Here is a 943759-nt window from a genome sequence, read left to right on the forward strand (position 1 = left end):
GTTCCTTCTTTTGTTTTCCTTTCTTATATTATGTATATAGTGCTAGATATCTCGTCTCTCTGTATACTCCCCTTTCCTTTAATTTTGCCATAATTTCAAAGTCCGCCGCCGTTTGCTTAACTACTCTTTTCCCCCCTAGAGGCTACCAAAATGCCACCAATCAAACTGCAACCCCTCCTGAGAAAAACACAATAACACATTAATGAACGAACAGCTTCCATCGCTTTCTCACCAACTTAGCTGCCGAGACATGTTAGCGGCTTTAGTGCAATAACAAGCCTCCATCCAAGCGTTAGAAAACGCGAGTCTTCGCTGCTGTATGCCAGCTACTCTCCCCGCTTGACTTTGAGCACCGAATGTCTGAAATTGAAGATGTCGAAGGGCTAGAATGCTGTACCCGAGGCGCGTCGCGTGATGACTTTTAGCGTGTCTTAAAACGCATCGTTGTGAAATGAACTGCCGCCCTCCGTCTGTCCCTCACCGCCCACCATCGATCGCTCTTTCTTCGTTCTTTGAGGGATCCAGATCAGTTGCCTGTTTCCCGCCCCTTTCCCCGTCGTCGCTTCCTCTGTTGTATCTTTGAACTTTGACTTATGATCCTATTTTCCGTCCGTTGCTCCTTCCCTCTCTCTCACATAATCGGACGACTTTTTCTGCCTGGTTTCAACTTGGCCTGCGCGCTGCGTATCACGGAGCAGGTCTGTCGTGCTCGAAACAGCATCGAGTGGACAATTTTTATTGTCCAAATCTCCATTTCACTGGAGCCTTGCCTGCTTTTTTGCTGGGACGCGGGTCCTTTTCAATTCGTTGAGGGTCGTGCACCTACCAGGCAATTGCCAAATTAACCGGGGTTCTGACCTGCGTTTCGCTCTTTCCTTTTCGTCTCGTCTTGCAACGTCCAAACATAACAACGGAAGGCGCCACCCCAATCTCAACCCAAACCATACGAGTCAATTCCCGGTTCCGATTCGGTGCTTAATATTTTGTTTTCATTTTCGCCATCTCAAATCCAAAATCCAAAAAATTTTCCCCTTCAATCCGTTCCAGCCTCCCTGCCAACCGTTCGAGTCGTCCCCTCTTGACCGCCTGCATATGCAACCCGCCCGCCAGCCTACTGCATGCAGGGCTTGCCAATCCCTTTTTCGACCCTTTGATGACCGCACCACCGCTCCGACGCTTGCTCCAGACCACGACACTTGCTGTCCCTTCGTCACTACTGACCGCTCTCCGAGCGCGTTGGCGTCGCTTCACCTCACCTCGGCCTCCTGCACCTCTTCCGCCTTCAGCGTTAGGTGCTCCCAACCACTCTCACTCTCCCGCACTTCACAGCTCTTACGCGCGCCTACCGACAAGACCCTCCTTTTAGATTCCCGAAGATTTTAACTAGACCCACGGTAGCCGTGGAAAACACGACGTGGAACGGTGGGAACAACGACATAAAGCTGCCCAGCCACGCCGAGCGGAAAGGTCATGTATATTGACGGCAATATTACCTCCCACTGAGGCCGAATAAAGAAAGTTCTTTTTTTTTTCTCTCCCTTCCACGACTACCTCGTCCCACCCTCGTCGTTTCTAAACACCATATACGAACCGTACGCGAAAAGCCGCTCCATACCACGACCAGCGACACAACCCACACCGGCTTCCTGTTAGGTAGCAACAGACCAGCATGGGCAGAGCAGCCGGCCGCGACGCGGCTGCTCCTACTCCGGGCCCTCCTCGCCGCTCGTACACTGCACCTCAGCATGCTCGCAGCACCAGCACTAGCAGCCACCTCCAAAACCACGGGGTCGATGCTGAAGCCGTAAAGGCTGCGGCAGCTGCCGCAGCCATGGCGGCCGCTGCTGCAGCAGCCGAGTTCGGCACCTCTCCGACCACGTCCGACGTGTCCTCTGTCACTGCCAGCTCCCACCACCCTCAAACAACTACCAGCGCCAACGGCGAGGCCGTCGAGACCCTGTACAGCCACCCTGCGGCCAAGATTCTTTCCTTCACGGCCGGCGCACGAAACCTCGACAACATTGGCAGCGCCCACAGCCGAAGCGCCGCGCGAAGCCGACGGAGCTTAACCACGACCGCCGAAGACGAAATTGTGCCTGGCACCCTGCCGTGGAGGTCCCAGTTCGACCGTACAATCGCCGTCGGTGCCCTCAGTATCTACCGAGCCCCCGGCTCCGTGGCTTTCCTTAGCTGCGGCAGCGCCCTCCAACCAATTCTGCCCAAAAGTCAGTGCTGGTGTATCGACGAGGAATCAAGCAAGTTTATCTTGCAGATCCGACGACCCCAGTATTGGCGCATCGAGGTACCCGTAGGCGACGGTGGCGAGAACGACGAGCGAGCCCGCCGCTTGCGCGAGGTCCTGGACAACATCCTGCAGTTCGAAAAGACGCCCTGCCCGTTCAAGCGCACATTCACTGTCGAGCTGCCCGAGCAACCGTCCACGCCACTGAAGAAAAAACCATGGACGCCTGTGAAGCGGCCAGAGGCCGAGAGCACAAGCTCAGGTTCCGGTTCCCAGCCCACGGCACACCAGAAACAACAGCGGTCGCAGTCCCCGCCCTCCTTGCAAGAGAGAGACGAAGAGGACGATGACGACGATGGATCGGTCCTGTCCTCCGTTGTCTCCTCAGTTGCCCCTCCTCGACAAAAACTGCAGCGGTCACAGACCCAACAATCCGGTCTTGAACGACCTACCGAGTTTTCGAGAAGAGAATGGCAGGCTATGCTGGAAAGCCAGAAAAGAGGGTCGGCCGCTGATGGCGTCGACGAGTTTGGTCGACGGCTCGTACCTGCTTTAGTCGCTGAACACGAGCAGCGCATCAGCGACCTCAAAGCCTCAGAGATCGAAGTTAACAAGATGGGAAACCCCTGGCACGACTCCGGTGGGACGTTTTCTCCGACAGGTGGACAGGGCAGTGGAAAACAACGAGACCGCGCCCTATCACTTACGAGCGACATTTCGACCTCGCAGAAGACCGCCTGGCCCTCCATCGACGGAAGATGGCTGGAGGAATCCGACCAGTCGACGACTGCTGACTCGAGCAGCCCCTTCAACAGCCTACGGTCATGGTTGTCTTCGGCAGGGGGTAAAGCTCTTGTTTCATCACCCCCATCCACCGCTGGTTCGCTCGCCGACGCCGCGGGGGTCCCACCAAGCCTCTCGTCGCTATACGAAGACGCACGAAGGAAGTTCAACAATGGTATCGGTACCCTCGAACAGCTCCAGCAGCAGCAGGAGATGCAGCAGCCGCGTATGCGTCATCGCGCGACTACATCTAGCATATCCGTGTCGAACCACGCGGCACTCCCGCCGGCTGTCAATATTATTGCGCCGAGCCACCTCCGCAACCTCCATAGCTCCGGACGCGCCACGACACGCCTTGAGGCGATGCGGCGCATCCCAGGTTCGATCATATACAAAGTGTTTGAGATCCTCCTTGCACCACCGAGCTATCTACTTGCGTTGATGCTCAAGATTGCCGCGCGTATCCTGAAGGGCGAGTGGCGGGGCTCTGCCATGGGCAAGAACACCGATACAGGTGAAAGCATCTCGGCCCAGTGGGACTACTCTGATGTTGAAGACCCGCTGGGCCGCAGCACAGAGCTAACACGCCCGGACCACGATGTCAGCCAGTTAAACCTGTACACCGAGGCTGATAACGAAGCATATACGGACGCCGAGGACAACAATGACAATGAAGACGACGACCACGACACGGCCGGCTACTTGTCGGCCGCACCTAGCTTGAAGCGGAGCTCCTCTTCCGCCTCCAAGGCCGGTTCCGATTCGGATGACAGCGACACCCTCTCAGATACCGGCGGCGACCCTATTGTCTGGACGCGTCGCTGGGCCATTGACTAAAGTCACTCCTCTTTAACCCGTTTCACACCGCTCAATCTTACGCCTATCTTATGGCATCTCCCCTCTACCATCTCCTCCGTTTAGGCCGACCCTAAACCTTATGATTCATTAACTTGTGGAAGGCTTCCATCGCTCACCTCAACCATCTTCCCAAGAGCCCCACCCTTTTCGACATACTCATATTTATTCAACACCCACCCACCACTCAATCTTATGTTATCAACGAAACATTTTGCATCAACTCGGAACGAAAAAAACGAAAACACACATTTTGCATGGCGTCTTCAGACAAATTTATGTTGTTGGTTACCTGGGCAGCGTCTACATTGTCAGCTAGTCCCGTTTGCTTTATTTTGTCCCATTGCTGCTGGCCTATTTTTCGTGGGATTTGCTTCTTCGAGGACCTTGCTTTCTGGAGTATCATATATTCGGCTTCTTATATTCGATCATGGTGTTGTTTGCTTTCTCTTTACCTTCTACCGCAACCTTGTTTTGACTCGTTTCTACTTGCTTTCTCTCGCCAGCATGCCATGTCCATCCCCATCTTCTTCTTGGAAGTCGTTTCGGATATATCCATTGTAGCAATGTCTTTCCCATAGCTAACCAGTACATAAATGCAAAATACCAATTTTCTTTCGAGAATATCCGTTTCATATCTAAATAAAGATTAGATATGATAAAACAACATTTTGATAAAGCAAGTTGAAGTGTTGCATTGGCAGCGATTCACGTGACCCATATCTCGATTTTCCAGTGAGGCCATCCAAGGCTGTAGAAACGGGGCTGAAATACGAATTACGGCAACAGCTTAACAAAAGCGATAGCGCAACACAGCGCGCACCCACCTCGACAGCTCTTTCCCGTTTCTGCCAGACACTGCTTCCGTGACTCAATAGCCGCCCCAACTCCGCACGTTCCTTCCTTCTACGACATATTGGGAACATTCGGTGTCAAGTATATAAGAGGGAAAGCGTCCCACTTTGTGAACAATTTTGTTTCTCTCCCTTGGCCTATGAATCTGTCGGCCGCAGCTCGTGCCCGTGCTTTTTCCGTCCGAACCGCGACCACAACCGCCTCAGCCTCAACGACGTCGCCTTCTCGTTTTGCTACATATCGACCGTTACGCCGTTTACTCTCCCGACCGACGATGTCAATCTCAGCAGCAGCCGCCTACAGCGCGGCCGCCCGGTTGCAGCAACAGCAGCAGCCAAATGCTCTCGGCGATGTAGCAAACAGCTTTCCGACACCAGCAGAGGCCGCAGCTGCATCCACATCTGCGGCTGAGACGGAGAGCAGTGGTAGCAAAGACTCTGGGCGGAGCAGTACCGCGGCATACACCCCAACAGCGCTGAGTCGTTGGTCGCTGCTGAACGACAAGCTACCAGCAGCGAACACCATCCGAAACATTCACATTTACGACTTTGACAACACCTGTAAGACACTTCTTTCCTCCCCTCCCCCCGACACTAGCCATCTGTCATCGACGTGGAAGCTCACCCTTTGACCTCTTGTCTCTCCAAAATGCAGTATTCAAGACCCCATTGCCAAACTCGAAACTATGGAACGCGGCGACAATAGGCTCCTTGTCGAACAACGATGTGTTCATCTCTGGCGGCTGGTGGCATGACGTGCGCATCCTGGCGGCGACGGGCGCAGGACGTGAGATAGAAGAGCCCCGGGCGTGGCAGGGTTGGTGGAACGAACAAGTGGTGGAGCTGGTGCGGCTTTCAATGAAGCAGCCTGATGCGCTTTGCGTGCTGCTGACAGGCCGGTCGGAGCGGGGATTTGGCGACCTGGTGCAGCGCATGGTCAACAGCAAAAAGCTTGTTTTCGACATGATCGCACTCAAGCCGGCGGTGGGCCCTAACAACGAGCGCTTTTCAAGCACAATGCAGTTCAAACAAGCGTTTCTGGAGGCTGTCATGGAAACGTATGCAGCTGCAACTGAGATTCGCATCTACGAAGACCGGCCGCGCCACGTCGAAGGTTTCCGCGAATTCTTGGTCCAGTACAACGAGAAGCGCGAGAAGCGGTCCGTGGGCCCACTGCCTCCCATCGCGGGTGAGGTGGTTCCTGTGACTGAGACGGCGACTACGCTGGACCCGGCCATTGAGGTGGCCGAGGTGCAGCACATGATCAACTGCCACAATGAAGCCGGTGGTGGAAAGCGTGGAATGCTGTCCCTGAACAAGACGGTGTTCTTCACTGGGTACCTGATCAAAGACGCGGACACGAAGCGTCTTCTCGAGCTCTTACAGCTGCCACAGCCCCTCAACCGCCGGGATGTCAAGTATCATGCTAACAGCATCATGATTGGCCCACGGGTATGCTCTCCGTTTCTGTTGGCTAAGGCCGGCGGCATGGGTAACAAGATGACCTGGCGCGTAGAAGCCATTGGGAGTGTCGACAATAGCGTTTGGGCTGTCAAGGTTCGTCCAGCGACACCCGGCGCCACATACCACACGGCCGAAGCTACGCCGCTTGTTGTCCTAGCTGTGTACCGCACCGCTCGGCCGCACGAGGCATCGCGCATCCGGAAGTGGGCACCGGTGGCGGCGGATAAGGTGTTTGACTTTGAGACCACAGTTGGCGAGAAGGCGATCTTGCGCGTCGAATCCGAGCACACGGGAGATGCGGGTAACCAAGAGGATCAAAATAAACCGCCTCCAATCAAACGCCACCGCGGCAGTGCTGGAGCGAGACTGTACAACAACGGTGCAGCGAATGCTCGACCAAGGGCGAATCCCACGGGCAGCTTCCCAACACAGCCGGCGGGATTCGTTCCCCCACGGGGACCCAGTGGTCAATTTGGGTCACAAGGTGGTAGCCAGGGTTACCATTCCCAGGCGCCCGGCCGCGGAGGGTTCCGAGGTGGGTTCCATGGCGGCCGCGGCAACTTCCGTGGTGGCGGCTCTGCGATGCGTGGAGGACCGCGCAGAGCGGGGACCCAGGGCCATACTGACCCTGGTGTCGCTGCTAGTAAGGCGGCCGGGCGATCGACAGGCTACTACAACTACCAGTCTCTCGACGATGCTGGGTCGTCGTCCAACCAAGCGCCGTCTAGCAATGTGCCCCAAAGACAGAAGATTGTCTATGACGACACACTGTAAGTTGCAGAGCCGATGTTTGTTTTGTGGTACAAGAAGCAGTCGGTATTACCATGGGGGCTTTGAATGTGCTATCACGCGTTTGTGTGATGGCTGAGTAAAGAGGAGGAAATTGTTATAAAAACGCGGCGTTAAACGGATATCCATCTTTATGCAGCGAGTATAAGCACAAGGGACTGGGCTGGAAACCATATATTAAGAGCAGAAACGATACCCAAAGATCCTTTACACCAAAAAAACATTAATCCCTTTCGTAGCATGTGAGATGCAATTTCTTTAATATTCGCATATGATATGTGAGAATATGGCACCTCTGTTTTCCGTGTATTTAATTCCTGAGTGATAAAGGATGGTGTTGTGTGATTATGTAAGCATAAAAAGTCGTTCAGGCTACTTTTTACGACACCGTTCTTCAGTCCAAGCATATCTCAACTTCAAGCTAGGTTTTTATTATTCACGAAGCTGCAAAACTCACACACTCAATGTCGTCCAACTCGACCAACCAGGCCTTCCAGGCATTCTATCTTCAGCATACCACCGCGGAGCTTGCTGAAGACCTTGACCAGTTGCGCACATCCGCCGATTTTGTCCTGCCGGGTCAGGAGAGTGTTGGTGCTGGCGATGCCAGCGCTGCAGGCGGAAAGGCTGGTGCCAAGAGCGGTGTGACCGATACAGACAACTCACTCCAGCTTCTGATCGGCGCGCTGCGGCAAGGAACGGCCATGTTCTCGGCCGAGGACCAGGCCCGAGTGGTCGTTGGCAAGACCGGCGAGAGCAGCTGAAAGGGGACTCGACGGGATTCTGCTCAAGCCAGGAGGAGACGGACACGACACGCGTTTACGACGACGACGACAACAACGAAGTGTATAAATCAATGTTTAAGGCCAGCATCAATGCGGAATCCAACATGCAATGACTTCTCTGTTTCATCAACCACCTTTCAGTCCAACAGACACGGCACAAATTCGAGTTTTACAGCGCAAAGATGAATAAATGGCCACCTGGTCCACCGATCTGGCAACTGCTGAAACGCCGCAAATAAAGAGCCGAGCTGATAACAATTGGTTTTGTTGATAGATAGCCGATCAAGCCAGTGTCTGGGACAGAGGGCAGGCAAATGGCGGCTCCGGATATTATGGGACTGCGACGAGTGGCACAGCCAGTCCACGAATGGCAGTAATACGAGGACGAACGCTTTTATTTTTTTCACATTTTGCAACTCAAACAAGGACATGTCTTTAGTAAGGATTTGGCAATATTATTTGTAAAATGAGCGAACATGCATATGATGGGGTATCTTTGAAGTCGCACCTGACACCGGATAGCCACCAGGTTGTAGAAGAAAAAATAGTGAAGAGAAAAACAAATAGCAGTTGGGGATATATAAGGAAAGACCAGGACAAAAAACAACACACAAAAATGGTATAATGGTATAAAAAAGACCTCTCCTCCCAATGCAAGAAAAAGGACGACGCAGCAAAAGCAAATGACACCCTCCTCCTCCCTCACCCAAATAAAAAGTAAATATCTAACGCTGGTATTATTCTTCTTCCACCTCTTGCCTAGCTATCCAACCGGTTTTGTCGTGTGGATATTGCCTCTAATAAATGGTATTCCTTCCCGTGTTCGGTCACCTTCGTATCATTAGATATGCCCAGAAGGGTCATATGTATTCTTTGGAAACAGGAGTTTTTGTCGTGTTTTTTTGTCATGGATAGTCATGTCCATCGTCATCGACATCGTTCGTTCACAACATTGTGCGTCTTTGTTCGTAGTGTGTCCTAATTCCTGTCGCAGGCTTACGCCAAGCGATACGAACCGGTCGGACGGCCGGCCTCCTTGCGGACAGCCCAGCCCTTGAGAGCAATGACCACAATGATCCACGCCATCAGGAGACCAACAAGCCCCATAGTCACCGTGTACATGAACATGGCATCCAGCTTGTAGTGGATCATGCCGTTGATAGTATCACCAGCACTGGCCATGAAGATGACACCGCCAGAAATTAGACTGAACGACGCGAGCAGCTCCGTCGGCGGCCGTGACGGCAGGATGGACTTGGGCGGGCGCAGGAAGGTAAGGACATAGGTGAAACCACGAGCAAAGGACGCACCCGTAAGCAGGTTGCCCCACTGCTTGTGCACCATGCTCGAGATCATGCTATGTTGGGTGTGCGAACTCATCATGATGCCGAGCAGCAGGATGACGAGAGCCGGGATAGGGTTGATCGAAAACTCGTACGTGGGCGGTGGACGGAGAGCCTCGCGCTCCTCGTCATGGTAGTTGCTCTCGGGGTACTCGTGGGCCGCCTCCGTCACGGTCGTGTTCAGGAGGTCACGGATGCGCGTTGACTCGATGAGCATACCGCACTAAGAAAATACGGGGATCAGTGTTAGCAGAGAAAGACACCACCTCACAGCAAAAGTAAACGGGCGAGAAAGGAAAACAAAAGAAAAGCATACCAAACCGCCACCGATGAAGAGAACAGTGATGGACACATGCTCCAGGTCCGTCGCAGAGTACGCTTGGCCCTGACCACCGAGATGCTCGAGGAAGATGTTCGTCGCGCCGTAAAAGAAAATGAGGAAGCTCTCGACAAACTCGGCTGACGGGCGCCACTTCTGCGAAGGTGATTTCGGTCGTACGTTCCAAGCCCATCCCCATTCGCCGAAGCAACCCGCCCAGCGGCCAAGAGTGAAAATACCCAACCAGAAGAAAATGCCTCCCTTGATCCAGTGCGCCAGGCCACTGAAAATGCCGTGCCCCTCCTAATGAAAGTTGGTGTCAGTTGATTAAGGTCGACTCCAAATTGTACCTAGTGTACCCCAATTTTTTGTTTCCTTTGACTGCGCCTTCGCCCCCCTTCTTTTGTGCCTTTCGTGTAACTCCAAATTTGCAAAGTATTTTTTTGCGGGGATTGGGGTCCAAAACTTACAAAGAAACGACCATAGGCGATGATACCCAGGGTAAAAGCAATGAAACCCAGGATCATGCTGGTGCGATCGATAAAGTTGTACACGAAAAGCAGGACAGTCCAAGCGCGTGAGGAGATCTTGCCGGCTACCTTGCCAGTAAGGGCAGAGAAACGGCCAGCAAGGACCAGACGAGGCGACGGCGGCCGGCGTGCATCCTCGAGATCCTCATCCTCGAAGTCGTCGTAGTGGTTGCTCTGGTCAGATTCATCGTAGCTCTCCTTCTGGCGACTTGACTCGCCGTCGCCCAGCGTCGAGACGGAGTTGCTGCGCAGGGACTCGGTGTTGGGCTCCGTGCCCTGGCCGCTGTCGTTCGAAAGACGGTACTGGTGGCCGTGGCTGGTTGGGTGACGTCTCTGCTGCTGGCTGCTGTGCTCGGCCAGCGCCTCTGTGGATACGGGGATAAAGGCGCGGCGCTCGCTGCTGCGAATTCCGTCGTAACTGCAGTTGCTGCCACCACGCTTGAAGGTGCCGGACACACGGGCCAGGAGCCCGATAACGACCTGCGCGGACACGACCCAGGTCGCGATCCAGCCGACCTTGTGGTGGGCGTTGTTCGGGTACAGATCAGGTGTGCTGGCGTTGTAGATGGTGGACACGAGCACACCAGCGCCATTGGCAGCCAAAAACACCAGCTGCGAAGGCAGCGTGTAGCGCGACCGCGCAAGGGACAACATCACCGCTTCAGTTTTGTTAGCACGCTGAATTTCTGGTCCAGTCTTCGCTCGTGCCCCAGGGGCTCCCCAGCAGTTCAGGGATTTTCCGAGAAAAGTACTTACAAACTGGCAGCGCAAACACCCAGCCGAGAGTCATAAGCACAATGTGTGCGTATATCAGGCCGACGTGCTCTGGGTGCGCAAAGTACGTGGGCTTGTAGATAATCTCGGCAGTGCCGTTGGTCGTCGCGTTGTGTGCAAGCGGGTGCGGATTTGCCGCCATGTCCATGCTGCCGCCCATACTGTCGCCCATATCCATGCCCATCCCCTCGTCGTCGCCATGTGCGCGCACAGCCGGGGCGGCCAGAAAGACGAGAGCGGCCACAAAAAATGCCTTTATGGCAAGAGAATGCGTTGTTGAGCGCATTTTTGCTGGTCGTGAGAAAAAAAAAATGGATGAGGTCGCACTGGAAGCTTCACGAGCGTAATTCCCAAGCTGTTTCAAGCTCCTCGCTTGTCGTTGGCCCTTCTACAGCGGTCACCCGAGCTTCGCGGTGCTTCTGTGAACTCCCCCGCGAAGCTACAGAACAGCTTAAAAACAGCCTCTATTGGCGTCGGTCAAGCTCGCCTTCTCCTCGGTACGAGTCTAGGAGCACAGTTGCAGGTCAGGCGGCTGCCGTTGAAGCTTGTTGGTTGTGATGTATGTAGCCCTAGAGGCAGGTAATTGTCTTGGAAGTACTTGTTTGGAACGACAAAATAGGAGCGAGGCGAGTGATGTGAAAGCCAGCAGCCTCGTTTCTCTCCGGTGTGCGACGGCAGGGTCTTTGTAATATACTCCTTAGGTCAAGGGGACCGTTAGAAAAGCGCAAGGCGACGTAACAAAGGACGCTCTTCGGGTATTGCTAGGTAAGCCGGGCGTCAGAGGCCTGGGCAACCGACTCGTAGGCTGTACAAGACAGGAATCAAATTGAATCGCCGAAAAGTCCTGTCGAGGGACTGAAACAGGCCACAAAAGATGGAGATCGTGAACGGGGATCAGTAACTTTGACAGGCCGAGAAAAGGATTACACGTACTCTGCAGAATACGTAGCGAAGTGTGGGGAGAGTGGTGGTTTATAGATTAATGTGTTCGCAACGCATTTGGAGAAGAGAACAGAGGAGGAAGAAGAGGAAATACGGAATTGCGACCAGTACAGGACCAGACAAAATAATAGAAGCCACAAAACGGTGGCGAGAGCTTCAGGCAGTCGCGGCGCGAGCTGGTACTTAAAAAGGGAAGCTACGATGTGAGGTTGGAGGGGGGGGGGGGTGTTGACTATTCGGACAGCGAGCGCATCGAACAGGCCTCGAACGGCCAAGACGAGCACATGGCACATTACACAGAGGAACGACGGATTGGTAATAACAAAAGGCGTCCGCGGGGCGAACGAGAAGGAGCTATTCACAAAGCGACAAGACAGAAAAGGGAAAGAGAGGCGGTTTGCAGACTTGGGACGGGAAAGCACGATGGGGACAGTACGGCGTACAGTATTAAAAAATATTAGACAGCAAGTACGATTTACAGCATACTCCGTTCACCCCCGGCCTCCGAGCCCCGGTTTTGCGGGCCCTCTTCACGTTTACATATGGCTTTCGCCAGTTCGTTCGTTCCTATGTTACCAATCTGACGACAAGGAAAGAGCACTGGACATACACCGGAGTGAAGCTGTCCAACAACAGTACACACACGGATCTGGTTGAAGTCAGACCACCTGTGCGTCGACCCTGCCTTCCAGGCAATATACAGTGTACAAAGGCGACTGTCGACGGATAGAACATACATTCAGCACTGTGGATTTGATGGGCAGGGGCAAGAGCGTTCACTAGCACAACAGCGCGACACAGACGAAAAGAAAAGGGCAGGAGCTCGTTTGTTTTGGCTTCCCGCTCCCGAGACACTCCATTTGTCCACAGAGCAGACCATCACAATAGGACGTCGGTTAGTGCAGACAAGAAGGAAGGGAGAGCAGCATTACGACGTAATCGTCCAGGGTGGTGGATATATCGAGGACGGGGGAACAGAGGGGGGGGTGCGAGGTAAGTCGGCGTTGCTGTTCTGGTGCATCCGAACTTTCCGAGCAAAAAGTGGTGACAGAACAAAAAAAAAAATAACGAGGTTAAGAATGGCAATGTTTAGCGCGTCAAGGCTGTTGCTAACGGTAAGAGCCCATCACAGCATGTGGGGCAACGGTAGTCAGTAGCACCAAAACAAAGCGGTGTGTGACAATATGATGCGTTCCCCACACAGTGGTGCACGGTACAAACCACGAATGTGCCGTACTGGCGCGCACGTTCTCGGCGCCGCGCCGGCGTAAGAAGGCCAAGCTTGCCCAAGACACGACAAGGCAGGACTAGACAAGGAGAAGGCTCGAGAGGATGAAAAGAGCGAGAAAGTCGACGTCAGTCCGTGGCGCCCAGCCTTTGCTTCGAAAGGATCCTCAACCAGGCCAAGGTTGCCGGTTGCTGCAGTGGTCGTGATAGAGGATGGAGCACGGAGCACCCTGGGTGACTTGTCGCGACGGAGTTGTTTGTTGGCGCGAGGCGTTCATATTCCAGCGCCGTTGGAAGCCACAGTTCAATAGACGGACAGCACAAAGCGCTAACTCCGACGTTCAAAGAGTCGGAGACGAAAGAACGACGACCAACAGAAGATAATGAGATGCACGACGGGCGCTCGCGTGCAACAGGCCGTCCCAAGCATCGAAAGTGTGTAATCTTTTACCTGTCACATTTGAAAGGTGGGACTATTTGCGGTGCAGACGAACTTTGCAGCCTGGGATGGCGATCCGCTAGTCATACGACGCGACATAAAGCAAATTGCGTGCCTGGCCTCGTTCTCTTTCTCTTCTACATGTAGGCTGTTTGGCCTGCAAGGATTGAGCACTTGATTCCAACTCATCTGACGACGATGGTGTTATTCCTTGGCTGTGGTTGGATCGAAGGCGCAGAACAAGAGCTGGAGGCTGACTAGCCTTGTCATTAGGGTTGAAATTAGATCTTATTTCAGTGTTGGATATGGCAGCAATTTCGAAACAAAAAGAGGGCAATTTTGTTGTTTGGACGGCTGCCTTGCATCAACGACGTACGATAAACTCCGTTCGACTCCAGGAAGCAAAAGCAAGCAAAAGAGACTCGAGCCATGCCTGTGTAGATCCCCATGTAAGTTGACAAAAACAGAAGTACGGACATCGGAACGACAAAAAGAAGACCGGAGACCCAGGGAATGTTTGCTTGGCAAACGCCAAAGGAGAAAAGTCTGCTAGATTCAAAACGACAAATGATTATCAAACATGGATAGAGCACATTGAAGCCAAATAAAAAGCTCGTGTCAAAACAATGGAGACGACGTGAAGGCAAAAAGACCAAGGGACGAAAAATGAAAAGAAGAACAATCCAGAAATGCTGCTCGGGGTTTGCACGGGGCAGTACAAAAGCCCGTCGGCGTGGGTATGCCGCAAAAGCTGGGATCATATGCTTTTTTTTCCTTCTTTTGGCAGGCTTATCTGTCAGCACGGGGCCTTTGCAGAGGCTGCTGTTGGTACGTCCAAGGCGTATGATAAATCCGAGACAAGGCGAGCAAGCGATGGGTGGGCCAACTGCCCATGCCCAATCTACGAAAGTAGTCATCTTGAGTCTGTGCCATGGCTCTATTCAGGTGATGGGCGGTGGATCGGTGACGATTGGGCCTAGTCTTGACCTGCAGCTCACGCAATCGATTCTTACCAGTTGCTGACGACGACGCACTGATCCTGTCGAAAGGCCGGTACATGCGATCGAGGGTCGCGCACCTTGACCGCATGCCTTGCCTACGTGACTCTCCTTGGCCGATAGTGCCAATCATGTGTGCACATGATCAGCTCCATGTTGTCGAACCAGCAGTTTGACGTCGTAAAATTGACGGTTGCAAAAGGCGGGGAGGTTTACGAGTACGAAGGGCAGACGTATGATTTTGCGGTTCCTATTTATTTATTCATTTTACCCGCTTTTCACTTGAGCATCCCATGTCTCCTCCATTCTAATATTTGCGCATGCACGCGATCTACAAAGGTTCCTTTGTAGAATGGGCCCAACCCGGAAATAAAAAGAACAAAAAAAGAATTTATTACGCCGGATGGAGACTCTGGCCAGCGGCTGGGCCCCTACTTTTTTGCCAGGCGGCACATCTAAAAGCATGTAAGTCGGAAGTCACTTTTGGCATTTTTTGCGCACTCTTGCCGATCTCGCCCTGTGGGGCTCGTTGTCTGTTTTCTGATTAATTTGTGATCAAACCAGCCTCTAAAGGATAAACGGCCCTCCTTTGACTTGCGCCTCTGCACAACACCAGTCCCGTGCACTTATCGTAGGCATCGTCCGACCGCTCCTGTGGTTCTTTTAAGGTTGTCTATAGCGAGAAACGGCAAGTAGAATTATTACAAATGTTAAAACGCATAGTTTCTTCTAGACCAAGTGGCATGCTTTTTCAAGTATCTTACAGTCTTTGAAGCAAGGACCGTAACTGCAGAGCATGTCGGGATGCATGGCTGCCCTTCTGGATGATGCCATGCTACAAAATCATGCACGGATGGGTAGCATCCTACTATACGCTGCCGGCACGTAAGTCGCCTCTTTGAGAGCCACCTCTTTTTTTCCACATGATGCTCAAGTTATCCAAATACAGTGTTTCCGGGAGTAATTCGTCTGCTGCGGTCGCGACAGCCTGTGACGTGTAATCACCCAAACAAACCAGCCGTGCGGAAACCGAAGAGAACCTACTGTGAGTCAGAAGGGCGTGTGCGAGAAAACGGAACAACATAAGGGGTTACTAACTTGTTCGTTGATATCTTTCTTTGCTTGCCACAGTCTGGAGTAATAATACCTCGGCAGCAACTCTGTTCAAATCTTGACGTGTGGCGGCTCTCGCTTCCCAGTGCCGGTACAGATCCTTCCTCAAATGACCATTCCGATGACAAATATTTGAATTTGTCCAATGGACAGTTTGGAGCAGCTGGCGCTTCTTCGCTTCTGTAAAGACGACGTCACTGCTGCTAAAGTCCCCGTGTCCCAAGCGTCGTCGTAGCGTCCGCTACAACGGCTGACTGCCAGCCTTCTTTGGCTGCTTCCGCGCGCTACCGTTGCCGTCGTCTTTCTTTTCTTTTGCGTTCTTCACTTCAATTCGTTCGCTTGGTGCATTCCTTTCGCTTCACTGCCATGGACCCCACCACAACGGAATAAACGTCTTCTTCTGCTTGCTTTCCCCGGACACAAACAAAGTCCGAGCCCAGTTCGTCTTTTTTGCTGTGTGTGGCACGTCATTTGGCATGTTATTTTGGCTGCATCTCATTTTTGTAACTGACCTGGCCGCTGTGCTCTTTCGCCCTCAAAATATAAAAATGCCATGATCATCGTTCTGTTTGTCGCTGCAGTCTTCGTTCCTTTCCCTCATGGCCGGTTTCCATGCTGTCTCTCTTCTCCGTCAAATTCGACTCCGAGCCTTCCGGAGCGGACAGGGCCTGTGACCCCATCCCACGCGGCTGGCACTCGTCCAGGCTTTGATAGCGGGATTTGGGACACTAAAAAAATCCAAAACGCCACCTCTTAGATACCTGGCCGCCCACATCGAATATGCAGAAGCGTCTTGGCAACAGATGGTCATATGAAGAACATAACAATGGTTCGACGTTCATATTCGTACAGAAGGCTGCACAGTGCGGTTCCATACTGTTCAGCCCTTTGGGGTCATCGACCCACTGTAATTTATGTTCCCAGCCTTTCTTACATTTTGTCGTCTAGGTCCCGCCTGCCATCGGCCCCGTTCTTTCCCTTTTTCGTCGCTGTTCTTATTCGCTCTTTCGGCGTCAGGACATTCGCGATGCCCATCCCCATTTTTTCTACATGCTGTCCTCCGAAACAGGAAGGGTCAGCCCACCACCAACCGTTCTTGCCCAACCTATCCACCTCCACCGCTACCACACGCCCGCGATCATCTGCCTGCATATTTCGTCTGCCGGACTTTGCGGAAGCTACGACGATGGCAAGGCAACATGCGAGGGGAAGGATGCGAATGACGTGGAGGAACAAATTGTGAGAATGTACTTTTTTTTTTTTTTTTTTTTTTTTTTTTTTTTTTTTTTGGGCGTGGATAAGTAGCTATATTGTGAGCATTTCCTTCGCGCTTTTCGTCCCGGTCATCGGCGATTCGGAAGGCGAGGGCAATGGCTGCATATACGACAAAAGCTTGTCACAAAAATGTCAAGTGTTAAGTGTTACAGTCAGGCGGCCGCCTCTGTGGATTTCGAATGCTTCGTATGAACGCCACGACGTTTATTCCACATCTCGTCCACGTCTCTGCCTACCTGTTTGTCATCTACAAAGCCGGCGCTAGAAAATCGAAAAAGTAAGAACCAGCTGAGGCGGTTGAGGCCGACAAGGGGCTCTCGCTTTGCTTTATTCTTCTTTACTTCTTGTTTCCTTTCTCTTTTGTCCGCATCTATCGTCTCTACACCGCTTGTACAGCCATTCGTACGACGAGACGTGCCCGGAGCCTTTCGTTCGCCATACGTGCCACTTACCTGGAGTAGTGCCTCATACTACCATGAAGGTCCCCAGGGCCCATTCCTCCTTATGGAGTATTCTCGATACCTTGGGAGCTTGGTAATTGCCAGCCTTTATTTGGCCGACTCAAAGTAATCAAAAGTCGTAAAGTCCCGTTTGTTCCTTCAGCGAGATCCCGAGAAAACTGTGCTTTGGTAGGATGGCCAACGGAGTAAATACTAGGTATTTTGCTGTCTATACAAAAAATCAAGTGCTTGGTATGCGATGTGTATGACTTCCTCGAGGCTGTATGTAGCTTGAGAGTATATACTATTCACGACGACACCCTTGGGCTTAAGTTACTTGTCGTAGGCGATGCGCATGACCACATTTGTAGAGTTCACTGAATCGGATTTATATCACATCGCCTAGGTGCAATTTATCACATGGTGTCATGCATCGCTTCATTCCTCATTGCTTCAATACACTCGGTCGATCCTTGCCGTTGTCAATAAAATGAGAATCGAGACTGATCTACCTGCTTCACAGTGGCGACCGCTCCCGCCAGGTCCACGCCCGCCCGTCCTGAACGACCCTGCCCTCGTCCTCCAGCTTCTGCAAGATCTGGACAAGGCCACGCTCGGCGGCTGGATATAGGTCTCTGCGAACATCGGCGTAGATAACCTCGACCAGCTCCATAGCCGTCCATGACGAGGGGGATTTTCCGTCTGCCGATGAAGACGCTGCTGCCGACGATGTAGACGACGCTGCCGCTACCTTGTCAGGCGACCGCAGCAGCCGCACAACCTGGTCCTCGCGCTGCTGGCGGTGCTCAATGTACTCGGTGATCTTGGCCGGCCCGTCTTCCACCACGGGGCCATGTCCAGGGTAGAGTCGGTTGGGAGTGGCAGCGGCGGTACCACGCTTTTCCGAGTACAGCGCCCGCATCCGCGCCAGGCTTTGCAGGTAGACGGCCAGGTCCTCAAACACGGCGGTGCCCTGTCCCAGCACATTGTCGCCTGCAAAGAGCGACCCCTCCTCCTCAAGCACAAACGCCATGTGGTCCGTTGTGTGGCCAGGCGTGTGCACAGCGCGCAGTGTGGCGCCTTCGACGTAGAACGCCTGGCCCTCGACAATGTCAAGCACCTCCTGGCCAGGGGCCGCGCCTAACCGGCCGCTCTCCAGCTGGCTCTGGTAGATGGTCGCGCCGGGCACCAACTTGCGCACTTGACTGATGCCGCCGACATGGTCTGGGTGCCAATGCGTGATGACGGCAGCGGACAGTGTGGCGCTCTCCTGGGCCAGCGTGCGTTCCAGGGCGTCGGCCCACGCAGGCACGCCCTCGGCCGTGTCAATGAGCAGCCGCTCGCGGCCGGTACCAACGATGTAGGTGTTCGTTCCCTGCAAGGTGAACTTGCCAGGGTTACCACCGAGAATGCGGATGCAGGCCGGGCTAAGGCGCTCGACTTCGGAGAGCGCAACGAGCTGGGAGGCCATTCTGAAGCGGGTGGAACGAGAGGGAGGGTGCAATGCTTGTAGCCGCCTCGCAGACGGGGGCCGGGAATAAAACGATGTAGCCAATGGATGGAATGCTCGGTTAGACAGTGCTCGTGGACAAAACAGTCTCGATCGGAGCTGAGACGATGGCCGACAGCAGGGCACGCGGGGTCGCAGACTGGACCACATTCAACTTTGAAATGCGTATGTTCCTGTGCGATATTCTCTGTCTTTGTACTCGTTTCTCCCCTCGCAGTCCGCCTTTGTGAGCCGTAAACGCTTGCTGTCGTGGAACGTCGTGATCTTTCTCCGCATTCCGGCTCAGCTCTTACATCATGGGGTTGCTGCTTCCTCTGTAAAGCCGAGGCTGCAGGTCCCCTTGACCACTAATTGGCAGTTGCCATCCTGCCGCCTGCCAATGGCGCAATGGGAGGGCGGCTCGGCGGCATCAGGAACCCCCCCTGTTTAGTGGCCGGCCGCTAGCAAAAGCGAAAAGCCCCCAAGATCAGGTGTCGATAAGGATTCTGTGTGCGGGCGGTAACGGCCAGAATATACGCCCTTGACTGCTCGGTCGAAGCCTGTCCAGCTCGCGTGAAGTAAGATGCATCAGTAGACAGTTAAGAGGAAACGCATAAGGCAAGAGCTTCATCGTTATGAAGACCTTCCACGATCGTGCCCCTGTTCAGCTCGGAACGCTGCAAAATACCCAGATTGCCACCCTTCTCTGGAAGCTGTAGCCAATCAGGGCACAGAGTAATGCTCCTAGACGTCCCCACCTGCCATTAAAAAGCAGCATTGAAACACCCACGCACGCGATGGGGGAAAGGCTGCACAAAGGGCGCCAGCAGGGGCACATCGACCGACAACTTGCAGGAGGCGGCGACAAAGACTGCACGAGAGCATCCTTGATCACCACCACCGCCTCATGGTGACGCGCATGCGACCGGATCGACAACGAAAGGACACACGTAAGAGCACGGCGAACGGAAAATTAACGACGGAGGAAACGTTGGGCGGTTTTGAGGCCGGTTGTTCTCAGTTGGCGGCATCTGCAGGGTCGTTTTGCTGGGCGAAATCCATCGACCAAGCATAGCTGCGAACGAGACGAACAGAATACTGTACGAAAACGTGCGATTCGAACCCGAATTCCGGTGTATCCGGTGGTCCACGGCATTTACCGAATTGTCTTTGATACCCTCCCGACACACCAAACACACCCAACAAACCGACGATTGCCACCGATCTCGAGTCCCGACAAGGTTCTCTTCCCAACAGACGTCTCGACGACATCTCAACAATCCGTTCCATCTCCTCCCTCATACTGCCTGGTAATTTAGATCCGTCAGGCGCTAATTTTACCCCGGGGCTGTGAGAATCGCCGATACAATACAAATACGCACAACGGCCAGCATGGCGGCACGACCAACCACACCGTCGTCACCCAAGACGATCAAGATCAAGGCCCCGGTGCCGGGCATGCCCCTATACGGCTGTGAACACGTGCAGCAGCTGTTCTCGCAGGGCCAGGACACGATCAACACGTCCATTTTTCATTATAAAATCATCCTACGCAAAATCTTCGACCAGCCGCCAATTGTTCCCCAGACGTCCAAGTCTGCAGACGGCCAACCAATCACGAACCTGACACCCAACTACCTGTGTTTGCAATGCCCGACAACGCTGGTCCCGGAGGACATTGGCAAGCATGGCAAGAAAAAGAGCCATCGATTTTGTATGTGACATGGGACAGGGAGAGAGAATGAGGAATCAAGACAAGCGCCAGGGACATGGCTAACCCCAACTCACCTCGTCCAGACGTTGAATCACGATGCGGCACCCTGTACTGCCACATGTGCGACGATTTCGTGTACGACCCAACATTGGAGGAGCTTCGGCTGCGCAAGATAGGCACCGGCTCATTCTCGAGTATGTGCTGAACAAATAGGAGGCCCGCACGCCGCGTTGACAACAACAGAATGCCACTAACAATACCGAAGCAAACCGCAAGCGGAAGCATGACGAGCTGTTCTCGGACTCGCTCAAGGACGACCCCAGATACATTGCCTCCAACACGACTCTTGCGTCGTGCCGGGCCAGTGGTCTGCGTGGCATCTACAATGCCGGCGCTACCTGCTACCAGAATGTGATTATGCAGTGTTTCTTGCACAACCCGCTCCTGCGCAACTTTTATCTGTCCGACGGCCACCAGAGCTCGCTGTGCGAGTCGCCACACTGCCTCAGCTGCGCCATGGACGACGTGTTTCAAGAGTTTTACGGCCAGGAAACAACCAACGGCTACACGGCAGCCAATATTTTGTCGAGCTTCTGGATCTCCGAGAAGAAGGCGTTTGCCAACCTCGTGACCACCAGGGAGCAAGATGCGCACGAGTTCTTTCAGTTCCTGGCCGAAGAGCTGCACGAGCGCAACGGGGACGGCAAGAAGCCCGAGCACGGGAGCGAGCATTCGTGCACGTGCATCATCCACCAGACGTTCTACGGCAAACTGCAGAGCACGACGACGTGTCAGCAATGCAACGGCGTGACGAACCAGGTGCAGTCGTTCTTGGATCTGAGCCTGGGAGTCGACAACATGAAGCGGTCCAAGAAGGCGCAGGCCGGTTCCGGCGCAAACAAACTCACGCTGCAACAGTGCCTCGACGAGGAGTACATCAAGTCGGACAAGTGCGAGTACCGCTGTCACAAGTGCCACTCGACGCGGCAAGCGCGCCGCCACACGTCCATCAAGTCGTTGCCCAATGTGCTGTCCATTCAACTTAAAGTATGTGCTTTGGTTCGGTTTTCTTGTTGTTTTCTTTTCTTTTTTTTTTTGGCTTGCTTTGTTTGCCCACACGCTGCTTCCTTAACTCCATGCAACTAACACACCAAGCGCTTTGAGTATAAGCAGGGTCGCCACGACAAGGCTGTCAAGGTCGACACACCCGTCGAGTTCCCACTGCAGCTTAACATGTTGCCGTACACCAACCGCAGCCGTGGCAACCAGGATAGCCGCGAAAGCTACGAGCTCAACCGGTCGTGCATGTACGACCTGCTCAGCGTCGTCGTGCACGTCGGTGAGATCGACACGGGCCACTACGTGTCCTACTGCCGCGTGGGCGACCAGTGGTTCGCTTTCAACGACCACCGCGTCGAGCTGGCGTCCAACTCCGAGGTCCTGGGCGCCAAGGCGTACCTCCTCTTCTACATCATCCGCTCTCTAGCTTAAAATGCGAGAGTGAGTGATGAACAAAAGGGTTGTATTGGCCTTTTCAACGATGAACAAGAACAAGATTGCTTTTCTATTCCTTGCGCTGCTCGCTTCGTCTCTTTTTGCTCTTTTTCACTCTCTTCTTCCACCCTACTTGCGTCTGGGCCCAGTCACGGCGTCGTCTCTTTTTTTGTATGCGCGTGTATGTTTTATATACGCCGCAATTTGTCGATCCCCGTGGTACTCGCCGTTCTTTTTTTACTGTGGACCGTCTAGTACTTCATTTATCTTCGGTATTGTTTTCCAGCATCCCGGTTTGCATGGACGGGGAAACGAGATGGTGAAGGGGGGAGAGTTTGTTTTCTTGCCCGCGGCACAATCAGAACAAAGGTCAATAGATACTGGACTGCACCTTTGTCTAATGGAACAGAAGATGGAACAAGAACAACCCCAGGCATTAGTCGGCGCCCTGAAATATAGACCATGTATTTTTTTGTTTCTTTATCTATCTCATTCATGATTTGTGCGACGAGAAAGTTCGTGAAACTTGAAACTTGAGAAGCGAAACAAAAGCACTCCATTCACAACACCTCCTACTGAACTACGCATCCCGGAACTTCCAGTCGGCACATTCAAAGTTGGCGTACGACAAGAACTCGTTGCTTAGTCCGTTCGAGTGCTGCGGCACAAATGTCGTAATCCGCACGCCCTGCGCCTTGTACAGCTTGGTCGTGATCAGCTCGGCCATGCGCTCGCCAGTGCACGAAATAATACGCGTGTTCGGGCCAGGCTTGCCGATCCAGCGCAACGTCAGGGCGGCTGACATGTTAATGAGTGATCACAGCACAGATATCTCCACAGCAGCTAAAACGGACACCGACACGACTTACTCTTTGTCTGGCAGTCGTCACTGAGAAACGGCGGGTCGCAGATGAGGCGATCGGCCGTGCCACGAAGGGCCGCTGGCAAATTTGTGGGCTCATTAAAGTCGTAAAAGATGAACTCGTCGCCAAAGACGGCAAAACGCTTGTCGTGCTCGAGGAGCAGTATCCGTGGCCGGGACTCGACCGGGATAGTTTTCTGGGTTGTCAATACATGTAACGGCGAGCAAACCAAGAAGATGCATGGGACAAGGAAAAAGTAAAAAGAATTAAACATACGGCAATGTTCTTAAGCATAATAAAGACGCTTGGTGTAGAGACGACGACAATAAGAGAAGAGGCATCGGTGCCGTCCAGCAGCTGCCGCGCCAGGACAGTGGCTGTTTCATCCGAGTACTAAAGGGGTCAGCGATCAAGTCCTAGGAGGGGCACAAAAGGCACAATATGAGAAACAACGGCCAGTCAACAAGATGGACGCACCCAAAACTGAGACTCGTTCCAGTCTTCGGTGAATGAGGCCATGGTGAGATCCGGGAGGGCTGCCTCGGCATCTGCCGCCTCCTTGGCCTTGGAGGCGGCCTCTGCAACCGCTTGTAAGTCGGCAAACCGCTTCTCGCGCTCATCACGCTCCTTGTAGAAGTCCTTAAGGGCGCCGATGGTGGACGACGAGAGAGTCCTGAAATGTCAGCAAGTGTCAAAATCCTTGAAGAAAGAAGGCGAAACACTCGCCAACTTACAGCTCGTCTTCACTGTCGGAGCCCATGGTGCAGACGGTCGTGTGTACGGTGTGTATTGGTTTCTCAAAAAAAAAAATGGCCGGGTTGTATATGCGCAGCCTTCGTCATACGTTGGTCGTTGAGTTATCTGTCGCTCTTTGCTGTCAGCCTTGTCCCGTGTAAGACGAGACCTTTTTTGGGCAGATGTGTACCAAGGCTGACAAGCGCCAAATTTTTCAATGCGCTGCGACGCCACCACCATTAAGGCCCAGCCGTACCAAAACGGCACCTATTGCAAGGCCAGCTAAAGTGTACGACATTTTGTACTGATATTTGCAGCCATTCACAAGAGCATACTGACGAGATTTGGCATTTCTTGCTATTCCATTTAAATAAAGTCAACTATGCATATCTGTCATCATTGTCGGTTCTTTTTTTTTTTTTCTTTATGACGTTTTACTTTTTAATCTTTTCATTTTTCACTTCAACATGTCAAAGCAGTCTTGAAGAACCTCCATTTTCGCATCCCATATTCTCAATTCTGTTTGCCTGCGTCTTGGTTGTCAAATATATACACTGCCCCGTCCAGCCAACTGAGAAAAACAAAAAAGAACAATGCTCGTCAGCTCTAGATCATCACACCAAGCACTCCGGGGCAACCATCTACTGGTCGTCCACGACGTGCAGGTACTTTCTGTCCTCCCGCTTCTCGCGCTCTGTTGCTGGCGGCAGGTCGTAGTACGAGGAGCTGCGGTATCCTTGCTGTTATGGTCGTTAGTAAGTTGAGGCAGGTAGAGCTGAGGGAAGGGAAAAAGAAGCAAAGAAAGCGACTAGGGGTGCTTACTAGGTAGTGGTAGGTAAAGTCGGCAATCTCGCCCGGCTTCTCAATGCCCAGGTCCTTGAACGTCTTGGCCGTCTCGTCAATCGTCTGATCAATAAATTCCCGCTCAACATCCTCGCCCGACAGCACCGGCCACCACAGCAGTTTGTTCAGCAGTGTCGCCGCCGGCTTCAGCAGCGCCTTGGGCACGTTGATATGTTGCCGCTTCTTGTAGATTTCGCGGTCCACAAGCTCGGCCAGCTCGGCTGTCGAGTAGTTCTTGGGGCCGTACAGCTCAAACGTCTGGCCCGCCGTGGTGTCGTCGTACAGCATCTTCTCCAGCGCCTGGCCCACGTCAATGACGTGCACCGGCCAGTAGCGCTCTTGCATGTTGTTGGACGTCAGGACATTGTACACGCCCGCCAGCCGCAGCAGAAGGTTGTCCTCGAAACCGAACATGGGCGCCGGGCGCACAATCGTCGTCTCGGGGAAGATGGCGCGCGCTACTGCCTCGCCGCGGCCCTTGGTTGCGTAGAACTCCGATGGCGACGTCGGGTCCGCGTTGTACGACGACACGTGGATGAACCGGTCAACGTCGTACTTGGCCACCGCCTCGGCAATGCGCTCCGTTCCCTCGACATGGACATCCTCAAGGGAGAAGTTCCTGCAGGTGGGCTTGTATCAGTATGGGAAGGGGCGCGGCGGCGGTCGAGATTTGAACCATAATAACATTGCATCGATGAACTTACTTGGTTGGGTAGTTCCGGCCGATGAGGTTGTAGACAACGTCCGAGTGCCGGACGCTCTCCTCAATCGACGCCGTGTTCCGCAGGTCGAACTCCGTGAACACAATCCGGCCAAGATCGCCCGTCACCTTCAAGTGCCGCTTGGTCATCTCCTCACGAAAGGGGATGACGACCGTGCAGCCTTGCCGAGCTGTACACAACAACAAACGCCCTGGTCAGCAAACTCCGTCCTTCTTCGGCCCTCCCTTTGTCCTCCATTGCCAATGCTGCCGGGGATATTAAAAGACGCACCAAGCCGGTTCACAATATAGCGACCGAGGGCGCCCGTGGCACCGAACACCGTGGCCGTGTGGCCTGTTGCAGTCAGTTAGCATTTCCAGTTACGACCGTCGTAGAAGCTTCGTAGTTGCATGGATCCAAGGGAAGATGGCTATCGGCGATGTGCGTACCTCCAAGGGAAGATCTGTAAACGGTGGAAGGGACAGAATTAGCTATGATCTCCACGGTCTAAAGTATCCATCTCATGGCCGTGTTGAAACAGTCCGCCCATACCTTCCACCCTGCACCCGGATGATAGGCTTGCCGGTGCGTGTGATTGTGACGTCCGAAATCGCACGGCGCTGCTGCTGCTGCAGGACGGTCCGGGCCATCTTCTGCGACGACCGCACGGCGGTAGCCGGAAGGGACAACATGGTGTGAGGAAGGGGGCCCCGAGGCAACAAATGCGGCGCAAGTCGGTAAGATATCGGGGTCGTAGAAGCGCAAAGGCGGTGGTTGCGTGTCAATTGGCTCAATTGGCGAGCTGGCCCAGCACCCGTTGAACTCGACTTTTCTGGCTGTTGCGTGGGTCAAAAACGAAGCGAAAGTAATATTCGGGATCCCATTGGCGGATTGGCGGACGGCGGCCGGTGGCTTCCAGCTCCACACGTGACGATTCACGCGCTGTCGCCGCAATTCTGTTAGCGGGGTGAATCCCCTGGAATGGTAGATTGGAGTAGCCCCGGAGAAACTGATTTTGCGGGCTTTGGCGCCCAGCCTGGCAGGTGCAATTGGAGACGACTCCAGCAGGCTGCATTCGAGCCGCGTCTTTCGGAGGGGAGTGGCGGAGGGCGAGCTGGGAAGGAAGCTCCAGCCAACTGGTGACCACTTTGAATGTCTCCAAACACCACAGCATCAATACAACCAACCACCACCAAAAACAGCAACGAAGTCATAGAAGCATCGACTTGTTGACGATACCGCACGACCTCCCGACACGGCGACCCTTACGACAACCAATTGGGTTTCACTTTTTCCTTATCCTCTTCGGTACCATCATCACAAACAGCACACAGCTGCCACCATGAGCGCCGAGGCGTTGACCGACTTCCTCGACGAGCAGCGCGATGCGGCGCCGGCCGAGCTGCAGGGCGCCATCCTCGAGATCGAAAACCTGTGGGAGCGTAAGCTGTGGCACCAGCTGACCGATGCGTTGCTGGTGGTGTTCAACGACGAGCAGAGCGAAGACCTGCGGCTGCCCTTTTTCAAGGTGTTTGTGCTCAAGTTCGCCGACAAGATCAACCAGCTCAAGTTTGTCGACCTCGCATTGAAGGCCGCCGAGTCATGTAAGGACGACAAGGAGCGGTTGGCCTTCCTCGAGTCCGTCACCAAGCGTGTCGACCACGAGGACTCGCAGGACGCCTTTGTGTTTGCCACCATTGCCGTGGCGCGGGTCAAGCTGTCGCTGCGCGACTTTGACGGCGCCCGCAGCGACCTCGACAAGGCCGAGCGCGTGCTGGACACGTTTGACGCCGTCGAGAATATTGTGCACGCCGCCTTCTACGACACCAGCTCACTCTACTACCAGGCCAAGCTCGACTTTGCCCTCTACTACCGCAACGCCCTGCTCTACCTGGCCTGCGTCGACGTGGCCTCGCTCGACGCCGACGACCGCCACGACCGCGCCTACAAGCTGAGCTTGGCTGCCCTCGTGTCCTCCAGCATCTACAACTTTGGCGAGCTGCTGCTGCACCCCATTCTCGACGCCCTGACCACCGAGGACGAGGACGACGCTTGGCTGCGCGAGCTGCTTTTTGCTTACAACCGCGGCGACCTGCGCGCCTACGAGCGCCTGTCCGAGCACATTGCCGGCAACTCCCTGCTGAACAAGCACAGCGGACAGCTGCGCCAGAAGATTTACCTGGCCGCGCTGACCGAGGCCGTCTTCCGCCGCCCGCCGCACCAGCGCTCCATGACATTCGCCACCATTGCGCAGGAGACCAACGTGCAGCCCGATGAGATTGAGCACCTGGTAATGAAGGCGCTGAGCTTGGGCCTGCTGCGCGGCACCATTGACCAGGTCGACGAGGTGGCGCACATCAACTGGGTGCAGCCTAAGGTGCTGGATATGAAGCAGATCGACAACATGCGGCAGCGGTTAGGAGAATGGGGTACCAGCGTCAACCAGCTCGGAAATTGGATTGAGCAGGTGGGCCAGGACGTCTGGGCGGCATGAGGTCATGGCAATTGGTGTAATCGAGCATAGAATAGAGCGAGTATGTGGAAACGAGATTACGGTGGACAGGGTCGGTCAAGGGCGTTTTAATGGCCTTTTTCTGCAACACATCCACATTCATGTAAAGTAGCCAAACCAAAAGACAAAAAAATTCAAACATTTGCAGAAGCGGGCACTGTATGTATATTGCGAGTATATGCGATGAAAACGAGCTCACATATATGTATATCCAAGTATATAATTTTATCTCAGCTTTACTTATTTTACAGTACGAAATTTCCAACGTAGTTCTCCTGAAAAATATTCGAAGTAATTATTTGAAAGATACAATAGTTTATTTATAAAACCGACAAAACATTCGCGAACGCTACCCAAGCAAATAAAAGTGTTACGTGTCAAGACGTACAACATGTAGTCCAGTTTCTCTATATGACAAAAACGCCTTACTTCCTTTTCCCATCAATCATGACACGGAGGATACAGTTATGCGCCAACCACCTTATCACAGATCGTTCTTGGACGATAGCCTTCTCTCGCTAGAAAGCTAGTGCCGTGCATCGTACGTACGCCGACAGATCACCATACATGGGATCTATCATTATGTTCTCCGCCAATTAGGAGCTCGCCGAATCTGCAGCTGGCCGTCCCAGCACAAGCACCGACCCAGCCAGCCACGCCGGCCACCACACGCACCACAACACCACGGCCGTGTACATGCCCCAGACGTCCCACCCAAAAGCCGCCAGGCGGAGCGCCTCGGCGACGTCCAGCTTCCACACCGCGCAGCAAGCAACCAGGACGCCGAGCGGGGACACGATGTTGAGCAGTGCGGTCGCGAGCCAGCGCATAACAGCGCTGTTGGGCGCCGGCCGCATAAAGGTCAGAGGGCTTGCCAGCAGGCCAACCAGGAAGGCGAGCGAAAAATTGAGGGTGGCAAGCGACGACAAGAACATGCCAAGCAGCAGTAGGGAAAACGACTTGATAAGGTCGTACTGCTGGGCCGTGGCGCGGTAGTAGCTGGTCAGAACGCCGGAGATGACGTGAGGAAGGACAGCGTTGGTCACAGAAAAGCCAATAAATATAGGCGTAAGAAGCTGTGACCTTGTTAGCAACGATTACGCAGCACTATATAATAAAACCAAAGACAAAAAAAACACGTCTTGTCAACTCAACTCACCCAAGCGGAGACATGGTTAAATAGATAGAGAGGGGCCATGCCGAGTGCCTGGCAGAGTGTGACAACAGCCAGGGGGAGGAACAGATCACGCTCCTCGGCGATGCCGTTGCCGCTCGACGTCGACACGGCAGCCTTCTCGGACGTAGCCTTGGACTTCTTCTCTTGGGTGCCTGCGGCGGTCCCCTGTTTCGACACGGCCTGTCCACTGCGCACCCAAAGAGCAATGGCCATGATCGTAAAGTTGGCAGCCAGCAGCATAGCACTCGGCAGGTAGGTGCCAATGCTTACAAAGCGCTCGCGGCCCATCAGCAGGTAAAAGAAGAAGCTCTGGTGCAGATGCTCCAGCAGGTTGTTGAGACTGCGGAACGTGCCCTCGAGGATACGGCCCATGGCCATCTCGTCGTGCTGCCAGCCGGAAATGACCACGTTGCCCTCGGGCGTCACCGCCGTCGCCGTGTACGGCTGGAGCGTGATGGCGTCCACGTGGTACGCCATGAACGCGCTGTGTGCACCCGTGGCAGCGCCCAGGCCCTGGCGCAGCATGCCACGCAGCATCGTGCGCAGGCGGTCCGCGTAGCCGTCATCGTGGCGCCACATCTCCTGCAGCGACACGCCGGTGCCCATCTGGCCGCCGGCAATGTTGACAACCGAGTTGATCAGGTCCAGGTTCGGCAGCTGGCCGTTGACGCCGTCGTAGACAATGTGCACGGCCGTGAAGCGGCTGCTGCCGTTGCCGTCGTTATCGGCAGGGTCGGCCTTGGTGTAGTCGAGCGCCACGGCGCCCTGCAGCGCGCCCGACTTGCGGGGCAGAGGGCTGACATAGCGACCATCGTGGGCGTCGTGGTAAGCGTCGACCCAGGCTTGCGGTCCCGTGAGACTGTCGGGCGGGAACAAGAAGATAATGTCCTTGGACCACAGCGACCAGCGGCGGAAGTAGCGCGCCAGGGCCAGCGCGAGTGCCACGCCGTGCGGGTTGGGCACGTCGTGGATGCTGAGCCAGGGGCTGACAAGGACGAGGGCCTCCGTGGCGTCACCGCGCGGGGCCTGGAGAATGGCATAGAGGTTCTCGCCGGCAAACGTCTCGCCCACAGAGCGGTAGGTGTAGTTCTGGCGGCCAACTTTCAGGCCGGCGGACGCAAGGATGGGCTCGAGGTGGTCGTTGATGGCCGTATTGGACTGGCCGAGCAGCCCGTTAACCTCGTGTTTGTAGGCGCGGAAAACGTGCTGGTCGCTGCCGCCAAAGTAGGTGTGCACTTGGCCCGGCAGCAGGGCATTTTCGGAGATGTATGTCCGCCGAGAGTAGGAGTCAAGGGGCAGAACAAGCAGTGAGGCGACACCGACCAGGATGCAGAGCAGCGAGAGGTATGGAGGCAGCTTGAGAAGCCGCGGGTCGCGTCGGAAGCGGACAAGGGAAGCTGAAGAGTCAGTACGTGGCGGGGAGCAGAATGCATCGACGTTTGTCCCACGTGTGTGGAGGGCATCCAACTCACATATTAAGCTGGGCATCGTGGGCGACAGCACAGTGACCACGACATGCGCATGGCGAGCGAGAAAGGCGGACAAGAAAGTGAAGCTCTTGGCGAGGCACGAACAGCTGTGCTGTAGTTTTAGCGCGTCCAGGAACAGGCGCCCCCCTATTCGCGCCTGCCGAAGCCCCACACCCAATTAACGGGTAGAAGCATAAAAGCGCCACAGCGCTCCTTCCAATTCGGGTAGCCATTTCAGTTACATCATCAGAGTGAATTCGGTCGAAATGTCGTATTGTAGTACGCCGTATGTCATAGTATCCGTACAATGGGGGTGGGCACGAACGCACGTCTATTATCATTATTACTGGCCCTATCGGGTACGCGGTCTAGCGTCACGATATGCACAGTTGTTTACAAAAAGGTACTGGGGGAATGTGTGCAACAGGCAGAAGCGGCAAGAAGAAGAATGGGCCCATGGAAAATGGAAAAGCAACAAAACGAAAACGCCGCTCCAAGAGTTATCCAAATGCATGCCAGTGAACTGGCCAGAGGCCCCTGAAAAATCGACAATGGACGAGAAACGACATGAGTAGGCATGACCCGAACGCGGTACATGACCATATAATTCAAAACAACCGCACAGGACTCCGTTAATATGATGAGACAACCCCGATATTTCCGCGCTGAGACACGTATAGGTAAATATAGAAAGGACGACGAAGAGCAGAGCCGAAAATTCCAGATGGGAACAAGACGAGGCTCAAAGTGCGTTCGAGCGCGACTAAGGACCCAGGCGCTGGGTCGAGCCCACGAGGCCGATAGCCGGGGCTGCGCCTGTTGTGCCGGCGTTTACGCTCGGCAGTACTCCAAAACGGCCGTACGTCTTCTGGTCGACGCTGACATAGTGCGGCACGCGTGCCAGGAGGTTGAGACGGGCCTCGATCCAGCGAAGGGCCGACTCGGGCGGGGACAAGAACTTGAGGTAGCCGAGACCACACAGGTAGCCAACGCCGAGGCCGGCCAAGTGGCCTGGCAAGCTCGTGTTGGGGATGAAGACGGCAATGACAAAGACGAAGAAAAGCGGCGTGGCCCAGGTCGGGACGGGCACAGAGGCGATGACCAGGGCCGGGTTTTGGCGGTATGTGCGAATGGCCTCAACGCCAAGGAGGAGGAATACCCAGACGCTGGCACCCATCACCGCCGTGTCCATGCGGAAGATGCGTTCGAAGCAGACGTAGATCAATGCCGGAAGCGTGGAGAAGGCTAGAGTCATATTGCATCTATGTTAGCGCTCGGTCGTTCTCGCAAATTTCAATCGCTTGTCGCCCCCCTTTCAAAGTTGCTACGTACGTCCAAAGAACAGCGCCAGCGTCGTGATCGTGCCATGCTCGCACTCAAACCGGTCGAGCAGTGGCACCAGGGCCGCTACGTTTGCGACCACGTGGAACAAACCCATGTGTATCAGGGGGAAGGTATTCGTGCGGTAGACTAGTAAAAGTTAGTCGAAAGGCAGACGAAAGACGGAGCGAAGGGACATAGACCGGGGACAGGGATGCCGTACGGGTCGCAAAAGACAGCTTCGACGGGACAAGGCCGCCCCACGCGCGCAGGTCCCAAATCGGCAGCCAGTCCAGAAGATACAGAGCCACGATCAAGGCGGCGACAGCGCGTGTGAACAGTGGCAGGCGCGCAAGGTACGAACGCGTAGAGCGTGCAGGGTTGAATGCGCCCGATGGTGATGTCGACGACGCAGAGGACGAGCCGCGTGGCGTCCAGAGGTCCGCGATACCGGAACGCCTCGGCTGGGGCGATGAGGAAGGCATTATGAAAAGGAGGGGAGGATGTATAAGGGGGGGAGTCGAGATATGCGCGGCCACGGAGTGCACCTTTCGACGAAAGGAGCCGGTTGTTCCGGGCCGAAAAGTTGTTGCGGGAAAAGGAGGTTGAAAATCACGACACGGCTTAGAATGTCGCCAGACGAGGCGCTTCGCTGCGTGTATACCTCTGCGTTGAAGATGTAGAGTGTTGGTGACCGTCGTCTCGTCGTCGCTGCTGAGAACCAGTCGGTAGCAGGGTGTTCTCGGGTCGTGTCGTGTCCAGAAAAAGTCGTTGAGGCGCCAATGTTAACAAGGAGACAATGTAGAGATGTCTCGTGTGCGCTCCTTCCACGAGTGAGCAGAGCCTAGCAGTCAGATTACCCTGTCATTCCGTGTGCTAGCGGCGGCCTTAAGGATTTTGGTTCCTGTAACTGGTCATATATGTCACGCCAACCTTACACCGGGACCTGAAAAAGCCACATTTGCATGTGATCCAACACGTGATTCTCCCCACCGAACCCATCGGCCGTCGAGTATTATCATCAACATCGTTCCCTCCCGTGACGTACCCGGCGACAATTTCGTGTTAATATATCACTTCGCGCTTGCATTTCTTTTACGAGAGTTATACTTTGCGAAATTATATTGGGCAAATGCTTTGCGTTGTGTGAGTGCCTGGCACCGCGTTTGTGTGCTAGGTCCAAGCCCTGACGATGAACTCTATGTTGTGTGTTGAACGGCGGCATTTCTATCTTGAACCAGATTACCACTCTATGGGGTCATTTCAGGCATAAAAGCAAACTCCACAGAATGTGTAACTGTTCACACTCCTCCAAACTGGTCGAAAACGCGACTGTTTTCTATTCAGATGGAAGACCCGCTATTACCCGGATCCAACCAATCAGAGTACATGCGTTTTGTATTTTCATGATCTGGGACGAGGCGATGAGAATTCGATTATAGTATTCAACATAGGCCAACCTGATTTGCACCATAACCAAGGCAATGATGTCAAACAAAGCTCCACAAAGTCTTCAAAAGGTTCCAAAAAATAACTAAAACGGATATATAAATGTGGCGCGTGATATACGTATGGTATGTGACATCTCTCCAAATCGACCCCAGTAAGTGGTGCCGCCGCTCCTGATGCGGGAAATCGTGAACCGAAGACGACGCACAAGAGCAAGGCATGTAATAAACACACAATAAACTAACAGAGAAAAAACAAGCTACGAAACGATTTCCTCCCTGTGTCGTTACATTTCTTCAGTGCCCGATTGTTTTAGGGTGTGTATTTTTTTGTTTGATTCGAACTTTCTGTCTCAGACGCTTATTGCTGGTTGTTCTTGGCCATGGTGTTCAGGGCGCTGCCGTTCTTGAACCAGTCGATCTGGCTAGCGTTGAAGGTGTGCGCCAGGGGGATGTCAAAAGCGGCACCGTCCTTGGGGTGGACGCGCAGGGTCAGGGGCTTGCCGACAGCCAACTCAGTGCTCAGGACATCGACCTAGAATGCCGGGTTAGTACAATGCTCGTGGACAAGGTCATGAGACAACTGTGCTCGAAGTGCAGAACTTACGCGGTCGCTGGGGTTGATCTTATCGTAGTCGGCGGGGTCCACGAAGGTCAGGGGTAGCATGCCCTGCTTCTTCAGGTTGGTCTCGTGGATACGGGCGAACGAACGGGTGATGATGGCCAGACCACCCAGATGGCGGGGCTCAAGAGCGGCGTGCTCGCGAGACGAGCCCTCACCGTAGTTCCAGTCACCAATGACAACCCACTGGATGCCCTTAGCCTTGTAGTCACGGGCAACGTCGGGAACGCCGCCAAACTCGCCGGTGAGCTGGTTGCGGACCTTGTTGGCCTCGCCGTTCTCGGCGTTGGTGGCACCGATCAGCATGTTGTTGGAGATGTTGTCGAGGTGGCCACGGTACTTCAGCCACGGGCCGGCCATGGAGATGTGGTCGGTGGTCGTCTTGCCCTTGCACTTGATCAGGATGGGCAGGTCGGTGGCGTCCTTGCCGTTCCAAGCATCGAAGGGCGACAGAACCTGGAGACGATCAGAGGTAGGCGAAACCTGGACCTGAACCTGTGCGCGCTCGGCAGGGGGGGCCTGGTACGTGTCCTCACCAGGATCGTAGCCGAGAAGGGGAAGACCGTCGGTCTGCTCAGGGGGAGTCAGCATGAACTCGTTGCCGTCCTTGTCCTTGAGCTTGTCGGTCAAGGGGTTGAAGTGCAGGGAGCCGGCAATGGTCATGGCGACGACCAGATCGGGCGAGGTGACGAAGGCGTGGGTGGCGGGGTTGCCATCGTTGCGGCCGGTAAAGTTGCGGTTGTACGACGAGACAATGCTGTTGGGAGTGCCCTTGGCGACATCGGTACGGTCCCACTGGCCAATGCAGGGGCCGCAAGCGTTGGCCAGGACCATACCGCCGAACTCTTCGAAGGTCTCGAGCTGGCCATCGCGGGCGATGGTGGCGCGAATCTGCTCGGAACCAGGGGTGACAGTGAAGATGGACTTGGCCTTAATGCCGTGGGCCATGGCGTCACGGGCAATGTGTGCGGCACGGGTCATGTCCTCGTACGAAGAGTTGGTGCAAGAGCCAATGAGGCCAACTTTGACCTCCTCAGGCCAGTTGTTGGCCTTGACAGCCTCGCTGAACTTGGAGATTGGGGTCGCCAGGTCGGGGGTGAAGGGGCCGTTGATGTGGGGCTCCAGGGTGTTCAGGTCGATCTCGATCACCTGGTCGTACTCGGCGCCCTCGTCGGCGCGCAGGCCGTTGCCGTAGACGCGAGCAAATTCACCAATGCTCTGGCGCTTGGTGGCGGAGAGGTAGTCGTACATGCGGTCGTTGAAGGGGAACAGCGAGGTGGTAGCACCGATCTCGGCACCCATGTTGCAGATGGTCGCCATGCCGGTGCAGCTGAAAGTTTCGGTACCAGGGCCTGGAAGAGCAAGTTAGAAAAACTCAAGGGTGATGTGTTTAAAGGACTTTCTAGTCTTTCCTCAGCTATGAGGCAGACTTTCTTGCGACTTTCTTATCGCAGCTCAGGACTCCCAGAGTCTTTCCCAAGCATACTTCGCCATGAAAAAATATAAATAAAAAAGTGTAACTCGCCTTTGTACTCTACAACCGCTCCTGTGCCACCTTTAACTGTGAGGATGCCAGCAACCTTGAGGATAATGTCTGGATTCGCAAGAGTTAGCAAGGCTGTTCTGAATGCTCCGGATTGTGTCCAGCCGTCTTGGTGATGTTTTGTGTGGGGAAAAATAAAAGTGGAGAATTTTAAAGTGGGGGCACATTGCACCTACCCTTGGGCGAAGTCCAGCCAGACATCTTGCCAGTCAGGTTAACGCCGATAACCTTGGGGGCCTTCAGCTCCCAGGGCAGGCCAGCCATGACGTCGACGGCATCGGCACCACCGACACCGATGGCGCACATGCCGAGACCGCCGGCGTTAGGGGTGTGCGAGTCGGTGCCGATAAGCAGACCACCGGGGAAGGCGTAGTTCTCGAGGATGATCTGGTGGATAATGCCAGAGCCGGGCTTCCAGAAACCGATGTTGTACTTGGCGCAAGCAGAGGCAAGGAAGTCGTAGACCTCCTTGTTGATGCCGACGGCACGGGCCAGATCCGTGGGGCCGCCAACCTGGGCCTCAATCAGATGGTCGCAGTGGACGGTCGCAGGGTTGGCCACAGAGGGCATGCCGGCCGACATGAATTGCAGAATGGCCATCTGGGCAGTGGCGTCCTGGCAAGCAACGCGGTCGGGGCGCAGCTTCAGGTACGAGACACCGCGCTCGATTTCCTGACCGTGCGGGTCGTCCAAGTGAGAGTACAGGATCTTCTCGGCGAAGTTTAGAGGACGGTTGAGGCGGGCGCGGACAATGTCCAGATTCTCGGCCATCTTCTTGTAGTTGATGAAGTTGTTTGACTCCCAGATGTTCTGGGGGACCTGTATGTTGAGACCAAGAGCTTCGGTTAGCCAATGTGCACTGTCCACGAAGACCACCAGCGTACCAGTATAGCGGTCGCAGTCGCCTTACCTTCTGGTCGAGCGAGCTGTCGGAGACCGTGGCCATGGTGCGACGCATGGCGAAGCCGGCGACAGCCGCGTGGCTCCGGGCGGCCTTGCCCAGGAGCTGGCGAGAGGCCAACATTCTGGACGTAGGTGTAAGTGTGTCGTCAAACTCTCACAAGTGCTCACTCACGACTCTATCCGTGGGCAACGAAGCTCAAGATAGAGGAGAGAGATAAGGTGTGTCAAGGATACAGCACGAGTTGGGTAGAGGGGAGAGTGAAGAAAGGCAGAATGCGCTCAGGAGAGGAAAGAAAAAGAAGAAAAAGAAGAAAAGGGAAGACGAGAAAGAAAGATTGGTGTAAGAGCCGAAAAATAAGAGAAAAGGAGGTAAAAGGAAGCGAAAGTGCGGGAGTTGGCGGGGACTTGTGGGACAAAGGACAGGGCGATCAGAGAGACAAAAACGAGTTGTTTTAGCAGGTGTTGCGCTAAACCACGCAGATAACACAGCAGAGGTCGGCCGCTCGGCTTTTCCTGGCTAGCGGGCAAAAAGTACAAAAAAAATCATGAGCAATGTATGGGGGAAGAAGAGCCACCCCTCTCCCGAGGGCGCTGGCGTTCTCCTCGGCTATGACGACAAACAGGCCAGGCGGGCCACCGGACGAATCAGGGCAACTGGATTAATGTTGCAGAGCAGGGGGCTGGCACTGGAGGGCCACATGCACTGAGTGGGAATATCACAAGCTTGGCCTGGTCGCCATTACGGTCGCACCTGCCAATATGTCGCTCGTACATACGTCGTGGATTGTGGTTTGTGTTATTATCGCTGCGGCGCTGTGTGTTGCTCTTGCTCTGTGCGATTCACAAAGCAGCAATCGGCCGAGGAAGCTGCAGGGGCAATTGGAGTCAAATGAAGAGGGCAGTCGGAGGCAGTTGGAGGCAGTTGCAATGGGCGTAAAATTGAGAACAACACAAAGCTACCACGAAGGCAGACGAGTACATGTTGCAGTGCCGGGTCCTGACTTTTTTTTCAAAAAAAAAAAAAAAAAAACTTCCGAAGCCAATGCACTTCATTTTCCTGCAGTCTGATGATACGGACACATGAGTATCCAGGGGAGGTTCTCGGTCCGCGACGTAACCATGGGGAATGGAGCGGTTACCGTGTTTACGAAGTATTTACGATCAGCTGGAGCGAGATCAACACAGTGGAGAACAGCGGCTCGACAAAGGCCAGACCGCATACTCTAGAAGCAGTATTGTAAACAGCGCGTCTGTAGCCATACTCAGGCCTGGCCAAAGTCACAACATACAAAAGTTTCCAAAATACAGAGTAAACGTGACACCGGCCAAAACATCGCGACGGGAAACACCACTTCCAATTCTGACACCCCGCAAAACGTTCTGCTGAAAATGCACAGTACTGAACCAGCATCAAATCGTTTGAGTGCATGATATTCCTCAGCCACCGACACTGTTGTTATCGGTTAGAGAATTGACTCCTGCAGCTTTCAACCGAGCAAAATGCCTCAATAGGGGAAAGAACGGCCAGTTATCCCGGCAATCCTCTCCCGAAACGCAATGTTAAGGTGAGGAAATTTCGCAGACTTCCAACATCATCAATAGGAACGTACGCGATCCAGCCATAGGTGGCGCAGATGAGCAGAGGCGTAGCAGTAGTTACAGGGGTTCACATTTTGAATTTACGCAGTGGTCCCTCTTACCAACGCCCCTCTCTCCCCACAGAATGTGGCGTTCACCAGTCAACGTCACGATAAGTCTCGTTTTACGGAGTACATCTATTTTGTTTGGTCTGGAGACCAGGTTTGGGTGGAGAATTTTTTTGGTGCCCATTTTGGTGTGTTTCTTTACCCAGTTTTACGCTTTTAGTGGATTTTTAGCATGGTACGCGCTGTAAACCGCCTGGGCAGTCTCGGCAGCTGTACGGGTTTCCGAGTAAATACGACGTGGTGCCGCGATGAATCCGATCGTCCGAACACGGCCCAGTGGTCGAAAAATGTTTATTTTGTGGTTGCATCGAATGAAGCGTTGTATATCGCGGCCTGGCCGATGATGGACAACGGGGCTCCCAATATAGAAATTTCATTTTCCGTAGGTCCCTGATCTGTCTTTCGTGCTTACCTTATGAGTCTCCTGCAGACCGAGCAGGTGCGACCGGGAGCTCACCGTCCAAGTTCTTTGTATTGCACAAAACTTGGAGAACTTAGTGGCACGTGAGTGGGAATTCATAATTTCCAGCGGCGACGTAAAGCTGTTTCGCGCCACGTTTACTGGTCACTGTACTTTGTAGTGGGGTTCGTCTTCACCCTGAAGTTGCTCTTACTGAGCAGGGCAAAGTTTTCGCGAACAACGTAACTGTGGGCCTGATAAGATCTTAAGATTGGCGATAACATCCGATAAGAAAAAAAATCCAAGACGCCCCTCAGCCTTCTATCAACATTCAAGACCACAACCCGTTTACGTACACTGTGCCTGCAGATTATCTACGTCTCCTTTTCCTTATCGTACAACATGGGAACTACCAACAAGAAAACCCTTACAAAGACGCGGAGGAAGACAAGGTAGGAAATGCAACAAGCCTCTGCCCCTCCCTCTCCTCTTGTTGTTCTAACATTGTGGCCTAGGGACGTCGACGAAATTACCAACGATCTCCTGTCTCCCGCTCATCTGGACCGCTACAAGGCCACCAAGGCTTCGGAAGACCTCCCTGGCCTCGGCCGCCACTATTGCATTGCCTGCGCGAAGTGGTTTGAGTCCGACTTTGCGCTTTCGAAACACCAGCTGGCTAAGCCGCACAAGCGCCGGCTGAAGCAGCTGGCGGAGGGAGCCTACACGCAACGCGAGGCCGAGGCCGCCATCGGCCTTCACACCGACAACGGCCCGCAGACAAAAATCTACTCAAAACCGCTATCCGTGAGCACAACCGGCACAACGGCAGGCGAAACCGAAGTTGCGGCTCCGAATGCGCTGCAGACCACGACTGGCGATGCGATCATGTCGTCATGAATTGGGTAAACAACTCGGCCTGGGCGGGAAGCATAGAAAACAAAATGAGGCAGTCTTTATCGGGGCTGCGCAGCCCTGGAATGGCAGCAGTGACTGCTAGTCATATCCGTGCACTGCCAAGGGACAAACGTGACGCCATCTCATTCCTGGACGCTGTAATTCAAATTACGACTGTGCAGCGATGTAGGAGAGCACCGTTGCTATTGTCTCTTCAGTGACAGTTTGAGCAGCAGAAGGTATGGCAGATGTGCGATTTTGAGTGCTATTACAAGGGTCTAGAAAGCACCTACCACGACCGGCTATCGGTGGCCGTAGACATTTACGACGTTACGAATATAAAATTCCGATAATCATTTCTACCATATGAAAAGCCCATGCGCCGCGTTGCCAAAGTGCAAGTCAACAATAACAAACAAAATTAATGAAATAAGGAAAATAAAATTGCATCGTCTTTCCACCTTACATAATGTTTACTTTATGCAACTGTGCCATGCGATCGATTGACAATTTGTAGCTTCAAATTCAATTGGAAATCGCATCCTTCCAGGCGAGACAATACCAAGTTGTTGCCGATGTTGTTATCGAAACGAGAACTCAATGCAGGTCTACCGCCTCAAGTCCACACTCGTCCTTGCACCGTCGATGCTAGGGCGCAGTGAGCTGCCTGTGACATGAACCGCGGTTAGAGAGGCCAAAAAAAAAGACGAAGACGAACAACAAGAAAAAAAAGAAAAAAAAAAAAAACAACTCTACAAGGGTGGTAGTAACATACTGCTGCTACGTCGCCGCCGAGCCCGGATGTCGGCCGGGTCACTAGGACGGAGACCGGTCGTCTTTGCAAAAAGGTTGAGAATATCCGTGAGAGAGACAACGCCAGTCAACCGACCTGACAAATGCGCACCCGGAAGAGAAGACGCTGGCACAGAGGCGAATGCGGGGGCATTTCCTCCATTTCCGCCTGGCAGAGGGATGGGCGACTGCGGCGCAACAGTTACAGTCGTTGCAGCCGTCGTGAGTACAGTCGATTCGCGGCGCGAATGGCCCTCGCCCGTACCATTTGCCGTAGTAGGGCCGCCGGGAATGCCTGTGCCGCTTGCAGTTCTTGAGTGGCCAGAGCCTGAAGGGGTAGCAATGCTAGCGCTGGATACGGTGGACGATGCTGTCTGCACAGGCGACAGAAGTGGTGTATGGGGTGCCGAAGGCGACGGGGATGGCGACTCGACAACCCACATCCGGTGCGCCCGGGTGGCCACCAATTTTGCCACGGTATGAGCAAGGGTTGAGTGTGGGTTGACATGGAAGACGGGGAAGGAGTCACGGCCCTCTTCAACACCGCGTTCCGAGAGTATGACGGAAATGAAATGCATGCAGGAGGACTGCAGAAGGGGGAAGCTCGTCACAGACGTGAGGTGCTGAACATCTCGCGTTGAAATATTGCCCACAACATTGAGTCCGTTGTCAACCACCGCAACAGACGTCAAGCCCTCGCTATTCATCAACGTAAGAGCGTCCGAGAGGGGCCGATCGGCACTGCAGGGGAGGGGGGGGAATACGAGTTAGATGGGATTGGTAGAGCAAAGCACGGCCAGAGCAGCAAGACTTACTTGATGGCGATAATTTCCTGCGAACCGATACGTAGGTCCCGTAGGGTGGCCGCATATAGCCGATCAATCTGCGGGAAGTTGACGGCCTCGTTCCAGAAGAACTGGATCAGCTGTAGCTGGCTCAAGACACCAACCACTTCCGTTGCGTTGGCGTTGGTGACAATGACACGACGGGCGCCGCTGCCAAAGACTTCGATTGCGGCGAGAAGATCGTCATTGTAGGACAGGGTTGCCAATGGTTCTTTGTGGCAAATAGGAAGAACATCACGGATGGGAATGGCAACACGGTCTTGTGCTCGCTGCGCGATGCTCTGGTAGACGATAACTTGCTCCGGGTCGGGGTTGGCCATTCCGATAACAACCAGGAGGTATGCATTGAGGTCGTTGTAATCAAATGTCGAAACGGCCATTTTGTCGGACAGTCCATTGCGAACGAGCACGGCACCCGCGGTGCTGCTGTTCCTGAGAAGAGTCTGTATCGTTAAGGAAAAGTCCATCCCAATGCCAATAGTCCAGGTCTGCCGCGTTGGGCCAAGCTTACCTTTGTGCAGTCTTCTACGCTCGTATCAAGGGTCGCCCATCGGATATCTTCCTCTGATACCAGCTCGCCGAGGGAGATGTCGTGCCAGTCACGTCCGGCAAAGCGTGGGTTTGGCTGCCTTTGGGGGGGCGGGTGGTTGAGCAGGCCGTGGACCTGTGTTGCGAAAGAGGGTTGCCGAAGAGAACGAGGAGACGGCGGCGGGTTGCGCAGATTCTCGGCGAAGCTCTGCCGGTGAGACGATGAGGAGTGAGAGTGAGAGTGGGAGTGCCGCAGGCTTGAGCGGGATGGAGACCGTTCCGGAACGGCACCAGCAGTCGACCCAGAGGAAGTCTGGGTGGCGCCGCCCACGTTCAAGCTTGAGGTAGAGCTGCTACCGCTGCCAGTGGCGGCACCACCCGCCCCGCGCTCGGCGGTCGGAGGGGTAGACGATTCCATTTCCAAAGCTGTTTGGTTCTTGGATACGTCCAGTGCTGAACGTAGCTTGCGTGTGACAACGAGTGGTGGGTTACGGATCAGTAGGATCGCTGCCTGGGCCTCCTAGTGACCGAGCGATGGATATGGGATGCTTGCTTTTTATTTCGTCCGGGTTGATATGTCCACCAGAAAACGCAAAAAAAGAAAGAAAAAAAGAAAAGTAAAAGAAAAAGGGTAGAAATATCTCGTGAAGTAAAGAACTCAGTAGCGACAAAGAGGAGCTGGAAGAGGTCGGCAGTGACGCGATGCTAGCGGAGAGCTAGCAGCTATGCAGTAGTGAGGGGAATAAGGCTTGCTCGAAGAACGGTTCGGGCGACGCAAAACGATGAGGAAATGGTACCACCGTTGACAATGCACATTGAGAGTGGAGGGGACGAGAATTCTTCAATTGGCTGTCAAAAGTGCAGAAGTAATCGATGCAATTTGTTTCAACAAAGAAGAAACAACAGAGGCAAGAAAGAGCAAGAGCCACCAACATAGTTCGCAATGTACGACGTATCAGCCCACCGCACAGTTTGGATTGCCTCTTGGGCGCGGGGTAGAACAGTGACGCTCATTGGCTAGCAAAAGCCACCATATCGACCAACGACGTCAGGTGCCTAGTCCATGGAAAGAACCGATTTGGCAACGGCATCCAAAGGCAATAGATGAACGTGCGTGACGGACACCACAGCGACAATGGTCTCTCGCATGTCTTGGAGCAATACACTGTGGAGACGGCCACAAACGGCGTGGACATAGCATTGAAGAGTCAAAGACTATCAATATGCTATGAGAGTACGACGGCCAACCAACATTCACTATCGTCCGTCTACTTTGCCGAAGAGAAACGTGTCAATGTACATTGTCAGATTACTGCCAGCCCAACGATCAAACGGTGCAATTCACTGCTCTTGGTGATGTAGTATTCCTCCTTACCTTGCTGTACCGTCTGGGCCTGTCAATCACTGCCTGGCCAGACCCAGGTGACTTCCATTTGACATCCCTAAAACAACTGGCAATGTGCTGCTGAAAACCGAGCGACGACGGCAGTGACGAACAAAGGAGGGGAACCAGACTGGGCCCCCCATAAATGCCCTGTCACAAATCTTACTCCATATCGCACTGGCTTTCGAGGTTTCTGGCAGGGGCTTGTGCATGCACTCTGAAAGGACGAAAGGCAGCCACGTCTTCCGCGCGCGGTCGTCCAAACAAAATACCTTCGAAATGGGCCGCACCCCCGCAGAAAATGTCATTGCTGTTTTATTATCTTATCGCCCAACGCGATCGTTAAACTCAAAACCCGGCAGCAGAAGGGCTGCTATAATATTATTAGGATGGTCTTTCGGTCATCATAGACGAAGTGCCCGTGTCTGTGTTTGTGATGCCCTTGTTAGGAAGGCCTGTTTGGACCCATATCTGCCCAGACATTCGCGTTCTTGTTTGGTGAAATATGGTAAGTAATTAATACGAATCGCGCTTCTTGCCTGTTGTTTTCGCGTTGCTTTTGGCTCTGTCGCCTATCAATTTTAGCATGACTGGATTTTTATTTTGATTGTCCCGCCGCCACCTCCCGAATAGCGCCTTCCTGCCCTGTCGAGCCTGTCGAGTCGCTCTCTCCTGCCCCGCTCTTCGCGCTACAATTTTTGTGTCCGTGTTTCCCCCTCCAGTATTTTTTTTTTTTGCTGCTCGACTTCCAACCCTCACGTACAGCAATATCGCAACCACACACTTCGTCATATTTGCTTCGTCCGAGCCGCGATCCCACCCAGCCGGCCAAGTACAGTCTCCGACGCGATTCACGGCCCCAAATTTTGGGTATCCGATAGATAAGAGGGCGAACAGCCGTGTTTGACCCCTCGTACTCCTCCCTCCTTTACTTAAGGCGGATCGAAGGCCAGCATCACATCGCCAACGGGCACCGCTGCCTGTCTCTGCGTTTGCGCCCTACGCTCCCCCTCGATCCACGACCCTCCCCTGTCGCGTCTCACGATGTCTCTTCTTCCGCCGGACCTGGTTCTTGAGCTCTCGCAGCTCCTGCAGGCGCTGCAGTCGGCCGACAACACTGTTCGGTCACAGGCCGAAGACCACCTCCAGAACAATTGGACTGTCCCGCGCCCAGACGTGCTGCTGATGGGCCTTGCTGAGCAGGTTGGCAGTCAGGCATCGAATAGTGTATGTCCGCTCGTTTGGGAATTGGGCATGGCCCGGCACCGATCTCTGCCCGCCATGCAGGGGGTTGGCTTTGGCCCGTCGTTGCTGATCCTGGCCAGCCTCGGAACTTAGACGCGTTCCAATTGCCGGTGGATGTGGCCGCCGATGTTTGCCCTTTCACAGATTGCTAATTGCGTCCCTGTAATAGTTCCGCTCTTTCGCCGCCGTCATTTTCCGGAGAATCGCGTCCAAGTCGCGCAAGAACGAGCAGGGCGATACCGTCGAGATCTTTATTGGCCTGCCGACTGCACAGTCGGACGTCATTCGCCAGAAGCTGCTTGAGGTTTTGGCTGCCGAGACCGACCGCAGCGTCCGAAACAAGATCAGTGATGCCATTGCCGAGGTCGCGAGACAGTACACAGAAAATGGTTCGTCTACCCGTGCATTTGTAGTAACCGTCTCTGAACGCGTTGCAATTGTGCTAATTATCCAAAATCACAGACCAGCCATGGACTGAGCTTCTGCAGATCCTCTTCCAGATGAGCATGGCTCCCGACTCTGGAAAGCGCGAAACCGCCTACCGCGTCTTCACGTCAACGCCGGGCGTTATCGAGAAGACCCACGAGGATGCCGTCGCCGAAGCCTTCTCCCGTGGATTCAAGGACGAATCTGTCTCGGTACGCGGTAGTCTATATACGAAGACTTTATTTTAGCTGGAAACTACAGGCAGAAGAAAGTGGCTAACGATCGACATAGGTCCGTATTGCAGCTATGGAGGCGTTTGCGTCTTTCTTCCGTGGCTTGAAGAAGAAGAGCCAGCCCAAGTTCTTCGGCCTCCTTCCGGAGATGCTTAACATCCTTCCTCCGATCAAGGAGTCGCATGACTCCGACGACCTCGGCAACGCCCTCATCGCCCTGATCGATCTCGCGGGCATCTCTCCCAAGATGTTCCGCCCTGTTTTCAACGTCCTGGTCAAGTTCAGCGTCTCTGTTATCCAGGACAAGGAGTTCACCGATGGCTGTCGCCAGAACGCGCTCGAGCTGATGGCCACATTCGCCGATTATTCGCCGTCGATGTGCAAGAAGGACGAAACTTACACGAGTGATATGATTACGCAGTGCCTGAGCCTCATGACCGACCTGGGCGAGGACGACGATGATGCCGCCGAGTGGCTCGCCGCCGACGATCTCGACCAGGACGAGAACGACTCCAACCACGTGGCTGGTGAGCAGTGCATGGACCGTCTCGCGAACAAGCTTGGCGGTGCTGTGATTCTGGCGCCAACGTTCAGCTGGCTGCCGCGCATGATCGGCTCCACGGCGTGGCGTGATCGCCATGCTGCGCTCATGGCCATTTCCGCCATCTCCGAGGGCTGCCGCGATCTGATGCTCGGCGAGCTGCAGCAAGTTCTCAACCTGGTCGTGCCTGCCCTCAAGGACCCCCACCCGCGAGTTCGCTGGGCCGGCTGCAACGCCCTGGGCCAGATGAGCACCGACTTTGCACCCACCATGCAGCGGGAGTACTACGACGCCGTCCTCAAGACGATTATTCCCGTGCTTGACTCACCCGAGGCTCGCGTGAAGTCGCATGCCGCCGCTGCCCTGGTCAACTTCTGCGAAGAGGCTGAGAAGAGCGTTCTGGAGCCATATCTGGACGACCTCCTGAGTCATTTGTTCAACCTGCTGCAGAGCGACAAGCGCTACGTCCAAGAACAAGCCCTCTCTACCATTGCGACAATTGCCGACGCTGCCGAGCAGGCCTTTGGCAAGTACTATGACACCCTCATGCCGCTTCTGGTCAATGTTCTGCGCCGGGAAACCGAGAAGGAATACCGGTTGCTGCGCGCCAAGGCCATGGAGTGCTCTACTCTGATCGCTCTTGCCGTCGGCAAGGAGCGCCTCGGCAACGACGCCCTGGAGCTGGTGCAGCTTCTCGCCAACATCCAGAACGGCTTGACGGATGCCGACGATCCGCAGGGCCAGTACCTGATGCACTCGTGGGGCCGCATGTGCCGGGTCATGGGCTCCGATTTCATGCCGTTCCTACCGACCGTTATGCCGCCGCTGCTGGTGCTTGCCAGTGCCAAGGCCGATATCCAGCTGCTTGATGACGAGGAGCAGGCTGACCAGCTGCAGCAGGAGGACGGCTGGGAGTTGCTGCCGCTCAAGGGCAAGATGATTGGTATCAAGACCAGCAGCATGGACGACAAGCACATGGCCATCGAGCTTCTTGTTGTGTACGCGCAGGTCCTGGAGGCCGCCTTTGCGCCCTACGTCGCGGAGATTATGAAGGAGATTGCCCTCCCGGGCCTGGCCTTCTTCTTCCACGACCCTGTGCGGTTTGTGTCTGCTCGCCTCGTGCCGCAGCTGCTGAACTCATACAAGAAGGCGTTCGGCTCCCAATCAAACGAGATGACGGCCTTGTGGAACAGCACGGTGGACAAGCTTCTCGAGGTTCTCACGGCCGAGCCCGCTATTGACACCCTGGCCGAGATGTACCAGTGCTTCTATGAGTCGGTCGAGGTGCTTGGCCGGGCGTGTCTGACGGCAGACCACATGAACAAGTTTATTGACTCTGTTCAGTCGACCCTGGAAGACTACCGTGATCGGGTTGTGCAGCGTGAAGAGGACAAGCGGAACGCGACGGCCGAGGACGCCGAGGACGAGGACGAGGATCTCCTACTCGCCCTCGAGGACGACCAGACGCTGCTCTCGGACATGAGCAAGGCATTCCACGTTGTGTTCAAGTACCACGGCTCCGACTTCCTGCGGCCATGGGAGCGGCTGATGTCGGCGTACGAGACGTTCCTGAAGTCGGAGGACCCGAGCCAGCGCCAGTGGGGCCTGTGCATTATGGACGACGTTATTGAGTACTGTGGCGCCAACAGCATCCACTATGCGAACTACATCACGCAGCCCCTCCTTGACGGCTGCAAGGACCCTGCGCCTGCGATCCGGCAGGCGGCTTCATACGGTATTGGCGTCGCAGCCCACCGTGGTGGCGAGGCTTGGGCGCCGTTCCTGGGCGGCTGTGTGCCGTTCCTGTTCCAGGCCACGGTGGTCCCCGACGCGCGGAACGAGGACAACGTCTACGCAACAGAAAATGCGTGTGCAGCTATTGCCAAGATCCTGCACTTCAACGCCAGCGCTGTCCAGAATGTCGATGCCGTTGTTACACAGTGGGTCGGCACGCTCCCTGTCGTGAACGACGAGGAGGCAGCTCCTTATGCCTATGCCTACTTGACGGAATTGATTACCAAGTACGTTTGTTGTTCGAGTGTTTGAATGTTTGAGTGTTTGAGTGTTTGAGTGTATGGGAGAAACCAAAAAAACCAAAACAGAACTAACCATTATCTTCCCAGGCGTCACCCGGCTGTCATGTCACAGACTGATAAGGTATTCACGTTCATTGCCCAGGGCCTTGGCGCAGATGTGCTTCGGGGCGAGACGGCCAAGCACGTGGTGGAGGCGACGAAGGTGATGCTGGCCGAGTCTGGCCTCAACGCGACACCGCTGTTGCAGCAGTTTCCCCAGGAGCTGCAGCAGACCATCAGCGCTTACTTCACGTAAATCATCACATGATCACATGATCCACGCGGCGGACAATGCTGGGATCGATGATACCGGCTGCTCAACGGCACATTCTCATATAACATGACGATACATAGATACACCTCCGCCTCTTGCACCCTCGTTTGTCAACTGTTTTTCTGTTCGCTTGATTTTCTTTTGTCTCTCTCTCTCTCTCACACACACTTTTTGGTTTCTGTCTCCGTTTTAGGTAGAGCTTTTCACATAGGGGTTGGTTGCTTGCGAGGTATAATTTTTTATCGTACTTTTCTGATTGCCTGAATGTTTTGGTGCGGATTGCTCTTTGTTTCTCTTTAGTCTTGCGTTTTGTTTACTTGATCTTGGATATGTTTTTTTTAATAAAAGGTGAAGTCGGACACTGGTTGAACATGAGGGACGAAACACGTTCACCAGCGACACTCATCGAGAGGGCATTGTACGTACTGGATACTCGCTACGACGATAAGAAGAGGCAATGCAAAGGGGAAGCATGCGTAAAGAAACAAACGAAGAATATTATCCCAAAAATGAAAAGAAGGTCACGTAAGGTGCGTGCCAGGCTCCCACGATACTTTCAATGCCCCATATAAATATTTGCCACGCGAACAAGCGGTGGTGCATCTTGCACTACGACGTAATGACGGAGGCAGCCAGTCGAGTGTGTCCCGCCACATTGGGTTCTCTACGTCGTGCTTCCGTCGCAGATGGGGAATTGTCAATATCGAATCGATCTGTCATATGTTGTGCAAAAATTAGAAAGTACTTTCCGAACACACATTATCCACCTCACAAACCCACATTGCAAAACCACGCGGCAGGATGGAGCGACCGTACAAAATCCCAGGCACGGCTATGTCGCAATTACCAATGGAACAAACAGCGCCCCTCCTTCCATCTCGGGTCTGGCCAAGCATTAGCCGCACGCTTCACCCTGACGGCCTTAATTTCCCTTTGCAGCATTTGCCGCACTGACATTTGCAGGCCCTGAAAGCATGGAAACTTTCAAAAAGCTTCGAGAAACAAGGTTTTCCACACAGCGAAACAAGGTTTAGCAGCAATTCAGGGCCTGCACCAGTCGTACAAGTCGCCCCCCGGAGGCCCTGGCCCTGGCCCTACGGCGGAGGAGTCCAGCGTCTGGCCCGGGAACAAATAACTGAGAATAAATGGATAAATAACAGTTGATAAGAGGTGACAACAGTAACAGTCTCGGGAAAGGTCGATTCGGAACGGTGCAAATGCTCCGATCATTGTGGCCCGATAGGGATCTGCCAAAATGTCACGTACTCACCGCACGAGTCCCATATCTTTGAGGCATCCCGTGGCATCTTTTGGGATTTAGTGCTGTCGCAAGAAGTTACCGGCCTGCCGGCGTCTGGAGGAGCTTTGTTTCTTTCTGGGAGCTGGCCAGCCTTCGGCCCAGAATTGTGATAGCTGACGAGACAAGGCTCGCCGGAACCAAAATAAAATGGAGACTCCTCCACCGACTGCTGCACCAAGTCTGTTAGGCTTGGCGTCTCAATTTTGATTAGCCAGGGAGCCAGGCTCCCTGGAGGGCCTCGAGGCCTTTTCAACTGCCTTTTACATGTTCGCTTGCCCTACCCGCCCTTCACCCTTCCATCCTGCCAAGCGCGAGAGTGAGAGTGGCAGGTAGTAGTCGATAGAATGCAGCGCTGCTGCCAATTTCCAGGGTCGCTCTTGCCTTGCGCAGCCCAGGTTCTGGAGGCGAAAACTGCAAGTACGACACGGCGTTATGGATAACTGGGGGGGAAGGACCAACTCAGGGTTTCCCGGATGGCACTACGACAAGCATGTGCTAGAGTTCCCCATGTGCAGTACTCGGCCACCACAACGATTGCGGCCTCCTGTTAAAATACAAAATAATAAAAAAATTAAAAAATAAAAATAAAAATAAAACAAGAGGTCCGTGGGAGTCTGCTGGCAGATGAGAGAAGACCCTTTGGAGCTCTGCCCTTCCTGTCTCTGCCAGTTACTGTGGGCCCTCACGAATTCACTGTATTTCCAAACTGGGAAATTATGGCTTTGCACCCGTTTCGTACTGAACGCTCTTTCCCACTATTGCAACCGCTGCGTTTTGAATTCCACTCGGCATGCGCAAGACGTGATCGCCGCGGATCGACCACTCACGCTCCTGGAGCTGACTCCTGTCCCCCTCCCTGCCCTGTCCCACCCCTTCTTTTTTCCGCCAACAGACCCGGAGCTAGCCTGCCGCTCAAGCCAGAACTCCTCTTTGAGCACCACCACCGCCAAACATTTCCGCACCGCCACATCTCTCAGTCGGCGACATCTGCAAAGCTCAAACCGCAACCTCAACTCGCCACAACGACAACGACGGTATCGACAACCATAGCGGTACGCCGCCTACGACAGCCACGCAACTGTGGTGCCGTCGCATATCAAGGCCCCCGAATAGCTGCAGTTGTCTCTCGTCGCTCCGCGTCGCGTTCGTCTCGGTGTCCGAGAAAACGTCTGTTGTCCCTGGCCCTTCATGTTCGCGAGTTTGCACAGGTACTGCGCCCTTTCCAGACGACCGAGCGCCGGACATTTTCGCAGGATCGCTTGCTGTGCATCACCGAGTCTTGGGCCTTTTCCCGGCCCGGCCCCGTGCGGTTTGGCCGCAATCTCGAAAACATAGGGAAGAAACAGACAGTCTGTGCATGGCATCCCTGAGTGTCGTCCCATGGGCGCTCTCCTACGACGAACGACGAATTGCAAACGACACATCGTGTATTGCTCTCGGCGAAGCTGCATGCCGTAAGTAGCTACAGGACCCCGAGCTATTCACTCCACCCGCACACTGCATGATCCCTCGCCCAAGTCTCGTTACACGGGTACAAAAGCTGCGCACCAGACTGCAGCATTGCGTCGGAAGCCGGCCATAGCACGATAACGAATGTGGCCCAGAATCTGTCCTGGCCGGATTCTGCTGTAGTCCGGATAGTATCTGGCCGCTCGTTTCCCTTTCTTCCTGCTTCTTTGACGTACAACTCTTCCCTTCTTTTCCACGGCTGTCTACCTTTGGGTACTCAAACCCTACGTCTTTTGGTCTCAGCTGTCTGACAAGAACAAGGCTGCAGCGCACCCAAGCTTGTGAATTGGGAGCGCCATAAACTTCTGCATCTCCTCCCGCTTCGCCAATTCTGGGACCGGCGAGAAGACGACCTCTTGCTCCCCAGCGTTTGCATGCATACGGTACCAAAGTCTACATCAACATTACATTCTATGACAAGCTGAATGAGGCGAGACCTATCGTTTTCTTTTTCAGTTCGTACCACCACACACCTTTACCGCCGAAGCAGAAAAGACGGGTCTCTCCTTGGCCTTTATCTTGATCGTGCCTCTTCCACATCCTCACCGGAGGTTATTTCCTGTTTTGAAGAGATAATTTTCTTGTTCGTTGCGCCGGCAGACCGCACATCGATCTCTTCACATGATTTTTCGAAACGAAACATATCCACGCCACCACCCACGTTGACCTCCGTTAGTCGCAATGAACGGCTATTATAATGGCCAACTGCCGCTCGGCATGGACGGTATCCAACAGCAACAGGAACATCAACAACATCAACAGCGGCAGCAACAGCAACAGCAGCAGCAGCAACAACAACAACAACAACAACAACAACAACAACAACAACAACAGCAGCAACAACAACAACAACGACAACAGCATGAACAGCATGAACAGCATGAACAGCAGAATCTACCAAACATGTCATCTGGTCCCAGTCCGCTCGTTCACAACAACGACTCGAGCATGATGAACATTGACGACGGCTCTTTCGACGCAAACATGTTCGGCCAAGACTCCCAGCACCCAAACGCCGTTGGTCGCCGGCATAGCTTGCCTCATACACTGCAAGGGTTCTCCCATCACTCAACAGGGCCGTCTCGCATGTCCATGTCTGCTGCGGCCTTCCGCGCTCTTGGAGCAGACGGGGGTATGCCGATGCTTGATTTCACGGCCGGCACCGGTGGCGTTAGCTCAACCGGGGAGATCCACAGTGCCGTCGAAAATGCATTCAAGAACTTCTCGTTTGGGACGTCAGACAACACAGTTGGGTTGCCCATGTCAACAATGCCGGGACAGAGCGCCGGCCAGCCACTGGAAACCGCAGAGCAGCAGCAACCCACGACTGCGTCACAAGCTGCCACCGGCTTTTCATCGGCCTCTGGAACCCTCGCCTCATCCAACTCGGACCTCCACAACTTTTCCTCTCTGCCTCAGGACATGATCGATAGCATGATGTCCTACCCAGGCTTAGACATGTCCCAAATGGGTCATAACCATCCCTCATCTCTTGATACTGCTTCCCTTGCCTTTTTCTCAACCGCCGGCGCCGAGTCCGGTGCTGCACCAGTATCATCTCTGGATTTCTCTTCGGGACATGGCGATTCATTAACGGCAATCTCCTTTGCTTCTCCTATGGACATGGACATGAGCAATGGTATGTCTTTAATGGCTGGCGGCCCAGCAGCACCGCAAAACCAACAACAACAGCAGCAGCAGCAGCAGCCCCACCAGCCACCTCCATTAGATCTCTTCGTGACCGCGCCCCAACCCTCGCATGCCATTCCCTCCTCGTCGGGTTCATTAGCGAGATCTCAAATTTCGTCTTTGCAAGAGCAGCAACAACAGCAGCAACAGCAGCAACAGCAGCAACAGCAGCAAAAGCAGCAACCGCCAGTCCAGTATCAGAGCGGGTTTGTACAGTCCATCGGATCGACGCCTTCTCAAATTGATATGCCACCCGGTACATCTGGCCGCCGGCTTTCCCATCCCAACAGCAGCGGTACATCACCAGGATCTATACCCCGCACATCGTCTGCTTCCCTATCTGCGTCGTCCGCACCCACCCCTGCACAAATTTCGTCTAATAGGCCTCAGTCAAAAAGGCCGTCTACGACAAGCATAACCACCATGGCTGCTGGCCCCGAGCCGCCCCCAATAACCTCCAAAACAATAAAGAACTACTACTCTTCCAGTGGTTTCGACATGATCCGTGCTCTCTATTACGTATCATCGCGCCCCAACCCGGAAATCTCCATCGGTCCCGTCGATCTCTCTTGCGCCTTTGTTGTTTGCGATGCGACATTGAATGACTGCCCCATCATCTACATGTCCGACAACTTCCAGCATCTCACTGGATACAGTAGCCACGAGATTCTCGGCCAGAACTGCCGCTTTTTGCAGGCGCCCGATGGAAGGGTAGAAGCAGGCTCGCGCCGTGAGTTCACCGACAACAAAGCTGTTTTTACGATCAAGGAGAAACTGAATGCCGGTCGTGAGGTGCAACAAAGCCTGATCAACTACCGGAAGGGAGGCAAGCCGTTCCTTAACCTCTTGACTATGATTCCTATTCCGTGGGATGACTACAAGGATGGGTTTAGATACTTTATTGGGCTTCAAATCGACCTCGTTGAGTCGCCAGACGCCATCTCGGGCAACTCCACTGATTCGATGCGCATCGACTATAAGCACAGAACCAGCATCCCTCAGTACATATGGGACCCGCCCAAGACCAGTCAATGGAACACCAACTACGGACGCACGCTCAGTGTCGACGACGTTTCTGCACTCCTGCAGCAGTTGGGCAACAGCGGTTTAATGAATAGCAAGGGCATTGGAAGCGACATTGTGAGCTCGGCCACGTCTGACCTTTACCGCCAGTCCTGGGACAAGATGCTCCTCGAGAACGTTGACGATGTGATCCACGTTCTTTCCCTAAAAGGTGTCTTTCTGTACGTGTCACCTTCTTGCAAAGACGTGCTGGAGTATGACTCGTCCGATCTGTTGGGCAACTCGCTGTCGTCCATCTGCCACCCGTCTGACATCGTGCCCGTCACACGCGAAATGCGCGACACCCAGGCTGGCCAGCCGATCAACTTTGTCTACCGGATACGTCGCAAGCGCAGCGGTTACACATGGTTCGAGAGTCACGGTTCGCTGCTTGTAGAGCAGGGGAAAGGCCGCAAGTGCATTGTACTGATTGGTCGGAAACGCCCTGCTTTTGCACTGCGCCGTAGCGATGTCGACATCAACGGCGGCATCGGCGACAGCGAAATCTGGACCAAAATGTCGACGTCTGGCATGATCCTGCATGTCTCGTCCAACGTCCGCTCTTTGCTCGACCTCCAACCAGATACTCTCATCGGTACGAGTATGCAAGATCTCATGCGGAAAGAATCCCGCGTTGGGTTCAACCGGTCGGTCGATAAAGTCCGGCGCGGTGTCATTGCGTCTTGTCGCCACGAGGTACAACATCGCCGTGGACAAGTTCTTCAATCCTCAACTATTCTGTATCCCGGTGATGCCGAGAGAGGCCAGAAACCGACGTTCATTCTTGGCCAAACCAGACTCCTCAAATCGTCGTCTTCGCGCAACAGCCTTCACTCCAACGCTGGAACCTCGAGCGCCTCGGGAGTCGCAACAACAGAAGCCGACGATATTAGTCGAGCGGGTGCAATCGGGCAGTTGGCCGAACCAGACACGCAGACGGGTGGGTATATGTCCGCGGCTGGCGGGGGCGCGATACCTCTCGGCTCGCAAGATTCGATCCTGGCTGCAGATGACAACATCTTTGACGAGCTCAAGACCACGCGCTGTACAAGCTGGCAGTACGAGCTGCGGCAAATGGAAAAGGCAAACCGGCTACTGGCGGAGGAACTTGGCCAGCTGCTGGCAAGTCGCAAGAAGCGCAAGCGGCGCAAGGGTGTTGGCAACGTGCCACGCGACTGCGCCAACTGCCATACGCGAAACACTCCCGAATGGCGACGAGGCCCCAGTGGCCAGCGTGACCTGTGCAACAGCTGTGGTCTACGCTGGGCCAAGCAGGTCGGCCGCGTCTCGCCTCGGAACTCGTCCCGTGGCGGGGGAGGCACCACCATTGCGGGCAGTGCCGCCATGGACGCTACCAGCAAGAAATCTGCGTCGCCCATCCACGCTTCTCCATTGCAACGCGAATTTCCGCACGACGTGCAGCATACCAGTGGTGCTGAATCGACTAGCTCCCACCATTCCCCGGCCACTGCTGGAAACACCGGCTGGAACAATGGAAACAACAGCGGCGGCGACAACAGAAATACCCTTGGCGGCGTCGGTGACACCGCTAGCCTGGGCTCATCTTCTCATGACAACGCCGATTTGCAGCAAGGCGGCTTCTTCCAGCAGTCTGGAGTCCCTCCGTCTACTGGAACGGAGATGACGTCCATTCGAGAAGAGCAAGAAACGGCCACTTAATTGGTATTTTCTTGCATTTGTTTGTCTTTCCACTTTCTCTTCACTTCATGTTGATAGTCTTTCATATCTCTTTTTTTTTCCTATTACCTCTCTTTTGTATGAGAAGATACCATGACAGTTTTCTTTTTTTGGTGGCATATCAAAAGCACATTCGATGTCGCCTACTTTGGGCAGTGCAGGCAGTGCTCCATGGCGAGCCCAGGTTTTGGTTACTTTTCTTTCTCTTTGTTTCTTTTTTCTCCGTTTTTTGGCATATTTCTGCGGCGTCGTCTCCAAGGAACATGATAGGAGGCGTTTTATTTCTTTTTGATTCATCGGTTTTTCCTTGGCGATGGCCTCTTCGCCTTCCGCGGTATTGTACAAACATAAAGCATACGACACGTTTGTATGATGCAATAAAATAAACATATAAAGGGCTTGTTTCATTTGATACAGTTGGAGATCAGAAGCCATGCAAAGAGTGATACAACAACATATGAATGACGTGTAACATAAGGCTGAATTTTTTAGGTTGTACGTCTTTTTCCTTGATACAAATGAAATGGAATTCAAGCAAGGCGCTATGCTAAATCTTCTGGCGGGAATGTATCGTCCGCACAAAACAATATGACAAAAAGGAAAACACAAAATGTTCCGCCCACTAGCCGAGTAAAGGACGCCAGAAAATCAACCAACAGATTGGAAAATATAGAGAAAATGAAAACGACATGTACATTTGGCACTCAAGCGTATCGACCAGTCGGGAAGAACAGTTCATCGGAGCGGGTCGTCATAGATCGGCTAAGCTGGCGGTTCCGAGTTTCAGGCGACCATAAGTCGTTACCTGTGAACTGGGAAACGGGTGACACGACGTTCTGGCTGGATTGGCTCGTGCGGTGGTTGCCGAGACTGCTGACCCGTTGCGGGTGACGCGGCAGAATAGAGGATGGCGACGGCAATATAGGGCCACTGGTGGGTTCTGAAGACACTGGCGATGAGGCAATGGCCCAGCCAAGCGAAGGCATGCGGATGCGTCGCGGCGACGACGGCGAGGATGGAAGAGAAGAGGCCTGCTGCGGCATGGGAGCGGAGGTAGACTGTCCTTCGTCGTCCGATTCGCCCTGGAGGGATGGAGGCAAAACCAGGGAGACTGGAAGGGCTGAAGAGGACATGCCCGACGGCCACACTGACTGAGTCGGGGCGGTTGGCGAGTGTGCGTTGGTATTCAGGCGCTCACCCTGGTTCCACCATTGGCTTTCAAACCCGTTGTCAATGGTCATCATGGCGCTGGAGAGGGACTCGAGGTTGCGCTTTCGCTGGGTGTCAATGTCCAGCTGGCGCTGTGCACCTGAATCCGTTGGTTGTATGGGAAGGACCGTCGGGCGGTTGGTAAAGGGGCGAAAGGGTGAGTAGTCAAGGGATTGATGGATGGACGAAGAATCGCCAGCCTCGGGCTGTGACCTCGGGCGCAACCGCTCGTCATCGGGATCCACGCCCGGCTCCGGCAGGCCTTGTGACCAGGGAAGGCCTTCACCAAGTCGATAGCCAGTCGGCAGCTCGGGCAGGGCTTTCCAGATCTGCGGATGACCGGCACGTGCCGGGCCAACCGTAGTCGGGCCGGCGTACCTGCTGCCGCCAGCGTTTAACGGTAGACCCGATGCGTCGCCTGTCGTAATGTCCCAGGGGCTACCGCTCAGCGGTGGCGGCGCTGAGTGTCCGCGCTCATGAGACGACCGAGAGTCCTTGGAGGATCGCGATGAGCGCGTCTCCTCATCGACAGGGGGAAGGCCCATTCGATTCTGGTATCTGGTGGAGAGATATGTTTGTGATAGTTGAGATTGCTGTTGCGGCAGGGGTTGAGATTGCAGTTGTTGCTGAAACTGATTCCGTCTCCGTTGTTGGCTGTGTTGGTGCTGCTGTGGGAATAATGTTGGCTCTTCCCGGGCGCGATTCTGAGACTGCTGAAGCTCTCGTCGTCTCTGTGACTCAAGAGACCCCCACACGGCGTGCCGTTCGCGTTGCTTCTGCTGGCCACGGTGTTGCGGCGTGGCAAACCCATCAAAGGACGGAAAGTAGCCTGGTTGCGAGACAGGTGGAGCACTGCTGGACAGATAGTGTGTCGATGGCTCCGGAGCTTCTCGCGGAAAGTTAGCACGCCGGTCACGCAAGCCACGCGACTTGTATGTAAACACATGGTTGTTTGGTACGTGGCGCGAAGGCCAAGAGATACCGAACTCGACATGTACGTAGACCTGCGGACGGTGGGTCGACTGACTGCTTCTAAACGCGCCAACGCCGCTCAAGTCGCCGGCGTCTGTCACCATATCGGGAGAAATGCGACGCGCACGGCTGGGCTCGGAGGCGCCCATCATGGCAGCGGGTTGTGACCGCCAGTGTGCCATGGCTGCGATCGGGGGACAACGATCTTCTTTATGCACTTGTCGGTATAGTTGTCGTCGGTGTAAGCCGGGATCGAGGCGGTGGAGTGGCTCATGAGCATAACCTTCTCTTCCTGCTCCAATAGGAGGAGTAAGATATCTTACAACCACTGCCACAGCGATTATTGTCGTAAGTAAGACCAAAAAAAGGGGAAAGGAGGCGAAGGAATTGAGAAGAAAAGAAAGAAAAATAGGACAACAAGGAGACAAAATGGCCTTCAGCCGGGATTTAACACGGAGGGTCGAGTTGGTGTACAAGTCAGGTAGCTCTCACCAGTGAAGGAGAGCTCCAAGAATCAAAAAGTCCACAAAAAGACCGAAGGCAAAATATGCCTCTTTGGTCCGCGAGTCTTCGTATTGGATATGCCACCAGTCAGTAAGGGAAAAAAATCCCTCGAGAGGTAGACTTGTCCGTGTGCAAAATGGGACAGGGAGGTGGCAGAGCAAAAAGAGACCGAGGTTTAAGGGGCCGAGGTGGTGAGGAGATGAAATGAGATTTAGCGGTTGCGATGGCTCAAAAAGGAAGCAGGTCGTGACGAGAAGCCAGGATTGTGTGGAAATCCCGGTGGGCCAGGGATGGGGATCGAAGTCAAAAGATCGAGAGACGCCAATGGGTCGGAAACAAAAATCTCAAACAACGAGCCAACAATAGAAGGGTTGGTCACGGAAACGTTTCTCGTGACTCCTGGCAGCGCATTACTGTAATGGAAATATGGCCAGGAATGCGTGCGTACATCTGCCAAGTCCAGTTCAAAAGGTCAAAACGAATGTCGGGGGGCTTCTTAAGGAGTCGGAGGAGGAAGCAAAGAGGCCGAGAAAGGCCGTCGAAGAGCACTGGAGGGGTTTAAGAGTCGCGAGTGTGGTGGAAAGCGACCAGGGGGACCAGGGGGGTTGCGACTCGACAAACACCTAGCCAGGGTTGTATTGTTTTTTTTTGTTTCGCAGCGCCCCAAGCCCCATCCCTGGTCGATGCTTGCAAACTACAAATAGAACAAACAGAAAGCACGATGGCTCTCGCAAAGGGCGTGGAACCGGTTGCTCACTGGATGCAAAACAATATGACAAGGTCGGGGCAGGTCGGCCAGCACTATTACCGGCACAAGGCTCTCTGATTCCACAAGAAGACTGGCCGTGCATAGCGAGCAACGCGAGGTATCCAAAAGGCGCTGCTAAAGGCTGTGGGAATGAATGCGAGATGAGCGAGAATGGTAAAGGTAGTTTGCGATGGGAGATCCGGCGTTCTCTGGGGCGCAGCTGTTCTCGAAGGACAATCTCCCAGTTGCCAGCGTCGTAAATAGAAGCATAAGGCCCTGTTCAGTCTCGATTCTGGCGCAGCCGTTGATAGTCTGACCAGGGCGCAGAGCCACTGTCAATGGGAGCAAACAAATTAGGACCAGTTAAGAATGTGGGCAACCCCAGCGGGTTCAGACAGGGGTTACTGGGATCAGACGGAAGAAAAGCGCTGGCTGTATTGTCACTTTTCGTGAGGAGACAGGGAGCCGAAATTGCCCCATCAGACAGACGATGGAAATAACAGATGGGTAGTTCTCTGCACATAGATTTTTTTGTAAGTACACAAAATGGGCTTGCAATGAGATGCTACTATCCGGATTGTATCTTACAGTTATGTTCCCGCACGGCCTGATGTGCAGCCGGCGATGTTGACAAGAGAGCGCGCGTCCACTCGGCGTGGCGATGTCGATGACTGTGTTCGCAGGACGTTCTCCTTTCTTAAGTGTGCTTGGAAACGTCAGGTCGCGCATGGTTTTTGTGGCCATAAGCTCCTCTGCCGTCGAAAAAACGTCGCTAGATAAAAGAAACTCCTTTAACGTTTTGTCACGCCAGGTCGTTTCTTGTTTCTCCATCGCCCCGCGTTCTGCATTGTCTTGGCCTCAAGATTTCAAACCCACGTTGGCATCTCAAATTTTGCAGGCTGTACTTGGCACTCGTGTGCCAGTTGTACTGGTGTTTTCTTCACATTGATTGACAGTGTCATGATGTCTTGGACTTCTCTTGCGTTTGTTGTCATTGTGTTAGCCTCGCGGTGGCCAAGCTGTGGACTTTAGTGGGTCCAGGAGGCTCCGCCACGCAAACGGCGCTCTCAAAAAAAAGTACGAAGTACTTCGTATAAGGCTTGAAGGGCGTGATATGGTGGAGATTCAGCAAGTGGGAACTGTGGACTGCTCACTGAAGGAGATGGTCCTCTCCTCCAGGGTCATCAGATCGTCTGGGGCAGTGCTCTTGATGTTTCTCCAGGTGCCCTTTGCCCTTCTGCTCCACAATCCCACTTTGACAGAAAGGCCAACGACAAGACGCAATGTCCCACCATGAGTCTGCGCGAAACGAAACATGTCGTGTTTCCGGTGGTTCCAACAACAAAGCACTGTGGACCTTGCCGTTCACCCCAACTTCTGAGTCGGCGGTTCAAATCCAATGCAACCTTCTCCGTCCGTCGCGGTACGGCACATGTCGAAGTTGACACAAGACGCACAAGACACAGATATGCACCCCCATACTCCGTATGCACTTGGGGGATGCACTGAGACGTGTCGGATTGGAAATGCCTTTTGTGTGTTATTGGCGGCGATCTTTGACGGGCAGAAGACGGTGCGCAGGGCCTTTCATGGCAATTGCAATTGAGGAAGAAAGGTTAGATACCTTATGAATGGCCAAGACTCAAGATGGAAAGCAATCACAACAAAAGGGGCTTCTTGGCTCGAATTTTTACAGGCAAGAACGCAACTGTCGGGGAAGTCGCGTCTGCGCACTTTCCAAGCGTAGGAGGTAGTGTAGACGGAAGGCACGACGCTGCTGTGTCATTGTCTATGCGTGCCGTGGAAAGATGACACAAATCAATCAAGAACTGTCGTGTTTACCAAATGTGAAGGCAAGAGCGACGCAGCCCTTGACTTCCGCGCCGACGGCGTCAGAGCTCAAAACCAACGACGAACCCACGCGCGCCCCGGAGGAAGGAGCCTCAGGGACGGCAAAGCCACAGTATTGTAGAAGGAGCCTGGAATATGGAAAGGAAGCACCAAAGGAAGAACGCCCGTTGGGAATTTGGAGGGATGCGCAAAGCGAGGCAAAGCGAGGCAAAGCGTGGGAATACGGTTCGGGGTCGCCGCGAGCAGCTAATAGACGCGGAATTCCTGCGCATGCTGTAAATAGACGGTCCCGAAGAAGGATGATGGATCCGTCGCATTGCTCGCGTTACGGCCGCCTGGCATCGTGTAATCGGGAACAGCCGCTCTCAGCCTCGTGTAAAAAGCCTGGACCACAACTGCGAGGCTGAATAAGGAACAGTACGACGTTGAGTAGGTGAGAGACACGGAATACAAATTCAATATTAAGTGGTCGTTCTAATGATCTATTTGTACAAGGCAAGGAAATCAAAACGAAAGAGCGAATTGGACAAGGAATGGACAGCAGTAAGCTCCACCCCAAAAGGCAAGATAACGAAAGACCAGCTGCAACCACAGCACCTAGATGGCGATGTAAATAGTGAACGAAACGATTCGACGGGGTATACAACTTCAGTGACAAGGACAGTCTTGCACACTCTCTCTTCTCTCTTCCTCCTTCTCTCTCTCTCCCCCAAAACAAGACCATTCACCTCTCCGCACACACATTGCTCGCCAGCTTGCCTGCTAGGCGCTCGCTCGATTTGTGTGCTTTCACAGACCGGCCTCCAGATCCTCTTCGTTGCTCGGCTTGGGACCGTGGCGGCCGTTGGCAGCTAGCGGGATCTTGTCGCCGTGCGAGGAGTGCGGCTGTTGTCGTTGTTGTTGTTGTTGTTGTTGTTGCAGCTGCTGCTCCTGCTGCTCCCAAAAGGCCGTCTTCTTGTCACGGCCCTGGAGCAGGCCAATCACGTCAAAGGGGTCGATGATGGTCATCAAGAAGTTGCGTTCCTCCTTGTAGCCGGGGCCTGTGATTTCGGTGACGCCGTCGCGGGACAGGTACGTCTTGGTGGACTTGGGCAAGTAGCGGCGCGGGTGGCGGAAATTGATGAGCCAGGTGTTTGTGAACATCAGCGAAGCCTCAAAGACGTAAAAGAACCACTCGTAGCGCAGGATGGGGCTGAAGGTGCTGGGGTCGACGCCGTCGGTAAAGTGCAGCGTGTCGATGCTAAAGTACTCGACGACGCGGTAGATGGTGCGAATGAGGAGAAGCGAGGTGCTGATATAGAGCGTGGTGAGGGCGTTGGTGAGATTCTTGTTGTGGATGTTGTTCTTGAGGGTGCGGCGGTGGTAGACAATGGCCAGCAGAAGGAACAGGCCGACGACGACGAGCTGCAGGATGAGCGAGGCCTTGAGCAGGGCGTGGCCCATGTCCTGCTTGCTCTTGGGCAGGGTGCTGTTGGCGCTGTAGGCGGCGCCGTTGGCGTTGAGGGCCTCGACGACAGACGAGATGGCAGCAAAGGTGGACAGGACGCGGCCCGGGTGGATGGGCGAGAGATGGGGCACGTAGTAGAGGATGCGGCCGAGGACAACGTAGTTGGCGAGCTCGAACAACGGCGGAGCGGCGTAGATGAGCACCGTGGAGGCAATGTAGACGTCGACATTCCCGTAGTTGAAGGCGCCGACTTCGCGGACTATGTAGCCGGCCGTAAAGAGCGTGTTGGAGAAGACGTAGAGGCCGGTCAGGCGCCAGCTCTTGTAATGGATGCACTGCCAGATGTGGAACACCAACGAAGCGAGAAAGCCCACAGCGAAGAACACCGGGGCACCCTTATTAGGGGCGTAGATGAAGATGCTGCCGTCGACTGTATTTTGTTAGAGCACGAGGTCGGACGAAGGAGCGGTAGAGGCCGTCGTAGAAGATGATGTGCGTGTGCTGGCAAAGATGCTTACCATATTTTCCGTCTTCCATGATGGGCAGTTGTGGTGATGGTTGTCTGCTGGGTGTGTTGAGAGTGTTGAAAAACGATTCAAAGAAAGGGAGTCAAAAATATGTGCCGGCGATAGTGAGCCCGTCGATGGTGATATTCAAAGATGGAGATGCTGTTTTGGTGGACAAAGGTGGTGGGCAGGGTGAGCAAGGTGTATAAGGTATTGAGGTCCTGGCATAGGTAGTTGAAGATGCTTCATACCAATGGTGGTGCCGTTTGAAGATCAAAATCAAGAACAACATCCGATAGAGGTGGAAGTCGGACGACGATATATATACTAGAAAAATTATTCTTTTCTCTCCGAAGTTTAAAGATTGCCTAGCCAGAGTACCGGTCCCAATTGAAGAAAGGGGCAGTAACACGCTGATACATGACATCCACGGCATACATTGCCCGAGATTGACGGTTTTGCCTCGTCGTGGCCACCGATTGAAGCCCTGCCAACCCAAACCAGCATGCCACTCAAAAAATCAAGCATAACATAAAGCGTCAACACACCAGGTACCGTTTTCTGGGTGGAGATCATGGGGAGGCTCCACACGGGAAGGTCGTATTTCGTATTGTTGATCGCCGCACGCGATTGGACGACGCTTGGCTGGCGGACATGCTAAACTCGCCAAGCCTTTTTTCCAGAACTTAAGACATCAAAAAACGGACAAACGCAGCGCTCGATTGTGCACAGCCAGACACACCGTAAGGAGTCGTCGCAAATGAGGCGCGGCGTTTTGTGGCCACCAGACGCAGAGCGAACAGTCCCACAAACTTCCGTTTTGGGTCGTTTGTTGCGCTGTCCAGCCTTGCTGGCAATGTCACTGTCATATCACCTTCATATCCTCAGGCACAGGGCCCATGATGAGATACACTGGACTTTGAAACGGCTGTCGAAAAGAACTCGGATCGAGGACGCCACAATTTTGCCAAATGCGCCCTGCTGTGCCTTCATGCCATGGCCATTCTGCTAACAGTAGGTAAGCCGGCGTATGGTTTCACCGTTTTGGGTTTTGCATGTTTTGGATCATGCCGAAATCCACACAGCGGCAGACCGATGTGATGCGGAATACGCTAATGATATAACAAGGTCGATTCTGGTCGAAAAGTACGACATACGGAGTAATATGTACAATGTGCACTGTTAATTCGTACAATTGCAGACATCCTTTTCGGAGCCTTGGCAGTGGTCTGTACCATTTGCTTGGTGCAGTCTGGGGTCTAAGACTGGAAACAGGTGCCTGGATCCCGTATCTCGCGTTGTTGCGGGTGGAGTTCGTTTTGTGTCATTGGGCCAACCACAGAGCCAGTCTTCCCACGGCCGCTTTCCCGTTTGAGCAGATGTTGTTATTACACGCCCAGATGCGATGGGGCCAGGCCTCGATTATTCTGTTGCCTGGTCTCAAAGACGAGATACGAAAGGAAGACAACGAGAGCAGCCTTGGCACGGCCGAGGCTCCTGATGGTACATACGACGAGGCAAGGATAAAGAGGTGTATTAAAGGAGAGTTTCTTTACAGGTCGGTCAACGGCAATACCATACACTTGTCCTTTGACCTTGTTCTCATATTTTTGTCCCGTTTCTGTCTTGAACCTGGTTGGTTCTGTAAAGTCGCTTCATCCCTTTCCATTCTCTCCTCAGCCTCCTCCATCCAAAGTCTTTGTGCCCTTATGACGTCACAATGTTCGGGCTCTGTTGGCGAATAACAGTCGATAGCGACATTGCCATGCCAATCTTTGTATCAACCGCGTTCCTTTTACACTTTTCGTGTCGAGTTAAGGACAGCATCTAGTCCACATAGGCCCCCAGTAAGCCAGGACAATAACAGCTCGTCCCTCACGTTGTCACTCATCTTCCTATTGCAATCTCCTCGCCCCCATTGGCAATGTGTCGTGCAGTTGCCCGGTTCCAACTCCGCGCCCTGCATGTCCTCTTGTCCTACTCCGTGGAGTACCACAAATTTGTCCAAGCCTCCATTTGTTTGTCAGACTTTCACGAGGCTTTCGTCAAGGCGCATATCGAAACGGTGAGCCGGCACGCAGAACCCGACTGTTAGCCAAGCTCTCACCGCGCTAAAAACAAAAGCCGCGAGGTTTGGCACATCCAATTTCACGACCGGAAGCTTGCAGTGCCACGCCGTTGCCCGGCATGCGAAATAGCAGACGGAGACCGGGCGGGTCAGAAGCACAGCCACAAAGGGTCGCATCCAGATGCAAAGACTGGTCGAATCGGTCGGGAGTTCTCGTGGGTGTGCAGTTTCGACAATATACAAATTGTGTACCCGTAGTCCGAAGGTCAAGACCATGTGGTGTCCTTTAGACATCTAACGTCATCTTGGTATGGTAGTGGGAGACGACTGCCAGGTCGAGGCAAGGAGACCCACTTGAAGTGTGAAGCAGTGCTCTGTGGTCTTTTGTCTGACGTCTGGGAGCCTCGGGTGTTCAAGTAATTTTTTTTGTCTGCAGCTTGGACTGGGTACAGTAGTTTATGTTTTATTAAAAAAAAAATCCATATTTTTACGTTCACTTTGCATCTTTATTTTTCGATGTATGTTATGATAATTATGCGGCTACTTTCTCATCAATCATTACTGACCTCAACCCCCCCCCCCCAAGAAAGCAATTTTCAAATAATTCGTATTTTTTTTTTTAAAAAAAATGACTGCTTGTAAATAGATATATGAACTTGGCTGTATCTCATGAACACTGGCATTTTCTAAGCCAATTCGTCCAAGCATGGCTGAAGAGAGCTTCCTCACTGACGTCATTTATGACCACGTACCTCGGACCTCGTGTCGCACAAAGCCAGATATTTCTGAGAGTATTTTGGATTATGCCGTAACTGACAGTCGGCATGACTGTCGAAATAATTGTGCACATTGCTAGCCTTCATGTCTATACCGCTCATTAAGACGGCCGTCTATCGCAATACAAGAACAACAATGATGAAGCAGTCACTGACACACCCTTCATTGCTCATAGAATCCCAATACGTCCTTTGAGGCCAAGGACAACTTCGGTTTGATTTTAATGGCCAGGCCTGGCGACATAATCAGCAAGATTGGGCTTCCTCCTACATGGCCTTCGTGCGATACGAGATGTTCAATGTTTTTGCATACGGACGGCATTACTCTCATAGTTTGCTTAAGTGTACGACACTTGCTCCTAATACAACACTCTGCTTTTGAGAATGTTGTAAACTGGAAACCATCTGTCATTGTAGAGCCACAGCTATTGTTGCAGACCATCTGACCGTGTAAGTAATCTTTGGAAAATCTAAGCGCACATGGAAGGAATCAAACTAACGGATGCACAGTTATTTACGAAACACAGACACAGTATCCCAAGGAATTTGAATCGATACAGAAGTAAGAGCTACTATTTTATCCTCTTATATGATACACTTTAAACTAGCTATCCGGAAATCGCCTTGGAGAATCTCTGCCGGGATGACCACAATACAATATATATCACCACGAACCAATAAAGAAAAGGAGCGTCCACGACACAAGAAAATACGACTGCGAACGTGTTGATAGTCCATCGCGTATCGACCCATCTATAGGCCGTTCCCTTCCTGTTCATGTTCTGCCTTTGGGGCCTCAGGCACCATCTCCCCATATTCGGCGCCTCCACTCGGAAAACACCTGGTTTTCTATTGAAACTCCATCCGTACCGGATGGTTGGTCATCTCTAGCTGTATCTCGATTTGTTTGCTTCCTTATGTTCTCCTGGGCGCGGCTGCACAGTCCGAAATTTTCCCAAAAGCAAGGGGTTTGTTTGGAAACAGGTTTACTTGACTTTCTAGTCAGCGGTCTTATCTTGGCCGTCTCAAATGCACACAACTGATTGAGGGCGATGGAATGGAATAAGCAAGGAGTGAGGCATATCGAAAGAAGCCGTAAAGCCTGGTATGACAGCTATTTGCAAGGCAGGTATGTGGCTGCCAGGAGGACACATTAGGAGAGGTTAGGAATACAAAGGAAACAATGCGTTTGCTCGCACAATCCACAATTTGTTCCGCTTCTGTGAACAACAGACGACGTCAGCCGAGCTGATAATAAGCTTCGTCCCGTCCAGCTGGAAAGAACGTATGTCCCTAGAATCAAAGGTTGGGCTGTTTATTCAGAACTTGACTTAAGAGGAGTGAAGCGGCCACAGTTACAATCTCTGATGCCGAGTGAGCTCACGATCTGAGATCTAAGTTGTTCTCTATGGCCGTCTTCCCCCTCTTTCTTCCGTTTCTTTTCCTTCGTTACCCTTCATTCAGTTATACTTTTCCCTTCCGGGCCGTGTTCGGACTTTATCATGTGGCTGACGGCATAGTTGCATCGGAAACGCCGCCTGGAGTCCCTGCTCAGGATTGACCTTGGGAAGGAATAGTTTCGTGTGTCCACATGCAAGCACCCAGTCCTGTCCCCTTGCCATGTGGCAAGCACTTGGCATGCAACACAATGCGGCAGGCACAAGGCTATTCCATATCAGAAACAATATTTCCGGGAGGGGGGTCTTATAGACGACAAAGAAAGAGGCGTATGTCGTATCACCGGCTTCAACGAAATGGATAATGGATAGTCAGAACATCGTTAAACGAGCTGGCCGTACTCTATAGGGACACCGTCTCATGGAAGCAAGCACTGCGCTCTAAAAGAGTGATTGATCCTGTGCGCCGCGCGCACAAGTATTCTGACATACTTTAATTCTGGCAAGCATCTGCCAGAATAAGCTGCACATGGGCGGGTCAGCCACATGGCCTCTGTCCTTCAGGCGGGCATGCCACAAACTTTGACGAGGGGCTTTGGGGGAGAGGACGGTCTAGACCTCGAAAGACCTTTTTGGGGCCCATGCAGGCGAGGACCCCAGTTTCCAAGCTATGCAAATAAGGTTGCCCTACCCGGCCGAATGAGAGACTGGGGAGAACATGCCCCAAACAGCTTCAAGAGATCGTCAGAGGGACGGACGAAGACCAAGAAGGAAGATCGTAGCCCGCCAGTCCTCCCCCCTGGCGACTCTACCCTGCGGCCGTGCTGTGTCTCAAGCTTTTTCCGGGAGCTTGGGTCGGGATGCTCACAGTGGCGTATTTTTTTGAATAGAGGTCTGTTGAGGTCTAGACCGTTCTCTTGACCCACCACCCCTGTTGAGTTGGCTTGGCCCGCCAACTGCACCCTTATTATCCGCAACCCACGCTCAACTGGGCAATTGACTGCTGGAAGAAAGTATTACGACGTAGTTAGGGATTGCCAATCGTTAATACCGCCCCGCGTCCTTTGATCTTTTGGTCTTCTCGTGAAGCATCTTTTGCCCAGGTGACGAGGGGGGCTCTGTTCCACTGCTCGGCTGCTCCGCTGCTCGGCTGCTTCCCCAAAACTTGAAAAACGGCGTGGCCGTCCGTTCATTTGAGAGCAATTTACGGACTCGCCGTACGGAGTCGAGTAAAGCTCGAAACAAGGAGTCAAAGAGCAGTTAGATGAGGGAGAACTGTCCACGAGGATGCTGTCCCTCCGGGTGTGCAATCCTGACTTGCGGATTCAGCGGAGAGTGTGCTTATTTGCGGTCAGAATTGGTCAATTTGAATGTATTGAAGGGTGGGATTGTATGTTGTATATGTATAAATACCGTGCTTTCGAGTAAATTGCTCATTGTTTCCATATTGGACTGTGGCGGTCTCCCTCCATGTTTCGGTTGTGCTGATCGTTGCGCAGCCTGATTGGCCGTGTCGCGCTCGTAAGTTTATGACGAGGAGGTATGGCAGGATGTGGGCTGACTCTCGCACTTTCAACACGAGATGGGATACTCGGACTTTAGATGATAGCTTCAATAAGATACGTGGCGTCGAAAGCTGAACGTGTTGGAGTTGCTGGCAACTAACTCCTGCTGCTTTTCCCTCACTCGCTTCCCGAGAACGTAAAATCAGATTGTTCAATTTGCTACCCTTCGTCAGCTTTCATTTGTCCTGTCACTGCGGGACGGGTTGAAAAAAAAAAACATGTAAAGTGAATGTGACTTTGATGTGACTTGTTTTTCTTTGTTGAGATATGCTGTTTCACCGCTAATCCTTGGTCTTGGCAGTGTGCCGTTTGAGCAGGTCCAGGGTCGTATTTAGAGGTTCGCTGAACTTGTCGGGTTTTCGGCATGGCTTGCGTTGCAAGCACAGAAAAGGTGGACACACCTGGGACGCTCATTCGACGAAGCCCCTCTGATTTTGCTTGGCTCGCCAAAAAGCTGGCATCCCACGTCGGATTCTCTTCTTTCTCGCACGGGCGCCCTGGCAGGAGGGTTAGGTATCCTCGTCGTGTTGGTCGCCTTTTGAGATTACGTTCCCACTCAGACCCGGTGAAGCCTGCCGTGCGAGCCTGTTTGATTATCGCGTACTGAGTAAGTATAAGTCTTCCTGTTCAGACGACAGTCGCTGGCGTCTCTTGCTGTGCATTTCCTAAAACAAAAGGGTTCATTTGGGGTTCATGCCAAAGTAGGCTGCAGCACCAGGCATATTCGTATGGCGTTCCATGACATTAATGGTCGGAGTGCCTCTTGCAACAATATTGTCCCTTGGTGATGGGCCCGTTTGGCCCCTTCTGCTTCTCCGCCATTCTCCGGTCCTGTGTTTGTCGCGTGGTTGCATCATATTGTTGTGCCTGACGCGGAATGCGCCGTGATCCCCTTATCCATGCTTTGCAGGTGCCTTGTTTGCCAAGGGCTAGCCGAGCGAGCCAGGACCAGCCGACGAAGACTGGGACCGTGGAAGATGGGGACGCCACCTCGAGTCTTCGTATTTGTAACTTGGTGTTCGAGGCTGCTCGGGCCTGAATGACGAAGCAGCCTCCCAGGTCTGGAACGTCGAGACTAGAGCGTCTTTGCAACTGTGCTCTTATACACAACACGCTTTTCTGCTCCGCTCAGCGATACTGATGCCAGATGGGAGATGTTATTTCAGGACTGTTGGACAGGGTAAGCTGTACCGTTGTACGTCGTGTGTACTTGTAAAGCAACATGTGAGGCACTGAACAGGGGAATGCTGCTGGCCTGCGGATTCCCGACATACTTACCGTTGGCTCTCTTTCAGGCCCTCTTTTCTGATGTTGACAATTGCAATGTCAGGTTTTTTTGGCTGGTGGTTCGCTAGCTGACGGTTAGATGAAAGTACGAAATACAGAATCCTCAGCCAGATGCCCCATATTCTAAGTGGGACCTCGTTTGCCATTCCGTCCTTTCCCCCGCGATGTTTGGGAGGCAGAGCTTGGAAAGTCGCAGTACGACATATTGCTAGCTCGAGGATGTGTGGTAGTCATTGCCAAACAACGAGAGGCTGGCGAGGTTAATGAGGTTAGAGCGCCACGAGTCGACAAGTGGGAGAGAGGACATGTGCATTTGCTAAAACAGAAAGAACGACGCAAGATACTTCGCCGGACACAAACAGAACATTAGAACCCACTAAACCCACAACATACCTCCTTCCCCTTTTCGAACCAAACCCCTCTAGGGCAAGATCGACACACTCTTTTTTGTCTGATCCACATATTCCGTTGGCCAGTGACGCCAGGTATCCACTTTGCTTTTGTTAGCGCCTTGCCCAAAGAAACTGGTGACATGTTGAGGTACAAGAGCATTTTTGGATCCAATTTGCACACCTGTTCCGATATCTGCAAACCAGTCTCCCCCATGACAAAAAAATTGATATTCTCCACCAAATTTGGCAATTTTTTATTTATTCAAAAATTGACGAAAAATGAGTCAAAATTTTACTTTAACTCGTCAATGAACCGACAAAGTCAAGGCTACATTTGGCAATTTTTTCTGATTTTTTTTTCTGCTCTGGTTGAGTAATTACGCTCGAATAACTGGAAGGCAATTTGGTATTTGCGGTATCAATTTTTTTGTCATGGGGGAGCCAGTCTCTCCAGTCCTCATTTCTCACATCGGTCCCCGAAGTACTGGTATAGAATTTGTGTTTGGCGAAACAGGCAGGTGGAAGACACACCTTCCTGATGAGTAGCAGCGTATTGCTCTTTGCTCCTTCCTGCTCAAATCATATGTATGGGTATGTTACAATGTGAGAAGGAGCGCCGTGGAAGTAAAAATAGTCAGGCATAAATCGAAAGAACGCCGTGCTCCAAAACAAAGTATGAGTTTCAAAGTCCTCTTGTGGCCTTTTTGAGATAACACCCAAGACATGTACAACATAATTACTCGGCGCCAGTGCGTCTTATTAAAACAGTGTTAATGGTTCGCAGCCGCACTGCGCTTGGACCAGGTTGTGCCAAAATCCCAAGGGAAAAATCGACCAAGCTGCAGAGTGACCTAGTGAAAGCTCCTTCGCTGCGACTTTCCTCCTTACCTTACCCATCTCCCGTCGTTAGGACATACTTCGTACCGTCATGCGCCTGCCGTGGATAAAATCCGCGCTCATTCCCTGCCCAGCAGGAATCATATTATGGCAGGAGCGACCTGTCGGTGGTCTCGTTCTTTGCGTCCTGAATATCTGGCCTTTGCGACGCTTACAGACCGTTGAAAGCACAACGGCGTTTATGGGCTGAAATATGGAGTATTGCTTGCCTGGGCAAACTTTTAATTCCGTAAATAATTAGGACGCCGTTTTCCAATTGCGGACGAGGCGTCTGCTTTCAAGTACTCCGTATGCAACACCGATGCTTCTTGGGTTGCCCTTGCCTCTTCCTTCGAGGTGGATGCACCTGCGTTTTATTTCGCACACGTTCCGTACCTTCTTGTTTGTGGCAGCCATTACGATACTTCCTTCCGTAGCAGATGCCCCTCCTTTTCATTCGCTTGCCAAGAGACAGTGCATCGTCTGCCCATTTCTGTCTCCGCTGACGCCGGCTTTGTTGTTTTGCTTCGTCTCCCTCTCCGTGCGCAAATGTCCCTTGCCATATCTCCTTTACAGGTTTCCCTTTTTGCCGCGATCTGGCTGCGGCATTACGTATCTGCGGTGCAATATATCATGTCGGTACGGCTCACCTCCCCACCTTTTCATTGCATTGCTGTTTCTCCTTTCTCTTTACAACGGAGCATCCCAATTTTTACCATTTCCCATCTCTTCAGCTGTACCACCCCTGTCCGACTTTGCCTCCCTGTACCCTACCTCCTTCATACAGACGCTCTTGCACTGCTCCGTGCATATTCTTTCGGGGCAAGATACGGCACACGGCATACCGCGAACATTGCCTGATACTCCGTATTTTGTGCCCTTCTATGCAGGACTCTCACGCGTTCCACTACTCTCGAGCCACCGAGCTTCTCTCCTCTGTTAGGTTTTGCTGCAACTCTGCCAAACCGCCCTTCGCGAATCAAAGTGGAGAACTGGGGCTCAAAAAACAGGGTCGTCCACGCTGCACAGACTTTCAAACAGGGCAGGCATAGATCATCCTGTTGCTTCACGGCCAGTGTATGTTCAGTGACCTTTTGATCCACGAGGCCAACACGAGTCCATACGTATGTTTGTGACAGTGCTCGATACACTCGCTGTGAAAACATCATCGGTTCAGCAGGTGGAACTGGCTACGACAATTGCAAGGCTACTCTCTTTGGCGCATCTATACAACATAAAATTCAGCAACGCGCGGCTGCCAACCTTGCAGACACCGAATACTTGCTCCTAACATTAGCTTGCCATTGCCGCGGGTGCGGGCCATTGCCGCCTTAGATTCTGCTGTGACGTGTTTCCGTCGCGACAAGCGTCACTGTTTTCTTCTCTCTTACCAAAAAAGAAAAAAGAAAAAGAAAAGAAAGTCCACATTCTGGTAGCTAAGACTCTGCCAGTTGTGGTTGTGAAGGCGACTTTCAAGTATTGCACTGCGAAAGGAATTAAAGTGGACAACGCCACGTTCGACGCTTGTCGCCACAACACATGTCTTGTCCAGGGCAATCATTTCGGGTACAAGAGCGCAAAAGCACTGAAAGGGCAGACACGCCAGCAGGACCAAGGTCCATCCGCATGTCGAGAACGAACGAACCAGACGCCAACTTTAGTTGCTACCCACTCTCCTCGCCGCCCATCCTTGACCCGCGGCCCCTTCTCCTTGCCCCGGTCTTTCTTTCTCCTCTTTCGCTTTCTTCGAACCCCCTTCGTTTACATTTTCTACACCTTTTTACCTTTCCTTTTCTGTTGAGTTCATGCTCGTGTTCTTTTGTACGTCTTACAATCGCTTTCGTGCATTTCGACCTCCATTCTTTTGGCCCTCGACACCTGTCTTTTGTCGCCCTCACTTCCCCGCCGCCGACCTACAAATCCGGGCTTTGGCGCATTCTCGCGAGAGCCTGTTTTCGCAGTTCACTGCCATTGCGCGCGCACTCCTCCTTTCCAACCACCGTGCGCATCGACTGACGCATTCGTCCCTTCCTTCCACGACTGGCGACAGCGCTCTTCCGCAAGCCTTTTCTCCGCGAATAACCACCAGCAACACCAGGCTGCGGGTTGTGGACTGCACAGTAACGGGTTTTGACGAAAACTGCGCATCCGATACGCACAGAGTCCTTGCCAGTTTTCTATGATACGACGCCATCATGCCGCCTGCACAAGCCGACGGCGATGGGGGCACGCAGACCGCGAACAACTCGAGCGATTTTGTATGAAAACAATGCTCCTTCTCTCTTGTTTCCACAGGCATCACCTGCGGCCTTGTTGGCTTCCTTTCATGGTCACTGCCCTTGCTCTTCTGTTTCGCAGTGCAGCACTTGGGGCCATGGCCGCTGTCGTCCTTGTTGTCATTACCGTGGCTTTGCTAACCAACGCGCCGTTTGCCCTACTATAGGTTCGCAAGCTCTACAAGTACGGCAAATCCCTCTCATATGCCAACCGAACCACTGGTCGTCACTGTTACTGTTTTCTATCTGATTGTCTTCCAACCCGGATGTATTTGCGGGACGGCTCATGGCCTGGCTTCTGGCCGTTCTGGTCAGTTTTACTAACTTGTACCGCCTATTTTTTACAGAATGCTCGAGGATCCCACATACAACTCGGTTGTGCGCTGGGGAAACGACGGCGAGAGTTTTGTTGTTTTGGAGGTATGTTTAATATCATTTGCTCCTTGGTCGGCCTCGTTAGCAGTGGCATGGTATCTAACCCTTTTTGTTCCTCTTCTGCAGAACGAGAAATTCACCAAAACCATATTACCAAAGCATTTCAAGCACAGTAACTTTGCGAGTTTTGTCCGCCAGCTGAACAAATATGACTTTCACAAAGTCAGACACAACGAAGAGACCGGCCAGTCAGCATATGGTCCAGGGGTGTGTTCTTGTTCCTCTCATAAGTGTCTGGAGTTTGATTGAGCAACAATTGTGGTTACTAACCAATGGTGGTGGTCCCATCCAACAGTCATGGGAGTTTAAGCACCCCGAGTTCCACCAGCACAAGAAGGACAACTTGGACAATATCCGTCGGAAGGCGCCAGTCACAAGGAAGATTACAGTTGCGGAGGAGCCTTTCCCGCCAACGCAGCAAATGGTCCTGCTGAACGACACTCTCTCCGCAACACAGCACCAGGTCCAGGCTTTGCAAGAGCAATACACCCAGATCGCCCAAACGAACAAGGTGCTTGTAGACGAGCTACTCAGTCTGCAGAAGATGGTCAAAGCACAGCACCAGGTTCACACGGAGCTTATTAACCACCTGAACAACGTTGATGAACAGCGCCGCCGCAACAGCCGCCACTCGGCGCACTCGAACCACTCGGGGCATTCCACTGCAAACCAGTATCACCACGGCGCCGGGGCCGCCGGCCTCGGCATGTTGCCTGACAGTGCCGACGAGCCCGCTGTTGAGCTGCGCCGCGCACGGGAGATTCTGAACAACGTTTCCTCAGACCCCATTGCGGACCGCGAGCTCGAGCGCCTCACTACGCTGTTCCAGACAACTGCCGGCACGTCGCCACCAGAGTCGGCTGGCTCGTCTTCGGCCGTTTTCCATGCGCCGGGTTCTGCCGGTATGGCAATTGGTGTTCCTGATATGAATGACATGCGCCATCTCGTTTACCCGGTGGGCCAGAACGCCGGTATCGACCCTTTCCACGCCGACCACATCAATAACATCCCTTACACTCGCCCGCTCAGCAACCCCAACGCGACTGAAGTTCCACAAATATCGCCACCGCCAAAGGATGCGGGAGGTGTAATCTGGGGCCACCAAAAGCCTAAGATTCTGCTGGTTGAGGACGACAAACTCTGCGCCAGAATTGGTGCCAAGTTCTTATCACAAATCGATTGCAGCGTGGACATTGCTAGAGATGGTGCTGAGGCTGTCGCCAAGGTCAACCAGGATCCCGAGCGGTACGACCTCATCTTTATGGACATTATTATGCCCGTCTTCGATGGTGTGTCTGCGACTGCTTGTATCCGTATCGCCGCGCCCCGGGTCCCAATTGTAGCCATGACGTCGAACATCCGCAGTGAGGACATCGCCACGTACTTCCATTGGGGTAAGCCTTTTTTTTGTCTTTGTTTCTTTCTTTCCTTTTTTTTGGTTCGTTATTGCGAGCGAAGTTATATTCGATTTGGACAATACACTAAAATGATTTTTTGTAGGAATGAACGATGTTCTGGCGAAGCCGTTCACAAAAGAGGGCATGGTTCGGATCCTTAGGAAGCTACTACCGTACCTGCTGAAGAACCCCCAGCAGCCTGGTGGCGAGGACATGGGCCAGCAGGCCGCCGGTGGACCTCAGCCCGGGTATGTGAACGCCTCGACCATGGGTGCCATGGCTGGTATGCAGGCTGCCCCGAATCTGGGCGGAGTCAAGTTCGAGACTCCGATCCAATCGCCAGCAACATCTTCCTCGTGGCACTCGCCGGGCCCCGGCCAACTTCAGCACGCCTCTCCCAACATGGACAGCGCAGGCGGGTACTTGCAAGCACCGGTAAATGGTGGCGCTGGTGGGCCCTCTCGACCTGGCTACCAAGGTGGCCCGGCCGCAGCGATGGCTGGCACCCCAATGCGCACTATGGTGGAGGGCATGGCGAATGACGACCGGCCCGAGAAACGACAGCGGCTGTATGGCCCCGGCGGTCAATACACGTGAACGCCCGGCATCTTCTTTTTTCTTCTCTTCTCTCCGTTCATCGCCATCTTTCGTTTCTCTTTTGTGTCTATCGTCTCGTCTTGTGGTTACGACTTCAACACTCGCTACTTGCTGCATGATACCTGCGGGACCGAAATCGGGCAGGTGAGCAGTCTTCTGGTTGGCTTAGAGTCTTTTTGTTACAGGAGATATCTGTTGGGATCATATATATTGCTCTGCCTCTGCCAAGACAACAGAGTCAGTGGCTGGATATGGGGCTAAATAATGGCGTTTCGGCTGTTTTTGTTTATGTATCTATTCGAGTTTTTCCTGTTTATATGTCGCCTCTTGGGTATGCATTCATATAAGAGAAGGGGCCGAGGCATTGCATTAAATGCAATCACCAATAATGACTTTAGCATCTTGTTTGGAACATCAGTTGGCAGCGTAGTCCTCCTTTTCTATGTGCTCTGCTGTCCTCGTCAATAGTGTAGCAGTTCGAATCCTCGTCCTTCTCGGTAGAAACGATGCCGTCAGGCAAAGCCGATATAGTTGCTGCCGAGGAGTATGGGATTGGGATTACCGTCGATCAATCGGGACAATGCACGTGGAAACCCACGTGATCAAAATTCTGTTAAAAGGCACAGATGTAAACAGCGGAATTGGAACTTACATTACATAGAGAACGAGCGAGCATCACCTGCATCCGATAATGCCAGGTCAACACACTGGGCGGTGTTCGGAAGCAGCCTGATTTTCACTACGTTTGATCGAGATACTTTCTTTCAGTGATGGGAATGGCACCAACCGCAAAGCTTCCCGACATGGACGCTATTCCTCTTTCGGCACATTTGTTAATCCTTGGCCACTGCGACTCACTGCACACACAAATGCCCACACCAGTAACTTTTTTGAGTCACAAAACGCGAAACCGCACCACACAACGTCACTGCTGCGACATACCAAGATCAAGAGACAGAGCCCTCTCAAAAAGGCGCACGCCTGCCACCACCTTCCTGGACCCTACTGATCTCTTCAGCAATCTCTTGCCATCTCCTATACATTGTGCGCACGCTCTCATGTCGCAAGCCAACAAAAAGGGCGCCGGCGCCCGCGGCAAAAAGACCGGGGGCAAAGGCCCCGCGGACGACAAAGGCGAAGACGTCCTTCAGGCCGTTGTACGTTTCCCGTGGTTGATGTGCCTCTCGACGGCCGCTGCTACGCTGCCTGCGATGTGGGAGAACAGACACTGACCACGGCGCCTGCCTTTATTTTTCAGGTCCTCGCCGACTCCTTCCAAGACCGTTTCAAGCCACTGACAATCGACCGCCCAAGAGTATGGATCTTGCGCATATATCCCGGTCCTTGAAGCCGTATTTGTCGTCCATTAATACTGACCAAGGCCTTTTGGGGCTTTTCGCAGTGTCTCCTTCCCCTCGCAAACACTCCTCTCATCGAATACACCCTCGAGTACCTAGCCATGAACGGCGTCCAAGAAGCGTACGTCTACTGCGGCGCATTTGCCGACCAAGTCGAGAGCTACCTGGCTGCGTCGCCACGGTGGTCGCCGACCAGCAAGACGAACCCCTTCCAGTCTCTTGATATCATCCGTGTTGCCCAGGCTTCGTCGCTTGGCGATTTCCTGCGTGATCTCGACAAGCGCGGCATCATCGCCGGCGACTTTGTTCTCGTCCACGGAGACGTCGTCTCCAATGTGCCCCTCGACCCCATACTTGCGCGCCACCGAGCGCGCCGTGAAGCGAACCGCGACGCCGTCATGACGCTAGTCTTGCGCGAGGGTGGCGATTGCGATGTGGCCGCCGGAAGCAGCAACGACCATCACACCCGCGCCCATGGCATCGAGCCCATCTTTGTCCTTGATGCTACCTCCGGCCGTTGTCTCCAGTACGACGAGATGACGCCTCTCGACCATGGCGACGACCGCTATCTCGTCATTGACCCCGCCTTCCTCGAGAAGAATGCCGACATCACGATCCGCTCCGACCTGATCGACTGCAGCATCGACATCTGCACGCCTGACGTCCTGGCCCTGTGGACCGAGAGCTTTGACTGCGAGTTGCCACGCAAGAATTTCTTGCACAACGTCCTCAAGGACTGGGAGCTGAACGGGAAGTTGATCTATACGGAAATTGTTGGTGACCAGCCGCACCCCCACAGCAGTGCAAGCGGCAGCTATGCCGCGCGTGTCAACAGCCTGCAAATGTACGACGCCGTCAGCCGGGACATTCTCAGCCGCTGGACCTACCCCATGGTGCCCGACACAAATCTCCTCCCGGGCCACTCCTACGCTAGCGTAAGGCGCCGCGCTGGCCGTGTCGGCGGTGGTGCTGGAGTGGGCGTTTCGGCCGAGCGTAGTGTCACAATCGATCCGTCCGCATTAGTATCCCGTGCGGCGGTTGGCCTGCACACAGCTATTGGCGCGAACACTGTAGTTTCCGGGAGCACAATCGGCCGCCGTTGCCGCATCGGCAACAATGTGCGCTTAGAAAACTGCTACCTGTGGGACGATGTCGTCATTGGCGATAACACCGTGGTCACACAATCCATCCTCGCCAACAACGTCCAGGTCGGAACCGACTGTGTCGTCCCGGCCGGCTCCATTCTGTCCTTTGGCGTGGCTGTTGCTGACAAGGTCCGGCTCACTGCTGAAGCAGGCAACCCTGTCGTACTGTCTGTCTCCCAGTCGAATGGCAGCCCTGCCGTTGACGACGCGGCTGTTGTCGGTGCTGGAGGTAAGGGTGCGACGTACTACCATTCGACAAAGGACGACGATGACGATGACGAAGAGAGCGATGCGATTACCGCCGAGTCTCTGCAACGATCCCTCGTGTACTCCACCGCACACCTCAACCTCTCCACCTCTTCTATTTCTAGCTTCGAATCCGACGGCGGCTTTGGTGACGACAATGCTGTGTTTGACGACGATGACGAAGACGCAGCGGTAAAAGGTGGAAAGAGCGGTGATTTCCTCAGCGCTAGCAACGCAGGCGGCGAGCGGGGATCAAGATCGCGGCTGCCGTCGTTTGCGTCACTCGACGGCTCGCGGTTTTCGACGAGCGACGGCCTGGCTGGCCGTTTCGCATCTGGTCCGGGTGCCGCAACGGGCCTGATCGGTGCCGATGGCGTGAGCACAGTCAGCAGCTCCTTCCACACGGATGCTGTCAATGGCCTGCTCGATGCTCTGCGCGACGACGCTAGCGGCGACTTTGAGTCTGCACGTCTCGAGTTCATGGGCCTGCGTCTGTCCACGGACGCGTCCGATGGCGCTGTGCGTCGCGCGGTGGCGGCTGCGTTTGCACGCCGCGCTTGCGAGCTGGCCGCCCCCGTTGGTACGCCTGGTGATCAGGGCCGCGGTCTCGACGCCTCCAAGGCGGCCGAGCGCGCCGTCAAGAGTAAGACGGGCGCCGCCAAATTTGTGCGCGATGTTGGCGTCGGAAGCGGCTCGTCCGACGAGCAGGTCGAGTTCGTGCTTGCGCTGCAGCGGACTCTTGTCGGTATGCGTATCCGGGAGGAGAAGGAGAACAAGGGCAAGCATGTCGAGGGCCTGGCTGCGCCCGGGACATTACTTGCGGCTCTTCTGCAGCAGCTGTACGACAGCGACGTGCTTGACGAGGAGGGTATCCTGTCTTGGTGGGCCGATGGTCGCGCAGCCGAGGGCGGCAGTGGCGGCTCTGGCGATAGCAGCATGACGGGAGCTCGCGAGAGGTGCCGTGTGCTTGTCGAGTGGCTCGAGACGGCCGAGGAGGACGACAGTGACGAGGACGACGAAGATGACGAGGACGAGGAGAGTGATGAGGAAGACAGCGATTAATCGCGAGTACGGCGAAAATGAGGCCGTGAACGACCAGTCTGCGTGGGTGCAGGTTGCAATATAAGGGTCAAAAGAACAAAAGAGGAGAAAATGGGACATATCTTGAGCGAGGACATAATACCGAGTTATTTAACGCGTTTTTAGACTTATGGACTTATGGGATGGGGGGAAGGAGGCGTCATGCCCAAGCAAGGCAGGCGCCATTGACAAACATGTACACAACAAACAACCCAAAAAAATACGAAAAGGAGTCTACCCAAATTGGAAGCCACGATGTACCTTATAACCCAGTAGGCCAAAAAGGAGGGTTTCTAGTTAGGACGTCTACAAAGTTGGCACGACGCAGCATGCAATAGTAGTAGACGATGTAGATTTTATTAACCGTCTTCTTTATTCTTGTCCAGTTCCTATACAACGAGATTGAAATAAACACAAATTGGTTCCAAACGCCCTGCTTATGCAAAATGAGAACAGGTGGGGAGAAGGGGAAATGAGGTAGGCTCGATACAGAAAAACCAAAGATGAAAACGAAGCACAGATAGACACTCAGAAGGAAAAACACACACACACACACAAGGTAAAACAGACATAAGCCTTGCATCCCGAGAAACATCTCCCGCCCCCTCGCCTTTCAATTCCGCTTGTTGCCGCTGCCTCCATCGGCGCCCTCGGCGCCCCGCTGTGTCGAAAAGGCGCAGAACTTGTCTTTGATGGCAACCACCTCGTATGTGCCCTCCTGGCTCGCGCGCACCGTCTTCGTCATCTCGTACGAGATGTCGTGGCGCGTCTCGAGCACTTGGCTGCGCTGGCCCTTGCGCGCGTTGGTGCTGCGCGTGTAAGTGAACTCAAAAGGCGGCGTGCCGCCAAACTCAAAGATCATCTCCACGGCACCGCCCTCATGGATGTCGACACGCGACGTGCGGCCCTGCGACACGCGCACAGATGGCAGCGGGTGGATGACGCGTGTCAGGTTGACTGCTGCACGGCACTCTGACGCCTTGTCACTGATGCCCGAGATGGTGAACTCGCCGGGCGCCTCGGCGACGCGGCGGAATGTGGTCGTGGCAGACGCGCCCTTGCGTGAAACACCGCCAAATGTATACCACACATCAAAGGGAGGTGTGCCCGACAGCGTGTAGCTAATACGCTCACCGACGCAGTAGTCCGTGCGCGACTCGAGCGCATAGATGGCAGGTGCCTCAAAGAGCTGCACTTGCACAGACGACGTGGAGGCCGGCAGCGAGTCGCTCAAGCCACTCTTGCCGCTGACGCCCGGAACATCGTCCGTCTTCTGCTGGCAGCCGCGCGCATCACGGACTTTGCGAATGCGCACCTGCTGCGTACCCGGGCGCAAGTGCTGGCGCGGGATCTGTAACCCGTAGTTGTGCGTCATTATAGAAGGCACGCGGTAGGTCTCGGACACGACACCGCTCTGGTGCTTGATCTCCATCTCGACGTAGAAAGGGGGCACGCCCGTCAGGACCAAGGGAATCCGGTCTTCGTTGTCCTGCTCCGTCATGCAGTACTTGAACGACTGGCCGGCCTTGGCAAAAGCAGCCGTCGGTTTGGCGTAGACTGTTTGCTGCATGACCAGCGCCGGGACGCCTTTGCCGCCCGAGCTGACTCGGTTGTTGTTATAAAGGGTGTCGGCCGGGGGTGCAAACTCATACCGGTAGGTACCAGCCTTGCTAGTGTCCATCTGGATGGAGGCGCGGCCAAGCGCGGCATCGAGCTGCTTTTGGATCAGTGACCCTTGCGAGCCCTTGGCAGGATTGTGGCGCACGTCGTATTCCACATGGTAGGGCGGCGAGCCGCGCAGGTCAATTTCGAAGCCGTCAACGTCACCTTCACAGACGTCCTGTTTAACAAACAGGTTGCCCTTCTCCTGGATGGCCTCGGTCTGCACAAAGGAGAGTTTCGGCCGCGGGAACCAGTCGACATCAAAGACAGAGGCTGTGTTATCGACCAGACCAACGCACTGGTTGTCGGCAACATCGATGATCTCGTACGTGCCGCGCTCTGATACTTGCAAGAAGTCATTGCCTGAGTTGAGGCTGCGGGTGACCAGCGGGCCGGGGTGGGTGGGTTTGCCAGCTTCATCAAACGCCACGCCCAGGTTCCGGTACGAGACCCGCCAGGGCCCCTCGCCCGTGAGACGCAGGGGTAGGCGCACCACTGCGTCCTCAACAACAAACACGCGGCGCTTGTTCTCGAGCAGGCCAAAGGCGGCACGAGGTCGTTGGCGACGTACCGTGATCTTCAGCTCGCCACCAGTGCCCTGTAAGAACGTGCGGCAGCCACTGCGGTCGTGCACGCTCGTGAGGGCCAGGGTGTACTCGCCGCCTTGGACGAGCGCGGGCGTTTCGATGCGGTGGCGGTACTTGTCAATGTTCTCCTGCTTGAAGGCGCGGCGCTTGCCTTCGTGGAGAAGCACGTATTCGAGTGTGAAGGGCGCTTCACCGGACAGCGCAATAGCGACGCCCACCGAATCCTGGAGACAGGCGTTGGTCTTGCCCGTGGGGTGCTCGATGGAGGCGCGGGCAGCGGGTTTAACGTTTTGCTCCAGAGTCATCTCAGAGCCAGAAAGCGGTTGGGACTTGTAGACGGCGTCGTCAATGGAGCGGAAGATGTACTTGTGGTTGCCTGCGACACGGGGCACCAGCTCGAGCTGGTAGCGCATGCCGGAGACCTGCACCTTTTCATGGCGGACGACACCATTGGAGCTGACGTCGTAACGTACGAGGAAAGGCGGCGTGCCGACGAGGTCAAGATCGACACGAAGACCGATTGAGTTGCCACCGCAGCTGTCGGGTATGCCCTCGGAGCGCAGCGCCAGCTTAGGCTCGAGCGGGTTCAGCAGGAGGCACGACGCAGGCTCTTGCACCTCACCCTCACACGAGCCGGACGACACCGACTTGAGCGTGTAGAGACCGGGTGTAGAGATGGTGGGCATCTCGTCGGCATGGCGGGCGTTGAACGTCGCCAGGCTCACAACGTCGCCGTGGTCGCCACTCTTTGTGAGAGTGTCGATGGGCGAGAACTGCCACGTCAGCGTGTGGGCGGTACCGTCTTCGGGACGGCGCACCCCGGGGATGTCGTAGCGGACGGGGAAGGCCGTCGACTTGCCGCGGGCGACCTTGAGCGGCTGGCGAAGGTCGCAGCCTTGGAGCCGGATACGTGGGCGCTCGCGAACATGGAAGCTCTGGACCAGATGCTTGGGAGGGCGCGGGCGCACCTCGTGATCCTCAACGGGCTCGTTGTACTTGGCAACGTTGCCAAAGGCGTCGTGGACCTCGTCAATAGAGTAGCGCCACTCACCGCCGACGTGCATGGTCTCATTGAGGCCGACAGAGACGCGGCGAGAGCGGGCCCAAGAGATGTCTGCATCCCCCTGAGTGGGGAAGTTGGCCGCAACAACAGCGTCCGAGTCAAGCGGCTCGTGGGAGCGAGCCGACGGAGCGGAAGAGGACAAGCCAGATGAGCGTGAAGGGACAGTGCCCAGGAGCGGCGACACGAAGCCCTCAGGCTGTAGGCTCTGGAAGTGGAAGCTGTGGTCCTTGCCGTTGATGGTCCGGCTGTAGACAATCTTGAGCGGCGGCGTGCCATCCACCTCGAGCAGCAGGTCGGACAGATCACCGTGGCAGCGTGTGATGGAACCAGATGAGGACGACGAAGAGGTCCAGGAGGATTGCTTCGAGAGGGGATCGCCGCCGCCACCAACGCGAGCACTGGGGCAAGACACGACAAACGAAAAGGGGCTCGGGCGCTGCACATCGAGCTTGTACTCGTCGAGAACGCGGCCTAGGCGGTACGCACCCGTCTTTTTGACCGGCACATCAAAGCGAACAGCAGCCAGCGTGCCGTCGGCCGAAGCCTCCTGACGTTTGACGAGCTTGGAAATCTCGCGGAGCTGCGTCTTGGTCAGACGCAGCGTTTCCTCCTCGTTGGTGTCAAAATCCAGGCGCACAAGCTCGACCTCGGCCGGGATAGTTGCGTTGAAGTACAGCGGCAGAGACGCAATGTTGGTCTTGCTGCCTGCAGCCGCACCCCCCGGACCACCGATGCAGAAGGGCAGACCGCTGGGGTTCAAAATGGCCGAGCCCTCGGGCAATATGTTGATGATCTGGCGACCGGAGATGAGCGACGAGTTCTGCAAGATGCTGGAGGCCTTGACGTAGTGCTCAGAGATGGACAGCTCGCGGTCGTAAAAGATCTTGAGCAGGCCGAGGAACCACGCATGCCAGGGAACGCCAATGTTGAACATGAGCAGATAGTCGGTTATGACATGGCAGACGAAGAGGAAAGTGGTCACAGGTTGAGACAGCTCGAGCCACGGAATGCGCACCTCGGGCAGTCCAAACAGGAAGACGAAGTCGAGGCCGATCCACTTGAGGAACAGCCAGAACGACTCGCCATTGTCCTCGAGCAGCTGCACCCAGTCGTAGCACTTCCAAGCAATCAAGAGGACATAAAGGGCGACGGCGTAGAAACGCTGCGTCGGGGCGTCAATAACGTCCAGCGGGATGAGAGGCCCTGGTGCCGCAGAATCTGCGGCCGCAGCTGCTCCCGCCGCGGCAGTCGAACCTCGTGTCGAGATATTGGACGAGCGTGCCGATGCAAACAGCGGTTTGGGTGCCGCGGAGGAGCGCTTGGGAATGTCATCGACGGGCGGACTGGGTGAAGGTGTTGGTGGCGCGCCACGGCCGACGCGGATGGTGGTCGGCGTCTGGGGGAACGCGCCGGAGCGCACTCGAGGCGTGGCGCTCATGGCATCCCCAGTGACGGAGAAGCTGTAGGAGGGGCTCTGGGGCTGTATGCGAGGGCCTGGGCCAGGCGAAGGTCGGTCGTGAAGCTCGACAAAAACGAAAGGATACTGATACCAACGAAGGAAGAAAATGTCGAGATGTCGTACAGCAGTTGGCGATGGCTGCGCGCGAGAGAATCAAGTGCAGAAAAGATTGTGGCAGCGTATCTATTGCAGCTCGTTTCGTGTTGTACCAAGAGCTGGCCTATGTAGGGGCGTCGCGTAGTGTCGATGTTGTCAACTGTGATGTGTGTGTTTCTTGATTCTCGTCAATTTCTGTGTCGCCCGTCTGAAGCTTCCTTCCCATTCACGTCAAGACGCGCTGGGCTGCCGGGCCAGGAAGGAAGCAACAATAATTTTGCAAGTGCAGCCTGCTGTCAAGCATGCTTATTGGCTAGTAGCCCTGCAGAAAAGAGGGGCAACTGTAAACGACGGTTCAGTTGGTCTGTTGGTGCAGGCACGACCCAGAACAGTTTCAAAAATATTTAAGCACACCGTGCGCTAGTACGTTGTGGTGACCATATTTGTAGCTGCCCATAAATCGTCTGCAGCTCCAAGATGTGGATATAGCTGTTTGCGGTATTGATACGACGGACAACCGACCGACAGCGGCCACACAGGAGCGACTTTGCGAATGCACAAAATGCAAGATCGAGTAGCCATGCTGAATACCGAGAGTACTCTCATTTGTACCCACCCTTCATGATAGAGGTCCCTGGCGCCAGACTTTGAGGCTGCCGATCCAAAAAGCTGCAGCATCACAACTGTCTGCAAGCTTCTGTCTGGCACGATGACTCGCAGGAAAGCCTCCACCGGCTCGCCACAGCCCTCCAAGCGGACCAAGGTGTCAGAAGACGGCACCCGCAGCACTAATGGTAGTGTGGACAGCCCCACGACCGTCAGAGGCACAGCTACAGACACCCTGCAGGATGATGCCATAGACGAGGCCAAGATGAAGCTGCCGTCATCTCCAGTGTCACCGTCGCCCGCACCTCGCACATCGCGGCCACACCGTGCGGCAGCACAGAGGGCGTTGGCGGCTACGGCCGTGATCGTTGCCGAAGACGACGCGACTGCAGCGGTCCCCTCGCGGGACTTGATCCATGAGCAGCTGTTTACGCCGATCACCGAGACCGAGCTCAAGGCATGGCAGGGCTGGAGTGACATTGAGTCGGAGCCAGTACGTGACCTGTATGGGCAATTTCTTGTGACTCCGCAACAGTCTTGACTGACTCGCACAACGTAGGAATTCTTCAACTTTATTTTGAATGGACTAGGCATACAAGATGCCACCATCTTTGAGCTAATGGGCGTGGACGAGTCGTCCATCTCATATCTCCCGTGGGTATCTCGTTTGATGAGCACGCCAAGAATCAAGTGTATGGGACTAACGTGCATTATTTCAAGTGAGCCCCTGGGCTTGATATTTTTGTACAAGTTCGTGGAGGAGGACGCAGAGGAAGAATATGAGCACTGCCCAGAGCATCTCTGGTTTGCCAACCAGGTGGGCCACTCTTCTCGATCTTACGCAAGTTTGCTTTCTGCTTTTCCTAACTCTTTCACAGACGACAGAAAATGCCTGCGGTACGATCGCCATGCTCAACATTGCCATGAATTGTGAGCGTCTTGGCCTCGGTGAGCACTTAACGCGCTTCAAGGCGGCCACACAGCCTCTGCACCCAGCGCTCCGCGGCCACCTGCTGAGCAGCGATGAAGCCATCCGTTCTACGCACAACTCGTTTGCCAGACGCATTGACATGCTCATGTCTGACCTCTCGCTCAAGTTGGAGTGGGCTGGAGCCGGCAAAAAGGCCAAACGGAAGAATGCAAACAACAAAAAGAAGCGAAAAAAGGCCGCCGACGAAGACGAGCCGGCGTTTCACTTTATCGCCTATGTCCCCATGGGCAACGACGTGTGGGAACTCAACGGCATGCAAGAGAAACCACTAAAGTTGGGTGCGTCAGCCTAGAGGCGATTTGTACGCTGTTAAGGATCTTCTCTGCTAACCTACATGAAGGCCCATTCAACGGAGACTGGACGGCCAGCGCCCGAGAACGCATTGCCACTCGCATGGCGAAGTACGCGTCGTACGATGAGAGTGCTGGCTTCAGTCTGCTTGCTCTGTGCCACACGCCCAAGAAGGAAAATGCGGCTGGTCAAGCGAACGAGTCAAATGGGGTGGGTGAGCTCAATAATGGCACAAACGGCACGTCCAAATGGGGTCCTCCAACGACGAACAGCAATGACGAAGACGATAGTGGCGTCCGCCGTGCAGCAGCCCGCAAGGGCGACTACACACCGGCAGTGCATTTTTGGCTCAAGAAGTTAGCCGACAAAGGCGTGCTGCAACGCCTGGCCACAGGTGAACCAGATGATCAAATCATCGAAGAGGATGAAATGGTATGAAAGACAGCTCGAGTCTGCTGACACTTGTTTATCTGCTTCCTATATCTCCTCCCTGTAATTTCCCTCGTCCTATGTATTATATGGTTTAGTATTTGTTCTTTCTTTCCAGGACATTTGCGACTAATGAAGTACTACGGTGTTTAATGACAAGATAGATGTGACATATTGCAAGCAATGAACAAAACGTACAAAACCCGGAGATGGGCTTATCAACCCGTGTGTATTTATAAATGCTAGCAGGAAAACGGATATAGATGTGCAATCCAATGGCGCCTCGCTATTCTGAAATCAAACGTGCCGGTTGCTCGTTTGCTCGTCTCTTTATATGCCTTTGCTTTATAGCCCTTCGCTCTTCACTCCTCAGTCGTCAGGGTAAAACTCCCTTAGGTTGGATACGAACGTGCAAGTGCTCCTGTCGAAGCGCTTAAAGTGCTTGCCTGCCAAAAACATGAGCGCCTCCGGAACCAGGTCCGGGTCCGTGACAATCTCAATGTTGCGCTGCGCCACCACCTGCCGCTCGACGCCTGTCCGCAGGCACGTGTAGAACGCTGACTTTTTACGCCGCCTCGGCGCTGCTGCGGTAGCAGCAGCCGTGTCAGCGAGTGGTCCACCACCGTTTGGAAACGGCACGGGCGTACCGCGTCCACTGCCACCGCTGTCTTCTGCGTCACTGGGTGTGGTCGTCTCGGCCATGGACATGTTGTTGGGCGACGGCAGGGAGGTTGGGTCGTCGGGTGACCAGCCGTTTATAATGCCAATGTAGCCAAAACGGCGGTGGCGGAAGACCTGGCCGATACGGAAAAGCACCTTTTCGCAAATGTCCTGCGTGTAGCGGCGGCTGACGAGCGGCTGGCGCTGGTCGAGGTTGTAGACCATCTTTATCATGACACGCGGGTCCGTCCACCCACGCAGGCGCTGCTGCTGCTGCTCCTGCTGGCCATTGGCGTGGTTGTTGACGGCCGGCGGCGGTCCGTTTTGATGCCGTGGTGGTGGAAGATTGTCATCTGCGTTGCCACCGTTGTTGTGATTGTCATCACCAAATCGGCCCGCCGCGAGACGAGAGAGAAGACCGCCGACGTTACCGATGCCGCCGGACAAATCCACGTACCGGTCGTAGAGCGGCAGCAAGAACTTGGCAATGATCCAGACATCCTCGCTGTAGAAGTGAGCAAAGCGCGCCAGCAAGCTGTCGAGGTAGCGGTCCCAGCCGGGGCTGTCAAGTGGTCGCATCAGCGCCGTGGCCCAGATGGTCGCGTACAACAGGGCCTCAAGGTTCATATCGGGGTCACCACGACGGAGTCGACGTGCGTCGGTGCTCAGTTGGGGCACATTGGACACTTGGTTTGCGTGCGACCAGCTGGCCTCCATGTTGAGCGCCACGCGCAACACGATTGCCGATGTCGGCATTGGCAACAAGTGCAAGTCACGGTTTTCGACGATGCCCCAGTCGACCTCGGCAATGCTCTGGCGCAAAGTCCCTAGTGACATTTCCTGGTCGTTGTTGTATGGATCGAGAAACATGCGCTCCCCGTTATCCGGTAACGATGCCGGATTCCGAACCACCTCTGTGAACGGACGTGGATCGTTAGGCGCCATTGGCCACAGCTGCAGCATCTGGTAAGTCATGGTGGGCACTTGGTGCGTGGCTGCGGCAGCAATCGCAATGGGCGACACTGCATAAGACGGGGTGGATGAGGACGACGATCCGTTGTACCCTTCACGCTCGCCTTGCCCAGGACCATCGCCGCCCATCCCGTCTTCGTCCATCCCGTCTTCCACCAAAGTTCGTTCCCGAAGCGTCACACGAGAGACGGTGGGAGGCCCTGGTCGTTGTGGCTGCTGTGGATCGGAAGCCAACGGCGTGCCGTCGACCGATTCGCCAGGGTTGCCCAAGACGGTGGCATGGACGTGGCCAGGCACGGCGCAGCAAAAGGCACGCAGGCCTATGCGCTCGCCGATGCTGGCAAAGATGGCGCTCGAGATAATGGGCAGCGACGGGTGCTCCGGGTCGGTCAGCGCCTGGCCGATCAGGCAGTTGCGCATGTTGCGGTAGTTGAGACTGGGATCGGCCATGCCGGCCAGGTTGCGCATGCGGATCCAGCGCACAAGCGCATGTGCTTTTTCGCGCACTGTCATGTTGTCGACGCTCGGGTGCCGGTGGTCGCGGCGGAACTCGTCGGCCAGCTGGTCAAGCAGCTCCTCGATGCGGTCCATGTCCTCGTCGGCGTCGTGCAACACAAACATGTCGAAGGCGCCCAGGGCACGGTCCAGCCGGTGGAACCCGTTAGACTCGCACAGCACCTTGCACCACTCCTCAATGGCCAGCCCCCGATGGATACTGGCAAGTGCCGTGTTGGCGTAGTATCGTCGAGCAAGGACGTCGTCGGCCGCATCGTCGGCCAGGTGGTACTGCTGCAGCAAAAAGTCCTTGGCGTTGAGGCCGCGCCGGCAGATGGCCTCGAGGTGGCGCACGCGGTTCACCTTAGACGCCAATACATGCTCAAAGTGCCGAGCTGTGCTGGCGTCCCCACGCCGGCGATCCAGCCACATCTGCTTCCAAGGTCCGCGATTGGCTCGCCCTGCGCGGGCCAGACGGGCACGGGACGGTCCGGCCCAGTGCCCAAAGTCTGAGCGGCATCGTGCGAGCCAGAGCTTCGGCTCTTGGCAGAGATGATAGAAGCGGCGAGAGAGGCGTTGCACGGAGGCGATGAGGTCGGTGGAGGGTATGAGATAGAGGATTTGGACGATGAGTTCGTCAGGGGCCTGGTCAAAAGACGCCATGGCAGGTGAGCGGATGCTTGGGCTGGCCGGAAGGCCCGGTCCTCGCAGATGGTTACAAGAGCGTGTCTGCAATCATGCGCCACGGCGGTCTGCTGGCGGGTGTCGCCTGCGAGGGGATGAAGGGAGCGCTCAGGTGGAGGGGCTCAGCTAGAATTGTTGGCTTCAAGACGCCCAAGGTCGCGCCGGCGCTGATGTTCAAAAGATCTTGCGATGCGAGACGAATGACAAGCATCTGTAATAATCGAAAGGTACCAAATAGGTGCTGCTGGACCGCGAGGGTGGGTTTGGTAGAATGCTGGAAGGTCGTCCGGAACATGTGTCGTTTAAAAAACCATTCCGTTTGCGAAACCGGTAAGAGATGCGGTTCAAACATATGTACTAACCGTTAGGTCGTGTTGGGAAGCGGCGACCCACGGTTCGCTTCGCGCCTGTGGCGTGCTATAATTACAGGGGTAATTAATACGTCGTAATACCGAAGCAGCTGTGGCCGTGTTCTGGCTGGCAGATTGCGGGGTGGTCCTCCCAAATTTCCGGAAGAGAGCCGGCGAAGGTGCGATAGAGCAGCGCTGGGGCGACCTTCTCTACCCCCATGAACTGGAGGACCTGTCCGCTTTCCGGAGCCTTTTGTCGGACTTGACACTTCTATCGGCGCCTCATTAAAATGCCTCTATTTTTTTCTGGAGCACACCTTCAAAGCAGAACAAATGGTAAGACTCGATAAATAGTAACGAAAATAGTAGCCGTCAATTTGGTATCCTGTTGAACAAACCCGAGATGACAGTGTCCATGTCCTTTTCCCTGTTCCTACGCCAACCGTTTGCTGTTATGTTCTTTATTCTTATCTTCTTTTTTTCGGTTCATAGTACTTTCAGAAAGATGCCGTGTATATAAAATGCCAAACAAAGCACGCCAACGTGTCCCAGACCAAAAACGTTGAGAACATTCGAGTGGGGAAAGGGAGGGGACGGGAAAACAAACAATACAGAACCAGAAAATATCAAATACGTGAAATCGGAAAGGGAAAATGACCAAAAAAAAGTACAAGGCCGTGTTCTATGCAAAGACAGATCATCTCGACGCCCGCTTGCCCTTGCATCATGACGGCATCTTGCAAGCCTGCTCCTCCTGCGCCAAAGACCAACCTCAGCAGCTCGGCCGGTCTTTCTTCCACGGAATGCACCACAACATTGTCTGCCTGGTCTGCTTCGGATCTTTCCGTCGAAAGTCTTACGGCTTCGGAATGTGGATCGTCTTGCTGGTCATCAGGCAGCCGTGCACCACAAACAGCAGCGCAATCGGATGCAGCTCAAATGCCGTGCCTTCAAACCACGCGCCCAGCGGGAGGTTGTCCAGGATCCAGTCTTGGCTGATCCAGTAGGCCATAATTGCATCGAGGCCCAGGCTCGTTGGGATGGGCGTGCCCTCAAAGTACGAGGCCTTGCCGGACTTGTCCTTAGGGATGACGGCGGTGGTAACATTGAAGCGGGCAAGGCGGGTAAGGCCGCAGAGCACAAAGAAGGCGAGCATGACGTGGTCGACGGTCGAGCGGATGCCAATGGAGAAGGCGACGGCGGCCGGGGCCACGCCAAAGGAAATGAGGTCGGCCAGCGAATCGAGCTCCTGGCCCATCATGCTGCTCTTCTTGCGCCACCGGGCGACCTTGCCGTCCATGGCGTCGAAGAAGAGGCCCAGCGGGAGAAGCGCCAGGGCGATCCACAGGTTAAAGCGAGATGTCGGGTCAATGCAGTACCGCAGAGAGGAGAAGATGGAGAGGATGCCGCAAAGGCCTAAAGTAAGACGAAGAAAAACTGAGTCAGCATAACGTTGCGACAGGCCGGTAGGGCCGGACAGGATGGCCGAGGCATACCGTTGAGCTCCGTGATGAAATCGGCCAGGTGCAGGGCGCGAACAAGAGAAAAGTGGCCAGGGTCCGTCGACAGGAGGATCTTCTGTTTGTCATATGCTACATGTACATGTATATGTCAGTACAGCGGAAGCAAAGGCGAGGTGAGAAGAAGGTGATGGGATGAGCATACCAGGCTGGCTGAATTCGGCGCTGCCGCTGGCCGGCGCGGTGCTGCTACCGTTCGCCATAGCGGAGGTCCGTCTAGACATGGGAAGGGAGGGCGAGTGACAAAGTGGGCGATGGTAGAAGAAACGGGAGTGATTTCGAGGCAGCCAATCGTCGAGGCGGCGGCAGGTTTGTGGAAGGGGCGGTTGCGGAAGACGCTGTGGAGAAGGCAGGAAGGAGAGAACGAGAGATTTGAGGACTAGAGTGGAAGGAGAGAGGCCTGACTAGTGGAGCTTGCCGACGCGGTTCGATGAAAGAAGGAGGGAAGGAGGTAAACTGTCGCAATTGCTCTCAGGATTCAGAGTGCGCTTCTTCCAGATTCAAAGGCTCGGGGTCGTGTTTGTTCGGGAGGAGAATGCGGAGACAGGATGTGAGGAGCTTGCAGCAGGGCAAAAGTAAGAACCGGTGAAGGGGGGGAAAGATGCCACTACATCCCGTATTTTCTATTTTATTTTTGGTTGAGGACCAGGCCAAAACTGTTGACGTTGATGAAGGCACTATATTTGCTGGCGTGGCGGGGAACTACCGGACGCAAGAAAAAACAGCACAGAACGAAATACGCTAACGCAGAGTAGCAAGGGCAAGTAGTCAAAAGCAGGTAGGCGGTCAAATATAAACGGGAGAAAGGCGGCAGGTTGGGTAAATAAAGTTTACGATCGGACGGAGTTTATTGCTCTTTCCTTTCAGAGCTATGCAGCTTGCTGCCCAAACTTGCTTCTTGCGAAGGAGCACTGACGGATGTTGAGAGGAAGGAGGTTGGGGAGGGGCAAACGTTCGTAGAGACCTGGCTAAGACTCAGACCGCCTGACATCTCCGATGTCGTTTTGGCTTGTGATTTCACTCCTTATGGCGCTAACATCGAATTCTCTTTGCACTCTTCTTTTCCGCTGCACAGGCTTCTTCTCAGCAAACTGTGGACGGAGAGGGGGCCTTGTGCGGTAGCACCACGGCGATACAAAGAAGAGAGAGAGGTCTCCAGCCAAATTAGAACCATTGCTATGCTAATGTCTATGACGGTGCCCTGGCAGTAGCCCTAAAAGAGCCAAGTGAGACCTATGATATCAGCGGTTTTCTATTTGCCATTATTCCTTCGTTCCTTGCTAGCCACAAATTGGCCTGCGTCATAGTTACTCCGTGCAGAATCCCAGCGTGCAAAAATCGCAGATCGTCGAGCCCTGTAGTTGCTGTATAGTAGGTGAAGTCGTAGGTCATGGGGACGAAATACATCGTTTTACAATTCCTACCCTCACGCACAGGATAGCCGGGCACTCCACTACACATAATAGACGAGACAAGACAAAACGAAAATAGAATATAACCAAAGAAGCCCCAAGCGTGGTAATCACTTGGCTGTTCAGATTTCATCTACCAGTTGATAACAACAAAACCAAACATTTGTTGTTTGCCTTTCTGTATGTATACGTGATTATGTGTAAATGTGTATGTGCAAGGAAAATAAGATCATGCAAGCGTGCATAAAGACGGAGAGGTAAAGAGAAAAGAGAAGGCGGAACGCGGACGAAATTGGATATATGATGCGACTGTTCGCAAAACGTTGCAATATAATAAGCTTATTTCGTGATGAGGACAGCAAACGAATCGACCCATGAACCACAGGAGCCAGACACGCCGCAGATGGTGTATCCTCTTGGTGGGATCAGAGTATGTCTGCAATGTTAGTATATTAGGCCCTCACTCGTCGAGTTCAATCACGGAAGGAGCAGAAACAGTCATACCCAGAGCCGCCGTGAGCGTTGCCGTACATGGGCGATCGCCGACCCAAACTTGTCAGGATCTGGATGCCATCGATCCAGGCTCCTGCGCGGACATTGAAACCGCTAATGTATTCACCTCGCCGGACATCTACTGCTTGTTAGCTAATTGCTCAAATATAGTTTGGGTTCTTCGGAGACGGAGTAGCTGGCTTACCCATGTCAAATGAGTCGCCGCCCGGCTTGCCGCCGCGCTTGCCAAATAGTTGCCGCGAGTCATCGTCGTATACAAACTCCACACCGTCCAGCGCCCGACCGTGGTAGAAGACGACCCGTGAGAGCACGCGATTTTGCTGCTGTGCGCTCGTGAAGATGACCTCGTTTGCGTTTGTGCCTTGCATCTGGCCACGGCCGAGCTTGGCGCTCCGGTAGGCCGTCTTACCCATGAGGATACCACCACTCAGTTTTGTAGACGATTCCTTGGACACGAGCTGGCGTACATCGTCGATCACCAAAGTGCCGCCCCCCCATGCCCGGACAGCAATCTTGATCGGGTCCTTCCGGCGCTTGGCCTCGGGCAGCCTGTTCCGAATGTCTTGCTCAGTCAGTACAACTTGCCGCTGGAGTGGCGCGCCGTTGTCGAGTGGGTATTCAATCCACGACTTGCACACGCTGTCGCCCTCGGCGTGCAGCTCGATATATGCCACGCCCGATGCCGCCGTGATGGCCACACAATTGCCTTCAATTGGCCAGGCTTGGACGCTGTCGTCGACTTGCGAAGGTGGATCGTTGGGTAGGCGGAAGCAGGGGTGCGTCTTGAAGTGCAGGCAGTCGAGGCGGTGCCATGTGCACTCGTCCTTCTCGAGCACCAGGCCGCCTTTGGACTTGGTGCGTGTCGAGTATGCTTCGCGTGTGAGGAAGCTGCGGTTCAACCGGACGTAGTCGCGCAGCATGATGCCATTCTCGCGGTGGGGCAGGCCGAGTAGATGGCCTGTCTCGTGTAGGTGGGCGCCAATGCCAATGTTGGCCGCTTCCCACGAGCTGCCGGACTCGCCGGCATCATTCCCGACGTAATTGAGATCAGTCGGCGTACAATCGCTAAACGCAGGGACCACCTCCTCGAAGCAGGTCGGGTAACTCTGCATGGCATGTGATCCAAAAACACCCACGCGGAGATCGCCTGCACCGCCGCCGAGGGCTGCATGGCCGGTGATCATCTGTGCGCCCTTGTCCCAATGGGCGTCGAGGAGCAGAACGGAGACGTACATGGTCTGGCCGGACTTGGGCTGGAAGTAGTTGCGGACGGCGTCGATTGCGATGCTGTACAAGGCGTCACGGTTCTTCGCCTTGGCATTTTGCTGAGCGTTGTCGAGACTCCGCAGCTCGGCGATGGTCTTGTCGGTGCGGATAACGTGAATGCGCGCTTCAGAGCGCATCGTTCCGAATTCACGGTCCCGCAAATTGGCCGTGCCCTGTGTCCATTCCTCCTCGAAACGGAATACACGGCGACCGAGACGGTTGCGCCACATTTGCTCGGCCGTGAAGCTCTGCCACAGATACGCCGCCATGCGGAACTTTCGGATCGCCGTCTCCAGGCCGTTGCCCTCGCGCTCAACGCGGGCAGGCACAGCATCAAAGGTACCAGGGGAATCCCTAGCCAAGAGAATGGCCAACTGCAATGGCGGTGCATTGGTCGGAGGCACCATGTGAAGAGTGATGAAGGAGGAGTGGATGGGGTTGGAGGTGCCGCTGTTGGCAAGTTTGGGGCTGGCAAAGTCGAAGCGCAGCTTATTGGCGCCAGGCATAAGGTACACCAGGGACTTGAAGTGCGACTCGGTCACGGGCCATTGTACGGGTGGGAAGCCATCGTCAAGGCGGCTGACCGTGACGACACCGTCGAGGTTCTGCAGATTGCCATCGCCAATGGTGCCATTGATGATCAGGATCTTTTGGTAGGCCCAGGAATTGTCCGCGACGTTGGTAATGCGTGGGGAATAGGGCGAGACAGGCAGTGCGCGGCTGCCGCCGTTCATCATGGGAGAACCGAGACCAGCCATGCCGTTGACGCTATATCTTTTTGTGTTGACGGAAGTCGAGCTCACCGAGGACGCGAGCGGCGGCAACGGCGGGACGAGGGGTGGTGTTGTGTTACCACGCTGCTGGAGATGCAGACTGGGATCGGATTGGTGGCCGAGAGAGGGCGGCGTAAGGGAACCACTGGTAGGAGTCGTACCGTGACTATGGCCACCATCGCTAGAGGCATCTGTTGATTTGTCGGTCTTGAGGCTGGTTCTGGATTTCCTGCGAAGCTGTCGGATGTTGAGGAACGAAGGAGCCATGATGATGGAACAGAACGAGCAAACCCGCCAGCTGTTCCTGGGCCGTTTTTGCTTTCACTTTTCCTGTCCTGCGCCTACTCCTGTATTTGTTCGCAACTTGTCCTGTCCTTTTCGCTCCCTTTTCTCCCCACCTTTTCCTCGGCTTGTCTTCTCTTGGCCTTGTGTTGCAATTCGTTTCTTTGGTTTATCCTCTTGTCGCCAAAGCGAGGCTGTTGCTGACTGATTCGTGGCGGAGGTAGTGCACCGTGGAGGGTGCAAGTGCTGATCGCCGGTTTCGTCCAGGGCGTAGGCCACCTAAAGTAGCGGCAAAACAAGGTCGATGGTCAATTGGGCGCGAGGGAGGATAGAGTTGTGTGTGAGGTGCCGCTCCAACAGCACGCTTTGCTTAAATTGAGGCGTTCCTGGCGGGCAAGTGTGCTTTAAAGCAAACAAGGTCCGAGAGAGAGAAAGTAGGTGCATGTATTTCCTCTCGAAATAAAGCTGGTGAACACGAGCGCCGCTGCGAGAGAAAATAGAACAAGGATAGGGGCGAGCTAAGTCGGAGCTGAGGCTAAAAGCCAAGAAGGAAAACAGAAGAGAGAGGAAATGAGGCAGGGCAAAGAGAAGACACTAGCTTTGGAGGCCCAGAAAAATGAGAAGAAAAAGGGCGTCAAAAGCAGTCGACGTATATGAAGACCTCGATTGCGTGCAAGACCGTTTTGTCAGGGGCTAAAACGAATGACCTCTTCTGTCGTCGGAAAGAGCCACAGTGAAGTGAGAAGCAGCGAGTGCAGGCTAGCGCTCGCGGAGAAGCTGAGAAAAGAAGACAAAATAAGTGAAAAGAGCCAACGAAGTGCGTAGAGAGGAGGGGGATAATTGGCGACAAAGGGAAAGAAAACATAAAACCAAAAGATTTTGAAAATTTGAAACGAAGGCAGGAGCAAATACAAATTGAGGATCGAAACAGGAAGGAAGGGCTGAGAGAAGAGATGTGACAAGCCTTGAAAAGGAGTGGTGGGAGCTGCCGACGCGAGTTCAATTGGGGAAGGACCGGCTTCTTTGGTAGTGAGATCTCACAAATAAACAGGAAATGGACAGGGCAAAGTCAATTTACAACGAGGCAAGATACGAAAGTAGGCAATTGCTGTCAGATACCTGAAAGTGGGTAAGAAAGCCTTTTCTTGGCAGCAGTTTATCGACAAGAAAGCGGGCGGCCGCCGACTTGGTTAAAGCTCAAGAGAAGCACAGCGAGGAGAAAACGTGCAACAAAGAAGCATCGACGGGGCATCGGTTTCGAGGCAATTTGGAGTAGAAAACCGATGACGTCGACCTGGCCATGCCAGAGAGCAAATCACTTCTGCTCCACCGAAACACCGAGCCAGCGGCTGCCAAGAATCGCTTCTTGCTACTAGGCAGGGGGGAAGGATTGACAGAGACACAAAGAAGCATGCACAGTAATTTCTCCGACATATTCGTCGAGGGAACAAGAAGCACCAAAACAGAAAGGAAGAAAAAAAAGCAGCCGGTGGCCACAGATGCGAGTAAGGAGGCAAACGCAGCTGTCATTGAAAGTAGATCAGATACAGAGTCGAGACACGATACAGAAGCTGCAATGTTAAACGGTGAACGGAAGGAGCGTTTGGCCAAGGTACACGAGAACACGACAGAATAAGCAACAATCCTAGCAAAGGGGGAGCAAGCTAAGGGCCAGGGCGGGAAGGCACGATGAACAATGTCGCGAGAAGGCGAAGACGTTCCAAGGCATGGGAAGGACCTCTTGCCGCTTTGCGCTTTGCACTCTGCTCTCCCATTTTGCTCCGTCCTGCCAATTTATTGTCAGTTATTGCGGGGCCGAACACCTCGAAAAGAACGACATTGTTCCAGCAAGAGATTAAAAAAAACAATACCACGGAATCCAAGACACGTCAAGGGGAGAGGAAACAAAGCGTGAGAATAGCTTGGGTGCGTGGGTATGAGTGGAATTGCTCGGTGGCTCTTTGGCGGCCTAGTTCGATCTCTTCGATCTCTTCCAACTAGTTGTGTGTTGTGGGTGCGCAGCTCGATGCTCTGCCGGAGCCTGGCCGTGTGGGTGGGGCGGCTGCATCTTACCTACTTTGGGAGTGGTTTCGTGTTTGGTAGTTTGCTAAGAGCATCATGGAGCGTGTCCAGGCCCTCACTGCATGTGGTTGGCTGGACGAGCGGCGATCTCATGTTCAGACATTCTCAACGCCTAGCGCCTGGCATGATCTGCTCGTGTGTCACGACATCTCGGTAGCCTTCCGTATCACGGGCCTCCAATTCGGCTAAAAAAATCGACATGTCTGCACGTGCTATGTCCGCTCTTCAGCCGCTTATCCGGGGTGGTCGTGTGTCACGTCCTTTGTGACGAGCAATATGTATTGCAGGTGACACATTGCTTTTGAAAAAGACACAGTTGCTACCAGAACCCTGCCAAAAAGCTGAGCGAGCCGTTTGTATCACTGCCAAGCCAGGGAACAATACAGGGCCAATTAGGGAGGAATAGACAGCGAAGAACACGAGCAACAAGCTGTATTAATGAGTAAGAGCTTGATTCTGTGGATGATGCACCAGGTTGCAGCGTGGCGTGGTTGGCTGTTGTTCCCGTCTCTGATCTTTTTGATCCTTGTCTTGAAGCAAACCGGGATATGTGCCCACTACCTGCTGATATGTAAAACGAATCGGCAGAGGACAGCCTTAGCAAACGTATCGCTCGCCCAGGAAACGCAGAACGAAGTACGAAATAATTAGAACGTAGAACGTGGTCAGGACGCAAGTTTGTTCGTTGAGTGCCAACCAAGCCACGTAATTTTACGTGCAGCCTCGCCTTTTGATATGTTGCGAGTTGGGGGCCGTTCTCAGCAGCCTCCTTTCGTCTGAAGCGCTTTTCGAAAGGAACTGTAATTTTACGATGCATCAAGGTGTCTTGTGGTTGGTGCACAGAGCCTACGAACGGACCAACCCTCTTTGTTGCCAAGGAAGCAACGACTTTTATGCTGTCGTATTCTGCGTGTCGTTAAAATGGATACAAACAGTGGATGCTGCCATTGTTTGCATGCTACTGTGACAGAATACAAGGCAAATCTGTCACGGACTCATCCAGGCTCTCGTCCGTACCCAAGGAGATATGTCATCTCGATCAGCGTATTTAGCGACAATGCGCCTACTAAATACTTGGTATCGCGAAATATGAACTGCCCTACTGCAGACTTAGGATCGACAGTTATCGTCGCTAAATCTCCCTTCTATGGTCTTGGATATGTATCTTACTCCGTACCTACTCGACTCTACCGACGAGACTTGTGCTTTGCCGATGCCTGCCCTTTTGAGCACATCATTGATTGGTAGAAAATGTTTAGGTTTCTCTACATGCCTATCCAGGGCTTGGAGCATTTTTGCTGGAGCGTCTTTCCAAACTGTCTTGGGTTGCAGGGATTTAAATTGCTTCTCCCCACTGCTTCCCCTGGTCGCCCACATAGGGCGTTCGTTGATGGGGACACCGGGCGGCTGAGAACTAGGTGTTGAAAATGAATTTCCCTTCTTCCTCGCATCTCGATCTCTGTAATACTCCATATCTGTGTGGAGTTTGTGACACCGGGCACATCATTGCATACGCAATTTACAAGTACAATTTGACGTTCAAGACGAGTTTTGAAAGCTGCATTTTGGTTCACCTGTTTCTCGTGGGTTTTGTAGCCTGCAAATTTTATTGGCCCTGTGCCTAACTTTCGCATGAACGTATCCAAAATGTGGCGCTTACAGGAAGGTTGTAATACGAAGTACAAGATCAGGCATAAAGAAAACCACCCTCAATTCTCCAGATTTATTCCCCCTCCCTGTCTTGTATCACCCGTTATTTGTTTTCTGTGATGCCCGACCTTTCCGTCTGGCCCCGGGTAAATAAGTTTCTTTTCCGGGAGTTAGCAATGTTTCGAAAATAAATACGGCCGAAGAAACAGAGGACTGACAGTTCAAGCTTAATAGCTGGTTAATACGATATCCCTTGCATAGGAACTATTAAGATATACCGATGCATACCTCTTCCGGATATAGTGGTATTCACACAGTGCGGCCAGCATCTCCTTCTCTGTATATCAACAACCGCTGTCAATAACTCCCGCAGTTGCCCCTATTCCGCGTTTCGTTTGTTTTCTTTTTCGCACTCATGATGACAAGCACGTAATACAGCTGATGTGAAGAGACAAAGCACGTCCTCGGACCTTTCCTTGTCAGCCTCCAAATTTTTTAATTTTTTTTTCATTTAATTTGCTGTGGATCTCCTTGTTAAGTGACAATAAAGCTGGCTGCCAGCTTCAGCCACAGGCCACCTCGAATCAGCGCGAAAGTGATGGTAAGAGTGTGAGACCAGGTAGCAGCAACCAGGCCTACTTTCTTGTCAGTCTCAACCTCCTCTTGAATCTCAGACCTGAGAAACGAACGGAGAGATGTTCCCCAATTGGCTCTTCGTTCGTTCTCAAACGGTTGTGCAGGGACAGAGTTATGCACAACGGCGCCTCCGTCTTTCCTCTATTTCTCCTGTTGCGCCAATTGTTCGCCAGGGATGTAAATCGTCCGCATCAGACGAGACCTACGAGCTTCAGTGCGCCGGAGCAGCTCATCACCCATTCCAAAGAGAGGCGAGAAGTTGCTCTTCACGTGCCCTGTGTGCCCCATCTGTAGCTTCTGTAAGTCTTGCGTCCACTTCCGAACTGTCTTGCCGTCCAAATCAGGCAAGTGAGGCCGTAATCATTCACCCGTTCTGTCGTCTTCCTCGTGCTCTTTGTTAGGTCTGAATTCTTATGTAGGGAGTGGGGATGTTGTCACTGAGACGAGCTTCTGTTGGTTTCCAGTGCCATACGTCCGAGCCCACCGGTAGATATCCTTCCATTTCTTTGGCCGGGGTTCTGATCCGTTTGACGGGCCAAATTTACATGCGTCTAAACGAGTCCTACGCTCGCTCTTGCCAATTCTATCCCTTCCGTCGCCGACCGACTGTGGCACTCGGCGCCGCACAACGGTTGCCAGGGTCGCCCGAACTGGCAGGAGTGGATCTCGTCCCTCGATGCAAGTCCGGAGCAACCCATCCACGATGTACGATTTACACATGCTTGCCACCGGAACCCCCATATCCCTTACTCCCCTTCCTAATTGAGAACAGCTTTTCCCGTCTTTGATGGGCAATGCCTGCAGACGAAAAGGAAGGAGTGGAAAATTGCAGGCTGTGTCTACCTTTGCCCACGGCAACCAGCCTTACTGCATGTGCTATTACTACGAGCCCCGTCGCTGTGCCGGAGCACAGTAATCTGGGTGGTGCAAACCAACTGGGGGTAGTTCACAGTGGGTATCGTGCAAAAACAGCCCTGTCGCCCGCTGTACCACCCGGCTCTTGCCCCCGTCCGGCCCCATAAAAAGGTGGCCTGGGCGTCTGTTTGGCAGCAGCTGGTTTGAGTGGTTTGTAACCTAATCTGCCGGTTTCCACGGAACACATTTTTCTTCATTTTTCTTGTCCTTAAATTCCTGAAGCCCCGGAGCACCCCTGGCCTGGCGCTGGGGCCTAGGCTTGTAATATCCGTTCTTTTGGCCTACTCATCTTCAGCCGCTCGCCACTATGCTCCTTCCCCATCCTCTGGGCCATTTGGTTGGCTAGCCGCCCTTGCCAAATCGAACAGGACACCAGCCTGTAAGACATATCGACTGGCTAGGAGCATTTTGTGCCGCTGTAATTCGTAGCTCCATCCCCTTCCTCGTCTTTTTCCCTCGTGCTATCGCTGGTCCTCATCCCTTCCTTCCGTTCCTGGGGCCTTTCAACCTCCTTCCTTTCCCGCTCTCATACTGTTCACAATTCGGCAGTCTCTCGTGCTCCTCGCTCTTTTTTGTCCTCTCCTCTCCTTCTTCTTACTTTCGACCTCCATTTTGCTCTCACTGTTCCCAATCGTTCCTTACTTTTCTCTCATTTGCACACGCTCTTTTCAAAACATTACAAGCAGCTGAGTTTTGCAGACCGTCGTCTCTCCTTTGCGTCTTACCTACTTCTTTCATCCCTCGCTCTTGGACTGGTCTCTCCTCCCTTGCCCTTTTTAGACAAGCCCGAAGAGCTGCAAATCCAGGATTGCTAGAGTGCTGGAAGGAGGTCTGAGTGCTTCGACTAGACCCGGTCCATCTCGCCGCCGCCTGTTACTCCTACTCCTCTTTTGTTGTCGTCTTTTCTCCTCTCTCTCCTCGCCCCAATCTCTCACATTCTTTTTGTCTCTTGTCTTTCTTGTCCTCTGGCATTACGAACAATCCCAAAAGCACGCATACTTCGCCGTCGTAACGAGGCCGGCCTCATATCTCACAAATACGCATAATACACGCCGCCTTGGATTTTACGAGACAAACCACGCCACACAACACTCCCCTACAGTGTGCACACGCTCGTTTTGTTACAGCAGGCTCTGCAAGCGCCTTGCGGAACCTCGTCGTGCGTCTTGCGAGACCCCCCTTTGGCCTCGCATCCAGGTTCAGTTCCGGACCCAATCAACCTCGACCTGCAATTTCCGCCCACTTGACGGAGCACCATAACTTTTCTTGTAACGCCCCACAGAGCACCTGCTCTTGCAACATCAAAACTTTTTTTTTCAGATTTGGATCTCGCTTGAGTCCGACAGACAACGAACTGGAATAGATCAAGAAATAGTCCAGATTAGGAGAACCATGATTACCTCGACCTCGATGCCATCTGCAACGGCGACGGTCACCAATCGACCAGATGTCGTCGCCGACCGAGTTCTGCGGAGAGCAGAGCTGGGCAAGGTACGTCCTTTCACTAACATCGTCGATAATCTTCTTTCTTCCCTTCGCCTTGTCTCCTTTCACTAATCGTCTCCCTATTCTTCTTCGTTTTAGATGGCTCGCCGACTCCAAAACCGCCTTGCCCTTGCCCAGTTCAAAACTCGCCATGGCTGGGAAGACCTTTCCTTCGACGTGATCGAGCCCAAGTACGAGGACGAGTTGCGGCGGAAGCGAGGGTCCGACGGAGACGTCCTGTCGGACTCTTCATCCAGCACATCCGAAATGGCGTACCCTTCCGGCCGTACACTAATGAGCTCTCCCCTCAAAGCACCACTCTTCTCCGATGCCATCGGCTCCAGCAACGGCAGCACAGGCCACCGCAAGCGGACCTATGTGGCATCCTTCGACGATCTCAACCACGTCCCACACCACAGCGGCCGCCGCGCCAGCTATATCATGTCCAGCCCCAGCAAGCGCTACCGGTCATCGCCGCCTTCAAACAGACACGTTTCAGGCCCGTTGACTTCGTCCTACTTGCCACTGGAAGGCGCTTCTTTCTCTGGCCACGCCTCTTGGAAGGACCACCACCAACTGTCGCACAGCTCGCCCATCAAACCGAAACGCCAGCAGCACTTCACGACAACAGCAGGACCTGATGTGTCCTTGTTCCCGGGCACACGCCGCATTGCCGACGCTCTGTCGGTTGTGAACTACAATGCCAATCAGTCTAGCGACGACGACGACCTTTTGCCGACACACTCGTTCCGCACCAGCAGCATGTCTCTGGGGCCTTCGGCCTCTGGTCTGACATCGACTGTCGCAGGCAGCCACGCCACCCGTACCGGGTCGCCACCCAGCACACCTCCGATGCGCCACCGTGGCCTGCCAAATGGCAACGGCCGTCGCAAGAAGAAGGCCACTGGCAACGATATTCTAGAAGACGACGAGAACAACCACACTGGCTTGGGTATCGACCAGGTTGAAGGCGCGGGTGGCAAGTCCGGTGTCGAAGGCGCCGACCTTCTTCTCTTTCTTGCCGCCTCGCCTTCACCAGCCAACCCCAACGGCCGCAGCCGCATGGATCCGCCGTCGACGCCGCCGTCCAAGTTCAACAACCTAGCCCTGCCGTCGTCGATGATGACTACGCCTGGTGGCGGCAGCATGTTCCCCAACACACCCGGCCAGGCTTTTGACTTTGCTGACTTCGTCAACATTACGCCCAGCCCAGCACAAAAGCCTTGGAAGACACCCAACCTGCTGGGATCCAAGACGCCGATGAGCGTCACCCGCCGGCGCCTAACGTTTGACGAGCCTCTGTGATCTACACAGCTCGGCGTTGTTGTTCTGTATCTCTCCTGATTTCGTCTGGGCGTATTCCACATATTCACTCGTCACATTAATGCCAGTTTTGGATCGCTCACAATAACCCCTCCCCCTTTCCTCCTCATACCTCTACTCTACACCAACCTCTTTCCTATCTGTCCAACTACCTCACTACGTTTTCATTTATGTACATGATACCTCCCAGCGAGAACCTGGCTGGTTCTGGGTACTCTACGGAAAGCTTATTGTTTCCTTCCTTTTGTTTTTTTCACCCGACTGCATGTTACATCTCAGTTTTTCACACGTGTTCATCAACGTCTCTCACGAATGGCCGCTCTTTGAGCCTTTTTTTAATCCAGCTACTCGCACCATATTGCTTCTCGTTTCATGCCCCCCTCTTCCCTCTTTCCCTCTTTCCGCCTTTTTGCCTGGCGTGCATTAACAATCACACTACTACCCACATCCGCGCTCGAACCCTTCTTCGATCCCGGCTCTTCTTTCCCTTTTACGTTCATTCATTTTTTTTCTGTCTCTACATTCTGTTATATACGAAACACTTTTTCCTGTTTTGACGTCCTTACTGTGTGCATTCTACCGGCCCGATATATGGGACCCAGTGCCTGCTTGTGCGAGTTGACTAGGTCCTTGTCGCGACATGCTTTGCACAACTTTGCGCATTTCCGCATACTCTTCACGTCTGTTCAATTGGAACAGACTAGTGAATATACAGTCCAAAAGCAAATCGAAAGAATATTCTTTGAAATACAAAAAAAAAGTCAAATCAAATTTTCACATCGTAAGATACATAAGTGAAGTGTAGCCTGGTTTGCACGATGCGAGCTGAAAGACCCTCTTTCTGGCAGACATTATTTGATAGTTGCCATCCCCTGCCAACCTTGGCCCTCTCGGTGGTCTCACGCTGAACCCAATTGGCTGAGACAGATTGATAACACCCATCCGGCAAAGACGGTAAGGGAACAAACGGCAAAAAGAGGGTGTGAAGATGGTGAGCTGGCAAAAGAAACTAAAAACATTGGTCATAAGCATTTACAGGTACAATCGTGGGCACATTAAAACCAAAATGGCGGGGAGGTGAGTGGTGACCCGCGCGTTGCGAGAAAGCCGAAAAAAGGATGGACACCAAGCTCGAGGTGAGGTTGTGAAATTAGCTTCGACGCGACTTTTCGCGTTTTTATGACGCGCGCACGCAAAGCTCTTTAAAAAGACGCGTCCCAATGGCCTGTAGCCCCGCTTTTTGTGTGACCTATTGAACCGCTCAGCCTTTTTGGTGGGGCTCATTAAGTTAGCGTGGTTTGGGTGTGTCCATCGTCACATTTTCCAATTCTTTTTGTTCACGCCACCCTCTTTGTGCAACATTTCGCTTGATGGCGAATCGTGTGCCAATACGGAGTCAGATATCTGTACGAAATACGGAGTACGGAGTAAATCGTGCACAAAAGTGATATCAGCGCGCAGATCGTGAGGAGGTGAGAATGAGACATGAATGAGTAAAGAACACAAGACGAAGGTAATCGTCGTCTCTCACCCAAGCACAATATATTTCGACGACAAATTGCTGGCAAACGATAGTAGAGAATAAGTGCGTGTATCATCATCAGTTCACACCAGTCCTAATGTAGCACACTCCCCCAACTGATTTTCAACCAAGAATGGCCTCTTCAGAGAATATTCCGTTAGGAAGACGGTTTTTGGTTGCACGGTCGACTTATTATGCTATGAGATGATATTCTTGCCTGCCAAGCTGCTTTCTGGCGGAGGACATGGCTTTGTTGAAGTGCATACTAAAAGAGGACAAAGCGGCCAACTAATAACATGGCGGTTTACGGTGGTCCAAGCAGGCGTATGTCGTATGTCCGAGCGTAACCCGTACTTTATTTAAAACTACCAGATAATGTCATCAATGGATAGGCTGCTGTGCAATCAAATGTAACTTTTTTTATAAATAAACAAAATGTGACTACAAACACTGACGAGGAGAAAATACGTTGTACGACGTGCAACGTCACCAGCCCAAAAAGTCATGTCTCCCTTGGGCCAGCCTTTGTCAGCAAGAATTAGTTCGGTAAGTAGACAAAATAATAATTGAGAGGACATGCATCCCGGTATATAAACGAGTGTAGCTAAAGGGAGAGTTTGTATCTCCTTCTCTCTTAAAATTGTTTCAACCATCCTTTCCATAATTTCTGGGTATTCCGCGTGATTCTCGTTACCATCGTTTCTCCGCCTCGCCCAAAAATTCGTCACCTGAAAGGTTGATTTCAAAGCGATAATAAAAAAAACGAGGGTACGTGGGCCACATGAAGACCTGCAAGAAAGGGAAACATAAGACAAGAAACAGGGACGTAACAAGAAAAGAGGGACCAGATAAGGGCAATTTAGAACAAAAACAAAACAAACCGAAAACATCGAAACATCGCTCAAATTGAAAACATAACATCTGAACAGAAAAAAAAAGGTCGCCCATTTGGCATTCCACCGCATTTTCCCCTACTTGTCGACGGTTCCTTTTTATAAAGCCTTCCCAACGCTGCTGCTGCTTTCGTCGCTATTGCTTCTCTGTCGGCCTTTCGTTGGGCTATCTCGTCGTCGGTCACTGTTGTTGTCCCCCCACATCGGTGCTGACGGTCCAACATCTGGGCCAGGATCGCTCCATTCGCCCATGCTCACACCGCTGGAGTATTTACTGGTGAAGCTGTCCCCACGCTGGTGCGCAGTACGAGGACGTCGGATCTCTCCAGTGCCGACGCCACCAGAGAGGCGACTGCCTGATGCGTCAGACATTCTTGGCGCGTTTGACGACCCAGCCACGCTCATGTTTGACGATGTCACTGTCCTAGGTGTCGAGCGGCCGAGCTGAAGCAGCTCTGGGCGCTCCAGGTCGAAGGGATCTGAGCGGAAGCGGTTACGTTTTGCGGATGTGTCAACCGTGTTGACCGTCTGGACTGAGTCCCGATACATGGACTCTAACCTGAAGTCGGTCAGACGGTCGTTCTGGCCGCGAGAGCGCCGAATGTCAGCCACATATGTATTCGGCTTTGGGTTCGAATATTCGCCGCCGTTGCTGCGGATGGCGTTGGCGTCAGAGAAGGGGTTGTTCGTTTGGCTGACTGCCAATGGCGCGGGCTTAGCCGACTGGTGGGCAATGGCGTTGGAGTCGCTAAACGGATCGTCGAAGTCGATGTTGAGGCGGCCTAGGTAGTCATTGTTGCCGTTGCTGCCTGTGCGACCGCGGTCCATACTAGCCCGCTTCTTCTTGCTGTTCTTCTTGTTCTGGGCGGCCCTTTCGAGCTCGCGCTCGTCCATGCCCAGCAAGGTCAGGAAGTCGGGCTGGCCGTCCTTTTTGTTCGGCTGCGCATCCATGGCGCGCTTCTCATTTTGACCGCCTGCATCCACATTGCTTCCGCCACGGAGCTTTGAGGTCAGTCCGGCACCCGCACCTGCAATACGGCTAAACCAGCCTGCAACGCGATCTTTGGCTGCCGCGCCATAGCCCCCATTTGCAGCGTCAGTGTTTTCCGTGTTGTTCGTAGTGTTGCTGTCGCGGCTGCCGCTGACATTGTTGGCCGCCATGAACTGCGAGTTGCCCCGGTCCATGTTTACACTGCCATTGGAGGCGCGGCTTGCCACCATGTCTCCAAAGCGTCCCTTGATTCTCCGGATGTTATAATCCAAAGTTGCCTTGATGCGTTCCGTCTTCGGCGTCGGCCCAATACTGCCGCGGTTAATGACATATTCACCCTTCTCGCCGTTCCGCATAGTTCCATCACCGCCACCACGCCCCCCAAACGTGGCCGGGTCTGTCGACAAAGGTGTAAGCAGAGTGCTGCGGCGTCTCTTCCGCATCCGGCGGCGCCAGAACCAGACTAAAAATGCAACAAGGCACAAAAATGCCACTCCACCGATCACGCCGCCAGCAATAGCAATGGTCGCCTCGGGGTTCGTTCCGGGTGTGTTCGTTACAGCACCTATAGCTGCGTTGTTCCCATCGCCACCGGCAGCTGCTGCGGCCGCTGCCGTCGAAGATCCATCATCTGTAGCTTCCGGGGGTGCGGCAATTGTTGAGAAAATTGCAGCGCCGTTTCCGTTTGTAATACTTTGTGGGCCACCTGTAGCCACACTCGCTGCCGCCGCCGCACTGGCAACTGACGCCGCCGCTGCGGCTCCGGCTGGTGCTCCTTGCGTCGCGGTCGTGGCCGATGCTGTGGCTAAAGTGGCTATTACGCCGGTATCAGCTTGACTGGGCTGTATTGTTACAGGGGTGGTTTGTGGTTGTGCCTGTGCTTGGGGAGAAGAGACACCGGGAACATTCTGGTTCGTGGGAAGCGCAGAGCTGGTTGTGCTAAGGGGAGAGTCGGTCGTGGTCTCTTGCACATCTGGTGCAGGAGCCACATTCGCTTCTTGTGTAGAGGTGGAAATGCTTGTGGAAGTGGAAGTGGTAGTGGCAGAGGTAGAGGTAGATGTAGTTGATGTGGATGTCACCAAGGTAGAAGTGGTCGTCGTACTGTCAGAAGTAGCCGAGGACGAAGCCGCCTGTACCGCGCTGAATGTGGCCTGCACAGTGCCTCCGTTTCGATTGCCATTGTTGGCCGCCGTGGTTGCGGCACTTCCGCCGCCTCCGCCCCCAGCCTTTGGAACGGCTGTGCATCTCTTGCCACTGATGGTTGTGATGAACTGGCCGGAGGCGAGGTTAGCGTTGGTCGACATGGTGATATCGTCGACTGGCGTTCCTATTACGATGGCTATAGGAGAAGAGTCGGTGGCAGGGCGGGAAGAAAAGGATCGTGAGGTGTCGATGTCTTCTGTGGCCGTGTCCAGACGAGCCGTGAGGTGAAAAAAAAAACCGAGAACAGTCGACGTCCGGTGAATAGATGGTATTCAAACAAGGCTGTCGACACCAGGCGAATCCAGTCGCACGACGAGAAAGAAAGAAAAGAAAAATATGAAGCGGGCCTCGTAGGCCAAGTTCAGTTGAAAACGTTCATGAAAGCTGATCGTGAGAAAATTGGGTGAAGGAGGAAGAGAGGTGGGTACGGGTGTAGTTTTCTTCGGCGAGCAGACAAAAACAAGAAACGTCCAAGCAGACGGCTGGCTAGACAGATGACGGACAGAAGACAGGACTGGAGGACGGAAGACGGGAGATGGAAATAGACGGGTGGTGGCCAAAGTGACGGGGAGTGTGAGAGAATGTGAAGATGGGGCGGGGATGAGAGAGTGAGGAGGAGATTCGAGAAGGAGGGACGGGATCCAGAGTTGTCGGCAAAAAGATATTGAGAGACTGCGAGAGCGAAACAGTCCGGAATTGCAAATAGAATGGTTGAGTAACAGATATGATCTTCGGATAAGGAGGAGGCGACAATAACGAAACGAGAGAGAAGGTGAGGTCGATGGCTAAGGAGAAGGCGAAAAGAGGCAAAGGAATGGAAGTCGAAGTTGCAGATAATAGCTGGGAGCGGCCGAGAAGCTTGAATAGTGGGAGAGACGACGATCCAAACAGATATGACGGCTAAAGTCGAAAGAGTAAATGCGAGATGAGAGACAGAGGAATGAAGCGTCGTGATGCAAGAGATCAGAGGCGCGAGGATGAGAATGGAGAATGCCAAAGTCGTTGGGAGTGATAATTACGCGGATGAATTGACGAGAATCAATGGTTTGAGAAACAACGTGAGAAAAAAGTTTCGAAAGAAGGAAAAGATGAAGGCGAAAATGAGGACGAGAGAGAGAAAGGGCAGACTAGATCTGGAGAAGCACACTTCAAAGGAAAGAGCGAGAGGAGACGCCAGCAAACTGCTGGGAAGGAGGTCTGGGAGGAAGGCGTTTCGGAATCATGAAGGCCAGGCTACTCTGTCCTATGTTTCTGTCGCTCATGCCACCCTGTTCACTCTTTCCTCGTGGTTTCTAAGACACACAAAGCAACGGTAGTACTACAGTTTCTAGTTGAAGATCTTCACAGGAACATATCAAGTACAGAACAACCAACTCCGAAGTGGTCGACACATGTGAGAGAAGACCAGAGAGAAAAGAGAGGGGAAAGCACATCGCCAGGGAGAGAAGTTGAGAATGTTCCATTCTGTCAGAACGCACGATGCTGTGCAGGATTGATCGTTGTTTGATACGAGGGCCAGACAAAACGGGATTGGTCAGATCCTTGTCACAGACCCCCAGGAGTTAAAAGGTAGGAAGTGGGCAGCAAAAGAAGAGTCAGAGGACGCAGACGATTGCGCCAAGCATCGCTATGGCATGGATCTCTGACGTCGTTACTTGCTTGGACCCATGAGCTGCGCTCGGGTGCGCGTAATGATATATCTGGCAGATGGTGCAGGTTGACATATTGGCTATATTTACCTCCAGGTATGGATGAATTCGGTGCTGTATTGGTGGAAGCGCAGGACGCGGCTGTAAAAAGGACGGGGCCACGCTTTGACACACGGGATTCGCAACATCCCCTGTCCTGCGACACACCTGAGGCAAAGCCTTTAGCGGGGCAGGATGAAAGCAATGGATGGTAAAAGGATGCATTGGGTCAGCTCGGTAACCAATCGTCGATTTGGTTCTTTTATCGATTCTTAATAAGCCTGCTTACTTTTCAATCTGGTCATTGTTGACCACCGATGTCGCGATTCAAATTATTTTGACTGCAGAGAAACTTCTGGTTAAAACGACTAAAATCGACACAGAAAGCCCATATGGAGGAAAGATTGAATATTGACAAAAAAAGGCCGCATTCGTGCAAGGCAATCAACCAATAACAGGAAGGACAATGAACAGGTAGGTCCCTCTCGAAGCGCTGAAAGGGCCTTGGTGGTGATACACAGAGTGCTTCACCGTGAAGGATAGCCCAAGTCAACATCCACAGCCAAAGCCGCACCACTGGAGCCTAGATATTTTTATGTCCCGGCCAGTTAAGGCAGATTCGAAATGCCAAGCCAATTGCTGTTTCGACGTTTGTTGACCTCCTCCAGTCAATGCGAGTCTCTCTGTTGTAGTCCTGGGCGTCGATGTCCATGCATGCGGGGCTGTCAACACGATTGATAGAGGGACTGGGAGATGCTACATAAAGACAACCGCCAGGCTACCACATTTCGCTAAACGGTCTCAATGACGACAGAACTGCAGTACGATGTCCTGCATAGCCAGCCGTGACATGGTTCACGTGTGCCATGATAATCAGCACCTCCTCGTTTCCACAGCCAGCAATACCAAGATTTTCCTCCAAGCAACAATTGTTCCTTGTGGGGTCGTTCTTGTCATAACACTGTTACATTGGCAGACGGAATAAGCTTCTCTAGATACTCTGTGTCGCCGGGTGCGCTCCCTGCCGGACCAATGTTTGTGTTGTTGTTTTCCCTTCTCTTTTCTGAACAGCTACATTGGGCCGTCAAGAACTCCTGCTGTGTCGTTCTACTTGAGTTCTCTTCCTTCCTTGCGATATGATCTGCGATCATCAAACAGTGCGACGAGATAAAATATGCATTAGCTGCTCCAGCTAGCAAGCTTCGCACTGCTTAATTGTTTGTCTGCCATCGGCTTCGGGGTCGTGACCAGATACCGCCGGAAAGCCCTGGCGTGAACAAGCGGCGACCTGACATCCTGCGGTACAGCGGGACCTAAAGTTAGCTCCCGCGGTGGCGGACAGCATGACTTTTCATTCCTAGTCAAAAGTTACTTGCAGGTACTTCCGTACAGAAGTAGGTCTAATGTCATTTTTTCTTGTCTTTCGGTGGCGTATTTTCTTACATATATTTACGAGATACAGAGTGCTTAATAAGGGTAGGTGCCGCTACTGTCTTGTGCGACCAAGCACCAGCCGTGCCTTCCCATCTTTGCCCTATCTGCTGAACCGTTTTCGTTGCTGATGAGCGCCACAAAGTGGCTAAATTTTGCATAGAGTGGTGTAAGTGTGATTGTAAGAGTGATTGATGATAAAAACCGATACCGCCTTCTGTCTGGTCCTGGCTCGCAAATTGTCGTCTCGAAAGCAGCTTCCACGCTGGGGACTTCCGCTCCTTCTATCCCCACTAAACAACCAAAAGCCAGCAAGCACTGGGCACTCTCTTCTCCACACGCGGCGGGGTATCTTATCCTGGATTGCTCTTTCCTCGTTTACTTGGGCGGTGAGCTGGCCAGCATGGTTGCATTCCGTAATTACGGAGTGCCAGCACAGCGTCTACGACATACGAGTATCCTACTTGTGTGGTCGGAAGGGGACCGCCTGCCTACACAAAAAAAAAGAAAAGGAAAAGAAAAAGAAACGAGAATGGTGTGGGGTGCGGAAAGTTGCAATGCATGGAGAGGTAACGAGGGAAGGCGCCGCCGACAGTCTAAGGCCTAGATATAAAAGAGGAAGGCCACAAAGGAAGAGGGCAAGTGCATTTGCAAGAGCGCCTTCACAACCAGATTAGACGCACCTGATGGAAACGGCGGGGGAGCTGCGATCTTCGGCGGGCAAGCATGGCGTTAGCGGCGGCCTTTACTCCCACGCTTTTTGTAACTGGTGCCAACGGCAGCGAGCTGCACGCACCTGTTAGTGCTTCCCTGGAGAGGAAGGAGGAGAGGAAGGAGCAGCACAAGAACGAGTCTTCTAAAACAGGCAGGAACGACCTGAGTCGAGCTCGCGACTTCTCACAATAGGCTGCAATTTGCAATCTTTATAGGCATTTTCATTCTTGGCCCTTCCACGTCCAACATCACTTGCTTCCCCAGCCAGATCGTCAGATCTTCTGCAAACCACGCAGCGACCGCCAACCTGTCAAAGAATCCGCCAACAAGAGGCCCCTCTTCCCACGAGGCCGCGCTGGGGACCTCTACCGCACTTTACTTCCCCCTCCCACATGACCTCGCACAGCTCTCTCGTTTCGCCTCACCTCCTTTCTTCACCTTCTCTCCAGCTTCACGCATTTTGCCAGGGTTTGCGGCCTCAGCTTGTCTTCGCGACGGGCCTCGATCCACCACGTTTTTGTATTTCTCGCCGCTTTTAGTCTCGTTTGCCCTTCCCATGAGCAGTCATGTTTGGGAACCTGCCCATCTTCTGTAAGTATCCGCCTCTCTTTGACATCATTTTCGAATACCTGTTGAATTGCCCCTTCGTTTGACGATGCTGGTTCCTTAGCATTGTTTCGGACCCTGGGCCCCTGGGTGCTGCCGTTTGGCCTCTGTATACAACTGCCTTGACTCTGGTTCACAGTCCCCATCTTATCCGTCATTTGCCAACGCTCTTGGGTCGGCTCTGTTTATGCCTCTATACGCCATTAACAGCCGAATCAAAGCACGATTCCCCAACTTCTACATTCCCGTTCGGTGGGCGTCTGGCACATTCACATCCTTTGCTAGTAGACTGCCAGTGTTGGAAGTGATTGCTGGACCCTCTTGTCTTGTTAATGCCTTCGAATGGTTCGTTCAGGTTCGCAGCGTCTCATCCATCACGCTTGCTAGGTCTGATCGCCTTCGCACCAATGTCTATCTCGTGTGCTTGTCTCGGCTTGGCCGCGATCCGTTACTGTTTTCCTTCCTTGGCCTTGCCCATTCATGCCTTCTGCCTCTCTTCTTGCGACATGCCCCATCATCCGAACTTCATCTGACCAAGCCACACTATAGCAAATGCGCTTCCATCGACGCCTCCCAAAGATGTGCCACCGCCCACACCCGTGAACTTCCCGCGCTACTTCGCCGACTTAACGGGGCACGGCGCCGGTGCGGCTTCTGGTGGTCCGTCTGGGCCCACCAAGAAACATCCTCTGACGGCCATCCTGCAGAGCATTGTGCGCCCAACGGATATTAGCCTTGAGCACTTTCAGGCCCTTGGCGTCCACATCAAGCAGAACGCCGAGCCCACAGTCCTCATCCCTGAATACCACACCCTCGTTCCCGATTTTTCCACGTGGGAGGACATCTCATACGACGATGCCCGCGAACTCAACGAATCTACACGGCGGCCGCTTAACAACGGCAGCCGGTCTCCGGGTATCCAAACCTACCTGGACCGGAGACGCGAATTGTCTATTGATAATAACGCCGCCTACCGATCCGTGCGCCGTATGCAACCGCTACAACCCGGCCAGCCGGCAGTGCGGCTTGGTAACGCCTACGAGTTTTACCGTCATCTCGAGAGCTTCTCTACGTATTGGGATGACACATCAATGACGCTGCCTCCGGACAAAGACCCCTCCAAGTCGTCGAGTGCACCGTCGGATGGAGCCGACGCCCCCGATTCCAAGACCGCCAACGAACAAGGCGACGAAAGTATAGATGCCGATGGCGGTGACGGCAATGAGAGCGGTTGCGATTCTGTCTCTTCGGCATCCTCTACAGCAGTTACGACGGACTCGGAAAGTAAACCCTCATCACCAGCCAAGGACGGTGTACCGTCCGTTCCCGAGTTCCGCTTCTACCGAACCAACGCTGGCAGTCAGATGCCGCCAGAATATCGACTCCATATTATCACAGCTTTCCTCAAGCTTGTCGCCTATGACTTTGGCTGCAATGTTTCTGCACCCCGTGTGGAGCCGCGTCTATACCTCAACACGGGGACAATATCGCTCGAAGAAGCGCAAGACAATCCGTCTGACAAAAAAGGACACGTTGAAGTCCAGAAACAAAACCAGGATCAGCCACACGCAGTCCAAGCGTTGAGGTATCCAAAGGGCCCCAGCTCTTACTTTTCCTCGGGCTGTGTCTTTGTATTCCGCACACCGTCAACACGGGAAGCGGCCCGCGCAGGATTTGTCGACGGCCCTCTAGCCGCCGTTAGCGCTCGCCATACGACAACGTTCTCCAGCGGCTCTGAGGAAGCAGGGTCGGACAAAGACTCGTCCATCGACCTTGCACGTGAACTCGTTGCGGCACTCCTGACAGCCCAACACCGGGCACGTGAGGGCCGTGCAGAGCGCCGCATAGGCAAAGGCGAGTGGTGGGCTACGAAGCCGCGCTGGGGTGGCGGCTCTGGCGGCCCAATTGGTCGCGAGGTGGACTCCGCTCCCAATACAGACGAGGTCCTAGATACCACTGCAAAGGAGGAGGGTGCAGGCACCAGTGCTAATGAACCTGGAGGCGGAAGCGGCCTTGATAGCGGTGCTGTCAGCAGTGGGCTACCCCGGCCCGGACGATTTTCATCCGGAAGAGGGACGGGGGGTATCAGCGGAGGCGGCGGCGGCGGACGAGCCAACCTGATGAATGCCCTCGAATCTGCCTTTAGCATCACCGGTATGCCCGTCCGTGGTGCGACGAAAAAGCCGCGCAAAGGCTTGGCAATGTACGACAACTACCGCATGGTGCGCCCCCCGAGTTCTAGCTGGGACAAAAAGACACGGTTTCAAGCCATTGGCCGGAAAGTTGACGCCGATTACGATGACATATTCGTCGTGAGCGCACTCTTCCACCACATGTCCATTGTGCGTGTGCGTGTATCCCAGCGGTTGCTGCAAGCACTGGACGGGGTCGAAGCAGGAGACGACGTGGCCCTGGATGGAAAATGGGCAGGGCTTGAAGTGGTTCGCAGTCCTTGGTTCGATTTCTTTAAGGTTGAGGACCGGTTAAAGGCCATGCGACTTTCTTGGGCCATGATGGCCTATCTGTTGCGCGAGCAGGACACTGACATGAAGATGGGCGGTGACGCGTAACGCATGAGAAATATTAGCGAAGTGAACTGGCGCTGGAAAATATAAAGACGAGCAACGATTCGTCTAGGGTTTGCTTTTTACAATGCCTTAAAGAGTGCGGCGAAGCTGCCTTTTCGCAACGCTTCATAGTTTAGTAGGTCTCTAAGCAATACAAAATAAAAAAAACGCACTTTTTTCACGGATTTGAAAAGGGAAAACGACGCAAAGGGCTTGCGCATTCTCAATGGTCACTTGTAATACCAGATGAAAAAAAGAAGTAGTAAGTTTATAATATAAGCAAGTGGGAATAAACAACAACAATTGTGCACAATGTTGGCTATAAGAAATAGACCGGTCCATCTCTCTTTTGTCCTTAAATAACCCCCCAAGATTAACCCATATACAAATAAGAAATGTAAAATGTTTAAAAAAAAAAGTGGTGACTAAGAATAGAAAGCGCAATGGACGATAACGGAAATGACAGCTTGACATTCGGTAACAATTGTCTTTCTGCAAAAGTAGCGAACAAAGTCGAGAACCAAACGAAAAGGCGAAAGGAAAGAATGTTGTAATTTGCCCAGTGGCCACACTTGTGGTTTACCGAAAGAAACCCTGTCTGTCATATAAAGTCTCATTTACATGACAAATAATAGGTTTGTATCTGCGTCTCAGTTAGTATATGGTCGTTTAAGGAACGATTCGGCGTGGTGGAAAGCAGCAACATAAATAAATAAAAATACATGCTTGCAAAAAAGAGGCCTTACCGAGAGGGTGCGAACTCGACAGCTGTGGCTTCTGAGAGTAACGAGTGGATAGCTCGTCACGGATGCTGTTCAACAGCTGAACGTAGCTTTGCTGGGGGTTCTTCCTGAGAGAGGAGATGAACGCCCACGACATAGCGCCAGTGGCTTGTGATGCAATCGTAGCGTCGGCACTGTTAGAAAAAGAAAGATGTTAGCGGCTGTTTATATCCATCAAACACAAAAAAAAGGTGATGCCACCATGGGAGGGTACGTACGAAGTTTGATCGTCCTTGCTACCTGAAAGCATTATGACGTCGGCCGGCGACGTCTTGGTAGCAAGAGTACGAGCATGTGCCTCATCACCACCGGTTGCTTTCTTGAAGAAGCCCATGATATTATGGGCAACTCCACCAAGATCACCCTGGCTGTAGGACGAGATGACGTTGAGCAGGCCCTGGCCGGCTTCCTTGGCCAAGTTAGGCTCCTTCAGGATGCCCTGCGTAGAGTAAATGTACGGCAGGTCGAGGGCCGTTCCCGAATGGCATGAGTCGAAAATGGCAGTTAGGCGAACGCCAGCTTGTAGTGGCCGGACCATAATGCGGTGCATTTCGTCGTCAGTGATGTGGCTGTGGGTCCGGAAATCGACTGGGTAAATGACTTCGTCGTATCCGTCGTCTTCATCGCCGTCAAGATCTCGCGTCTGGCCCCCGTGACCTGAGTAGTGGAAGAAAAGCGAGTCGTTTGGCCGGGCGTCCTTGACCAACCAATGCATCGCGCGCAGGATGTTCTCTTTGGTAGGTTGGCTCATAGGGTTTTGCTGGTCGTCTGTGAGAATGACCATATCCTCCCGCCTGTAGCCAAAGTTCTCCACCAAGTAGGACGACATGTTCCGGACGTCGTTGATACAGCCCCGAAGTTGTCCCCGTTGGCCGAAGTAGTTGATGCCTATCAAAAGGGCCTTCCTCCGTCCAGTACATTGTGAGTATTGAAAGTTGTAGCCGGTTGGAGCACCGTTACCGAACTGCTGAGGCGTCTGTGGAGGCTTGTGGATGTTGGGGTCGACGTAGGCGGCGCTCGCTAGCCAAGTTAGATACGTCGGAAGATAAAGAGGTGAGCGGACTCAATGCACGTCATTACTTACACTGCCGGGGGCCGCCAAACTGCTGTTGGCCGCCGTTGAAAGGGACACCGCCAAAGTGCTGTTGTGGCGGTGGCTGGGAAGATGCTGTTAATTCTACAGGCACTACGCAAAGCATGCGAGATGACAACACTTGGGTGGAAATGTGACGCTGCGTACCTGGTTGTAACCATATGGTTGCGGGGGCGGCTGATGGAACCCATAAGCCGGGACGTCAGGACCTGGTGGCATATATCCGTTGAACTGTTGAGGCGGACTGCCAAGACGGAATTAGCATGCAGTTGCCCAAAACACGGGAAGGGTACACACGAAGCACAATAAAAAGGCACAAGGCGGGCTCCCGGCAGGTTGACCAAGTTCGTGCGTCGAAAGTTGGAAGGCGGAAGTTACTCACGGGAAGTAGCCTTGGGGAGGGAATGCGCCAGGCGGCGGAGCGCCGTAAGGGCCGTAATTTTGTCCCGGGTATCCAGACATGTCTGTGCTGTCTAGTAGCCGTCACGTTGTTGCAAATAGGCCGGAAATGCGCGCAATGAAGCGGCACGCTTCGGCTGTCTGGTTCGTAATGACGAGACAAAAGCAGGCGAACAACTAGAATCCGTCGAGGTTCGTCGGGAAGCGCCGAGGCTCTTTCGAAGGTGGGTAGTAACGACTTCGGTGGCTCGACAAAGGATTTTTATCAAGAGGCCAGCAGAACAAATCAGGCCAAGTATGGATTATTCAGTAGGAGAGCTCCGGCAGCCTTGGCACTGAGCGTTAGCACGCATTCGTTGCGAGAAAAGACAACAGATGAATGAAGCATAAAAAGGCAGTAGGATTTCCAGTTTGAAGAGGTGATGGATGGGATACTGGCCGGAGGAATACTGATGGAGCTCAATTAGGCAAAGGCAGAAGGAAACTAGGGGCCCAGACTTTAAGAATAGACTCGGGGGGGTTTTGGGTCAGTGCAGTGAGAGCCTTGGGCTGAAGCAAAAGAAATGATGGGAACGGACATGGGCGCCACCAGCTGAGAAGGCACGTCCGATGCGCGAAGGCTGCAGGCAAAGGTGTAAGGCAAAGAAAGGTGACAAACAGAAGCAATTGGGATCAGAGGTTGAGAGGCCCTGGCTTGAGTCTTGGGACCACGAGGTGGGAGAAACAAGCAATGACCGCACCGAAGAAGGAATGGGAATGGTGACGGAGGAAACAGGTTGAATAGGGAGCCGTGAGGGTGAACGACAGACGTGGTACTCGGACCAGAAGCTCAACTTAAGCTCAACTTACGGTCGCGGTGGGACGCGCAGAGCGTCGCATGGAAACGGAGTGGGGTAGCAACAGGACTGGTGCGGTGTGTGAAGCTCCATGAACAGATCTACGAACGACGAGCACTTACAGCAACGACCGGGAGATTGGGCGATGCCCGAAAGAGGGTCCGGGAGTGGTCGGGGACGAGGGAGAGCCCAGCGTGATGATCGGGTATAAATCGAAACTTTGCGGTGACGACAGAAATATTAACGCGGGTAAGACGGGCGCTCAAACTGGTAAGTGGCGGAGAGGCGGGGATGCAGCCGTGGCCACTCGAGTTGCTGGTAAAGGCGGCGAAGGACAGGCTCGTGTGAGGGCGAGAAAAGGGTGGAAGAAAGATGCCCAATGGACGTGAGCAGCGTGACGAGAGGAGGAGAAAAAGAACAGACGAGGTGGTGGGGGGGAGGACCGAGAGGGGTAGCTTTGATTGGATGCCAGGAAGGCCAGGCAAGATCGGACAGACGACGGACGCCAGAAAGGAAGCAACGAAGGAAGGTTGGAGCACGGAAGGCAGGAGCTCTGACAAAAAGCTGTGACGATGCAAAAGAGGCCGGGAAAATATGGCAGAATCAAGAGCAATGCGGACCAGAAGGCAGGAGGAGAACCTGGCTAACGAAAGGGGTCGGAAGAGAAAGGAAACCGGCGCGGAAGGCGAGTTCAAGAAAAACAAAGAAGGAAACACCAACCACTGCTGGCCGCTAGCGAGTTCCTCGGGCGCGGCGCCAGGCAACGCAATTGGACAGTGGCAAATTGGAGGTAACTTAGAGGGACGGTTCGCCGTAGCGGGTTGCGGCTTCCTTTGTGTCGGCGTTGCTAACAAGGATGGCTGGCGCGAGAGTCCTTTTGTAGGTTCGTTCCTCGTCCATTCCTTTAGTTCTTGCTGGGACAGGAGGGACCCAGTGGGAGCAAACAGACGTGGTCTTGCGCCAGCCTTTTCGCCATGTAATTAACGCCCTTTCCTTTCTTAGCAGGCTCGGAGTTTCCTTTGGGTGGGCACGACCAGCTGGATGGGGAGGCTTCGCTTCGCGCTGGCTCCGTCAGTCAGGCATTCTTGAATGGGAAAGACCGACCTTCGCATGACGGCGCTAACATATGGAGCAGATGGGGCAGATGGAGCAGATTCCAACAGCGCATATGGTTGGGTGAGATGCACATAGCACCGCTCCGCCTTGTCTGGTCTACATGTTCAGTACTTTCGTTCGTCTGGCAACATGGGGTCGGATACAGGTGGTTGCAACACCACAGGTGCGGACAGTATGACATACAGGGTTACATGTGCGACCCAGTCGCGCCTTCCCAACGACCGAACGGACACTGCGTTACGTGTACTGCATTTCGATATTTCAATATTTCGATATTTCGATATTTCGATATTTACTGCGATAAGCAGCAGGTGCGATGGTGCGCAGCACCGTCCCCTGCCTTGCCATCCAACGCTGATATTTTGGTCGCTTCTCACTTGCCTGACAGATTCGAGCCCCCCCCCCCTCCCCTTTATTTTCATTCTATTCCCTTGCCGCCGAGGCTGAACACGGCGACAAAACTTTTGCGCTCCAACGTCGCAATATTGCCACGGCTGATCAACAGAGAGCTCCAGTCGTTGTTCATAGCAGCAACACGCAAAATTCTAGACAGCGCAATTTCCCACCCTAGCAGATCGCGGTTTGCAGACGGCGGCCAGCAGCCAGCCGAACGTGCCAAAATTACAGACAGAAATATCATGGCCCCGTAAGTAATCAACACATCCCGGCAGGTCGGCAAGTGGGCGTGGTGGTCCTCTCCAGACAGAGCGACTAGAGAGTGATAGGACGGCGGCCCAAGGGAGCAATGAGTATGCCAACGCACTCACGAAGCTTGCACAGAAACCTGGATAGGCCCAGCAACGGTGGCCAGCCGTGTCCCGGTGGCTTGTACGGAGTTTTACTACAGCCTCACATTGCCGCTCCCTGCCCATGCACGCTGGCCAGGGCAGGCTGTGCGCCCAAGTTCGCGCAACAGGAAACGGGTACGTCCGACTAGAAGGCTTTTCCGCGTGCATGGGTAAGGGACCTCCCGCGCGCACGAAATACAGACGACATCCACCGACCGTATCATAGCCAATTCGCGGACGACCTGCCTCACGGCAAAAGCAGTAAAAATACATCGATGTAACTTGGGCTCGCTGTTGACGGTCAGGGGTCCCAGCAGTGCTTTTTATTCGTTGTGATTCGGAGACTTCGAAATGCTGCAAACACGCACAGTGTCAACAGTGCGTCGGAGAGGCTTTCAGTTTGTCGACTGGAGCCTCTCGCACGTTTTTGGTTGAAGCCGGGGAAGGCGACCAGCTGAGAACCCCTGTCCATCTGGCCATTGTCCAATGATGTTGTATACGATGGCGGGCCCGCATATGAGGCTAGACCGTGTTGGTTCAACACGCTGTCGACACCAAGCGACAATGCAAAACTAGGCCGTGGCCAGAGGCCAGACCACACTGTGTGTTACTTTTCGGCCACGTCCTTCCTATTTATTGCCTCTTGTGTTTACGAATTTCCGCAGGCGGACAAGAAACCGGGACGGAATTCCAAGCATTGAGACCGAGCAAGCCAGAATATGTGAAGAGAGACATGCCATCAAGAGGCTGTCGATCTGCCAAAACATGAGATTTCATTGCGATGCCGTGTTGGGACGACAGGGTTGTCCTTGCTCAGCTGCCATGCGACATACGACATCACACTGGACGCAACTGGGCAGGATATCCCGGGCCACGACGAACAGAAACGTATTGCATGGCAAAATTCGTGTGCTTTTGGTTGTTATTGTACTCCGCACCTTCGAAGCAGTCTGCTGTTGCGTTAGGACACAGGGCCTTGCATGCTACACAGGTACGGACGACGCAAGGAATACATGCCCCGAAACATCAGATAACTACGAGTCACAGGAAACGATCCACTGACCAACCGGTAATTACACGAACCATCACCAGGTTGGGACACCACTCAAAGCCTCGACAATTGAACCCAGTCTCGACTTTCACTCCGTCATCCTGAAGGAAATGCCAGGGCTGCCACAGAGACGGCATGCACTGTGCAGTCCGATGGGCGAGAAATAAGGAACCATAGCTAACAAGCCTTTCGATGCGGCAGACTGGCCAGCATTCCATGAACCAATCCACCGGGACACTCCCTCCTCCTTTCTCGAACCACGGCATCGGGATCTCCCTCAACCCCCGTCCCCTTGCTCCGCCTTGTAGTCTCTGTGATGTCGCGGGCCTCAGTCTGCCCACCTTTCTTTTGAGTCGCACTATGCTTTCGCAGTAATGTTAGTCTTACATTCGGTTTCCAGATGGCTGTGTGGCCAGCCTTGTTCTCTCCCCATCCTCTTTCTTTTTACAGACACGGCATCATACCGGCAGAGTTCCGGCCATGGCTACGCCGGGTTACCTCTTTTTATAAAATGCAACTGCGGAGTGCGTTGTCGCAACTTCGTGCTGCAGTACGACTCAGTCGATGTCTTTGTCGCATTAGTCTACCCGAGCTAATGCCGGATGCTCTTCCCAAAGTGTCTAAGCCTCCTTTTCTGGGGAATGCCAGCGCTTTTTCAGCTCTTCGGTGCACACTAGCATTCCTGTCATTCACCACTGCCCATACAGAACACATACAAGAAATACCCGTCAAGCACCTTGTCTTGGCGGTGATGTCTTTATGCCGTCAAATCGCGCAGGGTCCCATCACCATCAAAGTTGGCCTCCCCAATCTTATGGAACGGGGCTTGGGACAGAATCGGAACAGTAACAGCAAAACTGTAACAAGTCTCATCACGGCATCCATCAATTCGAGCGGCCTCTTTCCAAAAGCCTGTCCAGGTCTATTCAAACAACGAGCAAGACAAATGTAGCTGCGGCTGATTGAGATTCCTTCGTGGTCATTTTACCATGCCAGCTTGTCGCAGATCGTCGTTTCCTTTCAGCTTGCATGGTTGGGCAAATTTGATAGGGAGACGAGGGTCATGAAGACGCGACCACTCTTCTTCGCGCGCTGCATGTGCTCCCCGTTGACGTGGTCATCTTAAACTGTCTCGCCGCATCGTCATTCAGGCATCATCGGTGCCGTCAGTGCAGGGGTCCGCGGTAAGCCAGCTGCTGGCATGCACGAGACCTGTCCCGAAACGGCATAGCCGTTTGGTCAATTCACGAAATGTCTGTAATACTTCGTACTCCGCCCAAGGGTCAAGGAACATGAACTATCTTATCGAAGCGCACTTGAGCCTCGTAGGGTTAGGACGCGTCCCTTTGTATAGGGCTGAAGAGGGCATCGGAGGTTGAACTACGAAATATGAAGCGGGTTGTCTTGAAGCTAAAATTGCCCCTTTGTTTGACGTTAAACATCATGGGATCCCTATGATGGGCTGGAATTGGCTGCTACCTTGGCCTGGTAGTTTGTTACCGTCAATTTGCCGGTGGGTTATGTTCTATTGAGTTGTTTATTTGTCTCATTATTTCATTATTCATATTCATAATTTTGAAGAATTTTTTTTTAAAAAAAAAGTCAAAACACATGAGAACAAAGCTTCACGGCACATATAAACACCGAACGATTATGAACAAAAAGTCTGCATTTGGAGAGCAGTGTACGAATCACCAACTGGATATGCGAGGATGAGTAGGATGTTGATGTAAACCAAAAGCCGTGTGGACTCAGGAGAATCAAAATTGGAAAATAGAAAAAACCTCCCAATGCGAATCCAAAAACAGCCTAGAAAAAAGAAGGAATATGCGAAATGCAAGCCAAAACAAAAACTTCAAACTAAAGCCCAAAACGAAGCAGCATCCAAAAACTCCACCAAGACGCTCCCATGCCATATATCATAAACCACAGAGAAATGCTCATGCTTTTTGACCCTCCTTCCTTTCACCACGCGCTGCTACCCATGTCCCGATTACTGCCTCGTCCCAGACGATGCCGCGGTCGCAAGCTGCACGCGCCATGCTGCCCGCATCTGCTGCATTCGTTCGGCTTTGCGGACGCCCTCAGCTGCTGTGGCCAGTCGCTGCCGCGTTGCCTCGTGCTGCGACCATGCGCTGGCCGCCCGCTGTGTACGCACCATAAACTGCACGGCCAGGACCACACGACGCAGCGTCTTGCGAGCCGACTTGGTAACGAGGCCCTTGCCGCCCGCCGCTAGGTCGATGCTCGCCGATTGGAGAACAGGCTGCTTGACACCCAGTTGTTGTAGGATGCCCTGCAGCATTTGTAGATCTGCCTTGTTGCTGTGGGATGGTTAGCAGGCGATTACAAGCTAAAAACTGTACAAAACACGAAGAGGTGAAGCAAAGAAAGACATACCAATTAATTCGCATCTCCAGATCTTGCGACACGAGCTGCTTGCCCAAGACGGCGCCACACCGAAGTCGCGCCTCACGCTCCCACCGGGCCTGCATCCAGTCGATCTGCATACCAAGGCCACGCAGCTCCTTCCGATGGCGGTTACTCTGCTCCTCTGACGCGCGCACCAATGCATCGGTGTCGGCATTGCCATTGTGCTGGCCGGCCGAGGCGGCGGCAAGGACAAGCTCGCGGGTGTTGGTTGGCGCGTCGCTGTTTGTGCCGTAGTGCATCGCGGCCCTGGTCTTGCTGGATGTCTCCTGGAGGTCATTGACTTCGCGCTGCAGGCGCTCAACATCTGCGCGGAAAGCTGCCCGCTCACCACGGACACGTTCGAGCTTGGCGCGAAGTGCCTCCTCCGAACGCACAGCCTCGTCCAAGGCAGTCCGGTGATCCCGCAAATCGTGCTCGAGAGCCTCAGCTTCAACCTGAGTCTTGCGTAGCATAGCATGAAGGTTGCTGCGTTCCTCACGGCTCATTTCGCTTGACACAGACTCGGAGTCTGACCCGGCCTTGTTATGTTGGGCATCTTCCAAAGCCAGCGCAAGTTCGTCGCGTTCGTGCCGGTACCGCTCGAGCTTCGCCTGAACCCGCCGGAGCGCCATTTCGTGCGCCGATGCAGCCTCGGCCATAGCTTCCTGAGCCTCGTCAAGTGCCTGCTCCAAGATGACACGCTCCTCCTCCACTTCACCGATCCGCATTTCAAGTTCCTTGGCAGTTGCCGCCGATGACTCTGCGTGCCGCTCCGATTCGCGGAGGGTTTGCTTCATATCCGCCACAGACTGGTGCGCTGCTAGCACCTGTTCACGCAGCTGCACAATTTCGGCTTTCCGTGCCGCAGATGACGACGGGGACATAATGGACCCGACATCTTCCGTAGATTCCGAGGAGACCATCAAGCGCTTCAAATCGGCTTCATGTGCTGCCCGTTCGAGGTCTGCAATCTGGCGCCGCATTGATTTGACCGCTTCCTTGTGTGTGGCTTCGCGCTGCAGATACTCGCGTTCCTTGGCACGAGCGGCCGATAGGTCGCGGCGCATCAGGGACAGTTCGCCGGTGTTCGTGTCGTCGACGTCGGCTGCGTTCGCTGATGGTGGCAGAACTGCTGCAGTGGCCGCAGCAACTTCATAGTCCTCAATTCGCCTTTCAAGGTCGCGGATCGTCCGCCGTGCGGCCTGGAGCTCTTGACTCTCCGTAGTAGAGCTCCGCAGGCGCAGGCTTTGAAGGTGGCGCACCTCCTGGCCAAGCCGCTCCTCCTCGTTGGCCGCCTTCTCGAGCTCTTCTTCCAGCGTAGTCTCCAAAGACTGGCACTGCTCAGCTAGAGACTTGTTTTCCTCCCGTAGTCGCCGGACCTCGCTGTCAAGTTCCATTTTGGTAGTCCGGAGATCGATACGTTCTTGGTCGACGCGGAACGTGTCTCCGTCGTGTTGTTGGGAGCGACGCAGTTGTTCCTGGATCTCATCTCGTTCCGCCTTCATCTCGGAAAGCGATGCGCGGAGCGAGTGGAGCTCTATGTTGATGTTGGCGAGTTGGTCCTGCAGACCTTGCTTCTCCTTGGTGATCCTCGCCACGTTTGTTGCTGATTCTGTGATTTGAGCCCGCATACGGTCGATCTGTTCTCTATGCTGCTGCGCAGTGCTCGCCGCCGATTCTTGAAGCGCTGTTACGGCGTTTGTCGCGGATGACGCACTGGCACCGCTTGTTCGCAATGCCGCCAGCTGCTTCCGGAGACTATCGCGCTCCTCCTCAGCAACATCCTTCTCATGGCGCGCTTGCTCAGCCTCGCGCTTGTGGGAGCGTTGTAAGGCTTCGACCTCATCCTCGAGCCGCTCGCACTTGTTCTTTGAGGCTTGGCCAGTAAGTTGTGAGGAGCGAAGCTCATCACGTACAGAAGCAAGTTCCTTGCGGAGGCCGTCCAACGTTCCCTGCCGTGTATCGAGCTGGGTTTGCAAGTTCTCTAGCTGGTGTCGCAGAATGTTTTCCTCAGATTCATGACGCATACGCTCGCTGTCCATCAGCTCCTGCAGCTGTGCCTCTTTTCCGGACAGAGCGCCCTCAGTTTCCCGAAGTTGGTTGATCGTCTGTTGCAGTCGGTTTCGCTCGGACTCTAAATGCTCGCGATCCGTGTCCCATTTCTCGCTGTCGATATCGTAGAGATGCTCCTTTTCGCTAATTTCGGTTTGAAGGTCGATGATGTGTTTGTTTAGGCGCTCCATCTCGGCCTTGACTTGAACACCCAAGTCCTGCTCCACTTCCGAGCTGTGCTGGCGCTCCAGTTCAAGATCACCCTCCAACTGAGCCACCGCCTTCTGCAGCCGGGACACGTCGCGTTGCAGGATTGCAGATTCGTTTGCCAGAGTGTCGTGGCGGGTCTGCAGAAGTGTCTTCTGGTCGCGCGTCATGTTGAGGTCAGCGTGAGCTTCCTTCAACTGGGATGTTGCGGCCAATGCCTCCCGCTCAGCTGTGTCGCGCGCTACCCGCGCTTCCTTAAGCTTCAGTTTCAGGTCTTCGGCCTCCCTTTGCTGCTCCTCGTGCTTCTCCTCGAGCTGCGAGAACTCGCGCTGGGATTTGTCGACCTCTCCCTGGAGGCGTGCGACTTTCTCTTCGACTTGCCGAGACAGGCCCTTGGTGTGGACCGACTTGTTGGCCATTTCCTCCTGCAGCTCCTCGAGGTCCTCCTCGGCCCGCTTCCTCTCCGTTACCGCCTCGTCGAGTTTGTCCTTCATGTCGTCAACTTGCTGCTCAAGGCGCCGGATGTCTGCCTCTAGATCGTCGATGGTCTCCTTGGCCTCGTCTAGCTTGTCGCTGGAGTTGGCCTTCTCCTCCAGCTCGGCTATCCGTTCACGGTTCTCTTCCATGCGGGCTTCCATGGAGACCTGGAAGTCTTCGAGCTCCTCTTCTTTTTGTGAGATAATGCGGTCCTTCTCGCGCAGGTCCGCTTCAAGGTCCTCAATCTCTTCACGTGCATTTTCGCTTTGCTCGTCGACTTTGCGTTGCAGCTCTTCGATGTCTGCATCTTTGGCCGCCAGCTCGTCACGCAGACGCTCCAGCTCGGCGTGGAGGACCTCATCGGCTTGCCGCACCTCTATTTTTTCCTGCATGCTGAGCATCTCCTGCCGATAGGTTTCGAGATTCTGTTCAGCTGAGATGAGTAGCTTCTTGCAACGCTGTAGTTCGCGCTGAAGCGTGACTTTGTCGACCTTGAGCTCGGTATTCTCCTTAAGGGCCTCGTCGCTGAATCCTGGCCCAGCTTTGCGAAGAGCCTCCTCGAGGAAGTGGATCTTCAGCTTGAGCCCGAAATTCTCCTTTTCGATTCTATCGATGACGTTCTCCTGTTCTCGAAGCGAGAGCTGGTTCCCATCTTGGAGTGGGCCACCATTGTCCTTGTTGTCGCCGCGTGGCCGTATGGCAATGGGTGTAGACGCGATACTGCTACTGTCAATGTGTGGTAGCGGTGTGCTCTCGACATAGGACATATTGCGCGAGACGCCGAAGCTGCTCAGGTCCATGGCGCCTGGTACTGGGATTGTGGTGTCGTCTTCATCAATTTTGCCGAGCGAGAACGGCACAGCGCCGGCCGCACCATTCTCCTTGCCCCGGTATCCGCGCCGCGCGCTGTTTCGTGTTGCCGATTTGAGGAGGGGCGTAAACTCGACACCCCCAATTCCTTCGGGGAGGTTTTGCCGATTGCTGAAAGGGGCGCGCGCTCCGCTGCCACCGCGAGGTGTCCGAAGATTTGGCTTGCCGCCATTGCGCATCTGGTCAAAGATATTGCCATCTTTGGTCGGTGATTGAAAGGACATCTCTTGCGAGACGTCAAAATCCGGCGGTCGTTCGAGGTAAGTCGCGTCGCCAGCATTTGTTCGCGGCGTGTCGAGGCTGCCGCCGAGGCCTACCATCTTGGTATCGGCTGGAGCAGAGAACGGCTCTGCCGCGAGGGGGTACTGTGTGTGTCGATGTCGTCGCGCGGGACTTAGAAGATGCGATTGTGGATGGGAAGACGGTGCGGGTTATGTCGTCAAAATATGAGCAGCAAAGTTTGCGATTCGCGTGGTCGTAGCAGTTGTATGTGAGGTGTCATATATTAGGATATAGGCGCTGCTAAAGTCAAACAAACACCCAGAAACGCAACGTTCGTGAAGTCTAAGTACTGAAGGGATAATTACTGAACGGCTGTCGACGAATTGGTTCCATCGAATGGCTATGTCCAAGCAAAAACAGGTGTGGATGACTTTGTTGAAGTCAAGACCCACTTTGCGGCGCGTCGTCGTGTGTTTACATCTTTCCAAACTAGGCTAGCGTGTAACTACACATTCCCCTCCTCATGGCCCCTGCCCAGGGAAAATTGTATCACCTGACTACGCGTGCTTTCCGAGTTTGCGGACGACCAGAGAGACGCGTTCTTTTGACTCGCTCCTTCCGTTGCATCACAGTATCGCGACACATCCGGTAGTGAAACAAGGCCAAATTCAGGAGAACGGTCAAAAGTTTTTGAACCTCTCTCATAAACACAACATATCACCGACTCCACCATGTAAGTCTGCCCGACTGCCGTTATCAGGTGCCGCAATCACGATTGATAGCAAATGCTAACAACATGGACCTCAACAGGGCAACTGTGGTGTCTATTCCGCAAGGGAAGCCCACTGCTGTTGGCAGGCACAACAATAAAGAGAACATCCCTCGAGGCCGTTTCCCTCCCCCTAAGGCTTTCGATACACTCAGCAAGCCCTTCCGTTGCCCAGGAGCTTCTGTCGCAATTCCGGCTACCGACCGACCTGCGAGAAAGCGTAAGCGGGTTGATTACAAAGGTGCAGACGGCGGCGAAGATGGTGACAAACCCTATACAAATGCGGACCGGCTTGCTCTGGCGACAAGAGAGGCCAACAAGTTCCCCGTCTTTCGAGTGTTGGACAAAGAGCAGGCATTTAGAAAGGCCTTTGTTGTTCCTCTAATCGACAAGTCCACCGCGGCGTACAACCCTAGCCGTCCGGCCCCTGCCTTGGGCATGCGCCAAGGCCGTGCCTTTGTGGCCAAACCGCTCCATGATCCTGCCGGCGAGTTTGCCATTGTTCTCTACGACCCCACCATCGACGACAAACCAAAGGAAAAGACACCCGAAGAGATTGAGGCCGAGAAGGCAAAGGCGGAGGCCCCAAAGGTTGAGGTTCCTCTTGTACACAAGAGCCTGGCTGAAATTCTGGGCATCAAGAAACAGGTGCAGGAGGAGAACCCCCGTGTTCCAGTTGTGATTGACCCCAAGCTGGCCAAAATTTTGCGCCCTCACCAGATCGAGGGCGTCAAGTTCATGTATAAGTGTGTCACTGGCATGATAGACGAAAAGGCCAACGGCTGCATCATGGCCGACGAAATGGGTCTGGGAAAGACGCTGCAGTGCATCACGCTTCTCTGGACACTGTTAAAACAATCTCCTCAGGCCGGCAAGACGACGATCCAAAAGGCGATTGTCGCGTGCCCGTCCAGCATGGTCCGCAGCTGGGCTGACGAACTCGACAAATGGCTTGGTAAAGGTACCGTTAATCCCTTCACAATCGACGGCAAGGCTTCGAAGGAAGAGCTCACGCGCCAGCTTCGCCAATGGGCTATTGCCAGTGGACGTGCGGTCACGCGACCAGTCATCATTGTCTCGTACGAGACGCTGAGACTGTACGTGGACGAGCTCAAGAATACGAAGATCGGACTCATGCTATGCGACGAGGGCCATCGCCTGAAAAACGGCGACAGCCGGACGTTCAACGCCCTCGATAGTCTACAGGTGTCTCGGCGCATTATTCTCTCCGGCACACCCATTCAGAACGACCTGTCTGAGTACTTTTCGCTGGTCAGTTTTGCCAACCCTAACTTGCTGGGCAACCGACTGGAATTCCGCAAGAGATACGAGATCCCGATTCTGCGGGGCCGTGACGCAGATGCCGATGAGGAGGACCGCAAGAAGGGTGACGAATGCTTAGCTGAGCTTCTCACCATTGTCAACCGCTTTATCATCCGGCGCACCAACGACATTTTGTCCAAATACCTACCAGTCAAGTACGAGCATGTTGTGTTCTGCAACGCTGCTCCCTTCCAGCTCGACTTGTACAACTATTTCATCACGACGCCACACATCCAGGCTCTCCTGCGCGGTAAAGGCAGCCAGCCACTAAAGGCTATCAATATCCTCAAGAAGCTTTGCAACCACCCGGATCTGCTCGACCTTTCTACCGACCTGCCCGGGTCGGAGCGCTGCTTCCCCGAAGATTACGTACCGAAAGAAGCCCGTGGTCGGGACCGCGAGATCCGGTCCTGGTACAGTGGCAAAATGCAGGTGCTAGATCGAATGCTTGCACGGATCCGGGCCGATACCAACGACAAGATTGTGCTCATCTCCAACTACACATCGACCCTCGACATTTTTGAGAAGCTGTGCCGTCATCGCGGCTACGGAAACCTGCGACTTGACGGCACCATGAACGTCAACAAGCGGAAGAAGCTGGTGGACAAGTTCAACGATCCCAACAGCGACGAGTTTGTCTTTCTCTTGTCGTCCAAGGCTGGTGGTTGTGGTATCAATCTCATTGGTGCCAACCGTCTGGTTTTGTTCGACCCGGATTGGAACCCCGCGGCCGACCAACAGGCGCTGGCACGCGTGTGGCGTGATGGCCAGAAGAAGGACTGCTTTGTGTACCGCTTCATCACGACCGGCTCAATCGAAGAGAAGATTTTCCAGCGCCAGAGCCACAAACAGTCTCTGTCCACCTGTGTTGTTGACTCGGCGGAAGACGTGGAGCGTCATTTCAGTTTGGACGGCCTCAAAGAACTCTTCCAGTTCCGCGGTGGCGGTGTGACGACAAGCGATACCCACGACACACTGAAGTGTAAGCGGTGCCGACCAGATGGCAAACAATTCATCAAAGCACCAGCCATGCTGTACGGCGATACGAGCACGTGGAATCACTTTGTGAATGCGGGTCTCAGCCAGATTCAAGACCTTCTTCTTCGGCAAGAGTGCGGTGACGAAGTTGTTTCTGCCGTTTTCCAATATATTTCGCATTAGAGTCGGTGTGTTGCGGACGCTTGCCCGAGCTTTTTAGAAGCTTAGAGGGCGTTTGACCTTGTAATTTGTTGTTTCTTGTTATCCTTTGACCTTTTTATCAAATGGACCATGGGAAGTCGTTAGCAAGGCGCGACCAGAACATGAATATACACTAGAGTGTGATGAGGAGAGAGGAGACCTTAGAGACGATAATGACATCGTATTCGCGGGGTTGCCTTTATGTCACGATGTACGAAGCGCTGTTCGAATGGGTTGCTGTGTTTCATGTCAAAGACTTTACATTGCTATGCGCTTTATTTATAGACAAACGTCAAATATACTTTCTCCGCTGAAAGACCAGATTTCTTAAAATTCATTTACAACTCATCACGATCATGCGCCTTGGTTTCTTCCTTCGCTTCCTCCCTACCGTCACCGAGTGGCTTTTGCTGGCTCGCCACGCCATCACCGCCCACACGAACCGGAGGTGGTGCCGTGTCCGAAGCAGGCGATCCGCCCTGGCGACGGCGCTTATCGAGCGCAGCAATCTCATCGTCGTAGACGGTCCACTCAGGGACCTGCCGACGGGCACGATCCAGCTTGGGCTCTTTGGTCTGCGGGTTGTTACACAGGTCAATAGTCTTGGCCGTCTTCAGCGCCTCGTCGCTGCACCACGTCTCGCACCACAGCCAGTCCTGGGGCAGGCTGAAAATGGGAATGTTGAACTGCATGTGGTTGGGCAAGTCCTGGTCCAGGTTGGCCAGGCTGTGAGGGTCCGCTGAGAGCGTGTGGTACGTTTGGCGCAGGCGGTCGCCGGCGGCCAGTTCGCGGAACCGCCGCAGGTCGACGACATAGAGAGCCGAGATATGGTACGGCTGGCCTCGCAGGTAGTTGTTCCAGTAGCCCTGTTTCCAGAAGCGAAAGCCCTCCATCTCGGTGCGCGAGTCACACATGGGCGTGAAGCCGTAGGGCGCGCCCTGCAGGTCGAGCTGGACGAGGTCGTACATGTCAGTGCGCACGATCTGGTCGGCGTCAACAAAGATGACCTTGTCGAGCGACAGCGGGAAGAGCACATCCAAGAAGAGGATCTTGTAGCCCCAGATCTCGCGCTGCTTCTCCTTTTGCTGGCGCAGCCAGTGCGGCCACTTGTAGGTGACCATTTCGTACTGGAAGCCATAGGCCTCGGCCAGCGTCGGGATAAAGTCCTTGAAAGACGGCGACAAGAACTGTTCGATGAACCAGAACTTGACGGTGTGGTTCGTGTGGCGCATTACGCTGACCATCATAATGTTCAGCATGCGCTCGTAGAGGTGGCCGCTGGCGACGGAGAAAATGTTGATGTCGGCCTGCGCCTCTGATGCGGCCAAAGCCTTGTCACCGTCCTTGCCCTTGCCTAGGATGCCTTCGGCGAACTTGAGACCCTTGGCCACGTACTCCATGGCACCGCCCTGGGCCGACGGTGAACCCTCTTCGTTAAGAATTTCTTCCTTCTCCATGCCGGGCTTGCGGACCAAGCGCGGGTATAGTGTGGTGCCCTGGAAGTTCATGAGCGCGACGTCAGTGCCCTCGTCACCCGGTGTGGGGACAATGCCCTTGGAGCCGACACTCTCAATGGAGTAGATGTCCGCGCTGCGGCCCTCCTTGATCTTAATGTTGTAGTAGCCCGGGTTCGCCTTGAACTGGAAGTAGCCCAGGTTGGCCATGATGATGGTGTCGGCAAAATGCTCATCCTTTTCTGTGCCCAGAATCAGCTGGGCGCCACGCGGTGCCTGCCCACTGCGTTCTTGCGAGTGGCCCTCGATCAGGATGTGCTCTAACTCATAAGTTGCCTCCACGTCGGACTTGACGGAGCTCAGCTTGATGTTGTCGAGGTCGTGCACCGATACCTTGGGCGCGACCAGCCAAGCGGGCGGAACCTCCATACCCAGATTCAGGAGAGCCTCAGATGGGAGACCGTTGAATTTGGCACCGAGCCCCTTGACTTTGCCCGCGTCGTCGAACAAGGGCGTGGGTTCAAGGACCGAGCGATAAAACCGCTTTACGGGAAGCTCGTCAAGCCATTCACGGGGGTTTAAGAAGACGCGCATGTAGACGCCTTCGAGACTGGAAAGCACTTTGAGAATGGGACCCCACCGTTGGCCAATTTCGCTGGCCGGGTCCAGAACCGCGTTGAAGTGGATCGTGGCCGTGGAGGCATCGCCGACCTCGAAGGACGTGTGGGTCGTGTTCCAAAGGTTAAACGAGGAGATACGAAGCGTAGGGGCGGACTCGAAGATACCTTCGGGAAGATCAGAGATCGTGGACAGAGCGGTAACTGAAGTCAGCTTGGCGGCCGCCAGCGGCGACGAAACCTTGGCCGTGAGGTTCAGATCCTCCACCGCCATGTAGACGGGTAGAATGCGCTCGGCCTGTTCGAACTCGAGGAACGTGAGAAAGTCTTCTTCACCAAAGGCATCAGCATTCGCAATGGGACCGAGCACGCGGCCGTTCAGGATCAGAACATTGGTGCCGGAGTGGACAGCGGCCGTTTCGCGGAAGCGCTCGAGGGCGGCCACGTACTCTGCCGTTGCCGGTTCTTCCGTGGCCAATAGAGTCTTGAGGTCTTTCCAAGACGCAGTATCCGTAGCCTTGTCGAGGTTGCTCTTCAGGACCGAGTTGAGGTCGTGGCTGCTGCCCGTCTTCGCCGGGTTATAGACAATGTCCAGACGGATGCCTGGGTTATTTACACGGAACTGTAGGGCCGAGTAGAGAAGCTTGGTGCCGTCTTCGGTGTCCAGGTCGAGGACAGCAGTGAGCACGGCCCACGTCTCCTTGGTCGACTCTTCGCTTGCTTCAATGACAGGAATCTCCTCAAAAAGATCGGCATGGTCTGTATGTAGCTTGTGTACATTGACCACTTGCAGGCTCTTCTCATTTTCGGGGAAGATGTAGGCATTGCGCCGCGTCAGAGCGCCCTCAAGGAAATAACCCGCAACCCACGCATCCTCCTCGACCTTTCCGAAGTAGACGGCTTCCTGCACACTGCGTAGATGACTGCTAATCTTGGTGCTCATAGTGGCGACCCAGTTTTCGTCACGAGGAATTACAACACCGTCAACAAAAATGGGTGGAACCTCCGAGTCCGCGCCGAGACGATGCGCCCAATGGCGTGCAAGCTCGATCTGCTTGTCATACTCCTCGTGTCTGAATATGTCTGCAAAGGCCAAGGCTGTCGCGTCTTCACGCAAGTCACGATCCTTGACGGCCACTTTGAAAGCCTTTGCATCTGGCGAGGAAGTTTTCTTGTCGGCGAGGGACTGGGTCAGGTATGCCGAGAGAGCACCCAGGCCATATGTCTCAAGCATATGGTAAACCACCTTGGCCTGCTTGACGGACGCTGGGGTGGAAACAAGCGGGACCAGACCAAAGCGGATGGGCAGACGGCGACGAACAAACTCAAGTATCTGTGCCACGACCAGGCGCACGTCTTCAAGGTTGGAAAAGTCCACAGCGTAGACCTGGTTGAAGATGTCGCGGGCAACCTGCGGCAATTGACCAGGCATGCCGCCTTGTAGTAACCGCCGCAAGCCCTTGGGAAAATCGCTGTATCGGGAGTCCTTCTCAAGGTTGTTCAGCCAGATGATGACGCGACCATCCTCGATCTCGTCTCGATAGTCAAACCGCGGGGGTACGGCTTCTGCCCTGGATGCAGCAACTGCCTCGTGGCCAATCACATCCACGATCTCCTTGCCCGTCAGGCCCAACTCGCGGACGCCGTTGATCATTGTCCTCTCACGACGGACGGTGTCCACTAGGGCGAGGGGTTGGATTTGGCGCTCAATCATCTGCACACCATTCATCCAGAGCACGTTAGCACCAGCAGGCACTAAGACCGCGCGATTGCCGCGGTGTTCTTCGACAAACTCCTTTGAAAAGTTGTGTGCGGCAATGGAGCTGGAGTACTTGGGGAAGTCCTGCGTGATCTTAAGGAGAGAGTCGAAAGGGTTCTCGCTGTGAATGATGTAGTCGGCGGTCTTGAGGCCCAACTCAGCAAGCTCGGATTTGGAAAGCGCCTTGAGGTCAGTCACATCTGCTTCGCCATCCAGGAGGACCTCGGCTGCCACTGGAGGCTTTTTTTTCGCGTCTGCATTGGCTCCGTCGGCCTCGCGATCGTCGATGACAATGTAATCGGTCCTCTTCAGAGCCAGCTCGACACCATAACCGTTCACAGGTAGGCGCTCGTCTGCTGTTGTTTCTGCCGCAGCCCGCACGTGTCTGAGACGGTAGGTAACCTCTCCGGCGCGCGACTTTTCGCTGAGAAGCTTGTGGAAAGGGCCAAACTCAGGCGATGTGATGTCGGCGTAGAGAATAGCATCGGGCCCGTGGCCCTGCTTAACGTCAAAAGGAAGCTCCCGCACCTGCGTCTTATGGCTGGCGATCTTGCTGTCCTCTTTGTCCAGCGATGGTGAACAGTGCTGAGCACCATCGTACAGGATCCATTGGTCACATCCAGTATGGTCGCCGGCTACGGATCCCTTGACGGCAGTGTTGTAGAACTGGAAGTGTGCCTCGATACGGGGCGCGGCAGACCGCAGCGATAGCGCCAGTTTAAAGGTGGACAGTGCCTCGCCGTCAGAAATGTGGCCGTCCTCCGTGAGAAGAGTCAGAAACTTCTCATATAGGTCATGGTCAGTCGCAGCTCCGCCGAAGTATCCGTCGGCGATGCGATCCAGGATGGGGAAGTAGCTGGTTGCATTCTCTTGTGCTGCAGTTTCTCTTTGAAAAAAGTTAGCGAACGTTCAGCGAAGCAAGCGACCTGAATTTTTGTTATTTTTGTTTCTAAATAAATAGACAACCATGAACTCACAGGAGCTCCGTCAGGTATGGTGGCGAGGGGAAGGCTGCGATCATAGACACATCAATCGAGGGTCCGGCCGATGTGAGCGATGGCTGCAGAACCAGGGTGGCAAATAGGGCGTTCGCCAGCCTGAGGGGTAGCCGTGGGAGTCCCATTATGTGTATACTTGTTCTGTATGACTAGAATGTTCAGATATCTCACGCAGCCTGCCTTCTTAACGTGTGATATGAGCAAGAGGGGAATGATGATGGAATAAAGTAATATGAAAACCGGCTGCGATTAGCTCCAGGCCTTCGCAGGAACGGTCGCCCACAAGTGGCATGAAGTGCGTATGAGGTTCTAGTGAAATAGAGCGTCGAGTCGTTTGCGAGCCGAACGAGCCCTGACAGCCTAGCATTCGTCTCTATGCATTTTGTGGATGAAGCGGCTGTTTGGAAGACGTCTTGTCTTGAGAACACATCACAAAATAGCTGTACAAAAAGGGACTAGCGTCAACACGGAGCAACAAGGCAGTTACGGTTAGGTAGTCACGTGGGATGCATCAGCGAATCTGCAACAGCCAACTTCCAACGTGCAAGCGGTTGTTTACAGCTCTAGGGGCACAGCACCCTTTGTAGTAAGGGAACAGGCTGACATTATTGACACCGATTTTCAATGCTCTTCATAAATACACGCTCATAAGTTTTATCCCCAATGCAAATATAAAGTTTTGTTGGAGCTAGTTTCTCTTATGTGCCTCTGCTGTGTTTGTCAGGACGGTCCAAACGCTGCAACTGCCTCTTTTAATAAGGGGGCTCTGCAAACATGTGAAGGGACACTGTGGCTTGTGGCGCAGTATCTTACTTGCGCCTAGAGTTCCGTTTACGTGTCCAGTCCTGCTCTACGAACCCCTTTTGTCCCCCTAGTTAGCAACTGCCATTCCCTCCAACCCCGCCATTGGAGCTTCTGATTGGCTGGAATGCCCTCCCGGCGCGGATAAACTATGGGGCGTATTGCCTCAGGCGCCAACCATCCCACATTCTGGGGCCTTCAGGGAGGGCCACGCTGCTTCGGACGCTCCAAGCTGCAATTCAGATTAGGAGACAATAAAGGTGGCCTTGAAACGTCCCTTGGAGTCTGGCTTCCGACATCACATCCACACCACACCGCCTGCCCCGGGCTCCCTTTTGTCGACGGAGCTTTGGAAACGCACGCGATCCGCCTGCTTCCCGACGATTGCCCCCCATTTCGAAAGCCCTCCTTTTATTTACACCAATCCGCCGCCGAGCGCGAAGCTACGGTCAAGATGGCGACGCCGTCGCAGATGCTCACGAAGGTAACCGACGATGCTGTCCCCTGGCGGCCTGGGGCCGAAGACCATCGTTGGCCATGGCAGTGGTGAGGCCCAGCGTGTACTGACACAATACAGTTCGAGTCCAAGTCGTCTCGTGCGAAGGGCATTGCCTTTCACCCCAAGAGGTAACTTTGTCTACCCCCCCTTCCCTTTTGGGCCCCTTTTGAGCAACGCGTTATGCTTCGGATGGCTGTCGGGGCTTGTCTGCATCTCGAGTCTCAGACAATAGGCCCGTGGCTGACAGTCGATGCTTTCCAGACCATGGATCTTGGTGTCCCTCCACTCGTCTACCATCCAGCTGTGGGACTACCGTATGGGCACGCTCATTGACCGCTTCGAAGAGCACGATGGCCCTGTCCGCGCCGTCGCTTTCCACAAGACGCAGCCCCTCTTCGCATCGGGTGGCGACGACTACAAGATCAAGGTCTGGTCGTACCAGACAAGACGGTGCCTGTTCACCCTCAACGGCCATCTCGACTACGTCCGCACCGTCTTCTTCCACGATGAGCTTCCCTGGATTGTTTCGTGCTCCGATGACCAGACCATCCGGATATGGAATTGGCAGAACCGCTCGCTGAGTACGATGGCACCTCGACTCCCATCGCATCCCCTGTGTTGATGTTTGATTCGTCGGTTTCTGGACGCGCGGTGTACTAACAATGGGCTTCTGCCCCTCGTCTGTAGTTTGCACCATGACGGGCCATAACCACTACGTCATGTGCGCCCAGTTCCACCCAAAGGAGGACCTCGTCGTATCCGCGTCGCTCGACCAGTCCGTTCGTGTCTGGGACATATCGGGTCTCCGCAAGAAACACTCCGCCCCGACCTCCATGTCGTTTGAGGACCAGATGGCCCGCGCCAACCAGAACCAGGCTGACATGTTTGGCAACACCGATGCCGTTGTCAAGTTCGTCCTTGAGGGCCACGACCGCGGTGTCAACTGGGTCGCCTTCCACCCTACTATGCCGCTCATTGTGTCGGCCGGCGATGACCGCCTCGTGAAGCTTTGGCGTATGAGCGAGACTAAGGCTTGGGAGGTGGACACGTGTCGCGGCCATTTCCAGAACGCGTCGGGCTGTCTGTTCCACCCACACCAGGACCTCATCCTGTCTGCTGGTGAGGACAAAACCATCCGTGTCTGGGACCTTAATAAGAGAACAGCTGTCCAGACGTTTAAGAGAGAGAATGACCGCTTCTGGGTCATTGCCGCCCACCCCGAGATCAACCTCTTCGCCGCCGGCCATGACAACGGTGTCATGGTCTTCAAGCTCGAGCGCGAGCGTCCTGCCTCCGCCGTCTACATCAACAACCTCTTTTATATCAACAAGGAGAAGCAGGTGCGGTCCTATGACTTCCAGAAGAACCTCGAATCCCCCACTCTTCTGTCCCTGAAGAAGGTCGGCCCCGCCTGGGTGCCTCCGCGGACTCTTTCCTATAACCCCGCCGAGCGCTCGATTCTCGTGACGTCGGCTGCCGACGGCGGCTCGTACGACCTGATCAACCTCCCCAAGGACGGTTCGGGCGCCTTGGAGCCCACTGAGCTGAAGCGCGGCTCCGGTAACTCGGCCATCTTTGTGGCTCGCAACCGCTTCGCTGTCCTGAATACAGCTACACAGACCATCGACATCAAGGACCTCACTAACAATGTCACGCGCTCTTTCAAGCCCCCTGCTGGCACCACCGACATCTACTTTGGCGGCCCCGGCAACCTGCTCATCATCACGCCGACTGCCGTTCACCTATACGACATCCAGCACAAGAAGACCATCGCCAGCTTGAACGTGAATGGTGTGAAGTACGTTTCTTGGTCCAACGACAGTTTGTACGCTGCGCTCCTGAGCAAGCACAACGTGACGATTGTTACCAAGACGCTGGAGCAGGTCAGCACGTTGCATGAGACGATCCGTATCAAGAGCGCCACCTGGGACGATGCCGGTATCCTTCTGTACTCGACTCTCAACCATATCAAATATACGCTCCTGAACGGCGACAACGGAATCGTGCGCACTCTCGACCAGACGGTGTATCTGGTTCGCGTCAAGGGCCGCAACGTCTACTGCCTCGATCGCTCCGCGAAGCCCAAGATCCTGCAGATCGACCCCACCGAGTACCGCTTCAAGATGGCTCTGGTCAAGCGCAACTACGAAGAGATGCTTCACATTATCCAGACATCGTCACTTGTTGGCCAGTCCATTATTTCATACCTCCAGAAGAAGGGATACCCAGAGATCGCGCTACAGTTCGTCCAAGACCCGACGACGCGATTCGAGCTAGCCATAGAGTGTGGCAACCTCGATGTTGCCGTTGAAATGGCCAAGGAGCTAGACAAGCCCAAGCTATGGTCGAGACTGAGCAACGAGGCTCTGGCTCACGGCAACAACCAGGTTGTGGAGATGTGCTACCAGAAGCTGAAGCAGCTGGACAAGCTATCTTTCCTGTATTTGTCGACGGGCGACAAGACAAAGCTAGCCCGCATGGCTAAGATTGCCGAACACCGCGGCGACTTTACGTCGCGGTTCCAAAACGCCCTGTATCTCGGCGACGTCGAGGACCGGATACAGATGTTCAAGGAGATCGATCTTTGTACGTATTAATTTATACGCCAATTTGTTTTTGGGGGGTGGGGGGGTTGAAAAAAGAAAGCAAATACTTTTGAGGACGTCATTCGCTGACTTTGCAAACAGACTCTCTTGCATTCATGACTGCCAAGGCCCATGGCCTGGAAGAGGAATGCCAGTCGATTCTAGAGGCAACTGGAATCACAGAGGACCAGCTCACGCTTCCGGACCACCTTGGCGGCTCTTTGACGCCACCAAAGCCGGTCGTCCCGACCTACCAGGCCAACTGGCCGTCCAAGGGTACCTCTGTGTCCTTCTTCGAGAAGGCACTCCTTGGCCAAGTTGAGGGCTTGTCGCTCGAGGACGAGCCGTCAGCGGCTGCCAATGGTGCCGATGCCTTTGGCGAGGATGAAGCTGACGGAGGTGATGCCAAGAAGAATGGCAACCTGATGGACGTGGACGACGATGAGGATGTTGCTGGTTGGGACATGGGTGATGATATTGTCGCTGACCATGATAACGACTTTGTCAACGTCGAAAGCGCAGACGCTGGCGGTGCTGGCAGCAGCGAGGCGGATCTCTGGGCCCGCAATTCGCCGCTGGCTGTCGACCATGTTGCCGGTGGCTCCTTTGAGACGGCCATGCAGCTTCTTAACCGCCAGGTGGGTGCTGTCAACTTCGCACCACTGAAGCCGCGCTTCCTGGAGGTTTACCAGGCGTCGAAGACGTACCTGCCTGCGTCTGCCGGCCTGCCGTCTCTGGTCAACTACGTTCGCCGCAATGTGGAGGAGTCTGATCCAAGGAAGGTGCTGCCCATCATCCCGCGCGACCTGGAGTTCTTGGTTGAGAATGACCTGCAGCGCGGCTACGACGCGATGAAGAGCAACAAGCTGGAGGATGGCATCAAGACGTTCAAGAGCATCCTGCACTCGGTCCTGATCAACGCGGTGTCGAGTGAGTCTGAGGTTGACGAGGCCAAGAAGCTGATCACCTCTGCGAGCGAGTATGCTGTGGCGATGAGCATTGAGCTGGCACGGAGAAACTTGGGCGCGAACGATGTTGTCGCCAAGGACCCCAAGCTGCTGAAGCAGAGTCTGGAGCTGTCCGCGTACTTTACCATCCCCAAGATTGAGGTCCCTCATCGGCAGCTCGCCCTGCTCAACGCCATGAACCTGGCGGCACGCAACAAGAACTACAACTCGGCCCTTAGCTTCGCTAACCGGATACTGGCCAACGGCGGTTCTGGTCGTATCCTGGAGACGGTAAGCCAACCCCCTGTCAAATACTTATACTTCGCTTTTATACCTTTATGATCTTCTGCTAACAGCTTTTTGTAGGCCAAGAAGACCAAAGCGCAGTGCGAGCGTAACCCGAATGACGCGATCGACATTGAGTTTGACCAGTTTGCCGAGTTTGACGTGTGCGCGGCCAGCTTCACGCCCATCTACAGCGGCACGGCATTCGAGGAGTGCGCTTTTGATGGCTCCAAGTACCACTCCAAATACAAGGGCTCGGTCTGCCGCATCTGCGGCGTCTGTGAGATTGGCAAGCACGGCAGCGGCCTGAAGCTGTTTGCCTAAGTAACTGCAAACTAGCAAACTAAATTCGCAACACTCACGCAACTGACTCCCATCCCTCCGTTTTACCCCCCCAAAAAATAAAATAAAATAAAACGAAAGCAAACCCTTAATATGAGACAAAAGGAAGGACACGATTCCATGGCCTGTATACAGACAAAATAGAAGAAAGTGGGAGAAGATGACGGGTGCATGGGTTTTCGTGAACTATCAAGGCGGTTGCTCGCCCATGGAAAGGGGTATATCGAGATAGTTTCTACTGTTTTTACTTTGGGCGTGCATTTTTCGAAACGCAATTTTTTTATCGTACTTATGAATTTCTTTTTCTTTGTCACATTTCGCTATAATGCTCCCTGTGGGCTATTTTCTATTTTCCGTGCTCATAATGCGCCTCTATTTTGCTTCTTTTACTTTCTCTACAGTTGCGGCCATGATGGGCTCATCACCAACAAAGGTGAGAGCGGCGAGAGGGTCAACGGAATCTTCAAAAGCCGTCATTGGGGCGTTGTGGTTCGGGTTTGTTTGCAGCTGTACGAAATTTAACTACGTGAAAAATATAAAATCATCCAATACGACTTCATTTTGCGATTTTGCGGCTGGCGTTACCCGCTTGGTGTTTGTAGAAATTGATGTACCTTTTCTATGACGAAAACTGGCTATAATACAGAAACGCACCAGGGGGCCAACAACGCTCCCTTTCGTTTTCTCGCTCTGTCCGTCCATGCATGTGATGTGAGACCATTCTCTTAGACAATCGTCTCCAACTGCCGTGCGTAGCCCAGAACATTCTCAATCACCATTTGACTGACCTCCTTCTCAGCAGGCTCTTGTGTCAGGCCGTCCACGGCTGTGACGGTGCCATCTGGAGCAGGGGCGTGGGGTGCGCCGCCAGCGGTGGCGGACGCTGCCGACGGGAAGTAGATCTGGCCGTCTTTGACGGTCCAGCCACGGTGGCGGGCAAACTCGACAACGGCGCCCTCGGAGTCGAGGAACAGCAGAGACTTGGTGGAGCTCAGGGGCAGCGACGGGTAGGCGCGTTCACTGCTGGAGGCAATCTCGGAGCGCACCTGCGACGTGAGGATCTCGGAGAAGACGCTGTACTCCTCGCACGGCTCCTCGCCCTGCTTCATGGCCTTCCACACGCGGTCGTAGCTGCCCTCCATCAGCCACCGCTCGAGGCGGATCGGGTAGCCTAGGTACCGGTCGTCCTCGGAGCCGGCACCCTCGCGCGTGCTGATGCTCTCCAGCTCCGAGTGGAACTCGCCGTACCGGCCTTCGGTCAGCAGCAGCAAAAGGTAGAGGCCGGTGACCTTGTTGCGCTCGGCCACGTTGGGCGGCAGAACGGCGCCGGGCAGCGCGTAGAACGGCGCCAGCTGTTGCACGTAGCGCGTAAACGCGTCGGCGTCCTGGGCGCGGATGCTGCACAGAGCGCCCTGCTCAAAAGTCTCGCGGGCGAGGGCCAGCACGGAGGCGGGGACGGCGCTGCCGCTGTCGTTGGTCAGGGACGGTGTCAGGGCGCCCAGCTGCAGCAGGGCCAATTTGGCCTTGGAGAGCAGCTTCGCCTGCTCCGGGTAGGTCCGCGAGGACTTGAGCTGGCTCAGGATCTGAGTGAGCTTGCGTTCCGCCATGGTAGGTGGTATGGGATGGTTGTGATTCAGGCGTAGTGGCGATGGCAGCTTCGATAAGAGGACAGGGAGTTGTGGACGGGGAGGATGCAGTCGTGGCAGGTCCACGTCGCTGCCTGTATGGCGTGTGTGTAGGAAGGATGGTAGCACGCTGTAGTCCGGAGTTTTGTCAATTGTCTAGTGAGGGAGACTCGTGCATTCGCTCATATCGTGATCGGTCGTCAGGTTGTTTGCGGGCCATTCAAGCTACGGTGACTGGCTCCCAGTAGGCTGCATGAGGCTGACGAAAGAAGACACCCCAGCCAAAGCACAGGGGTGGGGAGTGTCACAAATTAGTAATCATATCACGTGCAACTTTCTCAAATAGTTTAGCCATAGTGACGTCTCCAAGCTCGTAGCAAGAACTTGTCACTGCCAGATGCGACATCCGTCGTTCAGTATTTTTCGAGTCAAGTCTGTTATATCATTGCTGGAGATTGTGCATTAATTGTGACCGGCTATGAGCGTTACCAACGATGTACTTGTTGAACAAATTACTTTTGCACTGCTATCTTGGCTGATAGGTATACTCTTGGGTTCTTTCCAAAAGCGGAAATATACACTGGGACTGCGACGATACTGTGTTTTTTAATATGAGGTCGCTTCGCAGTGCGATCTACGTCGTACATTTAACTGGTTAACCTTGTCATCGCAACGTTCAATCTCGCGTCGCATCATTCGTATCCGTACGAGGCTGGGGTCTTTGCTCATCGAAAGTCCAACAGAGAGTGTCGGGCTTCATTTGTTGCTTCCCCAAGGCTGACAGCGCCTCCCCTTTGTGGCTTGGATTAAGCCTGCACTAAGAATGGCAATCTAAGCTGATTGCCTCATGGACGGAGTAATTACAGTCGTTGCCATTCACTAGACTGTCTGCATGGCCAGCTCAGGCTCAAATGCAGACGAGAAATATCGGTGAAGTCGATCCGGCCTGGCCAACGGCCATGGCGCTAGGTGTCTGGCGAGACATAACGGCTCGAGATGTTCGGAACTGCTAGATGCCAATGGCGGAGTCCTATGCATGATGCATCTTTGGAAGTGCGGCGGGGTCACAGTGCTTTTTGAGAACCATATGCGAGAGAATGACCGAAAAGCATCCAAGACAACACGAGCCCGCTGGCGTACGGCTGATTCGGGATATGACCTCTCGTGGAGCGGAGAGGGTGGGCTGACAATTGCTTGTTCACTCTTGGCGAGACAATCGTGAGGTGGAGAGCGACGCTGGAAGCGCTACCCAAGTTGACGTCTGCATTTGGAGTCGTCTGTTGTTGGGCAGCATGGCAGCACCATGCGCAGAACATAACGGCATCTTATCTCACGTGTGGTGTGTATGTAGGGGTATGCGCGGTGGATCTTTACCGTTGCTTGTGGACTTAAGAACGAATACTCAAGGCCCGAGTATCGTCTTCGCTGACCGGCGGATGAACAGGAACAGCGACAATTGCGAGATTCCTTCTTGACTTTTTCCGGTCGCCGGCGGAAAGTCGACAATTTAGGACTCCTCGCATCTGTCGCGACAAGATAAGCTTTTCCTGGCCGGGGAATTCTGCTGCACATCCCAAGCAAGGTTATAGGTCATTGCTTGTTAGATAAATGTCGCCTTGTCAAAAGCAGACGTAGTCTCTGTACCGTCGTACTGTAGCGTAATGAGTGTTTTCTTCAAATAGCATGAAATCGTGGCTGAGCCCTCCTGACAGATTCCAAAACTGCCCGCCAAGTCCTGAAGCGGCTGTGTGATCAAATTAACTCGTGGAGCTGCTGTTGTTGGGGTTCAGGATACTTAGAAGACTCAGCTTGGCCCGAGAGACCCGCCCGGATGGGAGCTGCCGCTAACCGCAGTGCAGCAAGCAAAGCTCAAAAAAAGGTAAAATGAGTTCCCGCCGTCCTCCCGCCGTTGCAATGGCGCCAATGGGCGTTATCCTGGAAGGTGTTCTCTGGTGACTTCGCTGGCCTGGCCCTTCCGGCTTTTGTTTTGTGACCGACTTTCCTAGGACTATGTGAGCTCAGGCTGTTGCAGATTGAAGAAGGAACGCTGTCGAGACGCATTCCTTCCCGCTCGCCTCGTTTCCACCTGCCCACCGTAGCTTGCGTAACAGTGACTGCCTCTCTCCCTTTCTCGGTTTTCGCATTCCTTTTTGTTCGCGCTTGCCAAGATAATTCTCCAGTCACGACCGCGCTTACCACTGAACCGTGAATGCTCCGTAGTGGGGGGTTGTGAGGGGAGAAACGAGATTGTCCCACTCAGGTGCAGTCAATCAAAAGGGCGCCGCCGGAGTTCAAAGAATGCCTGCAAGGCAGGCTGTGAAGGTCCCATCGTCGCGACAAAAAAGTAGAACATGGTTGTGGCTCAACCCTTCGCCAAAAGTTCCTTGTCGTTTTGTCCGTCCCTTGGTCGATCCTGCTCTCTTCGGCATAGCCCATTCAAACCTTCCCCTCCACGGTTTGGGGAGTGCTATTTTCGATAATTTAAGTAGGAACAAGTAACCACCCCTCCGAGCACTCCTTCGCTTTTACCTCGCAAACCTCAACGCCCTATCCAGAAGCTGCTTCTCTCACACATCGATTTCCCTCCCCGAAATCTCGGCATGTGTTTGTTTGTTGTCCGGAGTATACTTCACTACAACAAAGCAACTGTATCGCCTCGTCTCTTGGCCTTGTGGCCCTCTTTTTCTCACTCATCCTCACGTGCCGCACGGCGTCTTACGGAATTCTCACATTCGGACGGGCCCCCTGTGCTTGGTTTTGTGCCTTTTCCCGCAGTTATATCTCGTCCTGCCTCCGCCTCCTCCTCCTCCTACTCTTTATCTCCCTCCTTCTCTTCCCTCCACCTCCCGTCCTTGACTTTACCGCATGCCGCATAAACCGACACAGTCCCGACATCCCAAACCATGCTCTGCGCATAAATATTGCGAGCCCTGCGTGTACCGCTACATCGCCTTCCTTGAAGTTGGGCAAAGCACGGAGCACTGGTACCTGGTATTACAAAGTACCTGAGCCGTTGTACCTGCAGGGCATTGACCATTCGTGTCCATCTCCACCTGGGGTTGTGTTCTAGCCAGGCGGATCTTCGCGCGACCTGAACGTGGGAGCGTTCCCCTTTATTCTACCGGTCGGGTTTGCCTTCGTCTCTTCCTTATTTTATTTTATTTTTATTTTTAAAGCCACAAGGCAGCGCCCGCTAGGAAAGTACAATGTCGAACCCACAGTACGCGCGTCAATCCCAAGGGGGCGATCCTAGCAACACCTCTGGTAAGCAAGATCCTACAATTTTATTTTCTACCTGAGCCAACGGCGACTGTTCAGCGAATGGACGGTGGAGATGAAGCAGTCGGCGCTTTGGATGCAAAGAATGAGACATGGTGCACAGAACCGGGGGCAGGAAACAGAAATCAGCAAATAGCAAGCACAAGGCAACAGTGGCGACACAACACTCTTCCGTACACATACGACGGTCGAATCTGCAAAGTGAAAACACGTGCAGGCGAACCCAAACGGCACACCACGAGCCAGCTATCAAATGACGACCTCCCAAACCGAAACGTCGCCACTCTACAACGACGTCAGGGACACGGCAACTCTGCGTTTCAACGGCCAACACACCGTAGTGGCATCCAGCTTCGGGTTGCATTGGGCTAGATCGGACTTGCAACTGGCTGGGACTTAGTAGCCCCTTACTGTGGGCAATTGGACACCCACATACGAATCCAAAAGAGGCAGCAGCTTTACGACCTGGCATAGCCGAGCAAGTTCCCCTCATCAGTTTACGAAGGGCGGATACGACAACCCTATTGAACCTCTTTTCTTCTACGCACACTGCCTCCTTTTTATTTCGTCGTCATATTCTGACAAGGATACGGATATTGCCTGGGACTCGTCTCTCCCAGAATCCCACACGACCACGGCACACCGAGCGCCAACCTTGCTTCTACTCCTTATTTCTTTCCATTCTGCCTGCCACCACTCGCTTTTGTTGCTCGTTGCCTCGTCCTCCTTGCGCTTGCTCCTACTTCCACGCCTCAGCCGCATTGTCGCTCACCGGATGCCGTGTGCGGCGCCTCTTCAACGTCTTGGCTGACAGACTCGATCCTTACTGTTTCTATTTTTGCAGGACCCCCAAAACCCCGGCCAAATCAACTCGTCACTTCCGAAATGCCCAAGCTCGAGGCTACCTTCGTGCCTGGTGGCTACGATGACTACTACATGCCAGAAGTTATCGCCCCCTCCCCTCAAAGGTATGTGCCTCTCCTCTCTCCAGTTTTGAGTTGAGTTTTTGCTTCTTCTGCACGTCATATGATGCCCACGGGCAACTGTTTGTCGTCCGATGCATCCTGTCCCTGTTCCTCGTTTGTTTTCCAGATCTCCACTCCCGCCGTCTTTCATCGTTCTTGCATCGTTTCCTTAGCTCCGTTTGCGCCTGGACTTGCAGCGATGGCGTTGCCGTCCCATCCATTTGTCCTTACCCCTCCCCCCACCATCAAGCGCGTTGTCAGGCGGGAGAGGCCCGGGCAAAGTCAAAAGTCCCTGGCAGGGCCCGGTAGTGGCATAGGCATAGGCACGAAAACAGCGCCAACGCCAGCGCCAACGCCAACGCCAGCCCAGTAGTGAACGACAAAGGGACACTAGGCAAAGCTTTCAAGGGGAACCTGGGAAACGTGGGAAACTGACTATTTGGCGCTTTGCCCGGCCGCAGGGTGATGCCCGAAGTGCCTCAAAACATGCAAGACGGCCTTCAGCGAATGGAACTCGAAGCTCGACAGCCCTCCAACCTTCCCACCACCGCGACCGCCGCCGAGCTCGACAACGCCCCTGCCACCCGCCAGGTCCCCTCGCTGCAACACGGACGCGAACCGTCCTTGTCTACCTACGTGAGCGGAAAGCCCGCTGCTGACATCGCTGATATTGCCAAGCCGGCCGGGCGTGGCGCGTCTCCCGCTGCCAATCAGCAAGCGCCGGCCGAAGGCTTCAAAGCGTTTGCCCAGGACAAAGACGGCGATATGGCGTCAAACTTTGAAGTGCCGTCTTTCTCGCCGTTCCCGCGCATCAGCCAGGGGAATGTCCCGCCGAGTGACGACGAGAAGGAGCGAATCCTCTACAACGCGCGCCAGGAGGTGCTGAAGTCCAACAATGTGGCCGTGCAGCTGGACTGGGCACTGGACGTACTGTCGTGGGTGGAAATCTCCCAAGAGGCGCATGCGCGCGATAACAAGGACCAGGGCAAGCGGCCGCAGACCCCGCGGATTGAACACGAACTGCGTCTCGACGCCATCAACATTGTGGAGTACCTGTCGTCCCAGAACCACCCACAAGCCCTCTTTTCTCGCTCGAAATGGCTCGAATTTGGAAAGTTCGGCTTCCGGCAAGACAGGAACGAGGCCTTCTTGGGTTACATGAATGCCGCAAGCAGGGGTTGGGGTCGTGCAGAGTACCGCATGGGCATGATCTACGAAAACTCCAATGACATTAAGAATGCCCTGCAGCATTACAACCGCGGCCTGGAGATGGAGGATTCGGCCTCCTCCTACCGACTGGGCATGATGAACCTCCTCGGCCAGCACGGCCACACCAAGGATTTCAGTACCGGACTCGAAATGATCCGGTCGGCGGCCGATACATCTGACGAAGAGTCCCCGCAAGGCGCCTACGTCTATGGTATGCTCATCTCGCGCGAGCTTCCCGACATTACCATTCCCGAGGGCATACTGCCATTTGATGTCGCCCAGGCGCGTCAATACATTGAAAAGTCGGCCTATTTTGGGTTTGCCAAGGCTCAGCTGAAGATGGGTCAGGCCTACGAGCTCTGCCATCTTGGCTGCGATTTCAACCCGGCCCTGTCACTCCACTATTACGGCTTGGCTGCCCACCAGGGCCAGGCCGAAGCTGCGCTCGGCGTGAGCCGCTGGTTTCTCTTCGGCTATGACGGTGTCTTCTTGAAGAATGAACAGCTGGCGTTCAAGTATGCCCAGCAGGCAGCCGACGCCAAGCTTGCCACGGGCGAGTTTGCCATGGGATACTACTACGAGATTGGTATCTTTGTGCAGAAGGATTTGCGCGATGCTCGCTCGTGGTATGAGAGAGCGGCCGAGCATGGGAACCAGGATGCTATCAACCGCCTTGAAGGCCTGAGCCAGGCAAAGACGCTCACGAAGCAGGACCACGAGACGACGGCGCTAACACGTATCAAGTCGAAGCACGGATCAATGCGTGGCCAGCGGCCAGAGCGCTTCGGCAGCCGCCAGAAGGATGTCGCCGCGGCGCTTCCCACGCTTGCCGAGTCCACGCCAAACCTCCCCTCCGAGTCTGCTCCGCCCAGCTCGTCCTCGCCCGACTACCGCCCCCCATCATCACACAATATCTCACCTGCGCAGCGACCAGTCCAAGACACGTCAGGCGCTGCTCGGCCTCCTGCCTTTTCTATCAACATCGACCAGAGCAGCGTGGCTATCCGACCCAAGTCAACAGCACCATACCCCGTGGATGACAAGCCTGCACCTCTGAACCTCGCCCGACCAAAATCAACAGCACCGTATCCCGACGACGGGCCGGGTGGGCGGGCCCCACTCTCTCCCCACTACAACCCCCAGATTCGTGCGAGCAACGGCCAGCAGGCTGCCGATCGGCCGTTGAGTGCTTTCGGCATCCGCCCCACAAGCATGAACCCGCAGGGTGGGGCGCGCCCGCTTCCCGTGTCACAAGCAAGTGGTAACCTGGCTCCGGACCAGCGTCCCTTCTCAGTCAACATCCCTGGAAGACCCCTGGACAATGATCCACGCGGCCGTGTCACATCTGCTGGCTGGGAGCCGCAGATTCCCACCGGGGGCTACCGCGGTACAAGCCCTAATGCACCCCAGGGTCGGGCAGATTACAACGATTCGTACGATTACGGACACCAACAGCAACACCCGCAACCCCCGCCCCATCAGCAAGCTCCAGCCTCTGCCCGTCTCTCTGGCGGCATGCCGCCACAAGCATCGGACAACTCCCGTAACCGTTTGTCAAAGACAAACCCGAATGCGAATCCGTCTGCGTACGGCGCGGCACAGACAGGCAATCCGGCCGCACAACCCGGCCGTGACTACGGCCCAAGGACATCTAGCCGGCCAGTCTCCAATGTCTACCCAGGTCCCAGTAATGGTACACCCCGGCCCGACCGGATTGACTCGCTGCCATCGCAGGTGCAGGGCGGCCACGGCCACTATCCCAGCGGTGGTGGCGGTAGTGGTCCCCAAATGTACAAGAATCGGCCACAGCTGGCAGAACATGGCCGCCAAAGCGCACCTCCCGCCCAGATGAGTGGTGGCGGTGGCATGGGCCCAGGCCCAGGCGCAGCCACTCGCCCTGTGTCAACCGCACCTCCACCGCGCGTTTCAAGTGCCGCACCGCAAGCCGCCCCGGGGCAGGCTACGCGTCTTTCAGCTCCGGCTGCTGCGCAGGCGCCAAAGCCCGTCAAGCAGGGCCCAGCAACCTTCGAGGAGATGGGTATTCCTCAGGGCAAGGGCGACGACGACTGTGTAAGTTTCTTAGTTTCTTACTCTTTTCACCCCCGGCACCATGCACCTGACGCTGACATGCCTTTGTATAGGTTATCATGTGAGGAAAGATATCTTGTCCCCCGTTCACGGATGATATTTATCTACTATTAAAGATCTTCCCCTTGGAGATTTGGTGCAAGTATATGGCTATTGCTGGCCGTTTGCGTTGGCCGTCTCTTGTTATTGGCATTTAGAGCTTGGGTGACTTGTTAGCACTCTTTATACTTCTCTTCTAGATATCATTTGTTTATCTTTTTTTGTTTCTTGGAAGCCACTTGTGTAGTGCCTACTACTTGGCTATTATGATCCCTTCGATGGGCCTTATGAACGACTTGACATGAAAGGCGTGGGACAAGGCGGATGGCATGTCACAAACTTTCAGCACATTTTACTTTTCGTTGTCATTCCGTCTAGGAATCAGCTGTGGCCGTTACTTAATGTACATTGCGAGGGACAAGCCATTCATAAACGGAACGATTTAGCCCCGTCTCAAACGACTTACTCAGTGATTACTCTGTAAGCCCTCCAAATGCGCTGTAAGTGATGTCGCTGTAGTGAGTAATTGGCGATATAACGGGCAAACCAATAATCCGGAGGTGGGGCTTTGAGACGGTGAGCGATCGCCCGTTCACACGGATGGTTGAATGCGCAATCAGTATCAGTCCATAAATGACCAAGACAGGCAAGTGCTTCCAGGAGCTGTTGCAGAACGATGATTTATCTACTACAGTTTTTTTTTGTTCGCGAAATTAGAAAGACCGACCCACGACCACAACACAGAATCTTGAGAGACACAGACACCAACTCTAGATCAGACCTCTCCGAACTCGTCACATTCTCTCGCCACCGGTACAGAAGCTCGGACTGCGACCGGCACAGAACGAGCTTGCCGAGACCGACCCCTAGGCTGTCCGCAGCCAACGAACCCCATGCCTACCACATCGGGCGGAGTGCTCTGTTCCCTGCTTCTCGACCTGACGGTCCCGTAGCGATTTCGCCTTCGAACAACAAACCATACATATTGCACAGAGAGTCGAGACACGGCGAATGTTTGAGCTGCGAGGCGTCTTTCTTTCCCACAAGCGACACTGGGACTGTGGCCGATCATGGATCGCGCTAAGAAACGTATGTTGGGCAACCTGGACAGCCACGATCTTCCCTTGTGGGACGCTGCGCTGTTGCAGCCATATTGTGTTCTGCAGTGAAATGTGCTGACATAGTGTTTATCTGTTGCAAGGCCAATTACGCGCGTTGAATGAACGCGCTTGGGATGGAGAGATAGGTAAAACGACCTTGATTATTGTCTTTTTGTTTGGTTGACCTTCCTGGCGGCTACTGACATGGGTGACAAGGTCTCTTCGCCGTGAACAAGTCCCTGGACTCGTCGTTGAAAAAGAACACCGCCTTTATCCGGCGACTACGAACGGCCATTTCCTCTTCGACCCTCAGCTCCCTCCTGCAAGAAATCGCGTCGCTCAGCCTGAGCAAGTACCTGTCCGAGATCGTTTCCGCATGCTACGAAGGACTCTCGCGCCTCAAGACCCCTGCCGACATTGAAGCCGGCGTTGAGATTGTATCGGCCCTCCACCAGCGCTTCGGCCCCGCCGACTTCACTGAATACCTAGGATGGCTGTTGGGCAAAGGAATGGCGCCGCCCGACAAGAATCAGCTCAAGACGCTATCGGCTGAAGCTCGTGAGAGGGATGAGAAGGAGCGTCTCACTCTGCAGCGGGTTCTGCTGCGAATCGTCACGGAGCTATGGCTTGTGGGTGTGCTCCGGACACCGGAGGATGTCAATCGGCCGGACGATACGACCAAGGGCGCCATTGGTAAGACCACGGAAGTCAAGTTCCGCACCAGCACCTCAGCCAAAGGCAACTCTACGGAGCCTTTCCCCCTAGCTGTTCTCAAAGACCTTCTCGGCCACGACCGCGATCATACGAATCTGCCGCTTCTCGTTACTTTTGTCAAGACCTTCAGCTGGGACATTTTGGGCACGAGCGGTGTGAGTTCCGAGGATCGGAAGGACGATGGCGTCAATGGTGGCCTCAGGACGGAAAATAGTGAGCATGCTGCTACCGACAAAGGAGGCAATGACCTCGACGGCGGAGACAATGATGCGACCAACCCGGGCGACGAGGAGTCCGGAGCCGGTGCACCGGGTGACTCTTCGAACACGACCGCCACTGGCGATTCGCCCATTGCACCTCCAGAGCTCCAGGAGAAATTCAGAAACATCCTCACTCGATACTTTGAAGATGTCAAGGGACACCTGGTCCGTGACCAAAAAGCCATTTCCAGCCAGTCCCGCCGCAACGCAGAAGCCTATGTCAAATCGGGTGAAGTCTTTGAGGACCGCCAATCCCATTTCGAAAAGCAAGTCAAGGCCCAGGAACGGTTGGTTTCCAATGCCCAGGTCATTGCCGACATCATCGGTGCCGAAATGCCTGACCTCAAGGACGGTGACGATGGGCAGCTGGCTGCTGGTGGCTCGATTGGCATTGTCAAGGCTGGCGATTATCCCCGCGGCCAAGGCGAAGGATCTGGGATCTGGGAGGACGAAGAAGAGCGCCGCTTCTACGAGAACCTTGTGGATCTCAAGGGCAAAGTTCCTGCCATTCTGCTCGAGGATGGCAAGAAAAAGAAGACTGACAGCGACGAACAAGTTGGCAAAAAGGTCGATCCCGCCGTCGATGGTGTAGAATCGTCCAAGGCTGCCGAGGTTTCAACCGCGGCGGCACCCGCCGACGACGACCAGTCGACGTCAATCGTGAATAAGAGCATCGGTGCCCAGGTTGACTCAATTCTTCTTCGACTTCCCGATTTGACAAACAAAGATGTCATCGATCAGACTGCTATTGACTTCTGTTTCCTCAACTCCAAGGCATCCCGAAACCGGCTTGTCAAGGCACTGACCGAGGTGCCCAAGGGCCGCAGTGACCTCCTCCCTTGTTGGTCCCGCCTCGTTGCCACTCTCGGCCAATACATGCCTGATATACCCAAAGGCTTGGTTGAATATCTCGATGCAGAGTTTCGTAGTCTGCAGCGGCGCAAGGAGAAGGACTTTCTTGGCCCTGTGCGGCTCAGCAACATCCGCTACTTGGCCGAGCTGACCAAGTTTGGCATCGTACCAGAGCATGTTGTGTTTCACTGCCTCAAGGTCAGCCTCGACGATTTCTCGCGTATGAATATTGAGATAATATCCAATCTCCTCGAAAACTGCGGCCGATACCTGCTGCGCAACCCAGAGACGTCACCCCGAATGGCATCGTTTTTGGAGACGCTCCAGCGGAAGAAATCAATGCAGCACATCGGGCAGACGGAACGCATGCTCATCGAAAACGCTGTGTACTACGTCGACCCACCAGAGCGCACGGCGGTCCAGCAGAAAGAGAGAACACCTATGGATATTTTCATCCGCAAGCTGGTCTATGTTGATCTGTGCAAGCGCAATGCGAATAAGATCCTAAGACAAATCCAAAAGCTGCACTGGGAGGAGGCAGAGGTACGCGACACTCATTGGAAAGAAATATTCGTGTTTATTGTATTGCTAACGCAGCATCTAGGTTGTTCACACTCTACGCAAGGTGTTTTGTCGCCCTAGCAAAGTCAAGTACGGGAACATCCACCTTCTTGCGGGTCTCCTTGGTGCTCTTTACCGGCACCATTCGGCTTTTGTCATTGACATCGTCGACGACGTGATCGAGTCGATTACTTTTGGCTTGGAGCAAAACGACTTTCGGATGAACCAGAAGCGACTGGCCGAGGTCAAGTATCTTGGCGAGTTCTACACGTACCGTCTGCTTGAGCATCCGGTCGTCTTTGACATGATGTATAGAATCCTGACTCTTGGCAATGGTGGTCCCCCCGCCCCTGGTCGTATCAATCCCATTGATCTTCCGGATGAGTACTTCCGTATCCGGCTCGTTGCTACTCTTCTTGAGACTACCGGAACCTACTTCAACAAGGGTGCAGCTGGAAAGAAGCTGGATTACTTTCTGTCTTTCTTCCAGTACTACATCTTTACGAAGAACCCTCTTCCCATGGACATTGAGTTTATCGTTCAGGACATATTTGCCCTTCTTCGGCCTCAGTGGAGACTGGCAACAAATTTTGACGACGCTGTCAAGGTATTCCAGCTTGCCGTGGCCCAAGACCAGAAGGCCACCGGGGCCGACAAAGTGGTGGAACAATATGACGGGGCGGCATCTGACGACGAGTCGTCGGAAGATGAGATCGACAACGCCGACGACCTAGCCGTTGGAGATGCGGAGGTCGACGACGATCTGTCTTCGGTTGATGAGGAAGGAGAGGTACGTTACATGTGCTTCTAGAAACCATGATTCAGGCTTTTTGTTATTTTACACGCACTGACCATTTTTGTTGTTGCGTTTAGGACGACGGTGATAGACAAGATTCCGATGATCACAGCGAGTCTGAAGACGAAGAGATTGTTGTGACGCGTGAGGAGGAGGAGATTGATCCCGAGGACGAGGCCGAATTTGAACGCGAGTACGCTAGGATGATGGCAGAAAGCTTGGAGACACGCAAATTCGACCGAAAGCCCATGTTCGACGTGGCTCTCCCGGTGCGCCAAAAGACCCGTGAAGCGACATCCACTGCTGCTGATACAAATGGCGGTGCTGGAAATGGGGACGACAACGCCCCGTCGTCAACAATGGCGTTCTCTCTCTTGACAAAGAAGGGTAACCGCCAGCAAACTCGTACGCTGGAGCTTCCTTCCGACTCTGAGTTTGCGGTGGCTATGAGAAACCAGCAACAGGCAGAAAAGGAAGAACAGCAACGCATCAAGAACCTGGTTCTGAATCTCGATCTTAGAGAGAGCGATGAGACAGATGGTAAGACTTTAGTCCTTTTTTTTGAAGTCTCTAATTGTTCAAATGCTTATTATTATTTTCTGTGCACAGGCCACGAAAAGCCCTCATCCTACTTTCACAACCGTTCAGACAAGGGCGGCAAAGACCGCACACAGCGCGTGCGGAAGCTGCAACTCAGCGACGTTGATTGGTATGTGACGCCAATGTCCCCAACTTTCCAATAAGACCGATGCCGGCCTAACCAATGTCTTTCTGCCAGTAGGACTTAATACGATAACATCTTCGGATTGAATCGCTCCTGTTAAAACCTCTCAGCTCTCGCCCACGTCGTCGATGGCACAATCTGACGGAGTCTTGGCTCGCAACGCGGACATAGTTGCACAAACTGATCTTGAAACGTCTCTATGAAATGGCCTGAGCATCTTATTTTGGATGCTATGCAGTCCTGGCATATCGCCCATCACGACAGCAAGAGAACCGGCTAAGTATATCGACCAGCTAGGGATTGCCGTTCCAGCAGGTGAACTGTAGGCGCAGTGACCGTATCGTCAGATGACATATTTCACGACGAATAGCTCGCCACGTCGGTGGTGTGCCCTTGTTGGCGTCGTTTCAAACTCCAAGTCATGGAATGGCGCGCAGTTTGTCAACGTAGACTGGAAACAATTTCTCTTTGACGACGGAGCAACATCATTTGCTAAGACACGAGGAAGAATGAATACAATAGTGCCTGCGAAGCACCCACGCTCCCAATCCAAGTCATGTCGTTGGTGTAGACTGAGTCCTTGTATAGTTAACACAACATGTTGCAACTCGTTGCATTTTGCTGAGAGTAGATTTAATGGCTCTCGTGTGATCTGGACCATCCACTCTCGGAAAGAGATGCATTACGCTCCGAAATAATATCTAGAGCTTGAACGGTAGAAAACATAAGGGGCAAAGCCCACTGCAAGGAAAGAACGGCGCTGGCTATTATCATGTGAATAATATTTCGAAGCACGGAAGTCTCCATGTTGACAGTAAACAATGTCTCCTGTTCATGTACGTCGCCCCTTCCGTTCGAGCTGCGCAATGTGAACTGCCTCTTCATCTTCGTGGCAGGTGCTTCAGCCCGCGATTTTGAGCCACGGAGTTTGCGGTCGCTTCTACAAATAGCCATACCTATTAAACCTGATCCTGGTAATTTGTGCCACGATTCACCAGTGTACGCATCCGATTTGTGACTGCAATTTATCCTAATTGCCCCTTCCCACGAGATCCCGTCGAACATCTCTCCGTCTGCTTTTCGGGCAAATTTGGTGGGTCGTCTTCACTTGACTCTACTTATTCATTATATTGCGGTTACGCGTCTTTCACGCTTTCCATTTTTGCCAAGGTGAGACCGGATGAGGAAGACAGGGAAAGAGCGAAGGTCGATTGAACAGGTTGAAACGGAAAGAGCCTACCTCTAGTGACCTGGGTCGCTCCTGCACGTATGTTTGCAAAAGACTGTTTGGACATCTGAACAGGTGAATGCAAAGCTGCATACACGACTCTCGCGCCTCCTTGTTGCCTTTTTTGTACGACTGTCATTCCGCATCTGCCACATCACGACCTTCACAAAAAAGCCCCAAAACAGATAGTACAACCTGTCTACCTCCGCCCCGACATTTCCACCATCTCAATTCTTTCAACATTTGTTCTCGTTCAGGGCTAGCACCGCAGTTCATGATACGAGCCTCATTACTAGACCCGGCAGTCGGCTCCGTCCAGGAGGTCGCGAAAGCCTGCTTCTCGCCCAGAGTGTAATTATGTCCACTACTTTCTCGTTTACTCCGTCACCCGCTGCCCAGCGGATTCCTACCTATGAACCAGCCATCCATTCAGCCTGTATAGCAGCTAAGTATGCTCTTGGATCTGTTTTGAACCGTTGGACACTTTATTTGCCCCCGTCCAAATGAAGCTACCATCCAGGACCGCACTGCCGCCTTGGGCCATGTTGCTTCCATCCCCATCTCTGCCGTTATTCCTGCACGGCGTCGTCTCGCTACTTCCTGTGGCCTATAGCCTCTTTCTTTGACCATTTTGCAATCATTCCGCTTATTGTCTGTTTCCCAGTGCCGTCTCGGGTTTCCTGTTCTAGCGGCCACTCTGGAGCATTGACTCGTTGCTAACGCTTTTTTCGCTGTCGGCCAGATGAACCACAGTGGATCACCACGATCTAAGAGGGCTCAAAACATGGAGTCCGCGAGGACGGGAGGATGAGCGAGCATATTGCGACGACGAATAGCCTCATTGACAGCGAAAAAATCTTAGGAAAAGTCGAGTGCTACTGCAAAAGCTCACAGAGAGCCTGTTCTATCCTTAAGTGGTTATATGCACAGCTTCTTTCGTGGACAGTTGTTTCCTTAGACCAAGTTGATACTCGTCATCGCCGGCCTCTCCTTATCCCGTCTTTTTTCTCCCTTCTCGCTTGGCCGGCCGCCCGTCACTGTGTTTCTGAAATTTTTGTGTCAATCCTGCTATTCGCCTGTTCTCATGCACTGGTTCGGAACACTCTGATTCTTCTTTCCTTCATCATCTCCACAACGGGCCATAAACGCCACGCGTTCCTCTTACCTCTCTCGTTGCATCTTTGCTCGATCTCGTTTATACGACCCGGTTGCCCGACCTCCATTTCCTGATACTGTGTTCCTTTCTATCTCCTAGTTATACCTTTTCAACTCGTGAGCTCTCTTCTCCTTTCACATCTCAATACTGATCTTACACAATCCAACGTCTCATCAGTACCTGGTCAGTGTCCGCATCAAGAGGGCAAGGGAGACTTTAACGGAACCAGAGAGACACAACATCAGTCAACTCGAAGACGTCCTGATTACCTGAATTATCGTTCGGTCGTACTTGTGTTACGCAAATACCAGCACCTGGCACCTTTTGTCACTCCTACCACAGTGCCACAGCTTCATGCGCAGCATAGCACGATATCCTTTGTGTTGACAAACGACTAATCACGAATGCGACCGCGCTGAGAATTCAACACGAGCCTAAGTGTACATCTTCTGGATCACGATATTCTCTCGCTTACCAACAATCGTGCTCCCCGTCGCAAATGCACCCTGCTGGTTTCGCCTCGACACTCCGTTTCCACAAGCCCCTGGTACTGTTGCACGAGCTCTCGTGTTGTTTTTCTCGACTGTTCCTTGACTACGATCCCCCCACAGCAGGCCCGTCGCTATTGTTAACCCCTGTTTTTACGACACATACCACATCGTGTGTATCCTGGTTGCCTTGTTGTTCCACCCGCCACGCTCTGCAGGTAACCGGCTGTTGCCTCCTCAGTGTAAACTTCACAGCAAGAAGTACAGGCCAACAATCCGCGGCGAGAAAGAGTAGGAAAGCCCAATCTACCACGGATCATCGTATTTTGATTTTGCACTTGCAGTCTCTGGGCCTATTATTAAACAACTGCATCGGACTTCACTCCACAAGTTCACGACCTGCGAACAGGACTACAAGGAGGCACTACTAAGCTTTGGAACCGGATGGCTGCATGACAACGCATTTTCGTCATTTTTCACACCCCCTTCAACTGCGTCCTATTTTGTCCGCCTCCTATCCGAACACTTGCCTTAAAATAACAACATTCTTTGCCGCATACTTGTCGCCTCTCGATACAAATAGGTGTGGCCCCGCCAGCAGCTGAGGCTTTGCCAAAGCTGTTATATAGGGCCATCTCGGCGACACCAATGCGCATTGGCAACCTCAATACGTCGTAATTGCAACCTGGGCTGGTCCTTCAGTGAAAGAAAATGGCGACAAACATTGACACCCCGTGGCCAATCCACGACGTGAGTATTCGCAATCCAATTTAATGCAGTTTTGATACTTCGCTAACAATTCCTTGACCAGATTGTCTACACCGCTATTGTCGGATTGGTCATGGTCGCAGCCTGTCTAGAATGGTTCTTATGGATTGCGGCTTTCCTATATTGCTTATGGAAAGTGTTCCGGAAAGCTGAGCATTGGACGGTCAATGTCCTGGCTATTATTGTTGGACTAGCGTTTACATTATTACGGTTTGTTGTCTGCCCCTGACTTTTGATGTTCCAACAGAGACAAAATACGCTAACACAACCGATTTCCCATTGCAGGTTTATCTTTTTGCCCATTATGATCGTGACGCTTCCTCTACCTTCCGCCGTTGTGCGAATGTGGCCTGCCGGTATGGTCTCTGTTTTACAGTGGTTTGCATTCTGGAGCTTTGCAGGCCTCTTGACTGTTCCATGGCTATTCTGCATCTACCAGATCGTCACACACCAATTGGGACGAACAAAGAGAATCAAACAAGTCCTGGACGAAATATCGGCACCAAAGGTCGTTGTTGTCATGCCGTGCTACCGGGAAGAACCTGAAGTCCTCATAACAGCAATCAACTCTGTTGTTGAGTGCGATTATCCTCCATCCTGTATCCACGTCTTCTTATCATTCGACGGTGACCAGGAAGATGAGCTTTATCTCAACACGATCGAAAAACTAGGGGTGCCACTGACCCTTGATTCATACCCGAAAAGCATTGACGTGACCTACCACTCGGCACGCGTCACCGTTTCCCGTTTCCCGCACGGTGGGAAGAGGCATTGCCAGAAGTCAACATTTAAACTCATCGACCGCGTCTATCAGCAATACTTGAAGCGGAACGACAACTTGTTCATACTTTTCATCGACTCTGATTGCATCCTTGACCGCGTATGTCTTCAAAATTTCGTCTACGACATGGAACTGAGCCCTGGCAACCGACGCGACATGCTAGCCATGACAGGTGTCATCACATCCACGACTCAACGTCACAGCTTGATTACGCTTTTGCAAGATATGGAGTACGTGCACGGCCAGCTGTTTGAGCGGACAGTTGAGTCTGGCTGTGGTGCTGTCACTTGTCTTCCAGGCGCACTTACGATGCTGCGCTTCTCTGCATTCCGACGTATGGCCAAATATTACTTTGCCGATAAAGCTGAGCAGTGTGAGGACCTGTTCGACTTTGCCAAGTGTCATCTTGGCGAGGACCGTTGGCTCACACATCTGTTCATGATCGGTGCCAAGAAGCGGTATCAGATCCAGATGTGCACGTCTGCTTTCTGCAAAACGGAGGCCGTCCAGACGGTCAAGTCACTTATCAAGCAGCGCCGCCGCTGGTTTCTAGGTTTCATCACCAATGAGGTGTGCATGTTGACGGACTGGCGTCTCTGGAAGCGATATCCTATTCTGATCCTAGTTCGCTTCATGCAAAATACAATCCGAACAACTGCCTTACTCTTCTTTATCATGGTGTTGGCACTCATGACAACATCGAAGAAGATAGCCGATCTGCCGGTGGGGTTTATTGGCGTGTCCTTGGGTCTAAACTGGGTCTTGATGATCTATTTTGGCTTCAAGCTCCGTCGGTTCAAAATCATGCTTTACCCGCTCATGTTCATTCTCAACCCGTTTTTCAACTGGTATTACATGGTATATGGTATCTTCACGGCCGGCCAGCGAACATGGGGCGGCCCTCGGGCTGATGCAGCCGCCGCCGACGGGGAGAAGACGACAGTGCAAGAGGCGATTGAGAAGGCTGAGGAGCAGGGCGACGATCTCAATATTGTCCCGGAGACGTTTCTTCCTGCTGCTGAGGTTCAACGCCAAAAGAGTGGTAAGCGATTGGCTGTTGCAGACGGAAAATCCATATCGGGTCCCGGTGGGCGCTTGGTCGTCACTTCAGGTGCCAAAGGACTGGACGCGGCTGCCATTGCTTCCATTGGTGATACAGGTGTCTCTCGGGCGACAGCAAATACTTCGCAGTTTGGCAGACCCGATACAGTCGGCGAGGGTAGCTATTTCGAGAGAAAGAACGCACCCCAAAGCGGTTTTCCCTTGTCGCAGGATCAGCATGGCAACGCAAACGACGAAAATACCGTTAGCCGGTCCAAGAGTGGCCGAGTCATGTTGCAGCCACCGGACAAGATCGATGGCATGTTCTCTGCACCGGAGCGGTCGTCAACCGGCTGGTATCATTATCCGGACGACTCGCTGATCAGTCTAAATCTTCTCGGCCAGTCGTCGCCATCACTTCTCAACAACAATGGCAACTACCTTGGCAACAGAGGGCGGAACAGCCCGTACATCACGCTACACCCCCGGGACTCGTTTGAGAGTTTCTTATCAAACAACACAATTCCGGGAGGCAGTGGCGGTGGACACAATAACTCCGTCTACATGCCACGCCGAGTGGAAAGTATCATGAGCGATGAAGACCGTCGAAAATATGAAATGGCCCAAGCGAGCCAGCTGAGCTTCCCGGGCACGACTGTCACGGGTACAACGACCGTGGCAGGCCATCATCTTCTTGGTATGCCGTCACCAGGCCAGGTGTACGAGTACCGTTCAGACGCAGAAATGCAACAGGCCGGTTTCTACACGGACGCCGAGGTGGCTGCGAACACGGGCGACGGGCAAGGCCACAGAGAGGTCAATAGCCACCATTTGGCGCCTCGACGCCCCGACCACAGAAGGCTAGCCAGCAATGACAGCATTGGCTCACGGCACTCTGCCTCGCGCTCAGTTTCCGCTGCATCCTCACCGGACCTTCAGCCACAACCTACCATGTCAGCTATGCCTCCGCACTCTCCCTTGGGCGGGGGCGGTTCGCTTACACAGGTAGGCTCGACCGTCCGTCCTAGCCCGCTCGGACGCCTCAGCTATATAGCAAGGTCTCCAAGCAGCGAGGAGGAGAGAGACGCAGACGACCAGAGCGCTGAAGACAAGGGAGCAGACGACGCCAAGCTACAAGCGAATCTATAGCCTCCCTCGCTGAGGAAGGAGAGGAGACAGTGAAGAGTGATATGTGGTCCAGGGGGACCATCACGCATCATTAAGACTGACAGGTGGCGCGCGCGCGTGAATAATTAGCAGAGGACCGTCAAAGGAAACAAGTTAAAAGTAGTTCAAAGATGTAAGGGCGCCTGATGTTTAATACTTTGTGCTATTTTCGCGCTTATCTCTTAAATCATCCGTTATAGAAAACTGCATAATGCGATTTTAAAAAAAGAGTCCAGCGCTTTCACTGATGAAGCCCAATGAAAGACGCGTACACGCGCAGTGGAAGGTACCTTGTCGTGACTTCATCTGTAGTCGAATTGGGAAGGCGGTGAGCCGCCCACGTTGTTTTTCTTCAGGTGAGATCAGAGTTTTGCATACTAAGAACTGTAGGAAGTTGCCCCTCCTACCCTGCGCCTTCCCCGTTGCTAGGAACATCTGGAAGCTTCTTTACGCTTCTTGGCCCAACGGCCAGTTTGTTGCCCTGGAACAAGGCTGGGCATCGCTAAATAGGTATCAACAACAAGCATCCCTCGCTTTGGCTTTTCGCAGTTTGGACTTTGGCATACTTTTCTTAATTTAAAAAAATCTCTCGTCTTTGATCTCTTTTCCTCTTTCGAAATCAGTATCACCAACTTTTTTCCCATTCTTTCTATTACCGAGCCTGAGTTTACGACAAAGGTACTTCTGAGGTACAACGCACACCAAAGAATAGCTTCTTCTGAGTTGCCCCTCCGTCGCTCTTGCCGCCTCCTGCTCTGTGTGGACGCTTTTATTCTGCCTTGTCGCTCCTTCCCCTCCCCCTCCAAACGGACAGTTACGGGGGTAGAAACGCAGAGAAAGAGAAGGAGTAGCCAAGGCGAAAGCCAGCAACGACCCCACTATTATTATTCAACCTAGTCAGCAGCCGCCTTCTTTCCTCTAGTTTTTTTTTTCTGCTTCCCACAGCGACCGCAGACGACCGAGAGATACATAATAAAGGTGACCAAAAAAAGGTTTTCCTCTGATTACACCCTACCGCATCTCAACTCTGCCATCGTAATCACCGAATTGTCCTCACCCTCTCCCAACGGACCTGGTACGGCCCATCGCAAACGAACCCCTCTCTCCCTTCAGCTGCCGTTCAGATCACAATTGATCTAAGCTCGCCCATCCCACCTACATCAACATCTCTCCCGGCCGTTTCGCATATACTCGCCCATCATGAGTGTTGTCGGTAAGTTTTGACGCCTAGGCCATGCCTCGGCATTCCTGTCGCACTTCCGCTGCTCCCGGGAGGCAGTTTGCTATTGCGGTCCACTAACAATGTCACAGGTGTTGATTTGGGCACCATGAACACGGTCGTCGCCGTGGCCCGCAACCGTGGTGTCGACGTGGTAAGTTATTCGTGCCTTGTCCCGTTGTGGTTCGATCGTTCCTTTTTGCTTCTAGCCAGCGTTGTGGCACAGTCACAACGCTGTCGCCGCCTGGCCTCTGCTTCTCCGACTGTTCCCTCGCCCTACTTTCGCTTCGCGGCCCAACAAGCTTTGCTAACGACCGTCCCCTTTCTGTAGATCACCAACGAGGTGTCCAACCGCGCGACTCCGTGAGTCTATACCCATCCTGGCTTACTTCCCTACTCGGGATGCATTCCCCTCCGGTCCCGACTCTGTCTAACATGTTTCTTTTAGTTCTCTCGTCGGCTTCGGCCCCAAGAACCGCTACCTCGGTGAGGCCGCCAAGACACAGGAGATCTCCAACCTGAAGAACACCGTCTCTTCTCTGAAGCGCCTTGTCGGCCGTTCCTTTAAGGAGGCCGACATCCAGATCGAGCAGCAGTACATCTCTGCGCCGCTCATCGACGTCAATGGCGAGGTCGGCGCTGAGGTTTCGTACCTCGGCAAGAAGGAGCGCTTCTCTGCGACACAGCTGCTGGCCATGTTCATTGGCAAGATCAAGCAGTCGACCGCCGACGAGATCAAGGTCCCTGTCACCAACTTGGTCTTGAGCGTTCCTGCCTGGTTCACTGACCGTCAACGCCGCAGCCTCATCACAGCCCTCAACATTGCTGACCTGTCGGTGCAGCGCCTGCTGAACGACACCACTGCCGCCGCCCTTGGCTACGGCATCACCAAGCTTGACCTGCCCACCGGTGACGAGAAGCCCCGCCGCGTCATGTTCGTCGATGTCGGCCACTCTACCTTCACCGCCTCGGTCGTCGAGTTCCGCAAGGGCGAGCTCACCGTCAAGGGCACTGCATTTGACCGCCACTACGGTGGCCGCGACTTTGACAAGGCCATTGTCGACCACTTCCAGAGGGAGTTCGTCGCCAATCCCAAGCTGGCCGTGGACATCAACACGAACGCTCGTGCTCGTGCTCGTGTCCTGGTCGCCGCCGAGAAGCTCAAGAAGATTCTTTCCGCCAACCAGACCGCCCCCCTGAACATTGAGATGCTGATGGAAGACAAGGACGTCTCCACTTCGCTGTCCCGCGCCGACTTCGAGTCGCTGGTTGAGCCTCTGCTGTCCCGAACCACCGTGCCCCTGATGCAGGCTCTGGCCGACGCCGGCCTGTCCAAGGAGGACATTGACATCGTCGAGGTCGTTGGTGGCGGTGCCCGTGTCCCTGCCATCAAGGAGCGCATCCAGGAGTTCTTCGGCAAGCCGCTGTCCTTCACCCTGAACCAGGACGAGGCCGTTGCCCGGGGTTGTGCTTTCGCCAGCGCCCTGCAGTCGCCCATCTTCCGCGTGCGCGAGTTCGCCGTGCACGATGTTGTCTCCTACCCCATCGAGTTCACCTGGGAGAAGGCCAACGATATTCCCGACGAGGAGCCAAACCTGGTTGTCTTTGGCAAGGGTAACGCCATGCCCTCCACCAAGGTCCTGACCTTCTTCCGGAAACGGCCTTTTGACCTGGAGGCCCGCTACTACGAGCCGCAGGACATCCCCGCTGGCATGAAGCCGTGGATCGCCCGCTTCTCCGTCAAAGGCGTCAAGCCCACAATTGGTGGCCCCGACGACTATATGACTTGCAAGCTGCGTGCCCGCGTCAACCCTGACGGTGTCCTAAATCTGGACAGCGCCTACTCTGTCGAGGACCAGGAGGTCGAAGAGGAAATCAAAGAAGAGGAGCCGCCAAAGACGGACGACGCTGCCGCTCCGACAGGCGAAGCTATGGACACGGACGCCCCTGCGGAGGAAGTCAAGCCCAAGACCCGCAAGGTCCGCAAACAGGTCCGTAAGGACAACCTGCCGGTCGTCTCGGCTGCCAACGCTCTGGAGCAGCCCGCCGTTGAGGATGCCAAGGAGAAGGAAGGCAAGATGACTGCCAACGACAAGCTCGTTTTCGACACAGAGGAGATGAAGAACTCGCTCGAGTCCTACATCTACGACGTCCGCGACAAGCTCACCAAGAGCGACTCCGGCGAGGAGGAATACGATGGCATCTACGTCAAGTTCTCCAGCGACAGCGACCGGGAAAAGATCCTGGCCAAGCTGACCGCCACCCAGGACTGGCTCGAGGATGATGGCTACGACACCACCATGTCCATCTATCGCTCCAAGAAGGAGGAGATCAGCGCTCTTGTCGGTCCCATCCACCAGCGTTGGTGGGAGCAGAACGAGATTGAGCGCCAGAAGCTGGCTGCTGAGCTGGCCCAGAAGGCTGCCGCCAAGAAGGCGACTGAGGAGGCTGCCATTGCTAATAACGCGGCCAACGGTGACCCCAACGCCCCGGATGCCGAGATGACCGACGCCGACCCGGCTAAGAACCCCACGATTGAGGAGGTCGACTGAATGGCAGACGGTGAAATGTAGATAACGAGAAAGAATTCTGACGATAAAAACCCGATTTAGATCATGAAGGAACAAAGGGAAGGATAGTGACTTTTGTGTTTTTTTTTTTTTTTTTTTTTTTGTTATGGATTATTGCTTTCCATCTTCATTTTCTGTTGTTTTCATGCGAGATAAATTTGAAATGAGGTTTGTTTTTTTAGTTATTCACAGTGTGTTTATTGTATTGGGACATTTTTGACTAAACAACGACGGTCACACATACAATCGTCACATCAACCATGGCCAAGCGAGGGGCACCACTGTTTCGCGATAATTTCAAGAATTGTTTTAGAAGGACTCTCCATAGGCATCATTTCATTGATAAATAAATAAAAATCAGAACTCCATGATACAATACGGATTGCCAAGAAAATTAAACGCTTCTCTGCAACCACGGCATTCTTCGTCACCTAAAATTGTGCTACTCATAAGTCTTATTTATTGTATTTGATGTTATTTCCAAAATTAAATGTAAACTTTTCTCTTTAGAAGGACAAAACAAAACGCAAGATGTGGTAGCAAAAAAGAAACAAAACCAAAATGAATAAAGTACATGAAAAACCACCTTCTTATTTTAGCGTAAAACCGAGGCAAAATGAATCACATGAGAATTCAACATGTATATGAAAAGAGGGACAAGACATCTAGAGTATGCGTTTCTTGGCTCCGGTTCCTAGATCACGTTGAAGACGGGTTTCAGCTTGATCAGCAGCTTCCACTCGTCGTCCGAGACGTCGCTACGGTAGAACTCCTTCAGTGTGTCGATACTGGCACGCGAAATCTGGCTGATGAGGGTATCGGACTCCTCCAGATGACGGCCATAGGCTGGCTGGTGGCCACCCATCTCGATCTTAACGGCCACAGACGGTTGGCCCTTTTTGCAGATCTGGATTTGCTTGTGTTCGCGCTCAATGGAGGTCCTAAACGCTTAGTTAGTATGGGAATGGCTTTTTTTTCTTTAACATCTGTTAAGAGTTTGAAAGGGCAAACGTACACTCTGCCGACGCTGATAATCTCCTTCTGGTTGGTGTTGGGGTTGGTCTTGACGACGGCCAACGGCGTGTTGATGCGCAGGTTGCCCTCGACAACATCGACACCCACGACAATAGGGGCCGTCTTGTTGAAGACAGCGACGGTGTTGAGCACGCAAGGGAAGACAGCTAGCATCTTGGACTCCTCCTTCTTCTTCTCGCTCAGGACGGCCATGTGCTTGGTGAAGGCGTCAAACAAGTGGTAGATAATGTCGGCCGTAAAGATCTTGACCCCCTGCTCTTCGGCGTAGGCGGCAGCCTCCTTGTCGACCTTGACATCGAAACACAGCATGACCGCGTAGTCGGGGCTCTTTTCCAGCATGATACCGGTCTGCATGACATCACGCTTGTAGACCGGGCCAATGCCGACATTGGCGACGGGGATCTTGCAGTCCTTCAAAAAGTCTAGCAGAGCCTCGAGCGAACCCAGCGTCGATGCCTGCACACTGACACCGCGACCGGACTTCTCAACACGGCTGAAGACGGAGGCGAGATCGGACTCGACCTCCTCCTCAAGGTCGTCCTCGTCGTCGTACTTGCCGACAACCAACAGCCGAGAACCAGCAATAGCGCCCTCGAGGCCGGGCGCGCTAATCTTGACACCCATGGCGGCCTTAACCTCCTTGTTGTGCACGTAGGCAGACCGGACACGCAACTCGCGCATTGGTGCAGGTGTGAGCAGGGCTCTAATATTTGTTTTGATAACACCCTCGACACCGCACAATATAATGCGGTCACCCTCACGCAGGATACCGTTCGACAAGATGACGTCAATGGTCATACCGAAGCCCTCGATGGCCTTGACTTCGAGCACGGTCGCCTGCACCTCGGACAGGTACATCAGCGATTCAGCCATACGTTCCTGGGTCAAGTGGACGAGCAGCTTCAGCATGTCAGGGACACCCTCGCCTGTGTGGGCGGAGGTGGGCACCAGCGACACGACACGGGACTTTTGCTTGTTGTCGTAGAAGAGCTCCGAGTTGAAACCCTGCTCGGCAAAGGCGACCTTGGTCTGCTCGAGGCGCTTGGCGAACTCGTTCTGGACGCCTCGGTTCTGCAGCGCCAGACTGTCCTGGAAGCCGTTGTTGTCAACCTTCTTCCAGCCATAGAGACGATCGATCTTGTTGAGGGCGACAATAAAGGGCGTTTTCCGGTCACGCAGCATGCGCATAGACTCGAGCGTCTGGGGCTCCAGACCGTGCATGATGTCGACGACCAGGATAGCAATGTTACACAGCGACGAACCACGGGAACGGAGGTTGGAGAACGACTCGTGACCGGGGGTGTCGATGATAAGCAGACCGGGGACCTTGAAGTCGAACGAGTTGTCCTTGTTGACAACCTGGGTCTTTTGTCGAATGGCCTCGATGGGGAAGTACGTAGCACCGATCTGCTGAGTAATACCACCTGCTTCGCCTTCCTGGACGTTGGTCTGGCGGACCTTGTCCAGCAGCTTGGTCTTGCCTGTGTCAACGTGGCCCATGATACAGCAAATGGGCGACCGCAGGTTGTCTTTGGACCGTGCAGCCAGAGCGGCCTGGTGCTCCTTCTCGCGCAGCTCGGCCAGCTCACGCTTGCGCTGCGCCTCGGCAGCCTTGGCGGCCGATTCCTGCTCGTCCTCGCTGGTGTCTTCGTCGCTGTCATCCTCGCTGTCCTCATCGCTGTCGTCGTCGTCGTCATTCTCGTCGTCGTCGTCGTCGTCGTCGTCGTCCTCGCCCTCCCCGCTCTTCTTCTTTGGCCGGACCGGCAGAGACTTCTTGTCTTCCTCATCCGAGTCGGCGTCCCAGCTGTCCTTGACATCCTCCGTCTTGGAAGCAGCGGCGGCAGCAGTCTCCCAGTCATCGTCAATATCGCTCTCGGCGGTGGCGGCAGCCTTGCTTTCCTCCTCCTTGGCCTTCTTCTTGGCAGCCTTCTCGCGCTCCTCGGCCTCCTTGGCCAGCTTCTCGGCGTTCAGGCGTGCGCGCTCCGCAGCCTCGGCCAAGACCTTCTCCTCGTCAACCTTGGCCTTGCGGCCGGCATTGCGCTTCCGGTCCGCTGTGGACGACTTCTTCTTGTCCTCATCGGCGCCCGTCTGATCCAGACCGCCTACCTTGATGCCCGCAGCCATCATCTGCTGGAGCTTCTGCTCGTTGCGAGCCTTGGCCTCCTTCTGTGCCTTGGTAAGGTACTTGCCCTCCCTCTTGAGCTGCTCGATCCGCTCCTTCTCCTTTTGCTTCTTTAATGCTCTTTGTTCTTCCTTGCGCTTCGCCTCTTCGGCCTCTTGCCGCTCGAGCTCCGCAATGCGGGCCTTCTCTTGTTCCAAGAGACGCTGCTCCTTTTCTGCGCGGAGACGGAGCTCCTCCTGCTGTTTCTGAATAGCGAGCAAGTGTGCAGGGATCTTCTTTTTCTTGCCACCGGCCGCGGCAGGTTCGGGGGCGGGAACCGCAGCAGCAGCAGCAGCAGCAACAGGTGCGGCAGCAGCTGCGGGTGCGGCCTTAGCTGGTGCCTTTGCCGGCTCAGACTTCTTTTTGCTGGCCTGCTCCTTCTTCCGTTGCTTCTCGCGTTCTTTCTTGAGTTTTTCCTTCTCGGCCTTAGTCAGTATGCGGCCGCTGTTGTCGTCATCCTCGTCTGCAGGCTCGGCCTTTGCGGGTGCCTGCTTGCCCTTGCCGCCCTTGCCTTTCTTCTCGGGGAGGGCAAACTCGTCGTCCATGGTGGCCTCAACGGGCGCCTTGTCGGCCAGCACGGCAGCAGGCTCAGCTGAGGCATCGCCATTGCCGTTCGTGGCGTTGGGATCCTCAAACTCCTCGGAGAGGCCCTTCTTCTTGCGCTTCTCCTTGTTCTTGCGCAGCACGGCCATCAGGCCGCCGCCGCCGCCGCCGCCTTCGTCGTCGTCGTCATTCTTGGCGTCACCGTCGGCGGGCGGGGCCGTAGACACGGGTGCGATGCTCTCGCCGAGTTCGGCTTCCCAATCGTCGTTGGCCTTCTTGCCTCCCTTCTTCTTCGGCGGCATCGTGGCAGATTCGTAGTACCACGTGGAAAAGGGAGGGGGAGAGGGGATGTGGGGGCCGGTATGGTATGTGACGCGTTCCGTCGGTTGTCAGCACTATCTCGTATACAAGATAAGTGCAGTTGTTCGTTCTTGTTTGTTGTCGTAACAAGATATCGACAGAGGCTGTTGGCGAGAACAAAGTGTTGAGGATTTCTGAAAACGGCAGAAAAAAAATAGCCAGGGCGAAACTAAGTCTAAGTTAATGGCTACCCAGCCTAAGAAAGGTAGGCGCGGGTGGGCAAAAAATTAAGTCCGGTAGGCAAGAACATATCTTTTTGCAGTATTTCAGCGCGTGTGTGCGGGGAAGGCAAGACGGATGACACTTGCGCAACTTACCTGGCCTGGCCAGCGCATGAGGGGCAATTCACTGACACTGATATGCGCCACTGCTGCAGCGCCCATCTAGCCCAATACGGCGGCCCCACTAATTATACTCGTTTGAGAAAAGACCATAGATCGATTTTGTACGGCAACAATGAACCCCTGACTCTGCAGTATTTTGTAGATGTTCGACGACAACGATGACCATTTTATGTGAATTAATATAGAAACTATTTAGAACACAGTTTTTCAAATAGAAAAAATAAAAAATAAAATTCGTGTGAAGTAATTTGTTTTCTTTGACTGGTACACACACACACATATATATAAACTAAAACCTATACTTGCCTTATTTCTTCTGAATCACTCAACCTACTGTCAATTGTACTGTCACATGCGGTTTAAGCTTTGCATAGCTCTCACGACGTCACCGTCACAGCCAGTGTTCAAGCATTTTTATTAAGCCCGACAGTACGGCTTGGCTTACGGGCTTCACAACAGAGAACCCGGTCCTCCAAATGCATCCTAACTCGGCCTTGCCTTGAAATTTTCTTATGTTTGTTGCTGTAGTTTACTTTTATAAATGAGGCCGCACCACCCGGACGGTCAACAAATGCACCTCCTAACCAGCAAGCAACTGCAACAATATCAAACCGAACGAGCCAAAACCTTCTACTATCGTATAATCTGCAGCCTACCATCCGCCTCTAAGAATCCGCACTTCTGTAAAGTTAAATCCGGGACCCAAATGTCGTAGTAATGCGCCTAGAACAAAAGAAATCCGAACAAGCAAAGATCGTGAACAAATCATACGAAGATGACGGAACAGGGACAAAACAACAATAACCGACAAGAGGTGATGAGCATGTGGAGACGCCGAAGTACGAGTATGGTAGTCATGTATACTTTGCGCACGCAGTGTCGGCGTCATGCCTCAGATGGCCGGTTGCAGATAGTACTCCAAAATAGTGTAGAGCAACTTGATGCATCTGCGAGTTCGCTCATCGAGAGCTGGTTCGTGTGTTCCATTCGCCTCAGAATGCGTCCCTGCATTTAAGGTAGGTCCTTGCAGGTGGTCGAAGCCTGCCGTTAAGACACCATTGTCGAGCTTCTCAAGTACGGCATATAGTTTGGCGGCGCGTGAAGGCTTCGCGAAGAGCTGCTCGAGGGCTCGTTTGTCCAAGCACCGTTGTAGCATATCTCCATCAATGTGCATAACTGTACTGTCACTTGTTCTTGAATCGTTTTCATAGTCGTCGTCTTCGTCGTTTTCATCGTACGTAAAAGGAAAGAGAACTGGCGAGCTTAATGCGAATTCATGCACAAGTCGTAGAAGGCGCCATATCGGTAGGTCAAGGAGCGTAAAGTGTTGCAAAGACCCATCGAGGCATACACCTAGGATTTCTGCTTCGTCAGGCGTACTTGGGACGAGACCGTACTGCACCTCGCGCCGAGCCTGCTGCCAGCTTGGACGAGTCCGTCCACGCACAAGTTTACGCACCGACGCGGGCAAGTCGGCTTCGAAAATCACTGAGCAGTCTTTCCCCGGTTGCCGCCATGGGATCCACAATCCGGAAGCCGTCGCATCGCGACCACACACCAGAAGTAGAGACGTATCAAGATCGTTGCCTGATATCTTGCTGCCGATCTCAATCATGTGGGTTGCAGACCTTTGCTCCGAGTCTCCGTGGTACAGTGCCATCTCGCCTGGAGCGCCATCGGATATGTCGATGATCTCGACCGAGCCATCGTCGTCGGTCACTGCAACGAGCTTGTGATTGACAATCCGGAGAGATGTTGCAGATGAATTTAACTCGAACGTCCCGCATGTGCTTAGACGCTTCACCTCTAGATCCAATTTGTCCCAGTAAATCGTCGAGCCCACACAGGAGAATACATCCTCACCTCGGCTGACAACAGAATGCACGGGCTCGGCAAAGATCTTTTTGTATCGCGTCCAGTACTTGACTTTTGGTTGCTGGTCGACAATGGTGCGTGTCGTAGAAAGGATGAGGAAACGCCCACCCTTCGTGCAAACAAGCAAAAATACCCACTTGTCTCCCTGCCGTTCGTAGTTCCACTCACCTAGCGACAGTATCTGGTCGCCTGATTTGCCAAGGCCGGATACGAACTCAACGGCCTCGCCATTTTTGTCGGTCGGCATCGATTGGTCTTCTCCAGTGTCGGGATCGATAAATTGGAGCGTGGGCCGATTTTCAAGGTCCTTGATTGCTACAACCAAGCAGCCAAGCGTGTGGGAGTAGATCACCTTGGCAGGCGTGCCGTTGAGTGGTAAGCTACGTTGAACCGGCCCCGGCTGAGGGTGCAGTTCTGCCAGCATAAATTGTTTTGTTGACGAAAGCACAAGTTGCGTTTTGTTTAGGCGGCCAGGCAGACCGCCGGTTAGCACAGTCACGCTGTTGATATGTGGTGCTGGCTTGTTGAGGGCAGCGGCATCAAATGGCCAGACTGTGTGTGTCGATCGGCACGTGGCCGCCTTCTCTCCGGAGCCGTAATGCATAGAAATCCGGCCATCACATGTTGCCAGAACTGCTTTTCCGAGGTAAACGTCGTCGAGGATGACAACTTGCACCGTACTTGGGCCGATTCTTTCTACATTTCCGGAGAAAACCCCCGATTCATCAAGAATTAGGGTCACTAGATCGCCTGCTCTTGTTCCAAACACGATTGCAGCTTCGTTTTCACGTCGGGGCAGCAGGGCGACACTGCTGATTGATTCGAGAGGTCGATTCAACAGAGGATTCCCCCCATCGGATTGGCCATGCAAAATTTTAGTAAACTCATCTATGTCGTTGTTAGCAAAGTAATAGTCCGTAGGCACAATGACTGCGCTCCTACTAGTTATTATTAACTTACCGCTTCCTGGATCAATAAGCATCGACTGCGATTTTTCGCCGTCTTTGACGTGATAAATCAAAATTGACGGACTTCCATTGACCATGAGACCGACGACGATATATGGCGACCCCAAGAATGAAGACAAGCTGAGGCAGGTAGCATCACCCGGTAATTCAAATGTCTCCACTATGACAACAGTTTTGTCCGGCTTGAGCTGCAGTAGGTGTCCTGCAAACACAGTCCCTACTAGAGTTGAGATAGCCAAAAGGTCTCCAAATATGCAAGCATCTATGACTGTAACTTGTGGCTTCTGAAAGGTGTTGGTGTGCAGGTGTCTTGAGCTTTTTTTTCCAGTCAAGGTTAGAGAAGTTCTTTTGAATGGGTTGTACACCCCGTAGTCAACTTACCTTGAGCTGGGGCCGGAAAAGACAACATAGTTTTCCGTCACTTGCACGATCACGTCTTCGGACAACTGTGCTGCGACCAGCGTCCGGGATTCCAAGTCGTATAACGTGGTCCCTTCTTCGTGAATACCAACTTGGGCGAGATCGGCGGATAAATAGAAGACCTCGGACTTGTCAACCAAAGAGATTAAAACTTGAAACTCGATGTCATAGTCGTCGGTTCGTGTTGCAAATATCCAAGCCGTTTTGACAGGTACGGGATAGTCGACTTCAAGGCCCAAATCTGCGCGTAAGCCGTGTCGAAACTCGGTGATGGCTCCTGTAACACCACGACCAGAAGTACTGAAAATGCGGTCTGGACTTGACAAGTGAGGAGCAGCAGACAGTCTATTTGCGTCGCGACTCCTGGCCTCTATCTTGTTTCCTTTGGCTCCAACTAGCCCATTGACCGTGGCAAATTCGTCGGTGGTCACAAAATCAACGACTGGGGACCAATTTGGTATTTTCCCAAGCTGCATGTTGGGCTGCCGAGGTCGGATCTGCACCGATCACTGTTAGCATGGCAACTAGCCTGACCCTTTTTTTCTCACTCTAAGTTTGGCAACATACCTGCCATATTGTGCCCGGGCCGGAGTCACCGCCCATTATCAAAATATCATTGAAGTCGTCAAACAAGCTGCAAAATGCTGTGCCGATATTGCACTCAAATTTTCCAATCTCCACCGACGCACCGAGAATGTTGTCAGAGTTGATATCCAAAAACATGACAACGCCATCTTCCCGTGCAAGGTAGATGCTGTCTCGTGTTGTGTTGTATGTGGGGAGCCGGTATGGCCGCGTCCACGCTGCCCAATAGGGAATACCGCGACCATGGTGAAATCGCGATGTTTCGTGTACTTCCATTGCAAAGTCGTCGAACTCGGTGGGGAGATTGAGTGCATCCTTGCAAACGCCAATATGACGTGCTGATATAGCAAAAAAAGCGGAGTGAAGCGTCAGAGGCACGATCAAGATTGGCATCTGATGTTGTGGAGGGAGCGGGTGCCCCCTCTTCTCGTCCCTGAATACAGCTGCTAGGTTATCACCAGCTTCCCATTCGTACGTTACCATCCGAGACTTTCCATTGTTGACGATAATGAGTAGGAGAATGATGTGGTAGTCGTCTTCGGTACGTGGATACAAGAACTCCATCTTGTGTATGACGCCCTGCACGGCACGGGGGCGGGAGTATTTGATGGGTTTCAATGGTTTGTTTCGTGAGTATGCGTCGTTGAGCTTTTGAGAGGACTCCAGCTCGTGTACAATGAAAAGGTTTTCTGGGCAGGCAACAGCCATGTATCGAGAGCTGGGATCGACGCATGTGTGGAACCCGGGCTGCACGATTCGGTTACTGAGTGGCTGGCAATGTGTCGACACGAATATGGGGTTGTCGCCGCTTTGGGGGTGGATGAAAAGGAAAACACAGTCGCCGCTTTCGAGCACGACGAGAAGTTGTTGTGGAGGTAAACTCAGTCCGACTGCCTTGTCGGTCGACCGATGTGGCTTCATGCCCCCCATTTCCTCATCGCCAGATGTGCTGTTGTTGTCATCATTGTCCAGCTTGGAATCGTCTATTTCAGTCTTGATATGGACCTGAACCTCGTCGTTTTCATCGTCAGTGGCGCTCTCTGGGGATGTACCAATGACCTTGGCATTTCGAATACGGGACCCAAAATCGGTCTTGCGAACAATGTTGCGAAGCCGGCCATCTCGTCCTAGTTCACTGATTTGCACATAGTGGTCCTGGAAGTAGGTTAGGAGCTGGCAATGGAAAAGTGAATGATCCACCCATTATTTAGACAAGGATAACGACTAGGTGCACGTAGATAAGCAACGGAAGATGCGCGGAAACTTACTCCAATAACGGCAACGTCCATATGCTGTGCAGACCGTAGCCGCACAGGAAGCATCCAGTGTGCTACAGGACTCTCAATGACGGTTTTGGTAAGAATGCCAATAGTTGGGGGTTGGTCGATATGCTGTTCCGGTACACTGGGTTTGTTGTTGGTACCTGCCTTGAGCATATCGTTGATAGCGACCGTTTCCGTAACCCACTCGCCATCGCGAAGAACATCCGTCTGGAAAGCCATCCTCCACGCCGTTTCATGCCCCGAGGCCTAACGACAAGGCCGGAGCACGTCTTGACAGCAGACCAGGTATATGGGTAGGAACAAACTAGAGCCGTATTGCTGGCAGTAAACCGAAAATAGGTAGAAGAGGTTGAAGAGCGGGTGGCACCTATGAGCGTCTGTCGACCGACATGTGGAGAGACCGGCTGAAGGACAATGTGGTGCCTAGGTAACAGTTAGACCACGTTGTGCGTCTTTGACATTAAGTAGCATGGTAAAAATATACATAAAAACAATCCACTTGCGATATCACATCATTTTGTGCAGGTGTTTGTTTAAGAGCAGGGAGTCAAGGTCGTGTTTTTACCACCACTTGGAGCATAGGCTGAGAAAGAAAGGACGCACTGAAGGGGGCAAGGAGGGATGGATTGAAAAGAATGATTAGTGAAAGTAACGTGCATAAAACAACACGGCAGGTAAGTGAAGAGTAAAACACAGTGAGAAAAAAAACTCAAAGCGCACAAGGTTTTCCAGGAACAGTGAGCTGCTGCCCCTCTTACAAAGCAGCTCCTCGCCAATGGGCGGCAGAGCTGCAAATAAACGAGAGAGGGGCGGGATTTCTGGATACGCAAGGACTCATGTATGGGGGAGGGGGGCTTCGTAGAGAGAGATGAGAGAGGTCTCCAGCGGCACAATTGTGCGTAGAAGTGCTAACAGCAAAGAATATCAACAAGTAGCAATTGCAGCAGCCGTAAAAGTTTTGGAGAGATGACAAAATAAAACAAAGACGGACAACAGGAGGATGGTGTCGTAGAGGGCAAGACGAGACGACGGACGGGGCTCTGGGAGAAGTGGAAGAGAAGTTACACAAGACAACATGGACGTAAAGGAAACGAACATGGATGTTAAGGAAACAGAAAACGGCTCAAAGGCAGCCTCGATACATGTCCGTGGCCAGGCAGGCCAGGCCAGGCAGACTAGGCAGGCCAGATACAACGAAGCCGGGAGCACGGAGGTGACGGTGAAGTGGCCAGGTGGGAACGGGAAAAAAAAAAGAAGACGAGGACAAGGGGTGACAAAAGAGATCGAAGATACACAACGAAAGGCAACAGCTGTACGGAGCACAGGAGGACCAGTAGAAGCGGCAGGGCAACAGAAGAAAGAGGAAGAGGGTAGCAATGACACGCTGTATGCCCATGGAGGGGCGAGGGGATGGGATCGGTGAACAAACGGAGGCGGAAGCTACCTAGACAAGCACAGCGGCAGCCGAACAGCCCAAGACAAGGGATCTGTGGGAGGACGAGGCCGCGCCGGGGTTTCAACCAGGGACCCTGCACGTCTCGGTCGCTGGGGACCACAATCTCGCGTAGAGAAGCTAGTCTTGGCGCGAGATGAGCGTGCTGCGTTTGTTGATCGTGATGGGGGATGCGTCGAAGGAGATGCCGGAGCTGCCTACTGTCGGACGAGATTTGGAGATGGAATTGGGCCGGAGATGAACGATGAGCGGATGCAGGGCAACGATTAATGGACGCTTTGTTGGAGATTAAAGGAGGAATAATAGAGAGGGAGAGGGAGAGAGGGAGGCCGAGCCGACAAAGTAGACGTGGTGTCAAGATGAAAGGAGGAAGCTTACAAGTGGCGCTCGCTATGCGTGACTATATATGCGGTCGTGCCTTTACGTGATGTGTCTCATATATTTGTCGTGGGAAAGCGCGATGCGGCCAGATCTTGCCGTGAAGGCTGCGGCGAGGAAAGGGCCAGGCTAGTGCTCCTTCTCGCTGCCCTCAGGCACACACAGGAACATTCGAAAACGCCGAGGCGCGATGATGTTGTCGTTCCAACCAAGAGCAAAGCGGTAAAACGCGCATGCGAGGAGCGCGGAAGGAAGTCGCGCACTCGGTGCAAGTAAGGCAGCAACGATGTGGAAGGAGCGGAGGGATTGTCGGTCGTTGGTGTGGGCTTGACCCTGCGCACATGGCCCAGTCTTTGTGTGTGAAAGAGGCGGCGGACAAGTACGGCAAAATCTCACAAGTTGGATAAGTAGTAGTAATTACTCCGTACATGAAAAGGGAAGGCGCATATGGCGGGGAACGGGGGAGCTTAGGTTGAGCTAAGCGGCTTGACAATTGGTTCGTTCGAAACGCAGTCGTTCTTTCCTGGTTTCTCGTGTTGTTAACATCAACTCATCGTTCTTCCCTGTGTTGTGTCGAGGACTTTGTGGATCAGTCTATGGAGGAGAGAGGAGGGACAAAATATGCCCCTCGTCTACCCTCGTCTACCCTCCTTCCTCCTCGGTTCTGAATCTCTATGCCGGCTTGCTGTGAACGCTGCTTCCGCTATCCGCAGCCCACTACCCGCATTTACATGTCGCAAGCATCCTGCATTTGCTGCTCACCCTTTTGACGGAACAAGCTTTGCTCTGGTTATGTGTCCCGCTCTGCACGCGGCGCAAACAAACACCTTCAGCATGGATTGGCCAGGCGTCGTCTTCCAAACGGCAAGCCTTCGCCCTCCTACGTCACCTGAGGAACAATAAAAACCACGGACATTCTCCGTCACTACGTCTTATAAAGGGCAATCATCTGAGGACAGTCCGTTTCAACCAAATAAATCAATGGACTGTGGACAAGGGACCAGGGTGAGTGAGTGCATGCCTATACTTTGTGGCGCGTGCAGGTCATCGTATATAGAGGCCAGGACGAAAGGAAGACAACATGCCAGGTAACGAGGGCTGGCTTAGACTGCCCGTTCTGGTTGCTTTGCCCTACCCACCGGTTCGCCAGTTACTTCGGCTACTTCGTCTCGTCCCCGCTCTACGCAGTGCTACGACTCTGCACGCTTCCACCTCCCTTTCCTGCTTGACACATCATCCTTTTGCTTTTCTTGCACACGACATCGGGTCATTGCCCCAGCTCCTCAGCAAGCACTTGTATAGCGGCCGGCAAGTGGTTAAGGTGTGAGTTTGTCTCCTTTGCGACCAAAAGACGTGCCGAAAACTGAAGAAGGAATTCGATATGCCAGGCGCAAAGGCTACGACGTACGACTCAATAGCCGATGGTAGCCTCGAGACTTGTTTCCAATTCGTAACGGCTAGGTTGCATCGTCCGAGCATGCAGATTGTGGTCCAGAAACAAGGACTCTTTGGTACTTTGGCTCTTTGGTTCTGCTGCAGGGAGAACAGAAACTAAAAGAGACAATAGGTTCGAACAATGGGAGCAATAGGACCTGCTATATTACGGACCATGAAATTCCCCGTCCTTGTTTCTCGAATTCTCGTTTCTCACACCACACACTAAGGCTGCCGGTACAGCCCTGCACATTCTCCAGGCCACCGAGGCGACCCGTCGCGCTCGGTTGCGGGTTTTTAGACTGGATGTAGCCGTGTCGCCTCATCGGTCGCTCTAGACCCCTGCATTTTCGACCAGCCCTAGCCCTTGGACCTCATTTTCGACTTTTTGTTTCTTCAGCAAACGGCCAACTCCTTTCGGATCTGCCAAATTGATGCTGGCCGCCAAGGTGCCTCGAGGCGAACAAGGGGATACGAAGGGAAAGAAACAAATACGATTTGGGACCATGGACAATCGGCCGGCCGTCTTCCGACTACAAGAGAAGCCGCATGGTCCTCGATCCTCGATCCTCGACAACAATGTCAGCACGTTGAGCGAGATGTGATAAGATGCGGCAGAGCATGACCGCACGCCGTACGTTACAAAGAGAGAGACACGTCGGGGAACGCCAGAGCAGAACGAAACACCGCACTGATATTAACACCTGGGTGTCGCCGTTGGGACCCAGATGACGAGTCATATTTGATCTGTCATCTGCGTTTGCGAACAGAGGGGAGGTACGGACGGCGGGGGACGGATGCGAGGGGAAAGAAGGTCGGAAAGGAACATGCAGCAGACAAGGGGTTTGGCACTGGGCAATCCATTCATGCGACTGAGAGGTCGGCACATGGCTGTTTGGTCTGGGCCTGTGCCAGGGCTGTGTGTATGGTGCGCAGGCGCTGTGGCACCTGCTGCAGCGATCCTCACTTTAAGGGCAGTGGAGCGTACTGAATCACACAAGTGGCTCGAACATCGGTCTGGAGGGCGGACAAGATCTGGACGTATCTTACCATACAGCCTGGCTGTACGGCTTGGCATCTGCTTTCATGAAGACCTGATTCGGTCTTGAAGATCGATCAGGTTCGAAGCGATGCGAGCTGTTGCCCAAGGCATCTCGTATCTTACGGCCGTCGTATTTACAGATGTATTGCCGCGCACTGAAGATAGCTAATACGTATTATGCCGCTAAACTAAAGCTCGTGGTCACCAAGCTGCTCCCTCCGAAAGCTCTAATTAGTAGTGCAGGATCTGGTGCAAATACGTCGTAAAACAGCTCTAGTGGGGCAAGCCAGGGCTCTTCTTAGAGGCTTAGGCAACCCTGAAACGATCGTTAGCTCGTCCTGACGTTGGTCAGTGCACAAATATCGCTAGCAGTGGACCAAACTGGTCCCACACTGCCACTTGTCCTGTCCATTCCACACCAACCCACAGTCCCACAGTCCACTGTCCGGTCTGTACCGTCTATCCCTTAGTGGTTCTGGAAAACCCACACGTCATGGCTTCACTCTCCTTCAGACCGCACGCGTCGACCGACTTCGACCGCACACAAAAACACGCACCAGCACGCTGCATGCACGTCCGTCTTCTCGTCCGTCTGCTCGTCTCGAGCCAAGTATCTACGGGAGTAATACTCCCCCCCGACGCGGTTACGCGCAGCCTCCGAAGCCAATCACCGGGTCGCCGTCAATTAACGAGCTTGTTCTTCTCTGCGTAACGGCATCTGAGTTTTGTTTGGCGTACGTTGGGGCGTTTGTCATCACATTGGTGATCTGCCTTCTTCTTTGGCACAAACCGGATGGTGCCTTTTGTACAACCATCATAGATCTTACGACGCCTCCAGACACACAAGCGATTCTATCCATATATGTCCATTGGATGGCCAGGCCGACGACAGTTGTGCATCCTGCAGGACAGCCAAGCCGGACGCACTGATCCCCGTCTCTTTAAGCACTGTTTGCTCTTCAACCCCCAAACATTTCGTCGTCTGGCAGGGATAAAAAAAGTCCAAAAAGAGCGTGAACAGTGTCCTGAATTAGGACATCGTGCAGCGCCAACCACTTCCCTTAGTTGATTCAACGGAAGGGAATGTGAGGGGCGGTAGTTCCGACCGTTGAGGACTGGGCCGACAAAAGCACCGCAAGACACACGGCTGTTATGGCTTCAGCAGAAGGTGGCTCTGGCGGCAGCACCGAGGCGGCTCGCTCTGCAACAGAAAAGGCTGCCACTTCCGATAGCCAGCAAATAGAGAATACCTCTCTGAATGGGGTACTTGAAGAAAAGTCACAGCAACAGCAAAGCAGCCTTCTCCTTCACGAAAATGGCCTCGGTGAGAAGAACGACACACATGACGACATCCCCAAAATAGCGCCAAAACGAAATGGTGGCCGTGTAACGGCGTCACGGCAGTCATCATCGCTCTCTGTGAGCAGAAGTGAAAAGACTGAAATGCCGGTGAAAGACGATCCCACCGTGGCCGCAAAAAAGCAGGAAGTCCGTGATGCTTGTGTGCTTGGCGACTTTGCCCAGCTTCAGAAATTGGCAGGCTCCGCGGGCGGTTTTCTTACAGACGAGTTACGCCAAATAGCATGTAAGTGGATACTATTGTTGGAATTCCACCACGTGTTTCTACTCGTCGGTTGCTAACTCCTCAAAGGGCCGGTACTCCTAGGAATTCCTCTCGACGCTGACGGTCATGCCGACGTGGAGGCGGCGTCGGCTATAGCAGGTATCCCGAAAGAAGAGGACAGCGGCTCCTGGGAGAGTCTCCCTCCTCATCGAGACGAGGAACAGGTCCAGTTGGACGTCAACCGTGCCTTTGTTTACTACCCAACGCGTATGACCTTCCCCTCCCTGGCCTTGTATTCTGATTTTCTCGCGACAGACCAGTCGTATTAATCTATGGAAACTAGACGCCAACGACGCTGAGGAAGCTCGCCAAAAGAAGGCCTTGTCAGCGCTGATTATCGAGGTCTTGCGCCGGTACCCCTACTTGTGCTACTTCCAAGGCTTCCACGATATCTGCCAGGTCTTCTTGCTGGTACTCCCTCCCCATTTGCGGACGCCGACCGTTGCCCGTCTGGCTGTCCTGCGCATCCGCGACTTTATGTTGCCCACCATTGATGCTGCCGTCCAGCAGCTCCTGTTGCTGCCGGACATACTACGAATGGCCGACCCGCCGCTCTGGAACCATTTGCGACTTGCACAGCACCCGCGGCCTTTTTTTGCTCTCAGCGGCACCCTCACCATGTACGCCCACGACGTACAATCTCTCGGTGCCATTGCGCGCCTGTTTGACGTGCTGCTGGCCCGCCCGCCTGCGTTCTCGCTATATCTGTTCGCGGCTATTGTGCGTGCACACCGCGAGGCCTTGTTTGCCACACCGGCCAACGAGCCAGAGATGCTCCACCATATTCTGTCCAAATTACCGGGCCGGACAGGCGGCGACCGGGGCAATAACGAAAACTTTAGTGAGGAGAGCGGCAGCGCATCGTCTCCACTGCTAGACGATCTCATTGCCGATGCTGCGCAGCTTGCAAACGACTACCCAGCGCATACGCTGCCGGCGTGGCGGTCTATCGCTGCGTCTTCTGTTTTGAAGACGGCGGACGATCGTGCGACTGCACAGTCAAAGAGCAGACCTGAAAGCGCCGCCGGCAAGCCCTTGGCCTCTGGCTTGACAGTAGCCGATGGCGAGCGGCTGTTCTACGAGCATGTGCGCGAGCTGGAAACAGCCGAACGGCGGCGGCAGCAAGTGGCGCGGGTCCGGCAGATTCTGTGGCAGTACAGAGGCCCCATGCGGGCTGTCGGTGTTGCTGTGCTCGTGGGTGTTGTTGCCGTTGCCCTGCGCCGGTCAGGTGCCAGTGTTGGAGCGGGAAGCTCGTTCCTCACTGGCCCAGTCGCAAAAGTGTCGTCACTTTTGTCACGCGTCGGGATATACATTGGCTAGTGTGCCTACTTTTGTTTTTACGTTCGCCTGTTTTGTCAATTATATATCCCGTTGCTGCTACATAAACAAACGTTATACTCCTTCAGCTTTGTGCTGTTTGTTGAATCTCACAGCTAACGAAAGTTTTATTGATACGGCTGTCTCGCGAGGCTACGATGGAAAAAAAGTATACAGTTGTGTATTTTTATAGACCGCCAAGTATTTATATAGAAACACCGCTAATGGAAATCAGACATGCCCATCAAGAAAAAATAAGCAAAGGAAACGAGAGCGCATATGAATTAACTGGACAAAAGAAATAAACCAAACATGCTGCAAAGCACCAACTCCAGATTCATGCCCCCTCTTGAAACGCCATCTTGAGAGCTTCAATGTGCTGTTTCTGCTCGGCCGCAAGCTTGCCGCCGTGCACGTCGCTGACAATGGTCAGCACCAGCGAGTAGTTGTTGTACAGGAACCGCTCGCGCCGGCGCTTGTCCTTGCCGAAGCACACCTGGCTGTACTTTGTGAGGAAGGCTTCGACCTCGTTCCGCAGCCGCAGCATACTCGTCACCACGGGCTCGTCGTCGCCGGCCTCGGTGCTCAGGGCCAGGATGCCGTGCAGCAGCTGGCCAAAACGCTGCGTGACGACGTGTGGCGCGGCCGAGGCGGCAGCTGCGCTGCCACCACCGCCCGCATTGCCGCTCGCTAAGATTGTGCTATTTCCGCTGCCGGCCAAGCTGTGCATGCTCTCGCAGTGATGGTCCATAATCACCTGGAAGCGTGGCCACAGTAGCATGTTGGTAGCGTTGTTATAGCCGTCGACGGCTGGAATCTTGCGCCGCTGCAGCTCAAAGGCAAAGTGCTGATTGAGTCGGATGCACAACAAGACGCCGAGGCAGTCGTATGTCTCGCCGATGAGCCCACGCGTCAGCGTCTGGCCGAGCTGGAAGGTCGGCTCAAAGGTGTAGTTAAAGTGCCGCGCAATGGTGGAGAAGGACAGAGCAGGTGAGAAAAAGGATGCCATAAACGAGTATTCGGCCGTGGCATTGTCGACGAGCGCGAGGTTGAAGTGGCGGAAAGGCACTTCGAGGTAGTGCGTCGACTTGTCGTCCTCGGCCATGTACGAGGACAAGGCCACCTGGTTAGGGCCCTTGAGGAGATCGATGCGCCGGCCAAGGCTGAAAGCGTCGTGTGGCGGGCCGCTCACCTTGGCGGCGCTTCTCCGTGACAGATGGTCGTCGTGGCCCAAAACGTCGTTTTTATCCAATATGTGCATCTTGAGTTTCTCGAGCGATTTGGCGTACCGGGCGAACTGGTTGCTGTAGTACCACCTCATGGTGTTCATGTATGCCAGGCAGATTTCGTCGGCAAGGACTGCGTGGTGTTTATGCAGAAAGGTGAAAAGGTCTTTGAACTTGATGAAGCTTTGCTGCTGGATGATTTGCGCATTGATGTGAGGGGACCGCAGCGCCTTGATCTGGGCCACGAGAAAGTCTCGAATTCGCTCGATGGCCTGGCGAGCGCGATGTTACTAAGTGCAAATGTAGGGGTCTCTCGGTAGAAATTGGGCTACAGCGACCTACCTTGAGAACCAGCTTGTCCAACAGCGGTAAAAGATCTGTGGCGGCCTTGATGAGATTTGAGCCCTGCTGCCTATCACCCGGTTGCTGAATGTTCGTAGACGAGCGCAGTGACGCTGTCCGCTTGTCCACTTCCTTAAGGCATTGGACCCACTGTTCGTCAATGTGGCCGTCCACGATCTTGTGAACCAGGTCGGGTGACACGCTCAGGTCCTCTACTGCGGGGAAGAGACCCTTTTCGACTGCTTTTCGGTTTTCAAGGCGAACGTTGAGCGCCGTGGACCGGGATTGCAGATTCTCAATGTCGGCGGACACCAGGCCGAGGTCGTTTCGGAAGCTGGTCAAATTGGTCTCGACGGAGTTTAATATCTCGTCGCAGGCGCGGATAGACTTGTGTAAATCTTCGAGCTTCGCTTGGTCTTTGTCCACTAATGATCGTACAGAAACGTTAGCACATATTAAGAGGACACCGCACCGAGTAAAAGATGGGCAATTGCACATACAATCCTCGGACGTGCGAGATGCTTGCAGACTTCCCCGGCGCTTCACCGGGACCTCCCAGGCAATTTCCCGTAACGTCAAACCAGAAAAGTCAAAGTCTGCCTCGAGGTCCTCGTCTGTAATAATCACTTCGTCTTGGCTCTCCGCCGGGTCTTCTACTCCACTGTCCTTTGGAGACGCGCCGATGAGCCTTCCTAACAGTGCGAGGGCTGCCGTGTCTTGCGCTCTGGGGTCCCCCGTCACGGACTTTGCCGATGTGGACTGCTTCAAAGAGGATCCGTTCTGCCTCCGAGAGGCAAGCAGCGAGGTTGTCGAGTCGTTGGAGACGAGCGAGAGCGACGAGCCCCGGGCTGGCCGTTGTGATGTCATGTATGGTCCTCGACTCGCACTCGATGGCCGTCGCGGGAGGGGCGATCCGGATCGGTTACCATTGCTCTGCGGAGAGGCCCCACCACCGGCATGGCCTAGACGGTCTAGCCACATGGCGAGAGCGAGGCTGGCGGCCGGGCTCGGAGCGACCGCAGACGAGTAGGGGGACGTCGAGGAAAAGGAGACCTGTTGCTTCGAGAGGCGCGATGCTCACGCCTAGCGCCCGTCGCAGCAACAAACAGCAATCGAGCCCATCCACAGTAGCGGCTTATTGCCTCTGAATGCACAAAGTGGCGTCAGAAGGCGTCAAAAGGTGGGAGTCGTGTTCTCGCGCCGCCGCCGTATATCGTCGTCGTGTTCTGTCGTCTAGGTGCTGTTGTGTTTGATAGCAGGTGTCTTCAGCAGCATCAGGCACTCTGTGTCGTATGGAGCTCCAATAGGGGACTAGAGCGCCCCTGCGCCAGAGCTCAGGCTGTCTCGGCGGCGCTGCAACCGTCGAGTCGACATGTCGGTCTTAACACGGATTACATAAGGGCATGTAGATTTGCTCCACTTTTTTGTCAATATGGATTACTTATGTAATAGCGCGTAATTCGTACCACTTGCACCGTTCCAAGCCTGCTTGAGACAGAGACCAAGTTGTGCTGCCTTGACAGGTTGCGAACCAGTGCATTGTGGCTTTCGTTGTCGTGGGCGCCGGCTCGACATCCTGACCGCGGCCCATTCCAACACGAAAGTGTATCGAGGCTGCTTACTCTCGAGCAACTGTATGACTCTTTCTAGGCAGTTTGTCTAGTTTTAGGCGTGGCGATGAATACATCGAACAGTCCGACTAAAGCTAAGAAACGGTTAACACAAGAGAGGCTGCCAAGTCCCAGGCAAGGCCGGACGTCAAGATTTCCGACACTGAGGAACGCAGACACCTTCATTAGCTAGATCTGATTGGCGCCCTCATCGCCCTCTGTTTCTGCGCTTGCTAAACTCGGTTGTTGCCCAGTACAGTGCTTCTGTCTAGGCCGCTCTTGCCAGTACCTGATCTCCTATGGAGGTGTTCTTGCCATCTTGTTGCCTCCCCACTGTCGAAAAAAATAGCCTGTAAAAAAAAAATACAAACCCACAGAAAACAGTCCTTCACCCCGCCCCTCTTTCTTAAAATTTCCTAGGAAACCATTCGCTCTTTCCCCTCCACCCTATATTTTCCTTGCCTTCCCCCGACTTCCCTCACTCAATATTTTTCTTCTCCTTCTCCGTGGCTTGAACATTGCTAGTTGGTTCAAACACAAAACTTTTCCACCTCGCCCTCATCACCACTGTCCATCTTTCTTTCGTCGTCAACAATCCTTTTTTCCTCAACCCAGTCAAAATGGCGGACGATTCTCAGGTAAGAAGTGCAGCATGTGGCTACTCGTGACCCAAGGTACACTGCCGAAAAGGGCGAAAGGAGGAGAGAGAGAAATCGAGAAAATCATCACCCCGCAATCGCGAAAATCGCAGAGGCAGAGGCCCCTCTTCCGATTGTCCATGTTTTTCTGCTTCTGCAGCGCCCAAATCTCGACAATGGGCGCTCTTGTGTCTTTGTTTCACATATTTGTTGGCTTTGATGCGAAGGACATGCAGCTCGACCGCAGCAAAGCCTCGTATCACAACCAGTCGACGGACCCAACTTGCGCCCTCTCGCCACCCAAGACAGTTCTCGATCGAATGCTACTGTTACGATTGTTTCTCTCTCTATATTTTCTACTCTCTCCTACTCTCTGTGCTTTTTTGGCTGTTCGCTTGGCTGCGGTGGCCGAAAACAATAATGTATGCGAGTGATTCCATATATTAACATGTTACCGTCCAGCATGAGCACACCTTCGACTCGGCCGATGCCGGTGCTTCGGCCACTTTCCCGATGCAGTGCTCGGCCCTGAGAAAGAACGGCTTCGTCGTCATCAAGGGCCGTCCCTGCAAGATCGTGGACATGTCAACCTCCAAGACCGGCAAGCACGGTCACGCCAAGGTCCACCTTGTCGCCATTGACATCTTCACTGGCAAGAAGCTTGAGGAGCTGTGCCCGTCCACCCACAACATGGACGTCCCCAATGTCAAGCGTAGCGAGTACCAGCTGGTTAGTATTATCTTTTCGCCCTGCCATGAGACCATGAGACCACGAGGCCACGAGGACCGTCTCAATACGATTACCTGCTAACGCATGCCGCACAGCTCGACATCTCGGACGACGGTTTCCTCTCGCTGATGAACGACGATGGTGACACCAAGGACGACGTCAAGCTGCCCGAAGGCGAGGTTGGTGAGAAGATCACCAAGCTCTTCAAGACTGAGGAGAAGGATACCAGTATGTTATATTCCCACCCGATGCATGTGGATCACAAGCACACACAGATGCGCCTATGGACCGAAAACTAACATGTCCTAGACGTCACCATTCTTACCGCCATGGGTGAGGAGGCTGCCATTGACGCCAAGGAGGCTGCCCGCTCGTAAAAAGTTTTTGCCATGATTATTGCTTTTTTTCTTGCCTCGTTGCTGCTGATTGTGTCGTTCTGGTTGGAGTCGTTGCTTGTCGGGCAGGACACGATTCCTTGTGATTGCGTGATTCCTGATAATGGCACAGCATTGGTCTTTGTTCCGATTCTGCATGGCAAGCGGACGAAGCCCCTGGGGGCGTTGGTTTCTGGAGGACTCGGAATCTATAACGGGGAACCACTATGGGCGCCACGGACATATGTCGTATATTTCATATAACTGTGCCCTAGGTCTCTCTGTCAGATCCCTCTCTTGGTTTCTGTTTATGACAGACATGAGCTGCTGAATTTTTTTTCTCGAACAAAACACCGTCATTAGAGCGGCGATGAAGAATATCTAAAGCGGAATAGAAAATTACGACCAAGGCAAGCCTGGATATTATTATACAAATATGAGTGAATGACGGAATCTCTCCCGCTTTACGTGAATGTAGCTGCAAGTGAATGAACAGAAGTCTAGAAGCAGGACGATTTGGTTGCATTGGCCTCACAGTGGTTCGCGATGCTGCCTATTTTTGGATAGACGGCTGTTAGCAAAAAAATTGTTACTACAGCGTAGACTCCACTATTCTTACGACGACATGCCATCAAACAACAGGCGACGTCCAAACTCACCTGTCTTTCGTCCCAACTCTGTGAACGCGAACACCGTTGCGCTCGAATAAGATTTGGGACGATACATATTGCGCTCCGCTCTTAGTTGCATGGTCATAACAGCGAAATGGTTGTTTTCATTCTCCGCAGAGCGATAACCACAACGAAACGGCCCCCGTTATTGACATCGCACAGCCATTGACGGCAAACCATCTGCCACATGCTCCTTGCTCTCCGTTTCTTTGACGGAGTATGGATCTCGCCTCGGGCCATCGCGATCTGCGGCGCTTTCGCCCAGGTGACTCATGTGACGAGTGCAATGCGCGCCGCTGGTACAGCGACAGCGGCTTCCACTACTGTGAGAACGGTCATCTGATTGAAGTATGCTTTCTCCTTTTCGTTACCTTTACATTGTTCTTTATATCGTGGCCGAAGAAGCTGGAGCTAACACGCACTCGCAGTCTTATGTTCCCACTGAGCATGAAGAAGAAGGAAACTACGGTAACCGTGGACATACCGCCCGCAGACAAAAGGAGGTCCGCGAGCGTGAGGCCCGCCATCTATCCGGCATCGAAGCGCGCGAGCTGTTTCTCGAGTGCCTGCAACTCCTATTGCGCAAGCAAGTGGTTTGGCTACAACAGCACGAGCGGCAGCTCCGAGGTGATGGCGAAGCGTCCACATCTGCGCAGTCTCCCATGGCAGGCCTGGAGTCGGCTGTGCGCGATCTCTGGGACCTGCGCATCCGCTATTTTCACGGTCTTACCGTGACGGCACTGGCAGATGCTGACCCGCGGAATCATGGAAGCCGCAGCTTGAGTCGCAGCCGTAGCCGGAGCCAGAGCCGGGCCACAAACGGAACACAGTCTGGGTCCGAGTCAGACGGCCGGACAGCCTACAGCTCGCAGCAAGCAAGCGACACAGAAGGCGGCTATACCAGCGGCGGCAGCCGCCTGTCACAACGGCGGGCACGATCGAGATCTGCACGCAAATGGCAATCTGGCCCAGATGAACGATGGAATGTGCCTGGCGTCATCGAGACGCTGGCGATCTGCTACCTTGGCGGTGTATTATTACAACTTCCGTTCCGCATCGGCGATTTTTACCGGTGGGCTAGAAACGACAAGATACCGTTCCTAGATGCAGTAAGATTTTGAGCCGCTCCCTGGTCTAATACGGGCGCAACAAGACTACCTTGCTAACAGAAAACAGACCAAGCACATTCCCAAGATCATGCGTGATCGACTCCCTCCGAGCTACCTCAGCGCCCTGACCACAAAGCTGCCCTCTCTTGTCCGCGGCGAGCTGCACGAGGCAGTGGTGAATCTTGTGAAAGGATTTAGGCTCAACAATGAGTTGCACTTCCCAGGACTAAACGTGCCACCCATTCTGTGGAAGTGGACAAGAGACCTCGGTCTCCCAAGTAAGCTTGCGTCTCGATTGAATTTGATGGGTGAAGAAATGCTAACAGACGCAGTTGATGTATACACGGGGGTCCTGGAGTTGTCTCGCTTGTCCAGGACAGACTATTGTTACCCACTAGAGCGACCCAGGCTCTATTTGGTCGACCACCCAGACGTCTTCCTACTATCAACAATGATCCTGGTCACGAAGCTTTTGTACCCATTTAACAATGTGGACGATGCGCACGTTAGTGGCAGCCGACAACTCCACAGCAATGAAGACGGTTCCACCAAAAGAGAAGTCTATGCCGACGACGAGCGTACCAGACCCCAGCATATCTTGATGGACTGGAGGAAATGGCAGGCCGTCTTCAACGCGTCGCCAAAGCGGCTGCCAGTAGCACGACAACTAGAACGCCACGGTATTTCCAAGTTGCGAGCACGAGACGCGTGGAGCTTGACAGAGGACCAGATTGACGACTACCTGGACTGGCACCAGCAGTATCGGTTAACCGAGAAAGATGGTGCGTCCTTGAAACCAGGTCAAGATTTATCACGAAGAGAAATGAAACTTCACTAAACACATCACAGATCCACGCCACATGTTACGCCTATTTCCCTTGCAAGAAATAAGGCCACGAACACCCTTTGCAGATGAACCCGAAGAAGCGTTGGACAGTCGATATCGACTGGTACAGGAAACCTGCCTCGTGATCCCCAGCGTTAACGAAGAACAGACGTCCCAGAAAGTAAAGGGAAAGCGACCAGTACCCATCAAAGACGAACCTACTTTACAACACCTTCACGACCACCCTATAAATAGATACCGGGAAGAGTCTGACCTTTCCGAAGCAGCTCACGCATTTTACAGCAGAGCAGGTGAGCATGCACAACCTGGCGCGGTCAGGAAAATAGTGTTAAACAGGCAACTAACACTCCTGGCGTAGCCAACCTGGCTGGAATCACTGTACAAGCACTCGTCCGCGAAGTGAGTCGACTAGAGAGACGCTGGATGACGTGGGATGCGAACCAAGCCAAGAGATCGTCGAATCAGTTGCATGGAGATAGGACAGACGACAGCGCGGAGGAAGATGTCACAATGGTCGTTGACGACGACGAAGGCGACGGAGATGGTGACGGAGAGCAATATTCTCAGTCATTTGCACACCTTTATATGCCAAGTAGTCCTCCAGGATAGGCAATACCCCCACTCCTGCTTGCATCATCCTTCGTCTCCGGTCTTTGGTGATGTTCAGGTCGAGGTAGTTGTCCAAGAGGTTGAAAGCTAGGGAAGGTAGCCGTACGCTTGACTGATTCGTCAGTTTGATGTGGATCCACTTTCCACGCACGTGATAGGGTTTTGCAGTCAAAGCTCTAAAGTGCCTGGGTCTGCGCTAGCCCGCTCTTGGCTTTCCACGCTCTTTCCCTCAAAAATCTTCGGGAGGCGGGGCAATTATTTTCCACTCTTAGTTTTTTGCCTGCACTATTACCGATTTTGGTGTGTCCCGCACCAATTTTTGCGTAGGATGGTGCGTCTGCATGATCTTTTCGTGGATTTTTGTTCCCGTTCTTTTCCTCTATCTACGAACCTCAACCATAGATAACTTCACGACAGTATCGTCAAGAGTACGTTTTGCCGGTAGTTTGAGTCGATGATGTTGTTGGACAGTCCTGGGAATGTCTTACTAACTTTCTTCTTTCTTCCGCTGCTGCAGTGCAGATGTAAGGCCCAGATTCCACCTCTTCCGCTGTCCGCCAGATCGATCTCGAAATGTCCGTCTCTTGTTGCCGAACGTCGGTCGCCGAACGTCCCACGCCCGCCATCGCATGGTCCTCCTTCCCCGTCTCCTTTCGTTTGCGAACCCGACGACTTCAAACTACCCAGTAGAACCGCCGACGTCGCGCCCGGAAGTTTCGAGATTCGAGCGAGGAGCAACCAACGACAGGCGATGGATGTACGGCCGCCGCAACGCATAGACGACATCGACGACATGGAGGAGAACATCTCAGCGTTATGAATTGCAGAAGCGCCACCGTGCAGCACAGTTACTAACGTCAACCCGCAATACAGCTTCGTGAAGACCCTTACCGGCAAGACCATCACCTTGGAGGTCGAGTCTTCGGACACGATCGACAATGTCAAGTCCAAGATCCAGGACAAGGAGGGCATTCCCCCAGACCAGCAGCGCCTGATTTTCGCGGGCAAGCAGCTGGAGGACGGCCGCACTCTGTCGGACTACAACATCCAAAAGGAGTCCACTCTGCACCTGGTTCTCCGCCTGCGCGGTGGTATCATCGAGCCCTCGCTGAAGGCCCTGGCCAGCAAGTTCAACTGCGACAAGATGATCTGCCGCAAGTGCTACGTACGTTTTGGATACCACTAGCTGATTCACGCTGCGGTGAACCTGGAAAGCGACAACCGTCGTCAACCAACGTTCCGATATTATGAAGGCGGAACTCATTACTGACAATGACATCTTCAGGCCCGCCTGCCCCCCCGTGCCACCAACTGCCGTAAGCGCAAGTGCGGTCACACGAACCAGCTCCGCCCCAAGAAGAAGCTCAAATAGACAACTCGCCCCTCGCCTCGGCAGTGGGCAGTGTGTTGTTGTGGGGGGTGTCTGGGGAGGAGACAAAGCGGATTCCGATGCGGAGGACGAATTTCGAACGGGGAAACCTGCGGGAGACACCGGCGTCTTTTTGGGGGTTTTATGCACCTGGTTTTTTTTCCTACAAGTTTTATAAAAAATGGGAAAAAGCAAAATTCATCTACGAAGTCAAAAAGAAACAAAAAAAAACATTGAAAAGACCCCAACGCGAATTGTGATGTACTATATGTTTGTAACGTGACGAACCATACGATAATCGGCATCTTGTCAGATACTGGCCTGTCTCATTCTGCCTTTGTGCGACGTAATTACAACAGCCAAATGCAAATGCGAGGTCAGCCGTGTCTTGCAGATGACTAAGCATGTCCCAGCTCCCCTAATGGTACAGAAGTATAGATGCCGCCATAGCGAGTTCTAATAGGGGGCTCTCCACGCAAAACAGGCAACTAGTTAAGCTCCACCACCAGAAGCCAACGCGACGTCAGCTTCGTATCCCTTTACGCCAAAGACCCAACACGCCTGCATCGAGTAAACCGACGGCATCACCACCACCCACACACCTTCCACCTTGCAACGAGAGCATATCGTTATCTGAAAGGACAGAAGCATACACCAGCCGTGCAAAATGTCGAATGCAGGCTACGATGCGGTCGTCGACGTCGACGATGAGGTGCGTTCCACTCTGTTGCAATTGGACAGATCGATCGCAAAGACGACAGACGCTGCTTGCCGCATACAATGCGCCTGTTCTAGTCTTGACTGTGCGCAATACTGACCCTCATTTTCCTTGGCAATCAGGGCGACCTCGGCCACACCGACCTTCGCGAAGACCTCGAGTTCCACAACTCAAACTTTAACGACTCAATACCGGGTGGCCGTAAGGGCATCAACAGCGGCGGCCTGCCACCACCAGTGACTGCGTCAGGCAGTGGCAGCGGCAGCGCAGCTGGCGGCAAGCGGTTCCTGTGGACGCTGTCATTCTACGCGCAGTTCTTTGACGTCGATACGTCGGCTGTGCTGACACGGTGCTGGGCTGCGCTCTTCCCGCGTGCCAACTTCCTTGACGTGCTGGAGGGCAACGCAGATCTGTACGGTCCCTTCTGGATTGCGACCACAGTTGTTTTTATCCTGTTCTTGAGCGGTACAATCAGCCAGTACCTCGCGACGACGGGCACGGAGCCGTTTGCCTACGACTTTACTCTTCTGAGTGGTGAGTCCCCTCCCTTCGAGGTATTTGCAACTGTCGCCCTCTTTGCTAACATAATGGCCGCAGGTGCTGCTGGCCTGATCTACGGCTATACGCTCGTCATCCCCGTCATCCTCTTCCTCGCCCTGCGCTACTTTGGCTCCGAGTCTGCCAACCTGCTCGAGTGCTGGGCCCTCTACGGCTACGGCAACCTGATCTGGATCCCCGTCGCACTGATCGGCTGGTCGCACATTGACATTCTTAACTGGGTGTTTGTTGCTGTCGGCTTTGGCCTGTCCATCATGTTCCTGCTGCGCAACCTGTACCCAGTGCTGTCTGCCACAGACCGGCAGACGAGCAAGATTCTGCTCGTCATTGTCGTGGTGCTGCACCTCGGCCTGGCGATCACGATCAAGTTTTTGTTCTTTGCGCACCACAGCCCCGTGGCTAAAACCCCGTCTGCACCTGTGGACGGTGGAAGCGGCGATGCTGCCCCGCCTGCGATGTGGTAAGCGGGTATCGAGACAGGTCTCCCAATGGTTTGGATATGGCCATTTGGTGACGGCCAAGAAATATACAATGGAGTGTAGAGAGACGAGGGGAGAGCCAGCTGAGCTTGCTCTACCTTCCAGTTGGCAAGTATGAATTAGTTAGAGCGGCCCATGTCTTATGTATCCCGTCTTATAATTTGCTGTTGTCTGGTAGCATTTTGGGGAGCAAAATATTGCAGGTTATTCTTTCGTGAGAAATATGCCCATCGACCACAACGGCACATTGATCTCTTCTCACAGCAGGGAGTTTTTTATCTAGCTTGTTACATGCCCAAGCTAGTGTTTGCTTTGTTTCTTCCAGGATTTGTACAATATATTAATGATGTTATTTGCCTTTTTTATTCTACAGATGGTGGCTCGTACTCAGCACGTCCATATCCAATACCGCGAAATGATTTTAACCCATTTAACGCTGTACGGTGCCGCCCTTCCCCGCCCAGTCGTTCCAGCTGCCCGGGTACTCGCCGACCTTTGTCCAGCCAGCCTCTTTGGCCAGACCGGCCGCCGCTCGGCTGCGCACACCGGCCTTGCAGTAAAAAATAACCTCGGTGTCGCGACTCGGGCGCACAAAGCCGAAGCGGTCCTCAAACTCCTCGTCGGGTAGGAAGAAGCCATCAGGCGACGTCGTGACAGGAATATTGATAGCGCCGGGAATGCGGCCCGTTTCCTTAAGCTCGCCTGGCTCACGGGTATCTGGGGCGAAGTTAGAGAAAGCGACACAAAGCGCTTCCGAGATGGGAGAGGATGGAAACAGCTAAATGTATACATACCAACGATGACAATAGGCGAGTCGGACTTCTTGACAAGTTCTTGAACCTGCGAATAGTTAGTCTCTTTGTCCCTGTACATCTCCAAATAGAAACCAGCGCATCGGCATTCCTACCTCCTCAAACGACCAAATCTTGTGGTCAGCGGATGTCGACGACGAGTAGGCGCGGCGGACAAGCAGGGACAGTGACTGGGAGGATGGCGCGGCCTTAGAAAAGCCTCTGCCAGCAAGAGTCTGTGGCTGAGAGACCACAGACACGGAGCGACGGGCAGCTGTAGTCACAATAGCAGCAGCAGGCGAGGTTGCTGCCAGGGCCGATCTCGCGACTGTCTGCCGCAGCAACGCCGAGACCGCGCGCGCGGTACGGCGGTTGACGGTGGAAGCCATTGTTGGGGTGGATGTACGTCGTAGGGTATCTGTATTTGTGTGTCGTACGTCCTCTCAAAGCGAGTGTCCAATGGAAAGCATATAGATTGACAATGCGTGGTCGGGAAAGTGCTGGTGTCGTCACAGGCCCTCTACGGGAAGAATGCCGACGGACGGTGCGCTAATCCTCGGCCTTGGATTGGGCTTTTCAGTGCTGCCCAGAACCCCACCCCTATCCACTGATGTCAGCCCCGTTCCTGTGCAGCAGTCGGAGCTTGCCGCTCAACCGTGTGCTCCGATAGGCACAAATACTGTGAAGTGCGCAACAAGCGGTAGGCCAAATGTCTTCCATAGAAAAAATAAATAAATTGGTTGGCTTCACCACCCAATGCGTCTTTTGTCTTCTTTGTCTTCTACGCAGACGCAGTGCAATCCGAAATGAAAATTAAGGGAAGAATAACGAACCGAAAAAAGGAACACAAAAAATAAAAATAAAAAGCAAACGGAAGTTAACCGATACACCCTCACCAACTACAGCGTATGTCGTTGTATATATTGATAATTTATCTTTTGTCTCACTCGAGTGTCGTCGTTTGTCTACTCCTCAGCCACCTGGATGCCCTCCCGCAGGCCCTCGACAACGAGCTCCTCTCCCGTGCACCGGCGGTAGATGTCCTTGACGTCGTCGGTGGTCGTCTCGAAGTGGCTGGTCGCATCGTAGCTCTTGGAAATGAAGATATTGTCGTTGGTGCCGTTCTCAATGGGATCATACAAAGGGATAGGAGGACCCTGCAAAGTTGACGTGTTAGCAAGTTTTTCTCGTCCGAAAAAAGGGTATGGGCTTCCCCATTCCGACGTACCATGAACTGCTCCTCGATCTTGCCTAGGCGGTCCAGGCCCGGCTGCAGCTCGAGGTGGTGGTTGGCCGAGGTCTCGGCAATGGTCGACACGATGGCGATCCAGTAGCCCTTGGGACAGACGTTGTGGGCCGACGAGACGCAAGCAATATAGATGTCTGTTTGTCAGTTCGTTGTATTTGAAGAGAGGGAGACGCAGAAAGAAAGAGAGAGAAGCGGAGGAGTGCCCACCGTTTTTCCGGCCAACCTGGCTCTGAGGAATGATCAGCTGAGCCGAGTCGGAGTCGTTGGTGTTGGCTAGCGGGTGCTTCAGGATGCAAATGGCGCGGAGCACGTGGCCCACAACCTTGACCTTGTCGGGGAAGTAGGACGGGTCGCCAATAATGAACTTGGCCTTAGTCTCAAAGTTGACCTTGTCGTCGCCGTTGGCCATGGCAGCCTTGATGCCGATCGCCTTGCCATTGTCGTATTGGATCTCGTCAATGCTGGTGTTGAGCATGTAGGTGCCGCCGTAGATGGCCGACAGGCGGGCGAAACCCTGCGGCAGCTCGCCGAGACCGTACAAGGGGTAGATGTACGGCGACTTGCCGTAACGCGCCACACTGTTGCCGTACAGGCGGATGCGCTCAATGGCCTCCGGGGCGCCACCGGGGGTGCTGATGTAGCTGTCCGTCAGATACAGGGCCATGGCGTGGCCAATAAAGTCTTTGGTGGTGGCCTCGAGGCCGAATTTGTCGTACACGTCCTTCATCGTGCACGTGTTGATTTCAAGGCCTGTTGGTGTTTGGACAACGGTGTCAGAGAAAAGAAGAAGAGAAGTAGGAGCAAGGGGAGAAAATTAGAGTACACCCGGGGATGTACGGAAGACAGGACTCACCCTTGTGCGTGGCCGGGTCGTTGGGGTCGAAGCTGCCGACCCACTCGATGAAACTCTTCATGCGGCGCTTCTCAAAGATGCCCATCAGCGGCGACCGCAGCGCCTCGGCGGCGTCGGCGGGGACCTTCGCCACCGTGGCCTTGGCGCCACTGTTCTGCTGGACGAAGCTACCGGCGATCTGGCGGAATTCGAGGTAACGGGTAACGTCAGTGGACACAAGGATATTGGTAAGCTCGCCCGACGAGATAAGGAACTTGGGAACAAGGTCGATGTTCCAGTCGTTGACACGGCCGTACTTGGTCCACGGCTCCTCGCCGCTAGCAAAGTTGCCATACTTCTTGTAGAGCTGGAGAAGATTCGTATTAGAGGAGACTGAGGCGAGACGGGAAGCGCAAAATGTAACGTGTTGAGCGATGGGCTTACCGCCTGTAGGGTCAGAGATGCAGCCTCGCTGGAATCATCGGTTAGCGATTCCGTCTCATAGCTCCGCCCGGTCGTCTCGTCATCATGTGGGGGGCAGCATACCCGCCGTAATGGTCATTTCTGTCGATGTGTAGGACCTTCTTGCCCTTGACACTCAGGACACTGTTCCATGAAAAAAGGAGGTCAGTTAGGTTCTCAGGGGTTGTTGCTCGAGTAGGCGGTGACGCACCCAGAGAGAATACACTCGGTGAGGCCTAAGCGAAACAGAAGCACACAGTTAGCCAAGCTCTTTCATGGCATTCAAGCAGTGCACAGCAAAGTGGGATCTTGTAGATTCCAGATTCTTCAAAGTTCAGAATCCCAAGCCCGTCCATCACTCACCTGTGCCCAGCACAATGACATCGTATTCCTTGGCAATCTCATCCATGGTGGTTGCAGAGAATGTTGTTGGTTGAGTATTCGGGTTACGAGGGAGAAAACGGCGGGAAACAGTGGGAAAATAGAAGGATTGGCTCGAGATAGGGAGAAGGCAGCCTGACCTGGAACAATCGGTGTAAATGCAAGAAAGATGTCACAGGATGCGGTTTGGCTTTGCTGTTGGGAACGGGAAAGGAGGGACAGTCCAGCAAGCAGCCCCGCAATTGCTATTGGGGGGCAACGTCGTCAGTTAGAGGTTACCAACTGCTACCTATCAATTCAACGGCATAGCTCCAGAACCGGGGGCCGTTCTATATTTGATCTAGCGCCTATTTCACGTGACTGTCTGTAACCAATTGACCGTTGGATGTTGATGATGTTATGTCTCTACGGAGGAATGTCGCACTCCGTACCACGTCGCATAATTATGTCGTGCAAGAGGTTTATACCAGTTTGTCTACTTTAAATCCGGGTTATCGTTGCAACTGAGTGCAACCGCCTGGCATTACGGTTATTGTTTGACGGCGTATTTGAAAGCTGGTTGTCTTGGTTCTGTGAGTCTTCTCAGTCCGTTTTGACATGATTGCAAAGAACCGCTGCCTAATGCTTGCCAAAGTACGTCGCAAGGAAGCTCCATAACAAGCCACAGTCTCAGTCCACTCGGCTACCGTCGCTCCTTCCCACCAGTCCCCATATATTGTCAATAGTAGTACATTCGCGAGAGCTAGATGTTGTATGTATGATGGTTGTTGTAGACAAAAAGGCGTGGAAAGCGAATTTCTTTTGGCCGCGGCCAAGCGTAATTCGAAGGATCTTTCCGGTTACCGTACAGGAGCCGGCTCCTGCTCGCCTGACCTGCTTTCTGCCGGCGCAGCCTCTGTATTTCCACTCTCACCAGCTGCTGCTGGCTCATCCTCCAGGTATGCTGCTGGCCGGAATGCCGGACCATTTCCGGACAGGTCAATCTCCGGGTCCGTGCGGGCCAACTCGACGGCATCCTCCCACACATAAAAGCGCTCCGTCAGCACGTGTTTGATACGTCTCATCGTTTCGCGGACCTGTCTCGTTAGTAAGTACAACTTGTAGAAAGCCCTAGTTCACGAGTCTATGCCACGGGGACAAAACTATAGACTCACCGCAGCGTCGCGCTCCTGCGCTTCAAAATTGCCAAAGCCCAGGTCAAAGTGCTTCCGCGATTCGGTCGCTGTTGCAATCCGGTTGCGCTCCTTGACGCACACCCACCACAGCCGGTGCAGGTCGTCCCAGCTTTTGCGCCGCAGCTCCTCGGCCATCCAGGGCCGTCCAAAAGCCGCATCCTTGGTCGGCGGTTGTGCCACTTGGCCGTCGTAGAAGAACTGCCATAGACCGTGTTCCGGGTCAATCTCAGGCCGCGTTGCAGCGGCCATGGCCTCCTTGGCCTCTCTGGTGCCGCCTACACCCGGCAGGGTCGAGCGGGGGAGCGGGGAGTCGGACACGGACAGGAACTGGCGAGGCCCTGTGCGGCGGATGCTCGAGACACCGCGCAGGCGGTTGTTGTCACGCGAGCGGTATTTATGGCGCTTTGCGAGGACGGGGGAGGTGGAGAAGGAGGACCGCTGTTGCATCTGCATTGCTCCTGGTGCTATTGTAGACTGTGTGCAAGATAATTTTGTCTGTGTCGTTCGTAGTGGTGGCTGCGCTTGTTGTGACGCAAAGCGTGCCGGGTGTGAACACGAGATCATGTTGTGGGCGGTGCTCCAGCCGGAGACAGCGCCGCGGACACGCGCCGCCGAGGGGCCAAGCGCAGCCATTGTGATCGAAAAAGTTGGATAGTCGTCGACAAGGATCCCAAGCTCAGGGGGGAAAGACAGTAATCGTGAAGAAGGCGGCCGAACTACTCGTTGGGGAGGGAGGAGGGTATCTGGTGCTGGAGCAGCTTTAAGACGTGAAGCTTTTCAAACAGCCGCCAATTTTTTTCCCGTTCTCCAATGGGATCCACATTTATCAACCTCGTTGCGAAAAAAGGCACTTGGGACGCTGAACTGGTTCTGTGGCTGGCTCGTGGCGGTGCAAATTTTTGAGGGACACTAAGATATCACTAATTGGTGCAACATAACACCCCATCCAAACAAGCCAACCTTCAACTCAAAATGTCGCTTTGGAGGTGAGTCGATTGTTTGTTTCCTTCATTCTTTTTTTTTTTCAAATAAAAAATAGCGATGGTTTGTCTTCCTACGAATACTAACAAAGCAGCTCCTACCGCGGTCTCTCGCCCAAGACGCGCGCTGGCGTCGGTGTTGGCATACTTCTTTGGGGCACCATCGGGCTGTACTTTTCTGATGCCGCGGGCGAACGCATAGGCATCAAGCCGACAGAAACTGACAAGGACAATCTTGCTCGGATGACACCGCGGATCCATGTGGTTGACCGGGATGACACAAAGCGGTAGCCGTGCCTGCCCTTGTCATCATGATCATGACACATGTCCATTTAAAGGAGATGCAAGGGACACATCTAATCACTGTGTATTGATATTTGACTTCATATAGCAGGAAAACGATATAAACGGCTGCCAAAATATTCTAAAATGTCTCGTCCAGAATATCCGCGTTCATCTTGACCATTGTCGGGCTATACTCCGAAGACCCATCCAAGTCTTCCCCTGCCGTGAGCAATATGTCCTCGACGATGCGTTTGCTTGCCTCCCGCGCTTTAAATTGTTAGTAACTTGTATCGCTGCATAAAGGGAGGAATAATATATATAAAGAATAATATATATAAATCACTTACCAGGCGTCTGCAGCAGTTTAGACGGTGGCATAGCGAAATTGATGGTTTTGGGCGGGCTCATGCCACCATACAAGTCGTCACCATCTTCGTCGCTGCTTTCCCATGCGATCTCGTCTGGGTTGCGCTTCTTCTTGCCGGTCTCGGTTCTCGTAAAAGGCGCTTTGGAATGTGATTTCTGATCCATCTCTGTCGACCCAATATCGTCAAACATAATCTCCCTGGGCTTAGTCCGCGCCGGCGTCTGCACGCTCACGCCGGGCGTCCGCGGGCCGGACACAGCCGTCGCCAGCTTGTTGCGGTAGGCCGCGCGCATAGGCGACATAAAGGCAGCGCTACGCAGCTTCGGCACAGCAATCTCCGGCGACGACATAGGCGACGACTCTTGCCATGCTGGCCGCTTGGCCTTCTCCTCGTTGTGTATCAAGTTCTGTCGGCCAGTCGGCGGTCGGTCTGTGACCTTTAGGCGCATGGGCGAGATGCCTCGGGCCGTGTTCTTGTGCGGTGTCGCCTGGATTCGGTAGTCTTTGCCCAGTACGCGGTGCATCAGGGGGTCCTTTTGGCGCCGGCTATTAGCCTGCTCGTCCTCGAGGGCCCGCCGATTGCGTTCGTCGAGCGACTGTCGCGGCGTCATGGACATGTTGGGAAGGCGTGCTGTGCGCTGGGCGAGCAACTCCGAGTCCGCTGCGGATGAGTCGTCACGGTGGTCGTCCTCCACGTTTTCATTGTCGTTGAACCGCATCATCGTGCTCTCGTCACTACCCGCGTCGGCCATTCTAGCATCTGAGAGAGGTGCTCGCGGCCGCGATCCGGACCGCGAGCGCTGGCCCCCACCGTTCGCGTCTGTGTCCGGCCCCCGGTTCATCTCCCGTCGTAGGTTTTCATATGGCGAGTCCAAGTCGGCAAATTGCGGGTGCAGTGACGTCGTGGCCGGCGGGCGAGGCGTGCTCCCACTTAGATCGCCGTCGCCGTCGGACAGAAGAGATTCGTCGCGCGTGTTGAGGTGTGTGGATGTCTGGACGCCATCTTCGTCGTCTCTCGGATGGGTAGTGTAGTCCGTTGTAGTATCGTCGTGTGTATCTGTTGTTGTCGTCTCCTCGACACCCGTGGATCCTTCATCGTTTGCGAGCTCCTCGTAGCCGGATAACGACACGTTCGCAGCGGCCTCGAAGAATTGTTTCCAAAACTGCCAAGCTTGTCAGCAACGATACTCTCCCCAAGAACCAAATGATCGTTCCGTCAATTCCTCCTACCTTGGAAGCATCCCATACGGATCTGCACTGCTCGCCGTATTGCTCAACCACAGGCAGGATGTTGCCCGTCACAATGCGATGCGCCCTGCTGAAGTTGTGGTCGATTTCTAGAGTTTGCAATTGTCAGCCTTATCCCACAATACCCCAGTCCCTTTTGTAACAGTCCCCTTTCGTCTCCCTACATACCTTGCAACGTCAGAGTGATGGACTGTTCCAGCTTCTCCAGTTCTTCCGTCGTGGAGAGCGGCCGGTTTGCCAGCGAGCCGCCGAGTCCGGCCATGTTTATGCGCAGGCGTTTTGTTCGGTTCTATAGTATATTTCCACGCTCCGAAAGGTCTATGCAATTCAAATAAAACAGGTGCGCAGGTTGTCGTTTGCGATGCGTGACGTTCGTTGCGCGCTGGAGGAGAAGTAAATAGATTTTAATATGAAGCGCGTTCATAGACGCGTTTTGGCGTGCGGGGCAGTGGGTGAGGGTCGCTAACAAACCACTGCCACTCCCCTATTAGTGGGGTATTGGTCAGGCTCTACTAAACCATTCAGCAGAAATACTCCCTATGCGCCGTAGCATAGACGACATATCACACAAATACTAAAATAAAAAACGAAAACTTCGCATCGTCTTGCTCAATGCAAGGCCAGCAGAACCAAATTGAACAACGTTTTCGCGAATGCCCAAGATTTCCTCAGTGTCCTCTACCTGCCACGGCCCCGTGCTCCACGCCCTCGACCACGCCCACGTCCCCGAGCCGCGCCACGGCCTCTTGTTCCCCCACGAGCTGCTTTTTGTGGAGGAGCTCGTGTCCTTTTGGTTGTGGGGGGCTCCTCCTTCTCCTTCTCCTCCTCCTCCTCCTCTTCTTCTTCGTCATCATCGTCATCGTCGTTGTCGTCTTCGTCGTCCTCCTCCTCGCCGTCCTCCTCATCCTGCTCTTCGTCGTCTACTTCCTCGCCTTCGTTTTCCTCGTCGCCTCCACTTCCGCTCTCGTCCTCTTCGCCAACTTCTTCTTCTTCCTCCTCCGGCCCCTCCTCCTCCTCTTCCTCGTCGCCGCCTCCACGCCGGGTTGACGGTTTCTTTGCCTTGGATGCTTCGCGCTTTCCTCTCCGTGTGCCCCTTCCTGTTGCGGCGGGTGATGGCACAGACGATGCCAGCTCAAAACTGTCCACCGTCGATGACCGCATCCGCAATACCGACATATCGCCACGCTTCCGTTTTATAGCACTCGATTTGGAGGTGGACGCCGGTGCAGCAACCGATTGGCCGCCCGAGGCAGCCCCACCGCGTGACGTTGGCGCTGGTGATTCCGGGCGCCATTGTGCTGGTGACGAGGCGGCGGAGTCGTCATCCTCGTCCGCCAGAGCGCGCTCCATCATGTCGTCGCGGAAGTCAACCAGAGGCAGACAAAACTCTTTGAAGCGGGACTCGACGTCGGCTTCTTCGACGTAGTCCAGCGAGTTGTCGCGGTCGTTGATCGTTTCGAGCTCGTACTCTGCCGCCAGCTCCTTCCAAATGCCTGGGATGCGCGTGTGCTGGTAGACGTCCGGATCGAACCCGCGACAACGTAAATGTTCGGAGATGGCAATCATGCGGAAGTGTCTGTGCATGCCTGTATATGTTAGTCGGCCATCTCTCAACGGCTTGATTTTCTTGTCTCCCAATCCTGCCGTTGCAAAACCTCACCTGAAGGCTTCCACCGTATGACGGCCGAGAACAGCCCTGCTTTCTGCTCGGATGTCCAGCAGCTCTGGAGCACGTCATATATCGGCTTGTCAGGTGGCGCAGACGCCGCGGGCGTTTCCGAGGCCTGGGGTGTGTCAATGTCCATCGCATCGTCGTCACGACTGGGTGTGGCAGCGGATTGCACCGCGCTACCGCGCCCGCGCTTTTTCGGTGGCATGGTGTTGGCGCTGTCGTATGTCGTAAACGTAGTTCATAGGATCAGCTACAACTCAATTGACATTTGTCCGCGCAGCAAGCAGTGGTCGAGGGTGGTAGGTCAAGAGGTGTGAGGTATCTGTTGCAGGATGGAAAAGTATAAAGGACTGGAGCTTTCTGCTATTGACCATGAACAAAAGCCCTTTTGGCGGCGCTGATAGGCGGACGCTGTTAGTTAAATTTTTGGTACGAAAGGCCACACATACAGGGGTTACTAACGGTTGCACAGCGAACGCAGCCGTCAAAAGCACGTGTCACAGCGTCCAAACAACGCGCTTTTGGGCGGCGACGCGTCCACAATTTGGACCATAGCCTTTCAACGTCACTTCCTAAACCGGTATCATGTTCATAGGCCACGAGGCTGCACACTCCATAAGCGCGCCGATGACAGCGTCTCAACACATCATAGTATGAGACAAACTGGTCTACCACCCATAAAGCCATGGCAGACACCGACAACGCCGACCTCTTCGCCATTCCCGACTTCTGGAAGCTCTCGTCATGGCAGCAACAACCACCGCCACTAGCTGCGGAGGAGAGACAAAATGGCTTCTTCAGCCTCGATGTGAACGGTATGCATATTGATATAGTGGCTGCAGTACTTTGTGATGGCAGTATTTGAGGCTGACTTTAATGCAAAGGCGACGGGGGGATCACCTTCTTCCTCGGTACGGACGAGCCAGAGCTGCCGCCATGCAACGATGACGACGGTGGCCTCTTCAAGATCCCACATCTACTAAACCAGCTCCTGCCGAGTGTTCCAGAACAGACACTTGATAAGCAGGACACAAGCTCGGTTACAGAACCCATTGCAACGCCCTCGTCTATTGTCGACGACTTCTGGCTTCTACCTGACGACAGCGTTCGGCCACCTCCGCCGGCTGAATTCAAATCGTGGGCATCGTTTGAGCATGTTGATGTCCCCATCCAAGCTCCGATATTCGCGACAGAACAAGGTCCTAGGTTTGTCGACGCAATTGTTGCTGAACACAGCGACTTCATACGCCCTGCGTCATCGTCCGAGACAAATGCTGGCGAGGACGAACAGGACCCGGCGATGCTGGACACGCGCGAATACTGCGCTTGCCTTCTTGCATTAGCCTTAGGACGAAGTTCGATCTTGTTCTCGTGGGACGATGGGAAACGGGCGTTCCTTCCCATGGTCAATTCCGCGAGAATCTCAGGATTCTCTGCACAAGTACTGCGAAGCGCTGAGAGGGACTGCCTCGAATGCGGAAACGACAGCCGTTATCTGAGAGCCTTTGTCGACCACACGTATACAGCCGCGGCTTCAACAAACTCTCCTTCAAGAGTGGCCCTCGCACGAGGCGTGGACAGCCTCCTCCTCACCATCCAAAGCGAGCTTGGCACCCGTGGCCAGAGGGCACACTCACTGCTCCAGTTGCAGGCGCTTGTGCGGCCCGTTGCCTCTCTCGTCAAATTCATACGCGGGCTCGTGACAAAGCTCTCACGCGCAACAACTTCTTCAAGAACCACTGACGAGCATTTTTTGACGATGCTGTACCAAGAGACACAGTCCATGGAGTACAGCGTTGTCTTTATGCGTGATATCATCAAGCAGTTGCTTCAGCTCGTCTCGGAACCTTGGCTACTCTTCGTGAGCGAATGGATTGGGTTGAGTCCCAGAAGCAAGGCTACACTTTGGACGGGCGAGTTTCAAAGCAAAGGATTCGTTCGCCTAGACGACCGGGTCTGGATCGACGACATGGGTGCGGAGTTGGCCGAATCCGACTACTTCTTTGACGAGGAACGGATGCCGGCTTTCATTCCAGCGGAAATGGCCAAGAACATCTTTGAAACAGGTCGCAATCTACGATTTCTGTGGACAAATCATCCCGAACATCCTTTGTCCAATCCCTCTACGGTTCTGATTGCTCGTCCTCCAGCACTCAGGTGGCAATTTGATTGGGATTCCATCCACGCACTGGATCGCAAGGCTCTTGCATATGAGAGAAATTTGTTGCAGTCTCTTGCTGCAAGTCGATATGCTTCAGTGCAGCTTGTTCTACCAACACACCACCATCCAGGTACGGTTGGTGTCACACCAAGTGGAACGGAAATCAACTGGCGTTTTCCTACGGTTGAATTTCAGTTCTTTGGGAAGAGTGAAGACCAGATTGAGCAGAGTCTGAAAGCATCCATAAGACAACTCGGCGAACCTCTCCCAAACCCATCAGAGGACGGCCTCGCCGCCGTTCTCCGTCGTCAGCTATTCGAAGATGGCCAAGATTGCGCAGCCGACATGGCAGCTTTAGATGAGTCTGCACCGCATTGGTCTCTTCTACCACTACTTTCATTTGGGCCAGCTATAGCTGCACAGTCTCGCCATATCAACCGCGAGTGCATGCGGCTGCTATTTGGCGTACACGGTGTCCGAAAACACATCGAACTTCAGCGCGAATTTCAACTCCTTGGCAATGGCATGTTTTGCAGCAGGCTGTCGCATGCTCTTTTCGACCCGGATCAGGCCGGTGCCGAGCGAAGCACCGGTATTGAGCTGTCGAGCGGCGGACTTGGATTGCGGCTGTCGAGCCGCAACGGCGAGAACTGGCCGCCTGCAAGCTCTGAACTTCGACTGGCTCTGATGGGCGTCCTTGCCGAGAGCTACTACCAGGGCAGGAAGAGTGAAAGCAATGAGATTCCAGCGAGTGCTGGCGCAGGCGGCAAGCATGAATTGCCTGGCGGGATGAGCTTCGCGGTACGTGATCTCTCCGTCGAGGAGATGGACCGGTGCATGGATCCAGACTCTCTCGAAGCACTGGATTTCCTCCGACTGTCGTACAAGCCACCTTCAGCGCTCTTGTCTATCATCACACCAGATATTCTAGCAAAGTACGACCGCGTGTTTCTACTCCTCCTACGCGTGCTGCGCATGTATTACTTGGTCAACCAGCTATTCGAGGACGACTTACAATCGCGGGTGCGCAACAGAGCGCCTCGACCGGGCCCTAGCCGAAACAAGAGCTATTTTGGCCATGAGGAGAATGTGTGCATGCGCTTTCGGATCGAAAGCCGGCAATTTGTGGCCAACATCATGGCCTATTTCTTGACCACGGGCGTTGATACGCCATGGAAGCGGTTCGAAGCATGGCTCGACGATGTGCAGCAAGGCCTAGCGGAACCGGAGCAGGAGCAGGGAACAACAACTGCAACCAACTCTGCACAAGCAGACCAAGCAAGCCCCGACAAGCTGCGCGAGCGTCACGAACAAGCACTGGATGAGATCATGCTCGCATTGCTGCTCCGCAAACGGCAGCAGCCACTGCTCTTCCTGCTACAGGGCATCTTTGGCCTGATTCTCGAGTTTGCCAAAGGCTCACGCGAGCTATCTCGAGCCGAAGGTACGGGCATTGGAGGACACAAGAGCAGTGAAGATGCCGCGCTCGGAGCGCTGCTCACGGCGCACCAGGTCAAGGCCAAGAAGCTCTATGCGTCGTTCCGCAAAAAGGTGGCTGCGTTCCTTGCGGTGTGCCGGGGCCTAAGTGAGAAGGAGGCGGACAGCGTGGCGCGCAAGGACTACCAGCAGCAGCAAGAGTACCAGGACGGATCGAGGGCGGGCGAGGGCAGTTCGCTGTCCAAGCTGTTGCTGATGCTGGACTATAACGGGTCGTATTCGTCGTCGCGGACGCAGTGGTAAGGCAAAAGACCCAGACCGGGATGCCAAATGGCCAGAATATTGTCTATATATACGAAGACATGTCTCCGGACTACAATTATACATGCGCGCGCGGGAACATGCGATGCTATCACGATACATACACCGTTCACATGGAGCAAACACCGTCGTCTTCTCCGCACGCAAACAAGCCACAGATCTTCCCCCTCCCGTCTCCTCCCAAGATCCAAATGCTATATCCCATGGCTGTGATCCACAGCGGCACACAAAGTAGGCACACGGAGCACACAACAAGACTCCACAGCTCATCACCAACTCCCTAGAATGGGGGTGAGGGCCCTCTTCTTTCTCCTCACGGCCCCCTCTCTTTTGGTTTCTTTGGGTCTTTAGGGTATTTTAGGCCAGGCCCAGTGTCATGTTTAGGGCCCGCGAGCTCCCCTTTTACCCCAAATCTACAAATCTGCGAATCTCTGGCTGGAGTGGCAGCTGAAGGTCCCAGCTGATGCCCCTCCCCAGAGCCCAGATAGAAAAGCTGTCAAGTGCAAGGTCCCCCTCTCATCTCCACTTCCCGTGCGGCAGCCTTTCGCGAAGGGATGGAAGGAAAAGCGAAGAACAAAAAATCGGAACCTCCCTTGTTCAAGGCCAGGGAGCACAGGACCCTCTGCAAAAATAACAAGCATAACTTGCAAACAGCGAACAACCGCAGAAAAGACGACTGAGGATTGCAACCGACCAAAACGACGACCATGCCTAATCCACCTCCTAGTTGCTCACACCTGCGGCCTTTTGCAAGAGTCCGAGAATTGCCGGGGAAATCCAAACGAGCAGAAAGAAAACCGCACTGAAAAAAGAATAAAAAAAATTAGTATCGGCCCTCGCTATGCGCGCGATCTCAAACGCCCCTTCTTTGCACTGCCAAAGTCCGTCAAATTTCACGCAAAGCTTTTTAGTTCTTGGCTCATCTCTCCTTTTTGGCTATCCTCGCTGGCCAGGCGCTAAGGAAAAACAAAAGGAGTGCTAATTTCCTTGTCGTCCCGGTCGGCTTCCAAGCGAGCGTGCCAACCGCCCTTTTTTTGACTCTCCTCCCTTGCATAGGCGCCCTGGAACGTCTTGTCCGAATAGGAAAGGGACGGCGTGCTCGACATGGAACGAACACTTTTCCTTGTGTGGTTTGTGTGTTGTCCTGATGTGTCTTGACGCGCCTAGGAAATAATCGCCCTCCTCTTTGCTGTTGCCTTGTTATTTCTTGAGGAAAACGAAAGAACCAGTGGCCAAGAGTTATGGCAGAATCTAACAAAATCGATTCAATCACATGCGGATCTTGCGGGTATTGCCTATCTAGCAGGTATTGTGTTGGATTCCACTCTTCCTGTTCTGGCTCATAATGGGCGAAGGAGACGACGAGGAAATAAAACATGCAACGGAAGCGGACACACGATAATCACTGAAGGCAATGCAAAGTAAATACTCCGCACGCTCGACACTACCAGTTCTCGGACGGAAATAGTCCGTACACAAATCGTCCGTCGTCGTCCGCGTGTTTCTTTTCCAACCCTTTCCGGCGGTATCGGCGATCTCCATTGGGGGGGATATGCCCGCCCTCGTGCGGTATTCGGGCTGGTGACAAAAAAAGCACAAAATACGGAATGGTGCGGCCTGTTGCTCTCGTTTTTATCCACAGCGAACAAACGGAGTATATCACGACGTACAGAGTAGTCTATTTGATCAGCAACGCAATAAACAGCAGAGCAGGTCAGTACGCCTCGTTGGGAGCGAGGACAAGCGACCGGAACGATTATGGGCCTGGCCGGGGTGTTTATTCGGACGGATTTATTGAATTCTGGCGGGAAATACGGCGTACAGGACTCGACAGTCCGCTGTGACGCGGACATAACGAGCGTCTTGGAGAAATTGCACCTCTCGTTTTCGATTTCCGCATTGAGTAATTTACCTGTGGCACTAAACAAAACGCACCATGAGAAGGTAACCGATTGATACCGACGATGTATTACTACCGAACAGAAGCACGAAGCAAGCACGTCTGCACGTCTGTATGAATCTGTATCAACACAAACTCGGCCAATGCTGGGCTCACACGTATAAAGTGACGGCCAAGCCAGGTTTAGAAAACATTGACCTTGCACTCCCTCGTCCTTTTTTTTTTTTTTGTAATTCCTCCTTGAATCGAACTTCCGCTCTCGTCCTTGTACATATGCACGGCCAGCCAAGCCAAGCCAAGTTGAGCTCCGGCGGCTTCCATCAGAGCGATTGGGACAACTTTTCAGTTCAGGAGGACCGCATGCTTCAATGTTGGGTAGATACGCTGTATATTTTGGCAGCAAGTCAAATTCGACAAACTCGGAATGAACCTTTTCAAAGCTGTTTCGACCTTTCTTTAAAGTCAACAGGTGGAAGAAGGAAATTTAGAAGAAGGGAAGAAAAAGACATACCACATGCTGCGTGGTCCGTCCTCCGTCAAACAATACAATGTATTGCAACACAACCACAAGAACCGTGAACCGTGAATCCCCGCCCACCAAACTCCCCCACGCTGTTCAACCATCTCCCGGGCTTGCCAACACATACACTTGTGAAGTTGTGCTTGCTTTGTAGCCTTGTTGACTTGTCCCGTCTGCTCTCGTGCACTGCATCTTGCAGGGCCCAATGTCGGCCAGCTGCAGAGACATGGACAACGGCAAGCTGCAACGGCAATCGTGGACCGGCCGCCGGCATTGGCTGAACAGTGGAGGCGGAAGCCCACCAAGCCATGGGCCACAGCGCTGCCCACAGGAGCCCACACAGGGGCGGCAATTCAAGTGGTGGTTAAGCCCAACGACCTCAACGCCCAACGGTTGGGTGTAGGTGACTCGTCTGTGGTTCCGCTGCCTTGATTTCTTCCCAACCCGTCCATCACTCTGATTTACTGGCGAGTTTACAGAATAGGTAAGTCACCGACAAGGAAAGTAATTGGCTCGCCAGTGTTCCAAGAGGAAAAGAGAAAGAAACGAAAAAGAAATGACGGGTTTTCTATTTCCGCCATGGGCAGGGTCTCTGTGAAATGCGTTCTCTACAATGTAAAAGGACAATGAACAGGCCATGGCAGGCTTTAGTTAACCGATTGGGCTGGAGATGTTCAATTTACAGGACAAGCCAGGCCACTTTTGGATAAACTTGGGGAAATCAAAATATGACGGGTTGGAAAACTGACCTCAGCTGAGCTGGAATAAGAGAGACACAGCCGGCTTGCCCTTCTGAGCCATCCCGGCACAGCACAGTTTCAAAGCCCTTGCTCCCAAGACGACGGAGAGTGGTGCTGAAGACGCCAAACTGTCTGCTGGTCCACTGGTTGAACTTTGTTGGAACGTCTTGGATATTGAAAGCGCCACCAGGGCCATCACAATGTGATTCGCGAACAGGTCGACCATCAATCCTGTCTCAACAGGCCCTATGAGAGGCGTGATATACTTTCGTACATTCTCGGGAAAAGACATTGAAAGGCCTAGTATTCCAAATGCCGTGTTGGTAGCAACAGGTCTCTCTCTTCTCCACTGTATTATCTCATCTTCCCTGGCTCAAGTGTGGAGTAGGTCGCATTGTTACAACAGCTTCAAGCAGCACTTCAGTCCCTACGTTTTTGTTGGTTGCCTCCGTTCTGCAGTGCGACATATTTGTCGTAGAGTATTTAGGGCGGTGGACGACGGGTGTCGTGAGTGTGAGGGTGCTTGCGGCCTGACAATTTTCCCTTTTCGTTATATTTATTTCCGGTACGAAATAATACTTCTCGGGTTTTCCGTCCGTGCTGTCAATCTTTCAGTCGCTTTTTCAGTCACGCTTCACACCATCTCGTACGCCGCCCCCTACCAGAGATGTCGCCTGGCACTGCCCTCTCGTTTTCATAGTCTAATTTTATTTGTCACCGGGCGCGTGAGAATATATGGTTCAATGTCCAAGACGCTCAATGGCGGCTAAAAAAAAAACACGAATGCTGGTAAGAAAAGCGGCCTGGAATCTTCTGCTGTTGATTTGTGGCCATGTTGGAGTGTCGTTGGATACACAATGTCCGTGTACATGTCGGGACACCTGTTCCCCGAAAATCAAGGGCGCCGCATTTGTACGCGCGAGAGCAACAAGACACGTCTGTCTGCACATGAGTGGGCGCTCATGCAACCGGCCTGGTGCGGCCCAATGGCCGTGTCTGGATATTCTTTTTCTTTCCACACCAACTGCCCGGGCTTCCCCTTTCTCACTTCTCTTTTCTCCTTTCTGTCTTTCGGTTCCCACCCTTTCGGACCAAATTCGGCGGTGGCCAAGGCAGCATCGGATGCCTCTTCCCATCTACATCGTACTTCTGTAAATACCTGTTGTTCCCAGCCGGTGGTGTGCTCGTCAATTTCGTTTTTTGCTGCCGCATTTGAATAACCTTCACCATAATTCGTAGTTCGCCGTTCATGCTTCACCGTGGCTCCCCTTTCTCCAAAAATGGATCTGACCACATCCCAAGCTCCCCTGTTTCTTTTTCTTTGCAAAAAAGACCTTTTCCAACTTGGGGAAACAGCTCATGTGGATATCGCACGTCCTTGCTGTCTTTGCGATAGCGCTACGAGGGGGCCATTTGCAGAAAAGGGGTGGGACAGTGGCCACAGCCCCCCTTCTTTTGCCATGTTCCGCGGCAAACCCACTCACGCTGCCCAGAGTCTCGGGAACCGTCGAGGAGCCTGTCCACCCCTTTTCTCTTTTCTCCTTTCGTGGTAATCCAAATGTGCAAATGTGCTACGGGGTACAAATACGGAATACTCGACCTGTTTATTGGTTTTGAGGTGCCCACACAAAGTACGATCACATAAATATGTTGTATGTTTACATGCTCCGGATATGGGACGAGATCCATCTCACAACTCTGGCCTACTATTCCTTTCGACCGCTCGCACGAAGATGGAAGGCAAAAAAAAGTACGGAGCCATACGACATACAAAATGAATACCTGTGAACGACTCCGTATTTGCGGTTGATTCCGTGCACGGTCCATGTCACTCCCTAGTCTACTCCCTTGTCGCTTTTCTGCACGCACACTGCTTCTGCAACACCGTGGATCCTTTCACACCCCAATTCTGGTCTGGGTGGTGTGTGCGTTGGCGGCGTTCTGCTCAGACGGCGTCGCAAAACAGAGAGGGAAAATAAAATTGCTCCCCCGTCAGACGTGTCCTGTCAGATGTTCGTAAGATATTCGCAAGCCGTAAAAACACAAACGGAAACGAGGAAGAAAAGGGGAGTCGCAATAACAATTTTAAATCAATTCCCGCCGCAAGCGCCGTTTTATTGAAGGCGGATTTGCGAACGAAAGAAAATCGAAATGAAATCAGAATTAAAAATGTACGGAGTCTCGAAGACGAAAACAAATAAAAAAAATATGTAAAAGAATTGAAAGTGCCAATAGTCGCATACATCATACATTCCGCACAGCGAGACATTGCATCGCATTTGCATAGTTTATCTCTCACCTCAGACACCGCAGCAACATCTTCTGGCTAGATCTGTCTGTCGAAGCAGTCAATCAACATCGAGTGCGGTTCTTCAAAAGTCGAGATATTAAATCGGGGGCCCCTTTGTAACGTTTTGGAGCTGTCGTGCACCCCTTCCCGATGGTGTGGGCAGGCGGGTCCTCTTTTCTTTGGGCATTTCTCTGGATATTTCTTTGGTGGCTCGTTTGTCCGAGAATAGAGGAGCCACTGGGAATTCGTGCAGCCTTTAGGGCCCCTACTTTTGGCTCTGTGCACCCCATTCTCCGATCGTGACCCCCAACTTCAACAAGGTGCAAGATCAAGATACGGCGTCCGACCTACACAGCACGAAATATCATCTTAGAAAACTATCAAGGGAGGAGTGGACCTCGCCAGCCTATCCAGCGTCGTTGCGTCCAGAGTGCGGCATCTGGAAAAGTCTCAAATCTTGCATCGCGTAATGGTGCAAGATGCAAACAGCCGTTGTTGCAAACAAACAGACGTAATTGCAGAGCAAAAAGGCGGTCTGGAAGAAGATAGGGGACGGCATGATTGCTGTGCCATGCCTTTTTGAGACTCCGGTTATGTGACTCTGGAAAATACGACGTATCGTGGTGCACATGACCGGGGGCACTGTTTTTACTTTTTCTTTTCTTGGCTTGCACATGCTGTTGCATATCGCAACGAGAATGCACAGATGCAACTTTTGGCCCCCAAGCGACACAAACTAGTCTGGCAAAGGGACCAGTCCACCCGGGTTCAAAGCGAATCCCACGCGCATCCCGCGTCACGTCGTGTCGTCCAGGGGGAGGGGGGAGTCTCCACTGGTTGTTTCTCTTCCTAGGCACGGAGAGCGGAGTAATTTCAGTGGAGCCATTTCGCCAGGTTCACACTTTTCTTCCCACCGACAGGCTGGCAGTAGACGACAAGGGGCCTGGCATCTCGTGGCTACGGACAGGAAGGGAACACAAGAGTATCCACATCGAGAAGGCTGGAGTTGAAATGGACGACACTCCTTCTCAAAGGGAAAAAAATCGGCCACGATGAGGTCTTGTAATATTGTGGCCAGCTGACGTGGGCAATGAAGCATTATTTCCAGATCCTCTACGACGCACTAGACTCTCATGATCGTGTTAGAGCCACACGAGAGCGCCGTGCTTCGCTCCATGGCGTATCAGGCGCCTCGGCCAATCCCAGTATGACAAACTCAACGAGACAGGCTCTACAAGGCACCAGGGCGCCCGTTGTCGCACTCCCAAGTTTCCCAAGACCGGAGAGCAATGTCTGTGCAAGCCCAGACGAGTGTGCTTTGCACGATGTATCTTACCAGGGGCGGCTAAACCGGTCCGATCGCAGGGGAAGTTTTTGCCGACGCCGTCGGAGCTGGGTCGTCGAGTATTTTCTACTTTGGGAGGAATTCTTGCAGGCAAAAGGGAGCCACCACAAAGGGCAAGTATCCGCGCTCGGCTACGCGGAAGAGCGGTTTCCCTGCTTTTTGGCGCGACCTGCGTCTCCTTCTCTTTGTGTGAGGCCTTTTTACTCATGCGGTCCGACAGTGTCAGGGCCAATAAAATACTAATCAAATTTGCAAAAATGAAATCAATGACGAGAAAATAGTCACTGACAACAGTCGACCAAAAGTCACAGAAAAGCCACAGTCCCTATACATCTCACACCAGACGTCGTCCTCCCCGAAACTGGGGTTTTTGTTCCTGGGACCACATAAATATGTGCTCCGTTTTAAAGCGTTGAGTGGGCTTTCCGTTCGCTTTCCCGTCCCCTTTTCTTGACCCCCATCACTTTGTAACAGTATTACCCAGTATTATCCAGAATGTGTGAGTCCTCTTTCCTCTCACACATCTTCGTGGCGTCCAGTCCTTTTTCTCCATCCACAGGTGGCCCTTCCCCCCAAACCCACTCATCCACCCGTAGAATTTTGGGTGCCGGCGACTGTTGTGAACTGGCTTCTAGAACGTCGAGAGAAAAGGTTTCCAGTTTTTCGAGGCCCACAACACCTTTTTGTTCCCGCCTGCGGTCTCCGCTGAACAAGGTTCATGCTGTGCTACCAGTGTCCAAAAATATAGTGCACGTTTTTTAATTGTCTCCTGTACGAATTATCATGACTCTGACGTCGGATGGGGGCAAATAAAAGGAAGCATACGAGGACACACTCGATCCATGCTTTGTCGCCACCATGGCGGTATGGCGAAGACCGCAACGCCGAACTAAACGGGAATCTTGGCTAAACTGGCCCTGTGACAGGACATTCATGGATGTTTGCTTTGTCAGTCACACCACACACAGTCTTTTTGTTCGGCGACCGTGGCTTGTGGCTGCTTTTTTTTGTTCTGTTTGGCGTCCTTTCAGCAACCATTTCATTCAGTAATGCGTCGTACTCGCACAAAAGGATCGTCGGGGATTTTGTGGTTTATGTTGGGGCAGATCTGCTGATCATAAAGCATCAGCAAGTCGATGTGACATGGTAATACATTACATATCTGTGCATACGTTGTATGCATTGCAGTGAATTTGAACAGCCTTGTCTTGTTTTCTTAAAGGAACACGCGACGCTGCTGTACTAGGACGGAGTATGCAGGGAGTTATGTGCTCAATAGGGGTGGATGGTGTGGTATATCTTACAGTTGGGCAGAGAGCGAGGGCCCCCAGGCCATCAGATTTCAGGACCCATCCCTTGTCTCTCACATCTTTCTTCTCTTTCCTCCAAACGGCTTGAGGTAGGATTGCCACCGGCAGGGCTTCCGAGAGCTTCTGCTCTCTATTTTGCGTGGCCTTCTTTGCGTCTCCTGATCTTTACGTGTCTGTCACATCAGAGACTCGTAGGATTGCTCGCTCGACAAACACTGCAATCGAGAAAGAAAACGGACCTCAGGAGCACACGTCAAATGCCTGCAGATCATCGAAATAGGCGGTAAGTAACGACGAAACGGGGCATGTGAAAACGGCGTACTTTTTGTTTTGTCTTTTTCTCGTTCGGTGTCTCGGTACAGATATGCGATGGGTCATGTCGGCCGTGCGGTTTGCATTCTGACCAAGACACCCCGAACGCAGCGACTTTCCGTCCCGTTCTCTCTTCCCCTGGACCAACTAAAATTCTACGAAAATAATTAAATGCATGAGAGGCTGGTAGGCACGTCAAGAAGACAAGGCAGTCATGTATCGCCCACTTGCCATTTGGCTCACCGGCGTGATGCACTCTATGAAGCCCCTGAAAACAACATTAGGTAGTGGTCTGACGGCCCCCCAAAACACCCAACCGACCAAAAGTCTCCAGTTCCGTCGGAACTACCGTCCCTGGCTAGTGTTGAGAGAGCAGACACCGTAGTTACGTATGCTCATGTCCTCTTCGTATATCCGTGTGCCAGCCGCGTGTTAAGATGAAACGGAGAAGGGGAAGACAAAATAAGTAGAAATAGAAAACAAACTCACGCTACGTCCACGGTGGAGAGCGAGGCCACCAGAAAAGGCCCGAACTATCTTACAATGGATGTCAGATGGGCGGTTGCATCCTCGTATCGTTGCAAAAGACGCGAGGATTTATTTACAGACCCAGTCAAGGTTACCGAAACATGCAAATGGGATATCGAACAAATTATGGGACAGTTACTCACAACACATCTCGTTTGTTTTCGTCGCGTCCGTCCTCAGGAAAAGAACAATTTGTAACAAAAAAATAATAATAATAATATAAAATAAAACTAAGAAACCGCTGGATAGGAATAACTCTTGCCCGGAGCGCCAGGTCGCTAGATTTACCCTGTACAAATTTGCCCAGTACCAAAACAACATATATCGTACATTTCTTTTTTTGTCTGGCCTCTCGCATCAAAGTATTGGTGCCGACGCTCGCCACTCCCTGGCAGTTTCTTTTTTCGGCCAGCCTCTGTCTCTTTTCGCTACCACGCTAGTCCCAAAGCAGTCGCCGTTCGCGGCTTCCCTCTCCGAATCAGGGCAAAGGCCGGAAAGCAGCAAACTCTGGCGAATTTTCATAAAATTACAGTCATTTTGCGCACTTTTAAATAGACAGGTCACTTGCCGCCAAGGTCCGGCCGGCAAGATACTTGAGCATCAGCATGCTGGATGAGTTGCCAAGCGGCGACACGACAGCGCGGCTTTTTCTACTTCATGTGTCCGGTCGCATTTTTATGTAGGCAAATGGATGAAACTTGTTTGATTCCTCCCTTTCGATGTGTTTGATCTGGTTCAGCAGGACTAGAAAATCGAGTAAAAGGTCCAACAGACACGATCGACACCGGAGCATGCTCGGTTTTTCTTCAGTCACATAAAAAGACGAACAAAGTGAGCCGATACAACGAAAGCGGTTCTCGGACACAAAGGCCAGGAATGGCCCGGTTCTCCGTAACAAGAACAAGCGATGAGGCTCGGAGACAGTGGGAGTGACAGGACCCCTTCTCCCTTGCCATTGGTACTTTTGCGATTCGTGCCAACGCAACCTACTAGGTTGATCGTTGTTTCGGTTTTACTCCGTCCAGTTAGAACAGCTGTCTGCCACAGTAGCACTTGCGATGCCAGCCAAGCAGCGTATGTCAGATACAACGTAGGATATGCCGCCGTAAGGTTCTGAGCAAGAAGCCACCGACGAGACGAATGGGATGGAGGTCTCGCCCACCAAGTCCATCCATACGGAGTTACGCATTCTTTCGAAGCGGAACGCAGAATTCAAACAGAGGGCGCGTGGTCGAAAAGCCACAGTCGAACAGCCCGGTTCCGCAGCAAGACATTGCAATTTGACGATGAACTTTCTTTTCCTACGACTAGCTTTTTCCATTTACAGAGTTTCTTGTCAATATTTCCAATGTCTCTCCGCTCGTTCGCTAATCTCGCCGACCATCCAGCGTTTCCTTCCTGCGACCGAGTTACAGAGTATCCATTTCCGACGCACGGTTTCTACGACAAATTCCTACCGTCCGCTCCATCAAAGGTGCAGTTCTGGCGGGCTCGGCCTTGTTGTTCACCTCATTTGGCTCCTCCAATCCATGGTCAGCTTCCACTTGGACTAGCGTTAACTTAGCCACCAACCTCCTTCCTTCTTTGTTGCCTCTGATGGGCTTCGTTTATTCCTTCGCGTTTTTTCCTTTGTCATAGTCCTCTCGCCCACGCAACAACGCAGTGGCCGATGTAGCAAATGTCTTCCGTAGCGGCCGTGTTGTGCAAACCGGCGAATGGTGGCCCATTTTCTACGGAGGAATAAATTACGATTCGTGCTATGCCTCCAGGCATCGTGCGTGGCCCCTGCCGGTGACCGCCTGGGATTTTATCTGGGATTTGCTTGCACGAAGAAGGAAATTCTCCGTTCTTTTTGTAGGCCACACGCGAACCGCGGAACAGCACGTCGCACCCATCTTCTGTCCCGGCATCTTACCTGTTTGATTTGTTTGGCTGCCTCGCCCGCCAGGCGCTCGTCTGGATTGCTGACGGCCTCTCGTTTCTTTCCTTCGTGTGTCTCTCAGCTGGTTTGTTCGCATACCAAGGCGTGGTTGGTTACGATTGACCGTTTGCTTGGGATGGCATCGAAATTATATGCAATGAACTAGCCCAACTAGGAAATATCCGAGAGAATTCACATGCATTAATGTCCGTGGCCGCGAATTTATTTATCGATAGTCGGCCCTGAGGACGGATTGAGTTTTACTAGCAGCCACATTCAGTTAGTACAATGTCAACAAAGCCCCGAGATGGGACAAATCTCTTCCACTTTTGCTAGCTCACCTGCTTTCCTTGTCGAAACTGACGGCTTCTGTTACGTCTCGATTCTTGTTTCCTGGTTCGCGCCGAGGTTCTTTTTGGCGCGACTTCTTTTCCGGACCTTAGATCATCCCGTTCGTAACGACAAATACAGCGAGGAAAGGGAAATTGATGATGAATGACATACGGCCTGGCTAACAGCTTCGTACGATATAAAGCAGCAACGAGCACGGGGGCAAATGTCCGACCAAAAAAAAAAACCAAAAAAAGAAGATGCCGCAAAATGGAGGAACTGCTGCTCGTTCTTTGTTTTCTTCTGGACGAAAACGGCTGGAAATTTAATCTGCCGCCATGTAAAGGACGTGATGTCGGTCTTGAACCCATTGCCCCGACGGGCTCCTCCTTTGCTCTCTCAGAATGACCCCTGGCGGGACCAACATAGGAGCGCGATATGAGGTGGGTACCCGCATGTTCGAGGCTTGTATTGGCCATGTTGAGTATACACTACGGTCGTTCGACTGGACCTCACGATGGAATCGATTTCCTTTGATTTGAGAGCTGCTCGGGTTTCAAACCACCGACAATGGAAAGGGTGACTTGTATACGATTTACAGCAAGTGCGTTTGTGCTCCGTCCGCTCTCGTTGGCAGGGGCGTTTGGCGCCGGGTCGACCGTCCTTCTTTCCGCCGCTCGCTCACCAACGCGCGTCGAGTGCCGTGCCAAACCTCCGGTATGTTTCCTAGCTCGTAATCTGCCAATGCTTCCTTTGCCTGTTTTGGTTTACGACAGTCACGGAGTGCGTCCGGACGCGGGAAAGCATCAGTGTATCAAAGTCTGCTTTTTCTGCATATGGAACGCCTGGCTGGTTGATAGTTTCCTGCCTGCCAAAGGATTCGCTCCCAGTTTCTCGCTCCTTCCCTCGACTTCACCGTTTTCTTTGTGTGGTGTGTGGTTCCTTCCCTCCCGGTAAGATACTTCTGCATTTGTTGCCAATCCAAACTCCTACTCCCCCCGTCGGTTACCTGCATTGCATCCTCACCACCGTTTTCACTCCCTGCTTAGCTTCTTTGCCGCCCCCGACAAAAACGTGGCAACTGTGGCCTGTCGCCTTTTGTCTTTGTTGTTTTGCCTTCGCGTTCGCGAATTTTTTTTTTTTTTTTTTTTTTTTTTGTCCTGCCACTTGCCGCTAGGCACGCGAAGATTCTTGGCCGGGTTTGCGGGTAAGCGCTGTTTTTTTAAAAGAAAGAAAAGGATTAAAAAAACTCGTTTTACGTATTCTTTCGTAACTCTTCACCGTTTTTCCCTCGGCAGTGACTTCCTTGAACCGTTTTGTTCCTTCTCCTCCACCTTCCGAATACACTCGTCGACAGTGTCCCGTCTCTCCTTCCCAGTGTATCCTTTTGCAGCACTTTCGACCCCTTTTCTTTGCTGCCATCTCCCACGCGTTTTTTTTTCGCCTCTCACTATCAAACCAAGCGCCGTCGCTCTAAACAGCGTTAACTGGTACGGTCACCGGGCGTGCTTATTTCCAGCGCTGGCATCTCTTTTTACTGTACAAATTATTTGTTTCCCTCTCAACCCCCCCAACCTCCCTCTGTATTCACTGAATTTGTCCCCGAGGCATGTGTGCTGGCTGACAATATATATATCAAGAGGTTCTTCCCTTCTTGACCTTCGGTATCCACTTGTCCACTTTTACATCTCCTTTCTTCTACGAATATCCACCCATACCCACCCATCTATCCGTCCCAAGCCACTACCACCCGTGTCGTCCGCCATCAAACGGTTCCTTGCTCACACAATAGCAGCACAAAACAGTGCACTAAAGACCGCCGCAGTGCTACCACGCTGCCTCCAGCCCACTGAAAAGAACCCACTCTTCCCGACCACGGACCACGGTACCTGACAGGCGCCCCTCCCAGTAAACCCGACCAAAAAAATTAAGACACAAAGCAAAGGTAAGACAGACAACGAGGAAGGCGCGAAGCAATCACAAGGAGAAAGAAAACAAGCAAGGAAATTTTCTGCCACTACCAACACACCAACACACCAACACTACCACACCACCTCAGCGCTCATAGCCTCTCCCTTCCCTGGCTCCTTCCCAGTGGTTCGCAAATTGATTTACCCGCTGTATTCTGCAGTAGTTTGTTCTTTCCTTTCCTCTCTGCTACACCCCCAACCAAAACAAAAAAAAATCCATGCCACTCGCCGGCTCTAACACCCAACCCTCCCAAAAAAAACGCTTGACCCTCACCCGTCCCCTGTCTCCACTCCAACTTCTTTTCTTCCCTTCCCTTCCACTTTTTTTCCTTTCTCTCTCCCACTCTTTTTTTACCCCGAACCTTTCCAAAGATTCCAAGAATCTATCTCTCTTTCGTTCTTCTATCCCATACCCTCCACTTTTGAGAGACCGCATTTAAGCATCACCTTATCCACTCTGCAAAATCCCCACCCCTACCAATATCACATCGCAACTCAATTGTTTTGTGTGCTGCCATCTAATCGACGACAAGACGGCTCACAGAACTCGAACTCTACAGGTAAGACGCGAGTTTCAAGAACTCCCCAGCCAACCCACCCATTGCCCCATTCTTCAATCCAAGGACGGGGTCCCGAGACCCTCGCAAAACACGTCTTGAGAGGACGCGAAGACGAGACGAGACGCGAGCATACAAAAACGGCAAGGCAGCAGATATTGCTTCAGAGAGGATCGCGTCAAAACAAACAAGGCGAGGCGAGGGCACACGCCTGAGAGCAAGCAAGATGGCACGCGGCATCGCGGAAGACATGGGATGAAAACATACCATGCGGCACTGTCGATTTCTCACCTACGGGGCACAAAGGGGGGCTCTCCAAGGACGGAAAACGACGTCGGGGATCAGGACGGTAGCATGACTGTCTGCATCGTCCCACGATACTGTGTCGCTGAGTTTCTTTGACCCGCGTTTTGTTTTGGAAGCAAATCGGCGGCTAGTGGAGAGAAAAACTTTTCACCCTAGTCTTCGGAAACACGCGCAACTTTGCACTTTCGACTCTCTTTGTCTCTGCATATCGGGTCAAGACGCGACGAACATCGTTACCTGCCTTCCTGCTCTACCGACAAACCAGACCATACGCGTTTGCTACGCAAACTTGAACCACCCGGGACGGGGCCGCCTGACCTTCCAAAATACACCCTTACCACCGGTTGTCTCTTGCCCCCCAGAGTCCAGGAGACGTTGCCAAAATCTTACAACGCGGGAAGTCTGGAGAAGTTAAAAAAAGAGCCACAAAACGGCGGAGGGTGAGGGGAAGAACGCACGGCTGGCTTCAGGTCGGTCGGGGATTTTCACTACGCTTTTCAGCCTGATGCGAGCCGCCAGATCGTCAACGAACGAACGGCTTGACGTGACGGTCTGTGGCCGCCTGCCCGTGGCTGACACAGCCGAGTCGTGCCCCCTTCTTTGGTTGCCTTTTTTCTTCTCTTTTCTCTCTTCCTCTGTGCTTGCCGCCTCTTGCATTTGGGGGTCACTGGTTATCTGCGCCCGCTCGTAACCTTTTCCGCCGCCTTTCCCTTGTCCATATACGTGCTACCGCCACGCTATTCTTTTGGTCAATCTCTGCAGTTGCCTTCCGTTTGGGGCTGCTTTTGCTGCCGCTCTCGTTTGTCGGCGTGCACACCCTAGCTCACTGGATGCGAGCGCGTGCACTCCGACCTCGCTCTTGTCTAGCTAGTCCTCTCTGCTACCGCTCCATTGCGGTTCCTGGTCGACCTGTCCTTGGATTTTGCGGCGTCTTGGGGGTGTCACATTGGCTGCCTAACCCGCACCAACTGTCACTCATTTCCTGTCACTTCCTTTGATCTCATGCGCGTTCGAATTGTGCATTTTTTGTTGTCGTTTTCTTCTGTGGCCGGCTTGTGCCTGTGCCCCCCTCACATCGCCGTGATCGTTGATGTCTTTTCTTTCACTCGTGCCAAACACGAAAAATGAAGTTAAAGCGCATCGATTCCTTGCAATTTTCCCGCGCGCTTTTTGGATTCGGCTTTAGTAATGTCGTGTCGCTTTTGTCTCACAACATATATACCCACATCGCGTCCCATCCACGCGTCACACTATGTTCTAACGTGAACACCCAAACAGCTAACATTTTAATCGAAAAGGTCATCCGAGGAGGAAACAGGAACCCATAATATGGACGGCTCGCACTACTCGTCTAATGTGATTAACGGCACATCGACTCCGTCCTATCCATCATCGGCCGCTTCTACGCCCCAGAACAATCTTCAACCCCATACCCTCCCGCCACTGCAGCACCAGCAGCACCAGCACAACTCGCAGCATCCGCAGCACCACCAACAGCAGCAGGGCAACGGTATTATGCAAAACGGTACCCCGTACGGCAGCTACCCGCACACGCCGCGCACCCCGGCTACTCCCAACACCCCGGGCCCTACCATGAACAACTACCCTCCTCCTCCGAACACCAACGGTGGCCGTGGCTCGTACCAGATGATGCCGGGTAACTACCAGCCTACCCACCAGTATGCCCCAACGTCGTCTGCCATGCTGCCGCAGACCACCACCGCCATGGCTCACCCGCAGCCGATCGCACCTGCCCCTGCGCCAGGCAACCGAGGCCCTCCGATTCTGCGCCCCATGCCCGCTAACGGTGTCATGCCGCAGCAGGGCATGCAGTCGCCCTACACTCAGAGCCCTCTGATGCCTCAGAACATGCTTCCGGATAACGAGCCGCCTACTCATGTAGTTGGCTCTCAAGGCCGCCGCGGCATCCTCCCCAGCGCCCCCGGCAGACCTGCTCCTCCCGCAGCCGGATCGGTTACCAAGAACCAGATCCCGCAGAAGGATGCGGACGGCAAGTTCCCGTGTCCTCACTGCACGAAGACGTACCTGCACGCCAAGCACCTAAAGCGCCACCTCCTGCGTCGTAAGTTTTTTTCTTTTTGCCCAGTGTGCCAACTGTGTCTATATAACCCGATGTTTTCTGGTTGTCTTTGTCTTTCTAGCTTGCAAACAGGGACGAGGGATTTTGTTAGCCTTTTTGAATTTCCCTCCCATCCACGCGAGTTGAATCTAACAATCTTTTAAGACACCGGCGATCGCCCGTACATGTGCGTTCTGTGCAGAGACACCTTCTCGCGCAGTGACATCCTGAAGCGCCACTTCCAAAAGTGCTCGATTCGCCGCGGAAACCCGACCGGTGTCAGCCACCTGTCGCACCCCCACGCGCACGTCAAGAAAAGTCAGCAGCAGCAGCAGAAGCATCTGGCTGAGTCGGGTGACATGAACCACATTAACGGCATGGGCAATGTTCAGGGCGACGGCATGGTCCACCCTTTCGGCCTGATCCCTGCGCCAGCCGATGGCTTGCAGAACAACATGCCCAACGACCAGTCTGCGCAAATTTCGCGGTCCAACAGCATGTCCCGTATTGACCCGGCCACTACTGACCCGAACCAGCGCACCGCTGCCCCTACTGCCCAGCGTGGTGTCACTAACGGTGCTCCTACCCCGGCTAATGGCCAGAATGGCCAGGGCTACGACCAGTCCGCTGCCTACAACGGCGCTGGCATGAACCCCCAGCTAGCCAATTATAACATGAATGCCAGCCAGAACGGCATGCCCATGTTCGCCGGACAAAACCCTAACCCCCAGTCGGGACTTGATTGGTCCTCGATGTTCCAGGCCGGTGCGTATACCCCCAATGTTTACTCACAAGCGCATCTCGCACAGTCAATCAAAGATCACTATCTAACTCTCGACAGACGCAGAACGCAACCAGCCTAGAAACTAAGTCGCTTCGAACTGGCGACGCCGACCTTCAAGCGGAAGGAGGTCACGATGACTATGTACCCAGCGACCAGCCGTTCTTCTACGACCTCTGGGGTCCGCCTCAACAAGCGCAGGACCTGTTCTTGCTGCTCTCCGCGCAAATACTCACCTTCCTCGAGCACCCAATTTTTACAGAGAATCCTTTGATCTCTATGACTTTTAGGGTGCTCTTCTCTCCCGAAAACGTCAAATATTTTTTTCTCGACATGTACATTCATTTTCACGTCCATTTCCAGTTCTTCATGTTCCTATTTTTAGTTTATCAGAAGCCTACACCGGTCTACTTTCTGCTATGGCATGCATTGGCTCATGCTACGCCGACACTTTCGCCGCAAACCAGGTGCGCGCAATGAACGACGTGGTCTGTGATTCCTTGCTGCGTCAATCACATATACTTGCTGCCATCCACGATTCTGCTGCTGCCGGCGATTCCTTGCTCGACGTAAAGTACGAAGAGCATCCTTTCACAGGAAACGTCCGCGATTTCCAAGAGTTGCAGGCGCTGATGCTGATGCTGATGCTGATGCTGCTGTGTTGGAATGACACTCCAGAACAGCGTGAACGAGGCCGGAAGATTCTAAATCTGCTTACCGTACCCACACGCAAATCAAATCCAATGCGAGTCTCCACGAAGACGTCCTTGCCCGCGCTACCTGGGCGAGACGTCGTTGGTCGGTGCCGACGACACTGCCTACGTTCTCTCCGTGGGAAACCCCCTCTCGCCGCGGACAGCTGCAAAGGTCTCGGCTGGTCTCGATACGGTCAAACAATATTGGGACGTGGACATGGCGAATCAAATCCAGCTGGTGGCGACAAACCCAAGGCGACAAGGTTTCTCCAGGGACGGCATTCATTATTTCTGCCTCGGCAAATTCCTCCTTTAAGACACGAGGCTATCGCATCTTCTTCGGTCACAGCAGAATTCTAAAAGGCACGGCAGCTGACGGCACAACTGGTGTAAAAAGTTTTTTCCTCCCTTTTTATTTTTTTCTTGTCTTTCCTCTATTTCCTTTGCCTGTCTTTTTCACCTGTCAATTATCTCTCCCTGGGACGGTTACCGGTATTATCCTCGCATCTGCGGCGTTTTTCGAAAGTCTTACTCACCTCCCTTGTTGTGCGTTCGTCGATTTGGCAATTACATTGTTTGGTGGTCTGTCCAATTTTTTTTACGTTTTGCTTGACGTCATTTCCGCATCTGTTTGTTTTCACTCTGTACTCGCCGTTGTTTCCCTCCTGTTTGCTGCTATTGTTTTGTTTTTGTCTATTTTAGTTCCCTCCCCCTCCCCATATACACGCTTTATTGCTATTCATCCTTTCCCGAACCCTTTCTTCCCACAAGACAATTAAAAGACAATGACCCTTGTTGCATCAGACTGGAACAACGGCGGTATGTTTGCTTTGCATTTTATTTATCACGGACGGGACTGGTAATTGATAGACTTATAAATAACTTGTTTTCACCAGTGGGTTTTTGTTGTCCGTTTTCCTGCATCTTAGATTTACTGCCACCTCCCTCTTTTATTTCCGTTTTAGTTACGTCCTTTTTCTATTACTAAAACAAACTATTCAAATCAAAAAAATCTGTTATTTAACTCTCTGTGCTCGATTTCAATCTCTACTGGTTGCGTCTCTTCGTAGGGCTTTGTGGCATGCTTTGATTGTCACTTTTGTGATAGCTTTTCATCTAATGCCACTAGTAGCGCCTTTGCCTTAATACGCCGTGTGCCTTTCGTGTGAAACGAGCTGGGATTGTAGTAGAGCATTTACAAGGAAGAGCAGGGTACCATCCTCTTCTGTGACCTGCAAAGAATCACTACGTCTATTAAGGATAAGTCGAAAACAGTTTGTACATGTTAACAAATAAGTTGGTAAGACCGTAAGACTTTTATGACAATAAGCCGTAAAAAAAGCCTTGACAAGAATTGCCTTCAAGCCTTTTCGTGGTCCCCTTAGCACACCGAGCCAATATCATGGCCCGTCCTAGGTTTGTCCGTCTCTAGATCCGAGCCGCGGACGGACTCACCGGATCCTCCGTGGCACGGTGACGCTTCTAAACCAAGCTGTGTGAATATCCTTTGAGACATTGTTCCGTGTTGTAAGAGGTGGTTATATATCTTTCTTTTCTGTTTGCTTTCCGTTTTTCATTCTCTCTGTTGTGTTTTCTGTAGGCGACGTAGGAAGAGGTTGAAAGTAACCATAATCACTAAAACAAGGAGACCAAGGCTAATATTGTTGTCAAGAGGGCGTCCCTTGGAAAATAAAACGAGTGTCCTGTTTTTCGTGGCACTGATTTATTTCTTCCCCTTTCCGTGGTGCTTGCGGGACAGCAGACTGCGGAAACTGCTGTACCTGCGCGAGCTACCGCCACTGAAGACAGAGGCCTTGTCATCTGCAACGGTCGGCTGGGAGGTGTAGGTATCATTTGCTGCCGAGGGTGCACCGGCAGGATGCCAGGTGGCGTTGTAGGAAGCAGCACCAAAAGACTGAGCACTGTAGGCAGCACCGGCGCTGTAAGACGAAGCATGTTTGCGGGCCTGTCTTTCTTGTTTGGCCTGTTTGGCCTGTCTGGACAGTTCTGCCCTTTCCGCTTTGCGAGCTGCTTTGGCGTCTTTGGCAGCCTGTCGAGCAGCCTCATGGCGCTCTATGGCGGCGATCTCATCAGCAGATGGTTTGTATGTGATATCGTTGATGAGAGTGCGCGCAGTATCACGGTCCACACTGTGGTAGTTTGTCGACGAATACGGGTTGACTCCGTTGTAGTTCATAATGACAGCTTTGTGATTGTCGGTCTGGGAAAGGGGCAAGATTGATGTAGGATGCTCCCTGGTAATAGTGTTTGGGAGGGTGAGTTTTCTTGGTGTTATTATATACGAAATGAGCAGGAGATATGAGTAATGTGCTTGTTACATATAAGTAGTCATAGAGTACTCTGTGCTGCTTGTTTGATTATTTTCACTGAAATTGATATTGGAAGTCAAACAGAGAGGCAGAGACAGCTCTCTAAATATGTCCAGAGGGCCGTGATAGTTAGTCTACGATGGTCACGCTAGACCGGGTACGAACTATAAGGATGAAGTCTATTGTTTACAATACAAGTCTAGAACTAGCATATCTGGTCCACAGAACACCAATTTGCCTATATTGCAATTGGAAAATGGATGCGTAAGTCTATCTGTCCTGCGAGCAGTCCTGGATTGTTGCCTGGATTGTTGCCTGGATTGTTGCCTGGAAGCCGTTGCAGGTCAATACCGGAATGGGTGCCTTACTGCATGCTCACCGTCGACCAGTTCGCTGTTCTTTCCTTATACATCACCATCCAAACGCGGAAGGACTTAACTGCTTACCCGGCGGGCTTTCGGCCACATCTCGTCATCTATATACTCTTGTTTGGTCATTATGCTCTAGTGGCACACACCCAAAATAAGAGACCAAAATCCCCGTGCCAGCCGCTACCTGACACTGCCCCTTTATTCACTCGTTCGGTTTACAGGTCTCAACTGCTATTCTGCCCGTTGAGCCCTAGACTTACACGAAGTTTGCCGCTCCGTCTGGGGGCGACAGCCTTTTTTTTTTTCTTTTGTTTCTTTTTCTTAAGGACAAATATGGCATCAGCAGAGGGCCACGGCCGTGTGACTGCATGTCCGGTATCCATACACCCAAAACGTGACAGAAGTGAATTATATTCGTCACCTGCGCATGGAGTGCACAAGTGAGGCTTGTTTCTGCATTGCTTCCTTATGACTCAGGCGCGCTACCGATGTCACATATACCATGCACGCAAACCCGCGCTTACGACAGTTCGCGGGTGCACACATCTGCTTATTTTTGACATTCTCGTCGATAGTATTTTTGAGAAGAGGTACCACCAGGGACACACAATCACGACCCTGCATGTTTCTAAAGAGATAAAATAATCAGATCGTCTCCTGGGTACCGATTTTGATCAAAACCCTTTAATGCACATGTTTCAGGTGGAGTCAAGAGCCCCTTCCTGTGCCACATGCGGGACACGGAGCCGTAAGCAGAACCATACAAAAGGACCAGCAAGAGTGACAGTGTGATGGGCGGCTGTATTGATCTTGCTAAGAGACTCTTGAACCTGGTGGCTGGGGGGGGTTGGATGGCAGGGGTCGCGTTCTTATATTCTATTAAAGTCCTTCCTCGCAGTTTCGTCACTCGCATATTTGGATTTACCCTGTTCGATTTACCCGTGACGCACCACAGATACGAAATACAAAAAAGCTCGCTCTTTTCTCGAGTCTGCTCCGTATGTGTACGAGTTCGGGCCTGGGGCAGTTTCTACCCTGGGGTGCCTACGTCGTCTTTACCTCGAGCTAGGACTCTATCGAAGAAAGAGGAAAGTCGTTTGGCAGAGAGCGTGGCCAGTGGCTCTGCAGCGCTGGCTTCCTCCAAAGGAAGACCAAAAAAAGACCTTGAAATGAGCGGTCCTCCCCATGGAGGCCCTGTGTCTTAAAATAAAGGAAGACATTGGTATTGCTCTCTTGTCGACACTGTATGTCGCTGATGTCGCCAACTTGCCGTCATGGATGCCTGGCGCCCCTTTGACACTTTTGCTAAGATGCAAAGATCTTGTGTCATAAGAGAGTGGCCAAGGGAAAATGTGACCTAATGCAACTGTGGTACTACCGAATATGGCCGTCTTACTACTGCATCGGCCACATGCTCGATCCCTAGATGTCCCACTTGTTCATTCAATTTGGGATGAATGGTGCGTCAAGCAGGAGGGTATGGCTATTGGTGTGTGGCTGTTAAAGTACGACACAAAAGATCGGATAATGTCTTTGTGAGAACATCGGCACTTGGACACGATAAAACATTGGACGGCTGGTGGCGTTGTAGGTTGACCAAGCATTTCCTTCTATTACCAAGGCCGCCCTTATGTTCTCATGTCCAGAACGAATTTCGGCAGGATCGCGAACTTGATGTAACTATGACTTTAGCGGGCGACTTTATAAAGCGACGATGCTTGCCTCCCTCTCTCGGTCCCGTGATGAAGCTTTCTGGGTCTGGTCCGTTTCGATGCACCTCGTGATAGTTCATCCAATGCCCCCACCGGAGATTCTAGGGCCCGAGGATGACGGCCGTGACGTGTGTCGGGGTATTCTGAGGCATATCCAATAGGTCTCGGAGAGACGGCAATATAGCTGGGGATCTTGAACATATGGGCAGGGCCAACGTTCGGGATTGGGCTTCTATGATTGCCGCGTGTCTTGGAGCGCCATGTTTACTAGCCATCTTTTGAGCGACGCGTTACGGGCGTTTAGATGAGAAAACGCCTTTGTACAGTCCAGTCAAGTCATGTAACAAAAACCAAATATCAAGCATAGACTGTATTTGGAACAGACTTCTGTCATTGGCAGCCTTGTGGTTCTGCTGACGACTTCCGAGCCTTGTGCCCCTGGTCGTTGCTTGACTTAGGGGGGTAAGCGCAAGGCTGGAGCCTCTTTGTGGTGTTTTCCCACTCGCAGCTGTTAGCTGTGTTCAGTTACGGGGATGACACACATTTCCGCGCAAATGATTGCGCCGTGGAGAAGGAGCAACCGCTAAAAGGCGGTGACCGAAAAAAGCCTGCAGACAACCAGCACGCAATTGGCCAATGGCTGCCGTTGGCGGAGCAGGGGCCACCGGTGCGATTTTACGGACACTTGCCCCTGAAAAGACGCCGTAGGAGCAACAGGAACGAGCAAAGGCTGCCGTAGTTTCCGGGCTTTTGGACACGCTGGAGCTCACCCTCTAGACGGCCCTGAAAACTACGGAGTATTATTAATTAAAATAGACACGAGGGCAGCTTCCTGCTTCTCAGTGTCCATTGTGGGCGCAGGGCTTCGGGCAAGGAAGGCGCGAATGGAGAGTGCCCGGAGATAGCACCTCGAAAACAGCATACGCGTGTCTGCATGCAGTTGCCAGGAATGGCAGGGACACAAACTTGCGCCCCCGCACGATCAAAGAACTATCTTACACTGTATTTGACCTCCCGCATACGAGTACGAAGCGCAGGCAATGCACATGCAATTTTGCCAACCAACGGCGCGCTCTGATTCGCCAGTTGGCCGCCCATGACATCCAATTTTCTCTTATTCGCATTCGTTCGTTCCCCAACAAAAACAACACAACCAGTTTGCGGCAGCGGAGGAAGGCAGAGTGGAACAATGACACAGCAGCCGCGCCTTCCTCGGGCCATACATGTCACGACGTTTGCCGGCCATGGCTTCCCAATTTGTCGGGTTACGTATCGTACATTATGGATGGACTTTATCGACCGGAATCCACGAACGGCAGGAACAGATATGCATACTGGGAGCACGGCGATGTGTCGCAGTTGGCGGTTTTAATGGGTCAGCCCCGTTTATTTTCCATCGCTTCTTTTTTTCACTTAATTTGCATGGAGTAATTACAGAGTCGAACGGCGACGCATTTAGAGTTGACAGGACCAAAAAAAATGGGGGAAAGCAAGGGAAGGAGCAGCTATTCCCTTGGCCGGGACCAGCCCCCACCTGATGCTGGATGGATTGCCTATGGCATCGCATTTGGGAAGGTGCGGACGTTGTAATTTCCGGCTGTGCTTTGTTTTGGCATGGAATTGTAGTGTTTCTTGGGAAAAGAGCGACAGTGCAAAAGGGGTTCCCAAATGAGAGAGCCGTCTCAAAGATTTTTTTAAACAACAGGCGATGTGGATTCCCTGGTCCCTGTCTCCGCCCATGATTTTATGATTTTTCAGCGCCCGCGGCGCATCCGTCCCAGTAAATCCACTACTGTAACGCATGTCTTTAGCCTCTGTCCCTTGACTCTGTCCCGCCGGTCATTTCCTTCCCACTCGACCACCGGCCTCCTTTTCTGATGCCGCCCCTTCCCCATTGTCTTGAGTTTGTCCGTCTCCCCTGGTCGTGTCCGCTCTTTCCCTTTTCAATCGTATTACCTCGTCCCTTCCTGTTGACTTCTCCCTTCGCCAGCCCAACCAGTCCCGGACGAGGAGAAATAATCGACCGACCAGCTTGACCCACCGCTCCGACTCTTGTCTCTTCACCCACGTTCGGATCGCAGCATCTCCTTTTATTACCTGTTTCCTCACCCTCTGCCAGCCCGTCACCTCCCGTTCTCCGTCCACCCCCAAACACCCACCCGATCGAGACCAGACAGTTGTATACGCGACTCGCTCCACAATGGAGACCACGAACGCGACGTCCTTTGCGTCGCCGCTGGCGAACGCCAAGTATGTCGCCGGCGCGCTGCCCGTGCAGTTCGAGCCTGTGATCAACGCCATTGCCAATGCCAGCATTTGGCAGATCCTGCTAGGCTTGCTGGTCACGGCTGTCCTCTACGACCAGAGTGAGTCCTTTGCCTCTTTCTCTTCGTTTTTTCGCTCGTCCTCTGGCCTGCGTCTTGGCCTTGCTTTGTTGCTGACGGCCTGTACCAAAAAACCAGTAAGCTACATCTGGCGCAAGGGCTCCATTGTCGGCCCGGCCATGAAGCTGCCCTTTATGGGTCCCTTCCTGCAGAGTGTGAACCCCAAGTTCGAGGAGTACTATGCGAAGTGGCAGAGCGGCCCCCTGAGCTGCGTCTCTGTCTTCCACAAGTGAGTATACAACGGACAGCTGTGGATCCGCCGGGGGGCGTTTGCGATGGGTATCAAGTGCATGGCATGACGGTGGCGCGGTTGTGGTTTGCTAACCAATTTGCTTTAATCATGTAGGTTCGTCGTTATTGCGTCCACTCGCGACATGGCCCGCAAGGTGTTCAACGCCCCGAGCTTCGTCAAACCCTGTGTCGTCGATGTCGCCCACAAGCTGCTCGGTGCCGACAACTGGGTCTTCCTCGACGGCAAGGCCCACGTCGACTTCCGCAAGGGCCTCAACGGCCTCTTCACCCGCAAGGCCCTCGAGTGCTACCTGCCCGGCCAGACCGACGTCTACCGCCGCTACTTTGAGCGCTTCGTCCAGATCACCAAGGACCACGACAGCAAGCCGGTCCCCTTCATGCCCGAGTTCCGTGAGGTCATGTGCGCCGTGTCGTGCCGCACCTTTGTCGGCCACTACCTCCCCGAGGAGTCGCTTAAGAAGATCGCCGACGACTACTACCTCATCACCGCCGCCCTCGAGCTCGTCAACTTCCCCATCATCATTCCGTTCACGCGTACCTGGTACGGCAAGAAAGCGGCCGACCTTGTTCTGCGCGAGTTTGCCAAGTGTGCCGCCAAGAGCAAGGTCCGCATGCGGGCTGGCGGCGAAGTCGACTGCATCATGGACGCCTGGATCAAGACCATGATCGACTCGGAGCGCTGGCGCGAGGCCGAGGCCAAGGGCAACACCGAGGGCCTCGAGAAGCCGTCCCCTCTGGTGCGCAACTTCAGCGACTATGAGATCTCGCAGACCATCTTCACTTTCCTGTTCGCCTCCCAGGACGCCACCAGCAGCGCCTGCACCTGGCTCTTCCAGCTCATGGCCCAGCGCCCGGAGATCCTCGACCGTGTCCGTGACGAGAACCTCAAGGTCCGCAACGGCGACCCCAACGGCGATGTCAGCCTGGACCAGGTCGAGTCCATGACGTACACGCGCTGCGTTGTCAAGGAGCTGCTGCGCTACCGCCCGCCTGTCCTCATGGTGCCATACTTGGCCAAGAAGGACTTCCCCATCACCGACACGTACACCGTGCCCAAGGGCTCCATGGTCATCCCGACGACGTACCTGGCGCTGCGCGACCCCGAGGTGTACGCCAATCCCGACGTGTTCGACCCGGAGCGCTACTACTCGGGTGACGCCGAGACCAAGGGTGCCAAGAACTTTTTGGTGTTCGGCGTCGGTCCGCACTACTGCCTGGGCCAGCAGTATGCGCAGATCAACCTGGCGCTGCTCATCGGAATGGCTTCGCTGCAGCTTAAGTGGGAGCACCACCCCACCCCCTTGTCCGAGGAGATCAAGGTGTTTGCCACCATCTTCCCCAAGGTGAGTTAGCCAACAGGCGCAACGGCAGTGACGACTGTGTCTTTTACGACGATTTTTTTCTCCCTTCCCAAAGGACATAACTAACGTTGATGTAGGACGACTGCCCTCTGACGTTCACCAAGCGTGAGTGGTAAAAGCTGAATGGAGGTACAAGGGAGCCGGGACAGAACCATGGAGTGCTCTTCTCCCAGCCTCATCAACCATGGAATCGAAAATACGCTGGGCTCTGAAGTCTTGACTTACTTGCAGCGGCGGCGTCGGTATTGTTGCGTTTTGCAAGATCCCTTTCTATAAAAAGACGTTAGCGACACAAAGCGCGGGCTCCTTTCTCTTTTGACGACTTATCATAATCCTTTTAGTTTGTTTTGTTTTACCAAATCCCGCCAGGCGTTTTGATGTGGTGTTTTGCCGTACCTCGCTCTTCTTTTCTCTCAGGTCTGCTGTTGGAAACAACGTTAGTCGGCCACGACGAAACGGGAAAGGAAAGAAAGGTTGGTAGGGCATATGTATTCTTTTTTTCTTGTTCTTACTTAATTGTTGGTAATACTTGCCAAAGCAGATGTCGGGTGTTTGCTCTCTCTGTCTCTCGTGTTTCTCATTTCTCCCGTGCGGCAGCATAGCATGATTTCGTTCACCAATCATAGGGACAACGCAGCCCGAGTTTCTTTGTCGGGATTGGGAGTCGTTGTTGGGGGCCTAGTTGACGACTTTTCATTGCCTTTTCATCGAATTTTATTCTGTTGTAGAATTATTTGTATCGCAGGAGCAGGAGGTTAACCAAACCCAACTTACAAATAGTTGTAATTATTGCCCAAGGGGTATATTAAGCATGAGATTCATTTCTTCTTTCTTCTTGCTTTTACTTGCTCTTGTTTTGTCCTGTGCTATTCTTCATGTTATTCCGTTCTCAACAAAAAAGGGTGAACTCACCTGGACATGCAGCGTGCGAATTGTTGGATGCGTAAGTCAGTGGACCGATAGGGCCATCGTTCTTCTCTGTGACTGGAACAGTGTGCATGACGACTATGAATAAGTAAAAGACGAGAAACCGAGAAAGGTTCGAAATGGACGTCATGCGCTTTATCTACAGAAACAAAATGGCCACTAAGAAAAGATCCAGAGGCCACAGTAGCCGTCAGCCGTCGCAGAAAATGGCTGAGGAGGACACAGCCGACCAGCCAAAAATAGGGCTGTCCCAAGCAGACCTAACCAACTGAGGCTAACGACGAGTCCCAGGATCTGGTCTGAAAATACCCCCTCCTTGCATCGTCCAGCCTCTGCAGTGTGTAAGAGTAGCAGCAAATCAAAATCTGACAAGCAGACAAGACACAGCCCACCTGGCGCTCCCTCGGAAACAAAAGTCCGTCTTGAGGTATGTCCTCCCTTACTACGGAGCGTCTTTGTTTCGGTCCGATCCGTCTAAGCTGAAGGTCTGGCAGTTTTCGATACGAGCCTGCGTGGTGATGAAAATAAACGTGGAAATGCACAATGTTCATACGTGTTTATTTATGGGTTTGAAACGCGCAGCAAGGGACAAATGCCCATTAGTACCAACCGAATCGGTTCTTTGCTGCAAGCATTATACACAGTCGATGGTCTCCGTTTGGAGAAGTGATGTCGTTGCTGTAGTAGATGCCTCCGTGTGAAAAGAGCAAAGGGTTATGTTGTATTGTCACTGCGACCTTTGACGGGATGTTGAAAAGACTGTGTGTAACAAACGCGAACCATCATTTTGTTCCCGAAGCCAAAAATAAGAAGGCGAAAGACTACAGAAGAAGAAGACATAAACCACCAAAAAATACACATCTTGGTCCAATTTTGTATTTGTGCATGGAATAGACGCCCGTGTCTACTCTAACATACAAGATACAACCCCCTTTATTGTGCCTTTCCACCATTTCGCCTGGTTATTGAAAAAGTAGGTAAAAGTGAGATAGCAAAGCAAAAAAAATTGTACAAAACAGACAAGGAAGTAACACATAACGAAGCCAAAGAAAGCAAGATCATAACGTTGCCACAAAGACAAGCACGCGTCGGGCCGTCACCCCTTTTTGTATGGACGCATCTAGTTGCTGGCTGTGGCGGCGAGCGGCTGCTTGGTTTCCTCGTCACCGCCCTCAAACATCAGCCGTGTCCCGTCGTCCATCCATTGCACAAACCCACCCAGCGCTTCTCCCGCAGCATGGCACATCCGCGCCGCGGCTGCCTCGCGTTCAGCGTCCTGCTGCCCCGCTGCGTCGCGCCGAGCGGCTTCCAGCTGCTCGTCACGCTCCTTGCGCTTACGCCGTCGTTCTTCACGGAACTGCTCCAGCCCGTTGAGGTACCGAACGCTGTGGCCAAGGCTCTCGTACTCGGGCGCCGCGCGCACGTTGTCCGCAGGCAGATCGTCGCTTCCGCCATTCGCACCGTGTCCGACGGACGGTGTCGTAAAGAAGAGCACGCGGCCTTTGTCGTCGCGATGATAGTGCTTGCGCAGACTGTCGGGGATTGTACTGTCAATGTCCTCGGGTAGCACAAACGCTTCGGCTGCCGCCCGTGGCGGCACATAGCCGTTGGGCACCGGGGGAGGCATGATAGCTTGCGACTGGTGCGACTGTTGATGTTGTTGTTGTTGCTGCTGCTGCTGCTGCGGTGGTTGCGGCGCTTGGTGATGGTGCGGTGGCACAGGCGGCATAATGGGTGTCTGGCGCACCGGCGTCGACGTTTGCATAGGCGCGTTCGCCATCCTGTGTTGTTGCTGCTGGTGCTGAGGAGGGAACTGCTGATTGTAGACGCCGGGGGCAGCAGGAGGCATTCCAGGATGATGCTGTTGCGGTGAGAGATGGAGCTGCTGCTGCTGCGGCGGCGGCGGGGGCACCATCATCTGGTTGTGTTGGACGGGCGTAGGAGGGCCCTGCCGTAGCATTTGCTGCTGCTGCTGATGCTGTGGCGCATTGGTGTTGTAGTTGTTGTGCGGCAAAAGGTGGGGGGATCCGCCTGGCATTGGCCCGCCCTGCTGAGGTGGCACGGGAGGGTGAGCCGCAATGGCCTGCATGGAGTGATGATGGGGCGACGGCTGGATGTGCGTATTGGGCGTCCCAGGCGTGCTTGGAGCCATGGGCACGGCTCTAGGGCGCGGTACAAACTGCTGCTGCGCGTACGACGCGTGCGGTGATGGAGACTGGCCGGGGTGCACAGCACCTGGTTGCAGATAGCCCTGGGGCGCGCCGGGCCCAGACACGCGACGTGACGGGTCAATGTGCATGTCGCTGGCCATAGATTGCGGCGGCGGTGGCACCGCTGCTGGATCTGGGGGTGGCGACTCCTTTTGGGGGATGTTAGCGATTGAGGTCTCAAAAGACGACGTATCAAAGAAGAAAAAAAAACACCAAATGGACAAAGATGAGAATAACAACGGAAAGATTTGCCAATTGGCACGCGTCATGCGAGAAACGGCCGTTGGCGGGTGGTTGGGAGTGTGATCTTAGAGATTCTTAAAATGCAATCGAAAAAAGAAAAATGGGAGTAAGACTCCGGGGAAAATAGATGAGAAGGATGGAGAATGAGATCCAGACAGAGCCTTTGCTCCAGAAGCAGCGAACGCGACAAGTGTGATCAGTTTTTGACACCCAGGCAGGCAGGACAGCCGCGGGGCTGACAAAGAAAAAAGAGAAATCTCAAACAGTCCATGCACCCCTCCAGCGCCATAAAGCGCAACCACGTGAACTTGGGCTCGTCAAAATACACGCGCGCGCGCAGGGGCTTCGTAATAACAACGGCAAATGGGGCAAAGGACAGTGGAAAGGTGTAGACGGATACCAACTGACAAACGCACTCGCAGAGACAACTTACATTGGGCAGCCGGGGTCGGCGATGCACAGAGCCGATCATTGGCGGCGCGTTGGGATTGCCCCATGTCGGCTTGGGCAGAGCATCTGTTTCGCTTGCATTGGCATGCAGCAGGTGCTTGATCGGACTGGGGAACTTGGGGAAGCGGCGCGGGGCCGGGTACGGTTCCATCAGAATGTCGAGGCCGCGCACCTCCTCCGGCACGCAGGTCTCCCACTTGGTGATCTTGGTGAAGCGGAACGTGTCCTCGCTGTAGCGGTATTCGCAAACATAGAGCGTCTTGTTGGGGGGGTACCCGCGTGGGCGCCCACGCGCGTACTGCTCCAGGTACATGACAAATGTGCGGTCGAGCACGTCTTCAAAGGGGTGGTCACGGTACTGCTCGGTCTTGATCACTTCGTTCTCGTAAAAGTGACGGTCGAAGCGATGCACTGTCTGCTCCGGGCGGTAGTACCAGCAGGCGTTGATCCACGCACGGCCATCTCTGTCGAACCACATGCGGAAGATCTGGGCCACGATGGGCTTGCTCGGGTCGTTGGCGTTTCGCAGCAGGACCCAATCGCCGATGCGCCACACCTGGCCGAGGTGTTGCACACCGGGCACAGCCAGCCGACCATGCTGGTCGCGGAAGACGTCGTCAGGCTTCTGGCGCTCCTGGGCGACCAGGCGGCGCATGAGGGCCTGCAGCTTGACGGCGGCGACAAAGATCTCGCTGCCGTCCTGGTTGTACAGCTTGGCATTGTTGAACATGAGCTCGAAATCACCCGCGGCGTCGTCAACGGTGAGGTAGATCTTGCGGCGCGACTTGCGCTTGATAATGTCGATGGCGATGGGGTTCTTGATCTCTTCGTAGTAGTCCGGCAGCAGCTCCTTGTCGGGGAGCGTCTCGAACGGGTCGAGCAGCGGGTCGCCGTCCTCGTCCTCGGCCTTCTGCAGACCGGCAATAACTGCATTGATGCGGCCCTCTGTTGCGGTGTACATCCTGGAGGACATGGCACCGCCGTTCTGCTTGACAAGCTTGTGTCGTGCGGCAGCAGAACCACCCTTCCGCCGCCGCCGACCGGTCTCCGAATCGACGTCGTCGTCGTCGTCGTCATCATCCTCGGATTCTTCTTCGTCCTCATCCTCATCCTCGTCCTGCTCGCCGTCGTCGTCGTCAGCCGGTGGCGACGGCGAGAAATCGGGGATCTCGCCGAGGTAGGGCAGCTCGGCTTCCTTGGGCTGGATGCTGCCGTCCTGGACCAGCTGTTGCAGCTTGGCCTTGAAAATCTCGCGCAGCTTGACGGCGTACTGGAAGATGGGCGCCGAGGGGCGGTTGTAAACCTGGGCGTTGTGGCAGATGAGCGCCACGTCGCGGACAAACTGCGTGAAGTCCGTGTACACTCGTTTTTGCACGCGGCCGCGAATTGTGCTGAAGGCTGTCGGCTCTTTGATAATGTCAAAGTAGTCGGGGATGACCCGCTTGTTGGGGATGCGTTGAAAGCCACTGGCAACCTCGATGCCACTGCAGGAGAAATAAAAAAACAAGGTCAGCATCGGACGTTCATCTCGCAAATTCGGTTGCTTTTCTTTGCGTGTCTTGGGCCACCTACTCTTCCTCGTATGTGCTAAGGTAGTGCGCCGTCGTCTCAATTAGGTGCAGCAGATCACGCTTGGCCCGGAAGGCCGCTGCCTGCGCCGCCTTGGCGTCATCGCTAGCACCGGGCGTGACCTCCATGGCCGCGTCCGTCATCTCGATGTCATCATCGCCGTCGGCGTCCAGGTCAGGATCAGCCTCGCCATCGGCGTCTTCGTCTCCGTCGGCGTCCGCATCGGCGTCCTCCTCCATGGCCGACGGCCGAGGCTTCGTGGCCTTGGCCTCAATGGACTCGTGCACCTCAGAGGACGCGTCGGCTCCCCCCAGTTGCTTCTCTGCAACGCCGTCTCCCGCCATGGCCGGTCGCTTCAGGCGCGTTTGTGCGGTCGTTTTGTGCGTTGTATACTGCGTCGCCTGGGGGTGCGTGGCACACGCATACGCCAAGCTCTATCGGTTGTGGAGATGGGACACCGCTGCCGGTCGTGGGTCGTGATCGCGATCGCGATTGTGTATCTCGTTGGAAGTGCGGCGTTGCTCTCCCGCTCGTTTGTATCGCTGTCTAGTTGCTGTCTAGGTTGACGCGCCGGTGGCTCTCGTCTGCAGGGAAAGAAGCACCGAGCGCGTGCAGAGGGGTTGTCGGAAACTGCAAGGGCAAGTGAATAGGCAAGTCCTTTCGCGAACAGTTCTTGCAAGCGTGCCTCGTCGTTCCTGCTCCTTTTGGCGCGCCTGTCGTTACGTGGTTTCCTGGTACGAGTTGCGCTTTCGCGGCTCCTCTTTTTCGTAGGGTCGCCCTTTCCAGTCGCTTTTTGACACGACCTGGTACTAGTGTCAAATGACTAAGCAGGCATTGCTCCCCACAACCAATTTGTAGCTCGGCAGAGCGACGGCACTCACGGGCACGCCTTCCACGGAGTGTGGTGCCTCCCTCTTTCCTCTTTCGCATATACAACAGGCTGTGTGACTTGCCTGACTTCTATTTACGGAGTAGGGAAAGAGGTTGGACCCCATTCTTTGATCGCCCTTTCTCGCATTCGACATTTTGAAATCGTAAAACTTGCTCTCGTTGTGCAACTCAGATAAAGCACATATCGACGTCACAACACTTTAGCCACCCCGCCGCAATCATCACTTCAACGTCTAGAGCGCCAGTGCAACCTGATCTGATTTGCGCCATCCCCCACCGGCGGCACGATTTCGTCTGGCTCGTCTCGGGCGTTGTCTCCTCCGAAAACAACAGCAAGCTTTTGGCTGTCAGATTGAAAATGTCCCTCTCCTCCAGGTTTTGATTCTTGTGCGTCCTCTACGTGCCTGTGCCCAGCAAGGACAATGTGCACACGAGCCGTTGTACGGCATTGGTGCGTTCTTAACCAGTATATAACTTATGGTCCTGCTAGCTTTGGCGGAAAGTGTGGTCGATCTGGTTTCTGCCACCGGAGACCAAACTAGCAGCTCTGATCTGGCGCTTATGCGGGCGGGCGGGAATCTAGGAGAAGCCCAAAGAAGCCGATCTAGTGCCTGCATTTTACCACTTTCACACCTGCCCCCTCTCTTTGACATTCACATAATCCGTCCTCGGACAAAGCCGCCACTGCTCTCCAGGCTTACGCGCAATGTAGGACAGGTTTTAGAAAAGCCCACAGGACTCGTTTATCGCCTTTATAGAAGTTATATAAATTCCCTCGAGTTTGCACAAGTGGCAAGTTGAACCCTTAGCATCAGCGGACATCGGTTCTCTCACCGTCTCTCAGTGCCACAAACACACGCACACACTCTCTCTCCATAATATGGCGCCGATTCGCATACGCGTGCGCGGCCCCCGCGAAATCGTGACACTCGAAGCCGCCGATGAGTGGACCCTGGCACAACTTCTAACACTCATCCGGGAGAAGACTGGGGTCGACGGCTTCACACTCAAGGCGGCGTATCCGCCAACAGCGCTCGATCTATCCGATGCGGAGTCCAAGACACTCGCACCACTGAAGCTGAATGGGGAAACGCTCATGGTGATTCCCACGGACGGTGGACTGGCGGGCGGGCCACCATCGGGAGTGCAAGCTCCTGTAGCACCTGCGCCTCCACCGGCACCAACACAAAAGCCGTTTACACCTAAACGGGTAGACGTTGACGAGACAGTCGTGCCATGGGACGAAGGCGGTGGCTATTTGGGTATGTATCCTGTGTTTTGCAGGGGGATTTCTCTTTATTGTATGATTTTTTCTTCTTTTTATTTTCTAAAACGAACTTCCAGTGTTGCGGGTCATGCCGGATGACAACAGCTGCATGTTCACTGCGTTTGGCGGCGTCATGGGTATATCAGATCCTGCGGCCCGGGTACGTGCCGAAGTGGCGTCGCACATCCTGGCGCACCCAGACAAGTACACCAAAGTGGTGCTCGAAAACACCGAACCCTTTGTCTACGCGAACCGTATCAAGGATCCGGAACGATGGGGCGGCTCGATCGAGCTCCAGTGCCTCAGCGAGATCTACGGGATTCAGATTTGCTCAATCGATGTGAAGGTGTGTTTTCTCACTCCTTTTTTTCTTCTTTTGGGTAGAAGTGAACACAGTCTGCTAACCAAATAGTACGGCCGGGTTGATACGTACGGCCTCGACAAGGACACGCGTTGTATCCTATTGTACTCGGGCATCCACTACGACCGCATCGCGCAGTCGTTTGACCTGGGGCTGCCCGTGGACATGGATGTGACGCAGTGGCGAGTGGACGACGACAGCGTGATCGACAAAGCCAAACAGCTGGCAGACAAGCTCAGGTCGGCACACTACTACACGGACACGCAGACGATGGCAATCCGATGCGAGATGCCGGGGTGTGAGAACTGGCTGGGCTCTGGCCAGAGGGATATGGTCAAGCACACTAAGGAGACGGGGCATACGGCGTTTTCGGAACTGTCGATAGATTGAGGTTGTTTGGTGTGTCGTGGGTTTTGAGCAGTCATTTATTACACCTGCATAGCGGTACATTGCTGGGGTTCCCTACACGATAGACACGAGTTGGCAATCTGGCTCATCTTTGTTTGTTGGAAAGCGCTCCATTTGACTAGTGACCGTTTCGATTTATTAGACCCTTCGAATTTTTTTTTTTCTTTTTCTTTGCGGTCTTTTTCCGTTGTGTGCAAATTTAAGTGTCTATTTTCCTGAACTGAATTCCTGCTGAGCCCATTCGGCGGTTGCTCCAATGCAAATTGTTCAAAACATCAACGACAGAGGCATCCCGACAATCCATACCAAAGGCGAATCAATGCAAAACAAGCTAGGCGCTATCAAGACAAAAATAATACCATGAAGACCAAATCAACAAAATGGAAGTGCAGTTGGACACATCGGATCACCGCCGCAGCAGTTGACGCGCCACATGGCCGACCACATCGGCGGCTTCTTCGGTGCCCCCGGCTCGGGTGTTGACGTCCGGGTAGTGGTAAGCGGCGACGGCAATGGCAATATAGACGATGACGCAGAGCAAGCCCTCGAGGTAGTTGCTCTTTTGGTCGCGTAAGAAGTTGCCGACGGTGATAATAGCGAGGATGAGGACGCCCATGTCAAAGATCTTAAAGTCGAGGCCCATGGGGCGGTGCAGGCCCCAGCCGACGATGACGGCGAGGGGCCCGTTGAACATGGCGGTCTGGATGGTGGAGCCGAGTACGTGCGCTAGGGCAAAGTTCATTTGATTGTCCCATCTGTTGATGTTAGCAGGAGAGGAGGATTTTTTTTTTTTAAAAAAAAAACAAGAGGGAGAGAGAGACAAAAGAACAAGAGGGATGTAAACGCACGCTTCGTTGATGGCAGTGAGGTGCTCGGCGGCTTTCTCGACAAGTGGAACGAGAATCAGGCCCATAAATGCATCGGACACGCCGCGTTCGATGACAATGTCTTCGATTTCCTCGACCAGGGCCAGGGCGATCAGAGACACGAGGGCGACGGCCACAGACAGCGAGATGAGGCACTCGGTCATGGTCAGCTTCTCGCGCTCGACGTCGACGTGGTAGTCCAGCTCGCCGCGCGAAATGTGCTCGAGCGCGCTCTCGGCAGCGAAAGCAGTGGCACGCTGCTCCTCGCCCTCAAAGATCTCGTCGTAGATGCTGTTGTGGGTGCGGGCCTGGAAGTAGATAAAGACCAGGTAGGCGACAATGAGCAAAATGGACGTGACGCGAGACACATTGACGGTGCGGCTCTCCAGGTCATCGGGGTCGAGGCCCACGATGCCAGACAGGGCGTGCTGGAAGAGCGTGGGCACGGCCAGACCAAAACCGGCCGTCAGCAGCAGACCATTACCGGCCTCGCTGACAGTCTCGCTAAACTCCTGCTCGGTGCGGCGCAGGCCGCCGACAAAGAAGCACATGCCGAGACACAGCAGCATGGTGGCCAGCACGGAGCCCAGGATGGCGGCCTGGATGACGACGTAGAGCCCGCGCGTGAGCAGCACAATAAACAAGACAATCTCGACAATGGAGGCCACAATCGTTTCCGTCAGGACGCCCACGACGTGCGGCACCTTGCGCGACAGCTCCTGGCCGGCAAAGCCAATGAGGTTGGCGCACGGCACCATGGCGATGTAGGCCAAGATGAAGCTGATCAGGTTGTTGGTGGGCGAGTCGCTGAGAGCATAGCGGCAGGCAATGGCTGCCGGAACAAAAGGCCACAACACGTTGACCATGCACGACACCGTGCTGGACGAGCGAAAGGCGATGCGCAGGAAATGCGAAATGTGGAGACCCGAGCGGCCGCTCTCGCCCTCGGTACGCGGCCGGAACCGCAAACTCCGGCCCGAGCCGTCGGTCTTGCCCGAGCTGCGCGTGAACATGCGCCGGAGGGTCCGGGTGGCTTGTTCTTTGTTGGCCGGTGTATTTGGTGGTGGCACGACTCCGGCGCCGGCGATTCCGCTCCCCGGGTGTTTTGTCGACCCGGTGGTCCCGTTTGACGGTCTTGATGTTGCGGCAGCCGCCGTGGCTGCAGTGATGGAGAAAGTGGCCGTCCGTTTTGACGGGCGAGGCCGGGAATCAGCTCCAGAGGTGCGAGCGGTGGCGGCAGGTGGTGGGACGGGCAGGCCGGCCTCGAGGTCGATCTCGCGTCCCGGTTCGACAACGGCCTCGCCCTGGGGTTTCTCGTTGCTGCTGGTGTTGCCGCCCATAGTGGATGTTGAGGCAGACCGGCCCTGCCCGGTTGAACTTGGCCGTATATATGCGGGCATTTGGGGGATGAGACGGAGAGAAAGAAGAAAAGAGAAAGAGAAAAGTTTCACTGAGTCCTTTTGTAAAGCGTAGTCGTCGTTGGGTCGTAATCGTTAGAAATTGAGAGTAAAACTGACGGAAACGTTAAGAGAAGGCCGAGTGCAGCAGACTTGCCGGCAGTTGTAGGGTGGATAGAAGGAGATAAATAAAAGAAACCAGGACAAGAATTAAGAGACGAGAAACGAGAAACGAGAACAAATCAGAGAAGGAAATGGAGTGAATGCAAAGAAACAGCCAAGTTCACAACGAGGAAAACAAGATGCGAGAAGTGCATAGTACGGGACACGAAGGATGCTAGGAATTGAAGGCAAAAAAAAGACAAGTCAGTTACAAGATACTCTGTACAAAGGAACAAAAACATCCCAGACAACGCACCAGTCTGGACCAGAACAGAGCCCCAAGCCCGATGGACAGGGTCCACAATCCTTTCTTTCTCCATGCCCCATGTACATCGCACCAGCACCGACCATCAGAGTGTGTCTGTTCTGGATGGCCGTGTCGCTGAACGGGCCCTGTTTGGCCTCGCGTCTTGCATGCAGGCTTGGCAGCTGCAGCTCGTTTTTTTCGCCCTGTTATGTTCTCTCCTTTTACACGAAACTCTTTGTCTTTATCTCACAAAGCGTGTACGTACCCACCAACCAGACAGGTGTTTTCATACTCGTTGTTTTGTCGACAATACAGAGAGGCTTCTTCGTCTTTTTTTTTTTTTTTGCTTCTTCTGCTTTCTTTCTTTTCCCATGCTCTCTTTAACCTTTAGTCAAATGCCTACATGCTGGGCGTCACATACATGTTGCGACGTAATTACCCCTATTGTTACTTTACTGACCAGACAAGTGCGGCGCAAATTCGCCTTCTGTTACGTCTTTGGAGTCCTTTTTCCTCCATCGTCTGCCATTCTGCCGCCCTTTTTTAAAGGTACCGTGTATTAAACTGGGTCGCAGGTTGTGCTGCCAGCCACCGCACGTTTGGACCTCTCCCGTCTCTGTTCTCTGCCGTTGCTGGTTGGAGGTGGGGGCAAGAAGGAGTCGTTTCTTGCTTGCTTTGGGCTGGCTTGGCGTCTGACATGCTTTTGGGATATGGTATCGAAAAAGTCCCTTTTATCAACTGTTTTGGAACATTCCCCCCTTCCCACCAATTTTGCCAAGCATGGTCCTGCAATCAGAGACCGCCTCCGCAAGGACATGTTCTCGCTGTTGGCTGCGGATTGAGGATGGAGACAACGTGGAGTCCATCAACGCGCCCAGCCTCCAGTTCAAATGTGCAACAGCATCGGCCCTGGCCCAGACCTTTTTTCTGGCCTTGAGCCTCTCTGGGCAAAATAGCTTGATTAGGCGGAGGTCGGCTCGTTCCTGGCCTTTCTGTTTCGTCTCTCCAATTCGCCTTTTGTCGTCTAATGTCTCTTGTGTTCTCAATCAAGCAATCTTTCAAACCGTTTTTGGCCCTAGTTTTGAAGCTTGGCAGTGTGGGAAATCCCCCCTCGGGCGAGTCTAAAATTTAAAAGCTGCCATTAATAGTAAAGAAAATTTTTATGCGATCAATACGCCATATTTCAGGGGTCAGGGACAAAGGTAACACCAGAACATGGCAACGAATGGAAGACGAAATGTTTGGCAAAGTAAAATATGCCTTGCGAAATACGACATATTCGCCGTACGACAACCATTGCAAGCTACCCGATGGAATGAAGCTCGGATGGATCAAGTTCGTCGTAATTCATCAGGTCCCGTCTGATATAGTGCTGAAAAAGCTCGGCTGGTAAAATGCTGCGTCGTATTACGTCGTTGAAGAAACGGAAAGAAAAGGGCTGAAAATGCGCGCGATGTGACCCTGCATTGAACGACCTAATCCAGAACACCTCGTAAAAGACCCTGCTTTTGCCCTTGAGAGGTATCACGGTCACTTTCAAGTCATTCTTCTTGTCATCAAAGACGAGGACAATATGGCTCTCTATTTCCTCGCTAAACTTTTCGTGTTTTGCGTCGGTTTTCCATCTTGTGCCTCCAGTCTTTGCTTCTATTCCGTGTCTCTGCGACGATGTCTGTGCCTAATTTTTGGCACTCCTGTTTCTTCACTGGCGGGAGACACGCTTTGCTTTGCAATCATTACGGCCGTACGACGTTTATTGACTTTTGTCCTGTGCAGCAATCTTTCTTTCCCAGCAACACGTCGTACTTTTGAACACTCCGGCTTCTGGGTTTGTCGCTTCGTCTTTTACCTACTCAGTGCTTGTACTCGCTCTGCCAGATGTGATGTGGAACCTGCAACTGAGAAGACTCCGTGCAGTCGGCGAGTCGTGTCAACGTCCCTACGCATCGGTCTGTTTGTCCTGCCTTGTCCTTGACTCTTGAGAAATAGAAGCGCGGCAGAGCCTCACAAGCAACCTGGTTTGGCCATTGCCAAGCAAAGAGCTCCGGAAACTAGGCCTGGGCTAGCAGGCCAGCTACATGAATTATCGGCACTGTCGCCAGTTACAGTCCCTGCATATCCGAAATGCTCAATTGAACCCTCATTAAACGCCAGTTCGTGTGGTGTTTCGTGCTCTCTTTTTATGTTCCTACCTCGTCTCCATTTGAATGTACGACGTCGTACGACTTACAACGTATACTGCTGCGTGCTTCTCGTTTCGTTGTTTCGGCCCAGCCTCGGAGTGCAGAAGCTAGCTGCCTAAACATAAACAGCTCTATCATCAAGGGGGAGCATATTCTGTACTGAAACGACATGCTTTCTATGCAGTTTGTCAATGAGTACCGAACATAACTGGTCACAATCAGACCCCACACGGCTCCAACTTCGCATGGACTCCACTTTCCCCAATAAGTCCCAAAAAGCGAGTGCGAAATGCGAGGCATAAACTTACTAAAGTACTGACCACGAGCTGATTCGTTTCGATATCGAGAGCATTTTGCGAGACAATGATCTTTGCATTCTAACTACATTGGCCATGAAAAATTGTTGGCTTCAATGTTGCACAAGATACTGGTAGAGACTTCCAGCACCCCACAATCCCACGTGGACTTGACAATCAAGTGACAATGCACGGCAGGCTGTGAGCATGGGACAATACGAGACTGGTGGTAGGACAGATATATCTCGCCTTGCCCGTATGAGCCCATTTCTTTCCTCCCTGTTGATATCTAGCTCTGGCTCCTGAGACACCAGCACGTCATGACACGCTCTGACGCTGAGATGGTCGGCACGGAGAGAGTAATGGGTGGGAAAGACGCGTTTACAACACTTGGGAAATGTTACCCGTCATCGTACGACTAGAAGGTGCTTTGCGTTGCTCATAAAATTGTTATCTTTTTCCTTCCGCTTTGAAAGAGCTTTGGCTTCACCGGGGAGGCAGGCGCGGGCGGTGCGGACCGCCTTTAGCGCTCGGTTGTTAGGCTCATGCATAACCTTCATTGCTTCACCACGCAATGTTACTGACCAAGTCAATGTTAACGACTTTTCAGCAGAGCATGTTGATCTGCTTCATCATCGGTGCTTGGAGACCCGGGCGTTTCCCTGGCCACATTTCGGCACCTTAAATATTCGCTCAACCTACATTGTGCCGGTGAGCCAGAGTTTCGTCTGCCTTCTGTCGATGCACACCATCTCGCATCTCAGCTTCGTAGCAACTACCGCCGGCTCCGAGACCTCGCCCGTCATATCCGCGAGCGGCAACTCCCGTTCGTGTCACATACGACGTATGGTGTTTACGGCTCGGTATGGTCGTTATCATCGGCAAATGAGGAAGGATGCCGGCGACTCTCAGATCAACAAAAATTAATGCAAAACGCTTGACCGGAAACTCGTGCCCGTAGCCTCTATCTCTATGGTGGGTTGTCTAAATATGCGGTTCTTCAATTTTCAAACTGTGCCCGAGTTGGGCCTTTTCGCTGACGTGCGAGTTTTACACCCCCTCCCCCCCCCCCTTCCGCCCTTTCGCTCGCTTTCGCCACCCATGGCTAGTACCGCCATATGGCATCAGCCATCGCAACAACCTGTGCCATCTCCCTCACGTCGTGCACTCGCACAATGTCCGCACCGCCTTGCACTGCTGCTGCCACCGTTGCCGCCGTACCCCAGACGCGCTCCGCCGGCGTGGCCACGCCTGTCGTGCGCCCGATAAAACTCTTGCGGCTCGAGCCCACCAGCCACGGTAGGCCCTCCAGGCCGGCCCATTCGCGCAGCTCCGATAGGTGCCGCAGCACGTCAATATTCTGGTCGCCCACCTTGGCAAAGCCCAGGCCCGGGTCCAACACGATGCGCCACCGGCGGATGCCGGCCGCCTCGGCCGCCTCAATACGCACCAGTAGTTCGCGTGCCACTGCCTCGATGATCGGCACACTGCCGGTACTGGTCGTCGCAGCCTGTCCTTCCTGACTGTCTGGCGAACCCTCAGCGGTACCATACTTGTTCAGCTTGCTCATCGTTTCCGGCGTGCCACGCATGTGCATTAGGCACACTGTGGCACCAAGCCGTGCTACCGTAGGCAGCATATCCGCGTCCATATCGCCAGCCGACACATCGTTGATCATATCAGCGCCTGCCTTCACCGCAGCCTCGGCCACTGACGCCCGGTATGTGTCCACGCTGATAGCAATGGCGTCGTACGCAGGGTCAGCACGGATCATCTGGATCGCCGGCACCACGCGCGCCAACTCCTCATCTGCCGACACCTGCGGCCGGCCCGGTGCCGTCGACTGGCCGCCAATGTCAATCACCGTAGCGCCCGCTGCAACGAATCCTTTCACCGTCTCAGCCAGTGCGGCGAGCGATTCCGTATCGGCAGCCGAGTGCTTTCCACCGTCAGAAAATGAATCGGGCGTGACGTTCAGGATGGCCATAACGATTGTGCGGCGGTTGGCACGCAGGGCCTGTAGTGGCGCATGGGACCGGCCAAAGGGTGTCAAAGGAGTCAGTGGCTCGGCCTGTGGCGGCAGCTCGTTGAGGTAGTCCTGAACAAGCTTCCAGGGGCGCGCCGGGTTCAATGGGATGTTGGGTGCCAGTCTGACTAGGTTAGCTGCGGTGCCACACCCCTGTCCGGAATCGGTATTTTCACAACGTAAAGGAGACAGGTACGTACTGTGCAAGTGGCCGCAAAACAAATTCCCGCTCCGGTATGCCGATATGGGGGATGATGAGCCGCTCGTGCTGGACAGTCTCATTGCCGTACAGCAAAATATCAAGGTCGATGTTGCGCGGGCCCTTGTCGATCAACTTCTTGCGCCCAAGCGTCCGCTCAATGTCCTGAAGCTGATCCAGCAGCGCCAGCGGTTCCAGCTCAGTTTCCACCTCGCACACACCGTTGGCAAACTTGTCCTGTTCGAGCACGTACATGGGCTCCGTCTCCCAGAGACTGCTTGTCCGCAGCACCCGGATGCCCCGACTGTCCATTTCGCGGCATGCCTTTTCAATCCAGCCAATGCGGTCGCCCAGATTTCCGCCCAAAGCAATGTATGCTCTCTTCTTCTTGCTGCTCGCCGGGGCTCCCGCCGACTGGCTGTATGGCGTTGCCTGCGCCGAAGATGACATGGCTCTGTATGAGATGCCGTTGGTGAAAACGCGCCCAAGCGAAGATTTCGACGTAGGTCCCCTTTCCTGTGAAAGAGGAATATGCGGTGGGCGATCGACTGTCACCAGCGAACGTCTACCGGTTCTGGCAACCTGATATTCCGCGGAAAATAAGCGACGGCCAATGGTGGAGCCTGATTTTGTGAGATGAGACGGGATCCAGGTGATGATGGCTTTCATGGCTCTGTGACCTGTATTTTGGATTTGTGCCCCCTTTCTTTCGTAAACACGAGAGTCTCGTCTGTCAGTCACGGCACGCGCCTCGTCGCCTAAAGATAATCAGATTGCGAGGTGAGGGACTTAGTGATTTCTCACACTGGGAATGTCGAAAGCGGATGAGAGAAAAATGAAATTCTACTCAGTGAGCGAACAGTGAGACATGATTGGCCAGCTGGAGACCAGTGCGAATACATCTTAGCGAGTTGTACGGTCACTAAAGTACCAGCATCTGTCGGGCCTTATACTGTGCCGCGATAGAGCGCATACTGTACCAGTGTCATGCTCGTCGACAGAGACGCGAGGATGCGATAGTTGCACGGTTCGTCGATACGCGGCAAACTGAAACAGCAACGATACTGGCCGGTGCAACGGTCTCAGAACTGTCTTTGTCGGCTAGAACCCGCACATGGCTGCCACAATGTTCGGATCCGGAGAGTCGGTGCCAAGGCGGTCGACTGACCATTTGCGAACGGGATGTGCACCAGTGCCAGGACGTGCTTGGAGGGCGGCGTGAACCTGGTGGTGTAAAAAAGGGGATTGAAGCAATTCAAAACAACGGATACGAGAGACACATACGGAGAGGACTCGGCCGGTCCTTCCCTTTAACGTCGAGCCATCACATGATGTGGTTGATACCACTTTCCTTCGCCCACGGCCCTCTTGCTCGTAGCGGAAGGAACGATGTGAGATGGTTGATTAATGATCTCTGGTGCCACTCCCGAAGGCGTCGAACTCCTCAGAAGAGTGTCCACCTGTTGAATCCCACTTTGGTAGTGGCCTCCTTCTTCTTTCAGAAGTCGCATGTCGCGTGCGAAAGCGTCGCAGTTTCCATACCCAAACCTAGTTGCCTCCACATCCGTCGTGCCTTCCTATGGGGAAGGTCAAACGAGCATCCCCAAAAAGTGTGCCTCGGCACACTTTCGTCCTGGAGTACAAAAACCTGCAGTGCGTCCGCTAACGATTCCGAAGTACTCTAGCTATTTCCGGAGCCATACCCGATTTCTGGGGCCCTGTTCCAAGCATTCCAACGCCACCTCCCCTGCCATCGTGCATGCCCCTCCTCACGGTTCCCCATCGTTCTTTCCCCCAGACTGTTGCCCAGACAAGCGGTTTGGCCCCAAATGCGTAGCGTCGTTCTTTCTGTTTCTTCGCTGGTCGGTGGTTGTCCCGCGACGATGACCGACCTACCCGCAGCGGACTATTAACACCCAGGCTTAGGCTTGGTTAGCGCGTAGGCACCACCACGCAACCACATTACTGCAGTGCATATTTGCGCGACCTCGGCTCTCGCCAGCATGTGGCCGCGCAGAAGAAGCCGGGGCGGCGCCTGCGGGGGCGGTAGGCTGGTGTCTTTCCTCCATTATTACTCCGCGAGTTCTTTCTTAACCTTTACTTCCGCCTCTCCTTCGTGGCTTCTGTTTTCTCTTTCTTCTCTCCATTCTTCAATCTTCTCATTCTTCTCTTGCATCTTCCCCTGTTCCTTTCTTCCTCTTGTCCAGCAACATTGCACACTTTCTGTGCTGTGATACCTTTCCTGTGATACCTTCTTCTTTTTTTTTCCTCCTCACCATTCTCCATACCGTCAAAATGGCTTCTCCTCGTGAGTATTCTTACTTCTTCCCCAACGCCGCCTCGACAGCGCTTTTGCAAATTCGGCCGCCAGAGGAAATGGCAAACGCATACGCATGCTTCATCTCCTTTACTTGACCTTGGTGCTGACCGCGGATTGTTGCCTACAGAGAAAATCCGCACCCCCATCACGGATCTGTTCAAGATCAACCACCCCGTTCTGCTGGCTGGCATGAACGTGGCGGCTGGCCCTCAGCTCGCTGCTGCCGTCACCAACGCCGGCGGTCTCGGTGTCATTGGTGGTGTCAACTACACGCCCGACATGCTGCGCGACCAGATTAACGAGCTCAAGGAGCACTTGAAGGACAAGAAGGCGCCGTTCGGCGTCGACCTGCTGCTTCCTCAGGTTGGCGGCAACGCCCGGAAAACCAACTACGACTACACCAAGGGCAAGCTCGACGAGCTGATTGACGTTGTCATCGAGTCCGGCGCCAAGCTGTTTGTCTCCGCCGTCGGTGTGCCCCCCAAGCACGTTGTCGAGCGCCTGCACAAGCACGGCATCCTGTACATGAACATGATCGGCCACCCCAAGCACGTCAAGAAGTGCCTGGACCTTGGTGTCGACATCATCTGCGCCCAGGGCGGTGAGGGCGGTGGTCACACCGGTGACACCGCCACCACCATTCTGATTCCCGAGGTCGTGCGCCTCTGCAAGGGCCACAAGTCGCCCCTGACCGGCCTTCCTGTGCAGACCATCGCTGCTGGCGGCATCTACAACGGCCAGACCGTGGCCGCTGCCCTGATGATGGGCGCGTCTGCCGTCTGGGTCGGCACCCGCTTCATCCTGACGGACGAGGCCGGTGCTCCCGAGTCGCACAAGGAGGCTGTCCGCACCGCCGGCTTCGACGACACCATTCGCACGCTCATCTTCACGGGCCGCCCCCTGCGCGTGCGCAAGAACCCCTACATTGAGCACTGGGAGACCGAGCGCCAAGAAGAGCTGCGCGAGCTCACCAGCAAGGGCAAGCTGCCCTACGAGGCTGACCTGGACAAGGTCCTGGCTGGCGAGCTGACCACGCCACCCTCGGGCCTGGACATCGGAAAGAAGGATGGCGCCAGCGAGGATGACGAGGTCGATGTGGATGAGCTGATGGACCAGTTCCGGCCGTTCCTGATGGGCCAGTGCGCGTCTGTCGTCAACGAGAAGAAGCCTGCCAAGGCCGTTGTCGACGAGCTCGTTAACGATGCCGTCACTGCTCTGACCCAGGGCAACAAGCTGATTGCCAAGCTGTAAAACGCTCGGCTGTAAAGATAGGATATGCGAGGACCACGCATGGGATGCGTATGGGCCTGGGAAAATAATGCACATACTAGGCCGTGGAACATTACTGAGCGGCATCTTTTATTTTTTTTACGTTTTTATTTTCATTTTTGTACATGTGTTTTATTTTTTTTGTATCTCTCCGTCTTGTCTAAATACGTCAATTAGAAAGAGATATCCCAAAACACCGATTATGTTCTGTCGTTAAAATCCGTCCGCTCTCAGTTGCGAAATTCGCCCATATGTTTTCGAGGATATGTGGAGGTGGCGAAGGAGGCAAATGATGCGACTGGATGGCTAGTAAAGTTGCTTCCGCGCAAGATCAGCCCAACACCAAAACGCGACTACCAAAAAAAAGCATGTGAATCTCACCCACAAAGCCCGAAAGACCATTTAAGCGGACACGGGCTGAGGTCACCAGGCCACACCATATTGAAGAGGACATACCACATTCTCATGCAGCAACTTCTCACGCCCACTGGTGAGAATGAGATGAGCGGCAATTTTCCTATCCTTTCCCCCTCAATTATGTTAAGTAATCACAATTTTATAAGACGATTAAATGTTCATGTTATGCTTTCTGGCTTATGTTTTGTAATCCGCCACCTTACACTGCCGCAATTGTCGTTGCCACGTTTATTTTCGATTTCTCGTATTTCTGTCTCCGGCCTACAGTGCTTGTAACACGAGAAGCGTACAACGCCAAGAGGCATATGCTTCGTCAGATCGTACAAGGGGGTTACAAAGTAAGGATGTTATTAATGTATTCTTTTTGGGAGAAAATCAGATATGTAACGACAAAAGAGGAACGACAAAAAGAAATAAGAAAAATCATATTGAACGCCGGACTCGTTTCGTAGACCACTTTCTTCAACCTGTCAACAGCCATCTTCCCCCATTTTCCTGCTTCTCCAGCCTGTATAAAAGTCGGATAGCAAAAACTCCACCAGTGCAAAAGGAAACCATAAACGAAAGAGAATAAGAGGATAGAAAAGTATCAATGAGACTCGAAAAAACAGAGCCGCAGTCCACCATTCCTGCCTTTCTAGTCCTCTCGGCCTTCTCGTGTTTTTTATTTCCCGCCATGTCAACCTAAACCAAAAAGAAGGGAAAAAGGAAACAAAAGTTCGCTTCCGCCTCAAGACGATAAATTCATTGCCTCTTTACTGGTTCAGGTAATTGCGAATCGCGCCTTGAAGCTTTGTGGCACCCGCGCCGAGTGCCTGCGTAAGGTTCTCGAGGTCGTCGCCTGCCGTGATGCCGAACCGGCGCACAAAGTCCTTGGCCGCCGATTCGAGGTCGCCGTAGTCCTCGACCGTCTCCTCTTCGGCGCGGCCAAAGTATGCGTTAGACGAAATGGCCGTGGCACCGTCGAAGCCCTGCAGACGTTGCTTAGCTTCGGACAACGCGTTGGCGTCGTAAGAGCCCTTGCCAAAGTACTCGTCAGACGAGATGGCCTTTTGCGCGCCAAACTTGGACCGTGCAAACTTCTCGTCCTCGTCTGCGTAAAATGAGGTTAGCGTACTGTTAATTCAAAGTGAGTGGATAACCCGACGGAATTAAAAAATAAAAAAGTCATACCGACGTTGGCCTTGATAGGGCCGACTGAGCCAAAGCCGCCGGTATTCTTCTTGGTTGCCGCCGCAGAGGCGCCAGCACCAGGCCGGCCACCGACCTGGCCGAAGCCCAACCGGCCAATGCCCATGCCAAGGCGCTCCATCTCTGAGGCCGACTTCTCACGCGAGTGCGAGGCCGAGCCGTACCCGCTGCGAACGGGGGCCACGGGCGTTGGCGACACAATCTCCGACTTTGAACTGGACTTGAGGGCAGCAGCTGCGTCCTCTTCTTCATCCGGGTTGTATCCGAGCTTCTCGATGCGCTCGGCCTCCTCCTTGGCCTTCTTCTCGGCCTCGTCAAAGTCGATAACGTCGCCCGTCACCTTCTTGACACCCAGCTTCGACGTGGTCTTCTTGGCGCCTAGAATGCTGGTTTTCCGGGGGCCGGTAGTCGTCTTCTTCAGTGCAGAGGAGTGCGTGATACGGTTGGCGGCCGGCTTGGCAGCATCGTCATTGCCGGCGGAGCCGCCAGAGAGCGGCGAGGCCGAGCGGGCGCCGGCGTTGTTAGCGCCGGCGCTGAGGAAGGGCGAGGGTGTGCGGCCGACAACGGGGGGCGTGGCCGTGCGGGAAACGGGCGGTGTGGGCTTCTTGATGGCGGGCTTGTCCCAGGACGAGAAGAAGTCGTCGGCTGGTTCGCCGGCGGGCGTGCTGGTGCCGTCGCTCACCTCGATATCGTTGATCACGACCTCATCGGGGTACCTAGGCGTATGTGTAAGCATGAGAAAGAGGTTCCATCGGTCAGGAACGACAACATACTCCTTGGCATCGCGTGCGGCACGCTTCTTCAGCTCCTCCTTGTACTTGGTCGCGGCATTGGATTGGTACTTTGTCTTGGGGTCCTTGCTGTTCAGGGCAGCCGAGCCGCCGTTTTGCTGGAAGAACTTGGTGGCCGAATCATTGCCGCCAACCTTCATCACGCGCAGCTGGTCCCATTGCCATTCTACAAGAGCATGTTAGTACATATTCGTATCCAGACTCTGGACAGGACCAAAGGGGGTCGTCGGTCGCAGGATAGGTAGAACAAGAGGATAAGCGTACGGTCGAGGTTCGTAGAGCGCACAAACGAGATGTGCACACCGAGGTTGCGGTGGTTGGCCGAGCAGTCGAGACACAGGTAAATGCCAAAGGGGACCGATGTCCACGTGGGGTTCTTCTGGCCGCAGTCGAAGCAGATCTAAAGGTGTAAGCGGGGTGGGCGCTGGATGGTGAACGATGAACGGTAGTCGGCCACGTGGAGCCCATGACGCGATGTAGGCCGCATACCTTGTTGGCTGGCTTGCTCTTGAGCTTCTCAAAGAGCTTGAGCGACTGCTGCTTAGTCGCAAGGCCGCTCATCGTGACGGTTTGCGGCGGGTTTGGGAAGACGCAAAAAAAATGAATGAATGCCAGAGATGTGTCTTGTCGATTCCGGCCAACGGCTGTCGGATGGTCTGCGAATATAAATTGAAAACACCTGGTCCGCAGATCTCGCAAGAGGGTGTCCGGATCGTGTGGCGGTCGTGGTGGTGGAGGAGCGAGCGCGTGGAAAGCAAAGGCGAGGGCGAGAGATAGGCAGAGTTTGGGAAACAAGGAAGAGGACAAGTTCGCGATAATTGAAGGCTCCGTATTCTTACGCCTACCAGCGCTCCCTCCCTAGGGTGCTGTTTGCGGGCTGTGGCCTGTCTGGGCTGGCCTTTGCGCTAAATGTGCACTGAAATCCGCTGCCAGTGAGTCTCGCCCCTCCTGAGGAGACCCCTTTAGTGGGGTTTGGGGTCGGGCATTGTGCGTCAAGAGGCCCTGTGCAATTCGGCTAGAAGCATACGACGTACTTGTCGCTCTTTCCGTTTTGCTTGACAGCGCTAGCCGTGTATGTGTTAGCTCCTTCCCCCCACAAACAGTAGAAAGATTCTTTCGCGCAGAGACGTATTAGCTGCTTCGGCGGGAAGGTGCGCTTTGCAGCAGCCTTCTCGACAGTGTCTCGTGTCCGCCAGCCTTCTTCCCCGCCCAACGACGACGACAATCTTGCTCAGCCAGCCAGCAACACGCCTGCCACAACCAAAATGAGAATAACACACGTCCGCTCGCTTGCCAGCCAGTCATCAACAGCGGCCATTTGGCCGTCGTCGGCTGCGTCCGGCGCATCACGGAGCTGCTGTCATATGGTAGCCTCGTTCCCTCTGCGCACCACCTCGACAGCACCCACGAAGCGGCGCATACTCGCCCGCAACTACGCCACACAACACCAGAGCACCACCTCATCCTCTTCGTCGTCTTCATCCTCGGCTTCGGCCCGCCGCCGCTCTGTCACGCCCTTCAACGATGACGGCGGAGTTCCTTGGACGGAGCTTTCTGGCCGCGAGAAAACGGCCCGTGCCGCTCAGCAGACCTTTAACCTTGGCATGGTGATTGTGGGCGTTGTGTTAACGGGCGGCGTTTGCTACTTCTTGTACACCGAAGTGTTCTCACCCAGCAGCAAGGTGTCAAACTTCAACCGGGCGGTCGACCGGATCCGATCCGACCACCGGGTCACGGATTTGCTAGGCGACGGTCGCAAGATAACAGCCCACGGCGAGGAGACGTCGAACAAATGGCGGAGAGCACGGCCAATTGCGTATGTTTATGCCGGCTATAAAACTGTGTTCAAATTGAATTTTTCTAACATGAGATATATTTAGCTCCACTGAACGGACTGATGCACAGGGCACTGAGCACTTTGTGATGCACTTCCACCTCGACGGCCCTCGCGCAAACGGCCAAGCATACCTGCACCTGACACGGCGGCGTGGTCAGAGTGATTTCTCGTATCAGTACTTCTATGTGGACGTGCCAGGGCATGACCGGATCTACCTGGAAAAGTCGGGCGGCGACGCTCCTGGAGACAAGAGAGGAACGCTCTTTGGTATAAAATGGTCATGAACGCAGACACTGAAGAAAAACGAGGCGATGTCACGAGTATGGAGAAACGAGATGGCGGGATGCCATGTCGGTGGTTGCGTCCAGGTGCCATAAACATGTTGAGAGGAGGACACACCTCAAGATCATGCATTGCGCATTTGCCTCCAGCGATATCTTGCATAATACATTCTACATAAACTAAAGACACAAACTGAACAACACTATTATTAGTTCTTTGGTATAGTACCGTCCGTTGCAAACCGCCCAACATTAATAATAAAACCGAATCCGTTCCAACCCATAATTGTACAAACACAAAAAGATAAAAAAAAAGAAAAGAAAAGAAATCGAAAACACGCTTCGGAGGCCCGCATTTCTGACGTCTATGCAAGGACTTCGTCTTCCCGCTTCACAAGCCATTTGCTCATTTGAGAGTATTTTTCTTCGAATGTTTTTTCCAATCGTTCGCAGGTTGTCCAAATTGGGTCGTCCTTTGTCCAGTACGAGTATACGTTGGAAAATATCTGCCGCATGTCAGCCAAAAACTCCTCAGGCGCCTTGTACCGGTGGTTGTCGAGGTTGTTCTTGATCGTGCCGAGGTCCATGGGCCGCTTGACCTTGGTGAAATAATCTGGTATGCCTTCCGACGTGGGGTCAACGGGCTCCTTGAACGGGCCCACGAGCCGCGTCCAGAACCCCGGCCCGGAGAGCATACGTGTCACGAGGTCGGCGCAAAATTCGAGTTTCTGGGCCTCGGTGAATGAATTAACGTCCACATTGATGCTCCGCTTCTTTGGAATAGCGCGCGGTGTGGCGCCACCACCGGTGGGCAGCGCGGTTCTGATAGCTTTCCTCCCTGTAGAGCCGGGCGCAATGTTCGCCGGTGACGCAGGCAAGTTTGGCGTTGCCGGGTTCATGACAGACGATGCTCTGCCCACGGGAAACGAGTCAAAATAACGCGCGCGTTTGGATGCCGGGGGCGAGCCACGATAGTGGATGCTGCTGTTGCCGTTGGCACCAGGGTCGCCACCATCCTGTGTGCTGTCGTCGTAGTCATCCTCGAGATAGTGCTTGCCATTGACGTGGCCGTTTTCGGCGGAGCGCGTGGAGGCTGCGGCGCTGGCAACGTCGTCGTCGCCGTTCGTATCGCCGGGAAGACCCCAGAAGTCCCCGTACGAACTGCTCATGGCCACAACAAGCTCGCTGAGCAGCTCTTGGGGAAGAGCTCTGGCAAACTCGGAACGGCCGCTTTCGCTCGACCGCAGGTACTCGGCGGCCCATGACAGCAGCAGATGGCGGATGGACGAGCCGTCCGGTGTGTCTTTCCAGACCTGCACAAGAATGTTTGTGGCGGGGATCGACTGTGTCAGGCGCTTGGTCTCGGCCATGGCTTCAAGCGAACGCTCGCAAAGGCCGTCGATGCCCAGGCGGTGGCCGAGCTTCCAAATGCTAACGAGAAGGTCGTAGCTGGGGATCCCGGGCTCTTCCTTGCCGGTGCTGAAATGAGAGCTGATGACAGTGGCCTGGTCCGGAACGACGTTGCCCGTGTACATAAAGTGTTGCGCGTAGGAAAACGCTTCGACTGAGATGTCATTCATTCGGATAACATTTTCGACCTCCTTGTCGACCGTACCGTTATCGCTTACATTCGGCGCCGTGCCGTTGGGTGTGCTTTTGTAAAAATAATCTTGAAAGTAACGGCTTTTTGCGCAAAGAAAGTCCTTTTGGATGCCAAAGGGCTTTTCCTCGGCGCCCACAATAAGGATAACAAAAATCGGGTGGGGATCACTGCACACGACGATGTCAGTCGATGGAATGTTCCATACAATGGATGTGAGCGCGTCTCAAGGGAGAACGCAACAGGTTCGCATACAGCCATGAGAAGGGTTTCGTCGGCAGAATAGACGCAGCAGGCTCGACAGGCTCGACAGGTTCAGCAGGTCGGGAGTCCTCTTTTGCTTCTATGACATCGGCTATGGGCTCGGGTTCGGCCACAGCCGCACTGGCATTGTCGCCCATCGTATCGTCTAATAATGACAGAGTAAAATAAAGATACTGTAGCTCGGTTAGAATGGTGATTGATCATGAGACTAAGCGATGAAGTGAGGCTGGGCGAAGTTGACAGGTTGGTGCAATGATCCAGTAGAATACATAAACTGTCGCATTTCAACAACTATAAGCTTATCGTCGTATCTTTGTACAGTGTCGCGATGAGCAGTGACAGGGCAACCAATTGCAGGCTCGCATTACATCTCAACACATGTCGTGCATGAGAAAGTAAGGAACGAAAGTCGTCGTGAGACAGGAGGGCAACAAACCTTAAAAAGGAATAAAATCGCAATGGCTCGCCTGCGGCAAGCGTTGGCCGTGGGACTTGCGGCGGTTTGATGAAGGTCAGATCGTGCGATGCGATGCGATATGAGTTCGTCGTTCTCACAACAGATAATTCGAATGAGCGTCCCGTGACGCGACGAATGCGCTCAAAACCGAATGCGGTAGGCGCGTTGCAGGGGCCAGTGAGTGAGAGGGGAAGGTGCTATGGATACCAGGTTTCACATGGATAGTGGGCCAGGCGCACGGGGGGTAAAGATGCTGATCCAAAAATGTCAAGTTCGTGACACTGTGTTGTCATTTCGTGAGATGAAAACAGGCGCAAAATTTAAGGTACTGTTCCAGTTAGTCAGACCAGACTGTGTAATGCAGGTAGAGCGGGGAGTGCAGCAGTAGTACGTTGTACAGTTGACTAACTCCACAAAAGGAAACCCACCTATTATTCGCAGCGTCCGCCAACAGCCATTTGACAATTCAGTCGGCATACATTGTATGAAATTAAATACTTGGACTTTCGAACACGGTAACATTGCGTCTTCTGTGTCGTACGCCCTCCTTCGCACTACTCTCCATTAAATTCGGTCTACTGCTTCTTCTTGCGTTTGCTTTTCTTGGATATTTTTTTTTCTGGATATATCAAGTCCGTCGGTCTCAATAGCCATTTTCTTCAAACTGGCACAGGCTCTACTAAAGACGAGGCATCGGAAAGCACCACCCTCCCATTCTTCGCCATGGCCTCCATCGACCTCACGGCCCCCGGCGCCGTCACCATCCGGCCTCTCACCGTGGCCGACCGCGATGCCTGCGTCGTCGTCGAGAACGCCTGCTTCACCAACCCAGACCACCGCGCCACGCCCGACAAGTTCTCGTACCGTCTGACCGTGTGCCCTGAGACAAGCCTCGGCCTGTTCGTGCACACGGCTGACTCAGAGACGCTGCTGCCCGGGACGTCCTCGCCCTCATCTGTGCCGCCGTCCGGTGTCCTAGTTGGCCATGTAATTGCCACTCGGTGCTCCACATTGGTGTTGTCGGATGCCAGCATGGGCGTGCCCAAGGACTGGCGGGCTGCTGTGGCCGCTGGCACCCCCATAGCGTCTCCGCTTGGCCACCAGCCGACTGGACGCACCGTTGCCGTGCACTCGTTGGGCATTGTGCCGTCGCTGCAAGGCAAGGGGTTGGGCACGAAGCTGATGAAGGCGTATCTCGGGCGCATGGCCGCTCTGTCAGCGTCGGATGGGGCGCACAAGGTGGACCGCGTTGCCTTGATCTGCCAGGACTATCTCGTCGACTACTATACGAGACTGGGCTTTACGAACAACGGTCCAAGTAAGGCACAGTTTGGCGGCGGCGGCTGGTTTGACATGGTGAGTTTTTGTTTCTAGACGGACTCGCTCTGGGGAGGCATTGATCTAACAAACACAGTACTATGCGATCTAAAGGAAAGCAGAACACGCTTGATGATATATGCCGAATCCAACCGAAAATAAATAAATACAATAATAACGGGACGGCGAACGATGAGCAAACATCTAACGATACAAAACAGAACTCCAGAGCCAAATGCGAGGTTACATCCTTATGAATACCGCCCAATAGGAGCCGAAGAGACCCGCCACAACGGCCTTCTCTATCTCCTTTCTATTCTATTTCTTTAACCCTAACCCTAACGCCTCCGTTGTCCTTTACCTCATCAACGCGCCTACTAAATACAATCGCATGGGTATTTCCCAGCTCCCCTGGTCTCATCCCTCTAGTCCTCCGCCTTGTACTGCGCCCGGTACGCCTCGGTGCGCGCCAGGTCGTCCGCCGTGGCAAACGCCCGCATGCCGGCAATAATGTCGTCCAGCGTCAGGATGGCCAGGATCGGGAGGCCAAACTCGCGGCGCAGCGCACCCAGCGCGCTCTCCTTGGTTGGCGCGTCCGGAAGCGTCTCCATTCGGTCCAGCGCCACCACAATGGCCACGACGTGGCCACCCGCGGCCCGGATCTTGGCCACAGCCTCGCGCTTGGCGGTGCCCGCCGTAATCACATCGTCGACAATCACAACGCGCTTGCCGGCCAGCGGCGCACCGACGAAGTTGCCACCTTCGCCGTGGTCCTTGGCCTCTTTGCGGTCAAAGGCATAGCCAATGCTGCCGTAGCGCTCCTTGTCGAGGGCGGCTAGCGCACCGACGGTGGCCGTGGCCAGCGGGATGCCCTTGTATGCCGGACCGAAGACGACGTCAAAGGCGGGCTGGGAGGTGTCTTTGCTCTCCGTGTTGCTAAAGACGCCCTCCTTGTCGGCAGCGGCAACGGTCTCACCAAAGGCCGTTGCAATGGCCGAGAGCAGGTCGGCGCGGTAGAAGGAGCCGGCGTTGAAGAAGTACGGCGATTGGCGACCCGACTTGAGCGTGAACGAGCCAAACGACAGCGGGCCGCCATTTATGGACGCGCGCAGGAACTCGGCCTTGTAGGGAGCAAGCTCAGACATGGTGGGCAGGTTGGTCGAACGAGGAGTCGCTTGGAGGGGTGGTCGAGAGTCTGGGTTGATTGTGTATTATTCTCTCTAGACTCAAAAGACTGAATCCACAATTTTACCTTCCTTCGAACTTTCCATGAACCATGATCGTACAAGAAAAAATTCGGATCATGTGACCAAAATGTCATCATATTAGTGAATAGCGGGTCCGCTTTTCTCGTGACCATATCGAAAACGCGGCGCGCCTCTTTTTTGTTTACTTGTGCCCGCATCCATCACCACAATCCTTCTGCTTGTATAATCTGCACGTTCTTTTACTGTTATGAATGGTTGTGGGATAGGACTTCACTATAGATTAATTGTTGAAAAGTAATAGTTTCGAGGGCGAGAGTAGGTGGGTATTGTAACAGAAACTAATTCTTACCTCTTCTTTTTTGACGCGCGAGCGTTCGTGAAACGATCACATGACCTATTTTAGTCAGCTTCTGTCACATGATCCGAGTTTTTTGTTGTACATCTTAACAAACTTGTTACTGGCAAACGCAACGATCGTCGTTCACGACAGAGCTAAAGCGACCTCATGAGACTCCAATTAAACATCTTCTTTGGGATAAAAATAGCAATGCATTTATATAAATAGCCCCGTACGCCATTACAGTTTTTTAACAACAGATACACCAGATTTACATTGATGCCTACGCCGGACATAAAAAGAGCACGCGCTTTCCGTTGCCCGAAAACCCTTGCATGGTGCCGAGTCCAAAGACCGGGCAGATATTTGGCCGTGCAAAAAGTGGGATTCTAGGCCAGAAGATTCAGCAACTGCATAATAATCCCGCTACTAGCACTGTTACCTCGGTACAACGATTATATATTCTAGTAGCAAGTCAGTATTGGCATACGTAGTCCTCCGATGCGTATGTGTGCACAGCCTCCTGTCTGGATCCCGTTACACGCATATAGGCAACAGCTTAACAAAGGTTAAGAGCGAAGCTATGGCCGCCAACCGACCGTGTAAGTGAGGTGCGGCCACCGCTAGCTTGTCACCGCGCTGTCGCTCCTGTGTTTACACTGGCCCTGCTTTATCATCTTTGATTTTGATCTCTTCGCATTGTCTCTACAATGGTCTCCTCCAACGAGAAAACTGGCTCCTCTGGTAGCAACAACGGACCGCCACCGTTGCCCGTGCGCCCTACCTCACCTCCAGTCACGACTCCGGTGCTTGGCGGATTTGGCTTTGCGTCGGCTTCGTCCAGCTCACTCAATGTGCATACTCCCGGAAGTGCATCTGGTACACCGAATGCCGGTCCCAGCAGTACCGGGAGCCTCCGCCTTTCTGCCCAGCACGAACGCCTCATTCTCGAGCTGCTTCCGTTCAAGGATGCTTCGCAATTCCGTGAGTGGCTTGCGTTTCTCGAGGGTGACTGGGAGGAGTACTGCCGCGACTATTTAGACCCTCAATATTTTACGGCGCTCTACGACGAGTCGGGCAATGCCGTTGAGATCCCTGATAAGGCTCCCAGCGACCCCGAGCCCGACAAGGCGGCGACAGCACAGCGGGCCAAGGACGCCATCAACAACCAGTCGGTCATTTTTCTGGCGTACCACCCGGACAAGACGACGTGGACGCCCGAGGACCACGCCGTGCGGTTCCTGGCCACGGCCATTGCGGACAGTCTGCTGCGTAAAGTCTGGGGCGAGCGTGACTGGCGCAAGCGGCCGCTGGAGATTGCCAAGGCAGTGTACGAGGTGCTGAGCTATAAGCGAGCTGGTTACGTCGGATATCAGCAGCAGCTGTGGGCGATGCGGCAACAGCAGAGGCAGCAGTCGCAGCACCAGCAGCAACAACAGCCCCAGGGCCAGGCGCAGCAACATACGTCTCAACATCAAGAGGCGGCCACTCTGGAGCGGCTCCGTCGCCAGCACCAGCCAATGCCAGCGCGCCGTCCTCACCCCGACGAGATGATGGACAACCCGCCCGACTACAATGCGTAAGCTGGAAGAGGGTGGGCAGGAGATGCCATGGTACGAGATTTATGGACCGCCTGACATCACAATAGCGTATAGCATTTGCTAAGTGCTCGGTTGTTTTGTTTTGTTTACCTTGATTATCCGCACGATTCGGACGAGTATTTGCTTTTCTTTCTTATCTCTTTTTAACTTCCAGCAGGCCTACAATTTATGGTCGCCCAGCCAGCAAGCAATTCACATAACACTTTCTATTGTTTTCAAAGTTTGGTATTGATTAGGAACCACTTGTTTCGTGTATTTTCCTGATTTTGTCAAGACGCCGGCGTGCTCTCTTGTCCATCTAGGTACGAAACGAAACAAAAGAATGTACCACATGACGACAACACAGCCCAACTCACTGCGAAAAAGCCAAACCGGGAAACCGGGTAAAAGCGTTTCTGACTCAGGCGAGCTGGCTTGTAACAGGTTCTGTATTTTTTTGTTCTCACTTTGGTGGTGGGAGGCTAGATAAATATGCACGCTATTCGTCTCCAGGTAAAATATCTTGTGAGTTCGAGGATACGCCAAGACAGCACATTCCTGCGATGCCTTGCTAAGGGGACGTAGCGTCAGCCCTGTTAACTACACAATTGTGCAGCAGAAAATGCGATCCCTGGCTTGGGGGAAACCAAACGGGTGACAAGGAGTGAGGCAAATCGTGATATGCGCCGATCTGTAGGTCGTAAAGGGATGAGGAGCTGCGATCGACACAACTTATCCCTTTCTGGGCCAGACAGGCAATGAACAATTGTCGTTGGCGCCGTGTTCGTATTGGCCCGTGCAACGGGAAATAACACTCGTGTTTTTTTAAACACAGATCGACAGGTCCAATGAAGAGAATTTTGCACTTTGCGCATCGTCTCAGTTTGCCATTCTAGCAACTCCTCTAACAAGTTGACATCAAAAAATAGAGCGATCTTTCTCAGGATTTCTCGCCATCCCGTACCAGGTGCAAATAAATAAATAGAAACAGCGAAGTCCTTACTCTTCATTCACATCTTCGCAATGGCCGGTTTTCAGTGTTGCTAGTAAACATGAGTAGGAGAACTAATCACGAGTAGTGACTTCATCAACTCATTCCACGGCATTCTGCCCCTTACGGGTCATTACTATCACGAATAAACCCAGTGTCAATCAATCACAAGCATAGAGTCACGAGGGCAGTGGGACATGAAAGGTTATGTGCAATGTCTGACGATACATTTTCGTTTTCTCCAGTAAAATATCGATAAAAAAATAAAAATATGCGACGAGAAAGTAGATCAAGGCGTGCGGGGGGGTTGGGTAAGCAATCGTACGAGGCTTGCCTCGTACTGGCTTGCGTACATTGAAAATAAACAGGAAGCTTTCGCAAGCAGCAGTGATATCAAAAAAGTAGTTAAATGGGTAAAAAATGGGTTGGTTGTCCTAGGACAGTGGTGAAGCACGCCCCTTCAGTTCTTTCATATCGCTTGCGGGACTAAAAGAACTGGAGGAACCTGCTTGTTCCCTGAGGTATCATAGACAGAGAAGTGAAAAAAAGGAAATAAAAAAACCAAAAAAAAAGAACCCCCAGTTAATAAAAGAAAAAACCAAGCCAACTCCTCAGCCAGATATGAAGGTATGTTCTTGACATTGAATATGTTGCGATGCGGCTAGCCTGCACGCGAACCCGCCAAAGCATTGCAAACATCCGACAGAGCACATAAAAAATAGAAAAAAAGGTTGGCGGATTGAGGAGATAGGGAAGAAGACGACCAGTGTCCGGACAAGAGAGAAGACGCCGCTTGTTTGTTTTTAGAGGGAGTTGAAATGGAGTCGTTTGTCTCATGAACGCGTAGCAGCCTGTGACGGATAGAGAGATGCGGTGTCGAGCATATACCGGCGTTTGCATTTACAGCAGGAATGTGAAAACAGCGGCCAGGATGGCAGCGGCAGCACCGGCAGGCTTGATGAAGCCACCAGCGCTGGTCGCGACCTGCGAGGCCGTGGGCGACGGGCCACCATGCGACGTGGTGAAGTTGTTGGCGTTGGTAGGGGCGGCCGTGCCAGCAGTCGAGGTCAAGCACGACGTGGTCGTGAAGCTCGTGCTGTACGAGGTGACGACAGTGCCGTTGGCATGGTGGCCGTGGTGACCGGTCGGCTTGGTAGCGGCGGTGCTGGTCGTCGAGTTGACGGAAGACGAGGACGAAGACGAGGACACAGACGAGGACGAGATGATTGACGAGGAGGCGGACGACGAGGTGGGCTTGGCGGTCTCGCGGGTCAGAGAGCCCTTGACGTGGTAGGCAGCGGCGCACTCGGCCAGGGACTGGCTGTTGGGGCAGCACACGGTCTCGCCCTTCTCGGTGCCGGAGCAGTAGTAGCCGGCATCGCAAGAGTTGCCGGAGCCGTCAGGGCAGCACACCTGCTGGTTGCTGGGGTCGTAGCAGTGGATGGCGTCGTCGGTCGACGAGCACGTCTCGTAGCCAGCACCGCAGGCCTGGGCGCAGGTCTCGCCGATGCCACAGTAGCTCTGGGACGGGGTGTAGCTATCAGCACCGTCACGGCGAACGACACCAAACATGTCGCGGACCGACATCAGCTTGCGGGCAGCATACGGCTGCGGCTCGGCCACGACCTGTGAGGCGGCGGCCAGGATGGCCAGGGCGGTCGACGTCTTGAGAAGCATTGTGCTGGTGTACGGAGTCTGTAGTCTGTGGAGAAGTGAAGACCGACTGAATGAGATCGTGATGCGGGTGGTTCGTTTGGTATCGTCGTGGTCGAAGCAGTGCGAAACGTCGAGTTCGCCTGGCGCGTGTGAGAAAAGAGAGACCGGTGTAAACCAAAGAAGCGGGTAAATGAAAAGGAATGGCACGAGTAACGGAATACTCTGAAGAAGCAAAGCGCAAAAAAAAAAGTGAGGGACCTAAACGAAGGATGCGATGGCGAGGGACAGAAACTGCAGAAAACGAATGGAAGGGGAAAGAGGGAAGATGAGGAAGGCGAACAGGGCGAGTCATGGGCAACAGCGAAAATTTGGAGGGCACGGCAGCACCCCCAAGAAAGGGGGACAACATGGACTGGCAGGTGTGGCCCAGCAGCGGGCGCGGTGCCAACGATGAAAATGGAAAGCGCAGCAGGGGACCAGATGAGAGGCCCCACACACGCGACAATAATATCAACGACCAGGGCCACACCTCCTAAGACCATAACGATTGTGTCGCCTGGAGGTAGCCAGAAAAGGAAAGAAGCGGGTCCGCTACCGCGACTGACACGGGGCCAATACCTTGGGGGTACAACAGGAGCCCCCGTCGGTTGCTTGGTGCGCTTGGTTGGCTTCGCCTTTGTGCTGTCCTTTGCTCCCGTAATTTCAACGAAGAGGCCAGGGTCGGCGTCTTGTCTCGACTTTTGCCTCGCGCGTCCTCTTCGTACATGCTCCGTACCACCATATGAGGAGCCCATGCTCCTTGCTCTGATGGCGAAATAGGCCGTGCATCGCACTTTTTGCGCCACTGCCGTATGGTTCTGAAGAGGATTGAACAGACCTGAAGCGCATCTTACAGCACCTTAAAAGCACATCTGAGAAAAGGCCCGAGAGGCCCTCGTTCTAGAGGCAAACAGGCCACGGCCAGTACCCACAAAGTATCTCTTTCTTGGGCAGGTGCGATTGTTGAAATCTCAGTCCATGAGGCGAAAACGGCCCAAGCAGATTCATGCCCTGGTCGCACCTGTAGTTTTCTTCCTAATTTTCAGGCACCTGGCCGTGGATTGTCCAACGACGAGGCCTAATGTAAAAGAATTTTCTTGGTCTCTTTCATTCGCCTTCCGCTTCTTTCCTATTTTGTTGGTCATTTGCCACGTTTGTGCTCAGTACGTGCGGTGTTTCGTGGCAAGTGCGGCCAGCGAAGACGGACTGCGTTGGCATTGTTCGCGCCTTCCTGGCAGCCGTCAAACTCGGGGTCCCGTTTGCACCTTGTAGAAAAACTGTCGTCACATTGACGCCCCGTCTGCGCCGCGCACAAACACCTCGTCAAGGTGCAAGACAGCGAACTTCAATTTAGCCAGTAATAGGCGGCACGTGAAACGAGGTACATCTCCAACAGAAACGGAATCCAAAAGAAACGGAAAATCAGAAACATGGTGGTAGCCCGTACCGAGAGAACATTGTCCTGAGCTACCGGGTTTCTTACTTCAAACAATGGATCTCGCCCCGGGACAGATCTCAGTTTAATTGATCCTCTGCCAAGTGAACCTTACTTTGCTCACTATCGTGACTCGCAATGCCGCAGCCCCTGTCGCTGACCGACAAACATGTTCTGGAACGCCATTTGCTCTTACCCTCTCCGTCGGTTGATTTTCTTGGCTCTTCCCGGTTCTGCTCTCCTCATTTCCGACAGCGCCCAAATTGGTGAAATGAGAGTCGGTGGACCAATCCCCTCCTGCCTATCGCTCTGGAGGAGCCTTTTGTCCACTCTGTTGGTCGCTGTTAATTGTCGATTATTCCCCGTCGCAAAAAATGTGCAATTACCCAGTTTTTGCACCGTTTGAAGTACTTTCTACGTACCTGTCGCGCTTTCCCAACGGACACCATCTTTTCTGCGCTGGTGGCTTTTTCTCTGGGGGGCAGGTGCGGCCCAGCCAATGAGCAGCTACGGGTACCTGGCATAGCGTACGACACAAACAAACGAAAGTGCGACCGACCGACGCTTGCCGCAGGCTGTTGGCTGGTCGCTCCCGTTGTGGATGTCCCGTCATTTCAAGCTCCCTGGCGCTCTGATTGGCTGCGCACATTAATGGACATATTTATGTAATCGTGGCCGTAAGGCCAAAAGGCGTTAAGAAGACATTCTCCTGTCACTTGTTTCATTTGTAACGTTGACCGGGACGAGAACGGCATCTCACTGGCAGCATTTTAATGAGTTTCGTTTTTTTCTCCCTCTATTTTCGTCCAGTGCATTTTTTCCTCGCTTAAAAAATCAAATTCTTCGCAATACGCCACCGTGGTTAATCGAGTTCCAGGAAGAGCAGGGAATATGACCGCCCCGGCAGCGCTCTCAGTCGTCGTCATTGATTGCCATACGCATTCACAGCCGCACGGCGAAGCCTGATATGCAGCCGGCGTGCTGAGCAGAGCGTACTACAGCAAAGCCGGCAGATACACTCGGTACGCGAATCTGTGGTCCGCGGATTGGATACGGAAGTGGGACTGTAGTACGAAAGGCCCTGGAAAACGGTCTCTGGAAGCGGCAATACGAACAATCTATGTCGTTCACCTGTTCTTGTTTTAGGCAGCCTTTCAGCACGTGCATCGCGAGCCCAGATGCCGAACTTGCCGCGTCCATCGGGTGGTGACGTTTGCTTTGGACAGTCATACATAGTAATTCGAACGCTCCTTGTGAAATCTTGGGTTGGACACATTTGCATGCGCAGGGTGCCCAACCCAGTATACACCAGCCGCCGTGTTGCTAGGTAGTCAGGCGTATTACGGAGTACGACATACATGAGGCATACAGAGAGACTGTCACAACAATCTCGCCAGCTTAGGCCCGCTGCTATTTGGCCAAGAGCTTGGTTGCTACTAGGTAGGAATCAAGACCGCTGGTCACGTCTTGGCCACCTCTTGGTATTCCTAGAAAGGGGGGGAAATCTCCTGCCAAAGACAGAAAAAGTTACTACTCAACTCTTTTAAGTGTCTGAAGCTGCCATTTCGTGCAGGTATTATTACGTACATCATAGACGTCCGGGTACCGTGCGTTCAATCTCATGCAATGTTGTCGGACGAGATGTTTGGCCAGGGTCGCGGTGCCAACGAGTGCTTACCCGTACGGGGATTCCAATGCGGTGTGTTTTGAATGTGTTCTCTTGCAGTGTTCATGGTGAGATTCGGAATTGTGTTGCTGCAGGGGCATTGTTGGTGTGTTTGTATGTGTCTTGTGCTATTCCTTAATTTATTGTGCCTTCAGTTTTTTGTTGGATTTTTTAATATAAAATAACCGTACTGAAATTTACACTTATTAAATTTTATTGTTATTGTTATTGTTATTATTATTTTTTGAAAGCGGGCGGAAATTAATCAGGAGAAAGAGTGCCGCTACAAGACTACACGATATGACAACAAAGGAAACACAAACAACAACATATAGAGAGTAGCATAAAGCCAAAAGACAACCTGCTCATCTCACCGAAGAGTATAAATACGATTCAATCGCCAACAATGTTGCATAATATCCGTGGAGGTTCTGTGTTGTAATTTCGATGTATGACTTCTTCATCAAGAGACTTAGACTGCCACTCTTATACAGTTTCTAATACAGATAAACAGAACACATAGTGGATACAAAATCAAGTTCGAACTCCGTATATCCCATTTCATACCCTGTGCACGGAGATGGACGTTATTGAAGTGTCATGTTGGCGGGCGTTTTAAACCCCAAGAGCGAAGAATCCTTTGAGGATTTGAAGGACGAAGTTGAAAAGGGTTACGGGGCGCAAAAAGTCGTTATGAGCAGTTGGCCGGCCACCTTGTAAGCGTGCCTCATCAAAAGCATCGACCGGCAGGTGTATTCATGAAAACACACACGCTGAACTGTATTCAGTGGCCTCCTCAAGAAGCATGTCTTTTGCTTTGCTAGCTTATGACTGATGCGAAGCTTATTGCATTGTTTCCCCACCATGCCATGGCATTTCGTGTCCGGACAGAGACCTAAGGTTTGTTGGGGCCCTACTCATCGTGTTGCTATTAGAAATCGGAATCGTCTTCACTGTCTGCGATGCTCCGAGGTGTCCTTATTGTCCCGGCCAACTGTATTCGCGGGCTTGTACCGTCCTTCGATTCTGGCCTGCCCCCTTCAATAGCAGCGGTCTCCGTACCGCCAGCATCATCCTTGTCGGCTTCCTCATCTTCGTCCTCATCTGCCTCTTCCCCATCATCATCGTAACGCCGATGACCAAGGAGAATGTCCTCACTGCCCTGCCACTGCGGTGGCATGCTGGGCAGGTTATCCTCGTCCTCGTCGTCCCAGCCATAGTCATCGTCATCACCGCCCCGAGGGACAAGCTCCGTCTCTCCGAGTTTCCGTTTGTAGATGGACGACCGTGGCGGGACGGCTGTGTAGTGTTCCTCAATGAGGCCGACCTCTGTAACATCAAATGCGACTATGCTGTCGATACCCGTGTCGCTCTCGTATCCGTTGAGCTTCTGGACCCCGGCAAAGCGCCCACCAACAGGCCGGTTGTCTTTCCAGGCCCAGTCCCGAAACAAGACCAGACGCGTTGTGATGCCGCGGTCCCAGGCCACACCATTAAGGGCCGGGGCGAGTGCGGCACCGCGCTCCGTCTGTACGCGACTGGCACACTGGGTGAGAACAACAACGGCAATGTTGCGTGTCTCGGCGAGCCGTTCCAGTGCCGCCGCCACGCACTGGAGTACCTGTGCCCGTTTGTCGTACGGACTGGGGGCTGTATACGACTGGTGTTAGTCTCGTCTCTTAATTCGGGCATATTGGTCGTACACGTGGCCGTGGCAGGCAATCGCCGATGCACATGCTACGCCCAAGTGCCTACCTTTCTTCCCATTTGCCATAAGCGGTGGTCCCTTCCCCTCAACTGCCCTTGGAAGTGCCGAGTTGACGAGAGCAGACAAGCTGTCGATGACGAGCAGCGTCGTGTCCGCCGGAATGCATGGCGGTTGCGCTGGTGGTTGGGGACACAGCATCGCAATGAAGTGTGGTAAACTCGGGCAGACATAATGCACAAAACCATCTTCCAGGCCTTTGGCACCGTCGAACCCGCTACATCGGCTGTCGTAGACATCGCCAAGTCGGTCGTAGCAGAGACTCTGGAAGCAGTCTTTTGCTCGTACGTTAACAAACGATTCCCGTCCACAAACCCAGGCCTAGGCCGTGCGACTTTCTCTCCACCACCTGCAAAGTGACATACCGATCCAGACACTACTACCACCTTGGCGCAGTGCATTTGCTGCGAGCTGTATCCTGTACGTGCACTGTCAACCCCCTCGGACTGTGTGTACAAAGAAAGTCTGTGGTGTAGCGAAACACATCTCGACGTACCCAAAGGCTGTCTTTCCCACACCGGGTGGCCCCCATATTTCCGTCAGTTGACCGCGGCGGACGCCTCCCGTGGTACCTACTGCTGCGTTCCTTCCTGTCGTTGCTGTATCCGGGCTCGCCTGTCGCTGTGTGGCGTCTCCATCTGCTTCGGCCCCCTTGGTTGGCTCGTCGCTGTGTGGCTTGTCTCCACCAGTCTGGGTTGGCTGATCGATGCCGGCCAGGATGGCATCCAACGTCGCGACGCCCGTGCTGACAACGAAACGCAAGGATGACGGTGCAGTCTCAGACGCAGTTGGCGACGCCGGCGACGGGCTCAGCAGAGCGGCCTCGGCCTCGGCAGCCGACACGGTCAAAACTCGATCTGTCGAAAGATTAGCCGCTCGTTTCGCAATAAGGGCACAGCCAGACCGTGAAGGGCCAGGGGACGACAAAGAGCGCATAGTGTATCTCACGAGTCAATGGCGTGCTGAAGTTGGCCACATCATGGCCATGGATCGCATGGTAGTCCATGGGCACCGCTGCGGTCGCCGTCAGTGTCGAGGCCACCACCGACGCAGCTGCGATTGTTGTTCCGTCTCGTCTGTACGCCGTTATCATCCGCCGTGTAGTGAGGTTAATCCCTGAGACGCCAACTCGTCGCTTTTTACGTAGTCGAATTTACTTTTTGATTACGTGTGACGTTGCGCTTGGCGACTGTACGAGACGCGCTTTGGCTACGCGTCTGCGAAGTTGTTCCTTCCCCCGCAGTTAAACCGATATGCGGGGTCTATAGCTCTTTCCTCTACGGAACTTTCAACGACGCTCTTGCGGCAATCCGTAATTGAAAGAATGAGGAAAGGTCAATCCGACGTAGCATTCGAGCTCCTTACGTTCCTGGTAAATTTATTTTGAGTTGCGCAATGGACAACTGAATTGGCATCAAGTTTTGTGAGGGAAAAAACGCCCACCAGCAACTGGCCTTCAAAAGACGCAACACAACAGACCTCCATCATACACAAGCGCCAGTCAGCAATACCGAGGCTGCGTCTCTTACTCTTGATCGACAGTTAATGAAAAATTCGGGAGGAAATCGGGACGGATATTCACAAACAGACATCATCGACAAAGACAGCAAGGGAGATACAGTAGCCCATTCGCATGGAAAACCCGCGACGAGAAACATAGCGGAAGTTTGCCGCCGGCTAGGAAGTCCTGTCCACCGAAATCGCACATCGACAGTGACATTCGGACACTATAAGGGACGGCGTGTGTTGCGCTGAGGTGAGAGCTGGCTGCCCTGGAGAAAGCTGTTTCTTTCTTTAGAAACACGCGAACGCTATTCACTCGTCGCCTGCTTGTCTGTCGCTGTTCAGTTGTTGATCCTCACTCAGCCTTCTCTTGGTCAGGCCACTAGCTAATATTGACAAGTACGCCGATGTACAACGGTTCTGCCGGCCGTTGCGTCACCTAATACTTTCGACCCTTCTGGGCCCTGCCTGCTGCGGGATAACGATCGAGACGACAAGCCCCTTGCTTCCCTGTACACCCTCTTGGTCTCTGGAGCACGTCGTATTACGACGCACACTGAGTACTGAGAGACCGCATCGAGAGACGACTCAGCAATATGCGGGCGTGGTGCATGTCTTTGTGAGCTCTGATGGCACCGCATCTTAAGCCGCAAGTAGCAAAGGCCCTTTGTGGTCTGTTGCCGCATTGTTGGGGGTCTTCGTTTGCTTGTTGATATTTTGTCTCCTCGAAGCAAAATGCCGGGATTTTGCATGTGCAAGCGCCCAGCAAAACTACGTAATCTGGGGTCTTTTCTAGCTTCGCCTAATTACACACCATGGAGTAGACCCGTTTTACCTGGCTTCGTCCTGGTCAAGAAAAAAGAGGACTTAATGCATTGATGAGCTGACGCGGTATTAAACCGGCGACGAGAAAAAAATTAATTAGAAAGAGCGAGAAAAAGCCCTTTCGTCTTTCGTTTTGCTAGTGTCCATTTTGGGCGGCATATCATCGGGAATAAAACTTTTGGTTTCTGACAGTTTCCCCGGCGTTCTGTTACCAAGAACACAGAAGACGGTCAGAAACGGGGCTCCACTCCAGTTGACAGTAATTCTCCGATGTGGAAAGTACAAACGTTTGCTAATATAACGGAGCACCAGATAAGTGACATAGGAATGAGCGAGACAGCAACGCGGCTAAACGGCGCCGAAGTATGAAAGCGTTCACTGTCCGTAATACAGCGAGAAAAACAGAGAATATGGTGGAGACAGCATTGGTTTCGTACGGCGCCGACTGACCACTGACAACAAGACGAGAACTGCATATGGACTCCCTAAGGTGCACCAGACCGTTCTGAGTCTTCCCCGTATCCCATCTTAACCATGGGTGAGGGGGAGGGCGTGTGCAAAGTCTATGCCTTACTGTAAGAGACAGGACCTGTTATATCGGCTTATTGAGTTGACGAAACAGTATGAAGAGTGCCTGGGCCACATCCACCAAAAACGTGGCGGCGGTACCGCCAGCTTGCGGAGCCGGGGAGAGAGGACCAGAAGAGGCAAGATGCGGCGCCTTCGGTTATTCCACCAAAATACTGTTGAGGATACCTGATATCATACACCGTTGAGTGGTATTGTGCCATGGAAATGGTGCAGCGTTCGGTAGAATAAGTCATTAGCAGAGCAGTATAAAGAAGACGGGGAGAGACCAGACGGCACTTGACGGCGGTTTTCCTTTCAACAGCTCATCTCGGTTCGGGTTCTTTACGTTCCGCCCTGGTGGCCTTGTCAAGGCCCCAGAAAGCAGAAGAAGAGGATCCCGGTCTTCAATGCAGTGCATATTTTAAAGGACTTCGGTTTTTCTGCCTGTGGGATTGAATGTCGAAACCCGCCGGAAGGCTTCATGGTCACGCGAATCTGCATGAAGATAATGCGGGCCCTCATATTGAGAACGGAGTACGATATGCGGAGTATGGAGCGCTGTGAAGCCCAGAACATGGAGTAGGAAGCAAGGGTATGTCGTCTTGTCGAGACACAGTACGGTTGGACGAGAGCACCAAATCAGAACTGAAGATATAGGAAATAGCTGGGAATGGAGAGGGGCGTGCACTTCATGTCTGTATATATAAGCTGCATAAATAGGGAGAGAATGAGGCCGGACCCAAATCCTACGATGCCATGGGGGTTTAGCAACGGCCCTAGCGCACCTAGCGATCAATAACGAAGTGACCAGAAGGGCGGCACGATGGGGTCCATGGCCATAGGAGATTCATCGACGAGGGCAATGCGTAAGAGATATGCGAGACAAAACGAGACAATACGAGACTAGATGAAAACCGAAGAGGCCAGAAGCGGCCAGAAGAGGCCAGATGACATTGAAGACCGACCGGGCCCAGAACCGTGGTACGTGCGATATGGAAGCATAACAAGAAGGAGGTAGACGGAGGAAAAAACCGACGGGGACAATATCACATAGCCAAGGCGAGAAGACACACGATACAACAGCGCCGACAGACTCACCGGACGGGCAGAACAATCAGACAGATGAGTCTCCAAAATAGTATGCAATCGGTCGATCGTCTTTTCGGTATATGGTACTGTAGACTACTGTAGACCTCCTTCCTTCTGGCCTGCAGCTAATCGTCTTGTCGTCTTGTTTTTTTGTTGTTTTCGCGGATATAAACTTGGCATGGCCTGGAGAGGAAAGAAGCGCGCATGAGCAGGACGCGATCCCATGAAGGAGCGACACTAACCTGAGATCATGGAAACGTGGGGAACCGTAGCTTTGCAGTCCAAGGGCAAGGGGGAGGGACGTCCGATGTTTTCTCTCCGCATGATCTAGAAAATGGGGAATGGTGCTCCACATGGAGGCATGTTGATGGACAGTGGCAAATGGGTATCGAGATATTGGATACATCGTGGCTTGTGTTGACTCTGTGCCGTAGTTTGCATCTTCCTGTAATCGGTTTGACGTCTGCCCCACCACCGTTTTGGTGCTCGTAGACCTATGGGAATGTCGAAAGGACCTGATGGTCGTCGTGGAGTTGGAGGATGTGGATTGGCAATGTGGACTGCGATGCGAGGAGAAACCGGGCCGAAAGGAGTTTATCTCGACGAAAGGAAATTGACATCTCCGTACACCTTCACCGAGAAGGAGCGAGCACCAACATGAGGTTCCAGGACAAGGGTAGTTGAATCATCGACAGCAGTGCATCCTCAGACTCGCGGATCGCAAGGCGGATGGACTTCCCCGAAGGCGGCGATAGGCGGAAGTGGACAATAGGACAAAAGGACAAATACAAAGGGACAACCGTAGGACGAAATACCTGGTTCTGGTATTTTGGTTTTGGTCTCTATCTTTACTTTCACTCTGTTTCTTCAATCCGGGTGGTATCACAGTCTTGATGAAGCGGAGGCCGCATTCCCAATTCGGACAGCAGACACACCAAAGCTTCCGCTTTGGGTCATCTGTAACAAATGATCGCTGTGCGACCAAACAACGGCGAAAATGAGTGTCTGTGGGTTTTTGAAGAGCTTTCGCGACGTGCGAGAAGAGAACAATTTTTTCTTTCTTGGAAGCCAAAGCATGCAGGACGGAGAAAAGCCCTGACGAGGCTGCAGTTACAATGTAAACAAAGGCGCGGCAGAGCATAAGAATACCCCGACAGCGCCAATAAACAAAATAGGGAGTAATGCACGGCTATCACAACGTGAACATCGCACGACGGTACTTCCCAAAGAGGCATTTGGGGGATCTGTTGCTAGGAAAAGCCTCGTAACGAGGCATCCCGGTTAGAGGAGAGCAAAAGAGGCGACGCAAGGCGATGCGAGTGGTCAAGACCAGGCTCTCCATGTCGGATCTGCTTTCTGCACCCACTGCTGCATCCTTTTCGTTTCTTTTGCTGGCGATGCCTCGCGGACGTTCCGCTGTTCCTGCATTGTTGCTCTTTGATCTGTGGATGCAGGTGTTCCCGTCCCTTGTTGTTCCGCAAACACGGAAAACCCGGGGCTGGGCTGAAACAGGAAACCATGGTCCAGTCTGCTGGGAACGGGGACAAACGAAGAAAAGTGCCTGCCGACCTCGGTGAAGGGGCACAGAATTTACAGGCAGTGCCGTCAAAGAGCCTGACGATCTGCCAGCTGCAGCGTCGCAGCCTCCCCTGTCCTTGTCGAGACGCCTATATGTGCGCTCTGCGAGGACATCAAGTTCATGCCATCCACCGGGCCGGTGTTCCTAGGACCGAAGGCCGGGACTGAAGAATGGGACAGAACAACAGCGATTCGCGATTGTGACTTGCCGTGCTTCGTCGGGGAACCTATATCGTCACCTGTAATATTGCCGATGCTCTCACCGAAATCGCATCCGATGACGATGCAGGATTGTTACAAAACTGCCGAGCAGTCTGACCCATGGTATGGAAGCACATTCATGGAAAAATTCATGGAAATTCATGGAAAATTCATGGAAAATTCGTGGAGCATCTTCACATTGGCTTGGACGAACTCGCTTATGCTCGACGGATGGATGTACTTGCAGGAAAATTGCCGAGGAGGCATCCAGGTTCAGATTCAGACTTTGATGGCAACAATTTTCCTCGTCTTTCACTTTATCACCATGCCCTCGGACCACTTTGGTTTCTTGCCTGTATCGTTCGCATTGCTCGCTTGGGCGTATCCTGGAGACAATAAGCCGCTTGTTGATTTCCAGACATCCCCTGGTTCTTAGCGACGTTCGATCGACTCACTTCTTTCTCACCCATCCCTCTCCCTATTCATATACAGGAAAGCATAGACGGAGAGCAACAACCAACACAGGGCGCTCCCGGGTTTCTTGCCTCCTGCGCACATTCGACATACACGGACCAGCTTCATAAATCTATTCTCATCTCACTTCGTTCTCCTTTTGTGTACGCCGTATGTTGTACTCTACGTCATCAATTTGCCCTACTTCGTACTTCTTCATATTTTCCGGTTAGAGTACGCCGTATCCGTATTTTCTTTGGCCCAAGAGTTTCGGCGACCGTTTGTAACATCCAGATACGGCTCACCGTTCTTCGTCATTTGGGCGTCTTGTCGCCGGTGGCGTTTTGTTTCGGTGAAAGTTTTGCATGCACTAACGTTTAGCGTACGGAGTACTCCGTTCACAGACGTTAACTAATAGTGCGTGCTGGAAGTCTCTCCGAGTCCGCACACCCCCCCCCCCCCCCCCCCCCGCCTTCGGGCCCTATCCACAGTGACCCTCCCCTAAGCCTCGGCGCTCTGAGGTCCTGTAAAACCCCCTAATACTGCGAAAGGAACCAGGGGCCTAAAATGCCCGAGTGGATCGCTAAAATGTCGCCCTTAGGCCTAAGTCCTAAGAAACGTTCTAGGGCGGATCTCTTCCTGTGCACCCCCAGATTTGGAAATGATGGCGATGATTAAGTGTACTGCCGGGGCCTTGGTCTCTCTGGGGCTAGCTGCACTCACAGGCTTCACAGTCAGAAAAAGTTATCCGAGGTTAACAACGGTTTCGCAGTCCACCTACAACAGACGCCCCCAGAGGCCAAATGGGAACAGTCCTTGCAGTCGGCTTTTTGGCGAGGGCACGTTGTCGACCTGCAAATTTCCTGTTCCAGTACAGCATGCATCGCGCTATACCGTAGACAGGACACTTCCGATGTAAATGCGAAGCTGGTGTCTTTGCATGGCGGCTTTTGTTTCCTGGTTTTCGGCCGAGGCAAGGCCCACGACAGGACGGTCACTTTTGCGATAATCGTCCACCCTTACATCCACTTTGAGAAGGTCCTGGATCATAGTAAAAACCGATACGTTCACATGACGCCTCTTCCGGGAGCTGAGCAGCCGGACGACGGATCACAACGGGGAACAAATCGTGGAGAATCGTGGAGAATCGTGGAGAATCGTGGAATCGCAGATAGGACGGCGAGGTGAATCCCACGAGTGGCATTGTGCACCGAGGCTGGCATGCCAATAACGCGATATCCTTCGTGCAGAAGTACAGCAATACAGCTATGCCGAACGGGACCTGACTAACGAACACTCATCAGGAGCCCGGTCGTCAGTATTTTCCCATTTTCACAATTCTCGCATCCCACCATTGCATTGCTCCCAAAATGGCCATCCAAGCCGTGGCCGAAGGCCAATTCTTTAAGAGAAGCATGGAGTTGGGATATCACAAACAAACGGTGCATGATCTACCTCCACAACCCTAACCATTTAGTGGCCGGGTGGAGAAAGGAAGAGGAGGGGGTGTGAGGCGTGAGGCGATGGAGGACGCAACGACATGCAGAAGAGGGTGTGGTGATGTGCACCGGGACAGAGGCTGTGAAGCACCCAAGACTGAGCTGCTGAGTCGGTGGCTCAAATCCTCACGAACGGCATTCGTAACGACGTCAACAAAGCGCTCACGATGCCCCTTCTCATAAAACGAACGAGCTCAGGCGATGCATCATACGGTTTGCGGATGCACAATATGCAAACTGAGTAATACACGGCAGACCGACCGGCCAGCAAAGGTCACAACGGCAGTGGACCTCTCTCACAGGCCACAAGGGCTCTCTCATCAATAGCCAGAAGCACATGATTCATGGCCCACAGCATGCATTTCTAGACCACGCCCCGAGGCTTTGATTTGCTGCCGGGAGCAGGCTAGCCCCAAGCCGTGGTCCTCGGTCTAGCCTCTTCTGCCGTTACCCCTGTGACAGTTTGGCATGACGATATCGAGACCTCATTTCGTTCCTCGGCGGAGCGATGCCGTGTTTGTTCCTACATGATGAGAAAGGAAGGTGTAAGATAGGAAGGAGACAATATGAGGTAGCTGTGACGCGTTGGCACTTTGGCATTCTGGCTTTTGTGTCTTTGTGCAGGGTCCTTGCTACTGTCTGCCCCTGCTCGTTTCTCGCCTCGATGGTACGTGCTGCAAAATTGTAAACGGAGTACGTGCCAGGGAGTAGACAGGGAGGGAAGGATAACGTCCGTTTTGGCCCCCAGAGGCCCCCAACTCCGTACGGCCCTTTTCAGGCTTGATGGATGCCTTCATTCGTGCTACAAGGTACCAAGCGTGGGCGAGCGAGTTTGGAGACAGCAATCGCGGCATACTGTGTCTCCGTGTCTTCTCCAACTCTCGGGAGTCAGTTGGCACGACGAGCTTCCAAGTCCGAAAATCTGGAGTTAATTGGAGTCCAAATGATTTGGAGACCTGGAATCTGCGGCAAAGGATTCGTTCTGTACTACAGGACATTTGCTCTGGGCCGAAACTAACAAAGCCTCAAGTGAGTTTCAGGGCATCTATTCAATAGCCCCAGGGCTCGCAGACACAAGGAAGTTTGAATTGGAGAAGCACCTCATGTAAACGAAAGCAACGAAGACCGCGCTGCGACGCACGGTGGAGACGTGAAAATGTCAATTCGTGGAGTCGCCGACAACGTGCTCGCCCCCAATGCATTCTGTGCTCGTGCAGACTCCGACATGTGTTGAGCTGCGTTGCTCGGGAAAACGGAGGCCCAGATTTCCTTGGAGAGCTTTGCGCACCTTTACGGTTCCAGGACAAAAGGGGCCCAATTTTGACAGAGGGAAATACAATAACAAGCATGCGGGCCCAAGAGCAAAACCAAAGCAAAACAGAAACGTTGCGGGGCCACAATTCACACGAGAATTCTTTGCGCTTTATACTTTATGCCCCCATGTCTGGAAGCTGCTTTGGCGATGGAGCAGAGTATGTTGTCGAGAGTGGGTTGACGGACGAGAGGAAACACCGCAGTTGAGGCTTGTGGTTTACCATGCCTTTCTCGCAAACTGTCTGTCATGGCAATCTCAGCAACCGAAAGGTGAGGCGTCGGCAAAGGACATACAGCTTTGGGACGGGCCACGAGCTGGACGTATGTTGCACCGTTATGTGGACAACCATGTCTGCAAATACCAGGTATCACGGTCATGCTCTCTTGACATCACACCTTTGCATGGCTGATTCTCACCGCACCCATAAAACGCCCACAAGACATCCACAAAAGCATAGAACACCCGTCAGACCGCATCGATTTTTGCCATTCCCGTTTTGAAACGGACAGCGTCAAGTCCAGGACGCAAGCCAATATGTGCTTCGGGGGTTCTCGGAATCGCGGAGGCCCTCTTCATTACGGGGATCTGGACATTCGCCGCAGCACCTCCTGGCCCTGCGCTTACAACCGCTGTGCTGGGGCAGGCTGCGAACTGCTTCATGTACGACGTATTAATTACTCCGTAATTATTTCCATTCGAGTAATGTCGTAGGGGGCACGTTTCCTCGGCCCCTGCTGCCTCTGCTCCTAGTCGTGGGGCGTGCGCCGTCTCTCCTCCACTCTTTCTACTCTTTATCGTCATCTATTTTGGACGTAGTCCAGTCTTCAGCACCACAATGGATGGGGGTTTCAATTGAGTGGGACGCTCCGACTCTCAAAGTCGCCCTCCGTGTTCACGCCCGGGATATTATTCTCCCTCGGTGACCCCTTGTGCGAGGACCCAGCTCCGCAAGCAATGACAGACGCGTGGAAAGGGGCATTGTGGAGGGTTAGACCCCCACGAAATAGTGTACACAAAAGTGCACCTAATAGGGGAGCAGACGGAAAGAGGAACAGGTCTGTGGCATATGTCCAAGCGGTGCGTACGAATGTAATTACTCTGGTCGTGCGCGGCTGGATGGGTTCTTTTTGGGAGCAATTCAGCTCTGTATGACTCAGCCGAGGCTTCGAGATCTTCGGCGATGGTTTAGGCCCTGGGGGAAAACACACCGGTTGCTCATTGCTGCCCCGAGAATGGGCCATGACGTCGCTGTTGCTCACCGTGTCGCGGGAGTCGGGCTTGGTTTCCTCGTCTCTTTGTTCCTCTGTCTTTGTGTGGATTGATCGAATTTTTCTTTTCCTTCTTTTGCCACGCCGTACTCTAAAAGGTGCAAATTTTCTCCGCAAAAAGAGAGAATACGTGGAGCAGCTAAAACGACAAGAAAAGAAAAAAAAAATACGACTTTGGTAAGGCGTCCGGACGCCAAAAGCCACAAAAGATAAGGGACACGCAAAAAGGAGCTTTTAAAGCCAGAAACGTGGGTTTGCCACCTTCTAGCTGAGAGTGGCATAGTCTACACCGTGCTATTTTTCACCTCGCTGTTGCATGCATCCTTGCTGGCCCTGCTTTCTGGAGAGCAGTTCTCGGCTTCTGGCTACCGAAATGACACCGAAGAATGAACCGAGAGACTTGTGCTAAAATGGCGAAATGGCAAGGAGGCTAGCAAAAGGACAGTAAAGCCTCAACAAAGGGAGGCAAAGCAAAAGATTCCTCAATGTCAGACGCTCTGAAATTTAGGAAAAACGGCAACACAGTCAAGGCGTATTTGACGAGGCAAAAGAAAACGGAGTATCAAGGAAAAAGAAGGGCAGTAAAGGGGAGGCGTACTTCCATGCTGGTGTACGTTTGCCCGAATTTTTTTATCACGTTCTAATTCTATTGACGAGCTCGAATATTTTGGGCCGTGCCCGCTGCATCTGTACATTGTACGTGGCTTCGCATTGCTCTTCCTTTTCGATGCTTTGCGATTTGTTTTGGTGATGTCAGGGGCAGAGTGCAGAGGTAGACAAAAGATTATGTCATTGGCATGTGAAAATGCAAGCCTACCAATACCATCTGCAGCCACAATTGCTAAGGGCCAACGCGAACAACACGCACACCCCTCCACACAAATTGCGGCTCCGGCTAAACGACCTCTTTCAGGAAGGGGCCAGAACAATGAAAACAACACCTAACCTAAAGATCCTAGGACATCGGGGTACTTTTGTATCACGCCTTTCTTTGTTATCATAGGAAGGATGGTCGTGACAATCACAAAGAGATTGGCATGTGTAACTAACCCCTCAAGCATTTTTAGGCTCGGCACTCTGCCAATGGCACATGCGGAGAAAACAACAGAGTAGAACTCTTCCCATACGTGCGTACTTCGTACGGGGTAGGGAGTGTGGATGTTGCACAAAGGACGTTTCCCATAATGACATCCAGAGACGGACGACAGGGACCAGGGCCTGAGAGAGGCGCACCGCGTTCCTGGGTGAAGCGAGCTTGGGGGGCAAGGGATAGATGGACACATAGTACAAAGCAGATAGGGGAAACGGAACAGCTTTGTGAACGAACAACGTGTCAATTGTGTGACTTCATTTATTGGTAGATCTCAAGATAGAAGCACGCTCAGTGATTCTGCATTCTACCCCGGCACGACTTGCTTGATCTCCGTTTCTAAAATAGTATCCTGGCGTATCGGGGAATATGGTAGCGGTGTTTAATGGGTTGAACTCCATCGTCGCGGTCTAGCTAATCGACGATGATAACAGACCAATTTATTAATTCATGTGAATTGCACTCACCCGCCCTATTCATATACAACATCTCGCCTCTTCAAACAGGAACAGGAACTGGATAAAACCGTAAAGCCCGCGCCGAAATGAAAGGAAATGATCGGAGTCAGGAGAAGTTGAGAAGATAGACGAGTCCTTTGTTTCTTCGTTGCTCGTTGCAATTTACGACATGTGGCCGAGTGAAGTGTCGTTTGTATTGTTTTGTTTATCTCAAAGCATATATGCAATAATAGCCGATTGCCCACCTTTTAGCAAAGAAAGCAGATCCGTCATCGTCCTTGTGCCAGGCCACTCTTGCTCTCGCAGGAGATATCTGCGACGGACGGCCTGGGATGACGGAGATCCCGTAAAACAGGGAACGTTGGCATGGCATCATGCTATGGCGCATTAGGCAACTCGAGCCTCGCCATACCTCAGAGGATTATCTGCCCGCTGTACGGCGTAATATTTCCTCTCTTGTAAAGAGAGGATAATAGATAGGTATCGGGGACGGAGACGGGGGATTTGGTTCGCTTTCGACTTAAAGATCGTCTTCTTTTGTTGCGTTCTTCTTCTTCGCCTTATTTAAGCTCCTACAACTTGCTGACGAAGCATACAACAAACAACAACGCAACGTTTCCTCTTGCAGCGAATGTCGTACTTTGACCCTTGACATTTTGCTTTGCATACTCTGCGCAGACACCTTTTTGATCGCTTGCTTAAAGAGGAAGCACATCTCTTGTCGTGTCATCAGAGTGATTGGCGTGGCGTGCTCCCCTCCCCCAATCATTCGTTCCTCTCCCTGGGTGTTAGTAAGATTACCATTCCCGGGGTACGGAGTAATTGCACAAACGATACCAAAACCAGACTGTCGATGGGTAAAAATCCAGGAGAGCGGAGAGGAGAAGGTTGCGGATAAATAGAAGGAGACAAGGGGCCCGCCAAACCAGGCCCGCCGAGCCTATTTGCTTGTCAACCGCCACGCACACCGAGGCTTCCGAATGCGGGGAGCGTACATGCACGCCTCAGCGTAACGTACGGTGCTTGCTGTAAGATTGCATTGTCAAGGTTTTTGCACCGTTTTGTTGGGTGGTGGGTAAGACAGGTCAGACTGGAGAGAGGAGGAGGAGGAGGAGGAGGAATGGCCTAAACTGTCGCGGTGTATCGCAGTTGCGAGATTGGCTGGGTTTGTCGTTGCCCGTTTTCCGCGACGAATAAGGCTGGAAGGCGCGACAGGGCATATTTGATCCAGAATATCCCTGTACGGAAGGCGCCTAGGACAGCTACTTACGTGTAAAACAGCTCACGCCACAGCACGATTGCCTCTGATAGGGTTACGTGCAAGTCGGCCATTCCAAATTGAAAGGTAATTAATATTGACGATTGGTTTCGAAAGGCTACGATCGACGATTGCATAGGACGTTGGTTGGTAAGATACCTTGCCAGCGGCAATCGTGATTTGTAGCCGGAAAATAGAGGAAAATAACGGCGGATGTTGTATCCCTCGCAGTGCATAACTTGCGTGCCAAAAGATAGCAATTCAAAGTTTTTGATAGGAAGAAAAGGTCCAGGTTTCCGCCAGGTGAGACAGTTTCGACATTGAGGATATTGGACAGTAAATTCGTACACTGAAAGAATGAAGATAGGGGGCGCAGTGAGGCGGGGAGCCGATCGGGTCGGCAAACTTTTGCTGTGACTGGTTCCGACCCCTTTTCGGGAGACTGGAGGCGGAGGGCAGTGGGGGGTGTGCGTCCGGCTCTGTTACTTTTTGGGAAAAGAGTGGCGTTCGATGCGATGTACCATGGCATGCTATTCATAGTACAAAAGGGACTTTAGAACCCCCCTGGCATGCTCGTGCTAGCGTAAGATAGCGTTATCGCCCTCCTTCTCGCAACTGGTCCGGGGTATGTGTGCTGGAAAGAGACTGGCGAAAAATGGCAAATCTGGGGGATCTGTCCTGGCTAGTGCCTTTTAGCACGGGATGAAAAATGGAAGGGAAAACAGGGCGCAAGTCACTCCTGGGGCCTTTGAATTTTGCCAATCCTGGCTGGGCACAGGCCACCGGGCTCAATGTAATGCTGCGCTAATCTTACCAGCTGCTGGGTCACCTTCTTGGCGAACATCCTCAGGGCATGCTCAACGCACGAGAAGCGTGTCCAGACGCGGCATCACAGGCACTTTGTCAAGACGGACACTTATTTGCGCGAGACACGAGCGTTAGACCTTTCAGTCGACACGTCTCATTGACCATTATGTTGATAGGCCGCAGTTCACGAGCACCCGAAGTGAGCGCGTTTCATGCGATTCGCGAATGCGCGCCATCCTGACTTTACGAAAAAGCGGTGGACAGGAGGATAAAAGGATCGGCGCATTCAAAGGCAAAAGGCCCAACGGGACGAGTACATACGAAAAGTGAGCAATAGATTCCCGAAAGATGGCCTGAATACGAGGACTTTTTGTCTATTTCCCATCGATAGGCATGCGGCAACATCCCAAAGCTGCACATGCAGGGCAGCCCCCGGACCTGATGACAGGCCCTCTTGGGTCGCGATAAGAGATGCCACTTGTCGGATACGCTTGCCACGTCCCATTTGTGTTGCTTTCACAATAAGGGGGATTCAATGCGTGAGACGACGGTTCTCGTGTATGAATGTGTCGTGGCAGAGATATACCGGTGGATGTCTGGGGAAGCCGATACAAGGAAACAAGCACGACATGTGAGGGTAAATTGTGGCTTAGACCCAGACACGTTTGTCATGATTGCAGTCTTATTTTGATAAGTCATAAAGTAACAACGAGTGACAGAGACAATTGGTTGGGCCTTGTCTTTTGCCCAGGCTAGGCAGCAGACTCCCGTGGTCATTTTATTTGCCCTCCGCCCTTCTTTTGATACGAAACTGTTTGACTAGCGGGACAACTGTACGGTTTATTCGTACTTTGTAGATAACCGCTGTGAGCGATAAAAAGACGTGGTTGATTGCCAGCAACTATCGTCTTTCTCGGCCGTTCTTCCAGAGTCCCTTTCGCTGCCTTGGTTCTGGATGGCCCCTTTCTTCCACCCGCCTTGCCGTATGTGCGGCTGGGTCTGGAACCAGGGCTGATGGTTGTCAGAAATGTTCAAATCTTTCAACAGTAGAAAAAAGAGAGTTTGGCTCTGGGTGGCGGGCCATGGGGGACAGCAAGATACATGGACAGGGGTAGATCTTGGGCCCAACAGCAAGACCCCCACGTTTTGTTGTCTTGTTTTCCCGACGGAAGCCAACGACGAGGGGGCGTAGGCTTCACCATCCAGAGCCCACAAAACCCACGGGGTAATAGCGCGATAGGGAAACGACTTGAGAAGGACAGGAATAAGGAGGGGCCGAGAGGGCAAGGAAGACCAGAAAATGGCATCCACAGAGGCCTGTTACTGCGTACGGAGACATACTCAGTTGCTCATCCACCCCTTTTCCAGTCCTTTCTGTTTCGGCAAGAAGGATACTACGAGGAGACGACCATCGCTGAGAAAGGGCGTCACCGTGAAACCTCCCAAGCCCCCTGCTAGACTATGAGCCGAATCACGTCGGAAGACAATCTATTTAAATGGTTGGCATTTAGTTTGCTGTCGTGTCTATTCCCGTGAGACAGACATCGCAAGGATAGCCAGGATCGTAAGCAAAGAAATAGGGATATCCCCCAGCAAATCGTGTATATGTAGAATATGAGAAAATCAACCAGAAAGGTAGAGGGGCCTTGGCAAACGGGCAAATGTGCCAGTTGTGTATGTCCGTATGCCTTGCTGAGAGTTCGCAGTATGAACCGGCTTCCTCAGGCGGTAGTTAACTAGAAAGAGATAGCCCGAAGGCACTTGAAAAACAGAGGACACCATGGTCCATTCCCACTCGGGGCTGGAAAATGAAAAACGTGCCCGCTCCTGCTGCTGATAATGGAGTCAGGATGGCCTTCTCACAGCAGTAACGCGTAAAAAAAACGGTGCTAGGGGAAACACGGGGCGACTGGGGTCTGTAGTGGTGTTTGGCGGGGAAGGTGCCATCTCTGCGCTCTGCGACAGGGCAAGACGGAGTTACGGATTCGCTAGACAGGGCAGGAGGGGGTGGATCTAGTAAACCGAGGATGTGCACTATCGCGCCGAGATACACTTCACTTGACGGCGAAGGACGTGAGAGCGACGACAGATACCACAAAAGATTCTCCGCAAAATATGATATCTTGTCGTGGAGTATCCGCAACGCCCATTTCGACCGTGTTTGATTCCCTTGACTAGGCCCAGGCGCGTCTCAAACCTAGGCGTGCCAGACTGCGTATCCTGGAAAGAGGAGGTACTCCGTACTCGAGATGAAGAGAGGAAGCCAGGAGCGAAAATCGGGATGTCGGACCTAGAAGTGCGTGCCAGCGTCCCTGTCGCTTGGGTTCCGTATCTTAGGGTCAAGAATGAGACTACGGAGTGCGATGTCGCATATCACCCGAACCTCGCAACGCCAAATTTCAAGGTGGACGGTAAGATATGCCCATGTGAAGTTTCCAAAACTTGCCAAATGTCTATGGAATCAAAAGCAGTCTCCATAAACGCTGTATTTGCGGAGAAACATACCGCTAATAGGGAGTGATTGCACCACGGGACAAGAAGCCGGAGAGTAGGTTAGGAGCGAGACATTCATGCCCTCCTGTCCTATTCTGGAGGGAGAGGGAGGGCGTTCACAGTTATGAGAAACGAGCCGAAATAAGCAATTGCAAAGAAACCCTCTGAATGCGCAATTCAAAATCGAGATAACGTTTTGGCATGGAGGGATGTATGAATCCTTCCGTCTTTTGCAGACGGGGAGCTGGAAAGGCTAAAAGGGAAAGAGAGCGACAATTGCGCCGTATTGCGAAAGGCGATCCCTTGGAACGGAGTATGTGGAGTGCCTTTGTGGAAAAGATAACCGACCGCTTAGGGGATGGCCACTCTCACTCTGTGACATTAGAGGAGAGAGGCACAGAAAACAGTGACCTGGCGAGCGGTTCCGATATGCCCCGGTAGCTCTCTCCTTACGTACGAAGTACTCCGAATGCTGACTGGCAAGTGACGGAAAACTGTGTCGGTTGCTTCCAAGCCGCCGTTTTAGGCCCCTTGCTGGGGTATAGCGAGAAACCTTTAGGGACGAAACGTTACGCGGTAATACCCTGTGGCTTACATTCGTACGGTCCCATGCCTACCGCCTTTTTGCCCTTCGGGAAGCCAAACCATTAACCCGTAAGTTTTTTTCCACATCTTCCCCAAAGCCACCAGGACATTCCTTGCAACTCGCCGAGAAATATGCGCTTAGGTGAAAAGACGGTCGCCGAGGGGCCTCCAGAGAGTTTCTCCGAGTGCCGAGTGTCCGTCTCCTAAGCACGCCTTTCCGCCTCCCTCCTTCCGCCATCGACTACTAACAAAATTTTCTCTTTGCTCTTTTCCCATCCTCCCCATCCTCTCCACAAAAAGCTGTTCCGGATCAGGAACACCGAAAGACCGAGGTGACCCAAAGACAAACAGGCGCGATGGGGGTCATAACAGGTATCTTGGAAGAAAGAGAGGCCTGAGAGACCCAGAAATACAGGAGTGAGGCGAAATGGTAACAGCGTAGCTTCGGCCGGCGAGAGGTTCGGATCCATTACTTTTGCCATCTTGTCAGTGTCGGGGCTCGTTTGCGGGCAGAGAGGGTGACAAAGCAATGGCAAAGAACAAGGCGCCGGAAAAGACTGACAAGGACAATGTAACAAATCGTTGTGTCCTTCGATTAGGGTTTGTATGGCGCATCGTGAGTTCTAGAAGTTACGCCGTTGACTCGTAGGAACATCAAAAAGTAGGTGGTGCTCAGATGCAGTTCTGTAGATCGCCAGTCGCGCCGCGTCCTCGCCCTGTCTTCGTCCGTTCTTCCCCTCATGCGTCGATCGAAAGTCGACATATACAACCCCCACACTTTGTCCACCTCCCTGGCTACGAATACAAAATTTGATCTTCAATTTATATATTTTGAATATCTATGGACTCTCTGCCGGGCCAAACAAAATGTGGCAAGTCCACCGGCGTAGATAATCAAAGTTGAGAAGATGATCTCCTTGCCACTTCATGTCTTTTTATTCAGAAATACGTTTAGGAATTGTTACGAGCGGCATGCAAGCAAACGGGTAGAGAGGAAAAGCGATCAAAAATCATCAGATAAACAGACCATTGTTGAACGGTTGGCCTAATTTTTGCAACGCTTTCGGCAGTACCTCTCTGTATGCACCCCCCGTTTTTTATTTCTCCCCCGTGTTTTCCACTTTGCCAAGGAAAACTAGGACATGTCGAAAGAAAACGACAAGACATATTCTATGCCAATACGCGTGTGTGGTCTTGGCTGGTTCTGTATGGACGGAGAATCATTACTCAGTACTCAACAAAACGGTCACGAAAACACCAAGCAAGACCAGGGAACCGCAATGGTGTATACAAGTCGTACGCAATCTTAGAGCTGACTGCCGCCATTTTCTTGCAACCTCTTTTGGGCTCACCGCCGTCTTTTTCTTCTCGTTACCCTTGCGCGGACTTCATGTAGGATCCAATACTTTTCTCGCATTTAGCTGTACACTTCTAAAGCAATATCGATCCAGCCTCCCCAACCCATTGGAGGTCGACCTGCATGATCTTGCTCCGCTAAGAAATAAGGCGCACCATTTGACATTGACTTTTTGTTCATTTAGTTTTGCCGGCGTGAAGCCATCGTGGGATTTACGTTGAGACCGTTACGTCCATCACCATTTCGTCTATTTCCCCCAATGGTCGAGTCAGGGTTTTTTTTGGCCTTGTCGTCCGTCTTGAAATTTCACCGACTATTTCAGAATTAGTACGACGTACAGAAGAAGTTTGCTTCAGGGTACCTTGTCTCTCAACCTGTTACTGTTTTTTTATTTTTATTTTTTATTTTCCCTCTTCGATTTCGCTTGAACTGTACAACTTTGGCCGCTTTTTGTTGCCCTTCTCGCTTTTTTTTTTTGCTTCACAAGACTGGGGTATTGTCCTTCGGTCCGTTCTGAGACCTCTCCACTTGTCTCCGACCCGTAACTAGCAAGGTCTCCATTCCCCCTAACTCCTTATCTGAGAATATTTTCTTTTCCTCAATATTTTGGCTTGGCGGCGGGTTGGCGGGCTTGCGGCTGTAAGGAGCGGCGATGTAAGTAATTGCGTACAGAGTCAGTCAATACGGAGGGAAGTACGGCGGATAACCCAAATGAGTGTGAAGGATAGCCGGTTCCACGCTCCCCAAGACAAGAGATGATCACAGGGTTCTTTCCAAACAATACCGTTACCCCGTGGTTCCGTTTTCGACCCCGTTTTTATAAGGTTCTGGGCTGGGGAAGACTTCACACAATAACAGGCACTTCGTCACGAATACGTCGTACATCGCGGAGCAAAAGTTAAGTGATGTACAGTGCCGGGGGTGTGTTGCGTCCTCGTTTGTTAGTATGTGCGACCGCACTCGTTTGTAGTCCTTGCCTGTCTGTGCCTATGTACTCGTCATTCATTCTTTGTTTCTTCGTTTGTGTGTCCAATAAAGGTGGTCTGCTGGGCATTGTCATGCTTTCTTTGGCTGGCCGCATGATCCAGATGTCTCGCAAACACAGGGAGTATGGGTGTCTCCTCCCTTTGAGTTGCAAGGCGTATTAAAATATCGTATCGTACAGGTGCAAAACATTTGCCACCTTTGAAATACCCGAAAAGGGGTTCCCGTCCTGACGCGAGCTGAGAAGCGAGCAGCGGATGACCCCAGCACCGGGACTCGCTTCAAACACAACGACAATAATGACACTGAAAACAGAAACAGACGAAGCTCCGGGGCAGTCAAGGAGACCTGGAGCCGGGTGTGGGTGACCAACGCCCAGGACAGGGGGGAGGCGCAAAGATGGAGAGAAAGCGTGGGGAGACCTGGTCAGGAGGTGAGACGGCCTGTTGTCCAACTGTTCCCCCCTCGTTTGCTTGTTGACCGCGACCAGAAATAGAAATCACAAGTGTGCTCAAGAACAACTCATATCACAATATCGACTCCGAGCCAGTCATCCCGTCCTTTCTCCCACCTCGTCCCCGTTGTGGTAGAGGAGAGGCACGGCACAGAGGCCAGAACAAGTGACCCATCCCCCTTTCCCGTACGTTCGTGGGGGAGCAGGAGCGTGAGAGTACCTGTCGTTTCTTTTTCCTTTCCCCCCCGGGATGCAAGCACCCTCATCACCGACCGAGAGCCAAAGCTGGAATGAAACGTGCTCATTGCACCCATCTGACGGGATCCAGCCAGTCGCGGTCGCGCGAGCCACTGGAGCAATCACATAAGATGCAAGTAGACATGCATCGGAAAATGTACAAACGTCCACCATGAGCGTTTTGCGCGCGCCAACGGCCCTCCTGGCTGCGGCTCCCTTTGGACGTTCAGGTCCAAGACAAGAATCCGAGGGTGGAGGGAGGTCTTACCTGACAAGGTCCAAACAGAACCCCAGATGGAGTACTCCACAGAGCTCCGTATCTGACGAGGAGTATCTTTTGAGTGCCTCCCTTTGACTGGACGAGATCGCTGGACATAAGCAGGCGTCGTATCTCACAGAGCACAAATGAGTTCAGCAAACGACCGCAGCGAACCAGGACGTCTGGTCGATGGCGAGCTGCGTCTAGGATGCTCGTAACTGGGGAAGGGGGGGTGGGACGGTTCTGGTCGCTTCCCCGGGTAAGATAGGAGGAAATGCGCAAGATATGGACTGGACATTCAAAAGCCCCAGTTTGCCATTTTCTGGGCAGGCCGGGCAATCACAGATTGGGGGAAGCCACGCACCGTTTTTTCCTTCTCATTCCCTCCGTTCCTTGTCGCCCCACGCCCCACGCTATCGCCGCCCATCGCTCCTGCCCTCTACGACATACTTAGCAGCAGCCCATACGCCCCTCGCGCTGCCCCCCGTGGTACAAGGGTACGTACCTTCTGGGCCTTCTACCCCATTCTTTCTTTCCTCACACCCACCCGCAGTGAACCAGTTGTGAGATGCCACCCACACCCGCCCGCCATACGCCAGCTTGCACACCACTCCGTACACCCCACCCCCTCCTCCTTCGCTCTCCCCCGTCCTCCACAATACCCCCCAACTCAGCGAACAGTAACAGCGAGCGTAGAAAGAAAAAGAAAAAAAAAAAAACAGGCCCTGTACCTACCGACCCCGGCTGGCTCTGCCTTCCTTTCCCAAGCCTACTGCCCCCAAAGGCCATTTAAAACCGTACCCGCTCCTCCCCTCCCTGGGAAAAAACATAAGAAAAAGACCGTCCACTGAAATCCTATTTCTTTTCTCTCCTCTTTTTTCTTGCCCTCCTCTTTCTCTCTTCTTCTTCCTACCTCACCACCAAGCATACCCCAGATTATCACTCCGCATCCAGCATCACGATTGTCGAGCACAGCGTGTTCACAGCCAGCATACCAACGCTCCCACCTCATACGCCCCTTCGATAGGAAGCCCCTCGTTGCTCTCTTCTGCAAAGGAAAAAGAAAGAGGAAAAAAAACCCCACACCACAACGACATCAGGGACGGTCAAACATTTGTCCTCACCTTTCGTTCTCGTCTGGCCTGTCTTCTGGGATATCCTTCCCGGAACCACACGACGGCCTCAATGCAGCGAGCACAGTCCGCCGTGGATTTTTCCAACCTTTTGAACCACGACTCTACGCCGTCGTCAACTGCTACGAGCAGTAGCATCAGCAGTATGAACCACCAGCTTCAGAACGAGGCGGCCGACGTCGAGATGGGCTCTGCCGAGTCCACCTCGGGCGCCTCGTCTTCGACCAGCATTCGCCCCAACGGCCCCGTCCCCAACGGCCAGGGTGCGGACGCAACACCAGAGATGCCGCGTCCGTACAAGTGCCCGCTCTGTGACAAGGCCTTCCACCGCCTGGAGCACCAGACGCGCCACATCCGCACTCACACGGGCGAGAAGCCCCACGCCTGCCAGTTCCCTGGCTGCAGCAAGCGCTTTTCCCGGTCCGACGAGCTCACGCGCCACTCGCGGATACACAACAACCCCAACTCGCGCCGCCACAACAAGGCCTCGCACATGCCGCATGCGTCCTACAACCCCACCGCCGAGAGTCTGATGCCGCCGCCTGCTGGTGCCAAGGCCATCCGCTCTGCGCCGCCCTCGGCCCTGGGCTCGCCCAACCACAGCCCTCCGCACACGTACTCCTCGTACAGCCTGGCCAATGGCTTCAAGCCCTCGTTCGGCGGCAGCAGCTCGAGTAACGGCCGTCTCGGCGGCGCATTTGGCAACACGAGTCCTCAGCAGTCCCACCAGGGCATGGACATTGCCATGCTGGCCAAGGCTGCGCATCAGGTCGAGCGGGAGACCGTCATGGCACCTCCTTCGCACTACTCTTCGCCCTCGTCCTCGCGGCACCACAGCCACAGCAATAGCCACCACCTGCATCACCACTCGAGCCACCACTCGAGCCACCACGGCAGCAGCAGTCTCCACACGAGCCCGCCTTCGTCGTACTACAACAGCTACCACCACTCGTCGCAGCAGCGCCTGCCCTCGCTGTCCGCGTACCACATGTCGCGGAGCCACTCGCACGAGGACGGCCACCAGGCTCCGCACGGAGCCAGCAACGGCAACGGCAATAGTGACGAGCACTTCCATGCCTACCGTCATGCCAAGCGCTCGCGGCCCAACTCCCCCAACTCGACCGCCCCGTCGTCGCCGACGTTCTCGCACGACTCACTGTCGCCGACCCCCGACCACACGCCGCTTGCAACCCCCGCCCACTCGCCTCGCCTGCGTCCGTTCTCGAGCACGTATGAGCTGCCGCCTTTCCGCCAACTGTCTCTGCACTCGCACACGACGCCTGCTCTGGCGCCGCTGGAGCCGCAGCCCGATTCGTCGAAATACACGGCGCCCACGCCTGCCAATGCAACGGCCAAGCCAAGCGGTGGTATCTCTCTGAGCGACATTCTGAGCCGCACCGACGGCTCGCAGAGAAAACTGCCGGTCCCGCAGGTTATGACCAAGGGCGTGCCGGACCTGCTGATGCCGAGCGACGGTTTCAACCTCAGCGGTCGCAGCTCCTCTTCGAACAGCATCTCGGGAAGCGACCTGATGGAGCGGATGTAATGGGCATCCCTCGAACGAGTTTCCTTTGTATACGCAAAGGGAGCAATCAGACCAGGCCGCATATGACAGCGGTGTCTACCTAATACTTTTTTTCATTATTTTCATGTAGCAGCGCCGGGATTTTGGATGCTTTTGGCTGTTTCTTTCTTTTTCTTTTTCTTCTCGTTATGAGATGCTCGAACAGGGGGTTTGGTGAGTGAGGAACAACGAACAACGTGCTTCTCCACCAGAGAACCGCGCGGTGCAGAGCAACCTCCTTCCCCTCCAGGAAGATGATTTCACGACTCTACTTTTAAACGGTTTCTTTTACGGGCAGTTTTGGATTTGGCGAATATTATAGACATCTGAATTTTTTTGGGATGGGATTAAGGATGACGGAAACCACCACCTATAGACTATTTTTTCCCCTGTATTTTGGGCAGGGTCTCGAACTTGGGCGTTTATATCCTGCCGGCTTAGCTTTTTACTACCCTTCTCACCAGGACACGCATGTCCTCTATTTTCACTCAATATTACGCAATTCAACATTTAACATTGATTCCATGACATAAGGTAAACCTGAAGGGACAATGAGTGCGAGCGGGGAGGACTGTCAATTTGTTTACAGAGGACATCCACGGCCTTGCCCAACATGTGCACTTTTATGTGTCTCCCTCCTCTGCTTTTTGTTTGTCCACGCCGCCCCATCTCTTGCCATGTCACACTCTGTCGTATTCGATCCCAACAGACAAACGGAATAGCACCCCCTTCACAAACAAATAAAATTAGCCACCTCACTCTTTCTCCCTTTGATCATTGTCGTCTTCCCTGTTCACTTCTTTGGGAGCGGCAGCCTGTGATTTCCTTTTCTTTTGCCTGTAGGTTTTGCTTGTGCTAAACGTGGTGCTTATTTTGCCGTTTAGGTAGTGTGTGTTGCGCACGCCCTCCCTTGCTTTGTGTGTAACCGCTTTCACATGTCTGGGAGATGGTTCCGCCAACAGACAGTCCCCAACCGAACAGGTGTAAACTGAGAGTGCCAAAGTCATCCAAAGTACGAGGTACAAAAGATATTAATAGCAAGGGTCACCTGTTATTGCTGCCGTCTCCCCGTTTATGACATTTGGGATACTTTTTTTCTTTTTTTTGGTCCTGAATGCTTCCCCTTACTACGGTGGCCAGCAGCATCTTTTTGTGTCTGTCCACCTATTTTGCGGACCATTGTCGCTGCTCGGCGAGATGGAGTCCAAGAAGAGTGGGTGGTATGACGACAGAGGTCTCTAAGAGGACAGGGAGGAAATTCAATGGTGAAAGGTTCACAACATGTTGAAAAGTGAGCGACGGCCGAGACGCGAGAAGTCCGGTAGCAAAAGGGGAGACGCATAAATTTTAATTCCCACCAAAAAAAGGAAACCAAACGGGCCTATTCTGTTCGGTATTCGGCAGCTTATGACGCCCTGCCCGCCTCATCCGCCCTGTCGCGCTTTTTGCTCGCTGTATTTCCTGCAGTTTCATCTCCCACAATGGGGTCATCCTATGGAGTACGGGTGGACAAATTTACGGAGTACGGACTGCGAAGAGACGGAGCATGCCCCTGGTTTTCACGTTTTGGCTCCCGTAGAACGAGATCCCCTGTCCACCAGACAGCACAAAAGGACCGCAACTGCCGAGGACAAGGCAAACGACACAGTAACAAGACGTGGCAGAGGGACCTGAAACCCGTGCAAATGGAAAATCCACTGTTTAAAAAACGGCAGATTGAACATCAACTTTTCGCCACCTTTTCTTGGTATCACTATTTTGTGGCCCTTTTCTACCTAGTACTACAGAGATAAGAGGGCTCCACGTCGAGCAAAGTCGATGGTATACGGGAATGAGGCTCCTCTTACAAAGGTCTTACGATACAGGTGGGTGCAGACGTGTGTGGCAGAGGCAGCTACATGTGTTCCTTTTTAAAATAAATAATAAATAAAATAAAACATATGCAACTGACAAAGCAATGGAACAAACCAACCAAAGAGGTCACTTCAGTGCTATATTCTGCAGGGCCGATTAAATTTCAAAGCAATGGGGCAACTGGCATCGTGAAATTCTGAAAAGGCTTAGTAAAGCGCGACCTACTCCATGCGAAGGATTAACATTTTTGTATTTTTGTTTCGATATATTTCGCCGTCCTGCCACGGAGACGAGAGCAAAGTAGTAAGAGAACGTGTACGGAGTACGGAGGAATACGTCGTAGGGAGAAAGTGGAGATGTAAAGCCAGAGAATAGGGTCGGGCAGGGAACGGTAATGAGCGGCAAGGTGCAATAAGGAGAAACGTCGTACTTACGAGGAGGTGAGGTTCGTCTGGGATCGTGTCCTGTTCCATTTTCGTGATGTAAAAGAACATGGGACTAAGTGCTACTACATACGTCGGCCGTCTCGTTTGGCTCTGTGTATTAATTATTTATTTTGTAAAGGAGGGGCAGACATACGACGGAAGCCAAGAGCAAACGCGGTGTACCAGCATCTCGCGTTTCTGCATCTTTTTCTTGCCACACACATTTTTGCATCGTCATACTGTTCACCGCCAGTTCAGAGTTCTAGGAGGGGGTGTGAACAAAGTGTTTGTGTGAGCGAGGACAATTAAGATCACGTCGATATCGGACGAGAAGACAACATCCATGGGGCCGCCCAATTTGAATGGCACTTGGACACTAAACCGAGGCGGAAGACAGATGATATGTGCTGGACTTGCCCAGACAGAGCCGCTGGCAGCCGAGCAGAGCTCAAGCAAAGAAGATCGCTTGCTGCGGCCATAGCTCGAAAGGAGGGGTATTCAAACTGTATGCCTTGTCCTCTCTATGAATGGATTAAACCATTCGTTTCTCGATTTTCAGCTTTGCTGCACCTGGAGGGGATCATCACTGAGAGCTCTTGTCTTCCCCGTTGGTTTAACGTGATCACCGCGATATCCGACAGCGAAAAAGAACCAAGCCAAATACCGAAGCAAAGAAAACATAAATAAGAGGGGCCCAAAAAAGGAACGAATTAATAAAAAAAGTGACGAGACACAACATCGTGGCGCTAGTTGCTGCTTCGTTTGTTTTTGCTTCTTCCTCTTTTCGTTTTTTAAATTTCAATTACGTTTCTTCTCCCACGACCCGACCGTAGTTTTGAACTTGTCCAACACGTCTCTTTTGTTTTGTCTTAGTCTCCCAGTTTGTTGCTTCCCCCACCCCACCCCGCAATATTGGCTTTTTTATCTCCTTCACTCACCCTCAAAAAGTGTGGGTGACATTTTTAATGGCTATCACAAGGAGGCGGTTTTGATGCCGTGTCTCTTGGTCTCCCATTTTGCCTCCGTCTCTTCTTACGTGGGGGATGCTGTAGGATTGGGGGCTCATGTGCATCGACGAACCTTGGGGAAGCCAAGCCGTCGCAGGCTGGCCTGGCGACAACCAAACTGCAAAGAATAACCCGCAAACGGCATCCCGTTGTTTTCCCGTATTCTGTACCTGTGACTGAATGACGCCTGATATGGCTCGATCATGGCGGAGTGCTCCACGCAGTCACCACAGAGAACAGATGACACTGCCATCTGAACCATTTACACACACTTATAATTCTGGCGAGAGGCACGTGGGCAGTGTTCAGCGCGACGGCCTCATGACCGCACGGCCATTTTGCTCTTTCAAAGACTTTAAAAAAAAAAAAAAAAAAGACAACAGCCAAGACACCGTGCAGACGGGAACGACACCCTATCATATTGATCAGTGCACAATGGCGTGCTTTTGAAAGGCTGTATTGCTGTGCTAGTTGCTGTGCTGCTTGCTGCTAACATGGACCTCTTTCATGCTGATGCTTCATGTAAACGCATCTTAACAAAAAAAAATCAGACCATTGGAGATCAAGAAATATTCACGCAAACCACACAGATCCATCTGAGGCATATCGCAGTCCACAACGTCGTTGCTAATCGGTAACCCGAAGAAGGGCACACCTGGTTCGCGGGTGACGGGAGATGAGGTCCACACACAGTGACCACAACCAAACCAGGCGGAACTCGGACCTCTGCAACTACGGCTCGCGGTCGTCTTATCCGTAGAACGCGCTTTGGACGAGCGGATTCTGGTAGCGGTTATCCATGGGTTGATAAAGTTTGGGAGGGTAAGACAAAGGGGGGGAGGCAAAAATCAGAGCTTTCTCAAACGAATAAACAAACAAGCAAACCACGGTTGGATATCGCGTGTCCGACATTTTGTGACCAGGCACCTCGTTGTCTTGTCGTGGAACGCTCGGCGGGCGACAGACAAGAAACAAAAAAAGAACGACATCTGATCAGACAAAGGCGCAACTTTCGTGTTTGTTGGTTCCTTCTGCCAGCTGCATTTCGTTTGCTCTTCCGCCCATCTCGTTCATGTGCGAGGCAATGCTTGGAAGTCTGTGAGACTGTGTCCGTCTTTTGATATCCGTAGGGAGTGCTGCGTAAATGGGGGGCAATAGTGGGCAACCTGACATGGAGGATGACCATCGGGGTTTCTGTCCTTGCTCTGGGCAGAAACGAGACAGGGGCCCATTGCCCCCCACGCCTCTCCGTTTGTTGAGACGGTTCTCTTTCGAGAGAAAACGGCTGCCGAAAGAGTGGCAACAGCGGAATGGGAACGGAAGAGACAAACAAGTCCGTTTTCTTGGGCGTTCGCGTTCGGCGCTCTCCTTAAAAAGAAGAATTACGAATGCAAGGTGATAAGGGGTGTGCAAAGTGCAAAATACAAAAGTATTGACGCGCTGTTGTCTTGCCTTGAGCCTTGAGCTGGCGACGGAAGTCAAAGCATTTGAGACACAACGCCATACGAGGTGCATACAAGCCAGCCATGTCTCGAATTGAAAAAGACATGGGGATCAGAGAAAAGGGGGGGATCAGAAGTTCCCCCGGACTGCTTCCCCGGTGCCTCCGCAGGAACGGTCTCCCCCCCTGGCTTCTCCCCATTCTCGCCTAAACCTCCAGGGTGTGCCCCCCTGTCACCAATGGATCTCTTCTCCCAGACGGCCGTTACGAGCCAGGGTTTGACGTTTTGCATGTACGTGTGGTCTTACATCTTTTCCATGCTTGTCTCTGATGACATTGTGCCGAACTCGTCTCCGTCTCGTCCGCAACCAAGGCTTTTATACAGAATAGATATGCCCCATGTGTTTTCCTCTTTTTAGCTTCGGGCCAAGATAATTCTCCAGCCCAAGGTGGCGGATTGCGTACAGCGTGTCTTGTGTAGAGTGTTAGTGTTACCACGTAAAAAGAAACGGTCTGCAATGAAGGATTGTGCACAAGTAAAGACATCGTACAGTGGCCCTGTACGTCGAAGATGCAAGTCAGATATGCGACGTACCTAACGCGTACGACGTCCAAGCTTGGGACAGCAAGACAGTAGAGAACATACAAAGAACGATAGAAGACAGACGGAAAAAGTGTAACAGCAGTCGACCCCAGGTGGAGCAGTCTGTAGTTTACAGTGTCGATCCCTCGGGCCGTTGCCGTCGCACTAAGAGAACTCCGTAGTGTCTCCCTTATTAACACTTTTTTGTATTTCTTCATGCTATGCATTGTGCCTTCTACTGTTTCGCAGCGGAACCGTCTTCACCAGTTAAAAAGTACAATTACAAGCTATCAAAATCATCTGTCATCTAGCGGTGAGGCCTTCTTCCTCATTTTCCCAGCTGAAACGGCACATGTATGCGACGCAGTCGCCAAGGGAGAGTGTGCAATGGCGAATGAGAGCAGGAGAGAGGGCAAAGGTGTAAAACCAACGCTTTTGGTTGGTGCCAGCAAAGACCACTGGATCACCAAAGAACAGCCCGTCGAAAAATGGCGTATGCAGATTGGCGTATATGTACGGAGTATGCACGAATCAATGCACGAAGGGAGGGACCTGGAGGGGGGGGGGGGGTAGGGAGTAATACACGTCGTCAGTATGTGTGCATAAGCCAACGGCGAGCCCGGCATACAGTCTTCAGGCCCCAGCGTTAAGCCGATACATGTGAATCTGGTCTGCGACATATCTCACTAGTCGTCCGTACTGCATCTTGTTTTGATCACCGTTTTTGGTTTCTTGATCTCTTTTGTTTATTCGTTATTTTAACTTTCTCTCCCCCATACCCGTCTTCAATATTCAGCTTCCGTCTTTTAGTTTTCAGCTCTCAGCCCGCGTCCCTCTTGTCGATATTTGGTGATTTATGTCTTACGTTGCTAGCTTTCTTTTCTGCCCCTTTTTATTGTCTGGGACGCCCCCTAATGCCAGGCATCCTGTCTTGTCTCTTGTTATCTCACACCCTAGCATAGTAAACCCCTGCATCTTTTTCTTCCTTTGCCGTTTCCCCCGGTGGACCTAGGTCCCGCCGCCACCATGCCTCCCTATTTGTTCTGTCGGGCGGGGAAGACAGAGGGAGAGCCGGGTTGAATGGATTTATGGAGTACACTTTTTCTGCTTTAATTTTTGTATTATTTTGTTTCCCCTTCGTTTCTTTATGTATTATGGAGTAGTGAACACCTTCGTCTCTAACTACTCTTTGACTGTCAAAGAAAGGTAAGAATTAGTGAGGGTGCCGACGGGGTGCTTTATAAAATCATTATTCGTGATGTTGGCCTACGCTGGTTGGCTTGTGGCGAATCGGTGACGAAAGCCAAGTGAGAACTTCCCCATATAAGAAATCTTAGTTCGATTGTATTCCACGTACGGCCATAGATAAAGGAAAATACGGGATCCCGTCCGCTCTCCCCTAGTCAAACCTTTAATCGGCGGATTAGTAGTTGGGTCGGTGACGACCAGCGAATACCCGCTGCTGTACGTTTTTGTCGACTTTAATATTTTAGTATCTCTTTTTTTGGTTTTATTAACGGGAAGTCGTTGTCTCCTATCAGTTTTTGCCCCTTTGTCCCTTTGGTTAATATATTTATTTGTCGCAACTTTACATTCTAATAAATGTCTCCTTTATCTTGAAAGAAAGTATATCGAAAATGGGTTGAATTAAACTGGTGAGAGCATTGCCGGCTCAGCTTGGATGCCACTTTAACGGTCCTCAAAGACCTCGATGAAGTGCCGTTGCCGCTATCTCTGTCGACATTAACGCGAGAGTCGTGGGCACGCAGCATATACCTTCCTTGACCGAAGCGAAAGACAGACATGTTCTACCACGAGGTTCCTGCGTAGTTCCCTTAACTGGGCCCGTCTCTGGAAGCCGAGGAAGTAAAGATGTACCAGGAACACACCATGCATCAGATTGCTGCCTACCATTATAAGAGAGTGCCGCTCTTAAAAGAACGCAGAGTACTCTGTACAAATTGTTGCGTTCTCGCCCCCTCGTAAATATTTTATATATATCGATACCCTCGTATGGCCTTCCTCTCGCTTCGCCCCAAAAATAAACTACCCGGAGACCCGGGAACTTGGCCAACGCCGAGACGGGCCTGTAGTTTTTATTGTCTTTTTGATTGTTGTCCATAGTGTCCGGTGCAGCTGTACTCCGTATTTTGGGTAAGAGCCATGCCATTCTCCCCTACAGGAACCCCTAGTATGGGTCAATATATGTGCACTTCCGACGACGACCCAGAAAAGAAACAGCCAGATGAGCGACAAAGGACGAGCGGCAGACGTCCAATATACAGCATACAGGACAGGGGCACCACCGGGCAGATAGACGATGGTGTCATTCTTTTCCCCGGTTTGCTTTGCGGGGCGAGAGGGAGGTCAACGTATCAATCCGCAGCGGGAGACGTTTTTGTTCTGTCGGGTCTGTTCGGTAGACAGAGGCAAGTCCGGATTAACCTTAACAGCCGCCATTAGGAGTCTATATAAATCCTTATCTACAAATTGCATGAGATGAAGCACGTTTTGGGAAACGGAGGGAGCGAAGGAGACAATACAAAGCAAAACAGAAAACAAAAACCAGAAAACGATGACAGATCTTGTGGGGAGGTGGAAAGACCAAGACGTTTCTTCGGCCCAATGAAAACAAACAATTGCAGGTCCACCAGCGACGTCGAGAGGTACATAACTCTCATGTGTACTACGTCCCTGATTGCTGCAGATGCGCACCTTGAACATGTCCAGTTCACAACCGGTTCCCCCAATAGAAGACTCGCTTACGATATTGCATTTTCGCCCCCAACACTCTCTGTTTCATTTTCGCAAAGAACAGCCGGAAAGGGCCATGAGAAGTCCACGCACACTCCACAACCACTTCACATACACAGCCTATGCAGATTACGTCGCAAGAACACGCAGCCGCCCTTCTCGCCCTTCCATCCCGTCCCAAGTTGCCCCGGGATGCATAGCCGCAGGTGCTGTTTATATGCATAGCAGATTGTCTGCAGGCCAGGCAAGGCAGACACGACAGCCAGAGACGGGTCCCCAACACCATCTGCCGCGATTTCTATTTTCAACGAGAATAACAGCGTGTTTTACTTGGCCCTCCCCGTATGGTGCATCTGCTGTCCGCCTTGTCCTGGTGTGCTCGTGCCGTATCTCGTACCAAAGTGTCGTCTGCTTGTTGGACCACAACGGGTTTCCTGCATGTCGCATACGACGATATGTAGTGAATTAATCAAACGCGAGTGAGGAGAAACCGAAAGGCTGCCGATGTAAAGAAGTGGCAGCCTTGTTTTGGCATGCAATTATTCTCGATTCAAGTACATGCTGTGACACGATATTGTACCAATTAATTCATAGTTTGTACTTTTGTCTGTATCTCAATCCCATGTCCATCTCAATACAGCAGACTTGTAAATGGCTTGGTGTTGATGAGTTTCCTAATTTCCACCTTCAAGGGGGAGCTATTCTTTTTGACAATTTTCGGTTCGTACGTGGGCTTTGCTTTGTTACAAAATTCTAAATTCCGTGAAAAAGAAAGGACACCAAACGGTGCGATCACGGTGTTTGTCCCATTTGCAATCATTTTCTGGGCGAGTTCATCGGAACGTGCATCTTACGTGCATTTTACGTCCCCTTCCAGACGGCAACATGAAAACGCCTGGACAACATCCATCGGGAAAGCGTTGATGCACAACGTGGGCCGTCTGGTCCTGCTTGGTCCTGCTCGGCCGTGTCTGGATCTGGTCGGACCTCTTTGGTTCTCTGCCGCGTGGGCGCGTTGATAGGCTGTGGGAATGACGAATCAGACGTCGAGCAAAGATAAAGAATTCACCTGTACAGTGGACATGAAGGACTCCCACGAACACGACAATAACAAGAGCAACGTAAAAGACAAATTGCAATGTACGCCGTAGAATCGTCTCGTATTTACTGCTGTCTTTGCCTAGTCAACTACCTGTTGTGACACCCCAACGTACTTTGTATGCATGCACAGCTGTCTGCGGCAATGTCTGCAGTCAGTTTATTTATAAAAATCAAAGACGTGATCATCTGGAACTCTTCCAGATCCTTGCAGCATGCTATGTACACTCTACCTTGATGGCGTAGCATTTTTCAGATGCAGGTTGACGGTGTCTGATATGCACGCAAACGCACGCAATGCGTTTGTCGAAGCAGAGACACGATTCTCAAACAAGGAAAAAAAAGAAGTGCGGGACAGAAGACGGCACGGAGGTAAGGTGTACACATGCAATGCAAAAAACCAGAAAACACGGAAAGACAGGAACATGGAAGGAGAATGGGAGAATGGTGAAAGATAACAGTACATAGAGGAAACAAGAATACTCGTTACTAGAGACACCCTACACGAAGTATGCCAAGACAAGGCTCCTATCTCGCCATCTGCACCTTCGCTTGCTGGCGGTGTCTCTGCCTCCTGAATTTGCCGTTTCTCGTCAAAAGACGGGAAGTGATCCCCTCCCTGCACGTTCCCCTGGGAGGGAGAACGCGGCAACAAATGAAGGCAAATTGCGACGGAGAGAGCGAGAGAAGGGGTGCGAACAAAAAGGGACGGAGATATGGGAACGGGAGAAACGAAACACAACCAATATAGTTTGAAAAAAAATCTGACCGGTCATTTCCGCCTTATGAGAACAATATACAAGAACGACATCTCGATTGGGAAGCATGCAGAAAATATAGATGAAGACGGGCTGGAATACGGAAAGGATACGACGTACAGAACATACAGAAATACGATGTGCCCAGGGGCATCACTTTCTTCACTGATCGATGCACGATAAAAGAAACTAGAGTGGGAGGCAAGGACGGGAACCAGCCGTGTTCCCCGAACAGCAAACATGGGAACGTGCAGATTCTCGGTGAGAGCGGGAAAATGGGGGAGCGGACGGGAAAGGGCGAGGAACGATAGCGAGGGTGTACATTCGGATGGAAGTACGACGTACGCGCCATATCGTTAATGAAAAGGCGGGGGAGGCACAATATATCTCCAAGCAGATGCGTTGGCACGGATGTCGTCAATTCGTCCTGTCGCACGCCTCTTGTTTATGGCCTTACTTCCTTCCAAAAAAAAACAAAAAACAGTACTAGACACTTGTACCCTCTCGAAATTGCGGTGTGCATCTTGGCTTCCATCCACGGCCTTTCGCTATCAGAACCGTGATCGCTTTGCCTGATTTCCGCCAATTCGCTTCGTCGTTGCGCATCCTGTTTGTCCGCTGATGTCTCGTCGTTGTTCAAGTTGCCTCCCCAGACTCCATAGACCTATTGGTTGTGGCATGACAGAGGTTTTTGCCTGTTCTCCCACTTCCGTTGCCATACACAGCACCAACAGTGATGAGTGCCCGTGAACTATCAGTCATTGCAGCTGGTATTGCTGGTATTGTGAAATGCGAGATGTGGATTGCGCAAGTGTACCTTGTGCAGGATACCAAGCAGAGAAAATGCGGTGAGCATAGTTGCTCCCGGTCGTCAACCACCATCTGTCGACAGTATACTATGAATAAGCTCTTGTTCTTCCGCTTCCCACGACTGTATCCGCCAAATGTCCGTGCTGGTGATGCTGATTTCCATAGCGAGATGGCCCAGTGCTGCAACCACGCGGTATGCCCGGGGCAAGTAGCCAGCGAGGCCGCCATCGTCGCTTTTCAGTAGACAGAACAGCATGGCCATGTCTTCAATATCGCCCCCCTTAATCTCTCCATTGTCGCAGAAAACGTCCTGGATCCGTCGCAGCAGGTGACCAAACTTCACGCGCTGATCATCTGGGCTCGTGTTGCCGTCCTGCGCCATGCTGCAGACACAGCAGTCGCAACGAAAACCAAACTGGATGAGGCTGCGCTGCCGCGCCTCCGTGTCTTGCAGTAGGTTGACGTAGCTGATCAGCAGCTCTTCGCCCGGTGCGACGTCCCGAGTGGCCCAGACGACATGGTGTCCTCGAGCTGTGTCTCCGTCGCCGTCGCCATTGCCGTCGTCGCGGTAATACGCCGGCACCCACAGATTGGCCACATTGGGCCTGCAGGAGTGGTTGAGCCGCGCCATGCGAGGGAACATGCCCCAGTGCGTGCCCCAGCGACCAGTGTCTCGCACATCGACAGGCACGATGCTGAACGCGTTGCTGCGGAAAATATAAAACGCACGGCCGCTGTCCGGCTCGCCGGGAAAGCGATGCTCATGGCAAGCCTCGAAGATTGCTTGGTTGGCAGGTGACAACCTCTCGAAGCTGGTTTGGATCTGGGACACAATGTCTCCGCCGTTGGACGTCCGCGCAAACGAGGGTGACGCCGTTGAAAATGAGCGCGTTGGCCCTGGAGGCACGACGACGAACTGGGGTGCTTCGACTAACACGCGCGTGTACTTTGGGATCCGCCGTGTCGCGAATGCCCCGATGCCCTTGCCGGGTGAGGTTCGGAGCTCGTACCATGGTTGGTCGGGAGGTTGCTGCCATGCTCGTGACGTTCGCTCTGTCAAGCACGCCGAGACCGTGGCGTTCTCTTCGTCTTCCGAGTTGCCATCGGCGTATTTCGTCTGACTGCTGTTCTCAGTGACCATCGTGTTAGACCTCCGCGAAGTTTGGCAGAATCGGCAGGACGATCTGCCAGACCATATGGGAGGTCGACAATCTTACCGTAAAATAGCCCTAGACCAACGCTGCCGGCTTTCCGAAGAATGGGCCCGCGATCGAATCTGTTCGTCATTGCGAATCAAGAAGGCGAAGATTTGCATGCCCAAGGCTAGAACAGCCAGCAGCGCTGCAATGGTGGCCAACATGGCCATGTCTCAGTCCGGTGGCATCTCCTCGACGAACAGTAGTTGATCGAGTCGATTGCTGTCTTTGCTCTTATTCACTCGAAAAAACAACATAACTGTGCGACTGTCGCGACACTACTTCTGCATTCTTCGCCGCACAACTTTGCCTGAAATTGCCCAGGTGTTGCGACAGCCAGTGTCGCCATCGTCGTGGACCATCCGCATTCCAACTACCGGTCGAGGTCAGCTTTGTCGCAGCGGATGAATGCAAAACTATGCGAAGAAAATAAAGCCAAAACGGGATGCTCGAAACACCAAACAAAATATTTCGCCTACTGTACCTGTATCATTTTGCTTAATTGCAAGGAAAGGCCTTTTCACCTTCTCCATTCGTCCATCACTCCTCAATCTCAACAGGAGCGCTCAGCCTCGATCTCACACTCTTTGTTGGTCGCTCGTTGAGGCGTTGCAAATGTGCCCGACACGCATTTATATAGCGCTTGACTCAAGCGGCAGACCCGGTGACTCAGAACGGCCAGGCCGCATTTTTAATGCACTCTTCCTTCCAACCTACCTTGCAGTCTGGTGGCCACGCCGAGCGGCATGGCCCGTAAACGTTACTGCTACCCCGCTACAGTAATTGGGATTTCGTTATTCTGTATTGTCCTCTGTGCTGTGACAGCGCAGTTTCTTTCTTGAAACCGCGAGCTCTACGAGCTTTGTTCACTAGCGTTCCCAACGATGCATCCTGAATGCGAAAACCAAGACTGGAGGCCACTAGAACAAAAGAAAAAATGGTCTGAATGACGAGCTGCGCCTGCAACAAACCCCTGTCGGCATCCGGCCTATTACTTGGCGGCGACTGGGATGTGACCACGTCGGCATTGCGTTTTCTTGTAATGCGGATTTCAGAGGATCACCAAATGAAGGATCCTTTTGTTGATGGTCATTCTAGTCAGGGGTGGTGTTAATCGGTTTGGTCGATTCAGTTGTACTTAAAGCATCGATAAAAGTCGACTGGAGGTCTATCTTTGCCCTTCTTTATTAAGTTGTTGAGACGGCCCACCCGACAATATACAAGAAGAGACCATAGGCCTCACGGTGCTCAGATTCGTTCTTCTTGATACCGTTTCCTTGTCGTCGTTCGCAATATCGAGCATAGCCATGACGTCCATGAACTCAGATTCGGTGTCGGCCATCCAGGTCTCATGCAAACAGACCCGCTTCCAGATTGAGAGCCCAAATTATCGTGAGGTAAGCTCTTATTTGCAGCCACGAACAAAGTGGCAGGAGAAATATTGACCTACCTGCAGCTCGATGTCGAAGGCCTCAGTATCGCTGTCTCGGCCGGTCCGCCAGCCGGCACGACAAAAGCCAAAGGCAAGGCGGCTCGCGGTAACAGCATTGAGATTTTGTCCGATGCAACGCTGCGACTCAAGGCCGGCGAACGATATGCTCTCATCGGCCGCAACGGCACTGGCAAGTCTAGTGAGTAGAACCGGATTTTGCAATAAAGTTGGAAGCGGAGACGGTTCTCATCGCTAACGTCGTAGCTCTTCTTCGCGCCATTGCTGAGAAGTTGATCCCCGGTATCCCGGAGGAGGCCCGCATTTCCATCCTGCAGCAGACCAACGACAGCGGAGATGGGGCCGATGCCAAGGACAATCGCCGCACAGTCCTAGAAGAGGTTATCGAGCGAGCCACAGCGAAAGACGAACTCGAGAAAGAGATACAGCGTATGTTGTGCTACTGCCAGTAGAAAACGAAGAAAAAAAAAAAGAAACTCGTGAGACTAACGCGTCAAGTTTTATCAAACGGCGTTGATACCTGTGCAGCGGAGGACGACAGCAAAGATAGATACGCGGCCCTCCGTGCTCTGCGCAAGCTGCGGCATGACCGCTTGCAGAAGCGCCTTTTTGTCCTCGACAAGAACGCCCGCCTGCGCAGCGGCGCTCGCGGCATGCAGGCCCGGAAAGCTCTGACAGCGCTTGAGAAGACCGTTGCTGACGCCACGGAGGCCTGGCAGCAGGTTGACGCCGACATTGCTGCCGATACATTGCAAGCCGAAACTCAGGAAGCGGCGGACCTGCTTGCGGATCTGCAGATCCAGGCTGAGCCGGCACGGCTGGCGCACATCGAGGCTCGTGCCAAGAGCATCTTGACCGGCCTGGGTTTCAGCGATACCATGGCAGCATCCAAGGCCGTCAGCGACCTGTCGGGCGGCTGGCGGATGCGCACGGCACTGGCAGCGGCGCTGCTGTCGGACGCGGATATCCTGCTGCTGGACGAGCCAACCAATTTTCTGGACATGCTGGGCATTGTATGGCTGCAAAAGTTCTTGCTGGCAGGCAGTGGTGAAGGAGGCTTGGATGGCACGACGACAGGCGGTGAGCCGGCACGGCCACCACCGACCCTCGTTCTCGTATCGCACGACCGAGATTTTGTCAGTTCTGCCGCAGATCATCTCATCTTGCTCCAAGAGAAGGCACTTTCGTACTACACAGGCGACCTGCCTTCATACGAGGCGGCACAGGCTGAGTCTCGGCTTCATCTGCACAAGATCAAGGATGCCCAGGACCGACAGCGAGCGCATTTGCAGGAGACGATCCAGCGAAACATGCGCGAGGGCAAGAAGAACAATGATGACACTCGCATCCGGCAGGCCAAGATGCGCCAGAAAAAACTCGACGATCGTTGGGGGCTCGAGACCAATGCCAAGGGTCATCGCTTCAAGCTGAACCGCGACATGGCTGGGTTTCACCTCACGCGGCGGAACGAAATTGACGTGCCGACTGAGGCGCGGGCGATGCACATTGTGCTACCCGAGCCACCCGACCTCCGGTTCCCCGGTGCGCTGCTAAGTTTAGACAATGTCTGCTTCCGGTACGGTGTTGTGAAACGAAATCAGGAACCGCCACCGTGGACGCTGGACACGGTCAACCTCAACGTACACATGGGCGACCGCATCGGCATTGTAGGGCTTAACGGAGCGGGAAAGTCGACGCTCATCCGCTTGCTTGTGGGCGAAGACAGTATCAGTGCCGGTGCTGGTGGCCAGTCCCGCCTCAAGCCAACCAAGGGAACCGTGACGATGCACCCAAGACTTCGTCTCGCGTACTACGCACAAGATGCCGTCGACGCTATCCGCGCACTCGACATCGACAACCAAGACGAAGCCCCAATGACGGCTCTCAGCCTTCTCATGCGTGATGCCGCCGGGCAGCTATCCGAAGGCGACCTCCGTGCTCTTCTTGGTGAGCTGGGTCTGCCGGGTCGTCTAGCATCAGACACACCGCTGCGGCGGCTGTCGGGCGGACAGCTTGTGCGATGTGCACTGGCACGATTGCTGTGGCAGCGTCCGCAGTGCTTGGTGCTAGATGAGGTCACGACTCACCTGGATTATGAGACGAGTACAGCGCTGCGGCAAGCTCTGCGGACGTGGCCGGGCGCGGTGGTGCTCGTGTCGCACGACCGTTGGTTTATGCGGGGTGCTATAGAAGGCGAAGTTGACATTGTGGCAGGCTCGGGATCTGACGACGACGGTAGTGGCCACGACGATACAGCAGGGGAGGATGGGCCTGGTGGAAGAAAGCTCGTCTATCGCTTGCGGATGGGCAAGTTGACGCTGCTCGACGGCGGTGTGCAGCAGTTTGAAGATGTGTTGGAGAAAAGGGTCAAGAAGCTGCTGATATCTTGAGATGGTTAGCAGTCAGGTGAAGGGCGACGGTTATAATAATGGCCAATGGCTTGTAATGCATTCGGTGCCAGATAAACGGCCACAACGATCCAAAAATCTAATGTGCATTCTTCTATTCAACTCATGTCTGTGTCATGTTTCTGTTGTGTTTGCTGTAATAGGTGCTGAGCAGCGATGTGGTTTCGTGGCTTCGTGGCTTCAAATGCTATAAAAACAAATCATTGCGTATTCACAATGACCTGAAGCACAGGCTTCGAGGCCTTGCGCACCTTCATCCACCCGCCTTGTGGGATCTCCACGATTGTTCCGTCGATGCATCTAGGAGAATTAGTACATACGTAGAAACAGATTTCGAGATTAAAGCACAACTGCGAACTTACACTTTCCGCCAGCGTGCGTCTTGCTCGAGCACGTCGACCTGCAGCTCGTCGATGGCGTCATATCCAACGCTCTCCACAGTCTGCGCCTTTACCTCGCCATTGGCATCCTTGCCCTCGGCTTCTTTTGTCCAGCTCATGCCGATGTGAGCGCCATTGTTGTAGGCCGCCATCATAATGTCCATGGTCTTGGCACCACCGACGTCGCCAAAGTGCACCAGTCGGAGCTGGCCGTCCAGTGGCTCGCTCGCAGGCGAGATGGTAAATGTTTTTTCCAGGTTGGAGACCATGGTCGCCAGGATGTAGTTGAAGCGATGGCTGAGACTGCGCGATGCGTCCTTATCAATCTCAGTGAGAGTGACATCCGCATCGTAGGCATGCGACGTCTTGAGCAGCTCTTGTGCGGCCATGCCGAAGCGCTTGTCGCCGTGCTTGCGGTACTCGGGCGTATCGCTCTCCCAGACAAGTTGGGCATGGAAGCCGTAGCTGGCGACGATAGCGCCGCGCAATAGCTCGACGTTCTCGGCCTGCTCCTTGAGCGCGGCCTCTTGGCCTGCCTCCTCCTGCAGCGAGTAGCTGACGGTGTGCGAGCCGGGAGAGAAACGGGCTTCAAAATTGGGAAGAGTTGCGGCACGGCCTTTGACGAGAGAACGCAGACCAAGGACAAACGACGACGGCCCCGTGGCAGCGGCGGAAGCAGCAGCAGCAAGGTAGTCCGGCCGATGCAGGGAGTGGAACAGCGCATTTCCGGTGCCAAGCGGCAGCAGGGCAATAGCCGGGAGCTGCCGAGGATCGATGTCGTCGCTCTCCATGGCCACACCGTTTAACAAGTCCACAACGCCGCCATCTCCACTCAGGAGGACAATCGTAGGTGGTGCATCTGTGCCGCTCGCAGGCGACTTTTGGAGCGTCTGAGCAAACTCCGCGATGGAGCGTGAGCTACTCGTTACGAGCAAATTGTATGATTTCTGGCCCTCTGGGACATTTTCGCTACCGCTGCCGGAGACGGCCGTGAGGCCGAACACGCCCAGCAGCGGCTTCAAGACTTCATCGTAGAACGCCTGCGCCTGGCCTAGCCCGGACAGCGTCGAGACGATCACGTGTAGGGACGAGGAAGCGGACGCGGATGAGGAAGAAGAAGAGGGAGAGGTAGACGGGACCGTAGTGTCCTCTCTGAAAATGGGGGCAATGTCGGCCAGAAGGTGCCGCCTCAGCACGTCGGCTGGTAGCTTGTGTGCGGCTGATTCATCGAGCACAGTCGTGTGGAAAGCAAAAGGACGAGGTGGTGGCGGTTGTTGAGCTTCGTCGCTCGATGAAGTAGACACTGTGCCCGCAGCGGGGGCTGCTGGCTCGCGCAGCCAGCACACATGGTACTCTTGGGGTTGGTTTGCATTCTGTTGGTGGCGTACGATGAACAGAATCTCATCCTCGCGGATGCGGTGCTCCGAGACAGTCAGCACGCCGTCCTTGTAGGCCACTGCAGCCGCGGGTGCCGCTGGGCCGGTGGTAGCCGTGCTGTTAACCGTCGTCATAGTGGTCTGTTGTACCCTGGCACGCGACTAATGTATCGGGAATGCTGGGAAGAGGTAAAGATGTCTCTTGAGCAGCTTTGTCGGTCGAAATAATGCCTTGTTTATGAATTTGTCGAGATTGAGTCACGAGAATCGATGGCGAGCTTCAACAAAGAGCGTGTGCCTGTAATTACGCGGTAGTTCTCGGCATGTGCAAAATCGCGATTGTGTGATTTCCAAAATGGTGTAAGACGGGAATAAGAGGACGCTGGAGGGATTGGATAAGGACATGCAACAGCATCGAAAAAGTCGACAGAACAACGAGGAGGATAGAAACCTCAAATAGAGGCACGAAATGTTTCGGTCCTGATGATGCTCCTGCCTTTGTTGTCACAGTCGCGGTTACCTATTTGAGGGTATATTTTAGCTGCTGTGTCGTTTAGGAAGGTGCGAGTCAAAGTCTTGATAATACGCCTTATCAGGTAAGAGCCTCCAATCCATAATCGCGCCGATTGGCAGTACGCCCGAAAGGCGTGTTCACACTGCGAACAGAGAGCGTGGGTCAATGATTTCAAAGCTAAATCCCGTGTAAGCAGTGAGATTTTGAGTGTTTTTCGACGTGAACGCATTTTCGGTCGCGCTGCCTGGATTTAAGGCACCTTCGTTTTTCAGTGGTAGGGGCAAACAAGGCTGTGCTGTGGAAACCCGGTCGTTACTTCCCCTGACTCTCGCTTTCAACGTGCTGTGATGGAATCGTCGCCCAGCAAAGCTATTTTCTGACATTTCCAGGCAATGATTTATTTCTGTTACGCATTTCTATTGGAATGTAATATACTATTCGTACATTGCATGCTCGCCGCCTATTTGCCCTTGGCACGGTTCATAGGTCCCCAGTTCTCGCGCGGGTTCACCTGGTACCGCACCAGCTTCTCGCCGCTGCGGCTCAACTGGCGCCCCAAGTCCTCGTCAAAGACAATAGCCTCGGGCTTGCCTGCAGCGTTTGTGGTGAGGTCCTCCTTTGCTGCTTTGCCCTCCCCTTCCGCCTCCTTGCGATCAGCGCCCTCGGCGCCATCGGCGCCCTCGTCACCCTCGTGCAACCGCAGCAGACGATGCGCAGCCGTGTTTGGGCGAATGTTCTCGCGCTTGACCGGGGCCTTTTGGCGGACAAAGGCTCGCATAATGTCCCAAAGCACAGACCAGGAGGCGTCGGTCTTGAGGCTGCCGGGCTTGCAGTGGCTGCGGGTGACCCGGTAGCCCAGACGCAGCAGCGCGCCGCGGATGGGGTCCTCGCCGGGCGTGGAGCAGTGCACGGCCTTGGCGAGGTTGGTGGGCAAGAAGAAGAAGGGAGCTGGGTCGACGGCAGCCAGGGCGTCATCCCCGGTCAGAGGAACAGGAGGCTCGACTGTGCTGGCATGGGAGGGCGTTGGCTTTGTCTCCGGCTCCATGATCTCCTCAAGAGCTGTGTGCAGCATGCCACGGATGCGGTCCGTGGTGCCATAGACGTCGGTGGACACCTGTGGAAGGTCATCGAGGATGCGCTGCACAAACTCGGCCTGGTGAATGGGGCCTGCGTACATGGGCCCAGAGAGGTGCATCTTGGTATCGCAGTGCTCGCAGCGCGGCGACGCCGTGGGGCCTGCGGCGAAGGTGTACTTGAAAAAGATCCCCGAGCCCTTCTTGTTGGGATGGCTGTGCGTGCGCAGCAGCGGCTGGGTGGCCCAGGCGCCGCAGCCCTGGTCGCAGTTGTAGACGGTCATGGTCTTGCCGGCCAGGAACTTGACACTGGCGGGCGAGCGCGTCACGGTGACAAACACACGGCAGTAAAAGTCGATCGACAGCGACAGCAGCGGCGTGATGGTCAGGCCATAGCGGGCGGCCGACGTCGCCAGCGCGTGCAGCACAATGCGCAGGCCGGCCTCGTGCGACGCAGCGCCCTTCATAGGCACGCCGCCATACAGGGCATAGCACTTTTCGGGGTAGCCCTGGGACGCCCAGACGCCGGCATCGGTACACGTCACGCAGAGCAGACCGCCGTCGCTGCGGACGGACTGGACGGCCGCATCAAAGAAGTTGGCACCCGTGCCGTAGGGGTCAAGGTCGATGACGTCGTACTTGGCCGAGGGCCGAAAGCGCGAGCCGGCGGCAGCAGCATTCTTTGTGGAAGTCGCTTCGGCCGCAGACATCAAGTCTTTGGATATGACGGTGTACATGTGGGCCAGTGCATCAGAATGTGTGACCTCGATCTTTTCTGTGAGCCCGTTCATCGATACATTGCGGCGAATGGACTCGGTAGCGGCGGCCAGCAGGTCGTTGGCCGTGACCGACACATTGAAGGGCAGCTCGTGAGCATAGCGAAGGGCACGCAGGCCGGTTGCTGACAAAGCGTCGAGAATGCGAATCTTGGGCGGTTGTGGGCTGGTCTGGGGTGTCGACTGCGAGTGTGGAACAGGTTGTGTCGTCTCGGCGTTTGTCCCGTTTGTGTCGTTTTGGTCGTTTGCCCCCCGCGACGCCAGTTCTGTCACGGCCTGCGCTGCGTCCTGTCCTTCTGCGCTCTTTTCTACCTTGGCCAGTCTTTCGCCATCAACGCCAACCACCCTTTCGTCGGCCGCCTCTGACTGTGGCTCGGCCTCGGCCTCGGCCTCTGTCGGAGCAGCATGTTGTTGGCTACGCTCTTCACGCCGCTTCCGCTTCTTGTTCAAAGCCTCCTTGCGCTTCTTCGCAGCCGCCTCTGCGCGCTTCTCGATCGTGGCCGTGCCATACGCCTTGATGGCCAGCACACTAAGATCACGGTTGAACTGCTGGATGGGGTTGTAAAAGACTTGCTGGGGGTGGTCGTCTACTGACGGTCCGCCACCACCATTTTGACGCTCCTTCCGATCACCTCCGCTCAATGGCACGTAGATGCGAGCCAGGCCCTCTTTGGCGGTCTTGTATCGTGTACCATCGACAACGACCACATTTTCAGCACCGCTGTCCAGGCCAGTCCCCTCGCCTCTCGCAAAGGACTCGTCCCGTGCCTCAGCAGTCATAGCAGTGTCTGAGTAGGCGTCGCTCAGGCGGCTGTGCAGGTGACGCGCCTGGGGCCGCTGTTTGGCGGGGCGGTGACAGAAAGCAGGTGTGCTAGTCGAGAACCAGTACACGGGGACGGCCGCACCAGTCGGTCGGCGAGCATACGAACTATTCAGTGGCAGATTCCGCTGTGACAGTCTCCTCGACGCTGGCGCCAAAGAACAAGAAAAAGAGATGCGATGGAGGGCAGGGCAGCACATCAAAGAACGTGGCGAGGATGAGGTCTTGTCTATGTCGAGCTTGGGCGAGAGTGGTTGAGCACTGTGTAGGAGGTGAGGGCGTTCGGACTGGCGACGCATTTAGATGCAGAAGACGTTGGCGACGGCTTTTTTTTCTTAGCATTTTATTTTGCAGGTTGCAGGGTAGCCAATCGTGGAGACTCAAGCGTTAGCGCGAGGCCAATGCCCGCTAGCCGCTTCAGGGCATTTGGTCTGGAGTCAGACACTGATTAAAGTGGACCCAACGAGGCTGGCTACATTACATCATGTGTAAGTGGCCATGTCCCAACATCATCCTCTACCACACAGCACGATCCCGCAATGTGCAAAAATGTGCGTGTACTTTGGAACGAAATAAAGACGAGTATATAGGTGGCCTGCACAGACAGTCTGCTTTCCATTTCCACGACACAGCCAGGAGAGTACGAGTTCGTTTTATTATAAAAAATAAATAAAAATAAAAAACGAGCAGATGATGATCGTCGAGTATTCTGTTTTGAATGCAACCGGTGCTCGTCGAGAAATGGTCGTTGAAGGCACATAGATATTGTTGTACCTTTGTAGAAAGTCCACATTTGTGAATCTACACTAGTTATTTCATTTGAACGCCGAGGTGGACGGCTGTACATTGTTGTCCCTGTAAGCACAGCATGGGGATTGTCATTGACAATCGACCGCCTTCGATTGCACGGTGGAAATAATTTTGTGCCATAGACAGAGCGGAATTTGGGTGATCAGAGAAGCTCAAGTTTCTTAGGCCGAAACATTTTGCTCTGCATAACTGGGGTTCTGGGGTTGTTGATGTTTTCCTAGAGCTCGCGTTTTTGCTCCCCCTTTTTTTTTCTCGTCGCCCTCCACTGTCAGCCCAGTTTGGTGCAGTTGTCACGCTCCTGCGGCGCTCATGGCTCCCTTTCGCATCGTATAGCCTCGAATGACTACTTCAACGCATCCAGAAACTAAATACTGCATTTTGTAGTCGCATCCCAACGCTTACTTTCTCTCCACCGTTGTGGAATACACTCAAATTCGACGGCTCGACAAGCACCTCACCGAATCCACCTCTTTCGTTTCCCTGGCGTTCTTTCGAGTGCTCCGTCGAGCACTCGGACGTACAATCGTTTCGAACACTCCTTTCACCTTTGATTTTGACTGTTTACGCTCGGTTTTGAATAATTTCCCTCCTTGGTAATTTGCATTCTTCGTCTGCATTGTATTCCTTTCTAATCACATGAATTAATTTGACGGCAGACACCAAGGGTATGCACATTTGTGTTCAAGGAAAAATCAGGGCAGACGGGTGTCTGATACAGCCAGAAGCTCAAATATAGGAGAACATCGACTACACAGCACACCCACATAGACACTCGCTACCGCCACGATGCTGCAATCGTCGATCCTGGTAGAAACGGCTTCCGTAAAGCTGGTCGAGGCCATCTTGTCCGTCTTGTGCGTCCTGTTCGAGAAGGCAGAGATCGTCGACAACTTCCTTCTCGTGAAGCTTGGACGCGTGTACAACCGTACACGACCCGTGCTCGCTTATGTCTTCCACCCAACGTGCTGGACTACCAACAAGTTGGTCTGCTTTGTCAAGGAAGGCCTCATGTCGTACAACTATCCCCACAGCTGCGCGACGTCATACGCGAGTCGGTTACGAAGAGCACGCTATCGCATTTCCAGAGCCACCGTGTCCTCGGCCATCGGTTATCGGACGGACGACTTCGACCTCGACCCCGACTTTGAGCCGCAGGGTAGTGTTGCACTTGCCTACCTGGTGCCTCCACCGGATCACATGCGCTTCCCGGGCGGCACTTTGCTGCACCGCGTGAAGAGCAGCCTCATGCTCGTGGCTCTGGCCATCCTTGCTCTCTTGTCCAAGTTTCGCCTGCGGGCGCTGCTGCCACGGCAGTGCATCTCGTTCAGGCCCTTCCTCTTTGTTGTTGCGATCATCATGTTCGTCTCCAGCATCTGGAGTCAGACCCGGCGACCAGCCCCGAATGTGCCTCATGCGATGGATTCCACCAGCACCAAGATCACCAATGCCGCACCCTGGGACTGGCCGTCGCACGCAAAACTTACCACGACGGGGCCGGACTTGGTTCCCAGCACGGATACCGAGGCTCCGGTTACGGTTCCTCTCAAGGCTCAGTTGACGACTTCAACCAGCACCAAAGCTCCGACCAAGGCTCAAGACAACAGTCTATCCGAGACACCCTCACTTACATCCAACGGCAGATGCAAGCCTACGTGCGTTCTGAAGCGCATTCGGCTTCCCATCTACAGCATCCACCTGGCCAACGAGACAAATGAGGTGAAATATGCCGATACGGCGTTCGAGGACCGTTTTCCGTCTGGCTTCTTTGATCCGTCCCCGTCCGATGTACCAGCAATGTCTAGCGAGACAACTGGAACGGCTACCGGCATGCCAGTGACAAGCAGCCCGACAGAGACCACCAGCTCGACAACGTCACCCACCTCTGCCGAGGCGGCCGCCAGTGCCACGGTCGAGGATGCAGCCGCGTCCAGAGACAAGACGAGGCCGCCCAGATCCTTCAACGAGCATGACCTTGCAGACTACTTGAACTTCCTGTCCGACAAGTTGAACCTTAGCAGCGAAGTCGACGTCAAGGTCAACAACGTCGAGCACGTCTTTGACCGGGACACGCTCAACAACCCGCCCAACTACCCCAGCGCCGACTTCGCCGTCGACATGGGCACGCCCTCGCTCGCCACCATTGACCAGGGCCTCGACGACTACTACTCGGGCTTCCAGCGCATCCGGGTGCCCGGCCGCACGGCCCTGCGCGCGCATGTGGCGAACGAGATGCTGCAGTGGCGCAACGACTACGGCGAGGCGTACAACCGGGGCCAGTACGAGCACATGCCCAAGACGCACCTGCACGACGTGGAGCTGCAAAAGACGCTCAAGTACGCCGAACAGGCAGCGTACCAGTGGCGGGTCGAGGCCAATGCGCAGCGCCAGGCCGTCGTGGAGCGCCAGGTGCTCAAGATTGCGCGCATGTTCCGGCACCTCAAGCTCGGACCGGGCCACCAGGACGCGGAGACGCTCGAGGACAACGAGGTCGTCGTCTTTGCGTACGACAACCCGCGCGACGCCGACCACGGCATGCTCGGGTACGTGAAGGAGTGCCAGGTGCCTCCCAAAGGGACCGTGTGCAACGACGACGGCGTCATCTCTGCGGAGGCTGGCGGTAACAAACCCGTCGCAGCAGTCACTGGGAGTGCCACTCCGGGCATCCACCCGGCTGCCGCCGCTGTTCTCCATGCACCTTCTACCCCGAAGGTTCCCGACATCCCGGCAGACATCCCCGCCGTCGACGGTGTCCCGCAGGCGGCCCAGCAGCACGTCCTGCAGCAGGCGCCGTTGGCGGACACGACGTCCAATGACCACCACGACTCCTTTTTGCAGAAGATTCTGGACAACATGGCCAAGATGCAGGAGAACGAAGAGAGGATGCAAAAGAACACGGAGATGCTCACCTCAGAACTTGACATGCTTCTGGAGAACATGAAGAACATGAATAACGTCCAGCTGCAAAAGGAACATGAGCCGGCAAGTGCCAAGAAGCCGGCCGACGGAGACGACAACCCGGGATCCCGTCCTGTCTCAAGAAAGCGCGGCCTCGAGGACAAATCGGTCGCAGGTGCACCGGATTCTCCGGCAAAGAACAACGCACCGGTCGACAAGGCGCCAACTCACACAGCGCCATCAGAGTCCTCTGCCCCCGTCGCATCCAATCCGGCCTCGCCGACGTCCGTTTCTTTCCGTCCTGCAAAGCCAAAGGCGGCCCCGGTGTACCACTACGACACCGAGGGCGCTGAGCCAGGCCATGTACGGCTGATTTATTGGGACCACAAGACCGCAACGAACCGCTTCGCCATCAGTCTGCCGACCTCGATGGTCGTCCACGTTGACGGCGATGGGCCCGTGCGCGTTCGCCTGCACCGTGACAACACGGGCTTCAGTGTTTCGCAGGGCGTATTGAACAGCGACACTGTGTGGGCCGACAATCAGAATGTCTTTGAATTCGTCGAGGAGCTGGTCGTTGCCTACAACGGCGGCAAGTACATCATCGACAACAACGGGACAAACATCACATACATCCCGCCGCCACCGATGCCACCACTGCCGCCGTCCCTCGAGATTCCCTTGGCTGCGGATGTCGAGACCAAGGAAGAGGCAAGAAAGCACCGGCCCGCGATCCAACGTCCGGCATTGGCCACGCCGATGCCCATCCTGCCCAAAGGAGCCATCCGTCTGCCCGTCAGCGGCCGCGGTCTGCGGCCCGACCCGGACCGATTTGGTATCCGCAATGGCACCTACGACAGCACCATCCACGGCACAGTTCCGTACGGCCAGCCGCTCAAGAGATACAAGAACCTGCCGCCGGACCTTCCCACGGTGCTGCCTGGCACGCTGGACGCCTCGGGCCTCGCGTTTGCTGTCAGCACAACTTACTCCAAGCTGCACAACAACGACTTTGCCGCGATTGACGACATGGGCCGCTGGCTCACCGATGGCCAGGGCCACTCGAACGGCGCATTTTTGTTGCTTCTGCTCCATCGCCCCCGTGGCAACGAGACACAGGTCGTGACCAATCTACTCGCGGAGCAGGGCATCTTCTTTGACCTCGTCGAGGACTGGGGCCACATGAACGAGGGCGTCGGCGGCGGCCCCTCGGACGTCCATCCGCTGCCCGTCGTGCCCGACGCTGCCGCCATCCGGTATTCCAATGCGCTACAGTTGCTCCAGTTGTACGACTTTGCCAACTTTGGAGGCGGCCGGCCGTATAAGCCCAAGAACCAGAGCCAGGTAGAGGACGCGAACCAGACGGATGCTGTCGATTCAGACGAGCGTTACCCGGCGTGGCAGCTCACCGTGTACGCGCTCATCGACGACGACGTGTTCGTGCCCGACATGCGCCGCCTCGTATCAAAACTGCGCGAGCACCGCGGCCTCGTCGCCACCCACGAGACGCCCCACGCCACGTCACCCGAGTCCGCGCAGCCCGAGCTCTACAACCAGAACCTGTACCTCGGCTTCCCCAGCGACCCCTGGTCCGACTGGACGTTCCACAACGGCTCCACGCTGTACGACCAGTACGCCTGGGAGTATGCCACCTTTGGCCGCGCCACGTCCACCGGCGGCCTGGACAACCGCTTCATCAACAAGGACGTCGGTACCCTGCTGCCCTCGTCCTATGGCGGCGGCGCCGTCTTTCTGGCCGCCGACCTGGCCCATCGCGCTGCGGAACTGCCGTGCATGCGCACCTCGCTGGGTGACAACACCATCAATACCGTGTACAAGGCCAACCGCGCCGCCTTTGCCCGCGGCGAGCACCCAGAGCCCAGCTGGGATGAGCAGCTCTTCCGCTGCATCCACGAGGAGATCCCCGAGGTCGTGCTGCGTCTCATTCCCAGCTACTACGCCCCCGCGGACGCAGCCATGTATGGCGGTAAACGGCAGTCGGGTGCCGACGACTCCCAGTTTGCCAGACGCCTGGCTCGCCTTGGCCAGTACGACGGCGGCACCAGCCCCATCATCATGCACAACCAGCGCACCTGGCACAAGTTCGACGCCGGCGCCACCAACCAGGTTGCCGACCTCTGCGGTGCCGACTGCTTCCTGCAGCGCTTCCACTTGGGCGACGGCTGGGTCCTCGTCAACGGCCACAGCCTGACGCACTACGACAGCCTCAGCATCCACCCGCTCCAGCGTCGCGACGACATCCACCAGGCCGACAAGGAGGACGTTTTCAGCGGAGCAATTGGCCGCCGCTACCAAGCTCACCACCTCCAGCGCGCCTACTTTGACAAAATCGGCCTCGTTCTCGAGGACCCTGTCCGCCCGCGCGACCCTGTCGCCCTTGACTGGCACGGCAAAAAGAAGACATACCCCCTCATCGAGACCACTGTGCTCGAAGACGGCGGTATCGTCCAGGTCTACCTGCGCCGCGCCGCCTCAAACGTGCCCGACCTCACTGCCATTGGTGGCCGCGAAGCCTTTGAGACCAACCACCGGCACCTGGCCCCTCCCACGAGTGTCATGGGCGGTCTCGATGGCAGCAGAGACGACGATGCAACGGAGGCACGCAGCCCTGACCGTGACGAGCTGATCATCTTGGTCCACCGGCCACCGGGCCCGGCCGGCCTGCACACCTACGGCCACCACAACACCGGCCACGGTTACCACTTTTCCACAAAAGCGACCTGGCTCGTCAAGCTTGTCATTCTCGTGTTTATTGTCGTCGCCTTTGCGGCCTTGGACGCGCTCACAAGGCAGTATGAGAGCTTGCATTTGAGCAAGGGAGGCCGTGGCATCGTGTCTCACGCGCTCTTCACAGTCTACACGCATCTCGAGGACCGCGGGCATCTCGACAGAGTCTGCGGCTGGCACCTGACCCAGATTCTCATGCGAATGCACCGGTGGTTGCAGAACAAGCGCTATTTCTTCGTCTATGTCCTTATGCTTGAGAACTGGATGCGATCCCTGCAAGCGGCGGACGATCGGCCGACCCCGAAGTCGATCTCATCATATGCGAGAAAAACCCAGAAGGGCTGGTTCGATGATATCGCGGACGAGCTTATTGAATTTTCCGCTGTACGGTACGTTTTGCGGTTGCCGGGACGGGTCGCCCAAGGACACAACGATACTATCGCATGGCTGCAAGATCGCTTCATGTGCCCGGATGCCGAGGTACCAATCGATGAAGAGAAGGGCTTTGTGACGACCCCACGGAAGGTGGGAGGCCCTGCGGAAGTGGCAACTGGCAACGCAGAGATGTCTGCAGCAGAATCTCCAGGACCTTCAAAATCCGCAGATCCTGCAGAACCCGAAGATTCTTCGGAGCCGTCAGAACATCTTGGGTCTCGCTTGAGTAGACTCGAAGCATATGACGAGAGGAAACGCGTCGAACAGCTTACCTATGCGAAAGTGAATCATGTTTTCCGGAACGCAATCGACAAAGCAGCCGAGACCGGTCTGCCCGTCGGCACGATCTTGGATGAAGTGGCCGCCAGCGTCTCGAGCATTGTCAAGGCCAGTCCGTCACCAGTGGCCAGTCCCTCTTCTACCACCAGGCATTCTTCAGCCGCCAAGGCATCAGCGTCAAAAACACCCTCGCGTAAAGACAATGTCGCACGCCACAAGCAGATCCAGCAGTCGCTTGATGAGTGGAGCTTTGACATCGCAACTCCCAGTCGGCAAGCTGGGTCTTCAAGGTCAAAGAGACGCTCATCCGAGGAACGGGCCTTGCTTCGCAAACAATCAAACGACTTGTGGGGACAGGACATTTCGAGTCTGGATGTCTTGGACGATGAGGCTTCCGATGTTGCACCGACTGCTTCGAGTAACGAAACAGTCGCCAAACACCAGATTGAGACTGATCACTCGGAAATCGGATCCTCTTCTGGAGTGTCTACGTCAACGTCAGACGAGCCCGCTATGAAGAAACACTCTCTAGAAGAGCTTACCAAAGATATACCGCTCGCTGAGGAGGCCAGTGCGACTGCTGACGATATGACCGGTAAGGTTGACGGAGAGGTCGAGAAGAGTATTGAAGCGCATGCCGTCGAGGACGACGTTAAGGACAGAATTCAAGAAGACGTTGAAGAGGAGGCGGAAGAGGAGTCGGAAAAGAAGATCGAAGTGGACGTTGAAGAGGAGGTTGAAGAGGAGATCCAAGTGGAGGTTGAAGAAAAGGCCGCCGAGAATACCGATGAGGTTACCACCGAGAAAGTGGAGCAGAATGTTGCCGCGGGTACCTCCGACGATGTTCCAGAAGAGGTCTCAGACGATACTCCGCAGGATCCAGATGATATGTCAGAGGATGCACCGAAGGATATCACAGGAGGTAGTTCAGAGGCTCTCTCAGACAGTCCTGCTCTGGCTTCCTCTTCCACAGCAGCACCATCACAAGAAGAACGTCTCGAAGGAGCCCGCCAAAATGCTAAAGACCGCGCCGCAGCTCTCAAAAAGAAGAACAGGAAGAAGAAGAGGAAGAAGAATAACGATAACAGGAACGGGTGACCTGGGTTTTTGCCATGTTAGCTGTTTTGTTTTGCTTTGTTCTAGTTTGTTTCCTACCCTAAGATACTCACATCGCGACGGGATGACAGCTTTTCCAGCATGTTTTGGTTCCGTGGGTTTCGCTCTCTCCTCAGCCAACACCCTCGCCTAGCTTGTTTTAAGTCGGCATTGTGGTGATGAACTCTGCTCTGTCTCATGGTTTTTAATGTGCTCATTTTGCTTGCCCTATGCTTCGGGTCTGCTATATTTCTGGCATGGCATACATGGCCATACAGCGGCATAGCCAGACCACTGATATCCCACTTGCTTTTGTATTTTCATTAGTGTTCAATGTTACGGGTAAAATCCAAAACTTTTCCAAAATAAATTCGTAAAAATATTTCTGATATAAAAAGAATAGACCATTTGCGCCAACGCCGCTTATATATACTGAAAGCATCATCACCAAATGTCAGGTCCGAACCGTCCGCCCTCAGGGACGGTCTGATATGCACAGGCCTGCCAGTCGCACCCCTGCTTGTACACCTCGGTGCCCCACCAGTGGAAGTTGGTCGCGAGGCCCGAGTAGATGAAGGCGAAGAAGACCACGACGATGCCCGAGGCAAGCGCTGCATCAAGCGCTGCACTGAGCGTCATCGTATACTTGGCCCACCAGGCAGTGGCACGGCGCTTGACCAGGTAGTTAAACAGATAGCAGACGAGCGCCCAAACAGAAAAGTTGAGGCCGGTGGCCGGCGGGATCCAGCCGAGAGAGCCCAGCAGGATCGGCAGGTTGATTTTGCGCACGAGGCTGTCGCGCCGGTGGCGACTGTAAAGCCATAGGGGGACGGGTGCGATGGCGCCAACGAGGAAACACCACACGAGCGGGCGGTAGATGGCGTTAGGCCCAAAGAACTCCCCGGGTCCCACGACGCCCCAGAGAATGGACCCGTTGAAATGGACACGGGCAATGGGGCAGATGAAGCCGTTGAGCGCCTCTGACGTGCACAGGCCCGGAATGTTGCCAAACATCCAATTGAGGACAGCGATTTGGGATACCGACGAGACCAGCGTGGCGACCATCTGGACCTTGAACAAAGTGCGGGGCGGAATCTTCATGTAGTGGCCAAGCTTGAGGTCGGCACAAAACTTGATGCCCTGCGCTGACGAGATGTAGCCGTAGGTGACAAAGACCATGTTGGCGACTGGGCGTCCCGGGAACATGGCGCCACACACCAGCTGGCAGATCAGGTAGATGCTGACGTGCTGGTTTGTGACGGCCATGACAATGCCAATGGGAATGAACAGGATGGCGCAAATTCCAAGGGCGAGCAGTAAGCCGTACCATGGTAGGTGAACGGGATAGTACTCGACAATGAACATGCCGACAGCTGTCATGGACACGAATGTCACAAGGTACCACCACATAGGCGCATCACGATATCGCTTCATAAGGCGGTTGTGGACATCTTCGTGGCTCATGAGGCCGTCCATGGTAGAGTCACTCACGCTGCGGCTGGTGGCCGACTGCAGAGGGACGGCATTGGACGCAAGGTTGGCCGAGCGGGGATTATCGACATCCGTTTCGTCGTCTTCAATCATGTTGTCGGCGGTACTCGTAGGCACGGGCTGATACGCACCCTCCCGGTCTGCAAACCCGCCGAGGTTCGTCGTCCGTTTGCTTGCTGCTGTTTGCAGTTTAGCCTCGTCCAGCGACTGACACCACTGACGCCAGATGTCTTTGCCGTGCCAGCAGGCGGTGTGCGTCAGCAGCGAGGCAAGCCCTGCAAACTGCACGCCATAGCTCAGAACATACGTGATGGGCAGAAAGACACGACTGTAGTTGCTGTAGGCTCCACGGTCGAACAAAAAGTCGGAGGTTAGAATCCGGCTGACATCGTAGACCTGTCCCTTGTTGTCAAAGACCGAGGCCGAGAGGATGGGCATAAAGGACGAGTACAGCCAGTTTCTGTAGTAGGCTATCGGCGCGATAATCCACATGACAATAACGAGGCCACCCACGACGTTCATGGCGGCCCAGAATGGCGTGAGGAGGGGTGAGCCAATGTAAGCAATCTGCGCCCAGTCAAAAGTCATTGGAAACAAACCAAGGCCAGACACAACTCCGAACAAGTTGGAGACAACGACGTTCCTAGGCGCGAACCAAGTGATGACGTTGAAGTAGCTGAGAGCAGGCATCAAGAGACCGGGGATGAAATAGAACGCAAAGGCGCCGACGAAGACGGCATAAAAGAAGTGCCAGCGGCTGATGCGCCAGCCGTTGGCAGGCTTGTTTTCTTCCTTGTGAAGTGTAGCAAACATGGCGGCCGACATGAGCGTAGACGGCCAAATCATGCCGCTAGGTCGCACGAGAAAGCGGCGCGACAGGCCTGCAAAGGTGTAGCCCAAGATCTGGGTCGACACAATGAGAAGCAGCTGATAAATGATGCTGACATCTTGCTTATAGAAATGCGTCTGCTCGACGATTACGTCTGTCGCAAAGGCGAATCCAAACGATACATTGCTGCTCACATAAACGCAGGTGTGCTCTTTTTCGTTCCAGCTGCCCTGAGACAGCCAAAGGCGGATTCGCACCATCCGGCTGCAAATCTGGCGTGCGTGTTGGCCCGAGTTATGCACAAGTACACCGTCAACAAAGTCCTCGGGCGGGTCGTCGGCACGCTTGAAGACCATATCCCAGGCGAGGCCGAGCGGGTGTACAAGAAGAAGTGCAATGACGGGTGTAATGGCGACACTGGGGTAGCGTAGGGAGAAGAAGAGGTTTGTGGACGAGCCAAGGAAGGAGAAGAGTATCGACAAGAACCACATACGTGGTGTGCTAATCGAAAGCAATGTGTTATCGACGGGGGCCACAGAAGCACGCACTTGTGCGAAAGGTGAGTTATCCGGTGGGTTGGACGAGGTCGCATTGTCGTCGTCTTCGTCATTGCTACCAAGCGGGTCGCGCTGGGCCGACGACTTGCCAACTTCTCCAGAGTCGCCAACGCTACCATCCACCGATTCGCCATAGCTCGAGCCGCAGCCGTTGTTGTGAACGTCCGTGTCTCTGAGCATGGGATATCCTGTATCAGAGACTGTGCCGGCCTCGCCATCATAATAGCCCCCAGACAGTCCATCCTGGCCATCGTTGTTGTTGTTGTTGTGATCATCGTCGTCGTCGTTGTCGTCGTCTAGCCCGCCGCTGTCAAAGCTGGCTTCGCTCGGCGCGGCCGTTACCGCTGCGGCCGCGCCAGCAGCATCGAAGCGTGTGCCGCCCAGGCCGGCAAGCATCGCTTCCACCTCGAGCTCCGGCGGGGGAACGCGTGTAGAACCGCCCGTCACGGCATCGTACTGTGCAAATAACGACGTGGCTTGAGACCGCTGTCGCCGTAGAGTGGCATGCCGTGTCGAGGCAGCACTGGCACCGGTCGACATGCGGCGTAAAGGAGCTTCGGCTGCCTCTGATTGAGTATGGATCGGTTCGGTGGGCGTCGCTGCAGCTGTCGCTACAGCCGTAGGCGTCGAGGTGCCGGATCCGATACCTGACACGGCGCCATAGGACGGCTTCTGGAAGCTCGGCGACGAGCGCAGAGACGGTGGAGGTTGTCTTGTCATCGGATCACCGTCACTGGGGCGTGTCTTGGAGGTGCTGAGCATGCCGCGATGGTTGACTCTCTCCTCCTGGGCCGAGTCCGAGGCGGGCAGGCCATGTGGTGTATACGGGGCGAGGGGATGAGGTGATAAGTGACGAGACGAAAAATACGGAGAGGAATTGGAAGCAGACAGAGTAGAAGTAGCAGCTTCCGACGCAGGTGAGTGTGGTAGGGTGGCGGTGGATAGAGCAGGCGCGAGAACGAGAGGGTCCAGAAAGCGTCGTCGGTGAGAAATGTGCAGCAACGCCCGTGGCTGAGCAGTCACTTATCGATGTCAACGAGGCGCCGTCTTCAATAGAAGTTGGCGGAGGAGGCGGCCGTTGACCAGAATGTAAGTCGGTGCAGAAGCCGCGGTGTTGCACCCGTAGTGGGAGACGAGGGCGGCTTGCAGCGGCATGACGGGGCGACCTCAAAGACTAGGGTAGGCTACGGGCATGTTGGCAAGGTACGGTCAGTCATTTGGCGGCCAGGTTGGAGCGCGAAAACCGATAAACCTACCAGGACATGATGCGAGTGGGGCAAAAGATGGGCAAATGAGTGGCACTACGTTGTATGTCGTGCAGTGTTAGACACCTAGCATGTGGACGAAAATAGCGAAACTGCGTGGGCGGGCGGCCCGAGAGATGAGGCTGAGGATGGGACGAAAAGAAACACGAGGGGAAATGCTATGCGTCAAGAGACAGATCCTAAAACAGAAAAGATGGTGCGAGGAGTGTTGAGACAGGCAAGATGCTACCCAAGAGGACCTGTGGGTCAATTGAGCGGCTCGTGAATGCCATGTGCCTAGCGAGGCGGGAGTGGAGTTTTGCTTCTGGCGTGGGATGGCCCGGCACTTCAATCTGATGTCTAAGATCGTGATGGGTTGATGTGTTGCAAAGTGTGCGTCGCCTGGGACGGATCTAAATTGGAGGTTTTTGTCGATGCAGGCGGAGATCTGATTCAAGGGCTGACCTTGCAATGGGTTCCTGGGCTGCGCCTGCCGTTGTAAAGAGCAAAACGCACTCACTACATTCGTTAGCGGAAGGTACGAGGGACACTGAAAGGAAAAAACGAAGAATGGAAAGTGCTCACGAGGTCTTCCGGGTGCCCACATGGCAGGGTAGCCGTGCAAGGTTACCAGCGCCAGCAGGTGCAAGCGGCCAACCGCAGGTGACGTGCAGGCCTGTCAATGTCAATCCCAGCTGGCGCGCTAATTCCGCTTCCACGGCTACCCAACGACAAAGCCATAATTTTGCCAGCAGGCATAAACAGCTAAGACGAAACTACCACATACTGTCACACCAACTTAACTGTTTCAACTTGGCCATTCTACCGCACGAAACACCAATTCACAAAAGAAAAGGTCGTTTCTAGTGGCCACGCTTTCTCCATATGCCGCAGCCGCCTAGGAACGAAGCCGACGGCACGATGACGCCGAGTGCCGTCCTGGGCGCGATGCCCGCTCTGGCTGTGGCCAAAAACCAGCTCCGGACCCAGATGAAGCAGCAGCTCAAGTCTCTGCCCGCAGCATCGGTGTCTTTGCAGAGTGCGGCTATCCACGGCGCGCTATTGCGCTTCCCGCCGTACGCGGATGCGCGCCGTGTCGCAGTTTTCTTGTCAATGCCTGCCGCCGAAGTGCAAACGGACGCCATCGTGCGGCACGCTCTCGCCGCCGGCAAGCAAGTGTTTGTGCCATATCTGCACAAGCCAGCAGCGACGATAGCGGCCGATGACTATATCCCGCCGCGCGTCATGGACATGGTCCAGCTGCACGATCTTGCCGACTACGAGGCGCTGGAGCGCGACCGTTGGGGCATCCCGAGCGTGTCGGCCAGCAGCGTGCCTACGCGCACCCGCGTTCTGGGTGACGATCCTCGGGAGGGTGAGACAAGTGAAGGCGGAGAGGGGAAGCGTTCGCTCTCCGCTCTTGACCTTATTCTCATGCCCGGTGTTGCCTTCGACGTCCACCCAGAAACACGTCGCATCCACCGCTGCGGCCACGGCCGTGGCTTCTACGATTATTTCTTGCATCGCTACGCACTCAAAATGGCAGCTGCTGTCCCGCCGCCGTCCCAGGCCGTCTGTCTTTACGGCCTTGCCCTGAGCGAACAGGTCTTGCCTGCTCATTCCGTGCCAGTAGGTCCGCATGACCAACCGCTAGACGGCCTCATCACGGGCGACGGAGCTATAATAACACCGGAGGCCGGGGCAAACACAAACCAATAGACGTTGTTTATATATTCACGAAAGCGAAATGACACGAAGTTACGAGCTACAAAGGCCCCAGACTGGAAGCACACTCATGCTCTTAAATGACTAAGCAAGGCTGGCAGGTGCATGCGCTGTGAAATTGCTCCAGCACCTCCCGAACGCTAACCTGGAAGGCGCCCACCCACCATTGACACCCCTCTTTTTGCCCATTTTGTCGGGCCACTCTGTAATTTTATGCCCCACCTTCCTGGCAACAAAGACGCAGTGAGGCAGTCCCTGTCGACGCTTGGCCGGTTGCTCTTGCCTACTAAAATTTTCTTGTTTTGTTTGCTTTCGGGGTTTGTTGTGGCATTAGCACTTTCCCGCTTGGGTCGGCAGCTGCCAATTTGGAACACAGCCTTCAGACGGAAGGAACACCCAAAGAAGTACCCAGGCAAGCAGGACATCGTGCATCTACATCTCCATTGGCAGCATCTTGCTCTGCAATTAATATCCCCCCTTCACCCGTGAGCGACCACTGCGACCGTGCACGCAACACCCCATCGCTATCCGCCCCGCCCCGCACAAGGCGCCGTCTACTCCTGTCGCGCCCCTCGGTCCGTTCACCACGTATCGCCCGCGCCTTTCGTTTGCCCATTTTCGCCGCGCCCTCGTTCACTTCCTCCTCACGTTCGTCTCGATCGCCACACTCGTGTTTTCCTTTGACGAGCACCTCCATCTGCACGGATCTGCGGCTGGGCCTTGTACATCTCGCGTGCCGTCCTTTCCACCACGACAAGCAAGCGTCCGTTTGAGCCAGCATCGCACCTCTGTCTTCGGTTCATATTCAATCATCTCCGTTGCCCTCGCGCGCCCTCGTCGGCCTCTCTCTGTCGGTCGAACGTGAAGCGGCCATCGTCCGCCAATACACCCGGCTTCTCTTCCGCACTTCTTTTCACATCTCCCGCGCCGCCCACCATGGCGTCAAACGGCGCCGCCGAGGTCTTCACGCCCGACGATGTCCTGGCTGCAATGGTCACGATGCGCGGCAGCGACGCCAGCAAGAAAACAGCCGCCATGGACTACCTTGCGCGCTTCCAGAAATCGGTTAGTTTGGACGCTGCCTAAGGGCTGCAGTCCACGCGCTTTCTCAGTCTCATGTACTAACACACAACCCTCAGGAGGGCGCATGGTCTGTCACCGTCACAGTCCTGCAGTCGTCCGTCGAGGCCGAGGCCATGCTGTTTGCCGCAACAACACTGAAGGGCAAGGTACGCCATCTACCCCGGAACTCCGTCACGAAGTCCACACCCTGCGTCCTGCTCTTCTTCGATCTGGAGCCTCATCGCAGCCCCCATCGTCTAACAACCTCACCAGATCACATTTGACCTCGCCACCCAGGTCCAACCCGCCCAGCTGCCGGAGCTGCGCAACCAGATACTGCTGCTGCTGAAGAAGTTTGCGTCCGGCCCGCGGCCCGTCCGTGTCCAGCTCTGTGTGTGTCTTGCCATCCTTGCCATCCAGATGACCGACTGGAAGGACGTGTTGCCAACCGTCATACGAGCGCTGGGCGACGACGTCGACAGCCATGCCTGCATCCTCGACTTTTTGCGCGTGCTGCCCGAGGAGGTCACCGAGGGCCGCAAGATCACGTTGTCGGAAGAGGAGCTTGCCGACCGGACACGAGAGCTGCTGGGCGACAATGCCGAGGAGGTCATTGGCCTTTTGACGTCCTACTCACAATCTCACTGTACGTACACGCGCGAGATGCAGACTCTTCAGCTGATGTACCAAGCACTAACAACTGCGTGTTTTCGCCCCGTAGTGGCTGCTTCAAACGGCCCCCTCTTACTTGAGTGTATTACTTCGTGGCTACGCGAAGTCCCCGTCAGCAGCATCGTCAACTCGCCCCTCCTGAACGTCGTCATCTCGGCGATCGGGAACGAGGCCACCATCCAGGCTGCGACGGACTGTCTGGGCACCATCTGCCGCGAGACGCGCGACGTTGATGACAACCTCGACACCATCCAAGCCCTCCTGCCCCGCATCATCGAGCTCAGGCCAAACATTCGCAAGTATGCAGAGGAGGAGGACGCCGAGAGCTTCAAGTCTCTCACACTTCTTTTCGCCGACGCAGGCGACTCGTGGGTCGTCGCCATCGCCCGCGAGCCCGTCCACTTCCGCCCACTCATCGATGCTCTCCTCGAGTGCGCCGCCCTCGACAAGGACTGCGACGTCATCAAGTACACGTTTGGTTTCTGGTACGAGCTGAAGCAGTACTTGGTCCTGGAGCGGTACATCGAATCGCGCTTGCAGCTTGTTGATGTCTACGCGAAGCTCGTTGACATCATGCTCGTCCGACTGCAGTACCCGCGGCCTGACGAGGAGGATGCCGCGGCTGTTGCGGCAGCCGACAGCAGTAGCGCTACCAACGCCACGCTCGACCTGTTCGACGGTGACCGCGAGCAAGAAGAGAAGTTCCGCGAGTTCCGCCACCACATGGGCGACACGCTCAAGGACGCGTGCGAAGTCTTGGGCATCACGGAGTGCCTGACGAAGGTGCTTGATGCGATTAAGTCGTGGATGGCCAAGTACGCCGCGCTCGTCACCCCTACCTCGGTCCCCCATTGGCAAGAGCTGGAGGCCCCTCTGTTTGCTATGCGCGCCATGGGCCGGATGGTGGGCAAGAAGGAGGACACGATCCTGCCTCAGCTGATGCCGCTGCTTGTGCAGATCCCGAACCACGAGAAGTTACGATTTGCGACGATTATGGTCTTTGGCCGGTACACCGAGTGGACCGCCGAGCACCCCGAGGTCCTCGAGCCTCAGTTCAACTACATTGTGTCGTCCTTCCAGACCGAGTCGAAGGAGATCGTCCGCGCCGCTGCCCAGGCCATCAAGTTCTTCTGTACCGACTGCCGGGAGTTGTTGAGTGGTCAAGTGATTCAGATGCAGCAGTTCTACGACCAGATCCTCGACAAGCTGCCAGAGATGAGCCAAGAGGAGATTACGGAGGGTGTCGCCAGCGTTGTCGCTGTCCAGAAGCTGGAGGACATCTACAAGCTGCTCAAGCTCTATGTCGACCCTCTGATCGAGCGCCTCATGCGCAAGGCCAATGCGGCCACCACCGAGGAGGGCAAGCTGGCCGTCGCCGACCACCTCCAGCTGATTACGATGTTTGTCCAGATTGTCGTTCCCTACGTTCCCGAGGGGCAGGAAAACCCGGCCGTCAAGTACTGGCAAGAGGTGTTCCACGTGCTGTCGACCGTCCTGGAAAACTTTTTCCACTTCACCCCGATCTGCGAGCGCGTGTGCCGCTGCTGGCGCTTCATGGTGATCTCGTACCGCACGGACATGACGCCGCTGCTGGCGCCCATGGCCAACAAGCTCGCCGAGGGCTTCACCGTCTCCAAGCAGGGCTGCTTCCTCTGGGTGACGGGTGCCATCCTGCGCGAGTTTTCGGAAAACCGCGAGCACGTCGACGCCCAGATCACAGAGAACATTTACGTGTTTTTCGAGTCCCAGGCGACAAGCGTGCTGCGCTTCATGTCGGACCTGCCGGCGGCTGAGCTGCCGGACGTCATTGAGGACTTTTTCCGGCTGCTGGTCGACGCGCTGCTCTTCTACCCGCAGCGCTTAATTCCCTCGCCACTCTTCACGCCCATCTTCGAGGCCGCCATCTCGGCGCTGGCGCTCGAACAGCGCGAGCCCCTGTCGGCCACGCTGCACTACCTGCGCGACCTGCTGACGTACGGCAGCACGAACCCGGCCTCTTCGACGCCCGACCTGCCCGCCGATGGCTCCGCTATGCGGCAACAGCTGCAAGTCATTGTGCAGCAGTTGCTTGCGGTGCGCGGCGAGGTGTTGGTCAAGCAGGTGCTCGCGGGCATGATGATTACGTTCCCACGGGACTGCTTTGCGGACGGCAGCGGCGTGTTGCTGTCCATGTTTGAGCTGCTGCCGACAGAGACGACGGCGTGGGTCGAGCGGACGCTGCTGATGCTGCCGGCGGGGACAGTGTCGCCGGTGGAGGTGCAGCGGCTCGTGAGCAAGATCCAGGACCGGCTGCAGAGCCCAGCACAGGGCGGCCTGCGGCAGGTTAGAGCACTGCTGCAAGATTTTACCAACTCGTACCGGCGGCGGTACGTGGCGCCACGCGATGGTCTTGGCCAGCTGGAGGCAGCACGGTTCCGGTTTACGGGCTAGGTGGGTTTTCGTTGTATGGTGAAGGTAGTGGAGTAAATAGACGAAAAAAAAATGATACACAATGACGGGGATATTTTTGTATTCGTTTCGTTTGAGTGAGCTGCGAGGGCGGTGGTTTGACTATTTGGGAGACTATTTTTTACTACGTCATGAGCAAGATACCGGCATTTGTATATTTGGCAGCATTGGAGACGCAAGGAAGAGAGGGATGTAGACGTGGTAGAAATTACAGGATGTGAAAGGAAAACCTTCTTATAGAATGGACATGTGGTATGTAAAAGGGGAAAGGCAACCAAGGGGCAAAGGAATCTAAGTAGAATGAAATATAAGCACAAAAATGTCCAACACCTTCGCAGCACATAATGTATGAATAAAATATTTACACTTGGTATATAATGCTTCATGACATATTCACGCACGGCTGAATCACCGTCCAGTGACTATATGGGGATTAACGAGAAGCTCACACTGTCTCGGCCAATATCAGCGCCATCTCTTCAACGAGCTTTTCATTGTCTATTTTAGGATTCTCGAAAGCCTCCTTTCTTTCAGAAACAAGCTTTTTACCGCACAGGACCAAAAGCGGGCAGAAGGCAAGGGGAGCATGCCTCCTCATCCCGCGCGTTGACACGAGGCAGGCGAGGGGTATCGCGGCGCCTTTATAAGTTTATTTTTAGTTGTAGCTTCAATGTTTTTGTTGTGACTCCTTTTCAATAAGTACTCATGACCTACGCTGCGGCATTCTTCAGTGTGGACTAGAGCCTACACAGTCGTCGAGCGAAATGTCCATCATCACCACGCCGGTGCTCCAGAGTCTCTGGACGGATGCACAGCAAGTCCCACTAGAATGGGCCACAACACGTTTTCGGGAGCACGTCTTCAACCGCATCGTCTTTAACCGGGACCCATGGGTGGTGTCGTCGCAGCAACCTCCGCCACACAACCCGGGCGTTGCTCGCCGAGTCGACTTGGTGGTGGAGCGCATCGATCCGGCGACAGGTAGCCGGGATACCGTCCTTTTTGCCAAACTGAAGCGCACATCGGCAACACAGACTGAATTGGCCGAGTGCGAACTGCAGGCCTGCACGGCCGGATGTGCATATTTCAGCATAGCAGGGGTCTAGGCGATGACTTGCATCGGCAGCCAGGCACGACTCTGGATCTTTGATGTCAATCAAGGCTTTCTGTTCCCTATTTTTCAACGTCACACGGCAAAGCAGTGCGTGCAGAGTATGTTAAGCATTTCTGTTTTGCATATACGGTATCCCACCTGCATTGGGACACACTGGTCTTCACAATTGACTGTCCGTATCGTCTTTCCGCCCTTCACTGCGATTTTGGCTCATATGACATTGTGTACGAGCGGTTTGTTGTGTAGTGCAAATGCAAAACACCTTGGCTGATGTCGTGGCACTCCCAACCATCTTCGTTATGGCAGTGTCGCGCCGTACGCGCCACATCAACAGCTATCCCATCGTGGTACACGTGTTTGTAAGCGCGGTATTGCAGTGGCCGGTAGCAGATGACGGCCGGATGGTCCACTACCCAGCTTTCGTCAACAAAGAGACGGCACTCTCCCAGGGCACGCACACCACCGTTTTTGTACCTTAGCAACAGACCACGACATGTGCCGTTGGCGTAAAAGACCCGCACAGATCGAATGTCGCGGAGTGGCGCTGACGAGACGTACGTGTCGGGGAAGCGGGTAGCGCTTGTCGTCTGCACAGAGAGAGCAGGCTGTACAAGGCGGCCGGCGTCATCAATTGATTGGGTCTCGCCAGAACAAGCTCCGACGATTTTCACAGGCTCGCTTTCGAAGGGTTCGCCGTACACAAACGTCATCTGATTTCCACGGGACAAGCAAATGGTCTTGGAGCTCCGTCCACACGCGCGTCCTACCGCCACATCACCAGCCAGCTCCATTCGAGCCTGGCAAAACGGCACGTCGTTAGTTTTCATCTTCATGAACGTTTCGGGTCATGGGAAAAAGCGCCTAACGACGTACCACAATAGTAATACCATGCTCGCGTTGGCATGCCCAAAGGGCCATGACGCGGTCGTTTGGAGCAATTGGGAGGAGCGCCCATACCATATTTTCCTTGACACGAGTGACAAGACGTTGATATGTTTCCATGGCGGTGTCGTGGGCGGTCCGATGCACGTGCACGCCGTAGATCTTACCAGTCAGGTAGAAAAACGTCAGGCCGAAGCATCTGTAGACGTCAACGGCGTAGAGCTGGCTCGGAATGTGACGACGGAGCTGCACAAGGCGCCGAAATGAAGCAGTATGGATCAAGACGCAATTTGGGGGGGGGGGGTGTATTCCAGACACGGAGACCACGGCAGTGAGGCGGCAAACGCAAACGTATAATGCCGTTCTGATCGCACTGTCAGTCCAATTTGTTCGTATAGATTCGTGCAGATCCGTGCAGATTCGTGCAGAAGATCTTCAAAGGAAGACGAGTGAGACGAGAAAGAAACGAACCTTTTTCTCGACGAGTACATCGGCAAGAGCTGGGCTTGCCGAAACCATTTCGACAATAAAGGCAAATCGAGTCGTTGTTTGGCCCGCATACTTCGGCATCTCGTGTAGGCGTTCGATCTGACAAATGCCTTGACGATCAATGGTGATTCGGATAAAGGGCGGTAGCGAGGACCGAGGTAGACACGAGTGGCCTGGGGAGGAAACGGCTTCTGCTAGCTGCAAGGGATGCCATCGCTGCCACGAAACGACCTGCGCGAGCGGGGCGAGATGGAGAGGATTGGTCCGCCGCATAGCCCAGAGACCGAGGCATCGCACAGAGCGCCAGAACAAACTAGGAGCGGACAGCTTGTAAACGAGGCACACCAGCTCCAGAGGCAGCTTGGCGAGTATGGGTAGGCCGGCCAGTGCGGCCACACGGGCAAATACACCAAGTTCAGCATCGCTGTAAGTCGCCGGTCCCGCATCTTCCAGGTGCAGCTGGGCAGCCCGCGACCACGGCCGGCGCCAGGCGCCAAGTATCCAGAGCTCGTCCAGGATGTCTGTGCCTCGATTGCCTTCCTGTTTGCTGTTCGGGTCTACACAGTGGTCTTCGTTTCTCGTTTGCTTTTGGTCGCCTGGATCTTTCGCAGCCAGCTGGACCTGTCTTTTTTGTTTTGGGTCGGCGCTGTCCTCGACGACCCGTGCGTCTTGTCGATTCTGCAAGCATATATGCCCTTTCTGGAAAACATGACAACAATCGTAGTGCACGAGGACAGCCATAGGTGCTCGCCTACAGGCTGAGCAGGAGTGTAGGGGAATGCGGCATGGCAACAGGCCGTCAACGTCCGTCAAGATCATGCCGTGTTGTGGGAACGGGAAAGGACGCGTGATCCGCCCGGAATACGCGGTTGCGCCATCGTTTCCGAGCACTGCTTGTGAGCCGTGAAATCCAGTACGGAGCTAGTTGAAAAGGACGTGCTCACTTGCGACAATTCTCTCGTGGCGATGGATTGTATCGCCACAGGCGGCGCACTGGGGAACGAGAGGAAGGTGTGGCTGCGATGTAGATTCAGACATTGTGTTGCCAGTCTGTTCGTGACGAAGGTAATTCCCCTCCATCGTCTATGGACCTAGGTCGCGAATGTCAGGGTATGGCCATAGAGGGAGGAAATCGATCTTTCCGTCGGCGGCACACAATGCTTGACATGGATCGACGGGCGCGAGACGCGTCCCAGGCAACGGAAAAGGCCTGTCAGTGCTTTCCTGCGGCGACAGGCGGCCGTGATGAGCAGATCTTGTGGAGAGCCAATTCTATCCAATGCTTTTCGTCGTTTACCGCCGCACAGGCGACTTGGCGGATCGTAGTTTGGTCGGTAGCAGGGGAAAACTGGAGGGAGAACAGTTGTCGTGAAGACCTGGTATGAAAGAGAAAACGTCGTACTCAAAGACGAGAGAAGCGGAGAAAGAAACCAGAGAGGACAGACAAACGAGTTGGTGTTGTAAGGTTGAGCGATGGAAGGTGGGCTGGCGATGATGAGATGTGAGGATGTAGAATGGCGGCGATGAAGCGCGTCTTGTCTATCGATGAGTATCGATAAGATCGCTTGAATTCGGCCTCCCAATAAGTGCCTGTGCGAATAGAGAAAGTATTACCTAAGCTGGACGCGACGATTGAACACATGGGTGCAAAGAAAACGGCCTTGCATTTTTTTGAAAACATCATGACAAGTCGAATAGGCGATTTAGCTACGTCACCGATGCTATGCTCCGATAGACGATAAAATACTGTCTTTTTCGATGGCTGTTGTACTTTTTTGTCGATTCCCGACTGTCTTGTTTATCCGAAGACTATTTTTACAGCATGCTTAATATGTTTAATGAACTCTGTATTTTTAAAATAAAATAGGCCGAGGTTTCTTTTCCGGGAAGGGATATATACATATACCAAAGCGTGAGCAAATAGAACAGATTAGAAGATAGGAAACAGACATAACACGATACACTGAAAACGCCAAGTAAAATGCACCTCTGAAAGGTAAAAAAGAATAAAAAGAACCAAAAAGAAAACAAGTCATAAACACAACAAGCAGAAAGACTCATACAGCTCGCGTCTCCGCCTACTTCCACTCGGCCAGCCAGGCTTTCATGGTGGCAAAGATCTCCTTGTACAGGTCCGGCGCACCCTCGTAGTACTCGAGCAGCATCTCGGGGCAGTGGTTGCCGGCGGGGACAACCCAGATGGGCGCGTCCGACGTGCTCTGACGACGGCCGCCGGGGCGGAAGTCGGATGAGACGGTGGCCGAGCGCCACGGGTCGACCTCGCCGTTGACAAAGAGGACCTTTTGGAAGGGCGCGTCCCAGCCGCCGGTGTAGAGGTCGAGATGCTCCGGCGTGTAGCCGTCGGCCCAGCCCGAGGAGTAGCCGTTGGTGGTGGGGAAGAGGAGCGGGCACTGGCGGGCAAAGAAGTTGACGTCGGCGTACTGCGAGACGATGTTGGTGCCGTCCGACTCCGGCGGGCCGACCTGCCACCAGCCAAAGGGGTTGTGGCACAGCAGCCAGTTCCACTGGCGGTTGTCCTTAAAGTCAGACGGCTCGTTGAAGTCCTCTACATTCACATACGTGTTGCAGGCGGTGCCGCCGTTTTCGGCGCACACAGTGCCACGGGTCTGGTTGATAAAGGACGCGTACAGAGGCAGGGCCGTAGCGAGGCCAACGCCGTTTGGGTTGGAGAGGACAATGTGGGTCTCGCCAGAGGTCTCGATGTAGTCGCAAAACCCCTGCACATACGACTCGTCCTCCTGCCATTGGCGTATCGGGGTCGAGACCTGGACGGCGAAGTCGTCGTGGTGGTCGAGCATGCCGAGACCGAAATAGTTCTTGAGCTCGAGGATGTCGGCGTCGGAGCCGTAGGACAAGACGTGGTCGACGTACTGCACGACGGCGCGGACATCGGCAGAGCAGTTGGCGGGCAGAGCCTCATTGACGGGCGCAAAGTAGGTGTAGAAGTCCGTAATCGTCTCGACGACGGCTGAGCTGGCGTGGTGCGCGAAGAAGACGCCCGGTGCCTTCTGCTGGATCCAGGCCGTCAGGGCGCCGGGGTACGAACCGCCGACCAGGACCCAAGGGGCGTTGTCAGAGTTGTCGTTGTTGCCGAGGTTGCCGCCCAGATCAAAGGACACATTTTTGGCAAAGTATGTCATGTCCATCATGGCCTGCGGCAGGTCGAGATACTGCAGAGTCTCGGCCGTCAGGGTGTCGAAAGGAAGGGACTTGCCCCAGTAGCGGTCTGCTATCGTGTTAGCCGTGCCAATCATCTCAACGACATGATGAGGAGACCTAGAAACATACGCTCAATAATAACAACAAGGCCACCAAAGAACTCGGCGTACAGGCCTGGGATGGTGCTGTTGTGCAGGTAGCCCAGGTACTGGCTCGCATCCGACTCGCCGGGCATGAAGAGGAAGACAGGCGAGCCGGGGCCCTTCCAGTACTTGGTGCTGAACCAGAAGCGGTTTGAAAACGTGCCCTTGGACAGGTCATAGTGGTCGATCGGCTGGTCAAAGACGCCGTCGATGATGTCGGCATCCGCATCCGGATGATCGTACGCCTGGATGCCAGGCGGCTTGGGGAACGAGGTCATCTTCTTGCCGGCCACGGCGGACAGGCCACCGAAGAGGCAGAGAGCCGAAGCCCACAGTGTCGAAGCCTTCATTGTGTGTGTGTTCGTTTGGTGTCCAAGGAAAGTGAAGAAAAATAGAACAAAACGAAAGGCGACGCTACAGAATTAGAAGGCCTTTCCTCGTTCAAACAAGCAAGAAAACAAAAAAAAAACGAGAATGAGAAGATCGTCAAAGACAGTGAATGATGAAGCCACCAACCAAAACAAAATCAAACGGCCAAGATCGAGGGTTGGCCAAGATTATATGCACAAAGACGTGGCCGAGCGTATCCCGCGGTTCGTCAACAGACACCCATACAAGGCTTCACCAAAAAAGGCACAAAGCTCGCACAGCTCGCTCAGCTCGCACATCTCGCACTTGGAGAAATTGGCGAAAGGCGTTTTCGAGCATGAGCTGGGGGGCCTGGTCTCCAGCAGGCACGCTAGTAAGCCGGAGCGGAGGATAAACATAGACAATCGTGCAGATGTACACCGTCCGAAGGACTACATTACTGGATCCATTCATGGGTTGCTTTTCACCATCGTTTGCTTCGCCTCTCACAGCCCAGCAAAGATTCCTTCAGAGTGACCATGCATGGGGAGCATCCAGCACCACACGGCCAGCCAGAGCCAGTCAAAACACTAGAATGAATAATGTAGGCTTGCAGAGAGCGAGCAGGGGTACCCAGCTCCATAGGAGCAGACAAAAATTAAAGGAACAAAAAAAACCACTTTAAGCTCATAAAGACTGTTCCTCGACGTAATCCCCCTTCTCTGTCGTCCACAGGGCGGACCCCTTATTCGTACCCGCAGTTTGTTTTGTTTGCAGGGATGGGGGGGGACAGCGCACCCCTAAAAACGAAAAAGAAAAAGGAAATGATGGGAAAAGGGGCGGGTGAAGGTGGCGTGGGATCAAGCCCTACCAACGACCCGCCCGTGCAGGAAGGCGAGCCAGTGAAGAGCATCGCAGAAGCAGAGAAGAGTGAGTTTGGTCTGCGGAAAGCATAAACGAGGAAATGAGAAAAGTTGAGACCAAAAAAACTGGTGAATGAAAGAAACCATACTGGAACGACACAGGCGACGCTCATGACGCCCTCACAGCCATGGCGGAGGTCGGTTTTGACTGACAAAAAGAAGGGGCGAGCTATCTGGCCGCCATTCAAGGCTGATACGTAGTCTGTTGACGTCGTTCACGATCTTAATTCGACGTGAGTTCTCGTCGTCTTCGTCGGTTTGGCCACACCTCGTCTAGTGACATTCAACGCTCATGTCGCGCCGTATTTCATATTTGCACGTATGGTAACCGGCGGAGGGTGGTGGGCGGAGGCGGAATCTGACTAGCTCTGGCCATTGTCGCGATCCTTTCGTAACCGCCGTATTTTTTATTTTTTATTTTAAAAAAAGCCCAAAGAAACGTTGGGTGAAGGCCCGCCATCTTGGGCCGTTGTGTTTCATGATAGGCGGTCCTCATTAAATTGGCAGGCTGGGTACGGCAGACATGGCGCTGACAGGCGCGAGTTGGACGCGGGTTGTGCTGCCCCTGTGTCGTAAACGACGGCGCGAACAAAGAGAGGGAAAGGCTAGTCTCAACGGAAATAGATAGACTCTCCTGCCTAGGATATCCCCGCGCTGGGTAAGGCTAACTGTGGTGCCTGCAAACTGCGCCCTCGTGCATTTGTTTTCATAGCGCCGACGACTTTTCAGGTCGTGTCGCGCAAGTTACTGGAACGGGAACTTGAGAATTCGGATAAGCGCGCTGAGGAGCGCATTCTGGTGGCTCGCGTGTCTGGCACAAAGCTCTGTTAACTGGCGGTGTCTTCGAGTACCATTCTCGCAGAGCCTCTGCGTCTGCGTTTGGCTCCGAGCTGCGGTAAGGTGATTCTGCCTCTGCGTCGTCGTGACTGGCCGCTTCCTTGTCGCACGTCGTATTCCTGAAAGGATTAGCGTCCCCACATCAGGTCCCCACGTCAGACAGCGCGCAAGAAAGAAAATGAGGGACTCTGAGGATCCGCAGGCAGACCATGAGGCGCAGGTGCTAGAGACTGCCGAGAAAAGGAAATAGTGTGCATCCGTCTGCGTCGTATCCGTCGTATGTGCTGCGTTTCCCGTACACGGTGGGAATGCGAAATTGAGTTGCCAAGCAAAAATCAGGTGTGTAGGCGTTTCCTTGTCTCTTCTCCCGACTTTTCTTTCTCAACTTCCACACGTGTCCTAGGCCCATGTACGACTTACATCGTACAAGCAACCGTTAATGCTAAATTAGGAGAGGCTGAAGCAGGCTTATATCGAGCAGCAGATTCGTCTAGAGTTTCTAGTGGAGCACCGTCGCTTTTGTTACCTGAGATGGCCCGTCCCGAAGATGTTGTTCTTTGCACGAGAATCAGCCATAAAACATCTCCCGGTTTTTGCAAGTGATAGGGAACGCTGCTTGTCGGTTCTAAGACGCCCTGATCTTGTGAACAGACGGACGGAAGAGTGTGGCTGGAGAGTGGTGTTGAAGGCCTTCCCCTACAACATACTCCGTAAAATAAGCTTCTCTCGGTCGGGCACATTCGGCTGACCTGGTCGTTGGTTCTGTGCCAATCATAGTGCCTCCCACGGATCCTAGCTGCATCTGGTTAGCAATTTGCGTTGAGCAAGGCAGCTTTTCTGTGCCCAACGACGCTCCGCACGGGGGGGACGAACCATGGAACTTCTCCGGAGAGTCAGCCCAGCCCATTTGCGTCTTGCTGCGTGCCAAACCTTTGGATTTCAACTTGCAGGTGGCTGAGCAGCACGCTGGTCGTCTGGAGTTGCAGATGCCCCTTGTTCTATTTTTGACACCATCCACAGACTTAACATCAAAGGAAACACAACGACAAAAAGATCGGCAGCATCAGAGCCTCTTCAACTTGGCTTCAACTTGGCGATGTGCTTGGCCTCTTTGATTTCTCGGCATCAAGGATTTTAGACAAGGGGAAGAGTCTGCATTTGTTGTTATAAGCGTTTCTGGGCAAACGTAGGCAAAAGCTTGATTCCTATTCCTTTTGCACCCAAAACTCTGGGGCTCGACAATCAAGCTTTCTTAGTCTTGGAAAAGCTCACAGCTTTCCCGTTCGAATAAAAAAAATCAGATAAATAAATCCTATATTACATGGTAAAATAGCAAGTAATAAGTAAACTCGGACTCCCCAACCATCATATCAAACCAAGAGCAAACAAAATATCTATCACCACTTTTCAAGACTGGAAACCTCCAGTTTGATATTCAGCGCCAAAATACGACGCGCCCCAAACGGCTGGGCCGTCCAGTTCCGCCTGCGAGAAACGCTCGATGCCCACAGCTTGGCTGGCATCCTGCCATCGCTTGCCCTCAAGGGTGCTGACGTATGGCTCGACATTGGCCAAAGGCGGATAAAACAGATCAAATTGGAAGTCTGTCGCCACATCACTCGGCAGGCAGTCTTCTGGCGAGAAATTCGAGGAGCTGGCTTGTGTCTGGGACAGAGGACCCTGAGCATACATTTGAGCCGGATGCTGCTCTTGTGCATGCTGCGCAAACTGGTCCCATTGTTCCTCTGGGATAGCTTGCATCGCGCCGCTGCCATTGTTGTTCTCATCAACACCGTTGTCGATGTCGTCTCCGGGAAATTGCGCGGCATTCTCGCCTCCATACAAAATGCCTTGCAAACTGTCACCCGGCACCGCAGTTGCCACCGTTGTAGCACCTTCTCCGCCATCCACTGCGGTATTTTCGTCGATGGCATACTCTTGTTGCTGCTGCTGCTGCTGCTGATGCCCTTGTCGTGGTCCTTCCCCTCCGTCTTGACCGATGGCATCTTGTGTATTGCTATAGGACGAAGGGCCATCGACCGCTTCCCGTTTCAGCTGCGACCTAGAAGTTTTTGCAGACTCCACTAAGTGTGGCTCTGGTGCAATATGTTTGTTGGCGTTGTCTCTGTCACGTTTGTTGCCATCAGCCGGAAGTTCCACCCCCTCAGAGCCTGCTTCTTCGGCTGCAGAGATCTTCCCAATGTTCATCACTTTCGGTCCGTGGACCTTCCACTCATCAAGGCCGCCATCATTGCCACCTTGCCGGACACTCTTGTGCCTGCCCGTCTCTCCGCCGTGTTTCTCTACATGCACCCAATATTCCTTTTTAACACCCTCGTAGTATTCATCCATCTCGTGGAAATACTTGACATAGGTAGTTGCCATTTGAAGCCATGTGCCCATACTTTTCAGGGCCTCAAAAGCAGCCGCTGTCGGCCCGTGTGTGGAGACCCGCCGGTCGTCGTTGTTGGACAACACAGGTCCGCGTCTTCCATTGCGTTCAGCATCGAGCTGGGTCACCATGCGGTGATTTTTGTCCATTCGTGGGAAATGCCACGCGTATATGCCCACGAATGCTGCCGTCCACACTGCAAAAACTACCAGTGCTGACATTGGCATTTGCTTTCGGGTCTGGCAGATTTCAATCAGCTCGATAATATTGTAGGCAGCTTCAAACATCGTGTCTGCACTCTGTTCCCAGAACATTCGAGGCGCACTTCCTTCGGGAAACGTTGGCTCGTCGAGTGGCCCCATTGGGCGCATACACCGGATCGGGATAAACGGGGTGTACTCGCGGTGCAGCATAATCTGACAGACGGCAAAAAGCATATGAAGCGATACGTACTCGGTCGACGCGTTGTGGTTTTCGTGCTTGTGGTAGTTGGCAGTTGAAAAGGTGAACGTAGACGGAAGGTGCGCATAAAAGCTCTCGAGTTTCCCACGCAGTCGACGGAATTTGGATTCTTCCCATGGCGGTTGCTCTTCTGTGTGCCTGCCTCCTGCGAAACTGTACTCGGAGATCTCGCCCCATATATCGACAAGAAGATTGAAGCGGGCCAGCAAGCTATCGTTGACATCCGATGCGACTTCCCCCGAATCCGGAGGTCCAGCTACATGAATCCCGACCTCAGGGCGGGGCCGCAGGTACCCAGTGAAGGTCTCAAAGGACAAATCAAACGCAATTTCGGAGCAAGGAAGCTGTATCTTGACGTTTTCAGAGCGGATCATGGCCGAACGGTTCTTACCGCAGGCCAACATACGATCCAAAACAAAGCAGCTAAACATAGTACGTCGCCGCACCTCGCTGGTAACAATCTCTTTGAGGGCCTCTGCGTCGTTAACATTTTGAGAAACGGTGCCGGTTCCTTCTCTGTACAGATCCGGTAAATCAGTTTCTGGGCGTGGAGCAGCTTCAAGTCTGGCATCGGCATTAGTCCTGCTGCCGGTCTCTGTTCCTGCTGCCGTCGTTGGAAAGGTAGTGGATGCGGACGCAGCCAAACGACGGCGAAGGTGAGGAGGCTTGTCATCACCGATCCCCATTTCCAAGCCCTCGGCCATGCGGATAGCAAAACCCACGTACATCCAAGCACCCATACTGTCGGACCTGGCGTCGTCCGAGTCGTCCCGTCTGCTAGGTCGTATCCACTCATATAAACCCAGCATCAAAAACGCCTGGACACGTTCAACTGTGGCCATTCTCACGCACGCGGAGAGAGGGCCCAAAGCTCCTGACAGAACACTGGCAAAGTATTCTGAGGCTGCCCATGGGTCGCTTTTAGCCGTACTCGAAGGGTTGGACCGGTTGCCGCTGTGATTCCCATGGGGAAAGGTGATTCGCCTGACAAGATCAGTATGAAAACGAGCCGTCAGGGTGAGAACACCAAGCAAAACCAGATTTGTGCCGTCTGAGCGACGAGTCTGACTGGCCCTCATTTTGTCGCCCATTTGCTCTTTCAGTGTGGCCAGGTGCAGGAACGAGAGCTCGGTAGCGAAGTGAAGGCGATAGATGTCAAAAATTTCCGTCCACATGGTCTCCGTAAAGTAGTGCTCAGAGAGCACTTCATTTGCGTAATAGGCGCCGGACTTTTGCTCGTCAAGGCTGACAGAGTCTCCAAGCTTCCGCAATCGCTTGCGTTCTGAGGTCCGCTCAATCTGTCCCGGATCATCTCGCTTCATTACACGGGGGAATTTTGTGGCGGTGGTGACAACAAATTGAAGATCTGCGTCATTCGCTGCCGGTTGTTGACTATTGGAGGCGATATAACGACAGTCTCTCCGGGACTTGACGCAAGTTTCGCAAGCGGACTTGCCCTCTCCGTCGTTCACACATTTGATTTTTGACCTGCGGCAACGCATACAAGCGATGCTGGATCGCACAGGTGCTCGTTTTGCAAGGACGACTTTCTTACACTCCGCAGCGGCAGGGCTATCGAGGCTTCTTGGAGACGAAGGTGCACGTTCGTGTCCTGCCAGCGACGCTACAGTGGGTTTGTGCTCTCCAGCCTCTCCCATTCCACTTCCGCTCGAATTTGAATGTTGAGCCATAGAAATGTTGTGCTCGACCCCGCCAGTTTGTTGGGAGGAGAGGTTTTGGCTGTAGGTGTTATAAAATTGCTGCTGATGATCGTGTCGGTGATCTTGCTGGTTCGAGATAGGTAGCTGGTGTGGTAATGGCAACGATGGTAATGAGAGTAACGGGGGTAAAGCAGATAGCGAGGATGCTGAATAAATGGGAGGTAGTGAGGGAGGTGAAGGCAGCTGGTGTTGATGCTGTCCTTGTTGCCGTTGTCCTTGTCGCTGTTGAGGTTGGTGATGATAGGGATGATGCGGCTGGAGCTGCTGATACGGTTCATGCCGGTAGTGATGCTGATGTTGCATCCGTCGCTGATGTTGGAGTGGAGATACAAGGGAATTGTGGCGATACGGTGGCTCACTTCCTTTTGGTGATATGGACTGTGGTTCCGGAAGAGGTGACGTGACGCTGGAGAAGGCTTTGAATGTTGACGGTGATTGACTTTCCGTGCTTCTCGTCCCAAACCCACCACTCGGGCTATGACCCGCAGGAGACGGAGCTAAGGTCGGTGGTGAAACAAACGCCGGAGGTGAAGCACGGTGTCCTTGGGCGCTTGAATGCTCGTGTGAAGAAAGTATGGACTGGATGCTAAAGTGTGACGAGGTCGGCGTTGACTGTGATGAGGACTCCATCTTTGCGAAAGCTGTGTGGGCGACAGACCCTTCCTTATATGATATAGTTTGTGTCCACCCACCTTCTTTCACATAGCAGATTAAAACAGCTTATTTGCCGTTGCTACTCTTCCCTTGCTCTAACAACTCTCTGCATGCCCAGCCGCACTAGGTGTGGTGTACGTGCAGGCACATGCAGATGGCACAGAGACGAGGTAGGCGGGATACAACGGCTTCTATGAGCAGTCGCAAAGCACGTTCCCGTTAGCAGTGCGTCCAATTCAGGAAATTTCCTGTACACATTCTTCGGTTGTGCAGCAAACAAAGTGGGATTGTATACGTACATACCTGTTTGTAGCCGTAGCCGAGGATGCTCCAGCAATAACGGTCTAGGCGGCCAAAATCTCTCGGTCCTTTTTCCAGAAAAATATGGCAATGTTCACTGTTCTAGACTCTGGCCAAACAACGTTAGCAATATGAAGGTTTCCATGAGGGTGTGAATGAGTAGCCGCAGCGGATGCTCATCCACGAATAATGAATATAGTTTCGGACTGAAAGCTGATAAAGATAGTGAGAACTCAGGGCCGTTAGAGGGCGAAATAGGCTCAAGTACAGAGAATAGCAACGCACAAGACAATGACACCATCTCTCCAGCCGTGAGATACAATGAGTTACAGCCTCGACGGATATTGTGTCTCATTTCAGGTTCCGCAGCGTGTCCACTCACTGCAAGCAACCGACCTGGTCTGGACTACACAGGCCAGTTCACCAAGTAGTGACTCCGTCTCATGTGAGACACGATGCATGTGGAAGCGCCTATCTCTTGCTTTGACAAGTACGGGGATAGGGCAAATCAAAGTTGAATGCAGGCATAAACAAAGAGCACGGCGAAAGAGAGAAGGTGTAGACATGAGTTGACCGGCACGAGAAGAAAAAGGGCTGGGAATAGAGAAATTCACGCCACGGGGAGGTGTGTGTCCATTGATGAGAGGCTGTGAATGGAGAAGCCGGGAAACATAATGCTCGACAAAGTACAACATAGAAATGACAAACATAAATGTGGAAGGGCCAAAGAGACGCACCGTTCACCGCGGGCTGTCAGCCAAGAGCGTGCGGCTCCGATGTCACGCCGTTTTGTCTATAGCTTTGGGATATCGGAGAGTTGCCACTGACAAGGTTTGAGTAGCGCTGCGCGGGAAGCGAACCGAGCCGCGACAGTAGTGTGGAAAGAGTATTGCCAACTAGTGTAGTGGTTGGTGCAAAATCAAGTAGATGAGTGCTAGCGTCAAGGGAAGTAGACTTAAGGCAATGACACTCCGAGGCTGGCTCCAGGTACTGGTTGCGAACTGGTATGGTTCTCGCAATGTCGCAACGGTAGTAACGATTGTCAAATTTGGAAGTGTTGCAGAGCAGATAGGGACGGACGGTTCTGTCAGTGTTGCCGACGTGTTCTGTCGATGGGGATCTCGATACTATCTGGGGCTGAGAGAGGCCGTTTAGCAACGGAGGTGGAGGTCAGCGTTCACTGATCGCCGGCACTGCTGTTTTTGGTGTAGGTGTTCAGTGTATCATATCATGGACTAGGTATGCTCTGAGCATCTCACGCGTTTGCCGGGTCCGATGGTCCAAGATGGCGGTGGAGAAGATGCGTTGGCAAAAAGAGACGAGCAACGCGGCGGTGGTGACATTCTAGAGGGAAGCGAGTCCAGGGTCGACCAAATCAGTCAGCGTAAGAAAGAGTGAAAATTTCGCGGAGGGCGTTCGCGGAGAGAAGAGATACCGAAAGAGTTGCTGGAAACGAGGAGCAAATCTATCCGGCGAATGACAGCTGCCCAACATTCATGCAGCCATCCAGACGACGTGCCATTTTCGCCATCAGCTCTGGCCCTCTCGATGCCGGAATCCTCAAGGGTGTCAGATGGGGGAGGAAAGAAATAAAGAGGAGAACACATGCACGGAGAGGGGTTGGGACAGATTGGAGGGGCTGCGTGGGTGGGCAGTCTGGGCGCATGCTCTGCTTGCATATTTGAGTGAGCAAGGGAAAGTGACAGGCAGGGGAGGCTTTGAATGCAACATCAAGAGGCGAGCCTGGCTGCCCGCGACGCGTAACGACAAGAGAGTTGACGAGAGAGAAAAAAAAAGCTTTGTCAAGCATCTTTGGAGACAATTGAAGCGGAAGATGCGGAAATGGTGGGAAGCAGAATTTTCTTACGAGTTCTGGTCATGTTTGTCCGATTACACCTTCCTTTTTGAATTGTCCAAGGCACCACAAAGCATATTTTCTCATGATAGAAAGTACGACCAGGTAAAATAAATAAATACAATCACAATACTACTCTGTATAGAAGGAACGAATCGATAAAAAAAAAGACTCGAGCAAAGAATGGAAGCTACGACCCGGAGAAGTGGCAGGAGCGACCTCGTCTTATGTCTTATTTGACTCCTGTTATTGCAGTGGTACTGGCTCCTTCCCTATCACAGATCCTTCCCTAGGTGAACCTTTGGTTCGGAAGCTGTGTGGGAAGGCACGAGAGTGCAACCAGTTCATGTATAAAATATGCGACGCTTTCCAAGACGGCAAGCTGGGTCCTCGAACCAAAGATGGTCTCCGTTGCTTAGAATTTCCACGGGCCATCCCAATACTGTTTGGAGTTCTATCATAATTTTCAATTGACAATTGTATCCAACTCACAGACATCTACCTCGTCGACACTCAACCAATTATGTGAGGCATTGTCTGGCATATGACTTGCAGGCAGTAAAGTTAGAGCCATTACCGTCGTCGCTGTTCGGACGGTTACGGTGGAGGAAATAACTCAAGGGTGAATCATATGTTGCTGACAATGGATCAGTACTCATCCTCCTACGCAGCCGTCCCGACAGGTAACGTCTCTTGTCAGTGCGAACTTATTACGGGGCCGCTCTTCGCAGCTATCTTTTGTCGTCGCATCCCGATGATCAGACTCTCGGACACGGAGCGCTTGAGTATTGACTTCGAGTGATTGCACCTCGACAAAGTTAATCCAACATGATGTGTACCGATGCGTATCTTCTAGCTTTAACATAAACATGGCAGTGGACATAGGACGGCGCAAACTGACAAAAAGAAAAGACTGTCTGGGATACAGGAAATCCTTCAACCCTGCAATCCACTCGATTGAGTCGAACTCGCTTATTCGAAATGTAACGGTTTATCATTAGGAATATGGACATTATCCCGGCCAAAAGTCCATTTCTTCAAGGAACACGCCGAACGCATGTGCGTCTAGGCCATCACAGCTCAGGAAACAGTTTTCTTTCTTTGGTCTAAAGAAATGCTGTGACCGGGTGCGTGCATACTTGTGGTATGATATTTCTTCATTCAGGCAGGATTTCCGCGTGTCACACACACAATTTGACTTCTTTGGCAGCTGAAATTGTTTTCTTGCCATGGCCCCGATGCATTGTGTTGTTCTCGCAATCAACCAAACTCGCTCGTCATGCATTTCACCAATAAGCCATTGCCTCGTGTCAAAGGGACGCCACGAAGGGGGAGGCAACAGTCGGATGCAAACGGATATCTGCAGCTATCTGCATACAGCAAGTGATTCTCGTTATGGGTCACCGTTTTTCTTTTCAATTTTTTTGTCTCCGTTGCTGCGGACATTTTGCTGCTCTGCCTTCGGGTCCAAGCTTTTGTACTCCGAGGTAGCCGCTTACCATAGAAAGAATACGATACGCCGTGTACTTGGTATTTGAACCGTACCTTTAATATTGTATTCCAATTATCTGAATTTATACTTCATTACTTAAAATATCTTAAGTATCATGGCCAGGAACTACTAACGGTGACCAATGTTGTTCTACAGACGTTGTCCTCGAATGAATATTACTTTTTTTGACGCAGCAACTGCGTCTCGGGTTTCATGTCTCTTTCATCCTACCAACGGTGCGGGCCTTTGATTCTCTTCTAACAGCGGCAACTGGTCGAAGCTTTTGCATTAAACTCGTTCATTCTTTGGTAGACGCAGGGGCAGTTACCTTGGATGGCATGAGAAAAGATGCCAAACATATGACGTAAACGTGGAGTCACGGTTAGCCTTGTCTCAGAACCCTATGGTAACAATACCAGCCGTCTTCAAAAACATACTCTTTTTGGTAAATATAAACCAGTGCTACATGGCCTCCAAATACTGTGGCATCGACTCGAAGAGAACAAGATTCCATTAGACGCCAACACGCACTGCTACATGTAAAGAGTCAATATTTTGGTGATAAGTCGTCTCGATTTGAAGCGAGACGCCAATGTTAGACCGACAAGGTTGACGGGTCCTCATCGAGTCACATATTGACCCGTTGGAAAGAAAAGATTGCTGTCGACAGTGAGTTGCATATTTCAGGCAGCGTGTCAAACTACGTATTTCCGACTTGGATATTTACTCAAAGTTCTCCACTTATGTGTCGATCATGAAGCACCACCAATACGACTTGGAAAGAGCAAGGCTCCGGAGACGGTGCTACAATTGCGAGACTTGTCGGTATGTGCCACGTGAGTGCAAATCATCTCAGAACGAGGGGTTTGCGGTAATGACGTTGAAGATTATTAATAGTACATACTGGGGAAATACTGTAAAATAAAGGGCTTTCTAGAAAACAGGAACCACGTCGTGACCTGCGGCGTGTGCTACTCACCTCGTTGTCTCCAACAATTCCACGTCGATTAGCTGGTCGAAAGGCTTTGGAACTACTGGTTCATTGCACAATTACACAAGATTTGTGAAGCGTTGCGATTTGTTGGCTGCCTCTGCTTGACAGCTTGCTTGTGGCGTCAGAACCACTACGGCTGTGCAAATGCTGCGCTTTGGGACGGCCGCTGGTGCTGGGCAAGCCCGGGGTAAAATAGCAGTGCACAGCTTTTGAGTGTCATCATTCAAGTGTCATGTCGAAATTCCAAGAGACGAACCAGAACAAAGGTCAGAAAGACGCTGACAGCATCTTGGCAGCCAGTCCACTAGTGTCGCTGCTAGCTTTCCTGCGTCCGATAGCAGCCAGTGATAGCTACCGCTCCAGCCCGCCGTCTCCTCTGTTTCGGACGGCGCTTGTGAGGCCTCTTTCCCGGCCGTATCCACTATCACCAAATCGCCGCCGTTCCTTCCATTTTGATAAATGTGCCAAAACCCCCAAACTTGGAAATACCCCTCTCCGATTACTCCTCTCCTAATGTGCTTTCTTTGCCGCGCCAAACAGCATCCACCTCTAAGCGCCGACCTCACGCGCGCTCGCATCCAATTCGTTCTTTCCTCCCCGGTTTCCTCGAGTGTTTAATTTTGGCGCAACTGGACGTCATAACCCAGTTGCAAGGCCTTTTGATCTGTGGCAGGAACTGAATTTGTCACCCAGCTCCTCCATCTTTCCTTTCCCCTTCATCGTCTGATCTTCTGCTTTTCGTGAAAGTTTTAAATCTTGCCAGTTTTCCCCGACTCACTTTCATACCGATTCTCGTCCTCGAACAAATCTGCCCGCCGTCACCCTGTCACACTAACACGCTCGTATTGAACCAAAACCCCCTGTGCCGCTCCCCTCCACGACTCGCCTGCCCCTCTTTTGGGGATCGCCAGTCTCCCGTCGCCAAGAACGCCTCCTCTGTCCGTCCGCCAACGCTGTCACGATTGCAACGGCAAATAAACAAGAACTAGACATCTACAACATCAAGGGTGGCATTTCAGACAGAGCGTGCAACGAGACAAAGACGCGCGCCCAGCCTAAAAACGGGCAGAGTATCTGAGCAGACGCTACAGTCTTTGCAACAACCGTCCAGCCAATACGTCTTTCGATTCCTCTTTACTTCTTTCCGTTATTTTTTGTTTTCTATTTTTGTTTGACAGGAGTTGTGCTGCTGGAAGGGCCAGTCCTCCTTTCTTACGCGGTACTGGCAAACACAATGGCGTCCAGCCTCAATGTAAGTGATTTGTTTTTGTACTCGTCAGTTTAACATTTCTTTCGCTCGTCGAGTGTCAGTGTCGCGCAATGGAATAATGAATGTGGGCTGACAACGTTTTCTTTTACAATTCTGCGCAGGATCCAAAGCTGCTGTACGCCATTACCGGCGTCTCTGCATACCACATAGCCAATGGCGCAGAGAGCTCTCTTACACCGGCAGGTCCGCAGACGCTGTCGCTCCTTATGGTCCCAACGGCGTCTCCATTCGCCGACATGTCGATTGACGGCAACCATCCGGATAACGGCGGTCAAGGGCAGGAAGAGGATTTCTATTTACATCTGCACCTGCCACCTGAGCTCGACCTCCCTCTCCCGGCGACCACTCAGATCTACCACCAGCCGCCGAGCAGCTATTTGATCCCGCGCTGGGATCTCGGCCGCAACAGTGGTGTCTTCACGCGCATTGAGTTCCCAGCGGTGGGCAGCCGCAAAGGTCTGCAGGAGGATGTCGACACATTTGAAACCATCTTGGCCCAGTGTACCGCATTCCTCGAGCGCGCACCACCACCTAAGATCTCGTCCCGCAAAGACAAGCCCTCAAAGGCACCCGGGTCGTCGTCTGCGGCAGCTGTTGCAAGAGAATCTGCCGCTGGTGCTTCAGGCTCATCGTCTGGCCGGTATCAGTCAGGGAGTGGCGAGAAACAAGGGTTTGGCGAAAAGCAGCGCGCTTCGGCTTCTCGGTCGTCGCGGTCGGTCATTTCCGAGGACTTGCCGGCCTACAACCCGGCAGCGTTCAAGCCCGGCGAAGCATACGCGGCAGGCAGCCATAGCTCACAAGCCGGGGGCCAGCTTGTTCTCATCGACGAGGAAGACGGCAGCGTCATCGGCGAGCTGGGTGACCATTATCAAGTCATTGAAGACAAGTCCCTGATGCCAGGCTCCAAAGGTACGCTTCACGTCGTCGATTGCACTTTGTTCCTCTTCTTCACGATAATCTAACAAAGGTAGAACCCGTCGAGATTACGCTTCCCACGGAAGCCGTCCCCAGCATCGCCGTCGCGCCCGCATCGCACGAATATGTCGAGACTTTGCATCCCGCCTACCAAAAGTCCTCTCTGGTGGCCAATGCCGCTGCTGCTTCGCGTCTCATTGTCACAACATCTGAGCTGGTGTCCAAGGCGCTACAAAACCAGGCCGACAAGTTCGCTGAGAAGGCCGTTCCCTCGAACAAGCCCATAACGTTCCAGCCCTCGACTCATGAACACATTCGCCGTATCAATACGTTCTCTGCGGGCGCAGCAGGTCTTTCTGCCAAGGCAGTCGGCCAGGTCGGCAAAGTGGCGCAGAACCTGGGAGCCAAGCTGGCCGGCCATAAGGCTCACGACAGCATCAGCAGCACGGGAAGCAGCACGGCGTACAGTGGCAAGTCCCGCCGCCAGCCTCCGACTGGAATGGGTCCCGATGGGCAGCCCGTCAACGATTTCCGCCCTGGTCTGCTCAACAAGAGTCTGATGGCCTTTTCGACGGTCGCCGACGGAATTGAGCAGGCCGGCCGTCACTTGCTAGACACGTCCTCGAATGCCGCCACAACCGTAGTCTCCTCCAAGTGGGGAAGCGAGGCCGGCGAGGTTACGCGCAATCTGACTGGCGGCATCAAAAACGTCGGCCTCGTCTATATTGACGTCACTGGTGTGTCGCGTCGTGCGCTTATCAAGAGCGTGGCCAAGGGCATGGTCATCGGCCACGTCCCGGGTGGCGGCAACCTAGTGGTAGGTAGTGGTGACGGCGGCGGGCCTGTGATTTCGCCGACCGGCTCGCCGCCTCCACTTCCGCCCAATCGCCCGGCGTCCAGCACCCCCGATCCTCGGGGCGGCAAGGATGGCCGCAACGATAGCGAGTCTACTAGTGGCCACGACAGTAGCAGCAGCAGCACCAACCCCAGTGCTCCAGTAAGCCGCGTGCGGTCAACCCACGACTTTGCCGACAACAACCCATACCGGGGACGTTGAGTGTGACGCAATTTCCCAAACGTTTCGGTGTGGAATTCTGCTCGATTTGCGAATTGGTTTGAAAATACGGAAAGGAATTCGTGTCAGGTTTTACTTGTGGTCTGTTCCGCTCATATGTTAATATACGGTATGTACAATGCAGCAGCTATTTTTGTTCAAATGAAAAAAACGACAGTGTCACGTTTAATGAGAGTAAAAGAAGAGCTGAGGTTTCGTTTGTTTTAAGCAATGACCTGCGCTTTCGTAAAGTAGCACGTTTTACCAGTAGAGCGCTTCTCCACAGCGGTATTCTGTAGAGGTACCATATTCGCTATAGCGCCTTTGTGTGTTAAAACGCGTCTCTACCCCTCGCACATATCTCGAACGCGCCTGCCTGATAAGATACCAATATCGGTTCGACGTGTGCGACTTCCTTCTCAAATGCCACTCCATCTGTACCTACCCAAACTAATGACAGCACTCAGTACTCTCCGAATATCAACATACAAATCCATCATCCAACACAACAACCAACTGCGAGGCCGCCAATGCTTCGTGTCTGTCCCTCACTGACCCCGTGAATCCACGTCCCGTATCCACGACCGGTCGCATACTGCGGATACCAAGGACATTCATTGCACCCCCACATCTTCGTCTCTGTGTCCATGTGCCGCTTTGAGCTGCTTGGTTGTTTGATCTTGCTGTCCCATGACCTCAAGGACAAGCCCCAGTACGCCGGCCTCTCCTTGGTAGCCCCCTGCTCCTCCCCGCCTCGTGCTAACTCAACCTGACTGTCTAGTCCATGCTCCACGAAATCCTCCTCTCCCTCTCTGGCCACAGCTCGCCGCTGCTCCGGCCTGACGGCCCATCCCGTCATGGCAATACCGGCGCGCAGGATAGCAGTGCTCCCAGCCTTGGGACGGCATCCAGCCCGGAGCCGGCCCTCTCGCCCTCCGAACGCGCACTGCTCTCCGACCTTGCCCGCCTGAGCGACCTCCACATCCGCCTGCGCGCGCACGCCACACACATTGCCGCCGTACACCCGTCCGCGGTATGCCGCGCGGTGGCTGCCGCCGTTGTTTCGGTCCATCTAGCTGCGTTTCAGCGCCATGTGCTCGCCGTCGAGGCAACTGTGCTCAAGCGTGATCCGATCCTCGTCGGTGCCTACGATATCGTACCACTGACGGCCGTTGTGGGCGCTTTTGCCGATTGGCCGCGGCGATTCGAGTGGTTGTGGGCCATTGTACAGTATATCTTACCTGAAAGCAGTGCTAGTCGAACCACAATGGCAACTGCCAAATCACCTGCAAAGGTCTCGCCGGACACACCATCGGGTTCGCAGCTTATCAACCGCCTCCGCGCAGAACTCCAGACCGGCTACGAAGATGTGGAACGTACGGCACGCAGCCTCGTGCGCGTGGCCGAGACAACCTGGCTGAAGCAGGTCTCGGCGTGGATTTTGTACGGCCGGTTGCCCAGCTTCGGCGGCGGCGACTTCTTCGTGCAGCAGGAAGCGTCCACGGCCGACATGACAGGCGAATACGTCTGCGTCAGCCAGCATCTGCCGGCCTTTGTCACACCTGCCACCGCCGCCTCCATGCTTTTTATCGGACGCTCGCTCGTGCACCTGCGCGCTAAGACGGACAGCAGGAGCAGCAACGGGCCCAAGGCCAGCCACTGGCTCAGCGACGGTGTCGTGGGCAGCGGTGCCATGACCATGACCAGTACCGGCGACTACCACTTATCGACCCAGCTGCAGGAGTTGTCCAAACTTACGTATCCGCTGGATGGCGCCACGTTTGCTCGCACCATAGCGCACATCCGCGCCGTACTCTCCCGCACGGCGTTGCGCAAGCTGCTGCCTCCGACCAAGGTGGTTGACATGCTGCAGCTGCTGCGCGACTTTTACCTCCTCGGCCGTGGCGAGTTTGCCATGGCACTCGTCGAGCAGGCGGACGAGACGATGCGCAGCCGCTGGCAGAGGTCCGACGGTGCAGGCGCTGCGCCGCCCACAACGGCCAGCAGCGTGCGCGGTATGGCTGCTGTGATTGTCAAAGACGGCGAAGTGGCGGCCGTGCTGGCACGGACGTGGGCAATGCTAGGCGCCATGCATGGCCGCAACGCCAATGCCGACCAGGGCGAGGAGGAGGATGAGGGTATGGAGCTGGCGCGGGAAACGTTGCGGCTTGTCTTGCAAAAACCGACCACATCCACGTCCACCACTCCAGCAGCACGGACACCATCGGCAGGCGCCACGGTGGTGGCTGGTAGCCTCGGAAATGGACGGCAACGGCACACCACCCTTGCTTCCATCGCGTCAACGCCTTTCCAGAACCTCTTGTTTTCGGTTCCCGCGTCTCTTGTGCTACAGATTCCCTACCCGCTGGACCTGGTTCTCAGTGCTGCCGACCTTCAGTCGTATTCGGCGATTCACGCCTACTTACTATCCATCCGCCGCGCACATATCCGCCTGACAGGGTTATGGAAACTATCATCACTACGGCGGCACCACCCGCCTCCGCCAACTCCTCCGTACGGTGGCCGTGGTCGACACAGCCTCGAGCAGGTCCAGATGCTACGTGAGAGATACACCACTCGTGCCAACGCGCTGCGGAGCGTGTGGGCAACTACTAGCGCGGCCATCTTCTTTTTGGCAGAAATCGAGAACTACTTGCAGATAGATGTCGTCGTGGAGCTATGGGACGGGTTCCAGAAGTGGCTGACCATCGGAAACGACGAGCCGATGAGGGGGGTCGGTGTCAGCAGCAGCGTCTCCCAGAAAAGCAAACCCGCCGAGCGGAAGGAAGATAGCGATGCCGACGTAGAAGGTGGCAACGAAGATGGCGCAGACGAGGACGAGGACATTTGGCTAGCCGAAGGTCTAGCCGCGGAAGACGACACAGCCTTCCGCATGGACGACCCTGTGGCCGCATCCCACGATCCCCAGAGCCTCGCGACTGCACACCGCCGCTACCTGCGACGCCTCGTGCGCCGGTTGCTGCTCGACCGTGCGCACTGGACGGAGCCGCTGTACGCGCTGCTTGTGTCCATCGATCAAATGGCCGCACTTGTGCACCGTTTACAGAGTCTATGGCTGGCACTCGATCTCGAGTCCGACGCGGGTGTTGTCGACGCCTTTGTAGACCTTGACCGCGAGCAGCACGACGTCTTGGATGCGCTGGCGGCGGCCGAGCGGGGTGTGCGGCAGGGTGTGCTGACAGTCGTGGGCGTGCTACGGGACTTGGAAGGACAGGAGGATGGCCGGGGCGAAGAGGAGGAGGAGGAGGATGAGGAGGACGACGACGGAGACTTTGGTGGCTGGGCCGACGGTGGTCTCGCCGGGAACGGCCTGCGGGCGGCCGGGGCGTACGTGCCGCGCCGGGTTGGACGGCTGGATCGGCTGTTAATGAAGCTCGACTTTGGCAGTTGGGGTGGCTAAATGGTTTATGATAACGAAACTGGCTCTGTCGCATTTGCAATGAACACGAAAGATTTTAAGCGAAAATTTGCACGACATGACTTGCATGGTTATGGTTAATTTTCTTGGGGTTTCGATAGTTTCCTTCACAACTATGGAGAGCAAATGTTTTTTGGAAAGTATGAAAATTTGATCACGCTTTATCTACACGTGTATGTGTGTGTGCAAATATACACATATTGAAGCAGATGCATATACCTTATACCGAACGCCTTTTTTGGGTTTGAAAATCAAGTTGTAATGCATTCAGCGCAGGTCATAACTTTCCATGAAACGGATATCGAGTAATATGAAACGGGACTCGGATTCTTATGATGGCTCACCCACACCCGGGCTGTTTAGGTTATTTACATGTTTTAACGAATCGATGCAGTTCAACGTTAACCTCTGCCGTGCGCAAAGAAACAAGAAAACAAGAAACAACGGCAAATCTCATAGGCACCAGGGGTTTTGCCTCCGGTAAAGCTCAAGACAACGCCGCCAGTGTTTGATCTTGCTTAGGTGTTCTTCTTATGCCTGGCTCGTTTTACACTTTTGCTTGTTGAGCAATTCTTATTACCTTATTTATTTGCATGGCGTGCCTGCACTTGCAATCCACCGTTTTCTTTTGCGTGTGTCCTTACACAGCATTGTGTTGGATACGTCGTCCAACCAAACGTGCGGGTCTGATTCTCTGTGTTTCTCCCATATACGCAGCGGTCGAATCAATATCACATAATGTCTGCAGTGGTGACGGGCAAATGAGTGCATTTGTGCTATTGGACTGTATTATTTGTTTGTTTATTTAATATTATTGTTACTTTTTTTTTTTTTTTTTTTTAAAAAAAAAAACCCTCTTCCGTGGATTCTATCGTTGTCGCTTTACTTTATTTGTAAAACAATAACCTTCCGTATGGTATTATACATCTTGTACGGCGACATCTTTGACCATTGCTATCGTGACCGCTGTGCAGATGTTATCGACTCACGATTGTTTCTGTTGCATTGGTCGCGTCATCCATCTGCACGTTCCTTTTGTTATACACCAAGAACCTAGCCCAAATAGGTCTTGAGGGCCAAGGCCAGGGCTAATGCAGACTTGGCCTAGCAGGACAGTGCGAGCCCCCAAACGCGCTAGCGACATTCCCCCAATGGGTGCTCTTCACAACAACACTCCGGCGGCCTACTGCACCTGATGCCGATGGCGCTCTTCGTAAAGTGGTCTTCTGGCCGTTCGCATGTTATTAGAGACAGCAATCCACGCATCCAGCCGAAAGTCGCCTATCGTTCCTTTCACGTACTGTAATTGTAACGGCGTGTTTGGCTCTTTTCAGAGGCAAAGCCCCACTTTTATTGTCGCGTTTTCCTTTTATTGGGGCGTTCTTGGGCCTGTGGCCTTGAGTCCGTCCTGTGATTCGTCCAACTGCTCCCTTCATCTGGAAATCGCCCCGCTTTAAACCGGCTAGCACTGTGCCAGAAATGCATGCACTGTTTGTGATTTGGCTTCCTACGCCTCTGTAGCGTGTTGTTTTGTAAGGCTTTGCTGCCTTGATGCCTGGCCTTTCCCAAAAATTCTTTCTGGTCATGTTTTTGCACGGATGTGATCTCTCCTCTCCAGCTTGCTGTTCTGCCCTTATCACAGTGCGTTCGCCACCTCTAGCAGCGCTGAAGTTTTCTTTTGTAGCACTCCCTCTTCTGTTCTTGCCACACTCCCTGGGTGTTTGGGTCTTTTTGGGTGCATTGGCAGATTGGCTGGGCTCCTGGGCTGTTGCTCTTTCCAGCTCCTTTGCCCTTGCTTGACGCGCCGCTTCGTGGGTCTTGCCTGCCTTGTGCGCGTGCTCGCCGAACCCCTTCCCTGTTCGTCCCCTTCCTGCCCTTGTCGTTCCCATTTCTCTCGTCCGCTCCTGCCCTCCCTTCCCTCACCCTTCCCTCCACTACGACCGCCCTCCCTCCTTCCTGACTTGCCATTTTTCTTCAATCCACTCCCTCCCACTTCTCGTCATCTATCCACACGCCCGCCGCCCATTTGGTGCAAGACGCAACAAGGGGTCCCAGGGCTCGAACGTCGGCCGAAAAATACATTCTCTGCATAGGTCGAGAAACATCAAATGCGTGCTCTGCATCCACACGCATTTTGAGCCTCGTGTCGATTCTTTGTCGACCCGCGCGCTGGCCGTCTGTTGGGGCTCGTGAGCTGACCGGAGAGTTGGGTCGACTCTCGCCTCACGTCCTCTGAAACCCATCTCCTCCATTGTGTTTAGCATCCACCGCGTCATTTCGTGTCGGCCTGCATCTTCGGTTCGTTACGGCTGTCACAGCCATTCTTACGGCGAGTGACTCTTTGCATTGTTCGCGCCCACCAGATTCTGTCCGACGCTTCTCGACGCCGATTCATTCAGTTCGAAAACCGCTCGTATCTGGGAGTCCCACGAACACGGCCGCACGTCGCCCATCATGTCTAACGGACTGTCCTATGGCGGCGTCAATGGCATGCGGCGCGGCTTTCCGCAGCAGCAAAATGCTACGGCCAACAAACCGCCGACGTCCCTTTCTCACGGTGGACCTTATCAGGCGTTCCACCAACAGCAGCAAGCTTCGTCGCCGTATGCCCACCACATCTTTACCGGCTCGGCACCACCGCCACCAGTGCAGCTCTCCGGTCTTCAAAATACCGGAGCCCGTCCGTCGCCACCGCAGGTCGCTGCTCCGGTGCCTCGGAATCGCCAGATGCAGCAACCACACCAGGTTAACTACTTGGCGCAGGCGCTGAACCAGCAGACGATGGGACACCAGGTCCAGCAGAACGACGGTTCTCTCATGGCCCAGCAGCAACGGACGCAGCAGCACCCACAACATGCGCAGCACCAACAGATGCCACAGCACCAGCAGCACCATCAACAATTGCAGCAGCCGCAGCAGCCTCAGCATCAACAGCATGCGCAACACGCACAGCAGCACGTCCAGCATCAACAGCATCAACAACATCCACAACATACCCAGCATGCTCAGCATCTGCAACACGCGCAGCACCAGCAACACGCGCAGCATGCTGCCCAGCACAACCAGCACGGGCAACACAATCAGCACGTGCAGCATAACCAACATCAGCAGCATCAACAACACCATCAGCATGCAGCGCATTCGCAGCTGCCGCAACATTCGCAGCCCCCGTCCTCAACCTCGTTGACCCCTCAAGCGCTATCTCAGTCGCCTATCCCCCCGGCACAACACATTCAGCAGGCGCAAAAGGTGCAGCACAATGTCCAGCACCAAGTCCAGCAGCAACACCAACAACACCAGCAGCACCAACAGCATCAGCAACAACAGCAAGCCCAACACCAGCAGCAACAGCAGATGCAGCAGACGCAACAGGTTCATAAAGCCCAAAAAGCGCAGCACGCTCAGCAGCAGGCGCAAGCGCAAGCGCAGGCGCAGGCACACGCACAGGCACAGGCTCAAGCCCAGGCGCAAGCACAAGCACAAGCCCAGGCTCAAGCTCAAGCTCAAGCTCAGGCACAGGCGCAAGCTCAGGCGCAAGCTCAGGCGCAGGCTCAGGCACAGGCTCAGGCACAGGCTCAACAGGCCCAGCAGGCCGCCCAGCAGCTGCAGGTGCAGAAGACGGTCCAGGCCCACCAGAAAGCGCCACATGCGTCTCCGACGTCTCCATCACCGAAACCCGGTGCTACGGCACCTCCTGCACAGGAGGAACAAAATGAGGAGGAAATGGAGGTGGACAGTTCCGCCAACGAAGCGGCGGGAGCGGACGGTCAGGCCGATAAAAACGCGGATGGCAATGTCCCGTTCGTGCCGCGCCAACCAATGGGCGCCCTTATGTCTGCTCCGCCCGAAGGTGGCAGTTTCCCCTCACTGGAGGCTGTACATAAGTTTGTGTTAGGATATTGCACATCGGTGGGCTACGCTGTAGTAATTGGGCGATCGAAGAAGACCGTGCCGGGGTTGAAGAAGGTCCTCTTCGTGTGTGACCGGGCAGGCAAGCCCCCACGGCGTGTCAGCCCGGAGCAGCGGAAGCGGAAGACGTCATCACGGAAGTGCGACTGTCAGTTCGGATTTTTCGCTATCGAGCAGCGGACGCAATGGACGGTACGATACCGGCCGGATACGAGTCACTTGAAACACAACCACGGTCCCAGCGAGAGCCCTGTACTCCATCCGGCTGCCCGGAAACTGGACAGCAACATGGTGGCAGCCGTGAAGGCCCTGAAGGACGACGGTGCGTTACCTGCTGCGACCCCCACTACCACTACCAAGCCCAGAGCCAAGCCCAAGTCCAAAACCACCCCGTTGAAGAAGGGAGCAGCAAGTGCCAGTGCAGGAGCGGGAGTTGGAGCAGCGGCGGAAGGAGCAGGAGACTCAGAAGAAAAAATGACAGAAGGCGCCAGTGGTTCTAACGCTTCGGTTACAGGCGTCGGAGTGAGCCAGACACTTGAGATTCTGCAGACGGAGAACCCCCATGTGCCACTGCTGCCGCGAGACATCTACAATGCCCGCGCTGCGATCACGCGGAACCCAAATAAGGTGGCATCGGCGATCGCGGAGAATCGACCGGCCATTTATAGCAAGCCACCGCCGACCGCCGATGAGCGCATTAAGACCGACCTACGGCGCGAGCTGGCGCAGGCCAAAGACGAGCTCGCAAAGTACAAGGAAGACACGCAAAAGGAGATTGACGAGCTCAAGCGGAAACTGGAAGAAAAGGACCAGGTCATCCAGCGGTTTGAGATGTTTATTGACATCTGCAACCAACGTGTCATCTTGCAGCGGGAACGGCTGTCCGACAACAACGATGGTGCGGGTGGGCCGAACCTTGCCGCATAGCAATGACAGAGCGGCAGGTGCCGACCAAACCCGACATCATATCTTCCGCCCCTTCTTCTCCATCTCGTTCTTTTCTTTTCTAACCTTGTACATTTCGTGGTTTATGTATGCACACGCACTTTGCCGTGCTCACGTCCACTCACTTCCACACTCACTTGTCTATATTTCACCTGTGTGACTTTGGGTTTTGGGAGTCTTCTTGGTTCTTGTTCTTTCTGGGCTCTGGCATTGCACGGTCGGTACGGTGCGTAGAACGGTGCTTTTTTGATATTCCATCTTTTTAGTGCTTTTTGTCGGGGGGATGATGGAAAACGTGTCTTGGAATAGGTCTTGCACGGATGACCACCAGGTTTACATCGCTTCATCAGAGCCGAATAGCAACAGGGAGCATTGTCGGGCTTGTTTCTTCCTAGGTTTTCTAGGTTTGGCGATTTATGCTTATTAACATGCTTTGTATTTCATGTTCTAGGCAGACATTTTGTTTATGGAATCGTTGCGTTATTTTGCCGCATTTGCGTTTTGCATTTTGCGTTTTTGTATTTTGCGTTTTGTGTTTTTTATCACTCCTTGAAATACTATTGTTCTCTGCCAATTGACCGCGTATGTTATTGATGAATCTTACGAGTCAATCTACGACAAAATTACAGTATATGTGACAGGCACTTGCTGTACTTCGTAGGGCAAACGGAAACAAACCAAAGCAAACCTAGCCCTTGCACATGGAAAGCTGGTCCCTGCTCTTGTGTGTCCAAATGATGGATCATATTTCTGCACGGGGCTCGTCCATCGTCTGTTCTCAAGACCGGCAAGGAAATACGACATAATAAATATATGATATATGTTAATCCTGAGCGTCGAGCTTCATGTCGATACTGGACTTGCATATCTAGCCGTACCCTTTGGAATGTGGGATATGGTGTTCTGAAGTCACTGGGTTCTGTGACTAGAGCGTGCTCGGCCGCTTCCACCCTTTCGATTAAACTTTGACGTTCTGCGTTCTGCAAACCCCTCCATTCCGTCGGCATGCCCTTTGCAAACACATCTCAGACCGTCTGCCGTTCCCAAACCAACGGGACGCCAGAATATGCAGCTCTGAACTGCCGGCTCTTGACCATGTGGGTGTGTTTGGTGGCACTGTCTTTGAGCTTGCTTTCAACGGTCGTTTTGCATACGAAGTATGAAGAAAACGCACGCTATTTTGCAGGATTACGTTTTTCACACCCCTCTTCACTTGTCCTATTTGTAAATCCACGTCCAGAAACACACCAACCGGCAGACCAGCGGGTCACGCCGCTGGGGCAAATGGAGGACGCTAAACAAAGTTGGTGCTAGCGTGTTTGCTGGCTTGGGCACAAAAGGGGATGTGAGTGTAGAAACAAACAAACGGCCGGGTGTTGGATTGTGGGATCTGGACGTGTTGTTGAACTTCTGCCAGAATTCTGGAAGACGACCGCATGGAAGCAGCTGACATTATATGCGCATTCTGGCTACGGGTGTACTCCGTGCGTCGTCCTTGATTGTGTACCACTCTGTTTGGAAGGTGCCATGTGCGTGTCGCATGAATGCCGTGCCTCGCCTGCCTATTCTTTCCGTCCAAAGCAAGGCAGGCGCGACACCAATCACAGACGCGTGCCCCACACCTCTTTCCCTCTCACTGGTTCTTCTGCACGGCGTTGTGGGACGCCCCTCCCGTTTTGGAGAGCACCACTCTTATTTCCTTATTATTTTTGCTGGCCCCTGACATGGACGTGACCAGGGGAGGGGTGCCCATGGTAATTTCGAGTACGAAGTACCCATTTGTGCTCTATTTCCACTATTGCGCTGCGTACTGCGTGCCGGGATGCACCTGCTCTTTGCTGGTTCCAGCGTCGCGTTCCTTCCGTTTGGACGGAGAAAGCTGCGTGGCTTCCTTTTGCGTGTCTCCTATTTTGGCCACAGCCAGGGGACCTGCTCGAAACTGGAAAATCCTCATCGCGAGACTCGAAGCGAACCGCATTTCTCTTCTGTTCTCTCCATAACCACATACAATAGGCAAGTCAACGGTTTACGGCGTTGCGTGCCTTTTTTTTCTTCTCTCCATTCTTTACCTACAACGAGCTCAGTACACTCGCATTACAGCGCACACGCATACCTCACGATAGATACCCGTGATCTTTAGACGCGTTTTCGTTCTTCATTTTCGACTTTTCCGACTGGCTCTTTGCGTTTTGCGTCTCTCCTTCGGTTCTCGACTCTTTCTTCTCGTGCCTTTTCTTCTCCGTTTCCTCTTTAACCACTATTTGTTTTAATCGAAGGCAAGCTCTTCTTGCTGTCCTGCTCGACATCCTTCAGATACCCACGAATCCGACGACCCCCTTTCCGAGTCCGTCCGAGTATGCGCATTTCGCCGATGAAGACATAGAAGAACGGCTCCGAGCTATAGAACATCGACCAAGGCCGACAAACTCCTCTTCTCTCTCTACGTTCCCCAACAAGCCGGCACTATGGATGTGGTCGTCCCATCGCCGGTGGTGGCTAACGGCATCAGCTCTGCAGCGGGCGGACCGACGTCACCGTTGACGCCTGGGGGTTCAGCGGTGGGCGCTGGTGTCTCGCCATCGTCCTACGTTGACCCAGCCCGTGTGGTTGACCATATTGCCGCTGTCCTCGAAGCCGCACTCGGCGCCACCCGCGAAGAGCTCGAAGCTCCTGGCAGCCTCCTCTCAAAGTCCCGCTACGCCGACACCGTGCAGCGCTGCTCCCGGTTTGCCCACGAGCCTCAAGTTGTTTCCCTCTACATCCAGAAAGACCTGCTCCCCACGTCCGCAATAACACAGGTGGCTGCGACCCCGTCAAGATTAGGCAACGCAGACGAAAATGACAACTCACCGAAACCGAGCGCCCCGTCCCATGTCTTTTCCCTGGCGGCCGACCTGTCGGCCATTTCCATGACCGTCGCCTTCCTCGTACTCCTCAAGCGACCGCAACCGCTCGACCCCAATGTCCCAATCACGTCCCAGGTCCAGATGCTCAACTTGCCTGGACCGGCATACCTGACCGCTACGGCCGGCGAGCAGGGTCTGTCCACGTCTCCCTTTGAGATCCTGCAGATGTATCTGCATAACGGGCTGGCTCCTTATTTCGACGCGAGCACAAAACCGGCCGTGAATGCCGCATCTGCTAATGGTACCAGCAGCACCAGCCGCGTGCGTGCCGATCTCGAGGCCAAGACAGGCGTTCCTGTCACCAAGAAGCGCTGGACCGAGCTCGAGCTTAGTTTGGCCCACCTGCAGCAGAATGTCGAGATCCCGGAGGTCGTCCTTCCCTTCCCACCCATCGTGCAGACGGCTCTGGACGACGCCGCTGCGCGAGGTGTGCGGCCCTTCTTCGACCAGCTACCTCAAGGTGTTACCCAGGATACCGCGATGCTCAACAGCCTCCAGGCCACAGTCAACACGTGGATCAAGTCCATCCAGGTGATTACGAAAATGACACAGGATCCCTCGACAGGGACGGCAAACCAGGAAATTAACTACTGGCTGTCGATGGAGTCTGCTCTGGAGCGCATCGAGACGCAACTTCGTGGTGATGGCGTCTCCCTGACGCTTGACATCCTTAAGCATGCGAAGCGGTTCCAGGCCACCGTCAGTTTCGTGGCCGACACGGGCCTGAAGGAGGCCATGGAGCGCGTGCAAAAGTACAACCAGCTGATGCGCGACTTTCCCCTGGACGAACTTCTTTCGGCGACTACCCTGGCCAAGGTCGAGGATTCGATTGTGCAAATTTTTGGCCACCTCAACAAGAAGCTGCGTATTTGCCCCTACCCAATCCGCCGCGCTCTCGCGCTTGTGGAGTCCATCTCCGGCGACCTCGACGACGCCATGCACCGCCTGCTTCCTGGCACCGAGCTGGTCGACCTCGATTACAACGAGTTCAACCGCGTCATGAGCGCCGCAAACGGCATCTTCCGCGCCTGGGACGACGTTGTCAAGGAATTCACCAATGTGGCTCGTGAGGTCACCCGCCGCCGCAACGACAAGTTTATTCCGATCAAAATAAACCCGCGTCACGCCCAGCTGCAAGCACGCCTCAAGTACATTCAGAACTTCCGCGAGAATCACGAGCAGTTGCAGCGCACAATTGTGACCGTCCTCGGCACTAAAGAGTCTAACGCCGACGGCGCTGATACTTCTGCTGCTTCTAACGGCAGTGCCGTGGTAGCTGCGAATGGCTTCGGCGGCCCGTCTGGCTTCGAGGAGACTAGCGATGTCGATGCTGTAGAGGAAGTCCGGCAAGCCTGGGAGGCGCTGCGGAACGTCGATCTGCTGGATGTCACCCCTGAGGGAACCACCAAGTGGGTCCGGGCCGAAAATACCTACAACGAGCGGACCGCCCGCGTCGAGAACTCCATCATTGCCCGCCTGCGTGATCGCCTGGCGACGGCCAAGAACGCGAATGAGATGTTCCGCGTCTTCTCCAAGTTCAACGCGCTATTCGTGCGGCCTAAGATTCGGGGTGCCATTGCCGAGTACCAGACGCAGCTTATCGACAACGTCAAGCAGGCCATTGCCGCCCTCCATGAGCGTTTCAAGCAGCAGTACGGCCACTCCGAGGCCCACGCCATGGCTACCCTGCATGATCTGCCTCCTGTGTCCGGTGCTATCATCTGGGCCCGCCAGATCGAGCGGCAGCTGGACAACTACATGAAGAAGGTTGAGGATGTCCTGGGCGCTGACTGGGCCTTGCACGCTGAAGGCCAGAAGTTGCAGAACGAGAGCATCCAGTTCCGCAAGAAGCTGAAGACGGCCCCCATCTTTGAGGCCTGGGCACGCGATACAATGCGCCGCGAAGTGTCTATTGCCGGCCGCCTTTTCAGCATCAAGCGTGTTCGCTCGGCTGGCAACACCCTGGAGCTTGCCGTCAACTTTGATCCTCAGGTTATTGCCCTTTTCAAAGAGACGCGCAACCTCATCTGGCTCAACTGCTCCGTGCCCCATGCCGTCAACAGCGTTGCGAAGGACGCCAAGCGTGTCTACCCCTACGCTGTCAGTCTCATGGAGAGCGTTCGCACCTTTGCTCAGACCCTGCGCACGATCAACGAAATGCCCGAGGTATCCATGTTGCTCAACGGCCACCGCAACGACGTTTATGCCTTGATTGCCAAAGGCGTACCTCTCCGCTGGGAGTCCTTTGTCAACAGCTACGAGGTCCACCTGCGCGGCCTACCATCACATATGTCTAACGGCAGCATTGGTGGCGGTGCCGGCGGTGCGATGGATCGTCTCAAGGGTGGCGAGAGCCGTCACGTTTTGTTTGTGCGTGAGATTGCGGCAGCAGTGTCACTGCTGCAGACCAAGACCGCCACCCTGGCTACCTACCGCGCTACGATTCAGAAATCCATGCGCGAGCTGGCTACCTGCCCCTACGAGGCTGCAGCTTTCGAGTCGCGCTTGCGTTCCATCCAAGAGGCTGTTGATCAGCTAAACTTGCAGCAGTATGCTAACCTTGCGTATTGGGTCGAGGGCATGAACCGGCAGATCAAGGCAACGCTCCTGACTCGCTTGCAGCGTGCCATCCAGGCTTGGATTGAGGCATTTGAGGATGATGTCTCGGCCGATGGCAATAAGCAAACTAAGTCTTCCTTCGGTACTATTGGTTTAAGTAACGCGTCTGCCAACACAACGTCTACTCGCCGGAAGCAGATTGCCGCCAACGACGCTTCCGCCGCCGCGACGACGCCAGACGATACTCCCACGATGAAGCAGCTTGTGCACGAGATTACCATGCGCAATCAGCTCATTTACCTGGACCCGCCATTGGAATTTGCCCGTGCCAGCTGGTATCTGCGCTTGCAAGACTGGCTCGGTGTTGTTTGCAACCTGCGCAAGATCAAGGCCACCAGCTATGAGATGCGTCTGGGCACGACCGTGGTGGAAGACACCCGCTTTAACGACCTGCCAGCTGACTGCACGCCTATGCTCCTACGCGTTCAGACATCGATCGAGACCAAGCTCCAGGCCATTAGCGGTTACGTTGACGAATGGCTTCGTTTCCAGTCTCTTTGGGATCTTCAATCCGAGAAAGTCTACGACCTGCTCGGTGACCGCCTGGCTCGCTGGCTTCAGCTTTTGCAGGAGATTCGCAAGACCCGCCAGACGTTTGACACCACCGAGGTCAGCCGCTCGTTTGGTCATATCACCATCGACTACGACCAGGTCCAAACCAAGGTCAATGCCAAGTATGACCAGTGGCAGCACGACATCCTGCTCAAGTTCGCCGGCCGCCTCGGTAACCGCATGCGAGAGGTTTATGCCGAGATCGGGAAGGCTCGTACCGATTTGGAGACCCTGAGCCTTGAGGTCAACTCGACTGCACATGCTGTCCAATTTATTACCATTGTGCAGTCGTGCAAGCGCCACGTGAAACTCTGGGCTCCAGAGATTGAGACCTTCCGCCAGGGCGAGTCGACTTTGGTGCGCCAGCGCTACCAGTTCCCCAACGACTGGCTCCATGCCCAACAGGTTGACCACGAGTGGAACTCCCTTAATGAGCTGCTCAGCCGCAAAGACAAGATCGTCCAGGATCAGACGGATGCTCTCCGCGCCAAAATTATTGCTGAGGATAAGATCGTGGTCGACAAGATTGCCGAGATTGCCGTGCAGTGGAACGAAGAGAAACCCGTTTCTGGCACCATTGCACCCGATATTGCGACGGCCACTCTTGCTGCCTTTGAAAGCCGCATTACCGCTTTCCAGGAGGAAGCGGCCATGGTGGCCAAGGCCAAAGAGGCACTTGACCTGCCACCAACTGCCGAGACATCTCTTGCAGGCATTCTTGAGGAGGTTCACGACTTCAAGTCTGTCTGGGCCTCGCTCTCCCTCATCTGGAAAAACCTCAACGAGCAGCGCGAGATGCTGTGGAACAGTGTCCAGCCTCGCAAGGTTCGCACTGCTATGGATAACCTCATCAAGATGACCCGTGACATGCCCAGCCGGATGCGCCAGTACGCCGCCTTTGAGCACATCCAGAACATTCTCAAGACGTACGTGCGCGTCAACCCTCTGCTGAGCGACCTGAAGTCCGAGGCTGTTCGCGACCGCCACTGGACCAAGATCTACAAACAAATCAAGCCGGGCAAGCGCTACTCTCCTGTGTCGATGACCTTGGGCGACGTGTGGGATCTCAATCTTGTGGCTACGGAAGCCATCATCAAGGACATTATCGCCCAAGCGCAAGGCGAGATGGCTCTTGAGGAGTTCCTGAAGCAGGTGCGCGAGACGTGGACCAGCTACAACTTGGAGCTGGTCAACTACCAGAACAAGTGCCGCCTGATCCGTGGCTGGGACGACCTCTTCGCCAAGTGCAGCGAGAACCTTAACTCTCTGCAGGCTATGAAGCACTCTCCGTACTACAAGGAGTTTGAGGAAGAGGCTTCGTCATGGGAGGACAAGCTGAACCGTGTCCACGTCTTGTTCGATGTCTGGATCGATGTCCAGCGCCAGTGGGTGTACCTCGAGGGTGTCTTCACAGGCAACGCTGACATCAAGCACCTGCTGCCCATTGAGTCATCCCGTTTCCAGAACATCAACAGTGAGTTCTCTGCCGTCATGAAAAAGGTCTATAAACAGCCCTACGTTCTTGATGTCCTCAACATCCCCAATGTTCAGAAGTCGCTGGAGCGTCTCGCCGAGCTGCTCAACAAGATCCAGAAGGCCCTTGGCGAGTATCTTGAGAAGGAGCGTGTTTCCTTCCCTCGCTTCTATTTTGTTGGTGACGAGGACCTCCTGGAGATGATCGGTAACAGCAACGACACTATGCGCATTGCCAAACACTTCAAGAAAATGTTTGCTGGTCTGTCAGGCCTCACCATGGAGGACGAAACAGTCATTACGGGCTTCACCTCCAAGGAGGGCGAGATCATCCGGCTCAAGCGCGATATTTCTCTCATCAAAACGCCGCGCATTAACGACTGGCTTGCTCTGCTCGAGGGCGGCATGAAGGCCACGCTCGCAGAGCTGCTGGCCGAGGCAGTCGCCGTTTATACTCCGATATTCACGGCCGAGAACGGCATCGATAAAGCGGCGCTTGCCGAGTTTATGGAGACATTCCCCAGCCAGATCGTGGTGCTGGCCACCCAGGTTGTCTGGACCACGGTTGTCGACAAGGCCCTTTCTGAGGGTGGCAGTGGCCTCAAGGATCTCTTTGAGCGCGAGGTCGAGGTCCTACGCCTCCTCGCTTCCACTGTTCTGGGCGACCTACACGTCCTGATGCGCAAGAAGTGCGAACAGCTCATCACAGAATGTGTCCACCAGCGCGACATCATCGAGAAGCTCATGAAGCTCAATGCCAACTCCCCCACTCACTACATGTGGCTGCTTCAGATGCGTTACGTTTATGCCGCTGAAGGTGATGCCCAGCAGCGCCTCAGCATCAAGATGGCCAACGCTTCTCTACAGTACGGCTTCGAGTACCTCGGCGTGCCCGACCGCCTCGTCCGCACGCCCTTGACGGACCGCTGTTTCCTGACTCTCACGCAGGCCCTATGCCAGCGCCTCGGTGGCTCTCCTTACGGTCCTGCTGGTACGGGCAAGACGGAATCTGTCAAGGCTCTTGGTGTCGAGCTGGGTCGCTTCACTCTTGTTTTCTGCTGTGACGACACATTCGACTTCCAGGCCATGGGCCGTATCTTCCTGGGTATTTGCCAGGTTGGCGCATGGGGTTGTTTCGACGAGTTCAACCGTTTGGAGGAGCGCATTCTGTCAGCCGTGTCGCAGCAGATCCAGAACATCCAGCTGGGTCTGAAGCAAGGTGCCGAGGACGACAAGGCACAGATTGAGCTTGTGGGCCGCCAGCTGCACGTTAATGCCAGCACGGGTATCTTCATAACCATGAACCCCGGGTATGCTGGCCGGTCCAACTTGCCGGACAACCTCAAGAAGCTTTTCCGCAGCGTCGCCATGTCTAAGCCAGACAAGGAGCTTATTGCCGAAGTCATGCTGTACTCGCAGGGCTTCAACCAAGCCAAGGTCCTCTCCAAGCAGACCGTACCGTTTTTCGACCAGTGTGCGGCGAAGCTGTCCAAGCAAGCTCATTACGATTTCGGTCTGCGTGCGCTCAAGAGTGTCCTTGTTAGCTCAGGTGGCCTGAAGCGGGCACGTCTCACCGAGGGAGGCGACGGCGTCCTGTCGGTAGAGGATAGCGGCGAGGTCGTTGAGCCTGAGATCATCGTCCAGAGCATCCGCGAGACGATTGCGCCGAAGCTCATCAAGTCCGACGTTGAGATCTTGGCTGGCATTGAGACTGCCTGCTTCCCAGGTGTGCGCTACGTCCCGGCCAACCTCGAGGCGCTCGAGGCCGCCATTCGCCGCCTCGCCGACGAGCGCCAGCTTGTGGTCAACGATACTTGGTTGACGAAGGTGCTGCAGCTCTACCAAATCCAAGGCATCCATCATGGTGTTATGATGGTTGGTAGCTCCGGATCTGGTAAGTCGGCCGCATGGCGACTGCTCCTCGACGCTATGCAGCAGGTCGAGAAGGTCGAGGGCGTTTCGCATGTCATCGACTCCAAGGTCATGTCCAAGGAAGCCCTGTATGGCAACCTGGACTCGACGACACGCGAGTGGACCGACGGTCTGTTCACCAGTATCCTGCGCAAGATTGTTGACAACCTGCGTGGCGAGGACTCCAAGCGCCACTGGATTGTGTTCGATGGTGACGTCGACCCTGAGTGGGTTGAGAACTTGAACAGTGTCCTAGACGATAACAAACTGTTAACCCTGCCTAACGGTGAGCGTCTCAACCTTCCGCCCAACGTTCGCATCATGTTCGAAGTTGAAAACCTGAAGTACGCCACTCTGGCCACCGTTTCGCGTTGTGGCATGGTTTGGTTCAGCGAGGACACTGTTACGCCGAGCATGATGGTATCGAACTATCTTGGAACGCTTGCCACGGTTGCATTTGAAGACTTCGACGAGGATGCTGTTGCCACGGGCCAGAGCGCCGCCAAGGCTCTGGCCGTCCAGACCCATGCCGCCGAGCTGCTCAAGACTTACCTGACCGGCGACGACTTCATTCTCCAGGCCCTTCGTCTTGCCGATACCCAGACCTACCGGCACATCATGGAGTTCACAATCGCCCGCGTCCTTACTACTCTCTTCTCGTTGCTTAACAAGGCCGTTCGCAATGTCATCGAGTACAATTCTCAGCACTCCGACTTCCCGCTTGAGGCCGAGCAAGTTGAGGCCTATATTTCCAAAAAGCTTCTCCTTGCGCTCGTGTGGGCGCTCACGGGTGATTGCCCGCTGGACGACCGCAAGGCGTTTGGCGACAGCATCGTCGGCCTTGCCAGCTTTGGTTCGCCCCCGCTTGACAGTGGTTCCGGCGGTTCCTCGCTTATCGACTTCGACGTGTCCCTCCCGCGTGCAGAGTGGACCGCCTGGCAGAACCAGGTGCCGACGATCGAGGTCAACACGCATTCCGTTACCCAGACGGATGTCGTCATTCCCACCCTTGACACTGTGCGCCACGAGGATGTTCTGTACTCGTGGCTCGCCGAGCATAAGCCGCTGCTCCTTTGCGGTCCTCCCGGTTCTGGTAAGACGATGACGCTTTTCAGTGCCCTGCGCAAGCTGCCCAACATGGAAGTTGTCGGTCTCAACTTCTCGAGCGCGACGACACCCGACCTTCTTATCAAGAGCTTTGAGCAGTACTGCGAGTACAAGAAGACTCTCAACGGAGTCATGTTGTCGCCTACCCAGATCGGCCGCTGGCTCGTTGTCTTCTGCGACGAGATCAACCTGCCCGCTCCCGACAAGTATGGCACTCAGCGCGCTATTTCGTTCTTGCGCCAGCTGGTGGAGCACAACGGTTTTTGGCGCACGTCGGACAAGGCGTGGGTTACGCTTGACCGCATCCAGTTCGTCGGTGCCTGTAACCCGCCCACCGACGCCGGCCGTACGCCTCTGGGTCCTCGCTTCCTTCGTCACGCACCTCTCATCATGGTCGATTACCCCGGTGAGCAGTCGCTGCACCAGATTTATGGTACTTTCAATGCCGCGGTTCTCAAGATCATCCCCTCACTACGTGGCTATGCAGAGCCACTGACCCAGGCCATGGTCAAATTCTACCTGGAGTCGCAACGCCGCTTTACGCCGCAGATCCAGCCGCACTACGTCTACAGTCCCCGTGAGTTGACACGGTGGGTGCGCGGTGTGTACGAGGCCATTCGGCCCCTGGAGTCGCTTCCTGTTGAGGGTCTCATTCGTATCTGGGCACATGAGGCTCTTCGTCTCTTCCAAGACCGTCTTGTGGCCGAAGAGGAGCGTCGCTGGACCGATGACGCGGTGCGTCGCATTGCTACGGAGCTCTTCCCCAACATTGACGAAGAGAAGGCTCTTGGCGGACCAATCCTGTTTTCCAACTGGCTGTCCAAGAACTACGTCCCCGTTGACCGTGAGCAGCTGCGCGATTTCGTCAAAGCGCGCCTCCGGACGTTCTGCGAGGAAGAAGTGGACGTACCGCTGATCCTGTTCAACGATGTGCTGGAGCACGTTCTGCGCATTGATCGTGTGTTCCGTCAGCCTCAGGGTCACTTGATCCTCATCGGTGTCAGTGGCAGTGGTAAGACGACGCTCTCCCGTTTCGTTGCGTGGATGAACGGCCTCAAGGTGTTCCAAATCAAGGTCCATGGCAAGTACTCGTCCGAGGACTTTGACGAGGACTTACGTGAAGTCCTACGCCGCTCCGGTTGCAAGGGCGAGAAGATCTGCTTCATCATGGACGAGGCCAACGTGCTCGACTCTGGTTTCCTCGAGCGCATGAACACGCTGCTGGCCAACGCTGAGGTCCCTGGTCTCTTTGAGGGTGACGACCTGGCAGCGCTCATGACGGCCTGCAAGGAAGGTGCTCAGCGCCAGGGCCTGCATCTGGACTCGCAGGAAGAGCTGTACAAGTGGTTCACGAGTCAAATTGTCAAGAACCTGCATGTCGTCTTTACAATGAATCCGCCCGAGGACGGCTTGTCGTCCAAGGCAGCCACGAGTCCTGCCCTCTTCAACCGTTGCGTACTCAACTGGTTTGGTGACTGGTCTGACCAGGCTCTGTACCAGGTGGGCCACGAACTCACGCAGTCTGTCGATCTTGACCGGCCCAACTTTGAGGCACCCGACACTATCCCAGTCGCATACCGTGGCCTCACCCTGCCGGCCTCGCACCGCTCGGCCGTTATCAATGCTATGGTATACATCCACTACTCGCTACAACGCTTCAATGCCAGGCTTCTGAAACAGCAAGGCAAGGTCACGTTCCTGACCCCCCGCCACTTCCTGGACTTTGTGGCGCAGTACGTCAAGCTCTATAACGAAAAGCGCGAGGACCTCGAGGAGCAGCAACGGCACTTGAATGTTGGTCTTGAGAAGCTCCGTGACACTGTCGACAAGGTGCGCGATCTGCGGGTCAGCCTCGCGGACAAGAAGGCCCAGCTCGAGAAGAAGGATGCCGAGGCCAATGAGAAGCTGCAGCGCATGGTCGCGGACCAGCGCGAAGCCGAACAGCGCAAGAGCACGTCGCTTGAGATCCAGGCGGCTCTCGAGATTCAAGAAGCCGAAGTTGCTTCCCGTAAGAAGATCGTGCTTGAAGACTTGGCCCGCGCCGAGCCCGCTGTCGAGGCAGCCAAGGCGAGCGTCAGCAACATCAAGCGGCAGCAGCTGACGGAAGTGCGCTCCATGACCTCGCCGCCCCAGGGTGTGCGTCTGACATTGGATTCTGTCTGCACTTTGCTTGGCCACAAGGTCGTAGGTGACTGGAGAGCCATTCAGGGTGTCGTGCGTCGCGACGACTTCATCGCCAGCATCATTAACTTCAACAACGAGAAGATGATGACCCGTTCGCTGCGTCTCAAGATGCGCAACGAATTCCTGTCAAACCCGGAGTTCACGTTTGAGAAGGTCAACCGCGCCAGCAAGGCCTGTGGTCCTCTTGTGCAGTGGGTCGAGGCACAAGTCAACTACGCCGAGATCCTGGATCGTGTTGGCCCCCTGCGCGATGAAGTGACACAGCTCGAGGACCAGGCCCTGCAGACCAAGGCACAGGCTAAGGCCGTCGAGAACACAATTGAGACGCTCGAGGCCAGCATTGCCACCTACAAGACCGAGTACGCCGCCCTTATCAGCGAAACACAAGCGATCAAGGCCGAGATGACGCGTGTCCAGTTCAAGGTGGACCGCAGCGTGCGGCTGCTGGACAGCCTGTCATCGGAGCGTGTGCGCTGGGAGGAGGGCAGCCGGTCGTTCGAGACTCAGATTGGCACACTTGTGGGCGACGTTCTGGTCGCCGCAGCATTCCTTGCCTACAGCGGTCTGTACGACCAGACGTTCCGCAAGTCAATGATGGATGACTGGCTGCACCAGCTACAGTTGTCGGGCATCAACACCAAGCAGCACAACCCCGTCACGGAATATCTTTCGACGGCGGACGAGCGCCTTGGTTGGCAAGAAAACATGCTGCCTGTGGACGACCTGTGTACGGAGAATGCCATCATCCTGAAGCGCTTCAACCGCTACCCGCTCATAATCGACCCATCGGGCCGCGTGACTGAATTCCTCCAGCGCGAGTGCAAGGACCGCCGCCTCACTGTTACGAGCTTCCTCGACGACTCGTTTGCCAAGCAGCTCGAGAGCTCGCTGCGTTTCGGTAACCCGATTCTGATCCAGGACGCCGAGCACCTCGACCCGCTTCTCAACCACGTGCTCAACAAGGAGTACCAGAAGACGGGCGGCCGTGTGCTTATCCAGCTGGGCAAGCAGCAAATCGATTTCTCCCCAGCATTTAAGCTGTACCTGTCTACACGCGATCCCTCGGCAACGTTTGCTCCCGACATTTGCAGCCGCACCACCTTTGTCAACTTTACGGTGACTCAAGGCAGCTTGCAGACGCAGTCGCTCAATGACGTTCTTAAGTCGGAGCGGCCGGACGTGGACGAGCGCCGTTCAAACCTGATCAAGCTGCAGGGCGAGTTCAAGGTGCACCTGCGGCAGCTGGAGAAGCGTCTGCTGCAGGCGCTCAATGAGTCGCGGGGCAACATACTAGACGATGACAACGTCATCGAGACATTGGAGACGCTGAAAACGGAGGCTGCAGAGATTTCTGCCAAGATGAATAGCACGGAGGGTGTGATGGCTGAGGTCGAGCAGATTACGCTGCAATACGCGATTATTGCGCGGGCATGTAGTGCGGTGTTTGCTGTGCTCGAGCAGCTGCACTATCTCAACCACTTCTACCAGTTCTCGCTACAATACTTCCTGGACATCTTCCACTCGGTGCTGCACAACAACCCACATCTGACGGGTGAGACCGACTACAATGTGCGCCGCGACACTATTGTGCGGGACCTATTTGCCACGACTTTCAAGCGTACGGCGCTTGGCGTGTTGCAAAAAGACCGCATCACGTTGGCCATGCTCCTCGTGCAGGCGGCTCCGTACAAGATGGACAAGGGCCTGATCGATGTGCTGCTCGATGAGCGCGTGCAGGGCCGTGACGCTTCCGCAACTGACAACAACAGCGGCCGCGAAGGGGCAATGGCAATCGCACGCCGCCTGCCAGCACTCAAGGACAAAATTGACAACGTGTCGGAGGTGGAGTGGTCGCGTTTCCTGAGCGAGGAGCTCGCCGAGACGGTTGTGCCTCCGTCCATCCTGCAAGGCGACGTAGGCAACAACGACGAGAAGCCGCCAACGACGGCAGCCGAAGCCGAGGCAGCCAATAACAGTGCGGCGTACAACAATGCGCTGCTCTCGCTGCTGATGGTCAAACTCTTCCGTCTGGACCGGTTCGTGCCGGCGGCCGAGAAGTTTGTGACGCTTGTGTTCGGCGACGATCTCTTTGACATTGTTGAGGACCTCGAGGGCACAGTGACGCAGGTGTCGGCGACGCGTCCGATTGCGCTGGTATCGAGCCCCGGTTTCGATGCATCGTACAAGGTCGACAACCTGGTGGAGCGCATGAACGTGCGGTGCACGAACATTGCCATGGGCTCTGCCGAGGGCCTTGCGAGCGCAGACAAGGCAGTCAGCAACGCGGCACAAATGGGCTCGTGGGTGCTAGTCAAGAACGTCCACCTGGCGCCAACGTGGCTGCAGTCGCTGGAGAAGCGCATGGAGTCGCTCAACCCGCATGCGGACTTCCGCCTTTTCCTGTCGATGGAGTCGAGCCCCAAGATCCCGGTCAATTTGCTGCGGGCTTCGCGTGTGTTGATGTACGAGCAGCCGGCGGGTGTGCGGGCCAACATGAAGGACTCGATGTCGTCGTTGGCGACACGGTCCAGCCGCCCACCTGTGGAGCGCACGCGGCTGTACCTCCTGCTGTCGTTCCTGCATGCTGTTGTGCAAGAGCGTCTACGCTACGCGCCTAACCTGGGCTGGAAGGGCTTCTGGGAGTTCAATGACAGTGATGTACGTTCCCCTTTCTTGATCCGTTTACCCTTTGTACATTTTATGAGCTCCTGTTTACTAACGGTTTCGCAGTACGAATGCTCAGCGTTTGTGGTCGACACGTGGCTGGAGACGGTGGCAGGCAACCGGTCCAACATTGCACCTCAGAACATTCCGTGGGACATGATCCGGTACCTGGTGCGGGAGACGTACGGCGGCAAGATTGACGACGAAGGCGACTTCCAGCGGCTGCAGCAACTGGTGGACGGCATTCTGACACCTGCTGCCTACGACATTGGTCACAAGCTGGTGGAGGAGGACGCCGAGTCCAAATCGTCTGGCCTTGTGGTGCCGGCAGGCACGTCGCTGCCGGACTGCATGGCATGGATCCAGAAGCTGCCAGAGCGCGAGCCACCGACGTACCTGGGCCTGCCGGCGAATGCAGAGAAGCTGCTACTGGTTGGCCTTGGCGAGAGCCTGGTACGGGACCTCAAGAAGGTGACGGACCTGCTGGACGAGGGCGAGCAGTTGATGGCAGAGGCGTGAGAGGGGTTGTCAGCTTCACGCGGTGCTGACGACAGTGTGTGTTGATCTATTTTGAGATTGTGTGGCTGTACCAAACAAGAGTACGAGCATACCGGGAAAAGGACAATCGTTTGTACCTATTTTTCTTTTCTGTGCTACTTTTTCCTTTTTCCTTCTTTTTCTTTTCTTCCTTCTGTCACATCATCACCGATACCCTGGAGGCCTGTTTTCTGTTCAAGTTGTTACATTGTCAAGATTGGTGTAGATTGGTGTTTTCATATGTTTTGTTCTCATATCGCGAGTCGCGCATTGCTTTAGCTATTGACGTTTTCAGTTTGTATTCAATCAAACCTCTTCAGCCCAACCGAAAGACCGAAAGAGCCCATTGACAACTTCTCACATGATGTTGTAGGCGTTGATTGTGTCGTCAATATAAACACACAACGGACGTCGCTCAGCTGCATTGGGGCAGATATTAATACCAGCAAATGACCTCGTAAGATTGAGAGCAAGAAGCACCGGGAAGGACCACCCCGCTGTAAAGTAATGTTGGCAGCCGCCTCTGTAGGACGGAATCGACAGGACGCAATACTTTTGCCAACGGCTTGGAGAGCACTTGACACGGTACTATTGCCTGTCCGTTCGTCGAGGGACTCTATGTTTTGGATATATTGCAACGCCTTATCCCGCTGTCCTTTGCACATCATCTCCGCATTTTCTTCCTGAGCGACTGCTGGCCTAGGTTGTGTGATAATCGTTCCTTTATTGTCACTTGCGAGGGGACGAAATTTGAGGGACTAAATAAAAGAAGTAGCATCGGAGACAAGCTGTTGGTGCTGTTGTTGCTGTTGTTGCTTTGTCGTCAATGGCCACCGTCAGCAATGTTTGTTTCAAATCGGCCGAGCCAGGGTGAGGCTGGTGACAAGGGGGCTAACAGGCGGCACGCCCGCTGGTTTGCCGCTGGCCGTTTTTGTTTCATGTTTCGAGTGTGAGTGCCCATGTTCTTGACTACAAACGTATTTCTCAGTAAAACATTTTGGACGATCTTTGCACGTGCATTTTTTGTGGTGCCACTTGTCTGCGCTGCATCTTGCGCACATGCTTTTTTTGTTTATTTCTTTTGTTTCTCCTGTCGTCTCGTCCCGCCTGTGCGTGCTTCGTAGTCGGGCGTTTTGCTTGTCTCTGTTTTTTTAACCGCCTTGTCCGTCTCGACGAGGTTTCGCCCTTCTTTTTCATATTCCACAACAGGAGAGGAAAGATGTTGTGCTGTGATTCATATTCACGAGAATCGCCCCGTGATGGTTGGCTCGAGGTCTTGTGATAACAAATCTCTATCTTTCAAAGACATTGGCAGTTCTTGCAGATTTCTTGTTTTCGTCAATTATTCCCTACCTTGTGATTTCCTCCTTGCTTCTCCCTCACGGCGTGTTCCTCACTGGTTTTTCGAGTCTCGGTATTTCCTATTTTGTTATCATCACTCCCTGGCGATCGCTGATCGACAGTCATCATCGGGAATATTTGATCATCTTTTGACCTTGCCTTGGTCATGGATACGACCTTGCGTTGGTCTCGCTCGTCATGGGAAGCTATTTTTTTCTGCTTGTCGTCTTTTGTGGTTGTTTTCTGGTTTGAAACGGGACGTTTATTGATGAGACCGTTATCCAGTCCTTCCAGAGCTGTTGTTATGGGGCTATTCAGGAGCTGACTTGGACGAGTCCAGATGGACCCTAGGGCGCCAATCTTTGACCTGAAACATTTGGTTGGGCCTATCACAGGTGTCGACCGCCCTTTGGGGTATTTTGATACATGGGCTGAGTTGGCGACAGTGGATAGCGCAAGCCCCTTTGCTCTCGGGTACCCAACATGCTAAAGCGGGGCCCAACCTTCCGCTGCGGCTAGGCCCTGGCCTGGCCACATCCCGCCCGAGCTCTCTGCTTTGGGAATGCGCAACAGCGCACTGCTGGCCCGCCATTCTGTGCCCGGCACATTCCAGTTATTAACTACACCACGTCACACTGGCATTGTCCTGTTCACAACATCTATGCGAATAGAGGGTCCTCCCGGAACCCTCATATCGACGACCGAAGACCCGCATACTCCCACTGTTTAAGGTCGTTGTCTTTGTCTCAGTGTTCTTTGATCTCTCTCTCCCTCTCTCCCACTGTTACTCGTCTTGCACGACAGTGACACGCCGCCGCACCCACCTCGTTCACTGGTTGGCGCATTGCATTTTCCCACCCCCCCCCTTCCCCTGGCAAAGTGGCTCATCTCGGCCATCAAGGGACCCCTGGCGCGGAGCATTTTACTGAGTACGGAGTAGACGTCGTGTACGTTGGGACAACACATAACCAATAAACATAAAAGAAGCAGAAGAAAATAAGCTTGCTTTGAGATGTACTCTGGCCAGGAGCCTGCCGCCACGAGGCCGACTTCATCCTTTTTCTTATCGTGCACAGCGGAGGTTGTTTCCAAACCCACCCAAGTGGGCACGGCAGCGATGCAAGGCGACGAGGAGGACAAACAGCCTGTTGGCGGTGGAGAAGGAGACCAGAACAGATCGTCACGGGCCCCGTCCAAGCAGCTCTCGTCCTTGTCTCCCTCTCTTCAGACGGACACTGGTATTTGTATATATAGCAATGGCTCGGGCTTCGCTGCCGGAAGAGGCTCTGTCTACAATGTTGCTGTGCTACCTGTATCGTGGTGCCAGCCTCAGTTGATACCGCCTTTGCTTTCACCCCCATTCTCTTCTTTTTCTTCTTCACGCTCATCACCTTTTCGTTCTCCGATTCGTGCTGCTCTGGCAGTAGCTCTTTCCATTTTTACCATTGTTGTGTTCTTTCCCTTTCTGCACCATCACTGCTCCTTGCTCCTTCCCCTTTGTATCTCCTCCCCTCCCCAACCTTCTTCGCCCTCGACGCCTTCCTCTTCCGGTGCTGGTATCGCCGTCTCTCACCTGACGACATCAATAACCTCATATCTCGCTTTTGTCGTCACCTTAACCCGCCCGCTCTTCGGCCTCTTCGGCCTTCCTACCATCGCCATGGTCCACCTCTCCGGCGCCGGCAGCCTTGCCACCCGCGCCCTCGTCTTTATGTCAACGCATCCCTTTGCGTCCCGCGCCGCGGACAAGGCCCAGTACGCAGCCAATACGGCGTCGGCTGTCAACACGCTGCAACACCAGTGGTACGACGATGCTGACGGACTCTGGAACTCGACGGGCTGGTGGAACAGCGCAAACCTGCTGACGACGCTGGCCGACTTTGCCCTGGACGGCGCGGCCTCGGATTCGGAAAAGGCCGAGCTGGAAGGCGTGTTTGCCAACACGTTTACCAATGCGCAGAAGGTCGGACAGACGGCCGTCAAGGTCGTGAATGCCGCCGGCCTCGTGACGTCGACCTACACCAAGACGGCCTCCGCCAAGACGGCCTCCGGGCCGACGTTTGTCATTGGGGACCGTGGCGAGCCCGTCAAACTCGCCGCGCGTGACGGCTTTGCCGGCTTCATCAACGACTTTTACGACGATGAGGGCTGGTGGGCGCTGGCGTGGATCCGCGCGTTTGACGTCACCGGAACGGCCGCGTACCTCGGCATGGCCGAGTCCATCTTTGCCGACATGAAGACGGGCGCGCAGCCGGCCTCGTGTGGCGGCGGCATCTGGTGGAGCAAGGACCGCTCGTACAAGAACGCCATTGCCAACGAGCTGTACCTGGCTGTCGCCGCCTCGCTCGCCAACCGTGCCACGTCTGCTGCGGACCGCGCGTCGTACCTGGCCACCGCCGTTGCCCAGTGGGCGTGGTTCAAGGGCAGCGGCATGATCAACAGCCAGGGCACCATCAACGACGGGCTAACCATCCAGCCAGACGGCAGCTGCGTCAACAACGGCCAGACGGCCTGGTCCTACAACCAGGGCGTCGTGCTGGGCGGGCTGGTCGAGCTGTTCCACGCCAACGGCGACCCGACACTGATCCCGGCCGCGGCCGCCATTGCCAACGCGGCCATCAATGCTCTGTCCACGGGGGGCATTTTGCACGAGTCCTGCGAGGCCAATGGCGGATCGTGTGGCGGCGATGGGCCCACATTCAAGGGCGTCTTCTTGCGCAACCTCCACTACCTCCAGCAGGAGCGCACCCTCGACAAAAGCACCGCGCGCGCCCTCAAGGCCTATGTGCTGCAAAACGCCGACTCCATCTGGGCCACCGACCGCGTCGCCGGTTCCAACCAGCTCGGCCTGGTCTGGTCTGGCCCGCCCACCGCCGGCGGCTCTCCGACGGCTGCCACGCATGGTGCTGCCATGGACTGTCTTGTGGCTGCTGTGGCGGCTGCGTGAGTCTCGGCTCTCCCCGGCGCCGGCCAGTGGCTTGTGCAGCTTCCTCTTGAGCTTCCGTTCTCTTACCCTCTTCCGTTTCCTTTCGTCATGGGCAACAAAATTACTGGCGTTTATTGGTGGGGGACTCTACATGATACCAGCAGATTCTGCATTTTTGGATTGCATATTTTAGTCACCAAGACTCGTACACATAGAATAGAATACCATAGCATGGAAATGCAGTGTTACGAATTACCTTTCTTGGAGTATTCATTCAGTTCAAACTCCAGTTTTGCCTGTCTGCCACCCAATCACGTGACCAAGCGACAAATAGCAGCCGCCACCACAAGCAACAAGGAACCCCCCTTTTCTGCCGATATCAAACATGCATAATTCGGCTGCCTAACCACTCCAAAGTAAATAAATGAGGTGCATACCGGTGAGGGTCTGAGGTGCTGCTTCTCCTTTTTCGTCCTGAATGCCACGTCTCCCAAGTGCAAGACTGAGTATTACAGCGCCTCACACCCCCGCCAAAAATGGACGCCAACGACGAAGACGACGATGTGCGGCTGCAGCGCATTGCCGGCGACCTGCTCAGTGACTTTGACGGGAGCCTCGAGTCCTTTCTCTTCAAGCCAGCGCCGGCTGTGACTGCATATGGGTCCACAAAGACCAAAGGCCGCCGGGTCCGCGCCCGCGTCCGGTCTCGCGAGACCGCCCGCATGGCCAACCTGCTGGAGCATTTCCAAGAGTTGCCCCAGCTGCTCGACGTCCATCTGGCCCGCTGGCTGCCCATGCTGGCCGATGCCTTTCTGCAGTCCGTCGAGTGCAACAGCAAATGCTCGGCCAAAGCGAATGCCACAGCAGCCGCCGCCACAGCCGCCGCATTCGCTGAAGCAGCCACCACCTCCCATGGCGGGGCAGGATCATCGTCCTCCACCTCGTCCCTTGTCATGCCCCTCCAGGCTGCCGTGGCCCGTCTGTTGTACACCGTCTGCAAGGTGCGCGGTGAAAAAGTCGTCGTCGGCTTCCTGCCTGTCGAGACGCGGCACCTGGAGCCGCTGCTGGGTGCATTGGAAGCACAGGCGGCCGACATCAGCGGACAACCCCACAGCAACGTTCGAAGCAGCACCAGCAACAGCGGAAACGACGGCCGTGACGGCAACGAGCATGGAAGCTGGACGTGGCAAGAACGGTACCTCGTGCTGCTGTGGCTGTCCCAGCTGCTACTGGCGCCGTTTGACCTGTCCACCATCTCGACCGGCCGTCGTGGACAAGTGGCCGACGAAGACGACGAGGAGGCGGGCGAAGAGGGCGGCAGCGGCTCCAAACACAGCCGTCTGCCTGCGATTGATGGCTTCACGTGGCCCGGCGTCGACGCAACCACCACACCCATCGCCATCCCTTCCATCACCTTGCGCGTCTTGCCCCTTGCTGTCCGCTATCTCGCCGTCCCCGGCAAAGAACGCGATGCGGCCCGCGCGCTGCTTGTCCGCATCGCCATGCGACGCGACATGCAAGAACTGGGCGTCCGACAGGCCCTCGTCCACTGGGCGCTGGGATCGCTCGACGGACGAGCACCCACCATCCACCAACCGTACTACTACATCGGCACCTTGTCCTTCTTGGCCGGTATTTTGTCGGCCGCCGCAGGCGCTTCGGATATGGACGACGCGCTGGCGTCCATTTTTGCTGCTGTAAACGCTGTGGCTGACGAGGATGGGCCCGAGGCGGCGAATGCCGTCTTTGCCGCCGTCCGCTCGTCGGCTCTCGCTCGCAAGATGATGATCAAGGCCTCGCGCGCCGTGGCTGTGCGCTACATCCAGCTGCTCGACCAGCTCGGCGCGCGTGGCCCCGACACCAACCCGGGCCTTGTCGAGGCCGCCGACGTCGCCATCGAGACCACCATCGGCTACCTTCTCGGTCGCCTCGCCGACAACGACACACCCGTGCGCTTTGCCGCGAGCAAGGCCCTCAGCATCATCACCCTGCGCCTCCGCCCGGACATGGCCGCTCAGGTCAGCGATGCCGTCCTCGAGGCGCTCGAGCGCAATGTCGTCGCACAGAATGGAAAGCTGGACCTGACTGCCGTTGATCCGCTCGAGTGGCACGGACTCATGCTGACCCTCGCGCACCTCATCTATCGCCGTTCGCCGCCGCTCGACGCCCTGCCCGCCATTGTCCGCGCCCTCCAGCGCGGCCTCGCGTTTGAGCGCCGCAGCGTGTCTGGCAGTGCCACCGGCACCAACGTGCGTGACGCCGCCTGCTTCGGCATCTGGGCCCTGGCTCGCCGCTACACCACGGCGGAGCTGCTCCCCCTCAACGTGCTGCAGACACTGGCCACCGATCTCGTCGTTGCTGGCTCTCTGGACCCGGCCGGCAACATCCGCCGCGGCAGCTCCGCGGCGCTGCAGGAGCTGATTGGCCGCCACCCAGATATCATCTGCGAAGGTATTCCCCTCGTGCAGGCCGTCGACTACCACGCCGTGGCCCTGCGATCGCGCGCCGTCACCGACGTGGCCCAGCGCGCGACGGCCCTGGCGCACAGCATGTACGGCGTCGCGCTCCGCGACGCTTTGCTAGGCTGGCGCGGCTTTGCCGATGCAGGCGACGCGGGCGCCCGTCGCACGGCTGCACAGTCGTTTGGCCAAGTCACCCTCTTAATGGCGATGGCGGAAAAGGGTCGGGGCCCAGGCACGTCGCCGCTCGATTACTTTGCAGCGTCCGTGCGCACGCTTGTTGGCCGTGTCGAGTCTCTCCAAACACGCCAGGTCGAAGAGCGCCACGGCTTCTTGTTGGCGCTGGCGGCCGTCTTGGACAGTTTCCCGTCCTTGGTCGAGACGGCTCGTGAGACTGAGGGCGAGTCCAGCAAGTTGACAGAACTGTGCCTTTCCGTGCTCGACCTGTTGCACCAAGTCTTGCACAAGTGCAAGGCCCTCAGCGCCGCCCGCCGTCCTGATCTCTTAGCCGAGGCGGCCAGCCGTCTCATTGTGTCGTCGTTTCCGATTGTTCAAGCCGCGGTCGTATTGCGCGGCGGGTTTGACTGGACACAAGGAAGTCGCAGCCTCGCCCTGCTCTCTGGCCCTGCTCTCCTCGCCGAGGCTAATCTGTTGCCCGCAACTCTCTTCCACAAGACAGTCGTAGCTCTGGACTCTGCGTTTGCGTCGGATCCAAGACCAGACCCAGACTCTGCTTCCAGTACCACACCCCACACTGCTCTTCAGGCCTTTGTCAATCTTGCCGCCGCTTGCCTCTCAGGTCCAAATGCATGGCTCGGTCGCCAGGAGATCGACGTCATTGCTGCCGCGTCGGACGCCGCGCTCATCGTACTCGTGGCCCTAGGTCCTTCGCCTGTCGCCCCTTCTGTCCCTTCCACGTCCACACCTTCCGAGCCCCCTGTCCCGCCGACCCGTGACTCACTCGTTTCCTTTTGGTCGAGCGTCGTGTGCCGTCCCAAAGCCGCTGCTGCCGTATCCTTCAAAGCCCGCGCAAGCGGCTCAGGCACGACAGGTACTGGATACGTATTTGCCCTGACCAAGGCATTTTCTCTGTACGAGATTTCGCGCACAACGGCAACACCAGAGGGCAGCGCGACGGGTGATGGCGACCCGATCAGCCGTGCTCTTCTGGGCCGGTGGGCCGCCGACCGGTCCATTGACACGCGCATAGCACTGCTGCAAGCTCTGGCCCAGTGTCCTGCCGTCTTGATGCAGCGGGCGACGACTGCGTCTTCCGTATCGTCGGCATCAGTCACGCCAGCGGCTCCGGGTAGTCGTTTCCGCTCGATTCTTGCTGCCGGTCTCGATGACTATACCACCGATGCCCGTGGCGACGTTGGTTCCCACGTGCGTATGCATGCCCTGCGCGCCACACAGGTCCTCTGGTCCCAAGAGGCTGTTCTTGGGGCGGGTGCGACCCCCAAGCCCGCAGGCGCCAGTATTCTCTTTTATCGCGTCCTGCGCCTGGCCGCAGAGAAACTCGACCGCGTGCGCATAGCCGCCCAGGCCACACTCGCCCAGGCTCTCGGCGGCGAGCGCAGTACCTATCTGCAGTCACTGCCGTTCTCCTCGCAGGCGTACTTCCGCTGTCTTCTTGGCCTCTGGGAGGACGTTGCGGACGGTGAAGGTGGAAGCAACATTCTTTCCTCCTCCACCTCCTCCATAGCTGCAGCTGCCGCGAAATCCGGAGACGGCGCGTCGCCGTCTCTCGCGTCAGCAGCGACAAAGTGGATGGCAGCACTCATGCGGGGCTACGTCACTTCCGCAGACACGGGCAACGAAGAACTGGTCGTTGCCAGCCGCGCGGCCATGGTGGACTACATTGTGAATTCCGGTGGTGGACAACAGCAGCGCCAATCTCGGCAGCAGTGCTTGTGGCAAGCCTTATTACGCAACATGCCCGGCAGCAGAGCTGCCGCAACTACCGCTGCTGGTAAGGCCATCACGCCGCCCGATCGGATTGTCGTCCCAACCTTGGAGATTATCGCCTTCCTGTTCAACGCTGGCGTCTTTTTACCACCAGTATCCACGGGGTCGAACGCGACCACTACGCCCTGTCATGCCGACCTACTCGACCTCTCCCGCCAAGTCAACGAGGCCGTCGAAAAGGCCGGAAGTGTGCGCAAGGTGGAGGCGTGCGTCAAGGTCTATGGCGCAGTGGCGGCGGCATCAGACAGAGCTGGCAGCTCTGTGACGGTTGAAAATAACGCCGCCGGCACTGTTGCTCGTGCAAAGTTGGCCGACCTCCTGCAGCACCCGTGGCCGCGTGTCCGTAATGCAGTGGTGGATGAGCTGTGGGGATTAGGGCTGGGCCAGGGGCTGGGCGTAAGCTTAGATACGGCGGCCGGGGCGGGCGCTGGTCCAGATTCCGGGCCGGCTGCCTTTGACGTTTTGAAGGGTGTGGATTGGGTAGCAGCGGATACAGCAGCCTTGCAGGCACTGGCTGGCGAGTTGGGTTTGGTGTGATCATAGCGTAGGGCGTCTGCCGCTCTGAACAGCGACCAGCCCTGCCAGTATTGGGCCCATAAGTCAGTGAAAAACAATTAAATTGATAAGCATCCGCGGGCATTTTAAACGTCTTGCCTGAGCATATGTTGATCTCGCCGCATTGCCAACGACTGCACGATTGGCTGACCCGCATACGATGTTCCGGACAGATGCAGACTTTCAAACGTCCAAGAGCCATGTCTGACGCGACTGCAGGCTGTGCGAGACAGGTGCCATGTGCACAAAGAGGGGGAAAACAACGATGCACGTGGACAAGACTTCTGTGATCTTCAAAGAGTGATCTGTACAACTATGCCTTTTTTTATTCTTCTTCCATTGGAGTACACCGCTACTCGTCGTAGCGGCAGCAAGATGCAAGCTGCCTTGGTCTCTCTGCTTGCCAGAAAGGGGGCCAGGGCCGCCAGGACCTGAAAGCCGTGAGCTTTTGTTGCCGGCCTCGTTTTGCTGTTGAAGAACCACAAAGACGTCGGAAAACCTGTGCCGTGATGTCTGTTGGTGATGGACCTCTGTGGGACCATCTCAATGGCGTATCAAGGATGCGCTTAATAACTATGCTTCATGTTCTTGTGGCTCTCAACATTCTGCAAGAGTCAACAAAATTTCAGCGCAACGCGAGGTCGGACCTGCGACCAACCTTTGCTCAGACCCTTTGTGGTTACTGTCTTTTTCAGTCGCTAGACGACTTGCAGCGCATGACCTCCCAAGGAGACGTGACTGCAACTGCATCGCGTGAATAGACGCTGGGGGGCATTGTCAAGTCAACAACTCTCGTATTCGAAGTACCTTTCATGTCACCAGCTGCCTCTCAGGACATAACAACGCAACCTCAGTCGCAAACCATCCTAAGCCTTGTTTCCGTGGTTGACCGTGCGGCATTGTGCCTGGAGCCCGTGCGCAGTCGGGCTGCTTCCGCGATGTAGATGCACACGGGAAGCGAGAAGACCAAGGTGAGCTGTGCGCCGGAAGCAGATTTGTTCAATCACCAAGTTTCGCCGTCACTCATCTCTCACACGGCAACTTGCATGTCGGACCTCAGTCTAAGTAATTTGTGGACACCGCGATGCGAGATGCATGTCTCATCACAATACTCCGTATTTCGTTTATTGGCCCAAATTGTCGATGCCTATCAAATGCCACATTGGCTTTTTTTTTTTGATAAAGAAAATGATTGGCAAGCTACACGTAGCCTGGTCTAGATGCCTGTGGCGTGAGCTGCAATCTTCTGCTTTGATGAATCGGACCAAAGCTCCTCTTGGGCAGTGGGCAGTGGATACCTGTTCCATTGTGGCAGATTGAATATGTGTGTCATTCACTCCATTCCGCACCACAACCAGGTTCCATAGAATTCAAGACCAACATGAGCAGGACCCCCACGAGCCGGATAGAAAGCGGAGAGGACTCGTGGAGGATTTTGTATTTTGTTCTTCAAACTTCCGTTCACAAAACAGGCCATACAGTGTACTTTGATGTGGCATAGAAGAGGCAGGTCTTTCGCGTTGGTTGCGGTCTGATGGCAACCCCTGTCGAAACAGAATGGCCCGCTACACCCTCTTTTTTTGGTCGGCGTTCGACTGTTTTCTGGAAACCAGACAACTTGCGCGCTGACTCCCGAGTACTATTTTCGCCTTCCGGCCGGTAAGGGTTCTTTAGTAGTTTCTTCGCCGTTCTTCCAGGTTCTCGACGGCCGGTTTCGACACCGCTTCTTGCGTGATTTTCACTCCTCTACCGAAGCAGCGCAGCTTGCAGCGACCAGTGCATGGGGGAACAGTCGAAGGCTGGTGGGGTTGCTGAGGGGGGTCTTCAAATGACAAGTGCAGACACAGTCTCTGTCGTGTACAAATGCGCCCTGTTGTATATCCCATGCTGTTTGCGGACCGTGCGAGTATGGCACTGTCCAATCGATTCTAAAAGATACAAATTGGTCTCCAAGTCCGTACTCTATACGACATACCTCGTTTGTAACATCGATGATGCGAGATCCGTGGGCAGAAGCGAGAGCTTCTTACACTGCAGAAACGAACGAGAATACAGCATCGGCCCGCCGCGGGGGACAACAGCATCGCATCATCACCATGTCGAGACGGCGCGTGCGCTCATACTGTAGAACAAGAGGCAGAGGGGAAAGCATGCAAGTAGCTTGACGATGCTGATGATGCAGCTGTTTGCCGATACCTCTGTTCTCGTCCTACCTGCTTGATCGACGGAATCCTGAGTAGTGCATTGGAAAGTGAGAGGAGCCGCTTGCAGGAATAGGTGACATCGCTGAAGGAGTCGATGCGCGCCCCAGGTCTCGTGTTGTCGAGGGGGATGTACGATGTAGTGGCGGTTGGCAGACTGGGAAATGCCACACGTCTCCGTCAAATTTAGGAGTATTTACGACGTTACGCAAGCTTATTCATGTCGAGGGCAAGAAGGAGTCTTTGCCAGTTGCGTTGTTTTCCTCACTCCGTCGTTCTTTCCTTGGCTACACTCACAAGTAAAACCGTCGTTTGTAGTTCTTGCCTTCATTTGTTTTTCGCCCTGGGCAGGTCCTTCTTTGTTTGCCCTTACAGTATCGCTTCTACTCTCGATCTGAACCACGACAAGAACAGGAACCACTTCGTTTGTATGTCAGTTACCACACGATACGATGTCTTGTCCGTGTACCACCAGGCGCTCTGCCGAAGTGTACCCACCCCTGTCGTATTCTTCTCTGATCCTGCGTGTCCATGGTCGTACTGGACACGCAGCAGTACAACACCCCCGGAGAAAGCGCGGCTCGTCCGGTCTTGCCTTTTTTGCTCTGTCTCCGCCTCGTCGTGGAAGGTTCCTTCCTTTCCGTCACCAACCTGTTCATCTCGGCGAAATTATGCCTTCGTCTGCAATTGGTCGAAATGCATCTGAGAGCTCTCCGTTCTTTCCACGTTTGGTTCTTTCCGCTGCCTCCCTGTTCCTGCCCTCACGCGAAGCCAACCTCCACGTCGCTCCTTCCCTTTTGCGGTCTTGTACATCGTCTAGCTTCGTGGTCTTGCCCTAGCACGACAGTTGGCTCCAAAATTCCCCAACGGCGAGAAAATCATGAGGTAAAAATAAAACTCGTTTGTCTACGGGCTTCTCCTTATTGGGTAATTCTCCGTTCGTGCAGGTGTGGCTCGTCCATTCAGTTTTTGCCTGCCGTCAGTCTTCTTTTATTTAAAATACCACTTGGCCGTCTGCCAACAGCAACCAACGGCGCCAACCAACAGTCACCGCTGTCTGTAAGATATTGTTACGAACGTATACTTGTAGGGCAGGCGCGAAAGGTCAACCCCTGTTGACCCAGCGCAGCTGCCAAATGCAGACATGTCTGTAGTGAGCCCCAGAAGTGCCGAGCAGTACTTTCAATTCTGCCAAGATGAAGCAGAAACCAGTAACAGAGGATACGAAAGCAATCTTGGCCGTTTTCTAGTCGTTCGTCGATCGCAGCGTAACGTCCCGCACTGCAATGTCTGTTGAGCGAGTTTTTACACTCGTTTGCACTCGTTTGCACTCGCATGTCCTGCACCGGGTCTTCCGCGGTAGTGTGCGCTAAGCCCAAACACCGCTAACTATTGCGCTGCATGTAAGGCGAGACAGGCGGCAGAAGGGCCCACGACCCACTAAACCCACTAAACCCATTGATGGATGCTCGCCAGCGCAGCGCTAAACCCCACATCCCTAGCCTTGAAACTATGGCGCCCTTCGCTGGTTGTAACTAAAGTGTTTTGTCTGCCTCTCGCCCTCAACCTCACGACTTCCTTTCTCTTTCTCGCTTTGTTCTGTTCCCATCGCGCCCACAACCCTTTCTTCACTGCGTCCTTATCCTTTTTATATTGTGCATATAGGAAGACACATAACGATTCCAAGGTGGTCGACAGCAACAGCGACAGCAACCGCATTTGGAGTCATCGAAGCCGTCATGCAATATCCTGTTTTAGAGATTGTGCCCAACCGCCTGTAGAGAATCACGCGACGGACTGGACGGTGCGACGATGATGGTCGAGTAGACAGCCAGAGTCTGCTACGATTGCGATCTGACCAGCTGTTAAATAAGTGCTCTCACCCTGCGACACTCTCCATCTTTCCCGCGAACAACGCGCGCGCGCGCGCACTCATCTAGCCCCGGCACACAATCTCTTGTCGCGGATCTGCTCGCTGCTGCGTCGTGGTGATTCGCTCACCCGACGTGTGCCTCGAGCTGCTCCGACGGTGCCCCCTGGCGCCAAAATTCCCATTTCGTCTATCGCTCTAACTACTATTGGTGTCCGCAGCGTTGACGCGGACGCCAATGAAGACCTGGCCATGGATGCTCTCAATGGCCTCATTACCAACGTCCCCGACTGGATTAAACGGCTCGACGACCTGAGCAGCCAGATTGACCAGCGACAGCTCGAACTTGCGCGGTTTGTCGACCCGAGCCCGGTGTCGGAGTCGCCAACCACCCCTGATGGAGCGCCCTCCCGAGCCAAATCGGTCCGCAACAAGGGCTCCACAGAGTCGCTGAAGCCACAGGACGAGGGTGCCGCATTCAACGACGAGCTGGATGCCATCGGCGCCGTCGGAAAGGAGGCACAGCAAATGTCCGTCGGTAGACAGGGTCAGGGACAAGGACAACTGGCGGCCTCGCCCACGAGCCCGGGCGCTGGCGAGCGGGCCAGGCTCGCCCTGCTCAAGCAAACGACGCAAGTCGCCGAGGTAGCCCAGGCACAGGCCCGCGCGACGCTGCGCAAACGCACCAAGCGCAGCGACTCGGTGGCCAGCGCCGACGGGCCGGCGCCCAAGTACCGCACGCGCAGCATGATTATTGTCTACTACGACAGCTACGTGCAGTCGTTTTTTGAGGAGCTGGTCCGATTTGTGTCGGCGCAGCGCAACCTGATGCGTAAGGCGAAGATGGCGGCGAAGGTGGCGTACATCAAGCGCATGGCCGAGCTGGAGATGCCAGACTCGATCGAGCCAGAAGACGGCCCGCCAGTACTGGACACGACGAGTAGTGACAAGATGGCTGTGGACAACACGGACGCACCGAAGCTGGAGGTGGACACTGGGGCGGTACCAGCGATCAAAACGACGCACGACTCGACACTCGCGGTCGCGGGCCTGTCTGGCGCTGACGATCTGCCCCAGCTCAACTACCGCCGGACACTCAGCATGCGTTCCCCGGGTATGCTGGCAACCGGCCGGCCATTGTACCTGCGGGCGTCAGGTCGCGCGAGGCATCTGCCCAGCTTTGGTGGTATGGGTGGCGCCAAAGGCTCCTCGCTCACCGGCGGCCAACAGCCGCCGGACGTGTACGACGAACTGGACCGGGGGCTCGAGTACGCGCAGTCGATGTGCGAGCACGCGGCGCACCAGTTCCTCCGCGACGGCGATTGCAACGAGGAGATTGGCAATATCAAGCGCCGTCTGATCGAGACGAAAGACATTGCGGACCTCGAGATGGAGCGGGTCAAGAAGGAGGAGCCCGAGGCGCTGACAGCGTTGGACGAGCCGCTCAAGTCGCGGAGCTTCCGGCCACAGACGATGCGCCGAGACGGGCCCAGCATGGCAGCGAGCGCCAAGGAGGCGCTACTCGGAACCTCTGGCCCTGCGACGATTCCACGTACGGCCCCCGGCGCCATTGCTTCGGCCATCGAGGCAGACACAGCTCTCGAGGTTGACGAGGGCATCGACGACATGGATGCCAAAGTGACACCGCCGCTGATGTACAAGTCTTCGCGGATGCGGTAGGAGTGAAACGGAGGCTGACGTTAAACAGAGGCCCTGGGGCAGGAGACGAGCCAAAGACGAGCTCGGGCGGGCGAGCATGACGACGTTGGCGATCCCCATCAAAATGATGCCGAAATCCCCCACAGCACACATTCACCGCTTTCCTTTCCAAACGTTTTCCACATATCTCGCGACATTCATTCGCATCTCCTTTATATGTACATGTCTTTTATTCTTTTGCGTGCTTTCTTTCTTTGCTATCGTTACGCATCGTGAAGGGGCATCTCTGAATAGTTTCCTTTTCCTTTTTTTAGTTATTTTGTTTCGGGTTAGCATACACCTCAGATCGAGGTAGGGACAAAATGGAAAAAAGTATTAATTTGTTTCTCTGACCTTATTAGAACAGCAGGCATGAAAGAATCACCGCGGCGAAAAGCGAAAAGAGAGGCGATTCGATGCGCGGAGGCGCCGGTTCCTTCCCGCGCCGGTTATTGCAAGGAAACAAAGAACGTGGCTAATCGATTCGTCCTAGCCAACTCTCGGGATAATGGGAATTGCAGGTGCTGTCAGCCGCTAACGTAGCGACGCTACAGGGGCCGCCATAACGTACCGAGCTGCCAATACCGCGACGACACTCACACCAACTAACAAGAGCGAAAAAGGAATCTTGAAACTTTCTTTTTTCAACGGCTGCTGATGGCGACGACAGATAGACCACGCGACGCGCTCCTGTTTACGAGCGCGGCCTTTGGTACTGCTTTCCTCTGATTCAGACCCCTATTCTTTAGAAAACATACCTTATTGAGCACAGGCGACCTTTTCTCGCTGAACGTCGTTGACAAAGACCGAAAACCATAAAAAAATACAAAAAAATCTCCGTCACACGCCACACCTTGTATGCCACACATCTCTGCCGCCTACCATGGCGTTCACGATGCACTCCCACTCGGGCCAGTTCTGCGGCCACGCCGTCGACACGCTCGAACAGGTCGTCCAGCGTGCCATTGCGCTCGGCTTCGAAAGAATCGGCTTATCGGAACACATGCCCCGTGCGCACACGAGGGACCTCTACCCGGAGGAGCGTGGCGACGGCCACGACCTCGACGGCAAGCTAGCCGGCCTGGCCGCTCGCTACGATGCGTACCTTGTCGAGGCCGTGCGGCTGCGTGATGCCTACAAGGACAACATCCACATTCTGATTGGCTTTGAGGGCGAGTGGATCTACGGCGCCAACGACGACGGCAAGCGCATCAAGGCGCTGGCCGAGCACCCCGATGTCGACTACTTTATCGGCTCGGTGCATCACGTGGGAAGCCGGGGGACGCCGATCGATTATGACAAGGCCACTTTCCAAGAGGCCATTGACGTGGCGGGCGCCAAGGCAGCTTCGACTTCTTCTTCGTCCACCTCCATTTCTTCAAGGTCGTCTGCGACAGACATCGTCGACCCCGAAGTTTACCTGAATGCCGACTACTACGACCAGCAGCTCGAGATGCTGCAGACGCTACACCCGCGTATTGTTGGCCACTTTGACCTCGTGCGTTTGCTGAGCGCCGACCCGAGTCGCGACCCGTCCACCGCCGCCGGCCTCGCGACGCTCGTTTGGCCCAAGATCCAGCGCAACCTCGCGTTTGTTGCGAGCTACGGCGGCTGGCTCGAGTGCAACACGGCCGCCCTGCGCAAGGGCCTAGCAGAGCCGTACCCCGGGCGCGCCATTGCCGAGGCGTGGCTGAAGCTCGGCGGCAAGTTCACAATGTCCGACGACAGCCACGGCACAGCGCACGTCGCGACCAACTACAAGCGCGGCCTGGCGTTCCTGCGGAGCCTGGGCGTGACGAAGGTATGGACGTTTGAGCGGCAATACACCTCATCCTCAGATGGCACAAAATTAAAAGGCGATCTGGTGGAGAAGAGCGTGTCGCTGGACGACTTTGAGAAGAGTCTGAAAGTGGACGAGTAGAGACGAGTTCAGCCATATATACAGGATACGACACATTGTTCGGCGGCTGGCGTTCGTTTTGACACAAATTATATTATACAGATAGAGCATTGCATTGAATTGTAGTTCCAAGGGCAATACAGGACAAGAAAAAATAAACTGTGGTGGGTTGAGGTCCTTATGTCAAGGCTGTTGTTGCGCTGGCGATTACCGTTGATGAAATGTGGGGGCAGCTGTGTCGCGATTCTGGTTATCGATTGGCGATTTGGTGGGGGTTTTCCAGAGCTTCTGGGAGCTCGATCGTCATGCCCCGCAAAGCGTACCACAATACAGCTTCATCGACCGCAAAACGACGGCCTTTGAACACAAAGCGACACACCCCAAACAATGGCTGATCCCAAAGCTGCAGCAGAGGCCCTGGTGCCTAAGTTTCAATATGAGCGGACGCTGAACCAAGGTAGGTCGTCCAGAGTCGTCCGTTGGAAAGTCACGGCCCACGTCGAGCTGACTTGTTGTTTTCTCATGCTAGACCAGGCCGGCCGCCGCACATCGCTCCTCGGTGCCATTGATGGCCAGCCCGCTCTTCTGGTTCTGGAGCGGGCCCCATTTCCCACGTCGCCCGACTATCTGAGCGCGATAACGGGCAACTTGCGGTCGCTGCGGAACCTCGGCGCGAACGACATATACCACTGGTTTATGGCCGCCGAGGGCGCCAGCAGTACCGGCGACACCAACAACAGCGAGCCCGACGCAAGCGACAACCTCAAAATCAACCTCATTTACCCCTGCACGCCGCAGCACGTCCGCAAGTACAGCCGCCAGGGCGTGCGCCTCGTCACCGAGACGGCCGCCATCTACCGCAACCAGGTGCGCCCTTTTGTCCAGGCGCAACGCGACGCCGGTCGCCTCAACTGGGTCTTCAACATCATTGAGGGCCGCAAAGAAGTCGAGGACGTCATCTTCCGCACACCCTACGACCCGCAGACCACCAACGACCAGGGCTTCCTGCTGCTGCCCGACCTCAATTGGGACCGCTCCACCCTCGAAGCGCTGCACCTGTTGGCCGTCGTCGAGCGCCGGGATCTCTGGAGCCTGCGCGACCTGCGTCGCCGGCACATTCCCTGGCTGCGGCAGATGCGCCAGCAGCTGGTGGATGCCACCGTCAGTGTGTATGGCGGCCAGGGCCTCGAAGCCGACCAGCTCAAGCTGTACGTGCACTACCAGCCAACCTACTATCATTTCCACATCCACATTGTGCACGTCCAGCTCGAGTCGGGCGCAACCCAGGCCACAGGGAAGGCCATTGGGCTCGAGGCCCTGATTGAGCAGCTCGAGCACATGGGCGGCCGCGAGGGCCAGACCGACGACGACGTTGGCATGGATGCAGTTTCGTTGAGCTACACCCTTGGAGAGGCCAGCGAGCTCTGGGCGGCTGTCTTTGGCCCGCTGAAAGAGCAGGAGGCCAAGAAACACGGCAGCACGGCAAAGACATTGCCATGAGAGCCAAGATGAAAATATCGCTTTGATAATACTATGCCAATGCTTGATGCTATTACGATTTGCAACAACGAAACGAAAAACGAAGAGAAAAGAAACAAAAGCATATACATAAAAGGGGGATATACATAATGTGTACTTTGGAGCTTGGAGACGTTTGCGGATGCAACTCGACACAAGGTGACTCCCATCAGCCGGCTCGGCCTGCAAAAGAGCTCATTCAGTTCCTCCGGTACAGCTTCTCCACGTTGACAATTAGATCGTGCACACCCGGCCCCGACGGGCAGTCCTTCCACTCGCCGTCGTCGCGGATGCAGTATATCTTGTTGTCCAACCGCACCGTGCAGCTCTTTGTCACGCCCGCCGCCGCCGTGTGCTGGACGCTGTCCCGCAGCAGGTTCATCGCATACTGCCCGTCGTCCCGCGTTGCGCACTCGTTAAGCGCTGCGAAGTCGACGGCATGCTCCAACGCGCAGCCCTCGATCAGCTCGCGGTCCGGGATCCGGTCATACTCACGCGTGATACACAACGTGAATCCAAGGTAGATCTTCGGGTCAGGATTCAGCTGGTGCGCACAGAGCTCGAGGATGTTACCCATGCCTACACGTCGTTAGAAGTCGGCTCGAAAATACAAAGAAAAGAAGACGAAAAAGAAAAAGACAAAGACAAAACAATGGGAAATGCATACACTCAGCAGGACCGTGCTTGCACTCGACGCCACCGTCGGCTGTTGGCCTGTCTGGGTCAGCGATTGCACTCTTCTCATAGGACGGAAACGTCGACGGATGTCATGGGACTTACTTTCCAACGAAAGAGAGCGTAAAGTTCACTTTGTTAACAACCTGCTGCATCGTGGGAAGCACAAGATCGCGCAGACAGTCCTGCCATGGCACTAATCAGTATTTCGTACAATCTCCCTCATATTGGATTCATAGTCAATGCAGCGACATACCAGCGCATCCGGGCACTTGCTCATAATATGTGCCTCTAATGGCACTAGACGACCGCTGGTGTGCACCGGCCGCGACGCGTCCGGCTTCGGGTCCAGCTTGCTGATTGGTGTCTTTGCCTGCCACACCTCTTCCTTCGTCGCCATAGGGCTCCAGGATGACACCTCGAGCAGGGGTGCTGGCTGTAAGAACATGACCACTGTCAGCCCGATCAAAATCAGCGCGGCCACATAGCCGAAGCGCAGCCGTAGCCGCCGCCGTACGGTCGACGATGTGTAGGGACGCCGCTCCACGGTCGGCTCCACGAGCCCTGCCATCAACCGCTTTTCTTCCATCTCTGAAAAAATGGGCGGGTTTGGTTGCCCGTCACTGTATTAAGGCTGTATGTCCTATATGACGATGACGCAACGCTACTTTGCTGACGGCGTGAGAACTATATCGAAATGGCATTGGTCGGAAAAGAGAAAGGACGCTCGAGGCCGAGAAGCACAAGAGCTGCCGTGAATACCAGACCCCAAATGCCAAATCAAGTTCGGTGTCGGGGCAAGGAGGCCTGGCGTGCCAAAAACTTGATCGAGACGCGGACGGTGGTATCTCGGATGAAGTCGACCGCGTGCGTAATCTCTCGCAAATACACGTGCCGTCAAGGCGCAAAAAAGCCCTCTTGAAAGGTGCGAGAGTATAGCGCCAAGAAACGCGTAATAGGGTACTATGCAACGGAGAGTTTCTGGTCGTCGTTACGTCGGCCGTCTTCGTTTATTCGCTTATTGAGGCTTCTTACACTGCCGAAGCTGGTTCGTTCGTCTGGTAGGTGCAGTATTATTCCGATGAAGCACCTAAATGCTTATTTCTTCAAGGGTGTCTGTGTACGTCGCATTTCGAGCGTCTCTCGTTTGTGAGGAGGATGTGGGATCGACACTAAGGCTGCTGACGGACAACGTCAATCCGAAACGTGCAAATGTAGAAAGACGCGCTTAGAGTGCGGACCTGATCTGGGCGATGCTGAAAGACGAGGTGAGAAAAGTGGCGCGATGTCGTTGAGAAAGGGAGAGACATGTCAACAAAATTACAAAGTGAAGAAAGGCGAAGAATGAGGCAATAGAGGGGAAACGGACACAAGGGCAGGTCCGGACCTGCATTGCAATGGCGAAATTCAGACGAAGCTTCCATAATCGGTTAGTATCCATCACCTGTTGTGTCCCCTGTTCCCCTGGCAGTTTGGCAGCCGTGGCACGTGAACACTCCGCAATCTGAGTTAACTACCGTTCCGGCCCTGGCGAGCTTGCTCCACCAGTGGGTTGGTGAGCCGATGAGGCTGTCTGGCTGGCTTGGTCAGGCGTTCTTGGTGGCCACAGGGTCGTTCTTGCCTCACCAACAATATGTGGCTTTGTTGCCTTCCTCTTTTTTCCCACGGCACACTCGGTGACACAGAAGGTGCAAAGGGGCAAGGGCACCAAACACAGCCGAACTCATGTTTTTTTGTGCACCATCCCGAGGTCTCAAGGAAAGGGCGGCTGGCATTGTTTCCTTTCCTACATCCCCAAAAGTCGGACTAGCTCGGCGTCGAGTCAAAAGCTAGGCACCTCTGTCGCAGGTCCCTAAACTTTTGTAGAGCAGGGGCGCTCGCTGCGTCATTGGCCTGTTGGGCAGGCGCGACCTTTCCTGAACTCAACGCGGGCAGCCTCGACTCACTGCTTCCTTCGCTTGCTCTCCCGTACATATTTCTTCTTGCGTGCTCTTCCCGCCGGCCCTTCTCTTCCTCCCCGATTCTCACTTCGCATATTCCTTCTTAGATCTATCTAGAACTCCCGCAGTCGATTGCCCACACCCGCCGACCAGCGAAACCCTGCAAACGACCCCGTCCCGCTGTCGATCATGGCTGGTTATGCCTGCTGGGCCGGCTGAAACCAGGTTTGTCGAACACGAAATAGATCGAATCGAATAATTTAAGCCCCGACAGTGCTTGCCAGTAGACACGGCAACGATCCAATATCGAACTTTCCCAAATATAAGGGCCCGGCCAGCCTACCTCCAGCCGCGACTCTATTTTGCCAGCTTGCCACCTTTCCTCTTGCTCTCTCCGCTCCGTTTTAACAGTAGCTGGGCTGGCTCCGACTCTTCTGCCTCTTACCAGAACTCGTATTCGACTCACTGTCCTTCCTGCCCCAAGATTCGACATAGCCGCCAAATGCCTGCTACCGCGACCAGCTCCCCTGCCCCAACATCACAATGACTTCCGATATGGCACAGCCCAGCCCGGGCCTCGAGGCTTTCCTTCAGCGGATTCGGGTTGACGAGGAGATTGTCTACAAACTCTCCCGCGAGTTCAGCTCAACCTTTACCCAGTTGGCTGCCGAGTCCATGGACCAGTTCTTGCCAACGCCGATCACGGAGTCAATCTTGCTACCGTTCAGTAAGAATAGGAAGAACCAAGGACGGTGAGATTCCCCGCCTTCCCCAGGAGCCCAGGTAGCGAATGTTGGCTGGTGCTGAAGCTCGATCAAGAAAAAAAAGAGGTACAACCATGCTAACTGCCATGTAACGTTGCGGGCACCACAGATATCTTGCCATTGACATGTATGTATATCCATCTTCCTTCCTGCATCACCAGCACTCCCTGCCTTTAATTCTTATACCGACCGTGATTCTTTGTCTAACTCGTGCTTTAGTGGTGGAACTAATCTGCGGGTTGGCTTTGTCGAGCTGCTGGGTGGCAGCGAACCATTGACAAATGGAACGGGCAAACTGAACGACCTGTCGGCGGATGCGGCACAGACAGAAGACCAGCCGACATTACAGCGACAGGCACAGCCACTGTCATGTCTACGTCGCTTACACGAGCGTAGCTGGCCCATCCAGGAGCACCTTAAGAGCGAGAATGCAGACAGCCTGTTCGCCTGGATTGGCCACTGCATTGCTGATGTCGTGCAGGAGGGTTGCGTGAGCTTCGACCTACCACGAGAGACGACGTTGCCGATGGGCGTTACATTCAGCTTTCCCATGGAGCAGGAATCACTGTCTGAGGCGAAACTCATGGCTATGGGCAAGGGCTTCACGATCTCTTCCCGGTTGGACCTCGGCTCACATCTTGTCGCCGGCTACGACAAGGCGCGGGCCGCTAGTGTCGGCTTTCCCCTGCCGCCCATCACCGTGGCTGCTATTGCCAACGACTCCGTCTCGACCTTGGTATCTTTTGTGTATGAGGTCCCGACACTTGCCAGCCAAAAAGCCGCCATGGGCATCATTTGTGGGACTGGAAGCAATGCAACGCTCTTGTTGAAGCGCAGCAAACTGCATCCGTCGAAACGTCCAAGGATTGCAAACGTTTTGCCAGGCGATGCCGACGCTGCCAATGGCGATGACGATACCAAAATCGCTGTAAACACGGAGTGGAGTATTAACGGCTCCGCAGCACCAATGCGGGCAGTCAAACTAATCAACAAATGGGACGAGGAGCTAAGTGATTCCGTTGAGTTCCCCGGGTTCCAGCCCCTCGAATACATGACGGCGGGAAGGTACCTCGGCGAACTGGGCCGTATCATGCTAGTGGATTACCTGACGCGCATTCTTCATGTGGACGAAGAGGCTATCCCAAGAAAACTGCTCAAGAAATTCGAACCGCACAATACCACATTCCTCAGCCACTATCAGCCGGGGCGGGAGCGGTCACTCTTGGCATTGCTGGAAGCCGAGTTTCCGACAGACGACGTCAAAGCCGGCGGTACGTCAAATGGATTGACAAATGGCCATTGCAACGGCCAACCCAATGGCTCCCAAACCGAGCAGCACATGGACGCCCGTTCCGTGCCTGAGCCGTTCCAATGGACAGAAGAGATGGCTGTGGCACTGTACCACATTGCTAAAGCCATTGAGACGCGTGCCGCGGCCATCATTGCTGCCGCCATAGTCGGGCTCTTGGACTGCGCCGATGAACTTCCAACCCCGGCCCAACACCCCGCACCTGGCGACGCATCCGCGCTCAACCTGGTAGAGCCCAAGTTCGAGCTGGTTGTGGGTTACACGGGCGGCTGCATCACCAACTTTCAAGACTATCTTGCCGATTGCCAAGACTTTCTCGATCGCCTCGTGGCAATGCGATACGGAAATGCAGCGTCATCACCTATCCGGGTTGTCTTGAGCCCATGCCATGACGGTGGCATCAAGGGTGCCGGAATCCTGGTGCCTGCGTCGCTGGCGAGCCAGGGACTCATACAGACCTAAGTTGTGATGAAGCGACGTGGAGTTAAGGGGGGTTTCGTGGATTTTTTTTTATTTTTTTGGGGTTTTAGAGAGCGTGAGCATGGAGATCAGTTGGCTCTTCGCGGTGTGTTCTAGCACGGTTATTTTTTGGCATAGTTTCTTGGGTAACAAGCAAGACAGGAAAAAGACAGCATAGGATCTGGTTTGGGTAGACAGCTCGGGTCATGTATTTCACACTGTCCATTTCGACCATTTGTTTCCAAGGTGTGTTTTGCAACGGTTAGAAGGCCATAGTCGGAATAGACTTTCGGAGAAGATGACCTGACAGTACGACGTGAAAGCTTGAGGACATGTAAGTGAACCTTACCATTTCATAGATGTTTATTAGGTAACAATTTTGAGCTGGTCGCAACCATCCAATTTTAGCTTGGCAAGAAGAATCGTTTTATGCATAGAGGGCCACACGAGGATACGAATAGGAGTGCAGTGGAGGTGGCAGCAAAGGTCAAACGGCAAGGGGATGGGGTGGTGTTTCGGGTTGGCCCGACCAAGCATCTGTCATTGACATCACCCCTGTCGGCGCGCCCTTGAACCTCGCTTTCCTCACAGCGACAGCCCCTTCCCCCCTTTCCATACAACGTTCGACAATTGCTAAACACTCAGAATCGCTCCAGATATTCACTAGGAACTGACCTAGTTATATCTGGCATGCAATCGGTATCAGATGAACAAGCAGAAACCGCTAAAGAAGGCTGAGGACGCGTCGGAGGCAGAAATAGAGACCCCAATCGTCGGTCGGAGAAGACCTACACAAGGCCATGTCCCGCTCGTTGTCCCACCGGTACAGCCTCTCTCTTTTGGCTGCCCCTACGACTCTATCGTGAAACTCGCCTCGGTTCTGAGACGAGTATGTTGTAAGTAGGTGAGTTATTCGAGTCCTACCTTGAGGGGGATTTGGTGCCCACGGTCGTCTGACAATGCATCGCGGGTCGCCCCATTGACTGAGAAGCAGACAGTAGCTTTTGTGTTTAAATAGTCTGGTTCCTCGTGTATGATTTTCGGTTCCGCTTTCTCGGTTTGATTTTCTTCTCTATTTTTGTCCAACCACATCTGTCTGTCGTTTTCGCATTTCATTTGCTGTTCTTTTGGTAGCTTTTTCCTCTGCGAGGATCTGTTTCCATTTGTCGTTGATCGGCTTATATATTTGGATTTTTTTATATTTACAAAATAAAAATACCCGCCGCCTCTTCTCGTCTAGACTCTTAGGGCTTTTGCCCTCCTCATCCTCGCTTTTATCACCTTTAAAATGCGTGCCTCACTTGTTGCTCTCGCCTGCGTCTCAGGCTGCCTAGCTGGTAAGATGTTTTGGGTCTCGCTCGCTGTTGCTGCTTTTGTTGCTGACCTTCGCTAACACGCATAGCTCCCGCTCCTGCCAAGCGTGCGTCGGACATCTGCTTCGTCATCGGCAACACCGTCCTGCCTGCTGAGACGCAGACGGCGGCCGATGCGCTCGCCGATGTAATTACGTGCTCGAAGACGACGACGACGATTTCCAACGTGCCGGACGTGACGTCGGATAACGTGTCGTTCTCGCAAATCAACTTTGCCAACTCCAAGTCCTCAACGCTGCAGTTTGCGCTCGACGAGTTTGCGACGTCGAGCCCACTCGCAGACAACGACCTGGCAACATTCCAGAACCAGCTCAACACGTACGTGGCGACGGAGGCGGGGATCCGGTCGGTGGCCGGGCCGCTGGCGATCAAGGTGCCCAAGTTCTTCTTGGAGTTCCAGGTGTCACGGATCCAGACGGCGCAAGGCAACCCGCCGACAGATCCGGGTCTGGCAGTGGACCACCTGCTGACCAAGGTGCTGACAAACGCGGCGGGCCAGAGTCAGGATCTGCTCGACCAGGTGACGGCGTTGTCCAAGGTCCTGGCGTAAGTATGTTGCGGAAGAGAGGGAAAGGGAGATATATCGGGCGTATAAGCTATACAAATGCTATACATAATTCAAACGAGAGCAGCAGCCACGAAAGGGAAATAATAAGCCAAATAAGTCTATTGTGTGTTGTACACAGGTCGCTTTTAAATGTACATCTTCATCTGAACGTCCTGCGTCCTCTTCCTTTAGTAACCGTCCCGTGCCGGGCCACCGGAGGCTTTGACGGTTCCGTTGGCGACGCCGAGGTGCTGTGTCATGACTTCGCCCAGCGCGGCAATGTCCGTAATGACAGACACGAGGTCGAAGCCCTGGGCCGCGCGCTGTGCCGCCTGCTCGCCGCTCGTGCAGAAGATGGCGGCCTTTTTGCCGTTGGCCTTGCACGCAGCCAGCACCTTTTGGATGGCGGCCTCGTGCTCGTCGCCGCCCCGCACAACGCCCATCTGCAGGGCCAGGTCAAAGGGGCCAATCAGCAGGGTGTCCAGGCCGGGCACGGCTGCAATGGCCTCGACATTCTCGACGCCCTGGCGCGATTCGATCTGCACGGCGACCATCAGGTTGGCATCGGCGCTGGCGTCGTAGTCGTCGCCCGCTGCAACACCGGGAAATGCGTGAATGGCAAACAGAGGGCCGTAGCCGCGGCTGCCGCCCTTGGTGCCTGTAGCGGCACCGGCGCGCACGGGATACTTGGAGAAGGCGACAATCTTTTCGGCGTCGGCGGCGGTGTGGCACATGGGGGTCAGGACGCCATGTGCACCCGAGTCGAGGGCGCGCTTGATCATCCACTCTTCAGCCCAGGGAACGCGGATGATGGGGCTGGCGCCTTCGGCGGCAATAGCCGAGGCGAGCTCGTAGTAGTCCTTGTCGGAGATGAGGCCGTGCTCGGCGTCGATGAGGACCCAGGAGAAGCGGCCGTTGGGCGATGTGGCGGCAGACCGCAGGATGGTGCGGGCGACGGCCGAGCTCGGGAAGCTGGACATGTCAGTGCGAGACCCAAAGGAACTCGGGGGAGGGCAGGGAGACGAACGTCAGCCAGAAGCCGTAGGCCGTGGTGGCGCCCTCTTTGAGGGCCTTTGTAACGGGGAGTTCGAACGGCATAGTGAGATGTGAGTGGCGAGAAGTGATTGCGGCGATGGAGTCAACGCAGGACCAAGCCGAGTGTCGATGTCAAAGTCGAGAAGGACGAGGAGGGGTAATGCCGTTTGAAAGGAATGGGACCCTGTAGACAGCCGGTCGGAGGTATTTAAGGCTCGCGATCAACCGCATCCACACACAACCGCTTTTCTTCCCCTCAGTTCTTGCACCACCGATCGGGTCGTTGCTGCCCCTAACGCAATTGCTGGTCTTGGGGTCTGGTGGATTGCGCCTTCCCCACGCTGAACTCGGGGTTTCGCAGGAGCGTTTGCCGAGTAGCGTGTCGGCAGCCCGTCGTCGGGCAGGAGCCGAATTAGCGCCAGAAAAGGGCTAGCGCATCGGCTCTTCATTGAGAACCGTCAGGGCAGACTTGCAAAATCCTACCGCCTATGATGACGGGAACGGTTTTCAACGGTGCTCTTTCATTCTTTTATTGTCTCGTATTTTATAAAGCGATGGACGCCGTGCGGATTTACGGGACTTGGACTTTTAGCATCTTGCCATAATAAAGGCTACCGAACGATCACTGTCTCAATTTCTTTGGTTAATGATTCTTATTTATCGTTCTTGTCCTACATCCACTTAACTGCTTGTATCCATTGACAAACGCAAACTACACTCTAGCGGCGGATTCTGGCGCAAAGATGGCCCGAAAACGGAAAACGCGCAGCAGTGTCGAGGTGGAGCCGCTGGACACCAAAGAGAGTCCAGCGGAAAAGCAACAGAAATCGGAAGAGGAACAAGACGCTGGGGATGCAAACGTTGCCAAAGGTACAAGAGGTGCAGGGCCACAAGGCAGCGCACCTCCCTTTACGGCACTGCCCCTGCGCCAAGTGCACCGCCTGATCGAGCCGGGCCCCATCCTGCTCGTCTCGACCGGCTCCGTCGCCGACGGCTCGCACAATCTCATGACGCTCGGCTTCCACATGATGCTGCAGCACAGCGGGCCTACGCTCATCGGCATCTGTCTCGGGCCCTGGGACGCGTCGTTTGAGGCCCTGCGTGTCCAGAAACAGTGTGTCCTGGCCGTGCCGAGCGTCGAAATGGCGGGCGCCGTCGTGGACATTGGCAATTGCTCGAAAGCGGACGGAGATACCCCAGAAAATAACAAGTGGGCGACGTTTGGTCTCACGCCGCTCCCTGGCCAGGCTGTTCAGGCGCCTCTCGTCGGGGGGCCGCACATTATGGCCAACGTCGAGTGCGTCGTGCACGATCGGCAGCTTGTTGGGCGGTACTCGCTCTGGATCCTCAAGGCCGTCCGCGCGTGGTGGGACGAGGACATGGTTCAGAGCGCCGGCCGCATGCTGCACCACCGCGGAAACGGCATGTTTTCTGTATCGGGGGACACAGTTGTCGACCTGCACGAGCGGATGACCAAATGGCCAGAGTTGGCGTGATGGAGACGTCGGTGTCGGTTGCGGTCGACGTGGTGTAAGACAGTGCATAATACAGTGTAGCGATTATTTTAACACTACTTACACTGTGTGTCTGCCAGTGCTCCAGGTGACAGTGACAACGCCGCTAGCGCCTTATCGAGATAAGAAAAAGTTAGTGCCAGCAGAAAAAAAGTTGGCGATCAGAGGAAGCGCAGGAAAAAGCTTCACTACGAAAACATCAGGGCGACCGCCACGGCTGCGTAACTTAACCGCAAATTCACAAAAAATTGACACAGATCCACACCGCAAATTACCACGTGTATGGCCATTCTTATCTGAACGACACCAACATCCGGCCGTCATGCCGCACTCTGAAAGCGGCGCGCCGCTGGTCAAGCGCCAGAAGCTGAGCACCGCCCCGGCCTCGTCCGCACAGCAACAGTCGTCTGCCATTGCCACGGGCTCCAACATCTTTGCACCGTTTAGGGTGAGTACCACATAGCACCAGTTCAGCAATAGCTACCTTCTAACACTGCGTTTCAGACCGTCGGTCTCGTCTCGCCCACCACCGTTCCTTTCACCTCTATCCCCCTCGGCAAGACGACGTTCCAGATCACCACGTCGGCCGGCCGCTGCCTCCAGACCTACGACCTGAAGCGCGGTCTCAACCTCGTTTTCGTCACCCGCCCGCAAACCCCGCGCGACATTACTGCGACATACGCATGGAAGCACAAGGTGTACGCCGCCTGGGGCGGCAAGCAGGACGGTGACGAGGAGGAGGATGACGACGACGACGACAGCAGCAACAATGGCAGCGATGCCGCACCCACCAACACCTCACAGGGCGTCTGGATCTTCCAGCGTGGTCGCAAGGTCGGCGAGCTGCCCATGCCGCGCGACCTGACGGAGCCCATCCGCCAGATCTCCATCTTTGGCGCCTGGATCGTCGGCCTGGCCCGCACCCGCATCGAGGTGTGGAAGTCGACCACGCTCGAGCACTACACTACCCTTCAGCCCACCGCCACCACCCCCGGCAGCAACGAACTGACCGGCGGCATGTGCACCATGCCCACGTTCCTCAACAAGCTTTTTGTGGGCCGCGCCGACGGCTGGGTCGAAATCTGGAATGTCAGCTCGGGCAAGCTCGTCTACACCATCCTGCCGCCCCAGACCGCCAGCCCGCCGGGTGGTGTCACCTGCCTGGAGCCTACGCCCGCTCTCGGGCTTCTGGCCATTGCCTACGCGGCCGGCCCGCTCGTCATCCACGACGTGCTGCGCGACCAACCGCTGATCCACGTCGAGGCCGGCACCGCCGGCGTCACGGCCGACGGCGAGAACGACGCGCCCGTCACGAGCATCTCGTTCCGCACGGACGGCCGCGGTGCCGGCCAGGACGGCCGTGTGGAAGGTGTCATGGCGACGGCGACGACGGCCAGCGGCGACGTGACCTTCTGGGACCTCAACAAGGGCGGCCGCATCATGGGCGTGCTGCGGAGTGCGCACAACCCGCCGTCGCGGGCGGCAGGCGGCGTGCGCGGCGGCATCAGCAAGATTGAGTTTTTGGCCGGCCAGCCCGTCATCCTCACGAGCGGTCTCGACAACTCGCTGCGCTCCTGGATCTTTGACGAGACGCCGTTCTCGCCCATTCCGCGCATCCTGCACACCCGCAGCGGCCACGCCGCGCCCGTCAACTGCCTCGCGTTTCTGCCGTCCGACTTTGACGGCGCCGACGCGGGCAACAAGTGGCTGCTCAGTGGCGGCCTCGACCGGAGCCTGTGGGGCTGGTCGCTGCGGCGCGACGGCCAGAGCAGCGAGCTGAGCCAGGGCAACGTGCGCCAAAAGGCCAAGAAACTCGGCATTCTGTCGACGTCGGCACTGCGCCACGGACCCACGACAACGCTCGAAGACTTGAAGGCGCCACCCATCACCTGCATCTCCTCGTCGTTGAACCGCGACGGCGGCATTGGCGCCCTGCCTGGCAAGATGCCCATCTGGCTCAAGATTGGCGGCCCGCATGGCAACGGCGGCCACAAGAACAAGGCCGGCCGTGCCGGCGAGGGTCTACGGCCCGGCGACACCGAGTCGAGCAGCATGACCGGCTGGGAAAGCGTGGTGACGGCGCACCGCGACGACACCTATGCGCGCACGTGGTTCTGGGGCCGCAAGCGGGCCGGCCGCTGGCAGCTCTGCACCGGCGACAACCGCAACGTGTCGACCGTGGCCATCAGCCCCTGTGGCACGTTCGCGCTGGTCGGCTCAGAGGGCGGGACCATTGACATGTACAACCTGCAGTCCGGCATCCACCGCCAGCGCTTCCCGTCACGCCTGACGCCCGCACAGGCGCGCCAGCTCAAGGTCCAGCAGCAGTTGCGGCAGGCAGACGGCGTGACACAGCTGCAGGCGGCGGCCACCACGGGCCATGGTGCCGATGGTGCCGCTGGTGCGGCCCCCTCAACACCAGGCGGCGCCGTTGCCGGTTTCCGCAGCCCCGGTGCCGGCCGGCACGCTGGCGCTGTCACAGGCGTCGTCGTCGACAATCTCAACAGCGTCGTGGTCTCGTGCTCGCTCGACGGCACCGTCAAGTTCTGGGACTTTTTGACAGGCCACCTCGTCGACCAGATCAACGAGTGGGGGGGCGTCCCCGTCACCGCCTGCCGCTACCACGCGGCCAACGACTTGCTGGCCTTTGCGTGTGGCGACAACACCATCCGCGTCGTGGATCTCGTCACGCGCAAGACCATTCGTGTGTTCCGCGCCGGCGCTGCGAACCCGCCTTCCAGCATCAACGACCTCTGCTTCTCCAGTGACGGCCGCTGGGTCGTTGCCGTCACGCAGGACGACGCGCGCTTGCGCGTCTGGGACCTGCCGACGAGTCACCTGATTGACTCTGTGTCGCTCGACCGCCCGGGCCGCGCCGTGGCCTTTTCGGGCACCGGCGAGTACCTGGCTGTGGCGCCGGACGGCGCGCTCGGCGTGCACCTGTGGACCAACAAGACGCTCTTCAAGCACGTACCGACGCGGCCCGTTGTGGAGGCGCCGACCACCTCCACAACACGCAAGGCGCTGACGGACAAAAAAGGACGCAAGAAGACCAAGGCTGTGGTGGCTGGCCCGACGGTGTCGGGCGAGGGCGGTGCCGGTCTGCTGGAGGGCGCCTTTGCCGACGATGGCGAAGGTGCCGACGGCGAGGACAGCGACGATATTTTGCCCGCCAAGGCCCTGGACCAGCTGAGCGCTGACATGACGACGCTGAGCCTGGTGCCCAAGGCCCGCTGGCAGACGCTGCTGCACCTGGACCTGATCAAGCAGCGCAACCGGCCGCGCGAAGCGCCCAAGGTGCCGGAGAAGGCGCCCTTTTTCCTGGGCACCGTCGGCTCGGCCGAAGCAGAAAAGGCCGGCCTGAGTGCCGCCTACGCCAACGGCCAGAACCCGAGCCAGGCCGGAGCGGACGGCACGGACGGGAAAGACGGTAGTGCCGGTGACGCCCGCTCGCGCATTCTGACGCTCGACCTCACGCGCGCCCAGCAGGCCCTGACCGTCAAGCTCCACCAGGGCAAGACGGGCAATTGTACGTATCTAAGAAAATCTTCCACATCCCCCTGACTTGGGTACCCTGTTTGACATTGTCCACTAACACCACATCCAGTTGCCCCTTTTGTCGACCACTTGAAGAGCCTGCCGCCGGCACAGGCCGATCTGGAGCTGCGCTCCTTGGCGGCCGACGAGGGCGAGCTGGCCCTGTTTGTGCGTGCCATGACCAGCCGCCTGCGCGCCCGGCGCGACTACGAACTGGTCCAAGCCTGGATGACCGTGTTCTTACGCCTCCACGGCAGCACGGCAGTCGAGGCGGCTGTCGGCGGCGGCGACGACGAAGGCAGCGAAAGCAACCTGGACGACTTTGCCGCAGCCCTTGCCGAGTGGCGCGTGGTCCAGGAGCAGGAGCGCAGCCGGCTGGACGCGTTGGTGGGCTACTGTGGTGGTGTTGTCGGCTTCCTGCGGAATCCACGAAGCTAGGAGAGGCCATGAAGGTGGCCGAAGCGTTGCCGTCTGGAAAAACATCTTGCGAGTGATTTATATAGTTGCTGCGTTTTCTTGTGTACATTGGCGAACATGGGATATATATTGTGAATGGCATTTCATCTTCTGATGCATGTTTCCAAGCCATTTCTTAAATGACATGTTGTATGTTGTATGGTATTTCTTCTATGCTCTTGTTGCGCTTATATGTACACGAGGTTGGCCGTCCGACGGCTTTGTTATACTGCGGACTCTATGTCGTACATCGTGCTCACGACCTTCACACGTCTCAAACCGGCAAGTGAGCACGTGTGCCTTTACCACTTGCAGGAGGGCGTGTCTTCAGCGCCTTGGCCCCCTATGTCCGCCCCGAAGAGCCCCCCGTGCTCCCTCATCGCTCGCATGCAGTCTCGGTGACAGAACGAGGCAAGGCGATCGATCGGCCACAAAGACCCCCCTTGCGACCCGCGCAGGCGGTGTTCCAGTTCGTGGGGAACGCCGGTGCATGCACGTCATGGGCCATGAGGCTCTGACTATATTTCTGTGCACATGTGCGGAAGCCTATATTCGACAACATCGTCGTCGCTGTGTTGGTGAGTGAGGACACTCCCCCTGACGCGAACGAACGAGCGCTAAAGTCCTCTAGAAATGCTTGAAATGCCCTGAAGAGCCGGAAGGCCTTCTGTACTTACCCCACCGCTCAGTCAGTCATGCCACTGTCCCCTTTGTCGGTGGTCTGGCCCCTCCTGACCTAGCCGACAGGCTCCTGCCGTCGTTTTCACTTTTCACTGGACAGCACCCCGTGCCTCGACTCTGCGCTTCCTATTCGCCACCGGCAGCGCTGCGCCCACTGAAGGAAAGCACCGGGTCTACTTAGCACCGTTTTTTTGCTCGCCGCATTAGCGCCAGCAGCGGCGCTCTTGCCTCTTAAAAGCTGCACCTGTCGTCATGTTGCATGCCAATTCCACAAATCGGTCGCCATTGTCGAGACAAGCAATCCGTTGGTGATCTGTGCGAGATCGCTTCAATTACACACGCAAGCCGCCTGATACGAAGAAAATCAGAGATTATATTTCGTAACGGCGTTTCCCTTTCTCTCTTTCTGTTTCTGTATCTGTATTTGTTTCTTTTCTTTTCCTTTTTTTTGTCCTTTCACTCTCCTTATCGGACGGTCCCGTGAATCACGCGACTCATTAGATGCACTGACACATTCGCTCTTGCCCATCCATCCTTGTCCCGCTCCGGTCCACGGCCGCCGCCAATTCGTCCCTGTGCACCTGCCCGCGCTGGCATATCGGCCTCCTGCCTTCTCTGGGCTTCTCTTGCCGTCTATATCGTCTACTCCCGAGCGCCTGCATTCTTTCCTGTCCAATGTGCAGGCCCGCAGCCTCATGCAAGTACACGACAACGCTTCGCATATGGCCCTGCCGACCAATAACAGATCGACAAGAGACCAATAATACGTTCCTATCTCCTCTCGCGTTCGTTTCCTTTTGGTTCCCTGGGGCTCGCTCCCTGTCGTGTAATCTGCTTTGCTTTGGTAGGTGCCGAGAAACGGTGTGTTGTCATCCTAGTGTGTTCTCGTTTTTAATTCTTATATTAGATATAGTAATAGCTTCAAGGACTCACAAGACCATGAGCTCCATCTTTTCCGAAGCTTCTACCTAGGTTCACGGTCTCAAAGATCTTGCTATCCTTGCTATATGTAGTCCCAGGTCCTTGGCCTAGCTTCGCCTTACCGAAAAAAAAGCTCCATTCTTTTTTTTGCCGCCGAGTGCTCTAGCTTCGCACCGGGTCACTCTTGCCCTTTCGTTCTCGTGTCGCCTCTGCCCCTCGGCTCCTTTGTTCTTTCCTTCAGCAAGCATTCTCCTCCGGTCCCTCTTGCCCGCTTTTACTTCGAGGCTCTTTCCTAACGTACGGAAGACGAGGCGGTTGTCGAGACTGGTCGTTCCTTCGTCTTCCCCATTCCGACGTGCACCTTCCGCAACATCATCGCTACCCGATTGGGAAATGAAAAAAACCCTGACCGTTGCCGACCGCTCTTTCCCTTTTCGCCGACTGTCCCCTGGTACGACGAACACATAGCGTCGCCATTGTCTCTAAACTCTCCCCATATTCTTTATTTCTCATCCAAGACACAGCCCACCCACCTCGCATGCGGGTGGCCCAACGACCCTTACCCACGACTCACGTCAACCAAAGGACCGTATGTCGTCTCCAAACCCGCCAGTCGATCCCCCGGCGGACCCTGCAACAGCCCCCGGCCCCGCATCGGAAACAACCTCTTCCGGCGACGGCAATGCTTCCGCAACAGGAGACTCCGGCAAAGGGTTCGGCGATGATTCTCTAGCCGACTTAGACAGCACTCCTGTTCCGCTCTCCTCGATCCCGCCTCTGCAGGTCGAGCCGGGTGCTGCCCACGTACCGCTCTCTGCGCCGACTGTTGCGTCAACTGGTCTGGCTCCTGTGTCGGCACAAGGATTAGCAGCGTCAACGTCCGACAACGCAATTGCTTCCCGGCGTGTCGTCTCACCTCTCGTCAACCAGTCCAACGGCGGTGGCGGCCCTCCGCCACGGTCCGCCGCACAACCAACGCGCTCCCGGAGCAGAGTCAAGCGTCGCTTCAGCGGTAGCACCGCCCCGAGCAGCCAAAGCCCGAGCAGCGAGCGCAGCCATGCCCACCACAAGAAAGAAAAGGAAGAGGCCCGCAAGGCCCCTCTCGGTGTCATTGGCGTCTGTGCTCTCGACGCCAAGGCCCGCAGCAAGCCCAGCCGCAACATCTTGAACCGCCTTATTGCCAAAAACGAGTTTGACGTAGTCGTCTTTGGTGACAAGGTCATCCTCGACGAAGAGGTCGAGAACTGGCCCATTTGCGACTACCTCATCTCCTTCTACTCCGACGGGTTTCCGCTCGACAAGGCCATTGCCTACGTAAAGGCCCGCAAGCCCTTCTGTGTCAATGACGTGCCTCTCCAAAAGGTGCTCTGGGACCGTCGCGCTTGTCTGCGCCTCCTCGACAAAGTCGGCGTACCCACTCCTCAGCGTCTCGAGGTCACGCGCGATGGTGGCCCGAGCATCCTCACCCCCGATATCACTCGCCACGTCCGCGAGGTTGGCGGCGTAACCCTCGAGGCCACCGATCCCGCCAAGAACCCCGCGCCCCAGAAGGTCGTTCTGCTCGACAACGACGACGTGCTCAGCGTTGACGGCAAGCTCATTCGCAAACCTTTTGTCGAGAAGCCCATCAGTGGTGAGGACCACAACATTATCATCTACTTCCCGTCGTCGGCCGGCGGCGGCGCCCGAAAGCTCTTCCGCAAGATCGGTAACAAGAGCTCAGAGTACTTTGAGAACCTCAACATCCCGCGCGCCATCACGCAACCGACCGAGAGCTACATCTATGAAAAATTCATGCGCGTCGAGAACGCCGAGGACGTCAAGGCCTACACCGTCGGCCCTACCTACTGCCATGCCGAGACTCGCAAATCGCCCGTCGTCGACGGCATTGTGCGTCGCAACACCCACGGCAAGGAAGTGCGCTACGTGACGACGCTCAACAGCGAAGAAAAGGAGATGGCCAGCAAGATTTCGCTTACGTTTGGCCAATGTGTCTGCGGCTTCGACCTCCTGCGCGCCAGTGGCAAGAGCTACGTGATTGACGTCAACGGATGGAGTTTTGTAAAGGACAACGACGAGTACTACGACCAGTGTGCCAGCATCCTCAAGGATATGTTTGTCAAGGAGAAGCTGCGCAAGACCGCGGCTGCGGCGGCTGTTGCTGCTGCTGCCGCCGCCAACGCTGCTGCCGCCACTGCCGGCACGGCTACGGCCAACAACACCTCTTCGCCGAGCACGGCCGGTGGTGCTCTCACGCCGCCCATGGGTGCACAGTCCGACGGCGCCGAGACGATGGCCGCAGAGCAAATGGCACTACAGCAACATCTTGTCAAAGACAAGGAAACGGCACAGGCCCATAAGCCGTCCAAATTGTCCCCGTCTTCTGACAACCAAGATCCTCAGGCAAAGTCCCCCGATGCCAGTTCCACAGGTCCCACTAGCCCACGACAATCTATTCCCGTGGGCACTACGCCCCCGCAACTCGAAGGACAAGCTGCCACCGCTGCTGCTGCCGCGGACGCCATTGCCACGTCACTTGACAAGCCGGCCGCGGAGACTGGCCCTGGCCTCGCGGCCGGCAGCCTTCCGTCTACGGCCGCCTCGTCGCTCCCACATACGCCAAACTATGCTGACAACCCGCTGATCATGGAAGACGACGAACCAGAGAAACCTCCACCACCTCCGCCAGCCCACTCGTGGAAGCTCAAGGGTGTCGTTTCCGTCATCCGCCATGCTGATCGTACGCCGAAGCAAAAGTACAAGTTTACCTTTCACACGGAGCCGTTCATCGAGCTTCTCCGCGGCCACCAGGAGGAGGTTTTGCTCATCGGCGAAGCTGCCCTTGCCAGTGTCGCCAACGCCGTTGATGTTGCTATTCGCGCAGGCATTGAGGACCGCGGAAAGCTCCTCGCACTTCGCAACGTGTTGGTCCGCAAAGGGTCATGGCCGGGGACCAAGGTGCAGATCAAGCCAATGTTCCGCAAGAAGAAGTCGCCCGTTGAGGAGACGGTCTTCCCTCCTGTCGAGGAGCAGAGCGTCGCCGAGGACGTAACGCCGACCGGGACGTCGACCCTTCCGACGGGTCCGTTTGGCGACATGGCCGATGCGAACTCGCCAGCCGACGATAGCATGACCCCCCGCATGCCACCGCGCCGCCATGACTCGTTGTCCGGTGTAACTATGTCCAAGTTCACCGCCGCCGAGAACAATTTTGTCCTCGACAAGCTGCAGCTCATTGTTAAGTGGGGCGGTGAGCCTACACACTCGGCCCGGTACCAGGCCCAGGAGCTGGGCGACAATATGCGCAACGACTACCAACTGCTGAACCGCGACATTCTTGAAGAGGTTCACGTTTTCAGCAGCTCCGAGCGCCGCGTCACGACCAGCGCCCAGATTTGGGCATCAGCGTTTCTGGGAGAGAAAAATCTATCAGAGGACTTCATCACCATCCGCAAGGATCTTCTCGACGACTCAAACGCCGCCAAGGACGAGATGGACAAGGTCAAGAAGAAGCTGAAGGGTCTTTTGCGCAAAGACAATGAGCGCCCGCCCCAGTTTGCTTGGCCAGACAACATGCCAGAGCCGTCCGAGGTGCAGACCCGCGTCGTGCAGCTGATGAACTTCCACCGCCGCGTCATGAACTACAACTACGCCAAGCTCAAGGGGTCGTCTGAGAGCACGGGTGGTAGCTCGGGCCGCCTGAGTAACAGTGGCCAGAGCACCGCCGGCAGCCTGTCGGCGTCGCCCAGCTTTGATAAGTCTGGCCCGAGCGGCTCCATGAGCACGGCGGCCTCCAGCTCAACGACGGTAAACCTCGATGCCCCTGCGAACAACGCCACGGGCGGCTCTGGCGGAGCTGCGAATGGCAACGCCGACAATCGCACCAGCTCCTTCTCACTCTCGAGCTCCATTGCACAGGCAAACGCTGTCAACGGTATCCAGGCGCGCTGGTGCAGTGGTGAAGACGCCGAGCTGTTCCGCGAGCGCTGGGACAAGCTGTTCGCCGAGTTCTGTGACCTCGAAAAGGTTGACCCCAGCAAGATCTCTGAGCTGTACGACACCATGAAATTCGACGCCCTCCACAACCGTGCATTCCTTGAGTGGGTGTTTACACCTCCGAAGCACATGCTCGAGGAGGAGGACTGGGTCGGTACCGGTGCCGCCAGCAGTAGTACGAATAGCGGTTCGAGTGGCAGTGGTGGCCTGACGTCCAACCCCGGCTCACAAGGCCCGAAGAGCAGCCCCGTCATTGATGATCGCAAATCGCATGACGAAGGCCGGCCATCGACCGCGAGTAGCGGTGCGAGCCGGACGACTGACAAGGATCTGGCCATTGGCAAAGAGGGAAAGTCGGATGGGAGCAATGGGAGTGGGAGTGGGGGTGGAAGTGGCAGTGCCTCGGCGATCAACGGTAACAATAGCCAACACAAGGCCAGTGTTAAGCGTATCTTCCGCCGGCGCTCCTGGATGGCTGGTCTCCGCCATACAATCGAGCCGCCGCCGGCAGAGCAGTACTTCCACCTATACAAAGGCACCAACAGTCCGACCAAGGCCAAGACCGATGCCCGCTTCGAGCCTCTGCGCGAGCTGTACCAGCTGGCCAAGGTGTTGTTCGACTTCATCTGCCCCCAGGAGTACGGCATTTCCGACAGCGAGAAGCTGGAGATTGGACTTCTGACCTCGTTACCGCTGCTCAAGGAAATTGTGCAGGATCTCGAGGAGATGCAGGCCTCGGACGAAGTCAAGTCGTTCTTCTACTTTACCAAGGAGTCACATATCTACACGCTCCTCAACACCATCCTCGAGGGCGGCATTGAGACCAAGATCACCCGAGCCAGCATCCCTGAGCTGGACTACTTGTCGCAGATCTGCTTCGAACTCTACGAGTCGGAAACAAGCCACCCCAAGGCCGAGTCGACGCCCGAGGGCGCCGATGCGGACGGCAGTTGTAGCAGTGGCGAATGCCACGACAGCGACAGCGCTATTAAATCGTCCACCTACCAGTACAGCATCCGAATTACCATCAGTCCTGGTTGCCACGTCTACGACCCTCTTGACGTGCAGCTGGACAGCCGGCATACGATCAGCTGTGCCCCGCGCCGCAGCTTAACGTCCCACAACGACTGGAAGACGGTCGTTGAGACTCTGCGCGGGCGATTCCATCAGTAAGTTACACCCTGGGGCCGCTGCACGGCCCCAGCCCCAATCTCAGGTAGAGCCACATTCTAACGGTTTCCCTCTCGCCCCACAGAGTCAAACTGCCCAAGTCCTTCTTGGCCGTCAATCTGTCCGACGCCTTCACATTCCAAGAGAAGCAAACCGGCGACGGCGATGCCCGCGACGGCGATGCCCAGGAAATCAAAGACGGTCTCGAGATGAAGCACGTACATAAGGCAGCCAAGACAGCGGCCGCACCGGAAGCCGAGACACCCACAGCCGAGAACGGCAATGCTTAATCCGTGCCCGATGTAAAGTGACCATCCCAACAACTGTCGCAGCTCATCAGGCCTCTTGAGGTTACATAAAAATCTCCGAGCTCAAAACGACAAATCCCAGCTATCCGAGATTTGATAGTGTATGGCCTGGTCGCTTTTGTTCTTTGGTCGAAACACGGTCTCCTTCTGCTTGTACGAATGTGGGTCGTTTGGGCTGAGTTGAGAGTTGAGGCGCCCCGGTGTCCGGGTGCGAACCTATTGGCTGGAAATGATGATGCCGGGTGGAAAACGGAGGATGTCAGCAAAAAGAAGAAAAAAAAAAAAAAAAAAAAAAAAAAAAAGAAAAAGAAAAGAAAACAAAAAAAGAAAAGAAATAATGAGCGAATGAGAAATGAGAATACCAAATGACAAATGCAAGGCACCTGTTTCGCCTTGCTTCGTCGGCATCGACTTGCCCGGAAGTTGGACCGGTGGCTGTCAGTGGCTCCCGGTACAATGGGCCATGGGACCCGTACGCATGGAAAAGGAGAGAAAAAGAAATCACAGAAGAAGAAAGAAACGGCTCAGACCTCGGAATTTAAGGGCAATGATTGCTCTAGGTGCAGCGCCGGTGGTTTTGGTGGAGTCATTCCAAGACATGCATCTTTTCAGCCCCCCCAAAGGCATCAATTGTTTCCCTTTGCTCTACCAATGGACAGCGACTATTGCATCATCCACCAACACAGCCACGTCGAAGACAGATAAGTAGAGGGGAGTATTCCAGAAGGGAGAGGGGATTTCTTTTCGATTCTCTCTTTTTTTTTGGTGCATTTGATAAGGGTTCTTGTGTGTTTGTGTTTTATATTATTAGAATTAAGAACCGACACCGGTTTAGAAGGTCAAGTACTAAATGGAGGTCTTTTGTTACTTAAAGCAAAGATAATGTGTATTTTGGCGTGGATTTTATATTAATTTCTCAAAAGTAGAAAGTGTAGGGTTTGTTGCTAACTAAACAGTTCATTTCATTTCCAAAAAAAAAAGTCCTGCAGGACCAATCCAAGGTAAGGCGGTTTGCCTTTCCAGCCCAGCTTACTACCCTCTTAAGTATGAACACTCCCAACTAAAGAATAATGTGAAATGAAAAGCATAAATGTCAGCCAGGTCGACTAAAATCCTTGATGAAAATTAGGTGCTTAGTCTTGGCCGAGATTATGAAATCTGACCAGTCGACATCCGTACATGTGAATGTTGGTTTTCCAAGCTACACCGGCTGTTTCAGGCCACGATCATGTGGTGATGGAGGGCACTTAACCCATTTGAAGCTGCTGAATCTAGACTGTCTTGACTGTATAATGAGGAGAGGGAGGTTATATCTGCAATTCGACCGAACCAAAGTCGACTAAACATTCAGCTTGCGGGCCTCTTCTTCGAGTTTTGAGTTGCTTTATCTTTGCTCCCACTGCTTTGGATGAACGCGGCAGGTTTGATAATCCCAGGCACCAGATCCCCAGATAACTGATTGCCGGTGCAAGCCCGCGCCTTATTTAGTGTTGAGGACTTGGCATATGTTGTAAAATCAAAAGAGAGAGATAGAGAGAGGCGAGAGAGAGGAAGAAAAAAAAGTCACAAGTAAAATTTGGCGAATTTGGTAAACAGTTGGGGGTGTCATGCAGATTGCAAGACTCTTGCATATGTTTCTTTTTTTTTACTTTCTTTTTCTGTACTTTCTTTTTCTATACTTTCTTTTCTTGTATTTTTTTTCTCGTACCTTCTTTCCTTATACTTTATTTCTTCATGTTTCCACGATTTGCCCAGTAAGTTTTAAGGCAACTGCGTCGTAAATTTAGTACTTGAGTGATTCGTTTAGAATAGGGTTCACCGTCCCCCTCATTCCCCAAACCCACGTACGAATTACAGGTAGACAACTAGAGAAACATGCATAAGACAAAGTCCGCAATTTCTTCAAAGCTATCGTAGTTCAACGTTCAGCGACATCCTATTCTACCCGAACTGTTATATAATGGACTTCCGAGAGGCATTTACATGTTCCGAACACGAGCATGTACATGAGTTAATGGTGTGCATCCATTACGTCCCGGTCAAGAAGGGAGCCGAGGTCTTCATGTAAGAGAATGGAACGACTAGAGTGCCGTACGTTTTCCCCTCCTACGTATTGAATCTGTTGCGTTTGGAACATAGCGGGTTGTATCGTCGGATCCACTTGTTCCCCAAGGTGAACAGACTGTATTACAAAAACGGCCTTTCGTCTCACCTTGAAAGATTATCAGATATCGCCGATCAGGAAGCCTATTGATGTTTCACGGGAGTTCGGATCTTCGTTGGAATATTTGTTACAATATTGCCAAATGGTTCATATTCTCTCCTTACTGGTGTCTTTTGATTCAGCAAATGGGGTCCTGGCATAACAGTCGGTCTTATCATGACTGTGTCTGCATGTCTCGCAATTCGGGGCTGAGTCCAAAAAGCAAAAGTAAAATGCTCATGAATATTCGGAATATTCCGTCTCGCTTTGCGGAAAGGTCAGAAAACCCCAATCGTAAATAGACCACCATTTGCGTTAACGTCGCCTTTTGCCTTACTACTATTTTCAGAGGCTTTTAAAGGTTCTTTAATCTTGTCTTCCATTGTTGTTTCTACTTCTATCGACACCTTCTCCAGAAATGGAGCGGAACCGCAAGAAGTAAAGTGTCTCAAGATAAAAGCAAAATAACACAAAAGACAGTTACAAAAGGTGACATATTTTGCGTTAAGGAGAAATTCTTTCCACGACGCTTGCCTTGTAAAAGGCATTCAGGTTTTCCATCTCCAGATTTTCATGTTTCCCGCTGCTGTTCGAGCCCCTTGCAACCTTGTTAGTCTTGCTAACATTTAATGGCACACAGCGCCTTGGCAACACATGTAAAGCTTCTAAAGCTACGAATGACTAGTTTCGTCGTAAAATGCCGAAATACGCCTGCTACACTGAATGGGGCGGCTCACGACAAGGCTCCTTGCCTTGGAAGGCGGCAGTACATTAGTCGGGCTTTGAGGCTTGCAGACGTGAAGGAGTACTACCGGTTACGCGATCTGAAGCAGATTGATTGTTCTCGTTTTTATGGGAGAAATGTGCACGTCGTAATAATTCGTAGATTCTTTCCTTTCTTGAGCGCTTTCCGCGAAGATCCGTTGGTCTGACCTCGTACGCCATATTCTCTTGCCTTGCCTCTTCGTTTATTCTGGTCCCTCGAAGCAGACGTTTCGCACCACCATGGAGTGGTTTGCGCGGCACAATTGTCTTTTCGGCCTTCATCCCCTCCTTTTGGCCATGCCCACCCTATTTTCCTGGGTGGTTTCGATCCCGTTGTTACAGTGAACTGGAGCAGGACGGTCCGAACTAGCCAGCCATATTTCCCGTTTCGATGTTATGTTGCCACCTATTCATTCACCGTGCGTCAACGGAGTACCTTTCTTCCTCCATGTCCGGTTTGGGGGCGCTGCAGCGTTTCATTCGGCAATGTAATACAGACCGTTTTAAACGAAGGGAGGTTCACAGGAGAGACAAAAAGGACGCCTCTGAAAAGTCTGGCGTGTTATGCGGCCCCACTAGACCTGTTTTGGGAGACATGGCGGAGGACATCCTGGCCTGGGGGCGAGACTCCGACCCAAAGAATGTGTAAACCTGGACAGAAGACTGACGCGAGAGAAGGGGCTTTGGATATCGGCAGAGACCGTCGTCAGAACGCATGTCGTACTGCGACGACGGATCCCATTTCCATAGTGCTATGTGTTCTTCCTCGCTCGTCTTTTCATGCGCTGGCCGGTGGGACTCGATGAAGGGAACGCATAATTATGTCCATTGGCAACCTCACATATCAGACGTACAAGTACCTTGAGCAACAACGCGGACTCTTGATTGGCCGATGAAAAGAAAAGTCGAAGAAAAGTCGAAGACAGGATGTCAGGGAGGTAAGCCCATTTCAGAATAACGAAAAGGGAAGGTACGCGAGGAAGTATTTTACGTTGTGCCCGACTCTTAGGCAACGCACGTGTACCTCCCGCTCCTTATTTGGAAATTTCGTCAGATCTTACAGAGGAGAGCTATGGGTACCACATCTTACGACCATGCAGTCTGTGCTAACAAATCCTTGTTGAACCAGACCAAAAAAGGGCGCCAAGGAATGAACGTGATATACGATTTGTCGGTAGGATGGGACAGGGATAAAAATGAAGAAAGGTGACACAGGGGAGAAAGGGAGAAGCAGAAGAAGCCACACGAAGTGCTCCGTTCCCAGCGTCGTAAATACGTGAAGCCTCTGCTTGGAAGGATTCCTTGACAGTACGGCTAATGCCGTTTCGAGAGTCAGCTGTTTGGACCATCTCTGATCTTCTTGCTCGACTTTCCACACAAGCGTGTTGCCTGTTTGCAACAATTTTAGCACCGCCAGCACGAAAGAGGATACACTGTTAGCTTGCGTTCCACGGTGACATTTCAATGGGCTCGACTGACTTAATTAGTTTGTTTGGGTTTTTGCATGTTAATCTCAATGTGTTGTAATTGCCTGGAAAGAACGGCAAGAGACAAAAAACCATCGACAGGACGCCCGCCGAACAGAAACAAAATCAAATATGGAAGGGTATGAAACCTCGCCAGAGCAGATCTGAACAAGGGTTCCGGTTTAGCCAGTCTCCATGGTGTAAAGATGATGCGGCTCGATGTCAACTGACAACGCGTCCCAGTTGGTCTTTATTTGCATATTGCAACGTTCTTTTCTCCTGCTTGCCCGAACGCAAGACACGATGTAACTGCGAAGCTGGCAACCCATGACAGAACGTATTTGGTACGGAATGATAGGCGGATGTTGAAGACCACGAGAGCGACATCTCTGTTGCGATTCGAGGTAAGCATGCGAGCATCTCATCTAGGACCTCGCGTGGTACTCGCCTCCTTTCTATTCTCATTCTGTCTTGCTTACAGAATACTCCATAAGGGACCGTCCTGGTCCTTGTACTCCACAGGCTCCGCATCGAGTTCCGTCCCCTCCGAATTTTGTTCAAATACGCCATGCAAGGCTGGGGAGTTGGGACTTCGACCTTTCCCCTAGCTGCACCCCAGTCTGCATGGCTTGTCAATATTCTACACGACGAGTGCCTGTCCTGGGCAGCGGCTTTGTGTTGGATTCGGCGGCCATTCGTTGTGGAACCCTCCATTACGACGCCTCAAACGGTCGAGCACATGGCACGCGATGGATCGCATGCTCGACAGGGGGGGCAGGGGGGGTATAAAAAAAACCAAAACGCAAGAAAAGAGGAGATATTTGCCTTTTCTTTGGGCTCTCTGTATCTTGCGAGAGTGCTCGTGTGGTTGACCCCTTGCAAAGAGCGTCTCCTGTTGGTAAAAGAAGAAAGTACAACATACCCGCGCAAAAATATTCCAGCAGCAAGTCTCAAGTCTATCGCAAGTTACAAGGAATCGTGGAAGGACATGGGTCCATCTTGTACATGCACTTGCACCCGTTGTGTGGGGATTTTGTTTCTCCTTTTATTCCAAAATCATAAAACCGCTACTATTCCCCAAAGTAACAGACCAATCCGCGCATTGCACAGACCTCTTCCAGAACAATCAATGACGCTTCCATTGCGAGGGTGCTTTATGACAGCCGAGCAAGATACGGACACCTTGGTCAGCCAAGAAGAGACACGGCTCGGATGGCAATAGAGGTGTAAGAGTGATGAACAAGGGTGTCTTCTGGATGGCAATTGGCTCGTGACGAAACACACGGGCTTTCTTCCCATAGCGGATCTGTAGGCAGAGCATGGAGTGTTAGCACCAACCGACATCAGAAAATTTCCCCTTTACGGAGTGCGTCATATACACGAGGAGTACGCCGTATTTTATACGAAGTCTGTGACAATCACTTCCGACAGGCCAGATCGAATCCCAACGTGGCCTTATCATTACAGCAAAGACCCGGGAGGAAACGGCGCGGCCCTCCGTCGACAGCACGGGAAGGCACGGGGCGGGCGTTGACAGGTCTGACGAAAACGGAAGGAGTGAGGTGTTGGCACAAGGAGGAAGGTGCGATCACCTACTTCGTCCCTACAGGGCAGGTAAATATGCCTTGTAGTTTGTACCTGCAGGTACCAAAACAACAACCGAACAAGGGACGATAAAAAAAAGGATGGACTCCCAACGGCCGTAGAGTACTGTCTGCGATCACCGCTGGCCCAAAGGATGCGAGACAAACCATTGTGGTCTAGAACCTGTCTTCCTTTGCTGTTCGTTTCTCCTTTTCTTCTTTCCCTCTTCTTCCATTATGGCACGTCCTAGTTTGTTTAGGACTCAGTCCAAGCGCAGTCTTTTGCCTCCGACGACAAGCCTACAGAGTAAATTATTTACTCGTCGCGCATGGTGCTTGTGTGCGCGTGTTTACGCGTGTCTTGTCTCAGGTTATTGGAAGGCCCTACAAGTACCGTCGATCAACGCTAAGGAACGTTAGTGCTCTACTTAGTGAACTCACTGACCACGTCGGTTAGAAGAGAAAATCATTGAAGAACGAGAAAACGACAAGAACAAACCGCGGTGACCACCATGCCTTGTCACCAGAACACCTGACCTTGCCCGTTTGGACAAGGATGTGGACGCTGTACCACGAGGGTTACCAGAGCTTGCCTGCCCAAAAGGGACGGAACTGGGTTTCGTTGCGTCGGTGATGCTAGGACGGCCGGACGAACTTCGCAGACGCAAGGTGAAGACTAAACAAAATACAGAGTGCATGGTACTAAGAACGACAAAGGAAGAAAAAAAAATTAAATGAGAGGCCAATCCGATTTTGACTTTTTGGAAGGTCTGAGGCTGCACCACCCACGACGCACATGCAGAGGACTTACAAGTTTTGCGTGTAAGTTATGCTTTGTAAGAAATCGGGCGAGAGCCCGAAACCCCGGCATTCTTGTCTTCGTTTTGGCTTGTTCTGGGTCCGGCACTAGGCAAAACCAGGTGCGGTTGGCCCATGGGCCGGTGATACAAAGCAACTCAGCAAGGTCATTCATTCTCTGGGCGCTTGTTTTCTTGTTTCCCCATGTCTGCTTAGTCGTTCCCCTTCTTTGGCTTTTCTAGCCTTTCATGTTTGAGTTTCTTGTGGTCTTTGCTGATGGCCTTCGCATTTCTTTCTTTTTGTTTCGCTTTTTTTTTCTTTTCTTCTCTCCACCATTTTTATTCCGTTTGCCTCTCTCATTGCGGTCACTACTGGTTGGAAGCGCCCTTTTGACAAGGATGCTGTGTATTTGAGCTACTACCGTACCCAATTGACCCCTTCTCAAACGTACGTCGTACCTTGTCTATTGCATTTGGCTCATAAACTTTCCTAGTCTGTACGTACTTTCATATGTGCTTTCGCTATTCTGTTCCCAATTTCAAGAGCTTTTCGTTCCTCTCGTCTCCTCCACTTCCATCCCACTTTGCCATCTCATGTTGTTTCTACGTGTTCTCCACGCCTCTCACTCTCAGCTTCCCTTTTTCTGATCCAGCCTCCCTTTAACTCTGTCAACTATCCTCAGAACAAAAAATAGAAACAAACGCAATGTACCAAGACCCGCTTCAGACCCTAGGTCCTAGCTCATAGCTCTCTGGTTCTTCTCCAGTTTTGCATCCTGCTTGCCATTACCTTTCGCCCAAGCGCAGAACCTCAATGCGGGTCAGCTGAGCGAAACGGCTTCGTCCCGCCGGCCAGTTCCTTGTCCGTCATGCGGCCGGGGCAGACAAGCTAAGTTTCACGGCTGCAAAGAGCACGACTGTCAAAGGTCAGGAGTGGCGGAAGTGCCAGACGTGCCATAGCCGGGCCCATGGGATATACCGTCAGGGTGGATATGGGCGTCCTGATAACTCCCGTCCCCAAGCCAAGCTTATTTCACTTTTCTTTGTATTTCTTTTATGTTTCTTCTTCTTTTGCTCTCCTCTATTTCGTGACATTTACTCCATGCTTTGTACTCTATTCAGACTACCCAAATCCGCCCACAAAATCGCCCCGTAACCCACTCTCCGTATAAATGCAAGGAGCATTTTGGAACATCCGTCTGCTTCCTTTTTTCTAATCCCTTCTCCCCTTACCGGCCCACCAACTTTTTTGACAACCACCTTGACAACTGCCTTGTGCCCTGTTCCCAGACCGGCTTGCCATTGCCACCGTTCTTTGTGAACTTTGGATGCCCCTCCGGAGCCACGGTACCCTGACCACGACATCAGCACGTCTACCGTCAAGACCAACCAACTCCCGCAACCAAAACTTGGGACCACAACCAGACTACAACCGAATAACAACTGAAGAACAAACCACAACCACGGCAGACCAAGACGAGGACAAGTACGAAGATACCGTCACCCTTTGTACGAGAGCACCACCATCCCGTCTCTTGTCCCCCTACACTTTATCTTCTTCTCTTTCTGGATCAGACGCTTTCCTGGGACCGGCGCGTTTCCCCCGTTAACACGCCCTCTCTCACGTTGCTGTCTGTTTCGGAGACGATCCCATTTGAAAGAAGCTGCCACCTCGTTTTGTCGTTTTGGCCAGTCTTCATATAAAGAGTGGCCCGATTTCCGACTTTTCTCTCCCCCTTTGGTCGCTGCTCAACCCTACTTGAATTTTCTCCATTGTCTGCGCTCTGCTCGGCAAACATCTTTCCGTACCTCGCCACACATTACATTATTCTCGTTGCTGCTCTGTGCAACCCAAACGATTTGACCTTACAAAACCCGCACACCTCAACCTGCCAACATCAGGCTCAGTACGACTTCACACCTTGCACACCTTGCACAAACGCAAACTAGACGAACATCCACGCCCCCTTCTTTGACAATCGTAAGTTCAGTCCACAATGAGAATCAAGAGACAACATAGACGGCCATTCTGAATTCCGTCGGGGTTTTGTGTCTACGTCTGTCCTGATATAGAGTAGACTGCTTTAAGTGTCTTGTATCATGTTTTATTCTAACATCTACACTGGCAGAGGCTTCACAAAAGAGGGAAGGACAGAAACTGGACTGTTGCTTCCTTCAAAGCTCCATTTTTACTCAAAGAACTTTTGAGAGAGTTTTTCGCAATATATCTTGCGCCTGGTCCTTCGCCTGGTCCCTCGCCTTCCCTCTTTTTCCTTCCATCTTCTCCTCCTTTCTACAAACGAAGACCTCCCAACCGTCACCAGCACAAAAAGCGGCGATTTCACTATTTCTTTACTACGAGCTCTTGACTCTCTTTCTTACTCGTCTTGTCTATCTTCACTCATTGCCCTCCTCACAACCACAATCATGTCCAATCCCAAGACGTGCCACCACTACTTTGTCTACATCAAGTCCGACAACAGTTATCTCACCTTCCAGTGCAGCTACTGTATGCTGGGAGAGCTGTTTGCCGTCTACGAGTGCCAACTCTGCCAGCTCAAGATCTGCGGGCCATGCTTGGATTCGATGTGAACGAAGCACCAAAATATGGAAGAAGGGCGTTGGAACTGCACAGGGGTGTTCTGACGTGAGTTCGTACTTGTCGTTGCTCCTACAGACCGGACGCAGTACTGATTGTTTCTCCTTCTCTGCCCTTCTACAGAGTGTCTTGGCGCTTGGGCGAACGCGTTTGAAATTTTGTCTTCACCGCGATGGTTTTATTGTTTGGAATTTTGAAAAGATGTCTTATACACGGATTTGACCCTGGAAAAGCGACGGACCGCAACGGAAACTTTGGCTTATGGATCGGGATCGGAAAAGGAAAAATCTAGAATAGGAACAGGGACTAGGAGCCGGAATCAGGACAAGGATTCCTGGCAAGATAGAACAAAGCACGATTATGTTTGTGTGCTTCTTGGTTGCGTTCCCTTTACATCGTTTTGTGTATCAATGGTCCTCTCAAAAAATCACGAGCACGAGATTATCATATGGATGATCTGTGCGAGTCATACAAAACATCGAATCACAGCGACCCAAGAGGACGGCAAAAACTGGTGTGATTTTCGTGATACCAACAGCCAGAACCTCCCAGCCCAGCCTATGGTGTTGCAACATTGGTGTGGACTGTTGGTTGTCCGCGTTGGTCGTGCTTGTTTGCTGTCTACGCCCAAAGAGTCCTGGTAAACTATTTTGTGCCGCCCTGCCCACTGTTCCTCTTCTTTCCTTGTATTAAGACGTCTCGATCGACGCTGTGTTACTTGATCATAAAGTGACAAGGCGACAGGCAGGACAGGTTCGTGACACAAGGAGGAGGGTTCAAAGCAGGGCCAAAAAGATCAGGTAAGGAAAAGGGAGGGAAATGAACATGAAAAGGGCCAAAAAAAAAAAGAAACAAAAATGGCCGTGGTTGCACACGGCTTCCCGGGTACACGGCTCGTGCAACAAGACAACAGGAGGGCAAAGGGAAGAGCCGGGACAGGACAAAAGATGGAAGTAGGGAACAAACAGCACGGTTAGGATACACAAAAGCAACACACGTAGAAGAACTGAGGCCGAGACCATCCATAAGAACCGACAATCCGCACGCATAGACGTGCCCCGTATTACACCGCACTAATTCTCGGTTGTTGGGCTCGGCGTGTTTGCGGCCCTCATCCGGGGAAATAAAAGGCTGAAAAGGCAACGCGTGAAGCTGCAAAGATCCGGTAGTTGGGTGCTTGTGTAAAGATATTTCCTAGCTGTAGGCGTTTATGTTGGCCTCCAATCGTATCGTTTTCCATGTATTTGCGTTAGAGATTTAATGATAAAATATCATTTTACTCTTATGCTGGTAATTATGTTACATAAAAGAATAAAGCAAACAAAACACAGAGAGAGAGAATGTGTGTGTAGTCGTACTATTCACAGAAGAGCCGAGGACAACAACTTATAAAGTGCAGTTGGTCCAACTAGCATCCAATAAATGCACCGCAGCCGCCGCGGACTGTTCCGACTGCTGCAAAGCCACCATCCATCGAAATTACTGGCAAAAGCAGATCGCCTTTTGCGAAGCGAACGCAAGGATTGTGTAACTCGAAGGCATACCAAGTGACTTCCGGCCAGCTGGAAGCCTGAACATTGGGCCGCAGGGCCTGACGGAAAAGTAAGGGCCTTCTCCGACACATTCGGGGGGAAACCGCTCCCATATCCCTCGAGCCAAACCGTTGTACAGGCAGTACGACTAGAACAATGCACCGTTAGATAGGGTTAATGAGAATACAGATACGTCTCGTGTGGTAAAAGTGGAATGGCTGTATCATATGTTACGAATGTTTTGTAAATTTATGAGAAATTTTTTAACGTCAACTTTGCACACCCCAATGGCATGTCAGATCTAGAAGTCGAGTAGATAAAGCAACAACCAAAGCATAAACGTAGCAATCCAAATATTATCCCGGCCCGTTAACAGTGTAACAGAAACATTGGCGAAACTGCGAGCCCATCCGTATCCGTGTCGTTTGCGTTGTTGCGTAATAAATAATAATGTCGTCTCTCGTTGTGAGTTTCAGTTTCCAAGTTTTCCCCGGTTCGTTGCAGCACGCTAAGACAATACAGAAAGAAAAGACAACAAAAAAGAAGCGAATCATAAGACAGCAAAACGAAGAACGCCTGCCTGTTATCCGTCCATCCCTCTCCCTGTAAACCATACTCTAAGGCAATGTAAAACGTAGAATGTGTAAAGGAAGACCTGAAAAGAAAGGATAATAAAGGGAAAGAAAAGTTATAAGAAAAGACATATGCATAAGACGCAGGCTCAACCCCATCTTTATAGGGCCAAGCCAGTGCCATCGCCGGTCCACCGGTAGAGCGATAGCAATTCGCGGCGGCGCATGTGCTGCTCGCCCAGGTCCTCGGGGACACGACCGCGCACCTGTGCCAGGGCGCTGCGCATGACGCGCGAGAAGTTGCGCTGGTATTCAGTGTTGAGTGTCACAACACAAGCCTCGTGTGCGCGGATGATGGTCTCGCAAGCGCGAACTACGCTGGTACTGGCCTCGAGCTGCAGCTTGTCGGCTATGAGCAGGAGCAAGAAAGAGCCTTGCAGCAGGTAGATGCCGAAGAAGAAGGGCATGAACTCCAGGCCTGGATCGTACTCCAGGATGCTGCTAATGGCCTCAGCAGCCGACACAGCATGGCCGGTGGCGGTGATGAAACCTTGCGAGCTGATCCACAAGTCGTTGTCGTCGAGCAGGTTGACAGGATCCCATTTACCGGCAAGCAAAATATGCAGGACGTGCATGACGTGTGTGCCGTAAGCGACCACGATGCGTGTCTGGATGTCGAGCTCGGTCATGCGAACAAGGGGCGCGGCAGCCAAAGTCATGGGCGCAGCAATCGACGAGGTTGTCGGCAGCGGAGTCGAATGAACCGAGTGCATAGACTGCACGCTGTGGCCCGATGGCGTACCGGCATCCTGGGGAGCGGAAGCAGCACGGCCAGTGGCAAGGGCACCAACGGTGATGCTGGCATCCATATTGTTTTGGCTGTTCTTGGAGTGAGCGTCGGCAGCATTGCTTGCATCAGCAGCGGCGAGAGCTGCGGCTGCCTGCTCCTCATGGGCGGTGGCCAGGGCAGACGGACTGAGCGTGCGGTGTTCAAAGGCCTTGAGACTCCGCTCGTAGATGGCCAAGTGGCGGGTAATCTCAGACATCTGCATGTCCCACTCCTGGGAGGTGCGGAAGCCGAGCCCAAAGCGTGGGTGGTTGCGGGCATGGTGCAGGTCGACAATCTCGCCGAGGATGGTCATGAGCGGCAGGAAGTAGCCATAGATGCTGTGGCCACAGCACTCAAACGATGGCCCACGATGACTGCGAGAACCTCTGGCCGAGCCCTTGTCATTCTGGCTCTCTTTGCTGTCCGCGTCCGCACGCTTCACACCCTCATCACTTTCCTCGTCCTCGGCAACGTTATTCTTTGCCGCTTTGCCTTCACTGCTGGAAGCCTCGCTGAATTCGCCGTTCTGCCAGTCCGTGTCGTCCATGGGACGCAGGAGACCGTCACACTCAATATCCAGCAGGAACAGGGGGCGGTTGTAGCACAGCGCAAGGTGGCGGTCAACAATGTAGACGAGCCACCAGATGCGGCGGCGCTCTTCACGTTCTTCTTCAGAAATGACATAGACGGGTACGGAATTGGCAGTAGAGCTTGTGGCAACGACACCACCCTCCAGGCTTCCATCGATGGCCTCAATACCGTCCATACTGTCGATGCTGCCAATGCCGTCGATGTCGTTGATACCGTTGATACCGTTCATACCCATGAGGTCGTTCTCGCGCTCATTCCTGTCGGCGCCCTCTGCATTCACTTCGCGCGTCGCACGTGTTTGCTGCTGGCGCGCCTGAGTCTCTGCTTGCTGGCCTTGGCCCTGTTGGTTATTCTGTGCTTCCGTCTGGGCAGACGTAGCATGCGGAGGCAGCTCACGGCCCAGCTTGAGCTCGCGTGCCAGCGACCAGGCGGCGTTCCACCAGCGCAGGCTGGCGCCCTTGTACTCGCTGGCAGAGACAACAGTGGCCAGATGAATGTATGTGGCGACGTCGTCAATGGTACCAGCCGCGCCAAAAGCGCCACCGCTGGTGTTTCCGTTTCCGTTTACGTTCCCGTTTCCATTGGCGTTGTCGCCGGAATTGGCAGTGGTGACGGCCAAGTTCATTGTCTCCATGGTCGCATGGGCCAGCGCGGCCTCCATGCTAATGGTACCAGGCATGGCAACGCCCAGACCCCCGAGCGACACGCCATCAAAGACAGGGCTATCCATGCCCGTAGCCTGCATGCTCTCATCCACATTGTTGTCGCCGTGGCGGAGACCATTCTCCTGGAGCTGCAAGTCGTCGCCATTGCCAGCATTTGACGGAGTGTGGATCAGGGGCTTCAGCAGACCAACGGTCAACTCGAGCAGCTTCTGGCAAATCTTGCCGCGGGCTGAGGGCACACTGGTGAGGAAGGAAGCGTCGCTTGTCTGGGCTGCGACCCACAGCATGCTTGCGAGCAGAGCGGGCTGGCAGGCACGTGGTTTGGTCGGGTGCAAGAACGAACGCTTGCGGAAGACGAAGCCCAGGACATAAGGAGACATGGGGTGCATCTGGGCTGAAGACGAGCTGGCAAAGTAGAGGTCGATGAGATCGCAGGCGAGTGTAAGCGGCACAATGCCTGCTAGGTGCGGAACCAAGGGCTCCAGCACGGGATAGCGCAGCTGTGTTGGATTGTAGCTGCTCGGCATCATGTGCTGGGTTTGGTGCTGATGCTGATGCTGGTCACGGCGCGCGTGTTGACCGTTCGGGTCATTGTGGTGCGAGTGGTGGCTGGCCATAGGCCCGTTCATGGATGGGGACATACCTGGCGCCAGACCGTTGAGTCCACTCATTCCGACACCAGTTGCACCCGCCAGAGCTGGGTGCATATTGTGCATATTCTGCATTCCGTGCATGGTCTGCAGACCTTGCATGTGTTGTTGTTGTTGTTGTTGTTGTTGCTGCTGCTGCTGCACCTGGTGTTGCTGTTGTTGTTGGGCCTGCACCTGCTGCGAATGCTGCTGCTGTGAGGGATACTGTTGGTGTTGCGGTGGAGGCGGCGAGGACATGGTCATCCAAGGCGGCGACCCAGTGTCACCGGCCATCGGGTATGCGCTCAGCGGGCTCGTGCCCATGCGGAAGCTGCTTGCATTGGTCGAAAAGCCAGTCGGGCTTTGCGTCTGCAGCCCATACGGCAGCTCCGGGTAGTTGGATATCGTGGCTTGCGACTGCGTATAAGGCTGGTGAGGCCCGTGGTGACCGGCGCCCATTGCAGCAGCGGCGGCAGCGGCAGCCTGGGCTTGAGCCTGCTGGTGCTGCTGTTGCTGTTGCTGTTGCTGGCGTTCGTATGGATTCTGCATTGTGGCAGCTGCAACTCCGTAGCTGTTGAGATCAAGGCCGCCAGCTGAGCCATCCAGGTGGTGAGAGTGCTGCTGCTGCTGATGGTGCTGCTGCTGGTCCATATGGTGGTGCATATCGCTGCCGGCCATGTCACTTAGGCTCTCCATGCTGCCGGTGCGCTGGCTGCGCTGCATAGCATCTTCAGCAAGGTCATTCATCAGTTTTTCGTTGGCGCTTTGCGGATGGCCGTCGTTGCTGGCAGAGCTGCTGTGTGTGGCATTGTTGAGGCCGGCCTTGGTGTCACTTTGATCATCGCCGTTCCCCTCAGCTTTCACCTGAGCAGCGGCAGCCGCCTGCGCAGCTGCCTGCTGGGCCAGGTCTTTGCGCGAAGCCTTGCCGCGCTTCTTGCGTTCGCGGATATATTCACAGCCCAGTCCGAATTCTACCGTAAATTGTTAGCGGGTGGTGGGATTCTAGAGGTGTTGAAAATGAAAACTCTGGGAGAGAAAACCTACCAATGCAGTGGGCGCACGGGTGCTGGCCATCACACTTTGTCCGGAGCTGGTTGCACTGGTCGCACGCACGGCTGATGCGGCGGCGAATTGGCCCGGCCGCACTGCCACCGCGTGCTGGCCCATACGGGTTCTGACGGTGCTTCACCTGCTGGCCGTGGCCAGGGCGTGCGAGATGCGGGTTGCCATGCGGGTTGTGAGGGTTGTGGACACCGACGTGCTGCTGCAGCTGCTGTAGGGCATAGTGCGACCCTTGGGCGAGGGCATCCATACCGGGTGCATGCATGTGAGCGGCCGGTACATGACCGTTGGACAGCAGCGTGGTGGTGGGGATGGTGTGGTAGGGAGAAAAGCGGTGAAGCGGGTTAGACAGCATGGCGATGGATGCGGGATGATTGAGACGTGCGAGAGGTGAGAGATCGAGTAGTTGAAGGAATGAAGCAAAAATTGTCGAGTGTGACGTTGAAAGAAATAAAAAGACGTTGGGCCAACTTCAAACGAGTGATGGCAGTTGGGTGAAGCTCCAGCAACTGGGACAAGAAGTCGATATAAACGAGGGTAGACAGTAGAAGTCAAGAAAGAAAAGAGAGTGAAAATGAGGGAGGAGAAGAGGTGAGAGGCAAGAACTCGCAAGGTTGATGGGGTTGGCGATGATAAATACAACGAGACGAGGCGGGACAAGATCAAGAAGCGAAGGAGAATAATAGATAAAGGTAGGGTATAGTAGGGTAGCAGCGAGAAGAAAATAAAGAATAAAGGAATAAAGAGTCGAGAAGAAACAAGGTGAACCAGAGAATGACAAAGTACAGAACGAATAAGAAGAGGATAAGAATAAATAAGGTCAAGAAAATGAAAAAAAAATAAAAAATTAAAGGAAACAGTCGAACAAAGTCGACAGGGGGTGGGTGATCAGTAGCTGGGGTGCAACAAAGTGAAGCTTTGAGGCGCGGGAAGGAGAAGGTCGATGTCGAGCAAGGGGGTCCGCGGTATCATCTATCGGAAGAAGGGTGGCCTTGCAATATCGGATGTCTGCGTTTGTCGAACCTGTTTATTTGACGGTTTTACTTGGAGTTCTATCAAGTAGAAGGCGTTGTCCTTGTTCTTTAGATCGTCGTGCAGTAGACACGATCAGGTGCTGCCTCTCAGATTCGTTTATGATTCGTTTGTGCTTCGTCTAATCCGTCTTCCTTTTGACTCTGTATCTTTCGACTGTGCTTGCGTTATTCGTCTCCGTGATAGATTGTGTGATTGTTGTTTTGTCGTCGTGCCTTGATGACCAGATGCGTCTCGGCAAGTTTCTGATGTCGTATTTTGTCGTTGTCGTTCGTCCTGGCAATTTCGACAATTTGTCGTACTCGTCTGCCGGGAACTGTGCTTTCGGGTCGCTTCCTCCTCACGACCCTAGACCAGTATCCGAAATGTCGTGGCCAGGCCGCCTCCTCTCACGCGCGACGCCAACTTCTCGTCGTTCATTCACGACCATATGCACGCTCGTTCGTCACGCAGTCTTGGCAGCGGAGGCGGGCAAGCGGGAGGAGGTTGTATATGACAAGGCACATATGGGGTGGGAGGGGGTGAACTGAGCAGCGAGAGTGGCAAGAAAAGAAATAGAGTGCTCTGGTGGGCACTCGAAGGCGTCGTATAGAAGTAGTCGCGTAAAGTAGATGAGTAGATGTGTAGATGAGAATATGCGCCTGTTTGGCCAGGCCAAGAGAGAGTCTACCAATCCCGACTGATCAATGGATAGCCTGGGCGGTACTTGGACGGACCGAGCAGCAGGTTGTCGCGTGTGGAAGAGAAGGGCGACAGATGCGGATGAGATGAGCTGCTGGTTGACGGCGGAGAGAATGAGAAACAAGGGCGACCCAAGAGAGGAAACGGGCGTGGACGAGCTACCAGAGTCAGAATATCGAGAATGAACCAGAAATAGAATTGAATGGCATGTGCATGAATGCGGTGCTGGCCGAGCCAGAGACCAGCATGAACCGAAGCCCAAACAGACGGAGGGCGCGCCCGAGAGGTGAAGAGTGGGCGAGACCGTGGAGGACAAAACGAGGACAGAAGAGAGAAGACTGTCGAGAAGGAGGATCGCCGCGGGTGGTGACGAGTGGGCGAGGCGGCACAGGAAAATGCACGTTGCAGAAAAACGGAGGGGAAGGTGCGAATGAGGTAAAAAATAAACACAGATGGAGGAAAGGTGGAGGAAAGAGGGGAGAGTGTGCAGGAGCAGTGTGAGAGGGAAGGGGCAACGGACAAACAGTCTACAAGAGTAGTACGGAGAAGACCAAAAAAAAAACTAACAAAAAGAGAAGGGCCCCCGGATGTGGAGGTGTTAGAATGGGGAAGCTACGATGGAGAGGGTCTGTCGTCAGAAGAGAAAGAACGTGACAGAGGCTGCCTTCCTAAACGATCGATTGTTCCTTCCCTCTCGGTGTCTCTCTGCCTCCTGCCCGATCCAGACCTGTCAAGTCACGATACATGTTCTTGGCGCATTTCTTCACCAGGTGGACTCCGTAATTGCTGCATCGAGTAAGAAGAATCACAACATGCGATGGCAGTTACAAGACCTCTGGGGAGCGGCGACGATTCGCCTATCATGCATCCTTTTGCCTCTGGAGCCATTGCACACTTGTGCCTTCTTTTTTTGCATGTCTGCTGGTCCCTGCGTGTGAAGAGAACAGCAAGGGGAAATGCGATTGGAGGTGGTGGAGACTGCAAGTGCAGGGAAATGTGGAGGGGGGCGTGTCATTTTGGGAAAATAGGTGGTTGCGGGTTGCGCACTGTGTGGACTGTGCAGTGTTGGCGAAACGGTGCGCTGCACTGGCTTTGGGAAGAGAAAACACAAATAAATCTATGGTGCTAAATTAGAGTGTTGCCGGGTCCAACAAACGGGAGCAAATAATGATCACAGGTGTACGGAGTACGACATACTGCGTATAAAAAACACATTCAGATTGGGAGCGGAAGGGAGGCTGCGAAGTGCCAAATGGACCAACGGATGCGAGGCGCAGAGGGGGCGAGAGAAGCAGATACTCCCCACAACTGCCACAACTGTTCACAATGTAGCAGGGAGGCACAAAAAGGTACGGGCCTCGTTCAACTGGTCGACGGTCTTGGCGTGCCTGCATGTACTCATACCGACGGGCTTCTTGCACTGCGCTATATTGCTGTACCAAAGAATCGAAACTGGTCTCGAGTCTTACGATGTGTGGAGGGCAATATCAAAACGCTATCGCATTGATATTGGAGGCAAAGGGACGCCGCGAGGCGCGAGCATCAAGAGAAGCAGGAGGAGAAGGAAGCTCGGAAGATAATATTGGACAAATAACTATAGTGTTAACAGACAGCATAACACGACAAGTGTCGCCGATCATATGACAAGTGGCCACACCGAGTTGGTGAGGAGAAGGAGAAAATGAAAGAAAAAGCATGAGAAACTTGAATTAGCTATCTGCATATCACTCGGAGGAGTGTGGATGGGTCCCACGCGTGAGATTGTTGGCTAGGACAGACAAAGTCATATTGACCTGAGGCGAAATGATAGAATCCCGTAGATCACGAAATGAACAGAACGAAGAAAATAAAGCGCGATCTGTTAGCACGGCAAGGAGCAAAGAGGTCTATGAAAATGTGCATATCTACGTCTACAAAGAACAGAGAATACGACGGCCACGGACATGGGAGAAGCGAAAAGAACCACCCCTGTCAATAGCAACAAACGTGGCGGCCTTGTGCTGGGTGGTGAGATGCCCCCGGAGGAGAGAACGTGGAAGGAGGGCTGGTGTGTATGAAGAACATAAAAACACGCGTTTAATTAACAGTTAATAACAAAAGCCTTCAGAGAAAGGCACCGGTCTGAGATTGATGGTCGGAAACAAATAGAAGATAAGCGGAATAAACAGAGCAAAGAAAATAAAGACGTCGTGCGGAGGATTCATTGAAAAGCACGAGGGAGAACGGAGATACTCATTCTCGACTGTGCCTAGACCCTGCTCTTCGTTTATGTTGTCTATGCCCTTATTGCAGATGCAGAAACACGGAGACATAGGCCACTCTCTAGCAATATGATGTGCAAGTGTACGAGTGATAAACGAGATGCAACACAATGGGCACAGAGCACATAATTGGGCAAACAAACAATAGAAGGGGACGTTGTCCAGGATGACCTGACAGAAACCACTTCGGCTCACCTGACAACACACTTTGTCTATTGGCAAGGGACAAGTAGCCAGACTGCTATCGGGGTTATATGAAGTTTCCTGTCGAGAATAAGGAGAAGAAGTTAGAGAGAGAGAAAGAAAAGAAGAAGAAAAAAATGGGACAGACACACCACGTCTGGTTATCATGGAGGGTTGGAGTAAAGAGGGTCATGCGTGAAGGATCGTCGCCACTTTTGAAACTCCCCCGGATTTCTCGTCCTGTCTCTCGGATCCGTGTTGAGCCCTTTTCGGTGTCGCAGGTGTACCTATTTCGCCCAGTGGCCAAGTGTTGGCTTAGGGTTGCATTCTGCAGCACATGTGCATCCTTCTGCCATTTCCTGTCTCTTGCCCACAACTGAGTGTGTACAGGAGGCGCTTATTCAGTCTGGAATTTATATGCTTGTTTCCCACTCTGTACTTTCATTTCCCCAGCCATGCATGTATTCAAGTGGAGCGTGCTGTGCGGAGAACGAGTAGTCAGGCAGAAAAAAAGGAATTATGACACAACTACAACCTTGCCATGCGTCCTAATTACTGACCAAACGATGGCTCGAAACCTTCGCAGTAGAGAGTGTTCGCAAACAGGATGGTCAGCCTCACGGTTTTGGCCAGCAAGAAAATGAGCAATGAAGAAAGGGCAAAAAACACTCAACACAAACAAACTTCACACCATTAAAAGACGCAAATAATGGCCGAGAAAGGGGCGGAGAGTCAGCAGCACGGTGTACTCCATACACAGGGGAAGAGGGCAAGGGGCAGGCCAGGGTATGGGAGGCCACTATCAAGCCGTTGAACGCAGCGCAAACTAGGCGGCGATGGTTTGTTGAAACGAAACATTGGCAGTAAAAAACGGCGGCAAAGAAAGCTCCGAAAACCAGAATCCCAAAGGAGGCCAATACAAACGGGGAGGGCCGTTCATATCGAACATGATGCTATGAGCGGAAGTGGCTGGTGGGAGGGAGCAACAGCAGACAAAGGTGCCAAGACGTAAATAAACATGAAATGCAGGGCTGGTCGTGTAAGAGGCAGGGGGGAGGGGGTTAGGATTGAAAGATGAGAGTATATCACCGAACGTATGAAGACGTGAATAAAAACTACAAAATAAAAACGACAGTCCCAGACAGAGAGTGAGCTGCCGTTCTTGGGGACTACAGGTCACAGACTATCGCCATGGCCATCAGACAACTCCCGAGCAAACCAGATGCCCTGTTCTTGGAACACAGGCGGCCGATGCTGGGACCTCGTTTGTTGATAGTGCACGCAACAGCAACAATATAGACGAGCATATCTTTCTTTATTTCGTGTCTTACATTGTAAACGCATTTCATGCTTGTCCGTTTTTTTTTCCTTTTTTGTTCTTCTTTTTTTCAGAGCACTTTGACTGCCGCTACTACAGCCATCGGAGAGATGAATCCTTGTCTAGTTTCCAAGCGTCGGTAGATCAATGAGATCGAGCCTGCTACAGTCTTTTTTTCTTTGGCGGCAGCTCATGGCACATATACTTCTCCGGCTAATGCAACATAGAGTAGAGAATGGAATGTGTATTTTCCAGTGATTTTATCGACCGTTGCAAAGTCTATTTGCTGCTCTGTGTTTCGTACACAAAGTCTCTTCAAACATCGTCAGGCCACAGGTGCTCAACGCAGTAAAATAGCGCTGGTACGTCGAAGCGTCCCTCCTCCACAGTGCGGACTGATCATGGCACCTTGAAATAGCGATTTTTGAAGTACCGAGCCCCATACCGATCCACTAGCCCCGTCTCGTGTCATCCATTTCGCTTCGTTTTCTCCAACCACCCCCGCTGGAGACGGTGGATTAGTGCCTTTTGTGCCAATCTATTCGCACACAACAATGTGACGGTAGCCGGACCGAAACTCCCCCCCACTAACATGTTTACTCACAAAGAGAAGGCGCGCTTGGCCAGCAAGGACGAGCCCCGTTTGGGAAGGAGGGACCCATCACACTATGCCTCGCTGACGGATAAATTGCAGCCCACAACGTCGGGAAAGAGCAAAGAAGGGGCGAAAGCGAAGCCAACATACGGCAGAGAGAAAAGGGAAAGAGCAGATCGTGACATGACGAACGCAGGGAGGCGCGACTTGGCCGGCGGTAAATTTCGAGGTCAGCTCACCGATGCTGCGACCTTTATCGCAGTTGTCAACGCGTCCCGGTGAGAGAGCGGTCCCTTCTTCCAGAAATTCCGTGTGGTGCATGCATGTCGTACACTCCCTGCTCGTCGATACGTATGCGCTCGTCAATCCGCACGACCGCTGCCGCATGGAGCAGCTCGCTTGAGCAGTGCCGTTTGCAAGAGCCGGCTGACCCAGAGAACTTTTTTGTTGTGCATAGTCGGTGCACGAGGCACACGTTCAACATACACATACTCAGTACTCCGTACTTACGATGTGGTCGTCCAAAAATACAAGACGACGGCGGACATGACGTTCGGGAGTGGCTCCGAGACAGATGACGCATCTTTTCCTGTAAGCTCGTTGGCTAGTTCGGCCTTTTTGCGGCGCCTACCCTTCCCCTCCCTCAGCAAAAGTTGCAGGAGTCCATTCACGAGCCTTGTTTCTGCCACCAAAGGTTGGGTTTGGGGGCATGGGGTGGTCTTGGCCTTGGCCAGACCGGGCCTAGGGCCCTGGAACCCTGCAAGCCACAGACCCTCGGCTTGCGACGCCAGCGCCTCTCCACGTGGCAAACGGGAAGCTGTCTCATTGTACGGAGTATGGAGTACGTTGTACGACATCGTGATTGTATGCTCAGCATGCCAGGGACAGAGCAAGCGAATGTCAACAGAGGTACCCCGTACGGAGTTCGTTTCCCACCACCACAACCCGTTTGTTGAAACATCGCCTTGACAACAACTGTTGAGAACAGACGTATGTCTTTTCGTTTGTCTATTCGGGACAAAATCTGCGTCGCAATATCGAGAGACGAATACTGGCGATATTGTGTTTTGACAGACAAGACTGAGGTACACGAAAACACCGCACGGACTGCGTCGCACTCCGTACACAATATTTTGCAAACAGACAGCGCACAGTAAGTACAGAGAACCCAGCGTTCACCCGTCCTGTTTCGTGGGCAGTCGTCGGTAATCTACAATCTATCCTTGCATTCGTCGTTTGTTTCATACAAGAAAAGTCGGCAAGTCGAAGACAGCGAAGCGTGAGAAAAAGGTCGGCAGTGGGCCCGTCTTTCCTAAAATGTGATGGGTGCTGGGCGTTGGGTTGCGGTTCGACGCACAAGGAATTACGACGTAGGAGTGCGCCATACATTTATGAGGCATTTGCTGCATTCACATCACATTGCTGTTGCCTCTATGGTATATACCACATTACGACTGGAACGAATATATGTTGTATGAGGAAGAAATTAGCACCAGATGGATTGTATTTGTGCTGGGGGGACTTTTTTTTGGCTCGACTTAACTTGCTAGGCACAGACTGATGCAGAGAGGCAGTGAGGTCATTTGCCATTTTTCTGCCGTTTAGAGCTTCATTGTATTGCTACTAAAAGGCAACAGCCTTGGACCTGGCCGATGTGACATCCCGAACGGACTAACAAGTGCCACGCGATCTTAGCGGTAGGAAAAAGGAGACAGAGGAAGTTTAAAAAAAAAAAAAAAAAAAAAAAAAAAGTAAAAGAAGAGAAAGAAGAAAGAAAACAAAAAAAAGAAACTGTTTAGGCCACCCGAAACTGCCTGCTTCTGGGCGACATGTGTACCTGCAGGCGTGTGGCGCCCTGCACAGACATTGTGAACAAAATACCTGCTGAACAGTTGACATTGTCATTTCGCCTCTGCTTGACAGGAACAAGGAATCAATGACCCGCTTGTTGGCCAAAGCGCCTCCAACCCGGTCTCAGTCCATCCGTTGTAAACGAACGCCGGCACGCGAGGAGGAGTAACAAGGCGAGGGATGAGAGACGCAATACGTTAAAAAGATGCACCAACAATTGGGACGCACTCTATCTCGAACATTTTAGGGAGGGGCGTGAAAACATGGACTGAGTCTTGGACGCGTTTACACAGCAAAACGATAATATTAATAAAATACTATACAAGGGCAGGAACTTTCAATGTTTAGTCGCGCTCGGACTCTGTGACCAGTGTGTTGATTGAGGGAAGGCAAAGTCAGTAAGCAATCCAAAACAAACGGGGATTCGGAGCAACGGGAATTTAATATCATCTACGAAATACGACATACTGTCACAGTTTTCTAGAGTGCCAACATCCTCTTGCATGTTCTTTTCATCAAGGGTGTCCAACTCACCTTCAAACAACCTCGGTACAGAGGATACCACTTTTGATAGTCAAGCAACCAAATGCCAGCCACCCACGTGCCGGTTAAATCAAAATGACACATGAGGATACAAAAAAGTGGGGGATGACTAGCACCCCGAAAAAAGAAAAAAAAATATAACTCTAAAATTGTGTTGTATGGGAGACAATGCCGGTGGTGGAGGATCAAGAAGAGGAAACAGAAAGGGAGATGAAAAATGTGTGGGTGCTACTATTTGTGGGCTCCCTGTCCTCACTCCGTCGTCCGTCTGCCAACCTCTCGAACTCGGGCTTATGGGCTGTCCGAACCAAGAGACGAGAAAGATGCAGAGGAACGTAAAATATATTACCTATAATGGGTATGAACTAAGGTAGAGAGTCTGGGCTTTGGCGACGGGATCCTGACTGCCAATCGCTGGAGACAAGGACGGTGCACGACGTGAGCAGGAACCGTGAGAAGTCATGTATACATGTAGCCTACGAAAATATGTAGCAGCAAGAACCACAACGATGAAAAAGGGCACTGGAGTGAAATGGTCTGTGAACTCGAGCCAAGCACCCCCGGATACAATACAATACGGCATACGTGCGGAAGAACTGCACAGTAAGCATTGGCTTCTAAAAGCCGTCTTTGGTACGCCTTCCGCTTTGAGGTGTGGTGGCGGCACGACGTACTGTTTTGTGCCGCAGAATGCAACGAAAACAGAACAGACCGCAACGGCGTGCAACGGAAAGACCCGTTCTAGGGCGCTCAGACGAAGGGCATTAAGACACCCATCGCCATCGCCATCGCCGGCATTGACGCCAGTACGGTCCCGAAGGGGACTCTTTTGGTTGGGTTGGTCTGTCTCTGTGAGACAATGAAAAAAGAGTAAGCTTCTAGAATCTTTCCTTGTATGTGTGCTTTTCTGCTTCCGTGAAATTCTGTCCAACGCGGTAATTACACAGGAGGCGGCACATAATAAATGCTTGTAAAGGAAGACAGGGGAATGCAAAAAGGGAAATGAAGGAAAGGGCGGCCGTTGCGAGAACCATAATTGAATATCCTCTGGCTGTGCGGCACGTGTGTATCGCCAGCCAAGGACGAATCAGATTCTGGGCTGCGAGGGCGAGAAACGATGGGGGGCGGATGAAAGGTTCTGGGCGCAGAATATGGTGCAGAATATGGTGCAGGGTCTGGAGCTCGATCGCGGCCGATCGATCAGGCTTGTTGGCTACTGGTGGTGGACGATTTGTTGGCCGGCGGTCATGCCATCGGCTCGGTACCGAGCGAGACTCCTGTCCTGTCTGTTGGCTGCCTAGGAAAGCGTGACAAGCTGGTATGCGGCCTGGGCCCAGCCCTGCCAGGGCCGAATACCAGATGAAGCCCAGCCTTGTTGGCCTTGTTGGACAGCCGGCCGTGAATGTTGTAATGTGTCTTTGTGTATTTTGTTTCTCGTTTTGTCGGCGTCAATTCCGTAGTTTCCGAACGAATGTAAGCAAGCAAAACGATGAATTGCAGAGGTGGCTCTTAAAACGCTATGAAAATATGAAAACACGAAACAGTTGCATAAGTCGTATTTCGCTGCACAATGCACCCAAACACTACTCAATTTCCCAGTAAACTCCTTCCACGACCCTTCATGACTACCGATCAAGTCAAATGGCCACTTGCAGACGGGCATCGTCCGGGCAGGGATTGCCCATGCTGCGAATCGTTGACGCGGTCGCCTCATAGACAGCCGTCCTCGTCATCTTCCTCCCGTTCCTTCTTGTCACCCTTCCTATTCTATACCGCACAACTGGCCCTCGTCTGTATGTTGTTTGGGTCCCTACACCGACACAGAATCCTTCCACAAAACTGTCATGCCTCTTGCTACCCTGTTTTGTGTTCACCTGACTCTTATTTCAGGCCGTTCATCCCAGGTCTTCACTGCTGTCTCTGGGTTCTCCGGGTCATCTTGCCCCCATGCCTCCGCCGTGCCGTCTTGACAGGCTTGAGCCTCACCATGTTCCCTGTTATTTTTGCTTTTTACTCCCTAGCGGCTTTCAATGTCACTTGTCCTTGTAGATACCAACCGGTCGGTGCCATGGCCGTGCCATCAATCGGTTATGCCGATGTCAACGGAGATTCTGTATGCCGCCCAGCCTTGTGCTGCTTTTCTAGAACCTCGGGACGTCTTTTTTTTGTCAGTTTTATTTTCCATTCAGTTTTATAGTTATATTTTCTATCTAGGATTTCCATTTTCACTATTACAACACTCGTCACAATTCACGAATACATGAGGCAGGCTCACCGATCTGTGCTTCTCTATTTTTACTCACTTCCCCACACCAAATTGTAGACCCGCATACCGCAAGACGAGCAGTTTGGCTCTTTATCATGTCACGTCGATTCGTTCTCTAGTCTCTTGGACATTTCTTTAATTTCAGTAGTTTCTGTCCTATTTTGTTAGCATTTTGCCCCCCCAACATTGCGACACTACGCCCATCAAATGCTCTGACACGTCCCGTGTTTTAACAACTATGTGCTTCCCGCCTCTCGCCTCCTGGCGAACCACTCCAGCCGGTTGTCTGTTTTTTTGCGTGTTTTCTATTGTACGCCGTGCCGGTCCCCCAGGCGCTTCCCCCAGAACACGCAATAGGGGTGATCCCGGCATCCCAGTCGCAACTCCTCCACAGAAGCAAACAGATGTGACCAGACGCAGGCAAAGACCAAGATGAACCAAAATAATGAAGGGCACGTGGGGGATGTATGTCAGACCATTAGGGTCTCTAGGTGGTCTTTGTCTTCTGCGATCGCTGGTCGTGCCTTGATCTTGCCTGTTCGGAGTCGTTCACACTCGTTGTTCACCTGTCTGCGGATCAAACTCATTGCGTGACCTGTGCCAAGCCGGCTCGGTTTGCGTTTTCTGTGCAAGAACGTAAGAACTCTTTTTGGCAAGTCGTTTGTGAAAGTCTAGACCTGTGGTCAAGCGGTATATCGCATCTCCAGGACGAGACAAGGGAGAACGAGAAAAGACAAAAGAAAAAAACATGAAGAAATTATGATTGGACTTACTGTGTACTTTTTTTTGGTTTACTTCCATTTACTCTCGCGCTCTACGAGTTCTCACGTGTACGGCAATCTCAATACTGTAGCACGCTTTCAAATAATGAAATGGCGACCGCCATGTCTGCGCAACTGGCGGCGACTGCTCCCCCAATTATCCCGTGTTTAGACTAACAACCCCTCAGAGGTTTCATCGCCCACAGGTCTCACAGACGCAGAGTTCACCTGATTGATGCAACGCGGGCGGCATTCAAAAAGCATGATCGACGCCATCCTGGAACGACTGCGTTTTCCGGTCGTCTGCATTGTGTATTGCCACGTCACGTCTGTTGCTGCTTGCCGAGTGTTTTCTCCCCCTTGTCAACCATCCCCCACTAATGACTGTCTGGCATAACTGTAACTGTTGCCGACACCATACAGAGCACGAACGCCTGGCCCGAACAAGAATCGGGACCAAAGAGATATCTCCATTTGGACGTCGTGGAGGCTCTGGAAGGGACAGGGGTTGTTGCTCTATCCGGGGAGGCCCTGTCTTTGATCCTCCATTTTACTGATAGTCTTTTTTCTTGTCTTCTCGCTCACTTTTGGTTCGTTGGATCGTTGCGATTCGGGTATCAACAGTACCGATCCGATCGGACAGCTTTGTTTCCCTCGTTGCTCGCAAATGTGTCTCTGCTTTGTGCTGCTCCTTGCTTTGGTGCACGGAGACATACGTGCACGTTTAGATGCTAGACCAGGGCATCGCTTTGATTGAGAAAATGATAAACGTTGGAAGATAGAATCAATCGATCGAGGAAGAAGGCATGGCATAAAACTAATGGATTAAGCTTAATATCTAAATAGGAAGCTGAGCATGGGCGAAAGAAAGCAGCTAAGCAATATCAAGGGGAGGTCGTTTTTGGCACTTTCTAAAGTTTAACTTTCTTCCTCCTCATCCGAGTGCTGTTTTTATTTTTCCTGCTCAATGCTACCGTTCTTCTCAATCTGCCGCCCCCAGACTCTGCCGCTTGATGCTACAGTGCCATTTGCTACCCGTCAACCACACTTTCAAGTCTGGCCATTCCATGTTTTACACTCTTGATAGTGCTCTCAGACACCACTCTCTCTCAAAGCTCGGCTCCTCATCTTCTCCACACTCGTTGACCTCGGGGGTCGCCGTGTCTCTGCTTCTGACTTTATGAATCTCATGTCATGATTTTCGTTCCATCCTTCTCACCTTCGCTTTTGAGCTTTGCGTCCCATGGTGGCTATCGACTGCTTTTCGCCTCGCTTCGATTAGCCGATACCATAGTTTTGTTTCTTGTGTTTCCTGTTCCATGTTTTTCATCCTCACGTTCTGTCATGTGCCCAAGAGGCATGGGTTTGACATGGGCGGCTGCTAAACTTGCTGGTCATCACAATGTGGACTGACCCATGGATATGCACCGGCAGTCACCTCCGTCACTTGTCTCGTCTTATCTTTTCTTCCCCATTTCTCCCCCATACCTCCCCATTCATCTCCATTCCTCCACACTTGCATGCCGTCTGAGACGAGGTGCCGAACCACGGTTGGCGATTATTGGATGCGTTCTTTGCAAGAATAGCCAGACCTACTCTCCTCGTGTTTGTGAACCCTTTGCGTTTTCGTGCAGTCCTGAGGACCAATCAGTGGCGTTTCCTCTTTGCTTCTTGTCCGTGCTTTTTCATTGCAGCTAGACACCAAAATAACTTCTGACTTGATGTATTGCGTTGTCTTCCGAGCCAGTTGGCTGATCCTATTTCTATGTCTCTTGGTTTTCTTGTGTGTCTTTCCTTCTCCCCGTTCCAACATCGTTCCATCCCGTCTCTGTCCTGCATCACATCGCATCACACCTACTTGATGTTCCTTGCATGTTCATGGGCTCAACCCCCCGCCTCCTTGTCTCGGTCCCTGAACCTTGCCATCGTATGCCATCCATCCATTCATACACCCTCACTCCCAGCGGAGCATCGCACAGACGGATTCTGGAAGCTTTCTCTTTCCGCATCTGGCTTGTTTGATCACAGACAGTCGCCCTTCTGCTTGTCTACCGCCGTGTGGAGTCTTTGTATGACCGCCACTGCACGCATCACTCCATCCAAAATGTGTTCCGGCACTCTCGACAGACCTCGTCCTTGCAAACTGTAACTTCAGCGTCCATCAACGTAGCTGTCATCGAACCGGCCCGCCGTGACCTGCGTCGACCCCTTAATCCCGGTACCCTGCGTTCCGTATTTGCTGTTGTAGTTTCCATCCTTCTTCACCGTGCATTCTGCATGGTCTGTTCGCCAGTCTGGTCACGCATCTTGCTCAGGGTGCTTTTGCATCGGGCCCTGTCCTTGCGACCATCCGGTTTCTCCGTGCACATATGCATGCCTCTGCAGTTGCATTTCCCACAATCACAACGGGAGTGCAAGCTGCTTCTGGTACCGTCCTGGCGAATGGGACTGGCTTGCCGCTTTCTGCTGCCGAGGCAATTGTCATGGCACGGAAACTCTAAATTCCTGCCTCACAGGCACTCTCAGAGCATAAAGAATGCAGCAGAGGCGATCTTGCTACCCGGACCAGTGGCTGCTTTGTTCCTGCTTCAAACTAGATGGGACAGACCTCCATTTGTTCTTGTCATCGTCGCACACCCCTCCTCCATCTCACCAACAATTGTCAAGCACTGTGTAGTACTCGTCCTCAAGGAGGCCAACCTTGGGTTGGGACAGAAAACAAGGGGAAGGAAAACTTCTAGAAGAGAACTAGGGATGCGTCGTATCTGGACGCATTGCGACCAAAGGACGAGAAGAAGGACACGATGAGACTTGTTGAGACGAAGAGACTCTTGGCGAGCACGCTGAGATAATTTGATATTGTAGAATTTACTACACGTGACAATGTTATTATATGTCATCATGACAACCTAGTATACCACAGACAAGTATGAGAAGTATTTGATATGCTAATGGAGGCGGATATGTTGGTATTTTAACGTAGATATCGGTTGTTTACCAACTCCCACTCTTCGAGCCTCATATCCACACGATGCTTCTTCGTTCCTGGCAAAATCCCATTGCAATTAAACTCTACCTGGAAATTCGGCATGTACGTGAACAGGGCATCAGCGTCCTCTCGCAGCAACTTTGCCGACGCGTAAAATGTGAGGCGAAGAACGTGGCAAAAGAAGTCGAGGCTAATATTGATTCATCTTTTATGGTGGCTGACAAGACAATCAGAGGCATGGCAAAGGGCACAAAATTCATCGTGGATGGACGGTGGTCTATTTCTAACACCCTCTACTTCAGCCAACAATGTTATCCATTTCAGCCAAGTCGGCTCAGGCACTTGTCTCTATGCTCCTGCCCTATCTCGTGCCTTGTTTTCTCGCCTCTACGGTGCAATGGCATCTCCATTGTCTTCATCCGCCTTTTTTGCCTCCTTTCGCTTTTCAAACTTTCCGAAATAGCAGCCGCGTTTGCTCCCTTTTCTTGCTCATATTCCACGTATCTCGTAGGATGAAATCAAAAAATAAGAGTCATGGCTGTTTGAAATAGGAAGGAGGCAAAAGGAAGAAAGGGGATGAAAAGGGAAAATAGGTGGCAAAAACAGCCAGGGCACATGGCGTGGGAGAAATCCGTGAGAAGGCACTCATATCTGCCGTTCTCAGTAGATATAAGAACGACATCATGTCCTCGGCCGAGCAAGATGCTCTCAGGTTTCTTTTGATTCCGACCTGATCAGTTTTGGTTACACATCGGCGACGGACATCACTCCGACAGTCGACGACAAAGAGAAGCTATGAGGACGCATCACAAGACAAGAACAATCAAGGCATCGAGCAAAGGCACGACGACACTCGACCACGTTCGCCACCTATCAACACAACACATAGGATCACAGTCGAATGTGTACCGAGAACAGGGGGAGGGCACTTGAACAGTCACGGAGCACAAAATAAAATACATCGAGAAATAGGCAGCCTCAACGACACCCGGACACTTTCAACACATCATCGGCTGCGAGAAACAAAAACAACGACAAAAAGAACGAAGCGACAGCAAGCTACTTTTGGCGTCGAGACAAATCAAAAGCCGACACTAGCAGACCCCGATCGAGTCTACAGAGTGTACACGAAAGCTCGGACATTCGCCACGGGCCACATATAAACGATGACGGCAGATGGTCAGAAGGCCATTGACAACACCAATACTGTTTAATCTAAATTGGGGCAAAGGCAGAGATGTCCCCTTTCAACACATCGGACCGATATCCCGCTGACACGAGGCAACTTGATCAAGGCGAAGGCCCTTCCTTGTCTCATATACGACGGACAGAAGCAACAGCCTCCGTCGACAGTCTGTTTCGGCATATCAGGAGACCTACTGTGGCAACAACGCTCGGTATTTCGTCTCAAGTATGTCGCCGATATGAGACACACCATGCTGTCCAAGCCATCACGAATGCCATCCCTTGGCCTCTCGGCACCACTGCATCAAAAGAGGTTTGTAGGTAGGTTGTAGAAATGCCATTTGCTATGTGAAAGGTAGAGGGAATGAAACAAAGAAAGGCACCCATGCCATAAGCCAGCCCTTTTTGTAAATCCGTAGACAATGACAAGATACAATAATACAATGCAGGATGCAAACAAAAAAAAACCGAAAATGGCCAAAAGACCTCAATGCCCATTTGTGGCCACCTGCCCACCCAGCGCCAGCAGCTCCTCCCTGTTTGCCTGGTACAGCTCCTGGGCCTCGCGTTCGCGTCGGCTGATGAAGCTCACTTCGTCGCGCAGGCCGGCCAGCCGCCGCTGCAGCGCCTGGTCCTCGGACCGGGCCAGGATCTCAAAGCCGTTGAGTGCCGCCTGGGCCTTGCCGAGCGCACTGTGTGCGTCGGTCATCTTCTTGCGCAGCGTATCGGCGCGGTGCTTGTAGCCGCCGAGATGCACCGTCAGCTTCTTCTCGAGCTTGGCACCCTTTTCGGCCGACGCCAACGCAGCGTCACGGACGGCCTATAGATAGTTAGCAAAATGTAAACCAAACAATAACAACGGAGTGGGTGCGCGGCATATGGTCATGGCCTACCTCGAGTGCCGTCTGAAGAGACGCGACCTCATCTTCGTCGTCGTCGTCGTAGCAGCCGAGGCCGAGCAGCAGCGCCGTCGTGCGGCCGTCGTCGTCCGACGCGGGAACAAGACCGGTCCAGGTTGCGTCGATCGCGTCGCGTGGCGGCGCTTTCTTGGCCTCAAGCAGCACCTGCAGCCGCGCCTCGGCCAGATCGTCGTCACCTATTGTCTCGAGAGACACCGTTGTCGCCGGCCGGGCCGCCGTTTTCGTGAGCGGGAACTTGGCTGCATCGTTGGCGACGAGGAGCGCGGCCTCGTGGGCGACAAGCGCCGCAGCTGGATCCTCGAGGCTGGCAGTGCTCGCCAGCAGCGCCGCCAGGTCCACGGACGCTGGCCGTGGCAGGTTGCGCTGCATGACCTGCGTCCGCCGCTTGCGCTCGAGCGCCGCCAGCGCCTCCTGGTGCTCGCGTGCCCGTCGGTCGCGATCTGCAGCGTCCTCTACTTGTTGCTGGGCAGTCCGTGCCGCCCTCTCGTCGTTCTCGTCCGCCTCGTCCGGCAGCTCCAGCTCCCAGTCCGTGTCCTTGGGCTTGGGCAGCGATGCAAGGCCCCGCTGCAGCTGGCCCCGGAGAGCCACTTGGCGCTGGGCCGGTGTCTGTCCGCCATTCATGCCGCTGCCGTCGTTTAACGCAAAGCCGTCGCGCGGCGTACGCAGCGGTGTCTGTCCGGGCCGCAGCGGCGTCGCGAGCACGCCGCTGCCGCCAGCGCCGTCCCCTGTCCGCAGTGGCGTTGCGAGTGGGTTGGGCGTAGCGACGACCTGCTTGCGCGGTGCAGCCGTCTCGAAGCCCGTCGACCCGGACCCTTCGCGCAGCGGTGTGTTCTCGCCGCCCAGCAGCGACGACTGTGTCTGGGTCAGGGCGCGGATGTTGCGGATCTCGTTGGCGACACGGTCCTCCTCGGGCGCCGCGCGCGGGGTGCGGATGGGTCCGCCGGTGCCCTGGATGGTCGAGTAGTCCTGCAGCAAGCCGCGCGTGGCCTCATTGTCGCTGGCCTGCGCCAGCTGGTTGGCGCGCTCGCCGATGGCGCCCATCTTGATAATTTCCTCGAGCTCGCCTTCGCTCACTTGTGGCGCAGGAAGGGCGAGTGCGCGGCGCTTGCTGCTCTGCTCCGCCTCGCGCAGCCGCTGCTGCTGGCCAGCCTTGATGGCCGCCGCCGACAGACTGTCCTTCTTGTCGCCGTCGTTTTTGCGCTTCTTGCGCCCGGCCTCGTCCGCGTCCGCGTCGCCGCGGTTGCGCTTGTTGGACGCCTGCTGCAGCCGCGGGTCAATGGCCGCGCGCTGGCGCTCGTTGCGCGCAATCTCCTCGCTCGTGTCGTAAAAGCCGGGCGCGGGCGCCTTCTCAAAGGGAATGTCGGCGTTGTAGTCCATCTCCCCCTTGCGCCGCGTCACCACCTTGATGTTGATGCCGGCTGTCTTGAGTTCACGCCGCTTCTGCAGATTGGCCAGCCGCCGCGACTCCTCCTGTTCCCGCTCCCGCGCCTTCCGCTTCGCCTTCTTGCCCTGTGTGTTGGCCAGGCGAGCACGCGCCTCACTGAGCATCTCCTTCTCGTCCTCGTCCAGGTCGATCGTGTCCGGCCGTGCCGGTTTGCTTTCCGGATCCGGGTCGACCTCGCCAGGCCGTAGCCGCCGCACGTGGTCGGCCGACGGTGCGGACGCCTCGCCGTCGGCGTCGCCCGTCAGCCCAAACTCGGACGCCTCCCGTTGCTCGGCCTCGTCCAGCAGCCTCTGGTAGCGCTCGAGGCACTGGTTGGCCGTGCGGCCGACAATGGGTGCGATGGTGCGCCATTGTGTGGGCATCAGCTTGGCCAAGTGCAGCAGTTTCTCGTCCTCCTCCTTGCTCCATTCGATCTTGCGAATGCTGGGGTCAAGGTACTCGTTCCAGCGCGCCTTGCACTGCTTGGGCGTCTTGCGCGCCAGCAGCGACGACACGCGCGCCCACTGGTTGAGGCCATACTTGGAGATGGCGGCCTTGAGCACCTCGTCCTCGATGTTTGTCCACACGCCGCCTTTGACGGCAACCATGATTGCGGCTGTGGATAAAGACTGATGGTTTTGTTGAAAGGGGTGCGACCCGAAGGCGCGCGCAGGGACGGTCGACACAACCCCTCGGCTTTTTTTGTCGGATGAATAAAGTCGAGACAAATGCAATTCAATGCAGGTCCGGTCGTCTCGAGGTCGGGGATCGGCCGTGGGGTGCGGGGGTTGATGGTGCAGGTTTGGTCGATGTTGGTGTTGTTGGCGCAACTGCAGCCAGTGAGGCAAAGAAACGCGACACAGCGCAGCTCGCGACTTTTTTCCTGCTGCAGGCGCTTTGCAGGGCAGGAGCCAGAAAATTCTGGAGCCGCAGGCACGGCACGAGGCTGAAGTGTGGCTTGCGTGCAGCCTAAATGTGCTGGGGTTTCTAATTGGCCAAATCCAGCTAGCGCCACATTTGGCCGAGTTTGCAGGCGCTGCCACTCACTGCGACGCCAACTGACACAACCGCCAACACAAAGACCGACGCGCCTCTTCAAATAGCTTCAGTGGCCCCAGCACAACAGAGCTGGACCGTCGACGCTGCAACCAACCACACCGCCAGCCCCCTTGCTTCACGACGGTCTGCGTAACCGGTTCGACTGATATCAATCGGAGACGCGCTCATCGTCAGTCTATTTTGTTCTCCGCTAGCTTCTGCCCTCTCAATGGCCGCCGACGCGGAGGTTGCCCCGGACGAAGCGCCGCGGGCAGCGCCGACGGGCGTCAGAGTAACACCCATCCCACCGCCGACGATCCCCTATACGTCCTTTGCCTCGCAAGCTTCCGCGGGGAAATCACCCACGCCGCCCCCTGGCGCGGCCGCATCGCGTTCCTCGGCGTCGCCGGTTCCCGCAGCGCCGCCGAACCCGCCCTCCACGCTGCCGCAGAAACGCGCCTTGGCCGACGAGGACCACACGCCCGCGGTGCGGTCGCCGCTAAACCCCGAGTCGCGGTCGACGCCCAAGCCGACGGGGCCGGGCGACGATGTGCCGAATGTGGCGGTGCGCGAGAAGCGCGTCAAGAAGGAGTCGCTCAAGAAGCGCGAGTCCAAAGCGGCCGAAGGCGGGCTGTCGCGTGCGACACCTGAGCCAAAACGGAAGGAGACGGCAGGAGGCGGGGGATCCAATGAGTCGACGGTGACGTTTAGCGTAGGCGGTGGCGGTGGCGGCGGGGGTGGCGGAGGGAGCGGGAACGAGACGGCGAGCACGACGACGACCAAGGCAACCGCCGCAGCGAAAGCCAACGAGGGCCTGCCGGTGCGCGTACGGCTTGCTGGCCCACTGCGGCCCAGCGACTTTGAACCGCCAGCGAGCCCCATCCACCGGGCCCGGCACAGTGTGCAGCTCGCCAGTGGGCAGGAGGTTGAGTTTTTGGAGCTGTTTTCTGAACAGTATGTCGTATCCCGCTCTCTTCTTTATGTTCTTGTTTTTGACCGAAGTGACCTTGTTGAAAATACTGACGTTTCATTAGACCCATCAACCGACGTGGGTACGTCTACGAGAGCGGCATTGCCGACCCTCGCTTTCCGTCCTCACACTACTTCCGGCAGACGGAGCCCAAGCCGCACTATGCGCACTTTAGCTTCGAAGACGCTCCACCCAATGTCTTCTTTGACCAGACGGGACTCAACATCCACGGCGACAGCGGCTTCCGCACGGCGCGCGCCAATGTGGCGGCACGACAGGGCCGGTGGTATTGGGAGTGTAAAGTGACGCGTGGTATTTTGAAGGACGGCGAACGGAGCAATGGCAAGCAGAAGGAGACAGACGGCAAAAAGGCCGGCGAGCCACCGTCGCACGGCCATGTGCGCGTGGGATGGGCACGGCGCGAGGCGTCGCGTGACGCACCGGTCGGCTACGACGCATACGGCTACGGCATCCGCGACCGCAAAGGCCAAAAGGTGCACATGTCGCGGCCCAAGGAGTTCTTGTCGGTGTCACAGAGCGGCGGCAGTGGAGCGACCAGCGGGAATGGCAGCGGGACGGGGAGTGGAAATGGAAATGGAAGCACAGACGGCGATGACGACGAGGACATTCGCGAGGGCGACGTCATCGGCCTCGAGATTCAGCTGCCGTCCGAGGCGCTGCACCGCAAGGTGGTGCAAGGCACGTACAACCCGGCCGTGGACACGGACGACGACAGCCGGCACGACTACGACCACGACGACGGGCCCAACATTGTGCGCGACCGCATCCCGTTCCGTTTCCAGACGACCAAGACAGTCTTTGAGAAGTTCGACTACGTGCCCAGCCGCGAGCTCGAGGACCTGGCGAACCCGGCACCCACCCTAAACGGTGCAAGCAACCCGGCGTCGGTACACAACGCAGCCATCAAGAGGCAGCCTCCGGGCGCAGCGGGCGTGCCGGGCGGCGGCGAGCCGCCCAACCCCAACCACCCGGTGGTCTGCATGCGCACGCTGCCCGGGTCGCACATCCGTGTGTACAAGAACGGCAAGCTGCGGGGCACACCGTGGACCAACCTGCTGTCGTTCTTGCCGCCGGCGTCATCGACCAACAGCAAGATCCAAGAGGGCGCGCGTGAGCGGCTCGACGACGGCACGTTAGGGTACTACCCGGCCGTGAGCGTGTTTGGAGGCGGGGCCGTGGAGGTCAACTTTGGCCCGGACTTTTGGTACCCGCCGCCGGGTGAGAATCTCAAGCCCAAGATTGACGGCAGCGGCGGTGGTGAGGACGACGAGGACATTGGCGACGTCACGATGGTTGATACGGGCGACGACGACGGTCTCTCGCGCAAGATGGTGCCGACGGCACCGCCGCCGTTGACCAAGCTGCGGCCTGTCGCAGAGCGGTACGCGGAGCAGATTGCCGAGGACATTGTGTACGACATTGTCGACGAGGTGTACTTTTGGATGCTGGACGGCGGCGGCGCGGGCGGAGGAGGCGCCGTGGCCGACGCAAGCAGCAGCACGAGGACAGCCCGGGCCGCTCTGGAAGGCGGACGAGACGCGTCGATGGACGAATGATACAAGGGCACGCGCATTTTATGGCGTGTACAAACACGAGACGAACAAAATATAAAAGCACCGTGAATGATTGAATTGCGTGTATTTTGCAGTTGCTCTGGTATCCAACATGAGTCCGCACTCATCCCTAGTAACTTATTCTGTCTGAAAGAAAAGAAGAACATGAAGACAAAGATAAAAGCAAGAAAATTAGACAACGTTTTAAATATCCTTTGCGGTACATTTCCTCCGGGTATCTCGTTTCTTATTTCGATTTCGGCGCATCTGGGCCAATGGGCGGCCGCGGTAGGCCACTCGCCGCCGCGGCCTCCTCTTTCGGAGAGACCTTGTCGATCACAATCGGCGGTTCGGGCGTGCCGGCTGTCTCGGCACCGCCAGGTGCTTCCGCGTTGGACGGGCCAGCAGCGGCATCGCTGGCCTCTTTTCCCAGCCGCACCTCACGGCCGCGCTTGTGGCAGTACCAGAGGACAAACAGGAGCACTGATGGATGGTTAGCATGGGAGGAATCGCGCAAAAAAAAAACCAAAAAAAAACCGGATGCGGTCACGTACAGAACAAGGCCACACTCCAGATGGCGCTGGTACCGATAAAGGCAGGCCAGCGCAGCTTGAGCGCGTTCATAATGGCCTTGAGCATCTTGACAATGGCGTTGGGTTTGGTGAGCAGCGGCAGCAGCATCGTCTTGGCGGCGCCCTTGGCCGTCACACCCTCCTTTTCTGCCTCGTACGCGACGCCCTGGGACGCGGCGGCGGCCGCCATCAGCTCGGGCGCGAGCGAGGACGTCAGCTTGCCGGGCAGCTGGGAGACGAGCTTGCGCAGGCTCGACGGTAGGCGCTCAAAGCCGCGGGCGAGGGCGCCGTCGCGGTCGTCGAGCAGACTCTTGAGGTCGTCGGCCGCGGTGGGGACGCCGTTCACCAGGTCTTTGAGGACCAGGACAAACCGGCGGACGAGCTCGGCCGACTCGGCCGACAGCGAGACGGCAAACTTGTTGGCCTTGGACTGCTTGCCCCGCGTCTTGCCGCCCTTGTTGTCCTTGGTGTCCTTGTTGTCCTGGCTGTCCTTGCCGAGGTCCAGATCGTCCAGCACTCTCGCCAGATCGGCGCGCTCCCGGTCCTCTTCGGTCGGCGTCACGGCCGCGGCCAGCTGGCTGTTGGACGAAGCGGCGTCGGCATCCACGTCGACCTTGCCTGGCACCACGAGGTGCGCCGGATGCGGCCGGTCCTTGTCTTTGCCCTTTTTGGAGCTGAAGAGGGTCGACAGCCGCCGGCCGACGCCACTGATGCCGCCACTGATGCCGCCGCTGCTGCCCTTGTCCCGCGCTTCTGTCGGCATCAACACGTCGTTGTCGACGGCCACCAGGCGCTCGCCGCGCACAAACGACTCGCTGTCGCTGTCCCAGGTCAGGTCCGGTGTCTTGATGCGCGGTGGCAGCGGCGGCCGCTCGCCGGTCCCGTCGTCATCGCCGTCGGCATAATTGTCTTCGTTGTCCGAGGGGCCCCAGTTGCGCGTCAGGTTCTCGAGGAACGACTGCTCGTCCCGGTCAAGCACCGGAACGTCCTCAACAGGGCCAGTCGACGTCGGCCGAGGTGGTTTTGTCGGTGCCTCTTGTTGTGGTGATGCGCCGGAACTGGCGCTCTCCGGCACCGGTTTGCGGTTCTTCTTGGTGTTCAAGTATTCGAGCATCACGGCGGTTGGGTATCGTATGTTTGACTGTTAAAAGGAATTGATCGGTACGAAAATAAGAGAAGAAAAGAAGGGAAGTCGGACCCTTTATCGATTGTCGTTTTCACTGCTTTCTATGCTGTCCCGCAAGCTTCGAAGTCACTAGAGGGCGGCTGGGAGGCCGCTTTTCAGCTCGCCTCCTCCTGGCGCCTGTGGAACAGCACAAATGGCGGGTCGCCGACCGCTGAAGCTTTTTAGCAGCGGGCGCTAATCCGCTGTAGCACGGCCACCGCCACTGTTCCAGAACCCGCGGCGGGGTGATGTCATTCCCAAGACCAAGGCACCAGGATTTCGACAATGACAGGTTGTGCAAAATTGACGAATCAGCATCAAGGAAATGTTGTCGGTACGTACAATGTGTGAACCACATGTGATGCTAGATGCCAGCTGGGATTTATGCACTTCGTAGCATGTAGATTAATTCATGGCTGCTATCATCGCCATGTGCCGGATCTACGAGCAAAATCTGCTCCTTTTGTACACCGAAAACGCCCGGTCGCCCGTGCAAAACAAAATACCAAAAGAAACCCAGATGTGTCTCTCCTCGTCCTCCATCCGCATGTCGTCGTAGTCCTACTCGTCCTCGCCGTCTGCTGCAACCTCCCGTCGCCGGGACGCTGCTTGCCGGAACGGCGCAGCCACTTCGTCCTCCCCTCCTCCCGTTCTTCCTCGCCCACTGCCTCCTGTGGCCGCCCGCGGCTGCAGCGTGCGCATCAGCTCGTCGACGCCCTCGCTCGGCCGGCCTTGGCGCTTCTTGCGCCGGTAGACGTCCGTCGACGTGATGGCGCGCTCGCCGATAAAGTGCAGCTTGCCCTCGACCTCGCCGTTGGCATCCTCGGCTTTGCCCCAGGGCGCGTCGCACTGGGGACACCGGTGGCGGTGGCGGTGGTTGCTGTTGGTGGTCGTGGTGGTGGTGTTGCGCGCCGCCTGCGAGCGCCAAAAGGCTTCCTCGCAGTGGTCGTGCAGGCGCAGCGTGCACGTCGGCGTCGCGCAGCGCAGGCCCGAGGTGATGAGTTCGCGGCACGCGGCGCAGTACTTGATGCGCTGCCAAGTGGTGGCCGTCGTGCCGGTCGGCTCTTCGTTGTACTGGTCGACGAGGAACGGCTCCAGCTCGAGCAGGGCGCGTGTCGTCAACGCGTAGAATCCCTGTGCGCTCTTGGCCAGCCACCCCTGGCGGACCAACGACGCCAGCAGCGACAGCACGACGGAGTGCTTGAGGCCCTTGTCGCGGGCCGCAGCCGCTGCGGCATTACCGTCGGCGTCGGCACCAGCACCAGCACCAGCACCAGCTCCGTCGGCCTCCCCGCCCACACTCGGCCGCGCTGCCGTCCGCGGTGGCCGCGACAATTTAAGAGCCTGCTGCTCCGTAATGCACAGTGCCTCGATGCGCGGGGTATTGTACGTGTCGAACAGGGCGTCCAGCAGGCGGTGGATGAACGCGAGCTTGCGTGGCGTAAACAGCACCGCCAGGTGCGACTTGGGGTCTTTGTCGGTGCTCACAAGGACCCAAACGCGGCGGTCGTTGCTGCTGCTGCTGTTGGTGCTGCTGCTTTGGCCACCGCTCCCACGACTCCCGCCACTGCCCATCGACCGCTCGTTCGTCGCCGACCGAATGTCAAAGTCGAGCGGCACCAGCGCGGCCTTGGCCTGGTTGATGTAGTGCCGCAGCGTGTCAAATGTAACGTCCTCGGGCGACAGGTGCTGGATCTCTGTCGGGCTGGCACCGGCCGCCGTCGCTTCGAGATTCTTTTTCACGTTGAGAATGGGAGCCAGGACCTGCTGGGCTTGCTGGAATGTCAGGGCGCCGTGCGCCATGAGAGCTTGAAGGAATGCACGGTTGCTGTCGTCGTAGCCCGCGGGGAGGCGCCAGGAGCTCTGTGCGTTACTAGACGCTCCGTCGTCGTCAACGTCCATACCGCCGCCATTGCTCGGGCCGGCCAGCGAGTCTTCGCCCCGGCTGTCGTCGTTGTCACTGCCGTTGGCGTCGCCGTCTTCCTCACGCCGTGATCGCCGGCGGGCAGAACGGCCGCCATCCGCGTCGGATCTTGCCCGTTTTCGACTTGACGATGGCATGTCGGGGCGCTGTCTGAACCTATGCTCGTCGCACCGTACCGGTCGTGTCGTGTGCCAATGTGCTGTTGGTATTCTGTTGATAAGGTGAAGCGATGTACAGAGTATGGTGAAGTGCTCTAAAGAGGTGCACATTCGGACGCGTTGAGCGCGTTTTAGCGCCTTTGGTGCTAAAGTGGCAAGCCCCAGGCTCACTGCGGCTCCTAAAACTCCTAAAACCACACCCACCCTCCGAGCCAGTCAGATTCCTTTAGGCGGGGTTGGCCCCAGGCCCCGGGCGAGCCATAGTAAAGCATGTCGCCCCCGCAGCCTCCAAATCTGGCCAAGCCTCGTGTATTTGCAGTTCCGTTCCTGTATAAGACCAGCCAATGACTGTGGACACAGTAGAACAAAGTAAACAATGAAGATGATATAATTATTTGAATAGCTTTGAGAACAGATTTTTAAGAAGCAAAACGGCTAGGACGAATCCTGGGGGGGGGTATAGAACAGAATAATCAATCCAAGAAAAGGCTGAAAAAGCGACTACCAAACACAATTTGATATCATAGAACAAAATGGTACTTGCCAGACGAAGTCAGTAAGGAAAAGGAGAAGCAGAGAGGACAAAAGTTCAAGAGAGAAAAAAGCAGTGTGCAAGGGGAAATGACTAGAAAACGAAACAAATCCAAAATACACATCCAGTGCTCACGGGAGCCAACGGCGACTGCGGAAGCTAGAGGGATCCAAATAGGACCGCGGCAAGTTCGCCGCGGTTGCCAGCATATGATCAATTCGGTTGCCAAATACGAGGCGGCTCTCGGCTTCCTCCGGCGCCTGCGGCTCGATCTCGCTCGGGCTGGGCACATCGAACCCGTCGTCGCTATTGGCCTCTCCATCGAACTCGGCGAGCGTATCGTATTCACGGAGGACGAGGTCTGCGATGGGGTCGCCGAGGGGAATGTCAGTCATGCCAGCGCTCCCTTCCATGACAGGAGCGTCGTCTTCACTCATGTTGTCGGCGTCGGCCTCGTCGACATCGGAGCCGGCGTGGTTGTCTTCGGGATCGTGGCATAGGACGCTGTCTGCGTCGGACATGTGATCGCAATCGATATTGGCTCCGGCCTCGGTCTCGGCCCGCGAGCTCGTCATCGGTTCGTGCCGAGTTGACTTGCTCGCCGAGGTCCGATCCATGGAGCACTGCAAGACCAACATCCGGGTTCTGCAACGGGGCTGAGACCGTCTCTGGGACGGGCGGCCGCAGGACGCCGCATACTCTCTCAGAGAGAGGCAGCAGATGTGGGGGCTGTTCGTGCTGCACCGACAGGCCGTTCTTGTTGCCAGTGCGTCGATGTGCTCGTCAAACGGGCCGCCATAATATGTGCCGCATGTCGTGACATGCTGCTGCTGGTGCTCCTTATGGATGCCGCTTGTTGAGGTCAGCCGAAAACCTGACGAGACACACAGAGGCTGCAGCTGTGGCCGAAACACGGTTGTGTGGCGATGTCTATGGTGGTGGGAGTTCTCGTTCGTTGCATTGTCTGGAGCCATGATTGCTCGGCAGTACCCAAGCGAATCAGGTAACGGCAGTTGACGGCAACGAATAGTTGAACGAAAAATAGCGAGATGGAAAGCGAGGGGATGTGCCTGAGCACCGCTGATTGACAGGATCGGAAATGTTGCCGGGACAGAAGTAATGGGGAACAAGGAAGCGCCTCAAAAATTACGGAGAAGAAAAGTCACGGGATCAGAAAATTATACAATATTCAAATATATTTAAAAAACGAAAATAAACAAATAAAAATGACCTGCTCAGTAGTTGAAAGAGGGCAGCAAACAGTCATGGCCGATGGGCCGACCCAGAGGGCAAGGGCTTGTCTGTTGGTCGGGCTTTGCCCTAAATGGGAAAAATGAGGCCAATAGAACAAGACGGAGGAGCATGTCACGCTGCTGTCGACTCGATGTTGACTAATAGCCGTGCCGTCATTGTCTGTCAGCGCAACTGCGTCGTTATCGGAGCACACATCAACACGCAGACAGGCACTGACAAGTGTACCTCCGACCACCAGCACTCTTTTCGCATTGTCTGCGAGCCCTCTCGACAGCTCTGGTAAATGTAGTATGCAACTACATTGTGGCACTATACGGAGTAGGTGATGACACATTGCTGTCTATGCGTTACGATAGGCCAAAAGTGCCACTGGTCACGCTGAAAACTTAACTGACTCTTATAAATGGTGCCGTCCCTTCAGCTACAGAGGTGTCTACCTGAAGTCACTCTCCTCTATGGTGAAGACTCATTCTCTGGATTTAGTCTTGGGTATTGTCCCAATGCAAATCTATGTCGAAGTTAACGGCACCACTCATGGTTCTTTTAATTCGTTCAGTGGTCCGACAGAATACAACGGTCTATTTTCAGTAAATTTTATTTATTGATTGTTCTAATCAGATGTGTTCAATAACAAAGTGTTTCTTTTGTTTCTTATGTTTTTCTAAATTTCATTTTATGCCAACGCATGATTATCAACGGTTTGCTCCTTTCGTTTTATAAAACATTGCTAAAATAAAATATCATTAAATATTCAAATACATACATACTATTATTGAAAAGTAAAACAAATAGGCACGTAGAACTCACCTCCTATGTCACATTCTCTCTCTGCTAGCAGCCAAGAGACGGAACTCGTTTGGTGTTAGTCGAGAATCAGTTGTCGAAATCCAGCGACCCACAATTCGAGCCTCATCATTCTGGCCAATCAGAATGGGACCAGGATGGAAACCTCCAACCAGCTGGTGCTCACCAAAAGTGGCGGGGTCTTCCGAACATCGCCAATCAGCACCGAACAGGCTGCAATCGGCACGTTGCGCATCACCGTCCAACAACCACCAATTTCTGTCCCTGTCGGCCAACCGTGAGCACCTCACGTTCCAGTCGCTTACTACTACAATAGAAAGGCCCGGAATACTGTCCAGCAAAACTGCTCCGGCCTGTTGATGCTGCACGGGCCCTAGCTACCTTTGGCCAGCTTCAGGGAGCTTCACGTCGCCTCAGCTCCCGCCTCTGCTCCAGCTTCTCATCTCCCCAAACTCTCCCCCATCCGCCAACATGGTGGCCTCTACCGCCCCGGCCAACCCGTTCCTCTCAACTGTCAAGGCCGCCGACGCCGTCCCTGCCGTCCTCCATCCCCTCGTCCTCCTCTCCATCTCCGACCACATCACCCGCCATACTCTGCGGAAGCAGCCTGGCCCTGTCGTCGGTGCGCTGCTGGGCCAGCAGAATGGCCGTCAAGTCACAATCGAGCACACATTTGACTTTGTTGTCAGCAAGAACGATGGGGGCGACGCGAGTTTCAGCGCCGTCTGGTTCAACGACCGCGTCGAGCAGAGTGCGTCTTCTCCTGACCGTTTGGCCCAGGTTGTGGCAAAACCTCCAACATATTGCCTGTGTGCTGACTCTCGTCTCCAGTGAAAACTGTCCATAAGGATCGGCACCTCGACCTCGTCGGCTGGTACACGGTGCTTGGCCATTCGGGCCCGACGGCCCAAGTCATGCAGGTCCACGAGCAGATTCTGCCGTTGTGCAGCGAGTCCACCGCCGCTGTGCTGCTGGCTTTCCACCCCGAAGACCTTGCCGAGCCGTCCGTGGGCGGCAAACTGCCACTGACACTCTACGAGACGCACTACGAGCAAGACGAGAAGATCAGCGGGCAGGACGACGACAACGAGGACGAGGAAATGGCCGATGCATCCACGGCCAAGGCATCGACGGCGCCCCAGCTTGCCATTAAGCTGCGCGAGATTACGTATACGGTTGAGACCGACGAGGCCGAGATGATCAGCATCGACTTTGTGGCGCGTGGTGCCGCCAACGCCTCAGCGACTAGGGATGCTTCTACTGCTTCTGCTTCTGCTGCTGCTGCTGCTACATCCGCCGCCGAAGACTCGAGCAAAGACGCCGCCTCCAGTTCCTCGAGTCCCAACAACAACCGCGACCGGGCCGTTGCCATAGAGTCAGGAAACCGCGGAAAGAGGCGCCTGGTGGCGGCCCCCGGCACACCGTCGCTGACACCGACATCGTCCTCCTTGAACGAGCCACAGGCGCCGGCACCAGGAGCACCAGCAGCGAGCGTTGCCACCAACGACACCCACCTGTCCCCCGAGGAAGAAGAGCTGATCGCCACGTTGACGACCCGTGCCAACGCCATCCGCATGCTGCATGCACGTCTGGAGCTGCTGACCAAGTACCTCGCCAGCCTGCCGCAGGACGCATTGTCACGGACCGGCGCCGGTGCCAAGGACGTGAGTGAGGACCCCAACGCGGCGGGCGTGTCACTCCCCATCTTGCGGTCGACCCAGGCCCTCGTGCAGCGGCTGCCGCTCGTCGTGCCCCCACCGGTGGCGGGCGCCTTTGAAGAGGAACGTCGGCGCGAGGCCAACGACGTGCGCCTGGTGTCGCTGCTCCTGGACGACATGATGCAGAGCATTGCCTCGGCGCGGCAGGTGGGCGACAAGTTTGGCGTCGTGGAGACTGCACGTGCGTCCTCACGGCAGCAGAACAGGCTGGCCGGCCAGCCCACAGACTTTTCTGCGCGAGGAGTTGGTGCTGGGTCGGGCTCCCTGGACGCGCTGTTGTGAAGGAAACGGGTCAAGGAGAGTACGAGCGCCGACCTGTCGTGTCCTTGCAGATAGGAGACATGGCCCTTGTGACCAAGCATACTAGAAATGACGACGGTTCATGCTACGAAATGACAAAAAGGTGAACAGCCAGACAAGCATTTCGGTACGCGGCAAGCAGGGGCTGCCGCACATCTTTTAGCATAAACGAGCGAACAAATATGTCATAATTATGTCCTCATGCATCGATTCTTTTCATCTTGTGAGGCAAACACGTCCCTGATAATGGCAGTGGCTGTTTTAAAATGCTAACTTCGGAAGAGCCACCGCAAAGAGAGTAAGTAAGCGATGCAAAGAATAATTGCAATCGAAAAAATATCAAATTGGGGCACCTGGGCCTTTTAAAGGGTCTAAATAATGACGCGTTACAGCAATAAACATCATAGCATCCGTGACAATCGTATTCCAGCCAGAACCGCCGTGATTATGGCGAAACTGCAATTAAACCTGAAGCCGTGAGAAATAACAAACGAAACAAAAGCAGAAAGAAAACAAAATCTGGAAACGCGTTCGCTACTCTCAAGACATTAAGAGAGACTTTCGAGGAACAGTGATTAAAAGAGGCCCGAAGCAGACCAGCCACCCTTACCACGCAAGATAGCCTTTTTGCCTTTGGCATCTAGTGCAGATAGTCTATTGTCATCAATCACATTAAGGTCAAGCAAAGCATCCAACAAAAGACAAATTTTCCACAGCCTCCAGAACCCAAACCGAACCAAACCAGAGCAGAAGATAGGAGGCAACGAACTGGGGGGAAATCAACAAGATCTTGTAAGAACGTAAGAGATCGAGTCATTGTGACTCGAGAAAAATAACGTAAGAGATAAAATACGGCACCATGCGTGTGTTCTGGCGTGGTGATGTGAACATCTTTAGTCCGCCGACGACTCAATGACCACCTTTAAGACAAGGTTACCCTCGTCGTCCATCGTGCCACTGGCGATCTCGAATGCATCTTTGGCCTCCTTCAGACCCTTGAAACGGTGTGTGACCATGTCGTCGAGAGATGGGAGCATTCCGGAACACATCATGCGAATGCCTGCAGCATATGTGTTGGCATAGCGGAAGATGCCGAGTATATCAATCTCGCGCAGGTGGGCGACGGAGATGGGCAGGTTCTGAATCGGCGTGCCCATGCCCACCATGACAAGTCTGCCGCCCGGTTTTGTCGCGTACAGGCCAATGTGTGTGCACACCTCTTTGCCCGTGCACTCAAAGGTGATATCAAAACCCTCGTCATCGTCCTCATACAACAAGTGCGGTGGCGGTCTGGTCAAACCCTGCAACTCGCCTGCGATATTCTTGGCGCTCTCGAGCTGTGAGGAAAATGACAAGAAACTGGCCGGTGTCGTGGTTCCCGACTCGGCAGGTGTGGACACACCCGAGCTTGCTGTAAATATTGACGAGCTGCTTGACGTGTTGTGGAAGGGTCGTGGCACGACGTAACCGTGCGTAGCAAAACCCTTGGCGAGCGCGTATCTCACACGGCCGGCATCGATATCCATGATGGTAACTTGGGAGCAACCCGAATTGCGCGCGACGGCGGCTGTCAGTAAGCCAACGGTGCCGGCACCGGTAACCAAAGCCGTGGATCCAGGCAGTGGGTTGGCACGGTTGACGGCGTGAATGGCAACCGAAAGAGGCTCGAGTAGAGCAGCAGCGTCAAAAGAAACATGGTCAGGGAGCCTGGATATATTGTCAATATCTGTCTTTGGCCCGTGTTATCAAGGTGAATATAAGAGGGAAACGTACTTGTGGCACCAGTCGGCAGGGTGGTTGATCCGCTCCTGGAGGGTACCTTGGTAATGCGGTACACTCTTCGCACTGCTTCGGAACCGCATCTTTTTGCACAGGTTGTAGCGACCACGTCTGCAGATGGTGCAGTTTCCGCAAGGAACCCCGACCTCTAGAGCGACCCGGTCGCCCATTTTGAAACCAGACACACGAGGACCGATAGCCACAACGATACCGGAAGACTCGTGGCCGAGAGAAAGTGGCATGCAGGCGCACAGGTCGCCATTGGCGAATTTCTTGTAGTACGACACATCGGAGCCACAGATGCCTGTGGCCTTGATGGCAATTTGCAACTCGCCCTCGCCAGGGTCTTCAAGGTTTCTGACCTCCTGTCGCAAGAAAGAGTCAATTTTAGCGGAGCCCATGCAAGCTACCTTGAACGCGTACACAAAACCGCCGTTCTCGTTTTCGCTCGCTCCCCTGCAATTCTATGCAGAATTGACGTAAAAGACCCTTGTAGTTGGACACGATCTTGTGTAACCGCACGATCTGGGGTAAGTGAGGGGCGTGGGGGTGGTCTTACCAATCTTAGATCGCGAGGGCCATGCAGAACAGAAGCGTTGACGGTCGACGCTTTGGAATAGGTGGGATAATGCGTGGCCGCATCTTCGACCATGGCGGCGGGTGCCATGTTTAGATTCGGTGAAGAGATCGGTGGTGTGAAAACGGGAACTAGTCTAGCGGCGTGGGATGAACTCCGCCCTGTCGCTCTAGAATGGGGGTACACAGCGAAACGGGCTGAAAACGAGGACTTTGAGTTGCCTCTTTTGGAAGCACACAAAGAGTAAGAGATGCTTAGTTTATCTGTGATGCCGATGACCAACAACAACTAGGGTCGTTGAAGCAACTGCACTCAAAAGGTGAAGGAATTGAACTGAGTGTAAAGTTCCGGGTTGGGGGACGCGGGGGTCGTAGGAGCAAGCTCAGGGCGAAGCACACAATACAATAAAACTGGGAATGGGGGCGCACAGGAACGCGCGTGGGTGAAATGTGGAAGAAGGGTGTGTCCTTCGTTCTAGAATGTCCTTGACAAGAAAGAGGCTGCTCAAGATGGTGAGGCCCTTTGGAAAGCCGAGTCGTAGCGTGGGTGTAAGTAAGCGTGGGAGCGCGTGGGATGGCCAAACAAGTTGGTTGTGGGCGTGGGAGGCCAACGTGGGTTGCCAAAGCTGTGCAGGAGAGATATATATTTATATGTATGTGCTCGGTTCCTGTGTGGGGTGATCATATAAGAGCTTCAAAGTTCCAACAACGTAAAATGCTCAGTGTGGAGAGTCTGTCCGAGGACCTGACGGGAGATTGAAAGGGATTAGAACAGGGAGTCAGGTAGGTTTGAAATTGCAAGCTGAGGGGATGTAAAAGAAGATGGTATCTTTATCAACTCACTGTACTCCGACGCTAGGAGGGCACGAAAGGAAACATCTGGAGTTAGGACACAACGGCAGCACAGCAACGGAACAAAAGACAGCTCAAGACCAATGGTCACAGAACGAGGTAGATGGGGGAACACGGGTAAGAGGGAGGGTACATCCCCCAAAAATGAAAGGGAGATAAAAGAATGGAAAAAAGTCGATAGCGGCTAAGAGACAAAGCAAAATGGGTTAGGAAAGGCCCTGAAAGTTACAGAAAAAAAAACGTGAAAAATGCAAAAGCGGATGCATGTAGAAGGATACAATGTCACAGAAAATGGCGATAGAGCAGGGACAGGGTAGCTTGTGGAGAAATGACACAAGGATCCGAGCCTTCAAGGTCCCCCAACTTATGACCCCACATGCTTCATGATGTTCTTTCTCTTTCGTCTTGACTATGCTTTTTTTTGCTTCTTTCCATCCCTCCGTCTTCCACGGGAAGGCTTAGGTGGGGGTCCCGGCCGACTTCATGAACGTTTTGACCTCCATGAATTGATGCGTGACCAACATGATTAGCAGGTATCAAACAAGGACAGGGGAGCTAGGAGACGGGACGACGACGAAGACAAAAGTGCCCAGAACCGAGCAGAGAGGTAGTTCGGTTTGCCGGTGAGTGAGGAGCGCGAGGGCCACAAATGGTGCACACCGTGTTTGATCAAGCCGCTTCTTTTGCATTTTATTCCTTTTTTTCTTTCGTTAGTGGTATGGTTTTGTTTCCGTCCGAGCCGCCTAATTTTCAGTCGCAATCGCACCCTGCAACGTAAGAGGTATTCTGATGTGCAGCAAGCTTGCCGCTCTGCATAACTTCTTGAGCTCGTTTCCTGCAGTATCAATGGCGTCGTGTTAGTGCGTGTTCATCGTATTGGTGCATATGTAGAAGCAGTTGCTTCCCGAATCAAAACCCAAATGAGGAAAGGTAGCGAATAACTGGCCCGTGCAGGCCAGTCAAACGGCTACAAGTTATCTCTGCCTCGGGATGGAAGTTGGGATCCTCGAGTTGGCTTGACGGAACTCGACAGGGGGTAACATCAGGGGCAAAGACAGAACTGGAAGTGGGCGCAATCTAGGAGGGTGTGCAGACACAGAGAGGTGTGGGAGAATGGTGCGGTAAGGAAAGCGTCAAGTATCGGGAAAAGGCAATGCAGGTTCGGTTGTGATGGTGAGCAAAGTACCTCTTTGACAAAGGACAAAGCTGTCGCGTCCACCCTGGACAACTGACGTGCTTGTGTTGGGTTCCGGAAAAGTTCATCTAACGTCGTATCGGAACCAGCAATGTGGAGTTGAAGGACGGTCTCTGGGAATCAAAAGACAGTAAGGATCCAAAAGAAGAAATGGCAAGTAAGGCTGCCACACCCCAAATACTCATACGGTGTGCAAGGGATGGGGGCACAAAATAGGGCTTCATCCAGCGGAAAACCGTAACGAGTATGGGATATTACTTGTATGGTGCAGGCCACATGCGACTTTTGCAGGCTCAAGTTGCATTCGTGTACACTGCGTTTTGCTCAGAATGTGCTGTCCTCGTCGATAAAAGGGTGCATCAATGGTGGAAGGCAAATCACCGCACCTTCGATAGTGCCCATCTGGGGCCGCCACGCGTTTGGGATGACACACGGCTCGGAGGATAAGCCGGGGAGCACATGTTAGCCCTGACGTACAGATAACACAGAGAGTCAGAGACGAAAGGGTTTGGTGGTTTTGCTCCGATTAAGAAGCGGCTTGGAGACGGCTCAGCAAGTACGCACCTCATTTTCTAACCATCCCCGAGGTATGTGCATACTGGAGCTTGAAAATGCGCGCACAATGTATTGCAGCCAAGGTAAATGTACCCCTTACAAACTCACTCTCCGGAACCACAGGTTACGACCCGCCCTAGCTATGAAGCTCGACAAAAGAGGCACTTGCGGCGAGGATGTCGACATGCGGCTGGTGATGGTGTTGCTATGAAAGGATGTGATATTCGCTTCTTTCTTCATGTTTGGCATTGCGCGCTTCCTGGGCTGTCCCGGAGGATACGATGCAAAAGCACGGTGAACGGGATCGTCTTCGTCGGACCAACATTGCAGAAGCATGCATGTTGTTTTCTAGCGGCAGTAATCTCACAGGAGCGCTAACGCACAGGTCGTCCGACACATCGTGGTCTTGGAATAAGCCGACGGAGATGCGGTCAGCGACGCCTAGTTGGGTGTAGCCTCGTAGCAGGGCCTTGTTCTAGGCAAAATGACCCTGTCGTCAGGATGTGGTCCTGTCCATGTTTGTGTTTCGGCTAAAGTAATCTTGTAGTTTGCGAAATGTGTCCTACGTTGGTCAGCCATACATTTGTGCATTGGGAATGAGGTCACGAAGCGGCGAGACGCAGAGTAGAGAAGCCGGAATGCAGTCCTCATAGCCCACTGGTGCGAAAACGCGGACTGTCTGTGGAATTTTCGGAGTTGAGATGATAACCACACCGTTTATGAATTGCGGCAGCTCATAGACAGCGCACCGCGGCCAATGCTCGTTGGCGTGTGCGGCAGGGTTGCATCCGCTGGTATCTCAGCATGGTGTTGCCAACAGGTCTGGGAAAATGCAAGTGTCAGGGAGAGGAGACAAGATAGCACGAAAATTTCAACGCCGAACGCAAGAGAGGTGACGTTGAATGTGCAATTTGGCACTGCGAGAGTATGCAGCAGAAAGGGGTTGGGGGGATTGGATTTGTTGAGGGCGGCAAAGTGTGTATGTTCCATTACATTGGAAGGAGCGATGGTCAGTGACTATCAGCGGTCGCGACTTCTGTTTCCGTGTCGGGTTTGGCACTCTGTACCTTCCTGGGGCGCAATTAACATGCCCCTACTCCGTACTCCGTATGTGTGTCGTACCTTCCCGTGTCCGTGTATCGAGAACAACGGCGACTACATATTGTGATAGATGGACCCAACACCCGTCTCTTTGCGCACTGTTCTTGCTGCAGTTGTCCACCATCAAAGATAAAAGACTATATGTTGGTCATTTCTCTGATTTTTACGTCGCACATGCTGATGCATATGCATGGGCATTTACCATTTACAGGTGCAATGCAACCCAACAGACAGACCCCCTTGAAAATTACGTGCAGAGAAATGGCGAGGCGAAGTCCACGTTGACACAGTATCGACAAGGCTAAGGCTACTCAAGTCGACAAACTCAGTCCGTGTCTGCAAAGAACGAAGGCGTATCACTCTTCCCTCGTGTCTTACGCCGCAACCAGGTTGCGTGCTCGGCACTTTTGTTACCTTTCACTGTTCATGGCTCGAGTCGTTCTCAGCTGCGTGTTGAGGCACCCGGGTGTATTTGGCGGTAAAATGAAAAGTATGTCCCGCATAAGCCGGTTGACTTCTGGGCTGTTCGCCTAGATCTTGCTCATGTCTGCCGTCGCCTATTTTCTCGCTTGTGCGGCATTGTATATTGCGTGCCAGTTACTTGGAGGCTTTTTTACTTTCTAGAACACCAGACGAGACGGCTAAGATGCCAATGCTCAAACTACGAATTCTTTATCAGCGGACAGGAGAGAATAACCAAAATAGAAGTGCTTGGCACAAACTGCCGTAAGGCATCAAAGAGACACAGGGCATCTGTGGTTGTACAATGTCGTGCTCGATTCTGCGCGGATGTTGCTACTGGCCGTCTTTCTCCCGAGGGCGTCCATTGTTGACTGGGGATAAAGCGGTACATTGTAGTAGTGCAGGTAAACGGAGAGCTTCCGTCCGGAAAGCCGCATAACAGCTGCAGCTACAGTGGACGACGGATGGTGTGCCTTGATATGTCTGGAATGAAATCTAGCAATGCGATAGGACCCCAGACACCTTGGAAACGACGGTGTAGTGCCACCCCTTGGAACACACATCTGCGTTGCATTGGCGTAGCTTGGGCCAGCCGGGAAAATACCGATATCTGGCGACTGGTTAATGTGCAATTTCGCGGAAGCAGGTCGTGATAGGCTTTACTGGCTACGAGCTCTCCCAATCCCGTCCACCACCCGTTCGTCGCCCGTTCTTTGGCCCCATGCAACGTCTGGACCATGGCTGGCTAGTCTTGGTTTCAGCACAGGTTGGGACAAAAAAAGTTGAAAATACACAAAAAGGCAAAAATGTAAAAGACATCCGAGTAAAAACGTGCCGTTTTATCAAACCATCGGCAAAGTGCCTTGACCAAGAAGCCTTACCGCCTTTTTGCGTTTCCAAACAGGTTCCAGCCGCCTCCCTCTCCGCTTTTATTTCTGATATCGGAGGAGTTTTTGGCACTAGGAAAGCCTTGAGAAATGGTGGTAAAATGGAGAAAACATTCAGCATCAACAACTGTGCATCCGGCTCCGTCGGAAGCTTGGTTACTTTTTGAAAAGTAAAATGGAGTGAAGAGAGGGGAGACGGGCCGAACAGAAGCTTATTGCACATGCGGCGTACAAGGTGAGATAGGTAGCTGTTTTATTCCTCATGAAGTAGGTCATCACGGCCCACATCCCCTTCTCCGCCTTGGGTGTTAACCGTACCTTCCCATTGATGGAGACACCGTCAAATTCATTTTGTGCTGGAGCAAGATACAAGAGTGGCGATGCACGAAAACAGAAATAGCGAGCAACCCAGTCTCTTAGGCGCCCGCTTGGTCGACACAGCCAGAGCCCCTTCTAGAATGGGAAACAAGAGCCACAGTGAGGACGGCAGAAGTGAGGAAGGGACGGGATGGTCGCAACTGGCAAGAACGAACAGTTCGCAATAGATGGGGTAGGTGGGGGAACAAGTGTGCGTCGCTCTTTCTTACACTTCCAAAGTTGGATTGTTTTGGTCCACCAAATTTACGGCCGCTTGATTGAAATCACAGCAAAAGCGGCAGCAAGGACAAGGACGGTGTTGTTCTTGCAAGAGCTGGCCGACATTGCGCGGAAGAGAACAAGGGATCGCGGGTGCCGTCCAGCCTTTGTCCAAATCGGGACATTTCTAGCAAAGGCGATAGAAGAGCACATGAAACCAAGCGGAAAGTGCGCACGGTAAGGAAGGCGAAGTCGATGCTGCCGGTTGTTCTTTCCGTTTGTCTGTATCATGTTGGTTTGCAGGGCAGGTACGTTTGACTTCGTTTCCTCTCAGTGGAACAACTGGGATGCATCGCACTGCTCTTTAGCAGTCATCCCCTTTTCCTTCTGACACAATGACATGCTATATTATGTAGGGATCCTCGTTTGTCTTTTTTCAACATGAAATTCCTTGCCCCATATCTGTTCCTCCATTCCTCTTGTGCATCTTGATGTCTTCTCTAGCTGCATACTGGACACGTCAAGGCACCGCAACTTGTAAATGCTCCGAATACGGGCCGGTGAATATCTCGTTTTTACTTCGGAGAAAGCGCTGTTCATGTCTCACTGACTTCTGTCCGAGACGATGGATCGTCGTCAATGCTTGTCTTTATTTCTCTTTGTCAGATATTCACAGATTCATTCAGAAACCTTGCCTCAATGGGCTTTTCCGAGAAAACTTTGGCTCGAGATTGAGTCTACCATTTCTCCTGTGCTTGACCACTTCAGGCCTACCTTTATGTTAGTCAAAGGCCGAGTCACATCATGCAGAATTTGGTCGCGGTCCGTCGTCAACAGGGGCCAATTGGGAGACGACGGCGTGAGAGGGTGTCGGGGGGATGGCCAGAATGTTTTCGGAGGCAATGCATTCATGGCACGAATAAACCCACAAGCAATCCAACGGACCCTGCCTCATGATGATCCTAACGTAGTCCCCGGCCTATGGAAAACTGTCGCGTATTCGCCTCTATGAAATGTCGGGGCTGCCTGCCCACTCTTCGAAGTTTCTCCATGTCAACACACCGGCCCTTTGCTTTTTATTAGGGTTTGAATTACAGGCACCGGTCCGAAGAAAGAAATTTCTTGGATGAAAAATACCAAGCAGAAATATATTCAAATATATCGGTCACAGAAGCGGTGAACGTAGGGCTCGCGGTCACTTCGTTACCTTGTGAGAGGCTCGGATGTGTCTTTCTTATCCCGAGCCTACTATATCCGTTTACGTCAATTTTTGCTACCACAAACAAGGAATTGCGAGAGATAATCTTCATTGGGACCTGCCATACGTCTTCAAAGGTATTCGTGCGTGCCAGAAGGACAGAAGATGGACTGCAGCCAGATGTCTAAGGACCATCCTGGCAGACCGGTTCACCATCGTCATTTGGGACTGAATGTGTGCGCGCAAATGGTGTCGTTGATTTGTCAAAATGCGTCGTGTACCTCATCGGGGAGAACATACCGTCCGTCTCTTCTAAATCATCGATTTTATTGTTGCCATTTACTGCTAGATGTTAGGTCGATTTCCATCAGATACAAGTCGTTGTTAATTGTCGCGCAGCGTTTATTCGTGATCTTTTTTTTTTTTTTTACAGAATGGCGTTAACCTATCTAGCGAATGTTAATATGGCAGCCCTCTCATGTCGAATTGGGCAGCATGGGCTTATTTCGGCGCTCTTGTCGATTCGTGAGACATTTGATGGTGCCAGTTTGCATGGATCAAAGCTCATCGATGCCACCATAGCTACCCAAAACGAGAGCAATTTTGAAAGAGACTGCAAGGTAACATCAGCCCAATACCCGTTATTCGCGTCACGTATCGAAGGCTGGAGAAAACATATCGCTCACAAGCTGTTGGTCGCACTGGGTTGCAGCTTTTCAAGCCACCAACTTTGTTTTGCTCAACTATACAGCGCCAGACCGCTTCGGACCATCCCGAAACAAGGCTGCTACCCAGGTAACAGAGACCTGAAAAATAGAATGGAGCTGTCTCGTCGTTCTAGCACACCATACTTTCAACTACCGCTGTACAAATTACACGCATGGCCGCAGTTTTGGCCAAACGGGAGGCCCCAAACCAACAGTTTTGCTGCGCGGATTTTTTACTTGTTCCCAGAGACGGGACGTTGGACGGTTAACTCCTTTCTTCAGGCCCCAGAACATGCGGCCAGGTTGGGGCCAGGATGGGGGCAAGCGAGCGGATGTGTTTCCTGTGCCACCAAACTGCGTCCGGATCTGAACTAGAAACAGGTTTCTGGGATTCCTAAGTACCGAGACGGGTCCTGGAAGGATTTGTGCCGTGTCAACAGTTTCAAGGAAACGACGAGGCTAACGGGGCAGGAAATGTAGGAAGACAACGAATAAGCGACAGAAACGATGGCTTCAAACATTGAGAGAAGCAATTACGTTACGATGAAGACGATGAAGACGATGAAAAACGTGCAGAGATAAAATAACAATATACAGGTCAGACGTGGGATGAAATACAGGAAAATACAAGACTGCCACGAAAAAAGGTCCGCACAGATGTCCTGCTTCTGCTCCAATGCCCCCCAGTGATGAAATGAAGAAACGCATGCACGGTCAGCCAAAAACCCTCATTAGAACGTGCTCGAAGCCAGCCGGCTGGCAGCATTGCGTGCGTCCACCCGGTCGTCGTCCTCCTCCTCCTCGTTAATGACACCCGGTATGCTTGCGGGACGCAGCATGCCCGAGCTGGGATCGTACTCGTCCGTCGGGCTGCCCAGGCCACCGGTGCCTTCACCATCGTCACCTCCAGCCGGCGCCCGTGCCAGGACAGCATCGGAGCGGCGCGGAACACCGCTCCACGCGTCGCCCTTGGGCCCTTGGCTTGCGGCCAGGCTGGTACGACGGACATTTGTTGGGTGCGACTCGCGACCGAGGCGGCTCAGGCCGCCTGACCCGTCGATGCTGCGGATGTCGGCGCGGACGCTCTCGAGCAAGGACAGCGAGCGGCGCTCGGCCTCGATCTCGCGAATGACAAGCTCGCGGATGCTCAAGCGAAGGTCGGCAGACGTACGTGTAAACCAGCGGCGACGTTCCTGGACGAGATTGGCGGTGACGCGGGTGGTCTTTTGGATAAGCTCGGCCTCGTTCTGGCGGGCGTCGTCGAGTGCGGTGATGGCCTCGTCCACCTTTTCACGGCGGACGTTGGAGCTGTTCTTGAGACGGTCGGTAGCGTTGAGGCGGCCGCGGGTGGTCTCTTGGGCCTGGAGCAGCTCGCGGATGAGCAGCTGGCGGTTGGTGAGGGTTTCCTTGAAGATGAGGGCATCCGAGGAGTGGTACTCGAAGGGGTCGCCAATCGTAGTGGCCTCGGCGGTGGCCTGGACGGCCTGGTAGTCGCCGGCGGTCTGGAGGATCTTGCCGAGCTTGCGGTAGGCATTGGCCAAGCCCTGGTGGGGTTCCTGAACATTCATAGCACCGAGCTTGACACCAAAATCGGACTCGGCCAGGCCAAGGCCGCGGCGAGCCTTGACGAGCTTGTCGACCTTGTGGCAGGCATCCATGGTGCCCAGGTAGAAGAGCTTCACGGTAGGACGGGCCGCCTGCAGTTCAGGGGTGTCGTCTGCGGGCGGGGCGAACTGCTTGAGAATCTTGCGGCGCACGCCGGTGGCGGGTTGCTTCTTTTTGACCATGGGGCTATAACCAAAGTCGCTCTCAACAAAAAGGACCATCTCTTCGTCGCGAATGAGCACTTCGTTGCTGCAGACATAATTGAACCAGCGCTGCATCTGGGCCTTGACGCGAGCCTCATCTTCGTCGGTGCCGGCGCCTGCGGACGTCACGGGCCCAGGGACGGCAGGCACGAGGGCTTCGGGATTCGCTGAGATGAGATGCTCCGCCAGCTTCTCAAACTCGGAGTGCAGGCGGCGCACGTCGCGGTATTGGGTGGTACGGAAGCGGGGAATGTTCGTCTGAAAACCATGTCAGTACACTAGACAAGAAACAATACCACCTTTGCTGACTTGGCCACTTGCCCACTTCGACCAGACCCAGGCATCGACTCACATGAACATCAAAGCGGAAGATCGGGTCTTTCTTTGCGCTCCGCTCTAGCGCCGTAATCTTGACCTGCAGCTTGTACTGTGGTTGCGGCGGCCGTTGCGGCTGCTGTTGTTGTTGTTGTTGCTGCTGCTGCTGCTGCTGCTTCAGCTGTGAATCACCTTGCTGGCCAACGGCCGATGGATTGGCGGGGTTTGGCGGCAAGGGCGAGTGCTGGTCGTTATGCTGCTGCTGTTGGTACGAATAGTCGTCGGCACCACCGGCCGCTGTCGCGTCGGACACGCTATCGGCATTGGAGGTCGACTGCGTGCTGCTCGCCGTTCCTGGCCGACGATAGTCTGCGGCGTCGCCTGCACCTGTGCCAAACCCGCCATTGTCGTCGCCGCCACCCAAAAAGTCGTCGCGGTCGCTGCCACTCAGACCGCTGCTCGACGCCGTAAAGGGTCGTTGGTACGGCGACTGGGACGGATCACCGCCCACGCCGCCAGCACCGAAACCGCCGGTGCGCTGGGGTTGCTGCGGCGAGGTCTCAGGCGAACCCCACGGGTCGCCGCCCGAGTGTTCATTGTCCTGGTGGATGGAGGCGCTGTAGTCCATTGTGGCCCCGGGTATATGACCAGGCGAGGGAGACTGTCGAAATATCGGTTGGGACGCCGCGAGGGTCAACTGGGGGCGATGAGGAATCCGATTGCCTGTCACAGATGGACCGTCCCAATGGTGGGAGGCGGGCCGTCAGCAAGGTCGTACGTCTGTGAACCAAATTGTGCAATGTCCGCCTAGCTCGCAGGAGTGAGGACGAGAAAGGAGGTGGAACGGGGGGCGATCGGCAGGTGGTGATGTCGACAGCTGGACGACGTATCGTGAAGCTGACGTCGTTGCGTTTTGCCGGTTTTCGTGTGACCTAGGCTCCTGCATTCTTTCCCCGTCGAGAATGCGAGAGACAGCAGGAGCCAGTGAGAGCGGCGTACTTCGGAGGCAGCGACGGGTGGCTCGTGGGCGACGGTGGCTGTGGGTGGAGCAAGGTGGGGCCAGTGGGAGCATGGGCCAAGAACAGCAAGAGCGAACCAGACGAGCTTGCAGGAAGCGGGTTAGCGCTTTTGTGTGGAGTTGGAGGTCAGGTGACTGCATCCAGGACCTGAAGCTTTTCAACTTCATCGGCTTTCAATGAGACGACAACGTCGGACGCCAAACTAGGCCAATTGACCTCTTCACGTTGCTCCGAGGTCTAAAACTGCCATGTCATCACGGCCAGCGGTCAATCGGTACCGCAGCTGGCGTGTGCATCTATTTGGCCAGCTATCAACAAGAACAACAGCAACAACGGCGAGAATAATACCAAGCCCAAGAGCAGCATGCTTGACATTGAGCCTTGGCTTTACGCGAGCTGCATCCACAAATGCGGTGTCCAGTGCCGCGTACCATGACGCAAAAATAGAAGACATTCGCAACATCGGCATCATTGCTCATGTGGACGCAGTACGTGTCTGAGGTCTCATATGAGAAGCTTTTTCCTTTTTTTCTATTTTTGAAACATCAATTTTTGTGGTCTAATAATCAAACAGGGCAAAACAACCACGACAGAACGCATGCTCTACTACAGTGGCGTGTCAAGGCATCTCGGAAGTGAGTAACCCATTAACTGTGTCTCACGTACAGAACCCCGTTAACCAGCCAGACGTCGACCATGGCGACACCATTACGGACTTTCTGCCAATGGAGCGGGCCCGTGGCATTACAATCCAGTCGGCCGCCATCAGCTTCAACTGGCCGCCCAAGCAACATCTTGCACAGGGCCAGACGCCCAAAACGATCAATCTAATCGACACGCCCGGCCATCAAGACTTTCGGTTCGAGGTCGACCGCTGTCTTCCGGTCCTCGACGGTGCCGTGTGCATCATTGATGCTGTTAAGGGCGTCGAAGCGCACACGGAGCGTGTGTGGGCGTCGGCACAGCAGTACAGCATTCCGCGGCTCGTATACGTCAACAAGCTGGACCGCGACGGCGCGTCGTTCCAGCGGTCCGTGCTTGACGTGGCCTCGCGGCTCAACGCCTGGCCGCTCGTGTGCCAGATCCCGCTGTGGGACAAGACTGGCGACGAGTTTCAGGGCGTCGTGGACGTGCTTGAGCGGCGGGGTCTGCGGTGGTCGTCCAACGGCACTTGCTCGCTCGTCAAAGAGCAGACGCTGCGGGCCAACGAGGCGCTGTGGGACGAGATGGAGACGGCGCGCGTCAAACTCATCGAACGGCTGTGCGAGGACGACGACGAGCTGGTCGAGGCGTTTTCCGAGCAGGGAGCGGACCTTCCGTCGTCGCTGGTCAAGGCCAGCATCCGACGTGTGGTGCGGACGGCTAACGGCAGCGTCGTGCCCGTCTTTGCGGGGTCGAGCCTGCGCAACATCGGCGTCGAGCCGCTCCTGGATGCCGTCGTAGACTACCTGCCGAACCCGCAGGAGACACACGACGTTGAGGTGCGCATTGGCCAAGAGGCCAGGATGCTGGGCGATGTTATGGCGCGAGACGTGGCGACCGAGGGTGGAAAGAAGGCAAAAGGCGGCAAGGGCAACAAAGCATCGACCGACCCCAGCAAGACGGGCGCCTTGGCATCCGTGTTCAAGGTCGTCAACGACCCAAGTCTGTTTGCAGGTACGCATGGCATGCTGACATTTGTGCGCGTCTACCACGGATCGCTGCACAAGAACGCGCAAGTGTGGAACGCCAACCTGGCCAAGTTCGAGAAGCCGTTTCAAATTGCACAGGTGTCGGCCGCCAAGATCGGCGAGATCCCGTACCTGGCGCCGGGGCAGATCGGCGCCGTTACGGGTCTCAAGTCGGCGCGGACAGGCGACACGCTGCACATTCTGCCCACCTCCACCCAGAACATGAATCTCACAACGGCCGACCTGCGCGCCATGACGATCCGACCGCCGGACGTCGGGCCTGCAGTGGCTTTCGTGTCAGTCGAGGCGTACGGCCAAGTGGAGACGAAGAAACTGGCCGACGCGCTGGACAAGATCTCCCGTGAAGACCCGAGTTTGCGGTGGCAGCGCGGCGAGGAGGCCGGCAGCGAAGACACGTTTGTGCTGTCGGGCATGGGCCAGCTGCACCTGGACGTGGCCATGGACCGGCTGCGCACGACATACCGGGTGAACGCATCGTTCAGTGACGTGCAGGTGGACTACAAGGAGTGCCTGGCCACGGCGACGACGGGCCCGACACGGCACGTCTACGACCGCACAGTGGCCAACAAGGCGGGCATGGCAGCGTGTACGGTGGAAGTAGAGCGCATTGAAGAGGGCGAAGCGAGCGAGCTGCAACAGCAGCAGAAAACACACAGGGACGAACCAGGCGAGGCCTCGTTCTACTTTCAGCGCGACGGAAATGTCTTCGTCATCCGGTTTGAGGGCGGCGGCGAGAACACTGTGTTCCCCTTTGACCTCGACATGGTCAGCCGCCAGCTGTTCAGCGGCGCCTACGGTGCCCTTGCTCGCGGCCCCCGTCGCGGTTCGCCGCTGCACGGCTGTAAAGTGACGATTGTCTTCAACGCGAAGACGGACTATGGCGGCGCCGACACGGACGGCCACATTGTGAACGCGGCATTGCACGGCGTACGCAACGCGTTGCGGGGGGCGCATGACAAGGGCCTGGTGGGTGTTCTCGAGCCAGTCATGAACGTACGCATTGCGTGTCCCGACGACAGTGCGGGCGCCATCCAGCGAGACATCACGGGCTCCCGAGGCGGCGTCGTTCTCGAAGTCCGTGAGAGCTCGTCGGCGGGCGCGTCGTCGTCAACCTCATCGACGGCCGGTGACTCTCCCATCGACCTCGCTCAAGTGTACGCGCCGCCCGATCCGTACGTGTCCATCCAGTCCCTGCGCGAGGCCAAGCGCGGCGTGACCCGTCTCCTCGAGATTGTGGCCAAGGTCCCGCTCAAGGAGATGCTGGCGTACGACACGCGGCTTCGCAGCATGACGGGTGGACGCCACTCCTTCACGATGGAGCTGGGCAGCTTTGAGCGCGTGGTTGGTTCACGGGAAAAGAATGTGTGAGATGGGAGGGTGGGAGGCCTGGACGGGGAGAAGCGGAGCGAGAAATCGAAGGCTAAAAAGCCGTATGTACAATATATAAGATATGTCGATATCCACGTGAAAACATGAGCAAAATGGATTGAATACGAAATGGTGGCAGGCATATCATGAATTGATAGCTGGAAAGGCAGTGTAAGTCTTGAACTGCCATATACAAGTATATGTATATGTATATCTAAGTATGTCTATCTCAATACAATATATACGCACGTAAATCGAGTTGCATGCGAAATTTTCTGTCAATAAATCATAAGCGCGACACTTATCTCGTTTCGTCCCTTAATTCACATTATGAGGCTCAGAATGATATCACCATGTAGTGTATTTAGCGTGTTTGAACCACTATATGCGCTAAAATTCTGCGACGCCGTAAAACGACAGCCTTGCCAACCCAACCTAACAACAACCTCAACTGACACGAGCGCCTGTCACGAACACCGCCCGAGATGTCGCACTTGACAAACCCACTCGCCACGGCCGCACAGCTGGCCCGCTGCCGTGACCGCGCCGCGGCGCTGCAGCTGCCCAGCGAACTGCTCGACGCCGTCTTCTTCGCGACACAGCGCTTGACCCAGGCCGCCGGCTTGCTGCTCGAGCTGCCACAGTCGACGACGGCGCGGGCCAATGTCCTGCTGGCGCGGTACTGGGTGCAGGCGCCTGGGTTCGACATTGACGAGTCCCGCGCCACGGACTACCGCCACGTCTCGGCCGCCGCCGTCTACCTCGTGGCCAAGACAGGACCGCTCCCACGATCGGCCCGAGACATTGCCAATGTGTACCACTATCTGGCAGTGGCCGGTGCTGCAGAGGGCACAACCGGGGGCGCGAGCAACGATACCGAGTACGCCGCTTTCCACACGCACGTTCTCGCCTGCGAGACGCGCCTGCTGGACGTGCTCGCGTTTGAAACGCATGTCGCCTTGCCCCATCCTCTCGCCATCACGTACCTGCAAACCCTCAGCTTCCTGGGCGACACCGGCCCGCCAGCCGACTCGGCCCTCGCCCACCGCGCCGTCCAGTACCTCAACACGGCCCTGCTGTCGCCGCAGCTGCTGTATGTCACGCACCAGCCGCACGAACTGGCTGTCGCGGCTCTCTACAGCGCGGCGCGCGACATTGGCGCCCGACTGCCCGACGCAGCCGGTCCGTGGTGGGAGGTCTTTGACGTCGACCGCGAGACGCTGGGGTTTTTGGCGGTGGCGCTGCGCAGTGTGGCGTCGTGGGCGGCAGCAGCACAGCTGCAACAGATAGCGCCGGCTCTCTTTGCGTCGGTTGGTGGCGGCCTGACAAAGAAGAGTGTTTATGCGCAAGCGCAACGGGTAGGGGAGGAGTGATAAGAGGCTACTGGAGGCTCCTGGAGGCTACGGATGTAACATTTGTGATTTGTACAGGCGTTTGGGTTTTTTGTTGGTTAGCATGGAATTGCTTTACGAGGATACAGATTCGTCCTACTTAGATATCCACTTTTGATTTACGATGTGAATAAAAGACCGTCACATTGCAATGTTTGTCAAAAACTCGTGTATTTCGTTTGCCTTTCTGGAAAGCAATTCTCCAGCTACGACGGACCTGGATTCGCGTCTCGTCGCGCCTTGGCTCCGGCCCGGAGCTTTTCCCATTTCTCACGGTACTTTTGCAATGTCTTTTCCTGGTGGGCCCGCTCCTTCTCCGACGCATCCAGCCGCTGCAGCGCCTGCGCCAGCTCCTCTTCCAGGTCCCGTGTTTTTGAGAGCAAGGACGCTGTGTCCAAGTTCGAGTCGGCATCCGCAGACGTGCCAAGACCGCCGGTGTTCATGCTGCCCGCCCCACGATTCGCCTTGAGCGAGGCCGCGGCTGCCGCTGACGCTGCTGCTGCCGCTGCCGCCGCCGGCGTCAAAGACGACGTCGACGCCCCAATTCCGCTCCCGCCTCCACCGCTGTTCGGCGACCCCGGCCGCATGAACCGCATACTCTCCTGCAACGCCATGTGCGACTGCTGCGCACTCGCTTCGAACGTGTGCAGCCGCCGGCTCAACTTGTCCAGCATGTTCTTCAGACCTTGGTTCTCCGTGTACAGCTCTTCGATCAAGTGGTCCACCGCTGCCACGCCCGACTTGGCTCCCAGCTGGTGCATACGGTTGCCCCGTGCTCGGCTGCTCGTCGGCGACGGCGGCTGCTCCTTGGCATCGACGAAATCGTCGTCTCCGTCGTCGGCCACCTCGGGGATCTCGTCCATCATGCCGCCACCGCCGCCACTTCCGCCATGGAACGATGCCGCCATCTGCCGCCGCTTTTCCTTTTGGTCGAAACTCAAAATATTCGCATACGACGCCGTGTGGCCCGTCTTGGGCACCACATAGAACGAGTCGTTGGCGCTGCCCATGTGGCCTGCCGTGTCGCGGCCCAGGGCGCGCAGGGCGGCGCGAGAATAGATCTGCGACAGATCTGGCTCGGCAGCCGACGACGTGGACAGCTGCGACGATGAACGGCCGTGAGCTGGGTGCCTGGGCGCCGCACCAGCCTGTCCGTGCGCCTCTGCAGTCGTCGAAGCTGGCGCGGCGTCTGATGCACTCGCCTCTTCCGTGATCAGCGGCAGGCCTGCAAAGGCGAGTGGCGCCGACAGCCGGTTGATGATGCTGCCAAACCGGCTGTAGAACCGGGAGAAGCCCTCGTCGGCCTTGGCCATCACCTCGCCCTCTTCTGTCTCTGTGCCCACAAACATGTGCGGATGCGACTGTGGCTGGGCTGTCGGCGGCACCCAGCTGGGCTTGGCCTGCTGTTGCTGCAGCACACTCTGCATCTGCGCACGAGACCCGCCGCCCTCTTTGCGCCCAGGCGACGCTTCGAGGTTGCCGGGTGCCTGGTCGTTGGAGACACTGGGTGCTGCAGGCTGGCCCCGATGGTGCAGACGGGCAGCAGCCGACCCGCCGCGGATGCCGCGTGCCGACGCCAGGTTGTTCGCAATGGACGACGACAGCTCGCGGGACGGAGGGTAGCGACGGGCCCCGGCCTGGATGTTGGCCATTGCAGCAGCTCCGGCTTGGTGTGCCGTGGCCGTCGCAGACATGGACGCGGCCGCGGCCGATGCGCTGCCGCCGCTTGCCGCGCCGCCCGAGGCGCCATCACCCCCACCAGCGAAGCCACCCGCCGTGCCACCTGCTGCCCGTCCGGCAAACTCGCCGCGCGAGACTACCCCGGACACAGACGTCGTTGTCGCAGCCGTTGCAGCTCCACTCCCCGTCACGGCGGCCTTTCCATCCCCGGCACTTTGCCCTGCTACTTTCTCGTTGATCGAGTCGCCGTCCGGTTTCTGTGCCAGTGCCCCGCCGGCGCCTGGCAGCGGGTGCTCAAGCGAGTATCGCAGCAGCTGCGAGAGCCGTTGGTGGTGCTGCTCGAGCAGCCGCAGCGTGCGCAGCGCTTCGGCGCTCGAGGTGTCGCTCGCGGCCGTGGCGAACTCGCCCGCCGCCAGCGCATGCTCGTTGACTGCGACGACGGTGTCGGCGGCGTGTGTTGCAACAGATGCTTCGCGAGCATGGTCGTGAGCCTAGATGGGGAAGCAAGGTTAGTCCGCAAACTCGAGATGGGTTACACAGGCCACGAATCCGACATGTCGACATTTTGGTTGCCTACCTTGATCAGCGGCGAAGCCTCCATCGTGAGGCCCGCGTGAGATGTCCCTCCAAGCAGTCACAGTCGGTTCTAAAATGTAATCGCCAAGAAGCTCTCTGGCTTCTGTATTGGTATCGTGAAATTCGAGGTGACCTCAAGACCGGTTGGATGATGGTTCGAGGATGACGATGTCAGCGTCAACTGAGTGAAGTGTGACCGATTACGGGCGATAAGGAGGCGGGAGGTTAGCGAATACTGTGTTATGTAATATTCACACTGTGGAATGTGTACGGTACATGAGCTACGATAGGCACAGTGCGATACCGTCACCCCGCCGACTCTCACTCGCTACTTCCTGAAAGTGGCTGGCTGGCTCTGTGCCTTCCCCCTTGGTGTACGAATGTAGCTTGGCGACAACGCCAAGGAAGGGACAATGTGGCTACTTGCTCGATCGTGATTTACGAACGACCTGGGAGGGAAGTAGCAACCATGACAAGGGGGGAAACAGAGGGAGAGAAAGGTAGGTAGCCTGATTCGCCCCAGGGACGGCAAGATGCTGGAGTAGCACCTTCCCACGTACCTCAAGAGTCGCAAATGCAACAGCCTGTACTATCAGTTTAATTCGTAGTCGAATGGGGGAATTGATGGGCAGGAGCACATGAGCATATGTAGGAAAGTATCGTCGATTCCTTTCCGCGCCGCATCTTCGCGTCGCCTCTTTTCCCCCCTTTTCCTTCCCATTCACCAAAACCCGCCGACATCACCACCTCCATCCCCCAGGGCCTCGGATCTCTCCGTCAGCTCTCACGTTGCAGGAGTGACCCCACGTTTCGCAGAGCACACGGCCCAATTCTGCTGATGCGCTGCCGGCCATTTTGGAGCCCCCTGTTTTGACTTGCTATTTTTATGTTTTTGTGTTAAAACCTGCTCCTCTTTTGCTGTCTGCGTTTCTACGTTTTACTCTTTTTGTTCTTTTTGCTCCTTTTTACGTCCTTGTCACCACGCTGCCTGGGCAAGCTTGCGCGGCCAAGCAAGACCGACCCACTACTGTTGCAGCAAATTGCGATCACGAGCGTCAAGAACATAACGGTGTCCAGAGGAACCCGAAGCGAGTCTCCAGCCCAAAAAATCCAATCCCAATCCGACACCCGGGACCCTGGATCCTTCAACATCGGCCGTCGAGGGCAGAGTACAGGACAGTCATTGCTTTTAGGAAAACCAAGAGACCATGAGACACCAAGTCTGACATTGTCAAAGACGGCTTATGTCAGATGTCAGACTGCGAAGCGGTCTGCGCAGCACGTTGAAACGCACGAAAACGAGAACGATCTGTGCCGAGACAGACGAAAGGGACAAGAGACCCTGGCTTGGCGAGGGACCGCGGAAGAGGCGGAAGCTCGTTGGCAACTGAGCAAGAAACAAATCAACAACACGACGTGAAGCCGCACATCAATAAAGAAGAAAAACCACCATCAGCGCAAGTAGCAAAATAAGCCCATCCACCCACGCGTCACGGATTTCGCAATTGCGCCGTCCCGCCGCTACCGAGTGCACCAAACCCTGTTTACTGGGCCCCATTTTACGAGGTACGAGAGAACGAATACGGAGCAAAACGTCCTGTATTGCAGCTCGTAGCGCTCGATAATACGACGCTTGCTCGTCGAGCTCTTGGAGCTCCCAAGCTATCCTGTCACTCTTCAGCTCGCCAGCTTTCCAGATTCCCAGCTCCCCACTGACCCAGGCAGCACACAAAATTGCACAGGCGCATTCCAGCTGCTCGCAGCACGTCCGCATCTCGGCCAGTCACTGGACGGCCCATCCAGATACACACGAACATGTCAGCGGAATCAAGCCCGGCCAACAGCATCAACGGCGGCAAGGGAACAAACAACCGTGGCAAGCTGCCCAGACCCAAGTCGATCCGGCGCTGGAAGCGGTCTGCCCAAAAAGAGCCGACCGACGACGAACCAAATCGATCGCGAGGGCGCACTGCCCTGAGCCAGCAGACCACAGCCACTGGCGACGACAGCCTGCTCAACATGGTTGACGAGGAGGACGCCAGCGGGCGATCCGACGACGATCTGCTGTGAGTTTCCTGTTCTCTTTGTTCAGCAGTCTTACATTTGCTGCGTCGTTTGCATTCATTTGTTTCCCAGTCGTTCTGTCTACATGCAAACCACATACGCGTGTTTGTTGTGAAGGCATGTCTACGTTGCTTTTCGCTCCCCTCCCATCTCTCGTGGCCAGGCAACAGTGACTCGCTCTCCTCTCCCGGTTCTGTAACGCTGAAGACAGGCGGCCAATTGTCCCAACGGCCAAAATACTCTCCATCTCGCCTCACGTTGCTGCGTTTTGTGCCGTCAACATTTTGGCTCTCTGCCTCGTGTTTCTGCCTCTTTTTGGCTTGTTGTATCTCATCGCTGGTTTTCTGGGTACTTTCGCCGCCCTGTCGCTTCGTGACGTCGTCGGCTGAATCATCCTCGAAAATCCTTGCCTCTGTTCCCCAGCTTCGTCCCTGCCTTTTTTGCCTTCGCCCTGAACTGCATTACGACCGCTCTCGTCTTAGGAGCTTTTGCTAGTTCATTAGCTTATCCTTTCTTTCTTCGCTCTTTTTGTGCTTTTATCCTGCTCACCTTTTGCCAAGCCCGCTGCTGAGCAGCGGTCAATTGACTTTGCCCAGATTCTACTTTTTTTTCCCGACGCTTCCAGTCCAGCTTATTGTTTTCTCTTAACGTCCCGCTTCCTTCCCGTGTTCTCCTTCTACAATTAAATTTGTGTTTCTATTCCCCCTCACATCATTGTTTCCAAGGCGACATTTACATCTTGCAATACTCTCACTTTCTCTTCCGGCATGATTCTCTAACGTTCTCCTAAAGCCCGTCGCGCCCCAAGGGCCTCTCAACCCACCCATCCCAGATTGGCTACCTCACAACGTCATCACCACTAGTCCAGGCCAACCATCTCCAAGACATCCGCACTCCAGACGACGACGCAGAAGACCCTTTTGCGCGTGCATCAACGCTCCCACCGGAAACCACCGACTCCGACACGCTGGGTTACACGCTTCCTTTGTCCTCAAGCAAGACGGGCCTGGCGCCGCCATCGTCCAAAAGCCGCCGGTCCACGTCACCGGCTGGCCGTTTTCGCAGTGTATTCAAGTCCAAAAAGAGCCCGGCCGCGAGCATCGCCAGCACCGACAGCCACAGCCCTGAGCGACAGCGACCTGTCGATCTCATTCGAGCGGACACGGCCGAAGAAAGCAGCAAGAGCTCCAACTCGCCCGCCTCTAGTTTGCAAACCACGTCCTTCCCCTCCATTACCGTTGCCGACAGCTCGACATCCGCGACACCACCCTCCTCCTCCCACAGTGTGGCCGGCGCATCTCAGCACCAACCGGGTACCTCCAAGACCGCTCCCAACGAGCGGTTCCGGCGTGTCTCCCGTGGTCAAAAGGTTGACACGACAGCCCGCCCCGAAACACCGCCGTCCGACGAGAAAGCCACTCCGGTCATTGTCAACACACCCCCGACGCCGACTGACCCAAGCCATCTGAACACCATTGTTCGCCCTCGGACGGCTGTCACTGCGTCCCCTGACGCAGTCAGCTACAGCCCGGTCGGCCACTCCAACGGGTCCTCGCCTGCGTCCGTCAATCACAGTATAATCGCGCAGAGACGAAGCCGTGCCGGATCCGCTTCTCTAGTTCCAAGCAAACTCTCCAACTTTACCCTCGCTCCCCTCACGCCCACGCCCGAAAGCGGTGCGGTAACACCCTCTGCCAGTGGCTTCTTCTCGTCCGTCCTCTCTGCTGCGCAAAACGCCACAAACAGTCTGAGCAACGCGACCAACAGCTTTGGCAGCACCATCGCGAGCACCAATCTCACAGCCCCCTGGAGCAACAGCAGCAAGAAGACCGGTGGCAAAGACCAGGACGACAAAACCGGGTCGAGCCTCACTGTCTCTACAGAAGGCACCGGGGAGGACCACGACGACGAGGTTGAAGTTGAGTCGCTCGGCGCGCCGCTTGTTCCGTCCGTATCATCGAGCTCCAAAGAACCAGCTGTCAAAACACTTGGCATGGGTGATTTGAGCCTGAGCCAATTGGGCATCGCTGACCAGCCCAAGAACAACGGCAGTTTGGGCGGCAGCTCGGCCGCCAACTCCGCCAACATCTCTGCCATGGCCAACTCGCCGATCCTACATGCACAGAGGGTCGCTGAAGTGTCGTCCGAGTCCAGGCACCGGTCCGAGTCTGCGCCAGCGGACAGCTCTCATTTTCATGCGCCGTCCGACTACACAGACCACGGCAGTGATGCGGGCCATAGCGGCCGGCCCGGATCCGTTTCGGACTTCGCACACGACGACCGCACACCACCGACGGCCAGCCTGTACGGTGACAAGGAGCCAAAGGAACCAGCAGCCGTCCAGCGTACCGGGAGCATAAGGAGTGCGATTGGGCGCCGGAGAAACCGCGGCAGCTCCGCCGTGTCGGGCGGTACCATTGCTGCCGCGATTGCGGCCGCCAATGCGTCGGTCGCGCACCCGGCCCACGCCGGCAGCACGCCGAAGCTCACAGGATTTGCCGTTGCCAGTAAGAAGCGCAACCGGGACTTCCACAACTTCTTCAAGAGCGTGCCAGACGACGACTATCTCATCGAGGACTATAGTTGCGCGTTGCAGCGCGAGATCCTGGCGCATGGTCGTCTGTATGTGTCCGAGGGCCATCTCTGCTTCAGCAGTAACATTCTCGGCTGGGTGACGACACTCGTCATGAGCTTTGACGAGATCGTGTCGGTCGAGAAGCGCAGCACGGCCCTCGTCTTCAAGAATGGCCTGATGATTTCGACTCTGCACGCAAAGCACATCTTTGCCAGTTTTGCGAGCCGTGACTCGACGTACGACCTGATTGTGAAGATCTGGAAGCTTGGCCACCCCAGCCTCCAGAGCTCACTCAACGGTGTGCGCATCGACGAGACCGGCGGCGACAAGACCGAGAAGATTGACGAAGGCGACGAGGGTGCCTCTGCGGGCAGCCGCAGCGAGTCAGATTCGGGCGACGACAGCGACGACGACTCAAATGACGTGTATGACGAAGACGCCGAAGACGACGACGCACACGATGTGGCACAGGCCGCCGAGGCGAATGGCGGGGCAGCGGATGCCGATGCCGAGCGCACAGTGGCACGCAAGGTGTCGGGCACAGCGGCCGCCGCTGCCGCGAATGGAGCAGGGGGAGACAAGCCCAAAGATGCACCAGCGGCAGCGGGCGGCGCCGATTACCCCGGCCCGACGACGCACGCAGTGACCGACTGCGGCAACGCCGACGCCCACTACGACAAGGGTCTTATTGACGAAGTCATCCCTGCGCCGCTGGGCAAGGTGTTCAGCTACATCTTCGGCGGCGCATCCGCGACGTTTATGCCCAAGTGGCTCAGCAACGACCAGAAGTGCTTTGACATCCAGATGCAGGACAAGAAGGGCCTCGGCACAGACAACAAGTCGCGGACGTTCTCGTACATCAAGCCGCTGAACGCGTCCATTGGCCCAAAGCAGACCAAGTGCATTGTCACGGAGCAGGTCGAGGCGCTCGACTTTGACAAGGCGATCCACATTGTTTGCTCAACACAGAACCCGGACGTGCCGAGCGGCAACGTATTCACGGTCAAGACCAACTACTGCTTGTCGTGGGCGGAGGGCAACGGCACACGGATGCAGATGACGTGCACGACGGAGTGGTCGGGCAAGAGCTGGCTCAGGGTGCCGATCGAGAAGGCTGCCAACGAAGGCCAGGCCCAGTACGGCCGCGACTTGCTTGCAGGCCTTAAGGAGGCGGTGGCGACACGGTCACGCGCGGGCACAGCCACGAACGGCGCGGCGAACGGCGCCAAGGGCGGCAAAGCCGGCAAGAAGGGCCGCAAGGGCAAGGCGGGCGCGCTGGCCTCGGGACCGACCAGCGACTCGGAGCGCAGCAAGCCCAAGCCGTCGGCCAAGTCGGACTGGGGCGTGCTGGAGCCGGTGCACGGGATCCTGGGCCCGGCGGTGGACATTGTGAAGCCGCTGCTGACGGGCAACGTCATGTACGGCCTGCTGGTCGGGCTGTTGGTGGCCTCATGGTTCCGGTTCGGGTCGAACGGCAACAACAGCGGCGGAGTCGGCGGCGGCGCCTCGCGCCGCGGTGCCGGCTACCCCGACCGGCTGGTGGCGTACGAGGAAATGTGGCAGCGCGAGGAGAGCGAGCTCTGGGACTGGCTGGAGGAGCGGGTGGGGCTCGACCGGCTTATGGACAACGGAGGCGTGGTCAGCGGGGCGGCCGTCGGCCATGGTAGTGGCGGCGGCCGTGGAGGAAGCACCAAGGGTGGCGACGCAGCTCGCAAGCGGACCGTGGAGCCGCGGACGGTCGAGGAGAAGCTGCGCGAAGAACGGATGGACGACCGCGAGATTCGCGAGGCGATTCGCGTGACAGAGGAGAAGCTGCAGGTGCTGAAGGAGGTAGTGGACAAGCGGGAGAGGATGTCCGAATGAGTTGGGGGGGGGGGGGGCTGAACTCAAAAACTGGCGCCAGCACTACGGTCTTTTCTCTTTCTTTTTGTTTTCTTTCCTTTTTCTATTGTCTTTTGCTCTTAACAAAACCATTTCCTTTGTTCCATTTTCTTGCCAGTTGCAACTACTCCACTGTCTGTTTTCATTGTCTCCGTTTTCTTTTCTGTTGCATTTCTTGTACGATAACCCCTTCGGCGAGCATTTCTTTTGGCTTTTACTATCTATATTATTCCATCAATGCAATCGTATGAATTTGTGTAAATGATTGTTCTTTGTTCTCTGTGTTGTGGTATCATACTAGATGTATACAAATCTAGTTCTAAATAGTCCTTCCTATATCCATGCCGTGATCCTCTATGTCAATAAAGAGAAATAAACTATGTGGTAGAATGATAAGTAATAAAAATAATAAAAATAATAAAAAATAAAAATAAACAGAAAAAGCCGAATGCTTTATGAATACAATGAAGACGGGACACAGCTGCTTGTCTACCGCAGCAGCTGGCCAACATCACTCAGTCGGATGTCGTCCAGGGTGTTGTCGGCCGTCGCCTGGCCAATATTGGAGCGGTCGATGCGGCCCCAGCCGGCGCCCCAGCCGGGAAAGACACCGATTCCGCCGTGGCCAAGATGCGCAGGGCCCTCGCCATCCGACGAGAAGCCGTCGCTGTTGGTGGTGCCGCGCGGGTACCGCTGATGCGCGGCCGTTCGTGGGGGATGCGCCAGGCCGCCCATGGCAATGTCGCCGTCGTCTCCGGGCAGCCTGCCGCCGTGGCCGGTGGAAAAGGCCGGGTGCAGCGGATGGACCATCCGGCGGCTCGGGCGGTCGCCGGGCTCGCCGCTGTCGTCATGGTTGCCGCCGTAGCCGGCCGTGTTCGCGTTGGTGTATGTCGTCAGCGTGGCTGCGGATGTGTCCGAGTCGCGGTCGTGGTCGTGGTTGCGGTTGCTGCTGGAGGCGCCGCCGCGGCTGAGGAGGTGGCGGCCGCTGTGCGAGCGGGACGGCGCGGAGTGGCCGATGTTCGCGGCGGCGGCGGCAGCCGCCGAACCACCGGCGCCCTTTTTGCTGCTGCCGCCCTTGTTGTTGCGCGCGGCTTCGCGCTGGGCAGCCAGTTCAGGACTGGTCATAATGTCGATGCGGGCGTCGTCGCCGTCGTTTGTATAGTCGTCGCCGCGCATGCGGGCACCCGACCCGCCGCGCGACGAACCGCGGCCGCCAACGCCGCCGCCGCCGAGGACGCGGCCAAAGATGCGCCGACGGCGGTACTTGCGAGCGCCCATGCGTGGATACAAGAAGCCAGCCGGCTGGCCGCCCGCAAAGGGGTTCCAGTCCAGGGGTTCTTGGAAGGCTTTGGCCAGGGAGGACGACGAAGAGGCCGTGGCACCGCCACCAGCACCGTTGTTGTTGTTGTTGTTGATATCGAAATCGGCGGCAGCATTGCGACGGCGTCTGCGCCGTCGAGCGCCGCCACCGCCTCCGCCGCCGCTGCCGCCGCCGCCGATGCTGCCGTTGCGGCCCGCATTGTAGGACGTGGGCGCCTCGCCGGACAGCTCCTCGAGGGTGACGCCCTTGGTCTCGGGGATGCAAAATAGCGAGACGATGGTGCCGCACAGCATAAAGAGGGCAAAGATCTGCATGAGGCGGTTGAGCCAGGGCGAGCAGCTCTTGGAGGTCGGGCTGCCGCCGCTCATGGTGCAGTTGGGCGGCGCGTCGCGGCTGAGGATTGGGATGCTAATGACCTGCGCGAGGATGGCGCCGATCTTGCCCATGGCCGCCGAGATGCCGTGGGCCGTGGAGCGGTAGCGCGTTGGGAAGCACTCGCCGGGAATGACAAAGGTGGTCGTGTTGGGGCCCCAGTTGAAGAAGAACTGCGCGACGACGTAGAGGGCGAGCATGGCGGTCTCGCTGAGCCGGTGGAACGCGAAGCCCATGACGCAGAAGAGGACCGTCAAGACCAGGAAGCCGCCGACCTGCAGCGGTTTGCGGCCAACGGTGTCGATGGTCAGCACAGCCGTCCAGTAGCCGGGCAGGCTGCCGGCGCACGCCAGGATGATGGTGCCAACGGCGTTGCTGGAGAGTCAGCATAAATCAAAGCTACAGGATAAACCACCCAATCCAGGGTGTACAAAAAGACGACCTACTTGTAGAGCACCGCATACAGATTGGCACCCTTGGAGTAGCCAATGGCCTCGAGCACGACAGAGTTGTTGAGAGCCAGCCCGTAGTAGGCCAGGTCGAGAAAGAACCACGACAGCATGGTGCCCAGCAGCACGCGCAGATGGTCCAGGTTGCCCCGGCCCCAAAAGTAGGCGCGCAGGTCGGCCCACGAGGCGTGCGGCACGGTGGCCGACGGACCCGACGACAGCGCAGGCCCGGCGACGCGCTTCAGCCGCGCCTGCACCACGGGGTCGACGGTGCCTTCGCGCTCCCTGGCCATGTAGGCGCGGATGTCGGCATCGGCCTTTTCGACGTCGTGCGCCACGTCAAACGTGTAGCGCGGCGTCTCGGGGATGGTGATGCGGTAGTACAGCGCAAAGCACGCCGGCAGCGCGCCGAAGCCGATGATGATGCGCCAGCACCGGTCGGCGGCCGCGCGGCAGCCCACGCCGCACTGGGCGGCATTCGCGACGCCGACAAACTCGGACCGGAACGCCGCCGTCACCACCAGCGCCACAATGGCGCTCAGCAGCTGCCCGAAGCCCTGCATCGAAAACACGGACGCCACCATGGCGCCGCGCCACCGCGTCGGCGCAAACTCGGAGGTGATGACGGACGACAGCGGGTAGTCGCCGCCGATGCCGACGCCCATGACGACGCGCCAGAACACCAGCAGGCCCGTCGAGCTCATGGCCGGGCTGGGGCTGGCGAGCGCACAGCCGAGCGTCGCCAGTACAATCACGGCCAGCTCGATGCCGTAGACGCGCCGGCGGCCCAGGACGTCGGCCAGCCAGCCAAACACCAGCTGGCCGACGATGATGCCTGCGCTCGTCGACGCCTTGACGGCCTGGTTGACGGGGTCCGGCAGCGAGCCGTGGTTGTTGCCGTAGCCGTAGGCGGCTGCTGTTTCGGCCACGAGCGCCGATGCCGTGGCGTCGCCGCCGCCCCAAAACACGAGGCCCCAGAGGTTCGTGACCATGCTGATGGCAAAGATGTCGTATGAGTCGAGGAAGAAGCCGACGCCGGCCACTGCCACGGCGCGCACGTGGTACAGGCCGAGGGGCACCTTGTCGATTTCCGAGAGCGCGAGGCGCCGCCGCAGGTTCGGGTCCGAAATGTGCGAGTAGTCGTTGGCTGTCGTCGGTGAGAAGTGAGAGAAGCCAGAGGATTAGCAAGAAACGAGTGGACGGCCAAGTGCATGCTGAGGCAGAGCACGGCACCCACCATAGTTGTGAAAAGCCCGGTTGCCGCCATAGGTGCGGCCGGGCGGCAGCCCTGTCACGGCCGGCTCGGGCAGCATGTCCATATTGGTTTGTTGAACTTTTGTTATATTATTGTGTCGGGGTAAATGGGGAATCGTCCCCGGCGGCGGGTAGAGGTGTAACCAAGCGGAATAACAGGCGAAGAGTGTCGTTGATGAGCCGTCTTTGGTGCTGATTTGATGTGTGCGACGTAGGCGACGTAGGCGACGTTGGTGATAAGAACTCTCCGGTTGTAGGGAGCCGAGAATGAAAGTCCGGGCGTCCGGGCGTCCGGGCGTCAGAAGGATAACGAAAACAACTGAAAAGGAAACGAAGAAAGGCAACAAGTTCATCAATGAGAAGGCATTGGCCGCCGATGCAAGGGCCCGTTGGAACACACGGGAGTGGGCGATAAGAGAAGAAGTAGAAAACTACAAAGAAGACGCTGAACGACAGACCGACTGGAGACTAGCGACAAGCCAAAGAAGCGATCCGCCAGTGCGGAAAAAGAAGCACTGGCACAGGGCACAAGTCCAAGCCAAGAGAAGCTAGGATCCTCGGGCGTGACACATATGCGTGGGCGGACAACAGCGGTGCAATACAACATACATCCAAATGCATCTACGACGTAAATGTGGAGTGGTGGGACTTTGGGTTGCCAAACGTGTGGCAGGCAAATCCTTATAGCGTGATGGGGGGAGTCTCGAAGGCAAATTAGAGGCCACAGGATAGACGGGGACAAGGTATTGGCTGGCGGCGCTCGTGGGTATGGGAGCCTAGGGGCGAAGACTGGAGAAGGGACTCGAAAAGAAAGCAATACTACGGATAGAGAAGGAGTCGAAAAGTCAAACAAAACTATGCAAAAGGGTCGTCCATAGCTTGAAAAGTGCATGATGTGAGTGGGGGTGGGCTGAGGAAAGAGGAAAACGAGACAAAGAAGAAAGAAAAGCAGACTAGGATGCGAGGATGGTCCAGGGTGGCCAGGAACGTGCCTGCATGGACCGTCGTGGAGTGACGACGAAGATCACAGACGGTAACCGGTGGGTTGGAAGAGGTCGAAGAGAGTGGAGGATGATGCAGAGAGCAGGCGAATGGACTCCGTCCTTTTGAACAGACTCTATGCTGTTTCTGTCGAGGATGTCGCATTGCTATGAACGGGCCAAGAGCTTATGGGGACATTGTGCAATGGTATGGTGGCAGGTCGTGCATGACATTTTCTTTGTCTGTTCATCTTTGTCTTGCTCCTGTCTCGTCCTTTGTCGTTTAACACTTTCGTTACTTCGATTTTTGTCTTGTTCCTTTTTGTGTTTTTTTTTACGTCCTTTTCTTGTTTTCTGCGATCAACAGCTCTGTTGCCTTTCCCGTGACCTGTTCCAATATTCCGTGTGTCGGTCAGCTGGAAAGGTCGCAAATCCAGTCACCGAGACAAGGCGAGAGCCGGCCTACTTATTTCCGCAGTGGAATGTCTTTCCTTTTTCGACAGCCGGACACCAGCCAGCCCAGGCAACCTTGACACACAATAACTTGACACACTGAAATACTCGAGAACGCATCCATACGGAATACAAACTGTGGCAACCTCTTTTGTTTATGCATTCGTTTGCCGTCGCATTTTGCCCAGCTCTCGTCCACCTCTTTGGCGTGTTTGCCTTTTATTGCCTCACACCTACCCAGTATTGTCTCTCTAGTACGGGGTATGTCGTACTCGACCAAGAGTCCAGGCCACTGCGACCTTTGTCACACTGTTCCTAGCTTCAAGAGTCTTTATTCTCATCCAAATGTTGCTTCCCACGTGGATTGCCACCAGTTAGCCGTTCAGGAACAGAGAGCACGGCCGGGGATGTGGCATGGTCAGGGATTCAATAAAAATACCAACGGTGCAACACTCTCACACTCAACATGCACGACGGTTCAAAGTTGACAGCGGACAGGGAGCGGCCTCGAGTTTCCTCTGAGGTGCTCTCGGTAACGTCTACTTACACGCGCAAGTCGGCCAATCACAGCGCAGAGATCGTGCACATGGATCTTGCTAGCTCGGTACGGAACTCGCGGTAGCTTCCAGGCGGGAAAAGTGGGGTGCAAAACTCACCTAAAAGTGGCAAGAGCAGACGCATGCGCGCCAGGAAGGAGCGCCTGGCGGTAGCAGAAATCGTCGTGTCAATGGCAGGGGGCGTTTTTCCACAGGGGCCGTGAAGACTGCCTCGACTGCTTCGTCCGAGCACAAGTGCCCAGGGTGCCGGTTCCATGTCTGGCAAGGTTGTCTTGGCTTTCTGAACTATGTGTCTTGGCACGGCCGGCCAAAGGTTAAAACGACATTTCCGATGCCGACAGTGGCACCTCAACTTTCCGGAGGACGTGGAAGTCCCGTTACCTGGACTTTACACATCCGAGCTCTCTGGGACGCATATTCATTTTCCAATTTTTAGTTTATATTCTATGAGCGTGTTTCAAGTGTAGGCGGAGACGATAACAGTTGTCAATTGTCTCGGGGAATTCCCTCTCCTCGGGCCGCACAACTACCATGCCGTAATGTCGTCCACCTCGGCTTCGCCAAAGGTGCTCGACTTGGTCAGCTTGCCCACCGAGCTGGCCTCGTTGCCGCCGCTCGTGCTCTGGGCGCCGTTCGCCACGTCGGCGCCGTCAACGGCACCCTCGTCCGTGCGCGCCAGGCCTGGGCGATTCATAATGTCGGGCAGCACCTCGCGCAGGAACGCAAGGATGTAGCGGTTGACCTGCTCAAACTGCAGCAGGAACGCGTCGTGGCCCTCTGGGCTGTCAATGCGCTCCAGCCGGCAGTCCGGGATGTGCTCTGCCAGCTCCTGCTGCTCGGCAAACGTAAACAGGCCGTCGCTCTCAATGCCCAGCACCAGTGTCGGCTGCTTGATCAGCGCAAGGGCCTCGGCCACGCTGTCGGCCCGGCTGCGCGACACGTCGTGCGTGTCCAGCTTGCGCGTCATGGCAATGTAGCAGTTGCTGTCAAAGCGCTTGACAAATTTGGTCGCCTGGTAGCGCAGGTACGACTGCGCCGAGAAGTAGGTCGACGTCGGCGGTGCCGATCCGCCCGTCAGGCTCTCTTTGGCGCCAGCGCCCGCGCCAGCGTCGTCGACGGCACTTGGGCCGTGGAACTGCGGGTCTGGCGTGGCCGCACCGCTCGACTCGTTGCCCTCCGTCTTGCCGCCGCCACCGCCGCCGCCACTGCCAGATGCCGACGATGCGGCCGACGTAGCCCGGAACCGGTTGGCCTCCTTGATCCGGTGGCCGTCGTTGTGGATGCGGAAATGGCCCTCAGACGGCGACGCAGGCGGCAGCGTGTGCGGTGCCAATGCCGACGACAAGGAGGCAGACGACGTCGCCGCGTGCGCCCGCTCGCGCTCCAAGATCAGCTGCTGCCGCTTCGGATCTGGAATGTTGCGGCCGAACCGCGCCTCAAAGGAGTTGCGGCTGCGGTAGGTCAGCAGCGCCGACATGCGCGCCGCCCCCAGCCCTGTGACCGGTGGGTCGTCAAAGGGGTAGTAGCCGTCCTCGTACTTGGGATCCGCGTAGATGCTCTGCCGCTGCGCCTCGCCCCAGCTGATGCCCCACGCGCTGTGCCGGCTGCTCGTCGCAATCGGCACCACGCACCGCACGTAGTCGGCGCCCAGGTAGGCCCACTCCAGCACGAACATGCCACCTAGCGACCCGCCAATCACGGCCGCCACTTGCTTTACGCCCAAATCGTCCAGCACCATCTTGTGCAGCCGCACGTCGTCGCGGATCGTCGTCAGCGGGAACTCGGGGCCGTACCGCCCGCGGCCAGCATCGCCGTCCTTGGCCGTCACGGGACTGGCGCTGCCGTAGGGACTACCCAGGCTGTTTACGCAAATCACAAAAAAGCGCGACACGTCAAACGCCCGGCCGGGGCCGCCCAGCAGCGGGCCCCACCAGTCGCTGACATCGGCGCTGCCCGTCAGCGCGTGGCAGATGACCATGGCGTTGTCGCCGGCCGCATTGAGCGTGCCGCGGGTCGTGTAGGCGACGGGGACATTGCGGAGCGTCACGCCGGACTCGAGGTCGAATGCGGGCACAATGGCAATCTGCTGGTCGGGAATCAGGCTTGCAAACGGGTTTTCGGGCTGCGCTGAGATTCTTTCTTGCAGGTATTCAGCAGCTGGTCTAGGAGCGTGCGGTGTGCTTGTGGAGGTGGAGGGTACTCGTAGCTACTGACCATAGTGTGGCTGGGGCGTGCCGTTGGCGGCAACGCCATCCGAAGCCATAATTGCAAATGCGTCCGGAGCGGACGGCTGATCGGAAGAAGATCTCGGTTGCGATGCAGGCGAGAGAATGGACTGGAAAAATGGCAAAGAAAAATAAAGATGAGAAGCAACAAAGATGTCCAAACACGCCAAAACAAAGACACGGGCTGTATTAATGGGCGCCGATACTGCTTGCCGGGGGATGTCGTCTGTGATCTGAGTCACGCTGTGAGTCGTAGGTAAGGGGGTGGTTTTGCGACCTCGATGCAGAGAGGAGAGTGCAAGAAAATACTAAAATTCTGACTGTTGCTCCGTAGGTCGGCTCGCGCCATCAGACACCAGTGCGTACTAGTACTTAGCCAACGCGCTTGTTACCACCAGCGCAAAAGTACTGGTACACGTTAGAGACGCTTCCCCGTGTTATTGGATAGCCCGTCGTAGACGTCGTCGCTCATCGCTAATTGCATCTATGTACGCCACAAAACACTGAGTCTTTTTCTTCGGATTTCTTCCATTCTCCTACGTAAGACGTATCTTTCGTACGACACTGCATTCGTTCGGCATCATTGCTGCTGTGAACAGTGAGAAAGCCACCCCACGCCAATGCCCCACTTTTATATCGACCAAACCGGAGCCTTTTCTGTGACTCTCGCACATGTGGCGGTGCAGTATTCAAGCCACAATTATCACACAACCGGCACGACTTGGCCCCACAGTGCTCCTTCCCTCAAACGTGCCCAGTGCACGGTGGAGCCTTTGCAGGAAAGCTCGACGCGAATGTGTCGTGAGGAGCAAAAAAAGAGGCAAAATAGCTTCGCAACTGCATCTCACTTTTGCCTCATCTCTCCACCACCTCGTTTGCCGACTCCACCATCTTGTGTCTCTCGCTTCTCGCTCGTCGTTTGAGAGAGGATTGACAGAGACTGCAAACAGGCGCTTGCCAGCGACGGTGCCATTTCCACGCCTCGCTGTGTGTCCTTTCCTTTTGATAGTTTCTCTGTTCCTTTCATTCTTTTCCTTTTTCTTCTTTTCGTCGTCCTCGTTTCGATTGTCAACATTGCTTCATCTCTTCGACCACACGTCTACTCGATACCTCCAGTTTGAATTCATCGCCCACGTCGTGTTATCGGCCGACGGATACGAGCAAGCGACACCTGATTATCGACGGATCGTCTCGTCTCCATCACAACTCTCTCCACGCACGCATGACACAACTGTCGAGTCGTCCACCGACGTAATCAGCCCTCGAGGGCCCTTCGACACCGATTTGCCGGTCGATTTTCTCGAACCCCCTTCCTTCTCCGACGTGCGTACGTTGTCTTCCAGAGCCGACACTTTCAAGTCTCTCGTTTCCTCCTATAAACATCCATACACATGCATCCTTCGGACACTTGATCACCTGAACATCTGAACATTAACACCCATGCCAAGGACGCTTGATGCCTCCTAAGCGAAAGCGTGGCGGCACCGCCGACAACGGTGGTGTCCGGCCCTCGCCGCATCGCCCGGAACAGACACATCTCGGACAGCACGACCGCAACGACCGGGGCCATGGCTATGTCGACGGCGGCAACGACGGCAGCATACGTGGGCGACGGGGCAGCAGTGGCGGCCGTGGTGGTGGCATCGTGGGCAGCGGACGCGTGGGCGCCGACCGTAACAAATGGGGCGAACGTTTGGGGTCGCAAGGCCCTTCACACGACAGCAGCGCTGCTCGTCCACCACCCACAAACGGCACCGCATCGACCACGCCCTCCGTCACCGCCTCGCCAGCAGCCGTCGCGCGACCGTTGCCACGGAACAGCACACCTGCAACGCCTTCCGAACCGCCAGCACCCCCACCGCCCGCGCGACCGTCTCTCCCGCACGTTTACGCCATCCTGACGGACGACCGAGTTTCGACCTGGACGACCGGCACAGGCCGCCAGGAGATTGTCGACGCCGGCGAGACGGCCCGCACCGATGAGGACGAGGTGGCGCTCTCGACGCTGTTCCAAGAGGCCCTGCGGTCCGTCGTGGACCGGCGGCGTCCCCCGGCCGAGCTGGGTGCCGTCGTGAAGCAGGTCCTCGGCGACGACAGTACGGCAACAGCAGCCGCCAGCGCCGCGGCCGCCTTCAGCCCGTCCATTGTCTTCCTCGACACCGTCTCTGTTTTTGTCGAAGTCGACGACGCGGCTGCTGTCCCGGCCAATCTGCTGTTGCTGCGCACGTTTATGGGCGCCACGGGCGTGCCTCCCGCGCTCATGCGCCAGATCCTCGACCACGAGTTCCTCATGCGCCTCGGCCTGCTTCGCGACACCTTCCACCGCATGACCATCCGCTTCTCCACCAACCTGCTCTACCGCCAGCAGAGCTACAACCTGCTGCGTGAGGAGACCGAGGGCTTCTCCAAGCTCGTCACCGAGCTCTACAACAACGCCGTCGCCCAGCAGGACCCGTCCTTTGACACGGCCCGTGCCACCTTCGAAAAGGTCAAGGGTCTTATCGGCACCTTTGATCTCGACGTGGGCCGCGTGCTCGACACCACCCTCGACGTCTTTGCCGCCACCATCGTCAAGCAGTTTCGGTTCTTTGTCAAGTTCCTGCGCATCAGCTCCTGGTGGCCCCGCGACCACCCCGGCCACCCGCGCAGCTCCTTCTTTGGTGGCCTGCCGCGATGGGCCCAGCCCGAGCTTGCTGAGCGGATTTCTCGCCTGGGCGCAGCTGCCGCCGCAGACGAGGTCGACAGCGAAGAGGCGGCTGTTGTTGCTGAAGAGCGCCGCAAGCGCGACGTTGTCTTTTGGGACATGGCACGCCAATTGCACATCTACGCCTTTTACCAACTGGGCGGCCGCGAGGTTGCCGATCCACGACTGCAGAAACTGGTCGAGGCCGCCACCGCCAACGGCAAAGCCGATGGTGCCGACGACATGCTGCTTGGTGACGACGACGACAACAACAACAACAACAACATCGACGGCGACGCTGACGCCGACATGAGTGCGAACACAGCCGACACCGAGGCGACGGACATCTCCAACTTTTCCGAGAACGAGCTGCAATGGATCAAGAAGACCAAAACAATGCCGCCACCCGGCAACCGCGTCGCCGCCCAGATTCTCGGCTTCAAGCTGCGCTTCTACAGCTCGGATGCCCGCAATGCGGACGACATCCTACCGGCCAACCTCCTCTACCTGGCCGCTCTCCTCATCAAGATCGGCTTCATCTCCTTCTGCGACCTCTACCCCCACCTCTGGCCAGCAGACGACGACATGGATGCCGTCCGCCGCCGCCGCGAGGACGAGTTGGCCAAGAAGGAGGAGAGTGAGCGATACGGCTCGGCCGACGCCGCGCTTCTGGAGACGGTCCTGGAGGACGACGACCCACCTGCTGCACCAGCGCTCGAGTTGAGCAAGCCAGCAGCGTCTACGGCCGCAGGCGGCGACGCGGCAGCAGCTGGTGCAGCATCGGCGGAGGCGCCCGCCGACGCACCACCAGCGCTCCCCGCGCCAACCGACATGAAGATCCAGATTCTCGACCAGCTGCTCCTCATCGGCGCCATCCCTGAGGCCCTCTTCATACTGGGCCGCTACCCCTGGATCATGGAGCTGTACGGCGAGAACCTGCTGCCGCTCATCCACCGCATCCTCCTCCAATCGCTGCACAAGGTCGCTGCCGAGGCCCGCCCTGTCCCTGCCTCGGACGCCGCGGCCTCGCTCATCACCGACGGGCCCCCAAAGAAGATTGCCGAGTACGACCAGAGCGGCACAATGAAGGGCTACGTCAAGCGCGGCGAGCAGGCCATCCGCCGCCCCTTCCGCTGGCCCTTTGCCGACAAGCTCGACGTGGCCGATGGCCAGCCCTACCGCTACTACTTTGACGAGTGGCTCGACAACGTCCCCGTCTGCCAAACCGTCGACGACGTCTTTGCCCTCTGCGACAGCTTCCTCGGCGTGTCCGGCCCCAACATTGGCCAGGAGCCGGAGCTCGTTCTCAGTCTCGCGGCCATTGGTGCCAAGGACCTGCATGACGACCCGTCCCCCGCCAACCGCCAGCGCTGGTATGACCTGCTGCAGCGCCTGCTCGTCCCCGCCCTGAGTCTGCTGCCGGCCAACCCCGCCTGTGTCGACGCCGTCTGGCAGCTGCTGCGCACGTACTCGCTGCGCCAGCGCTACGAACTCTACACCGCGTGGTTTGAGGGGTCCGTCGCGCGCCAGCCCGTCATGCAAAAGGCCTTTGCCCGTACCAAGCGCGAGGCTCTGCGCATCATGCGGCGCATCTCGCGCGAAAACAGCTCGCTCATGGGCCGCTCGCTCGCCAAGGCGGCCCTGACGTCTCCGGCCGTCGTCTTCAAGGTGGCCCTCGGCGAGCTCGAGGCGTACGACAACCTCATCGACGTCTTTGTCACCTGCGCGCGCTATTTTACGGACTTGGGCTACGACGTCCTCGTCTGGTCGCTGATGGGCTCCATCGGCGGCGGCCGCCGCAGCCGACACAACGCCTCGTCCGTCCTCATCGCCAGCAAGTGGCTGCAGGCCCTGTCGCGCTTTGCCGGTCTCGTCTTTGCCGCGTACCCCAACATGGACGTCAAGCCCGTCGTGCAGTACGTCACGCGCCGTCTCTCTGCGGCCGGCGACCCAGGCGACCTGATCATCCTGCGCGACCTCATCGTGTCCATGGGCGGCCTCGCGGCCGATTCGGACTGGACGGAAGCCAAGATCCAGGGCATGACCGGCGGCCCGGCCCTGCGTCGCCTCACCCTGCTCGCTATGGGCGACGTGCGCGACGACACCGATACGAGCGCCAAGGGTGCCAAACAACGCCACAGCGCGCAGCGCCTCGTCAAGACGCTGGTCGACGCCGGCCTCGTGGGCCGCCTCCTCATCAACATTGCCCAGCACCGCCAGGCTGCCATTTATGCGCCGGCCGCGAAACAGGCCCACATCAAGTATCTGGCGACGCTGGTCGACGACAGCCAGGAGATTCTGACGCAGTACCTCGACCTGCTGCGCAACATCCTGACCCCCGCCCAGTTCGATGCTCTCGTACCCGCCATTCCCGAGCTCATGAAGGAGTTTGGCCTCGACGCCAACCTGGCTTTTTTAATCGGCCGCCCGGGTCTCGATTTTCACGCGGCCATGGCCGCGCTTCCTGTTCCGACGATGCCCACAGCAACAACAGAAGACGCTTCCAGCGCCAAACCAGACGCAACCGCTGCGGACGACGTGGCCATGGAGAACGACGACGACACGCCCCAGGCCGACGGTAAGGCGGATGGCAAGCCCGAGCCAAATAGCACAGAAATGGACGTCGATGCGCCGTCTGCGCCTGCTGCGCCTGAGACCGTCGCGCCCTCGCTCACCACGATGGGCACCCTGCAACCCCTCGTCGAGTTTATCGCCGCGACCCTTCCCGAGCGGATTCTCAAACGCATCAGCCCCGAATTCTTTGTCACCTTCTGGGCCCTTCAGCAGGGCGACATTGTCGTTCCGCGAGCGCGCTACGATGCCGAGATCGACCGGCTGCGGAAGGAGAGCTCTGCGCTCAAGAACGCGCGTGGTGTGCAGGGCACAGAGAACCCACGTGCCGCCATGATGCGGCGTAACGAGGAAGCCGAGGCCCGCCTCAAGGAGCGCCAGGCCATCGCCGAGGAGATGCTCGCCCTGGGGACCCGTAACCGCGACACTAAGCGACACCTGCTGGTGCATGCGCAGACCTGGTTCACCAACAACGGGTCATCGAGCGTCACCATCGCGTCTGCCTCCGCGCTGTCCGACATTTTGCTCGAGCAGTGCCTTGTGCCGCGCATTCTGCTGTCTGTGGCCGATGCCGAGTACGCCTTCCGCTTCGTGCGCTTCCTCCACGAGAATCGCGTGCCCCACTTCCAGCTGGCCACCTTTTATCAGCGGCTGTTCAGCGCCAACCGGCTTCGTGACCTCATCTTTACAAGTACCGTGCGCGAGGCCGAGCGTGTTGGTCGTTTCCTCAAGCTGATTCTGGCGGACCTGGCACGCTGGCATGGCGACAAGAATGCGTACGAGCGCGAGGCTCTTGGCCAAACCAAGAACGGGCGGCGCAGCTACCTGGGGTTCGTCAAGAACTCCAAGGCGGCGGCCAAGCCTGCTGGCAAGGCTGCTGCGACGTCCTCCGAGAGCGCCGAGGGTGGCAAGGACAAGGACAACAAGGTCAACGAGGACAACGAGGACGGCCCGACATACATTGAGCACACCGAGTTCCGCGACCTTCTCTACAGTTGGCATAAGAACCTCAACATGGCTCTGAAGGACTGCCTGGAAAATCTCGAGTGGACGCACATCCGCAACGCCATCAGCGTGCTCAAAGCCGTCATGGACGCCTTCCCGGCCGTCGATTTTATGGGCCGCCAGTTCGCCGACCAACTGCAGCGCATTGCCGCGCGCGAGTCCGCAACGAACAATGCCACGCCAGAGGCCAGCCAGCGCATCGATTTGTCCGTCACCGCCCGCGCCATCTACTCGGAGCTGCTGCGCCGCAAGTCCAAGTGGGTCATGGTGCAGGCCTTCCGCTCAAACGTGTCAACCAAGTCGTCCGCCGGCGATGACAAGTCCAAAACCGCTTCCAATGGCGAGAATGGTCTCCGACCCGATGCGCCCGAGTTCCGACCCCAGCGCCTCGGCGGTGCGGATGCAGAGGACGGCGAGCTCAAGGATGCCGGGACCAGCGGGGCCAACGGCGTCAAGCGTGCGACATCGACCGCACCGTCCACATCGTCCGGAACGGGCGGCGGTGGTGGTGTCACGAGCAAACCTTCCACACCCCGACCTGGTGCCGGCCACCTGCAAGGCAACCGCACACCCAACGCCTCTCGAGGCGGCGACGCTCACTCGCAGCTGCCTAAGCAGCCGTCTGCGCTGACCTCGCTTCCCCTCTCGCACAGCCTGCCCAACCGCCCCGACTTTTCTGTTGGTGGCGGTCGCTTTGCGCAAGGCGACCGGTTTGGCCAGATTCGGAACCAGGACCGGCGGGACGCTTCGTCGCCTCGGGGCCCTTCGGCACAACATCACATGGACAACAGCAATGCCAACAGCACCGCGAGCAGCAATCACCAGCAACAGCAAACGCCGCAGCAGACGGCTGCCACGCCGCCGACCGATCCCCGCGGACCAAGAGATCCGCGCGATCCGCGCGACCACGGCCGCGATGGTCGGAATCCACGTGCTCAAGATAACAGCAGTAGCCGTCCCGATCGGCCCCCTGGCGGCCGTGATTTTGCCGGCAACATGCCTGGCGAACATGGTGGCCGTAACCGCATGGACAACACGCCGACACGGCGGGGCGGTGATCTTGTGCGCGACAACCGTGACGCTCGTGATGCCCGTGACGGTCGTGGCGCCCGCGACGCGCGCGATCTACGCGATGCGCCACGCGATGCGACACCACCCGCAAACGTCACACCACCACTGGGGCCTGCGTCGTCGACCCCACAAAAGAAACCCGACGCGGTGGCGCCTGAGGTTGCCATCAACCCCGAACGCGCGCGCTTGATTCAAGACGACAGCCGAGACCGGACTCGATCAGGATCCGGTGTTGGGACAACGACGCCCGGTGGAGGACGCACACAGTCACCTCGTGTCTCCGACCGCCGCGGGCAACCCTTGGCCATCGAGCCTGCCTCGGCCAACGACCGAGGACGTGGTCGGGATGGTGATCGAGAGGATCGCGACGCTCGTGACGGGCGTGACGGACGTGACGGCCGCGATGGCCGTGATACTCATGAGGGCAGGGATGGCCGGAACAACCGGGACCGCGAGCATGACCGTGATAGGGAGCGGGAGCGCGACGATCGCCATGGCCGGAATGCGCCTGCCGGGGCTCCCAGCCAGCCGAGAGATGCAGCAGCAGCCGAGCCAGGCCGTGAGTCCCGCGCCGAACGCGGCGAGCGGTCAGAACGTGATGTGCGCGGTGAAAGGAGCAGCCGTGGCGGAGAACGCGGCAGTGATCGTGGAGAGCGCAACGATAGAGCCGAGCGCAGTGATCGTGGCGATCGTGGCGAACGCGGTGATCGTAGTGACCGTGGTGACCGTGGCGACCGTGGGGAGCGCACAGAACGTGGCAGCGAGCGTGGGGACAGGGACCGCGACCGGGATCGCGGCGAACGCAACGAACGCAATGAACGCAGCGAGCGCAGCGAACGGGGCGAACGGGGCGAACGGGGTGACCGTGGCGATAGGAATCGTCCGCCACACGACCTCAGCTACGGCCGTCTGAACGCCGTTCCACCCCTCGTCGACAGCAACAGCTTTCCACTTGGCCCTCGTGGCAGTCGAGGACGCGATGGCCGCGATCCTCGAGACCAACCTCTGGCCGGCCCTCGGGATGGTGGCAGATCCTCCCAGCAACAGCAACAACAACTATCCTCTCAAGGCTCAAACGCCGGCGACAGCCAGCAGAACCAGCCGCCGTCTGGCCCATCCCGCTCCGCTAGGAGAGGACGCGGCGGCCAGCTCGATGGCGGTTCCGGCAATAGCGGCCGCAGCAGCCAAGGTTCGGGACTCGGGCCGCCCGCCCCTCCCTCCGCACCCTCGACGTCGGTCAACGCAACGCCTGTGTCAGGCGACCGCATGCGCCAGTTCAACAACAACGCGAACGCCCGCGGTACACCGCCTCCCCCACCTCGTCCTCTGCCTCCTGCCGGGCCGTCATCCGGAGCTCCAGCACACAGTGGTACGCCCGACCGCTCCGGGCAACAGCATCAGCAGCGCGGACAATCCTCTGCCAGCCTCCCCCAAACGCCTGCCTCCGACAACACCACCACCACCAACAACAACGCCAGCGGTGGCCGAGACATTCGTGGTGGTCCTGATGGCAGTAGCAACGCCGGCACACCGTCGTCGTCGAGCCGCGACAACAACGGCGGCGGCGATCGCTTACGTTCCCGTGGCAATGAGCGTGAACGCATGATGAAGGGCATCCAGGACGCCATTGCTGGCGGACCCGGGAGCGGCGGGCGGCGCGCCAACAACATGAGCAGCCGTGGCCACATTGCGGGTTCGGACGCGCAGGTGCTTACTGGTGGCATGCCCCCTCCGTCGCCCGCCTTTGAGCGCAACGATCCCCTGCGCAACGGCGGTGGCGGCGGTGGCGGCGGTGGCGGCGGTGGTAGCAGCAGTGACCGTCGCAGCGACCGGAACGACCGCGGCGAGCGGGGTGACCGCAACGACCGTGGCGACCGTCGCAGCTCGCGCCGTAGCAGCCGTGAGCGCAGTCCTACTGGTAGTGGTGGTGGCGGTGGTGGTCACGGCCATCGTGGTGACCGCAGTGGTCCGCCACAGCAACAACAGCAGCAACAGCAGCAGCAGCAGCAGCAGCAGCACCATGGTCTGCCTCCCCCGCCTCCTCCACCTCCTCCAGGACCGCCTCCCGGTCCCGGCCTCCCGCTTCTGCCGCAGCAACAGCAACACCAGCCAAGCTCCTTTGGCGGTTCAAACTCCCGGCGGTCATCCAACCGTGGTGACCTATTTGGCGGCAGTGGCCCGCTTCGCGGCAGTGGCAGTGGCGGTGGCGGCGGCAGTGGCGATCCGAACCGCGAGCCCGTGGGCCCCGGACGGGATGCTCGCCGCAGTGGCGGTGGTGGCGGGAATGACTTCCGTGGTGGTGGAGGTGGTGGTGATATTGGAAGCGGTGGAGGTCGCGGAGGTCGCGATGACCACCGTGGCCGCAAGCGGCGTAGTGACGAAGGCGCAGGCCTATTGTCCAACGACCGGGACAAGAAGCGGCGGCGGTAGAGCCGACCGATGTGGAAACGAGCGAGTGTGTTTTGAGTTTGTGAAGCTTTCCCTGGTCGGCCGCGCCATTTGTCCATTTGATATTTCTCGGCTTTGTTCTTACAGGATTTCCTATTTTCATCTCCCTACTGTCTTTTAATCTTTCGCCTGTCCACCCGGGTTTGCATTATGCAAGTTTGCTATGTATCATTATACACCAGCTGCGTTTCTAAAAAGGAAAGGGGACTAGGGGACTTTTGTCTTATTTGTTTCAATCTTTTCAATTTACTTTTGCGAGTCTCGGTTTTCTTGTCTCCAGCAAATAGCAAAGCATGCAAAATAGCGTTCAGGAAAATTATTCTATTTCAACTGTGAGCCACATTTACTGACATCACACAAATAGCCATGGTGATTTGTATGATTTATTTACATCACAGTTTGGGCCGTTGCAAAATTGTGAAGTAATCGAGGTTACATTGCTGCTCTGTAGATTCGTTCCTATTTTCCTTGTCCACGAGACAAAATTCCTGCATGCTGTCCCTGTTGGGCTTTCCAATAAATCCCTCTCCTTATTAAACCTGTGATGTTCTTATATAGAGCCAGAATAGCATCATTCTGTGCACAAACACCGTAAGAAATAGATGAATCTAACATGAAAGAGGACGCTTCTCCATGCTCGTGCCGCAAAATGCTGACAAGTAAAGAAGATGAGAACGCCTGGCCCAAGTAAGTAATAACGCCGCCATCGGTATCAAAATGAGTCAGTACTATCGGGGAAGGGTGAATTGGTGGTAAGGTGAGACACAGCTATCTCCGGGACACCTTCTGTCTAAAATATGCGACAGATAAAAAAAAATTAACAAAAGACAGAACCAAAGATCATCAGTCATTACTATCCGCACCACAATCTATCCATATAAAAAAGACGAGATGTGTCGTGATGTTCGTTTTTTATCTTGCTTCACCCCACTGTGTCTCTTCGGGGTATTCGGCACCACCTCGTAATGCCGGGTGTTGTTGTTGCGGTTGCTGGTATGGCTGCACAAGAGGCCGTGGTGCAGGCGCGCGGCCACGGCTGTCGTAGCCACCACCATGCGCAGTGCTCGACTCATCGGCCCCATACACGTCGTCATTGTAGACGCCGCCTCGGCTTGGAACAGCCGCGTTGCCATGGCGCAGGTTGTCTTGGTCACGATAACGCTCGGGACTGCCATCGTCGTGGTCGTGGCCCACGGCTGTAGACGACATTGGCTGTGCGTAGGCGATCAGACCGGCAGCCTCGTCGCTGGCCTGCCGCCGACCGTTGGCACTCCCACCGCCGCCGCCGCCGCCGCCGACGTTGCTGCCACTACCCTGAGTAACGGCCATACCAATGTCACCTCCTTGTGAGGATAAACCCGGTCCACTCTCTCCTTCGTCTGTCAGCATGTCAAAACGGCTTCGGCGAAATTGTGTCGCAATTGGCAAATGTTCGGTACTCTTCATACCGCCAAAACTTGAGTGGTACCCCGTGTCGACGCCGTCGCCCATCATCACACCTTGGTTGTTGAACTTTTGCGGCGACAGGTCATCTAGATCCATCTCAGACGACTTGAGCGGCGTCTTGTAGCTGACATCTTCTCGGCGGTGGCGCACGCCGACAAAGAGCCAGCGGATACCACGACCAAAGGCCTTGATGACGTCCCAGATGTTAAGCGCGTCAAAAATGGCGCGCAGGCCCATAAAGCCACCGCTGCGCGGGAAATGCTCGTTGGGCTTGGGAGATGTGTCGGAGCCATCGGGGTCAGCCACGGGGTAGAACGTGGGGCGCGCACCGTCCTTGTAGGGACGGTACGGGAAGGCCCATATGTGGAAGATAGCAAAGCAGGCCATCTCAAAGCACAACAACAACGACGGGATACCGACGACAATATCGGGGTAGGCAATGACGGCGTTGGCGTGCACGATCTTGAGGGTCGAGGTGCCCAGCGAAATGGCAGTCGACTGCCAGAAAGACAGGAAAATGACGAGTTTGATGGCCAACACCTTCTTAAAAGGCTGGTGCTCAGCCAGAGGCGCACGCATCTGGACGTAGAACTGAATGACAAAGTACATGGCAATAGTGACGGCGAGGGACTCGATCACGAGAATCTAAATTGTTAGGGAATCCGTAAGAGACATAAAGTATACGTGAGTCGCACCAGCGTTGGACGAAAAAAAACCTACCCAGACATGGCTGAACACGGGGCTGTTGGAGCTCTCACAGTAGCGGCCGAAGTATTGCGTGACGACCGCGGTGACAGTCATGGTGACGCGAATAAAGCAGTACTGGTAGATGCCGATCCAGATGATGTTAAACCAGGTCAGGCCGCTGGCCGGCGTGCGCCAGGGCCCGCGCTGGCCGCCACAGCACTTTCGGAACCAGCTGATGGGAGCAACCCAACCCTTAATGGCCCGCAGGTCGCGGAAGTAGTTTTTCTGGTCGTGGAGATCCGGTCGAACATAAGAGCAGAGCAGCGCAAAGAAGGACGATATAGCAAAGGCTTCGTAGCAGTCGCTTATGACTTGGAAGTAGATGGCGTGCCAGTAAAAGCGGAGAGACAGGAACGAGGCGGCGGCGTAAACAGGAACCATGAAGAGAATACGAATGATGCTGGGCATGCAATGTTAACCGGAGAAGATCACAGAAATGGAATATCCGGCAGGGTACGCACTGTCTCTGTTCATTGGGCTTGGTGTAGTGCAGGGCGTGCATCCAAATAAGATACAGGCTCATGCAGACAGCAATCAGGGTCGAGGCACCAGCGATAATGAGGGCGAGATCGTGGAAGGTCAGCGGGCCGGCGACCTTCAACTCGGATGTGGGCAGGACTGTGAGACGGGGTTAGCAAGACGGCGCGTGGTTGAAAACGGACAAAGGATGACAAAGGTCAAGAAGCCATGAGTCGTACTCCGAAGATCGTCCAACGTCGTGTTACACGTTAAATTCATCGTGTCGGAGACGTCGCCGTCAGGCGAACAGGAGGCCGGAGACGGCGGGCGATGAGCGAGGAGGTGTCAAGCAGCAGGAGTGTTCTTCGGAAGTGGTCGCGGGCTCGGTCAAGGTCCAGTCGTGCACAGTCTCGTCGAATGGTCCAGCCAGGCAGGGACAAGCGGTGCCGCGCACGTGAGGTCGTCGATGTCGAAGCGATATCGTAGGCTGAGACGTAGGAGGGATTCGTCGACGTTGCGCGTGTCCGTTGACTTGCAAAGAAAGAATGAGGGAGGAAGTGGAAAGTCACAAACTCGTTTCGACGTAGGTTGGGGGTTGGTCCGCAAGTTGGAATGTGACCGTTGAATGAACAAAGTCAAGACACAGCGACCGTACAGCAAAGTCGATGGGTCGTTTCGTGTAAATAGGAGAACATAAAAGAACAAATCGGCGTCAAGTAAGACGAGGAAGTGAGAGAAGACGAGTGCGAAAGAGAAACACGAATATCAGAAACAGACTACGCATACACAAAATGCGAGACGGGAAAAGCGCATCGACTCTTCTCTGAAGTAATGTGTCGTACTGGCCGTGGAGCGTTGACAGGCGCTAGAGGCAATAGAAGGTGGGCAAAAGCAGCCCAAAGCGATCCAGGGACCCCTTTTTTGGTCGATCTTGGCAACTGGTTTGGACCAGGGCAAGGAAAGGGACTGAAGAATAATGGTGTGTGATAGCCCGGGAGGCACAGACAAGCGGCGGCCGCCAGCTGATGGCTCATCTGAAACAGGGCAGAGATTGTTGGAGAACTAGTCTTGGTCGAGAGAGGAGCTAGCGGGCGCGAAGTGTGGCAGAAAAGCTTGTGCGGCAGAGGCACAAAGAACGCCTTAGCTGCTTAGCACCTCGCTGATGCTAATAATAAAAACGACAGAGGTGTGAGAGTGTGAGAGGCAGAACTGGTGCCGGGTACAGTGTGGCTGGGTCTGGATGTCTGGATCCAACCAGACCTAGCCAAAGACGGCGGGAACAAGCGACGGGGACGGCGAGAGAATGGACAAGGCGAAAGCGACGGTGCGAAACAAAGCTCGTGATGGAGGTCGATGGTTGTGAAAGGAGGCAAAAGAAGGCAAAAGAAGGCAAAAGAAGGCAAAAGAAGGCAAAAGAAGGCAAAAGAAGGCAAAAGAAGGCAAAAGAAGGGAGGGACCTTCTCACGAGAAAAGGAGTTTTGAGCAAGGGCAATGGTTGATGCCCAGCAGAAAAGGAAGCCGCGATTAAGCCTGAAACGGCTGACAATTTGCGAAGATGACCCAAACAGGAAGCGGCAACGGAGAATGGATGAGCTTCAATGCCCTCTTCGCACTTGCCTCCGCGACTCGCATTCGACGTACGGACTGCGCTTTCCTCACGAGCCCTACGAAGTCACCTTACATTCCGATGCCAGGAAGGCGCAAGCCATACCTTCCTTGTCTGTAGGAAGGGCCGTAAGATGCGTCTTACCACCACTTTAAATTGCACTCCTTTCGTCGCCCATTTTACCGAATGGAAAGAGCGCACAGCGGAGATGGGCATTGAACCAAACGGGAAAGAGGCACTTTGTAAAACGACGCAATCCGAACTTGGAGAAGGAGCATGCAAATATTGCAATGTGGCAGTGGAAGGAGCGAAGCTCCATTCATGAATCCTTTCTCACCGACAGTCCACTCCCACGGAAGGAGTGACGAGAGGTCAACGTTGTCAACGCATCCTTCCGCTCTTTCCCCAAAGAGGTTGGTTTTCACGAATGCCTCAAGAGGCCGCACGGGACACACTTTCAGACGGACATTGGGAGAATGTCACATTATCAAGCACAGGTAGGTTTTGTAATACTCCGTACGGCATAGCAAAATGTGCAAATCGGCAAATGCGAGCGCAAGGCCCATGCCACGTCAATCGTTGAGGATGCGCGTCGAAAACTGCCAAGAACCGGTAGCGTGAGGCTGAGCCTTGGCTTCGGACAAGCTCCTGGCTGCGCATCTCAAACCTTGTCCTTTTGTATGAGGAGAAGAGGACGACGTATGAACAGTTGGTTCTAACAAATCGCTTCTCTCGAAGAATATCGTTTCAAAAATGTGTGCCCTCGGGCGGTGGCTGAGGGCGAGGAAGAAACGAGTCAATATAAGTACTTCCAGGCCAGCAACCCACGCCCCCATCTAAAGCTTTTGTGAGATGCTAGCTTCTCTGAGACGGGGAATGTCGATTATTTTCTAGAGGCCTTCGACTGTTTCTACTCCGTACGGGGTGACGTGGAACGTAGAAGCGTAGCAGTTGACCACTCAATTTTGAAAAGTGGGCATCGTGGGAGCCGAGCAGTCCGAGACGCGTTTATATGGACGATGAACAATATTCCTCCGATACGATGCGTCGCACGCCGGACAGTGTAGAGACCCGAAGGGAGGAGAACATCAGAATAAACTGCATATATTTTATAACTTTGAAAGGGTCGAGGGAAGAGGCCATCGTGGAAAGTACGCCTTACACTCTGGGAAATTTGGATACGCGCTGGTGACGACATAGTCCGGTAATACTCCCATGTACAATTCGTATCGCTTGACAATCGCTGACGAAACATGGCAACGCCTCATAGAGGGAGGACTTTGGGTTTTGGGTTTTCGGGGCTTAAGGAACACTTGCCAGCGCTTAATAAACAAGGGGGGCCAACATTCACTTCACCGGTACGGTCTCTTCTTGGCGCCTGACATCGGCAACACGGTCATGATTCAAGCGGCCCGCACACAAACAAAATCACGTTTTGTTCTTATACGAATATGCCGCCGCTCAATGCACATCTCCACTTACAGCGGCGCACAGAGAACAGACAGTCGGGAAGATGGACCATAGGAACAAAGCTAACAAAACAAAAGCGTGGCATTATGAAGTTGTGGCCACACGGCGCGCTCTTTTACTGTCAATGGCGCATTGGCACCCGTGGTACTCCATACACGCGTACGGAGTAAGTACTCTGTACGGAGTGTTATTGCATGCGGAGTATGTCGTACTCCGTACAGGGTAGCTGTGAGGGTAGTCGCGGTGACAATATAACATTTCGTTTTTGAACTAGGCAGCGCAGAGCAACAAACAGAAACCAAGATGGCACATAACTGCGATGTAGAAATAGGATGTGTCTGTGCAGACCAGACAAAGCAGGCTATGTCGTCGGCTCGCGTGTATGCTCGGCTTACGATTGACCGGTGAGAAAGACCAGACGAAAAGTCTGAATAAAGGGAAACGAATATTATGGAGATATGGCAGTTTTGCAATTATCAACGTCAAGATCGTATATCGCTCCGTTTCGGCAATCGCTTCTGTCAAGACGGACGTGAATAAGTACGGGACAACTATCGGTGACCGCACCACAGTTTCGGGTTAGGAACCAAATAGCATCAGGAAGAGATCCGGAGGAGGCGGCAGGTCACAGACTGAACACACTCCGTTACAGACGCACACAAAGCCAGACATGGAAGAACATAAATCACACTTCTTGTTACACCGGATCTCCCCAGACAACGAAGCCAGACGCACCCCGGCGCTGCCACCGTCTCAGTCGCTTGTGTTGTCTCTTCTTACGCGTTCTTTCTACCGTGTGTGATGTTGTGCTGCAAGACACGCATCGTGGCTTGCTGCGTACCGTTCCCAACGATCTGTACGACGTGACTCCGCAAACAAGGAGACGGTAAATCGATGATGCTCCCCCTCCATTTGTGGTACCGTCGCGGTAGGTTTTTCTCGTCGCTTACTGCGTCTGGACGACCTGTGATAAGGGAAAGCCGGTTCGTCTGTTGTGTGTCTTATGGTCTGGATTCCTGTGCCAGTTAAACATTGAGATATGCTTGTGTAGAGACGAGGAAGGGCAAGTGACTGAAAGCTTAAAATAAAAGTCGAGAAATAAGCAAAAGACAGACATGCGCGCACGCCGTATGATAAACAATAATAAAAGAACGCTGGCAAGTTTCAACCGCACCGTAACCAAAATGGTGATCGACGGGAAATAACGTCGTATTTCGTTGCTTCCCGCAACGTGATCTTTCGTGAGACAAGCCCTCGTGCCAGACACATAGTCCAACATATGGGCATGTTGCTTCACTTCCAGCGGTTTGAAAATATCAGGCCTTGTTGACGAAGTAGCGCCCTGCGTTGTGTATGACACCACATAAGGATTCAGTGACAGCCATAGAGGACGAGCTGAGCAAGACCAGACTCAGTCCTTCACATCATATCAACTTAGTCGCTAAAAGTCCAGGGCGAGATAGGGAAACCTTGTACTGATAGAGGTCTGATGCCTCCGTGCTGTGTTGTGGACTCGCCAACCATTCCGTGTTCTCCTGAAACATCAACAACACAAAACAAAAAAAAAAAAAAAAAANAAAAAAAAAAAAACCTAAACAGCGATCCACCACAGCTTGGTAGCGTCAGGTTACATGTCGCATAATTATCGTACTGTGCCACTGCTCGTAAACTGCGCGTATAAATTGTGCAGACACAGATGGCCTTCGGTAGATTTCGCCACCGATGTTATATTGCAATTTTAACTAGGAGACAGCTGGTAAAAGTAGCATGCCAGCCATGGAGCTATTTGGCATCAACGTGGGAAAAATGCAAAATAAAAACAACAGAGCGGGCGCTACCCAAGCTACATTCCACGGCGCCGCCCCCGACAATCTTCTCTCCGTGGGGAGCCCCAACACGACGCTTCTCAAAGCATTGCTTCAAACCATGAGTGTCTGTTTCGAGAGTTTTCTGTATGCGGTTGGATAACGCGACGGAAAGTCTTGGCACGGAGGCCGGGTCGGTGAAAAGCAACTGTCCGAAAGGCCCAAAAGAACGCAATGTCACATTCATCCTCTCGCAGGTTGATTGCAAAAGGATGAGAGCTCGTGTTCAGCCACTGTCGACTCTGCGCTCAGAGTGTCCCGCATGATAACACTCGACAGTGGAGGTCTAGATTATCTCGGCGTCTTATCGAAAGTTGGGAAATGCTCTTGCTATTGGTGATATATTTGGACTCTAACGCGGTCGTAGAATTATATCAGCTTTTGTCAGATTACAAGGTACGTAGGTGTGCATCCTCCCATTGCACACATGACAAAAAGAGTTGCCTTTCGTCGGTTGCACGCTTTCCACTCCGTCGTAATGAATGTGTGGGATGATTTTGCTTCCCCTGTGGAACCAAAATATGTTCCCAGTCCCAAAACAAAACGCCTATTTCCTGGTATCTTGGGGAAAATGCAAAGCAGGAAAATAATAAAAAAGAAAAAGTATGGACAAAATAGGCCAAAAATGATCGCGGGCAAGTGTAACAGCCGTAGATGTAGATGTGGTGTGGCAAAGCAGAGCAAGAGCGTCTGCTTAGCTGCGGATAAAAATTCGTGTACGTCGTAAGAAGAAAAAAAGTCTAGTAAATAGAACAACATAGGAATCCAGTTGTCGACAAATATGTTGGGTTGAAGGGGGCCGCCGCTAATCCCATGGAAACAAAAACGAAACAAGAGTGGGCAGTGTTTGAATCATGGCTCCACGTCAGGATCCGGGTTGGTCGCTCTCAGCACCCGGCCAGGTTGGTGGACTCTGCGAGAGTAATCGTGGTCGTCCCGCAGAGAATTGACGCTGTCACGGCTCTTGTTGTCGGTGCGAGCATAGATGCCGCTGTAAGCTGGGTCGATACGCGGGTCGATGGGCATCAGAGTGCTCCGGCGGCGGCCAGACTGGTCACTCTCCCACTGGCCCTCACCCACCTTCCGGGCGAAGGCAGGTGCGGACGACACCTCGCTAACCTTGGGGCTGTTTGAGGTGTTGGGAGAGGTGCCGCGAGGTGACGGCGTCTTGGTCTTGTTGCCAACGAAAAGAGCGTCTTCGGGCTCCTTCTGCTGACGTTTGCGGCGCCAGACAAGGAATGCCACCACGCCGGCAAGTACAGCAATAGCAACAACACCTACGGCGATGCCGGCGGCAGCACCGGCGCTGAGGCCCTTGCTGCTAGAAGAGACAGATGCGTTGTCACCGGAGCCGGACGACGGCGTCACGGTGACGGTCTGGACAACACCGCCCGTTGTAACAGTCTGCACGGTGGGGGTACCAGCGCTTGTTTTCTACAAGAAACATGTCAGTAATCGTCTCCTTCCACCAGACGCATATTGCACGCGATATGTATATGCACCAAATCCCTTCATTTGGTCTCAATAGCTGCTGTCATGCATAAAAGTCACAGTCACACATGCAAGTGCCATTTGCCGTGCCAGTCATATCTGCGTCTCTTTCGATCAATCTTGCAGTCGGCATTTTTGCTGTGTTCCTCGCTACAGCAATGGAGAGGAAAGAAAAACGCATCCGGCAAAGAGTAAACAAAAGGGAGGTAATTTCGTACAGTATTTGATGTTGTTGAAGTTGATCCTCTTGTTGATGATGATGCGGTCGAGGTCTTTGATGTGGCTGGTGTCTGGTTGTCATGAATAATAGTTCAGTCGACGTGTTCCATTCCAGTATTGTAAAACACAGTCCAGTCTGTCCCAAAACTGGTCCAGAAGCTTCGTATAAAGCGACACCGCTTTGCAAATGTATAATATAGAGTGTACTTGGTGCTGGAGTGTTGAAAAGTTGAACGCTGAGAAAACGCTGAAGTGTTGCAGTGTTGAAAAGGAGACGATATACTTATAGCAGCGGCAATGGCAGTCAAGCAAGAATGGATATGGGAGTCAAGGCATGGGCACAGAGACGAATAGGACTCAAGAAAGCAGACATTGGTGGAGCAACAGGTGACAGCATAGCATGGGTGCACAGTATTCGTCGTTGTCAAGAAGAGGCCGAGCGGAGTCGATTCTTCTCATCGCAAACGCAAAACGTGTATTTCAGTCTGTTCAATGATTGTAACTTACCGACGAAGAAGTGGGAGCAGCAGAGCTGCCGCTGCTGGCTCCAGCAGTGCCAGAGGGCGCCTTGTTCAGGGCCATATAGCCGAAGAGGTTGTCGCCGCCGCAGACATCGGAAGGCCAGCCGGAGCAAGTCTGGTCGCATTCGGAGACAGAGACCTGCGAGCTCTTGGTTGGGGTGTAGTCGGAACACCAACAGTCATTGCCCTGAACAACGGCAAAGGCGTACTGAGAGACACAGAAGTTGTAGCAGAGGCCATCGGACTGGTATATACTGGTGTCTAACAAGAAAGAGGCAAGTTAGTAAGAAATGTCGCGTGTGTTGGGAGAGGCTTGGGATAACCCAACGCTGCTCCAAAACCTGTCGTCCTTGGGAAAAAGACATACTTGTAGGTGTTGTGCCTGTGTTGACTTTGGCGCAGTATGCAATTGGGACCGAAGGAGTGGCATAGCTTCTTGCGAGCAGTGTCGAGGTAAATAGCAGCCCATAAAGGCGAGACTGGTATGAGGGAGCCATTGTGTCGTTGACGAGGGAGGTGCAAAAAACGGGATGTCAACGCAAGATGCTCCAAGTAAAGCTTTCTTAAAACGAGTGACGATGCCTGTTTTAACGATCACGAATCGTATGAGAGAAACCGCTAGATCTGAGAAATGCAGTTCGCTACTGCCATAGCAGAGCCGAAATAGGTCGTGAGTGGGAGACAATCGTTGCCGTGTCTTCAAACAGGTCCTGTGATTTCTTTTCCTATTCCGTCCAATGCTTGTCGTCGAAAAGCAGGAAATAGCCACACACAAGTGTCGTTCGTGAAGTCGGTCGTCACGCTCGTAGTCGTCAAGACGGGAGATGAGGGGAGGCGAGGCGATCAAAGAGGAGCAAGGAGGAGAAAAGGCAGCACACGAGAGAATAATATTGGGGTTGCAAGTTCCGTTTGACGTTGTGGCTTCCGAGGGAACCCTCGAGCCTTTAGGAGATTCAGAATTGGGCGGTCCAGAGTCGCTTGGAATGCTGGTGTTGGGGGCTAGCCGTCCTCGGAAGCGATAAACAAAGGCAAGTGAATGCTTTCTTTATCTCGGTGGGCGCGCGGCCAGAGATGCAGACTGAAGAATGCAGGACGAAGCAAAAGAAAGGAAAACGAAGGCGAAAGCGAGATGAGTCGTTCGTTGGGTTGTGCTGCGCGCGGAGAGGCCGGTAAACACAAACTGAGGTCGAGCCGAGGAGGATGAGATAGGAGACGAAGATGCTCAGGTGAAACAAAGAGAGTCCAGAAACGAGGAGTGGAAAAAAACAAAAAAACAAATGAAAATTGAATATCGAGAAATCGAGGAATCGAGGAATCGAGAAATCGAGATTGTGTTATTCTGACGTCCAGAAGCAAGAAGATGGACATAAAAAAAGAGGCTCGAGGATGAATGGAGGTGGGAACGAAGGGGAGAGGAGACTGGGGAGAGATAGGGGGACAGCTGGGAGTGTTTATGAAAGGACGGGGCGGGCAAAAAAAAGGACGCAGAGCGAGGAAATCCACCAGAAGGAGGGTTTCCAAGGAATATGGAAAAAGAACGACGGTCTACTTCGTAGGGAAAAGTGGGCAGGGGTGGGACAGGGGTGGAAGGAAAGAGGGAAAGAGGGACAGAGGGAAAGAGGAAAGAGGGTGGTGGTGACAGAACGGAAACCAGTGAGTGAGTAAGAAGTGGAAGTAACGAATACGGGGTACAAAAGAAGTAAGTGGAGAGAGCACACGTCAAGACCTCGTAATACAGAGGGATTGGTGGCTCGAACGGAAGCGACGATAAACAATCCGTACAGAACTGTATAGAACTGTACCAAAAAAAATTGTGAGGCAATTCGTGAGAGAGAATAGCAACCTCAAGTGCACAGGAAAAAGCGATGGAAGCGAAAGGAGCAACCGCCGAGCATAAGCAGGAGCAGACATGAGGCAACACATCAGGAATGTAAACCGGGAGGCTTCCAGCGCGTCTTGCGGACTGGCAACGAAGGCGTGATCCAGTGTCGGTAAGCTGGTCATGCCAGCCAGTCTCTCTTTCCTTTTTCTGACCGATTTTACAGACGTTCTCGTGCCCAGTTCCTTCCTTTGTTAGTCCATGAGCGAGCGCAGGCATGTGCGCAGGAAAGAATCACGAAACAAAGGAAAGAGCACAGGAGCACAGGAGCAGCGGACAGGAACAAAAGACCGACGCACAAAGGCGCACTGAGAGTGCCCTGTGGCAACCAGCCGCCGAGGCACGTATGTTTCTATTTGTCTCTCTCGCTCACACAGTCACTGGCGATGATCTGAAATTGGAAAACGGAATGACAAAGAACACACTTGGGAAGGAAACACTCCCTAAGAGAAACAATTTGTAGGGCAGCACCTGCCATGAACTTTGGGAAGCGGAGCAGGGGCCGCCCAGAAGCAGAGCCAAAACGGAAACAACCTTTTCTCCCGTTCACAACGGAAGGCACGAATGGGCCTCCACCCACACCCAAGGTGCACCAAGCCAAACCAGCGCGCAGACACGAACCCACACCAGCCCACACACACTTTCCGACCTCCTCCAAACGCGCGCAGTCAGGCTCAAGCTTGCTCAGCTCACAGTTCTCCTTTTTCTCGCAGAAGCGCAAACGGGAAACGGGACGACGAGTTATTCAGTGGCTCAGCCAACTCAGACCGGGGCCAAGTCAGCTAATACAAAGCCCCGAACGGACAAGGGAAGAGCCCTAACCAAGAAAGGCTACAAAAAAAAAGTGAGGAAAATGGGCCCAGAAAACAGGAGTCAACTGTTCTCCCCTGTCCCACCCAGCACGGCCTTACAGGTGAGTGAAGGGAAATCGAGAAAGGAAAACGAATGCGCGCCACGCTCGGAAGGTGTCCTCGCCGAAATGGCAGGGATCCTGCAGTGGTGACTCTCGGTGGCCTCGATCGTGAGGGCAGAGCGCTAACCAGAAGTAGGTTTGAAGAACGGAGCAGGATACATCCGTTTCGGCGGTTGTCCTCGTAGGGCGAAGCGCTTCGGACTGTTCTCACAAGATTCGGCGGCAAAAGAGATTCGGCACGCCAGCGTTCTCGCGATTCTGCAATCTGCTGGGCAGTTGCTGGATGCCGTTCCAGATCAGGCTGCAGATAAATTTGGCAACGCAGCGCTGCAGTGGCCGCTGCAGACACGTTTGGGGGCCCAATTGTCTGGCGAGAAGAAACGCTACGACGCCTCAATGCATGCCCCTGACTTTCTAGGCCTCCGTTTTGGTCTCCATTACAAAAAACACGATTACTTTGTTACATGTCGTCACACGTCTCGATCGTGCATCCTGAAGTTAGTGCTGTGGGCACTGGCCGATCTTTTTTTTCTGCGGCAAGGGAGAGTGAACCGCCTCCACTGAAGATAGTCTGCAAGAGTTTAACCCCAGATCGAAAAGGACTGGTTTGCAGGCGCCGTCGTCTCGACATTCCTGCCCACCGTCCTTGAACTCCTGGCTTAGCTTAGTTGCATGCACGTCGCTGCTGCCAGCGCATATTCATTATTCAATAGTGCATATGAATTCAGCTCGACCAATGGGCAGGGGTCGTCACTGTCTCCTCACGCCCTGACTCGGTGTGGCTGGCCCAAAAGGTTTGGGCCAGCCGGCCTGGTCTAGGCCGGACAATAGTTGCATGCTGTCATCGTGGCATGCTGCCATGGGACAGGATGGCACGCAATTCAGCTGGTTTTTATATCGTCAGGGAGTGGGAGAGGCGATGGAGGAGGACATTGACCATGCGATAAAAGAGGCGCGTGGGGAAAGGGGTTTGAAATTATGCAAGATGTTTATTCCCACCGACGAAGAGTAGCTGTATATTTTAAATTTGTGGATTGGCAACGATACAGGCAACATCCCAGTTGGGTCGTCTTCTCTGATTATCATCTTTTCTTTAGATATTCCAGAAAGGATCAATATCTTCGGCAATTTGTACGGACCACTCCAATGTCGTACGACACGCCGAGAAAGACCACATCGTCTGCAAATGGCCGTTTCGGCGTTTGCGTCCGCCGTTTTGGGGGCCGTTTGCAGTCATGTTGTCCGCTTTTTGAAAGACCGTCCCTTGATTCCCACTTGTAATCTCCACGCCAGGCCGATGGAAGTACGATGGAAGTACGATGCGGAGGCGAGGACGAAGAGAAACCAGAGCAAGAGGATAATAAAACAGAGAAAAAGTACAACTGTACAAAATCCCAGATTGGGAATTCGTAGTCACCTAATCAATCGACGCCATGTCCAGCATCCTAAATACAGTACGGCTACACCATACAATATGCAATGCATTATGCAATACAATATGCAATATAGACTGTCGACAAGGCAAAACAGGGCTTTTGTTCTGCTTTCGAGGGGATGAAGTCCCAAATCAGGATTCAGAAATCGTATCGCTGGGCCCGGGCGAGCATTCACATGAATAAACAGGTGTATGTGCAGAGTACGGAAGTATTACGACATACATGCAAGCAAGGTTATCTCGGCGACAGCACGCCTCGACGCGACGCCATGGCAAGTCGATGTCGTCGACATGCAGGATTTAGATAAGGCCAATAAAGCCTTGTCCCGCTCGAGCGTGTCCATTGTGCCACCGACTGGTCACCCAGAAGCACCCTTGCAAGTCGGGTCCTTCGACTTTGAGTGCCCATTGCCTCGCTCCAAGAATATTGCAGCCCGCACGCCGTACTCATTAACCGGAAAATCGACGTCCATTGCCAGTCGTTGTTTTCTTTGAATCGTTTGTCGTTGCATTGGTAAGTCGACCCTTTGTTTCTTTGTTCTAAACCGGCGTCCGTCACTCACACCATGCTTGGCGGCGATCAAGGAACCAGGTAAACCCTCATTTGAGCGTAGCGGCCGTCGATTACTACGACCATATGGATGTCCAACGTACAGAGCATTTCGTACCCTATGATCCGTTCTCGTCTGTTTGTACTCGGACGTACACCGTACTCTGTACGTATCTCTCGCTTTTGAGTTGCAACCTGACGCAGGGAGCAGCGAATGTGGGAACACGGCAGCGAACCAAGGCTGACGATTAGAATGAGGAAGGGTGCCGGGGTGATCTGTGCGGCCTGGGCCTGGTCCAAAATGACGGCCGTGACAGAATACGGACAATGGAGAACTGGGAACGGACAACGAATGACATCTCACTTGTTGCCCAGTGGCGAGCGGGCCACGGCCTTTTGTGTTGTATTTGTGGCGCAAGACGGCAATCCTCCTTTCCCACCAAAGATCCGCAAAAGAAAGACATTCATTCAAGTGTGAATGAATATTTTGTACACCGTAATTACTCCGTATAAAGTGATGCATCATCACAGTCACAGTGGCGTTTTGGGGAATGTTTTTCCACAAACCTAATTTGCACATGACTTTCCTGCAATCACTTCCGAGCACTGGAGAAAAGTACCGAGTAATAATACAATGTCTTGGAGCTGACCAGGGGGTCGTTTTGTCGTCCAATTGACTTTTGATTCTGCGACGGAGAAACCTGTCATAGCTTGTTGTCTGGAGAACAGAATCAAAACCAGGCAGATCCGATTCCCAGCCTCTTCTTTTTTCGTCTTTCGCTTTCAGTCTGTCGAAATTGGCCAGTCGGGATCAGTACCACGACGAGCTCCGTCCCTGTCACTGTCATCCCTTGCGCCCCTCGAGTTGCTTAGGACAGGGCCAGCCAAAAGAAAAAGGAAAGAAATGACACGTACAGTGGAAGCAGAGCGTAGCAGGGGGCTGTACGATCTCACATACGCCGCACAACCCGTGGTTTCCTTTACATGATATGTCGTACTCCTTTCTTCTTTCGTTCTTAGCTTTACAGAGTGCATCTTTCCCTCTTTAGAGGTCTCGTATTGAGAGACTGGTGAGACCATTGAGCCGATCCGCAGCGAGGCACAACCAGCAATTAGAGCACGGAAAGAACGTGTATCGTATATTATGTCGACGCCCAGTCCTCAAACTACCCCATGATGATATTCGGGAGCACGACCGGCGGGGCGAGGAGGGGCAGTCGCTTAAAAGGACAACAAGACCGCCGGCAAAAGGACGATGCAGGATGTCAGGATGTCCGGACGTCAGATAGGTGGATAGAATGTGGATAAGAAACCGATGTTTTGCATGCGGCCGTGGAGCCATTCTTCTACTCTCGTTTATCGTCTTGCAGGTTGCATGCGCCGGGGTGGCGAGACGGAGGGGTGGCAATGAGGAGGTTGGTGCAAAAATGACAAGATAAGAGGAATTCGCAATGATATGGTGACAGAGAAGACGACATGACGACAGTGAGAGTCGTTGTTCCTTTCTTTCATTCTTTCCTTTTTCCTTGGTTTTAAGCCGCTGGACTCCTTCCATTTTTGTTAGCCGTACGGAAGTGGTTCCTGCAACCTCGAGCCGAGGACATAAATAACGTTTGAAGCCAATATACGAACTACAATACATCAAAACTAGAAACGAAATCGAGACGAAGACCAGCCTGGAACTGCACATATGCACAAGCACAGACGAATCAATGGCTTACGTTGTAAGGAGCTACAGACACATGTCGGGAAAGCTCGGCATCATCGTTGCATATACCAGTGCCATGAACTTCATGTTTTGTCAATTACCACAGTCTTTTGATCTCATCAAAGCCCCCAACTAGCAAAGGTATTCTCCGTACTTTTGATGTAAACCATTGATCGTCAGCGGTAGTTTTTATCACGGCTCATAAAGATTTGTCATAAGAAGTTCCATGTATGTTGATTGATTCAAACACCCAACCCATCCCCCCACAGCTCGTATCATGCAAGCATTCTACCACCAACCCCCTCCTCGCTGCACCAACCTCGTATTCGAGGACCACTACCTGCAGCGTCACGACGCCCGCCCGCAGCCTTGGCATCACACGATGTAATGATCCGACGACGCCCGTACAGTGGCCTTGCAGGCGGACAAATCTGCTTGGACTCGACGGCAAAATTCAGGGTCCAGTGGGACGAGAAAGAAAAAATATAAAAACAAGAAATAAAAAGAAGAAGAAAAAGATCAAGATAGGACAACGAGGCTGGACGGATACCAACAACCTAGACCAACGACCTCCACATCCGAGACAACCACCACTTTCCCGATTCCTTCTCGCGATGACGAGTGTCTTTCGTGGAGCCCTTGCAGTTCATCCGAATGTTCTGACAGTCTTTTGAGCGAAGACGAGGTCAGATGGGAGCACTTTTTACCAAAAGAGCGCTAAAAATGAGCAACACGGTGAAATACGAGTAAAGCGGGCAAACACCAGAAGCGGATGAAAAAACAAGAGACAAAGCTAGACGCTCGGGCAATCCTTTTCATAAAATAGTGGTGGTTAGCTCAATCACTCCAACTGAGAGGTAAGAACCGCAGCCTGACATAAAAGACACTGCAGTCGACATCCGTGTCAACCATAACGGTGGAAAAGGTCAAAAATCAAAATCAAATTTAAAAATAAGAAAACACAAAACACAAGTCAGATACGCCTTCGATCGACGGCACCGGCATAGCTACTTGGCAAAAATAGACGGCAAAAAGTACCGTCTTCGGCACGTCATCTCAGGTCACCTCCCATGTCTCATTGACGTCTCCATTTTTATCTACGACGTAGTCCTGTCGTGAATACTGTTGGCCGTCTCCTTTTCATAGTTTCGCAGCTCACAATGGCCCTTGGCACATCAAAAAAAGTTGCTGACTCGGTGGACGCAAGGGGGTCTCGATGGCCGGAGTAGGGAGTGCCGCTTGACAGACATCATTGTCGGGACGGTCTTTTTCGTCTGCGGTGGTTTCTGTACAAGCATGTCCGCCACCAACCGTAATTGCCCCCCTCCCCTTGACTCCCCAACAAAAGCCGACTGTCCTCCATTCATCGCATATCACATGTGTTTACTTTGTACATAGAGGGCCACGAGCTAAACTGACGCAAAACTTACACCCCTCCGGGACCCATTTTGTCTTTCCAGCCGTCGATACTCCCTTTCGTCGCCTCTTTGACGCTGTCATTGATCCGTCAGCCTGCACCGAGTCTTGGTTCGAGGCCGGTCTTTTGCAAACTTTCCGCCCGGCATCCAGACAAGTTGGTTGATCGAAAATTGCGCGACCTTATCGTTTTTGTTGACTAACAGTTTCTTGGCTTTTTCTCTTGGCCAAGCTTGTAAGAGGAGGATTCCAAGTTAAAAACAGGACACAGGAAAGGAAAGGAGCAAAGGAGAACTGGCTCGACTGGGCTTGGCTTGACCTTGGAAAGTGGAAAAGAAAAACGGGAACAGCCAAGTGCGTCACACTAAGCAAATCCAGGAAGAAAAAAAGAAGAAAAAATTGTTACATCGCTGCAAAGTGGCAACACAAAACCAGGAGGCATCCCGGCTCACTGAAGTCTCCGTTCCGTCTTCCTCCTTGACGAAAGCTCAGTCAGGTCGACAGGCCGAATCGCATTTGCCATGCCCAGCCGAGCCAGCATACCTCATTCTGCCCGTTGCCCACTCTGCCACGGCACGACAGCCAGCACTGAAAACAAGCACCAACCCTGAGCATCTCCCTAGCCTCCATGGACGATCGATCGCATCGTCCGCCAAATCGTCGGCCCACGCGATCAAGGGAAGGAAAAGGGAGACCGAAACCGCCCCAAATTGTTCCCCCCCGCGCCACTGCCCATTAAACAAAAAGAATGGTGGGAATGTGTAAAAACCGGGCTGGCAGTGTCGATCGAAGCCAGTGGAGTGGGCCGCATGGGCTGAAGGCGATCATCCAAGTACAATGTATGAAATAAATAAATAAAATAAATAAAAACCAATCCCAAGTTGAGCGACTCGGGTGTGCATGTGATTAGTCACGTGCTTTTTCTGTCGTGAGCCAATGGCAACCGTTCGTCAGGCACGTTCGCCATGGAGTCGTTGAATTCGGCTTGAGCACGTGATTTCGACCTCAAACACGGCAGCATCGACGACGACGAACCCTCGAAGTCATCATCCAGCACGTCTCAACGGCAGAAGAAGAGGGGGAGTCGTCTCTTCCATCTGTATCATTTATTCGTCTTCTCTTTTGCCCTCCGCCGCCTTCCTGCACTGTGTTGTGTCCGTTCCTCCGCATGCAGCAGCCAGCATCCATCTCGAAAATGGTAGCGTTGCGAGCTGTCTTGCACTCAACTGAGCGTTAACGCGTATTGCGGTCATTGCTTTAATTTGCCCCTTGGCCATCAACTATACTCCTGTCTTGAGCCGCTTCCCTCCGCTGCCATGACCCTTTTCCCCCGCCGCCACCCGGCGCCCCGACCGGGCAAACGGCCGTTGGTGCCGTGCATCGCGACCAACGGCAGCAACACCCGCTGCGCCTTTCTGTCGGTGCCCTTGGTGTTGCTGCTCGCATTTATACTGACGATATGGTTTGACGTGTTTGACCCCTTCCCGGTGCTCGAGTCGCCGTCGACCGCCAACGTGCCTTTCATCCAAGCCCATACGGCGGCCGAACTGCAGGCCGTCGAGACGGCCACGACGGCAACATGGCCTGCTGGCGCCACTCCCTACGACCCGTTGGCCCCCATCAGCACGAGTCCCGAGGACAGCCACGCCTCTCCCTTCTCCTTTGACATTGCCGCGGCCTTGACGGGCCGCAACGCGTCGTTGTATGCCGACTGGATGGCCGCCGCGCCGGACGACTGGTCGTTGGCCCGCCTCGCCATCCCGGGCACCCACGACACCATGACCCACCGTGTCGATCTCCTCGGCTACCGCTGCCAGAATGCGGCGCTGGGTGAGCAGCTGGCGGCCGGCGTGCGGTACCTCGACGTGCGGGCGCGTGTGCAGGTACAGCCAACACCGCCGTCGTCCCCCAACACCGCCGACCCCCTCGGCATCTACCACGCCTCCGTCTACACGGGCTACGAGTTTGCCGACGTCGCACAGACCGTCTTTGCCTTTCTCGCGGCCCATCCGTCCGAGATTGTCATTATGCGCCTCAAGGAGGAGGCCCTGCCCCTCAACGGCTCCGTGTCCGACCCGCCCGGCCCGGCCAAGGACGCCGGCCAGTTCGCCGTCGACGCCGCCGTCTCGCCGCCCTTTCTCGCCGCCTTTGACAACTACCGCCTGCACGACCCGCGCACGGCCCCCGGCCTCGCCAAGCATCTCTACCGCTTCAACGCCACCGACGACCCGCAGTTCCAGACGCCGCCGCCCGCCCACATCCCCTCAGTCGGCGAGCTGCGCGGCAAGATCCTGGTGCTGCAAGAGTTCCCCTACTTCCCCGTTAGCTACTTGGCCGCGCCCCCGGGTGCCATCCCCTGGTTCGGCGTCCCCTGGGAGCTGTCGTCCCGTCTTCTGGAAATTGAAGACTACTGGCAGACCCCCGATCTGGCGGCCCTGGACGACAAGTGGGACGCCGTGCGCGACAACCTGCAGTCGGCTGCGAAGAATGCGACGGCGTCAGACGATGCCACCAAGGCGGGCATGCCGCTCTTCCTCTCCCACCTCAGCGCCAGCGTCGGCTTGTCGCCCATTGACGCGGCGGCCGGCCCCTTGAACCACTCTGTCGTGGGTATCAACGACCGCGCCGGCCGGTGGCTGGAGCGCGGCGATGACGTGGCCGAGGGCTGGGAATCGGGCGGTCCGCATTCTGGGCCGTACACGCCCGTCGGCGTCGTCATGGCCGATTTTCCAGGCCGGCGCCTCATTGACGCCATCCTGCGGCGGAACTCCTTTTTTGAGTTTGAGGACTACTAAGGAGCATGGATCGGTTTCATTTTGTATATATTATGGGGTACTTTTGTTGCACTTTTATGGCGTTCATGGTTAGAAGGAGTGTTCAACATTCATAGCAATCGGGTAGAGCATTGCTAACACAGCAGCTCGTAATTTTGCATCATTAAACATTATGGGTTTACAATGGCTACTGGGAAGTACGATTTACGTGATTACTCTTAAAATTTTCGTATTACATACAACACCTTGTCTTTAATTTGCATATTTACCTGGTACAAATATACTGTTGTGGAAGTGTACGAAAGGCAAAAAGTGTTACGACCGTAAATAGATATAAATCTGCGGAGTAATCCTGTACCATACGAAAAAATATCCCTAATAATAATAAATACATCCCGCTCCCCGTGCCATCCGCACTGCCGCCGGCATGCCCACCGCCGTGGCCAGCGCGACACGCGCCGCCTCGGCACGGCTCCGCGGCATAGCCGCCCCGCTGCCCCCGTCGACCAACAAGCGCACGCGGCCTCCCACTACCGACAGCTCAACACCGGCCAGCAGCCCACTACGCAGCCGCACCAGCGACGTCGTCGTCGCGCCCGAAAGACTACAACGGTCCCCGGTCAAACGCAGCCGCACGGCTGCCGAAATGCGCACCGTGGCCTCGACCCTGCACGGCCGCGACACCGCTGCCGCTGCCCCACCGACCCCGACCGAGGCAACCAGCATGCACGCCACCCGACCGGCCATAACACCGCACACCACGAACGTCCCGGAGGACGTCGCCAAGATCTGTGGCATCGCTAACGGCCACGCGGATGCTCTCGCCACCGCACTTGCTATTGTGTACGAAGCCGACCCCCTTACAGGCTCGGCCGTCGACACGATCCTACAAAAGCTCTTCTACACCGTCACCTCGCAGGCACACCACGCCGCTACCACGACACCGCCTCCGGTCACGACGGCCGTACCGGCCACGACAACCAACCCGCCACCCACATACGCCTACCGCGTCACCTCACAAACCACCCCCATGTCACAACAAACAAACAATAGCCACAGCAACACCCACACCACAGCAACGAAGCCACGATACGAGGAGGTTATCCTCCACACCAGCCGTATGACGTCACCACCGTCATGCGAGACTATTGTTAACGCCGTCAAGTCCGCCGCCGGCGACCGCACTCCAGCCCACGCCGTACGCCAACTCCCGAGCGGCGACAGCGCGGTCGTCTTCCCGAGAGGAACGGACCGGTGGTATGTCAAGGACATGTCCTGGGCTGACGACCTCGGAGCCGACGTCACGATCACTGGCCCGAAGGTCGTCCTCCACGGCGTACCAGCCGACACACTCCTCCAAGATCTCCGCACCAGACTCAAGGCGCCTTGCCCAATACTCCAGACACGCCCTATGGTCCGCAAGGACAGCCCGCCGGCCCGTCCCGGTAGCTTATGCCTCACCGTGGCCACCGACGCTGACGCCACCTTGCTTCTCCGGGACGGTGTCATCCTCGACTACTGCCTCTACCGCGCCGTCCCGTACAGACCAGACACCAGACCACATATCTGTAACCGCTGCCAGACCTGGGGCCATAAAGCACGCACCTGTCGAAAGCCACCCCGGTGCGCCCACTGCGGAAGCGCCCACGAGAGCCTCTCTTGTGACAAGTCCTCAGACGAGAGACACTGCCCGAACTGTCGTGGGCCCCACCCAGCCTACTCCCGCACCTGCCCCTTCTACTTAAACACTCTTGCCGAGTACCGGGAAGCTGGCGGCCCGGGCCGTCGCCCGCCGCCCGCCCGCCCCGATAAAATGACCGCGACACACACACCACAACTGCCCCCCATATCCTTCTAATGGTAGTGATCATTTCATGGAATATACATAAAACGAACCACCACGCACAGACAGCACTACACCACGCAGACACCCTTGACGCCGACGTCGTCTTCCTACAAGAAATAGTCAAGACGAAGAACGGCGACGCACCAGGACCGGCCTCCGGCAAATACCACAAACTCTGGGCCGGGGAGGGACGCCTTGCCGGCTACGTGGCGAAGCGCTTACCGCTGTCCTGCTGGGAATACACAGCCGAAAAAGACCTTATCCACATCACTCTCTACACGCAAGGGCCGCGCCCTCTCCACATCTTCGGCGTCTACAGCGAGCCATTACCACCTGGTCCGGGGCCGTGGGACTCGCCACTGCCCCGCCTCGCCGCTCAACCACAACCCGACACAGAGGCCGACGTCGTCCTTATAGGAGATGTGAATCTCCACCACCCACTTTGGGACACCGCCGGACGGACCTCTACCCACGCGGACGTCCTCCTCAATCTCACAAATACGTGGGATCTATCTCTACTCACGCCGCCGGGCACACCAACCTGGCAGCCGCAGGGTCAACGGTCCCACCAGCGCCCATCAACGATAGACCACACGTGGGCCTCGCCACGGCTCCGGGCCACGCATACCGTGCTCGACTGGCCGGGCTCCGACCACACGCCACAGGCCTGCTTTATACCAGCGACGACACCACCAGTACCGGCAGACGGCTTCTGTTGGTCCCGATTCAATCAAGATAAAGCCGCGGCCCTAGGGAGAGATATCCTCCTCCCGACGCCACCGCCGCCTACCGACGTCGCCACCCTCGAGCACCAGACCGACGACTTAATCGGCAAACTCGCCGGTATTATGCACGCATGCGTCCCGGCCAAGTCACCCCCCCGGGGACAACGCTTTCCTGGTTGGGACGAGGCTACCGCCGCCGCTACAAACGCTCTCCGCGCCGCGGAGAGAAGAGTACAAGCCGGAGACCAGTCTACGGCCGCATACGACGCCGTACGAGACGCACGCCGAGAGCAACGGCGCGCCCTCCGCCGTGCCGGTACCCGTCACTGGCGGGCCGTATTATACAAGGCCTCGGCAAGAGACGTAGACCTATGGAGACTCGAAAAGTGGGCTCGCTCCCGGAGCCATAACCCCTCCGCTCCGCCACTCCTCCCCCCGCTTCGGCGCCCTGACGGCACGTACGCCACCCACGTCGACGACAAAACGGAGATCCTCTCCCACCGCTTCTTCCCGACTCCTGACGCCGCACTACCTCCACGGCCGCCCGCGACACCACACGGCCGTATCTTTATTAGCCAAAATATCTCTATAAACGACGTCACAGCAGTAGTCTACCGTACCTCCCCGAGGAAAGCGCCGGGACCGGACCAAATACCGAACGCACTCCTCCGTGCTTGCGGCGACTCTCTCTTCCCATGGCTCCGGAACATCGCCACCGCCAGCCTCCACCTCGGCCACTGGCCGTCACACTTTAAGGCGTCCCGCACAATAATTATCCCAAAACCCGGCAAAACCGCTCAAGAGAGACAAGAAGCAAAAGGGTGGCGCCCAATCGCGCTGCTTAACACCGTCGGTAAAGTCATCGAAGCTATCGTGGCCCGCCGGCTGGCCGAGACAGCAGAAGAAAACAAGCTCCTCCCGGAGGGTCAAATGGGTAACCGGCGCTACCGGTCGACAGAGCTCGCGGCCCGCCTCCTCACCGACGCCGTACGGAGCGTATGGAGCGCCGGCGACACGGCGTCTCTCCTCCAACTTGACATCCAAGGGGCCTTTGACAACGTCCACCACGGGTGGCTCATTCACACACTACACACCCTCCACCTCCCGTACTGGATAATTAAGTGGATAACGAATTACTTGACAAGCCGGACGACGGAGCTCGCCTTCGACGGTAAGGTTGCCCCGGCACGGCCCGTTACCGCCGGCGTCCCCCAGGGGTCCCCGTTATCACCCATCCTCTTTATCCTCTTTACGACACCACTCTACCAAGCCCTCCGCCGCCACCATAAAGTTATTACCCTCGGGTTCGCAGATGACACCAACCTCCTCGCGAGCGGCCGCACGACAAGCTTTTGCTGCTACCTCCTTCGGGAGGCATGGTCTACCGTCACGGAGTGGGCACAACCGAGAGGCGTCGTGTTCGAGCCGGCGAAGAGCGAGCTCCTCCACTTTTCCCGCACACACGCGGCCCCGACGACGACGCTTACGCTCGACCGGGATACCGTCCTTAAGCCCCGACAGTCGGCCCGCTTCCTCGGTATCTGGCTCGACAGGAAGCTCCTTTTCTCGGCACACCTCCGGCAAATAAAACGCCGCCTCACCACACAGAGCTATGCCCTTACGAGACTCACCGGGAAGACGTGGGGCTGCACGCTCCCGTGGGCCCGCACGATCTATACGGCAGTACTCCGGAGCACAGCAGCTTACGGCGCGAGTGTCTTCCTCCCGGAAAAGGACAACCGCCGGCCAACGAGCTCCCTGGACACTATCTTTCACGGCTACCTCCGCACCGTCCTGGGGGCCTACCGGTCTACACCTATCCACCTCCTCCACTCCGAGGCAGGTATACCACCACTAAACCTCTACCTAGCTTACCGCCGCGCCGTCTTCTTATCCCGGCCAGACTACCAAGCGAAAGCCCAAGCTATCCGGAGCGCGGTCCACCGCCCCCGGCCGTTCACTAATTATTACCCGCCTATCCCCGCCCCACCCCTACCGCCCAGGCCCGAAGAGACGGACTGGACTGTCGTTACCGGCCGTTGGAAGGCCCTCTGGCAACAAGACGCCGGCAACGGCCACTCTACGGGATCCCTCGCGGCACGAACACCATGCTGGACGGCAAAGGCCGTACGGCGCCGTCACCTCCACTTAACCAAGGCCGAGAGTAGCCTCCTTACGCAGATCCGCACGGGCCATATCGGCCTCCGGGCGTACCTCCACTGGAGAGACGCCGTGGGCTCCCCGACATGTATATGCGGCACTGCGGACGAGACCCCGGCCCACGTCCTCTTATCTTGCACAGCAACACCCCAAAAACCGCCAGACTGGCCACAAACACTAACGGACCTGGACCGCCGCCTACAGACGGGCCTCACGGCCCGTCCACTTCTCCGCTGGCTTATTCGGAGCGGGAGGCTCCCGGAGTACAGCCTAGCTAAGGAGCTAGAACGGACGCCGTCGCCGGTGTAACACAGCACACCCACATCTGCACATTGTTCCTTTGTTTTATTTGTTTTGTTTTATTTGTTTTATTTTATTTGTCTACTTGTTAAAGTGACCACTCGGGCCACTACACGCACCTGTACCATAGAAACACCACCCACTTAGATCTGTGACAGTTTTTTCCCCATGAGGGTTCTGTCTAGCTAGTCGCCAATAGCCAGGACTGGCTGAGGAAGGCGGATAATAATAATAATAATAATATACTGTTGTGTTTATTAAAACAAAAACCAGAAAGGTTCAAAATCATAATATTATTCCTTGAAAAGAAAAAAAAAAATCAATAAGCCAATAAGAAAGATCCAAAAGTTGTTGATTATTGTGAAACAGATATATATTACAATAGATTCAAACGCCCATGTTTCCAAGATATTCCCCAGATAAGCCCTAAACGAAATCACATATCATCCTTCACATACTAGTCATGACAACCTTCCTCGTCAAGCATCAAGACGGCTGTGCCCCGACTTGGGCGACCCCGTTAACTCAATCTTGTCCACCATGTCCAACACAAACCCGGCCGGCTTCTTGATTGTGCTGGCTGCTTCGGTCGCCGCTGGAGAGCCCAGCAACGTGTCACCACCCAATGTCCCTCGCCGGCCCGATCGTCGGGATGCCAAGGATGCTTTGCTCGACAGCGAATCGTCGGAGATGGCCTTGGTGGGTGTTTTGTAAGTCGACCCTAGCGAGCGGACGGGCGTCAGTGGTTTGACGGGTGTTGTCGGTATAGCCGGCGAGCGGGTAGGCGAAGCGGGTGGCGCAACGGCCGCGGCTGGTCTAGCTGGCATGGTCGGTATCGTCGCTACAGATGACGCGGGTGCGGATACCTTTGCTGGTGCTGTCGTTGGAGCCGAACCAGTTCCTGGCCTGTTCATCAACACGCGCGCCAACGCTGCTGCGGTCGCCAACGTCTCCCGCTCCTCGGCAGCCTTGCTGCGCTCCCCAGCGATGCGATTGCGTTTCTCCGACGCAGATGACGTGTTAAGGGGTGACGGCATGTTCCCTGCATCCATCCAACCCACGTCCACAACCTTCCCTCGGTCGACCGAGACCGCCTGCGCTTCATCTTCGTGCACCTCTTCCTCATCGGAGGTCACGGCATCGTCCTCGTAGTCGTCGTAATCGTCATCATGGGCATCTAGCATCCACGGCTCAATAGCTTTGGTCGACAACAGGCGCTTAGACTCGGCCAAGGCCTCGTGAAGCTGCCGCAACTGCTCGTCCTGTTGGTCAATGACCTCCGGTGGTATGGGTGATGCGAGATGGTGGGACGGTGGCAGCGCGCGGTATGACTCGTCGGCCGAGGCTTTGGACGTGCTCGTCGTCTCAAGCGGAGAGCGCGACCGGTAGGATTGATACGGCCGCTGTAAGACGGGAGGAGGAGGGGGCGCGGAAAGGCCGCCTGCATTGTCATCGTCGTCAACAACGTCGTCGTGGTTAAGATCGGTGTTGATGCTGTAGTCGTGAGGGTCGACGGATTGGCTGACGCTGCCGATGTCGGCCTCGTCCTCTTCGCGCTCTACCTCGGCATTGACAACACGCAGCTGTTCGGCACGGGGCATGGTAAACATGACCTGGACGACGCGATTTTGCACGGCCTTTTCAACATCCCACTCATCCGACTTGCCACTGCCGTCACGCCGGCCCGCCGTGATGTTGCCGGATGCAGATGGCCCACCTGCTCCCGAACCACTCCCCTGGCCGATGCTGTGGCTGTAGCCAGCCATGGATCCCATACTTGCGGTCCGACCACCGCTGCGGAGTGCTCCCACTGCTGTGTTCTCCTCCTCACGCAGCTCGTCGGCTTCCCAGTCGGACCGGCCCTGTTTTCGTCGCAGTAGGGTGGCGTGAGCCATGTCACGGTAGTTGGGACCTTGCTGGGCGCCCGTGCCCACACTGCTGCTATTGGCGGCGTCGAACGGGAGGTCGGAGTGCAAGTTCGCGTTGGCGGCAGAGCCGGAGCTGAAGATGCGCATGATGCTACCCATCCAGGTGCGCCGACCCTTGAGCTTACTAGGGCTGCCTGGGGGCGCCTCATTGTCGTCGTCTTCACTGGCATGAAGGTGCTGGTAAGCACCGCCAACGGCACCGCCAACGGCAGCGCCAGAAGCCAACACGCCTGCAGCACCACTGTACTCATGGGAACCTGTCCCGAACCCAAGAGGTGGAAGTACTGGGGGTGCGTTCAGAGTATAAGTCGTAGGTGTGCTAGCTCCCGCACGGCCACTGTTGTTGTTGAGGCTGCCACCACCGTTGTCAAAGCTGCCCCCGGCGCTGCTTCCGTTCTGATGCCCCTTTCCGTACAGCAATTCCGGGCCCTCGTTGCGAAGGCTGCGGAAGCCGGTCTGCGCAGTGTTGAAGCTTGCGGAACTTGAGTCGCTGTTGGACACCTTTGTGTTCAAGACCCCAGGAACGCCGCTGTGGGGCACGTTGCCGCGCGAACTAGTCGTTCGCGACAGGAAACTGAACGCACTCTTATCGGACAGGTTGCTCCCTGTACGGGCCTCGTCTTCACCGCTTCCCCACGCGCCTGTCACGCCCGCCACGGCTCCTGCAGCAGCGGCAGCGGCCGAACCCAAGAAGCTGCTCCGCGTAGGGCTACCGCCGCTACTGTGCTTGGACCGCAGGCTAATACGGCGGCTTGTGTTGCTTGGTGACACCCGCCCACGTGGCTGTGTCTGGCCTGGTGCGGGCGAAATCGAGGCTGCAATTGCTGCGCCAGCTCCGTGAGCAGGCGGTGAGAAGAGCAGATCTTCAATTTCGAGACCTGTCACCCATTCCTGGACATCACGGTCCTGGCCAGTTTTCGAGGGACCAGCACCAGCACCGGAAGGATCCATGACGCCCAGGACCGCACCGCCGTACATAGCCCGATCGGGGCTGGGTGTGTTGCGCACGAACGGGTTGAGGTTGACGGTGTTGGGCCCAAGAGCGCCGGCGTACGACGACCGCATGGGGTTGTTGGAGCCAGCGTGCACGGATTGCGTACTGGGCGTGAGGAATGGGTCGATGAGCTCCTCAGTCTCGGGGCTAATGGACCGGCCGGTTGAATCGGCGGTCTGTGCCCCGGCACGCTGCTTGCCTTTGTCGGTGCCGTTGTCATCGTCTTCTTCGTCGGCCTCATAGATGGGGTGGATTCCGTTAGTGCTGTTGCCTGCAGCAGCACCTCCGTTGTTACCCAGCGCCAGGAAAGACTCGTAGTCATTGATTGTTGTTGGCTGGTAGAGGCCACGCGCGACATTGCGTGCCGGCGTGCGTCCATTGGAAAAGGCCGCACCTGGCACGCTACGGTCGTCGGCATGCAGGTTGGGTGACTGGTAAGTCGGGAAGGCAGGACTTGGCTTGGTTCTCCGAAGGCTCTCAAACCCAAGAGAGCGGCGGCCCACGTAGGGATCATGGCCGCCAGTATAGAAGCCCATTCCTTCCCGTCCGTTACCCCAACCGAAGGGCACGTTGCCACCGTTCTTCTCCACCATTTCGTCGTGGCCATGCAGGAACTGCTGGTGGTCTTGGGCGAGAGCACGAACGGCTTCATCTCGCCGATGGCGCTGGCGGCTGCGGCGTCGGCAGATGTGTACGAGCAGGACAAGAAGGAGAATGGCAAGCGGGATACCGAGGCCAAGGCCCAGGCCGAGAGCGATCTTGGAGGAAGAGGTGTGTGATGTGGTCGATGAAGGGGCGGCAGCTGACGAGTCCTTGGTCGGATAGGTGTAGTTCTCGGACCAAGAGAGACTGGTCAGGTTGTAAAACATGAGACCGTTCCCGTCCGACGGGGAGCCTCTCCGGATCAAATTTGCAGGTGAGGTGGATGAGCTGCTAATGTTATAGCCACCGTAGACGACCATGACATTGCCGGGCAGGAGGGCAGCACCGTGGCCGTACATGCCGGAGCCTGAAGGTTGTGTCGACGGTATGGACCACTGCCACTGTCCGTAGTCAGGTCCCATCTTAAGAACCGCCAGTTGCGGGTCTGCGGCCTGAGTAACGTCCCCGACCCAGCCACCTAGGATTATCAATGAGTTGCCATCCTCGCTTAGAACGGCCGAATGTCCCGAACGGCTGTCTGGTGCAGCCGCTGTGGAGGGCGTGCCGTCTTTTCGTACGACTGTAAGCTCGGAGTTGCCGGGCGCAGCCGACGACGGGTTGGCAATGGACACAAAAGACCATGCCTCTTCTGGTAGGCTCCAGATTGCGGCGGTGCTCATGTTGACAAACGCCGTTTCGGTGTGGCCGCCAAGCACGACGCTGTTCACCTGCTGGGTCACGATGCCCGACCGGTTTGATTGGGACGCCGGCAATTTTGTGAACGTGAAGCCCGCTTCGGCGATTGGGGGTCCTTTGCTTGAGACAAAGGATGGCGTATATGAGTCGCCGGACGGCACGAGCTTTAACATTTTGTTGGAATAGGAGGCACTGCTCTGCCAGTTGGAAGAGACATCTGCGGAGGAACTGGCAGTTCCTGTTGTCGGACACATGCCGCCGTAAAGGTAAAACGTAGAGTTGGACATGACCGGTGCGACCTGGTTCGAGAAGCCAGTGCTGCTGCCGAGAAACCATGGCCCGGACTGGGAGGAAGTCAGAGGTATTGAGCTGCTCGTCCATTGCGCTGTCGAGGACGAGGGGTTGTAGGTCCAGACGGTGGCCGAGTCGGAGCTTGTCGAAGAGCAATCGCCGGCGTAAACAAATATCGAGCCATCGGAGCGAATGGCTGGCGTAAAGGTTGTTAAAGTGTTTTCTTGCCCATTATTCACGAGGAACGGAACCCCTGCTGTGAGTGTTTCTATGCCGCTTGACGAGTATGACGAGAGAGTGGACGAGATGTTGAGAGAGAGGAACTCGACTTGGCCGCTGGCCGAGGCAGAGAAGAGATAAACAACGCTCGAGTTGGCGCTCGGGACGAGGATGGAGGTCGGCGTATAAGGGAAAACGGCCGGGGATGAGGAGGAAGAGGACTCCGCAGCGACACGTGGCAGCAGCTGGACGAGGGTTGCAAGAATAACTGCTTGAGGAGCAACGGCCATTGGCTGGCGACGGCCGTGGAGGAGGCCAGTAAGTCGGCCATCCAGGGCCGCTGCCATTGTAAGTGGATGGCGGACAACCGTAATTGACTGCTCCGTGCTCAACGGCGCCCGGCAGGACGGAGCGTACTTTTTGCGTGAGACGACGCTGCGTGAAGGTCGGAGTCGGCTGTCGGCAAGAGGAAAGGAAAACTAAAATAAAGTGAAGCCAACGAGGACTGGAGTAATACAAACAAAGCACGAGCACTGGATGGATGCAGCTGTTGACGGGCCGTTACATGGCACAGTGGTCGGTGCTCTGCTGTTACTTGTGTGAGTGCTGCTGTCGTTGGCCGTCTCTCTGCTGCTCCAGGCTCACCAAACACCCATGCTTTCTGCGACTTCGACGTCGACAAGAGACGGGGCCCTGTCTCGCGATGGCAACCAACGCTCTCTCGCTCTCCTCGGCGGACGCTGCTGGTCGGGTTCAGCGGCGCATCGCTTGGCTTTTTGAAGTGCTGGGGAGGAGAGAGGTGTGGGCAACGAGCGTGAGACAACAGAGAAAAGGAGGGTGACGGACGAGGGGAGGGAGGTACGCGGTAACAAAACGAGAAGAATCGAGAAGGACGAATATCCAAGAATGAAGAATAACTGCAAGCAAATAGGATCGGCTACTGGTATCGAGGGGTCTGTCTTGCCAGGACAGCTGTGTACCGCATATGGAAAAGCAAGGAATAATAACAGAGGTGTTTGGAAGTGTGGGCCAGGCGAGAAACACAGATACGTAGATGCAGGGATCGAAGTGAGGCAAAGTCGAACGGAGGCGCGCAGAACTGGAGCAGAACTGGAGCAGAAGAAAAGGGATATCATACGACGTCCGGCGTACAGGGGTGTTGCGCTCAGACGGACAAGGAAGGCTCGAAGGGTCGATGGCCTGAGCTCTGAGGATCGTGCCTTCTCTCCCGCGATTTGCAAGGTTACGTTGATGGATATGCGCAGGAGCCATCTGCGTTGCGCCAAGAGTAGAAGGCGCGTTGTGAACACGCAGGGAAAGGGCACATGAGAAGTGGGGCGCGGCTATTGCTGGTCCTGCAACGACAACGAGGGAAAGTGCGGAAACGGAGAAGCTGCGAAGCGGAGACATCCAGCTTGTTGTGGTGCGCTGTTGCTACGGCGACGGAAGTGGGGCTTCGAACGGACCAATCGCATAGCACGGATGAGGAGAGTGCTTAGAAAAATGATAAGAAAAAGAACCAAATAAATAAAGAAATAAAATAAAAAATTAAGAAATAGAGACACGCCATCACAAACGGGCGAAAGCGATGTTTAACAGGCGCAATTTTATCCTACAATCTATGTCGGTGCAATTTACAATGTAATTACGATTAGGCCCCGACAAGCCCGGTTTGTCTGCAAATGGTAGCACAGGTCACTAAAGGGAAGAGAATGGGATTAATGGGGGAAAAGAAAGAAATAACAGAACAAGAGAAAAGACAAAAAAAGTAAAAGACTAGGAAGGTAAAAGAGTAAAAAAAAACTGCTGCCTCTGCAAGTATCCGACTGACCAGTTAATAAACCCGTGACAGGAAGAGAGCCGGCACGACGAGTAAAGTACCGCAAGACCAATATTTTTGCGGATCAATAAATCAATACAAAAGGAAAGGTGAGTGAGAGAGCTGATGTGAGCTGAAAAACAAAACGAAACCCGACCAACCACCGCCTCCGACCGGTTCCGCATCTTAGCACTGCCCGAAGACAATGATCCCGCGGTGTGTCTTCCTTTTCCGATCGTTGCAGAGCCTTGGCTCTCTCAGTTGCCAAGGTGAAGAGAGAAACGAAAGGGAGGAGCTGATGGAGTCAAAGTACGCCGTCGACCGAAAAAGGTCACAAACAACAGAGCACAGGTGATGAGGCGAGATGTGATTTCCTCCTGCATGTGTCACACAGTCACACTTGTCGTCGAGACATCCTTGGATGCGTTCGTTCATTTCGGGAGGTCAGCAAGCATCTGGGGACCGTGCTTTTCATCTTGCGTTTTCCACTTTTGTTTCTGTTTCTGTTTCTCTTTCTAGGATCTCTTTCCTATTCCTGCTCATCGGTTCTCGGATGCCAACCTGTGTTGTAATGTGGAAATTAGACTGCATACGCCCCCGCCCGAGCTTTTCCCAGTCCCCTGTCAGCTGCCCTGCACCTTGTCATCTGGGTCATCTTACTTCTCTCCGGGTCAGTCATCCACAGCCACAGCAACATGCGCGGCAGGTGGTGTCATTCTACAGAGACGTCACGCACGCGTGTCCTCACCAGCCTCTCGTGGACTTGAGATCTGCGAGCTCCGCCTCGGCTGTTTTCAGGCGCTGCCTGGCCGCGTCGGCCGTCCTCTGCAGCTCCGCGTTCAGCGCCAGCATGCGTTCTTGGTCGCGACGCAGCACCAGCAGCGCCTGCGCGTGCTGGAGTGCCTGCTCTGCCAGATGCTGGTTGGCACGGGCAATGCGGCCGGCGTCCTGAAGGCGGCGGTCGTAGCGCTGCTCGAGAGCCGAGGCGGAGTAGTGGCGCCCTTGGGCCGCGTGCCGGTCGGCGCGCTTGTCGGCATCATCGGCCGCCGCCGACGAGCCGCGACCAGAGCCGTCCTCCACGCCTGCATCGACGATGCCCGGTGCGCCGACCGGACACACGTAGATGGCGCCGCGCGCGTGGGTGCCGCCGACGTCCGTCCGGTAGAAGCGCGTGTTGATGTCGACGTACACGACGCGGTCGGCCGACGCCGCATCGGCGGCTTGGTTGCCGCCAACCACGCCCTGGGTGCTGCGCTGCGCCGTCCACGCTGCATCGGCCGTGCTCGATGCGTCCAGCTTGCTGTGCACGTCGGCCCAGACGTCGTCGCCGGCGTGGATCATGCGCCACTTGTCGGCCGCGGCCCCCGTGTCGGCCCCCGTGTCTCGTCCACGGAGTGCATGCACGGCGTTGGCATAAGCAGCCTCCAGCTCGTACGTGCGGCCGATGAGGTTCTGCGAAAAGACGATCCACTGGCCGACAAGGGTGTTGCGGGCGGCCTTTATCTCAGGCGCTTCCTCGTCCTCGTCTTCGTCCTCGTTTTTGTTTCTGTTTGTGCTTGTGTCTTTGTTGTTGTCGCCGCTCACGCCATTCACCCGGCGCGTCGGCAGCAGCGACAACAGCCCGCCCGTGGCGGCGTACTCGTGGTCCAGCCGCTCTAGACACATGTTGGCATGCAGCAGCAAGCCGTGGTACGATGCATAGGGCCGCCGCTGGTCAAAGCCGTCCTCGTCCCAGCGCCGCGCGTCGTCCTTGTCCTTGCCCTTGCTGCGGTCCCGCGTATACCGCCCGCCGTTGCGCGGCTCGTACGTCGTCAGCGGGCAGTGGTATGTCGTGTCCAGCACGTCGTGCCGCGCCTTCACCTCGTTGACGAGGTCGATCAGCGGCCGGTGGTGTGCCGGATCGGCATCGTTGGTGTACGGCCGGCTGAGGTCGAGCCAGTCAAAGGGATTGTCCGTCGTCGTGTCGGTCGTGCCTGACACGAGATCGCGGAGAAGACTGCCGTCTGTGACGCCGGTGTCGTCATCGCCAATGTGGCCCGTCTTTTGGCGTTTGGCCCTCTTGGCGCTCTTGGCCGCCTTGGCCCTCTTGACGAGCACTTCAACCGCTTCGTCGTCGCCGCCGTGCGGGTTGAGCATCGCAATCAGATAGGCGAGCGACTGTGCGTGCTGCTTGAGCGCAATCAACGTCGGCGGCACCCCGGGCGTCGACAGCAAGCTACAGTTGACATGGCGCAGCATGCCCGCCTCGTCGTCGTGCGCCATCGAAAAGCGCGAGAGGTACGGCAGCGCAAACTCGGTCCCCGGGATGTAGCCGGCGCGGTGGACGCTGGGGTCAAAGTTGTGTGCGTACACGTGTGCCATACTGGTGAAGGATAGGGGCGTCGTCTGTGTTGGATGTCAAATGAAGCTGCAAAGCGCGATGCGTTGATTCTTCACGTCTACGGGGACTTCATCAAGTCATGCCCTTTTCATATCTCTACCATGCTGCGTTTGCGTGGAAGGCCCATAACTGTTTCCTAGTCCGTATTCATCACAACGCATGCAGCCTCCTTTGTTCTTGGTGTTGCATTTGTTTGCTTGCGTCGAACAGCTGCTTTTTGAAGTCCTTTGATGTCGTTGGTGATCCCTTTTAATGGCAGTTTGGGAGGTGCATGTCCGCATTAGGAAATCGCACCAACAACCAACAGACATTCAACATCACCACGTCGCACTGCAATCGTGTCCATTATCAAAATACGGTTAGAAGCCTCCAGAGCCAATATGTAGTCATCCTCCTTGCCTACGCGAAGAATGAGGTACGCGCACATATTTTTGTGCATTGATACCGTTCTATTATTGCGACGTTGTGACGTGAAAGACGAGCGAATCGCATCTCAGCATCGCACCCAGACTCCAGGTCCAAGCAGCATCATGCTATTGCTACTTTCTCGACAGTTGCATGCATAGGCCCCCGTATCAACCGCATTGCGCACGTTCTGGTGGTTGCAACAATGCCACCACGGGCCCTCATCTGCCTCCATTCCGATCACGGCCGTGATGCCTGCCTCACGGCTCGTCTTGCATTCCGGTCACTCTGGCGTTCTGCACCGAGCTTGTTTTATTGTCACCAAATATGTCGTACGGCGTGCCGACGTACATGCACATTCGTGTCAAATTCCAACGCAATCGACGAGTTATCGACTGCCTCTTCGAGCGAAGTGTTTAGCAGTTGCTTCTTCGATCGCTCATCACTCTCCCTTGCTCGTTTTCTTTGTTGTGTCTCTTTCTTTCTTTCTTCTTCTTCTTCGAATTCCCCTTTATTAAGACTGTGTTCCTGTCCATGTTTTACCGGACAACGTGCCGGAACTGGACCGGTCAGACTAGTAGAGCCGCCACCCTGTGTACCTGCGATTATGCCGCGGAAGAAGAACGGCATCGCGCAAACGGACCCTTTGGTTCTTACTCACCACCCAGGCACCATCAGGGGACCTGACCATGCGCCGCGTGAGGCCTCTTGAGGGGTCGTCGGCGTTGACTTACATATATGGAAGGCATACAAGGGAGGGAAACGATTCGAAGGTATTCGCACCAATAGATAGTGCGCATGTCGCATTCTTGGCCTACATGTTGGACACTATTAGTGCCAAAGGCTTTCTTTGCCTTGTTTTCCTCGCCTTTGTACTCTGCTGGATGGAATGCGAAGTCGCATACCATCACTGTTGAATAAAAGAACTGAAGAAAACTCAAAAGCAATTATTACTCCGTAAAGGGGGGGCAGAAAGCAGGTATCAGTACACCGTCGGCGACTACGATCTACGTGGAGACAAAGAAAACAAAAACCAACAACCAAGATATTCGTGAAGTGTAGAATGAAGACCAACAAACCATAAGCCTAGGCGAGCCGAGGAGCATTGACAGCGTACGATGTGTTCTCGTACGAGTAATGGCACATTGCTTGTGAAGCTGTAGTTAAAATCAACAGGTTATTAAATGAAATCGCAACGATTGAACATAAAGGCTTTTTGGCATATGAAGTTAACACGCAGCAAAATATTCGACCAAAACTAATAGAATTTAAAGGGAAGAAAGAAAATACAATCAAGAAGAAATAGCTCTACAGAGAATGCCACTTTAACCCTTCTCAAAGACCGAATATATATATGTATGTATGTCAGCAGGTGAAGGTGCCGCTGTAAGAAACGCACACGAATTTCACGACACGAGCCCTACGGCAACACAACCCTGTGTGTCTGTGTTCGTGTCTGCCACTATCATGGACGTCTATCTCTGGCCGAGAACGGGCAGACTGTAATTAAACGCTCCCCATATCGTACAGTTTAAGTCGGGTTAAGTCGCGACGGCGTGTTGTGTCTGAAAATTCGACGCAAGCCAGTGGAGCCTTACAAGAGGTTGAACCATCGCCATCCTTGTAAGGCTCTGCCACCATTGGGCCCTGATATGAACCTTCTCATCTGTCTGTGCTTGACCTGATGCTGTTGTGCCTCACTGTAGTCACCACGAGCACTGTCCGGCTCAGCCATTCCACGCACATCTGTCCATCACCATTTCGGTCGACTGCCAGCCTCTGCCTTGCTTCAGCCTCTTGATCGGTCGACCTCATTGTCTCGACCGTCCTGACGTCGCCAACCTTCGATTATCGGCATGTCTTTGTTGCGCTGTTGTACCCCGTATGCATGTTGTATGTCATATTCCTCTCAGAGATACGCCGTCCCCCAAACGATTGCAAGACAAATAAACGGCGCCACTGTCGATCGTCGCTCGTCCAATCTCGGCACCAATCTGGGCTTCTCCACTCCTACCTTGTCCGGCGCTATGGAAAATATTCCGTAGGCATGACGAGGCCCAGCCAGACCTGGATGGCCTTTGCCTGCCTGAGATGCGCCGTGGTCCTTTCGGTCTCCTCGCATTTTTCTTCAGTGCACATCACGGCTGTCTTGGACCTGGCGTTTGCTCTGGAAGTCACAGGTCGCCGAGGATCGACTTGTACGTGTCTCCAACTCATTTGCATCAGTGCCAATTTTTATTTTGACGCCGAGATAGAAAATACTACGCGTTACTCCGCAACTGCATTTTTTTTGTTTAGTTTTCGTACGAGTTGTCTTTTTCGAGTTACCGTCAGGGTCTTTTTGCGCACAGCCTTGGCAAATTGTCTGCACGTCACAGCGCCTGTTATCATGACGTCGTTTGTTACTGTGCCTCAGCTGATTCTGAATCTTGAAGGAACCCCCAACGCACGCGCTGAACAGGGGATTCCCATTGGCGTGGCGATAAGACCTCTCTCAATGTAACTTTGCAAAGTCGCAGCCGTAGATAGGCCCAGAAAAACGAACCCTAAATCCAAGATGAACCCAGAAAAATAGGCTGAGACGAGCTCGAAAACAAGTACATGTACTGTGTAGCGTTGCCTTTGGTTTCTTGGCCGTCTTCCCGGCTGCAACACAAGCGATCGTTTTCCTGGAGTCCAGTCCAGTGTGATACATGATGGGATTGCTTCGCTGTTTTGCATACATGGCTGTCGCCGTCCTGCAATGCTGTTCCAAACTGTGCCATCACACCGCACTGCGCCAATCACGCGTGCTGCTAGTCCGCGTCGCTCGCTTGCCTCCTATCATCAATTATGATGCCTTTCTCTACTTCACACAAGCTACCGGCGCCACGCTCTGTGCTAATTCGAGGTGCATTTTTTTTTTTTGGCCGCGTCGACTGCAGAGACAACACAGCACGCGCCCAATGTCTCTGGAGTGGCTTTGACTGACATTGACTCTTTTTCTTGTCATTAATTTTCTCTAGTTTTATTTCTTTTCTTGTTTCTTCCCATACAATTTGCCAGCCCCATATTTGTGATCGAGTCGCTCCTTCCCACACCCCTCCACGACCCACATGACCGCCCCAAAACAACCCACAAGCATGACAGCCTTGACCAAATCGGTCCTGGCTTGGGAACTGAGCTCATCAGGACCCGCTTTTCACCAATCTGCCTGTGCTGGATTTTCTCCTCTCCTCAATCTTTTTGCCGTCTGCCGTTCAGCTCGACATGGGTTGTGAACTGCTTTTCCGTTTCTCGATTTCGTCATTGCCTGCCATCGCGCCTGCCAAGTCCGCTGTAAACCACCTCTTGCGTGTCGTTCCTTCCGTCGCGCTCTCCGTTTTGCCAGCCCACTGGGGCGACTTTTGCCCTTGCGCCTGGGTCGCTCTTCCTTCCCGAAAGGCTAGTCGCAGCGTCCTGTAAGATAATACCGCGATATTCAGCTTGCTGGGCCGCCCCTTCTGAACTCATCATGTTGCATTGAAAAGTTTTTGCTGTGATGCTCTTTCTCGTTCCGATGTTCTGGCTAGGCCGTCCCACCTCTTTCCTCGAAAGTGGTATGTCCGCTCTGAGTAGAAGAGCCTTAGTAGCGCAACTCAGCGCAAAAGCAAAACTTACGTCGGTGGCAAGAGCAGGGTTGACACATGACAACAAATAAAGCAGGCGCGACTGAGCCAGACAACAAGCAGCGCAGAAAAATCAAACAGGGCAAGGGGCAAGGGACCATTTGTACCTTGCCCCTCAAGGCTGCGCTAAGTTTGCGCGACGAGACCTGCTATTGTGGTTGCACATGCAAGATAAACAGTACCTGACAACTAGCTGAGAGATACACAAGATACACAAATTATACTCCGTAGATGAGCATTGCGCTGCAGTGCACTGCGTCGGACACCAGTGACACAGTCGTTCCTTTCGTCTCGACTTCGCGTTGTTGCAATTGGCCAAGAATTGCCTGTCCGACTCTGGCGCGCCTTCCGTTTTGTTGTTTTCTTAGAAAATATGTACTTCGTCGTTAGTCCATCGTGGCTTCCCCTTCCTCATCTCCCTGGCCCCAGCAACGTGCTTTAATGGAGCATTTCTTGTCTGGGACCCAGAACTTCTCGGCCAGCAAGCACAGGCCATCTGACCATCTGTCCGCCCACCCCCAAGCTTTGCGTGTCGCGTTAACTTATTTCGTAATGGGGCGACCCGGGAGCTGAAGACGAATAATATAATAACAGGGCAAATTAAATCGTCGCAGTGAGAGAGATATCGAACGTGCTGTGCCCCTCCTAGGCCTCCTGGTTCTCCTGGTCCTGGCATCGATCGCAACTGCCGTATCGTGCGTCTACGACGTTCGTGTATCCTCACAGGAAGGCATGACCGAGCATCTCCTCTGAGGTTTCACGGTCAACAAGCGCTTGTCGCTCTTTCTGTTTTGATGTCCTTTTGTCTCCTTACGTTGCTGTCTATCCTGTTGTTTTGTCGATCCAAACCACAAAGGTACCTAGTCGTCACACATCCCAACCTCTCACTTCTCTTTTTTTCTTTTTTCTCTCGTTGGCCCCCTCCTCTGGCATTCACACATCTGTACAGTTGTACTGTGTATTTCTTCATTCATCCACACCCACCTTCAAGAACCCAATCCACACCCCTGTACGCATCTCGATTGACACCTGGCTTGGGCCCGCCATTGTATCTTACCAATTGCGCGCTGTTCCCAGTTTTCTTGACTTTTTTTGCTTGGCCTAATCTGTTTCTGTCTTGCATTTTTTTTCTACTTTCTTTTGGCCATTCTCGCTAACTGGATGCTCTTTCGCGTGACGGTAGCTGCACCTGTCCAGAGCTCCCATTTCCCAATCCGACTCCTTATTTATCTATTCCCACCGCCTCGTTTCGATCCCCCTCCCTCACTCCCCTGGAGACTCTTCTTTTCCTTTCTCCCTTTTCCCTTTTTGGTCCCTTTTATTTTGGTTCCTTTTATTTTTGTTCCTTTTATTTTTGTTCCTATCCCGCCTGCCCCCTCGTTCTTGGCATCAGATCGTGGAGCATCGACAACAACAGACTTCGACGAACATCGCCATTGCACGGCATTGTTATCGCCAAATACGACGTAGCCTCTGCATAGCTACGTGAGCCCTGCTCCTTACGTTATCACACTCTCACTTTTGTTTGCGTCCGGGCAGCGTTCTGGATTCGTCACAGCCATGAGCGACTCCAGCGGCACGCCGCAGTCATCGTCGCTGCAGGGTAAGGCTCTTCTTCCTTTGCCGAGCCATTCCAGATTTGAGATTACAGCCTCGTCTGGACTGGGACAACACTTGCTGACCAGAGCTTCGTTATACAGGCCTTTACCTGACCATTGGTCCTGTGGCCGTAGTTTCGGCCATTTACTTCATCATCTTCTTGGTGCTCCGTCGTAGCCAGCCTCGCTGGTATGCGCCGCGTACCTATCTTGGCTCTCTCAAAGAGGAGTATGTTCTTGCTATCACAACACCTTCACAGCAACGGCGTGACAGCTGTGGCCGTTGCCTCTATCCTGGGGACTTACTAACAAACCTCACTCCTTTCACAGAGAGCGCACTCCCAAACTCCCCAATGGCTTCGTGAACTGGTTTCGGAATTACTTCCACCTGCCTGATGTGTACGCCCTGCAGCATCAGTCCCTGGATGCGTACCTGTTCCTCCGTTTCCTGCGCATGACGGTCATCGTCACCTTCGTGGGCTGCCTCATCACCTGGCCCATCCTCTTCCCCGTCAACGCCACCGGCGGCGGCGGCCAGAAGCAGCTGGACATTCTGTCCTACTCCAATGTCGACAGCAGCACGTTCAAGAAGCGCTACCGCTACTTTGCGCACCTCTTTGTCTCTTGGGTCTACTACATTTTCATCATGTACTTGATCTTCCGCGAATTCGTCTTCTACATCAACCTGCGCCAGGCCTTCCTGCTCAGCCCCGTCTACTCGCAGCGCATGTCCTCCCGCACCGTGCTGTTCACCTGTGTGCCCGAGGCTCTCTGTGACGAGCGCCGCGTGCGCAAGGTGTTCGGCGCCCACGTGCGCAACGTCTGGATCAACCGCGACACCAAGGAGCTCGACGAGCATGTCAAGGACCGCGATAAGGCGGCTTTCCGCCTCGAGAAGGCCGAGGTCAAGCTCATCAAGGCCGCCAACAAGGAGCGCCAGAAGGCCCTCAAGAAAGGCAACGCCCCCGAGATTAAGGACAACGTGGCTGCTGCGCCCGGTGAGGGCGAGTCGGGCAGTGTTGCTGCCCGCTGGCTCGCGCGCAAGAAGCGCCCTACCCACCGCACCGGTCTCCTGGGCCTGATTGGCAAGAAGGTCGACTCCATTGACTACTGCCGGTCCGAAATTCAGCGCCTTTCGCCCCTGATTGTCCGTGAGCAGGCCGCGTACCACGCTGGCACGCCCAAGCCTGCCTCTGCCATTTTTGTTGAGTTTGACAACCAGGCCGCTGCCGAAAACGCCTACCAGTCCCTGGCCCACCACGAGGGCCTGCACATGGCGCGCTTCATCGGCATCACGCCCTCGGACGTCATCTGGTCTTCGCTCAACCTCCCCTGGTGGCAGTTGGTTATCCGTCGTTATGCCGTTCTTGCCTTCATTGCGGCGCTCATTATCTTCTGGGCTATCCCTGTCGCTGTCGTCGGTGTGATCAGCAACGTCAACTACCTCGAGACCATCTCGTTCCTCACTTGGCTGAAGAAGGTGCCCCAGGTCATCATGGGCTTCATCACCGGTCTTTTGCCCTCGGTCGCTCTGTCCATTCTCATGTCGCTCGTGCCCGTCGTCATGCGTCTGTGCGCCCGTCTGGCTGGCGAGCCCTCCACCGCCCGCGTCGAGCTGTTTACCCAAAACGCCTACTTTGCCTTCCAGGTTGTCCAGGTGTTCCTCGTCACGACGGTCGCCTCGTCCGCCTCGGCCGTTGGCAAGCAGATTGCCAGCAACCCGGGCTCCGTCACCAGCCTGCTGGCCACCAACCTGCCCAAGGCGTCCAACTTCTACATGTCGTACTTCATCGTCCAGGGCCTGACAGTCGCTGCTGGTGTCATCTCGCAGGTCGTGGGCTTCTTCATCTTCCACCTCATGTACAAGTACCTCACGGGCACTCCTCGCGGCATGTACCAGAAGTGGGCCAGCCTCAGCACCATCTCGTGGGGCAGCACTCTCCCGGTCTACACCAACATCGCTGTCATTGCCATCACGTACTCGGCCATTGCGCCCCTGGTGCTCGGCTGGGCGTGCTTGGGCATGGCCTTCTTCTACTTCGCCTACCGCTACAACGTCCTGTTCGTCACGGACACGCAGATTGACACGCGCGGTCTCATCTACCCGCGTGCCCTGAAGCAGCTCATGACGGGTGTCTACCTGTCGGAGATTTGCATGATTGGTCTTTTCGGTGCTTCCGTTGCCCCGATCCAGCTCGCTCTGCAGGTTGTTTTCCTGGTGTTCACTGTGCTCTTCCACATCAGCTTGGTGTCGGCCCTCGACCCTCTTCTGTACAACATGCCCCAGAGCCTGTTGGCCGAGGAGGAGGCCCGCCGCATTGGCGATGTTGAGCGCGTGCCTGCTGGCGGTGTTGCTCCTGTTGGCGTTACTGGCAACGGCCCTATCCCGGCCGAGATTGCTCCCGCCGGTGCCTCGGGCGCGGGCGTGAATGTCGCTCAGAACCGCCCTGCGGAGAGCAACACCGTGGTGAGCCCGGCATCGACTCAGGGTGGCGCAGAATACGAGAAATATGGTGACGCTGGGGCTCCTATCGGTGTTAAGGGTGCCAACGGTGCCAATGTTGCCAACGGTGCCAACGCGGATGTTGGCGCCCATGGCCACACGGGTGCTCTTACTGGGCCTCCTCCCAAGGGCAACATTCTTCTCCGTTTCCTCAAGCCTTGGGTGTTTTCCAACTACGAGTCCATGCGCGAGCTGGTTCCGGACCACGCAAACAATGTGAACTTTGGGAACATGTACACCCCAGAGGTTGAGCGGAATGCCTACGTTCCGCCGTCGGTGGGCAGCGAGCCCCCGTTGCTTTGGATTCCCGAGGATCCTGCCGGTGTCTCGAAGCAGGAGATTGCCCACACGCAGCCCTACATCAATATCACGGATGCTGGCGTCACTTTGTCTGAGAAGGGCAAGATTGAATGGGACCAGGACAACATGCAACCTCCCATCTACACTGAGCGCGTCCTCTACTAAGCACAGCACCAAGTTGCTCTAGTGACGGTCTTGTCATTGGTGTATATTTGGATACGGCACGTCTCCCGCAACAAACACTTTTTTAATTCTCTTTTCTTATTATTCCCTGTTGTCTTAATTTCTGGCTTTCTTTTCCTTTCTCGTTTTGTTTACTTTATTTGGCTACATTGGACCGGTGAAAACGCACGGAATCTTTGTGCCAGGGCGATACCAAAAACAATAAAACATACATCATTAGTCTGGATCGTGCGAGGTGGTGTCGCTGAGATGGGCCTGCACTTTGGGAGGCAGGCGTGGAGTTGGACTGCGTTGACTTTAGGTTAAAGGAACGCCGAAAGATATCCCGGGAGCGTGTAGTTTTGCTTGTTATTGTTTAATAAAAGGACTTTCAATGACATGCAGTCTATATGGGTATAAGTGACAGAGTATGGGGTACAGTAGGGACGGCTCATAATGGATGCTCAACACCCAAACAAACGGCCGTGGCATACTCGCCGTCGTGGCTGATGCTGATGCGGGCCTCTTGCTCGACGATGCCGTCGTCCGTTTCCAGAGAGTAGACACGGACATATGCCAACGGTGGCCCACTGTTGGCATTCCGCCGCCGCACGACATCGTCGCCGGTTGCGATCGCGTCGCCTGTTCTGCTGATGCCGCCCGTTTGCTGTGACGCTGGCCGTCGTGCAATCCGCACGTCCTGCAGCGTCAGCCCCGGCAGGTGTGGATGCGCCTTGATGGCAGCCTCTTTGGCCGCAAACCGGCTGGCCAAGTACTGCGCCGCCCGCCACAGCGGCGAGGTCTCGACGGAGGTCTCGGCGGTCTCGGCGGTCTCAGAAACAAGGTCTGAAACGGACGCACCCCTCGCCAGCAAGGCCACCGCAGTGTGCGCGGACATCGTAGTCGACGCCTGCGACGGTGACGGTGATGGTGGTGTACGTGGTGACCCTAGGGCATCCACTTCGCTTGGTGTTAACACACGCCGGATGAAGCGGGATGCTGTCGTCTGTGTTGGCGGTGGCGACGACGACGGCGACGATATAGACGACGACAAAGGCGACGCGGGCCGGGCCTTCTTCAGAATGGCATAGACTCGAGCGACGTGGCAAATGTCGGTGCCGACGTGCAGCTGTGGTACGCCAAACGGCAGCACACGGGACGCTGTCCGGGCAGTGGCCGTCGGACACATTGCGTGGGTTGTTGTATATGAGCCTTGTGCTGGAGATAAAGCAGGTGTGAGAGTGAATGCATTGAAAGTGAGGTTGAAAATGAGAACGACGAATTGGGACGATTAGGTAAGCCTTACTGGGGTAGCTACCCAGCGATCTGCAGCGGGACGTAAATGGCAGGATTTAGCGCAACACAAGACCTTACCAAAACAGCCATTTACAAGTTCACTTACTTGTATTTTCCGGTGTCTTGACACAACAACATGCTTTCCTGACATTGTGGGTTTTATTTATGCAACTCCATACTATATAGACACATTTCAAATGTTACCAAATTGCCGAATTATGAATGAAAAGCAGGCGAAATAGGAAAAAAAGACGTAGACAATCTGATGGGTTTTTTCCAGTCATGAACCAAGGGGATGAATCAATACGGCCAGGAGGCGCGGTGAGGCCTTGGCTATGCAATTGTTGTAAAGTGTTATGAGATGTTGTGAGATATCGTGACGAGAGTTCAAATACGGGTGAAAGGGTTCGCGATAATTGTAACTGTTTTTTATTGTTACTTTGTGGTGCTTCGTCGTGACGTGACGATTTTGTCCATGGATGGGTACAGTGCGGACGATGGATCCTTGTCTTTTTGGTGTCCCATGAAAAAGCTGCGTAGCAGACAAACGGTATGGTTTCTCGGCTTGGTTTCCGTCTGTTTGGAGGCATGTTTACTGCGGCTCGTCAAGCAGAGGAGCACGCTCCGAGTCGCGCGGGATGACCAGCGCAGACTGCTGTCTGCCGGTCCACACAGGCAATGCCACGGCGACCGTCGCGAGGAACAAGACGCTCATGACGATAAAGGCAAAGATCCACTGAAGCGCAATGAACTGGCGCAGGAACTGGCCTGCGCCCAGCGCGGCGGCCAGGATGGACAGCGCAAAGCCCATGGAGTAGTCGGCGTAGACCATGATGTAGAAGAGACCGTACGCCAGGATGGCCCACACAAACACGTTGGCCAGGATGCGCATCGCCAGGCTGTGGGCATGCGGCACCATGATGGCGCCGTTCCAGTAGATGGCGACAAACGTCCAGGCCAGCGGGCCGGCAACGGTCGGCGTGTGGACGAGGCCGCGCGGGTGCGACGCCGACGGGTGGCGGAAGTACAAGCTGGTGAGGTTGACAAAATTGAGCAGCAGCACAACCTCGGCCCAGAAGAAGTGGCCACTGACAAAGAGCAGCACAAAGACGGCGTGGAAGACGTTGTTGACGATGAAATGCGAACCAACGGCAACGGCGGCATTGACGCGCTCGGACTGGTGGGCTGACGCAAAGAGGTGGCCCAGGTAGCCGGCCTGGGAGACGAAGAGGCTGACAAAATAGACGTAGACGATGACCATGTTGAGCGAGAAGGCCGACGGATGCAGATGGTTTTGCCGGGCGATGCGATGGGCGTTGTGGCCCCAGCCATGCGGCGAGCGGACGGAATAGTAGACGGAGACGGCGACGGAGAGGGCCCAGGAGGCGAGCGTCAGCACACGGTAGGTGGCGAGCTCGCTGCGGGTGCGGCTCTCCCGCCGGGAGAAGGGGTTGAGGCGGTCCATGATGGCGGTTGTGAAGCGGTGCCAAAAACAGATATGTTGACGATGGTTGGTGATGAATGCGAACGAGGAAAGACCAAAGAAGCAATTGTGTTCAATGGAGAAAGAATTCAGTTCGAAAGCGAGGAAGGAGCCAGGAGATGTGGTCGTGGCACTTGTAAGGAAGGAGCAGACGAAATAGGAAGGCAAGCAAGGAGATACTCGTAAGCTATGACGGCAACGGAGGCAGGCACGGCTGGGATCAAACGCGGGGAAAAAGCAGGCAGCTGGAGTGAGGGCGGGTGACTGCCAAAAGCGCCGATCCGCAAGCTGAAGTGACCAGTGGCAGGCGAGAATGGGCAAGAGCAAGCTTCAAAGGGGCGAAATACTCCGGCTATAACTGTGGGAAGTAGAGGATGGCGACTCTGGACGGCGAGACGTGTTGTCTCACGTCGTTTTGTGATCTGGACATTCCTCTTTCGTCCAATCGACCAGCATCGGAGAGTTTACAGACTCGATTGGAATCGTCTACACAGTATGCAACGGCCAATTTCAACGGCCGAAAACGAATGACAGCAAGTCTTTGCAAGCATCGCACACCGACAAACAGAATGGCATCCAAGTGGCAGAACAATCACGGAGAGAATGTTCCCGTCGGCCCAAAATCGATGACGACGCCATGGAACAAAACGGGGTAGCGTTGTAGTCGCAGAGCGGCTGGGCTCGGCCTTTGTTTCGCGGGCATCGCTAAAGCAGCCCCACACTAGCTCTCACAACATGCGAATTAGATGGCTGTTGTCATCGAGCCAGTGGCCTGGAATCGCGGCGGGCATTCTCCCTCCTGGCCTAGGCGGTGCTTTTATACCAATTATTTTAACACGTCGGCACGGTTGTGGTTATGATCGGATAGTCGCTTGACGGTTTTTTCAAGCTTCGTTTCCGTTTCTAATATTCTCTGACCCGAGTTGTTGTATCGCAATTCCATTGTGCCATGTTCCAGTTGCTGGCCTTGAAAGTAAACGAGGAAGAAAAGAGTAAAAGAGGAAGGATTACAACAGTACGTACAGACGAGTTGGGTATTGTCTCGAAAACAGAGACGGCACAGAAGTACAGAACGAAGCTACCAAACAACGGAAATGAACGGACAAGAAAAGAACACAAGAACGGCCCAAATAATAAAGAGACGAGACACCTGCACCCAGTCTTATCCCTCTTTTGTACGCCTGCCCTCCTTTCAATAAACAAAAAATGCAAATGGTTTGCAAAACACGATATATCCACTCTCCCGATGCGCAGTATGGAGTCGGCACAAGCCAGGTCGTTTACCTTACTTCTGCATCTTCCGAGGCGACTTGGTCGGCGAGCGCGGTAGCTTTGTCGGTGAGCGCGGCCGCATTGTGGGCGATGCTGGTGGTAGCGTGCCAGACGACGTAGCCGGTCGGGACGAATTCGAATTCGACGCCACCGACAGGCCTGCCGAGCTCGGCCGCGACGACGACAACGTGGCACCGCCGCTGCCTCCGCCAAAGAAGGGGATCGCAGACGTGGCCGTGAACACGGGCAGGTCGGCGCGCTTCATGGGCGACGGCGTCGCTGCCACTGTCCCAGGCGTGTTGACTTCGTTGGGAGGCAGCCATTGGAGGGGCGCTGCCGTAGCCGACAGCGACGGTACGCGGGGTGGCTGGGGTGTGCCGTCGGGCTGGTAGGGAATGAAGACGGCCGGTGCCGGCGCAGGTAGAGAAACACCAGGGAAGCTGGCCATTGGGTCGCCGCCAAGACCGCCCTCCGTGCTCGGCGTCAGCAGCGGCGAGTGGTCGTCGGAGCCGGCAATGGAGGAGCCGGCCATTGCCGTATCCACGGAGAGGGGTGGGCCTTCCAGATCAACCGCCTCCGTCAGGCGCAGTGCCGGGGCGGCACCAATGGTCTGGGCGAGCGGCGTGCTAGGCGGCGCTGCCGTCGATGCTGACGCCGTGTCGGCGACCTTTCTGTGCAGCGGCGTTGCGGCCGCCGCGGCCGGCAAGTCGGCCGAGGACTCGCGGGAAGAAACGGTTTGTGACGTTGTCTGCGAAGACGAGGCCTGTTTGTCTGTCTCTGCTGCACCTCGCTTCGCCTTCTCCCGTGCTTCCTTTTGCGCCGTCGTCACAACATTGATCTTGATCTTGCGCATACCGCTCGTCAGCTTGTCGATTTCATCGTTGGCCGGTGCCGTGGACGTGGTTGTGGTGGTATTGGTGCTACTGGTGCTCGTCTTGCGGCTGTAAGCCGGCTTTGCTGTTGTCGATGCGGCCGCCTTCTTGCGTGGCGTCTTTCCTGTCGCGGTGGTCGTCCGTGCTTTCCGTACAGAGAGTGGGGCACCGCTCATGGACGAGTCGGGCTGTGTAGCCGTTGTGCTACTGCCGTGGGCGGTGGTGGGGCGGGTTGACACAGACGTCGGTGCCGTAGACACATCAGGTACGGCGGGCACGGGAGGAAGATCAAAGTCGTCCTTGGGGAGGCCGGTTGAGGCCGCGCTAAGGCGCCGACCGGTCGTCTTGAGCCTACCACCACGAGCACTTGTAGAAGTCACGGGCGTAGCAGTAGCTGAGGCCGCGTCACCAATCGTCCTGCGACGGTTCTTGCGGGCCAGCTCAGGGTCTTCTTCTTTGATTACGGTTGACGTCGAGGTTGAGGCTGTGGAGGCCACAGACGAGCCGAACGGCTTGACCTGCTTGCGCTCCCGCATCGACACGCGCGTGGGCCCGCTAGGCGTCGCTGGAGTCGAGTAGGACGCGGCAGCGGGCACAGCGACGTCAATGGTGCCTAGCTGGATCTGGCGGTCCCGGCGCGCGCGCGTCGCCTCGGCTGAGAGGTCCTCGATGGTACAGCTTGTAGTGGTGCACTCGCCAGTAGGTATCAGTAGCTTGCTGAGCTCATGCATGGCCGTGGTCCAAGGCACTTCTGGAGGTGGTGGGGGTGGCGGTGAGGGCGGGCGTGACGAGGGCGAAGAGGCCAGACCACCGCCAGCGCCGTAGGAAGAGGACAGGCCGGACATGCTGCGCCGCAGCTTAGGGGTGTGGACGACGACCTTGGCCTGGGACGAGGCGGTGGGTGACGAGTAGGTGGTGGCCGGGTGCGTTGGCCGGTCGGGCTTGGGTTCTGGCGGCGGTGGTGGCGGCGCAATGGCGGCTTCGATCAGGTCGAGCTCAGCAGAGGCCCACCATGTAGGGTCGTATGGTGCACCAGATAGTCGGACATCCGCCTCCTTTTCATTCCCGTTGATGGACAGAGCTCCAAGACGGCTGCCCATCTCGTATCCCAGGCCAGACTGGAAGGCCTCGTCGCGCGTGGTGATGGGATCCGAGCCGGCCAGACCGCTCATGTGGCCTAGGACACCGGAGAAGAGTGCGCGGTCGCTGTAGCCGCCCTCCAGGACACTGACGACGCGGCCAGCACACTCGTCGTTGGCAATCTGGACAACGTCACGGGTGAAACGGGCGTAAAACTCGGTGGGTACGTTAACCTTGTGGCGCTGCATGCTGGACGTCTCCCATTCGCTGGCGTCGAAGCCGGCCGAAATGAAGATGGCACTTCGATCGCTACTGCCTTCGCCACGCTGCACGGCTTGGTTGCGGAAAAAGGCACGCAGTTTGTGGAGCAGGGCGGTGTACTTGTCGGCGTAGAGTGCCCAGAAGGCGGCCTCGGACTTCCAGGGCTCGAGGTGGATGTTCCAGACCGTCTGACCATGGGCATTTTCAATGCACAGACTGGCGTTCCGCACCTTGTCGTCATCGCCCGATTCACAGGGGAACGAGTTGATGTCGTGCAGACTGAAGTAGCCAATGGACGTCTTTTTCCATGCGGCCGCGTTCTTGGTGGCCGAGGCACTGCGGGCGTTGTGCTGCCAAGCAATGGCCTGGGAACCGTCGCCGTGGTGCAGGTCGATATCCACAATGGCAGCGTGGGTCAGGCCGTGAGAAAGGATGGCGTGCATGATGCCGACGTGGACATTGTTGATCCAGCAGAAGCCCGAGGGCCAGTCGGCCGAGCAATGGTGGCCCGGCGGACGGATGGCGACGAAAGCGCGGCGGTTCTGCGAGGCTGGATCAAATACCGTGTCGACAGCCTCGCACACACCGCCCAAGGCGCCCTCCAAAGCCTGCAGCGACTCAGAACACAGATACAGGTCACCCTCGTGTAAGCGGGCGGGTGCGGCGTGGTGGTGCGGCGGGCCCCGATCCATGTCTGGGCGCTGCAGTTCTTTGCCGTTGAGGGCGAGTTTGGCCTCGGCGGCATCGCACATGATCTTGAGCTCCTCCATCCACTTGGTGCCATGGACATTGGTGACGGCGGGCGACTGCAGGGGCAGAGCACGGGTGGTCTTGTGGATGCGGAAGGGCACGGCCGATGCGGGAATCGAGGAGGGGTCGAGCCGGGGGTGAGGCATGTAGTCGGCGTCGGCATGGCGGCCGCCGAGACGCACGTAGGCCGCGGACACGCCGACGGCACAGGCCTGAATGCGCTCGGGGCGCTCGACAATGGTGCTGAGGTTGGCGCGGGAGGTGCGCGGGCGTGCAAAGCGGTGGCCGTAGCAAGCATCGTGCAGGATGACGACGGTGTGCGAGCTGTGGTGCAGATCATCGTCGGGGCTGCGGTGGCGGGCCAGTTCGGCCTGGAAGTGGCTGCGGGCGATGTCGGCAGCGGTGGGCGGCGGTGGGCGGGGTGGTCGCTGGCGCTGCTGCTCTTCGCGGAGCGTCTCGAAGCCGTGGCCACTGCTGAGCAAGGGCGACCGAAGCGGCGTTCCGGGCGAGGGGGATTTGAGGTTGGAGGCGCTCGTGCGCCGCGCGAGGCTCTTGCCGGGACTGCTGCCGTTGATGTTGCTGCCACTGTGGAGCGAGTTCAAGGAGGCCTTTCGCAGCAGGCCAGGCGTGCCGGCGCGCGAATCACGGCCGTTGGGCAGCGGACTGCGCGGCGTGGTGCTGTGGCGGCGGTTGCCAGCGACACTCGGAGAGCGCGGGCTGCCGGAAGGTGGACCATTGGTAGAGGAGGTGGCGCGCGACAAGGGCGACGGCGACTTGGACTTTACAGGTGTGCCGGTGGAGAGGGACAGCTGTCGAAGGGATTGAGAGAGAGGCTCGTTGGCGTTGTTGGCGTCGTTGGCGTGGTTGTTCGTATTGAGGCTATTCGGGGGATTGTTGGTGATGTTGTTGCCGGTGGCATTTGTGCCGGCTGCGCCACCGAATGTAGTCGACTGCCGGCGCTGCGGCGTCGCCTGGACCGAGGACATGGTGGGTAACCGTCGTGGTACGCCGCGTGTCGCGTACTATCGGTCGTTGCGTGTGGATATAAACTGCCTCTGCAGCCAAGTGGATGTCGACGTCACGATGCAGTGGAAAGGGGGCATTCGACCGTTGTCCATGCGCGATGGCTTTAGTGTGCAGCCGACAGACAGAACGACGTCAGATAATACCGGACCAGTTGTTTGCTCGACCGTTTGGCGTTGTTTGTTGTGGCGAAAACAAAATGAGCGCGGGCACCAAACAGAAGACGGCTCGCCTGACGGACATCAACCAAATAAAAATAATAAAAATTAGTTTGCGAAAAGGGGTGACGCACCCCGAAAGGGAAGAAAACAACTACGTCAAGAGCGACCTGGCCACCCACACACGCGCCTTCCCTAGATCGACGCGTCTACAGCCTTCTTGGCGCTGGCGCTGTATTGTCACGTGGCAGTATTGGCCTTCAGGGACTGTTTGCGTATACAACCGCTGTACACTGCCCGTACAAAGGAAGGAACAGCTGTTGTTGGCACCCCACCGAACTGAGAACAGAGGGCAAGAGCAACACCTGGCGAGTCATGCATGATGCTCGATATTGAAGAGAAAGTGATTGTGGAATGTGAAGCACGAGGAGGGGCTTTTGCATTCCGGGGGCGATCTGTGAGGGGCGACATGAACAATAATAGACAAAAGGACGCGAAATATGCGCCAAAAAGCATAAATGGCATTCCACGGGAAGGCCTTGCGTACCACGAGAGAGGTGGATGAACTGAGGCAATGCTCGAAGAAAGGTAGGAGGACTCGGAGGGTTTACAAGCCCAATGGAGGAAGAACTTTGCAACTTTTGATAAAAAAGCCTTGGCCATATCGACCTGCGTCAAGACAGCCTAACGAGTGTTGTGCAACACTGCATCCTACGACGTACTGCTGGGAGCCAATGTGACGCTGTGAGTTCCAAGTTGAGGACGAACTTAGTTGCGGCACGTACATACGTGCTTTTTTGGTCCCAGCTTTACTGAGTACGCCGTTTGCTGCTGTGCGAAGTGCTTGAGCCTCAAAAAGTTCCTACAAGACGACCGATGTACGAATTATGCAGTATATTGAACGACAGAAGTTTAAAAGACGGCAGCAAGCAAGCCAATACCCGGGAAACTCGAATAATTATCGTCAATAATACGGAGTATGTCGTACATCTGCTCAACCTAGCTCGAAAATGGAGTAGATGAGTCGATCGGAACATGAGCAGTGGCGAAGTAAGTATTGTCGTGCAGAGTGGAGTGTGAAGAAAAGCCACTGCATTAGCGGTAGCTTCGGCTGGAGGAGTGTGGCAGCAAACTCATGCATCGTGCTAGAGGCAGGCTCTGTTCGACATGTATTCTGACAAGAATATTTCGTACAGATTCAAGTGTCAGCAACAATTGTGAGGTGGATCGATTAACAAGATACAAAGTTAGAAATAAAAGGAAAGACACAAAAGAAACCACAGATTGTTCAATGCAAGGGCTTCGGGCAAGGGCAAAGCAATAGATTGGTTTGTCGATGAAAAGGGCCTGAGTCACATGGTGGTGGCGGCGGCTGAAATATTGGACTACAAACGACAGACCAGGCGTCTTCTCTCGATCACCAGTGGTTGCTCCCAAGGTAGTTAGAATAGCTCAGGCCGAGATCCTGAGTCGCGTTTAATCCTTGGCCGCGCCTGATCCGTCTTGCCCAGCCGGCTTGACGCAGCCAAGACCACGAGAGCCTCAAAAGTCTCTGGGTCTGAGAGCCAGTTGGATCGAGACTCGGAGATCGTCGCTTGGCTTTTGACAAAAGCGAAAGGTTGACGACAAGCTGCTTTTACAGATCATGAACATTTCCTTCCATCTTCTTCTTGGGCACATGATGATTGCAAATAGCTTCTGTTCGAGCTTCATCGACGAGTCGCGAGAATAATGGAGAGCAGGTGCTTCTTACCTCTTTTACGGAGAAAAATTCAATATTCCGCTTGCCGAACCATTCTCATCAAGGAAGAAACAAAACCCAAGTGAATCTCACGAATAAGGAGACTAGAAAAAATTGTCAGCACGGACAAGGATCGTAAGATTGCAGGCAGGGGCCGGAAGAAAAACAGAAAACAATGAGGGGGCAGGCAAACAAAAACAGAGAAACAAAAGGACCGCCTCGAGCCGTCGCCGGCGCCAACTGTCAACCCTCCACTGGACACACCCTTTGCTGCCACGCTTCTCCACCATCGACCCTGGGGCTGGCCCGAGTCGGGCTAGCCTGGCTGCAGGACCTGAAGAAGCTTTCCGATTTTAGGTTGGACGGAAACGAAACATGGCCGATCGCTCCGCAGTAACAGCTGCCAAAGATAGGCCAAAAGCAAGGCTCGGTTCCATGGTCCTTTCCTCTCTTACGTCGCTAACACCGCCGGCCTGGCCTAGCCATGCGGCGGTTGGGCAAGGTGGATGCGTGGTTTTATTGATTTCTGGATGGGGATGTGGTAGGGGGGGAGCTGATTGGAAGCAGCCTTCTTTAAAACGAAGCAGACACCCAGTGTCGTTGATCTCTGTATTTCGTATTTTTGCTTGTTTTCCCTGTTCTCGCGATAGTCGTCCAGCGTGCTCCTTCCAGGTTTGTGTTGTGGCCTCGTACCGATCGTGCCTTCCTTCCACCAACGTCTGCAAGAACGCACCTTCCCACAGTGTCGCCAGCTCAACATGTCTCGCCTCGTCCTCCTTGCCGGCGCAGCCTCCCTGGCTGCTGCGTACGAATTTGCCATCCCGGCCAACCTCCTGGCGGGTGGCCATGCGTTCGCCGCCATCGACCCCAACTACCAGGCTTGCGGGACGGTCGGCGACGTCGTCTCGTACTGCGCGTCCAACCTGCCGGGCAATGCCGCCGTGACCGACAGCGCCTCATGCTACTGCTGCAACTACGCGACGTTCCTGGCGCCGGTCTACAGCAGCTGTGAGGACTACATTTTGTCCTCGGCGCCCGGCTACACGGAGGACTATTCAGGTACGCTGGCTCTCTCTGTCTTTTTCTCTCTTTCTCTCCTTCATCGACGTCGCTAACAACCTCAAGTCGCTAGCATCGCCCAGTCACTGTGCTTGGCCGTGAGCAAAGAGGGCTTCCGCTGCGGGGGCGTGGCCGCGACGACGACGCACCCCAGCACCGCTACCCGGACCGGCAGCGGCAACACCTTCCCGTCGTCCACGAGCTCGTTTTCGGGCGTCGTCCAGACCTTTGGCGGCAGCGCGACGGCCCAGCCGCCGGCCTGCACGTCCTTTGCGTCCCTGTTCGAGTCCTGCGACTCCAAGATCCGCGGCTTCCAGACCATGGACGACGCCCAGGCCGCCAGCTGCCTGTGCTACATCAACGGCAAGTTCACGACGGCCCTCGACGACTACATTAGCGAGTGCGGCGACTGGGCCAAGACGGCCGACCCGGCGGAGTACGAGTCCTACGTTGCCGTCGAGTCGTTTTGCGAGCTGTTCCAGGGCGGCAGCAGCAGCAACAGCGGCGCCAGCGCCACGGGTGGTGACGCGGCCACGTTTGGCGGTGCCGGCGGTTCGAGCGGCTCGGCGTCCAGTTCCACGCCCAACCCCAACAGCAACTCGTCGCCCACCACGACCAAGGCGCAGCATACTGTGACGGTGACGCCGACGCCGACGGCGGCCAAGAACGCGGCTGCCGGGCCGGTGCAGGCGGTGCAAGCGGGCAGCGGTCTGGCGGCCTGGCTGGCCGTTGTGTTGCCGTTTGTCTTGTAGGCCATTGTAAAGTGCAGGGGTGAAGGGCGAAAGGGAGTGATCTAATGTCGAACAACCGAGCGATACCATAATTGAAACAATTAACTCTATTTTTGACATACGACGTGATTCATGTCCATGTTTTCGCAAAGGTCTACCCAAACGCCAAGCCATGCCGTGGTATTTTTGGTGCAAATGCAGCCACATTCCGCACATTTTGTCTTTTGACTCTTTCCCCGATTTAGTCTCGCAGATTCAAGTTCACGCCCGCCAACGTGTCCACGGCCCAGTCTGGGTAGTCGCCCGGTCCGTTGGGGTACAGATCGGCAAAGAACTCCCGCACGCGCGCGGGGAAGCGGTCTTGGAGAATGGCCTCGCGCAGACTGGCCATCAGCGCCAGCTGGTACCACACATTGTGCATCGTCAGCAGGTGCGCGGCCACCGTCTCCTTGGATGCGTTGTGGTGCACAAACGCGCGCGTAATGGCCGGACGGGGCCGGCTGGCCTGTTCGCCATTGGTGGCCCCATTCTCGGGCACACTGCCCCCGCTTCCATCTCTGTTCGCCGCGCCCTCGGCGGTGGCCGGCCGACAGCACGGACACCCACAGCCGTCCTCGATAGGGCCAAAGTCTGTGGCATAGCGCTGGTGCTTGATGTTCAGCACGCCGTGCCGCGTGATGGCATTGCCGAACCGCGCCGTCCGTGTCGGCCAGACGCAGTCGAACATGTCCGCGCCGAGCGCCACGCTGACCACCAAGTCCTCGGGGTAGCCGATGCCCATGACGTAGCGCGGCTTGAGCGGCGGCAGCAGCTCCGTCACGGCCGCCACCACGCGGCAGTAGTCCGCCTTGGCCTCGCCGCCCGACAGGCCGCCAATGGCAATGCCGGGCGTGTCGCGTGCCAGCATGGCGCGCGTGCAGGTGCGGCGCATGGCCACGTCGAGGCCGCCCTGGATGATGCAGAAGAGGTTTTGGCGCTCGGGGATGCGGTGCGCCGCGATGCAGCGGTCCAGCCAGCGCACGCTGCGCTCCATGGCGGCCTGCATGCGCTCGGCGTCGGGCGACGTGGTCACCAGCACGTCGTCCAGCTGCATGGCAATGTCGGAGCCGATGCTGTTCTGGAGGGCAATCGAGTACTCGGGCGTCAGCAGCATCGGCTGGCCGTCGTGCGGCGACAGGAAGCGCACTCCCTCTTCCGTAATGGTGGCCAGCTGCAGCAGGGACACCATCTGGAAGCCTCCGCTGTCGGTCAGCAGGTTGTGCTGCCAGCCCTGGAATGCGTGCGCGCCGCCGACGGCATCCAGGACCGCCTGGCCCGGCTTGAGGCCCAGGTGGTAGGTGTTGTTCAGGCAGAGGCGGCAGGACGTGTCGGCGAGCTGGGCGGGCGTCAGGCCCTTGAGCGAAGCCTGCGTGGCGACGGGCATGAAGACGGGCAGTTGGACGGGGCCATGAGGCAGCGTGAGGATGGAGGCACGGGCCCGCGTGGTCGAGCAGCGGGCCAGCAGCTCAAAGGTGAGCGCGCCGTGGGTGGCCGAGGCAGGCAGAGCCGGGAGAGTCGACGAGATGGTTGATGAGGCTGCAGAGGCTGTAGAGGCGGCAGAGACGGCAGAGACGGCTGCAGCCTTGGCTGACGGGGTGGACGCCATCCTGAGGGCCGCCAGCATGGCCGTGAGGGGCGGATGGAGTGGACGAGGGCAGATTCGAGGCAGTTCTCGGTTGGCGGCGTAGTACGGAGCCCTGTCGGCTTGCTTCTGTAGTGGCCGCTGCTTGCCTGTTGGTGATTTTCTTTACCTTTTTTTTTTTTTTTTTTTCTTTTTTTTGCTACTCTCTGCCACCAGGACATCGGGACAACCCCGCAGAACAAGGCTAGCGCCGGCCTGAGCCTGTGGCCGCTGTCGACCCCGAAAACTTCTAAGCCTTAGAGGCTTTTCAGTACCTGTCAGCTGTAACGCTCCCCCCAAAATCCTTCCAGAACAAGTGAGGGCAACATCCTGCACGAAATGGGTCTAGCAAAAAGCACCTGATTTTCCACTTTTTTTCAGCGCGCTACGGCGGTCGCAAAATAAAGCTCAAAAGGCCTGTTCAGGCGGTCGTTTAAAATCCATCGCGGCTGGAAAGCTGTGGTCGGCTATTATGACACATCCTCTTTTCTTCTTTTTTTCAACCTTTTGCACCCTGGTCCCCGTTGGCACCCAAAAAGTCATACGATTTTGGTCCAGGGTTGCACTGATCCCAAGGCAGCTTTCCAAAAGAGGCAACTATGGTTGTGAGCAAAGAGTGGGAAAGGGGTAAAGGAACCGTGAACCGGGGAAGAAAATGAAAAACGAAATAAAGAAAAATGAGGTAAAGGTATGACCGGAATGCAACCTTTGCGGCCTCAACAGGTCTTTCGCTATGCTTTCCTCTTGTCGTTTCTCATCCAGGTATATCCATTTGGATGGGATGAATGATGAGACTAACTGCGCTGCGTACTGAGTCTTTGAGTCTGTCCTTTTATGCTCGATTTTTCGATTTCCTTGTCTTTTTTTCTTCTTCTTTTCTCTCTTTCTTTCTTATTTATGCCGATTTCTTTCCTCTCTCAACCCCTATAAACCACTTACATAGGTGGCTGATACTCCGTTCGCATAGCCCCATGTAATACTCTTGTTCATGCCTTCCCATCCCCAATGCCATCCATATCTTTTATTTCCTTCTCATTCTTATATCTATTTACTGACCACCCTCCACCTGCACCCCTCTTCGTACTTAATCCCCATTCACCCTACCCTATATTACACCATCACCCGCTTGCGGACGTGCACTTTATCTGCACTCTACGTGCCGCAAGGTCTTGGCCGTGACCTAGATCACTCCTTTTCTTCTTTCCCCACCGACTTCAGTCTCGTTATTTTGCGCTTCATAGTCACTGCAGCGTTCTCATCCCGGATGCATTTCGTAGACTTCAAGAACCCGTGTCTGGCAGCACCATCATCCATAATTCGTATGGTACCAGACGTAGAGTCTGCCTCCGCTGTGCGGAACCGACCGGAGGACTCCCCGATGCCCAGCTCGTCGGGCTCTTGGCTGCAGTTTTGTTTTAGTCGTGGTCTGGCCAAGTCGAATAAGTCAAGTCACTTAATGCTATTATTTATTGGCGTCCGTCGTAGGTTGGGGTGGATGGAGGCTAGGCGCCAGGACCAACAAAGCAATTCGCCTCGGCGAACCAGACGTCATTTGCTTTGCACTTTTTTTTAGCTATGTTATTTCTACTTTGTTCTTTCATTTCCTTTCGTCTTGCCTCGTTACGGACGTATTTTGTCAATACTTTAAACAATTGACCGTTTTCTTACCGTTTCTTTCTTTTTTGGATTTCTCTTTCGTTACGTATCCTTATATTCTTTTCTCCTCGTACACCGTCTACTCACCTTTGCAGCTGATCTGACTCCGTTCATTACATCACCACCTCGGTCTTGACCACCACCAACGACGCCGAATGCTCTCCAAGTACGGACGCAAGCACCATAAAATACCCATTCCCAGTCTCCAAACTTTTATGCTGTAATTTTCACTTCGCCCTCTGTCGGATTACTCTTCCTCTCCGGTTTCGCGACCACATAATGCATCTACCACCTCACTGAATGGCATCTTCTACCACATTAGCCATGCACTCCTTCAAGAGATTCTCCGACTTGCCGGCTGAGCTCCGTGTCAGCATCTGGCGCCTCAGTCGCCAACCCCGTGTCGTCGAGGTCTGGTATGATGCCGACGCCGACTGCTGTCACACCACAGCACGCCCGCCCGCTTTGCTGCACGTCAACCGCGAGGCCCGTGCCGAGGCCCTGCACCAGGACTGGTATCGCCGTGCCTTTCGCACGAGCTCCCACCCCCGGGACCACTACATCTATTTCTCGCCCACCTTTGACGTCCTCTACCTGCCACGACATGGCCTCATGGGCTACGACGACACCGCCCGTGATTTCACTCTCCACGTCCGTGACACCGCCGAGCACGTGCGGGCGCTGGCCATTGATCATGTGCGCACCGATACCATCCGGCCCTGGGAGCCGTATAACAAGCTGATGCTCCTGCTCAGCTTCCCGCATGTGCAAGAGGCAATGCTGGTTGTAGGCTCGCCGCCTTCACAATCCCCAGTTGGGCGATTGCATGACCGGAAGACCCTGCGTCGCCGTTCTTACGAGTCGATCGAAAGCAGTTCCTCGTCATCTTCTTCTTCCTCCTCCTCTTCTTCATGTTTACCAGCGCCGTCTCCCTCATCAGTATCAACACCCTCAAAAGGTGACGTCGTGCTGGTCGACCCCCAGGGCGATACCTCGGCGATCATGGAGGTCATCAACAACGTCATCGAGTCGTTTTCGCGTGAAATCGAGGCCGTGGCCGCCGTGTCGGACCACAGCATTGGCATCGACAACAGCAGTAACAGCAGTACATCCCCGCTTCCAAAAGACGACAGCTGCAGCCCCGGTCGCACACTGCCACATCTTCCTTGTCTCATCCCCAAAGCCATTGCCTACCATCGCCAGCAGCGACACCGACGCCGGCATAAGCACCGTCCAGCCATATGTGCGTGAGGAGGGTAGGAAATCGTGTCTCTAGCATTGTCGAAGTTGAAGCGAAATAATGTAGGCGTGTGAATATGTATACCAAAAAGAGAGGAGAATAATGAGTGGGAACCGATTCAAGGGGGAAAGAAAGAGAAACCATGCTGAAAATAAAGTCCATTGGGAAGACGGCGTACACGGGTTGACAGAGCATTCTTTCCTAGCAGAAATCAAGCGTGCATACGGTCCATTTTGGTCTTGTTTTGTTGTTAATCTGGACATCCCGAACCACATTTCAGAGCATGTTGCAAACTGTCCACCATTGCGACCATGTATTTGCGGACATGCCTCTCATCTCTACCATCTTTATTTTGTATCATGGACTGTTGAAGTGGACCCATTTACCCAATCTCTGATTGGACGGAACCTGCACACCAATGAAATACACTCAATTCCCTGTTGGCCCACTTTATGCTTCAGGTGTGTTTTTCGTCTCGCCATTTTTTGTAGCTGCCTCCAAAAAGCTTCACGTCGTCGAACAGGCTTGGCTGCCTTGCACTGACTACACCGTCCTCGTCCCTGCACAGACGACGGCAGATCTTCTCTCCGACTCCCACATACCCTGCTGCAATGGCTTCAAAAACATTGTCGCCAGGCGCTGCGCTGCTGCGCACCTCTCGCCTTTTCTCCTTACCAGTCAAGCCGGTTCCACAAGCACCAAGCGATGTCTCCGATGTCCAAACCCAGAACTCTGACAGAGCCACCAAGCCGTTCCCAACCTTACCGGCCATCCAGAGTCCCCGATCGTCGCGCAAACGGGGTGATTGGGGCCTGAAGCGGCGCATGCCGGACTTGGCCATAAAGTTTCGTTCAATTCGCGTCTACGAGCACGACACTATCGAGGGCATCACCGACTATGCCCACGCCCACGACCACACCACCACGCTCCGCAAATGGCAGAGTCTCAACATGCCTCTGACCTCCCAAACAGACGCTGAGCAGAGACAGCACATTGCCGGCAAGTCTGTTTTCGACGAGGACGCCGACGTCATCGCCATCGACCCGTCCAAGCGCCACACCCCCGAGGACAAGCGCTGGAAGTTTGAGGGCCCGTGGTTGGCCGGCATCACCGAAGGTGATTTCCAGGCCTACCTCAAGAAGAAGGTCCGCACGCGCCGCCCCGAGTTCCGCGAGTTTCTGCGCACCCAGCTGGCTGCCGACAAGAACGCCACAGCCGCTGCCGACGCCATGGACCGTGGCGGCGCTGATGCGGCCCAGACTCTCACCGCCGCCGACATCACCGACGAGCAGCTGACCGAATACCTGCGCGTGCTGCGCCACGACCGCCCACTGCTATACCGCCTGGTGGGCAAATTCTTGGACCTGGCACCAGTCGAGCCCACGGACAAGATTTACCAGAACCTGGCTCGCTCCACAGCGAGCTTGAGCGGCGGCTTCCTCTCGCCACTGACCGGTCTCGGCGACCTGGCCAGCAGCGCGTCGTCGTCCACGCCCTCACCCACGAACGGTCCCGCGGGCAACCCTTGGGCTCGGGACGGCCCTCCCATGTCGCACCCCTCGGCGGGCCTGACCTACCTGCGCACCGCCGCCTTCCTCGACAACCACCCAGTCTACGGCCCGCAAAAGTTCCACCCGCCGGTGCAGTCTCGCGTTATCCAGCCGCGCACCGCCTCTAGCAACCGGACCGCCAAGCTGGGTGTTGCTGGTATCGTGACCAACAGTCCCTTCAGCGAGGCCGCCTACTCCAACACCCGCCACAACCCCACCTATAGCAGCAACCGCGCCATCCCCGGCCTGAGCGTCATCGACCCGTCCGTCTACGGCGGCTTCAAGATCCCCGTGCATGTGGCTGCCGCCAAGGTCAACTCCCAGGGCCGTATCATGGTCCAGCTTGCCGAGGCAGACCCCGAGGCGACGCTTGTCCGGGACGAGCTCGAGGGCAAGGAGATCATCTATGGCCAGCCCTCGCGTCTGGAGTCTACACGTGCCGACTCCCAGCCACGGTCTGTGTCCGGCCGCTTTATCCTGGGCCGCCCCGTTCGCCCGATGGGCCTGAAAAATGCCGACTCTGCGATCAGCAGCGCCGAGAGCTACGGTCTGAGCTAGGAGAAGCGAGAGGAGGCATGTCTGTGTGTATATATCCTATGGGGGGTAAGAGGATGGAAACCTACGTCTCTCATGTACTACTACCAAATGATACGAAGAAGTAGAGCGTTTTTATTCAATTCAAAATTCATTCCAATCCCTGTGTGTAAGGTTCCATCCAAATGAAAACAAGACGCGGCATTAAGCTCCTGCTCCATACAACGCAACCTCGAATATAGTCACGTGCAGAGACAGGTGCAGATTTTGGCATCAACATTGACTCGTGCTTTAACCCACTTTTAGAATCACGTGCAGACCCACTTCCGTACCCTAACATCCTTTTTCCCTCCCCCACCAGAAATTTTCGACACTAAGGGCTCAGTAAACTGCGTGGAGCCCGCCCAAAAAATTGTTCCAACTGTCTGCATCTGCTTTTGGCTGCTCGTTTTGGCTCTTCCCACCTTCAACCTCGACTTCTTTCTCTCAACCACCACCGCCACCGACAACCACCTCCCCCTCTTCTCACCACACACAAACCGCCAACATGGGTCGCGTTCGCACCAAGACCGTCAAGAAGTCCGCCAAGGTCATCATTGAGCGGTACTACCCCAAGCTGACTCTGGACTTCGAGACCAACAAGCGCGTCTGCGATGAGATTGCCATCATTGCCTCGAAGCGCCTGCGCAACAAGATCGCCGGCTACACGACGCATCTGATGAAGCGCATTCAGCGTGGCCCTGTCCGCGGTATCTCCTTCAAGCTGCAGGAGGAGGAGCGCGAGCGCAAGGACCAGTACGTCCCCGAGGTCTCGGCTCTCGACTTTGCCCAGAACTCCGAGAGCGGCCAGCTGGACGTCGACACCGAGACCAAGGACCTGCTGAAGCACCTCGGCGTAAGTTCACACCCATATCTCAATAGGACTGTATGCTTTGGTTCACCGTCTAACAACCACAGTTCGATGCCATCCCCGTCAACGTCATCCCCGTCACCCAGGTGCAGACCGCCGAGCGCGGTGGCCGCCGCTTCGGTGATCGCCCCCCTCGCCGCGACTAAGCGGTGGGCGGTAGCGTGGTGGTGCCGAAGATCACACGACGACAAAATATAAATTTACAATACCAAAAATTTCAAAAATCTGGCGTCCTCGGATTTTTTTCTGTCTCTTTTATATTTATGAAATGGCCCGACTCCGACATCTGCCCCCTCCTCTACTTGACCCTCAGCGCTCCCTGTCCTCTTTCTTTCGTCGACATGTGTGCAGCAAAACCGTTTCTTTGGGACGCCGCCGGTGAGAGTCAGGAGGGGAAGCAAGCGCCAAAAGCACGCAAGTATCGGGAATACCGGGATCTGTTATGAACTGGAAGCGCAGATGGAAAGTACGGACCGCTTTGACGAAGCCAGACGCCTGGCCGTCAAAACACACACACAAAAAAAATAAGAAACATGTTGCACAACCCCCAAGGTGTCGCGGAAAGTCATACTGGCACTTTGCTCCAGATAGGCTTTTGTCTTGCTTGATCGCCAATTCTCATTTCCCTCTCCTAGATGCTTGTGCTGTCGTTGTGCTGCCAGACTGTGTTTGACCACGTATAGTCGTGACTCGTTTATTTGTCGCTGTATAATTGTAGTTGTCCCTGTAGACAACGTAATCGTTACAGCCAATCTTTGACCAGAGACACTCGTAATATCAAGGTCGAATAGAACGCGCACGTTTTAAAGTCAGAAGCAGATATGAGTATGATAACATTTGATTTTGGACTGTCTTTCGACAGTATAATGCGGGTATCTATCTATTTGGTCCTTGTATGATTCAACCCAAACTCCGTATATAAATCAGTCGGCACATTCTCCTGTTGTGTGCATGCCCCGTTCCGCCTAATCATCGCGGAATCTGATCTTGTGACCTTCGACGACCATGTGCGAAGTATCACCGCCCGTGCTGTCGGGAGCGTCTCCCGTTTCCAGCGTTGGCGCTGTCGGCGCCGTAATCACCTTCTTCTCTACAATGTTGACGTCAACGAGAGCCGTCGGCATTGGAGGCACGATCCGTGGCGGCTGGTCATTATTATTGTCGTCCAGGTCAGTCAGCGCAGCGGCAACACCGGCGTGTCCCGCATCGCCACGCTCCATGGCCAGTGCATTTGCATTTTGTGCCAGCCGGCGCTCCTCTCCAAGTTTGAGCCGGGCCAGGTCTTGCGCCAGCTGGGCCTCGTTGGCCACTGCCGCCTCTGCGGTCCCAACTTCTGCAGCCTTCTTGCCCTTTGGCGTACCCTCGTCCATTAACTCGATGCGAATGTCCGGGATGCCTGCTCGCTCCCACGCTGCCGTCTCGTTGAGCTGCACCTTGATGTACAATGCCCGTCGTGCGCACTGTGACGAGCACCACTTTTCGATTTCTTTCTTGGCGACAATGCCAAAATCCTTGCGCCCTGTGTTGACCAGTTTCCAGGTCCCGTTGCCTGCAAATGTCTGCCGCGGCTTGGGGCACAGCACATAGCCGCAGTGACCATATGTGTTGCGCTCCTCGATGAGGTCGTCGTAGTCGGACGGCTGGAAGATGCGCACGAGGCTTGTGAATTTTTCGACATCTTCGTCCGCCGGTGTGGCAGCTGAGAATCCCGCGCCCTTCACGCGTGGCAATTCGGTGAGCGTCTCGATGGATAGAAAGATGGCCGACTCGAGCTCACGGCGCTGCTGAAGGATGTCCGCGTGCTTCTTCGCAATCTCAGCGTTCTCCTGCTCGGACCGCACACGACGGCTGTGTGTGGCGGGTCGCGTCACGGCGCCACGGCCATCGTCCTCCACGTCGTCGACATTGTCATCGACGTCGGGTGCAGGTGCAGACGGCTTTTTCAGAATGCTCTTCAGTTGCCGGTCTGGGGCTGCCATGATGGAGATCGCGGAGTGGTGATGGCGAGCATTTGTTGAGGTGGAAGGTCATCCTTATTTGTCACCAAAGTCGCTGGAGAGGCGCTCGAAAGAAAAGGTTGCGCTTAGTTAGCTTGCGACGTTTTGCTTGCAACAGCAGAGTTGGCCAGGCCCCGCTTGAAGAAAAAAAAGTGGGGTGCAGTAATTACGTAGGAGCCAGTGACGACGCCCAGCACTGGCAGGTGCGATCGCCCCGTATTATAGGCAGGACAGGGCAGTCGCCACCCACTGAACGATGACGGTATCCCGTCACCCGTGTCAGGCGGGCGCCCACCACATGTCAGCCAATCCTGGTTTATGTAGCAACGGCTGTCCAGACAGCTCGCCTGCCAACTGCCAGGTCCAGCCCCACCCGCCTTGTGCCCCTAATCCCCTGAAGCGCATCGTGTCAGCCAGTCGCCCATACTTTCTTGTTTTACCGTAGCTCCAGGGAAGGAGCCCCCCTTCTCCGCCTCTGCTGGCCTTTACAGAGCAACAATCTCCTGATAATATATTGGCGTCTCCCCTGTCTCAACCACCATCGTAACGACAAAGGCCCGCCTCACCGTTCACACCAACGTCTCAAGTGCGATCACGCCGGCAGAACGAGTCGTCGTGCAGAATTGCATCGCGCCCCGAAACATTACTGTATGTCGATCCACCGCAGCCACGGCCACAGCCACGCTGTTCCCCCTTCAAGCATTCTCTCCTTCTCTAGCTTCACATTTCTCCAGCAGTTTGTCTCAGACAAAGCTATTTCTTGAGTTTTGCGGGCTGCCATTGTCTCTCACTCCCCTCACTCTCCTCAGTGTTTCCCGTAAAGTCTCTCTTCCCCGTGTCAGCACAAGGACAAAAGAAGGCACTTCGACCAGACGGGCAAATGCTGACCACAGAAGCATATCTAAGCATACCACACAAGAAACGCAAGCATCGTCCAGAAACGGCACAGCACGGCATTGCGGCTAAGCTGGTGTCCCTGCCTACCTCCCGCACCGTGACCGTTCGTGTTTGAGAATCCGCAGTCGAGTCGTCAAGGCAGCGCGCAAAAAAGGTCAGCACAACCCCCCCCTCCCCCCCGCCTCGTTGTCGTTTTGCCTTTTCCTTGGTCCTGGAGCATGCAGCCAAATGTGGTTTGTGCATTGTCCATGTTCGTATTTGGCAAATCGGAAGGCCATGCATGTTATTTTCTGCGCTCTCCGCGTCCTTCGCTGCCCTGCGCCTCATCTCTCCAAACGGCTGCCTACCCGATTAGCGCTGCAGAAAGCACCAGACAGCGCCAGATACCATCCGAGAAATAGCCCCCCAAAAAGAACGAAACGCTGACCGCTGGGCATCAACAGCAGCACCCGTTCTGTCATCCGTTTTCCCTCTCGTCTTGCATTTTCTTCTTGTTTTTTGTCCTCAGAGTCATCGACGTCCATTGCACCTTCCGGCCTCTTTTTGCGCTCTTTCCTCGCCCGACCGGCTTTGTCGCGGTTACGTACCCCCCCTAACTATTAGGGCTCGCCCACAGGCATCCCCGCGGTTTCCGGAAAAGGAGGGGTCGAAGCTTCAAGTCGAGCCACAGCTCACCCACGCCTCAACCCTGCAAACCGGCGGACAACTCTGCCAACCGATATACAAACACAATCGAACCGCCTCTCACTCATTGTCTGCTGAGCGCGTCTTCACAGGGACGCGCTCTGCCCCCGAAACACACCGCCCAATATGTACAAAGTCAAGGCAATCTACGAATACTCCTCCGCCCACGATGACGATCTTACCTTTCCAGTCGGACAGATCATCACTGTGACGGAGGAGGAAGACGCCGAATGGCTGGTTGGAGAGTACACCGATGACGCCGGCAATCACAACGGGGGCCTCTTCCCCCGGAACTTTGTCGAAAAGTACGAACCTGTCGCGCCACCGCGGCCTACGCGCACTCGCACCAAGCGGGACTCGGAGATTCCTGCGGCCTTTTCGCCCGGCCCCTCCCCCGCCGCTGCCGTGGCCACGGCCACAGACGAACCGGCCTCCCCCCTGGCCGCTCCGGCGCCAGGTGTTGTGTCTGTACCTGCTGCCGCATCGCCTCCCCTTGTCTCGCCTCCAGGCGCCGTTGCCGCGGCTGCGCCTGCCCTCCCGTCGCCGGCGGAAGTTCCACAACAAGTAGAGGAAAGGGAGGAAGAGGAAGAGGAGGAACCGGAGCCGCCGAAGCTTGATAAGACTGTGGTGTCGCCCGTGCCTGCTCCACCTAAGGCCACCGAACCGACGTCGCCCGTGTCTCCCGTCGCCGCGTCTAAGTCCCCCGAAGCTGCCCGCCCACCTCCTGCTGCTACTTCGAAGCCTGCCCCGTCCCCCGTTTCTGAAAAGCCTTCGGGCAACTCCTTCCGCGACCGTATTGCGGCATTTAACAAACCTGCTGCACCGCCCATCACTCCGTTTAAGCCTAGTGGCCTTGGTAGCGGCTCAGGCAGCAGCAACTTCATCAAGAAGCCGTTTGTCGCACCTCCCCCGAGCCGCAATGCCTTTGTCCCTCAACCACGAGATGTCCCGACCGCCAAAATCTACCGCCGAGATGAAGACCCGGAGATCAAGGAGCGCGAGGCCGAGAACCTGGAGTCCGCTGAGAAGGCTGGTCTTGTTCCAGGCGCAGCATCTGCAGGTGCTTCTGCTGGTGGCGGTGAGGGCGACGATGACGAGCCCAAGCCCATGATGAGCTTGAAGGAGCGCATGGCCCGTTTGCAGAAAGAGCAACAAGAACAGGCGCAGAGACACGCGGATGCCGCTGCCAAGAAGGAGAAGCCTAAGAGACCCCCAAAGAAGCGTCTCGAGAGTTACGACTCCGCGGGTGCAGCTGCCAGTGCTGGTGCTGCTGGTGCTGGTGCTGGTGCTACTGCCGGTGCTGCCGACGAGGCTTCTCTTCCTGCCCTTGAGCGAAAATCCACAAGCGACACGATTGGCCGCCGCTCCATCGAAGAGCCTGCCACTGCTCACCCACACCGCGTACCCCATCCTCCCCGCCGCAAGACGTCTAAGGATCCTGAAAGGCCCGAGGCTGATGGCAACGATGCCGATATGTCTGGTGCCGGTGACACAACTGAAGGCCAAGACGACGAGATCACCGAACGCGACGACAGCGACGAGAAGTCGAGACGCCCATCTCGAACAATCCCCATTATTGTGCCAAGCGAGAGACGCTCCGTTGAACAGAATCGCGCTAAAGTGCCTGACGAGGATGACGGGGAGGAAGAGGGAGAGGAGCATGCCCTTGAGTCTACGGCCACAAAGGCGGCGGATGAAGAGGATGAGGAACAAGAGGCTGGTGGGGAGGACGAGGAGGATGAAGGCGATGAGACAGATCCCGAGACACGCCGTCGTGAAGAGCTGCGGGCGCGGATGGCTAAGATGAGCGGGGGTATGGGCATGATGGGTATGCAAGGCATGCAGGGCATGTTTGGCGCACCACCGCCCCAGGGACCAAAGAAGAAGAAGGCGGCAGCACCAGCTGCGCCCGCAGAAGAGACAACGTCACCGAGCACCCGTGCTCCACCTGTGCCCGCTATGTTGGCGCTGCCTGGCATGATGGGCCGCCGCTCTGAAGAGAAGCCCGCGGAAGCGCCTGCGGACGAAGGAAACGAAGAGGACGAAACGCCTGAGCCCATCACCAAGGAGTCGCGTTCCCCATCAATCCCGACCCGAGGTGCGGCACCGCCCATCCCAGGCGGCCGTCCTGTGCCACCACCTCCTCCCCCTGCGGCGGCAGCCGTCATTCGTTCGCAGAGTGAGGGCTCTGCTTCGGACGACGAGCTGTCCGAAGCCCAGCGCGACCCTCTGGAAACACCCAGAGGCGAGCCAGCGCAGCTGCCACCGCCTCCACCTCCTCCTGCCTCCGCGCCCAAGGCACCGGCGGTCCCCACGTCTCCCCGACCCACGAGTAGCGGCCAACGTGCTGCGGAAGCTGCTGGTTCGCCTTCCTCACCAACCTCCCCGCAGAATAAGCGTGCCAGCCGCCTGCCGCCCCCGATCCCTGGTACTGCGCCAGCCCCGCCCCCGCCTGTCCAAACCCGGCCGCCGCCGCCGCCTCCCCCGACTTCTCTGAGCCGGCAGTCTACCGCTGATATGCGGTCGCCGTTGTCACCTAGCAGATCGCAGCCGCTCGGATCAGATGATGAGGAGGAGGAGGAGGAGGTTACAGAGTACGAGGGCGACTATGACACTGACATTGCCAACCCCGTCTCGCACAAAAACTCTCTAAAGGCTCATGCCCGCGATTCTAGCCTCGAAGACAGTGCATCTCTGAAGTCGCCCACTTTGGAGAAAACACCATCCTTCCCACCGCCAGTTCCGGGTGCGTCCAGAGCGCCGCCTCCGATTCCGAGCCAACCACCGCCCCCACCCAGCTTGCCCCCAAGTCTACCGTCCAGCGGACCGCCCGGCGTCCCGTCCAGCCAGCCGCCTCCTCGCCCATCAATTGGCGACAAGAGACGGTCCGTGGACGTGCCTCGGGGCCCTCCGCCTCCGCCTCCTCCACCACCTATTTCGAGCCAGACGCCGCGCCACGGTGATGACTACGACCCGTACAATTACTCTGCGCAGCCAACCTCGCCCGGTGTAGCTCTGCCAGGACTTACTTCTGGGGCTACTGGATCGTTTATGGATGACTCGTACGCAACACCCGACCTCAGCTTCTCTGTATCTGGCGCTTCGGCCTCGACCGTCACTGGATCTCGGGGCGGTGCTGGTGCACAGTACCCACCCGGGCCGCCGCCACCCCCACCAAATGCACCAGCACCGAGTGCTGGCCCTGCACACAGCAGTCGAGGCACACGGCAGTCCATGGACATGCCTCGGGGTGGTGTCTCCGGTGTGCGTCGTTCTCTGGACGTGACCCGCCCCTCGATGGAGTCGGGTTTTGTCGCCAACGACCTGGATCTGGCACCTCACTCTGGATGGTGGCTGCAGCCAAATAGCCTGCCACCCCAGCTGCAAGGTCGCAAGGACATCTTCTTCGAATCGGAGGAGTCGCAGTCGGCCAAGCGGGGCGGCAAGGTGGAGATCACCCGTGACCTATACGTCCTGTACGTGGACTACTCGCAGACAGTCATCACCGTTCGCTTTGACCCGTCCGACTCGTCCGACGTTCACCTGGAGCAGCGCCACGAGCCACCGCCGCGCAGCTTGCGCCAGGATCAACTGGAGCAGTCGTACGAGCGCTTCGGTCGCCACATTGCCGACTCCATCCTCGCCAAGAAGGACACCGTTGTGGGCGACGGGACGCCACAGACGCTCGTCCTCGAGCTGATCAAGCCCTTCCGGGATGCCCTGCTACCGGTTGGCACGCGCGCTTTCGGCGCTCTTGTCTACTCCAACTTGGCCAACGCCAGCACATTGCAAAACGACGAGATCCGCGCTGGTGATATCATCACGCTGCGCAATGCCAAGTTCCAAGGCAAACACGGCGCGATGCATGCCAAATACAGCATGGAGGTCGGCAAGCCTGATCACGTCGCCGTTGTGGGTGAGTGGGACGGCACCAAGAAGAAGGTGCGTGCCTGGGAGCAGGGCCGCGAGAGCAAAAAGGTGAAGCTCGAGAGCTACAAGCTGGATGACTTGCGGTCCGGCGAGGTCAAGATCTGGCGGATCATGCCGCGCAGCTGGATCGGTTGGGAGGGCCAGAACTAGGAAACCCATGGCCAACTCCGTGGAGGAAGAGGGCGGAGGGGAGGGAGTGAGTGGGCGATGACAGTGGCTGGCTGCGCCAGGACAGCTTTCAGGTCATCCAACATCCGGTCGAGCGTGAGGTCGCTCCGTTCTTGGCCGTCAACGCCAACGATTCCGTCGTCCTACATACCTCCGCCGCCACCGCCGCCGCCGCCGCCGCCACCGCCGCTGCTCCCGAGTTCGCCTGTAATGCTAGTTCCAGACGAACGACAATGGGCTTCGTCATGGACACAAATCATGCCCCACGATCCAGCCCTGTTGGCCTACCATTCTCGACGCAGTGCCGCGCAAGGCAACTAGTACTTTCCAGTGACGGCGCTGCGCAGCCAAGGCAGCAACTCAGTCGACAATGCAATCCGGATCCGAGAAATCAGCGAGAACAGTACCATGGGTGACTACGAGACGTTCGATAGGGTTGGCCAGTCGGAGACGGGAACCATCCGGCGATTGTACCGGTCAGCTTGATTTTTGTGACTGTGCCAGGCTGTGTCTTTTTGTGTTTGTTTTTTTGTTTTCAAATTTGTTACTTGCTGTCATTGGCTTTTGCTTTTATTATTCACCGCATTGCCTTCAGCTGCTCTCATTCTTGTCTTAGTCTTTTTTTCTTCTCATGCATGTTAGTTTTAGTACTTGATTTTATCACGTTACCTATAATTTTCTGTCTTCACCTTCATTGCGCTCGTCATGCACCACTACTTTCCTCTTGTACACATTAGCACCAAGCAATAAGCAATAAAACTGCAATCACCACATTGTCATTAACATATATGAGGTTCATCAGATACTCTCCACGATGCTGCAGATAAGAGGAGTTCAAATTGATAGATAATGGCATAATTGAACAAAAGAGGGGATCTCGAAATCTTCATAATGTAAAACGACTGTAATATGATTGTGAACAGAGGTTTTTTGGGCTTGAAAAAATCAAAAATAGAGTGGAAACAAGAATGAAGACCAAAAAGGCAAAAATACAAATGAGAACTCCAAATAAAGATATCGCGTTGGACAATCGTCACGCTGCCCGTGGTCTTCCAAATATAACAAAATATACGACGCAAGCCATTGAGGGGTGAAAAGTCTGCAATACCCGTACTCCAATGCTAATTTGAGTGAAACCAAGGAGAAGACGAGCCGACAGAAATATGCCCAACATCAGAAAAGGTTGAGAACCGACAACGAAGCGGCAAACCGTGTCGCTAAGCACCAAACAAAAGGAGGAAGAAGAAGAACAAGAAAAGAAAGGAATTAAAAAGAATACAGAAGTAAAAAAAGCCCAATAGAAACGAAGGACGCCCCTGTTAGAAATTGCATGTGTAGCTCAATAGGTCGCTTGTGCATTGCGCAAGGGGCTCGACATATATGGGCTACCATGATTACCGCTACTGCCACTGCCGTGGCTGTTGCGGCGATGGAATACATGCTGCATCAAAGCACGCGGGTTGACATTGTCCATGTCGAGTGTGCGGGATATCAACGGAACAGCAAGGCCGTGGGCCTTGCGCGGCTGCCAACGCGTGCGGATGCAGTCATCAGTCAAGGAAATAAGACCGGTTGACACAATGACGCTGATAAAGTTAGTATCGAAAGAGTTGTTTACAGCACAAACGGGGGTGGGGGGATCTTACTCTGCGACGTCCGTCATGACTTGGAGGACAGAAGGATCAGCGATCCACATGTGGCAGGGCGGAATCCAGCCGCCAGCCACCTCGTCAGCATCGATCTGGTTCGGCGACCGCATCTCAGGCACGATGTGGGCAATGGGGTTCTCGCCGTTGTCGTCACGTAGTAAGTGGTACGACACCACGTTGAGATGCTTCTCCACGGCCCTTTTCCATGTGTATTTGTGGCCCCACCATGTAAACTCGTACCGGGTGTTGTCATGACCGTTGTTATGCCCACCCCGCAGTTCCAGGTCGACGCGGGCATAGTTGCTGAACTCGAGCTTGATGGTGTTTGTTGGTTTTGGCGGCGGTGGGAAATGCACAGACCGGGACTTTTCCCGTCCAAAGAGAGATGGGGTGGAGCTGGACAGTGAGGGCTGTGTCGAGGATGTGGTGTATTCGCTGGCGTGATTGCTTCCATACGGTGAATGGGACGTGGCCGGGCGCTGTTGGTGGTAGTCGGTGCCCGACGTGTTGGAGCGCCGAAACGCTGGAATGGTCGCCATTGCGCCCAGCGAGCGCAGGGCTGTTGTCATGGAACGCTGTAGGGCTGGCCGGACGTCGGTGCTGCCAGTCTTGGCATGGCCACCACTGGTGTTGCTTGTGGTGCTGCTTCGGCCCCAGTGCTTCATGTTGTCATCGTAGCTCGACTTCCGGCTGGTCCTGCCCACTTTGTGCTTCTTCTCAGACGGGTCAATGAAGGTGAGTTTTGAGTTACACACCTCACGGCCCGAGTCACGACTGTACCGGCGCAGCGAAAAGTCACGCTTCGCCAGGTCGTACATGCGTAGGTGGAACAACTGGTACGAGGTGAGAATGCGTCGACGGCCCATGGGAACAGAAATATCGACTCGCAGGTTCATGTTGCCGTCAGCAGTAAACTCGTCGTGCCGAACAGACATGCGGTCGAGGCTCGGGAAAAGTTGCGCAAATTCTTGGGGTGTCGCGGGGCACACATTCCTGTCAACGATGTCATGACGATACTCAGGAAGCGGCGGGATGCTGTCTTCGGATCTGTTCAGGCCGTGGTACCAGTCGTGGTCTTTGGAGACGTCGTCGTCGTCAGTCAGGTCCAGAGCGCTCTCGGGAAGCTGCTGATCCAGTTCCTCGTCAGAATCGGCGCCCGAAACGTATGTATCCACCGACGCGCGAGGATAGCACATTGTCGATGGCGACAAGTCCTCGTGAGGATCATGGCAAAGCGGCACCGGCGACGAAGGCATGCGCTCACTATCGGGCAGACGAGGCGAGCCACTCATGGAAGTGGGAGCGGTGCTTTGCGATGAAAAAGGGACGGCATCGATCACACTGCTGTGGCGGCCCTTGTTGGACTCGTGGTTGCTGCTGAGAATGGAGCCGGTGCTGTCACCGGAGTTGTACTTTCGTATTGACGGCATGACGGATGGTATGTGAGATGTGATATGTGATGAGAACTCGGCGGTGGTGCTTTCTCTTAAGAGTGGCGTAAGTGGATTGGACACGTCGTCGAGGTTGTTGATGTTGTTATTTTGCAGGCAGGCGCTATTCAAGGTGGATGTCGATCTGTTGATTTAAGAGTTGACTTAAACAACAGCGAGAGATATGACGGTGACATGCGGAGGCAGGCAATGACTATATAGACAAGACTCAAATCACAAGAGATGGAAATCAGGGACGGCGAAGGGGACGGGAGGAATTGGCGGGTGGGCTGTGTGGAACACGGAAGTGTACAAGTAGACGACCTAGAAATGGTACAAAACAAAAAGTGAGGCGTTCCGTTGGCTGAAAATGCACGAACAGTGCAGCAGAGGCAGTGTTTTATCCAAATGGGTGTCAACGGATGCAATATTGGGCTGGGACGAGGGTCTCAGAAACTGGTCAAGCTATTTGTGGAAGCCAGTGGTGGACAGAAGACGAGACGGGGTGAACAACAAGCTGGGGTTCGACAAGCAGGACAGAGGAGATCTTGCTGGTTGCGGGAGAGCCGTGAAATTGCGAACAAGGTCTGGGAAGTCGTCGCCAGCAGAGTGTGAGAAAAGTACACGATATATAGCAGTGACACAGATGCTGCGAGAAACCACTTTCGTCGTCCAAGGCCGACGGTTCACTTGTGCAAGAGGGCTTGTAGGAGGAGTGAGGTTTCGTTTTGAGGAGTCGAGGACATGAGGACAGCGAGGACGACGAAATTGTGGGAAGCACGGATACGGGCGCATATATTAAAGAACACGACGAGAAGGTATACAGATAAAACTATCGATGTTTTGGTCACACGGTGCATGGGAGCGCGCGTGGAACAGCAGTGCATCGCTCTTGCCAATCCGTCCGCGCGGGATGGGGGGAAGAAACAGAAAGTGCGAGAAACAGAGGCAGGAGCATACGACCTCTGCAGTTCCTGCATTCAGTGCCAGGCAGGTGCAGGCAGAAGAGAAAAGGCAGATCAGGAAGGAGTGAATGGTCAAAACCAGCCAGCAATCCGAGGCAACGGTACATCGTGGAAGCCCGCGGTGGGCGTAAAAGCCAGAAGTAGGGGGTGTGGAGTGGAAGGGCAAATCACAACGAACCAAAGATGGCGTGGGAATGGAATCGGAACAGAAGGCAGATGTGCGACCGACGCAGAAGACGAAAGGGAAAGAGCCAGAACAAAATAGAGCCATCAGCGCAAAGGTACAGCGCGCGGCAGGAGCGGTCGGCTAGGGTGGCTTAACCAGCCGTCGACCCCCTTTAGGTAAAAAAAAAAAACAAAAAAAAACACATGAGACATGCGAAAAAACGGAAGACCAAACCAGCACAGATGGTGATAAGTTGCGACTGGCTCCACCATCGAATGCTTGTTGCTTCGCTGTCGCCTGTCCCAAGCCACTAGTAGAGGCACCCAGGCGGAAAGGGAATGCCCCGTTGCTTCGACAGCGCTACTACGGCCGACAGTCATCACTTAGCGGGCGGCTGCGTCCGGAAGGGGCGAACGGCGTGGTTTCCTGAACAGGAAACCAACAGGAGGTCGCGATGGCCGAAAAGCGCCTCTTTCTGAAGTGATCGCAACTTCCTTTCCAAGCATGACTGTGAAAAATTTCGCCACTACCCTTCAAAGTTTCCTCAAGGAGGACATACAAGGGCTGCTCTTTCCCATTATCGCCGACGCGGTGCCTACGTTGCGCGTTTCCAAACCAGTCGTGCCTTTCCTCGCTGTCGCGAATATCGCCACTTCCATTTCAGGAAGTTGGGCCAGCTAAGAAGGCAGCATGGGGTAGACACGCCCACCTTCCACGGGCGGGATTTTAGGTAAAGTTGCCCGCGATGTTTTCGCTCCCATGTTTTGGCTACTCTGCCCCGTTTGCTTCTTTTCCATCTTATATTCCATCGTCCCAGCCACAGAGGCAATTAACCGATACAACCGTGCCCGTTTCTCGCCTTCGAAGACACGCAAGCAACTGTCTTTAGTGCCCGGAGTTGCTTCGCTGGCAGCCGTGACTGCCTAAACATGCTCGCTGGTCGCGGCTTGACACATCACCCGAAATTATCTTACCAGCAGAATAGCAAAGTCGAGGACCCCCAACGAGCAACGACTAGGGGCCGACGAGAGGCGAATGTAAAGGCGCTAGAGAGCTGATGTTAAGGTTTCAACGGCCTCGGCGCCAGCGCAAGCCCCGGGCTAGCCCATCTGCACCCGAAAACGATGTCAGATATGTCACCTTGCGTGAGAAAGGAATGCTTGAGTTGAGCCATAAGCACTGTGGATGCAACACTTTTGTCAGCACGCGCCGGCCGTGCCACTGTGAAGCCTCAACGGCTGGATGCAGGAATTTGGTGCTGCCAACGGAAATCCAGGTCTTTTGCAAGTTTTTTCCCGCCCTCCTTTCCTTCTTGTCCAATCCAAAGGTCCTGCAGACATCCTCGCGAGAGTATGCTGACCAAACCGCATTTCCTTCGTCCGTACTACTCTTTACTGCGTATTACATACACAAACAGCGACCCTGAGACAGTAACTCAGCGGTCTGTCCACACCACATTAGCTCTCGCTCATTCCGTCAGGGCTGGTAGCTCACATGGACTCGCGGTCTGCCATGTCTTCTATTTTCGAGCCTAGATCAGTGGGTGTGTCCGGTCGCCTTCCAGGACATGCGCCTGCTCGTCTGACATGTGCCATTCTTGACTTCTCCCGACTTGCCCAGTTTGTTGAACATTCGCTGTCTCTAAGAAATACCCGAAAGGCTCACTTTCCACAACGTTCATAGTAGAGTTTTTATGACCATCCTTTCACTTGTTCTCTCAATGACGTTGTTTGTGTTTTCATTTCTCGTCCTCGCGACAAATAAACCGCACACACACCCTTTTTGCACATCCCTTTTCTTTCGTCATTTTCTTCTCAATGTCACATCTTGTCGTCCTTGCATGAACGGACAAGCTTTTTCGCAACACAGTGTGGCAGCTACAAGCGCAGGACAAGTCACTCTCCGCAAATGGATGCCCAAATGGCCGTGCAATTGCTCACAGCCACACAAATGCCTGAGGCTTTCCCTGGCGCGAAACGAAAAGCCATTGGCTGAGATGTGTACTGCTGCATGATTGCTTCCATCGTTTGTTTCGTCCACTGATTTTGTTCGCTACCAGCACTTCTTTCCCCTCATCTTGACATCCAATGGTGCTGAGCCAAGTGGATGCAGAGGCCACCATCACGAGCTGCTTGTACACACTCAGCAATAAGGTCGTGCTTGCGGTAAGGATAAGGAAGTTTACAAAAGCAACGGCAATTAATGCGAGTGCTCCGTTGGTTCCTGTACCGTTTTGTGGTGCAAGTATTCTCTCACGGCCAGCCCACTCACCAGGCTCTGTTTAAAGGCCATTTTGGCTCGATACTGAACCCAGATGACGCAGAACAGCACTGCGAGCGTGACGGTTACAAAAATGATCCAATCTGGGGGTGTTACGCAATGAGCCAGACGAAGCAAGTGTTTGTCGTGACGTCTTTGCGTATCAAGCTTCATTTCTGAGAAACAGGAAATCAGCTTCAGCGAGGATGGGCGTGTGGGGTGAAAACCAGTGAGCATGAATCTGCCTCAGGAACAATTGGGAATTGCGCTTTTTTTTGTTCCTGCATTCTACATTATCGTATATTGTTGGTAAATATCTGTTTGTCACTATCAAACACGGTCGTTGGGCAATGATTGTGCCTCTATTGCCGACTTCGAAAGCAAACAGCTGAACCAACAAAAAAGTAAAACAAAAACTTCCGCTGTGAGTACTGCCCCCTGCCTGCCCCAGAAGCCACTCACGCCTAGCACTCAATTTTAGATGAATGGCATGACCTTACAAAGTTGACAATGGAGCTTTGCTCTGCTGGCATGCGCTCATTGGCCAAGGTGGTTTTCCGTTGGGTTAACAATCCCTCGTTGCTTGACGGCTTGTGAGCCTGGACAACACGGCACTTCCAGCACGTGCGCCCTGAGCAGCTATTTCTGGGGCTGTCGATTATTTTATTTATGCGTTGGGCCTTGTTGCATGTTGTTCCTGGATGCAAGCCGTTGTGTCCGTTTACGGAGCACGTCGCACTTTTACAATGATGCACAAGGAGGCCCAATGAAGACAGCGGTGGCGCTTCCCCGGATAATACAGGGACTGTGCACGGCGCCATTGAGCCCAATGTTCGACAAGACGGCAACATCGATATCAACCGTGAACCCAAAGTTACCAGCTTGACGGACAAAGGTTGACTCCTTGTTCAAGAGTTTGAATTCCCGCGTGGAACTACGCATATGGCCACAGGCACGGTCCACAGATACAATCGATCGGCCCAACCATCGGCATCAAGAGGCGTCGACGAGCCACAGATGACTTCAGAGTAGCCTAGCAGTCCTACACCGGATATCACGTCCATACCCGGAAATGACAGACCGTCTGCAGTACTTGGACCACAGCACTGCCTAGCCAGTTCAGGGGCCCAACAAAGTGGTGCTTGGGCGTCTTTACAGGTGCATCGTTTCTGTTTCCTGGAATTCAAAAAGCAACATGAAAAGGACTCAAGACGACCGGCCATGTGCTGCTACCCGATAAGCCAAGATGGCCTCACCATCCGTCACCCATGTTTCCTAGTAGTTTCCTCGATGCCCCTACACACATGGACGAGGTCACTTTTATCCAGCTCCTCGCTGACATCAACAGCGCGATGCGTACAAGTCCGCCGGGCTGTCCTATGCTAGTAAGTACCAGCTAGGATATAGTTACGCTTCCACTTTTTGTTGGGGTTGGGTAGTGCCCTGGTGGACAGTAACGTTGAGGTACTGCCCTTGTTTGTGCTGCCATATCAACACGGACGTGCCAATACATTTCGGGGTAGCATGCACATTCAACCTACTACTTTCACTTTGTCTTGTAGGATACATGATCGACCGACCAGTCTCGTTGTCAAGACGCACCTTTCTGCATTTGATTGTCCACGGTGTTTACCACGCTGTATTACAAAACGCAACCCACCCCCTCGCCTCACTTTCTGCCACCAAACCGCGGCTTGGCGATGGGAAGTGATGGAACAAGATGAGGGGATGAAGGGGAAGCAGGCAAGGGGAGGGTTGCCTTACGACAATGGGGCTGCTCCAAGAAGCAACAACTCACCAATGAATTTGTGAATGGAGGTGGAGAGCGCAGCTGGTCTGACGATCATAGGCATTGACTCAGACTCGATACCCAATTGCCTAGCTCTCCCACTCACACCATGAACCCTGCCCTTCCTTGCAGGAAGATCGTGGCTGATACATCTGTTCAAGTCCTTTTGTCCAGGCAGTCTTTTTATTTCCATCGGCAACGGCGTTGTTGCATTCATTACGTGGGGGACGCAGACTAAAATCTCATAATAGAGGGTGACCTTGATGGTCAAGAAATCCCCAGAGACGGAAAGTTTGATTCTATGTCCACGCATCCGTGTCTTCTCCCACATCCCACCCACGAGAATGTGGGTAAATATATGGGGGCGCATGGAGGACTGTGAAGGATGCTGCAAGACACAACGCGGAGAATGGGCATGGCATTGCCAGAAAACTGAGAGAACGAATGAGCGCAGCAGATTTATCCTCTTTTATCGCGCTGTCCTTCTTGGACTGGCCAGCGTCTCTTCATTTCTCAAGCTCTCTTCCCCCTATGTCCGTCCACCCCGCCCGCCTTGAATCGGATACTGCGTCAAACCAAACTGCCCTTGCAACTCTAAACGGTTGGTACCAATGTACAGCGCCGAGTAACGGCAGCGTGAAAACGAGGAAGAAGGAGGGTGCGTGTCTCCGTATCATCTCATTCTTTCCAATTCGGCCAGTGGATATGTCGGCCGTCGATCAGCCTTCATGACGTGACTCAAGTTTTAGCCTTGACTGCCTTGGCTTCGTCTCGCTCCGCGCACTTTATTTTGTCCTTTGATCTAAAACCTATCCAAAGGAAAACATTTCTTTGCCACTTCGGCAAACTCTCTGGACTTTGCCTTTTTTGGTTGTGAAGTACAACCTTGTGCATACCAAGATACGGGAAGATAGACGTAAGAGAAGCAAGTAAGAGGGGCCGGGTAGACAAATCGACGAGCACAATGCATGGCGATAATGGCTCGTTCTACAAGAAGGATCCAATTCATCAATCCCTTTGTTCGCAGTGTTTCAAAGATTTGGAGGAGAGAAACTGTGGTGAAAACAGAGTAAACAGGTTTTTATCAGTATCAGTCTCTTTCTGTGATAGGCTCCGTTCGCTTCTGCGCAGAAGCATACGGTGCACACGTTGGGGACGATGAGTTGCACAGCGCGATGTGGAGAGAAACGATGGCCTGTCCAGTCTTCTTTGGTTTCTTTCTCCTAATTTTTTGCGTCTTGTGACCAGTCTCTTGCAGCTTCTGTTCTCTCTTCCTTTGTCTTCTTTCTTTTCGTTTTCTGCGCCCATTTCTCTCCTCGATGGACGCCGCTTGTCTTACATTCCAGAGAGGAGGATACTCGGCGAAGCTGCATCACGAAATTCGCCTCTTTATGGTAAAAGGGTTTGCTACAGATAGCATTCGTTTGGAAAGTACGCAAGGTACTGGGGACGAGATAAGAACCTGAGGCTGGTACGGAGATGGTGTAATATTGTAGCAGCGTCAGTATTTAGAATTAAAAACATACGACACAAGTATATATATTTTGGTATTTATTTTACTTTATTTTATTTGTTACGTATTTGCTTATTTCATATAAGGATGAAAAGACATTCGAAAAAATGCACTTTGTTCCATTTTAGTTTATCGTCTTATGTAGTATTCACGGCTTCAATTAAAGGTCAATACCCATATCATAATAGGAACTGAGAATTATTAGGTGATCAAGCATGTATTCATTCTACTACGCTCGTCGCCATGAGACCGAAAAGTACCAACACAAAACACAGAGTACAAACTAATTAAACTTTATTGTGAGAGAAACAACATCCTTGAAAGAAAAAACCGGCCTTTCACAACATGGAAGATCGTAGGGAACAAAATTAAAACAGCATCGTCGTAGCAAATAAAAACACCTCCCAATGTAGTCTAAGAAAGTCTTTGGAAATCATCAAACAGACCCCTTCTCACCCATCACTGGCGCTGAACGTCTTGCCTAAGCAAACGTCGACACAGCTATGGCCACAGCCTGGCTGTCTGCGTGCGAGATCGAGACGGTCACCTCTCTGAGGTTGGCCGCCTTGGCCGCCGACGCCGCGTCACCATGCAGGTGGACCGTCGGAGCACCTGTATCGTCACGCAGCACCTCAATCTCCTTCAGCGGCGCACCGCCACCGCGGCTGGCGACGCCGAGAGACTTGAAAATGGCCTCCTTGGCCGACCACCGGCCGGCAAATGCGGCCTGGACGTTGGCCGCCGATGTGCAGTAGGCAATCTCACGCTCCGTAAAGTTGCGCTCCAGGAACGTTTCGTTCTCAATGTTGATCGCCGAGATGTCCTCCAAGTCGATGCCGACCTTGTTGCTCGACGTCTGGATCTGATGCGCGAGCACCTGCAGTTTCTCGAGCGTGGTCGTGGCCTTGGCATCCGGAATCGTCTTGGTGGACAGCTGCATGAAGTTGGACGGGAACGTCAGCTCCGCCGTCTTCTTGTCCTTGTTGACGCGGGCATCGGGGTTCAGCAGCACCGACGACAGCTGCTCATCCGTGTACGGCGCGTGCGTCTTGGCCACGAAGACCGAGTTGTTGATCATGCCGTTGTGGAAGTAGCGGTATGCCTTCTTCTGGCGGGCCTCGACCTTGACGCGGTACGCGTCGAACGTCGCCTCGTCCAGAGTGGCATACAGGTAGCGGGGGTGGATACCAATGGCCTGCGCGCCCTTCTGGCCGAAACCAAACGACGTCACGGAGAAGGCCTTGATACCATCCGTCTGCAGGCTGCGGCTCGGGTACACAATGTAGTCGAACTTCTCCATCACCTCGTCCACGTTGTCGGCGTTACGGTTGCCGGGAACGAGACCCGTGTTGAGCACCTGCAGACAGCCGTTCATCATCCAAGCACCAGCAGCACCCTTGGGATGGCCAGTGAGGTACTTCTGGAAGATGCCAAGGACGGCGTTGCCCTTGGTGCGGCCCAGATGCGACAGCTGCTGGCAGATGACGGACGACTCGTTCTTGTCGTTGGCCTTGGTGGACGTGCCGTGGAAAGAGGCGACGTCGAGGTCATCAATCGTCAGGCCCCACGTGGCAAGGGCACCGCGCAGCGGCGCGATGCTGGCATCGCCCTTCCAGAAGTTGTTGCCCAGGCTGCGAAGCACGTCCTTCACCTGGCGAACAGCCTCCTTCTCGATGTGGTTGGCGCGGTCAGCGAGGTACGCCTTCTCGTCAAACGCGCCGTCGCTCTGGGCCTTCATGGCGGCAACCTCATCGGCCAGGAACTCCAGCTCCGACTCCTTCCACTGCGCAATCTGCTTCTTGCGAAGCTCGATCTGGCGGCGGCGGTACTTGATGTCGAGCAGCGGCGACGGGAACTTGCCGGCGTGCTCGCGAGCCGAGGTCAGGACACCCATGCCAGGCGCGGGCACGGACCGGCCAATCTTGTCGGAAGCCGTCGTCGTCATGGCCAGCACACCGTAGATGGGGACGCCCATGTCGAGGGCCAGCTGCGCGGTCATGATGACCTGCACACCACTGCCCTGTGACTCCATGAAGCCGTTACGGGTGGTCGTGGTCGGGCGCGACATCTCCTTGGGCGTGCGGCCGTGGGCAAACTCGTCGACCGCGTTGCTCGTGGCCTTCATGTTGGCGAACTCGTATGAGCCCTCCTCACCAAAGTCGTCAAAGCCACCGACAAGGCAGACGCGGGCCTTGCCCTCCATGATGGTCTCGTAACCAATGTCCACAGACTCGACGGCTGTCGCGCAGGCACCAACAGGGGTCTTGATCGGACCCGACGAAGACAGCAGGAGCATGTTCACCCACGCACTCATAGTGTTGATGAACGACTCCTGCAGAATATCGTTCTGCAGAGGCTTGTCCAGGTAGCGGTCACGGTGCATGCCGCGCAGAGCGCCTGCGCCACCCATGCCGGAACCAATGCAGTTGCCGACCTCGGAAACGTGCACGTACTTGTAGAACTCGTACGGGTCGGTGACACCCGACGACAGGAGAGCCTCGACAACGGAAACGAGCACGAAGAGGGCGACGGGATCAACCTGGGAGATGATATCCTCCGGCACACCGTAGCGCTTGGCATCCCAACCCGTGGGGATCTGGCCAGCGACAAGACGGTCGAAGCGGAGGGCCTTGGGGATCCACAAGCCGGCGCCCTTCTTGAGACGGACAGTGTATTGGTCGCTGTCGGGCACCTCAAATATCTCGACCTTGTCGCCGTGTTCACGCTTGAACTCTTCGGCAGTCTCCTTGGAGGCCTCGAAGGGCTCGAGGTCCTCCTCGATGACGACCTCGTGCAGCAGTTGCTTCTTGTTCGGGTCGTAGCCATCGAAAAGCTCCGGCTCAATCAGACGGATGCCAGAGTGCTCCAGGATGAACTTCTCGTACTTGGTCTTGATGTCCTTGTCGTCGACCGGGTCGCCCGACTTGGCGTCCACCCAGCCGGAGTACGGCTTGCCCTTGATGGGGCCGTTGAAGTTCTTGATCAGGCCCATGATCCAGGCCATCTCAACACATCCTTCCAGCGAGAACTCGCCGTACGCCTCCATCTCCCAGCGCGTGCGCGAGTTACCCCAGGGGCCGACCTCGGCGAAGCCGGTGACGACAACGACCTTGTCAAGGTCGACCATGCCCTTGAGGTTTGCGTTGAGGGGCTCGATCTCCTTCTTCCAGTCGGGGAAGTCGGGGAACTCGAATTTGATGTTGGCACGCGGCTCGATGACCTTCTGCTTGTAAAGAGTCTCGGACTTCTCGCCGTTGACGATCTTGTTCTCGATCGAGTTCTCCTTGGTGACCTCCTTGCGGATCTCGCTGGTCTCGGTGATCTCCTTGCGCAGCTTGGTCATTGCCTCGTTGAGGTTGGGGATGAATTGGAGGCCACCGTTCAAGTCGGCCATGACCGGCTCGTTCTGGCACAGGTCGACAATGGTGGGGGACATGAGACCCAGCAGGTTGAAGGCCATCTCCTGCTGCGAGAAGGTGCGCACGCCGAAGCGCTCGACACCCTCAGCCACGATGTTGTTGCCAGACATCAGGCCCGTACCACGGGTCCAGCCGATGACGGCACCGCAGACAGACAGGTAGTCCGACCAGTCCTCAGCGTGCCAACGGTTGAAGAGAGTCTCGAGACCCAGCTTGGACTCAGAGTACAGACCGTCGTTGCCGAACGTACCGTGGTTGGGAGACAGGGGCAGAATGACCTGGGCAGGGCGCGTGGTGAAGCCACGGGAAGCCTTCTCCGTTTTGACGCTACCGAGGAGACGGATGAGGTTGGTCAGCATGATACGGTGAGCCAGCTCCGACTTGGAGTCGACACCATCAATCTGGCGACCGTTCTCCGAGATGGCAGCGAAGGGAACAATGTAATCGAGGTCCCAGCCGAGGCCGTTCTTGGGGTCGTAAATGTACTGGACGAGCGCCTCGACGTCCTGCTTGCTGCCCTGGTTGAAGGGAACGACAACGAGCTGCGAGTCGCGCGAGCCGTGGCGGGCGTACATGGCCTGGTAGTACTCAGTCACCTCACGAGAGTAGCGGCTCGTCGTGACAATGACGTGGGCACCACCGCTGATGAGACCCTGGAGAATGTCGGCACCAATGGAGCCGGCGCCGGCGCCAGTCATCAGAGCGTACTTGCCCTGGAAGCTGACACCGGCAGCGGCAGCCTCACGCAGACAGTCCAGGTACAGGCCGGTCAGCTTCTTGCTGTAGTCCCAGCCGCTGAGGGACTGGCTGCGGAGATGCAGGAAGGGGATGGTGTCGACCTTGGCCTTGGGCGTGCCGTTGGGCTTGGAGGTCAGCGACTTCTTGGCAGCACCGTTGGCGGAGATGATCTGGCTCTCGTTCATCTCCAGCGAGCGCAGAAGCTCACCGTACAGCTGCTTGAACTCGAGCTGCGAGGTCTTGGACACCTTGTGCTGCTGCTTCATAAGCTTGTACAGACGGGACAGGCCCGTCTGGACCTTGGCACGGGTGCCGTACTCGGTGATCTTGCCACCGGCCGACATCTGCTGGACGTAATGCTCAAGTTTGCGGCAGCTAGCACGTGGGACCTCTTCGTAGTTGAGAACGCCGCGGGCGTCGACAGTGGTGCGCGGGCCCGTGGGCATTGCGACATCCTTGTAAACGGGCGGGACGTTGAGCACCTCCCTGCAGTTCTCGATGAGCTGGGCGCCAAGCTCCTTGGCGAGCTTGTAGGTCTCGCCGCGCTCGGTCGGGCAGTTATCGATGTGGTACTGCATGAACTCAAGCAGAGTGGGGTTGGAGCGGTTCATGATGCGGATGCACTGACTGACAATCTCACGGTCAACGGCCTGCAGCCGACCAAAGATGATATCGTAGTACATGCTGAGAGCGTCCTGGCGCGCCCAGTTCCACGAGGAGTCGTAGACCCGGGCCTTGAGAGCGCTGAAGACAGGCTCGATGCCGGCGGCGTAGAAGTCACCGTGCTCGGCGTTCCACAGGTCGAGCTGGCTCTGCAGGACCTTGGACGACTCTTGCGAGGTCTGGAAGGCCTTGTCGCCAGCACGCAGATCCATCTTCAGGTAGCGGGCAAGCAGTTCCAGCTGCTGCTTGAAAAGAGCGCGCTGGTCCTTGGTCAGGGCGTCCAGAGCAGCCGGGTCCATCATCATGCCGCCGCCACCGCCGCCAGCGTCACCGCCAGATGCGGCCGTGGTCAGGCTGACGCCCGCATTTGCGGCATACTTCTGAGTGACGTCGTCGAGGAAGGCCTTCGCATCGGATTCCGAGCCAAGACGTGCGGGAGGCTCCATAGTTATGGCCAGCAGCAGCACACCATCTTGGCGACCAGATGCCAGCCCCCACCGAGTCTCGAGATATTTGCGGGCAGCTGTGATGTTGAAGCCACCGGGCATTTTGGAAGAAATTAAACGGGCAATGAGCGACTGGGAATGCTTGCCCAGGTTGCCGTCGAACGTGGCCTGCATGGAGGCACCGAGCTCGTCAAGGGGAGTGTCTTCTGGCTTCTCGGGTGTAGAGCCGAACTCCTTGCCGAGGTCACCGAGAATCTCGTTCTGGAGTGTGGATTTGCCTGTATTTTGTTAGTGAGAGCGCTTGGGTACAAGCCAGTGAATGTATGGCGCCACTATAACATGAAACGTACCACCGACGAGGTCTTTGATGGCCTTGCTGAGCGGCACCTCGAGGAAGGGCTTCTTCAGCTTCTGTGCAATGAGAGCGCGAACGATCTCGAGCGCCTGCACCGGCGCGTCAGGCACCTGTGCGGCCGGGCCAGAGCTGGGAGCTGGTGCGGCAGCAACCGGGACAGCAGCAGCAGCAGCAGCAGCAGCAGCAGCAGGCGCCGGAGCACCACCCGAGCTGGCCTCCGGCGTCGGCTCGGGCTCCTCCTCAACCGGGTCGACATCGTAGTATATCTCTTTGGCGTCCTTGTTGTAGCAGAGAATCTGTCTCTGGACGGACTTGGCGGCGTCGTAAGCCTCGTATTTTGACGCCAGAGTCCGCTTGGCCATCACGCCCAGGGTGTCTGCAGGGCCGATTTCGACAATGCGCTCGGCGGTCTTCTCAGCGAGGAAGACATCTTGTGTTTCAATCCACCGCACAGGCGAGGCAAACTGGTAGGCGAGAAGCTCGACGAGCAGTGTGTGCGCGAGCTCCTGCTCGACCTCGGGGCGCATGGTTGCGGTTAGTGAGGGTGCCGGGTCGAGTGGGTTGTGTAGCAAAGAGGTTGGTCGGAGCGGTTTCGACGAGGGAAATGGTCGATAAAAGCAGGAGAAAGGCTCCCGAGGTGAAGATTTTGGGTATCTCAAAATAATGTGTGGGTGACGGAAATCGCAACGAGGATGCGGCGTCCGATTCAAGTCAAAGAAAGGACCGAGTATAGATGTAATTAAAAGGGAGAATGGTAGAATGGGAGAGAAAGAAGAGAAGCTGAAGCACCACCGACAGACGTGGAGTACGGACAAGTTAGGATGGATGGATGGGAGGGTGATGGCAGCGTCGAGAGAAAACGAAGAAGAGAAGGCAGGCCAATTGGAGATGGCTAAGGGCAAGCTTGTTGATTGTTGGCCAGACGGAGGAGAAAAACAGGAAAGCGTGTTGGGGATGCCAAACGGGAGCGAACGGCCAGCTTGGGGAAATGGAACGGCAGGAGAGGCCAGGGGTGGCTCCGTGGCAAAGAGGTAATTTTAGGGGCCAGACACTGACAATAGAAGGAACGAACAAGACAACCGTCGTGGATGGGTGGTGATGAGGAAGGCGCGAGTGTTGCAAATTACAGCAGGCCCGTTCTGGTAAGAGCAGCACGGTCACGGCGAGTGCTATGCCAGACGAGACAAGAGAATGACACCGAAAAATAAAACTGGGTCTCAAGGGAGACAAGTAAAAACTGATGTCAAAGTATCTCATCCGTGAGGAGTAAATTACGGAGCACGAATATGTCGTACCCCAAGGCAATTGAGTTTGCTGTTCTGTTGAAGCAGCATTATGATTCCCAACCAAAATAGACAGTCTTTTCCATAATAGGACTAGCGTGTATTACATGTCTGACCCCACTGTCAACGTTGAGCTGCAAGCCGAACAACCCCTGGGACACGTTCAAGGTGGCGATAAGATAAGCGGAAACTTTTTTTGTTCGTTCTTTCCTTCGCTACTATGCACGCCATTTGCAAACAATACATCGTTTTTGTATTTCGTACCAAGCCTTCGTCGATCGCGCCTGCCAGTGTCAAGAGCATTTATTAATACGAGAAAAGCAGGTCGTATTACTCCTTAGCAGTAGTTTGCCCTCTGCGATAGTAGCTCTCTGCCCATCGCCCTGTCGCAAAGTAAATATGTGCAGCGTGGTTGGTGCAGCCCAGGCCCGCCCTGTGGGTGGTGTTAGTGATTGACGCTAGTGGCTCGGGCTTCCAAGCACTGCAGGTCACCGTGTACTGGTACCTTCGGCTATTCGAGATGCAGAGTAACGCTCTATGGTGAATGGGTGGGCGTAAATCGGTTGACAGCTCAACATATCAACGTATCACATCAACACATCAACACGTCAACATATCAACATATCAACAAACATATTATGCTGTACAGCCGGCTGCCAGGCAAGGAATTGCTCCTTCCCGGAACACCCGAGTCATCAGAACGGAGAGTATGAGCGTCCGATCAGTATTCGGCTCCATGCGTCGATTGCTGATACAAACGAAGACAGGTGGCTGTCAAAATGAAAACCGCTGGGGTTCTTGACCTCACCCCGGCCGTCACCAACAATGTGCATACTAATCAACATCCGTCTAAGCGAATTGACGGCACGGACAAGACAGGGCCGCGCTGACAGATGGCAAGGCTGCGTCCAGGGTGGTGGCGTCCCCAGGAGCAAAGGGAGTCTGACACCAAAGCTCCCCTTGAATAACAGCCAAGGCTTGAGATACTGGCACACGTAATTCGTATTCCGTAGAGCCGAGATATCGAAAACCTGGATTCTCGGAAAAGCACAAACATGTTTACTGCAGCAACCACATCCAAGACAAATACAATGGATGAGACAAGTCAATATTGGTCAATAACAGCGACGCCTTGCTTGGGAATTCGAGGGGCGGGGGGCGGTCTCGTTCACTGCTTGCTTTCAGCACATTCCGAACACTTTGTATTTTCCCAGATGTGGAATGCCTCAATGCAGTCTTCGGTTGTCTATTTCTGCCTGATCTGTCCATGATCTGTCCTTGTTGAAGATGCGGTGTTTCCGTCGCTGGTTAACGCCTCGTACGAGCTTCGGTTCAGCGAGGTACCGGTACTTCAGCTGCTCGTTGGGTGCAGAGCAAGTGGGCCTACCGACCCAAACTTTTTGACGCCGCCGCCCCTAACGTCGGTTAAGATACGTGTTACATTTGGGGCCTGGGAGCGGAGCCATACGCTGTCCGACTACCAGAGATCAACCAGTGTTTTGCTGGGGTCTTACCCAGTCGCAAAGGGGAAGAACAAAGGGGTAGTTTTCTTTTCCTTCTTTCCTTCTCAGGTGCACACCCTTAACGCAAGGGGGAAGGTGCGCTGACTGGCCTGCACAAACTCACTCATTAAAGAAGGAACCACAGGTAATGAGGCCGTACCATCATTGCCGCAACTAGGTAATACTGCACCAACTCAGTATGTGACCCCTTATAACGGCACAACGTTTGCACTGCGACTGACGCCGCCGCTGCCGTGCCGACCTGTAAGATATTGTGTCATGGAGCGCCATGCAAAACTTTTTTTCAAGCTCCCCCAACAAACAAGATTGCTGGGCGATACGTACCTTCCCTGGTTGGCCCAATTTAATTGTTCTGTCGTGTTCCGTCTGGTTGCTCCTTCCCCTTGACAACGGCGCACTATTGTGCACTTGCCTATTTCGTAGTCGTGTTGGCCCCATTGGCTGTTCTTGCCTTCCGCGTTCCTGGTGGACCCCATCTCGAGACAGTTGGTTGATGCTGTTGGGAAACGGCAAGCTCTTGATCTCTCGTCTTTTTTCTGCCATCCATCCGGGGCCGTGACAAGACACTTCGTTGCCTGCCCACGCCAACAAAGCATCCACCTCTCGTCCTCTCTAGCCACTTGCACGTTCTCCAAACCCGTTTCTCTCCCCATTGTGATTTCCCGTCCTCACATCTGCTCAATTGCGAGAGCGCGACCACTTTCCTACCTCCGCCTTCTCGTCTCCTCGAAATTGACGATTGCAGCTTGTTCTTTTTTTCTTTACCTCTCTCCTTTCGAAGCTTCATTTTCTCTCCCATTTCACTTCTCTCCATTTTGCTTTCTACTCACGAGCTTCTTGTCGTTTTTCGAGCTCCCTCTTCGCTGAGCTGGAGTTGTCATAATCTGTTGATGTGAGCTTATTGTCTGTTGCTCTCCTTGTTCCCCTCGATCGTGACCCGTTACTGACTCCACGCCAGCCTCCCAGAACTCGATTTCTCCTCCATTGATACCCCCCCCTTTCATCACCATGTACGGCACCGGCACAGGCCCGCAGACGGGCGTGTCGACCCCGCGCACTTCCAACTCTCTCCGGCCCCTGACCGTGTCCCATGGCTCGCTCGAGACGTCGTTCCTCGTGCCTACGAACTTGCACTACCACGCCTCCGAGCTGAAGGAGCGCTTCACCGCCAGCTTACCAGCACCCACCGACGAGCTGGCCCAAGATGACGAGCCTTCGTCCGTCGCCGAGCTCGTGGCCCGCTTCATGGGCTTTGTGGCCAACGAGGTCGAGGAGGGCGAGGACGACGCCCAGGGCTCGTACGAGGAGGTGCTCAAGCTGATTCTCAACGAGTTTGAGCGCGCCTACCTGCGCGGCAACGAGGTCCACGTCCTGGCCGCGTCGCTGCCTGGCATCGACACCAAGAAGTTGGCTGTCATTCGTAGCTACTACGCTGCGCGTGCTGTCTCGAACCGCACCATCCGTCCGCACATGCCCGCGCTCTTCCGCGCCGCGGAGGACTCCTCGGCAAATCTCTACAACATCTTTGGTGGCCAAGGCAACATCGAGGAGTACTTTGAGGAGCTGCGCGAGCTGTTTGAGACCTACCCCACCTTTGTCGGCGACCTTATCGTCAATGCCGCCGAGCTGCTGCAGACGCTCTCCAAGCACTCGAGCGCCGACAAGCTGTTCGCCAAGGGCCTCGATGTCATGACCTGGCTGCGTCGCCCCGAGACGACGCCCGACACCGACTACCTCGTGTCGGCGCCTGTCAGCTTCCCCCTGATTGGTCTGGTTCAGCTCGCACACTACGCCGTCACCTGCAAGGTCCTGGGCATCCACCCCGGCCTGCTGCGAGAGCGGATACGTGGCGCGACGGGCCACTCGCAGGGCATTGTTCTTGCTGCTGTGACCGCTGCGGCCGACTCGTGGGAGTCGTTCACCGAGCTCGCCAAGTCCGCCCTCACCATTCTGTTCTGGATCGGCGCTCGCAGTCAGCAGACCTTCCCCCGCACCTCCCTCACACCTTCCATGCTCCAAGACTCGATCGACAACGGCGAGGGCGCTCCGACGCCTATGCTGAGCATCCGCGACCTGTCGCAGGAGCAGGTCCAGAAGCACATTGATGTGACCAACCAGTACCTCCCGGTCGACCGCCACATCGCCATCTCCCTCATCAACAGCCCGCGGAACATGGTTGTCACCGGCCCGCCCATCTCCCTCTACGGCCTGAACCTGCAGCTGCGCAAGGTGAAGGCCCCGACTGGCCTGGACCAAACGCGCATCCCCCACACCGAGCGCAAGGTTCGCTTTGTCAACCGCTTCCTGCCCATCACCGCGCCCTTCCACAGCCCCTACCTGGAGAAGGCCACTGCGTTGATCGACGACGACCTGAGCAAGATTGAGATTGATGCGGATGACCTCGGCATGGCCGTCTTTGACACCAACACTGGCAAGGACCTGCGCGAGAGCGTCCAGGGCAACATTGTGCCCACTCTCATCCGCTTGATCACCCGTGACCCCGTCAACTGGGAGAAAGCGACTGCTTTCCCCGAGGCGTCCCATGTCCTGGACTTCGGCCCGGGTGGCATCTCGGGCCTGGGTATCCTCACCAGCCGCAACAAGGAGGGCACTGGTGTTCGTGTCATCTTGGCTGGCGCTGTCAATGGCACTGTCACCGAGGTCGGCTACAAGCCTGAGCTGTTTGACCGCGACGAGGAGAACGCTGTCAAGTTCGCCATTGACTGGGTGCGCGAGTACGGTCCCAGGCTGATCAAGACCAAGAGCGGTCAGACCTACGTCGACACCAAGATGAGCCGTCTCCTCGGTGTGCCCCCTATCATGGTCGCCGGTATGACGCCGTCGACTGTGCCGTGGGACTTTGTTGCTGCGACCATGAACGCTGGCTACCACATTGAGCTCGGCGGTGGTGGTTACTACAACGCCAAGAACATGACCAACGCGCTGCTGAATATCGAGGGTGCCATCACTGCTGGTCGCGGCATTACCATCAACCTCATCTACGTCAACCCGCGCGCCATGGGCTGGCAGATTCCTCTGATTGGCCGTCTCCGCGCCGAGGGCGTACCCATCGAGGGTCTTACTATTGGTGCTGGTGTTCCTTCCATCGAGGTCGCCCAGGAGTACATTGAGACGCTTGGCCTGAAGCACATTGCCTTCAAGCCCGGCTCGGTCGAGGCCATCCAGGCCGTCATCAACATCGCTAAGGCCAACCCCAAGTTCCCTGTCATTCTTCAGTGGACCGGTGGCCGTGGTGGTGGCCATCACTCCTTCGAGGACTTCCACCAGCCCATCTTGCAGATGTACAGTCGCATCCGCCGCTCGGAGAACATCATCCTTGTTGCCGGTAGTGGCTTCGGTGGTGCCGACGACACCTACCCCTACATCACTGGTGAGTGGTCGAAGAAGTACGGCTACCCCCCGATGCCTTATGATGGTTGTCTCTTCGGTAGCCGCATGATGGTCGCCAAGGAGGCCCACACCAGCAAGAACGCCAAGCAGGCTATTGTCGACGCCCCCGGCGTCGAGGACAGCGAATGGGAGAAGACGTATAAAGGTCCGGCCGGCGGTGTCATTACTGTTCGCTCCGAGATGGGCGAGCCCATCCACAAACTGGCCACCCGCGGTGTGCTCTTTTGGGCCGAGATGGACAAGAAGATCTTCAGCCTGCCTAAGGAAAAGCGCGTCGCCGAGCTGAAGAAGAACCGCGAGTACATTATCAAGAAGCTCAACGACGATTTCCAGAAGGTCTGGTTCGGTCGCAACAAGGCCGGCGAGACGGTCGATCTGGAGGACATGACCTATGGCGAGGTGGTCCGCCGCCTGGTCGAGCTGCTCTACGTCAAGCACGAAAAGCGCTGGATTGACCCCTCGTTTGAGAAGCTGACTGGTGACTTTATCCACCGTGTCGAGGAGCGTTTCACTACTGGCGCCAAGCAGCCGTCGCGCCTGCAGAACTACTCGGACCTGGATGAGCCGTACTCTGGCGTGGAACGCATTCTCGAACACTACCCCGATGCCGAGACCCAGATCATCAACGCTCAGGACGTCCAGCACTTCCTCATGCTGTGCCAGCGCCGTGGCCAGAAGCCTGTGACCTTCGTCCCGGCCCTGGACGAGAACTTTGAGTTCTTCTTCAAGAAGGATTCCCTCTGGCAGTCTGAGGATCTGGAGGCTGTCATTGGCCAGGATGTGGGACGTACCTGTATTCTGCAGGGCCCCGCTGCCGCCCGCTACTCCAAGGTTGTCGATGAGCCGATCAAGTCCATTCTGGACGGCATCCACGAGGCCCACATTGCCGGCCTGACCAAGGACGTGTACAAGGGCGATGCGTCCCAGATTCCCACCATTGAATACTTTGGTGGCAAGCTTATTGACACGGATGTTCCCCTCGACCTGGAGAGCGTGTCTGAGTCGTATGACGAGCACAAGAACATCTACCGCCTTGCCTACTCTCCCAACATTCCTCTGCCGGGCGTCGATGACTGGCTGACGCTGCTTGCCGGCAAGAACCACTCTTGGCGCCACGCTCTCCTGCTGTCGGACGTCCTGGTCCAGGGCAAGAAGTACCAGACGAACCCTATGAAGCGGGTGTTCGCTCCGGTGCGCGGCTTGTTTGTGGAGATCCGCAACCCCAACGACCCCGAGAAGACGGAGATCATTGTCAAGGAGCAGCCCCGCCAGAACCAGTACAAGGACGTCGTTCACGTCAAGCTGACTGGCAAGAACGAGATCCAGGTCAACGTCATCAAGCACTCCACGGCGCTTGGCAAGCCGGTCGACATGACCCTCAAGTTCATCTACCACCCCGAGGCTGGCTACGCTCCCATCCACGAGGTCATGGATGACCGCAACGACCGCATCAAGCAGTTCTACTGGCGCGTGTGGTTCGGCAGCGAGCCGATCAACCTGGACGCCGAGGTGACTGGCAAGTTTGACGGCGGCAAGGCCGTCATCACGGGCGAGGACATCAACGACTTTGTCCACGCCGTCGGCAACACCGGTGATGCTTTCGTTGATCGCCCGGGCAAGACAGTCTACGCTCCCATGGACTTCGCCATTGTTGTCGGCTGGAAGGCCATCACCAAGCCCATCTTCCCGCGTACCATTGATGGAGACCTGCTGAAGCTGGTGCATCTGTCGAATGAGTTTCGCATGCTTCCTGGTGCCGAGCCGCTGAAGAAGGGCGATGTTGTCTCGACGACGGCGCAAATCAACGCCGTTATCAACCAGGAGTCGGGCAAGATGGTCGAAGTCTGTGGCACGATTGTGCGCGACGGCGAGGCCGTCATGGAGGTCACCTCGCAGTTCTTGTACCGCGGCGATTACAAGGACTACGAGAACACCTTCCAGCGCAAGACCGAGACGCCGATGCAGGTCCACCTGGCGACGACCAAGGACGTCGCTGTCCTGCGCTCCAAGCAGTGGTTCCTTCTGGATGACCAGCAGGACATTTCCCTGCTGGGCCAGACGCTGACCTTCCGCCTGCAGTCGCTGGTGCGGTTCAAGAACCAGACCGTCTTCAGCCACGTCGAGACGCGCGGTCAGGTCCTTCTGGAGCTGCCGACCAAGGAAGTCGTCCAAGTCGCCAGCATCGAGTACGAGGCCGGTGTGTCCAACGGCAACCCGGTGATCGACTACCTCGAGCGCCACGGCTCGTCGATTGAGCAGCCCATCAACTTTGAGAACCCGATCCCGCTGAGCGGCCGCACGCCTCTTCTCCTTCGCGCCCCCGCATCGAACGAGACGTATGCTCGCGTGTCGGGCGACTACAACCCCATTCACGTGTCGCGTGTGTTTGCCAACTACGCCAACCTCCCCGGCACCATCACGCATGGCATGTACTCGAGCGCCGCGGTGCGCAGCCTGGTGGAGACGTGGGCGGCCGAGAACAACATTGGTCGCGTGCGTAGCTTCCACGCGTCGCTTGTCGGCATGGTGCTGCCCAACGACGACATCCACGTCAAGCTGCAGCACGTCGGCATGATCAGCGGCCGCAAGATTATCAAGGTCGAGGCCAGCAACAAGGAGACGGAGGAGAAGGTGCTCCTGGGCGAGGCCGAGATCGAGCAGCCGGTCACTGCGTACGTCTTCACGGGCCAGGGCTCGCAGGAGCAGGGCATGGGCATGGACCTGTACGGCAGCAGCGAGGTCGCCAAGAACGTGTGGGACCGCGCGGACAAGTACCTGATGGAGACGTACGGCTTTGCAATCACCAACATTGTCAAGAACAACCCCAAGGAGCTCACGATCCACTTTGGTGGTCCCCGCGGCAAGCTCATTCGCCAGAACTACATGGCGATGACGTTCGAGACGGTGATGGCCGACGGGTCGATCAAGTCGGAGCGCATCTTCAAGGACATCAACGAGACGACGTCGTCGTACACCTACCGGTCGCCCACGGGTCTGCTGTCGGCGACGCAGTTCACGCAGCCTGCTCTGACCCTCATGGAGAAGGCCAGCTTCGAGGACATGAAGGCCAAGGGCCTGGTGCCGCGCGACAGCACCTTTGCTGGTCACTCGCTGGGCGAGTACTCGGCGCTGGCGGCGCTTGCGGACGTCATGCCGATCGAGTCTCTCGTGTCGGTCGTGTTCTACCGCGGCTTGACGATGCAGGTGGCCGTGGAGCGCGACGCGAGCGGGCGCTCCAACTACTCGATGTGCGCCGTCAACCCCAGCCGCATCTCCAAGACCTTTAACGAGGAGGCGCTGCGCTTTGTTGTCAACGGCATTGCCGAGGAGACGGGCTGGCTGCTGGAGATTGTCAACTTCAACATTGCTAACATGCAGTACGTGTGCGCGGGCGACCTGCGCGCGCTCGACACGCTTGCGGGCGTGACCAACTTCCTCAAGGTGCAGAAGATCGACATTGACCAGATGCGCGAGCAGCTCAAGATCGAGCAGGTGCGCGAGCATCTCAACGAGATCATCCGCGGCTGCGCGCAGGAGACGGAGAAGAAGCCAACGCCGCTGGAGCTGCAGCGCGGCTTCGCGACGATCCCGCTGCGGGGCATCGACGTGCCGTTCCACTCGACCTTTTTGCGCAGCGGTGTCAAGCCGTTCCGGTCGTTCCTGCTCAAGAAGATCAACAAGACGACGATTGACCCGGCGAAGCTCATTGGCAAATACATTCCCAACGTGACGGCCAAGCCGTTTGCGCTGACCAAGGAGTACTTTGAGGACGTGTACAAGCTGACCAACTCGCCGCGCATCGGCCACGTGCTGGCGAACTGGGACAAGTACCAGGAGGACGGCGTTGTGAACGGCATACACGGCACGGAGACCAACGGTGTCGAGATCAATGGTACGAACAGTACGAACGGTACGAACGGTGCTCAGGTCGAGACCGACTCGGACAGCGTCGAGGCATAGGGGCGCCTTTCGATGCAACAGAAGCGGTCGCTCTGGAATGTGGCCGTTTGCAAGGAGGTGCGGTGAGGTGTAGGCAGCGGGTGCGAAGGTGCACGGTAGAGCACGAAGCGGTGTCTCGTTTTGCGCCGAGGAACGCATTTGAATGAAGCGACATTGTGTATTTCGGAGTGTAGATTTGTTTTTTGTTTGGTTCGTTGCTTGCTTGTTTTTGCTGCATGTTTTTGCTATTTTGTGTTCGGTTTCACGAGTCGGATGTTTGCTGGTCTGGTACTGTTTTACATGCTGTTTGCACGTTCCCATTTCACATTTTACACAAAACAATATAGATAACTAATAAAGAGAGAAGCTCGAAACTACGTTGGCGATAGCAGTCCATGATGTGAGAATGCCGTGAGCGAAGCGCAGATAATGGATGTTTCACAATGCCGTCCAGTCATGTGACGTCCATTCTGAGTCGGCCGCCGCCGCTAGCCGGCGAACCCCAGAAAAGCACTGTAAGCAGCCTCAACCGCCAAATCGTATTGCTCCACATGTGAAGCAGCAGTTTTGGCCAAAAGCGCGGACGGGTTCACCACAACCGGCCGCAACCAGCGATCGTGCGGAGGAGAACGGAACTGTGCCGGAGGGGAAGAGTGGACAAGAAAACAGAAAGAAAAAAAGATGCGCAAAGGGGAAGACAAGCAGCCGTTTGCATGGATCCGCGTCTTATTGAGCAAACTGCGGACGAGTTGACGGCGCTGCTCCGCACATCAGTTTAGTACAAAGCCGACTCCACGGGGCGTCAACAAGAATCAAAGTCCCTCGTACGATTTTATTTGACTGTTTCCTCGGTTTGCGGTTTTATTCTTTCCTAACGGTGATCCAGAGTACACGGCAAAGCACAAACCTCCCGGATCAAACAGACGAAAGTCCAACGACAAAGGGCTGGCTAGTTGACCTTTCGAAGCCTGTCGAACCTGCGTCGTTCCAGTCCCGAGCCCGTTCTCAACTCCCCGCCAGCTCCCTCTTACTGAGCGCATCGTCATCCTTATCTCTGGCTGTCCTGCAGACGCCACAGCTTTTTGTCTGTGATACACTCGTTTGGCACACCTCGCGCCTTCCCTTTGCCGCTCTTTTTTCATTCTTGCCTTTTTCTGCTAGCCATTGGAATCGATCCGCCTTTGTTTGGTGAAGGGAAGGAACGACCTTTGCAGCTGCAACTTATTTAAATACTTCTTAAGGAAGGCACAGGTCTGCTGCGTGAGGGGGCTCTCCGTGTGACTTGGGAAAGAGCGACCTGTCTTCTTCCGCAGCCGTTGTCTGTCATCATCGCTGTTGTGATCGCGATCCTTTCCAGAAACCACACAGCTCAAGGGGACGACCTTGGACGCAGCAACTCCTGTGGCACGTGTTGTCTGCGCCGCGCTTTTCATTCCCTTCCGATTTCTTCTTCCTCCATATCTTTTTCGCAGCATCGATTATCGTACTGCAGCTCATTGCACGTATAGCCGGCGCTGCATTGTGCATTTCGACCTCCAGCAAGCTTCACGACCGCCTGCGTCGTCTACGTCTCACGCCTGTCCCCGCGAACAGCCGGTGCGATGGCAAATCAAATCTTCTTCGGGACGTTTGTCCACACGCCGGCCCTGGACCAGATCGAGTACCTGCACGACACCGTTGTGGCGGTGGAGGCGACTGGCGTGATCTTTGCGATTGAGGAGCTGCCGCCGATCGGCCGACACAACCCGGTGGCGTGGATCCGCTCATCGCTGTTGCCGAACCTCGGCTGGGCCGCCGACACTGCGATCACGGCGACACGGCCGGGCCAATTCTTCTTCCCAGGGTTTATCGGTGCGTCCTCGCCCCCGTTCGTGCCCATTCGTGCCTGTGAAACGTGCCATGCTAACAAAGTCAACACAGACACCCACCTCCACGCTTCGCAATACCCGAATGTTGGCATCTTTGGCAAGTCCACGCTGCTGGACTGGCTCAACAAATACACATTCCCGCTCGAGGCGTCCCTGCACGACCTTGCCAAGGCCCGCCGGGTGTACGGCCGCTGTATCCGCAAGACGCTGTCGCACGGCACGACAACAGCGGCATACTACGCCACCGTCGACGTCGCGTCGACCAACCTGCTGGCGGACCTGTGTCTGCAGGCGGGCCAGCGCGCGCTGGTGGGCCGGGTGTGCATGGACCAGCACGCCTTCAGCCCCGACTACTACCGCGACGAGACGCCCGAGGAGGCGGAGGCGGCGACGCGCGTGTGCATGGACCACATTGCGCGCATCGACCCCAAGCACACGATGCTGCGGCCCGTGCTGACGCCGCGGTTTGCGCCGAGCTGCACCGGCGACCTGATGGGCCGGCTGGGCCGGCTGCACAAGGAGGGCCCCTGGCCCATCCAGACGCACATCAGCGAGAACACGAGCGAGGTGGCGCTCGTCAAGGACCTGTTCAAGGGCATTGTGCCGCCGTCGGCGGGCGAGGCGGACGGCCTGCCGTCGTATGCGGGCGTGTACGACCACTTTGGGCTGCTGACGCCGCAGACGATCCTGGCGCACGGCGTGCACCTGACGGAGGCGGAGGCGAGCCTGATCCGCGAGCGCGGCAGCAAAGTGTCGCACTGCCCGTGCAGCAACAGCGCCATCACGTCGGGCGCGGCGCGGGTGCGGTGGTTGCTGGAGCGCGGCATCGAGGTGGGGCTGGGCACGGACATGAGCGGGGGCTACTCGCCGAGCATCTTGGAGGCGGCGCGGCTGGCGAGCATGGTTAGCCGCCACGTGGCGATGGGCGGCGACGACGCGGCCAAGCTGTCGGTGGAGGAAGTGCTGTTTCTTGGCACGGTGGGCGGCGCGCACGTCGTGGGCATGGGCGACCGCCTGGGCCTGTTCCGGCCGGGCATGCTGTGGGACGCGCAGCTGGTCGGGCTGGCGCTGGTGGACGCCAGCGGCAACGCGGACGTGACGAGCGGGTTTGCGGACGAGACGACGGGCGCCGAGGCGGACGCGAGCCTCTCTGAGGAGGAGGGCAACGTGGACGTGTTTGGGTGGGAGACGTGGGAGGACCGGATTGCCAAGTGGCTGTTCAACGGCGACGACCGCAACACGAAGAAGGTGTGGGTCAACGGGCGGCTGGTGCACGACCGCAGCGCGCGGGCGGCGCAGGCGCGGGCGACCGCCAACGGGACGGCGGCCAGCGCGGTCTCGGCATAGAAGGTGGTGGCTGCGTTTGTCCTGGTGGGCCTGGCGACGGTGTCGGCGCTGTTTACCCTGCTTCTCTCGACGGTGCCGCGCATCGCCAAGCTGTTGGAGGACGTGTTGTCGGCGTCGTCGTCGCGGCCATGAACCGTCGGTGTTTTTTGTTGTTCTTGTTGGGCCATTACGAGCTTGCTTTCCTATACATCTCTCGTTGGTGACTGGCGTTTGGCCTCTAGGCCTCTTTGACCTCTTTGGTCTCTTTTGGTGTTTGTGTACGGTCATTGTGTCGCCCATTATTTTAGAATTTATGGATTTTTCACAGCCACGGCAGCAATGAGAGTACGGAGTACACAGTCTGGAGATGCTGCCATCTCGTACAACGGGAGGGGACTGTGGAGAAGGAAATGTATGGCAAAAGTGTCACAGTCACGCGGTCTGAGAGGCACAAATCAAAAAACATGTAATACCATGCATGGCCGATATTCCACAAGCTTCCTCGGTGTATGTGGTAGATTTTCTGGCTGTCGTAACCAAGAGCCTGTTCCGGCGTATGTACATGTTCACAGACAAAGAGGCCATGAGTTGATTGTGATATTGATCATAAATATGAATGCGTGATTAGGTGGTAGGTGCCATGGGATAGAAATGAAGAACGTAATGGAAACGCGACTATGCAAACTGAAGAAAATAAGGCACAGGCAGCAAGGACCAACGCCCCATGTCCGTACTCCGTCATGGCCATGCCAGGTGGGAAGCGAATAAAAGGCAGAAAAAGGAAAACGGTAAATAGATAGGACATTGTGAAAAAGAAAAAAAAACGAAAGAAAAAGCATGAAAGTGATTGCCCGTTCATCAATCTAGACGAGATATTTCGAGGATCCTTGTGACGAAGGATGATCAATAAACAAAGGAAGCAAATGAAAAGAAAGAAAATCAGGAGGAAAATTAAAAGTCAAACGTAATCGGGGATAGGTAACGGAGAATAAAAACAGCCGAGAGTAAAAAGGACCATCGCCACCAACTCTTGCCCACACCGTTCTTCCAGTAGAGACTTGAGCCTCCTAAGCCAGCATGCCGACCACGATCGAGCTGCCGTGACGAGAACTGTTGTTTCCCTCATCGTTGTCGCTGTCGTTGTCGCTGTCGTTGTCGCTGTCGTTGTCGTTGTCGTCGTCGTCCTCGTTGTCGTCGTCGTGGCCATCATCGTCGCCGTCAGCATCAGTATTGTGTCCCCGCGATGCCTTGCGCTGTCCTCTCGACGAGCTGCTCGATTGGCTTTCTCTTTGGCTGCCGCCGCTGCCTCTGCGTCGCTTGGGCGTCGTGGGCGTCGTGAGCGCCGAGGCGGCGCGTCCTTTTGCGACTCGTCTGGCCGGCGACGGCATCCACGACGGTCCCCGCCGCTCTGCCGCGGCGAGCTGCCGCCGCAGCTGCTGCACTTCGCCCGCCAGCTGCGCCCGCTCCCGCTGCAGCACCGCAATGGTTTCTTCGGCGGCCTCGATGCGCGCCACCTTGCGCTGGCGGCTGCGCTTGGCGGCCTCGTTGTTGCGGTCTTTGAGGCGCTGCTCGCGCACGCGGTCGAAGCGCAGGTTGGCGGCGCGGCGGGCCTCGAGCTCGGCGGCGTCGAGGCCTTCGGGGAACTCGAGCAGGCGGACGAGGCTGGCGTCCAGGCTGGCTTTGTGGATGGCCTGCTCGCAGTAGCGCAGACGGGCGCGCCAGTCGGCCGGGTCGGTTGGCGGTGGGCCGTTGATGTTGATGTGGGTGGTGACGGTGGGACGGGTGTTGGACGGGTCGGCTATGCCACTGGTCTCACCATAGCAGTCGTCGTCGTTGTCATCGTCGTCGTCATCATCGGCGCTGCCGAGGCTGCTGCCGCGCATGTGGCTCTGGCCACGGCGGCATTCGGTGGACGGAATGGGATCCGAGGCCGAGCGGACACTGTGCGTGCTGTGCGTGTTGTGAGCGCTGTACGCACTGCGGACGTGGCGAGCACGGCTGCGGGTCAGTGGCGGGCTGTTGTTAACATGGTGGTTGCTGCGATCATTGGCAGTGGTCTCCATGGCGGCTGTTGCGGCTTGCGGCAGTGAGCCGAGGCCCGTGTAAGCAGACGACAAGGCCATGGGCGCCATGGATGTGTTGAACGGGTAGCCGGTCGAAGTGTAGCCGATCGCGTAGCTGCTAGGCGGATCGCCGTATGGCGAGGCAGACGAGGTACCGTTGTCGAGAAGCATGCCTGGCTCGTCGAAGAGGAACGGAGAGTGGCGCGTGATGGCGGACGTCGAGCTGTGGTCTGTGTGGTTGTACGTTAAGCCAGTGTTGCTTGGGTAGCCATTTGCATCCTCTGGTAGCGCCAAGTGCATAAGGGCATCCACGTCGATGTCGTCAAAGTTCATGTCCATGGCCGTGTCCAGGCCCACATCCAGGCCCATTCCCGTGCCAATGTCGGCCACATGCCCATGGTTGGTGAGGTCCAAGCTGTTTCCCCAGTCCTTTCCGTTGTTGGGAACATGTCCGTTGCTGTCTCCGCTGCTGTTTCCGTTGTTCTCCTGCTTGTCGTACATGTGCCCACCAAACAGGTCGTGCGACGCTGTGGCCGTCGTCTCCGTGGGGAGAGGCGGGGACATCGACAGAGGCATCGCCATGGGTGTAGCCGTAGACATGGACAGGGGAAGCGACAGTGGCAGAGACAGAGGGAGCGCCATATGGTTCGGCGGCATCTGCAGCGGATAACGTCTCAACGAGGGCGGTGTCGGGGTTGTTGTCGACTGCTGGGTCGTTTGTCGTGGCGGTGTTGCCGGCAGCGACGGCTGGGAGCTGCGGCCACCGTCCATGGTGGGTGTTCTCAGTGTATCAATGGATCTGTGCATGGCAGGATGAGTTAGTGGGCGGGCACCTCGGATTTTGATTTGATTTTGATTTGATTTTGATTCTGAATTTTGTCACGAGGCCCATGGACGCAACGTACCGTGACGGTCGGACAATGGTGAAAGGAGGAACGTGCTCGTGGTGAGGTACAAAATTGTTGGAAAGGGGAACGACGAGGGAGAGGAAATATGACGGTCAAGAGGGAAACTGACCTGTTTTTTCGAAATGTTGTTTTTAAATCTGTGCTTGTGGAACGTTGTGATGGTAGACTGCAAATATGTATCACTTGTGAAAAGAACAGAAGAACAGAAGAACAGAAAGCAGAAGAGCAGAGACTTTAAGAGCGAGATCTGGCACTGGACATACGGGCCGGCATGCTGCTTTTAAATCTGTGCGCGTCCGTGGACTTGAATGCCTTTTTCCTGTCCTGTTCGTAAGCATCGCCGACCTGCTGGGCATGAGAGGAAAAGGACCTCGTCATCACCTGCGAAAAACAAGGCATCGGACGACGCCCTGTCCCATGGGTTTCTATTCAACGACTATCAAGTGCCATCAAAGGCCAGAAAGACCATCCGTTGCCTACTTTCCTTTCCCAAATCTCCATCCCATCTTTGGTCGGCCCGTTTCTGCCTCCATTCTCTATTCAGGAGGGCCTGAAGAGGCCTCTATGGCATTTCGAATGGCAATTCTGAGTGGCATTTCGGGATGATACAATGGTCTTGTTTCCATATTGTGTCTATTCAGCATGTCTGTCGGCATGTCTTTCAAGCGGAAAGTGAAGAGGCGAAGAAGAACCAACATAATGCTCTCTCATGCGGGACTGATCTTGTAACCATGACAAGCTAGCAGTATTCATATTCAACGTTAACTTATGGACAAGGCTCTTGCAGAGCTGTGGGCCTGCTTTCCCTTCGTCTTTCTTTCCTTCTTTCAGTTTTAAAGTGTCGTCCATTCATTCACTTCATGGGATGTGATTTTGTGTACCCTGGAGCCAAAATTGGCAGAGGTGGCAATATAAGATGCTGCGTTCTGCAGTGCAAGGGAGCCATATGGAGCTATATGCAGTCTAGCGGTCGAGTATCTATGTGCCTGCATATGGAAGCGATCAGACAGGAGAGAGAGAGAGACAGCGAGACATGAGGACGAGGTGAGACGGAGACACGAAATTAGAGGGCAGACGGTGAAAAAGGTGAAAAAGGTGGCAAACGTCAGTGATACAACAATCGGATCCGAACGAAGGCAAGGACGATGGTGAAGACACGCAGTAAAGTCAATCAGTGAAGCCAATCAGTGAAGCCACTGGCATGCCATGCCATGTGGGGGAGGGATCGCGGGCGAAGATGGGACAGGAAAATCAATCGAAATCAAATCGAATCAAATAGAGGAAAACAACCGATCAGGACAGCCTTCAAATTGCATCAACCACCACCACAAGCGTTTGTCGCACACACGTTACATGGACGTACAAAGGTACAAAGGCTCTGCAGGGCGATCTTGTGTCTGCTTGGCTGTGTTGCCATCCACACCGTCACGACGTACAGGTGGACAGGTGGCTGTGGACTGTGTACCTGAGCGTACCTAGACGCCGGGCCTGTTTGTGTGACACGACGGACAAGAAGCGCAACTGGATGTCAAAACGTCTTTTCGCTGCATGGTGCGCCCCTCTGTTTGCACATAATTTTTATCGTCGTTAAATGCAGTCTATTATGTTGTCGTTAATAACAGAAAATCAAAAGAAGGTCCAAACAGAAGATATACACTCCATGCCGGTAGGAACACCCCGAGAAACCAATAGAAGCAAGACCGACGCCTTTTCCACCAGAAGACCCATCCATCGGACGGACACAAAACAACAAAAATTAATGTAAGAAACATGTTAAAAGAACGACAGACCGCCCCCTAGTAGGACGCCGTCTGATGGCTGTACGCGGGCTGTGGTTGGCCGTAGAGAGGCTGCTGCTGCTGGCCGTAGGCCGTCTGCGGCTGGCCATAGACTGGCTGCTGTGGGTCATAGATGGACTGCTGGTCGTAGGCCGTCTGCGGCGGGTACTCCACCGGCGGCTGGCCGTACGGGGCGGCCGACGCGGCCGGGTCTGTCGAGTAGATGAGGGTCTGGGCCTCCTTGTTGGGCTCGACGCTGCTGTAGCCGCCACCCATGCCGACCGGGCCCATCTCGGACTGGTGGACGGCCGGACGGTCGCTCACGCAGGCGCGGACCATGCAAAAGAGGTTGACAATCGACAGCACCCAGATGATGGCGCCGAGGCCCGCCGACGCCGCCAGAGCCCCGCCCTCCTTGGCGGCGTAGCTGTTGGGCTTGACGCAGGTGCCGTCGTAGCAGACGGTCGACAGCCAGAGCGCGGCCACCGAGGCGGCCCAGGCCCAGGCGGACAGCCAGAAGATGATGCTGAGCGCGTAGGCGACGGCGGCGGCGATGCGCGGGAAGCTGCGCGGCATCGAGATCTCAACAAAGAGGAGGATGCCGTAGATGAGCCACGTCTTGACGGCGACAAAGATGAGCAGGCCGGGGGCGCCCGAGTAGCTGCCGAGGTAGCCGGCACGAGAGCCAAAGACGGACAGCGCGAACGCGGCGAGGGCGAGCACGACGACGGACAGGACGATGATGACGATGCGCAGCGGCAAGAGGAACTTCGGCATCTTGGCCGGCACGCCGGAGGCGAACAAGCCGCTGGCCATGGTGACGGTTGGGGACGAGGTGGTGGTCGAGAGGAGGAAGAGGACGAGGAAGAGGTGGTGGTGGAAGACGGCGAGTCTGATGCAGAGCTGTTGCTGGTGACGAGGATGGAAAGAAAGACAAGACAGCCAAGCAAACAAAATAAGACTTGGGCCAGCGCCCTGTTATATGGACAGCACGACGCCCAACTAAAATCAAGCCCTTCAGGAGCACAAGAGAATTTAGAATTAAAAAAAGAATACACAGTACTTTGGACAGAGGTCTGGTATGGCAGGGGTCAGACGGCCAGGCCCTACAAGGATGTTGCAACCTAACGGCCGATGGACGAATACGTGAAAATGTGCCTCGTAGCATCCATTCGTTGTCCGAATTCCTCACTCAGGCGGCAAACCCCTTGATCTGAAGTACTGTCTACAACATACTGCATGCCCCTTTTGATATCCATGCCTTTCGTTTCTGCAATATAGGTCATGTTAAGAACACTGATCGTGCGTCCTTGTTAAGTAAAGTGAGCCCCCCCTCTCTCAGAGTTGGGCGTGGATGCAAGAAGAACAGTTGCAGTCGATAAAGACTCAATTCTTGCTTTTGCAACATGAAGTCGGCATTTGTCAAGAGAACCGAAGGCTCGTTTTCCAGTACGCCAGAGGACGACGCATCCCATAAGCATCCCCATAATTTAGACATCGACAAGGGTGTGGACTCTGCAAGCCAAAAAAGGGAAACGAGACACGAGAAGTGGAGGGATAGGCGCGCTAATCTGCCGCTTTTCGTCGACGACAACGCCTTGCCAAGGAGGCTCGAGGCGCAAGCCAACCTGGCAGCCAGTGAAAAGGGAACTGCAAGAGACGCGATCAGCGAACTGCGGCAAAAAAATGGGAAAAAAGGGGGGGACAGCCAAGACGTAGGGCGCGTCGAGCGTTGAGAAACTTAATTTCGACGACGGACTAAAAACACACCCTCTTTATCTCGCGTTCTCGCATTTGCCATGGAACCCTATCTTTGGTCCTCAGCCTCAAGATCGGCGCTGCCTCTGTTCAGACTTTGCTGGCCCCTTTTCTGTCCAGAGCTGAGTCTGAGGTTTGCAGCCAGAAAGACAGAATAGAAAATAAGTACCTTCCGAGCACGCGGTGCGGCATACTTCCATAGTATACTGTTCATGATACCACTCTACATCGTGCCGTATTGGTCTGCTTGTCTCTTAGCCGCTTGTTCTGGCTTTTGGTTCGAGACCAGTACGACATACCTTGCAAGACAGGATCGCGCAGGTTGCCTATTCGAGCCAAGACAAGTCTTTCCGGTGTGGCGTCCACGTTGATTTTAATTCGAGTGTGCTGCTTCTGATCAAACGGCTGACTTTGGACGGTAAGCAACACCTGCTGCTTCTGCTTCTGCTTCTGCTCTTAATATCGTAGTTGATGCAAAAATGTGTAAATAAATGATGCATCTAGATTATGTAGTAAACCCAACGCCTCGTCAATGACATCAATTCATCTTCGTCATCTTATGCTGCATCGTATGCCCATCCTTTCTCGTAGAAACAACGACGTACAACACACCCTTACAGGCCCCGCAAGAACTCGTCGACCGAGATGGGCTTGCGCACAGCATTGTTCAGCCCTTCGTGGAACGTCACCCACACCCGCTGGCCCTTGTCGCCGGTGCCTTCGTCGTCCGCGGCGCCGTTCTTGGACCGGCCCGCGCGCGCGTTGCCGTCCACTTCCTGCAGCGCGTTGGTGGCTGCCGTCGGCACCTCGGCCACGATTCTGCCGAAAAAGTCGCGCTTGACAGACGCCTCCTCCAGGTCCGCTGCCGCCGACTTGCGCTTGACGCCGCTGCGCTTGCTGCCCTTGTTGCCCTTGTTCTCCTTGTCGTCGTCGTCGTCGTGACTGGGTGTGCCCAGAGCCGTGCCGGCCTGGAAGCGTGCCTGGCGCGCCGCATTGTCTCGTGCCGCCAGCGTCTTGCGCAGCTCCTGGTCGAGCACCTGCCGCACCGCATACCGCGTGGGCGCCGCGCTGCTGCCGGACAGCAGCAGCCCGCCGGCCGTTTCAAACGACGCCAGCATGTCCAGGTCGGGCTCCATGCGGTAGACCCACTGCGGCCGGCCAACACCAACGGGGGCGCTGGAGGACGGCCCGCCCGCATCCTCGAGCATGCCGCGCTGCAGCTTGATGCCCAGTTCGGCGAGCACCTCGGCCGCACGCCGCACAAGCATCTTTTCGCCCTCGCGGCGAACACTGGCCACCGCCGTGGGGCCACTGCTCTTGCCGTTGGCGCCCGTATGGCTGGCTGCGGCCACGTTGACCAGCACCGGCTTCACGTCGGGCGACACCAGCCGCAGCACGTAGGGCAGGAAGTCGGCGGCCAGGTCCTCGGCGTTGCGGAACGCGCGCATCAGCGAGGGCGGCAGCTGCGCTTGGATGGCCTGCAGTGCTGCGCGGCTGTGCTTCTCGGCCTCGCGCGCCAGAAAATCAGCGCGGGGGCCGGAAAAGGGCAGCGCGGGGCGGCCGTCCTCTCCCGCCCGCGCGACGTCGGGCACGTATTTCCGCGACGTCGCAAACAGCTGGTGGCACGCCAGCACGGGCTGGCTCGTGTACGGCGCCAGCTCCCACTCCTGGCTGCCAAACACGCGGCGCGCGCACGCGTCGTGGAAGTGCATCCATTCGTACGCTGCGTCCGGTTTGCTGAGGAAGCTGTCGTCGTTGAACTCGCGGTGCGGGTATTCGCCAAAGATGTCCGTCATGATGCGGTCGACGTCGCCGCTGGTCTCAATCATCTCCCGCAGCCGGCCCATGGCGTACCGCTGCTGCGCCTCCGCGAAGCTCATCTGCCCCTTGGGCTGCTCGTGCCGGTACGATGTCTGGGCGGACGTCGCTGTGGCCGACGCTGTCGATGTCGACGCTGTTGTCACTTGCCCTGCCGTGCTGGCCGCTGTCTTGGGGAAGCCGGCACCCTCCTGGAAGACGCGCGTCACAATCTCGCGCACACCACCGCGACCAAGGCCGCGGGCCCCGATGCCGCCGCCTTCGCCGCCACCGCTCGCGAGATCGGGGAGCACGTGCTTGTCGACCCACGTGCGCGTCAAGTGCGGCGTCGCCGATGCAAACGTGTCCACGGATGCCGTCGCCCGCAGTCGCCGCGCCACCCACTCGCCCACCACCATCACCCCCCGCAGGTCGCCTTCCGCTGTGCTCTCGGTCCCCCGCCTGCCTGCTTCGCTGCCCGTCGCCATCCCCCACGCCGCCTCGCACAGCTTGCGCGCTGCCTCCTTCTCACACGGGATCCCTTCCTTTTCAAAAATCGTCTTCAGCCGCGTCACCACCGTCTCGACTGTCGGCTTGCCCACGTGCACAATCTCGGCAAGCCCCGACAGTCGCAGGGGCCGCAGCGCCGGGTGGTAGATGTCGTTGCAGATGAGGACGAGCGGGCGCATCTGTCGAAAGTCGTCGCCGCGTCTGCTTCTGCGGCTTCGCGAGGACGCCGTCGTCTGAGCAGCGGACGTCGCGCCGCCCGCGTTCTTCTGGTCCAGCAGCACCAGGTCGATTAGCGCCTTGACGAAGCCGCCCTCGCCGCCGCTGCCGCTGCCGCCCACCACGCCGTCCACCTCGTCGACAATCACGCACACGGGGCGCGCCACGCTGGTTTTCTTGGTGTCTGCGGCTGCCGCGCCTAGCGTTGTTGTCTGCTCCACCGCCTTGACGCTCTCCGTGCCCAGGCTCGTGCGGATCCGCCCGTTGACCACGTCCCTGCTGCGGTCGTCGCTGGCGTTGATCTCCAGCACCTCGTATCCCGCCTGCCGCGCACACACGTGGGCGAGCGTCGTCTTGCCGAGGCCGGGCGGGCCCGTCAGGATGAGAATCTTGCGGTGCGGTTTTTCGGATTCCTCGTTGCCGTTGCCGTTGCCGTCCACGTGCGGTGTCTTGACAAGGGGAACACGCTTTCGCGCACCGGGGAACACCAGCGGATCCCACCGCTTGAGCCACCGCAGCACCAGCCGGTTCGTCAGGTCGTCGCCCACCAGGTCCATGAAGCTGCGCGCCCGGTACTTTTCTGTCCACAGCATTGCGCGTTTTGGCCGGCGGCCAGATGCGGTTCCTTTGCCTTTTGTGGGTTGGGGAGCGGCTTGGACGGCCTCGCCTGCCGCGTCTGCTGCTGCTGTTGCTGCTGCCGCTGCTGCCGCTGCTGCCGCTGCCGACTTCTTTTTCTCCGCCTCCTTCTGCACCGCCATCTCGTGTCTCGCTCCGTCCACGAGTTCGTGGATCGCAATGCCATAAAAATTGCGCTGCGCCCGGCCCTCCTTGGTCTTGGACCGCTGCGCCACCATCGCCTCGTACGGGACGGGCGCCCGGGGCGTACTGCGCTGCCGCACAGGGATGGCCCGGCCGGAGCAAGTCTGTACAAAGATGGTACTCATTGTCGTGGGTTGTGTGGTTGTTGGCAAAGTGTCGTCGGCGGCCGGGGCGGCACGAAACAATAGGTCGTAGCGGTCCTCCTCTTCGTTCTCTACCGGTACCGGTGAGTGGCGGTCTTGGTCTTCCAGGCCCCGGCTGTCCTTTGGTGGCGCCGTCTGGGCCAGGAGATCGTCGAGTTCGGCTTGAGACGGGATCTGTGCATCGTGCATATGTGTATCGCCCCCCTGGCTGGCATTTGCACGAGGCGCTGTAGACGTAGGCTCGCTGTGCTGTGTTTGCTGTATCTGATTTGCTTGTGGCTGTGATGGCTCCAGTATTGAAGAAGTGACGATTGCAGTAGTGTCTGGAGAGATATCGTCATCCTCTTCGTCGTCCGAATCGACGAATCCTCCGCGCGCAACTCTTTTCACTGGCCGAGGGGCAGAAGCAGAATCGGCCGACTCGACGGACGCCAATGGCGCCGCAACTGGCTGGCTGGCGATGCCGACGTCCATTGTGTTGGGGACGAAATCAAGGATCGGCAGGTCAGTCGCGGAACGGACAAAAGTGGTGATGTGTCTTACGGCGATTGCCCTTTAATTTGGTGTTTTGATGTCGACGTTCTTGCCTTGTTCTGTGTACTTTGGATCCAGTACAAACGTCCGTTGTTTGCGGCAGGCGCAATGGGCATGCCTGGACGCGTTAAGCTGAATTGGCCGCCGCGACGCGTCCCACTTACACGCGTCTATTTGGAGACTCACACATGTGATATGTCACGTGCGCATATACTGGCCTGATGCATGACATCGGGCTTCCATTTTGCAACTCCATTGGTTTCGATCGATTCATCCCAAATGTAATGCTTTGTTCAAATTTTGTCTCTTTACATACATCGTAGCATAACTCGTTATTAAGTGGATGAAATGTACTACGATATTGGCAGCTAAGAATAGCATCCGCACATCGTCGAAATATCATAAGTCGACGTAAATTCGTTTCAACCAGAAGACGGCCGTCTTCTCAAATCACTTCCAAAGTACGCCGTATAACCGACAAACATGGATAGTCAAACTGGATCCCACATAATGACACCGACAACAGCCCCAGGTCACTGCCTACGTGACCTCCCCCATGATGTATCCTGCGACGTTGCTGTTGCGGCCCTGCGGTCCGGCCGGTAGCTGCTTGATCGCACTGGCCAATTTACGGCCCTCCGTCAGCCGCTGCATCTCACGCCTGTTCTGCGCGTGGTCGTATTCGTCAATGTGCCGCCGCTGGGCCACTTGAATGGAGCTGACCTGCTGCGCGGCGTTCACCTGGTCCTCCGACCGCTGCTGCTCGTAGGTCAGCAGCATCCGCTGCTTGCGGTCCTCCAGCTCGAGCATCCGCTCGCCTTGCTGCCGCTTGAAGTTGAGCTCGGCCGCGTGCTCGGATTCACGCTGCCGCGCCCTGGCCTGCATCGCTTCCATGTCGGCTGCGGCTCTGCGCCGCGAAGCCATGAGTTCCGCGTGCGCGCGCTGATTCGTCGCCTCGATCTCGGCGGCCGCACGCTGCTGGACGACGAGGACGTCCCCCGCGGCGCGTATGCGTTCGGCCTCCACCTGCGCTTCGGCGGCTGCAATGGCCTTTTGTCGCACCGTCTGCTGCTCCATCTCGGCGCGCTCCTTCATGGCCCGCATCTCCTCGCGCTGTGTCCGTTCCGTCAGCTCCGCCAGCTCCTCGGCGTGCCGCCGCGCCAGCGCCCGGTCGCGTTCCTCGGCCTGGGCGCGCTCGAGCCGGGCCTGGCGGTCGCGTTCAATCTCCATCAGCTCGTCAGGCACGCTCACGGCACCGGGAGGCTGTGGGCCCGACCGCGCATAGTACAGGTCTTCGGCACGGTTGCTCTTCAAGACGCGCACGAGTTGGTCTCGTACAGCCGCCGGCAGCTGCAACACCAGCTGGGCGTACATGGTGGGCGAATATACGAGGTTGCCCTGCTGAAACCGGTTGAATGGGCTGTTGACATACTTGTACAGCCCGGCCTTTAGGAGAGCCCTGGTCGTCGCCACGGGGTCGTTTGCCTCCAGGGCCAAGAGAAGCGGCGTCTTGCCTTCGGAGCGCAGCTGAATGTCGCTACCGTGGTCCAGGAGGAATGTCATGCATTGTTCGAGTGCTTTGAGCCGCGAGCCCGCCAACGCGGCCCCGTCGGAACCGTGCTGGCAGATTTCAGCTAGGGCGCTGCGACCATCGTACTCCGGACAGGGAAAGTCGACATCGTGCTTGTTCTTCACGAGAATCTTGAGCGCTGCAAGGTTTAGCGTCTTGGCAGCAAGATGCAATGAGCCGTCGTTCCTGGCGGGCTCCAATTCCAAGATATCGGTCATCATCTCCACGGCCCTCGTGCCGCCGGCCTGGACGGCCATAATAAGTGGCGTGTGATTGTTGTAGTCGGCCACATCGACGTCGGCACCCGCGCGGATGAGCGACTTCACGAGATCAGCTCGTTGACTCTGAATGGCGAGCATGATGGGCGAGGTCATCGACAGGCTTGAAACGAAGTTGATGTTGCTGCCACGTTCAATAAGAAGCTCGATTACTGCGCTGCTGATTTTCTTTTGTGGTTGGAGGAGCGCCCAGAAGAGTAGAGTAACAGGCTCGTCGCTGTCCACATCTGGCGTGGTGTGAGCCGCCACCAATTGGTCGTGGTAGTAGCCTGCATCCAAAAGAGCCTCGAGGATGCGAACGGACCGGGGGTACTGGGACAGGGCCAGCGACAAGACGGGCGCACGGTCAGGGTGCTCGAACAAGACATCTAGGCCATTCTCAGCACCCTGAATTCTTTCCTCGCGGAAGAGCTCAATGAGGCGCACTATGTCGTCCTCTGAAACACCGGATTCGAAAATGTACGAAAAGGCCATCGCCTTCGACTCGGCGCTTGGGTTGAGCTTAAGAAGCTGCTGGACAAGGGCGGCATCGCCCAATTTGGCTGCCGCTTGGAGAGGCTCGCCTTTGTTGATGTTCACATTGGCGCCGTTCTCGACAAGAAGCTGAACAAACTGCCTTGCAATGGCGCTGTTATCAGATTCGCCGGCGCACTCGCTCACACAGAGCGCAAGCACGTGGCCGAGGTCGCTGCTCTTAGCACCTTTCTCAAAGAGCAGTCGGGCCGTGTCAAGTCCCTCTTGAGTCATCCACACGTTTGCCCTTGACGGATCCAAAGCGCCGGCCAATGCAGAACCGAGGTGGGATGCTGATACCGTCGACAATGTTGTGCATAGCTCGAGAATTTCCATTCTGGACCGGCAGGCAGCATTGACCAGGGCCTGGCAGCCATCGGCGACTGGCGAGGCACCGTGCTCGAGGAGAAGCCGGATGAGTCCTACGTTTGGTTTCTCTTCTTTGACGGCTTTGTTGAGCGCAATGTGAACGGCCTCGGTCGGCTGCAGGCCGGCCGCAAAGAGCCACTGGATGATTTGATAGCGCAGCTCACTCTTCAGCATCCAGCTGATTTTGAGAGAGCGGGCCAGGGTGTCCTGGGATGGGCCTCCTACAGCTGGATGATTCTTCTTCGTTATCGCGCCTGTGTCGTCCACAATGTCCAGCAGCAGCTTGAGCGTCGCCATGAAGCCATGTCGCGTACTTGTCCGGATGGCTTCTCCGTCATTGTAGTTGGTGTCGGCACCATTCTGGAGCAGGAGCCGGACAAGACCAACGCCGTCGTCTCCGTAACCAGCTGACGTGGCGAGTTCTTTATCAACGACCATTCCTGAGACGCCATGACTCAAAAGAAGGGAGAATGTGGCCTCGCGCGCATTGAGGTCGTCGACTGCGCCGGCCTCTTGAAACCCGCGGGAGAGGGTCTCTGGCGTAATTTCCGACCGGCTTTTCAGGAGTGTTTGTAGGACATCCGACGCCCCAGACCTGCATGCCGCAATAAACGCTTGGCTGTCATTGTGGTCCGCCCTGGCGTCGTTCGATACGAGCAAGTCGCAGAGGTCGAGGTCAGCGTCTGAGGCGGCCACCACTAGGGCGTCCGACACGCCAGATCCAGTTGCGCCGGCCTCCAGAATCTGTTTGCTCATCGCCAACCGCGTCGGCGTCTTTGGTGTTGTCATCACTTCGTACAAAGCCGAATTGAGAACCTCAACGTCAAACGCTTTTGCCGACAAAAGTACAGCCACCAGGTCGGGTGTCTTGGATCGGACTGCAGAGAGGAGGGCAGCGCCTTGGTTGCCGTCCGCGGCGGACGCCAAGGTCCTGATGAGGGGATGATCTTCCGGAAAGTGGACGACCGCGTGATTCAGCGTCACATTGATCTCGGATGCAGGAACACCAGCTTGCAGCAGCATTTTCGCTACGGCTAACCGGTCCATGGCGTCTGTGATGTTAAAGATGCGGGGGATGGTCTTGATGAGCGAGGCCTGGCTTGGTTGGCGGCTGAGTAGCATTTCGACAATCTGCACAACGGGCGCAGCCACAGCATGGCCAAGTGCGTCGGCGTTGTGTGCGTTGACGTCGGCACCGGCAGCCAAGAGCACCTGAACAACAGAAATTATGCGCTCTTGAGGCGGGGCCTTGACAGAAATCACCACTTCAGAGACGAGCAGGGCGTCGAGCTGCTGTTTCATATCGCTGTCCGCGAAACGGAGAAGAGTTTCCAGTTTAATCGCTTTGGCGGCTGTTGATGGATGGCTGGAGAGGCAGTTGAGTCCGTGCGAGAGCGTATCTCTGTTGGCTGTCTTTGTGGCCAGGAGCCGTTGCAGAATGTCATTTTTGGGCGAGGAGGCAGCCAAAGCAACAGCCTGACCCCCGTTGTAGTTGATGTCGGCTTCGCCTTGTACCAAGAGCATCTCGACAAGCTCCATGTCTAGTGCCGGCTGGCTTATGGTATGAATCAGGAGTTCAGATACAGCAGCACGCTCATCGCCGACGCCAGCACCGAGGAGCAGCTGGACGACCTGCCGCCGCGTGTGAACGTCGACGAGGGTCTCTGTCTGGGACAAAGCAGCAGCCAGAGCTTGTTTGGTCGGAGTGCCCTTGTGCAGCAGGTCCTGCATCAAGTCGACATCGCCATTTGCCACAGCAGAGATGAGCGAGGAGTTAATGTCAGCATTGGCTCTGAGCAGCGCCGAGATGAGGCGCTGGTCGCGGGCCTGTGGTGGCTCTTGGATCGCCTTTTGGAGGGTGTCCGTGATGACCGGTCCCGAGAAGCCGGTTCTCAAAAACATGTCGGTCATTTCATATCGTTGGTCGGCAGGGAGGTGAAAGATGTCGGGAAAGGCCTTGGCCAAGGTATTCGGCGAGGGCCGCTGAGGGCGTGAGTACAGCATGGCGGCGACCATGTCAAAGTTGACTGCCTGAACGGCCATCCGCAAGGCCGCACCTTCTTTGTGGTCGACCGAGGCCGTGTGGTGTTGCTGGTGGATGGCGGGCTGTCTGTGCGCCATTCTTGTGTCATCTGGCGGGCCAACGTCGATATGTTCCGGGTAAAATGGTGTAAGCAAGAGTCTGACCGAGTTTACATCGCCTGCTGCGGTTACTTCGATGAGGTAGTCATTGAGACGGGCACCGCCCGCCCCTTTGCGGAGGAGGAGGAGAAGCAGCTCGAAACGCTCTTCGTTGCTGACGTTCTTGGGGAGATACGTGATGCACTTTGAGGCCAGCTGGGGGCTCACGGCGACAGCTTCGGAGAAGAGAATCTTGGCCAAATCCAGTTGTTTTTGTGCCAGGGAGCGACGTAGGACAGCGGCGTTGTTGTACTCGACGGACGCGCCGTAGTCTGCCAGGAGAGACGCCATGGCGGAGAAGTTGGTTATGCACGACTGTGCTAGATGGTGCGCGACGATGTCTCCGTGTGCGCCGGCGCAAAGCAGAATCTCTGCCAACGCCATCTTGTCGTTTGGCAGGACTGTGGGGTGCTCAAAAAGAAGCTTAAAAGCACCATTGACCGACGAGGTATGCGGTGGGTGCATGCCAGTGACAATGGCCAGCGCAATGTCGGGCCGGCACGACTTGACGGCTGCACAGAGGGCGGCGGCCTTGTCGTAGTTGCCATCGGCGGCCGAGCGGCTCAGACGCATGGCATTCTCGATGCACCCATGCGTGGCAGCATCGACCATGGCCAGTGATAGGTCGGAGGCATCTGGCCGGCCGTCTGATGCGAGCAGGAGGCCGACCAGGTCAGCATTGGCATCCGCGGAGCAGAGCTGGCGGAAGGCATCCAGGCCGGCGGTCGTATTGGCCACACCGGCACCATAGCGGAGCAGGTGTTTGACCATCTCGGGGTGGCCCGACCGGATGGCCGCGGGGAGAGCGGAGTCCAGGGTCATCGGGTCGGCATAGGGGACCAGAACGGCAACCAGATCCGGGTTGTTGAGCTCAATGGCACGCTGCAGCAAGCGGCTGCGCTCCAAGGACTCAATACTGCGGCGACGGGTGAGCTTGTTGACCTTGACCTTGGTGTCGACAACGTTGACGTTGCCGCCGACGGCCGTGAGCTTTACAACCAAGGACTCAGCAAGGGCAGCCGAGCCACCTTGGCCGACATGCTCTTCGAGGGCGGCAAAGATCTCGGCAGGCGTCCATTCTTTTCGTTTGGATGTTGTGAATGCTCGCATGAGCGTGGGTGGCCGCTGGCCTTCGGCGGCCACACGCCTCTGTCTGAGCAACTTCTCTGCGTCGTCGTCGTCAAAGGGCGTGCGAACGCTGTATGGCTGCAATGGTTTTCTGAGTGGAGCGATGGGAGGCGGCGAGTGGACGCCCAGATCGGCTCCGATGGCCCCCAATCGCTGCAGCCGGGCAATGGCGCTGATGCTGGACGCATCCATCTCAACGGCGGCCGGGACGGCCATTTTTGTAACCCCACAAGCTGGGACGCAGCCTTGGCTCGATCAAAAGGAAGTCCACGTCTGCGAATTATTGTATGTCCAGTATGTCCATGAATTGGAGCTGCCCAGTGCGCAACGAGGCGTTATGAGGACATTGGGTATGTTGAGAACGAGACCGATGCGTGCACGTGTCTAAAAAACACGCGCCGTGAAGGCAGTTGAGCCAAATAAAAGGAGCTGGAGACGACGGAAACAGAAATGCAGAGATACGGGCCACAAAAGAATATGGAATACTCAAAGGGCCCTCCAAAGTACTAAAGAAGACTTGGATACTTGGTTATTCGGGACAAAAGACGCCAAGCAGTGCCCAAAAAAGGCTGGCTGTACGACCAAGGTGGGGGGACCGGGCAGGTTTGCGTATGCGAGTGCGGCTACGCTGCTCGAGTAAGGACAAAATCGAGGGCAGACAGAGCCGGCACGATCAGAAACATGTGGCTTGCTGCAGATCGTCGGGAATGTGCCGAGAGTGTTGAGAAAGTGACGCGACGAGTAGAAGAGAGGGGAGACGTGGTGTGCAATAGTGAGAGCTGTGAGGTGCAGGCCGTCGGCGAGGATGAGAGCGAGGTTGAGAAGGACAAAACAAGATGTAAGAAGGGGACGAAGAGGGGACAAATTGGAGACGAGCGAGGCTCAGCCTCGTGGTTGATATTGGGCGACTTAGTAGCGCGGGCGTCTGATAGGCGACAGATGCCAGCCGAGGAGAAAGCGTGCGGGAGCGGTTATGCACAACGGGCGGTTAGTGCAGGAGAGATGATTGTTATATGTTGTTGAGTTGTAGGTTGCAAAAGAAGATATTAATAGAGCTCGAAGAAGGCCGAGAAGACGGAGATCGGACGAGACGTGGAAAGAGGAGTTGGGGTTTCAGAGGGGAAAAGAGGAAGGAGCCGCAGGAGCTGTCATTCCAATCCGAAGGAAGAAGTTGCGACTAGGTAGGAAGAGAAAGTCAAGTAGTAAATCAGAAAGAGCGACTGAATAAGGTGTAAATGCATAATGGAACGCACAAAGGGAAAGAGCGAGGCGCAGGAAAGAGGCGACGCCAAGTAATTACGGCGTTCGAGTTAAGAAGCGCCTTGATAAAAAATCGCGGCCTAGGCTCGTCTTGGGTTTGGGAGGACGCCCACAATAGTGCCAATAATACGAGGTTTCTGGGATGCTGGCACAAGACCCGGCCTTGAACTAGAAGTACATCAAACCAGCCGGAGTCACGTCACGGGAACTTGCGCGGACGGTGTCCTCTCCTTTGCCTCCCTCTCCCTTTTGCCAGGCACTCAGGCACGACCAATGTAACGGTGGATGGATGGTTTAGCGCACGAATTATCAAGTTCTACGTCTTCCAAGGAGTGAACTGTCGGGTAGCGGCTTCACAGTGAGGAATGTCGGTTGGGTGGCGTTTCTGGAACAGCAAAATGCACCAAACATACCAAACATACCAAACACACCAACTGCACCGCCTCGCCTGCTCTGGGCGTAGCATTAGGCTATGTTACGCCACAGACGCATTCAAGGCAGCAAGGTAACGACTCTGTGAGCGAACGAGCGTAATTGATTATGAAAAGGCAGCTTGATACATGGCACGGTTCCAAGATGCCGTGTAATCGCCAATGCTAGCTTCTTTGTCCCAAAGTGGGATGAAGGTCCAAGAGGCAGTGGAGCTCGAACATGGCACTAGTGTTATTCAATGCAAGGCAAGTGCACCCGCTTCGAATGTGCCCAAAGAGCTCTCCGTCTCGCGACTCCATAAGCTTGAAGAATACAGCATGTAAATTATCTTCTTTTACCGTGATATGATGCTCCGTACTCTTAATACAACTGCAGAATGCAGGGGCCATCCTTCTTCCCCAACATGCCCCTTGTCAACCACTGACGCAAGTCAGATTCCAGGCATCAGCATTTCTTGTTCCCCTTCCTTCGGCTTCCTAACCGCGTGGGTTCTCCGGGATGTTCCACCGTCTTTCCAAAAATAAACCAGACATCGCATGTTCTAACTGAAAAAGAGCACCATGCAGGTCCAAGGCAGCGTGGTATTGTTATAAATCGTACGTCCTGATCTGCGCGGCACGGTGTTGATACCGACTCCTTCGCCAGTGACACGATTATATGTGATGTATCACGTGACACGTCGCCAACTTTAGAGGCACGTTCCTGTGGAATTTGGCTTTTCACTGAAAATACGTCACTTTTGGCGCGCCTATTGCATGCTGCACTATCGGCGGAAAACACGAAAAAGAAAAAAAAATTGTCATGAACAAATTCAATCTATGGATATATAGCAGGTATATAACAGAGACAAGTAAGTCTTTTTCTGTTTCATTTTTTTGTTGGTTCGTGCCTGTGTTTATTTTGCATGTATTTGTCTTTTCCCCTCCATATCCTTCTATGCGGAAGCAGCGTCGGTGACAAGCTTCTGAAGGGCCGGCGGGTTGGCACCGACGATCTCGCCCGTCTTCTTGTCGTCGACAAAGGCCAGGAAGGTGGGCATGGCGCGGATACCCTGCTCCTGGGCGACCTGGGGAACGGCGTCAACGTCGATTTTGGCAAAGTAGATGTGGGCGAACTTGGGATCTTCGGAGAGCCTAAAGGTTTGTCAGTATGCAATCAAACCAGAGCAATGCACTGCAGAGAGAGAGGAGAGAGAGGGAAGACTCGCTTCTCAAAGATGGGCGAGATGATCTTGCAAGGGCCGCACCAAACGGCGTGGAAGTCAACAAGAACGACTTTGTTCACCTTGCGGATGCTGGCAAACTCCTCGTAGGTCTTGATCTCGTGGACGGTCATGTTGGGCGAAGAGGCGTGGAAGGCGCGGGACGCGGTAGATGTGGTAATAGGCGTGGTAGCGAAGCGGGATGCGATCGTAGGACGAGCAGTAGTAGAAAGTCGGTTGAAGAGCGTGCGTGATGCAGACATGTTGGGAAAAAAGAAGAGGAAAAAAAGAAGAGTGGTTTTGTCAAACAATGGGGCAGGAGGTCGACGCTATATACGATAACTGCGTCGCATACTTCGTACACGTTTCTCGATTACTGGGCAGAGGCGAGGGGCCGTGGAAGGTACGGGTGAGGGGTCGATTGGCTCAGGGCAGGAACCGTGTGCCAACGAGCCAGCTTAGAAAAGATTAGATGGCATGCAATGACAATGGATGGAGCTGGAAGGTGGCAGGAGCGACCGCGTTTCGATTAGCAAGCACGAACGGCAGTGGACGGCTGGCAGAATGGAGTGCAAGAAAATCCCGAGCTGGGAGCTGTGCACCATTTGGAATGCGCGCCATTCTGCCATTCAGCCGCAAAAGGCGGGGACGCCGACCTAGCGAAACGAGGCGTGCATATGTCTGCATGCTCCGTAATCCATTGTCAGTCAACGCCTGGCGCGACGCAGTTACAGAAGGCTGAGTCCGACAGAGTGCTGTGCCAGCTTTTCTTCCAGGAAGGTACCAGAACGGCGGGGAATTTTCGTGCCGGGTTTTGGGTGTTGGTTTTGGGTGGGCTAGTCCCAATACGGCAATCGCCAGAGACCGCTGTTTCCAAATCACAGCGCCCATTTTCGGGCATCGTTAGGTAAGCTGGGCCTCTGTAAATTTAGTGAGCAACGGCCCGCTGCCCTTGACAAATAGCCCAGACTGCCAAAAACAGTAGCAACTACCTACGATTTCCTTTCTGGGACATACGATGATCTTGATGATATTGTAATCTGTGTTTTGCCGTGATGCAACTTGTGGCTTTGAGCAGCTGGCTTGTCTTGCCAAGCGAAAATAGGGACAACTCAAGCTCCTCTGAGAATTCCGTCGGCTGCATTCGTGGACAGTCACGTAATTACAGCACAACAAAGTAGTTGTTCGTGTGATCTGATTCAGTGTTGCAGAAAACCAGGACAAACAAGGACCTTTGTATATCGTGCAGAAGATGTAAGGCTGTCAGAAGATCCGTGGCCGTATTCCACTTTGAATTAGCGACCGTTCTTCACGCTAAGAGCGGGAGTGGTGATGCGGCGCCGTCTTGGATCTACATCCAGCCTTATGTATACACGTACAGCGAAATATAGTGCACGGTGTACAAAACAGAAGTCTTGGGAGGAATTCAGGCCGTTCGCGAAGAGTAGACTGCTCTCGATACGTTGGTGAAACTCCATGGCCGAACGAGCGCGGCTTCACCATGTCAGTTGTTGGGTTTCCCGTTCCGGGAATGTATTCGCCATGTATCTCCGAAGAGGGGTTCACGGTGATTGCGAACGTAGCTTCGAGGAGGGACGTGATTTTCGTGTGCTCTGACACCTTTTAGTAGTGTTGGTGTGTTTGATAGCGCAGGCCAGGATGTTGATTGGGCAGAAGTGGTGATATGGCGGATGTCGCTACCGCAACCCCGGTTTGCGACATCAGTCTCCGGTATTTTGGGTCCATGCAACCACGAGCCATGCCGGGACCCGCGTGGCACTCATCGCGAGAGCGGCCGCATTGCTTTCGTGGGGAAATATAAATACAAAATGGAAACTCTCCTTGATTTTGAGTATGGTGTACGGCGTGCTGTCGCAGCCTCCATGATATTGCCTATATAGACAGCCATACCATATAATGGCCGCCATCACACCTTCGGACAACGTCGTCGCGGCTGACGCCGCGGCTCACGCCCCCGCCGCCGCCGCACCTGCTAAACGCTCGTTCCGGTCCTTCATCTGGGACACCGACACACACCTCAAGACCCCCGAAGAGCGCCGCCTGCTGCGGAAGCTCGACTCGGCCATTCTGACCGTCGGCTGCCTCGGCTTCTTCATGAAGTACCTCGACCAGGGCAACCTCGCTAATGCCTACGTCTCGGGTCTCCAGGAGGACCTGCACATGTACGGCAACCAGTACACGTACGCCACGTCCGTCTACACGGTCGCCTATGCCGTAATGCAGATCCCCAGCACGCTCATCATCCAGCGCGTGCCGCCGCGGCTCTGGCTGACGGCCATGGAGGTCGGCTGGGGCATCTGGACGTTTGCGCAGGCCGGGATGCACACGACGGGGCAGCTGTATGCCTTCCGGTTCCTGGTCGGCCTGTTTGAGAGCTCGTTTTTTCCAGCCATGCTGTACCTGCTCGGCACCTGGTACACCAAGACCGAGACGGCTAAGCGCATTGCGCTGTTCCACATGACGGCGCCGCTGGGCACGGCGTTTGGCGGCTACATGCAGGCGGCCGTGTACAACAACCTGGACGGCGTGCACGGGCTGGCCGGCTGGCGCTGGCTGTACATTGTGTGCGGCAGCATGACGGTGCCCGTGGGCATTGCCACCTTTTTCTTGCTGCCGGACACGCCGTTCCGCACGCGGGCGTGGTACTTGACGCCGGCGGAACGCGAACTGGCCATTGCGCGGGTCAACCGGGAGGGCAAAGCGGCGCCAGCCAAGATCAACCTGGCCATGTTCAAGCGGGTCTTGTCGTCGTGGAAGTGGTATCTCTTTACGCTGGGCTATGTGGTGAGTTGCCGGGCGTGTGTGTGTGTGTGAGAGAGAGAGAGAGTGTGTGTGTGTGTATGTGTAATCTAACTCGTATAGCTCTATGGCGAATCGTGTGGCGGCAACGGCTACTTTGGTATCTGGCTCAAGGCCGAGGGCTTCTCCGTCGCCAAGCGCAACCTCATCCCGACGGGCACGGCCTTGATTTCTGGTTCCTGTGTCGTCCTCTGGGGCTTTCTGTCCGATTACACAGGCAGTCGCTTCGCCTTTGTGCTCATCCCGCTCATCTTGACTCTCCTGCCCAATGGCATCCTCGCCTTTTGGTCCTCCAACATTCATTTTCTCGAGTTTGCCTTTTTGACCGTCAACATCCACTTGATGACGGCTGTATAGTGAGCCTCCTATCCCCTTGCGCTCTTTTCTCGGCTGATTCTCTGCTCTCTTTACTCACCACTCCAGTTACACGTGGGCCAACGAGGTCTGCGCCGCCGACAACGAGCAACGCGCCGTCGTCATCAGCAGCATGAACGGCTTCCAGTACGCCGTCGCCGCCTGGCTGCCCATCGTCATCTTCCCGCAAACCACCGCCCCGACCTTCCGCCGCGGCTTTCCCACGACCTTTGGTCTCGTGATTGCGTCCATCTTTGCTGTCCTTGCCATCCAGTACATGATTGTGCGTGACCGGAAACGTGCGGCGGCCGAGGCAGAACGGCGGCCGTCGACCGACTCGGAAGACGGCGAGCTGTCTCGCGAGCAAGCGATTGTCCCCGGTAAGGACGAAAAAGTGCAAGTATAGTGTTGGTCATCAGGGTGCAGAAAGTAGTGTGGCTGAGGGGTGGTTCGTATATAAACAAGTTGTCCAAATCTATGGTTCTCCAGAATGTACATTGGAATGATTAACGCAATCTACGACGTATTCAAATATTTTAATCATCTTTTGATCCGATTTGTCCACGTGCCAATATACGATAAAAAGGAAACAAAGGTGTATGTTTATTAACTTAATGTGCTTTTCGACCTAAAGGTGCAGTCTATAGTTTGGGCCGGTATTTCAGACTGGCCAGGCCGTGTTGTGTGTCGAATATTTGTGATCTTGAGCTGCACTGCAAGACGCGCCTAGCTATATCTTAGAGACACACGAATTTGGATCATTTTATTTCGGTACAACTCCGGTGGACGTAGCACATAAAACACTCATTGTCCCTGTGTATTTCCACGTACGGCCATAGATAAAGGAGAATACGGGATCCCGTCCGCTCTCCCCTAGTCAAACCTTTAATCGGCGGATTAGTAGTTGGGTCGGTGACGACCAGCGAATACCCGCTGCTGTACGTTTTTTTGTTTCTTTCTTTCTTTCTTTTTTGTGTTTTAAAACAAAATGTTTCTGTTCGTACCAACTTCATTTATCGCCTTACTGTATGTACAATGTCCAGCCTCTGCACCAACGTCCCACATGTCTACAGCTTCGCCTTGATGGCTGCGTCCTGCGCAATCAGCCGACGCCAGTACTTGTCCTTCAGCCCCAGAATAGCCAGCCCCTGCGCTGCCCACTTGTCGTCCCAGCGCGGCAGTGCATATCCGTCGGTGCCCGGTGCCGGCCGCCCGGCAAAGTCGACAAGCCAGTTAAAGTACGCCTCAAAGTCCGGGGCGATGGCGTGGAAGGCGTTGGTGGGTCCGAGCCTGGCGACGCGGTCGGTTTCCCAGGCGCGTTGGTCCTCGGCCGTAGGCAGTGGGATGCCGTTCCGGCCGGCGTAGTAGCGGGCGACGGCGACGGCCTGGTACTCGTAGACCCGGAACGAGAGGCCCGCCTTGACCTGGCCAATGAGGGTGAGGGACGGGTCGTCAATCGAAAAGACGTGCTGGTAGAAGCCGGCGACACGGTTCTCGGGCGTGGTCGGGTTGGGATGCAAAAAGGGGTACTGCAGACGGTAGCCCGTGGCAAAGAGAACGTAGTCAATGCCGTCGATGCGATGGTCGTCGCTGAACACCACGTTCACCTTCCCGTCGGCCGAAGCCTCAACGGCCTTGACGGTCGTGTGGAGGCGCACATTGGGCAGGCGGTACACGGCGTCGAGCACAGGGTTCTTGTTGCGCACGGCCACCTCGAGCTTGCCGCTCACAATGCCGTGCAGGTCCTGGATAAAGTCGGACGCCGACACGTTGCCGCCCACAACCAGGACCCGCTTGTCGGCGTACTTGGCCGCCTTGCGGTACGACTTGCTGTGCTCGAAGCGGCCGGGCAGTTGCTTGGACACCTCGATCAGGTTGTCAATGGCCGGCACAAAGGGTACATGGTAGTGGCCCGACGCCACCACCACCGCATCAAAGGTCTCTGTCCACCAGTAGTCGTGCGGCTTGCCTCGGTACAGAACGCCCGACCGCCGCAGCGTCAGCACCCACTCCTTGCCGCGCTTGTCGACCTTTTCGACCGTCGTCCGCAGCGTTACCAGCGACAGGTACGGCTTGAACAGGTCCTCGATCCAGTTGGTGATCACGCCGTACGGCCGCGATGGGTTGTTGTGTCCGAACCGCTCAATCGACACGGGCGAGTTCACCACAGGGAACGGCGAGTGCGTAAAGGCCATCGACTCGGCACCCACGTTGCTGTCGAGGTCCCAGTACAGTGCCGAGCGGGCGTAGTGGTCTGGCGCGCTGGCGGGCGTAAACGCGGGCAACTCGGATGTGGATACAGGTGGCTTGCGCGTCTGGTCCGAGGGCACGCCGGCCGTTGTGGGAAACGTGTCAGGCTCGGCATCGTAATGCCAGAGACCGCCAACCTGGTCGCGGCGGTCAAACACGCGAATCGTGTCAAACGACTTTTCTGACGCGAGTGCATGCGTGGCCGCAAGGCCAGACGGGCCGGCGCCGATCACGGCTACTCGGCGATAACGAGGGGCCATGGTGTTTTATGTGACAGATTGTATGATGATAAGTAGGCGGATAGAGACAAAACAATGTAGAGGTGCGAACGCAGCCACGACATCGTCAATGGTTGCGAGCGATATGGTTTCCTTTATAAGAGCTCAAACATGGCAGCGCTCGAGCTTGCGATCTCGGGGCGGACCACCACTGTGATACCTGTCCATCGGCACGCTCGTTTCGCTCGTTCACTGACCTCGCTCGTCATCCCACCTGGGCTCATGCACGCTTCTCGCATGTTTGCTTGTCCGACCCCCGCTCAAGGTTTGGCGAACTGCAATGCTGTTGACAAAAACCCGCCGAAAAGCGAATGGAAATGCTCCGAATACGTATCGGGGTCCATTATTTGCAAGCAGCGGCGAGCACGGCGACGACGCGGAGATGGCGCGATTCGAAGCCTCATCGTATTTCGTGGGCGGCCGGGCTGCAGTGAGCCACTCACAGGCGCCCGTCAGCAAAAACGCCATTCGGCGCCAGGCTGAGCAAAGCAGAGCAGAGCCAGCGAAAGCAAGAAAAAGCGTGGGAGCTGGAGATGATGCCTTTATCAGAAAGTGACCATGCCCTGTCCACGTTTGTCCGGGCCGGAGAGACAAGAAAGTGGATCGGCAGGGACGGCATTATTTGTGTGGCAGTGTGGTTGCGTTGATTAACATTGAGAGAATTGGTGATGCGATGGATGTAGGTCGGGTGTATGTCGTATATGTGGGGCAGATTAAACTGTACCTCAACGGTCCTCTCCGGACCGGACACCAATTCCGATGCTGTGTTGCCCATCCTGGATAGCCGTCGTGGGACACACGAACGAACACAGTGGAGACAAAAACCGTATATGCAGAGCGACGTCTGGGGAAATCATGCACGATATCACCAAAAAAAAGAGTAGTCAAATAATGTGTGTATCAAAATCATATCCGTACATATGTACGCAAAGGGTATCTAGCAAATAATATGACGCGGCAAAGGCAACAGAATAAGGCCGACCTGGGCCGCAAAGGAAGAAAGGCACCAAAATACAAACGAACCGCAGGGCACGAGCGCAGAAAGGGGGAAACTTCCCGTCTCTAGCACTGTAGAGCTGAACTACAAGTAGGGGGCAAACACCGGGGTTTGAGGTAGGAACGACACAAGAGGGGAGAAAGGATGAGCAGAGACAACGGGAGCAGCAAGTAGACGGCACGGCGGCGCGAGGCTGTTAGATTTTTGATACTTTTTTTTGGGTGTCCCTACGCCAGGGTTGGGGTTTTCCGTATGTTTTTTGTGCGCTTTGATTTTGTTGGTAGATTTTTTTTTCGTATTTCATATTCTTTTCCTTTTGTTTTTGCGTTTTGTTGGTTCTCTGGCGTGCGGATTTTGTTTTTCGTGTTTTCTTGTATTCGTTTTTTTGTTTCTTATTTTGGTAAGACGTGATAGGAAATGGTTTGAAATGAGCGAATGTAGTTGGTATCGAAGACGTCAAAGGAAATGCTGGAGAGCTGGTTGTCGATCCGGAGTATATCGAGACCGTATTATTTTATCATAGCCGTCGTGTCATGCTTGCTTGCTCTTGGAGCTCGTGTCTCTTGTTCGCCTCTCCCTCTCTCACGCACCTTACCCTCTCTTGCCGTAATTCCTCACCTTGGTTGTCAGACACTTTCGCGCAAAGGGGCCCAAAGCCTAGAACAATGGTTCACGCGACCAGCCGGCCTTGGCGTCGACCGAGTTCCGCGGCGACGGCGTGATCTCCAGCAGTTTGGCACTGCCGGCGCTGATATGGCGAGCATGGCCTCGTCCAAGATTTACGCTTGTAGCGCGCTGCAAGCCAGCCTCTTCCTCTTTAAACTCGCTGCTTGTTTGGCTGATCGGGCTTGCCATGCTCACAGGGCTGATGGGACTGTCAACGGGGCTCTCGGACCGGTCCATGCCCTTTTCGCCATCGGAGAACGAAGTCATCAGAACCTCGCGGCTCTGGATTAGATTGGCACGGTGTGACATCACAAAAGCAGCATCAACCCGCTTTTCGTTCACGGAACCCCAGCGCGGATCAACGCCGTCGCCATTGACGGTATCGAGCTCGTCGTCGCTAGACGGAAGCATATCGCCCGTCGACTCTCTCTGCATAATAGCCCGCGACCCACCACCGGTTGAGCTGTGAGCAAGACGGCTGAGATACTCGTCATCCAGCACGATGCTCGACTCGTCGTCGTCCATGTGCTGAGCAGAAGACACGGCCACGGTGCCGTGTGCAGAAGAGACCAATTCGGCTTCGGTCGGCGACACGGCAGGCTGCTGGCCATGTGTGCTCCCGTTTGAAGGCCACGACCGCTCGCGATGATGTTGGTGGGTTGCTGTCTTTTGGAACGAGCGCGAGACACTGTCCAGCGATGGCTGCATCTGTGACACCCGGCGGCGTGACGCCGTGCGGCCCGACAGCCAAGAGCCCTCGGAGTCGATTGACGCTAGGGATAGTGACTGCTGCGGCTCTGGCGACGGCTCGGTCTCCTCCATTTGGAGCCACGACGTCGGGGTGTCCCGCGTTCCGTTGGTCGTGCTGTTGTGGCCCATGCTCGTGCTGTCAAACGACGGCGGCTGTTGCGGGGCCTCATGAAAGCCGGTCGGCATCAGGATAATCGACTCGTCGTCTCCACTGTTGTTGACAAAGCTCGAATTTTGAGTGGGCGAGGAGCTGTAGACCGCTCCCTGTGTAACCATCTGCGCCTGAATAGGAGACACTGCTTCTTGCACCTCCGGCGACTGAATGCGCGAGGCTGGAGGAGACTTGAGAAAGTCAGGTAGGTCTTCACGGAAACGAGAGAGAGTGCGCTTCGGAACCAGGCCGGTCACCTTCATAGGGTGAGGTTTTGTAGGACGTGCAGCCTTTGCAGACGAGTTGACAGATGCAGTGGACGCAAAATGGCCCCCTGCCATCCCCGCTGCAGTTTCTGGCGCTGCAAAGCTAGAGGACTCCTCAACCAGAGTCTGAGAGGGATTCCGCAGGTGGCTGTGAGGGACAGCGTCAAAATTATGCAGAGATCTTTGGATCGAAGACTGGGCAGCCATCGAATCTCGAGATAAATTTGCAAACGACGATTGTCCTTGTGGGGTCCGCTTGGATCTCGACCTCCATCGGAAAAGAGCGCCGAGGGAGCCCCATGTTAGGGACCCTCTGCGGACTAGCCCACCGTTGGACGGCTTGCGGGCGACAGTGGCATTGGTTTTGGCAACAGTCTCGGAGTCTTCTTTTATCGATGATGCGCTAGACATGCGTCTTCTTATTCTAGCGAGTCGTCTGAGCATGGATGGGGTCCGTGCTGGAAGTGCAGCAGCTTCTTGCCGGGGTGCGGTCAATTCCGGGGTTGATTCGGGGGGCTCAAACTGGACAGGTGCTGTGGGGATGCTATTTGGTCGGTGATACATATCAACCGGTGAGGGTATGCGCCTGGAATTCGAAGCTGACCCACTGTTGACAGCTGGCAAATCGGCCCCGTCCTGGCGATCAGCGGCAGACGGCGTGGAGAAATCGCCGCGCAGGCCCTGCGGGAGCGGGTCATCAATGTCGCGCTCGGGCCGCTCTTCGAGCATTATCGAGTTTCGTTCCGAAGGTGTGGGCGGGGGTGGAGTGGGAGACTCGCGTCGAACAGCGGACGTCACAACGGCGGAGGTAGTGCCGGGTCCAAGTCCAACTGCTTCACGGCCAAGCACACCACGGGCCAATTCGGGCGATGACCGCAGCACCGGTGCAAGAGGGCGCGCAGAGTTTGCGCCAGCTGGTTGCTCAGACTGCAAATGGCCTTGCTGCAGACGGTGCTTCTCGGCCTGTCGAGCTAGTCGGCGCGCAGCTCTCTCTTCATCCTGGACTCGTCTCCTGTCTCTTCGCCGCGCATCTCTTTCCATGAGTTCTCGCAGGTCGCTAGCGTTCATATCGTTCGCCAGATCGTCAACGCGCTTGTGCGCCCTTAGCGTCGCTTCGGGAATCGGTTTCGAAAGCTTTCTCTTTTGTGAAATACTGCGCGCAGGAACATAGCCGCCACCGTTGCCTGGTGCGCTGGCCCTGGGTTGCGAGGCATAGCGTAAAGTCGGCTTTGGCGCCAAAGCAGCAAAAGGCGAAATAACAAAGGCAACCTGGTCGGAGTCGGACGACATGGCCGAATCGATGGACTCGGCCATGGGCAATGAGATATCGCTCGGAAGCTTTCGAGCATATCGGGCGGCAACGCTGTTGGGATGGGCAACCTTCATTGTTTCTCGCTTCATAGGACGGCCGGCGGACCAAGTTTCTGCCGCAGGCCGCATGGGTGTAAAGTCATAGCTGTCATTGGCGTTGCTGGGATTGCTCAAGGCCTTGATCTTGACCTCGCGCGCGCGGTCGTCTGCATTTTTACGCCTCCTGCTGCTTTTCGTTCGCGACATACGTTGACGCCCATCGCGTTTGCTGTCGGAATGGTGCAGTGTTGGATTGCGCTCGATTTGGGCGGTATTGCCGCCAATGCCGTCACTCGCTGAGCCATTGAGCGGGCCGCCATTAGCGTGAGGTGGCGAAGGGATAGATGGCTTGCGACGCGCCGCGCCCTTCCAGGTACCTGCGTTGCCAATCTCCAAGTTGTCGGCGCGGCCCGACTCAAAACTGTATGTGCGTATGCGGCGCTGGAGTTTGTTGGGTTCCGGGCGTTGGTGTTTTCTACTGCTAGGACGTCGCCGGATAGGCGACGAAGAAATCGGGCCTGCAGCGACCGGTCCACTCGGAGCGGTGAAGCTTCGCGGCATTGCGGAAAAATCATCCACGGGTGAGCTGGCGCGACCTCTTTTCCGCCGGCTCTTTCGTTTGAACAGCCAGAGAGCCATTTTGAGTTGAAAAGCTGGCTTGTTGGCCCAGCAGGCCGGCAGCGGGCAGTTTGTAGTGTTCGCTGGAGCGTGGACAGAATGCGTCGATGTTCCAACTGGTGCTTTAATTGAGTGCTGGGAGTTTTAGTCGCAGATTCGGGCCATTTCTGTCGCGGCTAGCGCTCATGGTGTCGACGAAGGTTAAGACGGTAGAGGTTTATGACTGCAGTCAGGGCGTACTGTTTGGAATGTGGGAAACGATTGTTCTGGCGTGAGGTAAAGACAGTTGAGTGTGGCGTCGTCGATAAGTGTGAACAAAAAATTATGAGAAGAAGAAAAGAAGCAGGGGAGGCGCAGGAAGAAACGAAGAACAGGAATACGAGGAGAAAAGAGGGATGGAGAATATGTTGTAGAGAGGGAGATGGGTCTAGCGGCGAGATTGAGATCTCCAGCGGCTTTCTTTTGCGGGTTGGTTTTGCACCCAACGGGAAGGGTGGGTAATTGGGAGTAAAAGCTTTCCGGAATGGCTGAAGAAGAGCCCCACCGTGGGTGAATGAGCGTAAAAATGCGCCGACAAAAAAAAGTCCCTTCGATGGGTTCAGTATCGTGTCAGGAATGGGAAGGAAATGTTTTGTGTCAGAGGCTGGGTTCCTTTTCTTAAAATAGTGACTGAGCAGTCCTTGGAAAGCGGCCAGTTTAGCGGGTCCCGACCGTGTCGTATCGTATTCCGTCGTTCTTCGCCTCTGCAAATTGCCGTTCTGTGCGGGTTGGGACCTGGTCCCTTCTCCTTCTGCCTTGCCCACTTCACTTTTGCCAGCGGCAGTTCGGTATAACCTCAGGGTTAGTTGGCTTGCTAGAAGACAAAAGGTCGAGGAGGGCTATATCAGAGGCGTGTTAATGAAGTTGGCGTGTCGACAATTTATGCACTCTCTGCCGGTAGGCTCTCTGCTACTGGGCTGTCGGAAGATGCTGCTATTTGGTAACATGAGGGCAGGCACAGAAAGCAGGAAATGAGACAGTCTGTCGAGTGATCGATCAGCTTGAGAGGGGCAAGTGTCTGGTAAATGGGAAGGGAAGGGAGGAAAGACAAAATGTGCAAAAGAAAGTAATAGTGAGCTTGAAGACGATCAAGACGACGAAACTGCAACCCAAAAAAGTCAGCAAGTCGGGCGATACGGAGGATACAAAGGGTGTGCCGGGCAGGGTTGCATACATCTTGTGTGTGTCAGTGGAGAGGTCCGTTTGCTGGGTCACAGGGGATCGTCAGCCGTTCGAAGGACTTCTCGAATAGTTGAACACTGCCTTCACAGACTAGAGTCTAGCTACCTGTTCCTCGAATTAGCTTTTCGCCTCCTCGTTCGCTTGGGTGGATTCCCAAAACAAGTGCTAAGATGCCTTGTGACGCAACTTTCCTGTATCCGTGCGACACAGAGGTGGGATCAAAGTGAGTGTTCTGCCGCCCAAGAGGGTCGAGAGGGTGTTCGACAAGGAGAGAACAGTGAGGAAACGCGAAAGTGGAAAATGCATGAAGCTACCGGCATGAAGACGCTACGCTTACCCACAAGTGGCCGCCGCCTGTTTCCGCCCGCCGTTAATACGTTGCAATTTTGCCTCTCAACGGGACAGGGGTGCTCTGCAATGAAATCGATGAAACCCAAGACATACGATGGATGGAAGCCCTCCACCTGGCCAAAAAAACGCGTACACACAAACGCTTTTTGGTGGAGATGTCGGCACTGTTACAGTGCTAAATTAAAGATTTCTTGCACTGAAAGACTGCTAGAACATTTTGTGTGTACGCCTTTTTTTGTCCAGGGGGAGAAGCCCTAGAGGGATGACGAAGGAGGGGTGGCGGGTTGTTTGGCCAGCTGGCTGAAGCCACAAAACTTGGTTGCAGGGGCCTGAGAAGGACAGCCGTTGGCCAGCGAGAAAACAGGCCCATGCGAGGGAGGGTGTGATTGGCGGTGGGCATGAGAGGGATGTGTCGGGTTGCAGGGGTGGTCAAACGGAAGTGGAAGAACGACATGGAGGCATCGAGGGAGAGGGAGAGAGGGACAGAGGGAGAATCACTGCAGAAAAGGGGGAAGACTATGATGCTGCTGGCCAGACGTCGTGGTCTGGCCCACACCGTCGACAAGCTTCCACCGCACAGGTTGACTGCAGGGCTAAATACGGTGCGTTCGCTGGCGATGCACAGCAGATGCCGGCGGGACACAGGTGTGAGTGGGCTGTCGTGCGTGGGCGCACCGTTTCTTCGGATGTTTATTTGAGGCTGGAAGAGTACGAACGGAACAGCAGACGTGAATGTGAAAAGAAGGAAAGGAGAGGGAGATATGAATACAGTAATGGAGGAAACTACAGCTCGAGGACGCAGGAAAGCGCGAATCGCCACAGTCAATGATTGGAAAGCTGCCTCCGTCGCTCTTTCCTGAACACGAGAACGAAACCAATACACTCAGACTCGCTGTCACAGGCAGGTCCCACGTTCCATCGCACTTTCCGTAAATATGATCAAGCTCAACCAGAGCACGATGAACTTTTAACGGGCGAAATACAGACACCACGTGCACCGCCGTGTAAAGCAATGTACGCCGGAATAACATTGAGTGCGTTCCAATGCAGGGTCGCTAAAGCACTTGAAATGAGGCTCAACGGGAGCAGCAACGAAAGACAAGATTTAGCAGAGCGTTTCTTCTTATCTTGCGAGCATTGCAATGGCCTTTCTCGGAATAACAATTCGTCAGACAGGCAGCTTGCATACACTGCACAACATCGAGGAGAGTGACGATGGAGATGACACTGCCCAACCTGCATGTGTCTACCATTCCCCGACAGCAAAACACACTGCTTCTCTCTCCATATGACTACAAGTTACATGGAATATGTCGTGGCTCGCAAGTACGACGCAGCAAGCGCCAGCATGTCCAGCCTGGGCACTATCAGACCCGGGCGCAGGTACGGCGTCCTGGCGCAGGAAGCATAGCGTTCGTACGCCATTGTCAGCTCTGACCAGACTCATTGTTCCTGCAGGCTGTTTGCAGCGGCTTGTGCAATCGACACTCGTTGCGGTATGTTCAGGCTGCGTTAAGGAGGCAAACGGGCGCCCTCTGTGCCACGAAGCATGGCAAACGAAATGAGAAGCCATGCGGTGCGCCCAGGTAGTATATCAAAAGTACGGAAGAGAAAGAGGCAGCAAGAACTGACAGCCAGGCCAGGACATCCTAGTCTGGTCTTTTCCTGCGCCGTCTTTTGTTCGTCTATTCTTGCCCCTGCCGTTGGGCATAAGGCTACTCCACTACGAAGAACGGTCGATCGGGCAGTTCGACTGGGATCGGCGTCCTTCTCAGGCTTTTGGCAGGTGTATGGGCCTTTTTTTGCCTGGAAAACTGGCCAACGGACAACGACCGCTGGCATTGACCACAGAAGGAATACTGGGACTGCTGAGTATTCCAGGTGACGGAATGCAAACAGAAACGAACAGATTTGTTCTAAAGAAAGAGTCCTCAAAAGACTTGGTCCTTGAACCTCACAAACACAGACAAGAAAGTACCACCTGGCAATCGTTGAGGTACAGCTTCGGTGCGAGGCACATAGTATTTCTACATTCCTTTGTTTACAAAAGTACCCAGCATTCCACCAACCAAAAGCAAGGACTGCTGCTCCAAAGCAAGCTTTGCATCGCCTCTCAAGAGCTGCAGCATGCGTGACCGAGGATGCTGACGTTCACTGTCGGATCGGACCTCTCAGTGGCCAGAACGAGGCCCTGGGGCGCATCCTTGGGCACATCCGGCTAGTCTGTGTTTCATGGCTGCAGCTGGGCAGGTTTCTGTACTTTCTTTTTCTTTTCTTTTTCGTGTTTGTTCTTTTTGTTCGGGGCCTCTCTCACAGAATGCTCAATCTCTTCCACCCTCGAGTCTTCCGCCACGCTCAGGTTCCATCCTTCCTGCTCTCGCACCGTCTTCCGTCTTCAGTTGTACCTCACGCATGTAGGTGCGCCATCCAAGACATCACCACGTTCCGTCCATTTGATTGGCTTGGATGTTTCGTTTCACGGAAAGCACCCGAGATGACTGACAGGGCTCTCCGGGCCTTCAGGGCTCTCGGCAGGTGTCTTGCACCGGGACGCCTGCACGGATTTTAAATTGCAATTTTTGGTTTGCGAATGTAATCAAATGGTTCATGCGGGCACCAATCGTCTCAATCAAGTGAAATGGCAGAGGACATGAGAAGAGACAGAGGGAGAGATAGAGAGGACAGACGACGGTACGAGCGTTTGTGGAACGGCGACAGTCGAGTATTTCTCCGGCATCATCTCCGCTTGGGCGCACGGGACGAGGAATATCCGTTGCCATCGAATCGAAATCGAATCAGATAACACACATACTGGTTTCTTTACCCAATGTCACGGCGCTTTGCCTGAAATGAAAATACAAAAGCAAAGAGGACAATACAGCCGTCCTCGTGCGACGAAGCAGCTCAGTACAGTCATGTTGTCAAGCTGATGGCCATTTCAGCAAACACAACCAAAGTTGCACAGGTACAGGAGAGAAAGCAAGTCCTAAACTTGTCGTTGAAACGCCTTCGTATCAATTGAAATTGATGACATTGATAGTCTGATACACATTTTAGTGTAAGTCGTAGTGGTGAAGCTTTTGGTGCGGGTTGGCGGCACCTTCCCAAGCGCGTTGCTGGGCAACTGCTCCACAATTAAACACAATACCAGAAACACGCGCCTCACCAATTGTCCCTTCCATGTCACAAATCGCGCTTCGATCATCAACAAAGAGCTCCAGCAAAATCGCCATTCGAAGCGCATCGCGACCTTTTGCCAGCCGGCACACATCACCAATACTACGATACCGACTCAATACATGACAATTACGCAACGACGCAACCATTGAGCTTACACACCAACAAGCGTCCGTCGACCCTTCACAATGGCGTTCAACCCGCGAATGTCAATTTTGCCGCCGAACCAGCATCGCAATGCCCGGCCCAAAGACGTGCCCGACCTGCTCGTGCGGCTCACAGACAAGGAGATTGTCGCGTGCGTTGCCGACATGGGCATCCCGTTCTCGGTCGCCGATCTGCAGAAACCGAATCCGCTGCTCGTCCAGAAGATCTTTGAGTGGTTCGCCGAGGAGCTGCTCAACGTGTCGCGCGAAACGGTGGAGCCGGCGATGCGGGCGGCCGCCGAAGAGGTGTGCGGCAGCGAATACGGCGACGTGCTGATGCCGGCGGACACGCGGTGCCTGATGGGCTTTTGCGCGTCGCTGCGCGTGCTGCTGGCCGAGTGCTGCGTGCGCGACTTTAGCCTCAACGACCTGTACCGGCCCACCTACGAGCGCCTCGTGATGATCCTGAGCTACCTCATCAACTTTGTGCGCTTCCGCGAGGGCCAGGGCCACATTGTCGACCAGCACGCGCAGCGGGGCGCCATGACGCGGCAGCGCGCCGACGAGCTGTACAGCGCGAACCAGGACCTCGAGCGGCGGCTCGAGGCGCTGCGCGCGGCGCGCAACGCGGCCGAGGCCGAGGTGCGGGAGAAGATGCAGCGCAACGACGCGCTGAAGCGCAACCTGGTGGACCTGCAGCGCAGCCAGCGGCAGGTGGGCGCGCGGCTGGACGAGGCGCGCGAGCGCAAGAAGCAGCTGGTGGACCAGCTCGAGCGTCGCACGCAGTCCAAGGTTGTGCTGCGGCAGGAGATTGCCAAGCTGCAGCCGTACGTCCTGCAGAGCCCGGCGTCGCTGCAGACCAACCTGGCCGACCTGTCCAACACGCTGAGTAACAACCGCGCGCACATTGAGTCGCTCGAGCGGCGGGCGCGCGCCCTGCAAACGTCGGCGGACTCGTTCCACGTGGTGGCGGGCGACGTGGCGGCGTGCATCAAGCTGCTGGACGAGATTGGCGCCGAGCTGGGCAAGGAGGAAGAGGACAATGCCAAGAAGAGCCGGCAGCGCGACGCGCTGACGGAGCGCGGCGCGGACGTCAAGGAGGTCGAGCGGGCGGAGCTAATGCTGCAGAAGCAGCTGGCCAAGTGGAACGAGCGGACGGAGAAGCTGCGCGAGCAGAGCGCGCAGAAGGCGCAGGAGGCCAAGGAGAAGATGGAGGAGCTCAAGCAGATCCACCGGACGCTCAACGAGGAGCGCAGCGACAAGGGCCGCGACATTGAGAAGCGCCGCGTGCGCATCGAGCAGACGGAGAAGAAGATGCTGGACCTCAAGGAGAACATTGAGAACGAGGTGCACAACGCCTACGACGAGTACCTCAAGATGGAGTCGCACATCAAGCTGTACATTACGGAGATGGAGCAGACGATGTGAGAGCGCTGGCGCGCGCGGTGGTGTGCAGTGTACGATCTTCTTGGTGCTTTCTGTTTGCTGTTTTCTCTATGACTGATGATGGGCGGATACCATGGGCGCGGCGTTTTCGGTTCTTGGGGTGATAAAGACTTTAATTTGATAACAAATAACGACTCTTCTTATCGACCGCAAGACACAGATGCAAAATTGTACTCGTAGTCCGGTCTAGGTGTCCATGGCCTCGTCGGACAGGTCATCTTCGTCTTCACTGTCTCTGACAAAGGTTTTCTGTGGCTTTTCTTCAACAACCTGGATAGTCTCTTCCACAAGGGAACCGTCACCTGTGCCTTCTGCATCTGCCTGTACTGCTTCTTCCACAAAAGTGACTGGGTCCTCGTTGGCCTCATCCGTCGCTTTCATGCGTTCAACCTCAACAGGTCCAGTTAGAGCATCGTCGGTGGCAGCCGTCTCAAACTTCTCCGCCTTCCGCACCTTTTCAACCTTCTCCTCCGTCTCCTCACTGTGCACTTCCACTTCCTCCTCTTTGACAGACTCCCGAAAGGCAAACCATCGCGCCAGGACAGCTTTGACTCGTTCCGTCCGAAGCGGATAGCCCGCCTTTTGCAGCTGTCGGCGGGGACCCGTGCTCAACACGGGCATCTTTTCGTCCCAGACGTCTGTGCTCCCTGTGGTCTCGGTGCCTTCCATCTGCGGTCGGCCCCCGTCCACGACCAACACATCCAGCCCCGTCCGCCATCCTGCCTCCACCAGCACGGCCGCCGACGCACTGAGGCCCTGGCTGCTCCACTCGCTCGTGTCCCGGTGCAGCCGCAAAAAAATCGTACACCACCAGAGCGTGGTCGCCACGACGGGCCGGCGGGGGCGCACCACCGGAGGACACGAGAGTGTCGGCTGCCGGTGGTGCCGTCACGCGGCTCGCTGCCAGGTCGAGGGCGGCCAAGAAGCCACGCAGGTGGGCGACGGTCGGCACAAAGGCGACGCGGATGTGGCGGGCAACAGCAACCTGCAGCAGAGATGCCGTGTGCAAGACGCCGTCGCCGCCGCCGTCGCCGTCGTCTTCTTTGCAAGCATCATCCACACAGCGACGCACAAAGTCGGTGCTGGACGAGCACACGATCAATGTCGTCGGATGGGCACAATGTGCCAGCACATGGGCCAGCAGTGCCGTAGGGCGTACAGGCGGCACTACGACAACGGGGCTGCCCATGGCGGCAGTTTGGTTCTTCAGTCGGCGTCCAGCGCCGGTTTCATGGTGTCATGGAGAGCAGCGTGCAGAAAGAAGTGTGTAGTCTGTCATTGCGTCGTGTTTTTGTGTTGTTTTCGATGGTGTTGTTTAGTCATCGTAGGTCGTTGGTCGCGCTTTCTCAAAATAAAATGTAACAGTCTTGTCGAGCCCCACTAAAACAACAGCTCGACAAAGCTTGAGCTCGGTGCACGTGCCTGCCCCAATTGCCCCCCACCAAACTCCAAATCAATGCCATTCCGTCATCCAAACAAGGCTTCCACCGCTCTCCTCCCAAACATCGACACTATCGTAACACGCACAGGGCGGCACACGACCGCCGACCCAAGGCCCATTGCCTACCCCGTAACGCACCTTCTCCTACTGAGCGGCTGCACCGGCGCTGTGCTGTGCCCGCAGCCATGGAGTCGATTTCGCGCATCTCCAACCTCCTCGAGAGTGGTGCGTCTGCTACATTTTCCCAGTCCATGTGGCTCTCCTTTTCTCCTCCTCCTCCTCCTCCTCCTCCTCCCCTGTGGAGCACTACATGCTGACCAAACTCCACCTCTTCAGCCCGCGAACTCACACTCGATGCGTCATCGGCTGCCCGCAGCGGCTTTCGCAGCCCTGCACGGCCGCTCGACAGCCGCCAGATCAAGAAGCTGCTCGATAGCCGCGCCGACCGCGACGTGCTCGACGGCCTGCGCCGTGTCACCACGATGGCCTACCGCGGCCAAAAAACACTGCCGTTCTTCTCGTCCGTCGTCAAGAATGTGGCGTCGCCCAACCTCGAGATCAAAAAGCTCGTCTACATTTATGTCGTGCACCACGCCGAACAAGAGCCGGACATGGCCCTGCTGTCCATCAACACCATCCAAAAATCGCTGTCCGACACCAACCCACAGGTGCGCGCGCTGGCCCTCCGCACCATGTCGGGCATCCGCGTGCCCGTGATCAGCCAGATCGTGTCGCTGGCGATCAAAAAGGGCGCCGCCGACATGAGCCCCTACGTGCGACGGGCGGCCGCCCTGGCGATTCCCAAATGCTACCGGCTCGACCCGAGCCAGCTGCCGTCGCTGCTCGAGTATTTGGGGACGCTTCTGGGCGACAAGCAGTACTATGTGGCGGGTGCCGCAGTGGCCGCGTTCATGGCCGTGTGCCCGGAGCGGCTGGACCTGATTCACCGGCACTACCGCGACCTGGTGCGCAAGCTGGTCGACATGGACGAGTGGAGCCAGCTGGCAACGCTGCGGATGCTGACGATCTACGCGCGCAAGTGCTTTCCGCGGAGGACGCGGCAGGTGGCGCAAGAGAGCACGACTGCAGCCAGCAACAACAGCAGGCGCAGCTACAAGACAACGGCGGCACGCACCCTCGACCTGGGCGATTTCTACGGCGAGCCCGCCGCCGACAGCAGTGGAAGCAGCGACACGGGCCAGGTGGCTACTCCGACGGAGCCCTCCACCTTCCAGACCGTCGTCGATCTCGACCCAGACCTGACTCTGTTCCTCAACGCCATTCGTCCCCTGCTCCAGAGCCGCAATGCGGGCGTCGTCGTGGCCGTCGCCCGCTGCTACGTGAGCGTCGGCACCGCCGAGTACGTCCGCGATGCCGTGGGCCCGCTCGTTGCCCTGCTGCGCGGACCCCAGGACACCCAGCAGATTGCTCTGTACAACATTGCCTCTGTATGCCTTGCCTACCCTGCCGACTTTGTACGCTACGCATCGCGGTTCCTCGTCCGCGCCACCGATCCACCGGCCGTTTGGCGCCTCAAGCTCGAGGTGCTGGCACTGCTTTTCCCGCACAGCCCGGCACCCATCAAGTCGCTCATCCTCAGCGAGCTCGAGCACTTTGCGCGGGGGTCCGATAAGGCTCTTGTACGCGAGGCCGTCCGCGCCATTGGACGGTGTGCGCAGGCAACCGACGGTCCCGGCGGTTCAGGTGGGCAAGCGGACGCGACGACCGCGGCCCGCTGCCTGCGGCTGCTGCTGGCCCAGATCACCAGTCTCGACGGCACGCTCGCGGCCGAGTCGCTGACCGTGATCCGCCACCTGATCCAGCAGGACCCGGAAGCACACGCGGCTACTGTTGTACGGCTCGCCAAGAACTTGGACGCCGCAGCCGACCCGCAGGCGCGTGCCACGATCATCTGGCTCGTTGGCGAGTTCTCCGGTCTCAACGGCGAGGACAACATTGCCGCCGACGTGCTGCGCATCCTCCTCAAGGACTTTGCCAGTGAATCCGAGGCCGCCAAGCGCCAGATTGTGCTGCTGGCCGCCAAAGTGTACCTGCACCACATCAACCGCGAAGCCGAGCGGAATCCCCCACCTGCACCATCGGACGCCAAGCCAACGCCGTCACCCACACCCTCGCCGCTGGCTGACCTCGTTCCAGAAGGTTTTGCCGACGACGGCGGGTTCGGATCTCCGCCGTCGCACTCGCCTTTGCCCGCCGCGTCGCCGGCCCCCGACGAGTCGGCCGATCACCCCATCCGTCGCCTCTGGGACTACGTTCTCTTGCTTGCGCGCTACGATGTCTCCTACGATCTCCGCGACCGCACCCGCCTCTACCGCGCGCTGCTCGAGGTGCCGCAGCTGGCCACGCTGATGCTGCTCGCACCCAAGCCTGTGCCGCACGCGCCCAGTCCATCCGCAGTGCGTCGCGGGTTTACCCTCGGATCGGCGGCTCTGGTTCTGGGCGCAGGCGGCGACGCATCCTCCGCTGCCAGTCTCGACAGCACGGGCGGCGGCACGGTCAGCCGCGGTATGCTGCATGGGATCCGGGGCTACGAGCCGCTGCCCGACTGGGTGCACGAGGGTGACGAGCCGGACGCGCGGCTGCGGGAGACGGAGGAGAGTCTGGCCGCAGCACAGTACGACGACCGTCGTAGCGGCAAATCCGGAGCTGTGCCGGCCGGCGCGAGCCTGGATGCCGCGGCGGCCAAGAGTCGTGGCCCGGTGGTTGGTGGAGCCGGGACCAACGGCGGCCGGGCCGCCGCGGGCAAGCTAGGATCCAAGACACTTGATGACTGGCTTGCCGAAGAAGAGGCCGAGGAAGAAGACGACGACGATGACGATGACGACGATGACGAAGAAGAAGACAGCAGTGAGGAAGAGAGCAGTGACGAAGGCGACGATGAAGACGAGGAGGAAAGCGAAGAAGAAGAGAGCAGTGAGGAGGAAGACGATGAGAGTGAGAGCGGCGAGGAAAACGACCGTCTGATGCCGGCGTAGACCCGCGTGGGACGGGGAGCATATACAACAAGCATTTGCCTAGACTGGGCATCACATATACAGGCGTTCCGGGACAACCGGCCATTGCAATAAAAGTATGAATTTACGACAATATTTGATGCGAGAGTTGTTCCTCGTCGTCTCTAAACGAATATGTCGAATGGCATTCAAAATAGGTTTTCTGTTTTTGACAACTTTATGTCAGCCATTTTATTATTATTTTTTGTTTTTCTTCTACAAATTCAATTTACAAAAATAAAAATTAAAACAAAATAAAAGAACGACAAATTATCATAATTTTCGATCTCATCTACGTTTTACAAAATTGACTGTCGATTGGGTGACCAAGTTCCCATCACGAAGGCCGTAAGATACACCATTTGCTCGAAAGCTCAAGCTCTCTATGCACAGCTTGACTCCTGTCTCCTGTCTCGGCAGTGCTCGCTGGATCATTGTCCCGTATCTCCGGCTTCCACCAGTAAGCGCTGCAGTGGCCTAACCAGCTATGGAGTTCTTTTTGCTGTTGAAGTTTTAGCGGTGAGTCAAACCCTTCAGCGATCCTTCAGCGATCCTCCAGCAGTTAGTGGCTTACGGGCCTCGCAGGACAGGTCGAACCTACCTACAAACTGTTCCGGCGATAAATGGTGTTGTCTCCGTTGTCTTGGTCGGCGCTCGGTTGTACTGAAGCCGCGGAAGCACCTCTATTTAGTTGCTGTAAGATATGCCGTATTTCAGCTCTCACGTCAGTTCAAGAAGCTTTGTATTCCTGTTTTCCTTCCCAGCCTCCTGCATCTCACACTGACCGTCAGACTTCAGTGGACCGTCCTCTGTTATCTCCGACTTCGGGGTGTGCGTAAGATACAAGGATTTTGCGGGTCACTGAGTTGTTCAGGCGCTGGAAGCTCGGGGCGTGGGCTTTTAGGCCCGCCGCCTGCACCTACACGCGGCCTTATCCAGCGGTCTTAATGGTCCCTGGTTTCGGTGCCAGTTTGGTCCCAGCTCCTTGCTGAAAGCCGCCTAGCGCACCCGATGGGCAAGCACCCGTTCCTGTATCGGTGGCGCTGGAGCCACTAAAACAAACATCTCGATCCGTTTCAGGGCACTCGGCAACCCAGACAGGGGATGATGCCCCCCACAGACAGCCTAAAATACCCCCCATAGCGGCACCATCAGCGAGAGCGGAACGTTTTTGAGCAACCCTTTTGCGACACGGTCGGGTCGCAAGTCCCAAGACCAATAAAAAAGACGACGGTCGCAAACAAAACTTTTGAGATTAAGCAGAGGAGTTAGAAAGCAACAAGAGGCTTGTCAGTATGCATCATCACACAATGCATTTGGATACAATATAGTCTCTCCCTCTCCCTGCTCCTTCCCTCGCTATCGCCTTCCTCTTTCCTCCCCTTCCGTACCTTCCCCGTGTTTTCCCCGTTTCCCCGTGCCTTCCGGTTCGCTCGCTCTTTACTCTCTTATCGGCTATCGTCAACGACACCAGCCACCACTCACCACTTTGGGGAAATCAACCTCCACATATTCGACGACTGACAGCCGGAGACGACAGCGCTCACTCGTAACGGAGTCTTCTCTCCCGTCGGCAGAACGAGTACGGGCATTGACTCGCTGTGACGCTTGCATGCGTTGGACTACACCGAGCCGTAACGCATCGCCCGGCTCCGGCTGACGGACGCCGCAGCCACCGATTTCCTTCTTTTCTTTTCACAACCGCCGCCACAGCTTTCCCACCATGGCACCACCGGCTACGGCACCGGTGCTCGTGCCGACCGACGGCCTGGGAAGATCCCGAACCGGCCTCCATGAAGCCATGGTGACACCCTCGCCGGCTGTGTCTTCGGCACCGTCGTCCTTCTCGGATTCGTCCTCCTCAGCAACGTCTTCCTCCTCAGACTCGTCAAGACAGCCGTCGACTTCCACCTCATCACCGTCGGCATTACAGCCAGACTCGACATCCACACCCTCGAGACCCAAGTTACTCACGCCGTCCCTCCCGCCCGCCCATATACCTCCGTCGCCATTCCCAAAACGAGCCCCAGGCGGCTCATCTTCCACCTCCTCCACCGCCACCACGTCTTCTACTACCGCCGCTGCGGCCAAGCCCCAGTACAACACCCGACACCTGGGCCTCCGTCTCGCTGCCGACGCCGCCAGCGGTTTCACCGCCGCCTCCTTGGTTGCGCCGATCATCGCCATCATCGACCGCAGCATCATGGAAAACGCCTCGGGCGCCAACTCCCTCGCCGGCTCTCTGCGTGCCTCCTTTGCGACCCTCGTCCGCCGCCCCCAGCAGATCCTGTGGAGCAAACCGTTTGGCCTCATCTGCCTGCTCTACGGCAGCACCTACTTCACGGCCAACGCCGTCGACACCGCCACCAGCACCGCCCACAACCGCCCCGCCTCGCACGTCACCGCCGGCGCCGCCAAGTTTGCCGCCTCGTCTGCCACCAACATTGGCGTCTGCATCTACAAGGACCAGGTGTTTGTCCGCATGTTTGGCCCGCCCGGCGCCGTGCCGCGCCCCGTGCCGCTGCCGTCGTACCTGCTGTTTGCCCTGCGCGACTGCATGACCATTTTCGCGTCCTTCAACATCCCCCCGCGGCTGGGGCCGTACCTCGACGACAAGCTTGGTCTGGGCGGCGAGGCGGCCGCCCGCCAGGCCCTGTCGCGCGCCGTATCCGGCCTGGCGGTGGCGCAGTTTGCCGCGCCCGCGCTGACCCAGTTTGTCTCGACGCCGGTGCACCTGCTGGGCCTCGACCTCTACAACCGCCCGTGGCAGGCGAGCGGGCCGGCCGGCCATGCCAATGGCCCGGCGACCTGGGCGGACCGGTTTGCCGCCGTGCGCAGGAACTGGCTGGTGAGCTCGCTGGCGCGCATTGGCCGCATTGTGCCGGCGTTTGGTGTCGGCGGCGTGGTCAACATGAAGATGCGCAAGTCGCTGATGACGCCGCTGGAGTAAGGGTGCACCTCGGCCGTCGTTCAGCGTCGTTTTCTCTGATCGTTCTCTGATCTGAATGCATCCCCTTCGCCTTTCATTTTTTCTTCGTCATTCTCCTCATACATGGGACACGGAAACGGACCAGGCTCATTGAGACCCATGACGGGCGCCGTACGCGATTATAGACTCATACACCATTTACACGGTCTCGGATTAGACACACAGGACTTGTCAAGCATTTGTTGTCGTTTTATGGCTTTTCTCTTTATGTTCGTACTTTGTTTTGTGCGTCTTTTCTTCATACACGCGCTATACTCTTTCACGACACAACGGCGTCTTCGGACGGAATGCTTCGTAATGAATTGTACGACTAGCTTAAACGTGCACACTCTGGATTCGGTTCTCTCATTTCATTTTATCTCATAATTTGGCGATTTTCTTTTCCATTTCAGACCATCTCACCACCAGTCATCAAAAATTAGAACAAACAACGCGCCGTACACGCCCTCAAGGCGTAAATTACAAGAAAGTGTCATTGAGTTTTTGCTTTGCCCTGCAAACGCTTGCCATGTGCCTCGAATATGAACGTTTCGTAGCCCCCCCCCCCCCCCCCCCCCCCCCCCACGCCAACCCACCGCCGTCAGGAACTCCACTTGGTTTTATCTTAACATTCATCTCCCAGTCACCTTCCTGTAGGCAAGGCTTTCCTCTCAAAGTATGACAATGCCCTCCTATCCTAGCAGCCAACGCCAGGACCAATAGACGGTCAAGACATAAAAACAACATAAAACAAAAAAAAATAGTACAATCTAAAAGGGTCAAACGAGAAGCGAAAGAGAGAATATAAAGAAGGCGAACAAGACGGAGAACACCAGTTCCTGCATCCTTCAACTCTGCTGCTCGCTCTTGAGCAGCGCCCGAAGACTGACAGCCTCGCGCCGCAGCCGCGCATTGTCCTTTTTGAGCCGCGCCGTCTCCTCCGTCTGTTCCTTGAGCTTGGCCACGAGCTCCTCCTTGTCCTCGCGACCTTTGCCCTTGAGCGCCCGCACAATCTTGCCGAGCTCCGTGTTGAACTTCTCGTACAGCAGCTCGTTCTCCGCCGTCGCCTCCTTGTACATTTGGTCAATCGCCCGCACCTTGCCCTCGGACGCCTTGACCGTGGCGTCCATGTCGCGCTGCAGCGCCTCTTGGCGGTCGCTGACTTCCTGCAACCGCTTCGGCAGGCGTGCCTCGAGTGCTTGCACCGCGGCGGCCAGCGTCCGGAGATCGACCGTGGTCGTGCCCGGCGCAGGACCCGTACTCGTACTTGGAGGAGGAGGCCCTGCACGGTTCAGCTTGGCCATGTTTTCAGAGATGAGAGACAGCTCCGACTGCAACGACGCGTCAACCTCTTCCACCGCCCGCTTCTCTGACTGCAGGCGCTCACGCAGCTTCTGTGGTGACTGAAGGCGCAGCTTCTGTCCCGTGCCGCCAAGTGTGGATCCGTTGTTAGCAGAGGCCAGCGTGCCGGGTGTCAGCTTGGATGGACTCGGTGGAGGGAGGTGGCTCTGGCGGGTGGGCGATATTGAGCCCGGCGGAGGCAAAATTGTGCCGGCCGCCCGCGATGTCTTGAGCGTCGGGATGTGCGAGCCACTGGACAAAGTCTTGCTGTGGCCCGGCTCGTACACGGGCTGCTGCGGGGAATCGCCCGCCGCGATATTTTCCTTTTGGGTCGGGGACTGGAACATGCTGGCCAACTGCGGCGGGGCCTGTATTTGCTGCGCCTGTGTGCTGTTCTGCCGGCCGTGGCTCTGGAATTGTGTCTGTGACAGCGATTGGGGGCTCTTGGGAATCTTGGACGGCGAGGGTGCGCGCGGGCCCGCATTCACCTTCTCGGACGTGATCTTAGTTGTCCGGAGAGGAATAGGGGGCAACGGGCTATCGTTGTTCTTTGATACCGGGCTGGGCTGAACATCATCGTCATCGAGGCTCACAACAGCCATCAGACTCTTGAGATCAGACAGCGAGCTGCGGCGCTTTTTCTTGAGCGACTTTTCCGTGACCGACTTGCCGGACGTGCCGACCCCCGGCTCTGTGTCTGGCTCGCCGATTGTCTCCAACTGTTTATGCGAGCTTGTCGGACGGTGTGAGCTTGTGGGCCGCTGCATCATGGACAGGTCGTCAAAGGCACCCGCAATAGGGGGACGATCACGCGATGCAGGGCGCCTCATGAGCTTGTTCATGCCCATGGGCGAGTGGTTGCCCATATCAATGGACCGAGAGCGGTTGACGTAGCTGGCCGACGTCGCCTTGGACAAACTTGAGCTTTCGCCCGTCGCCGGGTTCCGGTGGTGCTTGCTGAGACTCCGCCACATGGACGGGCGTTCCGACGTGGAATCCGCAAGACCGCTTGCACCGCTCACCATGTTCTCCAGTCCCCGGTTGCTGCTGCTATTTTGACGAAGCAGAGATTCGAGGCCAAACTTTCGCCGGAGTGACGAGGTGTTGGATGTCAGGGAGCCAGTTGCAGATTTGTGGCTCCGGGCCACAGACGAATTCAAGGACTCGTAGGCGGAGCTGCGCAGATGGATGCCTGAGCCAAGTCCAATCTCGTCAAAGATGCGGTCGCAGTCTTGGACAAGGAGGTCGAGCAAGTTGATGTAGTTGTGCGGATCTCCGTTTCCTGCAACCAGGAGCTCCGCGAAAGCCAGAGTCAGGGCACCGCGGTCGCCGTCGTCGCTGCACCCGTCAAGGAGGTCGGCTAGAAGCTTGATCAAAGCTGTAAATGCACGTCGATTCTGTGGTGCCATATCGCCGAACAGGTAGTTGACAAAGTCGGCAAAATCGCCTGGCACCTTGCGAATGGCACGTTCCTGCAGAGCGTCAAGTGACTGGATGGTCATGATGGTTCCCATCTGGTCGCGCCAGGCGATGCGTGTGAACTTTTCAAAGGCGGCAAAGACAACCTCGGGCATTAGGTCCGAGGACGACTCCCAGTCGTACGGGCTCTCGTTCAGCCTGTTGTACAGCAAATTGACCGACAGCTCGTCGGCAGAACTGGAACTGCGGCCGAGCAAGGTCCGAGCAACAAACTGGCCCTTCCGCGCCTGGAGAGCAGCGACGTATCCAGTAAAGGTTTGCTCCAAGCGCACCAGGGGGTTCTCCGGCCGCGATGCGTCGCCACCAAAAGTTGCACCGCCAGTGCGGTCCCGGATTGACCCGCTGAGGGATGCAGTGTCGGCTTGAGGTGGTTGTGGTGGGCGGCTGCTGCTGGACTGTGACCGCTGCAGACGCATGGAGCCGTGTATGGTTTCGGATAGGGTGGTTGTGCTTGTGTTCGCAACGGCGGCTACAGCCGGTGAAGCGTTGTTGCTAGCAACATTGGTCGTGCTGCCACCACTCAGGAAGCTCGACAACAGCTTGACGGGAGACGAGCCAAGGAACGACTTGGTTTTCTCGGCGCGGTTGCCAAACTTGAGCGAGCGCAGTGTCTTGGTGTGGTAGGAGACAAGAGCAGGGACCAGCTTGGGATTGGACGGGTTGTACTGAGAGCTCATGAGCTGGATGATGCGCCGCGCGAGAGTCGGCAAGAAGTCATCTTGGGCAATGTCATCTGAGTACCGCTTGCCATTGAGGCCGACCGTGTTCATAATCAGGCGTTTCTCTCCGTTGCTGTAGCTGCCCCGGCTGCCCGTGCTGCTGCGGCCGACGTCCGTTCGCACCTCAACGACAATCTCGACACCGTAGTGGCCGACAGGAGCGCCTTTAGTGCCCAGGTGATTGTCGAAGACGACGCGCACAGGGGCGGGCTCCCGGCGGCCCTCGATAAGCTCTTCGGCGGCCTCTTGGAAGACGGCGGCATGGAGGCCCATATTGTTGTTCTCGGGAAGGCGAACCGAGCGGAGCGACCAGGTGGGTGTCTCACGCTCAGCCTCAGAGAAACGTCCCTCGATGCGAGCTTTGACGAGGTCCTCGCTCCATCGCATAGCCTTGGCCTCAAACGTCTCTTGGAGGACGAAGCAGCGCGAGGTAATGGCCTTGCTGGCCATGTAGTCACCTGAGTGTGCGCTCTTCATCTCTTGCGTCGAGGTCATCCACACAAGACGGCTGTCTGCGGATTCCGTGAAGCACACATCGGCTAGCCGGTGCCACCCGCTGAAGGCGAAGTCGTACGTTCCTGGGCCGCCTGCTGCGTTGGTCATGGACACCAATAGGCCGGCCGGCGACGGTTTGTCAATCTCGCGCAGGAGGTCACGGCCCGTGAACGTTGTGCCTGCCTTCTTCTTGACAACAACGAGGCAGTCGCTGAAGAGCAAGAAGAGGCCAGCACGATCCTGGATACCAATGCTGTGCGCGTCAGCATCGTAGGGGGCGGCCAGCTCGACAAAGTCGGCGGCTAGAACCAGACGGCCCCGTGGCTCGAGGTCCATGGGCCAGCACTCGACCAGATTGCGCAACCGGTTGACGACATGGGGCTTGTTGTCAGACGGGTCGTCCATGGAGCAAATGTTTGTGATGATGTCGCGCGCCTTTAGCATCAACTGCAGGGCTGGGTGTGTGATAGGCAGGCAGCCGACAATCTGGTCGATGAAGAGGCTATAGCGCGGCAGGCGCTGCACCGGTTCGATGAGGATAGAGCGCAACGCCTGCTCACCGGTGGTTTGCACAACACGGTCCCGGAAGCTGGACTGGTTGTTGTCGAGAAAGCTGCTCAGCAGCTGTGGGAAGTTCTGGCTAGCACGAATGTAGTCTTGGTAGCAGTCGGTGAACTTGGGAAACCACTCGAGGAAGGTTTTGGCCATGGCTAAAGCACCGCTAGGATCCTTGACACGGACGGAGCCACCGCCACTAGGGGCGTGGGAGCTGACCAGCATGGTGCGCGACGAGGCCGACCCAAATGTGTATGGTATGTCCAGGTCGCGCACCGCATCCTCCTCGGTGTCATCCATGACACGGCGCAAGTCCTGCATAAAGGCCGAGTTGACTTGCAGGATGTGATCTGCAGAGCGCGGGAAGAGACGGTCGACGTCTTCCATGGACGGACTCGAGCTAGACGCCGTGCGGTCCTTGGCCTTCTGGCGGAAGTCATCGGCAATGTGTTTAACGAGCTCATTGAGCTTGAGCACGTAGCGCTCCTCGGTGTCCACCAGCTCGCCCATCTGCATGCGCAGCTCGACCTTTTGGTCCTTTGTAAAGGCCTTTGTGCGGTGGTTGAGCGAGCTGGGCCGCGACGGCGCGCGGCGCAACTTGGATGTGGGAAGGAAGACGGGCTCGCCGAAGAGCTTGACGAGAGGAGTGTACGCCGGATCATACTGGCGCAAGGTCGGGTCAAGGATCACATCGTCGTCGTCATCTTCGACGGCGCCGCTGGCGCCGTCGCCGTCGAGAGAGGGGAGTCGAATGGCTCCGGGTGGAAGGACAAGGTCGAGATCGATGTTGCTCACGTGCTGTGTCTGCAGCGCACACTCGAGGGCGCGCAGGTGCTCGTCGATGTTGGTCTCGACGCAGGCCATGGCTTTGGCGAGGTCTGCGGCATGTTGCTCGCCGAAGAGGGCCGGCGCCGAGCCCGGACGGCGGCCGCGTGTGGTTGGGTACTGGTTGCGCAGGTAGGTCTTGACGGACTCTGGCAGCTCGCTGAAGTACTTGAAGAGGGAGAAGGCGAGGCCGCGGCAGATTTCGTCGCCTTGGAACTCGCGGGGCAGGTGGGTCACGACGCTGTAAAAGTCGGAGCTGGGCGAGACGGTGAGGCGGGGGAAGGACTGGAAGCCGGCGGGCGAGTAGATGTGGACTTGGATGCGTGAGCTGTTGTGTGTGAAGTTGGCCGTGGTCGAAGGCCCGTGGAAGGCGAGGACGGGCAGGTGGCCGAGCAGAGGGTCACTGGCATGGTAGAGCGCGATGGTCTCTGGCGAAATTGCCAGCTCGTCGGTGACGCGCACCATGGCGACGACGTGCGACGGGGCTGGGAAGAGAACGCGCGCCTTGGTCGGAGAAAGCGGGAGGGGAGGCTAGACGACCGTCATGGGCTTGGTGGGATGGCACTGTGATGCAATGCGGTCGGATGTGAGGCCCAGGTCGGCGATCGCAGATTCGACACAATGACAAAGAAAAAGATGCGCAGGTGAGGAATGTCGAATAGAATGGGTCAAAGGCGGCCAACTGGGTCGCAGCCAAAGGCGGTCGAGGTTGGCCGACTCGAGCGGACCACAAAACAAAGATATAAATAAAACAGGGGGGTAGAAAGTAACAAGGGGACGAGTGGCAGCAAGAGGAGAGCTGAAGAGGGAAACGAGGAAGGGGAATAGAGAGACAAGAGTGGGTCCACAGGTCTCTTCCTTGTTGAGGTAAACACCAGCAGGCGGGGCTGGACAAGTAGGTGGTCTACGGACGATACAAAGGCGAACAGAAACCTTTGATGTCGTTCGTGCTGCGTCAAGTAGTACTTTCTGTGTGCGTTTTGTGTTCGTATACTTGTCTGTCCAGCGTGACGTCGTTGTGCCAAGTGTAGCCCTCGTCGCGTAAGCTGGCGATGTCAACAAAGCGGACGGGCGTGCGAGAGACGGCGGGGGATGTCGAGCTGCAGCAGGGCAAGCCGCGGTATGAATGAAAGAAGAGGGAAGAAGTCGACCTTGAAGGTAGAGGAAAGCAATCAAAAGTCAGAAGAAAAGAAAGATCTGGGTTGGACGCGGTGGACTCAGCGTGGAACGGTCGATCTCGCCCCGTATGACCGGCCCGATCGTAGCAGAAAAGCAGTGATAATACCAGCGACGACCTAGGCTGGGGCAGGGGGTTGGTTTTCCCAGGTCAATGGCCCGTCTGGTCCTGTTGGTGAAGCGAAACAGCCCGTGTCGACCTCGTGGGTTCGGTTGGCCGGAATGGAGGTTCGTTTGAACGGCCCATTGATTGACGGAGAACCCCTTTAATGTCCTTTTCTGTATTCCTCCTCACTGCCGGCCGCACTTTCCCTGTGTATTGAAATTCGCCGTCGTTCCTACCACCCTACAGTGTTTTCCTTTTTGCACTGCCGCTTGGATGCGGAAAGAGCGCATCGAAAGGAAAGTACGGGGTATGCTCCTGCTCTGAGGTTGTTGAACCTATCGCAGCTCTTGCTTGCTGTGGCAGAAAATGGCACAACTGGACCCCGCGCCTGGGACTAGTCTGTTTCGCGCGAAAAGTAAACAATGGAATGTCAGCCAAATGACAGGAACGCGTGCGCCGAGGACGGGACGAAACCACTACTACTACGCGCTAGTGTTCAGATTTGACGCCATTCTTTCTGGGCTCGTATCCTTTTGCTGCATATGACACTCTTAAGCGAAACAACAGGTGAACCCACAGCCCACGCCGTGCCGTGTCTCCAGCCTCTTTATTATTCTCGTCTCTATATCACGGAGGGCAGTTAATATATAGTTGACCGGGATTTCCTGCCACTTTTCTTTCTTTTTTCTTTCTTCCTTGTTGCTTTTCTCCGTGTCTCATACCAGTGGCTACATACTCGTAGTGTCCCTCTGTTTTGCGGGTAGTTGCATATTCGTGTAAGAGCACAGCAGATACCTGCATCTGTACCGCATATTGTGTAAAGTGAGAAGGAGGATACGAGAAGACAAAGCGAGTGATTGTTAGTAGTGGAGGATGATTTTTACCCTCGAGGAGTCCGTAATGCAACTTCGAAGGCACATATATTGTCACGTATTTCTAGTACTAAACGCCAAAAGGACGTGTAAATTGGCTTCAAATGTGGGGCAACCTTGACTTTACTCCGTCCCTTTACAGGTGGCGCACTCTGAACAGACACCACATCAATTCTTTCTGTACACACACCGTACCATGTCCTCACAAGATCTGTCCTCGGCCATTCCCCTGGTCCACGCGTCCGACGGCATCGGCTACCGGCTGATCGAGCTACCAGGCGAGCTTGTCGACGACCGCACGCAGTAAGTCCACCGCCAGGTATCACGTCTCCCTCCTCTCGGTTCGAGCTCCCACTAATGATAGCCACAGGTGGTCCCTGTCGTCCTCGGCCGACGGCTTGGCCCGCCTCAAAGCGGCGGGCCGGACGTACGCGCTGCGGCAAAAGAACACGTCCAACGCGCTGGTGCTGCTGCGGGCGGGTGCAGACACCGACGCCAACGCAAACGCAGACGCAAATGGAGGACTTCCCAAGCCCACCATGTCCGCCATTGCGACCGTGCACGAGACGGTGGAGCTTATTGAGGAGAAGGAGCCGGCCACGTCGACCTTCCAAGCACCCAAACCGGTAGCGGCGCCGGCCCGCGGCAAGTGGCACGAGAAGTTTGGGCGCACGCGGTAGACAAGACTGCATGATCTCATCTTGCTCATACGTACTTACGCGTCTATGAATTGTGATGATTTAGGCGCATATGGTTTTCTAGCTACGATTTCTGTTTTTGTCATGGTGTACGGGGACCATAGATGGAAAAGGGACGACGGGTATATTTACCAACTATCTAAGTAATGGACCAAAAACATCCTTTGCTAAATGCAGTATTTGACCAAGGAAGGGAAACTTGAAGAAGTTTGACAAAGGAAAGGGCCAAGGAAAAGGCGAATGAACACTCGGTGACGGCCATCTATACATAAAGGAAAGACAAAAGCAAAATATAAAAGACATGGCCCAGACAATGGATGTGTAGAGGCGATATTGATCGCGGCGAAAGACAGAACGCTCAAGATGGGAAAAAATATATGTCAAAACAAAATTGCAAAATATGCTGCATAGACAAAAAGAGGAATTCCAAACGTCGTTCATCGTGGTGGTCGCGGAGTTTTGTCTTGACTTTGCACAAGCCCCGCAAGCCACCTCTGCTCCATGTTTCACTCACACTGCACGAGCCTCTGGTGCTTCGGCGGAGCCTTCTCCATTACAACCGACTGCTGTACCCAAAGGACATGGTCGCCGCCTGTCGGGTCTGCTGCGCCCGGGACCGCACTCAGCGTTGATTAGCTGCCCGCCGTTCGGCATCTTCGTTCTTACGGCGGCTCTCGTCGGCCGCCACCTGTTCGGAGATCTGGAATTTCAGATGGTCAATGTTGACATCCGGGTTATTCTCGATTGCCTTTTGACGGGCCGCCTCCTCGGCGTTGAGCACTTCCACTTCATGGCGTTCCTCGGCACTCTCAAACAGCGGGCAGTTGCCCGCCTTTCCACCTCGGGAAGTGTCGTCGAAATGCGAGTAATCGCACGATTGGTGACAGACATAACACTGCACATTGGAGCAGCCGGCACGCGTGCACGTCATCTTGTTGCAGCCGAGCTCCTTGATGAAAGGTGTGCCACCTGACGAGAAAATTAGCATGCGCACCAATAAACGCAGAACAATAGCAACGGCACTAGGAAGGCTATACTCACATTTGTTGCACTTGCGGATCATGGCCAGTGACATGGCCTCCTCGATCGTCAGACGCACTGCTGCTCCCTTATCCTTCTCGACCTCGTCGCAGCTCTTGGGAATATGCGACTCTTTGCGGCACAGACGACAGGTGACGGCCTCGCACTCGGAGTTCTGGCATGCAAACTCCTTGTTGACCTCCACAGGCGGGTATTCAGCTGCATAAGGGCAGAAGGGGCATGTCTCGAGATTCTCGATGCCGGCGACACGCAGGACAAACTCTTGCTCGATGCTGTCGAGGGCCATTGCCGTCTTCGGGTCGAGGAAGCGGTCGCGCTCCGCACGGGCAAAGCCTGCCTGGCAGCCGTCCATGGACATGCACGCCAGCTCGTACTTGGACAGACCGATTTGGGTTTCCGCCATGCGCCGCGCGCAGTCGACACAAAACCACTGTGACTGTTAGTGAATATACTCTTATGCCACATTGTATAATACCGGAGGAGAGGGGAAAAACGTACATGTAGAGTGGAGGCATTGCAGTGCACCATGCGGTTCATGGGGAAGTCTCCGAAGCAACACTCGCAATCCTTGATAGTCCCGTCCTTCTTGGCCTGCTCGATATTGGCAGCTTCGCTGATTTCCCGCTGCTTCTCTTCGTCGCGCTTCACTTTACGGAGCTGTCGAATTTTGAGAGCCGCAAGGTACTCCTCCAGGGCGTCCTTTTTCGACTCCGACTCCTCAATACGGATCATCCCTGGCAGGGATTCCATCGAGTAAACCGGATTCAACTTGGTCTTTGTCTTCTTGAATACAAATCCCAGATGCAGCGGGCCCTTGTGAACAATGTGCTCATCGAGGTCGAGTAGGGCAAGCAAGAGGCAGTTGCCGTGTTTAGTCAGTTGCGTGGTGATGAACTTATGCGGCACATATGGGTATGCCTGTTGCAAAAGCGTGCGAGCTGTTGGGGTGTACGCGCCCACCTTGTGCCTGCTTCGACGTTCGTCGCTGTTGAAAAATCGAGCAGCACGCTCTTCTCTCTCTTTTACACTCAAGCTGCTGTCATCGATGGAATCGATTGTAAAAGCACTCGTCGCGGCAGTAACGCCGTTTGCAGTCGTATCCACTGAGCTCGCCACGCGCTTCCGCTTCAAATCCGCTCTGCGTGGATACGAGGGGCCGTCATCGATTTTGTCGAGGATATGGCTGACCACAGACTCATAGTCATAGGCCAAGCTCTCGCATGTTTCGTGGACGTAAACAGGACAGATGTCGGGGAAGAGTTCTAGAACAGCGATTGTACAGGCGCTTTTTATGCTCTCTTCAAAGGACACTCTACCTAGCTCAGCAACAGCTTTAGGGTCCTCCGCTGGGGCTTCGGCTGGGACTGGTGCATCGTCGTCGGGTACAACAATGACGGGATCAGCTTGTACCTGTTGCCCATCAAGTGCTCCTAGCGGATCACCGGCGAGCAGTGCTTCTGGTTGTCCTTGCATGACTTGCGCAGGCGCGGGCTCGTGAACCGGTTCGGGTACGTGTGCAGGTTGGGCAAGTCCCTCCACCGATGGATTTCGTGGAGCCTCAGCCGGGATATGTAGAGGTGAATCTGGAGCGGCAGCCGCAGGAACAACGAGGAGGAAGTCAGGTATTGGTGGTTTCTGCACGACAGAGATGATGGGAATGCCCGGGTGTTTTGATTTCCGCCGGAACGGTAAGTTGACAGGGAATCGTTTGCGTTTCTCGTCCTGGTGGGAGAGGGCTTTGGTCCCCACACAAAGTATGTTTCTCATCCTGACATCGGCCCGGCCCCCAAAGTAAGGACACAAATGTTAGCAAAGGGACCCCACAGCGAATATGAGGTAGAAACCGTGGTTAGTGAATAAACGAGAGGCTGCGAAGATCCTGTACGGAACAAGACAAAGGATAGTGAAGCGATATTGTTGGAGGTGAGAGTGAGTGAAAATAAAATGTTAAGCGCTCATGTATGTGATGTGTGTGGGGGAGAATATGCTCTTGTCGACGTAGGTGAAAAAATATCGAGAAATATCGAGAACTATGACCAGGCAGCGAGCGTCAGGAGAGAAATATGTAGGCTGGACGAAAAAGGGAACCATAGACAGCTGACTGCTATTTAATCACTCGAAAATAGGAGGCCAACGCTGGGCAATATCCGAGGCAGCATAATACTAGAGATGAAAGCCAATGAAGACAGCGAAGAAAAATTCGACAAAGGGCGAAGCCAAAGACAGAAGATAAGTATATAGAAATGGAGGACGAAGAGACTGGTGGAGCGAGGCTGGCAAGGAGACATCCAAGGGCTATCTCGGAGAATGAGTAACAGCGAGCGCGGCAAATACGGTTGGCAAATATGAGTCGCAAGGCTGAACCCGTGATGGGTCTCTGTCGGTAGTCGTGCTGTGCTGGGGGAGGAGAGGGGTAGTGAGGCGACCTGAGGCAGCTTGCGGCTACTTGAGGCCTGGCAAGGCGACGCTGGGCAATGGCGGAGTAGTGGAGGTGGGAAAGTTGGACATAGCAACAGATATGGCGAGAGCATAAGGATGCGATGAGATAAGCAAGGGAGAGAAGAGATCGCGGAACGGGGCGAGGCCAAGTTGACAAAATAAAAGGGAAGAGCGACACAAGAATGTAAAAATGGAAAGCGTGACTGTCGCACTTGCCGAGACATGTCTGCGTAAATATAACGACGGTGGACGAAGAAGGAAGGAGGGGGTCGAGGAGTGGACGGAAGGGAAGGGAAGGGAAGGAACGGTGCAAGGAGTATAGGTAGAGGAACGCAGGCTGTGGGTGGGAGACTGTATCACTCGTGTTCTGGTGTATACCGACAAATTAAGAATGCAGACAGACGAAGGAGAAAGGTACCTACGGAGCCGACAGAATGGGGGCTGTCTGCGTAGTACGCGGCAGAAGGAGCAACGGAAACGAGGATGATAGCCCGGAGGCGGTCGCACGCAGACGAAATGTTGACGATTTGGAGGTATCTTATCTCTGGAAGGAGCGATCCTGGGATATTCGCAGACGGAAGGAGAATACCAAGAAAATACAGCAAGAGACGAGAAGGACAGAGCGACGGAAGAGTCCGAAGATGAGGATCAAGAGAGGCTGAGATCCGACACTTTGCCAACGTGGACGCTGTCTGCTTCACTCGGTTGATCAAAGGGAATAATTCGTATATGATCACAAAGAGACGCGAAACAAAAAAAGAAAGAGCAAAGCCAGAGAGTGGCAAGTAAGAGCAACAAATAGTACGTCCTTGTCCAGGAGCAGTTACAAACGGAAAGAGTAAACAATCCAGGCAGTACATTGCAGAAGCCGCAGCCGGGCACCACAAGGCCGGCGCCACACTGTAAGTTTGCAAGATGCAGAGGAAAGAGCTATGCTGCCGCCTGTGAAAGACCGACAGCCTGGCGACCATGGATTGGCTGGCAAGAGCAATGGCTGCTCTCTAGTGAGCCATTCTCGACAAGTGCCCGACCTACTTACACCATCGTCCCATGTATGACCCCACTTCAAACAGCCAGGACTCTACGAGCAGTGGGTCCTGATATACAGGAGAATCAAGTGTGCTTACAGACAACCAATACCATAAAGACTGTGTTGTATTTACACAGGTATTGGATTGGACACCGACAGACAGGCGTCTGGGCTGGATATTGCAGACCAAACTAGCGTTGGGGGCGGGTCGTGTAGTGCTGCAGCTTGACGGCTTCCTGCTAATTGCGCGGGTATTGAATTAATGTCGAGTTTCTGAGGTGTCATTCCTACTTGTTGCAGGCCTTTTCTTTCGAGAGCAGCCGCTCACAGCCAATGAACAAGTGCAGGGGAAGCTTGGAGGGTGGGTGGCAGGAGGGGCACAGGGACCAGGCAGGAAAGGGAAAAATGCGAGACATAAAGCAGAAAAGAAAAGAAAACCACATTACGAGAGTACATGGGGTTCGAGATACATGTTCCGAGCCAGGCAGGTCGCGAAAATGAGCCAACGGGAGCCGGTTGCATCAGCAAGACACACTACTACTCATCATAGCATCATGTGGCTGTCCGAAAAATAATAAATGCAGGCAGCGCCGATGTACTCCGTACAAATAGCGCGGGCGTGGGGCGAGAACAGCCACTGTGCAGTTTGCGTGTCTTGAAGGATTTCGTACATAACCCGACCAAAGGTCATTGTTACGCAGAGAGGTGAGAGACAAAAAAAGAGGAAAAGCTACTAGGGACGAAACAGGCCGCTGGTAATTGTCATGGTAGGACAGCACGAAAGTCGAGAGGGAATAGCATGCAGGATTTAACGAACACGAACGACGGACGGAGACCGACAGCCTGGCCAGCAGCTTGAAAAGGTGGGGAATGCAGAAGCAGAAGTGGACGACTAGACAACACAGCGCTCGGTCTCTCGATTTGTGATTCAGGCCAGGCTGACCGGGAGCAGGGGCCTGTTGCCGCCAGTCTCGCCAAGGCAGCAAAAAGGCAACCGGTTTGTTTGAGGTCCCGAGAGTTTTGTGGTGCGCATCGGGGCGGAGCAAAACTGGAGCTTCTGGCGGCCTTCTAGAAGATGTGAAGCTGCCAGAGGACATGAATCCGACAGCTTGTCTCGACGTTGATCTGTGGATTTCGAGCAACGGTGTAGCATGCGTAGAAATAAAGACTGAGCATAGAGGAGGGGCGTAACAGACGAGCGCATTTCTGTCGACAAGTCCGGTGAGCTTAAGCTGCAAGTTCACCAAACGGGAAGAGAAATGGGCTGGAATGGTTACAATCACGAAGAAGTCTGGTGAGTGCTCACTCGAGCCAACTCAGTGTCTTGTCGTCAAACTAATCATATTGAGACAAGAAACATTTAATCACTATTGTATATATACTTACTGTAGCGTACAATAAGGGTAGTGTCATAGGTAAATATACCTATGTCTCTGGAAGGCCTAGCTGCGGGAGTTGCCTCATGGCCCACTAATTTTTCAAGGTGCGCGCAGCGTAACGATCCCAGAAGCACGTCCAAAGCGCCCGAGGATAAAGAGCGCATTCTGTACAATATACGTGAAGGCAAAGTAGGGATACTGAAATAGTAGCGGTAAGGGATGCCCTTGTCGTGAGGTCCTTCCTGGACGAAACAGGAAGCAACGATGCGAAGTGACCGATGCAATCGGTGGGGTGGACATGGCAACTGTGCCGCTCAAGGCCTGGCGAATGCCAGACACAAGACAAATGCAGGGCAGGGTCCGCAGACCGCACACTGGGGCACACGAACAACTTTCACAAGCCAAATGGAAACAACGACCGGCATGCTGTGCGCGTGTTCACAGGACTTTGGTTGTAGTTGCTGGTAGTTGCTGGCTCTTTCCTGTTCTGCAGATCAGTGCTGTTTCCTGAAATGGCTAGGTAGTTTTGCGGTCGCCTTCTTCCCCTATTCAGTGCGTGTTAGTGGTTTCCAGGGCAGGAAGGCAGCCTGGTCAGCCTGGTATGCAAACCGATCGTGCCTGCGCACGGGGCTGTCTTTGCTTGATTTGTCGCTCTCCGGTGGTTCTCTCCTGCCCAGGGAATAGACAGGTTCGAGAATAAACGCCGGTCAGGACCTGTTCCTTCCTCGGGCTGGTCGTCCGCACCTTCCTCATGGTATTTGCAGGCACTGGTATTTCATACGGTAGTTTCCTCTGGACAGCCGAGGAGTGTGGACTTGCATGCTCCAAACAGGCTTAGCGGGGCGCTAGTCCAAGGCACACTGCCATCCATTTCTTGACAGCCTCGTTTTCAACCACGTCGCATCTGGGAGCGAAAGCTTGTCTCGTCGCTCTGACTGTCCGTTTATGAGTTAACATCATCTTTGACCAGCACGCACCACTTTGGGCTGACCGATTCGGCCGTGATGGAGCTGTATGTCGATGCAACAGACCCTCACCTCGTTTTCGACTATTTATTTGTCTTGACTCCTTTTGGGCTGGCCTCATCGTCTGTGTCTTTTCTCTTTTCCGGTTTGAATTAATAATACCAGCGAGGCATTTCCAATGGAGCCATGTGGCCCAAGGCTGACCCCCAGGGACATCCAGGGCCATCAGACAGTGCCGCCGATCCGCCCACCCATTGTCTTTCGTTTCTCCATTGGCAATGCCCAAACGAGGGATGCCTGCGAGGATTGTCAGAGCCTCCTTTCCATACTTCGCACGAATACCAATCAAATACAGCGATTCGGCATTGTATATTGTGTTCTCGGTTGCTGTCTTCTCGCCACTGGTGCGCTCGTGCGCCTATTTAGCTCTTGGCGATGAGCCTCGTGCCCACGATCAAGAGAGCCTTGCCCACAGTGACAAACTTCGTCAACAACAGCCCCTGCCGACGAAGTCGGCATTCGCGTCTTCTGGTCTCCGGCACTAGCTTCCGGGGACGTCATGATAGTTCCTCACTCGACGAAAAAGCGCAAAGTCCGCGGGACAATTCAATGCAACAAGGCCATCTTCCACACAGGAAACAGCTTCTCCGGCGCCCTACTTGTGAGGTGAGGCCAAGAGGCCAAACGAGGCTGACCAATGCGGCTGACCGGTACGTGAATGCCCACTCTTTAGGATAAAATAAAGGTTGAGACAATCTTAATATGTAGCACCATATGATTTTAACAATTCAACGACAGCCTCGCGCTTATTCATGGCGGCCACTGATAGTAGCGTATGGCCATTGACGGTTTTTGCCTCGACGTCGGCGCCGTTAATGAATAGTGATATTGAGAAATGGACGCCCGTGGCCTCGATATCGGCGCTTTTCGGGAGTAGATGCCTCACGACCGAGATATGTCCGAAATACGACGCCACACCAAGGCCTACAAAAGACTCAGGAGAAAACCAGTCTTCCGGGAAATTGATAGCAGACTATATTAAACGGCTCGTCGAATCTTCATCACAAATTCCCGACGCGAGAGGTACTATAGCGGCGTTATCGGCGATATTGGCCTCGTGGAAATGATAACCCTAGTTGTTGGCCGAGTAATCTAAAAAGACGAAGCGGACATTATTTTAACTGAGGAACCTGTTTATATTTGTCGGGGGAGTAATACCGGAGCTAAAGCTGTCAAGATAAAAAACACAGATCTTGGTAAGAACGGTGTGTGTTTGGCGGTGTCAGAGGGTCCTAGGGATAGGGGTTCAATATAGAGAGGATCACGAAGCAAGACAGCCAAAACGTAGGTAGTAGGATGTGCAAAATCTAATCCTTACCCCGCCTTATCGAGAGGAGAGGGCTCGGATGAGTTTATATTATTATCTATAGAAACATGTCATAATCGATTCGAGGCCGAAGGCCACAAATCAGGTGACTAGGCTTATATAATAAAGCGAGGTATGACTAGTCCTTAACCACACGTTAACGCCACGTTTACGAAAGGTTATTCTTTTTAAATAATAAGACTCCCTTCTTTTTAAAAGGAAGAAGGGGTAAGAATTAGTCTTTATTATAATATATACTTACTTTCGTCCTTAAAACTAACGTTTTTATTAATTAATTTATCGTAAAGACTTATTTTATAATTACTTATAATAATTTTAATTCTTTTTTTACGGATACTTTTTTATGATAGTTAAAAAAAGAGAAACGATAAACCTACCCTTCGTTGGGTCGAACCGAGTTACTCGTTCTCGTTTACGAGGTTTTACGAGTCTTTTACGTATAAACGTCGACTTTATTAAAGACTTTAACTTATTACTTACGGTTAAAGGTTCGATCGAATCTTTAAAAACTAAAGTAGTAATAATAATATTAATTAATAGTAAAAAAAAAGAAAAAAATAGTAGAATTAATATTATTATAAAAGAGTAAGTAAAAAAAAAAGACGACGAAAAAAGAGTGTTAAAAAAAAAGTTAATAGTATTTAAAAAAAAACGAGTTTTTAAAAAAAAGATCGTATTTTTAAAGAACGTAAAACGTTAACGAGTTTTTCGTTAAAACGAAAAGATTAAAAATAAATTTACCGTTTTTTTTTCTTTAACTTTATTATTTAAAGAAAATTCTTTTTAATTAAATAATAACTTAAAAGTCGACGAAGAAACGTAAAAAAAGTGTAAATTAAAAGATTTAAAGATACGACTATCGTTTAAAGTTTACGGGAATTATTTTACTTTTAAAGATCGAGAATTTTAAATCTTAAAATTAAAAATAATATTTAAAACTAAACCGTATAAATTCTCGAATCTTTATAACCGAGTCGTCGTTATTTATAATTATATAAATAAACCGTTTAAAAGGTAGTAAAACTAATATATACGTAACGTTAAAGATTTTAAAGAACGTCGGTAACTTAAACGTTTTTAAAATAAATTTAAAGATTAAATAACGATACTCGTTTTAATTATAAACGATTCGTCGATATAAACTTATAAGTTATATAAAAAAGTATACTTTCGTTTAAATTAACCGTTATTTAAATTTTTAAGTTATTTATACTCTTTAAAAAAATAAATAACGTTTTTTTTTCGACGAATTTAAAAAAAAAGTCTTTTATTTTAAGTTAAATAAATAACTCCGGTATACGTTAAATAACGTACTCGATTATAAAAAGATTAACTTTAAAGACTTATATATAAAAGTAAATATATTATTTACGTAACGAGTTAAAAATCGTTCTTTTAATAACGTCCGTACTTTATAAGAAAGTCGTAAGTGACTCGGTAATAAATAGTAAAAAAACGTATTTTAAAAAAGGAAACGACTTCGTTAATTAAACGGTTATAAAAATTTAAGAAATAATAAAAGGAAAAATAAGTTAAGGTTTTAAATACTTTATTTATAAAGTAAAAAAAAGTCGTAAAAAAAACCTTTAATTATTTATTTTAAGTATAATAAAATAAAATATTACGTAAATAATTACTTAAAAAACGTATTTATTTAAAATATTACGGTTAAAAAGTTTATTAAATTAAAAAACCTTTAATTATTTTTTTTAAGTTTAAAAGAAAAGTAATAAAAATAAAGTATAAACGAGTTAAAAACACGTCGGTAATATATTAAAAAAGAGTCGTAAAAAAAACGACCCTCGACTTAAACACTATTATAAAAGTAAATATCGTAAGTATTTAATTCGTAAAACACTTTTACTTACGAAAAACGAAATACTTCGACTTAAAGGACCGTATAATAAATATTAATTAAATTAAAATATTTAAAATTTAAAATATTCTTATTACTTTTACGGATTTCCGTAAAAGAATTAAAGAAACGGTCCGTTTTTATATTACGTTTAATAAACCGAAGAGTTTAAGTTTTAATTTTATTTTATTAAAAGTTACGGGTTTAACGACGTTAAATATTAATATACCGGTTAAAGTACCGTAACGTTTCGTATATAAATCTTGAAAACTTTAAATTAAAGTATTAAAGAAATTTATAAAGTTAACGTAAAATAAAATAATAGTTTATATAATTATAATAATCTTAATAATTTTAAATAAACGTTTTTATAAAAACTATTTTTTTTAATACGGAAAAGTAAAAAAGTTATAAAAAAAGTCGTATTATTTATTAAGTTAAAGGATTTTATAAATATTTTTAATATATTTAAAGTAATAATAATTTTACCGTTAAAGTAAACCGATTATATTATAAATTTTTTATTAAATATATAACCCTTTTATAAAACGATTTACTTATTATTTAAACGGGAATTATAAAAGTTAAAACTTTATATTAAAAAAAACTTATAAAATAAACGTATCCGTTTTTTTAAGTCGTTAATAAACACGTTTATATTATTTATATTTAAAAAGAACGGTATATTATAACTTTATATTAATTATCGTAAGTTAAATAAAGTTATTATAAAGAATTAATATACTTTTTTATTAATTTTTAAGATTTTAAATCGGGTAAATAAAGTTTAGTTTTTTTTTAAACTCGATATTAAAAACGTATATTACCGTATTTAAATTAAAAAAAGTAATAAGTAAAAAATTATATTTCGTATATAATATAACTACTTCGAGTATATAGTTTTTTTTTTCGGTTTAATTAATACCTTTATTACTTTTTAATATTATATTTATATAACTTTATAAGGGTTAATTAACGTTATATACGTAATATATATAAATAATATATTAATATTTTTTTAAACTTAAAAATAATACGTATAATATTTATACGAAGTATTAAAAAGACTTAAACGAGTTTAATTATACGTTAATTTATATAAGTGTAAATTTTTTATAAATAAAATAAAATTTTTAAGATTTATCTTTATACGTTATAAAGTTAAAATAAACTCGAAGTAAATAATTATTATTATAAAATAATTAAAGTCGAAGTTTTACCGTAATATATAAGTATTTTTAAAGTTTTATAATTTTTATAAACGATTTATTCTCGTATATTCGTAAATTATAACTTTATTTAATAATTTATTAAAAGGTATATAAAATAAAAAGAAACTAAAAATAGTTACGTTTTCGACTCGTAAACAAAAAGTTTTTAACGAGTTTAAAGTTTATTTTAAATAAGTGTTATTATTAAAGTACTTTAACTTTAAACTATAAACTCGACTTAAAATAAATACGTTAAAAAACGGTAACTTTAAAGTATTATTTTAACCGGACGAGTAAAGTAAATATTATTTAATTACCTTTTAGTTAAAGAAATAAAAAGGGTTAGAATTAAATTATAATACTTTTAATTAAAAAATAATAGTAATTATAAAAAGTTTTAAATATTAATATTAATATTTAAATAATAATCGTTAAAAAGTCGAAGTTTTATCGAACTACGTTAATTTATAAACGTTTATAAGTTAATAAAAGTTTAATAACTAATAAATTAAATAATATATATTTTTTATACTATTTAATTTTAAAATTAAATATTAAGTAAAAAAACGAAACCTTATAAACGTATTATTACGTCGTTTAAACTATAAGTTTAACGATAAAGATTATAATTATAAAAACCTATTACTTATATTATAATAAAGGTTAACGGTAACGTAATAAGTATTAATTTTATAATAAAAGTACTTTAAAGTTTAAAACTAAGACCTGAAAGAAAAAGTTACGTTTTTATAAAAAAAGTCGAACGAAAAACCTTTATAAATTTAATAAATTTAAACTTACCTTTAAAAAAACTAAGTTTAAACGAGTAGTATAAAAACTTCGTCGGTAACTCGTAAACTTTAATTAAAACTATTTATAATATAATATATTTTAAAGACCCTCGTATAATCCGTAACTATATAAAAAAAGGTTACGTTAATAAACTTATTTACCCCGTTATAAGATTTATTATTATTTTTATAAATTAATAATTTATTTTATATAACGAAACGAAACGTTATATTAACGGGTAAGTTACGAAATATTTAATAAAGATTAAATAAAGACGGATTATTAAAGTATTATTACTGTATTTATATCCCGGTAAAAAGTTCGGTATATTAAAAAATACTTAATTAATATTATAATAAACCTTTTATAAGTTACTTTAAAAAGGTTAAAATAAAAAAAATAATAAAAAGGAAATTTTATTAATTAAGTATAATTAAAGATATTTATAAGTTTATCGACTTTTACTCGATTTATTAACGAATCGTTACGAAAAAATATAAATTATATAAAGAGTTATAACTTTTATTAATTCTATAAAGACTTTAATAAAAAATTTTAATAAACTTTATTATAAAATTATTTATCGTTTTTTATAAAAAAAAACTAATCGATAATATTTTAATAATAATTAATAAATATACGAAAATATATCGTTTTTTTTTAATATTAATTATTATTACGTCCGAAAGACTAGTACGAATAATATACGTTAAAATTAAAAACTAGTACGGAATACTTAAAAGAATCGTTTCGAATAAAAAAAGTATATTTATTAATTAATTTTAATTCGAAATATATATGACGTTATTAATTCGTCGAAGACTTTTAATAACGTATTACTTTTAAACCGATAAATAAATTAAACGAATAAATTAAACTTTAAAATATTATTTAAAGGTATTTTTTAACGACGAGTAGTCGAATTAGTTACTACTTTTATAAGACGTAAAGTTTACGGTTAATAACGTTATTAACGTAATTATTAAAGTTATACCCTTTAATATATTATACGGATATAACTTAAATATATATATTAACGTTAAAAACGACGTTTATAAAAAAGACGTATTAATTATCGTAAATAAAATCGAGAAAATTTATACTTTTAAAAAAAAGTAAAGAATTATTAAAAAAAAGTTTAAAAAGTATATAAAAAATATTATAATAAAAAGTATTAATTAAAAGTTTTTAAAATAAAAGATCTCGTTTTATTATCGACGTAAAATTTTAAGTTATAAGTAATTAAAAAGAAAATAGTATTAAAATTCGTTAAACCTTTTAAAGTTATTAAAGTAATTAATTTATAAATATATAAATTAACGTTATTATAAATATATAATCGTATTTATAATATATTCTTAGTCTTTTTATTAAAACTTTAAAAGTCTTAATAAAAGAATTCGGTAAAAAAAATATCGTTACTTGTACTCGAAAAAAACCCGGAAGAATAAAAGGTAAAAGTAGTTAAAAATAAAACGAAGTATAATAAAAAGGTTTACTACTTAATAAAATAAATTAAGTAACTTATAAAATATAACTAGTAAATATTTAAAAAAGATATAAAACGTATTTAAAAGGTTATTTAAAATTACGAGAAAAAGTATAAAATAATCGTTTTATAAAAAAAAAAGTAAATTATTAAAATTTTTATTTAAATTTTAAATAACAACTTTATAATAAAACGTAAATATAATACGTTAAAAGTGTTTATTTAATTAAAAAATACGAGAAACGACTTAATGTATTAATAAGTTAGTTTTATACTTATAACGTTCGACTTATAAAAAAAAAACCGTTACTAATACTTAATACGACTCGTTAGTAAAAAAAGTGTAAAATATAAGAAAAGTATTTTAAAAAAAAAAGGGTTAAAACGTCGTTTATAACGTTTTATATATATAAACGAACGACCTTTTTTAATCGTATTCCGACCCATTAAATTAAGAAAAATACAACGATTCTTTAATTATTTTTAATATAAAGGATTACCGGGACCGAGTCGTAAATAAAATCGTTTAAAATTCGAGTTATCGTTATTAATAATAAAAAGTATACGGTTATAAACGGTCCGTAACTTTATTATTACTCTTTTATATACGGTCCGACTTATCGTTTTATTAAAATCGGTGATTAGTCGGTAGGTTTTTTTATAAGTTTAAACGAGAATTATTAATCGGTATATAAACTCGTCGGTAATATATAGTAAAGTTAAAGACGTTTTTTCGTTTAGTTTTAACGAAAGGTTAATTACTTTAGTAATAATACGAAGAACGGTGTAAACGTTTTTTATAAGTAACGTAAAAACTTTTTTATAAAAGTAATAATAAACTTTATATCGTTAATATTTTATCGTTACTTTATATACGTAACGTAAGGTTTAATAAAGGTTAATATTTTTAAAACTATTAATAACGTTAAAAAAATAAGTAATATAAGTGTAAACTTAAAGGTCGGTAGTAAAATCCGGTTTAAAGTCGTTATTATTTTAAATATTTAACGATTTATCGTCAAGACTTTTATTTATCGTATTATTATTACCGTTTAAGTATATATTATTAAAAGTATTACGGTTGGACGTATTATAAAAAAAACGTTTAAAGGTCGTAAACGTAGTCCGTATTACGAAAAAAACGGAAAAAGTAAAAGTAGTATCGTTAATAGTACACCGTTAATTTATAAAAGTAATTAAATTAATAATAAGTTAAACGTAAAACGGGTTCGAAGGGTTTACGATTATATTATAAGTAGTAAGATTATTAGTTAACTAAAGGTGATTTAAGTTAAAAGGGTCCGTAATTAAAGGACGAGGAATAAACGTAATAGTTTAAAAGGGTGGAATAAAAGGAACTATAAACGAGTTAAATAATAAGTTAAAACGAAGTGGTTAAGAACGAGATTTATTTACGGACGGTAAGGTTATTTATCGAATAGTCTTTAACGAATCGAGTTAAAGTTAAAAAGGTTTAACGATTAACGAGTAACTTATAAGTAAGTTATTACCGATACGTCGGACGGTAATACGAGTATAAACGTGTTTTTTAACCTTCGATATTATAAGTTAATTAGTATAAAAGGGGGTGAGTAAGTAGTAAAGTAAATTAACGGTGTATTAAATAAACGTACGATTTAATACGTTCGAAAGACGTTAAGTAGTCGAGTTCGAATTACTTTTATCGTTACGTAAAAAAAAGGAAATAATAAAAAAAGATTACGAGATTTTTATTATAATATTATTTAAAGACTTATCTTTATCGTATTTATAACGTTTAAATATATTAAATAATATATTAAAAAATAATTTAATTAAAAACGACTTTTAAACGAATAAGTTACGAATATAAACGAAAAGAAAAGAAATTAAAGAAAAAACTCGATTAACGATTTACGGACGAGAAATAATCGACTTAATTAAAAAGTATTAAAAAAAAAAGAAAAAGAAAGTAAGTTACGATTCTTTTACGAGTAAAAAATAATTTATTAAAAAAACGTTCGTTAAATATAAAAGTAAGTAAAAAGTAAAAAAGTAAAAACGAGTTATAATAAAGGTTTAATTAAGTAACTAGTTTTATACTCGTATATAAAAAAAGAGTAATAAAAATAAATAACGTTTATAAAAAGAATAATATTTATAAATAAACGTTTTAAGTAAAAATAACCCGTAAACGTTCGTCGTTATTTATTTATTATATAATTACGTATATATTTAACGAAAATAACGACGTTAAATAATATTTATATTTTAACGAAATATAAAAATATTTATTTAAATATTAACGTTTAATAATAAATAGTTTAAATACGTTTAATACTTTTAAACCTTATATTACGTTAATAATCGACGGACCGGACTATTATATAATATAAAAAATTATGAAGTAACTCGTATACGAAATAACGGACTATCGTATTTAATTAATAAATTAGTTATAATTTCCGATACTTTTTATTCGGGTAAGAGTAAAAAGAATAAAAAAAGTTACGAAAAAAACTAAAGTTTAGTTTATTAAAAGGGAAGAATAATTATTATAATCGAGTCGAGGTCGAAGGTTACGAATTAAGTGACTAAACTTATATAATAAAACGAGGTATAGTTAATCTTTAGTTATACGTTAACGTTACGTTTACGAAAGGTTATTCTTTTTAAATAATAAGACTCCTTTCTTTTTAAAAGGAAGAAGGGGTAAGAATTAGTCTTTGTTATAATATATACTTACTTTCGTCTTCGAAACTAACGTTTTTATTAACTAATTTATCGTAAAGACTTATTTTATAACTACTTATAATAAAACACCGTAAATTCTCCGTTAAATTAACGTATACTTAAGGTATTTACGTAAAAGACGCCCTAGTCTTAAAGGTTAATGGTTAGTTATAAAGGAGAGTATATAAGTACTTTACGATACACTATAAAATCTTTAACGAATAATAAGTAAAAGGGGCCTGTAAGTGTTTAATAATTAGTTAGGGTTTTGACGGTTAACGGCGGTTATGTTAGCGGGCCGCGCCTAGTAGGTACGTTAGTAAGGCCTGGTTGACATAAGCGGTTAAACCCCGTTGAATCCCCGTAGATTTAACGGTGTTTGGGTATGTTATGATAGGCGGGTGGTGATAAAGCCTTATTAGCGAAGCTTTAACGAAAGGGTTATAGACCTAGACGATAATAGATCCGTAAGGAACTCCCGAGTAGTTTGATAAAAGAAGTAGACCTTGTCGTGATAAATGGAGACGAATAAACCACTTTAAGATTGGAGGTGTGATTTAAAGTCCTTATCTTCCTTTAACTCGAGATCGTTAATGTACTTTAATTGGTTATTTATACGTACGGTAATATTTATTTATAAGAAGCCCTGAATTTTCTCTATAAATCGGTACTATTTATAATACTATAACTTTATTTATAGTACCGTTAAGTGTTTTTTACCCTTTTTCACCTATTAAACGCGGCGTACCCTCGACCTTCGTGGCGTACCCTCGACCTCTTACAGCGTATAGGCGCTATAAGCTAGCGCTATAGTCTATAACATACGATGACTAAACCTTTCACCTACCATAGAATATAATAATCCTCTTTTCGCTCTCTCTTCGAGGAACGAAGATTGGAATCTAATCCTTGTAACATACAACTAATTCCGTATACAAATCATCAATTCATCGATTTTTTTTCGTGTTTTCATCACCAAGTTTATCGAGATTTATCAAATTGACCTCCAAATCTTACAGAAAAAGGTGTACGGAGTATGCTCTTTCTCCCCATACGGGACTAAGTATAATAGGCAGTCAACTTCGGAGTGTGTGCCGTATTGTGGAGCCACGCTTATTTCTCACTCCGACAAAGCTTATTTTACTCCGACGTTTTCACTCCGATAGTCCGAAGCAACGGAGCCTGGAGGGTTATCACAGGATCTTCATAATACCTTTTTCACCAAAACAAATTCAATAATAATGGATCCACCGTAATATGACCGACGGTTCCTGATTCAATACCCCAGACGCCAAGATACGGGGAAAGGGTAGCTATCTACAACGTACGGAGTAAAAGGCCACGGTGTGAGAACAACCCCACTCCGTCAAGCTGATATAAAGGAGACGTCAGTCTAATTTGCATCTGCTTTGTAGTTGTACTCCCATCCCTCCTTGATTCCGTCTGTTCCACCCATAACGTAAAGTGTCATGGCTATCTCACGCATTTTGCTCACCACTGGCTTACTGGCTGCTCTCTCGTCGGCCATGCCGGGCCGAGGGGGTGATGTGCTCGGCTTCGGCACGCCCCAGTCGGTCGGGATGCTGGCCGAGCCGCTGCATACGATGGTGGGCAACCTGACCAATTTCACGCACGCGGCCAACTACGGCTCGCACAGCTACCACGCCGTGCACCCGATCGAGCCCGGCGGCGTGACGATTGTCGGCCGCGACAGCAAGGTGGTCAGCTACTTTGCCATTGGCAAGCGCAACCTGTACGCCGACGCCAACGGCACGCTGCTGCCAGCGCATCTGCAGGAAGACGCGACACTGGATACGGTCTACGACATGGCCAGCCTGACCAAGATGTTTACGACGGTGGCGGCGCTGCGGGCGATGGATGCGGGCCTCATCGCGCTGGACGCCCCAGTGGCGTCCTACGTGCCCGCGTTTGCAGCCAACGACACGGAAAAGGCAAGCGTGACGATCGAGATGCTGATGACGCACACGAGCGGCTTCGACGCGGACCCGTCGCCGGCTCTGTACTCTGGCGCCTACGCGACGCACGCCGACAAGATCGACGCCATCGTCACGCAGCGCCTGCTCAACGCGCCGGGCAGCACGTTTCTCTACTCGGACCTAAACTTTATGAACCTCATGGTCGTGCTCGAGACCGTCACGGGGCGTCCGCTGGACGCCTTGATTGGCGACTACACACGCGAGCTCGGCATGGCCTCGACGTTTTTCAATCGCGGCAACCGCGAGGGCTGGAGCAACCCGTTCTACGGCCGCGCCGCCACCCAAGAATTCCAGATCGCCGTGCTCGGCGCCGGCGAGCCGCAGCGCCCGCAGCCCGTCCGCGGCACCGTCCACGACGAGAACGCCTGGGCGCTGGGCGGCGTGTCGGGCCACGCGGGGCTGTTCTCGACCGCCCTCGACACCGCCAAGCTCTGCCAGATGATCTTGAACAACGGCACCTACGGCGGCCGCCGCATCCTCTCGCAGCAGAGCGTCGACCACATTTTCAAGAACTACAACGCTTACCTCGGGGATGTCGACGCCGATCACGGCCTCGGCTTCGAGCTCGACCAGTACTACACGGCCGGCCCGCTCGCCAGCCTGCAGACGGCGTCGCACACGGGCTTCACCGGCACCAGCCTGGTCATCGACCGCGCCCACAACGTCTTCTACGTCCACCTCGCCAACCGCGTCCACCCCTCGCGCGCCTGGAGCAGCAACAACATTGTCCGCGAGACCCTGGGCTACTGGGTCGGCGAGTCTCTGGGCCTCGACCTTACTGTTCCGGAGTAGGAGAGCAGGAGAGTGGGATAGTGGGGGTGAGGTCGGGGAGAGATGCGATATAATTATGTAGTTGGACTGTTCCTGTTCTTCCCCGTGTAAATTTAATTCTTAATTTAGTTTTATACTCTTGATATGCCTATGCTCATCTCGTCATCCACCCTTCATACAGTCTGGCTGAAATAGAAGGCCAAAACCATCATCTCCTCCCTTGCCAATCCCCGGCCGCGCTGCCCGTGGTGTTGGCGCCACCTTCGTTGTTTACGCCACAACAACTGCGAAGCCGAAGGGGCCCAAAACATGGCTGTTCCAAGGAGCGGAAGTGTCCTTACGCGTTCTATACTCTCGACTTATAAATAAGAACCTGTCTACCCACGAGGGTCGCTCAAGCTTTCTCTCTCTCGGGTTTTGTGTAAGGAGAAAGAGATTCGGCAAGTAATCGCCCACCAAACTTACCCAAGTAGCCGGGGAAGGTCAAAAGCTCAACCAGAGTCCGATCGTACATAAGGCGAAAAGGAAGATTCTAACAAGTTCCATTGTCGCCGACGCGCCTTAAGACGACGAGCGACGGAACTAAGAAAACTCTGTAAAAACTCTGTAAACTTCTCCACTTAAAAGGAATATATAAGAATCCTTTCGTAGGCGGCCACGTATCGTCGTTTAAGTGAAAGTCTTAAGAACTTAAGTATACTTAAATTCTTACCTTCTTTATTCTTTTCCTTTATTAAACTATATTTACGGTCACTTTATTTTAACCTCAAGTATTTATTCCTTTATAAGACCGTGATAAATTAAATAAGTAAAATACGAATAAGGGAATCATAAATTATAAGGCCTCCACCGGAACACGGGATTAGAAAAAAATATAAAGTTTTAGTCTTTTACTATAAAAATCTCTTTTAAAAATATAATAAACTCAAGATAACTGTTAAACTATAACGATAAACAATTAAGAAACGACCAACTCTTGTTATAAAAAAAAGATAACGATATATATATATAAAGAAAAAAAGTACAAATAAGAAAAGTATTTTTAAAATAAAAATAAAAATAAAAATAAAAATAAAAATAAAAATAAAAATAAAAATAAAAATAAAAATAAAACCATAAATTAAAGAAGGCCAACAAACGCGAGAACGTAAAATAAGTCACCACCACATGACTGTCAATGGAGGAACGGGGACGACAAAAAGGTGACAAGCCGCCTTGAGTATTATCTTTTTTCTTCGTAAGGTACATTTGCTTTCGCCTCCACGACATCGATATCCATCTTTGCGCGCTTTGTGTGTTGGAGGCTGCCATGTTGGTTGGGCATTATCCTTCGTTTGAGCTGCCTGCTTGCTGGCTCCTGGTCCTGGCGTCGCAGCTCATGGGGTAGGCCGGAAAGGGCGACCAATTTACGGCATAAGCGCCGACGGGCTTCAACGTTGATCCTTCTCCTTTCTTTCATACAAAAAACAAAATAAAAAAAAGTAAACCATCAAACGGCCAGGGCCGGCGTTACGCCTTTTATTCATGCTCGTTTTTCTGGAGCCGACGTTTTGAGAGTCGATTTCATTGGATGACAATATCGCAGTGCAAAACACGGGGCTTTTAAGACCGTCAGCCTTGTCCCCAAAATAAGATAGCGAGAGGGAGGAAGACGAGAGGAACAAGGGCCGTTGACTGGTGACCATGCGACGTTCCAAATTGCGAATAGTACTGTTTTCTCTATATGTATGGGCTCGTCTCCCTGTCTTTTCTTTCTTGGGTCTTTGTACGTTCGTTGCCATATCCATCGACCCCAGATATTTCTCTGCTATCGAGACTCATCACCAGCACACACTTTACCTCCCCGCTCTACCAGTCCCGCAAAACAGGTTGCTTTAAGTCCCTCAGCCTACTTCCCCAGTCAACCGCCATCGGGCAAGAAAGTGTGATCGATACGCAATGGCTGTTCTCACTCTCTACATTGCCATATGCAAGCTCAACGCCACAGGCGGTGCTCGCCATTGGATATTGATCCTTGCTGAAGAAGGCGCCAGGAACGGCACCTATCCTAAAAAAGGTCAAATATATTTTCCTTTTATTTATACATTATTTATCTTTATATTAATAAATAATTTAATAGGAATGATACCTTATAGTTTTGCTTCAACAAGTCATTTTATTTTAACATTTTCTTTAAGTTTTACTATAGTTTTAGGTGCAACAATTTTAGGATTTTTAAAACATGGTTTAAAATTCTTTTCTTTATTAGTACCCGCTGGTTGTCCTTTACCTTTATTACCTTTATTAGTTTTAATAGAATTAATATCTTATTTAGCTCGTAATATTTCTTTAGGTTTAAGATTAGCCGCTAACATAATGAGTGGTCACATGTTATTACATATATTAGCAGGTTTTACTTATAATATAATGTCTTCAGGTATATTATTCTTCTTCTTAGGTTTATATCGCCCAAATCTCCGACAAGGACAAAAACAAAGTGAAGGCTTCCGCGCAAAAGTACTCGGCAAAGTTTTGCCAGCAGTGGGTGATAGAAGTGCTGGCCGATCTAGAGAGGAAGGGCTTGATCCCTGCCGGGACAACGGCCAACTGGGAGGACGAGATGGAAACGGATCCGTATGCTACACAATATGCATAATGAACGATGCGTGGCGTGTCAGTCGGCACCAGTCGACAGCCGGACACGCTGGGGGAATCGGTAGTGTAAATAGGATGCTATTTAACCATACAACAGAGAATAGTAGCCAAGACCTGCCGCGGACACAGTCATGTGTTTATTCTTGTATCTTCTTTTCTTTCTATTCGTTGCCTCCGCCGATACCGATACTATCTAATTCACCAGGCTGAAGATGTATTAAGCATCACCGCAACTTCCTTCAAGTATGGATCAAGGACCCGATCAACAAATCCCTCCTTGATCCACGCCTTGTCCCACCCGGGGCGCCAGAGGGCCTTGCAGTACTCCCAGTATTCGGGAAAGAACCCGGAAAACTCCCAATCCAGAATGGCGACGACTGTGGCGCCGCGGACCAGAATGTTTCTCGGGTCCAGATCATTGTGTGTCAGCACAATTTCATGGTCATGCATAACAGCATGTTGTACCCTGCAAAGCAGACGCGTGAACGGGTCATCTTCATCTTTAGCAGACCAAACTTTTGCCAGGGCCTCATTGAATGCGGCCTCGTTGGCATAGGGGCCGTGTTCCACGTCGTCCATTGAAAAGAATTGGTCGTTGCATCCAGAACCGTCGACCGTACCGATGAACGCGCCTTTTAACTGTCGAAGCTGTGTGAGGTAGCCGCGGAGCTGGAACAGAATGGCATCCTTGTCTTCAGCAGTGAGGCCCTCCCACACGTTGTCTAGTCGGTCGCCCTCCACATACTCCATGACTATACAGACATGGCCGGAATTGGCATCTCGGTAGACGTTGTGTACTTCCGGGACCGGGATGCTTGTGTGCTTGCTCACAAACTTCATGGTGTTGGCCTCGGCCTCGCGGACCGTGTCGCCGGATTTGAGTACCGTTTTCCCATCTGGGAGCAGACAGGGCATCGAAAATGGCGGAGCGAGTTTCGTCGCCTGGTCGACTTCTTCATTAGTGATAACTCTTGTCATGTCGGGGATGGGCATTGTTCGGTGTTGTAGATCAAATTTGAGAATACAATTGATTTTCTTTTTTTAATGTTCCTTTTTTTTTTTTTTTTGAAAGACGGCACCGAGCGGACACTAAATATGCCTAATTCCCCCATTGTTCGACGTGCTGCAATGGCAGTCAGGTCCTATCGGTCACTGGGCCCCTGGGCTGCGTTAACCCCGCACGGGGAGGGGCAATATTATGGGGCGCGTGGTGGACAACGGTTCAAATCCTAGCCAGCCAACACATTCGTGCTAAATCTGGCACCCTTCAATCTTCCACACAGCAATTCATACGACCTAAATACAGCCCGCAGCATCGTTTACACTCTCTAGAGGATATTAATCTGTTTCTCTACTGCGCCCTCATGGCGACACAGTCAACATCGGGCCGGCCCGCACCCGCGCCGTTTGTTGTAGAGCCAACCGCACACCACACCCACACATTCATCCTCCTCCACGGCCTTGGCTCCAATGGCGAGAAATTCGGCCGTGAGCTTCTGGAGACGGGGATCGGCTCTGATGGCCTTGGACTGCCATCTCGGTTTCCCGGAGCAAAGTTCATCTTCCCCACATCCCGGCGCCGGCGCTCGACGGCGTTCCGCCGGTCCATGCTCACGCAGTGGTTCGACGTCGCATCCCTCGACGACCCTTCCGACCGCAGCCACAAGCAGCTCGCGGGGCTGCGCGAGTCGTTTGCCGAGACTCTCGCCGTCGTGGAGCAAGAGTGCGGAGACGCGGGCATCCCAAGACAGAACATTATCCTCGGCGGGCTGAGCCAGGGCTGTGCGATGGCGCTCATTTGCCTGATCGCACTCGAGCGACCCATTGGCGGATTTGTCGGTATGAGTGGCTGGCTACCGTTTCAAAAAGAGATTGAAGCAAGAGCAACTGCTGGGGACGGGCCGCAGCTTGATGATGTAGTTCTTAGTGGAACGGACGAACGGTGTTCTGTCTCTGCGGGGGCAGACACGGAGAAGCAAGACCACGGCAGGTCCCTGGCTAACAGCATAGACTACGTACGGGAGCTGCTGCAGTTGGACAATGTCTCTGACGGCGCGCACACGGTCCTATCAACCCCCGTATTTCTTGGCCATGGCGAGGCCGACGACAAAATCAAGGTTTCGCTGGGCGAAGCAGCACACCGCACGATGGGCCGGCTCGGATTCGATGTGCAATGGCGGGCCTACGCGGGGCAGGGCCACTGGTATAGAATCCCAGACGAGATCGACGACGTTGTGGCATTTGTCTCTGTAAAGTGTGGGTGGGCTGGTGACGAACAGCCGGGTACGTAGGGGGACAACGAGGCATAGGAACCCGGGGCCCCTTCCAGCGACCGCAACATAACAAACCGTCTGTTTGAAAGTACTTGAAGCGTTCTTTTTATCTTTTCTAAATTACATTTCCGATTAAAGTGTTGTTGTATTTGTAAGCCGTGACTGGTACTGGCGTGTTAGAACCATCTTTGGAGTCCCGACTACCCTTTCTCGTCCACTTGAATACCATGCGAGAAAGTTTCTGACTTCGTTCGGGCACTGTGCCCGTTGTTTCGCGGTCCTCGATGGCCGTCTTCGGTATAGCCGAGAGAGGAAATTTTGCGTGGCCGATGCTGGCACCGCGAGCATCCGGGTATGCTGAGTATGCTTTGGGCGAGTTTTGTTTACTGCCACCCGATCCGCCAAAGAATGTGGTGCCCGGTGTCATCATACAGGATGATCGTTCGAGAAAGTCGGCATATTCTTTAACCCATGACGCAGATGGGGACAAGAACGGGAACGGGTGTCACCCCACTCCGCTATTTCTGTCTTCAACATACTCATTAAAACTATGGAGGAATAAAGGAGCGGTTAGAAAGAATCATCGCGAAACTAAATACCTTAATCACTGGTGCTACATATGGACAACAAAACTACCAACTCCATTAGTAACGGCAGCATCTTCTCGCAAAGATCCAAACATTTCGACATTAAGTATCACTACCTAAGAGAGAAAATTGCGTTGGGACTTATCACCACGAAGCTGGTGCCCACAACACTGCAGCTCGCCGACCCGTTTGCCAAGGCACTGGCGAAAGAGACCTTCACCAAATTGGTCGAACAGTTTATGAGCGAGACTGGTAAGAAGAAGGACTGAATTCAGAAGCAACAGGCATTTGGAAGCCTTCACAGATTTCAGACGACGCACATGCAAGCCAGCGCCAATACGCAGTTTCTCTTCGTTTCACTGTCGGAGGGTACGTAGGGAGAGGCTTACTAATCCGTTTACTTGAGGCATCTTCTTTTTCTTATCTAATTCATTCGGTGGCTGACCAACTTAAACAATACAAACATCATTACGCTCAACACTAACGGCCCACCACGTAATGTAACAGAAGCAACTTTCGATAATACTATACAACTTACGAAGTACGGAGTACTCCGTAAAAACAAATTATATAGTGACCAGACTTGTTTCGAGGTAGGCCGGCCCAACTCTTCTAACTTATAACCATACCCTTTATAAAACTACGCTAGTCCACCTCTTTTCTCCCACCACTTAACCATTAACCATCCACTTCTATCTCCTTAAGCCCGAGAATAAGACTTTTTTCCAACGCGTATTATAATTAACCTAGACGTCAAAAAAAGATCCACAGTGACAAAAAAATACATACGATTACATAACAAAAAGAGGTACCCCCAGATCAAATTGTCATGACATACCCAAACACCGTGAAATCTACGGGGATTCAACGGGGTTTCACCGCTTATATCAACCAGGCCTTACTAACGTGTCTACTAGACGCGACCCGTTAATATAACCGCCGTTAACCGTCAGAGCCCTAGTTAATTATTAGACACTTACAGGCCCCTTCCACTTACTTGTTATTCGTTAGAGATTCTACGGTGTATCGTAGAGTACTTATACACTCTCTTTTATAGTTAGTCGTTAGTCTTTAAGGTTAAAACGTTTTTTACGTAAGTGTTTTAAGTATACGTCGATTTAACGGGGAATTTACAGTGTTTTTATAAATAATAATATAAGTTTATCCGAACCCTTTTCTTTCGATAAAACGGGGTAAAGATTAAATTTTATATATTTTACTACTTACGTTTTAACTATTTTACTTTATAATCTTTTTTTTATTAAAATCTTATCTTTAAAACCTTTTAATAATTCTTAATTTATAAGGGTCTGTTAGGGGAGATCGTTACGTAAACACCTAGGATGAATACTTTGGTGAAAAGTTAGTTCCTGAATTAAATAAAAGAATATCGATAAAGAAAGAGAAAGAAAACAAGAAGCGTAAGACTGGGTAAATAACCCCCTTTTCTGGTCCTACTCGTAGACTTTTAATTAAGGGTCCGGCTCCCTAACCACCGTACCGTCACATACCCCGGCCTATAGATGTCTGATTAGAAGTCCGGGAGTTTAGTTATTAGTTTACGTACCGTTTAATTATCCTCGGACCCTTAGTCCGTTATAATACCCCCTTTTTTTATAAGACGGGTCTTCGTCGTTTATAAGACTTTACCGAGGCTTAGTTCGTAGTCTTGTAAAGTTTTAATATCCGTTATTTTTTACCGTAACTTTTATATTAGTACGGGATACTCGGTTTAATATATTAACACCTTTTAATTACGTCTTTAGTGTCGGTGTTTAAAGATCCGATCGATCTTTTATTCGTCTTAGTCCTTTATTAATAACGGCCTCGGTTATACGAACTATCGTTATTAACTCGGGAACGGGTTATTTATTACTCGTCGTATTAAGTCTACGTAAAACACCGGGTGAATCCTGGTTAAAGTGTTTAATCGTACTACGTACGATCTTATTAACTCCGTTACGGTATATTATAAGACTAGTTAGTTAAACTTTTTTAATAAACGGTTAAAGGTAATATTATATAAGTGTAATATAACTTTATTTTTAACGTAAAAGAAGTTTATTACTACCCTTCGTTTATTTATTACTTTAATTTAACGGTTTTACGTTACCGTTATTACCGTTTATATTACTACCGTTACTATCCTTTACCGTTCGATTTATACTTTTACTTTTATTACCGACGACCTTTATTCGAACGTAGTTTTAATCGTCGATTTTAACTCGACCTTATAATAATAACCGTATAATATATAAAACGGTAATATCTTTATCGAACTACTTATCCGGTTATTTAAAATTAATATTACTATTAATAAAAACCTTACTTAATCGTTTTACTCGTACGTAGTAAATATTCGTAAGTATATTTTTAACTTTTAATTTATACGTTCCGTCACGTCGTTTATTTACGGGTGGAAAACCGTTAATAATCGATAAGTAATATTAAGACTTTTATAAATTAACCTTTAAAACGTACTTACGAATTAAAGGCCTTTATTCGATATAATAACTATAAATAACCCGTAGTAACGTAAGACTTCGATTAAAAGTTTATATACTACCTTTTTCGTCGTCGTACCCGTTATTAATTCGAAGACTACTACTTTATTTAACTTATTTATTACGATTATAATCGACTCGTAACCGTTAAACGACGGTAACTCGGTTATAAAGTCTATTAATAACTTTATTTAAAGTCTTTTCGGTACTAATAAAGGTTTTAATAACCCGTACTTTATATTACGTTAATACTTACTTTTTTAATAAATTACGTAATTCCGAACGAACCTTCGTACGTTTAACGTTAATCTTAATTATAAAAACTAACGGACTATTAAGTTTCGTATACTTTCCCGACCGGAATAACCCTTTAACGAGAGTCGTATATTAATTAAATAATCTTTATTCGTAAAGGTTTTTACACCGGTATTTAAACCCTTTTATATTAACGAAGTTTACTCGTCTCGTTTAAAGAATACTTTAATATATTAATCGAAAGTCTTTATTTTAACGGTAAAGTCTTTTCGTTTTTGGTTATTAATTATCGTATCTTTTAATAACGGTTATTTTATTATAAACCTTTTCTTTAAAGGTTACTTAACTCTTCTCTTTTAAACGGTAAAAGTAATACTTCTTTTAAACTTACTTTTTAATCGTTTTTAAGTTAATCGTAGTCCGTATTAATAACTTAAGTTTATTTTACGTATACCTTTTTAAAGTTCGTTTTACTTTAATTACGGTCGTTTTTAACGTTATTCGTTTATACCGTTTATACTATACTTACCCGTAAGTTTAACTCTTTAACGTTTTAATTAAAACTTTACTCGGTATTATAATCTCGTATTATTATTAATTCGTATTAAACCTTTCGTAATAGTTAAATATTTCGTTCGATTAAACGGTCGTTCTTTACTTTTTAAAGTATATTTTTTTTTCGTTATAAAAGTACGTCCGTAATTACTTATAACTTTTTTAACCGGTATATTAAAGTATAGTTATAACTTATTAATTTATAAACTTATCGTATTTATTATTTATTAATTTATTATTAAGTTTAAAAGTAAATTAAGTTTTAATAGTTTATAAATACCGTAAATCTCTCCCTTTAAAACTCTAATTACTACTCTTATAAGACCGAAATTACTAATAATATTTCTTTATCGTAAATCGAATAATTATACTCCGTTAAGGATAACTTTTTTAAAAAGTAAACTATTAAGTATTACGTTAAGTTTTTTACTTATTATAATAACCCTTTACTTATTATATATTTTAACGAGTCTACGTTTACTCGTTTAAACCGACCCGGTTTATAAAGAATTAATATTAAAACGTTAATTATAACTTTATATAATTAATCGAAAACTCGTTAATATTTAATAATTTATACGAACTTATAATCTTTTCGTATTAAACTAGTTAAAAGTATTACGATTTTAAAGTAGTCCGTAATAAACTTATAATAAAACTTTATAAAACTTAAGAATTTTTACACTTTTTTTATTATTATAAGGACCTTTTAATTTTTAACTACTTTAATCTTTATAAAATTAATCGAGAGTTCGATCTTTAATTATACTACGTAACTTAAAAATTTTAACTTTTTTTTTATAAACTTATACTTTTTAACGTTTAATTATAACCCGGTCTTTTATAGTTTTTTAATTACTTATTTAACGACCTTTTAATAATTTTTAAAGGTACTGTTAATATATATAACTACGTTATTTATAAAAATAAACGTGTTTTTATTTAAGTAATCCTGTAATACTTAATTAATATATTTTTAAAACGTCGTCGGTACTTTAATTAAATTAAAGGGTATTATTAATTATTTATATAAACCGGTTTATATATTAAAAACTATTTTTTATTCGTTACTTAATTAAATTCGAACGTAATAAAAGACCGAAATTACGTTTACTTTTAATATTTAACGGTTTTTAACTACCGTCCGTAACGTTTTTATTATTAAAAGTATTAAGTATAAGTCTTTTTTAATTATTAAGTTTAACTTTTAATAGTTTATATAAAACTATAAACCGTCGTTCGTTTTTTTAACGAATAATATTAACGTTTTTATTAACGACTTATTAAGTTTAATTAGTCTTTAACTTAAAAGATTTAAGATCGTTTTTTTTATAATTAAAAGTTTCTCCTTTAATCGGTAATAAAACGGACTTAAAAGGATAAATAACTTTTACTTATCCGGTCCCTTTTAAATTTTAATCTCGTAGTCGATACCGGGTTAATTTAACGATAGTTTTTTTATAACCTTTCGATCGAAAACGTTCGTTATATCCCGTAATTATACTAATAGTTTCGTTTTAATTTATAATAACGTCTTTAATACCTTTTACGTATATAACGTTTTTTATACGTTTTTAAGTGTTACTTTTTAAACCGTTAATTAACTTTCTCGGATTACTCTTTATATCGTTTTAAAAGTTATTTACTTTATCGTTTTAATTAAACGTTAAAGGTTTTTATATATTAAGACTTAAATCTTTTACTTTTTAATCGTAAACTTATTATTAATTAAATTTAACCGTACTTCGTAACGGTTTATTTAACTTCGACTTAAAATTAAATCTTTTTTTTAATTCGGAACGATATAAGTTTATAATTAAGTCTTATATTTTTTTACGTTTAATTAAATTTTAATTACTTTTAAAATCTTTAATAGTAATTATTTTTTATTAAGTATTATTATTTAACGTAACTTATACGACTCGATTTATAACGTCTTTATAACGTACGTATACGTTTATTACTCGAATAATTTTCCCGTTATTAAGTAACTAGTATCGGTAAAAATAAAGACGTTATATTAATTATTTACCGTAATATTTATATATATACTTTTAACGTATATCTTTAACTTTTCCCTTCGTTACTATTCTTTTAATATTATTTTTTACTTTTTATTAAATCTTTTATAAAGAGTTATTCGTTTTTCGAACCTTTTATTAACGAAAACGAGTTATTTAAACTCGTACTTTTATTACGGTTTATTATAAGTTTATTAAAGTTATTACGAACTTTTATTTAAAATTTTAAGGTTAAATAGTTTTTTTTTTAAATACCTTTTTTAACTATAATTAAAATAGTCTTTTATTTTTTTATATACTTTAATCTTTTACGGTTACGGGTTACTTTACTTTACTTAAGTATTTATTAGTTTAAGTAAACTTATAAAGGTTTATTAAAAAAGATCGTTATATAAACACTTAAAATAAATACTTTAACGAAAAACTAGTTCTTAAATTAAATAAAAGAATATCGATAAAAAAAGAGAAAGAAAATAAAAAGTGTAAAGTTAAATAAACAACCCTTTTTTCTAGTCCTACTCGTAAACTTTTAATTAAAGGTCCGGTTCTTTAACCACCGTACCATTATATACCCCGACCTATAAATATTTAATTAAAAGTCCGGGAGTTTAATTACTAGTTTACGTACCGTTTAATTATCCTTAAACCCTTAGTCCGTTATAATACCCCTTTTTTTTATAAGACGGGTCTTCGTCGTTTATAAGACTTTACCGAGGCTTAGTTCGTAGTCCCGTAAAGTTTTAATATCCGTTATTTCCCGTCGTAACTTTTATATTAACGTAAAATACCCGGTTTAATATATTAATACTTTTTAATTACACTTTTAACGTTAGTGTTTAAAGATTCGATCGATCTTTTATTCGTTTTAACTTTTTATTAATAACGACCTCGGTTATACGAACTATCGTTATTAATTCGAGAGTAGGTTATTTATTACTTACCGTATTAAGTTTACGTAAAATACCGGGTAAATCCCGGTTAAAGTATTTAATCGTACTATATATAATTTTATTAATTCCGTTATAATATATTATAAGGTTAGTTAATTAAGTTTCTTTAATAAACGGTTAAAAGTAATATTACGTAAACGTAATATAACTTTATTTTTAACGTAAAAAGAGTCCGTTATTATCCTTCGTTTATTTATTATTTCGGTTTAACGGTTTTACGTTACCGTTATTACTATTTATATTACCGTCGTCGTCGTCCTTTATTATTCGATTTACGTTTTCGTTCTCGTTACCGACGACCCTTATTTAAACGTAGTTTCGATCGTCGATCCTAGTTCGACCTTATAATAGTAACCGTATAATATATAAAACGGTAATATTCTTATCGAGTTATTTATTCGGTTATTTAAAGTTAATATCGTTACCGGTAAAAGTCTCGTTTAATCGTTTTATTCGTACGTAATAAATATCCGTAAATACGTTTTTAACTTTTAATTTATATACTCCGTTACGTCGTTTATTTATAAATAAAAAGTCGTTAATAACCGGTAAGTAATATTAAGGTTTTTATAAATTAGTCTTTAAAACGTACTTACGAATTAAAAGTCTTTATTTAATACGATAGTTATAAATAATCCGTAATAATATAAAACTTTAATTAAAAGTTTATATATTACCTTCTTCGTCGTTATATTCGTTATTAGTTTAAAGACTACCGTTTTACTTAACTTATTTATTACGATTATAATCGACTCGTAACCGTCGGACGGTAGTAACCCGGTTATAAAGTTTACCGATAGTTTTATTTAAAGTCTCTCCGGTACCGGTAAAGGTTTTAATAACCCGTATTTCGTATCGTATTAATATTTACCCTTTTAATAAATTATATAATTTTAAACGAACCTTCGTACGTTTAACGTTAATTTTAACTATAAAAACTAACGGACTATTAAGTCTCGTATATTTTTCCGGTCGAAATAATCCTTTAACGAAGAGTCGTATATTAATTAAATAATTTTTATTCGTAAAGGTTTTTACGTTAGTATTTAAACCCTCTCGTATTAACGAAGTCTACCCGTCTCGTTTAAAGAGTACTTTAATATATTAATCGAAAGTCTTTATTCCGACGGTAAAGTCTTTCCGTCCTCGGTTACTAGTTATTATATTTTTTAATAACGGTTATTTTATTATAAACCCTTTTTTTAAAGACTATTTAACTTTTATTCCTTAAACGGTAAAGGTAATACTTTTTTTAAACTTACTTTTTAATCGTTTTTAAACTAGTCGTAGTTTATATTAATAACCTAAGTTTATTTTACGTACATTTTTTCGAGGTCCGTTTTACTTCGGTTACGGTCGTTTTTAATATCGTCCGTTTATACCGTTTATATTACGTTTACCCGTAAGTTTAATTCTTCGACGTTTTAATCGGGACCTTATTCGGTATTATAGTCTCGTATTGTTACTAATCCGTATTAAACCTTTTATAATAGTTAAATGTTTTATTTAATTAAATAATCGTTTTTTATTCTTTAAAGTATATTTTTTTTTCGTCGTAAAAGTACGTTTACGATTATTTATAGTTTTTTTAACCGGTGTATTAAAGTATAATCGTAGTTTATTAACTTATAAGTTTACCGTATTTACCGTTCGTTAAACTATTACCGAGTTTAAAAGTAAACTAGGTTCCGATAGTTTATAAATACTATAAATCTCTCCTTTTAAAGTTTCGATCGTTACTTTCGTAAAACCGAAATTACCGATAATATTTTTTTATTATAAATCGAGTAGTTATACTCCGTTAAGAATAACTTTTTTAAAAAGTAAATTATTAAGTATTACGTTAAGTCTTTTACTTATTATAATAACCCTTTATTTATTATATATTTTAACGAGTTTACGTTTACTCGTTTAAACCGACCCGGTTTATAAAGAGTTAATATTAAAGTGTTAATTATAGTTTCGTATAATTAATTAAAAGTTCGTTAATATTTAATAGTTTATATAAACTCGTAATTTTTTTACGTTAAACCGGTTAAAAGTATTATAATTTTAAAGTAGTTTATAATAAACTTATAATAAAACTTTATAAAACTTAAAAATCTCCGTACTTTTTTTATTATTATAAAAGTTTTTTAATTTTTAATTATTTTAATCTTTATAAAATCGATTAAAAGTTTAATCTTTAACCGTATTATATAACTTAAGAATTTTAACTTTTTTTTTACGAACTCGTACTTTTTAACGTTTAATTATAACTTAGTCTTTTATAGTTTTTTAATTACTTATTTAATAACCTTTTAATAATCTTTAAAAGTACCGTCGGTATATATAATTACGTTATTTATAAAAGTAAATACGTTTTTATTTAAATAATCCCGTAATACTTAATTAATATATTTTTAAAACGTCGTCGGTATTCCGGTTAAACTAAAGAGTATTATTAATTACTCGTATAAACCGGTCCGTATATTAAAAGTTATTTTTCTTTTATTACTTAATTAAATTTAAACGTAGTAAAAGGTTAAAATTATATTTACTTTTAATACTTAATAGTTTTTAATTACCGTCCGTAACGTCTTTATTATTAAAAGTATTAAGTACGAGTCTTTTTCGGTTATTAAGTTTAACTTCCAGTAATTTATATAAAACCGTAAACCGTCGTCCGTTTTTTTAACGAATAATATTAACGTTCCCGTTAACGACTTATTAAACTTAATTAGTTTTTAATTTAAAAGATTTAAAATCGTTTTTTTTATAATTAAAAGTTCCTTCTTTAATCGGTAATAAAACGGGTTTAAAAGAATAAGTAACTTTTATTTATTCGGTCCTTTTTAAATTTTAATTTCGTAATCGACGCCGGGTCGATTTAATAATAGTCTTTTTACGGTCTTTCGATCGAAAACGTTCGTTATATCCCGTAACTATACTAATAGTTTCGTTTCGATTTATAGTAACGTCTTTAATACCTTTTATATATATAGTGTCTTTTATACGTTTTCGAGTGTTACTTTTTAAACCGTTAATTAATTTTCCCGGACTATTCTTTATATCGTTTTAAGAGTTATTCGTTCCGTCGTTTTAATTAAACGTTAAAGGTTTTTATATATTAAAACTTAAATCTTTTACCTTTTAATCGTAAGTTTATTATTAATTAAATTTAACCGTACTTTATAACGGTTTATTTAATTCCGACTTAAAATTAAATCTTTTTTTTAATTCGAAACGACGTAAACTTATAATTAAGTCTTATATTCTTTTACGTTTAATTAAATCTTAGTTACTTTTAAAATCTCCGGTAGTAATTATTCTTCGTTAAATACTACTATTTAATATAACTTATACGACTCGATTTATAACGTCTTTATAATATATATATACGTTTATTATTCGAATAATATTCCCGTTATTAAATAGTTAGTATTAATAAAAGTAAGAACGTTATATTAATTATTTACTGTAATATTTATATATATACTTTTAACGTATATCTTTAACTTCTCCCTTCGTTACTATTCTTTTAATACTATCTTTCGTTTTTTATTAAGTCTTTTATAAAAAGTTACTCGTTTTTTAAACCCTTCGTTAACGAAAACGAGTTATTTAAACTCGTATTTTTATTATAGTTTACCGTAAGTTTATTAAAGTTACCGTAAACTTTTATTTAAGATTTTAAAGTTAAGTAGTTTTTTTTTAAATACCTTTTTTAATCGTAATTAAAATAATCCTTTATTTTTTTACGTACCTTAGTCTTTTATAGTTATAAGTCGTTTTATTCCGTTTAAGTGTTTATTAGTTCGAATAAGTCCCGTTCGGTTTATACCGAAGTTTAACGTAAGTCTTTAATTTATAATTCGATTTAAAGTACTTACTTTTTAAATTATTTATAGTCCGTATAAATAAAGGTTTTAATTAAAACTTTACGTGTCTTTTCGTTTAAAACGTTACGTAAATAATTAATAACTACTACGTCTTTTACACTCGTTAAGTTACTTCGAAGGAGTAAAATTTTAAACTTCGGGAAAAAGTAAAAGACCGTCTCGTCCGTCTTTTATTTAAAGTAAAATAACCGATTAAAAGTTTTAATCGTTTCGTTCGGATCTAAATAAATAAAATTTAAGTATTATAAAAAGTTCTCGGGTTAGTCTTAATAAAGTCCGGTCTTAATATACGATACTATTAAGTCCTTCGTTACGTTTTATAATCGGGAAAAGATATAATAATATTAATTTTACGGGTTCTCGATCGTTTTTCGGTCCGTTTTTAATTTTATTATTATTTCCACCCTTTAAACTTTATATTTTAACTTTTAATTTAAAAAATAAACTACGTCCGTTAATTTCGTATAAAGTTTAATTAAAGGTTTTTCGTAAACGTTTAAAAAAAAAGGAGTATTTATCGTCGTCGTTAAATTTAAAGTCGTCGTCGGTTTTAGTCCGTTATATTTTATTAATATCTTAAATAAAGATTTAAATTTAATCTTGTTAACCTTTTTTTTTCGACGTACGTTTTATTTATTCCCGTAATAACTTTTTATATTATCGTTATAAACTACGTTATCGTTAGTTCCGACGGGCCTTCGATCGGACCTTCGTCGGTCCCGTTATTATTATTTATTATTTCGTATAATCTTTAAAATCTTCGGTTTATTCGTTTAAGTTAATCTTTTAATTACTGGGTCGTCGTTTTAAAGTTTATTATTATTAATTATTTAGTTAGAATTTTACTAGTCCCGTACTAGTCTTTTACCACTCTAGTATAGTCTTAATCGTAAGTCCCGTCTTTTTTTACCTTGTAAAGTGTAACGAGTCGTTAATTTTTATATATCTTAACTTCCTTTACCGTTATTAAACCCGGTTAATCGTTAATCGAATTACGTCCAAAAAAAGTGTTATATAGTTCGGTTATCCCTACAGTAGTCGAGTAAAGATCGATATTTTAATATAAGGGTCTATTAAAGGAGATCGTTATATAAACACTTAAAATAAATACTTTAACGAAAAGTTAGTTCCTAAATTAAATAAAAAAATATCGATAAAAAAGGAGAAAGAAAACAAAAAGTGTAAGGTTAGGTAAACAACCCCCTTTTTTTAGTCCCACTCGTGGACTTTTAATCAAGGGTCCGGTTCCCTAACCACCGTACCACCACATACCCCGGCCTATAAATGTTTGATTAGAAGTCCGGGAGTCTGGCCACTAGTTTACGTACCGTTTAATTATCCTCGGGCCTTTAGCCCGTTACACCGTTAACCTTTAAAACTAGGACGTCTTTTACGTGGGTGCCTTAAGTATATATTAATTTAACGGGGAATCTACGGTGTTTCTACAGATAACAATATAAACTCATCCGAGCCCTCTCCTCTCGATGAGGCGGGGTAAGGATTAAATTTTGTACATCCTACTACCTACGTTTTGGCTGTCTTGTTTCGTGATCCTCTCTTTATTGAACCCTTATCCCTAGGACCCTTTGACAGTAAAAAACACTTAACGGTACTATAAATAATATTATAGTACTATAAATAGTACCGTTTTATAGAGAAAATTTAGGGTTTCTTATAAAAATTAAGTTAATAACTTTAAAAGTCTTGTACACTTTACGTGTCGTTTAAAGAATCCGTTTAAAGAGACAGTAATCCGAAATACTCACCCGAAGAATAATCCACGTCGACCGTCGTAATAAATAAATGTAAATATAGTATTAGTAAACTTGTTTTCTAGTAAGTTTTTTTTAACTTTTACTAAAAAATCTTTTCCTTAAGAATATTTTTAACCTTTTTACCTTTTTCTTCTTCTTCTTCTTTTATAAACTATTTAAACCGTCTTAACGGTAACTACGTAACGTACACTAATAATATAGTTCCCGTTTCTTTTTACTAAGAGCGTTCTTGTAAGAATTACTGTTTGTTAAACTTAACTATTTTTACAGGAGCCGCTCTCCATTTACTCGCGGGGTCTTTACTAATGTCTTTCTCGTTGTTTTATAATACGAATTAATATTCCCACAAGACGTCTACTATTCTTCTAATAGTTCAAAAACTAAAGAGTAATTAAACATTAACGTGATGTACCGTTATAAAGACGGGCTAAAAGGATTACGACTATAAGTACGAAGGCGCCCCTTAGAGTGACACGGGGTCGCCCCCTATAGCGACACGGGGTGTTTACTGTCTCTTTTTGGCAAAATCGACCCAAAACGGCTAGCGTATAAAATAAGCCGTCTCGAAGTACAAAGTACTTCGAAGAGACAACCTCTCACTGCAAAGACCGCCAAAAACGGCGCCACGCGCCAGTCAAAAGTGGCGGCAAGAACAGCGCTTTCTGCCTTTATTGTGTAAATCAAAGTGCGCGACTCGCTCATATACGCGACTCGCTTATCAACTACGTTAAGTCTTTTTTATTATAATAAATACCGGGATATATTAACCCTTTACGTTCACTTTTTAAATTACCGTAACTTATTCTGAAATTATTTAATTAAACTATCTTTACTTTTTTATATCGTTTAACGTACGTTACAACTATAAACCCGCGCGTGGATTCAATGACGACTGCTCCGACACCGCTGCGACACGGCCGTGTTGGACTAGGTAGCTCAATCATACCTCGAGTTTATTGGCCCGCATTTGGATCGCGTTTTTATCTGTCAAATATTTATTCCCATCATGTCATCAGTTCTGTCATCATGCCCAAAGATATCCATTCCGCCAGCCAACCCAAGAGGGCCCATAACTAGTCACAGTCCCTGTACGTGAAGCGCATCGGTTACTCTAGAACAAAACCACCTCCGTCGAAGTCACCTTCGTCTTCGTTGCCTTCGTCGTGTACAGGGAAGAAGCTGGACGTCGTTGCTGGCCGTGTGGCTGGCTCATCTTCGTACTCGTAACCCTCGGGCAAGAACCCACCGGCAGTCTCGACATCGTCATGGGGCGCCGCCACGCTATCTAGGTCCACCACGCCCCGGTCGTCGCGGTGGCCAAACACCCGGTCGTCCTCCCGCACTTCGCCATAGTCTTTCCGGATCCGCTCCACGATACGCAGGCCCATCAGCAGCTTGCGCCACAGACTCAGGGCCACGGCACGCTTCTTCTCGTCGGCCTTGCGTGTTCGCTCGGCCTCGTCCTTGACCAGCTCCTCCATCACACGGTCGTGGTGCTCCTCGGCAATCACGACACCCTGGATGACAGGCACAGCCATCCGGTGGCCAAACTCAAAGTCGATGACGGCCTCCGCAAAGTCGATCTGCAGCTTCTTGCACACGCGCATGGCGCCGCGGAAGGGCACGTGCACGGCACCCTTGGGCAACATGTGCTCGGCAAACAGGTCAATGTTGCCGTAGGCATTCTTGGGGATGACACCGTTTTGGATCGGCGGCGGAATAATCCAGTCGGTCTGCTCGTAGCTGTACAGACCCTGCAGGACTTTCTCGCCCGACGCAGCCTCGGCCTCGGCAATCTCGCGGCGGCGGTTGATGGTGGCGGCGCGGTAGGGTACGCGTTTCAGCGGCCTCTGGCCGTCAACGGGCGCACGCCCTTGTTTGTGCCATGTTTCGGCGCTCTTGACTTGCACGACATCCTTGCGCAGGTACACGTTTTCAGCACCACCGGCGTCGGCAGTATCGTCGTCGTCGTCGTCATCACCATCGAGGTCTGCGTCGTCGTTTTTGCTCTTCTTTTTCTTTGCAGCGCCTTTGCCTTTCTTGCCATTGCGAAACACCTTGACTGGCACAGCGTCCGCCACCAGCGCTTCTTCGCGTTTGAGGTGCCGCTCTAGAACAAACGTTTTAGACTGCTTGTAGTACTGTAGCGTCTCTTCGCCTTCCTTGACCTCTTTCTTCTCCGCCGCTGCGGGCCGCAGGTCCGTGCTATCCTCGGCGTCGTCCACCTCGGTAAGAGGATACTTTGCACTCTGGCCTCGCACATAACCACGCATCACCGACTGCCGGAACCAGTCCAGCATGTCGTAGCGCCGGATCTTGCCGTGCTTGTTGTAGACAGGTATCTTCTCCACGGGGAAGCGCACGCCGCGGGTGCGGCCTGGCAGCATCTGCCGCCGTAGGTAGCGGACAGTGACGTCTTTGGCGGTGCCGTCCGCCGAGTAGCCGACGACGTAGCCCATGACCTGCCGCGCCTTGTCGGCCTTGCCACCGCGGGGTTCGAGGGATTCAATCAGCTCACGGCTTGTGGCGACAATATGCTTGACGAGAGCGTCAACAGGTATGTATTTCTGCGTCACGGGGCTCAGCACCTCCGTCCAGTAGATGGGAAAATGCAGGTCCTTGTCAAATGCAGGCTTAGGAGCAGCGGGCTTGGTAGGCGTCGTCTTCGCGTCGGGAACAAACACGACTGACTCGTTGTCGCTGTTCACCTCGGCCATCTCGAGATCAGAGTCGTCGTCAATCACGATGGGACCATCCTCTTTGGGGTTTACTTTTGTTTTTGGCCGTCTCGGCAGAGCTTTCGGTCTCGGCTTCTTTGGTGTCGGCGTAGCCGGTGTTGATGCTGATGACGTCGTGGCTACTGGCGCCTCCGAGTTCCCATCGACCTTGTCTCCTTCTTCATCCGCATCAGCTTCTTCGAGCTTGGTCCAGCCAAACCCAAGAGGCTGCAGGTTGGCCACCAGCCGCGCTTCCAGTCCCAGCGCCCGCAGTAGCGCTGTGAAGAGTTGTGCGCCAACATCACGACTTCCCTCTAGACTGGCAGCATGGTTTCGAAAGGCGGCACGATTTCGTATTCGCTCACCGAATCGGAGAGAATTGTTGCCCGCAGTGTCTTTGGCAGCTTTGAGGAAGTCATCGAGACGTTCCAGAGTCAAGTAGCCTTTTTTGCGCAGGCCAGGTGCAGTGATGCGGAACTTCTGGCGCCACCAGTATGATAGGGCACGGAGCAGGCGGAAGAGCGGATCACCATGGCTCATATCAACCGCGCCGGGTTCCAGCCGCGCCGCTGCGCCGCTCCACTCTCGAGAAGCCGCGCGTGCGCCCTTTCCGCTGTTCCCTTTGCCTTTGCCGACCGTATTGCCCTTGCCCTTGGTCTTGCTGTCACTGTCCGGCACGACCAGCCCCGACTTGAGCCGCCATCGATCGACCTCGTCCCACAGACGCGGCGGGATATGGGACAACAGCAGCCCCTGCACCTCGGGGTCGCACAGCCAGGCGTTGCGTTTAGCGTTGTGCCAGAGCAACGACTGGACATGAACACAGTGGGTGGCGCTGCGCACGAGGCGCTCGATCTTTGTCGGGCCCTTTTTGGCGTCGCCCAGGCCGGTTACCGAGACACGGGTGTCTTCGATGAGGGTCAGCTCGAGGTCGCCCGAGGCTGCGCCGCCGTCGTTACCAGTCTCATCGTGGTCGACGGCCATAGATAGGAACGAGAAGGGTGCTGGCTCGGGCGCAGTGACGTCTTCAAACTCCATGTCCTCATCCTCGTCATCATTGTCGTCGTCGTCATCTGACTTGACGTCCTCCTTCTTGCTCTCCTCAGGCGCCAACGGCACATCTTCAAAATCGGCATCAGACATAGCGGACAGCTCAGAGCTGCTGTCGCTGTCTTCGCTTGCTTCGCCATCGTTCTCAAGGCTCTTCAGGTACTGCAGATCCGAGACGCCATTGGCCGAGGCAGGGGACGATCCAACACCATCGAGGTCGTCAAAGAGGGTCGCTTTTCGAGGGACTGCTTTTGAAGCAGACGGCGATGGACTCGGTCGCTTCGCGGCGGCAGTAGGAGTCGCTGTCTTCCTCCTGGTACTTCGGTTGGCTTTCAATGCCAAGCTATCCTCCTCTGGCTTTTCTTTTTTCACTACCGCTGCTTTCGTCTTCTTCGGCGGCACAGGTGACGGGTGATCACCGCCGCCCGGCCGCTTTCGAGGAGCGCGCGAGGACGACATGGTCAATGTCAACTGGACGCAGTTGCATGCGATGCATTGCGATCAGTGCACAGGCGAGCAAAGGTGTCGTCGGAAACCCTCTTTAGGATTATGTCAGGAAAACGTGGCAAACTGCGAAAGGCGCGGAAGGCGCGAATTGGCAAAGTGACCGCTGTTGCCCTACCATTCTCAAACCGCGACAAGTGCGCCAAATCACGTGTGCCTGGCATTCAAAAATCCACTGTAATTTAGCGTCAATCGGCAACAATGGGCGCTAGTTTCCAGTGACATGTTGGGGTCCGCCACGGTGGAAGAACCGCTAATGACAGACATGCTCAGGCTGCTTCCAGAACCATCCGAACGTCCTTTGTAATTAGAGTGCGTGGCGCCCCTTGTCCCTCCCGGAGGGGAAACGCATGCCCTGAGTCTTGGCGTTTAGTGTCCCGCCACTTCAGCCTCGTGGCCCTCATGCGCAGGTCCCTGACTTTCACCCGACCGCATCTTTACGACCCAGATGACGAATCCGGCATGTGCCTGAACAGACAGCCACCGCGCAGACGAGTCGTCTTCGTACACCTCCTTAGCCTCTCCTATACTCCGCCAATATAAGGGAAGAGCGCGCTGTCGCCTTCTCGCCGCCACATTCCCGTCACCATGTCCGGCTCACAACGACCAAACCAAGGCGCATCGTCTTCTTCCACCGTCTCAACGCCTTCTGCGCCCTCCAGTTCCGAGACCTCCTACGTCAACATGACCGACGTCGACAGCCGCGCGACCGATGTGTCCCTTACGGGCAAGCATTGCCAGTACGAGTACTGTCGGCAGCTCGACTTTCTGCCCTTCTTTTGCCAGTCGTGCCGCAAAACCTTCTGCCTCGACCACCGTACCGAGAGCGCCCACCACTGCGCACATGAGGGTGCCTGGGCCGAGCGCCGGCGAAAGGCGCAGCTGGCCCGGCCCTCGGCGGGTGCCGACCGCACGATGCGCGACCTTGTGTCCCAAAAACCGTGCGCGAGCCCGGCCTGCAAGACGGTCGTAGGCACAAGCCTCGTGCCCGGCGTACACTGCAGCAACTGCAACCGTGATTACTGCTTGAAACACCGACTGCGCGAGGACCACAACTGTGCCAACCTGAAGCCGATTGGCGCGCGACCGTCGGCGGGCGGCTCCACCATGGCGGACTCGGCAGCCAAAGCCAAGTCGGCGCTCGACAAGCTGCGGGCGTGGGGCGCCGCCAAAAAGGAGCAGGCCAACAAGGCGATACCGCGGCCAGCGGCACAACAGTCGGCCGCGGCGCGCATGGCGGCGCTGACCGACCTCAAGAAGACGGCCAAGGGCGACGCTAAGATCCCGGCCGAGAAGCGGCTGTATCTGCACGTTGAGGCAGAGGCGGCGTCGACGCAGGCCAAGCTGCCCAAGGGCAAGTTCTACTACCAGAAAGACTGGGTTGTGGGTCGCGTGCTGGATGCTGCGGCTCGCAACCTGCAGATCGACAACATCAACAACAAAAGCTCCAAGGAAGAGGACAAGCTGCGCATCTTCCATGTGGAGGGCGGCCGGCTGCTCGAGTTCAACGAGCAGGCGGGCAAGGCGCTGGCCAACGGCAACACGATTGTCCTATTGCGCGGCGTTGGGCCACCCCCTGAGCTGATCAACCTCTAAAGGGAGTTTGTGCGTTTCGTGAGAACGCGAGGGCGGCAATTGTGATTCTGGCGAGCGTGGCATGTCCTAGGGCACTGGCGTTGGGCTTTTATTTTTAATTATGTTATGCTTATTATTAGCGGGATTAACATATCTACATAGCATCATTTGAAACTGAGATTTGTACATTCCTATATGACTGTGAAATCGTGCGCACATCTGCAAATCATATACAAAGCGTGCAAAATAAAATGAGTGAAGACTCCCAAGAACGCTGTCCAAAACCATGACCGGTCTGATCCACCCAGCCAAGCTAAACCGAACAAAATCAAACAATTGACTTCTAACCCGCCCTACAGCTCCTTCTCCTTGAGCTTCTTGTTCAGCTGTTTCTCGCGGCCGATCACGGGCGACTCGCCTACGGCCTGCTGGCCGCCAAAGTGGGCGAATGCCTTGTGGAAAACAAACTCGACCGCGTTCTCCACCGGCTTGTCGAAGAGCGTCGGCAGGAACGGCACGACGGCCAGGCCCAGACCAATCGGTGCCCACGTGCGGATCGTCTTGTTCTTCATGTCCTTGAGCGCGCGTCCCGAGTACCGCACGACGCTGTGGATGGTGAAGGCGGGAAGGCCCATGCTGGCAATGCTCTGGAAGATGGTGCGCTGGAGCATGACGACGCGGTAGTCCTCGAGAGGCGTGACGACGCCCGGCTGGAGCGCGGGCGGTGGTGTGGCAGTCGAGCTTTGCGCGCCTGCCTTGACCGTACTCCGCACAAACGGGTCCGACACCTCGTCAACGCCGACAAGGCGCTTCTGCCGCTCTGAAAACTCACGGGTCGGGTTCAGCACGCGCTGGTTGTGCAGGTACGCCTTGTAGCCCTCGTAGCTGACGTCGCCCAGGATGTAGGCCCACGAGATGCCGTAGGCGCCGCGCACGAGCAGCGGGTGGGCGACGGGGCGGAACGACTCGCCAATGTCGGAGGTGTAGGCGACGTAGCGGTGGGCCGAGAGCAGAATGGTGCGCAGCCGCGCGGCGTAGGCGGCGTACCGCACTTTGGAGTCGGTCGACTCGGGCACGCTGTGGAGGTCAGTATCAGGAAATAAGGGACAAGGAGACCGTCACAGACGTACTATCCCGAGACCAGCTCGTCGTAAAAATTGTCTTCCTTGTCCTCTTCGTCGACCATCTTTTGCAGCTTGCGCGGGAGGCTCTTGGGGGCCGGTATATTGTCGGTGTCCGCCGTCGTCGAGCTTCCGGCCACCTTACCGGCCGTCTCCGACGGTTTGTCGGGTCCCTTGCCCCAAAACATTGTGGTTATACAAGAAATGGGGAGTGTGTCGAAAAAGAGAAGGTCTGTTTTACCAGTGTGGGTGGACCGGCACTACCTATGTCGGTCTCGATGGGAGATAGTGTACGAACCGTCCAAAGTACGGCAAAAGACTCGATCGAGGCTGTCGTCATGCAACGGTAGAGGAAGAGGATAAAGTCAGGGCTATCACGTAGGTTCTTGTTCGTGAATCGTCGTCGTCTCTTTGCGAGGACACTTTTGCTGGTACTGGGTTGTGCTCCGCGATTCCCCTCCTAATTGGCGTCACTGACGTATACTCAGCGCCCGCTAATCCGTAGCTGGTGCTTGGGCCACTCTCAGCGCTAGCACTGTAAGATAGCCATCGGGACGCTGGGCCAACTGGTTCATCACACGTGACTTTTCGCTTTAGTGCATGCCCTTTAATCCGATTCTTTCCAGGCCAGCCGCGTTTTCTCGGAGCTTTGCTGCTAGGCCCAGGCACGGCAAAAACACAAGCGTCTTTTTTCTGCGTCTCCTCTTGATCTTTTCTCCCGAGATACTCCTGTACGTCGCTCTCAACACTACCACCACCACCTCCAACACCACCACCGCGCATCACACTCCCCCACCGCAAATATGGTTCAGTCGTACACCATTGCCGGCCGCCAGATCGGCTCCCACTACGTTAGTTGGCCCTGAACTGCAACTCCTTTTTCTACCGACGGCACGAGACTCTGGAAAACGGAAAACGGGCAGCGGAAGACGAGGCGCGAGCACGGCCGCCCGATGTTGACGCCGACCCTCTGCTGTTGCGGCAACATGATGGGGCACTCGACTCGCAGCTCCGCTGTCCCCATTGCGCCCGATGGCTTGCGCTCTGTCGACTTCTAGCGATTGACTCACAGACTAACATCCCATCTCTAGCTGGCCATTGCCACCCTGACCACCCTGTTCGGCGGCATCTATGCTGCCACCCGCGGCAGTGGCCAGAAGACCACGTCGACACCCCCCATCAATGCCTCCTCGTCGGATGAGGCGGACTTTATCAAGTCAGTACACGACAACGGCGATGCATGTTGACGCATTGTTGGCCCCTTGACAGGCTATTTACTAACGCACATACCCCCATACACAGGAAGTTCCTCGAGTCTGCCGACGCTGACGAGAAGAAGAACCAGGCGGCGCACTAAGGGATGCGAGCATGGCGACGATATGAGCATGGCTGACAGGGGGTGGAAAACGACGGTGGGGAGAGAAATCAAAACAGCACTCACTGCATTGCGTTGTTGGAGAATTTTTACCGGTCCGGGACACCACACCGGCCGGCATGTGTACATTTTGTCGGTTTGAAAAGATAAATTGCCCAAAAGAATTGGACGAAATTGTCGAAAGCAGCAGAGCGACGCGAGTGACAATGAAGGCCATTCTCTCCAGCTTGGTCGATTGCCAATGGAGCTTCGAGAGAGCCTCTTGAGGCTCAATGAGCTCTCACAAATGAGCAGCGCAGGAACACAGAGGCACTACGTCGACAACGGCGACACAAGTGTCGCCTGGCGGCATCCTCGACATTATGTTGAAGACGTGTCAATTGTAAAGAGACTGACACGTCAGTTAGTACATTGTACACGACAATTGAGGCAATCGGACGCGGTGCCGTAGTTGACGGCAAGTGCGGCGGCGGCTCCTTCCGATGCTGTGTAGTTTCGGCGTCGGCGTGCTCAGAAACGGGGTCTGGGCGCTAATGGCAAGCGCTACCAGACACATGCCTCTGTCCGGCGTTACGCACGCGAATTAGGCAAGCGCAACCCACCTCTTTCGTATCGGCTGCCGCATCATGGCTATCATGCGCGAATCCTCACATCATCCTCGCTTCGCAACCTGTCCCTGCATCCCGTCGCATTTAACCTTGTTCAACCGTCTTCGCCGACGACAAACAGAAACAGCAGAACCATAAACAAAATCCAACAACAGATTTGAAAATCCCGAAAGCTTCGTCCTTCTCCCTCCCCTCACTCCCCTCTACTGTCCTTGTCCCTCCTCGTCCCTGTCAGTCTTGCGATCCCGGCACTTTGCTGCTCCGACGATACAGCGCATGCTCTGAGACGAACTTTTCTTCACTCTGCCTTTGCTGTGTTTTCTTTCCTTTGTTTTCGTCTCTTCTCATAAGACACATCAGCCTGTTGACCTATCCTGTTGACCTATCCTGTTTGCCTTCGCTTCGCTCCGTGTGGTAGGTATATAACAGCCGCAAGCCGAGCTTTGTATCCCATCTTCACTTACAGCTCAGTTGTTTTGCTCTACTTTTCATTTATTGCACTGTCTGCCCTTCCTCTACCCCTGCCGATTTATCGGCGGAACATAAACATCAAAACGATGGCAACAATAAACAACGACATCAAGGTGAACCGAACGCCGATGCAGGTACACTGCAAACACTCATCCCTTCAACATGGCGGGGGCTCAAACTCACGAATATAACAGGCTGTCAATCGACTGTCTATCGGCCGACAGGAATCTCCATTGTAAGACCGAGGGCTGCTCATTTTCTAATCAACGCAAAGAGTCTAAATCCACAGGACGACACGATCAGTCTTTTCATCATATGCTGACGCTCTGATTTTGCACGCGACAGACTGGGAGAAGGACAACCGAGGCCGGCGTTTGACGGTGTATCGTTCAAAAAATATCACCCCGACTTTGCCACAGTTGTCGGCAAGGATGCACGGCACGCCCTGCTCTTGTCGTCCGCCGAGACCTCCCGCAACGCCTTCTTCCACACGGGATGCGTCCTTGTGCGAGAACCGTCAGCATCAAGTCGTGGCAACAGTGCTGGCAACGGGACCGGAAGTGTCCCGATCGACGACGAGGTCATCTACACCACATCCAACCTGCTCCAGACGTCAAGCAGTTCCCAGTTGCCCGCAATTCTCATTTCTCGCGTGAGCTTGCGTCGCAACAGCGCCGGTGACGTCACGGCGGCTGAATGGACTAAATTGAGGCCCCCTATGGCCATGCCCGCGGGCGCCATTCCGTATCAGACGAAACCAGGTATTGGACGGCCTCGTAGTGGCGTTGGCGGTCGGGGTAGCAGTGGTGTCCTGTACTGTGCACAGGGCAATCCGGGCCCGGGCACCAGCGGCCTTTTTTATATGCCCACCGGCCGGCCTCCCATCAACCTCCTGTCCAACTACTATGGCCGCGACTTCAACTCCGTGTATGACGTTGTGCAGCACCCAGACGACGGCTCGCTTTGGTTTACGGATCCATGCATCGGCTTCGAACAGGACTTCCGCAAACGTCCACAGATGCCGTGCCACGTCTACCGCTTCCATCCAGATACAGGTGACCTGCGTGTCGTTGCCGACGGGCTCAACCGACCGGCCGGCATCTGCTTTGGCCCCGATGCCGCCACCGTCTACGTCACGGACGCCGATGCGCTGTACAACAACGGCGGCGGTAGCATACTCGGCAGCAACAGCGGCGCCGATACGCGGCGGGCCGCCACCATCTATGCATTCGATGTGCTGCGGCGGGGCGGCTCGGACTTTTTGACGAATAAGCGCGTTTTTGCTTATGCTCTTCGAGGCACACCGCTAGGCATCCGGTGTGACGCGGCAGGCAACGTGTATGCCGGATGTGCCGACGGCGTGGAGGTATGGAACGCGGGCGGCGTGCTGCTGGGTGTCATCGAGGTGCCCGCCGGCGTGTCGAGTTTTTGCCTCTCTCACGACGGCGAGATGTTCTTGTGCTCCGAGCAGCAGCTGTGGTGGGTGCATCTGAAGCAGACTATGGAATCGGCGCCTCGCTGGGGTGCAGTCCCCGTACCGATGACGGTCGACCCAGATGACAACTTTATATGATTGCGAGGAACCAGGTCGCCGTTATTTTCTATACAGTTTGAAGCCGTCATACAATGTGTACGAAAAATGTAGGATGCAATACATAAGTAGAAGCTCTAACAATTAAATTACAACGTCTACAGTACCTGTACCCAGACATCAGGACCAAGGCAATCAAAGTGTGTACAGCGGTACCCTCCTCCATTTCTAACTTTCAGGTCACCAATCACAGTCATAAAAGGGCCGACTTGGGATGCCAGCCCGAATATCGAGCACGTCGCACTCGTTCTCGCAGGAGAAGGCACCCAGCACGAGACGGGACGGCCATGCGAACTGAGACTTCACCCACATCCGTCGGCAGTGTGCATAAAAATAGGAGGGGGACGTCCTAGTCATCTCGTCTTATTTAATTTATTATCTTTGTTCTACCTGTTGCATCTACTCGGCACATAACGGTCTGACGAGGTCGATCAGCGCAGTCTACGGCTCGTGTCCGCAACACAGGAGGGTGACAGTGCAGGGAATGGGGGGCAAAAGAAACCCAATCAAGATGATGAACAGTGTCATCTACTGTCAACTAGATACGCTATGGCTTCTCCTAGTTGCAAATACCCAAACATTCAGTGACTAGAATCTGTCCACTGCCGCCGTTGTCAAGAAGATCAGCCATGCACATCAGTTTATGTTAGTTCCTGCAACTATCTCAACAGTTGTTAGCCAAACGATGGCCATTACTCGCTTGCTCGGAGCTCTATAGTTTGCCGATGACCGAGTCTCGGCCAGTTCAAACGGCCACAAGCCGGAAACCTTGGAGGCTACCCGTTCATGATCGTCACTTGAAGGGGCTTTCAAATGCCTTCATCCACTCCATGAAGTTAATGCGTGGACTATCATTTGTGGATTGAACAGTTGTCAGACACAGATGGAGGAAATAAATCGACCGTTTTCACGCGTCGATACAGCGATGTAGCGGAAAACCAAGCGTACTGGACGATGCTATGAACTCTTTTTAACCAGTTGGTACATGTATCGTACTCCAGAATTTTCCAGGTTCAACAACTTTGTTTTTCATCACTCTGTTGCCGCATTGCACCCTGAACGTCCCATCTTCGCAAGTGTGTGACCTTTTGGTGGCCATATATGCCGTGTTTTGGGGATAATACCCGGCTAACGAGAGAACAAATACAGTGTAGTAATTAAAAGAAAGTAGAGAGGGAGCCAACACACTTACCATGTACTTTGAATGTAGATTTGAGTGTACGATAACGGCGCTCCCGTAGACCTATGGATATATCACTCCGATAGTCCGCAAGTAGTCGACCCGGTTTTCATTTGTGGGGGACCTCGTGTCTTGTTGAATCATGACATTCAATAGCAAGCCTTCGGCTCTTAAAATAGGCCTATTTTATTTCCAATTTGTCGTGTCAAAAAGAATACCCGTATAGGTGTGTTTTCTTCGCAGCATAGCAAAAAATGTTGAATTTGTACGCCATGCTGGGCGTATGCGAAAACAACAGCGCCCAATAATTACATACGTCACTCATCCATTGCATGTGCCTTGTTCTGCATCACCTTCTGTCGCCCGTATGTTCGAAACGGTTTGTGAATATTACCTGCCCCTTGTCACTCCATGTGCAACATTCCATCTGGCTTGAGATGAGGTTATCCCGTCCAGTCCAAATTTCACTTTGCATTTCCGACGAAAATCTGCCACCCTGTCTTTTCTTGCACCGGGCAAGAAAAATTACGGGGTCGTCCAAGGGGGGCGGCCGAGGGCGCGTCCATGTTCAAAAAACAGGAGTGTCGTGATTTGGATAGATTAATATTTTGGCAATTAAGCCATAGCTCCCCGATGGTTAGGGTTTTGTCGAATAGGTCACCAAACCAAGCGGAAAGGGTGTGCGGTCCAAAACAGGGTGTGGAATTAGTACACGCTGCTGTTTTGATATGTTGCAGTAAATAAATAAAAGAAAAGAAACACAAGAAATGGAGCTCAGAGATAGAGGATTTGAGCAACGACAAAAGTACGAGCTGCAGCAAAATAACACACCCAGTCAGTAGAGTACGGACTATATAATCCCATAAGAGAAACCGCCAGAGGACAGACGGCAGCCGCATGCAGCTTCTGAAGCATGCGTAACCGACTCGACATGTGGTGTAATATGGTGATACCCTCTCAAAGAAGAAAAGAAAGAAAGAAATATGGGCCTTCTGTCGCACAACAAGACGCAGTCCTGGAAGAACAAAGTACGACAGAATAACAGAACACAAAAGAAGGACAATAGAAGGCGCCTCCTATTTCCTGTTGTCTCTTCGTGCTTTTCCCCTGCGTATTGTGTCTTTCTCGTTGTCCCGTTGTGCTACCGTTTCGTCTCCCCTTGGACCGTGTTCCCCGTGTACGATGCACTCGCCTCCATTGACGCTTTACACCTCTATGGTTTTGCAAGTCGGTATATCCATCTAATTACTGCGTGTCTATATTCCCTACCTACGCTTCCGACCATATTTTCGTTTTTATTTTTTTTCACTCGTCTGGTGTTTGGCCAAGTCTTTTGGCTCCTGGCCGCAATCGTTTTTTGTCGTGAGTGTCGTCTTTATTTCTTTATTTCATTTTTCGAGTTTGAAGTCGCCTTGCTGAGTTTTCATTCACGGCCTCTAGTTTCCTCAAATAATGAAGGAAGGAAGGAAATACCATATTCGGATAGGTAACCGACTTTGCATCCAATGTAACTGCACTGTGCTGTTTTGTATTTTCCCGGGCGGCACGGACGCTAGAAATACAAATCTCACGTCTAAAACCGTCTCTCTTCGCTATATGCGGTATGTTTCGAGTCCAATCCATGAGATACAGCCACACCCTGATACCCGCCGAGAACAATAGCAGGATAGCAGACTTTCCCGGTCGCAAACTCATAACCAAGGCAAAACATGCACAGCCCACTGCACAGTGCCTGTAAACAAAAAAGAAATAAAAGCGTTCGGCAAGCAGAATGGTGCAAGGCTACCCTCAGCGCTCTTCACTTCGTACATGTACGGAGACAAACGGGAACGAGCCAGGGTTCTACTCGGCCACAGTTCTGCCTCTCCAGGGGCCATTTGGCGTGAAACACGGCCTGCGCTGGCCATGAACAGCTGTATATTCGGCCCAGCTTGCCACAACATAGGACAGATAGCAACGGCAATCAAGGAACAAAGCGTCGTCGGTTCGTTGTTGTCCTCAAAGGATAAGCATTAAAAAAAGAAAACACAGAGCAGGGAGCAAGGGGGTATCGTCCATCTATCGACGTCCACTGGCCATGTGCAAGTGGCACAAGCACTCAGCAAAGCATATGATTGCTCTTTAACCCGAGCTGCAACGGTCGAGCCAGAAACAAAGTCATTCAATTCAGTACCTGCATAAAGCAGGGGTCAACCGCAATACTGCGTTCGGCGTTTTAAGGTTCGGCAGCGGGCAGGAACGTCTGTGTTGACTGCATGCTGCAGCCGGGGAAGGAGCACAGGAACAGGATTGTAGCGGCCCTCCGATGCGCCGTGTATGGAAGCTATGAGCTTCAACACAGGCGACCTTCAGCAAAGAAAAGAGAGAAGTTAGCAAACATCTCCGACCGCGAAAGGCTGTGTTATGTGTTATTGAGAGGTGGGGCTAGACCATCGACGTCGTTAAAACGCGCTAGACCCTTCGCTGTTGCACCTTTCTGTAACGAGTGCTTGTTTCTGACAGCAACGGTGGACGTTCTTTCCCTAGCTTCCATGGTTCTTTCCTTCTCTCGCTTGCAACCCCAGCCTTCCCAATTTCCTCCCAGGTTTGTCGTTGCCCCACCGCGCGCTTTCCCTTTACGCTCCAGTCACCTTTTAGTCCTACCCTCACACCACTAATGCTAGAACGGTCCTTATCCACCGCGCCACGCCCCACGTTCTTGCCTGTTTCCTCCCAATTCCGCCACCAAAACGCGAAAAAAAACTCTGTTAACTTCTTAACCGATCTTTCCTCCCTTCATGTGCTTTCATTTTCCCTTCTCTTTCCTTCATAGCCCACGAATTGCTTGACGCGCCTGCCCGCCCACACACACCTCGAGCTCGCACAGCCGATAAAAAAATAACGGCAACAGCGAACCACAGACGCAATTGGCAAGCTTCGATAGAGCGATGTCGAAAGCGATTTCGCAGCCGCCCCAATGACTGTCACCAAACACCAGCCGACAACGTCAACGGTGTCTATCACGTCCTCTCCCGCGCTTTCTTTCTCCTCCCCACCTTCCACCCAGCTGCTCTCTCGCTGCTGGCCTCAGACGAGCATTCTCTGGCCCGTCTCGTCGCCTCCTCCTTGAGCGCGTGCGGTCGCTCTTTCCTTCCCTTTTGCCGTTCGCTCTTTCCATTCGTTTTTGCGGGTAACGCCCCAACGTATACGGAGCATTATCTCTAAAAGCGAGTTTTGCACTCCCCCCCCTCCTCTCGCATCCCACACCCCTACACACCCCATCTTCATCCCCTCACGTCCGCCTCTGTCAATTCGCCTCACGCCCCCAGTTCCTCTGGCTCTCTGCCGTCTCTCTACGGCCTCTGGTGTTTGCGTGCTTCTGGCGTCCACCATCCGGGCAGCTTCCCGGCTTCTTCAGCAACCGATCCTGCTTCTCTCACATAGCCAGGGCCACTGTTTTCTCCCACGCCCCGTTCGCTTTTGCTATTCGCTCCTGTTCGTTATTATACCCGACTGTCCTCGATTTTGTCCTTCCGCTTTTTTATTTTATTGTCCTCTTTTATCTTCCTATACGGTACCCGTTACGTGCTGTTGGAACGGCAAGCTTCCCTATTTGTCTAGCTCTCTAGCTGTCTAGGGCTCTTCTCTGCCTCCTTGGGTTTTCTTCCTCTCCCTTCTCACAGACGGCGCACTACACTACACGAGACGCGCATACACAGTCTTCCCCGTTCGCTCCCGCCACAGCCACCACACACATCTAGTCATCGGGCACACCCAAGTCTTTCCACAGACTGGTCCCTTCTTTTGGCTATCTTGCTCACCTCTCCGGCTCTTCTCACAAACACAGCTTCGTCCGCCCCCAATGTCCGAAGGGGCGGCCGCCGCTGAGGCGCCGGACGCGGCACAGTCAGCCAGGTCGGCGGCGGACGCTGCAGCTGCAGCTGTCGCCACGGTCATTGCAGCTGCCAACGCGGCCAGCGAAAGAGACAAGGCCAGCAATGCGGGCGACAACAGCAAGACCGATGCTAGCATACAGGCGGACCATGAGATGGTGGACGCTGTTGATACCCAGCTGAAGTATGGAAACGACGGCAATGTCAACAACGAGGAGAACCATGATGGCCACGAAAATAACAACAACGACAGCAACAACGAGAAAGACAACAACAACAACGCAGAACACAGCATAAGCAGCGCGACGAATGTTTCCATACAACCTCCACAACCTCCACCACCACCGCCAACTTCGTCCGCAGCATCAACGCCACAAAAGGAGCGCCACTCCCTCACCCTCGACCAGCGCCGTGCACTTCGCAGCTGGGCCAATGCCCAGCTAACGCGCCCTTCGCACAAGCAATGTATAGAGTGGTTCCAGAACCAATACCACCAGACAATATCGCAGTCCACCGTGTCGCACAGCTTGTCACCCAAGTACGCCCGACTCGATGGCGAGCCTTCGCTGTCTGGTAGCCGCTTGCGTTTTGGCAACTGGCCCGAGGTTGAGAAGCTGGTCTTGTTGTGGTACCAACAGATGGCGCACTCCGGCCGCCACCCCACGAACGAGGAGCTCGGCGAGAAGGCCAAGAGCATCTTCTCCCAGTTGCCGCGTCATCGCGGCGACGAGCCACCCGAGTTCTCTCCAGGATGGATCCACCGCTTCAAGAAGCGATACGGCCTACTCATCAAGCGTCAGCGACGCCAGTCGGGTAGTATCGGCGCTACGGGTGGCTCATCCGACGACCCTGCCAATGACATCCCCTACCTGGTCGAGGTCGTGCCGCGGTACATGAACGGCATCACGACTACCACGAACCCTGTTGCGATCCGCGAGACTATCATCCATTCTCTGGGCATAGAGCCGTCTATTGCCACCTGCACACGGGTCCGTGACGAAATTGCCCGTTACAATGCGGACGTTGCCGCAGGGGAAGCGTCTGCTCTCGCTCTTGGCAACGCCACGTCCGAGTCACATACCAACGCCGCCACGGCGGCGGCGGCGGCCGCCGCCGTCGCAGCAGCAGCCGCTGCTGCTGCAAATGCTGCAACACGAAACGCAGGCGCGCTGTCCACCGATACACAACAGGGCGGTTATAATGAAAACGGTGGTGGCGGCTCCGTGTATCACCCACATCCTGACGAGGACCCAGAGATTGTGCTTCAAAATGCGCTGCGCCAGTTGCAAGAGAAGGAGGATGCTGAGGCAGCGGCAGCCGAAGCGTTAGCTGCAGCTGCTCAGCAACAGCCACCAGCCACACCTTCACAGTCTGCGCTGGGCTTGGCCGCGTCATCACCGGCCGTGGGCGATGCAGGTGCCTCAACAGAGGACAACGCCCCACGGAGGTGTCCGTTCTGCGTGAACAACCGGATGCTGCGAACGATCAAAGAGGCCGTTGATCACATAGCAACACATGTCGTCATGTGAAGGCGGGGGTGAAAAAACAGAGGAGGGCGCATTGGAGAGGACGAGGAAGAGAAGGATACGAACGACCCGCGAGTCGTGTGTTGAGATATTTGCGCGATCTTTCATGGCACAATTTGGTAAGCGAACTGGTTTACAGGGAACCGGGAAGAGAGAAAGACTGAAAGGAATCGAGGATTCTTCTTTCACTAAAGAGCAATCTTTGGGGGTTTTCTATTTTGTGCTTTTATTTGTCTGTATTCGTTTATACTCACCTCGCATATTTTTTGTCGGTTTCTCTTGTTTTCTTCTCCCATTCTTCTATCGGCGGCTGACAAACAGAACTTGGAACTGTTTTCTATTTTCCCTACTTCCCCCCCTTTTCGTTGTGGCATGCATTCGTCCATGTTTATATCGTCTCCTTTACTTTTCAAGTTTGTAACTTTTTGATTCATCAAAGCAGCCCTGGTTCGGCCATTGTTGACTTTCTCTTCAGTTAGCACCTTTATTTTTATTGTTTAATTTATTACACCTTCCATTCTGTGCAGTGTCATCGCAACATGGTCGAATGATGAAGGCCGCACTCTGTCATGTTTTGGTCTAATGCGACATATTTTTACATAAATTTCGAGCATAACTGTGTTAATAGTTTTACTTTTATTTATACCATTGAATTTTATTTTGCTTTGAAATACGTACTAATTTTTTTTTTTTTTTTTTGAAAATATTCATCAGTTTATAAGAATGGGTATTAAAGCTTGAGAAAGAGGTGAATAAAAGAAAACCGGAACCACCACCGGCTCAAGATTGTGAAATACGATAAATAAGTAGATTGGTGAAAAGTACGACCTACAACAATATTTAAACCAGAAAACAGGTAACGCGGTGTACGACCACGGTAGCAGACGAGATGCCTCGTCTCATGGCCTTAACACTTGACTCGAGAAATAAACGAACAAAATGATTGACATACTGGAAAGGCACGCAGGGGTAATAAAGAAATCCCACAACCCGGTGAAAGGGAAAGAAAAAAGAAAAGGAAAAGAAACGGATAACGTCGCACCGCTTACATTGCACCGAAAGACGCCATCTTCAAAGAAGAAGAACAAGAGAGTAGGTCGAGAAGAGAACAGACAGAAAATAGAAGACATTGATACGGTTGACGAGCTTCAAATCGAAACGTTTTGGTCCTTGTTCTTGTTACCCCTTCACCCCTTTTGCCTCACGGCGCAGCAAATTCTTTTTTTGGTAACCCAGCACAAAAAGCAAATACGGCAAGTAAATCGACAAATCGAAAGAGAGACGGAGCAGCAGAGCATGGAGACCATCAAATTCAACTTTCTCCAGAAATGGGACAACGAAAAAAAGGAGAATGTATATATAGAAAATGTAGGAAAAGAAAACTAAAAACCCTGCGACGTCATGAGCGTGAGAACAAAAGGCCCCCCAAGGATAGCAGAACAAAGAAAGGGTAAAAAGGACCATCAAAGTTGAAAAGTGGGTAACGTGGAGCGGCGAAAATGAAAAGCCACAGTAGAAGTTTTAAAATGGGGATCTGTGAAAAAACAAAACGAAATGGTATGAAAGAGCAAAGAAAGAAAAGAAACAACGTCTTTGTCTCATGAAATCTCGACATAAACAAGCAGCTTTTCGTTTCGCCGCATTGCCTGTGCCAAGTCGCCATTGCTAATCATAGCAGGCTTCTCACCAGACGAGTCGTCCTTGTAGTAGAGCTGCATCTGGTCGGCCACGGAAATCTTGAGTCGATCGCGGATCTTGTCGCACAGGTCGCGGAACTGGATGTCCGACGGAACGCGGATCGCAATGAGCTCGTTGTTGAAACTGAGCTTGATCTTGATCGCCTGCGCCGCCTGTTGGTTAACGCCTGGGGAGAGGGACGACTGCGAGGGCTGGGACAGCGAGGATGCTTGGCGGGCCATAGCCGGTTGCTGCTGGCCAGCATATGCGCCGTTTCCGTTTTGCATGTTGGCGGCACCGGCAAGGTCCGTCGTGGACGGCTGCGAGCCGTTTAGGACATGCTGCTCGTCGTCGGCCACCGGGTCGATTTCGTAATCACCTTGGCGGGGATTGAAGAACTGCTTAACCAGCTCGCACCGGGCAATGTACGGGGGCTGCGCCAGCAGGTTCTTGACGTAAGCGTCGAGGTTGTGTAGGCGACCTTCGGTGATGGCGTCGGTGACGTAGTTGACGGGGCCGGGCATGTACGGTAGCGTGCGCTTCTTTGTGCCGCCGTTGCCAGCCTCGACAGGGAACTCTCTGAGCAGAGCAATCTGAAAGTCGTAAAAGTCTTCGTAGTAGCGCGACAGCTCCCAATGCCGACCATCTTCGAGCGCAGCCTCGATGACGAACCAGTACTTCTCCTCGGCATAGCAGTATCGTGGGATATGGGCGGAGAGTGGTGCGAACAGCTGTGACGTTGTGCTCTTGCCGTTGTATCCTGTCTGGGGCTGTGCCTGTGCTTGAGTTTGTGCTTGCGACTGTGGTTGCTGCTGCTGCATCTGCATGTTCTGTTGCGTGTTCCGCTGTGAGTTGTAACCGGGGTTTGCTTGCGGCTGCTTGGGGTGTTAGTATGTCGTAAATGTAGACCATGTGGACCAGAACGGAGACTGTAGGGAAAGAGAGAAAAACTTACGTATCCGTTTTGGCTGATACGACCACCGGCCTGGCTGCCTTGCTGCAGACTCATTCTTTCCATACCTTGCGCAATGCCCTGTTCGCCACCACTTCCGCCAACCTCGAACTTGCCAAGTGTGATGCTGCTGTTCTTGTAGTCGGCTGCCATCTTCTTCCATTCTTCCACCTTGGGAATGCCTGCTCGACGGACTGCGTCTTGGGGGTTGGGAACAGGGGTATTCGAGGCCATATCACGAATTTCCACAAAAGACACCGGAATCAGACCCGGGCCACCTAGACGCCCAATGGGCTTCGCAACAAACCACTCGGGGTTGGACTGGGCGATGACGATGATGGCTTCGCCAGCCTTCGCTTCCAGTTCGTCTGCCCTCTCGGCCTGGAAGTCGTACATGACAATACCGTAGACCATGGGGCTGTTCTTACCGAGAGCCGATTCTCGGTTGCCGGCTTGGCCGGGTGCAGGGGCCATGCCGGGAGCAGGTGGTGGAGCGGCCATGGAGGATGAGCTGCCGGTACCAGCCGTGCCAGGAGCGGAAGTCTCTGCGTAGCCGGAGTCGTGGTCGGGGCTTTTGCCGGGCACTTGACCTGAGCGGCTGGAGTCAGACTGCGCGCTGTCTCTCTCGGTACGGCCGAGAGACTGGAAAAATGCGACAGGAACTAAGCCACGGGCATCGGGCAGCGCTGGATTGCAAGCCTCGTACCAATCTGGATCATTCTCGCGGCCGATGACGTGGAAGAAGTCGCCGCGTGAGAAGCTGAGCTCCTGGGCAGACTGGGCCTCGTAGTCGTAGAGGGCACGAATAACCTAAGGGTACCGTATTAGTGGCGATCATCAATAGGAAACGGGGGGTGAGCCGGCTCTTGGTAGGCGAGGGGTGTACAAACCTTTTTCGGGGGGACAATAGCAACTGCAGACTTTGGTGCGATTGGGTTGTGAGGCTTGGCATCCTTCTCGCCCTTGATTGACCTCCGTAAGGCCTGTTAAACCGGACATGAGAGTTAGTTGAGTTCTTCTGTAGTCATAAAATAGCATTATGAGTGACAACGAGAGGCGACAGCCACATGTTATAGTCGCAAAGCTGCCCCAGCTTCGTGTTGCGCGGCGGGGCACCGACAAAACTTGATACGAGCGCAGAGAGTGGGTGGAAATGCACGACCAAGAAAAAATAAGAGTGCCTAGCTTAGGCACCGCTCTTCCCAGCATGCAGAGATTCGCATGTTGACATTTGTTGGTCCGCACAAGCAAACGTTACGACGCACCTTCATGATTTCTGATTTGGGATCGTGGTTTGTAACAAGCTCGGCCGTTGGTCGAGTCGACAACGTGGCAGTTTGCTTTTGTTGCAGCAGCTTGTTGGATGAAAGGCTGCCGCTCGAGTGTGTGAATTGGTGCGAGATCTGCGCAAATGTATTCGCTTGGCAGGCTTCGCAGGAGAAGTGACGAGAGAATAAGGTTAGCGGTTGCGAATGGTGTGCGCCTGAACCGACAGCAAGATCGTGCAGCGATGAGGATCTAAGCCGCGCGGGTGTGATGAAGAAGATGACGAACGAGTGGGCAACGAGGAACGGCAAATAAAGACGTGTGCAGGTTACGCCGACTCAGTTGGCTTTCACAGTCGAAGAGGCTAAAAGGCGTGCACGACTTGTGACGTGTTGAAGAAGTGCGATGAAAGTCTGCTGGTGAATGACACACACCGTGCTTTTCGGACGGTGTCAAGTCGCGTCCGGGGGTGCTGTATTCAAGCAGGGCGCAATGCGACAAGAGGCTTTTCGGGAGGACGACGCTTATCCTCTGGTGTTGGTGGCTGCGCGTCGCTGCGAGACAAGACACTGCGCGGGTATTAGATACGTTGTTGAGGACGAATTCTTCGAGGCGCAAGCGATGTGGGTGAAATGAGCGAGATGACGAAAATTGCTCGTTGGCTTCGCCTGTTTGCTGTCGGGACGTCCGATAAGAAACCTGTTTGTCGATATGGGTTGTTCCTTGAGAAAAATCGTTTGGCGGGACTCGTTTGTTTAAGTCTCGGAGAATGGTGAACGATGACTGGCAACACAACACGGGAGGAGGTGGAGCAGGTCAACAGGAGAGCGCGGGAGGATGAAGAGTTGCAGCATAAGAAAACGGCTCGCGGTCGCTGCAGATGCGGCTCGTCCAAGGATCGAAGTCGTTTGTCGCGTCCGGTGGCGGCGCAAGGTGCGTGAGCGTTCGTTTGATCGAAATGCGAAAGAAGCCACGAGAACGGCGGCAGTCGTTTGGAGGGGAGAAGAAGTCGGGAGGACGAGAGAAGGGACGGGACGGGGGAGGAGGTTGTGAAAAGAAGAGGAGGGCGAAGAAGCGATAGATTGAAGAGACTTAATCGGCGGAAGAGAAGATAACGAGGGGGAAGCGGGTGCGCTCTTGGGACTTGGGCGATCGGGGGGAAAGCGCCAATATGGGAGGGAGCGTCCAGAACCAGAGGCCTAACTAGAAGAATAGCAAGAGCAGTACGAATTAGTGTTGTGTGCGCGCCGGCTGATGGGGAAGGAGGGGACTGGAGGGGAAGACTAGGACAAGGAAGGAACGCGGGACCCCGGTCATCGACAACAGAAAGGGCAGGAACGACTTGTCAAAGGTGGAAAGAAAGGGGCGTGGGAAAGGGAGGAAGGGACAAGGATCGGGTTGGGTCGTCAAAAGGGTAAGGGCGGGAGTGCGGATTCACAGAGGCACAGAGGCTAGAGCGGTTTTCTGCGTCGTTTTCGTCCCTATTTTTGTGGGGCGTACAGTACAGAAACTGGTGGGTGATTTGTGGGCTTTGTGGACGTCTTGGTGCTCTTTGGTGCTATTTGGTGGATGGCAGGCAGTTTTTGCGCTGTCGACTGTGGAAGACCCCTGTCTGCACATCGCCGCCTGCTATTAGTGGCACGCCGTTGTTGTGGTGTCGCGTAGTGGTGTGAAGACTTTTCCATTGAGCGCCTGTTGGGCGTTCAGGCCTGTGATTGTCGCCGTTAGCTGTTAATGTTAGCAAGCCGGCGAACGTTGAATCCGACCTTCAGTGGCGCTAAGCTGCAGTTGCTACGCATTGTCGTTTTAGGAAGGCTCGGTGGCGTGTCCTGTGCCCCTTGCTCAATTTGAACATTGAGACCTCAGGCTAATTTAGCTTTTTTTCGTGTCAAGGAAGTCGCAACCCGCGATCACGATGTTGTTGTTACAGTGGCTGCCGTTTGCAGTGCTTTCGCCTTTTGGCTATGCAAGGGGAAGGCGCTGCAATGCAGAAGGAGCAGGGTGCACTGGGCGGGGCAATTCACGATCGTCGCTTCCTCAGCGAATGTCGAACTTTCGCGGCAACCATGTCGGCCGCCCCGTCTCTCTGCACAGAGCATGACCAGTGATTTGCTGTGCTCTGTGCGCTACCCCATATCTCGTCTCCGTATGGACATCGGATCGCAACAAGGCAAGAGCGCAAGGTCGCGAGCTCATCGTGCCTTCCGTGTGCGCGGATCGTGCCTTCCACGCAGGGGATGCGGGAAGCTTGCATCGCAGTCCGTCCCTCGTAGCACTTTCACCTGTTTCCATATTTTTGGGCACGACCATCGTCCCGTTTTGGATGGACCAGTATCACGTATTTTCCTTCTTTTTACTGTCGCTGTGTCTGTTCCTACACCATCTAATCTGTCGATAACTGAGGCTGACTCTCGAGGGTCGAGGGTATCCGACTCGCCCTGGAAATTGTTTTCATCGCAGCCCTCTGTCTCCCAACTACGGAAGTTTTCTGAGGTCTCCGTATCCACATAACCAGTCTTGTAACAAGCTGACAAGCTGAAGAGCCTGTAAGGCCTCCACAATTCGACCAATCTTTGGAAGGAGGGAGGTGGTGGGGGAGGGCTTGGGCGGGTTGTGAGGAGGCCACCTGTGAACAAGACCCCAATGTCAACCCCACCGATCGACATGCTTTCTTCGAGTGTCTTGGTCTTTTGGTCTTTTGTTCTACTTGTCCGCTGGCACGGACCCCTCCAAACTGCTCCGACATGCGTTCTGCGCATATTGGTGCATTGAATACCTCTGATCGACCCGCATTGACGTTCTTCCAGAAGCAAACAGCGTTTTCAGAACATGTGAGGTGCCGAGTTGGGCAGAGGCACTTCAGCGAGACCCAGAGCTCTTTGGGCTCCGGTTGTATTGCAGGTCTCCAGCGATGGGCCAGCTAAGACAAGGCTTAGCTACGGTTTGCTGGGCTCCCGGTCGGATAGACTACATGCCAAGGGCTGGCTTGTTGAAGAAACAAGACCAGCCTTGGCCTTCCTGTCCAGTTTCGAGCCCCGACCAGCACGGCTTGTTGCTCCTTGCCAATGAAGAACATTGCTTCGCTGGTTGGCGACACCTGAGACCATTGTATCTTAGCTCGACATACTCCAACATGCTAGGGTGAACATGCAGAATCCTGGCGAACAACACACCAAAGGAGGAGGCCGCCGCGCAGCCTGTTGCACAGCTAAGCATGCACATGCACAAGAACGGAGTACTGTCGAGATACCGACGACGCAGCACAAATGCTGCATACCCTTGCCATGTGGCATGATATCGTCACGGAAGCCAGGGCAGGTTACGCGGACTGGTCGGCTTGTACGGAGAGGGAGCGAGAGGCTGTCGAAAGGAAAAGAAACGAAAGTAAAAAAAAGCCAAGGGCTGAAAAATGCAGGGCCTAGGAAGACCTTGCAGAAGCGAAGTATCTATCTGCAGGGGACGAGAACACGCCTGTGAGACCTGATAAAATTCATGGCAATAAGGTGAGCGAGCAATTGGACCAGGCAAGGACAAGAAACAACCGGCCATCTGACTTGCATTTCCCCCCTGCCGAGAAATAAAAAAAACATTGACCCTTTTCGCATGCCCTTGCAGATCGCGAGGGCGCCGCCTACTACGAACAAACCGAAGATGCATTCTCGTGGCCGGCTTTAGGATGAGAAGAATAGGCTGCAAGATTGCATACAGGTCTCACATTTGGCGACTGCTCGGACAGGGACGGCCATGAAGAGCAGAGCGTCGAGGCTGTCCTGCAGGAGACACCACTTGCATCGTTACTGGTAAATCTGGCTGACTGATCTAGAGAATCCACTGTTTGGGCTCATCTGCTCATTATCAAGAAAAGCTTGCCTGAGCCCGTGTTACAAGTCACTGCCCAGCGCTTAACTTTGTGTTAAGTTGTTTCCCTTTGAGTCATCCGTTGATTACACCCAACCAGGTGGTGCTTGAAGTTGCCCTGTTCCTGTTTCCTCGATTTATATCTTCGAGTCCTTGGCAATAAGATTGGCCAGTGTGGCCCTTAAACGCCGGCGCGGCGAGCCATTTTTGTTTCGTCGACAAGAGCGCGCGTCAAAATGTGAGGGTCTCATTTGCTGGCCAGCTATTGTGTGCTCTGGTCTCATAGCCCAGACCATATTCGGTCTCATGTTTTCTCGATGATGCCTGAAGATTATCGCCTTGTTTGATTTTTCTCAGCGCAGAGAGTACTTGTGGAGGTTGCGCCGTGAATCACAGAAACCGTTCACCCAACACTGCCTTTCCTCAATGTAGGAACTCTCAGCGCGACCTCTGCGAGTCTGTTCGCCGGATGAGTTCTTTTCACTTTCTCGAACATCTTTTCGAATGCCCGAATGTCCCCTGCCGCATCTCCAACTCCCACAACAGTCACATTTCTTCGGCATGCTCCGCCAACGCAGCTACATTACTATGAGTGTGCCACCCTGGCTCCTTGTTACCATCGCCCTGGTTGATGTCCGTGAAGTAGCAGGGGACATGGCATGAATTTGTCTCAAACTGTTCTGGAATGCACAACCCCCGCCAAGATCCCCGGCACGCGAGGCCACATTCTTTTGTTCCTGTCAAACCACTTTACGCCAGGGAAAGCAATCATTCAGGGAACAGACTCTCGGCCACGTCCCCTTGATCGTCGTCTCTTAGCCGCTTCCAAAAATCCCCGTCCCTGTGAAGAGACATGGGGCCGGGCCATATCACATCATATCCGACACAACGCTTTCGGGTGACGAAAAGAAGAACAATGGCGAGGGCCGAAATCGTGGGTCTACGGAAGTGTATTTCGACTTACAAGGTGTAAACAAAAGTACCAAGACTGTTTGTTGTTGATGCGAAGCGGATAGCCGACAGGTGGAAAAATAAGAGAGAGAGGGCCGAACCGACCAGGGAGAGAGAATCCTTCGTTGTCGTTTTGCACATGTCTCGTTTGTGAGCGCTGAGGGTACGGAAAAAAGTGAGGAAAGAGGCGGACGTTGGTTGAGAGACGGCACTTAATACACCAGCACCCCGAACTAGTGACGACATTTGGAGGGCCGTTTCACATTCTATTTTCATTTCGCCACACATTAATGCAATCGACGAAAGCGGATAGTACGTCGAACAATGACATCTAGTTACCACGAAGACGGCCACTCTATTCTTTGTTTTCTTTTATGGGCGATGGTGTTGATTTCACAATTATGGAAAACAACAAGATTTTTGTTTTTTTTTAAAAAAAAAAAAAAATACGGCAGAAGATCGACGGAATTCCAAATCCCACAACAGACGAACAGGGAAATGAACCGAAATTCATGCATTCGGAAATTCCCACGTTTGAAGTGGTCGGGCAAACGATGGCTAGGCCCCAGCTGCTGCCTCTCATCCTCCACACCACTCTCCCTGAGACTGAGTGCCGAGTGTGGCTCTGACCGAAGCAAACGAAGGGGGGCGGCCAGCCAGGCGAGCCGTGGAAGATGGTGTGCATACAACACGATCGACGTGCCCAAGCACGAGACCACACGCCATTGTCTATTCCTGTCATGTTTCTCCTTATTTACTGGGCGACGAAAGAAACGGCCGGCATTTGCGGGGTGTTCGCTGCAAATCGATATCTTCGCTGGCTTTCTTTTCGGATCATGACGGTTCCGAGCAGCCACGAGCACTGCCTCAATGAAACAGTGGTACTCATGTTCGTCTGGGCGTTTCGAGATTGAAGTTCGAATGTACTACAAGGCATTTCATGCTTGTTGATTAAATGTGTTGAAAAGCAGAGGCGGTTATCCAGCACGTCTTCTTAGACGTGTTGGCAGTTACGGTTTTTATCACAATGATTGAGGAGATCGTTCATTACGAGTTTTGCACATAATTGTAAATAAATTTCACTATGTAGAAAGCGCTCAATTTTATTCTTTAAAGTATTGCGTATTATCACGAACCTCCCGTGTGTGCCCCTGCAGCGGACGACAGTCGCAACAGCCAGCAGACAGGGACGGACATGCCGATATCGTTAACAGACGCAAGTCAATAACAGCATGGAAAAACCGGCATAGGACGACGTGGGTAGCCACAGCTTCCAAAAAACAATCAAACCCGGCAGCCTGTTGCTTGCACAAAACCGACCGGTATCATAAATACGTATTTCCATTGTTGATGTCCGATGGAATCGCGACATGTTCCAAGCTGATGTTTGTGCTGCACTGAGTCACGCCGGAGCCAGAGGCATCTACTGGCCGGTGTGAAGTGCCCGGCATTCCATAGTTCTGGGTGAAGTTATAGCGTGGCCGGATTCCGAACGAAGTGACGGCCGGCAAACATATTATCTGGTTATTGTCTTGGAGGCCCCGGAATCATCCCAACCTGACGATAGTGTAAAACACAAATGACTTCTTTGCACTTAAATCACACTCTGATCTCGTCATCTTTTCAATAAGAGGATCGGACAAAGCCACGCAGAAACAATATCAATTGGAGCGGTCGTAAGCTTAACCCGGCAGAATTGGCGCCTTTTTTGCAAACTGAACAACTAAAACGAACCAACGCACGCCAACCATGAATAAAAAAAAGTCGAACAATATGCAGCGCGTGGAAATCAAAAATCCATTTCTGACAACGCTGGAAACGAGTCAGACGCACGGCTTGCTAATTATGTACGCGAAAAATGCGCCTGTGCCATCACAAGAGAAAGGAGCCCACGGGACATTATGAGAACGAAGTTAGAAGTATTTGTGAGGGAGGAAGAGGAAAAGGAATATAGAGCCGCGGGTTTAGTCGGAATCATGTCTAATAGCTGGAACAAGGCGACGAGTCGTTGGTCAAAAGGAGCGACGTGAATAGGGAGGATAAACGAGAAGGGAAATTTGAAAGGAATGAAAAGGAGGAACCAGAGCAAAGGATGGATGAAAGCACCACCCAGTTGATTGTGCATCAAATCTGAAAGCGAGTAAAATGACGCAGGGGGTTAAAGAGAGATGAAAGAAGGGGACGTGGTAAAGAGGACGGGAGGGGGCAGGCAATCTACACGGCGGGATACGTTTCTGAAGTAGAGTTGGGAATGGCGAGAAAAGAGAGGACAAGGCCGGAAGAAAGGACGGCGGAAAAGAACTCGGAGACGGTACTGCTCATTACTTTTCGTTCCGCGTCTTGATTCTGCGGAACGCGGCCTGACGGGCCTCGTCAAACTTTTGTAGGCCCTTGGCACTGAGGAACGCGATGTGATCTTCGCGCTCCTCAAGTAGCTCTTGGGCCTTGTGGTCGATAATGAACTGGGCAGCGTCAACGTCTGACTCGAAGCCAAGCTCTTCAGTGATGAACCGTAACCGAACATCGGGTTTGTACCTGCGCCGCGTTAGCACGCAATTCTTCTACCACGAGGAAGAGAAACAAAAGGGAAATGGGCATACTCACGCTCTACATATGTTGCACATGGCGACTAGACGCTCGCGATTCGCAAACATGTCCATCAAGTAGGCTCCCATGTTGGGCGTGGCGAGATATAGCTGGAAGAAGCGATGGTAGTTGCCCAGCGCCAGTGCCGACCGCACCTGCAGGGCGTGGCGGATGGGCTCCTCCTTCTTCTCGTCTGCGGTTAGATCGGCCATGGCGTTGCCGAGGGCCGCCTGGTTGGCCGTGTGGATAAAGTAGAGGACGCGGTACGCCTTGAACTCGATAGGGTTTCCCTTCAGGCCCTGCCGGTACAGGGCCATCAGTTGCGTCTGGCACTGATTATACTCACCCAGGTCCCCCTTTTCGAGTGCAATGCGCGCGTGGATCTCGTACACCAGCACCGTGAAGTCGTTGCGGATGCGCTGCACCGTCAAGTCCTGCCGCATGGCCTTGAACTGGTCGCAAATGTAGCCGTAGTCGCCGTGCTGCCGCCACTTCTTCTTGAGCAGGTCCAAAGACTGGCGCAGCACGCGTTCGGGCCGCACCAGCGCCGGGTTGGGCGCTGACGTCAACCGCAAATACGACTTCTCGAGCTTTTCCGACGTGCCTACCACGGGTCCCGCTGGCTCGCCGGTCGCGTCCGGTGTCAAAGATCGCGCGGGTGAGGATTGGCGGTTGGACGAGGTCGTGCTGTTGAACCGCGACTTGCGCTCTTCGAGCTGCTTTTGAAACTTACTCTTTGGCATATCGATGGCCTGGCTGATTCCGTTGTGGTTGTTGTTGCTGCTGCTGCTGTTGCTACTCCCTTGCTGCGCGTTCTTCTCCTTCTTCTCTTTCTTCTCCTTCTTGCTCAGCTTGCTAGGCCGCTCTGTCGTCTCGGAACGCTGGATGCGATCGGACAGGGGTGCAGCATTCTTCCTCCACGACAGAGCGCCCGAGCTGTCGTCTTCTTGATAGTCGTTGGACTTCCGCTTCTTGGGGTTCGGATTTACGTAACTGTTGCTGTTGCTCTTGTGGCCCTCAGCATTGATGTTGTAGTACGACCCGGCAGTGGTGGCTTGCGTCTGCTGTACCAAAGCAGCAGCCGCGTACAGAGCCTGCGCTCGTTCTTCGCGGATCAACTGTTGTGGGAGGGGCATACTGTCCCAGTCGATCGTATACATGACGTTGGTATCGTTTGCGTGGGAGATGGTTTCTTTTAACTTGACTTCCATTTCGGGTCGTGACACAGAGGGATCAAGGTTTTGGGGCAGAAACGATCGCTGGACGTAACTACGGACAGACGCCGGCCAGTCGATCTTCTTCTTTTCTTCGGAAGCAGCGGGTGGTGGTGGTGGTGGTGGTGGAGGAGGAGCATTAACTGAATAGGGTGCTGGGGGATACGGGGGTGGAGCGCCGAAGGACTGGCGAACCTGGACAGCGGTGTAGGCTGTGCCTGCCCAAAAGTCAGCATAGGTCGGAAGACGCCTTGTTATAATCGTTCTCGATGTTTGGTGATGCCTACCTGGATATGTCGGATAACCGGGCGGATGCGCACCGCCAGATGACGGTGCGGAGTTCCAAGACGCCATAGTGGAGGGCAGCGACGTCGTCGGCCGTTGGCTAGAGTCGGATCAATCAATCACTTGTAGGTTAGTAGCAGTTTAGAGAGCGATATGACGGCGGGAGACTGTGATGAGGAGCGAAGTCAAGCGTCGTGTGAAAAGAGGGTGGTTGCGAAGAGGCAAGAGTTTAGAGATTATTTAGGCGTCCACTAGGGGGGGATGTGGGAAGACAAAAGAAAAGCGGTTAGAGCGCTTGACTGCTAAGTTGTATATAAGAATACTTGTCTCGTATGCGACTATGCGGTTATGACATAATCGTGATGGCTAACAATTGGGGTTGTATTGCGTCGGCGCCCCGCCATCAGAGAAGCTATCCAGGCGACCTTACATCGACACACAGACATTAATATTCAAAGCACACACGAAAAGTTGCATGGGGCCATCGGCACAGTCCACCGACAACACGACGAAACACCCGGGACAGAGCGCCCTCGAGCGATATGACGGATGTCCCTAAAGCAGTTGGACCTCACCACGGCGCTGCGGCCCTTGTATCTGCCGGATGAGGACCTGCTCTTCGTACAAGATAACGTCGGACTGTATGAGGGGTGAGCGACAATGGCCGACACTTTTATGAGAGTTGCTTGGACAGTAAATCTAATGGCCTAGAAAATACAAGATCCTCAACCAGCAGAATGGCCAGGTCTACCTGACGTCGCACCGCATCTGCTATGTCGACAAGGAAGACCCCCGACGATACTCGGCCGCGGTGGAGCTCAAGGACATCGAGCGATTTGAATTCTATGTTGGTTTCCCCGTACGTATTGTGTGTGGCATGCCGCACGATTAGGTACGCGCGACTAACGTTTGCTACGTGTGAAGGCCGGCTTTCTCAAATCATCACCAAAAGTCACACTGTACCCCAAACCCGCAAAACGAGCGTCACAACATGCTCGATCGGCATCGGGTGTCGGATCGAGTCCAGCGCGTAGCAGCACAGCATCACCACTCGGTGGAGGCAATGGGCCTGCACGGCGCGGCCCACCGCCGGCCGCAGCAGCGACTTGGGTGTGCCCTATCTGCAGCTTTTCCAACCCGGTGCCGTCCAATTTTGACCCGGAGTCGCTGAATGCACATACGCAGATGCCGCCGTGTCTGGCGTGTGGTATCCCGCCAACATTGACCCACGTTCTGAAGGCAGTGATCGCGAACGCTGCCAATCGCCCGCAGGTCTCGGGCAGTAGCAGCAGCGGCAACGGCGTCACACAGACGCTGCCAACACGGCCCCGGCCATTATCGCAGCCCGACCCCTCGTCTCTGGAGGCAGCAAGCAGCATCGGTGACACAACGACAGCAGCAGCGGTACAGACGGGCGCCACGGATCCAGACGCATCCTTCCAGTGCCCACGGTGCACGTTTCTGAACCACCCGTCGCTCATGGCCTGCGAAATGTGCGGAGCGCCGCTTGTGTCGCGTGACCTCCCCGCAGAGCTTACACAGACACACCAGCTGCGCACCGAGTCACCGGGCCCCGTGGTTGCTGCGAGTTTTTCGCCAGCATCGCAGACAGGTACCGATGCTGCCGAGAGTATCAAGCTGTCCTTCCGTGGCGGCGGCGAGAAGATGTTCTACGAGCGAATGAAAGGCTCCATTGCGCAGCGCAAGTGGCTGCTGCACAATGCGCCGCCCATCCCGAGTTTGAGCGGCCGGGCCGGGCCACAGGATGCACCGGGTTCCTCGTCAGGCACCGGTCTCAACCGATCGTCGTCGTTGAGCGGCACGGGCCTCGACGAACCCCGACCGCGCATCGTCAAAACAGCGGGTATTGCTGGCCTGGAGAAGCGCGGCGTGGACATGCGCAAGAAGAACGAGATTGTCATTGGCGGCGCCTTTGAGGACCTGGAAGCGCTGATGGCGTCGGCCAAGCAAATTGTCGCCCTAGCCGAGCAACTCGCACGTCAGACGGGAACAAGTACAGCAGGATCGTCTTCGTCATCAGACGCCATGTTGCTCGCCGAATCGGCCAGCAGCCAGCTTGGACTGGTGACCACCAAGGACATTGTTGGCGGTGGTGGCAGCAGTGGACGTGAGTCGCTCTACCTATCAGAGCTTGCACGCAACCTGGCAGAGTTCTTGACCGATGATGCTCGCGGCGTGCTAAGGAAGGCTGGCGGCATTATGAGCCTTGTTGACCTGTGGGCCATGTTCAACCGGGCCCGTGGCGGCGTTGAGCTGGTTAGCCCCATGGATCTTGTCAAGGCGGCCAGGCTGTGGGAGTCACTTCGGCTGCCGGTCCGGCTCCGCACGTTCAAGCGGAGCGGCGTCTTGGTGGTCCAGGGCAGCGATCGTACCGACGAGGCCACAGTCAGGGCCCTGCTGGGCTGGTTGCGGGACATCCGCGCGGTTCCGCCGGAAGAGCGCGGTGAACCGTCTGTGCCTTGGGATTGGCAGGCATTTGGTCGCGGTGTGAGTGCGCAAGAGGCGGCCGAGCGGTTTGGCTGGAGCATTGGTGTGGCCGAGGAGGAGCTGGAGATGGCCGAGGAGCGTGGCGCGCTGTGCCGGGAAGAGGGTATTGCAGGACTGCGTTTCTGGGAGAATATGATCACCGCCGAGTAGGGGCTGGACGCATTGCTGGGAGTTATGCATGTATCGTTGGCGCTTATTATTTTGTACGTGAGATTTTCCCGTTCTTTACCGGCCATCAAGAAAACGATACCGTTTTGCCCTTGCTCGTTTGCGGTGTACCTTCACCGTTAATGGAGCTGTGCGGTGCCATAATCTTGTCAAAGCTGACCGAGCCATTGGATGTTGCCGTCGAAGCAGACGCGACTGGAGGAGGAGGCTGCAAATCTCCAGCACTTCGAGCGGTGGATGCTAGTTTAGCACTTGGTGCTCCTTCTGCTGCCGCCTGCTTCACGGCGCTTTCTTCTACCCAACATTCGAGGAACAACGGCGAACTATCAATCGAACGTATGGATGTTGTTGACGCACCTATGCCGCTTGTCGATCCGCCTCCAAACTTTCTTTTGTGCGAGCCCACCTCTGGGACCCAGTTTGCGTCCACATCTCGCTTTTTGGAGTATTGTTCGGCCCTGTCTCCGTCACCGAGCTCGATGGCCATAGTAAAGGTACACCCATTAGGGAGCGAGCCGAGTTGCTGCCCAGCCTGGGCCAGTCGTTGTAGAACGCCCCGTAGTTGGTCGTTGAGGTCTTTCCAATTAATTGCGTCGGCACTGCCTGCTTGTGGCACGTCCGTCGTCTCGTCCTCGTCTCCGGCTCCTTCGCTTGCGGATCCCGATTCGTCCAGCTCTGCCTCAGACTCGGCATTGGCGAGCTCTTCTTCTTCATCGTAGTAGTTGTACCGCCCTCCATTTTCAACACCCGGGCCCTCTTCCGTTCCGTCTGTGTCAGCCTTGTCTGGCGAAATTCGTCTGCGTCGCCGACCACGCCGTTCTCGATCGCGCTCTTCATCTTGGCGGCCACGTTTATCAGTGTCTTTCTGCATACGACGCAGTGTCTCAGCTCCGCCAGGCCAGCCACGCGGCAGATGACGCACATCAAAGACCCAGCGCTCCAGCACGGCGCCTGGAGGCAGGCTGTGCGCTTGTGCACTGCCGGTTGTTGTCTTATACGGTGCGTGGACCACCACGGCAACGGCGTTGACATTGTCCGCAGGTAAGCTGTTCTCGTCCGCTTCTCCACCAGCAATCTGTATCATGACCTGCTCGACTGCCGCTCGTACCCAAGCGCACACCGCAGGATGCCGGCTTTGGTGGACAGGCACATCAAACGCGGTTGCCGAAGCAAAAGCGCGCTCTGGATACAGTCGTCGGTAGTAGAGGATGGCGTGCACTGCAACCTCAAAGAAGTGATGCAGAGTGCTGTACAGCCGTGCAGCCTCGTCTAGTGAGAGGGACGACATGTTGATATCTGCGTCGTCGTCGAAGGCTGCAAATTGACAAAATTGACATACTTTTGCCAGGACATCCTGATCCCTGTCACGATGGATGCCGCTCGCCTTTGACTTACAGGCCTGTTCAGGAAAGTTGCTCACTAACGAACGCCTGTGCGAGACGCCAAAACACGTGATTGCCCCTCGTCGCTTTAGTGGTGTCTGACCGTGACTTCTGCCTTGGCATCTGCCTCTCCCTGGCGTTTGGAAGGCACTGCTGCACAGCGCACAGACCGCCTGCCACAACAACGGCTCCCCCGCCATATGTACAGGGGTTCAGTCGCTCTTGCTGTTTACTTTTGGCAAGACACCCCGCCATGGGTCGTAGCTGCCGCCCGCGCATGTTTTTTTTTTTGCTCCTTCCCTGGTCCAGTTTCGGGGCTGTAGGTTCCTCGGTTTCCGATTTGCTCTCGCTCCTCTTTTCGACTGGCCATTCCAATCTGCGACCCTTTTTCTTTCCGTGGCATCCTCCCCTCCCTCTTCGTCTCTTCCACCTCCAATTGTTGCTCTTTTGGTTCGTGGAAGTCCAGACTGGTCGAGATTCTCGCGATTTTCGGCCACTCACAAACACACCATCGAGCATCGACAGCTGCTGCCAAACCGCTTCCCCTTTTGACCAACTTCGACCCTTGGAAAACAAGCTCTTCGTCACGATTCACGATGGATGAGCTCGTCCGCCTGCTGAGTGACACTCAGCGGCCCGAGGAGGAGCCCCGGAAACGCGCCGAGCTCGAGCTTAAGAGCGCCCAGAGCAGTCCCGCGTACCCGAGCCTGCTGACCGCCATTGCCGCGACCTCCTCCTATCCGGCCGAGATTCGCCAGTCCGCCCTCACCGTGCTACGGCAATTTATTCAGCGCAACTGGATCCCCGGCGGCCTAGGCGGCGATGTCGACGACGAGGACGACGACGAGGCCAGCGCCGCCGCCTCTCGTATCCCTATTGGCGACGATGTGAAGCAGCAGATCCGCGTCCAGCTGTTGGAGCTGGCAACGCGTGACGGGAGCGAACGGCGCGTTCAGGCGGCGGTGAGCTTTGTGGTGGGCAAGATCGCCAGTGTCGACTACCCGGACCGCTGGCCCGACCTGCTTGACTCTCTCCTGGCTGTGATCCGCTCGGGCACCGACTCACAAATACACGGCGCACTACGCGTGCTTCGCGACCTGGTTGACGACGGCTTAACCGAGATGCAGTTCTTCGCCGTGGCCCGTAACATTGTCGAGGTGCTGTACCAGGTTTCTGTGTCGGGCGACCGCAAGCCGCTGCTGCGCGCACTCGCTGTCTCGGTGTTCCGCAGCAGCTTTGACCTGATGGACATGGTCAAGGACGAGCACCTCAAGGAGGTCAAGGCGTTTGCGCAGGAGGCTCTGCAGGGCTGGCTGCCCTTCTTCCACGACGTCATGAAGCTGCAGCTGCCGCTCGACCAGCCGGCAAGCAAGGAAGGCCAGCAGTCGGAGAGTTGGAATGGTCTGGTGGCCCTCAAGTTGCAGTGTGTCAAGACCCTGCTCAAGATCAAGACTGTCTTCTCGTCGCTGCTGCTGCCCCAGAGCCCCATATTCTTCCAAGAGACCTGGCAGGACCTGGCCCTGCTCAAGGGTGCCTACGCGCAGCTCTACATTGACCAGGACAGCCAGAGCCGTCTCGAGGACGCCGACGGCCTGCCTTACACGCTCGACTTCCTCGTACTTGAGGAGCTTGACTTCCTCAACCAGTGCATCCGTGCGCCGCCGGTTCAGAAGCAGCTCAACGAGGAGCTGGCCAACAGCGGCGTTGCTGCTCACGACACGCCGTGGCTGGCCGAGCTGATGACGTTGCTGCTCAACTACGCTCGCATTACGCGGGAGGAGGAAGAGTTGTGGGACATTGATGTCTCGCTCTACCTCTCGGAGGAAACGTCCGTCACTGCCAATTACACGGCGCGCACGGCCTGCGGCGATTTGCTGATCAAGCTGGGCGAGTGGCTCGGCCAGCGCTCTCTGGAGGGCCTCTATGCGCGCTCGCGCGACCTTTTCGCAGCCGACCAGCCCAGTGGTGGCGATTGGCGCGCCAAGGAGGCTGCTCTGTACCTCTTCACGATGCTTGGTGGCGACATGCTGGATTGCGGCAACCCCGTCTCCGAGGAGATTACCAACGCGTACCTCGCTCTCGTCGAGGTATCCACTGCGGCCGGCCAAGAGCCGCTGCTGGTGGCCCGTGGCTACTTGGCGGCCGGCCTCATCTCCCAGTCAAACGCGCTTGGTCTGCGCTACCTGGACAATGCCATCCTGTCTATCACCAAGGCGGAGTCGGAGCTCGTTCAGGTGGCCTGCATCAAGGCTCTGGACGGTTTCCTTCAAGCTCGCCCGCCGCAGCCCGGCCAAGGCATTGCCGCGCCCGCTGAGCGGCAAGTGCCCATCCTACAAGCGCTCAACGACTTCCTCGGCGCACGAGATCCGGCGGACATTGAAGACGCCGACGACCTGCTGGCCACGTTTTGCGAGACGCTGCGCCGCACCATCGGCCTAGAACCCCGTGTCATCCTGACCAACGAGACGATCCCGTCGATCGACCTGCTCTTTGCCATTGCGCGCTGCGGCGCGAACAACTTCCACGTAACAATGATTGCCAACGACTGCTTTGAGGAGATTGTCGAGGCCCTCTCGGACCCCACATCATATGTGGCCCTGTGCGCTAAGGTGCTCCCGACGCTCAACGGCTTCTTCTCCTTCTCAGACCTGACCCAAGATGAACCGCTTATCACTATGGCGACGGAGCTCATTGCCATACTCCTCCAGAGCGGCACGGAGCCGCTTCCGGCGGGTCTTGTGGCCCAGGTGGCGCCCAAGCTCAAGAAGCTGCTGATGGAGTCGGACGAGGGCGAGCTGCTGCGTCCCGGTGCTGAGGCGCTCAAGTACATGCTGAGCCACGACCACCACCAGATGTTTGAGTGGCACGATGAGCTGGGAAACAACGGCCTGGTTGTGTGCCTGCAGATCATTGACCGGCTGTTGGGCCCGGCGGTCGAGGACAACTCTGCGTCCGAGGTGGGCGGCCTGGCGGCGGAGCTGGTTGAGAAGGCCGGCCACCAGCGCCTGGGCGACGGCATGCTGGAGCGTCTACTGCAGGCCGTGGCCACCCGACTGAGCTCGGCACAGACGGCGCCATTTATTCAGTCGTTGATCCTCGTGTTTGCTCGTCTCTGCCTGACGGCTGCCGGCGAAGTGGTGGCCTTTTTAAGCCAGATTACTGTCGGCCAAGAGAATGGACTGGCCGTGGTGCTGAGCAAGTGGCTGGAGAACTCGCCCAACTTTGCAGGCTACGACGAGATTCGGCAAAAGTAGGCTTTTCTTTTCTTTTCCTCGCTTTTCCGTCGAGAGTGTACTGCATACTAACCCACCTCTAGTGTCATTGCTCTATCGAAGCTGTATGACCTTAACGATCCCCTGATCAACCAGACCCAGGTCAAGGGCGACCTGATTGTGCCCACGAGTGACCGGATAATGACGCGGTCGCGCGCAAAGCAGAGTGCGTATTCTCTTGCCTTTCCTTTGTCCACCATCTTCTTCCCTTCTCACTTCCTTTTTTTCCGCGCTCACACAGTACAAAATGCACCTTGCTAGTCCCGCTTCCGATCACTGACTTTTTCACCGTGCCTGTTAAAGACCCGGATCAGTACACGATCATCCCGGCTCCTCTCAAGGTGCTGAAGCTACTCATTGAGGAGCTCACGTCCGCCCAGGGCAAGTCGGGCGCTGCCTCGCTCGAGGTTGGCGGTAGTGCAGCAGCCGCAGCCGCTGCTGAGGCTATGGGCAAGGAGGCCAAGAAGGACGCCGGCGAGGGCGGTGAGGGCGGTGGCGACGACGAGGACGAGGACGATTCTGGATGGGAGGACGAGACCGACGACATCCTGGACCTGAGCCTCGGCGCTACGAAGAACGACCTGTTCTCGTACCTCGACGGCGGCCCGGCCAACCGCCGCTCACGCGACGACGAGACGCAAGCGTACCTGACGGAATTCTTCTTGCGGACAGCGCGTGAGGACACGGGCGGTTTCAAGGGGTGGTACGACCAGCTGACGCCGGTGGAGCAACAGAAGCTGAACGAGCTGGCATAAGTGGAATGGACTTTGCTGGGGAGCTTTGTGGTAGCTGTAGGATGCACAGCGTGTAGGAGAAAATGGGTGGATATACCTCTTTATTAATGTTCGTTTCACTGTCGATTGCACGAGGCTGCAACGGGGTCACGACCGGAAGAAAAGTCAGATGGCACAGGGCCTGATTGAATCACAAGCACATACAATACTTGACAATGTTTTTAAAGCTTGCGAAGATCACATATGCAATGGTGATGTGTGGCGTTTGGACTGCGTGGTTGAGGTTTAAAATTATTGAACATTTAACTATAAATCGACCAACTATTCCACAATATTGGCCGTCCTTGTGACAATTTGGGGTTTAAAATACCAAAGCACCGTTAGACACGTGGAACTCATCTAGGCGAATCCGCCTCCGCCAAAACCTCCAAAACCGCCGCTGCCGCCGCTGCCTGGACCGCCAAATCCGCCAAATCCACCTCCGCCGCCAAACCCTCCACCGAAGCCTCCACCAGGACCGAAGCCACCGCCACGTCCACGGCCGCCAGGGAACTGCGGCATGCCCTCACCGCCAAACTCGTCGTAGATGCCGGAAGGATCCATACCCGCCGGGCCGGGGTCGTCCCAGCGTGCGCCCGGCGGATTCTGCGGGAAACCACCACGGACCCCGCCACCGCGTCCACCCTGTCCACGGATCCCGGTAAACAAGGGGTCGTCAAAGGTCGGGTGCATGCCGCCAAAGCTGCCGTCGCCTACACCGCCTACACCGCCTACACCGCCAATACCCCGGGATGGCCGCAGTGGGTCGTGCGGGCCAAGGCTGGGCGGGTTGAGGTCGTCGGCGCCGATGCTGGGGTTGAAGTCGCCGCGGCGGGGGCCCGTCGTCTGCAGCATTTGGTGCTCGTCTTCAAAGCCCGGCGGCGGGAAGTCGGCACTGGGGCCGGGCACATGGGGGCCACCACCGGGGCGGGGCGCGGCAGCCGGCGGCGTAAAGTCGTCTATGATGGGGCCGAGCGGCGTGGACGCGGCCAGCTCCGGGAGCAGGGGCGGCTGCGCGTGCTGGGGCTGGCCTTCCTGGAGGCGCGAGCGCGTGGGGGGCTCGTCGTCGGGATCCCGCTGGGCTCCGGTGTCAGGGAGGGAGGTGCCGCAAACGCATTGTCGGGCCTGGGCGCTGTCGGTGACAATCGCGTGCGTGCTCTGCTTCTCGTCACCGGCCCCAGCTCCAGCTCCAGTCCCAGCTCCAGACGGAGGGCTTTCGAGACGCGAATATCCCTCGTGCTGGAGTGTCGGCACGAGACGCTGTAGGATGTAGAACTGGAAGTCGTTTGCTAGGCTGGACGCGGCGTGCTCGGTGAAGACGGCTGCAATGTCCTGGCCGCTGGCAATATCGAGAGAATAGCCCGCCGCGACAAACCGGCCCGAGGCCACGCGCTGTCCATTGTTGGCGATGCCGTCAGGCGGCACCTGGGCGAGGCGCACAGGCGGGGATGCCACCGAGCCCGACAACGGCCGTGACGTGCCCAGAATGTGGACATGCACGCCGGACACGTGGACCCGGAAGGCAAACACAGTGTTGGCGTGATTCTCATGCGTGTAGACCAGCTCGGTCACGGAATCCGCGCTGCCGGCGTTCCATGTGGGCGGCAGCCGGTTGCTTGACAGTGTCGTTGTCGAGCTGGAGGCCTGGCCCTGGTCCTGGTCCTGATCCTGGTCCTGGCCGTGGCTGGTGCTGTTGCCGTCTAGCCGTGAGCCATCGCGGCTGCTGTAGCGTGAAATGTGTTGGAAGGCGAAGCCGACGTTGACGAGAAGGGCGTGGACGAAGAGCGTAAAGACCTCGCCGGTGTTGTCGACGCGGGGCGCAGGCAGGACCGCGTTCATGGTGGACAGCAGGCGGCCGGTGCCAGACGACTCGGCTTGACTTTTGAGGGTCATGATGTGATGCTCCGAGGGATGTCAGATGGGTGGCGAAACGAAAGATGGTGGATAAAGCTTTGGTGCGATGCAGTCTATCTGGGATGCGTTGCGATGGTTGCACAGCTGGTTGATGCGGTGTAGACGGTGCTAGCTGCGATAACTGCTGTTCTGCTGCAATGTCGAATGGATGCCGAATGGAAATGGCGACGAATGTGATGAATATGCGGATGTTGTGGATGCAACGATTGAAGTAGACACAAGTGAGGCGCTGGGGTCTGATATATGCAGCGAACGGACCGTTGGTGATGCTATGGCGTGCGTCGTCGGTGGTTGCCTGTGACGTGCAGGACAGTTGGGCTGGGAAAGAGCGACCGAACCTAGGGTGGGGCGAAGTTTGAGGCCTAGCTATGTCATTTCTCAGCCCTATTTGCGGGGAAGCTCAGGCCTGTGACTAATAGGCGGTCTTAGCGGTTGCAGCCGCAAAGTGCCGCGTTGCATGATATTGGCACTGTTGATTGGTACGGAAAAGGGATCGGGTCAAGCTGGAATGCTTTGCGTTCGGTCCTTGGAGGTGGGCAGTAGTGAACCTGTTGGGCATGTAGCTATTGGTATTGTTTCGTTGGTCTGCATCGGAATCTTTTTCTTCTTTAACAGTACGGTTACGAGTCATTTACGTGTTGTTTGTGGCACAGCAATTTGAAGGCTAATTTTTTTTTTTTTTTTTTTTTTGGTAGAAATTTTTACTTTATTTTGTTCTCTAGTTGCTTCTTACTGCCCCAAGGGTATTCCCGAGCATGACCAACGAGATGGTTTAGTGTTTATTGTGCTTGCTAGCAAATGAAATTGTTTTAACAAACGTGAGTCTGTTCGATATGAATTTCATGCCAGGAGCAACCTGTGGCGATCTCGACTCGCCGAAGCGCTCAACTTGACAGTGGAATCTGTATTTTTTGTTAGTTTTGTGCTGTGATGTGATTTGACTTACCATGTAGTGTTACCAAAGCCACGAATGACCGGGAACGTCAGACGATTTATGACGATTCAGCCAAGGAGTTTAAAACTCCTCGCGGAAACGACTCTTGACCGGACGGCTGTTGGGTGTCTTGGGCTTCACCAGGTACTGAAGAGCCGGCGACGGATCGATGGGGACCGGGTAGCCCATGTCCACGATGTCATCGAACGAGACCATGAAAGGCGGTAAGAATGTAGGCGAGGGAGGTGCCACGGAGGGAGAAGACGGCGTCGCCTCAGAATAGAAGTCGTCCGGGAGATAAACAGGAGGATCACTGATTGGGTTAGCATCCCGAAGCATCATATCACGGCGAGAGCCAGGGCGGGCCGAGGGGCTGGCAGAAGAGCGGAGAGCACGAGTACGGGAGAGCCGGGGCGGGAAAGGGGAGGGACCACCAGTACTATAGTCACAAGTGCAGGCAGAGATGGGGATGTAAGACTTACTGTTGGAGTAGTGGTTGCAGGGGCAGACCGAGACAGGCGACGAGAAACGGGCAGCGTAGCCGTGGTTATCACCAAAGATGTCGGAGTCGGCGTTGATCGGTTCGTTGTAGGCCATCTGGAGTAGTTGTTCCCGGAGCATGAGGTACTCACGGTGGGAGCCACACGCAGGAGCCGGAGGCGTATGGTGGCGGACAGCGTCGGAGCGGGTAAGAGACGGAGCAGCAGGAGGCGAGTGAGCGGAGTGAGCAGACTGAGCCGAGTGAGCCGAGTGAGACGAGTGAGAAGAACCGGAATGGCGGCGAGAAGAGGGGGACGAAGCGGAGGGGATTGACTGCTCGGCGCCCATCTTGAATTTCGAGATGGGTCCGGACTAAAAGGACTTTTGTTAGCTGTGTTCGCTGTGTTAATTGTTAGTTGTGTTGTGAAAAGGCAGCAAGGTTTGATCCGTTTAGAAAGTAGAAGTTACTAGGAGCAGATCCGACTTGGAACGGCCAGAGGGGCGACATGGCTTTATAGATTTCTGGGAGCCTCCATTTCTATGGCGTGAACTGTTTTCTGGCATAATGAACATCCAAATGTTGGCCGATTTCGGTACACATGCGGAGTGTATGTTCGTGGTTGAACTCGTTGGCCAGTATTGAGGACGAGAACAGGTGAGCCATCTTGATTTTAGAACCAGCGTGCATGACGATAGGTATCGATTGCATCCAGCATAGTAGATGCGTGTTCGGGCACGGCCCGATCCAAGCGTCTTTCGTTGTTCAAATAACAGCTTTTAAATGTGGTGCAGTGAGGCCGACTCGTGCGCAAAGGAGTACCTATCCGTGAACAAAGAGAATTTGCATACGTGCGGACTGTCCAATTGATGCGTGTAAAGATATCGAATCAACGTTACGGATTCAAACAAAGAACAAGAATGGAGAATGGAATAATAAAATAATATTAATAGTAATACATTACAGTACAGAGTAGAGAAAAGCCCGACAGTCGTGCGAAAATGCTTCTCCAGTATATGACGCTTAGATGGAAGAGAAAGAGAACGCAGTAGCCATGGAAGGAATACTCCAAATACCAAAAAAAAAAAAAACGATGAGATAATTCAAAGGCTAAAACCAAACCCAACCACCCAGCATGGAAACGAATCAAGCCCATCCGCAAACGACGGTCACGGTTTCTACCAGCGACGACTAAAACGGGTGTTAGTACGACATACATGATACATGAATGTCAAAAGAAACGGAAGACTGACCTGTACACGGACGACTCTTTGGGCTGCCGCCGTTTGGGAATGCGTCCATTGACATGGCGCATCCGCTTCTTCGCACGGCTTCTGCTGTCATCGCTGTCATCACTCTCCCGATTTCGCGACCGGTCGCGAGAGCGAGACCTCGACCGGGACCTCGACCGGGAGCGGGATCGCCCGCCGCTCGAATCGCTGTCGACACTGCCACGACGGGTCCGCCGGCCACTGCTGCCGTTGCGTCGTGTGTGGCCGCTGTCGGCCGCCGACGGCGCCATACCCAGCATGGCCAGTTCCAGGTCGTCGAGCGGTGAACTGCTGCGACTGCGGCTTCGACTCCGACTCTGACTCCGGCTCCGACTCCGACTGCGGTCGAGACTTCTACTACGCGTCCGGCTCCGGCTGCGTGTCCGGCTCCGACCGCCGCGGTCGGTGGTGTGGGTGTCGTCGCCTGCCTGCACAGTCCGGCTCCGCGACCGGCTGCGGGAGTAGGTGCGGCTGCGTGTGCCTCCACTGTGGCTGGCGCTGGTGCTGGCGCTGCGGCCATGGGCACCAACGACGCCCTTTAGGACCGGCGGAGGGCGGGACGGAAGGCTGCTGGGGACGGGGCCGGCCGAGAGTAGGCGCGGGCCTGTTGGGATGCTGGTCGTTTTCGTGCCGTTTGTGCTGCCGTGGCCGTGGCTGTGGCTGTGACCGTGGTGGTGGGAACTGGTTGAAGGCGCAGGCGGCCCAGGCACTCCGGATGGACCGGATGGACCAGATGGACCAGGTGGACCGGATGCTCCCGGCTTCTGGCCATAGCTCAGGATGCGATTGTTGATTGTTCGATTGGCCCAGACCGGGTTCGCGGGTAGACTGGCGGGTACACCACCCGGCAAACCACTAGGCAGCTTGGAGGCGAGGCCATTCGGTCCCGGCAAGGTCGCGTGACCTTTTGGACCATTTCGTGGCCCTGTCGGGATGTTGTTGACGAAGCGGTCGCTTGTGGGTGATGCTGGCGTCATGGGGCCCTGATGGGTGTGGGTGTGGGTGTGGCTATGACTATGACTATGGTTGTGGCTATGGGGTGAGCCAAAAGCCGGTGACGGGCGCGCCCTTTTGGCATCGCCACGGTCTACGGCTCCAGAAAAGTAGTCGTCACGGCCGCGCTTCTGGTGGAGGCCTGCGCCCGTATCGTGGTGGTCGGCGGCGGAATGCGTGCGTGGCGATTCATACGGCTTGTCTTCGTGTCTCGACGCACTCGGCCTTCCTCCACCCTTATAGGACATGGAGATGGGCGTCGGCGGCTTGGCAGGCATACCTGGTGGCCGTTCCGGCAGTTTGTGCACCATGCTCGAGCTTGATGGTGGCAGTGCTGGCTTGTGGATTGTGTCGGGTTGTGATGGCGACTTTTCCGCTTGACTCGCACCGTTTGGTGTGTTTCCACCACCACTACCACTACTTGGGCCGCTCGGTATGGCCAGACCAGTCGTAGGCGGGGAGCCAGCAGCCGGTGTACTGCTGGAGTGAAACTGTCCACTCGGCACGCGGCCGCCGCGCCCTCTTGCAAAGCCACCGCCACGGTGGTTACCACGGTTGCTCTGATTGTTCTGGTTGTTGTAATTGTTGCCAAAACTGCTCCCACCAAGCTTGTTGTTGGAATTATTTGCATGCCACGAGTTGTTGCCATTGGCACCGCTTCCACCGTTTCCACCGTTTCCACCATTTCCACGTGGGAATGCCGGTACAGCAGCGGGTGCCGACAACACAGCCGGGCCGGGATACTGGCCCGGATCGCCTCCTGGCAAAGAATGGAAAGCTGGCGGCGGCGGGAAGGAGCCTGGTGGACCAGACTGACTACCAGGATAGCCATTCTGTGGCTGCGTCTGAGAAGGGTATGGTGGGAGAGACGGATGATAGTTGTGGGCGCCATATTGTGACGATGGCGGCGGTGGCGGCGGCGGTCCAGTCACGCCTGGCGGAGCCTGAGGAAAGTAGTCGGCCTGCGGTGGGCCATAATGTTGGTTGTAGTATGGTGCATGCGGAGGCGGCGGTCCTCCAGCAGAGGACGGACCAGAAGGCGGCCCGTGGTGTTGTTGGTGTTGTTGGTGTTGTTGGTTGTACGAGTCGTACGATGGGAAGCCGGGCGGCGCCGATGCCGGTGCAGACGGAGGACCGCCGGTCGGCGTGTATTGGCCGCCACTGTACGACGACGGCTGTGGAGGATACGACCAAGACTCTGTGCCCGTCTGGGCATGATATGGCGATGGGTGAGGATGGTGCGGCGGATGATGGTACGACGGAGCACCGCCGCCTCCGGACGGGGGTGGCGGTGGAGGTGGAGGAAGAGACGGAGGCGGAGGAGGGGGGGGAGCTTGTGTCATGGGCGGCGGTGGCTGTGGAGGCTGCGATGGTTGAGAGTAGTGTGTGATGTGCGGACCGTTGGGGCCCGGAGGCGGCGGGTAGCGGGTGACGACCATGCCGTTCGCGTGCCGGTTCTGCGAGGAAGCCGGGCCGGAGTGGTTGCTGAAACTATGGCGGCCGCCACGGTTGCTGTTGCTGTTGCGGCTGTTGTTATTGTTGTTGTTGCTACGGTTGATGCCGTTGTAGTCCTTGGACGCCTGCCGTTTGCGGTGAGCTTCAAGGCCTCTTTTCGGGTGTTAGTAGAGTCACGAGACACAGTCGACACGCACAGCCTGCAGATACTCACGCTGGCACGGCCCGGGTTGGCTCCGGACATGCAATTGTCTGGTGGCCGGTGATGCCGCAATTGTAGCATTGAGGCTCATTCCGAAACGAGTCCTGTTCCGGCGCTCGGTCGCCCATGGTCTTCCTCCTTCAGCTCCCCCACCAGTTGCGTGCGGACTGGGCCGAGGTGGCCGCGGTGAGACTGCAGGTGGTCGTTGTGTGTACAAGGGTCATAGGGCAGATGCAGCGTAAGCGAGGACAAAGTGACAGGGATGTGCTGGATATGGATGTGGACAGATGCGAAAACGGGAGAAAAGAGCGGCGCAGTGACAACTGTTGGGTGATAGGGGAAAGGAGAGCACGTCCAGAAACGAGGAGAAGCAAAATCCCAACAAGACAACGCAAAAGAAGAGACTGCTTCGACATAGACGGGCTGTCACGCCGACTATTCGATGCAACGCTCGTGTGGATGCTTCTGTTCACAGTGGACAATGCGCCAACACGTCCCAGCACCGACAGCCGCATGCACACTTCGATAACGGAGCAGATACGACTGTGTCGTGGTCATGCGGGTATGGTTCAAGCGTAGCGGTCGTCCGAGTGCGTCGCTGCGAGTGGCTGTCGTTTGGCGAAGCGCGAGACGTCGTTGGAATCGCGTCGGTGGAGCAAATGCATTGGCGGACTCGCGCTGTTTCGGAAAGCTAGCCAGAGGCGCGTACAGGTAGATGAGTTGATCGGATGGGTAAATGTCAGTAGAGGGCGACAGGGGCGTCGGTCGGCCGCGGCAGCAGCAGCATCTGCGGCGTTGTGCTTGGGGGGCGCAATCGGGGAGGAAGAGGTGTTCGAGTCGGACGTGAGAGTTGGAGTTGGAGTTGGGAAGCGAGACGAGACAGGCGTGGAGCGGCGCGGAAAGGGCGAAAAGTGGAACACGGGGAAGGGCCAACTGACGGTTGGGTCCATCACGTGTACTTCGTAACGAGGACCCATATATCACGTGCACTGCGTGGATATGTTGGACGATGGTAACCTTGGTGTTAGTTGTTGCCGTAGCGCTAGATTCTTCCTTCCTTAATGGAAATCACATCCATCGCACGTCTTCACCCTTTGATCAACAATCGATTATCCACGCTTTCCATTCGACCGACCATGTGTGTTTGCTGTACCATTTTGCAAGCGCCATGGCCGGCCGCTTGCAAGCGCCTGTTTCTCTCGTCGACTTCGGACTACTAGAAGCTACGCCGCCAGCCAATCCAACCAAACCTCACCGCGCTGTCCTCTTCTTCTCATTCTGCATTTCGCGGCTACGCCGTGCACGACATGATCGATCCGTCATGTCGAAACCGAGCGAGGATCCCTTGGCTGCCCTAGCAGAGGTAAGAAGACGGTTGGAAACGCGGAAGAAAGGGCGAGACAGGCAGAAGAGGAAGCGAGGCAAGCGGAAGAGGCAGCGAGGCAGGCGGAACAAGCTGCAAGACATGAGCGTATCGCTCGCATTGCCGCCGAAGCGCAGGCACAACAAGATGCTGCGAATTTCCAAGAAGCACTTCGGCGAGAGAAGGCAGAATACGCGCAGGAGGCTCCAGTAAGGCCGAGGTCACTGTGGAGGGTAGCGCTTTTACCGGTGGTAGCATTTTACCTTTGTAAATTACTTCATTTCTCTAGTAACTGTAAGTGAAAAAAAGATTATTCATTGCTGGCTGTTAGATACCCAAAGTGCAGTTAGTACCTTTGCTCGTATCCCGCCCGTATTATGTTCTACGGCGCGACTATTAATAACAGTTGCTGTTTCCATAGACATTATGGTCTTTGCACATTTAAAACCGTTTCTGATGTTGTAGTAAACTCGGTTGATGCGAAGTTGGTCGATGCGAGGTTGTGGGGCTTGCTTCCTTGTAGACAAGACCGATGTGAAGGTGCTTGTATACGCGACTCGACAATAAAACATAAAGACATTGTTTCATCTTACACAAATCCTAGCCTCACATTCCAACTACTGACATCGCTGCACAGTCAACTAGCTAACATTTTTGAAAGGCAACGCATTCATTGCTTGTTGAATATCAAGTCAAAGTGATAAAGTAATTCTCCGTAAGTCATGTGACAGTTGACTGCTTAATAGCTGCTTTTCGGTTGGAGACAACTGTAACAGCGGACGTTCTGGTAAGAAGTTGAAAGGATGACCTGGTGGACAATCGAACACTTCTTTCCCGTTCGCGTGGCTGTGGTACATCCCACAGAGGTATTGTACCGTTTCGAAGAGTGGCCGCAGCCCCACACAACCATATTGAAGTGATCCTCACACATTGTCCTGGACGAAGTTGGTTATGTGACGATGGACAAAGTTGTATTATCGATTTGGTTCTGTTTTTCCACGTGAGATAGGAGTGTCTGAGAGGAAACGATATTGGGAAAGATGCTGAGAGACCATCAAGAGAAAGTAAACAGCTGGGTGAGCGATGTAGCTTTTTATAGGAACAGCAAGAGGTGCCTCACTTCGATAAGGAAACAATACACATGGCTACATGATGTCACTGCAATCGCCGTGGGATACCTTTGTTACTTGACTGTGAATCACAACTGTCTGCGAACACGATATGATGGTTCAATACGAATGACAAGGTAACTCTCTCCGGAACTCGGCATCACGCAGTTAAAGTGACAAGGCTGCTTCTACTCCGAGTGTGCCAATGCAGCCAGCAACACGCCACGCTTCTTGCTGCACGTTGAATGCCGCACAAAGATCGCCAACGTGTAGGACATTTGCTTGCATCGTACGCTTGCTAGATGGTTTGATTTTGTCTCGCCGTCCAATGTACTTCTCTGTTTGCTATTTGAATGCTACTTGAATACGAATCAAACATTGCAGTCTCGATCCAACAGGCTCTCAAATATCATCCGGACCGGCCACTTTGGTGATGGTGCCGTCCTCGGCGACGCTAATCTTCTTCTTGGCCAGACTGGCCTTGACGGGGTTCTTGGCATGGAACAGAGCCTCGATCTCCTCCAAGTTCCAGCCGCGGGTCTCGACGAAGAAGAAGTAGATGACGACAATGCCAAATGCGTCCCAGATGACGTAGAGCAAATAGTACTTCCAGCCAGAATTGGCAATGGCAATGGGTGGCACGTATGTGTTTAGGACCTTGACGGCGTTGTTCATAAAGGCCAAGTAGGCCATGCCCTTGGCGCGGGCATTGTAGGCGAGGACCTCGACGGGATACAGCGACTGCATTGGCGTCTGGGGGTGTGGGGGAACAACATTAGTATGTCTAGCTTTGTGGTTCACAACAAGAGAAACGAGGAGAAACATACCCATGCAAAGGCAAAGCACACAAGGAAGACGTAGAGAAAGGCAATGCCGGTGCCGCCGACGGCGGGCCGGCCTGCTTGTTTGGCCGTGCACGCCGTGATGATCGCCATGGACACGGTCATGCCGGCGCTGGAAATCATGAGCAGCTTCCGACGGCCAAACTTGTGGACGAGACTCAGGCCCGCAAGGGCGGCCACGGCCATGACGGGTGTCTGGATGGCGTTCAGCAACAGCTGCGTCGAGACACTGGTGATGCCGACAGTTTTGACTGGGGTGGTCAGACACAGGTGGTACAATGAATAAAAAAACAAGAAAAAAAAATAGAACAAATGACGAGAATGTAGCAGTGTCACCACGGTATGGCTTACCCATCAATGGAAAGTAGTAGCTGGTCGGAGGCAAGTCCAGCTCGCCGAACCACGAAATGCAGGAGACCAAAAAGATGCGGTAGCGATCGGCGCGGGTGCGGAACAGCGACCGGAAGTCCCACCAGCGCTTGTCGGTGCCGTCGAGCTCAATGACCTCGGCCATTTCTTCCAGTTCGAGGTTGGCCACCAGCGAGTTCGGGTCGCCGTCGCCGTGGTACTTGATGAGAATGGCCCTGGCCTCCTCCTCGCGTCCTTGGGCGTAGAGCCTGATGGGGGTTAGAAACTGTAGAAGCAATAAATAGAAGAGAAAAAAAAAGGAAAAGAAAAGAAAAGTGAACAGAACAGAACAACGAAGAGACAGGAATCATACCATCTCGGGCTCTCCGGGATAAAAGCAATTGCGCACAGCATAATGATCGACGGCAGGCCCTGGACGGCGAGAGGCAGCCGCCAGGGGTAGGACAGGTTCGTGTCAATGTGGTTGAGGCCGTACTCGAGCCACGTCGAGATGATGGTCCCCAAGAAGAAGCAGGCCTGGTAGCCGCCGGTGAGCTGGGCGCGGTACTTTGGGTACGACATCTCGACGACGTAGGCCGGACCGGCCGTCTGGACCAGCACGGCGCCGACGCCGAGGATGAAGCGGCCGGCCTCCAGCATGGCCAGGTTCTGGCCGGCCGTCTGGAGGACGGCGCCGATGACACAAATGGTGGAGCCGAGGGCCATGCCGACCTTGCGGCCGTATTTGTCGGCACACGGGCCGGCAAACAGCGAGCCGGCAATGTTGCCAATGACAAACAGGGCGGCGACCAGGCCCTGGTTCTTGGTGGTGATGCCAAAGTATTTGGTAAACTGAGGGATGGCAGAGAGGCCGCCTAGAAAATGTGAGTACGTCTCCTTGTTCCTTGTGTCTTGTGTGTGAAGAACGACTCTCCCACATACCAAACGTGTTGGAGTCAAAGCCGTTGGTGGCACAGCACAGGTAGCCGACAAAAATGCAGCCGTACAGCTTGAGGAAGCTCTTGCGGAACGGACGCGGGTTCTCACGCAGCAGAGCAGCCTGCATGCGCGACTCGGTCATGATGTTCTGCGTCGTGGCATGCTTCAGGCTGTGGCTGTCCTCCTCGTGATGGGAGGTGGCCGTGGCAAGCTTTGCTGTAGAGTCAGCCATCGTGACGGTGGGGACAACGGTGGTGGTGACGGCGATGTGGTGACGAGGAGGTGACGACAGGTGGTGATCTTCTCCAAGGTGAGTGAGGTCAAGGTGAGTGTGGAGGACGGGACGGCTGTCCTATATACACATGCTGTTAACACGGCCTTCTCGTGTTGCTTTTTCTTTATTGTCCCTCCTTTGTCTCTTTTCGTCTCGTTCTTTTTCTTCTTTTTTTCCCTCCCCCGGTGCACATGGCTGACCCACACCATCTGGACAACCCCAGATCTGCAACCCCTCAAAAGAAATATCCCCAGAAAATTACGGTGCCTGCATCTGGTAATTCTGGTAATTTTGGGGTCCATACTTGGGACACTAAAATAATGCCAGCCACCGACTATGCCAAAAACATTAAGGCCGTTTCTTTTGTTCGGGGCATCTGTCTCAACACGGCGAATTAACCGGTCACATGATCGCTTATATCTGCGCGATGCAGTAGTTTGCGTGTGTGCGTTTTGTTTCAAAGGATTGACGAGAACATGAGACGGTAGGAAGGTTAGGAATGTCTTGGTGTATAGTTGTATTTCTAATTTCTTTCAATTCACTAGTAACGGGGATTCCAAATGCGCAACACAATTCGTTGGAATCTTTAGTCGAATTGACCACGAGACATTAACGGAATAAAAATAATAACGCAACTGAAAGAAGGTGCTACTATCTTTCAATATCGCAGCGAACGTCACTTTAAAGAATGAGAAGTAAACACTACTGTAGATACTGGACAATATTTTTGATTATTTTTGTTGATATCCCATTGGTTGTGTACATTAGATAGGAGCGGATGGTATACAGTCTATTGATCTTGTCTATCTCTATCTATTCCTTCTTTGCAAACTCGACGGGCAGCACCTCGTGGATGAACGTGTCAAGTTTTTCGAGTTCCTATGGTACAATGTCAGTTCGTCCTGCAGTTTATAAATCACGGAACGGGAAGCATGGGTCCGGAGCGTACCTCTTGTGTGACCGGATTGGCGCCCGACGACGCATTCTTGCTCCCATCGACGACAGCGCGGACGGGGTGGCCGGCCGCCTCGAGCGCCTTTTTGCCCTCGTTGCCGTCGGCGCCAGAGCGGTCGACCACAAAAACAGGCGTCTGGGCGTTGGCGTCTTTGCGAACACCCGCGAGGCTCGGCAAGGCCAGTCGCTCGGTGATGCCCAGGACGCCGTTGATTGTGTTCTTGGGGTCGGCCAGCGTCGCCAGCAGGGCCACGGCCAGGCCCTCGTTGTAGCCGCCGACGGCGACGCGGTCCGGGTGGCAGCCCTTGACAATCTCCTCGTCGACGATTTTCTGGACGAGGGCCTCGTTCTTGGCGCGGATGGCCGGGTCGTTGGGGGCGCTGTAGTCGAGGTAGGGGAAGATAAAGGCAATGTGGTTGCAGTGGCCGAGTTTGCGCAGCGGGTCGACGATAAACTGCCAGTCGGCGCCCTTGTCGGCCGCGGAGTGGCACCACACAAATGTCGAGGTATGGCAGGTCGGGACGGCACGGACCCGGAGGTAGTCGTCTGTGAAGATGAGAGGATCAAAGGGGACGGGGGCGGCCATGGTGAGGAGGACGGGCGTTGACAGGAATAGAATAAGAGTAAATAATAATATTGATAATAATATTGATAAAAGACAACAAAAAAGCAGGTGGATGAGAGCAAACTCTACTCTTACAGAACAGGACAGCTGTTCTTATTATATCTCCTATTTGGTAGAACGCTGTTGGTTCTATAACCAAGAGTTGAAACGTATCATGATGTTCGTCTTGGTAGAACGAGGTCCGACTGCGGTCACGAAACGGTGATGCTCCACTGACACCGCGTGGATGCCGACTGTGTCTGAATGGAACCGTTAAACGACCACCTGACCGGCTAGACGATGTTTCTGAGGCCGACACCATGTCCTCAATGGCCGTTTAGCCGAGCGGGGAGGGACTTTGTGCATTGTTGCAGTGCGGAGTAAGTCATCCGTGGAGTCGCCACAAGAGCTAGCTCGACTGCTAGCTCGACTGCTAGCCCTACCCCATTCCCCACGCTTCGTTGAGGGATTGAATCCCCTCGGCCGTGCTGACAGCCGTGACCTCCTCGATCCGTTGCAGCATGTGGACCAGTTCTGCTTGCTCGTCTGGTTTTTTGAAAATCCGACCGCCTATAGAGTGCGTTGGTTGTGTGCGCAATGGTTAGTCTTTGTAAACATACATTTTCCGTAGGCCGAGATATCTCGGCGACTTACATATGACGAGGGGCTGCACGGCGTTGACGAGCACGCCCGGGTGCTTGTCTCCCGTTGTCTTGGTCATGCCGCACAACTGCAGCGCATGCTCGAGAATCTCAGTCTGTGGAGGTGAACGTGTTAGACGTGACATGCAATACAAAATGGTCTGCCGACAGTAGCACGCACACCACCCGCCAACCCTACCTCGAGGGCTCTCGCAAAGCCGAGAAAATCCATCCCCCGCGCGGGGTGGGGATTGTGCAGCGCCAGCAGCACCTTGGCCAGGTGGTAGAACTGCATGGCAATCATGTGCCATGTGGAGAGGTAGAAGATGTGTGGAAACGGCCCGCCGTCGTCGAGGACGGCCAGCGGCTGGAACGACTCGGGCAGGGCTTCGTGCCACGCCGAGACCTCCCGCTGCAGGTCGCTCCAGCGATCGGGGGGGTGGGTGTCGCTGTTGTTGCTGTTGTTGTTGTTGTTGTTGTTGTCGACGCCATCGCCGTCGCCGCCGCCCCCCTGCCCAAAACAAAAGTCGACCACCTCGGCCATGAGCATCGTCATCTGCTCCGTCTTGACATAGTCGTAGTCGCCGCCCCAGGTGATGTCAACCTTCCAGTGGCGCGGCAGGATGGCCGTCGGCCGGCGCGACGCCAGGGCCACCATAATCTCCTCGCGAAAGTACGTCCAAAAGGCCGTCCGCTTGAGCGCGCGGAACCCAATGTTTTTGCGGTTGTGGATGAAGAGCGACGAGCAGCCACGGCGGTGAAGGTCGTTGCGCTGGGCATCCGTCTCGCGGTCCGCCGTCGCCTCATTGTCCCCGCCGCTCTCGTAGCTCAGCATCTCGTACATGCGCAGCACGACCGTCGATATGGGCAGCACATTGTCGAGCGCCGTGGCTGGGTCGGCGAGCGCCGGGATGAGGTCCTGGATGCACAGGTCGTGGAACTGCGAGGCATACAGCTTGTCATGGGGCCCGTGGCCGTTGTGGACCCCGTAGCGGGACCCATTGCGTCGGTGGAGATGGCACGCAGACAGGGCGAGCACGGCGTGCAGCAGAACCGGGCAGCTCAGGGCCAGAAACGGAACGAACGTCTCGAACTGGCGGTGCGGGTCGTTGACGTCGAACCAGCCGGCCAGGTGTTGCGTGTAGTGCTGGAGCAAGGTGGCAATCTGTGGATCCCGCAGCGGCTGCGTAGGTCCGGGCGTGTAGATGACGGAGCCGGACGCACGCATGCGGATAAGAGACTGCATGGGGTCCACGATGGTGTCGGGGCTGCCGCCGCTCGTTGTGGAGTACGGGGAGGCGAAATCGGTTGCATTGTGCGACGGCGTCGGGGCGGTAACGGGATACGCCGGTGTCGAAACGGGCTCCGAGACCGGCTCCGGGACGGGCTGGTGGGCGGCGTGTTCTGCTGCCAATGCAGGCATGTGGCCATCGTCGTCAAACAACACGCCCGTGTCCGGCTCCGGCGACGGCTGGGCGGGTGTGGAGACATTGGTTGCCGTGTTGCTCTCGGTGTTTGCGTCGGTGTCGTCTGTGCTCGTGGCTACGGTGTGTACGAAGCGGACTGCGAGTACAACAGTCAGACGTTCTTCTGGATTATTGGAATTACTGGAGAGGACACGGAGGCACGCTCACCCTCGGGAGTGTCCAGCCAGACATGGCTCGCGTCAAACTGGAAGCCGCCGTTGCTCTCGGAGCGGCGGGCGGCCGACTCGGAGACGTCATAACGACACTCTCGACGGGCTATTTCACAGTGCCGACAAGTCGGTTTGCGTTCGTCACCTTGCGCAGTCAGTCAAATGCTTGCGTGAGTTCTTTCAGCCCACTGTAGATACACTCTCTATAGACGTACATTTCATATGCCGTTTCCGACAGGTGATGCTGTCTTGTCAGTACGACACGCCGAATGAGAGTCTGTTTGGCCGCAGTCAATGCATCCTCCGCCCTTGTCCTTGGAAAAGAGTCCGCTTACCAACCTGCATGCGGTCAGAGGAGAGTCAGCAAGGAACCGAAAACATAAACACAACGCAACCGAAAACGAAACCAAAGATTACCCACCGGTCCGAACTCGCCGATAGACTTCTCGTGTCGGGGCCATGGCGCCATATTCAGAAACGAGACGAGGATAACGATGAAAACAGACGCAGAGCCCGGTTCGAGAGTCAATTCATGTCGAACCGGCTACCAGTGGATATGGAATCTCTCTTCTCCGTTTCTCCTCACGAGACGACCATTTCCCCGCTCGCATGCCCACAAGACCCACCACAAAGGACTACGGCTGACGCCCCAAGGAATTAATTTTGTGGCAACGGCGTGTTAGTTTAGTTTACGTTACCTCAAAGAGGTCGGTCGGTCTGGCAGCCGTGGGCTGTGAATGGCGAACAGTATAGTGGAATCAAACACAAATCGCCTACTCATACAATGACACCGAAACACGTCTTTTATTGCATCCTGTGATTTGTCTACATCTAGTAACGGTCGACTTTGCCGTTGCTTGTCTACACTAGTAAAGGTCCACTTTCCCCCCGCCCTGGCACAGGCTCTCGATAATGGCCAGGTCGTTGAGCGCCTCCTCGGGCCCGGCGCGCGACTGCGCCTTGCCGCTGGCAATGGCCTCGAGGAACGCCTTGACCTCCAGCTCCACGCCCCGGCTCTTGATCGTCTCGGTGCGCCGCTCGCCCGACAGCAGCTCCAGCGTCAGCACGTAGCCGTCCGGGCCGTCGGTCAGGTGGAAGCTGCCCTGGGTGCCGATGATGACCAGCTCGGTGGCGCGGCGCGTGGACGCAAACGACATGGACAGCGTGCCCGTGGCGCCGCCGCTCAGCACGAGGCCGGCGTTGACCGTGTCGAGGGGCGGCAGGTGCGGCGCGACCTGGCGCGCGTAGCCGTGCGTCTCGACGACCTCCTGGCCCGAGATGTAGCGCAGCATCGCCGTCTGGTGCACGCCGCCGTCCAGCAGGAAGCCGCCCTGGTACGCGGGCACCTTGCGCCACGGCGTCTCGTAGTACTTGCCGCCGGCCGCCTGGTTGCGCCAGATGCGCAGGTGCAGCTGCGTGATGGTGCCCAGCGCCTGCTCGTCGACGACCCACTGGCGGCCCTTTTCAAACTCGGGCTGGAAGCGGATCTGCTCGGCGATGCTGAAGACGAGGCCCTGGCCGGCGTACGTGGCCTGGTAGTCGCGGATGAGCTGCCGCGCCGTCTGCACGTCCTTGGCCACCGGCTTCTCCGAGAGGACGTGCTTGCCCGCGGCCCAGCAGCGCCGGACGATGTCGGGCTGCACGGCAATGGGCAGCACCACGACGACGGCGGCAATGTCCTTGCGTGCCAGCAGGTCGTCGAGCGTGTGGCCCGGCGTGTCGTCCGAGTACAGCTCGACGCCTGCCTGGCCGAGTTTCTGCGCCTCGGCGACCAGCGGTGCCGCAGTGGCCTGGGAGCGCGAGTAGATGGCCTTGACGCTGGCCTTGTTGGCGACGAGGGCAGGGAGGTGCTCTGCAGTCGTTAGTGTGCTGGTCTGGATGGTCACGTCGTTGTCACGTCGTGGTCACAGGAACTGGACATACCTTCCGTGGCAAAGATGCCGGCACCCAAGATGGCAATTCCGGCCATTGTGTAGATGGAGGTGTGGTGGAGGGAGGTGGTGTGGTCGACAGGGTCTTGTTTCGTTCCTGGGAGGATGGCCGTTGAGCACAAGCTGCAGAAGTCAAACAGCTCTTTTTGGAATCAACAGCTTTCCCCTCTTTGTCATAGGACGTACAGCTTGTACGAATGTACGGCTGTACATATATAGGACATCCCGGCAGACGCCGAATTCGATTCCGTCGTCGGCGACAGTGTGTTCGTGCCAGAGGCTCGGCTAAATCCCAAAATGGACGTAGCCGACATCCCCCTTTGTTTCTTTAACAACCCAAAACAGGCCAACGACCCGAAGTCGGCCTGCTTGGCGTCGAGTCAGTCACAAACAACGTCATGCTGCAGAGTGTGTCGTATTGTGTACGCCGAACGAGGCGGCCACATACCGGCCACGGAGGACGAGAGTCCGGCATCCATTCGGCGTTCAGACTGGACGATGGACGTGGTTGACGTATTTATTTGATTATTTATTTGATTCTTTCATGTCTGTAGACGTCTTCTGCCCATTCTCAATCCAAGTAACTGTTGTTTCACCTCACTCCCGTCAAAATGGCTGTCAAGCGAGTGGACATTGACCAAGGCTGGGAATTCAAACAGGCCAGCAGCCTCAACAACGCGACGGCCTCGTCGTTTTTGCCCGTCGCCCAGTTCCCGACGGTCGCCCACATCGACCTGTTGCACCACAAGCTGATTCCCGACCCGTACATCGACGACAACGAGCTCGCGTGTCTCTGGGTCAACGATGCCGACTGGACCTACCGCACGACCCTGCCCGCGACGCCGCTGCCGACGCCGCAGGCGCGGGCCGTTCTCGTCTTCGAGGGCCTCGACACCGTCGTCGACGTGTTTCTGGGCGGCACGCGGATCCTGTCGAGCAAGAACATGCACGTCGAGCACCGCGTCGACGTGACGGATCAGCTGCGCGCAGCCGGTGGCCCGCTGTCGCTGGAGCTGCTGTTCAAGGCGGCGCCCGCGTTTTCGCGGCAGGAAAAGAAGCGCATCGGCTACAAGGGCAACGAGACGGACGTGCACTTTGGCGGGCCGGAGCGTCTCTTTTTGCGCAAGGCGCAGTACCATTGGGTATGTTTGTGTCGTGGTACCATTGGTACGAGTACATGCTAATACGATTCTTAGGGCTGGGATTGGGGCCCGGCCGTCAACACGTCGGGGCCCTGGAAGCCCGTCTACCTCGAAGTCTACGAGACCCGCATCGACCGACTGGTGGTCCGCCAGCAGGTGTCGGACGACTTGACGGCCGCGACCATCAGCATCCAGGGCCGCGTGGAGACGGTCGCAAAGGCGCAGCAGGACGTCCATCTGCACGTCAGCGATCCCTCCGGCGCGTCTCTCCAGAGCCACACGCTCCAGACAGCGGCGGATGGGTCCTTTGCCACGACCGTCACCGTGGACACGCCCCAGCTGTGGTACCCACACATGTACGGCGACCAGCCTCTCTACACCGTGTCGGCGAGCGTGGCCCTCTCCGACGCAGCGTCGCCTCAAGACAGCACCAGAACCAGCCGCCGGATTGGCCTGCGCCGCCTCCGGCTGCTGCAGCACCCGCTCAAAGAGGCCGCGGGCACGTCGTTTGTCTTTGAAGTCAACAACATCCGCCTCTTCTGCGGCGGCTCCTGCTGGATCCCCGGCGACTTTATGCTGCCGCGCATGACGCGCCAGCGCTACCGCGACTGGATACAGCTGGCCAAGGACGGCCACCAGAGCATGATCCGCGTCTGGGGCGGCGGCATCGTCGAGTCGGACGACTTTTACGACCTCTGCGACGAGGCGGGCATGCTCGTGTGGCAGGACTTTTTGTTCGCCTGCGGCAACTACCCGGCCTCGGGCGACTTCCTGGACAGCGTGCGCCGCGAGGCCGAGCAGCAGGTGGTCCGCGTCGGCCACCACGCGAGCCTGGCGCTTTGGGCCGGCAACAACGAGGACTACATGGTGGCCGAGCGCTGGGGCTGGGACCTCGACATGAGCGACGAGACGGGGCCCTGGGACCAGACCAACTTCCCGGCCCGCGAAATCTACGAGCGCGTGCTGCCCGCCATTGTCGAGACCCTCGGCGGCGACGTGCCCTACTGGCGCAGCAGCCCCTACGGCGGCGCCTTTTCCAACGACACCACCGTCGGCGACACCCACATCTGGGATGGTACGTCACGTCACCCCTCTCCCTCCGAGGCATACCTAAAGAATAACAGAACAGCATGCTAACCACCTCCAGTCTGGCACGGCAAGATGTCGGCGTACCAGGACTATAAGAGCTACACGTCGCGCTTTGTCAGTGAGTTCGGCTTCGAGTCCTGCGCGTCCCTGGCCACCATGGAGCGCGGCATCACTGTGCCCGCGGAGCGCCACGCGCAGTCGCGCCTCTTTGACATCCACGACAAGGGCCCCGGCCACGCGCGCCGCTACCCCATGTACATGGGCGAGAACTTCCGCTTCCGCATGAACCCCTTCCGCGACTTTGTGTACTGCACGCAGTTCTTGCAGGCCGAGGCCCTCCGCTACGCCTACAACTGCTGGCGCCGCGCGTTCCGCGGGCCCGGCGAAGAACACTGCGCCGGCGTGCTCGTGTGGCAGCTCAACGACATCTGGCCCGGCACCAGCTGGGCCCTCGTCGACGTGGACCGGCGCCCGAAGCCGGCCTACTACATCACCAAGCGCGCGCTCGCCCCGGCCGTCGTCGGCATGGAGCGCACCGTCACCGGCGCGCCGCCCTACATCACGACGGGCTATCCGCCCGACCGGCACGCCCTCGACGTCTGGGCCGTCAACGGCGCCCTCGCGGCCTGCCACGCCACGCTCACGCTGGCCGCCTACGACGTCGAGACGGGCGCCCCGGTGCCGCTGCCGCACGGCGTCGCCGCGACGCGCAGCGTCGTGCTGGCGCCGAACCAGACGACCGAGCTGGTGCGCCACATGGCCATTCCCGCGGCCGACCGCACGGTCGTCGTCGCCTACCTCGACGGCCCTGCTACGCCAACGTCGGCGACGGCGGCGCCGCCCACGCGCCTCGCCCGCTGGGTCTCCTGGCCCGAGCCGCTGCGGCTGGTGCGCATGTCGCCCGCGCTGGCCGTCACGGCGACCGTGTCCGACGCCGGCGACCAGGTCCTGCTGACGGCCAATGCGCCCACCAAGGGCGTCACGCTGCATGTGTCGCCGACAGAGGGCGTGGCCGACGCCGTCTTTGACGACAACTTTGTCGACCTCGTCCCCGGCGAGACCGTCGTGGTTGGCGTCCACGGTCTGCGCGGCCGCGCGGTGGAGGTGCGCTTCCTGTACGACTGGGAACTAAAGGACGGATTTGAGTTGTAGACGTGTTACTATGGGGGAATGTACTGTTGAAAATAAAATAGGTCAATCAAGACCTTTCTACTGAAACGAGCGACAGATAGCAATCACATCCTTGTCGTTCCCATGTCCTCTTGCCACTGTGCGCGCACGGCATCCAGCAGCCCCGGCGTCGTATACAGGTCTGTGGCCGCCCCCGCCATGGCCTTGGCGACTCGCATGGCCCGTGCAAAGGCACCACGCGTCCCCGAGGCCGCTTCAAAGTCGGGACTGTGCGGCGCGCCTCCGCTGCCGGCCGGCGGGACGGCAAAGCTGACATTGATGCTGGGCAGCACGTAGCTGACGTCGCCCTGGTCGGTGCTGCTCTTGATCCAGGTCGGGCCGTCTGCGCGCAGCGGCGGGTTCGGCCGGTCGTCCACCGGGGCGAGGGCGGCCCAATGCGCCGCGTACTGCGCCGCCAGCACGCGGTTCGGCACGTGGTCGAGGTAACCCAGCTCGACGTCGATGGCGACCGATGCGCCGGTGGCGTCGGCCCCGGCGCAGAAGCAGCCCTCGACTTTGCCCTGCAGCGTGCGCAGGCGGTGGGCATGGGCGGCCCGCAGCACAGCGACACCAGCCGCATGGGCGTGGATGATGTTGGTGCCGCCGTCGCCACCGTCGGTAATGTGCAGGCCAATGACATCGTCCGGCTGCGTCTGCTGCCGGAGGGCCGCGATGGCCGTGTACGCGACCACAAGGGCGTCCAGGGCGTTGATGCCGCGCCAGGGCTGCTGCGCGGCGTGGGCCGCGCGGCCGGTGTAGCGGACGCGCAGGCGGGTGAAGGCGGCGGTGCGTACGAGGGCGCTGTTGTGGGCGATGCCCGGGTGCGAAATCATGGAGACGTCGACGCCGTCGTACGCACCGGCGGCCAGGCACCGGATCTTGCCGCCACCGCCCTCTTCGGCGGGTGTCCCGACGACAAGGACCTTTCCGGGCAGCGTCTGGCGGCGGAGCGTGTCGGCCGTTGCCAGAGCCGCAGCGACCGACACGACGGCAATCAGGTTGTGCCCGCACGCGTGGCCGAGTCGGGGAAGGGCGTCTGTGCGGTAAGTATGGGTATGCGGTTGGATGCGAGCAAAGCCAACGCCACAGCAGTGACATACCCATCTCAGCATTAAAATTGACGACGGGCCCGGGTACACCGGTGTCGTACGCGGCCGACCAAGCCGTCGCCATGCCATACGCAGAGCGAGTCACTGCCCAGCCCGTCTGGGCCTCCATAAAAGCACAGAGGGCATCGTGTGTCATGTGCTCCTCGTATGCAAGCTCTGGATGGCTGTGAATGAATTTATTCAGCGGCCAGAGCACTGGCTCCAGGTCATCAATGAATCGGTCGATATCGGCGAGGATGGGCTCCATGGATGGTGATTCGTGCATAAAAGATGTGTTTCGGAAGTAGTTTGTTATAAAGTGTACCGCGCCGGTTGGAGGGAACAACGTCTAATAATAACAAAAACCTGTCGGCAGATGCACTTCCCCTGTCAAGTGTGTCGTATCGGATGGTTGAGCAGCGCCAAGTGCACGTCGCAGGAAGGGTCCTTTGTCCAGAGAGTCGGATGTAGTATTGTAAGGAAATGCCGAGTTTTTGTTTACAAACGCAAGCGAGACGATCAACAATGGGCCTGGCCAAGGAACAATAAATATGTCGGTAGTTGGAAGACAATTAACCTTCTTAACCAAGTTGCCATTGCATCTCGTGAAGACCTATCACAAATGACAGAATATATGCTTCCAACATCTCTTAACAACTGAGGGGTAACGCCGTGGCGCCACTCTCTGGCGCGTCATGTCCCTACAGAACGAAGCCTGTGCACTTTGGAAAAAGGGAAGCGGAGTCGGCGCGGCACAGTGCTCGGCGCGGCATAGAGCTCGGCGCCATGCAAAGGTGGGGGGAAGCCGGTTGTTGTGGATGGTGGAGCATGCAAGACTTTGAAGATAAACCGGTTGACATTTTGAAGTAGAGATATATCTATATAAGAAAAGGGTCATTGTAACAAATTTGCAGGTGTGACACCGTAACACAATTGATATCAGAACCGCCACAATCTACAACGACACATCAAGCACACCACAGACGTACACCAACTTATCCCAACTTACATCATGGCCCCTGTTCTGGACTTTCCGCAGACGGTTGACTGGATGGGCCAGTCGACGCCGGTGTGGCCGATGCAGACCATCGACTACGCTCTGCTGCTGTCGCAGGACCCGGGCGAGGTCGAGCGCGTGCTGCAGGCGTGCCTCGAGGAGGGCTACTTCTACCTGGACCTGTCGGGTCTCGACGGACGACGCACGCTGTCGGACCACGCGGCCTTGCTGGCACTCATGAAACGCTTCTTTGCGGCCCCGATCGAGGCGAAGAACGAGTTTGGCCTCTTGTCGTCGCACCTGGGGTGAGTGTCGCCGAGCACCGTTGGGTAGCCCCACAACGCTACACCAACCAATGCAATGCTAATGCTACGCCCAGATACGAACCCGTCGGCAGCCGCACAGGCGTGGCCGCCGGCAGCAAGGATGGTTACGAGATGCTCAAGGTGTCGCGCGACGAGATCCAGCACGACAGCATACGCATCCCGTCGCCCGTCAAGAACAGCGGCGACCTGCAGATCCTGGAGAACGCAATCGGCAGCTGCAACACCGTCGCCAAGGTCATCCTGTCGGCGCTCTCGACCGGCCTGGGCCTCACCGGCGCCGGCCGCTTCGAGCACGCCCACCGCAACGAGCGGCCGTCCACCACGACGCTGTCCATGATGCACTACCTGCCGCTGGCCGACCTCGCCGGCCAGAACCGCCTGGGCCACCAGAAGCACACCGACATCAGCACCCTGACCCTGCTCTTCACCGAGCAGTGGGGCCTCCAGGTGCGCCCGCCCGGCGGTGCCTGCGGCACGCGCGAGATGGGATTTGTAGCGCCCCGGCCGGGCTGTGCCTTTGTGCACGTCGGCGACTCGCTGCGGTTTGCCAGCGGCCACCGGTTCCAGAGCTGCATCCACCGCGTCGTGCCCTTTGACCCGGCGGAGCACCGCTACAGCGTCGCCTACTTTTTGCGCGCCGCGGACGACACGCTCTTTGTCGACTCCGAAGGCCGCGCCGTCACGGCCGCGCAGTGGCACGACGAGAAGTTCAAGGCCTTTACCGACCCGGAGCTGTGGCAGGCCATGGCACCCAAGTCCATGATTCTCGGTGGCATGAAGGAGGACGGCGAGGACAAGCCGCTGTCGGCGTCGGCCGCGGCGATGGCCAAGGGAGCATCTGTCCCGGTGCAGGTGGAGGCATAATAAGACGTTGCCACGGGAAGACATAGACGAGTGAGAAGGAGAGTGCGGCAGAAATGTAACGTATTCAAGACGGTCGTTAGTGAATAGTGATATGTCCAAAGATATCGTGTGAAAATGAGTAAGTTGGGACATAATATCAGCAGGATTGTTGTACGTATATTTATTTTTAATTGTATTGTCAATAGTCTATACATCTTTGCATCGATCAATAGTAAAACAGCACAACTCAAATGCACAGAATACGGCTCAATGTGAAACTCATTCGCATTCAACTTGCATAGCAACCTTGCTTCCTGCGACGGGCTCAAGTTTGCTGACGGCAAGTCGGACGTTATGGAGATAACGTTGTTAAGACTTGTAAGCGGGAGTCTGCTGATGAAAACTCGGGAATGTCTATCGAGGCATCAGCAACTTGTCGGGATAATGAAACGATGTCCATAAACCGACGGCAATAGAACAAAAGTTGGTCCGGTCCGGTACTGCATCGATGTCTACAACGAGCCCCAAGTGTGTGATTTCAATTCTGAGCTCCCATTACTGCGGCTGCGGCGATAGGCTTCCTTTGCTTGGTGTTAGTGCCGGTCTTGAGCACCGCTTTAGTCACTGCTCTCTTTTTCCAGTTCTGTTAAACAACATAGTGAGATTGACGACGCACGTTTAGGGGCGAAAAGACAAAAGTGACGTCAAGTAAAATCCAGAACAGTCCTCGGAGTGTCTCAACAGCTCTTTGAGCTCCTGGACATCGCCTAGCTCTACCTAGCTCTACTCTGCAGCTCTGGTCAATGTAGCAACTGCCGCAAAAAGTCTCCGCTGCCAAACGTTTACGTCAAGGACCTGACATCTGCTGTATTTAAAGCTCGATGCCCCGCGACCTGCCCCGCGAGATGGAAAAAGACGAACAAACAGTCGAGAAAGACAACAGTGTTCTCTATTCATCAAGTCAAACCACACAATCCTCGCACAACGTCCTTGCAATCCATCGACTTTAATTGACAACTACCATCACAATGGCCCCCACCGTTCTCGTTGTCCTCACCTCGCACGACAAGCTCGGCGACACCGGCAAGAAGACGGGCTGGTATTTGGTGCGCTCCCTCGTCCATTATCGTCATTCACCGTAGCCAATTGTGCGTACCGAGCACACGCTAACTTGCACAGCCCGAGTTCGCCCACCCGTATGACGAGTTTGTCGACGCCGGCTTCGACGTGACCGTCGCCTCGCCCAAGGGCGGCGAGGCGCCGCTCGACCCGTCGTCGGTGGAGGCGTTCAAGGAGGACGCCTCGTCGGTGGCCTTTTTGAACAACAAGAAGTCCATCTGGCAGAACACGCAGCCGCTCCATGCGTTTGCCGGCGACGACGCCACCGCCGCCAAGACGGCCCAGGCGTACGACGCGCTCTTCTACCCGGGCGGCCACGGCCCCATGTTCGACCTGGCCTTTGACAAGCAGAGCCAGCGGCTGGCCGCCGCGTTTGCGTCGGCCGGCAAGGTCGTGTCGGCCGTGTGCCACGGCCCGGCGGCGCTGGCCAACGTGTTTGTCGACAACGACGAGAGCAAGGGCTACCTGCTCAAGGGCCGCCGCGTGGGCGGCTTCACCGACGCCGAGGAGGCCGCGGCGCAGATGGACAAGGCCGTGCCTTTCCTGCTCGAATCGCGTCTGCGTGAGGTCGGCGCCAACTTTGGGAAGGCGGACGAGCTCTGGGGCGAGTACGTCGTCGTGGACGGCAACATCGTTACGGGCCAGAACCCGGCGAGCGCCAAGGGCGTCGGTGCGGCCATTGTCAAGGCTGTCAAGAAGTAAAAGTGTACAGCGGTGTACGGCTGTGTAACACAGGAGAATCAAGGAAACGACAGGACGACCAATGTCACAGAAACAAAATCGTATTTAGGTATCTGAACAATATAAATTGGCAAGGCCAGGACTCGCAACAGATTGCCGTGGGTCAGGTGAGGTTAACGCCCTCCATCAGAGACCGTCCATGTTCCTAGTGCAACTCCGCTACAGGCGCGCCTGCTTGTGGCCGCTTGACATCGCGCCACCGCTGCAGCCAGTCGAACACGACGCGGTGCCACACCAGTGCATTCTCCTTCTTCGTCACAAAATGGCCTTCGTCTGGAAAGTTGAGGTAGCGTGCCGGCACGCCCTGGAACAGCAGCGCGCGAAACACGGACTGGCCCTCCATGACGACGCAGCGGTAGTCGAGGTCGCTGTGGACGACCAGTGTCGGCGCAGCATAGTCTTTCCAGGCCGCGATGCGGTCCGGGCGGGCCGGGTTGTACCGCTGGATGTTGTCGTTGTTCTCCCAGGCGTACCCAGGACCCGAAAACGTGGCAATGCCATCGGAAAAGTCGGATGTCAGGCCCATAAACTCGGTTGTGAAGACGGGGTCGTGGCAGACGGCCGCGTTGAACTGCTTGCCCAGGGGCTTGCCCAGCAGCCACGCGACCATGTAGCCGCCGTAGCTGCCGCCGGCGACAACGGCACGACTGCAGTCAATGTCAGGAACGTCCTGGAGGGCCAGCATGCATTTTTCAAGATCGCGGTACGGTGAGCCGCCCCAATTGTTGTAGATGCGTGTGGTGTGGTCGAGACCAAAGCCAACGCTGCCCGTAATGTTGGGCATCACAACCGCGTACCCCTGCTCGGCCCACACGGCGGCGTTCCAGCGCATGTGCCACTCGTCGTCGAACGCACCCTCCGGCCCGCCATGGACAACAAGGGCCAGGGGCAGTTTGGCAGGCGAGCCTGGTTTGCCGTGGTTGGATGGCCGCACCACCCAGGCCTGGACAAAGTAGCCCGCAGCTGTGTTGCTGTGACCGTTGCCGTTGCCGCCGTCGCTGTTGCCACCGTCGTCGTCGTCGTCCAAACAACCGCCCTCAAAGTACATTTCCGACACTTGGTGGTCGTACGACAGACCAAACCGCGCTCCGTCCTTGGTGGCCGTGGAAATAACGCGCGGCTCAAAGGTGTCGGTGTCTCCGTCGTCCTCGATGTCGACCATGTGGAAGAAGCGGCTGTCGACAAGAGACGAGCCAGAAATCAGCACCGAATACGACGACAAACGATCGTCGTCGGGCCGGCGGCCTTCCCGTCGGATCACGTAATACTCACTGACGGATCCCCGACCGCCACTGATCCGCCGTGGCCGTGCCCCGGCCCGCAACTCCATGACAAACAGGCTTGTTCGGCCGCAGTCGCGAGCCTTGATAAAGACAGCCTTGCCGGACGGAGCAAACTCAAACGCATCCGGCACGGGACCGTCGCGGGAGACGAGCGCAGCCTCTTCTCCCGGCCCGGCCACGACGATCGACGCGTCGTGCACAGCGCCCGAGACAATGTGGCCGAGATGCACGCGGAGGTCGGCAGGGCAGGTGAGCGGGGCCCACAGAAAGGCGACCATTGTCCCGTCGGGCGAGAAGCGCGGGTTGAGAGCAAGGCCAGGAGGACTGCCGCCCGATGCCGACGCGGGGCTGGTGCTGGCCGCTGTATGCGACACCCGGATGCGCGCTGGTTTGTACACCGTCGGCGATGCAAAGCTGTCCAGCGGCACATAGTACACCTCGGTGCAGCTGGTGTGGTGCATATTGGCCGGCGCCGGGTCGCGGACGACAAAGACGACGCCCTGGGCGCCAATGTCATACGAGGCGGTCGGATCGAGCGGATCGTAGATACCAAAGGGGGCCTCAAAGCGCGGAGGCGCATGCTGGAGAGCGTTGTAGAGATCACTCAGGGACCAGACAAAAGTCCGGTCGTCGGGCAAGGCCGACAACAACGGGCGCCGGGTGAGCGAACCGTACCAGATGGCGTATGGCTGGGGCGGCAGGTAGCGGTCCCAAGCTCGGACCTGCCAGGTGTCGTAGATGCGGGCTGAGCTGCCTGGCTGGGGAGGTGAAGGAAGCTCTGCAATGGTGGGCTCGACCGATCTAGACGGATCGTAGTCAAAGTCGATCAGCTGGTCGAGGCGCGAGATCTCCTGCGGTGGGAACCGCATCTTCTCGTTGTAGAGCTGTCCATCCGCGCCGACTTGGCCAGCCACGGCAAAGGCCACGGACCCATCCGGCAGGGCCTTGAGACGGAGGGCCTTGATGGGGGCTGCCACATGGCCGGCGACGTAGGGCTGGAACGACGGGTCGTCCATTTCGTGGTACGTGGCCTTGCCCACGACGACGTCTGTCGACCCGTTCTCGTTTGGCCGCAACCACAGCAGCTCGTCCGCCGACCCGGGGATCCAGGCCATGTCGCCTAGTTTGCTGGCATCATTCGATTTGTCGACGACAAAGGGCCACGAATTGCCGTTGTTGACGTCCAGTATGAACAGCTCCTTCTTGGTTGTGCCCTTGATATTGCCATCGTCGACAAAGGTATGCGTTGACACGGTAAAATAGGCGATGCGGCCAGACGGACAGGGCACGGCGCTCGACCGTTGCGGTGCTGCGAGAAACGTCTCGGGCGTGAGTTTTTGTTGGAGAACCATTTTGGGTGCGTTGGCTGGAGATGCAGTAAGACAAAGAGGGCCGAGCAATCGTGGTGTCAATTGAAGAAAGAGCTCTCAATCATTCCTTCCGTATACGACAGTGGCCACGATGTCCCCTCTTTTGAGGAAAGAGGTCAAGAACCGCTCGCTCCTTCTTTATCTTCCAGATCAACGGTAGTCAACCATATTTTCTTGCAGTGATGATGCGGCCGGCTTACGCAAAGCGTAGGTGCGAGTGTGTTGTTACGTAGTGCTGTAAGTACAAGTGGGGGGAGATCACGCAGGCTCCGCCAATAGCCGACAAAGAAATCGACGCAAGACACGCCATAAAACATCTGGAGAACAGCCCTAATTCTAGGCAACGGCCAATCGACAGCCAAGCACGACGTTTCTGCCAATACTTATGAATTAAGGTTAATAATAAGATCTGTGTACGGCGTACTTTCTTACATTGACAAATATGCTTTGATCCCTTTACCTGGCTGCCTTTATGGACGGCACAATAATGCGACGATCTTACTTGAGAAAATATTCGAAGGCTCATTGCCTGGATGCCATCTGCAAACAGACAGAATGCACTGTGATCGATCATAAGAGAGTATATTGTTGCAAGAGTACCATTGCAAGCGAGTGTAAGTCTAGTCTAGATGTGATTGGATGAAATTCGTATGAGCACAAAACGATGACAATAAATCGATCAGAAGGCATATGTAAAAATGAAACAATGAAACGCATGCTGGATATCGGTCAAGTAATACCACTTGTCTCAAACGCATCTTTTGGAATAACAGTCATCACCTCGATGCCTCAACAACGGCATCCTTGTCGGTTGCCACCGGGTTGATCTTCTCGTTCTTTTCGGTCTCCGTGTCGGTGTTCACGTGGGCCGTGGCGGCTGCCGGTGCTTCCGCAGCGGCCGCCTCCCCCTCCGACCCAGCTTCGCCACCGGCGTTGGCCTGCAGAGCCGCCGCCTCGGCCGCCCGGCGCTGCTTGCGGCCGTTGCCCATTTGCGGGAAGAAGTAGCCCGGCTGGAAGCCGGCCAGGATGGCGACGGCAATCATAATCATGAAGCCTTCGAGGACGATGAAGGACGGCTCGTCCTGCATAATCTTGTTGCCCCAGCCGCCGGCCATTTCGGCGATGCGGTAGATGCAGCGGATCAAAATGCAGCCGTAGGCGATGGTGACGGCAATGATAAAGGTGCGGAAGCGGCGGTGGTGCCAGAGGGCGAGGGCGGCTTCGGTCGGCTGCCGGCCGCGGCGGTCGCGGCCGGCGATCCAGGCCTTGACGCGGATGAAGTAGTCGAGCGAGGCGACGCCAAAGAAGGCGAGGACGACGACCTGCAGGACGATGCCGGCGATGATGAGGCGGTTGCCGGCATTCAGCAGCTTGGTGTTGGTGTACCCGGCCGAGGCGGCAATGGCGCCGCCGGCGGCCTGGATGAGCAGGCAGCTGACATCCAGCGGCACAAACACCCAAGGGTAGAGCGTGGGGCGGATGCGGGAGAGGGCCGGGCAGAGGGCGAGGCAGACGTGCTGCAGGGTCAGGTAGATGCCGATGCAGATGAGGGTGGGTGCGAGGATGATGGCGCAGATCTGGGTCTCAAAGGCGCTCTGGTCCCACGGGTTGGCGTGCAGTGGGACGCGGGAGGCGTAGCCGGCAAGCTCGAGGGCGGCACCGGCGGCGATGAAGCACGAATAGCTCCAGGTGCGGCGGGGGAGCAAGCCGAAAATGAGGGTGATTAGCAGGACAGCCGTGGCAATGCCGTAGCCGGCGGCAAAGAAGGCGTTGATGCCGACATTGGGATAGTAGCCGAGCGTCGTAGCCTTGACGGGGCAGGAGGGCGAGACCTCTTTGCAGTTTTTGAACGGATGCGCCGTGATGTTAACAGTCGATGCCATGGTGGTGGGCGTGTCCGACTCGGGGTCGTCGGGTTGGTTGTTATGCAAAGTGGCGGATAAGTGGCGGATTGTTTATATAAATAGGAGGCGATTCAGTCGAGGGCCTCTGTTGACATCTACCGCATCGTGCGATCTGACGATAAACGGGGAACGGATAAAAGAATGTAAGAAAATCAAAGGGGGGGGGAAAACGGAAAAAGAAAAGATACAGGTGGGAGAAAATAATAACGATCGAAACCAGCTTTCTTTGTAGTGACGGATGCGAGTACGAACCAAAAAAAGTGAAAGTAAAACACCTCTATTAGGAAAGGGGCCCGGGAGACAGCGCCGGACAGAACGAGGAAACGGCCGGGCAGTGTGGCAGAGCGAAGGCGCACTAAACACGAAAACTGTGGACCGTTGGAGGGATCACACGCGAACCAAGCCTAAACTCAAAAAGCGAGGGAGCATTAGCAGCGAAAGCAACGAAAAAGCACAAGCGAGCCCCAGCAAGCGAGGTCTTGATGGCGGGCTCGGTGGGGCATGTAGAAGCGAGGGTTGCATCGGACTCCATGCGCCTGCTACATCCCGATGATACAGAGAATTTGTTACGAATGTATCTTATTTTGTTTCTGCTTGTACGCTACCTTACGTCGTATTGTTTATCAATTTCAGGTCACTCTTGCGGTCTCTGGAAACAACATCTACGAGCCGCCTTCGGCCCCTATAATTTCCATTCCTAATTCCTTGCCATCACCAACTCGCTTCGCCGTCGAGGTGAGCCAAGCCGGCGGGACGACGGACGTGATGGGGCAGAGACAAAACCATGCTAAAGGGAAGCACCTGATTCGTGAGAGGAGAAAGGTTGCCGAGCGCCGACGCAGGATGGCAGGTCCGTACGAGGCCATTGGCAGCCCGCTGTGCAGATGCGGGTGAGCAGGCAAAGCCAAGACCAGAGGGCACCACTTTGTTTTAGCGAGACACACGTATTGATTTAGTGCATCAAAAGACTGCCACGACTGGGAGACACAGAAATTGAAGCGGGCCCAACCAGAGCCAGTAGTTGGGGCCGGAGGTGAGAGTGAGAAAATAGGGCATTTTCAGCAAGCGTCAAGCTACGGAGTCATAATGTAATTAAGGAATAATAATACGACAGGGCATAATACCTGTCAAAAAGCGCGGACGAGCCTTGAAAACACAGAAAATTGGAATATAAAGAATGAGATCGAAAAACAACGTAAGTAATAACTAACGTCTCAGCGCCCAGGACCAGTTGTAAACATTCCTCTGTTCTCATACTTTCGATGCTACATTCTCAAGCTTCTGGCATTTTGACGTTGGTGAATGAACACAGATAACTTTGAGTAAATCCGAGAACTCTGAGTTGGTAACGAAACGGTGTCAAGAGTCTGTCCGTGTCTCTTGTGCATCCTGCCTTCCTATTTGGGTACCGCATTTTGGTGACATCTCATCTTCATCTTCATCTTCATCCTCAGCAAACATGTGAAAAGTACAAAAGCCTTCGACGGACTTGCCCTCACTGAACTCCTCTTTCTCCTCGTCCCCTTCCGAAAATATGCTCTCGTCGGGGTTCGTTTGGTGAATGCCCGCCACATCGTTTCGCCTTGTCGTATCCATCGCACCTGCTTTCCCTCCCTGTACGCTAGCCTCGGAAGCAGCCACTTCCGCCGATGGGTGGAGCACCTGTGCACTGAGACTGGCCCAAAGGCGCTGAAGGACGTTTTTTCAGAGCACTATCCGCCACGTGCAAAGAACGCGACAGCGTGGGGGCGGTCCGCTGTCAGGCTGTATCACGCCTCTATATCTGTCCACTGAGCAACTGTCGAGCCCTACAGAAAGCACCGCACATCCACATCGACTCACAACATCCGCAACTGCTATTATCTCGATGCCCGAACTGGCAGGTCGTTGGCTTGCATCTGCGACATGGAGCACTGCCAATTGCTTGGCAGCATCGTCGACGTTTGGAATGTCAGCATTGTCGGCCAAAGCGGACTATCTATTCCACCGGTCTCGCAGTGTGGGTTAGGCCGCATTCTAGCGGTTGGTCCGCACTTTGTCCAGGGCGACTTGGTCGCCGTTTATTAAAATTACCTTCCACGGTTCTCGGCTCACTTTAGCTTCCAGTGTCGGACCTTACATACTCTGTGGTTCGGCTCCTTATCCGATCCGTTGATTCCTGTAGAACAGAATGTGCCTAATGGGAAAATGATTCTCGTCTATTTTAATTCATAACTATGTACAATATACAGCATATGGTTTACAGCTTCCACCTGCCCCCATTTTGTTTTTCTACCGCGCCGCCCTACTCCTTGCCACCCAGGTACCGGTACACGACCGAAAAGTCGCGACCCTTGCACGACTCGTCCTGCTCCGCGGCTTCGTACAGACCCCTTGCCGAGTCCGCCAGCGCCAGTTTTGCGCCCGCCTCCTCGGCCGCCGCAATCGCCAGCTTCAGGTCCTTCTTCATCAGGCTGATGCCGAAGCCGCCCGCATAGTCCCGGTTGGCCGGCGCCGTCGGGACCACGCCCGCGACCGGGTTGTTGACCTCGGACGGCCAGCACTTGCCGGTGCTGACATTGATGACGCTCGCGAGCACCTTGGGATCGAGGCCCCACTGCACGCCCAGGTGCATGGCCTCGGCGGTGCCAATGTTGTTGATGGCCAGCAAATAGTTGTTGGCCAGCTTGGCGGACAGGCCGGCGCCCTGGTCGCCGCAGAGCAGCACGCGGCGGCCCATGTGCAGCAGCAGCGGCTCGACGGCGGGCACCAGGTGCTGGGGGCTGCCGAGCATGAACGTCAGGGTGCCGGCCGTGGCGCCGACGACTCCGCCCGACATGGGCGCATCGACAAAATCGCCGCCGGCGTCCTGGACGGTGGCGGCTACGGCGCGAGACGTCGAGGGGTCGATGGTGGAGCAGTCGACAAACACGGGCTTCTTCGACGGCGTGGACGCGGGGGCAAGGCCGCCGGCCAGGATCTCCTTGTAGACGCCCTTGACGTGCACGGGCTCCGGCAGAACCGTCACAACGTAGTCCTGCCTGTCGTTAGTGGGAAGGAACGGCGAGCGTAGCGAGGACACAAAACAAAAGTAGACAAAGAGAGTCCTCAGAGGATTGGCTTTCAAAGATTTAATAATCATCAGAGGGCCAGATCTGACACCAGCCCCAACTTAGATCATACAAACATACTCATCATCGGACGACGTGTAGGGGAAAAAAATATAAAACGAGATGGGAAAACGTACCGCACTCTTGGCCGCATCGGCGACGCTCGACACAACCTCCACGGCCGCGCCCGTCGCCGACACCTCACTCGCCAGCTTCTGCACGGCCGCCTTGTTGATGTCAAACAGCCGCACCGTGTCCGCCGGCGTCAGCTTGTTCTGCAGGTTCTTGGCCATCTGGTATCCCATCTGGCCGAGGCCGATGAAGCCGTACTTCTCGAGCCGTGCCGGCGACGACGAAAACAGCCGCCGGGCCGCCGCCGTCGGATGCGCGAGACGCGCCTGGCGCAGTGCACGCGTAGCCGGTCGCATTGTGCGGGTGGTAGTGAGGAAGAGGCAGAGAACGGAGGAATGTCGGATGACTTTGTCACTTGGATGCTCCCAATCTCCAATGTAAGAGGTAAGCAACAAAACTGACGAAAAAGGCCAGCACGAAGAAAAAATGGTTCAGACAGTCGGTCCCTCGACAATGGACAAGAAAATGGCAGCTGGCAGCTGTCTCCGGTTCAGGAACAACAAAACAGCACGAGGTACCGAGAGGAACCCGGCCAAGAGGCGAGCTCATGACCTGCGGGGAGACAAACGCTCCCCAGAAATGCGCACGACTGGTCCAGAAGGGTCAAATGTGGGCATAGAATATGGGGTTGGACGGCCTTGGGGAACTCCCGCAGAGCCACACAGCAGAAAGGGAGGGGTACTGTTTTCCGAAAGCCGCAGATTGCCGAGTAGGCCGGCTTTAGAGCCACGCGCGGATAGCCACCGACAGCGCCTTTGCGGCGCGTCAACTGACCCCAAGAGGCCTAAACCAAGGCACTGAACCGACCACGCCAGGTCCGGGGAAGGAGGCAATGGAAAGTTGACAAAGTCGGACAAAAATAAATATCATATAAAATGAGCAGCTTCCCCCCCGAGGATGCACTTGCCCTCGGGGAGCTCATGTTTCTTGTTTCAATCAGGAAGGCGCGACATTGTGAACAGAAGTGCTTTTGGTGACGAAAAGAAGGAAGGAACAGGAGAGAAGAAGACGAGCGAAATTTTCAACTTTGAATGCCGAGTTTTGGCGTGTGCCTTTCCGCTCTCATTTCCTTTGCGTTTTTTTCCCTGCAAACTCCCTAATTTATTCTGTGCGAACAGCTGTCCGCATTGGGTGTCGCTCCAGAAATGGGTCCGAGAGAGTCGCGTCTGAAAGCGGTGAAGAATGGCAGTTACGAACGCAATACTCAACTCGACGCTGGGGAGTTGAGAATCACGAAGTTGTCAAGATCTGTGAAATAGGATGTAGTTGCCGCGTTCGATTTTTGCGGCAAATACATTTCTTCTGTTGCCATTCGACTTGCGGTGAACCGACTACCGTCCACTACTTTATAGGTGTCTGATACGACATGCCTTGACATCCTTCGTGTTGCTTACTCTGTGGACTGCACAAACAGGCCAGGCCGACATACAAGTCCATCACATATAACTGCCAAGAGAGAGAGAGATACGGGTTTATAACGTGAAGAAAGTACAGTGATTCAAGCAGGCGCAAGTTGTGTCCATCGGACTGTTCCAAGTCGGCGGCAAACAAGCGCGAAACTACTCAAAGGGGGGGGTATGTCCAAGAAGAGAGAAACAAATCAATACAAAGGTAGTAAGGTTGCGGACGGGGGTAAAAGAACAATGAAAATGGTCAAAACATAAACGCAGAAACAAACTAAAGAAACATCCAAAAACAACCGGGGTAGGGTGATACATGGAAAACAACCGAGAAAACGGGGGATTTTGAGTTGGTGTGGACGAAGGAGACAGGACCAAAGACGGAAAGCAGCTTCAGTTCCCAAGAAAAAAACCAAAACAGACGGGAGCGAATGAGACGAGGAAGAAAGGGAACTCCAAAAAAGACGACAGGGGAAATAAACAAAAACGGCGCTTCTCCAACACGACCCCAAAACAAGGCCGACTGTCCCACCTTTCTCCAGTCTCGTTGTAGTGGATTAAATAGTGTGTAAACACGTCTGTCTCTGGTCGCACAATGTCTTCCGTCCTTTTTCTCGTTCGTCTCGTCTTATAACATGCCCATGACGTAGGGGATAAACGCGCTATATGTGTTAGCAAGATGAGATTGGCATCATCCATTCATCATGGCGGCATAAACGTACCCAACAGCAAGGGTCGCGCTGATGCCCAGCAGGGCCCGGTTGCGCACCCGCTCCTTGCGGATCTGCACGTCCGTCTTGATCTTCTTGGCCCGCGGCTGCTGCGTCGCCGCGCCCTCGCCGGCGTTCTCCTTGCCCGCCTCGCCGTCCTTGGTGATCTGCTCCTCGGCCTTGCGCTTGCCCTTCTTGGACGACGCGCCGGCAGCAGACGCAGCAGACGCAGCCGCCTCGGCCACGTCGTTGGCAGCCTCGGCCACCATCGCCTTGGCGTCGGCCAGCAGACGCGCCGAGTCCTCGGCCGACAGCGGTTGGCCCGCCAGGAGAACGTCGCCGTCCGAGCCGGCCGTGAAGACCTTGTCGGCGACCACAGAGGCGTCCGACTTCTTCTTGGCGTGCTTCCTCTCCTTCTTCTCCTTCTTGGACTCCTTGGCGTCCTTGGCGTCCTTGACCACCTCCTCCTCCTCCACCGAGGGGAGGACGTCCTTGCCGTCGCCGTTCGTCAGGCCCGCAGACTGCGGCGCAGGGGTGCTCTCCGTGCTGGCAACCGACGTCTCCTGCGAGGCAGCCGCTGCCGCCGCCGCTGCCGCCGCCTTGGTGCTGCGCTTGCGCGGGCTGGCAATGGCGCGCTTGCTGGTGCCCGTGGCCGACTTGGTCGGGCTCACCGAGCGACGCGAGCGGGCGCTGCGCGGCAGCGAGGTCGGTGTTGGCGGCACCAGGGTCGGCGGGGTGGGCGCGAGGGCGAACTTGGGCGGCGGAGCGATCTTCTTGGACGGGCTGCCGTCGGCGGCCGGCGGGCCGGACACGGGGATGTCGGCCGGATCGAGCAGGGCGCGGATCCAGGGCAGGATGTCGTAGTCGTCGGCCAGGGCCAGGGCGTCGACAGGGGGCACCCAGATGTTACCGGCGGTCTCCTCGGGGCTGGTGGTGGGCAGCGATTTGATATATTTGCGCTCCTCCTCCTCCTCCTCGAGCTCCGCGTAGGGAAACGTGGCACGGAACATGCCGGTCGCGGACACGTAGCCGTCGCTGCTGCGGCGCATCAGAAAGTAGCTGTTGGGGCTGGGCTTGAAGATGCCCGAGACAATGCCCTTGGGCAGCGGCGCGCGCAGGTGCGCATAGTCGAACGCGGTGACACTGTTGCGCTCCGTGTTCGAGCTGGGCGAGACGGCGACGAGGCGCGACGAGAGCTGGGTCTGGCCGAGTCGGCGGCGCGAGACAAGTTCCTCGTCTGCAAAAAAGGAAAACGGGTTAGTCGAGGCGCGCGTCACGAGAGACCATTCGTCGCACTTTCAAACGCGCTAAACACACAGGCGCCAGGCGATGACGGCGCATGCATGGGTGTGGCCCTTGACAGGACGCAACGAACGTGGACAGCAAAGGACAATAGAAAGCATCAAGGAAATACGAACGCTCAGGAACCGACTCGGTCAGGAGGGCATTCTTCCGCTCGGGAAGACGTCTCTGTGAAGGGGCCATTGCGGATGTGGGTGTTGGTGCGAGTGGCGGGTAGTGACGGTAGCAGAGGCGGGTCAAAGGCGGAGGCGGCGTCGCGACAATGGACAGTTGGCCAGTCGATACAGTGGGTTTAGCGGATGTGTTGGGCTGCGACGCGCCACAATCTCGTCAGGCGACACAAATCGATGCGATCGAATTTCGAGGACAAAATACGACGCGCTTTCGACGCAATGAACGTCTTTGTCGAATCAAATTGGCTTTTCGTCCCGGTTGTCGCGGTCTTGGATTCGATTGTTTCCGGGGTGTGGCAAGGTAAAAAGCGACCTGTTCGATTGTGTCCCAGAAAGTGGTCAGCGCGTGTGCGACAAACAAAAGAAGCCAGAAAGCAAGGACCAAAAAACAGAAATAAAACGGAACAACACATATGCCACGCATTCGCGACTGTTGAAATCGCCGCGGACCATGCATACAATAGCAGAGCGCATGAATCACCTTTTCGTTCGCGCCTCGATCGGACACACGGTGTTGACGACAAGAAATGGGATTGGTGAGTGAAAAGAAGGGGAGAGAGCTGAAAAGGCGCGTCGTCGCGACGACAAAGAAAAGCGGCGAGAAATGAAAGTCACGGGTGCGTTTAGGCGCTTTTTAGGCAAGAATGGGAGCAGATTAGGGAATGACGGTGGTCGCGTGTGGGTTTTTAGGGGTTTCGGGGCGGGAACTTAGCGTCGTGGGTGGCCTGGGGAGTTACTTGATGAGATGTGCAATTAGAGGCTGTGTAGATAGAGCCAATGTCTGCGGCGAACCAGCGTTAAAGCACCCAAAAGACGAAATAGGAAGGGACAAGACGGGCGAAATAGGGCTACGCAACGGCGGATTAGTGCTAAAAAGGCGTGGGAACGTGCCAAAGTGCGGGAAATTACGACAAAGTCAGATACAGTGTGCATAGTTGGTATGTGGAGGCGCCAAAAAGATGCTGCGCGAAAGGTGTGATGAAGGTGGGCGCCATGGGGGTATCTGAACGGAGCGGCCCAGACACCTGAGACCTATTACGCGCTGGGCACCCTTCTTTTGCGGTAGGGGTTAAGCGTGACTGTGCCTACGAAGTACACTAAAACGCCGTAGCGTGGAAAAGAGCTGCGCTGGTAAAATGCAAGAGACAGGGGCTGAAGGTCAAGAAAGGTAAGAGCGACTCGACGGAATTACGCTCACCGGACCCTGTGGGGTATGTGCAAATAGGGACACAGGAAAACGTGGGCGATGGCAAGCCACTTTCAAAGTCTTCCAATTTGGCCACAGGGATGCCAGGTCGCCTGGAGAACCCCGGTTCAGGGCAGACTCAGGCACCCTAGGGAAATCTAGCGCACTGGCCCCGTGTTCGACATGGTCGCAGCCAAAATGGAGGGTGCCACAAACACGCAATTTGTTGGGGAGCGGCGGCCAGGCGAGCGGCGCGCCGGGCTAACGGCACGCCAGCCAAGGTGGCCACAAACGGCAGGTACGTTGCTTGAGGAAGGTAGGCAGAGCCTCAAAAATCGTGCTTCGATGGGGCTTTTGCTTCTCCTGCCAGAGATATTCTTAGCTGTGCATGTTTCCAGCCGGCATCCTGGCCATTGGATACAGCAGAGGCGATGAAACGGGTCTGGCACACCCGGGTGGCGTGTTAGCTGAGATCGTCAAGTCCCAGCCAACCAGCTTCAGATACCAGACTTTGCTTTTACAGCGACCATTGCCGAGTGACAACAGAGACTTAATACTCCGTAAAAAAGGCGCTGTAAGGCTGGCGTGTTCCAGAGAGCAAGCAGCCCAGAAGTCCCTGCCAAGCCCAATCAGTCAAGGTCCCTGAGGACGTAGACTCGAGCAGCACAGTCCGTCCACCACGTCTAGTTCACCGCCAGAGCCGTTAGAGCATGCATGTGCAGCCGTGTAATTACACAGTAGTCCTGGAATTGGTGCACGCCGCAGCACATCCAATGTGGATGATACGAAGCTAATCCAGGGCAAGCCGCGGCCCGCAAACGGTCACTCACCGCCTATGATCGAGCCCACCCCCCAAGGGCCCCACCATGAACGAGCGGCCAGGTCCAGTTCTAGAGTGCGCTGACACCAAAGAGTAAGTTGTACCCCTCATCCCAAGGAGAAAGTGGAGGAAAGAGCAGGCCAAGGACCAGTCAGGGGCAGGAGAAGGAACGGTCGAGCTCTAGTTGTTGGCTGTCGAATTGTTGATTTCCTTGTTTACAGGCCTCTCAGGAGGGAAAAAACGCCGAGGACAGGACTAGACTACTAATGAACCCCGTTTGCCCACCGACATCTTGAACCTCGTCTCTGTTGACGAACTTACTTCATCTTCTCTCCTCTTTCTACCCACAAACCTGCGAAGCCCATCGAACTACCACAACCGACGACCAAAGACCACTCGTCCTCCAGTTACTCCTCCCCCGTCACCGAAATCCATCCAACTACTTCCGCGTTTCCCCCTCCATCCACACAATGGCCACACAGCAGCACGACGACGACCTCCACGAGGGCACGCCCGGCTACAAGCTGTCCCAGCCGAAGCAGAGCCTGGCGACTTACCAGCAAATGGGTACGTACGGAATGTGCTGGGTTTGACGTCAGGGAGGTGGTGATCTATGCGCAGTGAATGAACTGCCTGTTCCGGCGAGCTCGGCGAGCCTCAATGCCGTGCGACGAAGCAGGAAAAGGTGCATACCGAGCACCAACAGCAAGGATGCCCACTCCACTGCGGCCGCACTGCTTCCCGTCACCAGCTCTGCTGCCAGGCGGCTCACCATGCGTCTGTCAAGACGACCTCTACAGAAAGTACAAAGACTGCACATGCTGACTCTCCCCCCCCCCTTCCTCAGATGCCGGCGACGAATCCTTGCAGCGCTACAAGGAGTCCCTCGGCCTCGGCGGCGGCAAGGACCTGAGCGACCCGTCGGATGCCCGCGTCTGCATCATCCAGAGCCTGACGCTCGAGTCGCCCGGCCGCCAGCCCGTGACGATCGACCTGAGCGTGCCCGGCTCGGAGGCGACGCTCAAGGACCACCCGTTCACCATCAAGGAGGGCTCGCGGTTCACCATGGTGGCGACGTTCAAGGTGCAGCACGAGGTGCTGAGCGGCCTGCGCTACGTGCAGGTGGTCAAGCGCAAGGGCGTGCGCGTGGGCAAGGACAGCGAGATGCTGGGCAGCTACGCGCCCAACACGGACAAGCAGCCGCTGTACACGAAGCGCTTCCAGGAGGACGAAGCACCGAGCGGCATGCTGGCGCGCGGCCACTACGTTGCGTCGTCGAGCTTTGTGGACGACGACAAGAAGACGCACCTGGCGTTTGAGTGGAGCTTTGACATTGCCAAGGACTGGTAGACACCTCCGCCGACGGGGGGGGACTTGAGCACACCGCGCCTGGTCCACGGCCAAGCCAAGGCCACGGACAACATATACGAAAACACGATTTAACGACTTTTGCGTTGGTTACAAGGGAACGAGAGGGGGAAGACGGTGGCGCGCCATGTCGTACAGAGGGCCGTACGACGCGAAGACAACTGATTGTATATGTCTTCCCACAGTACCATTCATAGCAATACAAATCATTTTTGATATCCATCACATCATTGTTGAGCGTAGGGCATGAATCTTGCCTCTTACGAACACTCGAAAATAGACGTCATATTGGAAGAATAGCAGACAGGCCTGTGGATGCAGAGCTAGGGCGACGAGAAAAGCATGAAACAAGTGACCGGACATGATAAAACGTGCAGCGTGGGATATAAAACACAAAGGAAAGCGAGCGTTCGGGTGGGGGGGCTATAAAAAGTAGTCGGGCAGCGCGCCGGCGTCGCCCACCTTGTCGGCGTTGCCGTTGGTCTGCTGCAGGTCCTTGTGCAGGTCGTTCTCGGGGGCCGCCGCAAACACGTTGAAGAACCGCTCGCCCGTGTCGCTGACCTCGAGCACGCTGGCCATGTTGCCGCACCGGTAGCAGTAGTTGGGCGCGCTCCACACGGTGCTCAGCCGGTCGTCGTAGAGCACCTGGTAGCCCTCCTGGCAGAGCTGGTGCGCGCGCAGAATGTGCGACATGCCGTTGACGGCCAGAAACTTCTTGACCACCTGGGCGCCAAAGGTGTACCCGGCGCCGCGGGGGCTCAGCGAGAACTCGTCGCGGTCGGGGTCCGGGTCGGACCAGACCAGGTCGGCCATGGGGCCCTCGTGGGGGATCTCGCGGAAGCGGTCGATGATCTTGATCTGGTCAATCGAGTGGATGGACGGCGAGAGGCCGCCGTGCACGCAAAAGATTTGGTCGTTGATGACGACGCTGAGGGTCAAAAAGTCAAACATGTCGGTAAAGTAGTGCCACACGCTGGCGTTGCCGTACTTGCGCGCGCACTCGGTGTAGAATCCGTACGACTGCGTGACGCCGCGCGACTCGTGGTTGCCGCGGATCAGGTGCACGCGGTTGGGGTAGCGCAGCTTGAGGCACACGAGCAGCGAGATGGTCTCGACGCTGAACATGCCGCGGTCGACGTAGTCGCCCAGAAACAAATAGTTGGTGTCCGGGCAGTAGCCGCCGATGCGGAAGATCTCAATCAGATCGTAAAACTGCCCGTGGATGTCGCCGACGACGGTGACAGGGGCGCGCACGTGCACGACGTTGCTCTCGCGCATGAGCAGCTCCTTGGTCTTGGCGCAGATGGCCTCGATGAGCGACTCGGCGAGCAGCTCGCGCTTGTAGAGCCGCTCGATGCACTCGTCGAGGTCGACGGAGGCTGTGACAGGAGGGTCAGCACTTTGTGATTTCGGTCCATCGGTCAGCACGCTTGCCTCGGTGATACACACCCGGTAGTCCCGGCATCTTGTCTGTCTATATGCCTCTGGTGTTTCTCTGATGTTTCTCTGATGTTCTAGTATCTCCTTCGTCGGCCGACGTGCTTGGCTATCAGCGAGCACTTGTGGTGCCGTCGCGGCTGCACTCGCTCTCGTTCTCACTCGCGCGTCTGCTACTCCCGGCAGGGGACGACGTCTCTGTTGTCGGGGCCCGTCGAAGAACCCACATATTTCGGGACCGGCCAGACGATGGAGAGCGGAAGACGCGGGTTCAGGTGCCAGTCGTGATCAGTTGCTATGTGGCTTTGTGAGGAGGCGGCCGTTGGGAGAGGGAGAGAATCGTTTTTGTTGGTGCCAAATTGGGCCAAAGAACGGCAAAGTCGTCAGCGTCGTGGGGCCGCCTGTTTTGCCGCGGCAGCTAAAGATTACTCGTAACGCCGTCTGCAGTCCTTTGGGTACCTGCGTCGACGAGAGGTGATTGTTGCGTGCGTACGGAGGATGTCGTAGGACTTTGTCGTCCTATGCTGTGTTGTGGTATTGGTCGCCCGCTTTGATGCCCTGGCCTTCACTGTCTTAGCTGCGACTTCTTAGCGCCTTCCAGAACCTCTGCTACGAAACCCGGAATTTTGACTAATGCGCGCTTTGCCTCCAAGCGGCAAGAGCATCTGAAGGCACGGCTCAGCCAATCAATAAATGGGGCTTTCTCCGAAGCGTGTTGACATGTCGACATGTCGAGTGTAGCCAAGGACTTGGATCAGAGACAAGTCAAAACTTACATTTCTACAACGCTCCGTCTATATTTGGGAGGTATTTAAAACAACTGAATTGCTTCTGGAAATGGGACATAATTTATTATTGCCCGTTTCAAAATTGACCTACTCTCTGTACAAGTATGGTCACGTGATGATGTCAACTTGGCTGTCGTGCGGTCTACTTATGAACTTCATCCGTTATGAAATACAGACAAGTTTTAAACGACTTGATAGATCCAGAGGAGTTTTATGAGTTCTCGAAAGGATTATTAGCAAACTGTTTTTTAGACACATGTTAGTCCTGTAAGCATTGAAGTCACCAAGCAGTAAGGCTTGAGAGAATCGTAAGTATTCTTTTTAATTATTTTTGTTTTAAGTTTATTTTAAAAACGAACATGGAAAGGAAACAAAGTAAAAAAGAAGAAAAAAGAAAAAGAAAAAGAAAAAGAAAAAGAAAAAGAAAAAGAAAAAGAAAAAGAAAATAATGACCCATAACCAGCCTTTAAGCGTTTTCAACCATTACCTCAATCAACATAGATGGCATGAAATAAAACCCAGCTGCCCTTCTTACTTGGCAGCGGAGCCCTTCTCAGCCTCCTCGGCCTTGGCATTCTTGATCGCCTCGCGCTCGCAGTCCGCACATGGACCATGAACATTGACGTAGACGTGGACCACGTTGTCCACTGTCTCGCAGTCGAACTTGGCTTGACGTCCGCGAACCACATCCAAGAACAGCTGATCGTACGAGTATGAGGCGTCTTTCTGCTCCTCACACTCGCACCAATTGTACTTGAAGTGGAAGACCGGACTACCAGACATTTTGAGGATGAGTATTTGAGTGTTTGGGTAGTTATGGAGAAAATAAAGGATGTTGAGACTTGTTGTGGGTGACGAGAAAGACGACAAGAGAAATCCAACGTTTACAATGCAACACTGCCGTTTTATACTATTTCTTGCCTTATGCCGAACAAGAGCGTGTGTTTGCGGATTTGCGCAGTTGTTCATTTTCATAGTCGATATTCAAGGTCATTCCTTTTATTGATATTCATTGACGTTCATTGAACGTCTTTGTTGTGTTATGAACTTCCTATTTTTGCACTGTTCACCGAATCTGTAAGAGCGCGTTGTCGAACAAAGCGCCTCTTTTAACATTATCGACGTCAATGTACACCTGTGAGTCTGGAAACAATATCAAAATATCACCTAGCCTATACGGAATAGTGTCGGCCGCAAACATGTCCGTTACACCTTCAGACATATTGTCTTAGAGTCCACTACGAGCTACTACTGCTCGTGGAAATATGTGTTCATGCTCAGTGGCGCTGGAGCGTAGAGTAGCCTGCAGTCTGGTGGACAGTGCCTTTCACGTAACCTTAATGGGCTTTGGGAGTCGGGATTGCTTAAAAAGGAAAAGAGCTGGAAAGTGGACACAGACGACATCTTTTGATCTGTAAGGGATGCAGATGGTAAGGAGTGCAGCTGCTCACTGAATGCAGTCACTTTACCTTTAAGATTTTAACAACGATGACAAGGAACGGAATCTGTGATGCGAGTGGTGCTTGACACCAAGATCGCAAATATAAAACGACACAGTCCACCCGAGGCTTTTGTCCCACTGCTTTGTCCACCAGACTTTTGTTACCGCTGCGGACTTCGAATTTGGACGCGCACTATCAAAACGTCTCCCGCTCACTGAAACACCACCCGCCAACATGTGCGAGCAGCACTACACAAAGTATGCGTATGATGACTGTGGCCACCGCGAAGTGGAAAAGGCCGACTTTGAGTACTGCGCTATTGCTGCTGATGAAGGCTTTTCGGCCTGCCGCAAGGTGAAGGACGCGTACAGCAAAGTGACGCGGGCAGGCAAGTGCTACAACTGCATCGACAACATATACTAGAATATGTTTCTGCTTGGTTTTGGTGGAAAATCTTGAGATTGAACTTTACCAAGTGTTTTACCATGAATGTACGAAATATTCCGATGCGATTTTGGCAGCCAGAACAATTTGACCTTGTTAACGGGCCGATCCGTAAAATAAACAAAATGTAATGTACTAAAGAAGGGAAAACGTTTGACCACCCAATGCTGGGAAAAGAAATACTCCGGCTCTGAAAAATAAATTAAAATTGGTTTGCTGGTGTCGTGGCTGGATTTGGAAAGTAATGAACTGATGCTGCCATTTCTGTTTTTGAGAAAATGCCTTTCTGCCACCTTTAACGTTCGTATTTTCCGGCCAATATGACCGTTTATGACGATATGCCCTTCAAATGTGTGATGAACACGGCAAGTTCTGATATGGAGCATTGTTCACCGAGGCCGCAAGATCACTTTGTCGCTTTTTCGCTTTTTCGCTATTGTTTTCGCTGAACAAGGCAATGTGTGAACCCCCAGAACACGGCACAATGAAGGTCGCAAAGAAGGAAAACAAAGGGCACATTCAGAGGACAACTCGATCGTACTGTTCAAGTGTTCAAGTCATGATTTCCTTTCACTTTGATTGTTCAGTCTCCCCGACGATCTATATATATTGCCAGCCCTTCCCTCCGATTACATTCAATCTCATCTTTCTCAGTCACCATCACTCACACAAACAATCAACCGCATCGACACATTGCTTTCTTAACGAGTGGGGAGCAAAGGCACTCTCACAATCTTCGACGTTGACTCCGCTTCACGTTGAACTGGTAAGATACACCTGCATTCCTTATTTATCCTTACGTCTACTCTTGCCCATCTATTTTTGAAGACAACTCTCAAGATGTGCAAGGTCTACATCGCCACTTACCTTTTCGACTGCGAACACGTGGCAAAGATATTCTCGGACATAGAAAAGTGCGAGGACGCAGTGCGTCTCGAGAAAGAGTGTCTAGAGACGCCCTATGAGGAGAAGATGATAGTTGTCGAGGGTAAGTGCCCTGAGTGTGTTGGGGACCCGGAGCACGAGATGGAGTTTGACGACGAACCGGAGGACGCTGCCAAGGCCGACAAGGTTGACCCAAAGCCTCGCTACAAGTCTGACTTTTTTAAGGTAGTGATGAACGAGGAGAGTGACACATAAGAATGTCGTAGGATTGTAGAGTTGTAGAATGACAGTGGTTCAGCGCTGGCGCTGACACTGTGCTGTTGAATCGCTGAATATCAATAACATGACAAAGTTGTCAAACCACATACAAACGTCTTCAATATGCACCCCGTGAAATATAAATAACAACCATGCCTAGCACAGTTCATGCAATGTCATTGTAACAAATTGGCAGAAAATAACAGAATTCCTTCAATCATTAGACTCTACTTGCAACCTCGACCACCGTCCCAGTTCACCATAAACACCGTTATTTACGTCAAAACACGGCGGAGACGTGTGTTCTCAGTACATAAACCGGTATAAATACGTGCAATGTGGCCATATTAAAAGTTACAACGGGGACCTTACTTGGTGCGCGTATGCCGTATCGCTGGGCCAGGCATGCTCTTTGGTCATCATCCCTTTCTATTGCGAGCCCATCGAATACGATGGGCGGTGTCGAAGCTGCTATTAAGAGTGTGTGTGCCCTTTTGTGCCAGATGCTGGTCGTGGAAGAACAGCTTTGATTGAACGACGATAAGGATTTGCGACGGAGTTTGAGCAAGGTAAACCAGATAGTCTCCTTACACGACGATTATTTAGAAATTCTTCAAACATTAATACAAAGAGTTGAATAAATGAACACCCCAAGATGAGTCTACGGCAACATTGCTCACCGTTCCTTTGAATCCTTTTAAATTACGTACTGTATCAAAATATATACATATCGGCTGCGTTTACAGTGCTACCGACCATAGCATGACTACATGGGCTGCATGTTTATTTGCATTGAAGATGCACAGTACTGGCAGCAGCAAAAGGTAGTCCATCCGTAATATCTTGCTGAGTATTAGTGACAGAACTCCAGTGATTCGACACTCTCTGAGCTGGTAACGAACGAATGGAAGTTTCATGACAACGTTGTCACACCTAATGCTACCACCATCCAGCATCATCTCTCATGGAGAACTATATAAATACAGGGTCTGCTTGCCCTCCTTCGCAACGGTCGTTATTTATATACAGAACGTACTACACAATTCAAACAAAAATCGCCGTTTGCGAGTAACGAAGAAAACCAAAGCCTTCAACTCCAGCATATGCACTTCTCTGGAAAGAACGCAAACATGTGTTACCAGTACATGAACCGCTTCAAATTCCTGTCATGCGGCCACATTCTCGTATTTCCCGGTGACGTTTCGTTGTGCTCGGTTGCCGTGTCCCAGGGCGAACGGTGCGCGGCAGTGTCCAGTTCCTATGATGTACTTATTGAATACGCGGGGAATTGTAGCAACTGCTCAACTCGAATCAAGTAGCACTGTTGCACCGGGTTGGTCATAGACCGCTTTTCATTTCACTGTAGTAGCAGTGGTTACAACAGCACAGGTCTCTTTACATGACAATGGTGATTAAAGGGCAATCGTTGTTTTAATTTTCATGGACGGGTCCGAAATGCGATGCGTTTTACACGTCGGGGCGCTTGCTGAACCTTCATAGCCACGCAAGGAATATCTCTACACGGATAAACAGATCAACAGTTATCGAACATATGCGAGGAATTGTGAAATGGTCAAATGGGTCTTCCGTATGCAGAGAGTTAAAGCAAAGAACAGCATATCTGTAAACAAATTGGGCCGACACGGTGACGCAGTCTACTTCGCACTGCTGTTCTGCGCCATCTGCATCTGCAGAACCAGCTCCGTCAGCTTGTCAATCTTGCTCGACAGTTCGGCGATGCGGACCTCGACGTCCGTCGGCACATCGATCGCAGTGTCTTCATCAGCGGTCGCTGCTGCTGCACCCGCCGTCACCAAACCCTCACGAGACTGCGCGAGACGCGGCACGTATTCGGATGTGCTCAGGGGTCGTGCAGGTGATCCAGTGTCCTGTTGTCGTTGTTGCTGGTGGCGGAACGACGACGACGACGGCCGCTGGCCGAGCGGTGGGCGAACAAGCGTCTTCTTAGGAGTCACCAATGCGCCCGCAGTAACCGACGACGTGGCACCACTCCTGCCTGAAGCACTACCACCACCACCGCCTTGGTGTGTTCTGGCTCCAAAGTTGGCAGGCGTTTGTTGGCGACCCGGTGGACCGTGGATGGCAGAGTACTCGTCGCTGGCGTCTTGGATCTTGCCGCGAACGAGCTCATAGAGCTGGATGGTGCCGACAATGGGCAGATGCGTGGCCTTGAGGAGGGCGATGCGGGCAGCGCGGAACTTGTGGTCGGACGGCAAGAAGAGACGCAGCGGCCGGAAGATGACGAGGGCGATGAGGTTGAAGGGCGGATAAAAGTGGGTGAGACGGTTGCTGGTGGAGGCCTCGAGGACGTAGATGGAGTACACGTACAGATACTCCTCGCGGGCGTGGCCCATGACGCGGCTGAAGCTGTTGCTCAGCATACCCGTGAGGGAGCCCATGAGCAGAATGGAGCTGAGGGTCACGAAGACGAGCATGAGCGGCGGACCAAAGACGGGGTCGATGTCGTCCATGATGTCGAAGCCGACGTAGCTGGACCCAAAGAAAATCTTGGTGAGAACCATCGTCATATGCGGCAGCGTGAAGAGGGTACGGCCGAGGAGCGAGAAGGTGGTCAGAAAGCCGAGGTAGATGATGACAACGAGGACCATGAACTTGACAAAGTCCTTGGTCATCTCCTTGAAGCAGGGGATGAGGGTACCCCAGTAGGGACTCAGACTGAGGATCGAGCTGATGCGCGGGACCATGAAGAGTGCCTCAAGCGAGAGAATGTCAAATGACAGGTCGATGAGGTACTCGCTGTTACGTGATAGACCGATGGTGCCTGTACAGTCAGCGCGGCGAACATAAAGGGCGAACAACAGAAGGGGGTGAAAAAGGGTTGCCATACGTAAAACAACAAAAAGGAAACCGATACAGATCATGATGAGGTCAAAGACATTCCAAAAGTCGTAGACATAGAACAGCGAGCCGGCATCGATCCACTCGCTTAGCTCGTCGTAGGCAAAGGCGGCCAGGAAGAAATAGAAGAGCACTTCGGCGGGGCCGACCTTGAAGGGGTTGCGCTCCAGCAGGGTCAGGTAGAAGATGGCCAGGAACGCCAAGAAGTACATGGCCTCGAAGATCTTGAGGTACTTGGGCACGCGCAGCCGGGCAAACGGATCGGCGGTGTGCGAGTTGTAGAAACGGGGTTTCTTGACGGCATCCACTTCCAGGCGGTCCCAGAAGACAATGTCGCCGTTCCAGATGCCCGTAATAATCTTCTGAACCACGTTTTGGCTGAGGAAACGCTTGGCGTCGGCGACGGCAGCAATCTCGAGGGCGTTGAGATTAACAAAGGGCGCCGTCGGGTCCTCCTCATCGTCATCACAATCGTCTCCATCACGGTGGCGATGGTGACGATGCTCGCCGTCTTCGCCATCCTCGCTGTCACAGTCCGAGTCTGAGCTATCATGGTGATCGTGATGCATCGACATGGTGAGCCGGGAGATGGACTGCAACAGTTGATACCGCTGGTTGCCAGCACGAGGACGAGAACGCCGTTTCGCCGCCCGGTCGTGGTCCGACGTGGCTGACGTCCAGATCCGGCCGAGCAGCGGCGACGACTCGTCGATGGCGCCGCTGACCCGCGGCAGACTACCATGGCTGCCAACCTCTTCATCGCCGTTGCCACTCGGGGCCTGGACCCCAATGGCGGCCGCAGACGCAGCGGCAACTCCACCAGGCGCCTTGCTGGTGCCTGGAATCTCGTACAGACAGAAATCCACGGCCTCGCGCTCGCTCAGGTGTGTCAAGAACCGCCAGGCGACAATCTCGCAGGCGTTGGCGCGAGCCTCACACAAACTGCGGTCGCCACCGGCCGCACCGTAGTGCCACTTGAGGGCCAGCAGGGCGTTGACAATGGCCGGGTTGTCGCACGTGATGCTGAGGTGCGTGACGAGGGTGCGGAGACGGTCCCCGGCCGAGGTGGTGCGCAGCTGCTCAAAGGTGCATGGCAGAACGACCGCGTCGGCGATGTAGAGAGACAGTTTCTTGATGACGACACGGAAACTGTCCTCCAAGCCTATGTCAGGCATGTCGTCCGGCAGCTGGCCGCCAGATCGAAGACCGCCACCCAAAAAGGGAGATGGTGATCGCAGCCTGCTGTCGGCATCCGCCAGCTGCGTCGGCCGCGACTTGACTCGTATGGGCATCGTAAGCAAAGTGTGGAGAGGCGGCTGTCTGGGTATCCGGCAATGCCAAGTGCGTTGAGGAGCAAACGGCGCAAAAGAAAGAAGCTAAGACGCTTGACTGTTGGCAACAAATTGAGGATATTTGACGGACAGGCTTGGCTCCTCCCCCTTTTCTCAAAAGACGTCAGCGTTCCTGCTTCATTGATTGAGTCGCGTTCGCAGGCAGGTGCCACTGTGGGGTCTGTGGTGTGTGCGCTCTGGGCTGTTTTGAAACCGTTCGAGGCAGGTCCACATCGGCCTTAGGTTGCTTAGTTTTGCTTGGTGCTGCCAAGTCTGGAGCTTGTGATTGCTGGTTTTGCGGGGAAGCCGCGACCGATTCAGGCACCAGAAGGCGGAGCTCTATTGCACCTGCCTTGCCATCAGTGCCATGACATCAGGGCAACAATGTGGGGAAGGCGCGCAGTCCTTTCAAAGCTATCAGATGGAAGGAGCTACATTGCCACAGATCATGTTTCTGTCTCTTGCTTTCCTAACCGGGTAATGTATTGGTCCACCCTGTAAAATGTTGCCAACGTTACTACATTCTTGGACCACACGGAGATGCCTCCTCCGCGAGGCACTGGCCAGTCTGACCAACGAGGAAGGCTATTGGGCGATCTTCCGCATCGGGTGGAGACAATGCAAATAACGTCCCAGGCGATGGTAAACGACAAACGACATACGACGTTTGTCCACTTCGACCCGACCGGCAGATTCATATTGAGGCGTTGATTAAGGGGCCACGAAATTCCTGGGTCGTCCCTAACAGTGCAGAGATGGGGCAAAAGGAGCCAGGCATCGTGAATTGGACGGCCCCTTGCTAGGCGAGTGGAGAGCAGGAGAGCAGCCGAGCCATGAACCGTGTTAACCAGAAGGGTGAGCTTCCTCCGCGGTCGCTTGTTTGGGTGGAGATGGGCGACAGTCGACGTGGAAATTGCCAAATATAAAAGGACAAAAAGATGACAACGATGACGACGATGGCGATGATGACGAAGAGATGCATCTCCATTTCGATAGACTTCTTCAAAACATTCAAACGGCCCCAGCTAGCACAGGACCACCGCCACTGAGCATGATGCTCCCTCGCGTTACTTCTTTGTTTGGCATTGCTGCTGTGGTGACCAGTCTGTTGTCGAGCACCATTTTGGCTGCTCCGTCGAAGCCTAGCAGAGGAGCTACGTCTGGCATTCCTACTACCAAGGGCCTCCGGTTTTCCGTCGACGGCGACACCAAGTACCTTTCCGGATCCAACTCGTACTGGATCGGTTTCCTGTCGAACACGGCCGATGTCGACTTGGTCCTAGACCATATTTCCTCGTCAGGTCTCAAAATCTTGCGCATTTGGGGCTTCAACGACGTCACCACCAAACCCTCGGACGGCACCGTGTACTTTCAGTACCTGTCGTCCTCTGGCTCCCAGATCAACACGGGCGCCAATGGCCTGCAGCGCCTCGACTACGTGGTGGAGGCAGCGGCCCTGCGTGGCGTGTACCTGATTGTCAACTTTGTCAACAACTGGGGCGACTACGGCGGCATTCCGGCGTACACGTCGGTCTTTGGCGGCACCGCCCAGGGGTGGTACGGCAACGCGGCGGCCCAGGCGCAGTACCGCGCATACATCAAGGCCGTGGTGACGCGTTACGCCAACGCATCGTCCATCTTTGCCTGGGAGCTGGCCAACGAGCCGCGTTGCAACGGCTGCTCGACGGACACAATCTACAACTGGGCGACGTCGACTTCGCAATACATTAAGAGTCTGGACCCGCACCGCATGGTGACGCTGGGCGACGAGGGCATGGGCCTCACCCCGGCCGACGGCGCCTCGTCGTACCCGTACACGACCGCCGAGGGCGTGGACTTTGTCAAGAACCTGGGCATCGCGACGCTCGACTTTGGCACCTTCCACATGTACCCGTCGTCATGGGGCGTGGACAACAGCTTCGGTCCCGGCTGGATCGCCGACCATGCGGCAGCATGCAAGGCGGCCGGCAAGCCGTGCCTGCTGGAGGAGTACGGCACGACGACGGACCACTGCGCCATCGAGACGCCGTGGCAGAGGGCCGCCGTCGGCGCGGCCAACGACGGCCTGGCAGCCGATTTGTTCTGGCAGTGGGGCGACTCCCTGAGCACGGGCCGGTCGCCCGACGATGGCAACACGATCTACTACGGCAGCTCGGATGCGACGTGCCTGATCACGGACCACGTGAGCGCCATTGACTCGTAATGTAGGAGCCGGCGGTTGAGGCTCACACTTTGTCGGGCTATCGGTCTATTTCTGTTTCTTTGGGGATTGCGGATGGTCGATCGAGATGAGTGCACGAAGAGAAGGCAGTTCCTGTACGAGAAAAAAGGGCGCCATTGTTTGAGGCGTGGTGGTGTATTGACTCTCACGGTCAGTGGCCGGTTTATAGCTGACGGAGCGAGTGCCAAAGATGGAGGCTCTGGAGGGCGTTCGTCAAGCTTGGATTTGTTCGGCAGTGTAGTGTAGTCGTTGATATTCACGGGCCTTGCCGCATTAGGTCTGTTTCTATTTAAAGACTGTTCGTTACTTGGGGACAGCTTGAGGGGGCAGACTGGATTCGGCTGTTAGTGGGCTGCTAGGCAATAAAGCGATTGCCGGATTGAATCAAAAGCGCAGCGTCTTGGGGGCGATTTCGAGTGGTCTTCGAACGCTATTCCTCGTGTTAGTGGCTGTCAACAGGGGAATTGTGGGGTCTTGCAGCGGCCGCAGTAGCAGATCCGTCAGAGAGATTCAGTGCTGTGCCAAGGCCAGCGGGTCCCGCCTGTCAAGACCTCGTATTCCCATATCCATGGAGGCTTCGGCGACGAGAGAAACAAGCAACAAGAGACAAAGTGGCTGGGGCCGTGGTTCAGCACGGACCAGAAGGGCGCAATGGGAACAATACGAGGTATTTCCACGAGAAAGGACGTGAACAGCTGCCTGGGCCTCGTTCTACAGCTTGTTTTCAGCCGCACTGCCGGGACACGATTTTGCTCTCGAAGAGACAAGGCCTGTCCAGATTCATGTTCATGGCCAGTGGGCCAGTAGGCAAGTGGATAAGTGGGTGACTGGATGGGAAGAGTGGGTGACTGGGCGAGCGGGCAAGTGGGTGCAGTAGCGTTTCACTTACGACGCACGCCGCCCGTCTTATCACTCTCAAAGTGACGAACGATGCTCAGAGTGGCCGACAAATAAACACCCACCAAAAACTCGTATTGCTGCCAGACCTGCCAAGACACCAGATGCATGTCAGTACGTAGTGGCTAGCAAGTAGAAAGAGTGGACGGGATGCAAGGAGGGGGGACAGCGCGAACGAGACGATGATGACAGCTTGAGAAGTGCCAGATTGACACGGCCCGAGGATCACGATTGTTGTCTTTTGTTTTCTGTCTTCACTATTTGTTTTATTCCATCATCGTTTGTGCTACTCCTCTCATCCATCCGTGGACTGTCAGTCACCGAAGCGCATTGTCTCGTGATACAAGGCCGTCGTTGTCAATCGCACTTGTCTCACATGTTTACTTTTGATTAGCGACTTGACTACCTCTCAATCGACCTTTTGCCCATGATCGAAATCGAATAACGGCCTTCCGACGACATGGCCCCAGCAGACGTCTTTGCCGTGGCGCTGGCGGTAGCGGCTGAAACCGCTGCGGCGACCACTACATATGTATTGGCGCCGTCGACAACAGCCGCCTACGACCTGCGAATCTCTCTACGTACCTATACGACCACGGCGAAGCCCACGGCGACGACGCCGTCACGAACGGCGCACCCCACGTCGGTCGCGACGACCACAGCAATGTCCTCCACGTGCTGGCCAGGTCCCTGTTCGCCGTACATGGCCGTCTCGTTCGCCCCGTTTCCGGAACAGGGCAACAGCCGGTTCATTAGCGAATGGGGCGGAGCCGCATTTGCGGCCGCGTTTGGGGTTTTGGCCATTGTACATCTCGTGCAGGGTTGCTACTATCGGCTGTGGAAGGTTGCGACAGCGGCCGTGGCCGGCGGTGTGGCGGCGCTCACCGGGTACACATTGCAAGCGGTGGCCTCCTCGGCGGCCGTCGACGGCAACGTCGACCTGCAGCCGTACCTCTTGGCGGCCGCGTTTGTCCTTTTGCAGATTGCGCCGCTGTGCATTACGCTCGTGCCATTTGCAACTCTCAACCGACTGGCGCGCACACGGTTCCTGCCGGCGCACGATAGTTTGTCCGAAGCCGTGCGTCGGCCGTGGCCGGCAAATGGCCGCTGGGTGGCGGCGTGGCCTGTGTGGGTGCTGTTCATGGTCGCGGCAGGGGCGCAGGCGGTGGCCGTCGCGTTTTTGGTGTACTGCGGACTGACGGCCTCGTCCACGTACAGAATCGCGCAAACCTTCCTGATGGTGGCCGATCTGGTCTGGACCGGCGGGCTTGCCGGGCAGGGCATCGTGGTGCTGATGCTGCTCGCCGCGGCCACGCAGGCATACGCAACACTCCCGCCGGCGCGACAGGGCGGCCGGCAAGAGCGTGACGAGACGGGCACGGTCCGGCCATCACTGCCCCCGCAGCGACGACGACAGATCATCTGGCTTCTGGGGACGACATACGGCGTGTTGGCGCTGGTGACGATGCGGGTGGTGTACCGGACGGTGGAGGCCGTGGAAGCCGCAAAAGGGAGATCGGTACAGTCCTTGTCGCCTTCAACCCTGCCAATGCAAAAGGAAGCGGCCTCCGCCTCACGAAATGCACTGTACGCGTTGGTACTCGACGCCCTGCCGACCGTTCTGGCGTTTTTCCTGCTGTGTGCATGCCACGCGGGCTGGGCGCTACCGGCAGACGATGCGCGCCACCGTGCCAGCCAGCGTGGAAGTGTGCACAGTGGCGGCCGCGGCAGCGGCAGCAACAGTCCAGCCGACGCTGGTGTCGGTGTCGGCGGCGTTGGTGATGGTGGTGGTGATAACGAAGATATGGACGAGCGAAGGGACGCCCTTCACGACTTACACGACATGGGCAGTCCAGGTGAGGGTGGGCGAGAATACTTTGGGCAGTCCGCTGTGCCCGGCGTTGCTGGCGCTGTTGGGCACATGTCAACAGAGCACGTCCTCCTCCAACAAAGGGCTGCCCTCCAGCGGCATTACCGGCAACAACAGCGTCAACAACACGTGTTCCGGCCGCGCCACTCACCACCGGCCGTCGTCGAGGCCTTGGCGCGCTCGTCGCTGTCGGCGTCACTCTCGGTATCCCTCCCGCGAGAATCCTTTGGCGGCGGTGCTCGTCCGGCACTTCCACATGCGCCCGGCGAGCTCCACGAGCCTACTGGTGGAGCGCCGCGACGACTATTGGCACGGATCTCCACAGAGAACTTTATCCTGTTCAGATTCTTGAACTCGCCATCACGATCGACGTCCGGACGCAGTGGGCCGTGGGCCATACCTTGGGGTGCGCGCAGTGCCGCCAGCCGTGCTGCCAGTCAGAGCCAGAGTCACAGCCGGAGTCAGAACCAGAGTCAAAGCCACGGAGGCAGCCGCGTCGACGGGGATGACCCGTTTGCTGGTTTTGACGATGTGGCGCATGCTGGCTTGCAGCGGGAAGAGATGGAGAAAAAGGACAAGGACAGGAGAGACAGTGACAGAGAAGACGATCTCGGCGTACACAACGAGCAGAGCAACGACCAGAACGAGAACGCCCCTTTACACGACAGCGACAGTCGTCGGACGTGCGAGAGTCCGGGTTTGGTGGAGAAGGAGAGAGAGCAGAATGAGAGGCAGGCGCAGTTTGAGTGACCGTTATCGTGGCAGGTGCACATGGCACTGCATGGCCAACGGATTGGGAAGGAACGGAACACGACGGCAGGACAACGCAATGCAAAACAGCGACAATCACAAACACCGTTGGTAATACAGCACGATAGAGACACGCATGTACGAGAATATGAGACAAATAGACACGTTATGACTCTATGTCTCTGAGGTGTGATGAGGCTGACGATGTAAGATTATGTCGTACAGAAGTACATGGACGATGCTGATGAACGACGGCTGAAACTCCCACCATTTCTCCACAAGATAGGAATATTACAGCAGCTCGGCCCACTATTTTAGCGTTCTAGGGTGGTTTCCGCGCCCATAAAATAGTACCGACAACACTTAAAACGGTTGCGTTGGTCAAAGGGCCGTACTGCATCCGTGGCATTCATAATTCTCTCATATCTCATCCCGCCTCACTCGTGTTCATGCATCAGAGTCGGTGGAGTTGCCGTGGGGAAAAGAAGGCGCATTCCTGGCGGAGGTGGACGTTTTGGGACGCCCAAAAGACTGCCCTTTCAGTACAGTCACAGTGTGTCAAAACTCTCACAGAAATGTCTTACCGTGCCACCCACACTTGTATCGTTCTTTGTGTGTTCTTCATCGTCAGTGCCATCCGTGCCTTCCTGCAACCAGTCAGCGTTCCTGCCTCTTGTGCTTGCCGTCTTTTCGCCAGCACAGCCCCCTTGTCGGCCCTGACGATCTTGTTGTCGCAAACCTTGGCGGTTAAAAGAAAAACGGGTAAGTAAAGAAGTCTGTCGAGACGGTATACATCACGTCTTTCTCTTCTTTTTGCTTGCCATCGTTTGGCGGGTGTCCGTGGCAGACATTCAGCGCCCTGACATCACGGTCCTCGACTGGCAGTCGTTCCTTCTTGATTTAGCCAAATGTATGTCGTACCTGCTTGCAAAATACAATCCCTATCAATCTCTGCCTTGACAAGGAAAGAAGCACGCGTAGTTAAGCATGAGGAGAGCTCCCGTTGCAGTTTCCGAAAATAAACATTCCTGCCTGACTGAACCGGGTTTCGTCGCCCCTGACCTTGTCGATTCAGCTCTTCTCTCTCTTCCTCCTCACGTTCTTTCTGGCAACCTTTCTTGTGTTTTGACACGTCTTGACAAAGAAGCCTCTTTGTGCAGGTCACATCGTGCAAGAACGTCTACGCCGCGTTCTCTGTTGACTTTCATCCTTCCCCTCCTACAAGCCACGTGCAATGCTCGGCGCAGTCGCAATGCAAGGCGTTTCGTCGATTCTTGTGTTCTTGTGTCTTTCTCACATCTCTTTATGAACACAAATACGACGTCCACTCGGGTGCATCCATTTATGTCGAGCATCCAACGTCAGGCCCGCCATTTTTATGAATTTCGTCGTGGCCTGCATTCCAGAGCTGTGTCGCTAGCCGAGATTGACGGGCCAATGCGCCGTTTTGGGACGATATGTCTCACATTTTCAAAATGACTTTAACAGCCTCGCTCCATCGCCGAAGCGTTGCCATAGCCGCCTCAAAACAACATTCCAGCACATCTTGAATTTTGCAAACATCGTCGCCGATAAAGCCTTCAAACGACACAACTCTCACTGAAATCTCATGCTTAATGCGACGCACCATTATTATCATTCGTCGCCTATTGTCTGTTCCGCCATATTGTTGCAAACACTGGGCATCCTTTGCCTCGTTTTCTATAACACATTCCAACCAGGTTTGTCCACAGCTCGACCTCGTCCCAATCCGGCCGTTGCATTCATCCAGCCCTCTCACACGACTACGACCCTTCTTCAAGGCCATGCGCACCTCCTTGCACCAGGCATATCTTCGATCTTGAGTCGCCATTCGTGGTCGTATCCCGATTTCTTTACGTCTTTTGTGTTGAGCATTTTCCTTTTTTCCCTGTGTCTCTTGGTCATGTTTTTTTCTTATTTCTGTGTTTAATATTGCGGCCTCTTTCTCTTCTGAATTGTCACAATTTTAATTATTATTCTTTCTTTGCCTTCGATTCACTTCTCTTCCCTTCGTTCCTGTCCCAATCATCGTCACCACAGCCACCACATCCTGTTTACTTCGAACGGAAACGGCGGCGATCGCCAGTTGTCATCTCTTTTATCCTTTTTTGCCGACTCCTCTCTCATTGTCTTCTTTGCACGTTCGCGTCTGTCTTCTCGGCAGCTCAGTTTGCTATTTTGGTTCATTTCAGTGCACCTATCCTTGCTCAAAGTACTTCCCCGGTCGAGTCGCTCTTCCTTCTCCACACAATCTATTTACTCTCCCGCCTTGACACCCTCTCGCAAGCTCATCCCGCCTCGCTAACTTTTTCCCCGCGACACGGCATAATCAACAAAGCCTCTCCGGTACACATCTTTTTAATGACGACAGCTGTAGCAAAGAACTCATGGTCTTGAACCGCACAGGTGCTTGCCAATTCACCGAACCGTTTGGGTTGCGTACTGTTCAGGTCATCCTTCGATATTAGGGAACGTCAACACAGATTCCTATGCTCCTCAAACTTACACGGACCACATCAAAACTAAGGCAGAGTCCAACAAATTGAACAACCGTGGATCTCTCAGATCATTGGGGGTCCATTACGTTTGTTACCGCCTCTTACTTTGTTATTCTGTTTTTCTCCCTCTTTTCTCTCATTTTTCCTCCTCTTACACAGTTATCTCGACGGACGAGGCATTCGCGGATGCATTGCATGTGAATGCAAATTAACTGCCATCCCGCGGTTCACTTTATCACTTGTCGACCTTCACAGTCACTGGATGGTGTCGGCTAGGTTTGCCGAGTGAGGTCACAGCTCACGAGCTGCTTCATCATACGCCTTCCAATACTTTGTTTATATAGGTTGCCATCCCAGTCCCTTCAATATCACGACGCTACGGCCAGTATACAATAGCAAGAGTACAACAAGCGACTGAGACGGCAATCAAATATTACTTCGAAATCAGTGCCACAATAACGCGCGTTTCCACCCGTTTGGTTGTCTCCATCAAGGGCGGGCACTCTTTAAGCCGCACTCTTCCGATACCATGGCGGCACATAACCTTGCCAAAGAGCACCGGCATACGTCTACAACATCCCTCATTCTCACCCTGCTTTTGGCCGGTAATCTCGTCGATGGTGTATCCGCAGCTGCAATTTCTGACGGCCTGCCAAGAGCTGCGCCGACCGCACAACCAACAGGAGCTGCGGCACCAGGGTCCTTTCCGGAGGCAGCACCACTCACAACCGTCCCTTACCGCTCTCTCAATGTTGTCCCATGGCCTCTTCCCACAGCGTTTGCAGATGAGCAGGGTCGAATAAGTCAACGGCAGTGGTCACGACAACTGCGTCAGCTAGGTGGTGCGCCACTGCCCCGCCAAAACGACAACACCATCTGCGGTTATATTGGCGGTAACCCAGACCTTCCCGCCACCTGCTCTGCCGGGAGCCACTGTGTCCTTGATGCGGAGCACGGTGCTGTTGGCTGCTGTCCTAATGGGGTCGATTCCTGTACGGCGGGTGTGTTCACAGGGTGCGTCGATGGCGGCAGTGACGCCACTGATGTGAACCCATATGTATACACCTGCGGCGGAGGCAGCTTCTGCTACAAGAACAACTTCCCCGGTGGATACTACCAATACGGTTGCGGGTCGGCCAGTACTCTGGGCCAGAGTGTTGCCGCCACAGCTTCGGGCATGTCGGCGCTGACCATTACCAGCCAGCGTATCACCTTTACGGGCACGTTTACGGATACGACCTCCACGTCCAAGACAACGAAGTCCTCCTCTACGAAGTCCTCGTCCACGAAAACGAAATCCTCCAGCACATCGTCCTTCTCCTCCTCCTCCACTAGTTCCTCATCCCTGTCGTCCACCACATTGTCTTCCTCCAGCTCTACCACATCGTCTTCAGCCACGCACACTCCGACTGGCGCTGCGTCTTCCTCCACCGACCCCGGCAGCGAGGTAGACACGGGTGTTAACAGCGGCGATCGTGCAGGTGTCATTATTGGTGCAACCATAAGTGCCGTCGCAGGCCTGATTGCCCTCATTGCCCTGGCCGTCTACTTCTGCTGGAAGAAACGCCGCGGCGGTGGCGGCACGTACACCTCCCGCAGGGGTCCCTTGAATTTCCGTTCTGGGAGCGGTCGTTTCCAGGCCCTGCACAATACTCCAGATGACTTTGAGTCCGGCCTCCGCAATCCAGAGATGGCCATGGGTCCCGGTGCCACAGGAGCCTACAAGCAGATGTCGGCATTTGAGGCACCGCTGCCGCTGCCTCCGTCGGATGGCAACGACAATCTGCTCAATCCAGGCGGAGGCGATGGCGGTGGTAATGGAGGCAACAATGATGGAACTGGTGATGCTGCTGGTGCTGCTGGTGCTGTTGGTTCTGCTGGGGCTACTGATGCTTCTGCACACGATGATGATCTGTGGGCGACGCCAGCCGTCGGCCCTGCAGCCTTGGCCGCTGTCGCTTCGTCGTCCTCACATACACCCAACCGGCGTAGTAGCGCTAGCGTCAGCAGCTTATTGTCCCGCGACATGTCCCGTCGGAGCAGCTATCGCGGCGTCGTCCCGACTACCGGCCCCGGCACCCCGGTTATTGGTTCCGTATCAGGTAGCATTGTCTCCCGTGTCGCTTCTAGGGCTGCTACATACAATCAAATCTCACAGCAATCGCCCTACTACGATGCCAACGGGAACGCTCCGCCACAACTCCACCAGCCCCAAAACGCCTACGGCAACATGAACAGCAACTATGTGCCCACTCATCCGGATGACATGTTGATTGACCACGATCGTGTACCCCTCAACCGCGAGTTTGACGAATTTACGCGCGGCTACCAGGATGTCCTGAGCCGCATCGGCGAGGAGGACCCGAGCGAGCTGAGCCACAGTGGCAGCGCTGCCAATTTGACCGGCGCCGACAATGTGACAAATAGCAAACCCGCCCAGACCAAGGCCGGCACAAATGACAGCCTCAGCTCTCGCTCTATCAAGATCGTCAATTCTAGCAACAGCCTCGGCGCCGAGCGCGACTCATCCAGTGCCCTGCCTGCCAACCACGAAACCTCATTTGGCAATATGAGCAACCTAAATTTGCGTGGCGGAGGCAGTAGCGGGATCGCTAGCACCGACAGTCAGAGCAGCGTGCGCGACAGCACGACCAGCAACAGCACCAAAAGTCTCGACAAGGGTAACCCGGGAAGTGTCACTGGCAGCGTCAACGCGAAATATCGCAGCAGCACCAACAGTGGCCACAATGAGCAGCTCTCCCTCAACATGACGTCTCCCTCACTCTCCCTCGATGGCCCACTCCTTGGTGTCGGTGGCGTCAGTCCACCCGCAGCGACACTTGCGGCCGGTGTCGAGGGAACAACCAAGACTCTGTCGCCACCGGACTCACCGCCGATGCGTCCTCTGTGGCAGCAGAACCGACAAAAGAGCCGTAATCTCATGTGGTCGTGATAGCAGCACACACCTGCTCGTCCATTGGTCTGTACAGATAGGTGTTGGCAAAACATGCACTCTTATACCGTTGATTTACGCATAATAGCGATTAGGATAGAATACATAATAATCGAATAATCAAATAAATGTATTATATGGTTTAAATGTGAAGGAACAAGCGAATATGCTGTGAATATCGTAGTTACCTGGTCTGCTCCTTCCTCCATATGTGTACTATCGCGACTTCCCTGGCTGACATGCTTGTGACTTCCTTTTAAAAAGCTAATTTTCGCTCCATCGAAGTTTCCAGTTTTGGCAATTTTATGAACGAGGAGCGCGGTTTTTCCCAAATCCCCTTTTCGAGTCAACATGAACTAAATCCTAAAGACTGACTCACACAGGACCAATTGAAGACATTATCGTCCCAAGCACACAGCATGATCCGCGCCGACAACGATGTCCTATGGAAAGATCCGCTGCAGCCCCTTACGGAGAAACAGCTCCAGGCGGCTGCTGACAGCCACGAATATGCCCGCGCCAATGACCTCGTCCTCGCTCTCGAGACTAATGATCATTTGCAGTACCACTATGGTGTTGCTGCCGACGAGCAACGTCGCATTCCGGCTGCCGAACGGTCCCTCGCTGATGACCACCTCCCGCCGCTAGTGCTACAGCCTACCAAGATCGAGGAACTGTGGATCGTGCCACGTCGTGTCGCTGGAGTGCTGGAGGCGGCATGCCGATGGCTGACGGAGGACGAACTGAAAGCGTGTGAAGAGGCGGTGGTCAGCAATGAGTCAAAAACGGTGAGATCGGCAGCGGAGCAAGCGCGCACACTCAAGCTCGAAACGCCACTTCTTCTGACCGACCCGGACGAGGACTACGCCGAGTTGCAGAGGATCACGACCGCGGCTCTCAATCGTGGAGAAGGCTGTGTACGGAACCACGGCATGGTCCAAAGTGTCCAAGAGGAACAAGAGCTGTTCACCGTTCCCACCCATGCATCGGCTTATGCATCGCGTCTTGAAGAGGGCGTCCGCACAGAGACCATGGCAGTCTCTGAACTGTCCATCCGCTCCTTGGTGGCTTTGATGGCCAGCACGGAGTGGACTGACCAAGACCAGGCGGCTTTTCTTGACAAACAGACGCCAATACCGGTAAGATGCATTCCATATCCGTGAGAAGGCCAATGGGGTCTAACGTATCTATCCAGAGCTTCACTTCCAGATACGTATCGCCGCCTCTGCCGCCTGTGGACGACTTCGAGTGCTACTATCCTCAAGGCGACGCGTGTCTTGTCTCGGATGCCTCTGATGTCAGTTCAGGCATCAGTGAAGCTCTTGAAGAGGCAGAAAGCCTCCTCACAAAACAGGCAGGAGACAATTGGGTAGATGACGGTATCGACCTAAGCTTACCGTCCTTCTCGGACTACACATTCGACGATTCAATGACGATCCTTTGCTCACATGTTCCTACTCTTCACCCCCAGAGTCAACAGGAAAGCGAGCTATCCATGTCGATATCACCGAGCCTCAAGGAGCTTTCTCAGCACAATACACCTCCGTACATTTCCGCAGATGACGAGCTCTTTAGTGCTTGGATCAATGAGTCCATGGTCGATGGGGAGCGCAGCGCGGCGGATATTATCACACAACCGTGCTCAGATACTCCTCTTGAAACAACTCAAAAGTCTTCATACGAAACTCGTTCAGATGACAGTATTCAAGACGAGTCCTACGAGGAGCTCACAGAGGAGGCCCTGTTTGCACTCGAAGCAAACGACATTGTTGTACAGGCCAAGGTCCCCCTTCCCGATGTCGGAATTGAGTCCAGCCTTCCAGGTTGGCACGGTGTAGGCGCCGACGCTCTCGACATGCTCCAATGGATCATAAACGACACAAAAGCGGCCTTTCAGGGTCTTTATCTCCATGGGGAAGATAGCATGTTCCTGTTGCCCCATGTTGACTTGGATGAGTTGAGCAAACAGTACACCAACGTGGGCGAAGAGACGCTCAATGTCGATTTGCAAAGCTTTGAAACAGCGACGGCGTTCATGGAAACGGTGCCAGACGTTCAGTCAATGCTCATCAACAGCATCACGCCAGTGGTCTTTCTCCCGGGATTCTATAACGATGCGCCCCTCGACGTTCTGTGGGATAAGCCAAATGAGTCCACAGATGCTGAAGCTTTCGCATTGCCAAATGACTCCATGACGCCAAAAGAAGATCCGGCCAGTCCTTCAAAATCAGTTCAGGGCAAGTCACGCAGCTCTCCAAAAGTGTCCAGCCAGATTATTTTAGAAGAACAGTCAATCCAGAAGCAGACACCGGGGGAAACTGGCGATATATGGAGAGATCTCATGACGCAACACAAGAGACGGAAGCAAGAGCGCGCACTGGGTACGTCTACGGCTTCCAGCGCAAAAGCTCCGACTTGTCAGAAGACGATCCAAATCAAGGCTCCAGAGCTTCTCCTGGGCTTTCGAGCTTTCGCAGACCCACCATTTGAGCTGAGCGAGCAAGATAAATCCCACGGTGCATGTGATGATGGGGCAGTTCAGCCGCCGTCGTCGACAAAACAATCATCGACCATACTGATTCAGAAAGGCCCAGCCATTCATCCAGTTGATACAGGAACTACACGCCTTTTTAAGGCCATTTTGTCAATGTCCATTCCGCGCACCCTTCGAACCATGCTGGAGACGCTCCTACCCAACTTGGAGTTTGTTGAGCGAGATTATCAACAGACACATCCTGGGTACGGTGGCATAGACGCCAGCTTCGAAGCTGACCTCGTTGTATCGCCATCCACAGGTTTGATCATGGCCACCATGGTCGACGTTCGCCAGACAGATTCACAAAAACGTCCCATCTTCCAAAACCGCGTGGCGGCCGTGGCACCACGGTACGAGATGCTGCACGTTTTGATTTACCGCAACAACGCTCGACCGATCCGCAGCGATGAAGCAGATATGCACGACGAGCTTCCGGAGTTGTCGCCATCGGACGCCATGGCATTGGCCCAGCTGCAGGGCTTCTTGCATAGTCTTCCGTGCAAGGTGTCAGCCTCGTATGTTGGTGGGGGTGAGCAGGCCGTCGCCGAGTGGGCGGCATCGCTAGTGGTGCAAGAGGCAAAGAAGGACGGACAGCAACAGAGGGCAATAGAAGTAGAAATGTATCTCGTCGAGGAGGAGACACGCTGGGAGCTGTTCTTGCGGCAGGCCTGCCTCAATGTTTACGACGCGCAGATTGTGCTTGGTGTTCTCCTAGCGGCCACTGGACGACAGCCACGGGACACTACGGATGGGATACACGCGGTAACTCGAATCTTTCAAATGCCAACGGAGGAATGTTTGCAGCGACTGGGCAGTTTGGTGGGATGTCGAAGTGCCGTAGCAGCCATGAAGAGGCTCTTTGGTGACAGCGCTGACAGCGAATCACCCCTGTCGATAAAGCAACGTCAACACAACAGCGCGGAAGACTAATTCTCTTTCAAGTTTCGAGAATTTGCGGCATTTCTTTTATATGAAAAATACAATTATTAACATTGTATTTTATGGTTGTCCGTGCATAATTTTGCGAAGGACTCGGTTTTCTTCTTCATAAAAATATTGTTCAATAGATGGGTACAGAATGAAACAAATCTACTTATACAAAAGACTAATCTTGGATCTCATCACACCAAACTCCGTTTGCTAAATGCACCTGGTAGTATAAAACAGTTCAAAACACCAAGCTCCTCACGAGCCTCCATCATAATCTTGTAATGGTACCAAGCTCCATATCTTGATGCTGGGATCAGACACTGTCGTTCGTGGACGAGCAGCGCGACTTGGCACATTGGAATCGGCAGACGATGTTTCACTGTCATCGGCCGAGTCCTCGTCACTCTCATTGCTCTCAACGTCTCTGTCGTCGTCGTCGTCGTCGCTGTCTTCGTCACTGCCTTCATCGTCGTCAGGAACCGGCGGCGACGACGCACACGTCGCCAGCACCGACCCGCTCGCGTGCATCGCAGCGCCGCCTACCATGCTGCGCCCGTGTGCCTGCCACTGCCACGTGGGGTCGACGACACCGTCTCGTGTTCCGACGCCCTCGTACAGGACGCCGGCGCCGTGGTCGGTGCCGGACCACAGCTCGAAGCCATTGGCGTGGCTTGACTCGTAGACCGTCGCCCGTATGGGCTGGCTGACTCGGGCCGACCGTCCCGCGAGCGTGCAAAGGAGCTTGCCGGAGCCTCGTATGTCGTACACGAGCAGCCCGCTGGACTTGCGCTCGTTGACGACGAGGTAGCGGCCACAGGGACTCCACAGCGTCTGCACGACGCCGTCGCCGGCGGCGTCGCCAGAGTCGGCACTGACTTTCCAGTGGGCGGTACAGGTGCCTGCCCGCGTCAGGTCGTACAGCCCAATGCCGCGGGTCCACGTCCCGGCCGCCGTCAGGTTTTGCGAGACGCCCGTGCCGGCCGCCAGCGCCGACACCGTGCCGCGCAGCCCCAGCGAGAAACCACCGCCGGTTGGCATCACGGTAGGCACGCGCAGGAGGGGTGGGTCGTTGCCGGTGCGGCTGGCGTCAAAGAGGGCCAGCAGGCTTTTGGTACCGACGACAAAGTGGGTGCCGGGGGCGGACCAGAGCAAGGCCATGGGCGGGAGGTAGGCTTCGGTTTCGTGCTTGACGAGGGAGTAGGAGGCGAGCGGGGCAGTGGGACGGGTGTATACATCGTCTTCGCCACTGCTGTCGTCGTCGCTGCTGTCACCGCCCTCTGGAAAGAGAGGATACAGTTGGATGGGGCGGTCACGAAAGCCGACGAGGACGGATTGGGACCAGGGCTCGGCGAGGGAGAAGTAGGGTGCTGGGGCGAGAGCAGAGGGTGTGATGCCAAAACGGAGCCGCCCATGGCAAGTGAGAATGTGATGGCGAGGTGTATAAGGGGAGGAGGCGTGTTTGTTGCTGTCGCAGTCGTTGTTGTCGGCGTCGTCCTTTTGCGGTTCGAGGAGGTCGGTGGGCAGGACGTAGCTGAGGATAGACTTGGAGGCAGTCGACGCAATGACGGTCGTTCCGTCGGCGGACCTGGACGAGTCAGCAAGATGTCTGTTTGCGAACATGGCCTGGCGCCACTCACCACTCAATTGTCTTGAAAGCTGGTCCGGGGTGGAGGCTCGTGGGCTTCCACCGCTGGTTCTCGTGCAGTTCGGCGGCGGCGACCAGGCTCACATGGGGCGAGGACGACGCCTGCTGAGGTATTGGAGTCGATGACCGTGACCTCTGCGGTGATCTGGGCCGTCGCGGTGACCGAAGCGGCAACGCCACCTCCTCCGGCGCGTGAGCATCCTCGTCGACCTCCATTGTGATAGTGGGGGTTGTTGAGAATTGAAACTTGACCTGGTTTGGTGACAGTTGCAGGGACTGCGAAAGCTACAGCTTGTTTAGGCGCCGCGAGGCAGCAACGGGCGCTAAAGTCTCACACCGCCTTTATTCCTTGTGCCTTCCCCAAGTTTCCTATGCACAATGGCGTCACAGGCCATGTGGCAGTAGCTTTTTAGCGGCCATCGCATCGTTTTAGGCCCTTGCGCGAGCTACCGCAGTATTTAGCGGCGCGCTCTGGCCAGCTGTGGACAAAATGGATGGGATATGAGAGCCAGCAACCGGCCATTCACAAAGTCCAATTGAGTTGGTCTTCTCCATCGTCTCTCGTGTATGCCTCAACATCTACGTTGTACTACGCTCTATTACGGCTCCTTGCATAAGACGTCGTGTTCTCAAACGCATGTGACTCGCAAAGGCCATATGACGACGCATTGACAATTGACAGCATTGCCATGCCATGCTCGATATGCTGAGGCTTTTGGCGCTGTGTTTCAGCCCAGGTGACCTCTTTCTTTTCCTTTCTCTTTTGTCTTTCTTGTATATGTGTCGTTTTCTCTATTGGTTTTCACCGCCTTATTTCTCAACTTAAATGTGCTTGGACGGCTCCGTTGCGCCTGCCGTCTTCAAGCCTTGCTTCCCCGCCCTACGGACGACGGAGCATTTCCGTTCTTAGCGGCTCACATAAGCATGGCCCACTAATTGACACCGGATTTTGCGCACAACCAGTAGCCTTGTAGCGCAATTTTGTCGCGCTCTGCCGCGGAGAGCTGCTCCTTCCTGTCAGCACCCCACGAGGCGCCGTTTGGTGGGTGATTCCTGCCTAGCCGCCATTGCCAAGTTGGGATTGGGGCTTGTTTCAACCCACCCGCGCCTTCCTTTGTCCACATGCTCCTGCCCCATCCCCAATCATTCTGATTCTCGTATCTCTCTTCGTTTCCGCCTCTCCTTCTCTCCTCTCCCCTTTCTCTTGTCTTCTACTCTCTCTCTCTCGCTCGGTCCCGCATCATTCGCCGACATTCTAAGGAGCAGTGCAATCTCCTGTACGCCTCGTCGCGCACCTTTATGGTGCCGGCCGAACGCCCAGCCGCCTCAACTACCTGCCTGCTTCGCCCAGTAGCTGACTCCGCCAGCCCCTGCAGCACATCGATTCTCGAAATAGCCACCGGATCCGAACGACATCCAACGCAGACGACGATAGAAGACCTCGCCTTTACCTCTCTACTCGGCGTTCTACCTCGTTTCACATCGCCATGGACGCATTTCTCCTGGGCTCGCCCGACTTATCGTCGCGCTGCGACGACCTGCGCGCCCCTGGCGTCATGAACCTCATTGTGTCCATGTACGTTCGAAAGTGCCGAAACAAACAGCTGCGACGGCCGGTGATCCCTCTTTACCCTGGTGCTAACGTGCTTAGATTCATCCTCGTCGGCATGCTCGTTTCGTACCTTCCTCAGCACTGGCGCATCATTGCCCGCGGCACCTCGGAAGGCATCTCGCCCTACTTTGTCCTCTTGGGCGTCACCTCGGCCACATCCGGCTTTGCCAACATCCTGACCCTGCCCCAGTCCCGCCAGGACGTCACCTGCTGCCACGAGCTCGACACCCTGCACTGCTTGGCCGGCCTGCTCGGAATCGCTCAGTTGGGCGTGCAGTGGCTGTGCTTCGCCTTCATCCTCGTGCTCTTTCTCGTCTTCTTCCGCTATGACGACGCCACCGTCCCCCTCCCGGAAGACGAGATTCGCAACGAGCAGCCCCGCTGGCAAACGGCCGTGCTGGTGGCCTGCACCTGCTTTGTGCACGGCCTCGTTGTCATTGTCGTCACGGCCGTCCTGGCCGCCGTCGCACCCCAGGCGCTGTCCGGCTGGGCCAATACGCTTGGTCTGATGGCGGCGCTGCTGGCTGCCATCCAGTACTTTCCACAAATCTACACAACCTACCGTCTTAAGCACGTCGGCAGTCTCAGCATCCCCATGATGTGCATGCAGACACCGGGCGGCCTGTTGTTTGCTGGCAGTCTGTTTGCACGCTTGGGCTGGGCTGGCTGGAGCTCGTGGGGCATCTTTTTGTTGACGGCCATCATGCAGGGCATGCTGCTGACCATGGCCGTGTACTACGAGCTGCAGCGGGCGTACCCAGAGGACGAATATGTGAGCGGAAGCGCAGGCGCACATACAAATACCGATGCAAACGGCAACGGCTATGGTGCAACAGACAACGGGCATGGCAGTGCCAACGGCGGCACTAACGGCGGCGTGGCCCCACCTAAGACCGCGTCACGGCCCCTCTACCGCCGCGTGTTGTCCTACCGCTCCGCCCGCCTCGACGAGAACACCCCCAGCCGCTACAGCGCCCATCCCGAGCACTACGGCACCACCCCCGACGAGATTTCTGACATCATCGACCGCCAAGAGAGCGATGCCGCCGCAGAGACAGAACCGCTGCTGCGCCCGGGCGGCATCGGCAACCCACGACGGGACTATGCTGCACCTCGCAGACGATGAGAGAAGAGGTCCTGTAAGCCAAGGATGGGCTACGCCTGTGGATGTGGGCGGTATGGCGACTTTGTATATTTTAGCAGACATGTCGGGAGGGCGTTTCACTTCTTTTTTTTTTTTTTTGTACCTCTTGTCTATTTGCCAAATACCATTTTCTGGAGCAATTTTTATTTGTTTTGTTTTTCTATTTCATTTTTTTTTGACATCTCCGGCAGTTGTAAAACATATATTGGTGTTCTTTTACATTTTTTGCTCAATTCTCACCACCCACCACTATCCATTCATGTCTTGCATGCTGCGTGATCTGCGTGCTGCCGTCTCTGGTTTATGCACGACTTGGTATTACTCTTACGCTCTGTGCGCAGCGTTACGCATTTTGCATTTTAAACTTTTTGGTCCCACGGGCTTCCCCAAACTCTCTAGAACTTCCCCGAGCGGGCAATAACGACAACGAACCCAAACAGGGAACATGCCCTGCCAGCGTTGCAAGCCGTCGGTCCCATCTTTTTTACTTTTTTACCTTTCACCTTCCAGCCATGTCCCTGTTATCGTCGACCATTTTTCAAGTCCAATGGATCAAAATTGGCCGAACATCATGGAAGAGACGATGAAAAAGGGAACGTGCGGGGGATGTGCTTTTCTTGTTCTTTGATTGTTCTTTGACTCGTCTGTTTCTGTCTGACGTCTCTCCTGTCGTTCTGTCTGTACTCTCAACTCAATCGTCGGTTGTCCAGGTATCGTATCCCAACTGTCCTTGCACGCCACGATGAGACGCTTCCATTTCCGGCTTCAGAACTGTTTTGTGAAGAGTTTTTATTGAGTCTCCTTTAGATTGCCCTTCCTCTTATCTTCCTCCTATACACCCTCTGCACTTCAGCATTTCTTGTCGTCTGTTTTGTCGACGAAACCGACGATGGCGGCAAACGGGTGAATGCAACATTTGACACCGCCTAGATTTAGCCTCGCAGTCGGGGCATTTGCTACCCGCGCAATGTGTCGTTCTTTCTCACACACAGACACTTTCAGCCACAATGCCCTCGTCTCTCGCTTATGCTTTGTCTGGCCATCTCACGTGTCTGTGCAGCGGCATGGAGGTGGTGATCGCCCTTTGGAAACAGCACGACCAGCCGCGACCGTCGTCTCATGTTTAAATGGTGGGTGTTTATCCGCTCCGACTGTTTGAGTGGGCCACGAGCACGCACAGTCTGGGGTTGACAAGACGAACGAAGCTACAGGTGCCAGTTTGATGCCAACAGCAGAGCGAGAGCCAAGACGACAAACGGAAAGTGGCCTGACGGCAAAGCACGATGAAAGATGAAATCAAACAGAGTTCCTGAGACAGGTCTTGGTCGAATTGCCGCTTTTGTCTTTGTTGTGCCTGTCAACGTCTTCCCTTCCGAAGCATCACGAACAGGAGCAGGACCCTCTTGCTCGGCATCGTCAACACCGGATCGTGTTTCTTTGCTCCCGGCCTTTTATTCTCCTAATTCTCCCTATTCTCCTTGTCCTTTCCCCTAACCCTCCATCCGCCTTCTTATTTGCCTCCTGTCACTTGTTCCAAGATCGACACGTCTGATGCGCTGGACGAGGATGCAAAGTGCGTCTCTGTTGCATCTCTTCTGAACGAGACGTCCCTTCCTGATCGGCGACCCTACCTATTACGTTTGTGTCACGCCTCTGCAGTGCACTACCTTTTTGTGTTCTGCCGTCAGGGGAGGTTTTGTTCCGTTTTGCCATTGTCGCCCTCTGGTCACCCGCCGCTGCTCTGCCGGCTATCAGTTCTGCCCGCCCTCTTCTACGTCCTCTCGCCTTTCGTTTTTGTTTCTTCCACTCCCACTTTTCTTCTCCCCCCCTCCCACCTCTCGTCTCTCTGTTTCTTGCCTTTTCCTACTTTCGTCTTTTTGTCCTTTTGTCCGTTTTGTTCTTTCTCGTTTCTTCCTTTTTGCATTTTTCTTTCTACATCGTGCACCCTCTCTTTTGTCGTCGCCAGTCGTCGTTCTGCGGCGCGCCATGTCGTTCATTTCTACAACTTATACTGCTGGCAGTTTCACTCTTACGGCGGGCTCCCAATAACCTACAAACACTTTTAATCATTGAACTTGTTTTTCTCTTCGCTTCGTACTACTCTTGCACGTCATTTCTTCCTATTTCTTTTTATTTCTTTTCCTTCATTTATTCATCGGCCAACATTCTGCTATCGTCCTCATCGATATCTCGACAACATGCACCTGCCGCGCAGCGACTTGGCATCTGGGATGCTGGTCTATGCCAGAGCGGACACCAGCGGTGGAAGTGGAAGTGGGAGCAGTGATGGAAGTGATGGCAGTGACGGAAGTAGTGGCAGTGATGGAGGTGGTGGAGGTGGCGGTGGAGGTGGTGGAAAAGGAGGCGGAGGCCGTGGTTTTGGCGGACGTGGCGGACGATTCCGAGGTGGGTTCGGACACGGGGATGGCAACGGCCGCGGTTTCCCCCCCTTCGGTGGAGGTGGAAACGGAGGTAATGGGGGCGGTGGGGGCAGCGGAAACAACGGGAGCAGCGGAGGAGGCGGAGGAGGTGGAGGAGGCAGCAGTGGTGGCAGCTCAACGACGAGCAACGCTTGCCCACAGACCAACGGCACGACCATCGGCTCCGTGCAGTCGTTCACTCTGCTCTGCGACTCGGCCGTGGGCGGCGATGTCATCAACTCGACGGCGACGGACACGTTTGATGGCTGTACGGTTGCGTGTGCGTCGTTCCACCCGAAATGCGAGGCCATCTCGTTTGATGGGTCGACCTGCACGCTCAAAGCCAACCTCGACACCAGCGGCGGGGCCGCGACGGCCGCCACTTCGTCCACGACACTGAACGGCGGCATCGCGCAGTTCCCGGCGGCGTCGTCCAACTGCGCCTCGCTGGGCGCATCCACCACGCAGAGCAATATGAGCTTCAACCTGTTCTGCAACAACATCATTTCTGGCGCCGATCTCACGCAAAACAACGCGGCCTCTTTGCAGGACTGCATGGACCAGTGCGTCTCGACGAGCGGCTGCGGCGCCGTGTCCTTTGACCCTACCTACGCGCAGGGCTTCAAGAACTGCTACCTCAAGACGACGGGCGCCTCGGCGCCGGCCGTGGACACGGGCGTCGACACGGCCGTCATGGGCAACGCCGTGGCCGCCGCGGACTCGTCGAGTGCGGACAGCACGGCGGCGGCGGCCACCTCGACGACCAACGCGGGCGTCATCACCGTGGCCCCGCCGCAGCCGAGCGTCGTGACGCAGACGGTCGTGTCCGTCGTGACGTCGGTCAACGACTCGGTCAGCGAGACCCTCGTGACGACCGAGCTGGTGACGGTGTCCGTGCTGGGCGGCAGCTCCTTCACGGGCGGCCGTGTGGCGACGGGCACGGCGACGAGCGAGACAGGCGGCGCCAGCACGACGGCCGCCACGCCTGGAGCGGGGTCCGTGACGGGCCTTGCCGCTGCGTCGTCGACGGCGACGGCGGCTGCGGCCTCGCTTGTTTCCTCCACGGACACCGGCGGCGGAAACAGCCGCGCCTGGATCGCTGCACCCGTGGTTGGTTCGGTGGCGGCCGTCATGGTGGTGGCGGTGATGTTTGTGCTGTGGGGCCGCCGCCGGCGGAACAACGGGCTGTCGTCACCGCTGTCGCCGGCCTTTTTGTTCAACCGGTTCCGGGGCGGCAACGGCGGGGGCGGTGACAGTGGTGGTGGTGGCTTCCGCAACCTGTCGTCGCGGGACTCGAACACGGCATCGTTTTTCCGGCCCCAGCTGCCGTTTGGCAACTCGTGGCGGACCAGCGGCAAAGACTCCAGCAACGACAGCACGGCGCCCGGCATGAGCGAAAAGTACGGCGCCGGCAGCGGCGTGGCCCGCAAGGTCGTCGACGGGGAGAGTGGCAGCAGCAGCCGTACAGGCACGGGCCACAGCAAGAGCGTGCCGCTGGTGATTGACACGGAGATTGCACGCAGTGGGAGCAACAAGAGCACCAAGGGCAAGGCGAACATTGTGGCTGTGGCCGTGACGACAGACGCAGCCGAACGGGCGGTCCGCGACAAGAGCAAAGAGTCTGCGCCGACCTTGCCAGCCATAGGCATCGCGTCGACAACCAATGGCAGCAGCACCAGCAGCACCAGCAGCAGCGACAAGCCGGTACCCTCGCGCGACTTGACGGCCAACACAAAGTCGACAAACTCTACAAGCTCTGCCAACGACGTCAAGAGCAAAGTGGCATTACGGGACAGCCTCAACGGACTGGCACAGAACCGGACGACACTGGATGGGATCCCCATCTTCTTGAGGGAGTAGGCGGACGGCGCTTTTGATGCGATGGAAATCCGCAGTGTTCCGGAGTGATGTGGTACTTCTTTTTGTTTTATTTCGTTTTAATGGCGGTTTATACCATGGGTGTTTGGACGTTGTGGTCGTGCCTGATGTCTGGTTTTCTTGATACTTTATGTTTATGTTGTTTGCTTTGTTATATGTGCCTCTCACTCGTTTTAGCTTGTTTATATCTTACTTTGTAGAGTAGTTTTTATTCTTTATTCAATATTTTTGTCACTGAAAGCGACTGCACCGTAGACTTGGAGTCGGGCAGACTTCGCCAGCCTGACAGACAAGATGATACCTCAATATGTGCTCAGCCCTTTTGAATTAGGACGCCCAGTTCCAGCCTCTGTACGGCACAGTTATTTATTTCCCAAAGGCGCCATCCTCTGCGCAGAGTACATTATCCGGGCAGCCTTATGGGGGTGGTCAGCCAGCCACACTGAAGAGCACACTTCAAGTTCCTACATAATCATCCGGTCGTATTCATGCGAATACACAGCCAGCCACCGATAAACTCATCTCATCGTCATTGTTTTGAAATTTGTATTTGTATGATATTTCGTCGTCACTACTCGTCGTCGTCACTCGTCGTCACTTGCTCAGAGCGACAGCGCAGGCGGTTTTCGCTTTTCTTTACTCACTGTTATTTATTGTTTGTTCATCCTCGCTTTCTGCTAACTCTTAATCAATTGTTTACGCTCAACTCTTTTTGGTCGTTTGGGGCACTCGCAATTAATTATCTCATTTCTCTCAGCATTTGCGCATCTATTTCTGACTCGAGACCTTCATTGAAGCCGCATCTTCCCCATTTCCCAGCCCGTGTTGATGCGCCCGATCGGCAATTGCTTCATTCCAGTCTCTGTTGTGCGGTCGCCGTGCTTCGGTTTGCGTTTCTGTGAGTCGGCTGAAAACGATGATCCCTGCTAGTTTGGCTGACTCCGTCGTTTAGCGCCTTTGCGTTTACTTTTGCAAACACAGCGGCCAATTTGGCGCTGTAAAACAAAACGATTTGTTGTTGACCCCTGAGATCACCGACCTTTTGCTGGCATGTTTTGCCATTCTGTTTTTTTCCAACCTGTGATATCTGGCAGGTCTTCATGTCCACTCTTTCTCTTGCTTCGTCTCTTTCCGCCTTTCTCTTCATGACACTACGTCCTTTTACTACTCCTCCTTTCTACGAACCATCATCAGTAGTGAATTCCGCAGCATGAAGTTGTAGACCTTTAGATGCACTTCGAGTTCGTGTCCGTCCACAACGCATTATCTGACCTTTGTTGCCAAATGTATGTCGTATAAAAAACACAAAAATGTGGCCAGACAGTACATAATTCCGGGGGATTCAAAAACAGTTTCTCCATGAGACCAGCCTCGTCCATTTTTTCACAGCCACGGACACGCGTACTCCCTTCCTTACCTCCGATGCCGTTGTCAACCACCTCCCATGCCATGCCGTTGCAGCCTTTGATTTACTTGCTTCCACGATCCCTTTCTCCACCGCATCCACCCATATCGTCTAGACCGTCACGGAGCTCATGTGTCTCACTTGTTCCACTCTCGCTGCTCGATGTCGATGCTTCTCTCGTTCTCGGGTCTGCTGGACCCGCCGACCAAGCCGCCTAGACCCCGTCTTTTCTTTGGATTCGGGATACTGGGAGACTTTTTATTCACAGCCTCTCCTGGATTGAAAGTATATCGAGGTCCTTGCTCTTTGCATCCTTCTCGTACCGCCATTCAAATGTTCATATTATGTTCTTTTAATGTTGTCTCTGCCCAGCCTTGCCATCGACGTCTTAGCCACGCGGCCTCTTCTTTTATTTCCTTTCCGAATCGTTTAAAGTCCTGCTCAAACTCCTGTCTCTGGCCTGTTTTTGACGTTCGGCGACCATCTGTCTTCCTACGGCCTCGTGTTGCCCTATCTGGCATCGCCTGCCATCGTTCTACGCGGTTCTTCCTTACCATTCTTCCTGCTGGTGTTCTGCTTTGACCAGTGTGTAAACACATCTTCATAACATACAGTACCTCACTCACCCGCTGCTATGAGGCTCCTTTCTATGGTGGCCGCTGCTCTTTTGGGCGCCGATTCTGTCCTCGCATCACCCGTTGTCCTCGCACCACGGACTCCTCGAGCCATGCAACGCCGAGCCCGGGCACACAAGTCGTCGCCCATATTGGCCGCAAATGTCAACCTCGGCTCCAATCATAAACCGGGCGGGCCATACAAATTCAATGCGGTGGGTGGATCCGGCGTGAACGGCACGGGCCTCGGTGCTGGCCAAAATAAGGACCAAACCCACGGCAGCAACGCCATGATCTACTCCGCCAACTGGGCCGGTGCCGTGCTGAACGGCGTTGATTTTCAGCTCGTCACGGGCACCTTTGCCGTGCCGACGCCGCGCCTGCCCAAGGACGCCGACGCCAACACCGAGTACGCCGCCTCGGCCTGGGTCGGCATCGACGGCTCGTCCTGCCAAGACACCATCCTGCAGGTCGGCCTCGACTTTAGCATCCAGGGCACCCGTGTGTCCTACGACGCCTGGTACGAGTGGTACCCGGACTACTCCTACAATTTTGTCAATTTCGCCATTCGCGCCGGGGACATCGTCCGGCTGACGGCCGCCAGCAGCAGCACCACGTCCGGCCGCGTCCTCGTCGAGAACCTGACGACCGGGCAGTCGGTCGCCCACACCTTCTCCGGCGAGTCGTCACCGCTGTGCCAGGCGAATGCCGAGTGGATTGTCGAGGACTTTATGACGGGCAACAGCCTCAAGCCCCTGGCCAACTTTGGGACCGTGACCTTTACCAACTGCAGCGTGACGCAGACGTCCGGCACGCAGCTGGGCGTGACGGGCTCGACCATCATCAACATGCAGCAGAACGGCAACGTGATGACCAACTGCTCCACGTCGTACGGCAAGACAGTGTCATGTACATACACATAGGTGGCAAGCGTGGGGGAATATAAATCGGCAACGTTCGGAGTATTGGTGCATGCTTTTGGGCTATCATTTTGTTTGTTTCTTTATATTGACAGGGAGTATTTTTTTTTCTTGGCCGTTTTGATAGTCACAAGGGCGCAATGGTTTCTTTTACTGTACATAATGTTGGGCTTACATTGATTTCTGAGGTTTTATATGATAGTCGCAAGTTTATATGACAATACGATTTCGATAAAACAACGTATCCCGACGATATCGGCGAGGTGTTTTCGGACGACCGTAATTACATTGAATAACGCAAATAATTAGGAGAACCACAATGGTTCTCATTCATGTCGCCCGTTACACCAGCCGCCTTGTTTTATATAACAATTAATAGACAAAAGTTCTCACTTTTTGCGTCATTTCTTACATTTAATTTTTACACTGGACGTGGCAGGTGCCAGCCCGCGGGTCGAGCCACTTAATTATGTTTTACAGCAGGAATACCGGACCGGAAAGAGCACTGCCGGGGCGATAATAGGGGCGCATTAAGGAAACCGGAATGGAAGGAGCGAGGCTGGGAAAGTCACAACCAAGCAAGGTGGCCGCTAGAACAGCATTATTTCGACACAGGAGAGCTGTTTCTAAAAAGACAAGACTTTCTTTATTTTAACATACATCATTACAGCTGTTGGACGCGAAATATTTGTATTCAGAACGTTGGTGGCTCCATTAGACGGTAACTGTGATGTCTGAAATGAGTGACGCTTCCTTCTTTAAAACATCGGTACCTTGAGCCCCACCAAAATGCCACTATGCCAGCTGTACCTGGCCTTTCCCCATGCCCAAACCACGCTAAACCCCGTTTGACCTCTTGCCTTCTGTCCTCGTGGAAAGTTGGATAGCTCCTGCCTGTTTGCCCGCCAAACGAGCGAAGCGTGCCACACACCTGCCGCAACTTGGCCAAACCACTCTTTCCTCATCGGTGCCCCTTCCATTTTCAGCCCTCCACGCCCGCCAAACACCACCTCGTTCGCCGCCTCCTCCACCATCACTGCCACACGTCGTCATCTACCTCCTCGCCGACAGCCACCACTTGTGCACGCACCGACTGCATCGCCTTTCGCCTTTCTGCATTGCCGCTCCTGTTTGTCGCCTCGCGTCGTGCTCACCGGTGGGCGATTGACCTGCAGCGCGGCCCGATTCCCCTGAAGCCCGTGCGGCCCCGCGACGACTCGACCGTCTCGACAGACATTGCGAGAATCATCACGACATTCGCTGCCAAGCATCGCCGCGAGCAATTGACACGAGCCTCGACCCTCACGACTCTGCGTCGCGACTCTGTGCCCCGCCGACTGCGCACAAAGATGCTGCAGCCCGTCCGCCCGCCCGCCTCGTCGATCTGATCCGGATAGGAAGGGGACCGCTGGCGAGTCTCGTCTCAATCCGACCTGACCAACACTCTCGCCTCTCGCCTCTCGCCCTCCTCATCCACCACCCACAAACACACGTGCACTAGCGACCCCACGCCTCCGCCACCATGGCAATGCCGGGCGGCCGCGACATTGGCCGGGCCGAGCGGTTCGAGGACGAGAAGCGCCGCATCGTCGAGAGCTGCTTCAACAAGAAAGACGACGACGGCTCCGTCATCGAGACCTACATCACGCACATCAGAATCCAGGAGTACTCCTCGCATCCGACCACCCCCCCGCCGCCCCAAAGTCGAACCCCCAACTCGGAGAAAAACCGCGTCATTATCGTCGCCGTCCGCAAGTCGGGCCGCGTCCGTGTCCACAAGTCCAAGGAGAACCCCAATGGCACCTTTTCCATTGGCAAGACCTGGGACCTCAATGACCTGTCGGCCATCGAGTCCTACACCGCTGCCAACGTCAGCGCCGACTTTCGCGCCTGGGCCGGCAACGTCGGCTTCCTCATCACCCTCGGCAAGCCCTACTACTGGCAGGCCCAGACCGACAAGGAGAAGCGCTTTTTCATCGCGAGCCTCCTCAAAATCTACGGCAAGTACTCCGGCGGCAAGGTCCCGCTCCTGACCGGCTTCGATCCTTATGAGCTCGAGCAGGTCCAGGGCGGCGCTCAGCGCCGCCCGCCACCGACGACCGCCGCCTCGGCGACGACCACCCCCACATCCGCAACAAGGCCGCCAGCCCCTCCCCAGAACCAACAGCAGCAGCAGCAGCAGCAACCACCACAGCCACTGCCTCAGCCAACACCACCGCCGCCGCTGTCCGCTCGCGAGCCCATGTCCGCCGGCGGGCCTTCGTCGTCGGGTGGAGGCTATGGATCGATGGGTTCCAAGGGATCCATGGGATCCATGGGCTCTGCTGACTTCCGCAACCGCAACGCGATGCTCGTCAACGGCGGCGCGGCCTCTCCTGCCACCAGCATTGATTCGAGCCGGTCCACCAACCAGGCCGCCCTGCGACGCCTTGCCGGCAGCAACAAGAGCCAGGAGTCTGTGGCCGCTTCGCTGACCGCCCGCAGCGACGACGGCAGCAACAGCCTGCCACCGCGCTCCCGCAACGGTCCCATCAATGCGAATGGTGCCCCGTCGAGTTTGGCCGACAGCCCCGCAATCACACCCGACGGAACCGGATCCAAGCCGCCACCCGAACGGAAACGCCCGCCCATGGACCCCTCGCGCCCACAAGGTCTGGCCGACGACGGCCTCGTGCCTGCACCGCTTATGAGCTCGACGCGGTCGCGTGATGGCCGCCCCATCAGCCCTGGTGGCCCTGGAGGGCCTGGTGGGCCAGGCGGCAACGTCGTGCCTCCGCCGCGCAGCTCCAATCGCTCCTCGCCCTTCCAAGACGGCGGCTCGTCGCCCGGCCGCACGTCCGAGATGGCCCCACCACCCCTACGCAACCCCAATCCCATGAATGCGAACGGCTCACCCTACGCGGCCTCGGCCGCCTCTCCTCCTCCGACCCAAGCCCTCCCTCAGCCGCCGCAGACGTCCGGCCTGCCAACCGCCGCGACGACATCCGCCGCCGCCGCCGCTGTCGGTGCCGCGACAACAGCGTCTTCCGCACCCGCCTCGTCGGCACCACCACCAGCCGAGTCTGCACCCACGCCGCCACCGGCTCCCGCCGAACCTGAAGACAACCGTCCCGGCCTGGGGCCCATGATCAAGAAAAAGTCCAAGGGCGACATTGCCAACGCCTTTTGGAAGGCGGCCACCGCCGCCAACGCGTTCAAGCCGCGTCCGGGCGGTGCCGGCGACCGTCTGCGCCAGGCCCAAGCCAAGACCCCGGACGGGCCCGATGGTATCACAGGCGTCGTGCCCGCGCCTCCTCGGCCCGTCTCGGCGGAGAAGTCAAAGGATCCCGCGCCAGACGCAACCACCGCCCCCGACGTTCCGCCCAAAACACCCCAGCGGTCCTCCGTACGGTCGATTCCCGAAGTCAAGATCACCGTGCCCAACTCCAGCCGGCCGTCAAGCATGCAGTCAGCCGCCAAGGAGGTGGCGCCTGCCGCGAAACCTGCCGTTGCCGCCGACCTTGGACCGCGCAAGTCCATCATTGCCGGCAACGACGCCAAGTACCTCGCGACGCTCGGTGTGGACTCGTCCATCATGGACAAGCGCGGCGCCGAGTTCGCCAAGTGGCTCGACTACTTTGGCTGGGTGCCCGGCGACCACATGCGCACCGTCAACATGGACGACCTCAAGATCGACCTAGACCGCGAACTCAACCGGGCCCAGGCCGGCGGCTGGCTGTCACGCTTCCAGGCGGAGGACGACCGCGTCGAGGCCATCAAAAAGGGCATCGACGACGCCATGGACGAGTGCGAGGAGCTCGACAACCTGTTGACGCTCTACAGCGTCGAGCTGTCGACGCTGTCGGATGACATTGCCTACATCGAGGCCCAGGGCCAGGGCCTGCAAGTCCAGGCGGCCAACCAGAAGCTGCTGCGCAAGGAGCTCGAGTCGCTGCTCGACACCTGCGCCATTACCGCCCAGGACCTCGAGGCCCTGCGCGTTGCGCCGCTCGAGACGCCCAGCGGCATCGAGGAGATTGAGACCGCCCTCGTCACGCTCTACAAGGCCATGTCCAAGATCAATCCCAACATGGGTAGCGACGGCACGGGCAACGGCGTCCACGGCGCCCTCGGCGGAGGTGGTGGTGCGGACACGGCCCTGGCTAAGCTCGAGGACACAGCGGGCGACGGACCTGGCGCGCTCAACGCCGATTTCGGCCAGATGCGCGTCGTCCGCGAGAAGAAGGAGATGTACTCGGCCGAGAGCGACACGTTCCTGCGCCGCCTCGTCATCTTCATGGCCACCGAGTTCGACCAGGCGGTTGCGCTGACCCGCAAGGCCATGGAGGGCGCGCTGGCCAAGAAGGTCGACCCGCGCAACCACGACGTCGGCCGCGACCTGCTCTGGAAGTACAGCCCCCTGATCCTGTATGCGCGCGACGCCGACCCGCCCAACTGGAACCGCATCATCCAGATCTACGAGGACAAGAGCCACCCGGTCTACAAGTCCGAGTTCCGCGACCTGCTCATGGTCTGGAAGAAGAACGCCCGCAAACCCTCGAGCGACGACAGCGACCTCCTGTTTACGTCCCTCCAAGAAAAGAAAGACGAGGGCATCGCCACGACGGCCCGCAAGCTGACCGTCAAGCGCAGCCAGACCCTGGCCCGCTCGCTGCGCTCGCCGCTGGGCGATAACAGCAGCAGCGGCGGCGGCAGCAACAGCAGCGGCGGCAACCGCAACCATCTGGAAAAGACCACCGGCGACAGCCGCAACCACCCGTACGAAGTCTTTGCCAGCGTGCTCGACGAGCTGCTGCCGCTCGTGCAGATGGAGCAGAACTTTATCATCGACATGTTCCACGCCACGACGCTGCAGCAGGCCGACTTTGCCGACGTGGTAGCCGCGTCGCGGCCGGCCGAGCGCCGCGGCGGCGACCTACGACGGTACCGGCCCATGGAGCCGCACCGGGAGACGGCACGCCGGGTGACGCGCGCCATGGAGGCGGTGTTTTCGTTCCTCGAGCAGGACCTGCAGAACCTGATTGACTGGGTGCTGGCGACCGAGGCGCTGCAGGGCATCGGCGTCATGGCCACGCTGGAGCGCAAGATGGCCGAGACGGCGCAGTCCAACCAGGAGTTTTTGAACAACACGCTGCAGAAGCTCCACAGCACGCTCGAGGGCCGGTTCCGCAAGTTTGTCGACGAGCAGATCCGCGCCATCGAGGAGACCAAAGTCAAAATCAAGAAGCGCAAGGGCATCATTGGCTTCATGCGCATCTTCCCCTTTTTCAGTGCGGCCGTCGAGAACATGCTGGCCGACGTCGACCCGCACCTGGGCGTGCGCCGCACCGTCGACAACGAGTACGACCGGATCCTGCAGTCCATGTTTGACTCGCTTAAGGTCATTGCGCGCGAGAATCCCACCATGACGGTCGCGGCCGCCGGCTCGGCCGACCCGGAGGACAAGGAGGCCCTCAACTTCCACATCCTGCTGATTGAAAACATGAACCACTACCTCGAGGACGTCGACAACCCGCGCGGCCTGCCCGTCCTCGACAAGTGGAAGGAGCGCGCCGCCGCCGAGCTGACCGAGCACATGGGCCTCTACCTCAACGCCGTCATGCGCCGCCCGCTCGGCCGCCTGCTGGAGCACCTGGAGAACGTCGAGGCGCAGCTGGCCGCGGGCCGCCCGCCGACCGCTGTGGCCGCGCAGCCCAGCAACTCCAAGGCCATGTTCAACAAGGTACTGGGGAGCTACGACGCCAAGGAGGTCCGCAAGGGCATCGAGACGCTCCGCAAGCGCGTCGAGAAGCACTTTAGCAGCGCCGACGACGAGCAGGCGTCGGCCCTAGCGGCGACGATGGCCTCGGCCTCCACCACGTCGCTGCCCATCAGCAATAGCAACAGCAACAGCAACAGCAACAACAACAGCCTCGTCAACTACGTGGTGCGCGAATGCGAAGCGTTCTACACAAACGTCGAGAACCGCATCGGCAGCATCACCACCAATGTCTACGGCGGCGACGTGCTGTACGAGTGGCCGCGGGCCGAGGTCAAGCAGGCCTTTGCCATTGCCGGGGGCCGGTAAACTTTGTCGACATGACAGAGGGCAAAAGCGAAGGGGGTGCAAGCCATCACTGAACAGCTGTTGGTTTGGGTAGAGGACCTTGCCTATCTGGGACGGTGCGTATGACCACGATGTGTGGCCATAATGTATATTTTTCTTTTTTTATTTGTTTTCTTCATGTCCATGTTTCACTGCATGTTGTTCTTTTTTCGATTCTCTGTGTCCTGTTATCATATCGTCTCGTTGGGCAGAAACCACTTCGATCCATTGGGTGTGTCTACAATTGAAACGGCGTTTTGTTTCCTGTTTGTTCACAAACGTCAATTTGCATGCTCCATACATTCGCCTCCATCTCAATGGCAACGTGTGGCACCAGCTGTTCCGTGATCCGAACAAGGTGCAAACAAAAAAGGGGAGGTTGTATGCCCGATCTGGAAATCAAAGTCCCTTTATGTTTTGGGCCTTTTTCATTTTCTCACTTTCTCGTGCCCGGAACAATGCATTGTGGCTTGGCAATGATCCGGACGAGTGGCGTTGCCCTCCGTCATACCTTTTGGTTAAAATCAGCTCTGGGGGACAATGCCAGACAATGCAATTGCCGGCCACCACCCGTCTCATTCATCCGGAGACATTCGCCTCATCGCAGAGGCTGTTTTTCAATTGGAGGAAAAATGAAGTATGCATGTGTCTTCGTCTTGTTGCTCGATACCTTTACTCAGCACATGTATAATTTTGTTAAGTAAAATCAAGATGAATTTAAGATGTTGTACACTTGCTTTTCCTTCACTTTTTCGTTTTTGTATTTTTTGTCCGTGTATGCTTCGTAATATTTTCCATTAATTTTTTCCAAAACAAAGCATACCAACAAAACAATTCGAAAATATGCTCCCAAGTCTCCCAGAAACTCAAATGAAAACGGTCCTAAAATATTATTTTCTCGTGATCTCTCAAAAATAACCAATGCCCAGACACGGGCAGCCCTTTTCCGTAAGGTCGCTCGGCAAAACATTCGTTGCGTCGTAGCCGTTCATCGCCAAGAGCCCTAAAATGGTAGACAACCCCTAAAGGAAATCAGTCAAAAGCATATCAGGACACCGAACCCTTCCTTGACTTGTTCGTCTTCGTATTCTTACCTATTCCACACCTCGTTCCCTTCTTCTCTTTCAGGGGTTCTCTTTCTACGTCTCCATTTTCTCTCTTGACGTTGGCTTAACCTTCTCTGCTTCCTCCACATTTTCGAAGCTTCTCGACCGCCGGCTGGAACTGTGGCCCCCAGTCAATCTCTCCACAGATCCTCGCACCCGTTTTTGGCATGCCGTCCTTTTTCTCCGAGCCGAAGCCGATGTCCATTGTTATGCGGTCTGTATGCGATATTTGTATCTTGCAAAACTATGTCCAAGACAGTAGAGGCCCTTGGCGCTGGGTGAAGGGGAAAGGCTATTTTAGGAGATGCATCGACCAAGAGTCCCTTTTATCCTTTTTCCGCGCCAAGTCCACTGGGGTCGAGGTTCATTTGCCGACGCGAGATGGTCCACAATATAAGATATAGACTTCCGTCCTATGCATGGCAAGGCAAGTCTATACATATATTTATGTATATTTATATATATGTATATATATGCATGGGCCAGGACCAATTCGAAGACGATTATTGACCCGGGTGACAAGTCGAGACGAAGGCAGGCATGACTTTGGAGACTCCACTCGCTCAACCTTCTTTTTCTTCCTCTGGCCCACGACCACCATGCTATCGGTACTGTGGATATGCTGCTATGTCCATCTTCAGCATGCCTTTGGATCGTGGACTTTTCTACGTACACACGTCAAATGAAGCATGTTATTTGTAAAACAAGACCACCAAGAACATTTCGGCATAGAAAGACGAATTGACAAGTTGCCACATTCGATTCTTCTCCTCACGAATGACGGGGCATAGCTTCCGTGCCTGTACTTTATGTCGTCCGTCATCGTCACGACTGGGCAGAGTTGATTAATCTATAGGGACGAGATGTCCCCTCTTTTTGGCTGGGCAGCGTCCATGTTTATATTGATGTCTGGTGTAGGGGCAAGACGCGTATATGAACCCGATGAGGGGATGGGATGAATGGACAGGCTCGCTTGCGAGTCGAGTGATTGTAAGAAAAGAGGGTGGCCTGCAGCGCTGCTGATTGTGTCTTCCTGTCCTCACTGTCTGTCTTTCTGTCTGCTTTTTTTCTAGTTTTTTTCTTCCTTCCAGTCCTTTCTGCCACTCGTATTCTGATTGTCATCGGCGGTTGCGTTTGATATCTACCCCAGAGACACACCACGGATCGACACCGCCATGCGTCTCACACTGCCCGTGGCGGCCCTTGCTGGGCTGGCCAGCGCCGACATCCCGAAGCTGCCGCTGCCGGCGTCCTGCAGCGGCGTCACGGCGCCCCATTTCCCGGCCATGACTGTGGCCGACGGCTGGAAGGTCACCAAGATCCTAGGCGGGCTCCGGCAGGTGCGCATCGTCATCTGGGACCCGCTCGGCCACATGCTCGTGTCGCAGGCCGGCAAGGGCATCTCGGTGCACACGTTTGGCACCGACGGCTGCGTCAACAGCACCACCATGCTCATCAGCAACATCGCCCTCAACCAGGGTCTGGCGCTGACGCCCGACGGCAAGACGCTGTACGCCAGCTCGGAGCGCGCGGCGTTCTCGTGGACGTACGACCCGGTGACGATGAAGGTGTCGGACCAGAAGACGGCGATTGGCGGCATGGACCAGGGCATCCACTCGACGCGCAACTTGCTGGTGGTGGCGTCGCAGCCGAACCTGGTGCTGCTGCAGGTGGGCAGCAACGCCAACTTTGACATGGCCGCGCAAGACAAGGCGACGGGCCGCGCGATTGTCAAGATCTTTGACATGAGCAAGGCGCCGGCGGCCGGCTACAACTACAAGAAGGACGGCGAGGTGCTGGGGTACGGACTGCGCAACGAGATTGGCTTCACGGCGGACCCCAACGGCCACATCTGGGGCGTCGAGAACAGCGGCGATGTAAGTGAAGTGAAAGCGTGGGGGGGTCGTGAGGGCCGAGTCGTGAGCGACGCGTCTGTTTGCGTGAGCGCCTGCTGATACTGCGTCGTAGGACTTTACCCGCACGGTGAGCGGCCGCCGCACGGATATTCACAAGGACAACCCGGCCGAGAAGCTCAACTACCGTGAGTCACCCCTCTGGGAGAAAATGTGGAGAGGAACAAGCGCCTGTTAACAACTCGCCAGTCGGCGATCCTCTCAAGGTCCGTGATGCCTGGTACGGCTACCCGCAGTGCTTCGCCGTCTGGGACCCGTCGGCATTCTCGGACAACAAGGTCCTCAAGACCGGCAGCCACTTTGTCCTCGCGCCCAACAGCAGCTACTCGGACGAGACCTGCAACGGCAAGGCCCAGGGCCCGCGCCTCACCTTCCAGGCCCACAGCGCGCCCATCATGAACACGTTTGACGACGGCGCCAAGAACATGTACGTCACCTTCCACGGCTCCTGGGACCGCCAGCCGGCCACGGGCTTCAAGGTCGTCCAGATTCCCTTCACCAAGCTCGGCAACGGCAACTACGACCCCGTCGCGCCCGCCGACAGCATGAAGGGCTACAACGACATCTGGGCCGCCTCGAACCCGGGCTCGTGCACGGCCAACGGCCTGACCACAAGCAACTGCATCCGCCTGACGGCGGCGTCCTGGGACCCGGCGGGCCGCGGGCTGTTTGTTGGCAGCGACAACTCGGCCGAGGGTGAGATCTTTATCCTGTCGAAGAAGTGAGGATGCGTTGGCGGAGTGACTGGTGGCGGAGCGAATGATTTCATAATCCAGGGATTGAAATGTGGTATTTGGCGGAAAGCCCGCGGAGAACGAGTGAGAAACGTCAAAGGATGGTTGTTTTAGGACGTTGTAGCTCGGCCGCATCTTTTTTTCGAATAAATACGACAAGTATGGCATTGGAGCTTGGTTCGTCTTTCATAGTGACGTGGGACTGTTGACGTCCTCGCCATCATTCTCCTGGGGGTTTCAGTGCCGAAGACGAACAAAAAAGCTGTTGCCTGGCACTATGATATTGCAGTCGGGAAGTGCCACTTATGTACGTCTATGTTGGTCCACATATTGTCTAGAACAAAACAGCCATTTCCAGATGGGACAATCTCCTTCAGGACAAGGGTTTCTTGTCGCGTCCTGCCTCGGTACCTTTCCAGGGGATCAAAAGACATGACATGCCAATGCGGACGTCCACTGTTGACTTCATCGACATGACATCCACATCCGCGACAGATTCTACACGAGTTCGCGTTGTTCTTCCTTTTCGGGAAGACGTAGCAGCGCCAAGCAGGCGACAAGAACCGACGGGCATCGTCACAGATTTGTCGTGATTACGACACGTGCATAACCAGGCGGTGAAAGCGAAGGGAATTCGAAGGACCAATGTGTAGCTAAATGACTGATTGCGTGGGCCGTTGGTTGCCGTCGTCTCACGATGATCTGTGGAAGTGGATTTCGAAACTCGCATTGTAAAGCCCAAAACGGACTAGACCCAATGCCAGCCTTCAGTTGCCTCGTTGCTTCCAACACCATTTGCCCAAGGCCCCATAAAATGTCCGTCGCTCTTTCCCGCCAAACCCAATTAGGGACCATGGCGCGAGTGTTGGTCCTGTGGTCCTTCCTTGGTTTTACCAACGACGCAGAAAAAAGGCGACCACCCCTTTGGATGACAGCACTCCACTTCCCGTGTTGGTGTGGCATGGCTTGGGCCCCGGATCGCTCTTGCATTTCAGCCCTTTCTGTCGTATTTCGTTGTGCTCTGTGATTGCACGCTCTTTCCCACATCAGCCCCTTCATACAGCATCGCAAACCAGTTACAAAAGAAAGGTACTTTGGTACTGAATACATGCCACTGTCGCGTCGTACTTCGTATTTCGTTCTGACCACTTCCATGTCTCTGAAATGACAGGCTGTTTGTGGCTGCGCGTTGAGTTCTCACCTGCTCCTTCCCGCTCGCCAGTGATTGTCTCGTGCCTGCCGTGTCATGCATCGCGCCTTCCGTGTTAGTCGGCTTACTTCCAACGGTCTTTGTCATGGGTATCGGCACTTTGGCCAGTCTTTGTCCAATCTGCTAGCTCAGTCCAAACACAAAATAGCGAACCCCTTCCCACAATAGCCTAGCTCACAGCCACAAGGCTATCTGCAAGGTAGAGTGGAGGTACGATGTACACCGGTACCTGGGCGCATGGAGCACACCCTCTCCAAACAAACCCTTCCCCTTGCCCTTTCCCTTCATTTCTTATGACACTTCTTTGATTCGCGCCTGCCAAATGCTAGGGAGATTTAAGTTTTTTTCTTGTGGCGTTGTTCCGCATTGGGCGTCACGGTTGATCGCACCTTCCTCCCTCCCAGGCAGCTGAGTCGGTAGGGAAAGTACGATACGCACGTTGAGCTGCGCCTACCCTCTCCGTACGCTTCTCGCATTCTAATACCCCTTTTGGGCATCGCGTTGTGTTTTGCCTTCTCGGTCAACCCCGTCCACTTGGTTCGTCCTCCACTTCACAATTTTGTTGTTCGTCATCGTTCCTTTCGTTGCCTTGGGCCCTTCATTGATATCTTGCCCCTTTACCATTCACCGTCTACTTTTCAAAATATAAAACATAAATACTCTCGCACCCCTGAGGGAGACAACCAGCATCGACCGTCTCTTGATATCACCAACCCAGCATCTTAACTGCATCCCTTGACTCGATTCACACCATCACCACTGGCATCACTGCTATCACTGCCACCGCCACTCCTAACCAACAGCCATCGTCCTCACCATGTACTTTGCTTACAAGTACTACAAGAAAAAGCGCCAGGAGAAGCGCGAACTGCAAGAGGCAGAGGAGGAGGAGCGCCAGAGACCAGCAGCTGCTGCCTCCGGACTGGCCAGCAACATCAATGGCGTGCCCGTGAGCCGTGATGGTGTCGTGGCCGGCGACGAGCCCGGCCGTGGCGAGTCCATCGAGCCCCTGCAACCGGGCACGATGCCCACGGCCGCCACGGAGAAGACGACGAGGTCCAAGACCAAAAAGGCCGTGCCAACGCCCGAGGAGAAGGCCGCCAAGAAGCGCCGGCGCATCTACCGCCTCAAGGTGATCTTCGGCCTCATGATGCCCTTCACACTGCAGGGTCTCGACACGACGATTGTCGCCTCGGCACTGCCCTTTATTGCCTCTGATTTTAGTGCGTCCAGGGCTGTATCTACGCCCCATCTCCGTGCTCTCTTACCTCCACTGACCATACCTTTCAGACCAAATTGCACAACTCAACTGGATCATCTCCGCGTTCAACCTGACGTCTGCCGCCTTTTTGCCCTTTTGGAGCCAAACGGCCGACATCTTTGGTCGCCATGCCACCATGCACGCCACGCTCGTCATCATGCTCATCGGCTCAGCCATCTGCACCGGTACGCCAACCAATGCCTTTGGCGTGCTGCTGCTCGGCCGCGCCCTGCAGGGCATCGGTGCCAGCGGCATCAACATTTGCGTGCGCACGATTCTGGCCGACCGCGTCTCGCTCAAGGAGTATGCCCTGCAGTGGACACTCTTTGCGCTCATCTCCGCCTTTAGCTTTAGTGTCGGTCCCGTCATCGGCGGCTACCTCACCGAGTACGTGCTCGTCTGGATGGACATCTAGAAAATCTTGAAAATCTTGCAAATCTTGCTCATCTGGCAACTGTACTAACACGCACTCAGAGCAAACTGGCGCTGGTGCTTTGCCATCAACCTGCCCGTGGCCGTCGTGGCCATCATCATGGTCATCGTCCTCCTCCGCCACGATCTTCTCGGCCCTCAGCCGCTGCCCGAGCTGCAGCGCCACGACGTCTCGACCCACTATGGCCGCTTCTTGGCTCGCATCAGCACCCTCGACTTTGGCGGCCAGTTCCTGTTCCTCTGGGGTCTGGGCCTCATCATTCTTGCTCTCACCTGGGGCGGCAGCAGCTTTGGCTGGAACACCGCCCATGTCCTCGCTCCTCTTGTGATTGGTTTTGTCTTGACCGTCGCTTGGATTGTTTACGAATACCTCATGAGTCCTGGCCATGCCGTAGCCCGCGTCTTTCCCACGCAGCGCCCTATGATGCCGTGGGAGCTCCTCAGCAAGCGCGACATAGGACTGCTCTTCTGGATCAACTTTAGTCTAGGCTCGGCCATGTTCGCCAACCTGTACTTTTTGGACCTGTACTTTGCACTGGTCGAAGGCAACAGCTCCAGCAAGGCAGGCCTTTCCCTTTTGTACTTTTTGCCTGGCCTGGGCGTCGGTGCATACTCTGCCATGTTCGCCTCCAACGTCTGGCCCCGCCAGACCATCTACCCTCTGTTGCTGGGCGCCATCACGTCGGCTGTCGGCATCACCGTGCTGGCCTATGCCGTGCACGCTCAACAGAGCAGCCTTGTCTACGGCATGATGGCCCTGTCTGGCCACGGCGTCGGCCTTCGCATGAACCCCGGCTCGCTGCACGGCCTGGCTTACTTCCCCAAGGCGACTGCCGCCATCACCTGCATCGTGTCCTTTGCCATGCCCTTTGGCGGCACCGTCACCCTGACGCTCATGTCGACCGTCTTCAACAACAAGGGCGGCGCGTCAACCGACGTCGCCACCATCCGCAATGCCATTATGTGGGCGTTCATCGCCATTATTCCCTTCATGTGGGTGTGCGTGGGCCTGACGACGCTTCTGGGCAACGTCTGGATTCTCAAGGACGAGTCGCATGAGATTACCAACATGCCCTACCTCTGGAGCCTGCTGTTCCGCAAGCCGATTGTTCGCGAGAAGCGCACGCGCGGCGACAACGACCATTTTGCCAACCAGACGCGCCCCGGTGTGACGACCAAGGACGAGGAGAACGTCCTCGCAGAAGCCAGCCTGCCGGGCCAGCCGGGTGACCACCAGCTCTCGGACATGGCACCGCATCAGGAGGTGCCACAGTACCCCAACGGAAACCACACGAACGCGTGAGCTCTCACTATGGCCTTTGATAACACATAAGGTTGAGAGACATCATCGTACCATCTAATACCTTTTGATTGATTTACATTTCCTATGTGTTTTTATGTTTTTCTTTTTACTGTTCTTTTTTTCGTACAATTTGGTTTTGGTTTGTCGTGACTTCTTACTTTTACGTTGCCTTATTTTGGTTCTATTTTTGCTTTTGATGTGTCAAAACACATGCGCATCTTTTCTAATACCACATTGGATAGACTTTGGAACAATATGATACCACTAGGAATTCTTTTTAAAAACGAGACAAAAGAGAGCGTCATTGAACCAACAAGCTAATAAACGACCCAAATCAAAGCACGGCGGCATACTGTTTTCCCTCGTTGTTGTCTATCGGATGTCTGTGCCGCTACTCATCCGAAATCGTATATCCGACCGACGGACATCGTTGTCGCTGACAAAGCAAGCTCAACAGCTCCCATTAAGAACATTGCCCATCGTCAAACATTTTTCCTACGGCTACTTCAATTGTCCCAAGCTGTCAAACTTTCCATGTTCATGGATAACTTGTATATAACGGCCACAATCTCCCTCCTCGTTGCCTCTGCCATTTTTCTCTCTCCGCTTCCTCGGCTCCTGACGTCACCAAACAACCGCGTCGCGCTTGTGCTCTTATCTGCCGCCGCTGCCGTGCCGTTCATTTTCTTTGCTGGCACAGCCAATACAACCAACTCAGCAACACCGTCGCATTCGACCATGGCCTCCTCAACACCCGCTGCCCCCGTCCGGCCCACGCCGACCACTGTCGCCCAGCACCTCGCTGGCGCCATCCAGTCCTGGCACGGCACCGTCTCGGCCGATGGGCCGCATCCACCGGAAGCCGACCGCTACCACCTGTACATTGGCCTGTTTTGCCCCTTTGCCCACCGCGCCAACCTTGTCCGCCACATCAAGGGCCTCCAGGATATTTTGCCTGTCACCGTCTTGAAGCCCTACCCCAAAGGCGACGAGTCCGGCTGGCCGGGCTGGGCGTTTCCGGCCACGGCTGAAGAGTACGAGGGCGCCACGCCCGACCCGTTGTTTGGCGCCCGCTACCTGCACGAGATTTATTTCAAGGCCGACGCGGCGTACCCGGGCCGCTACTCGGTGCCCGTGCTGTGGGACAAGACGGCCGGCACGATTGTGAACAACGAGTCGCCGGAGCTGATGCGGGATCTGCAGACGGCCTTTAACGACTTGCTGCCGGCCGACAAGGCAGCCATCACGCTGTACCCAGAGGCGCTGCGGGCACGCATCGATGTCGAGTCGGTGTGGATGCAGCGCGACCTCAACGCGGGCGTGTACCGGACCGGCTTTGCGACGACGCAGGAGGCGTACGATGCGGCCGTGCCCGCTGTGTTTGCGGCGCTGAACCGGCTGGAAAAGATGATTGCGGCCGGCGGCGGGCCCTTTGTGCTGGGCGACCAGCTGACCGAGCTCGACGTGCGTGCGTACGCGACGGTGGTCCGCTTCGACACGGTGTACGTCCAGCACTTCAAGTGCAACCTCGGCACCATCCGCCACGACTACCCGCAGATCAAAAACTGGCTGGCGTACCTGTATGGGCACGTCCCCGGCTTCCGCGAGACGACCAACTTCCGGCACATCAAGGAGAACTACACCAAGTCGCACAAGGACATCAACCCGCGTGGCATCACGCCCATGGGCCCGTGGCCAAACGTCGAGGAAGGATACGAGCCAGACCTGACCAAGGTGCGCGTCGGAGGTGTGAAGATGCCGCTCGTGCTGCAACTGGAAGCCAAGATTGAGCCGAAGCTATGATCGAGCTGAGTTTCGTGACCAAAGTAAGAATGGAAGCAAAAAAAGGGGCTCATCAAATTGAATGTTTCATATACGAGAAAGCTGCTCCTCTTCATTTCACCATAAATTTGTCCAGCGTCGCCTTGACCTTGTCCAGATCCAGCGCCTCCACCGTGTGGCCCTTGAATCCCGTCAGCGTCTCCGCCATACACAGCGCATTGTAGATGGCCTCCTCCGTTGCGTCCGCCGCCGCCTCCAGCAGGCCATTGATGGACTCGTCGGCCACGACATTGACGCTGTGCACCAGCGGCTTGAACGGGTCCGTGGGTGGCTCCTTGTTGAACTTTTGTACGGGCACGTGGTTGGCCGTCGAAAAGGCCAAAAAGATGTCGCCCGACGGGTTCTGGCCGTAGCCGCCCACGCGCGCCAGGCCGACCGTGGCGCGCTTCGCCAGCCGCTCGCACTGCCGCGGGTGCAGCGGCGCGTCCGTCGCCAGCACGACAATGATGCTGCCGTCGCGCTCCGCCTTGGCCCTGTCGGCTTCCAGCGGCGGCGGTGTCGGCGTAGCCGCGGCCCGCTCGGCCGCCACGATCTTGCCGTACGGCACGCCCACGATGCGCAGGTTGCGCAGGCTGCCAAAGTTGGCCTGCACGAGCGCGGCCACCGTGTAGCGCGTGTCCTTGGCGACGCCCTCCACCACGCGGCTGCTCGACCCCGTGCCGCCCTTGTGGCCCAGACTCACCATGCCCGTGCCGCCGCCGCGGTTGCCCTCGGGCACGGCCGCGCTCGTCGCCGCCGCGATGCCGTGGCGGACGTGCGACGGCTGCACCGCAAATGCGACCGAGTTGTTGAGGAAGCCGTCAAACGTCTCCGCCACCACGGGCATGGTAAAGTACCCAATGCCCACGTCGGCGTCGCCGTGGTGCGCCGCCATGTACTCCACGACCCCCTGCCACGCCGCGCCCACCGCCGTCGTGTTGGTCACCACAATCGGCGACGCCACCTTGCCCATCTCCTCGACGAAATGGCTGCCCGTCAGCTCGCCGGCGCCGTTGAACCGAAAAATCCCCGCGTAGCACCCGCTCTCGTACCAGTTGTGCCGTGGCAGGATCGTCGTGACGCCCGTGTGCACGCCGCGCGCTGCGTCCACAATCTCCTGCGTGTGCACGAGCACGCCGGGCACGTCCGTCAGGCTGTTCTTGGCGCCCGTCGGCCACACGCCAAGGTCAATGCCAGGGACAACGTCCCGCAGGCGTCGACGGGGAGGCGTAGCCGTCACCATTGTGGTCGTGTTATTGTATTGTGGGTCGAAAAATGTGGGATGGTTCGCCTTGAAGTTCGTCCATCCGACGCTGTGAGAGATGCAAGACACCGGTGTTGCTGTTTGACGTCCGGCGTCTTCCTTTTATATTTCTTACATGTCTTGTCGACTTTTACACGTTCCTTCCCTTCTACAGCTGATTTTAGGGTGTGCTCTTTCCAATTGCGGGTGCCTTGAAAGTCATGAATTTGCTGCCTATTTCGTACGTCCTTGTTGCGTCGCTCCTTCCTGATCGGGCTCTTAAACGTAGGCGCCGCGCGTATCTTACAAACCACGGAATGGAATCCTTTCCCCACAGACCAGACTGGCCGTCAGACCCGATGTTGGCACCAGACCCGCGAAACGGCCTGCCAAACGCTGGCTTTTCGCATTCTGTCACTGGGTCTAGACCCCGCACTCTAGTTTCCTGCAGCGTCCTAACCAACGGGTCGCCGGCTCATCTCACTGGAGTCGTTCCTGACGCAATGTCGTAGGCGACTCGGAAAGGCAGGCGCGAACGGCGATTGAACAATAGAATGCGACAAGGCGCCACGAGTATGAGAGAGGAAAGAACGACACTGTTGGAAAGAGCGATCATCAAACACCGTATCACGTGCTGCACATGGCGTCGACTTCATCGTTCCGTCCTCAACCTTGGCAAACTGGGGATGAAAGACAAAAACAACAAAAGGCTACAAAACCCGTTCAATACCCCAACTTTTACCACGCCAGCACAGCGCCCGAACGCGGCACCGCTCCACATCGGCCGCCTAGCCGATTCCTCGTCCACTGCTCTCTATTGGATGCTTCGGGACTGGGAAATGTCCCAATTCAGATTGCCGAGCTCCATCCATCTCTCCCCGCTCTTTATGACCGGCGGATCGGAGACGACAGAAGACAAATAGAAGACGATTCTCAGTCGCTCTTCGTCAACATAACTTACCAACGAGTACGCGACTGCTCTTTGACCTCCGTGTGACCGTTGCTGAATATCCTCTACCCAAATACCGATACAATGGGCGCAATACGGGTTACCCCCAATGTGAGTGATTCGTGACGATGCCGAGGCAAGGCCGATTGCGGAGCAGAAGAAGACAGAAGACAAGACAAAAGACAAGAGACAAAAGACAAGAACAAAAGAACACAACAGAACAGAACACAGCTGACCGGCTGCTAGGCCACCACACGGGCTGTGAGCCTGCTGCGGACCATCCAGTACACCCATCCGCCGTCGTGTCCATGTCACTCCAACCCCGACCACCATCACCACCACAAACACCAGGGCCCGACGCCGTATGCACGCAGGGCCGCGCGCGGCTATGCCACGCCCCAGCAGCAGCCGGCCACGCCGCTCAAGGAGTATGCCTTTGAGATGGCTGCGTCGGCCATCCGGTTCGGCAACGGCGTCACCCGCGAGATCGGCATGGACCTCAAGAACATGGGCGCCAAGAACGTCGCCGTGGTCACGGACGGCACCGTCGACAAGCTGCGCGCCATGGAGCAGGTCCGCGCCGCGCTGGGCGAGGAGAACATCAACTACGCCGTCTTCAACCGCACGCGGGTTGAGCCAAAGGACAATTCGTGGGTGCCGTCCTGTATCCACACTGACGCTTCGTTTACACTATGTTCATGTCCAGCCAACAGCTAACACTTGCAGTATCCTGGACGCCATCGCGTGGGCCAAACCAATCAACCCCGACGTCTTTGTCGCCGTTGGCGGCGGGTCCGTCATGGACACCGCGAAGCTCATGAACCTCTACACCTGCTACCCGGACGCCGACTTCCTCGACTTTGTCAACGCGCCACTGGGCAAGGGCCGCCCCGTCGACAAGCCCCTGCGTCCGCTGATTGCCGTGCCCACAACCGCCGGCACGGGAAGCGAGACCACGGGCACGGCCATTTTTGACTTGGTTTCGCGGCGTGCCAAGACGGGCATTGCCCACCGCAACCTCAAGCCCACGCTCGGCATCTGCGACCCCCTCAACACAGCCACGATGCCCGCGGCCGTCAAGGCGAGCTCCGGCCTCGACGTCCTGTGCCACTCCCTCGAATCCTGGACCGCCATCCCCTACAGCGAGCGCGTCCCCCGCCCCGCCAACCCCATCCTGCGCCCGGCCTACCAGGGCGCCAACCCCATCAGCGACATCTTCTCCTTCAACGCCCTCAAGAGCACCGTCAAGTACCTGCCGCGCAGTGTGCACGACCCGGAGGACGAGGAGGCGCAGTACCAGATGCTGCTCGCTGCGACGCTCGCCGGTGTCGGTTTCGGCAACGCCGGCGTCCACCTGTGCCACGGCATGTCGTACCCCATCTCGGGCCAGAACCCCGCGGGCTACCGCCAGCAGGGCTACGAGGTCGACACGCCGCTCATCCCCCACGGCGTGTCTGTCGCCGTGTCGGCCCCCGCCGTCTTCCGGTTCACCGCGCCCTCCAACCCAGACCGCCATCTGCAGGCCGCCGAGGCCTTTGGCGTCGACATCACCAACGCCAAGCGCGAGAGCGCCGGCGAGCTGCTGGGCGAGGCCATCTCCACGTTTTTGGATACGCTGGGCGACCAGCCGCGTGGGCTCAGGGACCTGGGCTTTGGCCGCGAGCACATTGAGGACCTGGTCGAGGGCACCATCCCGCAGGCGCGTGTTTTGATGCTGGCGCCCGGCCTGGCGACGGAGCTGGAGCGCGAAAAGGACCAGCTGCGGATGCTGTTTGAGGATGCCCTGTCACGTTAATTCTGTAGATAATTTGTATGTACACAATTTGTACAGAACCGGCCGTACGACTTGAGTAGTAACAAGAATGAAAAGGATGGAAAGAATGAAACAATGTAAATTGGTCTAAACTAAAAGGTGAAAGACAGAACCGTGCGGTTCCGACGCATTCCTGAAATTACTAAAACACACTCAGACTACAGCTGGACAGACCGGACAATGTCCTCGGCGTCGGCAAACTCGAGTTCCTTGAGTGTTTCCTCCCACACAAGCGCCGACAGACCCTTTTCCGTGTAGTAGTATCCAGCAAGACTGTCCTTTGGGTTAGCAATCAAAGCGGACAAAGCAGAACAACGTAGGTCTCGATCAGTAAAAGTACGTACGGTGCAATTTCGGCATTCATCAAGAAACACCCGTGCGACTCGGGCCCCTTGCCCAGCACAGCGTGCACATACGTCGCCGCACCGCGCTCGACCGTGCGGCCGGCGGCGCTGAAGAAACCCTTGACAGCCACGCGCATGGCGCCCTTGGCGTGGCGGAACAGGCTGGTGCCTTTGGTGAGGCCGGGGTCCACAAAGTTGATGAACGGGTTGCCGTGGACGGGCGCAATGCGGTCGGTCAGCTCGACCAGGAACATCTGCGAGATGAGCTTGGACACGCCGTAGCGCTCGGTGGCATCGAACGGCAGCAGCGCGTCGTCGTCAAAGGTGGGCAGCAGTGGGCGCGCCGCGCGGTTCGGGAACTTGCAGAGATGGCCCGTGACCGAGTTGACAATGGTCATCGCGGGGGGCCGCGTGGGTGACGGGCCGCTGGCCGTTGCCGTCGCCTTCGCCTTGATGACGGGAATCAGCAGCAGCGCCAGGAGCGCGGTCCCGTAGTGGTTGACCTGCATGGTGGTCTCGTGGCCCGTGGCGCTCGTGACGCGCACAAGGTGGCTGAGGCCGGCGTTGAGGATCGTGCTGTCGATGCGGCCCGGCAGCTGCTCCTGGCAGCGGCGCGCAAACGCCCGCACCGACGGGTACGACGCCATGTCGAGCTCCCAGACGTCAATGGTGGCGCGCGGGTTGGCGGCCTGCAGCGTCTTAGCGGCCTCGCGGCCCTTGTCGAGCGAGCGGACGCCCAGGACGAGGTGGCTGTAGCCGAGGGCCAGCAGCTGGCGGGCGGCCTCGAAGCCCAGGCCAGTGTTGGCACCAGTGACAATGGCGCGTTGGCCGGAAGCGTTGGGGTACATGGATTTGGTGGGCAGCGGGATGGTGGTGAAGAACTGGTTGCGGATGAAGACGGGCGTAAAGTTGGACGGCAGCGGCGCCAAGTCCTTGGACGGCACCGACTTTCCTGTCTTGGCGTGTGTCATGGTGGGAGGGAGTTCTAGAAAATCGACGAATAAAAGTAGACAAGGTGAAAAGCCAGAGTAGGATGCTGGGGAAGTTTGGTGAATGTGTAACTTTTGAGATATTTGGAGAGGTCAATCTTCTCTTCGAGACGGAAAGGCTCCTCATTTAAACACTGTAGACAGTCCGACAGGACCCGTATTGTTCTTCTCGCGGCATAGTGCAACTTATTTCCGACTGGATTCTGACCTTTCGTCACCGTGCAGCAAAAGTGTCTGAATGAAATGCTTAGCAACAACGACAGTCGAACTCTTGGTGAGATTCGTCTTAATCGAGCCGTGTAAGTCGTGATGTTGAACGCCGACGGCATTCGAGCTATACGAAAGTAGACTAGCGCGAGAACGAGTGCACCAAAACAGACAAGTGCGACGGGCGAGGCGACCCACTTCTTGCAGTCTGCTCCTTCCTGAATGCCGACGGAGCATTTCTCTGTGTCTCCGACGGCGTCCTTCATATGCATCGCGTCGCCAGTCGTGCCTTCTTCGTTGTTGCCCTCCCCCTTTTCCCTTCATATTTCAACTTTCGGACCATATCGACATCCTATCTTCCGAACTGTCCTTCTCTCACACCATTCCAGCGCCCTCCCATTGGCTTACTGGCTGTCTCGCAACAGGCAACAACTCGTCTCTGACACACGGCACACTGCCCACAGCCATGCCAGCCTCGCCGGGGCGCCACGATACGACGCCTTACGGCCGCGCATGCAGCCAATGCGTCAAGGCCAAGGCCAAGTGCACGCTCCGTGGCGACGGGAAAGCCTGTGAAAGGTAAGCTGTGCCTGTGTCAGCCCATCGCCGTTGGAGCACTTGGGCATCCGTCCCCGTCCCGGGTTGCAGACGGTCCACCCGCATGAGATTATTAACCCCTGTCCCATATCCTGTTTTGCCGCCTCGTCTCCTTTGTCTCTCCACATTGCAGATGTCTCCGTCTCAAGAAAGATTGCCAGCCTGCCGTTGGTGCCCGGCGCAAGCCAGGCCGGAAACCGGCCGCATCCAAGACGGACGAGCTCGAGGCACGCCTCAACGGGCTGATGTCGATGCTCGAAAACGTGCCTGGTCTACATCAGCAGCAAAAGCAACCATCGCAACAGCAGCGGAAAGATGGACCGAGATCAGAGTCAACACCTGATTCGTCGTCATCCGCCGTCGTGCCACGCACATCCGTCTTCCTCTCCGGCCGTACGATCACCTACAGCCCACATGAGATATGCATTGGCGGTACCCAGCAGCCGATGGATGGGGATGGCGACCATCGTGATTATGCTTCTGCACATCGCCCGCAGGACGTGCCAAATCGCAGCGACCGTCGCGATGATGACACCAGCCAGGGCCTCATCGCCGGCTTCGCAGGATTGGACGCCGAAGAAGCCCTCGAACGCTTCCGCACCCGCAAACTCAAGTACTTCCCCTTCGTGCACATTCCACCAATGACGTCTGCCGCGCGCTTGCAGCAGAGCCGTCCTCTGCTGTGGCTCAGCATCATGGCCTGCAGCGCCCGGTCTGCCGACCTGCAGACCCGCCTGTGCCTCCGTCTTCGCGAGCAGATCGCCACACAGGCCGTTGTGAAGCACCAGCGGTCCGTCGACCTGCTGTTGGGCGTCGTTGGTTTCCTGGGATGGGGCATGTACTACCTCAAGCGCGACCCGTTCATGCTCATGTACTGCCACATGGCCACCGCCATCGTCCAGGACTTGGGCCTCGACCGTGACCCGCCGACGCCGCGTCCGCCCCCCAACACGGCCGCCGCTTCGGAACAACACCCGCTGTCCACCATCCGCATTCACGGCTTCGCCATCAAGCTGCTCGAGTCTCCCGTGCGCACAAACGAGGAGCGCCGTGCCGTCTTGGGGGCCTACCTGGTGACCGTCATTGTGACCCTCTTCCACCGCAAGCCCATCACCCTGCCCTGGACCGAGCACATGGACGAGTGCCTGCGTGTGCTCGACACCGAACCCGAAACGCCACTGGACCGTCTCCTCGTGTATCAGTGTCGCCTGCAACGCGTTGCTCTCGACATTCCCGGCCCACAGGCGTACATCTCCATTGCCTCGGCAGCGCAGATGCGCCAGACACGCGACTTCCAGGTCACGTCGTTGCTGGCGCGCCAGCGCGAGGCCGAGAAAATGTGTCCACCAGACCTGCCCGCCGACCTGCTGGAGATCTGCCGCGTCTCGAACCTGGCCAACGAGGCCTCCATCTACAGCATTGCCCTCTTTGCCACGAACCAGTCGGCCGAGGAACGGCTGCGCCATGGCCCCGACACAAGGCGAGCGGAGTTGCTCAACACCTGTCTCCGCCTCCACAAGCAGTGGTTCGACCTTGTCTTCAACAAGCGGCCCGACCCCAACCTGCAGCAGCAGCAGAAGAGGCACGAATACGAGCACCAGGAACCATGGCGGCCGGCTGCTGAGAAGCGCCGAACGGCGACTACAACCCTTGATGTCGGCCCGCCCAGCATGCCCGCGATCGACAAACCGCCCGTGGACGACGGCAGCGTCCCCAGCCACCCGCGCTCGGCGTTCCACGAACTCCCCGACGATTCCTTTTTCCACATGTTCTCCTTCCACATGGTCGCCCAAATGTCCTACTTTTTGGTCGTCGTCTACCGCCTCGCCACCTTTGGCAAGGACGACCCCAGCTGCGGCTGGGACAAGCACTGGGCCCGTGCCCAGCTCGACGTCCCGGGGATGGTCGGCGCCGTTGCCGACCGCTTTGCCGAAGTGGCCGCCTACTTTGCCGACCATGCCGCCATCGGCCCGAGCGCGACGGCGCCCACCATGCCACCCGCGCCACAGGGCGAAGCCGCCTTTCCCGATTTCTTCACGCGGTCGGCCCGCGCACTCAACATGCTCAAGGCGACGTGGGTGGCGGGCTGGGCCAAAGAGGAACAGCAGCAGCAGCAGCAGCAGCAGCAGCAGCAGCAGGCACCAACACCGTCTAGTGCGGAAGACCTAGAACGACTCAGGCAGCAACAGCAACAGCAACTGCAACAGCAGCAAGCACATCTGTTTCGTGACGATGAATCACGCCACCACCGACCGGATATGTCCTTTAGCTTCTCGCTTCTCCATACCAGTCCCGACGACGCCCTTCCCTTTGAGGCGCTCGTGGGCGATGAGCAGAATCTTGACTTTGACGGCGGCATGGGCATGTGGATGGCCGATATGTTCACGTCCGACTGGGGATTGCAGTGAACTGTTGGTCGGTGCTGATGACTTCGAATTGCAAAACTTAAAGCAGCGAAAAGGGACAAACAAACCACATTCTACAACAGCGTCTAAAATACAGTGAACTACAATGACACTCGAAAAGCATATCCCGCAAAGTAAGAGAACCTCCGCCTTCACATCCTACACAAACTTGACATGTCCCCGCAAGAAATCCACAATGCTACTGCTCGACGTATGTACCCAGCTCGGCTCGGTTGGCTCTTCAGGCTCTGCAGGTTCTACTCGCTCGGCTGGCTCTGCATTGGCTACTTTCAGTGACAGTTCGGACTCTGGCCCCTCTGCCGCCACCGTGTCCATCGCCTCGTCTCCTTTCGGCAGTGAATCTGGTTGATCCGCGATTACTGCTTGTGGCCCTGGATTCGTGAAACAAAGGCTTTGTGGCACAGCCGTTGCTGAAACTGCACCGTCCAACTTGCTACTGTCCCTCGTGGCAAGTGCATCGTGGCTGGACACGACGTCAAGCTGTGGGCTGTTTCTTCTCGAGTCTGGTATGACCTCGTTTTCAATAAGTGTATCGATGTGGTGCATGTTGAAGACGGGCGGTGCCAGGGCGGCTGCAACTTTTGATGGCTTTCGTGTTGGTAGTATAGTGTCTGCCGGACTGGTCTTTACGGGCCCGATCCCTGACGATTTGCACTTTGTATCAGACGGCCGGTGCCGAGAGTTGAAAGGCGTGCTCTCTGGTGACTCTTTTATGGGTGGCAGCTCAATGTCGTCGAAAATGGACGCGTCAAAGGTGTCCTCATACTCATCTGACCCCGAGTCGTCTAGCATGAGCGGATCCTGTTGGGTACCGCCACCACTGCAGTGCCGTGGCTGTCTTGTTGGTACAGCCTCAAAGGCAAACGGGTCGCGAGGGTACTGGACAGGATGATGAGTTGTCTGAGCTTGTGTTTGCTTGTTGGTACTGAGAGGCACCTGAACTCGGCCGTCTTCCACGTCGTCCACGGCCGACAGGTCGACGCAGTCAACCGTCGTGTTACCGATCGTGATAGTGCGCATCGAGTAGTCTAGCATCTTCTGCCTCTTTACAGGCCGTTCCTCTTGATATCCCCGCCGAACAAAGTCGTTTGACGCTGCGGTGCTGTCGGCTCGAGTTGACGCCGTCGGCGGGGATCGAACAGCTAGCTCGTCTCGAGGCACCTCGACGCAGGGTAGTTGCAAGGATTGCATTGTACCAACAATATCATCGCACGTCTAATGACAATGAACTGTGTCTGCATCCGAGGATGGAACTGTGAATGTAACTTCATGTTTCGTCTCTAGGAGCTTTCCCTGCCAAATGTGAAGTAGACGGCCCTCCTCTGTCAAGGCGAGAAAGGTGGCAGATGGCACCTTGTTCCTCCAACGCGGAACACCACCTTCATTCATGCAACCAAACTTGACTCGGGCAACGGCTTTCGCCTTTGTTTCTGAGTCACGACTGTTATTCTCTCGTAGCCCTTCCGGGGCCATGGCTACATGACCATCCAGTGTGAGACGGGGGAAGGCTCGTAGTGAGTCGGCAATCTTCATGGCGGCAGGTGGGTTCTTGGAGAGGAACCGCTCAATAGTCACCGTCCCGAGATCAGCAAACACAAGTACGGTGGTGACCTGCCTGTCCACGAGTTTCTTCATGTTGGCCGGTCCGATGTCGGGGACCTGGCATAGCTGCGCCGGGAAGCCCTCCCAGGCTTTGGCAAGCAGGCTTCGCGAGAAATCAAGCCCAATTTTGGCGGCGTGTCCGTTGTTGTCCGCAATCATACAAACAATGTAGCTCTCGAGGAGTCGCTGCATCCGCTCAATCGCTTGCCTCGCCTCCAAGGCCATCCTCTGCTGGTACGGAAGCACGCCCCGAGCCAGTTCAACCTGAATGAGTACGGATATCTTCTGCCACGTTTCCATAATGTTGTCCTTGAATTTGAACGGAATATCTTGAGACTTGTTGAGCTCTCGTAGGCCCTGTCGCTCTGTGCTTTTGATTCTCAGCTCATCAAACTCGGAAGCATGACAGAGCGCATTGACCTAACACTGTCAGCATATTACTCCATTGAAATCCCAGCCACTCTTCCTGTAGCCAAAGACGTACGAGTTCCTCCATGGACACGGAGCTGTTGAGCTTCAGCATCATTACCATAGTCTCAAAACGGACCATGTATGTTGACATGGCACTTCCACGCGGTGTTCCACGGAACTCGGTGTCGGAGTCCGCGAGATACTGGATGAGTCCCACCTCCGCCAGTCGACCAATACCTGCCTTGCATATCTCTTGCAGCTGCTCGTCGGTTGTTCTTGCCAGCGTTGTCTCGTTCGTCAACTTGTAGTGGTCCGGATTTTGTCGCAGCCGGACGGACAGAAAGGTGCCTTTCAGCCACTGCACGGCCTTGGGCAGCGAGGTGATGGTGCCCAGAACAATCTCCGAGTTGAGGTGCTCGATGAGGTTCATGTGTAGGGTACTCTCGACCGTCTGGTAGCCAGACTCGATGTTTTCGTACTTTTCTTTGTTCTCGGCACGTGTCAGGATGATAGCAATGGCACTTGTATCAAACTGAGGCCGTCCAGCGCGGCCAATCATCTGCATAACCTCGCACTCGTCATATTCAGAGAATTTGCCATTATGGTACCGCAATGTGCCCTTGAGAATGACCGTATGGCACGGCAGGTTGACGCCGACCGCCAGTGTTGACGTGCAGCAGACAATGGACAGGTGACCACGCAGAAATGCCGCCTCGATCGAGGCCCGATCGTGTCGCTCGAGGCCGCCGTGGTGGAAAGCAACGCCGGCATTCACCAAGTTCTGCAGGCGAGCACTGCTTCGAATCCCGACAGATGGACTGGGCCATGGCTTTTGTGCTGCAGAACACATGCCCCAGTACTCCGCCAGGGCTGTGGCAGCACTCTCTGTCGACTTGCGCGTAAAGCAGAATACGAGGACCGGTTTTCCCTCTGCATATTTGACGACCAAGTCAGGCAGTTGGTCGTCCAGAATGCTGTCCAGGGAGTGTTCGTTGCCACCGCCCATATTGTAGCCGATGACAATCTTCTCGAGGCGAACGGGGCGGAACTCCTCGCCGCATACATAGGCCTTGGCGGGCACCTGAGGACTTGTGTGCGTAAGGCCCAGCCACTGAGCAACGTCGGTCGAGTTGGAGATTGTAGCACTCAGCGCAACAAAGCGCACCTCGCCGCCAAGCGTCTTCATGCGGGACACAACCGTCTCGAGAGTGGCACCGCGTGGGTCTTTGAGGATATGCACCTCGTCAATGAGGACCAGCTTTATCGTTCTAAGCAGAGCATCATGGTCAGACCACTTGCGTGTAATGGAGTCCCATTTCTCGGGCGTGGTGATAATGACGGATGCCGTGCGTGCACGCCGGACCTCGGCCGGCGTCGTGTCGCCCGTGAACTCAGCCACCTGTAGGCCGAGCGGCTTAAACTTGTTCTGCCAGTCGCGGACGCGCTCCGAGCAGAGTGCTTTTGTGGGTGCCAGGTACACGATTTTGAAGTCCTTCTTGTCGCGGCTGGCGAGCAGCTTGCAAATTGCCAGCTCAAACACAACAGTCTTGCCGCTTCCTGTAGGGGCTGCCACGACAACATTGTAGCTCGAGCCGTAAACGGAACTGAAACAGCGCGACTGCATAGCATTAAAGTGCTCGTAGGGGAAGATAGCCTGGAAGCGTTTGTCGACTGCCTGTGGGCTGATGAGCTCTGTGCCATTAACTTGCGGTGCCGGATTGTTCCGTGGCTGTATTGGGGCCCGAACAACGGCCAAGGGCGATGGGGAAGAGTAGCGAGGAGTTGGAGGTGCCATGAGTTGGGCTTGCCCCGACCGCTGTCGAAAGGTAGCTGGAGGAGCAGGTGTCGGAGGGGCCTTGTAGTGGTTCTCGCTGCGACGGTTATACGAGTTGTACACCGGGGGAGCATACGTCTGCGGCTCTAGCCCAGTGTCTGGCTCCAGCTCAAATTCTTGTTGCTGTCTTTGCGGCCCGTCACTACTGTACCCGTAAATCGGTGTGTGGAATGACTCGGCTGGTTCTTGTGGTGGCTGGCGCAGCCAGTTGGGTCGTGCTGTCGGCCGGATCGACCAAGGAGTTCCTGGTTGATCCAAAGAGTTGTGAGATTGGATGGTCTGCCGTCTCGGTGTCTGCACGGCGGTTGAAGCTTGTGGCTGAATCCGAGGGATCTGGACGTCGGCCTGCCCGTTATGGGATGTAGGCTCTCGGTAGACAAAGTCCCTCAGGAAGTTCTGTCTCTTCGGAGCAGGAGGCGCAGTCAATACCGTCGACGCTGGTGCTCGTTTTGGGGCAGTTCGTGTTCCGGATTGTGCTAATTGGTTTGGTCTGAAAAAACTACGACTCGGGTTGGGCGTTCTCGATGTCTCCGTCACTGACATCGGCCGACTGACTGGTTGGTCAACATAAGGATACAGTTCGTCGTCCTCTCTGTCGTTTCTGGTATACTCGTCATTTCGGTCGACGGTGGTACTTCTTGAGCCTGTAGCAAAAGCTGGGCCACGAGACGCGTAGTCCTCCTGCCAGTTCCCATATACCGGTTCCGTCGACCGACCAGTTCCAAAATAATCCGGGAATCGATTGCGGCGCATTGGGTTCGTGGGCGGCAGAGCGATTTGGAATTTGATGCACTTGGGGCGATCGACGGGTGGAAGCTGTGATGATGTTTCGTCTCCGATGTGATCAAAATTCCCCCTTTATTTCCGCCTGGCCCAAAAGCGGCAGCCATGGCTGGCTGCCTACATACACATTGCGAGCGCTTTCCAGAAGGCACGACCGCCCACTGGCGATAGCTCCTGCCACCGGTGCGTGACCGCTCCTTCCTGAGTTTGAGTGCTGTCGAATAAAGGTCGCGATATTGGCGCGTCTTCACGTGATGGTCCACTGAAGTCAAAAATGAAATAATTGCTTTCCAAAGCTTCCATATAGCTATATATGAGCTATATGAGCCTTTGCACAATGACATTGACATGGTGCCGTCAATTCCTCCTACCGTGACAAGATCAAGCTACCAGCTTGCGTTTACCATCCCATTTTACAATCCGTTGGCTCTCCTAGCCTCCCAATAAACGATGCTTTGTGCTATGGGCAAAGAAAGAAAGCGAGAAAAAGGGACGAAAGATAACGCCATAAAACAACGCGGCCGCCTTGGGCCCAAGGTTCGCCCAAACAGATTGTATCCGTGTACAGGTATAGTCGAATCGAAAACCAGGACGACGAAACAAAAAAAAAACGCCAGTGAAAGAACGAAAGGAAGGAAAAATACAACAGCGTGCTTAAGATGAAGGCAGACTCCCTGGACCGAGCGGGTTCTATTCGTCTCGGGTTTTGCTCCGGCTCGACTGCACTCTGTTATGGTGGCCAAGGGGAGACGAGGGCCGCGACGTTGACAGGCCCATGGTGCGGACGGAGTCGAGCGGGTCGAGGTGCGCGGACCCGTGTGACGATGATGCGTGCGACGACGGGTTCCTGATGTTGTCCGTCGACCGGATCCGTGGGACGGGTGTGCCCGCGCGGTCAATGGTGGTCTTTTCGTAGTGGACAATGTTGATGGGGGGCGGGCGGCCGCGCTTGCGGTCGGGGCCGGAGTACAGGTAGGTGGAGGCGAGCACGAGCAGCGTGCCGACCGTAAACGTGGCCGTCATTCGGAAGCCAAAGAAGACGACGCTGAAGAGAAAGCTGATGACGAAGCTAATGCTTGTGGCAAAGTTCTTGGCGATGTTGTCGGCGTAGTTGATGCAGAGAGACGTCAGGATGCCGCCCACGGCCTGGAAGACAATGACGATCCAGACGACCCAGTTGTAGCCGTCAAAGAAGCCGTGTTGGGCAATGTCGGCGCCGTCCTTGAAGACAATGCCGACAAAGAGAGCCGGGAAGAGCGAGTAAAACGACAGTTGGATATTGCGCGTCCACACGGACACGGGGCTGGCCGAGTCTTTCAGGACCTTTTCAAAGTAGACGCCCGTCAGGCCCGACACGACGACCGCGACCAGGACAGCAGTAATGCCCAGCGACGCGTTCATGGCGACGGCGCCCCCGTCCTGTTGGTCCTCGTTAATGCCCTCGTAGGATGCGGAGCGCTTGGCGAGCAAAGCACCGCTGGCGACATGGGCGACCGTGCGCTTGGTGAGCTCGCGTGCCACCTCGCTAACGCCGTCGACCATCTGGCCGAGCTCGTGCATGGACCGCGGGAAGAAGTGGTCGCTAAAGTCGTGGATGATGAGGGCCGAGGTGTCGTTGGAGGACTCGTTGGAGGACAGCGAGACAATGGAGACGCCAATGGTCAGGACGACCAGGGCAATCCAGCGCTTGGTCGACAACGAGCGGCCAAGCAGGGCGACGCTGAAGAAGGCCGTTGTGAGGATCTTCAGTTGGTAGAGGATCTGGAAGTGAACGGGGTCCAGGTTGCCCAGTGCGACGTATTGCAGTGTGTTCTGGAGGGTGTAAAGGGTGGCCGGGATGGCGAGCTTCCAGCTGTCGTGGGAGAAGACGGAGTTGTAGATCTGCTCGAACAGCACGGTGGCAGGTGTTTGCGGCGCGAGAGTGCGCGAGACCTCGTAGATGGCAAAGGTCAGGGAGATGGCGAGTTTGAGGACCTCGTTGAGGAAGACGGCGGTTGAGGCAAAGTAGCGGTGGTCGCCGGGGACGCCGGGCATGACTCGTGAGTAGTGGAGGATCAGCGTCAATAATGAATTTTGGAAGGTTAACTGTGCGGAAGCGCGAGCGCGTTAGCAAACGAGAAGTCTATGTACGACCATTGACGGCCCCACGGGAACTCGTTGGAAGCTCACGGTGATCAAGGAAACCTGCTTCATGGGCAACCCAAAAAGGGTCGGCCCGGAAGAGGTTTGTGGTGCTGCGTCGAGCAGCGCCATTGTGCTGTGAGGGTATGGACAAGCTGGTCGAGAGACGAGAGCAGACGTTAGAGTGGAACAGCCGGGCAGTCGATGCACTTGACAACAGCTCCGACGCGGCTTCAGTCGACAAAGGGGCGACTGGGTGCGTGTCCGGTTCAGCCCAGGCGCAGTTGTCAGTTGACGAAGCAGAGGTTTGTTCGGAACGAAGTGAATGTCTCGTTGAAGGAGTGGAAAAGTGGTAGGAAAAGCTGGAATGCAAGCAATTGGGGCAGATCGAGACCGAAGAGCCTTTTGAGGCACTTTAAATTCTGGCGGCTTGGATTCCAAGCAAGCTCCGGTTTCTCGGCGGCCAAAATGGCTTCGAAACCGTCAGAAGCTGACTGGTGTGCAAAGAAGCATGTGGCGGTCGAGTGTGGATGTCTCTCTTTTTTGAGGATGTCTTAGGTGCTGACAGCTCCTCTTTTTTTTTCCTCCTCGAGTGCAGAAACTATTCGGGGGGTATTTTCTGCGCACAGTCGTTTTCTTACGTTCTTGATGTTCTCTGTTCTTGCCCTCCCCCAGTTTCAATCCCCTTTTCTCCAGTTTCTAGTTGCAGTAGCTCCGTGTTTACGTGTTTTGCTCCTTGAGAATCGACCCCTGGTCAGGTTTTTGTTGTGTCTTATGGTTTTGTGGTTTTTGGTTCTGGTTCGACCTTTTCGATTCTGCTCACCCTTGTTTCTGATACTGGAATACCGTTGTGACGTCGCCGCCGGCCCCTGACTTGGCGAGCCGTGTGTCCTGTTCAACTTTCCGGTCTTCTTTAAACTTGCTTCGGAGGGTTTTTGTCGATTGCCAAAGCTGATTTGCTGGTCGCGTGTTCACAGCACTTGGTGTGGCGCGCCTAAAGAGGTCAGACTTCGGCAAAGTTGGAGAAGTTCTAAATTGGGTAAGGACGCAGGCGAGTTGGCGCACGCGAGGTCGGTCCCGACAACCGCGGCCGAAAATTGTGAAGATGTTGGCGAGAAAGGAGGGAAGTGTGTGAAAGAGAGGCGAGTCCGATTTTGAGAGAAATCAAGAGCGAAGAATCATAAAGAAAGTGCGAAACAGAAAAGAGTGGCAGGCACGAGAGAAAAGCAGAAATGGGCAGTTGTGACCGAGTGACAGTGGTACAGCAAAAAGGCTTGGAAAGAGTTACACACAAAGCAAGCGCAGCCCGTTCCGGCCAACAACGCCAACAGGCAAGAGCCCCTCCCCCCTCTTGCCTCCAAAACCTTAAACGCATCGAACGCCCGATCCCTTGAGCTTTCCTGTTTAGGCCGCATCTGACCACTTTGTCGCATATTGTGCGGAGCCCCTCCCTCAATGTTCAGGCGTCGTGATGCACCCCCAGGCCTTAGCGGCGGGGAAAACAGCGCTAAGCTTAGTGGGTGGACTTGCCCACAGCCACCTGACACCGCCAAAGTTGTGGTCAGGAGTCCGTCCTCCGTGGGCGGCCACCATTGGTTGTTAGCCTGTACCTTTCGACGGCGAGAATTGGGAAGGCACGAACATCGGCCAACGCATCAACGGAAGGAAGTACGAAGAAGAAACGGAGATAATAAAATACAACGTACAAAGCACAAAGCACAATGATTGATTCCATAAACTTCTGCCACCACGCATCACTCAGCTTGGGCACACACACTTTTGATTGTAGCACTTGCCGCCCGATCATGATCGATCTGCGTAAAACACACGCATAAGAAGTGTCGTCATTGGGCGGGACCCGGGCCTCCTAACAAGCCGTTTTCATATCCGATCGTACGTCCTCCGCATGCAATCTATATTATCTATATTGTTATTCAAAAGCACACGCATTATGTCTACAGGTAGTACCGAGGCAGTATCCAAGCGTCAACATACTGTTATCTACGGAACAACGAACAACTATGACTGAGAGTCCCAAACAGCCATACCTCAGCGCATGCCTTAGTCATGTCTGAATTTCGTCTTCCACCTGTTTCGGCATTTACGGCAGTGGACCAACGGAGAAGGAATAGCAGGACGCCCGGTACTTCTGGAAGCCAAGCATAATCAACGCAATGTCTCAACAAAACCTGTCGACACTCTCCAACACATCCACGGCTGTTGCGGAGATGGGGTATGACAACCATCGGCGGCATCGGGTCAAAAAAGCGGTCTGCTAGCGCAACGTCTTGGCCGTGCGGAAGAATGACCATAAAGACGGTGAAGACGAGCTAGAAAACGATGCCACACAAGAAAGGACAGGGAAAGACGACGGACAGACATCTGCACGGAAATGCGTTGTTGCGAGAGGCTCAATATCGTATGCCTTGTACAATTGGCTGGTTGTTAGTAAGTGCAGGATGCAATGTTTCAGCGACCGTTCTCAAGGTCTCACATATTTTTAACATCTATATCTCTCCTGATTGAAAAATCAATTATTGAGAGGTGGCAAAATCGGCTGTGGGAATATTAAGGAAGTTTTCTATTCTTTTTTTTTTTTTTTTTGTAAAAAAAGGGGGGGAATAATAAACAAAATCCAAAAAATACATGCGTGCAAGTATTATTTATTTTTCAAAAAATATGCTTTAAATGCAAGGAAACATTAAATCACTTCGTATGAAATGTAATGTTTTTCGTCTCTTAGTCTATCCGAGAGCATTTCAAATAAATCAGGAGTCAAATCATTTATTTATAAAAAAGGAAAAAAGAAACAAACAACAAAAGAACTCTACGTCAACACTTACTAGATGGTTTGTATCGACTTGTATGTTCTGAGCTGCGAACTGGTCTTAATGACAAAGCGTAGGCATGATTCGACAGGTTGAAGGTTACTCAATCTCCGTATGCTGCTCCCGCTCCTTCACAATCCTCTCTTGAATGTACTCACGGAGACCGTTCTGGTCATTTGCAGCACACTTGGACCGCACGCACACGGAGCAGCTCCGGCGCGTACTGGGGATGAGGTACGGGCACAGACACCAACACGGGCACCGCCTCCAGGGTATGCACTTGTCGCACCGCATGTGGCCGCAGCCAGGGTTCGGGGTCTCGGGCATGTCGCCGAGGAGAGGGCCGACGGTGTCGCCCATCTCGTCGAGGATCTCGCGTAGGTCGGAGAGAGAGATTGCAGGGCCAGCATCATCGTTGACGGCGTGTCCGTGGCGGCCACCATCGGGCCCACACCCACATAAACCATCGACACACATCAAAGGTGTCGTGGCCATGGGATGGAGACGTGGCACATCCGCTTGCGCGTCCTCGCTGTCCTCGTGCAGGCTGTCGCCACACACATGGCCCGTCTGCAGCGTGTGGTTGTCCTCGGGCACCCCCAACGACGGCGCCCACCGCCGAAGCCGGCTCGACGACGACACCGACCGTTTGCCGTTGTCCCTGCGGCTCTGGCTGCCAAAAGGCATTAGGATCTGGCACGTGCAGCACGTCCAATAGTTGGGGACACACGAGGGGAACATGCAAAAGGGGATCTCGACGGGGTTCCGTACATGTCGCGTCTCACAGTTGGCGCAGGGAAGGAAGAGGGCATTGCCTTTGGAGAATGTATTGTGTGGCACGACGGTCGCCGCGTGCACATCCTCCCCATCCCTGCCGACGGCTTTGTCACCATCGCGCGGGATGGCATTCTGGCACGGTGCGAATGCGCGGAGGAAGTGGCCACAGAGCCAATGCACGACCTCGTCTCTACACATGGTTAGTATTCGTGAGTGAAAGCGGCGATGGAAAAGAGCTGAAAAGGAAACGAACCACCACAGCACAGAGATGAGTTGATGTGATAAGAGTGGCTGCTTTCTGTCAAACGTCAAGCTTGACACGGCTCTGTTTCGTTTCTCTTCGGTTGGTTTTTGGTCAACCAGCGATGGCAGATATTAGTAACATCGTGGATGAAGAGAAAGGGAGCAGAAGAGACGAAGGAACGAAGAAAGCAACATTGTTAAGTATGTCGTGAAGCGAGGCGCAATGAAAGGCTGTTCATTGTATTGTTCATGTCGATGAACTGGGCTTTGTGATGCTCGTTTCAGACGGATTTCGTTTTCGTAACAACCGTGTGTTGATATTCACGAACAAGTGGACAAACGTGTAGGAGATACATTAAAAGTGATTGAAAGGACTGTTTTGAGAGGGGAATAGAGGATGGTGTTCTGGAGGCTGTACTGTTAAGTAAGAACAATGGAACAAGGAACAAGAACAACGGTCTTTGTTGTGACGAAAGTGCCCAATTTCCATCACTGTTTGTATGAATTGGCTGCATCAGGAGCTGCACATCGTCGCACCTGACAGTCCTGCGTCCAGAAAATGCACTCCCGCAGTCCATGCTCGTGTCTTGGCCATGTCGGTAGTTGAAAGTATGCAAGGCGGACGCTCGACCTGGTTCGTCATAATTCCCAGGTTTACAGTGTTGGCCGTGCAGTAGTGTACGTGTGTTTTTGCGGGAAACAGCGGACGGTGATGTCATATATGCGTATTTTGAGAGACGTGTTTTAATTGTCGTCATGGGTTAGATGATTTGTAAACTGTGTGAATCTCACCGTGAGACAAACAAGCAGCTGTGACGAAAGCAGCTGCCATCAGAATGTGCCATAGCAGGCAAGGGCCTTGTGATTTACGTTTAAACTTTGCCAGAGCCCGCCCGAACTCTTCTGGTTTGAACAATGTGATCCATGTCAGTGGGATCTGGAGATGCCCCGTATATGATCAGCATTGATACAGAGTGGATGGATGTACGACGTGCCTTGTGATCTCTGCCTCTTCTTGAGCAATGCGTGCGTCCTTTAGCAGCTACCCGTGGTAAAATACAGTGAATGAAGGCTTTATTGTCCTCAATATTTACGCGTTCACTTTTGTCGAAGGACAAATTGATAGAACATGCCAAATGGCACTCGTACATTTTGATTTTGACCCCTTGACGATTGTACTTTACCAGTCGTTTCACGTCTCCACTGGATGCGCAGGCAGATGTCGTATGTCGTAGTGTTCCCTACGTTGCATTTTGTGTTGTCGACGTAAAGTCGCATTGGAATTACTGGAGCCGTCTAACAGTGGTGGCTTCGCATTACGTGCATTGGATATTGAATGCAAGCCATTCAGCCATTAACAGGACAACAGCAAAAGGATGTAAATGGTGAGTGTCAAAAAAGTGTTCATCCAATAAGTCAACCTCTTGACAGTGCCATGAATTGCCGTGTTCCGACATACACTTGTTCTCGCAGTCTCTGTTTTTATTTTTTATTTTTTTATGAGATCCTCGGTTTCCTTGTCTTGACGTATGGGTCCTACTTACTGCGCCTTGACGTTGCGTTGACGCTGGAGCTTTGGTCCCGACCCACGAAACGCAATTGGAGATCCGAGAAAGACGAAAGCCTGGTAAGTCGTACTGACGGGCACGTCTTCGTCCTGATTTTTTCCCGTCTTCGTGCGGGCTGCGACCCCAGGATGCTACCCTTCCCCTTTCCTTTTCTCTTTATGTTGTGCGCTCGCACCCGCCAACCGCGAATCATGGGGTCAAGTTTTGTGCCGTGCAGCGCTCAGATCGCTTGCAGATGGAAGCCTACCGTTGCATCAAGAGCCTCTTTGGCCTTTTCGCGCAGCCCTTTCGCCCAATTGTAACCGCGAATAAAAAAACCTTTGTCCTCCCAGTTTTCTGTGCCGTTCGTTGGCACATTGCCTCCATCCAGGCCGTTGCTTTTCTGCCCGCTTTGACGTAGATCGCAGGTGGATCTCAACGCCATAGCGGACGAACTGGTCGGGAGAAGGTATCTACTTCAAGATAAAAGAAGTCAAAGCTTGAGTTGCATTTGTTCCCTTGACGCATGGGCCTTTTCTTTCCATTCTGCTTGCGAATGTGAGTGTAAGACTTACTTCGTAAATGATAGTAAGGCATCACAGCCGAGCTGGCAACCTTTCGATATCAAAACAACCCGTGTTAGTCCACACAGAAGCTTGTGTCATTGGAGATGTAACAACGCTCGTTTCGCCATGTCTTGCTTCTCCTGATCACGGCATTTATCTACCGGGCAGCTATGGGTATTGACTGCAGCATATGTACGCGAGTGCCGTGCTGTCGTTTGCCAAAGTGACGTATGACAAACGTATGACATGTGCAAGGGCACGATAGCCGTGGAGGAGAGTTGCTATCAGCAGGCCTTATATTTTCGCAGCTCCATTGTCTGTTGTGGACAGTTTTAGGCCGTAAAGCCTGTCTAAAACTGATATCTCGCGGTAGTCTGTGCTCTGTGATGAGCGACGTCCAGTTTCGAGACCCAACCTTTCAAGGACTTGTTTTACTGGGCCTGAACAGACCAGCAAGCTGCTCCATAAGGATGTCACGGACATTCCCGGTGGACCGCTCGGTCGCCCAGAAACTGCCTTGGTCGGCGACATCATGTTCGCCGTCGGGACTGCTCGAGACTGCGCCAATGCAACAGAAATCCTACTTCGTACAGAGCCTGCCTCGGACCGTGACTACATAGTCTGTCAGTCCCCGTGATGCCTTTATTTTGTCCCGTCTGATGTCCTTCTACCCTTGGCCTGTCAGAATCCTGGTCGATTTCATTTGGCCCGCTGCGAATGCAACCGTTATTTCAGCCCTTCCGTGTCGTTCACTGTCCGCGTGCTCAAGTTACGGTTTGCACGACCAATTTTTGGTTTGTTCACCTTGCACAGTAGTCCTTCCTTTTCTTCTACGTTGCTACAGTTTTTACCCAAATTACCAGTTTGATGCGGCCCAGTATTGCTGCGCAAGAACGGTTAATCCTTGCTTGGGATCTGCACAACTTTCTTTTTTGTTTCTTCTCTGGCGCGAAAGCTCACCTAGCCATATTCTAGAGCAGGGGACCCCGGCACTAGCGGGTGTGCTGGCATTTTGGCATGTCGTTCACAATAAAGAGCCCTGTTCTTTGACTCAAACTCTGTATTTTCCTTTCTCTTTTGAGATTTGTTCACGTCGCAATTTTTAGTACATCGTATGTCGTACCAGGTCTCACAGGTGTCGTATTCGCTGTCCCATCTCTCTCCCCATCTCCATATTCATATCCATATTACTGTTACTTCGTCCCGCGTCGGGATCGGCATGCAATCAACACCAGACCCACTAATCTCTTGGGGTTTCGTCGCCCATCGCTTACGATGTAGGAAGCGCGGCTGAGGCGTTCACTTTGGAGCACGAAGTAGAAAATGGAGAAATTTGTATGAAAGAAAAAAAATCAGAAATCAAATTTCTTATGGCCGAGATGGAACCCTCTAAAGTATCCATCGAGATGTGGCGTTTCGCAACGCCTTCGATGGGAGAATGTGCCCGATGGTAGGGCGAAAAGAAGACACTGGGGGGCCCTGTGATAAAAGGAGGATAGTCTACATCGTTGCTGACTGTAGGAGGTGTATCGATGTCTCGCAGATCTTGTTGAAACTCGTCATGCCTTTCTTTTTTAAAAAAAAATAAAAAATTGCGGAAGAACGAAATTCAAAACATGCGCCTAGGAACAAACCACTCTGCCTACAATCGTCACACCAAAGTGGATGTGATTGTCTACGACGTACCTCCATTTCGACCTTCATTTTCGAACGTCACCGTTTTGCCCGCCTGCTCACTTGCCCGATTGTCTGGACGATTGTCCGCGTCTTTCATCCACCGGCAAGGGCACAACCCAGAACAACGTGTCCATTCTCCATTCAGATCGGCATCATACATAGCTCCTGGCTTTGTCTGCCGCATTTGCCCTGTGGCGTTTTGGGAGCCTTTCTTGTCACATTCATAACCACAAAGGGCACGCAACGCACTCTTTCTTGCGGGTCGTCGGCGGCCCCTGGCGGGAATCGCGGTCGCCGTATGTCCTGGCGTCCATCACAAACGGGACAGACGTGCCTTACGACCGGACTGTATGTTACTGCATTCTTTTGATGAAACCTGCATGGAATGAAACCGCAGCCAGTTGACCTCGTCATACGGCAGGGGAGTCTAATCTGAACACATTTCATCGTTTCTTTCGCCTCGTCACGTACGACGTACAATGTAAGACACGATACCCTCTGTACCGTGGCAGTTGAACGCGGTGTCCCCGTCTCTATTGTCGTCGTAAGACCGCGTCAAATCGTAATTCATCCGATTCTTTGCAAGTGAGGCGACACTTTGATGTCATTGCAAGTCCATACCACTAAAGAGAGGCTAGATCGAGAACGAGAGCAGAAGATGCAAAGAAGCACGCCGCTTGTGCTGCAGGTGGTTGACGAGAGGTCGAGTCCGTGATGTCCCAGAAAGGCCAAAAGTGATTTCGCGAAAGGGTTCCGCGGCAAATTGCCAATTTTCAGGGCTAGACAGCGCTAGAAGAAGCCAAAAGCAAGCCCGAGGCCCTTGTCAACTGGGCGCTAGCACAGTGTGTCCAAAGGGTCGTCTTTGGAGGCTGACGGGTGTCGAGAGCATGTGTTTTGTAACGGGATTTTGTGACAACTGACAATCAAGGCCAACAGGGGAAACCGATGCGTAGCCTATGTTAAAGCATGTGCACGGCCGGGGCAAGCACTGATCCGGGTGCTTCTTTCCGGCTTCCGTGGTCTCGCATCCGTACTTTCCTCGGATGCGGCGACAGGCACAAGCGGCATGGTAAGGCGCTGGGTGCCACCGCGCCTTCCGTACAACATTCGTTCGGCGTCACACAAGCGGCCTGCGCCCTCGTAGAATACGGGATAGGGGCGCGTTCGTACTTGCCTGTCTCTCGTCAAATTGACAAACGGCACCCAGGTCGTGTGCCACTATTCATTTTTATGAGCTTGGAGCATTGCTTGTTAGGGCAGCCTCGACCACCCAGCTTGGGCGTTCCTGGGATGTGCCTGCCGTCTGGTTTCCTCGCCCAAAGACAGTGACATTCCTCACCAACAGCAAGTGTATTCAGCGTCGCAGTCCCGGGGCACTGCCCTACGATGTAATTTGGCGATGCGCAATTGTTACGACCGTATCATCCTAGGGCTCGTCCGGAGGAGATGAGAGGTGACATCGGCCACGACGGTCCACAGCCTGGCCTCCCACTCTTGGAATGAACTCCATCGCACCTTCTGTAAAACGCAGGTGAGTCTGTACATCCCATTTCCCCATGTATCAAATCCAAGGCAGGTGCGACCGGCAGCAGTTGCCTTCATGACAGACAGACCAGCCTGCTTGATACCACATCGCTGGACACATGCGTTCCTGTTATGGACGTCGTGAAGTTTGTTGACGTTGGAAAATACACGTGATCGGCACCGTCCTCCTTCTCGCACTTGTCAATGTAACGCAAAATTGTCACTTGTCAGCTTCTTAGATCTCCTCTTTTCGTTCTCACCACGAACAACACCAAAATCCATCAGCCATCCTCGGCCGTTCTTCCTCTCCACCCGAGCGCACCCCCAAGCCAAGCCAGCAGATTGCAAAAGACCAGGTCCAGCTGGCCCGCGCTAGCGTCATTTCGACAGGGATTGTTGGCTCCACGAACAGGGGTAAGTGTGGTGGTGGTGGTGGTGGTCGCAAGCCGGTGGGTCGGCTTCCGTCTGGCTCTTTTTTGCCGCTGCTCTTCTTTTCTTTTCTGTCTTTCTTTGCGCTCGCTGGCGTTCCACCGGTCCCCATGGAACAATCGTCAGCGGGCGCACCAGCAAATCAACGGACGCACCGTTCGATGGGAACTGGAGGACATCGGCTGCTCACACCTTCTTTTCAGGCCTCTAATTCGTAGGTCTGTTCGCACTTCTGTGACCGGTTCTTTTTTCTTTTTTCCTTGTTCTCAAGGCCTCTTCTGCACGTCTAACACCCCTCCTGCCCTGTCATGGTCCTGACGCTAATCGAAAAGAAGCAGAAACCCACCAGCAAAAAAGCAGGGAACAGCGGAGTCCCTCTCTCGTCTCTGTTGCCGGCTCCTCTTGAACTTTCCCTCACACCACAAGACACACGGCTTGATTCCTTTTGCTCGTCGGTCAGATCCACATGCTGTCCGGGGGAGAACCGTCTGCAAGTCGTCGTCTCGCTCTGGGGTCCTGCCTTTCTTTCCCTCTTGTGCGAAATCTCACCATAATCTTGCTTGCATTCCATCTCGCCTTTTGCTGTCTCCTTTCCTATCCACCACCACCTCTTCTGTTTCTCGTCCTCCTCTAAATCGTATACACTCGCTGGAACAGACCGGTCTCGGGACTCCGGGTGCTTTTTGTCTTGCCCTCCCTTCCTCGCGATCGTCACTGCTGTCAGATCAAGAATTTTGTCTCGCATCCTCCCGACGTTCGGCAACAGTTCATGAGACAACTCGCACAACTCCCAACCGCGCGGCATTCACCACCAAGACATTCATATCAGCATCTGCCTGTACTCCACGGATTGCACCTGGATCGGGAAAGCGAAGCCATTTCAACGGCAGCGTCTGGTCTTGTTCGTTTCGTCTCACCAGAGCCAAGCAACTGGGGACCAGCCATCGGAGGATTTCGTTATTCAACACGCCCTGTGTCTCGTCCTGCAGCCTTTCCCGCCGACCCTCTCGTCTCCTCTCATCTCCTGCTCCTACAGCCAGCCGTCGTCTCTGTATCTCGCTTCTTGCCGCAACCCTCGCCTGAATAGCCGCCATTGTCTATCTGACCTGCGCGCTCTCGAAACACTGAGTTCGTCATTCAGCCCAAGCCGACATTTAGACTTGGCGTCTTGACTGTGGCCGCCCGTCACGGATACAGTGCACTATCGACTGGCGGACCGACAAACAGACAGTGCAGCTCCAGGACGTATCACCCGACGACCGACGAACCGCCTTCAACCGCACGGGCAAAACTTCCAAGCAGTAAATCGTCTTGAAACTGAGCTCTGAACGCTCGGCCGCTCAATTTCCTAGTCACGACTCAACTACTGCGCCGCCTTGAAAGGTACTTCAAAAATTGCCTTTCTTGCGACGGCCTCAGTGTACATGGCTTCGCTCATGCGCCGATAAAGCTGGGATTTTCTCCCCCTTCTCCTTCAACTTCCACATTTTGCTGGGTAAGGGGGCTTGGGGTGTGTTTACAATTGTTGCGCAACCTTCTCGCTTTCGCAGCAAGCCTTGACTGATTCTGCTTTTGCACGTGATTTTGCGTTTGCGTTTGCTTTTGCGCCATTGCCATGCCTCGCTTCAGTTTTCCGGTCCCCGGCCGGAGGAGCAAACAGGAGCCCGTCGCTGCCAAGGCGCCACCTCTCACCAAGGTCCAGAAAGTCCTAGGTTCCTCACATATCAACGTCGACTCGGCCGCCTCATTGCCCCCATCGGATGCGGCCAGGCATTGGGACACCGCCTCCAACGCCCACTCCAGCATCAGCATCAACGTGCCCGAGAGTGCCATAAGCTACGACGATACTTACGATGGCGGTCTGCCGAGCCTGACCGAAGACACTGTTGTTGACAGCCCTCGCGGCGGCCGGTCGGCGGGCTTCGACGAGGAGTCGGGCGTCCTACCGCGGATCTTCGCTGACGGCGACATCAGCATCGACTTGTACGGCCACGAGGGCCGCTCCATCACGGACGCCTCAAGCCTTCGGCGCAAGCAGTCCGGCTCCACCATCGTCTCATACTACGACAAATCCAAAGTTCCATTGGGCATCTCACAACAGACGTCGAATTCAGCCATGGCCAAGGGTCTGCCTACGAAGGCGAGCTCGTTACTTGACATTGACGGCAGCATCTCGCAAGCGTCAAGGCGCAAAAAGAAGCCGGCCAAGCTCGACCTCTCCCGCATGTTCACCAACCGCAAGTCGTCCAGCACCATGACCTTGAACTCCGATCGAGGGCTGGTCCTCAGCCCTGACATGGTTACGCGCTCTCCATCGTTCATGTCCGTTTCCCCAATGGACTACCTCAACCACCCGCACAGCAGTACCCGCAGCCACCACAAAGTACGACCGGTGACACAGGGCTCGATGCGCGACGGCCTGTCTGGCATGGCAAGTCCCAAGCAAAAGGTGCTGCGGAAAAAGTCTCTACCCAATCCACGATTAACAACGACAACACCTGCACCCCCTACTCCTTCCGCCACACAAGAGGCAGCCGGCCTCCAGAACCTATATGCACATTACGAACAGATGACGTTCCGCGATGTCTTTGCCGAGCAGGACGCCGAGTCAGCATCCGAGGCACCCGCTACCGATAGCGAAGGCGACGGCGCCGCGCCCATGTCGCCCATGTCGCCCAAGACTGTGCCTCAGATTTACCAAGAAAAGATGGAAGAAGAGGCGCGCGCCGGCAACTACCTGCCACAGATCACCCTGGAGACACCGCTCTACAAGGACATCTCGGCCTACTTGGGTGGCTACGGTGCCAACGTGGATGTTGCGGCGGCGCGGGGCGACGACCCGCTCGATCTTCCTACCCTCAAAACCCCCTTGGACGACGGTTCCGACAGCATCTCCAGCCGACACACGCGGACTTCCAAGGCGTCGAAACGCACTGCCCAGAGCTTGCTCGATATCGACCTGAAGCAAACAAGCGTCCTGTCTCTGTCGTCCGACTCGGAGGACGACATGGTCGACTCACGCCCCAAGACATCCTCCACTTCCACTCTGCCCTCGCCGCGGTCGCAACGAGACACTACACCAAGGTCTCAAGGTCAAGAAAGGCAGAGCCCAACGACATCGCGCAGCCAGTCATCCAACAAGAAGAAAGACCGCTCGAGTGGCCGGTCCGACAACACCGTACACTTCTTGCCCGTGCCCAACCCCAACGAGAGCCCATCGCCCGGCCCCACCTTGCCCGCAACAGCCTACTCTCGTGCTAGCTCAGCGTCTGCATCTACCACCAGCACCACAAAACCCTCCATCCGCGATATTCGGTCACCGTCCCGTGAGTCGCACACGTCGCGCGTGTCCATGGCATCGACACGGACGGGCAATTCGGTCGGCCCGGCCAACTACACCGTTCACGAAGCCCGTGCCATCACTCTCATTCCAGCACAGGGTGCCTCTTTCAACTCCGACAAGGCGCGCAGCCGCGCGTCCTCGTCTGACCAGCCGACCCCACCGCTGTCACCGACAAGCATGGACTTTATGATTCGATCCAACCGCACATCAGCCTACGACGCCGACCAGGGTTTGGTTCGGTCGGCTAACGGCAGTTTGCCGGCCGATTCTGGCGCCCCCCGTAGCCCCACAGCTGGTCCAGGTCGCTTCATGGCCGTCACACGCCAGGAGGAGCTGCTGCTCGCAGCGCTGCGCAAGAAGCGGCTCCGCATGCGTGAGTCGGTTATCGCCGAGTTTGAAGAGGAGGAGGACAAGGAAAAGGAGAAGGAAAAGGACAAGGAAAAGAAAACGGCCGAGGGCAAGGAGCAAGAAATGGCAGCATCGCAGCCAGCCGAGCCCGTCCACGAGATCCGCCGAGGAAGCATTGATGCCGTCCTCGAGTTACACTCGCCGCAACCTCGGTCAATGAGCGCCGCGTCCATTAGCTTCAGCGACTTCCCTATGCAGTTTGAGGACACCACCTTCCCCGTGCCGCCCTCGACCGGCATTCGCAACTCTCTGCGGCCGAGCTCCGCCCTGTCGCTCTCAATTCCTCTGTCGCCCCGGTCAAAGCCACCGACCGCTCAGCTGCCGCCGACACCGACTGCCAGATCGACCCCCAACCGCGACCTTGACCGAGTGCTCATGAACATGAACAAGCCAACCTCCACTGTAGAGTCGGGCTCGGGAGCGTCCGGCAAGGTGTCCAACAGCAGTGGGAGTGGGACTGGCACGACCAGTGGCAGTGGCAGTGGTAGTGGCAGCCACAGCACGCCAGCGAGCGACCGCTCCGAAGACGTCTTCGGCAGTGCTGTCCGGAACACGCACATTCATGATGGCGAGTCAAGCCCGCGCCTCAGCGATTGCCTCAACTTTGACGACGACGAAGCCGAAGACGAAGACAAACAAGACGGCGCCGCCAGTGACAGCGCCGAGAGCTACGACTCGTTCGACTTCCAGTCGTCTATAGACCAATCGCCCATCGACCCGCCAGCAACCGCTTCTCCGCCAGCCTCCTCCGTACAGAACCAGCGCCCACCAACCCGTGGTCGTCAGCAGCAATACCTTGGCGTGGCCAAGCCGACACGTGGCCCGACACGTGGCCCGACACTGCCGACTGTGCACGACGACATTGACGAATTCAGTGACTACGACGAGTACGAGAACGTCGTCAATGACGATGAAGTGGGCGTCAACGCCACGAAGGACAACTACCCGGTGCAAAGCGGCAGCGCGTCGGCGGACCTGGCGTTTAACTCCTTTGGCAACAAAAACAACAACAACAATAACGGCCGCAGACAGAGCCTCGCGCAGAACAACAGCCACCACAGCTACTATGGCCATGCCGACGACGACGAGCAGGGCATCCCGCGGCCAGACTCGCCGCTCGAGTCGCCTCTGCCCTTGCCCCACAAGCGGGCTGTGCGCATCAGCGCCGTCGGCGGTGGTACGCGCGTCGGCATGGAGGCCGGCTGGTGGGGTCACAACGGATAGGCGACCGCATGACCACTGTTGTCTCTTGTTTACTTCACATTAATTATCCTTTACCGTTTCCTTCGATCCCCTTCTCTCCAATTTCTTTTGTCTTCATGTAAAGAGCATTTACAACCAAGAGGAGCCAAGCACCACCCTGTATTAATGGCCAGCGATGATCTGTTTTTATTTTTTAATTACTTTTGTGGGTTTGGATCTACCGATTTCTTTTGTTTTGTATTTGGTCTTCTTTCTGAATATTCTCTTCTCAGGTCAACTGGTTGGCTTAAAACGTCCTTATTTTTAACTGTAGTTTTAATATAACACGCGGTACACTTTTGGATTCAACTCGTTTTTTGTTGTACTCTGCATAATTTGCGCATTGTCTCTTCGTGCCGCCTTGCGATGGCGACCCAGCTAATGCGAGCAATACGGCCGCCGATCTGTGAGCATTTTGGCGGGATATCTCCAGATTTGAGAGACCAAATTACGCTATCAGGGGCACAGTGCGGAGGCGGTGTTTGCGGTGTTTGCCAACCTCCAACTTTCTGACACCGCCCGACGCCGCCCACTGCTTTTTGACAGCGCACGCGAGCAGACGACAATCTCCAGACACAATGGTAGCACACCCACGGTCACTCCGCTTACTACGCTCACATTAAACTAATACGTCTTCACCAGACCGCACCCGCCCACACGGAGCTCGTGTTCCATCACGACGCCAAGCGCTACACGCTGCCGACGACGGTGGTCGCCGTGCTGCCGTTTGCGTCGCTGGCGTCGGCCAACAAGGCACTCTTCAAGCAGGGCCTTCAGGAGGAGGCCGACGGCCAAGAGACGCCCTACTATGCCGTCGTGACCGAGGCCACCATCTTCCACCCGCAGGGCGGCGGGCAGCCGTCGGACGTCGGGACGATGACGGCGACGACTGCGGCGGATGGCGAGGGCGGGGGTGTCCACACACCGGCGTCTGTGGTGTTTGACGTCTTGTCAGCACGCACCGACGCCGTCCACCCCAGCCAGGTGCTGCACTTTGGCCGGTTCACGACGGGCTCCGACGACACCGACAACACCAGTGGCAGTTTCAGTTTTGCGGCCGGCACGCCCGTCACGCAGGCCATTGACGTCGCCAAGCGGGTCCTCTACTCGCGCCTGCACACAGCGGGCCACGTCCTCGGCTCGGCCGTCCGCCACCTCGTCGAGCAGCAGGTGGAGGGCTTCGACGAGCTCAAGGCGTCGCATTTCCCCGACGCGGCGTCGTGCGAGTTCCGCGGCAAGATTGACGGCCACTGGAAGGACCCCATCCAGGCGCGTCTCACCGAGTACATTGCGCGAGCGATGCCCGTCGAGATTGACTGGTGGGACGCCGCGGATTTCCGCAAGAACGGACTGGAGCGGCTGATTCCGCAACCGGCCGCACCGTCGTCGTCGTCGTCGACGACGACTTCGGCAGCGCCCACGGACAAGTGGCGGATTGTGCGGATCGTGGGCGCCGAGGTGTACCCGTGCGGCGGCACACATGTGGACTCGACGGACCTCTGCGGGGAGACGCGGGTGACCAAGATTTCGCGGTCCAAGGGGATCTCGCGGGTGTCGTATGCGCTGGCCGACCCGGGGAAGGCATAGACGGACAGGTTGACGATAGACGGAAGCCGTACAAACTACTAACGACGCATCGATGACAAATAAACTTCGTTGAGACGTTTGCAGGTTGACACTAAAATAGCAAGAGCGGAAATAGATAACACAAGAGATACGAATCGGAAAATAACATGGTATGAGGGGAAGGACGCATCACAGCGATATACATTGACGACTGCTGCATCGATTCCTTCATTGCGGTGCACACCCGCAACTTTGACAGCTGCCTGGGTCGTGGTCGCCTCAGAATTGCGTAGAATGCGCTGCTTGCCGCCCATACAGGCCACAAACAAGTTTGACAAGGAGGTTTGTGGCGAGGGCGGGTCGTCCTTCGTGGCGGTCGGTGACAACCATTTTTGACCTTTTAGAGTTGAGGATCGTCATCAGCGAGGGTTAGGTACCTCGGGCAGGATCTCGAGGACGCAGCGGTGGTTCAAAGGGAATCCAGGGGCCCGGGCAGCAATGGCCTCGAGCACGTGGCTCTCGCTGCCGCCGACGTCGACGGTAAGCGATACGGCTGTCTGTTCGTCACCGAAGTCGACCAAGGCTCTCACTAACCAGTCCAGGCTGAACGACCCAGATGAGGATAGTGTGCTTCAGACAATACCATGACAAAGGTAAAGGGGCCCATGGGCTCGGGTTCGCTCTGGAACAAAGATCGAGGAACGTGTCCTGGTTCTGGATAGCTTTGCTTTTGAGTGCAGCTTACCAACCTGTGCTTACGTGTGGTATTGATCAGGGTGGAGGACGATGGGCCAACACGGACACTTTTGGACGCTTCAGCCAGCGGCTTTGACAATTGTCGTGTCTGTTGGCTAGTGCCGTTGGTTCGGGTGCAAGAGGAGGCTTTGTGTTGAGGAGACGGTGTGGTTTGAAGGGTCAAGACAACATGAAATGAAACGAATACCAAATGCTAAATTAATGCCTCCGTAATGAGACGGCCAACGAGCTCATGACTTGCCATCGTGCTCCAGAAAAATTACAATAAAAGTAAAGGACACGCCCAGCCTCATATATTGTGTCAGGATATCGTCGTCGGTGTGCATTCGCTGACGACTACCGGTACGTTGATTAGCCAATCACAGTACACTATTCAGCCCACAAGGGCCAACACCGGCCGACGGAACTCCGCATCTTCCGTCCTGCACTGATACACTACCACTCACACTGTTATATCATACGTCGCAGGCTGTCCGACAGGTAGTATTAAGGTTGTTTGAGATTCTTTTTGAGGGGATGGAATGCGATTTCTAGAGAGTGGTGTCGCGTGTGTCGTTTTCTTTTGAATACTAGGTCTTTCGTCAAAACCGGTCACAAAAGCAGACAAAGCAGGCTGCCCAAAAACATAAAAACACAAAAACATAAAACATAAAAATACAGTAAGAGCTTACCTTTCATTATCCCCCCTTATAACTGCTGTCCATGTTCTGGCCTTCTCTCCGGAGTGTCGAGATTCCCTTTGTTGCTGGCATCGATGACTGGTGGCGGTGGGCTGTACTGGCGAAACCCGTCCGAAACGGATCCTACGGCGCGCTCGATGTCGGTCGCGTTGCTCTGGCTAAAAGATGGAATGTGTCCACCATCATATACACGCCTCTGCTGCTGACTCTCTTCGTAAGGCGGGGGGTCGTCGGGAAGGGTAGGCAGGTCTGGTTGCGGCAGCTGGACGCGCGAGCCGTTTGCTTCTTTGGCAAAGGATGCTGCATCGTCGGTATGGTGATCCGGCCGATGGGCTTGCGTCGATTTGGCGAGAACTTGCTGCTCATGGTTCAGCTGCAGCTGCTGTCGACGCCACTGCCGCGTGCATAGCCAGATGAGCACAGCCGCAATGAGAAAAAAGGCGAGCACAGACCCGACGGCAATGCCGGCAATGGCGTTGGAGTTGGGGCCGGACATTCCGGGGCTGTAGCCACTTCCAGGTCCATTTCCGGGCCCGCGGCCGCTGTCGTAGCCGCTGCCCAGCGTGTCGCTGCTGCCTCCAGTTGTGGTCGTGCCGCCTCCGCTGGTCAAAGTACCGCCGCTGCCTGAAGTACCACTTCCACTGGTACCTCCACTGGTGCCTCCACTGTTGCCTCCACCGTCACCTCCGCTGCCGCTGCCACTCCCATTTCCCGTCCCGGTATTTGTGTCAGTATTCGCTCCACCACTACTTCCGCCGTTGTCGTTGCCGCCGCTTCCTGGGAAGCCATTTCCATGCGAGAAGGGGTTGCTGCTGCTGACGCCGATTTGGCGACGATGGAAGGGAGGGATCACCATATCGTTTCGTGGACGGTTCATGAGCAGATATTTTGATATGTGGAGGTATAAGTTCTGTCCATACTTCTGTTTCGTATCGTTTCCTTTTACTTTTTTTTTTAAAAAAAAAAAAATAAAAATAAAAAAAACAAAAGCGTAAAATAGTATACTTACATTTATCAAATTTTCAAACCTTGAAACCATAAATCACCATTTTCTCCCAAAGAAACTACAACTTCGACCTAAGGGCGGACATGATCTATATAGCAGTGTCCCAGACCAAACATTGCTGCACAAAGTCTGCCTGCCATGCAGCGAGGGCGAAAACAGCTTTCAGATCCTACTACAGCACACTACACATGTCGTACACTGTACGTATGTGCGCATATAAGCAGCACGCATAGGCTACACAAGAGGCTGAGCATGCAGATTGTGTCACAGGCCGTCTACTGTGCCCTCCTCACGAAAAGCAAGACACACGATAAACAACACGAAACACATCCACCTTCGGGTCATTGTCTAGTCCATGACAGTATTACTGAGCGCCGTGCAACACACCCGCCGCAGTCCAAGCCTGCCGAGCCAGTTGCTCCGCGCCTGACAAAGGACATGGCCCGCATCGCTCCATCCGCATGATGCAGGCCTCGGCCGCCTGTCCGCTTGCTCTCGTGTCTGTCTGTCCGCTTGTATGCCTTGCTGTAGGTTCGCTCAAGTGCGGCCAAAGAAAAAGACTTGGCACGCGGCTGAAAGTTGACAAGTGTCGGGCTGCCCCAATCTCAAGGCCGAGGTGGCAGACAGCCAGATGTGAGACAGACCAGTTGCGTGTTGAAGCGTTTTGTCTTGACGTATGAGCAGCCGAGCATTGGACAGTCAGAACCGCTATGTGGCCATGTCATAGAATGTCTCGCTCTTTCCTTGTCGCCCCAGTCCGGCACTTTCCCTTTCACCATTGTCTTGTTTATCGTTCTTGCTGTCTTTCTCGACGCGAACGTGTACATGCAAGCCACACTACCACACCAGCCACAGGTACCCCGCCGAGTCGCTGTCCTGGTGGGGGTAGGTGCATGTTGTGGGGCCGCGGCCGTTGGTTGGTCAGGTACATCCTGCTTATCTTATCGGCACCCTTAATTTCGATTTTTTTTTTGGGCTCCTCTTTTTGCACGGCAGAATTTCTTCAACCCAATTTTTTTTCTTTTTTTCGCTTCCCTCAGGGACCACCACCACCCACCCACGGTCGCCGTCGTTGCCCTGCAGCGACCTATTTTTCTTGTCCCCTCTCTTACCCTCCTTTTCGTCGGCTCTTCTTTTTCTGCTTCTCCTCTTCTACTCCTCGATTGCTGGTATTTTCTTCTCCTTTCGTTCCCTTCTTTTCTCTCCCCCTTTCTCTTGTTTCTTCTGTTCATCATCTTGTGTCTCGTCCCCCAACAGCCACAATGGACAGCCAGAAACTTGCCAGTCTGCTCCAGGAGAGCCAGGTCCGTATGTCTCACCCTCCTCACCCTCCCGTTGCCTTATCCGCCATCCTTGCGTACTTTTCCCACCCAACTAACTCCTCCTAGCCGACACGACACGAATCAAGGCCATCACGGCCGAGCTCCAAAAGAACTACTATGCGCACCCCGAGTCGCTGCTCGCCCTCATCGAGATCGTCTGCACCCACAGCGATGTGACCGTCCGCCAGCAGGCCGCCGTCCAGGCCGCTCGCCTCGTGCCGCGCCACTGGAAGTCGCCTTCGGCCGACCAGAAGACCGCCGTCCGCAAGCACCTCCTGGATGCGACCCTTCAGGAGCAGCATGCCAAGTGCCGCCACTCGGACGCCCACCTCGTCGCCGCCATTGCCACCTTTGACTTTGACGACGGTGAGTGGCCCGAGCTGCTGCCCGCCCTCTTCACCCTGGCCACCAGCAACGAGCCCGCCCAGCGCGAGATCGGCTCCTACATAATATACTCGACCCTCGAGGCCAACCCCGCCATCTACAAGGACCACGTCCAGAAGCTGCTCGGCCTCTTTGCCCAGCTTATCAAGGACCCTGCCAGCGCCGACGTCCAGGTCAACACCGTGCTGTCCGTCGGTGCCCTGCTGGTGCTGATCGAGGCCGACGAGGACGAGGACGAGGACGCTGTGGCGGCCGTGCGCGACCTCGTGCCCCAGATGGGCCTCGTGCTCAAGAACGCCGTCGACGCCAGCGACGACGACAAGATCCAGGCCGTCTTTGACGTCCTGCAGCAGTTCCTCGTCTTCAGCCCGGCCTTTGTGGGCGTCCACCTCAAGAGCCTCGTCCAGTTCATGATCGACCTGTCCGCCAACAAGGACGCCGACGACGACGTCCGCGTCCAGGCCATGTCCTACCTGACCCAGACCGTCCACTACCGCCGCCTCAAGATCCAGGCCATGCGCGACATGGCTGCCCACCTCGTCGTCAAGAGCATGGAGATCCTGACCGAGATTGGCGACGACGAGTCCATCGACGAGGAGACCCCCGGCCACCTGGCCCTGAGCCTGCTCGACGCCCTCGCCAGCTCCCTGCCGCCCCGCCAGGTCCTCGTGCCCCTGCTGGATGAGTTCCCCAAGTACGCCTCGTCCGCCGACCCGGCGCGGCGCAAAGCCGCGATCCTGGCCCTCGGCAACTGCGCCGAGGGCGCCCCCGACTTTGTTAACACCCAGCTCAAGTCCATCCTGCCCGTCGTCGTCCAGCTGCTCAACGACCCGGACGAGACCGTGCGCCACGCCTCGCTGGTCGGCCTCACCGGCCTGGCCGAGGAGATGCCCGAGTCCATTGCCGTCGAGCACGAGGCCATCATGACGGCCATCCTCAAGAACCTGCAGGCGTCCATGGTCCCGTCCGCCAACCCGGAGGAGACCAAGAAGAACAGCCAGGTGATCCGGGCCGCCTGCACGGCCTTTGATGCCGTCTCCAACGGCCTCAAGGGCGAGACCATGAAGCAGTACGCCCTGCAGCTGATCGAGCCCATTGGCCAGCTGTTTGGCCACCCGGACCTGCGCGTCAAGATTGCCGCCGCCAGCGCCCTCGGCGCCATTGCCGAGCCGCTCGAGCAGGACTTTGCGCCCTACTTTGAGAAGAGCATGCAGGCCCTCGGCAGCTACGTGACCATCAAGGGCGAGGAGCTCGAGCTGCAGCTGCGCAGCGCCGTGCTCGACTCCATCGGCCGCATCGCCGTCGCCGTCGGCGCCAAGATGTTCCAGCCGTACGTCGTCGACCTCATGAAGGCCAGCGAGGAGGGCCTGACCCTTGAGGACGACCGGCTCCGTGAGAGCAGCTTCATCTTCTGGGCCTCGCTCGCCAAGGTCTACGGCCGCGACTTCAAGCCGTTCCTGCCGGGCGTGCTCAAGGCCCTGCTGGACGCCCTCGACGGCGAGAGCGACGACACCGTCATCAACCTGACCGACGAGGAGAAGGCCATCATCGCCGCCGGCGGTGTGTCGGGCAATGTGCTGGTCGGCGGCAAGAAGGTCAAGATTGAGGACCTCAATGCCGAAGACCTCGACGCGTCGGACCTCATGGGCGACAGCGACGACGACGACGATGACGACGACGACGACTGGGCCAACATTGACAGCGAAGCCGAGGAGAAGGAGGTCGCCATCGAGGTGCTGGGCGACATCATCTCCAACGCCTGCGGCGAGGAGGAGATGCAGGAGTTTTTGGAGAAGGCTGTGAGCGCCGCCGTCGACCTGACTGAGCACCACTACGGCGGCGTGCGCAAGGCGGCCGTCGGCATGCTGTGGCGCTCGTATGCGCGCGTGTGGCAGCTGACCGAGGAGTCGACGGGCAGCAAGTGGCAGCCGGGCTTCCCGCCCAAGGCGGCGCCCACACCGCTGCTGACCAAGCTGGCCGAGATGGTTGTGCGTCCGACCCTCGACCTGTGGACCGACGAAGCTGAGCGGTACGTTCCTGCGCTTTGCATACTTTGACTTTTTTTTTTGCGATTCCCCTCCTCCCCTCCCCGCACGATATGATGATCACCTTGCGTTACACCCAGCTCACTCAGACGCATTACATGCGAATGCTGCGAAAACGTCTAATCTACCTGTCTGATCGATGCCATTACTCTGGGCCTTGCCGTTAATCGGGTTTTTTCTTTTCTTTTTTTTCTTCTTCCGACGCTTGCTAACAGAGTAGTGATGTCGTTACGGACGTCAACCGCAACGTGGCCGCCACCCTCGAGACCTGCGGCCCCGCCATCCTGGCCCAGGAGAACGCCGTCCAGGAGATTGTGTCGGTTCTCGGGCAGATCATCACCCGCTCGCACCCGTGCCAGCAGGACGTCGGCGACGAGGAGGATGCGCAGACCGCCGAGGAGAGCTCCGAGTACGACTGGCTCGTGGTCGAGACCGCGCTGGACGTCGTCATGGCCCTGGCCACGGCCATTGGCTCTGCCTTTGGCGAGCTGTGGAAGATCTTTGAGAAGCCCATCACCAAGATTGCCAGCTCCAACGAGTCGTACGAGCGCTCGGCGGCCGTCGGCACCATTGCCAGCTGCGCCGGCGCCATGGGCGCCACCGTCACGCCGTACACGACGCCCCTGCTCAAGCTCATTGTGCACCGCCTCAGCGACGAGGACCTCGAGACCAAGAGCAACGCCGCCTTCGCCGCGGGCCAGCTGGTCGCCAGCTCCACGGACAGCAAGACGTACCTGGCCGCCTACCCGACGCTCCTCGAGAAGCTCGAGCGCCTGCTGGCCATGGACGACACGGGCCACCGCATGTACGACAACGCGGCCGGCGCGCTGTGCCGCCTGATCACGGCGCACCCGGACCAGGTGTCGATCCCCGACTACCTGCCCGCCGTCGTGGCGCGCCTGCCGCTCAAGGAGGACTACGAGGAGAACAAGAACATTTACACGTGCCTCTTCCACCTGTACGAGCATAGCGAGCCGACGGTGCAGCAGCTGACGCCGCAGCTGCTGCCCGTGTTCCAGCAGGTGCTGGGCGCGCCAGAGGAGCAGCTGGACGACGAGACGCGCGCGCTTGTGCAGCAGATTGTGGCCAAGCTCAACTAGAAGCCGATTTTGTTGTTGGTGATGGTGTTGTTGTTTTATTTTTGTGCTTGACGACGACATAATGAAGAAGAACCCAGGGTACAGAAAAGTTTTTTTTTTTTTTTTCTTGATTTTCAGCCTTTTGTTTCCTACTGTCTCATGAACATATTCAAGAGGAGGACCCTGCAGCAACCGGAGCAGCACAGTCAAGTCATTCTTCATGTTAATGCCTTTCCATTTGACGACGTTTATGCTAGGATGGTACTACGATGGACAAGGTGACTCTTGCACGTGTCTGCCCTTTATCCCCTATTTTCACTTATTTTGTCTGATTTGTCATCTGATTTGTCGTCTTTCATTTGCCTTTTCGATTTGTCTTTTTGATTTGTCTTTCTATATACCAGCTTTGCTTTTAGACCACTTCGTCGCACACAGACCATTCCACATCCATATGCTTCTCACACGTCAATCACACCACACACCATAGCACCGCAGCTTCTTGCAGAATTAAACATAGTTTCCATTCCCTCCACCCTCGTTACCCATAAATATATTATTCTACTTTTAATCTTTGCTCGCGCCGGGACCGGCATCCTGCAAGCTTCATCCTTTGAATCCTTAGCTTTCGTGGGAGAGGGGTAGCGCCGAGGTTTGCTTTTGGGCCAATCGGCACCGCTGATTAATCATCGACGAGCCGCCCGCGTCCGTCTACGAGAAGCGGCGTGGAAGGCGAAAATGCGAAAAGGCGAAAAGGCACAAAGCGGCGGCCATGGTCGATAACGTCATGTTTGTTGATTAATCGTGCCTGGATGGCCCAGCGCCCACCTTGCCGTTGGTGGGCCCTCGCGTTTCTGAGCTCTCCGCGACGAAGGTGATATTATATATAATACAAGGACGCGGGGGCGGGAACGGTCTGCTTGTGTTTGTCGAACATTGAATGGATTTCAATTTCTCGAGTTTATCGTGCCTCAATCTTTGAAACAGCTCTACGACACAGCCACGTCTCCAACAGCCAACACGCCCACGATGGTCGCGAACAAGACGCTCATCTACAAGCGCATCCCCACGGGCGCTCCGGTCGCGGGCCAGGACCTTGTCGTCGAGGACCGGCCGTTTGACCTGGACGCGCCGCCGCCGGCCGGTGGCGTGGTCGTCGAGGTGCTCTGGGTGTCCTACGACCCGTACCTGCGCGGCAAGCTGCGCGACCCGTCGATCCCATCGTACTCGCCGGCGTTTGAGCTCGGCTCGCCCATTACCAACGACGGCGTGGCGCGCGTCATCAAGTCGGACGATCCCAAGCTGCCCGAGGGCACGCTGGTGCTCGCGTACATGCCCATTGCGCAGTACGTGGCCCTCCCCGCGGACGTGCCGACCAATCGGGGACTGCCCGGCGTGCGCCCCGTGGACAACCCATTTGGGCTGGACCTGGGCCACTTCTTGGGTCCGCTGGGCATGCCTGGCCTGACGGCGTACTCGGGCCTCTACGAGATTACCAAACCGAAAAAGGGCGAGACACTGTTCGTGAGCTCGGCGGCGGGCGCCGTGGGCCAGATGGTGGGGCAGATTGCCAAGCGGCTGGGCCTGCGGGTGATTGGGTCGGTGGGCTCGGACGAGAAGCTGGACTTTGTCGTCCGGGCGCTGGGCTACGACGCCGGGTTCAACTACAAGAAGGAGGCGCCCGCCGACGCGGTCAAGCGGCTGGCGCCGGACGGCATCGACATTTACTTTGACAACGTGGGCGGCGACCACATGGAGGCGGCGCTGCAAAACATCAAGGTGCACGGGCGCGTGGTGGTGTGCGGGACGATTTCGGACTACAACAAGCCGCAGGGCCAAAAGGGCGGCATCAAGGACATGTTCCGGTTCGTGCAGAAGCGGATCCTGGTGCAGGGGATGCTCGTGGGCGACGCCAACTTTGGGCCCAAGTACGCGGCGGAGCACCAGAAGAACGTGCAGCAGTGGCTGCACGAGGGCAGCTTCAAGAGCAAGCTGAGCGTGACGGAGGGCATCGACAACGCGGCGGACGGGTTTGTGGGGATGCTGGAGGGGAAGAACTTTGGCAAGGCGGTGTTGAAGATTAAGGACTGAGCGGGGGGGCAGGCGGGTATTCGAGGATGGATGGCTTCGGCCAGAGGACGGAGGATGGCAACCGGCAGCATACATCAGAGAACGAAAGCCCATTCAGATGGAACGAATGCTATGAGGAGTGTATCGAAGTTGGTCGGAGGTTTGAGGTCGGAGCCCGGCAGAGCAAAGAAACAAGTTCGTGTTGCATAAGCAAGATACTAAAATTACGAAAATAAAAGCACAAAGCTGAAAGACCGTCAGGACCTCACCGTCGACTCATTTATTGACCCGTGGCTGCAACCCCAGATTCTGTATTAGTCGGGTTGATTGCCCCGATCCCCGCAAAGGATGTGCCTAGATTGGCCTGTGCCCGTGTAAGTGGTTATTATTCTATTTAAGGAAATTGGCTTTTGCTGCCACTTTTGAATAGCACACAGTCTCACCCCATACTACCCACACAACTCGCCGCCCCAACGACCATGGCCCACGCATATTCCCTCTTCCCCGAGGTGCAGCCGGCGTACGTCGACGGCCGCAAAGTCGGCGAGCAGACCAAGTACCCGGGCACGCCGTACTTCCAGGGCGGGCTGAAGCCGACGCGCATCGAGGGCGACGTGTTCCAGCTGGAGACGACGGGGACGATCCCGCACGACATCCGCGGGACGTTCTACCGCATCCAGCCGGACCCGCGGTTCCCGCCGGTGTTTGAGGACGACGTGCACTTCAGCGGCGACGGCGCGGTGACGGCGTTCCAGTTTGCCGACGGGCACGTCGACGCCAAGCAGCGCTACGTGCAGACGGACCGGTACCGCGCGGAGACGCAGCACCGCAAGGCGCTGTTTGGGCGGTACCGCAACCCGTACACGGACAGCGAGGCGGTGCGCGGCGTGATCCGCACCGTGTCCAACACGAACATTACCTTTTGGCGCGGCGCGATGCTGGCGTCCAAGGAGGACGGCCCGCCGTTTGCGCTGGACCCGGTGACGCTGGCGACGCTAGGCCGCTACGACTTTGAGGGCCAGGTGCAGGCGCCGTGCTTCACGGCGCACCCCAAGTTCGACCCGGCCACAGGCGACATGGTGGCGTTTGCGTACGAGGCGGGCGGCGACGGGCACGACGCGTCGACGGCGCTCGTGGTGTGGACGTTTGACGCGGCGACGGGCGCCAAGACGGACGAGTCATGGTACGAGGCGCCGTACTGCGGCATGATCCACGACGCGGCCCTCACGCCCAACTACCTGGTGCTGCCGCTGACGCCGCTCAAGGCCGACAAGGTGCGCATCGCCGCCGGCGGCAACCACTGGGCCTGGGACCCCAACGAGGACCAGTACTACGGGCTGGCGCCGCGCAAGGGCGGCCGCCCGCAGGACATTGTGTGGCTGCGGTCCAGCAACGCCTTCCACGGGCACGTCGCGGGCGCCTACGAGAACGAGGACGGCCACGTCGTCGTGGACCTGACGGTGGCCGACGGCAACGTCTTCTTCTGGTGGCCGTCGCCCGCGGAGGCGGCCGAGGCGGCGGCGTCCGGCAAGCCGGCGCGGCGGCCGCAGCTGCAGTCCGACACGGTGCGCTGGGTGCTCGATCCAGCGCTGCCGTCTGGCTCCTACGTCCAGCCGGCGCGCCAGTACGGCACCAACGGCGAGTTCTCGCGCATCGACGACCGCTTCGTCACCAAAAAGTACCGCCATTTCTGGCAGCTGCAGATCGACCCGACGCGGCCGTACGACTTTGCCAAGTGCGGCCCGCCGGCGGGGGGGCTGTTCAATGTGCTGGGCCACTACGACTGGGACTCGTTGGACGGAAGCGGTGGCACTGGCCAGGCCGTCCGCGACGAGTGGTTTGCCGGGCCGACGTGCACGTTCCAGGAGCCCGTGTTTGTGCCGCGGCCCGGGTCGACGGCCGAGGGCGACGGCTACCTGCTGCTGCTGCTCAACCACCTGGACGTCCTCCGCAACGACATTCTCATCTTTGACGCCCTCCACATCGCCCAGGGCCCGCTGGCGGCCGTGCACCTGCCCATCCAGATGCGCCTGGGCCTGCACGGCAACTTTGTGGAGCAGGACGAAATTGAGCGCTGGGCCAAGCGCCGGGCGCCCGACGGCGACTTGGGGCCGGTCCAGGTGGCCACGGCACCGCTGCCCTGGCAGGTGGCTCTGCAGGAGAAGGACGCGCGCAATGGCAGCGGAACCAATGGAGCGTAGGGGTCGATGTCGGAGTAGATAGTGTCCGTCCTCCGGTGCGGCTCGAATGCCATAGTATGGCTTTGTTTGATTTTAGTTATGCCAAATGTATTCTGTTCCCGTATAGCGTACATAACTGCGTCTTTCCGTCGCCTGCCTTGCTTCCTAGCGTGTTGTTTCGTCTTGTGAGTGTCGGATCACGGCACGACAGACGTCGTCGGATGGACTGTGTGGACTGTGATCGCAGCAAACGACAGACAAGGTGGACGCCAGCATCGCGCCTGCCCCCGCAAAACCATGAATTGCAGCGTGCGGGGAAGGTTCTCGGTGCTTCAGGGGTGGGAAGCGCCGCGATCCGCTAACCGCTAGTGCATCTGACTGCTGCGGCAGGAGCTCGTAGCTCCTGTAAGCGAGTGGACACCATTGTTCCTAGACAGAAACCATCCCCTCGGGACCATCACGCCGAACTGCTGTCTCTGTGTCTGCACCCTTTGCTCACGGCGTGTTATTTGTTTTTTACCACTTCTGGAATAGGCAGGTTGCCCTACAGCCAAGACGGCCTGCCACCAGATCACTCCGCATTGTCCCCGCAAAAGGTTACCTGCCGCCGGCCGCCTGTTGTCTGCAGTCGTTCGCTTTGCTCGCCAGGATCCTGCGCATCATCTCCATTCTCGTACGCCTGTATTGATGCGTGTGCGTGAGGGGCCTATTTTGTAGACCTGCCTATGCTTGCGAGCACCGTCGCAGGATAAATACGAGTCGCGAGGCAGACGACGCTCTACTTGTTCATTCACCCGGAACTCCCACTCTTTCACTCACTTTGCACCACTCATCTCATTTTCTCCCATTCATATACACACCTCTCACACAATGGCCGACGAAGTCGCTCAGCTCAAGCAGACGGTTGCGGCCCTGCAGAAGCAGGTGATTACGCTGGATGGTACGTCCTCTTGGCAATTGGCGTCGCGTCACACACTGAATATCCAGCCCTCATTGCTGTCCACTAACACACCCAGACCAGGAACAAATCCGCCGGCTGCAGTACACGTACGGCTACTATCTGGACAAGTGCCTGTACAAGGAAGTCGCGGAGCTGTTTGCCGAGAACGAGGACACGTATGTGCAGTTCCTCGGCGGCCGCTACCTGCACAAGGAGGGCGTCCAGCGGCTGTATCTTAAGCGCTTTGGTGGCTTCTTTGTGGGCGGCCGCAACGGCCCCGTCCACGGCTTTCTGCTCGACCACCCGCAGATGCAGGGCATCGTCGACGTCACCTACGACGCGGCCGATGGCCAGCCGCGGGCCGCGGGCCGCTTCCGCTCGCTGATGCAGGCCGGCGTGCACATCAGCCAGGCCGACCGGCACCCGCGCGGTTTCACGCAGTGGTTCGAGGGCGGCATCTACGAGAATGAGTACATCAAGGAGAAGGGCGTCTGGAAGATTTTGCACCTGCGCTACTTCCCCTTCTGGCACGGCGACGTCGAGCACGGCTGGGGCTACAAGGTGGCCGGCTTCGTGCCCTTCCCCACCAAGGTGTTCCCCGAGGATCCCCTGGGCCCCGACCAGCTCGTCGCCGCCGACCAGCGCATGCTGTGGCCCGACTGCCGCGTGGTGCCGTTCCACTACACGCACCCCATCACGGGCGAGCAGGTCAGCGACGTCGACATGCAGGCGCCGCTGTACGGCGGCGACGCTAAGGACGCGCTGCCGGCCCTGAAGCTTGTGGGGTAAGATGGAGGTTGATGTGGCCAACAATGGGCGGCATGACGATGTGTATGGACGATGATGCAGCTGTACATAGTCATTAGTCATGCATTGTGATGAGTAGCAAAGATCAAAGCTTCTTGTGTGATTGGTTACATTTGTCGTGATTTATGTGCTTGAAAGTTTGGGGTGAAAAGAGAGAGCAAGAGGACCCTCATGAATACGCACCGTGACTACTTACGATTTACGTTGTCTGTATGCATATCGTTCATTGAGTTTGCAAAGTCCGTTCACTCGGCTGTATTCTATATACATATTCACTACCTGCTTGATATTTGTCCACAACTCACAACTCACAACTCCAACGGCAGCTTAAACAGCTTGATGGCGTTGGTGCGGCCAATGGCCTCCTTGTCCGCGTCCGGCAGGTCCACGTTCTTCCACCAGTCCTGGGCCACCTTGACGGAGTCGTAGGGGTAGTCGATGGCGTAGAGGCAGCGGTCGACGCCGAGCTCGCCGATGCAGAACTTGAGCCCCTGCGTGGAGAAGTTGCCCGACGTCGTGATGGACACGTTGTGCGTAAAGTAGTAGCGGTAGTCTTCCTTGGAGGGCCGGCTCTGCTTCTTGACGGGCTTGTTGTACCAGTGGTCGGCGCGCACCAGATTGAAGGGGATGCCCTCGCCGAGGTGGCCGGCGACGACCTGCACGCGCGGGAAGCGGTCGAAGACGCCGCTCGAGCAGAGCGCGTAGAGGTGGAAGCTGAGGTCCAGGTGGAACTGCACGCCGGCGCCCAGAAGGTGCGTGCGGCCGGCGTACTTGCCGTGCGGCGCCGCGAGGTCGCGGCCGGTGGCGTAGCGCGGGTGCAGGTAGACGGGGACGTCGAGGTCCTGCACGGCGGCCCAGAAGACGTCGTACGCGGGCTCGTCGTAGTACCGGCGGCCGTCCAGATCCGAGTCGCTCGAGGCGACGCTCTGAAAGTCGTTGAGGATGGCGCCAAAGGCCCCCAGCTCGCGCACGGCCCGCGTCAGCTCCGCGGCCGCGTCGGCGGGCGAGTGCATCGACAGGCTGGCCAGGGCGCCGAACCGCGTGGGCGCTTTGCGGGCCTCGGCCGCCAGCCAGTCGTTGGCCTCGACAGCCAGTGTCTGGGCCTCGACGGGGTCGACCACGCCCTGGGCCCCGGGCGACGTGAGCGACAGCAGCATGTACTCGACGCCCTCGGCGTCCATGTGGGCCAGTCGGGCCTCGTGGATGTCCAGCAGCGCCGCCGTCAGCGGGTGCTTGACGCTGGCGACGTCAGTGCCGGTGCCGCGGCCGTACGCCGGAGCGAAGAGGGTGGCATCGCGGGCGTTCCGGGCGATGCCCGTGGGGTCCAAGACGGCCTCTTCAATAGCAACTGTGCCGCGCATGGTGGAACGAACACAGGAAGTCGTGAAGCAGTTGAATCAAACGATGAGAAACTGACTTTAATGGCTATTGGTTTGATTTTGATTTGATTTGATTTAATTTTGATTTCAATTTTTGAACATGACTATTGATATGAGTGACACCTGATATGACATCAAACTCGCATCGACTTGTCGCCGGTGTACTCCCTCCTCCCACGCCTCGTTCTTGTTCTCCTCTCCAGCACTATCCCCTACCCCAACTTTCGGTCGAGCTTGGCGCCGATTTGCCTTGTCTCCTCATTTTGATACTGCCGTTGTTCTCGACTGGGGTCGAGTGTGCTTGCTTTACCCCGTCTTTTCCATTCGTCTCTTGCTTTCCGTCTTTCCCGTCGTCCCGTTCCCCTCATTTGGTGTCGTGGACTGTCGCATGTCGTCGGCTCGATACTTCCGACGATTGGTAAGTACGTCGTATTTCACCGTGGAACAACGATGTACCAGAATGTCAGGGTTTGCCATAGCATCAATGCGTTGGCTGGTCAGGAAGATTGACGCCGACTGTCGATGCCCGCGATGTCCGTGATTTCCATGTTGGCGACCGTTCGAGTCCGTTGACCTTGATTCTCCACGTCGACTTAGACTGCTGACGGTCTGCAAATGGACACGTTCCAGACGTCGTCTTATGTGTGTCAGCACTAATGCAGGCTGCATAAGTATGCAGTCGGGTGATATGTCGTACAATTTTAAAAGTATCAAAAATCGTTGTACTACCGAATCTATCGACTCCCTCCTACAGCTTCGCCACCTTGATAATGACACTCTTGGTCTCCAAAAAGTTGTCGAGGCTGTGCAGCCAGCCCTCGCGGCCCTGGCCAGACATCTTGTAGCCGCCAAAGGGCAGGTCGCGGGCGGTGGCCGGGCTGGTGCAGTTGACGCCGACGTAGCCGCTCTCGAGCGCCTTGGCGATGCGCAGGGCGCGGTCAATGTCCTTTGTGTAGACGCTGGCGTAGAGGCCGTACTCGGTGTCGTTGGCGCGCGCGACGGCCTCGTCCTCGGTCGCAAACGTGTTGATGAGCACGACGGGGCCAAAGACCTCCTCCTTCATGATGCGCGCCGCGTCGGGCGTGTCGACGAAGACGGTGGGCTCGACAAAGTAGCCGCCCGTCGTGTCGAGGCTGCCCTTGCCGCCGAGCGCGAGGCGGCCGCCCTCGGTCTTGCCCTCCTCGATGTAGGCCAGCACGGACTTGTACTGCACCTCGTCGGCCTGGGGCCCGTGGTTGACGGCCTTGTCGAGCGGGTTGCCAGCGGTGACGGCCTGGAAGCGGCGGGCAAAGGCCTCCTGGAAAGCGGGCGCGGCGGCGGCCTCGACGTAGATGCGCGAGTTGGCCATGCAGACCTGGCCCGAGTTCCACTGGATGCTGTTGACCGTCTCCTCGACGGCCTTGTCCATGTCGGCGTCGGCAAAGACGAGCGCGGGCGACTTGCCGCCGAGCTCGAGCGTGACCTTTTTGAGGTTGCTCTGCGCGGCCATTTCCTGGATCAGGCGGCCGGTGCGGCCGCTGCCCGTAAACGACAGCGCGCGCACGTCCATGTGCCGCGCCAGCACGGCGCCGCTCGGCAGGCCGTGGCCCGACAAAATGTTGAAGACGCCCGGCGGGAAGCCCGCCTCGACGACCAGCGCCGCCACGCGCGCCGACGTCAGCGGCGCCTTCTCACTCGACTTGAGCACGACCGTGTTGCCGGCAATCAGCGCGGGCGCCGCCTTGCTCGACAAAAACAGCAGCGGCACGTTCCACGGGATGATGGCCGCCACGACGCCCACGGGCTGCCGCAGCGTCAGCGTCACGTAGCCGGGCGTGTTGAGGCTCGACTGGCCCTGGATGTGCGGCCACGCCTCGGCGTAGTGCTCAAAGTTGCCCGCCGCCGCAAACGCGTCAAAGTACGCCGCGACCGGCCGGCCCATGGACACGGCCTCGAGCTCGGCCAGCTCGCTCGAGTGCTGGCGCAGCAGTTCTGCCAGCTTGCGGAAGGGCGCCGCGCGGGCCGAGGGGTCCAGGGCCGACCACGCAGGGAACGCGGCCTTGGCTGCGGCGACGGCGGCGTTGGCATCCTGCTCGCTGGCCTCGGGCACGTCGGCGACCTTGTCGCGCGTGGCCGGGTTGTAGAGCGGGAACGTGTTCTTGTCGGAAGCTTCGACGAGCTGGGCGGAGGGGGAGGACATGTGTGTTAGTAGACGTCCAGTGAAGCGAGGTAGAGAGGCATGGGACTATAACTATATTTACCTCTCCGTTGATGAGCAGTTTGGGCGAGATGGAGACAACCATGATCGCGGTGTGTAAATAAAGAACAATGCGTTGCACGACGAATGATGCAAGGATAGAAAGATAGATGCAGACGGGCGACAGACGACGATGGAGGATGGACGCAGGACAGAGTCTCGGCAAGGAGGACTAATATAGAACACGGAATGCTCCCCTCGTTTGCAGAGCAAGTAGAATAAATGGACACGACGTATGAGGACAGAATACACTAGACGGATGGAGTAGGTCGCAGACAGATACAAAGACACATAGACACGTAAACACATAGACATAGACACAGACACCTTGGCACAGACACACAGACGACACTGCAGCCCATGCTCCGCATCTTCCCGCTCTTAGGCCACTGCAAAACTGCGTCGGCAGGATGTCGGGGATCCATGCAGAAAACACTACCGTGAAGAAACATTGTAACGAAGAAATAAAGACGGGGCTAAAGAGGGACAGGAAAGGGAAGGGCCTGCAGAATGGGGTAGACTGACAAATGTGGACTGGACGGCAGTGCCAAGTGCCTCTGAGTGTAAAAAGGGTGGAGAGGGCCAACGAGGGCGAAAGGAGCATATCTCCGCATTTCAGAACCAAAAAAGAACCACGCACCCGGTGTTTATCCACCCGCGCCGTCGGCAGAAGAGATTCTCCGCAGAGAGATCCTTGCGATGATGTATAGTCGTTTTGTGGCATTCACTATTCATTTTGGTTAAATAAACCATGTTGTGCAAAATACAATAGAAATAAAATATATAAATCAGACTTCCCGTCTTCCAGTAAGTACGTGGACGTTTGTGTTTGTTCAAAGAGTCTAACCAAGCCGACCTGCGCCTCTCCTCGCACGGCTTCCCATAGATTGCCTGTTCGTCTGCTGACATTGCTTCCCACTTTTCACTTGCGTAGTTGATGTCTCCCTTGGGCCAGGCCTGGGCCTCTTCCGAGTCCTGGACAGACTCGTGGAAGATGTTAAAGTCTCGCTTCGGCGAATACCCCAAGGGCCAACCAGGAGGCGTCTCATGGAATGGCGGTGGCTCACGACCCTCGGCGAGGTTTTGCTTGCGGGCCTCCTCCTCCTCGGACGTCCACTCGTTGATGGCCGCCACATACTGGTCGTGGGGGATCGTTTGCATGTAGACAGGTTGTGCCATTTGATGTGGAATGATTGGGCTCCAGTTCGACCAAGGCGGCATTTGCGTGGCCGCGGGATTCAACAGTTTACTTTTGCTGTTCGGTGTGTAGACGAGTCTGCCACCATCATGCGACAGACGTAGGCCAAAGGGGTTGGGCACGGGCCAAAGGGGTTGGGCACGAGCTGGAGACGGGGCGCCGGCGGATACGTGCGAACGAGCTGTCGAATGGATTCGTCGTATTGTTCTCTTGGGCCCAGCTCGAGGTCGGGCGACGACTTGAACTGCAGAGCAAACCGCGCATCGAGGCCACAATGTTCGTATATGCCTCGCCCCAGTCGTTGTCGCCCTTGATGCTCAAGAGCTCGTCCGCCATCTCATCAATCACCCGGTAAACTCGGATCGGCCCAAGAATGCGAAGAGGTCCGTCCGGGTCGGATCGTCCGGGAACGGGAAATTGCTGTACACGAGGATAGACCGGGACATAAGAGACGGGCCCACCAGGTTCAAAGTCAAAAGGTCGTCTCGGCGGGTCGGCATTCTGTTGATGTTGAGGTTCGTTTTGACTCGAGTTGACAGAGCTAGCGGCAGCTCCTTGGCCACCGAGACCCCCGAAGCCACCGAAAGCACTCAGCCCACCAAGACTAGTAGGTGTTAAAGTAACCGGCGGGATTTGTGCTGGTGGAGGTGGAGGCGGAGGCGGTGGTGGCGGCGGAATGCTTGCCGGCTGTCCTGGATGTGATGATTCACGGGGTTGAGAGGATGCCACCGTCGGCCCAACTGTTGGAATAGGCGCGAATTGCTGACCGGGGTTCTGTAACATTGCCTCCCCTGACTCGTTCATCTTGTTGTCCACATAATGTTTTATGATGGCGTCGAGACTCTGCAGGGACAGACCCTCCGCCCTGAGTGCCAATTTGTAGGCCTCGCTGTTGCCGGGAACGGCCATCGCGTCAGCATGGGCCATCCTCTGTGCTCTGTATCCCGCCGCCGGCTCGGCTTGATGGAAATTGGTTGCTAAAAGCTGCATCGCTCGAGGCGGCAAAGAATCAGAACCATCGCGCTCGAGTTTTGCGACAAGCTCGGCCGGCGTGCTCATCTGGACGTCCATGTCCTTGGTCGCGGCACGGATGCGTTCCTCGACAACACCAGGCGATGGTCAGCCGATAATTTCGTAGCGCTGGGCCTGGGTCAACAAGTGCTTTGCGCCAATCAGGGCGCGGCTGTAAATGTCGCCGCGAGCCAAAATCATAGTACAGTCGCTGCTCGTCAACGAGTCGGGATCGTTGAGAGCTCTGTCATACACCTCCTGTGGGATGGAATGTGCGACAGGATTTCCGGTGCGTAGCGATTCGAGTCGCAGCCGTTTGCGGACTCGGATCTCTTCCCGGATGGAATTGGCCAGGCAGGCATCGGCCTCCTTCCTTTCCCGCAGCTCCTCAACTGTGATCAAGTAGCCGTCGTCGTCACGGACGTATTCTATCGCAATCGCATCTTCGCTGTCGGCTCCGCCGCTTCCGCTCACGCCTGGTTGTTCCATGCTGCGTTGTGTCCGGGGACAGCGTGTTCGAGAAGTTATGTGAAAAGGAACGGTAAAACATTCATAAAAAGGGGGCCGGGGTGAGGTCGGACCTAGGCAGCATATCAGAATAACGTGACCAAACACGGAACGAGTCCAACGTCAGGAGTACAAGACAGAGACGTCGAGAAAAAAGAGTTGTATTTATATGCGGTCGTGAGAGCGGCTGAGGGCGGGGCCAATCAGCAACGAACTGTGGCCCCATATTTCCCGATTGGGACGGCCGTCCACGGGGGCGGCCACAACAGTGTGTTCTCCTGTCCAATAACAACACCCTAACAGACATGAACATAACATAACACAGCATTACACACACTATCTAGCCATAGAGCACTTTCATACAAGACGCACAAAAACTATTCATAACTAAATGAATGTTTCTGAGAAAATCTAAACCTTGGTAAATAAACCTGAGCGGTACCGCATCCTCGGCTGGCCGGCGCCGGACGTCGTCGAGCAGCGCATCCGTGCGGCCACGAAGCCCACGGGCACGGAGCTGAGCACGCCGGCCGAGCTGTTCGCCAAGGCCGTGCGCCAGGGCACGCACACGCTGACGCCGATCGAGTGTCATTTGCTGGGCCATGGGTTCCGCGTCGAAGAGTCCGCGTTTGAGGACGACGACTTTAGCGACGAGGAGCAGGAACGGGCAAACAAGAAGGCCAAAACCATGGCCTCGTCGCTGTTTAACCAGTTCGGGATACCGGGCAACCGGGAGGCATACGTGGCCGCCGGCAAGGAGGAGGGTGTCAACTCGCCGGTTGTGGCCCATGCGCTGATGCAAAGCATAAACGCACACAGTCGCAAGCACGCTGCGTAGTTCGGGCAGCCCATCCCGGCCCTCTGGAAAGCACCAGGGCCGTCGGCGTCAACGGGACAGCCTGCCGAGGAGCCTGCCGAGGAGCAGGAGGACGAGTCTTCCCGAGCGCCGGAACCTGCCAGACTGCCCGCCGAGCTCCTTGTTAGTCCCGGTACTCCCTTCTTCCGGCGTCAGCTCAGTTCCAGTTCCGCCGTCACACAACCTGGATTCGGTCTGCCTGGCCAGCCTCCTTTTCAACCACAGCAATGGCCCGGCTTTGGTTCTGGCTTGCCCGGTAGTCATGGTCTCCCTGGCGCGCCTGGTGGTCTTGGCCTGCCTGGTGCGCCCGGTGGTCTCGGTCTTCCTGGAGCGCCTGGTGCATCAACGACATCAAGTCCAGGTGTACAAGAGGGATAGGCGACGTCCGTTGGCCCCGGGCCAGCAAAGGCCGCAGGTATTCTTGACGAGGTTACCAAGGCTCTCCTGTACATACACGGCGAGCGCCGGACAAAACGGATGGGCCGCAACGACTTTGATGAACGCTTCAACAACATCGTGGCATCGATACATGGGCTCGCGGACCGGTTCGCCGCGGCGTTGCCGCCCACCCCGCTACATCCGCTCTTTCGGGGTCCATTACGCGACCAAATTCCCCTTCTTCCGCCGAGTCGTGTTTTTGGACCAAACCCGTTCGGGCTGCGCCTGTCGCACGATGGCAGCCAAGTCAACTCGGCTGGCCCCTACACTACGCGCGACGAGCTGCCACGCTCGAGCACGTAGGTCGCGCCGTGGACGGTTTGGAGCGCCACCATCCCGCATCGGATGATGGAGCCCAGCAAGCGCGGTATGGGCATCGACGAATTCATAACGTCCATCCAGGCATGGACGGACAAGGAGGAGGCGGCCTGGCGCCACTACCGCGCGGCACGAGCCGCCGCCCGTGGCGTCGGCCAAGAGGCGGAGGCGGAGGCGCAGCCGCCGCTCTTTTTCCATACGCCACCGTCGTGGCCGATATCGTCGAGCGACAAACAGCCGTTCAACGTCTACTACGAGTCGGTCCAGGACACCGACGCCGCCAAGGCATGGCCAAGCGGTGAGATCCAGTACGCAAAGCACAAGTGGGACGCCATGACGGAGGGCGAGAAGGCCGTGTACGTCACGCTGTGCGAAGAACAACGGCGGCAGGCCTGGGTCGAGACGTTCCGATTCCCTCGGCGGTTCCAATAGTCATGTGGGCGTGTGGGCTGTGGGAGGCCATCGTTGGATCCATTTTAAAGGTGTTGAATCACAGCATGCGGTTGAAAATGCCATACTTTCGTCATTCAATATATAACATAGAATACAGTCAGCATGATTACCATTATCACCATTATCACCCCCATCACATCTGTAGTCCCCCGTGCAGCGTGTCTGGAAACTGGTCGCCCAGCATCGAGGCGGTGCCGTCATCGTAAACAGAAAAGAAGGGGTCGTTCATGTCGGAAAAGTATGCCTCCATGACGCCGGAGATTCTGGGGAGAAGGGGCAAGTTAGCACAAAGTCAAAGATATAAAATCAAAGATATAAAATCAAAGATATAAAATCAAAGGCATCAAATCAAAGACATCAAATCAGGGGTACACCGGGTGTGCACAGATCGACATACAAATTGGTCTGCTGCTGCTGGATGTCGAGGAAAAAGTGGCCCGGCGTAGGCGTCTCGCCCTGGGGACTGAAATGCTGGTCGCCGTTGAGCAGCCCGTTCTCCTCGAGCTGCGCCATGACCTCGAGCACGGCGTGCCCCGTCCAGAAGATCTGCTCCATGCCCTGGAGGATGCGCAGACAGGCGCGCACGTGCTCGGCCTGGGACGGATCGCCGCGGGCGAGCCCGAGCAGGAAGACCTGCAGCACCTCGAGGATGCAGCCGGTGTCGAGGGTGATGAGGCTGCTGAGGAGGCCGGCGTCCTGCATGACGCCGACGACGGCCAGCGACTGCTGGGCAGCCTCGAGGCAGGTGGCGCCAAAGGCCTCGAACGCGGCGCGCTTGGCGGGCGGCAGGGCGGCCAGCGACGCGCTGTGGAGGGCGCTGTAGAGCAAAAAGGGCCGTGTGGCGAAGATGGTGGCGCTCCAGTAGCGCAGGTGCAGGACGGCGACGGAGCGCTGGTGGAAGGATGCGGCGCGGGCGACGTCGCGCAGATGCGGCGGGATGGCCGCGTACCAGGCGCGCAGGCTGGCCAAGACGTCGCGCACGGCGGCCAGGGACGGTTTGGGAGCAGCGGCGGCGGTGGCCGACGGCGAGGCCGATGACGGCGACGACGATGACGGCAGAAGCTGCGATGGCGACGCCGACGTAGCGGGTGGTGTGGATGCTGCGACGGCCGGCATCGTCGATGACGACGACACCGACGACGACGACTGCCGGTCGTACAGCAGCTTGCACAGCCGTCGTCGGATCTGCGCCAGCGAGCACGACACCGTCAGGTAGTCCAGCGGCATGTGCGAGCCCGGCGACAGAATCTGCTCCGACAGATCGTGCACCCGTCCGCCGCTGCCACCCGCCGCCGCCGCCGCCGCTACTCCACCTCCACCACCACCCCCGCCGAGGGTATGCTCATCGCTGATGCCGGGGGGTTGCCGTAGCACAGCGCCACGTCCAGGTCGATCAGGAACAGCGTCGAGTAGAGCCGCAGGTCCACCTGCCGCTGGAGACAGCCCTTGGGCTCGATCGCGCGCTGCAGGTGCAACCCCAGCGTCAGCGAAATGCGCGCGGCCGCGCCAATGTAGATGTACGCCGTGTTGCTGAACATGCTGCTCTGCAGGGCCAGCGCCAGCAGACACAGGGCGCGCACGCTGTCCGAGTCGGCCTCGTCGCAGAGCGCGCTGACGAGGCCCTTGGCGAGGGCCAAGTAGCGCGCAGCGGGTGGTGGTGGCGCGGTGCCGGCTGTCCCTCCACTTCCACTTCCACCTCCGCCTCCAGCTGCTGCGGGGACCGTTGACGACGACGCAGACACCTGCGCCTGCTGCGCCTCACTCTCGCAGGTGAGGGCCAAGATTGAGTAGAGCGAGCACAGCAGGGCCGGCGTGGCGCTCGACGGGTCGCCGCTGTACAGCCGGTCGAGCACGGCGTAGAACCGCTCGGCCGACCAGAACCAGTAGACGGATTGGATGTCGCGGAAGAAGCGCGACACGCAGCGGTTGCAGAGGTCGCGCCGCGGCAGAAAGATTTGCATCCGCCGGCTGCCGCCGGAGCCGGCGCCGGCGCCCGGCACAAACGCGTGCACGGCGGCGTTGTAGACAGGTAGGTGCGCGTGCGGCGACGGCACACCGCCGCTGACGCTGACACCGCCCACGCCCACCGAGTCGGGCGTCGACGGCGGCAGCGGCGGCGGCGGCACCGTAAAGGGCGGCACCAGGTCTGTCTTGGCGCCCACGGCGGCCTTGTCGCCCAGGACGCCGCCGCTGCTGCGGGCCTCGGACCCGCGCCGGTGCCCCAGCGACCGCACGGCCGCGTGGAACCCGTAGCCCGAGTCGGCGCCCACGTGGCGGTACGTGCCGCGGGCGTCCACGCGCAGCCACCCCAGCTCGCCGTGCAGCTCGTCGATCTCGTCAATCGACGCGTCCAGGGCTGCGGCGTCTTCCGTCTTGGCCGCGACGGTTGACGCCGGCGTCGTCCTGCTGTCGTCGCCCACCACAATCGAGTCGCCCGACGACGCCGAGCCCTCGGACGGCGGCGCGGTCAGCAGACCCGCGTGGGCCTGTCTTTGCGTCTGGCCTTGTGTCTGTGTCTGTGACTGCATGGGCGTCTGCCCGCTGTACGTGTAGTCGGCCCCCCGAATCGGCTGGCCGGCCTCCAGCGCCTGCACCACCTCCCGCAGCGACTGCAGGTTGAGGTCCACGTTGGGCAGAAAGTGCTCCAGCGCCTTGGTCATGTAGCGGAACTCCTCCTCCGACACGTGGTAGTACGGCCGCTGCCGCCGCCGCGACGGGTCCAGGTGGCACACGGCGCTGATGCTGGCGCAGAATTGGCACGGCCCCGGCACCGGGTCCACGCACTTGGTCTTGCGGCTCTTGCACCGGTCGCAGCTCATGGGCGCGCGCCGTTTGCTGCCGGCCTTGGCCGTGTCCGTGGCGGGCGCCATGTTGGGGATGTCGGGGTGTGGTATGTGGTGGTTGCGAGGGTGTTGTGGATGGATGGTACGGTGTTGTTGATGTTGAGGATATGGTCGATGGTGATGTTGTGGATGTTATTGTTCTCCTTGGTGTTGAAGATCGATTATTTTGTGAGGGGCGGAATGAAGATGGGGAAGGGAAATGGGGACGGGAGGACAGGCAGAGAGGGGAAGGGAAGGGCCAAGGGAACGGGACAAAATAATAATACGAAAAATAAGACGTAGAAATTGGAAAATACTACGCATACAATAATGCACCAATGCCATGAACGAACAACATGTAAAGGAACAAAATGTGCCAGACTCGACGACAGGACGTGGATATAGAAGTCGCCGGGAGTCGGGTGCTCTGACAAGCTACAGGAGAGCAACTGACGACATGGACGCCTGTTGCAGACATTCAGACAAGGCCAGTAGAGGTCGTGTTCGGGGATTTCTTGGGATCTGACGACAAGAGGAGGAGCCGGTGGACGCCATGCCACGAGGCGTTTGCAAAGGCAGACGATCTGACACGAGAAGAAATGGAAGCAGGCTATGCTATGAACGACCACAACCGCCGAGGGTCCAGCTGGGGTCAATAATAGTCCTGTATGGGAGTCTTCTCTTGTCGTTTTTTTCCCTATTACTTTCTCTTCTCGTTTCCTTCGTACTCGTCTTCTCTCCACAGAATCCAGAATCCAGAATCCCCGCACGACGTCAACAGGAACGACAAGTAAGCCAAGGCAGCATGTCCCTTTTTCAGTCTCTTTCCAGTCTCTTACCGTGCCTTTCAACAACTGCCGGAATCCAACTCAGTCCAGACTCCACCTCACTTTTACGCGTGCGGGGTTGCACACGCCAATAGTGCTGTCAATCGTCTGTTCGGTTTGTCTGCCCCAACCGACAATGTGACGAAAAAGACACAGAACGAACGAGGCCAGTCTCAATGGGGAAAAGACTGGCTGGGGAAGTGCTCGAACGACCGTCGATGCCCTCGATTTGCATCGCAAAACCAACTGGGGAAAGGGATGTGGGGAAGTCAGGCCAGGGACCCGATCCTTGGGTCAACAATCGTCGCCATTCCACAATGCCACGCAATCCCAAGCCAATCCGGCCAACCCCAGTCCGACTAGTGTGTCTCGGTCAGGGTTGACAAAGATGACCATGGGACACTAAACGTGTGCAGACCAGGGAGTGGTTAGAGAGGAAAATAAGAAAAGGAAAGACAAAAAGGAATTAGGACAGAGACAGACAGACGACGACAAGTGACAACACCGAGATATCTCCCTGAATCGGAGAATTCTCCCACTGTTCGTCCGTCTGCCGTGTCTGCTTCTGCCGTCTTCGTGCTCTTTTGCCGGCCACGCTGTCGTTATTGGTGGATCATGGCCGTCTCTCTTGGCTGCTATCAATAGTGCCTGCGGTCCTGTGTGCGGTCCTGTGTGTCGGGTATTAAAGTTAATTACAAGGATCGCCTTAAAGCAACGTGTCTTAATTTGTTTCTTAAAGTCAACCCAGAGCTGGGATTGCTGCCACTATATCTCACGAAAATAATACATCATTTGCATAAACAAGCACTACTTCTGTCTTTATACACTTTCGCCTTCCTTCTTATCGTCACCTCTCACCGTCTACCGCTTCAATGTCCAGTGTATCGTATCTATGTGTATAACACGCGGCTCCTAATCATAAATATAATAAACGAATAAACTACATACTGCCACAACGTACTGCACCCACCGCCTACGCCTCCGCCGACACAACCGGGGCGGCCGCCGGGACAGCCGTCTCTCCGCTTGCGGCCGCCTGGACCTTGGCCAGGGCGGCGTCAAACTGCTCCTCGGCGTGCTTCTCGGCGTCAAAGCTGTGGATCCACTCGTCGCGCGGGAAGCCGATGCTGGTGGGGTCCTCCTTGACCTTGGCCCAGTCCGTCTTGTGCCACATGTCGCGCGTCGTCTCGCCCGTCTTCTGCACGGCGCCCACGCGGTCGTAGCGCAGCGCCTGGTGCGCGCGGACGGCCGCGGGCACCTGCGCCTTGCCGGCGCGCCGCAGGCACACGGCGAGCGTGACGCCGTCCTCCATGGCCTGCGTGGCGCCCTGCGCGCTGGTGGGCAGGAACGGGTGCGCGGCGTCGCCGAGCAGCAGGATGCGGCCGTGGGTGCTGGTCCACGTGGGCAGCGGGTCGCGGTAGACGAGCTTCCAGTCGACGAGCGACGGCGTCTTCTCGACGATGGCGCGGCACAGCGGGTCCCAGCCCTCGAGCACCTTGTACACGTCCTCGAGCTTGCCCGGGAAGGACCACGACTCCTTGATGTCGTGCTCGTCGCGGTGCGTCAGCACCCAGCAGCAGTCGCTGCCGTTCTTGATGGTGGAGAACAAGAAGTGCACGTCCGGGCCGATCCAGCCGTTGAAGGTGTCGCCGTTTTCGCAAAACTCCTTGGTGCGCGGGTCGCGGATCATGTCCGTGTTGGGGAACCACGCGCGCCACACGGCGTAGCCGCTGCTCTTGGGCTTGTCCTCGTAGCCCAGCACCAGCGTGCGCGCCTTGGACCGCACGCCGTCGGCGCCCACCACCACGTCCGCGTACACCCGGCGCCCGCCCTTGACCACGATGCCCGCCTGGTCGCCGTCCTCAAAGTAGTCCTCGACGTAGTGGCCCAGGTGGATGGGGATCTGCAGCTCGTCGCGCGCGTAGTCAAACACAATCTGGTGCAGCTCGCCGCGGTGGCCGTTGAAGACGGGCGCGTCCTCGGCCGGCGGCGGCGACTTTTGGTGGAACACGACCTCGCCCGTGTCGTACTTGTGGATGCGGAAGCCGTATTCGCGCAGGTCGATCGACACGGCCCGCAGGCGCTCGGCCACCGCGCCCGGCGTCGCGCCCCAGCGGTGGAAGATGCGGCCCGCGTTGGACCCAAACGAGATGATGTCGCCCAGCACCTTGAGCGCCGGGAACGACTCGTAAATCTCCACGTCGTGGCCCTGCCGGTGGCACTCGATGGCCGCCGTCAGCCCGCCGAAGCCGGCGCCCACAATCACCACCTTGATGCCCGTCTTGTCTTTTGACATGGTGGGACGTGTGTCGTGTGAGTGGGTGCTGGGGATGTGTTGGGATGTCTAGACTGTCTGGACGGTTGTGTTTGAGTTTGATTGTTTGGATGGATGACGGTCGATTAATTATCCAATATCCTATTTTCTTATAATCCGTACTCTCTATTTAATACATACGACGTACGTGGAATGACCTCTCAACCACCCGGATCGACGCGACCGCTTCGACCCGACTGGCACAATGGATGCGGCAAAGTGGGCGTGTCGACACGCGGGTGCGTCAAAGGGGCGTGGGAGACCATCTTCTTCACCCCTGCAGCCGCTGGAGACGGAGAGCGGAGGACAATTTGCCGGTTATTGGGGAAAGAGGGGCAGCACTTCTGGACACCGGCTGGATGTGCTTCGAGACTATTCCTGGCTGTTCCTCGAGACTCTGCCTGTCATCTTTCCACCATCGACTTGCGGGCATCGTTCGGGTCCCCATCTTGCCGTTCGTCGCACCCATCTGTCTGTTGTTTATAGACGGCGGACCAGTTATTGAAACGCATGGCCTCGAGTTTCTCCGTCAATCGCGAGCTTTGTCCGCAGACGATTGAATATCCTGCCGTCGTCTGTGCAGGACGGCTCCCGGCTCCACGCAGGTGTGCTCTGCACTCATGTTTCCACACATGTTTGGATGCATATTGCACGCATATTTGCACGTTTTGCCAAGTCTTACATGCCCGTCGCGGCGGACGGCTTCAGCCACCGACTCTCCGCACTACCCCTCAAACTGGCGACACTACCACCGACCAGAACCAGAGAACGACATCGGCAACATCTTGCCGAGGACATGAGACTGCTACCTACGACTTACTTCCATGCTAGCTGAGACTCGTGATGCGGTCGGGCTTCAACGCGGTCTCAGAATGCATGCGTACGGACTTGCCATTGGCCGTGATTCCGCATCCGTCTTGGACTCTCGCCGACTATTGCACCTACTATTGAATTCAGGAGCACGGAGAGCAGGCCTTTTGCGATTCGAAGAACAGCCATACTGTGACTGGCATAGCCAACTCCGTGTCCAATGACATTGCGTAAATCGTCTTATAAAGTGTGACATTGCCAAAATACATGTGATTCAACATGGTGATGTAAACATTGAATATAAACACGTTACACACTGATCACCACAACTCATACATCTCATACACATTCATGGCCACACACGCAGAGTACGGTGCCAGTACCACGGCCACAGAGGTCGCTGCCGCCTTTGCTGACCAGATCAAGGGAAAGAATGGTGAGGAGTAAACACCCGTTCGACTGGCGTCTCTGCCATCCCATTGCCAACCCATTGCCATCCTCTTCTAACCCCACACCAGTCGTCGTCACCGGCATCAGTCCGGCCAGCATCGGCTACACGACCGTTCTGGCCATTGCCTCGCAGGCGCCGGCGCACCTGGTGCTCGCCTCGCGCACGCAGGCCAAGCTGGACGCCGTCGTCAAGGACGTGCGTGCTGTCCATCCCAGCGTACCGCTGCACACGGTCCTGCTGGACCTTGCCTCGGTGGAGTCGGTGCGCGCGGCCGCACAGGCGGTGGCCAGCCTCGTCGACCACGTGGACGTGCTCATCAACAACGCCGGCATCAGCACGCCGGAGCGGCTCGCCAGCACGGCGCCCGACGGCACGCCGGTGGACGGCCAGTTCCTGACCAACCACCTGGGCGTGTTTCTGTGGACGTCGCTGCTGCTGCCGAGCCTGCGGGCGGCGCCGTCGTCGGCGACATCGCCGGCGCGGATCATCAACCTGACCAGCCAGGGCCACCACCTGTCGCCCGTGCGCTTCAGCGACTACGCCTTCACGGCGGGCACCTACAACGTCCCCGCCGACGAGAAGCCCCGCGACGGGCTGCCGCCCTTTTTCCTGCGCGAAATCGACGGTTACCCGGGCTTCCTGGGTTACGGCCAGAGCAAGACGGCCAACATTCTGCACGCGACCGAGCTGGCGCGCCGCTGCCGCCGCCGCGGCGACGCCGTGACCGCCCTGTCCGTGCACCCGGGCACCATCGAGACGGAGCTGTCGCGCTCGCTCGACCCCGAGGGCCAGGCGACCATTGCCAAGACGGCGCCGGCGGGGCTGTGGAAGACGCAGGACCAGGGCGCCGCGACGACGCTCGTGGCCGCCTTTGACCCGGCGCTCGCGCGCGTGGCCGTCGGCGACGCCGGCCAGCCGATTGGCTACCTCAGCGACTGCCAGCTGCGGGACGACATGGTGGCGGCACACGCAAAAGGGGCGGAAACGGCGACGCGGCTGTGGACGGCGACGGAGGCGATGCTGCAGCATACCGTGGATTTGTAGGCAGTTGGGTCAACCTAAGTTTATAAATCTATGGTATACATGAGGCGTATGTTGCTGTCGTCTGGAAGTGGTTCTATAGTCGAAATTGAGGTTGATAATTGCAAGTATATACAATAGAGTTATGTGAGTGTCGTAAACGCAAAGAAAGGCAAAATAAAGAAACAAAGATCATCTACCAAACATTTACATCTCCCCATGCGTTCATAATATCAATCTAGTTTTGCATTCACTCCATTCACTCCCGTATTATCATATCGGACTCGTTGAACGGTGGCCAACAACCACGGCATGGACTTTGGCGTGGGCGGCCTGCGCACGACCCTCCAAGCACTGGACGGCGTGGGGATTGCCCACGTCGGCGGCGGCGAGACCCAGGCGGAGGCTTTTGGCGTTGTCGTCCAAAAGGGCATCGCCTTTCTCGGCGTCCCCTACGTCTCCTTGCCCCTACTTCACCTTGACCACCTTGAGCTCGCCGTGCTCGTCAAAGACGGGCTCCTCGGCAATGGCGCGCTTCTGCGCCTGGTAAAAGGTGCTCATGCGGTACTTGCTCTCGCCGTCGAGCGGCTGCAGGTCGACCAGGGCCTGCTGGCCCTCGCGCACGAGCGTCTCGCGGATCTCCTCGGCGCGCGGCACAAAGGTGCAGCGGAACGGCTGCGGGCGCATGTTGAGGCCGTTGGTGAAGGCAAAGATGTCGACCTTGTCCTGGACGCCCGTCTTGGGGTCGCGGTAGGGCGCAATGGTAAAGGCCCAGAGCAGCCGGGCGATGGTGATCCAGACGCCCTGCTCGGCCAGTGCCTGGCCGCTGCAGACGCGGCGGCCCCAGCCGAACGTCATGTAGCCGCGGTCGCCGGGGAAGGGCCGGGCGAGGTCGCTGCCGGCGATAAAGCGCTCGGGCGCAAAACGGTCCGGGTCGGGGAACTCGCGGGCGTTGTGGTGGATGGCCCAGACGTTGCCCTGGACCCAGGCGCCGGCGGGGATGTGCCAGCCCTTGTACTCGTCGTCCTGCGTGGGCGAGTGCGGCTGGCCGCCGATGATGGCGACGGAGCGCCAGCGCAGCACCTCCTTGACGAGGGCGTTGACGTAGGGCAGGCGGCCGGCGTCGTGGTCGTCCCAGTCGGGCGAGCGCTGGCGGCCGACGACGGCGTCGAGCTCGGCCTGGGCCTTGCGCATGGGCTCGGGGAACGCGCAGCAGGCCAGCACAAAGGTGATGAGCGTCGACGACGACGTGTCGGAGCCGGCGCCAAACAGGTTGCCCGTCAGGCTCGACAGCTCCTCGGTCGACAGGCCGTACTTGCCGGCCTCGGCCTGCAGGGTCTCGGCAAACGGCGTGGGCGTGCCGGCCTTTTCGTGGTCCGGCTTGGCGGCGCGCTGGGCGACGGCCTCCTCGGCGAGCGTGTGGAAAAAGTAGTGGCCGCCCTTTTGGCCGCGGTTGCCCATGCCGCGGAACCAGGGCGCCCAGCGCGGGAACTTGGCCAGAATCGGGAAGGTCTCGAGCAGCATCGGGAACGACTTGCCGGGCACGTTGAGGTCGGCCGCCAGGTGCATCAGCGCAATGACCTCGGTGATGATGGGGTCGTTGTAGCTGGCCACGCGGCGGCCAAAGGCCAGCACGGACACGACGCTCGTGGCGTAGCGCTCCAGGTGCTTGACGTAGGCGGCCGGCTCGCGCAGGCAGTCGAGCGCCACGACCTTGCTCTCGTTGTTCTGCACGTCGCGGTACCGCCGCACCGCCTGGATGCCGACGCCCAGGTGCATCAGCTTGCGGTGCACGCGCCAGTGCTCGCGCTCCGTGTTGTTGCGGATCCGCATCGTCACCAGGTTCGACTGCCCCGTGCCCAGCTCGCCGAACACGACCATGCGCGGCCGCGACGCGTAGATCTGCGCCTTCTTTTCCAAAATCTCGTGCGCGCACCACGCGTCGTTGATCCACACCGTCGGGTTGCGCCCGATCCAGAACGTAATCAGCGGCGCCTGGTACCGCTCCGACAGCGCCTCAAAGTAGATCCACGGCTTGTTCTCGGGCAGCAGGAACGTGTTGCCCACAATCGGCAGCGGGAACGGCCCCGGCGGCATGCGCGCCCGCAGGTACAGCATGCGCGCATAGTCGGCGACGAGCACCGCCACGGCCACCGACACGACGGCCAGCAGCACGTTGGTGACGCCGAACTCGACCAGCATCTGCTGCAGCCGCACCAGCGACAGCTGCGGCGCAAACGCATCGACAATCATGGTCCGGCTGGGTGTGTTGAATTTGTTGGGTGTATTGGCTTTGTTGGGCGTGACGTCGGTGGTATAGATGGTGTCGGTCGATAGAATTTTGCACAGGTAGCGTTGCGGCGTAATGCGTCGACAGTATGAGAAAGAAGGAGGGCGACTGGAAACTGGGAATAAATCAAGGGAATATGGTTGGCGGTCGGATGTGCGGGAGGAAGTCTCTCCGTGGGGATGGCAGCAGTCCGGCAAACCAAGAAACGGCAGACGCCGCCAAATCCGTGGACAGGTCTTACAAGGAGAAGCACAACAATACGACGCAGCCAGGCGTGGGTTCTCCGAATAGCGAGGATGCTCCGTGTACGAGGCAAGGAAGAGTGAGGAAAGGCAGAGGGAAAGAAACAAGTTCACGGCCTGGGGATAGGCGGTAGGCAAGATGGAGGCGTGGACCGGATACGGATGAGGTCAATCGGGTCTTTGATGATAGTTTGTCATCATTTTAGCTTCAGTCTCTCCACTTGCTAGTTGAGCTCCGCAGACGACGGCAGACGGCAGACGGCGGCAGACGGGGCAGTCGTACTGCAGCTGACGATATGGCATAGCAGGGTTGGCCATGACGGTGTCTTGACTGCACGGAGTTTTCTCTTTTATTTTGTTTTATTTTGGTTTACTTTCTTTTCTTTCTTTCTTCTTCTCACTTTCACGTCAGTTGACGTGCCGTGCAGCTGTGGTACTACATCGGCTTGATCAATATAGGGTTTGACAGAGTATCCCTGGCCATGTCCTTTCGTATGTCTTTCTTTTCCTTCTTCAATATCCTGTTCTCGACCTAGTCGTCTTCTAATGAACAAGTCCAAAACCAACCCGAACCAGCATCCCCTCAACTCCAGTTTTCACTCCTCACTCGTCACTGTTTTCCAACGGTACATGCACTTTATTTGGTGGACAGAACGACCACGCTCGGGAAAATAGTGCCGATTGGGCCAAGTGAGGGCGGTCTGACAGGGACGCAGATGAGCTGCACAGGGACCATGGCGCTAGAGGATAAGTTGGACAGTGAAGACTGTGGGGAAGACACTCTCGACACTCTTTACGGCGGCTGCCACGAGTCATTCAGCTAGCAAACGACAACCACTCCATTTGGGCAAGGAGACTGCTCCGTTGGTGGTTCGACGGCTGACTGTGGGGAAGCCTAGATGAGGGGAAACCGCTAAAAAGCGAGAATAGGACGCCACGACTGACGCCTAGTTGGACTCGGCAGACGCGGTGCAGAGTTCTAGCAACAACAGGCGCAATGGACGGCGAGTGAGCGTCTGGGCGTGTTGGGCTGGCGCTGTTGGCCTTTTGACACTGGGCCTTTGATCTCTTGATCTCTTGATCACTTCCACAACGCGGATGTGTCCGAGGACACATGGCGCGGCTCCACTTTGCACATTTCGGATTCGGTCCAAAAAAGTGTCTCCACTTCCCAATGTCAGCCTTCGTCTTCACTCGACGAGTCGACGCCTGCTCTTTGTCTGGGGAACTGGATGCGATCGGCTCCACTTGGCCGCTGGTCGACTGGACTGGGTAGACTGGGCCCGCTTCGACTGGACACTGCAGAGTCGTTTGGCTCTGGTCATGCCCGTCTACCCCCGAACCCCTCATCCTGTCTCGACGATTTTCATCGGCACTTGTCTGTCACGAGAGTGTAGTTTGGCATCGGAAGTGGACATGAAGATGGAGAGACAGTCGACCATGGGGAAAGTGAGAATGAACGAAAAAAAGACAAAAATAAGAAAAAGGAACAAAAACAAACAGAACGAACAGCACGGATCCAATCGAGAAACGAAACCTGGTCACGAAAAGGGAGGTGGAGATCGCAGAATACGTTCATGCAGCTGAGAGTGTCGAGTAAAGCTGGATGTCAATCAATCGGACAGAGCATCCAGAAGTCGCCCAGCCGTTGCTACGATGTATTACGTCCTGAAAACCGCACGCCAGCCTGCACAACCCCCAAGACTTCCAAGACTTTCAAGACTGCCCCTTTCCTGTTTGGGGCCGCACGGGCTTCAGCTCCTGAATCAGCTCTAGAAACAGCTGTAGAAACCGCTCCGAAATAGCTTGTATGCAGGCCTGCAAGTCCCAGCCACTGAATGCTGTCCAGTCCACGCAAAGCACGGCGCCTGTTGTGAGCTGTGCTTTGCATGGTCAATCTCTTTTGTCGCCGTCTTCCTCCCGTCCTCCCAATCTCCCGCTTTCTCCGCATTCCTTTTGCCCTAATATAGCTCCCATATCAACAGACGGCTGTAGGCTCTACTGTCTATTGATGTTCGACGTCGCGAACCCTTTCAAATTGGCTTGTGCTGTGCATCCTTCTCCTTTATCCCCGTCGCATTGTAAACATTTTAATTGTATCCCATCTCCAGCACGCCGTAGCAGCACGCCGTAGCATCTGGGCTGTCATACGTTTGTCATGCAGCTGTTGTGCAGCGCCCACTTGCCCGATCTGCGGACGGAAGCACAACAAAACAAGTCAATTGGAAAGGAAACCAAATAAAGAAACTCCACCTTGCATTCGACTCAACCCAAGACCACAAGACACGGCTCGCAGTGTCACCTGCTGTCGTTGCATTGGTGTGTTGTCTCGCGCGACTTTCGACTTTCTGTCTGTGACTCTAGTCTCTCTTGTCTGTCGTCTGTCTTTCTGTCTGTTTTCCTTTCTCTCTCCTCGTACCTCGTCGCACGTCTTCCCCTCTCGCCTGCCGTCCGCCTCCGCATGCCAATATTGACAAAAGCTAGGAAGAATTGAGGCGACAAACCACCGCACCCCAACCCATCCCAACCCTCCATCTCTGGTGCCTTGCATCCGGACGACACACGCCCGTCGGCATCGAGGAGCTGTTCAGAGCCACGCCCTTTGTCTACTACTTTCGTCGGTCTGGCCCATCCTCTCCCTCGTCTAGCGTCCATCCCCAGATTGTCGCAAAGATAGACTCCAGACAGCCCAACTCCATCCCCAGACCAGCTCCACCTTCCCCAGAATCCAATCCCACGCTGCCTTCAATTTGTGGCCCCATTCCTCCTGCGCCAGCCTCCCTTGACCCTCACCTCGAGCAATATTTCGTTTTCTCGTCTCTCGTCCGTGCACAATACTGTTGCATCCTACCCTTACTCATAGCACCCATACGCACCCATACGCACCCATACGCAACCATACTCTGTCGCAGCTGGTTCTGGCTGCAGCTGCGGTCCACGGAAAAGCGAACAAGGGCTCATAAAAGGACCTCGACCCCGTTGATCTTTTCCACTTATTTCCCGGCCGCTCCCACTTCATTTCACCTTCTCCCTTCCCGTTTTTGTTCCATTGTTCTTCTCTGCAGTTCTTTCTATTTTTGCTCCTTCTGCCCGTCGTCTCCCTGTATCTTGACACTGTGTTTACTTTGCCCCAAGGATAAATCATAATCAACTCCTCCTTAACCCATCAATCCACCCTTTGTCGCCATCCGCCGCCAGCACCTCCACCACCTCCACCACCACACCTCTAAACCTCCACCGCCCACCATGGGCTCCCAGAAAGACGTCTCGGTCGCCGAGAACGAGCACCAGGGAGACGTGCCGTCCACTGCCTCCGTCTCCGTCCCCTCCACGGGCGCGCCGTCCCACAATGTCCACAACGAGGCCGCGGCCGGCGTCGGCGCCCTCAACGAGTCCGCCATTGTCCACGCCGTCGAGGACACGACGGGCCTCGCCGACCACTGGAAGTGCCTGGCCGCCTGCACGCTCATGTCCATGTGCCCGTTCCAGTACGGCGTCGACTTTGGCCTCATCAGCGGCCTGCAGGCCATGCCGGGCTTCCTCAAGGTCTTTGGCTACGAGATCCCCAGCCCGGACCCGGCGGCCCCGCCCATGTACGGCCTCCAGACGGAGCGCCAGCAGCTCATCTCGTCGCTCATGATCCTGGGCGCCTTTGTCAGCTCGGGCCTCGCCGGCCCCACGGCGGCGTACCTGAGCCGCCGCATGTGCATCTGGGCGGCCATTGTGCTCTGCATCGTCGCCAACGTCGTCATGATGACGGCCACAAACATCGGCGCCATGTACGCCGGCCGCCTGCTGATCGGCCTCGCCAACGGCATGTTCATGACCTACTCGCAGCTGTACATCCAGGAGTGCGCCCCGGCCAAGTACCGCGGCATGATGATCTCGGCCTTCCAGATCTGGACCTCCGTCGGCACCCTCATCGGCACCGTCATCGACAACTTCACCGCGCCCATCCTGGGCAAGAACTCGTACGTCATCCCGCTCGGCATCATCTTTGTCATCCCCGGCCTGCTCTTCTTTGCCCTCTTTTTCATCCCCGAGTCGCCCCGCTGGCTCATGGACCAGGGCAAGTACGAGCAGGCCCGCGTCGCCCTGCGCTGGCTGCGGCCGTACAGCGACGACGTCGTCGAGGCCGAGGCCACGGAGATCCAGGACGGCCTCGAGGCCGAAAAGGCCCTGCACGCCAGCGTCAGTCTGCTCGACCTCGTGCGCGACCCCGTCGACCGCCGCCGCACCCTCATCGCCGTCGGCGCCTTGAGCACCCAGGGCGCCTCCGGCGCCATGTACATGATTGCCTACGGCACCTACTTCTTCGCCGAGGCCGGCATCGACGCGCCCTTCCAGAACTCGTGCATCCTGACCGGCGTCGGCGTCTTTGTCATCATGGTCAACTCGGCCGTCATCACCCGCATCGGCCGCCGCCGCGTCTTTCTGACCACCGGCCTGACCATCTGCGGCTTCGCGCAGCTCTTCACCGCCATCATCTACACCGTCAAGCCCGGCTCGCAGACCGCCGGCAAGGGCATCGTCGCCTTCAGCGTCATCTACATTGTCGGCTACAACGGCCTCGTCGCGTCCTACGCCTGGCTGTCGGGCGGCGAGCTGCCCTCGCAGCGCCTGCGGTCGCTGACCTTTGGCGTCGCCACGGCCATGGGCTTCTTCCTGGCGTGGCTGGCCACCTTCACGGCCCCTTACTTTATCAACCCGACCTCGCTCAACTGGGGTCCCAAGTACGGCTACATCTGGTTCCCGTCGTGCCTCATTGCTGCGTGAGTCCCCTCCCCTCTCTTTGCTGTGCACAATCGTCTTGCTGTTGACTAATTACGTCTAGTGCTTGGATCTTCTTCTTCCTGCCCGAGGTCAAGGGCCGTACGCTCGAAGAGATTGACGAAATGGTAGGCCTTGTTTGTTTTCTAGTCGTCTGTTCTTTCTGTTCCTTTCGTGCGTTGCCCTCACTAACAACACAGTTCATGGCCAAACTGCCCGCCCGCAAGTTCCGCCACTACCACTGCGTCGGCCACCAGGTCAATGCCACAAAGGCCGCCGGCGAAAAGACCGAGCCTGAGCAATACGCTTAGTCGACACGGAGGTTGACGAAGAGGTCGACGCCTCGACACGGCCGTCTCCTCCCACTTCCACATTTCGTACTATTGTGTCCTTGCTATCGTCTGCTGTTTCTGTTATACTATGTAAAATACCCAGGCCAGCGTATGGGGACCATACGTGGTTCGGATTTTCGCATAAAAGGTGCTCGTTCTCTTTTCGTTTCTTTTTTTTTTGCTTTCTTTCTGTCCTTTCCTGATTGCGTTGCTTCCATGTAAGATACCCAGGCCAGCGTATGGGGACCATACGTGGTCCGGATTTCCTGCAGGCTATGTTTGTTTCTCCTTGCTTTTTTCCTTCTCTTTTTCTCTTTTCACCCTTTAATTAGTACTCTTTCATCCGTGTCCATCATAAAAACACGATGCACAGAAATACAAAATCACAGAGACTCTCGGGTCTACATTTGCACGCCAGACTGCCACACAAAAGTGAATAAAATAAACATGCACAATACCTAAATATTACTCCAACATGACAAATGACAAATGACAAACTGCCAAAACAGAAAAGCGCAGTACTTGTAGTTCCACATTGCACAAACCACACAGAGGACGACTGCACGACCAGACGACGTACTCCAAAGGACAGGCTACTGCCATCTCTCCTGCCGTCACCTCCTCGAGGCGCGTAGTCGTGCTCCGTGATTCCCTGGCGGCCAGCCCATCAGCGTCCAGGAACTGCGAGATGGTGTGCCACAGCGGGTACCTGACCAGGGCCATGGCCAGTGATTGGTTGCGCCTCCCCCAAACAACAGCCAATCCCCATCGCCGGCCGCCACTAGCCGCAATCCCAACTTACACCAAGGACGCCAGCAACAGCCAACGAGTGGCCGTGAACGGCCGCCACAGAGCGCAAGCGCGTCTAACAGGACGGCGCAGCCAACGACATCAACAGACATCAACGACAGCCAAATCAGACCAGCCTCCTTCCCATTCCTCAATGGGCGTGCAATTCCAATATTGTGAGATCCTGCTGTGAAGATGGAGGCTGAGAGGGTGTGGAGAGGCCCGTTGTGTGGCCGTTTCTCTTCGATGGTGCTGGATTTGGAAAACATGCAATCAATCTCCATTCCAGAATAGATATTCCTTTCCACGTTGTGAATCAAAGGTCCAGGCATTTCTTCTGCACACCTCCCACCTCCACACAGAGTTGCAATCTGTGGGTAGCGTGTCGATCCTGGGTGCTCGTCTTTTTGGCCGGCCCTGGTCCCAGTGGTGTCAGTGGCTGCGTGCGTCTTTCTGTGACGATTCTGACCGTCATGGTTGCATACTCGCTTTTTTTGTTATCTTATTTTTCTCTTGTGATACCAGTGCCCGGCACTGCCGGTCTATTGATCCTACCATTCCCTTTCCCTGGTTGTTTGGCCCCCGCACCTCTCCTCTTTCTCCCAATTCTTGTCTCTTATATCCTCCTTCCTCTCACTTTCACTCTTCTTTTCTTTTGATCTTCGCTCTTCCCTCTCCGTCGCCATTCTTTCTTGTCTCTCCCCAACAGACCTCTAATGTCGTCGTCTCCCCTTCGACAGCCACCATGATGCAGCCCGGCCCCGCCCTCGCCTTCGCCACGTGGGTCATGGCCGTCCTGTGCCTCGCCCTCGTCGCCCTCCGCCTCTACACCCGCGTCCACCTCGTCCGCTTTGTCGGCGCCGAAGACTACCTATTTGCCGCCACCGGCGTCTTCTTCTTGGTCTTTAGCTGCGCCATCCAGGCCGCCGTCCGCTTCGGCCTCGGCCAGAGCTTTTGGAGCCTGAGCCTGCAGCAGTCGTCCGACGCCATCCTGTGGACCTACATCGCCAACACCTTTGCCATTACCGGCAACGCCATGGCCAAGCTCACCACCGGCCTCTTTCTGCTCCGCGTGGTGCAGCTGCGGTGGCACAAAGTCGCCCTTTGGTGCCTCGTGGGCGTGACCGCGAGCACGTCCGCGGCCCTCACCATTATGCTCTGGAACCAGTCGACGCCCGTCAAGATGAGCTGGGACCCGTTCCGCACGCCGGGCCACTGGAACCTGCAGATCCAGCCGATGAGCGTCGGCCTCGGCGTGTGGTCGAGCGCCTGCGACTTTTTTTTTGCGGCGTTCCCCTGGCTCTTCATCTGGTCACTGCGTATGCAGCGGCGGGAGAAGATTATGCTCGCCAGCAGCATGAGTTTGGGTATCATGTGAGTTTTCGTACTTTGGCCCTTTTTTTAAAAATAATAATAATAATAATAATACTAAACAATCGCCACCAACGTACAGCGCCGGCATCTGTGGCATCATCCGGACCGTCGTCCTGGCCCGTCTCAACGTGTTGAACTATACCTGTATGTCCCCCCGCCATCGTCATTGTCATCGACATCCATCGTCTCGATCGCTCCTACTCACACAACCAAGTAACATTCGTGACGTACTTTGCGTGGGCCGGCGCCGAGATTGCCGTGTCCATGGTCTGTCTCGCCATCCCCACGCTGCGCCCGCTGTACCTCCGCCACCGCGGACTGGCCGTCACCAGCACGCATCCACGCCACCCGGCCGACGACGTCCTGCCGCAGTTTACCATGTGCGGGCCCACGCCGGGCGCCGGCGCGATGGCGCCGACCCAAGGTCCGCCAAAGTTTGCCGACGTCGACCTCGAGTCGGGTCCTTCGTCCATCGACAGCACGCCGCGAAGCACACCGGGAAGCACGCCCGACAGCGTCCAGGACGAAAAGTTTGACAGTGTGCCAGAGGTCGAGACGCTTCCGTCGCGGCTTCCCAAGGCCTACTTGAGTCGGGGGCAAGACAGCGTCGACGAGATCTTGGGTTTGTACGGCCCGAACTATGCGCATGGCCAGGGCCAAAAGCACGGCCAGATTTGGATCAAGAGTGAGGTCTCGGTGCAAGAAACGGCCGCGACAAATTGGCCATTGAAAAAGTAGGCTTGCAAAGAAGTTGAAGGAACTAGACAGCATCGCAAGATGAGATGTGGGCATGGCATGATTTATGATACCATTAGCGATGATAGTTAATCTGATTTTTTTGAATTATTTTCTTAAGACACGTTTTAATTTTTATTTGGGTTATATTTCTCATTTACTTTCAGTTTGTAATTTTGAAAATGACATAGAGTGAACGACAAAAAAAAAAAAAAAATCCAAAAAAAAAAACGGTAATGGCAATTGTAACCCAAAAAGAGCATCACAGACATATTTCACACTGTTCAAAAAATCCAAAAAACGATCCAGGCAGGGATCGAACCTGCAATCTCTTGGTTCGTAGCCAAGCGCCTTGCCATTTGGCCACTGGACCTGTTCGCTAGAAAAGTTTCCCTGTAGTCTGGTATATAAGATCGGGGTTAACGTGGTGCCACGCCAGCTTCTTGTCAAATGCATGTTTATTTCTATCCGTCTGTATATATGATGTCCAGTGTTTCCAAGTCGTTATTCCATCAATCGTAAGTCATAAGTGTCGGTCGACGTAGTCGACGTTGTGGTTCGCGTCCCCCCAAACCGTCGACGTGCCCAGCTTCGCTGGCTTCGCTGCGCTCGCTTGCCCTCACAGCGTCGTCACTCATACAAGTGCAGCTGCCCCCGACTTCTCGAGAGCGCCGCGCGCTGCGTCCCCGCCACCAGCCGCTGCAGCTCGGCCGCGCTCGCCAGCTCCCAGCGCTGCATCGTCTTGCCGTCGCGCCACACGACGGCGCGCAGGCCGCCCAGGTACTTTTCCATGGCGCGCGAGGGCAGGTCGTCGGACACGCTGACGACGAGGACGGCAATGGCGCGGCGCTGGTAGAGGGCCAGGCGCTTTTCGCGGACCAAGAAGCGCTCCATGAGGCGCGCGCTTTCAAAGGACCAGGCATTGAGGGCAAAGGGGAGGCTGGCGGTGTCGCGGTAGAGCTGGCGGCAGACGGCGGCGAGCGGCGTCAGGGCGTCGGGGAGGGCGGTGACGCGTGCCCGCGACGTTGCCTTTTTGGTGTCTGCCGTCGTGGTGGTGGTGGTGGTGGTGGCCCGCCATGCGTCCTGGTCGACGCCGAGGGCGACGGCGTAGAAACCAGAGTGGCTGTGGGCTTTTGCATTGGCTTTGTTGTCACCGCCTTTTGTCGTCCGCATCCTCCATGGCCGGTAGCGCACATGGATCTGGCCGACGGTGAGGACGAGGGCGTAGATGCGGTTGCGGATCTCGGGCGGCAATCGCAGGAAAGGGGATTCGAGGGCGTTTCGGTGCCAGCTAAACAAGACCGGAGTGTCAACAACATGTCTCATCTTCAGACGGACGGGAACAGAGACGATGCTTTTTGACTTGCATTTCACATTCTAGCGAGTCGGGTGCCGGCTCGCACGGGACAGTGGCATGTTTGCGTCGCCGTTTCTCGTGATGGCTGTGCATGTTGGGATGTGGTTGAAGAGGAGGAAGAGAAACCCCTGAAGACGTGATGCAAGGAATGACGCATGGAAATGAAACAGCAATTACAGAATACTGAGTCGACAAAGCCGTTAGGACCACAGCGGCTGACCTGGCTGGCAACCGTTACGGGAACAGCCGCTGAACACCCCTAATTGCTTTCGCTAGCGTACAGGGCCTGCACCATGCCAGTGTCGTTCCCTGGAGTGTGTGTTGCGTTCGCATGGCCAGCGACGAGGCTGTCACCAAAACAGACGGAGGAAACGACATGTTGACGGTTTGAATGTGACTGCTGGCTTTCCTGCCATAATTCCACCGAGAGCTCCAATCCGGAGACCTTCGAGTCTTGTTATGAGTCAAACCAGTTTATACTTCAGCTTGTTGCAACGTAACCAGATGCAGTATACCCCAAGAATGCCGGCAATTGATCAGATGTTTCTTTCTTGTCCAGTTTCTTTTTGCATTTTTTATTATTTTTTTTATTTTAATTTCCTTGAAGACATGTAGTTTTAAGTTGAAAAGGGTATGTGTAAAATGACAGCGAAACTGGTGCAGATACGCCCAGGCCACCACAATTTGGGTGCCATAAAACGTGTCAAACAGACAGGGTTGTCAGCCTCGCCAGATTCAAGACTACTTTACGTATCCATGCAGTCATTGTCGTGGGTGTCTGTCACTGCGAATCGTGCACATCTGGCATTTCTCCAGAACCAACACTTGACCGTCAATCTGGCTTCATCGCCAAGCTCAGCAGTTTGTCGACAAAAGCGGCTGGCATAGTTTGCAACCACCTAAACACACGCCATCTCGAACAACGTCGTCAGTCAAGCACTTCAACATGTCCGTCGCCCAGGTCGTCCAAGCTCCTGATCGGCCCGCGTTGCAGCACATCACCCGCCTCTTCCTCGCGGGCACAACGCCCGTCAAAAGCCTTGGCCATGGGAACCCAAACCCCGTCGTCGACTGGCGGCGTCTCGTCTGCTCGGCTGTCGGCAACCTGCCCGTGACCGTCTTCGATCCGCTGCGCCCGGACTGGGACGCCTCCTGGACCGAAGACGCCAACTTCTCGCTTTTTCGCCAGCAGGTCGACTGGGAGCTCGAGATGCAGGAGCAGTCGACTCTGATCGCCTTCTTCTTCGATCCAGCCCGCGACGGATCCGTCAGTCTGCTGGAGCTGGGTCTGTGTGCCGGACGAGCCGCAAGCGCCATTGTTGGCTGTCCGCCGGGATACACGAAACGCGGCAATGTGCAGATGGTGTGTGCCCGCTACGGCATTCCGCTGGTCGATTCCGCCGAGGCGTTGGCCGATGCGGTCCGGGCGCACCTCGTTCGGGGGGGATGCCGTTAGGCAGAAGACACAGACACAGGCTCACAGACAGGGTCAGGAACGAGATGATCACCCAAACGACGAGTGACGCAAATGTGGCAGGACTCGTGTCGAGAGCCCCAGCGCGAGGTGCCCAGCAAAGACCCCAAAACAGGCACTGACTGGATCGTCGTGGCGCCTGAAGGCAACCGCGCGCCCACTAGCCTCTAGCAGGCGACAGGCCAGCTCTGGACAGCCTCAGCCTTCTTTTTGCCTGTCAAGGCCCGCTAACAGTGCGCGCGAACCCACTTGCGTCGCTACCGCCACCACCGACCAGCCCCGCCTGCCCCAAGTGGCCCAGGTGGCCCAAGTGGCCCAAAATTCACATCCTGCCCTGCCCTCCCTCGAGACTCGACTTTCAACTTTGACGACATCCCTCGAGCAACACAATCCACATCTGACCACGACGACCACACCTCCGTGTAACAAGGCTGCACACCACATACCCAATCAACATTACCATAATATCACGAGCAAATATTTATAGTAGCAGCACACCGATTAGACGACCACAACCACCGCTGTCCGCAGTCGCATTTCGTTGCGATCCTCCCTTTCGTTGTCCCCCGTCTGCTCTCAACTGCGTCTGCCTCCCTCCCGCCTCCAACCCCAACCCGACAGGATGGACGAACAGTTTGGCGGTCGAACCGACGATGACCTGTTTGCCGACGATTTTGAGCCCGTCCAGCCCGTCCAGCCCGTCCAGCCTCTGTCGCAGGCGGCTCCCCAGCCGGTGCAATCGGCCGCTGCTGCGACAGAACCTGTCGCTCCATCCTCAGCGATACCCTTAACCGCAGCCTCGAGTACTCCCAAAGCCACGGCGAAGAACAGCGGAAATGGCGGTCATGGAGGTGCAGATACACCCAATGGCGCCGGTGGAAACGGCTCGCGACGCAACCGCGATCGCAAATCTACAGGCAACGGTGGCGGCAATACGAACGGCATCCAAAACCAAAGCCAAAACCAGAGCCAAAACCAGAGCCAAAACAAGAGCCAAAATCACAACCATAGCAATGGCCACGGCAAGACGGGCGGTGCACAGAAAGCGCAGGGAGTAACCCCTGCCGCGCCGGCTGCCGGTAGCTCGACGGGCGCCACGCCGGCCACGAATACGCCCGAGCCATCCAAGGCCGCTGCGCCGCCGCCGTCTCTTGCCCAGTCACGGCACAACCGGCCACCAACGCCGCCAGCGCCGCCAGCAACAGAAACACAAGTAGCAACACCGGCAGCAGCATCGGCATCTGCCACGACCAACACCGCTGCGTCAACTGCCGCTCCCGCACAACAACCCAAGCCAAAACGGGGGGACAAGAACAGGAGAGCTGGAGGCAATGGCAATGCGCAAGGGAAGGACAAGGACAAAGACGTACAAGGCAAGGCATCGCCGGCACCGGCGAAGAATGGACAGCAGCAGCCGCCATCTGGCGAGCCGCAGCCAAACCAAAAGCAGCACGACAAGCCACACCCGAGGCAAAAGCAAGGGAAGCCGCCGCAGCCGCAGCAGCAGCAGAAGCAGACACAAACAGCCAATACGAATGCAGGTACCACCAAGAACGACAGCCGCGCAGGAACGCCCGCTGCTGGCACGGGGCCACCGACGACCGGAACCAAGACGACGAACAAATTTACCATCAAAGGCGCAGCCGCCGCCGAAGCTGCAGCCAAAGCGGCCAACGCGGCCAACGCGGCCAGCCACACCGCCAATGGCACCACATGCACCCCGCCCCCGCCTGCCCCCAACACGCGCACGCAGTCCGGCGCCAACCCCCGCCAGAAACTCACCGAGGCCGAGCTCGACTCCAAGCTGAGCGCCATGCGCCTGGCCTCCCAGGAAAAGACGCGCCGCTTCGAACAGGCCCAGCGCGACGAGCGCGACCACGACCTTGCGGTGGCCAAGGGCCGCGAAGAGGCCCGCCGCCGCAAGCAGCTCGAGGACGAGAAGCGCCGGCGCAGCGAAGAAGACCGCAAGCGCCAAGACGACGAGCGCGCGCGCAACCGCGACCGCAAACTAAAGGCCATGGGCGTCAAGGAGGGCAACTGGGACGAGGGCAAAGACGGCAGCACCAGCAACAAAAACAACAACAACAACATCAACAACGATCCGTCCCATGCCGGCGGCAAGGGCGCGCGGTACGCCGGCCTCTTGCCCATTGCCAATGCGTCGGCGGTCACGGCCAAACCAGAGCCGTCGCCGACGAACGGTGGTGGACAAGGCGGTGGTCGTGGCCGGAGTGGACGGGGTCGGGGTGGACGCGGTGAACGGGGCGGCGGGCGTCGTAGAGGTGGCGGTGGCGGTGGTGGTGGCGGCAGCCACAATGGCCGCATCCAATTTAACGATGCCGGTAGCATCGGCGCCGACATTGCCGAGTGGGTCCATGGCACCGCCGAGCCGTCCAGCATGGCCCCGCCGCCCAGCCCCGGGCCCAGCGACAGCGTGTTTCCGTCCTTGCCCGGCGCAAGCGGGGCAGATGGGCAGGTTGCTGCACGCCCTGCCGGGAAGGCGGAGAAGACGTATGCCGAACGGGCGGCCGAGAGCGTTGCCAAGTCCGCCGAGGCCGCGCAGACGGAGACGCCCGACACCACCGACGGGAAAAAGAAGCTCAACTTCCCGCCCCTGCCCAGTCTGCAGCCTCTCTCGCCCGCCATTGGCACCTGGGACGAAGAGGTCGAAGAGGCCATTGGCAACGGCACTGTCTAGTAGTAGTGCGCGGTGATGAAGGAGTGGGCCGGTAGGCTGTTTTTCAGTTGCCTTTAGTGCGCTTGTGTTTGTTTTATTGCCGAATTGGGTTGCCTGTTTGGATTGCTTGGATTTCTTGGATTGCTTCGATTACTTTGCGGATTGCCTGCATGGAGTACCTCTCTTGGATATTGTTATGTAGTATTTTACCTCTCTATCGGCAGTTTGGATACCTCAGTTTGGACAGTATGGGCTCTGTATACCCCTGGCCCCTGAAATACACAAAAAGAGAAAGCACACGCAGCCTTGATAATAGATACTGTAATGTTGGTGAAAAACATTTCGTACTGAAAGACGCCCGCCAAGTGAAATCAACGCGAAACCAACCGTATACCCCGTTTTTGTACAAAATTTGCAAAGAACAATAGAGTGAAACAAATCAACAGAAACGGCGACACACCCTCTCACCATCTCGGCCGGTTCCTCCGCCCACCGCCGCCACCACCCCGACCACTCCTTGCCCATCCCCGGTCGCTGTACCCGCCGCTGGCCGAGTTGGGCGTCGCGCTGCCGTCGCCGTGGTCCGGCCCATCACCGCCGGCGCCGCCGCCCACAGACACGGACAATGGCGGCCGTCGACCGCCCCGCACCTCCTTGGAGAGCGTCTCGTACGTCTTCCGCATCTGCGCGTACCCCAGGTGCATCTTGCCGTAAAAGTGGTCCGCCAGCCGCCGGTCGTTGTCCAGGCGGCTGAGGTACGCGCCGCACACGTCGCACACCTGCAGTTTCTGGTGGCCCGACGGCCCGCTCGTGTCGCTCAGCGCCTTGAGCTCCTTCTCCTTGTCGACGCGCGCCTGCGTCGTCTGCCGCACGCGCACGAGCTCGTCCAGGGCGAGCCCCACGAGCCCGGCCTCGCCGAGCACCTCGACCTCGACGAGGGCCTCGGCAATCGCGCTGTTGAGCTCGCCAATGGCCCGCAGCAGGGCGTTGGTCTGCCGGATCTCGTCGGGCGTCTTGTCCAGCCGCCGCTGCGCAATCTCGATGCGCCGGTTGCACTCTTCAATGTACTTTTGCAGGTCGCGCATGTAGTCGTACTCGAAGCCGTACTTGCTGGCGCGGTCGGCCGGCGACAGGGCCTCGTACTCGGCCTTGAGCGCCTCCGAGTGCACCTTGGGGCACATGCCCAGGTCCTGCTTGGTGTTGGTGAAGAGGTCGTGCGGGCAGGTGCCCGCAATGTACGACCGGCACACCTTGGGGTCGTTGAGGGACAGCTGCGCCCCGCGCGACGCGACGCCGCCGCCCATGAGCTGCTCTGGGAGCCAGTCAGTCTGTGTGTTCTGTCGACGGGACGCAGAAGAACGACAACGAGAACGAGAACGAGAACCTACCGAGCAGCTTTCTTTGCTCTGCCGCCATGGCGCCTGTGGGGATTCGGTGTTGGAGGACAGGATTGTTGGCGTGATGGTTCGTTGTATAAAACTGTAAAATCGCAGGATCGGCAAACCGAGTCGGAATGCAATGTTGACGTTTGCGTTTGCGTGGCTGTGGCGATGGTAATGTCAATCGAACAATGATTTGTGTGTTGGTGCTGCTCTTTTTTTACAGAGGCAAAAGACGGAAGACAAGGCTGCCAGCAGCCTAGACCTCTGCCCAATCAGCGCCTAGCCTCGTCACGCCAGGAGTGCCGTTAAAGTGGGACAGCCCCTAGCTAGCTCAGCGTCAGTGGCCACCTATTTCAAAGTACACCAGGAAGGCGCGACCGCGACAAGCTCCCCCCTCTGTGCCCCCTTTCCAGGCGCCTGGATTTCGATCTCGAAATTGATATTCGACCCTCCAAACTCCAACCTCCTCCACACACAGCTACGATGCGACGGTTACTCTCCTATCTTCTCTGCCTGCTGGCATCATGCAGCCTGCCAGTGGCCGCCAATGCCGACGCCGCAGCCAACCTCGGGACCGACCACGCCGACCACGCCGACCACGCCGACTACTACGAGAACCTCGTCCTTCGACCACTGCCATTGTCGGCCCTCCTTGCCAGCTTCAACTTCCGGTCCAACACGACCCTGTCCGCGTTCGAGGCAGGCAACTTTCGCTTCTTCCCACGCTCAATCGGCCAGATCCTGCAGTACGCCGGCACGCGCGAGCTGCACCTGCGCTTCAGCCTGGGCCGATGGGACGCCGAGAGCTGGGGCGCGCGGCCGTGGGCGGGCACGCGGGAGGGCGGCACGGGCGTCGAGCTGTGGGCGTGGCTGGACGCGCAGACGGACGACGAGGCGGACGAAAAGTGGCTGACGCTGACCAACGCGCTGTCGGGGCTGTTCTGCGCGTCGCTCAACTTCATCGACGGCACGCGCACGACGCGGCCGGTCATGTCCTTTGAGCCCGAGGGCGACCACCCGGCCAACGCGTCCATGCAGCTGCTGTACGGCACGCTGCCGCGCGAGGTGGTGTGCACGGAGAACCTGACGCCCTTCCTCAAGCTGCTGCCCTGCAAGGGCAAGGCGGGCATCGCGTCGCTGCTCGACGGCCACAAGCTGTTTGACGCGTCGTGGCAGAGCATGGCCATTGACGTGCGGCCCATTTGTCCCCACGGCGGCAACGACGGCGAGTGCGTGCTGCAGATTGAGCAGTCCATCGACATGGTGCTCGACATTGAGCGGTCCAAGCGGCCCCGCGACAACCCGATCCCGCGCCCGCTGCCGGGCCACGAGCTCAAGTGCGACACCGCCAAGGCCTACCACGACGACGACCATGTCTGCTTCCCGGCCAACTACAGCGCCCACCAGGACTGGAGCCTGACGCAGATCTTTGGCAAGGCCATGCGCGGCACCTGCACGCTGGCCGACCCGGCGACGCCGCCCGTGTGCCTCGAGGTGCCGGACGCGCGCTCGGTGTATGTGTCCGAGGCCGTGCGCGAGGCCAAGAACGCCAACGGGCGCGCGCGGTGTTTCTTTTTCGGGCCGGACACGACCTTTGAGGTGATGCTGCCCAACGAGGACACGCCGGCGGCGCAGGAGTCGGCCGTGCTGGCGCCCGAGACGCCGCTGCTGTATGCGGAACGCAGCCTGACGGGCCACGGTGCCGAGCGCGGCGGCGTGCAGACGATCCTGACGAACCCGAGCCCGGACACCGAGGTCGAGTTTGTCTACATGGAGTCGCTGCTGTGGTTCATGCGCATCTACCTGCACACGCTGTCGGCGCGGCTCGTGGATGCCGAGGGGTCGGGCGGGCAAGGGCGCGACGTCATTCAAGACGTATACTATCGCCCCGCGCTCGACCGCGCCCGCGGCACGCAGCTCGAGGTCCGCATGCGCATCCCCCCGGGCGGCATGGTGTTTCTGACGTACGACTTTGAAAAGTCCATCCTGCGCTACACCGAGTACCCGCCCGACGCCAACCGCGGCTTTGACGTCGCGGCCGCCGTCATCACCATTCTGCACCCGCCGTCGTCGCGGGCCGCATCTTTGCCTTTGCCGGCCTCGGACCGGACGGCCGCCGGGCGGTCCAACCTGCGCACGACGACGCTGCTGCTGTCGCTGCCGACGCCCGACTTTAGCATGCCGTACAACGTCATCATCTTTACGTCGACGGCCATTGCGCTGGCCTTTGGCGGCATGTTCAACATTATCGTGCGGCGCTTCGTGGCGGCCGACGAGGGCCCGACCGTGAGCCTCAAGGCGGTGCTCGGGAAGCTGGTGGTGCGGGTGCTGGCGCTGGCCAACAAGACGCCCAAGACGGGTGACCAGCCGGTGCCAGAAACGGCCTCTGACGCGGCAGCCAGCGCGGCAGCCAGTGCAGGAGCCAAACGGTGATGGCGGGCGGACGATGGTTGGCAGACGATGGTTGGCAGACGATGGTTGGCAAGACTCTGCCTCTGAGCAAAAAAAGAAGACTTACGTACATTGCATTTGTTTTGACCGAGCTTTGCATTTGTTTTGTTCCATTCATTTCCGTTCATATCCGTTTATCTTGGTCATTATTTTCCTTTGTACTATCATGAAGAATAAATAGACATTGACTAACTCTGACACGGTTTTGTTCACGTGAAGGTTGGTGGCCTGCAGTACAAAGTGCATCGTTGCGTACGAAGTCGTTGTTTGACATTCTATCCATAACGAGAGTTTGCTTCTCGGTTCTTGTATTCCCCAGGACTTTGTCTTTCATATTTGCCTCTCCCCCTTCTTTGGTCTCTTACGATTCTCGTCCTTTCTAGTAACCTCCTCTGCTGCCAACCGCCCGGAACCAAGGACGTACACAGGGCATTGGTGTGTTTGTGCATTGGCAGAACGAGGGCCTCGTAAACGTCAAGTAGGATGATATGGCGTCACACAATACGGTGAAGGTTCATTTATTAAGGTGAAAATTATTTAAGGTAGTGAATGATAAAGCTTTGGAGGGGGCTGCAAACAGGTGGTTTTTCATAAGGTAGGTAGATATGGGCATACAAAAGCAAGTCAACCCACTTCGCCGGGTCCCAGACATAACAGTAGAAAAGAGAGGAGCCATTCTATACCCTCTCTGTGAGAAGTGAAAGCACAGGATAAAAACAAAATCAAACGCAGGATCCCAATCATAAAGGTTTGTATAAACCCGACCACAAAGAGACGTCAAGAGTGCGGGTATGGTATATAAGAAGCAGGTGTGAAAAGACGACGACAGGCAAGTGTAAAACGAAGACACGACGTGCCTGGGTCTAGGAAAAGTACATGTGGAGAGGCAGAGGAGAGGCAGCGACGCTCGCTCAGTGCCGCGTCTCCTTCCAGATGGGCAAAAAGATGAAGATGCAGACGCCGACGCAGGAGAAAAAGGCACCAAAGACGAGGCTCTGGATCACGATGCGGTGCTGCAGGCGGCGCAGGTGGGTGTCCTTGACGCGCATCTTGCGGTCAAAGATCATGAGGCGCGAGAGGGCGCGCACGATGCTGAAGCGCTGGGAGACGACGCTGGCGCTGTCGTCGAAGCGCTCCCAGGGCAGGGGCTGGCGGCGGGTGAAGAGCAGCAAGAAGAAGCAGGAACCGCGCAGGCCGCTGAGGATGAGGCTGAGGCCGAGCCACCACATGGGCCAGGCGGCAAAGACGTCGAAGCGGGAGTGGGCGCCGATGTGCGGCGTGAAGGCGCGCAGCAGCACGGCGAGGACGCCGCCGACGGTGAGGACGATGCCGAGCGTGGTGGCGACGCAGAGCGTCTCAAAGGTGCCGTTGGAGACGCCGAGGCGGACAAAGTTGCGGTGGGAGCAGTTGCGCAGCAGCAGGTAGACGTGGTCGGCAATGGGCTTGAGGTGGGCCGGGTCGGAGGAGTGGGCCAGCTCGGCGAGGGCGGCGTCGCGCAGGGGCGCCGGGATGTTGAGTTCCTTTTCGGCGCCGGGCCGGAGGAAGGTCTTGATGACGGCGTTGAGCTCGGCGCGGCGACCGGCGCTGGCGTCGACGAGGTTCAGCGTGTTGGAGGCGACGCGCTTGAAGCTGGCGGGCTGGGGCACGGGCGGCACGGGGGCCTTGGGCAGCTCAAAGGTGGGCCGGCAGGTGTCGCCGGCGCACATGGCCTGGGTGCTGATCATCTCCGTGATGCGGGCGAGGGTCTCTGCGATTTCCGGGTCGGACGAGTAGGTCTCGGTGGGGGTGGCAGCAGCAGTGGTCGTGGCGGTGGAGGTGACGGTGACGTTGTCCTTCTTGGTGAGGGAGGTGGTGCTCTCTGTCTCGCTGTGGAGGGACGATGAGTCCTTTTCGGCGGCCAGGGCACGCTTGTAGTTGTCCTCATAGTTGCGGTACCAAATGTAGAACTCGAGGTTCTCGGGCGAGAACTCGATGTACTTGAGATACATGTAGAAGTCGTAGAGAGACATGGGGCTGCCTGGGGAGAGGGTCAGAAGGGCACATAATTATTGGACTCGTGACGGTGAGGGTGAGGGTGACGGTGACGGTGATAGTGACGCTTACAAGTCTTGTTCTCCAGCACACGCTCGAGGCGCAGGCGGGCGGGAATGTGTGTGCGAGCGCGGCCATCGGGACTCAGTGGCCGCTTGCCCGAGACGACGGCATTGGAGTACTCCTTGATGTCGCGGTACTCGGGCTTCTTGTACCAGTTGAGCCAGGAAGGAATCCACATCGTGGCGGTGTGGGACGTGGTGAGAAGGACGGATGTGTGGTGATGTAGAGTGTTGACGGTCGATGGATGCAAACACTTGATGGGAAATTCAAAAAAGAAAGACAAGGAAGAAAAGAAAGAAAAAGGAAGGGGCTAGGAAGACGAGGGAGGGGAGACTATTATATTAATATTGTACTGAGAGAACGGAATGGAGGACAATCATAAATAAGAAGGAAGTAGACAAGGACGGACAAGGACAACAAGGATGACAAGGATGACAAGGATGGACCAAAAGACCGGGACGCAAAGTACATCGTACGACCTACAGGGAAGCATGGCCACGGCCGGAAGCCACACGACCTGCACCCAGCCAAGAAGCAAACCGCGCGACGCAACATGGCATGGCTGCCGCCATGTGGTCTGTCCGGCGGGAAGGCGAGTGTAACGACTTGGATGTGCACAGCAAGGGCAGTGGTCAGTGGAGGGTGACAGAGTGCTCGTACCTCATACTCCATACTCCATGAGGTGCCGATCCCTCCACTTGGCTGATAGACACGACTGCCGACGGCCACAGAGGACCGAGGAAGGTGTATTGATACACCCATGCACCGTGTTGCGGTGCACTGTCTTGGTCCGTGTTGCAAAATCCAGACTGCGGAAGTACGTTATACGGCGGTGTCAAGATGGGTCCTCCTATTGCAGCAAGGAGGTGGACCAAGATGCGAAAGGGAGGGCGGGGAGAGGCACGACGCAAGGGCCGTCAAAACAGACGAAAATCGGACAGCGGACGAGGGGAGCAAGGACAAGAGAAGAGGAAAAAGAAAACGGAAAATCTCAAACAAGAAATGCCTACACCCTCAAGACTGCACCCTCAAGACAGAAACAAACACCACCCTCTGGAGGTGCCCTGAGCTAGCGTGGCGTTTTGCAGGGAATGTGGACTGCGTCGCAGTAGTGTGTGTAAGTCGGATTGGGACAAACGACGTACAGACTGGGATCCAATCCCTCTGCATCTCGTTTTTATTTTCCTTTATTGCAATGTCCGGGACGTGGGTAGCACAAGACAGAGCATGCACCGCGTACAAAGCGGACAAGGGAGTAGTTGGGATGACAGGCAAATTAAGTCTCGGGATGGAAGTAAGCAAGACAATGTACGACGGACGACGGCAGAAAAACTGAAAATAACATGGGAATAAAAGAAGCGCACAAATGACGAGATGGCAGGACAGTATTGCGAAGGGTGAGCGGAGAGAGAAAACACAACAAGTGGCAAGAGAAAGTCAAGCAGGACACGATGAGAGGAGACTTCCCAGCCAATACAATGGACAGACGCGCCAGTTGTACGTAGTTGCTATGCATGTTTCAGACATTTCGTCCACCGTCGTTGTTTCTCTCCCTTTTTTACTGGCTTTTACCAGCTTTAGCTTTTTCTGCTCGATCAAGACAAGACCTCACCCAATCGGGTCAAGACAACCCATCCTCCCATCCCTCTGCAGTGTGGCGCCGATCATTTTGTTTAGGTGAGTGGGCAAGAGAACGTGCGCTGGTGCGGTTGCGCTGCCGTCCAGAAATACTGCAGTACAAGACGGCGACAGCGCCAGGACACAACGCCCAGGCAGCACAGCAGACACAAATACAATACAGACACTCGGTACAAAGGACAACGTATTCGTAAGACAGCGCACGTCTCGGTGCAGGAGTGCATACAAAGTCGAACGCGTTCGTTCATGCCGTGCTTGTCGAACCACACGTGTTTTTCCTACGGGATGCTGGCCTTGAACGGAATACCCGAGGAAACGTGCTTGCAGCGGAACATGTTTGGATGTCTTTTGTCCATGATGATGTCTGGCTGTCCGTTGCAGGTTGCCCGGATTGTTTCCTAGGATGTCGTCTTGCTGTCCTTGTGCTAGTCTCCCGACCTGTTCCAATCGTGTTTTGTTGTACAAAGGAAGACGTACGACGTACGACGTACGACGTGCTCCGTGCAAACGTATGGAGTCAACACGGCCACCGCAACGATCGACAAAACCCTGGCTGGCCGAAGACGGCGTCACCCTCGCATCCACGTCCCATCACATCACAGGCGCATCACAGCGCATAGCCGTACGAAGTAGATCCCTCACGATTGCGGCGATTTCTCGTGATTTTCCGGCTCTGCGGGTATGCACGCAACGGGAGAACCCAACAGCAACGATCTGCGAGGCAATGTCTTCTTTTTCTTTTATTTCCTTTTATTTCCTTTTTTTTTTCTTTTTTTTCTTTTTTCTTCTTTTTTCTTCTTTTTTTTTCTTTTTGTTTTATTCTGTTTTATTCTGTTTTATTCTGTTTTTCACCCTTCTCCCTTCTCTTTCACTTACCCACAAAGGAGTCGTTCATGATTGTTTGCCGTTTCCTTGCTTCGTCCTCGTGTTATCGGTCTTCCTCACATCTTGTCCGAAAGCACGGACGTTTGCCCAAAGGATTCTCGTTACTCCTCCTTATTTCTCACCTGCCATTGTAATGCCCTCCGAATCCATCTCCTGATATCTTGCCAGTGTCTTCTTGGCGTGGGCCGCAAATTGTGGACTTTCTGCCTTGCATCGCCAGATACCTCCTGAGTGGTCCACCTGGATGGACTAAAGTGTGTGTGCTGAAGTCGTCTAGTCTTTGTTCCTTTCTTACCCCTGATCTAAAACCACACACTACAGCAGCAGACCAGCTTGTCACGCTAGGAACATTTTATTCGATCAACTGCCAAGCACAAGAAAGGAAACGAAAACATAAAGGAAACAAGGAAAAGAAAGAAACACCACAAAGGGATAGAAAAAGAAACGTGGCGCATTTGACTTCCAGAATAGGCACGCTCGGTACTCCGTACTTTGACACCAAAGGACGCGAACCCAATACGATTCGAAAAGGGCAGACGGTTCGTTTGGTGACAGCTAGGGCACGCAATGGCTGCTCGATACTGGGCTCGGATGTGTATCTTACCGACAAACATAACCAAAAGAGAATCACTTGAACACTGCCTAGGCCGGCCTCAATGTTTGGTTCGGCTTTCAATAGTTTGTTGTAGGTGGCCCCGTGCCCATTACTAACAACATCAAAGCGCAAAGGTCGATGAGAAGGCGAGGAGACAAGTGACCTGACCTGTCGTGGAAGATACGAATTGTTTAAGAGCCAGGCAGAAAATCACGAGAATAAAACGCGTCCGGTAAACTTGACTTTGGGCCAACGTGATTATTTCCTCCGTTTACTTAAGTTTGTTCTCCCGGCAGTCGTCGATCCGTTCTGCTGGTGTCTTGAACGTCTCTCGCTTTTTGCCTCTGATTTTCTTGGGTGTCTCACTCAACTCGTTTTTCGTTTCTTTTTATCTTTTCTTTTCTTTTCTTCTTTTGCTTCCTTCTTTTTCCATCGTCTCTTTTCACTGTCGATCCCACAGCCCACGCACTCGTCGGCCGCATATCTTTTCCGTATTAAGAAAAAGGCCGGTGACAGGGCAGTCGAGCCTCAGGGCAGACTGGCGCAGGAAAAGCCCAAAACCAGCAAAGCACCTGCGGGCCGGAAAATCCAGCTGGCTAGACATGGCAGGCCTGAACAACCCCTGCAGAAGCCTACCCTGGGCATGACCTCGGCGTGCACCATGAGCACCCCTGACAAACAGCTAGACAGCTTCGCTGGACTCGATCGCCGTCTCGATTTGTGTGCCAGTTCCTTGTCGTTGAGATCACAGCTGAATTCATTGTGAAAAGCCACGCTTGAAATTAAATTCTCGCTTTTTTTGCCATGTCTTCAGCTCCACGTTCTCTTCAGCTATTCCTCCTCCTGTCTTGAATCACGCCACTCAGGCGTGTTTTCAGCCACGGGCAGCCATATTTTGTGTAAATTGGATGTGACTGGCGGCCCTGGAGAAGAAAGAAGAGAAAAACTACAACGTTAACAACTGCGGGACGGGAGGTGTTGACCAAGAACATCGTTTTGGTATGGACCGACAAATACACATGCAAGTACACACAATCCTGGGGATTTCGCCTGGCTGCTGTGATAATACTTGGTCATCAACATTACCTATAATGTACATTCGTAGTATGAACATGTAAAGTCCACCAGTTTCCAGGATCGTCACAACTGGCTCATGGGCAGCCCTCGGCCGGATCACATCCGGTCCCAAACGAGTAGCATTCTGCGTTCCCCTGTCACTGCCATGAGTGATGTGCGCTGTGCAGTACTTTGTACGGGTGCTCAACGGCCCTACTGCGCGTCCCAAGACAGAGGCGCCAGGTCCGGGGAGTTGCGTTGCAGTTGCAGTTCGTCCCGCCTCAGCCCTGGCGTCGATCTTTGGGGGGCCGGAGGCACTCATTGACAATGACATAACACGATTCATCGACCAACAGAAAGGGCAACCAGCAGGATTGTGAGTGTTGGGAGATCCCAGGCGTGGTGGTAGATAATAAAGGGAAATGTTTTTGTGTTTATTATTTGACAAGGTCCAGGGACAAGATGGCCGTCCTATCAGACGACCCAATCTGTCGGAGAGGCAAATTGTCACGTACTTTTTGAACGCACCCCGGTATCTCTAATTATTCTGCCTTGGAAGGAATGAGAAAAGGAGGAAGCGAGAACAGGAAAAAGGAGAACAGGAAAAAGGGAGCGTAGAAAGAGGCAAAGACCACTCACAAAGGCAGACCAAAGGAACAGCAAGCTCAGACATGCTGCAGTCGTAGCCGTTGGGCGAGACGGAACAACAGGAAGCAGAAATGCGACGCGGGCATTCTCATTCTCTCTGCCGTTTAAACACAAACACATGTGGTCGGCGGTGTATGTCCCCTCCACTTCCCCCTTGCATTTTGTGTAGCTTGCATCACTGCATTGGTAGTGTTGACAAAAAGTGACAGAAGTGACAGAAGTGACAGGATTGACTTGGACAAACGTTCAGCACTCTCACTGGCATGGTTTGCCACTTAAGGGTGGGCCTAGCCAGAGCCAGGCGCGACCCGTCTAACCTTAACCCGAAGGCGGATCAGCGTGCGATCTGTGGATAACAGGTATCTCAACTCGTTTTGGTGCCTTTACCCGCCGCCCTGACCGTGATCCCCAGTGTTCCCAGTGTTTCCAGTGTTCCCAGCATCCCTTGCGTCCTCGTGTCGCCCCTGCGACCCGACAATGCTTGCTAGTGGGCCGTCAAAGCCCGTAGAAATAAAATCAGTTGGGTTAAAACACAATCTGTACAATACGGGTTTTCTCATATATTCCCCGCAAAGACAACGTTCTGAAGTCAGAGGCTGATGCTGTGATGCGTCCTTGCAGTTCTAGCAAAAATGTTAAAAACAAAAAGAGTCGTGGTCGTCAGTCGCAAGTCGTAAGTCAAGTCAGAACTGCCTACCTCTCAGTCTAGTCTGCCTCCACACTCCAACCCCTCACGTCGCCAGGCCACGCGTGGATACACTACTGCAGCCTATTGCCCACACATGGGAGGGGACGATCGTCGCCCGCTAGCCACCGCATCCCAACGGCGGCATTCCAGTGAGACATGTATGTCCCATGAATTGCGAGGAGGTCGATGTCGAAATAACGAACGAAACAGCACCTGTGAAGCAAGGGCGGCTGTTTCTGTGTTGTTCACAGAGAGAAGACATGTTTTGTCTTATTGTCCGTGGTGGCAAGAATGTTTAAAAGTCAAAACGTCCAAGCATGTGTCCCTCCTGGGGAAGATTCTGCGCGGACAGGACAAGCAGAGCAATGAATGATCGACAATATACCACGTTTATTAGTTCTTTTCTACGAATGTATTCTACACGTTCTCTCTATTCTCTGTGTCTCGGCCTTGTCGACTGTCTTTCGATGTCCTAGCTTCCAGCACACGCTGTTTCTCAATCGCGTTGTCCTCCCGTCATTAGCCTAGGACCTCGAGGTACGTTCTACATCCAACTTGCCCTGGCATAGATTGCACCCAGTCCTACTTTGGCATGAAGTAGACAGACAGGAACGTGGAAAAATAAATTAGAGAAGAATAACTCAGAGGAAGAATGAATCAAAGGAAAGCAAACCAGTTGTCATACGTCAACAGCTTCATCTCAAAAAGGGATCACACAACTGCAAACTCGTTAACTTGATGTGAACTCGGCAACCCACGCCGGAGAATTTCGGGCCAGCTCCGAACCTGGAAGCCATTTTGGCATACAGCATCAGAAATCAGTTGCAGCCGATGCGCCGGGACAGGACGACAGACTCGCCTGGATCTCTTTCAGGAACGCAGGCGCCTCGCTACCAACTGCGTGTGCCACATGCATAGCAGGCGACCAATGCGGATTCAATGCAACATTGGACCGCCGATGGCAACACACAGTGGTTTTGTTGAGGGTGGTTTGCGCCAAAGACATGCCCAAACAACGGACGAGGGCATCTTCATCTTAAAAGAGAGAGCAGACGGGGACAATTCAATCCATCCTTTTTTCATTCTGATGCAAAGAACATTGGCCTTACGGAATGCTCCGTACAAATCCTCCATGCCTCCCAATTGCCTTCAAAACAAGCCTAGTGGTTTGCTCTGGCGCTGCGCACGGGCAGCCAAAAGGTCCAGGCACCGCGTCCCCAAGCGTCGACAAGAAGACGACGTACCTTACCGTATACCTTCTTGAGAAAATCGATTGACGTTGCGCACGGTCGTTTACTGTCAACCAGCCATCCAATAGTGCAAGTGTCACTTCAAAAATCAATAAAGTTTGCTACAAGAACTTGGGCAGCGCGGAGACGAGGAGAATTCGTGGGCATTGGAACGCCCATGCTGAACTGCCGACTGCCACTGAGTAGGCCGCCGGCTGGAGAGAGGCTTGAGCGAGTTCGTGGCTGCATCGTCACATTGTCACTTGGACGTGGCTCAGATGCGGGGAAGGTCATGACGGGCACGATGGGGCGGATCCTCGTTCGCGGCCGCCTGCTGGCCCAAGCACATCCGTATTGGACTGTTCTGCCGTCTGCGCCCGGCCGGTTCTTGCCCTCTCGAGCCTCCCGTGCTGAAGTTTCTAGTGATTTCACCAGTGTTGGAGATGCATTTTGCTGTCCAAAAGACGCTGGTTGCATATGTGTATTGACACATGCAAGTGTGTCTGAGTGCCACGTGCTAGACAAGTGTATAGCCTTGGTACCATCGCGTCCAATACATTGTGCGCACTACTCTCAGACCGCCCTCCCAACCATCTGAATATGCATCGCTTGGACAATGCGTGCAGTGCTTCCCCTCTTCCCGGCTGAACATGAGCAATGGTAAAATTGGAGAGCGGTGAACAAGAAGAGAAGAGTGCGGAGGGAAGTAATGAGTTGAGTTCTAAGTTGAGGACTGAGTTGAGGACTGAGTTGAGGACTGAGTTGAGTACTGCGAACAGATACAACAATCCCCGTTTACGACGCGAGATGTACGCTTTGGTTAGTGCGGTGCCGGCTACTGCATGGAGATGGAGGTCGAAGAGACGGAAACAGACGTAGAGGATGTATTGTTGATACAATCGTTTACGATGTGAATACTATGTTTTGAGAAAGCTTAATTGACTATCGACCAATGATTTCTAATTACATAATGCTTTTAAGACGTGATGCAAACAAAACAAAAGAAACAAGTGATAATACAACAATCTCCCCGTGAACGACAAGGGAAGATTGCGTGAACGAATGATGCTATCAAAACAACGTTCACCAAACCACACATATCACCTCCCAACCTCCACCTATACATCACCCATCTTGACCAGCATGTCCGGGCTGTCTCGCGAGTGCAGCTTCATCTGGTGCTCGTAACGGGCAAACGCAGAGGTAGCCAGTGGCGAGCGACGGCTGCGGTTGCGGTTGTGGTCGCGGTTGCGGATATCCTGGAACCAGAAGCCCGGGTGGACGGCCATGAGGAGGACGGACATGATGAGGATGGGGATGCTGTCCAGCGCAATAAAGACACCCTCTTTGGAGGCCAGCGGGCCGTTGAAGCCGCCGCTGAGTTCGGCGGCACGCCAGCAGGAGCGGATGAAGAGACAGGCGGCGGCGACACCGAGGAGAATGCCGTAGCGGGTGGTGCGCTGGTCGAGACCGCGTGTGGTATCGCTGGTGCTGTTGGTGCCGTTGACGTTGTTGACGCGAGAGAGGCGGCGGTACAGACACGCGAGGACGACGCAGAAAATGGAGGTAAACAAGATCTGGGTGCCCAGGCCGGCAATCATGAGGTCGACGCCAATGGGCTGGTCCGCGTAGATGGCCGCGAGCGAGCCGCCGACGCCGATGAAGCAGAGACACAAGAAGTCGCCCAGAATAAAAAGAGTGGAAAACAGCGTGGGACCGAGATACCGGAAGCGGGCCGCCGGGTACGTGCGGAGGAGGGCGCTGATGGACAGGTAGAGCGCCGACGACAAGAACGTGGGCCCGAGCGTGAGCCCGATAATGTACATGATGTAGCCGTTCTTGTTGAGGCGGTCATGGGCGAGCATGACTTTGGCAACGTAGCCCAGGAGCTCGAGCAGCAGGCCGCAGAGCATGCCGATGGCGTTGCCGTAATAGCGCCAGAAACGGGCGGACACAAGCAGCTGAAGAAATAGGAGCACGCCGTAGGCAATGGAAAAGACGACGGCCGGCACCATGAGCGGCGTGAACGGCAGAGCGCCGACGCCATTGGGCGGGACGTGGGAGGAGGAGGAGGAGGACGAGTCGGAGCTGTTCATGGTGGGAGGTGACTGTCTTGGAAAGCGCGAAGGATGTCAGGTCGTCTGATAAATAGAATGTACGTCAAATGAATGTACGACGTATGGCAGCCTCTCTGACCGCTGGGTTTGTTGAGTTTCGAGATGGAGAGCCGAATGCGTGGTGATGATGCTCAGGCTGACCAGTTTATACAGTTGCAATTTGACCGTCTTCATGAGTTCAATTTCTTTAAACGGCTGCCTGTTGTCTGCGTCTGCATTGTCTATTTTTGTCGACACCGACCGTAGTCGTCGCAGTAATGTACATCGCGAGACAAGTTCCGCCACAACAACCGCTGTGTTATCGCCGTGATGTCGCCGTTGAGCGCGGAGATTTTGTATAATGTGATTGGGCTATATTTGTGGGACGTGCCTTTTGTGTGAAAACGGAAATTTCGAAAATGTCCGCACTGCGAATCGAATTTTCCGCTTGGGGGAAAGTGTCGCATATTCTCCGGACAAACCCCGCACAATACCCGTTATATACCGATGTCTCTCACCTCAGCCCATGATCGTGCTCAAGGACAATCAGCGAACACGCAAACGCATACACGCACACACATGCGCGCGGACATTGACATACACTAAACTTTGAAACACACACTCACCCACCCGCACACCCCACCGCAATGCGCCTCCGTCGGGGCATGGTCCGCGAGTCGTGTGACTTTTGTCACCGCCGCAAAATCAAATGCGATCGCCTGTCGCGCAACGACACGGGCCACACAGCCTGTTCGCAGTGCTCGCTGCGCGGTGTGCCGTGCCGCATGGACGACGCGGACGACATTCGGCTGCACGGGCGTTGGCGGCAGACCCAGAGCCAGACCCAGACCCCGTCGTCCCCCGCGGCCCTCTCCACGCCGACGACGTCGTCCGAACAGCGGCAGACCCCAACAACCTCCGTTCGACGCACATTGCGGCAGAATGGTGGCGTACCAAGCCACCAATCACCGTCAGCCAGCCGTCTGGGCACAAGCATCGCCACGGCGGGCGCCAGCCCTGTGTCGGTGGCATCCATGGCGTCGGTGGACGAGGCGTCAAACAGTTTGTCGTCGTCTTTCAGCCGTCCTCCACAGCATATAGCTCCGTCAATGTCCACGTCGTCGATGGCCACGTCGTCACTGGCCACGCCGGCGTCCATGAATTTAGAGGTCGGTGACCAGGGTAATGCAGTTCATAGTCTCCTAGCCCCGTCCCAGTCGTCCCAGACCAAGCCTCTTTCGCAGCCTCAACTACATCCCCAGTCCAGCCTGTCGTACAACGTAACTTCGTCCGCCGGCACCATCAACACGTTCCACTCCATCGCCTCCATCAACACGCCACCTTCGTCGTCCGTGGCCGAGGACCTCATGTTCTTGGACGACCCGTTCCACCTGAACGCCGACAGCATTTTCTTCCTGGACCAGATCTTTACAGGCTATCCGGACGGCCCGGCATACGGGCCGCTGCCAACGTGGCCCAGCAGCACCGGCAACACAATGTCGTCTTCGGACTTTCAGCCCCTGGTGCTCAACCAGGTGCACCCAGCGCAGGTACAGGCGTTGCCCACGGTCGCGGATGCAAGCCTGCCGGTGCACTCCTATACGATGCAAGCCACGCAGCAGCCATCACAGCAGCCATCACAGCAGCCATCACAGCAGCCATCACAGCAGCCATCACAGGAACCATCACAGGAACCATCACAGGCACCATCGCAGCCGCCTCCACAGGAGCATGGAGGGCCAGCGTTGGCGGACGGCCTCAACGACGGCGGCTACGATCCTCCGCCCTGGACGCGCTGCGGCCTGGACGAGGCCACGTTCCTCCAGGCCCTGCGCGCCTACTTTGCCTACGCGACGCTCTACCTGCCCATTTTGCTGGAGGACGCCTTTTGGCAGGACTACCAGGCGGGGCGCTGCAGCCTCAGCATCATTTATGCGGTGGCCTGCCGCGGTCTGCCGTTCACAGCGCCGCCGCTGTCGGCCACGCGCGACGACCGCCGCCGCATCTGGCGCCAGCAGCAGCACGTGGCCGAGCAGTTCCGCGAGGCCTTTTTTGTGGCGCAGCTCAGTGCCAACCGCAACGGCGGCCGTGTGCGGCTCGACGACCTGGAGGCGCTGGCTCTGATGGTGTTTTTCAAGTACAACGGGGACGAAGGGGGAGGAGGAGGTGGTGGTGGTGGTGGTGAAGGAGGAAGTGGAGGAGGAGGAGGAGGAGAAAACAACGAAGCGACACTCTCGCAGCTGCACGCGCACCTGGCCGGACTGTACCTGACACGCGACTCGCTCGTGCTGATGACAATGCAGTCGGGCATCGACGTGCCCGACGTGGGCAGCCGGCCTCTGTCGACGGCATCGACATCGACAGTCCCATCCACATCGTCCGACCCGACGGCGCCCGCAGCGCGTCTGCACGACCGCCGCACCATCTTGTACTGGCATGTCTACGGCCTGGACAGCTTCGACTGCCTCGACAAGAAGACGCTGAGCCGCATTCCCGACGGCAACCACCACCTGCTGCTGCCCACAGCGACGTCGACGTCCACATCAACATCAACATCATCATCAACAGTGACATCTGCCCCCAACCGACTGCCCGCCCTCCCCCGCCACCACGAAGAGGCCCGCGGCTACCTCGACGCCGTGCTCGACCTCGCCGTCCTTGCCCGCAAGGCGCTCGTGTCCCTCAGCAACGCCACCGCCCGCCGCAGCGGCGTCCGCGCCGACCAGCTCGAGTCCGTCTACGCCCTCCTCGAGCAGTGGCAGCGCACGACCTGCCCGGCGCACTTGCGGCGCCAGCGGGACGCAGACGGCCGCCTCAGCCTGGCGGCGGGCGTCAACACAAGCAGCGCCAGCAGCACAACCAACACAAACAGTGGCGACGGCGGCCAGGTCCAGCTGCACCGCGCCGTCGTCTGGATCCTGGAGATCAACTGCTACCTGCAGATTGCCGACTGCGTGGACCAGTACGGCATCCTGGCATCGGCCACCACCAGCCTCGACGACGAAGTCGCGCGGCTCCGCGTCGAGGCCGAGACGCTGCGGCAGGTGCGGGATGCCGTCCAGATCGCCCGCGCCATCCTCGCGTACGACGCCTCGCCGCGCCGCGGCACCACCTTCTCGCTGCCCGACCTGGGCACGTCCATTGTGCGCGACTGCTGCGTCGGCGTGGCCCGGTGGGCGTGCTTCCGCGGGCAGCAAAAGGGAGAAGTGGGTGGTATCACCACGACTACCGCCACCAGCAGCGACAAAACAAAACGCACACGCCACACCATGGCCACCTACCTCGAGGCGGCGACCGTCCTGCGAAACGCAGCAGCCACGGCCGTCTCGCACGCCGACACCCAGCCCGCAATTGACCGGCTGGACAAGGAGATTGCCAGTCTGGTGGCTGCTATGGACGACGTTGCAGGAAAGTGAAGGGGGGGGGTGCATGACCATAATGAATAACGATTTGTAATGGACTTTGGACGGGCATATACCATAACTCATGAATTTGGTTTACTCATGTTTGACTTGCGTCGTATTCTTATTTACATTGTTAGCTTTAATGTAAAAAATGTATTATTTTTGGCGTTGCTTATTGGTTTTTATTTTTTTAGTTGTACATCCTTGAATAATATTCATCGGTTTTCCTGTTTCTTTTTTCAGTTTTTTCATTTTTTTTTCAATTTTTTTTTTTCATTTCATGTAAATCTATGTCCGTTTGCCACAGTTCCCCTCCGTCGGCATGCGTCCGGCCGATGCCCGATTGATGTTGCACTGAACCCTCACTCCGTCCTCGTCTTCGGCATACATGAACAGCAACAAGTGTCTAATGGCGGATGCCGGTTGATCGACACTGCGTGCGTTGTCGTTCTCGGCGTCACATCTCTTCGGTGTACATTGCAGAGCCTCAGTCCTCAGTCCTCAGTCCTCAAAGCCACCGTCTTGGGACAGCAATCTTGGATAGACAATGAAGCCAAGCCGTCTCGCCGAACGATGACACCCTGCCTGATGTACGTGTAGTGAGGTGAGGTGCAGAGAGGTGCAGTGAGGTGCATTTGATGTGCATCAAGTCCTTCAAGTGCACACGATGTGCACGCCTTGGCCAATATGCCGTTGCTGCGTTGGGGCACTGCCTGTCCACAAGCCAATCACAGACCCCAGTCGTGTTTCTTGTTCAGCTGGCCGTGCCCCCTTCTCCTCTTTCCCCGTTCTCTTATTTCTCCACAGCTACGGCATATTCTGCAAGGAGACGCTGCTGTTCCTGCTGTTCGTGCTCTTCCTGCTGTTCCAATACGAGAGATCCATGTCATGTCCCAAATCGAGGCTGGCAAAGAGTACGGACTATGTGTCCCGCAGCATGCCACTCTTATGCCCGGATTCGGCAGCGAGCACAGAGTCATACAGAGGTACGACATACAGCCTTGCCAATGGGCTTGATGGCATGTCAATGTCCCCACGCATTTATGGTCAGCTCATCGAAGAAGGCGCAGCACTCACGTGTTGCAGGCGTTTCTCTTGTTTTTCGACTACGGAGCGTTCTTCGTGTTGTTTGGGTCTTGTTCCTTATCTCCTCGACGCCGAAGCTCCCCATTGTCTCCTTCCTTGCATGACCGTGCTTGATCTCGACCTGCACAGCTGTTGGACCGTTGCTTCGTGGGAAGGAAAGAAGGAATCGCTGTCTGGCCTCGAAAAATCGTCTCTCCACGTTTAAAAACGTCACGCGTCTGTGGAGACGAGACGTGCTCAAGAAATACCACAAAGCACCGAATGTTGAAGAATAAAATGAATGGAATGCTTGGTTAAGCTCTACAGCGAATGCATGTGGCCCGTTGCTCAGTGGATGGGCCATCTACACAGTAAAGCGGATTTGGCGCGCATCACGAATTATGACGTTTTGCGCGTCCATTGTTGAGCGACAGGGGGTTGGGTAAATCGCCAAATACGGGTTTGAGGAGCGGAGAACGAAGCCACGAAAAGGGAAGAAAAGGGAAGCCATCTCGGTCGTAGGCTGCAGACTAAGAAACAAGTGCCTAATCTGGCCCGACCGTCTCCCAACTCATCTCTCATGTCTGTCTGATGGACATGCACGGCATGGTGCCGAGATTGTGGGACCGGGCCATGAGCCTGGACGCTGCATGGTTTTGCTGCTCTCTTCTTTTTTAGCATGGGTTTGTTGAATGTTGGGTTTGCTAGTTAGAGGTCTTTCAGCTTGACTAGGACCCGCTTGGGCCACGAGTGGGTCGAGTTCAGCTGGCATGGTCAAGACGAACAGACGAACGAGAGAAACAGGGCTTCCTATTGGTGGTCAGGAGGCGTGACAGCGTGAATTACGGAGTGCAGAAGGACGGCAACAGGGCAGCGGAGCGATGGGGGAGGGAAGGGAAAGCAAGATATTAAAAAAAAGAATAAAAAAAGATAAAAAAAGAATAAAAAAAAAGAAACAAGAGTCGAGAGTCGAGACTACACAGTAGTGACACGCGCCCGCTTACTCGAGTCGTCTGTCCTTGTCTTGTCCTCCATGTCTTGTCCTCTCTTCTTGCCTTTTTCCGCTATTTGAATCCACCTCCGCCGCTCGTCAGGGGTCGTTGAGACAAAGGTGTGGGTTGGGCGTGTTGCTGGTTTAGCTCTTAGCCCGAGACCATTCCTGATCAGATGCATGGCCGTGGTAGTCTGTTGTTGACGGGTGGAACGGTGGGACAGTGGGAACGGGCGGACAAGGGTGGGCACGCACGGGTGGGCTATCTGAAGTAGATCGCCCTTGTGTGGCCTGAGATCGTATCGTGACGATCGGGGGTAATGGGAATGGATTTCGAGGAATTAAATAGACGAAAATCTAGACGAAATCAAGACAGAATCAACCACGTCATGCAAACTCCAGCGTAGTCTAACGGTGATTGCCGGTTGGATGTCCTGTAAGGGAAGCAGAAGTAAGCAGAAAGTGATGGAGCAGGACGCTGTAAACACCGGGGAAAAAAGGACAATATCGAAAGACCCTGCCACACCATACTAGAAGAGCCTGCACTGGTCGGCACTAGCTTCCGCCTATCGAGTTGAATGGAGCTCGTGGATCGTACGGAGACAGCGCAGGGCAGATGGACGGACATACCCTGGCGTGGATGCTAAAGGTAGTCTCGGAGAAATTAGACAAAGAGGTCGGAGGCAACAATAGAATAATGACCCTTCTTCACGGGTGCAGGACGCTGCCATGAGGTCTTAAGGCGGATCAGGTAGCTCTTGCGTCTACAGAGAAGTCGTTCTGACAACACATCATACAAAGTATGCGTTGGTGCCGACTCGTGCCGACTTGTGACCGAAGTCGATGCTGAGTGCCGTAGGCAAGATGGAAGTTCGTTGTTTCGTGTGTCTTGGCTGTCTGGTTTGTTGTCTGTCCGTCGTCGTCTGTCCGTGTCGTCTGTCCGTCATTGTCGTCTATGACAGGGATGCTCACGGCGATGCACCCATTTGCAAGCGCCGGGCACCACAGCGTCAGTTTGAGCTGGGCAGGGGCCGTGTTTGTACGCAGTTGAGCCTCGTATTGACGCTGGCCTTGCGGTCTGTCTGGATTGGGCGGTGGGCTGTTTTATTGTTTTATTGACTCGTTCCTGTGGGGGCGTCTTGTCTTGCCTGCCTTGCCTGCCTTGCTGAGATGCCCAGTCCCGACATGGTTTTGTCGTGTGTTCTGTCGTGCGTTCTTTCTTTTTTAATTTTATGTACCTTCATTGTTTAATTCTTTATTCTCTCCGGCTACTTCTCTCCCCAGTCTTGCTCAGCCTCTGTCATCCCACCCCTCAGACAAGATGCGAAGCTGTATTCAATATTGACGCAACGCCTTTGACGTTTGTTTTTATCATCTTTTCTTCTATTTTGTTTTAATTCTTACTTATTTATCCTTTATTTAACCCCCTCGTTCTCTCCTTTACTTCTAAACTTCTCGTTTAATTCTCATTCCCTTTGCCCCCGCCGTGTCAGCTTCCCTTGCCGGTCTAGCCCCCTTGGACAGATAAATCGAATACAAGAAGCGCCGTTAGTCTCTCTTTGTCACGTCGAGTTCAGCTCCGCCTGGCGCCGACCTTGCCACTGCCTGCCGATGATCGAGGGTGGACATGGTGTTGCAGTTTGTTGGACACTTCTCAACGTCTGACGCAAGAAGCGAGAGAAATGAGTCTGTAACATGATACAAAATAACGAAAGCAAGAAAGCGGTCTACCACTCGAGCTGAACTAAGGAGCCTTCTTGCTCTTCATATTTCCCCTCTGTCGGTTCCTTTTTACTCGTCTCATCTCGACTCTTGCCATATCTGCTCGTCTCCTCGCCTCGTCTCCTCGCCTCGTCTCCTCGCCTCGTCTCGCCTCCTCGTCTCGCCTTCCCTCCATCATGGAGGAGGACGGTGTCTCGTCCGTCTATTCGACCCTGTCGCCGACGTCGTCGTCCTTGGACCTGGCACAATATACACAGCAGCAGCTGCCGTCACAAAGTCGAGTCGACCAGCACCTTCTGCAAAGCCAGCTCCAGCAGGCCAAGTCCCCGCAGCCGCCGCCACAGGGCCTAGTGCCGCTGCAGCGCCCACCCCGTCTCGTGCACTCGTCCTCGTCCAGTTCGACCCTCCCATCCGCCTCGTCGGCCTCCGCCTCTGGCTCTGGCTCGTCGTCCGACGCTGTGCGCGGCCGGTCATCGCGGCCGCCGAGCACACGCCGCCGCAGCAAGCTGTCGTCGCAGGAGCGGGCCAAGATCCTCGAAGTGCGGCGCCAGCGGGCGTGTCTGCGGTGCAAGATGCTCAAGATCCAGTGCAGCAGGGAGAATCCGTGCAAGCCGTGCCTGTCGTCGGCGGTGCGCGGCTACGAGCGCAAGGTGCTGTCGTTTTGCTACTGCGTGCGCACGCGGTTTGTCGACGTCGACATTTTTCAAAGGAGTGCGTGCCGTCTTTCCGTCTTTCCCCCCCTGCCCCCGCGCCCTGTGCCCATCCGTTCTGACTGACGTCGCAGGCGAAGCCGGACCACCACCCGAGATCCCGACCTCCATCCGCACCCTCATGGACCAGGTCGAGCGGCCGACACTGCCACCAGCCGTCGCGGAGTCTTTTTCGTCTGCTTCCACGGCGCCCGCCTCCGCCTCCGCCGCCACGCACGACCTCTTTGAAGACACGCTGCTTCGCTGGCTCACAAGCCCCGACCACGCACCGCCCGACGGCACCAGCAGCATTGTCGCGCTGCTGTACGACGTGGTCGGCCACGAGGACAGTCTCCGCGCCGCCGTCGACGACCGCCTGCCCGCGGACTTTCAGACGTTTTTGTTTACGACGTCGCTCGCCCACAGCGGCTGGCGCGGCGGCGGCGACAACAACGGCAGCGCCACCGCCACAGGCACCAGCACGCGCACCGTCTCGCACCGGGACCTCTGCATTGCCGGCCACGTCTGCGGCTCGCGCATCGTGCGGCGGCTCGACCGCGTCCTGACGCCGCAGTTCCTGGCCAAGTGCGACCGCACGACGCACCGCGCGCTGCTGCTGCTCGTCGTGGGCGTCATCCTCGGCGTGTCCTACAGCACGCGCCTCACGACGTCGCCGTCGTTCCCGCACGACCTGCTGGGTGCCGAGATGCGCCACAGCCCGACGCTGTGGCTGGCCATGAAGGAGCACCTGGCGCAGATGCTGGCCCACCATTTGATATTCCTCGGGTCCATGCTCGGCATCAAGCTTGACACGGCTGCCGAGAAGACCATCATCGACACTGCCGTCGACCGCTGGCACAAGCCCGAGCGCAGTCTGTGGGCGGGCCTTTCGCCGGCCGCCGGCGGGACGTCGGCTGCTGGCACACCAACAGCGACGCCGACTCCGGCTCCGGCGCCCACGCCAGCACCGCTGTCCGACGACGCGCTGACGGCCCACACACTGGGCGCCCGCCTCGGCGATTTCAACACGGAACTCGACAGCCCGCCCGCCGCCGTGGAGACCCGCATGGCCCGCCTGTCCATTGTCGCCCTCAGCGACCCGGACCTGCTGCAGCTGCAGGCCGTCCCGCCCATGTCCGACGACGACGCCAGCGCCAACCCGGCGTCATTTTACAACATGGACCCGAGTCAGGCCGGCCCTGCAAACAACGCACACGACCCAAACAACCCAAGCGGCCCAAGCAACCCAAACAATCCAAACGACCCCAACGACTCAAACAACCCCAACCGTGCCGGCAACCCCGGCGACGGCCCACCGCACACCCGCAAGAAACGCTCCGTGTGGATTGTCCGGCCCTACGACGACGGCGGCCACCGCGACCCCGTCAGCGTATTTGCCCGTTTCCAGCTGCAGCGGGGGCAGAACCTGGGGCTGTTTGTGTGAGGGCGAGGAGGGGCGAGGGATTTGGTGCGTGCTGGTTGTTGGTCATTTTATGTGGTGGTCAGCATTTTTTCATTTGTTTATTCTTCATTCTTTCCTAATTATTTTTCCTTCCTTACGATTTCATGATCATGACGGCATCGTCTGCGGAGAATACACACGACTCGGGACTTTCTTCACTTACATTTATGAATAATATGAGTCACTTCTCGCCATGAGGCCCAGGTATACGTTGTAGAGTTGTCTTTTGTAGAGTGCCGAGTAAATCAGCACAGCCAACCCTGTGATGTTGATAAATCGTCTGGCCACGGCGCCGGTGAGTCACGCTGCCAGGCCGGAGCTGGCCTTTCCTGTCTACCAAACTGCGGATTCTGTTTCGAGTTTCTAGGTGGAGGACGACATTTGTTTGTCAGTGGTGGACCTGCAATGTGCTCGAGGAATTTGCTGCTTTAAAATATGTTGTACTTACAGTGCAAGAAGCAAGGTGCGCACGATAACAAACTGCCGCGGGCCTCGGTGATCTGTCGATGTTATTGCTGCCATACGATGGCTACCACTTGCGTTTCGCACGCGGTGACTGTTCCACTGTATTGTTCAAGCTTCATTGCTTGGGTTGAGGCCATTTGCGGCCGTATTTCGCTGTTGACTCTGCTCGGCGTCAAAGCTCCTGAGAGTTGGCCTCAGTCTTGGCAGCCAGTATCCAGCAATCGTCGAATTGGACTTTTCAACTGCGTTGTCAACCAACTCTTGTTGGAGCTATGCCCCGTATCGCGTCTCCAATCAGACTCACAGCCACTGAGGCCAGGCTCTGCCCGGTTCTTGTCTGTGATCTCCAAATCAGGCCATAGTCAACGCCAAACCTCTTCCCACAGTACGCAGCCGTTGTAAGTCGTACCTCGACACAATCCCCACATGAGTCAAGCGGGGAAATCCCAACGATGCTGCGATGGATGCTGCGCTGAGGCCAATCCACGCCAGGCCAAGCAAATCAAGCGCCATGGTGATCGTGCACCGCCTTGCCTCTGGCTGAGGCCCTGTCAAGATCGCAATGTGCCTTGCCAAGGTGCCGCTTGACGACAACGATACTTAAGGCACTGGTCGCCGTGCCTTTCGTTCTCCATTTCCTTTTTTTTTCTTTGTTTTCAAACCCCCATCCCATCCCACCACCGCCACCATGGAGGACACGCGCGTCTACGACCTGTGCATCGTCACCGACGCCACGGCGTCCATGGGCATCTACCTGCACGCCCTCAACGACTCGCTGCCCGAGATCATCCGCATCTCCGCCCTCACAGGCTGCTTCTCCCGCATCGGCATCGTCGCCTACCGCGACTACTGCGGCGGCGCCCTCACCGAGTGTTCCGGCTGGCACGGCCTCGACGCCCGCGCCGACTTGGACCACGTCCCGTCCAACGCCAAGGCCACCCGCACGCAGCTGCTCGACTTTGCGCGGAACCTGCAAGCCAGCCACGGCGGCGACTGGCCCGAGGCCGCCAAGACGGGCCTGGCCCGCATGTACGCCAACATGCGCGACCACGTCGGCACCGTCGTCGTCGTCTTCGCCGATGCCCCGCCGCACACGCCCGCCACCGGCGGCGTCAACCGCATACGCGAGACGGACACGCTCACCAGCAAGACCCCCGCCACCGCGTCGCTGTACGGGCCCCAGGCTGCGGCGTTTGCCGACTGGGTCACGCTCGCCCGCACGCTGTGCACCGGCCGCAAGCAGGCGCGCGTCTTCAGCATCGTCCAGAGCGACCACGTCGACACCCTCGCCCCCTTCACCTACCTCTCGGCCCGGACCGGCGGCGCGTGCTTCGAGATTCCCAGCCGCTGCGGTGCGGCCGCCATCGCGCAGGTCACCATGGGCGTCCTGTTGACCTGGATGGGCGTCGAGAAGAAGGAGACGGGCGGCGCCAAGGACGGCAGTGCGGCGCACCTGGCCAAGTACTGCCGCTACCGCGACACCGTGCACCTCGACAAGCTGTCCGGCGAGCGGGACCCCGAAGCCAAGAAGTACTGGGTGTACGAGGACACCCCCGATGTCAGCAAGTGGTCCCGCGACAACTTGGAAAAGATCGGCGTCGGCCTCGCCGACCTCAAGCAGCATGTCGCCGCCCGCAAGCCCGCCTTGGCCGACTTCAGCCAGCGCTACCGCGCCGACGAGGCCTACCGCGGCCTCGTCGTCACCAACCTGCAGGATATCATCAAGACCGACGTTGCCGCCATCACCGTCAACCCCGTCTTTGGCAGCCTCTGGCGCACCGTCTGCGGCGACCGCCTCAACCCGGCCCGCGACGACCTGCTGGCCCAGTTCGGCCGCCAGGTCGACGCCACCACCGACGCCGACAAGAAGGCCCGCCTCAAGCAGTGGCTCGAGGAGTCGTACGACTACGAGGCCGAGATCCTCGAGCTCGTCGCCAGCGTGCCGGCCGCCGACCAGTTCCCCTGTGTGCTGCTCGACCCGACCGTGGACTTTGCCAAGCTGACGACGGCGGGTGGTGACGCCAACGGCGACGAAGACGAAGCGGACAACGACAACGACGCCCCGGTCAGCCTCACCCGCGGCGACCTGCTCGAAATTGGCCGCTCCTGCGACGCCCGGATCCTGCGCCGCCTCGGACGCGTCCTGGCTCGCCTGACCTATGTCGCCACCGAAGACGACCTGCCGGGCCACATTGCCGCCATGACCGCCCGCCCCGGCGACCCCGGCTATGTCCCCCGCATCCCGCTCGCCCTCGCCCGCCCCAAGCACCAGCGCAAGTTCTGGAAGGTCTTGCTGCACACCATTGTGCCGGGCACCCTGCTGGGCCCGCGCCCGGCCGCCCTGCTGGCCGCCCTGTCCCTGCGCATGGGCCTGGCGCCGCTGCGCGACGTCGCCGACCGCGAGCTGCTGGCCTTTGCGCCCCACTGGAACACGCTCGATGTCCCGGAGACCTGGAACACCAACTGCCTCAACCTGCTGTTGTCCGCCGACCAGGACTATGTCGCCCGGCGGGCCGCAGGCACCACTGCGCCTACGGACGGCGCCACCGGCCTCCTCCGCAGCGCCGACCGCGCCCTCTTCCAGGCCCTCGTCGACTACAAGCTGGCCGAAATCAACCTGGACACCACCCTCACGGCCCGCATCGGCTGGCAGCCCGACAAGACCAAGGTCCCCATGGGCCCCACCGTCGTCTGCCGCGTCTGCCACTTCCCCCGCTCCGTCACCATCATGGCCGCCCAGGGCATCTGCGGCCTGTGCGACAAGACCGCCTGCACCTGTGCCACTCCTGCCATCCACGACGCGTGCGTCGCCGCCCACGTCTCCGCCGCCGACACCGCCGCCACCCCGCTATGGTGGGTCGAGTGCAGCGTGCGCGCCTGCCGCAGCCAGTACGTCATCTACAACCCGGACAGCCTGGCCGTGCGGCCCAAGTGCCACTACTGCCGCGCCGCCGGCACCCAGGCCAACGACGCCGCGGCCGTGACCCAGGCGCCCTTTGTCGAGTGCCGCACCTGCCTGAGCCGCGTCATCTGGCCCGCCGCCTACCGCCCGCCCGGCTTCAGCGCCAAGGCGTTTGAGTGCCCCGCCTGCGCCACCGGCGCCGTCGCGACCGTCGTCGACGTCGCCACCTCAGCCCGCCAGCTCGTCGACGAGAACGGCCGGGAGTGGCTGCTGCGCAACACCGGCGGTAAGATTCTCGAGCCGTTTAGCGGCCGCAGCCTCTTTTACACCATCTCGACCGCCGGTGTCCAGGGCTTCGCCGCCGCCGTCGAGGTGCTCCCGCCGCCACCGCCCCAATACTCCAAAGGCCACGGCACCCTGGCGCTGGCCCTCCACGGCAAGGCCGTCCGCAACGTCGACGACGTCGTCGCCGAGCTGCGCCGCTGGATCACCGCCCGCCGCGCCGAGGCCGACGCCTGCAGCCTCTGCTTTGCGGCCGCCAGCAAGCGCAGCCTGCGCGCCGCCTGCGGGCGCCGCGGCTGCGGCCAGCGCATCTGCGCCGGCTGCCACAGCGACTGGTACGGCCTCAACGCCCGCGGCCGCCTGCTCAACGTTGCCGCCCTGCACTGCCCCTTTTGTCGCCGCCGGCCCGCGCCCGCCGTCGTCGCGCGCTTCGGCCTCAACACCCTCGGCAACCTGCGCACCGCCGTCGCCCGCGCCGGCACCTGGATCTACGCCTGGTGCAACGACTGCGGCCTGGCCCAGCCGTTTGCCGAGCGCGTCTGCGCGCAAGGCGCGCCGCCCGACGTCGTCGACTGGCAGTGTGCCGACTGCGAGGCCAAGGCGGCCGAGGCGACACGGCGCAAGGACGCCGCGCCCGCCCACCGCTTCAAGCCGTGCCCGGGGTGCGGCACCGTCACCGAAAAGCGCGGCGGCTGCGACCACATCTCGTGCCCCGTGCCGGGCTGCCACACCCACTGGTGCTTCTACTGTGGCGCGCAGGTGGACCCCCACCTCATCTACAAGCACATGGAGAAACAGCACGGCGGCTGGTACGGCGGCGCTCAGTTGGCGAATGACGATCCGGACGACTATGACGAGTTGGAGCCAGACGGGTTTGGCGAGTGTGACTGTGTGTTGGGCTGAATCGTGTGCCGGCTGTTGTCCTGTTGTGTTGATTTCCTCTTGGCGTACCGTATGCGTTTGTTTTTAGATATCAAGGTACAACGTACCGCATGCGACGAGTTTGACCTGTTTGAATGGGCACAGAAGAGTATTATAATTTGACATTTTTTCTGCCAAACTGGTGCCTTTCAAAATCCTGACACGAAAAAGGGCATTCCCGGTAGCTCCTTCCATTGATTGCAATGTGTCTCGGCAACATGGCAAGAGCGAACAGCACGGCTTACAGTAACGCAAGAATTGTGAACACGGAAAGAACGCGGCACCGTCGCACTTTCCTCGGATTGCGCAGAACTGGAATTACAGTCCAGAGTTAGAAACCTCTGCAGACACGCGGGCTACAACAAGTGATAGAAAACTGTAAACGTAACGAGGGTTCGTATCAAAGAGAGACAAGCTAGAAGATCAAGAGATACTATCAACCGACGGCTCTCAGGCACAAGACAATCACAGGCCAAGGCCCGGAACTTCCTCGCTCGACTTGGATTTATTTTCCCTCCTTCGGAGAGTGTATAATAAACGCAAAAATAACGCAAAAGTAACGCAAACATAACTGACGGCAAGTGTGCAGACGCCAGCAAAGGGCCATCTACATAATCACCTCGTTGGCCACGTCCCGCTTCAGCTCCTTGAACGGCAGGCACACGCAGTTCTGCACGCGCACCTCATCGCCCACGCCGCACTCCTTGCCCAGGATCGTCACCGTCTGCACCTTGATGCCATTCTTCACAATCGTCGTGCTGTGGTTCGTGACCGGCGTCGGCGAGCCCTCCACGCGCGCCCACGCGCCCACGCGGCTGTTCCAGCCAATGATGGAATACAGCACGCACGCGTCGTGCTTGATCTCCGAGTCCTCGAGCACAATCGACTCCTTGATGCGCGCGCCGGCGCCCACCGTCACCCGCGGGCCGATGGACACATTGGGGCCCAGCTTGGCCGTCGGGTCCACGTGCGCCGACGGGTGGATGAAGACGGGCTGGATGATGTTGGGGCCCGGCGCCGCCAGCTCCTTGGACGCCGTCTGCCACGCCTGCTGCAGGTACAGCGCGTTGGCCGGCACCGCCGACCCGGCCGTCTTGATCTGCCGCCAGAAATCGCGCGTCTCGTACACAAAGAACTCTTTGCTGTCCGCCATGTCCGACAGAATGTCCTGCTCCAGGCGGATCACCTCGTTGTTCTGCTCGTCGTTGTCGTTGTCGTACTCGATGAAGCTGCTCGCCAGGTTGTCCGACGACGGGTACGACACGAGGCGCGACGGCCGGTCCGTGCGGCGCTTAATCGCAGTGCGGATCGACGGGAAGATGGCCTCCGTGCTGAACAGGTACACGCCGCAGTTGATCAGATTCGAGATGTGGCTCTCGGGCTTCTCCACGTAGTGCAGCACCCGCCGCGTGTGGCTGTCCGACACGATGCAGCCAAAGTTGCTGGCCGCCTCCTCGGACACGCGCGTGCCCAGGATCACGGCCTCGGCGTCCTTCTCCGTGAACATCTTGAGCATCTCGCCGAGCGGGAACGAGCAGCACACGTCCGAGTTGAGCACAAACAGGCGCTCCGGGCGGCCCTTGAGGATGGCATCGCGGAAGTGGTACAGGCCGCCGGCCGTGCCCAGCGCCTGGTACTCGCGCAGGTACTTGATGGACAGCTTGGGGAACTCGTTCGACGCGTCCTTGATGAAGTCGCGGAACACCGACTCGTCGTAGTAGCCGATGAGGTACACCTCCTGGATGGACGGCACCTTGGCAATGGCCGTCACGCAGTGCCAGATGATGGGGTGGCCGGCGACATCGAAGAGGGGCTGCAAACGCAGGCCGGTTAGTCGACGATACGGCCCAACTCTACATCGAAAGGATCGAAAGGGCGTACCTTGGGAACATCCAGAGAAAGCGGCCGGAAACGGGTGCCGCGAGACGAACCACCGACCTAGACAACATTGTTAGCCACCACATGCCCATGCTGATATCGTTACACATCGGTCGGCCGTGCACCCGACGCCTCGCACCGCGCCAGCCTGCTCGGCTCGCCCTTGTCTTCAGACGCACCAGAATGACGGCCTTGGTCGTGGGGGTGGCCACGCCGTTTGACTTCTCACGCTGAGGGAGTTGGAGTGTCGCCATTGTTGCTGTGTGTTGCGGATTGGGAAGAACGAGTGTATACAAAGGGACTGTGGATTGCAGGAAAAAGGGGACACAAAACAATGGGAGGAGACAAGTTGCGGTATAGACAAACTCGTGTTCCCAACAAGGACAGGTTTGATGTTTGTCTGCCAATTACAGTGTCTTCGACTGCCCCCCTTTTTAGAGCTCCAAGCTGTAGCGGTGCCCACCGCCACCAGCCCACCTTGCATCGCTGGAGTGCACTGTGCAGTCGTCATTGAGCCAATCAGACGCTAGTCATCCACTCGTGCTAAGTGACCAGAGCCCAAAAGGGACTCTTTACGGACTATTCGTTTTGCCGGGTTCCGTCTAAGTACTTGCTCCAGCTCGATCCGTCCAGCGTCCTTCGCTCCCTGATTGGTCTTGCCTGAATAGGAGGACCCTCTTTTGTTCCCCTGAACTTGCCCAGCAACAGCGACACGCCTGGGCAAGTGCGAGCTCTCGCTGGTGGCTCCTTCCTTAGATGCCGTCTGTTAATAACACCCGCAAACCACACGCATGTCACTAACAGCTGCTACCACCGCTCTGAGTGCACACCGCGTCGATTGCTCCTTCCCTCGACAGACGGTTTGCACAACTGCTGGGACTTCCATATTCACGCGCAGGTTCACGGCAGCTTTTTTGCTTCAAATCACGAACAAAATTCACCGTGACATTCGCCGTGATATTCACTCATTCGCTGACCGCCGTTTGCTTGCGTTTGTGTTTTTAATCGTGTCTTTCGCCCGCTGCTTTTGGTCCAGTGTTTGCCTTTGTTTACTTTCAAGTACACACGTCCCAGCGTCCACATTTGGGGGCTTTAATGCAGCACGAATGAGTGCAAGCACTGTTTCGTCGCGGAGTCTGACAGAGACCGCTGCCATGCGGCTGGTCAAGCAAGAGCCGGGTGGTACGCCTGCTACCGGAGTACACACGGCCGCGAACCGGCTGGCAACATCATCACAAGAACAGAATGGTCGGTTTGCCCGATCAGGCGCCCGTACGTTCGTCTGTTTTCCCCCTTGCTTTGCTTCATTTGGTCTATTTGACCATGCTTCGGCATCACGAGCTAACAGCCCTCAGCTAGCATTGACACCCGATTCGGCCGTCAGACCATGACCGACAGCCACGCCGGCAGTGGCAGCGGCGGCGGCGGCAGCGGCGGGGACGACGATGATGCTCCGATCCTCATGGAGGTTCGAAAAATCAAGACGCAGCCCCCCGAGAGCATCCTGGACCGCCTTGACGCACCTCATGCGTTTCCTGCCCATGCCCACCAAGGCCCCAACGTTAGCTTCGTTTCGCATGGCTTCACGGCCATCGGGGACAAGGTCAAGGAGCTCAACGACACCTTGGGCGAGCTCCAGTCGCTCGGCATCCAGCATGTCACCAGTCTGCCCGAGCTTGTCCTCGTTGGCGACCAGTCTGCCGGCAAGTCCAGCCTCATGTCAGGCTTCTCCGATATTTACCTGCCGCGCAGCGAGGGCGCCTGCACCCGCTGCCCCGTCCACATCCGTCTGTCGGGTGCACAGGCTGGCGGGCCCTGGGCCTGCCGCATCTCTCTGCAGCAAGACTACGACTACCGTCCGCCGCAGGGCGTGACGCGTGCCAATCCGTTCGGCCCCTGGTTCGAGAAGCGCCGGGACATCAAGGACTTTGCCAATCTCAACGACCCGTCCAAGATCGAGGAGACGCTGCGGTGGGCCCAGATTGCCACTCTGAACCCCAACCGCGACCACAGCCTGTACAAGCCAGGCACGGGCGAGATGTGGCGGCGGTACCACCCGCTGTCCAGCGACGGCGGCGACGCCATCCGAAACGAAGCCGCCTTCAGCCCGAACACGGTCGCCTTGGACATCAGCGCGCCGGGACTTGCTGATCTCAGCTTCTACGACCTGCCGGGCGTGTTCACCAGTGCCAAGCAGGATGAAGATCAGTACCTCGTCCAGGTCGTCCGCAACCTGACGGCAAAATACATCTCCCACAAGCAAGCCATCATCCTCTGGGCGGTGCCGATGAATGTCGATTCGGAGACCTCCTCGACGTTTTCGATTATCCGCGAGAAAAAGGCTCAGGCCCGCACCATCGGCATTATGACCAAGGCCGACCTTCTGCCACCCAACCCCACGGCCACCGCCCAGTGGATGGCCATGCTCCGCGGCGAGCAGCACAAAGTTGGCCATGGGTACTTTATGACAGCGAGGCCCATCGTCACCGAAGATCTGCTTCCCAACGAGATGGTCCAGTCGTCCCACCGCGATCCATCCAGGCCCGCCGACGAGCTGGAGCGCCAGGGCGCGTTCGAGGAGGCCTTCTTCAACAAGCAGCTGCCGGGCATGGCCAACCAGGAGTGGCGCGAGTGCTTCCGCGAATTTGAGGACCGCTGTGGAGTCAATCGTCTTGTGGCTTTCATGTCCCAGCAGCTCGGTCATGAGTTTGCCAAGTGGTCAGTGGCTTTCCAACGTACAAATGCAAAATATCGAGGCAGACAGCCCAGCTAACATCCTCCGGATAGCCTTCCGGAGATCAAAGAAAAGGTGTCCATGAAACTACTTGACGTCAATTACGAGCTGGCTCAGCTGCCTGACGTTCCCGAGAATCCCGAGCTCGAGATCCGCCGCAGTCTCGTTGCGTTCACGTCTCAAGTGCGAGCCATCATCGACGGGCCGCAAGAAATGCTGCGGCTACTCAACGAGATATTTCGAGAATTCAAAAAGGCAATTGCGGATCTCAAGCCCAAGTATAAGGTTAAGGTGGAGTCCCTCACAAATGGCCTAGCCAGCGGCAGCAGACACGTCGTCGACAACAATGGTCGCATCGACCTGACATCTGCGGACAACGACGACGTGTCGAGCGTCTACGGTGGCTCTCCCGCGCCCGGACATGCGTCTGTTCCCCCTTCCGGCGCCCCAGCCAACTCCGTACCTCGTCGCCGGCAGCACAGCACATTCCTCGATGGTCAAACCGATCCCGTCGGCCCCAGCACCCCGTCCAAGCGTGCTCGTGGGCTCAACGATTCGGTCAAGCAAGAAGACCAGTCCGAAAGTGGCGACAATAGTCCTGCGTTGGGCGCAGGCTCGAAGCGTGTCCTCTTCTCACGAACTGGCCAGCCGCTTCAACGGTCAGCTCGATCTCTCCAGGCGGTGCGCGATATCATCGATGCTCAGATGCGGCCCGGTATGCCCAACATCGTCACCGGAGACATCTACAACTCACTGTCGATGGAGGCCATCCGGCCCTGGATCGACCCGTTGATGCAGTTGCTGGAACGCGTCTTTAACTTGCTCGACGCCAAACTGCATGAGCTCCTCTCAACCGCGCTCAGCAACCTGCGCAAGCGGCTCATCTACAGACAAGCCTCGTCCGCCCTCAAGAAGTTCCTGGTCGACCGCATGAGCGAGGTCCAGACGACGCTCCTACAACACTACCAGCTCGAGACGCGCAAGTACCACACGCTGGACCGAGAGACCATGGCGCGCAATGAGGAGGCCGAGCGCAACCTCCTCGCGCGGCACCGCCACTACTACCGCATGGTGGCCTACCTCGGCGAGCAGCGCGGCAAGGAGCGGCCCCTTCCCAAGGACTGGGACATCATGAGCGACGACGAGCGTGCGCGCGAGAAGACGATCATGAACCAAGAGCTCGCCAAGCTCGGCGCGGACGAATACACCCGCGAGCTGGGTGTCTGCGCCAACGTGCGCGGCTACTACCGCACCGCCGCCACGCGCTTTGTCGACACGTGCACGATGCACATCTCGTCCGGTCTGCTGCCGGACGTCACAGACCAGCTCTCCAAGTCGTACCTGGACAACCAGCTGGGCGTTTTTGATAGGACAACGCCGCAGACATTCCTGGACCTCATGGGCGAAGACGAGGCGACGGCCCAAAAGCGTGCCAGCCTCAAGGACGACCGCCGGCGGTTCCAGCTCACAATGGAGTCCATCCAGCGCCTCGAGAACTCGAGCCAGTACTCGCAAGAGCAGCCAACCCAGCCGCAGTCGCAAATGCCTGTGCCAGCCACAGTGGATGGCGATGTTTAGTTTCAGTGGCTGAATATGTTTCCATTCCCTCTTCCCTCTTTCCATGACGAATAATGAATCATTTGCTGTCCCGGATCTGTTTGTTTCGTTTGTCTTTGCATCTCCCATTGCCAGTATCCCTTTTTCCCTTTTGCATTTTAATTCCGCACCTTGTACAACATTGAATAGCAGTTGTATTTTTAGATTTGAAAGGGCGGCAGTGATCGAAGCCACATTCCATCCCGACGGACGGAAGAGAGCACGAGGACAGAAAGTACGAAAATACGGGTGCATGTTGCAAGATACGGAGATGTGTTGAAAGATTTGACTTTGAATTGTATGGAAAGATAATGTATTGTGGCAAAGCAATGGCGGGAATATTTAATAACTAGGCTAGTAATGAAATGACAGAAACCAAAAGCAACTGTAAGGTAATGACCATAACCGTCTAGTTCTAAGAGATGGGAAACCTGCCAAAGTCTGCGATAAACATCGAAGCTTAGTGAACCTTGAAGACAAAGCTATAAAGGCATGGCAACACTGAAACACAAGCACAGAAATTGCAACACTAACAAAATCGAGTAGTTAATTTCACCCCTACAAGAAGAGACACCTTCGACAAAAGACGACTCGCAAAACTCATCTCATCCGTTCAAATGGGTATGATTGCAAACATGTTGAGATTGTCACTTTTCGTTTTGCTTCCAACAGGCAGCCAACAATAGTCCAAAGACAAAATACACAAGACAGGTCAAAAGGCGGATTATATTAACAAAGGAAACCGAAAGGACAAGGTTCCCATTTCCCAATGTCTCCCACCAACGTCCTATACAAACTGGTTTCGCCCTGCGAATTCAAGAGAGAGTAAAGAGTTACAAAAAAATGCAACTATGAAACGAAAACTATGGCAGGTGGTGACAGGAAGAAAACGAGAGAAAATAAAACAAAAGAAAAAGAAAAAAAAAACCCGAAAAGTCTGCTGTGACGGACAATGACATAATAAAACGTGGTAGATGCAATACACCACAAACGTAAAGGACTGATATGATAAATGCAGCGAGAGCCAAAAACATAAATAAACAAGGAAACAATAATGCACATGATGCACCTGAACAAAAAGTGTTCCCCGACGCTAACCAAAATGATGCCGTATATACCAGGAGTGGGAAATAGGAGCGTGATACATATGTAGTCGTGTATGTGTAGAGTTGAGAAAGGAGGAAGAAGAAGGGTGTGTGTGGGTGTGCGTAGGTGTGGCGTTGAGATCGAAGACGAGGAGCCATGATTAAAGCTCCTCTTCGATCGGCGACTGGGGCTCGGGGGCATTGAGCAGAGTCCGGACGCCGAGCGGGTGTGCGAGAGCATTGTCGCGAACGGCGCCAAAGTCGAGAATCTAAGATGGAATGTCAGCAAGTGCGTGCTATACGGGGGACTACGGATGGTAGGGGGTGCGGCCAAACTCACTTCAATATAGGTAAGACTGTCTCGCTGGACAGCCGCGACACAGCGCCGGGCGTCAAACTTGACCTGCCAGACACCGGAGAGGTCGCTCAGCAGATCCTGGATGCACTCGCCGGTCTGGATATCCCACATCTTGACCGTCTTCTCGCTGCCGGAGATCACCTTGCGGCCGTCATGCTGGAAACAGGTGATAGCGCCGGTATGGGCTGTCAAGGTGCTCTTGCAGGTGCCCGACTCTGGGTCCCAGACACGGAGTGTGCTGTCGGCGGCCGCCGACACGAGCTTCTCGTCGCGGAGATCAAGCAGGCCGACCAGCAGGGCGTGGCCTTCGAGCGTGTGGAGGCAGGCCCCGGTGTCCAAGTCCCATATCTTCACCAGCGAGTCCATCGAGCCGGAAATGCAGCGGTTGCGCTTCACGTCGAGAACGACACTGTACACCCGCTGCGTGTGGCCCTGCAACACGTGGAGCGACTCGCCTGTGCTGATGCGCCACACACGCACGGTGCTGTCGTAGCTGCCGGAGACAAGAATGTCCCCGTGCGCCGCAATCGACCGAACGGAGCTGGAGTGCCCTGACAGAATGCGAATAAAGTAGGGGCACTCGGAATCGTTGGCAGGCGGGCCGGTCTGGATGTAGCGCCGCGAGCCCGGCTCCGGCAGCCGCCACACACGCAGCTGGTTGTCGCGCGAGCCGGTGATGATGAGCGGCTTCGGTGGCATCATGACGGGCTTGCCGTCTTCGAACTTGCCGGTGGGCTTGGGCATGAGAATCTGCAAGCAGCGCACCGTCGAGGTATGTCCGTAGAACACTTGGGTGCAGAGTCCCTTTTCAATGTCCCACACGCGCACGGACCGATCGGTACTCCCCGAGACGAGGATGTTTCCCTCGTACTGCAGGGCCCAAACACCGCCCTCGTGGCCTTCCAGCTTCTTCAGCAGCTTGCCCGTTTTGGTGTCGTAGATGTGGATCAAGGTGTCGTCGCTGCCCGTGATGATCTTGTCGTCGTCAAACTGCAGGCAGGTGATGACGTGCCGTGGGTGGGCGGTAAAGGCCAGATGCTGCGGCTTCACCTTGCCGCTCGTCCAGTTTTGGCGAATCATGTAGTGGCGGCGGTAGAGAGACTTGAACAGGTGGAGGTTCCGCAAGCTCGGCAGGCCAATCTTGGGGTTCGGAATGGCCGCGGCAGCCGCACTGGCGGCCGACAGAGGGCCTTCGGATTTGTGCACCTGGGGCCACTGCGACGGCTTCTCTTCCTTGGGCGCTACCTCCTGAGCACTCGCCCGCCGTTTGGACCGCTCCGTGCCAGGGTACGCCGTAATGCCACGTTTCCGCTTCGACGTGCGCACCCGCGGCGCAGACGCCTCTGGCTTGGACGAGCGAATCAGGTCGGTCTCGTCGGCCTCCATGCGCATGCGCAGACTCAGATCGACCTCGCAGCCATGCGCACCGACGGGGTCCTGCCAGCCCCAGCCCTGTGTAATGGCCCGTTGCAGCTCGCCCGACGGCAGCTCGAAGCCAGCTTTATCAAACAACTCTTTCCAGCCCGTTTCGTTGCTGTCCACAATGATGCGCCATTGCTTGGAGACCTGTGCAGCACGGCACAGGTCCTTGAAGTCGAGGTAGGAGAGGATGTGAAGGCTGAGCTCGAGCGGGAGCCGTTTGAAGAAGTCGCACTTGAGGGCCGGGTTGACGACATCGGCAACGGTCTGAAGCGTCTTCCGCGAGCACCTGCGCAGGAATTGGTACATCATAAAGGTCTTCATCTCACCGGGCATGGTATCAAACCGCTCCAACATAGACTGCACGGCCATGAAGTTCATCCGTGACACAGTACCATCCGACAACGAGTTGGCGCCGTCGGGCTGGGAGAAAGATGGGTATCCGGGATATGGCGACGAGTCAGCAACTTCGGTGGATTGTGATCGTGTTGTCACCCAGAGAGGCTGTCGAAGAATGCGTTCGTCTAGTTCGTCGTGGTCGTCGTCGGGAAGCTGCGACGTCGGGTGCACAGCCGACAACGTGGGAGACAAGCGTGGGCTGGGAAGACTGGCATCCAGCATGCCCACATTGCCGAGAACCCGCGGCGGCAGCGTCCGCACGGTCTGCTGCAAAGACTCGTCGGCATCGGGAAAGCTGTCGGCGTCGGCATCGGCAATTGGTGGCGTGGCCACGGTGTTGCTGAATACGGTGTGTGCGTCGCTCCCGGTGGGACTAGCAGCCTCATATGGTGCCGGGGTTGTGCTGGGGCCCGATTCTGTCTTGTTGTCGCTGGCCGCACGTTCGAGACGCAGCGACCGGAATCGAGACGAGCTTCGGTTACCGGTGCTGGCACCGTCGGGTGTGGCGAGATATGAGGACGGGCCGTTTGCAAGGTCGCCGTCACGGTCGTCTTTCAACAAGCCAAGGCCCAGCCGTCTTGGCCGGTCGGCTGCGGATGTGGAGGCGGACGCCGTTGTGGATGTGGATGTGTTTGCCGACGCCCCTATGTTCGAGGAGCGGAGAACCTTCCGGCTAATAGTGGAGACGGGAGAACCAGCCACGGAGCTGGAACGAGTCGACCGGCGCAATGAGCTGTCGGCAGGCTGCTTCGACGACGACGATGCCGCCGCCGCCGCCGCCGGCTGGGAGGGTGAATCATGGCGTGGCTGGCTCTCGACGCCGGGCTCGAGCTTTATCTGGCTGTCGTCGAGGATGCGTGCACGCGGTGGGTGGCGGTGAAAGGGGTTGGCCCGCAACAGGTGGTCGTCCTGGCTGTGTTCAAAGGAGGAGTGGAATTTCTGCGAGTCGTCAAACGACGACCAGGAGTCGCTGTCGATGCCGTCGTCGACATCGAAGCTGAACTTGGACAGCTCTGGCGGGGTCGGTTTGGAGGCAAGCGGGTACTCTTTGGCATCGAGCGACTGGAGTGCCCTTGATTCACGGACGTACAACGGCGGATATGACCGTTTGGTTGTGGTTGTTGTCGTCACGGTCTTCGTCTCGACGCACTCGGCAATCTCAAACTGCAGCCGCGCGCCGTGTGCGGCATCGGTCTCGGCGGCATCGTTCCAGTTGACGGAAACCATTTGACTGGAACGAGGCCGGCTGACCTCGGTCGTCTTTTGGGGAGCCTGCGAGTCGGGCATTGTGGGATTGTCGTGGTCTCCCCGCAGGTGACTGAGACCACGCGACTTGTAAATGGTCGTCAAAGTAGACGAGGGCGTAGCAGAGGGAAGGACTGTTGTCGTGGACGTGGATGCACGTCGACTCAGGAGACAAAGGTTCAAAAAGAGGGGAGGGGGCGGTGTCGTAGATGACTAGAGTGCGTTAGTAACGGTGCGGATCGGGATGTGTTCGGCAAAGGCGAGGGATGTCGACGGAGGGAAAGACGAGCGATGCAGTGTCTTTATGATACGAATCCAGCCGGGCAACGCAGCGGAGGAGACTCACGAGGCGGTGGTCAAGAGGGTGGAGAAGGCTGTCCGGATCGATAACGATTTACGCGGATTCCAGGGCCAACGCGTGCATGCTCAGCATTGTATACGGGCAGCCAAAGTCGATGTGAAGTGTCCGTTCACCGGGTGTCGTGTGGAAAAAAGAGGCCGTGGAAGTCGACAGGCAGCCAGGTAGACAGATCCGAGGGTTGGGAACAGAAAAGCCGAGGCCCAAAACAGAGACGAGGTGGACACGAGGGGAGAGTGAGGCACGGAAAAGGGATGCGTGACAGGGCCTGCGAAGGGGGGCGGCTGGAAACACCCTCAGATGTGCAGTCGTGTTCGCGTTGGTCGTCGGTTTGTGTACAGAGGGTGTGTCTGTTTGGGATCCTCCTGTTGGTGATTTGTTGTTGGCTGGTGAGAGGAGAGAAACAAAAAGGCGAAGAAGAGGAAGGCGATCAAGAACAGAAAGAGGGTCGCCGACGATGAGGCCGAAAAAAGGCTGGGCCACCAGAGAAAGGCGGGTTCTGCCTCCTCCTCCGCTCCTTCCTCTTACTACGCCCTAGCCCAGCCTGGCCTAACGGAGGGAAGGGCGAGTGGTGGACCACCCAGCGGCCGGCGATAAAAAATTCCTGTCGACTGGCCTGGCGCCGCCCCCCTCTTTCGGTCGCTCCTTCCCCTTACTCAGTAAAAACAGCCAACGAAACAAGTGGATTTCACGCCTAAATATTTCGCTCACGTGCCACGGCGCTCACAAATTTCTACGGAGCACGCTTTTGTGCCTGCGAATGCCCTGGCCTGGCCTGGCCCATAATCTTACACTAGTTACCGCCTACTCCGTCTACTAAAAGACTGCCGTGTCAGGCCTCCTGTCTTACGGCAGGCACCGCGTTGGGACACATCTTACAAAAGCCATAGGCGTAGAGTGCACTGGCGGGCGTGGCGGAAGGGGGGAGGCGCTCTGTCATCCGCCCTTTCCCTCCCGTTTCTGTTGTGTAATGTGACGAAATTTGGAAAGGACGCTCGGATGACTACCGCTCGCGCCTGCCTTCGTAATCCGTACATACTGACGAGTCCAAAACGTCAAATCACAAATGCCACGAGAAGCGAGACACTTGTAATCCACGAGACACTCTTCCCGGCGGAGCGTGGTGAAGGTGTGCAGGCACAAGGCCAGTGACAAAAGGGTGGGGAACGGGACATGAGGCAGCCTCTATTTCAGCACACATGCACAGGCGTCTTCGGCGACTAATGCAGGCTGAGAGGAACTGCAGAAGTGATTGAGAAAATCCAGCACGGCGGAATCAAGAAGCCTGTAATACATATACAGCCAATCCTCGCCACCGCATCCAGGGGCGACAAAACTGTTTACTTTTCGTTGTCGTCATTCGCGTTTGACCTTTTGCTTACTGCTTGGCATTTCGAACCTCCCTCGCGTTCCGCGCGCCACTGTTCTTGTAGCTGCCCGGTGCCTCGGTAGGCTGCTTCTTGCACATTATTTACCGGATGTGCATGCCACCAGTCTGTCACAAAAGGGGACAGAGTGTCCGCCAACGATGAACGGACAGCATCTCTCCGCTCGCGCCCCTGCCCTGTGGTCTTTGTTCTGCCTCAGCGCGCGTCGCTATTAGCCCACTATTTTGCCTCTTTCATGGCTCCCTTTGTAAAAGTGGAAAACCATCAGAACTCGAGCCCGGCCTTGGTTCCCTGGTTCCGTCGTTCTCTTGTCCGTTGTTATTTGGCTAGGCCTGTTATTTAACCCTGTTCGCGCACCCACGGCCTATCAACAACAAGAAAGGCATCTCGTTCCGCCTTCCCCCCCAACTGGCTGGGCTCTTGTTACGCGCCGAAGATCGCGTCATGCACAGACCCAACAGACCGTCCCACTGCGCCTAGTGTGATTGCGGGTGTGATTTCGGGAAGAAAAGCGAACTGCACTGTGCTAGCACGACGCACTCATCACTGACAGAGGCGCGTTTGTCTTGTTATCACACAATTGTTCCCAGGGAGCCACAACCACCGATGGCAAGACGAAATAAAAGGATCAAAGCAGCAAGCAAATGGAGTACGGCGGAAAATATTGTAATTCACAGCTGTTAATT

At 54.7% G+C, this 943759-nt stretch overlaps 263 protein-coding genes and 1 non-coding gene across 264 annotated transcripts; 131 read left to right on the forward strand and 133 right to left on the reverse strand.

The window, feature by feature from the left end:
* Nucleotides 1-1669: 1669 nt before the first annotated feature.
* SPSK_00451 (uncharacterized protein) lies at nt 1670-3862 on the forward strand (the record flags this gene model as incomplete). Its single annotated transcript, XM_016727420.1, has 1 exon — nt 1670-3862. One exon carries the CDS (start codon nt 1670-1672, stop codon nt 3860-3862), a length of 2193 nt encoding a protein of 730 aa, XP_016582704.1.
* Nucleotides 3863-5009: 1147 nt separating this feature from the next.
* On the forward strand, nt 5010-6972 carry SPSK_00472 (uncharacterized protein; the record flags this gene model as incomplete). Its single annotated transcript, XM_016727441.1, has 2 exons — nt 5010-5295; nt 5390-6972. The coding sequence occupies 2 exons, from the start codon at nt 5010-5012 to the stop codon at nt 6970-6972; spliced, it is 1869 nt and encodes a 622-aa protein (XP_016582705.1).
* Nucleotides 6973-7451: 479 nt separating this feature from the next.
* SPSK_00623 (uncharacterized protein) lies at nt 7452-7885 on the forward strand (the record flags this gene model as incomplete). The annotated part of the gene is made up of 2 exons (XM_016727587.1): nt 7452-7629; nt 7659-7885. 2 exons carry the CDS (start codon nt 7452-7454, stop codon nt 7883-7885), a joined length of 405 nt encoding a protein of 134 aa, XP_016582706.1.
* An 883-nt stretch (nt 7886-8768) lies between these two features.
* Nucleotides 8769-11024, reverse strand: SPSK_00447 (uncharacterized protein; the record flags this gene model as incomplete). Its single annotated transcript, XM_016727416.1, has 4 exons — nt 8769-9338; nt 9432-9737; nt 9905-10623; nt 10721-11024. 4 exons carry the CDS (start codon nt 11022-11024, stop codon nt 8769-8771), a joined length of 1899 nt encoding a protein of 632 aa, XP_016582707.1.
* Nucleotides 11025-12103: 1079 nt separating this feature from the next.
* On the forward strand, nt 12104-12991 carry SPSK_10325 (uncharacterized protein; the record flags this gene model as incomplete). Its single annotated transcript, XM_016736787.1, has 4 exons — nt 12104-12112; nt 12162-12350; nt 12424-12673; nt 12885-12991. The coding sequence occupies 4 exons, from the start codon at nt 12104-12106 to the stop codon at nt 12989-12991; spliced, it is 555 nt and encodes a 184-aa protein (XP_016582708.1).
* A 4698-nt stretch (nt 12992-17689) lies between these two features.
* SPSK_00568 (uncharacterized protein) lies at nt 17690-18643 on the reverse strand (the record flags this gene model as incomplete). The annotated part of the gene is made up of 1 exon (XM_016727534.1): nt 17690-18643. One exon carries the CDS (start codon nt 18641-18643, stop codon nt 17690-17692), a length of 954 nt encoding a protein of 317 aa, XP_016582709.1.
* Nucleotides 18644-20053: 1410 nt separating this feature from the next.
* SPSK_00483 (ubiquitin carboxyl-terminal hydrolase 22/27/51) lies at nt 20054-21866 on the forward strand (the record flags this gene model as incomplete). The annotated part of the gene is made up of 4 exons (XM_016727451.1): nt 20054-20375; nt 20459-20569; nt 20641-21422; nt 21531-21866. The coding sequence occupies 4 exons, from the start codon at nt 20054-20056 to the stop codon at nt 21864-21866; spliced, it is 1551 nt and encodes a 516-aa protein (XP_016582710.1).
* Nucleotides 21867-22449: 583 nt separating this feature from the next.
* On the reverse strand, nt 22450-23492 carry SPSK_00561 (n-6 adenine-specific DNA methyltransferase 2; the record flags this gene model as incomplete). Its single annotated transcript, XM_016727527.1, has 5 exons — nt 22450-22667; nt 22739-22928; nt 23009-23125; nt 23210-23405; nt 23467-23492. The coding sequence occupies 5 exons, from the start codon at nt 23490-23492 to the stop codon at nt 22450-22452; spliced, it is 747 nt and encodes a 248-aa protein (XP_016582711.1).
* A 616-nt stretch (nt 23493-24108) lies between these two features.
* Nucleotides 24109-25703, reverse strand: SPSK_00506 (NADH dehydrogenase (ubiquinone) 1 alpha subcomplex 9; the record flags this gene model as incomplete). Its single annotated transcript, XM_016727474.1, has 6 exons — nt 24109-24207; nt 24290-24929; nt 25015-25201; nt 25303-25365; nt 25461-25474; nt 25564-25703. 6 exons carry the CDS (start codon nt 25701-25703, stop codon nt 24109-24111), a joined length of 1143 nt encoding a protein of 380 aa, XP_016582712.1.
* A 650-nt stretch (nt 25704-26353) lies between these two features.
* Nucleotides 26354-27505, forward strand: SPSK_00551 (26S proteasome regulatory subunit N9; the record flags this gene model as incomplete). Its single annotated transcript, XM_016727517.1, has 1 exon — nt 26354-27505. The coding sequence occupies one exon, from the start codon at nt 26354-26356 to the stop codon at nt 27503-27505; it is 1152 nt and encodes a 383-aa protein (XP_016582713.1).
* A 614-nt stretch (nt 27506-28119) lies between these two features.
* SPSK_00460 (glucosyllphosphatidylinositol transamidase) lies at nt 28120-30188 on the reverse strand (the record flags this gene model as incomplete). Its single annotated transcript, XM_016727429.1, has 2 exons — nt 28120-28599; nt 28683-30188. 2 exons carry the CDS (start codon nt 30186-30188, stop codon nt 28120-28122), a joined length of 1986 nt encoding a protein of 661 aa, XP_016582714.1.
* A 744-nt stretch (nt 30189-30932) lies between these two features.
* SPSK_00562 (rhomboid protein 2) lies at nt 30933-31974 on the reverse strand (the record flags this gene model as incomplete). The annotated part of the gene is made up of 3 exons (XM_016727528.1): nt 30933-31414; nt 31502-31639; nt 31713-31974. 3 exons carry the CDS (start codon nt 31972-31974, stop codon nt 30933-30935), a joined length of 882 nt encoding a protein of 293 aa, XP_016582715.1.
* Nucleotides 31975-33298: 1324 nt separating this feature from the next.
* Nucleotides 33299-36126, reverse strand: SPSK_00414 (aconitate hydratase 1; the record flags this gene model as incomplete). Its single annotated transcript, XM_016727383.1, has 5 exons — nt 33299-33472; nt 33545-34911; nt 35115-35153; nt 35279-35921; nt 36013-36126. 5 exons carry the CDS (start codon nt 36124-36126, stop codon nt 33299-33301), a joined length of 2337 nt encoding a protein of 778 aa, XP_016582716.1.
* A 2387-nt stretch (nt 36127-38513) lies between these two features.
* SPSK_00614 (bud site selection protein 20) lies at nt 38514-39008 on the forward strand (the record flags this gene model as incomplete). Its single annotated transcript, XM_016727578.1, has 2 exons — nt 38514-38563; nt 38627-39008. The coding sequence occupies 2 exons, from the start codon at nt 38514-38516 to the stop codon at nt 39006-39008; spliced, it is 432 nt and encodes a 143-aa protein (XP_016582717.1).
* Nucleotides 39009-39613: 605 nt separating this feature from the next.
* Nucleotides 39614-41588, reverse strand: SPSK_00470 (CBS domain protein; the record flags this gene model as incomplete). The annotated part of the gene is made up of 4 exons (XM_016727439.1): nt 39614-39672; nt 39781-40538; nt 40613-41085; nt 41154-41588. 4 exons carry the CDS (start codon nt 41586-41588, stop codon nt 39614-39616), a joined length of 1725 nt encoding a protein of 574 aa, XP_016582718.1.
* Nucleotides 41589-43598: 2010 nt separating this feature from the next.
* On the forward strand, nt 43599-47330 carry SPSK_00388 (uncharacterized protein; the record flags this gene model as incomplete). Its single annotated transcript, XM_016727357.1, has 5 exons — nt 43599-43781; nt 43969-44188; nt 44262-44437; nt 44517-47020; nt 47123-47330. The coding sequence occupies 5 exons, from the start codon at nt 43599-43601 to the stop codon at nt 47328-47330; spliced, it is 3291 nt and encodes a 1096-aa protein (XP_016582719.1).
* A 2314-nt stretch (nt 47331-49644) lies between these two features.
* On the reverse strand, nt 49645-49893 carry SPSK_00637 (uncharacterized protein; the record flags this gene model as incomplete). The annotated part of the gene is made up of 1 exon (XM_016727597.1): nt 49645-49893. The coding sequence occupies one exon, from the start codon at nt 49891-49893 to the stop codon at nt 49645-49647; it is 249 nt and encodes an 82-aa protein (XP_016582720.1).
* Nucleotides 49894-50838: 945 nt separating this feature from the next.
* On the forward strand, nt 50839-54588 carry SPSK_00387 (white collar 1 protein; the record flags this gene model as incomplete). The annotated part of the gene is made up of 1 exon (XM_016727356.1): nt 50839-54588. One exon carries the CDS (start codon nt 50839-50841, stop codon nt 54586-54588), a length of 3750 nt encoding a protein of 1249 aa, XP_016582721.1.
* Nucleotides 54589-55310: 722 nt separating this feature from the next.
* On the reverse strand, nt 55311-56969 carry SPSK_00495 (uncharacterized protein; the record flags this gene model as incomplete). The annotated part of the gene is made up of 1 exon (XM_016727463.1): nt 55311-56969. The coding sequence occupies one exon, from the start codon at nt 56967-56969 to the stop codon at nt 55311-55313; it is 1659 nt and encodes a 552-aa protein (XP_016582722.1).
* A 3710-nt stretch (nt 56970-60679) lies between these two features.
* Nucleotides 60680-61874, reverse strand: SPSK_00546 (RTA1 domain protein; the record flags this gene model as incomplete). Its single annotated transcript, XM_016727512.1, has 2 exons — nt 60680-61767; nt 61856-61874. The coding sequence occupies 2 exons, from the start codon at nt 61872-61874 to the stop codon at nt 60680-60682; spliced, it is 1107 nt and encodes a 368-aa protein (XP_016582723.1).
* Nucleotides 61875-72828: 10954 nt separating this feature from the next.
* Nucleotides 72829-74909, forward strand: SPSK_00458 (osomolarity two-component system, response regulator SKN7; the record flags this gene model as incomplete). Its single annotated transcript, XM_016727427.1, has 4 exons — nt 72829-72900; nt 72982-73122; nt 73211-74309; nt 74416-74909. 4 exons carry the CDS (start codon nt 72829-72831, stop codon nt 74907-74909), a joined length of 1806 nt encoding a protein of 601 aa, XP_016582724.1.
* Nucleotides 74910-75967: 1058 nt separating this feature from the next.
* On the forward strand, nt 75968-78720 carry SPSK_00417 (translation initiation factor eIF-2B subunit epsilon; the record flags this gene model as incomplete). Its single annotated transcript, XM_016727386.1, has 3 exons — nt 75968-76066; nt 76168-76224; nt 76291-78720. The coding sequence occupies 3 exons, from the start codon at nt 75968-75970 to the stop codon at nt 78718-78720; spliced, it is 2586 nt and encodes an 861-aa protein (XP_016582725.1).
* A 631-nt stretch (nt 78721-79351) lies between these two features.
* Nucleotides 79352-83488, reverse strand: SPSK_00380 (nuclear envelope pore membrane protein; the record flags this gene model as incomplete). Its single annotated transcript, XM_016727349.1, has 1 exon — nt 79352-83488. One exon carries the CDS (start codon nt 83486-83488, stop codon nt 79352-79354), a length of 4137 nt encoding a protein of 1378 aa, XP_016582726.1.
* An 826-nt stretch (nt 83489-84314) lies between these two features.
* Nucleotides 84315-85931, forward strand: SPSK_00500 (ubiquitin carboxyl-terminal hydrolase L5; the record flags this gene model as incomplete). The annotated part of the gene is made up of 4 exons (XM_016727468.1): nt 84315-84704; nt 84771-85028; nt 85090-85480; nt 85543-85931. The coding sequence occupies 4 exons, from the start codon at nt 84315-84317 to the stop codon at nt 85929-85931; spliced, it is 1428 nt and encodes a 475-aa protein (XP_016582727.1).
* Nucleotides 85932-86291: 360 nt separating this feature from the next.
* On the reverse strand, nt 86292-88712 carry SPSK_00437 (f-box domain containing protein; the record flags this gene model as incomplete). The annotated part of the gene is made up of 1 exon (XM_016727406.1): nt 86292-88712. The coding sequence occupies one exon, from the start codon at nt 88710-88712 to the stop codon at nt 86292-86294; it is 2421 nt and encodes an 806-aa protein (XP_016582728.1).
* Nucleotides 88713-89939: 1227 nt separating this feature from the next.
* SPSK_00574 (phosphatidylserine synthase) lies at nt 89940-90827 on the reverse strand (the record flags this gene model as incomplete). Its single annotated transcript, XM_016727540.1, has 3 exons — nt 89940-90499; nt 90580-90675; nt 90749-90827. 3 exons carry the CDS (start codon nt 90825-90827, stop codon nt 89940-89942), a joined length of 735 nt encoding a protein of 244 aa, XP_016582729.1.
* A 1527-nt stretch (nt 90828-92354) lies between these two features.
* Nucleotides 92355-94834, reverse strand: SPSK_00434 (uncharacterized protein; the record flags this gene model as incomplete). The annotated part of the gene is made up of 3 exons (XM_016727403.1): nt 92355-92451; nt 92520-92646; nt 92713-94834. The coding sequence occupies 3 exons, from the start codon at nt 94832-94834 to the stop codon at nt 92355-92357; spliced, it is 2346 nt and encodes a 781-aa protein (XP_016582730.1).
* Nucleotides 94835-101524: 6690 nt separating this feature from the next.
* On the forward strand, nt 101525-102922 carry SPSK_00527 (nrm1-like protein; the record flags this gene model as incomplete). Its single annotated transcript, XM_016727494.1, has 2 exons — nt 101525-101623; nt 101717-102922. The coding sequence occupies 2 exons, from the start codon at nt 101525-101527 to the stop codon at nt 102920-102922; spliced, it is 1305 nt and encodes a 434-aa protein (XP_016582731.1).
* A 2532-nt stretch (nt 102923-105454) lies between these two features.
* SPSK_00450 (uncharacterized protein) lies at nt 105455-107650 on the reverse strand (the record flags this gene model as incomplete). The annotated part of the gene is made up of 1 exon (XM_016727419.1): nt 105455-107650. One exon carries the CDS (start codon nt 107648-107650, stop codon nt 105455-105457), a length of 2196 nt encoding a protein of 731 aa, XP_016582732.1.
* A 4745-nt stretch (nt 107651-112395) lies between these two features.
* On the forward strand, nt 112396-114558 carry SPSK_00453 (uncharacterized protein; the record flags this gene model as incomplete). The annotated part of the gene is made up of 2 exons (XM_016727422.1): nt 112396-112435; nt 112538-114558. 2 exons carry the CDS (start codon nt 112396-112398, stop codon nt 114556-114558), a joined length of 2061 nt encoding a protein of 686 aa, XP_016582733.1.
* A 614-nt stretch (nt 114559-115172) lies between these two features.
* Nucleotides 115173-116892, reverse strand: SPSK_00491 (uncharacterized protein; the record flags this gene model as incomplete). The annotated part of the gene is made up of 6 exons (XM_016727459.1): nt 115173-115198; nt 115302-115471; nt 115556-116357; nt 116422-116494; nt 116578-116674; nt 116813-116892. 6 exons carry the CDS (start codon nt 116890-116892, stop codon nt 115173-115175), a joined length of 1248 nt encoding a protein of 415 aa, XP_016582734.1.
* Nucleotides 116893-118259: 1367 nt separating this feature from the next.
* Nucleotides 118260-118649, forward strand: SPSK_10328 (uncharacterized protein; the record flags this gene model as incomplete). The annotated part of the gene is made up of 1 exon (XM_016736789.1): nt 118260-118649. One exon carries the CDS (start codon nt 118260-118262, stop codon nt 118647-118649), a length of 390 nt encoding a protein of 129 aa, XP_016582735.1.
* A 3964-nt stretch (nt 118650-122613) lies between these two features.
* On the reverse strand, nt 122614-126958 carry SPSK_00378 (spindle-pole body protein (Pcp1); the record flags this gene model as incomplete). The annotated part of the gene is made up of 2 exons (XM_016727347.1): nt 122614-122944; nt 123021-126958. 2 exons carry the CDS (start codon nt 126956-126958, stop codon nt 122614-122616), a joined length of 4269 nt encoding a protein of 1422 aa, XP_016582736.1.
* A 698-nt stretch (nt 126959-127656) lies between these two features.
* On the forward strand, nt 127657-130113 carry SPSK_00436 (DNA repair and recombination protein RAD54 and RAD54-like protein; the record flags this gene model as incomplete). Its single annotated transcript, XM_016727405.1, has 1 exon — nt 127657-130113. One exon carries the CDS (start codon nt 127657-127659, stop codon nt 130111-130113), a length of 2457 nt encoding a protein of 818 aa, XP_016582737.1.
* A 356-nt stretch (nt 130114-130469) lies between these two features.
* On the reverse strand, nt 130470-135084 carry SPSK_00374 (UDP-glucose:glycoprotein glucosyltransferase; the record flags this gene model as incomplete). The annotated part of the gene is made up of 2 exons (XM_016727343.1): nt 130470-134847; nt 134939-135084. The coding sequence occupies 2 exons, from the start codon at nt 135082-135084 to the stop codon at nt 130470-130472; spliced, it is 4524 nt and encodes a 1507-aa protein (XP_016582738.1).
* Nucleotides 135085-135911: 827 nt separating this feature from the next.
* On the forward strand, nt 135912-136881 carry SPSK_10323 (coatamer subunit protein; the record flags this gene model as incomplete). The annotated part of the gene is made up of 3 exons (XM_016736786.1): nt 135912-136244; nt 136338-136387; nt 136521-136881. 3 exons carry the CDS (start codon nt 135912-135914, stop codon nt 136879-136881), a joined length of 744 nt encoding a protein of 247 aa, XP_016582739.1.
* A 40-nt stretch (nt 136882-136921) lies between these two features.
* On the forward strand, nt 136922-138856 carry SPSK_00473 (coatamer subunit protein; the record flags this gene model as incomplete). The annotated part of the gene is made up of 1 exon (XM_016727442.1): nt 136922-138856. The coding sequence occupies one exon, from the start codon at nt 136922-136924 to the stop codon at nt 138854-138856; it is 1935 nt and encodes a 644-aa protein (XP_016582740.1).
* A 104-nt stretch (nt 138857-138960) lies between these two features.
* Nucleotides 138961-140400, forward strand: SPSK_00522 (uncharacterized protein; the record flags this gene model as incomplete). The annotated part of the gene is made up of 2 exons (XM_016727489.1): nt 138961-140082; nt 140158-140400. 2 exons carry the CDS (start codon nt 138961-138963, stop codon nt 140398-140400), a joined length of 1365 nt encoding a protein of 454 aa, XP_016582741.1.
* A 743-nt stretch (nt 140401-141143) lies between these two features.
* Nucleotides 141144-142025, reverse strand: SPSK_00575 (26S proteasome regulatory subunit N12; the record flags this gene model as incomplete). The annotated part of the gene is made up of 1 exon (XM_016727541.1): nt 141144-142025. The coding sequence occupies one exon, from the start codon at nt 142023-142025 to the stop codon at nt 141144-141146; it is 882 nt and encodes a 293-aa protein (XP_016582742.1).
* Nucleotides 142026-146773: 4748 nt separating this feature from the next.
* On the forward strand, nt 146774-149649 carry SPSK_00413 (Tetratricopeptide repeat domain containing protein; the record flags this gene model as incomplete). The annotated part of the gene is made up of 2 exons (XM_016727382.1): nt 146774-149566; nt 149638-149649. The coding sequence occupies 2 exons, from the start codon at nt 146774-146776 to the stop codon at nt 149647-149649; spliced, it is 2805 nt and encodes a 934-aa protein (XP_016582743.1).
* Nucleotides 149650-150693: 1044 nt separating this feature from the next.
* On the forward strand, nt 150694-154649 carry SPSK_00383 (regulator of nonsense transcripts 2; the record flags this gene model as incomplete). The annotated part of the gene is made up of 5 exons (XM_016727352.1): nt 150694-150712; nt 150940-153092; nt 153154-153900; nt 153984-154446; nt 154516-154649. The coding sequence occupies 5 exons, from the start codon at nt 150694-150696 to the stop codon at nt 154647-154649; spliced, it is 3516 nt and encodes a 1171-aa protein (XP_016582744.1).
* A 3564-nt stretch (nt 154650-158213) lies between these two features.
* Nucleotides 158214-161241, forward strand: SPSK_00405 (chitin synthase; the record flags this gene model as incomplete). The annotated part of the gene is made up of 3 exons (XM_016727374.1): nt 158214-158252; nt 158314-158480; nt 158556-161241. 3 exons carry the CDS (start codon nt 158214-158216, stop codon nt 161239-161241), a joined length of 2892 nt encoding a protein of 963 aa, XP_016582745.1.
* Nucleotides 161242-162459: 1218 nt separating this feature from the next.
* Nucleotides 162460-165030, forward strand: SPSK_00430 (heat shock 70kDa protein 4; the record flags this gene model as incomplete). The annotated part of the gene is made up of 4 exons (XM_016727399.1): nt 162460-162472; nt 162571-162632; nt 162810-162841; nt 162927-165030. 4 exons carry the CDS (start codon nt 162460-162462, stop codon nt 165028-165030), a joined length of 2211 nt encoding a protein of 736 aa, XP_016582746.1.
* Nucleotides 165031-165742: 712 nt separating this feature from the next.
* On the reverse strand, nt 165743-169089 carry SPSK_00394 (translation initiation factor 5B; the record flags this gene model as incomplete). The annotated part of the gene is made up of 2 exons (XM_016727363.1): nt 165743-165989; nt 166064-169089. The coding sequence occupies 2 exons, from the start codon at nt 169087-169089 to the stop codon at nt 165743-165745; spliced, it is 3273 nt and encodes a 1090-aa protein (XP_016582747.1).
* Nucleotides 169090-170383: 1294 nt separating this feature from the next.
* SPSK_00376 (thermotolerance protein) lies at nt 170384-174841 on the reverse strand (the record flags this gene model as incomplete). Its single annotated transcript, XM_016727345.1, has 5 exons — nt 170384-172296; nt 172327-172649; nt 172716-173251; nt 173322-174494; nt 174608-174841. The coding sequence occupies 5 exons, from the start codon at nt 174839-174841 to the stop codon at nt 170384-170386; spliced, it is 4179 nt and encodes a 1392-aa protein (XP_016582748.1).
* An 856-nt stretch (nt 174842-175697) lies between these two features.
* SPSK_00596 (uncharacterized protein) lies at nt 175698-176345 on the forward strand (the record flags this gene model as incomplete). The annotated part of the gene is made up of 2 exons (XM_016727561.1): nt 175698-176008; nt 176081-176345. The coding sequence occupies 2 exons, from the start codon at nt 175698-175700 to the stop codon at nt 176343-176345; spliced, it is 576 nt and encodes a 191-aa protein (XP_016582749.1).
* A 729-nt stretch (nt 176346-177074) lies between these two features.
* SPSK_10331 (uncharacterized protein) lies at nt 177075-177356 on the forward strand (the record flags this gene model as incomplete). The annotated part of the gene is made up of 1 exon (XM_016736792.1): nt 177075-177356. One exon carries the CDS (start codon nt 177075-177077, stop codon nt 177354-177356), a length of 282 nt encoding a protein of 93 aa, XP_016582750.1.
* Nucleotides 177357-180081: 2725 nt separating this feature from the next.
* Nucleotides 180082-181873, forward strand: SPSK_10318 (tbc domain protein; the record flags this gene model as incomplete). The annotated part of the gene is made up of 3 exons (XM_016736783.1): nt 180082-180514; nt 180581-180760; nt 180837-181873. The coding sequence occupies 3 exons, from the start codon at nt 180082-180084 to the stop codon at nt 181871-181873; spliced, it is 1650 nt and encodes a 549-aa protein (XP_016582751.1).
* Nucleotides 181874-182207: 334 nt separating this feature from the next.
* SPSK_00449 (GARP complex subunit (Sac2)) lies at nt 182208-184419 on the reverse strand (the record flags this gene model as incomplete). The annotated part of the gene is made up of 3 exons (XM_016727418.1): nt 182208-183368; nt 183439-183863; nt 183939-184419. 3 exons carry the CDS (start codon nt 184417-184419, stop codon nt 182208-182210), a joined length of 2067 nt encoding a protein of 688 aa, XP_016582752.1.
* A 1249-nt stretch (nt 184420-185668) lies between these two features.
* Nucleotides 185669-186792, forward strand: SPSK_00554 (translation initiation factor 5A; the record flags this gene model as incomplete). The annotated part of the gene is made up of 4 exons (XM_016727520.1): nt 185669-185686; nt 186149-186415; nt 186511-186643; nt 186725-186792. 4 exons carry the CDS (start codon nt 185669-185671, stop codon nt 186790-186792), a joined length of 486 nt encoding a protein of 161 aa, XP_016582753.1.
* An 855-nt stretch (nt 186793-187647) lies between these two features.
* Nucleotides 187648-190025, forward strand: SPSK_00440 (RNA polymerase 1 specific transcription initiation factor; the record flags this gene model as incomplete). The annotated part of the gene is made up of 6 exons (XM_016727409.1): nt 187648-187785; nt 187889-188569; nt 188637-188847; nt 188968-189351; nt 189419-189706; nt 189775-190025. 6 exons carry the CDS (start codon nt 187648-187650, stop codon nt 190023-190025), a joined length of 1953 nt encoding a protein of 650 aa, XP_016582754.1.
* Nucleotides 190026-190776: 751 nt separating this feature from the next.
* On the forward strand, nt 190777-191397 carry SPSK_00599 (large subunit ribosomal protein L40e; the record flags this gene model as incomplete). The annotated part of the gene is made up of 3 exons (XM_016727564.1): nt 190777-190838; nt 190899-191190; nt 191311-191397. 3 exons carry the CDS (start codon nt 190777-190779, stop codon nt 191395-191397), a joined length of 441 nt encoding a protein of 146 aa, XP_016582755.1.
* A 664-nt stretch (nt 191398-192061) lies between these two features.
* Nucleotides 192062-193134, forward strand: SPSK_00557 (uncharacterized protein; the record flags this gene model as incomplete). The annotated part of the gene is made up of 2 exons (XM_016727523.1): nt 192062-192106; nt 192235-193134. The coding sequence occupies 2 exons, from the start codon at nt 192062-192064 to the stop codon at nt 193132-193134; spliced, it is 945 nt and encodes a 314-aa protein (XP_016582756.1).
* Nucleotides 193135-193579: 445 nt separating this feature from the next.
* SPSK_00589 (Rhodanese domain protein) lies at nt 193580-194329 on the reverse strand (the record flags this gene model as incomplete). The annotated part of the gene is made up of 3 exons (XM_016727555.1): nt 193580-193866; nt 193944-193989; nt 194057-194329. The coding sequence occupies 3 exons, from the start codon at nt 194327-194329 to the stop codon at nt 193580-193582; spliced, it is 606 nt and encodes a 201-aa protein (XP_016582757.1).
* A 576-nt stretch (nt 194330-194905) lies between these two features.
* On the reverse strand, nt 194906-196892 carry SPSK_00468 (rab GDP-dissociation inhibitor; the record flags this gene model as incomplete). The annotated part of the gene is made up of 8 exons (XM_016727437.1): nt 194906-195097; nt 195169-195323; nt 195397-195939; nt 196043-196388; nt 196466-196493; nt 196568-196627; nt 196695-196719; nt 196847-196892. The coding sequence occupies 8 exons, from the start codon at nt 196890-196892 to the stop codon at nt 194906-194908; spliced, it is 1395 nt and encodes a 464-aa protein (XP_016582758.1).
* Nucleotides 196893-197703: 811 nt separating this feature from the next.
* SPSK_00567 (50S ribosomal protein L4) lies at nt 197704-198672 on the reverse strand (the record flags this gene model as incomplete). The annotated part of the gene is made up of 2 exons (XM_016727533.1): nt 197704-197940; nt 198019-198672. The coding sequence occupies 2 exons, from the start codon at nt 198670-198672 to the stop codon at nt 197704-197706; spliced, it is 891 nt and encodes a 296-aa protein (XP_016582759.1).
* A 339-nt stretch (nt 198673-199011) lies between these two features.
* SPSK_10975 (uncharacterized protein) lies at nt 199012-199310 on the forward strand (the record flags this gene model as incomplete). The annotated part of the gene is made up of 2 exons (XM_016737196.1): nt 199012-199025; nt 199115-199310. The coding sequence occupies 2 exons, from the start codon at nt 199012-199014 to the stop codon at nt 199308-199310; spliced, it is 210 nt and encodes a 69-aa protein (XP_016582760.1).
* Nucleotides 199311-199443: 133 nt separating this feature from the next.
* Nucleotides 199444-201181, reverse strand: SPSK_00487 (DASH complex subunit ASK1; the record flags this gene model as incomplete). Its single annotated transcript, XM_016727455.1, has 4 exons — nt 199444-199571; nt 199652-200834; nt 200902-201008; nt 201088-201181. The coding sequence occupies 4 exons, from the start codon at nt 201179-201181 to the stop codon at nt 199444-199446; spliced, it is 1512 nt and encodes a 503-aa protein (XP_016582761.1).
* A 416-nt stretch (nt 201182-201597) lies between these two features.
* Nucleotides 201598-202796, reverse strand: SPSK_00545 (uncharacterized protein; the record flags this gene model as incomplete). The annotated part of the gene is made up of 2 exons (XM_016727511.1): nt 201598-202505; nt 202580-202796. The coding sequence occupies 2 exons, from the start codon at nt 202794-202796 to the stop codon at nt 201598-201600; spliced, it is 1125 nt and encodes a 374-aa protein (XP_016582762.1).
* Nucleotides 202797-203276: 480 nt separating this feature from the next.
* Nucleotides 203277-206492, forward strand: SPSK_00399 (gamma-tubulin complex component; the record flags this gene model as incomplete). The annotated part of the gene is made up of 2 exons (XM_016727368.1): nt 203277-203406; nt 203476-206492. 2 exons carry the CDS (start codon nt 203277-203279, stop codon nt 206490-206492), a joined length of 3147 nt encoding a protein of 1048 aa, XP_016582763.1.
* A 15376-nt stretch (nt 206493-221868) lies between these two features.
* On the forward strand, nt 221869-224455 carry SPSK_00429 (c2h2 transcription factor; the record flags this gene model as incomplete). The annotated part of the gene is made up of 4 exons (XM_016727398.1): nt 221869-222622; nt 222785-223401; nt 223461-223735; nt 223786-224455. 4 exons carry the CDS (start codon nt 221869-221871, stop codon nt 224453-224455), a joined length of 2316 nt encoding a protein of 771 aa, XP_016582764.1.
* A 1363-nt stretch (nt 224456-225818) lies between these two features.
* SPSK_00617 (uncharacterized protein) lies at nt 225819-226292 on the reverse strand (the record flags this gene model as incomplete). The annotated part of the gene is made up of 1 exon (XM_016727581.1): nt 225819-226292. One exon carries the CDS (start codon nt 226290-226292, stop codon nt 225819-225821), a length of 474 nt encoding a protein of 157 aa, XP_016582765.1.
* Nucleotides 226293-230708: 4416 nt separating this feature from the next.
* Nucleotides 230709-232621, forward strand: SPSK_00476 (C-22 sterol desaturase; the record flags this gene model as incomplete). The annotated part of the gene is made up of 3 exons (XM_016727444.1): nt 230709-231121; nt 231239-232487; nt 232583-232621. 3 exons carry the CDS (start codon nt 230709-230711, stop codon nt 232619-232621), a joined length of 1701 nt encoding a protein of 566 aa, XP_016582766.1.
* A 1931-nt stretch (nt 232622-234552) lies between these two features.
* On the reverse strand, nt 234553-235743 carry SPSK_00549 (uncharacterized protein; the record flags this gene model as incomplete). The annotated part of the gene is made up of 1 exon (XM_016727515.1): nt 234553-235743. One exon carries the CDS (start codon nt 235741-235743, stop codon nt 234553-234555), a length of 1191 nt encoding a protein of 396 aa, XP_016582767.1.
* A 338-nt stretch (nt 235744-236081) lies between these two features.
* SPSK_00452 (chromatin structure-remodeling complex subunit RSC1/2) lies at nt 236082-238248 on the reverse strand (the record flags this gene model as incomplete). The annotated part of the gene is made up of 3 exons (XM_016727421.1): nt 236082-236288; nt 236319-237819; nt 237908-238248. 3 exons carry the CDS (start codon nt 238246-238248, stop codon nt 236082-236084), a joined length of 2049 nt encoding a protein of 682 aa, XP_016582768.1.
* A 1427-nt stretch (nt 238249-239675) lies between these two features.
* Nucleotides 239676-240813, forward strand: SPSK_00552 (ubiquitin thioesterase OTU1; the record flags this gene model as incomplete). Its single annotated transcript, XM_016727518.1, has 3 exons — nt 239676-240057; nt 240140-240408; nt 240475-240813. The coding sequence occupies 3 exons, from the start codon at nt 239676-239678 to the stop codon at nt 240811-240813; spliced, it is 990 nt and encodes a 329-aa protein (XP_016582769.1).
* Nucleotides 240814-241237: 424 nt separating this feature from the next.
* On the reverse strand, nt 241238-243097 carry SPSK_00479 (Ca2+:H+ antiporter; the record flags this gene model as incomplete). Its single annotated transcript, XM_016727447.1, has 2 exons — nt 241238-241586; nt 241680-243097. The coding sequence occupies 2 exons, from the start codon at nt 243095-243097 to the stop codon at nt 241238-241240; spliced, it is 1767 nt and encodes a 588-aa protein (XP_016582770.1).
* Nucleotides 243098-247087: 3990 nt separating this feature from the next.
* On the reverse strand, nt 247088-248876 carry SPSK_00484 (2-amino-4-hydroxy-6-hydroxymethyldihydropteridine diphosphokinase; the record flags this gene model as incomplete). The annotated part of the gene is made up of 2 exons (XM_016727452.1): nt 247088-248132; nt 248209-248876. The coding sequence occupies 2 exons, from the start codon at nt 248874-248876 to the stop codon at nt 247088-247090; spliced, it is 1713 nt and encodes a 570-aa protein (XP_016582771.1).
* Nucleotides 248877-250502: 1626 nt separating this feature from the next.
* Nucleotides 250503-251778, forward strand: SPSK_00540 (uncharacterized protein; the record flags this gene model as incomplete). Its single annotated transcript, XM_016727506.1, has 2 exons — nt 250503-250515; nt 250655-251778. The coding sequence occupies 2 exons, from the start codon at nt 250503-250505 to the stop codon at nt 251776-251778; spliced, it is 1137 nt and encodes a 378-aa protein (XP_016582772.1).
* Nucleotides 251779-252968: 1190 nt separating this feature from the next.
* On the reverse strand, nt 252969-254756 carry SPSK_00485 (ADP-ribosylation factor GTPase-activating protein 2/3; the record flags this gene model as incomplete). The annotated part of the gene is made up of 4 exons (XM_016727453.1): nt 252969-253306; nt 253387-254361; nt 254460-254595; nt 254685-254756. 4 exons carry the CDS (start codon nt 254754-254756, stop codon nt 252969-252971), a joined length of 1521 nt encoding a protein of 506 aa, XP_016582773.1.
* A 704-nt stretch (nt 254757-255460) lies between these two features.
* On the forward strand, nt 255461-256316 carry SPSK_00579 (import inner membrane translocase subunit tim-21, mitochondrial; the record flags this gene model as incomplete). Its single annotated transcript, XM_016727545.1, has 2 exons — nt 255461-256011; nt 256076-256316. The coding sequence occupies 2 exons, from the start codon at nt 255461-255463 to the stop codon at nt 256314-256316; spliced, it is 792 nt and encodes a 263-aa protein (XP_016582774.1).
* A 362-nt stretch (nt 256317-256678) lies between these two features.
* SPSK_00498 (TFIID associated protein) lies at nt 256679-258314 on the reverse strand (the record flags this gene model as incomplete). Its single annotated transcript, XM_016727466.1, has 2 exons — nt 256679-258083; nt 258169-258314. The coding sequence occupies 2 exons, from the start codon at nt 258312-258314 to the stop codon at nt 256679-256681; spliced, it is 1551 nt and encodes a 516-aa protein (XP_016582775.1).
* Nucleotides 258315-259293: 979 nt separating this feature from the next.
* SPSK_00616 (uncharacterized protein) lies at nt 259294-259776 on the reverse strand (the record flags this gene model as incomplete). Its single annotated transcript, XM_016727580.1, has 1 exon — nt 259294-259776. One exon carries the CDS (start codon nt 259774-259776, stop codon nt 259294-259296), a length of 483 nt encoding a protein of 160 aa, XP_016582776.1.
* A 600-nt stretch (nt 259777-260376) lies between these two features.
* Nucleotides 260377-261096, reverse strand: SPSK_00591 (orotate phosphoribosyltransferase; the record flags this gene model as incomplete). Its single annotated transcript, XM_016727557.1, has 1 exon — nt 260377-261096. One exon carries the CDS (start codon nt 261094-261096, stop codon nt 260377-260379), a length of 720 nt encoding a protein of 239 aa, XP_016582777.1.
* Nucleotides 261097-262206: 1110 nt separating this feature from the next.
* On the forward strand, nt 262207-263079 carry SPSK_00576 (uncharacterized protein; the record flags this gene model as incomplete). The annotated part of the gene is made up of 1 exon (XM_016727542.1): nt 262207-263079. One exon carries the CDS (start codon nt 262207-262209, stop codon nt 263077-263079), a length of 873 nt encoding a protein of 290 aa, XP_016582778.1.
* Nucleotides 263080-264967: 1888 nt separating this feature from the next.
* SPSK_00514 (uncharacterized protein) lies at nt 264968-266517 on the reverse strand (the record flags this gene model as incomplete). Its single annotated transcript, XM_016727481.1, has 2 exons — nt 264968-265945; nt 266137-266517. 2 exons carry the CDS (start codon nt 266515-266517, stop codon nt 264968-264970), a joined length of 1359 nt encoding a protein of 452 aa, XP_016582779.1.
* A 3277-nt stretch (nt 266518-269794) lies between these two features.
* SPSK_00474 (RAD55 protein) lies at nt 269795-271721 on the reverse strand (the record flags this gene model as incomplete). The annotated part of the gene is made up of 5 exons (XM_016727443.1): nt 269795-270513; nt 270619-270892; nt 270994-271093; nt 271125-271485; nt 271577-271721. The coding sequence occupies 5 exons, from the start codon at nt 271719-271721 to the stop codon at nt 269795-269797; spliced, it is 1599 nt and encodes a 532-aa protein (XP_016582780.1).
* Nucleotides 271722-276476: 4755 nt separating this feature from the next.
* SPSK_10329 (uncharacterized protein) lies at nt 276477-276830 on the forward strand (the record flags this gene model as incomplete). The annotated part of the gene is made up of 1 exon (XM_016736790.1): nt 276477-276830. The coding sequence occupies one exon, from the start codon at nt 276477-276479 to the stop codon at nt 276828-276830; it is 354 nt and encodes a 117-aa protein (XP_016582781.1).
* A 15266-nt stretch (nt 276831-292096) lies between these two features.
* SPSK_00519 (zinc-finger protein CreA/MIG) lies at nt 292097-293590 on the forward strand (the record flags this gene model as incomplete). Its single annotated transcript, XM_016727486.1, has 1 exon — nt 292097-293590. One exon carries the CDS (start codon nt 292097-292099, stop codon nt 293588-293590), a length of 1494 nt encoding a protein of 497 aa, XP_016582782.1.
* Nucleotides 293591-304399: 10809 nt separating this feature from the next.
* On the reverse strand, nt 304400-305704 carry SPSK_00538 (uncharacterized protein; the record flags this gene model as incomplete). Its single annotated transcript, XM_016727504.1, has 2 exons — nt 304400-305522; nt 305556-305704. The coding sequence occupies 2 exons, from the start codon at nt 305702-305704 to the stop codon at nt 304400-304402; spliced, it is 1272 nt and encodes a 423-aa protein (XP_016582783.1).
* Nucleotides 305705-306841: 1137 nt separating this feature from the next.
* On the forward strand, nt 306842-309374 carry SPSK_00431 (ABC transporter; the record flags this gene model as incomplete). Its single annotated transcript, XM_016727400.1, has 4 exons — nt 306842-306931; nt 306991-307165; nt 307231-307413; nt 307483-309374. The coding sequence occupies 4 exons, from the start codon at nt 306842-306844 to the stop codon at nt 309372-309374; spliced, it is 2340 nt and encodes a 779-aa protein (XP_016582784.1).
* Nucleotides 309375-309592: 218 nt separating this feature from the next.
* SPSK_00493 (cortical actin cytoskeleton protein vip1) lies at nt 309593-311283 on the reverse strand (the record flags this gene model as incomplete). The annotated part of the gene is made up of 2 exons (XM_016727461.1): nt 309593-309692; nt 309755-311283. The coding sequence occupies 2 exons, from the start codon at nt 311281-311283 to the stop codon at nt 309593-309595; spliced, it is 1629 nt and encodes a 542-aa protein (XP_016582785.1).
* An 839-nt stretch (nt 311284-312122) lies between these two features.
* On the reverse strand, nt 312123-314630 carry SPSK_00432 (tRNA (guanine-N2-)-methyltransferase; the record flags this gene model as incomplete). The annotated part of the gene is made up of 1 exon (XM_016727401.1): nt 312123-314630. The coding sequence occupies one exon, from the start codon at nt 314628-314630 to the stop codon at nt 312123-312125; it is 2508 nt and encodes an 835-aa protein (XP_016582786.1).
* Nucleotides 314631-315927: 1297 nt separating this feature from the next.
* On the forward strand, nt 315928-322596 carry SPSK_00368 (uncharacterized protein; the record flags this gene model as incomplete). Its single annotated transcript, XM_016727337.1, has 1 exon — nt 315928-322596. The coding sequence occupies one exon, from the start codon at nt 315928-315930 to the stop codon at nt 322594-322596; it is 6669 nt and encodes a 2222-aa protein (XP_016582787.1).
* Nucleotides 322597-323037: 441 nt separating this feature from the next.
* Nucleotides 323038-326232, reverse strand: SPSK_00401 (oligopeptide transporter 4; the record flags this gene model as incomplete). Its single annotated transcript, XM_016727370.1, has 1 exon — nt 323038-326232. One exon carries the CDS (start codon nt 326230-326232, stop codon nt 323038-323040), a length of 3195 nt encoding a protein of 1064 aa, XP_016582788.1.
* Nucleotides 326233-327599: 1367 nt separating this feature from the next.
* Nucleotides 327600-328433, forward strand: SPSK_00582 (5-formyltetrahydrofolate cyclo-ligase; the record flags this gene model as incomplete). Its single annotated transcript, XM_016727548.1, has 1 exon — nt 327600-328433. The coding sequence occupies one exon, from the start codon at nt 327600-327602 to the stop codon at nt 328431-328433; it is 834 nt and encodes a 277-aa protein (XP_016582789.1).
* Nucleotides 328434-328818: 385 nt separating this feature from the next.
* SPSK_10330 (uncharacterized protein) lies at nt 328819-329136 on the reverse strand (the record flags this gene model as incomplete). The annotated part of the gene is made up of 1 exon (XM_016736791.1): nt 328819-329136. One exon carries the CDS (start codon nt 329134-329136, stop codon nt 328819-328821), a length of 318 nt encoding a protein of 105 aa, XP_016582790.1.
* A 239-nt stretch (nt 329137-329375) lies between these two features.
* SPSK_00398 (transportin-3) lies at nt 329376-332603 on the forward strand (the record flags this gene model as incomplete). The annotated part of the gene is made up of 3 exons (XM_016727367.1): nt 329376-329504; nt 329579-329668; nt 329775-332603. 3 exons carry the CDS (start codon nt 329376-329378, stop codon nt 332601-332603), a joined length of 3048 nt encoding a protein of 1015 aa, XP_016582791.1.
* A 782-nt stretch (nt 332604-333385) lies between these two features.
* Nucleotides 333386-333727, forward strand: SPSK_00628 (uncharacterized protein; the record flags this gene model as incomplete). Its single annotated transcript, XM_016727592.1, has 1 exon — nt 333386-333727. One exon carries the CDS (start codon nt 333386-333388, stop codon nt 333725-333727), a length of 342 nt encoding a protein of 113 aa, XP_016582792.1.
* Nucleotides 333728-333929: 202 nt separating this feature from the next.
* SPSK_10316 (uncharacterized protein) lies at nt 333930-336144 on the reverse strand (the record flags this gene model as incomplete). The annotated part of the gene is made up of 4 exons (XM_016736782.1): nt 333930-334532; nt 334609-334863; nt 335089-335996; nt 336051-336144. The coding sequence occupies 4 exons, from the start codon at nt 336142-336144 to the stop codon at nt 333930-333932; spliced, it is 1860 nt and encodes a 619-aa protein (XP_016582793.1).
* A 1040-nt stretch (nt 336145-337184) lies between these two features.
* Nucleotides 337185-338779, reverse strand: SPSK_00507 (uncharacterized protein; the record flags this gene model as incomplete). The annotated part of the gene is made up of 2 exons (XM_016727475.1): nt 337185-338353; nt 338416-338779. 2 exons carry the CDS (start codon nt 338777-338779, stop codon nt 337185-337187), a joined length of 1533 nt encoding a protein of 510 aa, XP_016582794.1.
* A 3165-nt stretch (nt 338780-341944) lies between these two features.
* SPSK_00416 (c6 zinc finger domain containing protein) lies at nt 341945-344713 on the reverse strand (the record flags this gene model as incomplete). The annotated part of the gene is made up of 1 exon (XM_016727385.1): nt 341945-344713. The coding sequence occupies one exon, from the start codon at nt 344711-344713 to the stop codon at nt 341945-341947; it is 2769 nt and encodes a 922-aa protein (XP_016582795.1).
* Nucleotides 344714-345015: 302 nt separating this feature from the next.
* Nucleotides 345016-345742, reverse strand: SPSK_00590 (uncharacterized protein; the record flags this gene model as incomplete). Its single annotated transcript, XM_016727556.1, has 2 exons — nt 345016-345518; nt 345580-345742. 2 exons carry the CDS (start codon nt 345740-345742, stop codon nt 345016-345018), a joined length of 666 nt encoding a protein of 221 aa, XP_016582796.1.
* A 5899-nt stretch (nt 345743-351641) lies between these two features.
* Nucleotides 351642-353649, forward strand: SPSK_00466 (SPG20 protein; the record flags this gene model as incomplete). Its single annotated transcript, XM_016727435.1, has 3 exons — nt 351642-351659; nt 351779-352586; nt 352649-353649. The coding sequence occupies 3 exons, from the start codon at nt 351642-351644 to the stop codon at nt 353647-353649; spliced, it is 1827 nt and encodes a 608-aa protein (XP_016582797.1).
* A 781-nt stretch (nt 353650-354430) lies between these two features.
* Nucleotides 354431-357067, forward strand: SPSK_00426 (gamma-tubulin complex component; the record flags this gene model as incomplete). The annotated part of the gene is made up of 1 exon (XM_016727395.1): nt 354431-357067. One exon carries the CDS (start codon nt 354431-354433, stop codon nt 357065-357067), a length of 2637 nt encoding a protein of 878 aa, XP_016582798.1.
* A 2472-nt stretch (nt 357068-359539) lies between these two features.
* SPSK_00439 (uncharacterized protein) lies at nt 359540-361921 on the forward strand (the record flags this gene model as incomplete). Its single annotated transcript, XM_016727408.1, has 1 exon — nt 359540-361921. The coding sequence occupies one exon, from the start codon at nt 359540-359542 to the stop codon at nt 361919-361921; it is 2382 nt and encodes a 793-aa protein (XP_016582799.1).
* A 2483-nt stretch (nt 361922-364404) lies between these two features.
* Nucleotides 364405-377874, forward strand: SPSK_00366 (dynein heavy chain 1, cytosolic; the record flags this gene model as incomplete). The annotated part of the gene is made up of 1 exon (XM_016727335.1): nt 364405-377874. The coding sequence occupies one exon, from the start codon at nt 364405-364407 to the stop codon at nt 377872-377874; it is 13470 nt and encodes a 4489-aa protein (XP_016582800.1).
* Nucleotides 377875-380893: 3019 nt separating this feature from the next.
* On the forward strand, nt 380894-382180 carry SPSK_00539 (glucosyll hydrolase; the record flags this gene model as incomplete). The annotated part of the gene is made up of 1 exon (XM_016727505.1): nt 380894-382180. The coding sequence occupies one exon, from the start codon at nt 380894-380896 to the stop codon at nt 382178-382180; it is 1287 nt and encodes a 428-aa protein (XP_016582801.1).
* Nucleotides 382181-382695: 515 nt separating this feature from the next.
* On the forward strand, nt 382696-387123 carry SPSK_00377 (tubulin-specific chaperone; the record flags this gene model as incomplete). The annotated part of the gene is made up of 1 exon (XM_016727346.1): nt 382696-387123. One exon carries the CDS (start codon nt 382696-382698, stop codon nt 387121-387123), a length of 4428 nt encoding a protein of 1475 aa, XP_016582802.1.
* Nucleotides 387124-391464: 4341 nt separating this feature from the next.
* On the forward strand, nt 391465-392892 carry SPSK_00525 (uncharacterized protein; the record flags this gene model as incomplete). Its single annotated transcript, XM_016727492.1, has 1 exon — nt 391465-392892. The coding sequence occupies one exon, from the start codon at nt 391465-391467 to the stop codon at nt 392890-392892; it is 1428 nt and encodes a 475-aa protein (XP_016582803.1).
* Nucleotides 392893-393793: 901 nt separating this feature from the next.
* SPSK_00564 (histidinol-phosphatase (PHP family)) lies at nt 393794-394831 on the forward strand (the record flags this gene model as incomplete). Its single annotated transcript, XM_016727530.1, has 1 exon — nt 393794-394831. One exon carries the CDS (start codon nt 393794-393796, stop codon nt 394829-394831), a length of 1038 nt encoding a protein of 345 aa, XP_016582804.1.
* Nucleotides 394832-395197: 366 nt separating this feature from the next.
* Nucleotides 395198-396310, forward strand: SPSK_00555 (scavenger mRNA-decapping enzyme DcpS; the record flags this gene model as incomplete). The annotated part of the gene is made up of 2 exons (XM_016727521.1): nt 395198-395267; nt 395340-396310. 2 exons carry the CDS (start codon nt 395198-395200, stop codon nt 396308-396310), a joined length of 1041 nt encoding a protein of 346 aa, XP_016582805.1.
* Nucleotides 396311-396527: 217 nt separating this feature from the next.
* On the reverse strand, nt 396528-397451 carry SPSK_00571 (gamma interferon inducible lysosomal thiol reductase; the record flags this gene model as incomplete). Its single annotated transcript, XM_016727537.1, has 4 exons — nt 396528-396907; nt 396996-397042; nt 397109-397188; nt 397260-397451. 4 exons carry the CDS (start codon nt 397449-397451, stop codon nt 396528-396530), a joined length of 699 nt encoding a protein of 232 aa, XP_016582806.1.
* A 2035-nt stretch (nt 397452-399486) lies between these two features.
* Nucleotides 399487-401478, forward strand: SPSK_00467 (uncharacterized protein; the record flags this gene model as incomplete). Its single annotated transcript, XM_016727436.1, has 2 exons — nt 399487-399695; nt 399927-401478. The coding sequence occupies 2 exons, from the start codon at nt 399487-399489 to the stop codon at nt 401476-401478; spliced, it is 1761 nt and encodes a 586-aa protein (XP_016582807.1).
* A 1285-nt stretch (nt 401479-402763) lies between these two features.
* SPSK_10326 (uncharacterized protein) lies at nt 402764-403398 on the forward strand (the record flags this gene model as incomplete). Its single annotated transcript, XM_016736788.1, has 2 exons — nt 402764-402812; nt 402878-403398. The coding sequence occupies 2 exons, from the start codon at nt 402764-402766 to the stop codon at nt 403396-403398; spliced, it is 570 nt and encodes a 189-aa protein (XP_016582808.1).
* Nucleotides 403399-403583: 185 nt separating this feature from the next.
* SPSK_00573 (2,4-dihydroxyhept-2-ene-1,7-dioic acid aldolase) lies at nt 403584-404493 on the reverse strand (the record flags this gene model as incomplete). The annotated part of the gene is made up of 2 exons (XM_016727539.1): nt 403584-404367; nt 404423-404493. 2 exons carry the CDS (start codon nt 404491-404493, stop codon nt 403584-403586), a joined length of 855 nt encoding a protein of 284 aa, XP_016582809.1.
* A 680-nt stretch (nt 404494-405173) lies between these two features.
* On the forward strand, nt 405174-405926 carry SPSK_00588 (flavin reductase; the record flags this gene model as incomplete). The annotated part of the gene is made up of 1 exon (XM_016727554.1): nt 405174-405926. One exon carries the CDS (start codon nt 405174-405176, stop codon nt 405924-405926), a length of 753 nt encoding a protein of 250 aa, XP_016582810.1.
* Nucleotides 405927-406266: 340 nt separating this feature from the next.
* Nucleotides 406267-409919, forward strand: SPSK_00389 (U3 small nucleolar RNA-associated protein 21; the record flags this gene model as incomplete). Its single annotated transcript, XM_016727358.1, has 3 exons — nt 406267-406392; nt 406449-409473; nt 409552-409919. 3 exons carry the CDS (start codon nt 406267-406269, stop codon nt 409917-409919), a joined length of 3519 nt encoding a protein of 1172 aa, XP_016582811.1.
* A 2211-nt stretch (nt 409920-412130) lies between these two features.
* SPSK_00371 (histidine acid phosphatase) lies at nt 412131-416995 on the forward strand (the record flags this gene model as incomplete). Its single annotated transcript, XM_016727340.1, has 2 exons — nt 412131-416704; nt 416791-416995. 2 exons carry the CDS (start codon nt 412131-412133, stop codon nt 416993-416995), a joined length of 4779 nt encoding a protein of 1592 aa, XP_016582812.1.
* Nucleotides 416996-428691: 11696 nt separating this feature from the next.
* Nucleotides 428692-432661, reverse strand: SPSK_00382 (uncharacterized protein; the record flags this gene model as incomplete). Its single annotated transcript, XM_016727351.1, has 2 exons — nt 428692-432215; nt 432289-432661. 2 exons carry the CDS (start codon nt 432659-432661, stop codon nt 428692-428694), a joined length of 3897 nt encoding a protein of 1298 aa, XP_016582813.1.
* A 5712-nt stretch (nt 432662-438373) lies between these two features.
* SPSK_00633 (uncharacterized protein) lies at nt 438374-438658 on the forward strand (the record flags this gene model as incomplete). The annotated part of the gene is made up of 1 exon (XM_016727594.1): nt 438374-438658. The coding sequence occupies one exon, from the start codon at nt 438374-438376 to the stop codon at nt 438656-438658; it is 285 nt and encodes a 94-aa protein (XP_016582814.1).
* Nucleotides 438659-438738: 80 nt separating this feature from the next.
* Nucleotides 438739-439233, reverse strand: SPSK_00615 (uncharacterized protein; the record flags this gene model as incomplete). The annotated part of the gene is made up of 2 exons (XM_016727579.1): nt 438739-438802; nt 438887-439233. The coding sequence occupies 2 exons, from the start codon at nt 439231-439233 to the stop codon at nt 438739-438741; spliced, it is 411 nt and encodes a 136-aa protein (XP_016582815.1).
* Nucleotides 439234-448458: 9225 nt separating this feature from the next.
* On the reverse strand, nt 448459-450922 carry SPSK_00435 (pre-mRNA-splicing factor CDC5/CEF1; the record flags this gene model as incomplete). The annotated part of the gene is made up of 2 exons (XM_016727404.1): nt 448459-448791; nt 448865-450922. The coding sequence occupies 2 exons, from the start codon at nt 450920-450922 to the stop codon at nt 448459-448461; spliced, it is 2391 nt and encodes a 796-aa protein (XP_016582816.1).
* A 659-nt stretch (nt 450923-451581) lies between these two features.
* Nucleotides 451582-453899, forward strand: SPSK_00443 (COMPASS component BRE2; the record flags this gene model as incomplete). Its single annotated transcript, XM_016727412.1, has 2 exons — nt 451582-452306; nt 452387-453899. The coding sequence occupies 2 exons, from the start codon at nt 451582-451584 to the stop codon at nt 453897-453899; spliced, it is 2238 nt and encodes a 745-aa protein (XP_016582817.1).
* Nucleotides 453900-454143: 244 nt separating this feature from the next.
* SPSK_00523 (uncharacterized protein) lies at nt 454144-455582 on the reverse strand (the record flags this gene model as incomplete). Its single annotated transcript, XM_016727490.1, has 2 exons — nt 454144-454379; nt 454451-455582. The coding sequence occupies 2 exons, from the start codon at nt 455580-455582 to the stop codon at nt 454144-454146; spliced, it is 1368 nt and encodes a 455-aa protein (XP_016582818.1).
* Nucleotides 455583-456194: 612 nt separating this feature from the next.
* Nucleotides 456195-457694, reverse strand: SPSK_00518 (DNA repair protein Nse1; the record flags this gene model as incomplete). Its single annotated transcript, XM_016727485.1, has 1 exon — nt 456195-457694. The coding sequence occupies one exon, from the start codon at nt 457692-457694 to the stop codon at nt 456195-456197; it is 1500 nt and encodes a 499-aa protein (XP_016582819.1).
* A 684-nt stretch (nt 457695-458378) lies between these two features.
* On the reverse strand, nt 458379-459221 carry SPSK_00580 (uncharacterized protein; the record flags this gene model as incomplete). The annotated part of the gene is made up of 1 exon (XM_016727546.1): nt 458379-459221. The coding sequence occupies one exon, from the start codon at nt 459219-459221 to the stop codon at nt 458379-458381; it is 843 nt and encodes a 280-aa protein (XP_016582820.1).
* Nucleotides 459222-460776: 1555 nt separating this feature from the next.
* Nucleotides 460777-462305, forward strand: SPSK_00517 (COP9 signalosome complex subunit 6; the record flags this gene model as incomplete). Its single annotated transcript, XM_016727484.1, has 2 exons — nt 460777-461056; nt 461137-462305. 2 exons carry the CDS (start codon nt 460777-460779, stop codon nt 462303-462305), a joined length of 1449 nt encoding a protein of 482 aa, XP_016582821.1.
* A 911-nt stretch (nt 462306-463216) lies between these two features.
* Nucleotides 463217-464769, reverse strand: SPSK_00513 (L-iditol 2-dehydrogenase; the record flags this gene model as incomplete). The annotated part of the gene is made up of 3 exons (XM_016727480.1): nt 463217-464030; nt 464097-464566; nt 464662-464769. The coding sequence occupies 3 exons, from the start codon at nt 464767-464769 to the stop codon at nt 463217-463219; spliced, it is 1392 nt and encodes a 463-aa protein (XP_016582822.1).
* An 8173-nt stretch (nt 464770-472942) lies between these two features.
* On the reverse strand, nt 472943-474962 carry SPSK_00462 (vacuolar protein sorting-associated protein vps17; the record flags this gene model as incomplete). Its single annotated transcript, XM_016727431.1, has 2 exons — nt 472943-474277; nt 474372-474962. The coding sequence occupies 2 exons, from the start codon at nt 474960-474962 to the stop codon at nt 472943-472945; spliced, it is 1926 nt and encodes a 641-aa protein (XP_016582823.1).
* A 639-nt stretch (nt 474963-475601) lies between these two features.
* SPSK_00415 (elongation factor G) lies at nt 475602-478412 on the forward strand (the record flags this gene model as incomplete). The annotated part of the gene is made up of 2 exons (XM_016727384.1): nt 475602-475841; nt 476022-478412. 2 exons carry the CDS (start codon nt 475602-475604, stop codon nt 478410-478412), a joined length of 2631 nt encoding a protein of 876 aa, XP_016582824.1.
* A 467-nt stretch (nt 478413-478879) lies between these two features.
* Nucleotides 478880-482084, reverse strand: SPSK_00400 (uncharacterized protein; the record flags this gene model as incomplete). The annotated part of the gene is made up of 3 exons (XM_016727369.1): nt 478880-479805; nt 480021-481974; nt 482061-482084. 3 exons carry the CDS (start codon nt 482082-482084, stop codon nt 478880-478882), a joined length of 2904 nt encoding a protein of 967 aa, XP_016582825.1.
* A 1790-nt stretch (nt 482085-483874) lies between these two features.
* Nucleotides 483875-488561, forward strand: SPSK_00373 (GRAM domain protein; the record flags this gene model as incomplete). Its single annotated transcript, XM_016727342.1, has 2 exons — nt 483875-484125; nt 484916-488561. 2 exons carry the CDS (start codon nt 483875-483877, stop codon nt 488559-488561), a joined length of 3897 nt encoding a protein of 1298 aa, XP_016582826.1.
* A 507-nt stretch (nt 488562-489068) lies between these two features.
* On the reverse strand, nt 489069-492040 carry SPSK_00408 (MFS transporter, PHS family, inorganic phosphate transporter; the record flags this gene model as incomplete). Its single annotated transcript, XM_016727377.1, has 3 exons — nt 489069-490647; nt 490719-491868; nt 491959-492040. 3 exons carry the CDS (start codon nt 492038-492040, stop codon nt 489069-489071), a joined length of 2811 nt encoding a protein of 936 aa, XP_016582827.1.
* A 2451-nt stretch (nt 492041-494491) lies between these two features.
* On the reverse strand, nt 494492-496228 carry SPSK_00488 (homoserine O-acetyltransferase; the record flags this gene model as incomplete). The annotated part of the gene is made up of 2 exons (XM_016727456.1): nt 494492-496122; nt 496180-496228. 2 exons carry the CDS (start codon nt 496226-496228, stop codon nt 494492-494494), a joined length of 1680 nt encoding a protein of 559 aa, XP_016582828.1.
* A 1418-nt stretch (nt 496229-497646) lies between these two features.
* Nucleotides 497647-505950, forward strand: SPSK_00367 (THO complex subunit 2; the record flags this gene model as incomplete). Its single annotated transcript, XM_016727336.1, has 1 exon — nt 497647-505950. One exon carries the CDS (start codon nt 497647-497649, stop codon nt 505948-505950), a length of 8304 nt encoding a protein of 2767 aa, XP_016582829.1.
* A 930-nt stretch (nt 505951-506880) lies between these two features.
* On the reverse strand, nt 506881-508899 carry SPSK_00464 (uncharacterized protein; the record flags this gene model as incomplete). The annotated part of the gene is made up of 4 exons (XM_016727433.1): nt 506881-508059; nt 508135-508561; nt 508623-508779; nt 508860-508899. The coding sequence occupies 4 exons, from the start codon at nt 508897-508899 to the stop codon at nt 506881-506883; spliced, it is 1803 nt and encodes a 600-aa protein (XP_016582830.1).
* A 5514-nt stretch (nt 508900-514413) lies between these two features.
* Nucleotides 514414-515185, reverse strand: SPSK_00586 (uncharacterized protein; the record flags this gene model as incomplete). Its single annotated transcript, XM_016727552.1, has 2 exons — nt 514414-514987; nt 515121-515185. The coding sequence occupies 2 exons, from the start codon at nt 515183-515185 to the stop codon at nt 514414-514416; spliced, it is 639 nt and encodes a 212-aa protein (XP_016582831.1).
* Nucleotides 515186-515726: 541 nt separating this feature from the next.
* Nucleotides 515727-516289, reverse strand: SPSK_00608 (uncharacterized protein; the record flags this gene model as incomplete). The annotated part of the gene is made up of 3 exons (XM_016727572.1): nt 515727-515756; nt 515779-516053; nt 516160-516289. The coding sequence occupies 3 exons, from the start codon at nt 516287-516289 to the stop codon at nt 515727-515729; spliced, it is 435 nt and encodes a 144-aa protein (XP_016582832.1).
* An 8720-nt stretch (nt 516290-525009) lies between these two features.
* Nucleotides 525010-526488, forward strand: SPSK_10319 (uncharacterized protein; the record flags this gene model as incomplete). The annotated part of the gene is made up of 1 exon (XM_016736784.1): nt 525010-526488. The coding sequence occupies one exon, from the start codon at nt 525010-525012 to the stop codon at nt 526486-526488; it is 1479 nt and encodes a 492-aa protein (XP_016582833.1).
* A 406-nt stretch (nt 526489-526894) lies between these two features.
* On the forward strand, nt 526895-531507 carry SPSK_10966 (short-chain dehydrogenase/reductase family protein; the record flags this gene model as incomplete). The annotated part of the gene is made up of 2 exons (XM_016737187.1): nt 526895-528167; nt 528395-531507. 2 exons carry the CDS (start codon nt 526895-526897, stop codon nt 531505-531507), a joined length of 4386 nt encoding a protein of 1461 aa, XP_016582834.1.
* Nucleotides 531508-531977: 470 nt separating this feature from the next.
* Nucleotides 531978-536615, reverse strand: SPSK_04813 (uncharacterized protein; the record flags this gene model as incomplete). Its single annotated transcript, XM_016731576.1, has 1 exon — nt 531978-536615. The coding sequence occupies one exon, from the start codon at nt 536613-536615 to the stop codon at nt 531978-531980; it is 4638 nt and encodes a 1545-aa protein (XP_016582835.1).
* Nucleotides 536616-538831: 2216 nt separating this feature from the next.
* SPSK_05194 (uncharacterized protein) lies at nt 538832-540448 on the reverse strand (the record flags this gene model as incomplete). Its single annotated transcript, XM_016731944.1, has 1 exon — nt 538832-540448. One exon carries the CDS (start codon nt 540446-540448, stop codon nt 538832-538834), a length of 1617 nt encoding a protein of 538 aa, XP_016582836.1.
* Nucleotides 540449-546079: 5631 nt separating this feature from the next.
* On the forward strand, nt 546080-549085 carry SPSK_04914 (uncharacterized protein; the record flags this gene model as incomplete). The annotated part of the gene is made up of 3 exons (XM_016731674.1): nt 546080-546122; nt 546220-546346; nt 546448-549085. The coding sequence occupies 3 exons, from the start codon at nt 546080-546082 to the stop codon at nt 549083-549085; spliced, it is 2808 nt and encodes a 935-aa protein (XP_016582837.1).
* Nucleotides 549086-549533: 448 nt separating this feature from the next.
* SPSK_05551 (uncharacterized protein) lies at nt 549534-550271 on the reverse strand (the record flags this gene model as incomplete). The annotated part of the gene is made up of 1 exon (XM_016732294.1): nt 549534-550271. One exon carries the CDS (start codon nt 550269-550271, stop codon nt 549534-549536), a length of 738 nt encoding a protein of 245 aa, XP_016582838.1.
* A 699-nt stretch (nt 550272-550970) lies between these two features.
* On the reverse strand, nt 550971-551843 carry SPSK_05498 (uncharacterized protein; the record flags this gene model as incomplete). Its single annotated transcript, XM_016732243.1, has 1 exon — nt 550971-551843. One exon carries the CDS (start codon nt 551841-551843, stop codon nt 550971-550973), a length of 873 nt encoding a protein of 290 aa, XP_016582839.1.
* Nucleotides 551844-553146: 1303 nt separating this feature from the next.
* On the reverse strand, nt 553147-557082 carry SPSK_04833 (histone deacetylase HOS3; the record flags this gene model as incomplete). The annotated part of the gene is made up of 1 exon (XM_016731596.1): nt 553147-557082. The coding sequence occupies one exon, from the start codon at nt 557080-557082 to the stop codon at nt 553147-553149; it is 3936 nt and encodes a 1311-aa protein (XP_016582840.1).
* Nucleotides 557083-559776: 2694 nt separating this feature from the next.
* SPSK_05409 (uncharacterized protein) lies at nt 559777-560829 on the forward strand (the record flags this gene model as incomplete). Its single annotated transcript, XM_016732157.1, has 2 exons — nt 559777-560077; nt 560144-560829. 2 exons carry the CDS (start codon nt 559777-559779, stop codon nt 560827-560829), a joined length of 987 nt encoding a protein of 328 aa, XP_016582841.1.
* A 220-nt stretch (nt 560830-561049) lies between these two features.
* SPSK_05274 (queuine tRNA-ribosyltransferase) lies at nt 561050-562471 on the reverse strand (the record flags this gene model as incomplete). Its single annotated transcript, XM_016732024.1, has 1 exon — nt 561050-562471. One exon carries the CDS (start codon nt 562469-562471, stop codon nt 561050-561052), a length of 1422 nt encoding a protein of 473 aa, XP_016582842.1.
* A 1977-nt stretch (nt 562472-564448) lies between these two features.
* On the forward strand, nt 564449-565375 carry SPSK_05466 (uncharacterized protein; the record flags this gene model as incomplete). The annotated part of the gene is made up of 1 exon (XM_016732212.1): nt 564449-565375. The coding sequence occupies one exon, from the start codon at nt 564449-564451 to the stop codon at nt 565373-565375; it is 927 nt and encodes a 308-aa protein (XP_016582843.1).
* A 600-nt stretch (nt 565376-565975) lies between these two features.
* On the forward strand, nt 565976-567472 carry SPSK_05247 (uncharacterized protein; the record flags this gene model as incomplete). Its single annotated transcript, XM_016731997.1, has 1 exon — nt 565976-567472. One exon carries the CDS (start codon nt 565976-565978, stop codon nt 567470-567472), a length of 1497 nt encoding a protein of 498 aa, XP_016582844.1.
* A 523-nt stretch (nt 567473-567995) lies between these two features.
* SPSK_05625 (small subunit ribosomal protein S17e) lies at nt 567996-568504 on the forward strand (the record flags this gene model as incomplete). The annotated part of the gene is made up of 2 exons (XM_016732367.1): nt 567996-568343; nt 568406-568504. The coding sequence occupies 2 exons, from the start codon at nt 567996-567998 to the stop codon at nt 568502-568504; spliced, it is 447 nt and encodes a 148-aa protein (XP_016582845.1).
* An 819-nt stretch (nt 568505-569323) lies between these two features.
* On the reverse strand, nt 569324-570337 carry SPSK_05423 (uncharacterized protein; the record flags this gene model as incomplete). Its single annotated transcript, XM_016732170.1, has 1 exon — nt 569324-570337. The coding sequence occupies one exon, from the start codon at nt 570335-570337 to the stop codon at nt 569324-569326; it is 1014 nt and encodes a 337-aa protein (XP_016582846.1).
* Nucleotides 570338-572062: 1725 nt separating this feature from the next.
* On the forward strand, nt 572063-576016 carry SPSK_04832 (SH3 domain protein; the record flags this gene model as incomplete). Its single annotated transcript, XM_016731595.1, has 1 exon — nt 572063-576016. The coding sequence occupies one exon, from the start codon at nt 572063-572065 to the stop codon at nt 576014-576016; it is 3954 nt and encodes a 1317-aa protein (XP_016582847.1).
* A 7-nt stretch (nt 576017-576023) lies between these two features.
* SPSK_10658 (uncharacterized protein) lies at nt 576024-576450 on the forward strand (the record flags this gene model as incomplete). Its single annotated transcript, XM_016736981.1, has 2 exons — nt 576024-576062; nt 576109-576450. 2 exons carry the CDS (start codon nt 576024-576026, stop codon nt 576448-576450), a joined length of 381 nt encoding a protein of 126 aa, XP_016582848.1.
* Nucleotides 576451-577373: 923 nt separating this feature from the next.
* SPSK_05152 (uncharacterized protein) lies at nt 577374-579113 on the reverse strand (the record flags this gene model as incomplete). The annotated part of the gene is made up of 2 exons (XM_016731902.1): nt 577374-577620; nt 577681-579113. The coding sequence occupies 2 exons, from the start codon at nt 579111-579113 to the stop codon at nt 577374-577376; spliced, it is 1680 nt and encodes a 559-aa protein (XP_016582849.1).
* Nucleotides 579114-586286: 7173 nt separating this feature from the next.
* Nucleotides 586287-591953, reverse strand: SPSK_04795 (uncharacterized protein; the record flags this gene model as incomplete). The annotated part of the gene is made up of 2 exons (XM_016731560.1): nt 586287-591349; nt 591422-591953. The coding sequence occupies 2 exons, from the start codon at nt 591951-591953 to the stop codon at nt 586287-586289; spliced, it is 5595 nt and encodes a 1864-aa protein (XP_016582850.1).
* A 3287-nt stretch (nt 591954-595240) lies between these two features.
* Nucleotides 595241-601603, forward strand: SPSK_04790 (uncharacterized protein; the record flags this gene model as incomplete). The annotated part of the gene is made up of 1 exon (XM_016731555.1): nt 595241-601603. The coding sequence occupies one exon, from the start codon at nt 595241-595243 to the stop codon at nt 601601-601603; it is 6363 nt and encodes a 2120-aa protein (XP_016582851.1).
* Nucleotides 601604-603183: 1580 nt separating this feature from the next.
* SPSK_05196 (guanine deaminase) lies at nt 603184-604797 on the forward strand (the record flags this gene model as incomplete). Its single annotated transcript, XM_016731946.1, has 1 exon — nt 603184-604797. The coding sequence occupies one exon, from the start codon at nt 603184-603186 to the stop codon at nt 604795-604797; it is 1614 nt and encodes a 537-aa protein (XP_016582852.1).
* Nucleotides 604798-605843: 1046 nt separating this feature from the next.
* SPSK_05143 (uncharacterized protein) lies at nt 605844-607610 on the reverse strand (the record flags this gene model as incomplete). Its single annotated transcript, XM_016731893.1, has 1 exon — nt 605844-607610. One exon carries the CDS (start codon nt 607608-607610, stop codon nt 605844-605846), a length of 1767 nt encoding a protein of 588 aa, XP_016582853.1.
* A 1933-nt stretch (nt 607611-609543) lies between these two features.
* SPSK_05528 (uncharacterized protein) lies at nt 609544-610341 on the reverse strand (the record flags this gene model as incomplete). Its single annotated transcript, XM_016732272.1, has 1 exon — nt 609544-610341. The coding sequence occupies one exon, from the start codon at nt 610339-610341 to the stop codon at nt 609544-609546; it is 798 nt and encodes a 265-aa protein (XP_016582854.1).
* A 590-nt stretch (nt 610342-610931) lies between these two features.
* Nucleotides 610932-611261, forward strand: SPSK_05709 (uncharacterized protein; the record flags this gene model as incomplete). The annotated part of the gene is made up of 1 exon (XM_016732449.1): nt 610932-611261. One exon carries the CDS (start codon nt 610932-610934, stop codon nt 611259-611261), a length of 330 nt encoding a protein of 109 aa, XP_016582855.1.
* A 636-nt stretch (nt 611262-611897) lies between these two features.
* On the reverse strand, nt 611898-615242 carry SPSK_04874 (uncharacterized protein; the record flags this gene model as incomplete). The annotated part of the gene is made up of 1 exon (XM_016731635.1): nt 611898-615242. The coding sequence occupies one exon, from the start codon at nt 615240-615242 to the stop codon at nt 611898-611900; it is 3345 nt and encodes a 1114-aa protein (XP_016582856.1).
* A 600-nt stretch (nt 615243-615842) lies between these two features.
* On the reverse strand, nt 615843-621557 carry SPSK_04794 (uncharacterized protein; the record flags this gene model as incomplete). The annotated part of the gene is made up of 1 exon (XM_016731559.1): nt 615843-621557. One exon carries the CDS (start codon nt 621555-621557, stop codon nt 615843-615845), a length of 5715 nt encoding a protein of 1904 aa, XP_016582857.1.
* Nucleotides 621558-622022: 465 nt separating this feature from the next.
* SPSK_10655 (uncharacterized protein) lies at nt 622023-622526 on the forward strand (the record flags this gene model as incomplete). Its single annotated transcript, XM_016736978.1, has 2 exons — nt 622023-622328; nt 622395-622526. The coding sequence occupies 2 exons, from the start codon at nt 622023-622025 to the stop codon at nt 622524-622526; spliced, it is 438 nt and encodes a 145-aa protein (XP_016582858.1).
* Nucleotides 622527-623967: 1441 nt separating this feature from the next.
* Nucleotides 623968-624497, reverse strand: SPSK_05618 (thioredoxin 1; the record flags this gene model as incomplete). The annotated part of the gene is made up of 2 exons (XM_016732360.1): nt 623968-624166; nt 624208-624497. The coding sequence occupies 2 exons, from the start codon at nt 624495-624497 to the stop codon at nt 623968-623970; spliced, it is 489 nt and encodes a 162-aa protein (XP_016582859.1).
* Nucleotides 624498-626151: 1654 nt separating this feature from the next.
* On the forward strand, nt 626152-627814 carry SPSK_05181 (MFS transporter, ACS family, pantothenate transporter; the record flags this gene model as incomplete). The annotated part of the gene is made up of 3 exons (XM_016731931.1): nt 626152-627039; nt 627118-627410; nt 627478-627814. The coding sequence occupies 3 exons, from the start codon at nt 626152-626154 to the stop codon at nt 627812-627814; spliced, it is 1518 nt and encodes a 505-aa protein (XP_016582860.1).
* A 661-nt stretch (nt 627815-628475) lies between these two features.
* SPSK_05264 (monooxygenase) lies at nt 628476-629918 on the reverse strand (the record flags this gene model as incomplete). The annotated part of the gene is made up of 1 exon (XM_016732014.1): nt 628476-629918. One exon carries the CDS (start codon nt 629916-629918, stop codon nt 628476-628478), a length of 1443 nt encoding a protein of 480 aa, XP_016582861.1.
* Nucleotides 629919-631590: 1672 nt separating this feature from the next.
* On the reverse strand, nt 631591-634755 carry SPSK_04897 (uncharacterized protein; the record flags this gene model as incomplete). The annotated part of the gene is made up of 1 exon (XM_016731657.1): nt 631591-634755. One exon carries the CDS (start codon nt 634753-634755, stop codon nt 631591-631593), a length of 3165 nt encoding a protein of 1054 aa, XP_016582862.1.
* Nucleotides 634756-639671: 4916 nt separating this feature from the next.
* SPSK_05282 (kinetochore protein Nuf2) lies at nt 639672-641057 on the forward strand (the record flags this gene model as incomplete). Its single annotated transcript, XM_016732032.1, has 1 exon — nt 639672-641057. The coding sequence occupies one exon, from the start codon at nt 639672-639674 to the stop codon at nt 641055-641057; it is 1386 nt and encodes a 461-aa protein (XP_016582863.1).
* A 204-nt stretch (nt 641058-641261) lies between these two features.
* Nucleotides 641262-642264, reverse strand: SPSK_05428 (uncharacterized protein; the record flags this gene model as incomplete). Its single annotated transcript, XM_016732175.1, has 2 exons — nt 641262-641823; nt 641882-642264. 2 exons carry the CDS (start codon nt 642262-642264, stop codon nt 641262-641264), a joined length of 945 nt encoding a protein of 314 aa, XP_016582864.1.
* A 437-nt stretch (nt 642265-642701) lies between these two features.
* On the forward strand, nt 642702-645512 carry SPSK_04932 (uncharacterized protein; the record flags this gene model as incomplete). Its single annotated transcript, XM_016731692.1, has 2 exons — nt 642702-642741; nt 642853-645512. 2 exons carry the CDS (start codon nt 642702-642704, stop codon nt 645510-645512), a joined length of 2700 nt encoding a protein of 899 aa, XP_016582865.1.
* A 1741-nt stretch (nt 645513-647253) lies between these two features.
* SPSK_05345 (uncharacterized protein) lies at nt 647254-648480 on the forward strand (the record flags this gene model as incomplete). Its single annotated transcript, XM_016732094.1, has 1 exon — nt 647254-648480. One exon carries the CDS (start codon nt 647254-647256, stop codon nt 648478-648480), a length of 1227 nt encoding a protein of 408 aa, XP_016582866.1.
* An 866-nt stretch (nt 648481-649346) lies between these two features.
* On the reverse strand, nt 649347-654377 carry SPSK_04806 (RhoGEF group protein; the record flags this gene model as incomplete). Its single annotated transcript, XM_016731569.1, has 1 exon — nt 649347-654377. The coding sequence occupies one exon, from the start codon at nt 654375-654377 to the stop codon at nt 649347-649349; it is 5031 nt and encodes a 1676-aa protein (XP_016582867.1).
* A 1885-nt stretch (nt 654378-656262) lies between these two features.
* On the forward strand, nt 656263-656746 carry SPSK_05638 (uncharacterized protein; the record flags this gene model as incomplete). Its single annotated transcript, XM_016732380.1, has 2 exons — nt 656263-656369; nt 656437-656746. The coding sequence occupies 2 exons, from the start codon at nt 656263-656265 to the stop codon at nt 656744-656746; spliced, it is 417 nt and encodes a 138-aa protein (XP_016582868.1).
* Nucleotides 656747-657386: 640 nt separating this feature from the next.
* SPSK_05030 (uncharacterized protein) lies at nt 657387-659572 on the reverse strand (the record flags this gene model as incomplete). Its single annotated transcript, XM_016731783.1, has 2 exons — nt 657387-658235; nt 658304-659572. The coding sequence occupies 2 exons, from the start codon at nt 659570-659572 to the stop codon at nt 657387-657389; spliced, it is 2118 nt and encodes a 705-aa protein (XP_016582869.1).
* A 1106-nt stretch (nt 659573-660678) lies between these two features.
* On the forward strand, nt 660679-660906 carry SPSK_10677 (uncharacterized protein; the record flags this gene model as incomplete). The annotated part of the gene is made up of 1 exon (XM_016736999.1): nt 660679-660906. One exon carries the CDS (start codon nt 660679-660681, stop codon nt 660904-660906), a length of 228 nt encoding a protein of 75 aa, XP_016582870.1.
* A 13627-nt stretch (nt 660907-674533) lies between these two features.
* SPSK_05308 (beta-lactamase) lies at nt 674534-675853 on the forward strand (the record flags this gene model as incomplete). The annotated part of the gene is made up of 1 exon (XM_016732057.1): nt 674534-675853. The coding sequence occupies one exon, from the start codon at nt 674534-674536 to the stop codon at nt 675851-675853; it is 1320 nt and encodes a 439-aa protein (XP_016582871.1).
* A 2811-nt stretch (nt 675854-678664) lies between these two features.
* On the reverse strand, nt 678665-679459 carry SPSK_05529 (uncharacterized protein; the record flags this gene model as incomplete). The annotated part of the gene is made up of 1 exon (XM_016732273.1): nt 678665-679459. The coding sequence occupies one exon, from the start codon at nt 679457-679459 to the stop codon at nt 678665-678667; it is 795 nt and encodes a 264-aa protein (XP_016582872.1).
* A 371-nt stretch (nt 679460-679830) lies between these two features.
* On the forward strand, nt 679831-680757 carry SPSK_05467 (phospholipase/carboxylesterase; the record flags this gene model as incomplete). Its single annotated transcript, XM_016732213.1, has 1 exon — nt 679831-680757. The coding sequence occupies one exon, from the start codon at nt 679831-679833 to the stop codon at nt 680755-680757; it is 927 nt and encodes a 308-aa protein (XP_016582873.1).
* Nucleotides 680758-681358: 601 nt separating this feature from the next.
* Nucleotides 681359-681595, forward strand: SPSK_05758 (uncharacterized protein; the record flags this gene model as incomplete). The annotated part of the gene is made up of 1 exon (XM_016732493.1): nt 681359-681595. One exon carries the CDS (start codon nt 681359-681361, stop codon nt 681593-681595), a length of 237 nt encoding a protein of 78 aa, XP_016582874.1.
* Nucleotides 681596-694373: 12778 nt separating this feature from the next.
* Nucleotides 694374-697493, reverse strand: SPSK_04902 (xeroderma pigmentosum group C-complementing protein; the record flags this gene model as incomplete). The annotated part of the gene is made up of 1 exon (XM_016731662.1): nt 694374-697493. The coding sequence occupies one exon, from the start codon at nt 697491-697493 to the stop codon at nt 694374-694376; it is 3120 nt and encodes a 1039-aa protein (XP_016582875.1).
* Nucleotides 697494-698126: 633 nt separating this feature from the next.
* SPSK_05427 (AN1-like Zinc finger family protein) lies at nt 698127-699134 on the forward strand (the record flags this gene model as incomplete). The annotated part of the gene is made up of 1 exon (XM_016732174.1): nt 698127-699134. One exon carries the CDS (start codon nt 698127-698129, stop codon nt 699132-699134), a length of 1008 nt encoding a protein of 335 aa, XP_016582876.1.
* Nucleotides 699135-699466: 332 nt separating this feature from the next.
* On the reverse strand, nt 699467-700422 carry SPSK_05453 (uncharacterized protein; the record flags this gene model as incomplete). Its single annotated transcript, XM_016732199.1, has 2 exons — nt 699467-700190; nt 700244-700422. 2 exons carry the CDS (start codon nt 700420-700422, stop codon nt 699467-699469), a joined length of 903 nt encoding a protein of 300 aa, XP_016582877.1.
* A 148-nt stretch (nt 700423-700570) lies between these two features.
* On the reverse strand, nt 700571-701017 carry SPSK_05649 (uncharacterized protein; the record flags this gene model as incomplete). The annotated part of the gene is made up of 1 exon (XM_016732391.1): nt 700571-701017. One exon carries the CDS (start codon nt 701015-701017, stop codon nt 700571-700573), a length of 447 nt encoding a protein of 148 aa, XP_016582878.1.
* A 20-nt stretch (nt 701018-701037) lies between these two features.
* SPSK_05609 (uncharacterized protein) lies at nt 701038-701591 on the forward strand (the record flags this gene model as incomplete). The annotated part of the gene is made up of 3 exons (XM_016732351.1): nt 701038-701085; nt 701326-701450; nt 701537-701591. The coding sequence occupies 3 exons, from the start codon at nt 701038-701040 to the stop codon at nt 701589-701591; spliced, it is 228 nt and encodes a 75-aa protein (XP_016582879.1).
* A 1183-nt stretch (nt 701592-702774) lies between these two features.
* On the forward strand, nt 702775-704261 carry SPSK_05251 (gluconolactonase; the record flags this gene model as incomplete). The annotated part of the gene is made up of 3 exons (XM_016732001.1): nt 702775-702822; nt 702883-702923; nt 703034-704261. The coding sequence occupies 3 exons, from the start codon at nt 702775-702777 to the stop codon at nt 704259-704261; spliced, it is 1317 nt and encodes a 438-aa protein (XP_016582880.1).
* A 5039-nt stretch (nt 704262-709300) lies between these two features.
* Nucleotides 709301-710860, forward strand: SPSK_05220 (centromere-binding protein; the record flags this gene model as incomplete). The annotated part of the gene is made up of 1 exon (XM_016731970.1): nt 709301-710860. One exon carries the CDS (start codon nt 709301-709303, stop codon nt 710858-710860), a length of 1560 nt encoding a protein of 519 aa, XP_016582881.1.
* A 1595-nt stretch (nt 710861-712455) lies between these two features.
* On the reverse strand, nt 712456-714555 carry SPSK_10624 (bud emergence protein 1; the record flags this gene model as incomplete). Its single annotated transcript, XM_016736961.1, has 4 exons — nt 712456-713409; nt 713490-714296; nt 714377-714469; nt 714535-714555. The coding sequence occupies 4 exons, from the start codon at nt 714553-714555 to the stop codon at nt 712456-712458; spliced, it is 1875 nt and encodes a 624-aa protein (XP_016582882.1).
* Nucleotides 714556-721882: 7327 nt separating this feature from the next.
* SPSK_05123 (uncharacterized protein) lies at nt 721883-723715 on the reverse strand (the record flags this gene model as incomplete). Its single annotated transcript, XM_016731873.1, has 2 exons — nt 721883-722096; nt 722166-723715. The coding sequence occupies 2 exons, from the start codon at nt 723713-723715 to the stop codon at nt 721883-721885; spliced, it is 1764 nt and encodes a 587-aa protein (XP_016582883.1).
* A 480-nt stretch (nt 723716-724195) lies between these two features.
* On the forward strand, nt 724196-726304 carry SPSK_05059 (ESCRT-II complex subunit VPS36; the record flags this gene model as incomplete). Its single annotated transcript, XM_016731812.1, has 3 exons — nt 724196-724296; nt 724358-724505; nt 724571-726304. The coding sequence occupies 3 exons, from the start codon at nt 724196-724198 to the stop codon at nt 726302-726304; spliced, it is 1983 nt and encodes a 660-aa protein (XP_016582884.1).
* An 85-nt stretch (nt 726305-726389) lies between these two features.
* On the reverse strand, nt 726390-727983 carry SPSK_05203 (HORMA domain-containing protein 1; the record flags this gene model as incomplete). Its single annotated transcript, XM_016731953.1, has 2 exons — nt 726390-727636; nt 727743-727983. 2 exons carry the CDS (start codon nt 727981-727983, stop codon nt 726390-726392), a joined length of 1488 nt encoding a protein of 495 aa, XP_016582885.1.
* A 317-nt stretch (nt 727984-728300) lies between these two features.
* SPSK_04865 (importin beta-5 subunit) lies at nt 728301-731731 on the forward strand (the record flags this gene model as incomplete). Its single annotated transcript, XM_016731627.1, has 3 exons — nt 728301-730954; nt 731021-731142; nt 731238-731731. 3 exons carry the CDS (start codon nt 728301-728303, stop codon nt 731729-731731), a joined length of 3270 nt encoding a protein of 1089 aa, XP_016582886.1.
* Nucleotides 731732-732109: 378 nt separating this feature from the next.
* SPSK_05231 (uncharacterized protein) lies at nt 732110-733642 on the reverse strand (the record flags this gene model as incomplete). Its single annotated transcript, XM_016731981.1, has 1 exon — nt 732110-733642. The coding sequence occupies one exon, from the start codon at nt 733640-733642 to the stop codon at nt 732110-732112; it is 1533 nt and encodes a 510-aa protein (XP_016582887.1).
* A 1036-nt stretch (nt 733643-734678) lies between these two features.
* SPSK_05448 (uncharacterized protein) lies at nt 734679-735641 on the reverse strand (the record flags this gene model as incomplete). The annotated part of the gene is made up of 2 exons (XM_016732194.1): nt 734679-735449; nt 735546-735641. The coding sequence occupies 2 exons, from the start codon at nt 735639-735641 to the stop codon at nt 734679-734681; spliced, it is 867 nt and encodes a 288-aa protein (XP_016582888.1).
* Nucleotides 735642-736306: 665 nt separating this feature from the next.
* Nucleotides 736307-739124, reverse strand: SPSK_04930 (uncharacterized protein; the record flags this gene model as incomplete). The annotated part of the gene is made up of 2 exons (XM_016731690.1): nt 736307-738947; nt 739009-739124. The coding sequence occupies 2 exons, from the start codon at nt 739122-739124 to the stop codon at nt 736307-736309; spliced, it is 2757 nt and encodes a 918-aa protein (XP_016582889.1).
* Nucleotides 739125-739565: 441 nt separating this feature from the next.
* On the reverse strand, nt 739566-739946 carry SPSK_05684 (uncharacterized protein; the record flags this gene model as incomplete). Its single annotated transcript, XM_016732425.1, has 1 exon — nt 739566-739946. One exon carries the CDS (start codon nt 739944-739946, stop codon nt 739566-739568), a length of 381 nt encoding a protein of 126 aa, XP_016582890.1.
* A 218-nt stretch (nt 739947-740164) lies between these two features.
* SPSK_05669 (uncharacterized protein) lies at nt 740165-740572 on the forward strand (the record flags this gene model as incomplete). Its single annotated transcript, XM_016732410.1, has 1 exon — nt 740165-740572. The coding sequence occupies one exon, from the start codon at nt 740165-740167 to the stop codon at nt 740570-740572; it is 408 nt and encodes a 135-aa protein (XP_016582891.1).
* Nucleotides 740573-741870: 1298 nt separating this feature from the next.
* SPSK_05096 (MFS lactose permease) lies at nt 741871-743829 on the reverse strand (the record flags this gene model as incomplete). The annotated part of the gene is made up of 5 exons (XM_016731848.1): nt 741871-742221; nt 742296-742561; nt 742662-742927; nt 743032-743533; nt 743601-743829. 5 exons carry the CDS (start codon nt 743827-743829, stop codon nt 741871-741873), a joined length of 1614 nt encoding a protein of 537 aa, XP_016582892.1.
* An 855-nt stretch (nt 743830-744684) lies between these two features.
* On the reverse strand, nt 744685-745411 carry SPSK_05557 (uncharacterized protein; the record flags this gene model as incomplete). The annotated part of the gene is made up of 2 exons (XM_016732300.1): nt 744685-744750; nt 744821-745411. The coding sequence occupies 2 exons, from the start codon at nt 745409-745411 to the stop codon at nt 744685-744687; spliced, it is 657 nt and encodes a 218-aa protein (XP_016582893.1).
* A 457-nt stretch (nt 745412-745868) lies between these two features.
* SPSK_05073 (uncharacterized protein) lies at nt 745869-747928 on the reverse strand (the record flags this gene model as incomplete). The annotated part of the gene is made up of 5 exons (XM_016731826.1): nt 745869-745999; nt 746084-746186; nt 746240-747633; nt 747705-747851; nt 747922-747928. 5 exons carry the CDS (start codon nt 747926-747928, stop codon nt 745869-745871), a joined length of 1782 nt encoding a protein of 593 aa, XP_016582894.1.
* Nucleotides 747929-748572: 644 nt separating this feature from the next.
* On the reverse strand, nt 748573-749675 carry SPSK_05385 (uncharacterized protein; the record flags this gene model as incomplete). Its single annotated transcript, XM_016732133.1, has 2 exons — nt 748573-749558; nt 749630-749675. 2 exons carry the CDS (start codon nt 749673-749675, stop codon nt 748573-748575), a joined length of 1032 nt encoding a protein of 343 aa, XP_016582895.1.
* Nucleotides 749676-750179: 504 nt separating this feature from the next.
* On the reverse strand, nt 750180-754394 carry SPSK_04825 (uncharacterized protein; the record flags this gene model as incomplete). Its single annotated transcript, XM_016731588.1, has 4 exons — nt 750180-751846; nt 751973-752981; nt 753149-754074; nt 754139-754394. 4 exons carry the CDS (start codon nt 754392-754394, stop codon nt 750180-750182), a joined length of 3858 nt encoding a protein of 1285 aa, XP_016582896.1.
* Nucleotides 754395-755138: 744 nt separating this feature from the next.
* On the forward strand, nt 755139-756313 carry SPSK_05366 (2OG-Fe(II) oxygenase family oxidoreductase; the record flags this gene model as incomplete). The annotated part of the gene is made up of 2 exons (XM_016732115.1): nt 755139-755428; nt 755503-756313. 2 exons carry the CDS (start codon nt 755139-755141, stop codon nt 756311-756313), a joined length of 1101 nt encoding a protein of 366 aa, XP_016582897.1.
* Nucleotides 756314-757320: 1007 nt separating this feature from the next.
* Nucleotides 757321-758113, forward strand: SPSK_05530 (uncharacterized protein; the record flags this gene model as incomplete). Its single annotated transcript, XM_016732274.1, has 2 exons — nt 757321-757398; nt 757472-758113. The coding sequence occupies 2 exons, from the start codon at nt 757321-757323 to the stop codon at nt 758111-758113; spliced, it is 720 nt and encodes a 239-aa protein (XP_016582898.1).
* A 184-nt stretch (nt 758114-758297) lies between these two features.
* On the reverse strand, nt 758298-760787 carry SPSK_04974 (uncharacterized protein; the record flags this gene model as incomplete). The annotated part of the gene is made up of 1 exon (XM_016731732.1): nt 758298-760787. One exon carries the CDS (start codon nt 760785-760787, stop codon nt 758298-758300), a length of 2490 nt encoding a protein of 829 aa, XP_016582899.1.
* A 794-nt stretch (nt 760788-761581) lies between these two features.
* Nucleotides 761582-762688, reverse strand: SPSK_05384 (RTA1 domain protein; the record flags this gene model as incomplete). The annotated part of the gene is made up of 1 exon (XM_016732132.1): nt 761582-762688. One exon carries the CDS (start codon nt 762686-762688, stop codon nt 761582-761584), a length of 1107 nt encoding a protein of 368 aa, XP_016582900.1.
* A 1380-nt stretch (nt 762689-764068) lies between these two features.
* SPSK_05759 (uncharacterized protein) lies at nt 764069-764305 on the reverse strand (the record flags this gene model as incomplete). Its single annotated transcript, XM_016732494.1, has 1 exon — nt 764069-764305. One exon carries the CDS (start codon nt 764303-764305, stop codon nt 764069-764071), a length of 237 nt encoding a protein of 78 aa, XP_016582901.1.
* Nucleotides 764306-764993: 688 nt separating this feature from the next.
* SPSK_05342 (3-hydroxyisobutyrate dehydrogenase) lies at nt 764994-766226 on the reverse strand (the record flags this gene model as incomplete). Its single annotated transcript, XM_016732091.1, has 2 exons — nt 764994-765725; nt 765936-766226. The coding sequence occupies 2 exons, from the start codon at nt 766224-766226 to the stop codon at nt 764994-764996; spliced, it is 1023 nt and encodes a 340-aa protein (XP_016582902.1).
* A 1732-nt stretch (nt 766227-767958) lies between these two features.
* On the reverse strand, nt 767959-769525 carry SPSK_05217 (APSES domain containing protein; the record flags this gene model as incomplete). The annotated part of the gene is made up of 3 exons (XM_016731967.1): nt 767959-767992; nt 768053-769277; nt 769459-769525. The coding sequence occupies 3 exons, from the start codon at nt 769523-769525 to the stop codon at nt 767959-767961; spliced, it is 1326 nt and encodes a 441-aa protein (XP_016582903.1).
* Nucleotides 769526-771991: 2466 nt separating this feature from the next.
* SPSK_05493 (Rho GDP-dissociation inhibitor) lies at nt 771992-772871 on the forward strand (the record flags this gene model as incomplete). The annotated part of the gene is made up of 3 exons (XM_016732238.1): nt 771992-772088; nt 772143-772298; nt 772369-772871. 3 exons carry the CDS (start codon nt 771992-771994, stop codon nt 772869-772871), a joined length of 756 nt encoding a protein of 251 aa, XP_016582904.1.
* Nucleotides 772872-773312: 441 nt separating this feature from the next.
* SPSK_05414 (protein phosphatase) lies at nt 773313-774354 on the reverse strand (the record flags this gene model as incomplete). Its single annotated transcript, XM_016732162.1, has 2 exons — nt 773313-774268; nt 774339-774354. 2 exons carry the CDS (start codon nt 774352-774354, stop codon nt 773313-773315), a joined length of 972 nt encoding a protein of 323 aa, XP_016582905.1.
* Nucleotides 774355-775645: 1291 nt separating this feature from the next.
* On the reverse strand, nt 775646-775897 carry SPSK_05750 (uncharacterized protein; the record flags this gene model as incomplete). Its single annotated transcript, XM_016732486.1, has 1 exon — nt 775646-775897. One exon carries the CDS (start codon nt 775895-775897, stop codon nt 775646-775648), a length of 252 nt encoding a protein of 83 aa, XP_016582906.1.
* A 344-nt stretch (nt 775898-776241) lies between these two features.
* On the forward strand, nt 776242-776979 carry SPSK_10972 (uncharacterized protein; the record flags this gene model as incomplete). The annotated part of the gene is made up of 2 exons (XM_016737193.1): nt 776242-776251; nt 776672-776979. 2 exons carry the CDS (start codon nt 776242-776244, stop codon nt 776977-776979), a joined length of 318 nt encoding a protein of 105 aa, XP_016582907.1.
* Nucleotides 776980-777840: 861 nt separating this feature from the next.
* On the forward strand, nt 777841-778140 carry SPSK_05725 (uncharacterized protein; the record flags this gene model as incomplete). Its single annotated transcript, XM_016732463.1, has 1 exon — nt 777841-778140. One exon carries the CDS (start codon nt 777841-777843, stop codon nt 778138-778140), a length of 300 nt encoding a protein of 99 aa, XP_016582908.1.
* Nucleotides 778141-779798: 1658 nt separating this feature from the next.
* SPSK_04969 (receptor-activated Ca2+-permeable cation channel) lies at nt 779799-782315 on the reverse strand (the record flags this gene model as incomplete). Its single annotated transcript, XM_016731727.1, has 1 exon — nt 779799-782315. The coding sequence occupies one exon, from the start codon at nt 782313-782315 to the stop codon at nt 779799-779801; it is 2517 nt and encodes an 838-aa protein (XP_016582909.1).
* An 872-nt stretch (nt 782316-783187) lies between these two features.
* Nucleotides 783188-784557, forward strand: SPSK_05288 (endo-1,4-beta-mannosidase; the record flags this gene model as incomplete). Its single annotated transcript, XM_016732038.1, has 2 exons — nt 783188-783209; nt 783284-784557. 2 exons carry the CDS (start codon nt 783188-783190, stop codon nt 784555-784557), a joined length of 1296 nt encoding a protein of 431 aa, XP_016582910.1.
* Nucleotides 784558-785932: 1375 nt separating this feature from the next.
* On the forward strand, nt 785933-788092 carry SPSK_05039 (uncharacterized protein; the record flags this gene model as incomplete). Its single annotated transcript, XM_016731792.1, has 1 exon — nt 785933-788092. One exon carries the CDS (start codon nt 785933-785935, stop codon nt 788090-788092), a length of 2160 nt encoding a protein of 719 aa, XP_016582911.1.
* Nucleotides 788093-791140: 3048 nt separating this feature from the next.
* Nucleotides 791141-793564, forward strand: SPSK_04987 (uncharacterized protein; the record flags this gene model as incomplete). Its single annotated transcript, XM_016731744.1, has 1 exon — nt 791141-793564. The coding sequence occupies one exon, from the start codon at nt 791141-791143 to the stop codon at nt 793562-793564; it is 2424 nt and encodes an 807-aa protein (XP_016582912.1).
* Nucleotides 793565-793983: 419 nt separating this feature from the next.
* SPSK_04909 (uncharacterized protein) lies at nt 793984-797030 on the forward strand (the record flags this gene model as incomplete). Its single annotated transcript, XM_016731669.1, has 2 exons — nt 793984-794703; nt 794760-797030. The coding sequence occupies 2 exons, from the start codon at nt 793984-793986 to the stop codon at nt 797028-797030; spliced, it is 2991 nt and encodes a 996-aa protein (XP_016582913.1).
* Nucleotides 797031-797285: 255 nt separating this feature from the next.
* On the reverse strand, nt 797286-798891 carry SPSK_05197 (WD repeat-containing protein; the record flags this gene model as incomplete). Its single annotated transcript, XM_016731947.1, has 2 exons — nt 797286-798615; nt 798668-798891. 2 exons carry the CDS (start codon nt 798889-798891, stop codon nt 797286-797288), a joined length of 1554 nt encoding a protein of 517 aa, XP_016582914.1.
* A 1271-nt stretch (nt 798892-800162) lies between these two features.
* On the forward strand, nt 800163-801413 carry SPSK_05335 (uncharacterized protein; the record flags this gene model as incomplete). Its single annotated transcript, XM_016732084.1, has 1 exon — nt 800163-801413. One exon carries the CDS (start codon nt 800163-800165, stop codon nt 801411-801413), a length of 1251 nt encoding a protein of 416 aa, XP_016582915.1.
* Nucleotides 801414-803629: 2216 nt separating this feature from the next.
* Nucleotides 803630-805711, forward strand: SPSK_05067 (uncharacterized protein; the record flags this gene model as incomplete). The annotated part of the gene is made up of 1 exon (XM_016731820.1): nt 803630-805711. One exon carries the CDS (start codon nt 803630-803632, stop codon nt 805709-805711), a length of 2082 nt encoding a protein of 693 aa, XP_016582916.1.
* Nucleotides 805712-807768: 2057 nt separating this feature from the next.
* Nucleotides 807769-808671, forward strand: SPSK_05478 (aspergillopepsin; the record flags this gene model as incomplete). Its single annotated transcript, XM_016732223.1, has 1 exon — nt 807769-808671. One exon carries the CDS (start codon nt 807769-807771, stop codon nt 808669-808671), a length of 903 nt encoding a protein of 300 aa, XP_016582917.1.
* Nucleotides 808672-809457: 786 nt separating this feature from the next.
* On the forward strand, nt 809458-810056 carry SPSK_05590 (uncharacterized protein; the record flags this gene model as incomplete). Its single annotated transcript, XM_016732333.1, has 2 exons — nt 809458-809514; nt 809655-810056. 2 exons carry the CDS (start codon nt 809458-809460, stop codon nt 810054-810056), a joined length of 459 nt encoding a protein of 152 aa, XP_016582918.1.
* A 134-nt stretch (nt 810057-810190) lies between these two features.
* On the forward strand, nt 810191-814735 carry SPSK_04814 (exocyst complex component Sec3; the record flags this gene model as incomplete). Its single annotated transcript, XM_016731577.1, has 1 exon — nt 810191-814735. One exon carries the CDS (start codon nt 810191-810193, stop codon nt 814733-814735), a length of 4545 nt encoding a protein of 1514 aa, XP_016582919.1.
* A 2299-nt stretch (nt 814736-817034) lies between these two features.
* On the forward strand, nt 817035-818497 carry SPSK_05257 (cellobiose dehydrogenase; the record flags this gene model as incomplete). Its single annotated transcript, XM_016732007.1, has 3 exons — nt 817035-817736; nt 817828-817900; nt 817962-818497. 3 exons carry the CDS (start codon nt 817035-817037, stop codon nt 818495-818497), a joined length of 1311 nt encoding a protein of 436 aa, XP_016582920.1.
* A 2036-nt stretch (nt 818498-820533) lies between these two features.
* Nucleotides 820534-822712, forward strand: SPSK_05032 (uncharacterized protein; the record flags this gene model as incomplete). The annotated part of the gene is made up of 3 exons (XM_016731785.1): nt 820534-820939; nt 821007-821364; nt 821452-822712. The coding sequence occupies 3 exons, from the start codon at nt 820534-820536 to the stop codon at nt 822710-822712; spliced, it is 2025 nt and encodes a 674-aa protein (XP_016582921.1).
* Nucleotides 822713-823450: 738 nt separating this feature from the next.
* SPSK_10623 (glutathione S-transferase) lies at nt 823451-824515 on the forward strand (the record flags this gene model as incomplete). The annotated part of the gene is made up of 1 exon (XM_016736960.1): nt 823451-824515. The coding sequence occupies one exon, from the start codon at nt 823451-823453 to the stop codon at nt 824513-824515; it is 1065 nt and encodes a 354-aa protein (XP_016582922.1).
* Nucleotides 824516-824606: 91 nt separating this feature from the next.
* SPSK_10622 (D-aminopeptidase) lies at nt 824607-825776 on the reverse strand (the record flags this gene model as incomplete). The annotated part of the gene is made up of 1 exon (XM_016736959.1): nt 824607-825776. The coding sequence occupies one exon, from the start codon at nt 825774-825776 to the stop codon at nt 824607-824609; it is 1170 nt and encodes a 389-aa protein (XP_016582923.1).
* Nucleotides 825777-826809: 1033 nt separating this feature from the next.
* SPSK_05162 (hydroxyacid-oxoacid transhydrogenase) lies at nt 826810-828520 on the forward strand (the record flags this gene model as incomplete). Its single annotated transcript, XM_016731912.1, has 3 exons — nt 826810-826836; nt 826972-827375; nt 827452-828520. The coding sequence occupies 3 exons, from the start codon at nt 826810-826812 to the stop codon at nt 828518-828520; spliced, it is 1500 nt and encodes a 499-aa protein (XP_016582924.1).
* A 176-nt stretch (nt 828521-828696) lies between these two features.
* Nucleotides 828697-829853, reverse strand: SPSK_10969 (short-chain dehydrogenase/reductase family protein; the record flags this gene model as incomplete). Its single annotated transcript, XM_016737190.1, has 2 exons — nt 828697-828811; nt 828883-829853. The coding sequence occupies 2 exons, from the start codon at nt 829851-829853 to the stop codon at nt 828697-828699; spliced, it is 1086 nt and encodes a 361-aa protein (XP_016582925.1).
* Nucleotides 829854-830544: 691 nt separating this feature from the next.
* Nucleotides 830545-833083, forward strand: SPSK_04966 (uncharacterized protein; the record flags this gene model as incomplete). The annotated part of the gene is made up of 2 exons (XM_016731724.1): nt 830545-830657; nt 830809-833083. 2 exons carry the CDS (start codon nt 830545-830547, stop codon nt 833081-833083), a joined length of 2388 nt encoding a protein of 795 aa, XP_016582926.1.
* A 156-nt stretch (nt 833084-833239) lies between these two features.
* On the reverse strand, nt 833240-837701 carry SPSK_04816 (ATP-dependent DNA helicase HFM1/MER3; the record flags this gene model as incomplete). Its single annotated transcript, XM_016731579.1, has 3 exons — nt 833240-834316; nt 834368-835123; nt 835188-837701. The coding sequence occupies 3 exons, from the start codon at nt 837699-837701 to the stop codon at nt 833240-833242; spliced, it is 4347 nt and encodes a 1448-aa protein (XP_016582927.1).
* A 720-nt stretch (nt 837702-838421) lies between these two features.
* Nucleotides 838422-839984, reverse strand: SPSK_05219 (solute carrier family 35 (UDP-sugar transporter), member A1/2/3; the record flags this gene model as incomplete). Its single annotated transcript, XM_016731969.1, has 2 exons — nt 838422-839816; nt 839862-839984. The coding sequence occupies 2 exons, from the start codon at nt 839982-839984 to the stop codon at nt 838422-838424; spliced, it is 1518 nt and encodes a 505-aa protein (XP_016582928.1).
* Nucleotides 839985-842779: 2795 nt separating this feature from the next.
* Nucleotides 842780-843655, reverse strand: SPSK_05496 (uncharacterized protein; the record flags this gene model as incomplete). Its single annotated transcript, XM_016732241.1, has 1 exon — nt 842780-843655. The coding sequence occupies one exon, from the start codon at nt 843653-843655 to the stop codon at nt 842780-842782; it is 876 nt and encodes a 291-aa protein (XP_016582929.1).
* A 6074-nt stretch (nt 843656-849729) lies between these two features.
* On the reverse strand, nt 849730-850188 carry SPSK_05643 (uncharacterized protein; the record flags this gene model as incomplete). Its single annotated transcript, XM_016732385.1, has 1 exon — nt 849730-850188. The coding sequence occupies one exon, from the start codon at nt 850186-850188 to the stop codon at nt 849730-849732; it is 459 nt and encodes a 152-aa protein (XP_016582930.1).
* A 22-nt stretch (nt 850189-850210) lies between these two features.
* Nucleotides 850211-850537, reverse strand: SPSK_05710 (uncharacterized protein; the record flags this gene model as incomplete). The annotated part of the gene is made up of 1 exon (XM_016732450.1): nt 850211-850537. One exon carries the CDS (start codon nt 850535-850537, stop codon nt 850211-850213), a length of 327 nt encoding a protein of 108 aa, XP_016582931.1.
* Nucleotides 850538-851058: 521 nt separating this feature from the next.
* Nucleotides 851059-854418, forward strand: SPSK_04872 (uncharacterized protein; the record flags this gene model as incomplete). The annotated part of the gene is made up of 1 exon (XM_016731633.1): nt 851059-854418. One exon carries the CDS (start codon nt 851059-851061, stop codon nt 854416-854418), a length of 3360 nt encoding a protein of 1119 aa, XP_016582932.1.
* Nucleotides 854419-855014: 596 nt separating this feature from the next.
* Nucleotides 855015-856023, forward strand: SPSK_05426 (uncharacterized protein; the record flags this gene model as incomplete). Its single annotated transcript, XM_016732173.1, has 2 exons — nt 855015-855017; nt 855079-856023. The coding sequence occupies 2 exons, from the start codon at nt 855015-855017 to the stop codon at nt 856021-856023; spliced, it is 948 nt and encodes a 315-aa protein (XP_016582933.1).
* A 1422-nt stretch (nt 856024-857445) lies between these two features.
* SPSK_05499 (uncharacterized protein) lies at nt 857446-858315 on the reverse strand (the record flags this gene model as incomplete). Its single annotated transcript, XM_016732244.1, has 1 exon — nt 857446-858315. The coding sequence occupies one exon, from the start codon at nt 858313-858315 to the stop codon at nt 857446-857448; it is 870 nt and encodes a 289-aa protein (XP_016582934.1).
* Nucleotides 858316-859706: 1391 nt separating this feature from the next.
* On the forward strand, nt 859707-863295 carry SPSK_04854 (importin beta-4; the record flags this gene model as incomplete). The annotated part of the gene is made up of 3 exons (XM_016731616.1): nt 859707-859752; nt 859833-862179; nt 862416-863295. The coding sequence occupies 3 exons, from the start codon at nt 859707-859709 to the stop codon at nt 863293-863295; spliced, it is 3273 nt and encodes a 1090-aa protein (XP_016582935.1).
* A 1005-nt stretch (nt 863296-864300) lies between these two features.
* On the forward strand, nt 864301-865362 carry SPSK_05403 (oxidoreductase, zinc-binding protein dehydrogenase family; the record flags this gene model as incomplete). The annotated part of the gene is made up of 1 exon (XM_016732151.1): nt 864301-865362. The coding sequence occupies one exon, from the start codon at nt 864301-864303 to the stop codon at nt 865360-865362; it is 1062 nt and encodes a 353-aa protein (XP_016582936.1).
* A 458-nt stretch (nt 865363-865820) lies between these two features.
* SPSK_05158 (carotenoid cleavage dioxygenase) lies at nt 865821-867542 on the forward strand (the record flags this gene model as incomplete). Its single annotated transcript, XM_016731908.1, has 1 exon — nt 865821-867542. One exon carries the CDS (start codon nt 865821-865823, stop codon nt 867540-867542), a length of 1722 nt encoding a protein of 573 aa, XP_016582937.1.
* An 849-nt stretch (nt 867543-868391) lies between these two features.
* On the forward strand, nt 868392-869250 carry SPSK_05503 (uncharacterized protein; the record flags this gene model as incomplete). Its single annotated transcript, XM_016732248.1, has 2 exons — nt 868392-868461; nt 868538-869250. The coding sequence occupies 2 exons, from the start codon at nt 868392-868394 to the stop codon at nt 869248-869250; spliced, it is 783 nt and encodes a 260-aa protein (XP_016582938.1).
* Nucleotides 869251-869576: 326 nt separating this feature from the next.
* Nucleotides 869577-870629, reverse strand: SPSK_05410 (2,3-dihydroxybenzoate decarboxylase; the record flags this gene model as incomplete). The annotated part of the gene is made up of 1 exon (XM_016732158.1): nt 869577-870629. One exon carries the CDS (start codon nt 870627-870629, stop codon nt 869577-869579), a length of 1053 nt encoding a protein of 350 aa, XP_016582939.1.
* A 766-nt stretch (nt 870630-871395) lies between these two features.
* SPSK_05230 (uncharacterized protein) lies at nt 871396-872929 on the reverse strand (the record flags this gene model as incomplete). The annotated part of the gene is made up of 2 exons (XM_016731980.1): nt 871396-872805; nt 872888-872929. 2 exons carry the CDS (start codon nt 872927-872929, stop codon nt 871396-871398), a joined length of 1452 nt encoding a protein of 483 aa, XP_016582940.1.
* A 601-nt stretch (nt 872930-873530) lies between these two features.
* Nucleotides 873531-875152, reverse strand: SPSK_05192 (uncharacterized protein; the record flags this gene model as incomplete). The annotated part of the gene is made up of 3 exons (XM_016731942.1): nt 873531-873610; nt 873699-874262; nt 874339-875152. The coding sequence occupies 3 exons, from the start codon at nt 875150-875152 to the stop codon at nt 873531-873533; spliced, it is 1458 nt and encodes a 485-aa protein (XP_016582941.1).
* Nucleotides 875153-875200: 48 nt separating this feature from the next.
* SPSK_05685 (uncharacterized protein) lies at nt 875201-875581 on the reverse strand (the record flags this gene model as incomplete). The annotated part of the gene is made up of 1 exon (XM_016732426.1): nt 875201-875581. One exon carries the CDS (start codon nt 875579-875581, stop codon nt 875201-875203), a length of 381 nt encoding a protein of 126 aa, XP_016582942.1.
* Nucleotides 875582-875990: 409 nt separating this feature from the next.
* On the forward strand, nt 875991-877196 carry SPSK_05352 (uncharacterized protein; the record flags this gene model as incomplete). The annotated part of the gene is made up of 4 exons (XM_016732101.1): nt 875991-875996; nt 876081-876363; nt 876419-876756; nt 876834-877196. The coding sequence occupies 4 exons, from the start codon at nt 875991-875993 to the stop codon at nt 877194-877196; spliced, it is 990 nt and encodes a 329-aa protein (XP_016582943.1).
* Nucleotides 877197-877241: 45 nt separating this feature from the next.
* SPSK_05672 (uncharacterized protein) lies at nt 877242-877643 on the forward strand (the record flags this gene model as incomplete). The annotated part of the gene is made up of 1 exon (XM_016732413.1): nt 877242-877643. One exon carries the CDS (start codon nt 877242-877244, stop codon nt 877641-877643), a length of 402 nt encoding a protein of 133 aa, XP_016582944.1.
* A 154-nt stretch (nt 877644-877797) lies between these two features.
* On the reverse strand, nt 877798-880534 carry SPSK_04943 (aldehyde dehydrogenase; the record flags this gene model as incomplete). Its single annotated transcript, XM_016731702.1, has 3 exons — nt 877798-877927; nt 878062-879012; nt 879039-880534. The coding sequence occupies 3 exons, from the start codon at nt 880532-880534 to the stop codon at nt 877798-877800; spliced, it is 2577 nt and encodes an 858-aa protein (XP_016582945.1).
* Nucleotides 880535-882286: 1752 nt separating this feature from the next.
* On the reverse strand, nt 882287-883609 carry SPSK_05306 (salicylate hydroxylase; the record flags this gene model as incomplete). The annotated part of the gene is made up of 1 exon (XM_016732055.1): nt 882287-883609. One exon carries the CDS (start codon nt 883607-883609, stop codon nt 882287-882289), a length of 1323 nt encoding a protein of 440 aa, XP_016582946.1.
* A 1179-nt stretch (nt 883610-884788) lies between these two features.
* Nucleotides 884789-885932, forward strand: SPSK_05374 (uncharacterized protein; the record flags this gene model as incomplete). Its single annotated transcript, XM_016732123.1, has 2 exons — nt 884789-884873; nt 884956-885932. The coding sequence occupies 2 exons, from the start codon at nt 884789-884791 to the stop codon at nt 885930-885932; spliced, it is 1062 nt and encodes a 353-aa protein (XP_016582947.1).
* A 444-nt stretch (nt 885933-886376) lies between these two features.
* Nucleotides 886377-888161, reverse strand: SPSK_05137 (cytochrome P450 monooxygenase; the record flags this gene model as incomplete). Its single annotated transcript, XM_016731887.1, has 1 exon — nt 886377-888161. One exon carries the CDS (start codon nt 888159-888161, stop codon nt 886377-886379), a length of 1785 nt encoding a protein of 594 aa, XP_016582948.1.
* A 3525-nt stretch (nt 888162-891686) lies between these two features.
* On the forward strand, nt 891687-893521 carry SPSK_05122 (sugar transporter; the record flags this gene model as incomplete). Its single annotated transcript, XM_016731872.1, has 3 exons — nt 891687-893212; nt 893275-893338; nt 893411-893521. 3 exons carry the CDS (start codon nt 891687-891689, stop codon nt 893519-893521), a joined length of 1701 nt encoding a protein of 566 aa, XP_016582949.1.
* A 486-nt stretch (nt 893522-894007) lies between these two features.
* On the reverse strand, nt 894008-894265 carry SPSK_05747 (uncharacterized protein; the record flags this gene model as incomplete). The annotated part of the gene is made up of 1 exon (XM_016732484.1): nt 894008-894265. The coding sequence occupies one exon, from the start codon at nt 894263-894265 to the stop codon at nt 894008-894010; it is 258 nt and encodes an 85-aa protein (XP_016582950.1).
* An 811-nt stretch (nt 894266-895076) lies between these two features.
* On the forward strand, nt 895077-896443 carry SPSK_05290 (uncharacterized protein; the record flags this gene model as incomplete). The annotated part of the gene is made up of 3 exons (XM_016732040.1): nt 895077-895705; nt 895785-895849; nt 895920-896443. The coding sequence occupies 3 exons, from the start codon at nt 895077-895079 to the stop codon at nt 896441-896443; spliced, it is 1218 nt and encodes a 405-aa protein (XP_016582951.1).
* A 298-nt stretch (nt 896444-896741) lies between these two features.
* Nucleotides 896742-896813, reverse strand: SPSK_11303. Its single transcript has one exon. It is a non-coding gene; the product is annotated as a tRNA-Arg (tRNA).
* A 257-nt stretch (nt 896814-897070) lies between these two features.
* Nucleotides 897071-897766, reverse strand: SPSK_05566 (uncharacterized protein; the record flags this gene model as incomplete). The annotated part of the gene is made up of 1 exon (XM_016732309.1): nt 897071-897766. The coding sequence occupies one exon, from the start codon at nt 897764-897766 to the stop codon at nt 897071-897073; it is 696 nt and encodes a 231-aa protein (XP_016582952.1).
* A 977-nt stretch (nt 897767-898743) lies between these two features.
* On the forward strand, nt 898744-899253 carry SPSK_05624 (uncharacterized protein; the record flags this gene model as incomplete). The annotated part of the gene is made up of 1 exon (XM_016732366.1): nt 898744-899253. One exon carries the CDS (start codon nt 898744-898746, stop codon nt 899251-899253), a length of 510 nt encoding a protein of 169 aa, XP_016582953.1.
* A 640-nt stretch (nt 899254-899893) lies between these two features.
* Nucleotides 899894-901969, forward strand: SPSK_05070 (uncharacterized protein; the record flags this gene model as incomplete). The annotated part of the gene is made up of 1 exon (XM_016731823.1): nt 899894-901969. The coding sequence occupies one exon, from the start codon at nt 899894-899896 to the stop codon at nt 901967-901969; it is 2076 nt and encodes a 691-aa protein (XP_016582954.1).
* A 443-nt stretch (nt 901970-902412) lies between these two features.
* SPSK_05457 (uncharacterized protein) lies at nt 902413-903364 on the reverse strand (the record flags this gene model as incomplete). The annotated part of the gene is made up of 2 exons (XM_016732203.1): nt 902413-903260; nt 903337-903364. The coding sequence occupies 2 exons, from the start codon at nt 903362-903364 to the stop codon at nt 902413-902415; spliced, it is 876 nt and encodes a 291-aa protein (XP_016582955.1).
* A 449-nt stretch (nt 903365-903813) lies between these two features.
* On the forward strand, nt 903814-905763 carry SPSK_05098 (phosphatidylinositol glycan, class T; the record flags this gene model as incomplete). The annotated part of the gene is made up of 1 exon (XM_016731850.1): nt 903814-905763. The coding sequence occupies one exon, from the start codon at nt 903814-903816 to the stop codon at nt 905761-905763; it is 1950 nt and encodes a 649-aa protein (XP_016582956.1).
* Nucleotides 905764-906692: 929 nt separating this feature from the next.
* Nucleotides 906693-908053, reverse strand: SPSK_05292 (uncharacterized protein; the record flags this gene model as incomplete). Its single annotated transcript, XM_016732042.1, has 2 exons — nt 906693-907798; nt 907885-908053. The coding sequence occupies 2 exons, from the start codon at nt 908051-908053 to the stop codon at nt 906693-906695; spliced, it is 1275 nt and encodes a 424-aa protein (XP_016582957.1).
* Nucleotides 908054-908715: 662 nt separating this feature from the next.
* SPSK_05764 (uncharacterized protein) lies at nt 908716-908943 on the forward strand (the record flags this gene model as incomplete). The annotated part of the gene is made up of 1 exon (XM_016732499.1): nt 908716-908943. The coding sequence occupies one exon, from the start codon at nt 908716-908718 to the stop codon at nt 908941-908943; it is 228 nt and encodes a 75-aa protein (XP_016582958.1).
* A 5773-nt stretch (nt 908944-914716) lies between these two features.
* Nucleotides 914717-915091, reverse strand: SPSK_05687 (uncharacterized protein; the record flags this gene model as incomplete). Its single annotated transcript, XM_016732428.1, has 1 exon — nt 914717-915091. The coding sequence occupies one exon, from the start codon at nt 915089-915091 to the stop codon at nt 914717-914719; it is 375 nt and encodes a 124-aa protein (XP_016582959.1).
* Nucleotides 915092-915732: 641 nt separating this feature from the next.
* SPSK_05439 (RTA1 domain protein) lies at nt 915733-916710 on the reverse strand (the record flags this gene model as incomplete). The annotated part of the gene is made up of 1 exon (XM_016732185.1): nt 915733-916710. The coding sequence occupies one exon, from the start codon at nt 916708-916710 to the stop codon at nt 915733-915735; it is 978 nt and encodes a 325-aa protein (XP_016582960.1).
* A 647-nt stretch (nt 916711-917357) lies between these two features.
* On the forward strand, nt 917358-920126 carry SPSK_04936 (uncharacterized protein; the record flags this gene model as incomplete). The annotated part of the gene is made up of 1 exon (XM_016731696.1): nt 917358-920126. The coding sequence occupies one exon, from the start codon at nt 917358-917360 to the stop codon at nt 920124-920126; it is 2769 nt and encodes a 922-aa protein (XP_016582961.1).
* Nucleotides 920127-924068: 3942 nt separating this feature from the next.
* SPSK_05097 (uncharacterized protein) lies at nt 924069-926025 on the forward strand (the record flags this gene model as incomplete). The annotated part of the gene is made up of 2 exons (XM_016731849.1): nt 924069-924603; nt 924677-926025. The coding sequence occupies 2 exons, from the start codon at nt 924069-924071 to the stop codon at nt 926023-926025; spliced, it is 1884 nt and encodes a 627-aa protein (XP_016582962.1).
* A 985-nt stretch (nt 926026-927010) lies between these two features.
* SPSK_04843 (uncharacterized protein) lies at nt 927011-930739 on the reverse strand (the record flags this gene model as incomplete). The annotated part of the gene is made up of 4 exons (XM_016731605.1): nt 927011-929356; nt 929411-929637; nt 929692-930615; nt 930682-930739. The coding sequence occupies 4 exons, from the start codon at nt 930737-930739 to the stop codon at nt 927011-927013; spliced, it is 3555 nt and encodes a 1184-aa protein (XP_016582963.1).
* A 481-nt stretch (nt 930740-931220) lies between these two features.
* On the reverse strand, nt 931221-932745 carry SPSK_05236 (mannose-1-phosphate guanylyltransferase; the record flags this gene model as incomplete). The annotated part of the gene is made up of 2 exons (XM_016731986.1): nt 931221-932466; nt 932495-932745. 2 exons carry the CDS (start codon nt 932743-932745, stop codon nt 931221-931223), a joined length of 1497 nt encoding a protein of 498 aa, XP_016582964.1.
* Nucleotides 932746-933645: 900 nt separating this feature from the next.
* Nucleotides 933646-936803, forward strand: SPSK_04898 (dynamin family protein; the record flags this gene model as incomplete). Its single annotated transcript, XM_016731658.1, has 3 exons — nt 933646-933763; nt 933847-935209; nt 935279-936803. The coding sequence occupies 3 exons, from the start codon at nt 933646-933648 to the stop codon at nt 936801-936803; spliced, it is 3006 nt and encodes a 1001-aa protein (XP_016582965.1).
* A 1264-nt stretch (nt 936804-938067) lies between these two features.
* On the reverse strand, nt 938068-941369 carry SPSK_04879 (F-box and WD-40 domain protein CDC4; the record flags this gene model as incomplete). The annotated part of the gene is made up of 2 exons (XM_016731640.1): nt 938068-938175; nt 938247-941369. The coding sequence occupies 2 exons, from the start codon at nt 941367-941369 to the stop codon at nt 938068-938070; spliced, it is 3231 nt and encodes a 1076-aa protein (XP_016582966.1).
* Nucleotides 941370-943759: the final 2390 nt, after the last annotated feature.

The sequence above is a fragment of the Sporothrix schenckii genome (assembly GCF_000961545.1).
Source record: "Sporothrix schenckii 1099-18 chromosome Unknown Cont49, whole genome shotgun sequence".
Classification (NCBI taxonomy): Eukaryota; Fungi; Ascomycota; class Sordariomycetes; order Ophiostomatales; family Ophiostomataceae; genus Sporothrix; species Sporothrix schenckii.